General features: G+C 48.2%; 4 protein-coding genes and 1 long non-coding RNA gene across 13 annotated transcripts in view; 3 read left to right on the top strand and 2 right to left on the bottom strand.

Moving 5' to 3' along the window:
• pde3b (phosphodiesterase 3B) overlaps window positions 1-88,986 on the top strand; it is a 363,186-nt gene extending 274,200 nt beyond the window's left edge. For 2 of the 4 annotated variants that reach the window (XM_072466423.1, XM_072466420.1), the window contains 13 exons: window positions 3,043-3,200; window positions 21,496-21,608; window positions 33,798-34,005; window positions 39,617-39,711; window positions 40,293-40,444; window positions 42,471-42,608; window positions 44,711-44,822; window positions 68,034-68,147; window positions 69,654-69,853; window positions 78,351-78,554; window positions 79,571-79,735; window positions 80,068-80,332; window positions 80,678-88,986. In XM_072466423.1, the coding sequence (XP_072322524.1) occupies window positions 3,043-3,200; window positions 21,496-21,608; window positions 33,798-34,005; window positions 39,617-39,711; window positions 40,293-40,444; window positions 42,471-42,608; window positions 44,711-44,822; window positions 68,034-68,147; window positions 69,654-69,853; window positions 78,351-78,554; window positions 79,571-79,735; window positions 80,068-80,332; window positions 80,678-80,922 (2,169 nt within the window). In that variant the 3' untranslated portion in view covers window positions 80,923-88,986. The remainder of the gene's footprint in view (window positions 1-3,042; window positions 3,201-21,495; window positions 21,609-33,797; window positions 34,006-39,616; window positions 39,712-40,292; window positions 40,445-42,470; window positions 42,609-44,710; window positions 44,823-68,033; window positions 68,148-69,653; window positions 69,854-78,350; window positions 78,555-79,570; window positions 79,736-80,067; window positions 80,333-80,677) is intronic. The other 2 variants (XM_072466421.1, XM_072466422.1) reach the window with 2 other exon arrangements.
• Window positions 88,987-115,737: 26,751 nt separating this feature from the next.
• On the bottom strand, window positions 115,738-167,600 carry cyp2r1 (cytochrome P450, family 2, subfamily R, polypeptide 1). Of its 2 annotated transcripts, XM_072466424.1 has the most exons (5): window positions 167,009-167,600; window positions 144,702-144,843; window positions 125,531-126,163; window positions 122,968-123,297; window positions 115,738-118,960 (listed from the first exon to the last, which is right to left on the bottom strand). In XM_072466424.1, the coding sequence occupies exons 1-5, from the start codon at window positions 167,228-167,230 to the stop codon at window positions 118,785-118,787; spliced, it is 1,503 nt and encodes a 500-aa protein (XP_072322525.1). In that variant the 5' UTR covers window positions 167,231-167,600; the 3' UTR covers window positions 115,738-118,784. The 2 variants fall into 2 exon arrangements, with proteins under 2 accessions (XP_072322525.1, XP_072322526.1); XM_072466425.1 differs by lacking the exon at window positions 144,702-144,843 and having other exon boundaries at window positions 167,009-167,126.
• Window positions 167,601-224,707: 57,107 nt separating this feature from the next.
• calca (calcitonin/calcitonin-related polypeptide, alpha) lies at window positions 224,708-232,230 on the top strand. 4 transcript variants are annotated; one of them, XM_072466417.1, is made up of 5 exons: window positions 224,708-224,938; window positions 226,068-226,157; window positions 227,477-227,611; window positions 230,304-230,482; window positions 231,680-232,230. In XM_072466417.1, the coding sequence occupies exons 2-4, from the start codon at window positions 226,072-226,074 to the stop codon at window positions 230,464-230,466; spliced, it is 384 nt and encodes a 127-aa protein (XP_072322518.1). In that variant the 5' UTR covers window positions 224,708-224,938; window positions 226,068-226,071; the 3' UTR covers window positions 230,467-230,482; window positions 231,680-232,230. The 4 variants fall into 4 exon arrangements, with proteins under 4 accessions (XP_072322518.1, XP_072322517.1, XP_072322520.1 ...); XM_072466419.1 differs by having other exon boundaries at window positions 224,712-224,938; window positions 230,307-230,482; XM_072466416.1 differs by lacking the exons at window positions 230,304-230,482; window positions 231,680-232,230 and adding an exon at window positions 228,544-229,020 and having other exon boundaries at window positions 224,709-224,926.
• A 324,320-nt stretch (window positions 232,231-556,550) lies between these two features.
• On the top strand, window positions 556,551-1,074,276 carry LOC140384586 (protein inscuteable homolog). Its single transcript, XM_072466414.1, has 13 exons — window positions 556,551-556,654; window positions 581,609-581,703; window positions 708,618-708,963; window positions 730,817-730,869; window positions 741,250-741,373; window positions 782,254-782,367; window positions 853,561-853,686; window positions 978,712-978,883; window positions 1,046,665-1,046,843; window positions 1,057,188-1,057,254; window positions 1,064,934-1,065,089; window positions 1,067,414-1,067,490; window positions 1,071,822-1,074,276. The coding sequence occupies exons 2-13, from the start codon at window positions 581,651-581,653 to the stop codon at window positions 1,071,948-1,071,950; spliced, it is 1,596 nt and encodes a 531-aa protein (XP_072322515.1). The 5' UTR covers window positions 556,551-556,654; window positions 581,609-581,650; the 3' UTR covers window positions 1,071,951-1,074,276.
• Window positions 1,074,277-1,086,106: 11,830 nt separating this feature from the next.
• On the bottom strand, window positions 1,086,107-1,107,598 carry LOC140384584 (uncharacterized). 2 transcript variants are annotated; one of them, XR_011933094.1, is made up of 3 exons: window positions 1,107,194-1,107,598; window positions 1,094,843-1,095,132; window positions 1,086,107-1,087,546 (listed from the first exon to the last, which is right to left on the bottom strand). It is a non-coding gene; the product is annotated as an uncharacterized lncRNA (long non-coding RNA). The 2 variants fall into 2 exon arrangements; XR_011933093.1 differs by having other exon boundaries at window positions 1,094,853-1,095,132.
• Between the last annotated feature and the right edge of the window lie 45,835 nt (window positions 1,107,599-1,153,433).

Raw genomic sequence — 1,153,433 nt, 5'->3', positions numbered from 1 at the left:
GCCCCCTTTGAGCCGGTCAGACCTGTCGAGATGGGAGTACCTCCCCTAGGTCCGCCTCCAGTCTGTTTTTTTTGAGATAACGAGGTTGAGCTCCCTTGAAGATTTTCAAAGACTTCCATCTGCTCCGGAGATAGCTGCTATGTTGATGGGGTGTTGATTGGATTCTGCTCTGGTGGAGGCCAGGTCATTTACATTTGCATGGGGCTATGACCATCCCATTGTCCTGCTTGCATGCAAGCCTCCTGTGTATTCCCGTGCCCCTTTGTCTGTGTTTTGATGTTATCTTGTTGTCTGGCTCCTTCTTCCTTGTAGCTCCTAGGGGGGTGTTTTGGAAATATTTATGTATTTATGTCCCTACTCAGCTCAGCGGGCCAAGCCTGCTGGGAAAACTGGTTCTGTTCCCTTGGCTGGAAAGTCAGTTTACAGTCTCTGAGTTTCTCCAAAAGGGCCGAATTGCCCGAAAACTTACAATCGCTAGGAGGGGAGATGGCAGAGATAACGAATGTGGTTAAACTTAAATGAGTAGGATGTACTGGAAAGACTGGCTATGTTTCAGCTGGATAAATCTCCTGTCCAGCTTGCATCCGAGGTTGCTAAAGAAAGTGGGTATGGAGATTTGGGAAGGGCTTGCCTTCATCTTTCAAACTCCCTGTGATACAGGTATGTAGGAAGTACCATGAGATTTGAGAATAGAAAATGTGATAACTTTATTCAAGAAAGGGTTCATGGACATTAGTAACTACAGGCTGATCATTTTGACATCAGTAATGGGTAAGGCTTTGGAAAGGGAAAATATCAGCAGGCACTTGGAGAGGTTTGAATTAATTCAGGAGAGCTGGCATGTATTTGCGAAAGGCAGATCTTGTTTGACTAATTTAATTAATATTTTTGCTGAAGGAAAGACTGCTTAACTAAATTGAGGCTCTTGCATGAGGAGGACCAGTGTCAGCTTGGATAACAAATTGGCTTAAGGACAGAAAACAATGAGTCATGATAAATTATTATTTTTCAGACTGGAGTATGGTATGGAGTATGGTGTTCCCAAGGTTCAATGCTCAGACCACATATGAATGGATAATGGAATACAGAATAAAATTTCAAATGTTGCTTACGATGCCAATCTTGGAGATATGGCTGACAGGGAAGATAATACCAAAGAACTGCAAAATGTAATAGGCAAAATGTAATTGGCTATCAGGATAAACTATCTGATTGGGGCAGACATGTTGCAGATGGAATTTAACACAGGGATTTGAGGTAATGCACTTGGGCAAAAGGGACAGAAAAAGGCAATATAAAATAACAAGGCTCAAAAGAGTGTACAGGAAGAGAGGGTCCTGGGGGTTCAAGTACAGTAATCTTTGAAGGTGGCAGGGCATAGTGAGAAAATAGTTCACAAAGCATATGGGAAATTAACTTTGTAAATAGAGGTAGAGGGTACAAAAGCAGGCAAGTTGTACTGAACCTGTCTCAAGCTTTGATTAGGCCAGTGTTTTTCAAACTTTTTCCCGGGGACCCATTTTTACCAACCGGCCGCCCTTCGCGACCCACGCCGGCCGCCCTTCGCAACCCACGCCGGCCGCCCTTCGCGACCCACGCCGGCCGACCTTCGCGACCCACGCCGGCAAACCTTCGCGGCCTACGCCGACTGACCTGCACGACCCAGCATTTTCTCTTACATTGTTTGCTGCTGACAAAAATGGAGGAAATGGTTTTGGGTCCCTTTGGCCTCGTACACGCTCCTCCAATGGAACCTGTTGGATGAAGGTGAAGCCTTCCGGTATCGGGAAATAAGGAGTCTCCATCTCTCCAAAGTTCTGCATTTTTTTTCCTGTAAAATTTTATCCAATAAACCCCCCCCCCCCCCCCCCCCCCCCGAATTGTAAAAAAAAAATGAGTAAAATAAATGAAAAAGATAAAATGAATAAAATAAATTGCTGCGACCGTTTTAAAAACAAAAAAGCAGGCGCACTGCGCATGCGTGCCCGATTAGCGGCGCGCATGTACATAGTTTTGTGCATGCACATGCACACCGATGATATGGCACACATGTGCAGTGCGGCCACATTTGTTTTCATGTTTGCGGCCATTTTGAAGGCCGCTTGCAGCCGGCATTATTAAAAGCTGGCTGCTGCGGCTGTTGGTTGCGGACTTGCGTGATCGGGAGCACAGCGACGAAAGGCTCTGCAACCTTCCCGACACTTGCCAGCGAACCCACCCCCGGGTCACATCCCCGAGTTTGACAATGCCTGGGTTAGGTCACAGCCTGAATATTGGGTCCAGTTCTACTCACCACACTTGAGGAAGGATGTGAGGGTTCTTGGAAAGATGCAGAGGAGATTTACTAGAATGGTTTCAGGGATGACTGAATTAAGCTACAAGGTTAAGCTTGAAAGGCTGGTGTAGTTCTCGTTGGAGCAAATGAAATGAAATGAGAATCGCTTATTGTCACAAGTAGGCTTCAATGAAGTTACTGTGAAAAGCCCCTAGTCGCCACATTCCGGCACCTGTTCGGAGAGGCTGGTACGGGAATTGAACCGTGCTGCTGGCCTGCCTTGGTCTGCTTTAAAAGCCAGCGATTTAGCCCTGTGTGCTAAACACTAATAGTTGAGGGGAGGATTTAGAACATAGATTTGATTGAGGTTTCCAAGATTATGGCAGAATTAGATAAGCTGGACAAAAGAATTCCATTTCTATTAACTGATGTTACAAGAACAAGGGGCCATGGATATAAGGTTTTGAGCAAAAGATGCAAGGAGGAATATTTTTGCACAGTAAGTGGCAATGACCAGGAACTTACTGTCTAAAAATGTGATGCAAGTGGAGCCAAAAAGGAATTGGATGGGCTCTTAAAAGGAATAAACTGACTGAGATAGTGAAAGAATATGGAGTTGATTGGATTGCTTTACAGAGAACCAGCATGGACTCAATGGGCTAAATCACCTCCTATGCTCAAATATCTCAGTATAATAAAATATGAGTCAATAACTAAGTCTATTTGTTCAATTCCTTTGCTAACATAATTTATTTTTCTAAACTTAGCGCTTGAGGCGAAGTTTACCAACTGGACAGCTTAGAAGAAATACAGGAACATGGACAACCACCACATCAGCTACTGGTTTGCCAACAATGGAACCTGCTCCTCTTAGATGGGATCGTAGCAATGGGATGAAATCCCATCCAGACAATGGATCAATGAGGTGAATTATATTTCTATTGGTTTAAAAGCAACATCATTGTTGAATTTAATTCTTGTAAGCAATTTAAAGTAAGAATTTCGTGAAATACTGGAATTCTAGTGCCAATAATTGCTTTGTTTTCGTAACTATTACGGGCCATAATTTACTGGGAAAATAATGCATTTAATATGTATGCTGTTATTAGTGTGTAAAGAACTCAGAAATTTGAGTCTGGGAGTTAAGCTATGCGTTATTAATTGACTTAGATTGCGAGGCCTATAGAAATATGAATTAGTAGCAGGAGTAGGCCACTCAGCCCCTTAAGCCTGCTCTGCAATTCAATAAAATCATGGTACCGCAGGGATCTATGTAGGACCCCAACTGTTCATATTATATATTTGAATGAGGGAACTAAATGTATTATCTCCAAATTTGCAGATGATACAAAGTTGGGTGGGAGGGTGAGCTGTGAGGAGGAAGCAGCGGTGCTTCAGCAGGATTTGGGCAGTCTGAGTGAGTGGGCACATGCAAGGCAGATGCAGTATAATGTGGATAAATGTGATGTTATCCGCTTCGGTAGCAAAAATAGGAAGGCAGATTATTATTCGAATGGGTGTAAATTGAGAGAGGTGGATATTCAGCGAGACCTTGGTGTCCTCGTGCATCAATTCCTGAAAGTAAAGCGCACAGGTACAGCAGTCAATAAAGATGGCAAATGGCTTGTTGGCCTTCATAGCACGAGAATTTGAATATAGAAATTGATATGTTTTACTGCAATGGTATGGGGCATTGGTGAGGCCACACCTGGAGTATTTTGGACAGTTTTGGTGTCCTGATCTGAGGAAGGATGTTCTTGCTATGGAGAGAGTGCAGCGAAGGTTTACCAGACTGATTCCCAAGTAGAGGGTCTGTCATATGAGGTGAGACTAAATCGGTTAGGATTATATTCATTGGAGTTTAGAAGAGTGAGCGGGGATGTCACAGAAACTTCAAAAATTCTAATAGGATTACAGACAGAATTTACAGTGCAGAAGGAGGCCATTCGGCCCATCGCGCCTGCACCGGCCCTTGGAACGAGCACATTATTTAAGCCTACGCCTCCATCCTATCCCCACAACCCAGTAACCCCACCTAACCTTTTTGGACACGAAGGGCAATTTAGCATGGCCAATCCACCTAACCTGCACATCTTGGACTGTGGGAGGAAACCGGAGCACCAGGTGGAAACCCATGCAGACACTGGGAGAACGTACAGACTCCACACAGATTAGACAGGGTTGATTCAGAAAGAATGTTCCCGATGGTGGGGGTCCAGAACGAGGCGTCATAGTTTGAGGATAAGGGGTGAACCTTTTAGGACTGAGGTGAGGAGAAATTTCTTCACCCAGAGAGTGGCAAATCTGTGGAATTTGTTACCACAGAATGTAATTGAGGCCAAAATTTTGTGTAATTTCAAGAGGGAATTAGATTTTGTTCTTGGGGATCAAGGGATATGTGAGGGAAAGCAGGATCAGGGTATTGAATTTGATGATCAGCCAGGATCATAATGAATAGCGGAGCAGGCTCAAAGGGCTGAATGGCTTCGCCCGCTTCTATTTTCTATGTTTCTATGTAAAGCCATGGCTGATCTAATTTTAATCTCAACTTCACACTCCTGCCTATCCTGATAACCGTTCATCCCCATTCTTATCAGGAATCTATATGCTTTTGCCTTAACCATTCTTCTGAACTCCAAGGAGTACCAACACAACCTGTTTAATCTTTCCTCATCTGGAAGTCCCTCCATACATGGGATCATCCTACTAAATCTCCTCTGTACTGCCTCCTGTGATAATATATCTTTCCTTAAATAAGGAGACCAAACTGTGCACAGTGTTCTAAATTTGGCCTCACCAGTACCTTGTATTGTTGCAGCAGTACCTTTTTACTTTTACACCTTGGCCCCTTGAAATAAAGCTGGCATTCAATTTGCCTTCCCTATTACCTTGTGCACCTATATGCTAGCTTTCTGGGTTTCATGAACAAAGATCCCCCCCCCAGTCCCTTTATGCTGCATCAGTTCACAAGAAGACTGATCCCAGTGTGGTTTAGGTGCAAGCCGTCCCAATGCCACAGCCCCCACTTTCCCTAATGCTGGAGTCAGCGCCTCATAAGCCAGAACCCACTTCTCACTCACCAGCCTTTGAGCCACATATTTATCTCTCTAGTTTTATGTATCGTCTGCCAATTTGCATGTGGCTTAGTTAATAGTCCAAGAGATGATAACTTTTGAGGTTCTGCTTTTCAATTTAGCACCTAGCTCCTCATACTCTCTCCATGAAGAACCTTTCTCCTAGTTCTATCCATGTCATTGGTACCTATTTGGATCATAACAACTGGATCCTCCTCCTCCTTGCTGTAAGTTTATCTCCAATCCTGAGCAGCTGTTCCAAACTCTTGCACCAGACAGGCAATACAGCTGTCTAGACTCTCACTCTGTGCTGAGAGAACAGTGTCAATCCCTCTCACTATACTGTCTCCTACCATCACTACATTCTTTTTTGCTGTCTGCACTTTAATCGCTTTCTCTACCACGGTGTCATTGTTAGTTTGTTCATCTACCTTCTAGCCCCCCCTCTCATCTCCAGCTGACAGAACCTCAGGTCTATTGGCCAATTTCAGAGGCCGACACTCCTGCTCTGTGGGTTCCCGTACCTGCCTCACTTGTAGTCACACCCATCTGTCCCTGACCAGTGATCAAATCTGAAGACCCTATCCTAAGTAGTGTGACTGTCTCCCGGTGCAAGGCAACCAGGTAACATTCCCCCTCCCTGATTTGTTGCAGTGTCTGCAGCTCAGCCTCCAGTTCAATGAATCTGAGCTGTCAACACTTTAAAAAAACACTTGCTGTCCACGTTACTGGCATCCAGGAGCTCCCATATGCTGCAGCCTTGCCACATCACTTGCCTAATGGGCAAGTTGCACCAATCTGCCATTAGCCACGCAAAAGCTTCAGTCAACTTCACCGTGAGTTTCAAGAAATTGCTGCTCTTGCCCTATTTGAAAACATGTTAAACTCGCCACAGAAAATAGGGCTGGAACTCAATGATACATGGGCTCTTTTAATGACTGGATTTTTATTCCTGCCATGTCATTCAATCTCTTCATCGCTGAACAGGAACAGTTGAAATTATGGGACCTCTTTTCTGCAGTTTATAAATGGTTCGTAGAAGTTCTTTAAAAAAATGTGAACTACTTGAATTTATTTCTTGACTGTTCCTTTCTGTCTACTTTTTGCTTTCACACAATTCAATCTTTCTTTCCTCCCTGCAATTCAACTCTAATTCACCCTATTTCTTTCTTTGTTGTTCCTCTATTTCTTCCTACATCCTTGAATTAAATTGGTCAAGGAGATAGACTGTTGGAACCGTTGCTCATCAAGGTCACTTTGCACCACTGACCTTGTGTGCTTTTATCAGCTCTACCAGAAACTCACGTTATAAAATTATTTAATCTGCGATAAGGAAAAATAATAATAAATGAGGCACTGTCCATCAAATTCTGGACTTTTGACATGATCTATAGAATGTAGCAAGATGGTTGTGTTTTTCCTTTTCTTCCACCTCTCACCTCAACACTGGCCATTGACTAGTGAGACTTGTTTACCCCCAAAGCAGAGAACGGTAAGGGTAAATTCAATTGAGGCTTTCCAAACTAGAAGGGTTTTGATACAACATATAAGGATAAACCGTTTCCACTGACAAAAGAGACATATTTGAGGTTATTGACATAAAGGCCAGAGGGGAGATGAGATTTCTATTTGTGAACCAGGGGTATGGAATCCATAAGACCATCAGACATAGGAGCACAATTAGGCCACTCAGCCCAATGAGTCTGCTCCGCCATTCAATCATGGCTGATATTTTTCTCATCCCCATTCTCTTGCCTTCCCACCATATCCCCTGATCCCCTTATAAATCAAGAACCTATCTATCTCAGTCTTAAAGACACTCAGTGATTTGGCCACCACAGACTTCTGCGACAAAGAGTTCCACAGATTCAACACCCTCTGGCTGAAGAAATTCCTCCATCTCTGTTTAAAGGATTCGTCCCTTTACTCTTTCTACTGAGATTGTGCCCTCTGGCTCTAGTTTTTCCTACAAGTGGAAACATCCTCTCCACATCCACTCTATCCAGGCCTTGCAGTATCCTGTAAGTTTCAATAAGATCCCTCCTCATCCTTGTAAACTCCAATGAGTACAGACCCAGAGTCCTCAACCGTTCCTCATACGACAAGCTCTTCATTCCAGGGATCATTCTTGTGAACCTACTCTGGACCCTTTCCAAGGCCAGCACATCTTTCCTTGGATAGGGGCCCAGAACTGTTCATAATACTCTAAATAGGGTCTGACCAGAGCTTTATCTAGCCTCAGAAGTACATCCCTGCTCTTGTATTCTAGCCCTCAACATGAATGCTAACATTGTATTTGTCTTCCTAACTGCCCACTGAACCTACATGTTAACCTTAAGAGAACCTTGAACAAGGACTCCTAAGTCCCTTTGTGCTTCGGACTTCCTAAGAATTTCTTCATTTAGAAAATACTCTATGCCTCCATTCTTCCTTCCAAAGTGCATAATCTCACACTTTTCCATATTGTATTCCATCTGCCACTTCTTTGCCCACTGTCGGTGCCTGTCCAAGTCCTTCTGCAGCCCTCCTGCTTCCTCAATACTACTTCTTCCTCTACACATCTTTGTATTATCTGCAAACTTAGCAACAATGCCTTCAGTTTCTTCTTCCAGTTCATTAATGTATGTTGTGAAAAGTTGTGGCCCCAGCACCGACTCCTGAGGCACATCACTAGTCACCGGCTGCCATCCTGAAAAATACCCCTTTATCCTCTCTCTCTGCCTTCTGCCAGTCAGCCAATCCTCCATCCATGCCAGGATCTTACCCTTAACACCATGGGCTCTTAACTTATTTAACAGTCTCCTTTGCGGCACCTTGTCAGAGGCCTTCTGGAAATCCAAATATATCATGTCCACTGGTTCTCCTTTGTCTAACTTCCTTGTTACCCCTCAAAGTATTCTAACAGATTTGTCAGACATGACCTCTCCTTGACGAAGCCGTGCTGACTCAGTCCTATTTTACCATGCACTTGCAAGTACTCAACAATCTCATCTTTAATAATGGGCTCTAAAATCTTGCCAATGACCGAAGTCAGGCTAACTGGCCTTTAATTTTCCGTCTTCTGCCTCCCTCCTTTCTTATACAGAGGTGTTACATTAGCTACTTTCCAGTCCTCTGGGACCCTCCCTGCCTCCGGTGATTCCTGAAAGATCACCACTAATGCCTCCACAATCTCCTCAGCTATCTCTTTTAGAACACTGGGATGTAGTCCATTCGGTCCAGGTGATTTATCCACCTTCAGACCTTTTAGTTTCCCCAGAATCTTCTCCTTTGTGATGGCCACTACAGTTACCTCTGCCCCCTGATTCTCCTGGAGCTCTGGCATCCCACTGGTGGCTTCCACCGTGGAGAATGATGCAAAGTAACTCTGCAGTTCCTCTGCCATTTCTTTGTTTCCTATTATTACTTCTCCAGCCACATTTTCCAGTGGTCCAATGTCCATTTTTGCCTCTCTCTTACCTTTTATATATTGAAAAAAACTCATCTTATCTTCTTTTATATTACTTGCTAGCTTGCAGTCATATTTAAACTTCTCTCCCCATATTGCTTTTTTTGTTGTCCTCTACTCGCTTTTAAAGGCTTCCCAATCCTCTGCTCCCCACTAATCCTCGCCACTAAGCATGGTTTTTCTTTTGCTTTTATGCTGTCCTTGACTTCCCTGGTCAGCCATGGATGCCTTGTCCTCCCCTTAGCATGTTTCCTCCTTGGGATGAATTTCTGTTCTGCCTCCCGAATAACTCCCAAAAACTCCTTCCTTTGCTGTTCCACTGTCTTCCCTGCTAGGCTCCCTTTCCAATCAACTCTGCCCAGCTCCTCCCTCATGTCTTTGTAGTTGGCCTTATTTAGTTGTAATACTGTTACATCTGATCCCAGCTTCTCCCTCTGAAACTGCAGGGTAAATTCTATCATATTGTGATCACTGCTCCCTAAGGGTTCCATCACCTTAAGTTCCCCAATCAAGTCTGCCTCATTACACATCACCAAATCCAGAATTGCTTGATCCCTCGTAGGCTCTGTCACAAGCTGCTCCAAAAAAAATCATCTCTTCGACATTCCACAAATTCCTTTTCTTGGGATCCACTACCAACCTGATTTTCCCAATCCACCTGCATATTGAACTCCCCCATGATTATTGTAATATTGTCTTTCGACATGCCTTTTCTATCTCCTGAGTTATTGCTGCCCCGCTGTCGGAAAGGGTGGAAATAGATTTAACTTTCGAAAAAGGTATTTGATAGATATTTGAAAAGAAAACATTATCAGGACAAAGGGGAAAGTAAAGGATATTGGGGCTAATAGGATAACTTTCTGAGAGGTGGCATAGGCATGATGGGAGGTATGGCCACCATCCTGTGAGAATGAGATTTAGATCTCCTTCAGAGTTGTACTAATGCAGATAGCTCATGTCAACCAGCACTGATGAATTTAGCTTCAGAACAAGATGGCAGTTGTTCTCTGACTAATTTGTCAGATATTACTAATCTTGAAAGGTATTTCGAAGTCACCAAGGTGGAAAAGTGAAAAGAAGTGCAAAACAGATTGTTACCTGAAAAGGAAGAATGTGCAAGGTTGCAGTGAAACGGTGGGAAAATGCCATAAGATGAATTGCTCATTAGGAGAGCTGCTGCAAATATGATGTGTCGAATGGCCTCCTTCTACATTGCAACACTTCTGTGATTTTGTAATTCTGTGACATTAGCTGTGCTGTACCCTAGCAAGAGTGTGGCCTGCTAGATATCCAGTTTAACAAAATTGTACAACAGTTCATAGTCTTGATAAATTATTATTAAAGTTGGTTATCTTAAAATGATCATTGGAGGAAAAGGGCATAAATTGAAATTTCAGCCTTTTAGCTCCATGAGTCATTTTGAATCTGCCATCTGTTGGAAGAAGCCATAAATATAGGGAGAGGCTAATTCCACGTGAAAAATATTTCTGTGAACTGAAATCCCCCATCTAAAACACTTCATGATTCAATGTTCAGGTGTCATGTATTTTTGTTGCTGTGGTAATTGTCCCTTTAAGGACAGCACAGCAGAGTAAAGGTCGCATGGCCTGTGTGACCAATTCAGGACTCAAAAGTGTGAAATTACCCCATGATGAGAGAGGCTTCTCGCAAAGACACATTATAGGAGCTAGCAACAACCACAAGGCTGCTGAACGATTCTTAATAAATCCTTTTTGTGTTCATTAATGATGTATGTGAAAGTGCATCTTCACATCTGGCAATGAGGAAAAATTATCCTGACACTGACTCTGGTCGGCACCTGTGAGTATCCTATCTTAATCGAAGTCCGAAAAAAGAAAAGCTCTCACCGGAATACTTCTCTTTGGGCAAACATACCCGTTTGACTTTTCCACTGAGGACTGGCCACAATCTGTTGAGCATCTTTGTTATTATTACCAAGCAAACAAAATATAGGAGGAGGCGAAATGCAAAGTAATTCTTCTACGTGTTTCTGGAACTCAGACCGAAAGGCTCATTCGCAGTCTTACAGCCCAAAGCCTGACTCCCAAGTTATTTTGTGACCTTGTGGATTTGCTGAAAGTTCAATTGCAACCTCAACCATCAGTCATTCCAGACATTCAAATTGAATTAGAGGGTGAGATCCCCAGGTGAATCGATTTCCACTTACATTGTTAAACTGAAGCAATTATTGGTATTGTGTTTTTGAAGCCACCCTATGTGACATGTTACTGGATAGGTTAGTCTGTGGCATGAGCAACAGTGTTATTCAACACCGATTGCTTGCAGAGGTTGACATAATTTTTAAACAAACATTGGAGATGGCACTGGCCATGGAAAGGGCTTAAAAAGGTGCACAAGAGTTGTAGAATGCACAAAATGGTGCTGTTCACCAGTTCGGGCAGGAACCTGCAGCCAGTCGTGGTGCTAAAACCATCAAAGCAGCCGCGAAGTGGGAAGCAATTTCAGCTACCAACAAAACAGAAAGGTACAGAATAGGCAATCGGTCAATAATGCTTAAAGTGGAATGTTAGTGATGTGGAGGTAACCACACTCTTGAATCATCTATGTCTATGTCCATTTAAGGTGAGTGAGTGGGTTTTTTTGTCAAAAAAGAGAGCATTTGATAAAGCAGTGCTGAGCTCAGTCAAAATCGGCGAGTGATCGATCATTAAAATGTTACAAGTATACTATGTGGAAGAGCCCAGCACCCATGATTCTGGTATTCACTATGTTTAATTTAAAAACAGGCAAGATGGACCCTATTACTGTAACACACCAGGTAATTGGGAAGCCTCTTAAGATGGAAATGGATACAGGGGCATCAGCAACTATGATGGGCAAGCTTACATTTCAGTACCTAAGATAGGAAGTCCAACCACTGATTTTGAAGAGCACTTCTGCCAAGTTGAAGACTTATATGAGCGAAGCAATAAAAAATAAAAAGCACCACAATGATACCTGTAAGCTATGGACAACAGTCTACCCAGCTCCCAGTGATAATAGTGACAGGTTAACAACCAAGCCTTCTCAGCCGCGATTGGCTTGAAGAAATCAATTTGAGTTGGGCCAAAAATTTTCAAGTGTGGGAAGGAGGACTGCCTGAACTGATGAGAGAATACGAGAGCATCTCCTATGATGAATCAGGTAAAATCAATGGGGTACAATCTGAGATTTATGTGGATCCAGAGGCGACTCCCTGACTCTTTTTCGGACAAAACCGGCACGATATAGCTTGCATGAGAAAGTGAATACCGAGTTAAACAGTTTGGAAGAACGAGGCAGTATCTAGCTAGTTCAGTTATCAGAATGAGCAGCACCTACAGTCCCTGTCTTGAAACTGGACACGACCATCCACATTTGCGGCGATTCTAAACTAACAGTTAATCAGGCCACCAAGCTGGATAAATATCCAATCCCAGGATTTGAAGACCTATATGCAAAGCTGGCAAGAGGCCAATCTTCGACAAAGCCATATGTGAGTCATGCGTACCAGCAGCTCAAATTATCATAGATTCATAGAATTTACAGTGCAGGGGGCCATTTGGCCCATCGAGTCTACTCTGGCCCTGGGAAAGCGCACCCTACTTAAACCCACGCCTCCATCCTGTCCCCACAACCCAGTAACCTCACCTAACCTTTTGGACACTAAGGGACAATTTAGCATGGCTAATCCACCTAACCTGCACATCTTTGGACTGTGGGAGGAAGCCGGAGCACCCGGAAGAAACTCACGCAGACACTGGGAGGAAGTGCAAACTCCACCCAAGTCTGGAATTGAACTTGGGTCCCTGGAACTGTGAGACAGCAGTGCTAACCATTGTGCTACCATGCTGCCCAAATTACACGATGATTCCCAGGCTTATGTCACGATAAAAACACACAAAGGCCCATTCCAGTACAAATGCCTGCCTTTTGGCGTGTCTTTGGCATGTGTAATATTCCAAAGGACAACGGAGAATCTGATACAAGGGCTACCGCAGTTTGTAGTATAACTTGATGATGTCCTTACAACTGGATCGACAGAGGCCAAGCACCTAGCAAACTTAGAGGTGTTAAAGAGATTTCAGGAGGCTGGAGCTTGCCTCAAGAAAGAAAAGTGCACCATTCAAGCCACTGAAGTGAACTCCCTGGGGCCCCATGTATATGCGCATGGATTCCACAAGGCGGAAGTCTAGGCCAAGGTGATAAAGGAGGTGCCTGCACCCACAAACACATTTGTTTTGGGGGATGGTAAACTGCTACAGATATATTTTTACCAAACTTATAAATTGTATTGGCCCCCTTGTATATTCTGCTAAAGAAATATCATCGTTGTTCTTGGAAGGCATCCCAGGAAGAAGCTTTCAACAGAATAAAGCAATTGTTGCATTTCTCAAACATGTTGGCACACTTCGACACACCTAAAGATGGAAGGTATATGGTGTTGGTGCGGCATTATCCCATGCGTTGGCCGATTGCTCTGAAAGACCGATAGGTTATGTGACAAGAACTCTAAGACCAAAAAAGGCTACTCAGATCGAGAAAAAGACTATCGATAGTCTTTGCTGTCACAAAAGTCTGCCAGTATTTGCATGGTTAGATACTTTACCATTGTTTCTGATGACAAATCGTTCTTGGTGCTCTTCAAAGAGAACAAGGCTATCCCGCCGATCACCTTGGCAAGAATTCAACGATGGACATTAATTCTGCCCATCTACGAATATGCATTCAAGCATCGACCAGGAGCACATGTGGGGAATGCGGATGCTCTTAGCTGCCTACCCTTGCAAGAAAAAATCAATATACTCCAGTGTCACAGGAAGTCATCATGGCGAAGCAGATCAAAAACTGGACCAATCAAGATCCACTTCTGTCTAACGTGAGAGACAAAATAAAACCATTCTTTACCCACAAGATTGAATTGAGCTGTCAGGATGACATCATACTCTGGGGAACAAGAGTAGTTGTTCCTGTACCAGGCAGAGTGCTGCTCCTAACTAATTACACAGTGCTCAACCTGGAAAGGGTAAATAGAGGATGCATTTTAGAAATGCATTGAATACAATATTATCCAACAGGTAAGCCCAATTGAATCAGGTAGAAATAACCATTAGACTTCCAGTGGCAGGCTATGAGGTGAACGGTCACACACAATGTCGCTCCTGCTTGGGAATTTGGTTTTTGGCCCTTTTTACCTGCACATAGGTCATCGGCTGGGTGCAACGGTATAGAGAGGGGTGGTAGAGAGCATGGGGTGTCCTTGTATGCCGATGATTTTTTGCTATATGTTATGGACCCTCCCTCTAATGTGGGAAAGATAATGGAGGTGCTTAGGAAGTTTGGTTCCTTCTCAGGATTTAGTTTGAACGTAGGTAAGAGTGAGGTTTTTCTGCTGAAAACTCTGGGGATGAGAGCTGATCTGTAGGGGCTACCGTTTCGGCAGGCCAGCACTAGTTTTAGGTATCTGGGAGTGCGGGTAGTTAATGTCCAGGTCTTGTTATATAAGTTGAACCTGGCCAGTCTGGTCGAGGGGGTGAAGGCGAACCTGAATATGTGGGAAGCCCTCCCATTGTCTTTGGCGGAAAGGGTTAAGATGAACATTCTTGTTTGTGTTTCAATGTCTCCCGTTTGTGTTTCAATGTCTCCCTGTCTTTCTTCCCAAATCTTTCTTTAATAGGGTCAACAAGTTAATTTCGACTTTTGTTTGGGCAGGTAAGACCCTCGCAGATCTGAAGGACTTTCTTGCAAAGGGGTAGACAGTCGCGGGGAGGGAGTTGGCACTGCCTAATTTGATGTACTATTACTGAGCGGCAAAAATTGAGAAAGAGTGGGGGTGGTTTAAGGATCCAGGTAGGTGTGGGGTGGATGGAGGGGAGGCTTCTTATTTCAGTTTGAGCTTGAGCGCACTTGCTACTGCTCCTCTGCCATTCTCTTCGACGAGGTTCTCTTCAAGTCCAGTGATAGCTTCTTTGAGAATATGGAATCTATTCAGACAGCACTTTAAACTAGGGTTTATTTCGCTACTAGCACCGAACTGTGGGAATCATAGGTTTGTACTGGTTCGGATGGGTTTGACGTACAAGATCTGGGAGAGGGAGGGGTTGAGAGGTTTAGAAATTTGTTCGTGGAGGGTAGGTTTGCTGGGCTGGAGGAGTTGGTGGAGAAATTCCAACTCCAGGGAGGGAATATTTTCAGATATCTGCAGGTGTGAAAGTTTGTGCCGAAGGAACTCTCTTCATTTCCTTGGTTGCCGGTGCTTTCACTTATTGGTAAGATGCTATCTCTTGACGAGATAGGGGAAGGAGATATATATGGGCAGTTGATGTCGACGAGGAAGGCTTTGCTGGGGGAAGTAAAGAGGAAATGGGAGGAAGAGTTGGGGTTGGTTTTGGGGGAGGGGGTGTGGAGGGAGGTTCTGCATAGGGTCAGTTTCACCTCCTTGTGTGCAAGGTTGAGTTTGCTGCAGTTTAAAGTGGTATGCAGGGCACACTTGACGAGAGCAATTGTGGCTGGCTTCGTCCTGGGTGTGTACGATAGGTGTGAGTTTTGTATGAGGGGGCCGGCGAACCACTCACACATGTTTTTGCCTTGCCCTAAGTTGTTTAAATTCTGCATTTCCTTCTTCGAAACAATGTCAGAGATTTTGGGAGTTAGAATGGAGCTGTGCGATTTTTGGAGTGTCTGAGTTGCCGGGCCTGCAGGAGGAAAAGAAGGCTGATGACTTGATCTTCGCCTCTCTAATAGCCCGGAGGTGAGTCTTGCTCGGATGGAGGGCATCGACGTCGCATAAGGCTTCAGCATGGTTGGGGGATTTATCAAAATTCCTCCATTTAGAAAAGATCAAGAATGCCATAAGAGGATTGGAGGAGTGGTTTTACTTGAGGTGGCTGCCATTCATTACCTTCTTTAAAGAGCTGGTTGTCGTCAGCAATTGTGGGGGGCGGGGTGGGGGGGGGGGGCGAGGTGGAGGAGGTGTTCTACTTAGATCTGGGTCAGGTGGGCTGGGTTGTGGGGATTTTTCTAAAAATTATATGAATTTGTTCCACTGTTCTGTAATAATTGAACTTTTTTCTGAATGAAAGGTTTTAAAAAAAATAAATAAATAAGGTCACAGCAATCTTGTCAGGCCGGTTGGATAAGTGATCAAATTCAAATGTTTTTTGTTTGTGTTGTCAAAATTATCCTTCCAAAGAGTCAGAAAATGCAAATACATCTGACATAGTAATGAAGAGAAAAATTACACCTTATTTTTGCGATAGTAGTAAAAACTTCTAGATTGAATTTAATTAAGTCCTTATCTTAAAGTATAAATTTCTAGCACCAGAGGTTCAAGGCATAAAATTCAGAAAGTGGGTGAGGGTTCTGAGAGGCACAGTAATTATTTCTAATTCATGGTGAAATAATTTCTTTACATATTGTTACAGATGTAGTGGTGCATAACTGCAATTAGGAACTAACTCATAGCAAAATAAAAAAATCTGGAAATACTGAGCAGGTCTGGTTGCATCTGTGGAAAGACAAACAGAGTTAACATTTAAGACTGTGCAACACCCAGAGGAGCAGGAGGCTCAAGCGGATGAAGTATCCACATTCTCATCAGCTTCTTGAATGATTTTTTTTTCTTAAATTCTGAATATCATGCGCCTCACCCTAAGACTTTGGCCCCTTGTGATAGACCCCTTAACCAAGGGGAGCCGCTGCTTCCTATTTACCCTGTTCAGACCCCTTAGAATATTGTACATGTCAATCATGTTCCCCTCTCAGCCTTTTCTGCTCTAAAGAAAACAATTCAAGCCTATCCCGTCTTTCCTTGTAGCGCAGATGCTCCATCCCAGCCAATATCCTGGTGAATGTCCTCTGTACCTCCTCCAGTGCAATTTTCCGATCGTGAGGTGACCAGAACTGCACACAGTACTCTAGCTGTGGCCTAATCAACATTCTGTACAGCTCCAAAATAACCTCCTTGCTCTTGTATTCTATGCCATGACTGAATGCCTTCTTAACTACCCTATTGATCTGCTCTGCTGCCTTCAGGGATCTGTGAATAAGTACCCCAAGACCCATCTGTTCCTCTGAGCTTCCTAGTGTCCTGCCAATCATTACATACTCCCTTAACCTCTTTCTTCCAAAGTGCATCACCTCACACTTATCAGAGTTAAATACCATATGCCACTGCTCTGCCCATTTGACCAACCCATCAATATCTTCCTGTAAACTATGACCCTCTTCTTAACCCCCCTAATCATCTGAAAACTTAGTTCCCCATGGGCGTCCAGTTACTCAAACAGCCTTTTACAACCACCCTTTGTGTCCTATTACTAAGCCAGTTTTGGATCCATCTTGACAAGTTTCCTTGAATTCTATTTGCTTCAACCTTCTCAATCAGTCTCCCGTGTGGGACCTTGTCAAAGGCTTTTCTAAAATCCATATAAACTACATCAACTGCACTTCCTTCATCCACGCACTTAGTCACTTTATCAAAAAATTCTATCAAAATTGTTCGGCATGTTCTCTCTCTGACAAAACTGTGCTGACTATCCCTAATCAACCCATGACTTTCCAATTGGAAATGAATTCTCTCCTTCAGAATGTTCACCAATAGTTTCCCTGCCACTACGGGAAACCCACTGGTCTGTAATTCCCTAGTTCACATTTCTTGAAAAGTGGAACAACACTAGCTGCTCTCCAGTCCTCTGGCACTTCCCCCGTGGCTAGAGAGGAATTAAAAACTTGCACCAAAGTCCCTGAAATTTCTTGCCTCGCCTCCCACAGCAGCCTTGGATGCAGTTTATCTGAGCCTGGGGGTTTGTCTATTTATAAGCCTCCAATATCTCCTCACTTCCCATGTCAAGCTGCTTAAGGTCCTCACAGTCCCATATCCTGAATTCTGTATCTAAGTTGTGGTCCTCCTGAGTGAAAACCAATGAGAAGTATTCATTTAACAACCTGCAGCTTTGCACACAGATTGCCCCATTTGTCTCTAATGGGCCCTACTCTTTCTCCTCAATGTATTTCTAGAATATATCAGGATTCTACCTCGTCTTATCCGCAAGTCCTTTGTCATGCCCCCTTTTTGCTCTTATAATTGCTTTCGGAAGCTCCCTCTTGCACTTCCCTATACTCTCCCAGAGCCGCAGTTGAATTTCTCCCTTTGCACTTGCTAAAAGCCTTTCTCTTTCTCCTTATCCAGTCTTAGATTGTCCGAGACATGCACGGTTTCCTGAACTTACTGTTCATACATTTCCTCCTATATGGAACATGTTGGACCTGTATTATTCCCATTTCCTTTTTGAATACCCTCTACTGTTCCACTCGAATGGCAGCACGGTAGCACAGTGGTTAGCACAGTTGCTTCACAGCTCCAGGGTTCCAGGTTCGATTTCCAGCTTGGGTCACTGTCTGTGCGGAGTTTGCACGTTCTCCCAGTGTCTGCGTTGGTTTCCTGTGGGTGCTCCGGTTTCCTCCCACAGTCCAAAGATGTTCAGGTTAGGTGAATTGGCCATGATAAATTGCCCTTAGTGTCCAAAACCGCTGGGTGGGGTTACGGGGTTGGGGCGGGCTTAAGTAGGGTGCTCTTTCCAAGGGCTGTTGCAGACTTGATGGGTCAAATGGCCTCCTTCTGCACTGTAAATTCTATGATTCTATAGATTTTTCCGCAAGAAGCTGTTCCCAGCCAAATTTGGCCAGATCCTGCTTTATTTCAGTAAAATCTGCATTATCCCAGTCCAAACCATCTTTTACAGGTAATCTTTTTCTTTGTCTCTCACAAACTTGAACCGTACCGTGTTGTGGTCACTATCACTCAGATGCTCCCCATCTGCCACATTGAACACTTGTCCGGCTTCATTCCCCAGAACCAGATCCAGCTCTGCTCCATCTCTTGTTGGGCCTCCTACATATTGATACAAAAAACAACATTTCAAGAAATTCTCCCCCTCTAAACCCTTTACACTATGACTATCCCAATTTATGTTGGGAAAGTTGAAATCCCCCCCCCAACCCCCACCCCCAAGTATAATTAATAGCCAGGCATGACATTATGCCATTCCATTCATTCACCATTGTCCTCATGCAGCACAGATCTTTTCATTATCTCTTTCTCAAGCGCTTACTAGTTGGTGACAGTCAACACTGCAGAAATTGGCACTCAAAACATTATCTGAAGGTCAGCATAACCTTTCTTTTCATACTCAATGCCAATTCTTTGACATTAAACAATAAGGTATCAACCAGTTGGATTTACACAAATGCTTGTGGACCTCTTACTTTCTGCTGTCCTGGTACATGCATCTGCGAATGAGACTGGCTGCTTGCCTTTCTGCTCCAGTGTATTAGATGACTGCATCAAACATTCTCTGCATGCCTGAGGTTGAGACGGCACCAGCGCATGGGGACACATAGTCTAATATTCAGAATAAGTATGCAGTACATGTGAACCAACTGGCCGAACTGTTGTCAGTGGCACCACATGCTAAAGTACATGGCAGATGCTACAAAAGCAGGTTCTATGGATTTCTCAACAACCCACCCAGACACTTGTCACCTAAGGGGCCAACCAGTCTCATTGAAACTCTGTCTTTCTCAGGCGTGTTTCCAATCTTAAAGTTTGAGGAACTTGCCTTGGAAGTTTCTCTAAAAGTCTCTTTCACTCGGATAGCTTCAACAAAAATCCATCTCCAGGATTTCAATTTTGCCTTCTGGGATTCCTTTCCTCTGGATTTCAGAGTACGCTCCGCTTTGCCTTCCAAGCACACTTTCAGATCTACAGCCATACCAAACAGAACACAACAAGTTTTGCATCTACAGCCCATCGGGAGTCACCAACCTTTGGCTGACCCCTTAGATCTTCAAAGCTTCTCTTGGGCTCATATTGCTTCAAGCCTGCTCTTTCTTTTAACTCGGGCTCCTTTTTCTCTGCTCATTTCTTAACTTCACTTGCAGGATTGGTTTCTGATGTTTGCCCTTGTTCCTTACCTGAGTCCGTCTTCTGGGACCTCTTTCTCTCCCATTATTTGGTTTTGGACCACCATTTGGGTGTTGTCCCTGTACTGCTTCCTGCATCCTTCTTCCTGGGACACCTTCTCTTGATTGTGTTCAGGTCACTTGACCCGCTTTTTGTGCTGTTTCACATTTCTTCTTTTGTCCATTGTGTGCAGGGCCGGTTCCAAGCCTGAAGATGTAAAAATGGACAAACCGCACATAGTGATCAGTTCCCAGCTGGCACATGTGCTGAGGTCCAGAAACAATAGTTCCTAGCCCTTGAACTCCTGGGCCGGGATTCTCTAACCCCGCGCCGGCTCAGAATCCCCGGGGGGGGGGGGGGGGGGGTGCGCGGGAATCGCGCCACGCTGCCCCGACGCCGATTCTCGGGCGCCCGCAGGGTCACCGCCGCGCTGGTCGGGGGTCGTTGAAAGCGCCCCCCCCCCGGGCCCGGCGATTCGACGGGCCGAGTGCCCACGGAGTTCAGCCAAGTCCTGCCGGCGAGGGTCACATATGTCCCACACAGCAGGACCTGGAAGTTGTGTCTGCGGGTCGGTCCTGGTGGGGGACGGGGGGGGAGATCCGATCCCTGGGGTGGGGGCCGCCACGATGGCCTGGTCCGTGATCGGAGCCTACCAATCGGCGGGCGGGCTGGTTCTGTGGGGGCCTATGTTCCTCCGCGACGGGCCCCTGTAAGGCTCTGCCATATTGCCCGGGGGCCAGCGCGGAGACAGGAACCCACGCGCATGCGCGAACCCGCGCCGGCCATAGCGCGCATGCACGAACTCGCGCCGGCTGGAGCAGTGGAGACCACTCCGGCGCTGACCTAGCCCCCTAGGAAGGGGTGAATACCTGATAATCGGGGGTCTGTTGACACCAGAGTGGTTTGCGTCGCTTTTCACGCTGGCGTCAGAACTTGGCCCCGATCTCTGACTGCCAATTAAGGTAAGTATTGGAGTTTGTTACAAATGTTTAAGCCACTTTTCTTCTCGGATTACTGTATTCCTGAAATTGGTGAAGCAATTGTGATGATCTGTCATATATTGATCACTAGTGTGTGCAATTCTCATTGTAATCTGTTTGGAGTTTGCAATTTCCTTCGAAAGAAAGTGCATAAACGGCTATCAGTTAGCATACAGAACTGTATATAAGAAATGTGAAAAGAAAATTAGCTCACATTATCTGTGATTTAAAGATTGTACAGTTAGAGATTAGACGTTGCTGTGTATTTATTCAAATCGTTTCACTTTTTCCATTGAATTTCGAGAAATGCTTTAATTCTGTGTGTGTTCATGTATTTCTTACATTACAGTATTTGGGTTTTTGCAATATATTCACGTTTAAATCTTACCTGGCCTGGTCTCTGTGTGGCTCCAGTCTCAAGTGTATCCTGTTATGGCTTAGTAAGCCACTCAGCTCAAAGGGCAATGAGGGATGGGCAACGTGCTGGCCATGCCAGCGATGCCCACATCCCTTGAAGAGTAAATATATTCATGGCTACTAAGCAGTCTGGATCATGTTATGATTGACTATTAACCCAGCCTGTCCCTTAAGGTTATCAAGTGAAAATAATTTCTCTTAATATGTTATTTATTTGTAATTACGCAGCATATTTTCTGTATGGTGACATAGACAATTATTCATTCGGTGACGTATTGTATTAGGATGCTTTGAGCACACTTTTTTGATTGACTTGTTTGTTGGTCTTCCTTTTCAAGTACTTTAACAGGTTCACAGGCAAATGGGCCTTCCAGTTCAAACCTGTTGACAATTCCTAAATCTCGATCTGCATCCCTATCTTTAACATCTCATCACGGACCCAGACGAGCAGGTAACAAATCATTTTCCTGAGATAAAAACGCTACCTTTGCTCTTGGTGAAACTGTTACAGCTAACAGGACTGCAATTGTTGTCGGAAAAATTGTTTTCTAATTAACAAAATGAAAAAGCAAAGTTGCAAAACGATCTTCTGATACAAGGCCTGCATCTCAATATGTAAGCATGAAACCAAGACAGGTGTACATCTCACCCTGTCCAAAAGAGAGTGCTGGTGCATTACTGGTCTGTATTACTGCATGAATATAAAGGATAAATTTAAAGACTGCATAAAAACAAAAACAAATTCCCAAATTTCAGAAGACTAATCATTTGAATTACCCTCTCTTGTGCTCTGAAAAGTATCTGAATTACTTAACTAGATAATTTCCTTTTTGATCATTTCTATCATTCCATTATTTTGTACGCAGTGTCAGGAAATAGGCAACTTTAAGTAATCTATATTTGTATTTGTGGGTATAGCTTTAAGTAAGTTTAATTTAGTGTTTCTGCATAAGAAAGAGTTGTGTTTAATTTAGTGTTTCTGTGTAGGAAAGGGTTATAACTTTAGTTAGCTTCATGTTAAACAAAGGTGCCTGAATGTCTGTCGGCTTTGGTCACTCTAAACTGTGCCTGCATTGTAATTAAAGGCTTTACGATGTGACGGTAAACAGGGTTTAAAGGAAAACTAGGTTGTTGCTTAAAACGACCACCCTAGATTCGAAATAAACGTTTGAGTTTAGTTTTAAGTTGGACCAAAAGAAGCTGAACAGGGCAAGGCAGATGCAGGGAGCAGATTCCCCAAAAGGAAGTCCAGAAACCAAGGAATTTGGGCAAAACGTACGTCTCCAGAAGACCGTCCAGTTAAAGGAGTAAAGAACAAGAAGCCAAACAAGGTTTTGTTGGGTAACATTGAAATAAAAAACAGAGAAAGTGCTCTGACTTAGAGATGGCTGCAAGAACCAGATTCAAAGTGAGAAACCAGACATCCCAGGTAAATCAACAGTTTGATGACATCTTAACACAGCCATGTTAACATGGCTGGGTACCCGAGAGATAGTGTGGAAGCTTGAATACGTGTGGCAATCCAAGGCCGAGGAATACTGAAAAGAGAGATTGCAATTCTGGAAGTTGATGCTTGGTGAAGGCACCCGAGAGATAGCCTTATTTGCGATAAGATTCCAAAGCATGTTCTTTTGAGACTGGAGTTTGGAAGCGCTCACGTGGAAGTCAAGAGTTCCAGCGTAACTGGTTGGCACTCTGATGAGGGGTAGAGGATTTAATGAAAAATCCACAGAAGTTATATTGGGTGGCATCTGTTGGTTTCAGTGTGTGGTGTGTCTTGACTACATTTCACTTATTGGTTTACATGGACTGTACTTACTGAGAACATTAGAATTTAAGATAATTTGTAACTTATGTAATCCTTATAAATTTGTATATAACAGTGCAGTGGGAACGAGGGAGTAATGTATTATAGTTGATCTTTTCTTATTTAATAAATGTTTTCTTCTTTTTTTAAAGATTATTTGGCAGTCCTGTAAGTCTGCTAATCCATACCTCTAAAGTTACGGTCTATTCTGGGACCTGACTGTCCGGTAGTCACATCAGCTGGGATTGTAACGCCACACAACTTTAAATGTTTTTTGTCCCCGGTTAAGACACACAAACAGAAAGTTATTTGAAGAAATATAAATGAATACTTTGAATGCAGTTGCTACTTTAATTTGATGTGCCCACTCAATTTTAATTTATGAAGGTGACGGATACTACCACTGGTAATTTTAAACTTTCTCATTTCAAATACCTCTTTCTTCTTCATGTGGTCCCCTGCCAGGTAATGTGTCGGCGACAGTACCATACAATGCTCCCTCTTTTCTGTTCCAGTAATGTGTCTTGTCTTGAACCTCAATGTTCCTGCAGATGCACAGTGTGACATTTTCCATTTCTAGTTCCATCCATCAGTGTGGCCCTTGTGTGTAAGAATGTTAAATTAGAGACAGTTTTGTGTTGTGAGAATTGTGAACTGCATTTTACACGCCATCATTATGGTTAGCAGGGAAGAAAAGCCTTTATCCCACAGACTTGGACTGGACTTTGATCCAGATAAGTGCTTTACTTGCAGGGTCACTGAGTTTCCCATATTCCAATTTTTCGCTTTTATTTGGGTTACAATAGAAGAATGTGTTATATTTCCAATTTGTGCAAAACTTTAAATTTTGTTTTGTGCTCAAAGAGCCTTTAAAGTACTCCGTTCGAAGAAAAATAGAAGTTTTATTGTGTATTTTATTCTTTTGTCTGTATGTTGCTTGCTCTGTCATGCTCACCCTATGTCGTCACTTTTGCATTGTCTCACTCTCTCGCACTCTGTCCATGGCACACGCATTCCGTCTGCTGAACTGAATTACAGGATGTAGGTTTAACTTACCAAGTCCTATAATCATTCCACAGACGATAAAATATACTGTATTTATAAGCTTGTAAGCACTTATGTGCCCACTCAATAACTTCTTTAAATTCTGCATTCTTAATCTCTTTAGCTTGAGTATCCATAGAATCATGGAATTTACAGTGCAGAAAGAGGCCATTCGGCCCGTTAAGTCTGCACCGGCCTTTGGAAAGAGCACCCGACTTAAGCTTTGCCTCCACCCTATCCCAGTAACCCCACCTAACGTTTTGGGCACTAAGGGGCAATTTATCATGGTCAAACCACGTAACCTGCACATCTTTGGACTATGGGAGGAAACTGGAGCACGCAGAGGAAACTCACGCAGACACGGGGAGAACGTGCAGACTCCACACAGACAGTGACCCAAGCCGGGAATCAAACCCGGGTCCCTGGCACTGTGAAGCAACATTGCTAATCACTGTGCTACCGTGCCGCCCTACTGAACACAATTGTGTGAGAGCATATTATGCCTAGTAAGGAAACCATTTGCGTCCTATAAGATTCCTCCTCAATTTAATAAATATTTTCCTTAATTTTTCCAATTAAATATGTATTGTTTAGTGTTACAAAAATCAGCCCGATTTTTGTAACACTAAACAATATACTCAGATATTACACTCAGATTCTCCTCAGATTTCCCAGTCTCTGATCTGTTCTCGAAGTCACATGGCTGGTCCAATTCAGTTTCTGTTCAATGGTAACCCCCAAGATGTTGATAATAGGAGATTCAACGATGGTGATGCCATTGAATTTCAAGGGGTGATGGTTAGATTCTCTCTTGTTGAAGATGGTCATTGCCTGGCATTTGTGTGATGGGAATGCTACTTTCCATGACTCTATAGACAGTTACATGGGCAGGATGGGCCAAATGCAGGCAAGTGGGACTAGTTTAGTGATTGAAACTGGGTGGCATGGACCAGCTGGGCCGATGAACATGTTTCCATGCTGTAAACATCTATGACTCTATGCCACTTATCAGCCCAAGTCTGAATGCTGTCCAGGTGTTATTGCATATGGAAACAGACTTTGGACTATTATGAAATCATCAGTGAACATTCCCACTTCTGACCTGATGGAGGGGACATTATTGCTGAAGCAACTGATGATAATTCAGTTTAGGATATATTTCTTTGTCTTGGGTATGAATCCAACCTGTGGAGCGTTTTCTCACAATATCCATTAACTTCAGTTTTGCTGAAGCTCTTTGATGCCAAACTCTGGCACATACTGCCTTGTTCTCAACGGCAATCGCTCTCACTTTATCTTGGAATTCAGCTTTTTCATCAATCTTTGGTCCACGGGTGTAATGAGGTCAGGAGTTGAGTGGCCCTAGCGTTACCCAAACTAAGCGTCTTTGCTGATGATGTAGAGTAGACTGATCAGGTGGTAATTGGCCTGGTTGGATTTATCCTTTTTGTGGACAGGACATAGCTGGGTAATTTTCCACCTTGTCAAGTAAATGCCAGTTTTGTTGCTGGAGTGGAACAGGTTGGCTAGGGGCACAACTAGTTCCGGAACACGTGTCTTCAGTAATCAAAGTGAGAAGCTCAAAATAATTAATGTTATTCAGTTGGTTCCCCATTCTTTCAAGTATGGTTTTTGTGTCTTCTATTCCGAAGATAATCTCAAAATATTTGTTTAACATATCTGCAATTTCCTTATTGCCCATTATAATTTTTCCTCCACCAACCTCTAATTCTACCCTTAACCTATTAAATTGACTACAGGTGGATCTCTTTTCCAGTTGTGTTTATTTCTCAATGGAATGTATATTCATTGAGAAGAATGAAATGTTTACTTAAATGTTAAGCCATTGCTCATCTGCCGTTGTACCTATTGTGCTAATTTTCCAATCTATCTTAGCCAACTCTCCCAGCCTACCTGTGCAACGTACTTTTGCTGGTTAGTGTTGTCCAATTTATATCAATATTGAAGTCCCTTTACGAGTGTTGCATTGCCTTTCTTACAAGCTTTGATAATACCTTGGTTTATAATCCATCCAACAACATAAAGCCAGGGGGTCACTAATCTGTTCACCTGGAATTGTCTGATCTGTGTTTCTTATCTGTACTCATAGTTGTTCGACTTGCTCTCCTGAGCCATGATCATTCCTCGCCATTGTCTTTACAACATCCTTCATTATGTTTCAAGCACAGCTGATGTTAAAAGAAGAATATTCAAAATCCCAGAAGGGAGCCTTGAAATGCCTGCTCTCAACTGTGTTTTGCAACTTGATATAATGTAAGGAAAGATGTAAAGACCGGTGAAGGATGTCCCAGTTGTTTTTGTGCTGGTTTTAAACAAAATAAACATTTATTAAACAGTAAAACGCAAAAGAAAATCAATGAGAGATGGTATTAACTACATTAATGCCTACATGCAGTATCTTTAAAGATTGCCAGTTCCAAATCCCTTGATTTTCCTAACCTCCAAGCTAAATCTCTCCAAACGAATGAATAAAATCCAGCAATAGTTACCACACCAGGTACCTATATCCTTTGGGGTTGTTTCCAATTTAGGATGGAGACAATTGGCTTCTGAAATAGGCTTTCTCAAGGTACAGCCTGTTCAGAGTGGACATCACTTGCTGCTGTGGGCTGCGATCTCAAAATGGCTACCTTGCGATGGGTGAACTTGCCTCTAATATGCTGTTCTTTGCGTATCTGAACTAACTTTCCCAGAAGTCACTCTTAATCACTTTTATTACATGAGTTCACCTTTTAGAATGTAAGTGTGAAATTCTCTTTTGAACTTTTAGCATCTTCACTTTAACTTTTAACACTCTATTCCCTATTGTTACCAACCTGTCTTAGGTAAACATCTGTTTACTGTGCTGCGAGGCAAATCAGCATATCAAAAACTCAGCCAACATGTCTTTCTATAATTTCCATTTTAAATTACTTCTTTAAACATACCACCAGAGCACATTCCTAATTATTGGATTTCTTATTTTTCATTTTCTCACGATTTCCCCAAAATTATCATGGCTACTCCCCACCCTTCCATTTGTTTTTTCCAGGAATATTTAGTTCCCAACCCTGGCCACCATGTAACCATGTTTCTGTAATGGCTATTAGATGAAACCCATTCATCTCTTTGTGCAATTCATTTGTTTCTCTTGTGACAAATGCTTTGTTCACTCAGATAAATTCATTTTAACATTTAATCATTACTACCTGATTTGATCTTATTCACTGATGCGCTTTTACCATTAAATCTTTTACCCCTTCCTGTCATACACTTCATCCAGATAATCACACTTCTCTGTGGCCTTGACTTCAGAAATGTAAATTTCTTCTCACTTGAACCTTCTCCCCCAACCTTTGTTTTACTTCAACTCCCTATATGCCGCATTAGTAATATAATTTTCTGAGACACTGAAACAGCTCAGGTTAAATGAAGCCCACCCCAGTGGCATGGCTCCTTCTTTCCACAGCACATGTGTCAGTGTGCTATGTAGTGAAACTCTTTTCCTGCACCACTTTATGAGCCACGCATTCAACACCGATCAGTTTGATCATATGCTAATTTATGTGGGACTCCGGTATTAATCAAATTATTATTATCTTTGAGATTCTGCGTTTCGATTTGATAGTTGTGTAGGGTATGTTTTTAGCCCTTGCACCTGGTGGCAGAAAAACTGTTGGAACTCCTTTTTAAAAAAGAAATGTATTTTATTACAAAAGTGTATCAAAAAAGTTACAACACATAAACACCCCGGGAAACATGCTTCCCAACAGACAACTATACAATTTGTACAACTCCTCAAACACAGTCACGAATATCCCGCACCTTGTCTCAAACACTTCTGCTGAGCCCCTTAGCTCACACTTTATCCTTTCCAGCCATAGAAAGTCATGTAGGTCACCCAACCAGGCCGCCACCCCCGGTGGTGATGCCGACCGCCATTCCAGTAAAATTCGTTGGCGGGCAATCAGAGAGGCGAAGGCCACGACATCTGCCTTCCTCCTCCTCTGTGAGATCCGGCTTCTCTGAAACACCAAATATTGCCACCAAAGGATTCGGCTCCACTTCCTCCCTCACTATCCTTGCTAGGGCCACAAACACTCCGCCTAGAATCTCTCCAACGTTTCACAGCCCCAGAACATATGCGCGAGATTCGCTGGTCCCTGTCCATACTCCCCAATTGATCTGACCTCCCAACTTCCCTTCCCACTTTTCCTTGATCTTCACCACCTGATCACCTCCCTGCTCTCTCAACCACCTGTATATATCTCCAATTTAACCCTCACCATCCACATCCGCAGTCGCTCCAGCAGGGTGTACCTCAGCAACCTAGGGAACTCCTACCAAACTTCCCGTGCAAGGTCCCTCACCTGCAGGTACCTGAACTCATAAATTGGTAGAACTCCTGGTTGTGGTTATAGATAACAGTATTGTTCCCATTACTCTGCTGCCCTTATTGCTCTTACTGTTTGAATATACCATGTGGCCACAGTCAGTTTGTTCATCCATGCTACAGATGTTACCCTCATCCACACAGGCAGCACCAATCTAGTTACCTGCTGGTTAGAGGCAAGACTTGAGGCTCTCTGACCAACTAACAGACCTGTCTCGCTTCCTAATTTAATGGTGTCTGCCTCCATAAGACCACATGATATAGGAGCAGAATTGGACCATTCGGCCCATCGAGTCTGCTCAGCCAGTCAATCATGGCTGATATGTTTCTCATCCTGCCGTCGCTCCATAATCCCATATTCCCTCATTAATCAAGAACTATCTATCTCTATCTTAAAGACACTCAGTGACATGGCCTCCACAGCCTTCTGTGGCAGAGTTTCACAAATTCACCATCCTCTGCTGAAGAGATTCTTCCTCATCTCTCTATTTTTAAAGGATCGTCTCTTCAGTCTGAGGCTGTCCCCTCGGGTTCTAGTTTCTCCTACTCGTGGAAACACCCTCTCCACATCCACTCTATCTAGGTTTCTCAGTATTCTGCAAGTTTCAAGAAAATCCCCCCATATCCTTCTAAAGTCCATCCAGTACAGAGCCAGATCCCTCAACCGCTACACATATGATAAATCCTTCAATCCGGGATTCATTCTTGTGAACCTTCTTTGGACCCTCTCCAAGGCCAGCATATCTTTCCTGAGATATGGGCCCAAAACTGTTCACGATACTCCAAATGGGGTCTGACCAGAGGGTTATACAGCCTCGACAGTACATCCCTGCTCTTCTATTCTAGGCTGCTGAACACGAATGCTAACATTGCATTTACCTTCCAAACAACCAACTGAGCCTGCATGTTAACCTTAAGAGAATCCGTAACGAGGACTCCTAAGTACCTTTGTGCTTCTGATTTCTGAAGCAGTTCCCCATTTAGAAAATCGTCTATGCCTCTTCTGCCTACCAAGGTGCATAACCACAGTTTTCCACATTATATTCTATCTGCCACTTCTTTTCCCACTCCTAGCCTGTCCAAGTCCTTCTGCAGCCTTCCTGCTTCTTCAACACTACCTGTCCCTCTACATATCTTTGTATCACCTGCAAACGCAGCCACAATTCCCTCAGTTCCTTCTTCCAGATCATGTGTATATTGTGAATTGTTATGGTCCCAACACTGACCCCTGCGGATCACCACTAGTCACGGAATGCCATCCTGAAAAAGACCCCTTTATCCCCACTCTCTGTCAGTCAGCCAATCCTCTATCCATGCCAGTACCTTGTCCCTAACACCATGGGTTCTTATTCTATTTAACCCCCTGTACGACACCTTGTCAAAGGCCTTCTGGAAATCCAAATAGATCATGCCCACTGGCTCTCCATTGTCTAATTTCTTTGTTACCTCCTCAAAGAATTCTAACAGGTTTGTCATCAAGCATGATCTCCCCTTGATGAAGTTGTGCTGATTCTATTTTACCATGCACTTCCAAGTACTCTGCAGTCTATCCTTAATAATAGACTCTAAAATTCTACCAATGACCGAAATCAGGCCAGCCAGCGTATAATTTTCCGTCTTCTGCCTCCCTCCCTTCTTAAACAGGGGTGTTGCATTAGCCATTTTCCAGCCCTCTTGGATGCTCCCTTCCTCCGGTGATTCCTGAAAGATCACCACCAATGCCTCCACAGTCCCCTGAGCTATCTCCTCCAGAATCCTGGGGTGCAGTGCACCCGGCCTGAGTGATTTATGCATCTTCAGACCTTTCGATTCCCCAGCACCAGACCTGAGTGATGGCCACTACACTCACCTCTGCCCTCTGAACCTCTTGAAGTTCTGGCATGACTGATGCAAAGTACCTATCAGTTCCTCTGCCATTTTTTTGTTCCCTATTACTACTTCTCCAGCCTAATTTTCCAGTGGTCTAATGTCCATTCTTGACTCTCTCTTGCCTTTTATATATCAAAAAGCTCTTGCAATCTTCTTTTATATTACTAGTTAGCTCACATCAATGTTTGATCTTCTCCCCCGATTGCTTTTTTAGTTGTCCTCTGCTTGCTTTTGAAGGCTCCCAATCCTCTGGGTTCCCACTAGTCCTCGCCACCTTGTATGCTTTTTCCTTTTCTTTTATGCAATCCTTGACTTCCCTTGGTTGTCTTGTCCTCCCCTTAACATATTTCTTCCTCCTTGGGATGAATTTCTGTTGTGCCTCTCAAATAATCCCGCCATTGCTGTTCTACTGTTTCCTGCTCGGCTCTCCTTCCAGTCAGCTCTGGCCAGCTCCTCCCTCAGGTCTTTGTAGATACCTTTAGTCAATTGTAAAGTTGTTACAACTGATTCCAGCTTCTCTTGTTAAACTGCAGGGTAAATTCTATCATATTGTAGTCACTGCCCCTAATGGTTCCTTCAGCTTAAGTTCCCCAGTCAAGTCTACCTCATTACACACCACCAAACCCAGAATGCCTGTTCCCTAATAGGTTCTACCACGAGCTGCTCCAGAAAAAACATTTTGTAGACATTCCACAAATACCTTTTCTTGGTACCTGCTACCAACCTGATTTTTCCAGTCTACCTGCATATTGACGTCCTCCATGATTATTGCAATATTGCCTTTCTTATATCTTTTTCTATCTCCTGATTTATTTTCTGCACCACATCCTGACTACTGCTAGGAGGCCTGTATATAATTCCCATCAGAGTCTTTTTTCCTTTGCAATTCCTCAACTCTACCCACGCAGATTCTGCGCCTTCTGATCCTATAATGCTTCTTGCTATCAATTTAATTTCATTCCTCACTAATGATGCAATCTGCCCATCTGCCTGTCCTTTTAATAGAACACATCCTAGCCCTGATCCCCTTGCAGCCACTTTTCCGAGATGCCCACAACATCGTACCGCCAATTTCAATGTGCGCAACAAGCTCATTTACCTTGTTTCGTATACTGCACGCATTTTGGTACAGCACCCTCAGTCCTGCTTTGACCAACCCCTCTTCTCATAGTTTTTTTTTAAATTAAGGGAAAATTTAGCGTGGCCAATCCACCTACCCTGCACATCTTTGGGTTGTGGGGGTAAGACCAACGCAGACATGGAGAATGCGAAAATTCCACATGGACAGTGGCCCCAGTCCTCGGTGCCGTGAGGCAGTATTGTTAGCCACTGCGCCACCATGCTGCGACTTCCCTTCTCACAGTTTAAAGTCTTTTTTTAATTTAAAGTCTTATCGACAGCCCTAATTTCGCCACGACACTGGTGCCAGCATGATTCAGGTGAAGACAGTCCCATCGGAACAGCTCCCCCCTTCCCCATTACTGGTGCCAATGTCCCATGAATTCAAAGCCATTTCTGTCTCACCAACCTTTGAGCCACGCACTTATCTCTTTAATCTTATCAACCCTGTGCCAATTAGCTCGTGGCTCGGGTAGTAACCCGGAGGTTATTTCCTTTTTTGGTTCTGCCTTTTAATTTAGCCCCTAGTTGTTCATATTCTTTCAGCAGGACCTATATCCTTGTTCTACCTATGTTGTTGGTACCGATGTGGACCACGACAACTGGATCTTTGCCCTCCCACTGCAGGTTCCTCTGCAGTCCAGATGAGATATCCCGAACCCGAGCACCAGGTAGGCAACACAACCTTTGGGACTCTTGATCCTGGTCACAGAGAACAGTGTCTATGTCCCTGTCTATTCTATCTCTGATTATGAATATATTTATTTTCTCATTTCCCCTCACTTGAGTGGCCCCTTGTACCACAATGCTGTGGTCAGTTTGCTCATCCTCCCCGCAGACCATGCTCTCATCCACAGAGGGAGCAATAATCTTGAACCTCTTGGACAAGGGCTGAGGCTCCTACAACCCTAGCTCCTGGATCCCTTTACCTCCCTCACTCATAGTCACACTCTCCTGTCCTGACCACTGGCTGAATTCAAGGTACTTAATCTAAGGAATGTGACTGCCTCCTGAAACACCGCGTCCAGGTAACTCTCCCCCTCCCTGATGTGTCGCAGCTCAGACTCCAGCTGATCAACTCCAAGCCGAAGTTCCTCAAGCAACCAACACTTGCTACAGATGTGTTCACTAGGAACCACAATGTGATCCATCAGCTCCCACATGCAGGTGCAACACATCACGTGCCCCTGCACCTCTATTTTATTTAATTTGTTTTGCTTTAAATTTCCAGCTGTTTTTAGTCTTTCTCATCTGTGAAATATTTCTCCTTTTTACCTTTAATCTGAAAGTAAATTAGAATAGATAATGTAATTAGCAGTTACTTACCAGCCAATGAAATTCTTTTTCCTCTGACGACACTCTTTGTTTTCCCCACTGTTTATGGTAAGCTCCTCCCCAATGCTGTTTTAACTCTCCAGGTCCGCTACTCTCCACACTGTTTCTTACCTTATGGATTATAATGCCCAGGTAACTTGCCCCTTCCCTGCTGCCCCACAATGTCTCTACCTCAGGCTTCAGCTCAACTCAGCTTATTTGCTGTAATAAGTTCAGTCTTTGTTCTAATTTGGAGCTGTTTCAAGTTCCCTGTCTTGGCAGTGATCTTTCTCATGTTTCTCTGGTTTAAGAAGCTAACTTAATAATTCTACATGTAATCATAACAAATGAGGCTGCACATCTCTGTTGCATTTTTTCTGTAATGTTTCTTTATCTGCAAGCATTTTTTTGTCATTTGTTAGTGAATGTTTTGAATGATGGTCAAAATCTCACTTGCAAGTGATTGTCTTGATTGTTATGGCTCCCAATTTTGAGACATTTTCTTGAATGGTAATAAAAGCTTGGATTTATTCTGGCTTGCGCATGATCCAAAGTAATTTGAACTGACTGGTGAAACCCAAGGCACTTGTGTGGTTTATTTTTTTAAATTATGAAAAGACAAAATAAATTCACCATTACTAATGGCACAGCCTGCCATTGCTTGGTACTAACTGCCATCTGTTTTGGCTGTAGAGAATACAAATGGTTACAGTATTTGTAATCATTAATCTGAGCTGTACTTGGAAGAAACGGTGCATGCTGCCACACAGTGTTCAAACGTGTATTTACATCACCTACCTCCCATGCTGCTGAGATCGGTTTCAGTTGTGTTGCAGGGGATGGAGGTAAAAATTGCTGAAGGGCAGGTAATCTTGCTGCGCACTCATCCCTTTTTAATTGGTAATTCAAAAGAGCATCCTAAGATTGCTAGAAGCAGGTTGTCCTCCTGACTACTATTGACAAGTACAAGAGATGATGAAAAAATAATTTAGAATGAAATGAACGCAGCTTCATTCCAACAAAATTAAAAGTTCCAAAGAAAAATATCTATGGTATCGTCTTGATTAAACTGTAAAATTCTTGTTTTGTCCCAGGTACTTCTCCTAGCCTCAGTCCTGTGAATTCCCCAATTCATGGACCTGGGGCAATGACCGGTTTTAATCGCTCACCGGTAGAGTTTCCTGATACGGCTGACATACTGACTAAACCCAGGGTGACTCTGCATAAACCAATCGGATACGCGCTCAGTTCGCCAGATTTTCAACAATCTTTCAGAACGTCAAGCAGTGTTCTCTGCAGCAGGTACATAATGCATTAATAAATACATTGACTGAAAGCTAATTGTGGGATTCAAATACTTTGGTAAAAGTTTAAAAGTCCCATAAGGAATTTGTTAAAATCCTGTACCGTTTTGTGATTGTTTGATGTCACTAAGGCAAGTAGTTGGAAATTTCCAGTTGTAGTTAGAATGAAAAGAGATATCAAATCCCTAAGTGTGAGCTGTAACGTTAAAGATCCAAGTCTGTGCTACTTTTTTAAAGTTTCACACACACAAAATACAGCACAAAACCGGCCCTTCGGCCAACGAAGTTGTGCCGAACTTTTGTCCTAGATTAAGAACAAATCCGTTTACTCCCGAGCATTATACCGTAATCCATGTACCTATCCAATAGCCGCTTGAAGGTCCCTAATGTTTCCGACTCAACTACTTCCACAGGCAGTGCATTCCATGCCCCCACTACTCTCTGGGTAAAGAACCTACCTCTGACATTCCCCCTATATCTTCCAGCATTCACCTTCAATTTATGTCCCCTTGTAATGGTTTGTTCCACCCGGGGAAAAAGTCTCTGACTGTCTACACTATCTATTCCCCTGATCATCTTATAAACCTCTATCAAGTCGCCCCTCATCCTTCTCCATTCTAATGAGAAAAGGCCTAGCACCCTCAACCTTTCCTCGTAAGACCTACTCTCCATTCCAGGCAACATCCTGGTAAAATCTCCTTTGCACCTTTTCCAAAGCTTCCACATCCTTCCTAAACTGAGGCAACCAGAACTGCACACAGTACTCCAAATGTGGCCGTACCAAGGTTTTGTACAGCTGCATCATCACCTCACGGCTCTTAAATTTCTATCCACCACTCCACCAATTTTCGTATCGTCTTCAAATTTACTGACCCACCCTTCAACCCATCTAAGTCTTTAATGAAAATCACAAACAGCAGAGGACCCAGGACTGATCCCTGCCGTACGCCACTGGTAACTGGGCTCCAGGCTGAATATTTGTCATCCACCACCACTCTCTGACTTCTATCGGTTAGCCAGTTCGTTATCCAACTGGCCAAATTCCCCACTAGCCCATGCCTCCTTACTTTCTGCATAAGCCTACCATGGGGAACCTTATCAAATGCCGTACTAAAATCCATGTACACTACGTCCACTGCTTTACCTTCATCCACGTGCTTGGTCACCTCCTCAAAGAATTCAATAAGACTTGTGAGGCAAAATCTACCCCTCACAAATCCTTGCTGACTATCCCTAATCAAGTTGTGTCTTTCCAGATGCTCAGAAATCCTATCCCTCAGTACGCTTTCCATTACTTTGCCTACCACCGAAGTAAGACTAACTGGCCTGTAATTCCCAGGGTAATCCCTATTCCCTTTTTTGAACAGGGGCATGACATTCGCCACTCTCCAATCCCCTGGTACCACCCCTGTTGACAGTAAGGACAAAAAGATCATTGCCAACGGCTCTGCAATTTCATCTCTTGCTTCCCATAGAATCCTTGGATATATCCCGTCAGGCCCGGGGGACTTGTCTATCCTCAAGTTTTTCAAAATGCCCAACACATCTTCTTTCCTAACAAGTATCTTTCCTAACAAGTAACAAGTGGGGCTGGTTTAGCACACTGGGCTAAATCGCTGGCTTTTAAGGCAGACCAAGGCAGGCCAGAGCACGGTTCAATTCCCGTACCAGCCTCCCCGAACAGGCGCCAGAATGTGGCAACTCGGGGCTTTTCACAGTAACTTCATTTGAAGCCTACTTGTGACAAGTGATTTTCATTTTCATTTCAAGTATCTCCTCGAGCTTACCAGTCTGTTTCACACTGTCCTCTCCAACAATATGGCCCCTCTCCTTCATAAATACTGAAGAAAAGTACTCGTTGAAGACCTCTCCTATCTCTTCAGACTCCGTACACAATCTCCCGCAACTGTCCTTGATTGGACCTACCCTCGCTCTAGTCATTCTCATATTTCTCACATATGGGCAGCACGGTAGCATAGTGGTTAGCACAATTGCTTCACAGCTCCAGGGTCCCAGGTTCTATTCCCGGCTTGGGTCACTGTCTGTGCGGAAACTGCACGGTCTCCCCGTGTGTGCGTGGGCTTCCTCCGGGTGCTCCAGTTTCCTCCCACAGTCCAAAGATCTGCAGGTTAGGTGGATTGGCCATGCTAAATTGCCCTTAGTGTTGGGTGAAGTTACTGGGTTATGGGGATAGGGTGGAGGTGTTGACCTTGGGTGGGTGCTCTTTCCAAGAGCCGGTGCAGACTCGATGGGCCGAATGGCCTCCTGCACCGTAACTTCTATGTCTATGTGTAAAAGGTCTTGGGGTTTTCCTTGATCCTACCCGCCAAAGATTTTTCATGCCCTCTCTTAGCTCTTCAAATCCCTTTCTTCAGTTCCCTCCTGGCTATCTTGTATCCCTCCAGCGCCCTGTCTGAACCTTGTTTCCTCAGCCTTACATAAGTATCCTTCTTCCTCTTAACAAGACATTCAACCTCTCTTGTCAACCAACCATGGTTCCCTCACTCGACCATCCCTTCCCTGCCTGACAGGGACATAGATATCAAGGACACGTAGTATCTGTTCCTTCAACAAGTTCCACATTTCACTTGTGTCCTTCCCTGACAGCCTATGTTCCCAACTTATGCACTTCAGTTCTTGTCTGACAGGATCGTATTTACCCTTCCCCCAATTGTAAACCTTGCCCTGTTGCACGCACCTATCCCTCTCCATTACTAAAGTGAAAGTCACAGAATTGTGGTCACTATCTCCAAAAGGCTCCCCCACTGACAAATCTATCACTTTCCCTGGTTCATTATCAAGTACTAAATCCAATATGGCCTCCTCTCTGGTCGGACAATATACATACTGTGTTAGAAAAGCTTCCTGGACACACTGCACAAACACCACCCCATACAAACTATTTGATCTAAGGAGTTTCCACTCAATGTTTGGGAAGTGGAAGTCACCCATGACTACTACCCTGTGACTTCTGCATCTTTCCAAAATCTGTTTCCCAATCTGTTCCTCCACATCTCTGCTGCTATTGGGGGGCCTATAGAAAACTCCCAACAAGGTGACGGCTCCTTTCTTATTTCTGACTTCAACCCATACTACCTCAGTAGGCCGATCCTCCTCGAACTGCCTTTCTGCAGCTGTTATACTATCTCTAATTAATTAAAAATGCCACCCCCCCCCATCTCTTTTGCCACCCTCCCTAATCTTATTGAAACATCTATAACCAGGAACCTCCAACAACTATTTCTGCCCCTCTTCTAGCCAAGTTTCCGTAATGGCCACCACATTGTAGTCCCAAGTACCGATCCATGCCTTAAGTTCACCCACCTTATTCCTGATGCTTCTTGCGTTGAAGTATACACACTTCAACCCATCTCCGTACCTGCAAGTACTCTCCTTTGTCACTGTTACCTTCCCCACTGCCTCATTACATGCTTTGGCATCCTGAATATCGGCTACCTTAGTTGCTGGACTACAAATCCGGTTCCCATTCCCCTGCCAAATTAGTTTAAATCCTCCCAAAGAGGACTAGAAAACCTCCCTCCCAGGATATTGGTGTCCCTCTGGTTCAGATGCAACCCGTCCTGCTTGTACAGGTACCACCTTCCCCAGAATGCGCTCCAATTATCCAAATACCTGAAGCCCTCCCTCCTACACCATTCCTGCAGCCACATGTTCAACTGCACTCTCTCCCTATTCCTAACCTCGCTATCACGTGGCACTGGCAACAAACCAGAGATGACAACTCTGTCCTGGCTTTTAACTTCCAACCTAACTCCCTGAACTTGTTTATTACATCCACACCCCTTTCCCTACCTAAGTCATTGGTACAATGTGCACCACGACTTCTGGCTGCTCCCCCTCCCCCTTAAGGATCCTGAAGCCACACTCCGAGACGTCATGGACCCTGGCACCCGGGAGGCAACAAACCATCCGAGAGTCTCGCCCGTGCCCACAGAACCGCCTGTCTGTACCTCTAACTATTGAGTCCCCTATAACTGATGCTCTCCTAATCTCCCCCCTTCCCTTCTGAGCCCCAGAGCCGGACCTCGTGCCAGTGACACGGTCACTGCAGCCTACCCCTGCTAGGTAATCCCCCCCCAACAGTATCCAAAGCGGTATACTTTTTGTTGAGAGGAACAACCACAGTGGGTCCCTGCACTGACTGCTTCCTCCTCTTCCCACCTCTAACTGTTACCCAGCTACCTTTGTTCTCAGGTGTAACTATGTCCCTGTAGCTTCTATCTATCACCCCCTCAGCTTCCTGAATGATCCTCAGTTCATCCAGCTCCAGCTCCCCAGCACGGTCTGTGAGGAGCTGGAGATGGCTGCACTTCCCGCAGGTGAAGTCAGCAAGGACACCGGTGGTCTCCCTTACCTCGATCATTCTGCAAGAGGAACATTCCACTGCCCTAGCTGTCATCACCTCTACTTAGTCTCCCGGTAAAAAGGAAAAAAAAAGTAAATAGCTTATCTGCTCACAGCACTGAGTCTTTTTTTTAGGTTAGAGGAGGAGGGAGGGTGGGAGACACTACACGTGTAGTGTCTATGGTTTCCTCACCATTCAAATTTATTGGGTAATACAACCTTCCCAGGTCTCCCCATGGCCGACTTCCGGTTTCCTGCTCCAAAAAAGTAAGTTTAAAAAATCAAAAACTCAGCTCACCTTCCAGCTCTCCCCTCTAAATATCGCTCCCCTCTCTGCCCACTCCGCTGGAAAAATGCATACCCCTCATCAAAATGTGAAACAAGTACTTAGCAACACACCAGGTATTCATAATTTCACTTCTAATTTGCTTACTATATTAGAGGAAATTATAGTTTTAAAAAATGCTTCATGATATGCATTTTTCCTGCCCGATCATCTGTAAATATTCCATACTTATGATAATAATATTATAATCACTTATTGTCACAAGTAGGCTTCAATGAAGTTACTGTGAAAAGCCCCTAGTCGCCACATTCTGGCGCCTGTTCGGGGAGGCCGGTACGGGAATTGAACCCGCGCTGCTGGCATTGTTCTGCATTTCAAGCAAGCTATTTAGCCCACTGTGCTAAACCAGCCCCTTTACCTTACTTGTCAAGTAAGGTAAAGATTCCACTGTGATATAAATCTTGATTATTGCAATTAAAAGAAATCTAAAGTTTTATTGCACAGTTTCAGAATGAAATATTTCCAATATGCAGGAAAACCTGGATTATGTTACTTCTGCAATCGTGATTTACGATGGAGCGATCAATCCGTGCTTTTTGGTTTTCCAGATCTGACTTCCAGTCATTGATGTGGTTTTCCTGCATACGTCAAATACAAGTCATGTTTTCTTGAAGCATCAATAAATTCTGTTTCTTAAGGCTAGTTAGTTGTGAAGTGATGCAAAGTAATTTTGTGCAGTTAGACCTGTTAGATTTGGCTTGGTTTTCCAATCCAATTTTTCTCATATATGGAAAATCGTGTGTTTACAAACCGGAAAGTTCAACCAGTTTTGTTAATTTTGGAACTTAATGCAGAATGAAGATATAAAGAAGGAAATTTGGTCATCCTAGATTTTTGGAAAATAAACTTGATTCATAATTGTCTCTTATTTCTGATTTTTGAAATCAATTTGTTCCAGTTGTGGACGACATATGCTTAGACCTGTTCAAAATATAGATATGGGAGAAAGCAATTTGCAATCTGTTGCAGAATCACCCCATGCCAAGCGACAAGGTAAGTTAGTGAAAGATTCTATGGTTCTGATTGCTGCATTTTCCTCCTTCAGCAACAATAATTTTTACACATGGCTCAGTACTGATGGGATCTGTTTGTTCATGATTAGTTCACGGGATGTTGGCATTTTGTGATCGATATTGTTAATTTTCTCTCCTTTTGAAGTGATTTATGCACGATTGTGAAATTCTGAATTTTGCAGCTTTGCTGAGGCTTGATAGAATTTCTCACAATTTGAATTAACCTAACCACTTGTAATAAAACACTACATTAGTTATATCTTTAGAATTAAAGGTTGATTATCACAAAAAAATTTACAAAGTAGCATAAAAATAAACAACAGTTTTAAATATTCTTTTCATGAATAGGATTTGAATTGCAGGAATTGTTTTATTGTTTTCCTGTTACCCATGTACAAATCAGTCTTGTGTTTAAGATCAAAGTTTAAGATATTAAGTTAAAATTTGTTTATGTGCTCAAGTAAGAAGAAAATACTTAGAACTTGGTGTACAAAATAGCACTTAAAAACAAGATGAAGCGCTGAAAGAATTAAACATTGGAAGAATTTGTATTTTTTTAAGACAAAGATATTGAAAATACTGCTACTAACAGTGGATTAATGGAAGAACACACATCGGGGACTGAAATAAAGGAGCAGTTAGAAAATGACGGATCCAGAAAATGTACAAATAATGATGATCATCAAACACAAATGCAAAAAAGTCAATCTGGGGTGAGACAAATTTCTGTCACTGATTATTTTTTTGTCCTTGTTTACTGATTTAGCAGTAATACATGGGATTTAATCAGTCATGCCAGTTCATTTGAGCACCTTCTATGTTATTCCCATGGGACCTCTGCATAAATTCTTATGTAACTTTTCAGAAATCATTGATAGCCAATCTTGTGTGAAATATTTTTACATTTTACATGTTTTGCAGTTTAAAATTACAGTTAAAATCAAGAATATTTTTATCGCGTCTGTTGAAATATCCTGTTGTAGGAATTTAAATATTTTCTTCCCCTGGACTTCAGTCACTCATGGAATCAAGTTATTAATAGTTTTATTTTATTAATATAAATACTTTTCTTTCTGTTGCAGTTTGTACATATCCAAGGAGGATATTTTGTTTATAAAGCAGAACTAAAAAGATAGGAATGAATTTTAAATAATGAAGACTTGCATTTATATGGCACCTTTCATGACCGTGGCTTCTCAAACACTTTGCAACCAATGATGCACTTTTAAAGTGTAGTCACTGTGGAAATATAGGAATTTAATTTGGCTGAGCCTGATGATGGCAAATGTTGATGCACTGCAAAAACTGAATTAAAATTTGAAAATTCCCCAAGAGGTGACTGTGCAATCAACCAGATAGTTGGGGATGCTTGCAGGGAATTTTGTTTCATCTTTAGTAAATTCATATTCCTCTTGTATTGTGTGAGTATATTGATTTTAAAGTTCAAGAAAACTAATTGATGCTAATGTGAGAAGATCACTTTTGAAAAGTTTCAGCCTTGTCAATTTGATGGATTATTCCTGTTTCAAATTAGTTTTTTCCTTCAACACTAATTGACAGAATCGGGCATGAAAATACTGGTAGCACTAAGCAGATCATTTACACTTGTGGAGAGAGAAACATAGTGAATGCTCTAAATTGATGTATTTCATTAGAATTGAAAGAAATTAAGAAATTTAACAGTTTTTAAGCAGGTACAGCACCATGGTAAAAGGCGTGTCATGCTTGTGGTGGGAACGTGGAGTTAGAGGGGAAAATGAATTAAAGATGTAGGATTTGTGACAGGTGAGGGGTAGGAATGATTATCTGTAATAAGAGGTACAAGGCAACGGTAATGGGGCAGTAAAGAAACAAAAAATGAGTCTAGAGGTAAATGGCCACAACAAGACGTTACTAGCATCTGTTGTCAAGAAAAATCAGAGCAATGATTATAATCAGCTGTTGAATTTGAGGAACATTGTAAATTGCCTAAATGAAAGCTGAATTGCCACTCTTCTAGTTTCCGTTACATTACCATGCAGCTGGCTAAGGTCCGAGAAGGGCAGCACGGTAGCACAAGTGGATGGCACTGTGGCTTCACAGTGCCAGGGTCCCAGGTTCGATTCCCTGCTGGGTCACTGTCTGTGCGGAGTCTGCACGTTCTCCCCGTGTCTACGTGGGTTTCCTCCGGGTGCTCCGGTTTCCTCCCACAGTCCAAAGACGTGCAGGTTAGGTGAATTGGCCATGATAAATTGCCCTTAGTGACCAAAAAGGTTAGGATGGGTTATTGGGTTACGGGGATAGGGTGGAAGTGAGGGCTTAAGTGGGCCGATGCAGACTCGATGGGCCAAATGGCCTTCTTCTGCACTGTATGTTCTAAGGTGACAGTAGGATGGTGAATTCAAATTGCAAGTGACTGAAAGCTGAGAGTCATGCTTGCAGACTGAACAGAGGTGTTCAGCAAAGCAATCACCCAATCTGTTTTTGGTCTTCCCAGCTTCGGTGAGACTGCATCATGAGTAGCAATTATAGCATACTAAGTTGAAAGAAGTACAATTAAATTGCTGTTTCTCCTGGAATTTGGGGCCCAAGATTTTTCAACGGCAAGAGTTATAATAGCTGGGTGTCGAGTCTCCTGTGCTTGCATGGGTGGTGTCTGGGAAGGGGTGTGAGTTTTGATATTCATTATTGGAATTTTTCATGATATTATGTGACGTACTGTGGCATAACCATTGACATTTTATCTCTTTAAACCAACAGCAGCTTCCAGAACATTTGCTTGAGTCGATAGAAAAACAAGGCACTGAGCTATGTATGGAAAAGCTAAATAGTTGGAATTTTCCCATTTTTGAACTTGTAGAGATGACAGGTGGACAATCTGGAAGAATTCTTAGTCAGGTTAGTTTTTTCACTTTTTTTTCAAACGATTGAGTGAAAGTTAATTTTGACACAGAGACTTTGTGCACAATGGCATGAAATAATAATATTGAATATAAAACCGAATCCAAAATGCTCAGGTTGTGTTCAAAAATGTGATTTGACTTCACAAGCCAAAAATACATATTAGAAAAGTTGGGCATAGATTATTATACTGTAGTTGAGTTGAGATTTTGAACATTTGCAAATATTTTCTGATTTGTTCTGCATTGCTAATTTGTGGATCCATGATTTGCAAGAACCATCAAAGCAGATGTTTGTGCAATTTGTAAAGAAGAGATATATCTCAGGATCTTTTATTCCTGCTTCAAAAATCAAAGCAGTAATAATAATAATCTTATTGTCACAAGTAGGCTTACATTAACACTGCAATGAAGTTACTGTGAAAAGCCCCGAGTACACAGAGGGAGAATTCAGAATGTCAAAGCACCTAACAGCACATCTTTCGGGACTTGTGGGAGGAAACCGGAGCACCCGAAGGCACAGGGAGAGCATGTAGACTCTGCACAGACAGTGACCTAAGCCTGGGAAATCGAACCTGGGACCCTGGCGTTGTGAAGCAACAGTGCTATCCACTGTGCTACCATGCCACCATTAACAAACAAAGCATCCAAATAATATAAGTATCAGTGGAGAAAAGGATTCTAAACTTCAAACCTGTTTTAAACTTTTATTTTCCAAATATTATTTGTGGTATATTGGAACAGCAACATTCCAACTTTCAAAAATTACCCAAATTAAAAGGTGAGCCAGCAAAGTTCTCTTTTAGGAATTATTTAGTACGGGAATGAACCAGTAGCTTGCACAACAGATCTTTAAACAAAATATGACTACTGATATTGAAAGATGCTGACTATTCTCAGCTGGCTTGCCAAGCGAAGCACTAGTCTAGTTGCAACTCTCCTGTCACAAATGATCAGAAGGAAAATTAATAACCCTGTTCCTCTTTTGGCCCTCCAATGGGACAATTCCCCACAGCAGCAGCATTGTGATTTGGAACTTAGAAGTGTATTTGATGCTGACTGACTATTTACCTTCGACAGTGACCACAAGAACTTTAAAAAAAAATTTAGAGTACCCTATTCATTTTTTTCAGTTAAGGGGCAATTTAGCATGGCCAATTCACCTACCCTGCTCATCTTTGGGTTGTGCGGGCGAAACCCACGCAAACACAGGAGAATGTGCAAACTCCACACAGACAGTGACCCAGAGCCAGGATCGAACCTGGGACCTCGGTGCCGTGAGGCTGCAGTGCTAACCACTGTGCTGCCCTGACCATAAGGATTTTGAGTATAACATCATAGCTAGAGGTGGAATCATGATGACTGAAAATAATAAGTGTCCATGTCGGAATATATTTAAATTATTATTCAGTAATTGTAATGGTGTTTTTAAGATTTGTATAACAATATATGTATTATAATTACAACGCACTGGAGGAATGCAGATTCAATGCAACAAAGTTCCCAGTGCAGCCAAGTAGAGATTGGTTCTCTTTCTGAGGGTTGCAAGATAGAGGAGTGGCATGCTGTGGTACACTTCTGTCTTTCTTGTTGGCTGGTTGAAGGGCAACATTGTGAAAGACCTCTGTAAACGGTTTGTGGTTTGAAAGATTAAGGAAAATGAAGGGACTTTTACACCAAGAAAAAAAAATGTCAGATTTTATACTTGTTCACAGTTTTTTAATAAAATGCCGTTCAGAGGAATTATGCATGGTTCATTATATGCCTCCTTTTCCTATTAATAAAGAAATACTATGGAGAGATATCTGATATGCCTCAGATTGTATAGAAAGCATGGTTTTCAAGAAAACAGCTCTGTACTGAATCTTTCTTAACCTGTGGCATTGCTCATAGCACACTTCCCAATACATTTTAATTGCATGTATGGACTCGAGATATATGGTCTGTGTACACAAATATGGCCATGTTGTAAAACTATCTGAAGAAGATATTAAGTTGGTCAAAATTGGAAAACTCTAATTCTGTACATTCTCTGCCCTTTAGCTGTCACTTTCCCTTTTGCAAACTTTGGTAACCAATAAAACCATTATGCCGTTTTAGGTCATTTATTCCCTGTTTCTCGATACTGGCTTATTCGACCTCTTCAAAATCCCTATTCGGGAGTTCATGAACTACTTTCGTGCACTGGAGAATGGTTATCGTGACATTCCGTGTAAGTATTAATAGCTCTCCTGTTTAACAAGCTTTTGTATATATGTATATATATGTGTATAATATATTCTCATCTGTGGCATTGCAAATGCCAAATCAGAGCGAATGATTTGTTCTTTTTTTGCCTTTAGTGTATGTGTTTTCTCTCTGCTCTTATGCTTTTGCGTCTCTCCTTTTCATTTGTCCTACTTCTCTCTCCCTAATCTATTTTTGTTTCTCCTCTCTCTCGACTCTGTTCTTTTTTCCTTGTTTTCTTTGAGAAAGAAGTTGTGTGAGGCCTTTTGTGGTAGTGAAAGGAGTGCAACTGAAAGGACCTGTACAAACAGGACGGTTTGCACCTGAACCATAGGGGACCAATATCCTGGGAGGAAAATTTGCTATGGCTCTTCGGGGGGGTAGAAACTAATTTGTCAGGGGGATGGGAAAACGAGCTGTCGTCCAGAAGCCAGTGTTGAGAGTAGTGAGGTACTGAGGAGGGTATCAAGGTCGCAGGAGTGTACCGGCAGGCAGGAAGGTGGGTTGAAATGTGTCTACTTTAATGCAAGGAGCATCCGGAATAAGGTAGGTGAACTTGGAGCGTGGATTGGTACTTAGGACTACGATGTTGTGGCCATGACGGAGACATGGTTAGAATAGGGACAGGAATGGTTGTTGGAAGTTCCGGGGTATAGATGTTTCAGTAAGAGTAGGGAAGGTGGTAAAAGAGGTGGAGGAGTAGCATTGTTAATCAAGGATAGTTTAACGGCTGCAGAAAGGCAGTTCGAGGGGGTTCTGCCTACTGAGGTAATATGGGCTGAAGTTAGAAATAGGAAAGGAGCAGTCACGTTATTAAGAGTTTTCTATAGGCCCCCAAGTAGTAATAGAGATGTGGAGGAAGAAATTGCAAAGCAGATTATGGATAGGTGTGGAGGTCTCAGGATAGTTGTCATGGGTGACTTTAACTCTCCAAATATTGATTGGAACCTCTAAGGGTCGAACAGTTCGGATGGGGCAGTTTTTGTACAGTGTGTGCAGGAGGGTTTCCTGACACAATATGTGGATAGGCCGACAAGAGGGGGGCCACATTGGATTTGTTACTGGGCAATGAACCGGGCCAAGTGTTAGATTTGTTTGTGGGAGAACACTTTGGAGATAGTGACCACAATTCGGTCAGTGTCTTTCACTATTGCAATGGAGAGGGATATGGCCATACGGCAGGGCAAGATTTATAATTGGGGGAGGGGTAATTATGCGATTAGGCAAGAATTAGGGAGCGTAAGATGGGAACAGAAACTGTCAGGGAAAGGCACAAATGAATAGTGGAGCTTGTTCAAGGAACAAATACTGCGTGTCCTTGTTAGATATATCCCTGTCAGGCAGGGAGGAAATGGCTGTGTGAGCGAACCATGGTTCACAAAAGAGGTTGAATGTCTTGTCAAGAGGAAAAAGGAAGCATATGTAAGGATGAGAAAACAAGGTTCAGTTGGGTCGCTTGAGGGTTACAGGGTAGCAAGGAATGAGCTAAGAAAGGGCTTAGGAGAGCTCGGAGGGGGCATGAGAAGTCCTTTGTGGGTCGGATCAAGGAAATCCCCAAAGCTTTTTATTCTTATGTGAGAAATAAAAGAATGACCAGGGTGAGGTTAGGGCCGGTCAAGGACAGTAGTGGGAACTTGTGCATGGAGTCAGAAGAGATAGGAGAGGCGTTGAATGAATACTTTTCTTCAGTGTTCACCGAGGAGAGGGGCTATGTTTTTGAGGATGAGTGTGAGATACAGGCAGGTAGGCTGGAGGAGGTAGATGTTCTAGGGAAGATGTATTAGCAATTTTGAAAAACCTGAGGGTCGACAAGTCCCCTGGGCCAGATGGGATATATCCTAGGATTCTTTGGGAGGCAAGGGATGAGATTGCAGAGCCTTTGGCTTTGATCTTTGGGTCCTCACTGTCCACGGGGTTAGTGCCAGAGGACTGGAGAGTGGCGAATGTTGTTCCTCTGTTCAAGAAAGGGAATAGGAAAGACCCTAGTAATTATAGGCCAGTTAGTCTTACTTCGGTGGTCGGTAAGTTAATGGAAAGGGTCCTGAGGGAAAGGATAAATGACCATTTGGAAAGATGCAGCTTAATCCGGGATAGTCAACACAGATTTGATTGAATTCTTTGAGGAGGTAACTAAGTGTGTAGATGAAGGTAGAGCAGTTGATGTCGTATACATGGATTTCAGTAAGGCGTTTGATAAGGTTCCCCATGGTCGGCTCATGAAGAAAGTAAGGAGGTGTGGGATAGAGGGAAATTTGGCCAATTGGATAAGTAACTGGCTATCACATAGAAGACAGAGGGTGGTGGTGGATGGAAAATGTTCAGACTAGAGACCAGTTATCAGCGGTGTACCACAGGGATCAGTGCTGGGTCCTCTATTTGTGATTTTTATAAATGACTTGGAGGAGGGGGCTGAAGGGTGGGTCAGTAAATTTTCTGATGACACCAAGATTGGTGGAGTAGTGGATGAGGTGGAGGGCTGTTGTAGGCTGTAAAGAGACATTGATAGGATGCAGAGCTGGGCCGAAAAATGGCAGATGGAGTTTAACCCTGATAAGTGCGAGGTGATTCATTTTGGTAGGACAAATTTGAATGCGGATTACAGGGTTCTGAGGAATGTGGAGGAACAGAGAGATCTTGGGGTTCATGTCTACAGATCTCTGAAGGTTGCCACTCAAGTGGATAGAGCCGTGAAGAAGGCCTATAGTGTGTTAGCGTTTATTAACAGGGGGCTTGAGTTTAAGAGCCGTGGGGTTATGCTGCAACTGTACAAGACCCTGGTGAGACCACATTTGGAGTATTGTGTGCAGTTCTGGTCATCTCATTATAGGAAGGATATGGAAGCATTGGAAAGGGTGCAAAGGAGATTTACCAGGATGCTGCCTGGGTTGGAGGGTAGGTCTTATGAGGAAAGGTTGAGGGAGCTGGGGCTTTTCTCATTGGAGTGAAGGAGGATGAGAGGCGACTTAATAGAGGTTTATAAGATGATGAGGGAGGTAGAGTGGACGTTCAGAGACTATTTCCTTGGATGGATGTAGCTGTTACAAGGGGACATGACTATAAGGTTCGGGGTGGGAGATATAGGAGGGATGTCCGAGGTAGGTTCTTTACTCAGAGAATGGTTAGGGTGTGGAATGGACTGCCTGCTGTTATAGTGGAGTCGGACACTTTAGGAACGCTGAAGCGGTTATTGGATAGGCACATGGAGCACACCAGAATGACAGGGAGTGGGATAGCTTGATCTTGGTTGTGGACAAAGCTCGGCACAACATCGAGGGCCGAAGGGCTTGTTCTGTGCTGTACTGTTCAATGTTCTAACTGGATGCATTTTGTGGTGGAATTGCATGGAAAATGTTGCTCTGTGGTTTATTTTCCATCTCTTCTCCTCACAGCCATGCTTTTCTCTCCTCTAGCTCCCATTGCATCCCCTGCTCTTTCTCTTTTCAACTGCCTCATCTCCTTCCCCTTATCCTTAAGCCTCCATGCATTCACTCCCACTCTCACACATTCCCCAGCAATAAAAGGTCAGTTTGAACTTGTTTCCTTCTCCTCATCCTTTCTGTCTTTCTTTTTCCAAGCTCCCCTCAGAAGAGACTTTGTTTCATTTCAACGTGGAACTTGATGATTTTTCAGAAAGAATATCAGATTAGAATGAGAAAAGACATTGTGCCTCAATTATTTGAATGTAGCAAATAGAATGTCTTTCGTTCATAACAAGGTTTTACTATTAAGAGGTATTTCTGGCTTCAAAATTCTACACTTTGAAAGTTAAAGATTAGAAATGACGTTCTCAGTTTTGTTAACTTTCCAAAGCTTTTAAAACAGAAAATAAAAGCTACATTAGATGTGCAATGATGATGCAATTTTTTTCTTCCCTGATACTGCTTCTGGTTTTTTTTAAGTACTCAATGTAAACTTTATCTGAATAAAACTTTACCTGAATGGACTGGTAGTAATCTTCCAAGAATCCTTAAATTTTGGAAAAATCCCAGAGGATTGGAAAACTGCCAATGTAACAAAGGAGGGAGACAAAAAGCAAGTAACTCTTGGCCAGTTAGCTTAACTTCTGTCATTGGGAAAATGTTCAGAGTCCATTATAAAGGATGCAATAGCAGAGCATTTAGAAGTGCATAATATAACCAAGCAGAGTCAGCATGACTTCATGAAGGGGAAACTATGTCTGACACATTTATTAGAATTTTTTGAGGTGGTAATGAGCAAGGTAGATGAAGGGGAACCAGTTGATGTACTATACTTGGATTTCCAAAATTGTTGGATTGTACCAGACAAAAGGCTACTTAATAAGATAAGAGCCTATGGTGTTGGGGGTAGTATATTAGCATGACAAGAGGATTGGCTAACTGATGGATGACAACGAGTTGGTTTAAGAGGAGAATTTTCAGGATGGCAGCCTATATTAGTGGAGTGCTGGAGGGATTTGTGCTGGGGCCACAATTGTTCACAATATATATTAATGACTTGAACCGGGAAACTGAATGCACTATTGCCAAGTTTGCGGATGACACAAAAATATATGGCAAGACAAGTAGTGAGGATGACAGAGAGTCTACAGAGGGATATAGACAGGTTAGGTGAGTGGGCAAAAAAGTTGGCAGATGAAATATAAGAATAGAGAACTAGGAGCAGGAGTAGGCCATCTGGCCCCTCAAGCCTGCTCCACCATTCAATGAAATCATGGCCGATCTTTTGTGGACTCAGCTCCACTTTCCGGCCCGACCACCATAACCCTTGATCCCTTTATTCATCAAAAAACTATCTATCTTTAGCTTAAAAACATTTAATGAAGGAGCCTCTACTGCTGCACTGGGCAAGGAATTCCATAGATTCACAACCCTTTGGGTGAAGAAGTTCCTCTAAACTCAGTCCTAAATCTACTTTCCCTTATTTTGAGGCTATGCCCCCTAGTTCTGCTTTCACCCGCCAGTGGAAACAACCTGCCCGCATCTATCCTATCTATTCCCTTCATAATGTTATATGTTTCTATAAGATCCCCCCTCATCCTTCTAAATTCCAATGAGTACAGTCCCAGTCTACTCAACCTCTCCACGTAATCCAACCCCTTCAGCTCTGGGATTAACCTAGTGAATCTCCTCTGCACACCCTCCACGTCCTTTCTCAAGTAAGGAGACCAAAACTGAACACACTACTCCAGGTGTGGCCTCACTAACACCTTATACAATTGCTGTAAAACCTCCCTAGTCTTGAACTCCATCCCTCTAGCAATGAAGGACAACATTCCATTTGCCTTCTTAATCACCTGTTGCACCTGTAAACCAACTTTTTGCGACTCATGCACTACCACACCCAGGTCTCTCTGCACAGCAGCATGTTTTAATATTTTATCATTTAAATAATAATCCCTTTTGCTGTTATTCCTACCAAAATGGATAACCTCACATTTGTCAACATTGTATTCCATCTGCCAGACCCTAGCCCATTCACTTAGCCTATCCAAATCCCTCTGCAGACTTCCAGTATCCTCTGCACTTTTTGTTTTACCACTCATCTTAGTGTCGTCTGCAAACCTGGACACATTGCCCTTGGTCCCCAACTCCAAATCATCTATGTAAATTGTGAACAGTTGTGGGCCCAACACTGATCCCTGAGGGACACCACTAGCTACTGATTGCCAACCAGAGAAACACCCATTAATCCCCACTCTTTGTTTTCTATTAATTAACCAATCCTCTATCCATGCTACTACTTTACCCTTAATGCCACATGCATCTTTATCTTATGCAGCTACCTTTTGTGTGACACCTTGTCAAAGGCTTTCTGGAAATCCAGATATAGCACATCCATTGGCTCCCCGTTATCTACCGCACTGTTAATGTCCTCAAAGAATTCCACTAAATTAGTTAGGCACAACCTGCCCTTTATGAACCCATGCTGCGTCTGCCCAATGGGACAATTTCCATCCAGATGCCTCGCTATTTCTTCCTTGGTGATAGATTCCAGCATCTTCCCTACTACCGAAGTTAAGCTCACTGGCCTATAATTACCCGCTTTCTGCCTACCTCCTTTTTTAAACAGTGGTGTCACGTTTGCTAATTTCCAATCCACCGGGACCACCCCAGAGTCTAGTGAATTTTGGTAAATTATCACCAGTGCATTTGCAATTTCCCTAGCTATCTCTTTTAGCACTCTGGGATGCATTCCATCAGGGCCAGGAGATTTGTCTACCTTTAGCCCCATTAGCTTGCCCATCACTACCTCCTTAGTGATAACAATCCTCTCAAGGTCCTCACCTGTCATAGCCTCATTTCCATCAGTCACTGGCATGTTATTTGTGTCTTCCACTGTGAAGACCGACCCAAAAAACCTGTTCAGTTCCTCAGCCATTTCTTCTCCTCCCATTATTAAATCTCCCTTCTCATCCTCTAAAGGACCAATATTTACCTTAGCCACTCTTATTTGTTTTATAGATTTGTATATAAATTTACTATCTGTTTTTATATTCTGAGCAAGTTTACTCTCATAATCTATCTTACTCTCTATAGCTTTTTTCTGTTGCCCCCTAAAGATTTCCCAGTCCTCTAGTCTCCCACTAATCTTTGCTACTTTGTATGCTTTTTCCTTCAATTTGATACTCTCCCTTTTTTCCTTAGATATCCACGGTCGATTTTCCCTCTTTCTACCGTCCTTCCTTTTTGTTGGTATAAACCTTTGCTGAGCACTGTGAAAAATCACTTGGAAGGTTCTCCACTGTTCCTCAACTGTTTCACCATAAAGTCTTTGCTCCCAGTCTATCTTTGCTACTCCTTCTCTCACCCCATTGTAATCTCCTTTGTTTAAGCACAAAACACTATTGTTTGATTTTACCTTCTCACCCTCCATCTGTATTTTAAATTCCACCATATTGTGATCGCTCCTTCCGAGAGGATCCCTAACTGTGAGATCCTGAATCAATCCTGTCTCATTACAGGACCAGATCTAGGACCGCTTGTTCCCTCGTAGGTTCCATTACATACTGTTCTAGGAAACTATCGCGGATACATTCTATAAACTCCTCCTCAAGGCTGCCTTGACCGACCTGGTTAAACCAATCGACATGTAGATTAAAATCCCCCATGATTACTGCTGTACCATTTCTACATGCATCAGTTATTTCTTCGTTTATTGCGTGCCCCACCATAATGTTACTATTTGGTGGCCTATAGACTACTCCTATCAGTGACTTTTTCGCCTTACTATTCCTGATTTCCACCCAAATGGATTCAACCTTATCCTCCATAGCACCGATGTCATCCCTTACTGTTGCCCAGATGTCACCTGGGCATATAATGTAGGAAAATGTGAAGTTATGGACTTTGGTAGAAAGAGTAAAGGAGTTGAATATTAGTTAAATGGAGAAAGACTGCAGAAAACTGCTGCATAGAGGGATTTGGGGGTCCTCATTCATAAATCACAAAAAACTAGATGAAAGTTCAGTTGTTTTAATTGGGAAGGGAAATGGAATGTTGGCCTTTATTTTGAAGGGAATGGAACATAAAAATAGGCAAGTCCTGCTAAAACTATACAAGGCACTAGTTAGACCACACCTGGAATACTGTGAAGAGTTTGACAGTTTGGTCCCCTTATCAAAGGAAAGAAAAACTGTCATTGGAGGCATCCAGAGAAGGTTCACTAGGTTGATCCCGGGTTTGGAGGTATTTTCGTATGAGGAGAGGTCGAGCTGGTTGGGCCTGTAATAATAATAATCTTTATTAATGTCACAAGTAGGCTTACATTAACACTGCAATGAATTTACTGTGAAAATCCCGTCGTCACCATACTCCGGCACCTGTTCGGGTACACTGAGGGAGTATTCAGAATGTCCAATTCACCGAACAAGCACGTCTTTCGGGACTTGTAAGAGGAAACCGGAACACCTGGAGGAAACCCACACAGACACTGGGACAGCATGCAGACTCCGCACAGACAGTGACCCAAACTGGGAAGCGAACCCAGGTCCCTGGCACCGTGAAGAAACAGTGTTAACCACTGTGCTACTGTGCCGTTCCACACATTAGAGTTGAGAAGAATGAGAAGTGAACTTATTGAGACATGTAGGATTCTCAGGTGTTTGATAGGGTAGATGCTGAGTGGATGTTTTCCCTTGTGGGAGAATGTGGGGCCAGAGGGTATAAACAAAGAGTCGGGGGTTGTCCATTTAAAACCGAGGTGAGGAGCAGTTTCTTCTCGCCGATGACAGTGGAATTCTTTACTGCAGCGGGCTGAAGAGGCTGGGTTGTGAACTATGTTCAAGTCTGAGATGGACAGATTTTTTATCAGTAAGCGAATCAAGGATCATGGGGATACAGCGGGAAAGTGGAGTTGAGGATTATATCAGATCAGCCATGATCTCATTAAGTGGTGGAGCAGACAGCTCCTACATCTTATGGAAATCTGGAAAACAACTCAACTTGAAAAATTCAAACCTTGGGGAATCTGTTCGAACGGTACAACTGACTTGATACCGATGTATCCTGAAATGTTGGGTACAAAGTATATTTTCAAATTCGAATTTTCATTCTGCTAACAGAAACAGGCCTTTGGGCAAAAAAAGCCATGGATTTTGGAGTGGCTGAGGTCTTCATGCAAGAATATTAATTAAGGAATTCAAAGACATGACAGACAATTCATTGGGTAAATGTAATTGTACAATTGTGAAAATAATAACTTTTGATAATTAGAACCTTATTATGGACAGGAGTTGTGTGGTGGCTCGAGTCAACACTCTGGAGGCTTCCAATAGGAACAAAGGGGTTTATTAACAAAAGGCAAAGCATATGTGTATATATATATATATATATATATATACAAGCACAACACAAGATGGGTCTGATCTCTTCACCTTCAGCTTCAACACTACCAGGGCCCCGTGCTAACTCTCTATTGGCCTGGGTTTGCATGCTCTTGTGCGATTGGCCCCAATCCGATCACATGGCCCACGCCTTAACGGGGCTGCACTAGCTCATCCTTTCCCCCTATGTTCCTTTTTACATTTTACACAATTACTCTGCGGATTTTAGATACATGGCAAAATACATCAGGGGAGTATAAGGGCACTTCCTGTTGATTTCCTTTTTTCCTATTTCTTTATATTTGCTGCTTTCATTTTGATCCATGGGTGCTTAATGGACATGTACCTTTAAGTCGAGCAGAGAAAGAAAGGGATTCAGAAGTTACAAAAGAGAACACTCTGCTAACGTTTGAACAGCAGAACAGACTTTACGGCACCCAAGCGATGGGTGGGACTCTGTTCGATTGGTTGGCTGGTGGCCAATGATTGGCCAAAATATTGTATTCTACCTGGTAATAGGTGGTGATTGGGCCCTGCGTGGGTGAGATGATTTTCTGAGAGCAAGGAGAAGCTGTTGGACGCTCAAAGTAAGGAAGCTGCTCTCTCTCTCCCCCTCGTGTTTTCTCCATAAAGGTTGCATCGCTGCACAGAGACCTGAAAGAATCAGACTTCCGGTGGCGGCTATGAGGACCTTTGGACCTTTTCCCCCCGACCTTTTTGCGGTTTTGAGCGCTGACTTTGAAGGCGCAGACAATTTGGTACTGGATCCACACATTGGTGTATGGAACAAAGAACCCCAAGGGATCGCAAAGGAAGAAATAAGAAGATAAGCAAGGGCTGGGTGGACGTTGCGGCTGAAGACCATATGGCTGATGTTCGGACCCCTGCTGCAACGGCTCAGCCATCAACGGAGGAGCTGATGCAGGTCATCCAAGAGGGCTTTGCAAGGCAGTAACGGGACTGTCTTGACCCGATAAAGGAATTGATCGATCAGCTGGAGCGCAGGCTGGATGCCCATGATCAGATGATTGAGAAGCGGGAGCAAGCGCCAGGAGAAGCACCAAACGGTGGTTGAACTGGAGGTGGGGATGCTGAAGGATCAGCAAAGAAGGCTGCTGGAGAAGGTAGAAGACCTGGAGAATAGAGCTCGCCAGCAGAACTTAAGAACTGTCAGTCTCCCTGAGGGGGCGGATGCTGGCGCGTTTGAGGCGAGTATGTTTCAGAAGCTTCTGGAAGAGGGGGCTTTTCCCCGACTGTTGGAGGTAGACAGGGCGTACAGAGCGATGGCGAGGAAGCCGCAGCCGGGGGACCCCCAAGGGCGATGGTGGTCCGGTTCCACAGGTTTTTGGCAAGGAATGTGTTCGCCAGTGGGCCCAGCGTATGCGGAGCTGCAAATGGGACAATAGCATTTTGCGTGTTTATCAGGATCTGAGCGTGGAGGTGGCCAGAAGGAGGGCAGGCTTCAATCAAGTTAAGGCAATCCTGTTCAAGAAGAAGGTGAAATTTGGGCTGCTATACCCGGCGCGTCTTTGGGTTACGCACGAGGACCAGCACCATTATTTTGAGTCGCCTGAAGACGCGATGGACTTTGCCAAGAAGAAAGGGCTGGTGCTGAACTGAGAACTTTTTGTTTTAAGTTGTAACTTTTTGAGTGATGTTTATATGTTTTGATTGTCGTTTCTCTTCTGCATTGGAGTTTGGTTGAAGGTGGGGGAAGTAAAAGTTATTTGGTTTCTGTGGGTTTTCAGTGTTTTGGTGGGGGAGGCCGGTGGGGCTTTTAACTTTTTATTACTTTGATTTGCACTATTCGGGTGGTTCTTTGTGGGTTTTTCGTTTTGGGTTGTCTCTTATGGTAATTGGGCGATTGTTTGGGGTCGGCTTGATGAGGGAAGTGGTTTCGATGGGCGGGGGGGAGGGGAGTGGGGGAACAATAGATGGGAGACTTCTTGGCGCCGGAGGTGAGGGCCACCAGGCTGGCTGGGTGAGCTCGTCTACAGAAGCACAGTGGGGGGTGTGCATATGATTAATATATGGCAGGGGTTAGTTTACAAAGTGGTGTTGCGAGGGGCGAGGGGGGGGGGGGGGCGGGGGGAGTTACTCTGCTGACGAGGGAGGGACTTCGGTTTCGGCACCGAGAGGAGGTCGAGGGTGGGGGCTGCCAGGAGGCAGGTCGATGGAGGCGCAGCGCATGGGCTGGAGCCGGGCCCAGGAAAGGGGATGGCTGATGGGGTGGGCACGGTGCCCCTCAACTGGGCTGATCACCTGGAATGTCAGAGGGTTGAATGGGCCGGTTAAGAGGGCACGTGTGTTCGCGCATCTGATAGCTCTGAAGGCGGACGTGGTAATGTTACAGGAGACACACCTGAAAGTGGCGGATCAAGTCAGGCTAAGGAAGGGTTGGGTCAGTCAGGTCTTTCATTCAGGGCTGGACACCAAGACTAGAGGGGTGGCGATTTTGATCAACAAGCGGGTGCAATTTCATAGAACATTATAGCGCAGTACAGGCTCTTCGGCCTTCGTTGTTGCGCCGGCCGGTGCAGACTCGATGGGCTGAATGGCCTCCTTCTGCACCATATCTTCTATGTCTATGACCTGTGAAACCACTCTAAAGCCCATCTACACGATTCCCTTATCGTCCATATGTCTATCCAATGACCATTTGAATGCCCTTAGTGTTGGCGAGTCCACTACTGTTGCAGGCAGGGCATTCCACGCACTTACTACTCTCTGAGTAAAGAACATACCTCTGACATCTGTCCTATATCTATCACCCCTCAATTTAAAGCTATGTCCCCTCGTGCTAGACATCACCATCCGAGGAAGAAAGCTCTCATTGTCCACCCTATCTAATCCTCTGATCATCTTGTATGCCTCAAGTCACCTCTTAACCACCTTCTCTCTTACGAAAACAGCCTCAAGTCATAGAATTATCATAGATTATCATAGAATTTACAGTGCAGAAGGAGGCCATTCGGCCCATCGAGTCTGCACCGGCTCTTGGAAAGAGCACCCTACCCAAGGTCAACACCTCCACCCTATCCCCATAACCCAGTAACCCCACCCAACACACAGTCCCTCAGCCTTCCCTCATAAGATCTTCCTTCCATACCAGGCAACATTCTGGTAAATCTCCTCTGCACCGGTTCCAATGCTTCCACATCCTTCCTATAATGCGGTGACCAGAATTGCACGCATTACTCCAAATGCGGTCACACCAGTTTTGTATCGCTGCAATATGACCTCATGGCTCCGAAACTCAATCCCTCTACCAATAAAAGCTAACACACCGTACGCCTTCTTAACAACCCTCTCAACCTGGGTGGCAACTTTCAGGGATCTATGCACATGGACACCGAGATCTCTCTGCTCATCCACACTACCAAGAATCTTACCATTAGCCCAGTACTCTGTCTTCCTGTTATTCCTTCCAAAATTAATCACCTCACACTTTTCTGCATTAACCTCCATTTGCCACCTCTCAGCCCAGCCCTGCATCTTATCTATGTCCCTCTGTAACTTGTAACATCCTTCCGCACTGTCCACAACTCCACCGACTTTAGTGTCATCTGCAAATTTACTCACCCATCCTTCTATGCCCTCCCCCAGGTCATTTATAAAATTGAAAACAGCAGTGGCCCCAAAACAGATCCTTGTGGTACACCACTAGTAACTGGACTCCAGTCTGAACATTTCCCATCAACCACCACCCTTTGTCTTCTTCCACCTAGCCAATTTCTGATCCAAACTGCTAAATCACCTTGAAACCCATGCCTCTGTATTTTCTGCAATAGCCTACCATGGGGAACCTTATCAAACACTTTACTGAAATCCATATACACCACAACTGCTTTACCTTCATCCACCTGCTTGGTCACCTTCTCAAAGAACTCAATAAGGTTTGTGAGGCACGACCTACCCTTCACAAAACCGTGTTGACTATCTCTAATCAAATTATTCCTTTCCAGATGATTGTACATCCTATCTCTTATAAACCTTTCCAAGACTTTGCCCACAACAGAAGTAAGGCTCACTGGTCTATAGTTACCGGGGTTGTCTCTCCTCCCCTTCTTGAACAAGGGGACAACATTTGCTCTCCTCCAGTCTTCTGGCACTATTCCGGTAGACAAAGATGACTTAATGATCAAAGCCAAAGGCTCAGCAATCTCCTCCCTAGCTTCCCAGAGAATCCTAGGATAAATCCCATCCGGCCCAGGGGACATACCTATTTTCACACTTTCCAGACTTTCCAGAATTGCTAACAGCTCCTCCTTATGAACCTCAAGCCCTTCTAGTCTAGTAGCCTGTATCTCAGTATTCTCCTTGACAACATTGTCTTTTTCCTGTGTGAATACTGACGAAAAATATACATTTAGCATCACTCCTATCTCCTCGGACTCCACGCACAATTTCCCACTACTGTCCTTGACGGGCCCTACTCTTACCCTAGTCATTCTTTTATTCTTGACATATCTATAGAAATTTTTACTGTTATCCTTGATCCTACCTGCCAAAGACTTCTCATGTCCCCTCCTGGCTCTTATTAGCTCTCTCTTTAGGTTCTTCCTAGCTAACTTGTAACTCTCGAGCGCCCTAACTGAACCTTCACGTCTCATCTTTACATAAGCCTCCTTCTTCCTCTAGACAAGTGTTTCAACTGCTTCAGTAAACCATGGTTCCCTCGCTCGACCACTTCCTCCCTGCCTGACAGGTACATACTTATCAAGGACACGCAGTAGCTGTTCCTTGAACAAGCTCCACATTCCCATTGTGCCTATCCCCTGCAGTTTTCCTCTCCATCCGATGCATCCTAAGTCTTGCCTCATTGCATCATAATTGCCTTTCCCCCAGATATAACTCCTGCCCTGCGGTATATACCTATCCCATTCCATCACTAAAGTAAACGTAATCGAATTGTGGTCACTATCACCAAAGTGCTCACCTACCTCCAAATCTAACACCTGTCCTGGTTCATTACCCAGTACCAAATCCAATATGGCCTCGCCTCTCGTTGGCCTATCTACATACTGTGTCAGGAAACCCTCCTGCACACATTGGACAAAAACAGACCCATCCAAAGTACTAGCGTTTCCAGTCAATATTTGGAAAGTTAAAGTCCCCCATAACAACTACCCTGTTACTTTCGCTCCTATCCAGAATCATCTTTGCAATCCTTTCCTCTACATCTCTGGAACTTTTTGGAGGCCTATAGAAAACCCCTAACAGGGTGACCTCCTTTCCTGTTTCTAACCTCAGCCCATACTACCTCAGTAGACGAGTCCTCATCAAACGTCCTTTCTGCCACCGCAATATTGTCCTTGACTAACAATGCCACCCCTCCCCCTCTTTTACCACCTTCCTGAAGCTTACTGAAATATCTAAACCCCGGCACCTGCAACAACCATTCCTGTCCCTGGTGGACAGTATAGTCTCGGACAGTCTCGTTATGTCATGGTTAGCGGTAAGCTGGAGGGGAGGAAGTCTTGGGTAACGTGTACGCGCCAAACATGGACGATGTGGAATTTATAAAGAGGGTGCTGGGGAAGATACCAGACCTGGACTCGTACAAGTTGGTTCTGGGAGGGATTTTAATACAGTCATCGACCCTGGCCTGGACCGGTCATGTTCGAAAATGGGGAGGGTGCCAACAATGGCAAAGGAACTGATAGGGTTCATGGAACAGATGGGGGGGGGGTCGACCCATGGAGGTTTCCCAAGGCAGCCCATGGGGAAGGAGTTTTCTTTTTATTCACATGTTCACAAGGTTTATTCCGGATTGACTCTTTCATTTTGAGCAGGGATTTACTGGCGGGGGTGGTGGACTCTGGGTGCTCGGCCATCACTATTTTGGATCATGCCCCACACTGGGTGGAACTGCAGGTCAGTGAGGAGAGCTTCCGGCGCCCGCAATGGAGGTTGGACGTAGGCCTGTTGACGGACGAGGCGGTGTGCGAGAGGCTGAGGCAGTGTATGCAGAATTACCTGCAGGTTAATGACACGGGGGAAGCCTCAGCAGCGGTGGTCTGGGAGGCGCTGAAGGCAGTGGTGAGAGGGGAGCTGATTTTGATCCGGGTGTATAGGGACAGGACGGATAGGGCAGAAACAGACCGACTGGTTAAGGAGAGTTTACAGATAGACAGAAGGTATGCGGTGACCCCTGGGGTAGAGCTCTTAAGGGAATGTCGGAGGCTGCAGGCGGAGTTCGGGGTGCTGTCCACAGGTAAGGCAGTGGAGCAGCTTAGGAAGGCGAGGGGTGCTTTTTACAAACATGGGGAGAAGACCAGCAGAATGCTGGCACAGCAGCTTAGGAAGAGGGAGTCAGCCAGGGAAATAGAGAGGGTGGTTGATGAGGATGGGAATTTGGTATGGAACTCGACAGGGCTAAACAGGGCGTTCAGGGACTTTTACAGTAGGCTCTATTCTTCGGAACCCCCCACAGGGCCTGAGGGGATGAAACGCTTTTTGGACGGGCTGACCTTCCCAAGGGTGGATAGGGAGCTGGTATATGGGCTGGGGGCCCCGATCAGGGCCGATGAAATAGTTGAGGGCTTGAAGGCAATGCAGTTGGGTAAAGCCCCAGGGCTGGACGGGTACCCAGTGGAATTCAATAAGAAGTTCTCAGGGATTTTAGGGCCGTTGCTGGTCAATGTTTTCAATGAGGCAAGGGATGGCGGGGTGCTGCCCCCAACGAAGTCACCGACCACTATTTTGTTGATATTGCAGTGGGACAAGAACCCGGAGCTATGCGGGTCATATAGGCCGATTTCACTGCTTAATGGGGACGCCAAGTTGCTGGCCAAAAGTTTGGCCTCCAGGATTGAAGACTGTGTGCCGGATGTGATTATGGAGGATCAAACCGGGTTTGTCAAGGGCAGGCAGTTGGTGGCCAATATAAGAAGGCTGTTCAATGTGATTATGATGCCCCCGGAGAGTAGGGAGGTTGAGGTAGTTGTGGCAATGGATGCGGAAAAGGCGTTCGACCGGGTGGAGTGGGACTATCTATGGGAGGTGCTGGGCCGATTTGGGTTCGGTAGAGGCTTTATCGATTGGGTCAGGCTGTTGTACCAACACCCGGAGGCTAGTGTAAGGACAAATAGGATGACCTCGGACTATTTTAGACTGTACCGGAGGACAAGACAAGGGTGCCCCCTCTCCCTACTGCTGTTTGCGCTAGCTATAGAGTCTCGTTGGAACATAGGGTCTCGTTGTACGCGGACGACCTGCTCTTATACTTATCAGATCCAGGGGCAGGGATGGGTGAAATATATGCCGATTTGGGGGGAATTTGGCCGGTTTTCGGGGTATAAACTGAATATGACAAAGAGTGAAATGTTTGAAGTCCAGGAGAGGGGTCAGCAGGATCGGCTGAGGGAGCTGCCGTTTAGGCTGATAGGGGACAGTTTCAGGTACTTAGGGATACAAGTGGCACGCGACTGGGGCCGGTTACACAAGTTGAACTTGTCCCGGTTGGCTGAACAGATGGAGGGCGAGTTTCGGAGAAGGGATGCTCTCCCGCTGTCGTTGGTGGGAGTGCAGACGGTCAAAATGACGGTCCTACCGAGATTTTTATTCGTATTTCTGTGTCTCCCAATTTTCGTCCCGCGGTCCTTTTTTAAGAGGGTTAACAAAATCATCCTGGGCTTTGTGTGGGCAGGGAAGTCCCTGCAAGTGAAGAAGGTGATGCTCGAGCGGAATCGGGGGGAGGGGGGTCTTGCCGTACCAAATTTCAGTAATTATTACTGGGCGGCTCACATAGCCATGATAAGGAAGTGGGTAGTGGGGGAGGGGTCGGTTTAGGAGCGGACGGAGGCAGCTTCATGTAGGAGCACCAGTCTGGGGGCGTTCATAACAGCAACTCTGCCATTCCCGTGACATGACAGTGGCCCGGATGAATAGATTTTTTGGGGTGGAGGACAGGTGTGTAAAATGTGCGGGAGGACCAGCGAACCATGTTCACATGTTCTGGGCGTGTCCAAAACTTGGGGGATATTGGCAGGGGTTTGCAGACATCATGTCCAGAGTTTTGAAAACAAGGGTGGCAATTAATCCAGAGGTGGCGATTTTTGTGGTGTCGGTAGACCCGGGAATCCAGGAGGAGAAAGAGGCAGATGTTCTGGCCTTTACTTCCCTGGTAGCCCGGAGACGGATACTGTATAGCTTGGAAGGACTCAAAGCCCCCGAGGTCGGGGACCTCGCTAACTGACATGGCAAGCTTTCTCGGCCTAGAGAAGATTAAATGCGCCTTGAGAGAGTCATTGTTAGGGTTCGCCCGGAGGTGGCAACCATTCATCGAATAGGGGGTCAATTAGACGGGTCTTGGTGGGATGGGAGTTGGTGATTGCACTATGTTTCTTGTTCTTTTTACATTGTTTTTATACTGTTTTTTTGTAATGCCAAAAATACCTCATTAAAATTGTTTATTTAAAAAAAAAAGAGACCTGAATGAATCTACAGTGAAAACCTCGAACTGAAAACCTAAAGTGAAGGAAGGGGCTATAAGACAACCACCTGAAACAAAGACTTTTAGCCCTTTTACTTATTATTTTACCACCATAAGACCATAAGACATAGGAGTGGAAGTAAGGCCATTCGGCCCATCGTGTCCACTCCACCATTCAATCATGGCTGATTTCAACTCCATTTACCCGCTCTCTCTCCATAGCCCTTAATTCCTCGAGAAATCAAGAATTTATCAACTTCTGTCTTAAAGACACTCAACGTCCCGGCCTCCACCGCCCTCCGTGGCAATGAATTCCACAGACCCACCACTCTCTGGCTAAAGAAATTTCTCCTCATCTCTGTTCTAAAGTGACTCCCTTTTATTCTAAGGCTGTGCCCCCGGGTCCTAGTCTCCCCTGTTAATGGAAACAACTTCCCTACATCCACCCTATCTAAGCCAGTCATTATCTTGTAAGTTTCTATTAGATCTCCCCTCAACCTCCTAAACTCCAATGAATATAATCCCAGGATCCTCAGACATTCATCGTATGTTAGGCCTACCATTCCTGGGATCATCCGTGTGAATCTCCGCTGGACCCGCTCCAGTGCCAGTATGTCCTTCCTGAGGTGTGGGGCCCAAAATTGCTCACAGTATTTTACCCCTCTGTGTTTATCTGTTTTGTGTGTGTGTGTATATAGAGGGATGAGTTTAAGTTGGGGGGGGGGGGGGTAGGAATTAGTTAACCTGTTGTAATTGCTGCATATTTAATTGTTATTGCTATTAATAACATTGATCATTTAAATTTACAAACCTGGTGACTGTGGGCAGCTAAGGGCCAAAGTCTTTGGGTGATTTTTTTAAAGAAATATTCATTAATTTCGATTTTGTGGGGGGTCAAGTAGGGCTGGAATTGATTGCGATCTAGCCCAGGACATAATTTGGGGGCTCGTATCCATGATCCAAATGGTAAACGGCGCCATTTGGGTTACAGTATAAATGAAAAAGAAACCCCAGGTTTGTAGCAATATAACAGGATGGCTCTGGAAGCTGCTAAGTCTTTTCTTCAGGTGGATGACTTGTTTTTGGTTTATGTAAAAAGGGCTTCAAATAGACAAGCTAATTGAATTGACAGGTGAATTGAAAATAGAGGTGCCAGCTAAACTAGGAAGGCAGTGATATATGATATATTGGTTGAATACTTCGGCCTGTTAGAAACACAGGAGAGACCACAAAGTAGTATAGCATCAGATACATTTTCTGGTCAGGAAATTGAGCTGTAGAGAATTCGGTTGCAGTTCAAGCATGAGAGGGAATTAAAAAGAATGGAGAAAGAAATGGAAATGCTGCAAAAAGAAAAAGATTGAGTTTTTCAAATGGAAAATGAAATGAGGAGGTTGGAATTAGAGCGGGAGGAAATAGCATTAGAGGGCAAGTTCCAGATTAAGGCACTGGAAATGAAAAAGGGAGCTGCCAGGAGCTAAACCCGAGAACAGAAATCAGTGGTGATATGTTTTAATTTATACAGGCTATCCCAAAATTTGAAGAGAAGCAAGTAGAAACCTTTCTTTTGTTTGGGGGGGGGGGGCGGTGGGGGGACATTTGAGAAAACAATGGGGACATTTGAGAAAACAATTACCCAAATGGAGTGGCCAAAAGAAAATTGGACACTGCCCATACAAAGTAAATCGATGGAGGGGGCACAGGAGGTTTATACTTCCTGTCAGAGGGGGTGTCTAAAAATTATGTTGAGGTGAAAAAGGCTATTCTGAGTGCATATGAATTGGTTCCTGAGGCATATAGGCAAAGATTTTGGAATTTAAGGAGACAGCCAGGACAGATGTATGCCAAATTTGAAAGAGTTAAGCAGAACAATTTTAGTAGATGGATACCAGTAGATGCATTGGGAGATGAAACTAACTGAGGCTGAGAGAAGTCATTCTCTTGGAAGAATTAAAGAATTCCTTGCCTTCTGTGATAAGAACCCAGGTTGAAGACAAAAAGGTGAAAACCGCTAGACAAGCAGCAATATGGCTGACGATTATGAGCTGATGCATAAATTTAAACTTTTGTTCCATCACCGTCCTCATTTTGAAAAGGATAGGAAGTGGGAGAGTGAAAGGAAGGCAGATGGCCAAGTTAAGGAATGGATAGTTGGGAATGCTCCGAGATATTTTCCTCAGGCGTGGAAGGAAGATAATGAGGGTGAAGGTGAGCCTCGAAAGCCCTAGATGTTACCATTGTAATACATAGAACATAGAAAAATACAGCACAGAACAGGCTCGTCGGCCCACAATGTTGTGCCGAACCTTTGTCCTAGATTAAGAACAAATTAATCCACACCCCATCATTCTACTGTAATCCATGTACCTATCCAATAGCCGCTTGAAGGTCCCTAATGTTTCCGACTCAACTACTTCCACAGGCAGTGCATTCCATGCCCCCACTACTCTCTGGGTAAAGAACCTACCTCTGACATCCCCCCTATATCTTCCACCATTCACCTTAAATTCATGTCCCCTTGTAATGGTTTGTTCCACCCGGGGAAAAAGTCCCTGACTGTCTACTCTATCTATTCCCCTGATCATCTTCTAAACCTCTATCAAGTCGCCCCTCATCCTTCTCCATTCTAATGAGAAAAGGCCTAGCCCCCTCAACCTTTCCTCGTAAGACCTACTCTCCATTCCAGGCAACGTCCTGGTAAATCTCCTTTGCAGCTTTTCCAAAGCTTCCACATTCTTCCTAAAATGAGGCAACCAGAACTGCACACAGTACTCCAAATGTGGCCGTACCAAGGTTTTGTACAGCTGCATCATCACCTCACGGCTCTTAAATTCAATCCCTCTGCTAATGAACGCGAGCACACCATAGGCCTTCTTCACAGCTCTATCCACTTGAGTGGCAACTTTCAAAGATGTATGAACATAGACCCCAAGATCTCTCTGCTCCTCCACATTGCCAAGAACCCTACCGTTAACCCTGTATTCCACATTCATATTTGTCCTTCCAAAATGGACAACCTCACACTTTTCAGGGTTAAACACCACCTGCGACTTCTCAGCCCAGCTCTGCATCTTACTCGTTCAAGACCTCTCCTATCTCTTCAGACTCAATACACAAATCTCCCGCTAGTGTCCTTGATCGGACCTACCCTCGCTCTAGTCATTCTCATATTTCTCACATATGTGTAAAAGGCCTTAATAAGAAGGAACCCGTTCATTCAGCATGTTAGAAGTTGCCAGGAAAGCCCATGGGGCTTGTTGGGGGTCATAAGGTGGTTTCTAAAAAGGGAACCAAAGTGGGGGATACTACAGGGCAGACTGTAGTTCTAACTGGACTTTGAAGACCTGAGGTAAACACTACCATGGAGCAGGTGTGATGAATGAGGTAGATGAGAGATAGCAGGGTTTTTGTCTTCAGGGGAAGATTACCCCATTTTACTCAACTGATGTAGCCAAACCCATAACTATTTTAAGGGACACAGGTGCTATGCAAACTTGGAGAAGGATTTGGTTTTCCCTCCAGAGTTCAAAGAAAGTTAAGGTATTAGTAAAGGGGATAGGTGGGGTTACATCCCGGTTCCATTATATAAAGTACAATTGGAGTGTGATTGTGTCAGGTCTAGTGGCGGTCGGAATGGTTAAGGAGTTACCAGCGGGTGGAATGATTTGGCAGGAGTGAAAGTTGTAGCTTCACCCATGATTACAGAAGAGTCTGAGGGAAGTCTGCGAAAAGCACATGAGATACCAATGGCAGGACATGTGGGAATTAAGAAAACCCATTGGGCATTAAATGACTCAAGAAAGAAATGTTGAAAGACATTGATCACACATCAAATGACAATGGTAGTGAATCTGATTCTGCTGATCATGGTGAAATTATCTGTTTGCGAATGATTTCTCACTTGAGTTTGTTGAAATATAGTAGAAAACTAGATTCTGGGAACTCCAAGACTGAAAGTGATCCTAAGAAAGAGGAGTCCAAATCTGATCGTGATTACAGTGATGAAGGTTCAGGCGAGAATTCTGAATCCAATTTGGATTCTGAATATGAAGAAATGTTAAACAACTGCTACTGAATAGACCTTTCACTAATTGATCTTGATCAGCTGGCAAGTAATTCTTCCAAAGCTAAGGAAGAAGACAGCAAATCAGAAGAATATTGTGAATTATACTTCCTTAAAAGGAGCACGTTAAGCCTCTTGCAGTAAACCCACCTAAGTACAAATATTTCCCAGAGCATGCCTGTCTTGAAGGAAGATATACGTGATAGCATGGCATCAGCTATTCAGGATGAGAACAGTGAAATGACACCAAGCAAACGGCTGATTAATCCATCTCCTTTTAAAGGCCCTCAGAACTTCTTCAAGGTAAAGGAAGCAAATAGCAAAGGAGGTGAAATCATTGAAAATGAAGAGGAAGGTGGACGAAGAACCATAGTGATTCTGTAACCATACCTGTTAACAAAAAACAAAGTTTATGGAACTAACAATGTGATTCTGATTCTGATAATTACCTGAAAAGTAGTTGCAGGCCACCACCATTTATGTCTCTTCAATTCAAAACATCCACCATGGACATCCTAGCTACAGGTTTCACCTGGTATATCTGCAAGCAAAGAAGAAAAGTTGAAATCTGGAAAGCACAAATTGCATAACTCCTTATTGCTAAATGGGGATAAAAGCTGTGATTACGAAGACTCCAAAAGCTGTCAAACAAATAATTTTTTTAAAAATTCGCTCATGGGATGTAGTCTGCACAGGCTGTGCCAGCATTTATTGCCCATCCCTAATTGCCCTTGACGGGGCAGTTAAGATTCAACCACATTGCTGTGGGTTTGGAGTCACATGTAGGCCAGACCAGGTAAGGATGGCAAATTTCCTTTTTTTTGAATAAATTGAGTACCCAATTTTTTTTTTTCCAATTAAGGGGCAATTTAGCATGGCCAATCCACCTAACCTGCACATCTTTGGGTTGTGGGGATGAAACCCACGCAGACACAGGGAGAATGTGCAAACTCCACATAAACAGTGACCCGGGATCAAACCTGGGTACTCAGCGCCGCAGGCAGCAGGCCTAACCACTGCGCCACCATGCTGCCCTCAGATTTCCTTCCCTAAACGACATCAGTAAACCAGATGGGTTTTTACAACAATCGACAATGGTTTCACGGTTTTTAATTCCAGGTATTTTATTGAGTTCAAATTCCATCATCTGCCATGGTGGGATTCGAACCTGGGTCCCAGATCCTTATCCTGGGTCTCTGGATTACTAATCCAGCGACAATACCACTATGCCACCACCTCCCCTGAGTGATGCATGTAAAGCCAACCATCTCTACAAAGATTGAACCTTCAGTTTTACTTTACTTCAGCTGCAAGTAACCTTGTGAAAAAAATGAGAAAATGCAAATCTGGAGGGTTTGAAAAGTGTTTATTGATTAAAGGTGAACCAAATATTTCCCTCCGCCTTGACAATACTGCTTGTAGTTTAGCTGCAGAGGATTCCCGAATTTTGGATAAACATTTATTGGACAATCAGAAAAGACAGGTTGAATTTCATGAGAGAGAGACAGAAATGCCCTCTCTAATTTGGACAACCAGAAACCCGACAAAGGAGAGTAGGTTGTTTTTGATTTTGAAGAAGAGTGAAAACAAGGTGCTGTTTGGCAATATTGGATGGAATTCTGAAACCAAAGATGCAAGCCTATCAGCAGAAGAACAGAGATTACCATTGCCAGGACAAGCTGTGAGGTAGTGAGAGGTCACAGGGTAGAATCGTATCTGCTGAAATAAAATATCCTGATGTGAAATAACTGGTGATTTTTTGAGTTTATCTGCAAAAGAAATAATTTTCCCAACCATTTTATAGATGTTGATGCTTTTTTTAAAGAGAAAGGAAAATCATTAATATGGCCTTTACTTTACCTATTGTCTTGTCATGTTCCACTATTTTGAATAGATCACAACCGAGTTCATGCCACTGATGTGCTTCATGCTGTTTGGTACTTAACAACTCGGCCTATCCCAGGATTCCAGCAAATAAACTGTGATCATGTAATGGGAAGTGACACAGGTATGTTTTGCACTATTTTAGCAGAATTACTATCGTTTTTACACTATGATAGAGAAAATGTCATTTGGAGACTGATGACCATATTCTTTTTTGGCATGATCAGACATTTATAACCCTCAACTTGGAACCATTTCTTTATTCTTGAGTTATTTGTGAAAGCATATTTAATTTGCCTTATTTTTAATTTCCTTAATAAAATTGTGCTTTTTTATGAATTTTATGATGTAAGAAAATCCATAGGTACCTAACTTAAGTGAAACTATCAAAGTTTAAAATGTGTAGAGTCATATCTCTGCACTGATGTTGATCGTTCATAGCTGTGCACTATCCCTGTGGAGCAACGTTGTAAGAAAATGTTTGCTTGACACTGAAGAAAATTGCATGTGATAGCTTTAAAACATAGTGCTGTTAAGTTTGCAGTTAGGGTAGTGGAGAAAATCAGATAAACCTTTCTGAATATTTTATAAAAGTTGTGGCTGATTTAAAATGCACCCCTTCAGAGGGGAGAGGACTAGAGATCCAGGGTAATGCCCGAGGGGCCTGGGTCTGAACCCCACCGCGGCAGACGGTGAAATTTGAATTTAACAAAAATCTGGAATTAAAAGTCTAATGGTGACCATGAAACTAATGTCGTTTGCTGTAAAACCCCATCTGGTTCACTAATGTCCTTTAAAGAAGGACGTCTGTCATCCTTGCGTGGTCTGGCCTACACGTGACTCCAGACCCACAGCAATGTGGTTGATTCTTAAATGCCCTCTGAAATGACCTAACAAACCACTCAGTTCAAGGGTAATTAGGGACGGGCAATAAATGCTGGCTCATTTTTGAGCAGCAAGTTGATGCGTCAGAGTACAGGAGGGAGACAGAGAACCTAATGGGTTAGTGTAATGACAACAATCTCTCCCTCAATTACATATTAGCTTGTCAGTTTGATGTTTTGCAAAATCATAAATACTGTTCAGAAAACATTTTGTATGCAGAAAATTTTAAAGGAAGGTAGTAAGATAGTGTCCTGAGAGAATATGGACTATCGTCTGTATTCTGTCTTTTTTTAGGGATAAAATAGTCAGCAGGAGGTGCTTTTTGCATTGTATTGTGTGCTGTGTTGCTTTCTTTTGAATATTGTTTTGAGGTTTTTAAAAAGCAAAAGATATAATTATGATCTGCAAATATAAATTATAAGAACAAATTAACCATGTTCTGAAACTCAAAGGAAGCTAAATATGTGTCAAAAGATTTAGGAACAAGCAGCACCTAGGACTCCATTCAACAATGCATTATTTTCACTTTTTCTCCCATTGTGATTGTTTCATGTTTCATCTTATCACCAGCTAGATATTAGGACAATCAAAATATATTTCAGGACTTAGCAAATGTGCTGGATTTCAATCATTATAATGACTGCAGAAAAATACAATGACCATTTCAGTAAGTTTATTGCTGCATAAGCTGAAAAACTAACATGACATCATTAAAATACATCTTTAACAAATTAATATTTCTTAGATTCTGACAGTGGAATATCACCAGGCCGGGTTGCATATATGTTTTCGAGAAGTTGTGCCATTTTGGATGATGGCTATAGCTGCCTTGCATCAAACATCCCAGCTCTGGAATTAATGGCACTTTATGTTGCAGCTGCCATGCACGACTATGATCATCCTGGGCGCACAAATGCATTCTTGGTAGCAACAAATGCACCTCAAGTAAGTGGGTTTAATTAAGCGTGATTATGTTATGAATTACTTGATTAAATCATTGCAGTAATGTATTTCTAAGAACTTGAAGGCTTCTTAAGTTGGTACACTATTTTAATGCTGGTCTTGAGTTAACCTTTCCTCGAGCCTTTTCCTGGTGTGAATAAAATCACCAACTCTTACCATTTAGGAGTACTAGACATTTTATGCCTGTAGGCAGGGAAGATAAAAGATTATATTGTTTCCAGAAAATTAATTTTGCGTTTAGACCGGCTGAGTCTTGAGGCTCCAGATAGGGAGTAGAAGTTTTTTCCCATTTCCTTGCCCAATTGCACCACTCCCCTTCCCTTCAGAAGCTACAGCCTTCTTGCTAAAGTTTTACTGGCTCTTGATTTTTCTGTAGTGATATTTTTATCAATAAGTTATGTGTTCATAATTTAAGCTCAGTAATCTTTCAATACAGTACATTAAATGGGGGAGATTCTCTGCCTACGTTGCATCCGGCACACATCTGCCTATTCTCAGAGAGCCCCAACATAGGATTTGCACTGAATGGAGTCCAGTCACGGCACCTGATGCAATCTGGTTCATGCCCTCACTGGACATGAGCCGGATGAGCATTTTTGAATGTGTATTTAAATATGTTCAGGCCAGAGTCTCTTGGCTCCTGGGATTCGGTGGCATAGTGGTGTTGTCGCTAGACTAGTAATCGTGAGACCCAGCATAATGATCTGGGGACCCAAATTCGAATCCCACCACGGCAGGTGATGGAATTTGAACTCAAATAAATATCTGGAATTTTCAGTCTTATAATGATGATCATGAAATCATTGTCGATTGTTGTAAAAACCCATCTGGTTCACTAATGTCCTTTGGGGAAGGAAATCTGTCATCCTTACCTGGTCTGGCCTACTCGTGACTCCAGACCCTTAGCAATGTGGTTGACTCTTAAAGGCCCTCTGAAATGGCCTAGCAAGCCATTCCGTTGTATTCAACTGCTACGAAAACACAAAAAAGGAATGGAACACCCGTCATTGAACCAGGCATCAGAAACGACAACGGCAAACCCAACCCTACCGACTCAGCAAAGTCCTCCTTACTAACATCTGGGGGCTTATGCTGAAGTTGGGAGAGCTAACTCACAGACTAGTTGAGCAACAGCCTAACATAGTCATACACACGGAATCATACCTTACAGATAATGCCCGAGACACAACTATTACCATCCATGGGTGTCCCACCGGCAGGGCAGACCCAGCAAAGGTGGCGGCACAGTGGTATATAGTTAGGAGATAGTTGCCCTGGGAGTCCTCAGCATCAACTCTGGACCCCATGAAGTCACATGGCTTCAGGTTAAACATGGGAAAGGAGACCTCCTGCTGATTACCACATACCACCACCATCAGCTGATGAATCAGTACTCCTCCCTGTTCAACATCACTTGGAGGAAGCACTGAGCGTGCTAAGGGCGCAGAATCTGCTCTGGGTAAGGTCGGTACTACCATCAGAGACCGAGCTGGCCGGGTCCTAAAGGACATAGCTACTAGACTAGGGCTGTAGCAGGTGGTGAGGAACCAACAAGAGGGAAAAACATACTTGACCTCATCCTCACCAATTTGCTTGCTGCAGATGCATCTGTGCATGACAGTATTGGTAGAAGTGACCACCTCACAGTCCTTGTGGAGACAAAGTCCCATCTTCACATTGAGGATACCCTCCATCGTGTTGTGTGACACTTCCACCGTGCTAAATGGGAAAGACTCGGAAGAGGCCTGCCAACCCAAGACTGGGCATCCATGAGGCGCTGTGGGCCATCAGCAGCAGCAGAATTGTATTCCACCACAATCTGCAATCTCATGGCCTGGCATATCCCCCACTTATGCCTTTTGTTCGAAGATGCACTGCAGTAACTCATCAGTGTTCCTTAGACAGCACCTTCCAAACCCACTGCCATCTCGAAGGACAAGAGCAGCAGGTAACTGGAGGTTCTCCTCTAAGTCACTCACCTCCCTGACTTGGAAATATATCGCTGCTCCTTCATTCTCGCTGGACCAAAATCATAGAACTCCCTCCCTAACAGCATAGTGGATGTACCTACCCATGAAGGACTGCAGCAGTTCAAGAAGGCAACTCATCACCACCTTCTGAAGGGCAACTAGGGATGGGCAATAAATACTGGCCGAACCAGCGACGCCCACATCCCGTAAATTAATGAAACAGTATTTAAAATTTGCTGCCTCCGCTGGCGTAGCGTGAGGCCAGTGAGAATCTCTGCTGGTCTCCATCTACAGAGGCCAAACATGATGATCATGTCGGGGGGCTTGGAGGCCATTGGTGCATCATAGTGCCCTGCTACTGCTGGGATGGCATGGGGTCGGCCACAATAGGGGCATGGCCATGAAAGGGAGGGATTGAGGGGGTTGGCTTCAGTGACCCCATCGCAGGGTGTCAGTCAGTTTATTTGGAGGGGATGCCTCTGTGAGCGAGTTGAAGGGGGGGTGCTGTATGGTTGTCTGAAGATCGAGCTGTCCTTTGCAAAGGGTGCCCCGATCTCTGAGGGTCTGGACTGGCCAGCCTCTTTAATTCCAGCACATCTCTTTCCCAGAGGGAATCTCCCCAAGCTCCAAAAGAAATGACAGACTGTGGGTGGACTGCAATCTGGATGTGCCAACCCACCGGTCGGGAAGCTCACTGCTTCCCCCGCTTGAGGCAACTCTGAGAATTCCATCCAATGTAATCCACTTTTATCAGTGTGGCATGCTTCACTGAAATTTTTTTTTTGGCAAAAACAAGTTGCTATAACTATGAAAGATAGATTCAAAGTCAGTAAGAATTTTTTTCTCTCAGTCATCAAAACCTGAAACACTCTACCTGAAAAGGTGGTGGAAGCTGATTCTACAGGCAGTCCTCACGTTCCAGTTACGACAGATGGCACTTACGACATTGATAAATCTACATCCAGTTTCGTCTTTACATTGCCAATTTCAACTTTACCACACCCTGCCAGTGAACAATTGGTCTTTACCATGTTACGATCCCAGTTGACGTTATAACTGGTCGGGAAGATCCCAAATGGAACCCTAGCTCAAAAGACTGTAACTTTTATTTATTTTTTGTTACATGGAGGAACAGAGTCACAGATCCCCAAATTAATTTTAACAACAAGAAAAAACATTTATTTGGCAGGAAAAATCAGATTATAGTGCAATACTCCTTTACCCCCATCTTAAAAATATACCGATTTAAAGATTAATATGGATTACAAAGTACATCTTAAGTTACTTTATTATTGTCACAAGTAAGCTTACATTAACACTGCAATGAAATTACTGTGAAAATCCCCTAGTCGCCACATTCCGGCGCCTGTTCGGGTACACAGAGGGAGAATTCAGAATGTCCAATTCACCCAACAGCACGTCTTTCGGGACTTGTGGGATGAAACCGGAGCACTCGGAGGAAACCCACACAGACACTGGGAGAACGTGCACACAGTGACCCAAGTGTGAATTGAACCTGGGATCCTGCCGCTGTGAAGCACCAATTCTAACCACTGTGCTACCGTACCGCCCTGTTACAATGGTCTCATTAACACAAAAAGTCTTGTTTAAGCACACAAGGTGACTGTTGTCAAATACACACTCCGCTCTGAACCCAGGTTAGTGACTATGGTTTCTCCTCGGAATACCCCAGATGATTGTCACATGAGAGATTCCAAACTCCACTCTCAAAAACAAGCTTTAAATTATTTTCTCTTAATAATGCTCCCTTGGTGGTTTGCATTCCGAAATCCAGTCCAGGTTGTACGATTGACACTTTCAAACAAAGCTTTCACTCCACTTTTAACAGTGATTCCAGTCCATGATTTCAGACCAACCCCATTACAATTTATTTGTCTTGACTGCTGTGCAAACTGCTCACAATTGCTTTAACTTTCAATTCCAAGACGGTATTAAAATGACATCAGGCATTTCATCTACTTCTGAAGTCTGCTATCCCACTTTAAATCTGGCTATGGCGATCATCTCTTTAACTCAGAACAAATTGTTTACACTTCCTTGAATTCTTCTGAACAATACCTTGGTCTCTGTTCACTTAGTTCCTGGCTTCTTAGACACTCTTTCTTTCCCAATTCCCTTGTTATCTGGACGGTAACTTGTACTTTAGGAAGCCTGCATCTTTGCAGCTCCCACCCTGTCCAGTTTTTCTGGCAAAGTTGAGAGATATTCATGCCCTAAGATCCTGACTCCCAACTGCTCTCAAATGACCTAAACTAAAGTTTAAAAGCTTTTTACCTTACAAGGACCTCCAGTTGCTAATCTAACTAGGTTTTACCCTTCCAGGCAGAGAAACATTAAACTCACCTCAAACTATACCTTATTTCTAATGTTTACCAGTGCAAATAACATCCCTTAAAACTACCTTTGTTTTCCTAACAATCAAGTGTTATATTCCTTTATGTTCTGCCTTTCACAACCTTAGGAAGGCCAAATTACTTCTCAGCTTTGAAGGTCTCAAAACTTTAACATAACAAAAGCACTAGTTTAAAATTAAGTGTCTCAGTGGAAAGTGATTCGGAAAGTTTGAGTTCACTTACCCTTCATTGTAAACTGCTTTTCTCTTCAAAGCTACAGAACATCAAATAAGGTGTGATGCTGTACCTGCTCATGGTGTCAAAGCCACAAGTTGATGGAAACAGAACATTACTTTTCAGTGAAAATAGGATTCAGGAACCAATTTATAACTTTGTTCCTGTGGAAAAACTGGTTTTGACTTACGATGTTTCGACTCACGACGCAGTTTTCCAGGAACCAATTGTGTCCTAAGTCCAAGGACTGCTGTATCAATAATTTTAAAAGGGAGTTGGGCAGGGAGGTCGAGGAACTTGCAAAGTTGCAAGCAATAAATTATGATATTTGTAAAAGAGCACAACAGCTCTTTAAAAGAACCAGCACAGGAATAATATGGAACAATAGATGTCATTTTTAAAATAATATTTTTTATAAAATAGCTTTATTGCATCTGCGATTCAGTGACTTTAAATTTGGTGAAGTCAACACGGCATGGTGGCACAGTGATTAGCACTGCTGCCTCACAGTGCCACAGACCCATGTTCAATTCCAGCCTTGGATGGCTGTCTGTGTGGAGTTTGCATGTTCTCCCTGTGTCTGCATGGGTTTCCTCCCACAGTCCAAATATGTGCAGGGTGGGTGGATTGGCCATGCTAAAATTGTCGCTCAGTGTTCAACGGTGTGAAGGTTAAGTTGGGTTACGGGGATAGGATGGGGAGTGGGCCTAGGTAGGTTGCTCTTTCAGAGGGTTGGTGCAGACTCAAATGGCCTCCTTCTACACTAGGGATTCTATGGGTTTCCACGTTTCTACAAAGCATAAATTTAATATCTATTTTCTACATTTTTGACCATTATATCGCTTACAAATATAAAGTAAAATCTTTCATTTTTGTTTAATTTGTCAAATCGATTTGATTAAATCTAGTCAGTCAAGATAAAAATACAGTCTTGGATATTTCAGACGACGGCCTAATGGACTGAGCCCATGGATTAAGTTACTTTATTGCTCTATTTTTTAATTAACTACATGGGATTGGTGACTAATGTTTTGAGTACCGAGATAAGACTTCATCAAAATGACGACCATTGGTTTATTTTAAGAGTACACTCAAGACATAGGCATGGATTTTGCGGTAGTCATGTTACAGTTGTCAATGTTCGGCATGATTCAACTGTGAAACTTGACAGCAACTTCTGGCATCAACACGTGTTGGGGTTTACACAAAAATCTTGACTGCTGTAAGTGATGCCCTGCTGCTCCACAGGATATGCTGTTGAAGTTCCTTCACAGGTGAAGATCTTGAAAGATCCCTAGAGCTGACAAATGTCTGCTTTGCATGCTCAAATCTTACTGTGAAGCCCCCTCCACCCACCTAAAAGTTTTGCCTTCTTGAATGATGTGTAACTGGATTTTTAAGATGCATTAATCGTAAATTATAGTAAAACAACCACTCTTGCGCTGAAAAATTAAACAAAACTTCTGGAATGTAAAATCTCTCCATTATGATCAAACTTTTATAGCTTTACAACATTGTAAGATATTTTTAAAATTTGATTGCAATATTTGAGCTGTAGCCAGAATTACATGTATCTAAATCTTTAGATGAGCACTTGAAACGGCATAGCATACAGGGCTGCGGACCAAGTGCTGGAAAATGGGATTAGAACTGATAGGTGCTTGATGGACAGTGCAGACATGATGGGCCGAAGGGCTCTCTATGTGCTGTAAAACTCTGACTCGATGATTATGAATCTATTTTGCTCTCTGTAAAATTATGAAAACCTGAAGCATAATCAGTGCATTTAACTTCTGCACAACAACACAAAAGAAAAATACTATAGATGCTGAAAATCCCAAATAACTTCCTGGTGTGCTTACTGAGAGAATTCTTCATTGTGATTCACTGCTTGATGACATTATTGTTGCTGGTCACAGGAGATCCCCTGCAGTTGGCATCAGAATCAAATTAACATTGGGATGAATTAAATTCATGCCACCGAGATTTCTAGATCTTTATGGGCAGCTTTCTTCAAGGTCAGCAGCCAACATGAGAGATTGGCTGAACACAAGTCCTGGCCCAGGATGTTTATGTTACTTTAAATTTGTTTCTTTTGCAAACATCAATTTTAACTGGCACAATAGTCGAGGTATGTTCTAAAGGCTGATGATTCCTTTGGTACAATCGGTTAATCCAACAGTGAATTTCAGTTCCAAGTAATCCAACAAGATGATTAATATGTAGGGCTTTGAGAATAAAATGTACATACAGCACTTGTAAATAGCTGAAGGGAAAATAATATATCTATCAAATAAGTTTTGAAATGGATTTTAATCTTAATAATTCATGCTAAAACTTTTAACTTGTGTCATATAAAATTGTGTACGGTTCACACTTAAACCTGACCAATTACTTTGGGAACACTGATTACAAGATCAAGGTTGCATTCAAATTTTACATTTTGTTTGAAGGTTCATCAAAAACTATATTGATTTCTGTGTCAAAAGTAAGCAGTCTTACCATACCAGGTTAAAGTCCAACAGGTTTGTTTGGAATCACTAGCATCAGGTGCCCTGATGAAGGAGCTACGCTCCGAAAGCTAGTGATTCCAAAAAATCTGTTGGACTTTAACCTGGTGTTGTTTGACTTCTTACTGTGCCCACCCTCGTCCAATGCCGGCATCTCCACATCATGTGTCAAAAGTATAACATTCAGTCTTTAATTACTTTTTTTTCCAGTTCACTACTGTTTACAATGTGGCTTTAGGTCAGTCAAATCCTCATTGTTCAATATTACTATGTTATCTAATTGGTTGAAATTATAAGTTTAGTTATATACAAACTGCAAATACTTTGAATAATTTCTTTAACTGTCATTTTTGATACAACTGCTGCCTTGCAGCTCAGTCATTTTAGTGTGACTTATGTATTCTGCACCTTTAATTTGATAGGAATCTTAAGGAAATAATGTAATTTGAACATTTTCTTCTGTTTTGTATGTGAAGTCACACTCTATATGGCAATTGATTGGGCCACGCATTTGAAAATATGGTCGACATTGAGAGTTCTTCTCACTTAATAAACTGCATTTCAGTTTAGCACATCTACACACACCTATGATATGTCTTATTTGCAATGTTGACTTTTTCAGGATTATTTACATTTGTTCTTTGAAAAAACAATATTGAAAGCCAGTTTAGAACAGTTGGAACTACATGTTTTATTGAATTTTTTCCCCTCATTAAAGCTTGGAGACATCACTGTTAAGAGGTGCAGTTCTGCCTTTTGTTGTGTATTATAATGCTGAATAACCTAAATATTAAATCGAATTTACAACCTGAGCTCACTATAGATATAATATAAACATGTAATCATTTTGCCGTTCTCAACCATTGTGAACATATATCTTTTCAAGTAAACGAGTTTCAATTTTATGAGAATTCACATGTTGTAGTATGATAAGCAGCAGAGGCTCAAATAGTCAGCATGATAACTGTAATGCCGTCACATTTGTGTTTGAGATCAAATTTTGTGTCCGATTGAAGGTAAATTTTAATGTCTGCCAGTAGTGGCAAAGGGGTCTTTTATAAGCAAGGAGAAAATAAAATTGTAGACTTCTGATGAGAGTGAAAAATAGTGGAAAATAGTAAAAAGAGCTCAATGCTGTTTATCCACTTTATTGAACAAACAGACTATGACAAGTTCATTAACTGATTTCATAACTTGAAGAAAGTGCTGCGTAACGGATACCGTTTATGTTACTAGCATATATTGACATTATGATACTGGAGTATTCTCTTAATGTTTGAAATTATATTTGGTAAATGATTAAATGATATTTGAAGTCCCAATTTAAAAAAAAGTTTAGAGTTGTAATAGTTATGTTAAGTGTTACATTTTTTCAGTAATTTAAAAATGGTATTATTTCAACATTTTCTAGGCTGTCCTTTATAATGACAGATCTGTCTTGGAGAATCATCATTCTGCTGCTGCATGGAACTTGTTTATGTCCCGTTCAGAGTTCAACTTCTTGGCAAACCTAGATCATGTTGAGTTCAAACGTTTTCGTTTCTTGGTGATTGAAGCAATCCTTGCTACTGATTTGAAAAAACATTTTGACTTCCTTGCTGAGTTTAACTCCAAGGTTTGTAAAACAGAGCTGCTGCGAATGAAACATCATAGTTGTGGCATAAGTGTCCACTACAAGAAACAAAATAAGCCATGTAATTTTTATTTGACTTATTCAGTAATTGTAAGCAAATCTTCTTCAAAATTAATAAGTCAGATCAAAACAACAGGGAATATGTTACTGACCGTGCAAATACAAAATGGATACATTAACTTTTGAACATGGTTCAAAAAAATGGGCATTTTTATTTCTCTTTTGTTTTGCTGACCTTGTCTCCTTGTCATCCTCATCAATTTGGGAACATGGATTTTTGCTGCAGATCACTGCGAGTCTCTCCACCCCCCCCCCCCCCCCCCCTCCACCCCCACACACTTTTATCTTGGGAAAATGCCTTTCTTCATATCTGAACATAAAATGGTGAATTTTGTTACACTGTTTGACTGTAGAGAGTATTACAGCTGAGTGACATCTTTTCCTCATTCAATATCCACGTACATATTAGGACAGGATTAACTAGATAGTAATCATAAGTGGAAACTCTAGTTGATTTCCCCTCCTCAGTGGTGGTGGCCTTGCTACCTCAACCTGAAAATGTTCAGTAACATTTTTCTAATTGGTGACAATACATAAGATGACTATCGAAATCATTGCCTTGTTCCAAAAAATGTATTGCTCCCAGTGGTTTCTCCCTGACTTCTCGTGTTTGATTTTTGTCAAGTTTTACATTTGTAAGGGGCAGCATGGTGGCTCAGTGGTTAGCACTGCTGTCTCACAGCACCGAGGTCCCAGGTTCGATCCCGGCTCTGGGTCACTGTCCGTGTGGAGTTTGCACATTCCCCCGTGTTTGCGTGGGCTTCGGCCCCACAACCCAAAGATGTGCAGGTTAGGTGGATTGGCCACACTAAATTGCCCTTTAATTGTAAAAAATGAATTGTGCACTCTAAATTTAAAAAAATGTTTTTTACATTTGTGAATGTATTAGTAAATTCTAACTGTGTAAAGTTATATTGGTATTGTTTGCTGTCTTGAAGCAGGTAAATGAAGTCAACAATCCAGGACTTGATTGGACCAATGAAAACGATCGTCTGTTAGTGTGCCAGGTGTGCATAAAACTGGCTGATATCAATGGTCCTGCAAAGGTGAAGGAGTTACACCTCCAGTGGACAGAAGGCATTGTCAATGAGTTCTATGAACAGGTTTCAATTGTTTTTTTCCTTCAAGAAAATGTATGCTAGATGTTATGAAGCATTGGTCTTATCCCCATTACAAATGATGTAAGAGCCTTAATGCAATACCACATCTCATGCGCATGTCGTAGTATCTACCATTTACCTTACACATTCTGTATATGTAACATACTTCATACTTGGACAATTTTGGTACAATAGGTATACATCAAGTGCAAATAGATTAGGAATAATCTACTACAAATCACTTTTCATGAGATTTATAGTAAGCTATATTGTAGAAGTAAAGGAACTCATTATTTAATACTGGAGGATTTCTCATATTATTTTATGCTATGCAGGGTGATGAAGAAGCAAGTCTTGGATTACCCATTAGCCCTTTCATGGACCGTTCTTCACCTCAGTTGGCTAAACTGCAGGAATCTTTCATTACACATATCGTAGGCCCTCTGTGTAATTCCTACGCTGCTGCAGGATTACTACCAGGTCAATGGATGGATGGCGATGAAATTAATCCAGAATGTGGTGAGGATGATGATGATGATGATGCAGAAGATTTGGAAACTGAAGATGAAATAGATGACGAGGATCTTGATCTTCCAACAAGTAAATGTTTCATCTTAAAATGAAATTCTGAGTGATAGTAAATATAAGTACCTTGACACAAAAAGCTTCACATTGAATGACCTGGCAGAAATTCAATTATATTAAGACTAACTTGTATCATATGGCACTGTTGTAAAATATATTTTTGTTTGGTTATTACTGTTACTGAATTTTTAAAGCAAGCTGTTTGCAATTGTTCGAAATGAAATTGAATGGATTCTACTTTGGTTTCAAGCAAATCAAGAACAATGAACCTATAAAATACCAAAAAAGTACTCCTAGTTGGTTGGTAACAGTGACGGCAAAAACATAAAACATTTCTAATTTACTTCTTTTAACTTGCAGGGCAGAGAAAGAAGAGAAAAGGAAGGCGGAGAATCTTCTGCCAGATTATGCACCACCTAACGGAAAATCATAACCTGTGGAAGAAGGTCATTGAAGAGGAGGAGCATAAACAGCAATGCAAGTCAGAGCTAAATATACAACAAACAGACAAGTCATCCTTACCTCAAACTTCGGATGAAATCCAGGTAATTGAAGAAGCAGATGAAGAGGAGGAGAGGCAACAAGGGGAGGAGAAGCAATGCTGAGAAGATGCAGTGCTAAATAAAGAACATAGTAAAGCCTCACTCTGCTGACAACAGAGACTGATATACTTTGTTAAAAGGCCTTAATACTGTGAGAGGATTCTAGCGCTCAGCAGAATCCCACTCGTATATGCACTTTCAACCCATGGAAAGATTCGAGTATACCATGAAACAAAGCCCTGTGTGCCATGTGGTGTCCAAATGTTTTCATGTTGATGCTGCCTTGCAGAATAAAGAGTGCTCAATTTCCATGTGATACTGGAGGATGTTGCAAAAACTTCAGCTTAGCAACTGCTGTTACCAAAGTGAACTGAAAGTTTACCATTTTCATTTGTAAGGAGGAAGGTGGATATTAGGCATTTATCAGATATCCAGCATCTATATCAAGTGGACTTGAAAATTGTGGATTATGCCTGTAGCAATTCAGAATGGAGCACTGCAGTAAAGAGCCTTGTTGTAAGGGCCGCTGATTTTTTTTCTCTGAAAGTATCTGCTTTAATGCAGGTAGCACATAGAACCCTTGTCTCATTATATGACTGCAGAAAAGAATATTAGAATGACTAAAATTCTAGCTGCATCATTTTTCTGATGCCTTTTAATGTACAATTTGCCTTGTTTGGTTTTGCCTTTTTTGTGCTGGAAGTAACCAGAAATGCACAGTGGCCAAGCATTTCAGTTTGCCCGAACATCACAGTATATTTGTTCTGTAATAGAACAGAGGAGTATGTTAATGATGAAGGGATTTTTTAATGTTATTGTTTCTTTTCACTGCAACTCAGGATCCATGCTAAGATACATGAAGCAATGCCATTGAAGTTATGCAGGTTGAAAGAAAAAAAAAACAGTTGACATAGTTAACACATTTTAAGTCCATTTTTGTCTTGGAAGTTCAACTGGTCTTTCATGTCACATACACAAACTTCCTCTTATGTATCCACATTGCTAGTAATATGAATTTGTTATTGCACATCATGAGGCTGAAAGGTTACTGTGTATTGCAATCAGTATACCTTGAACTAGTAAAATATTTGCCAATATGATTTCAATATGATGGAGTATGTCATATAGTATGTAGTTCTATTTTTTCACAGTAGAAATTCTAGACATTCCACAGGGCATCGTACCTGCTCAGAACTATAACTGCAAACTCATCCAGTGTAAACGTGGTTGCAAAGAAAATGCATGTACAGCTCTTACACAATACTTGTAAGTTAGTTTAGGCAGCAGGTATATAGTTTTCTTATGCAGACTGTACAAATAGCTACTGGTACAGTTGTGCACCTTTTTAATACCAAACAAGTGTTTTAGTTATGCACAGATAGAAGACTACATTATAAAAAGATTTATTCATCTGAAAATGTTTGTATTAATAATGGATTATATAAAAATGCATTTTATATACCTACAGTGGATGATGCGAGTAGAAGGAGTATAAATATCTTAAGATAGCAAGAAAGTGTGACTCATCACTTGTCAGCAGGAATAAGGCCTCTAATAGCCATCGGAACATTTTATCGTTCCTTAATTTCTGCAGCAATGTGTCTGTGTGCCTTTTTGCAGCCACTTACAATATTAACGCACTAAACCTCAAGTTGTCATATTGGTCATACAGTGAATGCCAAGCTCTTTGTCCGATTGTCTGTATTAGATCAGAAACCTTAAGTCAATGTACCACTAGTATGCATGTTATTTCACAGACTGAATCACCCCAGTGGCTGATGATATTGATCGAACAAGGGGGGAGGTACTGTATAAAGGTATTGTACTTGACTGACAAAGGAAGGGAAAGTTAAGCAAACTGAATGCTCCAACCATGGTTGCAAATCTTTTGTTGACCGTGCATTAAATGTTAAAAATATGAACACCACCTAACAAACAGCACAGACAGTATGTAATTTATTTCATGAAAATATTTGTTTATTTTGTTTGTGTGTGTATATAATATATATATATATATATATGTGTGTGTGTGTGTGTGTATATATATATATATATATATATATATGATATATTATGCATATATTGTGTGTATATATATATATATATATATATGATATAAAAATATTGTTTTGTTGTCATGTCCAATATTAGTAGCAATGTCTGTCTGGTAGACAGACTTAGTGTTTGATCATTTTGGGTCTTGATTGTTTAAATACTTATTTTTAAAAATGTGACCAGGCAAACACTTTCATTTTTCAGATAATAGTACAGAAAACTGATACATCTTCTGTTTTATATTTATCAATAATTAGAGCAATCTATTTGCTCTATAAATTAGGATATAATTTTTATAATTGTTTTGAGTGAATTTTAACTTGCAGCATTTTTAAACAAATAGTAATACGGTACTTTTTGCATTATTTTCTTGCCTTGTGTTTCCTAAAGTTGTTCTAGCTCTGGAAATATATATATTTTAACTCAGCGAAGTATTTTGTATCCCTTTGGTTTAATTTTTACCTCCATTTTTACTTTTTAAAAAGTTATTTCTTCAAGGAGTTCAGAAATTGAGGTAAATCTACCCTGTGTCAAAGAGTTACATTGATGTTGTGATTCCTCATTTTTACATTGTACATTTAGTTAACAAAAATTCAGTTATAGCTGAAATATAATAGAACACAAATATATGACAGCAAGCAACATTTTTTAACAACTTATTTGTCTTATTTTCCCATTTATGTGGTAGATTTGGACCACGCTGATCAGTGGATATTTTGTTTTTCTTTAAAAAAATCTGTTCAATTATATTGATAATTTAAATTAATCGAATTCCACAATTTTCTAACTTAAAATAATTTAAAAATGAAGGAAAAAAAGCAAAACTTAAAGAAAATATAATCAATGTCATATCTTGGGGATCATAAAAAGAGATCTTTCTTCTAACCAAACCTCATAGTGACCACAATTGATTGGTTTTCTTATGTTACCAGCAGAAAATGTGTCATCTTCTGCAGTTTATTATTAATTATTGGAGTTTATTACTTTAATATTTGTTTTCATGTTAGAAACACTTTCTGCCTCTTAAAAATGCAGAGAGAAAGTTTCCTCAAGCTGCTGACATTTTTTGGCTTGATCCACCAATCCCTCTAACTTTGATTAAATTTGCTTCAGTTATCAACCAAAGTTAGCTTTCTGTTTTGGATGTCATGGATATTTCACAGTGACTCACAGGGTACCAATTTAATCTGTGCCATGACTCTTAAAGTATGGAATGAACTCTTAACATGACCAGATTTTATTCATAGCCAAAAGGATGGCAAAGGTCAATCCTTCAAAACACACAAAGACACTGTAGAGAGCAGTCTCGTTCTCCACTCTCAGAAACATAGTTAGTTGAAGAATGCTTGCAAACATTCTCCAAGATGGGCTGTTCATGACTGACCAGCACAGGCATTGATGTAAATTAGGAGAGGACTGTTGGCCTTTTTCTGGGTTTTGTAGAACCAATAGACACTTCACAAAATTACAAACAGACTTCCATGAACTCTTGAGGAGGGAATGTTATTTCTGTAAAAGGGCTACTGGGATGTGCTTTCAAATTTTCAAACAGCAGCATTCCTAGAAAACATCCCTGTTGGATCCGCTTTCTGCACATAGCTCGTGTTTTCTCTCAGAGCACAAAACTTTCCCAGGATTTAGGCGATTGGCACACATCTGGTTCTCAGACCAAACTTTCCTCAACATCAACTGATCCACCTACATCAAGATGCAGGCAAATCGGCTTATTCAAGTGGATGTTAGATCTGGCATTGTGGTGGCAAGTTTCCTGCTAGCAATGGTTCCTCATACTGGCTTAGAGGAACAGAGATTATAACAGTCAGTGTTATTGATCTTGCCAGGGAAACCTTAATACTGATGGTGCACATTGCCAAATATGGAAGCAGTTTGTCCATTAGGGTCATGAATACTTTAACTTACCAAAGCATAGTGGGCCAGCAAATTAATTTACAATTACTACTTGATCATGTACACAGTCTGAGACAGTTGTGAATCTAAATTGTGGCCGTTCCCACCCAACAAAAACATTTTTTTGCCATGAATGGTTGAGAACATTTAGTGGCATCTCTTGAGGCCCATAAAGTACATTCTTTAGTTTCTCAGTTTGACTTTAAACAGTATTTCGATTTGGTCCTAAATTACTTTGATTTCAAGTTAATTAATGCTCAAAACATTTGTATTATTTTGAGTTGAGGTTTCTAGTACACAAAGTTGTTACTTGACATCTGAGCATGAGAAGGTGCAGAAGATGCAAATCAAGCTTTGTCCTGGATGGTGTTGAGCTTGTGTGTTGTTGAAGCTGCACTCATCAGGGCAAATGGAGAGTATTCCATCACACCAATTACTTAGGCCTTGCAGATGGTGGGCAGGCTTTGGGGAGTCAGGGGTTAGATACTTGACGTATAATTCCTAACTTTTTGTCCTGATCTTATAACGACAGCATTTATATGTCAAGTTACTGGTCAGTGATGAGCCTCCAGGATGTTGCTGGAGAGCGATTCTGTGATGGTAATGCCATTGAGTGTAATATTTAGGTTCTCATCTTGTTGGAGATGGTCATTACATAGCATTTGCATGGTGTGAATGGTGCCACTTATCAACCCAAGCCTAAATGTTATTCAGGTCTTGCTGCAAATGCACACTGCCTACTTCAGTGACTGAGGACTTTCGATCTTCAGGGAACATTCCACATCTGACCTTAATGATAGAAGATCATTGAAGCAGCTGAAGATGGTTGAGCCGGTGACACAGTCCTGTGAAACTCCTGAAGCAGTGTCCTGAGATTGAGATGAATGGCCTGCAACAATCAGGACCATCTTCCTTTGTGCTTGGTATGATTCCAGTCAGTGGGGGGTTTTCCCCCTAATTACCATTGATTTCAATTTTACTAGGGTTCCATGATGCCACACTTACCTCTGAAATTCAGCTACTTAATCTATGTTTGAACCAAGGTTGTAATGATGCTTCGAGCTGAGTGGTCCAGGCAAAACTCAAACTGAGAACTGGAGAGCAGGTTATTGTTAAGTTTAATATTGCTTGTTAACAGTGACAACGGCCCTTTCATTGCTCTGCTAAAGATTGATGAGTGATAATTGACTGGGTTGGATTTGTCTTGCTTTTTGTGGACAGGACATAACTAGGCAATTTTCTACTTTGTGAGCTAGCGACTATTGTTGCCGATGTAGTGGAATTGCTTGCATGGAGGTGTGGCTGGTTCTAGAGCATGAGTCTTCAGCACTACAACTGGGGAATTGCCAGAGCCAATCATTTTTCTATGTCCACTGCATTCAGCTGTTACTTGATATCACATGAGGTGAATCCCGTTGGCTGCTGTCTGACATCTATGATGCTGGGAACCTCAGGAGAAAGACCAAGATAGATTCACTTAAAACTTCTGTTTGAACATTGCAAATTCTTCAGTGTCTTTGGCACTGACACGCTGGGGTCCACATTGAGAATGGGAAAGTTCATGAATCCTCCTGTTAGTTGACTCACTGGTCACCTTCATTCATGGCTAAATGTGGCTGGATGATAGAGCTTTGATTTGGTTTTGGGGTCACTTGGCTGTTCCTATTGTTTTAGCATGCATACAGTTTTTCATTGGTTGGAACCTCATTTTTTAGGTTTACGTGGTGCTGCTCCTGGTACGTTCTCCTGCACCCCTCATTGTACCAAGGTTGGGCTGCTGACTTGATGGTAATGATAGTGTAAGGGATATGTCGTGTCTTGAGGTTATAGATTTTGGTGGAATAAATGTCTGCTACTGCTGATGGCCCAACACCCTTAGAATTCCGACAGTGCAGAAGGAGATCATTCAGCCCATCAAGTCTGCACTGACCCTCTAAAAGAGCACCCTTTCTTGGCACAAACTATCACCTTATACTACAACCCATTAACCCCATCTAACCTTTTTGGACACTAAGGGACAATTTAGCATGGCCAATCGACTTACCCTCTACATCTTTGGACTGTGGGAGGAAACTGGAGCAAACCCATGCAGATACGGGGAGAAAGTACAAACACCACACAGTCACCTAAGGCTGGAATTGAACCCGAGTCCCTGGTGATGTGAGAGCAGTGCTAACCACTGTGCTACCGTGTCGCCTCTCTGTTCTGAGTCTATCCTATTTAGTGCAGAGTAATGTCTCAGTATGATGGACGGTGTCAACAGTTTCCATGAGGACTGCAATGCTCACCCCTACCATTAATGTTGCAGGCAGGTGCGCCAATGATCCATAGGATGTTGAGGACAATTTCCATGTAGGCTTTTGCCTAGTTCTCACCAGCTGCCGCAGGAGCTGGACAATGCGCCGAGTAGGATTGGCTACCAAGTCACTCTTTGTGATGAACATTGAAGGTCTCCCACCCAGAATGCATTCTGTACTTCTGTTGCCCACACTGCTTCGAAGTGATGATCAACAAAGAGGACTATACTGTCGTCTACAAGTATTGAACGAAGTTCAAAAAAAGTGTTTCTTCTCCCCTTGACCCTCATTTCCTAGTCTCTTCAGTTATCCCCTGTTTGTGTCTTTCCAGGTGTTTGGGATTTTGTTGCTGGTTCCTGAAACCAGTGGAAAAGGATGTATTGTAGAAGTAATTCTTCAGTTAAATTGCATAAGAGAATCTGGCTTTTCAAGGTACAATTTTTTTCCCAGGACATAATTATTATCCTATATGGAAACAGAATCACATTCCAATTCATATGCAGATTTTGAGCCGTACAAATGTAAAGAAAACTATCCTGTGATGGGTAATCATTTATTTTTAAACACTGGAGAAATCGTCTGTCAGATCTTCAGTTAAACTTTAAAATATGACCAGAGAAATACAAATGAGGCAGGCACTGTGTACTGTACCTGATTGAAAGATGTGCCATTTGCAATATATCATTGGAACTTTTGGGGATATATGCAAAGTTTGAACATATCTTGTTTAAAATGCTCTGATCTCTGCCAGGTTTTTAACCTTTCATTAAAATATACCTTCTCAGTTCCTCACAGGAGTTGCCCTTTATGTTCCTATGTTGACAAATAGAGAGACCCTTTTGTTGCTTATGGCTATTTCCTCATGCGTTTTGTAATTTGGTACCAGATTGTTTTACTTAACAAGTGGCATTGTTCAGATTTATGTTTAATTGGAAATGTAGGATTGAGCTGCAAGATCTGTGAAACAATTTGCAACGCTGTTGGAAATGACCTTATTTCAGTGCTGTTTCAGCAATGCACTAACATTATTAATAAAAATGAAGGAATTGTTTAAACAGTAATTGCTATTTACAGCAGTATGCATTTTTAAAGGAAATACCTGTCCTGATAAATATGATCTCAGTGGTCAAAAAGAATGATGTTGCTGAAATCATTTGGGCCATGACTGGAAACTATCTGCATAGAGCTTCTTCAAACATTACCCAGTAAAGCACTATATTAAATATTTAGCATCTGAAGAGTGATAACAAACAGTTAATTGAAGGATTCAGTTGATAGCCGAAGCCATCAAAGCTAAGGTTGGGTCATTTAGCAAGTATCATCAAGCCCTTGGAAAAGAGTAACTTATTTTGTAATATAATGAATCTATTTTATCTAGTATGTCCATTTTATGATAATATGTAATATCTTATTTATTTAATGAGTAAGCTAGAATTTCATTTATCTGTGACTTGGAGAAAGATCATATGAACTGTGAAAAATCTAGATCAGAAGTCTGAAAAAAGATATTTTATCAGCTATGATACATTCCTTTTAATCTCTTCAAAAATCATGAAAGAATGCATCATTGTTATTGCATCTGAAATAAACTTGTGCAAGTTAATTCTTGAGTGGAAACATTGAGGAAAATATTGAAGAATATAGAACTCTGATATCTCTCCATGGTGAACATTTATTCACTTGTATTTCCAGAGTGATTGAGTGATCTATTAGTATGTATAACTTAAAGTAACAACCTATGTATACTTGTCAGTTTCCTATTAGTTTCACGTTGACCATGATTAATACTCTTTTCACTTAATGGGAGACTGGGTTGGGAGGTAAAGTCTGAAAACTTTATAAAAAGCTTCTCTGATGTTACGGTTAATGATTTCCCTAGTCTTATTATTTGAGATATCATTTGAAATTAATGTTTATGTTGATCGTACATATACTTTCCATTTCAGCAGACAATTGGCATTTTTCATGTTGGTTGACAGTCCAAATCCGATGTCACAGAACACCGGAGTCTGAACCAACAAATGGCTTGGAGATTTATTCAGAACATTGTAACTCAATTCAATAATGAAGAATTGGAATTTTAACATTTGAGTTGTGCCAGTAGAAGCCGTACACATGTCCTTTGTCGTGATGATCTAACTTTAATTCTGTAGATTGCTATGGGGAAATGAACATTTTATGATTGTTAGATCCAGCTATCCAATTTTTGAGTTCTGATCCCATTGATTTAATCACTTCTTTTGTAAAATTAATAGGTAATGGAATTTGCAGTGAGATTTGTAAACGACAATGGGATCTGACCTGGAGCAAAAGCACCTCACAATTGTGCAACTGCCTCCCAGACCGAAGTGTCCAGGAAACTCTCCCTCCCTTGATGCTTGCAATGTCTACGATTCAGTCTCCAGCTCAACAACTCTGAGCTGAAGTTTAAGATGCCTGGTTACCAAGATCACAATACTCTCCACAAACTCTCACATACTGCAGTTGCTACACACGTCCTGAATTACCATTCCATGTATTCTAATTTAGTTGCTTAATGTTCATGCATTTAATCAACTTAGCATATATTTTTTCGGTAATCGAGCTATTTTCGAAGTGTTGCTGTGGTAATGTTTGAAATGCAGCAGCAATGTGTGCAGAGCAAGGTCCCATCAATAAAATCATAGAATCCCTACAATATATTTCAACACTGGTAAGACCTGCATTTGTACTCCATCCCTAATTGTCCATGAACTGGGTAGGCTATTGCAGAGGGCAATTAAGAGTCAACCACATTGCTTTCAGTCTAGAATCGTATGTAGGTCAGACTGGGTAAATTGCCTTTCTTGCAGTATTCACAGAATCATGGCAGGTATCCTCAAAACAGGCTAAGTGTGCTTAAATGGGGCTGCATTGCTGACCCTGCTTGGTTTAATTGAATGAAATTTAGTTTGAGTAAGTGATCATAAATGCAGTGTCAAATTCCCACTATTTACATGCTGTTTAGTCACACAGGTCAGAGAGTTGAATGTATGTTGAAGGAATGGTGTGGGAGACAGAGGTTTTGTATCATGGAGTAGTGCACCAGTGGAAAGAACAAATTGTTCCGTTGAGATAGGGTCTACTTAAACCGGAATGACACTAGTGTCTTGGTGATCCATATAATTAGACTGTAAATATGGTTTAAATTAAAGTGGGTGAGGAAGGGGTGGTGTTCAGATGGGGCAAAATTATAAATCTAAAGTTTTAACCTTTGTATTAACATATAAATGTTAAAGCGTAGAACAGTGTAGCAATTTAGATGTGACAGGAAGGGACACCAAATTTTAACAGTACTGGTGCATCAGTGAATAAGATCACTGGTAAGCCCCGCATTTGTTCTCCATCCCCAATTGTCCATGAACTGGGTAGGCTATTGCAGAGGGCAGTTAAGAGCCAATTGCTTTCAGTCTGGAGTTGTATGTAGGTCAGACTGGGTAAATGGAATTTCTCTCCTGAAAGGGCGTTTGCAAACCAGATGGGTTTTAGAACAATCGTTGATTGTTTCTGGCTACCACTACTGAGATGAGCTTTCAATTCCAGATTTGTTAATTGAATTCAAAATCCACAAGCATGGTGAGATTTGAATTCCTGTCCCCATGGATTATTATCTGGATTACTTGTCTAATGACATTATCACTGCACCATCATCTTCCTGGAGAAATCAAGGAAACATTTTTAAAAGTTCAAATTAAAACCACTTAATTTCAATGCACAAAGTATGCGTAACAAGATAGATTTAATCAATGGCAAAGAGATAAATGGGTATGATTTAATAGTCATTGCAGAGGTGGTTATTGCTGATTAAGTTTGGAACTAAACATTTTGAGAGTTTTTTAAGATTTGAGAAGATGGGCAAAGTGGGGTGGGGTGCGAAAGGGGGTAACCCTGATCATGAAGGATTTCATAAATAATTTAAAATATTGGCTCAGAAGAGTAAGAATAGAATCCATATGCATGGAAGTGAGAAATAACAAGGATGAAGAACTGCGGGTGGGAGTAATTTACAGACCCCAAATAGTAGCTGTGCTGTTGGATAAACAATCAAGAAATTAAAGAAGTTTATGATGGTAAATACGATAACTGTAAAGGTCTTTAATCTTGGTAGAGACTGGACAAATCAAAATGACAAGTAGTTTGGAGGATAAGTTCATGGAAGGCATTTGAGACAACTCCCAAGAACAATACATGGAGCACCAACCAGGTGATTTCAGATCTTCTCTTATACACTGAGACGGGGTAAATTAATAGTCGTCGTAAGGAATGTCATAGAATTTCGCACTGAGTTCGACAGTCATATACTTAAATCTGAGATAACTAGAATATTAAGTTTCAGTGAAGCCAATTAAATAGAGATGACAGCTGAATTGGTTCAAGTGGATTGGGAAATTAGAATATAGGTTATGATGGTAGGTAAGCAACGATGAACATTTAAGAACATATTTCTCGACAGGAGAATTTCCCTTGAAAATTAAAATCTTCATGGAAAATGAGATCCATCTGTGTCCAATTCATTATTAAAAAAATTAAGAGTCCCAATTAAGGGGCAATTTAGCATGGCAATCCACCTATCGTGCACATCTTTGTGTTGTGGGGGTGAAACGCACGCAGACACGGGGAGAGTGTAAACTTCACATGGACAATGACCCAGGGCCGGGATCAAACCCGGGTCCTCAGCGTTGTAGGCAGCAGTGCTAATCACCGCGTCACCATGCTGCCCGCATCTGTGTCTAATGGGGATCACCATAGTTTCGTGTCACGGACAATTTTAAGGTGTTACCTTTTATTGCCCATGAAAAATATTTGTATGTGGGTGTGTCTATTTTAGTCCAGTCAGAGTGATGACGTCAATTCAAATGAATCAGCAGCAAGCTTTTGTGTATTAAAAATTAAGAAAGCTATTTTATTTCTCACAAACATTTGCCCTGAAGGTTAAACAGATTACATAGAATTTCATAGAATTTACAGTGCAGAAGGAAGCCATTGATGTCTCACTCGCACAATTCACTACATTAATACAACCACACATTAAACCAAATAAAATTTGAGGTAAAACAATGATTATAAAAATGGAATTTAACTTGGTATCTATTTCATTGTGGGTCTTAGGTTTTTTGGTCGAGTTGATTATTTGGTCGGAAGTGAAGATCCTGAAAAGTAGGGATTTGCTTGTGGTTGCGAAAGCTCTTCTAGTAGATCTGCCAGAGGTTGAGAACTCAGTTGAAGTTGGACAGGGAGAGGAGAGAGTCCTTGTTCATCTTGCAAGACACTGTAGGTATATACTTTGTCTGCTTAGCTGACTGCAGTGGTGGCTGACTCTGCAGGATACACTCTCTTTGATGGAAGCCTGTCTTGAAGTCTCTGAATACGTTTCTCTGAAAAACAGTTTGAATTTTCTTTTAATATCTTATAGTAAGGCGCAAAGACAGCTGTTGCATTTTGTGACCTCACGCCTTTGTCGAGCCATGATACAAATAAGATATTGTGGTATTCCCATTAAACAATTGGATTCTTCTCCCAGCTATGATTTCAGTAGTGTTTTGTGCTTTAAAAGGCAAATTCACATTTTTAACAATTAAGGTGATTTTCATTTTGTCTCCTGGTGTTATAAACATTGAGTCAATGTCAGAAAGAGAGTCCTCTTTGTTCTCTCTGGAGACAGGATAGTGTTGGGACCTGGTGATCTTCGGAAGTCAAGTTGAATTTTAGTCTTTTCGGTGTAGCTTTTAAAAGTAGTCTTTTGAGTCACAATCTCGTCATGCCAGTATGACCATGACATTTAGATTAAAAGGCTTAAAATATTGCCAGGGATAGTAGTAAACCTGAGGATTGGAAGTGTTGGATGGAGGATGACTAAAAAATTTTTAAAAATATTTTTATTGAAGTAGTTGCAAATTTTATAACAATAACAAAAACAATGACATTGTCATGGTAAAATAAACACTTCCCGACCCAATCTTCACACACCACAACCATCTAACACCTATCCACCTGCCCTCCACCCCCCCCCCCCCCCCCCACCACCTCTTTGGAATACTGCTTCTGCTGACATTTGAAATTTCCCTGAGAAACACAGCCATGTCACTAACCCAGGTCTCGACACTCGGGGGCTTCGAGTCCCTCCACATTAAAAGGTTCCGTCTCCGGGCTACCAGGGAGGCAAAGGCCAGGACATCGGCCTCTTTCACTCCCGGATCGTCTGACACACCAAAGATTGCTACCTCTGGACTCAGCGTCACCCGGGTTCCTAGCACCGTGGACATTGCCTTTGCAAATCCCTGCCAAAACCCTCTGAGCTTCGGGCATGCCCAGAACATGTGGATATGGTTTGCTGGGGTTCCCGCACACATCAATCTTCTACCCGAAAACCTGCTCACCCTCGCCGCCGTCATGTGCTCGGTGGACCACCTTAAATTGTATTAGGCTAAGCCTGGCACGTGAACAGGAGGAATTGACCCTGCTTAGGGCGTTTGCCCATAGACCTGCATCTAATTCTCCACCTAGCTTGTCCTCCCTCTTGCCCTTAAGCTCCTCCACCAGAGTTTCGTCCGCCTCCAACAGCTCCTGGTAGATGTCCGACACTTCCCCTCCCCCACCCAGGTACTGGACACTATATCCCCCGTGGCAGCAGCAGCGGAAAGGCCGGCACCTGTTTTCTCAGGAAGTCTTGCAATTGCAAATATCTAAAACCATTCCCTGGTGGCAGTTTAAATTTATCCTCCAGCGCCTTCAAGCTGGGAAAGCTCCCACCTATAAATAAATCCGTCAACCTTCTAATTCCTGCCCTCTGACAGCTCTGGAACCTGCCGTCCAGCCTGCCCAGTGCAAACCTGTGGGTGTTGCAAATCGCCGTCCAGACTGACCCAACTTCCACATTCATATGCCTCCTTCATTGCCCTCAGAGCCGCCACTGCCACCGGACCTGTGGAGTACCGGGCCGGCGAGAACAGCAGAGGTGCCGTTACCAATGCCCCCAGACTGGTGCCTTTATAAGACGCCGCCTCCAACCGCTCCAATGCCGATCCCTCCCCCATTACCCACTTCCGAATCATGGCGATGTTAGCCGCCCAGTAGTAGTTGCAGAAGTTCGGCAGCGCCAACCCCCCACCCAGCACATTCTCTTCACCTGCGGGGTTTTATTCGCCCATACAAAGCCCGCGATGATCCTGTTCACCCGCTTGAAAAAGGCCTTAGGAATGAAGATGGGGAGGCACTGAAGGACAAACAGGAATCTGGGGAGGACCGTCATTTTCAAGGTTTGAACCCTTCCCGCCAGTGACAATGGGAGCATGTCCCATCTCTTAAAGTCCTCTTCCATTTGCTCTATCAACTGGGATAGATTAAGCTTATGCAGTGCCTCCCATTTCTGAGCCACCTGGATTCCCAGATAGCGAAAACTCTTACCTCCCGTTCTAAGCAGTAGCTCCCCCAGTCTCTCCTCCAGCCTGAATCACAAACATTTCGCTCTTCCCCATGTTCAATTTATACCCCAAGAAACTGCCGAATTTCCCCAAGGTCCGCATGACCTCTCCCATCCCCTCCAGCGGGTTCAAAATGTACAAGAGCAAATCATTCGCATAGAGCGAGACCCGATGCTCCCTCCCCCCTGGAACCAGCCCCTGCCAGTTCCTCAAAGCTCTCAGCATCATGACCAGTGGCTCTACAGCTAGAGCAAACAGTAACGGGGAGAGGGGGCACCCTTACCTCGTCCTTCGATGTAATTTGAAATACCCTGACCCCAGCCAGTTCGTACGTACGCTCGCTACAGGCGCCTGGTAGAGCAACTGCACCCAGCCAATAAAGCCCTCTCCAAATCCAAATCTTCCCAGCGCCTCCCAAAGGTACTCCCACTCCACTCGATCAAAAGCCTTCTCTGTGTCCATCGCTACTACCACCTCTGCCTCTCTCTCTGAGGGCATCATAATAACATTTAGAAGCCTCCGCACGTTGGCCTTGAGCTGCCTGCCCTTAACGAATCCCGTCTGGTCTTCCCCGGAACGCAGTCTTCTATCCTTGTGGCCAATATCTACATTCAGATGCGAGATTGGCCTATATGACCCACACTATTCAGGGTCTTTCTCCCGATAAGAATAAGTGAAATCGAGGCCTGCAACAATGTCGGGGGGAGGATTCCCTTCTCTCTAGCCTCATTAAACGTCCTAACCAGCAGTGGGCTCAATATCCCTGAGAACATCTTATAAAGTTCCACCGGGTAGCCGTCCGGCCCCGGAGCTATGCCCGACTGCATGCCCTCCAGCTCCTTGATAACTTCCTCCATCTCAATTAGGGCTCCGAGCCCCTCCACCAGGTCCTCCTCCACCAATCCAAAAATTGCCTCATCTCCTTCACATCAGCCGGGGACTCCGACTCATATAATTTACTGTAAAATTCTTTAAATACTTTGTTCATCCCCCCCCCCCCCGGGTCCAAGACCATGTTCCCGTCTCTATTCTTCACTCTACCAATCTCCCTGGCCGCCTCTCTCTTCCTAAGCTGTTGTGCCAACAGCCTACTCGCTTTTTCCCCGTACTCATAAACCACCCCTTTTACCTTCCTCAACTGTTCCACTGCTTTCCCTGTGGTCAACAACTCAAACTCCGCCTGCAGCTTCCAACACTCCCTCAGGAGCCCCGTATCTGGGGCTTCCGTGTATCTCCTGTCCACCCGGAGTATCTCCTCCACTAATCTCTCCCTCTCCGCCCGTTCCCCCTTTTCCCTGTGGGACCGAATCGAAATTAGCTCCCCTCTAACAACCGCCTTTAGAGCTTCCCACACCATCGCTACAGATACCTCTCCCATGTCATTTGTTTCCAGATAGTTCTGAATGGATTTATTCACCCGCCTGCCGACCGCTTCATCCGCTAACAACCCCAGATCCAATCTCCATAACGGACATTGCCCTCTCTCCTCGCCAACCCGCAAATACACCCAATACGGGGCATGATCCAAGACTACAATTGCCGAGTATTCCGTCTCCACCACCCTCGATATTAGCACCCTGCTAAGAACAAAAAAGTCAATACGAGAGTAAACCTTATGGACGTGAGAAAAAAAAGAAAACTCCTTCGCCCTCGGCCATATAAACCTCCATGGGTCTATAACCCCCATCTGTGCCATAAAGCCCTTCAATTCCTTTGCCACAGCTGGCCTCCCTGACCTAGATATTGACCGAACCAATTAGTCCGCCCCCCATAATCCGGCTATCGACTCTAAGTCCGGGATCTTACCTAACACCCACCTCGTAAACTCCACGTCGTCCCAATTCGGAGCATATATGTTCACGAGCACCACTCGTACACCCTCCTATCTTCCACTCACCATTATGTACCTACCCCCCTTATCTGACACGATTCTCACAGCCTCGAATGCCACTCGCTTACTAATCAAAATTGTTCTGATCTTTGAGTCCAGCCCTGTGTGGAACACCTGGCTAACCCAACCCTTCCTCAATCTCGTCTCATCTATGACCTTAAGATGTGTCTCCTGCAGCATAGCCACGTCTGCCTTCAGTTCCCTTAGATGCGTGAACTCGCGAGCCCTCTTGACCGGCCCATTCAGTCCTCTCCAGGTAATCAGCCTGGACGGGGGGCTTCCCCCCCCCCCCCTACCGACTAGCCATCACCACTTTTAGGCCAGCCCCAGACTCAGGCCCCCCGCTTCCCCGAGTACCCCCATGAGCAGCAGCCGCTCCTGATCTCCCACTTATTCCCCGACAATAGTTCCTCCCCTGTCAGCAAAGCAGTCTTCGCCCCCCCCCCCAACAGCACCAGAAACGTCATCCCCCAAGCCAAGCACCAGTTTAACACTTGCTCCCCCCCCCCACTGTGCTTCCAAGAGTCGGCTGTACCATGCTGACCCCGATAACCCCCGCCCCTGCCGCCAAACCGTCTGTCTCCCTATTGTTCGAACCTCCCCCCCCCCACCCTCCCACATGAATAAACCTACTAACAGCACCACATTCACCAGTAAGTAAACAGCAGCAAAAACAATCAAACAAAAAGATGCAATTAACAGAAACCAGTGAGGAGACGGTCCCTTAAGGCAAAATCCAGTCTCCCAAAGAAAAGCTCTAATTTGAAGACCCCCTCCCCCACGTCAAATCACTGGAAGGCAAAGCACCCTACCACCATCACCACAGCACACAATTTCCCCCAGAACGACATGATATCTCTTTTCTTTTGAAAAACCAGTACAGTAATACGAGCCACCGCTACAAAACTTCTCCGCAACTTAAGTGTCCTCCAAATCGTCTCCAGCTTCTTTTTAATGAATGCCCATACATCATCCGGCATCTCAAAATAAAAGTCTTGCTCCTCGTGCGTAACCCACAGCCGTGCTGGGTCAGCATCCCGAACTTCACTCCCTTCTTGAAGAGGGTCGCCTTTGCCCGATTGAACCCAGCCCGTCTCTTGGCCAGCTCCGCTCCCAGGTCCTGATAAATACCCAACTCACAATTCTCCCATTTGCTGCTCCGTTCTTTCTTGGCCCACTGCAGGATGTGCTTATCTGTAAACTGGTGAAAACGTACCACCATGGCCCTCGGCGGGTCATTCGCCCTGGGCTTCCTCGTGAGGGCTCTATGCGCTCTGCACATTCGATAGCTCCCACCTGTAATGGACTTTCGGACCATTAGTCCTCCTGGTCGGATAACTTTTGTTCGATCTCCCGTATCGCTTTCCCCTGGGTCTCCTGATTCAAGACTACTTGATCAATCGAAGCCTTGATCAGGTCCAGTGTATCCTTTTTCAGCTTGGCGAAGCAGTCCTCAAAAAACTTCAGCTGCTCCGTCGACCACTGTGCCGTCTCTCCTCGGCCCTTGCCGTCCGCCATGCTGTCCCGCGTACCAGCTCCGCTTGCTTCTCGCTACTAGGACTGAGGCGTTTCACACGACCATTTCTGGTCCAATTGTCCATACACCAGAGAGGGAAACATCCTTACTGTAGCATAGTTCGCCGATTTATCCCCAAAAATCCAAGAAAAATTGGGGGAAAAAGGTCCGAAAGTCCATTATAGGTGGGAGCTATCGAATGTGCGACTTAGTCCTCCATGGCCGCCACCGGAAGTCCGGATGACCAAAATGTTGATGTAGAAAATAGAATATAAGGGTGAGCTATCCAGAAATATAAAAACAAATTGTAAGGGCTTCTACAAATGACTTTTTAAAAAGTGTAAAATGGGTCCCATAGAGACTGACACAGGAAAAATTATGGAGAATAAGGCAATTGTACAGATGTCAATATTTTGCATCTGTTTTCACAATAGAAGGCAGACAAAAAGAGAAATTTCTGTCATTTGACGGAATTCAAATTTTGGGATCATGAAATTACTGCTCCTTCATTATTTTCCCTATCTCTTCCTCTGAAGAGATGTATTAAATATATTGTGCTTTAAACATCAATTTAAAAATGTGCCATGTATTGACTTCTTGATTTTTGTGAGGCATGATGTCAGAGGGCGAGCTGCCAGGTGAGGAGGGAGGGATTGAACATGGCGTGTGAATGTCACAAAGCATGGAGATAATTCTGAGATGTGGCCGCAGACTGAGGGGAAATCAGGCAGCTGACTTCAGAAAGTACAGTTTGTAAGCACCATGCAGAGGTACAACTGCAGCTTTTATTTCCACTTTGCCCCTGTAGATGGCACGTGCTTTAAGATCATCAATGTATTAAAATATTTTTGTTATAAATTTCACACTAACACCATAACTTTTTGATAAATTGATTTTTATTCTTTTGGTGTCTGCAATAAAATGTTATTTGTAAGACTTGTCCACTTCCAAAACCTAAGCAGTTGGGATTAACATTTAATTCAAAAATCTTAAAGCCATGCTCCAGATAAAAACCTCAGTTACCAGCATTTCCTAGAGCAAATAATGCACGTCAATAGACTCCCAAATAGATTCGGTATGCCCAAGCTTGCGTGAGCAGAGTTCCCGATCTTGACCATTATCCACCGTCACTTCAGCCCAGGGCAATTTCTCTCTCCCTACTAATGCCCTACTCTGTGAAGGCAACGACTAGAAATAGCTCTTTCTTACTGTTTTGCATCCTTGGTCTGAAGGTCTCTCACCTGCATCAGTATGTATTAGTTAAGAGTTGAGAGACAGTATTGCTGAAATTTGTGTGCCAAACCCATTCTCTTGGTTATAAAGCACTGGAAACTCTGCCTTTCCTCTACTTGTGCCCTAATCTCCATTCTCTAAAGCTTCTTAGCTTTATTAACCAACAAGGACAGTTGAACACTACAGCATTGCTAAAATTAACATAAATAATTGTACTGCTAAATGACACTGAGCATTCAATTTGTAATTTTGTTTTGGCAGATCTTGTGAAGTGTGGCACAAATATTAATTTTAGAAAAGTAGCTTCAATTTTTTGGACATTGTGGCTGCCATATATGTTTGGAGAAATTGATTACATGATTTTAAATTTCTGTATAAGTAACAGCATTTTGTATTTAGAAAGGAGTTTTAAACTCCAAACATCCCACGGTGCTTATAAAATGAAGTGACACAGCCACAGAAGGAGTTATTTGGTCGGATAACCAAAACCTTGGTCACAGGTACAGTTTTAAGAAATATTTTAAAGGAAGAATGTGAAAGAGGGAGGTGGAGAAATTTAGGGAGGCTTTTCCACAGTTTAGGGCCTTGTCAGCTGAAGGTGTGACAACCAATGGTGAAGCAATTAAAAGTAGTATTGCTCAGAATTTAAGGAATGCAGAGATCTTGGAGGATATGGAGCTGGCAAATATGTTGGGAGGGTGAGGCCACGGAGGGATTTGAAAAGGACGGTCCTTTTAAAGTGGAGGTGTTGCTTAACCAGGAACAAATGTAGTTCAGGGAGCACTTGGTATGATAAGGGTATGCTGAGCAGAGTTTTGAATTACCACAAGGTTGCAGCAAACTGCATGTGGGAGGCTGGCCAAGAGTGCATAGAATAGTGAAATCTAGAGATAAAGTAATAGGTGAGAGTTTGAGCAGCAGATGAGCAGAGGCAGGGATTGGTGTCCGGCAATATTATCAATCTTCATGATGACACAGATATGTGGTTCGAAGCTCATTTTGGGTCACAACGATCTGGTCCAACCTCAGCGAGGAATGAAAGCAGTGGCACGGGAGCAGACTTTGTCATGGGGACCAAAGACAATGGCTTCTATCTTCATATTATTGGAGGAAATTTCTGCTCATCCAGTACTGGATGTCTGAGAGTTTCAAGGCAGTGGAGAGATTGAGCAAGATGAGCATGAGTTAATGTTGGTGTACATGTGGAAACTAACATACTACGTTACAAGTGCAGTAAAATCTTATTTAAGCGTGCAATTTACAACAACTGCCTTTGAAACTTGACTATGTTCAACTGTCTGAGCTGAGCTTCAAACCACATCAAATTCAGTGTTCGATTGTGGCCTGCAGGTCCTTCCATGAACACAAGTGGGAAGTTAGATCCAAAAATGCCCCATTGTTGACACCTATTTTGACAATGTCAAGTTACCTCCCTATCGTACCAATCTCATTAGACGACACTGAACTTTAAAATGAATATAAATCAGGTTAAACAATTGGAGCTCAAGAAAAACACCCAACCCACTCCATATATTTTGTTAATGATGAAAATTTTGATTTCAAATCCTTTAACCATCATTCATGCACAAGATTGACAAATAGAAATAGGTCATGTTATTTTGTACTTATTTCATCCTCTATTACATGTACTAACAATGCTATGATGTTTAAATGTTGAGGTCACAAATGCATTTGATACAAATGCATTGATCCACTGCCTTGACCATAATAGAAGCTGTAAAAAGGGAAAACTATTGCTCCTGCCCACTTGAAGTCAAATGATTTCATCCATTTGACATGGCCCAGAGGCAATTGCATTGGCTACAGATCATAAAAAGTGTTGATTTCTTATCACACAGAATAAAAATCGGACTTTAATTTTGTTATTGACCACTAATTTTTAGACCATTTTGTCTACAAACAGTGGGAACTTATTGTAGCCCACTGTGCTAAACCGCTGGCTTGTAATGCAGAACAAGGCAACAGCACGGGTTCAATTCCCGTACCGGCCTCCCCGAACATGCGCCGGAATGTGGCGACTAGGGGCTTTTCACAGTAACTTCACTAAAGCCTACTTGTGACAATAAGCGATTATTATTATTAAATAGTACAGAACTTGAATATTGCTGAAAAGCGAGATATGGTGCTGAAGCTTTTAATCTTAAAATCATTAGGACAAACACATGCTAAATTTCAAACAATTTGAGAAGTTTATACTACAGGCGAAAAGGGTGCTGATTGGTTGGCAAGTCACCGCTGGCCGACATGTCATGGAGAAAGCAATGGGGAGTTCTAGTCTCCCAGGTAATTCAAAAAAGATGCAAGGCTGGAATCCATAGACTCCCTTCAGTGCAGAAGGAGGCCATTTGAATCTGTAACAACTTCCAAACGAACACTACCCAGTGTAGCTTTTAGCATGCTGAGGATTGTTCAGCAAATGCTGATCAGGTCTAAAAGTACATGCTTTATTTTGTGCTTTGCAAGAGCAGGCTGATTGAGTACAGTCTGTACTCTGAATCAAACAGCATGTTCCTTTGGTTGTTTGTAATAGGCAATCAGTCAATGATTGTGAAAAATGACCTATCTACCTGGCATCGTACCTACACTGAATTTCATTCATGACATTGCTCAGTTGTGTGGGAGGAAAACATATTTTTCGACTGGCAGCATCCTGTTTGTGGAAAATATCACTCAATTGGCCACTGCATAGTAGCAACATAAAGCAGCTTTCTTAACCTGTTCAAATTTTTGAGATACTTTGCCTTTCTCAGGTAAACTGGGGTTGATCGGGCACTTGTCAGGTCTGAAGTTTCATAAGTTTGTAAGATCTTGGAGCAGAATTGGGACATTTGGCCCATCATGTCTGCTCTGCCATTCTGCCATGGCTGACCTCATCCTAGCCTTAATTCCACCGTCCTGCTCGTTCTTCATAACCTTTCAAACTATTACTAATTAAAAATCTGTCTTAACTCCTCAAATTTACTCTGTCCTAGACCACAGGAGGGCATTATACCAACTCATATATAAAGGACACAACACGCATGATCTTCCTCTTTCCAGTGGAGACAGTCAGTGAGTACAGACACAGGATTGATTGAACATCACACCCACCACGTGGATTGTAGTAGACTGGTTAGTCAGTCTGAGTAGCTATAGAAGGATTCACAGTAGTGGCGAACCCAAGTAGGAGTTTAATAAACCCTAGTAAATAGTTTGCTAAATGTGTTGAAGTTATCTCCACGTCTGAACCTTCCTTTGTCAATGCTTATGCTATGCCTAGAGCATAACAAGACAGGCACTACCCCACACACCACAAGTGAGGACACCCTTCTGTGGGGTCCCTGGGATGCCCCACCTTCAGGCCCCTTTGTTCCCTGACAGCACCCCCAATCTTCTAGGACCCCCACCCATCACTCCTCCAACCTCCCAGAGGCCCTTATTTACCTTACCTGCATCCTGCAGTATTAAGGTGCCTACATTCCAGGGGGAGGGCTAGGGAGCCACTTGCACTTACCCTGACCACCCAGGGGTCTCCAATGGCCCAGGAGCCCCCCCCCCCCTCCCCGGGGTGCCGTTCCACCGGGCCCATGTTTGTGTCGACCAACACTGATTGGCGCCTGGCTGCAGCCTCCCTGGAGAGGCCGGAGAATCAAGGGCGGCCAGTGGATGCCAGGCAGATAGGTCGTAAGTAGGTCAGCGACCTACTTCCGGGAGCGGCGTTGGTCACGCCCATTTGCGGCAGAATTCTGACTTCATCTCGCAGGACTTCGGTGAATTCCGCGAGGCGCGGAGGCTGTTGGGAGGCCAGCTGGAGGGCTCTACCGGAATTCTCCGGCCGCGTTGTGCTCGCACTCGAGCGCAACACGACAAAATAATCGTGCCCAATTGGCAATTTGGCAAATTGGACCCAAATGTGCTTAGTGGCAGGATGCAGAGCGTGGCTTGAAGTCTGTGTCCTGTTGTGCACCTCAGGGATCGGTGTTGGGTCGTTTGCAATTTGTAGTGTCCATTAATCATTGAGATGGGAATGTGGGGGTATGATCAGTAAGTTTGCAGATGATGCAAAAATTGGTGCTGTGGTAAATAGCGAGGAGCCGTAGATTACAGGGTGCTATAAACGGCCTGATCAGATGGGCAGAATAGTGGCAAATGGAGTTTAACCCTGAAAGTGTGAGGTGATGCATTTTTGGAAGACTAACAAGGCAAGGAAATACCCAATGAATGGTAGAATGCTAGGAAGTACAGAGAACCAGAGGGACCTTGGGGCGCATGTCTGTGGTCCTGAAGATGGCAAGGCAGGTCGATAATGTGTTTAAGAAGGCAGATGGGATATTTGCATTTATTAGCCAAGGCATAGAATATAAGAGCAGGGAGGTTATGATGGAGCTGTATAAAACACTTGTTAGGCCACAGCTATTGTACTGTAAAGTTCTGCTCACCACACTATAAGATGGATGTGATTGCACGAGAAAGGGTGCAGTGGAGATTCACCAAGATGCTGCCTTGGCGCACGTATTTCAGCTATGAAGAGAGGCTGGTTATGCTGGGGTTGATCTCCTTGGGTGAGAGAAGTCTGAGGGCGGATAAGATGGAGGTGTACAAAATTATGTGAGACATGGGGTAAATAGGAAGAAATATTTCCCCTTAGTAAGGGGGGTGGGGGGTGGGGGGGGAGGACAAAAATCAGGGGCATAGATTTCAGATAATAGGGAGGAGAATTCGAGGGGATTTGAGGAAAAACCTTTTCATCCAAAGGGTAGTGGGAATCTGGTACTCATTGCTTGAAAGGAAGGTAGAGGCATAACCCTCACAGCATTTAAGAAGCATTTAGATGAGCACTTAAAACACCACAGCATACAAGGCTACAGACCAAGTGCTCGAAATGGGATTAGAATTGATAGGTGCTTGATGACCAGTGCAGGCATGATGGGCCGAAGGGCCTCTTTCTGAGCTGTAAACCTCTGACTCTGTGATGTTGGGGACCTCAAGAGGATGCTGAGATAAATTATCCACTTGACACCTGTGGTTAAAGATAGTTGCAAATGCTTCAGCCTTGTCTTTTCCACGAATGCGCTGGATTTCCTCATAATTGAGGGTGTATTTGGAGCCTCCTTAGTTGTTTAGTTCTTGACTGGATGTGGCAGAACTCATGAGTTTTGTTTGTGGTCAAAGTTACATGCTCCTTCCACTTTTTAAGCATACATGTAGTCCTTTAGATATACTTAGGATTCACAATGTTGGCATTTCGTTTTTCGGTATATTTGATTCTCTTCCTGGCATGCCCTCTTGCATTCCTCAGTGAACCAGGGTTGGTCCCTAGTTTAATGGTAATGGTAGAGTGAGGGACATGCTCGGCAATGAGGTAGAATACAATTCTGCTCCTGCTGAAGGCCTACAATGCTTCATGGTTACCCAGTTTAGAGGTACTAGACCTACTTGAATCAATCTCATTTGGCATCATGGTGGTGTCACACTACACAATGGAGGGTATTCTTGGTGTGAAGACTAGTCTTCATCTCCATAAGGGTTGCACAGTAGTCACCTCTCTCAATACTATCATGGACAAATTAATCTGAGTGAGGTCATGTGGTGAGAATGGGGTCAAGTATGGTTCTCTCTCTTGTGGGTTCAATTGCACATACCACATGACCAATCTGGCAGATACGTCCTTCAGGACCTGACTAATTCTGTCAGTAATGATGCCGTCAATCCTCTCTTATTGCCACGTATGTTGAAATCCCCCACCCAGCATGCATTCTGGGTCCTTTCTACCCTCAGCTGAGTGGCGTTCAAGATGGAGGAGCACCAATTCATAAGCTGAGCAAGTGTGATAATTGGTAATCATAATTGGGCATGTGGAGTTTGTGGCTGAAAGAGGGAAGCTGAGTGGTCAGTTGGAATGCTGTCAAGAGAGTATCAGACGGCTCTCTGGTGAGGTGTGTTGGAGGGGTGGAATAACGAGGGTATTTGTGGAGTAGTGGGCAGTTTTGGCAAATAGCACAACTCGTATAAGTGCTTGATGTAGTGCAATGAAAACTCAGTCAATTGTGCACCCCTCTGGGACAGAGCATCAAAGCCATAATGCGATCAGTGACCAGGATGAGATTGTGTAATGTTTTTTCTGGGGTTAAGAGATCAAAGGTAGAAGTGAGGGAATGGCTGAGCAGACAAAGTTTAATCTTTTGAGATGATGTAGAAGACATTGGAAGGGATGTGAATGGTGAAGCATACAAAAGCTATCTGAGATGGCCTTGTCTATGATGGGAGTAGAGAAGCCACCTGAGATGGTAAGTTAAAGGGAGTATGCTTAAATATATCTTAATGTAAAACAAATTATATGTAGATAGAGGTTAAGGGAAGAAAGGAGGGCAGTGAACTTGGAGGAGAAAGGGCAGGGCGATTGATTTGAAAGCTAAAATTATCAACGAGAAGGAAAAAGGAGTCTGGGCTCCAAGATGAGTTAAAAGCCAACTATTGGCACAGTTGTGATATGAGATTAATGGCGCCTGTTGCTTCTGATGCAGGGAGCACACGAGGTTTATCCTGCTTCCTCATTTAAATGATTGTAACATGCGGCCATTCTAGGCGTCCTGTGCAGTGGCTGGATGTAAGTTGGGGCACAAAATCATGAGCATCTCCCAGCAGCCAACCTGCAACCTCTGAAAGGGGCAGTGTATTTGGCTAGAGAAGATGATGGAAGTCATTGTAAAAGTGAGTTTAACCTGGGAAATACACAAGAATGGCACAACATATAGAGGGGGCACCGATATGTTCGAATGCTGCACTGGAGACCTTGTCCGAGAGGTGGAAAGATGTAATCTAGCCACAGGGGAATTGGGAAGCCCTCCAGATGAAGTTTGCAAAGGTAGTGGTTCCAGACATTCACAGCTGTCAATTTTAGGAGCCGCGCTGTGATATGGATGTTGTGCAAGAGGTTCAAGGACCTCGCATGAATGGTCAAGGTACATGGTGAATGTACCCTCAATTGCTCCATATCCGATCACAAACCTCATACATTGCTCAGATCATTTCCCCCATTACTCGGCTGCCAGTGATCTCTATCAGTCATCATTTACACCAAACATTCAAAGCTTCACTTCACCGTCACACAATTAGCACTGCTGCAAGTTTCACACCCATATCTCATAGATTGCATACTCTGCCAGCTATTCAACCATGGCAGCCACAACAAACAAATCCACTGCACTACATCACGAACAGACAAGCACATTTGAACTCTTTGCAGATAGCAGCATCTAACTGGTGGGATCAGGCATGGCTATATCATGTCCCCCCCTCCCCCATGGAGTAGATGGTCAGTCCCAAAGGGAAGGGAAGTTGTGTTGCTGGTGGTAAATGGGGAACTGGGATTGTATTTACTGGCATCATGGATAAGTCAAACTCAGAGGCTACCTAGAAATGTACAATGTTGGTTAATCCTCCCTTCTCCCCCTCCTCGGGCATATGGTTGATGTCTTATCTATCATATTTCATGTGGCAGCATGATGTTTGTTATAATGCATGTGTCCATGTGTGTGCAAGTTGTGACTCAAGTCAGGAACCATGTCATTCCGGTAACCACCCTCTGATTTGTCATAATGGAAGAAATGCAGATGGCACAATGGACTGTTGCAGAGTGAAGGCATCATATCTGTTCTCAAGATATAGAAGTACACGTATCATTGCCATCTCAGGTGGCTTTTATACTCCCATCAAAGGCAAGGCCACCTCTGACAGAGAGGATCTGAGTGGTCTGGCAAACTTAAAAGTAGACAAATATCCAGGGCCAGATGAAATGTATACCAGCTGTTGAATGATGCAAGGGAGGAAATAGCAAGAGCACTAGCAATAATTTTCAATTACTCTCTGGCCCCAGGAGAGGTGCCGGAGGACTGGAGGATAGCCAATATGGTACCATTATTCAAGAATGGAGGAAGGGATAAACCAGGAAACTCCTGCCCAGTCAGTCTAACCTCCGTGATGGGGAAACTATTGGAAGCAATTCTGAGACCAAATTAATCTGCAATTGAAGAGGCAGGGATTAATCAAGAACAGTCAGCATTGTTTTGTTAACGGGAAGTCATGTCTGACCAATTTGAATTAATTTTACGAAGAGGTTATCAGATAAGATCCCACATGGGAAACTGATAGTGAAGGTAAGAACCCATGGGATCCAAGGAAATTTGGCAAATTGGATCCAGAATTGGCTGTGGCAGGAAAGCAGAGGGTGATGGTTGAGGGGTATTTTTCTGAGTGGAAACCTGGGTCCAGTGGGTCTTGCAGGAATCAGTGTTGGGACCCTTGCTGTTTGTGGTTTATATGAATGATTTAGACATGAATATAAGAGGGTTGATCAGTAAATTTGTAGATGCTACGAAAATTGGTGGGGTGGTAAATAGTGAGGAGGATAGCCTTGGATTACAGGAGGATATGGATGGCTTAATCAGATGGGCTGATCGGTGGCAAATGGAATTCAATTCAGATAAGTGTGAAGTGATGCACGGGGGCAGGACAAACAAGGCAAGGGAATACATGATAAAAGGCAGGTCCCTGGGAATCAGAGGGACCTTGGTGTGCATGTACACTGACTCCTTAAGATAGCAGAGCAGGTGGATACAATGGTTGAGAAAGGCATATGTTATACTTGTCTTTATTAACTGAGGCAGAGAGTTTAAGAACAGGAAGGTTATGTTGGAACTATATAAAACGTTGCTCAGGCCACAGCTAAAGTATTGTGTGCAGTTCTGGAATCCACATTACAGGAGGGATGTGATAGAACTGGAAAGGGTGCAGAGGAAATTGACCAGGATGTTGCCTGGGCTGGGGAGTTTTAGTTATGAAGAGAGATCAGATAGACTGGGGCTGTTTTCCATTGGAGCAGAAAAGACTGAGGGGGAGCATGATTGAGGCATATAAAATGATGAGAGGCATAGATAGAGTAGACAGGATGAAACATTTCTCCTTGGTGGAGGAATCAATGACCAGGGGCCATAGATTTAAGGTAAGGGACAGAGGGTTTAGAGGGATGTGAGGAAAAACCTTTCAGCCCAGAGGGTGTTGGAAGTCTGGAACCCACTGCCTGTCAGGGTGATTGAGACAGAGACCCTCATAGCATTTAAGAAGTATTTAGATGTACACTTGTGATACCAAGACATACAAGGCTTTAGGCCAGGTGCTAAAAATGGGATTAGAATAATTAGCTGGTTGTTTTTGGCCAATACAGCCACGATGGGCCGAAGGGCATTGTCTGTCTTGTAGACCTCTATGACTGCTGATTAGCTTCTAACAAAATAATCTTTCATTGTTTAATAAAGATTTTATTAACTATAATACAATACTCCTTCATCTCACCTGTATCTTTACAGATGTACACAGGTTTCTAAAGATAACAAAGTCACAAAATATATCTAGTACACTCATATCCTCAGAAAGTACATGTAAACCAACAGGTGAAATGTGGTCACATGCACCACATGCTGAAACCAGCCACAGATGCCACCTGATATAATTTCTGTGGATTTAAAAATATATATTTTTATTGGTATTTTCAATTTATACACAGTAACACTTTATGTTTAATATTTACAGCACATGTGGTTCTCATATATATATATTGTCAGTCTTTGTGTTCTCTTCCCCCCCCCCCCCCCCCCCCCCCCCAGCCCCTCCTTGGCATCTCCCTCTTTCGTTCAGGGTGTTCTGTCCCCAAACTTCTATTCTTCCCCCTTCCCTTTATGTTTTATTTTGCCAGCCTTATGGGTTTCAGGGGAGGCTTTCTAACCACCCCCCCCCCCTCCCGCTTCTCCCTGTAGTTCCCCTGAGTTCACTCCTCTCTTCCTCCCCCCCCTCCCCCCAGAGTTGTGTGTCTCAGTCTATGTTCTCCAATTTCTCTTTTTTTCCCTACTCACTGTTGGCTTCGAACAGGTCTTGGAACAGGCCAAAGAACTATGCCCATGGTTTGGCGAAACCTTTTTCCGACCCTCAGATGGTGTATTTGATCTTCTCCAAGTGGAGAAATTCCACCAGGTCTGCCAGCCAGTCTGCAGCTGTGGGTGGTGCTGCTGATCGCCAGCTGAGCAGGATTCTCCAGCATACGATGAAGGAAACGGAATCTAGGGCGTCAGCCCTCTTCCCCATGTGTAGCTCCGGCTGTTCCAATACCCTGAAGATTGCCATTCTCGGGCACGACTTCACGCTCATCCCCACAACCTTGGACATTGCCTCGAAGAAGGCTGTCCTACAAGTCTGGGGCAAGCCCAGAACATGCGGGGGTGGTTGGCCGGGCCTTCCTGGCACCGTTCATATTCGTCCTCCACCCCGGGGAAGAAGTTGTTAATTTGGGTTCTGGTTAGGTGCGTTCTGTCCACCACTTTACACTTCATGAGGCTGAGTCTTGCACAGGAGGAGGTGGAGCTGGCTCTGCTCAGTGCTTCGCTCCAGAGTCCCCAGCCCACTTCTGTCCCCAGTTTTTCTCTCCCCACATTCGTCTGGCTTCATCCATTGGTAGCCTCACCCTGTCCGTAGAACTTCAGTGGATTTCTGATTAAATCATAACCCCTCACCAGGTACTTGTCATACTGTGAGACAACTGGAACTCTGACTTCCATGCGAGTGTTTCCAAAGTCCAGTCTCAAAAAACCATGTCTTAGAATCTTCTCCCAATCAAGACTTTCCCTTGTGTGCCCTCACCAAGGATCCACTTCCAAGATTTCAATCTCTCCTTTCAGTATTCCTCTGTCTTAGATTGCCACGTACATTCAAGCTTCCACTATCACTCAGATACCCAGCCATAACACTATTGCTCCACAGGCTGCATTAAGAAGTCACCAAACTTTCGATTTAGCTCAGATGTCTGGCTTCTCACTTTAAATCTGTTTTTGCAGCGGTCTCTAACTTGGAGTAGTTTCTCTGCTTTATACTTTAACTTCACCCAAAAGGACCTTGTTCAATTTCTTGTTCTTATTTCCTTTAATCTAACTGTCTTCCTGAGACGTACTTTTTGTACCAACTCCCTGGTTTCTGGACTTTCTTTTAGGAAGTGTACTTTTTTTGTTCCAGCTCCCTGACCCTGTCCAGCTTCTCCAACTTAAAACAATACTCAAAAGTTCTTTCTAACTGAGGGTGGCCCCTGGTTTCTAAGCAACAACTTAATTGTCCTTTAAACCCTGTTTGCTTTCAGGTGTTGCTCGTTTTAGCCTTAGTTTATTTGCTCTAATTCTGTCACCTTTGCTCATGAGTCGCCAGGTATCTTTCTGATACCGCCACGTGGTTCAAGTCCAAGTAATGATTAATAATGCAACACACCGCTTAGTAAGAGTTAAATCAACGCTCATTTATTATATACAGCAATTAATACTTATACAATAATTCTACTTCTAAACTACTACCTACCACTAAAAGGCCAATACTTAACTTTGGAAATGGCCCACCAGGTCAGGGAAACGCATGGTCTTTCGAATGGGTTCTGAGCCTGGGGGATTCAAAAGCTGGTACAGGTCGATAGTCAGGAGTGTCTATCTGGTAGCGATCATTGGAGTAAAACTTACGGTCTTCTTGCAGCAAGGGTTTCGAAGGGTGCGGAGCGGGGGAGAAGGGTTGAGTTGAACTTGGCCCCTATTCTTATAGTCCCCAGGGGCTTCCCGCCTCTTGGGGCGGGCCTTGCACCTGGTTCCAAGTGATTGGACTTGGTCCCAATCACTTGGTTCGATATTCTCCAATACTGGAGCGATTCCTTGATCGAGGGGTGGTCGTTTACCTTTCTTTGTGTCAGCTCCTGCTGGCGCCGAAAGGTCTGGATCGGCTTTATGTTGCTAATGTGTAGCAATTGTTTCCGGGGATGGCTGATTAATATGCAGATGGCTGGGTTGTTGTGATGTTGATGGCTGCAGGTATCGGTCTGGACTGACTTCCCCAGAGGCGAATACACTGTTTTACCTGCAGCTGTCTGTTTGAGTCCTGTTGGCTGATTTTCCCATCAGCCTCTTCCGTTCGCCATTTTAAATCGGGGTTTGACCATTCTAATCGGGAGTCAGCCATTTTACATGGCTACACAGGTTGTAAACTCCTCTCATTACTATCCAGGCACCTGAGCCAAACTGAAGTAATTAACCCTTTCAAATACAGAATTACAAAATTTAACTTGCTTGAAGTTATAGTTCATTTCTAATTCCCTCGATTGCAAATATAGATTATATTTAGAGCCATAGTGCGATTTAAAAGAAATGCCGGGTGCGTTTAGCTGTGTGTTTCCCAGCATTTGCCACGCCAAGAACGACTCCGTTATTAAATGGGACTCAGCTTCATTTCTGCACCCCGGCGAGGAACGCCGTGCCAAGGGTGCACTTAGTCCCATTTCCGGCACTAATGAGCTCTGCTCGCCAGTGCTGGAAGTGATTGGGGCGCCATTTTTAAACTACGTCTCACTGCCAGGGTGGCAGTGCCATGGTGCCCATGTGACATCAGGTGCCAAGGTACCAACCTGCCCAGAGCCCAATCACCCAGGGGTCCCCGATTGCCTGGGAGAATCTTCAGTAAGGGGCAAGGTGTCATGATCATGAGCTAAGGTTCTGTCAAACTATAATGTCAATGCAATCAACCATAATAGGTTCCTGTGGCAAAGGCCTTGCTGGACCGATTGATCCTCTGGCAGGAATTGAGACTGCAAAACTGCAAGGTTGGCAGGATAATCCCCAGCATGTATGCTGGTTGTCAAATATTTTTACAGTGTATAATGTGGCAGCTGAGGTTCCACCATAAGGAGGTAGCATTGAGCTGCTTAAGTGGGAATTTGTAGAAAGTTGAGAGTTAAATGGGGAAAACTGCACAATTATCCAAGAGGGATTCAAGCTTGGGTGGCAATTGGAGAGGATAAAGGTGCAGGAATACTGAAGTATTGGTATGCAAACTTGGGGGATGGGGGTGCATAAGAGGAGAGAAATGAGATGAAGTCTGATTGTGTCACAGGAAATGGAGAGAAGGACCAAAGCGTGATAAACAGCAGTTAAATAAAAAGAGAAGTAGAAACAGTGTCTGGATTTGTTTGCCTGAGAGAATGGAATTGCATTTCCTTGGCGCCATTCATAACTCAGGGGTGTGTGGGACTTTGCAGCCACTGAAGTGCTTTCTGAATTGTTTTCATTGCTGTCAATGTAAAGAGTGTGGCAGACACTTGGTGTACAGCAACTTTCCAGAAACAATGCTATTGACTATATCATCTGATTTAGTCATGTTACCGAAGCGGTAAATATTGACCAAGATATCAACTTTGAAATAGTGTCAGAGGATATTTTATAACCACCTGAAGGGCAGGCTTGGTTTATCATCACATTCAAAAGATAGCACCTCCAGCCATACAGCACTCCTTCAGTACGGTGGCGGCACGGTAGCATAGTGGTTACCACTGTTGCTTCACAGCTCCAGGCTCCCAGCTTTGATTCCCGGCTTGGATCAGTGTCTGTGCAGAGTGTGCACATTCTCCCCGTGTCTGGATACAGTGAACATGGAGAGGATGTTTCCACTTGTAGTAAAAACTGGAAGCAGAGGACACAATCTCAGACTAAAGGGATGATCCTTTAAAACTGAAATGAGGAGTAATTTCTTCAGCCAAAGGGTGGTGAATCTGTGGAACTCTTTGCCGCAGAAGGCTGTGGAGGCCTAATTACCGAATGTCTTTAAGACAGAGATGGATACGTTCTTGATTAATAAGGGGATCAGGGGTTATGGGGAGAAGGCAGGGGAATGGGGATGAGAAAATATCAGCCATGATTGAATGGCGGAGCAGACTTGATGGGCCGAGTGGCCTAATTCTGCTCCTATGTCTTATGGTCTGCGTGGGGTTCCTCCGGGTGCTTCGGTTTCCTCCCACAGCCCAAAGATGTGCAGGTTAGGTGGATTGGCCATGATAAATTTCCCCAAGTGTCCAAAGAAAAAGGTAGGTAGGTAACTGGGTTACGGGATAGGGTGGAAGTGTAGGCTTAAGTAGGGTGCTCTTTCCAAGGGTCGGTGCTGACTCAATGGGCCGAATGGCCTCCTTCTGCACTGTAGATTCTATGATAATGAAAGCAGTGCAGACTAGATTTTGCACGCAGGACTTTGAGGTAGAATCTGCAAACTTCTGACTCATCGGCAAGAGTTCTACCACATGAGCCACAGCCAACATTGAAAAACAAGTCACAACAGTGATATTTTCATAATTTTCAGCACTCCCCTTGTGATTTACTCGTTCTTTTGTAATTAGCAGGACATTGGTGAAACTTTCTTACTTATTGTGATCAATGTGATTTAGCAATGCAGTAACTGGTGTCAATTAGACACTTTAATAACCAGTATAATGGAAGACTGTTCATGTAGAAATTTTCATTTCCCAGAAGTGAAATTTGTTAACCGTCAGAAACTTTAGAGTAAGAACTGTGCATATTTTCCAGAAGATAATATTGTTTATATTCCATTCGACGAGAAAATGTTTGCATCCACACTTGCACACTTTGCACCTACTGTGTCTTGCCCCATCACATTCAAACTCCATGTCCTATATTTCCTCACTTCTATTGCTACATCTGGCTCCTGCTTTGAACTATCTATTCTTCTTGCCCCTCACTCTTAACCCTCAATACACTCCCCCTTTTACTCCCTTTCACTCCAAAATAGACAGGTAGAAAAAAGCTGCAGCATGTGGCAGATGCTCTATTGCAACACTATTACCATAAAGCATCAACCAGACTGCACAATGTTGAGTAGGCTGCAGGACTGCCAGGAGCCAAAGTCATAGTAAATGGAACTCGGGTAGGAAACAGTGTTATTCGTCTGTGTATGAACGGAAATCGTGCATAATACAGCCACTGTCTTCCCCACTGGGAGTAACGGGTGAATCCCGCGATAGCCCCAAATTGGGCTCCGTGCCGGGCATGATCCAGGTGAGCATATTTAAATGAGCCAATAGACTCATTTAAGCACTCGAACGCCGCTTTCACCCTGCGCCCGGGGTTAACGGCCTCCCCCACAAGACTTCAACTGGCCACCGTTTAGCACGTTTTCCACAAAAGTGGAGCAGGCATGAGGCCACCTTGGAGGGTCTTGAATATCTTTAGAGATCCCTGGGTGGTTGGTGACAGGGCAGGGTAATCCCCTTGGCACCTGGCCATCATCAGCCTGGCAGTGCCAAGGTGCCTGTGTGTCAGATTGGCACTGCCAAGGGTCGGGCCCAGGGGGACCTTGCCCATGGGAGAGAGGGAGAGGGTGGGGTGCTGAAAGGGATGTGTGTAAAGATCATGGCAGCCGGTCAAAATGTCAGCGAGGAGCCGGTCCTGTTGGTGAGTTCAACTCTCCAGAGCAGGAAATCTGCTATAGTGTGGCCTTGACGGGGAGAAACTCCCCGAGGCCCAAAAAATTGGCAAAGTGCCAGTGAATAGCAGGGTGAATCTCGGCACTGCAGCCATTAAGGAACACCCCATCAAACATGCCCAAAAGCAGACTTTGTTTTATGTTTGCTGAATCCCGCTCATTATTTCTATTGAATCTTTTTTTGGTGGAGACTGACTAACGTAATGCAAGTAAATATGATGGTTTTATCAGCTTGGGAGTTTCCTAAATAATGTTTCCTAAATAATCACAATGTATGGCAACTTCTAACACCCTCACTGTTTGAAGGATAATTGGGCACCAAATTGATCCTGCACCGAACTGAAACTTGCTTTACTCATGTTAAAGGCTAATGTTGCATTGTCTTAATATTAATAATAATAATAATCTTTATTATTGTCACAAGTAGGCTTACACTAACACTGCAATGAAGCTACTGTGAAAATCCCCTAGTTGCCACAGACCGGCGCCTGTTTGGATACGCAGAGGGAGAATTCACTGAATAGCACGTCTCTCAGGACTTGTGGGGGCAAGGCAGCTGCATCATTTTTTGAGCATTCTCCTCTAAATGAAACCTTTTAGGAAAGTTGAACGTGGAAAACTTTAATGTTCCAAGAAGATTGTCTTTTGAAACGCAGATGACTGAGCAAGTTTGGAACTGATCAGCTTTCTATACAAATCGGCATTGGGACGTTACTATCCACTGCTCTGGAGATTAAACTTGTTCAGTGCAAAGCTTTGCAACCACAACACGTTGTAATCAGGCAAAGAAACAGGGAAAGCAAACAAGGTCAAATGTGGAAGGTTAAAACACATTTCGCAACACTTCCTAATTTTCACAAAGAAAACAATCCAAAACATTGTCTTTCTGCATTGTCAAGAATTGCAAGTAGTCCTGTGTGTTGATTGTTTTCAGCAGGTGCCCTGTCATTGGAGGTACATTACAATGGAGAAAGTTTCAAGTTACTATTTTCTAGTTGTACAGTTACTATCATTAAAATACGTTCAGCTCCTGTGCTGCAAGAATACAGCTAAACAGGAGACAGGTGGTTTTTGGATATCTTTCAGTTTGTTTATTGCTGCTATCTGTTCAACAGAAGTTGTGAATGGTGATTAATCAACCGAGTTCTCAAAGAGGAAGAAAATGGAAACTGTAGTCAAAGAAACCACATGCACCGTGAATATAAATAACCTAATTTTATTCTATGTTATATATTTAATACTTCTCCAAAAGCAGAACCTTTAAAAAATACTGTATAAAACAAGTTACACGAAAATAGCTGATAATTCATGCGGAATCATAGAATTACATTCATAGAAGTTGGAACACAAGCCATGAACACCTTAACCGCTGTTTGTGTTCATTCCAGGGAGATGTGAATAATGGGGGAAGCTGAAGTTGAAGAAGAAGACCACTGATCATTTTGAATGGTGGAGAAGGCTGGAAGGGTCGAATCACCTACTCCCACTCCTTTTTGTTATGTGTGCTTATAGTTTCACACAAATGGTAGTTTTAATCCCCTGTTCCTCCATACTCCACAGATACTTCTATTTTCCTTCAACAACCTGTTCTTGAAAGTTGCCATGTTTTCTACATCAGTTCCAAGGCCAGAATATCATTCCAAGCCTCATTTTGCTTTCTGTAAGCCAGCTCTTGCTTTGTTTTATATGCACACAGGCCCTCAGATCTTCCAGGAATAAATTCTGATACAAAAAGTACTTCATATATGTAAGTATGCAAACTATAACAAACTGATTGGTAGCGAAACATGTGAACACTGACACCAATGCCAAGAACAGGGTGGAAAAGGTAAAACAAAATTCCGACTACTACAACCATATTGTACTTAATGTCAGAGATTATATGGTATGTTTTCTTCTTCTCATTTTGCTTTGAATAGTAAATTTTTAAACAAGATGATTTGAAACAGTAATGTATCCAATCCCACAATCGTCATGTTAACTATGGTCAGCAGAAGAGATTCTGTTCTAGACAATATGATAATGCCTTTGCCGGAAGAGTGATTGTAAATAGGGGTGCACTGCTTTTCTACATATGATTCATATCTGTTCGATTAAATGGGGGGACAGTTGAACAAATCCTAATGTCCTTCTTGAAACCAGCTTCACAAGCATTCAGGCAAAACTCAATCAAAAATCAACTTTGATGGACTAACCAGATGGCTGAAAACTGTCTTCCCTCACAAGTCATGTACTCCTTACTCGTCAAATGGCCAATCTTCCAAGAGGGGACAAAGCGAACACTTCCAAGACATCATGGAGCTCTCCTTGAAGTGAGGTGGCATTGACATTAATGACTGGGAGAAGCTTGCTATCGATTGTTCAGAAAGGCAAAAACCTGTCCGTCAACCTGTCACGCTTTGAGCCCGAATACGTTAACAATAACGCAGAATGGTGATAGGGAAGGAAAGAAAGGAAGTTAATCCTGCTCTTCAGATCCCACCATCTCGTGGGACATCCTCCTCCCTGTGCCCAAAGATCTGCAGGTTAAGAATTACGTTACGCAGTCGTATGTCGACCCATGGCAGAAACCCGTGATCCCGAATATACGTCACTTATGAAGCGAGAGACAGCCAGCAGATTATTCTTATCCCATCTTCACTGGGCCACCAAAATAAAGGGCTTCCTTCGAGAAAGGAAGGAGGTCTGGTCATGGAGGACCATACTTGCGTATTATAGAGTAGTTGCTAATAGAGCACTGCTGGCTGAAGTTTGGCAGCTGATTACTTGCATTAAATTGGGTATAGAGGATAGAGAGGAACCTGCATTTACCAGAAACTGTTAAAACAAGGCTATTTTCTTACATGAGCCAACTTAACTGTTTCATGTTCTGCATTGTAGTTATAGCTGACACAGCAATGCAACTGCTAGTCTTAACAGCCCAATTTAAAGATACTACAAATGACTTTTGCAGGTCTAATGTAAAGAAATATGGAGTGATTGTATTTCAAAAAGAAAAACAAGGAGAGGCTACATAAACAAACTTGTGCAATTTTAAAGAGGGTGCAAGAACAAAGATGGTTGGGAGCTAATATATATACAATTCTTTGAAGGTTGAATGACAAGTTAGCATAAATCATTATTCAGCACATTATGCTCTTTGAAAGAGCTACAAACAGTTGATATGGCTGTCAAAAATATGCTTCACTTTGTAGAGGCACAGAATACAAAAGCAAGGAAGTGATGCCAAATCGTTATAAGTGATTGGTTAGGCCACATCTGCATTCTGTCCACTTCTGGCACCACAGTTTCTAACTTCGATCAAGGCTTGAGCAAGGGTACAGAGGAGATTTATTAGAACATTACCAGGGATGAGGCGACTTCGGCATGCGGAGAGGCTAGGGATGCCTTAGAAGTTTAAGGGAAAGTTTTATTCTATCAAAACCCCTCTATTAATGAGGAGAAGCTGTTTCCGTTGGCAGGAGAATGGTTAACCAGGAATTTCAGATAACTGTCAAAAGAACCAATAGGGAAATGAGCAGGTAGACATGGGCGGCACGGTAGCACAGTGGTTAGCACTGTTGCTTCACAGCGCCGGGGTCCCAGGCTCGATTCCCGGCTTTGGTCACTGTCTGTGCGGAGTCTGCAAGTTCTCCCCGTGTCTGCGTGGGTTTCCTCCGGGTACTCCCGTTTCCTTCCACAAGTCCCGAACGATGTGCTTGTTCGGTGAATTGGATGTTCTGATTCTCCCTCAATGTACCCGAACAGGCCCCGGGTGTGGCGACCAGGGAATTTTCACAGTAACTTCATTGCAGTGTTAATGTAAGCTGACTTGTGACACCAATAAAGATTATTATAAAGAATATTATTATGATCTGGACTTCATTGTCTGAAAAGTGGTGGAAGCAGATTCAATACAAATTTTCAAAATATAATTATCTGTACGCTTGAAAAGGAGAAATTTGCTGGACGATGGGGAAAGAGCACGGGAGTGCATGAATGGATTGTACTTTTAAAGAACTGGCATTATTTTCCGAATGATCTCATTGAACACTGCATGATTCTGTCGCCTTTTGGGGAGGTATCACACTACCTCAATGTAGGATTGGTTATATCACAAGATTAAAGCACAGACTGAGAAAAACAAGAAAATTCAACTACACCAAACATTTAAAACATTGGGTTCAACTTTGTCCACCTACCCCCCCCACCATTATGAATTTATTTGTTTTAATAGGTATTTATCGAGATTAAAATTCCCTTGCATCTCACCGCCTTTCAGCTGAGATGAGATATGGATGAGGCTGCAATGTCATTCCCAGTTTAGATTTCAGATTTGGAATAGTTCCCGGTGGAAAATGAAGATGAAATCGTTGCAATAACATGGTAAAAAATAGAAATAGCTCCATTCTTGCAAGCTGTTCTCCAAGACAATGCCTTCGTCCTATGAAAAATAGAATGGATGACTCGTTACTCAGTTCAGGAAAATGAAACCCATCTCATTGTGTAATAACTCTTCTTCCTCCCCAAAGAATTCAATATTATTAGCCACGTGCTGCTCACTCCAATGCCGCCCTAAGTGTGAGATACGGCTCTGAAAATAACAGCAAGGTTCACAGCGCTCACTCTCTTATATTGATGTGAAAACTCAACATCAAATTGTAGACTTGTGAAGTTAAATGTGCAAATCCAGAATGTGCCACTGCAGGCAAATAGTGTGAAACCCCTGTACTCCCGTCACAGATGCAATTGAAATTGTCATTGTATCCCTTTAATGGTGTGATAACTCGTAATTATTGTCAAACAATCCCTCTGGCACTGTAAACAAACCTTTGCAAGTACGGATTTGCAATCCTCCATTTTAGTTGTTGTTTGAGATTATTTAAAGCATCTATACGCTTTCTTTGTGTCTTCCCTCTCAATCTAATTCTTGTTTTCCTCTATTCCACTTTCAGTGTCAGAAATTCAATGTCAGAATTGGATCTGCACTGCTTATCAACAATTCTTCAATCTGGTTATGGAGACACAATTGCTTGCCCTGTTCTGCCAGGTTTCAGAAGGCCTGTAGATGGTGCCATGAGATGTGGATGCCCCACTGACAGCAATGTGCTATACAAAATCCTATAGAAAGACTCTGGTGAAAATAAAAATCTAACAAACAGCTCACAACACCATCCAGCCCATTATGTCTAAAAACTTTAGGTGTGAAAATTCTCAAATGTTTTCAAATGAACACTTATAAACGTAATTATGCTGTTAATACGATATTAGGATACTATGAGAACATTACCCAACTCCAAACCTGGGAAACCTTAAACCGCTTTCAAAAAGTTTATTTGTTCCCCTTAGCTCTTGGAAGCTCTGTACCTAAATGAGATATCATTCCACAAAAACAAGTAACCCACTAGTAACCACACAAATGCATTTTCTATTCTGTAATCTCTGCTTGCAAGCTGCTCAAATGTATCCTGTTCTCGCTGGACATCTTTTTTTTTTAAATTTAAAAAAATATATATTTATTAAGAATTTTTCAACAAACGTTTTAACCATACAAACAACCCCCCCCCCCCAACCCCCCTCCCCCATTACAAAAAGAAAGAAAGCTTGCATAGCAAGACATGAACATGGCAAGTCAATAAGATACAGAACTCTGTACATTGGATTCCTCCCGTACATGTCACTTTTCCGGATCATTCATGTGTTTCCTTGCTCAAATGCCCCCCAGAAAAAAAACCTTCCCCCCCCCAACCACGAACGATGTCCCCCCCCTCCCGTGGGTTGCTGTTGCTGCTGTCCGACCTTCATCTAACGCTCCGCGAGATAGTCCAGGAACGGTTGCCACCGCCCGTAGAACCCCTGCGCAGACCCTCTCAAGGCAAACTTTATCCTCTCCAACCTGATAAACCCTGCCATATCATTTATCCAGGCTTCCACGCTGGGGGGCTTCGCCTCTTTCCACACTAACAAGATCCTTCGCCGGGCTACTAGGGACGCAAAGGCCAGAATACCGGCCTCTTTCGCCTCCTGCACTCCCGGCTCGTCCACTACTCCAAATAGTGCTAGCCCCCAGCTTGGCTTGACCCGGACTTTCACCACCTTAGATACTGTTCCCGCAACTCCCCTCCAGTGCCAGGCATGACCAAAACATATGGACATGGTTCGCTAGGCTCCTTGAGCACCTTCCACATCTGTCCTCCACCCCAAAGAACCTACTCAGCCTCGCCTCTGTCATGTGCGCTCTATGAACCACCTTAAATTGTATCAGGCTGAGCCTGGCACACGAGGAAGAGGAATTAACCCTACTTAGGGCATCAGCCCATAGTCCCTCCTCAATCTCCTCCCCCAGCTCCTCTTCCCATTTACCCTTCAGCTCCTCTACCAAAGCCTCCCCCTCTTCTTTCATCTCCTGGTATATCGCCGACACCTTGCCCTCTCCGACCCATACGCCCGAAATCACCCTGTCTTGAATCCCCTGTGCCGGAAGCAGCGGGAATTCCCTCATCTGCCGCCTCACAAACGCCCTCACTTGCATGTACCTGAAGGCATTTCCCGGGGGTAGTCCAAATTTCTCCTCCAGCGCCCCTAAGCTCGCAAACGTCCCATCGATGAACAGGTCCCCCATTCTTCTAATCCCTGCCCGATGCCAGCTCTGAAACCCCCCATCCATCCTTCCTGGGACAAACCGATGGTTATCTCTGATCGGGGACCACACCAAGGCTCCCATCGCACCCCTCTGCCGTCTCCACTGCCCCCAGATCTTTAACGTTGCCGCCAACACCGGACTCGTGTTGTACCTTGTCGGCAAGAGCGGCAGCGGTGCCGTCACTAGTGCCCCCAGGCTCGTCAGGACGCCATCTCCAACCTCTTCCACGCCGCCCACTCTCCCTCCATCACCCACTTACGGATCATCGCCACGTTGGCTGCCCAGTAGTAGCCACCCAAGTTCGGCAAAGCCAACTCTCCTCTATCTCTGCTACACTCCAGGAACCCCCTCCTTACCCTTGGTGTCTTACTCGCCCACACAAATCCCATAATGCTCGTGCTTACCCTCTTAAAGAAGGCCTTGGTAATCACAATTGGGAGGCATTTAAAAACACAAAGAAACCTCGGGAGGACCACCATTTTAATCGACTGTACCCTGCCCGCCAGCGAGAGTGGCAACATGTCCCACCTTTTAAAATCCTCCTCCATCTGTTCCACCAGCCGATTCAAATTAAGTTTGTGCCGTGCCCCCCCAGCTCCTAGCTACCTGAATCCCCAAGTATCGAAAGCTCCTTTCCGCCCTCCTCAACGGTAGGCCACCTATCCCTCTTCCCTGATCCCCCAGATGCACCACAACGAGCTCGCTCTTTCCCACATTGAGCTTATAGCCCGAAAAGTCTCCAAACTCCCATAGGATCTGCATTACCTCAACCATCCCCTCCACTGGATCCGTCACATACAGCAACAGGTCGTCTGCGTACAGTGACACTCGATGTTCCTCTCCCCCTCGAACCACCCCCTTCCATTTCCCCGACTCCCTTAACGCCATGGCCAAAGGTTCAATTGCTAATGCAAACAGCAGAGGGGACGGGGGCACCCCTGCCTCGTCCCTTGATACAGCCGGAAATACTCCGACCTCCGCCGTTTCGTGACCACACTCACCACCGGGGCTCTATACAGGAGCTTAACCCAACTAATAAACCCTCCCCCAAACCCAAACCTCCTCAACACTTCCCAGAGATACTCCCACTCTACTCAGTCAAAGGCCTTCTCCGCGTCCATGGCTGCCACTATCTCCGCCTCTCCCTCCACCGATGGCATCATTATCACATTTAGGAGCCTTCGCACATTAGTATTTAGCTGCCTGCCCTTTACGAATCCCGTCTGGTCCTCATGAATCACCCCTGGGACACAGTCCTCAATCCTCGTAGCCAACATTTTTGCCAGCAACTTAGCATCTACGTTGAGGAGCGAGATCGGTCTATACGACCCACATTGCAGTGGGTCCTTATCCCGCTTCAAGATCAAAGAGATCGCTGGACATCTTTATACATCTACTTCACAATATCATCTCATAGATGATATTCAAGAGCCAAAACTTTGGCTAAGTTTTTTCTTGGAAACAATTGTACACTCAGCTAATTTTGAACTGGGGAATATCCAGTCTATATGTCTGCTTCTTTTACCATTGAAGCATTTGGAAAGTTCCATAGATACAAGTTTTAACATGTTTGTTCCTGATTGAGTAAAGCATACCTCTTTCCATGACAGCTATGGTATGGAAGCAGTACCGTCACTAAAGAGGTACTCTTGTTTTGAAAGCATTTCATAAATTATTCAACAATGCTCGCTAATGCAAAAGATTTTAAAGCATTTCGAAATTATGCCAGCATATATTGCTCTGTCTAATTCAAATGCACCACTTCCTTATCAAAATGCAACATTGCTTTCACATAGCTAATTACTTACCAATAGAAAATGGGACAAATGCTTCCTTCTTTGCAAATTGTTTGTTGTTGTCCAGAAATCTCTCGGGACAAAATATGTCAGGAGTGCTCCAATATTTCTCGTCAAAGTGTACAGAGTAAAGATTTGTTATAACTGTTGTTCCCTTTGGAATGGTATAACCTCGAACAACAGTATTCTTGGCAGTTGCACGGAAAATACCAAGTGGAGCTATATTGCAAAATCTAAGAACCTCGTGCAAAACTGCCTCTGTGTACGGCATCTGTGACTTGTTTTCCAGAGAAGGTATTTGATTTTTCCCCACAACAGTATCAATTTCTCGGTGTACTTTTTCTGCAAAGGGTACAAATAAGAAATCTTAGTGATTTATTTTGCAATACACTTGCAAAAATACACTTACTTAAGAGCACTTTAGAACTATGATGTAAATGATAAGGGTTAAGTGGGAATAGATAAGTACTAATCTGATTGAGATGTTCAAATGACATTGAAATCTTCCACTGTTTAAGCTGTCTGAAAAATTAGTGATGATATGAAGATTTCAGGGAAATCAAATAAATGGGAATGTTTTCTGCTGGTTATATATCTTTAATGATGCCGACGTTGGACTGGGGTGGGCACAGTAAGAAGTCTTACAACACCAGGTTAAAGTCCAACAGGTTTGTTTCGAATAACTATCTTTCGGAGCGCAGCTCCTTCCTCAAGTGAATAATATTTTAATATATTTAATTTTTAAATATTTAATATATTTTTAAAACCTATTGGAAAATGTAAACTGCTGAAAGGCAGGAACAGTTTGGTTGTATTAATAGAACTCGTGCTTTTGATATGTTGATGAGTTTAGCAACACTGCAAACAGACGTTTATCTAAGGCAAGCTGCTAACAATTGGGAGTAGAACATATGGGGCGTCATTCTCCGACCCCCCGCTGGGTCGGAGAATGGCCGTTGGCCGCCGTGAATCCCGCCCCCGCCGAAGTCTCCGGTACCGGAGATTGGGCGGGGGCGGGAATCGGGCCGCGCCGGTTGGCGGGACCCCCCGCTCAATTCTCCGGCCCGGATGGGCCGAAGTCCTGCCCAGAAATTGCCTGTCCCTCCGGCGTAAATCAAACCTGGTATTTACCGGCGGGACCAGGCGGCGTGGGCGGGCTCCGGGGTCCTGGGGGGGGGCGCGGGCCGATCTGACCCCGGGGGGTGCCCCCACGGTGGCCTGGCCCGCGATCGGGGCCCACCGATCCGCGGGCGGGCCTGTGCCCTGGGGGCACTCTTTCCCTTCCGCCTCCGCCACGGCCTCCACCATGGCGGAGGCGGAAGAGACTCTCCCCACTGCGCATGCGCGGGAAACTGTCGGCGCCCGCTGACGCTCCCGCGCATGCGCCGGGAAACTCAGCGGCCGCTGACGCTCCCGCGCATGCGCCGCATTTCCGCGCCAGCTGGCGGGGCAACAACCGCCATTTCCGCGCCAGTTGGCGGGGCGGAAATCCCTCCGGCGTCGGCCTAGCCCCTCAATGTTGGGGCTAGGCCGCCAAAGATGCGGAGCATTCCGCACCTTTGGGCCGGCGCGATGCCCGTCTGATTGGCGCCGTTTTTGGCGCCAGTCAGCGGACATCGCGCCGTTGGGGGAGAATTTCGCCCATGCGGTTTGAATAAGGTATTAGAGGTTCAAAGGAGGAGACCAGGTGTGAAGTTTGCATTGACATTCTTACATGTAGACTCACAAAATGAAAGTAATTAAATTTATCTGGAACTTAATTCTCTGGGTTTCAAATTTTTATATCAAATTGCAAAATGCAGTTGAGGACAGTTGTTTCAAGTTTCCCTCCTGGGATTTGGAGTAACCCAGCATTTACCATTAGCTGTGTTCTTAACAAATCCTTGTATTCCTTTCCTACTCAAAATTATTCCGAATCAATATTACTCTCAATAAATTAAGTACTGATACCACATCTTTTTCATTTCCATTGCGCAATAATATAAATGGTGGGCGGGATTCTCAGGCCTCCCTGCGGCGTGTTTCTCATCTGTGGGAGGTGGCCCACTGTTGGCCGGCAGTGGGATTTTCTGGTCCCACCATGGTCAATGGGATTTCCTATTGAATCTACCCCATGCCACTGGGAAGCTCGCCATCAGTGGGACCAGACCATCCCACTGATGTGAACAGCTGGAAGATCTCGCCAGGTGTGGAACCTCAAGAATTCACTATTGTTCACATGAATAAATATTTTTCTCCACTTACAGTAATTTACAATGACTTTTCATACACTGGCAAAAATAAGCTTGCAATACAAATTTTGCCTTTTAAACTATAACAAGGCAACTCCACTGAACAAATAGAGTCTTAAGTTTTCTAGTAGAACTGAATGGCAAGATTTAATAAAATGACAACTGCACGTTGCCAATGAATTCAAGTGAGTTTTGATATTTAATTATTTAAATTTAGGTTGGGTTAAAGTTTTCCCAGAAGGACTAAAGTCAGAAAGAAGATGGTTGAAATTCAAAATAAGAATTGTCATTAAGTACTCTATCACCTCATAATATCTGTTGAACGTCTATGATTGTTCTCTCACCTTGAATATTTGGGTACAGTGCCATGTACAAGATGGCCCATCGAAGTGCATTAGTTGTAGTCTCAGTTCCAGCTATAATAAGTTCCCCAACAGTAAAAATTAAGTTTTCTGTGGATAAGGATGATTCAGCATCATTAATGTTCTTTTCCAATTCATCCAAATATGAATCAATGAGATGCCGGGGTTTCTGTGATACTCTGTTTTGTGAAAACCGTTGTATTATCTTCTGCAGAAAGTCATACACTTTTGCTGCATTTTTAAACAAACGCTGATGTTTTCCAAAAGGCAGGATGCCAATCCAAGGGAAAGCATTGTACAAGAATGCCCAAACACTTGCTGCCAATTCAATATTTTCACTAAATATCTCAATCATATGCTGATACTCTGTATCATCATATGTGAAACGCTCTCCAAAAATAATCAAGTTTGTGATGTTGGAAACTGCGTTAGTTACAAGGCACTTGGCATCAAATGGCTTTCCCTTGTAAGTGTCAATAGCATCTAAAAAAAACATGCATTCCTCAGATATTTTGTTTTCAAAGCCTTTTTGTCCTGGTCCAAAACAACGAAAGCAATTGACAGCAATCTTACGATGGTCAGTCCAACCTCGACCATATTTGGAGTTCAAAAGCCCTAGGAATAGAACAATAAAAAAAAAACAATATTGATGCACTCTTCAATACCATCAAGTTAACTAACACAAATTATCAAGATGAGGATTGGTCTCAGACTCAATGGATTAGCATGGTCAATTTATTTTCTAATGTAACAATCCCACTGTAGGACAGACCCTCCAGAGGTGACAACACAGGTACACATTCAGCAGAGATAGCCCTGCAAATCCCCACCATTAATTCCAGACCCCATGAAGCCTCCAAGCATCAAGCGAAACATGAGCATGGAAACCTCTTTCTCATCGCCAACTGCCCTCCCTCAGCTGATGAATCACTATCTCCTCTATGTTAAACATCATTTGGAAGGAGCACGGAGGGTAGAAAGGGCACAGAATATGCTCTGGCTGGGGGGCCTCAGTGTCCATCACCAACAGTGGCTTGGTAACACTGCTACTGACTGAGCTGGCCGATACCTGAAGGACACATATGACAGATAGGTTGACCGTATCTTTGCCTATCTACCTGCCGCGCAGGTGCATCTGTCCATGACAGTATTGGTCAGAGTGACCATCTCACAATGCTTATGGCAACGAAGTCCCATCTGCACACTGAGGGTATCTTCGATAATGTTGTGTGGCACTACCACAATGCTAAATGGGATTGATCCAGGGCAGATGTAGCAACTCAGAACTGGGCATTCATGAAAGGCTGAAGGCCACCAGCAACAGCAGAATTGTAATCAACTACAATATGTAACCTCATGGCCCAGCATATCCTCATTGTAGTATTGCCATAAAGCAAGGAACCAACCCTCGCTCAATGAGGTGTGTCGGAGAGAATGCCAGGAGTAGCACCCGGCATACATAAAGATGAGGTGCCAACCTAGTGAAGCTACAAGACAGCTAAACAGTAGCAGTATGCTATAAACAGAGTTGAGTGACCCCACAACCAACAGGTCAGATCAAAGCTCAGATGGCCTGCCACATCCAGTCACGGATGACAATGAAGAACAATAAGAAGGCTCCACAAACCTCCCCAACCTCATTGATGGAGGAGCTCAGCACATCAGTGTAAAAGACAAGGCTGAAGCATGGTTATGGTTGTTGAAGGCCAATCATCAGCTCAAAGACTTTGCTGCAGGGGTTTGTAAACTGAACCATCTTCAGCTCCTTCATCAATAACCAATAACAACATAAGGTCAAACGTAGGGATATTGCTGGTGATTGCACACTGTTCAGTACCATTTGTAACTCCTCAAATACTGAAGCAGTCAATGCATTCATGCAGCAAGATCTGGACAACATTCAGGCTTGGGCTAATAAGTGGTAAGTTGCAGTTGCGTCGTACAAGTGTCAGGCAATGACCATTTCCAACCAGAGAGAATCCAACATTCTCACCTGACGTTCAAAGGCATTTCCATTGCAAAATTCCCATTGTCACCTCCCTGGGGTTACCATTGATCAGAAACCTAACTGGGCCAGTGATTTGCAGTGACACAAAATTTCAAAGTATTGTGAATTATGAGGAGGAAAGAAGAAATAGGCAGGCCGGTGGAATCGACAGACACGAGGCAGATGAAATTTAATGCAGAGGAGTGTGAAGTGATGCAAAGAGGAAAGGCAATATAAAATACAGGGGTGCAGAACCAGAGGGACCTGGAATGGTTATATGTACAGATCAATAAACATGGCAGTGTGGGTGGAGAAAGCAGTCATTAAAACATAGAGGAGCCTGGGCTTCATAAATAGAGGTATCGAGTACAAAAGCAAGAAGGTTTTTTAAAATTCATTTACGGGATGTGGGTGTTACTGGTTCGGCCAGCATTTATTGCCCATCCCAAGTTGTCCTTCAGAAGGTGGTGGTAAGTTGCCTTCTTGAACCACTGCAGTCCTTCAGATGTAGGCACACCCACTGTGCTGTGAGAAAGGGAGATCCAGGATTTTGCCCCAGCGACAACGAAGGAACGGCGATATATTTCCAAATCAGGATGGTGAGTGACTTGGAGGGGAATTTCCAGGTGGTGGGGTTCCCAGGTATCTGCTGCTCTTGCCCTTCTAGATAGTAGTGGTCGTGGGTTTGGAATGTGTTCTCTAAGGAGCCTTGGTGAGTTACTGCAGTGCACCCTGTAGATGGTACACACGGTTGCCACTGTTCGTCGGTGGTGGAGTGTTTGAATGTTTGTGGAAGGAGGAACGATCAAGCGGGCTGCTTTGTCCGGGATGGTGTTGAGCTGCTCGAGTGTTGTTGGAGCTGCACTCATCCAGGCAAGTGGACAGTATTCCATTGCACTCCTGACCTGCCTTGCAGATGGTGGACAGGCATTGTGGGGTCAGGAGGTGAGTTACTCGCCGTAGGATTCCAAGCCTTTGACCTGCCCTGGTAGCCACAGTATTAATGTGGCTTGTCCAGTTCAGTTTCTGATCAATGGTAACCCCCAGGATGTTACAATGAACTTTATAAAGCACTGGTTCAGCCTCAACTAGTGTCCTCTGTCCCAGTTTAGGAAGAATGTAAAAGCATCAGAGAGAGTACATTTACAGGAATAGTTCCAGGAATGAGAGACTTTGGTTACCTGGGTAAATTGGCAACATGCTGGACTGTTCTCCTTAGAGAAGAGGAGAGATTTGGTCGAGGTGTTCCAAATCATGAGGCGACTTGCACAATCGCCAAAGAGCACAGGGCACTAATTTAAAGTGATTGACATTTTTTTAATGTAGCAAGCGGTTCGGATCTGGAATGTCCTGCCTAAGAGTGCGGTTGAGACAGATTCAATCTTGGCTTTCAGCGGGCAATTGGTTAAGCACCTGAAGAGAAGCGATCTGAAAAGCTATGGAGAAAAGGCAGGGGAGCGAGACCAGAACTGAATACAGTATTCCAGATGTGGTCTCACCAAGGTCCTCTATAATTGTAGTCAGACTTATTTACTCTTGTACTTCATTCATTTTGGAATAAAGGCTAATATACATTTTGCTTCCCTAATTGCATGTTGGACCTGCAACTTAACTTTCTGTGGTAAGTGTGCATGGACCCTCTGAACATGAACACTTGCAAGTCTATCACTGTTTAAAAAATAATTTTCTTTTCTACTTTTCCCACCAAAGTGGATAACATCACATTTCTCTGCATTATATTTCATCTGCCACATTCTTCCACATTCACTCAACTTGGCTATTCCCTTTGCCGCATCTTTACATCCTCCTCAAAGTTTACTTTCCCTTCAATCATTGCTACCAGCAGCAAAGTTGGAAACATTACCCTGGGTATTCTCAATTCAGTCATTGAGAAAGATTGTAACTAGTTGAGGTCCGGGCAAGGAACCTTGATTCTTAACTAGTTACAGCTTGCCAACCTGAAGATTATCCTTTTGTTTCTACTCTGTGTTCTGCCCATTAACCAACTAACTTAATGTCAAAAAGGCATTCTGACAGAATGGATGATATCAAATAGTCGACAAAAGGGATGGAGAGTTAGAACTGGATGTTGTCAATATGCATGTGAAAGCTGACCCTGCACTTATAGATGACTTTCCCAAGAGTCAGTTAGTGGGCAAGGAAGAGGGAGAATATCTAGGATCAATCTTTCAGCGATTCCCTTAGCACTGATGGCAACAAGGAGCTGCCAACCTCTGACTGGCCTGCAGCGATTGGGGAAGATGGGGGCAGGGGGATGGGGCTGGAAGGGGATTTCTGTCCATGGGGCTCTGCTCTTCACCTAAGTGCCTGATTGACACTTAATACCAGCAGGCCTTCCCGAATAAGGAATGCCTCTCGAGTTGGCAGTCAAGTCCCCATCACCTGGATTAAATTCCACCCCAAGAGCAGAGGAAGAAGAGCTTGAAGAAGCGATAACTGTGCTGAAAAGGGGGCTGGAACAGTCTGCTTCGCTCGGGATAATCTGAGGCAACAAGCAGCTTTGGAAAAGTGAACTTCACGAGTGCTTGACTTGGGCAACACAAATCTGGCCATCGGTGACGAGAATGGAGATAATATCCAAAAATGGATAGCCAAATAGCAGCAGTGGAATGACGTCAAGATGTAAACAGGGTAAGAATGAAGAAGCAACTCCGTGTAAATTAGCTGGTAATGAAATGCCCCATGTTTTCATCGTCTCATTTAAATGCATGACCATTTTTATAGAGGTGATTCTGTCACCTGCTTGAAGAAAATAACAGTAAACCACGTGGTCAATAAATTGCGAGTGAAAGATCGCAGCCCCATTCCCAGGTCCTCTTATCCAAATCGGAATTGCCCAAAAATCTGGCAGGAAAATTTTACTTCCTCTTTCCAGTACCATATTTTAACATCAATTGTTTTATTTTCATGGGACGTGAGCATCTCTGGGCCAGGTCCAGAGTTTGTTGCCCAAACCTATTTGTCCTTGAGAAACTAGCCGTGAGCTGCCGATTTGAACGGCTGCGGTCCATGTGGTGCAGAGATACCCACGGTGCTGTTCGAGGGAGATCATGGTTTTTGACCCAGTGACTGGGAAGGAATGGCAAAGATGGTGCGTGGCTTGGAGGGGAACTTGCAAATGTCACCTGATGGTTTGACCTCGAGAAGCAAAAGGTTTTGTTCCCTGTGAATGGTTAATCATAAATTGTTCAGTTGACTAGATTAGACATGATTTATCATTATGGAATCATTGAATACTTACAGCACAGAAGGTTTCTATCTACTCTGTCACTTTGAATACTTCTATCAAATTTCCTCTCAAACTTTGATTCCTTAAGGAGAACAATCCACTTTATCCAAGCTATCCATGTAACTGAAACCCCTTATCCTTCAGCACGGTAGCCTTGTGGATAGCACAATTGCTTCACAGCTCCAGGGTCCCAGGTTCGATTCCCGGCTTGGGTCACTGTCTGTGCGGAGTCTGCACATCCTCCCCGTGTGTGCGTGGGTTTCCTCCGGGTGCTCCGGTTTCCTCCCACAGTCGAAAGATGTGCAGGTTAGGTGGATTGGCCATGATAAATTGCCCTTAGTGTCCAAAATTGCCCTTAGTGTTGGGTGGGGTTACTGGGTTATGGGGATAGGGTGGAAGTGTTGACCTTGGGTTGGGTGCTCTTTCCAGGAGCTGGCGCAGACTCGATGGGCCGTATAGCCTCCTTCTGCATTGTAAATTCTATGTTCTATCCCTGGAAACATTCTCATCAATCTTTTCTGCATCCTCTCTAAAGCCTTCACATTCTTCTTATAATGCAGTACCCGGTGTCATGATATTCAAGTGAACATCACAGCACATACACACATACATAATGATAGACAGAGCAACGGACCAATTAGCACACATAACACGACAGCCAATCAAAGACAAGAGCATACACAGTACAAAACAAGAAACATGACACTTCCTGGGCAGTCCATCAGGAGACGGCACAGGGCAAGGACCTCAAAGCCAGGCACTCACACAGTCACCACGTGCTGAGTACCAAGTTTGTAATATAAATAGTTTAAAGGAATAAAACTGCATTGTACCAATCGCAACCGTGTTGGTTCGTCTGTATCTCAGAGCACCCAACATTTCATGGTACCAGAAGTGAATCAAAACCTACCCATAAATCTGCCATCCTGCGCCATGGACACCGTTAACACACCGCAGCCGTTGCAAGTCGCTGGGAACCTTGGCATAAATTGGACGCTGTTCAAGCAGCGCTTCAAACTCTTTATGGAAGCCAACGAAAAACAGGGCACCTCGTACAAAAGGAAGATCGCCATCCTCCTCACCACCGCAGGTCAGCACGCCATCCATGTCTACAACTCCCTGGTGTTCGCGGAAGGAGAGGACAAATCTAAATATGACATGGTCCTCCTCAAGCTCGACTAACACTTCAACGTTGAGGTCAACGAGAGCTTTGATAGGTATGTCTTCCAGCAGCGCCTGCAAGGTAAGGACGCCTGCAAGGTAAGGATGAGCTCTTTCAGTCCTTCCTGACGCATCTCCGCATACTCGCTCAGTCCTGCGGTTACGACACCACCTCAGAGTCCATGATCCGGGACCAGATCGTTTTTGGGGTTGCCTCTGGCAGCCTACGCCAGTAGCTTCTAAAAATAAGAGGCCTGACCTTAGCATCTGCAGTTGAAGCCTGTGTCCTGCACGAGAACGCAACTAGCCGCTATGCCCAATTTAAGGTGACCGAATCGGCGCGGAGGGGGTCCTACTCGACCGGATCGGCGAGCCAGGTGCCCCACGAGGCCAAACGGTTCCAGGCGATCGAGTTTCTCCCGGCCTGCGGCTCGGACGAGGGCGGCCGTTTTGCACGCTTTTCGAGGCCTCCCGCGCTTGTGTGCGGCGAAACCTACGGCAACACTGAGAGACGTGATGCGCAGGCGCGCTCGACGCAAGACCGAACTGTACGTCGTGGAGCTGCACATTTAAAAGGGCAATGTCCCGCAAAAATCCAACAATGCCTACGCTGTGGCAAGGTGGGCCACCATGCTGCTTACTGTCGAGCGGCTCAACCTGTTGATCTTCCGCATCTCCGACAACCTCGCAAGAACGTGCCGACCATTCAGCCTCCACATTACGACATCCAAACCGATGACACAGATGACCAAGACGCCTTCCGGGTTGTGGTCATTGATGCGAACCGGGTCAACACAATCAATCCGGGTGATGAATGGAGTGCCACCCTGAAGGTCAACCGATCGCCGATCACTTTCCGCCTGGACACTGGCACCTCTGCCAACCTCATAGCATGGTCCACCTTCTACGCCATGAGGGTCAGACCACCAATCCGGCCGTCCCGGTGCAGGATGGTCGACTACAACGGGAACGCTATCCCGGCTTTGGGATCCTGCCAGCTCCAGGTGACACATAACACACACTCTCGTTCGAGATAGTCGGCTCATCGAAGGACTCCCTGCTGGGCGCACAGGCATACAAAGGCTCTCCACCTCGTGCACGAGTCCACTCTCTCTCTCCAGACGGCATATCTGAATTCCCGGATGCAGAGTTCAACGCACAGCTCCAATCGCTCCTCGCCCTCAACCAGGAGGCATTCGAGGTCATGGGAACACTGCCATACACCTACCGAATTCGCCTCAAACCGGACGCCATCCCGGTCATTCACGCACCTCTCAGGGTTCCTGCGCCACTTAAAGACTGCCTCAAGCAGCAGCTGCAGGATCTCCAGGACCAAGGGGTCCTATCCAGGTTCACGGAGCCCACGCTGTGGGTCAGCTCCATGGTGTGTGTCAAGAAGCCCTCCGGCGAGCTCCGCATCTGTATTGAACCCAAAGACCTCAATATTAATATCATGAGGGAACATTATCCCATACCCAAATGGGAGGAGATCACCAGTGAAATGGCCCAGGCGAAAATATTTACGAAACTGGATGCTTCTGAGGGGTTTTGGCAGATCCAACTCGATCCCTCCTGCCGAAAGCTATGCACCTTCAACACCCCTTTCGGCAGGTTCTGCTACAACCGGATGCCATTTGGCATCACCTCGGCATCCGAGGTCTTTCATAGGATCATGGAGCAGATGATGGAAGGCATCGAAGGCGTGCGCGTATATGTGGACGACGTCACCATCTGGTCCACCACACCACAGGAGCACATATATCGTCTCCAACGCGTTTTTGCCCGCATACGGGAAAACGGCCTGCGCCTCAACCGAGCCAAGTGTTCCTTTGGCCAGACCGAGTTGAAGTTCCTTGTGGACCATATCTCCAGATCAGGAGTCCGTCCGGATGCAGACAAGGTGAGCGCCATCACAGCCATGCCACAGTGGGCCGACAAGAAAGCAGTGCTACGCTTCCTTGGCATGGTCAACTTCCTGGGGAAGTTCATTCCCAACCTTGCCTCCCACACGACAGCTCTGCACCACCTCGTCAAAAAGTCCACGGAGTTCCAGTGGCAGCACACACACCAGATGGAAAGGGAGGAGCTCAAACTCAAACTCACCACTGCACCGGTATTGGCGTTCTTTGACACGTCTCGTGCCACCAAAATCTCGACTGATGCCAGCCAATCCGGCATTGGAGCAGTGCTCCTGCAGAGGGATGACACGGCATCATGGGCCCCAGTTGCCTATGCATCGCGAGCCATGACCCCCACAGAGCAGCGCTACGCGCAGATCGAAAAGGAGTGCCTGGGCTTGCTAACCGGTTTAGACAAGTTCCATGATTATGTATATGGTCTTCCCCGGTTCACTGTCGAAACTGACCACCGCCCCCTGGTCAGCATAATAAACAAGGACCTGAACGAGATGACCCCTCGCCTCCAGCGCATCCTACTTAAACTCAGGAGGTACGACTTTCAACTGGTCTTCACCCCAGGGAAGGAACTCATTGTTGCGGATGCCCTATCCAGAGCAGTGAGCACGCCGCCAGATGTGGAGGGGTTCGTATGTCAGGTCGAGGCACAGGTGGCTTTCACATCGGCAGATCTGCCAGCTGACGACTCCAGTCTGGCCCGTATTCGCCGAGAGACTGCGGCCGACCCCCTTCTGCAGCGAGTGATGCGCCACATGACGGGAAGGTGGCTCAAAGAGCGGTGCCCGCAGTTCTACAATGTCCAAGATGACCTGGCCGTCATTGATGGCGTCCTTCTCAAGCTGGACCGGATTGTGATGCTGCACAGCATGCGCAAGCTGGTTCTCGACCAACTACACAAAGGCCACTTGGGGGTCGAGAAGTGCAGACGGAGGGCCCGAGAGGTGGTATACTGGCCGGGCATCAGTGACGATATTGCCAACATGGTGCTCAACTGTACAACCTGCCAAAGGTTTCAGCCGGCACAACCTCCTGAAACGCTTCTGCCTCATGGGCTGGTGACATCCCCCTGGGCGAAGGTGGGTGTGGACCTATTTCACGCGCTCGGCAGGGACTATGTCATCATAGTTGACTACTTCTCCAACTGCCCAGAAGTCATATACCTGCCCGATTTGACATCGTCTGCTGTCATCAGGGCCTGCAAAGACACCTTTGCTCGCCACGACATTCCGATGACTGTCATGTCGGACAATGGGCCCTTATTCGCCAGCCAGGAATGGTCATTGTTTGCTGCCTCGTATGGCTTCACACACGTGACGTCTAGCCCTCTGCACCCCCAGTCCAATGGAAAGGCGGAGAAGGGCGTTCACATTGCCAAGCGGCTCCTCTGCAAGGCTGCTGCTGCCGGGTCAGACTTCTGCCTCGCCCTGCTGGCCTATTGCTCGGCCCCACTAGCCACTGGTCTCTCACCAGCACAGCTGCTGATGGGTCGCGCCCTCAGGACAACTGTGCCTTCCATCCTGGCACCAACAATAGACCATGCTCCGGTACTGCATAGGATGCAACTGCAGCGCGGTCGCCAGAAGAGGTCATATGACACGCGGCCAACTGATCTTCCCGCCCTGGCCCCTGGAGACGACGTCCGCATCCACCTACCAGAAGGTGGCTGGTCAGCACCTGCTGAAGTTCTCCGACGCGTGGCTCCCCACTCGTTCCTGGTCCCTTGCATGCCTGATGGATCCGTGCGTAGGCGCAATCGCCGGGCGCTTCACCTACTTCCACGCTCGCAACGAGACCTTACACTGATGCCGTGTCCTCCTGTGGTTCCTGATAGCAACTTCGTGGAGCTGCCTGCTACCATGCCCCTTCCGTCGCCACCCGTGGCCAGGCCCGCACCTCAGCTGGTGGTTCCCGACCCACCCTTGAGGCGGTCAACCCGAATTCGTCGCCCACCGACTAGACTGGACTTAAGAGACTGTTTACACGTTGAACTCATGCAACCACTGTTTTAACATGTCTATGTTCTTCTCGTTACAGGCATTTGTTTTATCGTTCCACATTTCCACGTTTTTTTGTTGTTGTTCTGGTACAACCTCGTTAGTATGTCACACTCAACATTGCCCCTTGTATATACTTAAGCCCCATGTACATGCTGTAAATATTACACACACACATTTAGCTGCACTCAGTACACATTTCTATTTATAACCACGTAGGCACATAATCTTGTAAAAAAGGGGGGATGTCACGATATTCAAGTGAACATCACAGCACGTACACACAGACATAATGATAGACAGAGCAACGGACCAATTAGCACACATAACACAACAGCCAATCACAGAGAAGAGCATACACAGTATAAAACAAGAAACACGACACTTCCTGGGCAGTCCATCAGGAGACGGCACAGGGCAAGGACCTCAAAGCCAGACACTCACACAGTCACCACGTGCTGAGTACCAAGTTTGTTATATAAATAGTTTAAAGGAATAAAACTGCGTTGTACCAATCGCAACCGTGTTGGTTCGTCTGTATCTCAGAGCACCCAACACTTCACCTGGAATTGGACACAATGATCCAGTTCAGTTAAGGCAGCATCAGGGTTCTATAAAGGTTCATCATAACTTCCTCTATTTATAAAGTCCAGAATCATATGCAGAGGTGCACTTACAATGAAACACACAGCACATCAGTGCGAGGCCCTGGCCAATGGGGGGGGGGGGGGGCCATACTGAGAGGTGATGGTGGTGTGGGAGCACCAATCAAAGCCTGTAGCTCTGAATTTGCTGATAGACCCAAATGAGCCTATCAGCAGGCAATACAGAACATGGGCTCTGATTGATGGACTCCACTTTAGAGCTGGAAAACAGTTTGTCAGGTGTTGAGAGATTGAGGAGACTTAGAGCACTTCAGACGGATCTCCTGAATTGGTGCGAGGTTTCTGGACCTTCATTGAGTGAAGCTGCAGCCAGATTCCTGACATTCGACCCGGTGGGCAGCCTGAGGCAAAAATGACGTCACGAACCTAACTTCAGGGTTCAAGTCTGCAAAGTTTTCAGTGAGGTGGGGCTGGCCAATGGCCATTGAGGGGTGCAGCAAGGTGTTTCTTGACCTCCAGGCCAATGTTAAGGTGGGCAGATGGGGCAACCAACCAAAGGACAGAAGCCAGGCCAGATAAAGCCAGCAGCCAACCAGGACCTTACGTGGCCACTCGAACAAGAGCCGAGAGGGGAGATGCAAAGGCCAGGCAAGCGCCGGCATTGTGGTTCCTGGGGGGGTCACTCGACCAGTGTCTGAAGCCAGGGCTGGGCAGCAACCGGACAGGGCAGCGAGAGAGCAGAGGCCAGGCCAGATAGCCAGCAGCTGCAGCCAGGCAGCCAGCCAGGAGCACACACTGACCTCAGGGCTCGAGGTTCGGCCATCCAAGCGAAAGGTATAAGCAGGCGGGATGTGCCGGAGCAAGGCAGGCACCAGTGGTGCTGTTTTCGGGGAATGGGCGACTAGAGGCCAGGTTGGGGAGTGAGTGGGCTGGGCAGCAACCAATTGCGCTCTGGAATATCAACTTGGAAATCAGTTAGTTTTCATTCAAAACAAGGTCCAGTTGTTATCGTCTACAAAGCAACAGCATTGTCCATGCTGTGTTCCAATTCCGTGAATTCTCCTATTTGGGACTCTGCAGGGAAAGCTTCAATGGGGCATTCTACCGTTTACCTTTGATAAAGACCTTCCAGTTTTGTGTCAAGATGTGATAATTTCTCTGAGGTGTCGATCTGCAGTTCCATCTACTGGGGGTTAACTACCCCCGGCTTTACAGGTGATGGGGGATGTCACCTGCTGGCTTTCACCCAGAGATTCCACTGTTTGAAAAGCAAGGGGAATTTTCACTTTTGGGAACTTGTCCGAGAATTCTGCCATTTGACAGCCACAGTCAGATTCTACTACCGGGTGGTGCAAAGGCCAGGCAGACGGCGGCATTGTGGTTCTTGGGGAGGAGCTGCCAGCGGGGCGACTCGACCAGTCCCTGACGCCAGGGCTAAGAGTGAGAGAGCTGGGCAGCAACCGGACCGGGCAGCGAGAGAGCAGAGGCCAGGCCAGAGAGCCAGCAGATGAAGCCTGGCAGCCTGCCAGGGGCTGGAGGTTCGGCCACCCGGGCTGACAGGAAATTCCAGTATCGTTTCTGTCCCTGTTTCTTCCCCAACAAACAATCCATCCTCTTGGGAGTCGACATACAATTCCACTTGGCATTCCTCAAGTTTTCAGTTGGATGGGGATTCCCGTGGTTTTGTTTCTGCTGGGCGCTCCATTACTACAGCACCCACCAAATGAGGTTCAACTGGTGTGGACCCGGCTTGAGAATCAATAAAAAGCAGCTCAGTCCATTCGGACATTTCAACCACAATGTTTTGCAGGATTTGAATTCTTGGGAATAATTTTGGTTTGAATGCGCAGTCTCTTTGCATGATGACACATTGGAGATGTGTTTTTGGCACAGTGTTTTGAAACCTTACTGAATTTGCCAATGCTTCGGCTGTACTTATCATGGAGGCCGGGGGCGGGATTCTCTGATCCTGAGGCTAAGTGTTGACGCCGTCGTAAGCGCTGTCAACAGGCCCCCAGGATCAGTGATCCTGCGCTTCACAGGGGGCCAGCACGGCAATGGAGCGACTCACGCAGCTCCAGCTGCCAATACTGGTGTCAAACAGGTGCCGCGGGTCTGCACATGCGCGAACTAGCGCATGCGTGCTCGTTGCCTTCTCCGCGCCGGCCCCGACTCAACATGGCGGAGAGCTACAGGGGCCTGGCGTGGAGTAAAATAGGCCCCCACCAGGAGAAGCCGGCCCGCCGATTGGTAGGCCCCGATCGCGGGCCAGGCCACGGTGGAGGCCCCCCCCCTCCGCACTGGGGTCGGATGCCGCCCCCCCCCCAGGGCCGCGCCCCCCCCCCCCCCCCCCCCCCCCCGCAGGATAAACGCTGAGGTCCAGCCGGATAGGACCACTTGTGAACGGTGCCGGTGGGACTCGGCCTATCTTGGCGGCCACTCGGTCCAACGTGCTCGGAGAATCGCCGGGGGGCCGCGCAGACTGACCCCTGACCGACGCCGTGCCGACTGCGGCAGCGCCAATTCTCTGGTCTCCGGAGAATCGACGGACCAGCGTCGGTGGGTTCCTGGCTGGCTGACCTTTCATACAACATGCTTACCAGCCATGTAGTTGCGGGGGAGCTCATACTCCTCGAGCCACACGGGGAAAGCAATCGACCCACCCATGTGCGGGTGCAGGTTATTACAGTGCCTAGGCACACCTAGGTCTAGATTATTGTCAAGCAAGGCAAGTGGTCCTTGTAGTGATCTGTACATCTGTCCATACATCTGCACATACACCAGGGACTGCAGACAAATGTAACAGCCACTAGAGGGCATCAGAGATGGGTATAAAGTGTCCAGCCCAAGGCAGGATCCACCTCTTTCAGAAGCACAGGGCTAGGGAGCAGCAGAGACAGCTCAGCATAGGCAGCTTACCTTAGCTTCACTGGTCATACCTCTTGACTGTATTATATCTGGTTAAGCTCTGGAAACAGAACAAACCCATTGAATAAAGTATTTGTGTTAACTGGAAGTCTACAATCTTTATTCAGACTTAGAGAATAATATAGTCCTCATATAGACTCTGTTAACTTTGTCTCAGATTATTGTCTCTAACAGTTTTCCACCCACCAATATTGAACTGCCTGACCTGTAATTGCTACCTTTATCCTTTTATCAGTTTTAAAGAAGGGTGTTAATATTTGTAATTCTTCAGTCCTGTTTCCCCCCCCCCCCACCCTGCACGCCACCTTCCCCCTCCATTTTTGTTGATAGGCTGTCATCCAACATCTAACAGTTAATCCTACTGACCCCCACAGCTACCTTGACTATAGTTCATCTTACCCTCCTTCCTGTAAGGATTCTATTCCATTTTTCCAGCACTTGTGTTGATCTGTTCTGTTGATGCCACTTTCCATATGAGTGCTTTCTCTTTCGTCTGAGGATTCTCCTCCACCACGGTTGACAGGACCCTCCACTATGTCCATCCCATTTCCCGCACGCTGCCTGCACCCCTTCTAGAATTACAATAGCGACCCTTTTACCCTCACAATCTACCCCAACAGCTTCACAACAGATCATCCTTCGCTATTTCTGCAAATGCATCATTCCCTCCCTTTTCAGCATTCCAAGGTTCTGTGACACTCTTGTCCAGCCTACTGTCACCTCCAACACCACCTCCCTTTCCCATAGTACCTTACCATGCAAGCACAGGAGATACAGCACATGCCCTTTCACCTCCTACCTTCCCACCGTCTAGGGTAGCAAACGCTTTGTCCAGGCGAAAGAGAGTTGTTCTTTCAACTTGGAATATTGTGTTCACTACTCACAATACAGTGTCCTGTACGTTGCAGAGATTAAAAGCAGGTTGAATGATTGCACTGCTGAACACCTCTGTTCATTGCGCAGGTGTAAATTTGAGCTTCAGATTGGCTGCCATTTTAATTCTCTGCCCACTCCCACTCCCACCTGACTTTTGTCCTTGCTCTCCCAAACTGTTCCAATGAAGCTCATCAGAAACATGAGTAACAGTACCTGTCCTGTGCTGGACGTTTACATAGTTATACTGAAGTTCTAAATGCTTCTTTTCCTTCTAACTCTTTAAGGTAAAACTGTTAACGCTTTAAATCGCTTTGTCAGATGATTCCCTGGACAACTGCGTTCGCCCTTCTGGACAATTGCCGGGTAAACCCTTATGTGGGAACTTCGGCGAGGGATACATTGAGGAGAATCCGACGCTGGAGAGTCAGAAGGTTACGGGACATTTAATCGGCATCCCTCTCCACTGACACAACCGCACATATTTCCACCATTTTCTGTTTATACAGCAGATAGTAAGTTGCAAATGGTTTACCAACATACTGGATAGCTCCTTGCCAGTTCATCCTAAATCATTGGTTGCTCATTTCCATATCTTCCACAGGATGATGTTGCTGTAGCTTTACATAGTTGATGGTGATTATAGTTTTTTGAATTGTTTAATGATTAGAAATGATACCATTTGTAAAGTTTTGCTTCTCTCCCAGTCAAGATAATAGAAGAAGGCCACAAACTGTGCTGACAGTTTTATCCTTACAGTAGAAACCCCATTACAGCACAAAAATAATTATCCAGGATTGTTCAATATGTATAATTAGAAATAAGAACAAATTTTAATCAATACAATCATCCTCTACAGAAGGAATCACCATAATCACTGCAAATGGTGAAACACATGGCAGTTCTGAGGATGCACCAGCAGAGGGGACTAAAAGCAAAGAATTTTCACTTACTCTGTATTTAATATAGGTTTTCCTCTCCGTATATGCTTACAAAGGACCATTTCCTAAAAGATATTTCCAGTCGCAGACTGAATAAATGATATTTAAGCAACACACTCATTCATCATATTATTTCAAAATCTTTGCAGGCACAAACGTGTGTTGAAATGTTAATGATCAATGTATTCTGTTGTGGCAAAATATGAGCTTTTTATCTGCAATTTCTATGTCGCTGAATTCCCTAACACACCCATGTCAGTGCAGGTAAATGCAAGAGGAAACAAAAGAACATATAAAGGTTTGTGGTTTCAGCCATACTTGCGATACTGACAATAAATTATTTTTAAAAATGCAATTTTCTTTCTTCTTCATAAATTTAGAGTGCCCAATTCTTTCCCACTTAAGGGGCAATTTAGTGTGACCAATCCACCCATCCTGCACATCTCTAGGCTGTGGGGGTGGGACCCATGCAGACATGGGGAGAATGTGCAAACGGGGCCGGGATCGAAACTGGGACCTTAGCGGTGTAGGCAGCAGTGCTAACCACTGCACCATCGTGCCACCAGAAAAATGCAAATTGATTATAATTTTTCAAAAGATAAATGGTAAATGGATTTTCTGCTGTTCATTCATTTGTTTTTTTTGCCAGCAATCAACTCATTGCTGGACTTGACTTTTAAGTACTAAGACTGCAAATAACAAAAGCATCTTCTCACATTGTTTTTTTTCTTAAAAAAGCTCTGATTACGACCCTGTTAGGGACCATTGATGCTTAAAGAAGAAATCCAAAAACCAACAGAACGACACCACAAGATTTCAAATTTTTAAACAAAACCAAACTTTATTATGTATTAAAAAAAATTAAACAAAACAAGCACCACAAACTTAACACTCATAGAATCATAGAATTTACAGCGCAGAAGAAGGCCATTCGGCCCATCGAGTCTGCACCGGCTCTTGGAAAGAGCACCCTACCCAAGGTCCACACTTCCACCCTATCCCCATAACCCAGGAACCCCACCCAACACTAAGGGCAATTTTGGACACTAAGGGCAATTTATCATGGCCAATCCACCTAACCTGCACATCTTTGGACTGTGGGAGGAAACCGGAGCACCCGGAGGAAACCCACTCACACACGGGGCGAACATGCAGACTCTGCACAGACAGTGACCCAAGCCAGGAATCGAACCTGGGACCCTGGAGCTGTGAAGCAATTGTGCTAACCACAATGCTGCCGTGCTGCCATAAGAGGAACAACAGAAAGATTCCAGCTGAGGGGGGACAAACCTAGGTACCTACAACTCAAAAACTTCTTATGAAGGGAAACAAGGACATATCCACGACAACCACGACAATCACTGCGAGAGGACCTGTTGGACACGGACGTCCTAGGAGAAGGGAACTGTGGTGACGTGTACAGGAGACTACTAAGAGGGCCAATATCCAACTGGACGAGATGAGGGAGAAGTGGGAGGAGGACTTGGGATTTGAAATAGGGCAGGGATTCTGGAGCAAAACACTGCACAGGGCAAACTCAACATCCACTTGCGCAAGGCTAAGCTAATGCAGCTAAAAGTGGTACACAGAGCCCACTTCACCAGAACCTGAATGAGCAGGTTCTTCCTGGAGGTGGAGGACAAATGCGAATGGTGCCAAGGAGGCTTGGCCAACCACGTCCAGACCTGTTGGGTTTTGGACAGCCTTCTTGGAGGCAATGTCGAAGGTGGTGGGGATGAGGGTGGAGCCTTGGCCAAGAGTGATAGTCTTCGGGGTATCAGAAAAGCCAGAGCTCTTCATGGGGAGGAGGGCCGACACCCTTGCCTGTGCCTCCCTAATCGCCCGCCGGAGAATCCTGCTCGGCTGGCGGTCAGCAGCACCACCAACAGCTGCAGACTGACTGGCCAGACTATCGGAATTTCTCCAAATGGAAAAAATTTAATTCGCTATCTGAGGGTTGGAGGAGGTCTTTCACAAAACATGGGAGCCATTCACTCAGTTGTTCAAAGACCTGTTTTTAGGACAACTAAGAAGCTAAAGAACAAGAGGGGGCAGCCACGACACAGCAAGGAATGGGGGGGGGAAGGGGAGTGGGGGGGGGGGGGCAGGGAGACATGGAACCCAACCATGCCCAACAAAAGAAGCATGAGACGCAGTATCACACCAACATAACAGGAACAGGGCACAAGCACAGATGAGAAATGAAGGCAAGACAAAATGACCAAAAGGAGTGGGGGAGGGGGGGCGGAGAGGGGAAACGACCGGAACCAAGAAAAACAATGGGGAACGAAAAATAGGAAATCACAACCACCACTGTAAATAATGCAAGAGAAAGAACGACCATGTATGTATGTAGATAATTGAAACCAACTAATGTGTAAATATTTTTCTTTTTCCTCTGTCTCCTACTCTTTGTCCACACTTATCCTTGTTTTGTATACCACAAGAAACTCAATAAAAACATTTAAGAAATACTCATGCCGTTCTATTTTTTAAATTCCCCTTCACTTATCTTACGAAATCCTGAAGGTTCCTTCATTTCTCCTGGGACAGTCCTCCAGAATTGACTTTCATTCTCCTTTACTCCAGCTATATCTCAATGTACAACCTTCCAATTTTCTTTAAAGACCATACGACCATGGGCTCTTCAGCTTTGGACATACGTAATCTGTTTTTCCCAGTCGGCTCCTACAGCATCTGTACAGCTCTTTCCAAGCTCACTATTCAAGCTAACTGATTTATGCTAAAAGGCTCAGCGAGGACCACTGTAGATTTCTTCCACTAGCTGTAAGCTGAAGCAAATCTTGCAGCTGCTTTTTCCAAATCGAACTTCTTACTTCTGTTAGTATACACACAGATAAATTGAAGAAAATAACCTTCTATTCTACCCCACCCCCTCCACATCCCATATCCATGGCGAAGTGGCATGCTTTGGTATGATTCAAACAGAAATGCAAGCAAATTATTTTACCTTCAACATAACTCTTTGATTCTGTAACCCATATAAATAATTTACATTGCTAATAGGTGTAACTGCCATCTCTCCTGACTCCCTTGCTCCATTACAAGCTTAGAGATGGATCTTTCATTGTTGGAGCTATTTCATTCTGCCCTTGCAAGACAAACACAGGCCATCTTTTAAGTGTAATAAATCCAAGTTTGTTTGAATTGTATTTACATCAGGGTTTTAAAAATGTATATCAATTTGTCAATTCGATGGCCCCATTTTCTATAGTTAAAACAGTAAATCCTCAAACTAAAAGTTATATTCTAAAACAGATGACTTATGATCTATGAAAATGGCCTATAAAAGATATACCCAACTATAACTTTATGGTATTTGCGACACGGTGCATTCCTAAATGCTTTAATTGTGTTACTCCAATGAACAGACTCTCTTTACTGTTAGATTTCAAAGCCACAAGAAAAGAAAATGGCCTACGAAAGGTATACCCAACTATAACTTTATGGTGAATGGTATTTATCACATTGGGTTACCTCCCATGTTTGTCAGCTTTTTGAAGAGAGGTAGAGATGGCCTATCTGCAAAAATATCACTCTGGCGAACAAGGCATTCTTTGATTGCATCATACCCATTAACGATAACAGTTGATATACCACCAAGATCAAGGCTGTAAATCTGTTAAACAAGAAAGTGATATTTAACAATGAAATTGAGATACCAGTAAAGAATTTCACCATAAAACACAATATATATGAAATAACTGTGTGTAATTTGAAATGTCTGAATTTCCTTTTCAATGGACAGTCACAGTCACTATCTGCTTAGTAACTATAAGCTAGTTATGGTACTAGGATTAATTCACAAGCTGGCCACCAAATATTTTTGTAATTTTGCTCAGCAGTCAGAAGTTTAGTACTCCTCACATAACCTTAGGTCAATAATATATGGTTACTTCCAATCTATGGAAGTTTTAAATCTCACGAAATGTCTGTGCTTATGATGTGAGATATTTTATACCCATCAAGGCAAGGGATGTGAAAACTGGGGAATGATCATTCTGCCATTGTGGGTACCCAGGTCAGGTGCAAGCTTCTTTTAACTTCAGCAACAAATCCTGATGCTTCATTAGGATTTATCCTCAAGAAAGCAACAGCACTGAATTCATTGCTCATGATGTGGTCTCCTCTACACTGGGGGAGATCAAATGCAGAAGAAATCTGTTTAGTCTGCAAGTGTGACTTCGAACTTCCAGCCATCTGTCAATTTAGTTCTGCATCACACTCCTATTCTGACCTATCTCTCTTTGGCTGCTGCAGTGTTCCAATGAAGCTCTCCAGAAGTTCAAGGAGCAGCAACTCATCTTTCAAATGGCCCCTTTTCAGCCTTCCAGACTTAACATTGAGTTCAATGGTTTTAGCTTGTGACTGCTGCCACCATTTTGTTTCATTTTTATTTGCTGGTTTGATTTTCTCTCTCCTCTTTCTTATTTCCTACTTTCTCTTTGCTTTCGGTAGCAGTTATTGAGGATCTTGCCATTCACACATCTTCTAAGTTTCTGCACCTTTCTCATTGCCACTTCAAAGAACAAAGAGCAGTACAGTACAGGAACGGGCCCTTCGGCCCTCCAAGTCAGTACTGATCATAATGCCCGTCTAAACTAAAAACGTCTGCACTTCCGGGGTCCGTGTCCCTCTAGTCCCATCCCATTCATGTATTTGTCAAGATGCCTTTTAAACGTCACTGTAGCATCTGCTTCCACCACCTCCTCCGGCAGCGAGTTCCTGGCACCCACCACCCTCTGCGAAAAAAAACTTTAACTCACACATCTTCCCTAAACTTTCCCCCTTGCACTTTAAACCTATGTCCTTTAGCAATTGACTTTTCCACAAGGGGCTGGTTTAGCACACTTGGCTAAATCGCTGTCTTTTAAAGCAGACCAAGGCAGGCCAGCAGCACGGTTCAATTCCTGTAACAGTCTCCCCGAACAGGCGCCAGAATGTGGTGACTAGGGGCTTTTCACAGTAACTTCATTGAAGCCTACTCGTGACAATAAGCAATTTTCATTTTCATTTCCTTCTAGTAGTGTGACGACGCGAATTGGACGCAATATTCCAAGTGTATCCTAAGTAAGGTTCTGTACAGCTGTAGCATAACTTGCCAATTTTTATACTCAATGCCCAGACCAATGAAGGCAAGCATTGCGTATGCCTTCTTGACTACCTTATCCACCTGTGTTACCACTTTCAATGATCTGTGGACCTGTACGCCCAGATCTCTCTGCCTGTCAATAGAATCTTTCGTCATTTAATTTCTCCTGTTCTCCATAGACCTTCCGTTTTGTTTTTTCCACCCTCCACCCTTTCATTTGCACAAATTCCATCATCTTCCCAACTTTGCCAAGTTCTGATGAAAGACCAATGACCTGAAACGTTAATCTGTTTCTCCCTCCACAGATGCTGCTGGATGCTGAATATTTCCAGCATGGTGGCAATAGGGGTTATGCCATGGACGAGTAATCCAGGCGCCCAGGCTATTGCTGCGGGGCCATGGGTTCAAATCCCACCAAGGCAGCTGGAAGAATTTAAATTCAGTCAATAAATCTAGATTTGAACGTTTGCCTCAGTAATGGTGGCCATGACAATTATCATTGATTATTGTAAAAACCCATCTGGTTCACTAACATCTTTCAGGGAATGAAATGAAATGAAATGAATGAAATGAAAATCGCTTATTGTCACAAGTAGGCTTCAAATGAAGTTACTGTGAAAAGCCCCTAGTCGCCACATTCCGGCACCTGTTCGGGGAGGCTGTTACGGGAAATCTGCCATTGGCAGCAATTTGGTTGACTCTTAAGTTAACTCTGAAATGACCTAGCAAGCTACTCCGGTCAGAGCCAACAAATGCTGGCCTTGCCAGCAACACCCATATCATCTCATGAAAGAATAAAACTAATTTGGGTCAAAGAGCTAAGCGGTGTCTGTATCAATCGATCCATGCAGTTGACTGATAGACGTGTTTGATCAGTGATGAACATCACAAGGCCCAAAGGTTCCAGAGGAAGATCAATGTCTTAGCCCGAAAGCAGTCCAACTTCAGAGAGGAATTCCGCGTGCAGCACACGAACCAAACCGGAAATTGTTACATATACAACTCAATTTCTGAACAGTGGAATCAAACAAACTCCTTTCCAGGCTCCTGTGTCCAGGTTCCAGGTTCGATCCCGGCTCTGGGTCACTGTCCATGTGCAGTTTGCACATTCTCCCTGTGTTTACGTGGGTTTCGCCCCACAACCCAAAGGGTAGGTGGATTGAACATGCTAAATTGCCCCTTAATTGTAAAAAATGAATTGGATACTCTAAATTTAAAAAAAATTCTAACAGCTCAAGGCTGACACCCGAAGACAAGTCTGGAAGATAAAGGACATGTGAACATAGAACATAGAAAATACAGAACAGAACAGGCCCTTCGGCCCACAATGTTGTGCCGAACTTTTGTCCTAGATTAATCAATTAAGACAAATTAATCTACACCCCATCATTCTACCGTAATCCATGTACCTATCCAATAGCCGCTTGAAGGTCCCTAATGTTTCTGGTTCAACTACTTCCACAGGCAGTGCATTCCATGCCCCCACACCGGGTAAAGAACCTTCCTCTGACATCCCTCCTATATCTTCCACCCTTCACCTTAAATTTATGTCCCCTTGTAATGGTTTGTTCCACCCAGGGAAAAAAGGTCTCTGACTGTCTACTCTCTCTATCCACTTGAGTGGCAACTTTTAAAGATCTATGAACATAGACCTCAAGATCTCTCTGCTCCTCCACATTGACAAGAACCCTACCGTTAACCCTGTATTCCGCATTCATGTTTGTCCTTCCAAAATGGACAATCTCACACTTTTCAGGGTTAAACTCCATCTGCCACTTCTCAGCCCAGCTCTGCATCTTATCTATGTCTCTTTGCAGCCGACAACAGCCCTCCGCACTATCCACCAACTCCACCAATCTTCGTATCGTCTGCAAATTTACTGACCCACCTTCAACTCCCTCATTCAAGTCATTAATGAAAATCACAAACAGCAGAGGACCCAGAACTGATCCCTGCAGTACGCCACTGGTAACTGGGATCCAGGCTGAATATTTGCCATCCACCACCACTCTCTGACTTCTATCGGTTAGCCAGTTCATTATCCAACTGGCCAAATTTCCCACTATCCCATGCCTCCTTACTTTCTGCATAAGCCTACCATGGGGAACCTTATGAAATGCTTTACTAAAATCCATGTACACTACATCCACTGTTTTACCTTCATCCACATGCGTGGTCACCTCCTCAAAGAATTCAATAAGACTTGTGAAGCAAGATCTACCCCTCACAAATCCGTGCTGACTATCCCTAATCGAGCAGTGTCTTTCCAGATGCTCAGAAATCCTATCCCTCAGTACCCTTTCCATTACTTTGCCTACCACCTAAGTAAGACTAACTGGCCTGTAATTCCCAGGGTTATTTCTATTCCCTTTTTTGAACAGGGGCACGACATTCGCCACTCTCCAATCCCCTGGTACCACCCCTGTTGACAGTGATGACGAAAAGATCATTGCCAATGGCTCTGCAATTTCATCTCTTGCTTCCCATAGAATCCTTGGATATATCCCGTCAGGCCCGGGGGACTTGTCTATCCTCAAATTTTTCAAAATGCCCAACACATCTTCCTTCCTAACAAGTATCTCCTCAAGCTTACCAGTCTGTTTCACACTGAGCTCTCCAACAATGTGGCCCCTCTCATTCGTAAGTACTCATTCAAGACCTCTCCTATCTCTTCAGACTCAATACACAATCACCCGCTACTGTCCTTGATCGGAGCCACCCTCACTCTAGTCATTCTCATATTGCTCACATATGTGTAAAAGGCCTTGGGGTTTTCCTTGATCCTACCCGCCAAAGACTTTTCATGCCCTCTCTTAGCTCTCCTAATCCCTTTCTTCAGTTTCCTCCTGGCTATCTTGTATCCCTCCAGCGCCCTGTCTGAACCTTGTTTCCTCAGCCTTACATAAGTCTCCTTCTTCCCCTTAACAAGACATTCAATCTCGCTTGTCAACCATGGTTCCCTCACTTGACCATCTCTTCCCTGCCTGACAGGGACATACATATCAAGGACACCTAGTATCTGTTCCTTGAACAAGTTCCACATTTCAATTGTGTCCTTCCCTGACAGCCTATGTTCCCGACTTATGCACTTCAGTTCTTGTCTGACAGCATCGTACTTACCCTTCCCCCAATTGTAAACCTTGCCCTGTTGCACGCACTTATCCCTCTCCATTACTAAAGTGAAAGTCACAGAATTGTGGTCACTATCTCCAAAATGCTCCCCCACTAACAAATCTATCACTTGTCCTGGTTCATTACCAAGTACCAAATCCAATATGACCTCCCCTCTGGTCGGACAATCTACATACTGTGTTAGAAAAGCTTCCTGGACACACTGCACAAACACCACCCCATCCAAACTATTTGATCTAAAGAGTTTCCACTTAATATTTGGGAAGTTGAAGTCACCCATGACTACTACCCTGTGACTTCTGCACCTTTCCAAAATCTGTTTCCCAATCTGTTCCTCCACATCTCTGCTGCTATTGGGGGGCCTATAGAAAACTCCCAACAAGGTGACTGCTCCTTTCCTATTTCTGACTTCAACCCATACTACCTCAGTAGGCAGATCATCCTCGAACTGCCTTTCTGCAGCTGTTATACTATCTCTAATTAACAATGCCACCCCCCCACCTCTTTTACCACCCTCCCTAATCTTATTGAAACATCTATAACCAGCAACCATTTCTGCCCCTCTTCTATCCATGTCTCCGTGACGGCCACCACATCGTAGTCCCAAGTACGGATCCATGCCTTACGTTCACCCACCTTATTCCTGATGCTTCTTGCGTTGAAGTATACACACTTCAACCCATCTCTGTGCCTGCAAGTACTCTCCTTTGTCAGTGTTCCCTTCCCCACTGCCTCACTTCACGCTTTGACGTCCTGAACATCGGCTACCTTAGTTGCAGGACGACAAGTCCGGTTCCCATTCCCCTGCCAAATTAGTTTAAACCCTCCCAAAGAGTACTAGAAAACCTGTGATCAGAAGAGAAAACTCGAAAGACCCAACAAAATGCTAACCACTTTTGAAACCACCAAATTCCTCCACTGTGAATCCACAGAGACAGGAAATATTCTCCAGGCTATACCTCAGTCCTTTGGCAGAATCCATTGGTGAACTACCATCAATAAAGTTGCAGCCCCGATGGTATTCCAACTGAGGTATTTAAGCAAGTGGGCTTTTGATTACATTGCGACCCTATGCACTCATCCTACAGACTTGGATGACAAAGAATACCCCACTTCCCCTCCCTGGCCCGCCAACCCCAGCCCACCAAACCCGCTCACACCAACTTCAGGAGTGGGACACTTGTAACTATCTTCAAGAAAGGAGGTTAATCAAGCTGTGGAAATGATTGAGGTATTTCCCTCATGCCCACATGCAGGAAAGTCCACGTTCCCTGAATTGCCTGCTTCATGTGGCTGAGGAAATCCTCCTAGGGACACAGTGTGGCTTCAAACCTTCCTGAGTAACCAGTTACATTGTCTTTGTTACCAGAAAAATGGCAAGAACAACACTGGGAACTCTTCACTGCATTCATCTACAAGATGATACACTCTGCTGCTATGGTGCGCTTGGTGTTCCCAGGATGGCAGGACTGTCTTATGGAGAGAGATTGGGGAAACTGCCCTGTCTTCTCTAGATTTTCAAAGAATGAGAGATGATGGGCAGGATTTTCCGGCCCCCCGCCGGGTCGGAGAATCGCCGGGGGTCGGCGTGAATCCCACCCCCGCCGACGTCCGAATTCCCCCACCCTCCATAAACCGGCTTGGCGTGAGTCGCCCCGCCCGCCTCGGAGGATGGCAGGGTCCGGCGCGACTCAATGGGCTCCGGGGCCGCCCAAATTCTCCGGCCCGTGACGGACCAAAGTCCCGCCCGCCTGTAGCCAGTTCCGCCGGCGTAAATTGGAGTTGGTCCCTTACCGGCGGGACCTGGCGGCGCGTGCGGCCTCCGGGGTTATTGGGGGATCGCGGGGGGAAATGGCCCCGGGATGTGCCCCACACGGTGGCCTGGCCCGCAGTCGGGGCCCACCGATCCGCGGGCGGGCCTGTGCCATGGGGGCACTCTATTCCTTCCGCACCGGAGGCTGTGGTCATCCGCCATTCCCGGTGTGGAAGTGACTCCATGTGCGCATGTGCGGGGATGATGTCAGCAGATGCTGACGCTCCCGCGCATGCGTGGACCAACGCTGGGCGGCGGAGTCCCTTTGGCCCCGGCTGGCGTGGCGCCAAAGGCCTTCCACGCCGGCTGGCGGGGCGCAAACTGCTCGGGCGCCGGCCTAGCCCCTGAAGGCGCGGAGGATTCTGCACCTTTCTGGCGGCCTGACGCTGGAGTGGTTCCCGCCACTCCACTGCGCCATTTCTGCCCGCCCCGCCGATTCCTGGAGAAACCCGCCCGATCTAACTGAAAACTGCAAAGTATAGGGACTTTTCACAGTAACTTCATTTGAAGCCTACTTGTGACAATAAGCGATTTTCATTTCATTTCATTTAAGGGGATAGACAGGTAGCTGCAGGTAAGATGTTGCCCTTGATTTGGGAGTCCAGAACCAGCAACACAATTTCAAAATAAGGGGGAAGCCACTTAGGACTGAGATGAGGAGAAATCTTTTAACTCATTGCGATGTGAATCTACGGAATTGTCTGCTCCAGGGGGGGGGGGGGGGGGGGGGGGGGGGGGTGGGGGGGCACAGCAGCACTGTTGCTTCACAGCTCCAGGGTCCCAAGTTGGGTCACTGTCTGTGTCTGCGTGGGTTTCCTCCGGGTGCTCCGGTTTCCTCCCACAAGTCCCGAAAGACGTGCTGTTAGGTAATTTGGACATTCTGAATTCTCCCTCAATGTGCCCGAACAGGCGCCGGAATGTGGTGACGAGGGGCTTTTCACAGTAACTTCATTGCAGCGTTAATGTAAGCCTGCTTGTGACAAGAAAGATTATTAATATTAAAGAAGTCGAAGCTCAGTCATTGAGTATGTTTAAAGCGGAGATTGACAGATTTCTAAATACCAATGATGTAAAGAAATAGTGTGGGGGAAAAGGCATTGAAATGAATGATCAGTCATGGTTGTAATGAATGCCAGAGCAGGCTCAATGGGCTGAAAGGTCTCCTCCTGCTCTTATGTTCCTATGCCCCAAGGAAGGACAAATAAAATGCTTTGAAGATGCTGTGAAGCTCTCCTGGATGCTCTCCCGGAAACATTGACATTAATGACTGGGAGGAATTTGTCACCAATGGTTCAAAATGGTGACAACCTGCCCAAAGTTGCATCATGCTTTGAATTACAATGGCTTAATGAGGAGGCAGCGAAGGAAGGCAAAAGGAAGAACGTTCCGCATTCTAGGTGCCACTACCTCAACATGGAGCCCAACAACATTCTGTGCTCAGTGAACTGTGGGTTGGGAATTGGCCTCTTCCACCACACGGAGACCCATGGCAGAAATGTAACTCTGAGTAGACATCATCTTCGAATGGAGGGGCAGCTGACAATGTCTAGAATTGTTAAAAAACTGAGGAGCATGAGATTAAAGAGGCAGTGGCAGCATGGGTACAAAAATTGGCCCAGGGACAGAAAGGAAAATAGTGGTGGACAGTTGTTCTTCAGACCAGCGGGAAGTATATGACATGGACTTTGGAATACAGGGCATAGAATCATAGAAGTTACAGTGCAGAAGGAGGCCATTCGGCCCATCGAGTATGCACCAGCTCTTGGAAAGAGCACCCTACCCAAGCCCACACCTCCAACCTATCCCCATAACCCAGTAACCCCACCCAACACCAAGGGCATAATTTGAAACCTTGTACATGATCCAAAAGTCGTAAATTTCGAATGAGGAGAATAGCAACAGACTTCAGGAAGGCATGGAAAGTAAAATGGACAGATACATAGCAGGTGAAATTCATCAGAGAAGTGCAAAAAAGTGACACATTTAAGTAGGTGCAATGAGGAACGGCAATATAAACCACCATAAAGATAGTGCAGGGATAGAGAGGAAGACCTGGGTGTATATGTACACAGAAGTTCATAGGTGGTAGAATATGTTGAGAAGGCCATGAGAAAAACAACACATGGGATCCTTGGCTTTATTAGCAGAGAATAAAAGCAAGGAAGTTATGCTAAATGTATATTTTTTAAAAACACTGACTGGTGTCAGCTGGAATACTGTGTTCATCTCCAGAAACCGCATTTTAAGAAGGATGGTTAAAGCTACAGGAGAGTTTTACTGGTTTGAAACCTGGGGTGGGTGGGAAGGAGGATTGATAAGCAATTTCAGTTCTTTGGAGAAACTGAAGGAAGCTGATGTTGTTCTCTTAAAGCAAAGAAAATTGCTAAAGGCATTCAAAATAACGATTGGCTTTGAGAGAGTAACTGAGGTGAAAACTGTTCCCAGGAGCTGAACAGTCAGAAATTAGAGGACACAAATTGAAGATGTTCGGCAAAAGAACCAGTGTCGACACAAGGAAACCTCTTTTTAAGACAGCGAGTGTTGTGATTTGAAACTCTCTGCCTGAAATGGGGATGGAGCAGATTCAGTCGTCACATTCAGAGGAGAATGAGATAAACACTGAAACGAAAATATTTAAAAGGGGTTGTGGGCAAGTGCTGGGGTGTGGGATTAATTGAGTAGTTCCGTCAAAGAGCTGGCCTGCGTACCACGGGCCAAATGGCCTCCTTCTACGAGGTCTCATTTTACAATTCTATGAATAGTGTTCTGAAGTGTTCGATCAATACAAGACATTCAATTAAGACAGCTTTGCTCTTGTAAAACATGCCTACATTCTACATCGATAAATGGCTGCTTGATCTAACATAATTATGAAAGTTGACATATCTACTATTTTTAATTCAATAATGCTGGGGTGGTCCAAGCCACCTCAGCAAAGTCAAAAAACAGACGCAAGCATAGATTAGTAGCTTTGATTAATAACTGCTTTTGACATTTTATAGAAGGGAGACAGTGTCATTAATTGCCAGGAGTCCTCTGGAATGGGAATCTTGGAGGTCAGAAGCCTCCCTTAATAGAATTTTATTTGATGTCTGTCATAATATTTGCTGTCACTATTTGAGTTTTGGAGTCAACAAATTATTCTAAAGTTTAGTGCCATTGAGAAAGACAGTTTAATAATAATAATCTTTATTATTGTCACAAGTAGGCTTACATTATCATTGCAATGAAGTCACTGTGAAAAGCCCTAGTTGCTACATTCCGGCACCTGTTAGGGTACACAGAGGGAGGGTACATAGAGGGAGAATTCAGAATGTCCAATTCACCTATCAAGCATGTCTTTTGGGACTGTGGGAGGACACCGGTGCACCCGGAGGAAACCCACGCAGACACTGAGAACGTGCAGACTCCGCACAGACAGTGACCCAAGCCAGGAATTGAACCTGGGGCCCTGGAGCTGTGAAGCAACATTGCTAACCACTGTGTTACCATGATAGGGACGAGTGAGGCCATCAAGGGATTTGAACACAAGGAGGGGAATTTTAAAATGGAGGTGTTGCCATTGTAGGTCAGTGAGCACAGGAGATTGATAGGTAAATGGGACTTGGTGTCAGTTGGAATATAAATAATGAAGAACAAGAGAAGACTCTCTGTCCCATCCAGCCTTTCCCACACCACTATGAGGCACCTAGGAGATAGAGACTTGTCCTGGATGTCACCCCATCCCTGATCATTCTAGAAGGCACCTTCCTCTCTCAGCCAGAAACAGCTCCAGCTCTCACTCAAAGGAATTCAGTGAGTCAGTATCCACTATTGGAGACGGCAGCCTGTAAAAATGCGACTAAAGTTCGTGCATTTCTGCATAAATTCTTTAGAACAGATTTTGAATCTTGCAAAAAGTGGATGGCAATCCACTTGGCCTTAGTCGTAGGCCTGAAACATCTTTTTAAAAAAAAAAAAATTTTTTTTTAAAATAATTTTTAGTAACGGTTTTCATAAAATATCAATAACAAAATGAGAAAGAAAAAAGAACCCAACAGGGTTAAGTACAAAACACAATCTAAAAAAGCAACCCCCGAAACCCCTCCCCCCCGTACATAAATAATAAATTAACATTAACACCCCGACTTAGCACAACAGGTGTATACACCCCCTCAGACCCTCCAGTGTAAATAACATAAACAAAAATAAAGTAAACCCCCCCCCCCGGGAGCTGCTGCTGCCATTGACCAATGTCTATCATTCTGCCAGAAAGTCTAAGAACGGTTGCCACCGCCTAAAGAACCCTTGTACCGACCCTCTCAAAGCGAATTTCACCCTCTCCAATTTAATGAACCCTGCCATATCGCTGATCCAGGATTCCACGCTTGGGGGCCTCGCATCTTTCCACTGAAGGAGAATCCTTCGCCGGGCTACCAGGGACGCAAAGGCCAGAATTCCGGCCTCTTTCGCCTCCTGCACTCCCGGCTCCTCTGCCACCCCAAATATTGCGAGCCCCCAGCCCGGTTTGACTCTGGATCCTACCACCCTCGACACCGTCCTCGCTACGCCCTTCCAAAATTCCTCCAGCGCTGGGCATGCCCAGAACATATGGGTGTGATTTGCTGGGCTCCCTGAGCACCTAACACACCTGTCCTCACCCCCAAAGAACTGGCTCATCCTTGTCCCGGTCATGTGTGCCCTGTGCAGCACCTTAAACTGTATGAGGCTGAGCCTCGCGCATGAAGAGGAAGAATTCACCCTCCCTAGGGCATCTGCCCACGTCCCCTCTTCGATCTCCTCTCCCAACTCCTCCTCCCACTTACCTTTCAACTCCACCACCGAGGCCTCCTCCTCCTCCTGCATCACCTGGTAAGTTTCCAAGATCTTCCCCACTCCCACCCACCCCTCCGAGAGCACCCTGTCCTGTACTGTGTGTGGCAGTAGCTGCGGGAATTCCACCACCTGCCGTCTGGCAAACGCCCTTACCTGTAAGTACCTGAAGGTGTTCCCCGGGGGGAGCCCATACTTCTCCTCCAGCTCACCCAAGCTCGCGAACTTCCCGTCCACAAACAGGTCCCCTAACTTTCGTATCCCTGCCCTGTGCCACCCCGAAAACCCTCCACCTGTTCTTCCGGGGTGAACCGGTGGTTCCCTCGTAATGGGGTCCACGCCGAGGCCCCAACTTCCCCCCTATGCTGCCTCCACTGCCCCCAAATTTTGAGGGCCGCCACCACCACCGGGCTCGTGGTATACCTCCTTGGAGGGAGCGGCAGCGGCGCCGTTGCCAGCGCCCCCAGATTCGTACCCACACAGGACGCCGTCTCCAGCCTCTTCCATGCAGCCCCCTCCATCACCCACTTGCGCACCATCGTCGCATTGGCGGCCCAGTAGTACCAGTCCTGAAACATCTTAACTGTCAGGTCTCGGTTGAATGTAGAGCTGCCAACCCTCCAGGATTGGTCTGGAGTCTCCAGGAAGGGAAGATCAATCTGCAGAATGCTGCTGTGTGTAACCCCGGAGAAATAACCATTGGGACTTTAAAAAGATTGCTCTATTTTGTCATTTTCTTTGAACATTTCTCTTTACGAGATGTAAAAGTATTGAAAATGGGAAAATAAAGGCTGTTTGGCTGATCGTGAAACATTATCCAATCGGGTATCGAGTCTTCTTGCTTTCCAAATGGAAGGCAGTACATCACAAGGACGGTGTATTGGCCGGCTAATGGTTGGAGTGTGTGCTCAAGTCATGTGTTAAAATCGCCAGCAACGGATTAATCAGAGTTGGCAACTCTACGCGACTTTCTCTGGTCAATTGCTTGTAAATCTTGGGTGGAATGTGGCAGCTGGCCAGTGGAAAGGGATGGAGATCAGGCAGCCTAGAGACCAATCACAAACATCCAGAGAAGGTTACCAGCAACACGGTGCACCCTGGCATGTGGGTAGTGCGAAAGGAGGAAGGGAAGGGTGTTAAGAGGGTTTCACAGATGGCCAGGAGAGAAGGAGAAGCCCAGGGCAGCAACAACCTGAACTTTCCTCGTCAGGCCTGACACAACAGTCCTGCTTCTCCTCGCCCCTCTAAGGGAAGTGTTACTATGGGTGGCCTCAGTGGCCCTAAATCGTCACCTAGGTGGGTGCACAGCTCAAGAGTGAATTAAAATGTCATTGAGTTCCCATGTACAACATTGGAATCTGATCTGCATTTATTCATGGCATGTTTGTCAGGAGCCTCAACTATTGCACCCAAGCAGTCGCATTAAAAGTCGGAAATAGTGGGAAATGGAGCTTTTCCATTTTAACTGTTGCCACAAATCGAAGAATTAAAATTCCATTCATGGTAAAGATAAAGGGTGGAATCTTAATCGAATGGGCCCACACATGGCGGGCAGGCTGGTAGCAGGTTGGGAATCCATTGTTAATTGAAGGAAGTGCTGCAGTATTTAGTATCCAGCTTCTGGCTCTCCTGGCCAATCACAAAGGGCAGGTGCGGTGACCACCCGAACTCTGTCGATGAAAGTTCAGTATTTAAAACAGGGCTTCCCAATGGCGTCACAGAGGTCACATTTGGGATCACAAGCTCCCCCTTCTCCAAGCACTATGGTGACTGTGGAAGCGAGACAACCCCATCTGAAAGCTCTCACAGGACGATTCCCCAAATGAGACAAGATGGTCGGGAGTACACCCGGTACACGTGTGAGAAATACAAAAACTCCTTCACCCTCGACCTCTCAAACCACCATAAACCGGAACCGCCAATGGAATACTTCAATTCCTCAGTGCTCATGAACCTCACAACAGCAAACACCCCTTAAATCGAGTGGGAAAGGACCCAAAACATTCCACCGCGAACGGGGGCCACTAAATGTATGACCATTCCATGGTCGCCACTGAAAGTCACCTCCGCCAGAGTTAACCAGCCTCAGGAACGAATTGCCTCACCGAGGAAACCCTAGCACTGGTCTCCACAAACAGGCAGCAGGCAAAACAGCATTTGGGAGTGTTTCCCAGGTGATTTGAGGCCCCCAGATGGTTGGTCTCTGGGCACAGTGGTACCCTGGCAGTGCTGATGCCACCCGAGCACTTTGGCACTGCCCAGGTGGCACTGGCAGGGGCACTGCCAGAGTGCCAGGCTGGTAATGCTAAGGTGACATTTTGCCCATGACGGGGTTAGGACCTGGGGGTGCCCAGCCCTTATGCGATGGGGTGCAGGGGCATGAGGGCCCCCCCATCAAGCAAGTTGAGGGATTGGAGTAATCTGTAGGTCGCGTTGGAAGAATCGAGAGATTGGTAAAAATGGTGCTCCAATCGCTTCCTGCACTGACGAACCCCTCCGTGTGGGAAATAAAGGTAGGTGTGGCCTTGGCAGGGCTACAAAAGTGTATAACCTCACATTTACCTACATTATACTGCATCTACCATGTATTTGCCCACTCACTCAGCTTATCCAAATCACCCTGAAGGATCTCTGCGTCCTCCTCGCAGCTCACCTTCCCACCCAGCTTTGTGTCATCTGCAAATTTGAAGATATTACATTTTGTTACCTCATTTAATCATTCATATATATTGTGAATAGTTGGGGTCCTAGCACTGATCCCTGCGCTACCCCATTCGTAATTCTCTGCCATTTGGAAAAAGACCACTTTTATCATACTTTTTGTTTCCGGTCTGCCAAACAGTTTTCTATCTATCCCAATACCCTGCCCCCAATCCCTTGCACTTTAATTTTACATGCTAATCTCTTTTGTGGGACATTTCAAAGCATTTTGAAAGTCCAAATAAGCTACATCCACTGGCTCCCTCTCGTCAAATCTACTAGTTACATCCTTAAAGAATTCCAGTAGATTTGTCAACATTATTTCTATTCGTAAATTCATGCTGTCTCTGTTCAATCCTGCCACTGTTTTCCAAGTGCTGTGCTTTCAAAATTGTTATAATGGACATTTCCCCCACTATTGACATCAGGCTGACTGGTCTATAACTCCCTGTTTTCTCTCTACCTACCTTTTAAATAGTAGGGTTAAATTAGCTACCCTCCAATCTGTAGAGTCTATTGAATCTTGGAAGATGAACAGCAATGCAGCCGCTATTTCTCGGGCCACTTCCTTAAGTACTCTGGCAGATTATCAGGCCCTGGGGATTTATCAGCCTTTAAACCCATCAATTTCCCCAACACCATTTCCGTACTAATACTGATTTCCTTCAGTTCCTCCCTCTCGCTAAACCCTGTGCTCCCAACATTTGTGTTTTTAATTTGTGCCTTCCTTTATGAAGACAGAACCAAAGTTGTTCAGCCATTCCTTTGTCCCCAATTATAAATTTGCCTGTTTCTGAGTGTAAGGGACTCATCGGTAATTTGTCTGCACCAATATTTTTCTCTTCACATACCGATAGAAGCTTTTCCTGCAAGCTTACTCTCGTAATCAATTTTCTCCTTCTTAAACAATCCATTTGTTCTCCTTTGCTGAATTCTAAATTGCTCCCAATCTTCAGGTCTGCTGTTTTCTTGGCCAATTTGTATGCCTCTTCCTTGGATATAATAGTATCTCTAATTTCCCTTGTAAGCCATGGTTTGGCCACCTTTCCTGGTTTTATTTTTGGGCCAGATGGGAATGAACAATTGTTGCAGTTCACCCATGCATTCTTTGAATGTTTGCCATTGCCTATCCACTGTCATCCCTTTAAGTAACGTTCCCCAATCCATCATAACAAACTCATGCCTCATATCATTGTAGTTTCCTGTATTTAAATTCATGACCCTAGTCTCAGAATCAATTACGTTACTCCATCTTGATGAAGAATTCTATCATATTATCTATCAGCAAAGAAGGAGCTAACTTGAGTTGACGGAGAACCAGTGCTACAGGAGACTGCAAATCTCCAGGTAGATGGTCCCAGAAATCTCTGGCCTCATTGCTGAGGACCTCATGACTCACTACACTGCTTGTTATGCCTTGTCAGTAGTCATTGAAATCACTGTGGTCTTTAACTTCTTCACTGTTGGCTCCTTCCAAGGATCAGCTGTAAACCTTATTGTTACCTTGCAAACCACAGAACACCACAACATCCCTCATGTCACTGAAGCCTGGATGGACTGTTCATGGCAGCCAAGACTCTGAAGACACAGAGTACATTGGGTTTCACCACTATCACTGGATTCTGCCAGGTGCAGGGCATCATCAATTGAACCCATGTAGTCTTCAAGGCATCCAATGTCCGGCTAGTCAAAATCATCAACTGGAAGGTCTTCCACTCCCTCAATGTTCAACCACAACAAGAACCTCCTGCATGTGTGCACTTGCTTCCCTGGCAGTTCCAGTTGCCCAGGCCACAGATCTTTATTCTACACCCCCCCCCCTCCACCCCCCTCTCCCTCAAACTCGGATTCTAGGGCACAAAGGATACTAATGTATGGTACTCACCTCCAGGAGAGCCAGAGACACAATGGTATGGCAACTGAGGCCATTGGGTCACTAAGGTAACAATACAGCAGGCCATTGAGAATCTGAAAATGTGATTCTAGTGCCTGGATCAGTCGGGTGGCACCCTGCAATCCCCTCTTACAAGGATCTCCGATATTGTGGTGGTCTGGTGCACTTTCCATTACGTGGTCCTTCAGACAGGTATCGGCCTTGAAGACAGTGAAGTGCTAGATGAATACAGCTCCCCTCGGAAGAAGAGGAGGAGCAAGATGGGGAAGAGGAGTATCAAGAATTGGTAGAAGATACAGAATATTGACATGATGCACCTGCACAGGGTGGTGGCCAGGCTTAGTGCAGGGATCGAGGATTTCGTCAGGATGCCATTAAGATCAGAGATCATCCGACTTGTTTTAAGTGAGCTCCACACACCGGGGTAACAACACTGCCTGGATCTCACTCTGAGATACATATGACAGCACTTCCATTGTAGATACAACCTGGGACGTGTAAATTCTTACTGCCAATGAGGTTTCACTTCCTTGCCTTCACCGCTTTGTACCTCTTTATATATACCACCATTAATAGAAGGATGCTTTCATGTCTGGTTTCATGTGTCAATAGTTACACGGTTCTCATTAAAACAGCGCACAGTTGCAGAAAGATGGCACTCCAGTGACAACCTCAGTACTCTCCCTGACATGGTGGCCCCTGCTCCTGAACACATTTCCATGGCATCCTCCTGTGGCCTCACACTTGTCTCTGCTCGAGGCAGAGATGGACATACTGGTCATCCTCCTCATGGAAGTTCCCATTGAGGCAACTCCATTGGCCCCTGCTTCTACCTCACTGCAGGAGAAACCTCAGTCACTGGGCCCTGCAGCATAGATGCTCCATCAGTCAGAGGAGCCCAGGAGACCAATGGGTATGACATCCGTTGAGGAGCGGTATCCTCATCCTCCTTGGTGACTGACTCAGTGGTTGGCTAGAGGGGAGCACCAGCTTGGGATTAATTGGCATCCCCTCAAGGCATCCCTGTGCCATTAGCGCCACTGTCTGGTCCAAACCAGTGTGACATGCATCCTCTGTACATCAGCACACAGTTCCTGCATGCACTCTGAGTGCTGCTAGATGTGCCGCTCTATGAGTTTGGCCGCTCTCTGATTGGAGGAGCTTGTGTACTTAATATTCTGGCCAATGTGGTACACATGAGCTGGATGACTCCTCCATTCTCAACCCGTGATCCTGTGCTGCCTCAGGAAACTCGGACATCTGGGCTTCCTTTTCTGTGACTCCTGTGGCCCTTGGTCTTCGCTCAGTTGAGTAGGGTTGAGTCTATCATCCATCCTTGGAGGGGTCTGCCCAGAAATGCCTCTATCACTTGCACGTCCTGTATTTATCATCAAACGCCACACTATCTAATGCGTGTGAGGACCCACTGAGTTGATTGTTATTACACTGCTGAAGGATGTGCTTGTAAGGTATGATGGTGCCTGTTCTGAAGTCTGCTCTTGACCCGGTGATGGGTTGGTCATTGCTCCTGGACACTGCGACCTGTGGGAGACAGAGGAAGAGAACATTAGAACTAGCCTTGGAGACCAGAAGCCTCTGCAGCACCGAGGCTATCCAATGTAACTCAGTGTTCAACATTCTGTTGGACAGTGTGCTATTGGATGAATGTACACTTTCCATTTTGTATTCCCTATTTCCACCAGGATACCCATTTTACATTGTCTGACTTCCTAGCTGTCAGCAACCCTGGAAATGTCCATTATCCCTTCCGCCAGGGTGGTGATGATGTGCAGGTATGGAGCTCCTGAGGCAGGAGATCAGCCATGATCTAGTTGAATGGCGGAGCAGACTCAAGGGGCCAAATGGCCTTCTCCTGCTTCTATTTCCTATCTTCCTAAGTTACTTCTTCCCATCTGGGTTCTGAGCATTATGAACTTGTTTCCTTTGCAAGGACAAAAGAGAAGTAGATAAGGCACTATCGGCCTCCATTGACCATTGCCAGGTGCTTCGATTCATTAGACACTGCATGTTTCAGTGCTGGCAGGTTCTCAGCAGCACTCAGGCTCGGAGTCATTCTGATGGGTCAGTAGGATTCGTGGGCACTCCTCCCAAGATCAGGAGGGTGAATATCCAGAGGCTTGTCCTGAGGGTTGGGAATTGCACCCAACTTGTCAGAGTGAGTGCGGTAATTGAACCTCATTCTGCATTGGATCCAGTCTCTGTGAACCACACTCCTTCTGCTGATCATACCAGCTATCTCCGTCCAGGCCTTCACGATGTGGCAGGGGTTCCTTCTCCTGCCATCCTCCGGGAAGAGAACCTCCCTCCTCTCCCTGGTCCCAATGCAGGTAAACTCCTCTTACCGGTGTTTTCTGACCTCTTACATTCCCAATATTCACTTGTACAGATTCTACCTCCTAACTTTCTTAGCCAAGGTCCTTTCTTATTATTGTCCCCATCATCCTTTATTTCCAGGGCTACTCGTCCTCCTTTTCCAGTTTGCCTGTCTTTTTGAAACATTAAAGCCTCTTGAAAAATGTATTCCCCAAACTTAATCACCTCACAAGCATGTCCCTGTAATGGTGATTCAATCAAACCCATTTATCTCTATTTGTGTCACTTGTTCATCTATCTTATCACAAATCCTTTTGTGCTTTCAGATAAAGAACTTTCTTTTTGAACATCGGTCTTTTCATGGATCATATTCGTTGATATAATGTGACCATTACATTTTCCGTCCTTTCCTCTCCGACTTTGAATGCTCTTACCCAAATCATCACACAGCGCTATGACCTCAACCTCCCTCTTTAGATTTCAAAATTACCTTCACCTGAATGGCTTCAAACTAAAGGGGAGGGATCAGGTGAAGGTAATTTTGAAATTTCTACTGTAGAGCAATGGCATAACGAATGTGTTAATGAAACCATGATATTAGTGATGTAATTGTGAAATCAGTAGTCATATGATCGAGATGCTCCGAGACAGCTAGCAGCAGAACAGTCTGGCTCCTGTATATCATATGCTTACGAGGAGGCCTTTGTAAATAGTTGGTAATAAAAGGTTCAAGTTAAGCCAGAACGAATATCTCAAGTACATCCAAAGGGAAGCAAAGCGTCATCAAGGTTCGGTAAGCCAAGACTGCATGGTTTTAGTGAAACCTCACAAAGTTCGGCTGCAGCACCAAAGGATGGTGGCAAGAGCTTAGGTAACACAGTCTGCAAAATTGTGGCCACAGATTGTTGGCCCAAGCGAGGCGAACGATGGAGGTAAAATCAATTTTGCAGCGGCAAAGATTGACCCATAAAATACTGCAATGAGGGGACAGTGAAAGACTCACAACGTCACTAGGTACGGAGTAGCCACTACACCTTCCACAACCTTTCCAATACATTGGAGGTCCAAAGCAGAAACAAAGATCTGGGGCGGGATTCTCTGTTAGCCGACGCTGAAATCGAGAAAGGCGATTGGATGGAGAATCGGTTCTCACCCCGAAATCGTGGCAGACGCCAATTTGACGCCAAATCACAATGCTCCAGCACCTCGACAGTGGTGTCAATGCTTTCCGTAATGCACTTACAGTAGACTCCATTTGCAAATCGTTAGCGGGCCCAACCCAGTATTCTCCGGGGCCTCCGCGATTCTCCGCCTTCGATGGGCCGAGTTCCTGATGGCGTGGTTCACTTGTGCTTTTAAAAATTGTGAAACCGGCTTGGCGGCTGCTGAGGGACAGAGAGGGGATACGGAAGATGTCCAACTTCGCTATAGTTTGCTGACAGTTATGTCGCCATGCACCTGGGAGAATACAACCACATCAGCGAAGCCAACAGCCCTCTGTGTCTGACTGTCCTCACTCATGGAAAAGTTCACATCATTGGTAGCATTGGAAAACAAAGCGTTGGTGAGCTTGGCAATGCAGTTATGGCCAGCAAATTGAGATATCCTGGAGCTATCTCCAGTAGATCCCTGGAAGAAGTCAGAAGCAATGAAATACAGGAGTATTGTAACTTTGACGGCCACCTGACCCTATTGGAAAAAGTTTGTTTTCCAGGAGGCTGCAGGTAACTGCAATAACCCACCACGAAAGCTTAAGCTTCTGAGATGCTGTTACTTTTCTCTTCTTGAGAAAGCTCACTGTTCACCCTGTGCTGGGGCAACACCTCCTTTCAGCTGGAACTCTGTGTCCGTTCCCCCTGTCATGTGGAACAGCAATATCTCAGACTAAGACTGCTAAAAGACCCCTTGCTGCAGTAGAGCCTGACAGGAAGGAAATTTAGGAGGGGCGAATATACTCACTCTCCACTCTTGTGGCCCCAGAGATGCACAGATGGGGGACCTGTGTTTCGGCTGCTAAAGCTAGAATGCAGGGTCAAATTGAAAAGTCCAGTGTTTGAATATTTAAATAACTTATCCAACAGCAGCGCAAAGGTTGTCCACTTGCATGCAAACCTGGCTGGGTAAAGTGTGGAAGTGGGCAGGATCCTCCTGACCCAATGCCACTTTTAGGAGATCTTACATATATATATATATATATATGTGTGTATAGGATGACTATCTGGTACAATTCTGAGGAGAGGAGAAGCTTGCAGAAACAGAGTAAGCCCTCTCTGTTGTGACCCTATTGTTTATCTTTATATTGAGCAGGAAAAATATACACTGGATCAAATATACACTTACGGGAACATAGGATGCTGGAAAAACTCAGCAAGTCTGGTAGCACCTGTAGGGTGAGAAACAGAGTTAGTGTTTCCAGTCCCTTTGGCTCTTCATCAGAATTAAAGAGGGAGAAATGTGTTAAGATATTAAACTGTAGCTGTGTGAGATTGCAACAAGATGTAGCAACTTTAAGAACAAAGGGGCAGATGGCTCGGTGTGTGTATGTGGGTGTGTTGGGGGCAGGGGGGTGGGGTTTGAATTGAGGCAATATGTGTCTGGGATATTTTTTAAAAGGGGGTTTAAGATGGAGGAAAAAGTTCAGAGACTAAAGTTGTTGAACTCAATGTTGAGTACTGAGGGCTGCAAAGTGCCTCAACAGAAGATTAGATGCTGCTCCGACCAGTTTGCGTTGGGCTACACTGGATCATTGCAGCACTTGAAATGAAATGAAAATGGCTTATTGTCACGAGTAGGCTTCAAATGAAGTTACTGTGAAAAGCCCCTCGTCGCCACATTCCGGCGCCTGTTCGGGGAGGCTGTTACAGGAATCGAACCGTGCTGCTGGCCTGCCTTGGTCTGCTTTCAAAGCCAGCGATTTAGTCCTGTGCTAAACAGCCCCACTTACAGGAGTAGTTGACATAATTAAACTTGGAAAATACCACAAAAAAAAAAATCGAAAAATGAGCCTCATATGAGAGTATAGACAATGATATTTCCATTGAAAAATGGTCATGAAAGGGTATCTATTTAAGGTCATCATGACAAAAAGAATAATGGGGTTGGGAAAGAAATCTTCATTTCTTGAGGCAAATTAGAATGTAGAAATTGTGCCACAAGTCTTTAATGAAGCAGAGTGCGTTCATACTTTCAAAAATACAATGGAGAGGAATATTAACAATTATATGGGGAGTGAGCAAGAGACTAGAATTAGATTAAGTCAGCAGGAATTTCCTCCACTGCCCAGGTGTAAGCCGGTATTGAAGTAGACAGAGATGGAAAATGGGTGATATTTTATCATCTGCCCAAAGCACCCAATCATATATGGGATGGTTGATTCAAATGAGACAGTAACCCATTCTTCACCCTGAAGCCGTAAGAAGCTTGTGTGTAACAGCTGTCCAGCATTGCTCAGTGGAAAATTGGTCATATCAGATACTTAATTGGATTGAGGGACCAGTCAATATTTCCACATAACTTTTCAACTGATCACATTTTGGTCAAGTCTGGAGGCGCCTTCCTAATGTCTCTTTTCGTGCTCAATTGTCTTTTTTTTGGGGTGGGGGGGGGGGGGGGTTAATAATTTTCTTTAAATAAATGCAGATTCTTAGTAATTCCCAGGTTTTCCCACCTCCTTTTACCCCAGTGTAGTGTACGGATGCCATACACTTGATCATCCCTGCCAGCAGGACAAGTAAAGTACAAAGGTCCCTACTGGGTTTTTTCCACAGTTTACAGTTAGATGAGGTTAAAATAGAACCGATCCTCAACAGCGGCTGAAATCCGCGGCAGGTGAAAGCACCCCAGTGTCAGGATCAACACTTAAAAGTCACAAATGAGAAATGAACCTTAGTTGTGGGAAGGAGGGAGGAGGAGGTTGACTAACTTTTAGTGATGGCAGAGTCCTGGCTGTCACCGAATGTCGGACACTGCGCAGTTTTCCCTTTAACCGAACGGTTTCATTTCTGTACCTGCCCATGGATTTCGCTTTGCTTCTTCAGGAAGACGTGCGGCTCATTGATGAGAGACAGGAGATTCCCGATGAGAGGCAGGGCGGTGGGACCGGGCGGGAAACCCCGGGGTCTCCTCTGCTTCAGGAGCTGGCGGACCAGGAGCAGAGCCAAGAGGAGGGAGGCGGCAGAGCCCAGGGCCGCACAGGTGCCCGAGAAGGAGATCGCCTCAAAGGCCGACATTGCCTCACACAGTCCGCCACCGCTCCTCACTGGCAGGCATTTTTCATGTTGTCCTCGCCTCCCGGCGGGCCAATCCCAGCTCCAATTCCTTCTCCCATTGGATTAATCCCGCCCTTGTTCCCAGATTGGTCGAGAATGTTGTCAATAGTTTGATGTGGAGATGCCGGCGTTGGACTGGGGTGAGCACAGTAAGAGGTCTTACAACACCAGGTTAAAGTCCAACAGGTTTGTTTCGACATCACTAGCTTTCGGAGCGCTGCTCCTTCCTCAGGTGAATGAAGAGGTATGTTCCATAAACAATAGTTTTGTTCAGAGTCGTCAGTGCTTTGGGTCGAGGGCGGGGATCGCGCCGAGCACGGAACCATTTGGCCCATCGTGCCTGCACTGGCGGCCTTGTTGTCTTCATGCGGATTTGACCCTCAGGCGGACAGCGCGCTCATTTGCCCTCCTTTTCCCCACTCACACTTTCTTGGCGACCGCCTCAATCGATTGCAGCCCGTCGCAGACTATGCGACCCTCTTTTGAGCTGGTTTCGGTTATTGAAAAGCAACCCCCTGCTTCAACAAGGAATTTAAGCGAGGTGGCATCGGCAGGGGTTTAGTGGCCCAGGGTGTCTTTCCCTTGTGGTTCTACGCGCGCACGAACGCTTTTTGAAAAGTAGCTAGCCAGCTAAAATGCACAACTATATAAAACAGGACTGAAACTACTTTCATGGAAACTTTGTGGACTTGGCGACGGAGAGGAATGCGGAAGAGGTGAAAGTCGCCACTCGCTTGCCACTGAAACAATCTTTTCTAAAAGGGGCTGGTTTAGCACAGTGGGCTAATTAGCTGGCTTTTAAAGCAAACCAACGCAGGCCAGCCCTGACCGTTCAATTCCCGTACCAGCCTCCCCAAACAGGTGCCAGAATGTGGCGACTATGGGCTTTTCACAGTAACTTCATTGAAGCCTACTTGTGACAATAAGCGATTTTCATTTTTTCATTTCATAAAATTGCAATCCGACTTTGACATTCCTAATATACAAAACTGGTTGACAGCATTGGGCACTTTCCAAATAGTGGCTCCATTGTACAACATGCAGCCTGCAGTGTATATGAATAAGATTGACAGAAGACCAACTAAATTGTCCTTTCACCTGGAAGGACCTTGGACAGTTACAAGGAAGTGATGGCGGAGGGGTGTGGGGGGGGGGGGGGGGGGCGGTGGTGCGGGGGGTGGTATAGCCCAAGAAGTCTCTTGGGAGCAAGGTTAGCTGGACATAGTAGTGAAAGATGTTTCTTCCGATAACAAAGCATCTACACCATTCCACCACCTTACTCTGTTAACCACAGCCGGAAAGCGGGGGTGAGCAAGGCTGCTGTCACAACGGCAGATATGCTACAACCTGAAGCAGGATCCTGTTTGAGCCATGTGTATAATGATCAAGAATTACTTCGATGTGGAGATGCCGGCATTGGACTGGGGTGGGCACAGTAAGAAGTCTTACAACATCAGTTTAAAATCCAGATGGGCAGCACGGTAGCACAGTGGTTAGCACTCTGGCTTCACAGGGCCAGGGTCCCAGGTTTGAATCACCGGTGGGTCACTGTGCTGTCATGTGAGAGTACCTTTAAGAAATGGGATTTTATAAATGGGTGTGTATATAAATATCTGTAGTGAGAGTACCTTTAAGAAATGAGTGTTTAATACTGCAGTAATGTCAGAGAGGGGGTAGAGCTGGGCTGTCTGTCAGCTTTTTACTTTCGTTTTAGGCTATTTGCTGCAGGGTGTGTTTTAGTTTTGTTTTCAGAGCTGGATAGCTGCAGTCACAGCCAGAAGGTGTTTGAATCTCTCTCTGTAATCTAAAGACTGTAAATCGATCCTGGTGATTTAAAACTAATAACAGTAGTGACTTTAACCTGATGTGCTTCTGGTAAAAGGTGTTTTAAGTCGTATGGATGTTAAAAGGAAAGCTTAAAGGATTACTTAATGTTGTATTCTTCGGGGGTTGTACTTGAATTAATGGTTGCTAAAATGTTCACTGTATGTTTTTAAAAGGTTAACTTGAGTTCATAGAATAAACATTTTGTTTTGCTTTAAAAAATACTTTTCCATTTCTTCTGCGCCACACCTGTAGAATGGGCTGTGTGCTTCCCATACCACAATCTATTAAAAGTTGTGGGTCAGGTGAACTCCATGATACACTTTGGGGTTCTCTAAACCCTGGCCCATAACAGTGCGGAGTCTACACGTTCTCCCCGTATCTGCGTGGGTTTCTTCCGGGTGCTCCGGTTTCCTCCCACAGTCCAAAGACGTGCAGGTTAGGTGGATTGGACATGCTAAATTGCCCTTAGTGTCCAAAAAGATTAGGAGGGGTTATTGGGTTACGGGGATAGTGTGGGAGTGAGGGCTTAAAGGGTGTCAGTGCAGATTTGATGGGCCGAATGGTCTCCTTCTGCACTGTATGTTCTATGTTCCAACAGCTTTGTTTGCAGTCACTAGCTTTTGGAGCGTAGCTTCTTCATCAGGTGAGTGAAGAGGTAGGTTACACAAACACAGCACATGTAGACAAAACCAATAATGCAAGATGATACTTTGAATGCGAGTCTTTGCAGTAATTAAATCTTTACAGATCCAGACGGTGCGACTGGAGAGAGATTAAAGAGGTGTGAATTGTCTCAAGCCAGGACAGTTGGTAGGATTTCGCAAGCCCAAGCCAGATGGTGGGGGGTTAAATGTAGTGAGACATGAATCCAAGATCCCGGTTGAGTTACTTCAATCGCAGAAGCCTCATACAGACACTCAGTCCCCAGCCAGCTCACAGGCTTTAGCCATAGGGCTTTCTGAAAAAGGAGCACTAAATCAGGTTATCGGCACCATGAAGCCAGCCTGAAATAGAAGGGAAACATCATGGATTCAGACACAATTTACATGGCAGTGATCTGCCTAAGATCAGGTCCTCTGTTCATTTCTCCACACCTCGTGGCTTTTTTCATTCCCCTTCAATTGCTTATAAAAGGCTTCCATTTGCAATTTCAATGTGCAATATGATTAGGGAAAGGAACACACAGAGTGGTTTCCCATTGCTTTCCTCTTGTGTGTTTAAGGGATAGACAATTCCTCTTCCCAAAGGATCATTTCTTGTAAGCAATCATTTTTCATTGAGATGCTGGCTCTTAGGCCATTGCCACCAAAAATGCATTGCTTCCATCATAGTTCATAAAGCTGAGCATAGGACACTTACCTGAGCCATGGACAACTTGCAAGAAGGCAGTTACAACCACCCCAATGATGTATCGAATGCCCCTGCTATACTAAAGACACTTTGCTCTTTGATAAATAACACATGTTGGCACAATTGTAGCAAGATGTGCACAAAGCTTCTTTTTTTTTGTGAAAAGGTACACATTGATGAGGTGTCAGCTCTCTGCCAGACAAGTAGGGTGGGATTGCAACTATGGAGGATTAGAGAACATGAAGAAGATGCATGGAGAACTGGTAATAGGGAGGGCCTATGGGGACATGTGCATCATGGTGAGTTGAATCGCTATTGGGGCACTCCTGTGTGCAGGGGACATTGGGCTATATGCCTGCCATCAGTGGCATCTTGTACTTTTGGGAATCTGTCCTATGAATGAATCTTTAATCTTTTGCGTTATTCTCTGTTTTATACAGCAATGTACTTCAGATTGGTAGCCCCACTGCCTCTGGAAAGAGCTTGACACAAAGCAAGATTTAAGGTGACTGTCACAGCGCCAGGGTCCCGGGTTCGATTCCCGTTTGGGTCACTGTCTGTGCGGAGGCTGCATGTTCTCCCTGTGTCTGCTTGGGTTTCCTCCGGGTGCTCCGGTTTCCTCTCACAAGTCCCGAAAGTTGAGCTGTCGGGTGAATTGGAGGTTCTAAATTCTCCCTCTGTGTACCCGAACAGGCGCCGGAGGATGGTGACTAGGAGATTTTCACAGTAACTTCATTGTGGTGTTAATGTAAGCCTACTTGTGACACTAATAAAGATTATTATTACTATTAGTGCCAGTACCATCCTGTCCTGGAGTTCAGCTGGAGGTCTTCTTTATGGTTGCTTCTATGGTAACTCAATCGCTGAAGGGATTACTGCTCTGTCAGCCAGATAAGTGTGACAGTGGCTGATAGCCCTTCTACTGCAATGTAGTCAGACACCTCAACAACCACAAACTATTCCTCATTCTCTTTCATTTCCTCCAAGTAGCCAATGTAACAATGGCTTTTTAAATGGGGCACCTATTGTGCCAGGGAAGTTGGTGGGTGCCTAAAATTATAGCTTCTAAACTGACAATAACAGCACCTCGATACAGCACAACTAACTGCAACAAAACATGATCAGATTCACTCTCCAAACTGCCCAAACTTTGATTGGTGATTTGCAATGCAAGTTGCTGTCAATAGCCCTTTGACAAATTTGGATTCCAAAAGCAACCTGGCAACTGCGAACTCCCAGATGTTATGAGCAGTATTAGTACTCAGTTTGCAACCCGTTTGAGTGACAGAAAATGACACAGAAGAAGTAGTTACACCCCACCCATCTGTTTTGCTTGTAATTTCAAACTCAGAACTTGTTTCAGATGCAACACTTGCTGCCTGCACTGGAGATGTTACTGGTACTTTGCATCCAGAAGTGCCATGGGTCTGAAAACAATTGTTGCAAGTCTCTACCCTTTTTCCTCTGCCTGATCCCAAACTGTTGCACAAGGGCGTTAGCCAGTGAAATATGGCCTCAGAGAACTGGAATGATGAAGCCAACAGAGTGGAAAAGCAAAACCAGGAATTTGAAAGATAGCTAGGTAAAAAGAGCTAGACGAAAAACAGAAATAGTTAGTTTCAAGTTCCTCAAATACAGGGCAAAGTCTGTTATTCCGCATAGATTGCATAACCATAAAACAATCAAAGGCAATACATGTTATTCCATATACTCAGTTCCATTCTAAAAACAGTACGAAGTCTTACAACACCAGGTTAAAGTCCAACAGGTTTGTTTCGATGTCACTAGCTTTCGGAGCGCTGCTCCTTCCTCAGGTGAATGAAGAGGTCTGTTCCAGAGGTCCTGAACCTCTTCATTCACCTGAGGAAGGAGCAGCGCTCCGAAAGCTAGTGACATCGAAACAAACCTGTTGGACTTTAACCTGGTGTTGTAAAACTTCTTACTGTGCTCACCCCAGTCCAACGGCGGCATCTCCACATCATTCTAAAAACAAGCAACTATTGTGCTTTCTAAGTCATTTGCTTTGTGCTAATTTTAATTTAAACAAATAACTGATTGTCAAATTCAACTATTTAACTGTATATAACAATGTGTATGGTATTATTAACTAGCTATATTTAAGATTTTAAAAATTACAGTAAAAGATGTGTGATACCAATATTTGTAAAATTAGAGCGTGGAAGAACTGGATTGTGTGCTGTTCTTTGTGTTGTTAAATTCAGAATGGTTGGCGTAGTGTTCGTAAAGACCACAAAATTGCTTTAACTTGAACAAATTGACACATTTATTAACACTACTAATTTGGATTCGACACATACTCCTAAATAATACACAGTTAATAATTAACATATAATCTACACTCATCTACAACCAATCTCTACACTATTATAAACTATGATATGGAGGGCTTTTTGGAACAGCTTGTGATGGAGCCCACGAGGGAACAGGCCATTCTGGACTTAGTGTTATGTAATGAGCCAGACTTGATTAAAGATCTTAAAGTAAGGGAGCACTTAGGAGGCAGTGATCATAATATGGTAGAATTCAATCTCCAATTTGAAAGAAAGAAGGTAGAATCAGATGTAAAGGTGTTACAGTTAAATAAAGGTAACTACAGGGGCATGAGGGAGGAACTGACAAAAATCGACTGGGAGCAGAGCCTAGTGGGAAAGACAGTAGAACAGCAATGGCAGGAGTTTCTGGGAGTAATTGAGGACACAGTACAGAGGTTCATCCCAAAGAAGAGAAAGGTTATCAGAGGGGGGATTAGGCAGCCATGGCTGACAAAGGAAGTTAGGGAATGCATCAAAGCAAAAGAGAAAGCCTATAATGTGGCAAAGAGTAGTGGAAAGTCAGAAGATTGGGAAGGCTACAAAAACAAACAGAGGATAACAAAGAGAGAAATAAGGAAAGAGAGGATCAAATATGAAGGTAGGCTAGCCAATAACATTCGGAATGATAGTAAAAGTTTCTTTAAATACATTAAAAACAAACGGGAGGCAAAAGTTGACATTGGGTCGCTCCAAAATGACGCTGGTAATTTTGTGATGGGCGACAAGGAAATAGCTGAGGAACTAAATAAGTACTTTGCGTCAGTCTTCACAGTAGAAGACATGAGTAATATCCCAACAATTCCAGAGAGTCAGGGGGCAGAGTTGAATATGGTAGCCATCACAAAGGAGAAAGTGCTAGAGAAACTAAGAGGTCTAAAAATTGATAAATCTCCGGGCCCAGATGGACTACATCCTAGAGTTCTAAAGGAGCTAGCTGAAGAAATAGTGGAGGCGTTAGTTATGATCTTTCAAAAGTCACTGGAGTCAGGGAAAGTCCCAGAGGATTGGAAAATCGCTGTTGTAACCCCCCTGTTCAAGAAGGAAACAAGGAAAAAGATGGAAAATTATAGGCCAATTAGCCTAACCTCGGTTGTTGGCAAGATTCTAGAATCCATTGTTAAGGATGAGATTTCTAAATTCTTGGAAGTGCAGGGTCAGATTAGGACAAGTCAGCATGGATTTAGTAAGGCGAGGTCGTGCCTGACAAACTTGTTAGAGTTCTTTGAAGAGATAACAAATAGGTTAGACCAAGGAGAGCCAATGGATGTTATCTATCTTGACTTCCAAAAGGCCTTTGATAAGGTGCCTCACGGGAGACTGCTGAGTAAAATAAGGGCCCATGGTATTCGAGGCAAGGTACTAACATGGATTGACGATTGGCTGTCAGGCAGAAGGCAGAGAGTTGGGATAAAAGGTTCTTTTTCGGAATGGCAACCGGTGACGAGTGGTGTCCCGCAGGGTTCAGTGTTGGGGCCACAGCTGTTCTCTTTATATATTAACGATCTAGATGACGGGACTGGGGGCATGCTGGCTAAGTTTGCCGATGATACAAAGATAGGTGGAGGGGCAGGTAGTATGGAGGAGGTGGGGAGGCTGCAGAAAGATTTAGACAGTTTAGGAGAGTGGTCCAAGAAATGGCTGATGAAATTCAACGTGGGCAAGTGCGAGGTCTTGCACTTTGGAAAAAAGAATAGAGGCATGGACTATTTTCTAAACGGTGACAAAATTCATAATGCTGAAGTGCAAAGGGACTTGGGAGTCCTAGTCCAGGATTCTCTAAAGGTAGACTTGCAGGTTGAGTCCGTAATTAAGAAAGCAAATGCAATGTTGTCATTCATCTCAAGAGGCTTGGAATATAAAAGCAGGGATGTACTTCTGAAGCTTTATAAAGCATTAGTTAGGCCCCATTTAGAATACTGTGAGCAATTTTGGGCCCCACACCTCAGGAAGGCCATACTGGCACTGGAGCGGGTCCAGCGGAGATTCACACGGATGATCCCAGGAATGGTAGGCCTAACATACGATGAACGTCTGAGGATACTGGGATTATATTCATTGGAGTTTAGGAGGTTGAGGGGAGATCTAATAGAAACTTACAAGATAATGAATGGCTTAGATAGGGTGGATGTAGGGAAGTTGTTTCCATTAGCAGGGGAGACAAGGACCCGGGGGCACAGCCTTAGAATAAAAGGGAGTCACTTTAGAACAGAGATGAGGAGAAATTTCTTCAGCCAGAGAGTGGTGGGTCTGTGGAATTCATTGCCACAGAGGGCGGTGGAGGCCAGGACGTTGAGTGTCTTTAAGACAGAAGTTGATAAATTCTTGATTTCTCGAGGAATTAAGGGCTATGGAGAGAGAGCGGGTAAATGGAGTTGAAATCAGCCATGATTGAATGGTGGAGTGGACTCGATGGGCCGAATGGCCTTACTTCCGCTCCTATGTCTTATGGTCTTATGGTCTTATGATCTGCTCTCACTCACACTATCTTTCCTTCAGTCTTTACGCTAGCTCAAACCTTCACTTCTCTCCCCCAAGGCTTAGCATCAATGTCTTATATACTTGTAACTCTAGCTCCCTCTAGTGGCTGATCTAGACATTTCATTAACCCTTGAAGTTCCTACATTTATTTTTTTTAACAAACATTTTATCAAGGCATTTATGGTTTTATAACAACAAAAGATACAAATGTAAACATAAATCAGTACGTAACACTTCCCCCCCCCAACGACAACCATACCCTGCCAACATAGCTGATACACACAATTCCCAATTCCTTCCATCTCCTTTCGCTGATCCCGCCTAAACTAATCGATCTCCCCCTACCCCTCTCCTTCCCCCACCACTTATTGTATCAGCTCACAGTTTAGTTTTCCCTGAAGAAGTTGATAAATGGCTGCCACATCTGGACGAACCATAACACTGATCCCCTCAAGGGGAACTTAATTTTCTCAAGCCTGAGAAACCCGGCCATGTCTCTAACCCATACCCCTGATTTCAGGGGCTCCGAGTCCTTCCATGCTAATAAGATCCGTCTCCAGGCAACCAAAGAGGCAAAGGCCAAATCATCAGCCTCTCTCGCTTCCTGGACTCCCGGGTCTTCCCACACTCCAAAGATCGCCACGTCTGGACTCGGCACCACCCTCGTTTTTAGCACTGTGGATATGACATTGGCAAATCCCTGCCAGAATCCCCTAAGCTTCGGACATGCCCAAAACATGTGGACATGATTTGCGGGCCCTCCTGCACACCTCACCCACCTGTCCTTCACCCAAAAAACCTGCTCATCCGGGCCACTGTCGTGTGCGCCCGGTGAACCACCTTGAATTGTATCAGGCTGAGCCTGGCACATGATAAGGACATGTTGACTCTACTCAGAACTTCCTCCCACAGACCTGCCTCTAGCTCCTTACCCAGCTCATCCTCCCACTTGAGTTTCACCTCCCCTATCTGGGTATCCTCCCACTCCATAAGCTCTTTATAGATATCTGAGACCTTCCCCTCTCCCACCCCCGTTCTAGAAACCACCTTATCCCCTGTGGCGGTAGAAGCGGAAAGGTCAAAACCTGCCTTCTCACAAAGTCCCTCACCTGCAGATAGCGAAACCCATTCCCACCCGGCAATTCGAACTCCTCCTCCAGATCCTCCAAACAAGGAAAGCTCCCATAGATAAACAGATCTCCCAGTCTCTCAGTACCTGATCTCTGCCACCTCCAAAACCCCCCATCCAACCTCCCCGGGACAAGCCGGTGATTGCCACAAATTGGAGCTGACACCGATACTCCCTCCACTCCCATATGCTTCCGCTACTGTACCCAAACTCTCAGAGCCGCCACCACCACCGGGCTTGTGGAGTACCAGGCCGGCGAGAACGGCAGAGGTGATGTTACCAGTGCTCCTAAACTTGTGCCCCTACATGATGCCGCCTCCACCCGCTCCCATACTAAACCCTCCCCCACTATCCACTTCCTGATCATGGCTATATTTGCCGCCCTGTAGTAATTCCTAAAGTTCGGCAGGGCCAACCCCCCCCCACCCCCCCCCCCCCCCCCCCCCCCCGGCTCCGCTCCAACACCACTTTCCTTACTCGCGGGGTTTTACCCGCCCACACAAACCCAGAGATCACCGCATTAACCCCCTTAAAATAGGCCTTTGGGATAAAAATAGGGGGACACTGGAAAACAAACAAAAATCTCGGGAGAAGGAAAATAGAAGTCTGCGAGACCGGCAGGAATCCCCAGGACAAAGAATCATTAAACATGTCTACCAGCAACAAGACCAACTGATCTGCAAACTTCTTGTAGAATTACAAAGGAAACGCACCAGGCCCAGGAGCTTTACCTGTTTGCATCTGGACAATACTTAACACAATCTCCTCAGGGCCTAACGGGACCTCCAACTCTTGACGCCTCTCATCCTCCACCACTAGAAACTCCAATCCATCTAAAAATGCCAACATGGCCAAACCCCTCCCCCACCGAGAACTCCAACCTATAAGGTTTCTTGTAAAAAGCCTCAAATGCAGCATTAACTTTATCTGGGGTGGAAATCAAGCTTCCACTCAAGTTCCTCACCTGAATAATCTCCTGGGAGGCCACCTGCCACTTCAGCTGATGAGATAACAGATGGTTGGCCTTCACCCCATCCTCAGAAAAGACCTCCCTCGACCGCTGCAGCTGGCTCACTACCTTTCCTGTGGACAACAGATTGAACTGCGCCTGCAGCTTCTTCCTGCTCGTCAGGAGCTCCGGGACAGTGTCACATGAATACCTGCAGTCCACCTCCAAGATATCATCCACAAACCTCTGCCATTCCACCTTTACCTCCCTATCCCTATGCACATTATATGCACATCTCCTCTAATAACCACTTTTAAGGCTTCTCAACACATGGAGGGTGAGGCAGACTATTAAATTCTACATACTTATCAATGGCCTTAGACATGCGCCCAGAGAACCCCATATCCGCCAACAATTCAATATCTAACCTCCAAGATGGGCGCTGGGCGGGGTCTGACTCCAAAACCAAATCCACCAGATGTGGGGCATGATCCGAGATGACAATGGCCGCATACTCTGCTCTCCTCACCCAAGGGAGAAGAGACTTACCCACCAGAAAAAAGTTGTTTCTGGAATAAACCTTGTGGACTGGAGAAAACAACGACAATTCTTTATCCCCTGGGTGCATAAACCGCCAAGGATCTGCCCACCCACCTGGTCCATAAATGCTAACAGCATTGTCGCCACCCTCAAAGCCACCCTACTTCAGCCTAGAACGATCCAACTTCGGATCAAGTATGTAATTTATCTGATAGTGGGGGGGGGGGGGGGACTGGAACTTGGTGCAGGAGCCAAGGTTGGAGAGGTCACGGCCGCGCTCGCTGGTCCCGTTGGGGGGCGGGGGGGGGGGTGGGGGGGAGGGTGTGGGGGGGGGGGCAACGGCGTTGGCTGGGCTAATGTTGGAAATGGGAGGGGTGAACCCTTGGAGGTTTCTGCACCCGAGGGAACGGGAGTACTCGTTTTTCTCAGCAGTCCATAAGGTATACTCGCGGATCGACTTTTTCGTGGTGGGGAAGGCTTTGTTGGCTGGGGTAAGGGGTCGGAATACTCGGCAATTGCAGTGTCAGGTCATGCTCCGCATTGGGTGGATATGGTACTGGAGAAGGGGGTAGCGCAGAGGCCGGGGTGGAAATTAGATGTGGGACTTTTGGGGGACCAAGGGTTCTGTGACAAAATTGAAAAGGTAATTGAGGAATATGTAGGCTTCAACTGTACGGGTGAGGTTTCGAAGGTAGTTGGCTGGGAGGCTCTAAAGGCGGTGGTGAGGGGTGAGGTGATTTTGTTTAAGGCCAGGGTGGACAAAGAGGAGAGGTTGGAGCGGCAGAGGGTAATAGATGAGATGTTGGAGGTAGATAGGATTTATGCAGAAGATGGGGACCCAGCGAAACTGGAAAAGAGGAAGGAAGTACAGGCGAGCTTTAACTGACTATCTACCAGGAAGGTGGTGCGCCAACTGAGACAAGCAAGGGGTGCAGTTTATGAACATGGAGATAAGCAGGTCAGCTCCGGAGGGAGGCAGTGGTAAGGGAAATTGTTCAGGTGAGGGATAGGGCAGGAAATTTGGTGGTGACTCCGGATCTGATTAACAAGGTTTTTGAGGAGTTTTATGAGAGGTTGTACAGGCCACCTGGGGGAGACCGTGAGATGCAGGAATTTCTAGATGGGTTGGAGTACCCGCAGTTAAGGGAGGGGGACAGGGCTACATTAGAAGGAGCGATAGTGGAGCAGGAGATAAAAGATGCGATTGGGAGGACGCAGTCGGGGAAGGTGGCAGGGCCGGATGGGTTTCCGGTGGAATATTATAAAAAATTCAAGGATAAGCTGGCACCCCTGATGGTGGGGATGTTTGAAGAGGCGATAGGGATAGGGATGTTGCCACAGACTTTGGGGCAGGCATCGATTTCCCTGTTGCTAAAAAAAGATGGACTGTGGGTCGTATAGGCCCGTATCACTTCTGAATGTGGATGCAAAAGTATTGGCGAAGGTACTGGCGGGTAGGCTGGAAGAGTGCCTCCCGAAGGTGATAGGTGAAGATCAGACGGAGATCGTGAGAGGGAGGCAGCTCTTTTCAAACGTTAGAACGGTATTGAATGTCGTTATGGCACCGGCAGAGGGGAAGGAAACAGGTGGTTGTGGCACTGGACGCTGAGAAGCCGTTTGACCAGGTAGAATGGTGGTATTTGATGGCAGTTCTGGAGCGGTTTGGGATTGGACCAAGATTTGTGAACTGGGTAAAGCTACTATATAAGGAGCCGAGGGCGAGTGTCCGCACAAACAACATCAGCTCGCGATACTTTTCTCTCCACTGTGGGATTAGGCAGGGATATGTTTGCACCCGCGATTGAGCCATTGGCGATCGCGTTAAGAAGTTCGGGGGTATGGAAAGGAATAGTGCGGGGGGCAGGGGGGGGGGGGGGGTGCGGTGGGGGGGAGGGGGGGGGGGGCGGGGGGTGGTGATAGAGTATAGGGTGTCCTTATATGCCGAGGACTTGCTGTTATACGTGTCGGAACTGAGTGTGTCCATAGGGGGATTATTAGAGCTGCTTCGAGTTTTGGGGTCTTTCTCGGGGTACAAACTAAATCTAGACAAGAGTGAGTATTTTGTGGTGTCTCGACCGGGGGTGGGGGCAGTGTTGGGGGGGCTGCCATTCCGTAGGGCAGGGATCACTTTAGGTACCTGGGGGTGCAGGTTGCCCGGGAGTGGGGGGGGGCTCCGCAGGTACAACATTTCTTGTTTGGTGGGGAGAGTGAAAGCTGATGTGGCAAGGTGGGATGGTCTCCCTCTGTCACTGGCGGGTCGGGTACAGGCGGTTAAAATGAACGTGTTGCCGCGATTTCTGTTTATCTTTCAATGCCTGCCGATTTTCCTGCCAAAGGCTTTTTTCAGAGAGATTGAGGGAAGGATTACTTCATTCATATGGGGACGGAAGGTGGCCAGAGTTAGAAAGGTGCTGCTACAGAGGGGAAGGCAGGCAGGGTGGCCAAATTCCCCTCCAACTCGATTTTCAAATTTGCTGATGACACCACCGCAGTGGGTCGGATTTCAAACAATGACACGAAACAGAGTACAGGAATGAAATAGAGAATCTGGTGAACTGGTGCGACGACAATAATCTCTCCCTCAATGTCAACAAAACGAAGGAGATTGTCATTGACTTCAGGAAGCGTAGTGGAGAACATGCCCCTGTCTACATCAATGGGAACGAAGTAGAAGTGGTCGGGAGCTTCACGTTTTTAGGTGTACAGATCACCAACAGCCTGTCCTGGTCCCCCCCATGCTGACACTATAGTTAAGAAAGCCCACCAACGACTCTACTTTCTCAGAAGACTAAGGAAATTTGGCATGTCAGCTACGACCCTCACCAACCTCTACAGGTGCGAAAGCATTCTTTCTGATTGTATCACAGCTTGGTATGGAGCCTGCTCTGCCCAAGACCGCAGGAAACTACAAAAGGTTGTGAATGTAACCCAGTCCATCACGCAAACCAGCCTCCCATCCATTGACTCTATCTATAATTCCCGCTGCCTCAGAAAGGCAGCCAGCATAATTAAGGACCCCACGCACCCCGTACATACTCTCTTCCGCCTTCTTCCGTCAGGAAAAAGATACCAAAGTTTGAGGCCACGTACCGACCGACTCAAGAACAGCTTCTTCCCTACTGCCATCAGACTTTTGAATGGACCTACCTCATCTTAAGTTGATCTTTTCTCTACACCTTGCTATAACTGTAACATTATATTCTGCAGTCTCTCCTTCCTTCCCTATGTACGATATGCATTGTTTGTAGAGCATGCAAGAAATTATACTTTTCACTGTATACTAATACATGTGACAATAATAAATCAAATCAAATCAGGGGGTTTGGGTCTTCCGAACCTGATGTATTATTACTGGGCGGTGAATGTGGAGAAGGTGCGGAGCTGGGTCAGTGGGGTTGATTCCCAGTGGGTCAGAATGGAGGAGAGTTTGTGCAGGGGGTCGAGATTGAAAGCACTAGCAACAGCGCCACTCCCGATAGCCCCGGGGAAGTACTCAGGGAGTCCGGTAATAATAGGTTCTTTGAGAATTTGGAGGCAGTTTCGCCAACACTTCGGGTTGGGGGCAGGGTCAAGGGAAATGTCGATTCGGGGGAACCACAGATTTGAGCCAGGGAGGTGGGATGGAAATTTTTGGAAATGGGAGGAGAAGGGGATTAAGACACTAAAAGATTTGTTTCTTAGGGGTCGGTTTGCAGGACTGAAGGAGCTGGAAGCGAAGTATGGGCTGGAGCAGGGGGAAATGTTTAGATACATGCAGGTTCGAGATTTTGCCAGAAAGGAGATACAGAGCTTCCTGGTGGAGCCAGCCTCCACATTGCTGGAGAAGGGGGTAGTGTCAGCGGTTTATGGAGCTATTTTGGAAGAGGAGAAGGCACCACTGGAAGGGATCAAAGCAAAGTGGGAGGAAGAGTTGGGAGAGGATATGGAGGAGGGGTTCTGGTGTGAGGTGCTCCGGAGAGTGAATGCCTCCACCTCGTGCGCGAGGTTGGGGCTGATACAGCTGAAGGTGGTATACAGAGCACACCTCACGAGGACGAGGATGAGCCGATTCTTTGAAGGAGTAGAAGATGTGTGTGAAACTTGTGGGGGGGGGGGGCGGTGGGGAGGGGGGGGGTGCGGGGGGGGGTGGGGGGGGGGCCCTGCTAATCACATTCATATGTTTCGGTCCTGTCCAAAGCTAGAGGATTACTGGAAGGAGGTTTTTAGGGTAATTTCTAAAGTGGTGCACGTGAAACTGGACCCGGGACCCCGGGAGGCCATATTCGGGGTGTTGGACCAACCAGGGTTGGAAACGGGTACGGAGGCAGATGTTGTAGCCTTCGCCTCGTTGATCGCCTGAAGGCGGATCCTGATAGGTTGGAGAGCAACCTCTCCACCCTGTGCCCTGGCGTGGCGGGGGGACTTGTTGGAATTCTTGACTCTTGAGAATGTTAAGTTTGAACTGAGGGGAAGCACGGAGGGGTTCTACAATTCATGGGCGTTATTCATTATGCACTTTCAAGAACTGGATAACATCGAACATTAGTTGGGGGTGGTGGGTGGGAGGGTTGGGGGGAGGGGGGATTGTGTGTGTTAATGGTTGATCCCTCATTCCTTTTTGTCATTAGTGTGAACATACGGGCTAATGTTTGGGGGTTGGTGGGAGGATGCGATCGTTGTTATTGATATGGGGATTGACATATTTGTTACTGATTATTGTTTATTGTTGGTGGGTGTAAACTTGGGAGAAAATGTGAAAAAGGAGGAGAATAAAAAATATTTAAAAAAAAAAAGTAATTTATATCACCCCCAAAACCAGTTGGCGTGTATTCAAATCTGGAATGGAAGCCAACAACTTCTTAATAAATGCAGTTTTGTCCCAATTCGGAGCTTATACATTGACCAATGCCGCCAACGTACCTGCTAAAGACCCGGTGATTATCACGTACCTGCCATACGGATCTGCCACGATCTTGTCCGCCGAAAAAAGAACCCATTTATTGATTAAAATTGCCACCCATTGGGCCTGCCGATAAAGCGCGAGTGAAAGATCTGGCTCACCCACCCCTTCCGCAGTCTGGCCTGGTCCCTCACTCGCAAATGTGCCTCCTACAAAACACCATATGAGCCCTCAAATTCTTTAAGTGAGAGAAAACTCTCAACCTTTTTACTGGGCCCACAAATCCCTTTACGTTCCAGGTGACCAACTGAATGGGGGCCTCCCAACCCCCCCTCCCTCAACCTAGAGTCAGCCATTTCCACCATGAAGGATTATCAATCGCCTGACCAGAGGATGTGGGCCTAAGGACCACCCAAGATGCCCACCAAACCCACCCAGAAAGTGAAACAAAGAAAATCCGATAGTCACTAACAGAAAACTACCCCTCCGCCCTTCCCCCTCACTGAATCAAACCCCACCCAAATGTACATTGGTTACATACCAAAGAACAATCCTCCTTCCTAACCAACCCCCACCCCCAACAAAACAAAAATGCTATGCTCATTGAACCACAACAAACAAGTCCAACAGGCCACAGCCCCTACCCATATCACGCTCCCGTTCAGCAGCTAAAAATTTACTGCTCGCGAGGTGGCCCCCTACCCAGGGCAGAAAAAAGAGAAAGAAAGACCCCTACCCATCCCAGCTTCAACAAGTAAAACAAAAACCACTGCAAAGATCCAAACCCCATCCAAATATTTCCAGAAATGCTGCCTTGCAACAATGCCCCTCAAAACAGTTAACCCCACCATCCCCCACTGTACAACTCATGCAAAAAACTTTGATCCCATCCCAAGAACAAAGAAATAACAACAAGTATATACAAAGTACAAAATACCCACAAACCCCTTCACCTCAACAAATATAGAAGTCCACACAGAGCCCATTTGACTTGATCCCAGTCCGTACTTTGTAACAACGGCCTCAGCCTCCTCCGAAATTTCAAAGTAATAGTCCTTTGACTTGAAGGTAGCCCATAGCCTCGCTGGGTGCACCACTCCAAACTACACTCCATCCTTGTACAATGCTGCTTTAGCGTTACTGAAGGCCGCTCGCCTTCTCGCAAGCTCCGCTCTGACATCTTGGTAAATTCTAACGAGGTTCCCTTCCCACCTCAAATTGGCCCTTGGCCTACTTCAGGACCTGCTCTTTCTCCTAGAAGCTATGGGCCTGAATTCTCCTCTGTTGGGATTCTCTGTTCCCGCTGGCAACGCACTCCTGCCCATGAGTTTCCCGGTGAAATGTGATGGCTACAATGGGAAATCCAATTGACAAGTGGGGAAGAACAGAGAATCCTGCTGCCAGTAAACGGCTTGCCGCCGAGAAACCAGCGGTTGGGGGACTGGAGAATCCAACCCATGGAACCTTACGGTAACTGCTCATGGTGGTTCATTCATCCGAGGCTTCTGCTGGAGTGTTCGATGGTTCCTGTCCAACTCTGGAGGGACGCCAGTCAACCATTCCACCGTCTTCTTACTGAACATAAGTGAGAAATATGCAGTAGGATTCGGCCCATCATACCCTCTGGCAACTCCACAACTCTGAGGTTTTGTCTCCTCGACTGATTCTCCAGGTCGTTCACCTTTGCCCTCAGACTCAAGTCGTCCACCTTCGCCCTCAGGCTCGCTGTGTCTCGATAGAGCCATCTCCACCTCCTTCAATACCTCACCATGTTCCTTTACAGCTTCCAAAATTCTCTGCAACGTTTCTCAGACAGGACCCAACCTTAATCGATTTACAGAGAGTTTCAAACATCACTCTCCATTGCCTCTCAAAATGCTTGTCAAGTTCACTAGCCAGTTAGCATGTCTGCCCTGATTGGGACGACTGCAATCGCCTCAGCCGCCGCCGCCATCTTCCCTACTGTGCACACTTCAACTGACACTTCAAGTCAGTTGAAGAATTTCCACCTGCAGACTTCTTACTTCCAGCCTTTTCTGACATTCTTCAACAATAGGCTCCTTCTACTTTCATTTGGGTAGAAATGGTCCACCAAAAGGGCAGCACGGTAGCACAGTGGTTAGCACAGTTGCTTCACAGCTCCAGGATCCTAGGTTTGATTCCGGGCTTAGGTCACTGTCTGTGCGGAGTCTGCACGTTCTCCCTGTGTCTGCGTGGGTTTCCTCCGGGTGCTTGGGTTTCCTGCTACAGTCCAAAGATGTGAAAGTTAGATGGATTGGCCATGCTAAATTGCCCTTTGTGTCCAAAAAGGTTAGGTGGGGTTGCTGGGTTACGGGGATAGGGCGGAGGTGTGGGCTTCGGTACGATGCTCTTTCCAAGGGCAGGTGCAGACTCGATGGGCTAAATGGCCTCCTTCTGCACTGTAAATTCTATGATTAAAACACCCGGGGATCCGGACAAAGATCAACTACTCTGGTGGGAGCTAGCTAGTGCATGACCTCCTCCTACATGTCACCACCGACGTCCATAGCCAGTGCTAAAGAAAATGAATATTAATGTCAAGGTAGTGATATTGTAGAACTGGACAAAGACCTAAGTTCATTCTTTTTTTTTCTTTTTTAAATTTTAGAGAACCCAATTATTTTTTTTTCAATTAAAGGGCAATTTAGTGTGGCCAATCCACGTAACCTGCACATCGTTGGGTTGTGGGGGTGACAACCACGCAGACATGGGGAGAATGTGCAAACTCCACACGGTTAGTGAACCAGGGCCGGGATTCGAACCCGGGTTTTCAGCGCCACAGTCCCAGTGCTATCCACGGCACCACATGCCACCCTCCTAAGTTCATTCTTGATTATTACTGCTGATACAACATCATTCCAGTCGTCAACAGTGACAACTGCTTTAGGGTGTACAACCAAAATTTAGATAAGTCTGTAATGAATAAACTTGCAACCATTAAGGGTTTCTCTATCCCTTCTGCCGTTTGTTTCTCCCTTCTTGGAATAGTAAATATTTGTTGCTGTATGGTTGTATATACCCTCAAGTGCATGCCTTGCTCAAAAGTTAGATAATGAGTACAAGTAGACTTTTGGAATCAGTGCCAAATCACCTAGTCACCTAACATTCACACATGTATTTTCCCAAGGAGCACTGGATTGTGAGGAAGTGTGGAAACCCAGTCTATTTCCTCCTTCCCATAGCCCTGGGAATCTAAGACCAGCAATAGTACCCCACTCATGGCCCAGCTAAAATTAACTGATGCAGCATTCTGAACCTGTGACCTTCCTGGTTGCAAGAAATCAATAATGTGTCAAGTGCTGCTCAGATCTCAGATTAGATCGCTCTATGTTCTGAGCTGTAAATCTTAGCTATTGCGACATTTCACCAGTTGTCTATGTTTTTTTCTGGCAAACTATTGCAAAACTATAGTTAGGTAATTGTGTAGAAAACCCTTGTACTTTTTATCTCTTATAGCTGTTGTGTTGGAATATTCACAAAGTAATGTACAAAGAGCAGGGACACCATTTGTTGACAAATTGTACAGACATTTTATTCAATACAGGTGATAAAGTAGGCTCAAAAGAAATGGAGTTAAGTTCACTGCTAACTGAGAGAATCAGCTGACTCCCTTTGTAAATCTTTATCTTAGTTAGCAATGACAGAAAAATCAAAAAATGCATGATCAATTTTTATTTTATATTGTGAAGGATTAAGACCTCACATTTTATAATTTTCTTATAAAATATATAAAGATATGCTCATTGTTACCTCTTGAAATGAAAAACTGGACACAGGCCTAAAATGGCTAAATCTATGTTTATCTGTCACCCTCAAACAAAATGAGCTACTTGGAAGTATTGGAGAAATTTGCACCTCATTATCTCTGAAGAGACACTAACGACACATTGTGGGCTGCACAGACAAAATTCAAAGAGAGCAATGCAAAGGCCATCTGCGTTTCATAACCAAAATGGCCAATAGGATCCTCCTGTTTAACCCTTATCTTTCCCCTTTCTTTCTCCTTTTAATTTCTGTTATTTTTCACTATTACAATTTTGGTCAATAGATGATTAATGGCTTTAATGACAAGCAGGTTACCTTTAATTTAAAACAGGGAGCTCCAGCAGGATATGTTGTTTTGTCTGACATCAGTGATGATCTGGACTGACTGGCTTGGATGCTGGCCAATGAGCTGTCCCCAAGAGCCGGGTGTTTTTCAGGGATAGGGGATAATTGGTGCTGTTGTCTCTGGAAGGTTCCTAAGTGAGACCAGATTTTGTTTTATTTCATTTTGGGTTTAGAAGCCTGGAAGGAAGCAATCTGACCCTCTCTCTCATCTAATGGACTATCTCTCAAGATCCGGGGTAAAAACCTTCTTTCTGCACAGCCACACTGAACTGCAAGGAAATACAGTCAAGCTGCCAGCTGAAAGCAGGGTTCAGATGTTTTAAAATTCTCTGAAAACCTTGTGTGGGGAACTCTGTTCTTTCCTCAGTAAAGCTGGAGGACATTCTTGTGAAGCTAGAAACCAAATAAGAATTAAACAGGCCTGAAGATGTTCCTTTGAGTGAGAGCCCAGGTTAATAAAAGTTAAAGTGACTCTCCAGAGGAAATTCCATTGTCTGGGAGTACTGACTGAATGCAACTACCAGAAGATCATCACTAACAATACACCAGTGGCTTCAATCACTAAGCATCCTAGGACAGCCTGCTGCTAAGACTTCAAATTGGAAGCAAGGATGTTTTCTTTTCATCTTGATCCCTATTACGTTACCCTCTCCCTCTGTGTTTGTCTGTCTTGTGCGTGTTTGGGTAGAGGGTGGGATGGTAAAAGGGGGGGGGGTAGTAAATTAAATGGCCAGTATTCTGTTATAATTACCACATATTTCAATTGATTATTGTTATAAATAAACAGTTATTGTGTTCAACTTACAAACCTGGTCACTTCCAGGTGCGGCTATGCAGAGCTAGGTCACATGTTCGGTAGCTCCCGCTTGGAACGGACTTTTGAGCTCTTTACAGGCCCCGCAAGGCATTTGTTCGACATTTCCCGGTGTGGGAAGAAGACTGCAACATTCCCCCAACAGTGTCCCCCAGGAATGGTATGTCTCTTAGTTACCAGACCCGACAGAAACAGTAAAAGATTTGGCTATAACTGCAGGATAAACAAAGCCTCTTCCAGCATGCAGGCGGTGGAAGGGCAAGCTAAAGGCTGCAAGCTGACTTGAGTGCCTTTATTAAAGGTGAATTCTAGCAGCAGAGGGAACAACTGTGAAAAGATCTACCAAGGCCATTGAAGAAGCGGGGACGAGGCTTCCGGTGGCGGCCATGGAGGAGTAGGTCACGCATTCGGCAGCTCCCGTCTGGAACGGACTCTCAGACCTTTTTCAGGAGTTTCCACAGACTTTTTGGGGCAGATTGGTGAAGCGAACACTGCCAAAAGGATTCCCTCTCGAGACTTCCAGTTGCAGCTATGCGGAGCTAAGTTGCACATTAGGCGGCTCCCGCAAAAACGGACTTTTAGGCTCTTTTCAGGGCCCCCAAGGGCACCTTTTCAATGTTTCCCGGTGTGGGAAGGAGTTAATAATAGCTCCCCGTCAGTATATGGATCTAACTAGGAGCAGGGCGACAAAAAAGGTGGTGGTGGACCTGAAGAAGGGAGGGAAGAAGGACAAAATGGCGGCGGGCGGAGACCAGGCAGCGTGGAGGCAGTGGGTGGAGGAGCAACAGGAGGGTATCCAGCGCTGCCTCAGAGAGATTAAAACGGACCTGCTAGAGCCGATGAAGGCTTCTATTGATAAGCTGCTGGAGACACAGACGGCCCAGGGGGTGGCGATCCGAGAGGCTCGACAAAAGATCTCTGACAATGAGGACGAGATCTTAGGCCTGGCGGTAAAGGTGGACGCGCACGAGGTGCTCCACAAGAGATGGCAGGAGCGGTTCGAGGAGATGGAGAATCTGTCGAGGCGGAAGAATCTGCGGATTCTGGGCCTCCCGGAGGGGCTGGAGGGGCCGGACGTGGGGGCCTATGTGGTCACCATGTTGAACTCGCTGATGGGAGCGGGGTCCTTCCAGGGGCCCCTGGAGCTGGAAGGGGCCCAGAGAGTGTTGGCGAGGAGGCCCAAGGCTAACGAGCCTCCGCGGGCGGTGCTGGTGCGGTTCCATTGATTCGTCGATCGAGAGTGTGTGCTTAGGTGGGCCAAGAAGGAGAGGAGCAGCAGGTGGGAGAACGCAGAGGTTCGTATATACCAGGACTGGAGTGCGGAGGTGGCGAAGAGGAGGGCCGGGTACAATCGAGCGAAGGCGGTGCTGCACAGGAAGGGGGTGAGGTTTGGCATGTTGCAGCTGGCGCAACTGTGGGTTACCTACAAGGACGGACACCATTATTTTGAGTCTCCGGAGGAGGCGTGGGCCTTTGTTCAGGCCGAGAAGCTGGACACAGACTGAGGGTCGGGATGGGCGATTGGGGACTGCGGTGGATATGTTATGCCTATTTTTGGTTCGGGGGGGGGGGGCCTTTGCATTGTTTTGGGTTTCTTTTTCTCTGTGTTTTTCTCTTTCGGGTTGGGGAGGGTGAATGGGGCAGGTTGGGCACTGTTTTGGTTGGTGGCGGGGCCTGGTAGGTGGAGAGCGCAGGCTTTTTTCCCGTGCTGAAGACTGGGGGGGTGGCGGGGAAGCGAGCATTGTTTCCTGCGTTTAGAACGGAGGGGGGAGGGGGAGAGCCTGTGGATGGGGAGCGGGAGAGGAGGGTGTGCCACACAATGGGAGGAGTCGAAGGGGAGGCGGGAGTGGCCGGGGTCAGCAGGAGTCAGCTGACTTGTGGAAGTGCAATGGGGGGAGTAAACCAGCTAGGATGGGTCCTAGCCCCGGGGGGGGGGTTGGGGGGGGGGGGGGAATCGGGTTGCTGCTGCTAAGGTCAAGGAGGAGCTGGAGCGAGTGCGGGGGGCAGGGGGGGTCGAGACGGGGGTATGCTGCTGTGGGGAACGGGCTGGGTGTGGGGTGCGGGCGCATGGCTGGCCGAGGAGGGGTCATGACTAGTCGGCGGAGGAGGGGGGCAGGTAGCCCCTGATCCGGCTGATAACCTGGAATGTAAGGGGACTGAATGGGCCGGTTAAGTGGGCCCGCGTGTTCGCGCACCTGAAGGGGCTCAAGGCGGATGTGGTTATGCTCCAGGAGACACACCTGAAGGTGGCAGACCAGGTAAGACTGAGGAAAGGGTGGGTAGGTCAGATGTTTCACTCGGGGCTAGATGCCAAAAATCGAGAGGTGGTGATCTTGGTGGGAAAGAAGGTGTCATTCGAGGCGTCGAGCATTGTGGTAGATAATGGCGGTAGGTACATAATGGTAAGTGGTAAGTTGCAGGGAGAGAGGGTGGTACTGGTCAATGTGTATGCTCCGAACTGGGACGATGCGGGTTTTATGCGGCGTATGTTGGGTCGGATCCCAGACTTGGAAGTGGGGGGCCTGATAATGGGGGGAGACTTTAACACGGTGTTGGATCCGGCACTGGATCGCTCCAGGTCTAGGACGGGTAGGAAGCCGGCGGCGGCTAGAGTGTTGAGGGGATTTATGGACCAAATGGGAGGGGTGGACCCTTGGAGATTTGCATGGCCGGGGGGCTAGGGAATTTTCATTCTTGTCACATGTCCATAAGGCTTATTCTCGAATCGACTTTTTCATTTTGAGTAGGGCGCTGACAGCGAGTAGAGGATACCGAGTATTCGGCAATAGCCATTTCGGACCATGCCCCGCATTGGGTGGACTTGGAGATGGGGAAGGAGAGGGACCAGCGCCCGCTTTGGCGCTTGGAGATGGGGCTGTTGGCGGATGAGGAGGTGAGCGAGCGTGTCCGAGGAAGTATAGAGAGGTACTTGGAGACCAACGACAACGGGGAGGTCCGATTGGGGATGGTATAGGAGGCACTGAAGGCGGTGGTGAGGGGAGAGCTGATCTCCATTAGGGCCCACAAGGAGCAGAGGGAGCGGGGGGGAGAGGGAGAGGCTGGTGGGGGAGATGGTGAGGGTAGACAGAAGGTATGCGGAAGAGCCTGAGGAAGGATTGTTGAGGAAGAGGCGCAGCCTCCAGGCCGAATTCGACCTGGTGACCACCAGGAAGGCGGAGGTGCAGTGGAGGAAGGCCCAGGGGGCGGCCTACGAGTACGGGGAAAAGGCAAGCCGGATGCTGGCGCATCAGCTTCGGAAGCGGGACGCAGCTAGGGAGATCGGGGGAGTTAAGGACAGGGGAGGGAGTGTGGTGCGGAGTGAGGTTGGCATCAATGGGGTCTTCAGGGACTTCTACGAGGAATTGTACCGATCCGAGCCCCCACGGGAGGAGGGAGGGATGGGCCATTTCCTGGACCAATTGAGGTTTCCAAAGGTGGAAGAGGGACTGGTGGCGGGACTGGGGGCCCCGATTGGGCTGGAGGAGCTGATCAAAGGGATAGGAAGCATGCAGATGGGGAAGGCACCAGGGCCGGACGGTTTCCCGGTCGAGTTCTATAAAAAATATATGGAGGACTTCCAGGTGCGGCGATGACCAGCTAAGTCGCACGTTTCGGCAGCTCCCGGTGGAACGGACTTTTGGGCTCTTGATAGGAGCCCCAACGGCAATTTTAACGGCAAAAAACACTATGCTGTAATCCAGAAGGGAATCCCCCCTGGACACGGATGGAAAAAAGAGTGGAAGGTGGCCGGATTGCGGTGGATCCTCTAGAGCAGCGGCCAGGAAGGCAGGCACAAAGCAAGATGGCGTCGGAAGGAGGCAGTTTAATATGGGGCCCTGACCAACAAGAGTTCCTGCGGCGTTGCGTGGAAGAACTCAAAAAGGAGATGAAGAAGGAGCTGTTGGCCCCGATATTACAAGCGATTGAGGGGCTAAAGGAGGAGCAAAAGACCCAGGAACAGGAGCTTCGGGTCGTGAAGGCAAAGGCTGCTGAGAATGAGGACGACATACAGGGCCTGGTGGTGAAAACGGAGATGCACGAGGCACAACACAAAAGGTGTGTGGAAAGGCTGGAGGTGCTGGAGAACAATGCGAGGAGGAAGAATTTAAGGATTCTTGGTCTTCCCGAAGGTGTAGAAGGGGCGGATGTCGGGGCATATGTGAGCACGATGCTGCACTCGTTAATGGGATCGGAGGCCACGACGGGTCCGCTGGAGGTGGAGGGAGCCTATCGAGTTATGGCGCGAAGACCGAGGGCTGGAGAAATTCCTCGAGCCATAGTGGTGAGATTTCTCCGATATAAGGACAGAGAGATGGTCCTCAGATGGGCAAAGAAAACTCGGAGCAGTAGGTGGGAGAACGCGGTGAATTTGCGTATATCAAGATTGGAGTGCGGAGGTGGCGAGAAGGAGGGCAAGCTTTAATCGGGCCAAATGAAAGATTAAATTTGGAATGCTGCAACCGGCAAGACTGTGGGTCACACATCAAGGGAAACACCACTACTTCGAAACGGCAGATGAGGCGTGGACATTTATTGTCGAGGAGAAACTGGAGTGAGCGGGCCATAAAAAGAACGTTTGGGACAAAGTGGGGGGGGTGAATACGTGGGATGAAGGGGGGGAAAAGAGGGAAGAGATGACTTCCCAAGTTGTTAATCCTGCGACCCTGTAACTTTTCTCTCTTCCCCATGTCGTGGGGGAGGGGAGGAGGGAGGATGAGGAGCTAAGGGCGCCGGCCATTGGGGGCGGGGCCAAAAGGGAAGCGCGGGCTTTGTTCCCGCGCTATGGTAATCACGGCGGGAACAGGGAAGCAGGAAGGAGGGGGCCTTGCACAGTGTGAGCCGAGGTCATGGGGGGAAGCCGAGGTCGGCCAGAGTTTGCTGACTTCTGGGAGCAACATGGGGGGTGCAATTACGCTAGTTTGGGATCTAGCGGAGGGGGGGGGGGGAGTTAACTGGGTTGCTGCTGCTGGGGAGAAGGGGGAGCTGGTATGGGGGGGGGTGGTCGTGGCGGGGGGGGCGCCGCTTGGGGGAGATACGGCCACGTGGGAACCGGGTGAGGAGCTGGATTGGAAAAGGAGATGGCTAGTCGTCAAGGGGGGGCTGGGTAAAGAGCCCCCCAACCCGGTTGATCACGTGGAATGTGAGAGGGCTGAATGGGCCGATTAAGAGGGCATGGGTACTCGCACACCTAAAGAAACTTAAGGCAGATGTGGTTATGCTTCAGGAGACGCATCTGAAGCTGATAGACCAGGTCAGACTACGCAAAGGATGGGTGGGGCAGGTGTTTCATTCGGGGCTTGACGCAAAAAACAGGGGGGTGGCCATACTAGTGGGGAAGCGGGTAATGTTTGAGGCAAAGACTATAGTGGCGGATAGTGGGGGCAGATACGTGATGGTGAGTGGTAAATTGCAAGGGGAGGCGGTGGTATTAGTGAACGTGTATGCCCCGAACTGGGATGATGCCAACTTTATGAGACGTATGTCAGGACGAATCCCGGACCTAGAAGTGGGGAAGTTGATAATGGGTGGAGATTTTAATACGGTGCTGGACCCAGGGCTGGACAGATCGAGGTCCAGGACCGGAAGGAGGCCGGCTGCAGCTAGGGTGCTTAATGACTTTATGGAGCAGATGGGAGGAGTAGACCCCTGGAGATTTAGTAGACCTAGGAGTAAGGAGTTTTCGTTTTTCTCCTATGTCAACAAAGTTTATTCACGGATAGACTTTTTTGTTCTGGGAAGGGCACTGATCCCAAAGGTGACGGGGATGGAGTACACGGCTATAGCCATTTCGGATCATGCTCCACATTGGGTGGACCTGGAGATAAGGGGGGAAAAAGAACAGCACCCACCCTGGAGAATGGACATGGGATTATTGGCAAATGAGGGTGTGTGTTTTAGGGTGAGGGGGTATATTGAAAGGTACTTGGAACTCAATGACAATGGGGAGGTACAGGTGGGAGTGGTCTGGGAGGCGTTGAAGGCTGTGGTTAGAGGGGAGCTGATATCTATCAGGGCACATAAAGGAAAGCAGGAGGGTAGGGAAAGGGAGCGGTTGTTGAAAGAACTTTTGAGGGTGGACAGGCAATATGCGGAGGCACCGGAGGAGGGACTGTACAGGGAAAGGCAAAGGCTACATGTAGAATTTGACTTGTTGACTACGGGTAAGGCAGAGGCACAATGGAGGAAGGCACAGGGTGTACAGTACGAATATGGGGAGAAGGCGAGCAGGTTGCTGGCCCACCAACTGAGGAAAAGGGGAGCAGCGAGGGAGATGGGGGGGGTGAGAGATGAGGAGGGAGAGATGGAGCGGAGAGCGGAGAAGTATTTGGTTTTCCCTCCAGAGAGCTCAGTAAAAGCTGAGGTATTTGTGAATGGGATTGGTGGAAGTTCTATCTCAGTTCCATTGTATAAAGTGCAATTGGAGTGTGATTTAGTGTCAGGTCCAGTTGTTGTTGGAGTGGTCAAGGCATTACCAGTGCAAGGAGTAGGCTTACATTTGGAGAACGATTTAACGGGAGTGAAGGTTGTAACTTTGCCCATGAATGCAGAGTGTTCGAAGGAAGCACTGCAGTTAGTATCTGAGATGCCAATGGTGGGGCATGTGAGAGTTAGGAAAACACATCGGGCAGTAGAGATGCCTCGAAGAAAGAGATGTTAACATTGTTGATCACATATTAAATGACAGTGGTAGTGAACTAGATTCTGAGCACTCAGGTTGAAGGTGATCATAAGGATGAAGATTAGACAAGAGTCTTGACTTCGATTTCGGTTCTGATTAAGAAGTTATTATAAACAGTTGTTACCAAACAGACCCGTCATTAATTGATCGTGAACAATTGGCAAGCAATTCTTCCAAAGCTAGTAAAGGAGATAGCAACCTGGAAGAAGAAAGTGAATTGGACTTTTCTAAGTGTAATTTCTTACAGCCGCTTGCAGTAACCCCATTGCTATTCCCTTCAGGTGGAAGAATTTCCCAGAGCAGGCTTGCTTTGAAGGCAAGTATACATGACAGAATGACATCAGTTATTCAGGACGAGGACAATAAGGACCGTGAAGTGATACAAAGTGAGCGGCTGGTTAACCCACATCCTTTTGAAGGTCTACAATGCCTCTTTGAGTTAAAAGAAACAGATATCAAGGGAGGTGAAGTAATTGGCAATCAATTCTTTTCGAGAGTTAAGAGAAAAGGTGGCTGGAGAACACTGCAGTGATTCTGCAACCAGAGATCTCAGCAAACAATAAAAAGTTCATAGAGCCAATAATGTGCCATTCTCTAATTCTGAAAGTAGAAAAGCAAAATTGAAATCTGGAAAGCACAAATAATGTTAGTCTGTATTACTAATTGGAGATGCAGGTGATGATTATAAAAACTCAGATGAGGAGGTAAAAGTCGTCACCCAAGGAAGTATGCATTTCAAGTCAACTAACTCTGAGAGGGTTGAACCTTCAGCTGCAGTTGTTATTGTAGGTAGCCATGTGAAGGACAAGAGAGGACAAGAAAGCTGGAAGGATTGTAAAGAGTCCATTGGTTAAAAGTGAACCCAATGCTTCTCTCAGCATTGACAATGCTGTTCGTAGTTTAGTTGTAGGGGTCCTCGAAATTTGCTTAAACGTTCATCCGACAGTCGGGAATGACTGACTGTATTACTTGAGAGATCAAAAGAGACAGATACAGTAAAGGTACTGAAGGAGCATAGGCGGAGTTGTAGGGAAACACCAGAGGGCCTCTGTAACTGCTTATGGTGTGGAAATATGGAATTTTGAACCACTAAAGTCACTCCCGTCCCAACTAAAACCACAGAGACTGGCTCGGTTAAAGGCTGAGGAACAATGTATGTTAGACATGTTGCAGAAACAAGTTAAACTGCTGCAGTCCACAAATGCCAAGGAGAGTTTGGGAGATCAATGGCCATGTTGGAGGGTAAATCGGTGCTGGCCGCCCTGGATTTTCCCAAATCATTATCTACTTACGTTTATAGAGATGTTTAAAACATGGAACGCAAGATTATTTTGTTGGAGTTTATTATTGTAACAGCTAATGTTAAGACTGTACAAATTCCTGGCAAATATAATGGTTTTGTAGACACTTTGTCATGTGTTTAAAGGATGACTTAAAGATAGAAAAGAGGGAGGGAACTTGTACAATGGGATAATTGTATAACTGGTTTAGATGGTATGTGTTGGTGTTGTCTGTCTTGCATGCCTAAAATGATATGACCGTGCCCTGAAGTTTCATTCTTTTAAGGTGGGTGAGTATCTAAGGATCATCCTGTTTAACCCTAGTCTGTTCCCCTTTCCTCCTTTTATTTCTGTTATTTTTCACTATTACAATTTTGATCAATGGATGATTCATGGCTTTAAGGACAAGCAGCTTACCTTTAATTTTAAACATCCAGCCAGCAGTTTGGTCTGACATCAGCGATAACCCAGACTGACTAGCTTGGCTGCTGGCCAATGAGCTGCCCCCAAGAGCCAGGTTCCTTTGGGGGACAGGCTGTAATCTGTGCTACTGTTTCTGGAATGTTCCTCAGTGAGACCAAGACCAGAAGCCCAGAAGGAGGCAGTCTGACTCTCTCCCTCATCTGATGGACTCTCTTTAAAGATCTGGGGTAAAAACCTTTCCCTCCACACAGCCAGACTGAACTGCAAGGAAATCAAGTCAAACCACCAGCTGAAGGCAGGGTTCAGATGTTTTAATAATCTCTGAAAATCTTGTGTGGGGAACTCTGTTCTGACCTCCGCTGAAGCGAGAACCCAAATAAGAATTAAATAGGCCTGAGGGTGTTCCGTTGAGTGAGGGCCCAGGTTAATAAAAGTTAAAATGACTTTGCAGAGGAAATCCTGTTGTCTGGGAGTACTGACTGAATGCCACTACCAGAAGATCATTACTAATAATTCACCAGTGGCTTTGATCACTCAGCATCCTGGGAGGCCAGCCTGTTGAAAAGACTTCAAATCGGAAGCAAGGACTCTCTCTTTTCATCTTGATCCCGATTATTTTACCCCTCTCCCCTCTGTGTTTGTTTGTCTTGTGTGTGTCTGGGTAGAGTGTGAATGGTACAAGGTGGGGAGAAGATTAGCTGGCTGTTATTCTGTTATAATTACCACATATTTGAAAATCTTATAAAACTCTGCAGGGAACCCATCCCGGCCCGGGACCTTCACCGACTGCATTGCCCCCACACACTCCATCACCTCCCCCAGGCTGAACGGGGCCCTCAGCCCCTGTATCCTCACCTCATCCACCCTCGGGAACTCCAGTCCATCCAAAAACCACATCATACTCTCATGACTCCAAATATATAACTTCCAATAAAATGCCTCAGATACCACATTTACTAACTCTGGCCCCGTTACCAGCTTGCCCACCCCTCATCTGCTCAATCTCCATTGCCACGCCTGCCTCCTCAATTGATGCACAAGCATCCTTCTCCCCATACTCATACACTGCTCCTCTGGCCCTATGCAGTGGTCCCACCGCCTCCCCCGTCGGCACTAACCCAAACTCTGTTTGGATCTTCTTCCTCTCCTTCAGCAGCACCTACTCAGGCGCCCGGAGTATCTCCAGTCCACTGCCAGAATGTCCTCCACCAGCTTCAACCTCTCCACCTGCTCTGCCCTCACCTTATGCGACCTAATCGAAATACACTCCCCTCTAACCACCGCCTTCAAGCCGTCGAGACCATCCCATATTAATATGCTCCACATGTTCCTGATATCCACCCCTATCTTCTCACAAACTCCACCAACTGTTCCATGGACCACTGAGCAGGTAAGCGATGCCATTTTTCTGTCATTTTTCCTCTATCCTCGAAAGCTCCTGGTCTGACTGTTGCCCCATTACAGTTGCACTCCCTGTCTGATCGAGCTGAGATATGCCCACGTGAAAGAGAATCCTTAGCTCTATCTGTTCATGTAATTTGTACTTACACCCCCAAGAACGGGTAACAAGGACCAAACAATTCCGCCTCAAGCAGGAGCCACCAAATGCGCGTCCACTCACTCCATGGCCACCACCGGAAGTCCACTAAATATCTAATTTCGCTTTGGGTAGGTTACTTGATGTGCTCCTGCTACCAAATGATCTTGCTGGAGAGAGGGCTCAACCGAACAGGGGCTACCCATGTGACATCATTGGGTAGCCAATTAGGCCTATTAATCAGCCAATTGTGGAAATGTTCATGGTCCAATCAGAATCTTCCTGATGTTGGTTGGGCCTCCTCCGCCTCAACCGGAGCCTGGCACACAACTAGTCATTACCGCACAGTATGCCGGGGTCATCGATGCCTCAACATAATCACCCCAGCATGGGCTAGTGAATCGGATAACCACTGTCATGGCCTCCAGCCAACCTGTGGAGGGGGAATTCCTCCACAAAGTGAAATGAATGATAATTGCTTATTGTCACAAGTAGGCTTCAAATGAAGTTACTGCGAAAAGCCCCTAGTCGCCACATTCCGGCGCCTGTTCGGGGAGGCTGGTACGGGAATCGAACCGTGCTGCTGGCCTGCCTTGGTCTGCTTTCAAAGCCAGCGATTTAGCCCTGTGCTAAACAGCCCCTGTACAAGTGACTACTTGTGTTTTTTATTTTTCCCCCATGCTGCCAAAAAACCTCCAGCCCCCTGCTTCAGCAATGTCCCTTCTCCCAGTATGGCTGCTGACCGGACATCACTGCTGACCCTCCTATCGGGCCCCCTGCTTTCACAGTCTACCCACTATCTTTAATTGGACAGGACTCCTGGAGGTGATTTTTAAAGTGCTGCCTTTAGGAAGATCATGACTGGCGTCTCTCCTTGGCCACTTTTCCTGACTGGGAATTGAGGCCAAAGTTGGGATGGAGACCAAACTGGAAAATTCAGCGCTGTACTTCTTGCTCAGTCAGAGGAAAAGATTTGAGAACCTATTTATGTAAACTGAAGATGTTGATATTTGGAAAACCTTTGAAACAGATACTTTGAAACCTTAACAGGAGCAAATGTTAATTTTTTAATCATATGACTTGCAGCAGACAAGAGATGTATTCTGTTGATGAAACTGCATTGTTGCCCTGATATTAAATGACAAGAAATCAATATGTGTATAATTTCCAGAATCTGTGGGAATGAACATTATTGAAAACAGTACATCAGTTTTACTAAAATCTTCACCTCTGCATCTGCAACAGTGGAAGTGATTTATGTTTTCTTCCTGCAAGTTTACACTGGATCACATATTATTATACAATTTTCTTGTTGTATTCATACATGACTATTTTATGAATATTCAGAGTAATGTTCTGCAGTGGCGGACCTACATTTTTGGGGCCCTGAAGCTTGAACTGTTATGGGGGCCCCTTCGCAACCAGCAACGAGGTCTGGGTAACCACTGTTATGTTCTTCAGATCACCACAAATTAAAAAAAAATTTAACAGCTACATCTCAGATTTTGATTAAAATTGCTGTACTGGATTATCTCACATGTCAAAGTCACTGGTGTGAATAAAAATTTCCTATGCCTTATAGTTTTCGAGTTATGGGGGGATGAAAATTAGGGAAATGTTATACACATGCATGATGCATCATAGAATGATGAAATAAAACAGAAAAGACCACAGTCAATATAATCTTTTATTTTAGACACCTATGAGAATACATACTACATGAAGCACATTTTACAAAATACTCTTTTTTCTGTTTTTTCTAGCAACATATTCACGTACAGTTTTGTCATATGAGAGCTTCCTTGCAATGTCATTTTCTAGAGACAATATGCATAAAGAATTTAAGCGCTCTTGAGTCATGGTAGACCAAAATTTGTTCTTTATAAAGGATAGCTTTGAAAAATTCCTTTCTGCTTCACAGCTCGTGATAGGCATTGTCAAGTACAGCTTAAGCGCAGTAGTAATATTGGGGAACACTTCAATTAGGTGTTGCTCACAAATAAGCTGAAGAACATCTGCGCATTGCATTTTAGATGGCGTGTTTTCTTCTGTGTTCTGGGATTTCCTAAGGTGCAAATATTCTTTGAACTGATAACACTCGTTTACTAATTTGTGGTCAATATCATCTTTGTAATACGATATTATACGTTTAATATTGTCCTCATCAATTTCAGAATTGTTCACCAATTCTGAGAGGAACTTGAACCTTTTCGCAATCTGCTCATATGGGTCAATCCTCTTGCGTAACTGGATTATCAAGCAGTCATAGAGTTGATATAGAACTTCTATCCTAAATTTGTCAGCTCCTCTCAAAGAAGCAAAACCACTTGTTCCATCTGAAAATTCCCTTGTAACAATGCATTTGGAAGCATCAGAATAACTTGAGGTGATATCTTCACACAAACCTTTTGCTTCTGATTCATGGTGTGCAATCCTTTTGGCTGAATTTTCTCTGAGTTCTTTAACAAATGAAAGTAAAGACGATACCAGAAGATAACCTTCAAATACATCAAAACCAGGGGTTTGGAGTTTCTTACTTGTTTTTTTGAAACGCTCCAGCACTTCTTCCCAAACAACTGTTAAAATAGCATATTCCAGCTTTATCAACTTATGGTATAAATTCTTTGCATCTCGTTTACATTCAGGCTTCTCTTCTGAGTCTTCAAAAATATGTTTGAGAGTTTGTAAAATACCCATATATCCATTTTTAATTGCCCGGACTCTTCATAGTATGCAGATCATCTAGTTACACTTAAGCTCTTTAGAGAAAAATGTAGATTGCCCTGTGTGTTTAAAATCCCCCATCTTCGTGGACATCCAGAAAAGAAAACATACAGCTCCTGCAAAATGCCAAAATAGTCAACAACTTCAGGTACAGTAGACACTGCCTTTTCTCCAACAAGGTTAAGTGAATGGGCTGCACATGGTACATAGTCTGCGTACCTGTTAATGTTTTTAAAGAGTGCTTGCAGCCCTTTCTCCGAGCCCTTCACGTTAGATGCATTATCATAGGACTGACCACGGATATTTTCAAGTGAAAGCTTATGTTCAGCCAGGACTTGTTGTATTTTGTTGAACAAGGTCGTGGATGAATGGTTTTCTATCGGTAAAAATGTTAAAAATCTCTCACAGGGTTTTCCATTATAGCAGTATCGAACCACAATTACCAGCTGGTCAACTTGTGTCAGGTCAGGCGAAGAGTCAACAATAATAGAGTAGAATTTGGTGTCTAGGTTGTTGATTTGATTCACAATTTTACCTTGCACATGTTTTCCCATGATTTCTATCAATTCTTCATACACGGGTTTGGATAGGTAAGTAGCATTTACTTTTTCATTTTTACATTTCTTGAGATGTTCATGTAAAAATGGGTCGAACTCTGCAATAAGTTCAATGGCCCCCACGAAGTTTCCATTATTTGGTGACCTCTAAATGACAAACCTCTTTCACTTAAAAACTTTATAACAGCTACATCTCTTTTCAGTACTTCAAAATAGTACTGTATGTTTTTTCTCATCTGTTCTTCAAGTTGCTGATCCACAGTATTTTTATTTGGCTTTCTTGTTGTCCAACACAACATCATCCTCTTCTGTTGCATGCTGTCTTCATGATTCTCCAGAGTTCTGAGTACATTCATCCAGTCAGAAAACCCACCTGTTGTAAGTGATGTTTGGCATTTAGAAAAGAGTTTGCAAACAAAACAGTATATACAGCCTTTGCTCTTTGAGTAAACTAACCAGACTCTCATCACAGTCTGGCCATTTTTCAATCTTTTTTCAAAATATTTGTTTGAGAAACTTCTGTTTTGCTCCTTGTAAACCCTGCTTGATTCGGTATATACATCATCTGGTTTTTTATTTTGAAAAAAAACCTATGTCTTGCATTAAACAATTCTGTATGAAATCATTATCAACTGTTATGGGCCAGTTTTCGAGGTCACTGTATTCTTTGAAATCACTGAATTTGCTCCCTGTTTCATGTTTCTGCTCAGTCTCTGCTTGTTCCGCGGTACTTTCATGTTGACCACTGTGATCGTCATCTGTATCAAGAGTGCCAACAGTGGGTTGAATATTGCTAGAAAGAGCTCCCACAGTTTGTGCACTATCACTGGCTTCAATGGTGTTTGCTTGGCTTGTTTTAACTGTAGGTGTTGACAAACTTGACATTGCAAAGTAGCTTGTTAGTTTTTGACACTTAGAGATTTCGTCAGATCGCTTTTCATTGAGTTTGCGTTTTTGGTATCCACTTAAGTACTTTTGTGAACTCATTGTTATTCCTCTAGGGTCTTGACCTCTGTTAAAAAGGGAAACAAATTACATTAGCCACAGCAGAACAGCCAATTTACCGCGACACTCCACCTTTACAACATCTGTGCTACTGACTCTCAAACTTTGGGATTGTTGAGATAAATGCAACAAAAAATTAATCAATTTGAGTCACGCGACTATTGTCGCATGATTTGAAAGAGAAACATTTTAGGTCTACTTTCTGAGAAAGGTTTTTAAAAAAGAAACCTTCTCAGAAAGTAAAGCGCCAATTTTTAAGATTTATAATAAATAAGCTAAATAGGCTAAACTAGGCTATGTTCAAGCTAGCCTACGCTAGGCTAGACTAAGTTAGGCAAGACTAGGTCACCAAAACTCATAGGCTAAGGTAATGTAACACAATTTTACCATTATTTGAACACTTTTTATAATAAACACCTGTAATTTAACACAAATTTACCCTTTTATTACTTTTTCATAAATACTTGTAATATAGTATTAGCCTGGGCTATGCGTCGCTTACCTTCCGTTCACCTCTTCATAAAACAAGTCTTAGGCTAATCTGACACTATTTCACCTTTATTACTTACCTTACTTTTCTAAATATAACATTTATTTTTGAGTAGGGGTAATTAAAATATTGTATCCTCATGAACACTTTATTGAAAAAAATTCTTGTCTAGATCGCTATCACGAGTGCTATCACGTTGAAAATTCACGTTAGCATTGTGATTGCATTTTCAACGGCTCCCCGTTTTTGTTACAACACGTCATCTACTGTTTGTATTTCTGTCAGAAATGTTAAAAGTGTTTTAAATTATTTATAATTATTTTATATTAAATATATTTAGAATGAAACATCCTTAATTTGAATGTTTTTTTGTTTACGGCTAGTCTACATGATACTTTAATAACCTTTTAATTTTTATTTTAACTATTATTTTGTATTGAATTACACTATATTATTAATATTATTACTTTTTTTAAACCCCTTCTCATACAGTAGACCCAACATTTTTAAGCAATGTGGACTAAAGTCGCTTCTGGGGCCCTTCTGGGATTGGGGGCCCTGAAGCTTAAGCTTCATTAGTTTCATTCGCCCCTGGTGTTCTGCAGCTTGGAATCTATGTTTCTTTCAGGAAACAGGTAGAAACTGGGCTTGAGAGTATAGGAAGCTGTTCTACCTTGTGTATGAATGCTATTGGGACTGGACCTTTAAGCTCATGGTGTGGGCTGACATTTGTTGACTGCATTGAATGTTTCACCCAGACCAGTTCTCCAACTCTCAAATTAAAGCAAAATGCTGCAGATGCTGGAAATCCCAAACAGAAACAGAAAATGCAGGAAAAACTCAGCAGGCCTGGCAGCATCTGTGGAGGGAGAGAACAGAGCTAACATTTTGCATCGGAACCTGAGGAAGAGTCATATTGGAGTTGAAACATTAAATCTGTTTCCCTCTCCACAGATGCTCTCAGACCTGCTGAGTTTTTCTAACACTTTATGTTTTTGTCTCCAACTCTCAATTTTGGCAGTGATTTGACTGCTTTATCCAAGTGGAGTTTGTCTTTCTGTCATTTCACTTTGATTTTGTCACTTACTCCTGTTCCTACTTCTGGCTTCAGTAGCTTTTGAGCTGTTGGAAGTATAGTTTTGGTGTGGTGTGACACTAGTCGCTGGACTGGACTGCTTTTCATGCATTCAGTAGGTGTGCTCCTCCTCTCTAAGATTGGATTGGACACATCTGTGCTGGATCTACTCGATGTTTTATGATCCCTTTTGCAATTTTCACTGCTGCATCAGCCTTTCCATTTGACTGGGGTAATGTGGAGATGATGTGAAGCGCTAAATTTCCCAATCATTCATGAAATGACTGAAGGCCTTTATCGCTCATCACAATGTCCATTATGACTGGTGTGCGTTCAGGCATTCTATGATCTCACTGGCAGTCATTGACATCAGCAAGTCTAGCTCCCAGTAGTCTGAATATTAGTTGATGTAATCAGTTCCAAAGAGAATGAGGAAGTCTACTCCAAGTTTCAATCGATGGTTTGTCTGGGGTGTCATGAATTATCAGTGGTTCTTTAGCTTTCTTGGTTTGATGTTCATTACAAGCCCAGCACTGGCTGACATGGTCTTTAATCTCATTGCTCATGTTTGGCCATGAAAGAACTTCTCTTGATGCTCCCAGATTAGACTAAATTCCTTGATTGCTTGATAGATACATTTCGGCACCTCTCTTCTCATCACTTTAGGGATACAGACCCAGTCCCTTTGTACAAGGTGCCATCTTGGGCAATCAATTCATCCCTGTGTGCCCCAAATATTTTTATAGCACCAGGTGTGTCCTTGATGGATTCAGGACATCCGTTCATCACAACTTTCTGTAGAACTTGGAGAGTTGCATCTTATTGGGTAATTTGCTTGATCTGAGCAAGGTACTTACCTGTCAGACACAATGGCCGGGATTTTCTGACCCGCCGAAAGTCAATGGACCTTTTGCTGGTCTGCCGAATTTTCCATCCTGGCCACGACGAGTCCCAAAGTGGGCAGAACCTGAAAATCCTGGCCAATGTCTGTGCTGCGGTTGCTGACTTCCACAGTCATTACTTCTCAGTGAATCTGAACAATTCCTTACTCTGTACTAACTTCATCAACTTCCTTCAGAGGGAGTGCAGCTCTCAACATTTGTTTCCCCTGCTTGTGCTTCACTTCCAAATGATATCTCTGCAAACAAAATAACATCCTTTGCGGGTACTTTGGAGCAGATAGAAGTGGTTTGAGGTGACTTGTGGTCAGACTCTACCATCACTTTGTCTTTCCCAGACAGATTAAAATGCTCATATGAAAAGACAATAGCCAAGCACTCTTTCTCAATCGATGCAGAGTGTTGCACAGTTTGTGTTAATGCTCCCAGTTGCAAACACAACTAACTGGTTGTCCTTTCTGAATAAGGGTTGCTCCAAGTCCTGTTTCATTTGCATCTCTCTGCAGGGGGACATCATGGTTGACATCGTAGTACCTCAACACTGGCAATATTGTCACTAGTTGTTTGATACGAGTGAAATCTGCTTCTTGTTCTGTGCCCAATATCACTGAACATTGCTTACGGTGAGCATGCATAGAGGTTCACACTCTGATGAGAAATTGGGCAAGAACTTTGATAGATAGTTCACAAATCTCAAATGGTTGAACCACCTTCACATCTATTTTCTTTCTGTATATCTGCTATAGTTCTCATCTTATCAGGATCAGGGGAAGTCCTTTGCAGTCAGTGCATAACCTATGCACTGGACCTCAGTCATCTTCAGCCATACTTTTTTCTTGTTCTGCTTCAGGTTCATCTGGTAGCTCTCTCTAGCAGACTCAACAGCTTCTTCCATTGTAACTCCATAGCCATACTCTATCAAATCATTCACAATCGCTTCCACTATTGGAGGATCATTGATTATCTCTTGCTATCTGTGTTGACACTGTTCCAGTGCGATAGAAATGGCAAACGGCAGGCACAGCCATCTGCACCTCAAAAATGGCATCCAGATCGTAGTTAAAAAACTACCGTTTTCATCCAACTTTACTTGCGAATATCCACCCTCATATCTAGATTGATAAAGAACTTTGCCTTGGTAAGTTGCAGCAAACTTTCTTCAATGTTGGCATGGGGTATTAAGGGATTTTCAACAATCCACTGCCAGATCTGGCTGAGCCACATGAGGCATTATCTGGTCCTGATCCAGCCCTTATCTGCTAAAGCTGCTTATTATTCCAGAATAATCCAGGAATGCAAAATTAATTTTCAGATTATTTTCCCTACTGCAAACTGTCTTCTTAAACCGCTCTCCCCTGTCTCCTGCACCCTCGCCTCCAACAATATGTACACGGAGGTCATGGGCTTTCTTGTCATTAAGATTGGGACCATTGACCAGCTGTCTATGTTGCTGAAAACAGCGGGACTGGTGGCCTGAAGTGCATATGTTTTAATGCAAGAAGTATAACAGATAAGGCAGATGAACTTAGAGCTTGGATTAGTACTTGGAACTATGATGTTGTTGCCATTACAGAGGCCTGGTTGAGGGAAGGACAGGATTGGCAGCTAAACGTTCCAGGGTTAAGATGTTTCAGGCAGGATAGAGGGGGATGTAAAAAGGGTGGAGGAGTTGCACTGAGAATATCACAGCTGCACTGCAGGAGGACACCTCAGAGGGCAGCGAGGCTATATGGGTAGAGATCAGGAATAAGAAGGGTGCAGTCACAATGTTGGGGGTTTACTACAGGCCATCCAACAGCCAGCGGGAGATGGAGGAGCAGATAGGTAGACAGATTTTGGAAAGGAGCAAAAGCAACAGGGTTGTTGTGATGGGAGACTTTAACTTCCCCAATATTGACTGGGACTCACTTAGTGCTAGGGGCTTGGATGGGGCAGAGTTTGTAAGGAGCATCCAGGAGGGCTTCTTAAAACAATATGTAGATAGTCCAACTAGGGAAGGGGCTGTGTTGGACCTGGTATTGGGGAATGAGCCTGGCCAGTTGGTAGAAGTTTCAGTAGGGGAGCATTTTGGGAACAGTGACCACAATCCAGTAAGTTTTAAAGTGCTGGTGGACAAGGATAAGAGTGGTCCTCGGGTGAATGTGCTAAATTAGGGGAAGGCTCATTGTAACAATATTAGGCAGGAACTGAAGAACCTAGATTGGGAGTGGATGTTTGAGGGTAAATCAACATCTGACATGTGGGAGGCTTTCAAATGTCAGTTGAAAGGAGCTCAGGACCGGCATGTTCCTGTGTGGAAGAAGGATAAATACAGCAAATTTCGGGAATCTTGGATAACGAGAGATATTGTAGGCCTCACCAAAAAGAAAAAGGGAGGAATTTGTCAGGGCTAGAGGCTGGGAACAGCCGAAGCCTGTATGGAATATAAGGAAAGTAGGAAGGAACTTAAGCAAGGAGTCAGGAGGGCTAAACGGGGTCACGAAAAGTCATTAGCAAATAGGGTTAAGGAAAATCCCAAGGTTTTTTCACGTACATAAAAAGCAAGAGGGTAGCCAGGGAAAGGGTTGGCCCACTGAAGGACAGGCGAGGGAATCTATGTGTGGAGCCAGAGGAAATTACTTTGCATCAGTCTTCACCAAAGAGAAGGAATTGGTGGATGTTGAGTCTGGAGAAGGATGTGTAGATAGCCTGGGTCACATTGAGATCAAAAAAGACGAGGTGTTGGGCGTCTTGAAAAATATTAAGGTAGATAAGTCCCCAGGGCCTGATGGGATCTACCCCAGAATACTGAAGGAGGCTAGAGAGGAAATTGCTGAGGCCTTGACAGAAATCTTTGGATCCTCACTGTCTTCAGGTGATGTCCCGGAGGACTGGATAATAGCCAATGTTGTTCCTTTGTCTAAGAAGGGGAGCAAGGATAATCCAGGGAACTACAGGCTGGTGAGCCTTATGTCAGTGGTAGGGAAATTACTGGAGAGAATTCTTTGAGACAGGATCTACTGCCATTTGTTAGCAAATGGACGTATTAGCGAGAGGCAGCACGGTTTTGTGAAGGGGTGGTCGTGAATCTCTAACTTCAGAGAGTTTTTCGAGGAGGTCACAAAGATGATTGATGCAGGTAGGCCAGTGGATGTTGACTATATGGACTTCAGTAAGGCCTTTGACAAGGTCCCTCATGGCAGACTGGTACAAAAGGTGAAGTCACACGGGATCAGGGGTGAGCTGGCAAGATGGATACAGAATTGGCTAGGTCATAGAAGGTAGAGAGTAGCAATGGAAGGGTGCTTTTCTAATTGGAGGGCTGTGACCAGTGTTCCACAGGGTTCAGTGCTGGGACCTTTGCTGTTTGTAGTATATATAAATGATTTGGAGGAAAATGTAACTGCTCTGATTAGTATGTTTGCAGACGACACAAAGGTTGGTGGAATTGCGGATAGTGATGAGGACTGTCAGAGGATACAGCAGGATTTAGATTGTTTGGCGACTTGGGCGGAGAGATGGCAGATGGAGTATAATCTGGACAAATGTGAGGTAATGCATTTTGGAAGGTCTAATGCAGGTAGGGAATATACAGTGAATGGTAGAACCCTCAAGAGTATTAACCAAAAGATACTCCAGACCTTGAAGTTAGTTCAATCTGATTTATTGAACCAGTAGCACAGTTAGCACAGTTCTCTATGAGTTCGACTCTCTGCTAACCTAAGTGTGGTTACTCTGTCTGCCTGAACCAGACTAGCTCTTAGCTACGTGCTGGAGGCGTGATACTGTACATGCACCCTGACTCACTCTGTAGATGTTCCTCAGTGGAAAGAGGCGGAGTGTGAGTGCCTCGTGCCTTTTATAGTGAGATACCACCCCTGAGTGTCCTGCCTGCTCATTGGTCATGTCCTGTTCTCTGTGTTCATTAGCTGCCTGTCTGTGCCTGTCTGTATATCATTATCTGCATGCCTGCATATCATGACAGTGCTGAGCTGCCTTCTTGAACCGCTGCAGTCTATGTGGTGTAGGTACACCCTCTGTGCTGTTAGGGAGAAAGTTCCAGGATTTTGGCCCTGTGACAGTGAAGGAACAGTGAGATAGTTCCAGTTCAAGATGGTGTATGACTTGGAGTCAAGCGTGCAGGTGCTGTTCCCATGGATCTGATCCTCAAATTGCCAAGCCCATGGAATCAATGGCACACTGCAACTGTGAGAAGCCAGTCATTCAGAAGTATGAATGTACAGTACACCCTTGCAGTGCCTTGCACAGTCCACCCTTGCCGCTCCCTGCACAGCACACCCGTACCACTTCCTTGCTGCTCTGAGTGTTGATTTATGTCTAATAAAGAAGCACCCATGATACTCCCAACCTGATATTCTCTATGTGAACACCTCCAAACTGGACAAGCACATTTCTCACAAAAAGCAATCTCACCTGGGTGTTTCCCAGGTGAAACTGAGGAAGCAGATCTGGACATTGATCCTTTATTCATATTGGGACTCATGACTTTTGACCAACCCTGGGAATGCATCCCAGTTATGTTGCTTGCCATAAGAGGGTATTAATTTTAAATTGTTGTGAAAATGTCATGAAGGGAGCCTTAAACAACTATTATAAGGAAGAACCCATGAGATGCAGGGTGTTAATATTGACCCCATTGTGTTTGCTTGCTAATATCACCACAAGCTATTTCTGGCCTTCTATATTTTGGGTTTTCCACTTTATGTTCATGTGCCTAATTATCATGACAGAAACCCACGTTTGTAATAATAATGCAGTGTTTTGTGAGGAACATATCCATTACTTTATAAAGTTGAATTATTACGAAACATTATCTAACTAGCTACTAGTAGTTCACTATAAATGGCAGGATATAGATTAAACATGAATTATTCCATAGTGAGGTCTTGAGAGCAAATGAGAGATATCTAAACTGATTAAATGTTACCATTACTTTCTGGTAAATTGTGTGCACCATACATATTTAGCCTATAGGAACTGCCTTCCGCTAGCTTTGAATAGAGTCCAGATTGTAGGGGGTACGCTGAAACCTTCATGCAAAAGCATTACAAACACAAGTGATAATTTATGCATTTGTGTGTAAATTTCTTTGAAAAAAACTTTATTGAGGATGTTAAAATTTTAATTATGGAAGAACAAGTACGGAAGAAATCAGAATCATAGAACAATGACCTGTTGTGTCTGTACTGGCTCTTTGAGAAAGTTACCCAATTAATCCCACACTACCGTGATCTTATTTCATATGTTGCATTTTTCCCCTTTCCAAGTATCAGTTTGAAAGGTAGCATTAAATCTGCTTCCACCACTTTTTCAAGCAATGTGTTCCATGTTATAACTACGCATGACATAAAAAAATACTTCTCATTTCCCTTTTGGTTCCTTTGTTAATTTTCTGAAATTTGTGTTCTCTGGTTACCAATAGAACAATTTCCAATCGCCAGCGAAGACAGTTTTATCCTTGCTGCTCTACCATCACCCTCCATCAGATTGAACATCCCTTTTAAACCTACCCTTGCCTTTTCAACACCAAGGAGATGAACCCCAGCTTCTCTAGTCTCTCCACATAACTGAAGTCCTTCATCCCTGGTATCCTCCTAATAAATCTCCTCTATAACCTTGCCAAGACCTTGACATCCTTCCTGAAGTGCAGTGCCCAGATTTGGACACAGCTGAGACCTAAGCAATGGTTCATAAATGTTTGAAGTATTTCCTTGTTTCTGTATTTTTATTTGCTGTGATTCCGGAGAGTCGAAATGCTTTTCCTCTTGTTTACTTACGATTAGGTGTCAGTGATTCTGGGCTCCACTGTCGAACACGCCCAACTGCTGGTTGAATGTAACAGACAGACTCACCGTGATTACTTGTGTGAAACTGGCTCCCTTGATCAAATGACCTCTTTTCTTCACACAATTAGTTCCTAGAGGATTGATGCAGCTATGGTATGGAGAGCTGTGGAAAGCATCCCCTGCAATTTTCAGTAGCTACAATCCTGTAATATAAAAACAAGAGGAGGAGGTTGGGGGGGGGGGGGGGGGTGGTAGTGGGGGTGTCAGTTAGCTCAGTTGGATGGACGGTTGGTCCGTGATGCGGAGCGACGCCAACTCCTGAACCAGCTGAGGTTATTCAGGATGGCCCTGCCTTCTCAAACTTGCCCCTCGCCTGAGGTGTGGTGACCCTCAGGTTAAATCACCACCTGTCAGCGCTCAGCAGGGACAGCAGCCTATAGTTATCTGGGACTGTGGTGAATTTCCATTTTAACATACAAGCATACTGAGTAACCACTTCAAACATCCATTATGCAATTGTCCATTTAAAACTGTTCTTAGCTTGCTTGCAGAGCTTGCAAAGAGCTTGCAGGAGTTCAAAGCAAGAACATTTTAAGAGAGCTGAAGTCCAAAGATGGAAAAGGTCCTCAAGATGTGCAAAGAAAACTACAAGTGGAAACTAGGATGTATCATTAAACTATCAGATGTGAAACATACCTTAAAAAACTGACTGCAGGACAATCGATTCATTTAATGTTTTAAATTAAGTGTGTTCCCTGTAAAATGTAATACCTAAATATAGATTTATGCCTAATCGTCTCTCAGCAGGCCAGCTATGCAATGAGTATACTGATAAATTAATTTTCCAATCTTTTATCATGATTTGAAAATCTTAACTATTGCCAACATTTACTAAAAATGAGGTCATCTATCTTTAGGCACTAATGGGGTGAAATTACACTCTGTGGTATTAGCTTGCAAATAAATGTGTTGATGTGTTTCTATGAAATTCCTTTGCTCGGTCTCTTAGCAAAGACATTAGCTGATTTGTTTTAAACTGTCAGGTTGCGTCTGACATTGCTCATGGTGAGTTGAGTGACATGTTGTTTATGACAGGACTCATACGGCGTGTAACATGGAGGAGGATATAGATGCAAACGCACTGTGGCCATTCTCCCCTGGTGATGTACGAACGTTCTATGCACAGAGCTGACCTCATACAATGAAGTGACATTGTTTAATTTAAATATTTATTGGTGCAAGTACATGATGTGCAATGCTCAACATCCAGCACCATCAGATTTTAACAGACATTTACGACTTACAACACAGACTACACTGAGAGACTCTGCCGTCGCACCTCTCTCACACTACTCAACCACCTCGTACACCAGCTCTCCAGCAGACACCGCGACCTGGAAATCGCGATAGAGTCCATATCACAACTTGCGCTCAGGACGCAGCAGACCAGCTGCGGGACACCGCCAAGCAGACGAGATAATGGTACTACACCACCTGTATGCACACCAAGAACAGGAAGTTTGGGAAACTCGGCATCATCACCAGCAGCAACCAAACCTCCCCCGTACCACAGCAGAAACAATACAGGGAAATCTATTGACAACTTGTCGGACTACACCCTTCAACCAGATGAAATCGAAGTCCTCAGCAGAGGGCTCAATTTCTGCACCACCACCAAAATGGACCTCATCAGTCTCACGGCAGACACGGAGGAATTGATCAGGCAAATGAGGCTCCGGCAGTTCTTCTACAGACCCCAAGAGGCCTACAGCGAACCCAATGAGACAATCTCATTGATTGATCTGCGGTGCAGCAACTGAAGAGGAAAGAGTCGCATTGGTCCCCTCCGGAAGGTCACTGCCCTAGACTTGGCACATGTGCTCAAGTCGTCAGGAGTCGCGTCAATGCCAGATTCATCAGTTGCATTCACAAGGCAGCCCCGAACCTCACCCAAGCACAATGCAACGCCATCCGCGCTCTCAAGACCAACCGCAACATTATCATTAAACCAGCAGACAAAGGAGGGGCCATCGTCATACTGAACAGAATGGACTCCTGCAAAGAAGTGTACCGACAACTCAACAATCAGGAACATTACAGAGAGTTACCTGCAGATTCGACCAAAGAACACACCCGCCAACTCAACAGACTGACAAGACCTTTGATCCAGACTTTCAGAGCACCCAAGTGCTCTCATCCCACGTACTGCCCGCATTGGAGATCTCTATTGCCTCCTGAAAATGCACAAGGCCCCCTATCGTATCAGGCAATGGGACCCTGTGTGAGAACCTCTCTGGCTACATCGAGGGCAACCTGAAACCCATCGTACAAGGAACCCCCAGCTTCTCTCGTGACACTACGGACTTTTTACAGAAACTCAGCACCCATGGACCAGTTAAACCAGGAACATTCCTTGTCACAATGGATGTCTCGGCACTTTACACCACCATCCCCCATGACGGCGGCATTGCAGCAACAGCCTCAGTACTCAACACCGGCAACTACCAATCTCCAGATGCAATTCTGCAACTCATCCACTTTATCCTGGATCACAACGTCTTCACCTTCGACAACAAGTTCTTCATCCAGACATACGGAACAGTCATGGGAACCAAATTCGCACCTCAATATGCCATCATCTTCATGCACAAGTTTGAACAAGACCTCTTCACCGCATAGGACTTTCTACTAATGCTATACACCAGCTACACGATTACATTTTTTTCTTTGGACCCACAGTGTAGAATCACTGAAGCGACTACAAAATGACATCAATAAGTTCCATCCCACCATCAGACTCACCATGGACTACTCTCCAGAATCGGTTGCATTCTTGGAAACACGCATCTCAACTAAGGACGGCCACCTCAACACTTTGGAGGAATGTTTGCTTCCAGTCAGTCAAGGGCATTCAGCCTCTGATCTTCGTGTAAGCGTTCTCCAAGATGGCCTTCAGGATGCACGACAATGCAGAATTGCCGAGCAGGAACTGCTAGCCAAGTTCTGCAAGCATAAGTTTGCCTCAACCAGGATCTTGGATTCATGTCTCACCATATTTAACACCCCACCATCTGGCCTGGGTTTGTGAAATCCTACCAACTGTCCTGGCTTGAGACGATTCACACCTCTTTAACCTATAATTATCCCTCTCTTCAGTTGCACCATTTGCACCTGTAAAGACTTAATTACCTGCAAAGACTCGCATTCAAAGTATCATCTTGCATCATTGGCTTTGTCTATATATGCTGTGTATGTGTAACCTGCCTCTTCAATCGCCTGATGAGGAGCTACGCTCCGAAAGCTCATGATTCCAAATAAACTTGTTGGACTTTAACGTGGTGTTTGTTGTAAGACTTTTTACTGTGCCCACCTCAGTCCAATGCCGGCATCTCCACAACAGACATGTAATCACTCCTAAAAGAGAACTGGCTACAGGTTTCTGAAATAGAAGGAAGAGGCATAGACAGGATTTGTTCTTTAGAGGTGTTTCTGCAGGGGGTGCTACAGAGAAGGGAAGTGGTCTTTTTGTGATGGAAGGGAACTCACCTGTACAGGTAAAAAGGCCTGAATGGAGGTTGCTGACTGATCAGATGTTATGTCAGCCCTGGCCAGATATTGGGAACAGGTGGGCAATGAGTCTACTGGATGAGGTAACATTGCCAAGATTAGTGTGTTCGCACTTGGCTTAATTTAGCAATGTTTCCTCACAAGGCATCATAATTGAATTTAATTGTAAGTTCAGTTCAGTGCAGCATTACTTAGGAATAAAAGAACATCACTCTGCAACATACCATTTCTACATATCCATATTTTACCAGCACCTTCTCTGTTGTTGTGATTACAATGTCTTGTGCGAGGAGCAACCACAAGGCTCACATAATCACACAATTTGGTCAGTGACTGGACCCTTGTGTGACACACATTTCCTTTTATACTATGCCAACATATGGCCCGTTTCTATCTTCTTGTGGAAGACCATATGCAACTACCATGTATTCATATAGATGTGGATAAGGTCTTCTAATCTAAGCTATAAGCATTATTTTCTTCCATCGAGAAGGCCCAGGAGATTGGAGGCATGGAGACAATAGAAGAATAAAGTCAGTGTTTGCAAACCTCTCTGACTCAGAAATTAACACCACCCCTGGGATTTTCATTCTTCATCTCATTACTCATCCACTCCTTTGTATACAGGCATACTCAACAGCTCTTAACAAGGAATTCTTGGTCTGAGATTTAAAACGCATGTGTGTGAAATATATAAATATCAGTGGGAGCTATTGTTACACTTTAATAGAATTTACAGGGCAGAAGGAGGCCATTCGGCCCATTGAGTCTGCACCGTCCATTACATTGCTGATGAAGGGAAGTCAAAACATTTAAAATTTACAAGTGAACTGAACAGAAACAGTGAGGGTCACAACAACAGGTCAAAGGAGGTAGAAATTCAAATGATAAGAAGAGTGCCAATGAAAAACTGAGGGAAAGGATTTCAAACTTTCAGTTGAAAGAGATCTTTAGCTGGGGATAGAGCAAGAAATATACAGAGGCCGGCAATGAATGAAAAGTGCATATTAAAAAGGAAAAGGTATCACAATGCTCTTGAACTGGCAAAGAAACTACACTAGCAGCGGGTCTGGCAATTGGGGCGACTGAACTCCACCATTTTATTAAAACAAATCTATGCATTAATTTTAAAGATATTGCATTGGCTATTTGATTTGTTAGTTAGCCAGCACAAGTGAAATGAAAATGAAAGGGCCAATCAGCTCGTAACTTCATTAGCAGAAAATCAGCAACGTTATTTTCTCTTGTCATTCCTGCCAATAGAATGGGCCAGGACATTAAAGCTGGCTATTGTCCAAGGTTATAACTTTTTTTTAAAATTTAGAGTGCCCAATTCTTTTTTTCCAATTAAAGGGGCAATTTAGCATGGCCACCTACCCTGCACATCTTTGGTTTGTGGGGACGAAACCCACGCAGACACGGGGAGAATGTGCAAACTCCACACGGACAGTGACCCTGAGCCGGGATCAAACCTGGGACCTCGGTGCCGTGAGGCAGCAGGGCTAACCCACTACGCCACAGTGTTGCCCTCTAAGGTTATAACTTAATACATGTCGAGTAAGGGTAAAAGTTTATCCAGATTGCTAACTATTTCTTCATACTAACCGATGCAACCTTCATTTGCTTTTTACATTTTTATCAGTGGCAGAAGTGACAAATAGGGAAGGTGCAATGGACTATGAAGCTTTTTATCAACAACTTCTGAGCAACATTACAAGGTCACATTACCAATCTCCCTGAAATTCAGTAACGCAAACCATGAGGCTGTTTAAGAATCTAGGACACTTTTTTATTTGTTCATGGGTCTTGGGCACCGCAGACTGTATCAGCATTTATTGCCCATTCCTAATTGCCCATGACGGGGCAGTTAAGAGTCAACCACATTGCTATGGGTCTGGAGTCCAGACCAGGTAAGATTGGCAAGTTTCTTTCCCTAAAGGACGTTAGTGAACCTATGGTTTCATGGTCATCATTAGAATTTATAATTCCAGATATTTTATTGAGTTCAAATTCCATCACCTGCCATGGTGGGATTTGAACCCGGGTCCCCAAATCATTACTGTGGGTCTCTGGATTATTAGTCCAGTGACAATACCACTATGCCTCCTCCTCCCCTCAACCCACCAGCTGCACATCCTGGTGAGGCTCCAGGGGCATAACTAGGCAGGAGGCAGAGATTTGGAGATAATGGCCTCAGTTGTTTTAAATGCGTTGAGGCGGTGACAAGGTACATTACAAGGTCACATTACCATTCCCTCTACAATTCAGCAACGCAAACCATAAGCTTGAGCTAATGCCATGATCACTTATGCAGGCAGGTAGACCTTTTTTTTTAATAAACATTTTATTGAGGTATTTTTGGTATTATAACAACAACAAAATAAACGTTTTACATGAAACTATAAACATGGTGCAAAAGCCGTCTCCCTCCCTTACAAGTCCCACCTTTATAACCCCCTACTCTAAGCTAAACTAACCCCCCCCCCCCCCCCCTTCTGCTGATGATTAATTTTCCGCGAAGAAGTCGACAAACTGTTGCCACCTCCAGGCGAACACTAACAGTGACCCTCTCAAGGCGAACTTGATTTTCTCCAAACGTCGAAAACTAGCCTTGCCCGATAGCCAGGTTTCCGACTTCGGGGGCTTTGAGTCCCTCCAAGCTAATAGTATCCACCTCCGGGCTATCAGGGAAGCAAAGGCCAGAACATCTGCCTCTTTCTCCTCCTGGATTCCCGGGTCTTCCGACATCCCGAAAATCGCCACCTCTGGACTCAGTGCCACCCTTGTTTTTAACACCGTGGACATCTGCAAACCCCTGCCCAAATCCCCGAAGCTTCAGACATGCCCAGAACATGTGGATATGGTTCACTGGTCCTCCCGCACATTTTGCACACCTGTCTCTAACCCAAAGTATCTGCTCATCCGGGCCGCTGTCATATGAGCCCGGTGAACGACCTTGAATTGTACCAGGCTGAGCTTGGCACATATTGCTGATGCGTTGACTCTACTCAACGCGTCCACCCATAGACCATCCTCCATCTCTCCCTCCCACTTGCGCCTCAGCTCCTCGGTATGCGTCTCCTCTGACCCCATAAGTTCCTTGTAAATGTCAGAGACGCTCCCTTCTCCTACCCACGCTCTGGAAACTGAATGTCCTGAATGCCACTTAGCGGTAGGAGTGGGAAGGTTGACACCTGTTGACGTAGGAAGTCCCACACCTGCAAATACCTGAATTTGTTTCCCCTTGCCAAGCCAAACTTCTCCTCCAGCACCCTCATACTTGAAAAGCTCCCCTCTATAAACATATCCCCCACCCTCTCATTCCCTGCTCTCCGCCATATCCGGAACCTCCCCAACCATACTTCCTGGGGTAAACCGGTGATTATTACAGATTGGGGACCAGACCAATGCTCCCTCTGCTCCCACATGTCTCCTCCGTTGCCCCCAGACTCTCAGGGCCGCCACCACCACGGGGCAGGTGGAGTACCCTGCCGGCGGGAACGGCAGAGGCGCAGTTACCAACGCCCCCAGACTGGTGCCCTTGCATGAAGCCACCTCCATAAGCTCCCATGCTGACCCCTCCCACACCACCCACTTCCTGATCATAGCTATATTCGCTGCCCAGTAATGGTTACTAAAATTTGGCAGCGCCAGCCTGCCCTCTCCCCGACTCCGCTCAAGCATTGCCTTCCTTACCCGTGGGGTCTTGCCCGCCCAAACAAAGCCAGTGATCACTTTGTTGACCCGTTTAAAAAAGGACTGTGGAATAAAGATGGGGAAACATTGAAACACAAACAGGAATCTCAGGAGGACCGTCATCTTCACCGTCTGCACCCTCCCAGCTAATGACAACGGGAGCGCGTCCCATCTCCGAAAATCGTCCTTCATTTGGTCTACTAGTCGGGCCAGATTTAAGTTATGCAGCCGGTCCCATTCCCGCGCCACTTGAATTCCTAGGTACCTAAAGTTTCCTCCTACTAATCTAAACGCCAGCTCCCCCAATCGCCTCTCCTGTCCCCTCGCCTGGACCGCAAACATCTCACTTTTCCCCATATTTAGCTTATACCCTAAAAACCGGCCAAATTGCCCTAGAATCCTCATGATTTCTTCCATCCCCTCTATTGGGTCCGATACATACAGAAGCAGGTCGTCTGCATAGAGCGAAACTCTGTGCTCCCCCCACCCCCGGACCAGCCCCTTACAGCCCCTTGAGGCTCTCAGAGCAATTGCCACCAGATCTATAGCTGGCGCGAACAACAGTGGGGAGAGGGGCATCCCTGTAGGCAGGTAGATCTTGACTTGATGCGATGGTGTCTAATGTGTGATATTGAGTCATTTTATCTTTCTCTCACTTTGTATTTACATTGACTTCTGTCGGCACTCCGGCCCTCAATACCTCCTCCTGCCACCTTAGTGTTGCTAAATTCCCTGGGAATGCCTGACTGACTCTGGTGTTCTGCATGCCTTAGAATATTTTGCAATGTGTTGTGGATGTGGACTCATCCCACTCAACCATTTCCACAATATCCATGGAGATCGGCATCATTGCCTTCACATAACATTAATGCCCACTAATCATAGCTCTTTTTGGCCATGCTTGATTTTGGGATCTGGATAATTGTTTCTCCATCTTTTGTGGAGAACTGGCACTTTGCCTTCCTTTCACCCCCAGACCCTAATTCTCAATCATGCCTCGTGCTTTTACCTTTTAAAAAAAATAATAATTTACAGGATGTGGGCATCACTGGTTGGGCCAAAATTTCAGAGGGCATTTGAGAGTCAATTACATGGCTGTGGAGCTGGAATCATGTGGCCAGACGAAGTAGGAACGGCAGATTTCCTTCCATTAAAGGGCATTAATGAACCAGTTTGTAGTTCTCTGTCAGTGATTGTGTGCTACATTTTCCTTTATGGATAAATCTTGAAAGAAGAAAAACGTACACATATAAATACCAGATGGACCTATGATCATATCCTTTGGACCCCTTTGCCCTAAGTGCTATATCAACTGCTTCTTGAAAACATATTTTTGCCTCAACTACCTCCTGTGGTAATGAATTCCACAGGCTCACCACTCCCTGGATAAAGAAATTTCTCCTCATCTCTCTCCTAAATGGTCTACCCCATATCCTCAGACTGTGACCCCTGGTTCTGGACACATTCACCATCCGGATCACCCTCCTGCACCTGCCCTGTCTACTCCTATTACTATTTTATAGGTTTCTATAAGATTCCCCCTCATTCTTCTGAACTCCAGTGAATACAATCCTAACCGATTCAATCTCTCCTCATAGATCAGTCCCGCCATCCCAGGAATCAGTCTGGCAAACCTTCTCTGAACTCCCTCGAGAGCAAGAATATCCTTCCCCAGATAAGGAGACCAAAACTGCACACAATACTCCAAGTGTGGCCTCACCAAGGCCCTATATAATTGCAGCAAGATGTTGATGTATGTATAATTATTGAGCAGGACACTGGGGAGAACTCCCCATTTCTTCTTCAAAATAACACCATGGAATGTGAATTCTGGACGGTTGAAGGAATGTGAATGTATCATGGAAACTTTTTTGCCCCCTTTTGAGTTAATTACTCCCATGATGATGCAAAGTAAGGGCAGATTGCATTTTGGGTGGTATCTCAAAATGCATGAAAGCACATGGTGGCCCCTTTGGCAATCTGTCTGAATTTCTTCAGATGCATTTGTAGGAGGCTTTGTGAGAGTGACTGTGAGTTCAAATGATTCTTCACTGCTTACAGAGATTGCCTTCACATACGAGAGTTCTGAGAGTGTTATGAATTCAATAAAATGTATTAAATATTTGATTTTGGTTGCAGAGGATTTCCGATCTTGCCATGAGAAATATAAGTTAACATTGAAAGAACGATGAAATTGCTTTATTTATCACAGCAGGAGGACTACATTTCCCTATCAGAGGATTTGGAGATGCAACCATCAGCTGGCCTCTCAGGACAATAGTTGACAAAGACATCAACCAGTTTTCCAATGAAGTCTCAAGTTATAAATGGCCATTTGTCCTCAAGTAATATCCAAAAGGAGATTAGCTAAATGTCTTAAAACATGTAATGTTGCAAAATAAAGACATTAGATGCATATTGGTCATTGTTGAGCATATATTGTCATGCTATATACAGCTTCTACCTTAGTAGTGTGGCATAGCTCTCTGCCTCAGCTTTTACTCATATGTAATCAGTTTTGTCAGACAGGAAGATATTCTTAAATGCAGGATAATCAGTTGGGGGACATTCACAAAAGGTATTGAGTATCATTCAATGTAATGGAAAACTACAGCCATGAGCTGAATTGGAACTCTGCACTTTCCCCATGACCCATTTATCAGCTCCAATGGGGAAGTATCTTGTAGGACGATGCCTAACCTTCCTCCGCTCAGGAACAGGAACGTTCCTTGGATACTCCTGCGCTATTACCATCTTGAAAAATGAAAATGAAAATCGCTTATTGTCACGAGTAGGCTTCAATGAAGTTACTGTGAAAAGCCCCTAGTCGCCACATTCCGGCGCCTGTTCGGGGAGGCTGGTACGGGAATCTTCATTCTGTTTCCATTCGTGCTCCTGAAGCCGAATTCCTCCTTCAAAAGTGAATTTGTGGGGTGTACAGCAATGGTGCCTACCTTGGCCACGGGGGTCGGTGGGGCGGGGGGGGGGGGGGGGGGGCAGTATTGTCCTGTGGTATATAAAATCTGTCCATTTTGCAAATCCGAAAGGACTCCCGAGCAAGCAAGAGGTTTATTCATAACACTTATCTACTTAGATTCACTTTCCGGAGTCCCCAAAACGGATTCCAGCAAGATAAAATGCCCCAGATTGGAGAAGACTACATTTGACTTGAGAACCAGCTCATGGTATAATTCGGTGTAATTCTGTTTCTTTGATCAACTTAGGCCAATAAATTTGACAGATGCTCACGTCGTCCAGATAATGATAATTCCATTCCAAAGTGAGTTCAGTATCATGAAATTCGGAAACGTGATTGTTTGAAGTCTGATATTTGCCTTTAAATTGGGTATCGGGAATTTCAGCCAATATGGCACCACGGGTTTGGCTAATCCTTAAACTAATGGTTGAATTTAGCTTGGCGTTGCAGTCTAGGATATCATCCATTGGCAAATTCCCATCAGGGTGAATCATGTCTGGAGTGTCATTATCTGGAGAGCTCTCTTCTTATTCAGCAGGAATAAGAATACGCCAGGATTTGGCAGGTCCGGAATGAATGGGATTTTATTCGAAGAGTGGAAATCAAGCGTCATGGGGAAGCATTTGCTTAATGGACTGTGAGCAGAAACCAGTAAAGCGTTAGCACCATGTATTGTCCTCAAAAAGAGGAGAAAGGTTGGACAGGGCTCTGGAGTTTTCAAGGCAGAACCTTGGAGGGTGATGATTGCAAATGTAGGTAAGCTGACGTTCAAAGAGACACAACCGGTTTAGAAGAAAACTGAGTGTTTCTAGTTGGATTTATGTTGAACGTCTATTCTAGGTTTGAAGACCAAGTCGCAGAGCAATATACATGAACAATGCAAACAGCAGCAACAATCATTGACATGTAGTGATCCATATAGAGACAGGAATGTTGGAACCAAACCGTGCACCCGTGGCATCAAGCAAAGGCTGACACTGTTCACGGTCCTTCAACCCTTGAGTAGGAGCTTACCGAGTGACCGAGACTATTTTAATACCATTCTCCCCCTCGTGTACGTGTTTTTCCTGTTCTAAAAAAAATGGAATTCTTGAGTAGGGCGAATGAGCAATTTTAACCGAATCTCGAGTATGAGATGATTTGAAAATCGAGGTAGAGAAGGAAGCAGTAGCGGGGCAAGGGCGAAGAAAACTGACCCCCAGGTACAAGCACTGACGCATCTGGACGGCTATGGGCAATAAAGTCCAGCTGCTGTAGCCCCAATATGGTATTCCCCAAGGCCAGACTCCTACAGAAGGATCATTTAGATCCGAAACGTTAGCTCTGTTTCTCTCTGCACAGTTGATATTAGACCTGCTGAGTTTATCAAGCATTTTCCGTTTTTGTTAAGATAGTGAAAAAATGTTCAGTCTAACTCCAACCAAACGAACAGACTGGCGCGCTTCCAGCATTCCCAGTGAGAACCCCAGTCAGCGTGGCTAGGAGTTCCACTCAGTCTCAGGGAGCTCAACTTCGTATCGTTCGCACATTCGGAGAAACTTGCGGAAATGATTTGTCATCGGCGTAAGTTTGCCGTTGACTAAGGGGCTATTGAGGAAGTAATCGGCATTCCAAATTCGCGGTGCCTGATCCAAAAGTAGTAATTGAATGAGTTACTTGTTGCGGAGTTGCGCACAGACCCTTTATAACAAATGTATTTGATTGTGGACCAAATGTCACACAGCACGTTTAGGCAAGTGCTGGATCTGGTTCGAAATGTTCGGGCAATACCGAGGTGAGTTTTCACAAGTGCTGCCGTGGTCTCTCCAGCAGGAGTATAGCATTGCACCAATTCGGAGTAATATTGTGAAAGTGTGTTCAAAACCATTCACTGATAACTTCTAATCTCCGGGAACAAGAATGATAACCGAATTAAAATATTAAAGAATATTGTCAGCATTGTTTAAACACCCAATACTACTTCATTAGCAACTGAACTTTTACCTATCGTGATTATATTTCAAGTATTGCAAATGTCAAATCTCCGAACGTTACATCTTCCCGCGCTTGCAAACGCTTAAATTTCCCATTGTCTTGTAAGTTACCGAAATCCAATGTCTGGCCTGTGAGACGGTTGCCAGAAAAAAGGTCAGTAACGACCCCGAAAGATAATGTAGGGTCCATTCGCTGAAATTAATCGCAAATCATCTTTGCTTCGTTTGTGGTCAGGCTGTATGTAGAGAGAGAGAGAGAGAGGGGAAGGGGAGAGGGGGGAGCGGGTCGCATCGAGCTGGTTAGCTCCATAACGAGTTACACCAGGGCAATACACCTTTGCAAAAGCTTCGTCCCCATTTGAAACAGGAACTGTATGAAACCTCTTTAGCACATGACGTCTGCCCGGTTCCGAAGCGAGCGCTACATTTCGACTTCCTTCCAAGAGCTCTCACCAGCTATTTGTTATCTCAACGATGATTGCATGTGTTTACCTTCACTTAGACTAGCTGTGTCGAATTAATGGGGCCTTCATTCCCCACGATTAATTTATATTAAAAACAGAGCTTCCCCCAGAGCTTTATGTAACCACCCCATTTCCTTCTCTGAAGGGTCATCTCACATTCTGCCCAAATAATGGAATCATTATCCGCATCCTGCAGCGGCACAGATCTTAAGTACTAGTCAAGGAGAAGCAAACAGAAACAATCCGTGCCATTTACTTAATGGATAACTTGAGCAAACGGCTGGCCCTGTTCAATCTAACCCCACGGCGTCCGGGAAGCGCTTTAATGGGGGCGGTCAATATTGTTCTCAGAAAGACTGGAAGTGGATAGCACTCGACCTGTCAGCACCGCGGAGAGCTCACCCAGCGAGTCCACTCGAAGCACCAGCCTCGCCTCTCACTTCTAGCCGACAAGTAGCAGAGCTCCCTTCATCTCACTCTAATTTACGAGCGGTTATTTCTGTATGACTGAGCTCAGCTGTGAGGAAGCTCAGAGCCGCTAATGGATTGCTCAAATGACGTAAGGCGCACTTGCTAGTTCAAACGCATTATGACACGATTGTTATTCATGGGTAAGAAACTGGAAGCGATGGCAAAATAAGTCGTTTCCTTGCCTTAATTGTGAGTGTATCCAGATCAATCAACTTCGCCCCCTCTATAGTTCGAATATAATAGTTATACCAATAAAGTGCAATGATGAGTGATTTCTTCCCTCTACAGTCTACACAACCCTATTCATGGCCCTGAAACTATGGCAAATAGTTTGGAGGAACTTCAGTTCTACAGGAACTGTTCAAGGTGCAGAGTTTTGATACATTGAGTGGATGGTAGTTAATGTCAGATTGAGAAAAGGCGCAAGATGAAAGTGGAAAGCTATGCTCTGCGTCTGAAGTGATACAACATACACGAAAATAAAATGCCTAAGTGCGAATCCATGTTCAAATGCTTCTAAAGGTCTCCAAGTCACATTTAATTGTGAAATATCGCTCTGTTTCGATTTACCCACTGTAAACTCGCTTTCTTAGGCGCACGTTTGGAATGGCCAGTTTTATAGCATCCACCGCAGTGGGGACACTCGCACTGGTCAAACATCAGAAACTGACAGGTGCTTTGCCTTTCCGCGCCAGACTGGAACTGCTGCCATTGGGATTGTATGATTGGACGTACAAGTACCCCGATATCCTGACTGAAATGCGTCTGCACTTTTAAAACGGGACACCCAAAAATGCGACCATGTTTAAAAAAAGCACCCCCCCCCCCCGCCCCGTAGCATCAGCACCATTTCCAATATGTAACTGCCAGGAAGAAGATACAGCACATAGAGCAGGGAACGCATTGTCAGCATTTCATAAATGTTTGCTTTATAAAGAAGAGCCGCGATTTCTCTAGACCAATTCCCTATTCGATGAGAAGTATAAGGGAATCGGTGAAGCTTGTGTTACAACCGCTCATGTACCAATGTCCTGCCAATTCGGTGCGGCAGATTCGCGCGGATGCGGTGCGCGGATGCAGCAGCCAGATGTCGCTCTGCACTAACTGACCAACCTCCACTTTCTTTGCCGACCAAGCAGATCCCCCCGCGCCCCCCCCCCCCCCCCCCCGTTGGCATTTAGAAGTCAACGTAATGTTACATTTTTAGTAACCATAAAACGCTAATTGATCGAGACGATTCTCCAGACTGTTCATTAATCGTCTGATTTGCCTTACGTGAAATGACCTCAGTGGGAGCCCAGCCGGGATTGAGCGCCTCACGTGGACCTGTAACTTTGTGAATGAAGCACAGCCGAGCAGGGGGAGGAGAAGGGGGGCAGCCGCCGCCAGCCCCCAGCCCAGCCCCTGCGCTCATTGGCACACTGCCCCCGGCTTCAGATTTATGATTGGCAGCTTGTTGACGATCTTACACCCACTCACTGAACACACACACACTCAGAGCCGGCGACGCTGGATATAAAAAGGATGGGCGGCGGGCAGGAGACGGCACCAGAGTTTTAAAACAACCACAAAAAAAGCCGAGTCAAAGAAGAAACTTGCCTCCTCGCGGAAAACAAAAAGAAAAGTGAGTCTGAAGGTAAGAGAGAGCGTTTTGACAAATGTGCAAACGCTGTTTTGTCCGCGCTACTTCGCTCTGCTGCCTTTCCCTTGCACTTTTTTTGCAATTGCGTCGTAAACTTTGGTGTGTTTTAAGTAATCCGTTTGGAAAGCAATCTCTCTCAATCCATTTTTGCGAGTTTATAACCAGAGATTTGCAGGTGACTGGCTGGATGTCAGCATGCCCGCCACATTAACTTTTGTTCATCAATGTCAAAATTCAAAATTTATAATGTAGCCAATACCAGACCTGACCAGAGCGTCTGATTTTTTTAAATTTCTAGCTTAAGATGTGCTTTATTTGCGCCTTTCAACAGTACTTTAGCATCGCTTGGAAATTATTTGGATGACCGTGTTTCATATAAAGCTAACCTACAAATCACCATTGCCTGCATCAGATTTAGCAAACGTCAAAAAAACACGTTTTGCGAGGTTTATTTACACAGGCTTGAAAAACATTTTTTTGCAGGAACATATTGTATTGATTTTCCCACTGATGCTTCCACGCCCCGCTTTCCTTCAGCTGTTTTGCTTCGGTCAGGAATTTTAAGCGTGCCGTTTGGAGTTCTGAAGCTGGCAGAAAGGTAGTCACCCTGGAGACCAGCATGGCTGAAACTGGGAGGCTAGATTGTCCATTCTGAGTAAATCATTCCACCAATATTCCAGGATTATAGCGGTGCCATTATTTGGCGGAACTTTTAGCTCCTTGCAGCGAGTTTTAATACCATCAGCGGCATTGATAATCCATGACACAATCCATCCTTTAACTGGGTAGTTGCAGTGCTGTCAAGTTTCATCAATTGAGCGATAATTCTTGCATCTTTCGGTCCAGTTTTTGACTTTGTCGAGTTTGGTGAACCGCAAAGTGCCTTTTTTCTGTTTAGTTTTTTGTTGTTGTCTCTATCTAAATATTTAATTCATTTGTTAATTGAGTTGGGTACCACATCATAATTTTTAGCCGGGAAAGAGTAGGAAACGACCAAGCGTAATTTGCCTGGAGTAATGCTATGTGCCTCCGAGTGGCGCTCTCGAGTGACATTTTTTCGAAAGGTGCTTTGCAATGGAATACAGATGGATTGGGTAAAATCTTGTCTTTGTCTTTCCCTCAGAAACATGGTTCTGCTGAAGATCTCCGCTTTCCTTGTGGTCTATGCTGTTTTTGTATGTCAGATAAACAGCTCCCACGCAGTCCCCCTCAGGTAGGCAGCGGGAATACAGTATTCTGCATTTTCCCTTGTACATAGTTTCGGTCGGGTTTCTATTGGGGGAATGACATCGGGTTTTTATATATAGCCGCCACGTTTCATCTTGGCAACTTCGTGTTGGCTGAAATGTGGTCAGATCAGTAAAGTCCAGCACCATCCGAAACACGTGAGAGATGAAATCGGAAGGAAGCGAAGGTTAATCGCCGGTTCGGGTTCACTTTGAGGATTGTTTTAGATATTTTCACATTGACACAGTAATGTTTCACTGCTTTTATCCGTGTGCCATGTCACAAGGCAGAAAACAACATAGGAGATAGAATTTTCAAGACATCGAGTCAGGTAGAGGTGGAAAAGGGAAATTTAAAAGAGAACTCAAAATATCCAGGTTTATTAAATGGTTGGCTGTAATTGGGATTATTGTCAAATATGGCGCGCACAATTACTTTGGTGCTCAAGTTTAGCGGGAGAGAGGTCGCATTTATGTGGAATTTCACAGCGCCTGTTAGGTACTTTCGATCACTATCAGAATTTTGGGAGCAGCAAAATCCAATGCGATTCACTTAGCAATGAGTTTAATAACCAGATAATCTGTTTTCAGTGATGTAGATTGAATGATTTTCTAAATCCACATGAAGACAGGGAGGGAAGGAGAGGGTATGTCACAGTGGAAAGACAGTAGTATGTCCTGAAGTGCATTATTCCTGCAGTGGAATGACAGTCTGGATTGTGCACTTAAATCCCTGGAATGAAGCTGGAACGCTGAGTCTGCTGGGCCAGTGCTCCACCAGTGAGCCAAGACTGACTTTAACAGTAATCCATCAAACACTGGCTAGTAGCAGAACCGGTGCAACATGAACAAATCTGGTTTCTTGCCGCGATTTTTAAATGGTCAGGGTGACAATGACAGGGTCGCACTCCCCCGTCACACTGTTATCAGTTAGGTTTGCACCAAAGTCCAGGTTTTTATACTCCGGCAACAATAGAATGGCAACGTGGGCGGCCCGGTGGCACAGTGGTTAGCACTGCTGCCTCACAGCGTCAGGGACCTGGCCTTGGGTGACTGTGTGGAGTTTGCACTTTCTCCCTGTGTCTGCGTGGGTCTCCTCCCACAGTCTAAAGATGTGCAGGTTAGGTGGATTGGCCATGATCAATTGCCCCTTAGTGTCCAAAGATGTGCAGGTTAGGTGGGGTTATGGGGATAGGGCGAGGGAGTGGACCCAGAGGGTTGGTGCAGACTGGATGCACTTAAAAGTTCTACATTCTATTCGTTGAATTGCATATAGAGACAAACTCACTGTGAGGTTCTGATTTAGATCTGTGCTGGAGTCATCTTCAGACAGGATGGCGCTCAATGATTACGAAGTTCGACGATTGCTGAATGCGCTAGTGAAGGAGTTCATGCAGATGATGGCCGAGGAACTGGAGCAACAAGTACCCGATGCCAATAGGTAAAGTAATGTGTTAATTAAGATTTGTTTTTGAAAGGGGAAGGGACTCGGTCAGCCTTTATTGTCCATCTCTCCAGAAAATGGCGGTGAACTGTCTTCTTGAACCGCTGCACCCCACATGTGGCGTGGGTACACCCACTGTGCTGTTAGGGAGGGAGTGTCAGCATTTCACTAAAATTCTAGCTATGGTTGAGTGATGTTGTTTGATAAATAACGATTATTATATAATCCAAATAGTGTATTGTCAACTTTGTTCTAAGAGTAGTCACTTCTATCAGCCGATGTTGGTTAGCAAGGATCAGATACATTGCTTTCTCATGTAACAATCGCCGCCAGGTTTTGGTATATAATGTGCAATTAATTTGTTTTCCCGTGACTCAACCAGAACTATCTGACCTAAATCACCACAGTGGGGTTCATTAGATTTTGAGGAAAATCAATAGCTTGTTTTTAATGGAGGATTGTGATCAAAAGGTATGTCTTTAATCAGCGACAACATCTGTTGCAAAGGGAAGTTCAGTTCTATGTCTTAACCTTGCATGGGAGAAATAATGTTGGAGTTAAGTTATGCCTGAGTATGAAACGAATGCTTGACGGGGTGCAACTGTGATGCATGTTCATTAAACATATGAGAGCGGGTTTTGTTTTGGCACTTGGTTCAGAATGCATGAATAGACTTTACAAAAAGTTGTCATTCTAAGTTTGGAGCCGACGAGAAAAGCATGGCCAATCCTTTTTTTTGCAAGTCTCCTGGATACAATACCGGGTATCCAGCATTATACTGTGAATGGTAATTTCTTCAGTACAGATACTTATTGCATGTAACAGTTGCTTGTTTGTTCCATGAGACGGTCAAGTTATGCCTTCACATGGCTCTTAAGTGCATGACCCCGCATGTGTTATTATGAGGTTTCTTTTTGCATGTTTTGCAGCTTGGATAGATCCATTGTCAAACGGTGCACGAGTCTGAGCACTTGTGTGGTGGGAAAGTTGTCCCAGGAGTTGCACAAGTTGCAAACCATCCAACGCACTGATGTAGGAGCGACAACCCCTGGCAAGAAGAGGGGCATTCTCTCGGAACTGGAAAAGGAACGCTATGCAAACTACAGGGAGCCATTTGAAAGCAACTAATCGTTTCCTGTGATGCATGCATATTAAATGCTCGAAGGATAAACAGGCTGATAAAGTGCTATGTTTTTCTTTTCGCCTGAATTTACGACGGAAGAATGCTGGTCATGGACAAAATTAGAATAGCACATTCACCTTAATAAGCAATTGCTTTAGCTTTGAAACTGATTTACTCATAATAGTTTTGCTGCCTTCTGTGGCTATGCAGTGTGTCATTAAATGAATGCTTCTTCGTGCATGACATGGGTCTTTGTTCAATAAACTTATTTTTCTACCTGGAACATTTTTAAAGTTATATTATGTATTCGCCTGACGGTACCCCGATTGATCCAGCAATGTAATGGTTTCACTTTTTGACATTCTGATGAGACGAGAAACTTTAAGTGGCTAATGTTACCAAAGTTAAACGCCGTTTCTGCTCATGTATGTTGAATCGCAACTGAACAATATTTATAAGTAATGGCATTCAGCGGCAAGTTTAAACACACGAGCCTATTTATTTTAATTTTAGACAATTCTAAGGCAAATGACTCATTGCAGTGTTGAACGCTCTGCAGTATTCCGTGTAACCTTCAATTTGACTTAATTAGGGTCACGGCGATGAAAATACATTTAAAAACATTTCTTATCAAGTAAAAAAATATTTTTTTACTTTTAATGCCCCCCCCCCCCCCCCCCCCCCCCAGGTAGGCCGTTTGGCCCACGTCGATCCTCTAGTTGAAGGATCTTCTTCTGCGGCATCAGATCAGATCTTGTCGAGTTGATCAGAGTGGGAGGATTTAAAATTTGAAAGCTCTGGAAATGACAAAAGCACGGCCACGGTAAATTACCAAATGGATCAGATTGCGGACATAGTTGACCACAAGAAATGGACATTACAGCTTGCAATTTCAGACTAGCTGCGGTGTATCCATTTCAACGAGTCTCAATTACATTTTATAATTCAATATTGTCATTATTACCACCACTGTACATACCCGTGTTTTTGTGCGAGGTCATTATTATCTTACTTGTTCCTACATTCGATTCTTTTGTGCCCCTTCGACCCCTCACAGTTATTCAGTGGGAGCCGCTGTCTGGCTTAAGGCCCCAGGTTTGTGGCCAGAAGCCAAGGTTGCTCATGTACAGCACAATGTTAGTAATTATGTAAATCACATGTTAGCACTGAACTATACATGCCGGGCATCTAGCCAATAGTTGAGTGCCTTCCGGTCGTTTACAATGATGCATAACGTATCTAACTCAATAAAGAGGGGATAGAAGATTTGCTTTCCTTAAAGGAAACCCCAAACAAACAGACGACGAAGAAAGGAATAGATGGTATTCTAATAGGGTTAGATGGAACACAGTAGGAGGAGTGAGGTATAAATACCGACATGTTGCTGTCCTGTACAGATTTTATATCGATATAAAAGTTACCATGCAGGGTCTCTTTACCCCGGTTATGCAGATTCCGAGTCTTTCAGCAGCAATGATCTGAAGGGGAAAGCCGGAAAAGGTTAATGTTTCGTCCCCTGGGTGTATGCATTTAAGCTGATGAATACTTTTGTCTCCATCTGTGAAGCAGTGTTCCTCTGGAGAAGCGAGGCTGCAAAACGGCCACCTGCGCGACTCACCGCCTGGCTGACTTCCTCAGCCGGGCCGGAGGCATGGGCAACAGCGACTTCGTCCCGACCGACGTAGGGGCCAACGCCTTCGGAAGGCGAAGGAGAAACGTCCAGATGTAGATTATTCAGGGAACTGGTAATGAGCCGCTTCCCAGCTGTTGGCGAACCTTGTACCCACAGCACCGATATGTGCATGTTCCTGTCTTAATGCGGATGTCAACGGGCAACAAGAAGCAGTTCGCACCTTCCCGCCACACTTACCTGTTGCTCGTTATCTGGTTCCCTCTGATGTTTCAAACTTAATGGATCACCTCAATTGCAGCTTTGCACCTCACCGAGAGTTGTTTTTGCACAGCCTCGGTTTAACAAATGTTAAAAGTTTCTCCAGTATAATTTTTGATTCAATTTTTGATTCCAATCAAAATGCCGCGCTTTGCGGTACGTTGGAGTTGACCGCAGTGTTTGTTTTAAGATGTGTGCTAATCCTGGTGACTATTTATATTGACCCTGACACCCAACCTTCCTAATTTCTAACTGTTAACGTTCAGCTTTATTTACCCATGCCATTTATAACCGTTTCATGGGGCTAGCCATTGTCAAATGGGAGTCAAAATCAATTCTATGAAGCAACTGTTGCATATGTTTGGCGTGGGTAAAGCCAACAATAATTTCAAATGTGCTGACCACACAGGATTACTTTAAATAGCGCCTTCAATACACGTTGCCGATATATTCCACAAAACTCTTGGATTCCTACTCCAATATTCTACATACAATACACAGATGATGATAAATCTGATCTGAAGATAATCCAAAATTGTAACAGTGCTCAATCAGTACAGGTTGTCAAATGAACCGTACCGCTAAACAAGAGCACTCACCTGATGAAGGAGCTACGCTCCGAAAGCTCGTGATTCCAAATAAATTGTTGGACTTTAACCTGGTGTTGTAATACTTCTTACTGTGCTGACCCCACTCCAATGTAGGCATCTCCACATCAAAAGCAGAAAGGGCTGGACAATCTCAGCAAGACGGACATCATCCGTGGAGAGAGAACAGAGCTAACGTTTCAAAACGTCTCTCAGACCCGCTGGTTGTCCAGCATTTTCTGTTTTTGTTTCAGATCCTTGCACCGTAGTAATTTGCTTGTGTATTAGTGTATAGCTAAACTTCTATAATACTGTTAATTACACAAAAAAACTCCCACAAGCTGAAAAGTTTTCGTAAGTGGACACTATTCAGAAAATGCTCCCAAACCTGGTCGTATCCTGCAGAAGAACGCAGTAAATAGTTATAAAGTGCTGAGTCTCTTGTATTTTCTGTGCCCTTCCAGGCAGACAGCGGTCACTGACGAGGCAAAGTTCTTTCACTCCCGATTAGATGTCGCTTGGCTCGCTTCCTTCATAGCAGAGGCACGGAGAACAATGAAGATTGGACATGTTTACCTCGCACCGTCTTCACGTTACAGTCCAGACTCATCCGTTTTGTCCCGATTCCCCATCCTGTTAATCCTCGTTACTATTATGTAAAAGCACTTCCGAAATGTATCGTGCAGCAAAATTGACTTTTACATTGCATTATGTTTTATATCCAATTATATTTGAAATAAAAGTGGTGGTATATATATATATTCTATTATTTAATAACGCTTGGGCACAATGTGCAATGTGACTTCCAGCTCTGTGCTGTTAGAACTTGGTCTCGACAGCACTCTTCAGTATCTCGGGGATATAGTTAAATGTTGCCTCTCAAGGCATGTATGTAATATACTTTGTGTTGTGCCTTGATGTAAAACGCCATAAATTACATGATTGTACAGTATATTAATGACATCTTAAATATTGTATCAATTGTGAAAACCGTAAGATTAAAATATTTTCGATACATTGACGTCGCGATACTTTAATTGGACGGAATCTTGCTTAGACTGAACTTGGAGCCAATGAGGCCGTGTTCCTGTGAGTTAACCTCTCCTGATTGGCTCCTGTAGGCTGCAAATCAGAATTAGCCTTTCATTTTAGACAACCCTCAGTTCCAGTTCAAGCTTTTAAACAAATAAAATGGACGCTAATGACAATGAATTATAACTTAATGTCCATTGGCACATTCCTTTTGTAATACCTAACGCAGAATATTTCCCACCATTCCACCTGGCTCACTGGACTGTGAGGTACACTGCCCATGGTTTTTACTCAGTGAGGTCAATTTTGTTGCCTCAGCTTCAAATGCCTCAGTTTCACATGAAATCACAACCTGCTGCTTGCGCGTTCCATTGGGGATTAGGGTGGGCGGTCCCTACACTTTTCCCTGCTGGCACAGGCACCAGCACTGTTAGAGGGGCAGTTTGTCAAATGTTGAAGTGAGGTTCTGCCTGTCCTCTCAGATATAAAATATCCCAGGGCACTATTTCAAAGAAGAGGAGGGGAATCCCTCAACCAACATCACAAATACTCAAGTCATAGCACATTGCTCTTCATTTCAAAAGTACTTCATTGGCTGTAAATTGCTCTGGGTTTGGGAGGGGGGTGGGTGGCATGGTGTGGAGTGTTGCAGGGGCAGATCAGTAGTTGCGAAATGGGTGTTGGTGGGGGGGGCATCAGTCGATGTGCTTGGTGGGGGGGGGGGGGGGGGGGGGCAGTAGATGTGCTTGGTCCGGGGGGGTCAGTTGATGTGCTTGGTAGGGGAGGGTCAGTAGTTGTGAAAGATGCAACACAACTGCAGGTATTTATTTTCTATTCTCTTCTCGAACAATTAATTCCAATGAGTGAAACTTATAATTCATACAGTGGGTAATATACGGTAGCACAGTGGTTAGCACTGTTTCTTCACAGTGCCAGGGTCCCAGGTTCAATTCCTGGCATGGGTCACTGACTGTGTGGAGTCTGCACGTTCTTGTGTCTGTGTGGGTTTCCTCCGGGTGCTCCGGTTTCCTCCCACAAGTCCTGAAAGATATGCTATTAGGTAATTTGGACATTCTGAATTCTCCCTCTGTGTAGCCGAACAGACGCTGGAATGTGGCGACTAGGGGCTTTTCACAGTAACTTCATTACAGTGTTAATGTAAGCCTACCTGTGACACTAATAAAGATTATTATTATATAGATGTATGAACTTTCTCCCCATATACAAATACATACAAAAGGGCTTCTGATGTATATATTTGTCTTGTAAGGAGTAATAATCGCACAGTATACAACAAGATACAACCCCCTGGCAAATGGACTTCAAGAGAAAGCACGAGTTTATTAAATATAAACTTTAGTAAATAGACCAAAGGCCAGCACTAAAATAATCCGTTTGACTAAAAGGCAAGGGTTTCTTTCATTAAAATGTGTATCCCAGTTCAGACTGACAACCAATTTTGATGTATTTGGCATATAGTTATTGTTGCATTTACACTTTAGCACACAGCAACTGTCACTCACTACAGCTTTGACAAAGTGTCATCCAGACTCAAAACATTAGCTCCCTTTTCTCTCCGCAGTTGCTGTGAGTCCTGCTGAGATTGTCCAGTGTTTCCTTGTCACTCACTAGACTGGACTCACTAGACAATGTTTTTTGTCACTCACTAGACTGGACAGAAGGCAGTTGATGTTGCTTGGCTGGTTTTGGTTCAGGAAATATTCTATCCCCATGTCTGGGCATTGATTTTGGGGCGGATTGTCTCCTAAAAGTTGTACATCTCAGGGAGTTCTCCAAGTTGTCCTAAGTAACAATCGTGAAAGGCCCCCATTTGCAACATTTTTTATGGGGTTGCTTTGCTCTTCCACTGAAGTTATGATGGAGAGGTAGAAATCCAGCCCTTAAAAGTTTAGACAGGAGAGTGTCTAGAGGTCCAGTGAATTTCTTGCAGTTTGACAAGCATATTTGACACCTAATTGGATCCTGATGTCAAACCAGTGGAGTGCCAGCATATTCCCTCAAGAAGTATCTGTCTGGATTGAGGTTGTGTACTTGTTCTGGGTTTGCAATGCTTTCCTGGCATCAGTGTTTTGCATTGATACCAAACTTGCAGTGTAAATACATTGGAACATCAACTTTAGTGCGGTCTCACTGGATGTGTTTATACTACATATTTTGCTCCAAGGTGAAGAGATTTTGATTTTAGAGTACAACATGGGTGTGTAAGCTAACAAAGTAATATGAGACTATGAGGAGCTCATATCACACCAGTTTTGGCTGTAGTACAGACAACTGATTAAAGGATTTCCAGATGGGCCATGATTTTTAAGTTTTATTATTGTCCTTGTGAATAAACACCAAAACAATTGTTATTTCATTGTCCTGTTGGCTGTTTACACTCTCAAAACCCATGGGCAATTTCCATGGGAAGGTGGCTATTTATGAGTGAAAATGACACATAGATACATAGAAGATAAGAGCAGGAGGAGGCCTTTTGGCCCTTTGAGCCTGCTTCGCCATTTATCACGATCATGGTTGATCATCCAACTCAATAGCCTAATCCTGCTTTCTCCGCATAGCCTTTGATCCCATTCTCCCCAAGTGCTATATCTAGTATATATTCAAAGTTTTAGCATCAACTACTTCCTGTGGTAATGAATTCCACAGGCTCACCACTCTTTGTGTGAAGAAATGTCTCCTTATATCTGTCCGAAATGGTTTGCCCTGAATCCTCAGACTGTGACCCCTGGTTCTGGATACAGCCAACATTGGTAACATCTTCCCTGCGTCTAACCTGTCTAGTCCCGTTAAAATTTTATAAGTCTCTCTGGGAACCCCCCTCATTCTTCTGAACTCGAGCGAGAACAATCCCAACTAATCAATCTCTCCTCATATGACAGTCCCGCCATCCCTGGAATCAGTCTGGTAAACCTTCGCTGCATTTCCTCGAGAGCAAGAGCATCCTCAGCTGCTGTTGGAGAAAACTGGATGCAAACATTTCATGCAAATTGTTTCTGGATTTTGTGGGTTCCACATTAAACCTCCTTGCTGCAAAAATTTTGAATGCTGGGGCAGCATGGTGGTGCAGTGGTTAGCACTGCTATCTCACGGCGCCAAGGTCCCAGGTTCGATCCCGGCTCTGGGTCACTGGCCGTGTGGAGTTTGCACATTCTCCTCTTGCTTGTGTGGGTTTCGTCCCACAACCCAAAAATGTGAAGGGTATGTGGATTGGCCATGCTAAATTGCCCCTTAATTGGAAGAAATGAGTTGGGGACACTACATTTTTAAAAAACTTTGAAAGCTGCTCGAAACTGGTGCTTCTTTCTCTGCTAACACTTTCACCCTTCCCTTTAACAAGCTGCAGCAACACATAATAATAATAATCTTTATTGCCACAAGTAGGCTTACATTAACAGTGCAATGCAGTTACTGTGAAAAGCCCCTAGTTGCCACACTCCAGCGCCTGTTTGGGTACATGGATGGAGAATTCAGAATGTCCAATTCACCTAACAGCACGTCTTTCGGGACTTGTGGGAGGAAACCGGAGCACCTAGAGGAAACCCACGCAGACACAGGGAGAACGTGCAGACTCCGCACAGACAGTGACCCAAACGGGAATCGAACCTGGGACCCTGGTGCTGTGAAGCAATAGTGTTAACCACTGTGCTACTGTGCCGCTCATAATTTATTTTTGGGATGAGATCTTAAAATGACGCTATATCTGTCTGTTCAAGTTGATGCACAATATTCCATGACACTTTTGTGAAGAAAAGCAGAGAATTCGCCTGGCATTCTGGCAAATATTCACCCCTCAATAAAAGCTGCCATTAGCTGGTCACTTATCTCATTGCTTTGAGTGGAATCTTGCTTGGCGATTATACTTACCTACAACGGTTTGAGATAATTAATTGGCTATGAATCTTTTTGGGACATCCTGAGAAAAAAGAGTGCTATATAAATGTAAGTTATTTATATCGCAGTGCTTTTTATAAATGATTTGGAATGTGTGCATTTAGCTACAGCATTTTATATTCTGTTATAATGTTTTCAAAGTATCTGAGAGGTCTGATGTCCTGATTCAAAATTGTATTTTCAATGTTCATGCAAGGAAAAACACTACTCATGCACCTATTTCATAGAATCATAGCATTTACAGTACAGAAGGAGGTCATTCGGCCCATCAAGACTGCACCCGCTCTTGAAAAGAGCACCCTACTTAAGCCCACGCCTCCACCCTATCCCTGTAACCCAGTAACCCCAACTAACCTTTTTGGACACTAAGGGCAATTTATCATGGCCAATCCACCTAACCTGCACATCTTTGGACTGTGGGAGGAAACCGGAGCACCCGGAGGAAACCCACGGCGACACGGGGAGAACGTGCAGACTCCGCACAGGCAGTGACCCAAGCCAGGAATCGAACCTGGATCCTGGAGCTGTGAAGCGACTGTGCTAACCACTGTGCTACCGTGCTGTCCTACCCATACCAATTTACTCCAACAGGGATACAGGAGTGTGTTTCAGGCTATATAATAAAGAAGTTAATAAACTATAATATTGGTGCTGCCCTAACAGAATCCAAACCCCATTCATTTGTAATATAAATATACCTCAGGTGAGCTTGAAAAGAATTTAAAAACTGAGATAGAGGCAACACCTGCATTTCGGAAGAGAAGAAGGAATAAAATAGTATTGTTCAGAACAAATACTGTGGATTCTGGAATCCGAACCATGACAGAAAATCCTGCAAATACTCACCAGGTCTGACAATATTTGTGAAGAGAGAAACGGAGTTGATATTTTCAGATCGATGACCTTTCATCAGAACTCTGTGCCAGAGAGTTGTTATGCTACTGAGCTAGTTATCAAAAAGCCAGGGCTAATAATCCAAAGGAAGCAGTCTGAGAATCTGAATTCATCTTAAAGACCTGGAAATAAGGAACATGGGCAGAAAAACTACTTTTACTGTATCCATTTACCCCTAACATGGCGAGATGGACCAGGAGGCAATTGGATTGTTGCATTTTAAACCAATTGGTTTACTCATGCTCTTCAGCGAATGAAACCTACCAACCTTACCTAGTCTAATTCAATTAAGCCACTCAGTTGTATCAAAGCACTCAAAAAGAAGGCAGAATAGATTAGTCGGACCACTTAACTGTGACCTCGGCATAAAATCAGACATAACAATTGTGCCTTCAATATGTCTTCCTTCTTGCTTCACTGCAGATTACCCCCAACCATTTTACGCATTTCCGCTCTCATCACCTCCCCTTCCTCTCATACCTTTGATTCCTTGTCCTTACCTTCCACACCCACCTGCCCTCATATTCAATGGACCATTCTCCATTCTGCTACCTCCATTGTGATCAAATAGAATCAAATAGATTTTACCCTCCCATACCTTTCATTATTCTGAAGGCACTTTTCCCTTTACAATACCCTGGTCCACTTCTGAATCACACACGTCATTTCCTACACAATGCGGTCTCCTGTCCATTGGGGGTAACCAAATGCAGATTGAATAACTGCGTTGTGGGAAATGAGCGCAATTTGGTACAGAATGTATACCTGGGATTTTGGTGAGTTGGAGAGTTAGGTGTGGAGGAGACGGAGCTGTTCCTTTCTTTTTGCTTTATCTAAGCTTTTACCTCTGTAGGAATTGGTTCTTACTCTCCAAGAGGGAAAGCAGCTAACTGTTTGGTAAATATGCGGTCAGTGGTTAAGGTCTATTCTGTTACTAAGGTTTAAAATAATAAAGGCACTAGTGGCAAGGTTAATAAAATATATAGAAAAAGAAAAATAAATAATTGAATAACATAATTAAGTCATTAATTAAAATTCATTAAGGATGGCAGGACAGGTGATGTGTCATGGCTGCAGCATGTGGGAACTCCTGGGTGCCAGTGTGATCCACGGCAGATACATCTGCAGTAAGTGTTTGTGACTTGAGTCATTGAGCTGGAGGCTGAGCTGCAGAATCTGTGCCACATCAGCCAGGTGGAAAGTTACCTGGATGCTTTGTACCTGGAGGCAGTCACAGCCCTGAGGATAGGAACTTCCGATTTGGTCAGTGGTCAAGGAGAGGAGGGTGTGAGCGTGAGTGAAGCAGGTAAGGGGACCCACAGAGCAGGGGTGCAGGAACCTCAGCCTTTGCAATTGACCAATAGGTTTGAGGTTCTCTGAGCTTGTTTGGATGAAAGTCCATATAGCAATAACAGGTTTATGCCTTGACTTGGGTGCTTTTGCAGATGGCCAGTATGGATTCCAGCCAGGGTCTCAGGAGGCAGTTTCTGTTCCTGGCCTATGTGTATCTACTCAGCCTGTTTTCAGTCCCACATTTCCCCCTGTGATCGCATAAGTGTGTAAACGCATTGGATCATTAGTTTGGGCAACCCTATTCCCAGAGTGAGTCAGAGATACATGCTTTCCTTACAATATTCAAAGTTTATTTAATTACTAAGTCTCATTACTGATGCCACATTTAATCAAGCTTCCATTTACCCTTTGTCCATCCTTTAACATATCATTGTAAAAGCTTGATATATGGTAATGAGAACAGTAGCAATAATAACAAAATGCAACATGACGTGTATCCAAGGGTGTATTTCCACTTTAGACCCCAATTCCAAATATTGTCCCACCAAGTTATTTCCTTTAAAGCTTGGACTCCCATTCCCTAACCCCAGGCGATTAAATGATTGCAGAATCCCACCATCTGCTGCAGCTTCATTGACACTCCCCAAATTTAACATTATCTCCCCACCTGTAGATCATCTGACTCAGGAACACATAGCAGCCCTTATCCTTGTATAGAAGGTCATTGATTTCTAAACTATTTGCAGTTAAATACCCAGGATTAAAACACCGATTTTACCTGTTCACGTACTCATTACCCGAGTTAGCATTTACTCGGTATTGATAACACCTTTAGGAGATACCTGGTAAGGATAACAGATTTGTTTTCCCAAACAGAACTGAGTAAGCAGGTTGCGTTTTTAATGACAACTGAATTATTTTCTGCTCACCATTACTGATGTTAGCTTGTTATTCAAGATTTATTTAATTCACTGCATTTAAATCCTCCAGCTGCTAATTTCCTGGATTATTAAATCCAGATTTTTTGTTTACTTATCCAGTAATATCATAGATCGTAGAACATAGAACATAGAACATACAGTGCAGAAGGAGGCCATTCAGCCCATCGAGTCTGCACCGACCCACTTAAGCCCTCACTTCCTCCTCATCCCCGGAACCCAATAACCCCTCTTAACCTTTTTGGACTCGAAGGGCAATTTTGCATGGCCAATCCACCTAACCTGCATGTCTTTGGACTGTGGGAGGAAACCGGAGCACCCGGAGGAAACCTACGCAGACACGGGAGAATGTGCAGACTCCACACAGACAGTGTCCCAGCGGGGTATTGAACCTGGGACCCTGGTGCTGTGAAGCCACAGTGCTAGCCACTTGTGCTACCGTGCTGCCCATATCCATTGTTATATATTCCTCAATTGAATAGATGAACTGTATTAAAATAGTTTGAAACGGATTGTTGTATAGCCACAGTAAGCCACTAATATTTTGTGGTTTAATGTAAAAGGCAGCACGGTAGCATAGTGGTTAGCGCAATTGCTTCACAGCTCCAGGGTCCCAGGTTCGATTCCGGCTTGGGTCACTGTCTGTGCAGAGTCTGCACGTTCTCCCCGTGTGTGCGTGGGTTTCCTCCGGGTGCTCCGGTTTCCTCCCACAGTCCAAAGATGTGCAGGTTAGGTGGATTGGCCATGCTAAATTGCCCTTAGTGTCCAAAATTGCCTTGAGTGGTGTTACTGGGTTATGGGGAAAGGGTGGTGTGGGCTTGGGTAGGGTGCTCTTTCCAAGAGCCGGTGCAGACCCGATGGGCCGAATGGCCTCCTTCTGCACTGTAAATTCTATGAAAATTTAGCTTTTGCCTGAGTTCATTTATTTGCTGTGAATAATATATTAATTTGTTTTGGATTGGAATCTAACAAATAATTTAGTGCAATAGAATGCATTAAATCCCACTCAAGAACTTATGTTGTCCCAATCAGGAGTTCGACATTCAGTCCAATAAAACTGGGGAAACTTTGAATAATTTATGTGATGCATAGATGGATATAACAATTGGTGCTTGTCTATAAAGCTGTCAAGCATATGAGGTGTTTGACATTAACTGCATGAGTAAATAGTCTCCTGTGGGATAACTTATGTTATGGGCCAGGGTTTAGAGAACCCCAAAGCGTATCATGGAGTCCACCTGACCCACAACTTTTAATAGATTGTGGTATGGGGAGCACATGGCCCACTCTACTGGTGTGGTGCAGCAGAAATGGAAAAATATTTTTTAAAGCAAAACAATGTTTATTTTATGAACTCAAGTTAACCTTTTTAAAACATAGTGAACATCTTAGCAACCATCAATTCAAATACAACCCCCAAAGAATACCACACTAAGTAATCCTTAATAACTTCCCAAACAACATCCAGAAGACAAAAGAAACACCTTTTAACAGAAGCACATTAGGTTTACATTCACTACAGAGAACATTTATAATTCCAAATTCACCAAATGATCAAGAGTACCCCTGCTTTGTCTGGCTTCAGCTCCAACACTGAAAACGAAACCAAAAAGACACAGACACACACAAGCTTTTCTCAAAGTGAAACTAAAAAGCAGAGTTAGAGCTCAGCTCCACCCACACTCTGACATCACTGCAGTAACATGAGCAGCCAAACATTTCTTAAAGTGACATCCTCATGACACAATGTAAGATTCTTTGAAGCCAACAGGGTGGCACAGTGGCAAAGTGGTTGGGTGGCATGGTGGCACAGTGGTTAGCACTGCTGCCTCACAGCACCAGGGACCGGGTTCAACTCTGACCTGGAACAACTGTCTGGTGTGGAGTTTGTATATTCTCCCTGTGTCTGGGTGGGTTTCCTCCGGGTGTTCCGGTTTCCACCCACAGTCCAAAGATGTGGATTGGGCATGCTAAATTGCCCCCTGGTGTCCAAAGGTTAGCTGGGGTTACTGGGTTATGGGGATAGAGTGGGAGCGTGGGCCTAGGTAAGGCGTTCTTTCGGAGGGTCGATGCAGACTTGATGGTCCAAATGGCCTCCTTCTGCACTGTAGGGGTTATATACTACTATAACAAGGATTTTCTTTTAGGATCTTATTGGGGTGCCTCAGTACTATTGTGCTTCCTATTGTGGAGCCCAAGTAGCAGACTGTAACTTCAGGATTTCCACACTAACCTGCCCATACTTAGTATCCTGATCTCACCATCAAAACCGTCCTTCCTCCCTGCAACCCCACAAAATATGATTTCTAGAGTAATTGCAAAGTCAATATCCATCATGATACTGAGAAAAACCTGGGAAACATTGGAGGGCAGAACCTCACATTTGCTTGGTCTCGTCACCAAAGGGTTTATACGTCTAGCGTGATGTAAAATATCTGAGTAGTTCTTTGGATCTCTCAGGCTCTATCTAGACCCACCAGCCTTGAATTTAAATATTTAGAAAATTTTAATGCTTCCACCTGGACTGCTTTAACCTTCAGGAACTGAAAACCCATGGAACATGGATCCCGGCTAGGCTGTACCATATGTGGCTCTGTCAACATTCCTGGGGATAGGAAAGAATTTTCATTAGAACATGAAAATAATCCTATCAACAAGTACATTCATCACTCTGAAAAAGATCAGGAATGATGCTGCGAGGTGAGTCCTGCTATAATGTTCCTTAAGGACCTGACCCAAATTGTAAGTAAGGTACTTTTTGACAATTTATTCTATACAATGTGTCTGGTGGCACCTTAGACTTATTATGGACATCTTCTGTGTCGAGTTGCTGAGTTTTCTGAAGAGTATTGCTGTTTGGGCACAGCAGAATTAGAGACGTAAGTGCCCTTTGCTCATAAATGCTGCAATGTGGAGAGGACAGCATTGCCTTTGTGTCTCTGGGTCTGCAGCACATCAGGGAAGTGGAGAAAAGGTCGAAAAGGGGATAATCTCTGGACCGTGTTCTGCCAACTTGAGACTCCTCCCTGTTCTTTTACAGTGACAGGAGGTTGTCTGTCTTGCCAGCCAATGTATCCACCATCCTATCAGCACTCATCTGTAAGCTTGTTACTGAGATCCTCATCTGATTCCCCTTTCGCAGAGTTTGTCTGCCACCTTTTCCCCTGTTGAGCTGACACACATCCCATCATTTCCCCTCAGGCACAACTGGCGACCTCAGTGTTAGAAATTATTTTAAGCAAAAGGGTTTTCTATCTCCAAACCCCGAGAATTTACATGCATATGGGTGAGGAGATAGAGGGTCACAACGACAGATTCAGATGGCGAAAGATAGACGGAGGCTTAAGTGGAGCACAAAGTGACATCACAGTAAAGCTGTGACCTGATTGGCTGGCAGGGGATCTGTTAAATTTGCAAACAAAAAACATTGAAAAAAAACTAATTAAAACTTATTAATTAACTAGGTACAAGAGTAACTAAACCTGAGGGCAGAGATTAGTATTTAGATTAGTATTAATTTTACAGTAAAAATCTAGCACCAGGGCCATAGTTAATTGTAACTTAATCTAATAATAGTTTAAGTATTTATTTCTATTAATTAATTAGTGCTTAAATGTCACTCAGTGGGGTGCAGTGCTCTAACTGTGAGATGTGGCAGATCTGCGACGCTTCCAGCATTCCGGTCGACTACGTCTGCAGCAAGTGTAACCAATGGCAGCTCCTCACAGACCACATGGTTCGGTTGGAGCATGTTAGATACACTTAGGAGCATGCAGGTGGCGGGAAGCGTCATAGATAGGAGTTATAGAGACGTGGTCACACCCAAGGTGCAGGCAGACAGATGGGTGACCACTGGAAAGGGCAGGCAGTCAGTGCAGGAAACCCCTGTGGCTGTACCCCTCTCTAACAGGTATACCGTTTTGGATACTGTTGAGGGGCATAGCCTATCAGGGGAAAACCACAGCAGCCAGAACAGTGGCACTGCAACTGGCTCTGTTGCTCAGCAGAGAAGGGAAAAGTGCAAGAGAGCGATAGTTATAGGGGACTCTATAGTAAGCAGCACAGATAGGCACTTCTGTGGACATGAAAGAGACTCCAGGATGGTGTGTTGCCTCCCTGGTGCCAGGATCAAGGATGTCTCTGAACGAACACAGGACATCCTGGAGGGGAAGGGTGAACAGCCAGAGGTTGTAGTACACATAGGTACTAACGTCAGAGGCAGGAAGAGCAATCATGTCCTGCAGAAGGAGTTCAGGGAGTTAGGCAGTAAGCTAAAAAGCAGGACCTCTAGGGTTGTAATCTCAGGATTACTCCCTGTGTCACATGCCAGTGAGGCTAGAAATAGGACGATAGTGCAGCTAAACATGTGGCTAAACTGGGAGAGTAGGAGGGAGGGTTTCAGATTTCTGGACCATTGGGATCTCTTCCGGGGCAGGTGGGACCTGTACAAGAAGGATGGTTTGCATCAAAACTGGAGGTCCCCGATATCCTGGCTGGGAGGTTTGCTAGAGTCACTTGGGAGGATTTAAACTAGTATGGCAGGAGGGTGGGAACCAGAATGTTAGCTTAGAGGTTGTAATAACTGAAGGGGAAATAGAGAACCAAAATAAGCGAACAACATCACCCTCAGGCAGAGCAAAAAAGGTGACAAGTGTGAGAAGGGAGGTGGTCAATGCAGGATCGAGGGTGTTGTACCTAAATGCACGCAGTGTACGCAACAAGGTAAAAGAGCTTGTAGCGCACATTGAAATTGGCCAGTATGATGTTGTGGGCATCACAGAGACGTGGCTGCAAGGGGAGCAGGGCTGGGATCAAAATATCCAAGGATATGTGTCCTATCAAAAGGACAGGCAGATGGGCAAAGGGAGCGGGGTTGCATTGTTAGTAAGGAATGAAGTTAAATCGATAGCAAGGATCAGAAGGCATAGAATCTGTGGATAGAGTTGAGGAATCGATAAGGTAAAAAGACCCTCTTGGGAGTTATGTACAGGCCCCCTAGCATTAGCCAGGATGTGGGGCAGAAAATAAATCAGCCGACAGAAAAGGCATGTAAAAAAGGCAATATTACAATAATTATGGAGGACTTCAATATGCAGGTGGATTGGGAAAATCAGGTTGGTAGTGGATCCCAAGAAAAGGAATTTGTGGAATGTCTAAGGGATGTTTTTTTGGAGCAGCTTGTGACAGCCTACGAGGGAACAGGCAATTCTGGATTTGGTGATGTGTAATGAGGCAGACTTGATTCGGGAACTTAAGGTGAAGGAACCCTTCGGGAGCAGTGACCACCATATGATAGAATTTACCCTGCAGTTTGAGAGGGAGAAGCTGCAATCAGTTGTCATGGTATTACTATTAAATAAGGGTAACTACAAAGACATGAGGGAGGAGCTGGTCAGAGTTGATTGGAAAAGGAGCCTAGCAGGGAAGACAGTGGAACAGCAATGGCAGGAGGTTTCGGTGTTTCTTTGGGAGGCACAACAGAAATTCATCCCAAGGAGGAGGAAACATGCTAAGGGGAGGACAAGGCATCCATGGCTGATGAGGGAAGTCAAGGACAGCATAAAAGCAAGAGAAAAAACATACAAAGTGGCGAGAATTAGTGGGAAGCCAGAGGATTGGGAAGCCTTTTAAAGCGAGCAGAGGACAACTAAAAAAGCAATAATGGGGGAGAAGATGAAATATGAGTGCAAGCTTGCTAGTAATATAAAAGAAGATAGGATGATTTTTTTTCAATATATAAAAGGTAAGAGAGAGGCAAAAATAGACATTGGACCACTGGAAAATGTGGCTGGAGAAGTAATAATAGGAAACAAAGAAACGGCAGTGGAACTGAATAGTTACTTTACATCAGTTTTCATGGTGGAAGACACCAGTGGGATGCCAGAGCTCCAGGAGAATCAGGGGGAAGAGGTGAGTGCAGTGACCATCACTAAGGAGAAGTTTCTGGGGAAACTGAAAAGTCAGAAGGTGGATAAATCACCTGGACCGGATGGACTACACCCCAGGGTTCTAAAAGAGATAACTGAGGAGATTGTGGAGGCATTGGTGATGATCTTTCAGGAATCACTGGAGGCAGGAAGGGTCCCGGAGGATTAGAAAGTGGCTAATGTAACACCGCTGTTTAAGAAGGGACGGAGACAGAAGACGGGACATTATAGGTTGATTAGCCTGACTTCGGTCATTGGTAAGATTTTAGAGTCCATTATTAAATCGCGGAGTACTTGGAAGTGCATGATAAAATAGGACTGAGTCAGCATGGCTTTGTCAAGGGGAGGTCATGGCTGACAAATCTGTTAGATTTCTTTGAGGAAGTAACAAGGAAGTTAGACAAAGGAGAACTGTGGACGTGATTTATTTAGATTTCCAGAAGGCCTTTGACAAGGTGCCGCATAGGAGACTGTTAAATAAGTTAAGAGCCCATGGTGTTAAGAGTAAGATCCTGGCATGGATAGAGGATTGGCTGTCTGGCAGAAGGCAGAGAGTGGGAATAAAGGGGTCTTTTTCAGGATGGCAGCCGGTGACTAGTGGTGTGCCACAGGGATCGATGCTGGGACCACAACTTTTCACAATATACATTAATAATCTGGAAGAAGGAACTGAAGGCACTGTTGCTAAGTTTGCAGATGATACAAAGATCTGTAGAGGGACAAGTAGAATTGAGGAAGCAGGCAGGCTGCAGAAGGACTTGGACAGACTAGGAGAGTGGGCAAAGAAGTGGCAGATGGAATACAGTGTGGAAAAATGTGAGGTTATGCACCTTGGAAGGAGAAATGGAGGCATAGAATATTTTCTAAATCGGGAAATGCTTAGAAAATCAGAAGCACAGAGGGACTTTGGAGTCCTTGTTTACGATTCTCTGAAGGTTAACTGCAGGTTCAGTCGGCAGTTAGGAAGGCAAATGCAATGTTAGCATTCATGTCGAGAGGGCTAGAATACAAGACCAGGGATGTACTTCTGAGGCTAGATAAGGTTTCGTCAGACCCCATTTGGATTATTGTGAGCAATTTTGGGCCCCGCATCGAAGGAAGGATGTGCTGGCCTTGGAAAGGGTCCAGAGGAGGTTCACAAGAATGATCCCTGAAATGAAGAGCTTGTCGTATGAGGAACGGTTGAGGACTCTGGGTCTGTACTCATTGGAGTTTACAAGGATGAGGAGGGATCTTATTGAAACTTACAGGATACTGTGAGGCCTGGATAGAGTGGATGTGTAGCGGATGTTTCCATTTGTAGGAAAATCTAGAAGTAGAGGACACAATCTCTCAAGGGCCGATCCTTTAAAACAGAAATGAGAAGGAATTTCTTCAGCCAGAGAGTGGTGATTCTGTGGAACTCATTGCTGTGGCGGCCAAATCACTGAGTGTCTTTAAGACAGAGATAGAACGGTTCTTGATTAATAAGGGAATAAGGGGTTATGGGGAGAAGGCAGTAGAATGGGGATGAGAAAAATATCAGCCATGATTGAATGGTGGAGCAGACTCGATGGGCTGAGTGGCCTAATTCTGTTCCTATGTCTTATGGTCTTGTGATCTAAATGCCGGCATGGACTGGTTGGGGTGAATGACCAGTTTTGGTGCTGTATATCCAGTGTAATCCCATGTCATGATATTCTGACCACTGGTTCCCAATACTCCATCATTGAAACATGCCCCAGCTTATTACCCTGGAACTAGACAATGCTTTTGTTGGACTGGAAACACCTTGATCAAGAAAATTCTCCTGTTCTCCATTACAGAAATGCCTTCCTCTCTTTGTCCTTTACACTGTTCCTTTCTCAGTCTACATTAGAATCACTGAAATTCCCCCATTATCACTAATGTGTAGATCTTGCATTTTTCTGTCATTTCCCTACCAATGTACCACCGCTATATCATTATTTGGTGGCCTATAGTACACGCCGAGCAGTGTAATAAGTCCTCCAACACTCCTTAATTCTAACCAATTAGATGAGAACCCTGAATACATCACACTTTCTAGTGCTACAACACCATCTTAAAATCAGGACTGCTACCCCATACCTTTGTTTACTTCTCTTAATGCATTGTAGCTAGGAATATTAAGTGCTAATTCCTCTGCTTGTTTAAGTCAGGTATCCATTATTGCCACTAATGGCTACTTGTTTCTATAGCTCACAAACATTTTTCATCAGTTGCATGCATTTCTGTCCAGGTACTTGCACCCTTCTGCGTCTGTCATGCTTTTCAACCCACAGTCTCATCACCCCCCCCCCCCCCCCGCCCCTCCCCATTTGACCTCTTGTGTTTCAGACTCTTTCTCTCTCCCTGTGAGGTTTGTAGCTTCTAACGCTTTGTCTTATTGTCCTTCCCCTTGCCAAATGAGTTTAAATAAACCCCACACTCCCATAACATTAGTTAACCTCCGTGTGAAAATATTGGACCCAGCACAGTTGAGATGAAGCCATCCATCCGATAGAGAGCGTTTTGGCCCCAGAACTGCTGCAAATGTTCCAGGAATCTGAAGCCCCACCTCCTGCACCATTCCTCCAACTATGTGTAACCCTGTCTCATCTTACTGCTCTGATATTCACAAACATATGTGTGATAGCCCTCGCGTGGACCACAGGGCATCACTAATTGATCTCCCTGTGGGGCTTGTAGAGTATGAGTTCCCTGGTAACGGGCGGAGACCCGCCCAATTGGGACTCATTACTGAACCCTTTGAATGCTGCTCCCAGACCCGGACCGGGAGTTGCGATAGTCCCAGGCTGGGACATTTGTGCTGAACGTCATGGCAGAAACGTTATCTTTTGAGTTAAAACGAACCTGTTTAGCCTTCGTCTTCGTGTATCCTTGATTGTTACATTGGCGACAAGAATCAAGTATGAGATTCTGGACAGCCTTCCTTGAAACTTCCGTGAGGAACAAAGTGTGAGGAAACCGGAAATGTCTCTATTTGGAAAATGCAAGCCGGATGATGTGGGCGTGGAGGACTGGCCTCAGTATGCTGAATGAATTCGCTTTTTTTTTGTGCTAATGGCACAGAAGGTGACGACCGACACAAGGTAATTCTTCTGGCTACTTGTGCAATCCTGACGTTCGGCACCATTACTCACTTGGCAATCCTGGACTCAAAAACCTTTAATGAACTGGTAGAGTTAGTGTCAAACCACTATGACACAAGACAATTGATAATTATCCAGCTTTACAGATTTAACCATGGCGGGATGGTCCCTTGGAATATCTGTGACGGAATTCCTGTCCAGGCTCAGGAAACTGGTGGCGCACAGTGAGTATGGGCCATCCCTTCACAAGATGCCTCGGAGCGATTGGTATGCGGGATAAACAGCCCTGCGACACAGAGAAAGCTACTAGCAGAGCCCACCCTAGACCTTAAAAGAGCCATAGAACTGGCATTGTCCTTGGAGAATGTGAGAATGGAGTCCAGGAACTTCAAGGGTTAATGGACTGTAGCATGCTCAGTGTAGGGCAACACCTGTCTGGTAAGACCAGTTTCCCTGTTGAGAGCAATTGCATTCCCCACCCACTGCCTGTTCGCCACTCAGTCACAGCACCCAAGAATATGAATGAAGGCTGAGAAATGCCAGAAATATTAAGGAGGCTTCCCCAGAGGACTTCAGGGAACAGTTGTCAGGCTGTTGTACCTCTGGCCGAAGGACACATCCAAGGTAAGGCTGCCAGAATTGACAGCACTTGTGCTGCCCAAGCTAGAAGCCAAAGCACCTCAGACCCAGGTCTGCCAAATCCACCAGCCCAAACAGAACTGTATCACCACCCCCAAGGTTTCCCCAATTAAAATCAAACTCCAGGTCAACGGTCACTCCGTGGAAATGGACATGGACGCAGGAGCCGCTGTCTCCATTATTGGGGAACAGACTTTCAGGCACCTCTGAACAGGCATTGTGCCCCTGGGCCTGCGAGACACTAGAGCCTGGATGCCACGTGGGGGAACCTTGCTGGATTGTAGGAATCACTGGTTACCCGTGGGCAGCAGATGGTCTGACTCCCTCAGATAGTCGTACAAGGACCACGGCTCTTGGGTAGAGGCTAGCTCCAATGGATCTGTATGGACGGGCAACAAATTTTAAAATTGGGAACTGGCAGTCTATACAAGATCATCGGGAAATACCCTGAGGTATTTCAGGAAGGCCTCAGTAAAATCAAGGGCAAAAATCTATGTAGACCCTGATGCCCTACCCAGGTATTTCAGGGAATTATCGATCCCCTATGCCTTTCTCATCAAGGTGGAGACCAAAATTGAACAATTGGAACGTCTTGGCATCTTACGCCCAGTGCAATTTCTGGAAAGGGCCATGCCAGTAGCCCCGGACCTCAAGTCCAACAAGTTGGTCCACCTTTGCGGGGACTATAAACTGTTAACAGAGCTTCCCGTCTAGACCAGTATCCCGTGCTGTACACCGAGGGCCTCTATGCAAAACTGGCAGGAGGCCACCCTGTCACCAAGCTTGATATGTACTGGGTGGCCTGGTAGAACAGTGGTTAGCACTGCTGCTTCACAGCGCCAGGTCCCAGGTTTGATTCCCGGCTTGGGTCACTACCTGTGTGGGGTCTGCACATTCTCCCCGTGTCTGCGTGGGTTTCCTCCGAGTGCTCCGGTTTCCTTCCACAAGCCCCGAAAGATGTGCTCTCAGGTAATTTGGGCATTCTGAATTCTCTCTCTGTCTACCCAAACAGGCGCTGGAATATGGCTATTAGGGCTCTTCAGAGTAACTTCATTGCAGTGTTGATGTAAGCCTACTTGTGACAATAAAGATTATGAATGAATATGAGCGACCCATATCTCCAGCTAGAGCTTGATATAGCATCCAGAATATACGTAACTATCAATATCCATAAGAGATTGTATGAATACACCGACCTGCCTTTTGGAGTCTCGTTGGTGTGTGCCATTTTCCAACGCATAATGGAAAATATCCTTCAAGGGCTGCCTAAGGAGGGAGTGTACCTAAATGATGCGCGAATCACTGGAGCCATCGAACAAGAACATCTGGAAAACCTGGAGGAAGTCCTACGATGATTCTCTAATGCGAGCGTCCACATCAAGTGGGCAAAGTGGGGGTTGCAGACAGGCGAGGTAACATATCTCAGGTACTGCGTCGATAAAGACGGGCATAAAAGGGGCACAAACCCTGTAAAACATGACTGAACTGAAGTCATTCCTAGACCTCATGAATTATTGTGGGAAATTCATCCTCAACTTAGCTACTTTCCTGGCACCCCTACAGGCACTGTTGAAGAAGCACCAAAAGTGGTGCTGGCAGGCGGCACAGGACGAAGCATTCATGAAAGTGAAACAACAGCTGTTATCATTCAACATCTTGAATGAACCCACAATAAGCTGGTACTAATGTGTGATGCCTCTCCGTATGGAGCTGAGGCAACTCTCTCCCAGCAATGCGACACTGGTGCCGAGTAACCAATTGCAAATGCATCACGAATCTTGGCAGATGCGGAATGATGCTATGCCCAAAGAGGGACTGACCATGATATTTGGAGTAAAGAAATTCAATCCGTAAGACTACGGCCAACACTTTATGATAATCACAGATCATAAACTCATAAACCCCTTTTTAAGGAGGACAAAGCACCCCAGCAAACCCCCCCCCCCACTCTTTGCCCCAATCGCCTGGGCTTGGATCCAACATTGGGCACTATATCAGCCCATGAGTACTCCTATGAACACTGCCCTGGCACACACATTACAACACTGATGCCCAGAGCCGCCGACCACTGCCTTCAAGCTTGGCTCCTCCGCCAGTAATGGAAGAAGTCATAATGGCATCAAATTTCCTGGATACCCTGCCTGTATCCACCAAACAGGCCTGGACCCGGAGGACCCACGCTGACTAAACTGCGCCACATGATCCTAAGTGACGGAATTCGAGGGCACCCCACAGAGGATATGAAGCCCTTCCTATCCCCAAACCAAGAATTGAGCGTGGAAGATGCATCATGCTATGGGTAGCCCAGGTGGTTGTCCCCCACCCAGGTCAGTGCCCAATCTTGACAGAGTTACACAATGGTCACCCAGGGGTCTCCAAGGTGAAGATGCTTGCAACGAGCTTTGTCTGGTGGCCTGGGCTTGGCACTGACATTGAGAACTTGCTGAAACAGTGCCCTTCGTGTCAATAGAGCCAGAAGCTCCCACCTCCGGCCTCACTGCAACCGTGGGAATTGCCGGGGAGACCTTAGGCACAGGTACATGCGGACCTCGCTGGGCTGTTCAAGGGATCAATGTTTTTAATCTTGGTCAGTGCCCATTCTAAATGAATGAACATACACTGGATGTCCTCCATGACTGCCAACATGACCATAGAGAAACTCCAGCAAACATTTTGTGTTCATGGGATACCAGAGGTCCTCGTATCAGATAATGGGACCCCCTTCGCCAGCAGCAATTCCAGTCACTTGTGAAGTCCAACAGGATTAAACATATCCGAAAGGCGCCATACCGTCCATCCTCCAACGCCCTCGCCAGGTGGGCGGTCCAGACATTTAATAACGGCATGAAGAAACAGACCGCTGGTTCTCCAAACACCAAAGTGGCCCGGTTCCTCTTTGACTACAGTGTGGTGTTGGGTGCTCTGGTGCACAGATGAGCCAACACAGTTGTATGTGGTACAACTCTATTTTATTATAACTCTTATAATACAGTTCGTTCTGGATACTCTGCACGTGCTGTCTCCCTGAGTGTGTTTGGCAATAGATGTGTCCTGGTTCTCCTCTGCAGCTAATACTGACCACCGGGGGTCGTGTCTGTGCTTTTATATCTTTCTGTCATTGGTTGTGGTGTTGTGTGTTCTGATTTGTCTGTTGGTGTGTCTATCATGATGTGTGTGTTTGAATATCATGACATCCCCCCTTTTTACAAAGATATGTGCCTACGTGGTTATAAATATAATTGTGTCGTGAGTGCATCGAAGAGTGTGTGTGTGTGTTATGTACAGCGTGTGTATATGACGTAACTATTTACATGGGGCGATGTCGGGTGCGTCACACTAACAAGGTTGTACCATAACAAAACTTGGATGCGAGAGAAAAAAAAAAAAACTTGAACATTGGTCTGGTCAGACGATATCTGGAACAATAAACAACAACAGGTTATAATACAGAAGTGTTTGACTTTTTGAACGTATGAACAGCGTTATAAGTCCAGTCTAATGGGTGACCGCCTCAAGAATGGGCTGGTCCTCAAGCCGGTTCAGCTGTGGAGATTTGGTTCTGGTGGCGATGGAAGGGGCATGATCCGTGGCATCTCCACGAAGTCATCCTTGGGAACCAGTGGAGGATCCGGCGTGTGCGTACGGTTCAGTTGCGAGCGTGGAAGGCGGCGCAAAGCTCGCTGATTGCGCCTACGCACCAATCCATCCGCCCTGCATGCCAGGAACAAGGTGGAGTCTTTTTCTTTTTATGTTTGTGGTGGACGGCATCTTGTAGCCGATGGGTCGTTGCCATCGAAGTAGCACCATCACTAATATCATGCAAGGCGATGACTGTGCCAGATGTGGAAGTTGGCCGAGACCGTGTACGCTGGTTCCGGCCACCTGCTGTGCCGGAAGGGCGACTCCGCAGAGAAACGTCGAAGCATGTCGCCTTGGAGAGAGAATTGTTGCTCGCATCAACGTCTGGCGATGGCGCGAATTGGTGTGTCCATCTTGGACCGCCGGTGCTGGTTGCCACTGCCGACCCAGTGGGACTGCCACGCGATCCATTCCCTGTCGCCGTGGCATCCGCCGTCACCCTGAGCGTGCCATCACCGAGGCCGTGACACCGCCCGTCCGGAGCAAGGTCTGGCGTGCGCGAATCAGAGTCGGCGCTTGGCTGCTCCCCATCTGGAGTCCGGTCTGCCTTCCGTCGATGCCCCCCGTCCGGAGTCCCAACAGGTTCACTGGAGGCAGCCGAGATTCCCTGAAGCTGCACTTCTGGAGTCGGAACATGCAGGAATGCACCAACCAGTGGAGAGGGTCGAGCCATCGAGGGTGGAAGCGGTGCGCTGCCACCGCAGTCGTCAGTGGTCCCACCGTGATCGTCGAGTGCCTCGGTACGCACTAGGCGAGGTCTGTCACCTTGCACCTTTTGCATGGGAAGTGGGATGCTGTCGTCACTCGTCTCACATCCCGTGGATAGATCCTCATTAGCAGCTTGCTGTTCACTAGGGTTGGGTAAATTGTCAGAGTTTTCATCTGGTGGTGCACACCATGTCGGTGGACTGTCATTGTCTTGCCGTTGTCCTTCATTTGGGCTTTTCTTCTTTGGAATTTTAAATCTTCCCCCAGACATTGCAGAACCTTGTTTATTACCCCCAAATTCTCCCATAGGTATGGTCTCGAATATAGGATCCAATGTTTCTATCGACATTGTACTATTTTCCAAAGAACATTCCGTTTCACTTTTCTTCTCAGGTGCCTCATGTGTATCTTTGTCTAATGTACATGCCTTCATGGTCTCTGGGTCTGATTTTGCTGGGACTGGCATGGTCACAGTCTCTCTTTTACTGTTCTCAATTGCCCACCTTATACTCCCCATACATAACTGCTTAATCACTGGGGTTAGTGTGGTACAATGGATAATCGGGTCGACCTTATCTGCATCTTCACCATTAGTGGAAAGCACACTTGGTTCACTTGACACTGCTGTGGGTTTTAAATTCGTTATCTGGCTACTCGATGTCGGTGTCCTCAGGATTCTTGCTCCAATGTTCTGCTCAATAATCAGTGGAGCGTGTATAGGTTCAATGCAATTAATGTTCCCCTCAAGGTTTGAAGAGTCATTACTGACTAACTGCTGGTCTCCGAAGTTGGGATTTTGCGGTGTTGTGTTGAAGGGAGACATTTGTCCCTGCTGTAGATATGATTCAGGTTGTGTTATTTCCATTACCTGAGGATCAATGTCTTGTCCATTTTTTCGATCCGTACTAAAACACTGGCAATTCTCAGTCTGCTCCTTGCAAGTTAAACATTCAATTAATTTCGTTAGCAAATCCTCAGCATCCTTCTGTGGCCGTGCAGCATTATTAATCTCTGTTCGGCTATAATGATCCTGAAGGTCAGCGCATAAACCTTTTTTCTTCGGGCTTGGACGAGGCGATTCCTTTGGCTTGTCTTCAGTTGGGCTTGAACAGTCTTCAGCGCTGTGCCCTTCATTGTAGCATGAGAGACCGTCATGTTCATGCTGCTGTGTAGTGGAGCATGGTAGGCTGTTATAGCCTTCTTGCTGTTCACGTGAGCATGGCAGACTTGCATCGTCTGCCGCTGGTTGGTCAGGAGAGGTTGCTAGACCCTCATGGTCTTGTTCCTGCAAGGACTGCGCTCTGGAGTCTTGCGTTCCTTCCATCGTGGAGTCCGTCCACGAGCTCTCTGTGGAGGCTTGTGACACTGGAGTCACTTCTTGTTCGTGCAAGGACTGCGCTCTGGAGTCTTGCGTTGCTTCTATCATGGAGGCTGTCCACGAGCTCTCTGTGGAGGCTTGTGACACTGGAGTCACTTCTTGTTCGTGCAAGGACTGCGCTCTGGAGTCTTGCATTTCTGCAATTGTGGAGTCTGTCCACGAGCTTGCTGTGGAAGCTTGTGACACTGGAGTCACTTCTGGTTCATGCGAGGACTGCACTCTGGAGTCTTGCATGTCTTCTTTCATAGAGTCGGGAACGTTGAGCGGGACGTGGACCACGCTCTGTGTGGCAGCAGGGCACTCTCCGTGTGCTTGCACCGCTCCCTGTCTGTTAATGTCAGGCTGCAGCATCATCCGGTACTGATAAGTTGGAACGTCATATCTGCTGGATTGAAGATCCTCAAATCCGAAAAATGAATCCGCATCTGCGTCGGATTCAATGTGGGGGCCGCCAATGTGCAACACGAAAGGTTCGTCCGAGTCATAGTCATATAGGACCACGGAGCTATCATTGGGCTCGCGAGGTCCGGAAACACTGTAAAGATCGTCATCGAAGTATTCGAGGTCGGAATCATCGGCTTGTGCGTAGGTAACTGCTTGTCGGAGGGTTCTTCGGAGGTCAAATTCATCTCCTGGGTCAATTTGCGGCACTGTGCTGTCATTCCAGGTGAGGGAAGGTTGTTTTACAGCTTTAACAGATTTTTGTTTTTTTGATTTGGGACATTTCCCTTTTAAATTCGTGCAGTCTGGGGCCTCTGACATCCTGACGCTCGGTATGTAGCACGTAGGAAGCGACTGCGCATGCTCAGATCGCTGTTCCTTTACCGATGGCCGTTTTCTTGACTGCGCATGCGCAGCATCTCGCGCATGCGCAAACAAAACTTCCGGTTCTGCGCACTTCTCGCGCAACTGTGCTAGCGTTATACCTTTAGCAAGATGGCCGCCGACCTCGACCCAGCCTTCTCTCAGGCCCGGGATTTCGGCCTCTGGGAATTCGGGCTCCGGGATCCCAGCCACAAGGTGAGTACTGCAGCTTTTCTTACCTTTATGTGCCGATTGCATTGCGTTTTCTTCACAGTACTTGGAGAATTTGCCCAGGACTGCCTGGTAATCGTACCTTTGCTGCCTCCTGAAGAACCTGAACCTTCTGAATATTTCTCTTGCCCTTGCACCGGCGATGGTGAGGAGAAATTCAATTTTTTCCCTATCATCCAGGTCTTTGAGTTCAGCTGCCACCAGGAACAATTCGAACCATTGCCGGAATCGCCGCCAGTTTTCGCGGAGGTCGCCGTGGCACTGGAGCGCCTGCGGAACCGGGCGCTCGTACATCATGCCTGGGCACTGCTGGTTGTCTGTGTACACTGAGGTATGCCGGCAGGTATCGATCCACTCCTGTACCATGTGGTGTTGGGTGCTCTGGTGCACAGATGAGCCAACACAGTTGTATGTGGTACAACTCTATTTTATTATAACTCTTATAATACAGTTCGTTCTGGATACTCTGCACGTGCTGTCTCCCTGAGTGTGTTTGGCAATAGATGTGTCCTGGTTCTCCTCTGCAGCTAATACTGACCACCGGGGGTCGTGTCTGTGCTTTTATATCTTTCTGTCATTGGTTGTGGTGTTGTGTGTTCTGATTTGTCTGTTGGTGTGTCTATCATGATGTGTGTGTTTGAATATCATGACATACAGGACCATGCCAGAAACTACAACGGGAGTTCAGCCGGTGGAGCTGCTCAGGGGACGTCGATTCCAGACCAGACTCAGCCTATTGTTTTACAATCTAGGAGAAAAGACGGAGTCAAGATAAGAAGCCTAGAAAAGAAATGCTGAAACCCGAAGGCCCGATAGGACCTTTAATCCAGAAGATATAACTTTGGAGATGGACCTCCTTGGATCCCAGGAGTTGTATTGGAAAAGACTGGCCCTGTTTTGTACAAGGTCAAGACTAAAGGGCAGACCAGAAGGAAACACGTGAACCATCATCGGAGCAAAGAATCCTCCGCTGTTGAAACAACTCCGGACGGGACGACACTCTCAACATCCTATGCGCTCCGCTCCAGGCAGGAGAGTCAGGCCATGAGAAACACGAGAGTCGCCCCCCTCGAGGATGGAGACTTGCGGTCAGAAATGGAGACTGAGACCACTGTCCCTCGGCCGGAGGTCAGTGTCGAAGAGGAGCCCCCATCAGTGGCCCTTCGATGCTCTGCCAGGAAGTGATGATTGTCTATCCGCTTCACCGACCCGTGATAGCGGACGGAGACCGCCTAGCTGGGCCCCGGCAGCGAAGCCTTTAAATGCTGCTCCCAGATCTGGACTGGGAGTTCCGATAGTCCCGGGCTGGGACATTAGTGTTGTATACTGCGGTAGCGGCTTTATCTTTTCAGTTAAAATAAACCTCTTTAGTCTTATTCATGTCTCCTGGGTTACTACAACGTGGCACTGGGAGCAATCCAGAGATCGCAGTCCTGCTCTTTAACTTCCTCCCTAGCTTCTAAACTCTGCTTCAGAAGGCATCCTTTTTCCTGTGTGTGTCATTAGTTCCAACAAGCATCTCAACTTATTTCCATTGCCTTTCCACCCCCACAAAATAGTCTGCATCCCATCGGTGATGTCCTTTCAGCTCGGCATCAGGGGGGTAATGTATCACACAAGACTCATATCGGTGGCTACAGACACTCGAGTCTGTCCCCTTGACTATTGAATCTTGGATGACGACAGCATTTCTATACTTCGCTGTGCCCCGCCACTCTGCAGTCGCTTCAGTGGGTGAATGAATGTGCTCAAGACTACAGTCCTTGGCGCTGTTATTGAAACATTGTTTGACAATGTCACAATCCCAGCGAATTCCTGCACGACAGATTCTTCCTACCCTCTCCTGGATGGCCACCCACTTACAATCCTAAATGTAAACATTTTTTAATAGTCAATGGGCGGGATTCTCCCGCAATCGGCGTGATGGCCCGAGGCCGGCGCCAAGAAAGGCGCGAACCACTCCGGCGTCGGGCCAACCGGAACTTCGGGAAACCTCCGACTCGGAAGGGGCTAGCAGCGGCGTGATGCCAATCGCGACAGCGTCACCCATCACAGACGTGCACGCCGTCAATGCGGCGTTGCAGCACAGAATTCGGAGATTCGTCAAAATGGCCGCCTGCCGCGCAGCACCGAGGTTCCAGGAGCGGGACATCGAGGCGCTCCTGGATGCAGTGGAGCAGAGGAGGGAGGCCATGTACCCTGGACACGGCCGCAGGGTCGCACCTAACCTCAGCTGGCGCCTGTGGAGGGAGGTGGCAGAGGCTGACAACGCCGTGGCCGTAACAGCCAGGACTGGCATCCAGTGCCAGAAGAAGGTCAATGACCTGGTCAGGGCAGCCAGGGTGAATACCCCCCCATTCCCACTCCCCCTCCCCCACCAGTCCACCTCCCCCTCAAGGATGGGCGACACAGCCCTAGCTGAAACTGACATGGCTGCACCCACCCATGCAGACTGCATTGGCAGGATGGGGTGTGAACCTATGCCAACATACACACAACCGCTGGTCTGCAAGTATATGTCCGCCTAACACTGCTGCCCTTTATCTCTGTCACCCCCCCCCCCAACGGGGGAAGGGCGCCCATAACAACCGGGAGCGTGAGAGGACCGGAGGGGTCCACCTGAATTGCGCCCCCTCACCATTCATGAAGAGAGGGCCCTGGACCTGGCAGGCAGACCCGAGGACCGGGAGGTTGCGGATGCAGAGATCAGGGGCGCAGCACCAAGTGAGACCCCTCACTGCCTGCCCTCCTTCCCCCAGCCCCCCTTCCTCCATCCCCCCTTCCCCCCTTCCTCCCATCCCCCCTTCCCCCATTCCCCTATCCATTCCCCCATCCTCATCTGGTGTCTATCCATGCATGCTGTATTGTGGATTGCAGGACCAAACGTCGACCCACCCGTCCCTGCGGATGCTGACTGCCCCCAGGACGTGCCAGGGCGCCCACAGGACATGGAATGACCCGGGCCGTCAGGCATGCAACGCCCCCACCCAGTGCCAGGGCGCCCACAAAACAGGGATATACCTGAGCTGTCAGCATACGACGCCCCTTCCCAGTGCCAGGGCATCCACAGGGCAGTGACCGACCTGGGTGGTCAGGCATACGACGCCCCCACCCAGTGCCAGGCACCCACGAGCCAGTGATAGACGCGGACCGTCAGCCGTATGCCTCCCCATCTAGTGCCAGTGCAGCGACGCCGGAGAGCCACACCCAGCGACCGGGAGGCCCTCCCAGACCCCCGTCCCAGTCGACCCAGGACACTGACACACAGGACACACCCACCCAGGACACCCACATACAGGCTACACCCACCCAGGACACTGACACACAGGAATCACCCACCCAGGACACTGACACACAGGAATCACCCACCCAGGACACCCACATACAGGCCACACCCACCCAGGACACTGACACACAGGAATCACCCACCCAGGACACCCACATACAGGCCACACCCACCCAGGACACTGACACACAGGACACACCCACCCAGGACACCCACATACAGGCCACACCCACCCAGGACACTGACACACAGGACACACCCACCCATGACACTGACACACAGGACACAACCACCCAGGACACTGACACACAGGACACACCCACCCAGGACACTGACACACAGGATACACCCACCCAGGACACCCACATACAGGACCACGCACCCAGGACACTGGCACACAGGGCACACCCACCCAAGACACTGACACACAGGCCACACCCACCCAGGACACTGACACACAGGACACACCCACCCAGGACACTGACACACAGGACACACCCACCCAGGACACTGACACACAGGACACACCCACCCAGGACACCGACACACAGGCCACACCCACCCAGGACACTGACACACAGGACACACCCACCCAGGACACTGACACACAGGACACACCCACCCAGGACACTGACATACAGGCCACACCCACCCATGACACTGACACACAGGACACAACCACCCAGGACACTGACACACAGGACACACCCACCCAGGACACTGACACACAGGACACACCCACCCAGGACAGTGACACACAGGACACACCCACCCAGGACACCGACACACAGGACACACCCACCCAGGACACTGACACACAGGACACAACCACCCAGGACACCCACACACAGGACACACCCACCCAGGACACTGACACACAAGACACAACCACCCAGGACACCGACACACAGGACACACCCACCCAGGACACCCACACACAGGGGACCGACAGACAGGAGACACCACCCCAGGGGACCCCGGACTTCGGGTCGGATGAGGACTTTGCCATTACGCCACTGCTATGTCCTACACCCTCCACCATCGCAGAGACACTCACCTCCGTTGGGCACTTTAGCGATGAGGCTTCTGGTACACTAACTGGTGCGCACAACACAGCCGTCCCGGTTCAGCAGGTAGGAGCAGCCGAGGGGCCGGATGGTCGGAGAGCAGCCCGGCCCCAGCAACCATCTGCCGCCCAGACGGGTCCCGGGTTCCTGGAGTTACCACACCCACCCATAGACCCGGTACAGTCACGGACTTAGGGACGATCGAAGGGGGTGATGGCCGGCTTGCAGCAGCTGCAGTCGCAAGTGGAGGAGTCCACCCGTGTCCAGGAGCAGGGAGTGGTGCCGGTCATGCTTGCCACCCAGGCCGAAACCGCACGGGTGGCGTCCGCGGTGGAGGCAATGAGTGCGACGGTGTCAGACATGGGTCGCAGTATGCAAGGACTGGGGCGTCAGTGGCCCAGGACATGGCTGCCCTCTCACAGGAGGCCATGAGCCAGAATCAGCTGCTGATCGCAGAAGCGCTCAACGCCGTGGCCCGGTCTCAGCAGGCCATGGCCCAGTCTCAGCAGGCCATGTCCCAGTCTCAGCAGGCCGTGGCCCAGTCTCAGCAGGCCGTGGCCCAGTCTCAGCAGGCCGTGGCCCAGTCTCAGCAGGCCGTGGCCCAGTCTCAGCAGGCCGTGGCCCAGTCTCAGCAGGCCGTGGCCCAGTCTCAGCAGGCCGTGGCCCAGTCTCAGCAGGCCATGGCCCAGTCTCAGCAGGCCTTGGCCCAGTCTCAGCAGGCCGTGGCCCAGTCTCAGCAGGCCGTGGCCCAGTCTCAGCAGGTCTTGGCCCAGTCTCAGCAGGCCGTGGCCCAGTCTCAGCAGGTCTTGGCCCAGTCTCAGCAGGCCGCGGCCCAGACTCAGCAGGCCATCGCTGAGGGTATCGGTGCCATTGCCCAGGTGCTGGCCGGCGTCACCCAGACACAGCCAGGGATGGCCAACTCTCTGAACTCCATGGCTGCAAACTTGCAGACCCTTGTCGATACCAGGGAGGGCATTCAGGACTGGCAGCGCCAGATGGCGGGGGTGCCTTGGGTGCTGGATCCGTTCGCACCCCCGACCCATGGAGAGCCCCGGGGGCCATCGGGCACCCCGAGGGAGGAGGAGGTGCTGGGCCCGTTCCGGGTCCCCCTGCAGGAGCAGTCCCGGAAAACCACGACACCTCGGCCTCCCCACCTCCCACCCTCTTCCCTCCCAGGTGCATCTGGTGGGCAACGGGCAGGACAGGCTGGCAGCTCACCATCCCAGTCGCCCGAGCCGCAGCCTGGCCCATCCAGGCCGGGCCGCCCCAGGAAACAGCCGCCAAAGAGGTCCCTAGTCACAGGGCAGGAATCACAGGCGTCCACCTCCAGTTCTGCTGTACCGACTGGGGAACCGCCTAGACGTAGTCATTGGGCCCGGAAGGCCAAAAAATTAGACACTGAGTAAGTTGGCATGGGTGCAGGGCACAGATTAGTTTTAGGGGCTGGGCACGTATATGAACTGTTTGTCATTAAAATCACTTTCACACCTACAGAAGCTGCCTCGGTGCTCTGTCCGATGCGTGCGGGGGTGGGGTGTGCGATGAGCGCCGGGGTGTGCGATGAGCGCCAGTGTGTGTGTGAGGGGTGATAGAATGTCGGCCTCAGGTGAGTGTCCCTCCCCGGGTCGCCCTCGCCACCCCCCCCGGGCAGACGACGGGACCGTGTGCTGCAGTGTCAGGGCCGCATGCAGGGACGGTCCAGGTGGAGGGTGGTACTGTGGCCATGGGTCAGACATTGTCCAACGATGTAGAGCCCGCAGCTAATCGCAGAGCGGGTTGTCACCATCCTCCATGGCCTGCAACAGACACGCTTCCACCGGCGACCGTGTGAGCCCGGCCCGTTGTGCCGCAGGTGGATCTGCAATGGAGGGGTGGTGCACATGTGGGTGATGCGGTGGTGAGCGGGGTGAGGGTGGTTGATGGTGGGTGGGGTGAGGGTGGTAGGCTGGTGCCGTACAGTGCTGTCCGTGGCCATACTCGGCGATTCCCTAGTCTGTGAACCGTACGGCTATCAACCCATCCCGTGCCCGCTGGCCGGTAACGGTGGGTAGCCTCCCGTCCATGTCCAGCCCGTCTGTCCGGTACATTGCCCCCATCCTCCTCATCTGGGAGGCCTGCCCTTCATCGTGTTGCTTCCCCTCCCCCTCCTCTACCTCCAGCATCGCCCCTCTGCTGGTCTATATTGTGCAGACACAGCAGACCACTATCTGACGGGTACTGGAGGGCCCCTCCAGAGAGGTCCAGGCACCTGAAGCGCATCTTCAGCAGCCCAAAGCACCTCTCGACCACACCCCTGGTCGCTGCATGGGCATCATTGTAGCGGTTTTCCGCGTCAGTCTGTGGCCTCCATATAGGCGTCATCAGCCATGACCGCAACGGGTAATCTTTTTCGCCCAGCAAGCAGCCCCTCAGCCCGGGGGGGGGGGGGGGGGGGGGGGCGGTGGTGGGGGGTTTCCCTCGAACATGGCGGGGATGAACGATTGTGCCAATATGAACAGGTCATGTACACTGCCCGGCAACGGGCGCAGACGTTCATGATCCTCATCTGGTGGTCACAGACCACCCACACGTTCATGGAGTAGGTCCCCTTCCTGTTCGTGAACACGGTCCTGTTAACCGCTGGTGGCCGCATGGTGACGTGCATCCCATCGATCGCCCCCTGGACCATGGGTATCCTGGCCATGACAGCGAAGCACGCTGCCCGGGCATCCTGGTGGACACAGTCCACAGGGAACTGAATATAGTGGTCCGCGATGTCGTACAGGGCGTCAGTCACTGCACGGATGCACCTTTGCACCGATGCCTGGGAGATGCCAGACAGGTCCCCACTCGGCGACTGGAATGACCCTGTCGCGTAGATGTTCAGGGCCACCGTAACCTTGACGGCCAACGGGTGTCCTCCTCCAGTGCCACGTGGTGCCAGGTGTGCCATGAGGTGGCAGATATGGGTGACAATTTCCCGGCTCATCCTGAGTCTCCTTCTGCATGCCCGGTCCGTGAGGTCCTGGTAAAAACGAGTGGCACTGGTACACACGGGGCCTCCTCGGGCGCCTCCGTCGCCGTGGCGCCACCACCACCTCCTCCTCCTCCTCTTTCTCCTCGTCCTGTCGGGCGGGCGGCCCTCCAGCCTGGGCGGCTGCCACCTGCCCCTCTGCGGCAGGCTCCTCTGCGGCAGCCTCCGCCGCCTCCCAGGCCCGCTCCTGCTCCAGCTCCCATAGGGCAACATGTAGAAGAGCGGCTCTCACCACATTGCTGTGTGATGCCCAAACATAATGGTCTGCAGGGGGTGGGGGTAGATGACATGTCATCATTGCCCATACCCCCCTTCCGCAGCCAGGTGCCATGGGCTGCATGGTCGCCACTGTTGCCAGCTGGCACCTGGCCAGGCAAAGCCCCGCCCCCCCATCCCCGGCACCCCCCATCCCCGGCACCCCCCATCGTGTCTCTCCCATCCCCGGCACCCTCCAACCCCGGCACTCCCGGGCCACGGCACCCCCCATCTCCTGCACTCCCATCCCTGGCACTCCCGAGCCACAGCACTCCCGAGACACGGCACCCCCCATCCCCTGCACTCCCGGGCCACAGCACTCCCGAGCCACAGCACCCCCCATCCCCGGCACTCCCGAGCCACGGCACTCCCGAGCCATGGCAGACCCCATGCCCAGCACTCCCATCGCCGGCACTCCCGAGCCACGGCACCCCCCATCCCCGGCACTCCCATCCCCGGCACTACCGAGCCACGGCACTCCTGAGCCACAGCAGCCCCCATCCCCAACACTCCCATCCCTGGCACCCCCGAGCCACAGCACTCCCGAGCCACGGCACCCCCCATCCGCGGCACTCCCAAGCCACGGCATCCCGAGCCATGGCAGACCCCATGCCCAGCACTCCCATCGCCGGCACTCCCGAGCCACGGCACCCCCCATCCCCGGCACTCCCATCCCCGGCACTACCGAGCCATGGCACTCCCAGCCACGGCAGCCCCCATCCCCGGCACTCCCATCCCCGGCACTCCCGGGCCACGGCACTCCCAAGCCACAGCATCCCCCATCCCCAACACTCCCTTCCCCGGCACTCCCGAGCCACAGCACTCCCGAGCCATGGCAGCCCCCATCCCTGGCACTCCCATTCCCGGCACTCCTGAGCCACGGCACTCCCAGCCACGGCAGCCCCCATGCCCGGCACTCTGATCCCCAGCACTCCGATCCCCGGCATTCCCGAGCCATGGCAGCCCCCATCCCTGGCACTTTCCATCCCTGGCACCCCGAGCCACGGCACTCTGATCCCCGGCACTCTGGTCCCCGGCACTCCCGGGCCACGGCACTCCTGTGCCATGGCACCCCTCCAACCCCTCACCACCCCAACCCAAACCCACCCTCCCCCACCCCCTGGCATCGACCCCAATCACAGGCACGCACCCTCGGCCCTGGGGAGCACCCTCCACTGGCACCCGGGACCCCTCCCCCTCCCCCACCCCCAGCTATGGCTGTGCCGTTTACTCTCCGGCAACCGCCCCACGCTGACCCCTACCTCCTCGCTCGCCGGCGTCAGCCAGCACGACTGGTTGACGCCGTTAAAAAGCATGTTTAATTTACGCCGGTGTGACCTGGGGTCATGTCAGCGTGACTTCGGCCCATTCGGGCCGGAGATCTGAAGCAGCCCCGGGGCCCATTGCGCCGCGCTGATTCTCGCCATTCTGGGTGGCACGCCATGCGATTTTTTTGCCGGCTGAGAATACAGCGGCCGGCGGCGGGGCGGCGGGGCAAGATTCACGCCGCTCCCCGGGGATTCTCCGACCCGGCAGGGTGTCGGAAAATCCCGCCCCCTCTTTCATGTTTGCATCCATTTGATTTTCTTAAGTTCATTACATGCATTGATTCTATTGGCGTGCTGTCTGATTAAATATTAAATAAATTCTGGAAATCCTCAGAGCTATTACATCCACATGAGGTAGCACACAACACAATTCAACACTCTCGGCTTTTAAGCCCAGAAAAATGATCGCTCATTTAAATGATGAATGCATCTTGTGCTTGAACTGTGGTCACCATAATGCCGGCAAATGAAAGCCATCACTCAGACAGTGGACACAATTTTCCTCTTAAATGGTGTTAACACTATTCTCGGCACACTGCATTGCACATAACACAAAGTACCCCTTTGAGCATGTGAGTGCATTTTCCCAATTGAGGCATTTGCTTAAATGGAGAAGATGGTGGGACAAAGAGAAAAATGAAAAGTCAATGCTAATGGGGTGTTTTGTAAAGGCCAGCGTTGTTCGTTTTCCAACATTTTAAAATATCAAAACAATAATGAATTTCAGTTTGATACTGTGGTAAGGATGAGAGTTTCTGAGCCCTGACGAACCACTGAATTATAAACAATATCCGGCAAGATTCATAAACTTAATTTGGCTATTGTCTCAATTAGCTGCCATTTAAATGTCAGCGTCACCCTCCCATCATTGTTGTGGTGTTTGCCACTGATTCATCTGCAGATTCATCTAAAACAAGAGCATTCATGGCTCTGGAAACTGATCGATATATCAAATTCACTTAAACAGACATGTCGGAGGATAGTACATTTGTGACATCATCTAAGACTTTTTTTTCTGTGCTGTGATTCAAATTGCTCTATGTCCCTCAGTCCCGGACAGTGCTTACACTTACTTAGACAGCTGGGTAACTTCACAGTGTGCCAAAGGAAAAAACAGAAAATTATCTTCAGGTTCTAATTTTATGATATATCCTAAGGTATTCTTTGTAGTTGGCAGAATAATATTACACTGGGTTTTGACTTACGCCTTAACTGCTAAATAAGCTTATTAAACAGTAAAAAGATTATTAATGGAAGCAACACAACATGGATTATTAGAATAGTTGTTCGGGGGCCGCACGGTGGTGCAGTGGTTAGTGACCTCACGGCGCCGAGGTCCCAGGTTCGATCCCAGCTCTGGGTCACTGTCCGTGTGGAGTTTGCACATTCTCCGTGTGTTTACGTGGGTTTCACCCCCACAACTCAAAGATGTGCAAGGTAGGTGGTTTTGCCACGCTAAATTGCCCCTTAATTGGTACTCTAAATTTATTTAAAAAAAGAAAAGAAACAGTAGTTGTTCAGCTTTGGTCTCTCCAAATGCAGTAGAAAAGTTTGTGACTGCCATACTAGTCTGCAGTATCGAGTCAGCTTGGCTCATTTGCTTATGTGAGGGCATCATGGGTTCAAGCCCATTTGCATCTTGAGCAGTGAATCTTGGCTGGTGTCTTTTTTGCGTCACCAACTTAAAAAAACTTTTGAAGCGATGCTTCCTACTCCGTCTCAGTGTTTTTTTCTTGCATATTGACTGCTGCTTGTGCCTTCACTGTCGCGGGTGCCACCCTGTCGACCAACTGTGGCCTCAACTCTTCTCCTTCCTTCTCATTTGAATGATCTGCTGATTCTGTCTCCTCTTCTTTTTGACTCTAGTGGTATCCTTCTTGCTGCTGGACTCTGCTATGGGATTGGCCAGTTCAGGATCCCTTGTTGTAATGGCTGCTTCAGGATCTTTTACTGTGCAAGCTGACTCTGGCTCTTCTGTCACAATAGCTGATTCTGGGGCCTTTGTTGGATTGAGGAGTTTTGGTTGATCTATGGTGCTTGCGCTTGTACACTGTGCTGCATGCCACTCAACGGGTAAGGCATTCACTGTCGGGATACTTTTGGACGCTTTCGCAGTTGCAGGCAAGTCTGCGACTTCAGGAATGATCTGCACACCCTTGCACTCCGGTGTCTTAGTTGGATCAATGTCCTCAACATTAGGCATTGCTTCTTCACTTTGTGTTTCAGCCTCAATTAGCGGCTCATTCTCATCTGATATAACGATACACGCCTCGTCTTTCGTTGGAGAACTGGACAAAATCAGATCAACAAAAAATAGGTCTTCAACGGACATCTCATCAATTGCATTGGCTGATCCTGTGTGGTCCACTTCGGGACACAAAGAACATTGGGCTGAAGTCTCCGCCGTCGGGATTCTCTGTCTTGCCGGCAGCCCGGGGGTTTCTCAATGGCGTGCGGCTGCCCCACAATGGGAAACCCCATTGATCAGCCAGTGAAACGGAGTATCCCGCCGGCGCACTGCACCAGAGGGACAGAGACACCCACCCATTGGTTCGCAAAAATGGTTTGTTCGGCCACCCTTGAAACACACCTTCCCAAATGCTAGACATTGCCGTGGCCCATGTCGATTGCCACATCGCCGGTAGAAAATGACCGCTTATAATGGCCGCCCACACTGAGACCACATTACTTATTCAACTGCGTCACAGTGCCGATGGCACTGGTGCCTTCTCCCAGACTGGAGCTGAAATGTGTCAGGTTGGGCATACTGAGCTGCGGTGAAGCCAGCTCACTTGCATGACAAATCTTGATCGCGTTTTCTAATTGAAGCTCTTTTTCCCTTAATCGCCTCTCACATAGCTTGTCATTTGATATTCTGAACGCTATCTGATCGTGGATCATCGGCGACTTTAAAGTACTAAAATTGCACGACTGTGCCTTTAACTGCAAGTCGGTTAATAAACTATCAAAAGGTTTGCCTGCTTTTTGGGTACGCGCACAAAATATGTAAGGTTCTAAAGGTTTCATTTTTCTTCGGACAGCAATACGCCATTGAAGTTCTTGCTCTCGCTGTCAAACACGAAGGTATTGTAAATTTCGATTGCTTGAGGACCTGCTACTGTGAGCAGCAACGCAATATGTCTCTCGTCAAGCTGTGCCTGCAGGGCAAGGGCTGCAACATAGAGTCTGATTTGCTGCTTTAAAACATGTCAATTCTCATCTACATTACCAGTGACTTGAAACTGGTGGGGTGCCTTCAGACCTTCCATCTCTAACTTCATAGTCTTTCCTTGCGTTGACTTCCAGTTGCCAACGTCTATCAGGTTGGAAGAAGAATTTTCTTTTTTCTTTCTTCAGCCTGTTTCATCCCGTATTCGCCATGGTTATTTTTAATTGCGCCAAACTCCTGGTACCATGTTATATTCTGTTTTATGGCTGAATTAATGATCAACACAGAACGTCTAGTTCTTTGACTCGATCATTTATTACAAGATGAACACGTGGAAAGATAACCAATGAACTATGATACAAATGGTAACAAAATAAATGAATTCAGTGAATTTTCTGTAGCTACGTTTAGTGCGACGTTCCTGAAGAAAGTGGTTTAGCTCAGTGGGTTAGACAGCTGGTTTGTAATGCAGTACAAGGCCAGCAGCACGGGTTCAGTTCCTGTATTGACTTACCCGAACAGGTGCCGAAATGTGGCGACTAGGGGCTTTTCACAGTAACTTCATACTTGTGACAATAAGAGATTGTTATTAGTATCTGATGGGCAGTGGGCAGAATAGAGTGGCAGCACGCTACCTGGAATACCCGAGAGACTGCCGGGCCCATCCAGGCCCGGTTGCTCCAGAGAATGGCCGGGAATCGCAGCAGGCCGCCTCCACCCGATGTACTGCCTGGGGAACCACCTCAATGGATTGCTGGGGCCTTTAAGGCCAGAAATTTAGACACTAGTTACGTTGGCATGGGTGCAGCACACAGGATAGTGTTAGGGGCTAGTGCACAAACCTGTAGAAACATGTTCACCTGTTCACAAACGTTCTGATCTGCCTCGAGACTCTGTCAAAACGGTGTGTAGGAGGGCTATGCTGGCTGCAGAATGAGTGCTGGGTGCTGTGGGGGGGGGGGGGGGGAGCAGGGGAATGGATGGCCACTGGAGGTGGGCATGGGCCAGGGCCCAGACACCACTCATCACCACACCATGGGTCAGACACCACTCATCACCCCGGTACCTGGCCCCGTCACCCTCCCCCTCCACCCTGCACCGCACCCCAGACCCCATCCCCACCCTCACCACCCTAAGGGTTCGATGTGACAGTGTGATGGAATGGCCAGCTCGCATGCAGGGATCACCCAGCAGAAGGTGGGAAGTACTACCATGGGCAGGAGTCAGACATTGTCGAACTATGTGCAGCACCAGAGCTCATCGCAAAGTGGATCATTATCATCCTCCATCCCATGGACCAAACCCACTGTTACTGCCAACTGAGTGCCTGCACCTTGTAGTGAGGAAGGTATGAATCACGGAGGGAGGAATGCACGTGCGGGGGAGGGGTGTGGGGTGGGGTGGGGGGGGGGGGTGGAGTGGGGGGTGAGGGGTTGGTGCTGGGAGAGTGAACATGGGAGGGGGTGGTCAGCTTGGAAGGGTGGGTTGTGGGGGTGGGACTGGATATTTGTGTCACCGTCATCCAAGCCCCTTAGTCGGCAAACCTGGAGGCGATTAGAGCATCTCGTGCACGCCAGCCCTGCCGCACATGCTGTGCGGGCTCCTGTGCCTGCATGGGCCACATTCCCTGCCCATCCTGGCCCTCTGCATCCTCATCATCGGACTAAGCCTGCTGTTCATCCGCCTCCTCTAGCATGTCACCGTTCTGTTGTGCAGTGTTGTGGAGGACGCAACAGGGCAGCACAATGTGGGAGTCTCTCCGAGTGCTATACTGGAGGGTCCCTGCAGAGTGGTCCAGGCACCTGAACCGCATCTTTAGGACGCTGATGCACTGCTCGATAAAGGCCTCGGTCATGGCATTGGTGTCATTGAAGGGGGTCTCTGTGTTGGTCTGTGGCCTCCAGATGGGAGTCATCAGCCACGACCGCAGCAGATAATCCCTAATGCCCAAGAACCAACGCCTCACCCAGGCGTGCACGTCGAAGGCGTAGTGTACCATCCAGCGTGCCAGGATGAAGGCGTTGTGCACGCTGCCTGGGTATCGGACCCAGACATACATGATGTGCATCTTGTGGTCACACACCAGCTGCATGTTCATCGAATGGTACCTGTTGTGGTTTGTAACGGTCAGCCCCTCATGAGCCAGTGCTCATAGGGGAACATGCATCCTGTCGATCAACCACGGGACCTGGGATACCCCGGGGATGGCTGCAAACCCCGCTGGCCTGGTGGATCTGGCCCACATTGAAGCTGATATATTGTGCCGACCGGGCATACAGGGCCTCCGAGATGGCAGGGATGCACCTGTGCACTGAGGCCTATAAGATCTTAGACAGGTCCCCACTCGACGCCTGGAAGGACCCCCTGGCAAAAATGTTCACCTTGACAGCCACTGGAGGGGGGTGTCCTCCCCCATACTCTCGCAGTTCCAGGTGTGCCATGATGCACCATATATGCCGTACGGTCCCCCTGCTCAGGCAGAGTCTTCAACGGCATGCCCGGCCCCACAGGTTCTCGAATGACAGGCATTGCCAGTACACACGAGGTCTGATGCAGTGCCTCCTTTCGATCTCCTCCTCAACCTGTTGGGTGGCCAGCTCTTCATTCTCACCGGCTAACTCCTGTTCCTCTGGAGAGACCTCCCCGAGCAGCTGCTGAACGTACAGCCTCAGTGCGGCAAGTCAGATGCCAACCATTCCTGGTTGGATTCCGAAATCCATTGTCTGCAGGGGGTGGAAGGCAGGCATGCATTGTGCATACCCCCGTGCTCACCCAGGTTCAACAGTCCACACGGCAGCCCCTGCCCCTGCATGTTCCCCTCCCTCCCTCTTCTCATACACCCATCGCAGACCATTCTCTCTGGCAGTCTGCTCTCTGTACCACACCCCTGGTCCCGTTAGTGCCCGGAACTGTGAGGGGCCCTGGCCCCAGCATCCGTCCCTGCCATTCGGGGTACCAGTGGCTGAGGCCACCCCTGTCAGTGGTACCCTCCATGGCCCCCATTCGGCACCTCCCTGTAGGGGCAAATGTGGCCGTTGTTCTTGGGTGGGCCGCGTTATGCTCCACTGGTAGGGTGACGTCCAGTTGTGGTGTGTGGGGGGGGGGGGGGGGAGGTTGGTGGGGAGGGGGGCTGTTGTGATGGAGGAGGGGTGGAGGTGGGGTGTGGGCATCCATATGGCCGGTGTCGCTATGTGCAACTAAGGTCCATGGTGGGCGGTCAGTGGGAGGCGCAGCAGGATGGCTGCCTTGCAGGCCGCGACAAAGATGGTCCATACCTGGACACCCTGGCCATGTGCGGACACCCCAACCACACAGCCCATCCCTTGGTCACCCGCAGCTACTCCCCCTAGCCCTGGCAGATGCCACCCCCAGCCAGTCATGCCAGCGACAGGACCGGAAGCCCATGGTCACACCTTTGGGAACCTGTCCTACCTCCTCTCTCTCTCCCTCAGCAGCCACTGCGCTTGTTCCCCGATTTTCAAACCACAGGTCAACCTCGCCGTCAGTTATTCGTCCTGGCAGGAGTGCATCATTGTGGGAGCCCTGGAGAATCGTGGGGCGGGTCCGTTAGTGATATGCCAACAGCGTTTGTTGTATGTGCGATGTTGAATGTACTCACACCGCGGTCGAGGCCCCGGAGTATGGCATTCCGCCAGATGAACGGCACTAGCTTCGATTTTCAGCTGCCCGACCGTGCCTTGCGATTCCGGATTCGCTGGATGGAAAATGCTGCCCAAAATCGCTCACTATAACCACCCTGCCTTTACCACATGCTTGCCGAATCTTTGTATTGATACATTTTGCCATTTCAGAGCTGCAACTGGGTGTCTATATGGCTGGCCACAGTCCAAAACCTTTTATAGTTCTTAATTCTTCTCACAAAGTTTCTACTATCAGCCTACCTCTTGATATATCCATCCATCATATAAATCACTTCATCCTTAATCATTAATGTGACTCCTCTCCCTCTACCAGATTTTCTATCCTTCCTGTTGAGCTTCTAACCTTGTATATTCAATTCTTAGTCCTGAACTCTTGCAGCCATGCATTTGTAATCCCCAACATTGCAACCTGCACCGCCACCTCCCCGACACCCCAGACCCAACTCCAACCAAACCACTTCCCTCCCAGTGGCTGCACTTTGGAAATTAACTGGCATGTTCTTTCTGCCAGCATTATTTACGACCTGAACTTTGATCTACTATATGATGGGTGTTATTCTGCCCCATTGCAATTGTACCCTTTACCTTCTGTTGTCTAAAAGAGAATTGACAAAAGGGCTTTTTGCATGTTTTCTCCTCGAAAGTATGAAAAAGTAACACTTCTCTTCCATACTTAAAGAGGAAGCAGGTTTGAAAGCGGGTGCAGTTTTCTTGAAACCCTTTACTTGTCAGAAAATAATTGTCTTCATTTCTCCCAGCAATAACTATTTTATGATTCTATGTTACTACAATCAGGCTACCGTAATGTTGCAGAGGTTTCTGGATAGATGGGCCGAATGGCCTTTTGCCACCTATATCTATCTTGCGGTAACATTTCCCGGCTTGTGTCTGCTTCGACAGCAAATTATTTGACTACGAAGAGGATCATAGCTGAACCTTATCCTGTTGACACTCTCTGTCCACACACATGTTAATGTCCAGCAGAGGTCACTAGATAATGATGTTCTCTGGCATGAAGATATTCTATAACAAAATATATTTGTAAGTGACATGGTGTTTCCTGTGTAATTTACTTGGTGGGAGCAGATTCAATGTGGCGAAAACACATCTGGGGACATTAAGTTGAGGCATCAATGTGATTCAGGAAGCCTCTGGTGCTAGGAGGTGAGTTATAAGTTTTTGATTTCTATTATACAGCTTTGTTTCAACAAAATTTGACAATTAGTAAAAGTATAAATTGACATTTACAAATTAGACCACTAATCTTTATTTCTTACACATTGCACTGACTTTTCGCCTTGGAGGTGGGAAATGGACACCATCTCGCGGGCATGGGTACGGTGCCGGCGAAGCAGAGATCCCGCCCACGGAGAATCCCGCAGCTTGCATTTACAGCAACAATCCTTTACATGTTCTTTCTAACAGGGGTTCCTGTCCTCATCAGTACTCCACTTGTTGATTCACCCCAAAGCAATCCTTTTCTTCTGCTGGGAAAACAGCACCTGCTTTCATCCTGACTGCTTCTGCTAGTGTTTAAGCCTGTGAATAGCAAGAAGTGAGTCGCTGACTTCGCCTTGGTTTTCAGGTGTTACATCTGGTACCTGAATTTCAGTAGGGTTTGACATGGGCCTCTATCCCAATGGCAACAGAATAAAATAGGCCTGTCACCAGACAGATTTCAGGACACTTCGCACCATCCCCAATCCAGGGAATTTGAAATTCAAGAGACAATTTAAAACATAACCGTCTTACAATGTCTAGCAGTCAGAACAAGTGGCAGCAGGGTGTACCATGTATCAGGCGCAATGCCACAACTTGACAAGCCCCCTTAGATAGCACTTCCAAGCCCACATTGTTTGCCACCGAGAAGGATAAGGACAGCGGCACATTGGAACATCTTCAACTGCAAGTTCCGCTACAAGTCATGCACCATCCGGACTTGGGAATGATATCACCCTTCCTTCAGCATCACTGGGTCAAATATTTGGAACTCACTCCCTAGCAGCAGTGGAGGTGTACTGCAGTAGTTCGGAAAGTAGTTCTCATGCGAAATTAGGGATGGGAGACAATTGCTGACCTTGCTGGCGATGCTCAGATTCCATGATAGAATAGAATAAAATCACGAACAGATGCATTTCAGAATTATGTTCTATTCTAGTCCTCCTGGATAAAGTGAGTTGTGGCAATTTTCAATGTCTTCACCTGGAGTTAATGGGACAATCGGAGCCTGGCAATGGGATTGATATTCTGACCATTCCATTTACACCAGAGCAAGGCCTGGTGTTTAGCTGGCTCCATCTTGAAAGGGGACCTCCCATCAGGAATCCAAACTCTTTCAGGTGATAAGCCCTTTAATATGGAAACGTGACTTCTAATACAGTTTAGGATCCCGATTTTCATTTTAGGTTGAAACTGGCCGATGGCTGCACTTTAAGCACACTGGTTTGGAAGTATATGTGTCTTGTTGACAATGAAGGTCTGGAAACCTCCTAACAGGAAAGGCTCCACTGGTTAATACTTGGATGGAAAATGAAATGAAGGCAATTACATTTCTCGGAATTAAATTTTCACCTTTATCACATTTGGTCTGCAATATGTTTTTCTCGTAGCTTCTGAGACTGCATTGTCAGGATTTAATTGTTATAAAGTTGGCTGAATGGTTTCAATGTCCTTTAATGTGCGATTAAGGGATTGGTGAAGACTTTAATAATGACAGTTAATACAGAGGGGCTTTTTGTAAAATTTCCAGGCCGGGATATAAATCAAAGTGAAATAAACTCCTTTTTTACATCTCTGGCTGCAAGGTATTCCAGCTTCTTCTGCTGTTGACTATTGAGGTCAGTGTGGCAGGTGATGTAAGGTTAGATCTGTTAGAAAGTGCAATGTTGACCTGCTTAATGGAGCTGTGACTGAGAAATGTGGTAAACATTAGGGTGGCACGGTGGTACAGCAGTTAGTACTACTGCCTCACAGTGCCAGGGAACCGAGTTCAATTCCAGCCTTGGCTGACTGTGTGGAGTTTGCATGTTCTCACCATGACTGTGTGGGTTTCCTCTGGTTCCCTCCCACAATCCAAAGTTATGCAGGTTAGGCGGGGTTATGGGGATAGGGTGAGGGAGCAGGCCTGGGTAGGATCACCTTTCGGAGGTTCAGTGCAGACTCGAAGGGTCAAAGGCCTCCTTTTGCACTGTATGCATTCTTCGCTCTTTCTATCACCTGATGATTATGCTGTTTGGCAGGCAATTCGTCCTCTGTTGTAGCTTCACCAGGTTGATACCTTACTGTTAGATATGCCTGGTGCTGCTCCTGGAATGCTGCCCTGCACTCTTCATTGAACCACGGATGAGCCCGCCGCTTTATTGAATGCTTGATTTGGGGATATGCCAGGCCGTGAGGTTACAGATTGTCGTTGAGTACAATTCTGCTGCTACTGATGCCCAGTTTTGAGTTGAGTTGAGCAGCAGAGTGCTACTTTACTAGACAGAGGCACAAATCCCCAGCTGATGGTTATGAGGACTTTGCAGGGCCGACAGGGTTAGGTGTGCCATTATCGTTTCCGGTGACTAGGTCAACACCAGGTACTCAATCTGGTTTCATTCTGTATCAGCTTTCCTGGAGCAATTTAATACAACTAAGTGGCTTGCCAGGCTACTTCAGAGGGCATTAAAAAAAATAGATTTTCAATTTTTACAATAGATTCAACAAAACCCACATTACCCACAGTAGATGATACCCCAAACAAAACAAAAACCTCAACCAACCATACCACCCCATCCACCAAAATAAAAAGACAACCGCAAAAAAACAAACCCACGCCCCAAACCAGCAGCCTCCCACCCCCACCCCCCAACAGTGATTAGTTCCTTAAAGTAGATAACAAATGGCTGTCACCTGAAGTCAGACCCTTCAACCGGCCCCTGACGGTGTCCTTGACTTGCTCCAGGTACAAGAATTCTATTAGGTCACCCAACCATACCAAGGCATTGGGTGGAGAAGAAGACCTCCACCCCAGCAGAACTCGCCTCTGGCCAATCTGCGAGGTGAAGGCAAGGACATCTACCTTCACTCCTGACTGCAGCCCTGGTGAGTCAAACACCCTAAAAATGGCCACCAAAGGACAAGGCTCCAGCTTTGATACTCAGAATTGCCGACATGGTGTTGAAGACGGAGACCCAAAAACGTACCAGTTTGGGGCAACACCAGAACATTTGTGTGCGATTGGATGTCCCCCCAGAATGTACCTCTGGAATAAAGCCACTCATCCTAGTTTTGGTCCGGTGTGCCACCTTAAACTGGATTAGACCAAGCTGAGCACATGAATTTTGAGGAAATGACCGAATTACTAATATTTTACTAATTTTTGCCTTTTAATAATGAGAGAAATTTAACTTTGAAGTTAATTCAAGAAGCCAAGTATAAGGAGGAAGTAGTATACACTGAAAATATTCTCATCTATAATTTCTGCTTTGAATCTCTTGAATTTTGAAATTACATTGAAAATAATTACATATGAGTGCTTAATTTCTTTATCTGTAATTTCCATTTTCAATGTATTAATGGCTGTGTTGGCCAATAAGTCAAATCGGCAAAACTTTCACTAAAATAGTAATGAGGAGTTTCAGTCAAACATTTTAAGTGCTCATGCACTAGTATCTGACATCATAATTCCAGATTCTTTGAGTGTAGTTTCAGCTTGGATTAGAAATTAAGTCCTGAACATTATAAGCAAGTGCCTTTCCACTGCGCTATCTTTCTGTACAAACTTAATTAGATTCTAATCACCAATGCTGGCTCTGGTTGTGAGTGAAAAGCTCTTATCTGTCTGAAAATAATACAGCAATAAAAGAATATCATTCTTCAGCTCTGAATTCTTCCTTATCTATATGTTGCCCCTCAGCATATCATCCACAGAAATTAGGTCAGTTCCCATATTTATGCACACAACACCCAGCCCTATCTCTCAAGCACCTCTCGTGATCGCTCAACTGCCACCGTGTTATCAGTTTGCTTGTCTGACATTCATTCGATATTAACTCCAGTTTTCTCCCCCTGTATGGTGAGACATAGACATATCTTTTTTGTTACTAATTCCGACATCCTCCCTAGCCACTTCCTCAGGTTAAACTAGACTGTTTACAGCATCAACATCTGATTTGATCATTTGCTGAGCTTCCTATATTCTCTCTATCACCCTACAACATCTATTTTCACCTCTGCAACATTACCTACTTCTGCTTCTTCAGAACCTTCCAGATGTGACTCCAGTGACCTGCTGGTAGGCCCCCCATTCTCTCTATATATTAGCTCATCCAAAGCTCTGCTGGTCATATGCTATCCCACCCCACAATAAGTTAGCTTGTCCCCTGCTCCTGCCCTCATTGACCTGCATTGGCTACCAGCATTAAAGTTTATCCTTGTGTTATAATATTTTGCTGGCCTAGCCTTTCCTATGTCTATTACCTAATATACCCCTGGAACCCCTTCACTTCACACCCCAACAACTCTCTGTTCCTGCAACTCTGTCACCGTTACTCTTTGATATAGCTTTTGGCTACCCACTTTTATCTCTTCCATTGGTTTATTTTGTTTTTCTTTATTGCCCTTATGTGAAATCCCTTGCAGCATCTCCTATGTTAATGAAACTATATTAAACCAAGTTCTTCATGGTTACTGTAAAAAAACTTCCTCAAACTGGAAAATACATCTTCTACCTTGATTGATTTAAGTTTTGCTCTTTCAACGGCTGATTAATATTTTCACTATAGAGAAATCACCGACTATGTTTCTGTTTTTTCTGCCAGATACTCGACCGGAATACTGCTGGAATATTGTATATAATTCTGGGCACCACACTATAGGGAGGATGTGAACGCATTGGAGAGAGTGCACAAGAGGTTTCTGGCTCCAGGGATGAGAAACTTTAGTTATGAGGATAGATTGAAGAGGCTGGGATTGTTCTCCTTGGAGAGATGAAGGCTGAGAGGAGATTTAGATTTATTGTCACGTGTACCGAGGTACAGTGAAAGTATTGTTTTGCGTACCGTCCAGGCAGATTGTTCCGTACATGAAAAACAAACGATAGATACACAATGTTAATACTTAGACATAGACATCGAGTGAAGCATACAGAGTGTAGTGCTGCTCAGTAGAGAAGATACGTGGAGAGATCAGTTCAGTCCATAAAAGGGTCAGTCAGAAGTCTGGTAACAGCGGGGAACAATCTGTTTTTGAATCTGTTTGCGCGTGTTCTCAGACCTTTGTGTCTCCTGCCTAATGGGTGAAGTTGGAAGAGGGAATAACCCGGGTGGGAGGGGTCTTTTAATATGTTGCACGCTTTCCCAAGGCAGCGGGAGGTGTAAACTGATGGGAGGGAGGTGCACGCAATGGACTTGGCTGTGTTCATGACTCTCTGTAGTTTCTTACTGTCTTGGGCCAAGCAGTCACTATTCCAGGCTGTGATGCAGCCAGATAGGATGCGTTCTATGGTGCATCTGTAAAAATTGGTATGAGTCAATGTGGACAAGCCGAATTTCCTTAGTTTCCTCAGGAAATATAGGTGCTGTTGTGCTTTCTTGGTCATAGCATCGACTTGGGTGGACCAGGACAGATTGTTGGTGATGTGCACACCTTGGAATTTGAAGCTGTCAACCATCTCCCCCTTGGCACCATTGATGCAGATGGGAACATGTATGATACTTCTCTTCCTGAAGGCAATGACCAGCTCCTTAGTTTTGCTGACATTGAGGGAGAGATTGTTGTTGTTGCACCATGCCGTTAGGTTCTCTATCTCCCTCTTGTACTCTGACGCATCGTTGTTTGAGATATGACCCACTTCGGTTGTGTCATCAACAAACGTGGAGATGGGGTTGGAGCCAAATTTTCCACACAGTTGTGGGGCCCAGTACTGAGGACGATCGTGGAGGAGGTGTTATTGTTTATCCTTATTGATTGTGGTCGATGGGTCAGGAAGTCGAGGATCCAATTGGAGTGGGAGAAGCCAAATCCGAGGTTTTGGAGCTTTGATATGACATTGGCTGGGATTATAGTGTTGAAGGCGGAGCTGTAGTCAATAAATAGGAGTCTGACGTAGGAGTCCTTGTTGAGATGCTCCAGGGAATGAGTTTAGGGCCAGGGAGATAGCGTCTGCTGTGGACCAGTTGTGGTATGCGAATTGCAGTGGATCAAGGCATTCTGGGCGTATGGAGTTTATGTGTCTCACGACCAACCTTTCAAAGCACTTCATGATGATAGATGTCAAAGCCACCCAACGGTAGGCGTTGAGGCACAGTGCTTGATTCTTCTTTGGCATTGATATGATGGTAGTCTTCTTGAAGCAGGTGGGAACCTCGGAATGGTGTAGGGAGATGTTGAAGATGTCTGTGAACACTGCAGTTGGATCTGAGTGCACGACCAAGGACTCCGTCAGGACCGGCTGCTTTCCGAAGTTTCATTTTCAAGAAGGCTGATTTGACTTTGGAATCTGTGATGGTAGGTGCGGTAGGCTATATTAGGCGTATCGCGGTACCTAGGTGGGATGTACCTGATACTGTAGTATGAGTGGTGGAACCTGCCTGCTGGTTCCGGCCAGCAGGTGGAGCATAAGATTCTGTGTTTCACCCACAGCAGTCATTCTGTACTGGAGCTGCTGGGGTAACTACTTGTTCATTAAAGCCTTCAATTGGACTACAATCTCGCTTCAGTAGTGATTGATCGTGCATCAATTTAATGAACAAAATTGAAGAATGTCTGCTCTCCGCTTCAAGCCAGAGTGTCTACATATCAACCCCCACGCGGCAAATGCAGCAGCAGCTTTTAAACAATAGCTGGCATATTTCAACGGGTACATTAGGACGGCCCCGACTACCCCCACGGAGGAACAGAAAATGCAAGTCCTCCACTCAAGCGTGAGCCCAGAAATCTACACGCTTATCGAAGATGCGAACGGTTTCGAGGACGCAATGACTTTGTTAAAAGAGCACTACGTCTGCACTGTGAATCAGGTATATGCTCGGCAACCTGTACCAACCTCCCCGAACAGGCGCCGGAATGTGGCGACTAGGAGCTTTTCACAGTAACTTCATTGAAGCCTACTTGTGACAATATGCGATTTTCACTCAATTTCATTTAATCTTTTAGCTACCAGACGGCAGATCCCAGGGGAATCACTGGACGATTTTTACCGTGCATTGTTAGTATTAGGTAGAAACTGTAACTGTCCACAAGTCTCAGCCAATGACCACACCGAACTCTTCATTCGGGATGCTTTGGTTGCGGGCATGCTGTCCTCTAAAATCTGCCAGCGACTGCTGGAAAACGACACGCTAGGGCTTAAAGAGGCACATAAACTTGCGCACTCCCTAGATGTAGCCTCCCGTAACGCCCAGGCCTATGTTCACGACCGTGTGGTCCCCGCATGGACAGGGTGGACCCCACCCGCGGCCGATTCCAAAGCACCCCTAAATTCCCCACAAGTTTGTGCAGTGCGGCAGCCAGGAAACCCTGGGGGGAGGGGCCCGATGCTATTTTTGCGGGCAAAACAAACACCCCCCCGGCAACGCTGCCCGGACCGATCCGCAATCTGCAAGGGCTGCGGGAAGAAGGGGCACCTCGTGGCAGTATGCCAGGCCCGGTCAGCCGCCGCTGTCTCCACAGATGAACCGGGCCCGCTGCCATTCCTCTCCTCACAGGCCATGTGCGATTCATGGGAGCAGCCATCTTGGATGACGTCTCAGGACCCCGACTCGGCTGGCCATGTATCGCCTGATGAGATCTCCCAGCCGGCCATGTGCGATTCAGGAGGGCAGCCATCTTGGATGATGTCTCAGGACCCCGGCTCGGGTGGCCACGTATCGCCCGACGAGATCTCTCAGCTTCTGCCACAACCTGCCTCAGTGACATTGGACCAGGCTCGGCCCCGAATGTTTCAACCGCTACGACGTCGGTACTCATCAACGGGCACAAGACATCCTGCTTGATCGACTCTGGGAGCACGGAGAGCTTCATCCATCCCAATACGGTAAGACACTGCTCCCTCGCTGTACACCCGATTAAACAAAAGAAAAGATCTCGCTGGCCTCTGGGTCGCACTCTGTGGAGTTCCGGGGGTACTGCATAGCCAACCTCACGGTACAGGGCGTGGAGTTCAATAACTTCCGACTCTACGTCCTCCCTCATCTCTGCGCTTCCAGTGTAAGCTTCCAGGACTTCCAGTGTAACCTGCAAAGTTTAACGTTCAAATTCGATGGCCCCATACCCCCCCTCACTGTCTGCGGCCTCGCGGCCCTTAAGGTCGACCCGCCTTCCCTGTTTGTAAACCTTACTCTCGATTGCAAACCCGTCGCCACCAGGAGCAGACGGTACAGTGCCCAGGACCGGACCTTCATTCGGCCGGAAGTCATACGGTTACTAAAGGAAGGCATTATCGAGGTCAGCAACAGTCAAGGAGCTCAAGTGATGGTTGTAAATACCGGGGAGAAACTTAGGATGGTCATAGACCACAGTCAGACCATCAACAGGTATACGCAGCTCGACGCGTACTCTCTCCCCCGCATATCTGAAATGGTCAACCAGATAGCACAATACAAGATTTTCTCCACAGTAGACCTTAAATCAGCCTACCACCAGCTCCCCATTCGCCCGGACGACCACAAGTACACTGCATTCGAAGCAGATGGGTTGCTCTACCACTTTCTAAGGGTTCCCTTTGGTGTCACAAATGGGGTCTCGGTCTTCCAACGTGAGATGGACCGAATGGTTGACCGGTACGGTCTGCGGGCCATGTTCCCGTACCTCGACAATGTCACCATCTGCGGCCATGACCAGCAGGACCACGTCACCAACCTCCGCAAATTCCTCCATACCGCAAAAATCCTTAACTTAACCTATAACAAGGACAAATGCGTGTTTAGCACCGATCGCCTAGCCATCCTCGGCTACGTAGCGCATGATGGAGTTATAGGCCCAGATCCCGAACGCATGTGCCCCCTCATGGAGTTTCCCCTCCCCCGCTGCCCCAAGGTCCTGAAACATCGCCTGGGCTTCTTTTCTTATTACGCCCAGTGGGTCCCCAATTATGCGGACAAGGCTCGCCCACTAATCCAGTCCACGGTTTTTCCCCTATCGGCAGGGGCCCACCAGGCTTTCAGTCGCATCAAAGCAGACATCGCCAGGGCGACGATGCATGCAATCGATGAGTCCCTCCTCTTCCAGGTCGAGAGCGACGCATCAGACGTAGCTCTGGCTGCCACCCTCAATCAGGCGGGCAGACCCGTGGCCTTCTTTTCACGCACCCGCCACGCCTCAGAAATCCGCCATTCCTCCGTCGAGAAGGAGGCCCAAGCCATCGTCGAAGCTGTGCGGCATTGGAGGCATTACCTGGCCGGCAGGAGATTCACTCTCCTCACTGACCAACGGTCGGTAGCCTTCATGTTTGACAATACACAGCGGGCATAATTAAGAATGATAAGATCTTACGGTGGAGGATTGAGCTCTCCACCTATAATTACGAGATCTTGTATCGTTCCGGGAAGCTCAACGAGCCTCCTGATACCCTGTCTCGCGGCACTTGTGCCAGTGTACAAGTAGGCCGACTCCGGACCCTCCACGACAACCTCTGCCACCCGGGGGTCACCCGGTTCTTCCACTTTGTTAAAACCCGCAATCTGCCCAACTCCATCGAGGAGGTCAGGGCCGTAACCAGAAACTGCCAAATCTGCGCGGAGTGCAAGCCGCACTTCTGCAGGCCAGAGAAAGCACACCTGGTGAAGGCTTCCCGCCCCTTTGAATGCCTCAGCGTGGATTTCAAAGGGCCCCTTTCCTCCACCAACCGCAACACATATTTCTTAAACGTGATTGATGAGTACTCCCGGTTCCCTTTCGCCATTCCCTGTCCCGACATGACGGCTGCCACCGTCATTAAAGCCCTCCACAGAATCTTTACCCTGTTCGGTTTCCCCGCCTACATCCATAGGGATAGAGGGGTCCTCCTTCCTGAGTGACGAGCTGCTCAGTAAGGCGAATGCCTCCAGCAGGACGACCAGTTACAACCCCCGGGGAAACGGGCAGGTAGAAAGGGAGAACGGGACGGTCCAAGAATCTTCCAGTGTCCCGATGGCAGGAGGTCCTCCCCGATGCACTTCACTCCATCCGATCACTACTATGCACTACTACCAATGAAACACCTCATGAACGTCTCCTTGCCTTCCCTAGGAAGTCCTCCTTGGGGACCTCGCTCCCAACATGGCTGGCAGCCCCCTGACCCGTCCTACTCCGCAAACATGTACGGGCCCACAAGTCGGACCCACAGGTCGAGAGGGTACATCTCCTCCATGCTAACCCCCAGTACGCCTACGTGGCGCACCCCAACGGCCGACAAGACATGGTCTCCCTCCAGGATCCGGCCCCCGCTAGATACCCCCCCCACCCCCAACCCCAACCATTTTTTCACCGGTGCACACCACCGCAGCCCCCTTCCCAGGAGGATCCGTCCTCCCACTGGCCCAATCCGGATGCGATGAAGCTGAAGATGACACGCTCCCAGAGCCACGGATGTCTGAGCCGACGGCAGCATCACCGCCGGGACTGCGACGATCGCAGAGGACGACCAGGGCCCCCGTCCGGCTGATAGTTTAATTGTAAAATGAACTTGTAAATAATTGCCTGTAAATATGTGTATTGCATGTAAAGGCACCGAAGGGTACCGCTATAACCTCTAACACTGTAAAAGCAAGGCTACCACCCCCGCCGGACTCTTTTTTAAACAGGGGGTGAATATGGTCGGCTATATTAGGGGTATCACGGTACCGAGGTGGGATGTACCTTATACTGTAGTATGAGTGGTGGAACCTGTCTGCTGGTTCCGCCCAGCAGACGGAGCATAAGAGTCTGTGTTTCACCCACAGCAGTCATTCTGTACTGGAGCTGCTGGGATAACTACTTGTTCGCTGCTGGGATAACTACTTGTTCATTAAAGCCTTCAATTGGACTACTATCTCGCTTTAGTAGTGATTGATCATGCATCAGTAGGTATAGGTATTTTGGGGTCTGTTGGGGCAGTTGACAACAGTTTGTTGGTTTCCTTCTCGAAACAAGCATAGAATGTATTGAGTTAATCGGGGAGGGGTGTGCTTTTGCTGGAGATTCTACTCGGCTTTGCTTTGTAGCCCATTATGTTGTTTAAGCCTTGCCCCAACCAATGAGAGTCCATGTCGTTAGTCTGTGACTCTATCTGTGGGCAGCACAGTGGCACAGTGGTTAGCACTGTTGCTTTGCGGCGCCGGGTTCGATTCCTGGCTTGGGTTGCTGTCTGTGCGGAGTTTGCACGTTCTCCCCATGTCTGAGTGGATATCCTCCGGGTGCTCCGGTTTCCTCCCACAAGTCCTGCAGGATATGCTGTTAGGTGAATTGGACATTCTGAATTCTCCCTCAGTGTACCCGAACAGGCGCCGGAATGTGGCGACGAGGGGTTTTTCACAGTAACTTAATTTCAGTGTTAATGTAAGCTTACTTGTGAAAATAATAAAGATTATTATTATTCTATCTTAGTCCGATATTGTCTCTTGGCATTCCCAATGGCTTTGCAGAGATCGTATCGAGATTTCTTTTTTTTAAACAAACATTTTAAGGCATTTATGGTTTTATAAACACAAAAGATACAAATACAAATGTAAACATAATTCAGTGCTTAACACCCCCCAACCAACATCATACTCCGCCAACATAGCTTATACACACAATCTCCAAGTCCCTCCATTCCTTTCGCTGATCCCGCCTAAATTGAACTAAACTAATCTAACTCCCCCTGCCCCCTTATTTGCTAACAATAGGGAGATGCCCTTATTGTATCTGCTCACAGTTTAGTTTTCCCCGAAGACCGCCAAACGGCTGCCACCTCCAGACGAACCCTAACACTGGCCATCTTGGGGCAAATTTAATTTTCTCAAGCCTGAGATACCCGGTCATGTCACTAACCCATACCCCCGATTTCGGGGGCTCTGAGTCCCTCCACGCTAATAAGAATCATCTCCGGGCTCCCAAGGAGGCAAAGGCCAAAACGTCAGCCTCTCTCGTCCCCTGGTCTTCCGACACTCCAAAAATCGCCACCTCTAGACTCGGCGCCATCCTCGTTTCTAGCACTGTGGACAATACATCGGCAAAACCCTGCCAGAATCCCCTCAGCTTCGGGCATGCCCAAAACATGTGGACATGATTTGCGGGCCCTCCTGCACACCTCGTACACCTGTCCTCTACCCCAAGAAACTTGCTCATCTGGGCCACCATCCTGTGCACCTGGTGAACCACCTTGAATTGTATCAGGCTGACCCTGGCACATGATGAGGACATGTTGACTCTGCTCAGAGCATCCTCCCACAGACCTGCCCCTAGCTCGTTACCCACCTCACCTTCCCACTTGCACTTCACCTCCCCTATCTGGGTTCCCTCCCACTCCATAAGCTCTTTATAAATTTCCGAGATCTTCCCTTCCCCCACTCCCATTTTTGAAACTACTTTATCCTGTATCCCCTGTGGCGGTAGAAGCGGAAAGGTCAAAACCTGCCTTCGCACAAAGTCCCTCACCTGCAGATCGCAAAACCCATTCCCACCCGGCAATTCGAACTCCTCCTCCAGATCCTCCAAACAAGGAAAGCTCCCATCAATAAACAGATCTCTCAGCCTCTCAGTACTTGCTCTCCGCCACCTCCGAACCCCCCATCCAACCACCCCGGGACAAACCGCTGGTTGCCACAAATTGGGCCCAACACCGACGCTCCCTCCACTCTCATATGTTTCCGCCATTGTACCCAAACTCTCAGAGCCGATCACCTGCTCGTCCCCCACTGCACTTCCGTGAGCTAGCCCACCCAGCTAGCCTGGTAGCCCCTGCCCATAGCGCCAAGCATCTTACCCCCACTGATCTCCCTCCCCCCCACTCGAATATACATACGCAAACATTATAATCCCCAACAAACACAAAGAAGAAAATTCCACCATTAAGACCAAAGTTACCCTGCGTACAAACTGAGCAACGGCCCCAAACTTAGTGCAAAACAATACATACAAAATCCAAAGAGAAAATAAATTTAGCAGCATCTCAAGAACACAACTACTCGCCCCAAGTTCAATGTCCTCCACCACCTGCCAGTCCCCTGTCCTTAATAAAGTTCATCGACTCATCTGGCGATCCAAACAAAGTTCTTGGCCCTCGTAAGTGACCCACAAACAAGCTGGGTACAGCATGCTGAACTTGACCCCCTTCTTAAAGAGGGCCGATTTCACTTTATTGAAACTCACCCTTCTTTTGGCCACATCTGCACTCAAGTCCTGGTAAACGCGCAGCTCGCTATCTTCCCATTTGCAGCTCCTTGTCTGTCTGGTCCACCTCAAGATCTGCTCCTTGTCCAGGAACCGGTGCATTCGTACCACCATCGCCCTCGGCGGCTCATTTCTCAGCGGCTTCTTCGTAAGCGCCCTGTGCGCCCTGTCCACCTCCAAGGGCCGGGCAAACGCTCCTTCCCCCAGCAGCTTCTCAAACATACCCGCCACATACGACCCTGTGTCCGATCCCTCGCTGCCCTCTGGAAGGCCAACAATCCTCAGCTCTGCCTGCGCGTCCTGTTCTCCAGATCCTCCATTTTCTCTTGCAGCCTCTTCTGGTGGTCCTTCATCATCCCCATTTCCGCCACCATGGCGGCTAGCTGGTCATCATGTTGATGTTCCGCAACCGTCTCTTCCACCTTCCTAATCGCCTGGTCCTGGGCTTACAATCTCTGCTCCACACGATCAATCCCCGTCTTAATCGGAATCAGGGGCGCGATTCTCCGACCCCCCACCAGGTCGGAGAATCGCCGGGGGCCGGCGTGAATCCCGTCCCCGCCGTGTCGCGAATTCTCCGCCACCGGAGATTTGGCGGGGGCAGGAATCACGCCGCGCCGGTCGACGGGAATTCCCCGGCGATTCTCCGGCCGCGATGGGCCGAAGTCCCGCCGCTGTCAACCCACGCCAGCCGGCATGGATTGAACCACCTTTGGGACGGCGGGACACGGCAGCGCGGGCGGGCTCCGGGGTCCTGGGGGGGGCTTGTGGCGATCTGGCCCCGGGGGGGTGCCCCCACGGTGGCCTGGCCCGTGATCGGGGCCCACCGATCTGCGGGCGGGCCTGTGCCGTGGGGGCACTCTTTTTTTTCCGCCTTCACCATGGTCTCTACTATGGCGGAGGTGGAAGAGACCCCCTCCACTGCGCATGCGCGGGAATGCCGTGAGCGGCCGCTGACGCTCCCGCGCATGCGCCGCACGGCAAAGTCATTTCTGCGCCAGCTGACGGGGCACCAAAGGCCTTTCTCGCCAGCTGGCGGGGCGGAAATCAGTCCGGGGCGGGCCTAGCCCCTCAAGGTGAGGGCTCGGCCCCCCAAGATGCGGAGACTTCCGGACATATTCGCAATCCCGTAGAGCCCCTAGAGATGTTCAAATTCATGAGGGTGCTGGATAGAGTAGATAGGGAGAAACTGTTCCCACTTGTAAGAAGATCAAGAATGAGGTCACAGATTTAAGGTGATTTGCAAAAGAAGCAAATGTGATGTGAGATAAAACTGTGTTACACAATGAGGGACCGGCGCCGTGTTGTACGGCACGACCGCTGCAGGTCGTCGTGGTGCACATGCGCGGCCATGGACCCAGCAATTCTCTGGCCGTTTATTTCGTGGAGGCCGGGCGTTTCTCGTGGCGCAGCTGCTAGTGCCTCACCGGCCAGAGGATTGGTGCTGGGACGGCGCCGAATTTTCCCATGTCTGGACATAGCCCCAAAATCGGAGGATCCCGCCCCCTGCTATTCAATGGCATTTTACCTTTTAAAAATCTTGGCGGGTTACGCCCCGTCGAGGCCGCATTTAAAAAAAAACTGTTTTTATTAGTTGAGGCCGTGCTTGCATTATTTCCTGCACTGACGGGCTCAGCTCACCAGTTCAGGAAGACGACTCATGGATCGGGGTATAATTTCTAAAGGCAGCCCCAATCTTTAGACATCACTCAGAGACCCCACCAGAGCCTGCGGACCCCCCCCCCCCCACTGCACCCAACATACCTCTTCCAGGGTCCTTGAGCACCCCCTGAACCCACTTCTTATGGGCAAGGCACTCCGGGCCCCCTGGTACAGAGAACCTGGCACGTGGGCATCCCAGTGGCCCCGGTGTCATCGGGAGTGCCAGGGGGCCACCCTGCCCAGAGCCCGACCACCCGGGGGTCTCTAATGGCCTGGGAGACCGCCCCCCCCTCCCCCCAGTTGCCGTTTAGCATTGGTCCAGTGTGGCTCCCTGACGAAGTCTCCCAGGCATGGCCCTTAGGTCCCGGGCGCTGGGGGAATCCGGTGCAGACATCTTTAAATGCCCCTGTGGCACGTGTGGCAAGTTCCCCTCACCACCCCCTCACCAGCCCCTCATCAGCCTCTCACCAGCCCCTCACCACTCGACCTCCTCCACACCACTTCAAACCGCGATCCAATCATGTGCCCTGCAGGATCGCCTGCCGACGAGGCAGGCCCTTGTGGTGTCCGCTGCCACAACCCCAAGTGGACTCCAGTGAGGAGCCAGCAACAGATAGCAATGGGGGCTCCCAAACATCGCTTGAGAATGGATGGGAGCTTGAGAAACTTCGGAGTTGCAGTCCAGGGTGACACTGACTTTCCGTCACCGCTGTCTCCAATACCCTCCACCATCCCAGAGACAGTCTCCTCGGTTGGGCATGTCAGTGAAGGGGCTCCTGGGGCACTGTCTGGTGTGCACCACACATGGTACATCAGGTGGAGGTAGGAATCTCCGAGCGGACGGACGGTCGGAGGGCAGCCCAACTCCAGGGACTAGCTGCGTCCTGTTATTGAAAATATGGAAAGATGTGTCATTTGAAACATGGAAGTCTGGCAATATCTGGTCTGAGAGAAACATGAGAGGGTACAGGGAAAGATCCCACAAAAGGTTAACAGCAGCTGCCAGGGGAGGATTGTAAAATGCAGATAGCCTTGGTCAAGCAGGCTTAGCAAACAAGACAAACAGGATTTTGAATGAAGCCAAAAACAATGGCTCACACCTTCATTGAAAGTAACTGTCTTAGTAAGGATCTGGAAAAGAATGGATGAGGTTCAGTTGAATTTGGTGATAATTCTAGGTGTGAAAATTTGCTAATACCAGGTAAATTAAAGAAAACTGGAGACTATTAGTCTACGAGAAACATAATTCAAAGTTAAAATCAAAGTCAAAATTATGAGCTGAGGACACAATTGGAAAATAAAACTATAGAAATGACAGGAATTAAAAGTAACACCTCTTGAAGTCAAAGCATTTTGAACATCACAAAGGAAACAATGTAATCAGATCTATGAGATGAAGTCATGTCAAAATGAATACTTAGTTGGATTAGAATGTTTAGATCAAAGATACTTTTTACAATCAAAGTGAAAAATGTTCCTTTACAATAAAGTCATAAAAACTTAATAACTGTTAGAAAAATATATAAACGTAGAGACCAGAGCAGGAACTACCAGAATCAGAACTCAGAGAGAAGCGGAGAAGCAGAGTCAGATTACAGTCAGCTCGGCCATGGGAAAGGGACAGTGCAAAGCAGCCGAGCTAAAACAGCTAATACATCTAAGGAAGACTAGAATTTAAAGAGTAGGCAGAGTCAGCTCAGAGTCAGCTCAGAGACAGCCAGCAGAGCCAGTTCTCACAGCTCGATATATGGGAAAGATAGGACACAGCAACCGAGCTAATCAGCGAATACATCTAAAGACCAGATTTAAAAAAAAAGAAGATTGATTGTCAAGTTGGGCCTGAAGGCCCCTTCAACCAACCAGAAGGATCCAGAAGTAAGATCGTTTTCCTTTTTGTAAAGAAAGTATTTGCAGCTTTTAAAAGAAAAAATATAATAATAAAATAACTTAATTTAACCTGAAATAGTGGTTATTCCAAAGTCTACTTTACTTACTTAGCAATGCGGGACCCAGGATTGATGCTACTAAGTGGCAAGTAGATGAAATCTTCGGTGAAGATATGGGTTATACCGCGGGATAACTTGAAAACATAGTTTGACCTGAATAGCACCCACTGAAGCCTGTATCGGAGTCGGGGAGTGAGAATCCCTGATCACCATTTAGAATGTCGGCCCTTTTTGGTATAGCGGGACTTCTAAGAATAGTGGTGAGTTTTCAAAAACAGTCCAGACGGTCTCAGGGTTCTGGAAAGAGCATTCCCATTGGGAATGAAGATGCAGACACAGGGCCAGGAATACACGACGGGGTGTCGGCAACCATCCAGCGCCTGCAGTTGCTGTTGGAGTAGTTGAACTGTTTGCAGGGGCAGGAGGTAGTGCTGACCATGCGTGGCACCCAGGCTGACACTGCTTGGGTGGACGCCTTGACGGCGAAGGTATTGGCCATGGGTCAGGATGTCCAAAGCCTGGGGCACTCTGTGTGGGCCGTGGCCGAGGCCCAGGAAAGGGCTGAACCTGCCACAGGCAGCTATGTACCAGGGCCACCTGGACATTGCAGCGGTGCCCCAGAGCTTCGGCCATTCACAACAGATTATGACTGCGGCTGTCAACGGCATTGCCCACGTGCTGGCTGACCTGAGCCAGTACTAGAGGGAGGAGGCATAGTCACTGAGTGATGTAGCACAGTCCCAGCGGGAGGTGGCCCTATCCCTGTGCTCCATGGACACAAGCATAGAGACCCTGGTTGAGATGAGAGTGGATCTCCAGCATTGGCAGTGCCAGGTGGCCGGGGAGCCCCAGGAGTTTACTCCAGTCATACCCCCGTCCCATGGAGTAGCCTGGGGTGCCATCGGGCACCCAAGGGAGGAGAAGGTGATGGAGCCAATGCCTGTGAATCTCACAGGGGAGGCTCTGGAGCACCACAGCACCTCGGACTCCTCCCCTCCTGAGCCTGGTGCACCATGCCACCTGGGACATCCGAGAGACTGCCGGGCCTGTACAGAGGGCAACCGCCAAAGGGGATCCAGGCCACAGGGTAGGAATTGCAGCAGGCTGCCTTCAAGCCTGGGGATCCACCTGGGCGTCGTGTTAGGGCCCGTAAGGCCAGAAATGTAGACACCAATTAAGTTAGCACGGGTGCTGGCCTAGGTTAGTGTAAGGGGCACAAACTGTTATCGAGATGCCACCTGTTATATTCAAAATAAACACCCCTGCATAAAAGTTCCAAACTGACTCGCTGCTCTTTCAGAAGGGTGCAAGGGATGGGCTGGGCTGGGCTGGCTGCAGAGGGGGCACTGGCGGGGGGGGGGGGGGGGGGGGGGGGGATGAGCAGATGCTGAAGGTGGGCACAGGCCGGGGCTCCGAGGTTGGGCACCACATATCGGCATGGTACCCCGCCCCTCTTCCTCCCTCTCAACCCCAACCCCACCCTGCACACTGCCCCACCTCCTCCACTCCAAGAGCTCGGTGAGACCTTGTGATGGATTGGGCAGCTCGAAAGCAGGGATCACCCAGGTGGATGGAGGAATGTGCCATCATTGGCAGACGTTAGATGCAATTAGACAATGCGAAGCACCGGAGCTCATTGCAGAGCATGTCATCCTCCATTCAATGGACCAAACTCGCTGTTACTGCCAACTTAGGGCCCGCATCTGTAGTGAGGCAAGTAGGAATCAAGGAGGAGGTTGCAGTGGGGGGAGAAAGGGGAGGGGTTATGGGAGTGGGATATTTATGCCGTCGCCCGGGGTGGGTGGTCATGAGAGGGGGTGGCCTTGAGGTGGGCGGGGGGGGGGGGAGGGCGGGGGGCTTGTGGGATGAGATATTCATGTCGTCGGCTAGGCCACTTGTCGGTGAACCTGGGGTCGATTAGAGTGTACCATGCATGCCGGCCCTGGAGCACATGATGTTCGGCCTCCTGTGGCTGCTTGAGCCCCATGTCCTGCCCATCCTGGCCCTTCCCCGCATCCTCCTCGTCGGTCGAAGCCTGCTGTTCATCCTCCTCCCTCTCCATGTCGCATTGTTGTGGAGGATGCAGCAGGCCACCGAAATGTGAGGGGCTTTCCTAGCACTATACTGGAGGGTCCCTCCAAAGCTGTCCAGGCGCCTGAACCACATCTTCAGGATGCCGATGCACTGCTCGATTACACCGGGCATCCTGGTGGGCTTGGCCCAAAGTGAAGTTGTTATATTGGGCTGAGCGGGCATATAGAGCCTCCGTGATGGCCCGGATGCACCTGTGTATGGAGACCTGCGAAATCCCAGATAGGTTCCCACTCCGCGCCTGGAAGGACCCTGTGGCAGAAAGGTTCAGGGCGACCGTCACTTTGACGGCACTTAGAGTTGGTGTCCTCTCCCATACCACTACGGTTCCAGGTGCATCTAATCTGGTAGATATGTCGTATGGTTCCCATGCTCAATCAGAGTCTTCGGCGGCATGCCCGGTCTGGCAGGTCTATCAATGACATACACACAAGGCCTGATGAGGTGCCTCCTTCCCACATCCTCTTTGGCCTGTTGGGCGGTCGGCTCTCCATCCTCACTGGCTGCCTCCTATTCCTCTGGGTGAAGCTTTGCTGTTGCAGGGCCCTCCCCGAGCAGCTCCTGCTCAACATCCTAAGTGCATCCTCCAGAGCTACGGCGGCCAGGATGAAGGCCGCCATTCCTTTTTGAATTCTGAAGTCCATTGTCTGCAGGGGATCGTCCCATCAGGGGACATATTCTGGGCATCCAGGATGGAGAATCCCGCCCCATGACTCTACGACCCAATAACCTTGAATAGCTCCAATGCTTGAAGTCCAGCCAAATTTAGTAGGAGTGCTATTTTAAGTTGGTCTGATGCATTTTCAAGCGTGGAGGCAGAAATAAAGACTTCAAACTGTTGCTTAAAGGAAGTCCAGTTCTGGCATAATTTACCATGTGTCTTGATGTGGTCAGGCTTCTTGAGACCTTCCATCTTCTGATCAGTCTTTACTATAAATTTTCCTGAGTTGTAGCTTCTGTATTGCTTCTTCAATCTCCAATGCTATTCTAACCTAAACTAATTGCTGTTTCTTTCAAGGAATAGACTCCTGGTACCATGTGGTGTTCTTTGTGTTGCTTATTAAGGATGGTTGGCGTAGTGTTCTACAAAGACCACAGCATTGCTTTTACTCAAACAAAACTATGATTTTATTTACACTACTAAACTGGGTTTCGACACTTAGTCCATTAGAAGACAGAAATGATCAATAACATCCAACTACACTCATCTACTGCTAATCTCATTACTGGTATAAACTAGAATCTAACCTTCTCACACTAACTGCTCTTACGACCTTCACTGGCTGTCTCCTGCATACACTCCTCCCCTAAGGTCTAGCATCACTGCTTTGTATAGTTGTATCTGCAGCTCCCTCTAGTCGCTATTCTTCACACTACATTAACCCTTGGAATGTTGGTAGTTATGATAATACCACAAGCCTTTGCTGGTCATGATGCCCTAACTAAGAAAAAAAACCTTCTGCCCTTACTCGGTCCATATCCCTCTAAAAAAATTTAATAATTTTAGGCCAGGTTGCCGAGTCACAGATTATTCAAATTTGTCATGGGCCTGAATTTTCCGCCCGTTACTTTCCAATTTGACACTGAAGTGCACACTTTGCGAGTCTAGAAGTGGATACGACACGTGTTCCTGGCCATGGTAGGTCCTGGAGCACAATTTCATGTTGGCTGGTCAATTAACAGCCGTCCAGAGTGAAACGTGCTCTGTGAAATGCCGAGGGTTGCCATGTGGGCAGGGAAGAGGGCAGGCGCCAGGAACAGGGAGAGAGAGGGCTGGTGTTTCTAATGTGTTCCCTCAGGGGGACTGCCACTGTGGCATTGTCTCAGGGAGCTGTTGACCCATGAACAGTAAATGTCGATATTAAAACTCTGCCATGAGTGTTTAGGCAGCACAATCTCAGTCCGCAGGCACATTTGTTAATTTTATTTCAGCCCTGACGGTCCCTCCTGCCCTGGATCCGAGTTGTGGCTAAAACATAAAGGCCACCTGACCAATCAGTCTGCCGCCAACTGTAAAAGCAGACAGGCCATGTAAAATTGTGTTCAATCGGCCTCTCAATGGGCTACATTGCCTGCTTGATTGTTGGTGGGCGTGCTTCCGCCTTTCACACCAAAATACTGCGGGAGTGTGTGATGACGTCGGGACCTGCGCCCAATGCCGTCTCGCGTGATTTCACGTGCTTCCAGGCCACCCGAGCAATCTAAAATTCTGGCCAGGGTGAATCTGAAACCTAAAGGGAAGGGAAGAGAACGATATGAGGAGCAATAGCTGTAATTTGAACAAATTAACTGTAAAATTCCAAATGGTGTCTTGCTACAGTTATGCGTCTCACTTTCCAATTTGACACTGAAGATATTGCCAATGCTATCATCAGAAACAACACCAATCTCTGTACAGACGCAGGCATAATTGTGAAAAGATAGAATGGTTTCATCACAGAAGGAGGCCATTCAGCGCATCAATACTGTGCTGGTTCTCTGTAAGAGCGGTTTTGTTTGTACCACTAGCCCTTGCTCTTCCTGAATTCCTGCAGGTTTTTAATCTTCAAGTGATTTGAAAGCCAAAATAGAATCTGCTTCCACCTTACTCGCAGAGAGAGGTTCTAACTCCTAACTATTCAGTGCATATAATTGTTTCCTCATGTTGCTGTTTTCCAGCCTTGAATTTGTGACCTCTGGTTTTCAACCAGTCCACCAAAGGGAAAAGTTTCTCTCTATCTACACTGTCTGTAGACACCTCATGATTTTGGACACCTCTCAACCTTCTGCTTCTCTGAGGAGTACAGCTCCAGCTTCCCTGATCTATCCACACAACTGAATTTTTTCATCGCTGGAACCATTCTTGTAAATCTTTTTCACGTCCTACCCAAAATGCAGTGCCCAGAATTGGTCACAGTTGATGCCATTCGAGAGTTTTATAATATTTCATCATAGCTTCCTTGCTGTTGCACTCTATACTTCTATGTATGAAGCCCAAGGTCCCACATGTCTATAAACCACTTTCTCAAATTGCCCTGCCACCCCTGATGATTTGTGCAAATACACCCCCAGGTCTCTCTGTTTCTACACCCACTATAGGATTGTACCTTCAGTTTATATTTTCTCTCTTTGTCCTTCTGGCCAAAACTCACATTTCTCCGTATTAAATTTAATCTGATAACAATAATCTTTATTAGTGTCACAAGTTGGCTGATCATTAACACTGCAATGAAGTTACTGTGAAAATCCCCTAGTCGCCACCCTCTATCCGGCACCTGTTCAGATGCACTGAGGAAGAATTCAGAATGTCCAATTCACCTAATAAGCACGTCTTTTGGGACTTGAGGGAGGAAACCGGAACACCCGGAGGAAAACCAAGCAGACTCGGGGAGAACTTGCAGACTCCGCACTGACAGTGACCCCAGCCGGGAATCAAACCTGGGTCCCTGGTGCTGAAAAGCAACAGTGCTAACCGCTGTGCTACCGCATCTGTCGGGTGTCTTCCCATTCCACCAGCCTGTCCATTGTCTCTTGAAGCCTACCACAGTCCTCCTCACAGTTTGCAATACTTCTAATTTGTTGGGTTGTCTAAAAATTTTGAAATTGCCTTGTACACTCAAATATCAGTCAGCAATGGTGCCAGAATGACTATGATACTCAATCTTTCCATCTCTCTTGTTTTTTGGGGTTAAGAACTCAATGCAGTCTTCAAAATATAAAGTTTCTATTTGGCAAATTTGCTTCCTTTTTCATAGTTTCCGCTTGTTCTATTGTTAGTCTGAAGCTCCTGGAGTCTGAATGGAATCAAAAACCTGGGCGAAAGCCACTGACTGAGCATCAAGGCAGCATTTCTCAAAGTGTGGCATGAAGGAGCTCTAGAAAAAATTAACGCATTGGGAATCAGGGAAAAATGCTCCACTTGTTGGAATTTTAACTACCACAAAGGAAAATAGTTGTGGTTGTTGGAGGCATACCATGTCAGCTCCAGGACTCTCCACTTCCAGGAATGGGTGTGACTCCAACAAGGCTCAAGAAACTCAACACATTCAAAACAAAGCAGCACTCTTGATCAAAACCCCATCCCAGTCATTCCCTCCATCACCAGTGCACAGTAAACATAGAAACGTAGAAAATAGGTGCAAGATAAGGCCATTCAGCCCTTTGAGTCTGCTGATGATCCAACACCTGTTCCCGCTTTCCCCACCATATCCTTTGATCCCTTTAGCCCCAAGATCCATATCAAACTCCTGCTTGAAAACAGACAATGTTTTGGCCTCAACTGCTTCTTGTGGTAGTGAATTCCATTGCTTCCCCACTCTCTGGGTGAAGACATTTCTCCTCATCTCAGTCCTAAATGGACTACCCCGTATCCTCAGAGAATAGCAGTTGTATGTATCATCTACAAGATGCATTGCTGCAACTTGGCAAGTCACCTTGGCGAGTCACCAAGGCACCATCAAAACCTGTAACCTCGGCCAACTAGAAGGATAAGGACATGTGGGGACCACCACCCACACACTCCCCTCCATACTACACCCCTTCCTGACCTGTTATATCTTGAGCTCAAAAATCTGGAACTCTCTAACAGCACTGTGGGGACACTACAAAGACGGCTGTGGTTCATCATCACCTTCTCGAGGGCCATTTGAGATGGGCAACAAATGTTAATGATGCCCACAACCCATGGATTAATTTTTAAAAAGAGGGTGGCAAGAGGAAGATTTTAATTGGGAACAATGACAGCCTTATTGAGTACCCCACCACATGCTCATGCCTTCCAAAACCACTTCATAAGCAATGAATTTATTTTGAAGTGCAGTCACTTATGTAGGCAAAGGCAGCAACATTTTTTCCTGAAGCAGCATCCCACTTCAATTGATTCTTACTAACCAAAGTTCAGCTCCATTTGAAGAGTGTGACAATTGTTGAAGACCCAAGGCCCAGAAATTTGAAAGTCATCATTTTGTCACAGAAAATAGATTGATTTTAAGCAGCACTAGTTGAAATATGATCACAGCCAAATGGGTATTTTTAATCCTACTGCCTTGTGGGTGTTGGGTTGACAATCGTGTGATCTGCAATTCATGTATCAGGACCAGAACTGAGGAGCGTGAAAACCTGTACTTGATTAAATGTTAAATTGGTGTCTCAGGATGTATCGCTGAAGTGGATTGGCATGTGATATGGCATTTATAGATGCATATGATCGTCCAGCTACTGAAGAATGCTTGTGGACTGGATTGGGGTTACGTCATGTCAGTCATTGAGTCTAGATTTTTTTTTTAAGTATTGGTTTAATGTTGTTTCGAAGGTTGGTTTTTACGGACTAGGATAATGTTTTGCGTAAAGAAAAATATAATTATGCACAGTATGAGACACATAACGTCTAACTTTTTCATCAGAGCTGTAATTATTGGTAATCTACCAGACTACTTCTGAGCAATTTTTAGAAATAACCTCACTGTCTGATTTGAAAACAACCTTTTTACTGCCATGAGTTCAGTTCTTCGTTGCAACGGCTCGGGCGGGTATCTCGAACCTACTGCTAAGGTTTGTCATTTTTTAAAATCGCCTCTTTTACATTTCCTTGTGAAAAAACAACTTGAAAACCCAAGTTGCTTACAAATTTGCAAAGATGCAGAATCATTTTTCAAAGAATTTAGTGCTTCTGTATTTAATTAAATCCACTAAGGAATAGGGAGAGCTGGCTACATGATTACAGCGGCCGCGTGGTGAAAGAGAAATAGCAGAGAAAGTCTGTAGGCAAATTTCAGAGAAATGTAAAAGTGAAAGAGCAGCAATTAGTTGGTGACTTTAATTCTTCTCATATCAACTGGGAAAAAAATACAATACAAAAGGTAAGGAGGATGACGAATTCCTGAAATGTGTGCAGGAGATGTTTCTTATTGTTAGCCCAACAAAGAAGGAAACAGTGCTGGACCTTGTTCTGGACAAGTAGATGATGTTGCAGCTGGAGAACATAGTCATCATAACATTTTTAAGTTTAAAGTATTTACAGAAAAGCACAAAAAAGGTGAAAATACTTAACTGAAAGAGACCCAATTCCAGTGATTTGAGAGGCATCTAGTAGAGGTGGACTGGAAATGAAGATTGGCCAGGAAACAGCAAATGAGCAATAGCAGACTATTAAGACAAATATACTTTGGGTGCAAACTAAATATATTCTCAGAAAGAACAGCGGCTATCCAAATCCAGAGCTCCTTGAATGACAATGCAGGCAGTGGTTAATAAATACAAAAGGAGGTTTAGGACAAATGTTAGGCACAGAATATATTTGAAAACCGGGCAGGATACAGACTGTAAAGGGAAAGTGAAAAATGGATGCAAGTGCAAAGGGAGAGCATGAGATAAGATAAATGGGTTGTAGTAAATTGAATGACCTGAGCCTTTTGTTAAATTGTCCTTCCAGTTGAGGAAGTATAAATAAATGGCTACATTTCTGATGTCTCTCCTGGGAATGTTTTCCATGGGGGAGGGTGAGGCGGGTGGGAACACGTAACATTAACTTGCTTCTCTTTTGTGATGCCAGATGCAAAGGATAGTACCTTAGGCAAGTCCTCTGCCTCTACAAGCTAACATTTCCTTTTTGGTTCCAAATTAGCCTCGCCATTCCTTTAACTATCCTTTTTACTTTTTATTCCTAAAAGTATTTTGCGTTCATTTTCATGCTATCTGTATTGTGTACTGGATTGAGGAAATACTCACAATGCTCAATAGTAAGTAGCCATCTCAATTCTAAGCAGCCAGTTTGAAGACTGAATCCTGTAGCAGGGGCAGGCAGATGCAAAGTTTAAAAAAATATATATTTTTATTGGTTTCACATTTTTTATTACATAGTTTGAATGTTGAATTATAGGTGTTGTATCTGCGACTAGTATTTTACAAAAGCAATCAGGATGCGGTTCTGGTTTATACAAGAGAGAAAATTAAAAAGTCAACCAAAGTACGAACATGCGAATAATTGCCTGCTTCGTCTCCTCTTGGTGGTCGTGGACCTGATTTGGCCAGTCTGCCTCTGCTGCCCTGCCTGTTGTTGGCCCTGGCTTGTGCTGCCCCACTTGTTGCTGCTCCCTCTGGTCCTCCTTTTGTCTTTGGGTCTATCCACCTGCAGCTGTGCTCCTTGTGTTTCACAGTCTTCTTGTGGGTTTTTACACTGTGGTAAACCACGCTATTGTCTTATATCCACTGTGCTGTATTGTACATGCCTGAGCTTGTCCAGGCTGGCTCCGCCTGTGGCTCCTCCCCTCAGACTTCTGTATAAAAGTGGCAAGTCTCCGCCTCCGGACCCATTTCGGGTCCAGAGGCAGGAGGCTTCCTGTTTAGTGTATTAAAGCCTCAGTTATGTTTATCACTCGTCGTCTATTATTGATGGTGTATCAATTTAATACACTAAAGTTCTAAAGATGGACTCTTCACTCAAGATGAACTCCTCACTCAAGCCTGATCGCTTGCAACTGGACACACAAGCAGCTGACGCTACAGAGACTTTTGAACACTGGCTAAGCTGCTTCGAGGCGTACCTCGCATCTTTCAACGAAGACTTCACAGACCTCCAGAAGAAGCAGGTCCTCCATGCACGGGTGAGCCCAAGAGTCTTTAACCTCATCAGGGACGCCCCCTCGTATGCGGAGGCAATAACATGGCTAAAGGGACATTACGCATAACAGGTATATTCTAGGCACCTCCTCGCCACGAGACGCCAACGCCCTGGGGAATCACTCGTGGAATTCCTGCGTGCCTTGCGCACGGAACTGTCGGAACTGTGACTGCCGGGCAATATCGGCTACCCAGCACGCGGAGCTGCTGATCAGGGACGCCTATGTCGCGGGCATGCATTTGAACTATATCCGCCAGCGATTACTAGAAGGGGGGACACTCAGCCTCCCAGAGACAGTACAATTCTCCAACTCACTGGAGGTGGCCTCCCAGAATATGGGGGCCTACACCTCCGACCGCGTGGCACCCTCGTGAGCCTCATGGGCGCAGCCATCAACCGACCCGGGTGCAACGCAAGCCTGCGCCGCTCAGCCACCCGCCAATGCCGGAGGCCCGAAGTGCTACTTCTATGGCCAGAGTAATCACCCCCGACAACGCTGCCCGGCACGGAACCTGTACCGGCTGTGGGAAGGAGGAACACTTCGCAAAAGCCTGCCAGGCCCAACCCCCCCCCCCCCAAATCTTCTAGGCCCAGCAGCACAGCCTGCTGCCTGCCAGTGCCACCCCAAGCTGCCGCGCCACCCGCCATGTGCGACCCGTGAGTACCGCCATTTTTAATTTCGCCCGAGACGTGCGACCCACGGGGGCCGCCATCTTGGACGCCATCTTACACCTCACCCGCCATGTGCGATCCACGGGGCCACCAACTTCTATGCCATCTTACACCCCACCCACCACGTGCGACCCACGGGGGCCGCCATCTTGGACGCCATCTTGCACCTCACCCACCACGGGCGACTCATGGGGGCCGCCATCTTGGGACCATTCCGCGGCCTCCCGGGAGCCCTGCTCACCCGGCCATACGCTGGCCGCCACCACCTCCTATCGGCCTACTGACCGCCTTCCGATACTCGCATCCGTCACACTCGACCAGTCCCGGCCGCACCACCTCGCAAAGTCCACGATGACTGTCCGGATCAACGGACATGAGACGGCCTGCCTTTTCGACTCCGGGAGCACAGACAGCTTCATACACCCAGATACGGTAAAGCGCTGCTCCCTCCCCATCCTGCCCGCGACCCAGAAAATCTCCCTGGCTTCCGGATCCCATGCAGTGGAAATCCGGGGGTACTCTGTCGTGACCCTCGCTGTGCAAGGTGTAGAGTACACCAACTTTAGGCTCTACGTCCTCCCCCATCTCTGTGCTTCCCTATTACTGGGGCTCGACTTCCAGTGCCATCTCCAGAGCCTTACCCTAAAGTTCAACGGAGCCCTGCCCCGCCTCACTGTCTGTAGCCTCGTGACCCTTAAGGTCGCCCCACCCTCACTCTTCGCAAACCTCACCCCGGACTGTAAGCCCACCGTTACCAGAAGCAGATGCTACAGTGCCCAGGACAGGGCCTTCATCAGGTCAGAGGTCCTGCGACTCCTGCGAGAGGGGATCATTGAGGCTAGTAACAGCCCCTGGAGAGCCCAAGTGGTGGTCGTCAAGACTGGGGAGAAGCACCGGATGGTCATCGATTATAGCTAGACCATCAACCGTTACACGCAGCTCGATGGGTACCCCCTCCCCCGCATATCTGACATGGTCAATCAGATTGCGCAGTATCGAATCTTCTCTACAGTCGACTTGAAGTCTGCGTACCACAAGCTCCCTATCCGCCCGGAGGACCGCCAATACACAGCCTTCGAGGCAGATGGCCGCCTCCATCACTTCCTCAGGGTCCCCTTCGGCATCACCAATGGGATCTTGGTCTTCCAAAGGGAAATGGACCGAATGGTTGACCAGTACGGTCTGCGGGCCACGTTCCCGTACCGAGACAACATCGCCATCTGCGGCCGTGACCAGCAGGACCATGACGAGAACCTCCGGCGCTTTCTCCACACCGCTAAACTCCTGAACCTCACTTATAATAGAGAGAAATGTGTCTTCCGCACAACCCGCCTAGCCATCCTCGGCTACATCATGGAACACGGAGCCCTAGGTCCCGACCCCGACCGCATGCGCCCCCTCCTGGAACTCCCCCTCCCCCACTGCCCCAAGGCCCTGAAGAGATGCCTGGGGTTCTTCTCTTACTATGCCCAGTGGGTCCCCAACTACGCGGACAAGGCCCGCCCACTGATCAAGTCCACCACGTTTCCCCTGGTGACTGAGGCCCGACTCGCCTTCGATCGCATCAAAGCAGACATGGCCAAAGCCGCGATGCCGCTGTGAACGAGTCCATCCCTTTCCAAGTGGAGAGCGATGCGTCGGACTTTGCTCTGGCCGCTACACTCAACCAGGCGGGCAGGCCCGTGGCTTTCTTCTCCCGTACCCTCCATGCCTCTGAAATTTGACACTCCTCCATCGAAAATGAGGCCCAAGCCACAGTAGAAGCTGTGAGGCATTGGAGGCATTACCTGGCCGCAAGGCGATTCACTCTCCTCACTGACCAATGGTCGGTTGCCTTCATGTTCAATAACACACAGCGGGGCAAGATTAAGAATGACAAGGTTCTGAGGTGGAGAATCGAGCTCTCCATCTACAGCTATGATATCTTGTATCGACCGAGAATCTCAATGAGCCTCCAGGTGCCCTATCCTGCAGTACATGTGCCAGCGCACAAGTAGACTGACTGTACCCTCCACAACGACCTCTGTCACCCGGGGGTCACCCACTTTTTCCACTTTATCAAGGCTCGCAACCTGCCCTACTCCATCGAGGAGGCCAGGTTCGTGAACAGGGACTGCCAGGTCTGCGCGGAGTGCAAACCGCACTTCTATCGGCCAGACAGAGCACATCTGGTAAAGGCTCCCGCCCTTTTGAGCGCCTCAGCATGGACTTCAAAGGGCCCCTCACCTCCACTGACCGCAATGTGTACTTCCTCAACATCGTTGATGAGTACTCCAGATTCCCCTTCGCCATCCCCTGCTCTGACATGACCTCCCTGCAAAGCCTATTCATCCTGTTGGGGTTCCCCGCCTACATCCACAGTGATCGGGGCTCCTCCTTTATGAGCGACGCGTTGCATCAGTTCCTGCTCAGCAAAGACATCGCCACCAGCAGGATGACCAGCTATAATGCCCGGGGAAACGGACAGGTGGAGAGGGAGAACGCGACGGTCTGGAAGGCCGTCCTCCTGGCCCTACGGTTGAAAAGTCTCCCAGTTTCCCGCTGGCAGGAGGTCCTCCCCGCTGCGCTCCACTGCATCCGGTCGCTTCTATGTACAGACACTAACGAGACTCCTCATGAGCGTATGTTTGCCTTCCCCAGGAAGTCCACCTCCGGGATCTCGCTTCCGTCCTGGCTGACAGTCCCGGGGCCCGTCCTTCTCCGCAAGCTTTCGAGGAGCCATAAAACCGACCCCCTCATCGAGAAGGTCCTGCTGCGCCATGCAAACCCCCAATATGCCTACGTTACACACCAAGACCCGGTCTCCTTTCGGAATTTGGCTCCTGCAGGCTCCCCGGTGACCATCACCACCACACCCCACCCTACACCGTCTCCCGCCACCTCCACCCACCTCCCTCACGAACTGATTCCCGCAGGCCCACCGAGGACAGGCACCACCACCTCCGCCCATACACCGTCCCCCACTTCGCCGACTCAACATCTGGGTGAAGAAGAAGAAGACAACACGCTCCCGGACGCGCAGGCCTCGACGCCGGCGCCCACACCACATCCGGGACTGAGGCGGTCACAGTGGAAGGTCAAGGCCCCCGACAGACTGGACCTTTAAGACCACTTAACCCCCGCCGGACTTTTTTTAAACAGGGGCGAATGTGGTAAACCATGTTATTGTCTTATATTCACTGTGCTGTATTGTACATGCCTGGGCTTGGCTAGGCTGGCTCCGCCTGTGGCTCCTCCCCTCAGGCTTCTGTATAAAAGTGGCAGGAATCCGCCTCCGGACCCAATTCGGGTCCAGAGGCAGGGGGCTTGCTGTTTAGTGTATTAAAGCCTCAGTTACGTTCATCACTCATCATCTGTTATTGATGGTGTATCATACACCCCCTCTCCCTCCGCCCTCTCCTCCCCTTCCCCCTTCCCCTTCCTTTGTTACCTGCAGCTCGACTGTGTTCCCCCACCCGCTGCTCCCACCCCCCCACCCCCACCCACACCTCTATTGGCGCCAAACTGGTCTGGAACAAGTTAATGAATGACTTCCACGTCTTGTGGAAGCCCTCTCCCGACCCCCGGATGGCAAATTAGATTTTCTCCAGTTGGAGAAATCCTGACATGTCGAACAGCCAGCCTGCAGCTTTGGGTGGTGTGGCTGATCGCCAGCTGAGCAGGATTCTTTGGAGCTCAGAGGTGGAAAGTCCCCAGCAGAAGACCTCGAATGCTTTGTTAACCTTTTCCAGCTCAATTACTAGTCTTCCATTGTTGTCCCTGATCTGTGCTATTTCCCTTGTGACTGCCTGCTTTCTCAGCTGGTGAGTCAGCAGGCAGCTGACTTTGTCTCCGTGTTCATAGAAGGTTCCCCCATGTCTGGCGGAGCTGGTGTACTGCCTTCCTAGTGGAGAGCAGGTCAAAGTCCATGGGTAACTTTTTCCTCTCCGCCAAAAGCTCTACGGTCGGGACCTCAGAGTAACGCCAGTCCACCTCCAGTATGGAGTTGACTAGTTGTTGTCTAGCTGCCCTCTCTTCCCTATCTCTCTGTGCTTTGTAGGTGATAATTTCACCCCTGATCATAGCCTCAGTACTTCTCAGAACATGGAGGGTGAGATTCTCCCCGTTCTCGTTATTGGTAATATACCCGACTATGGCCTGTGGTATTTTCTTGCAAAATGTTTTATCAGCAAGGAGGGCCGTGTCCAACCTGCATGGAGTCGTTGGGCATGGTCTGTCTCCAACCTCACATCCATGTAGTGTGGAGCATGGTCGGAGATGCCGATTGCGGAATAGTCCGCTCCTACTATCCCTGGAAGCACCACTTTCCTCACTACAAAGAGGTTGATGCGTGAGTATACTCGGTGTACTTCTTCTCCCCTGGGTGTGTGAACCGCTATGGGTCCACTGCCCCCATCTGCTCCAAAATGCTTTCAGTTCTTTAGCCATATTCAAGATCTTCCCCGATATAGGGTTTGATCTGCCCGTTTGTGGGTCCTGTACACAGTTAAAGTCCCCCAGTCTCCATGATTAGTCGGTGGGTATCTATGGTATGTCTGTCCCACCCAGCGCTTTCTTATCCGTAGTCGGTCCTTCTCCTTCAGGTGTGTCTCTTGGAGGAAGACTGTGTCGGCTTTCATACTTTACAGCAGGATTTAGATCGTTTGGAGACTTGGGTGGAGAGATGGCAGATGGAGTTTAATCCGGACAAATGTGACGTAATGCATTTTGGAAGGTCTAATGCAGGTGGGGAATATACAGTGAATGGTAGAACCCTCAAGAGTATTGAAAGTCAGAGAGATCTAGGTGTACAGGTCCACAGGTCACTGAAAGGCGCAACACAGGTGGAGAAGGTAGTCAAGAAGGCATATGGCATGCTTGCCTTCATTGGCCGGGGCATTGAGTATAAGAATTGGCAAGTCATGTTGCAGCTGTATAGAACCTTAGTTAGGCCACACTTGGAGTATAGTGTTCAATTCTGGTCACCACACTACCGGAAGGATGTGGAGGCTTTAGAGAGAGTGCAGAAGAGATTTACCAGAATGTTGCCTGGTATGGAGGGCATTAGCTATGAGGAGAGGTTGAATAAACTCGGTTTGTTCTCACTGGAACGACGGAGGTTGAGGGGCGACCTGATAGAGGTCTACAAAATTATGAGGGGCATAGACAGAATGGATAGTCAGAGGCTTTTCCCCAGGGTAGAGGGGTCAATTACTAGGGGGCATAGGTACGAGGCAAGTTTTTTGCACAGAGGGTAGTGGGTGCCAGGAACTCGCTGCCTGAGGAGGTGGTGGAAGCAGGGACGATAGTGACATTTAAGGGGCATCTTGACAAATACATGAATAGGATGGGAATAGAGGGATACGGACCCAGGAAGATTTTAGTTTAGACGGGCAGCATGTCGGCGCGGGCTTGGAGGGCCGAAGGGCCTGTTCCTTAGCTGTACTTTTCTTTGTTTTTGTTCTTTGAAGACTCTGGATCTTTTCACTGGGCCGTTAAGTCCCCTGACGTTCTAGGTGACTATTTTGATGTGGGCTTTTCGCTCCCGCCCCCACTGCAGGATCAACCATACTTACCTTGAGAATGTGCCCCTGCACTCCGGGGTTTCCCTTTGTGTTTCTCTGGTTGGCAGCTGTAACTAGTGGGGTCCCTCAAGGATCAGTGTTGGGCCTGCAGTTGTTCACAATTTACATAGATGATTTGGAGTTGGGGACCAAGTGCAATGTGGCAAAGTTTGCAGATGACATTAAGATGAGTGGTAAAGCAAAAAGGGTAGAGGATACCGGAAGTCTGCAGAAGGATTTGGATAGGTTAGGTGAATGGGCTAGGGTCTGGCAGATGGAATTCAATGTTGCCAAGTGTGAGGCTATCCATTTTGGGAGGAATAACAGCAGAATGGATTATTATTTAAATGGTAAGATGTTAAAACATGCTGCTGTGCAGAGGGACCTGGGTGTGCTGGTGCACGAGTCGCAAAAAGTTGGTGTGCAGGTGCAACAGGTGATTAAGAAGGCTAATCGAGTTTTGTCTTTCATTGCTAGAGGGATGGAGTTCAAGACTAGTGAGGTCATGCTGCAATTGTATAGGGTGTTGGTGAGGCTGCATCTGGAGTATTGTGTTCAGTTTTGGTCTCCTTTCCTGAGAAAGGACATATTGGCAATGGAGGGAGTGCAGAGGAGATTCACTAGGTTGATCCCAGAGTTGAGGGGATTAGATTATGACGAGAGATTGAGTAGACTGGGACTGTGCTCATTGGAGTTTAGAAGGATGCGGGGGGATCTTATTGAGACATATAAAATTATGAAGGGAATAGGTAGGATAGATGCGGGCAGGTTGTTTCCACTGGTCGGGGAAAGCAGAACTAGGGGGCATAGCCTCAAAATAAGGAGAGGTAGATTTAGGACGGAGTGTAGGAGGAACTTCTTCACCCAAAGGGTTGTGAATCTCTGGAATTACTTGCCCAGTGAAGCAGTTGAGGCTCCTTCTTTAAACGTTTTAAAGAAAAAGATAGATGCCTTTCTAAAGAATAAAGGGATTCGGGGATATGGTGTACGGGCCGGAGAGTGGAGCTGAGTCCACAAAAATCAGCCATGATCTCATTAAATGGCGGAGCAGGCTCGAGGGGCCAGATGGCCTACTCCTGTTCCTAGTTCTTATGTTCTTATGTTAGGGGACCATCCAAGATGGGCACGGTCACCGTACTCACCATGAGGCTGGGACCCTGTGCTCCTGGATTTCCTTTTGTCCAGGGCCCACCTAACATGACCACCGACTCTGTGTATGCCATGTGGGTGAGCCCCTGTGCTCTGGATTTTCCTTTGTTTGGGAGGCCTCCAAAGTGACTGTCTGCGGTGCCACTTTGTTCCTTGTCACCACCTGTGGCCTGTTGTAGATAGCCCAGAGCCCTTCCCCCCTTGTCCCTTTCTTTCCCTAATGGGAGGGGGGGGGGGGGGGGGCGCATTGGTGGGGGTGTGAGTTGGGATGGAACCTGACGGTGCAAGGTCCCTGAGTGAGACAGTATCTTGGCGGCCGTCGGGGTACTCAATGTAGGCATATTGAGGGTTGGCGTGGAGCAGGTGAACCCTGTCCACCAAGGGGTCCGCCTCGTGGAGTCGGACGTGCCTACGGAGAAGGACCGGTCCTGGAGCAGCGAGTCAAGTCGGGAGCGACACCTCGGATGTGGAATTCCTGGGGAAGGTAAAAACACGTTCATGGGGTGTGTTATTAGTGGCGGTGCACAATAGTGACCGGATGGAGTGTAGAGCGTCAGGGAGGACCTCCTGCCAGCGAGGGGCTTGGAGATTCCTGGACGGCCCTCCAAACCGTCCCATTCTCCCGTTCTACTTGCCCGTTTCCCAGGGGGTTGTAGCTGGTCGTCCTGCTGGAGGCTATACCACTGCTGAGCAGGAACTGACGCAGCTCATCGCTCATGAATGAGGATCCCCTATCACTGTGGATGTAGGCGGGGAAACCGAACAAGGCGAAGATGGTGCTGAGGGCCTTGATGACGATGGCAGACGTCATATCGGGACATGGGATGGCGAAGGGGAATCTGGAGTACTCATCGACCACACTGAGAATGTACGTGTTACGGTCGGTGGAGGGGAGGGGCCCTGTGAAATCCACGCTGAGGCGTTCAAAGGGGCGGGAAGCCTTCACCAGGCGCGCACGGTCTGGCCGGTAGAAGTGCGGCTTGCACTCCGCATAGACCTGGCAGTTCCTGGTGACTGTCCTTACTTCCTCGACGGAATAGGGCAGATTGTGAGCTTTGAAAAGATGGTACAATCGAGTGACCCCCGGGTGACAAAGGCTGTCGTGTAGGGCCCGGAGTTGGTCCACTTGTGTGCTGGCACATGTACCTCGGCAGAGGGCGTCTGGGGGCTCGTTGAGTTTACTGGGGCGATACAAGATCTCGTAATTATAGGTGGAGAGTTCGATTTTCCACCGCATGATTTTATCATTTTTGATCTTGCCCCGCTGTGTGTTATTGAACATGAAGGCTACCGACCGTTGGTCCGTAAGGAGAGTGAATCTCTTACCGGCCAGGTAATGCCTCCAATGCCGCACAGCTTCAACGGTAGCTTGGGCCTCCTTTTCGACGGATGAGTGTCGAATTTCAGAGGCATGAAGGGTGCGGGGAAAGAATGCCACGGATCTGCCTGCCTGGTTTAGAGTAGCGACAAGGGCGACATCTGAAGCGTCGCTTTCTACTTGGAAAGGCAGTGACTCGTCCACTGCGCGCATCCCGGCCTTGGCGATGTCTGCTCTGATGCGGGTGAAAGCGTGTTGTGCCTCGGCCGCGAGGGGGAATTGGGTGGACTGAATGAGTGGGCGGGCCTTGTCCGCATAGTTTGGGACCCACTAAGCATAGTAGGAATAGAACCCCAGACAGCGTTTGAGGGCCTTGGGGCAGTGGGGGAGGGGAAGTTCCATGAGTGGGCGCATGCGGTCGGGGTCGTGCCCGAGAAGTCCGTTTTGGACTACATAGCCGAGAATGGCTAACCGGGTCGTGCTGAACACACACTTCTCTTTGTTGTAGGTCAGGTTGAGAAGAGTGGCAGTGCGGAGGAATTTATCGAGGTTGGCATCGTGGTCCTGCTGGTCATGGCCTCAGATGGTGAAATTATCTAAGTACGGAAAGGTGGTCCGCAAACCGTACTGGTCGACCATTCGGTCCATCTCTCTTTGGAAGACCGAGACCCCATTTGTGACACCGAAAGGGACCCTAAGGAAATGGTAGAGGCGACCGTCCGCCTCGAAGGCAGTGTATGGCCGGTCCGACTTCCGGATGGGGAGCTGGTGGTAGGCGGATTTCAGGTCAATTGTTGAGAAGACCCGGTACTGTGCAATCTGATTGACCATATCAGATATGCGTGGGATGGGGTACGCGTCGAGCTGCGTGTACCGATTGATGGTCTGGCTGTAGCCCACGACCATCCTGTGTTTCTCCCCAGTTTTAACCACTACCACTTGGGCTCTCCAGGGGCTGTTGCTGGCCTCAATAATACCCTCCTTAAGCAGCCGCTGGACTTCGGACCTGATGAAGGTCTTGTCCTGGGTGCTGTACCGTCTGCTCCTAGTGGCAACGGGCTTGCAATCCGCAGTTAGATTGGCAAAAAGGGAGGGGGGATCGACCTTGAGGGTCGTGAGGCTGCAAACGGTAAGGGGGGGGTGGGTAACGGCCCGCCGAATTTGAGGGTGAGGCTCTGGAGGTTGCACTGGAAGTCCAGGCACAACAGGAGTGCAGTGCAGAGTTTAGGAAGGACATAGAGGCGGAAGTTACTAAATTCTACGTCCTGGACGGTGAGGGTGACTGTACAAAAGCCTCGGATCGGGGCGGAGTAGGATCCGGATGCTAGGGAGATCCTTTGATTGGCAGGGTGGAACGCGAGGGAGCAGCGCCTTACCGTATCTGGGTGAACAAAGCGTTCGGTGATCCCGGAGTCCAGCAGGCACGAGGTCGCGTGGCCATTGATTTTAACCATCGTCGACGCGGTGGCCAGGTTGTGCGGGCGAGATTGGTCCAGCGTCATCGAAGCGAGCTGCGGATAGCCATTGGATGCTTTGGGTGGCGAGCGTGTGCGGTTCCGATGTCGGGATGTCCGGAAACCCTGTGGGGGACAAGATGGCGGTGCCCATGGGGCGCACGTGGCTGAAGGGGGACAAGATGGTGGCGCCCATTGGTTGCACATGGACCCGGGAGGAGAAGATGGCGGCTCCCATTGTGCATCTGGCGTGAGGGAGGGGGCGATAGCGGGCGCGATCGCAGCGACTGCGCGGGCCTGGCACACAGCCGCGAAGTGGCCCTTTTTGCTGCGGGCTTTACAAACTGCAGTGCGGGCCGGGCAGTGTTGGTGGGCGTGCTTCTGCTGACCGCAGAAGTAGCAGCGGGGACCCCCGGGGTGCACGGATCGGCGTGCGGCCCAGGCGTATTGGGAAGGCACGGCCCCGGCTGAGGAGGTCGTCGGCGGGGTAGGAAGGAGTAGAAGGGTGGGCAGCGCGGCGGGTGGGGTACGATTGTACGTTACGGGATGCGACCGTCATGGAGAGCGCCAAGGTTTTCGGCTCCGCCAGTTTGAGCGTGGCCCCTTCCAGTAATCATTCTCGGATGCGGTCCGACGCAATCCCCGTCACGAAGGCATCGCGTATAAGGAGATTCGCGTGTTCGGCGGCCGTGATGGCCTGACAGTCAAAGTCCCGGACGAGTGGAATTAGGGCCCACTTCGATGGACTCACCAGGTAGTTGCGAGCGGGTGGCGAGTACATGCCTGGCGAAGAGCGTGTTCGCCTTCTGCGCGTAGTGTTCCTTAAGGAGTTCCATTGCTTTTGTATAATTCGTGGCATCTTGGCTCAACGGGAACACGCTGGAGCTCAGTCTGGAGTACAGGACGTTTATCTTCTGAGCCTCCATTGGCTCGGGGTCCGCAGCCTTGATGTAGGCCTCAAAACATGCAAGCCAGTGAGTAAAGTCTTTTCTGGCGTCGGGTGAGTGCGGATCCAGCTGCAGGCGATCGGGCTTAATTCTGATATTCATTCTGTGGAAAATCTGACTGTAATAAATTGATGCACGATCAATTGCACAAAGACTAAAGTTGGGTACAACTGTGGCTTTATTACAGTCAGATGCTTGGCTTCCTGCTGCAGCTGGCGAAATGACAGGGCACTGGAGGTCATGCATATTTATACAGTTTTCCGTGGGCGGAGCCAGCCGGCAGGAGCTACCAGCGAACCTGTAGTGCAGGTCTTACCTTACATCTCCTGTGGTTTACCACAGTGTCTCTTAGGTAATTTTAGTCTTTCCGGGTGATCCTTTCACATCTGCCATTGTTGCTGTTTTCCCAGCCCGTTCTCCTGGAGGAATTTGTACAGGGCCGCAGGGGCTGTGAAGTAATGCTCCCTGCCTTGGAATGTGATCCAGAGTTTGGCTGGGTACAGCATCCTAAGCTTCACCTTGCTTGTGTACAAAACTGCCTTAGCTCTGTTGAACTCCGCCCAGCGTTTGACCAGGTCTGTCCCAACGTCCTGGTAAATTCTGATCTGGCGTTCTTCCCAGTTGCAGGAATTTTTTTGCCGGGCCCAGTGCAGGATTCTTTCCCAGTCCTGGTACCGGTGCATTTTTGCGATTGTCATGCTCGGCTGCTCTCTGGCGTGGATTTCGGCCATAGCGACCTATGGGCTTTGTCTATCTCTGGCGGGTTTGGGAAGCTGTCCCTTCCCACCAGGTTTCCCAGTATCTGGGCCATGTAGTCCGTGGGGCCCCTGCCTTCGGTTCCCTCCGGCAGGCCCACTATCCTTAGGTTTTGGCGCTGTGATCGGTTTTCCTGGTCCTTTATATTCCCCTTTAAACTTCCCTACATCGTCACCAACCTTGCAATCTCTGTCTCTGTGGTGACGATCCGGTCTCTCTAACCCATTGAGGCTCTTTCCAATTCCTTGATTGTGTTCCCCTGGGCCTCCAGTTGCATTGCTGTCTTGTCCAGAGCCACCTGTATGATGGCCAGTGCCTCCGCACCCACCACCCTAACCACTGCTTTACTGTTAATCTTTATCTCTTCCTTGACCTCCCTTAGCTCCCTGGTGAGGAACTTCCTCAATGCATCCTCCGGTGACAGGCAGACTCGTGTGTGTCTTGTTGGGCCCTCCCGTTCTGGTGTGGTCGTCGTTTCTTCACCTCATGCGTCTGCCGTCTCGATCGCTCGCTTCTCTCGGCTTTTGCCACTTTTTGCCTCTTTGCGGCCTTCGGAACTACTGTTGGAACATGTGATACCGTTGGTTAGGGTGAGGGGTGCTATTTTCCCAGTTCTTGCGGGCTAATTTGAGTAAAAGAGCCTAATTTCAGGTCCTTAGGAGAAGAGTCACCTTTCATGCGTCCGCTCAGCACATCCCCGTCACCGGAAGTCCCGCCAGATGCAAAGTTGGCATGGAGCTAACCTGCCCCACCCCCGCTCACTCCACATCCATAACGCACTGCGGATGGCTAGACAGGGCCAGTGTAGGACTTCTGTCCCTCACTGATAAGGAAGTCGGATTGGCCAACAACTCGGTCAGTCCTGACAGCATGAAGAGCACATTAGTGGACACTGCGAGGTCTGTAACAGGTCTGTAACAGGTGGCGTGGGCAGTGGCTTATCAGGGGCAATTGGCTTACTCATAAGTCTAATTGACCCTTAAACCATTTCCTTTGGCCACCCTTAAGAGCATTGGCCAATGGAAACCTGGGAGAAGAGAACCTGTTGGGCGAAGTGGTTTCCAGGCATTCGGACGCAATGGTTCATCCATTGGAGTTGGTTTGGCAGGTGCAGGACTTCTTTATCTTAATAAAAGTTTAGAGTACCCAATTATTCTTTTTCCAATTAAGTGGCAATTTCGCATAGCCAATCCACCTACCCTGCACATCTTTTTGGGTTGTGGGGGTGAGACTCACGCAGACACGGGGAGAATGTGCAAACTCCACACGGGTAGTGAGCCGGGGCAGGGATCGAACCCGGGTCCTCAGCGCCGTGAGGCAGCATTGCTAACCACTGCATCACCATGCTGCCCCAGGTGCAGGGCTTCTATACTGGTAAATGCAGCTTAATGGAGGATGCTGACGTTGTTTCGGCGGTTCTCCTATTTGATCTCTAAGATTTGACACAGGTACCATTGATGGAAGTTCTCAAGGGTTTTCACATGCGTCAATAGACAGTTCAGGTTTCATTACTGCAGAGGATGGTGACTTTATAAACCTAGATTCTTGTTGGCTTCCAACGGTCCCTGTTGACAAAGATATATTGGCACATCTTGAAGAAGGCATCGCTGGCACAGATGAGTCGATGATGGACTTTCTCATAGATGGTAGTCCTTGGGAGAGGCAGCTGCCTAGATATTGAAAATCTGCACATACTCCAGAGCCACCTTATCTAGATGGATGGCTCGGGGGTTGCTCATTTGGCCAGGAGGAGATTGGTGAAGGACTTTCACCTTGGTGTTGTTTAAAGATAGGCCCAGCCTCTTATAGGAGGTGCCAAAGAGATCAAGTGCACGTACAGAGTGAGCGATCAAAGTTGATATGAAGGTGGTCAACCAGCATTGTGGTGACCCATGTTTCATGGAAAAAACTGAAAGCAGAAGAGGGAGATTCTTGATTTCAAGTTTTCTTCACCAAATTTTGCTTCATCCTACTGTTGCTAGCATTCCCAACTCCATATGTTTCCAGCTGTGGTCCATAGTGGGTGCCCAATCTTGGATCCCTTTGTAGTTACCATGAGCCCACTGTTTAGGCACCTCTCCATCAGGCTATTTTCTCCTTACTATTAAAGTCTCCCCTAAGCATAATGTAATTGCAACTTTAGTCACTACCTGTGATGTCTTCCCATTTTCTGTGTTCTCCTCCTCGTTCTCTTGTAAAGTTTGTTGAGACAGATATTGACCATAACATACGCCCTGTGGAGTCTTACAGAGCTTGAAGGACACTAAATCGGAGCTTTTAAGTTGCTGTATGAGACTATATTAACTATTCAAATTGGACACCAAAATTATAATTATTAATGGTATTAATTTTTAATTAGCTGAAATTTGGATTTTTTTTTGGTAAATCTATTGAAGGAATATGAATTGTGTCACTTTTCATAGAATCCCTACAGTACAGAAGGAGGACACTCAGCTGATTGAATCCACACCAACTCCCTGAAAGAGCCCCCCACCTTGGCCCACACCCCTAACCCTGTAACCCTATAAACCCACCTAACCTTTAGAAACTAAAGGACAAATTAGTGTGGCCAATCCACCCAAGCCGCACATCTTTGGACTGTGGGAGGAAACCAACGTAGATATGGGGAGAAAGTGAAAGCTCCTCACAGACAGCCACCCAAGGCTGGAATTGAACCCGGGTCACTGGCACTGTGAGGCAGCAGTGCTAACCAATGTGCCGTGCGGCTCTTTTGAGGAAAAGAGAAAAATTAAGTTGAAAAGAGTTACTAAACCAGGTAGAGTGAAGAGCTTAAATAAAAGTTAGAAATGCCTGTGCTATTTGTGGGTTAAAGATAAATTATTGGAATGTACAGTCATCCAAAGGTTAGTGGGCTGGATTCTCTGTTCCTGAGAATGTGTTGATGCCAGGGCAGGATTCATGGATTTTCACGACAGCAAAACTGGCGCCGAACCTGGACTGATTCGGCGACTCTGGAGGGGTTAGCACCAGCACCACGTGGAACACAATTGATTCCAATGAAAAATGATGCAGGATTCGCCGTGTCCATGATTGACACTCAGGAGGTTGACATGCTGCAGCTTCATATACGCATTACAAACCCCCCACACACTTATCCCAGCCAACAAGGTGGCACTGGTTGTGTTGGAGCACACCCATACAGCTGATGGGTCGGCTGGGGCCAGAGGCACCTAGGAGAGTGCTCTACACGACCCGCGGCCCTAGGTTCACAGTGGGTTGTCAGCAACATGCGCAGCTGCATGGCTGCCTTTCCAGCTGCAGTAATGGTATTCCATGCCCATCCACCCCGACCCCACAGCCCACCTCCGAGCCATCCCCCCCCCCCCCGGCCAGCGGCACACTATGCCAGCAAACTGTGGCGATGTTGGACACTTTTCATGCCCCCTCTCTCTCCCACAGCAGCCGCCACAATGCCGATTGCACAATTTTAAAAATAGAAGTGAACGGCACTGTTGGGAACCCGGCCCATCGGAGGCAGAGAATGGCGGAGGCACCGGAGAATACCGGGTCAGGCCCGCTAATGGTATGCAAACGGTGTTCACTGTAGGTGCTGGAGAATTGCGATTTGGCGCCAAATCGGCACCTTCCGCAATTTTTGTTTTGGAAACTATTCTCCGCCCAATTGCTTTTCCCGATTTCGCCATCAGCCACCGGAGAATCCCTCCCAGTATTTCTTGCTTGCAACCTGCCTGATTCTTGTTTTAGGGAACCGCACTGAAGTTGTGACTAACAGATGCTGACATAATTGCAGCTTAATGCAAGGATCATTATCCACTTTGCAGTGTGTTTCTGGACCCCAGGAGACTATTTAGTTGCACAGACTTTGGGGACTTTCTATTAGCTTAGTGACAAAATATTTAGGCTGCTTTCTCCTTCTACCAGCTTCAGATTTGTCAAGCCCTCCAATGATGTTCTAGAAATTACAGAGGACACAGTAACCCCCCCCCCCCCCTCCAGCTACCGGCTTGATGGGGGCAGCTGGGCTTTGCAAAGATTGACCTGAAACATGCAGCAGCCTCCTCATTCTCAGGAAGCTGTAACAGGCAATGAGCAGATCACTTTACTGAAGTCAGCTATCACAATTAGAGGGGAAAGCATTCAGAAGGAGTAATTAAAGCTGCAAATATGTCCCATAATTTCAGTAGAATGAAGCATGACGAAGGGCACTCGCACTTGGGCCTTTTCTGCCATTCAATTGAATCTCGGCTGATCTGTACCTTAACTTCTTGTTTCATTTCCCTTACTATCCTTCCATAACAAAGAACTATCAGTCACAGTAACATTTAGCCCGAACTTCAACAACTTCTAGAGGAGACAGTTTCAGATTTCAAGTGCCCTTTGTGTGAAAAAAAATGCTTTCTGGCATCACTCTTGAGTAGTTTAACTTAATTTTAGGGTATTGCACCCTTGCTCTTGGTCTACTGTAACAACTCCTTTAATCATCTTAAACAGATCAATTAGATCACCCCTTAATCTACAATACATAAGGAAATACAAGCCTAGTCGATGCCACATCTCCTTAAGATTGATCCCTTTTAGCCCCAGTATCATTCTAGTGAACCTGTGCTGTTCTTGCTCTGAGGTCAATATATCTTTGTTAGGTATTTGGCAATACATTCTTGCTGGTTGTGCACGTGACGTGTAGTGACGTCAGCAGAGTGTTCATAGAATCATAGAATTTGCAGTGCAGAAGGAAGCCATTTGGCCCATCGAGTCTGCACCAGCCCTTGGAAAGTGCACCCTACTTAAGCCCACACCTCCACCGTAACCCAGTAACCCCACCTAACCTTTTTGGACACTAAGGGCAAGTTAGTATGGCTGATCCACCTAACCTACACATCTTTGGACTGTGGAGCAGATTGGCACCTTGGTTGTATGAGCAATTCTCTTGATAAACCTCTCATTGTGTTTCACAAGAATCCAGAGCGTGGGCACCTCCATGCCTTTTCTCTTTGCGGCAACAAAGTAATATAACAGGAGAGAAAACTGCCGACAAAGACTGAGGCAGAAAAGTCGCTGGAAGGAAGATTTTTGTGAACTAATTGTGGGATGGCATCGGGAGCAATGGAAGATTTTCGATCCAGACTTGCACGCACACACAGACATCAGGCGAATATCAAATCCATTTCCGACAGCAATTGTGAGCAAGAATTGGGGTGGAAGAATATCTTGCATTGAAGTGAGTGGTGGCTGGGCTGTATGGATTGTTCAGGTGGCGAAGTTCCATGGGGGTGGGAAACGGGAATTTTAAAGTCTGCTGACTGCATGGGTCACGACTCGGTAGAAAAGGCGTAAAAGGGGGAAGATTTCCTAGTTGCTTGTTCAAGGGACTGTTTGTGCCATACTTTCCAGCATAGTCGGAAGTAAATGTAGGCCCTAGGAGCCGGGATCCCCAATAATGTCAGGAAAAACGGGCACCATGGACGCGTTTGATGAGGATTATGAAATGTGGAATTCATATCATGAAGGATTCCAAGTGATTTTAATAGCTAATCAGACACCAGAGGACCTAAAGGTTGCCACATTTCTCAGCTCAGTTGGCCGTAAAACATTTTTGCTGCTGCAGAATGTTGTTCACCCAGGAGAACCAGGAGACAAATCCTTCAGTGAATTAATGAAAATCTTAGAGGGATATTTCACTCCTAAACCATTATTGATTGCAGAAAGGCTATGATTCCAGCACTGTCGTCAGGAAGAAGGTGAAACCATTTTACAGTTCATAGCTTCTTTCAGAAGATTAGCTAGATATTGTGAATTTGGTCTAACACTTGATGATACTCTTCGAGATAGGCTGGTTTGTGGATTACAAAGTGAAGCTATTCAGAGGAAGCTGCTTATTGTAAGTGATTTAACTCTGAAAGCGGTGTGGAAGTTACCACATCTATGGAGCTTGCAGCTCCCCGTATCGAAGGAAGGATGTGCTGGCCTTGGAAAGAGTTCAGAGGTGGTTCACAAGAATGATCGCTGGAATGAAGAACTTGTTGTAGGAGGAACGGTTGGGGACTCTGGGTCTGTACTCGTTGGAGTTTAGAAGGATGAGGGGGGATCTTATTGAAACTTACAGGATACTGCGAGGCCTGAATAGAGTGGACGTGGAGAGGATGTTTCCACTTGTAGGAAAAACTAGAACCAGAGGACACCATCTCAGACTGAAGGGATGATCCTTTAAAACAGAGATGAGTAGGAATTTCTTTAGCCAGAGTGTGGTGAATCTGTGGAACTCTTTGCCGCAGAAGGCTATGGAAGCCAAATCACTGAGTGGCTTTAAGATAGAGATAGATAGGTTCTTGATTAATAAGGGGATCAGGGGTTATGGGGAGAAGGCAGAAGAATTGGGATGAGAAAATATCAGCCATGATTGAATGGTGGAGCAGACTCGATGGGCCGAGTGGCCTAATCCTGCTCCTATGTCTTATGGTCTTATGGTCTTAAAAAAAGCTTCCCAGATGGGGGCTGGAGCAAAGATCCACAAAATGGATACCTCATGGAACAGGGCTGCAAAGCGGCAACCATGTCACTGTTTTACACAGGCTAGACACCCAGCAGGGAAATACTGGAGTAAATTGAATACATGCAAGAACTGTGGTAAGAAGGGCCACATTGCCAAAGTGTGCTGGGCTCAGAAAACCTCTACACCAAGGAAGTGCAAGAAGAACAATACAAGGAAACAATTTAGCTGTGTCTACAAATTAGTGGATACAGCTCAAGGTCACTCAAAAGACAGTGAAACCAAGCTACAGCAAGAGTTAAAGATAGATGTTTAGTTAATGCAGGGAGGTCAACAATGTTTTTGGGCATATCCAAAACTTGACAGTCATTAAATTAAAAGTGGATAAGGGTGCCGCAGTATCTCCAATACCTGAGACAATTTATCATCAAAAGCTGAGACACCTGCCTTTAAAACTGCCAAATGTGATCCTAAGAACGTATTCTGAAGAGGCCATACCACTGAAAGCATGTATCCGTGGGAATGGCTGACTGAGCCATGGTAGAGAATACACATCGATTATTTTGGTCCGCTGGAGGGACACATGTCCCTGCAGAGTTTTGTATGTTTGAATGAGAACACCTCTCATTCTTCAAAACATCAGAGAATAAAGGCCCAGTTAATTTAATCTTTCTTTACGGGATAATCCTTCTATCCCAGGAATTAGTTTGGTGAACCTTGTATGAACTCCTCTAGTAAGTCCACATTTTCTTAGGTAAGGAGACCAAAATTGCACACGATCCTCCAGGTGTGGTCTCGCCAAGGCTCTATATAATTGCAGTAAGACATCGTTACTCTTTTGCTCAAATCCTCTTGTAATAAAGGCCAACATAACATGTACTTTCTTAATTGCTTGCTGTGCCTGTATGTTACCTTTCAGTGACTCATGAACGACGACACCAGAGTATCTTTGAAGTTCAACACTTCCCAGCCACTATCCATTTAAGAAATTGTCGCTATGTTTGTTGTCATAATATACACCAGTATATCATGGTGCAGATACACACACACTGATGGACACACAGCGGGACCAATCAACACACACACCGCAGCCAATCACCAGTTAGAGCACACGCACTATAAAGACAGGGGGCATCAGAGTTCCCGCTCATTCGAGCTGCAGCATCCTAGTAGGACAGAGCTCACAGCCTGCAGCACAGATCTTCACCATGTGCTGAGTGCATAGACTGGTTAGGACAAGGCATAGGTCTTTAGTTCAATTTAATATTGTGTTAACCCCCAGTGAAAGTATGTTCAACAGTTTCTGACTTAATAAAATAGTGTTGCACTATTTTAAGTGTTGGTGGCCTGTATGTGTTCCCTGGATCCAGAGCACCCAACACATCATGATACCAGGAGTTGAGGGATATTAGAAATTCTTAGACCTACCTGCAAGTGATCTGCCTTCCACCAGCATACCGTCATCCTGCAAAATGGACAGCGCCTGCCCGCTGCTGCCGCTCTGCATCACCGGTAACCTAGGGGCCAACTGGAAGATATCTAAACAACGCTGCCAACTCTACCTTGAAGCCACAGACCGGGAGGATGCCTCGAACACCAGGAAGATCGCTCTCTTCCTATCCACGGCCTGGGACCATGCCATCCACATTTTCAATTCTCTCACCATTGTGGATGATGAAGATAAAACAAAGTTCAAGACGGTCCTCCTCAAGTTTGGCACTCACTGCAGCATAGAGGTGAATGAAAGTTTTGTGCGCTATGTATTCCAACAGCGTTTGCAGGGTAAGGATGAACCTTTCCACTCCTTTCTCACCCACCTCCGCATCCTTGTGCAGTCATGTAGCTACAGGCCCACCTCCGACTCCATGATACGCGACCAGATCATTTTTGGTGTTCAGTCGGACCCCCTACGCCAGCAGCTCCTCAAGGTAAAGCAGCTCAGCCTAGCGACCGCCATCAAGACCTGCGTGCTACACGAAAACGCCAGGAGTCGGTATTCCCACATCCATGCTGCTGAAACGGCGCGGCAAGGTGCCCACGAGGCGGAACAGGTCCAAGCAATCCAGCAACTCCAGGGCCTCAGCCTGGATGAGGGCGGCCATTTCGCGCGCTTTTCGTGGACTCCCGCGCTTGTGCGCACCAAACGAGGGGACGGCGACATCGATGAACGTAATGCGCAGGCGTGAACCACGTATGACTGCACCACGCATGCGCGGTGGCGCAGCGAACGTACTGACGCTCCGACGTGCGGCAACTGTGGTTCCGCCCATTTAAAGCGGCAATGCCCTGCCAAATCCCGACAATGCCTGAGATGTGGCAAACTTGGACACTATGCTGCCTTATGCAGAGCAGCTCAGCCTGCCAACTCACATCACTTCAGTCAGCCTCGCAGGAATGTCCGGGCCATTCAACCCACGGTCACCGAGTCCGATGCAGACCTACTACCCAACATTGATACCGAGGACCCTAAGGCGCCTTTTCGAGTCGGTATCGTTACAAAAAACAGGGTGTCCCGAAGCAAAGAATCCAGCCTCTATCGGTATACAGCATCGATCCAGACGATGAGTGGTGTGCCACCCTGACGGTCAACCAGAATTCGTCACCCACCTCAGTGACTCAATTTACGAACTTTGCGGACTTATAGACTTTCTGAATTGTTTCGTTGCTTTGTTTGATCGTTTACCTGGTTTGTATACAGCATTCATCTCATTATTCTTGTTGCATACTGCTTCTCTACACCAGGCACCTTCCCATGTAAATAGCTTAGTTCTCATGTACGTAGTCCTGTAAATATGTCTTCGCACCCCACACGTAGTTAGGAACATTCTCACCATACACTATTTATTGCCACATATATATGTTCTTTTATAAAAGGGGGGATGTCATAATATATACCAGTATATCATGGTGCAGATACACACACACTGATGGACATACAGCGGGACTAATGAACACACACAACACCGCAGCCAATCACTAGTTAGAGCACATGCACTATAAAGACAGGGGGCACCAGAGTTCCCGCTCATTCGAGCTGCAGCATCCTAGTAGGACAGAGCTCACAGCCTGCAGCATAGATCTTCACCATGTGCTGAGTGCATAGACTGGTTAGGACAAGACATAGGTCTTTAATTCAATCTAATATCGTGTTAACCCACAGTGAAAGTATGTTCAACAGTTTCTGACTTAATAAAATAGTGTTACACTATTTTAAGTGTTGGTGGCCTGTATGTGTTCCCCGGATCCAGAGCACCCAACACATCATTTGTTTTTCTACCAAAGTGGATGACAAAACATTTTCGACATGGGGCGCGATTCTCCGATCGCGGGACAGAGTGTCCACGCCGTCGTGAACGCCGTCGCGTTTCACGGCGGCTTGAAACGGGCGCAGGCACTAGCGATTCTGTCCCCCACAGGGGGCCACCACGGCGCTGGAGTGGTTCACGCTGCTCCGGCCTCACTTCCTGGTGCGCACTGGGGCCGGCGCCAACCCACGCAAGCGCAGTGGCGACGCGCCAAACCGCGCATGCAAGGTGGCTTTACGGAACAGCCGCTCCCGACGCAACATGGCGCGGCGGTTCTGGGGCCGGACGCGCAACAAAGTAGTCCTAGGGGGGGGAGAGGCCGGCCCGACGATTGGTGAGCCCCGATCGTGGGCCTGACCCCATCTGAGGCCCCCCTTCCGGGGACGGAGCCCCCCTCCCCCTCCACAGGCTGCCCCCCCAACCCTTCGGCAGCGACCAGGTGTGGACGGTGCCGGTGGGACTCTGCTTTTTCCTCGCGGCCGCTCGGCCCTATGGGCCGGAGAATCGGAGGCCCCGCCTTGTACAGCGGCCCGCGACCGGTAAATGGCGCCGATTCTCCGCACCTCGGAGAATCGCGCGCCGGCATCGGGGCGGCGTGGTGCGTTTGCGGCGATTCTCCAGCCCGGCGCGGGACTGGGAGAATCATGCCCATGGTATTCCATTCTTGGAAATGCCGAAGAGGCCAGATTTGGAGAAGCGCAGAATTTTCAGGTTTGTGGGCTGGGGAAGGGTCTGGCTATGGAGGGATTTGAACATGAGAGGATTTTAAAAGTGAGGCATTAATGTATTCTTGACTTCTATATTTTGATGTGAACCACAAGCTGTTTCTTATATTGACCGAATGACCACACAACTAGTGTATTAGTTCAAAGACAGTTTATTAATAATACAAGACTTATTTCTATATGCAATGATGCACGCGACTACGCACTAAACTAGACCTAATAACTAAGATGACCTTTACTTAACTTCGGGGTGATCGGCTCTGTGCGAGAGATAAGGCCTTTATCTATGTCCACGTGGGTCGGTTGGAAGTCTTCAGGTTCGGCTCAGCTCGGCTCATCCTTCAGGTAGCGATCGCGGGTCCTTGAACTTGGCTCGTTGATATGCTGCAGTTGGTCACACACAGGCCGGTCCAAAAGAGGCCGATCTTTCGGTTTGCAGTTCTTCTTATCCCCCTGGGCTTTCGCGCCAATTGGGACGGTCCTAACTCCAAATTCAATAGATCGATAGGGTTTCGATCACCCTCATTGATCCTGGCCAATTAGGGGGTGGATGCCTCGGTGGCTGGGCGTGTCCTAGCTACCATTGTCATAGGCACATAGGCCTTTCCAAATAAGGGGAAGTCTGCTACTGTTGTAACTCCTTGATTCAAACTCTATTGCCCTGGGGGAAATGGTGATTGACACTGAATGGATACAAGTTTCAGCAGGTCTGGCTTCTTTGTACAATACACAGAGGCTGTGTAACTGTCTGTGTCCAAGCTGACCACAATTCCCATGGTCCTTTGCAGGTGGCCATTTTAGATGGCTACAGTATTAGGAACCAATGAGCACAAGGTGATGGGTGAGTGGGACCTACTGTGGGTTTGGATGTTTACCGAGGGTGAAAGGTGGGAGGCTAACCAGTAAATTATTGAACTCGTTGAGACTGATGGTACCAAAAGCATGGGCAAGGGGTTTTACAGTGGATAAGTTGTGAAAGCTGATATTAAAGAGGAAGGAGGTCTCCAGCCTTTGCACGGGAGAGAATGTGGGGTCTGAAGTGCAGTTCAGGATCAGCGGGGATAGCAAGTTGCAAACAGTCTTAGCCAGCCTGAAACAGTAACCAGGGAGGTCTTGGAATTTGTGGTGAGGGAATAGGGTTTGTAGAGGGAGACGATGACAGCGGCTTTCGTTTGCTCAGTGTTTAATTGGAGGAAACTGGGCCTCATCCAGGATTGGATGGTAGAACAAGCAGCTTGGTAACACAGAGATAGGGACAGGTCAAATGAGGTTGTGGTGACGTTATACTGGGCGCATGGAATCAAAATCACATTTTTGAATGTTGTTTCCAACGGGTAGGATATAGATGTACAAGAAACAGAGCAACAGGAATGAGCCCTTGAGCCGGTTCCACATTTCATGTCTAATCTGCGACCTAACTCCATGTACATGATTTTGCCCCATATTCCGTAATGTACCCTTGGTTAACAAAAAACTATCTGACTCAGTTTTCAACTGCCATTGCAGAAAAGAATATCAAATTTTCACCAACGTATGCACCTAGACGTATTTTCTAATTTTGCATCAACAAGAAATAGGAGGGAGTCGAGAATAAACTTTTGGAGGGCTTCAGAGGTTATTAATACATCTGCAGTGATTCAAGGAGAGAATATTAAGGATATTGTCAAATGAAAACACTTCAGCCCCCTGGAACTCAAGGAAATGTGTGCAACCAGCTCTAAAATGAGCCACTAGCTATTTATTTTACCAAAATAAAACCAATTTGCGGAAGTGCATTATTATTGGAGTAGAAATGGCAGGCCAAACACTTGTCCTAATTAAATCCTGACAGTATACAATGCATCTGTGACGGTGATGGAAGTATAAGCACATTAATAATTTCAAAGCATACTACACTGTCTTATCTCAATTATACTGGTCTCCAGTAAGATAATATATTAAATAGAACAGAATTTCACTCATTCTTTTCATTGTCTAACATTTACATGGGCATTTTTGTGAAACTGCATTGAATATTTTGAATAGAAAATAATTAAATATGCATGATATACAGAAAAAGGGTGGACGAGTGACGTTGAGATATAGATAAGCCATGATCAGATAGACTGGTCAGATGGGCAGAACAGTGGCAAATAGAATTTAACCCTGAAAAGTGTGGGGTGATGCATATTTGGAGGTCTAACAAGGCAAAGGAATACAAATGAATGGTAAGACGCAAGGAAGTGCAGAGGACCAGAGGGACCTTGGTGTGAATGTCCATAGATCCCTGAAGACAGCAGGAAAGGTGGATAAGATGATTAAAAAGGCATATGGGATACTTGCCTTTATTAGCTGAGGCATAGAATATAAGAGCAGGGAGGTTATGATGGAGCTGTATAAAATGCTTGGCAGACCACAATTGGAGTACTGTGTGCAGTTCAGGTCGCCACACTATAGGAAGGATTTGATTGCACTGGAGAGAGTGCAGAGGGGATTCACAAAGCTGTTGCCTGGGCTGGACTGTTTCAGCGACGAAGAGAGGTCGGCTTGGTCAGGGTTGTTTTCCTTAGAGCAGAGAAGGCTGAGGGGGGAGCTAATTGAGATGCACAACATTTTGACGGGCATAGGTGGGGTAGAAGGGAAAGAACATTTTTGCTTAGTAGAGGAGTCAATAAGCAGGAGCATAGATTTAAGGTAAGGGGCAGGATATTTAGAGGGGATTTGAGGCAAATCCTTTTCACCCAGAGGGTGGTGGGAATTTGGAACTCACTGTCTGAAAAGTTGATAGAGGCGAGAACCCTCACAACACTTAAAAAAACATTTAGATGAGCATTTGAAATGCCAAAGCATATAAGGCTACGGCCGAAGTTCTGGAAAATGGGATGAGAATAGATAGGTGCTCAATGGCCGGCGCGGACATGATGGGCCAAAAGGCCTCTTTTTGTGCTGTAAAACTCTATGACAATATGAATGAAAGACAGGCTGGGTTCTGAATGTTCTAGTCCTGTCCTGTCATAATATCATGACTTTAAATTTCAGGTGAGGAACTTCACATGCCAGGAATGCAGATCAATTAAATTAGTCATTTGGTTGGACAGAATTTGAATCTTGAGTATTGCTGAAAAAAGAGACATGCTGTCAAAGGTTTTCATCTTGTATTCATCAGGACAAATGCAAGAATTTGAAAGGGAGCAACAATTTATACTACATGGGAAAAGGGGTGCTGATTGGTTGACACTGATTGGTCAAGATGTTGTCATTGCGAGTGCACCAGGCAGTTTTTGTCACCCATGCTTTTGTTTATTCAAAGAAGCTGCACTGTCTGGACATATTCCTTTCGCCTGCAGAAGACAGGTCACTACATATGAATATATGTAGCTTCTCACAAGCATAAGTGAACCACGTTGCGAGCCCGACTGATAATCTTAAATTGATTGTTAGTGTAATTCTTAACACTTGGGATTGGTCAGCAAATTCTGCCCAAACATGGAGTCAAATCTAACAATAGACATTGGCCGGGATTCTCCGCTATCCGGCGGGGCGGGCCGTACCGCCGCCGAGGAGTGGCGTGAAGCACTCTGGCATCGGGCCGCCCGGAAGGTGTGAAATCCTCTGCAACTTCAGGGGCTAGGTCGGCGCCAGCGGGGTTGGCGCATACGCGGGAGCACCAGCGTGTTCTGGCGTGATCTCAGCGCTTGTGCAGGGGGGTTTCTTCTCCGTGCCAGCTATGGGGGACCGTTACAGCGGCTGGCATGGAGGGAAAGAGTGCCCCCACAGCACAGGCCTGCCCACAGATCGGTGGGCCCTGATCGTGGGCCAGGCCACCGTGGGGGCCCCTCCAGGGGCCAGATCCCCCCGCGTCCCCCCGAGGACTCCGCAGGCCGCCTGCAGAGCCAGGTCCCACCGGTAAGGACTTGTTTGATTTATGCCGGTGGGACTGGCCGAAAACGCGCGGCCACACGGCCAATCGCGGAGCGGAGAATCACCGGGGGGCCACTGCCAACGGCCCCCGACTGGCGCGACTCGATTCCCGCCCCCGCCGAAAAACCTGCGCCGGAGAATCCAGCAACCAGCGTCGGGGCGGCGGGGCGGGATTCATGCCGTCCCCCAGTGATTCTCCGGCCCGGCGGGGGGGGTCGGAGAATCCCGCCCATTATGTTTTGAGTTTTACAAGCAATGGTTGGTTGAGTATGGCCAGCATTCTGGCTACTGTGAACAGCTGAAGGGATGTGCTATTCGATACGATCCACCAATCTTTGGGACGTACAGTCTAAGTACCTGGCATTGCACTGAATTTGATACCATATCACTCATTTGTGTGGTAGGCAGAAGGTCTTTTTAACTTGACAGCCGCATCCTGTTAGTGAAAAACACTACTTGTGCTATCACTGCTTAGTAACCGCATGAAATGACTAGCTTCACCAGTTGCTCAAATCTTTGAGAGATTTTATCCTTCCAGGATAATTTGAGGTAGTCTTCAGGTCTAAAAGTCGTGGTGTTGGGCCAATTTGTGAGTATCTGTGATACACAGCAAAGATCTAATCAGGATTGCCATTATCCCACACGATAGCTTTGATGCACTCTACTTTGGTATGATGCTTGAATGGTGGGCAAATGTCTCTGGCTCTATTTACGAGATTGCGCTTGTCTTTCCGGGTTATGGAAGTTGTGGGTTGAGAAGTGTCTTGGAGAGATCCTGCAATGCATCTTGTAGATGGTACACACTGTTGCTAATGTACATTGGTCATTGAGGGGGTGAATGTTGAAGGCGCTGGATGGGGTGCCAGTCAAGAGGGTTGCTTTTTCTTAAAGGGTGTCAAAGTTCTTTCTTGAGTGTTGTTGGAGCTGCACTCATCCAGTCAAGTGGAGAGTATTCCATCACACTCTCGATTGTACCTTTTAGATGGTGGACAGGCTTTGGAGAGTCAGAAGGTCAGTTACTCACCGCAGAATTCCAAGCCTGCTCTTGTTGCCATAGCAGCTGATTGGTCCAGTTCAGCTTCTGGTCAACAGTAATAAGCACCAGGAAGTTGATAGGGGATGTTTATAGTCCACCATTCATTGCACTGACCAGGTGACGGGGCATTCAAGTTTCCAGAATATGCTTCTGACAGATGAGGTGTCCCATGAAAATGCAGTGCCGATAATCTATCACTAAAAAGTAAATGTAGGATTTAATGTGATTGGTAACATTTAATGCAATCGCTCTATTCTCTGAACTTGTTCATAAACGCATCAATAAATATTTTATTAGCATTGTTCAACCTGATTTTGGAAATTGACTGACAGTGAAATGTGCACAGCCTTCAGTAAAAAGCTTGAACAGACATTAAATTAGCAACTGCCAACATTGCAACTTTAAGAGGAAGCACCTGACTTTAATATAACATTCCAGGAGTAGCCTCACTGCTCAAGCTCTCCGCATAGAAATCTAGATGAAAGCTATGAGTAAGTGAATAATGTGTGCATGTGGGGTTGGGTTTGCCCTCTTTTAATCGAGATTTCCATCATTCATCTTTTGTACAGTATGGGATTGTTTTCCTCGGGTAAAGCCTTCCTGAAATGATCTGCATCTTACCTTCCAAAGTATTCCTCAGAATATCTGCTTATGTTGTACAACTGCCGCCTTATACTTTCACAGCACCACAGTCATTTCTGTCAGCTTGATGCCCGTTTACTTTGCACTTGAACTTTTTATCCTGAAGACGAGAAACTCACTGAACAATCTAATCTTCCAAATGCATCCTTATTAACCAGCAGCCAGACTATTAGGGATTTCACGAGAAAATCCTTTTGAATGTTTCCGTTGTAACAGTAGACACAAATGGAATAGTTTTATGTCTGTTTGGACTGAAGCCCAGTTAAAGCTGTGCACTGCTTATCCGACAGCATGATGTGGCCTTTTAACCAAAGCAAGAATTCTGAGGCTCGTCTGGAGTGCAGAAGTATTCTTGGGGGGGGGGGGTGGAGGTTAGGAAATAAGTAAGAGTGGTAAAGTGGTTGGTGAAAACTTGAAGTCTTCAGAACCCTTGTGATGTCTGACCAAGATTTTCGTGTGCATATGAAAACTATCTTCTTCTTTCAGAGTTCACACAAACTCTGCTTCCAGTAGGGAAACAAGCGGCAGGAGTATTTCACGGGACATGTGGAAGCAGGAAAACAGCAGAGTTCTGATTCAGCTCTGAATTTTCATTTACTCTTGGGTAAGCCTTTTTGATGAGGGCCTTTACTGCGGTGCTCGGGGCTTTTGGATGTGTTTGCATTTTCATGTCGGCTGGTGTCTTTGTAGGCAATGGAGCATTCCGTCAGATATTAAATTATGCCTTTCGTAGACGAATAGCAACACTCCCACTGGAAAGCTGATAATATTGTTTGAGCAATTGTTATTCATCATCCAGAACCCTTCCACTACCGCATTTGTTTCTGAGATATAATATTGTTTATTTATTTCCAGGCAATGTTTCACCTTGTGGAGCCGGGGGGGCGGGGGGGCGGGGGGGGGGGAGAACAAAATACATAGCAAAATTACAATGCTTTGTACATGCTTACTTGTAAAGGGCGGATTATTTTTGAATATACATATCAGTTAGGTGATGGTTGCTGGAAGATGTTTACGAAAGGCACGAATACAATATTATTTACGGAGCTTAATCCCCATGGACCTCATGGAAAATAGCCAATGATGTTTGCTTCCTATTGCCTTTTCAAAACTTGTTAGTTTGCAGTAGTATCTTTTCTGGATGCCGAAAATGTTCCGCTGCCAATAGTTTTTTGTCGAAAATTGTTTGATTTTGATTCTTCACAAAGAAGCCTTTTCTTTTCATTGGAGGCTTGAGGGAAAATTGTGCACGGATTTAGGATTCCAACTGACAATTACGTGAATTAAAATGAAAGGAGATCATGTGACCTGTTCTGAAATCTGATCCACGGCAAGCCTGGATGGTTAATTGTTAGAGCAGCGGTTCCCAACCTTTTCCTTTATGCGCACCATAGATCACATGGACCACAACATACGCAAAAAGTATTAAATATTATTGTTACATAGCCTACGGTTGATGGGAGCCAAACTTATATATCAACGGCTATTAAAAACACTGCTATTTCTAATAGTTTAGGATGCGCGCTAACAGATACATTGAGGATTATATTATATAAAGATTTTATGAAACAAATTACATTGCAAATAATAATGTAACATCGATTATGATACATACGAGGTACACACAATTGTACCTGCAATACTCGTGTGGACCACCAATAATCGGCATAGACTTGGAGGGCCGAACGGCCTGTTCTTGTGTTGTATAGTTCTTTGTTCTTTGTTCTGTGGACCACAGATTGAAACCATTGTGTTAGAGGTTAAAGAGGGCCCAGATTGTAATACTAGGAAGAAGTTGGAAGGTGTTTATATTTGAAGATAATGGCAACAGCCAGTGTGCTAACAGGGGATAGACTGGGAGTCTCCAAATTGTTGAGAATGTCAGGTTGTCAATTTGGTTCCAAGACGAAAGAGTTCAGCTCTCAAGGATAGTTAATCACTGTTTCTACCTGGATACAAGGCCCATATGGTTCACATTTCCATGGAGATGGACTTTGTGAGGGGAAGATCAGGGTCTGGGGAGATGGAGAGAGCACCCAAGGCTGAAAGTCTTTATGGTTCACCATGCAGGATTCAGGTGGGAGCTCATACTCCGAATCGAAAGGGTAAATTCATGGGGAATTAAAATGAGTCTGGAAGATTTGCCTTGCTTCAGCTGGAGGAAACAGTCTCCAGGAACGCTCACACTTTGAAAGACTGTCCTGGAGTTAAAATTTTCCAGCCTGGGGCAGGAAAAGTTTGGAAATAAATCCTCAGGAGCTAAAAATCATTTTGGACTGTTTCTGGGAAATTGGCTGTTTACTTAAAGAAAAGTGCAGCATATACTTGAAAGTGGGTTTTTCGGTTGGCAGGTCTGTTCTGTTGCTAAAATACAAATTGCGTATAAAATTAGTGTTTAGTCAAGGATGCTTTTAGTCTGCTTGTTACGGTAATTGTTTTAAAACATGGAATCTCGTGTCGACAATTCAGCTATTAACTGGAAGCTCAAACTATTTTCTTGTTGATCTCTTTGGAGATAATAACGTGATAAGTTTGATCCATGGTGAACTTTTAGATACTGTATCAAATCTGGAGAGGAAATTGCTGCCAATTTATTCTCTTTCACGGCCTAGGCCAAGAAATTCAGGAATTCCCATATTTGTGAGTGGCACGGTTAGTGGAACAAGGTAAATACCAGATGCTAGAATGATGAGCTAAAGTGGAGGAGAGAGTTTTAGGTAGCGGGCAGGAATGGAGAATCTAGCAGAACCAAAAAAGTCGGAAACCCATGTTGGAATTCTCCCAATGATGGATTAATGGAGGGTCGATCTACTCACTGGCTGGTGGCATGAACACCATTTGCATTCCTTTGCATCTCATGAATGTTCATTAAAACAGAAGGCCACCAGCATTCTGTCAGGTCTTCCAATCTCACGTCACGCCGGTGGGAAGTTACATTGGTTTGGAACCCGTTTTCTAAAGAGTGGGACACACAAGGTTGTCCTCAATTCACAAGAGACTTACAGATAAGTGCAGCAAAGCCTTTCTGCCATAGCGCTGCCTTGATCCTGATATACTGTTCAGCACTCTCCTGCTCTCCATGCTGAGCTGATCATCATGGACAGCAACTTGCTGCTGGACCCAAGGACCTCCTGTTTCACAGAATCAGATCAGTACTGTGCCTGGGTCTGAGGAGTACAGAGGTTCCCTTCCCCCCAGTGCCACACACCAGTGTGTATCAGGACGGCACTGTGCTGAGGGACTCAGACAGCTCCCACCACAAAGGACCGAAGTTCGACCGGAGGTGGAATGTGAGTTGAGGTCAAAGGAGGGCTGTGTACTGAGGAGGAGGGTAAGTGCTCACAATGGCATAAAGAGGGACGAGGAGCTGGATGACATAGACAAACAATGGAAGGCAGAGGGAAGGCGGAGAGCAGGGAACCTGGGCCCCGACAAGGCTGCATGAAATGCTCACAAACAAGGGCTCAAAAGGATACCACTTTGTTTCCTGGAAGGGAATGCTTTAAGACTCCAGATATGGGGGGCAGAGGTCTAAGAGGGACAGGGGAGCTTCACAGGTGATGGGCTCAAGGGAAGGGTGGTTCAATTGAGGATTGGATTTCTTCTTGAGGTTGCTAGCATTTTTCCTCTGGATTGCTGACATCCTACATGGCCTGGTAAAGACAGGTGGGCGGGAGACAGTGACGTGAGTCTGCTGGGAAGTGTGGCGCCGGGAACTTTGAAGCTGCCAGCTGACAGTGGGTGGGTGAATCAGCAGCCAGCCCACAAAGTGACTCAGACGGGAACTCGTTTGAATTAATGAGGTTCCGAGCACAGAATCTAACATGGGATCCGGCCATTCTTGCCGATGGAAAAGGTGCCGGTTCCACCTGTCACCACACTTAGACTGAAAAATGGAGAATTCTGACCTGGGAATATGTTAGGTGCAGTTAAGTTAGAGGCAAGACCATTCTTTTAAATCAAGAGATGCTTAATTACTTTGCAGCTCAAAATTGCAAGGTTCTTAGGATAACAAAGTTTACTTTTCATTCTCTGATTATAATTAAAGGAGGAGCCTTAATTATGAGGAGAGATTTGAAAAGTTAGGAATATTCTCCATGGAACGGTGAAGATTAAAAAGATACCCACTAGAAGAATAATGAGAGATTATGGTAGAGCAGATAGAGAAAAACTATTCTGGCAAGCAAATGGGCCAAACAAAGTTCATTGATTTAAAATTATGGTAACAGACCTGGAAGGATCATGCACCATGTATCAATAGCTCTTTTATCCCAAAGTCCCAGGTGACGAAACATAGATCTGGGGCTGGATTCTCCGGTCGCCGAAATCGTGTTCGGCGTGCCCTGCGAGTACGCCCCGCCACGTATCAACGGCCTCAGGACATCGGGCCCCACCCCCGATGCTCCGCCCCCAACCGGTCGAATTCCCGACGGTGTGGATCTCTCATGGTCTCGCCCATCTGGAACTCGGTATGGCGGCTGCGGATTCAGTCCAGCGCCGCCACAGTCGGGGGAGGGCCGATCCCCAGGGAGGGACATTATTCGGGGCTGGGGGCACTGTGGGAGAGGTGGTGCGGGGCCCGTGAGCCGGCCGAAGGGGGGTATTATTTCGCAGACCGGGACCGCGAGCAACCGCCACTATGCGCAAGCAAGGCCACGGACTTGGTAATTCTCCGGGCTATATCGGCAGCTAGAGCCAGGTGCTCTATGCTGCCGTCCTGCCAGCCCCCAGCAAAACGGGGAGTTGTTGGCAATTTTGCGCCAGTTTTGTCTGGCGTAAAACGCCACGATTCCCACACCGGCGTGGGGACATAGCCCCAGAATCAGAGAATCCAGCCCCTGGAGATTAATCTCTGTACACTTTTTAAGTTTTTGTTTTATTTCCTGACATATAAACATGCCCCTCCAAACCTGACTACCAGTCTCAGTCTGTTCTCGTATATGTGGTCTTAGAGGTATTATGGTACCTGACAGGCTGGAGCACAATTGGTGGAAACTGTATGCTTTCTATTGGTTAGGATGTATGGTATCTCCGCCCTGCTGGGCGGGGTATAAGAGCCCGTGCCGTCCCAGCAGCCTTCATTCTGTACCTGAGCTGCTGGGGGAAACATCTAGCTTATTAAAGCCTTCAGTTGGACTACAACCTCTTTTAGTGGTCATTGATCGTGTATCAATTTAATAAGCTAGTATTTTCAGAAGAAAGGATGGAGCTCTGAATCAAGCCGGAGTGCCTGCAACTCAGCCCCCATGCGGCGAACTCAGCGGCAATCTTCAAGCACTGGCTGGCGTGCTTTAAAGGGTATCTCGGGACGGCCGAAAACACACCCATGGAGAGCAGAAACTGCAAGTTGCACTCAAGGGTGAGCCCGGAGATTTACACCCTCATCGAGGAAGCAGAAGACTTCGATGCAGCAATAGAGCTGCTAAAAGGACACTACATTCGCCCGGTAAACCAGGTCTACGCCCGGCACCTGCTTGCAACAAGGCGACAAACCCCTGGGGAATCGCTGGAAGAATTCTATCATGCACTCCTGGTGTTGGGGAGAAACTGCAGCTCCCCGCAATTTTCGGCGAGCGAGCATACTGAACTCTTAGTCCGGGACGCTTTCGTGGCAGGTATGCTATCCTCACAAATCTGCCAGCGACTGTTAGAAAAAGACACTCTGGGTCTCAGGGAGGCACGGGCCTTGCAGGCTCCCTGGACGTGGCCTCCAGGAACGCCCGCACTTACGTTTCCGACTGCGCAGCAGCCGCCTGGGCAGCGTGGAACCCTTCCGCGGCCGACCCCGAAACTTCCCCCAGCCCCCCACAGGCCTGCGCTGGAAGGCGGCCTGGCAACCCCGGGGGGACCCGCTGCTACTTTTGCGGGCAGGCCAAGCACCCCCGCCAGCGCTGCCCGGCCCGCGCATCCACCTGCAAGGGATACCGCAAAAAGGGCCATTTTGTGAGGGTATGTCAGGCCCGTGCGGTTCGCGGTCTCCGGCGGTGAATGCGGACCGCAACCACAAACTTCTCCATGGTCCCTGTGTGGCCAGCGGTCGCCGCCATCTTCCTATTCCAGGGCCACGTGCGGACTCCGGGCCCGCCATCTTGTTCCGTGGACACCACGTTGGAGGGATGAGCGCCGCCATTTCGTGCACCCCCAGCCATGTGCGACCAATGTGAGCCACCAACTTGGTTGGACCCCCAGGACCCCAGCTTGGCTGACCACGCACTGCCCGAAGAGAACTCTCAACTGCTGCGATTAGCCTCGGTGACTCTGGATCAGTCCCGGCCTTGAACACTCTCAACTGCTACAACGACTGTATTCATCAATGGGCACGAGACGTCCTGCCTAATCGACTCTGGGAGCACGGAGAGCTTCATACACCCCGACACGGTAAGGCGCTGTTCTCTCCTCATCAACCCCGTTAACCAAAAAATCTCCCTGGCCTCCGGGTCACACTCAGTGGAGATAAAGGGGTTTTGTGTAGCAAACCTCACAGTCCAGGGAAGGGAGTTCAAAAATTCCCGCTTTTACATCCTTCCCCACCTCTGCGCGGCTACACTCCTGGGTTTAGACTTCCAGTGTAACCTCCAAAGTCTAACCTTCAAATTCGGCGGCCCTATATCCCCCCTTACTGTCTGCGGCCTCGCGACCCTTAAGATCGACCCGCCTTCCCTGTTTGTGAACCTCAACCCGGATTGCAAACCCGTCGCCACCAGGAGTAGACAGTACAGCGCCCAGGACCGGATCTTCATTAAGTCAGAGGTCCAAAGGCTACTGAGGGAAGGGGTCATTGAAGCCAGTAACAGCTCCTGGAGAGCTCAAGTAGTGGTGGCAAAGACCAGGGAGAAGCATAGGATGGTCATCGACTACAGTCAGACAATCAACAGGTTTACGCAGCTGGACGCGTATCCTCTCCCCCGCATATCCGACCTGGTAAATAGGATCGCACATTATAAGATCTTCTCCACGGTGGATCTCAAGTCCGCCTACCACCAGCTCCCCATCCGCACTAGTGACCGCAAATACACTACTTTCGAGGCAGATGGGCGGCTCTATCACTTCTTAAGTGTTCCCTTCGGTCTCCGTCTTCCAGCGCGAGATGAACTGAAAGGTTGACCGGTACGGTTTACGGGCAACATTCCCGTATCTCGATCATGTCACCATCTGCGGCCACGACCAGCAGGACCACAACACCAACCTCCGAAAATTCCTCCAGACCGCAAAAATCCTTAACCTTACATACAACAAGGATATATGCGTGTTTAGCACCGACCGCCTAGCCATCCTCGGCTACTAGTGTGAAATGGAGTTATAGGCCCCGACCCTGAACGCATGCGCCCCCTTATGAAGTTCCCCCTCCCTCACTGCTCCAAGGCCCTTAAGCGCTGCCCAGGGTTTTTCAGTTACTATGCCCAGAGGGTCCCCAACTATGCGGACAAGGCACGTCCCCTGATCCAATCTACAGCTTTTCCCCTGTTGATAGAGGCCCGCCAGGCCTTCAGCCGCATCAAAGCAGACATTGCAAAGGCCACGATGCATGCCACTGATGAGTCCCTCCCCTTCCAGGTCGAGAGTGATGCGTCTGACGTAGCTCTGGCGGCCACCCTCAACCAAGCGGGCAGACCAGTGGCCTTCTACTCATGTATCCTCCATGCTTCCGAAATCCGCCACTTCTCAGTCGAAAAGGAGGCCCAGGCCATAGTAGAAGCTGTGCGACATTTGAGGCATTACCTGGCCGGCAGGAGATTCACTCGCCTCACTGACCAACGGTCGGTTGCTTTCATGTTTGATAATGCGCAGCGGGGCAAGATAAAAAATGACAAGATCTTGCGGTGGAGGATCGAACTCTCCACCTACAACTACGAGATCTTGTATCGTCCCGGGAAGCTAAACGAGCCTCCTGCTGCCCTGTCCCGCGGCACATGTACCATCGCACAAGTGGACCGTCTCCGAGCCCTCCACGAGGACCTCTGCCATCCGGGGGTCACTCACTTTTTCCATTTTGTCAAGACCCGCAACCTGCCCTACTCCATCGAGGAGGTCAGGACAGCCACCAGGGACTGCCAAATCTGCGCGGAGTGCAAACCGCACTTCTACCGGCCAGAGAAGGCACACCTGATGAAGGCTTCCCGTCCCTTTGAACGCCTCAGCATGGACTTCAAAAGCCCCCTCCCCTCCACCGCAACACGTTCTTCCTGAATGTGATTGATGAGTACTCCCGGTTCCCATTCGCCATCCCCTGCCCCGACATGACCGCAACCACTGTCATCAAGGCCCTCCATAGCATCTTTGCACTGTTTGGGTTCCCCGCTTACATACATAGTGATAGGGGATCCTGCTTTATGAGCAACGAACTACGATAATTCCTGATCAGCAAGGGCATCGCCTCGAGTAGGATGAACAGTTACAACCCCCGGGGTAACGGACAGGTAGAGAGGGAGAACGGAACCGTCTGGAAGGCCGTCCTACTGGCCCTACAGTTCAGGAACCTCCCAGTTTCCCGCTGGCAGGAAGTCCTCCCGGATGCCCTCCACTCTATCCGGTCACTGCTGTGTACCACCACCAACCAGACACCTCACGAACATCTCCTTGTCTTCCCCAGGAAGTCCTCCTCTGGGACCTCGCTCCCGACCTGGCTGGCAGCACCCGGACCCATCCTGCTCCGAAAACACGTGCGGGCGCACAAGTCGGACCCGTTGGTCGAGAGGGTCCATCTGCTCCATGCTAACCCCCAGTACGCCTACGTGGCGTACCCCGACGGCCGACAAGATACGGTCTCCCTACGAGACCTGGCGCCCGCCGGAGCCCCACACACAACCCAACCACCAGTCCCAACCTCCCTACCACCAGCGCACCTTACAGGAGGATCGGTCCTTCCGCCGGCCCCGTCTAGGCCCCCCCACCCACCGACGCACCCCGCAGGCGCTTCCTTTCCAGGTCAGCCGTTTTCCCCACCAGCGCCGTCTAGGGGTGACGAAGCTGCCATGGAGATCGAAGCCATGCTCCCGGAGTCACAGACGCCCGAGCCTCCACTGGAGTCACCACCGAAGCTCCGACGATCACAGAGGTCGACCAGGGCCCCCATTCGACTGATTGCTTCATTTTAAACTGTAAACTGTAAATTTAAATCACCAATTGTAAATAGCTATCAGAATTGCAAATAGTTACAAAACGCTGTACGGAGGTATTACGGTACCTCCATTACTAATTCTACCACGTTGCCATGTTTGTAGTGTCAGGCCACCACCCCCGCCGGACTTTTTTTTAACAGGGGGTGAATGTGGTATTCGAGGTATTACGGTACCTGACAGGCTGGAGCACCATTGGTCGAAACTGTATGCTTTCTATTGGTTAGGATGTATGGTAGCTCCGCCCTGCTGGGCAGGGTTTAAGAGCCCATGCCGTCCAGCAGCCTTCATTCTGTACCTGAGCTGCTGGGGGAAACATCTAGCTTATTAAAGCCTTCAGTTGGACTACAACCTCGCTTTAGTGGTCATTGATCGTGCATCAGTATATAAGATCATAAATGAATCCACCGTTTATGCCCACCATCGGAATACAATTAAATTTGCAATTAGTATAACATATCTCTTTAAAAAAAGTTCATAAATGCATTTACTTTAGTGAAACAACGTGACAGCTGGTGGCTTGAATCCACTCATTTAATTTTAGGGGTAATGCCTTCCGCTCCGTCTACCAAACCATTGAGTCCTCCATTCTTTATTTCACAGCAGAATCTCTCATTTACTTCATGGCAGCTGAAGGAAAAGACGCAGGACTTTTCTTTAAGGCGTCAGAAATCTGAGTCAGCAGAGTCTCCTTCTCCAAGAGCTGAGCATCAGCTGGAGCCAGTCGCCTGGCCTTTTAAGGCACATTTGCACAATCAATAATTGCAACATTCGTACAGTTTGAGGTTTCCCCAAATTGAACTTGTGTGTTAAAGCCTATGGTGTATTCTCCCATGGAGTGACTACCTGTGTTTCTAAAGTTACCAAAAGTTGACCATGTCTGCTAAGCATCCAACTGATCATCTATCGTGTAGATTTAATCCAGGAACTCTTCTCATCAAAAGTGCAAATAACCTTCATCACTGAAATCAACCGGCGGCCATTCATCTTACAAAATACTTCACTTCTGAGTTCCCTTCTGAAAGAAGGTTTAATACCAAGGTCAAGCCTTGTCGTCCCTAAAACGGAGCTATAACCCATGTCCACATATCCACTTTGAACCACATGAGCAGACAAAGAACATGCTGCAAGAGCATTGGCAGGAAATCATACCCCAACAATTTAAACTTGCTCTTTTCCCCACAATGAGCACATGGATTTTAGTTTTGATATACCTTCAATTCACCGAGAGGCAGAGAGACCGAGTGAACATTAGGCTTTATTAATCATGAACCTACCTAGCCAGAGTCGGTTGTACAGATGAATGCCGCCCACAGGCGGACGGTCTATATATGGCCCCGGTGAGGGTGGAGCCAGAGGCGCAGCCCACCGGGGTTACAGTACAGTACCTGGAAGCAGCTCGTATCACCACTTCCATGTCATAGGTCATAGGTTACAGTACCAACATGCATCAGGTGAATACATTCACCACATTCACCCCCTGTTAAAAAAATCAAGTCCAGCGGGGGTGACTTGGGGTCATTACATATTCAGTCTATCTGGAGGCCGGATCGTTCTCTTCGACCTCCTCAGTTCTGACGGTGCGGTGGGAACGGTTGTTGCAGGTGGTGACTCCAGGGGCGTTGTGTCTGGAGCTTGAGCCTCAGTCCGGCGTGTCGGAGACGGTTGGGGTGTGGGGGTAGGCAGGGGGGTGATGGGTGGTGGCAGTGTCGGCGCAGGACAATACAGAAGACCCAGGGGAGCGTATGGGGCGCTGGGGGTGGCTGCGGGCAGCTGGGAGGGGGGCGCGTTGGGAGGGGAACCAGCTGGCGCCAGGTCCCGTAGGGAGACCGGATCTTGCCATCCGTCCTGGTGCGCGATGTAGGCGTACTGGGGGTTGGCGTGGAGCAGCTGGACCCTCTTGACCAGGGGGTCGGTCTTATGGCTCCTCATGTGCCTCCGGAGAAGGACTGGTCCCGGAGTTGTCTGCCAAGGTGGAAGCAAGACCCCGGAGATGGACTTCCTGGGGAAGATAAACAAACGATCGTGAGGGGTCTTGTTTGTGGCTGTGCAGAGGAGTGATCTGATGGAGTGGAGAGCATTGGGGAGGACCTCCTGCCAGCGGGGGATCGGGAGACTTCTAGACCTGAGGGCCAGAAGAACGACCTTCCATACCGTCGCGTTCTCCCTCTCCATCTGCCCGTTTCCCTGCGGGTTATAGCTCGTAGTCTTGCTCGAGGCGATGCCTTTGCTGAGCAGGTACTGATGTAGCTCATCGCTCATGAACGATGTGCCCCGGTCGCTGTGGACTTAGGCAGGGAAACCGAACAATGTGAAGATGCTGTGCAGTGCCTTTATAACCGTGGCTGAGGTCATGTCGGGGCAGGGGACAGCGAAGGTGAAGCTGGAGTACTCTTCGATGACGGTGAGGAAATCAATACTTAGGCGCTCAAAGGGCCGGGAGGCCTTTACCAGGAGGGCCTTGTCTGGCCGACAGAAGCGCAGTTTGCACTCCGCGCAGACTTGGCAGACTTGACCTCCTCGGTGGAGAAGGGCAGATTGCGGGCCTTAATGAAGTGGGTAAGCCGGGTGACCCCCGGATTGCAGAGGTCATTGTGGACAGCCCGAAGTTGGTCACCTTGCGCGCTGGCGCATGTGCCTCGGGACAGGACATCTGGGGGCTCGTTGAGTTTCCCAGGATGATACTTGATATCGTAATTGTAGGTGGAGAATTCGATCCTCCACCTCAAGGTTTTGTCATTTTTTATTTTGCCCCGTTGTGCGTTGTCAAACATGAAGGTGACCGACCGCTGGTCGGTGACGAGGGTGAACCTCTTACCGGCTAGGTAGTGCCTCCAGTGCCGCACGGCTTCCACTATGGCTTGTGCTTCCTTCTCGACCCAGTGGTGTTGAATTTCGGAAGCGTGGAGGGTGCTAGAGAAGAATAGGCCTGGTTGAGGGTGGCGGCCAGTGTGACGTCTGACGCATCACTCTCTATCTGAAAGAGGATGGACTCGTCCACCGCGTGCATTGCGGCCTTGGTGATGTCGGCCTTGATGCGGCTGAAGGCCGAGCGGGCCTCATCCATTAGGGGAAAACTGGTGGTTTGAATAAGTGGGCGGGCTTTGTCCGCATAGTTGGGGACCCACTGGGCGTAGTATGAGAACAGCCCCAGGCGTAGTTTTAGGGCCTTGAGGCTGTGGGGAGGGGGGAGTTCTGTGAGGGGGCGCATAAGGTCAGGGTCGGGCCCTAGGACTCCGTTCTCCACGACGTAGCTGAGGATGGCCAGTAGGGTAGTACGGAAGACGCACTTCTCTTTGTTATATGTGAGGCTGAAGGATTGGGAGGCCTGGAGGAACCTCTGAAGGTTGGTGTCATGGTCCTGCTGATCATGGCCGCAGATGGTCACATTGTCCAAGTACGGGTATGTAGTCTAGAAAGCGTACTGGTCCACCATTCGGTCCATCGTTCTCTGAAAGACCGAGACCCCGTTAGTGACGCTGAAGGGGACTCTGAGGAAGTGGAAGAGTCAGCCGGCTGCTTCAAAGGCAGTGTAGTGGCGCTCATCCGGGCGGATTGGGAGCTGGTGGTCGGCCGACCTCAGATCGACTGTTGAGAACATATGGTACTGCACGATCTGCTTGACCATCTCCGCTATGTGGGGGAGGGGGTACGCATCCAGTTGCGTGAACCGGTTAATTGTCTGACTGTAGTCCACAACCATCCGATTCTTTCCCCCGGTCCGGACGACCACCACTTGCGCTTTCCAGGGGCTGTTGCTGGTCTCGATGATCCCTTCGCTCAACAGTCGCTGGACCTCCGACTTGATAAACGGCATGTCTAGTGAACTGTACCGCCTGTTCCTGGTGGCAATGGGCTTACAGTCAGGAGTGAGGTTCGCAAAGAGTGAAGGGGGGGAGACCTTGAGGATCGCGAGGCTGCACACCGTGAGGGGGGCAAGGGTCCGCTGAACTGTAAGGTCAGGCTTCGGTGATTACATTGAAAGTCCAATCCGAGCAGTAGGGGGGCGCAGAGGTAGGGCAGGATGTAGAGCTTAAAACGAGCGTACTCTGCGCCCTGCATCGCGAGATTGGCGATACAGTACCCCCGGATCTGAACCGAATGGGACCCGGAGGCAAGGGAGATTGTTTGGGAGGCTGGGTAGGTGTGGAGGGAGCAGCACCTTACCGAGTCGGGGTGGACAAAGCTCTCCGTGCTCCCGGAGTCAAAAAGACAGGGGGTCTCGTGCCAGTTGACCAGGACGACCATCATGGAGTGGCGGGCCACATGAGCCGCACGTGTTGGGCTGGGGCGAAGATGGCGACCAAGATGGCCGCCCCCATCGGTCGCACGTGTTGGTCGGTGCCGGCGGCCAAGATTGCGGCCCCCATGAGTCGCACGTGTCAGTCGGTGTTGGGGCCGGCGACCACTATGGCGGCCCCCACGAGTCGCACGATGCTGATGACTCATCTGACAGGGGCGTTCCGGGCAGGCACGCAGCCACATTGCGGGGTCTGTGGGGCTGCGAGTCCATGGGTCGGGCTGGTGCGTTTTCGATTTCTGAGCCTTAGGTCGGCCCAGACAGACTCTAGTGAAGTGCCCCTTTTTCACACGGTCGCTGCACGTTGCTATGCCGACTGGGCAATTTTGCCGGGGGTGTTGGCCCTGGCCGCAGAAGTAGCACTGCGGTTCCCTGGGCTGGGCTGGCAGATGTCGCGGCGCAGGCCTGCGACGTAGTCGGGTTCGAAGGGGGCCGCGACGAGGGTGTCCATGAGGGTTTCGCCAGCCCGGGGGGAACGCACTGAGGTTCTGGTAGGTCACCTCTAGTGAGGTAGCTAGCTTTACCGTGTCCCGCAGGTCAGAGGTCCCGTTTTCCAGCAGGCACTGCCTGATGTAGTTCGAGTGGACCCCCACCACGTAGGTCTCCCGGATCTGTGAGTTCATGTGTTCCTCCGCCGTCATATCTCGATAGCTGCAGTTCCTCGCGAGTAGAGTCAGGGTTTCCAGATACACGTCCAGCGATTCTCCGGCGCGTTGAGTAGTGAGAAGATGTCTGGCGAACACCTCATTTACGGGCTTCACGAAGTGTGCCTTGAGGGTTGCGACCGCTGCCTCGTACGTGGCCGCTTTATCGATCATTACTGAGATTCGATGGCTCACCCGAGCGTAGAGGAGTCGCAGCTTGAGGGTCTCCGTGGGAGACATTGTGGAGGAGTCGAGGTAGGCCTCGAAGCATCAAAGCCAATGTTCGAATATCTCCTTGGCTTTGGACGCGCGGGCGTCGCGTTTGAGCCTGTCTGGCTTTACAGCGGCTTCCATAGTGCTGTCTATGATTAATAAATTGATATACCTTCAATTCACCGAGAGGCAGAGAGAGCGAGTGAACATTAGGCTGTAGTAATCATGAACTTGCCTAGCCAGAGTCGGTTGTACAGATGAATGCTGCCCACGGGCAGGCGGTCTATAGATGGCCCTGGTGAGGGCAGAGCCAGAGACGGAGCCTACCGGGGTTACAGTACAGTACCTGGAAGCAGCTCGTATCACCACTTCCAGGTTATAGGTCATAGGTTACAGTATCATACATGCATTAGGTGAATACATTCACCACAAGTCTCATGTCTCAATTTTATTTTCTGACACCGTGTTTTTCTTCAGAATGCCAGGTGGTAAAGGACTGAGCTGGAGCATGGCCTTTACACAGTTGTTAAGCTGTTACTAAACAGGGAAACATAAAACAATCTACACCCCAAATCAAACCAGCACTGTTCACTCTGCTCCCACATACAGGAGTATAAGTGAATCCCCAGTTCACACCTCGAGAAGTGGAAAGGAGGAGGGCCCTGATACAGGCAGTCAGCAACACCTCGAGGAGTGGATAGGAGGAGGGCCCTGAGACAGGCAGTCAGCAACACCTCGGGGAGTGGGTGGGAGGAGGACCCTGAGACAGGCAGTCAGCAACACCTCGAGGAATGGGTGGGATGAAGACCCTGAGACAGGCAGTCAGCAACACCTCGAGGAATGAATGGGATGAAGACCCTGAGACAGGCAGTCAGCAACACCTCGAGGAATGGGTGGGATGAAGACCCTGAGACAGACAGTCAGCAACACCTTGAGGAGTGGGAAGGAGGAGGACCCTGAGACAGGCAGTCAGCAACACCTTGAGGAGTGGGAAGGAGGAGGACCCTGAGACAGGCAGTCAGCAACACCTCGAGGAATGAGTGGGATGAAGACCCTGAGACAGGCAGTCAGCAACACCTTGAGGAGTGGGAAGGAGGAGGACCCGGAGACAGGCAGTCAGCAACACCTCGAGGAGTGGGAAGGAGGAGGACCCGGAGACAGGCAGTCAGCAACACCTCGAGGAGTGGATAAGAGGAGGCCCTGAGACAGGCAGTCAGCAACACCTTGAGGAGTGGGAAGGAGGAGGGCCCTGAGACAGGCAGTCAGCAACACCTCGAGGAGTGGGAAGGTGGAGGGCCCTGAGACAGGCAGTCAGCAACACCTCGAGGAGTGGATAGGAGGAGGGCCCTGAGACAGGCAGTCAGCAACACCTTGAGGAGTGGGAAGGAGGAGGGCCCTGAGACAGGCAGTCAGCAACACTTCGAGGAGTGGGAAGGTGGAGGGCCCTGAGACAGGCAGTCAGCAACACCTCGAGGAGTGGATAGGAGGAGGGCCCTGAGACAGGCAGTCAGCAACACCTCGAGGAATGGGTAATAGGTGGGCCTTTAATGGGCAGTTAGATCAGTCCATGGTTCCAGAGTTCGGCAACTGCGTTTTGAGAAATGTTACAAGAACACAAGAAATAGGAGCGAGAGTAGATCACATGTTCAGCTGAGCTGGTGTGTCACTGAGTGCGATTGAGTGGCCTCATCGCGCCCGACTGGTGATGTGACGAGGCCGTTAAATCTCGCAAGATTACAACGCTCGAAACGCCTCACAAGATCTGACGAGATCTCGCGAGATGCTGCGATCTGGGGCTACATATACCTGGATCCATGTATACATATGTAAATGAGCATCACGCTCATTTAAATATGTCGCCGCCCAATTGTCCTGTGGTCTGGGAATGAACACCTGCGTGTGGGAGACCTCGCCATGGTGCTGTTTAGTGCTGGTTCAAACAAACATGGACCAGGTTTAATGGCGGGGGAGGGGGTCTCCCAGGCATTGGAGACCCATAGGTGGTTGGGAACTGGGCAGGATTACGCCCTGGCTCTCCCTCTGGCACACGGATACCTTGACAGTGCCAGGATTTTCCACTCACGTTCCCCCCTAAACCTCCAGCCCCTCACCTTGAACTTGTGTCGACTCGTGACTGACCCTTCAACTAAGGGGAACAGCTGCTCCATATTCACCCTGTCCATGCCCCTCATAATCTTGTACAGCTCAATCAGGTCGCCCCTCGGCCTTCTCTGCTTCGACGAAAACAACCCAAGCCCATCCAACCTCTCTTCATAACTTAAATGTTCCATCCCAGGCAAATTCCTGGTTAATCTCCTCTGCACCTCCTCCAGTGCAATCACAACCTTCTTATAATGTGACAATCAGAATCCAGCTGTGGCCTTACCAAAGTTCTGTACAACTCCAACACGACCTCCCTGCTTTTGTAATCGATGCCTCGATTGATAAAGACAAGTGTCCTATTTGTCTTTTTCACCACCCTGTTAGCTTGCCCTCCCTTCTTCAAAGACCTATGGAGAACCCCAAGGTTCCTTTGTTCCTCAGAACTTCCTCTTGTCATGCCGTTCATTGAATAGTTCCTTGTCAAATTACTCCATCCAAAGCATATCACCTCACATTTTTCAGGGTTAAATTCCACCTGCCACTTATCTGCCCATCTGACCATACCGTCTATATCTTCCTGTAACCCAAGACACTCAACCTCACTGTTAACCGCCCGGCCAATCTTTATGTCATCAGCAAACTTACAGATCCTACCCCCCACATAGTCATCTATGTTGTTTCTATAAATAATGAATAATAAGGAACCCAATACAGTTCCCTGTAGTATGCCACTAGAAACTGGCTTCGAGTCACTAAAGCAGCCGTCTGTCATCACCTTCTGTCTCCTTCAACTAAGCCAATTTTGAATGCACCTTATCAAATTACCCTGTATTCCATATGCATTTGCCTTCTTTATAAGCCTTCCGTGTGGCACCTTTTCAAAGGCTTTGCTGAAATCCATATCAACTACATCAACTGCACTAACCCTAGACAGCTGGCTCATGATCCAGCGCAAGACCAGCAGCGTATGTTCAATTCCCGTACCGGCTAAGGTTATTCATGAAGGCCTCGACTTCTCAACCTTGCCCCTCGCTTGAGGTGTGGTGACCCTCAGGTTAAACCACCACCAGTCAGCTCTTCCCTCTCAAAGGGGAAAGCAGCCTATGGTCACCTGGAACTATGGCGACCTTATCTTTACCTTTTTACCGATGCTACTGACATGGGAACTTATGGTATGCAAAGGTTCACTGGTGTATCAGCATTTGACCAGCACGTGATCTTACTCTAAGACATTACTAAATGTATTAACTTCCCCTAACCCATTTTCCATGCAAACCGCCACGTGTTTCGCAGCGGTGAGGTAGCCCACCATTGGCAATCAGCAGGAGCTTCTGGTCCTGACATTGGTCAATGGAGTTTCTCATTGAACGCACCGCTCACCGTCGGGAAACACACGTCAGGAGCATGCCATAGGCGGGACCGGAAGATCCTTTTGGCGTGAATGGCAGGAAAGTTCTGGCCATGTGTGCATCTCTCTCTTCAGAATCTCCTTTTCTTTCTCCTTCCCATGTTCACTTACACTTTGTAGTATTGGTGTATCGAATCTTCTGCTATCTGATCATTTACTGGAGATGGAGATATCCTTGCCTAATAATTCAGCATTTCCAGTGAAACTCTAATGCCCTGATTAAATTGTTTCAGTCCGTTTTATTTATCATGCTCACCTCCAGGAATTTGCAGCATTTGAATTGTGGAGCTTTGCGTGGATCAGTAATTGATTGTGTCAGTCTAATTCGTTTAAAGTCTCCACCAGTTGTTTTACGACTGCCGTTTCCTTTGTTACAATTAATTATAGTTGCTGAAATCTGTACATAATTTGCTCTGGATAACAATTAAACCTTAACATGTTTGAAGTGAAATTCTAGTCATGTTTGGGCTGCAGGAAAAGCAAACCAAACATCAGTGGCGAAGTGACGAGTTTGATTTATTTTAATGACTGAATTTCTATTTAGTGGAACTTGTCAGAAGAAATTATGAAAGCTGACTCGTAGCAACATTTATAATGAACAGTAATTTGTAATAGTAACTGCTTTGGTCTGGCATATCGTATTATATTACATTTGTATTGTGAAGGCTTCCAAATTGGTTTACTGTTTTGTTTGATTCTTAACACAAGCTGTGCAAGTAATTGCAGCCATCTGTCAGTAAACGGAAAGTGCCAGAAACGTTCTGTAAGTCCAGACATTCGGCAAGTCCAGACAGCATCTTTGAAGAGAACAAAGAAACCTACATTTCAGGTGTGGATCTTTCGTCAAAACTACACCTATCTGCCACTGTGTGCTTGCTGTCAACTTACTTTCAGACTGTGCACCTCGAAATGACTGGTGGCATTCTGACAAAGCCGACCATATTGTTCGTGAATGTTGGAATTAAGATACTTGTGATAGCAGCTGCTAACAAATGGGAACATAATGGCTTCCACCTTTTCATTGCTGTTTGTATATATTTCAGTCTGCTTCATCTCACTCTATTCAGTTTCTTCCCCCCAGCTTTCCGTAGCGCTTTGCTAATCCACTGTTTTAATTGTTATCATGGTTTGGGATATTATGGCCTTTTTGGATCACGCATGACTTTAATAAGTGTTTAAGGCAGAGGTTTGCCTGAAAGGGAATAGATAACTTCCTCAGGCCTAGCCTGTATTGTCCATAGGATAGACGGGAGGTGATTGTGATGAGGAATGTTTTACACAGGTCCAGAAAAAACAATTGGACAATTATTAATTATTTCAGGCCATTCAGAATATATCCAGCACTTTGCTGACAATGTCTTTGTTCTTTTTGAGTCTTCAATGGGATGCTGTTTAATAACCAACACGGTACCCAGCGATCAAGAAGAAGTAGGCTGCAAGTGTGGAACTCGCATACTTTTTAGGGAGAATTTGTGTTTCGACGGGCATAAGGCAGGGGAGTGAGATTAGGTACAATGCTCTTTCAGCGGGCCGGCACAGGCTTGATGGGCTGAATGGTTTCCTTCTGTGATTAAACACAGTCTTCAGGCTCCTCCTCACCCACAGGCCATTTTCCCAGAGGTGGGTTGGGAACAGGACTACTTGCCTGCAAATGGTGGATCATTCAACGAATTAAATGACTATAGGGCTTATTGTTGGGGCTGACTGGATGGAGGTGGCCTCCCAGCAGCAGACCAAGGATGGGGAGGGGGGCGACCAGCACTCCAGTAAGGGTTAGAGGCTCCCTGTCTGCCTTCTTCTTCAGATGCCCTGCGGGGAAAACCGCTGGAGGAGTTCCCCCACAATGATGGTCTGTCTGCTGATTCTTATCTTAACATTAAACGAAGTGGAGAAAAGACCCGTCAAAGTGGTGGCACCTTCGTTGTCTGTCTCACTTACCTGAAAAGACAGCCGACATCTGCTTTTGAACGGAGAGTCTCCTATTTGCTATCATGGTGAAGAAAAGCGTCACACAAACTCCATAGAATCCCTACAGTGCCGAAGGAGGCCATTCTGCCCATTGAGTCTGCACACACTCTCCAAAAGAGCACCCTACCTAGGCCCACTCCCTGCCCGATCCCCAAAATCCTGTAACCCCAACTAGCCAGCACGTGTTTGGACATTAGTGGGCAATGCAGCATCACCAAACCACCTATCTTGGATATGGTTGGACTCAAAATGTTAACTCTATTTTCACTCTCCACCGATGCTGCCAGGCCTGCTGAGCTTTTCTAGAATCTTCTATTTTTGTCCCTGCATCTGTACTTCCTTAAAACCTATTTAAATCTGTAACATTTTCTCCTTAGGGCAGCATGGTAGCATTGTGGATAGCACAATTGCTTCACAGCTCCAGGGTTCCAGGTTCGATTCCGGCTTGGGTCACTGTCTGTGCGGAGTCTGCATATCCTCCCCATGTGTGCGTGGGTTTCCTCCGGGTGCTCCGGTTTCCTCCCACAGTCCAAAGATGTGCAGGTTAGGTGGATTGGCCATGATAAATTGCCCTTAGTGTCCAAAATTGGCCTTGGTGTTGGGTGGGGTTGCTGGGTTGTGGGGATAGGGTGGAGGTGTTGACCTTGGGTTGGGTGCTCTTTCCAAGAGCCGATGCAGACTCGATGGGCCAAATGGCCTCCTTCTGCACTGTAAATTCTATGATTCTTCTGATGGATGATCACAGACATGAAATGTTAACTCTATTTTCACTCTTCCCTGATACTGCCTGCCTAACCCGCTGAGCATTTCCATTATTACAATCCTGGGTCCCGCTACCATTCTGGCAGATATCGGCCTGTGTGAGTCAACTACCGAAAAAAGGCAGGCAGCCGGGCAGATCCTAGACACACTTCTGGACTTACACTTTCTAGAGCCCGTTGTTTAAATAATTATGAGAAGCAATAGCTCCTCTACTCTTCATTTGAAAAAAAAAACTACTTTAATTTCCATTCCAATTGCAGAAAATATAGGTTATGTATGCAGTGAGGTTCCCTTACTGAAGCAGAACAGCAGCTTGTAGAATCTCCTAATTTGCTGAGATGAGTATTTTAATTTCTTGGAACATCTGTTTTTGATGTTTGTGCTCTTTGACATGGCTAGCCTACATTTCTGTTGGAGACTTTAAATATCTTTTGGCTATTTTAAGAGTGCTTGGCTGTTCACCTCAGCCTGCAGCCTCTTATTAAATCAACACAGGACCCACCCAAAATCAGTGGGGAGAAAAGGTTAAATCAAGATGTGAAACTTTAACAGATTTTAACCAATGATTTATACCTTGTGACTGTATGGAGTCCACGCAAGGAGCTGGTAATTACTGCAAAGGAAATGTCTTGTAACTGCCCGTGCTAAGCAGTCAACACTTTCCAGGTGTGTATTCTGCGGCAGGTACAGGTTCTTGATTTGTATTTAATTTCTTGTTGCAATATTTAGTATTATATTGCTGCTGCTACACAGAGCTGGAGAAAGCCGACTGCTGTCATAAGCATTTCTGTTCTTGAGAGCTGTTCATTTTGCTGGTGAGTTGATCCCAAATGGTTTTATCATTTTCTATTTTCCAATCTATTCCTTCATATTTTTAATTACGTTTAGTTTTGTAACAATCCTCGGTTAGTGCTTTGGCGGGAGTGCGGAACCATGCAAGTGCTATTGGGACTGAATGGGAATGATTCCATCTATACTGCTGAGAATTACATAGAACATAGAACATACAGTGCAGAAGGAGGCCATTCGGCCCATCGAGTCTGCACCGCCCCACTTAAGCCCTCACTTCCACCCTATCCCCGTAACCCAATAACCCCTCCTCACCTTTTTGGTCACTAAGAGCAATTTAGCATGGCCAATCCACCTAACCTGCACGTCATGGCCAATCCACCTAACCTGCGCCGGGAGCCTGGCAGAATGTCATGCTCCAGTGGCTCGACAGCGAAGTGAATGTGTTCCACGCCGCACGTACAGTAAACACCTTTCCTGTGGGAGGAAACCGGAGCACCCGGAGGCAACCCATGCAGACACAGGGAGAATGTGCAGACTCTGCACAGACAGTGACCCAGTGGGGAATCGAACATGGGACCCTGGCGCTGTGAAGTCTCAGTGCTATCCACTTGTGCTACCGTGCTGCCCTCTAATTCTGCACACAATTTTTGTAGTTCTTGTCTGAAGCCAATTTTCTCATTGCCGACTGCACGGGGACAACCATGTTTGTTATATTTGAAACAAAAATCCATGCAGTAGAGACTTTCCAAGGTGCCTGCAAATGGACCTGAAAATATCTGATTCACATGCCTGAGTGCAATGCCTACAGAATGAGCAATTGCCTTTCAAAAGACTGTTGTGCAGGTATTTGTAAAATGCTAGAAGGAGGTGAATGTACTGAGCAAAAAAATTGAGACCTGAGGTCTTTTAACTCCTGTTCATTGTTGGAATGCCACTGGCCAACTTGCCCGACCACTTGGGACAGGGCGTGATGTAAATTTACGAAGAGCGGAGCCAAGAGCAGGTAAGTCCCCAGAACTGGCTGGCGGGTTGTCCACCTTGGATTCTTGAGATTGGGGACGGGGGAAGCGGGGTGAGGTGGGGGTCAGTCTGATTGTGGCAGGGGCTCCTGACTGAAATGATTCCTTTTTTAAAATAAATTTAGAGTATCCAATTATTTTTTTTCCAATTAAGGGGCAATTTAGCGTGGCCAATCCACCTAACCGGCACATCTTTGGGTTGTGGGGGTGTTACCCACACAGACACGGGGAGAATGTGCAAACTTCACACGGACAGTGACCCAGGGCCGGGATTCGAACCCGGGTCCTCAGCGCCGTAGTTCCAGTGCTAACCACTGTGCCACTTACCGCCCTTGAAATGATTCCTTACTCGCGGGTTGCGATCGGGTGGAGAATTGTCGAAAATCGAGGCCGGCGCCGGGAGCCTGGCAGAATGTCATGCTCCAGTGGCTCGACAGCGAAGTGAATGTGTTCCACGTCGCACGTACAGTAAACACCGTTGGCATATCATTAATGAGCCCGTCCCGGTATTCTTCGGGGCTGCCATGATGCTCAGCTTCCGCCAGGGGGAATTACTGATGGCGGGGTTCACTTGTGGTTTTAAAAATCGAGAAACAGGTGCAGTGGCTGCTGAGGGACAGAGAGGAGGTAGGTCATGTTCCCAGAGGTGCGGCTGTAGGCTGCCAGTCCTGCCACTGGCATGGCTAGCTGGAGGAAGGGGCGTCTGCCAAGACTGGAGGGAGGAGCGGAGAATGACCAGGGGATGGGCCATGGGTGGGTGGAGTTGAGGTGTCTCCACGGGACAGAGGTGTCCAGGCATGGACCACCATTGCCGTGGCCTGCAAGGCAGCCATCGTGCTGCGCACCCCACTGTGGCCCGTGGCTGCGTTGAGCGACACCGGCTGTATGGTGTACCTATCCCACCACCAACTCACCCACCTGCCACCCGCCGGCAGATCATCATGCGGCCCACCCAATGGGAATGCTCACAGCAGCCCCTACAGGAGGGCGGCAGATGGGGGCTGCAGAGCATACAGCTGGCATTGGTAGTGCCAGCCACCACAATCCCTGCTGGCAAGGATGGGTGCTGGGGCCAGAGGTCCCCGTGGTGCCGGGCTCCGACAGGGCCAGCGGTGCGGCGTGGAGGACAGAGTGCCAGAGGGAACAGCTGAGGCTGGGTGTGTGGTAAACCACTATTGCACCTCTATTAGGTGATGTATGGTAGGACCTGTACTACAGGTACGTTGGTAGTCCCTGCATACTGGCTCTGCCCAGTAGGCGGAGTATAAATATGTGTGTCCTCCATGCTGCAGCCATTTAGCCAACTGCTGTGGGAGGCCACACAGCTCAGAGCAATAAAGCCTCAGTTGTACCCAACTCAAGTCTTTGTACAATTGATCGTGCATCAATTTATTGCTCTAAGATTTTCAAAAGATGGGACTCCGTATCAAACCGGATCGCCTGCAGCTGGATCCGCATTCAAGCGACGCCAAAAAGGGCTTTCAACAGTGCTTGCTTCCAGACATACATCAACTCGGCGTCCACCCCTGTCTCGGAGGCTCAGAATATGCAGATCCTGTACCCAAGGTTGAGCTCCAGCGTGTTTCTACTAATCCAGGACGCGCCGAACTACGCCGAAGACAGGACGCTTCTCAAGGAGAATTACGCTCGGAAGACGAACACGCTCTTCGCCAAGCACGTACTCGCCACTCGCTCTCAACTCCCTGGTGAGTCCATAGAAGACTTCTGGTGGGCCCTAATCCCACTCGTCCAGGACTGTGACTGTCAGGCCGTTACGGCCACTGAACATTCAAACCCCCTTATGCGGGACGCGTTTGTTACGGGGATTGGGTCGGACCTCATACGCCAGCGACTGTTAGAGGGGGCCACGCTCGATGCAGCGGAGACAAAGAAACTAGCACCCTCCATGACGGTCGCCTCGCGCAATGTTCAGGCCTACACCCCCAGCCGCGTGGCCCACCCCTCCTACGCATCATGGACCGCACAGACGGCGGCCCCAGCGAGGGCCTTACCCAGCCAATTGTGCTGTGCGTGTATATTGGGAATATGAACAAAATGCTTCCTGTGCTCCTTTCAGTCATGAGGTTCCACACCGAATATGCAGATTTGTAATATCTGCCATTGCATTTGATTACTTGAATCTTGAACATGAACTTGTGCTTTGTAAAGTTTTTTGACAGGCTAATACTTTATGTGCATCAACCTGATTGAATTATTAATTTTTAACAACCCACTGGGAATCTGCGGAAACCTTCTTACAGATACAGTTATTTACATGTATTGGGTACAGCACCATCTATGTTTCAAAAGTGATTTTGTTAAACACACAGTCTATTTTTATTTGGTGTTTAAATATTATCAGTGTAAATCGCATGAAGTTTACACAGGTAAAAATTCTTATTGGTCGTGAAGTATTTTGTGACTTGCGCTTTCTAAATCCTACAATTCTTTTCACACTATGGGGGAATAAATTAATTGAGCCACAATTGAAAATTGAAGCTATTAAAATTAAAGCACAAAATGCAAGGAATGCTGATATTACTTTAAAGACTTATTTGAAAATCATGTGCATTGTGCTGTGTGGAGCACTTACACCTGTAGTATCCTGTTTTTCTTCGTTTGGGCATTAAACACATACTCACAAGCACACTTGAAATTGGCCTTGTTTGACTGGAGTCGTGCAAGTCATTGTCCAAGGCAGCACTGTTTTCATGTGGGGCCGTTGCCAAGAGTGCAGTAGTCTTTTTTCTGTTCAAACTGGTTTTTTTCCTTAGTTGTTGAGGTTTACAATCTGCTCCTTGTTTCTGCTGTCGTCATGTTGCTGTTTTCACTTCTCACTTTTATCCTTCCCAGCGGGTTTCCATTCTTTTCCTTCTTCACTCCCATTAATGCTTCCCTTTGCTGTCTGATTTTGGAAGTATCTGACACTGTAGCTGTATCTTCCATTAGGTTGGAGCTGATAAATGGTGTTGCGGAGAAAGATGTCACCAACTGCAGCAGGCTGCATTTGGAGGTAAGGTTTTGTGGAAAATATGGCCTTCTGTGACTACCTTCTCACCACTGCCTCCAAACACTTTGGGGCAAGATTCTCTAATTGGGAGACTATGGGCTGGATTCTCCGATTGCCGACGGCAAAATCGCATTCGGCGACTGACTGGAGAATCTGTTTTGATGCCAAAATGGGGGGCGGTGCCTGTTTTCGGAAGCTCTGCCCCCTCCAAAATGGCGTCACCAGCGAGTACGCTGCACGCCGTTGGGACGGCCTTAGGATGTCACCTCAAGGCCCTCCCCGATGCTCCGCCCCCGATGGTCCGACTTCCTGACGGCGTGGATCACTTGCAGCCTGAGGTTTAGTCAACCTCGTGTGGCAGCTGCAGCCTGTGGCCAGCGCCACAGTTAGTGAGGGGGGTGGGGGGGTGGTAGCTCCTCCGCTGGCCAGGGGGGCTTCGGCAGGGTCTGGGGGGACTGGTGCAGGGTGGTTCGGGGTTGGCGATGGGGGGCACTATCTGCAGGGCCGGGTCCGTGCACGGCTGGCGCCATGTAGTATGGCGCGACCGCTGCAGGTCGCCGCAGTGCGCAAGAGCGGCCATGGACCTGGCAATTCTCCGTCCATATCTGCAGGCAAAGCCGGGGTTTTATGTGGAACGGCTGCCAGCCCCCCACCAGGTGGAGCATCGGTGCTGGGGTGCCACCGACTTTTTAGTTGTAATACTGCACACTAGCTCCGGACATAGCCTTACAATTGGAGAATCCAGCCCATTGTTCTCTCGCCGGAGCTGAATTGCACCAGTTTTACAATCCCCTTGTAGTCTTAAAACGGGATACAATTCAGTGATCCACACCATGCAAATTTGTGCATGGAGTGGAATAGGAGGGTGTGGTAGTATGCATTAGGGGTCATGTGGGACTGTGAAGCCGTGATGTCATTGGCTGACAGATCCCGGGTCCTGGTTGGCTGTTGACCTCTAGCTCCGCCCTGAAGGCGGAGTATAAGAACCAGGAGTTCTCCCCCGCAGGCCAGTCTGTTACTGAACTGCGGGGAACAAGTCACGCTTAATAAAGCCTCATCGACTTCATCTCTATTCGTCTCTCGTGAGTCTTTGTGCGCTACAATTTATTAAGCGTGCTTAAAGGACTATGGAGCTCAGGATCATCCCGGAATGCCTGAGGATCAGCCCCCACGCAGGGAACTCAGCAGCAGTTTTCAAACACTGGCAGACTTGTTTCGAGGCCTACCTCAGAACGGCCCCCGGCCGGTTCACAGAAGACCAGAAACTACAGGTCCTGCACTCGAGGGTAAGCTCGGAAATTTTCCCTCTCATCGAAGACGCAGAGGATTTCCAGACGGCGTTCGCAGCACTAAAGAGCATCTATGTTCGCCCAGTGAACCAGATCTACGCACGCTACCAACTCGCAATGAGACGGCAAAGTCCCGGAGAATCGCTGGACGAATTCTACACCGCGCTGCTAATTTTGGGACGGGCCTGCAGCTGCCCGCCGGTAAACACGATTGAACACATGGACATGTTGATGCGCGATGCTTTTGTCGCAGGTATGAACTCTCCCCAAATCCGCCAAAGACTTTTGGAAAAAGAGTCGCTGGGACTCTCAGAGGCACGGGCCCTTGCAGCCTCCCTGGATGTAGCCGCGCGAAACGCCGGCACGTACGGCCCCGACCGCGCGGCAGCCCCTTGGGCTCCGTGGACCCCTGTCGCGACAAACCCCACCCCCCCCCCCCACCCCACAGGCTTGCGCGGTTCAGACTCCAAGTCGTCCCGGGGGGGCCCGCTGCTATTTCTGCGGCCAGGCGAAACACCCCCGGCAGCGCTGCCCGGCCCGCGCAGCGATTTGCAAGAGCTGCGGGAAAAAAGGCCATTTCGCGGCTGTGTGCCGGTCCCGGGAGGTCGCCGCTGTCCCAGGAGAAGAAGCAGTCCTGCGCGTTTCTAACGCTCCCCAACCCCCCCCTGCGCCCTATGTACGACCCGCAGGCGCAGCAATTTTGGGTCCCGGCCACCGCTGTCCCCGGCGAACAAGGAGTCCTGCGCGTTTCAAACTCTCCCCAACCCCCCCAGCGCCCCATGTGCGACCCGCAGGCGCCGCCATTTTGGGTCCCGGCCACCACGAGGGGAGGAGGGGCGCCGCCATCCTGGGACCCCCAGCCCTGTGCGACGCATGGGGGCGACCATTTTGTCCACCCCCGCCGCCATCTTGTGACCCCCCAGCCATGTGCGATGCATGGGGGCGGCCATTTCGTTCACCCCGCCGCCATCTTGGATGGCAACAACGGACCCCAGTGTCGATGGCTCCACGGGGTTCGAGGAAGACGCTCAAGCACTACGATCACGTCTGGCCTCAATGACGCTGGACCAAGCACGGCCCCGGACGCTCCAGACGACGACAACAACGGTGCTGATAAACGGGCACGAGACACCATGCCTGGTCGACTCCGGGAGCACAGAAAGCTTCATCCACCCCGACACGGTAAGACGCTGTTTTTTGACCATCCGTCCCAGTGCGCAAAAGATTTCCCTAGCTGCAGGATCCCACTCCGTACAGATTAAAGGCTTCTGCATAGTGACCCTAACGGTGCAAGGGAGGGAGTTAAAAAACTACAGGCTCTACGTCCTTCCCCAACTCTGCACGCCCACATTACTGGGATTAGACTTCCAGTGCAATCTGCAGAGCCTAACCTTCCAATTCGGCGGCCCAATACCCCCACTCACTATCTGCGGCCTCGCAACCCTCAAGGTTGAGCCCCCATCCTTGTTTGCAAACCTCACCCCGGATTGCAAACCCATCGCCACTAGGAGCAGAGGGTACAGCGCCCAGGACCGGACATTCATTCGGTCCGAAGTCCAGCGGCTACTGAAGGAAGGCATAATCCAGGCCAGCAATAGTCCCTGGAGAGCACAGGTGGTAGTAGTAAAGACAGGGGAGAAGCAAAGGATGGTCATAGACTATAGCCAGACCATCAACAGGTACACACAACTAGATGCGTACCCTCTCCCCCGCATATCCGACATGGTCAATCGGATTGCCCAATATAAGGTTTTCTCCACCGTGGACCTCAAGTCCGCCTACCATCAGCTCCCCATCCGCCCAAGTGACCGCAAGTACGCAGCCTTCGAGGCAGACGGGCGATTATACCACTTCCTAAGGGTCCCATTTGGCGTCACAAACGGGGTCTCGGTCTTCCAACGAGAGATGGACCGAATGGTTGATCAACACGGGTTGCAGGCCACCTTCCCGTATCTCGACAACGTAACCATCTGCGGCCACGATCAGCAGGACCACGACGCCAACCTCCAAAAATTCCTCCAGACCGCTAAAGCCTTGAACCTCACATACAACGAGGACAAGTGCGTTTTTAGCACAAACCGGCTAGCCATCTTGGGATATGTAGTGCGCAATGGGATAATAGGCCCCGACCCCGAACGCATGCGCCCCCTCATGGAATTTCCCCTCCCTCACTGCTCAAAAGCCCTAAAACGCTGCCTGGGGTTCTTTTCATATTACGCCCAGTGGGTCCCCCAGTACGCAGACAAGGCCCGCCCCCTAATACAGACCACGACCTTCCCTCTGTCGACAGAGGCTTGCCAGGCCTTCAGCCGCATCAAAGCGGATATCGCAAAGGCCACGATGCGCGCCATCGACGAGTCCCTCCCCTTCCAGGTCGAGAGCGACGCCTCCGATGTAGCTCTAGCGGCCACCCTTAACCAAGCGGGCAGACCCGTGGCTTTGTTCTCCCGAACCCTCCACGCTTCAGAAATCCGCCACTCCTCAGTGGAAAAGGAAGCCCAAGCCATAGTGGAAGCTGTGCGACATTGGAGGCATTACCTGGCCGGCAGGAGATTCACTCTCCTCACGGACCAACGGTCGGTAGCCTTCATGTTCGATAATGCACGGCGGGGCAAAATTAAAAACGACAAGATCTTAAGGTGGAGGATCGAGCTCTCCACCTTCAACTATGAGATCCTGTACCGTCCCGGAAAGCTGAACGAGCCGTCCGATGCCCTATCCCGTGGCACATGTGCCAACGCACAAATTAACCGCCTCCAAACCCTCCACGAGGACCTCTGCCACCCGGGGGTCACTCGGTTCTACCACTTTATAAAGTCCCGCAACCTCCCCTACTCTGTGGAGGAGGTCCGTACAGTCACAAGGAACTGCCACATCTGCGCAGAGTGCAAACCGCACTTTTTCAGGCCGGATGGTGCGCACCTGATCAAGGCTTCCCGTCCCTTTGAACGCCTTAGTCTGCATTTCAAAGGGCCCCTCCACTCCACCGACCGCAACACATACTTCCTGAATGTGGTGGACGAGTACTCCCGTTTCCCCTTCGCCATCCCCTGCCCTGACATTACAGCGGCCACAGTCATTAAAGCCCTTAACACCATGTTCACACTGTTCGGTTGCCCCGCATACGTCCACAGCGACAGGGGGTCCTCCTTCATGAGTGACGAGCTGCGCCAGTTCCTGCTCAGCAACGGTATAGCCTCGAGCAGGACGACCAGCTACAACCCCCGGGGGAACGGGCAAGTAGAGAGGGAGAACGGCACGGTCTGGAAGACCGTCCTACTGGCCCTACGGTCCAGTGATCTCCCAGTTTCACGGTGGCAGGAGGTCCTCCCGGACGCTCTCCACTCCATCCGGTCGCTACTGTGTACTAGCACTAACCAAACGCCTCATGAGCGCCTCCTTGTCTTCCCCAGGAAGTCCTCCTCTGGAACGTCGCTGCCGACCTGGCTGGCGGTCCCAGGACCCATCTTGCTCCGAAAACATGTGCGGGCGCACAAGTCGGACCCGTTGGTCGAGAGGGTTCACCTCCTCCACGCGAACCCGCAGTACGCTTACGTGGAGTACCCCGACGGCCGACAGGACACGGTCTCCCTGCGAGATCTGGCGCCCGCCGGCATCACGCACACCCCCCCGACACCAATCACCCCCTCCCTGCCACTGGCGCATCCCGCCACCGCCCCCTTCCCGGGAGGATCGGTCCTCCTCCCAGGTCCGACCAGAAGTGAAGCTGAAGCAGAAACCGTAAGGCTCCCGGAGATGACAACACGGGAACAAGCACCACCACTGGGGCCGAGGCGATCGACAAGGACGACCAGACCGCCCGACCAACTCGTGGCATCGATGTAACACTACAATGTTGTGGACTTTAACGAGAACTTTTTTCTCTTTTCCCCCTTACGACTACTGTAAATAGTGCAAAACAAAAAAAAAAAACCCTGTACATACTGTGATGACATGCAAAAGTTTTCCTCCCAGGACCAGCCTTGTAAACCCCTACCACCATGCGAAGCACCACCCTGCCGGGTTCATTATTAACAAGGGGTGAATGTGGTAGTATGCATTAGGGGTCATGTGGGACTGTGAAGCCGTTATGTCATTGGCTGACAGATCCCGGGTGCTGGTTGGCTGTTGACCTCTAGCTCCGCCCTGAAGGCGGAGTATAAGAACCAGGAGTTCTCCCCCGCAGGCCAGTCTGTTGCTGAACTGCGGGGAACAAGTCACGCTTAATAAAGCCTCATCGACTTCATCTCTATTTGTCTCTCGTGAGTCTTTGTGCGCTACAGAGGGATTCCCAGAGAATCCCGCTATCGGGCCTCAATCTTGAGCGAGATGCCCAATATCGAGGTCCTGCGGCCGGCCGACCCTGCCGCACTGCAAATCGGCCCGAACCTCCCCCCCCCACCACACAGTACCAGTAGCCCCCCCACATCCAGATCACCTGTGCGTCATCCCACCATCAAGTACAGGGGTGACCCAACCCACCCAAAGATTCCCGTAATAGGGGGGCCCCCCCTAGGCACCCCTGTAATAGGGGGATGCCCTCAGGGACCCCTGTAATATGGGGACTCCCCACAGGGACCCCTGTAATAGGGAAACCCCTCCTCTGTGACCCATGTAACAGGGGATCAAAGAGAGGTAAGTGCAGTGAAATCACATGCTTGAGGGATTGGAATGCACTTTGTGCTTTTACATTTACAAAGTTTGTGCTTTTACAAAGACATTTACATGTCTTTGATGTGGTCAATGTTTGGGGTTTGACCACTTAGGCCATTGAACCACGAAGGGATATGAATGGTTCAAAGCTGCGGATGATTTTTACAAACTGTCAATCACAGGTCACTACTGGAAAGCTGTGAATGACTTGCAGATAGTGGATTTGGGGAAAGGGACGCAGGCACGGCTGCTCTCCTTTGAGTATTGGACATGTGGAGCTGCAAGGTAAGTATTACAGCTAGAATGCCTCCCACTGCCTCTGTCTGAACTGCACTCTCGCTTCCACTTCAAGTAATAGACACCTTCTATTACTTCTAAAATTTATTTTCCCTCAAATATTGGTGCTCATTTTCATTCTGAAGAACATATCCTGTCTTCCATCAGAACAGAGCTTGTGTTTTTCAGCTCCCTTTCAACATGCACTGTCAATAAATACATTGCCCCAAGTAACATCAATTGCACTCTGGGTCCCTATAGGTCCTGTTAGGAACAGGAGTGGGGTAAATCTGAACAGCCTCCTCCCATTCGCAAGCAGAATTCCATTTGCTTTGCCCCCACCCCCGCCATCACTTTTAGTGTGATCCAATATTCTATTCATAACCCCACAGCAAATTCAAGATTATCATAGAATTTACAGTGCAGAAGGAGGCCATTCGGCCCATCGAGTCTGCACCGGCTCTTGGAAAGAGCACCCTACGCAAGGTCAACACCTCCACCCTATCCCCGTAACCCAGTAACCCCACCCAACACTCAGGGCAATTTTGGACACTAAGGGCAATTTATCATGGCTAATCCACCTAACCTACACATTTTTGGACTGTGGGAGGAAACCGGAGCACCCGGAGGAAACTCACGCACACACGGGGAGGATGTGCAGACTCCACACAGACAGTGACCCAAGCCGGAATCGTACCTGGGACTCTGGAGCTGTGAAGCAATTGTGCTATCCACAATGCTACCTTGCTGCCCTCAATAATAATAATAATAACCATTTATTGTCACAAGTAGGCTGCAATGAAGCTACTGTGAAAAGCCCCTAGTTGCCATAATCCGGCATCTGTTCGGGGAGGCCAGTACAGAAATTGAACCGTGCTGCTGATCTTGTTCTGCATTACAAGCCAGCTGTTTAGCCCACTGTGCTAAATCAGCCCCTAATGTATAATGGCACCACTGAGATTCAAACTCAGGATCACCTGTATACTAGAGAGACACTTTAACCAACTAAGCCACGGCTCCAACATAGGACTAGCATAGAGGGTTAGTTTATTTTCACACATTCAAAACTCTGGAGGGGGTTGGGGGTTGCTTCGTAGTCCCCTGTACATTCGTACAGTAAAAGAAGGATAGGGAAAGAAAAATGTGCAGGGCAAAGATCAGAGAGAAAATAATTATTGTTTCACATGTGTCCAGAGTCCAGAATCAATGGCCAATCGTGTCTTCATTCACAGCGATCGGCAGGCTGAACTGATGCTGGATCATTCACTTTTCCAGTGGAGTTGACTTCCACGAAGAGATAGGCATCCAGAGAGGAATTAGCCTTGAAGGTGATGGCAGGAACGTTCAGTCGAAACAGTGTAAATGGGGTCAGACGTTCAAACCTGGACAAAACCCCTTGTGCTGCTGCTAGGTAAATAGGAAAATGACAGTCTGAGTACCACAAGGCAATATTACTAGTTCCACCAGCTAGGGTCCATGTCACATGAATTCCACCTCTCCACTCTGCTATTGCTAGTGTTCCAACCATTAAGCCTTGATTGAGAGGTTGCTCGGTCCTTTGTCCACACAGACAAATCAGCTCCGGTTGCCCAGGTCTAGTTTATGAAATGTAGATGGCCTTTGTATAGTCCCTTTTGAATTTGGTTTCTGCAGCCCGCAGAGGGTTGAAGAAGATGTAAGGTGGCTCCAAAGTGGCATCAAAGGTTAAGTGAGTGGACAAAGATCTGGCAAATGGAGTAAATGTGGGCAACTGTGAAATGGTCCAAAGATTAGTATATAGGTACAGCAAGGAAATCTAATAGAATGTTATTGTTTATTGTGAGGGCAATATGTTACAAAAGAAGGGACTTTATTGCTTCAGTTGTAGAGAGCACTGGTGAGACCATAGATTGCTGTGTATAATAATGGTCTTATTTATGGAAAGATGTAAAACCATGGGAAGCAGTTCAAAGAAGGCTTACGACACGAATACCTGGAATGGGCACATTCCCATGAGGAAAGGTTAGACTTGTATCCCCTGGAGTTTAGAATTAGGTGATTTGATCGAAACCTTTAAAATCCTAAAGTGTCGTGACAGTGTGGGTGTGGAAAGGAAGGATATTTCCTCTTCTCAGAGAATCTAGAGCTCGGGCTCACAGTTTAAAACCAAGCAGAAATGAGGAAGTATTCTTTCTGAGGGTCATTAATCTTTGGGACTCTCTTCCTCAAAAGGCAGTGGAGGCAGGGGGGCAGGATTCTCCATCTGTGAGACCAAGTGCTGACACCGACGCAGAATTCGTGGACTTCCACGATAGCAAAACTGGCGCCACACCTGGACCGATTCCACTACTATTGAGGAGCTAGCACCGGTGCCGCGTGGAACACAATCGATTCCAATGAAAAACGGTGCGGGATTTGCCGGGTGCGGGGTTGGCACTCAGGAGGCTGATGAGCTGCAGCCGCATAGAATGGCTTGGCTGTACCAAGGTCCTAAAGGACATAGCTGCTAGACTGGGACTGCAGAAGGTGGTGAGGAAACCAACAAGAGGGAAAAACATACTTGACCTCATCCTCACCAATCTGCCTGCTGCAGATGCATCTGTCCATGACAGTATCGGTAGTAGTGACCACTGCACAGTCCTTGTGGAGACAAAGTCCTGTCTTCACATTGAGGATACCCTCCATCGTGTTGTGTGGCACTACCACCGTGTTAAATGGGATAGACTTCGAATAGATCTAGTAACTCAAGACTGGGCATCCGTGAGGCGCTGTGGGTCATCAGCAGCAGCAGAATTGTATTCAACCACAATCTGTAACCTCATGGCCCGGCAGATCCCCCACTCTACCATCTCCACAGAGCCAGGGGATCAACCCTGGTTCAATGAAGAGTGCAGGACAGCATGTCAGGAGCACCATCAGGCAAACCTAAAAATGGGGTGTCGACCTGGTGAAGCTACAACACAGGACTACATGTGTGCCAAATAGTATAAGCAGCAAGTAATAGACAGAGCTCAGCGATTCAACGAATGCATCAGATCTGAGCTCTGTCGTCCTGCCACATCCAGCCGTGAATAGTGGTGGACAATTAAACAACTCATTGGAGGAGGAGTGTTGCCAATTTAATGGAATACTATAATAATGTTGCTCTTTAGAGTCGCCAATATGATACTGAGGCTCTTTTTATGATATGATGTTATGTCCCAGCAGTGTCGCCAATACTGTGGGTGTTTCTATCTCTCTTACTGAACCACAAGGCTTTCCCGTATATCGGTCAAATGACCACACAACCAGTTAGTCAGTTCAAGTTCAAAGATGGTTTATTTACACGCAAGGGTTACTTAGACATGCAAGCAAGTTAAACTACACCTATCAACTACAATAACCTATACTTAACTTTAGGCAACCGGCACTGTGCAAGTGGATAAGGCCTTTATCTTGATCACGTGGCTGGTTTGAAGAAGTGGCTCTGCCTCTGCTGGGCTCATCCATCAGGTAGCGATCGTTGGTCTTGAACTTGGCTGTCTGGTCCTGGTGCTGCAGTTGGGCTGGCACAGGCCGGATTCAAAGGAGGTTGGCACAGGCCGGGTCCAAAAGAGGCAGAACACATGGCTGTATCCCTTTTTATCCTTCTGAGTTTCGCGCTCTTTGGGGCGGTCCTTAATCTTGGACCTAATAATTCGACAGGCTTCGATCACTGCCTTCGATTTTGTCCAATAAAGGGGCGGGTGCCTTGGTGACTGGGTGGGTCCTTAGCGGCCATTGACCTTGGCAGTTGTCCTCTCTGAGTAAAGGGAGTGGCGCCGATCAGTCTGTGACTGTATCGGTTTCATGAGTGCAGTCCTATTGTCCTGGGAAAATGGGCCATTAGAATGCAAACGAGCGGGGGTTTCGATCAGGTCTAGCTATCTGGGTTGCAAATACACAAGCTCTGTATCTGTCTGAGTCCTGGGTTGGCCTCCCATGGTCCTTTGCAGGTGGCCATCTCAGATGGCTACAGGAGGCTCCACAAATATCCCCATCCTCAATGATAGAGGAGCCCAGCACATATGTGCAAAAGGTAAGGCTGAGGCATTCGCAAGAACCTTCAGCCAGAAGTACCGAGTGGATGATCCATCTCGGTCTCCTCCTAAGGACCCCAGCATCACAGATGTCAGTCTTCAGCGAATACGATTCACTCCACGTGATATCAAGAAATGGCTGAAGGCACTGGATATTGGAAAGGCAATGGGCCCTAATAATATCCCGACAACAGTACTGAAGACTTGTGCTCCAGAACAGGCCGCACTCCTAGCCAAGCTGTTCCAGTACAGCTACAACACTGGCATCTACCTGGCAATGTGGAAAATTGCCCAGGTGTGTTCTGTACATAAGAAACAGGACAAATGCAACCCAGCCAATTACCGTCCTATCAGTCTACTCTCCATCATCAGCAAAGTCATGGAAGGAGTCATCAACAATGCTATCAAGCGGCACTTACTCAGCAATAACCTGCACACGAAGGCTCAGTTAGGGTTCCGCCAGGATCACTCAGCTCTTGAGCTCATGACAGCCCTTGGTTCAAACATGGATAAAAGAGCTGAATGCTAGAGGTGAGGTGAGAGTGACTGCCCTGACATCAAGGCAGCATTTGACCGAGTCTGGCATCAAGGAACCCTAGCTAAACTGGAGTCAATGGGAATCAGGGGGAAAACTCTCTGTTGGTTGTGTTGTACCTGGCACAAAGGAAGATGGTTGTAGTGGTTGGAGGTCAATCATCTCAACTCCAGGGCATCAATGCAGGAGTTTCTCAGGGTAGTGTCCTAGGCCCAACCATCTTCAGCTGCTTCATCAATAATCTCCCTTCCTTCATAATTTCAGAAGTGGGGATGTTTGCAGATGACTGCACAATGTTCAGCACCATTTGTGACGACTCAGATAATGATGCAGTCCATGTCCAAATGCAGCAAGATCTGGACAATATCCAGGCTTGGGCTGACAAGTAAGTTACTGACATAATTTACATTCGCACCAAACAAGTGCCAGGCAATGACTATCTCCTACAAGAGCATATCTAACCACCACCCCTTGACATTCAATGGCATTACCATCGCCGAATCCCCCACAATCAACATCCTGAGGATTACTATTGATCAGAAACTGAACTGGACTAGCCACATTAACACTGTGGCTACCAGGGCAGGTCAAAGGCTAGAAATCCTACGGTATGTACTCACCTCCTGACCCCCCCAAGCCTGTCCACCATCTACAAGGCATAACTCGGGAGTGTAATGGAATATTCTCCATTTGCCTGGATCAGTACAGCTCTATTAAACACTCAAGAAGCTCAACACCATCCAGGACAAAGCAGCCCTCTTGATTGCTCCCTCTTCCACAAACATTCAAACGCTCCACCGACGAACAGTGGCAGCCATGTGTACGATCTACAAGATGCACTGCAGTAACTCACCAAAGTTCCTTCGACAACATCGTCCACGACCACTCCCATTGAGAAGGACAAGAGCAGCAGATACCTGGGAACCCCACCACCAAGTTACTCACCACACTGACTTGGAAATATATCGCCGCTCCTTCACTGTCGCTGGGGCAACATCCTGGAACTCCCTCCCTAACAGCACAGTGTGTACCTACACCCCAAGGACTGCAGAGGTTCAAGAAGGCAACTCACCACCTTCTGAAGGGTAACTAGGGATGGGCAATAAATGTTGGCCTAACCAGCAACGCCAATATCCCATAAACCCATAAATGAATTAAAAAATAGATACACATTACAATCCCCACATACACTCATCCCAGTCAACAAGATAGCACTGGTTATGCTGGAGCGCCCATACAGTTAATGGGTTGGCTGGAGCCAGAGGGCACCTAGGGGGGTAGCCTGGGGAGACACCTATACCCACCCATGCCCTAAGTTCACAGTGGGCTGTTAGCGGCGTCTGCAGCTGCATAGCTGCCTTGCTGGCTGTGGCAATGGTGTTCTGTGCCCATCTGCCTCGACTCCACAGCCCACCTCCTGGCCACCCCTGCTACTCCCTTCGGTCCTGGCAGAAGCCCCCCGACCAGCGGCACAGCTGTCAGCAAATTATGGCCATGTTGGACACTTTCTGAACCCCCTCTCTCTCCCTCAGCAGCTGCCACGCCGGTTTCACAATTTTTAAAAGCACAAGTGAACCGTGCCATCGGGAACTTGGCCCATCGGAGGCGGAGAATCACGGAGGTCCCGGAGAATACCGGCTCGGGTCCGTTATTGACACGCTGTATGTGCGTTCCGGACTGCATTGACGCCGCTGTCGAGGTAACAGAGAATTGCGATTTGGCGTCAAATCGGCGTCCACTGCAATTATGGCGTCGGAACTTATTCTCCGCCTAATTGCGTTTTGCGGTTTCGGCGTCAGCCAACGAAGAATCCCGCCTAGGGTCTTTGAATATTTTAAGGCAGAGCCAGATAGTTTCCTGATTACCAAGGGGGTGAAAGGTTATTGGGGGTAGGCAGAAATGTGGAGTGCAGGTTACAATGGTTACAATCAGGTCAAGCCATGATCTTATTGAATGGCGGAAGAGGCTTGAAGAGCTGAGGCGGCTACTCATGCTCGTAGTGCATATGTTTATATGTTCGTATGTTAGGACCCTTCCTGCTCCCATTAGCCTCACAGTGAATGCCTGCAGAGTCATTTAGTCTCCTGTGGGAACATGGTTCTCTGTTGTCAAGGTGAAGAACCTGAAAGCTCTCCCTCCCTGGCCTGTTGCTCCATTGATGGTCTTCTGTCTTCTTTGAAATACTTTCAATAATTCAACCAGAATGCACCTCCCTTTAAGAGGTGCAAGTCGCCTTTAAGAAGTACAGGTTAACTGTAACTCGTGCTACCCAAGCGTGCACCTGGGTCCTCCTGCTGAATGTGCAGCCACTCAGCAATGCTTTTAGCCTTGGGTTGCATTGCCACAATGTACTGTCTGCCTCACTATGGTCGGGGTAATTTTGCATTACGATCCCCACTCCTGCTAACAGGTTTAATTAACTTTTATGGCCCTAAATGTGAAACTAGGGGCGAGATTCTCCGACCCCCTGCCGGGTCGGAGAATCGCCGGGGGCTGGCGTGAATCCCGCCCCCGCCGGTTGCCGAATTCTCCGGCACCGGAGATTCGGCGGGTGCGGGAATCGCGCCGCGCCGGTTGGCGCCCCCCCCCCCCCCCCCCCCCCCCCCCCCCACCCCTGCGATTCTCCGGCCTGGATGGGCCGAAGTCCCGCTGCTAGAATGCCTGTCCTGCCGGCGTGGATTAAACCACCTCTCTTACCGGCGGGACAAGGCAGCGCGGGCGGGCTCCGGGGTCCTGGGGGGGGGGGGGGGGCGTGGGGCGATCTGGCCCCGGGGGTTGCCCCCACAGTGGCCTGGTCCGCGATCGGGGCCCACCGATCTGCGGGCGGGCCTGTGCCGTGGGGGCACTCTTTTCCTTCCGCCTTCGCCACGGCCTCCACCATGGCGGAGGCGGAACAGACTCCCTACACAGCGCATGCGCGGGGATGCCGTGAGCGGCCGCGAACGCACCCGCGCATGTGCCGCCTGGCAATGTCATTTCCGCGCCAGCTGACGGGACACTTCCGCCAGCTGGCAGGGCGGAAATCAGTCCGGCGCGAGCCTAGCCCCTCAAGGTTAGGACTCGGCCGGTCAAGGGGCGGAGGATTCCGCACCTTTGGGGTGGTGCGATGCCGGACTGATTTGCACCGTTTTTGGCGCCGGTCGGCGGACATCGCGCTGATACCGGAGAACTTCGCCCTAGATCTTTGAAAGCAATCCTAATATGTTTATGATGAAGTGTTCTTTGAGGCAAGTGAAAGATTCTGGCTGTTGCAGTACTCAGACATGCCCTTGTGATAGTTTCAAACTTGCTTCCAAATTTTACCTGAATTGGACATTTCAAACTCCCAGTGCTACAGAATGATTTCAAATGATGGAGTTCATGCTGAATAGTCCTTTAGGGTACCTTTCAAAGATATTTGTGTCTGCATCCCTCAGTTTTGACCCAAATGCAGCCATCTGTGTGCACAGGAAGAGCCCAGCAGTGCTACCCAACCCTTCAGGGATGTTGGTTGAAGCACAACCCCTGAGCACTGTGCAACCTCCGTGCTTTCACTGCCAGAGACTGTTTGAACCTTTTTATTTGGCCGACAGAGAATGTGACCTGTCTATCAGGAGGCACTGCTGCCTCGCAGTTTATACTAAGTGGGGCTGCACATTATAAATGAGGCCATTATCGGACATCGTTATCTGCCTCACCACAGTTTCCAGTTTCTTTACTCTCTGCATCCAGCCCTCTCTCCAGCATTCAGCAGTGCGTTCTTGATTTTGTAGTATGTCGGTGAATATCTGTGCTCTTCTCCCTATTAGCATTCTTGTAGATGATGTCAATCTCTGGAGATTGCTGCACACTTCCTTCACTTGCTAAGGTGGGTCTCCAGGTGTCACACCCAGACATTATGAACTATGATGGTCAATGGTAGTCAAAATAGTTGCATTTGAAAATACAGCATCCATATGCATGACCATCTGGGACTCAACGGTCATAAATTGGAAGAATGCGCTAATAGTTCATGCCTGCTTTTAAAAGACGTCTGGTTGATATGTTTAGCGGTGCACATTATCCAAAACTTTTAATTTTAATTTCTGCTAGGAGCATTCCCAGAGTAAACACTGCTTCCACTTGATCCCACTGAAAGCCTGACATTTGACCCCATGTTATGTTCCTCAACATCCCCCTGAGAGGATCAGTGTCGAGGCTAATTACCATAGGATCACTTTGCAGAAGGCTGAAGCTGCTACTTTAATTTGAAAATGGAGAATGGAACAACGTCTCCTTTCATTATTGGTTCCCTAAGGCTGGCTGAAAAAAACCCTGTTGGAGAAACAGTTTAATTCAGGGCTTCCATTGATCTATTCCGGGTATCTGATCTAAAATGGGCATCACGTTTATTATGTAAGGTTACTTTTTTTAAAACTTGCTTTTCTTTCTGTACAATTATCTTACGGGGCTCCAAACAGGCCTAAGGATTAACTAGGCAGAAACCTTTCAACTTTTCTGCTGTCTGTTGATATTAATTAACTACTGTCACAATTATCACTAAGTTATAGTGTGCAAAATGTTATGTTGCGCTGTTGTGGTGTTTATGGTTGAGCATTTCCCATGGTGAGGCATACATTTTCACTGCAAATTTCAGCAGCCAGCAAAAATGTTTTGAATGTACTTTTTTTTCCTTGATTACAATTGTGTGTCTTCTTTTTTCTCTGGTTTGCTTTATTGATTTGAAATTGAAATAATTGTTCTGTGCCATCTAAATATTGGATGGCTTGATGTAGCGATATAGTTATAATGTGCAGTTACATATACATCGCTGGCTATTACAGAATTAAACTACAATTCGACCCTGAAGATGCAGTACAATATATTTTGAAAGTAATGAATTGTTTGTGCAAGTTGCTTTGAACTTTTTGATTCTATTCATCTTGCGTATAATTGTTTTAAAACAAACACTCACTCATTTTGTCAATGGATTGAAATTCTAGGGAGGTTACTTAACAAAGCCTCTGCTCTTTTATGTTGCAAAGAGGTGATATAAGTAACGCTTGTGCCCTCGCTAAAATCATGAAACCATAGTCTTTTATGCAATGACAGTAGCATCTATATAACATAAATTACCACCTGTTAGTTTAGGAGGTGCCTTTTTAAATTGGTGAACCTAAATGGAGGGACGAGCCTCAAGGTTGTTTAATAAGATTTTTATAAGACTGAAAAATGTTAGTTACAGAGAACAGTTCAGTCAGTAATTACTATTCTCCTTGCCACATTGAGGGATTTCAGATTTTGTGACTACTGCAGAAGCCTGTTTTGAAGTACTTCACAGTGACTACAGAACTAAACTGCATCTCTAGAATTAATTTCACAGGACTGCAGGACGAGCAGATACACAGCTTTCAGACCATCCATGTCTATAAATGAGGATGCTGTAGTTAATGAAAGATAATTTCCACAATTCACATTCATTCTTGCCTGATCATAGAATCCCTACAGTGCAGAAGGCGGCCAATCGGCCCATCCAGTCTACACCGGCCCTTGGAAAGCGCAGCCTATTTAAGCTTAAGCCCATGCCTCCACCCTACTTCTGTAACCCAGTAACCTCACCTAATCCTTTTGGACACTAAGGGCAATTTAGTATGGCCATGCACCTAACCTGCACATCTTTGGACAGTGGGAGGAATCCGGAGCACCCGGAGGAAACCCACGCAGACACGGGGAGAAAGTACAAACTCCACACAGACAGTCACCAGAGGCCGGAATTGAACCAGTTGCATCGAGGTTCAGGGTGGCGGTGACCTTCCCGGCCACCGGAAATAGATATTTCAATATCTATAAGGAATTGGAAAAGGAGAGAGACCGACAATCAGTTAGGGTTTCCACCCCGGGACCCTCAAATCCCCCAAGCCTCCTCTACCTTTACAAGTCCACAAGGACATGGCACAAGTGCTGCGCTTTCCCTTTGTTGAGACGTAGTCTCCTGCAGTACATGCTGTCCCTCATCTCTTCGAAAGACCAACGCCGCCTGTCCGTCACTGGCCTCCCCCTCTGTGTTCCTCCTCGGCCTGATGGGCAGCCGGGTCTTCAGGGTGTCCAGTGCCCCCCTGCACATGGGGTGCCACCTCCAGTCTCCAGGCTGCTGCCTTCCCTGGTGTCTGGCCGCCTGGTTCTGCCACCAGCACCATGAAGACAGCCTCTGCGGCACCGACATAACCAGCCATATTTTGCATATCTATAAGGAATTGGAAAAGGAGAGAGACCGACAATCAGTTAGGGTTTCCACCCCGGGACCCTCAAATCCCCCAAGCCTCCTCTACCTTTACAAGTTCCGCCTTCTCTCAGAGTGCCATCCATCAAGCCAATTGTGCTGGAAAACTTCGCTCTGCACACTCACCCCCAGCCACAGCAGGAGCCCCCAGACCCCAGACCCCTGCTGGGAACATTGGGGAGACCGTGCTCAGCTGCCCTTTCCTGATCCACACACTCATTCTGTGATTGCGAGGATATACCCAGTACTGAAGTCCAGCTCTTGTGTGTTTGATTGTTGGCTGCTGCCTCTATGGTGCTGATGCTTCTGGAGTTCGGGCAAAGTGTTCAAGCTTCAAAGTTTGATTGAAATGCGATGCAATAATCATCGTCTGTGACATGGGAAGTTTGCCCACGGGAATCCACTTGCGAATTTTTTGTTTATTAAATGGTCAACAGTAAAAAAGATTTGAAAATCAACAATGTAATATTTCCCATTTCACACTAACCATTAAACAACAAGGAAACATCACCGTTCCATATTGGTACCAATACAAGGCTATATCATCTTGTTTTTCACAAACAAAAACAAACACATGGGGTGGGTTTCTCCGTTCCGCCATGCCAGGTTTCTTGTGCAGCATGCCGCCGGGATTCTCTATTTCGCCGGCTGGTCAATGGGGTTTTCCATTGTGGGGCAGCCCCACGCCGTCGGGAAACCCCTGGGTTGCCGGCAAAATGGAGTGTCACGCCGGCGGAGAATTCAGCCCATGGCATCACCCCTCGCAGGCCCCTCGACAGAAATGGAGGATAAGCCTGAGAATGGGTTATCATGTCCAGTACTTCATCGCAGAAATGATCTGTCCATCAATGTGTTACTTGTTCCACGTATCAGTGCCATTCTCCGTCCAGGAGCTGCAGCTATGCAGGCACTCCCACATGGCCCAATCTCACTGGAATTAAATCCTGGCATCCACAGATTCCACTGGCACTCAAGGCGCAGTTGAACATCCTTGACTTCCAGTGTATTTAACCCGCGGTGACGTGCCAGTTACATGCAGCACTCACCACACCAGCATCAAAAACATCAGCAATCTGCGAAAGCATTTCTTCAATGGTATCATCGGCTGGCCCATTTGGATCAATGTCACACACCAGGGGCATCATTCTCCGACCCCCCGCCGGGTCGGAGAATCGCCGGGGGCTGGCGTGAATCCCGCCGGTTTACCTTCTTTCCAGCTACAAAAAAGGGGGGAAGCAGCAACAGCAGCCTGCAGGCATTTGCAGCCACCAGCAGGAGCAGGCAATAAACACAACCTGCAGCTGTGAAATGCTCTCACAACTAACAAGGCTAATTCCGCATTAGAAATGGCTTTCAGCAGTGAAGCTAGAGGCTGCTCACAGTCAAAGGGAGTTTAAGTGACCTTGAGCATGGAAGCACGAGCAGGACTCTGTCCTAGACGTGTTTTGTAGGACAGACAGCCAATAGCTGTAGTTGGCTCTTTTATGGATATTCAAGATCTCACAGATGAAAAGGCCCTCACCTCCCCCATGACCTCACCAGCCCAGGGATAACCCCAACCTGGAACGCTTCAGCCCCCAACCAAGCCCAATCCCCCCTGAGGGTCCGTTCCCCTCCCCCTCCCTACCGAGTAACTGGGGCAGCAGCTGCAATGCCTTTGAGCTGCATGCTGGAAAATGGAAAAGGCTATTCACCTTCTCACTTCACCTCAGCAGCCCTTGTTCCAGTTTCACATTTTTAAAAAGGAGTAGTAAATGTCGCCCGCGTGATTTCTCGCTGGGGAGCCGATTAATTCCCGGGAGGCCGTTGCATTCGACTTCAATTTTGCTAATGAGATGGAAATTAATGCAAATGAGGGTCACTGATGTGCTTGCCATACTTGGGCGTGATCCAGAACTCGCCATCGGGAGTGGGACGGTTAGACAGCAAACTGATTCACGCCCAGCCCGAACCTCGATTTTTGGTCTTTCTTGCTCATTAACCACCGCGCCCAGATCTGCGCCGTACACAGCATGGTGGTTAAATCATGCCTATGGAGATTTGCAAGAACCAGAGGGGCACTTGGCAACCAGGAGGATGGAATATCGGACAGGACTATTTGAAAATAAACTTTAAGTAAGCAAGATACAACACTAATTCACTCTTAACTGGGGTATTATGCCCAATTCTGGGAGTCACACATCAGGATTTATGAGAAGGGTACAGAAGAGATTGGCGAGTGTGGTTTCAATGATGAGAGATTACAATTAGGGGGACAGATTACAGAAGCTGTGGTTACCTTTGGAACAGAGAAGGGTAAGAGGAGATTTGATAGAGATGTTTAAATAAAGAGAAACTGTTTCCTATGGCTGACGGGTCGTGAATGAGAGGGCAGAGATTTAGGTGATTGGCAACAGAACCAGAGGCGCTATGAGGAAAAACCTCTTCAGGCAAAGATTGTGTAGAATTGGGAAAGCACTGCCTGATAAGCCAGTGGATACAGACTCAATGGTAGCCTTCAAAAGGGATTTGGTTTGGATAAACACTTCAAAAAGAAAACATTGCATGGATATTGGGAATTAAAATGGTAGTGGGACCAATTGGATTGTTCTTTGAAATAGCCAGCACAAACTTGATAGGCTAAATGGCCTCCTGCTGTGCTGTATTATTCAATGATTATGAGATGACCCATTGACTTGGGGTACTGTACACTGTTCATTATTTTCACATTATTTCAACACAAATTGCATTGATGGAAATGAATGATTCTGATTGCCATTGTCCTGGATATTTACTTAATTAGATTTGATTTATCAAGCTGCTTTATTTTGCTTTTAGAGAGATTAATTGAGAAAGGTGTGTGTATTTGGTCTAGACCACCGGGAATGCTATTGTTGCATACCTGAGTAATGTATTTTACAAGTTGCGATAAGGCTATGAGCTGTTTCTCAAAACTAAGGCTCTTAAGCAAGTGACTAATGTCAATGACTCAGAGAAAACATCTAATACAACCCCACGATTATATTACTTATAGGCCCTGATATTAACTGCGCTCATGTAGCAGACTTGGATGTGTTGGGGTGGTGACTGCTGTTAAAATACATTCCACTTACTCCCTTCAATCCCAATGTCTTCCCGCTGTGTATTAACCTGCTCTTCTACTTGAGGCCTGAGCTGGGGAAGACTGGTTAGTTCTCTGGGCCTCACGAGGACCTTGGGCCTCCCTTATGCTGCGCTACTGTCCTTCTTGATCTTTGATGAATCCTCCTCCTGATGGTGGTCGCTGATTCCTCGCTGACTCTCCCTTCCCATGTCTCACCGTCCGAGCAGTAACCAGAGCCTTCCACCCCTATTCACTGCTGCAGGCTGTTAACACAGCACATTCGGCTGTTTCCTCCTGCTGCTAGATTGTTGGATTTAACGGAATGAGGCCCGACCCATCAGATTGGCAGAGCTTTCATGCCCCAGCCATGATGGTCTTGTTACCTGTTACTGGGCTCCTTCACACTCTTCTGGCTCCATTCCCCATGAAAATCAAGGGTCATATTTTGTGATTAAAGATTGCCATGCAAAGATGTGCACCCATACTGTCTGAAATATTGGAGATGTTTTACAAAAGCAGCATTGTAAATGAGAGTAGAGTCAAGGCACAAGCAGTTAAAGGTTTTCTGACTGATATTTGGGGACAATTTCACTTGCAGCTGAATCAACCTGTGCTTAGATGAGTTTAAGTGAGTAGAATCAACAAGTGTTCGTTCGCTCCATTGGTAACTAAATATCCCTTTCCCTTCCAAGGTTCCCTCTCATGGAAGGAAGTGCTACAGGGCTATATACAGGCACTACATTTGAAATTCTGGTTCTGGCTTTCCTCAGCATTTGTGGAATGTTTATAATGGCTGGCGATGTGGTGAATGTATTTCTGGATGCCATTAGGGTTGACTTGAGAGCTGTTCATTTGCAGTCACAGTTAACGTGATGGATCTGTTACCAGTGCTATTGCAGCAGCTATTCATATCTGTCTCCCATAGCAGCTTACAGATAGAGGGCAGTATTTTATGGGGCTCATAAGGGCAATGTGAAGGGCTGGCTGACTTAACAGGAGCCAAAACCTTGGTTTCCCAACAGCAAATTGAAATGCAGAGATTAAGTCTGCAGCATGTCAGGCCTTATGCTATTTCATGGTGGGTTCCTACTTGATATACATTTGCATACATTGAATACTCGTTATATTGAAACATTTGTAATTATGTCCAACCTTTAAGTCAGCAGCACACGGGAATCCTCGAAGGACTCTGCTTGGCGCACAGGCGTGCAAGCTGCTAAAGCTCGTTCAAAGAGTTCACTCTCTCTCTCCTGATGACGCGTCTGCCTTCCAGGATGCTGACTTCAGGGCGCAACTCAGCGCCATCATCGACCAGCATCGCAACGTCTTCGGAGGCATGGGCACGCTCCCATATAATTACAAGATCATACTCAAACAGAACGCCACGCCTGTGGTGCATGCACCTCGCAGAGTCCCAGCACCCCTCAAGGACCGCCTCAAGCAGCAGCTGCAGGACCTCCAAGACCAAGGAGTGATCTCCAGAGTTGCGGAACCAACCGACTGGGTCAGTTCCATGGTGTGCGTAAAAAAGCCTTCCGGCGAGCTCAGAATCTGCATTGATCCAAAGGATCTGAATCGCAACATAATGAGGGAGCATTACCCAATCCCCAAGCGCGAAGAGATCACATGCGAGATGGCTCGCGCCAAGCTCTTCACCAAACTTGACTCCTCAAAAGGATTCTGGCAAATTCAACTAGACAGATCCAGCAGGAAACTGTGTACCTTTAACACCCCTTTTAGCAGATATTGTTACAACAGGATGCCGTTTGGGATCATATCGGCGTCAGAAGTGTTCCACAGGGTCATGGAACAAATGATGGAAGGCATTGAAGTCTTAGTCGTCTTAGTCGACGACATAATAATTTGGTCCACCACCCTGCAGGAGCATATCAGTCGCCTCCAGCGCGTGTTCAAACGCATACGGGAGCAGGGCCTACGCCTCAACAGAGCCAAATGCTCCTTCGGCCAGACGGAACTCAAGTTCCTAGGGGACCACATCTCCCAGTTGGTTGTGCGGCCGGATGCGGACAAGGTGGCTGCCATCACAGCCATGAAAAAGCCAGAGGACAAGAAGGCGGTCCTCCGATTTCTGGGCATGGTCAACTTCCTAGGGAAGTTCATCCCTAACCTCGCCTCTCATACCACAGCTCTCAGGAACCTGGTCAGGAAGATGACAGACTTCCAATGGCTTCCTGCCCACGAGCGCGAATGGACAGAACTGTGGTGTTGGGTGCTCTGGTGCACAGATGAGCCAACACAGTTGTATGTGGTACAACTCTATTTTATTTGAACTCTTATAATACAGTTCGTTCTGGATACTCTGCACGTGCTGTCTCCCTGAGTGTGTTTGGTAGCAGATCTGTCCTGGTCCTCCTCTGCAGCTAATACTGACCACTGGGGGTCGTGTCTGTGCTTTTATATCTTTCTGTCATTGGTTGTGGTGTTGTGTGTTCTGATTTGTCTGTTGGTGTGTCTATCATGATGTGTGTGTTTGAATATCATGACATCCCCCCTTTTTACAAAGATATGTGCCTACGTGGTTATAAATATAATTGTGTCGTGAGTGCATCTAAGAGTGTGTGTGTGTGTTGTGTACAGCGTGTGTATATGACGTAACTATTTACATGGGGCGATGTCGGGTGCGTCACACTAACAAGGTTGTACCATAACAAAACTTGGATGCGAGAGAAAAAAAAAACTTGAACATTGGTCTGGTCAGACGATATCTGGAACAATAAACAACAACAGGTTATAATACAGAAGAGTTTGACTTTTTGAACGTATGAACAGCGTTATAAGTCCAGTCTAATGGGTGACCGCCTCAAGAATGGGCTGGTCCTCAAGCCGGTTCAGCTGTGGAGATTTGGGGTCACACTGGTTCACCTTGGACTGTTGGAGGTGATGCTGTTGCCGAAGTCTCTACTTTACCATTTGTTGTACTTCGTGCAGTGCTTGGTTTTTTCATTCGTGCAGATATAACATTCAACATCTTTGTTAGTGGTGCCTTGGCTGTGGTTTGGTTCTGGTGGCGATGGAAGGGGCATGATCCGTGGCATCTCCACGAAGTCATCCTTGGGAACCAGTGGAGGATCCGGCGTGTGCGTACGGTTCAGTTGCGAGCGTGGAAGGCGGCGCAAAGCTCGCTGATTGCGCCTACGCACCAATCCATCCGCCCTGCATGCCAGGAACAAGGTGGAGTCTTTTTTCTTTTTATGTTTGTGGTGGACGGCATCTTGTAGCCGATGGGTCGTTGCCATCGAAGTAGCACCATCACTAATATCATGCAAGGCGATGACTGTGCCAGATGTGGAAGTTGGCCGAGACCGTGCACGCTGGTTCCGGCCACCTGCTGTGCCGGAAGGGCGACTCCGCAGAGAAACGTCGAAGCATGTCGCCTTGGAGAGAGAATTGTTGCTCGCATCAACGTCTGGCGATGGCGCGAATTGGTGTGTCCATCTTGGACCGCCGGTGCTGGTTGCCACTGCCGACCCAGTGGGACTGCCACGCGATCCATTCCCTGTCGCCGTGGCATCCGCCGTCACCCTGAGCGTGCCATCACCGAGGCCGCGACACCGCCCGTCCGGAGCAAGGTCTGGCGTGCGCAAATCAGAGTCGGCGCTTGGCTGCTCCCCATCTGGAGTCCGGTCTGCCTTCCGTCGATGCCCCCCGTCCGGAGTCCCAACAGGTTCACTGGAGGCAGCCGAGATTCCCTGAAGCTGCCCTTCTGGAGTCGGAACATGCAGGAATGCACCAACCAGTGGAGAGGGTCGAGCCATCGAGGGTGGAAGCGGTGCGCCGCCACCGCAGTCGTCAGTGGTCCCACCGTGATCGTCGAGTGCCTCGGTACGCACTAGGCGAGGTCTGTCACCTTGCACCTTTTGCATGGGAAGTGGGATGCTGTCGTCACTCGTCTCACATCCCGTGGATAGATCCTCATTAGCAGCTTGCTGTTCACTAGGGTTGGGTAAATTGTCAGAGTTTTCATCTGGTGGTGCACACCATGTCGGTGGACTGTCATTGTCTTGCCGTTGTCCTTCATTTGGGCTTTTCTTCTTTGGAATTTTAAATCTTCCCCCAGACATTGCAGAACCTTGTTTATTACCCCCAAATTCTCCCATATGTATGGTCTCGAATATAGGATCCAATGTTTCTATCGACATTGTACTATTTTCCAAAGAACATTCCGTTTCACTTTTCTTCTCAGGTACCTCATATGTATCTTTGTCTAATGTACATGCCTTCATGGTCTCTGGGTCTGATTTTGCTGGGACTGGCATGGTCACAGTCTCTCTTTTACTGTTCTCAATTGCCCACATTATACTCCCCATACATAACTGCTTAATCACTGGGGTTAGTGTGGTACAATGGATAATCGGGTCGACCTTATCTGCATCTTCACCATTAGTGGAAAGCACACTTGGTTCACTTGAAACTGCTGTGGGTTTTAAATTCGTTATCTGGCTACTCGATGTCGGTGTCCTCAGGATTCTTGCTCCAATGTTCTGCTCAATAATCAGTGGAGTGTGTATAGGTTCAATGCAATTAATGTTCCCCTCAAGGTTTGAAGAGTCATTGCTGACTAACTGCTGGTCTCCGAAGTTGGGATTTTGCGGCGTTGTGTTGAAGGGAGACATTTGTCCCTGCTGTAGATATGATTCAGGTTGTGTTATTTCCATTACCTGAGGATCAATGTCTTGTCCATTTTTTCGATCCGTACTAAAACAATGGCAATTCTCAGTCTTCTCCTTGCAAGTTAAACATTCAATTAATTTTGTTAGCAAATCCTCAGCATCCTTCTGTGGCCGTGCAGCATTATTAATCTCTGTTCGGCTATAATGATCCTGAAGGTCAGCGCATAAACCTTTTTTCTTCGGGCTTGGACGAGGCGATTCCTTTGGCTTGTCTTCAGTTGGGCTTGAACAGTCTTCAGCGCTGTGCCCTTCATTGTAGCATGAGAGACCGTCATGGTCATGCTGCTGTGTAGTGGAGCATGGTAGGCTGTTATAGCCTTCTTGCTGTTCACGTGAGCATGGCAGACTTGCATCGTCTGCCGCTGGTTGGTCAGGAGAGGTTGCTAGACCCTCATGGTCTTGTTCCTGCAAGGACTGCACATTGGAGTCTTGCGTTGCTTCTATCGTGGAGGCTGTCCACGAGCTCTCTGTGGAGGCTTGTGACACTGGAGTCACTTCTTGTTCGTGCAAGGACTGCGCTCTGGAGTCTTGCGTTGCTTCTATCGTGGAGGCTGTCCACGAGCTCTCTGTGGAGGCTTGTGACACTGGAGTCACTTCTTGTCCGTGCAAGGACTGCGCTCTGGAGTCTTGCATTTCTGCAATTGTGGAGTCTGTCCACGAGCTTGCTGTGGAAGCTTGTGACACTGGAGTCACTTCTGGGTCATGCGAGGACTGCACTCTGGAGTCTTGCATGTCTTCTTTCATAGAGTCGGGAACGTTGAGCGGGACGTGGACCACGCTCTGTGTGGCAGCAGGGCGCTCTCCGTGTGCTTGCACCGCTCCCTGTCTGTTAATGGCAGGCTGCAGCATCATCCGGTACTGATAAGTTGGAACGTCATATCTACTGGATTGAAGATCCTCAAATCCGAAAAATGAATCCGCATCTGCGTCGGATTCAATGTGGGGGCCGCCAATGTGCAACACGAAAGGTTCGTCCGAGTCATAGTCGTATAGGACCACGGAGCTATCATTGGGCTCGCGAGGTCCGGAAACACTGTAAAGATCGTCATCGAAGTATTCGAGGTCGGAATCATCGGCTTGTGCGTAGGTAACTGCTTGTCGGAGGGTTCTTCGGAGGTCAAATTCATCTCCTGGGTCAATTTGCGGCAATGTGCTGTCATTCCAGGTGAGGGAAGGTTGTTTTACAGCTTTAACAGATTTTTGTTTTTTTGATTTGGGACGTTTCCCTTTTAAATTGGATTTGGGACATTTCCCCTTTAAATTGGTGCAGTCTGGGGCCTCTGACATCCTGACGCTCGGTATGTAGCACGTAGGAAGCGACTGCGCATGCTCAGATCGCTGTTCCTTTACCGATGGCCGTTTTCTTGACTGCGCATGCGCGAGATGCTGCGCATGCGCAAACGAAATTTCCGGTTCTGCGCACTGCTCGCGCAACTGTGCTAGCGTGATACCTTTAGCAAGATGGCCGCCAACCTCGACCCAGCCCTCTCTCAGGCCCGGGATTTCGGCCTCTGGGAATTCGGGCTCCGGGATCCCAGCCACGAGGTGAGTACTGCAGCTTTTCTTACCTTTACTTGCCGATTGGATTGCGTTTTCTTCACAGTACTTGGAGAATTTGTCCAGGACCGCCTGGTAATCGTACCTTTGCTGCCTCCTGAAGAACCTGAACCTTGTGAATATTTCTCTTGCCCTTGCACCGGCGATGGTGAGGAGAAATTCTATTTTTTCGCTATCATCCAGGTCTTGGAGTTCAGCTGCCACCAGGAACAATTCGAACCATTGCCGGAATCGCCGCCAGTTTTCGCGGAGATCGCCGTAGCACTGGAGCGGCTGCGGAACCGGGAGCTCTATCATTTTGCCTGGGCACTGCTGGTTGTCTCTGTACACTGAGGTATGCCGGCAGGTATCGATCCACTCCTGTACCATGTGGTGTTGGGTGCTCTGGTGCACAGATGAGCCAACACAGTTGTATGTGGTACAACTCTATTTTATTTTAACTCTTATAATACAGTTCGTTCTGGATACTCTGCACGTGCTGTCTCCCTGAGTGTGTTTGGTAGCAGATCTGTCCTGGTCCTCCTCTGCAGCTAATACTGACCACCGGGGGTCGTGTCTGTGCTTTTATATCTTTCTGTCATTGGTTGTGGTGTTGTGTGTTCTGATTTGTCTGTTGGTGTGTCTATCATGATGTGTGTGTTTGAATATCATGACAAGAACTTAAAACCAAACTTACCACGGCCCCGGTATTGGCCTTTTTTGATCCAGCGAAAGAGATAAAAATTTTAGACCGATGCCAGCCAATCTGGCATTGGGGCAGTGCTCCTGCAACGCGAAGAGGCCTCATCGTGGGCCCCAGTTGCATATGCGTCACGCGCCATGACCCCCACGGAACAGCGCTACGCGCAGATAGAAAAGGAGTGCCTGTGCCTTTTGACCGGTGTCGCAAGTTTCATGATTATGGGTACGGCCTTCCCCAATTCACCGTCGAGACCGACCATCGCCCGCTGGTCGATATAACACAAAAAGACTTGAACGACATGACGCCTCGCCTCCAGCGTATTCTGCTCAAGTTCCGGCGATACGACTTCCAGCTCGTATACACCCCGGGCAAAGACCTCATCATAGCCAACGCTCTGTCCAGGGCCGTCAACACCCCGTGTGACCCAGCGGGGTTCGTCTGCCAGGTTGACGCCCATGTGGCCTTCGTGGCCTCCAATCTACCGGCCACGGATGAACGCCTCATCAAAATTCGCCGCGAGACTGCGGCTGACCCCCTGCTACAGCGTGTCATGCGCCACCTAACAGACGGGTGGCTCAAGGGCCAATGCCCACAGTTCTACAACATCAGAGACGATCTGGCGGTAGTCGATGGTGTCCTCCTGAAGCTGGACCGCATTGTTATCCCACACAGCATGCGCCAGCTTGTCTTGGAACAGCTACATGAGGGCCATCTTGGCGTGGAGAAGTGCCACCGACGGGCCCGAGAGGCAGTGTACTGGCCCGGCATCAATGACGACATCGCCAACACAGTGCTCAACTGCCCCACCTGTCAGCGGTTCCAGCCGGCCCAACCACATGAGAACCTACAGCCCCATGAGTTGGTCATGTCCCCTTGGTCCAAGGTCGGCATCGACCTGTTCCACGAGATGGGCAGGGACTATGTTCTGATTGTAGACTATTTTTCAAACTACCCGGAGGTGGTACGTTTGCGACATCACATCGCCTGCAGTCATCCGTGCCTGTAAGGACACCTTTGCTCGACACGGCATCCCACTCACTGTGATGTCGGACAATGGCCCCTGCTTCGCAATCCAGGAATGGTCCAACTTTGCCAGGAGGTACAACTTTGTGCATGTGACATCCAGTCCCCTGTACCCCAATCCAACGGCAAAGTGGAGAAGGGCGTCCACATAGTCAAACGGCTCCTCTGCAAGGCTGCCGATGCGGGATCCGACTTCTACCTTGCCCTGCTGGCCTATCGCTCGGCCCCACTGTCCACTGGCCTGTCGCCAGCCCAGCTGCTCATGGGTCGCACCCTGAGGACGACGGTGCCATCCATTCACGTCCCAGACCTCAACCACGTTCTGGTCCTTCAATGAATGCAACTGTCTCGTGCACAGCACAAGGTGGCTCATGACTCCCGTGCAGCTGATCTCCCTGCTCTGGCTCCAGATGACAATGTCCGTATCCATCTTCCGGATGGTGGCTGGTCTGCAACTGTTGTGGTTCTACGGCAGGTGGCTCCCCGCTCGTTCCTGGTTCGTCTACCGGATGGTTCCATTCTGCGCCGTAATCGACATGCCCTTTATCTCGTTCCGCGCTCGCTACATGATCCTCCGCCAGTGCCACGCTCTCCTGTTGTCCCTGACCTGGCCTATGCGGAGATTCCGGTTACTCTGCATCCTCCTCACTCTGATGCAGTCCAGCCCGCTCCTCAGCCGGTGGCTCTCGACCCACCCTTGAGGCGGTCAACCAGAATTCGTCGCCCACCTCAGAGACTTAATTTGTGAACTTTGTGCACTAATGTACTCTCTGGTCTGTTCTGTTCTTCCGTTTAATCGTTCAAGTGGTTTGTATATAGTGTTCATCTCGTTATTTGTGTGACACACTGTTTTTTCTGCACCAGGCACCTTCCCATGTAAATAGCTTAGTTTTATGTACATAGTCCTGTAAATATTTCGCAAACACGTAGTCAGGAACATTCACCACATACTATTTATTGTCACGCAGACACATTATTTTATATAAAAGGGGGGATGTCATAATATACACCAGTATATCATGGTGCAGACACACACTGATGGACACACAGTGGGACCAATCAACATACACAACAAAGCAGCCAATTACCAGTGAGAGCACATGCACTATAAAGACAGGGGGCATCAGAGTTCCCGCTCATTCGAGTAGCAGCTAGCTAGGAGCACAGAGCTCACAGTCTGCAACACAGACATTCACCATGTGCTGAGTGCATCAACTGGTTGGGACAAGGCAAAGATCTTTAGTTAAAGCTGGTATCGTATTTACCCACAGTTCAAGTATGTTTAAATAGTTAACCTTTTAATAAAATAGTGTTGCACTACTTCAAGTGTTGGTGACCTGTATGTGATCCAGAACACCCAACACATCATGATACCAGGAGTGGTTGCATACTAGCACTTCTTAGATCTACCTGCAAGTGATCTGCCTCTTCTGCCAGCATTCCGTCATCCTGCAACATGGACAACATTAGCCCGTCGCCGCCGCTCCGCATCGCCGGCAACCTCGGGGACAACTGGAAGAGTTTCAAACAGCGCTTCCAGCTCTACCTCGAAACCATGGATAAGGAGGGCGCCTCGGCCACCAGAAAGATTGCTCTTCTCCTCTCCACGGCCGGGGATGATGCCATCCACATTTTCAACTCTCACCTTTGCAGATGACGAAGACAAGACGAAGTTCAAGACGGTTCTCCTCAAATTTGACATTCACTGCAGCGTAGAGGTGAATGAAAGTTTTGAGTGCTACGTGTTCCAGCAGCGTTTGCAGGGTAAGGACGAACCTTTCCAATCCTTTCTAACGCACCTCCGCATCCTTGCGCAATCTTGCAGCTACGGGCCCACCTCCGACTCCATGATACGCGACCAGATCGTTTTTGGTGTTCAGTCGGACCCCCTACGTCAGCAGCTCCTCAAAGTAAAGCAACTCACCCTAGCGACCGCCATCGAGACCTGTGTCCTACATGAAAATGCCACCAGTCGGTATTCCCATATACAACCGGCTGAAACGGAGCGGCAAGGTCCCCAGGAGGCAGAACGGGTCCAAGTGATTGAGCACCTCCAGGGCTTCAGCCTGGATGAGGGCGGCCATTTCGCGTGCTTTTCGAAGACTCCCGGGCTTGTATGCACCAAACGAGGGGACGGCGACGTGGAGGAATGTAATGCGCAGGCGCGCACCACGCATGACCGCACCGCGCATGCGCGGTGGCGCAGCGAACGTGCTGATGTCACGACATGCGGTAACTGTGGCTCCGCCCATTTAAAGCGGCAATGCCCCGCAAAATCGCGACAATGCCTACGATGTGGAAGACTTGACCACTATGCTGCCTGCTGCCTGATCGCGGGCCAGGCCACCGTGGGGGGACCTCCCGGGGCCAGATCCCCCCGCACCCGCCCGAGAACCCCGGAGGCCACCCATGGAGCTGGGTCCTGCCGATAGGGACCAACCTTGATTTACGCCGACGGCACCCCCGTTAAACGGGCGAGACATTGGCCCATGGCGGCCCGGAGAATTTGGGGGGCTCTGGGGCCCATTGAGTCGTTCTGGTCCCCGCCATCCTCCGAGGCGGGCAGCGCGATTCACGATGGGGCGATTTTTGGGGGGCTGGAGAATTCGGAGAACGGTGGGGGCGGGATTCACGCCGACCCCGGCGATTCTGCGACCCGGTGAGGGGTCGGAGAATCCCGCCCCATCGTGTGTAAAAGTGAAATCAAATGATGACACACAGGCCCGTCCCTCTACCACCATACATTTATTTTTATTCATTAATGGGGTATGGGCATCCCTGACTCGGTCTGCGTTTATTGTCCATCCCTAATTGGCCTTGAGAAGGTGGTACTTTCCATGTGGTGTAGCTGCAGCCACAGTGTTCTTGAGAAAGAGAGTTCCAAAATTTTAACCCGCCGACAGTGAAGAAATCAGGATGGGAGTGATTTGGCAGGGAGCATGCCGGTGGTGTGTCCCATGCATCTGTTGCCCTTGTCCTTTCAGGTGGTAGAGCTTGTGGGTTTGGAAGGTGCTGTCAAAGGAGCCTTGGTGAGTTGCTGAAGTGCACGCACTACGGCCACTGTATCTTGTGGTAGAGGGAGTGAATATTTAAGGTGGTGGATGGGGGGGGGGCAATCAAGTGGGCTGCTTTCTCCTGGATGGGAGCTTCCATGGTGGGATTTGTAACCCTGACCCCAGAGCATTATCCTGGAGTCTCACGATTTCTAATCCATTGACATTACCACTGCACCACTGATGTCTTGGGTGCTCGGGATCCGTGGAACACATACAGGCCAACAACACTTAAAATAGTGCAACACTATTTTATTAAACTGTTGAACATACTTTCACTGTGGGTTAACACGATATTAGATTGAACTAAAGACCTATGCCTTGTCCTAACAAGTCTATGCACTCAGCACATGGTGAAGATCTGTGCTTCAAGCTGTGAGCTCTGTCCTACTAGGAGGCTGCATCTTGAATGAGCGGGAACTCTGATGCCCCTGTCTTTATAGTGCGTGTGCTCTAACTGGTGATTGGCTGTGGTGTTGTGTGTGTTGATTGGTTCCACTATGTGTCCATCAGTGTGTGTGTGTCTGCACCATGATATGCTGGTGTATATTATGACAACCACCATCTCCCATAATTGAATCGAGTAGCAGTATCTCCCATGCAAAATCTGTTGGAAGTGCTGGCAGTCTTTTTTTATTCATTTATGGGATGTGGGCGTTGCTGGTTAGGCCTGCATTTATTGCCCATCCCTAGTTGCCCTTCAGAGGGTGGTGGTGAGATGCCTTCTTGAACCCTTGCAGTCCATGAGATGTAGGTACACCCACTATGCTGTTAGGGAGGGAGTTCCAGGAATTTGCCCCAGCGATAGCGAAAGAGTGACTACGAGAGGAACCTCCAGTTGGTGGGGTTCCCAGGTATCTGCTGCACTTGCCCTGGTAGTGGCGTGGGTTTGGAAGGTGCTGTCTGAGGAACCTTGGTGAGTTACTGCAATTCATCTTGTAGATGGTACACACGGTTGCCACTGTTCATCTGTGGTGGAGGGTTTGAATGTTTAATGGAAAGGGGAGCAATCAAGCGGGCTGTGGGGGTGTTGAGTGTCTTGAGTGTTGTTGGCGCTGCACACAACCAGGCAAGTGGAGAGTATCCCATTACACTACTGACATGTGCCTCGTAGATGGTGGGCTGGCTTTGTGGGGGTGAGTGGGGGGGGGGATCAGGAGGTGAGTTACTCGCCGTAGGATTCACAGCCTTTGACCTGTCCTGATAGCCACAGTATTAATGTGGCCCATCCAGTTCAGTTTCTGACAGCAGAAAGTCAGATGGGAGGCTGACATCCCCAAGGCAACAATCATTGTCATACGGTTAATGCTGGTGTCTTAAAAGAGCTGCTGTTGGTGGGAGGCAGACAAAAGACCAGGGCCAGGATTCTCCCCTACCCGGCGGGGTGGGGGGTCCCGTTTGGATGGAGTGACGGGAACCACTCCGGCATCAGGCCGCCCCAAAGGTGCGGATTTCTCCGCACCTTTAGGGGCCAAGCCCTCACCTTGAGGGGCTCGGCCCACGCCGGAGTGGTTGGCGCGCCACCGGCCGGCGAGAAAGGCCTTTGGTGCTATGCCAGCCGGGGTCGTAGGGACTGCGCCGGCTGGTGGAAGTCCGCGCATGTGCGGGAGCATCAGCGGCTGCTGACGTCATCCCCGGGCATGCGCGGGGGTGGGGGGGGGGGGGGTCTCTTCCGCATCGGCCATTGTGGAGGCTATGGCCAAGGCGGAAGGAAAAGAGTGCCCCCACGGCACAGGCCTGCCCGCGGATCGGTGGGCCCTGATCGCGGGCCAGGCCACCGTGGGGTCACCCGCTGGGGCCAGATTGCCCCCCGCCCCAGGAACCCGGAGTCCGCCCGCGCCGCCAGTCCTGCCGGTAAGGTAGGTGGTTTGATTCATGCCGGCGGGACTGGCATGACAGTAGCAGGACTTCGGCCCTTCGCGGGCCGGAGAATCGCCGGGGGGGGGGGGGGAGGTTGCGCCGACCGGCGCGGCGCGGTTCCCGCCCACGCCGAATTTTTGGTGCCGGAGAATTCAGCGGCCGGCGGGGGCGGGATTCACGCTGCCCCCCAGCTATTCTCCGACCCGGTGGGGGGGGGGTCGGAGAATCCCACCCCAGGATTGAGAAGGCCCGTAGACTTCTTGCAGGGTGCACAGAAGCTTCCTTGCCCCTCTGGGATCCTTCAGAAAAACTTATCCAACTGCTTCTGGCCACCGCTGAAGATCTCCAGGTTTTATTAGCAAGTTTGTTAACATGCAACCAGGCCAATTCTCATAGGTAAAGTTATCGGTAATACAACTGGGACACTTTTAAATCTGAAGTAGGCCCCTCTCTGCTTGGGCGGGCTATCCTCTCAAAAAAATATCTCTGCTGAGTAAGAAGGCACCAGAAAAAAATGTGTTGGGAAATCTGCCTGACTGCCATTTAAATACCCACTCTGCTTGCAATCGCAATGTTTGACTACATTTTTAATTTGTTTGTTTTGGTTTCTTTATTCATGGTATGAAAAAATCGAGTGGACCGATTGAAATCAGTGAAGCCTCAGCTTCAAAACTCGATGAAATCTTTTTATACAAGTAATGTATTTAATTCAAATGCCTTGAGACAATGCTATCAGCACATATTATAATCATCATAACCTGTTTTTTTGTAGGTTATTGCAAGGACTGATTTTGCAGCATTGGGGTTATTTAATTTTGGATTAAAAATTTTCAGATAGAACACAGAACGATACAGCGCGGTACAGGCCCTTCGGCCCACGATGTTGCACCAAAACAAAAGCCACCTAACCTACACTATGCCATTATCATCCATATGTTTATCCAATAAACTTTTAAATGCCCTCAATGTTGGCAAGTTCACTACTGTTGCAGGTAGGGCATTCCACGGCCTCACCACTCTTTGCGTAAAGAACCTACCTCTGACCTCTGTCCTATATCTATTACCCCTCAGTTTAAAGCTATGTCCCCTCGTGCCAGCAATTTCCATCCGCGGGAGAAGGCTCTCACTGTCCACCCTATCTAACCCCCTGATCATTTTGTATGCCTCGATTAAGTCTCCTCTTAACCTTCTTCTCTCCAACGAAAACAACCTCAAGTCCATCAGCCTTTCCTCATAAGATTTTCCCTCCATACCAGGCAACATCTTGGTAAATCTCCTGTGCACCCGCTCCAAAGCCTCCACGTCCTTCCTATAATGCGGTGACCAGAACTGTACGCAATACTCCAAATGCGGCCGTACCAGAGTTTTGTACAGCTGCAACATGACCTCCTGACTCCGGAACTCAATCCCTCTACCAATAAAGGCCAACACTCCATAGGCCTTCTTCACAACCCTATCAACCTGGGTGGCAACTTTCAGGGATCTATGTACATGGACACCTAGATCCCTCTGCTCATCCACACTTCCAAGAACTTTACCATTAGCCAAAATATTCCGCATTCCTGTTATTCCTTCCAAAGTGAATCACCTCACACTTCTCTACATTAAACTCCATTTGCCACCTCTCAGCCCAGCTCTGCAGCTTATCTAAGTCCCTCTGTAACCTGCTACATCCTTCCACACTGTCGACAACACCACCGACTTTAGTGTCGTCTGCAAATTTACTCACCCACCCTTCTGCGCCTTCCTCTAGGTCATTGATAGAAATGACAAACAGCAATGGCCCCAGAACAGATCCTTGTGGTACGCCACTTGTAACTGAACTCCATTCTGAACATTTCCCATCAACCACCACCCTCTGTCTTCTTTCAGCTAGCCAATTTCTGATCCACATCTCTAAATCACCCTCAATCCCCAGCCTCCGTATTTTCTGCAATAGCCTACCGTGGGGAACCTTATCAAACGTTTTACTGAAATCCATATACACCACATCAACTGCTCTACCCTCGTCTGCCTGTTCAGTCACCTTCTCAAAGAACTCGATAAGGTTTGTGAGGCATGACCTACCCTTCACAAAGCCATGCTGACTATCCCTGATCATATTATTCCTATCTAGATGATTATAAATCTTGTCTCTTATAATCCCCTCCAAGACTTTACCCACTACAGACGTGAGGCTCACCGGTCTATAGTTGCCGGGGTTGTCTCTGCTCCCCTTTTTGAACAAAGGGACCACATTTGCTATCCTCCAGTCCTCTGGCACTATTCCTGTAGCCAATGATGACATAAAAATCAAAGCCAAAGGTCCAGCAATCTCTTCCCTGGCCTCCCAGAGAATCCTAGGATAAATCCCATCAGGCCCCGGGGACTTATCTACTTTCAGCCTGTCCAGAATTGCCAACACCTCTTCCCTACGTACCTCAATGCCATCTATTCTAGTAGCCTGGGTCTCAGCATTCTCCTCCACAACATTATCTTTTTCCTGAGTGAGTACTGACGAAAAATATTCATTTAGTATCACGCCTATCTCTTCAGACTCCACACACAACTTTCCATCCCTGTCCTTCACTGGCCCTACTCTTTCCCTAGTCATTCGCTTATTCCTGACATACCTATAGAAACTTTTGGGTTTTCCTTGATCCTTCCTGCCAAATACTTCTCATGTCCCCTCCTTGCTCGTCTTAGCTCTGTCTTTAGATCCTTCCTCGCAACCTTGTAACTATCCATCGCCCCAACTGAAACTTCACACTTCATCTTCACATAGGCCTCCTTCTTCCTCTTAACAAGAGATTCCCCTTCTTTGGTAAACCATGGTTCCCTCGCTCTACGCCTTCCTCCCTGCCTGACCGGTATGTACTTATCAAGAACACGCAGTAGCTGATATCCAGGCTTCTTGGCCAAGGGACTTTTCAACAAATTCTTTGAGAAAAAGACTGGTGAGTGGTAAATCCATATGACTGGTAAACAAATTCTAAATAGATGTAACTATTTACTATGATCATTTTGAAAATGAAAGACAAGCTTGCACCAGCACAGAAAAATGACTTGCATTTATATCGAAACCTATGGAACCCTTTCAAAACACTCACAATTACTTTTGAAGTATGGACGACATTATGCAGACAAATGCAGCAGTAAATTTGTGTGCACAGGATCTCACAAAGTAGCAGATTAGATGAATGACCAGCTAATCTATTTTGGGTGATGCGACAAGAACTCTGTGCTCTTCAATGAATAGTGCCATGGGATATTTTTATTTCTACTCGGTCAGGCAGATGGAACATTGGTTTAATGTATCATCTGAAAGGGAGTACCTCCAATTATACAGCACTCTCTCTACTGTACTTGGTAAAAAACTGTGTTAAAAATTGAGCTGTTCTTACTGTTAAATATCTGAATGCTACTGAAAAATGATATAATTGCGTTCAGATAGGATTCACTCGACTCACTCCTGGGATGAGAGACTCCTCTGATGAAGTAAGGTTGAACAGGTTGGATCGACACAGATTGGAGTTTGGAAGAATGAGAAGTGATTTTGTTTAAACCATCTACGATCCAAAGGGGACTTAAAAGGGTAGACACCAGGAGGATGTTTCCACTTGTGGGAGAGGCTAGAACTAAGGAGTACAGGTTAAGAATTAGAGGGTTCAGACAAGCATGAGACTTTAAAAAAAAATCTCTCCGAGGGTCATTAGTCTGTGGAATTTTCTTCCCCAGAAAACAGTGGAGGCGGGATCATTGAATTTATGATGTTTGATAGCCAAGGGAGTCAAAGGTTATGAGTCAAGGGGCAGGCTAACACTTGAACGCAATGAGGTCAATACCTAGGGTGGTGGTTGTTGTGGAGTCCTTTGCGCATGATAAACACGCCATGATACCATGTTATGACTGCCCACTGTTGGTAGCATGTTATGTTCCTTGTATTGTTCTCCAAGATAGGCACTTGCTGGCATCCATCAGTTCCAATGCCAGAGGCTGGCAGAGCTTTGTTTTACTCTTACATGACATGTGGGCAGCGCTGGGCGGGCCAGCATTTATTGCCCATCCCTAATTGCCACAGCCCTTGGATTGAGTGGCTTGCTAGGGCATTGAAGAGTCAACCACATTACTGTGGATCTGGAGTCAGAAGTAGGCCATACCAGGTAAGAGTGGCAAATTTCCTTAGGATGCCAGTGAACCAGGTAGTTTTTATGACAATCAGCAATGGTTTCTTGGTGATCATTAGACTTTTAATTCCAGATTAAGTGAATTCCTATTTCACCATTATCTTGGTGGAATCTGAACCCAGGTCTGGAAAACATTACGCTGGTTCGCTGGATTACTAGTCTAGTGACAACACTACTATGCCACTGCCTTCCCCAGATTCACCTCTATCCCAAAGAGCAAACTAGGGGCCTTCAGTTGGTTCTCTAGATTACTAGTCCAGTGATAATATATCTACGCCAGAGCCTCTCCCAGCTCCCCTTCTAAACCAAGGAGGAAACTCGGGGCTCTCAGGCACCAATATGGAGGAGAATCTGGGAGTATCCAACCCATGTAAATCCCCACATCCTGTGACCACTTCAGCTCCTGCTCCACGCCGAGGAGGGTGGCACTGCCGTACAGCTGGACCCAAAGCAGACCACAGAACGTGTGCCAAGGTCATCATAGACAACAGGGTGTGGCAGAAAACAGGCTGCCCCCATTTCCATTGTGGATGTTGGGGATGTACCAAAACATAGCAGTAGGGTTAGAAAAGATAAGGAACTCTAGTTGCACAGTATGGACATAGGTGTTAAGCACTTGACCATAATGTTCAACACTACAAACAAACTCTCACTAATTTCACCCTTTCTATGGTTCTTTGTTCTGATGAGCTGTGTTCCTGTAGTTCCGACCTGAAAACCAGATTCGTTCACACGTTAAAGACAGGGTGCTCAGTCCAGGGCTTCCTCAATGCGCTTTGCCCAAGATTGGCAGCGCATTGGTGGCATCCCTTCATCGTGACTGAACACATAATTCATGCCTGTATCTGATGGGGAGTGAGGATGTCTCCCACAATGTAACAAGTTAGCTTAACTGATTCCAGCCCATGTGTCCTGCATTTTTTGAGGAGGGACTGGACCCACTGTCCCAAATGCCTTAGTCTCTAGTGACATTGAACCTCAGGAATGCATCACGAAGGATGCCGCAGGAACAGGAGAAGTTAAACTTTCCCCACTGCATCACCATGATATAACCGTAGTCATTGAGAGTAATCGAGTTGCCATCAGCTAGACAGGAGTTAGACATTCACAGAAAATCTGTGACGATCTATCCACTGTCACCACTGCAAATCGGCATCATCCTCCTGGAATGTAGGGGCAATGGGAAACGTCTGCGTCCCCATGACTACAGCCTAATCACAGAGCGTATGTGCTGCCTTCAGTCAGATGTGAGAGCAATGCTCACAGAAGCCATGTGAAACTAATGGAATTTCCTCACTGGTTGTCCTCATCGCACTCAGTGAATCTACAGTAAGGAGCGAATCCTGAACTCTTCTGGACATCACCAGTGCCTCACGGTCAACATCCTGGGCGGGATTCGCTGATCCTGAGGCTAAGTGTTGACGCCGTCGGAAACACCATTGCGTCTCTCGCCGGAGTCAACACGGCCCCAGGATCAGCAATTCTGGCCCGTGCAGGGGGCCAGCAGAGTGCTGGAGTGGTTCACACCGCTCCAGCTGCTGATCCAGACGTGGAATGCGCGCCGGGGGATGCGAGCATGCGCAGTGGGTCTGGCGTGAACCCACGCATGCGCAGTCCCACCGGCGCAATTTCCACGCATGCGCGGTGCCTCCCTTGTCCGCGCCAGCACCGACCCAACATGGCGCAGGAGTACAGGCACCGGCGCGGAAGAAAGGAGGCTGGGAGACAGAGAGGCCGGCCCGCCGATCAGTGAGTCCCGATCGCGGGCCAGGCCACATCAGAGGCACCCCCTGGGGTTGGGCCCTCCATCCCCCCACCACAGGCCGCCCCCGGACCCTTCAACGCCAAGGTCCCACCGGCTTAGAGCATGTTAGAACGGCGCCGGCGGGCCTCGGGTTTTTATCGCGGCCACTCGGCCCATCCTGGCTTGAGAATCGCGGGGGGGGGGGGGGCGCGTAGAGCGCACCCTGACCGGCGCCGCGCCCACGCCGGCCCCATGGCGCGATTCGCCGCTCTGCAGAGAATCGCTTCCCAGCGCCAGGGTGGCGTGGCGCAATTTGCGCGGCCCCCTGGCGATTCTCTGACCAGGCTCAGGGTCAGAGATTCCTGCCCCCTCAAGGACCTCCTCAACCTCATCCCCTTTGATGCCTTCCTCAATGTGCCACTTGTCCATCACCTTAGGTAGTTCCTCCTCATGTTGCAGAGTCAGGTTGTGTAGGACGCAGAAGGCGACCATAATGCATGACACCCTCTACAGATTGTACCCTGGGCTCTAACAGACCGGATCGAGCACTGAAACCTCATCTTCAGCATCCATATGGCATGTTCCACCAAATTGAGAGTTGCAGCATGAGCCTCATTGTACCTTGTCTCAGCGACACTCCTTAGTGAGTAGCCCTTGTCCTGAGGAGCCAGTCCTGCAGCCTCTGTGGTCCCTGAAGCATGCCAGGGATCTGAGAGCAGCTGAGAATGTAGGAGTCATACACACTCCCTGGGAATTAAGCACAGAGCTGGAGGTTGCATTTGTGTAAACCTTGAGGTTTATATAGTTCACTGCTTGATGCCCCAGTAATCTGAGTGCCACATTAAAAAATTTAAAAAAAAATAACTTTGTCACAAGTAGGCTTACATTAACACTGCAATGATGTTTCTGTGAAAAGCCCCTAGTCTCCACATTCCGGCGCCTGTTCAGGTACACAGAGGGAGAATTCAGAACATCCAAATTACCTAATCGCACATCTTTCGTGGGAGGAAACCGGAGCACTCAGAGGAAACCTACGCAGACACAGGGAGAACGTGCAGACTCCGCACAGTGACCCAAGCCGGGAATTTAACTTGGGGCCCTGGTGCTGTGAAGCCATAAAGCTAACCACTATGCTACCATCCTGCCCGATGTGTGCCCATGAGTGCAGTCAATAGCATACTGCACCTGTGGAAAGCCAGGGATTTGTACTAAGCCCATCACCCTTGCATCCTGGCTTTCCTGAACCCGCCTGAAATAGACAAAGCTGTGTGTCCTCGTTAATACTGCATCCGTCACCTCCTGGATGCACTTGTAAGTAGAGCCCTGCGGAATCCCACAGAGATCACCTGTGGAGGCCTGAAAGGAGCCACTGACGTAAAAAATTGAGAACTGCTGTCACTTTCAGCGACACTGGCATTGGATTCCTTCCAAGTCAAGATGGAGCCAAATCGTGCAGAAGGTGGCAGATGTGACCAACCCCCGGTAGCCTGGAGTCTTCCTCTGGTGCCCTGGTGTCTTCCCCCAGTAACCTCTGACTAGACCCTTGGTCTCCCTCCAGTGTTACCCCAATAGCCTCTGGGTTAAGCCTGGTCACCCCTTAGTTGATGTTGGTCTCTCCCAAGTCTAAATAGTCCTCCCCAAGTCATCGGATGGCCACACCGAATATTGGTCACTCCCTGTCAGAGCAATATGGTTGACTGATAAATGCTTAAGGAATGGGCAATACATTCTGGCCCACATCCCATGAATTGATAACAAAGGAAAAAGAGCCTGTACCCCTGAGTCAAAGGCTGGTCATCTCCAGTCAGAACCGGTTCTTCCCAGTCAGAGCCGGTACACCCAAGTTAAAGGCTGGTGTCACCTCTTGTCAGAACCGGTACCACCGAGTTAAGCCTGGCCAGCACCCCCGGGTCAAAGGCTGGTCACACCTGAGTCAGAGCCTGTACCTCCGAATCAACCCCCTTAATATACAGAGCCAAGGGAATGCGGCCCTTGAATTGAGTGGCTTGTTGGGACATTTCAGAGGTCAGCTTATTATTTTGTTTTAATGTATACTTCACGCATTTGTAAGACTCTGCGTGGTTATTCCAAAATTATGTCATTTGATTTGCCGGTGTTTTGCTTCTGTATAGTCAAATGAGTTCAGCAGGATGTCTCTGTTAAGTTCGTGTCAGCAAGGCTGGTATAATTTCAGTGAACTGAAATCAAAGAATTCCCAGACTATTATTTCTGAGGTCGTAATTAACTGAATTCCTCAGTGGCGTGCTTTTATTGTTTGCTGACAAAATGTATTTTTTAGAGCTAATTGTCATGACTAAACTACCGAAAGACAACTGAATTCATATAGTCCTCATCAAATTTCATACTTGATGTACGTTCATACTTGATTTGCTGTTTTGAACGTACACAATATATACATGAATTGCTTTCAGCCTGTAAGGACAACTGGGAGATACACATGATGACATAGACAGTGATGGAATGGGCAGACATGTGGCAAATGAGAACAAGGTAAAGGAGATATGAAGTGAAGGGTACAATTCTAAAAGGGGTGTGGCATATCGCCACAATCGGTCCACAGCTGACGCCATCTCTCTAGCCCTGCTCTCATCCCTGGAGCATCTCGACACCAAGGACTCCTACGTCGGACTCCTATTCATTGACTACAGCTCCGCCTTCAACACCATGATCCCAGCCAAGGTCATAACAAAGCTCCAAAATCTAGGTCTTGGCTCCTCACTCTGCAACTTGACTTCCTAACCCTTAGACCACAATCAGAAAGGATAAACAACACTTCCTCCATGATAGTCCTCCATACTGGGACCCTGAAAGGCTGCGTACTTAGCTTCCTACTATTCTCCCTATACACACACAACTGTGTTGCAAAATGTGTCTCCAACTCCAATTACACGTTTGCTGATGACACGACCGTAGTGGATCAGAGCTCGAACAACGAGAGGAAGATAGAGAACCTAGTGGAGTGATGTAATGACAACAATCTCTCCCACAATGTTTGCAAAACAAAAGAGCTGGTCATTGACTTAAGGAAGCAAAGTATCGTATGCACCGCTGTCAGCATCAATGGTGCCGAGGTGGAGGTGGTCGACGGCTTCAAATTCTTAGGTGTGCACATCACCAACAATCTGTCCTGGTCTGCCCAGGTCAACGCTAAGACCAAGAAAGCACATCAGCCCCTATACTTCCTCAGGAAACTAAGGGAATTCGGCATGTCCACATTAACCCTTACCAATGTTTTACAGATGCACCATAGAAAGCATCCTATCTGGCTGCATCACAGCCTGGTATGGCAACTGCTCGGCCCAAGACCGCAGAAACTACAGAGTCGTGAACATGGCCCAGTCCATCACAGCAGCCCGCCTCTCACCCATTGACTCTGTCTATGCCTCCCGCTGCCTTGGCAAAGAGGGCAGCATAATCAAAGGCCCCTCCCACCCGGGTATTCACTCTTCCAACTTCTTCCATTGGGTAGGAGATATAAAGGTTTAAGAACATGCACTAACAGGTTCAAAAGCAGCTTCTTCCCCACTGTTACCAGACTCCTGAATGACTCTCGTATGGACTGAACTGATCTCTTCACACATCGTCTCTACTGAGTAGTACTGCACTCTATATGCTTCACCCGATGCCTGTGGCTATGTATTTACATTGTGTATTTATGTGCCCTACTTTTTTTTCATGTATAGAATGATCTGTCTGGACTGCAGGCAGAACAATACTTTTCACTGTACCTCGGTACACGTGACAATAAAACGAATCCAATCCCATCCAATCCAAAAAGAGAGACTTGTGTCAAAATTGCTCAAGGTGTCAGAGGATTTAGATAAAGAAGATAGAGAGAAACTAAATCCAGTGGCAGAAGGGTTGAGAATCAGAGAACACAGATTTAAAGTGATTGACAGAAGATCCAATGGCAACATGAGGAAAAGTAGTTTTCTGCAGTGCGTCATTGGGAAAGCACTATGTGAGAGTGTGGTGCAGGCAGATTCAAGCGTGACTTTCACAATAAATTAGGTAAGTACCAGAAGAGAGAAAATGTGCAGGTGGGCTACAGGGAAAGGGTGGGAGTGGGATTAGTGAGTTGCTCCTGCAGAGGGATGGCACCGACAGAAAGGGCCAAAAGACCTTCTTCAGTGTTGTAATCATCCTGTGATTCTCTGTCAATGTCGAGACTGGTTCGATCTTAAGAAGGGTCATGGCTTCTTGGAAAGGGGAGACTCTGGTTTGCGGAAATGTCGTAATGTTTAATCAGATGAAGGTATTGGGTGCAATACCTTTACCTATATCGACAGATGTCTCCCTTAATTTGTGTTGATATTCAATAATTATACGTATAGTTCAGATTCTTGAAGAAATATTGACTGAGATTCTCTTGAATAATATAGGTGATGGGGACGATTCTCTCATGCCGTGCCGTCTGGGAGAATCGCCGTTCACGCCAGTTTTTCGCGCGCGCCGGTCCGACGCCGTTCTGCCATTCTCCCAGCCGGCGAGAACGGCTTCATTGAGGTCGGCGCCGTGCATGCTGGAGAATCTGCCACTAGGTCCTCGTCTGTCCCCAGCTCTGGTGTCTCCTGTGTGGAACCTTGGCCCAGTGCATTGAGACCACGGCCGATGCCAGGTGCCGTGCCCCTGTGCCTCGATGTCGCGAAGTCCTCTGTGCGACACTGTCCGGACTCGCTGTCCCTCCCTCGTCCGTCACACTGTCATAAGAGTCCTTACTGTCCGTCCTGACGTCTCCGTCTGTCCTCTGTGCGTCACACCTCGATGGCCCGGCCTCAGAGGATGGCCCTCCTGCCCGTGATCCTTGCCCTCTGTCCCATGTGTCCCTGTGGTCAGAGGAGGTTGGGGCTGTACGGCGGCGAGGTGAAGGGCAGTTCCAAGGCGGTGCTCGTGTGGCCCTGGAGAACACAGTAAGGCACATTTTGTTAGACTCACGTGGCCATATGTGAAGGTGTGGAGGGGGGGTTGTGAGGGTGTGGACTGTGGGGGTGGTGCAGTGTCAGGCAGTGGGGTGTGAGGGTGTGGACTGTGGGGGTGGTGCAGTGTCAGGTGCTGGGGTGTGAGGGTGTGGACTGTGGGGGTGGTGCAGTGTCAGGCGGTGGGGTGTGAGGGTGTGGACTGTGGGGGTGGTGCAGCGTCAGGCGGTGGGGTGTGAGGGTGTGGACTGTGGGGGTGGTGCAGTGTCAGGTGATGGGGTGTGTCTGCCGGTGTCCGCGTCTGGGGAAGAGGATGGCCGGGCGCTCCTCCACTGCCTCCAGAAGTGCCTCCAGGTCGCTGTCCCGGAAGCGGGGAGCGGCGCAACGGGGCTCATCCATGTCGGGCCCCGATGTGTGTGTGCCGATCCGCGCACTTCCTTGTACGGAGCGCGGTATCATCCTGGCATTGTGCGATGACGCCGCTGGTCCTGCGCACCGCCCACTGCGTTTCTCGCGGCGCCGCTGCTGGCCCCTTTTCTGGCTGTGAATCGGTCGCGGCGGGGGCCTGTTTGCGCCGTTGTGAAACACGATGGCGTTCACGACAGCGCAGGCACTTAGCCCCGCGATCGGAGAATCGCCCCCGATATGGTTTCTTGATTCTGCTGATATTTGAAATATCGGTTGACAATATGACTCCATCCCCTTTGACCACAAAATCATTCTTTCAAGTGTTTCCAATTAAAATATTACTCAAAATAGAATATTTTGATATTGGACACCACATGTAACTTATAGAATGAATTCCAGGAGCAGTTTGACTTTTTCAGGAATTGAAACATTATTGGCCAACTGACTGTAAAAGTTTGTGGGGACGTCAGTTTTAGTGATTGAGGACATGTTAATCAGGCTGAGCGGATTGTAGGTTTTTGTTGTAAATGTGTGGCCGAAATTGGTGGTTGCATGTTCTCTCACTGGAGAGGGATCTTAAAATGCAGGCACTTGGTTTGGGGGTGCTAGGGGGAGGTGGGGGGGGGGGGGGCGGTGGGATGATGGTAGGCTGTACAAAACAGAAGATTTTCTATATCATTTCTTAACAAAATGCAGTATAATCATCATTGGCATATCTTGAAAATTGGAGGGTTTGTATAGTTTGGAGATTGCATCACAAATTTCTTTCTATAATTTAGACTGCTACATCCTGCGGTACATGCAGTAGATAGTGACTCTACTCTTGTTTAACTTTAGCTGTCATCAGCAATTTTTACCTGCTTTTACCTGTTTTAATTTCTCTGGCTTTTAATCTTTTATTGTAAAACCTGAATTGATTTTGGGGTCTGAAATCAAACTGTTCATTTAGCATATTTGGCATGTGCTCTAACAGTATATTATAGAATTTAATTTCTAATGAACAGAAATATTGGCAGAGATTTTAAGTTTTAAAGTAATCAGATTAAATGGAATTGATTTTTTTAAACAAAATTATGCTGTGGCTATGTTTGGATGTACCTGAACTGAAATGTTGTATTTTTTGCCAATGTTGCAATCCAATGCTGACATTTGATTGTTTGCAGAAGCATTTTGCACTGACAAGTTGACAACTGTACATAGTGTTACAAAAACGTAAAAATAGAAAGGAGGCTAAATACCTATTCACAAAAAAGTGTAACATCAGGTTGCTGTTTCTGTACACTAAAGTGACTGATTTCAGGACAACATTGGGAGAGGGCATAGAGCAGGTCAACAACCTGTCTCCTTGATGTAGGCAATATTGAGACTAGAAAAAGTTAAGAAAGAAGAAGGGAAGAGAATTTGTTTAAAGAAAATGTAATTTACTGTCAAAACAAGAAAATTCAAGTCGCAATGTCTAAGCATATTCTTGTCACTGAAAATAGAGCTTGCGTTCAGATATTGTTCATGAGAAAGAACCTAACGTCCTTAGCTCTAAATAGTTTGGGCATGGGATGGGAAAGAATAGTTGTATAATACGTCTGCATACTGACTTTACGAACCTGCTACGAGAAACCTTCTGAGGGATGTACCAGAGCTAATTATGCCACAGGGTGGCACGGTGGCACAGTGGTTAGCACTGCTGCCTCACGGCGCTTGGGACCGGGGTTCGATTTCGACCTTGGGTGACTGTCTGTGTGGAGCTTGCACATTCCCCCCCGTGTCTGCATTGGTTTCCTCTGGGTGCTCCGGTTTCCTCCCGCAGTCCAAAGATGCGTCGGTTAGGTGAATTGGCTGTACTAAATTGTATCTTAGGCTTGGGCCTAGGTAGGGTGTTTTTTGGGAGGGTTGGTGCAGACCCGGTGGACCGAATGACCTCTTTCTGCAGTGTAGGGATTCTATAATGATTTCTATGATGCCACTATTTATGAATTATGACTTTCCAGTGAGTTTCACCTTTGATATTGTAGGCCTTCTATTTTTATGGGTAAAAGAATGAAGCTAATTGAATGATTTCCACAAATATACCTGTGCCGGAGGTTTTTTTTTTGAGTCCTTTAGTTAAAACAATAACTTCAAAATTTGATCTAACGTGCTTCCAATGCAAATAGCACAACATGCTTGGATTATTTCTGACATTGAGCAACTGCACCAATCACATATGAAATGGAGCTCGGTTGCATAGTTGATTCTAAGATCTACAAAGATCTATTGAAATTGTTTTGAAGGATTTATGGGGACATAATCCAAAACAGGTAAATTACCAGTAAGACTTGCCTTACACGTAATGTTTGCTGAAGGACCTCCTGCAGCAGACCTCCAATTGCTTGATGGATGTTGAATGATGCTATTCTCCTCCCAGCCATCTTAAACCACAAGCATCACTTCAATGGTTCCTTCAAGAGCTGATGGTGCAGGAAATTGTGCCCCGGGTCTGATATTAACATGTGTTTATTACATATTGCGCTAAACACTGGAAATGTTGTCAGAAAATGCAAATAACATGTACGAACGTACAAATTAGGAGCAGGGGTAGGCCACTCAGCCCCTCCAGTCTGCTCTGCTGTTCAGTAAGATCATGGATGATATTTTTCTAACCTGAGACTGCCTACCCTCGATAACCTTTCACCCCCTTGTTAATCAAGAATTCATGCAACATAGATGTCAGTGACTGGGAGAGCCTTGCTCAGAAGAGACCAGCTTAGAGGAACCTCCTGATTGAAGGGACACAATTCTTCGAGAACACCCGATGTCAAGAGGAGGTCCAGAATAGAAGCCTCAGAAAGGAATGCCAGTAATCTCGAGTCCAAGGACCAATTCCACCTCTAAGAAACAACTGTCAAGTGTGCGGTTGGAGATGCGGTTCTAGGAACTGGCTCACCAACCACTCAAGGACCCACAGAACCCATGACCAGTAACACGGAGTATCTTAGGTGGAGAACCATACTCGTTAGCGAGTGATCGCCGAAGAAGAGAAGAGGGGCTGGATTCCCTGCCGGGTTGGAGAATCGCCAGGGGGCGGCGTGAATCCCGCCCCCGCAGGCCGCCGAATTCTCCAGCACCGGAGAGTCGGCGGGGGCGGGAATCGCGCCGCGCTGGTCGGTGGGCCCCCCCGGCGATTCTTCCGCCCGCAATGGGCCGAAGTCCCACTGGTTCTATGCCAGTCCCGCTGGCGTAAATTGAATGGGTCCTTTACCGGTGGGACCTGGCGGCGCGGGGCGGGCTCCGGGGTCCTGGGGGGGGGGCGGGGCAATCTGGCCCCGGGGGGTGCCCCCACGGTGGCCTGGCCCGCGATCGGGGCCCACCGATCCGCGGGCGGGCCTGTGCCGTGGGGGCACTCTTTTCCTACACGCCGACCATCAGCCTCCGCCATGGCCGACGCGTAGGTGACACCCCCCCCCGCGCATGCGCGGGGATGACATCAGTTGACGCTCCCGCGCATGCGCGGACCTGCGCCGGCCAGCGGAGTCCCTTAGGCCCTGGCTGGCGTGGCGCCAAAGGCCTTCCACGCCAGCCGGCGGGGCGCCAACCACTCCGGGGCCTGCCTAGCCCCTAAAGGAGCAGAGGATACCGCACCTTTGGGGCGGCCCGACGCCTGAGTGGTTCACACCACTCCGTCCCGCCGGGACCCCCCACCCCGCCGGGTACGGGATAATCCCGCCCGAGGGAATCAATAATCTCTCTAGCTTTGCCTTGAGAATATTCAAAAATTGTTTCCACTGCCTTTTGAAGAAGTGTTCCATAGACCCACAACCCTCCGAGAGAAAACATTTCACCTCATCTCTGTCTTAAAAAAGCGACCCCTTATTTTTAAAACAGTGACCCTAGTAATAGATTCTCTGACAAGAGGAACTATCTGCTCCACGTCCACCCCGTCAATACTCCTCTGGATCTTAAAGGTTATGATCAAGTTGCCTTTTACTCTTCTAAGCTACAGTGGACACAAGCCTCACCAACCTTCCCTCATAAGGTCCCTCCCATTCCTGGTATGATCTGACTGGTTTGGTGGTGCAAGATCAGCCTGTTACCTGCAGTATGCATTTTGTATCTGATAGCAGTGAGGAGCCTGTCTTCTCCACCTCTATGTGCGCTAAGGTGCTTGTACTGTCCTTGGTTTTCTTCCCGATGCTTGAAAATGTATTCCTGTGGCCAGGGAGATGGTTTGACCAGCCACAAGACAACAGTTTTGGTCTGGGCAGCTGACACTTTGGGTTTCCAATTAGCGACCTTCTGAATCAAGGAACCCACCTTCCTTCATTGTCTGCCCTGCAAAGAACTTTGAAGGTGCCCTCAATTAAATGGGAGAGTTTATTCAGTTTGTGCAACTATTTCTGTTTCTACCTGTAGCCTATGCATAAAAAAGGGTTTGTATGGTAATAGCATTGTGATTCTTTTTTTATAGCGTGTTTGCTGTCAAGGAAAGATTTGCATTGATATAGTACCTTTCAACACCCAAATGTCATCAGCACACAACAGCCAATGAAGTATCTTTGAAGTGTAGAATGCCAACTTTGCTCATGGCAAGCTCACATACTGTGATAACAAAGAGATAATAATGGGCTGGATTCTCCGTCATCTGGATGCTCCGTTTTGCTGGCAGCCTGGGAGTTTCCCGACGGCGTGGGGCTGCCCCACAATGGGAAACCCCATTGACCAGCTGGCCCCGCGGAGCATCCCGCCGGCGTGCTGAAACAGAAATCTGGCGCGGCGGGACGGAGAATCCCGCCCAATCTGTTTTTAACGATGTAGGTTGAGTGATAAATATTGGCCGAGACACCAGGGGAACCTCCATACTATTGTTCAAAATAGTGTCAAGGGATCATTTTTGCCCACTTGAGAGGATAGATGGGCCATTGATGTGTCACCTCATCTGAAATATGGCACCTTAGGCAATTTAGCCCCCCCCCCCCCCCCCGCCTTAATATTGGACAGGAGTGACAACCTTGATTTTGTACTCGGGGTTTGAGGAAAGGGGCTGGAAATCAGAGAATCATAGAATTTACAGTGCAGAAGGAGGCCATTCGGCCCATCCAGTCTGCACCGGCTCTTTGAAAGAGCACCCTACCCAAGCCCACACCTCCACCCTATCCCCATAACCCAGTAACCCAACCCAACACTAAGGGCAATTTTGGACCCTAAGGGCAATTTAGCATGGCCAATCCACCTAACCTGCACATCTTTGGACTGTGGGAGGAAACTGGAGCACCCGGAGGAAACCCACGCACACACTGGGAGAATGTGCAGACTCCGCACAGACAGTGAGCCAAGCCGGGAATCGATCCTGGGACCCTGGAGCTGTGAAGCAATTGTGCTAACCACCTTGCTACCGTGCTGCCCTGTCACAACCCTTTGATACCTGTCAATAAACATTCAAAATACAAATGTGAACGATACTATCATCAGCAGCACTACATTAAAACTTAGAGCTTCCTGAGGTTCTAAATCACAATGATGAAAGGTAAATTAGAAAGTTGCAATATTCCAAAAACGAGGACCTTTTGCCTGCCAGGTACATACTATCTCTTATCTCAGTCTTGAGTACGTTTTCTTCCCACCCTGCAACTCCATCCCCCACACCACCTACCCCTCATCCCCAATACAATCTCAGCCATACCCATGGACAAAGTAGTCACAATCCGAAATTAGCAAGAAGTTTATATGATTTCTCTGTGAGCCGTTTGTGCCAATCCTTTGCACCTCCCGCAGTGAAATGTTCTCACCGGTGATAGTTATTTTCAACACTGGGTTGGCAGAAGTTATCACAATTGCAGTTTTTTAATGCAGCAATTGTTCGCATTTAAATTCAACGGAAAATTTGAAATTTAAGTACATCTTAAAGAAATTACCCATTCTGCTAAGTAAATTGTAGCGGAATGCATTATTCCTGGTAAATGACTTTCAATTTTTTTTGAGAGAAAGCTGAATGATATATTAAATTTAATGGGGACTAAATTGAGTAATTTGTCCAGCAGAAAGCCTCTATTATTTAACAGTTATTATTGCGAAGCTGCTGGATGATAGCAAGTGCACTGTGAGGCAGATATCCAAATAGTGGTTCAGATGATGTCATGAACTCTGGCATGGCTTGTTTGCCAGTTGAATCATGAGATTAGATTACGGCGTGTACTCACTGAAAGTCATCTTGTATTATTCATACTGTTGAAGGTTACTGAATTCTTCATTTGATTAAAAATAGAAAAATACTGTATACTTTCATTAAGGTTCTGTTAAAACGTTGATGGTCCCAGTTTAACCCGATGACAAAGTTCTGTTGGGTTGTGCAGTTTTAATTGCCTATAAAACGATCTGCAGCAACATTGGGTTCTGGAGCACCAATTTCTCTCCGATACGCGTTCCCGTAAGTGTTGAAAATTGAGTTTTCAGGACACATGCACACTCTGATCAGAGGGCAGTAGAGCAGAGCTGCTGATTGGCTGTTGCAGGGGAAATTTTCATACGTCCGTTGTGGTCACCCTAACCTGAAGGTGGTTTGTGGGGAGCTGTTGTCTAGTGACACTTAAACTCGAAACAATTCTTCAGTGTTTCCCACCCTACCCCCTCCTCTAACCAAAAAAACAACCAACCGCTGTAAAGATCAAGAGGAAGGCTCGAGGGCAGGTAGAAGTAGAAAGAAGTTGAACCGTGATGTCAGAGCCTGCAGGTAAGGGATTGGCTGGTGACTGGTAAGCAGTTTTTCTTTTATTTTCCCTCAGGTGTTATCGTACGGGGCGCAGAGGTTGCTGAGTGCTTGCTGAGAAGGTAAGCTCTTTCTTTCTTTTTCTTTTTTTATCTAGAGGAGTTGGCAGGGAAGGTAGTGCAATGTTCCTCCTGCAGAATGTTTGAGGTGAGAGACGCCGTCAGTGTCCCTGCTGATTTCATCTGTGGGAAGTGCAGCCATGTCCAGCTCCTCAGAAACCACGTCAGGGAACTGGAGCTGGAGCTGGATGAACTTCGGATCATTCGGGAGGCAGAGGTGGTCATAGATAGAAGCTTCAGGGATGTAGTTACTCCGAAGAATAAAAATAGATGGGTGACGGTGAGAGGAGCTGCGAGGAAGCAGTCAGTACAGAGATCCCTTGTGGTTGTTCCCCTTAGTAACAAGTAGACCGCTTTGGATACTGTTGGGGGGGGGGGGGGGACTTACCAGGGGTAAGCCATAGGGTACAGGTCTCTGGCACAGAGTCTGTCCCTGTTGCTCAGAAGGGAAGGGGAGAGAGGAGTAGAGCATTAGTCATTGGAGACTCCATAGTTAGGGGGATAGATAGGAGATTCTGTGGGAACGAGAGAGACCCACGGTTCATGTGTTGCCTCCCAGGTACCAGGGTGCGTGATGTCTCGGATCGTGTTTTCGGGATCCTTAAGGGGGAGGGGGAGCAGCTCCAAGTCATGGTCCACATAGGTACCAATGACATAGGTAGGAAAAGGGATAGGGATGTGAGGCAGGAATTCACGGAGCTAGGGTGGAAACTTAGATCTAGGACAAACAGAGTTATTATCTCTGGGTTGTTACCCGTGCCACGTGATAGCGAGATGAGGAATAGGGATAGAGAGGAGTTGAATACGTGGCTACAGGGATGGTGCAGGAGGGAGGGTTTCAGATTTCTGGATAATTGGGGCTCATTCTGGGGTTGGTGGGACCTCTGCAAACGGGATGGTCTACACCTGGACCAGAGGGGTACCAATATCCTGGGGGGGAAATTTGCTAATGCTCTTCAGGAGGGTTTAAACTAGTTCAACAGGGGCTTGGGAACCTGAATTGTAGCTCCAGTATTCCGGAGTATTCCACGACTTGGGGCTGCTCCCCCTCCCCCTTAAGGATCCCGAAAACACGATCCGAGACATCACGCACCCTGGCACCTGGGAGGCAACACATTAACCGCGAGTCTCTCTCGTTCCCACAGAATCTCCTAACTATCACCCTAACTATGGAGTGTCCAATGACTGATGCTCTACTGTAGCTCCAGCTCCAGCTCCAGGAGCATCCGGAATAAGGAGGAACTTCTTCACCCAAGGGGTTGGGAATCTATGGAATTCCTTGCCCAGTGAAGCAGTAGAGGCTCCTTCATTAAATGTTTTTAAGATAAAGATAGATAGTTTTTTGAAGAGTAAAGAGAGTAAGGGTTATGGTGTTCGGGCCGGAAAGTGGAGCTGAGTCCACAAAAGATCAGCCATGATCTCATTGAATGGTGGAGCAGGCTCGAGGGGCCAGATGGCCTACTCCTGCTCCTAGTTCTTATGTTCTTATGTCCTATACAGGAGGTTGAGAGTAGTGATGTCATGAGTAAGTTTTCAAAGTTGCAGGAGTGTACCGGCAGGCAGGAAGGTGGTTTAAAGTGTGTCTTCTTCAATGCCAGGGGCACCCGGAATAAGGTGGGTGAACTGGCGGCATGGGTTGGTACCTGGGACTTCGATGTTGTGACCATTTCAGAGACATGGATAGTGCAGGGACAGGAATGGTTGTTGCAGATGCCGGGGTTTAGATATTTCAGTAAGCTCAGGGAAGGTGGTAAAAGAGGGGGAGGGGTGGCTTAAAGCAGACCAAGCAGGCCAGCAGCATGGTTCAATTCCCGTACCAGCCTCCCCGAACAGGCGCCGGAATGTGGCGACTAGGGGCTTTTCACAGTAACTTCATTGAAGCCTACTTGTGACAATAAGCGATTTTCATTTCATTTCATTCATTTCATTTCATTGTTAGTCAAGGACAGTATTACAGTGGCAGAAAGGACGTTTTATGAGGACTCGTCTACTGAGGTAGTATGGGCTGAGGTTAGAAACAGGAAAGGAGAGGTCACCCTGTTAGGGGTTTTCTATAGGCCTCCGAAAAGTTCCAGAGATGTAGAGGAAAGGATTGCAAAGACGATTCTGGATAGGAGCGAAAGCAACAGGGTAGTTGTTATTGGGGGACTTTAACTTTCCAAATATTGACTGGAAACGCTCTAGTTCGAGTGCTTTAGATGGGTCCACTTTTGTCCAATGTGTGCAGGAGGGTTTCCTGACACAGTATGTAGATAGGCCAACGAGAGGCGAGGCCATATTGGATTTGGTACTGGATAATGAACCAGGAGAGGTGTTAGATTTGGAGGTAGGTGAGCACTTTGGTGATAGTGACCACAATTCGATTAAGTTTACTTTAGTGATGGAAAGGGATAGATATATACCGCAAGGCAAGAGTTATATCTGGGGGAAAGACAATTATGATGCGATAAGGCAAGACTTAGGATGCATCGGATGGAGAGGAAAACTGCAGGGGATGGGCACAATGGAAATGTGGCGCTTGTACCCGTCAGGCAGGGAGGAAGTGGTCGAGCGAGGGAACCGTGGTTTACTAAAGCAGTCAAAACACTTGTCAATCGGGAGTTAGCCATTCTAAATCGGGAGTTAGCCATTTTAACTGGCTACAAGACAAAGGGTGGTGGTTGATGGGAAATGTTCAGACTGGAGTCCAGTTACTAGTGGGGTACCACAAGGATCTGTTTTGGGGCCACTGCTGTTTATCATTTTTATAAATGACCTGGAGGAGGGCGTAGAAGGATGGGTGAGTAAATTTGCAGATGACACTAAAGGCGGTGGAGTTGTGGACAGTGCGGAAGGATGTTACAAGTTACAGAGGGACATAGATAAGCTGCAGCGCTGGGCTGAGAGGTGGCAAATAGAGTTTAATGCAGAAAAGTGTGAGGTGATTCAATTTGGAAGGAATAACAGGAAGACAGAGTACTGGGCTGATGGTAAGATTCTTGGCAGTGTGGATGAACAGAGAGATCTCGGTGTCCATGTACATAGATCCCTGAAAGTTGCAACACAGGTTGAGAGGGTTGTTAAGATGGCGTACGGTGTGTTAGCTTTTATTGGTAGAGGGATTGAGTTTCGGAGCCATGAGGTCATGTTGCAGCTGTACAAAACTCTGGTGCGGCCGCATTTGGAGTATTGCGTGCAATTCTGGTCGCCGCATTATAGGAAGGATGTGGAAGCATTGGAAAGGGTGCAGAGGAGATTTACCAGAATGTTGCCTGGTATGGAGGGAAGATCTTATGAGGAAAGGCCGAGGGACTTGAGGCTGTTTTCGTTGGAGAGAAGAAGGTTAAGAGGTCTCTTAATTGAGGCGTACAAGATGATCAGAGGATTGGATCGGGTGGACAGTGAGAGCCTTTTTCCTTGGATGGTGATGTCTAGCACGAGGGGACATAGCTTTAAATTGAGGGGTGATAGATATAGGACAGATGTCAGAGGTAGGTTCTTTACTCAGAGAGTAGTAAGGGCGTGGAATGCCCTGCCTGCAACAGGAGTGGACTCGCCAACATTAAGGGCATTCAAATGGTCATTGGATAGACATATGGACGATAAGGGAATAGTGTAGATGGGCTTTAGAGTGGTTTCACAGGTCGGCGCAACATCGAGGGCCGAAGGGCCCGTACTGCGCTGTAATGTTCTATGTTCTATGTTCTGATATCTAGGGCTGGATGTTTTGATTTTCAGGATATGTCCTGACTCTGGCGTGGGAACGGTGGCGTTTTATGACTGAAAAATCGGTGCAAAATGGCCACTGATCCTCCGTTTGGTGGGGGGCTGGCAGGCAGGCAGCATAGAGCACCCGGCTCTAGCTGCCGATGCGGCTGGAGAATTGCCGGGTCCGTGGGCATGCATGCGCACGGCAGCGGCTGCACCGTGCAACATGGCGCCAGCCGCGTGCAGACCCGGCCTGCCAAATAGTGCTGCCCTGTGGCCAGGCTCACGACCCCCGGACCGCCCCCCCCAACAGTGCCCCCAGCCCCTGCCGAGGTCCCACCTGCCCGCAGATTGGCTCTCCCCCAACTGTGGCGGTGCTGGACTGAGTCCGCAGCCGCCACGCCGAGTTCCTGACAAAATAGCATGAGAGACCCACGCCGTCGGGAACTCGGCCGGACGGGGGCGGAGCATCAGGGGGAGGGCCTCCGGTACCATCCTGAGGCTGTCGGGTGTATGCCGCTTTGGAGGGGGCGGAGCATCATGAAAGCAGCGTCGCCCCCGATTCTGTCGTAAACGGGGATTCTCCGGCCGATCGCCGAACATGATTTCGGCCTTGGCGACTGGAGAATTCCTCGCTTATTGTGTCTCGTGTGTGGGTGAAGAGAATTAGCATGCTTTTGTGTGCTAATTTGATGCTCATTTACAGCCCACACTGCTAGCTAGCAGGGATGCGAAAACGAGTACCAATTATGGGAGTACCTATTTCTGTCAGAACACAGCGTCTATATCGGAAAGGCCTCAGCTATGCCTCCTCCTGGTGACACATGGAAACTGGTCCCAGACTAAAGCTTCAGACATTGTGCAGGCCCACTGAGATGTGGACAACGCCCTGGCACTTACGAACCAAACTCCCAACAATAATAATCTTTATTGTCACAAGTAGGTTTACATTAACACTGCAATGAAGTTACTGTGAAAAGCCCCTAGTTGCCACATTCCAGCATCTGCCTGGGTACACAGAGGGAGAATTCAGAATGTCCAATTTACCTAACAGCACGTCTTTCGGGACTTGTGGGAGGAAACCGGAGCACCTGGAGGAAACCCACACAGACACAGGGAGAACGTGCAGAGTCTGCACAAATGGTGACCCAAGCTGGGAATCGAACCTGGGACCTTGGCGCTGTGAAGCAATAGTGCTAGCCACTGTGCTACCGTGCATTGCCTTTTGGATACTTCGGGAGTGTTCAAGTCTAAATGAGAAAACCCTGATCGAAAGTCTGAAGTGGAGCCCCAAGGTGGAATGAGACTTAAATATCTTTCTGGTAACTTCTGCAAAAAAACATTGTCAAACATAGCGCTTTGCATTCGTTTGAACTCAACCAGAGAGGTCGAGAGGGGGATCTTGGCATTTGGGTAGTACAGGGTGTTCACACATTTTGCCCAGAGTTATGACCTGGAGAAGACACTCCAATATTACTGCAGAACATTAACGCAACTCGGGAGTCAACAGTTATGAGTGATAAGCCCGATTTATTGGCATAGAGAATGGGTGCTATGGCCTTCTCCCGTGGTGGGATGGGGGGAGTGCAACCATGTCACACTGGTTAGCCACTGCAAATCAGGCAGTCCCACCTACTAAGGTGCTAATCCACCACACTCTATCTGCTTCAATGGGTGCTTGGAGCTTAGAGTCTCTGCTCAACAAGTGGTTGGAATCTATTACGCCAGACAAACAAATTACACAAATAAAAAGAAAGAAGATGCCAGCTCTTCAATTGGCAAGCTGGAACGTCAGCCCCATGTGCACGGTATTGCCAGAGAACGTGCAGCTGGTCGATAATGCATGTATGACAGCTGTGGTCAACATGGAACCTGATAGGCTTAACATCCATATAGCATCACTACAAAATGGCACATTTGCCAAGAGAGGACCACTGAAAGAAAATCATTGCACGTTCATCTGGCAGGGGAAGAGTTCAGGGGAAAAGCATGAGTGAAGTGTAGTCTTCGGTGTAAGAATTTCATTACTGTCAATGATAGAATCCCCAATAAATGGTTAGCTCCCTCAGCCTCTCAACTCAAAAGGGCCAGTTAACCATCATGAGTATCTATGATCAAACACTGTGCGCCAACATAGAGGCGAAGAACCAGTTCTATGAGGAGCTGGACATTGCTATAAGCTGAATCCCTAAGTCAGAACATTTCTTTCCTTCTGGGGAGTTTCAGCATAAGTCTGGGCGTGGAGCATAAGCCATCTCTCTCTTGACTCAGGCACCATGGCCTGGGAAAGATAAATGAGAAAGAACAGAGATTACTTCAACTGTGCTGCTACCACCAGCTTTGCTTTTTCAGAACAAACCGTGCCACAAGGTTTCCCGGAGAAAACCAAGGCACACAGAGTGCAGAAGTGAAATGAACGTCGAGACACCATCTACGATCAATCAATCAATTCGGGTTTTGTTGTCCATTTGGAAATTCCTTGTGGGTATATTTCCTGTTCACCAAAAATCACACAGAGAGGAAAATTACATCATCACAAAAATTCCATCGTCACATCTTGATGACTGCTCTGATATCATTACCTCAGAGAAGAAACATTAAAATCTTGAAAAAAGTAAACTGAGCAATGTAAAACCTGTGTTGCGGTCATGTAGTGCCATCTCATATCATCATAGCACACAGACATAACAAAATATATGGGTTAATTAAAAACATCACAGGGCTTGACAGAGCCTGTGACCAGCCTGGGCTGCCAATGCTATCACTTTCATCTCAATGAGGAGAAGCTGGTAGAGTTTGGACACATGGGAGAGAGGATTGGCAGGTTGCCTGAAGTCGGGGGGCTGAGAAATACTCTGGTAGCTGTCTGTAGCCACCCTGTGGGAGAAGGACAAAAGTACAACAAGGGCATGGTGAGATTTGAACAAAGCCTGCAAATCGCTGGGATTGCTTGAATCTCAAAAACGTTATACCTCATGTGGCTGGGGGAGGTCAGAAACTGGTTGGGGGTTGGTGTTTCCCCCGTTTTCTGGTTTGGGCCTGAATAATGTTGAAATGCCTCGGCCAGTGGTACCTGTTGCTTGTAGTGATATGATGATGATGACTGTTATGGTGGTCCCACTGGATCCCATGTTGTTGGCCCTTGACGTGCCATAGATTGCTGTATGCCGGCCTATAGCTCAAATAATGTTTTAATGGCTATAGTTGCTGTGGTGATATACATATGCAGAGCCATGTATATAGTTAGATATATGACCTCCGACCAGCAGGTGGGGACTGAGATCCACCATATGACTCCAGTGATCGGCAGTTGGTAGTAAGTCGCACTAGAGGACATTCGCATTTGAAGTAGCTCCAGGAGAATTCACTTATTGTTAACATTTGTATAGTTTCTTTAGTTATCATTCCACATGTTCATTTTGTCAATAAACTATCTTACTAGTAAAGAACTAAATGTTCTGTGTGCATCTTTCCCACGGCCACAACACAGAACATAACAGTGGCCATTGTGTGAGCTGCGCAGCAAGCTGATGCTCAGCTCCACGCTGAAGATCAAAGGTGAAGCCCAAGCCCAGGGCGTTTTCCGCCATGTTGATCAAATTACCTTCACACACATTTGAGGAGAGATACTGGCTTCAGGAGGAGGTGCCCAGCCGCTGCTCTAGCAAGTGGTCAATGGTCAGACCTCTTTTCGTCCCTCAGACTGTGTTTAGTTCCCATCACTGTGGCGCCATCACTCTACTCCAGAGCCGCTGCCCTACTGTACTCTGAACATTTGGGAAGCGAGAGCGGAAAATTACTGACTAGTTCGAGATTCATTTCACTGTGATTGAACCTGTTATTGAAGCTAAGTGGTCTGCTTCCATATTTGCAAGAGAGCCCTGAGCGAGAAAACTCTGAATGAATTAAGAGCCTTTCAAAGTAAAGCCTAATAACCACTAGGCCTATGGATATTGGTTACAACCCTGCCAGAATATCCAGATGTTCTTCGATGCAGGGGCATGCAGGAGGGATCAAAAAGCAACAGGTCCATCAAGAAAGAGTTATTGAGATACAGAGTGAGTATACACCCCTGAGAGGGAAAAGCTCCACTTTACAAAAAAAAACAGCGATGGACACCGAAAGAGGTTATGGACAGTTTGAAACTAAAACAAAGGGCTTACAAAAACGCAAAACGCAGCACAAATCCGGACGAATGGGATAGATACAAATACCAGCAAAAAGCAGCATATAAGAGCTGCTAAAAGGGATTATGAAAGGAAACTTGCCAGGGACATCCAAATCAATAAGAAGAAATATTATAGTGCTAGAAAGGGAACTCGGCTGGTCAAGAGCATGTCGGACCACTAAACACTGAAAATGGAGATATTGGGCGCGATTCTCTGGTTCCCCAGCCGCGTGTTTCTCAGCAGTGTGCCATTCGCTGGAACTGGCAATCTGTCTTTCTGCAGCTTGTCAATAGGATTTCCCGTTGCAACCATCTCATGACACTGGGAAACCCGCGGGCGGGTGTGTGCTGCCGGCGGGAAAGTGAATCGCAACAAGCGGAGAATTCCGCCATTGTCATTGATAATGGGGAAATGGCAGACATGTTGAATAATTACTTTGCCTCAGTGTTTATTGTAGAAAAGGAGGATAACTTGCAGGATGTGTGGCGGTATCCACCTATATTAAAGGCTGATCAGAACTGATTTTATATTAAATCATATATTCACTTTATATTAAAAACTGATCAGAGCTGATGCTATATTAAATCATGTATTTAACCCTATATTAAAAACTGATGACTGATGAAGTCCATTACCAATGTAAACCATTACCTATCGCAATAATGTTTTTTTAAATATGTATTACAGACATCATCTTTGTAAGAGTCCAGATGCAGTGAACTCATTAAGTCTTGTGGCCTTGTCTGGGAATAAGCTCTGCCAACTAAGGGATGATATCACTTGTCTAGTGGCCTTGCCACTATGGGGGGCTACTGCTTGGCAAGAGACCCTGCCAAGAAGGGAGGCTGGTGATTTTCTGGAGATTGCTACCGGAGGTATCAACCTTGTATCTTTAGGAACAGGTGCCTTGTTAGACCACCTTAGTAACCAAGGTCTTGCCGACCAAAAGAGAGACTGTTCTTTGTCTCGAAATAACTGGGGAGTCAAACTCCCTAAGTAAGAAAAGGATATAAATATTTAAGAAAAAGCTGCAAAAGTTAGAGTTTCGCTTGGAGAGCTGTTTAGGATATTACTGGGTGTTTAAACTGCTATCTCGACTTGTAGAGTTCTGCTCTTGATTAAGTATCGAGCTCCGAGAACTACTAGTCGTTGTAAGTATGAAATGTTAGTAGTTTAAGCAATTATGTAGTTAAGAAGGTCACAGGCTAACTCATCACGTATCCTGTATCTGTCAAACTGTATCATTTATCAAAACTCTTGTATTACCTTTTTTTCTTTAAATAAATTGCGTATATATTTTACCATATAGATCCGTATCTATTTTAATAAATAAGAGTGATATTTAACTAAGACTCATCATATTCTCACCCTTTGAGGCTATCTGAATGCCCATGCCGAGCTCTCAAGCATTAGAAATATTTAGGTGAAGTCAAGGAAAAGATAGCAATCTAAGTCACAGTCTATCCTGTACACTGAAGGTAGTGAAAGCAAGGCACATTGTGTATACTATAATTAGAACTCCCATATAGCGAGCCTTACTTTAGATATTCACAAGACCTTGTCTGGTAGCTTACAACCTTGACTAATCGGGAAGATTTTAAATAAATACTCCTTAACTGTCACAGAAGTCCCGAAAAAATTAATAGACGATAGAGGACAGGGACTTAACACAATTGACGTTAGTACAACGTAAGTAGCTGGGAAATTAATGGAACTAAAGAGTGACAAATCTCCAGGACCTGACGGTTTCCATCCGAGGGTGTTAAAGGAAGTAGGGGAGCACATTATAGAAACCCTAACTATAATCTTCCAGAGTTTGAGATTCAGGAGTAGTCCTTCTGTATTGGAGAATTGCACATGTCACTCCACTTTTTAAGAAGTGTGAAAGGGGAAATCAGGGAATTACAGACCAGATAGCCTAACATCTGTGGTGGGGAAATTGCTGGAGCCTGTAATCAGGGATAGGGTAACTGAACACCTCGAAAAATTTCAGTCGATCAGGGAGAGCCAGCATGGATTGGTAAAGTGAAGGTCATGTCTGACAAATCTCATTGAATGTTTTGAAGAGGTGACTAAGGTAGTGGACAGGGAAATGTATATGGTAGTTACTAATATGGATTTCTAAAAGCCAGTGATAAAGTTCCACATAAGATCCTATTAACTAAGTGGAAGCCCATGGAGCTAAGGGCAAATTATTGACATGGTTCGGAAATTGGTTGAGTGACAGATGACAGATAGTGGGGATAATGGGTAAGTACTCTAATTGGTAGTGTTGCTAACTTTGCCTTAGTTCAATTGCTCTGTTTTATTACCTTTGCTCTCGAGTCGCCAGGTATCTTTATGATACCGCCACGAGGTTCAAGTCTGAGTAATGATCAATAACCCAATACACCGATTAGTAAGATTTAAATCAAAGCACATTTATTATACACAGTAATCGCTACTCATGCACAAATTCTACGTCTAAGCTGCTTCTATAACTAACAGGCCTATACTTAACTTTGGACTACCACCAGGTCAGGGGAACAAATGGCCTTTCGTTCGGGTTCTGAGCCTGCGGGATACGAAGTTGGATTGGTAGCTAGGAGCGCCTATCTCAGAGCGAGCGTTGAATTAAGACTTACGATTTCGATCTTCACTGCTCCGGTCACGGTCAATGTTGGTTCGTTGTTGCTGGGTGACCCGGGCAGGAAGAAGAGCGTGAAGAGAGCAAAGAGGTGGAGAAGAAGAGAGCGATTTGAACTTGGGGCTCAATTCTTATAGTCCCCAGGGGCTTCCCGCATTTCAGGGCGGACCCTGTACCTGGTTCCAAGTGATTGGACTTTGTCCCAATCGCTTGGTTCGATTTTCTCCAATGCTGGAGCGGTTCCCTGATCGATGGGCGGTCTTGAGGTGCTCGTTCACCTCCTTTTGTGTAGGCTTCTGTTGGCGCCAAAGAGTCTGGTTTTGCTTTGTGTATCTAAATGTTGCTTATTGTTCCTGGGGATTGCTCATTAGTATGCAGATGGCTGTTGTTTTGTTATGCTGATGGTTGCTGGTATCGATATTGTCTGGCCTTTCCAGAAGTAAATACACAGCCAACCTGCAGCTGCTGTTTTTTGTCTTGTTGGCTGACTTTCCCATCAGCCTTTGCCATTTGCCATTTTGAATCGGGAGTTGGCCATTTTAAGTGGCTACAGTAGGATGTAACTCGTGATGTACCACAGGGACCTGTGTTGGGGCCTCAATTATTCGCATTACTCATTACAACTTGGATGATGGCATATAAAGTAATATATATCCAAATTTGCTGATGATATAAACTTAGCTGGCATTGTAGACAGTCTAGATGATAGCATAACATTGTAAGGAGATATTGACAGACTGGGTGAATGGGCAATATTGTGGCAGATGAAATTCAATGTAAGCAAGTGTGAGGCTATCCATTTTGGACCAAAAAAGGATAGACCAGGATACTATCTAAATGGGAAGAGGTTAAGTACAGTGGATGTCCAAAGAGACTTGGTGGTTCAAGTGTATAGGTCCTTAAAATGCCAGGAACAAGTGCAGAAAATAATCAAAAAGACTAATGGAATGTTAGCTTTATATCTAGAGGATTAGAATATATTGTTATGCTGCAACTATACAAAACCCTGGTTAGACCCCACTTGGAGTACTGTGAGCAGTTCTGAGCACCACACCTGCGAAGGACATTTTGGCCTTGGAGGGAGTGTGACGTAGGTTTACTAAAATGATTCCTGGACTGTAGGGGTTAAGTTATGAGGAGAGATTACACAAATATAACTGTGCAAATTGCAATCGCACTGGCATGCATTTACTACAAAGTCATATTTGTAGTTGTTATTCAGACCATTAAAATGAGGCAGAGTATGTTATTAAGGAGGCCAGTGTAATATGAAGTTGAGCCTGGGGTGGTTCATGCAGTGCAGGTTTTAAAAGGATATCTTGTGAATTTTTCTTGTTTTCCCCACGTCGATTTTCTCTTCCTTTCCCCGCTCCTCCCGTCAAGATTCAACACCAATCTCCCCGGTTTTTGGCTAAAGGGTTTCTCTCTCTGAAGAACAAAATTATGCAAAGCTAAAACAGATGCAGAACATTTTTCCACCTGTCTATTCTGAAAATAGGATCTCCTTATTAATAGGCTATTTCTACATTCCAACAGAATTTGGGTGGAGTCTGGGCCTCTTGAATTTCTTTCAGTGTCTCTTCTGTCTTTCCTCACTGGTATTAATACTCAGGACCACAGGGAGAATCTGTTTGGGTTTTGGAAATACAATGCTGTACTAATTAATTGGCTTGTCATAGCCATGAGGACTCTGCCTTTGGGAGCAGACACCTTAAGATCAATTTAACAAAGCCTCTCACAGAAACACGCACTAATGAAGACTGCTGTCCTTATACGTGCAACACAGTGTCAGATTTTGAAACTTGCAAATGGAGCAGAGAAGGTACTGAAGCCCAGGAACGCAAAAAGGTTCAAAATCTGCAGAAAACAACAAAGGAAAACAGACAAAGCTGCAAGGGTGGCTGTTCAGAACAGCACACACAGTCAAATTACTGGCTGCCGAAAAAAGGACGAACGAAAAGCACACCCAGCCTCTTCTTTGGAGAGCAAAGAAAAAGACAGACAAAGGCTGCGAATCGATACTGTGTGAGTAAAAATGGGTGCAGTAATGTTTTCAATCCCATCCCCAGTACAGTTGGAAAACAATGCATGGCAACACTGGGTTTTTCCAGTTATAATGGCAAAACCAAGCTGTTGAATTAGTCGAACAGCCCAATACAATGGCAACAAGGAAGATCTCAGGTTCGACATCACAGATAGGATGCAACAACCACGCCTCTCAGCTGCAGTGAGCCGAAAGCTTGGGTTGGTAACCCTGAATGTGCCAAAAGAGAAAGGGCAGAAAATGTCCCCGGAGAGAGGGAAACGAAAGACTCCAGAGCGAGGGAGACAACACTCAAGTAAACCAGAAGATGGTTGCTGACCACGTCAGAGCTATGACATCCATGAGCCAAAGGTAAATGTTCTGCAAGAAAACGTTCATGTCTGAACTGAACAATAAACTGAAGCCTTCAACGAACCAAGCTGTGCGAGATCAGAACAAACAAAGTTCAGGGACAACACAAAGGTACCAGGAGGAAAGAATGACCCCCAATTCCACAGTTGGCAACTCATAACCGGAGTTGAAAAAACTCAACCAGATAATGCAGGCGCAACCACAGGCATATCTGCTCAATCAGTGAAGCTGCTCCTTCGTAGCAATTGGGAGATCAAGGAGAAGAGATATCACCAGCAACACTGAGTGCAGAACTACCATCAATCCAAGAGATCCATGAGTCCCCAACGACCAAAATGGAACAACAACAGTCAACAAGGCAACAATGGCCATGGGAACGACACTATCCGGACAAATAACAGCCAACACCAAGGTGCTTGTGTTATGACTATGACGGCTATGTCCGCAGGATCTGTCTGGTCTTACAACCAGAAAGTCGACGCTGCCGGGGCTTCCGGTGGCGGCTATGAAGGAGTAAGTCGCACATTTGGTGGCTCTCGCTCCGGTCAGACTTCTAGACCCTTTCCCCCGACTTTTTTAAACTTTTGGGCGCTGGAGGGGAAAACAACAGCACTGCAGATCTGGATCCATAGAGTTGTATGGACTTAAGGAGTAGAAGGGAGCGAAAACAGGCGAAGAAGGGGCTGAACAAAGGTGGTGTGGAAGTTCAAGAGGGAGGAAAGATGGCCGACAAACGGACCACGGAACGAACAGTCCAGACAGCACTGGACAACATGCTGAAGGTCATGAAGGAGAGCTTTCCAGCACTGAAGCGGGATAATTTGGAACCGCTTCAGAAAGCGGTGGAGCGACTGGACCAAAGGCTGGACGCCAAGGATAAGAAGGTCCAGGCATTGGAGAAGACAGTGGAGGAGCAGGCGGATTTCCAAACGGTAGTGGACGTGGAAATTAGAAAGTTGAAGGACCACAATCAAGGCTGATGGACAGGCTGGAGGACCTGGAAAATAGGTCCCGCCGGCAGAATCTGAGAATCATTGGGCTCCCAGAGGGGGCCGAGGGAGTGGATGCCACGGCATATGTGGCAGACATGCTACAGAAGCTGGGTTGGGGATGATTTTGTCCCGTGTCCGTTGGAGCTGGACAGGGCACATAGAGTTCAGGCGAGGCAGCCGCGAAGGGGGGGTGTCCCTGGGCGATGGTGGCCCCCCAGGCGATGGTGGTCAGGTTCCATAGGGTTGTGGACAAGGAACGGGTCCTACAGTGGGCCAAGAACACGAAGAGCTGCTTATGGAACAACAGTGTCCTGCGCATCTATCAGGATCTGAGCCAGGAGGTGGCCAGAAGGAGGGCAGCCTACAGACAAATTAAAGAGATCCTGTTTAAAAAGTAGGTCAGGTTCGGGCTACTTTTTCCGGCGCAGCTTTGGGTCACATACCGGGGACAGCAACATTATTTTGACGACCCGGAGGAAGCGATGGACTTCGCTCAGGGGCATGGACTGGTGCCGAACTGAGGACCCATGGACTCAAGTTAGAATGTTTCAAGGGATGTTTGCATTTGGTTGTGGATTGCCCTTCGTGTTAGCGATGTCGTTCGGCATGTTCTTTTATGTGGTAAACCACTGTTGTACTTATATTAGAGGATGTACGGTAGAACCTGCACTACAGGTTCGCCTGTGGCCCCTGCCTGCTGGCTCCGCCCAGGAGGCAGGATATAAATATGCGTGTCCTCCAGCTCGCAGCCATTTCGCCAGCTGCTGTGGGATGCCACACATCTGACACCAGTAAAGCCTCAGTTTGGATTCAACTTTCGTCTTTAGTCAAATTGATCAGTTTCGAAGGATGGACCTCCGTATTAAACCAGATCGCCTGCAGCTGGATCCACACGCAAGCGACGCCAGAAAGGACTTCCAGCACTGGCTAGCTTGCTTTGAAGCGTATATCAACGCGGCGCCGACCCCTGTTCCAGAGGCTCAGATGATCCAGATCTTACATTCCAGGCTGAGCTCCAAAGTCTTCCTGCTGATCCAGGATGCGCCAAACTACGCCGAAGCCATGACTCGACTCAAGGACAATTACGAGCAAAAGACAAACACGCTCTTCGCCAGGCTCGCGCTCGCCACCCGTTCTCAACTACCGGGTGAGTCCAGAGAAGACTTCTGGAGGGCCCTAATCCCACTGGTCCGGGACTGTGACTGCCAGGACGTTACAGCTAAGGAACACTCAGACCTCCTTCTGAGGGACGCCTTTGTGACTGGAATTGGGTCAGATATCATACGTCAGTGGTTCCTAGAAGGGGCCAAACGCGACCTTGCAGAGACTAAAACGCTAGCGCTCTCCATGACGGTCACCCTGTGCAACGTCCAGTCCTACGCCCCCAACTACGCGGCCCACCCCTCCTACACTTCATCGACCTCACAGGCAGCCGCCCCAGCAGGGGCACTGCCCACCCAATACTCCTGCGCTATACGCCAGCCAGCAAACCCCGGGGGGCCCCGATTCTACTTTTGCGGCCAGCAAAAGCACCCCCGCCAACGCTGCCCAGCCCGCGCTGCCCTTTGTAAAGCCTGTGGGAAGAAGGGTCACTTCGCCGCGGTGTGCCAGGCCCGCTCAGTACCCCCACACCCCCAGTCACGGACAATGGGCGCCGCCAACTTCTCCTCCCCCCCCAGACCATGTGCGATCAGTGGGCGCTGCCATCTTCCCCTCCGCGCAACTCGTGCGTTCCATGGGCTCCGCCATTTTGTAACCCCCAAGATCTATGGGTGCCGCCATCTTGTCTACCCCTCAGCACATGGACATCACCAGCGTTCTAAGGTCTGAATTCAATGGTTCCCCATTACCCGACGACCAACCAAGGCTCGCCTCCATGTGACTCGACCAGTCTCGCCCGCATAACCTGACCAACGCATCCACCAGCGTGAAAGTCGACGGCCATGTGACTTCTTGCCTGCTGGACTCCGGGAGCACTGAGAGCTTTATATACCCAGATACGGTAAGGCGCTGCTCCCTCACGATACACCCCGCCAATCAAAAAATTTCCCTGGCCTCCGGATCCCATTACGTAGCGATCCGGGGTTACTGTAAGGTCACGCTCACGGTCCACGGCTTCCGCCTGTACATTCTCCCTAACCTCTGCGCTGCACTTATCCTCGGCCTGGATTTCCAGTGCAACCTCCAGAGCCTAACCCTTAAATTCGGCGGACCCTTACCACCCCTTACTGTGTGTGGTCTCACAACCCTAAAGGTCGACCCACCTTCCCTCTTTTCGATCGAACTCCAGATTGCAAACCCTCGCCACCAGGAGCAGACGGTACAGCACCCAGGACAGGACCTTCATCAGGTCCGAGGTCCAGCGGCTGCTTCGGGAAGGCATCATCAAGGCCAGCAACAGCCCCTGGAGAGCTCAAGTGGTAGTGGTTAAATCTGGGGAGAAACACCGAATGGACGTGGACTACAGCCAGTCCACCTACAGGTACATGCAGCTCGACGGGTACCCCCTCCCACGCATATCTTTTAAAATATATATATATTTTTATTCTCCGTTTTCACATTTTCTCCCGCATTTACACCCATCAACAATAAACAATAATCAGCAACAGATATGTCAATCCCCATAACAATAACAACGATCCCATCCTCCCACCAACCCCCAAACATCAGCCCGCATGTTTACATAAACAAATGACAAAAAGGAATCAGGGATTACCCACAGTCGCCCTTAATACACACAGCCCCCCCTCCCTCCCACCCCACCCCCCTCCCACCCCCCCAACTAATGTTCGATGTTATCTAGTTCTTGAAAGTGCATAATAAATAGTGCCCATGACTTGTAGAACCCCTCCGAGCTTCCCCTCAGTTCGAACTTAACCTTCTCAAGGTTAAGTAATCCAACAGGACCCCCCGCCGTGCCAGGGTACGGGGTGGAGAGGCTGCTCTCCATCCCAGCAGGATCCGCCTTCGGGCGATCAACGAGGCGAAGGCTACGATATCTGCCTCCGCACCCGTTTCCAACCCTGGCTGGTCCGACACCTCGAATATGGCCTCCCGGGGATCCGGGTCCAGTTTCACACGCACCACCTTGGAAACTACCCTAAACACCTCCTTCCAGTACTCCCCTAGCTTTGGACAGGGCCAAAACATATTAACGTGATTAGCAGGGCCCCCCCCCCCCCCCCCCCCCCCCCGCAACGCTCACACACATCCTCTACTCCTTCAAAACATCGGCTCATCCTCGCCCTCGTGAGGTGTGCTCTATATACCTCCTTCAGCTGTATCAGCCCCAACCTCGCACATGAGATGGAGGCATTCACTCTCCGGAGCACCTCACTCCAGACCCCCTCCTCTATAACCTCTCCCAGCTCTTCCTCCCACTTTGCTTTGATCCCTTCCAGTGGTGCCTTATCCTCTTCCAAAATAGCTCCGTACACCGCTGACACTGCCCCCTACTCCAGTCCCCTTGTCGTCAGCACCTCCTCCAGCAATGTGGAGGTCGGTTCCTCTGGGAAGCTCTGTATCTCCTTCCTGGCAAAATCCCGAACCTGCATGTACCTAAACACTTCTCCCTGCTCTAGCCCATACTTCGCTTCCAGCTCCCTCAATCCTGCAAACCGACCCCGGAGAAACAAATCATTTAGCGTCTTAATCCCCCTCTCATCCCATTTCCGGAAACTTCCATCCCACCTCCCTGGCTCAAATCTGTGGTTCTCCCGAATCGGTTTTCCCTTGACCCTACCCCCAACCCGAAGTGTTGGCGAAACTGCCTCCAGGTTTTCAATGAAGCTATTATTACCGGACTCCCTGAGTATTTCCCCGAAGCTATCGGGAGCGGCGCTGTTGCTAGTGCTTTCAGTCCCGACCCCCTGCACAAACTCTCCTCCATTCTGACCCACTGAGAATCAAGCCCTCTGACCCAGCTCCGCACTTTCTCCACGTTCGCCGCCCAGTAGTAGTACAACAGCTTTGGGAGGCCCAAACCCCTGCCTGCCTTCCCCTCTGTAGCAGCACCTTTCTCACTCTGGCCACCTTCCCTCCCCACATGAACGAGGTAATCCTTCCCTCAATCTCCCTGAAAATAGACTTTGGCAGGAAAATCGGTAGACATTGAAAAATAAACAGAAATCGCGGCAACACATTCATTTTAACCGTCTGTACCCGACCCGCCAGTGACAGAGGAAGGCCACCCCACCTTGCTAGATCGGCTTTCACTCTCCCCGCCAAACTAGTGATGTTGTACCTGCGAAGCCTCCCCCACTCCCGGGCAACCTGCACCCCCAGATACCTAAAGTGAGTCCCTGCCCCCACCCCCGGCCGAGACACCACAAAATACTCACTCTTGTCCATAGAACATAGAACATAGAACAATACAGCGCAGTACAGGCCCTTCGGCACACGATGTTGCACCGAAACAAAAGCCATCTAACCTACACTATACCATTATCATCCATCTGTTTATCCAATAAACTTTTAAATGCCCTCAATGTTGGCGAGTTCACTACTGGAGCAGGTAGGGCATTCCACGGCCTCACTACTCTTTGCGTAAAGAACCTACCTCTGACCTCTGTCCTATATCTATTACCCCTCAGTTTAAAGTTATGTCCCCTCGTGCCAGCCATTTCCATCCGCGGGAGAAGGCTCTCACTGTCCACCCTATCCAACCCCCTGATCATTTTGTATGCCTCTATTAAGTCTCCTCTTAACCTTCTTCTCTCCAATGAAAACAACCTCAAGTCCATCAGCCTTTCCTCATAAGATTTTCCCTCCATACCAGGCAACATCCTGGTAAATCTCCTCTGCACCCGTTCCAAATCCTCCACGTCCTTCCTATAATGCGGTGACCAGAACTGTACGCAATACTCCAAATGCGGCCGTACCAGAGTTCTGTACATCTGCAACATGACCTCTTGACTCCGGAACTCAATCCCTCTACCAATAAAGGCCAACACTCCATAGGCCTTCTTCACCACCCTATCAACCTGGGTGGCAACTTTCAGCGATCTATGTACATGGACACCTAGATCCCTCTGCTCATCCACACTTTCAAGAACTTTTCCATTAGCCAAATATTCCACATTCCTGTTATTCCTTCCAAAGTGAATCACCTCACACTTTTCTACATTAAACTCCATTTGCCACCTCTCAGCCCAGCTCTGCAGCTTATCTATATCCCTCTGTAACCTGCTACTTCCTTCCACACTATCGACAACACCACCGACTTTAGTATTGTCTGCAAATTTACTCACCCACCCTTCTGCGCCTTCCTCTAGGTCATTGATAAACATGACAAACAGCAACGGCCCCAGAACAGATCCTTGTGGTACTCCACTTGTGACTGAACTCCATTCTGAACATTTCCCATCAACCACCACCCTCTGTCTTCTTTCAGCTAGCCAATTTCTGATCCACATCTCTAAATCACCCTCAATCCCCAGCCTCCGTATTTTCTGCAATAGCCTACCGTCGGGAACCTTATCAAACGCTTTGCTGAAATCCATATACACCACATCAACTGCTCTACCCTCGTCTACCTGTTCAGTCACCTTCTCAAAGAACTCAATAAGGTTTGTGAGGCATGACCTACCCTTCACAAAGCCATGCTGACTATCCCTGATCATATTATTCCTATCTAGATGATTATAAATCTTGTCTCTTATATTCCCCTCCAAGACTTTACCCACTACAGATGTGAGGCTCACCGGTCTATAGTTGCCGGGGTTGTCTCTGCTCCCCTTTTTGAACAAAGGGACCACATTTGCTATCCTCCAGTCCTCTGGCACTATTCCTGTAGCCAATGATGACATAAAAATCAAAGCCAATGGTCCAGCAATCTCTTCCCTGGCCTCCCAGAGAATCCTAGGATAAATCCCATCAGGTCCCGGGGACTTATCTATTTTCAGCCTGTCCAGAATTGCCAACACCTCTTCCCTACGTACCTCAATGCCATCTAATCTATTTACCTGGAGCTCAGCATTCTTCTCCACAACATTATCTTTTTCCTGAGTGAATACTGACGAAAAATATTCATTTAGTATCTCGCCTATCTCTTCAGACTCTACACACAACTTCCCATCCATGTCCTACTCTTTCCCAAGTCATTCGCTTATTCCTGACATACCTATAGAAAGCTTTTGGGTTTTCCTTGATCCTTCCTGCCAAATCACGTCCCCTCCTTGCTCGTCTTAGCTCTCTCTTTAGATCCTTCCTCGCTACCTTGTAACTATCCATCGCCCCAACTGAAACTTCACACCTCATCTTCACATAGGCCTCCTTCTTCCTCTTAACAAGAGATTCCACTTCCTTGGTAAACCACGGTTCCCTCGCTCGGCACCTTCCTCCCTGCCTGACCGGTACATACTTATCAAGAACACGCAGTAGCTGATCCTTGAACAAGCTCCACTTATCCAGTGTGTCCAACACTTGCAGCCTACTTCTCCACCTTATCCCCCCCAAGTCACGTCTAATGGCATCATAATTTCCCTTCCCCCAGCTATAACTCTTGCCCTGCGGTGTATACTTATCTCTTTCCATCATTAACGTAAACGTCACCGAATTGTGGTCACTGTCCCCAAAGTGCTCACCTACCTCCAAATCCAACACCTGGCCGGTTCATTACCCAAAACCAAATCCAATGTGGCCTCGCCTCTTGTTGGCCTGTCAACAAACTGTGTCAGGAAACCCTCCTGCACACACTGTACAAAAAACGACCCATCTAATGTACTCGAACTATATCTTTTCCAGTCAATATTTGGAAAGTTAAAGTCTCCCATAATAACTACCCTGTTACTTTCGCTCTTATCCAGGATCATCCTCGCCATCCTTTCCTCTACATCCCTAGAACTATTTGGAGGCCTATAGAAGACTCCCAACAGTGTGACCTCTCCTTTCTTGTTTCTAACCTCAGCCCATACTACCTCGGAAGATGAGTCCCCATCTAGCATCCTCTCCGCCACCGTAATACTGCTCTTGACTAGCAGCGCCACACCTCCCCCTCTTTTGCCTCCTTCTCTGAGCTTACTAAACCACCTAAACCCCGGAACCTGCAACATCCATTCCTGTCCCTGCTCTATCCATGTCTCCGAAATGGCCACAACATCGAAGTCCCAGGTACCAACCCATGGTGCCAGTTCCCCTACCTTATTTCATATACTCCTGGCATTGAAGTAGACACACTTCAAACCACCTACCTGAACACTGGCCCCCTCCTGCGACGTCAAATCTGAGCTCCTGACCTCTATACTCTCATTCTCCCTTACCCTAAAACTACAATCCAGGTTCCCATGCCCCTGCTGCATTAGTTTAAACCCCCCCCAAAGTGCACTAACAAATCTCCCCCCCAGGATATTTGTGCCCCGCAGGTTCAGATGTAGACCATCCTGTCTGTAGAGGTCCCACCTTCCCCAGTAAGAGCCCCAGTTATCCAGAAATCTGAATCCCTCCCGCCTGCACCATCCCTGTAGCCACGTGTTTAATTGCTCTCTCTCCCTATTCCTCATCTCACTATCACGTGGCACAGGCAACAACCCAGAGATAACAACTCTGTTTGTTCTAGTTCTGAGCTTCCATCCTAGCTCCCTGAAAGCCTGCCTGACATCCTTATCCCCTTTCCTACCTATGTCGTTAGTGCCAATGTGGACCACGACTTGGGGCTGCTCCCCCTCCCCTTAAGGACCCGGAAAACACGATCCGAGACATCACGTACCCTTGCACCTGGGAGGCAACATACCAAACGTGAGTCTCTCACGCTCCCACAAAATCTCCTACCTGTGCCCCTGACTATCGAGTCCCCAATTACTAATGCTCTGCTCCTCTCCCTCCTTCCCTTCTGAGCAACAGGGACAGACTCCGTGCCAGAGGCCCGTACCCCATGGCTTACCCCTGGTAAGTCCCCCCCCCACAAGAATCCAAAGCGGTATACTTGTTTCTCAGGGGAACGACCGCAGGGGATCCCTGCACTGACTGCTTTTTCCCAGTCCCTCTTACAGTTACCCATCTATCTCCAATCTTTGGTGTAACTAATTCCCTGAAGCTGCTATCTATGACCTCCTCTGCCTCCCGAATGATCCGAAGTTCTTCCAACTCCAGCTCCAGTTCCCTAACTCGGCCTTGGAGGAGCTGGAGATGGCAGCACTTCCTGCAGGTAAAATCAGCAGGGACACTAACGGCATCCCTCACCTCAAACATCCTGCAGGAGGAACATTGCACTCCCTTCCCTGCCATCCCTCTAACTTTCTACCAAGATCTGGCTGACAACTAAATTAAATTTTTTATATTAAAAAAAAGTATTAATAACAATAATAAAATATGGTACTTACCTCACACCAATGGGTTTTATTATTAGGTTAGAGGAGGAGGGCGGGTGGGAGACACTACACGTGTAGTGTCTCGGGTTTCCTCTCCACCAGAATTTATTGGTGAGGGTCTTCCCAGAAGTCCGCGGGTCGACTTCCTGTTCCCACCTTAAACACTAAAATTAAAAAAAAAAAAATTTAAAGGAGAGACTTACGTCCCAGAAATCACTTCCGCACTGCCCCCGCTGAAATGGACTAGCCTGCTCCGCTCCTGCTGAAATCGACTTGGCCTCACCCAGGTAGCGACCTTTTAAACGGTCCCCTCTGCCTCGCAGCTCCCGCGCTTTTTCAAATTCTAGCGCTGTTTCTAAGGTCCCGGCTCTCACTCCCGAACTAAACAGCTGACCTCACCCAGGCAGCGACCTTTTAAACGGTCCCCTCTGCCTCACAGCTCCCGCGCTTTTTCAAATTCCCGCGCTGTTTCTAAGGTCCCGGCTCTCACTCCCGACCTAAACAGCTGACCTCACCCAGGCAGCGACCTTTTAAACGGTCCCCTCTGCCTCGCAGCTCCCGCGCTTTTTCAAATTCCCGCGCTGTTTCTAAGGTCCCGGCTCTCACTCCCGAACTAAACAGCTGACCTGCAAGGTAAGTAAGTTAATCAGTCTTACCCCGAGAAAGACCCAAACACCCGCAGTAGCTCCAATATTCCTCCTATCGAAGCACTCGGTTCCGACACATACAGCAGCAAGTCATCGGCATATAAGGACCCCTATGCTCTATCCCGCCCCCCCCCCGCACTATTCCTTTCCAAACTTCTCAATGCGATGGCCAACGGCTCAATCGCAAGTGCAAACAGCAGGGGCGACATAGGACATCCCTGTCTTGTCCCACGGTGGAGAGAAAAGTATCTCGAACTGATATTGTTTGTGCGGACACTCGTCTTCGGCTCCTTATATAATGACTTTACCCAGTTCACAAATCTTGGTCCAATCCCAACCCGCTCCAGCACTGCCATCAGGTACCCCCATTCTACCCGATCAAACGCCTTCTCGGCCTCCAATGCCACAACTACCTCTGCTTCCTTCCCTTTCGCTGGTGTCACAACGACGTTCAAAACCCTCCTCATGTTCAAAAACAGCTGCCTCCCTTTCACGAACCCCGTCTGATCCTCCCCGATCACCTTCGGGAGGCACTCCTCCAGCCTACCTGCCAGCACCTTCGCCAACACTTTTGCGTCCACATTCAGAAGTGATATGTGCCGATACGACCCACACTCCATCAGATCCTTATCTTTTTTTAGCAACAGGGAAATCGATGCCTGCCCCAATGTTTGTGGCAACACCCCCTTCCCTATCGCCTCCTCAAACATCCCCACCATCAGTGGTGCCAACCTATCCTTGAATTTTTTATAATATTCCACCGGAAACCCATCCGGCCCTGCCACCTTCCCCGACTGCATCCTCCCAATCACATCCTTTATCTCCTACTCCACTATTGCTCCTTCTAATGTAGCCCTGTCCTCCTCCCCTAGCCTCGGGTACTCCAACCCATCTAGAAATTCCTGCATCTCACGGTCTCCCCCGAGTGGCTCTGACTTGTACAACCTCTCATAAAACTCCTCAAAAACCTTGTTAATCAGCACTGGAGCCACCACCAACTTCATTGCCCTATCCCTCACCTGAAGAATTTCCCTTGCTGCTGCCTCCCTCCGAGCTGACCTGCTAACATATCTCTAAGTTCATAAACTGCACCCCTTGCTCGTCTCAGTTGGCGCACCGCCTTCCTTGTGGACAGTCGGTCGAAGCTCGCCTGCAGTCCCTTCCTCTTTTCCAGCTTCGCTGGGTCCCCATCTTCTGCATACCTCTTATCCACCTCCAACATCTCATCTATTACCCTCTGCCGCTCCAACCTCCTCTTTGTCCACCCTGGCCTTAAACAAAATTACCTCACACCTCACCACCGCCTTTAGAGCCTCCCAGGCGACTGCCTTCGACACCTCACCCGTACAATTGAAACCTACATGTTCCTTAATTACCTTTTCAATTTTCTCACAGAATACTTGGTTCCTCAAAAGCCCCACAACCAGTTTCCACCCTGGTCTCTGCGCTGCCCCCTTCTCCAGCACCATATCCACCCAATGTGAAGCGTGATCTGACACTGCAATTGCAGAGTATTCCGACCACTTGACTCCAGCCAGCAAAGCCTTTCCCACCACAAAAAAGTCGATCCGCGAGTATACCTTATGGACCGCTGAGAAAAACGGGAACCTCCAAGGGTCCACCCCTCCCATTTCCATCATTCGACCAGCCATTGCCTTCGCCCCCCCCTGATGGGACCAGCGAGCGCGGCCGTGATTTGTCCAACCTTGGCTCCTGCACCAAGTTCCAGTCCCGCCCCCCACAATCCGCTCATGCGTGTCCAAGTCAGGAATGACTCCAAACACCTTCCTCGCGAATCCCACATCGTCCCAATTGGGACCGTATACACTTAACAGCGCCACTAATCTCCCCTCCAGTGCCCCTGCCACAATCACATATCTACCCCCCTGATCTGCCACCACCTTCTCCATCTGGAAGCGTACCCTTTTGCTGACCAGCACAGCTACCCCTCGAGCCCTTCCATCAAATCCGGAGTGAAACACTTGGCTAACCCAGCCCTTTTTAAGTCTCATCTGGTCCTTCACCCTCAAGTGAGTCTCCTGCAGCATTGCTACATCAGCTTTCAAACCTTTAAGATGCGCAAGCACCCTTGACCTCTTGACCGGACCTCCTAGCCCTCTCACGTTCCACGTGACTATCCTTACTGGGGGTCTCTCACCCCCCCCACTTTCTTATCCACCATCACCATACCACCGGGCCTCCCACGCATATCTGACATGGTTAACCAGATTGCACAGTACCGGGTCTTCTCAATAGTGGACCTGAAATCCGCCCACCACCAGCTCCCCATCCGTAAATCGGACCCTCCATACACCGCCTTCGAGGCAGACGGCCATCTATATCACTTCCTTAGGGTCCCCTTAGGCGTCACTAACGGGCTCTCGGACTTCCAAAGGGAGATGTACCGAATGGTCGATCGGTACGGTTTTCGGGCCACGTTTCCGTACCTAGACAATGTCACCATCTGCGGCCATGACCAGCAGGACCACAACGCCAACCTTGCTAAATTTCTCCACACCGCTACTCTCCTAAACCTCACTTACAACAAGGACAAGTGTGTGTTTAGCACGAACCGCTTAGCCATCCTCGGCTATGTGGTCCAGAACGGACTTCTGGGGCCCGATCCCAACTGCATTCGGCCCCTCATGGAGCTCCCCCTCCCCCACTGCCCCAAGGCCCTCAAACGCTGCCTGGGGTTCTTTTCATATTACGCACAGTGGGTCCCAAACTATGCGGACAAATCCTGCCCACTCATACAGTCCACCCAGTTTCCCCTGACGGCCGAGGTCCAACAGGCCTTCGCCCGGATCAGAGCTGATATTGCCAAGGCCACAATGCACGCTGTAGATGAAACGCTGCCCTTCCATCCTCCCTGATGCACTACATTCCATTCGCTCGTTACTCGCACTGTCACTAACAATACACTGCATGAACATCTTTTTGCCTTCCCCAGGAAGTCCACATCCGGGGTGTCGCTCCCGTCTTGGCCCACAGCTCCGGGAACCGTGCTTCTCCGTAAACATGTGCGACTCCACAAGGCGGACCCGTTGGTGCAGAGGGTACACTTGCTCCACGCAAAACCAGTACGTGGCGTTCCCCGACGGCCGCCAGGATACTGTCTCCCTCAGGGACCTGGCACCAGCAGGTCCAACCCCCACACCACCCCCTTCGCCCCCGGTGCCACCCTCCCCTCCCCCATCGCTCACAACACCCCCCCCTCCCCCCCAGGACCGTCCGTCCTTCCCCTGCCCACGCACGTCGATGAAGAGGATTTTGGCATGTTCCCAGAGTTACCTTCGACCAGGTCAGCACCAACATCGCTGTCACCACTTCGTCGTTCTCAAAGGACCATCAAGTTTGTGTTAACCGGCTGAACCTCTGACCGGTCCACCGGACGCCAAGAGACATTGGTTTTGCTCTGTAAATATTAAAATCATGATTGTATATAGTTATCCACCACCCCCGCCGGACTCAATTTTAACAGGGGGTGAATGTGGTAAACCACTGTTGTACTTATATTAGAGGATGTACGGTAGAACCTGCACTACAAGTTCATCTGTGGCCCCTGCCTGCTGGCTCCGCCCAGGAGGCGGGGTATAAATATGTGTGTCCTCCAGCTCACAGCCATTTCGCCAGCTGCTGTGGGAGGTCACACATCTGATACCAATAAAGCCTCAGTTTGGATTCAACTTTCGTCTTTAGTCAAATTGATCGTGCCTCATTTTACTTAAAATTTGGGGTGTTCTTGTGTTTGTTTTTGCCTGTTTGAAAGTTTTAAAGTTAAAGGCGAAGTCATAGTTAAAGGCTAAGTTATTGGGTGCTGGGGGGCTGTACGGGTTCTTTTTGCTATTTTTCTGGTAATGTTGGGAGGGGGGTGGGTGATAGCGCCCATCTCATTACACCGTTTGAATTGCACTATTGTGGGGGCGAGCTTTGTTCTTTGTTTGTTTGTTTTCTCTCTGTTTCGGTCCCAGAGCGATTGCTAGAACAGGGCTGTTCTGGGGAAGTGGTGTTGATGGGTGCGGGGGGGGGGGGGGCAGGGTGCCCGCTGATCACCTGGAATGCTCGAGGGTTAAACGGGCCGGTCAAAAGGGCACGTGTGTTCGTGCACTTACGGGCTCTGAAGGCGGATGTAATGTTGCTGCAGGAGACACAGTTGAAAGTGGAGGACCAGATTAGATTACGGGAAGGCTGGGTTAGCCAGATCTTCCATTCAGGGCTTGACGCTAAGACCAGAGGGGTCGTGATCATGATTAACAAACAGATTCAATTTGAGGCGGACAGCACAGTTGCGGATGGGGGTAGTAGATTTCTCATGGTCCGGGGGAAGCTTGAGGGGGTGAGGGTGGTCCTAGTGAATGTTTACACTCCAAACTGGGATGATGTAGATTTCAGCAAAAGGCTGCTGGGGAAAATCCCCGACTTGGATTCGCACAAGCTGATTATGGGTGGGGACTTTAATACAGTCCTTGATCCCAACCTGGATCGGTCGTGCTCCAGAACGGGCAGGGTCCCGGCAATGGCAAGGGAACTGCGGGGGTTCATGGAACAAATGGGAGGGTTAGACCCCTGGAGAATCAGTCGGCTGATGGGGAAGGAGTTCTCGTTCTATTCACATGTTCACAAGGTTTATTCTCGTATTGACTTCTTTATTATGAGTAGGGACATTTTGGAGGGGGTGAGGGATACAGAATACTCGGCGATCACTATTTCGGACCATGCTCCATATTGGGTCGACCTGCAGGTCTGCAAAGAAAGTTACCAGCGCCCACAATGGAGGTTAGTGGTGGGATTGTCGGCAGATGAGGGTGTGTGTGAGAGAGTTGGGAAATGCATGCAGAACTACCTACAGGTCAACGATACAGGGGAAGTCGCAGCAGCGGTGCTCTGGGATGCGCTGAAGGCGGTGTTGAGAGGGGAACTGATCTCAATCCAAGCCCATAGGGACAGAACGGACAGGGCAGAGATGGATAGACTGGTTCAGGAGATGATACGGACGGATAGGGAATATGAGGAGTCCCCGAGGGCAGAGTTACTTAGGAAACGACGGAGACTGCAGGCGGAGCTGGGGGCTCTATCCACTGGGAAGGCCGTAGAGCAGCTCAGAAAGGCAAGGGGCGCGGTGTAGGAGTATGGGGAGAAAGCCAGCAGAATGCTTGCACAGCAACGTAGGAAGAGGGAGGCAGCCAGGGAAATAGGGACGGTAGTGGACGGGGCAGGGAACCGGGTTCGAGACCCGGCAGGATTGAACAGGGTATTCAGGGACTTTTACAGCAAGCTGTATACCTCGGAACCCCCCACGGGGCCGGAGGGGATGAAGTGCTTCTTAAATGGGCTGACCTTCCCAAAGGTGGGCAGGGGGTTGGTAGAGGGGCTGGGGTCCCCGATTAGGGCTGAAGAAGTAATGGGGGGCCTGAAGGCCATGCAATCGGGTAAAGCCCCAGGGCCGGACGGGTATCCAGTGGAGTTCTACACAAAGTTCTTGGGGATAGTGGGGCCGGTGCTGGTTAGGGTGTTTAACGAGGCGAGGGACAATGGGGCGTTACCCCCGACGATGTCGCAAGCCATCATCTCGCTGATATTAAAGCGGGATAAAGATCCGGAAGCCTGTGTGTCCTATAGGCCAATCTCCTTGATTAATGTTGACGCTAAACTACTGGCCAAGATCCTGGCGTCCAGAATCGAAGACTGTGTACCGGACGTGATTGTGGAGGACCAAGCCGGGTTTGTAAAGGGCAGGCAGCTGGTAGCCAACCTAAGAAGGCGACTCAGTGATTATGATGCCCCCGGAGGGCAGAGAGGTGGAGGTGGTGGTGGCAATGGATGCCGAAAAGGCTTTTGACCGGGTGCAGTGGGACTATTTATGGGCGGTGCTGGGATGGTTTGGGTTTGGGTTTGGGGAAGGCTTTGTGGACTGGGCTAGACTGCTATATCAGGCCCCGGAGGCTAGTGTAAGGACGAACAGGACGACATCTGAGTATTTTCGACTATACCGTGGGCCAAGACAGGGGTGCCCCCTCTCTCCATTGCTGTTGGCGTTGGCCATAGAACCGCTGGCAATTGCTCTGAGAGCAGCAAGGGGGTGGAAGGGAATGGTCGGGGGTGGTGGATAGAATACTAGGTCTCGCTCTACGCAGATGACCTGCTTTTGTACGTGTCGGATCCAGTGGCAGGGATGGACGAGATTATGGAAATCCGAGGGGAATTTGGCCGGTTTTCGGGGTACAAGTTGAACATGGCAAAGAGCGAGATGTTTGTGGTGCAGGCGAGGGGTCAGGAGAAAAGGCTGAGGGAGCTACCGTTTAGGCTGGTTGGGGAAAGATTTAGGTATTTAGGGATACAAGTGGCGCGGGACTGGGGCAGGATGCATAAGTTGAACTTGTCTAGGCTGGTGGAGCAAATGAGGAGCGGGTTTCAGAGATAGGATGCGCTCCCGCTGTCATTAGAGGGGAGAGTACAGACGGTGAAGATGACGAACTTCCCGAGATTCCTGTTTATTTTTCAGTGTCTCCCTATTTTCATTCCGTGGTCCTTCTTTAAAAGGATCAATAAAATCATCCTGGGATTTGGTTGGGTGTGGAAGTCCCCGTGGGTTAAGAGGGAATGCTGGAACGGAACCGTAGCGAGCGGGGACTGGCGTTGCCGAACCTCAGCAACTACTACTGGGCGGCTAACATAGCCATGATAAGGAAATGGATGGTGGGTACAGGGTCGGTTTGGGTGCGGGTGGAGGCTGGTTCGTGCAGGGGCACCAGCTTGGCAGCCCTGGTCATGGCTCCTCTGCCACTCCCGATGGCCAGCTACTCCACCAGCCCTATAGTGGTGGCGGCTCTGCAGATTTGGGGCCAATGGAGGAAGCATGCGGGGGAAGTGGGAGCGTCGGTCTGGTCCCCAGTATGCAACAACCACCGATTTGTCCCGGGGAAGATGGACGGCGGGTTTCGAGCATGGCGGAGGGTGGGGGTGGGAAGGATGGGTGACTTGTTCCTGGAAGGGAGCTTCGCAAGCATGAGGGCGCTGGAGGAGAAGTTCGGGCTGGCAAGGGGAAATGACTTTTGGTACTTGCAGGTACGGGATTTCGTACGTAGACAGGTTCCGTCCTTTCCATGCCTTCCACCAAGGGGGATCAAGGACAGGGTAGTTTCCAGGGGAGAGGTAGGAGAGGGGAGCGTCTCGGATATTTATAAGGAGCTTATGGGAGCGGAGGACACAGGGACCGAGGAACTGAAACTCAAGTGGGAGGAGGAGCTTGGTGGGGAGTTGGAGGGAGGCGTATAGGCAGACGCTCTGAGGAGGGTAAATGCAACTGCAACATGTGCCAGGCTCGGCCTGATTCAGTTCAAGGTAGTTCCACCGGGCCCACATGACGGTGGTCCGGATGAGTAAAGTCTTTGGGCTGGAGGACAAGTGTGCTAGATGTGCGGGAGAACCAGCAAACCATGTCCACATGTTCTGGGTGTGGCCAAAACTCAGGGCGTACTGGCAGGGATTTGCGGACGTCATGTCCCAGGTACTGAAAACAAGGGTGGCGATGAGTCCAGAGGTGGCGATTTTTGGGATGTCGGAGGACCTGGGAGTCCAGGAGGGGATAGAGGCCGACGTTGTGGCCTTTGCTTCCCTGGTAGCCCGGCGACAAATACTGTTGGCCTTGCGGGACTCAAAGCCCCCAAAGACCGAAGTATTGCAGTCGGACATGGCAAGTTTTCTCGGCTTGGAAAAAAAATCAAGTTCGCCTTACGAGGATCACAATCGGGGTTCGCCTGGAGGTGGCATCCATTCATCGACTTCTTCGCGGGGAACTAATCGTCAGCACGGGGGGGGTGGGGGTGGGGGGGGGGGGGGGGGGAGGGAGGGGGAGAGGGGGGGGAGGGAGTGGATAGAATAGTGCAGAGTAGAGGGAAGAATAGGCGGGTCTATTTGCGAGAGAGGAACTGTTATTTGCACTATGTTTTTGTAATTGATATTTGCACACTAATGTATATTGTTACTGTTTACAATGCCAAAAATACCATAATAAAATTGTTTGTTAGAAAGTCGACGCTGCCCCCACACCGATCCTCCGTCCGGTGGGGGGCTAGCAGCCGCGCAGCGTAAAGCCCCCGGCTTTACCTGCGGATACGGTTGCAGAATGTGGCCGTGCATGCGCATGACACCGGCCTGCGGCTGCCGCGCAGTGCAACATGATGCCGGCCGCACGCGGACCTGGCCTGCCAAAAACGTCCCCCCTGTAACCAGCCTCGTCACTCCCGGACCAACCCCCACCAGTGCCCCCAGCCTCCCCCCCCCCCCACCCCGCCGAAGCCCCCCTGCCACGGAACGGCTCCCTCCATCTGCATTAGGCGCTGCACTCAGTCCGCAGCCGCCACGCGAGGTCCCCGAATGGCGTGAGCACACGTGCCCCACACCATCGGGGACTTGGCCCAGAGAGGGAGCATTGGGGGAGGGCCTCAGGTGACGTCCTGAGGCTGTCCATGTAGCTTGCTTGAGGGGGCAGAGAATCGCAAAAACGACGCCACCCCCCGATTCCGGCGTAAATGGGGATTCTCCGGCCGATCGCCGAACGCGATTTTGGCGATCGGAGAATCCCGCCCCACATGTGCAATAGATGTGCAGAGATTGACTAGTAAACCAAATACTTGTCAATGCATGAGAACAGTGGGTACTTGGTGGGTAACTCACAGTCGCACAGGATAGTTCATGCAAATGTGTCTTTTGTTTGTTGGGAACAAGGAGATGTTTGTATTTTTTTTATATATGAAAAGGGGGATGTTTGGGTTTTGGAAATGCAATGCTGCACCAGCTAATTGGCTTCTCATAGTCATGTGACTCGGCCTCTGAGGGCAGACATCAAAAAATCAGTTCAGTAAAGCTCCTCACAGAAACCCACACTATAAAGAAACTTTGAACAGGATCACCCCAGCAGCCATCTCCTGTTTCGCCCGAAAACATCGCAGGTGCTGCCAGGTGCATTTCTTTGCCGAGTGGTCGAATTGCACCTGCGCATTAACGAAATGAGCATCTTTCCTCCAGTTTGTTGTCGTCACTCTGGATGCCACCATAGAGGCCCTACACGTCAGATAAGTCTGCCAGTTGGAAAATATGCTTGCACTGTTGCCTGCTTTCCATTTGGAAATTGAAAAATAATGTCCCACTTGGCAACCAAAGAACTGAAGTCTCTTTAATGTGGTGGTCATCAGCAGCTCTGACCTGACGGTACGTAAAAGTTCAATGTTGTGCTGACCTTCATAGCTACTGATGGAATTGATCCTGTCCCAAACCCTGATGGTTGCAGCAGCTGGCAAAACTCAGTACTGACTCCTGATTGAGTAACATCTCAGAAGGCAGCTCTCCTTAAATTGGGCCAAGTGTATGTGTCTGGATCTGAATATCTAGATCCCGGGCTGCTTCCAAGAGGCTGTCAAATAACCAGGTGGCACAAAGTACGGCTTGGTGGCACAAGGCACAGTGGTTATCATTGCTGCCTTACACTGCCAGAGACCCGGGTTTGATTTCGACCTTAAGAACATAAGAACATAAGAACTAGGAGCAGGAGTAGGCCATCTGGCCCCTCGAGCCTGCTCCGCCATTCAATGAGATCATGGCTGATCTTTTGTGGACTCAGCTCCACTTTCCGGCCCGAACACCATAACCCTTAATCCCTTTATTCTTCAAAAAACTATCTATCTTTATCTTCAAAACATTTAATGAAGGAGCCTCAACTGCTTCACTGGCCAAGGAATTCCATCGATTCATAACCCTTTGGGTGAAAAAGTTCCTCCTAAATTCAGTCCTAAATCTACTTCCCCTTATTTTGAGGCTATGCCCCCTAGTTCTGCTTTCATCCGCCAGTGGAAACAACCTGCCCGCATCTATCCTATCTATTCCCTTCATAATTTTATATGTTTCTATAAGATCCCCCCTCATTCTTCTGAATTCCAAAGAGTACAGTTCCAGTCAACTCAACCTCTCCTCGTAATCCAACCACTTCAGCTCTGGGATTAACCTAGTGAATCTCCTCTGCACACCCTCCAGTGCCAGTACGTCCTTTCTCAAGTAAGGAGACCAAAACTGAACACAATACTCCAGGTGTGGCCTCACTAACACCTTATACAATTGCAGCATAACCTCCCTAGTCTTAAACTCCATCCCTCTAGCAATGAAGGACAAAATTCCACTTGCCTTCTTAATCACCTGTTGCACCTGTAAACCAATGTTTTGCGTCTCATGCACTAGCACACCCAGGTCTCTCTGCACAGCAGCATGTTTCAATATTTTATCATTTATATAATAATCCCTTTTGCTGTTATTCCTACCAAAATGGATAACCTCACATCTGTCAACATTGTATTCCATCTGCCAGACCCTAGCCCATTCACTTAACCTATCCAAATCCCTCTGCAGACTTCCAGTAACTTCTGCACTTTTTGCTTTACCACTCATCTTAGTGTCGTCTGCAAACTTGGACACATTGCCCTTGGTCCCCAACTCCAAATCATCGATGTAAATTGTGAACAATTGTGGGCCCAACACTGATCCCTGAGGGACACCACTAGCTACTGATTGCCAACCAGAGAAACACCCATTCATCCCCACTCTTGGCTTTTTATTAATTAACCAATCCTCTATCCATGCTACTACTTTCCCCTTAATGCCATGCATCTTTATCTTATGCAGCAACCTTTTGTGTGGCACCTTGTCAAATGCTTTCTGGAAATCCAGATACACCACATCCATTGGCTCCCCGTTATCTACTGCACTGGTAATGTCCTCAAAAAATTCCACTAAATTAGTTAGGCACGACCTGCCCTTTATGAACCCATGCCGCGTCTGCCCAATGGGACAATTTCCATCCAGATGCCTCGCTATTTCTTCCTTGATGATAGATTCCAGCAGCTTCCCTACTACCGACGTTAAGCTCACTGGCCTATAATTACCCGCTTTCTGCCTACCTCCTTTTTTAAACAGTGGTGTCACATTTGCTAATTTCCAATCTGCTGGGACCACCCCTGAGTCAAGTGAATTTTGGTAAATTATCACTAGTGCATTTGCAATTTCCCTAGCCATCTCTTTTAGCACTCTGGGATGCATTCCATCAGGGCCAGGAGGCTTGTCTACCTTTAGCCCCATTAGCTTGCCCATCACTACCTCCTTGGTGATAACAATCCTCTCAAGGTCCTCACCTGTCATAGCCTCATTTCCATCAGTCACTGGCATGTTATTTGTGTCTTCCACTGTGAAGACCGACCCAAAAATCCTGTTCAGTTCCTCAGCCATTTCCTCATCTCCCATTATTAAATCTCCCTTCTCATCCTCTAAAGGACCAATATTTACCTTAGCCACTCTTTTTTGTTTTATATATTGGGTGACCTTGGGTGACTGTCTCTGTAGAGTTTGCACATTCTCGCTGTGTCTGCCTGAGTTTCCTCCAGGTGCTCCGGTTTCATCCCACAGTCTACAGATGTGCACGTTAGGTGGTTTGGCCATGCTAAATTGAACCTTAATGTCCAAAGGTAAGGTGGGGTAGGGTAGCACGGTGGCACAGTGGTTAACACTTCCGCCTCACGGCGCCGAGGTCCCAGGTTCGATCCCGGCTCTGGGTCGCTGTCCGTGTGGAGTTTGCACATTCTCCCCGTGTTTGAGTGGGTTTCGCCCCCACAACCCAAAGATGTGCAGGGTAGGTGGATTGGCCATGCTAAATTGCCCCTTAATTGGAAAAATTGAATTGGGTACTCTAAATTTATTTAAAAAAAGGTAAAGTGGGGTTACAGGGAGAAAGTGGGTTTACGGGGGAGGGCGGGGGAGTGGACCTAGTTGGGTTGCTCGTTCAGTGGGTCGGTGCAGACTCGATGGATTGAATAGCCTCCTGCAATGTAGGGATTCTATGATGCTATGAAGATGCCTGGGGGCGGCGGCGGCAGCGGCGGCGGGGGGGGGGGAGGGAGGTGGTGTGTGTGTGAATAAAGCTGTTTTCATCTCTGCGCCCATAACTCTGCATGCAGTAAATCCATAACTGACATTGGCGGTCTCAATGGAACGTCCAGACTGGACAATGTAGCTATGCGTTAGGTCTAGAACTACTGGTAACGGCAATGATGGGCTGCAGACCTGTGCAAAAAAGGAGATCTACATTAGAAAACCAAGATGGCAAACAGCAGAAGAAACTAGTGCAAAACCAGAAATGAAAAATCAGATAAGCTGTTTCTGACATGTATACAGAACTACAGAAAGTCTGAAAACATGGAATTCATTATGGGATCAGTTTAAACAGATAATCTTGAAATGAATAAGGTATAATGAGGTCAGAGCATGCTGCAAGCACATCCTCCCAAAACATTTCTCAGTCGTGGAGTTTGAAGGTCAGAGATGCCTGGGCCTGTCTGTATGGTTCCACTATGTGTAGACCCAGGGCACCAATGGAAATTCGGCCATTTCGAATTCATATTTTGCCTGTTGCATCTCTTTCTAATATACCACTCTGTCACAATAAACAGGGAATGCTGGCAGGAAAGTGAAGATACGCTCTCTGAACTGTAGCTGAGCTAAAATGATGGGCCTGGCAGAGTTCCAAAGCAGCTCCATCAATTTTCATTATTGTATTTAAAGAAGTTGTTTTTAAAAAATATATATAATCTGTAAATTAAAAGTTTAATTTTACATGTTAAAAGGCAAAATTGCCAAATCAGCGTTTCTCGCCAAGGTCAGATTGCCCCCTTCAAGCTTCCCAGCTTACACCAGGTAATGTGTGATTTGCTGATGCAGGGTGTCAAACTGGTAAGATGCCGAAAGGAGTGTTTTGTAGTTTTTTTGGAATAAATTTAGTGATTACGAAAGGACTTTTGGGTAAATGCCACGACCTTGACTGTGACAGAAATATGCTTTGAGGATGCACTTTGGGTCTGGTAAACGTCTTCATACAAGCCAAGGAACTAAAATAAGAAGCAAATATTGCTGTCTCAGGGGATCCAACAAAAAACTAATCCCTGACCTTCAATTTTACTTTGGTATAATATTTAGATAGGCTATAAATTTCATACCATTTCCTACAGCTGGCAGTGCCTCTGCTTATCCTGTGAAATGTTAATCACCCAATTCACTAAAGAATGTGACATTTATCAGCAGAATTCTAAATACTTCACGTTTGATTGACTGCCCAGATCTGAACATTGTTTTTTTCAAAAATTTGAGCTGGTACTTTAATATACAAAGATGTACGGAACTCTAGTTTTCCCATTTATAGACCAAAAGGGCAGAATTTTGTGCTTCCAGATGGATGAGCTCTTGGGTGGGCAGGCAGGTGGGTGGTTGGGTGGGCAGTGCCGCAGAACAGCAGAGGTGTCTATTTCTGTGTCTGTCTGCCCACCCCTGCCTCCACTCCAATTTTACAAGCCGTGGTGGTGGCATCGGGTGACCAGCCCACATCAGTGCCCATTGAAGCCCTCAGGTGACCAACAATTGGCCACACATGAACCACATCCTGCCACTATTGCATAGGAAATGGGTTGGAAACCCAGCACGTAAGGCTGTGCATGGGCTTTGGGTGGCAAAGCCAGAGGTTCCCTTCAGAATCCCCTTCCAGCTCCAGGCCCTCCCCATGCTTCCCCTCTGTGCCCTGTTCAACCCAGTGCCCACTCCACCTTGCTGGGGCCACAAAGCCTGGCTCTGGTGATTACGACCATAATTTATAGTCCTACGTTTCAAGTCCTTTTTGACATGTATGGACCAGTAACCTGTGGTCACTATTTTCCAGCAAAGACTGGGATAAACATATTTGAAGCAATTAAACAATTCTTCAAATGAAATCAAAAAGCTCAGAAGCTGTGGTGGGTCATAGCTCAAAATAATTATCCATCCAGTGTGAAGATGAAACGTTTCTAGAACCTATCCTAATGTCGGAAATTAGTTGATTAAGGCTACTATATAGTTACAGCAAGTAATTATGAAAGCTAATAGAATGTTATCATTTATTGTGAGTGGAATTGATTATGAAAGTAAGGAGGTTATGCTTCAGGTGCACAGGGCATTGGTGAGGCCACATCTGGAGCACTGTGTACAGTATTGGTCACCTTATTCAAGGAAAGATGTAATCCCCTTAGCTTCGGACATGCCCAGAACATGTGGACATGGTTCGCTGGTCCTCCCGCACATTTTGCACACCTGTCTTAAACCCCAAAGAATCTACTCATCTGGGCCACTGTCATGAGAGCCCGATGAACGACCTTGAATTGTATCAGGCTGAGCCTGGCACATGTTGCGGAGGGGTTGACTCTACTCAACGCGTCCGCCCAGACCATCCTCTATCTCTCCTCCCAGCTCCTCCTCCCACTTGCGCTTCAGCTCCTCAGTCTGCATCGCCTCTGACTCCATAAGTTCCTTGTAAATGTCAGTGATGCTCCGTTCTCCTACCCACCCTCTGGAAACTACCCTGTCCTGAATCCCCCTTAGCGGTAGGAGCGGGAAGGTTGACACCTGTTTACGTAGGAAGTCCCGCACCTGCAGATACCTGAATTTGTTTCCTCTGACCAACCCAAACTTCTCCTCCAGCGCCCTCATACTCGGAAAGCTCCCCTCTATAAACATATCCTCCATCCTCTCAATGTCTGCTCTCCGCCATATCCGGAACCCCCCATCCATACTTCCCGTGGCAAACCGGTGATTATTACAGATTTGGGACCAGACCGATGTTCCCTCTGCTCCCACATATCTCCTCCATTGCCCCCAGCCACCCAGGGCCGCCAACACGATGGGGCTGGTGGAGTACTGTGCCGGCGGGAATGGCAGAGGCGCAGTTACCAACGCCCCCAGACTGGTGCCCTTGCATGAAGCCGCTTTCATATGCTCTCATGCCGACCGCTCCCCCCCCACCCACTTCCTGATCATGGCTATATTCGCCGCCCAGTAATAGTTACTAAAATTTGGCAGTGCCAGCCCGCCCTCTCCCCGACTCCGCTCAAGCATTGCCTTCCTTACTCGCGGGGTCTTGCCTGCCCAAACAAAGCCAGTGTTTGTTGACCCGTTTAAAAAAGGACTGTGGAATAAAGATGGAGAGACACTTAAATACAAACAGGAGTCTCGGGAGGACCGTCATCTTCACTGTTTGCACCCTCCCAGCCAGTGACAAAGGAAGCGCGTCCCATCTCCGAAAATCGTCCTTCATTTGGTCTACTAGTCGGGCCAGATTTAATTTATGCAGCCGGTCCCATTCCCGCGCCACTTGAATGCCTAGGTACCTAAAGCTTCCCCCACTAATCTAAACGGCAGCTCCCCCAATCGCCTCTCCTGTCCCCTCGCCTGGACCGCAAACATCTCACTTTTCCCCATATTTAGCTGATACCCGAAAACCGGCCAAATTCCCCTAGAATCCTCATGATTTCTTCCATCCCCTCTATTGGGTCCGATACATACAGAAGCAGGTCGTCTGCATAGAGCGAGACTCTGTGCTCCACCCCCCGGACCAGCCCCTTGAGGCTCTCAGAGCAATTGCCAACGGCTCTATAGCTAGCGCGAACAACAGTGGGGAGAAGGGGCATCCCTGTCTCTTCCCCGGAGCAGTCTAAAATAGTCCGATGTTGTCTTCTTCATCTGTACGCTTGCCACAGGAGCTTGATACAGCAACCTGACCCAGTCAATAAAGCCCTGCCCAAATCCGAACCGTCCCAGTACCTCCCACAGATAATCCCATTTGACCCGATCAAAAGCCTTTTCTGCATCCATTGCGATCACTACCTCCACCTCCCTACCTTCCGGGGGCATCATGATCACATTTAACAACCTTCTTACATTGGCCACCAACTGCCTACCCTTAACAAATCCCGTCTGGTCCTCCCCAATAACGCCCGGAACACAATCCTCAATTCTGGAGGACAAAATTTTGGTCAGCAATTTGGCATCCACATTCAACAGGGATATCAGCCGATAGGACCCACACAGCACCGGGTTCTTGTCCCACTTCAGAATCAGCGAAATCATGGCCTGTGACATCGTCGGGGGCAGCACCCCTCTTTCCCTTGCCTCATTGAACATCCTCATCAACACCTGCCCCAATATCCCAGAGAACGTTTTACAAAACTTCACTGGGTACCCGTCCGGCCCCGGGGCTTTACCCGACTGCAGGGCCTTCAGACCCTCTACTATCTCTTCCAACCCGATCGGGGCCCCCAGCCCTTCTACCTGCTCCCCGTCCACCTTTGAGAAATTCAGCCCCTCCAAGAAGCGCCTCATCCCCTCCAGCCCCGTAGGGGGTTCCGACCTATATAGCCTACTGTAGAAATCCCTAAACTCTTTTTTCACCCCTGCTCATAGATCGCCCCCCTCACCTTTCTCAGCTGCTACACCGCCCTCCCTGTGGTTAAGAAGCCGAACTCCGCCTGTAGCCTCCGCCATTCCCTTAAAAGCCCTGCCTCTGGGGTCTCTGCATACCTCCTATCGATCTGTAGTATCTCCTTTACCAGTCGGTCATTCTCTGCCCTGTCTACCTTCTCCCTATGGGCCCGGATTAAGATCAGCTCCTTTCTCACCACTGCCTTCAGTGCTGCCCAGACCACCGCTGCTGATATTTCCCCCGTGTCATTGACCTACAGGTAGCTCTGAATACATTTCCTCAGCCGCTCGCATACCCCTTTGTCAGCCAAAAGTCCCACATCTAACCTCCAGTGCGGGCGCTGGTTACTGTCTTTACTAACCTGCAGGTCAACCCAGTGCGGAGCATGGTCTGAGATTGTGATCGCCGAGTGATCCACCACCCCTGCCAGTAAGGCCCTGCTCAAAATGAAGAAATCAATCCAGGAGTATACTTTATGCATGTGCGAGTAGAAGGAGAACTCCTTCACCCTCGGCTGCCCAGATCTCCATGGATCCACCCCTCCCCGCATCTGCTCCATGAACCCTTTTAGTTCCTTTGCCATTGCTGGCACCCTGCCTATTTTCGAGCTTGACCGGTTCAAGCCAGGGTCAATAACTGTGTTGATGTCCCCTCCCATGACCAACCTGTGCGAGTCCAGGGTCGGTTTCTTCCCCAGCATCCTCTTTATAAACTCCACATCATCCCAATTTGGCGCATACACATTTACTAATACCACCTGCACCCCCTCCAGTTTCCCACTGACCATAATGTACCGACCTCCCACATCCGAAACTATTCTACCCACCTCAAACACCACCCGCTTATTGATCAGGATCGCGACCCCTCTAGTCTTTGAGTCTAGTCCCGAGTGAAAGACCTGACTGACCCAGCCTTTCCTCAATCTAAACTGGTCAGTTAGTCTAAGGTGCGTCTCCTGCAATATTACCACGTCTACCTTCAGTCCCCTAAGATACGTGAACACACGTGCCCTCTTGACCGGCCCATTTAACCCTCGAACATTCCAGGTGATCAGCCTAGTTGGGGGACACATTGCCGCCCCCCCCCCCCCCCCCCCCCGCCCCTCCTCCACCAATCAGCCATCCCCCTTTTTGGGCCAGCCTCCAGACCATGCTCTGTGCCTCCACCGGTCCGCCCCCAGGCACCCTCTGCCCCAAACCTCCTCTCTGTCCCTTAGCCCAAGTCCCTCCCTCATCAGCAGAACATTTACCCCCCTCCCCCCCTAGTAACAACACTCTGTAACCCAACCCCTTTAATAAACCGAACACATGTGCACCACCCCCCACTGCGCTTCCGAGAGTCTCCCACCTATTGTTCCCTCCCCACCCTCCCCCCCACTCATACAAACATACTCCAACATCAAACAATCCCCACACAATTGCCTGACTGAAAACACCAAGATCTAAACAAGGTCGCGATCCTGATCAATAAGCGGGTGGTGTTTGAGGTGGGTAGAATAGTTTCGGATGTGGGAGGTCGGTACATGATGGTCAGTGGGGAACTGGAGGGGGTGCAGGTGGTATTAGTAAATGTGTATGCGCCAAATTGGGATGATGTGGAGTTTATAAAGAGGATGCTGGGGAAGATACCGGACCTGGACTCACACATGTTGTTCGTGGGAGGGGATTTCAACACAGTTATTGACCTCCATCCCCCCACAGTGCAAATGAAAACCTTAACTCACTCAGCCCTCCCACTGGTCCCAAATCAATGCAAAAGGCATTACAAACAGCTTCCACAAAGCAAAAAACAAGAAACTTTGTTTTAAAAGTACAGAAAAAAAAAAACATGATCGTTGCAGCAAAGTTCAAAATTTCTCAGTCCACCACCAGTCCTTTCCTTTTCGCGAAGTCCAGCACGTCCTCAGGTGACTCAAAATAAAAGTGCTGTTCCTCGTGCGTGACCCTGAGACGGGCCGGAAACAACAGTCCGAACTTCACCTTTTTCTTAAAAAGGAGCGACCCAATCTGGTTGAAGCCTGCTCTTCTCCTGGCCACCTCCACACTCAGGTCTTGGTAAACCCGCAGGATACTATTGTCCCACTTACAGCTCTGTGTCTGCTTGGCCCACTGTAGAATGCGCTCCTTATCCAAGTACCTGTGGAATCTCACCACCATTGCCCTCGGGGGGTTCTCCCATTCACGGATTCCTCACGAGTGCTCTATGAGCCCTGTCCACCTCAAAGGACCGGGAGAATGCCCCATCCCTCAGCAGCTTCTCAAACATACCCGCTAGGTATGCCCCAGTGTCCGCTCCTTCGGACCCCTCCGGGAGCCCAACGTTCTCAAGTTCTGCCGGCGGGACCTATTCTCTAGGTCCTCCACCTTCTCCAGGAGCTTTTTCTGCTGGTCTCTCAGCATCCCCACCTCCAACTCCACTGCAGTTTGATGTTCCTCCTGCTCAGCCAGCACCTTCTCTACATTCTGGACCGCCCGATCTTGGGTGTGCAGTCTAAGCTCCAGCCGCTCAATTGACTCTTTTATCGGGTCCAAGCAGTCCTGTTTCTGCTTAGCAAAGCCTTCCTGAATAACTTGCATCAGCTGCTCCGATGACCGCTGGGTCGACATACCAGAGGTCCAGTCCTCCGCCATGCTGTCTCCCACTGCAGCTTCAGCCCAAGCCTTCTCTGTCTTTCTGTTTCTGCCTTTACGAGCACTTATAGTCCTTCTCTCCATGTACCGATGTGGGAATTCAGTACACAATTGCCTCTGTCATCAGTTTTACAATTGAAGTCCGGTAAAAATGGGGGGAAAAGGTCCAAAAGTCTGACCAGAGCGGGAGCCACCAAATGTGAGACTTACTCCTTCATAGCCGCACCGGAGGTCCAACAAACAATTTTTAATACAATTTATCAGAAACTGAATCTTCCTCACCTGGTTGAGGTTCCACTGTAGAGGTCGGTTTGACTGGACCTGCTTCTGTGGGACTCTCTCCTGATACCAGCACATCATTTTCCACTATTTTCTCGGTTTCACTGGGAGCAGCTTGCCAAAAACGTGTCCTGCATTTTCACTTCATAGGACAGTCTTGGCCACCACATCTCCTGGGACCCAACTTGGTCCACTTCCAAAATTCTTTACAAAAACGGAATCATCTATTTCAAACACTCTTTCCACATTTACTGAATCATGGTCTCTATTTTGGCAACTCTGCCTTGTCTCCACCCTCCTTGTCAACTTTGGAACTACCCGTCTCACCCTGGTTCTCAAGTGTTGCCCCATCAGCAGCTCAGCTGGGACTATGCCAGTCATGACATGCGGAGTGGTTCTGCAAGCTAACAGACACCGTGCAATGTTGGTTCCCAGTGACGCAGGCGATTGCTTCTTCACACCAGGCTTGATTGTTTGAGTTGCGCGTTCAGCCAACCCATTTGATGAGAGGTGATGTGGCGCATTCCTAATATGCCTTATTTCCATTATGTGTCACGTGCTTCTGGAATTCTGCACTTGTGAACGCCGTTCCGTTTTCCGAGATAAGTACTTCTGGTATGCTATGGGTGGCGAAATATTGGCGCAGTTTCTCAACTGGGACTCGTTTAGCACAGGGCTAAATCGCTGGCTTTGAAAGCAGACCAAGGCAGGCCAGCAGCACGGTTCAATTCCCGTACTAGCCTCCCCGAGCAGGCGCTGGAATGTGACGACTAGGGGCATTTCACAGTAACTTCATTGAAGCCTACTTGTGACAATAAGCGATTTTCATTTAATTTCATATGAAGTTGGGGACTTCCGTTCAAATACCTCCATCCATTTCGAATGGGCATCCACTGGTCAAAGGAACATAACACCCATGAAAGGGCCAACATGATCCACATGAACTCTCACCCATGGTCGACCCGGCCATTCCCAGTGAGGCAAGGGAGCTGCGGCTGGCAACTTCTGGTGTAACTGGCATTGGTCACACTGGTCATATTGTTTCACAATCCGTTCCAAGTCAGCATCGAAGCCAGGACACCAAACGTAGCTTTTCGCTAGCATTTGAATCTTTGACACATTCGAATAGGCACTATGCAATTCTTCAAGAGGTACAAGAGGGAGTGAAGTGCATTTTGGTAACAGAAGGCAACTTAAGGCGTCTCCATTGGTTATGAGAGCCCCTGGTCGATGTTCGAGGGTCTATTCGTAGGCCGGTAAGAACCTCACCCATCTTTGTATCCTAGCAGAAGCAATTGGCGGCATCGCTTTTCTTCTTTGAAGTGCCCAAAAAGTGGCTTGTGATCTCTGATGATAGTAAAGTGCCTCTCGCATATGTGTGATGAAACTCCTTGATGCCGTAAATAATAGCCGGGCCTTCTTTTTCTTTTTGGAAGTATCCTCTTTCTGTGTCTGTTTGGGTTCTTGGTGCACACCCAATGGATCTCACAGACCCGTCCTCCATTATATGGGATAACACAGACCCTACTCCATATGGTGATGCATCGCATGCAAGTACACCTTCTTAGAGGAGTCAAAATGTACAAATAAGCATGAAGGCTGAAGTGCCTGCTTAACTTGGTTAAAAGCCTCTTTCTGTGGTGCTTCCCAACACCCCCCCCCCCTGGGCACTTCTTTAATAGAAAATGTTCTGAGGTGTTCCTAGGCGCCGGTGCCTCCTTAATTGCTCTCACTTTGTCCTCCACGAGGTGCAACTCCTCAGCATCCACCAGATAACCAAGATAAACCACCTGGTTTACTTGGAAGGTGCACTTTTCTCTTTTTAAGCGCACATTCGCCTCCTGAAATCTCTTCAAAACTTCGCCCAAATTGGCAAGATATTCCTCTTCAGTGGATCCCATTGTTAAAACATCGTTCAAATAAATGGCAACCTTGGGAAAATCCTGCAGCAACTCTCCATGAGTCACTGGAAGATGGCTCAAGCCTTTGAAACCTCTAACGGCAGCAGACTTGTATATTGGTATAACCCTTTATGAGTATTTATGGTGACATATCCTTTTGATGCTTTGTCCTGTTCTAACTGTTGGTAAGCATGGCTCTTATCCAACTTGGTATATGTCAAACCCCGAGCCAACTTGGCATATCGATCCTCTATTTTGGGGATGGGGTACCGATCTAGTTTCGTGGCCTGATTTACCGTCAGCTTGTAATCTCTGTAGACACGGATGGTCTTGTTTGGTTTGACTACCAGCACAATGAGTGCTGCCACTCTGCAAATTGTACGGGTCTAATATGCCCAAGTCTTCCAGTCATTTTAGTGCTGTCTCTACCTTCTCTACTAATGCGTAGGGCACAGCTCCCGCTCTAAATAAATGTTGGGGTGGCTTCCGGGTCCACATGGATTTTTATTTACAATCCTTTGATCTTTTCCAATTCCTCCTGGAACACATCTTGGTATTTTTGACAACTCCATGCAGCCCCCTCTCTTTTCAGCCAGTGCAACTTGATCACTTAGAGCCAGTCGTACCCCATTAAACTCGGTCCTTGGGCCGACACCGCTATAAACGGTAGATGTTCCCCTTCAAACCAAGTATACTGCTTTGGATGCTGTTGGGGGGCGGACCTACCAGGGGAAGGCCATAGCGGCCAGGTCTCTGGCGCTGAGCCTGGCTCTGTGGCTCAGAAGGGAAGGGGGGAGAATAGAAAAGCGATAGTGATAGGAGACTCAATGGTTAGGGGAACGGATAGGAGATCCTGTGGTCGCGAACAAGACTCTCGGTAGGTATGTTGACTCCCGGGTTCCAGATTCAGGGATGTCCCGGATCGAGTCTACAGGATTCTTAAGGTGGAGGGTGAGCAACCAGAAGTCGTGGTGCACATTGGCACCAACGACATAGCTAAGAAAAGGAATGAGGATCTAAAAAGTGATTTTAGGGAGTTAGGTTGGAAGCTAAAGAGCAGGACGAGCAGAGTAGTATAGAATCATAGAATTTACAGTGCAGAAGGAGGCCATTCAGCCCATCGAGTCTGCAGCGGCCCTAGGAAAGAGCATCCTATCTAAGCCCACAACTCCATCCTATCCCTGTAACCCAGTAACCTAACCAACCTTTTCTTTGGACACTAAGGGCAATTTAGCATGGCCAATCTACCTAACCTGCGCACCTTTGGACTCTCTGAGAATCTCAGGATTGCTACCGGTGCCAGGTGCTAGTGAGGCAAGGAACAGAGAGCGAGTGTAGCTGAACGCGTGGCTACAGGGCTGGTGTAGGAGGGAAGGCTTCAGATATGTAGATCATTGGGATGCCTTCTGGGGAAGGTGGGACCTATACATGAGGGACGGGTTGCACCTAAACAGGAAGGGCACCAATATCCTGGGCGGGAGGTTTGCTAGAGCTCTTTGGGAGGGTTTAAACTAGTTTGACAGGAGAACGGGAACCAGAGCTACTGATCAGAGGATAGGGTAGCTGTTGAACGGACAAAAATAGTATGCAGCTAGTCTGTATGGAAAGATAGACAGCTGATAGGGCAAAGTTGCACACAGTGGGATGGGTTAAAGTGTGTCTGTTTCAATGCAAGGAGTATCAGGAATAAGGGAGATGAACTTAGAGCATGGATCAGTACTTGGAACTACGATGTTGTGGCCATTACGGAGACATGGATTTCACAGGGGCAGGAATGGTTGTTAGATGTTCCGGGATTTAGATGTTTTCAGAAGAATAGGAAAGGAGGTAAAAGAGGAGGGGGAGTGGCACTGTTAATTAGGGAGTGCACCACAGCTGCAGAAAATGAGGTAGTTGAGGAGGAGTTGTCTACTGGATCAGTATGGGTGGAAGTCAGAAACAAGAAAGGAGCAGTCACTTTATTGGGAGTTTTCTATAGACCCCCCAATTGCAGCAGAGAGATGGAGGAACAGATTGGGCGGCAGATCTTGGAAAGGTGCAGAAGTAACAGAGTTGTTGTCATGGGTGACTTCAACTTCCCTTGGAAATGATAAGGTGAAGGAGCCTTGGATGACCAGAGAAGTGGAGTTCTAGTCAAGAGGAAGAAGGAAGCTTACGTAAGGTTGAGGAAGCAGGGATCTGGACCGGCTCTAGAGGGTTACAAGATAGCCAGGAAGGAACTCAAAAATGGACTTAGGAGAGCTAGAAGGGACATGAAAAAGTCCTGGTGGGAAGGATTAGGGAAATCCCCAAGGCGTTCTACACTTATGTGAGAAATAAGAGGATGATCAGAGTGAGAGTAGGGGCGATCATAAATAGTGGAGGGAACTTGTACCTAGAGTCTGAGGACGTAGGGGAGGTCCTAAATGAATATTTTGCTTCAGTATTCACTAGAGAGAGAGACCTTGTTGCTTGTGTGAACAGCGTGAACCAGATTAATAGGCTCAAACAGGTTGATATTAAGAAGGAGGATGTGCTGGAAATTGTGAAAAGCATCAGGATAGATAAGTCCCCTGGGCCAGAAGGGATATACCCAAGGTTATACAGAAGGGATATACAGGAAGCGAGGGAGGAGATTGCTGCACCGTTGGCGATGATCTTTGCATCCTCACTCTCCACTGGAGTAGTACTGGATGATTGGAGGAAGGCAAATGTTGTTCTCCTGTTCAAGAAGGGAATAGGAAAATCCCTGGGAATTACAGACCAGTCAATCTTACATCTGTGTTGAGCAAAATACTGGAAAGGGTTCTGAGAGATAGGATTTATGATTATTTAGAGAAACATAGTTTGATTAAAGATAGTCAGCATGGCTTTGTGGGGTTTGTGAGGGGCAGGTCATGCCTCACAAGACTCGTTGAATTCTTTGAGGATGTGATGAGACACATTGATGAAGGTCGGGCAGTGGACGTGGTACATATGGATTTCATTAAGGCATTTGATAAGGTTCCCCATGATAGGCTCATTCAGAAAGCCAGGGAGCATGGGATATTTGGCTGTCTGGATACCTGAATTGGCTGGCCGAAGAAGACACAGTGGTAGTGGATGGAAAGTATTCCGCCTGGAGGTCGGTGACCAGTGGTGTTCCGCAGGGATCTGTGCTGGGACGTCTGCTCTTTGTGTTTTTTATAAATGACTTGGATGAGGAAGTGGAAGGGTGGGTTAGTAAGTTTGCCGATGACACGAAGGTTGGTGGAGTTGTAGATAGTGTCAAGGGCTGTTGCAGGTTACAACAGGATGCAGAGCTGGGCTGAGAAGTGACAGATGGCGTACAACCTAGATAAATGTGAAGTGATTCATTTTGGAAGGTCGAATTTGAATGCTGAATACAGGGTAAAAGGCAGGATTCTTGGAAGTGTAGAGGAACCAAGGGATCTTGGGATCCACGTACATAGATCCCTCAAAAGTTGCCACCCAGGTTGATAGGGTAGTTAAGAAGGCATATGGTGTTTTGGCTTTCATGAACGGGGGATTGAGTTTAAGATCCGGAGGTTTTGCTGCAGCTTTATAAAACCTTGGTTAGGCCACACTTGGAGTGTTGTGTCCAGTTCCGGTCGCCTCATTATAGGAAGGATGCTTTGGAGAGGGTTCAGAGGAGATTTACCAGGATGCTGCCTGGACTAGAGGGCATGACTTATGAAGAAAGGTTGAGCTAGGGCTTTTCTCACTGGAGAGAAGAAGGAAGAGAGGTGGCTTGATCGAGGTGTACAAGGTGCTGAGAGGCATGGGTAGAGTGGATGGCCAGAGACTTTTCCCCAGGACGGAAATGGCTGTCACATAGAACATAGAACATACAGTGCAGAAGGAGGCCATTCGGCCCATCGAATCTGCACCGACCCACTGAAGCCCCCACTTCCACCCTATCCCAGTAACCCAATAACCCCTCCTCACCTTTTTGGAGACTAAGGGCAATTTAGCATGGCCAACCAACTTAACCTGCACGTCTTTGGACTTTGGGAGGAAACCGGAGCACCCGGAGGAAACCCACGCAGACACGGGGAGAACGTGCAGACTCCACGCAGACAGTGACTCAGCGGGGCATCGAACCTGGGACCCTGGCACAGTGAAGCCACAGTGCTATCCACTTGTGCTACCGTGCTACCCTGTCACGAGGGGACACAGTTTTAAGGTGATTGGAGAAAGGTATAGGGGAGATGTCAGAGGTAGGTTATTTACACAGAGAGTGGTGGATGCGTGGACTGCACTGCCAGCGGAGGTGGTGGAGTCAGAGTCATTAGGGACATTTAAGCGACTCTTGGACAGGCACATGGAGAGCAGTAAATTGAAAGGATGGAGGTTAGGTTGATCTTCGATTAGGATAAATGGTCGGCACAACATCGTGGGCCAAAGGGCCTGTAGTGTGATGTACTGTTCTATGTTCTATGTGCAGACTGCTGACTTTAACTCATTGGAGTCATGGTCACTCCTACTATTTTTATGGCTTCTCTGGTTTCTGTTGCCAGTCTAGCTGCAGCATTCTTTAAACTCGGGGTTGAACACGTTCTTGGAGATACCGGTAGGTCTATTCACTCACGACAAAAGCTGACGCCTCTGTGCCTCAATAGCTGGCTGTTCACTAACAACACCACTGTGATGGGGGCTACCTTGTCCGCTCTCATATTATTAAGTGACAAAATGCCATTCACCTGCTGGACAATCGTCTGCACTATGCACTGGTGCAGTGTTATTTACCCTGTTTGTTTTTACACTAGTGCCTTAAATGTCCATTTCTTCCACACATGAAGGACTGTGCTTCTCTAAATCTACATGTTTCGGCTCTTTTGCAGCTGGACTCGATTGGACTTGTCCTGCAACTCCTGCAACCAAACTTTCCTTCAAAGTTCTTTCTTTGTTGCAATCTGAGTAGCTGTTGTTTTCCTCGTCGCCAATGTAGTAAGTGCAATAATTGGCGACCACCAGTTAGCTAACTAACAATGACTGGTTTATTATAAATTCAAATGATATACAGAGTACTAGAATCAATGTCTTCATTCACAGCACTAGGATCACAATTGGCTGCAAAATCCCGCACTCTGCGCTGACATCCCCACACTCAAACCCCATTGGACGATCGGGTCACATGACCATTCCGATGCATGCCCTCTTAAAGGGGTTAGTTACTACAGTTTGTATCCACTGGAGTTGACAAGAGTAAGAGGGGACTTCATCAAAACCTTTAAGATCCTGCTGGGTATTGATATGGAGAGCTGTTTCCGCTTGCCAGAGAATCTAGAACTAGAGGTAACATAATCACAGAAAATACAGTGCAGAAGAGGCCCTTTGCCCCTCGTGTCTGCACCGACATATGAAAATCACCTGACCTACCTACCTAATCCCATTTGCCAGCACTTGGCCCATAGCCTTGATTGCTATTATGCGCCAAGTGCTCATCCAGGTACTTTTTAAAGGATGTGAGACAACCCGCCTCTACCATCCTCGATGGGCAGTGCGTTCCAGACCGTCACCACCCTCTGGGTAAAAATGCTTTTCCTCACAACCCCGCAAAACCTCCTGCCCCTCACCTTGAACTTGTGTGCCCTCGTGATTGACCCTTCAACTAAGGGGAATAACTGTTCCCTATCCACCCTGTCCATGCTCCTCATAATCTTGTGCACCTCGATCAGGTTGCCCCTCAGTCTTCTCTGCTCCAACCCAAGTCTATCAAACCTCCCTTCATAACTTAAATGTTCCATCCCAGGCAACATCCTGATGAATCTCCTTTGCACACCCTCCAGTTCAATCACATCCTTCCTGTAATGTTTCAACCAGAATAGCATACAGTACTCCAGCTGTGGCCTCACCAAAGATATATTCAACACCAATACGACCTCCCTGCTTTTGTAATCTGTGCCTCGATGGGTAAAGGCAAGTGTTCCATATGCCTTTTTTGCCACCCTATTAACCCGCCGTCCCGCCTTCAGATGTCTATTGATAAACACGCCAAGGTCCCTTTGTTCCTCGGAACTTCCCAGTGTCATGCCGTTCATTAAATATTTCCTTGTCAAATTACTCCTTCCAAAGTGTATCACTTCACACATTTCAGGATGAAATTCCTTCTGCCAGTTCTCTGCCCATTTAAACATCCCGGGCTGGATTCTCCGTCGGCGGGATCCTCCGTTTTGACGGCAGTGCATTCACGCCTGTGGATTTCCCAACATCGTGGGCACGCCCCCAATGGGAAACCGCATTGGCTGGCTGCCGGGGCGGAGAATCCCGCTGCCAGTGGGGGGTGCCGCATCAGAAAATGGGTGCGGCAGGATAGAGAATCCCTCCTCCCCGTCTATTATTATTATTATTGACATATCTTCCTGTAATCCAAGACACTCACCCTCACTGTTAACCACCCAGTCAATCCTTGTGTCACCCACAAACTTCCTGATCTTACCCCCCTATAGTCATCTATGTTGTTTATATAAATGGCAATAATAAGGTACCCAGCAAAGATCCCTGTGGTATGCCACTGGACACTGGCTTCCAGCCACCTGTCATCACCCTCTGGCTCCTACGACTAAGCCAATTTTGCAATGAAGAGGTCACTCATTTAAGACAGAGATGAGGAGATATCTTTTCTCACAGAGGGTCATGAGTCTCTGGAACTCTGTTCTTCAAAAGACAGTGGAAGCAGAGTGGTGAATATTTTTCAGACAGAGGTAGATAGATTCTTGATTAACAAGCGAGGGTGAAAGGTTTTCGGGGGTAGGCAGGAATGCGGACTTGAGGTTACAATCAAATCAGCTAGGATCTTATTGAATGATGAAGCAGGCTTAAAAGGCGAAGTGACCTACTACTGGTCCTAATTCATATGTTCGTAAGTTTCAGATAACTGTGAATTAAGGTGGGGCACGGTGGTGCAGTGGTATCACTGCTGCCTCACAGCGCTGAGGCCCCAGGTTCGATGTCAGCTCTGGGTCACTGACCGTGTGGAGTTTGCACATTCACCCCGTGTTTGTGTGGGCTTCACCCCCACAACCTACAGGTGTGCAAAGTTGGTGAATTGGCCACGCTAAATTGTCCCTTAATTGGAAAAAATGAGTTGGGTACTCTAAATGTATTTAAAACAAAACTGTGAATTAAGGTGCTGAGTGCTAAATTAACCGAGAGGTTTATGACCCAATTTGCAAATAATTTGAGGGGTTCTCCAGGCTGTTGCACATATAATTCCAGCTTAGAGCTGGCAGCAAGGAGTTGAGCTCTTCATGATCGATTCTGACATCTCATCCACTCAAAGCTGCCATGACAACATGAGCAGGATGATTGGGAATTTGGGGAACATCTGGTTGCTGTCCATTTCAGTTCAGGAAATTTTCGCAACTTAATCAAATATTAGCCCAATTGATTAGAGGTCACGTTTTCCCTCAGAAAAGTCTGAGCACTGAGAGGGATCTGTCACTTAGAATTAAGAAAGAGAGATTTAAGTACAGAAATTACAAGTACAGAATTAATGATTGTAACATTTCTGAGTTTGAAAGTCTGGGGGAGTAATTCTCCATTTGAGAGACTAAGAACACGATTCTCTGGACGTTGAATAGCAGGAGAGGTCGAAAACGAGAACAGCACCAGGCGCCAAACAGTTTGCGACGCAACCGGCCCGCTCCCATAGGTGAAATTGGGAACTCGCCGTAGCGTGGTGAGAAACCAATTATCACCACTTAAGCCCTATTTCCATACAATTAACGTGAGTTACTGCTTATTCAAGGGTCTCTTGTCATTCATCAGCCTCCCCAAAAATGGTCACGCTGGCGCCGATTAGTTCTCCTTTTTTAAAATGTGAACCTGGCGGAAGGGCTTCAGCTGAGGAGGTGAATACTGATCTTTGCTAACAGGCAAAGAGCCCGAGAGCAGTGGGCTTCCCACCCCAGTGCTTGGTGGGGGGTAGGGGAACCTCGGCTGGAGGGGGGAACCTCCACAGGGGTGGGCCACCATGGAAGGGTGGGGGAGAGGATCTGGGGGGGCAACCGGGGTGGGGGGGGGGGAACCTCGTGCGGTACCACCTTGCCACCCCAGGATCGTGTGTACCCATTCAAGGGACAACCCTTGTCCCTGTCCGTTTGCCCCACTGAATAGCCATAACCCCCATCGACTGCTGAGGCCACTGGCCGTGCGGCTGAAGGCCATTGCTAATAGGGAATTGGCAATCTTGGTTAAGAGAGCACTTCACACAACCTAAGTGAATTCCCGTGGGTGGGCGGATCATGCAGCATGTGAGAGTCATTTCCTAGCATCCCAATCAAACCGTTATGCCTGGACACTGTGCTTGAACACTGCGGGAGACAACACCACACACGCAGCAGCCAACATCCAAACACCCAGGGGATGGGACACAACTCCGAGGTCATGTCCACGGCCGGAGGGTGGGTGAGTGCCATGGGAGGGGAGCAGCACCCGGTCCTGGTGACGTTATGAGTGGGTGTCCAGAGTACACCGTCTGGTGTACAGTAATGGGAGCCCGCTGGGGCCTGGAGAGCATGGGCAGGGTGTTCCAAGGGAGGAGGGGGGATCAATGGGGTAATCAAGCGTCCCGGGGTGGGAGCCACTGCTGTTTGCCAGTCTCACACCCTCTCCCAATGCCTTACAGATATTGAACGCTATAGAAGGGATTTTGAACCCAGAATTTATATAATAATCTTCATTGCCAAAAGTAGGCTTACATTAACATTGCAATGAAGTTACTGTGAAAAGCCCCTAGTCGCCACATTCTGGCGCCTGTTCGGGTACACAGAGGGAGAATTCAGAATGTCCAACTCACCTGACAGCACGTCTTTCAGGATTTGTGGGAGGAAACCGGAGCACCCGGAGGAAACCCACGCAGACGCAGAGTCTGTGCTCCCATCATTGTCTTTGCGATACCATGGATCCCAGCGATATCCAAACCATCGTTAGCAATGAATTTGGCAGTGGTTGGTTGAATCATCACTTTCCACATCTGTGGGTACATACATTTGAGTGTGCGAGTGAGAGGATGCTTGCACCTGCACCAGCATTCAGCTTTGTATTTAGGTTAGGCTGTGGGCATATAATCTGGATGGTAGCAAAGACTTTAGTTGGGACTACTGTGCTAATACACTCTTTGAAGTTCACCCTGCTGAATGTCTGCTCACTTTCTGTATCGATGGTTTGGTTATCCTCCACATCTGACCATATATCTGGACTAGTCATTTTGTAGATCATGGCCAGGATCTTTAGAATGGCGAGGGATTCCCTTCTCACCATCTGAAGAGTCAGTGCGGAACACATCCCTGCCGACACTGTCTGTCCCGCAATTATTTCACGCTCGAAAAAGCATTCATTGGCTGGAGGTAGGCTTCCACCCCTCACTCAGGAGGAAATTCTGCTTAAAATATTTTTATTCTCCTCCTTTTCCACATTTTCTTCAAATTTACACCCACCAACAAATAATCAACAATAACAAATACAATGGCAATCTGCTGGCGAACAATTCCTTTATCCACCCACCCCCAAACAGCCCCCAACATTTTTAATCTAAAACACAAAAGAAAAAGAATCAGGAATCCATCTTCAACCCATACATAATCACCAATAATTTGTACATTCCAAACCCCCCACCCAACCCCTCCCAAATGAGCGATGTCATCCAATTCATGAAAATGCATGATAAACAACGCCCACGAGTTGGAGAACCCTTCCATCCATCCCCTCAACTCAAACTTTGCTTGCTCGAACGTTTAAAAACACCAGCAGGACCCGTGTCCCCCTGCCCCCCTCCCCCTCCTCGCCACGCCGAGGCACAAGGCAGAGAAGCTGACCTCCACCCCAACAGGACCGCCTTTGGGCGATTAGCGAGGCAAAGGCTAAGACATCTGCCTCCGCACCCGCTTCCAACCCCGGCTGATCCGACACCCCGAATATGGCTTCTGGGGGACCTGGTTCGAGTCTCATGAGGACCACTGTCGAGATTACCCTGAAGACCTCCCTCCAATACCTCTCCAGTTTTGGACAGGGCCAAAACATATGAACAGGATTTGCGCCCCCGCCCTCCCACCCCACCCACCCCCCATCCCACAGCGTTCACAAACATCCTCCGTATCCTCAAAAGAGTCGGCTCATCCTCGTCCTTGTGAGGTGCGTCCTATACACCACCTTCAACTGTATCAGCCCCAAGCCTGCGTACGAAGTTGAGGCATTCATCCTCCGGAGCACCTCACACCACAGCCCGTCTTTCATACCCTCCCCCAACTCTTCCTCCCACTTCGCCTTAATCCCCTCCAGCGATACCTTATCTTTCCCCAGAATCATCCCATAAATAGCTGACACTACCCTCTTCCAACAGTGTGGGGGCCGGTGCCATCGGAAAGCTCTGTACCTCTTCCCTAGTGAAATGTCGGACCTGCATATAGCTAAACATCTCCCCCTGCCCCAACTCATATTTCTCCGCCAGCCTCGCAAACCAGCCCCCAAGAAACAAATCCTTTATTACCCTAACTCCCATCTCCGAAAACTCCCATCCCACTTCCCTGGCTCAAACCTATGATTCCCCCGAATCAGCATTTCCCTTTATCCCGCCCACAACCTAAAGTGTTGGTGCAACTGTCTTAGATAGCTGGTTGGCCAACAGTCCTCAGAGCATCAGAGGCTGCAGTGGCCATGACTGGGACTGCCTGCAGTCCTCGGAATCTAAGTCCTGGGATTCCAGGAAGAGATAGTTATGGCGGTCTCAGGGTGGGAAATGTATGGAGACCTGGGTGAAAGGACGGTGGGGTTTGGGGTGTCACGGAAGAGGCCAAAGGAGGGGGAGGAGAGGTGGGAGGGAGGTCCTGCGGCTACAGGAATTATGGTGGGGGGCTGGGGGGGGGAACCAAAATTCAATGGCCGATGGAGGAGCTGTTCCCTCCCCACCCATCAGCCTGAAAATTGAGGCTGGGTGGGAAATGGCCCTTAAGCGGTCAATAATTGGCCACTTAAGAGCCTCAATGGGGACAGGACAGCTGGCCTGTCTGAGGCCTTGCTCGTCCCAGCATAAAATTGTGAAGAAGTCAGGGCCGGCAGGTACCCAGTGGGAATCACTCTGAAGAACTTTACTCTCACCCCCCACATACAAATCCAACGGCAAGGGGAGTGTTAAATTCTGCCCATTGTCTTGACACTGGTACGCACCCTTAGTTGGTTGGAATGCTGTGACTGCCTGGCCTCTCGTTTTGGCTTCTCAAGGTGTTGAACCACTTGTTTTGACATTGCTTTCTGCATTGGTGCCTCCAGTGTCATCTGACACCACATGCCTGCATATATCTCTTAAAAGTTGGATAAGTTATGGGTGCATGTGTGTGGCCGCACAGCTCCCATTGATAAATCAGCTTACCTTTATTGGCAATTGTGCCAATTGTGGACAAAGTTAACATGGCCTATAGAGTCTGTCTACCTAGTAATATAGTTTTGTCCTTACACCCACTTTGTCGTAGTGTTTGCATACTGTAACCCTTGGGTTGTCTGAGAGGTCTTTTTAGAATGCTTCTATTGGGGTAGTTGCTATCATGAGCTCAATTAGTCTGTTGGGCAACTCTGTAGATTTAAAGTCACAATCATGCCCTTTGAATCATAGAATCATAGAATTTACAGTGCAGAAGGAGGCCATTCGGTCCACCAAGTCCGCACTGGCACTTGGAAAGAGCACCCTACCCAAGCCCACACCCCCACCCTATCCCCATAACCCAGTAACCCCACCCAACACCAAGGGCAATTTTGGACACTAAGGGCAATTTAGCATGGCCAATCCACCTAACCTGCACATCTTTGGACTGTGGGAGGAAACCGGAGCACCCGGAGGAAACCCACGCACACACGGGGAGAACGTGCAGACTCCGCACAGCCAGTGACCCAAGCCGGGAATTGACCCTGGGACCCTGGAGCTGTGAAGCAATTGTGCTAACCACTATGCTACCGTGCTGCCCTACATCTCTACATCTTTACATCTCTACATCTTTGGCTCTATATCTCCTTACGATTTGGTCAGTCGCCTCTGTCGGTCGGTGTCGAAAGGACATACATTGCAGTCAATGTATTAGAAGTTGAGCTTCACTCGTAATTGATTTTTACATGTTGACCATATTTTATCTGGATTTTTAAGGTCATTGTCAAACAGAGCTGAAGTGTACAGTCTGTGGACACTTTCCTTGCCGATAGCAATTTTAATCTTAGTGGCTTGTTTATCTGGTTTTAAAGCACTGAGGTCCAGAATACGCAGCTCTACACGTTGTTGGCCAAACTCAGAGAGGAGGTCCGTTGCCTTCCAATTGTATGTTGGAAATGTTGTCGTCATCCTGTGTTTTTTTGCAGAATTACTGGACCAATATCTGAAACAATTCAGGTGGTTTGGCTCCCTGAGTTGCAGTACCTTAAGTGGTCACAGCCTTAGCTGTCCATAGGTTGTTGCTTGACTGCAATGGTGGTGCTGTTGAGCTCTGTTTCTGCTTTCCAGAGCTTCTGAAGCTTCATCCACAAAAGAGTGATTTTAGCAGTGAAAATGTGCTGTCTGCTTCAAATGTAAAATTGACAGTGAAGAAAGCTTTTTCAGCCTTCTTCTAACTGTTAGGAGGTATTACTGGATGGATACTTTTTCCCTCACCCAATCTGCAATGTTTTAATTTGTACCCAACTTCATGAAGGGATAGTAAGTGACAGGAGTCTCTGGAGTTCTACTGAAAGCTAAATCATCCAGAGTCAGCTTTTAATGACTGTTCATTCACAAACTGCATAGCAGGTAGACTTATACTAATTAAGCCCTCCCGAATTTGATCAATTTTATCAGGAACTAATGTCTGCTGACTGGAGCAACGTGCAATGTGGCAGAATGAAGGTACAGTGTGTAGGATTCCTAAAATACCATACAATGCAGTATCACTTACACATGGTGAGTTAGTACTTGATAGTTGTTCCACCTCCACAAAGATGTTTTGCACCTCCACAAGATGTTTTGTTGTATGAAAGGGTTTGAGGCTTGTATACTTCACAGTCAAATCATCAAAGACCATACTGCAACCATGTTACGTTCTTCTATTTGACATAAACATACCAATCATGTGATAAAGATTGATAAAACAACAATGTGCATTCATTATTTGATGATGAGTCTACATGCATACAATGTTAACTGGGAGCATGTGGATAGTACATCTGACTTCTACTGCTGTTGGTGTACACTGAGTTCAGAGTCATGGGACTACACCGCATCCTGTGGCGGGAATTACTTGACAGCATGTTTAAGAAACATACCCTTAAGATACATGTACATAATATCTCAACAGGTACAAACCTATAATTTCATCATCTTCATTTGCAATTGACAACTGGCAACTGTAACTAGTTGTTACTATTTTACAGTGTGGAGTGAAAATGGGAGTGGGGAATGCTGCCTCAGCCGTGAGATACATAGAACATAGAACATTACAGCGCAGTACAAGCCCTTCGGCCCTCGATGTTGTGCCGACCTGTGAAACCACTCTAAAGCCCATTTACACTATTTCCTTATCGTCCATATGTCTATCCAATGACCAATTGAATACCCTTAGTGTTGGCCACTACTGTTGCAGGCAGGGCATTCCACACCCTTACTACTCTCTGAGTAAAGAACCTACCTCTGATGTCTGTCTTATATCTATCTCCCCTCAATTTAAAGCTATGTCCCCTCGTGCTAGACATCACCATCCGAGGAAAAAGGCTCTCACTGTCCACCCTATCCAATCCTCTGATCATCTTGTATGCCTCAATTAAGTCACCTCTTAACCTTCTTCTCTCTAACGAAAACAGCCTCATGTCACTCAGCCTTTCCTCATAAGATCTTCCCTCCATACCAGGCAACATTCTGGTAAATCTCCTCTGCACCCTTTCCAATACTTCCACATCCTTCCTATAATGCGGTGACCAGAATTGCACGCAATACTCCAAATGCGGCTGCACCAGAGTTTTGTACAGCTGCAACATGACCTCATGGCTCCGAAACTCAATCCCTCTACCAATAAAAGCTAACACACCGTACGCCTTCTTAACAACCCTCTCAACCTGAGTGGCAACTTTCAGGGATCTATGTACATGGACACCGAGATCTCTCTGCTCATCCACACTGCCAAGAATCTTACCATTAGCCCAATACTCTGTCTTCCTGTTATTCCTTCCAAAATGAATCACCTCACACTTACATAGAACATAGAACAATACAGCGCAGTACAGGCCCTTCGGCCCACGATGTTGCACCGAAACAAAAGCCATCTAACCTACACTATACCATTATCATCCATATGTTTATCCAATAAACTTTTAAATGCCCTTTTCTGCATTAAACTCCATTTGCCACCTCTCAACCCAGCGCTGAAGCTTATCTATGTCCCTCTGTAACTAGTAACATCCTTCCGCACTGTCCACAACTCCACCGACTTTAGTGTCATCTGCAAATTTACTCACCCATCCTTCTACGCCCTCCTCCGGGTCATTTATAAAAATGACAAACAGCAGTGGCCCCAAAACAGATCCTTGTGGTATACCACTAGTAACTGGACTCCAGTCTGAACACTTCCCATCAACCACCACCCTTTGTCTTCTTCCAGCTAGCCAATTTCTGATCCAAACTGCTAAATCTCCCTGAATCCCATGCTTCCGTATGTTCTGCAGTAGCCTACCGTGGGGAACCTTATCAAATGCTTTACTGAAATCCATATACACCACATCAACTGATTTACCCTCATCCACCTGTTTGGTCACCTTCTCAAAGAACTCAATAAGGTTTGTGAGGCACGACCTACCCTTCACGAAACCGTGTTGACTATCTCTAATCAAATTATTCCTTTCCAGATGATTATACACCCTATCTCTTATAAACCTTTCCAAGATTTTGCCCACAACAGAAGTAAGGCTCACTGGTCTATAGTTACCGGGGTTGTCTCTACTCCACTTCTTGAACAAGGGGACAACATTTGTTATCCTCCAGTCTTCTGGCACTATTCCTATTGACAAAGATGACTCAAAGATCAAAGCCAAAGGCTCAGCAATCTCCTACCTAGCTTCCCAAAGAATCCTAGGATAAATCCCATCCGGCCCAGGGGTCTTATCTATTTTCACCCTTTCCAGAATTGTTAACACCTCCTCCTTATGAACCTCAAGCCCTTCTAGTCTAATAGCCTGAATCTCAGTATTCTCCTCGACAACATTGTCTTTTTCCTGTGTGAATACTGATGAAAAATATTCATTTAGCACCTCTCCTATCTCCTCGGACTCCAAGCACAACTTCCCACTACTGTCCTTGACTGGCCCTACTCTTACCCTAGTCATTCTTTTATTCCTGACATATCTATAGAAAGCTTTAGGGTTATCCTTGATCCTACCTGCCAAAGACTTCTCATGGCTCTTCTTAGCTCTCTCTTTAGGTTCTTCCTAGCTAACTTGTAACTCTCGAGCGCCCTTACTGAACCTTCATGTCTCATCTTTACATAAGCCTCCTTCTTCGTCTTGACAAGTGTTTCTACTGCCTTCGTAAATCACGGTTCCCTTGCTCGACCACTTCCTCCCTGCCTGACAGGCACATACGTATCAAGGACACGCAGTAGCTGTTCCTTGAACAAGTTCCACATTTCCATTGTGCCCATCCCCTGCAGTTTTCCTCTCCATCCGATGCATCCTAAGTCTTGCCTTATCGCATCATAATTGCCTTTCCCCCAGATATAACTCTTGCCTTGCGGTATATATCTATCGCTTTCCATCACTAAAGTAAACGTAATCGAATTGTGGTCACTATCACCAAAGTGCTCACCTACCTCCAAATCTAACACCTGTCGTGGTTCATTACCCAGTACCAAATCCAATACGGCCTCGCCTCTCATTGGCCTATCTACATACTGTGTCAGGAAACCCTCCTGCACACATTGGACAAAAACGGACCCATCTAAAGTACTCGAACTATAGCGTTTCCAATCAATATTTGGAAAGTTAAAGTCCCCCATAACAACTACCCTGTTGCTTTCGCTCCTATCCAGAATCATCTTTGTAATCCTTTCCTCTACATCTCTGGAACTTTTCGGAGGCCTATAGAAAACCCCTAACAGGATGACCTCTCCTTTCCTGTTTCTAACCTCAGCCCATACTACCTCAATTGACGAGTCCTCATCAAACGTCCTTTCTGCCACCGTAATACTGTCCTTGACTAACAATGCCACCCCTCCCCCTCTTTTACCACCTTCCCTGAGCTTACTGAAATATCTAAACCCCGGCACCTGCAACAACCATTCCTGTCACTGCTCTATCCATGTCTCCGAAATGGCCACCACATCAAAGTCCCAGGTACCAACCCATGCCGCAAGTTCACCCACCTTATTCCGGATGCTCCTGGCATTGAGGAAGACACACTTTAAACCACCTTCCTTCCTGCCGGTACACTCCTGCAACTTTAAAACCTTACTCATGACCTCACTACTCTCAACCTCCTGTATACTGGAGCTACTATTCAGGTTCCCAAGCCCCTGCTGAACTAGTTTAAACCCTCCCGAAGAGCATTAGCAAATTTACCCCCCAGGATATTGGTACCCCTCTGGTCCAGGTGTAGACCATCCCGTTTGTAGAGGTCCCACCGACCCCAGAATGAGCCCCAGTTATCCAGAAATCTGAAACCCTCACTCCGGCACCATCCCTGTAGCCACGCGTTCAACTCCTCTCTTTCCCTATTCCTCATCTCGCTATTATGTGGCACGGGTAACAACCCAGAGATAATAACTCTGTTTGTCCTAGATCTACGTTTCCACCCTAGCTCCCTGAATTCCTGCCTTACATCCCTATCCCTACCTATGTTGTTGGTACCTATGTGGACCACGACTTGGGGCTGCTCCCCCTCCCCCTTAAGGATCCCGAAAACACGATCTGAGACATCACGCACCCTGGCACCTGGGAGGCAACACACCAACCATGAGTCTCTCTCGTTCCCACAGAATCTCCTATCTATCCCCTTAACTAAGGAGTCTCCAATGACTAATGCTCAACTCCTCTCCCCCCTTCCCTTCTGAGCAACAGGGACAGACTTCTGTGCCAGAGACCTGTACCCCATGGCTTACCCCTCGTAAGTCCCCCCCCCCCCAACAGTATCCAAAGCGGTATACTTGTTACTAAGGGGAACGACCACAGGGAATCCCTGTATTGACTGCTTCCTCCGACCCCCCCATCACCGTCACCCATCTATCTTTATTCTTCGGAGTAACTACATCCCTGAAGCTTCTATCTATGACCACCTCTGCCTCCAAAATGATCCAAAGTTCATCCAGCTCCAGCTCCAGCTCCAGTTTCCTAACGCGGTTTCTGAGGAGCTGGAGATGGATGCACTTCCCACAGATGAAATCAGCAGGGACACTGTCGGCGTCCCTCACCTCAAACATTCTGCAGGAGGAACATTGCACTACCTTCCCTGCCATCCCCCTCGATCAAAAAAGAAAAAGAAAGAAAGAGCTTACCTGTTATTCACTCCCCTTCTCAGCAAGCACTCACTCAGCAACCTCTGCGCCCTGCATGATAACACCTGAGGGAAAATAAAAGAAAAACCACTTACCAGTCACCAGCCAATCCCTTACCTGCAGGCTGTGGCATCACGGTTCAACTTCTTTCTACTTCTACCTGACCTCGAGCCTTCCTCTTGGTCTTTACAGCGGTTGTTTTTTTGTTTCGGGTTTAAGTGTCACTTGACAACAGCTCCTCCACATACTACCTTCAAGTTAGGGTGACCACAACGGAGGTATGCAAATTTCCCTTGCAACACCAATCAGCAGCTCTGCTCTCCTGCCCTCTGCTGGATCCTGATGAGGTTGGGCATCCCCTCTGCTTTGTTACGCACATTTGCTTCATTGGGATCACACCCTGCTTCATGGGTGATGCAGTTTGCAGGCCTGAAGTCATACAGAAAAGAGGAAACAGAAACAAGGAGGAACTTGCTGAAAGGGAAATTTAGAAAGAATGAGGAGATCGAGAGGGAATTGAGAAGAGAAAAACAGAATGGAATACAAAAACAGCATCAGAAAAAAATATAGGGAAATATCGACCATAAAGGAATAGATCAAAAGGCAGATGGTTTAATATATGGGACTGAATTTTTGCTCCTAAATGCATTTTCTGTGTGCTGGCATTTGGGCTGGGTGTGTGGGTGTTGGGGGAGTGCAGGGGTGGGGGACACACCCTCCCATAGTCTGTTGGGGCTTGGGGTGGGGTAGTTGGGGGTTATGTTGGAATGCCATTTCAAGATGGCGTCCTGATCTCTAGCCATACTGAGGAGTTCTGGTCAGCAGAGCTCCTCAGTGCACAAAACGGGGCTGTGTGTGGCCGTGGCCACGCGTTCCCCGCTGAGGCCCCTTATCTAACTGAAGTGCCATTTTATAGCCATGTGTTTCTCGGCACTGCGAGCACCGGGAACCCCGATGGAATCTTGTTCCCTTTTAGTTAAATTGTGCCCACTGTTTCTCTCTCCTCAGATGCTGCCTTACGTGCTGGATATTTCCTGGATTTTTCTTTTTGTCTCAGATTGCCAGCTTCCACGGTATTCTGCTTTTGCATATAATCTCAAATGTATTGTAAGCAATGGCCATGAAAGTCTGCAGGTTCCATTGTGGAGCCAAAGCATTTTTACTCACTTTTTTTAGCCTCCAGCAGAAAATCCAATTTATTCCTAATTTATAATTTGTAAAGTGGGAACGTTTGTCATATATTTGATTAAGGCGTTTATTTTATAAAACCAATCAAGTGAAGTGCACAGTCACATTTTGCAGAAGAAAAATTGGTTCAGAAAATTGAGATGCATATAAAAAAGAGCGAATGTCATTCACGGCGCATTGGAACCAATTTCTGATCAGAGTTTTCAATTAATACCAACAATTTTTTCAATTTAAAATAAAATCTTGTTCACCTCAATGGATGATTGATTACTGGCCTCTTCAGAATTGGAGGGGGGGGGGGGAGAAATTGGAGCTGATTTTAACCCAGTTTGAGAATTGGAAGCCAAAGTAAATGGTAAACCTTTTGCACCTCGGAGCATGAGGGGGGAGATTAGAGCACATCGAGAATGTCAGCCGTGGCACATTCGACAGCACTCTCGCCTCTGAGCCATCACGTTCTAGGTTCAAGTCCCATTTGAAGGCTCAAGCACAGAAATCTATGCTGACACCTCAGTGTAGCCATGCTTCACTTTGCATAAGATGTTATACCATTGCCCCATCAGCCTGGAAGAGCGGTGTAACTAGTAGGGTAGAGAAAGGAGAGCCAGTAGGTAGACAATTGGATTTCCAAAAAACATTCAATAAGGTGATGCACAAAAGGTTAATACAAATAAGGGTTCATGGAGTTGGGAATGAATTTACCAGCTGTTCACCCTGATGGGATATTCCAGTCCCACCGATGGCGCATGTGTTTCCTGGTGATGAGCGGTGCAGTCAATGGGAAATCCCGTTTGTCGTGTTGGGTGTTCCGATCGTTGTTATTGATGTGGGGATTGACCTTACATTCGTTACTGATTGTTGTTCATTGTTGCGTGTAAATTTGGGAGAAAATGTGAAAAAGGAGGAGAATAAAAATATTTTTTTTAAAAAGCTGATATTGTGTGTTGACAAGTGAAAAAGGAATCAATTGAAGGGGATGCAAAATTTAGTTGAAGCATGACTCTAAAATAATTTCCTCAATGTCTTTTTTAAAATCTAAATTCTCTTTCTTTAACAAAACAAATTGCTGATCTGTCAAAACTTAGGGTTTTCGACTTCCGGTGGCGACTATGAGGGAGTAGGTCACACATTTGGTGGCTCCCGTTTCGGTTGGACTTTTGGACCTTGACCCCCGACGTTTTTGCATTTTTGAGCGCGGAACTGGAATGCAATAGTACTCAGGCACTGAACCCATACAGAGTTGTATGGACTTAAGAAGCCGGATGGACCGTAAACAGCAGAAGAAGTGGTCAAACAAGGGCACGGTGGAGGCTGTGAGCCAGACCAATATGGCCGGTATCCAGAGCAAGGCGCCGACAGTCCAGCCTACAATGGAGCAGCTGCTACAGGCCATGCAGGAGGGATTTTTAGCTCTGAAGCGCATTAAATTGGAGCCACTCCAGAAGTCGATCGACCGATTGGAAAAAAGGCTGGATGATCAGGCTGAGAAGCTCCAGAAGCTGGAGAAGTCAGTGGAGGAGCAGGCCGACATTTAAACGGTGGCGGACATGGAGATTCGGAGGCTGAGGGATCAGCACAAAATGCTCCTGGAAAGGCTGGAGGACCTGGATAACAGATCTCGCCGGCAGAATGTAAGAATTGTTGGCCTCCCGTATGCCGCGTTTATGGAGGGTATGTTTCAGAAGCTGCTGGGGAACTAGGTGTTCCCTCTCCCGCCTGTGGTGGAAGGGCACACCGAGTGCAGGTGAGACAGCCGCGACGAGGGGTCCCGCACAAGCGATGGTGGTCCGGTTCCACAGGTACCTGGACAAGGAGTGGATTCTGCAATGAGCCAAGAGCACACGGAGCTGTACCTGGGACAATAGCACGCTACATGTTTACCAAGACCTGAGCACTGAGGTGGCCAGGATGAGGGGAGGCTACAGGCAGGTGAAGGAGATTTTGTATACGAACAAGGTAAAATTCGGGCTGGTATACGAACAAGGTAAAATTCGAGGAACCCGAGGAGGCGATGGACTTTGTTAAGAAGCAAGGGCTGGCTCCGAGCTGAGGACTCTTGGACCCTTGGTAGAACTTTTACGTCTATTTTGTTTCTCTCTCGCTTTGAGAGATGCTTGCATGCTTGAGTCCGTTCTTTTCGTTTTTTCCAATCTTTTTACGTTGATGTGTTTTTCTTGTTCTTTTTCGTGGTTTCCCTGAATGTTTCCTTTTTGGGTTTTGGGGGTTTCTTGTTTGGTTGGAGGTTTGGTCGGGGGAAAATAAATAAAGAAAATAGTTAAAAAGGAGTGGTTATGATGGGAGTTTCGGGGGAAATTATTATTTTTTTTGCAATTTTTTTCTGTGTGTGGAGGGGAAGGGCTGAGAGTGCCTGGTACTTCTTATCTCTATCTGTTTGATCTAAATTGTACTATTATTGGGGATGTCTTTGACTTGCATAGAGTATGTGTTTAAGCAGCACTGGTTTGGGGAAGTGGTATGGATGGGCTGCGGGGAGGGGAGCCAGGGAACAATGGGTGAGAGACACGCTGGCGCCGAAGCTGGGAGCCACCAGGCTAGCTGGGTCAACGGAAGCCAGGTTGGGGGGGGGGGGGCTTCGTATAGTTAGACTAGAGCAGGGGTTAGGTGGTAGGATGGTGTTACTGGGAGGGGGGGGGGGAGTTGATCTGCTGACGAGGATGGAAACTGGAGATGGCAACAGTGAGGAGGTCATGGGTGGAGCCGGCCAGGAGGCGGCCCTGAGGAAGCGCTACACATGGCTGGGGGGCTGGCCAAGGGAAGAGGATGGCTGATCGGCAAAGTGGGGGAGGGGGGTTGCTAGGGAAGATCTCCGACTTGGACTCAAACAAACTGATCATGGGTGGGGACTTTAACACAGTCCTGGATCCGAGCCTGGATCGGTCATCTTCAAAAATGGGTAGGTTGCCAGCGATGGCAAAGGAACTGAGAGGGTTCATGGAGCAAATGGGGGGCAGCTGATCCGTGGAGATTTAGCCGGCCGACGGCTAGGGAGTTTTCGTATTACTCCCACGTCCATTCCGAATTGAATTCTTTGTCATGAGTAGGGACTTGCTGGCCGGGATGGTGGAGGCAGAATATTCAGCAATTACCATATCGGACCATGCTCCAAACTGGGTAGATCTACAGATTGGTAAGGATAGCTTTCAGCGCCCACAATGGAGGCTGGAAGTTGGATTGCTAGCGGACGAGGCGGTGTGTGAGAGACTCAGGAGATGCATGCAGAATTACCTGCAGGTAAATGATACCGGAGAAGTCTCAGCAGCGGTGCTCTGGGAGGCGCTGAAGGCAGTGGTGGGAGGGGAGCTGATCTCAATCCGGGCTCATAGGGACAGGACAGATAGGGCAGAAACAGACCGACTGGTTCAGGAAATTTCACGGATGGACAGGAGCTATGTGGAGTCCCCGAGGCCAGAGTTACTCAGGAAACGACAGAGACTGCAGGCTGAGTTTGGGGTGCTGACTACAGGCAAGGCTGCAGAGCGGCTTAGAAAGTCAAAAGGTACGATATATGAGCATGGAGAGAAGGCCAGCAGAATGCTCACTCAACATCTAAGGAAGAGAGAAGCGGCTAGGGAGATAGGAAGGATAGCGGATGAGGAGCAAAATCTGGTGGGGGACTCGGCAGGGCTGAACAAGGTGTTTAGGGACTTTTATAGCTGTACACTTCAGAACCCCCCAGGAAACTGGAGGGGATGAGGCGATTCCTGGACGGACTGACCTTCCCAAGAGTGGGTAGGGGGTTGGTAGACGGACTGGGGGCCCTGGTTGGGATCGAAGATGTATTGGGGGGCCTGATGGTCAAGCAGTCAGGTAAAGCCCCAGGGCCAGATGGATATCCGGTGGAGTTTTACAAAAAGTTTGCCGAGATAGTGGGGCCGGTGCTGGTCAGGGTTTTTAACGAGGCAAGAGACAGAGAGGTCCTATCCCCGACGATGTCGCAGGCCACTATTTCGCTTATTCTGTAACGGGATAAAGACCCGGAGGCCTGTGGGTCTTATAGGCCGATCTCTTTGATCAACGCAGACGCTAAGTTACTGGCCAAGATCTTGGCAACTAGAATTGAGGACTGTGTACCGGACGTGATTGCGGAGGACTAAACTGGGTTCATAAAGGGGAGGCAACTGGCGGCCAATCTAAGAAGGCTGCTTAATGTGATTATGATGCCCCTGGAGAGCAGAGAGACAGAGATAGTGGTAGCTATGGATGCGGAAAAGGCTTTCGATCGGGTCGAGTGGGACTATCTGTGGGAGGTGCTGGGAAGGTTTGGGTTCGGGGAGGGGTTCATTGACTGGGTTAGGCTGTTACATCAGGCCCCAGAGGCTAGTGTAAGGATGAACAGGACAACATCAGATTACTTCAGACTGCACCGCGGGACAAGACAGGGTTGCCTTCTCTCCCCACTGCTGTTCGTGCTGGCCATAGGGCCGCTGGCAATTGCTCTGAGAGCTTCAAGGGACTGGAAAGGGCTGGCCCGGGGGTGGTGGGGGGGGGGGGGGGGGAGTGGAACATAAAGTCTTGTTATACGCGGATGACCTGCTGTTATACGTAGCGGACCCAATGGCAGGGATGGACAGCATCATGGAAATCCTGAGGGAATTTGGCCGGTTTTCAGGATATAAATTGAACATGGCTAAGAACGAGTTGTTCGTAATTCAGGCGAAGAGGCAGGAGAGTAGGCTGAAGGAGTTGCTGTTCAGGCTGGTAGGAGAAAGCTTTAGGTACTTGGGGATACAGGTGGCACGGGACCGGGGCAGGTTGCATAAGCTCAACCTGTCCCGACTGGTGGAACGTGTGAGGAAGGAGGTTTGGAGTTGGGATTCGTTCCCGCTGTCGCTAGCGGGGAGGGAGCAGACTGTTAAGATGATGATTCTCCCGAGATTCTTGTTCATATTTCAGTGTCTCCTCATTTTCATCCCGAGGGCCTTCTTTAAGAGGCTCAATAAAATTATCCTGGGATTTGTCTGGGCGGCAAGTCCCCGCGGGTGAGGAAGGTGATGCTCGAAAGGAGCAGAGGGGAGAGGGGGGCTGGCATTGCCGAACTTCAGCAACTACTACTGGGCGGCCAACATAGCGATGATAAGGAAATGGATGGTGGGCACGGGGTCGGTCTGGAAGCGGATGGAGGCTGCATCGTGCGGGGGCACCAGTTTGGCGGCCCTGGTCACAGCGCCTCTGCCACTCCCGCCGGCGCGGTACTCCACCAGCCCTATAGTGGTGGCGGCTTTGCGGATCTGCGGCCAGTGGAGGAGGCATATAGGGGAAGTGAGAGCATCGGTGTGGACCCCAATCTGCGGCAATCACCAATTTGCCCCGGGGAACATGGACGGTGGGTATCGACTGTGGCGGAGGGTCTGGATTGTGAGGATGGGGGATCTGTTCCTGGAAGGGAGCTTTCCGAGTATGAGGGCGCTGGAGGAGAGGTTCGGGCTGGCGGGAGGGAATGACTTTAAATACTTACAGGTGCGGGATTTTGTGCGCAGACTGGTGCCGTCCTTCCCACGCCTTCCGCCAAAGGGGAGGCAGGACAGGGTAGTTTCTAGGGGAGAGTTAGGTGAGGGTAGAGTCTCAGATATTTACAAAGAACTAATGGGAGCAGAGGATACACAGATTGAGGATCTGAAGCTTAAGTGGGAAGAGGAGCTCGGGGGGGAGATGGAGGACAGCATTTGGGCAGAAGCTCTGGGCAGAGTTAACACGACCGCAACATGCGCCAGGCTCAGTCTGATCCAGTTTAAGGTCGTGCACCGGGCCCACATGACAGTGGCCCGGATGAGTAAATTCTTCGGGCTGGTGGACAAGTGTGCCAGGTGGGCCGGGTAATCACGTGCACATGTTCTGGTGATGCCCTAGACTCAGGGGGTACTGGCAGGGACTCGCGGACATCATGTCCTAGGTTTTGAAAACTGGGGTGGTAATGAGTCCTGAGGTGGCAATCATTGGGGTGTCAGAGGACCCCGGAGTCCAGAAGGAGAAGGAGGCCGACGTCTTGGCCTTTGCTTCCCTGGTAGCCAGGCGACGAATACTGTTGGCATGGAGGGACTCAAGGCCCCCGAAGAACGCATGGCCATTGGACATGGCGAGCTTTCTCGGTCTAGAAAAGGTTAAGTTCGCCTTGAGGGGTTCACTATCAGGGTTCGCCCGGAGGTGGCAGCCAGTCATTGACTTCTTTGTGGAGAATTCATCGTCAGCAGGGGGGGGGCTAGGGTAGTGTAGAGTAGGGGGTGGTTTAGGCAGATCCTTGCGAGAATGGAGTCGTGGTTTGCACTATGCATTATTTGCTTTTCTTTCTGTACGGTACTATACAATGTCATTGTTTTTTCTGCCAAAAATACCTCAATAAAATTGTCTATTAAAAAATAACCTTAGGGTTTTCCTGTTACAAATCAGGAAGATCCATCTGATGAAGTCCGTAGCATTTTATGGGCTTTGTACTGCAAGCATTGCTGCCTTTAGCTCCGCTGCCTGAGTTTTCTACCGACCACGTATTAGCCTCTTCCTCTATTTTTGTGAGCATAGCACTCTCCTATTTCCTGCTGTAGATCATGTAAACAAATTATTTATAATGTGTCATCAGGTATTGTGTGCATTGCATGATCGTCAAACATAGATTGAGGCATTGGTTAAACAGCAAACACTCGAGGTAAGCGAACAAAAAATAATGTTTTGTTTTGCACTTATTGAATACAAAAGAGAAAAAAGGTTCAAAGCTGATCTAACATAAATGGAATATATGTTGGGATATCAATAATTGCCCAAGATGAATCATCCTATCCCACATAAATTCTGCTCATACTGGCTGAGCTATGTCGGGCAATGTCGTCTGAATTTATTCTTCACTGCTTATTACCTTTCTGACATCTGTCCACAACATTTTTAGTTTTCTCCTCCTCGACGGAACACTTTGTGAATCATTAATGTGACCTGTTGCTCTTTTAAAAAGTGCAGGCCGGGGCTGGGGTGAGCGACTATCGTTTAGTCAGTGAGAAAATTGTACACCCAGCCTATTTTGTGGCAAACAGGCCAACTCTCAAAGTGTGTTGAATTAGATTATAATTTAGAATTTGCATACTTTTGGCCTTGAGGTGAGCATATGCAAATTGCACAGTTAATTTACTTCAGAATCATATTTTGAAACTGGAGCATAATAAAGATGAATGGCAAAATTAATTATGGAAATATAGATCTGTCTATCCTCTATCACAATGCAGGGGTGAGTGTGCTCGTTGTTTTTTTTAAAACAATAATTAACTTCCATTTATCACGTGTAATTAAATGAAATGACTGAATAGCTCAGCTGATTTGTATAACCGACCTGGCCTCTTCTTTGTCTGTACCACGTGGGGACCATCATCCTTTTAAAAAAACAACTGTGCCATGGGACAGCCTCTTAATTCTGGTTAAGAGCTTGTTTTGTAATGAGAAAAAGAGTAGATTTATTTCCTATTTCTCCTTGAAGGTGTAATAACATGCTCATGAAAAATTTTTCTTTTGATGAATCGGCACAGTTGACCCAACTCTCCACTAAATTGCAAATACTCAACCATGAGATAGTAGCAAGGTGTGATAAATTAAAAGGGCAATTTAAAAGTCAGGAGCTTCATAATAATTAAAGACCAAGTTACAGATGGGGCAAAAAACAAAAACCCCAGCTGCATGTAGCATTCTTAGTTTTATTTTTCCAGTTTGTCCATTCCCAAATACAAAACTGTTGATAGGTGGGAAATAAATTAACGTTCCCAACTTTAACTAATTGTCTCGAGATGGCCTGTCGGGATTCACAATAGTGGTTGTATGGGCAGGAGAAAAGTTGATTATCCAAAGTTTACTTGTGACATTTGTTTCGGCAGCTAATGATTTTTTTCTGAGTTAAATCATTAATGATTTTCAACTATAGTGAGGTAGGGCTTATTGTGTATCTTAATTTCTCCACGTCAAACAATAGGATGCGAATACTGCACTTCCTTACAACTAATTGAATAATTTACTGTAAATAGCTATCATTTACTTTCATTGCAGTGGGGAATCATTAGCCAAATGGATCTGAGTGACTTGCAGCTCTAATGCGTTAGGAGTAAAATGGAACCATTGAAATGTGACCCATCAATAGTGAACGCTGAAACAAGTCACAGGCACTTAATGCATTGAACCCTTTTTCTAACAGATTGTGTACAATCATGGTTGGGCAGAAAGCCACAAGTTATAAAATGCAGGCAAAAAAAAACCTTGGTCGGTTAGCATGTCAGACACTTGCTGAGCCCATCTTTTGAAAGCCAGTTCAGCTAAAATTAGATTACATTGTAAAATAGGATAGAGCCATAAGCTGATTAATTGAATAGGCTTGTCTAGATACTCAATCCTGTAACTCTTCAGCATGATGTAAATTCGAATATGCTGTTGCGTAAAGGAAGCCTGGAGGTAAACAGAGACAATTATTTTCTGTTTTCCTTCTTAAAGTGTTACTCTTGAAGCATGAAAATGTATTTTTTCTCCAGTTGCCTTCCCTCCCCCTCCTGGCTGGTGTGGTAGGTACGGATATAGCCATTCTCCAGTTCCTGCCCCTGTGCTGTTCTTTACACCAGCTGAGACCCCGACTGCTTTTTTTTGCAGTCTGCATTTTTCTGTCAGCGACCATCATACTTGAGTCACCCATGGTGTTTTGGTGTTTGCGTTTGTGAAATTAGGGCAGAAGTCCACCTAATTGATAAATATGGGTTGTAGCAAATTAATGACATCATCATCCCCCTCCCTCCGTGCTCAACTCAATTGGAATGCATGGCTGAATTTTTGCATTGTGAATGACAGAACATGGGGCATTCTGAAAAGAAAATCTAGACCCAGCAAGGAAGGAAGCAAAATGAAATACAATCAATCATGAGGAAATGAGGTTGATCTCCAGATAGCGATACAGTACTCTTAGTGCAATTTTAAAAAGGAAATTTAGCTGACAGGCAATTAGATCTATTAGATCATTGCCTTGTCCACCGTTTTAACAGAGGCTGATTAACCCTGGTTTTAAAGGAGTAACGATTTTTCTTCTGTGTCGCATGTGTAGCAACAACACAAAGCAGCAGGAGCACCGAGAGAGGGGCAGCCGGTAAATCGCAGCATCACAGAATCATTCTGGCACAGAAGGGGGCCATTTGGGCCATCGTGTCTGCACCAGCTCTCCAAATGAGCAACTCGCCCAGTTCCATTCTCTCGCCTTCTCCCCGTAACCAATTGTTCCTTCAGATAACAGTCCATTTCCCTTTTGAATGCTTTCAATTAAACCTGTCTCCACCACACACTCAGGCAGAGCATGTCAGACCCCAACCACCTACTGCGTAAAAAAAGTTTCTCCTCATTAATTTTGTTTCTTTGATTAATTACTTTAAATCTTTAAGCACCACGGGCTTCTTGCCGGAAATTACTGTCCCGCCAGCCAATTCGCTCGGGCCGTACTAGGCAGCTCGCCGCGAATGAAGGGGAGCAGCACTTAAACCACTCCCACTGAGCAAACCCCAGTCAGCCGCAGCCATGCCACCGTGCAGGCCAACGCTGCGATCTGAAGATGCCGACCTGGCCAGGTTCATGGATGCGGTGGATTCCTGTTCCCCGAGCCAGTGCGGCCTGGGAGACAGTGGCAGGGGCCATCAGATTGTTCCCTGAGCCAGTGCGGCCTGGGAGACAGTGGCAGGGGCCATCAGATTGTTCCCCGAGCCAGTGCGGCCTGGGAGACAGTGGCAGGGGCCATCAGATTGTTCCCTGAGCCAGTGCGGCCTGGGAGACAGTGGCAGGGGCCATCAGATTGTTCCCCGAGCCAGTGCGGCCTGGGAGACAGTGGCAGGGGCCATCAGATTGTTCCCCGAGCCAGTGCGGCCTGGGAGACAGTGGCAGGGGCCATCAGATTGTTCCCCGAGCCAGTGCGGCCTGGGAGACAGTGGCAGGGGCCATCAGATTGTTCCCTGAGCCAGTGCGGCCTGGGAGACAGTGGCAGGGGCCATCAGATTGGGGGGTGTGACCAGGAGGACTGGCACACAGTGTCGCAAGAAGCTCAATGACCTCCACCGGGCCTCACGGGTGAGATTGCATCAGCCCCCTGGCACCGACCGGTCCTGCCTGTGACCCCCCCCCCCCCAACCACCCCACGTCACAGCCCCCCCCCCCCAAACGCAATACCGCCACGTGCCCCAGCACACCTTGGCATCCACCGGCACACCCAAACCATGCTCAGCAGTAGTGAACCTGCCCTTCCCCTGCTACGTCACCCCCCGTTCAACACCGCCACATGCCCCAGCACACTCTGGCATCCATGTTGTGCTTCTGTCATGTTATTCTGCACTGCACCCCCATTTTCCCTCACCCTACCCGGCCCCAGCCCTGGGCCCCCGGCTACAGGACCTGCCCCCTCCGAGGCATTTCAAACGCAGGTGATGAGTGTGAGCGCGCACTCAGCAGACAGGCAGGAGTCAGACTATAGCAGAGATTGGGGTGCACTAGAGCTCAGCTCACAGTGGGTTGTCATCACCCCCCTACCTGGTATATTGACCCACTGCCAGAGCCATCAACCTGGAGTGATGTAACACATACCCTGGGAGGGTGGAACAGGGCGATCGGGGGGGGGGGGGGGGGTGGAGGAGGTGGCAGGAGGGAAAGGGGAGGGGGTGGGAAGGGGAGATGGGGAGGGATGATGGATGAAACCCTGTCCTTTGTTAAGCGGGCAAGGATGAGGGCCACCCTGGTCCTCTGGGCTTGCCGGACCCTCGCCGCCACCACCTGTCCCCTGACCTCCGGCTGGTTTCGCGTCCACCCTGGGCTCGTCCTCCAGTCCTTCCTGATCCAGCTGCTCCTCATCCTCCTCCTTGGAGGTGGCCATATGTTCCTCCTTCTCGACCTCCCCACTGCTGTGCCAAGTTGTGGAGGGCACAGCAGACCACCACAAAATGGGCGACCCTCCAGGGGGGGTACTGCAATGCGGCACCAGAGGGTTTGAGGCATCGGATCACATTTCCAGCAGTCCGATGCACTGCTCAATGACAGCCTAGGTGTGGCCACAGGGGCCTCGTCTATCGGGTCTCTGCATTGGTCACCGGCTTCCATACTGGCATCATCAGCCTGGTCCTAAGCTGGTACCCCTTATTCCCCAAGAGCCACCCGGCCATTCTAGGGTGTCCGACTGCCCCAGGATGTAGCTGTCGTGCACACTCCGAGAAGCGTGCGCACACGTGCATGATCTTCATGTGGTGGTCACACACAAGTTGGACGTCAGGGAGTGGAACCCCTTCCTGTTAATGAAGGACGCTCTCTGACCCCCCGGTGCGCACAAGGCAACATGCTTGCACCTAATACCCCTTGGACCTGGGGCATCCCAGCGATGGCAGAGAATTCTGTTGCCTGGGCATCCTGTTGGGCTTGATCCAGGTCAAAGTTTATATAGTCAGCTTCCCGGGCATACAGGGTGCCGTGGCTTCACAAATGCACTTGTGGGTTGTTGGGTGGGATGTGCCAGACAAGTCCCCGCTCAGGCCCTGGAATGGTCCCAAGGCATGAAGGTTCAGGACTATGGTAACCTTGACGGCCACCTGGAGCTGGTATCCTCCTCCTCTACATGGTGCCAGGTCCACAACGTCTTGGCATAGGTGCCTCACCGTCTCCTTGTTGAGACAGAGCCTCCTGCAGCACATGCTGTCTGTCATCTATTTGAAGAACAAGCAACACCTGTGCAACCAGGGCAGCACGGTAGCCTTGTGGATAGCACAATTGCTTCACAGCTCCAGGGTCCCAGGTTCAATTCCGGCGTGGGTCACTGTCTGTGCGGAGTCTGCACATCCTCCCCGTGTGTGCGTGGGTTTCCTCCGGGTGCTCCGGTTTCCTCCCACAGTCCAAAGATGTGCAGGTTAGGTGGATTGGCCATGATAAATTGCCCTTAGTGTCCAAAATTGCCATTAGTGTTGGGTGGGGTTACTGGGTTATGGGGGTAGGGTAGAGGTGTGGACCTCGGATAGGGTGCTCTTTCCAAGAGCCGGCGCAGACTCGATGGGCCGAATGGCCTCCTTCTGCACTGTAAATTCTATGAAACTTGGGCCATCGCCAGCCTTCCCCTCTGGGTCCCTCCATGGCCAGATGAGCGGCAGGGTCCTCAGGATATGGGGCGGGGCCCTGCACATGGGCCACCGCTTCAAGCCTCAGTGACACTTTTGCCGCATCCGGCCACCTGACCTGCCAGCAGCACTGCGATGGTCCACAATATCATCCATAATGTGATATCTGTAAGGAATTGGAGGGGATGAAGGACAGACAATCAGCTACGGCTACCACCACATCACCCGGGCCCCCCAGACCTCCCCCACCCTCACATCCCCTGCCAACCCTCATTGTGTCAAGCCAACACATCCTGCACACGCACCCCCGGCCGCAGAAGGGTCCTGTGGGCACTGGGACCCTGACCCCAGACAGCCGCTTCGAACGTTATCTGGACCAGGCGCTGGTTCCCTCCCCGGTCCACACACCCACCCTCTCGTCGCGGGGATGTCCCCAGTGCTGTGGCCCAGCTTTTGAGTGTCCGAATGCTGGCTACTGCCTCTGTGGTGTTACTGCCTCTGGGGTTCAGTCAAAGTGTCTCGGCGTCATGAGCTGATTGGGATGCTAGGCTTCAACAACCACCTGCTTCATGGCATGTGTACTGACAGGGATCCACTGGAGAGCTGTGAAGTGTTCACGTTGCTGGAATTCTCAATCCCCAATTAGCAATAGCCTGCAGCTGCATGGTCAGCTGCATGGTCAGCTGCAGGGGCAGCTGCATGGTCAGCTGCATGGTCAGTGGCAGGGGCAGCTGCAGGGTCAGCTGCAGGGTCAGCTGCATGGTCAGCGGCCACCATGGTCAGTGAGAGTTAAAGTGACCATCACCATCTTCCCAGGGACGGCATTCTGTCACGGGGGTGTTCGGTGGGATGGACAGGCAGCGACTCCAGCAGCCCCTGTTATGCGTATACATGATCCGGGGGATGGCATACAATTAGGCAAAATCCCAGTTCCGCACAAAAAAGGGTAAGGAACAGAGCAGGAGATACAGCAAATCTAGGGATACTTGTCTCCTCTAACTTACTATACAATCAGTGACTATTTGGAAAATAAGGATTTCACTAATGATTATCTTTTGAAGAGAATGTTTAAAATACATACATCGCAAAGCCACTTGTTAGAATAAGCGAGCTAACACTCCTACTGTCTCTAACTGTTATGAACAAATGCGATGAATACATCACCTTTAAAAAAAAATTAGCCTTTAATGTAAGGTATGTACAAAATAAATTATGGAGGATTTCACTCGTGATATTCATCATTAGTCATTCATGATTTAGTTGTACCTAAGTCAACCCATTTCTGTGGTATAAATCACATCCCACTGGTCTCTCAGTGACTGGAGCCTTTTAGCTTTTCCTGCGTTCCCAGATTCTCCTTCTTCACCCCCCCCCCCACCTCTGTTATTCAGATATATCCACTTACACATCCAAGATGCCTCAGATACATCTTTTATTTTTTGTATTTCTTTCCCGCTTGTCTCCTTTTGATGGACCATTATTACCCCTGTTGTTTAATCATCTCCTGTTTATCACGGTTTTTTTTTTACACCTCCTGACACCCCTCACCCTGGCCAACCTTTTACCCGACTCTGTTCATCCCCACAAGCTGTTCATCCGCAACGTCGCTTGGTTCTGTCAACAGGCCACCATCCCAAATTGCTAACCCCCACCTACCTGTCTTTACAGACACTGTCTGTCTAGCTGAATGTTTCCCGCATTTAATTCTTAATAATGTCTCGACTGTTTACTAAACAGCTTAGTGCCATCTAGTGATGGCAGCGAAACACTACACCCATTGGAGAAAGTTTTCTGGACCAAATTGTTCTCCTTTCGATATAATTATGGTTCTGTCCATCTTTGCTCATGGTGATTAGTCAATCCGGTATGCGTTGCATTGGTTTCTTTTTTGGTTGAGTTTATACTTCATGAAATTAAAAATATCATTAAATTCAAAATGAAACTGGCCGACTGTTGCATGACTTCAATGATGGTCATGCCAATTGAGGTGATCTTGTTGGCACTTTGGAACCGCATATTCTTACTTTCCACCTGCTCCTCAAAACAATCCTTGCTTTCCTCTGTCCTTCCAAACGACCATCACATCTTCCAGTTCCCTTTCTTTCCCAAAGTCCTTGAACGTGCTGCTGACTCCCAATCCTGTGCTCATCTTCCTGGAACTCCAGGTTTCAATCCTTCCATGCACAGTGCTAACAATGCCTTATCAAAGTTACAGTGTGTGACCGTGACCATGGTCAACCATTCCTCCCCGTCCTTCTTGATCAGTCTTCCATTTGGCTACTACGTCCTCCTCCATCTCTGCTCCATTATCATGTAGCTGCTTGGGACTGTGCTCACCTGGTTCCATTTTTATCCATCCAGTTGTTGGCGGAGAATAACCCGCTATGTAATCTTTTCCTTCTTTGCTACACCAGAACCTCTGCTTTTACCAAGAGTCTATCGTTGGACCCGTCTTATTTACATATTGCACTCCGCGAAATAACCCAAAGACGCAGAATTACTTTTCACATGTACGATGTTGTCATCAGCTCCACCGTGCCGCCAGCTCCACCGCACCGCCAGCTCCACCGCACCGCCAGCTCCACCACACCGCCAGCTCCACCACACCGCCAGCTCCACCGCGCCGCCAGCTCCACCACACCGCCAGCTCCACCACACCGCCAGCTCCACCACACCGCCAGCTCCACCACACCGCCAGCTCCAGCGCGCCGCCAGCTCCACCACACCGCCAGCTCCACCGCACCGCCAGCTCCACCACACCGCCAGCTCCACCACACCGCCAGCTCCACCGCGCCGCCAGCTCCACCACACCGCCAGCTCCACCGCACCGCCAGCTCCAGCGCGCCGCCAGCTCCACCACACCGCCAGCTCCAGCGCGCCGCCAGCTCCACCACACCGCCAGCTCCACCACACCGCCAGCTCCAGCGCGCCGCCAGCTCCACCACACCGCCAGCTCCAGCGCGCCGCCAGCTCCACCGCACCGCCAGCTCCACCGCGCCGCCAGCTCCACCACACCGCCAGCTCCACCGTGCCGCCAGTTCCACCGCACCGCCAGCTCCACCGCACCCCCAGCTCCACCACACCGCCAGCTCCACCGCACCCCCAGCTCCACCACACCGCCAGTTCCACCGCACCGCCAGCTCCACCGCACCCCCAGCTCCACCACACCGCCAGCTCCACCGCACCGCCAGCTCCACCGCACCCCCAGCTCCACCGCACCGCCTGCTCCACCGCACCGCCTGCTCCACTGCACCCCCAGCTCCACCGCACCGCCTGCTCCACCGCACCGCCAGTTCCACCGCACCGCCTGCTCCACCGCACCGCCAGTTCCACCGCACCGCCAGCTCCACCACACCGCCAGCTACACCGCACCGCCAGTTCCACCGCACCGCCAGCTCCACCGCACCGCTAGCTCCACCGCACCGCCAGTTCCACCGCACTGCCAGCTCCACCGCACCGCCGCACCGCCAGCTCCACCGCACCGCCAGCTCCACCGCGCCGCCAGCTCCACCGCGCCGCCAGCTCCACCGCACCGCCAGCTCCACCGCGCCGCCAGCTCCACCGCGCCGCCAGGTCCACCGCGCCGCCAGCTCCACCGCACCGCCAGTTCCACCGCACCGCCAGCTCCACCGCACTGCCGCACCGCCAGCTCCACCGCACCCCCAGCTCCACCGCACCGCCTGCTCCACCGCACCGCCAGCTCCACCGCACCGCCAGCTCCACTGCACCGCCAGCTCCACCGCACCGCCAGCTCCACCGCACCGCCACACCGCCAGTTCCACCGCACCACCTGCTCCACCGCACCGCCAGTTCCACCGCACCACCTGCTCCACCGCACCGCCAGCTCCACCGCACCGCCAGTTCCACCGCACCGCCAGCTCCACCGCACCGCTAGCTCCACCGTGCCGCCAGCTCCACCGCGCCGCCAGCTCCACCGTGCCGCCAGCTCCACCGTGCCGCCAGCTCCACCGCGCCGCCAGCTCCACCGAGCCGCCAGCTCCACTGCGCCGCCAGCTCCACCGCACTGCCGCACCGCCAGCTCCACCGCACTGCCAGCTCCACCGCACTGCCAGCTCCACCTCACCGCCAGCTCCACCGCACCGCTGCACTGCCAGCTCCGCCGCACCGCCAGCTCCATCGCACCGCCAGCTCCCCACACCGCCAGCTCCACCGCACCGCCAGCTCCACCGCACCGTCAGCTCCACCGCACCGCCAGCTCCACCGCGCCGCCAGCTCCACCGCACCGCCAGCTCCACCGCACCGTCAGCTCCACCGCACCGCCAGCTGATGCTAGATTTGAGGCTAAGAGCAGCTCCTGATTGCATTTCTGCACCATCACTAAGTTCCCATATTTCCATCTCCATAACATTGCTTGTCTGTACCTCTGATTCTGCACATCTGCTGCTGACACCATCTTCCTATAGTGTTGCCTATGGTGGCAGCCTTCCATCTGTAAGACTGTGGTTTTCCCTATGGTGGTCAACTCTGTGTTAAGCATCACCTGATGTGGCTCAGGAATCCGACTCTGGCCTGGCAGTGCTTGCAGCATTTTCTGCAGGATGTTAAGAAGGTGGGCGAGTCACTGGCCTCTGTTTTCTCCAGGCCCCCTTATTGTCTTTTTGATTTTTGTACACCACTTCCAATACCCTTCCAAACAGTCAGCCTCCAGAGATCATGGCTATCAGTGGCTCTCCCCCAGTTGTCATTGTTAATGTCTGCCATCTGGTTTGAAGGTGGACCTGCAGCGGAGGTATGGATGTCTGGGCGACCCATTCACCATAAAGAAGGTCTTTGGATATATGGCCATGATACATCTGATGGAGGTGGCTGACCAAGTGCTTGTTTGACTTAGCAATGAGTGCATGCTGAAGGAATTCGCGCACTCCAGGACCTCTGAGTTGGTGACCTGCGAAGAGATGCAGAGGATGAGTCTCACACAGCGAAGGTAGAAACTGTTCAGCCTTTTCACCTTGCTACCTATAGATGTAACAATTTCAATGGCTAGTATCCCATATTCTACCTCCCACACGCATGATTCATCCAAATCTCAGCTGACAATGTCTTAACCTGCAGCAAATTCTGTTACCCAATGCACCTGCAGCTACAAGAGTGGACAGCCATTGGTCTTGAGGCTGAAAAGGCAGGTGACAGCTTGTCCTTCATTGACACTTGAGATGAAAATAGAGATCTGATCCATAATAATGTAAAATTGAAATATCAGCAAAATTACCCAATTCTGCAATTTGACTCACCCCCGGTTAATTTTAAAATTCTCAACCTTGTTTTCACCCCCCTCCATGGACTCACCTCTCCCTATTCCTACCTCTCCCTAATCCCAAATCTACAACCCTCCGAGACATCCGTGCTTCTCTGGTTCTGACCTCTTGAGCATCCCCCATTTTAATTGCTCCACCATTGGCGGCTGTGCCTTCAGCTATCGAGGCCCACAGCTGTCAAAATTCCGCTCCCAACCTCTCCGCCTCTCTATCTTTCTTTCCTCCTTTGAAACGCTCCTTGCCAGCGACTTCTATGGCTCAGCCTTTGGTCACCTGATCTCGTATCTCCTTCTGTGACTCAGTCCTCTCGTGAAGGCTATGCGATGTTTTATTATTTTTAAAGGCACTGTATATAGACAAGTGGCTGCCTGCATGGATTAACCATGCCACATCAGAAACACACACGGTGTGGCAGAAAAGAGAGAGAATTAACACAACTTGAAAATCGCCACCAACTCAACATATTGAGTCTGATTTTATTTAAAAAGGAACATTTTTATTTCACTTTTCATACCCGGAGAACATTTCAAGCACTTCACAAACAAAGACTTAGCTTTGAAGTGTAGCTGAAAAAGGCAGCAGTGAATTGTACACATAAGATCCCACAAACAGCAATGAAATGGGTGGCTAATACCCTATACTAACACAAATAACATTGTGAAAAGGTACTACAATGTTTTATTGAACTACATACAAGGTCATAACCTTTAAAAACATTTCAGAGTACTTCAGAGACTTTGCAATTGCAGAAGTTCTTCAAAATCATCTTACTTGCAAGTTGGGTGCTGGTCCTTTCAGTAATGCTGGTGCAGAGATCATCTTGCAGCTAAATGATCCACCCTATGTGAATGGCACATGTTTTTTAAAAATGGATCTGCGTGTTTCAAATGAGAAAAATGGGCATCTACGCTGTGATGTTATGTTGTGTCCAGTGTATGTATGGGATACCCATGTGAGTATCCTTTCTATGGTGATGTGCTGGGACCAGCTGACAGCACAACAATCAGCCTCAAGAGGGCATTTGGTTTCAGTGAGGTTCAGTTACAGATTAGAATTTCATGCCCATTGGCTACACCAAAAAAAATCTTTACTTATGCCATTGCATGGAATAAACCGAACAAATAACCGGTTATATTATTTCTTGAAGTGGAAGAATGGTATGGCAATCTTCTAAAAGTTAACTTTGTAATAATCTGCAGCCTTCATTTAGATTTCACAGGCATCTTGGGCTGGATTCGCGTTCGGCGATGGGCCGGAGAATCCTCAATATTGGCGACATTGGGGGCGGCACCACTTTCTTGATGCTCCGCCCCCTGAAACGTGGTGTACACTCCGTATCCATGGCCTCCGTACGTTGGCTGAGGCCCGCCCTCTGATGCTCCGCCCCCGACTGGCCGAGTTCCCGATGGTGTGGGACACGTGTGGTCTCACCCGTCGGGAAATCAACGTGGCGGCTGTGGACTCGGCTAAATCATTAATATATATTGTGAATAGCTGGGGTCCTAGTCCTGATCCCTGTGGTGTGCCACAATTCACTGCCTGCCAATTTGAAAAAGACCCGTTAATTCCTATCCTTTGTTTCCTGCCTGCCAACCGGTTTTCTATCCATCTCAATACACTACCCCCAATCCCATGCACTTTCATTTTATATGCTCATCTTTTATGCGGGACTTCGCCAATTTGTATGCTTCTTCCTCGGATAAATACTATCTCCAATTTCCCTTGTAAGCCATGGATTGGCCACCTTTCCCGTTTTAGTTTTGTGCCAGACATGCGCTCCTTGAATGTTTGCCATTGGCTATCCACTGTCATCCCTTTGAGTATTGTATTCCAATCGATCATAACCAACTCACACCTCATATTATCGTAGTTTCCATTATTGAAATTCAAACCCTAGACTCCGAAACAACTTCTTCACTCTCCACTTTGAAGAAACATTGTATCATATTATGGTCGCTCATCCCCAAGGGGTCTCGCGCAACTAGATTGCCAATGATTCCATTCTCATTACACAGTATCCAGTCTAGGATAGCCTGTTCTCCAGTTGGTTCCTCAATGTATTGGTCCAGAAGACCATCCTGTATACACTCCAGCAGTTCCTCCTCTACGGTATTGTGACTAATTTGATTTGCCCAATAAAAAGCCGATTAAAATTCACCCATAATTACAGATATTCCTTTATCACATGAATCTCTAATTTCCTGTTTAATGCCATTCCCAACATCACCACTGCAGTTTGGAGTCTATGTACGATGCCCACAAATGTTTTTTGCCCCTTGGTGTTTCTCACCTTAACCAAACAGATTCCACATTATTGGCGCTAACATCATCCCTCACTATTGTGTTAATTTCCTCTTTAACCAGCACTGCAACTCCACTGCCTTTTCATTTTTGTCTGTCCTTCCTAAATACTGAATACCCCTGGACATTCAGTTGCCATCCCTGGTCACCCAGCAGCCATGTCTCCGTAATCCTGACTATATCATACCCATTCACATCTTTGCTTGATTACTTAATCTGCTTTATTGCGAATGCTCCCAGCGTTAAGGCACAAAGCCTTTAAGCTTGTCTTTTTAACATTATTTGTCCCGCTTCCAATATTTTTCACTGTGGCCTTGTTTGAATCTGTCCTCTAGTTTCTCTGCCTATCACTTTTCTTATTCCACTTTCTGTCTTTTGTTTTTATCCGTGTTTCCTCCTTCTCTGTCTCCTTGAATAGGTTCCCATCTCCCAGCCTTTTCAGTTTAAACCTCCCCAACCACTCAAGCAAATACTCCCCCAAGGACATCAGTCCCAGTCCTGCCCAAGTGTAACCCGTCCAGTTTGTACTGGTCCCACCTCCTCCAGTAACCGGCCCCAATAACCCAGGAATCTGAAACTCTCCCCTTCACGCCATCTCTTCAGTCATGTATTCATCCAATAGATTTAAATTTAGATTTATTGTCACGTGTATCGAGGTACAGTGAAAAGTATTGTTCTGCGTACAGTCCGGCCAGGTCATTCCATACATGAAAAACATAGGACATACGATAAATATACAATGGAAATACATAGACACAGACATTGGGTGGAGCATATGGCATGTAGTGCTACAACAATAGAGAAGATGCGTAGAGATCAGTCCATCAAGAGCCTGATAGCAGTGGGGAAGAAGCTGTTTTTGAATCTATTGGTGCATGCTATCAGACTTTTGTATCTTCTGCCCGACGGAAGAGGTTGGAAGAGAGAATAACCCGGGTGGGAGGGTTCTTTGATTATGCTGCCAGCTTTCCTAAAGCAGCAGGAGGTGTAGACAGATTCAATGGATGGGAGGCGGGTTTGCGTGATGGATTGGGCTGTGTTCACGACTTTCTATAGTTTCTTATTGTCTGGGGCCGAGCAGTTTGCCTTACCAATCTATATCCTGCTATTTCTACTCTGACTAGCATGTGGAACTGGTAGTAATCCTGTGATCACTACCTTTGAGGTCCAACTTCTCAACTTTCTTCCTAACTCCCTCTATTCTGCTTTTAGGACCTCATCCTTTTCTTAACCTATGCCATTGGTACTGATGTGTACCACGACCACTGGCTGTCCATCCTCCCCCTCCAGAATGTCCTGTAACCACTCCAAGATACCCTTGACCAGAGCACCAAGGAGGCAACATACCACAGAAATGTCTATCTATTCCCCTTACAATTGAACTCCCTATAACTATTGCATTCCCACACTTTTTACTCCTCCCCTCTTCAGCAGACCCAACTGTGGTGGAATGAATTTGGCTGTTGCTGCTTTCCCCTGAGAGGTCATTCCCTCAACAGTATCCAAAGCAGTCTCTCTGTTTTGCAGGGGAATGTCCACAGGAGATACCTGCACTGCCTACCTAGCTCTCTTGCTCTGCCTGGTGGTTACCCATTCCCTTTCTGTCTGTGGAGCCTGAGGTGTCACCACCTCTCTATATGTGCTATCCGGAACAATCACCGCCTCATGGATGTTCTACAATGTCCCCAGCCACCACTCCAGCTCTGAAACCTGGGCTTCCGGAAAGTGTAACTGGAGACACGTCTTTCGCACATGCTGGTCCAGGGAACTGGAAATGTTCCTGGCTTCCCACATGGAGCAAGAGGAACAAACCAAGGCATTAAGCTCTCCTGCCATGACTCAACCCTTTAAATTAAACCTCTGGAAGATGCTTGATATTATGTTATATCCATTTCTCTGTGGCCTTTCTTTTCTTGTCCTCGTTACTACCAATTATAGCCCTTACAGATTACAAACCACAAAAAGTATTTTCAAACTATTAGTGGTAAAAGTTGGAAAGACTTACTGATGTTACCCATGAGTTACCAATCAGTTGTCTCCCTGGTAGCCTCTTTCTGAAGATTTAAAATTTACAAAGCAAGGAGAAATCATAAAAAGCACCTCCACCCACCCTGCATTGAATTCCCACTCTGTTCCAAATTCCTGAGTTTCAAACTCGTTCTGGTTGCGTCTCACTCTGATTGTGTCTCACTCTGGTTGTGTCTCACTCTGGTTGTGTCTCACTCTGGTTGTGTCTCACTCTGGTTGCGTCTCACTCTGGTTGCGTCTCACTCTGGTTGCGTCTCACTCTGGTTGCGTCTCACTCTGGTTGCGTCTCACTCTGGTTGCGTCTCACTCTGGTTGCGTCTCACTCTGGTTGCGTCTCACTCTGGTTGCGTCTCACTCTGGTTGCGTCTCACTCTGGTTGCGTCTCACTCTGGTTGCGTCTCACTCTGGTTGCGTCTCACTCTGGTTGCGTCTCACTCTGGTTGCGTCTCACTCTGGTTGCGTCTCACTCCGGTTGCGTCTCACTCCGGTTGCGTCTCACTCCGGTTGCGTCTCACTCCGGTTGCGTCTCACTCCGGTTGCGTCTCACTCCGGTTGCGTCTCACTCCGGTTGCGTCTCACTCCGGTTGTGTCTCACTCCGGTTGTGTCTCACTCCGGTTGCGTCTCACTCTGGTTACGCCTCACTCTGGTTGAGTCTCACTCTGGTTGTGTCTCACTCTGGTTGTGTCTCACTCTGGTTGCGTCTCACTCTGGTTGTGTCTCACTCTGGTTGTATCTCACTCTGGTTGTGTCTCACTCTGGTTGTATCTCACTCTGGTTGTATCTCACTCTGGTTGTGTCTCACTCTGGCTGTGTCTCACTCTGATTGTGTCTCACTCTGGTTGTGTCTCACTCTGGTTGTGTCTCACTCTGGTTGTATCTCACTCTGATTGTGTCTCACTCTGATTGTGTCTCACTCTGGTTGCGTCTCACTCTGGTTGCATCTCACTCTGGTTGCGTCTCACTCTAGTTGTGTCTCACTCTGGTTGTGTCTCACTCTGGTTGTGTCTCATTCTGGTTGTGGTCTCTCCCACTGCTTATGCCAAAAGCTCATAGTGAGCATACACTTTGAAGCCTCTTCTTTAAATAGAGCTGAGATGGGCTAAGATGATTCAGATGACCCACACACCAGTTAAACTTCAAAAGTATGTAATCAACACCTCTTGCCTCCTAATTAGGCTTCAGGTGATTGACAGATAACTTCCACTTAGCTATCTAGGTGTGGCAGCTCCTTATTAACCCTTTAAGTGGACTACTAAATGTATAAACAAGGGAATAGGGAAAGAGTTACCAATTCAATTCCCACTCTGTTTCAAATTCCTGAGCTTCAAGCTGACTCTGGCTGTGTCTCACTCTGGATGTGGTCTCCCCTACAGCTTGTGCGCAGGAAGCTCACAGTGGGTGCACTTTGAAGCCCCTTTCTTAAGTAGAGATGAGATGGGCTGAAAAGTCTCAAATTCTGCTACTGTTGAGGGGCCAGTTAAACTTCAAAAGTATGTAATCAACACCTCCTGTCTCCTAATCAGGCTTCAGGTGATTGACAGATGGTGGCAGCCACTCAGCTATCTGGGTGGAGCATCTCCTTATTAACCTTTTAAATGGACGACTAACCTTATGAAAAAAGCAAGCAGGAAATTCAATTCCCACTCTGTTTCTAATTTCAGAGTTTCAAACTCACTCTGGCTGTGTCTCACTCCGGATGTGATTTCTCCCACTGCTCGTGAGCGAAGTTCATTACATTTTACAACATCTAATGTGAAAGAAAGGAAACATTTAAGATTTTGGTTTTAAGCTGTGCAATACATGCGCCAAATCCTGCTGCGTTATTGGCCTTGCTCAATGTTGCTTGAATTAGAAACTATAGATTGGATTTTACCAGTGTTTTTACTTTGTTACCTGAATTGTACCTTTATGGGATGGAATGGGAGGAGGGAAGGCTGTCAAATTGGCACAGGAAGGCATAGATGGGTGTGCCCCAAACCCTCACACTGTTATGTGATGTTGCCAGTGTCAGGTGCAATGGCAGATGAGATGCACACCTGGGAATTACTTAAATTGTCAATAAATAGTAATTTCCTGCCTCTTCTGGCATTTTGCATGCATCGGAGAGACCTGCCACCGTGGGGGGGATGGTCTTGTGGAACATGGCGGCCTCACAATGGGCTCCAGAAGGTGCTTCCTTCTTGGGCACTCTTGCTCATGGAGGGCCATCCCCTAACAGCAAAAGTGGCTATTGAAACCCCTCCAGCAGGATTTCTGGGTAAAACGAGGAAGAAAGTGAAGTAGTGTGAAAATAAATTCAGGTGACCTAGAAGGGAAGGGCAATTCTGAAGAGAGTGTTGAAAAGTGCAGGACATCTGAGGGGACAGGGAGCAGGCCCCAAAAGAAAGAAGAATGTCCCAAACCAGGGAGTAGGTCAAGAAAGAAGTGGTCCCAAGAAGACAGTCTAGTTAAGGGACAAGGACAGGAATCTGAAACAGGTTCTGATAAGTAATTACATGTGAGGAACAGGGGAAAAGGCTCCACCTTAAAAGGACAGCACTTCAGGGAGCAGACTTAAAGCTCTGTGGGCTTGAGAGAAGGCAGAAGCTCTGAGGAGCCAGGAAGGTTGGCGGCACATCACTACAGGCGTTTGAAGCAGTGATGTTCTGCTTGGCATGGCTGAATATCTGAGCATGTCCGTGGAAGGTAAAACTTGAATTTTCACAAAGGTCCTGGGAAAGGAAAGTCAGAAGGAGAGATTGAAACCATGGAGGTGGATTCTTGTTGAAGATGTCAGAGTGAAAGTGCCATTTGGAAGAGAATTCTGAGGTGAGTTCTTTGAGCATGGAGATCAGAAACCATTATGAGAAAAACGGAGTTTCAGTGAGCCCATAACAAAAACCTGGGAGGGTGATGAGAAATCCATAGATTCTGCTTTGTTGGCACCCATCTCTTGATTTTGTAATATGCTGTGTCCAATCATTGTTCGCCTGTTACTTTACATACTTACCATGAATATGAGCGTATAAGATAGATATTGAAAAATTGTGTTATCTTTATGCATTTGTATGTACCAGTAAAGGTATAGTTGAGGTGAAGAAGTAATACAATTTGACTCATTTATTGATGTTTGTATTGAAATTTTCCAACCCTTTTGTCTAGTGTAAAGATTTTTGATTAATAAATGTTATTATTTATGTTAAGTATACACTAGCAGACCCTTGTGAATGTGTTCAGTAACTGCCCTTCACGGTTTCTAAAGAAAATAAAATTTAAGAACTATCAAGTCAGGTTTCACTCTGGGATATGACTTGTTCAGCATTAACATCAGCTGGAATTGTAACAAAGTGGGGGCTCATCTGGGACTGGAATAAGGTGGGATCTCTTGTGCGATTAAAAATCTTTGAATTTTGGTGGGACTGGTGAACCTTAAAAAAAGAGTACGTGGAGGTTCTGAAGTACTTTGCAAAGGACAGGATTTGCTGAGAAGTATATTATACCGGTTAGAATTTAAAAATGGCATTGGCGGTTGCTAAGATATGTAACTAGATTATTTAAAATCCTTGACTGAAGCTAAACTGAAAGTTAGCACATAAAATGATGGTAGAAATAAAAGCAGGGTTTTGTAAGGATGAAATGATTAAAGTAATTACCCAGCGTTTAGAATTAAAACAGAGGGCAGCTTAAGGATTACTTGAGGAATTCTGTTGAATGAAAAATCTTTGGTTAGTGCCTAAGTTTACAGGGGATGGATTTGAAAGATATTTCACCCCATTTGACTAGATAGCTTTGAAGTTGAAATGACCAAAAGCTGCTTGGACCTAAATCTTACAAAGTGTCCTGTCAGGTATAGCTATGAACATGTACATTATTTTGTCAGAAGAACAGCCTCCAGACAAGAAAGTTGTTAAACCGATAACACTGAATGCTTATGACCTTGTCGCTTAAGCTTATCAATTAAAGTTTAGGATCATTAGAAAGAAACCTAATTCGACATCTGTAGAATTTGCAAAAGGCAAAGGAAATGTTATGGGATCAGTGGTTTCGATTACTGATGTTAGAGAGAATGTTTGAGAACATGAGAGAAATCCTGCTTGTGGAAAAATTCCGAAATAGCATTCAAGTAACCATTAAGAGTTATTCAGATCAGCGCTAAGTAACAAAGATATGCGAAGTGTCCATTTTGGTTGATACATATGGGGCACAATTTAACTAAAGGAGAACAGAGACCCATAGCAAGCGTGTATAGCCGTGTGTTTCACGGCTTCTCAGCAGGACCGCACGGCTGAGGCCGCACATCGCCCCGTTTTCTGCACTGTGGAGCTCCGCTCGCCGGAACTCCTCAGTGTATCAAGAGATCGGGACGCCATTTCTGCCGAATATTACCCTGCCCAAAGGGCATGCACCTGGGGGACTTTGATCCCCTGAGAGACCCTCACAGGTGCCATTCCACCTGGTTCCCATTTGTGAAGACCAGTACTGAACAGTGCTCACCCAAGATCTCCTAGGCAAAGGGGATAGATCACAACACCTCGGTTACCTCAAGGACTGCATATTAGAGTGAGACAAGCTGTCTTGCTCTCATATGCAGATTTGCCAAAAAAGTCATCACACCCACAATGGACAGGATTCATATTGCAACATCTTGTGAGATTGCGTTAGACCTCCTGTGAGGCATTGCGAGCCAGGTAGATCTGGGGAACAGGGTCTCCTGGATTCTATCGGCTACTTTCACCGTGGCGCACTAGTTTTCGAACGCGGTGTGAGCATTCAATCGCATCCAAGATATCTCACACAGATACATGGGAGGAAATGGTCATATGGGAATCAACAGGAAATTTGGAGGAATAGAAAGATGGATAAGATAATAGTTCTACGCCGAGGTCCCAGGTTTGATCCCGGCCCTGGGTCACTGTTCGTGTGGAGCTTGCACGTTTTCCATGTGTTTGCGTGGGTTTCACCCCCACAACCCAAAGATGCAGGGTAGGTGGATTGGCCACACTAAATTGCCCCTTAATTGGAACAAATCAATTGGGTACTCTAAATTAAAAAAAAAAGACAATAGTTCTGGAGAACAGACAGAAGGATACCAAAATAACAAAGGACTAGAACCTAAAAGTGATGCCAAGAAAATTGTAATAAACCTGGACATACCAAAGCTAATTGCTGGAAACTCACGTGAAGACCTGGGGAGAGGAACGTATGAAGGAGAGATTGAAACCATGGAGGTGGATCCTTGTTGAAGAAATCTAAGTGAAAATGGCATTTGGAAGAGAATTCCAAAATGAGTTCTTCAAGCGGGGAGATCAGAAGTCATCATGAGAAAGATAGGGTTTCAATGAGACTGGATGGTTCACAGTGTAATAAGCGTCTGGAAGGTTGTTGAGAAATCCATACACTCTGCTTTGATGGCATCCATCACTTGAGTTTGGAGTGTATGTCAGACCATAGTTCACTGATTAGTTTATATGTACCTCATGCTCACCATGATTATTAGATTACAAAAGAGATATTGTAAATTGTGGTTGGGATTTGCCGGCCCCCTACATGGCACATTTTCCGGCGGTGATGGTGACTCGCCATTGGCCACTGGCTGGATCTTCTAGTCCCACCGAAGTCTACAGCATTTTGCATGGCTCATCCACCCCACCGCCAGGAACCAAAAGATCCCACCAGTGGTAAGGTCCATAAAATCCCGCCCTGTGTTATCTACACAAATTTGTATGTATCTGTAAGGGAAGAGCTCGGGTGAAGGAGCAGTGTAATCTGACACATTTACTGGTGTTTATATTGAAAGCTTTTTAATCATTTTGACTAGTGTAATATGGTCTATGTTTCTGGCTTAATAAACATTTTTGGCTCGATTCAACTAATTGAGAACAAAGTCCCATAGCGAGGGTGTTTAGCCACATGTTTCCCAGTGCTTGCAGCATCGAGAAATACATAGCTATACAACATAACTCGCCTTATATAAGGGGCCTCAGTGGGGAACACGTGGCCGAGGCCGCATATGGCCTCATTTTGTACCCTGGTGAGTTCCGCTTGCTGGAACTCCCCAGTGTAGCAAATGGCATCCCAATGTCCGAAGCCCCCCAAACCCTCCCCCACCAGCTCGAACACACTACGGGAGGATTCTCGATCCCCCAACACCCATGCCGGGCACCCCTGGTCTGATCACGCACTTGCAAAAAAATGCCAGCTTGGCACCATGGCAGTGCCCATTCCAGCTGGAAGTGACACCTGAGCAGTACCAGGCTGGCACACTTCCAAAAGGGCATGCAGCTGAGGGCCTCAGATCTCCTGGGAGACCCCGGCAAGTTCCGTTCCATCTGATCGGTTTGTGGGCACCAGTGCTGAACAGCACTCACCTGAGGTCTCCAAGGCAAAGGGGATGAATCCCAAAGCCTCAGGTACCTCGTGAATCTGCACATTAGAGTGAGACTAATTGTCTCGCTTTAATATGCAGATTTGTCAAAAAGTAATCGTACCCACAATGGGCGGGATTTACATCAGAACGTCTCACGGGATAGCGTTTGATCTCGTGAGGCGTTGCAAGCAGGGTGAATCCCAGGAACCGGGTCACCTGGATTTTATCGGCGAGCAGCTTTTTAGGTGCAGCATGGCCATTGGATTGCGCCCTTTATTATTTGTGTTAAATGTACACTGGCAGACTCATGTGAATGTGTTCAGTAACTGCCCTTCACAGTTCCTAAAAATATTACATTTTAGATCAGATTTAGATTTATTGTCATGTGTACCGAGGTACAGTGAAAGATATTGCTCTGCATACAGTCCAGGCAGATCGCTCTATCCATGAAAACATAGAACATATGATCAATACATGAGGATACATAATGAAAATTCATAAACATAGTCAGCAGGTGAAGTATATGGTTACATAGTGCTGTAACTGAAGAGAAGATGTGTAGGGGTATCAGTTCAGTCCAAAAGATCAGTTCAGACCCCAAGAAGGTCATTCAGGAGTCTGGTAACCGCAGGGAAGAAGCTGTTTTTAAATCTATTGATGCGTTTTCTCAAGCTTTTGTGTCTTCTGCCTGACGGGAGAGGTTGGAAGAGAGAATAGCCCGGGTGGGAGGGGTCTTTGATTTTGCTGCCTGCTTTCCCAAGGCAGCAAGAGGTGTAGACAGAGTCAATGGATGGGGGGTGGGCTCGCATGGCGGACTGGGCTGTGTACACAACTCTCTGTAGTTTCTTATGGTCTTGGGCCGAGCAGTTGGCATACCAGGCTGTGATACAGCCTGACAGGATGTTTTCTAAGGTGCATCTATAAAAATTGGTAAGAGTCGTTGTAGACATGCCGAATTTCCTTAATTTCCTGAGGAAGTATAGGCGCTGTTCTGCTTTCTTGGTCATAGCGCCGAAGTGGGTGGACCCGACTGATTGTTGGTGATGTTTACACCTAGGAATTTGAAACTGTCCACCATTTCCACCTCAGCAACATTGATACAGACAGGGGCGTGCACGCCACTTCGCTTCCTTAAGTCGATGACCAGCTCCTTAGTTTTGCTGACATTGAGGGAGAGATTGTTGTCATTGCACCATGCCACTAAGTTCTCTATCTCCCTCCTGTACTCTGGCTCATCGTTATATGGGATCCGACTCATTATGGTCATGTCATCAGCAAACTTGTAGATGGAGTTGGAGCCGAATTGTGCAACACAGTCATGTGTGTTTAGGGAGTATATTAGGGGGCCAAATACACAGCCTTGTGGGGCCTCAGTTTTGAGGACTATAGTGGAAGAGGTGTTATTGTTTCTCCTTACAGATTGCGGTCTGTGGGTCAAGGATCCAGTTGCAGAGGGAGGAGCTGAGTCCTAGGTTTTGGAATTTGGAGATGAGCTTGGCTGGGATTATGGTGTTGAAGGTAGAGCTGTAGTCCATGAACAGGAGTCTGATGTAGGTGTCCTTGTGGTTAAGATGTTCCAGGGATGAGTGTAGGGCCAGGGAGATAGCATCTGCTGTGCACCGGTTGTGGCAGTATGCGAATTGCAGTGGATCAAGGCAGTCTGGGAGTACTGAGTGTGGTGATATACATCACTGTAAGTACATAAAGGGTTAATGTACATACACTTCACCTAGCTAGACACTAGAGGGAACACCAGAGACATGACACACAGACAGTCAACCAATAGGTCAGTAAGATACACACAGAGGTGACACTACCACAGGAGGGCCATATAAACCCATATAAAAGGACACATCACACATGCTCAGTCTCTTTCCAGTGGAGACACTCAGTGAGTACAGACACAGGGTTGATTGAACATCACTCCCACCACGTGGATTGTAGCAGACTGGTTCGTCAGTCTGAGTAGCTATAGCAGGATTAACAGTAGCATCCAATCCAAGTAGGAGAATTGTTAATAGTTTAATAAACGTGTTAAAGCTATCTCCAAGTCTGAACCTTCCTTTGTCAGAGTGCCCATCAAGGAAGCAGCTTATGCTACGGCAAGAGCATAGCAAAACATGGTTCCAGGAGTGAACTGTTTCAATCCATATAGTTAAAACTCAGCAAACAGTGATTACCAGCAACAACACCCAGGCAAGCTGTCTGGGATTCCGGTTCCCCAGCAGCTCAGGTACCAAGGCAATCTCAGTGAAAACTGGTGTTGGTTCAGGCAGAGATTCGAGATCTACCTGGTTGCGTCCGACCTAGATGGCGTGGCGGATGCAGAGAAAATAAAGCTTCTACTTACCATCGCGGGTCCAGAAGCAGCTGAAATCTTCCAGACCTTCAAATACTCAAAGGGGCAAAACAAGAGCGACTTCCAGGCAGTCCTGGACAAATTCCAGGAACACTGCGAGGAATATACAAGGAGAAAAGGTAAAAGGGGTTCTAAAACTCACCGCGAGGTAGGCTTGCAGCAATGAACGGCAGTTTTGAATTGCAGCCATCTTGGAAAAGGTGCTGCAAATGCGCAGTTGCGCGAAGAGCACACAGAACGAGAAGGTCTGTTGAGAAAAAGGCCCCAAGTAAAGGAACAGCGTTCTGCGCATGCGCAATCGCTTCCTACACACTACGTCACACACGTCGTGACGTCAGAGGCCCCAGACCATGCCCACTTAAAGATGGAAATGTCCCAAAACACGGAATTTTTTTTTTAAAGCCGTAAAACCCGCTTCTTTCACCTGGAACGACAGCACAATGCCTGAAATTCGATCAGTAGCTGAAAGTAACCTCCGCAGAACCCTGCAACAAGCAGTTAACACCGCCCAAAGAGATGATACAGTCCTTGAAGACTCTGACTCAGACCTTGAATTCTTCTTTGGACATCGCGAGCCCAATGCCAGTTCCGACACAAAACGTGATGATATTGTCTTGGAAGACAACGACTCAGACAAAGCTTTAATCTTGGGAGGCTACCCCAGTACCAAATCCGAACCGCAACTAGACGTGTTGCACATTGATGACCCCGACGACGAGTTCTTCGAATTGGGGAATCTTCAGCCCAGCATATACGACATCCCGACTCGTGAGTGCAGGATGATGCTGCGGCCTGACGCCAAGAGACAGAGAGTGGTACAAGCCCACAGAGAGCGGCCTGCTGCCGCACAGAGAATGGTCCATGCACCGCGAAGGGTCCCCGACTCCACACAGAGAGTGGTCCACGCACCACAAAGGGTCCCAGCCTCCACACAGAAAGCGATGAAAGACTCCACAGCGAGCTCGTGGGACAGACTCCACGATAGAAGCAACGCAAGACTCCAGAGCACAGTCCTTGCATGAACAAAAAGTGATGACAGTTTCCACAGAGAGATCAATGCACGATTCCACACAGGGAATGCTGCAAAACTCCACAGAGGGAGTGACACAAGCCTCCACAGCGAGCTCGTGGACAGCCTCCATGATAGAAGAAATGCAAGACTCCAAAGCGCAGTCCTTGCATGAACAAGACCATGAGGGTCTAGCAACCTCCTCTGAACAACCAGCAGCAGACGATGCAAGTCTGCCATGCTCAAGTGAACAACAGAAAGACTATGACAGTCTGCCACACTCAAGTGCACAGCAAGAAGACTATGGCAGTCTACCACGCTCACGTGAACAACAAAGCGACTCTGACAGTCCACCCAGATTATTTGAGCCACCAGAAGAAGACTCTGATGGTCTACCCAGCTCAAGTGACCGACAAGAACACACTGATGCTCTACCCACTGTATGTGCGACAAGTGACGACGGCATCCCACTTCCCATACCAGATGTGCAACGTGACAGATCTCAGCTAGTGTGTACAGAGGCACTTGACAATCACAGTGAGACTACTGGTGACTCCGATGACACCACGTTAATTCAATCCTCATCCGCTTGAGCCTCTCCACAAGCAAATGCATTCCTGAACGTTTTGACTCCGGACGGGGAGCATCACGAAACTTCAGTAGGTTCAAGTGAACCTGAAATGACTCCAGACGTGGAGCATCAAGAAACTGCAGCTGACTCAAGTGAACATGCAATGACTCCGGACAGGGAGCGTCAAGAAACCACAGCTGATTCAGGTGAACCAGAAAGGGCTCCAGACGGGGAGCATCGACGTACCAAAACTGACTCCGGTGAAACAGACCAGACTCCAGACAGGGAGCATCGACAAGCCAAAACTGATTCAAGTAAGCCGGACATGACTCCAGACGGGGAGCGCCGCAAACTCAGTGACGGCACGCTCAAGGAGACAGCAGATGTCACAAAGCACGCTGACACGAGTAACTGTGTGAAAGACTCGTATTATCCACAGAGTGTGGTCCTTGAGCACAGCAAACACGGCAACAAAACCAACCACAACAACAACATCAAAGACAATAGCAGGAAGCGTACCAGAGGCAACAACGTCGACAACAAGCACGACAAAAACAACACCAATGGAACTACGACTGGTACGACGTGGTACAACTCTGCAAATGAGGGACACTGTTACTGCTCAGCTCAGTACAATGACATACCATGGCAGGACGATGCATCTGACCAATTCACGTTTGCTGCACTACCAACAGGCAACCCGGCTTTCAGGACAGATGCCATCAAGAATTGCTACCATAAGCATCAAAAGAAAAAAAAAAGAGTCCAAATCCGACAACGAAGGGATTTGACCACCTCTTGGTTCCTTCAGCACAGGGACACTGATGGCGTTCACAATGCAATGCCACCATCAACATCACCAACTCACCAACCAAACAAGAAAGCCACTCGACCATAATAATTAATGAACATTGGACTCATGCATATGATTTGGACTTATTGTTTCATGATCACTGTTATCATAACTTGTACAGAGTATCACTCATCTGCCTAGTTTGTTCAATTTTCTTTAACACTGTACAGAAAATATGTAACACGAAAAAAGGGGGGATGTGGTGATATACATCACTGTAAGTACTCAAAGGGTTAATGTACATACACTACACCTAGCTAGACACTAGAGGGAACACCAGAGACATGACACACAGACAGGCAACCAATAGGTCAGTAAGATAGGATATGACCAATGGGCATTCACGATACACACAGAGGTGACACTACCACAGGAGGGCATTACACTAACCCATATAAAAGGACACATCACACATGCTCAGTCTCTTTCCAGTGGAGGCACTCAGTGAGTACAGACACAGGGTTGATTGAACATCACTCCCACCACGTGGATTGTAGCAGACCGGTTTGTCAGTCTGAATAGCTATAGCAGGATTATCAGTAGCATCCAATCCAAGTAGGAGAATTGTTAATAGTTTAATATATGTGTTAAAGCTATCTCCAAGTCTGAACCTTCCTTTGTCAGAGTGCACATCAAGGAAGCAGCTTATGCTACGACGAGAGCATAAAACACGGAGTTGATGTATCTCATGACCAACCTCTCGGAGAACCCAGGTTTCACTCTGGGATCTCACTTGTCTGGGATCGTAACACTCCATTTAAATTATTTACCGTGACCATTTCCTTAAAATATTTCAACAGTAGGGTTGAACAGCTAATTTTGCACTTTTACATTGGATGACTATTCAAGAAAATTCATTTTGGCTGTCCAAATAAGAGGGAGAAAAATAATAATTTAATTATCATAATGTAACACTGATAAAATACATTAATCTTGGAAGATATTAGTTCGATCTACTCAATGAGGGGCGCGATTTACTGACCATGTCCCGCCCGAATAGGGTCGGGACGCGGCTAGTAGATCCCAGGAGAGGCCTTCCCCAGGATTCCTGATGGCCATTATGCCTCGCAAGATCTAACCAGATCTCGCAAGATGTCGTGATCTGCATCAGGCCCATAATGGGCAGGACCCAATCTCGGACATTTCAGCGAGTTCAGTAACCCGTTGAGCCGCGCCGATGCCGGGTCGAATGACCACCTGGCATTGGGGGAGGGTGGTCTCCTAGGCGATTGGAGGCTCCCTGGTGGTCGGCCACTGGGCAGGGTGGCACCAGCAGTGCCACCCGGGTGCCAGCCTGGCACTGCAAGGTTGCCCAGGTGGCACTTCCAGGCTGTCAGGGACATTGCCAGGGTGCCAGCCTGGCAGTGCCAAGGTGCTAGGTTGGAATTTTGTCCACGCCAGGGATTGGGCCTGGGATGCCCTGCCCGTGTGAGATGGGGTGCTGGGGGCACTGAGATCTGCCCTTACAGGTGAGTTGTGGAGGTAGAGAAATCTGGTTCCCATTTAAAAATGCCGCTCATCGGAGCTCCTCAGGGCATGGTGCCACATGCGACCTCAGGGGGTGTTCCCTGCCGGGGCTGGAAATAGCAACAGAGTGCGGTTAGACAGCGGGGTCATGCCCCGGTGCTTACCCCGCTGATCCCACTGATTTTTTGGGGGTAGATCATGCCCGAGGTGAAAAGGCATTGGTAGTGCCTTGCATAAAAGCAGAATCTTAATTTTGGCAATCAACTTCTGATCTCAATAGGTTATGACTGATCCCTGTACTTAATATTCTGAACGTCTAAACTGTTCGGAAATAGACATAGTTTTATGTAATTTATATTATTATTTATGCGTGTTGGGCATAACCCATGGCTTTAAGTTTAAGTTTAAGTTTAACTTGTGTTTCTGTATTTCTGTGTTAAACAATCGCTGAGAACATCTTGTGTTTTGGTTTAATTTTTTAAAAGTTGTCTGTAGATCTGTGTGGTCTGTTTCGATGCCTGAATTGAAATGAGGTTTTAATGAACCCAAAATCAAATCCAGGTTTAGCAACCAGGAGCCTACATAGAAAAGCAACAGCAGCTTTAATTAATTGCATTGAAAAGAAGGCAGCACAGGAGCAAGTAGCTCTCACAGAAACTGTTGGAACAGGCAAGGTATGAAAGGAGACTGGAGAGAGCAGGTCCCAAGCTCAAGAAGCAAGTCCCAGAAACTAAAGAACAAAACAAGTTCAGAGACCAGGAAATGGGGAAGAAGAAAGTGCCATAAAGAGCTTTTAATCAAAGGAACAAAGAACATGAATCTGGATAAAAGGTTCTGTTCAGTGAAGTTGAGAATGAGGAGCAGGGGAAGGCTCCCGATTAAAAGGCAAAGCTGCAGGATGCAGAGGTAAAACAATAAACTTGCGAGAAGTCACATATCCAATGTGATCAGAAGGTTGATAGCTCCTCACTACGGGTCTATGAAACAGTAATGTAATGTTGGCACAGGTGGGTTTCTGGGAGATTGTGTGAGCGGTGAAGCTTGAGTGTAGGGGAGGTGGTGGGGTAATGGTATTGTCGCTGGACTAATAAATCAGAGACCCAGAGTAATGCTCTTGAGACCCAGGTTCAATTGCCGCCACTGCAGATGTTGAAATTTGAATTTAAAATTTAAAAAATCTGGAATTAAAAGTCTAACGATGACTATGAAACCATTGTCGATTATCGTAAAAACCATCTGGCTCACTAAAGTTCTTTAGGGAAGGAAATCTGTCATTCTTACCTGGTATGGCCTACAGGTGACTCCAGACTCACAGCAATGTGGTGGACTCTTAACTGCCCCTTCAAAGGCAATTAGAGATGTGCAATAAATGCTAGCCTAGCCTGCGATGCCAATGTCCCATGAAAGGGGTGGAGGGCAGGAATTGCTGAGAAATCTGTAGAAGATTTGGATAGCATCTGCCACTTGGCTTCAGAATAAGGTGTGTGTGACCACAGTTTGCTGAATGGTTTACATGGACTGTGTACTTACTGAGAATATTAGAATATAAAATAGTTTTTGTAACTTGTCTTATCCTTACAAATCTGTATATATCGGTGAAGGTATTGTTGGGGTGATGAATCTTTTCCTGTTTAATAAATGTTTTATTCTTTTGCTAAAAGTTAATCGGCAGTCCGGTGACTCTGTTCAGCCGCCATCATCCACATATCTAAATAAAAGATAAAAGTTCAGATCAATTAAGCCGGGTTTTGACTTGGGATCGGACTCGGCCAGTCATCACATCAGCTGGAATCATAACAGTACCACACAGCATGAGCTTCCTTCTTTCAATGACAGATGTGCCTTTGAAAGCAGACCAAGGCAGGCCAGCAGCACGGTTCGATTCCCGTAACAGCCTCCCCGAACAGGCGCCGGAATGTGGCGACTGGGGACTTTTCACAGTAACTTCATTGAAGCCTACTTGTGACAATAAGTGATTTTCATTCATTCAGCTAACTGTGTTTGAAAGCCTGTTGGTAGACAGCTCATGATTTGCATTTCGAACTTAAAATTTTAACTTACTTTTAAATAACATTACACGAAGGAACAAGCAGTGGAGAGAAATCAGAAGCTAGCAGGTACCAACGAAGAGCACAAAAAAAAGTGAAAAGTGTTGGATTAAATTTCAGAGGAGAGAAGACTGGATGAAGGATGCCGGTGAACAGTTTTAGCGTTGACTTTGTTTGATTCAGGGAAACTTGTATTCATGAGCTGTCTTCCAGGATGTAATATTGAAGTTGGTTCCCTTATCCCCACAACAGATTCAATGATCTATCATCTCGCTGCCAGGGAATGTGAACTGAAAATTGATCGTGAAAATGTCAGGGCGGCAAGGTGGCGCAGTGGTTAGCACTGGGACTATGGCGCTGAGGAGCCGGGTTCGAATCCCGGCCCTGGGTCACTGTCCGTGAGGAGTTTGCACATTACCCCCGTGTCTGCGTGGGTTTCACCCCCACAACCCAAAGATGTGCAGGTTAGGTGGATTGGCCACGCTAAATTGCCCCTTAATTGGAGAAAAAATAATTGGGTCCTCTAAATTTATTTTAAAAAAGAAAAAAAATAGTGAAAATGTCTGTCTTCCAGAACTGAAACTTAAACTGGACAAGTACAAAAGTAATAATATAAATGTTGAATTATGGAAAGTCCAACCCTGACTACCTAGTCAATTATACTGCAAACTAAAGAACCTCTATTGTAACCTGAACTTTATCATCTTGCAGGTTATGGCTATCAAGCAACTGTTCTGCAAAATAATCCACTTGTTTTGGCTTGTACCTTGTAATTTTAATTGTGTACTCTGATCCAGAGAAATACGCATATAAGACTATTTTTAAAAAAAATCGGTGAAATCTATGCCAACCACGGGAGATCATTGAGCTCAATGATTTGCTGTAGTCATCGCCCAGTAGGTAAATGATTCTTCTTCTTGGCAACTGACCTCCAACTGCTCTAAAGCATCTACACAATCACTGAGTAAGGGACTCTGGAACCCATCACAAATCCATTCTGTGTTAATAATGATTGGCTTAGACTGTATTCACGATGTCTCTAACCCTATGTTGAAGATTATGGATTCTATATTTCTGCTTAACTTAAAGATGCACAGTTATTAGACTTCGTCCTTATCTGGGTTTCAGCTCAACATTAGCCCAGCCTATCTTTAAGCATTATCTAGTTAAACAAATGGACCTCATGATTCACATTGCATAACAATAGAAAAAGTCTATGGAATAGAAGACTCCAAACAGGCAGTAACTAAATTCTCTTGTCTCATAGGTAGAAGGTTTGCTCAAGTTCGTAAGTCAGCACTGGGACAATTAGTTAATTCTTGATACCTTTTGAGTTAAAAGACTTGGTTTATAAATATGGCTGGTAAAATACGATAATAAATCTAGAGCCTTAAATTCCACTTCAGTGTTGTGGTGAGAAGCCCTACACAGCAACACAAGGTCACCATTTTCATTCATTATTGAGAACTATTGAAATTGTTGCAAATTGATGACCTTTGAAGGTTGACCCTCAATGCAATCTACAGAATCGAATCCATAGAATCCATAGAACCCCTATGGTTCAGAAGGAGGCCATTCAGCCCATCTTGTCTGCACTGACCCTCCAAAAGAGGGTTCTACCGAAGCCCACTCCCCCACCCTAGCCCGGTAACCCTGTGCATTGATCATGACACGAAGGGCAATTAAGCAAGACAAATACACCTAATCTGCATATCTTTGGACTGTGGGAGGAAACCAGAGCACCCGGAGCTTGTGTACTCAGCTTTGTCCAACAATTGATTGGCCCCTAGGTGCAAGTAATGTGTTTGCTTACATCAGTATGTCAACTCTATATGTGCCAGACTTTATACGGCAGTTCCTTTACTCAATATCTTATATATTACACCTTCCAATTTGTGACAAACAATGCATTGAGGCTAATTTTAGATCCCTCAAAAAAATCCTACGATTAAATTGATTGACAATTTTTAGTTGCTGTTTTTCTGAAGAGCTTTGGCTTCAACACAATGTTCACTAAATGCAGTATCATACTGTGTGTCCTGTTGGCAAGTGGCTTCATTAGAAACGGCCTGTGTTCTCTGTAACTTCTCACTGAGAGTTACACAAGGTTTAGACTCTTTGCTTTGGAGATGGAATCACTTCTGTTGTTGTCTCAAAATGTTCATCCAGTGCATTGTCTCAAAAGGTGGGATGCCTGATAATAGAGCTAGAAAATATCAACACTTGTTGTGACTAACAAATGAAAGCAAGCACAATGATAGAGATGGACTCAACCAGTCAAACATACATTGTGCAGAAGTGCACAGAACATAGAACATACAGTGCAGAAGGAGGCCATTCGGCCCATCGAGTCTGCACCCACCCACTTAATCCCTCACTTCCACCCTAGACTGGATGCTCACCTTCCTATTTTACAGAAATATGCATTGAAATGCTTGGATGTTTGGACCTAATGCAAGGTTAATATTTTTCTACTCAAATTAATTAGCACAATTCTGGAGATCTAAGCGAATTTCAATAGGTCAATCAAGGAGTAGGAGGATTGTTGAACCAATGCTCAAATGTATCAGTGAGAAGGAAAATAAACAGACATAGGGATAGCTTAATCTTAAATGTGACAATGCATCAGTGTCCTAGAAAAAAAATGAAACAGCAGTTGGTAAGAAAAATGTGACTGGTTGGGATCACAAATATATATCTCTTAATTTTAACGAAAGCTAAGCTGGTGTCATACAATTTTCCCAAATTCGGCAGAAAATTACACCAGAAGGTAAGAATGCAAAGCTAGGAACTGGTTGACAACGGACCAAGTGCTTGGCAGTAAATGGGGAGGTTATGTGGCATTGCAGATCATATTAGGATACAAAGAGGGTCGTGAAGGGGCTGACAGCTGGAAACATAATTGGGGATGGTCTCTGATAGTCCAAATACACAAAGACATTTCAGGTCCCATTCTTTCCTATCTCATTCAATGGGTGGAATCTTACCATATTTTTTCCTCGTGTCAGTCTCAGACTGAAAACCGATGTGTCGCTCTCCAGCTGCAGACCAGTTTTCTCACCAGATCTTCAGCCTCGCTGAGTAAAGTAAAATGAATGGGCATGATTTGTGCCATCGCTCTCTGGGATGGGGCCTGATCAAACTGCCTCCACATACTCAGATCACTTACTTCAACATACGCTACAGAGATCGGGACGCCAGCTTTATAGCATGCTCCGATCAGCACTGAAGTGGAACTGCTCCACCTCCACCCCCCACCACGGAGGTATCGGGGGCTCCTCCATCCCTCCCCCCAACAATCACCCGGGGCTCTACCCACACTCCCCACCCCTCACACAATCATCAAAGGCTCCTTCCCCCCTTACCCCGGCACTATAGTCGGGGGCTCCTCCCCCAGTACAATCATCCAACCACCACCGCGGTTCCCCCACCACCACCGCGGAAATATCACTGGCATTCCCCCCCCTGACTGCCTGCCCGTTCCTGCAGGTTCCCCCTAACTGCCCACTCCCCGTGCCCCATGCCTGCAAGTTCCCCCTCACTGTCCATTCCCTCGCCATCTATGCCTGCAAGCTCCCCCCTCACTGTCCACCCCCCCCCATGCCTGCAAGTTCCCCCCTCACTGCCCGCTCTCTCCCACCCATCATACAGAAATGACAACTCCCCCCCCACCCCCCCGATGGGTCTCCCACAAGGGTCTGCCCCTGGCACTGTCACCTGGCATTGCACAAACCCCCCTCGCTCCCCAACCAAGTACTGCCAAATAACTACAACTCTGGCCCTACCTAAACTGCTGAAACCACCTCACCAGCCTTATTGAACTCCAGGAGCTTTCCTTAAACTCCTTTATCCTACTTCCCTATTTTAGACCTTGAGCACCCTCCAGGTGCTCACTGGTGCCCTGAGGCTGAAATAGAAGACAGATGAGCAAAAGGGAAGGGGAAAATAGTGAGGATAAACCAATGGGATAGAGGTAGGTAGTGATGGGATCAGAGGGTGTTAGGAAGGAGAATGAGTAATGGGAAAATGGAGAAATAGCAGATGTTGTCAGAGTTTGGAGACGCACTGGGAGAATGAATGGGATAAGTTCTGGGAAGAAAGCTAGAGATATTTGACGACAAGGAGACTGTTAGGTGCTATAGGACATTTTCTTGCCTGAGAAACATACTGGGATTTTCTCCCGTATCTCGAACTAACAACAACTTAAAATGTTCTCCACCAATTATTTTTAATGAATGCCCTTTTCTTGCGAAGGTTAATTATAATAGATTTGTTCACATTTGATTAAATCTTAAGCACTTGCACTAATTCTTGAAGTTGCTTAGGAAACTGTATTAATTTCTTGTCAGTAATTCGGGAGGAAGTGAGGAAGGTTGTTTTATTTTATGTTAGCGCCCTCTTGCAACTCTTTGTGATTTGATTTAATAGCCACAGTTCAAATAAACTCTGATCCCACTTACAGTATACCAAGTATAATTAACAGCATAAAAAGAATGTCACCATTCTCTCAATGATTCAGTAGAGAAAATGGACTGGGCAATGTGTTACTGAGTCATGTTTATCAGCAAGGTCTCTGTTCAATACCTGGCCTGTGCTTAGTTAAATGATCTCAGCTGGTACAGTGAATGGGGGAGGGATTATAACTCACCCCCATGCTGTTGGTTAGGGAAGGGGATTATTGGCCAGTATTTCCACACCCATTGTTAACCAGCAATCCCTGTTGAAAGGTGTGTGCACGGGGAGAGAAAAGTTGAAATACAGAAAGAGGGAAAAATAAAAATAAATGCATCAGATGCAAGGACATGGTTCCAGAGGATACAGAGAGAGGCCTGTTTCTGACTATGGAGGCTCATTGTTTCAGTTCATCCACAGACTCTTTCATTCATTTCTTATGAAGCAAGGCCCAACGTTGCTAATTGCACAGATGCTATTAGATGGCACGGTAGCACAGTGGTCAGCATTGTTGCTTCACAGTGCCAGAGACCCGGGTTCAATTTACGGCTTGGGTCAGTGTCTGTGTGGTGTCTACACGTTTTCTCCGTGTCTGTGTGGCTTTCCTCCGGGTGCTCCGGTTTCCTCAGACAAAGTCCTGAAAGACGTGCTTGTTAGGTGAATTGGACAATCTAAATTCTCCCTCAGTGTATCCAAACAGCCGCCGGAGTGTGGCGCCTAGGGGATTTTCACAGTAACTTCATTGCAGTGTTGATGTAAACCTACTTGTGACACTAATACAAATTATTATTATTACTATTAACAAAGTGTCATGTTTGTGCAGTAGGAAGGGCTCCTTTTCTGGGGTGCACTGTTAAGACGGTGGAGAGAGGAATTTGCTGAGCATTAAGCATTCTTGGATCCAGCAGAACTTAATTGGATGTAAACATTGAATGACGAAAATAAAAAAAATCAATTCTTAGCACTCATCTTGATTAGTAAAAATTATCTGATAAATAAGCTAACGGAATACATTACTGACAATGGGATTGGGAAGCAGAGTCAAAACTCCATTGCTCCTTATAATGAAATCTTCTTCTATGTCTATGTCTATGTCTGTGATAGCAATGGAAATTGGGAGATAATCAACATTTATCTATTAATTCCACAGAAACTTTCATGATGATTGGATGTGTGAAAAACCATATGTAGACATAGACACCAGACCTGCCAAAGGCACACCCTGCTGAGGCAACACTGTAGAGTCCATCTCACTAACATCTGGGAACTTGTACCAATATTGTACAAATTGTCCGACAGGTTAATCAAGCAACGGCCTGACTCGCACCTTTGATGTAAACACTTCAGCCTTGTCTAATGTGCTGTCCTGCAACATCATTGAAGATGGGATGTTTATGGTGTCTCCTTCTCCAGTTAGCTGTTTACTTGTCCACCACCGTTCACGACTGGATGTGGCAGCAGTGGCAGGAGCAGTGCAGAGCTCTGATTTAACCCTTTGTTTATGGGATCACGTATCTCTGACTATAATATACTGCTTCCAAAGGGTCTTGTTCAAGTAGTGCACTGGAGACCTAGCTAATTAGATTCATGGTAAAAAATGAAGGATCAATGGATATTTGGGGAAATGTTAACCAGTTACAAGAAACATGCAAAACAGTGTTGCTGGATCTCAGTGCATTGGAAGATTATGTTTGTGGAGGGTTGGTTACCTGACTCTAGTGCACAAAAGAATCTTCAATCAAACAACTCATCCATGTTTTTTTAATCCTTGTTATCTTTTTTTAAATATAAATTTAGAGTACCCAATTATTTCTTTTCCAATTAAGGGGCAATTTAGTGTGGCCAATCCACCTAACCCGCACATCTTTGGGTTGTGGGGGCAAAACCCACGCAGACATGGGGAGAATGTGCAAACTCCACACGGACAGTGACCCAGGATTCGAACCCGGGTCCTCAGCACCGCAGTCCCAGTGCTAACCACTGCGCCACATGCCGCCCTTAATGCTTAGTATCTGATAATTTTATTGGCTATGCAATGTGATACCAAACAGACCACATTTGTAGCCTGTGGTTACTCGAACGCATTAAGGTTTATGCATGCTGATTGTCATCACTGTGACCCCAGGTTTATCACTATCAGACTGAATGAAGGAAGAGATGAAAATAGTTGATTGAGAAAAAGAGCTGATTATTATGGCAAATTGTAAAACCAATTTTATCATCAAAATTGGCAAAGAGCAGTATTTGAAAAACCGTCTGTAATTGTTTACTTTGATTTTAATGTATGATTTTATAAAAATGTAATGAGACATAGAAATGAAATATTGTACTAGTTAGAAAAGGATGTTTCTCATGCACATTTAAAAAAAATATATGTGCCAACCAGAATAACATTTCCTGATATCCACCAAGGGTGGCTGCTAGATTCGTTCACATGTTTTGGTGGCAGGCTGGCTCCAATCGGCTTTGACCATGCTTTCATTTAGTGGACCGGAACTAAGATTACCCAAGAAAACAGTAAATAAGCATTGGCAGATTTTCAAGATGACAATATTTTGAATACACACCAAGCGTAAAAAATAAAGAGGGTATCAAAAGCTACAACTTCCTGGATGACAAAGGAAATGGGGGTTAATAATACACCAAACAGATAAATGCTGGGTCTGGAATACTGTCGAAAAGCAGGTAGAATACAGATTCTACAGAAGGAAACTGCAAAAAGATACATGGGGAAGGAGAGTGTATGAGGCAAGATTAGCCATAACTGATCATCAATTCACACGAGATGGAGAGTTGAAGTGAACAGTGGTTTTAATCAGCGAGAACTATGCCTGCCTGTGACAGATCTGCACTGAGAGCCACCTGCAGGCGGCAGATCTATATACCTCCCCCAAGGGGGCGGAGCCAGGGGCGGAGCCCACAAGGGCACCAACATGATACAATGTAATTATCATAATTATAGGTGGAGAGTTCGATCCTCCACCTCAAGATTTCATCATTCTTGATCTTGCCCCGCTGTGTATTGTCGAACATGAAGGTTACCGACCGTTGGTCGGTGACGAGGGTGAACCTCCTACCAGCGAGGTAGTGCCTCCAATGCCGCACAGCTTCCACAATGGCTTGAGCTTCTTTTCCAACAGAGGAGTGTCGAATCTCGGAGGCGTTGAGGGTACGGGAGAAAAAGGCTACGTGCCTGCCTGATTAAGGATAGTGGAGAGGGCGACCTCGGACGCGTCGCTCTCCACCTGGAAAGGGATGGATTCGTCCACTGCGCGCGTTGCGGCTTTTGCAATATCTGCCTTGATGCGGCTGAAGGCCTGGCAGGCCTCAGCCATCAGTGGGAAGATGGTGGCTTTGATCAGTGGGTGGGCTTTGTCCGCATAGTTGGGGACCCACTGGGCATAATAGGAAAAGAACCCGAGGCATCTTTTCAGGGCCTTGGGGCAGTGGGGGAGGGGGAGTTACAGGAGGGGGCACATACGGTCGGGGTCGGGCCCTAGGACTCCGTTTTCCACGACATAGCCGAGGATGGCCAGTCGGGTTGTGCGGAAAACGTATTTCTCCTTGTTATAAGTGAGGTTGAGGGCTTGGGCGATTTGGAGAAACTTCTGAAGGTTGGCATCGTGGTCCTGCTGATCGTGGCCGCAGATGGTGATGTTGTCCAAGTACGGAAATGTGGCCCACAGCCCGTATTGTTCCACCATTCGGTCCATCATTCTTTGGAAGACCGAAACCCCGTTGGTGATGCTGAAGGGGACCCGGAGGAAGTGGAAGAGGCGGCTGTCTGCCTCAAAGGTAGTGTAGTGGTGGTCTTCCAGGCGGATTGGGAGCTGGTGGTATGCGGACTTCAGATCTACCATGGAGAACACCTGGTAGTGTGCAATCTGATTCACCATGTCCGCTATCCGGGGAAGGGGGTACGCATCGAGATGCGTGTACCGTTTATGGTTTTGCTGTAGTCTGCAACCATCCGGTTCGTCTCCCCAGTCCTGATGAGCACCACCTGGGCTCCCCAGGGGCTATTACTGGCCTCGATGATCCCCTCCCTCAAGAGCCGCTGGACCCCGGACTTGATAATAGTCCTGTCCTGGATACTGTACCGCCTGCTCCTGGTGGCGACGGGTTTACAGTCGGCGGTGAGGTTCGCGAAGTGTGGGGGCGGGTTGACCTTTAGGGTCGCGAGGCTACATATGGTGAGAGGGGGTAGGGGCCCGCCGAACTTCAGGGTCAGATCCTGAGGTTGCACTGGAAGCCCAGCCCCAAGGAGAGATCGGAGAGGACATATAATTTAAAATTGGCGTACTCGGCACCTTGTATTGCGAGGTTCACGACACAGTACCCCCGGATCTGCATTGAATGCGATCCAGAAGCAAGGGAGATTGTTTGGGATGCGGGGGAAATTTGGAGAGAACAGCGCCTTACCGTGTCTGGATGTACGAAGCTCTCCGTGCTCCTGGAGTCAAACAGGCAGTGCGTTTTGTGCCCATTGACCCGGACGGTCATCATCGAGTTCCTGACGTGCTTGGGGCTTGACTGGTCAAGGGTGACCGCGCCGAGTTGCGGGTAGCCAGCGTGGTCGGATGTGGTGGAGTGGTCCCAAGATGGTTGCCCCCGTCGGTCGCACGTGTCGGGTGGCGATGAAGATGGCGGCCAAGATGGCGGCCCTCGTCAGTCGCACATGTTGGGCGGGGCTGAAGATGGCGGCCAAGATGGTGGCCCCCATGAGTCGCACATGGTGGGCCGTGTGGGAGATGGCGGCCAAGATGGCGGCCCGAATGAGTCGCACGTGTTGGGTAGAGTCAAAGATGGCTGTCCCTTTGGACAGCATGAGGCAGATGATGCGTCCGGGGAGGGCGGTGCCGGCAGGCATGCAGCCACGCTGCGGGGTCTGCGGGTCTGTGAGTCTGAAAGTCGGCCCTGTGATTTAGAGATTTTGGATCTGGCCAGGCAAATTTTGGCAAAAGTGTCCTTTCTTGCCGCAGTCGCTACAGGTCGTGTTCCGAGCCGGACAATGGGGTGCCGCCCCCGGGCAGCAGATCTATATACCTCCCCTGAGGGGGCGGAGCCAGGGGCGGAGCCCACAAGGGCACCAACATGATACAATGTAGTGAAATGTAATACAATGGTCCTGAGGTGGAGCCCACAAGGGCATCAGCATAGTACAATGTATTGTAATATTACAGTGGTGAATGGTTGCAGTAATACATTCCCCACAGTAACAAAATGGAAATACAAAATGGCGGGATTCTCCATCCCACCAGCCCCATTTTACTGCACGGCACGCCCCCGCCGGCAGCGGGATTCTCCGTTCTCACAGCCGGCCAATGGGGTTTCCCATTGTGGCCGCTCCACGTCATCTGCGTGGGTGAGCTGCTGGCGAAGCAGAGGATCCCGCTGGAGAATCCCGCAGAATATCTTTAAAAATTTACATAGAGACTGAAGGGATGACTCTGGGCACGATCTACTGGCCGCATTGTGCACAAAAGGCGGCGCAGTCGGTAGATGCTGGGTGATCCCTCTTCCGGGATCTACCCAGCTCTCCATGCCTCGCGAAATCTAACGCAATCTCATGAAACATCGCAATCTGATGATTATGGTTCATGATCCAGGGAACTGTTGACCATACACATGAGACCACGCAAGCCCCTTATTTAAAGTAGGATTTATTCAGAAACCTCAATGTGCTGTTAGTCTGTGACCACCAGCAGCTAAATGCCTGATAACCAGGGAGCTGCCACAAGCAATTTATAATGAGACAGCTACCCGTCTCACTGGCCTTAGAGTTCTAACACAATGTGTATGACTGGCTACTAGAAGACAAAGTGTACCCTCTGATACGAAGACTCATGACTCCTGTGAGAAATTCTCACTCACCAGCTGAGCACTCCTACATTAAGAGACACTCAGTCACCAGGGGTATTACCGTGCAGATCAAAGGGTCCTGAAGCAGAGGTTTTAACTTCCTTGACCAGTCAGGAGGTGCCCTACATTAGTCAGCCGAGAATGTGTCCACATCTGTGGTGATTTTCTGCGTGATTCACAATTTGGCCATCATGACAGCCACCACCAGCAGTGGCATCAGAGGGTCAAGCTCAGGAGCCAGAAGAGGAGGGGAAGCACCAAAGACTTCCAGCTGGACAGGCTGCACCTAGTTCACTGGCATCTAATTGAAGAGTGTTTTTGAGAGACATAGTCCACCATCTTACTCCAGAGCACTGTCACCACATGAAGCTCCACAACTCTTTCAACCCCTTCTCCCGTGAATATTCCAATACAAAGACCACGAACACTGTTCAATTACCAGAGTCATTGTTTATACACATTGAAAACAAACCGTATAAACATGACAAAGCCAACATCATAAACATGACAGAGACAACAGCACAAACAGACATTAAACTTTTCACCCTGTGCTCACCATTAGTCTCAGTCAGCCTCACACTGCACCAAATTAGCATGGTCTGAAGGACATAAGATCAGGACGAGGCCATTCAATGCTTCAAGCTAATTCTGTCATTCAGTTAGATCTTAGCTAATCTGTGGCCGAGTTCTACATCCCTATGCTCCATATCCCTCAGTACATTTACTTAACAAAAATGTATCATTGCAGTTTTAAAATTAACATTCATCTACATCAATTGCAGTTTGCAGAAGAGATTTCGGAACTTCCATCGACCTTTGTATATCAAAGTGTTTCCTAATATCAGTCCTGAAATGCCTTCAGAGTATATCCTCTTGTCTTAGACACCCCAACCAATGGAAACAGTCTTTTGCTAGCTAACCCATCTGTTCCCCTTAATATCTTGAAGAGTTCAAAGAAATTATCCCTTAACTATCTAATTTCCAGGAATACAGCCCTAGTTTGTGGAATGTTCTCGCCCGCTTCGTTTGAAACTCTGGGATGGAAAGCTTCAGTGATCTGGACCGTCTGGCTGAGCAGCAAGAGCAAGGGCAGTGTTGTTAGTGCCCAGTACACCTACTGTAAGGATTTCTCTTCTAAGCTAGCCTCTAAGTTGCCGTGGCACACAAATCTCTGAGCTGGTGTCTGTGGGATTGGCAGCCATCGGTGCTGCATTCATCCTTGTTCCATCACCTCCCCTTTCTGTGGGAGAGGGGGTAGGTGCGAGATGACTGCTGCTCTTTCTGTACCTATTTCACAGGGAAAGGTGCATCTTGCTTCTGGAAGTCTGCACTGGTAATGCTGGAAGCTTTTGAATGCTGCACCTGTGGAGGATGTATGTGATGGGAATATACAAAGCTTGAGAGAGAGGCTAGCTTTGAGTGATTAGAAATCAGGGATTGTTGTGCTTCTGCAAGGAAACTATGGTGGTTACATACATCTAGATTAAGTTCCCCCTGTTTTGCCACTCGCCAGGGTGTCCCTCACATCTCTTCTTTTTTTTGTTGTATAAATTTAGAGCACCCAATTCATTTTCTCCAATGAAGGGGCAATTTAGCGTGGCCAATTCACCTAGCCTGTACATCTTTTAGGTTGTGGGGACGAAACCCACGCAAACACGGGGAGAATGTGCAAACTCCACGCGGACAGTGACCCAGAGCCGGGATCGAACCTGGGACCTCAGCGCCGTGAGGCTGCAGTGCTAACCCACTGCGCCACCGTGCTGCCCTCCCTCACATCCCTTCTGATCATGGCCAGCACTGTCTTCACAATTAGAGTGATCTAATGGAGTTGTGCTCCTGGAGTGAGCAGCTGGATGGTTGTTGAGTGAGGGAGTTTGGTTAAGAGGGGAAGGAGGTGCTCCTTTATTTTTCTATCTGGGTGTGTTTCTGCAGTTGGGTGTGGCTGATGGTAGCTGTGACTGTGTTTGTCTCGGTCTTTCTTCTTCCCCAGTCAGTGTTCTGTGAATACACCATTTTTCCCTTTTTCCCTTTGACGCTATAAACCCTGTGAAGTCGGTTTTTTGCATATATGTGTCAATTTCCTTATCTCTCCACTTTGAAGTTACCTTTTCTATGGCTCCATCGGTTTCCTCTCGTCACCTAGGTAAACACTCGCTTTTCTCAGTGATATGCTAATTCGCATCTCAACATCTCTTCAAACAACTCCCTATTTCATTTTCTTCAGACCCAATTTCATTTGATTAAATCCTAATTTTCCCCAATTGTTGACAGTGAATGAACGAATAGCAGGTGTGCTTGTGCGTGTGTGATGCTTTACATAATTGAAGAGCGATAAAATGTGCCTGTGAAGGATGCAATAATGTGGGTTGTGTGAAGACTAATGTATAATTAGATGGTAGATGGAATGTGTAGGGGTTGTGGTGGTGGTGCAGTTATTGAGGAGTGTTTGTGAGATTGTAGTTTATATGGATTTCAGCAAAGCCTTTGACAAAGTCCCACATGGGAGAGTGATAAAGAAGGCAAAAGGATCTGGGAACTAGGGTAATCTGGCAAGTTGGAACCAAACCTAGCATAGTGGTAGAAGACAGAGGTGGTGTAAGCAGGCTGCTTTTGTGACTGGAGGCTGCTGTCCAGTGGCCTACCATAGGATCAGCTCTAGGTCCCTTATTGCTCGTGAAATGGGGGGAGATCAGTGGCAGAAGGATTTTAACCCAGAAAAGTGTGAGGTGCTGCACTTTGGAAGGAGTACCAAGACAAGGGAGTACTCAATAAATGGCAGGACACTAGGTAGCTCAGAGGAATAGAGGAATCAGGATAAGTTAGCTAATGAAGATACAATCCCTACAGTGTAGAAGGAGGCCATTCAGTCCATCGTGTCTGCATCAACCCGACAAAAGAGCGCCCTATTTGGGCCGATACCCCTGCCCTATTCCCATAAACTCATAACCCCACCTAACTTACACATCGTTGGATACTAAGTGGAAATTTTAGCATGGTCAATCCACTTAACCTGCACAACGTGGATTGTGGAAGGAAACTGGAGTACCGGGAGGAAACCCACGCAGACATGTGGTAGTCACCACTCACTGTATCGTAATTGTAATGATGATTATTCGAGGTAAGGCTCCTCTACGATAGGTACGGGGGTAAATCCCTGCCTGCTGGCTCCGCCCAGTAGGTGGAGTATAAATGTGTGTACACATCCGAGCTGCTACCATTCTGGTAGCAGCTGCAGGAGGCCACACATCTCTGCTTAATAAAGCCTTGATTATTCTCTACTTTCGTCTTGTAGTAATTGACAGTGCATCAATTTATTAAGCAGAGATATTACAGCGATGGAACTTCGTATCAAGCCAGATCACCTACAGCTGCACCCTCAAGCAGCCAACGCCACGTCGGCCTTCGACCACTGGCTAGCTTGCTTCGAAATCTACCGCAGCTCATCGACTAAACAACCCTCAGACGCACAGGTCCTGTACTCACGGGTGAGCTCCGATATTTTTCCCCTTATCCGGGATGCGCCCACTTACACTGAAGCAATGGAGCTTCTGAAAGGACATTATATTCATCCGACCAACAAACTCTACGCCAGGCACCTCCTGTCCACGAGACAGCAACTCCCCGGTGAGTCATTAGACGATTTCTGGCGTGCCCTGCACATCCTGGCAAGCAACTGTGATTGCCAGGCAGTTTCAGCAGTCGAACATATGGAACTTTTAATCAGGGACGCTTTTGTTATGGGCATGGGGTCGGCGTACATCCGCCAGCGTCTATTAGAAGGGGGTACGCTTGACCTCGCGGCGACCAGACAGCTCGCGAACTCACTAACTGTAGCCTCCCGTAATGTCCAGTCGTACACCCCCAACCGCACGGCACCCTCATGGACATCGTGGGTCCCACCAGCTATAGCTACCGCTACTAACCCACCCCAAGCCTGCGCCGCGTGGCAGCCAGCCAACCCCGGGGGGCCCAAATGCTACTTCTGCAGGCAGACCAAACACCCCAGGCAGCGCTGCCCGGCGCGGAGTGCAACCTGTAAGGCCTGCGGAAAGAAGGGACATTTTGCTGCGGTGTGCCAGGCCCAATCGATCGCTGTAGTTCCTCGCCCCAGCGTCCCTACACCCCCCATGTGCAACCCGTGGGTGCTGCCATTTTCGTCCCCGCAGACCATGTGCGGCACGTGGGGGCCGCCATCTTCCTCCCAGCAGACCACGTGAGGCCCGTGGGCGCCGCCATCTTTAATGCCGCCCGCCATGTGCGCCCCGTGGGCGCCACCATCTTCGGCGCCATTTTGGACGGCACCCCAGGACCCCTGCTCGTTGGGAACTTTGTCTGGCCGTTCATCGCCTGCCACCAACGCCAACCAGCCCGGGGCCTACCCGCACCAGCCGCAGCTCGCCTCCATCACGCTCGACCAGTCCCAGCCTCACAACCTCGCAACCGCGATGACGACGGTGAAAGTCGATGGGCACATGACTTTCTGCCTTTTTGACTCCTGGGGCATGGAAAGCTTCATCCACCCCTCTACGGTAAGGCGCTGCTCCCTCGCGGTACACGCCGTTACCCAGATAATCTCCCTGGCCTCCGGATCCCATTCCGTGGAAATCCGGGGTTACTGCATCGCCACCCTCACAGTCCAGGGCGTAGAGTTCAGCAACTTCCGACTCTACGTCCTCCCCAACCTCTGCACTGCCCTGTTACTCGGCTTGGACTTTCAGTGCAACCTCCAAAGCCTAACTCTAAAATTCGGCGGACCCCTACCACCCCCAACGTATGCGGCCTCACGACCCTTAAGGTCGACCCACGTTCCCTGTTTGCAAGCCTCACCCCGGATTGCAAACCCGTCGCCACCAGGAGCAGACGGTACAGTGCCCAGGACAGGGCCTTCATCAGGTCGGAGGTCCAGCGGCTACTGCGGGAAGGCATCATCGAGGCCAGCAATAGCCCCTGGAGAGCCCAAGTGGTAGCAGTTAAGACTGGAGAGAAACACAGGATGGTCATTGACTGCAGTCAGACCATCAATCGGTACACGCATCTCGACGCGTACCCCCTCCCACGCATATCCGATATGGTCAATCAGATTGCACAGTAACGGGTCTTCTCCACAGTGGACCTGAAATCTGCCTACCACCAGCTCCCCATTCGCAAGGCGGACCGCCCGTACACCGCGTTTGAAGCGGACGGCCGCCTTTTCCTTAGGGTTCCTTTCGGCGTCACTAACGGGGCCTCGGTCTTCCAACCTGAGATGGACCGAATGGTTGACCGGTACGGACTGCGGGCCACCTTCCTGTACCTAGATAACGTCACCATCTGTGGCAATGATCAGCAGGACCACAACCATAACCTTCTCAAATTTCTCCACACCGCCAAACTCCTTAACCTCACGTATAATAAGGAGAAGTGCGTGTTCCGCACCAACTGCTTAGCCATCCTTGGCTATGTTGTGGAAAACGGAGTTCTTGGGCCCGACCCCGACCGCATGCGCCCCCTCATGGAAATCCCCCTCCCCCACTGCCCCAAGGCCTTGAAACGCTGCCTGGGCTTTTTCTCCTATTATGCCCTAACTATGCGGACAAGGCCCGCCCCTCATCCACTCCACAGTTTTCCCCCTGACGGCTGAGGCCCACCAGGCCTTCAACCGCATCCAGGCAGACATCGGCAAGGCCACGATGCACGCGGTCGATGAGTTCCTCCCTTTTCAGGTCGAGAGCGGTGCATCGGATGTCGCTTTGGCCGCCACCTTCAACCAGGCAGGCAGACCCATGGCATCCTTTTCCCGCACCCTCCATGCATCCGAAATTCAGCACTCCTCGGTCAAAAAGGAGGCCCAAGCCATCGTGGAAGCTGTGCGGCATTGGAGGCATTACCTGGCCAGCAGGAGATTCACTCTCCTCACTGACCAACGGTCGGTTGCCTTCATGTTCAATAATACACAGCGGGACAAGATCAAAAATCATAAAATCTTAAGGTGGAAGCTCGAGCTCTCCACCTACAATTACGAGATTTTGGATCGCCCCGGGAAGCTCAACGTGCCCCCCCGATGCCCTATCCTGAGGTACATGTGCCTGCGCACAAGTGGACGACTCCGGCCCCTACATGATGGTCTCTGTCACCCTGTTCTTTCACTTCATAAAGGCCCGCAACCTGCCCTACTCCATTGCGGAGGTCAGGGCTGTCACCATAGACTGCCAGGTCTGTACAGAGTGCAAGCCGCACTTTTACCGGCCTGATCGAGCGCAGCTGGTGAAGGCCTCCCGCCCCTTTGAACGCCTCAGCATGGACTTCAAAGGGCCCCTCCCCTCCACCAACCGAAACACTCACTTACTGAACGTGGTCAATGAGTACTCCCGCTTCCCCTTCGCCATCCCATGCCCCGATATGACATCTGCCACGGTTATTAAAGCACTCAACAGCATCTTCACCCTGTTCGGTTTCCCCGCTTACGTCCACAGCGACCGGGGATCCTCCTTTATGAGTGATGAGCTGCGTCAGTTCCTGCTCAGCAAGGGCATTGCCTCGAGCAGGACGACCAGGGGAAACGGGCAGGTGGAGATGGAGAATGAAACGGTCTGGAGGGCCGTCCTGCTGGCCCTGCAGTCTAAAAATCTCCCGGTCTCCCGCTGGCAGGAGATCCTCCCCGACGTGCTCCACTCCACCCAATCACTACTCTGCACTGCAACTAATGAAACCCCCCATGAACTTTTCCTTGCCTTCCCCAGGAAGTCTACCTGCGGGATTTCGCTCCCAACGTGACTAGCAGCTCCTGGACCCGTCCTCCTCCGCAAAAACGTGCGGATCCACAAGGCAGACCCGTTGGTCAAAAGGGTAGAACTGCTGCACGCGAAACCGCAGTACGATGTGGCGTACCCCGACGGGTGCCAGGACACAGTCTCCCTCCGGGACCTGGTACCTGGGTCCCCACCCATGGCCCACCACCCGACACCCCCCCCCGATTGCCCCGGCGCCAGTCACCCTCCCCCCAGCGCACCTCACCACAGCCCCTGCCACAGGACGATCCATCCTCCCACTGATTACACCCGGGGATGAAGACGAGGACAACACGTTCCCGGAGTCACAGGCGACCAAGTCGGTGCCCGCATCACCACCGGGACCGAGGCGATCACAGCGGAGGATCAAGGCACCTGACCAGCTGAACTGTGTAAATGTCGCCTGAACTGTAAATTATTCAACCAAACTGTAAGTTTTTCCACCACCCCCACTGGACTCTTTTTTAACAGGGGGTGAATGTGGTAGTCACCACTGATTGTATAGTAATTGTAATGATGATTATTAGAGGTAATACGGTAAGGCGCCTGTACTATAGGTACTGGGGTAAATCCTTGCCTGCTGGCTCCTCCCAGTAGGCGGAGTATAAATGTGTGTGCATACCCCAGCTGCTCCCATTCTGGTAGCAGCTGCAGGAGGCCACACATCTCTGCTTAATAAAGCCTCGATTATTCTCTACTCTCGTCTCATAGTAATTGAAAGTGCATCAAGACACAGGGAGAACGTACAAACACCACAAAGTCACCCAAGGCCAGAATTCAACCCGGGTCCCTGGCATGTGAAGCAGCAGTGCTAACCACTGTGCCGCCGCATAAGAAGGCATATGGGACACTTGCCTTTATCAGTTGTGGCATAGATCATAAGAGCAGGGAGGTGACGTTGGAGCTGTACAAACTTTGGTTAGGCTACAGCTGTAGTACTGCGAGTAGTTCTAGTCTCCTCATTATAGGAAGGATCGGATTACACTGGAGAGGGTGCAGAGGAGATTCACCATGATGTTGCCTGGGGTGAAACATTTCAGCTATGAAAAGAGCATGGATAGGTTTGGGTGGTTATCCTTCGAGCTGAGAAGGCTGAGGGGGGCCCGGTGATTGAGGTGTATACGATGATGAGGGGGATGGACAGGATGGATAGGGAGCAGCTATCCCCCTTAGTTGAAGGTCCATAATAGGAGGCATAGTTTTAAAGTGAGGGACAGGAAGTTTAAAGGGGATTTGTGAAAACATTTCTTCTCCCAGAGGGTGATGGGAGCCTGGAATGCACTGTCTGGGAGGTTAATAGAGGTGGGAAAGCTCACAACCTTTTAAAAAGTAAGTGGATGAGCACTTGAAGTGTCATAACATTTAAGGCTACGGGCCAAGTGGTGGCTTTGTCAGTGCAGACTTGAAGGGCCTTTTCTATGTTGTCTAGGGGATGGATTCTTACCTTAACCACTCGTGTCAAGTCATCAAATTTCATGGAGTTGTGGAGCCAAGTCCTGTGGCCTAGTTTTGACCCTAGAAGACCTTATCCGACCTGCAGGGCATCAGCTGGCCTCCTTTGTCAGAGGGAAAATCCCTCGTCCTTTCCATCATCTCCACCAGGACTTCCAGTGCAGAATCAGAGAACATGGCCGTTCCCTCTCTTGCTGCTTGAGGCATCCATCCACTCCCAGCCATCGCATTCCACACAATCTGGAGGCCACATCTACCCCCAGTAAAGTTGCAACTAATCGGAGATCGAGTGCTCATCCTGGAGTTTCCAGTTTAGACTGTTGGTACATTGAAATTCTGAAATCATCAATTAGGTTGAAAATCGCTTCCCAAATCCAAACGTTCAAACGTTCGTCTCTCAGTAAACATAGTGCCCATTTAGGCCAGGATGGTGGCCCTGTCATGACAGATGCAGTGAGCCAGCCAAGAGTCCACTGACTTCAGTGGGACCAAAAGATCCCACCAGCAGGTGTGAGCAGAAAATCCTGGCCTTAGTGTCTATTTTCATCCTTTCGCCAAAATAACTCCGATGATTTATTTTTCTAGCTAGAATCTTGGAACACAAAGGGGGCCAGCTCATTGTGCCCTTCCAGCTCTTTGAGAGTTACCCAGTTAATTTCACACCATTGCTCTTTCCCCATAGCTTTACAAAAATGTATATTGCTCCCTGATTGGCGTTGGAAACTAAAGGAAGTGGGAAAGAGCCCAGTTCTTTCCTTTAATCAAAGCAAGGTGACTGGCCATTTCTATTTGCAATATTTTGCTTCAGCCCAAGTGGCTGCTTTATTTGCCTGGGTAATGAATTGTATTTCAAAATGTATGTGGCTTTGAGTAGTTATGGAGAAATTAGAAAACAATAAACAAAAGTGGACGTTGTCTTATTGTAGAACAGCAACTTTTCCTCTTGCTCCTGAAAGCTGGATTCTTAGACATCAATTGCATAGCAGAAAGGCTAGCTTGTTAGACTAACAGGGCCGGATTTTCGAAACCTTCCCAGTTTTTGACTTACGGCCTGGTAAATGAATTGCAATTAAAGAATAAATCTTTCCATCTTGATTAGTGGGCGCACTAACGACTTCCAGGAAGGCATCTACGAATAGGGCTTAGAAAGCAAATTGAAGGCAATCTGTCCCCTCGTGCCAAAATCGAAACTGTAATCCTGTGCCGTGCAAGATTCTGCTGATACTGGAATCTGTCCAGTATTTCCTCAGTTTGGCTTTGAATGAAAACTGTACTAAAGCTGAAGGGACATTCCTTACGGGTTAAGGTTCCTGAGGACATCTGTGGAGCTGCTGCTGCTTCGCTGCATAACTTTGCCAGAAGTACAGTGGAGATGGGTTTTTGGTATGCTTCTGGTGAAGTTTCCACAGCAGAATGTGAGTGTCCGCCACAAGCACTAAGTGCCTTTGCAATGAGCAACTGTGGATTTCTTGCTTTTGGTTACCCACATGGAACACCATTTTCCTGGCTCCCATAGACTTGACAGGAATGTAAATCAAATCCATGCTTGATTGGTTCGTGAATCTCACCCAATCTGGCATGAGGGAAAGACTCCCTTTGATTTCATCTCTAAATTGTACATCTCAATGAATTGTTATCACTTCATTTTAACTGTTCCATCATGTATCTTCTTCACCCAAAGGGTTGTGAATCTATGGAATTCCTTGCCCAGTGAAGCAGTAGAGGCTCCTTCATTAAATGTTTTTAAGATAAAGATAGATAGTTTTTTGAAGAATAAAGGGATTAAGGGTTATGGTGTTCGGGCCGGAAAGTGGAGCTGAGTCCACAAAAGATCAGCCATGATCTCATTGAATGGTGGAGCAGGCTCGAGGGGCCAGATGGCCTACTCATGCTCCTAGTTCCTATGTTCTTATGTATCAGACGTGGGACTTGATTCTACAGAAGAATCATTTGTAATGCTGAATATTCTTCTCCTGTTATCATTTCTGTGATTGGAGAAAACATTCCAGTTTGCTCTTTTGATAGACTATGCACACACGATTCAAATTATCATGAATTCTACCCAAATCGTTTAATTCGCAAAGTTATGCCTAAATTTACCAAATGTTAAAATCAAGCACGGTGTACATTTATATCTAGAGTACATTGAAAATAATACATCTGCTTGCCTTTCTGTCTGCACAAGTAGATCTTCTATTGGGTATTCCTCGTGTTTCTTGTTAACTTTTCAATGATAATTTCCGATGCTCACACTTGAAATGAAAAGTGCCTGTTTAAACTTCTCAGTCGGTGCATCCTTGCCACCAGGTTCCTGAAACTCCCTCAAAATGTTATTCACCTGCTATAAATGGCAGTGGACAGCATCACCATAACTACAGACAGCCCTGCAAGAGTTGTGTCCTTCAGCATGATTTGGCCAGCAATTATTCGCAGGACTATTGCCTTATTTGAAATGAGTGTGTTCATAGAATTAAAGAAACAGCTGAGTCTATTGGCCCACCACATTATTAGCTGGTGCACGGAGCCTCTGTGTTGATATTTCGAAGGCTTTTACAAAGGTGGCAGCAACAGATCAGGAACTTGGGAACTGCCCACCTCACACTTTGGCGGTGTAAAGTACCACTGTAGTTCTGCCGGTGGCACCAGTGGCTTCAACTATTGGCCTTTCAGTGCGAGCAGTTTTGACCGTCTGCCTTGCTTTTTCTTTATTGCAAAGTATATGTCTAAAAGGTTTCATGGCAGCATTTAAAAAAAAGTAAAGTTCTCCTGAGCAACATTTACTGCAACCAGTTCCAGTGAAAACACTAGATTATCAACTGCCTCTTTGGTGTCTGTGGTCTCTTTTTGATATTCATTTGTGGGTTGCGGGCATCGCTGGCCGGGCCAACATTTATATCCCACCCTTGATTGCCCTTGAGAAGATGGTGATGAGCTGCCTTCTTGAACCGCTGCAGCCCCTATGTGTAGGTCTACCCACTGTGCTGTTATCGAGGGACTTCCTGTATTTTGACCCAGCGACAGTGAAGGAAAGGCAAATTATTTCCAAATTAGGATGGTGAGTGCTTGAAGGGGAGCTTCCAGCTGGAGGGTTCCCTTGTGTCTGCTGACACTGTCCACCTAGAGGGTAAGGGCCGTGGGTTTGGAAGGTGCTGCTTAAGGAGCCTTCAGTGCAGCTTCTAGAAGGTACACAAGCCTGCCACAGTGTATTGGTGGTAGAGGGAGTGGTTTCTTATGGCAGGGGTGCCAATCAAGCGTTTTTCCACATTGTTGAGTAGATGCCAGTGTTGTAGCTGTTCTGGAACAGCTTGATCGGGGTGTGGCAACGTCTGGAGCACAAGTCCAGTACTGTTGCTGAAATATTATCAGGGCCCATAGCCTTTGTAATATCCAGTGCTTTCAAACTTTTCTTGATATCATGTGGAATGAATTGGATTGGCTGAAGACTGGCATCTGGTATTCTGGGGACCTCTGGAGGAGACAGGGATGGATCATGCACTTGGCACTTCTGGCTGAAGATTGCTGCAAATGCTTCCCTCTTATCTTTTGCACTGATGTGCTGGGCTCCTCCATCATTGAAGATGGGATATTTGGGGAGCTTCCTCCTCCAGTGAGTTGTTTAATTGTCCACCAGCATTTACGACTAGATGTGGCAGGGATGTAGGGCTTCGATATGATCCGTTGGTTATGGAATTGCTTAGCTCAGTCCCTTACTTGTAATTTATGCTAATTGGTATGCAAGTATTCCTGTGGCGTAGCTTCAGCAGGTTGAATTTTATTTTTAGGTATGCCTGGTGTTGCTCCTGACATGCTCTCCTGCACTGTTCATTGAACCAGAGTTGACCCTCTGGCTCTGTGGAGAGGTAGAGTGGGGGGTATGCCGGGCCATGAGGTTGCAGGTTGTGGTTGAATACAATTCTGCTGCTGTGGATGGGCCACTGCGTTTCATGGATGCCCAGTCGAGTGTTGCTAGACCTGGTTGAACTCTATCCCATTTAACATGGTAGTGGTGCCACAAAGCAAGATGGACGGTATCCTCAGCATGAAGAATGGACTTTGTCTCCACAAGGACTGTGCTGTGATCACTCCTATCGATACTGTCATGGACAGATGCATCTGCGGCAGGCAGGTTGGTGAGGATGAGGTCACATATGTTTTTCCCTCTTGTTGGTTCTGTTATGGGCCAGGGTTTAGAGAACCCCAAAGTGTACCATGGAGTTCACCTGACCCACAACTTTTAATAAATTGTGGTGTGGGGAGCACACGGCCCGCTCTACAGGTGTGATACAGCAGAAATGGAAAAGTAATTTTTAAAGCAAAACAAGGTTTATTCTATGAACTCAAGTTAACCTTTTAAAACATACAGTGAACATCTTAGCAACCATTAATTCAAATACAACCCCCAAAGAATACAACACTAAGTAATCCTTAATAACTTCCCAAACAACATCCAGAAGACAGAAGAAACACCTTTTAACAGAAACACATTAGGTTTACATTCACTACTGAAAACATTTATAATTCTGAATTCACCAAATGATCAAGATATAGTCTTTTCATGGCAGAGAGATCAACAGTACACCTGCTCTGTCTGGCTTCAGCCCCAAAACTGAAAACGAAACTAAAACACACCCTGCAGCAAACAGCCTAAAACGAAAGTAAAAAGCTGACAGACAGCCCAGCTCCACCCACACTCTGACATCACTAATAAACACCCATTTCTTCAAGGTACATTTCTTAAACACCCATTTCTTAAAGGTACTCTCACATGACAGTTCCCTCACCACCTATCGCAGACCCAGTCTAGCAGTTATGTCTTTGAGGACTCAGCCAGCTCAGTCAGTAGTTGTGCTACCGAGTCACTCTTGAGGTGAGGGACATTGAAGTCCCCTACCCAGAATGCAGTCTGTGCCCTTGCCATACTCTGTGCTTTCCCTGGGGGCCGGTTTAGCTCAATTGGCTAGACAGCTGGTTCGTGATGCACAGCGAAGCCAGCAGCGCGGGTTCAATTTTCATTCCGGCTGAGGTTATTCATGAAGGCCTGTCTTCTCAACCTTGCCACTTGCCTAAGGTGTGGTGATCCTCACGTTAAATCCACCACCTGTCAGCTCTCCTCCTCAAAGGGGAAAGCAATCTATGGTCACCTGGGACTGTGGTGGCTTTACCTACTTCCCCCAAGTGGTTTTCAATATAGAGGAGAACTCATTCATCAGCTGAGAGGGTTCGGGTTGTCAGCAGGCAGTTTCCTTTCCCATGTTTGATCTGGTGCTATGGGGAGTTGATGTTGAGGATTCCAGGGCAACACACTCCTGAATATATATTACTGTGCCCTCACCTCTGCTGGGTCTGTCCTGATGGTGGGACAAGACATACGCAGAGATGGTGATGGCAGCGTCTGGGACATAATTTGTAAGGTATTTCCAAGATACATTTGAGAGATGTTTTAAATTAATACGACAATTTTAATTGGCAAGCTTATTCAAAGAGGTTATGTTGATGTCAAGAGTGGGCATCACACTGTATCATACTGGCAATTGATGTTGACACGTCTTCCGCAGGTGTTCCCTTGATTCACTGCCATACGTAAGTTGGGAATGTTTTGTGTTGATGGTATAAAGGGAAAAGGCTTCATTCCCCAGCATCAAATAAATAATAAATAATAAATTATCTTTATTGTCACACGTAGGCTTACATTAACACTGCAATGAAGTTACTATGAAAAGCCCCTAGTCGCCACATTCCGGTGCCTGTTTGGGTGCTCAGAGGGAGAATTCAGAATGTCCAAATTACCTAACAGCACATCTTTCGGGACTTGTGGGAGGAAATGGGAGCACCTGGAAGAAACCCACACACACACAGGGAGAACGTGCAAACTCCGCACAGTGACCCAAGCCGGGAATCAAACTTGGGACCCTGGCGCTGTGAAGCAACAGTGCTAACCACTATGCTACCGTGCCGCCCTACTAATACCCTTTAACTTAATCAGAGAATTCAGCTTGATTCAGGGAAACAGCCTCCTTCCTCCTCCTAGCAAAAAGTAACAATGGCATGAAATGCAATTTGTTTGAATATACATTATGGTCTTGTTGGACTTAACTGCTTTCCCCTGACTTTAAATAACTATAAATGCTTGCGGCAGCGACTTTCAGGTATTATGAGGTTTGGCACCTTGCAGTTCTTGATACCCTTCATGCATTTCAATTAGTTAGGAAAGGGTATGGACAAATCACTCTCAGAGAGATGTAGATGAGCCAGATAGCAGTAAGGATTAATCTATCTTTGCTATGTGTGCGTGAGGGAGGGGGAAGACTTTGCTTTCAAATGAGTCCTGTATGCATTCACACCAACAGTGATGTGTGCTTGTAACTGGACTTGACAGTTGTTCTAACCAAGGTTCAGTTCTTAATGCCATCAGTCTAGCATGAGGGCACTGAGTTTTTAGGAAGGTATTGAAAGAAAGATTTTCTAAGCAACTCAGGCAAATGTCTTTTTTTGAAATATGTGGCAGAGTGTGATATGTGTATATATGCTTTTGTGTTATGAACATATTCTGTGTCGGTAAGGAAAACTGTGTGTGTGTGGAGAGTTTGTGTAATCAGTGGAGAAGTTTTTAAAGTCAAATTGTCTGTGGAGTGAAAGGGATGAAAAAGTAAAGGTTTTACCTCTTTGCATTTGTAATAACAGTGTGGTGATCCACTGTAATAGGAGATGTAAGGTAGGACCTGCACTACAGGTTCGCCGGTAGCTTCTGCCGGCTGGCTCAGCCCAGGGAGAACTGTATAAATATGCATGACCTCCAGTGCCCTGCCATTGCGCCAGCTGCAGCAGGAGGCCACACATCTGACTGTAATAAAGCCACAGTTGTACCCAACTTTAGTCTTTGTGCAATTGATCGTGCATCAATTTATTACAGTCAGATTTTCCACAGAATGGATATCAGAATTAAGCCCGATCGCCTGCAGCTGGATCCTCACTCGCCCAACGCCAGGAAAGACTTTACTCACTGGCTAGCATGTTTCGAGGCTTACATCAATGCGGCGGACCCCGCCAACGGAGGCTCAGAAGATAAACGTCCTGTACTCCAGACTGAGCTCCAGTGTGTCCCTGTTGATCCAAGACGCCACGACTTACACAAAAGCAATGGAACTCCTCAAAGAACCACTACGCGCAGAAGGCGAACACGCTCTTCGCCAGGCATGTATTTGTCACCCGCTCGCAACTACCTGGTGAGTCCATCGAAGACTTCTGGCGGGCCCTAATTCCACTCGTCCGGGACTTTGACTGTCAGGCCATCACGGCCGCCGAACACGCGAATCTCCTCATGCGCGATGCCTTCGTGACGGGGATTGCGTCGGACCGCATCCGAGAATGATTGCTGGAAGGGGCCACGCTCGAACTGGTGGAGAAGAACACCTTGGCGCTCTCCATGATGGTCGCATCCCGTAACATACAATCGTACCTCTCCCGCCGCGCTGCCCACCCTTCTTCCCCTTCCTACCCATCTTGGACCCCGCCGACGACCTCCTCAGCCGGGGCCCTGCCTTCGCAATTCGCCTGCGCCGCACGCCGATCCGCGCACCCCGGGGGTCCCCGCTGCTACTTCTGTGGCCAGCAGAAGCACCCCCGCCAACACTTCCCGGCCCGCACTGCAGTTTGTAAAGCCCGCAGTAAAAAGGGCCACTTCATGGCTGTGTGTCAGTCCCGCGCAGTCGCTGCGATCGCGCCCGCTATCGCCCCCTCCCCCACGCCAGATGCACAATGGAAGCCGCCACCTTCTCCTCCCGGGTCCATGTGCGACCAATGGGTGCCGCCATCTTGTCCCGACCCCGCAATGTGCGCACCATGGGCGCCGCCATCTTGTCCCAACCCCGCAATGTGCGCACCATGGGCGCCGCCATCTTGTCCCGACCCCGCAATGTGCGCACCATGGGCACCGCCATCTTGTCCCGACCCCGCAATGTGCGCACCATGGGCGCCGCCAACTTGTTCCCCACAGGGTCCCCGGACATCCTGACATTGGAACCGCACACGCTCGCCACCTGAAGCATCCGATGGCTACCCGCAGCTCGCTTCGATGACGCTGGACCAATCTCGCCCGCACAACCTGGCCACCGCGTCAACGACGGTTAAAATCATCGGCCACTCGACCTCGTGCCTGCTGGACTCCGGGAGCACCGAAAGCTTCGTTCACACAGATACGGTAAGGCACTGCTCCCTCGCAGTCCACCCTGCCAATCAAAGGATCTCCCTAGCCTCCGGATCCCACGCCGTCCCGATGCGAGGCTTTTGTACAGTCACCCTCACGGTCCAGGGCGTAGAATTTAGTAACTTCCGCCTCTATGTCCTTCCTAATCTCTGTCCTGTTGGGCCTGGACTTCCAGTGCAACCTCCAGAGCCTCACCCTCAAATTCGACGGGCCTTTACACCCCTTACCATTTGTGGCCTTGCGATCCTCAAGGTCGATCCCCCCTCCCTTTTTGCCAATCTAACTGCGGATTGCAAGCCCATTGCCACTAGGAGAAGACGGTACAGCACCCAGGACAAGACCTTCATCAGGTTCGAAGTCCAGCGGCTGCTTAAGGAGGGTATTATCGAGGCCAGCAACAGTCCCTTGGGAGCCCAAGTGGTAGTGGTTAAAACTGGGGAGAAACACAGGATGGTCGTGGACTACAGCCAGACCATCGATCGATACATGCAGCTCGACGCGTACCCCCTCCCACGCATATCTGATATGGTCAATCAGATTGCGCAGTACCGGGTCTTCTCAACAATTGACCTGAAATCCGCCTACCACCAGCTCCCCATCCGGAAGTCGGACCGGCCATCCACTGCGTTCGAGGCGGACGGTCGCCTCTACCACTTCCTTAGGGTCCCTTTCGGTGTCACAAATGGGGTCTCGGTCTTCCAAAGAGAGATGGACCGAATGGTCGACCAGTACGGTTTGCGGACCACCGTTCCGTACTTAGATAATGTCACCATCTGTGGCCATGACCAGCAGGACCACGATGCCAACCTCGATAAATTCCTCCGCACTGCCACTCTTCTCAACCTGACCTACAACAAAGAGAAGTGTGTCTTCAGCACCACCCGGTTAGCCATTCTCGGCTATATAGTCCAAAACCGACTTCTCGGGCCCGACCCCGACCGCATGATCCCCCTCATGGAATTTCCCCTACCCCACTGCCGCAAGGCCCTCAAACGCTGCCTGGGGTTCTTTTCCTACTACGCTCAGTGGGTCCCAAACTATGCGGACAAGGCCCGCCCACTCATCCAGTCTACCCAATTCCGCCTCGCGGCTGAGGCACAACACGCTTTCGCCTGCATCAGAGCAAACATCGCCAAGGCCGGGATGAACACAGTGGACGAGTCACTGCCTTTCCAGGTAGAAAGCGACGCTTCAGACGTCGCCCTTGCCGCTACTCTAAACGAGGCAGGCAGACCAGTGGCATTCTTTTCCCGCATCCTTCATGCCTCTGAATTTCGACACTCATCCGTCGAAAAGGAGGCCCAAGCTATCGTTGAAGCTGTGCGGCATTGGAGGCATTACCTGGCCGGTAAGAGATTCACTCTCCTTACGGACCAACGGTCGGTAGCCTTCATGTTCAATAACACACAGCGGGGCAAAATCAAAAATGCTAAAATGTTGCGGTGGAGAATCGAGCTCTCCACCTATAATTACGATATCTTGTATTGCCCCGGTAAACTCAACGAGCCCCCAGACGCCCTCACCCGAGGTACATGTGCCAGCGCACAAGTGGACCAACTCTGGGCCCTACACGACAGCCTTTGTCACCCGGGGGTCACTCGATTGTACCATCTGATCAAAGCTCGCAATCTGCCCTACTCCGTCGAGGAAGTAAGGACAGTCACCAGGAACCGCCAGGTCTGTGCAGAGTGCAAGCCGCACTTCTACCGGCCGGACCGTGCGCGTCTGGTGAAGGCTTCCTTCTCCTTTGAACGCCTCAGCGTGGATTTCAAAGGGCCCCTCCCCTCCACCGACTGTAACACGTACATTCTCAGTGTGGTCGATGAGTACTCCAGATTCCCCTTCGCCATCCCATGCCCCAATATGACGTCTGCCACCATCATCAAGGCCCTCAGCACCAGCTTCGCTCTGTTCGGTTTCCCCGCCTACATTCACAGTGACAGGGGATCCTCATTCATGAGCGATGAGCTGTGTCAGTTCCTGCTCAGCAGGGGTATGGCCTCCAGCAGGACGGCCAGCTACAACCCCCGGGGAAACGGGCAAGTAGAACAGGAGAATGGGACGGTTTGGAGGGCCGTCCAGCTGGCCCTACGGTCCAGGAACCTCCCAGCCTCTCGCTGGCAGGAGGTCCTCCCTGACGCTCTACACTCCATCCGGTCACTATTGTGCACCGCCACTAATAATACACCCCATGAACGTGTTTTTACCTTCCCCAGGAAGTCCACATCCAGGGTGTCGCTCCCGACTTGACTTGCTGCTCCAGGACCGGTCCTTCTCCGCAGGCACGTCCGACTCCATAAGGCGGACCCCTTGGTGGACAGGGTTCACCTGCTCCACGCCAACCCTCAATATGCCTACATTAAGTTCCCCGACGGCCGCCAAGATACTGTCTCACTCAGGGACCAGGCACCGTCAGGTTCCACCCCAACACCCCCCCCCCCACCAATGCGCCCCACCTCCCACCGCGCCGCCAATATTGACCCCACCAGACCACCCCCCCTCCCCTTTTCCGCACAAGAGGACGCAGAGGACTTCTGCACGTTCCCAGAGTTCCCCGATGACTGGCGAGCATCAGCACCGCCATCGCTGCCACCTCCACCACCGACTTCACCGCCACCGTTACGCCGCTCCCAATGAAGCACCAAAGCACTGGACCGGCTGAACCTTTGGCGGACTCCGGACCGTCAACATGGACTTTTCTTTCCCTACCACTGTACATAATTGCACTAATTGTATATAGTTTCACGTCACCCCTGCTGGACTCATTTTTAACAGGGGGTGAATGTGGTGATCCACTGTAATAGGAGATGTAATGTAGGACCTGCACTACAGGTTCACCGGTAGCTCCTGCCGGCTGGCTCCGCCCAGGGAGAACTGTATAAATATGCATGACCTCCAGTGCCCTGCCATTTCGGCAGCTGCAGCAGGAGGCCACGCATCTGACTGTAATAAAGCCACAGTTGTACCCAACTTTAGTCTTTGTGCAATTGATCGTGCATCAAACAGTAAGAAGTCTTACAACACCAGGTTAAAGTCCAACAGGTTTGTTTCGCTTTGTGATTTGAAACAAGCCTGTTGGACTTTAACTTGGTGTTGTAAGACTTCTTACTGTGCTCACCCCAGTCCAACGCCGGCATCTCCACATCATTTGTAATGAGGTCTGGTTGGTTTTAGTTACTAGGTAAACAGAGTAGATGTGAAATTTATTTTTGGGGTTTAGTGTTAAAATTGATGTATATCTATTGCATTTCAAAAGAGGTTCAAAGGTGACCAGCAACATTTGCATGTTCGTGAGTAAACAGGGGCAGACAGTTTACATTTTATTGATCTAAAATAGAGATAATGTAGGGACATGAAAGGTTTTAATATTTGGGAAACTTAAATTTGAAGGGATTTGTGAAGACAATGTAGAACGAAGATGAAACTGAAATAAAGTACTTATGAGAATAGGCTTTCAGCTGGAGTGAGTTGTTGTGGGGGATGTCTCACTGAAGGCAATCTCCTTTGTTTTGACTGTGAAAAGTTTCTAAACTGAAGAAAGCAACTCAGTCTTGGGCGGGTCAGGAGGATATTTGTCCTGTGAAGCAGTTTGTTTGGATCTGCCTTTATAAAACCACATTAGCGTGTTTTGATTATGGGAAGTCATAGATTGGTTGCAGCAAAAGGAAAATTCTTAATTTGTGTAATACTTCCTGGATAAGCTAGTGAAGAATCTATAAAGGCTGTGGCCAAAAAGTTAGTTTAATTTGGTAAGAAAATGTTGGGGGCTATCTTGTAAGATCTTTTCTAACTGTGTATCTTTATCTTGTGTGTTTCAGATTTATCTTTTCTTTTAATAAACATTCCTGAAATTTAAAAATTTATCACTGGTATTCTGTACTTTTGCGTTCAGTAGCTATCACTTCTCGTTTCTGTAATGTTCTCGTCAGATGGCCTGATTTATTACAAGAACACTTGTAGTTAAAGTTATAAACAATTTATTAACTTTTATTGTGGTTGAACTATATACAAGGCAATAGAGGAGAAACAGTAAAATCTGTGAAGAAACCTCTCTCTTCAACTTCCTCCAGCTAGTCTGAGGTCAGCGGACTTTACCATTCACTTATATACTAGTGAGAGTCCTAGTGGTCAGTCGGTGAGTTACAACACAGCCATGATATCACCACAGTTTCTGCAATACAAAACAAAACAGATAACGATCAGCCAAGATGGATTTCAGTCTGAAATCTGGCTCACTCGTTATTAACATCAGCTGCAGTGACAACACAGAGTTATTTAAGAAGTGTAAGAAAGGACTTGAGTCATAACTGAATTTGATAGAGTAAGATGAATCCTAGGGCCAGTGTTTGAATAACTTAAAATTATCATGAAATGCAATGGGTTAAAGTCGTAGGATAGAAATATGCACCAGTAATACTGATGCAATAATTTTGATCATTGACTATACAGTGTATGAGGGATCTAAGACATTACACTACATATTTTTTAAAAATACGTACAGAGATCCTTATGGCTATTTCTAAAAGTTTAAAAACTGGACAAAGTCATTTTAAAATGGCTGAATCTTTTCTCATCTATGAGGTGGGAGTTAGGTGACATGGACCTCTAGTTTATGAAACCAGTAATATTTCCTTGTGGAACTGAAAAGGTCAGTCTACAAGCGGAAGAGGAGCTCGAGCCCAGGTTTAGGCACCTGGCTCCATTTACGGTGCTTATACTGGAAATTTGATTCATCTCTGTATCTCTAGCACATCGTGTGATGTCAACACCACCGGAAAGGTGAATTTACTCGGATTGGTTTGCAGCCGCCGGCCTCCATGAACGAATACTTCATTAGAATTTGTCTCTGGAACCCACATGAAACACTATTTCCTTTCTCTATGGTCTCTGTCCTGTAAATCTTTCTTTTCTCGTTTCCCCTTTTACTGTATAAATGCCAGGAGGGAATGTTGCGACCCTCCCTCCGCATTTTGAGAGTGTGCAAAATAAGCTAACCCTTTAAGTTTGTCCTATCTCGGGTTTACTGTGGGGTTATGATTGGGATTGGATCACACTATAATTGAGGGGTTGGGAAATACAACACGTTTATAAAGGGGGGAAGCAAATCAAAATCACCTTTCTATTTACGAACATGTGGCGAGAGGAGAATTAGTGCTGTTTAAATTAAGCCCTCTCCAGTCTGCAATACTGAGACATGAGAATTATGTGGTAGGACTTAATTTATTTTATGATTGGGTATATCTAATTCTAGTTCAAGCTTATGACAGCTACTCAGGGTGAAAACACTTATTGAAAATACATGGGAGCTGGAAGATTTCACTTTTCATTGTCCTTGTTCCCATCTGATTTCAAAATGTATCCGCAATTACTTAAATGGAGATTTTTTTTTTGCTCAGATATTTACAAGATTACCATATTCAAGGAGATCATGGGCAGGATTCTCCGGCCTCAAAGCCTGTGTTTCTCAGCAGCGCGCCATTCTCTGGTAGCGAGATTTCCCACTGATGCCACCCCACACCGCTGGGAAACTCATGAGTGGGGTTGTGCTGCCGCTGGGACCAGAGAAACCCGCTGCCGTAAAAAGGCCGGAAAATTCCGGCCCATATATTCTAGTTGACTCACAGTAAGAACTATAACTTGTCACTACTGGACTAGCAGACGTGGTTTCCTGATCATGATTATTTTGTGTTCTATTTTCATTAAAATGTTAACTGGATTTGGCCTGTGATGTTGGCTCGCCACTGGAGCTAACTGAGTCTGTTTTCAATATATTCCATTGCTGCTAGCAGTCACCACAGAAGAAGGCAAAAATGTTGGATTTTAAGTCTTTTGTAACCTATTATTGTTTTGGCTAGCATTTATTAACTGGAATGCGAGGGATGTGTTTCCAAGCAACAGTTGGGACGTGGTGGTATTAATTAAAATCTTTTGTCTCTGTTTAAGGACAGATAGATGGAGATGAATTTATATTATAGTTGCAGAACAAAAGATGAACATATAATAATAACAAACCTCAAAGCCAACTTGTGATGAGAAGAGGTTTTTTTTCTCTCCCAGATTAATTAATTTGAGGCAAAATTTCTTGGCTAAAGAAGTGAATTCTGCATTTTCTAACATTTCCAGAAAAGCTGGATGCAAATATGGTTTGAGCGAGCATTGAGGCTGAGAAGGATAAGCACCAGAATTGATGAGTACGAGTTGATGGTTCTTGGGCTGTTGGAACAGTGGAAATGTCACACCAAGGATAGTGAACAGTCAAAGGCAAATCATATTGAACATAAGGTAATAGACATTCTGGAGTTTTGTTGATTTGTTTTACTTAACTTTTAAAGAACAGGGAGAAACCTTCTATGAACTACTGAAGTGATTGGGTAGATTATGTATGACCTGTAGAGGGAACAGCATAAATGAAAGGCTTCTCTGTCATGTTTCCTTAGGTTCTCAAGAGCATATTGCTATACTGTTGTCATGTAAAAGATAAAGCTTTAACAATGTCTCATAGAAGAAAGTAATTAACCATATTCTCTACCTCATCCCCATAAAGTGAATCTTATTACCAACAGTTGACCTGCTCTAACATTTCTTTGCTGTTGCTCTTTGTAAAAGTGTTGGGTTCCAATGACTGGGTTCAAGGATTTAGAACAACAGTTTATTAAGTACTCTGAGCAGCTTTACATGGTGTAACTCTGTCCGCGCTCCATGACCCCATAAGCAGCCACATTATCATGGCATCACGTGACCACTCGGTTTACATATCCCCTGTTTAAGTTCAGACAACCGGTCATACTGAGATGTAACAGTGTGCGTGAACAGTAACTGTGTGCAAACCATTTAACAACATACATAGTGAACAGGCTAACAACACATAACTATTTACATTGGGTGAAACATGGATTAGGCTGCTGCAACTGGTGCACAGCCCACCGTGTCTCCCCCCCCCCCTCCCACCCATTTTGTTGTTTAAAAGACTAGTTTGTTACATAGTCCAGGAACCTTGGCCTGAATTCTCCACCATCGGGATTCTCTGCTCACGCCGGCAGCGCACCCCCACCTGTGGATTTTCTGGCGGGATGGGGTGGCTTCAATGGGAAATCCCATTGACAAGCGGCAGGAACAGAGAATCCCGCCGCCAGCAAATGGCACGCCGCCGAGCAACACATCGCTGGTGGACTGGAGAATTCAGCCCCTGGTTTGGTTGTACACCCTGTTGGCTGTTCTGGAGATGCTTTCAGGCTGATGGCCTCAGTATGGACGATCTGGGCGTTCCTTCCGTGTGCCCAGTGGGTACAGGGCTTCCTGCATAGGCCTCTGAGGATCCTCCATTTCCACTGGTGTAGGGGGCCTGTATTGTAGACTGGATGGCTGGGGTACTGTGGCGGTTCCTGGTGCTGGTTCCGATACCTGTAGCAGGTGACATCAGTTTTGAACGTAGTTGCCGCCTTCCGAAGCTACCATGTAACTGTTTGGCTGTGGGATGTGCCTTTATTCCACTGCCAATTTGTCATGGCCGCATATGATCTGAATTTAGGCTGTTTCATTAAGTGTTGAGGACCGGGTCTGTGGGCATTTTGATCATAGTACCTTTTCCCTCTTACTCAGAATTCTATGAGGGCACCACTCGCATTGACTCGATATTCAGCTGCAAGAGAACCTTGGCAGTGGGGATTGTGGTCCTGGTGCACCTGAAGAACAATGGCTGTGCTGATGAGGGTGGGCCCTACCTTGGCATGTTTCACAGGCTGTGGAGTGCAGGATACTAATCTGTGTAGTCTCAGGCACATTTTACTAGTAGGTGCTCGGTTGAGCATACCACCTGTTCTGCCAGGCCATTGAACTGTGGGTATGGGGGCTATTCATGATATGCTCAAAATCCCATGTGTGTGCAAAGTTCCTAAACTCACAGGAGACAACCTGCCAAGCGTTGTCCTTCATATTCCTCTGAGGGATGCTGAATGTGGTGAGGTGTCTCTTGAGCTTTGTTATGATTGCGTTACTCTTCATGTCTGGCATGTGGTCGAGTTCAAACCACAAAGAATACAAGTCGACTAAGACCAAACGTTGTTTATTATTCCATTCGAAAATATCAGCCACTGTAAATGACCATGGGGGATCTGGGAACTCATGTAGAAGCAGTGGTTCTTTGGCTTGATGCAGTTTGAGTGCTTTGCACGGTGCACATCTGGATACTTCCTTCTTCATGTTGGTGTACATGCAGGGCCAGTATAGTACTTCCTTTGTCGCTCTATCTGGTTGCTTCCAACCCTGGGTGCCCTTGGTGGAGTTGCTGGGTGTAGTACCTCAGTAGGTAGGGATGGTGATTCACTGGCCACGCAGTATCAGTCTGTCCTGGACGCTTACTTCATCTTTGATGGTGAAAAATGTGCAGAGCTTGCGGGAAATTTCCCTTGAGGACTCGAGTCAGACTTTCATGTTGACATTGTGAAGTTGTCTGAACGTAATTTCTACCTGTAAGGAATTTTTGATTTCCTAGATTCTACGAGAGGAAAGCACCTTTATGGTCATGACTTTTTATGTCTTCCCCACAATCTGCCAGGTCTGAGGTGGCTCAGAAGGCTCTAAAAAGTCCATAAGCCAAGTATAACTCCTTACAGTGTTTGTAGACAATGCTGAAGTTCTAACTTTAGCACCACACGCTGCAGCCATGCAGACGCAGAGTGAAGAATCTCTAAGAATAGTTTTGAATGGCTGAGGATCATTTTCAACACTTACGGACGACAATATAGGAAGTCATGGAATTTCTAACAGGCATTAACTAGAGCGAGGAGTTCCTTCTCGATCTGGGCATACAGAGTCTCAGTGCCGGTGAGGGCCCTTAATGCAAAGGCTATTGGTCTGCCATTCTGTGTGCAGAGTGCGCCAGTCCGTGCTGGGCGGGGGGGGGGGGGGGGGGGGGGGGGGGGCGTCTGCTGCTATGAGTCAGGTTGCCTGAACGTCACAGTATTGAAGCATGGGTGGGGCTGAGAGTGCCCGTTTGAGTCTGTTGAAGACCGCTATGTGGTGCTCCTGCCAACATCATTCAACATCCTGGTGGAGGAGCCGACAAAGAGGTCCAGATACCTCACTGTAACAAGGAACTGTAACTGTGAAAGATAATTCATCATACCAAGGAAAGGCTGCAAAGCCGGCTTGTCCACGGGGATGACCATCTGTGGTACAGCTGTTGTCTTGTCTGGATCTGGTTTCACACCATCAGCTGTGAGTAAGTGACCCACTTGGGGAACCTGGTTGACTCTGAGCCTGCATTTAGCAGGATTAAACTTTTGCTGTATGGGCCTGATTCTGTTGAGGATGAGTTGAAGACATGCATCATGTCCTTGCATTATACCACCCTAACCCAGGCTGCAATCGACGATGATTTTCAGGGTTGGCCTACAAAGAGTTACCAGTGGAGATCCCATAGAGCATGTGGAGAAAACGGCATCTGCCTACCAGGGACATTGATGTAGTGAGTTTCAAAGATTCTATATCGAGTGAGATTTTCCAGCACCTGCATTTCGCATCCAAGATAATGAATACCTTGGAATTGTGTATGCCAGCTATGACCTGTTTAACCGCCTTCATAGGGTGATGAGGTCTTGTTCAAGTTAACGCAAATCCTGACTCTGCCATCTTTCTTTACTGCAGCCACCATTCTGAACCCCATTCTGTGGCCTCAAATATGGGAGTTATGTGATACTTGTGTCGCCATCCAATGCACCTCATTGACTGCGTTCTGCTTCATAGCTTAGGGTATGCTTCTCGGAGCACAGACTGTTGGGGGTACCGAGTCATATAACCTCATATGTATGTTACCGGTAGCTTACCAGTGACCTCACCATTGAATAGGTCTTTGTATTACATAATTTCTGGGGCCTGGTGTTGCAGAGCATGTACATCTGGAACAAGGTGGATGAGTCTCAGTCCCAAAGAACTAACTGTGGTCTTACATTCTGATCGACTATGTGAGAATTGAAGCTGCCCTGAGTGCAATCCCCTCCGTGCGGATCGTTTGTCCACCATAGGTCATGAGGTCCAGCTGGGTGTTAGGGTCCAGTTCCCGTGGCATTTGCTTGGCCAATACGTTGCACCTTGCTCCAGTGTCAACATTTACTTTAAGATTTGCGTTCCTGCAGACAATGTTCAAGGTGGTGAACATCTAGGGCTGGGTTCACCGCCGTTGGGGTGAAGCAGAAATGTGGCGTGGCGGGCAAAGAATCCAGCCCCTCATCCTTCTCTGTGACGGTGTTGACACTCTCACAATAGATTATTGTTGGAGGCTCGGTGGTTTGTTCCCACTGATTATTCATGAAGGCTCCGCCTTCTCACCCTCGGCTGAGGTGTGGTGATCCTCAGGTTAAATCGCCACCAGTCAGCTTCTCCCCTCAAAGGGGAGAGCAACGTATGGTCATCTGGGACTATGGTGACTTTCCCTTACCTTACCTTGCTCAGATTGAGCTTCACTCACTTTTGTAGACCACAAGGAGTTCAGACCGAGTTTGCTAAAAAGCATTTTTGGTTTATTGTAACTTAAAGGTCTTTACAATATACATCAGACCCCAGACGGCTCTGGCCTGTCGGTTCCATCCTTGGCCAACCTTCTATAGAACATAACCATGATCAATCTTGGTTCCCTGCCCCCTTAACGGGGCAACTCGTATTCGGTGAGACTCACAGGGATAGTGATTGCTCTACCCCGTACGTCTTGTGCATGTTATAACACTCACACTCCAAACCTTGGCGGAGTGACCGGCTGTAATGTCGCTGGTGGCATTAGAAGGCTGCGGGGTTGTTCTGTTCTGCGGGTGGTGGTCACTGCAGGTGGGTCAGGGCATGGCCTGCATCACAAAAACCTCTGTTTCACACCTTAACTCGTTGCTGCTTTTTTTTCACTCCTCGTTCAGCATGCAGATGCTCATGCCTGATTGCAATTTTAAATCTTTCTCATGAAGAAGCTGCTTGCAGACTTTGGGTCCTACAGACTATGTGATCCCTGAATCATAGAATCATAGAATTTACAGTGCAGAATGAGGCCATTCGGCTCATTGAATCTGCACCGGCTCTTGGAAAGAGCACCCTACGCAAGCCCACAACCCAGTAACCCCACCCAACACTAAGGGAAATTTTGGTCACGAAGGGCAATTTAGCATGACCAATCCACCTAACCTGCACATCTTTGGACTGTGGGAGGAAACCGGAGCACCCGGAGGAAACCTACGCACACACGGGGAGAACGTGCAGATTCTGCAGAGACAGTGACCCAAGCCGGGATTCAAATCTGGGATCCTGGAGCTGTGAAGCAATTGTGCTAACCACTATGCTACAATGCTGTCCACGGTAAGGGTGCCAAATGCACATTTTTTTGCTAAGATTTTTAAAGTTGCAATATATAACTGTATCGATTCATTAAATCTTTGGTTTGTAGCGTTAAATTAATACCTATCAAATCTTCACTGGAAACTAAATGTTCTCAAACTTTTTAAAGAGTATCTCAGGGTCCTCTTACTACTCCTCCATTTTGAAGACAAAAGGTTTAAACTTTCGACAGTCTTAGGGCCCACTAGATTTTGTGAAGTGTAAGACTGTACTTTGTTGAATTTGTCCGACAAACTGGCACCGCAGTAGATGTGTCCCTCTTTTTTCAAACTTTGCCCAGTTGTTCGCCATGTTTTCATCTAACATGAACACTTTGATGTGGCAAAGTCCCTGTGCCATGCTGCCAACTCTTGACACCATATAGAAGTGCTGGGTTCTAATGACTAGCCACCAAGGACTTATTTTTTTTTATTAAATATTTTATTGAAAATTTTTGGTCAACCAACACAGTACATTGTGCATCCTTTACACAATATTATAACAACACAAATAACAATGACCTATTTTATAAACAAAAAAATGAATAAATAATAAATAACAAAAATGAAAACTAGCCCTAATTGGCAACTGCCTTGTCACAAGTAACACTCTCCAAAAATATAATTTAACAGTCCAATATATAATTATCTGTAGCAACGACCTATACATACTATACAGTATATATTAACAACCCTGAGAGTCCTTCTGGTTCCTCCTCCCCCCCCCCCCACCCCCCCCCCCCCCACCCCCGATCCTGGGCTGCTGCTGCTGCCTTCTTTTTCCCATTCCGTCTATCTTTCTGCGAGGTATTCGACGAACGGTTGCCACCGCCTGGTGAACCCTTGAGCCGACCCCCTTAGGACGAACTTAATCCGCTCTAGCTTTATAAACCCCGCCATGTCATTTATCCAGGTCTCCACCCCCGGGGGCTTGGCTTCTTTCCACATTAGCAATATCCTGCGCCGGGCTACTAGGGACGCAAAGGCCAAAACATCGGCCTCTCTCGCCTCCTGCACTCCCGGCTCTTGTGCAACCCCAAATATAGCCAACCCCCAGCTTGGTTCGACCCGGACTCCTACTACTTTTGAAAGCACCTTTGTCACCCCCATCCAAAACCCCTGTAGTGCCGGGCATGACCAAAACATATGGGTATGATTCGCTGGGCTTCTCGAGCACCTCGCACACCTATCCTCCACCCCAAAAAATTTACTGAGCCGTGCTCCAGTCATATGCGCCCTGTGTAATACCTTAAACTGAATCAGGCTTAGCCTGGCACACGAGGACGACGAGTTTACCCTGCTTAGGGCATCTGCCCACAGCCCCTCCTCGATCTCCTCCCCCAGCTCTTCTTCCCATTTCCCTTTTAGTTCATCTACCATAGTCTCCCCTTCGTCCCTCATTTCCCTATATATATCTGACACCTTACCATCCCCCACCCATGTCTTTGAGATCACTCTGTCCTGCACCTCTTGTGTCGGGAGCTGCGGGAATTCCCTCACCTGTTGCCTCGCAAAAGCCCTCAGTTGCATATACCTGAATGCATTCCCTTGGGGCAACCCATATTTCTCGGTCAGCGCTCCCAGACTCGCGAACTTCCCATCCACAAACAGATCTTTCAGTTGCGTTATTCCTGCTCTTTGCCACATTCCATATCCCCCATCCATTCCCCCCGGGGCAAACCTATGGTTGTTTCTTATCGGGGACCCCCCCAAGGCTCCAGTCTTTCCCCTATGCCGTCTCCACTGTCCCCAAATCTTCAGTGTAGCCACCACCACCGGGCTTGTGGTGTAGTTCCTCGGTGAGAACGGCAATGGGGCTGTCACCATAGCCTGTAGGCTAGTCCCCCTACAGAACGCCCTCTCTAATCTCTTCCACGCCGCTCCCTCCTCCTCTCCCATCCACTTACTCACCATTGAAATATTAGCGGCCCAATAATACTCACTTAGGCTCGGTAGTGCCAGCCCCCCCCTATCCCTGCTACGCTGTAAGAATCCCTTCCTCACTCTCGGGGTCTTCCCGGCCCACACAAAACCCATGATGCTCTTTTCAATCCTTTTAAAAAAAGCCTTCGTGATCACCACCGGGAGGCACTGAAACACAAAGAGGAATCTCGGGAGGACCACCATCTTAACCGCCTGCACCCTCCCTGCCATTGACAGGGATACCATATCCCATCTCTTGAAATCCTCCTCCATCTGTTCCACCAACCGCGTTAAATTTAACCTATGCAATGTGCCCCAATTCTTAGCTATCTGGATTCCCAGGTAACGAAAGTCCCTTGTTACCTTCCTCAACGGTAGGTCCTCTATTTCTCTACTCTGCTCCCCTGGATGCACCACAAACAACTCACTTTTCCCCATGTTCAATTTATACCCTGAAAAATCCCCAAACTCCCCAAGTATCCGCATTATTTCTGGCATCCCCTCCGCCGGGTCCGCCACGTAAAGTAGCAAATCGTCCGCATACAAAGATACCCGGTGCTCTTCTCCTCCCCTAAGTACTCCCCTCCACTTCTTGGAACCCCTCAACGCTATCGCCAGGGGCTCAATCGCCAGTGCAAACAATAATGGGGACAGAGGGCATCCCTGCCTTGTCCCTCTATGGAGCCGAAAATATGCAGATCCCCGTCCATTCGTGACCACGCTCGCCACTGGGGCCCTATACAACAGCTGCACCCATCTAACATACCCCTCTCCAAAACCAAATCTCCTCAACACCTCCCACAAATAATCCCACTCCACTCTATCAAATGCTTTCTCGGCATCCATCGCCACTACTATCTCCGTTTCTCCCTCTGGTGGGGCCATCATCATTACCCCTAACAACCTCCGTATATTCATGTTCAGCTGTCTCCCCTTCACAAACCCAGTTTGGTCCTCGTGGACCACCCCCGGGACACATTCCTCTATTCTCATTGCCATTACCTTGGCCAGGACCTTGGCATCTACATTTAGGAGGGAAATAGGTCTATAGGACCCGCATTGTAGCGGGTCCTTTTCCTTCTTTAAGAGAAGCGATATCGTTGCTTCAGACATAGTCGGGGGCAGTTGTCCCCTTTCCTTTGCCTCATTAAAGGTCCTCGTCAGTACCGGGGCGAGCAAGTCCACATATTTTCTATAGAATTCGACTGGGAATCCATCCGGTCCCGGGGTCTTTCCCGCCTGCATGCTCCTAATTCCTTTCACCACTTCTTCTACCTCGATCTGTGCTCCCAGTCCCACCCTTTCCTGCTCTTCCACCTTGGGAAATTCCAGCCGATCCAAGAAGCCCATCATTCTCTCCCTCCCATCCGGGGGTTGAGCTTCATATAATTTTTTATAAAATGTCTTGAACACTCCATTCACTCTCTCCGCTCCCCGCTCCATCTCTCCTTCCTCATCCCTCACTCCCCCTATTTCCCTCGCTGCTCCCCTTTTCCTCAATTGGTGTGCCAGCAACCTGCTCGCCTTCTCCCCATATTCGTACTGTACACCCTGTGCCTTCCTCCATTGTGCCTCTGCAGTGCCTGTAGTCAGCAAGTCAAATTCTACATGTAGCCTTTGCCTTTCCCTGTACAGTCCCTCCTCCGGTGCTTCCGCATATTGTCTGTCCACCCTCAAAAGTTCTTGCAGCAACTGCTCCCGTTCCTTACTCTCCTGCTTCCCTTTATGTGCCCTTATTGATATCAGCTCCCCTCTAACCACCGCCTTCAACGCCTCCCAGACCACTCCCACCTGGACCTCCCCATTATCATTGAGTTCCAAGTACTTTTCAATGCACCCCCTCACCCTTAGACACACACCCTCATCTGCCATTAGTCCCATGTCCATTCTCCAGGGTGGGCGCCCTCCTGTTTCCTCCCCTATCTCCAAGTCCACCCAGTGTGGAGCGTGATCCGAAATGGCTATAGCCGTATACTCCGTTCCCCTCACCTTCGGGATCAATGCCCTACCCAGCACAAAAAAGTCTATTCGCGAGTAGACTTTATGGACATAGGAGAAAAACGAGAACTCCTTACTCCTAGGTCTGCTAAATCTCCATGGGTCTACACCTCCCATCTGCTCCATAAAATCTTTAAGTACCTTGGCTGCTGCCGGCCTCCTTCCAGTCCTGGACTTCGACCTATCCAGCCCTGGTTCCAACACCGTATTAAAACCCCCCCCCATTATCAGCTTTCCCATCTCTAGGTCCGGAATGCGTCCTAGCATCCGCCTCATAAAATTGGCATCATCCCAGTTCGGGGCATATACGTTTACCAAAACCACCGTCTCCCCCTGTAGTTTGCCACTCACCATCACGTATCTGCCCCCGTTATCCGCCACTATAGTCTTTGCCTCGAACATTACCCGCTTCCCCACTAATATAGCCACCCCCCTGTTTTTCGCATCTAGCCCCGAATGGAACACCTGCCCCTCCACCAAGGACTTATAACAGCAACAGTTTATTCAGCACTCTGAGCACGATCTTCCATGTTGTAACTCTGCTTGTGCTCAGCAGAGAAGTCCCGCACTCTCAACACATGACCCGTTAAGTAGCTGTGTCATCACAACACCACGTGACTACTCGGTCTACAGTCTTCTTGCTGGTGTCCCACTCTTGAATTCTCTTCACTGGTGTCTCTCTATTTGTCTCACTTTGTTCATCTTGCATGTTTTCTGTTGTTGCCTCTATATCCCTGTTTCAGTCTCTTCTTCCCTTTGCGAGCAATCCATCCTGAACTTTCTTACTATCTTTTAGTCTGCTTCTTGTGCAGTTTACCATTTATCATTCGTGACTATTACTTTAAAGCTCAGGGCATGCAGCAAATGCCTGCCAACCTGACAGAGCTGGGTGTGAGGCTGAGGTGAAAGGAATAGGAACTTGGAACAGGACTGGTGAGATTGGACGCATACCCTAGCTGTTTCCAGATGGAAAGTGGGGATCAGGACTTCATCTGACAAGGATTGGCAGGAACTCAGGATGGGATAAAATGGGAACAAAATACTGTGGATGCTGCAAATTTGAAATAAAAACTGAAAATGCTGGAAAAACTCAGCGGGCCTGACAGCATCTGTGGAGAGAGACAGAGTTAACGTTTCAAGTCCGTGTGACTTTTCTTCAGTGCTGAAGAACGGATGAAGAAGGGATAAAATGGAGTCTTGGAGGAAATAGAGGTGTGCCTAGGCTTGCAAGAAGTAGGGATTAGGGCTTTAGCTAGGAGGAGTAAGGATAAGGCCAGAGATACATTTAACATGGGGTTGATGGCCTTGCTCTTAACCTGATTATTAGCCTGTTACGGTGTGCAGACTGAGGACAGTGAATACAATAAAGCATATGGGTGGCTCAGTGGCACAGTGGTTAGAACTGCTGCCTCACAGCATCAGGGACCAGGTTCAATTCCGGCCTTGGGTGACTGTGTGGAGTTTGCACATTCTCCCCATGTCTGCATGCGTTTCCTCTGGGTGCTCCGGTTTTCTTCCACAGTCCAAAGAGTGGGGTGGGATTCTCCATTAGCCGACGGCAAAATCGGGAAAGGTGATTGTGCAGAGAATCGGTTCCGACGCTGAAATCGCGGCAGGCGCCGATTTGACGCCAAGTGACGCCAAGGTTTGAAGTGTGTCTACTTCAATGTCAGGAGTATACGAAATAAGGTAGGGGAACTGGCAGCATGGGTTGGTATCTGGGACTTCGATGTTGTGGCCATTTCGGAGACATGGATAGAGCAGGGACAGGAATGGTTGTTGCAGGTTCCGGGGTTTAGGTGTTTTAGTAAGCTTAGAGAAGGAGGCAAAAGAGGGGGAGGTGTGGCGCTGCTAGTCAAGAACAGTATTACGGTGGCGGAGAGGATGCTAGGTGGTGGGGACTCTTCTTCCGAGGTAGTATGGGCTGAGGTTAGAAACAGGAAAGGGGAGGTCACCCTTTTGGGAGTTTTCTATAGGCCTCCAAATAGCTCTAGGGATGTAGAGGAAAGGATGGCGAAGATGATTCTGGATAATAGCGAAAGTAACAGGGTAGTTATTATGGGAGACTTTAACTTTACAAATATTGACTGGAAAAGATATAGTTTGAGTACATTAGATGGGTCGTTTTTTGTACAATGTGTGCAGGAGGGTTTCCTGACACAATATGTTGACAGACAACAAGAGGCGAGGCCACATTGGATTTGGTTTTGGGTAATGAACCAGGCCAGGTGTTAGATTTGGAGGTAGGTGAGTACTTTGGGGACAGTGACCACAATTCAATGACGTTTACATTAGTGATGGAAAGGGATAAGTATACCCCGCTGGGCAAGAGTTATAGCTGGGGGAAGAGCAATTATGATGCCATTAGACATGACTTGGGAGGGGTAGGTTGGAGAAGTAGGCTGCAAGTGTTGCGCACACTGGATATGTGGAGCTTGTTCAAGGAACAGCTACTGCGTGTTCTTGATAAGTACGTACCGGTCAGGCAGGGAGGAAGGCGTCGAGCGAGGGAACCGTGGTTTACCAAAGAAGTGGAATCTCTTGTTAAGAGGAAGAAGGAGGCCTATGTGAAGATGAGGTGTGAAGTTTCAGTTGGGGCGCTTGATAGTTACAAGGTAGCGAGGAAGGATCTAAAGAGAGAGCTAAGACGAGCAAGGAGGGGACATGAGAAGTATTTGGCAGGTAGGATCAAGAAAAACCCAAAAGCTTTCTATAGGTATGTCAGGAATAAAAGAATGACTAGGGTAAGAGTAGGGCCAGTCAAGGACAGGGATGGGAAGTTGTGTGTGGAGTCTGAAGAGATAGGCGAGATACTAAATGAATATTTTTTGTCAGTATTCGCTCAGGAAAAAGAGAATGTTGTGGAGGAGAATGCTGAGACCCAGGCTATTAGAATAGATGGCATGGAGGTACGTAAGGAAGAGGTGTTGGCAATTCTGGACAGGCTGAAAATAGATAAGTCCCCGGGGCACGATGGGATTTATCCTAGGATTCTCTGGGAAGCCAGGGAAGAGATTGCTGAGCCTTTGGCTTTGATTTTTATGTCATCATTGGCTACAGGAATAGTGCCAGAGGACTGGAGGATAGCAAATGTGTTTCGTTTGTTCAAGAAGGGGAGTAGAGACAACCCTGGCAACTATAGACCGGTGAGCCTCACGTCTGTTGTGGGTAAAGTCTTGGAGGAGATTATAAGAGACAAGATTTATAATCATCTAGATAGGAATAATATGATTAGGGATAGTCAGCATGGCTTTGTGAAGGGTAGGTCATGCCTCACAAACCTTATCGAGTTCTTTGAGAAGGTGACTGAACAGGTAGACGAGGGTAGAGCACTGATGTGGTGTATATGGATTTCAGTAAAGCATTTGATAAGGTTCCCCACGGTAGGCTATTGCAGAAAATACGGAGGCTGGGGATTGAGGGTGATTAAGAGATGTGGATCAGAAATTGGTTAGCTGAAAGAAGACAGAGGGTGGTGGTTGATGGGAAATGTTCAGAATGGAGTTCAGTTACAAGTGGCGTACGACAAGGATCTGTTCTGGGGCCGTTGCTGTTTGTCATTTTTATAAATGACCTAGAGGAGGGCGCAGAAGGGTGGGTGAGTAAATTTGCAGACGACACTAAAGTCGGTGGTTTTGTCGACAGTGCGGAAGGATGTAGCAGGTTACAGAGGGACATAGATAAGCTGCAGAGCTGGGCTGAAAGGTGGCAAATGGAGTTTAATGTAGAGAAGTGTGAGGTGATTCACTTTGGAAGGAATAACAGGAATGCGGAATATTTGACTAATGGTAAAATTCTTGGAAGTGTGGATGAGCAGAGGGATCTCGGTGTCCATGTACGTAGATCCCTGAAAGTTGACACCCAGGTTGATAGGGTTGGGAAGAAGTCCTATGGAGTATTGGCCTTTATTGGTAGAGGGGTTGAGTTCCGGAGTCATGAGGTCATGTTGCAGCTGTACAAAACTCTGGTACGGCCGCATTTGGAGTATTGCGTACAGTTCTGGTCACCTCATTATAGGAAGGACGTGGAAGCTTTGGAAGGGGTGCAGAGGAGATTTACCAGGATATTGCCTGGTATGGAGGGAAAATCTTATGAGGAAAGGCTGATGGACTTTAGATTGTTTTCGTTAGAAAGAAGAAGGTTAAGAGGAGACTTAATAGAAGCATACAAAATGATCAGGGGGTTAGATAGGGTGGACAGTGAGAGCCTTCTCCCGCGGATGGAAATGGCTAGCACGAGGGGACATAGCCTTAAACTGAGGGGTAATAGATATAGGACAGAGGTCAGAGGTATGTTCTTTACGCAAAGAGTGGTGAGGCCGTGGAATGCCCTACCTGCAACAGTAGTGAACTCGCCAACATTGAAGGCATTTAAAAGTTTATTGGATAAGCATATGGATGATAATGGCATAGTGTAGGTTAGATGGCTTTTGTTTTTTGACTTCCCATGTCGGTGCAACATCGTGGGCCGAAGGGCCTGTACTGCACTGTATCATTCTATGTTCTATGTTGACGCCAAATCGCAATGTTCCAGCACCTCGACAGCAGCGTCAGGGCATTCCGGAACGCACGTACAATAAACACCGTTTTCATATCATTAGTGGGCCTGTCCCGGTATTCTCTGGGACCTCTTGAGGCAATTTCTGGAGTGTCGGAAGTACCAGGACGGATAGAAGGAAAAGGAGCCGACGTGGTGACTTTTGACATGTTGATTGCCCGGAGGCGAATTTTATTAGAATGGAAGTCAGAAGATCCGCCAATAATATCAACATGGTTGGGGGATATTTTGGAATTCCTTAAACTTGAGAAAATTCAGTTTGCCCTTTGTGGCTCTGCTGGGGAATTCTGGACAAGATGGAAGCTTGTCTCTATTTACAGATCTGTTTGTTGCCAGCGGGTAAAGGGAGTGGGATAGTGGGAAATGGGATAAGGGGGAGGGAAAAAAGGGAAAGGTTTAATGGAAATAAGAGAAAAAATCTCAAATTAGGAGAATTGTATTTTGTTTATTTTGTTATTGATTGATTGGTTGTTATGTATATCCCTGTTTGAATTTAAACAATAATTTAAAAATAAGAGCTGCCAGGAAAGCCTTAATTATTGAATAAATGTTAAATTTTAGATTTATGTAAAACGCTAGTAAAGCTCAGTGGAATGGAAAACAAACTGAAAGAATCAATGTCATACCTGAATTTCACCCAAAAGTAAAATGAAGGGACTGGTGAATGTAAAGTTTCACATATTTTTTGAGCTATGTCCTTGGGGTAAAGAAATATGTTGCACATCATGATCAGAGAGCAGTCCCTAAAAATATTCTCACATTTTTATAGAAGTGTTTTACACAAGCAGTTTTCAACTTATGTCAGCATGGTGCGCCTTGTTATTTCAGCTTCCAATCCTCAAGATATAAATTTAGTCTCCAATTAACCTGCTAATGCTGTAAAGTAAAAATTCACCTCGAAGAAGATGCCGTCTGACTATTTAGGTTGTGGCTGTTAATGAGTCACGCCTTCTCGAATGGTAATGCCATTTGGAATGACCTAAGGGAGGCAGACCACATCTACTCTTGAGCAGTGTAACAACAGCATTCTGGTGGGCACATTTAATTTCAGGCATTATTTGTAAAATAATGATCAGCAACAATATATTTTGTTGCATTCTCATTTTCGTCAGACTGAAATGTTAAAGCTGGCTCCTACTTTGGTGCATGTTATTTCTAATCAACTTAACTTAAAAAGGTGTTAATTGGGAAACATCCTACATTCCTAATTGAAAGAGACATTGGGTCTCTTTGGCTTTTATCAATGTTGTCAGTTTAGTCTCAAAATTTTGATATTTTCGTTGGATTGAGGAGGATGCTTTGGACTTTTGGTCTGTTTATTGAATTATTGTTTTAACAATATAAAATAATTCCTTCTTTGATACAAATAAACCAAAGATGTGCGGGTTAGGAGGATTGGCCATTCTAAATTGCCCTTAGTGTCCAAAACGGTTAGGTTGGGTTACGGGGATAAAGAGGATAGGGTGGAGGTGTGGGGCTTAAGTAGGATGCTCTTTCCAAGGGCCGGTGCAGACTTGATGGGCTGAATGGCCTCCTTCTGCACTGTGAATTCTATGATTCTATGAAACCACAGACTTCATTTCACTCCCTGATCATGTTCTGGACAAAATTATTTGCAAACGTGGCACCTTACGTAACCTTAAGATGAGCTTCCAAACACACATCCATCCCATTACTGAGACTGCCTACTCCCACCTTACATCTCTTGTCTCTCTCTCAGCTTATTTGCTGTTGGAACTGTCATCCAAGCGTTTGTTTCCTCTTGATTTGGCTATTGCAATACTCTCCTGGCTGGCCTCCCATCTTCCACCCTCATTATCTTCTAATTCATCTAAAACCCTTTTGCCTGCATTCTAACTCACACCGAGTCCTGTTGACCTATCAGCCCTGTGATCGCTGACCACATTTCTCCCCGGTTGAGCCATAAATTAATTTTATTGCTCCCATCCTTACCCCTCAACGGTCACACCGAGCATACATCTGTAAATTCCTCCTGCCCTACAACCCATCTCTGAACCCCTCAAATTTTAGCCTCTTGTGCATCAGTATTTTTTTTTTGAAAAGCATTTTATTGGAGGCATTTTCAAATATATACATAACAAAGAAGAAATAATCCCGTCCAAAACCAACCGCGGCAACAGCAGTCATTGATGAAGCAGCTGAGGATGGTTGGGCCTTGGGCATGATGCGACCATCAATTCACTGAGAGACACGTTGAGAAGTAAACCATGGTTTTAATCAGCTTAGAACTGAGCCTGCCTGTGACCGGTACAACAATGAATGTGACCCCGCAGGTCAGCTGCCTTTATACTTCCTGTATACTTCCATGGGCGAGCCCGTACGTGCCCCGACATATCCCCCTGTGGGTGAAACCGTACAATGGCCCATAGGTGGAGCCCACAGGGTTAAACACATAATGTAACACGATACAGCAGTAACATGATATCACAGTGCACTGGTGAATTAACAGTAGTTCCATTCACCACATTCACCCCCTGTTTAAAAAATGAAATCCGGCGGGGGTGACGGGTTTACAGATTCAGTCGGTCTGGTGCCCGGATTGTACGTTGCGACCGCCGAAGCACTGGTGTTGCAGCCGTTTCGGGTGGCTGTGGAGCTGGGCCCGGAGCAGGCACAGGCATGGACTCCTGGAGCGGCTCTTCCGGAGCTTCATTCTTGTGGAACGGTACGGTACGGTGGGAGGAAGCGCAAGAACCATCTCGGGGTAGGGGCGCTGAACATGGGAGGTTGGATAGGGGTAGGGGCGCTGAACATGGGAGGTTGGACGGGACCTAGTGTGGGGGATGCAGTAGTGGTCATGGTGTCGGAGCCTGCGGACGCCAGGTCCCGGAGGGAGACGGTATCCTGCCGGCCATCGGGGTGTCTGATATACGCATAGTGTGGGTTGGAGTGCAGGAGCTGGACCCTCTCTACCAGGGGGTCGGTCTTATGGCTCCGAACATGTTTTCGGATGACTGGATCCGGTGTCATTAGCCAGGGCGGAAGCGAGGCCCCTGAGGTAGCTCCCCGAGGGAAAACAAACAAGCGGTCATGAGGGGTCTGGTTTGTGGCCGTGCAAAGGAGGGACCTAATAGAGTGGAACGCATCGGGGAGGACCTCCTGCCAGTGAGAAACCGGGAGATTCCTGGACCATAGGGTCAGTAGGACAGTCTTCCAGACCATCGCGTTCTCCCTCTCCACCTGCCCGTTTCCCCAGGGGTTTATAGCTGGTAGTCCTGCTCGAGGCGATGCCTTTACTGAGCAGGTACTGTGGATATAGCTGGGGAAACCGAACAGGGTGAAGACACTATGCAGGGCTTTGATGACTGTGGGAGCGGTCATATCGGGGCAGGGAATGGTGAACGGAAAACGGGAGAACTCGTCTATGAAGTTCAGGAAGTACGTGTTGCGATTATTGGAGGGGAGAGGCCCTTTGAAATCGATACTAAGGCGTTCAAAGGGCCAGGACGCCTTTACCAGGTGGGCCTTATCTGGTCGATAGAAGTGCGGTTTACACTCCGCACAGATTTGGCATTCTCTGGTTATAGCTCTGACCTCCTCGGTGGAGTAGGGCAGGTTGCGGGCCTTGATGTAGTGGGCGAGCCGGGTGACCCCCGGGTGGCAGAGGTCATCATGAATAGCACGTAATGGGTCATCTTGCGCGCTGGCGCATGTGCCGCGGGACAGGGCATCTGGGGGCTAGTTGAGCTTCCCAGGACGATATACAATATCGTAGTTATAGGTGGAGAGTTCGATCCTTCACCTCAAGATCTTGTCATTCTTGATCTTGCCCCGCTGCGTATTGTCAAACATAAAGGCAACTGATCGTTGGTCGGTGATGAGGGTAAACCTCCTACCAGCGAGGTAGTGCCTTCAGTGCCGTACGGCTTCCACGATGGCTTGGGCTTCTTTTTCGACCGAGGAGTGTCGAATTTCAGAGGTGGCGAGGGTGCGGGAAAAGAACACTACCGGTCTGCCTGCTTGGTTGAGAGTGGCGGCGAGAGCAACCTCTGGGGCATCGCTCTCCACCTGGAAGGGGGCGGACTCGTCCACCGCACGCATCGCAGCTTTGGCGCTGTCCGCCATGATGCAGTTGAAGGCCTGGCGAGCCTCGGCTGCCAGTGGAAAAATGGTAGCCTTAAATAGTGGGCGGGCTTTGTCCGCATACTGGGGGACCCACTGGGCGTAATAGGAGAAAAATCCAAGGCACCTCTTCAGTGAGGGAGAGGGAATTGGAGGACGGGGCGCATACGGTCAGGGTCGGGCCCTAGGACCCCGTTTTCCACGACGTAGCCGAGGATGGCTAGCCTGGTTGTGCGGGAAACGCATTTCTCCTTGTTGTAGGTGAGGTTGAGTTTTTGGGCGGTTTGGAGAAATCGGTGGAGATTGGCGTCGTGGTCCTGCTGATCATGGCTGCAGATGGTGACATTGTCCAAGTACGGAAACGTGGCCCACAGCCCGTACTGGTCCACCATTCGGTCCATTGCTCGTTGGAACACCGAAACCCCGTTTGTGACGCCAAAGGGGACCCGGAGGAAATGGAAAAGGCGGCCATCTGCCTCAAACGCCGTGTAGTGGTGGTCCTCTGGGCGGATTGGGAGCTGGTGATATGCAGACTTCAGATCTACCATAGAGAACATGCGGTAGTGCGCGATCTGATTTACCATGTCTGCAATCCGGGGAAGGGGGTACACATCGAGTTGCGTAAAGCGGGTAATGGTCTGGCTGTATTTAACCACCATCCGGAACTTTTCCCCAGTCTTGACGACCACCACCTGCGCTCTCCAGGGGCTATTGCCGGCTTCTATGACCCCTTCCCGCAAGAGACGCTGGACCTCGGACCTAATGAACGTCCTATCCTGCATGCTATACCGCCTGCTTCTGGTGGCTATTGGCTTACAATCGGCGGTGAGGTTCGCAAAGAGGGGGGGAGGGTCGATTTTTAGGGTCGCGAGGCTGCATCTGGTGAGCGGGGGCAGGGGCCCCCTGAATTTAAGAGTTAGGCTCCTGAGGTTGCACTGAAAATCGAGTCCTAAGAGGAGAGGAGCGCAGAGGTATGGGAGCACATATCGTTTAAAATTAGCGTACTCAGTGCCCTGGATCGCTAGGGTTGCAGTAGTGCACCCTTGGATTTGCACTGAGTGCGACCCAGAGGCGAGGGAGATAGTTTGTCGCGTCGGGAATATTGGGAGCGAACAACGTCTTACCATGACCGGGTGAATGAAACTCTCTGTGCTCCCGGAGTCGAAAAGGCAAGGTGTCTCGTACCCGTTTACCTGGACGGCCATCATGGAGCTCCGGAGGTGCTTCGGTCGCGACTGGTCCAGGGTGACCGCGCTGAGCTGGGGGTAGCCGGCGGCATGATCGGAGGTGCTGGGGCGGCCCCGCGATGGCTGGTGTCCATGTCGTTCGTACATCTCGGGCGGTGTAGCAGATGGCGGCCAAGATGGCGGCCCCCGTTGGTCGAGCGTGGCAGGCGGTGAGGACGATGGCGTCCATGATGGCGGCCCCCATGGATTGCACGTGGCCAGCCGCTTGGGGGAGGATGGCCAAGATGGCGGCCCCCATGAGTCGCATGTGCTGTGCGGAGGCAGAGTCGGCAGACACGCTGCCACTTTGCGGGGTCTGCGGGCCTGTGGATCGGGTCTGTGAGTTCGAGTTTTTAGACCTGGCCAGGCAGACCTTGGCGAAGTGTCCTTTTTGCCCGCAGTTACTACAGTTCGCGTTGCGGGCCGGGCAGTGCTGTCGGGGGTGTTGGGACTGGCCGCAAAAATAGCAGCGCAGACCCCCATGATGGGCAGGTGGCCGCGCAGCACAAGCCTGGGGAAGTCTCTGGTCGGGGGCCCATGAGGGGGTCGCGTCATCGGCGGGGAACGCAGTAAGTCTCTGAAACGCGGCCTCCAGAGAGGTAGCTAGTGTTACCGTGTCCTCCAGGTCCTGGGCCCCTTTTTCGAGCAGGTGCTGTCTTACATAGTTCGATCGGACCCCCGCCACGTAAACGTCTTGGATAGTGAGCTCCATGTGCTGAGTGGCCGTAACGGCCTGGTAGTTACAGTTGCTCGCGAGGGCTTTGAGGTCGCGTAGGTAGTCATCTAGCTACTCCCCGGGGTGCTGGCGGCGAGTGGTGAAGATGTGTCGCGCGTAGACCTCGTTCACGGGCCGTACATATATGCGTTCGAGTAGTGCGAGGGCCTCTGTGTAGAACGCGGCGCCGCCGAGCCGGACAGAAATGCGATGGCTCACCCGTGCGTGGAGAAGACTCAGTTTCTGTTCGTCAGTGACGGATGGCGTAGACGACGCGGCGAGATAGGCCTTGAAGCATCGAAGCCTGTGCGAAAAAATTTCTCTCGCCTCCGCGGCCTATGGATCGAGTTCCAGTCTATCAGGTTTGAGGGCTGATTCCATAGTAGTATTTTAAGCTGATTAAATTGATGCGACCATCAATTCACTCGAAGACACGTGGAGAAGTAAACCGTGGTTTTAATCAGCTTAGAACTGAGCCTGCCTGTGACCGGTACAACAATGAATGCGACCCCGCAGGTCAGCTGCCTTTATACTTCCTGTAAGGGGTGGAGCCATGGGCGAGCCCGTACATGCCCCGACATACCCCCCTGTGGGTGAAGCCGTACAATGGCCCATAGGTGGAGCCCACAGGGTTAAACACACAACTTAACACGATACAGCAGCAACATGATATCACAGTGCACTGGTGAATTAACAGTAGTTCCATTCACCACAGGGCACTACCCTGAGGAACTCCTGTAGTGATGTCCTGAAGCTGATGAGCCATAAACCACACCTATCTCCCACTGTTCATGCATTTTGAACCAGCAAACACCCCCTACATCAGGTGAAAAGGACCAAACAATTCCACCTTGAGCTGGGGCCACCAAATATGCAACCACTCAATCCATGGCCGCCACCGGAAGTCGTGCATCATTATTTTAATCACCCCGCCATAAGTAGCCATGCCTTCAGATGCCTTGGCCCTAAATTCTGGAATTCTCTCCAATGGGATGCTCCTTAAAACCTACATAGTTTGCCCATCCTAACATCTTCTTTATGTGGATTAGAGTCAAACATTGTTTGATAACATTTCTGTAAAGTGCCTTGGGAAATTTCACTGTTAAAGGCAAATCACTGCCGTGAGTTAGAAATGGAAAGATAGTTGACAGTAATTGTAAGCTTTTTGTCCTCCGTATTTTAATTGTATTTTTAAATTTAAGTTATTGTTTTCTCAGTTTCAGCATGTCAAAACATTCTTACTGATGAGCCCTCCGCATTTTGGTGCAAGAGTGTGCCTTTATCGGCTCAATATCCAAACATTGCTCGTAATCTTAGGAATCTGACAGAAAAATATCAGTGTATTTTGGTTTCACTGATTATATCAGGTACCTTCATGTCAGCTTCCGCGATTTGAGAAGGTAAAATAAACAATTCACAGGACGGAATTGCTCAGACGGAATTTTAATTTCATAAAATGTCCTAAGGCTGTGAAAGGTATTGCAGGCGAGAACTGTAAACACGGACCACAAAGGTTCGCACAGAGAAGTAAATGAAGTGAGCAGAAGCAATTCCAGAATGTAGATAATCAGTAACTACGAGAGTCACCGTCTGTCTGGGGAGTTAGAACGCTCGGCAGTCGCTGTGTTTTGCTAAGCTACAATGTAAACTGGTCTGGATGCAAGGAGGACAATTTTTGCATCACCCACTCAACAGAAACTGGGACCCGGCCAGAAGATGAAGAAACCGAGACAGGTAGGGTTTCTGCTTTCTTTTGTGGGACCTGGAGGAGCAGAAGTATTGCCTCCTCTGCTGATTGCCCCATTCGCGTCTTTATTTTTAGATTTATTTTTATAGGTTTTCAAAGGGAGATAAGGAGCCGACTGACAAAGTACAATATAATACAATGAAGCAGCTCTACCCTCCCAGTAATAATAATAATAACCTTTATTAATGTCTCAAGTAGGCTTACATTAACACTGCAATGAAGTTACTGTGTAAAGCCCCGAGTCGCCACACTCCAGCCCCTGTTCGGGTACACAGAGGGAGAATTCAGAATGGCCAATTCACCTAAGAGCACATCTTTTGGGAGGAAACCGGAGCACCCGGAGGAAACCCACGCAAACACGGGGAGAATGTGCAGACTCCACACCGACAGTGACCCTTGCCGGGAGTCGAACCTGGGACCCTGGCACTGTGAAGCCGCAGTGCTAACCATTGTGCTACCATGCCACCCACAAATACAAACAAGCACAAACAAAAATTATGCAAAAAAAAAAATAATTTAGAAATCAACAGTAATTAACTGTTTAAAGAAAGAAATGAAAGGCTGCCATTTCTTAGAGATAACATTTCTTAATAGATTCTCTTATACTTAGAATAGCTCAGGAGACCCGAGAGGGAAAATAAACGACAGTTTATTTTCAGCCAAAAGAAAAGGCCGCAACGCGGAAAACAGCATAGACGTCCCGACCGGGGCTGGTCCCAATCCTGGGGATATGAGCCGCAGCTAAGGGCCTCCATGAGTCCCATGGGGAGATCAATTGGGTTGCCCGGTAGATCCCGTTATTACAATAGTATACATAATTTTCTCCAAAGAAAGAAAATACATCAAGTCTTCTAGCCAGGATGAAAGAGTGGGTGGCTTAGGGGCTTCCAAGTTAATATAATCGGTCTGCGGGCTATAAGCTAAGCGAATACAATGACATCTGCCTCAATCTTAGTAAGATGGGACAATTCAGATGGGACTCCGAATATGGCTATCCAAGGGCAGGATTGCAAGTTAATATTGAGGACTTTGGAAAAAGTGTCAAAAAAGGATGACCAAAAACCAGCCATCTTCAAGCGCGACTAGAACATGTGGGCATGGTCCACAGGGACAAGCGAACACCTGTCGCATTTGTTGTTTGCCTTTGAAAATAACCTGCTAATTCCGGCCTTGGTGAAGTTAATTCTTTAAACTGAATCTTAGCCGAGCTCAGAAGGACGTGGAGTTGAAATTAATTGGCGCCCCTTACCAAAGTTTGATCATCAGATATTATACCAGCAAGACAAGACTCCAAATGGCATTCTGACAGCTTAGCTTTACACCTGTGTTTTAAAGAGAGATGGACCAATATGAGCCACATTCCGCAGGATCCCTGTCTTTTTTGAGTCTCAGTGAGTTGAGAAGCTTGAGTCAGTTTTAGGGGCAGAGAGACCTGAGACAATGAGTCATTAAACATATCTAAGAATAACGGAACAAGTTGAGTCGAGAACTTTTTATAAAAGCCAATAGACAAGCCATCTGGGCCTGGGGCCTTACTACATTACAAAATGGGAACGGCCAAATACAAAAAGGTCCTTTGTTACTGTCAACCTTAAAAAAAAATGGCCCACCACCCTCCATACCCGGAAAAATCACCACACTCCCAAACCGCCAGAACTTAAACCAAGCGATGTGATAATAAACCTTTAACTAAATAAAACCGTAGATCAAATCCTCAGCTCAACATCATGAACATGTCGAGCAGCAGGTATTCAATCTTACACAGCATCCGTTGACTAAACAATCTCATTAATGGGGCATACCCCATTAACTACATTATGTAATACACCATTGAAAAGTTACTAGGTATAGTCACATGGTAAGAGCTCTAATCCAGGTGAACAGTCAACCATGCCCTAAGTTTTGAACAATAGTAAATTAATAATACAGGCTTTCAAGCACAAGATAATATAAAACAACAAAAACTTAACAACCTCTTGATTAGCTCAGTAAACAGTCCTGGCTATGCCTAAGCTTTCGGCTTAATCCAGTGTTGTCTAGTGTTCTGCCCATAACTGACAGAATCAGACCAAAATGACCTCAAAGGAATGGGGATTTACAGCTTTCAATTGCCATGAAAAAAAATCTTAAAAGTCCGGTGCTGTCGCTACCCAAAGCCGGGACACGGTCTGAGATGAAAAGCTGGTCCACAAATCCACATTCAACAGATCCGTCTTTAACAACCCTGAGTGTAAACAATAAAGTCCAGGTATTGGAAAGTAATAATTTCCAGATATTACTCCCATAGAATCCACCAGGGCATCAAGTAATTACCCAGTCAAGAATGCGGCCCTGAAGGAAAGAATCTGCCTCATCTGGTGTGCCAAAGAAGTGATTTTCTCCATTAAATGTGATGCGGAGACAGGCAGGGTGATCAACCTGAAGCTTACTCTATCTTGTGCAGCGCGGACCTGACATCGTTAAATGTTGCTTATCTCCTTGCTAGATCTGCACTTATATCCCAGTAATACCTGATTGGGTGACCATGGGAAGTGACATTGCAGTAGTTCCTTTGCCTACTATAGAACAAGCTCCTTTCCTTTGTCGTGTTGGAACCATACTACATTGGCTCATGGTGGGCGCTCCCCTGGGCGAGGTTTTGGTTGGAGGGTACAGTGGGCTGTGTCTGGTTCATCGCCCACCATATCTTTAAATAAATCCAACGTAAACTGTGATGGAATTCAGCCCTTGATCCCATATGGCAGTCCCATTAGGTTTTGTCGCCTTGACCGGCTTTTCAAATCATCGACTTTAACCCATAGCGACATACTCTCCTTAATCGCTGCAGTCAGCTTGGACTCGAGGGTACAGATCCTGTCATTGTGGTCTGAGAGGGCTGTCTCGATGTCAGTGAGGGTGTCGGTGTGAGAATCCACAGCCAGACGAATGGCATCGAGGGAGGATCGAACTGGCCCCAATGATTCTTGTAATTAATTTTTCAGTTCCAGAGCCAAACATCATCGGGATTTGTTGAGCTCAGTGACAAGAATTTTGTTTAGAGTTTCAATCGTCAAAGGCGCAGAAGAACTGGTCGCCAACTTAGCTGAAGGCTATCTTGGCAGACATGTCCTTTTATTTTGATTGACCTCTGCCTGTATGATTTTAATTCTTAGGCATACTTGGGTAGACTTGACACTTAAGTGTTTAAGTTAGCTTTTAAGGTCAAACTCTCTCACTTCTGTCAGGAAAGGAAAGTCATGTGACATGTATAACAGGCAACCAATCTGCTGCTTCCCATCTTGTGTCCTTTGATGTTTTATCTCCCTTTAGTTTTTCCTTTCAGTTACAATTCGCAGGCCTTTTGACATATGTGCTTAGAATTACCTAATCACTGTTGGATTTCATTTACCACCTCTCTTTTCAATCATTAGTGGAAGCTTACATCTTACTTTCTGAATATAAAAACAAAATCAAGTCTGCATTCAATATTGGTGGTTAAGCTGATGAGCCCAAATTATTTTCTTCTGGTTTACAACTGTTGCCAATGTTATGCATTCCCAACTAATGAGCACATGAGTACATGGAGTATGAGGTTTATTCATACTGTGGTCACAAGGATATTGGAAATGTGCCCACATGGCATTTGAAGAGTTGTAGCACGCACCATAAAGTTTCTGGAATTTCTTGAAGGTGCGAGTATTGCTTCTTAAAACCATAAAAGGGGTGCCAGCTTTTGGGTTTTATAAGTGGGGTAAAGGATACGAAAGAGCTTCTGAAAATTTTGTTGCAATGCAATTGTTAGGCTACAGTTGGACTATAGAGTGTAGTTTTTATGGTGCACTGTGATCTAGAGGACAACAAGGCCACAGAGAATGTATAGTCGAGGCAAAACTAGGAGGGGTGCGATTTAACCAGAAAAAAATCTAAGCCCAGTTTCAGGCCCGTTTAGTAGGGTGTTTCTTAGCAGCTGCAGCACTGAGAAATACCCCACTATTTAACGGCACGTTGCAATTTTATTTTGGCCTCATTTGGGGCAACACTGTGACACAGTGGTAAGCACTGCTGCCTCATGCCACGAAGGACCCAGGTTTGATCCCGGCCCTGGGTCATTGTCCATGTGGAGTTTACACATTTTCCCCGTGTATGCGTGGGTCTCACCCCCACAACCCAAAGATTTGCAGGGCAGGTGGATTGACCACACTAAATTGCCCCTTAATTAGAAATTTTTAAAAAACATTTGGCCTCGGGAAGATTCTCTCTGTCCAAGCGCACTCAGATTAATTTGTTGGCAATCTAGTTACAGAGAACATAGAACAGAGAACAAGGTCGACATTCTCCGACCTCCCGCCAGGTCGGAGAATCGCCGGGGGCTGGCGTGAATCCCGCCCCCACCGGTTGCCGAAGTCTCCGGCACCGGATATTCGGCGGGGGCGGGAATCGCGCCGCGCCGGTTGGCGGGCCCCCCCGCTCGATTCTCCGGCCCGGATGGGCCGAAGTCCCGCCGATAAATTGCCTGTCCCGCCGGCGTAAATTGAACCACCTACCTTACCGGCGGGACAAGGCGGCACGGGCGGGCTCCAGGGACCTGTGGGGGGCGCGGGGCGATCTGGCCCCGGGGGGGTGCCCCCACGGTGGCCTGGCACGTGATCGGGGCCCACCGATCCGCGGGCGGGCCTGTGCCGTGGGGGCACTCTTTCTCTTCAGCCTCCGCCACGGTCTCCACCATGGCGGAGCTGGAAGAGACTCCCTCCACTGCGCATGCGTGGGAGACTGTCAGCGGCCGTTGACGCTCCCGCGCATGCGCCGCCTGGAGATATCATTTCCGCGACAGCTGGCGGGGCAACAAAGGCCGTTTCCGCCAGCTGGCGGGGCGGAAATTCCTCCGGCGTCGGTGTAGCCCCTCAATGTTGGGGCTCGGCCCCCAAAGATGCGGAGCATTCCGCACCTTTGGGGCGGCGCGATGCCCGTCTGATTGGCGCCGTTTTGGGCGCCAGTCGGCGGACATCGCGCCGTTTCCAGAGAATTACGCCCCAGTACAGCACAGTAGAGGCCCTTCAGCCCACGATGTTGTGCCGATCATTTATCCTAATCTAAGATATAGAATTGTGAGAGAACCCTTGGGGATGAGTGACAATAATATGGTAAAATTCTTTATCATGGTGAATAGTGAGGTAGTTGATTCTGAGACCAGGGTCCTGAACCTAGATAAAGGTAACTATGATTGTATGAGGCATGGGCTGGCTATGACAGACTAGGAAACGTTACTGAAAGGCAAGCCAGTGGATAGGTAATGGTAGGCATTCAAGGAATGAATAGGTGAACTCCAAAAGTTGTTTATTCTTATTTGGCGCAAGAGTAGGAAGGGGACTTTGGCCAAATCATGGCTTACAAGGGAAATTAGAGAGAGTATTCGATTCAAAGTAGAGGCATACAAATTAGCAAGAAAAAGCAATAGACCTGAGGATTGGGAACAGTTTAAAATTCAACAAAGGCAGACCAAGGGATTGATTAAGAAGGGGAAAGTACAATTTGAAAGCAAACTTGTGGGGAACATAAAAACTGACTGTAAAAGGTTCTATAGGTATATAAAGGGAAAAAGATTGATAAAAATCTAATGCAGGCCCCTAACAGTCAGAAATGGGGAATTCATAACAGGGAACAAAGAATGGGCTGAGGAACTAAATTCGCATTTTGCTTGTCTTCACAAAGGAAGACATGATTAATGTCCCGGAAGTTTTAGGGAGGAGCTGAAGGAAATTAGTATTAGTGGAGAAATGGTTTTCGGGAAATTAATGGGATTGAAGGTAGACAAATTTCCAGGGCCTGATAATCTTCATCCCAGAGTACTTCAGGAAGTGGCCCTAGAAATGGTAGATCCATTGGTGCTCATTTTCCAAAATTCTTTGGACTCTGGAGAGTAGCGAATGTAACCCTGCTATTGAAAAAGGAAGGTGGAGAGAAAACAGGGAACTATAGGCCAGTGAGCCTCGCGTTGGTCGTAGGGAAGTTGCTGGAATCCATTATCAAGGATTTCATAGCACAGCGTTTGGAAAGCACGTGTGTAATCAGACAAAGTCAGCATGGATTTACGAAAGGAACATCATGCTTGACAAATCTACTACAATTCTTTGAAGATGTAATTAGTCGAGTTGACCAGGGAGAACCGGTGGATGTAATTTATTTAGACTTTCAGTGGTATGCCACGAGGTCTCACACAGCAGATTAATATGTAAAGTTAAAGCGCATGGGATAAGGGATAGTGTCTTGAGATGGATAGAAAGCTGGTTAGCAGACAGGAAGCAAAAAGGTGGAATAAATGTGTCTTTTTCTGATTGGCAGGCAGTGACTAGTGGGGTACCGCAGGGACCTGTGCTAGGACCCCAACTGTTCACATTATATATTAGTGATTTGGATGAGGGAACTAAATGTATTATCCCCAAAGTTGGGTGGGAGGGTGAGCTGTGAGGAGGATGCAGAGATGCTTCAGCAGGATTTGGACAGGCTGAGTGAGTGGGCAGATGCATGGCAGATGCAGTATAATGTGGATAAGTATGAGGTTATCCACTTCAGTAGCAAAAATAGGAAGGCAGATTATTATTTGAATGGGTGTAAATTGAGAGAGGTGGATACTCAGTGAGACCTTGGTGTCCTCATGCATCAGTCTCTGAAAGTAAGCGCGCAGGTACGGCAGGCAGTAAAGAAGGCAAATGGCATGTTGTTGCTCATAGCAAGAGGATTTGAGTATAGGAATAGAGATGTTTTACTGCAATTGAATAGGGCATTGGTGTGGCCACACCTGGAGTATTGTGTGCAGTTTTGGTGTCCTTATCTAAGGAAGGATGTTCTTGCTATGGAGGGACTGTTGAGAAGGTTAACCAGGCTTATTCCTGGGATGGCGGGTCTGTCATATGAGGAGAGACTAAATCGGTTAGGATTATATTCTTTGGAGTTTAGGAGAGCAAGGGGAGATCTCATAGAAATGTATACAATTCTAACAGGCTTTCTAACAGGGTAGATTCAGAAAGAATGTTCCCGATGTTGGGGAGTCCAGAACTAGGGGTCATAGTTTGAGGATAAGGGGCAAACCTTTTAGGACTGAGGCGAGGAGACATTTCTTCACCCAGAGAGTGGTGAAGCTGTGGAATTCACTACCACAGGAAATAGTTGAGGCCAAAACATTGTACAATTTCAAAAAGGAATTAGTATATAGCTCTTGGGCTAATGGGATCAAGGGGTATGGGGGAAAGCGGGATCAGGGTATTGAACTTGATGATCAGCCATGATCATAATGAATTGCGAAGCAGGCTCGAAGGGCCAAATGGCCTCCTCCTGCTTCTATTTTCTATGTTTCTATACTTCCTGCTGGCGAGCTCGAAAGGCTCCTTGCAGATCGGGGTGCCATTTTGTCTGGCTGATCCAATCTTTTCCCCTGCCTTTCATCACCTGCCCACTCCCCATGTTTTCGAACCCCTCCTCGTCCAACCTCGGGGAGGGCCCCGGGAATACCCCCTCAACCCACTCCACCTGGTAAAGCCCCCTGGGCACACTGCCAGGGTGTCAGGCTGGCAGCACCAAGGTGCCTGCGTGCCAGAAGGAATGCCAGGCTGCCACCCTACCCTGTCCCTGACCACCCGGGGTCTCTAATGGTCTTGGAGACCTACTTAAGTATGATTATGGCTGGTCCATGTTTGTGGAAATCAGTACTAAATGGCACCCTGGTGAGGTCCCCAGGTGTAGCCATTAGGTCCCGGACACCTGGAGAAACCCGCAAACACATATTTAAACCAGCCTGTTGGATCATTTAGATATGCTGATCTGGATCACGCCCAGTGAGGGCAAGATCCAGATCGTGACGTCTTGCGAGACTCAGTTAAATCAGGAGAGGCATTTTGTGCGTCGCAAATCTGGCGACAGGCCTCTCGCGAGATTCAACAGCCTTATCCCGATAGCAGGTCGGGTACGACGAAGCCCTTTAATCACGCCCAACATTTTTTCCCCTGGGGAATCGGTGAGGAAGGGTCGCCAATTTTTACATTTCCATTTTGAGAAAGAAAAAACATAATAAAATATAAATTAAACATTGAATGAGTAATGGGCAATTGGTTGAGATACTTTAATTTCTGATTGTTCCTGGAAAGAGATGGCGTGGTAACTAGAGGACACACATTTAAAATAATTGCCAATAGAACCAGAGGTGAAATGAGACGAAAAGGATTTACTTGCCTTGGAGGTGGTACACCGAAGGTTCACTAGATTGGGTCCTGGATGAGTGGGGTATCCTATAATGAGGGTTGAGTAAATTGGGTCTAAACTCTCTGGAGTTTAGAAAAATGAGAGTTGATTTCATTGAAGCATACAAGATTCAGAAGGGGCATGACAGAATTTCAGAAGTTGTTTTTTCTGGCTTTGGAATCTAGAACACAGGCAGCTGACTCACCATAAGGGGTTAATTATTTAGGACTGTGATATGGAGTAATTCCTTCATGAAAAGGATGATGAGCCATTGATATTCCCTATCCCAGAGGTTTTAGACTGCTCCACAGTTAAATATACTCAAAGCTGGGATAGACAGATTTGGGTCTCTCAGGAATCAAGTGACAGAAACCAGAGTTGAAGGAAAAGATTAACCATTGTTATTGACATAATTTAAGTGTTTTATTATTGTCTGTGATCAATGTGTTTTGCATGTGAAGTGTGTATATTTCATTACCCTCAGAGTGATTGACTCAATCTAAGTAATACTAGCAGCAGGTTTTCAGTTGTTAATTGTCATTGTGGCCCGAATTTTTGCTCTAAATTTGGGACTGCAGTGTTGGGAGAATTCCCAGCTCCGTGAAGCCGACTTGAAGTGGATGGGCACCTCACAAAGTTTAAATTAGACACAGGGCAGTTATTTCAGTCTTGCTTGACGAAGAAAAGTGGCTTAAGCACATTTCACTACCGTTGCAGTTGCAAGGTGTAGCGCACAAAGACTCACGAGAGACGAATAGAGATGAAGTCGATGAGGCTTTATTAAGCGTGACTTGTTCCCCGCAGTTCAGTAACAGACTGGCCTGCGGGGGAGAACTCCTGGTTCTTATACCCCGCCTTCAGGGCGGAGCTAGAGGTCAACAGCCAACCAGGACCCGGGATCTGTCAGTCAATGACATCACGGCTTCACAGTCCCACATGACCCCTAATGCATACTACCACATTCACCCCTTGTTAAAAATGAACCCGGCGGGGTGGTGCTTCGCATGGTGGTAGGGGTTTACAAGGCTGGTCCTGGGAGGAAAACTTTTGCATGTCATCACAGTATGTACAGGGTTTTTTTTTTTGTTTTGCACTATTTACAGTAGTCGTAAGGGGGAAAAGAAAAAAAGTTGTCGTTAAAGTCCACAACATTGTAGTGTTACATCGATGCCACGAGTCGGTCGGGTGGTCTGGTCGTCCTTGTCGATCGCCTCGGCCCCGGTGGTGGTGCTTGTTCCCGTGTTGTCGTCTCCGGGAGCCTTACGGTTTCTGCTTCAGCTTCACTTCTGGTCGGACCTGGGAGGAGGACCGATCCTCCCGGGAAGGGGGCGGAGGCGGGGTGCGCCGGTGGCAGGGAGGGGGTGATTGGTGTCGGGGGGGGTGTGCGTGTTGCCGGCGGGCGCCAGATCTCGCAGGGAGACCGTGTCCTGTCGGCCGTCGGGGTACGCCACGTAAGCGTACTGCGGGTTCGCGTGGAGGAGGTGAACCCTCTCGTCCAACGGGTCCGACTTGTGCGCCCGCACATGTTTTCGGAGCAAGATGGGTCCTGGGACCGCCAGCCAGGTCGGCAGCGACGTTCCAGAGGAGGACTTCCTGGGGAAGACAAGGAGGCACTCATGAGGCGTTTGGTTAGTGCTAGTACACAGTAGCGACCGGATGGAGTGGAGAGCGTCCGGGAGGACCTCCTGCCACCGTGAAACTGGGAGGTCCCTGGACCGTAGGGCCAGTAGGACGGTCTTTCAGACTGTGCCGTTCTCCCTCTCTACTTGCCCGTTCCCCTGGGGGTTGTAGCTGGTCGTCCTGCTCGAGGCTATACCGTTGCTGAGCAGGAACTGGCGCAGCTCGTCACTCATGAAGGAGGAGCCCCTGTCGCTGTGGACGTATGCGGGGCAACTGAACAGTGTGAATATGGTGTTAAGAGCTTTAATGACTGTGGCCGCTGTCATGTCAGGGCAGGGGATGGCGAAGGGGAAACGGAAGTACTCGTCCACCACATTCAGGAAGTATATGTTGCGGTCGGTGGAGGGGAGGGGCCCTTTGAAATCCAGACTAAGGCGTTCAAAGGGACGGGAAGCCTTGATCAGGTGCGCACCATCCGGCCTGAAAAAGTGCGGTTTGCACTCTGCGCAGATGTGGCAGTTCCTTGTGACTGTACGGACTTCCTCCACAGAGTAGAGGAGGTTGCGGGACTTTATAAAGTGGTAGAACCGAGTGACCCCCGGGTGGCAGAGGTCCTCGTGGAGGGTTTGGAGGCGGTTAATTTGTGCGTTGGCACATGTGCCGCGGGATAGGGCATCGGACGGCTCGTTCAGCTTTCCGGGACGGTACAGGATCTCATAGTTGAAGGTGGAGAGCTCGATCCTCCACCTTAAGATCTTGTCGTTTTTAATTTTGCCCCGCTGTGCATTATCAAACATGAAGGCTACCGACCGTTGGTCTGTGAGGAGAGTGAATCTCCTGCCGGCCAGGTAATGCCTCCAATGTCGCACAGGTTCCACTATGGCTTGGGCTTCCTTTTCCACTGAGGAGTGGCGGATTTCTGAAGCGTGGAAGGTTCGGGAGAAGAAGGCCACGGGTCTGCCCGCTTGGTTAAGGGTAGCCGCTGGAGCTACATCGGAGGCGTCGCTCTCGACCTGGAAGGGGAGGGACTCGTCGATGGCGCGCATCGTGGCCTTTGCGATATCCGCTTTGATGCGGCTGAAGGCCTGGCAAGCCTCTGTCGACAGAGGGAAGGTCGTGGTCTGTATTAGGGGGCGGGCCTTGTCTGCGTACTGGGGGACCCACTGGGCGTAATATGAAAAGAACCCCAGGCAGCGTTTTAGGGCTTTTGAGCAGTGAGGGAGGGGAAATTCCATGAGGGGGCGCATACGTTCGGGGTCGGGGCCTATTATCCCATTGCGCACTACATATCCCAAAATGGCTAGCCGGTTTGTGCTAAAAACGCACTTGTCCTCGTTGTATGTGAGGTTCAAGGCTTTAGCGGTCTGGAGGAATTTTTGGAGGTTGGCGTCGTGGTCCTGCTGATCGTGGCCGCAGATGGTTACATTGTCGAGATACGGGAACGTGGCCTGCAACCCGTGTTGATCAACCATTCGGTCCATCTCTCGTTGGAAGACCGAGACCCCGTTTGTGACGCCAAAAGGGACCCTTAGGAAGTGGTATAATCGCCCGTCTGCCTCGAAGGCTGTGTACTTGTGGTCACTTGGGCGGATGGGGAGCTGATGGTAGGCGGACTTGAGGTCCACGGTGGAGAAGACTTTATATTGGGCAATCCGATTGACCATGTCGGATATGCGGGGGAGAGGGTACGCATCTAGCTGTGTGTACCTGTTGATGGTCTGGCTATAGTCTATGACCATCCTTTGCTTCTCCCCTGTCTTTACTACTACCACCTGTGCTCTCCAGGGACTATTGCTGGCCTGGATTATGCCTTCCTTCAGTAGCCACTGGACTTCGGACCGAATGAATGTCCGGTCCTGGGCGCTGTACCGTCTGCTCCTAGTGGCGACGGGTTTGCAATCCGGGGTGAGGTTTGCAAACAAGGATGGGGGCTCAACCTTGAGGGTTGCGAGGCCGCAGATAGTGAGTGGGGGTATTGGGCCGCCGAATTTGAAAGTTAGGCTCTGCAGATTGCACTGGAAGTCTAATCCCAGTAATGTGGGCGCGCAGAGTTGGGTAAGGACGTAGAGCCTGTAGTTTTTAAACTCCCTCCCTTGCACCGTTAGGGTCACTATGCAGTAGCCTTTGATCTGTACGGCATGGGATCCTGCAGCTAGGGAAATCTTTTGCGCACTGGGACGGATGGTCAAAAAACAGCGTCTTACCGTGTCGGGGTCGATGAAGCTTTCTGTGCTCCCGGAGTCGACCAGGCATGGTGTCTCGTGCCCGTTGATCAGCACCGTTGTTGTCGTCGTCTGGAGCGTCCGGGGCCGTGCTTGGTCCAGCATCATTGAGGCCAGACGTGGTCGTAGTGCTTCAGCGTCTTCCTCGAACCCCGTTGAAGCGTCGATGCTGGGGTCCGTTGTTGCCGTCCAAGATGGCGGCGGGGGTGAACAAAATGGCCACCCCCATGCATCGCACATGGCTGGGGGGTCACAAGATGGCGGCGGGGGTGGACAAAATGGCCACCCCCATGCGTCGCACAGGGCTGGGGGGTCCCAAGATGGCGGCGCCCCTCCTCCCCTCGTGGTGGCCGGGACCCAAAATGGCGGCGCCTGCGGGTCGCACATGGGGCGCTGGGGGGGGGGGTTGGGGAGCGTTTGAAACGCGCAGGACTCCTTGTTCTCCGGGGACAGCGGTGGCCGGGACCCAAAAATTGCTGCGCCTGCGGGTCGTACATAGGGCACTGGAGGGGTTGGGGAGCGTTAGAAACGCGCAGGACTGCTTCTTCTCCTGGGACAGCGGCGACCTCCCGGGACCGGCACACAGCCGCGAAATGGCCCTTTTTCCTGCAGCTCTTGCAAATCGCTGCGCGAGCTGGGCAGCGCTGCCGGGGGTGTTTTGCCTGGCCGCAGAAATAGCAGCGGGCCCCCCCGGGACGACTTGGAGTCTGAACCGCGCAAGCCTGTGGAGTGGGGGGGGGGGGTGGTTTGTCGCGACGGGGGTCCACGGAGCCCAAGGGGCTGCCGCGCGGTCAGGGCTGTATGTGCGGGCGTTTCGCGCGGCTACATCCAGGGAGGCTGCAAGCGCCCGTGCCTCTGAGAGTCCCAGCGACTCTTTTTCCAAAAGTCTTTGGCAGATCTGGGGAGAGTTCATACCTGCGACAAAAGCATCGCGCATCAACATGTCCATGTGTTCAATCGCGTTTACCGGCGGGCAACTGCAGGCCCATCCCAAAATTAGCAGCGCGGCGTAGAATTCGTCCAGCGATTCTCCGGGACTTTGCCGTCTCATTGCGAGTTGGTAGCGTGCGTAGATCTGGTTCACTGGGCGAACATAGATGCTCTTTAGTGCTGCGAACGCCGTCTGGAAATCCTCTGCGACTTCGATGAGAGGGAAAATTTCCGGGCTTACCTTCGAGTGCAGGACCTGTAGTTTCTGGTCTTCTGTGACCCGGCCGGGGGCCGTTCTGAGGTAGGCCTCGAAACAAGTCTGCCAGTGTTTGAAAACTGCTGCTGAGTTCCCTGCGTGGGGGCTGATCCTCAGGCATTCCGGGATGATCCTGAACTCCATAGTCCTTTAAGCACGCTTAATAAATTGTAGCGCACAAAGACTCACGAGAGACGAATAGAGATGAAGTCAATGAGGCTTTATTAAGCGTGACTTGTTCCCCGCAGTTCAGTAACAGACTGGCCTGCGGGGGAGAACTCCTGGTTCTTATACTCCGCCTTCAGGGCGGAGCTAGAGGTCAACAGCCAACCAGGACCCGGGATCTGTCAGCCAATGACATCACGGCTTCACAGTCCCACATGACCCCTAATGCATACTACCACACAAGGTCTAGGTGGGACTGCACTCAAAGTCATAGGACAACACCTGGCAAAAACTAAACTAGAACAATAGAGAAACTACTGAACCTCTGTACATTATACAGAACAAAGAATCATTGTTATTAAGCAGGAAAGTATGCTTAGAATTGAAGAACTGATCTATAAAATTGACGGAGTTTCCGATGAGCAGCACAGTGGCACATTCAGGAATGAATTTCCAAGATTACTTACAGGCTTGGAGTAATTGAAGCCCAAAGACCCATGTTAGTCTAAGAGCTGATGTTAAACCAATTTGCCTCTTCACACCTAAGCGATCCTGCACCCATTCTTGGACAAAGTCAAGGGTGAAATCGAGAATATGCGACAGCAAGAGGTGATCTCACCAGTAGCCATAACCAACAAAGTTTTTCTTTCTGGACTCAACATGGTCCCAAAGTGAAATGGCTCAATTAGAATCTGTGTGAACATAACTCAAATCGGTGGAGATGGCACCATGGATGAAAGTCTTGCCAAAGTTGCTAAAATTACCCTATTCACCAAATTAGATGCAAGCAGTGGATTTAACAGTTGTCACTGCACAAAAGATCCAGACAGCTGACCACTTTTACAAAACCATTTGGTCGTAGTGCATTTGGAATTGTATCTGCTTCTGAATTATTCCAAAGAACACTGTTTCAGACCCCAGAAGGCATGGAAGGAGCAATGTGTCATAAGGACGATATTCTCGTACACAGCTGCACGAGAGAACAGCATGCCCGTAGAGTGAGAGAAATCCTCAAGGTTCTATAGGATGACATTGAACGAGAAATTTGAATTTGCAAAACCTAAGATTACATTTTCAGGGCCCAGCAAGCAAGCCTCGGGAATAAAAGCTGAAACACAGAAAACGAAGATGGTTAGAGAGTTTCCACAACCCAGGGAACATCGGAGTTACAGATATTCTTCAGGATGGGCAAAACAAGTGAGTAATTTCCTCTCAAATTTGGCAGAATGAGGCAGCCATTGACACAACAGTGGTGCGACAATATGGACCAGAAAAATACTTTTCAGAAGATCAAAGATTATTTGTGAGGGCATCTGCGGATGGAATGCTTCCCCTGGCAGGTGAATCTAGAACCAAGGACAGCAGTCTCAAATAAGAAGCAGGCTATTTAAGACAGAAATAACGAGGAATTTATTCACTCAGCGGTTAGTGAATTTTTGGAATTCTTTACCCCAGAGGAATGTGGAAGCTCAATCATTGAGCATGCTAAGAACAGAAATTAATAGATTTCTGGATACAAAAGATATTAAGGAAGATGGGGGATTGTGGGGACAAATGGCTTAGAGGTAGATGATCTGTCATGATCTGTTTGACTGGTAGAGCAGGGTCAACGGCCCGAATGACTTACTCCTGTTCCAATGTTCCAGATGATAGCAGATGCACTATCAAGGATACCAGTTGAAGGAACCACACAGGAAGAATTGAATTTAATTGCGGCGGTGGAAGCATATGAATTGCGGAGGTGGAAGCACGGTAGCATTGTGGATAGCACAATTGCTTCACAGCTCCAGGGTCCCAGGTTTGATTCCGGCTTGGGTCACTGTCTGTGCGGAGTCTGCATATCCTCCCCGTGTGTGCGTGGGTTTCCTCCGGGTGCTCCGATTTCCTCCCACAGTCCAAAGATGTGCAGGTTAGGTGGATTGGCCATGATAAATTTCTCTTAGTGTCCAAAATTGCCCTTAGTGTTGGGTGCGGTTACTGGGTTATGGGGATAGGGTGGAGGTATTGACCTTGGGTAGGGTGCTCTTTCCAAGAGCCGGTGCAGACTCGATGGCCGAAAAGCCTCCTTCAGAACTGCAAATTATATGATAATCTCTGATATACATCACTCATTACCTAACACCTACTGCCTATTGCAAGGAAGCTGCAGGACATAAAATAAGCACGACACCAAGATGATGAATGTATCCAGATAAACACATATTGTCTGGAAAGATGGCCAGTTCTGCATCTAACGATCTGGTACGACAGCAGTACTTCAAACAGAGGAAACACCTCACAATCATACATGATCTCCAAATGTTAAATGACAGTAGTCATCCTGTGAACACTTTGGCTTGATATTCTTCAAAGAATTCACAACGTGACTTAGGGAGAGCAAAATGTCAAGCGAGTGCCCAGCAGTCAGACCGGTGGTCAGGTGTTACTGATGGTATAGAAGAAATTATTTCTAATTGGCCAAAGCCAAGAGCAAAATGAACCACTATCACCTTCAACATTTCCATTTAGGCTGTGGGAGTGCGTGGGAATGGATTTATTTGATTTTAAAGGCAAGATATTCCTTATTATCACTGATTATCACTCAAGGTGGATTAAAGTGAACAGGTTGCAAAGTATCAGGGTGGAAGCAGTCATTCAATCACTGAAGAGAATTAATCCAACACATGGCATTCTGCGTATTGGAGTGTCGGAAAATGGTCCGCGAATGAACTATTCCAAAGTTTTGCGAAGGAATACGGATTCATACACATAGCTAGCTCACCTCATTCTCCTCAAGCTGATGAAGAAGCCGAGAGAGGTGAGCGACTTCAAAAAACTTGATGAAGAAATATGAGGACCTGACTATAGCTTCTCTGAGTTACCAAACCTCACCGCTACAAAATAGTTTATCACCATCAGTGCTGTTGATCGAAAGGAGATTGAGAGCATCACCTCCAGCTCTGCAACAGAAAATAAAACCTAATATTACCTCGAATGAACACGAGAGAGTAAAATAGCGTGCGGAAGAACAGAGAAACAAGCAGGCTTGTAACGTTTACTTCAGGCACAGGGCACGTGTCTTATCATTGCTGAAGCCTGGGGAGAGGGAGAGACCAACAGAAAGAAGGCATAACAATCAAAATAACTCAATAACTGGAATCAGGCAGGATTGAGACAAACCAGGGAATTATAAAGAGAAACCACTGCACCTCAATATCATTGAAGAGTAAGCCAATAAAAACCTGGGCTTACTATCAGATCCTGATGGTGATAAGGAACAAGAAACAAGATATAGGCCTAAACTCACAGGAGAAAGGACACTCATATCAAATGAGGGTAGAGTGCAGAATGTCCTCAACTTCAGAAAGAGACCAGAACAAGATCAAGAAGATTGGTCAAGGAACCTTGGAGACTGTCCCTGTGAAGTCTGAGACTTTGGGAAGATGCAGGAGGATGTATATCATTGGGTAAAGACTTTGGGGGAGATGTGGAGTCAAAGATTAACATCAGAAGCACATGATGCTGAAGCAACTGTTATGGGCCAGGTTTAGAGAATTCCAAAGTGTATCATGGAGTTCACCTGAGTCACAACTTTTAATAGATTGTGGTAGGGAAGCACACGTCTCACTCTACAGGTACAGTATAGCATAAAATGGACCAGTGGTTTTTAAAACAAAACAATGTTTATTCTATGAACTCAAGTTAACCTTTTTAAAACAAACAGTGAATATCTTACCAACCAGTAAATCAAATACACCCCCAAAGAATACAACACTAATTAACCTGTATGCTGTCCTTTTGCACCCAAATGATTGAACAAACCTTCAAACAGGAGCACATCAGGGTTTACATTCAAGTCTGAAAAAATTATAATTCTTCTGAATTCACCAAATGATCCATAGATAGTCTTTGAATGGCAGAGATCAACAGCAGTGCAGCTCACTGAAAAAAACACAGACACACCCAAGCTCTTCTCAAACTGAAACTAAAAAGCAGAAGTAGAGCTCAGCTCCACCCACACTCTGACATCACTGCAGTAACATGAGCAGCTCCATTTCTTAAAGTTACATTTCTTAAACACCCATTTCTTAAAGGGTACTCTCACATGACACCTCCCCCCCAAGAAAAAAAAATAAACAAGATGGTTTTTCATTTTTCACCTTTTCACCATCCTGTAAGAAATGCACACAGTAAATGTACTTTATCGTTTCAAAAGACAACACTCGTAAACAGGTATAAAAATATAGTCCATTTTTTTTTTCGTTCTTCTTCCTCCAACTGAAATTCTTCTCAATTAACAGTTTTTTTGAACAAGAAGGTCTCTGCACGATCTGTCCATTGCTCTACGCCTCGGCATTTCTCTTTAAAGTCAATAATTTAGTTCAATCTGATCATAGAGTCCCTTGCAATACTCCAACACAGGAGCATTGGTTATCACAGCATTCAGGCAGTCAAATGCCTGTTGAAAGTCTGCAGTCCATTGAAATTTTCGATGTTTCTTAAGCAAGTCCATCAGTGGAGCAATCACACTACAAAAATTTTCCACAAACGTTCGATCAAATCCACTCATGCCAAAAAAAATCACATTATTTCCCTTTGTCTTGAGGGTATCGAAAACTCCTCAAGGAAAGTGATTTGGGCTTTTCCAAATTCACTTTTGGCTAGGTTTATCACAAAACCTACCTCCTGAAGTCGATCGAATAACTCCATCAGATGTTGTAAATGGTCTTTCCACGTCTGGCTGAAAATTACCAGATCGTCGATATATACCGCACAATTAGGTAATCCTGAAATAACTTTGTTAGGTAACCGTTGAAATATGGCTGGGGCATTTTTCATGCCAAATGGCATAACTTTGAATTGGTATATACCATCTGGAGTCACAAAAGCTGAAATCTCCTTCGCCCTTTCGGATAAAGGTACCTGCCAGTAACCTTTTAAGTAAATCCAATTTGGAAATAAAAGCGGACTGTCCCACTTTCTCAATGCAATTCTCCAAACGTGGGATAGGATAAGAGTCCATTCTTGTAACTGCATTAACCTTTCTAGAGCCCACACACAACCATTGGGTACCGTATGGTTTAGGTATCATCACTATGGGTAGCTCCATTGGCTGCAACCCACGTCAATTATGCCATTTTTAAGCATACTCTCAATCTCTTTGTTAACCTGTGCCAATGTTAAAGGGTTAAGTCTATATGGATGTTGTCTGATTGGAACAACATTTCCCACATCTACATCATGTATAGCCATTTTAGTACTTCCCACTTTATCTCCACAAACTTGCCCATGTGAAATCAATAACTCTTTCAGGTCAGTTTGTTTTTCCTCTGGAAGGTAACTCAACAATTTATCCCAATTTCTAAGAACATCCTCATTTTCCAATTTAATTTGAGGTATGTCAAATTCACAGTCATCTGGATTTGGTTCGTTACTTTGAGTTAGAATCATTAAAACCTCCTCCTTTTCCTCTCCTTCCCTTTCAAAGTACCTTTTAAGCATATTCACATGACACACTCGGTGATTCTTCCTTCTATTTGGTGTTTTACCACATAATTCACCTCACTTAATTTCCTTTCAATCTGATAAGGTCCACAAAACCTAGCTTTTAAAGGTTCACCTGCCACTGGTAAAAACACTAAAACTTTATCTCCACTGGCAAAACTACAAACTTTGGATTTCTTGCCCGCGACCCATTTCACCACATTTTGTGCAACTTTCAAATGTTGTCTAGCCAATTCACCTGCTCTATTTAATCGTTCCCTAAAATTTGACACATAATCCAATAATGTAGGTTAGGTGGATTGGCCATGCTAAATTGCCCTTCGTGACCAAAATGGTTAAGAGGGGTTATTGGGTTACGGGGATAGGGTGGAAGTGAGGGCTTCAGTGGGTCGGTGCAGACTCGATGGGCCGAATGGCCTCCTTCTGCACTGTATGTTCTATGTTCTATGTTCTATATATATGTAACTTCCGATTTCTCACTCACCAATTTTTCCTTAATCAATTTAAGTGGTCCTCTTAACTCATGACCAAAAATTAGCTCAAAAGGACTAAATTTGGTTGACTCATTAGATGCATCCCTAATTGCAAACAGTACGAATGGAATTCCTTTAACCCAATCCTCTGGATAATCTTGACAATACGCTCTCAACATTGTCTTTAATGTCTGATGCCACCTTTCTAAAGCTTCCTGCAATTCTGGATGGTACCCAGTTGATTTAAATTGTTTTATTCCTAAGCTATCCATAACTTCTTTCAATAACCTTGAGGTAAAATTTGATCCTTGATCTGATTGTATTTCTGTGGGTAGTCCATATCTAGTAAAGAATTTAAGTAACTCCCCCACAATCCTTTTAGCTGTAATATTACGTACTGGAATGGCCTCTGGAGACCTAGTCGACACATCCATTATAGTCAAAAGATATTGATTCCCACTTTTTGTTTGAGGAAGCGGTCCTACACAATCAATTAGGACCCTTGTAAAAGGTTCCCCAAATGCTGGAATGGGTATTAAGGGCACTGGTTTTATCACTGCTTGTGGTTTCCCTATCACTTGACATGTGTGACATGATTGACAAAATGTAACTACATCTTTATGTAGTCCAGGCCAATAAAAATGTTTCTGGATTTTAGCTTGAGTTTTCCTTATTCCCAAATGACCTCCCACTGGTACCTCATGTGCAACTCGCAACACCTCCTTTCTATACCCTACCGGCAATACTACTTGATGAACTTCTGCCCACTTTTCATCTGCCTGTATATAACAGGGGCTGGTTTAGCACAGGGATAAATTGCTGGCTTTGAAAGCAAACCAAGGCAGGCCAGCAGCACGGGTCAATTCCACTACCAGCCTCCCCGAACAGGCGCCGGAATGTGGCGACTAGGGACTTTTCACAGTAACTTCATTTGAAGCCTACTTGTGACAATAAGCGATTTTCATTTTCATTTTCATGTAAAGGTCTCCATTTTCTGATCAAGACATCATTTTTACGGTAATAACACTCTGGTATACTCTCAGATTCCTCTTCCATATATGCTTTCTGATATACCCGTTTTATTTCTGCATCTTTCTGTTGTAACTCCGCATATTTTCCTGAACTAAAACTATCTGCCTCATCCTCCACCTGTTCTTGTTCTTTTTCAACCATCTGATGAAAAATCGTTTCTGATAATTGCACTTCAATGTCATCTTCACTCTTTCATTTCTCCTCTTGTCTTAACCTTAACTTTATGACCTTGTTACTACACAATCCGGAAAAATCCCAGGATATTCGTCCTTCAACACTTCAGTTGTCTGATTTTTCACTGGCTTATCAACCACAGTAGGCATCACTCCCACTTGCGATCCAGCTATATCATTACCCAAGATAAACTGTATTCCTGGACATTGACACATGGATGATAAGGGAATAGTGTAGATGGGCTTTAGAGTGGTTTCACAGGTCGGCGCAACATCGAGGGCCGAAGGGCCTGTACTGCGCTGTCATGTTCTATGTTCTATAGTTCCTCTATTACTCCTACTACCACTTCACCACTCTTCACTGGACTTTCCAACCTTACCTTATATAATTGAACACTACTCCTCTCACCCTGAATTCCACATATTACCACCTTTTCTGGCAACATTATTCCCAAACTACATAACTCCTCATCTCTTACCATTAAAGATTGACTAGCTCCCGTATCTCTTAAAATTGTGACATCTTTACCTGCTCCTCCTGATACACATGAATAAACTTTACCCACACAAGTAAATTCTTTAAAGAGATCTGGCACCTTCTGTTCAATCACTTCTTGATCAGGCTGTACAATCTTTTGCACTTCATTCGCTTCACTTGGGCTTTCCTTTACCACTTTAACAAACCCCACTGTCTTATCCTGTTTTACCACATCAGCCTTCCCAGTGCTTTTCTTCAACCACCAATACTGTGACTTTATATGGCCTAGTTTATTACAGTGAAAATATTTGAAACTTTTCATTTATTTTCCATCCTCCTGGATTTTGTTTTTGATCTGAAGTACAGTCTCCTTATTATCTCCCATCAGATCACCTTTACCTTTACCACTTACGTATTTCTCATGCCCCCAGTTTCTATCCCTCACAGGCTGAAACTGATGTCGGAAACCAAGCTTTGATTTATGAACTAATTCATAATCATCTGCCATTTCTGCTGCTAATCTCACAGTTTTAACCCTCTGTTCTTCCACATGAGTCCTCACTACATGAGGAATTGAATTTTTAAACTCCTCAAAAAGTATAGTTCCTCTGAGAGCATCATACGTTTGGTCTATTTTCAAAGCCCTTATCCACCTATCAAAATTACTCTGTTTGATCCTTTCAAACTCCATGTATGTTTGACCAGGTTCTTTCCTTACATTTCTAAACCTTTGTCTGTAAGCTTCAGGCACTAGTTCATATGCACCTAAGATGGATTTTTTCACCTCCTCATACATCCCAGATACCTCCTCCGGTAGTGATGCAAACACTTCACTAGCCCTACCTACCAGTTTTGTTTGAATCAGTAATACCCACATGTCCTGTGGCTATTTCATTTGTTGAGCAACCCTCTCAAATGAAATGAAAAAGGCTTCCACTTCCTTCTCATCAAACCTTTGCAATGCTTGGACATATTTAAATAGATTCCCACCAAGCCTTCGACTTTGACGCTCTTTCTCACTATCCTCATCACTATCATCCAACTGTACGCTTCCCTTTTCGTCTACCAATTTTAACTGACTGTCATGTTTCATGGCCATTTTCTGAAGTTCAAACTCTCTCTCTTTATCTTTTTCCCTGATCTATATCTCCCTTTCTCTTTCTTTTTGTTCTGCTACGGCTATTCTTTCTTTTCTCCTTTCTTCTCTCTCCTTTTCTTTTTCCTCTCTCTCTCTTTCTCTTTCCACTCTCTCTCTTTCGTTTTCAAGGTGCTTTAATTCTTTTTCATGTTCCATTTGTTTAATTTGCAACTGAATTTTTTCCATTTCCAATGAGTCAAACTGTATCTCAGGCAACTTTAAATGCTTAGCCACCGCCATAATTACATCATCTTTTCGCATTTTGTCAGGTAATGTTAATTGCAATGTTTTTGCCAAATCTAACAGTCTGCTTTTAGTCTCTGTCCGTAAGGTACTGCGTGTGACCGTCTCCACCCCCAAAAACTTCTGAGCCTCTGAAAGAGCTATTGTCCACAACACACTCCCCACTTAAACTAAAATACCACATCTGAAAAGCAACCACAATATACTCACTCCTCACTGACTTTAAGATCACTAAGCCAATCCAATAGATAGACTCTTATCCCCCTCGAGCCCCCAATTGTTATGGGCCAGGGTTTAGAGAATCCCAAAGTGTATCATGGAGTTCACCTGACCCACAACTTTTAATAGATTGTGGTATGGGGAGCACACGGCTCACTCTACAGGTACGGTACAGCAGAAAATGGACCAGTGGTTTTTAAAACAAAACAATGTTTATTCTATGAACTCAAGTTAACCTTTTTGAAACAGACAGTGAATATCTTAGCAACCAATAAATCAAATACACCCCCCCAAAGAATACAACACTAATTAACCTGTATGCTGTCCTTTTACTCCCCAAAGACTTAACAAACCTTCAAATAGGAGTACATCAGGGTTTACATTCAAGACTGAAAAAATTTATAATTCTTCTGAATTCACCAAATGTTCCATAGATAGTCTTTGGATGACAGAGATAAACAGCAGTGCAGCTCACTGAAAAAAACACAGACACACCCAACCTCTTCTCAAACTGAAACTAAAATGCAGAAGTAGAGCTCAGCTCCACCCACAATCTGACATCACTGCAGTAACATGAGCAGTTCCATTTCGTAAAGGTACATTTCTTAAACACCCATTTCTTAAAGGGTACTCCCACATGACACAACTATGATGTAAAATTTTATGACTAAGTAACAGAGATGTAGAAGGAGAAGTCCAGTCATGTGCAGAGTTCCTAAGATGTATGGAGAGCTGGAAATAAATGAAAATTGTTTGAACAATCTAGTCTTGAGTAGCTTACTTAAAGAAAGTAGACAAACCCTAAAGCATTCCATCTAGGCCCCGAACACATGAGAAAGCAATTGGGGGCAGGGTGGGAAGGCAATCTAAGGGCCTCCCCCATGAACTTAATTGGGGCAGTGGAGGGAAAGAGGTACTATCCCCATCCACCATCCTTTTGACCAATTAAATGTACCGCGTGTGATGAATGTAGAAATAATTATACAGTTAAAATTTGTGGCAGTATTGTTATTAAAAACCCTGGTTGAGAATACAGGCAGTGTGCCCACTAAAGCTGTAATCAATGAGTCATAAAAGGTGAGGTAATGATTGATTTTAACTACTTACTTGTTTACAGAGCTAATGGAATATTGCTTTCATTGCTGCAGCTTCCCTGGAGAGTAGATAATATATGAGGGATTGTATTTAGACCTGACGAAGCAGGTAATGGGACATCTTAGTGGTATACAGATGATGTCATTAATGAGAGGAGCCGGGTATGTCTGTAGTTTGCAGTTTTGCCAGATGCTGTTAGGTTGAGCAGAAGAGTCTGACAAGACAGAAGGATTTCAGCTTGTTCTTGAAAAGGGTCTCACTCACCAAATAAGCAAGTAACCTGTTTTGTTAACTTTATTTATAAGTGGCATTTGAACTGTATTGGGTTGCTTAATTGGAATTAGTGGCATGTGTAGATAGCAGGTTAAAGTTTTACCTTTTATTTAAAAACTGTCCAACTGTTAATTGCAAAGCTATTTCATTGATAATGTGGTTAATACTGTTTTAAAAATAAATTTGGTTTTAACGTAAAAGATACCTATCGGTCAGAGTTATTACTCCTGCAGTGAAGGAAAGATACCTATTGGTCAGAGTTATTACTCCTGCAGTGACGTATTCTTTCCTGACACTTTTACAAATTGCAAACTGTTGGGGTTTCTGGTCCGGTATACTAACATAAATTGTGGTCTGGTCCGGTATCCTAACACCCAACACCAAACTCGCCTCATGGAGGGCATTACATCCCACCCAGTAGGTAAACAGTAAAGTATCATTCTGCTTCACAGTGCAATAGAATTCTAACATAATGTGCCCCCCCAAAATACAGTTTTATGACGTGTTTTAAACTTCAACAATACAAGTAGTTGCACATGCAAATATGCAGTAGCGTTATTTTGTGAGGGCCACGAAGAATCCAGCACGAGTTTTAAGGATACAAAGTAATAACATTTATTTCCAATAACATATATATATATAACAGTAGCAGTAACTTCCCTTGCTACATATTCCTTCCTGCTGGTTCCTGAACTGGCCAGCTTTATTTATACTAGGAGTTTACTAATGGTTTCTCCGCCCCCCTCATTGGGGAAGCTCATACTCCCACAGGATTGTGGGACTGTCATTAGTCCCCAGCCAATGGTAAGTAGGCAGGTTATAACACGTTACATTTTGTTAACCACAAAAGATGAACTGAAGTTGATTAGCTGTGATTGGTTTTCATGAAATCAAAAGGATAATAACACCACAAAAAAATCTTGTTTCAGGTATTGCCTATGGAAGATTTTACCTATTGCTGACTTTTGAACATGGCTTCTGGAGGCGGCAGTCTTTTTGAATCTCTTTCATCGTCCGTTCAGCGGTAAGCACTGGGCTCATGCTGTTAATTAATTGCTTTGATGTACCACAAGAGTTGTTGGCTAAAAATAGATTATGATGCAATGTGTGAGAAAAAGCTTTCATGGCTGTATGCCGGAAACACGCTGGTGTCAGCAATATTAGACACATGTGTGAAACATTCAGGCAGATGGAAGCATTGTGACCTTAACTTGACAGAAAATGCTGCTTTGTAAAGTTTAAGCTTAAATTGCTAGTTGATCAAGTTTTTTAATTTGGAAATTGTAACACAAAAAAAAAGATAATGCAAGTTTTCATCAGTGCAGTCATTATCCGACTGAAGACTGCTACTCAAGATTAAATGAATAACACCTAATACTAATAAGCTGTTAGTGGAAGTCGATGCTATATTGTACAAATTATGTTGCAAGATGTTGTGGCCCTTAGCTTCTTTTCGTATTCATTTTGAAATGCTATAATTCACAGTAATTCTTTCTTCAATTTCAAGATCCTTTCAGTGTAAGCCTTGCAATTGCTGGATTGTACTAGGGTGTCACATGTAGACAGGCTCTGGTTCTAACTGGGGCTCGGTTGTCAGAGAGAGAAAATCAACTGCTGGCGAAGCCGAAATTTCTGGAAGTCTTGTGAAACAAATGGCACCGGTGTAGAGGATCAATAATTGCCACATTTCAAGATTACCCAGATGCTGGATGCAGGCATCACTGCAGAGGAAGAGTTACAGACAGGAAGAATAAGGATGGAAGCATCTTTAGTAGATCTGCATATCACGGACGGGATTCTCCAATCCCGCTGACAAGTTCAGACGCCGGCTGAAAAGCGGCGCCAACCACTCCGGCATCAACGGTCCCCAATAATCAGCAATGCAGCCATTCCTAGGGGGCTAGGTCGGCGCCGGAGTGGTCCCCGCAGCTCTAGCTGGCGCAGAACGTCCTTGCGTGTGTTCCCGTCTTTACGCCGGCCCCTGGGCAGTATGGCGAGCCCTAAAGGGGCCCGGCGCGGAGGAACATAGACCCCCATGGAACCAGCCCGCCTGCCGATCGGTAGGCGCCGATTGCGGGCCAGCCCACCGTGGAGGCCCCCCCCCCCCCGGGGTCGGAAACCCCCCGCCCCCCTTCCAGGATGCCCCCGCCGACACACCTTCCAGGTCCCACCGTGTGGGACCTGAGTAACCCATGCCAGTGGGACTTGGCTGAACCCGACAGGCACATGGCCCGTCGAGGCCCAGCGAATCGCCGGGGAGGTGGGGGGGGTGCTTTCAATGGCCCCCGACCGGTATGGCGGTGATCTCGCGGGCGCCGGAAAATCGGTGCTGGAGAATCGGAGACCCGGCGCCGGGTCGGAGAATCCCGGCCGTCATGTCAGGATTTGAAGAGAAATTATAGGCGAATGAACCCAGGAATTCACGGGGAACAGAGACCTCAGTGTTTCAGCTGTGACTCAAAATATCATTAGACAATGAACTGCCAAAAGTGCAAAAACCAGGGGCGAGATTCTCCGACCCCCCGCCGGGTCGGAGAATCGCCGGGGGCTGGCGTGAATCCCGCCCCCGCCGGTTGGCGGGCCCCCCCCCGCGATTCTCCGGCCCGGATGGGCCGAAGTCCCGCTGCTAGAATGCCTGTCCCGCCGGCGTAGATTAAACCACCTACCTTACCGGGCGGTCTCCGGGGTCCTGGGGGGGGGGCGCGGGGCGATCTGGGGGTGCCCCCACGGTGGCCTGGCCCGCGATCAGGGCCCACCGATCCGCGGGCGGGCCTGTGCCGTGGGGGCACTCTTTCCCTTCCGCCTTCGCCACGGTCTCCACCATGGCGGAGGCGGAAGAGACCCCCTCCACTGCGCATGCGCGGGAATGCCGTCAGCGGCCGCTGACGTTCCCGTGCATGCGCTGCCCAGAGATGTCATTTCCGCGCCAGCTGGCGGGGCACCAAAGGCCTTTTCCATCAACTGGCGGGGCGGAAATTAGTCCGGCGCTGGCCTAGCCCCTGAAGGTGAGGGCTCGGCCCCCAAAGATGCAGAGCATTCCGCACCTTTGGAGCGGTGCGATGCCCGACTGATTTGCGCCATTTTGGGCGCCAGTCGGCGGACATCACGCCGTTTTCGGAGAATTTCGCCCAAGGGGTGGGATTCTCCGAAATGGAGGACGAGTGCCCACGCCGTTGTAACCGCCGTCGCGTTTCATGACGGTGTGAAACGGGCGCGGGCAGTACCGATTGTGACCCCACAGGGGGCCAGCACGCCGCTGGAGTGATTCACGCCACTCCAGGCTCCTTTCCCGGCGCCAACTGGGCGCCGCGCCAACCCACGCATGCGCAGTGGCACCGCGGGACTTCCTCAACGCGCCGGCCCCGACGCAACATGGCAAGGGGGTTCAGCCAGTCGCGTAACAAAATAGGGCCGGGGCTGGAGATGGAGGCCCGCCGATTGGTGGGCCCTGATCGCGGGCCAGACCCCATCGGAGGCCCCCCCCGGGGAAAGAGCTCCCACCCCCCCCCCCCCCCCCCACAGGCTGCCTCCCGACCCTACGTGCAGAGTTCCCGCAGGCTGCGAGCAGGTGTGGACGGCGCCGGCGATACTCTGCCGTTTCCGCGCGGCCGCTCGCCCCATCAAGGCCGGAGGTTCGGCGGCCCGGCCGTGGACAGCAGCAGTCTACAGCGCTGCGCTAAACGGGCCAGCGCAAATGGCGCCGATTCTCCGCTCCTCGGAGAATCGCGTGCCGGCATTGGGGTGGCGTGGCACAGTCACAGCGATTCTCCGGCCCGGCGCGGGGCTCGGAGAATCCCGCCTAAGGTTTCAAAATGACCAATGACAGAGACTTCTGAAGCTGAACAAGATGAAAATTGTCACTCAGAAGAAATTGTATCAGTGCAAACAGCTTTGGCCTGGTTATGAGTGTGTAAACCGTGGATGCATTTAATTAACTGTTCTGTGCTCGCTAGTGGCTCTACTTCAACAGGCGACATGTTTCGATAAAGGATCTGGATCGGCGCAGGCTGGGAGGGCTGAAGGGCCTGTTCCTGTGCTGTGATTTTCTTTGTTCTTTGTTCTTTGTTCAACAGCATGTGGAACAGATAGATTAAATGTTAAATAAAAATATAAAATGCTGAAAGTATTCAGCGTGTCTGGCGGCATCTGTGGAGCATGAAACAGGGTTAAAGATTCAGGACAAACCTACACCTGCAATTTTAACTCTGTTTCTCTCTCCACAGCTGATGTCAGAGCTGCTAAGTATTGCCAGGATTTTCTATTTTTGATTCAGATTTCCAACATCTGTCGTGTTTTGTTTTTAGTTAAAATGTTATCTGCATTTTAGTAGTGAGAATCATTGCAACGTTATGGAGTAAGAATGTTGTCTGCATTTTAGGTTTGGTGATGATAACACATTGAGATCAATAAAAAGAGTGGTGATTCCATGCAAAATATCTGGAGTCAGCCACTTTATTAGACCTTCTATAGGAGCAAATGAAACTGGACAGGGAGCATGATAAGGAGTTCTTTTTTGGAAAGTCAGTGGACCTGCAGTTTCCTCAACCAAACCAATATTGCATTCCCCAAAGAGGTGCTTATTCTCAGAATGTTAAATAAGTATTGGTTGCATCAGGTGATAAGAATCAGAAAGAAAAAAAAGAACATTTTTTTAAAGTTACACAACTTTCTCACCTGACTTGTTAAAGATTAACAATCCTGCCAAAAGGACCGAGAACAAAAGGGCACAGGTTTAAGCTCATTTGCAAAAGAAGCAAATGCGATGTGAGAAATAAAACTTTTCACACAGCGAGTGGCTTTGATCTGCAATGTCCAGCCGGGAAGTGTGGTGGAGTCAGGTTCAATGGAGGCATTCAATAGGGCATTAGATGATTATTTGAACAGAAACAATGTGCAAGGGCACAGGGCAAGGGCAGGTGAATGGCACTGGGCACAAATCTACGGGTCCATCAGCCAAGGGAACAACCGTAATGGCTGCAAGATATCACATAACATTCATGGAGTGGCTGTCCGGGAGTTTTAAATGTAAAGGCCTTCTGACAGCAATGAGATCTCAGGATGATGCAGTCCGAGTAAGAAGGGTGCCTATTAGCCTTGCCTATCCCTCATGCAGAAAATAAATGTGCTCTCTAACATTCCTGAGACTTATGCTTATCAAACTAATTGTCCATCATAATTTTACCCTTAACAATGTCAGCTGTCCACTTTCTCAAGTCAAGGATGTGGGTGAAAACTAATGTTGCAAGGCTAAAAGGTTGGATGCAGGGGATTGAGAGGGAAGCATGGGCCCCAGAGCCTGCCATAGAGAATCCATTAGATCTCAAGGAACCTGAAAAGAAGAACAGACCTGCTCCGCAAACATGGAAGAGAAACTAGCAACAAAGTCAACTTTGGTCTCCAGCTTTGTCGTTGGGTTTTGGGAAGGATGGCTTTCTGACTGTGTGGGGACCATAGTTGCCGTCACAATTTCTGCTGGTTGGAGAAGGTCGAGAACTATGGAGGTGTCGCTATTGAGATGTCAAAAGTGTCATAATATGCACCCATGCACATCATGAGGTAAAAGCAGGCAGTGACAGACACCCAGGTGAGCCAATCAACATACAGAACAGAACACAACCAATCACCAGACAGAACACCAGAGGGGGACTTCCAACTATAAAACACACGAGGCATCAGCACTCTGCCTCTTTCCACTGGTGACAACTGCAGTGACAGTCAGGGTGTACATATCAATCAACACCTTCTACACGTGGATTAGAGCTAGCCTGGTCTAGATAGTTAGAGTTAGTTTACTTGGAGTAGTAGAGAGTCAACCCACAGGCAGCTGTGTGTTTTGTTACAGAAGTTCAATAAATCTTATTGAACCACCGCCTACGTTTGGTGTATGCTTTATCATTTATCTGCATCGTGTTGCAGTCCAGTGTTGCCCCAGGGTGAATAACACGACATGACACCAGGAGTGGCTACTTCTTCTAAGTAATTTACCTTCAAGAATTCACTGACGACCAACAAGTACCTTCCAGCGGCACGGAAAAGATCCCAGGCACCTCCACAGCTCCGGATCTCTGGAAACCTTGGCACCCACTGGCGGGTCCACTCCGATGCCCTGTGGGAGCAGCTCCTAAAATTAAAAAATATGACATTGCCAGTAGCCATCGAGACGTGCAAAGTCCATTAACAGGCAAAAAGTCGCTACTCCCGCCTTAAGTCGGCAGAGCAGGACAAATTTGCCTCCCAAGAGGCTGAGAGTGTGCAAGCCATCGCCCGAATGCGGCGCCTGAGCATCGATGAAGGCGGCCATTTCGCCCGCTTTTCCAGGGGTACCACGCATAGAGGTGTAAGCTATGGAAGTGTAAGCTAATGCACTTATGGAGATCAATAAATGGGACGAAACTTCGAGGTGTTGAGGAAGTAAGGGACCTTGGATTGAATACCCACAGCAAAACAGGTTGATAAGGTAGTTAAGAAGGCATATGGAATACATTTCGTGATTAGCTGTTGAATAGAACATAAAAGCAGGGAGGTTATACTGGGACTATATAAAACACCAATTGGTCACAACTTGCATGTTATGTGCACCTCATTACAGAAAGGATATAATTGCACTAGAGAGGGTGCAGAGGAGATTTACAAGAATGTTGCCAGGACTAGAAAGTTGCAGCTATGAGGAAAGATTGGATAGGCTGGGTGTTGTTCTTTTTAGAACAGTGGAAGCTGAGGGGAGATTTCATTGATATGTACCAAATTGTGAGGGGCCTGGAGAGAGTGGAAGGGAAAGGCTTATTTATTTTAGGGCCTATCCCTGTTTTTCTGGCCCACCCCCTCCGCTCCATTTACAACCATATGATTCTTCACATTTCTACATTTCTTCAGTTCTGGAGAAGGGTCATTTAGACCCGATAACAGTATTATCCACAGATGCTGCCAGACCTGCTGAGTTGATCCAGCATTTTCAGTGTTTATTTCAGATTTCCAGCACCCCCAGTACTTTGCTTTTGTTTTATGAGAAACATCAGTGGCAAGCAGGCATAGATTTAGAGTGATTGGTAGAAGGATTAGCGGGAGATGAGGAAAAATATTTTCACAAAGAGGGTTTTAGGGGGTCTTGCACACAGCCTGAAAGGGCAGTAGAGGCAGAAACCCTCAACTCATCAGAAAGGTCTCTGGGTGTGCACCTGAAGTACTGTAACCTGCAGAGCTACGGACCACATTCTGGAAGTGGGATTACTCTGGGTGGCTCCGTTATCAGCTGGTGCAGACCCAATGGGCGAAGTGCCTCTTTCTGTACCATAAACTTTCTATGATCCTCTGATTCTTGTGAAAAGTGTGAGATCTGCAGACCGTGTGGGAGGAAGCTAGTCGGTCCTATTGCAAGCCTTCCATTGGCCTGTGACTTTAATGAGGTATTTACCATGGCTCTAAAGGCATGAAACAAAGACATAAGATATTTTCAATCCAATCTACACTTTAGAGACATTGCAGCCCGATTTAGTCTTTCTACAATTATGCATAGCAAGGACAAACAAGTGATATAGACAAAGCCATGGAGAAAATGCTCGGGACCAGACGTGGGGCACCAGCTAATCTCTTGACTGACAATGGAGGTGAATTTGCTAATGATGAGATCAGAGATATTTGTGAAAACATGAACATTATGGCTATGAATACTGCAGCTGCAAGTCCTTTCAGCAATGGACTTTGTGAAAGGAATCATGCAGTGGTCGATGAAATGCTGCATTTAATCTTACCAGATAGGCTGCGTAAAATCTTAGCAGATCAGCTGAACCACGAGTTGACAACTGTACTGGCATGGGGGGTTCATGCAAAGACTTTACTTCAGATGTTTGGAGGATATAGTCCCTATCAATTGATACATGGGAGAAATCCTTAATTTCCTTCTGTGCAGGGGTATAGTCCTCCTGCTTAAGAAGATACTGTACTTGGTTCCAATCTTTTGGCATATTTGAATGCTTTATATGTAGGCAGGACGGCTTTCATCAAGGTGGAGGTCCCAGAAAAAATTCAGAGAGCTCCAAGGCACCTTATAAGACCATCAAGAGAGACTACAACTCAGGTGCTTTGGTGTATTACAGAAGACAGGGGCAATAAGGAATGGAAAAGCTTCAAAAAGATAATAGGTCACGATGGTAAAATTGTGGTTATACAGTACGGAAATGAAACGGTTATGGTTTATTCTGCATGGTTAATGAGATTGATTATAAAATCTCAGAATTTGAGCAGATAATGGAAGGCTATGAGGCACCGTGTATCGCATGTGCATTTCATCATCAATGTGCTGAGGCGCAGTACATGATTGATCAAGCGCTGAATGGTGGTAAGCTGAGTGATCGTGACGTGCAGGACAGGGCTATCACATCCAAAGGCTAACTGCCTAGAGGAGGAACTTGGATAACATACATTCCAGAGATGTCAAGTGAATGGAAGAATGCAACAATTGTGGGAAGCGCAGGAAAAGCTACGAGCAAGGTTAAATATTGGTTGAATGTTCAGGATAATGGCCAGGAAGCGAAGTTCATCGACTGGCAAAATGGGGTAAAACAATGGAAAGTAAGAAAGCGTGTTGCATGTTCTAATAGTGGGTCTGAGGGTGACTCTTGTGTTCTAAAATAATCATGTCCCCAGGAGACACAGGTCGTGTGAGAGAGAGGTCTTATAGTAGTAGAACTTGTTGCACCCTCAATAACGACGCTTAGAGAGTAAACGGTAAAGAAGGCTTTAATAAGCTAAGAACTAGTCTGGTGCTGAGACGGGTGCTTACTGGGTGCCGCCCACAAGGCGGCCCCTTATATACGACTCTCAGGTGGGCGGAGCCAGAGGCGGAGTCCTCCAGGGTTCCAAGCCTGGTCTTAAAGGGGACATCACCTTACATGATGATAAGGGTACAGTAATACAGTAACCGTTCATCACAGAACTGAAAGGCATTGAAGAGCAAATAGAGGTAGCAATTTGAATAGATTACAGAATGAAATGAGGGCTACAGAATACGTTCGAGATGGGACTAGATTCATAACTCCTCAGGACGGTGAAGATTTAGTTGCTGCCAATAAACTTGAGGATGAATTAAGAAGAGAGGCAAAACAAAAGGAATTAGTCGGAAGCAATTTGGAGTTTATTCTAAAGTACCAGATAGGGGGCAGCCAGCCTTGTCACACTGATGGACTGGACTGAACAAATCCACACAGGTGGGACTTACAAGGCGAAAGCGAAGCTAGTTGCTTGGGGTTTTGAAGAGGGACGGGTGATACAGAAGTCAGAGTGACTCTCCAACAGTGGGAAATGTAATCCTGAAAACCTTTTTAGCTCCCTTGGCCACATATTCATGGCACTGTAGATCAATCAACATAAAAACCATGTTTTTGCAACCTTCAGAGAGAAGTCTCTCTGAAATTGTGTAAAGAAGCAAGTGAGGCAAGAGAGCTACTGTGGAAACTAAGCAAATGTGTCTGTAGCCCAGAATGATGCTTCGACTTTGTGGTATTTTTCGGTCAGAACGGGTTTGTTGAAAACAGGCTGTGTTCAACTAAAAGCAGGTCCTATAATGTTTTATTGGCATCCTAAAGGGAAAGATTCAGCCAACTTCATACTGCATTTTATTAGGGTGGCATGTGGTGCAGTGGTTAGCACTGGGACTGCAGCACTGAGGACCCAGGTTCAAATCCAGGTCCTGGGACTGTCCGTGTGGAGTTTGCACATTCTCCCCATGTCTGCGGGGGTTTCACCCCCACAACCCAAAAGATGTGCAGGTTAGGCGGATTGGCCATGCTAAATTCTCCTTCATTGGAAAAAGAAAAATAATTGGCTACTCCAAATTTATATTAAAAAAAATACTGCATTTTGTTATTGCTTGATGAGCTTCATGATGATATTGTATGGGATGATACTGCAGAATTTGAGAAATATGTTATTAATAGGATTAAAGAGATTAGGAGACAAGCTTCTGGGGCTTTTAAACATATTGGTTTAGATATTGAGCAGAGTAGGTCTGGAATAACTTTAAATCAGCCATCCTGTTTGGAAAGGGTTATTCCCATCCTGCTTAATCGTGCTTGGTTATCACAGAAAGTGAAGGTTACAGCTAAATAAAAGACAGATGTTAGGTAAATAGAGGTAGTTTTAAGAGATTTATATTTGTCTGGGTTTAATTAATGTTTCTGTACCTGGAAGGGTAAAACTTGTAGTTAGATTCATGCTGGATGAAGGTGTTTGTATGTGTGGTTAAGTTCCAACTGTGTTTCTATTGTGCTTCGACAGGGCTGCAGCATGAATAGTACATGGTAGTAGCAGGGGCATTGCTTCGCAACAGGAGGCCACCTTCCTTTGTCCTTAGTTTTAACTGGAAGTCAGAGCAGTTGGAGCCAGGTCGCTGAAGAATAAACACCTCTCAACTCTGCCAGGAGAATCTGGACAGGACAAGGGAAGTGCAGAGATGCAGGCTTCCTAAAGTACAAGATACAGTCCAGAGAACCAGGCCATTGAGACAAAAAGACTGTCTAAGAAGTCTGGAGTTAAGTGATCAGAGAACTAGATGTTGTTCAGAAGAATTCAAGGAAGTGTAAACAAAGTGTTCTGAGTTAGAAGAGACAATCATAGTAACTAGATGTAATGTGGGACAGCAGACTTCAGAGGCAGATGAAACATTTGATGTCATTTGAATATGTCAATTGAGAGTTAAAGCAATTGTGAGCAATTTGCATTGCAGTCAAGATGAAGAAATCCTAAAGGGGTTGGTGTGAAACCCTGGACTGGATTAGCAGTTAAAAGTGGAGTGGAAAGTTTGTTTGAAAGTGTCATTTGTAAAACCTGGACTGGATTTTGGATTGCAAACCACCAAGAGAAAGCATTATTATGAGAGAAGATTTTATAGCTTATTTTTAGGAGTGGAGTTTGGGAACTCTCATGGGACAATCATCTGGGGGGATTCTGAAGAGAAAATCATAGACACCAACTTGAGTTCAGAGCAGGGTGTGTATTTGACCACAGTCATCTTGAAAATGAAATGAAAATCGCTTATTGTCACAAGTAGGCTTCAAATGAAGTTACTGTGAAAATCCCCTAGTCGCCACATTTCCGGCACCTGTTCGGGGAGGCTGTTACGGGAACTGAACCATGCTGCTGGCCTGCCTTGGTCTGCTTTCAAAGCCAGCGATTTAGCCCTGTGCTAAACAGCCCCTAACGTGCTTAAACCTTTGGGGTGGCGCGATGCCCGTCTGATTGGCGCCCTTTTGGGCGCCAGTCGGCGGACATCACGCCGTTTGGGGAGAATTTCGCCCAGGGTTCCAGTTTAGGATCTTCCCGACCAGTTATAACACCAACAGGGATTGCAACACAGAGCAGTTGCACAGCTTGATTGGTCAGTTGAATAGGTTATGCACTCAGAGAATACAGCATGCTAGTTTTGATATATTGGAATTAAGTACTGTGTTGAAACACCCAAAATTTGAGTACTTTTCAGGGCAAGTATAACGGTAAAAAAATGGACCATTCATACTTAATTTCCCATCCTTGGGTGACCCACAGAACATGAAATTAGTCAATTTTAGCAATGCTTCACATGCTTATTATCCTGATGTAAATACAAATGTAGCTGGTTTCAAGATAGTTTTGATGGGTGGAAATGTTGTCCTTTAGCCTGGGAAGCTAAGTAAATAAAAACTGTTGTTAAAAGTACTTTAGCTACGGAAATAACGGGTGGAAGCAGTGAATTTGAGATTCGGTTTGTCAAATTGGCAATTTTTCAGGGAAATCCGATACATGGTGCGTTCTGGGGATATTTTGCACATTACATGTTATATAATCATTCTTTATGGGATAAACTATACTCTGAAAAAGTGTGAGTGGGAAAAGATTATGGATTGACCTTGCTGGATGCAAATATTAGAGTGAAAAGAAATCTTGAAGAAAAAATGGGAAGATGCAAGTCATGAATTATCTGATTGGGCTACAGCGGAGCCAGGTGGACGATATGTGATGGTAGCAGGGGCATTAGAGGAGAAGCAGGTGGTTCTAGTGAATTGGTATGCCTCGAATTGGGACAATGTATCATTTCTGAAACAGTTGTAGGCTATGGTGCCGGATTTGGACACCTACCAATTGATTTTTGGGGCTAATATGAACTGTGTGTTGGACCCTAAGTTGGATCACTCCAGACCAAAATCGTTGGTCCAGGCTGGGACCATAGATCATCGAATTTACAGTGCAGAAGGAGGCCATTTAGCCCATCGAGTCTGCACGGCTCTTGGAAAGAGCACCCCACATAAGCCCACACCTCCACCCTATCCCCGTAACCCAGTAACCTCACCTAACCTAAGAGCAATTTAGCATGGGCAATCCACCTAACCCTGCACATCTTTGGGCTGTGGGAGGAAACCAGAGCACCCGGAGGAAACCCATGCAGACACAGGGAGAACGTGCAGACTCCGCACAGACAGTGACCCAAGCCGGGAATCGAACCTGGAGCTGTGAAGTAACTGTGCTTCTCACTATGCTACCATGCTGCCCCGGGATGGCGAAGGTACTGTTGCCGTTTATGACAGATCCGTGGCGGATGATGCATCCTGGGAGAAGGAGTTCCCTTTTTTTCCTTCGGTATACATGTGTGTATTCAAGGATTGAATATTATATTATGAGTCGGACTCTTCGTGCTGGGGTGAGGAAGTTTAAGTACTCGGCAATGGTTATTTCTGACCATCCCCCACATTAGGTGGCAGGAGCACTGTAGGAGGTGGCGGTTAGACGTTGGGTAGCAGTCGAACTTGGGGGTTTTGCTGAAGGATTTTGAGAGCCATTTGGGAGTACGTGGAAAATAATGATAATGGGGAGGTCTCACCCTCGATTTTATGGGAGACATTGAAGGTGGTGATCAGGGGAGAGATTATAGTGTTTAAGGCACATGTGCACACGGAGGGGAGGGAGGAGCAACAGAATCTGGTGGATGAAATTCTAGGAGTGGATTGTAGGTATGCGAGGCGCCTGCCTCCTGAGCTTTAGGTGTGCGAGAAAAAACTGCAAATGCGGTTTGACTTGCTGTCAATGCGGTGCGGCAATTGCGGCAGGCGATAGGAGCAGTGCATGAGTATGGGGAGAAAGCCAGCCATCTCTTGGCTCACCAATTGAGATGGCAGAAGACAGACAGGGAGATTTTTCAAGTTAGGGATTTGGAGGGTATGTTGGTCTCCATCCTGGAGAAGGTGAATCAAGTGTTTAGGGCCTTCTGTGAGAGATTGTATAGATTAGCAAATAGAGCCGCATACAGCAACTCTGCCATCTGGGGACGAACGAGGGATGGCAGAGTTTCTGGGGAGGTCTGGTGTTTCCCAAGGTCGGGGAGGAGTTACGGGAGGAACTGGAGGTGCCATTGTCCCTGGAGGAGATTCAGGCAATGTTGAGGCAGATGCAGGTAGGGAAGACACCAAGGCCGGAATTTTATAAGACATTTTCAGATCAGTTGGGTATGCTCAGGGGCTCCTTTGCAAGGTGCCCCGTTCCATGGACACTTGGGCAGGCATACATCTCGCTGCTCCTGAAGAAGGCCTAGGACTCCATGGAGCATGGGTCGTATCATCCTATCTCCCTGGCAAATGTAGATGCCGAGTTCTTGGCCAAGGTATTGGCATTAAGGTTGGAGCCTTGCCTCCTGGAAGTAGTAGGAAGGATCAGGTGAGTTTGTGAAGGGGCGGAGGTTATCGTTGAATGTGCGTTGGTTGCTGAATGTGGTGCTTAACCGTGTGGCCAGCCGGTTCAGGAGATCATTGTATCATTGGATGCGGAGAAGACGTTAGACCATGTGTAGTGGGGTAACCTTTTGCGGTGCTGGAGAAGTTTGGATTTGGTCCAGGGTTTGTGCCGTGTGTAATGTTGCTGTATGCGGTTCCATTTGCTTGTGTTTGTACCAACATCATGAGCGCCAGTTCCTTTCGGCTGCATTGAGGTCGACAGTCAAGCCTTTGGCCATTGCGTTGAGGGCCTTAAATGCGTGGAGTGGGATTGTTAGAGATAGGGTGGAACACAGGGTGTCGTTATACACTGACAATTTGCTGCTGTTCGTTCGGGACCCAGGCCATCCATTATGGGTATTTTGCATTGCTTTGGGGCCTTCTCCGGTTAGAAGTTGAACTTAGGGAAGAGTAAATAATTTGTGGTTGGTGCCTCAGAGAGGGGAGCCAGATTGTGGGGGGGGGGGGGGGGGGCCTTTGTCGTTTCGGTTGGTGGGGATTACTTTTCGATATATAGGGGTCTAGGTGGCTGCTTTGCAGGCTGAATTTTACAAGCTTGGTGGGTAGAGTTAAAGTGGACTTTCAGAGGTGGGACAGTCTCCCGTTATCATTGGCGGGCCAGGTCCAATTGGTTAAGATGAACATCTTGCCGAAATTTCTATTTTCCGTTTTTCCGAAAGGTGGAGCGGCGTATTTCCACTTTTATCCGGGCAGGTAAGGCCCCGAAGATTTGGAAGGATGTGCTTCAGCGGGAGGGACAGGCAGGGGACTTAGCATTGCCAAATTTGTTGTATTGTCTAAAGCAGAGGAGGTGCGGGGGTGGTGCGGGGACCCGGGGGCTCATTGGGTTCAGATGGAGTCAAAGTCATGTAGGGGGACAGGTTTAGGGGCACTGGTAATGGCGCCACGTCTGTTGGTGCCAGCAAAGTTCTCATCGAATCCAGTGGTGGTGGCCACGCTGAAAATATGGAGGCACCTCCGCCAGCATTTTAAGTTGGGGCCAGCTTCAAGACTGGCTCCCATTTGTGATAACCACCTATTTGAGCCGGTAAGGCTGGATGCCACATTTTCTGCATGGATGGAGAGAGGGCTGGAGAGAGTGGGGAATATATTTTTCGAAGGGAGGTTTGCCAGCCTGGAGGAGCATTGTTAAGAGGTTTTCTTCTGACTTTTCTGGTGCTATGGCCATTTTCCTTATTGGAGAGATTCTCTCCTGTTCAAGAATCAGAGGAGGGCAGTACGTCCGGCATATATGCGCAGATAGCAGGGGAAGAGTTGAGTTTGGTGGAAGGGGTGAAAGCGAAATGGGTGGAGGAACGGGGGCTGCAGAGGGTGAATGCTACCTGACTGAGCCTTTTTCATTGAAAGTGTTTCGAGCGCACCTCACTGAGGCGAGGATGAGATTTTTTTTGAGGGAGTGGAGGGTGGGTGCGAGCGCTGTTCAAGGAGGCCTGCACACCACACACACATGATCTGGTCCTGTTTAAAGCTGATGGATTTCTGCGGATCCTTTTTTGATGCCATGTGGGTGACGTAAATATTGAGCTAGAACCATACACTCTAGCGGCTATTTTTTGGGTTTTGGATATACCGTAGCTGCAGATGAGTGCGGATGTCTTGGCCCTTGCCTCGTTGGTGATGCAGAGGTGGATTCTGGTGAGCTGGATGTTGGCAACACCGTTGAGTGGCTAGGGGATTTGATAGAGTTTTTGCACCTCGAGAAGGTAAACCATGAGGAGGTTGATTGAAGGGTTCGATCAGAGATGGCAGCCATTTCTAAAATTAAAAAAATAATCTTTATTGTCACAAGTAGGCTTACGCTGCAAGGAAATTACTGTGAAAACCCCCCAATCGCCACATTCCGGCACCTGTTCGGGCACACGGAGGGAGAATTCAGAATTCTCAGCTGGTACGGGAATTGAACCCATGCTGCTGGTCTTGGTCTGCATCACAAACCAGTTGTCCAGCCTACTGAGCTAAACCAGCCCCTCAATTCTGAAATTCTATTGTATTTCAGAGAATTGGTCACTTATCTATTGGGGGGGGAAGGGGAAAGGTTGGGATGGGTCGCTGGGGTGGAGGGGAAGGGTTCTGACCTTTTTCTGTTTTGTTTCTCTTGGTTTCTGTTTGGTAGGTTGTGGGGGATTTGTCTGGGGTTGGTGTTTTACTAAAGGTATTTCTTTGTATGTTTGGTAATTTAATATAAAATGTTAAAAACTTAATAAAAACATTTTCAAAAAAATATTTTTGAAATATTGTTTGTGCATATTAACTATAAGTTTTATTTCAAGAAAAGGGTATCTGTTAATTGTATCAATTGAAGTTAAGTACATACAGATGGAGGATATTGATTGGATAGTTACTTGAGCACAAATAACAGAGGAGTTGAGTGAAGTCAGGAGATATATATACCCTAATAATGTTTCACTCTGAATAAAACTATTCCAAGTAAAGACTGGCTTTGAATCCTTCCTTCACCAATTGGCAATCAGAGTTTAACAGACACAGAGAAACTCCGTACTTTATTGGGGGTACTTAGCAAACTATTTTAGCAAAGCTGTTCAGGAGTGATGTCAGAAAATATTTCTTCACACAAGGGCTAGTGCAAAACTGGGACTCCTGGCCTCCAAAAGCTGCTGAAGTTGGGTCAGCTGAAAATTTTCAAAACTGAGATTAATCGAATTTTTGTTGGTCAAGAGCATCAAGGTTTATGGATCCAAGGTGGGTAGATGAGCCACAATCTAATTGATTCCTATTTAAATCATAGCAATTTTCTCAGAATTATCTCGCTGACAATGCTTTTACATTTTTTATTGGTTGAAATTGCCGATTGTTTCAAATAAGAAAAGTAAGGATATTCATGAAACACACTTTCTGATACTTTACCGAGGTATAGAGCTTTAAGATCTTTCCCACTTTGCCAATAACTTATGCCTGAAAGTCATCTAAATCTCATTTAATAGAGAGCATTAAATGCATCTGTCCTTCAAATGTCCTGCTTAGATACAGATACGTCAGAAATAGTTATATAAAGCAATGCACAACGTCTGGTCTCACTCTGTTCAATGTAAGTATTTGAAGTCACAGGCATCTTTTTCTAAAAATGACAATGAATTTTAATAGTTTGCATAATATAGACTTGATGCGGGTGTTCTATTTATTTTAACAGTGAAAGGTATAAAATGTATTTGCAGAAAGATTTCAGCAGATTTAAGTCATAAAATCAAAAAGCATATCTAATGGGAGAAAAGCATAAGAAGGTGATCATGTAAATAATTCATCCTAATAGATGCTGTGTGAGATAATATTTTGATTCCCTTAAAAATACAATTTCATTGTGGCAGTGGTGTTCAATAAAGCTAATTTTATTTAATCCCAGTCTAAACTGTTGGAATGTTTTATATAAAATCAGAACCCCACATTAGTTTCATGCTTACCAGAATGTAATTGTGTTTTTCTAAAAGCTCGCTGCAAAAAAAATATGTTTTTTATTTTTAACGAGATGTAATGTAAATTTCAGATCTAAATAGATATTCCTAAATAGATAGATAGTCGATGATCTCTCCTGGTCCTCCCTATAAGTGAACCCAGGGCACCATATGATCAGAGGTCTACCTTCACTGACCAACCTAGCCAGGCCAATTGTTTAACTTGGGATGAGGGTTGGAAGGCAGGGTGCTGGGCATAACAATAAAGTTCCTTCTGTGTACTGATCATTGAAACCTTGATGTGCCCCGTATGAATTTTTCTATCGTTCGGAAGGTAGACTGATAAATACTGCGGTGTGATGAGGCCACCTATAAGACGACAAGTTGATTTATTTTACATAGAGTACAGTTTGCGGTGCCAATCAAACCTGCTGTTTCTCTTTGTAAATCTGTGCCGCTCTGTCAGTTCCAATGTGGCTCAACATAGCCACGTGGATGTCTTAATGAACCCCTTTATCACAGATTGATGTGGCTTTAAAAATATCAATTTGAGTCATGGTTTAATCCTTATTTTTAGTAGCTTGTGTGTTGTGTGGAATTAACCACCAGTGAGCTGACATTAACTTAACAGTATAATTTTTAAATAAATTACCATCGATGGTGGTGTACAATTCAACCTTTGAAAACTTGAAAAATTCTTCCAAAAACAAGGGTTGACTTATACAAAATATCGTCTTCGACATTCGATGCAATGAGTTTGTCAAATTCATTCTGAGTCACTTTGGCTATTGCAGTATCGTAACTGTAATAGTCCGCACGGGACCCATGGGATGGGAATTATTATCTTTCCCGTGGCCCCTGTGGAGTACAAGCTCCTTCCCAACTAGGGGCGGAGGATCTCTATTAATCTCTGCATAAAAGATTGGCCAGGAAGGCACTGTTCGGAAAGGAGCCCAGTAGATATATTGTGCTGTAAATAAAAACTTGTTTCTTTATTTTACTTGGTGTGGACTCCCCGTGTCCATGTTAAACTGGCGGCAAGGAGTAAACTGGCTGGCTGTCGATGTTGCGACCTATTTATCGATTTTCTGGACCCAGGTTTTGAGTCACTTGATTCGCCATGCCACTGTTTGGGCGGTTACATGCATTGGGCACCGATGTTGAGGTCTGGAAGCAATACACAGAAGCGTTCTTCTTCCGGGCAAACAACATCACGGAAAACAAGCGCCAGACGGTCATATGGTTAACAATCTGCAGATCACATACCTTCGGGGTGATCCGGAGTCTCATGTATCCGGCGGCACCAGATACGCAATCGTTCGACCAACATGTGGCACTAGTGATGCAACGCTTTAACCTGACCCTGTCGGTAAACATTCAAAGATATTGGTTTAATATGGTGGAGAGGTGCGCCGGTGAGTCCATCACTGAGTGTGCATCATGGCTATGGAAGATAGCTGAGTTTTGTGAGTATGGAACTGCTTTATCTGATATGCTCTGAGATTGTTTAGTCTGCGGTATAAACAATATGGAATCACAGAAGAAGCTTTTGGGCAAAACTCTCTGACCTATCGGCAGGCACTGCAGATCTCCTTGTCCTGGGAAAGCATGGAATGCGGAGTCCAAGAGATACAAGAGATGGTGGCGAACGTTTTGGGGTGTCACCCCTCACGTGGTATCTCCGCAGCCCCGACCGAATACCGCAGTGATTCTGACCTCTGGGCGAAGAGCTGGCCGGTGAGATGTGTGATGTCATCGGACTCAGCTGAAAGCGATTCCGGCCCATGTGCAATATGTGGCCGCCGATCTAGGCATACTCGCAGGCTGCAAGAAGGCAAGCGCTCCAGGCACCCTGGTTGAGGTAGGCTAGAGCTTCGGGGTTGGGCCTTGCATCTGGATGACCTAGAAGAGGCCAAGAATGAGGCTGAGATGCAGCTGACCTGTTTAGCATCACCCTATGTAGCCCCCATTCGCGTTCCAATAGATGTGAATGGCTATATGCTCCAAATGGAGTTGGATACCGGAGCTGCCGTTTCGGTGGTAGCGCAGAGCACCTTTAATCTTATAAAACAAGGTGAGCATACTTGGACTTTAGCTGACACGGCGGCTCGTTTGGCCACTTACACAGGGGAACAACTGAATATTGAGGGTCCACCCTTGCTCCAGTAGTTATGGGCATCAATCAGTTCACCTTCCCCACATTGTTAATCTTTACCCCGCATCGAGGGTCTTTATGCAACATTGGCCGATGGCTGTACATTTACGAAATTGGACATGAGCAATGCTTATCTGCATCTGGAGCTCGATAAATTCTCACGAAGTATGTCGTGATCAATACGCACAAGGGACACTATGAGTCCACGCAACTGCTGTTCAGTGTATCCTCAGCGTGCGCAGTGTTCCAGCGCATGAGGTAGAACATCCTGTGTGGATTACCATGCGTTGTGGTTTTGAAGCACCATCAATTTGACTGGAGACGAAGTTGAATCCAAACTGAGGCTTTATTAGTATCAGATGTGTGGCCTCCCACAGCAGCTGGTGAAATGGCTGCGAGCTGGAGGCCACGCATATTTATAACCCGCCTCCTTGGCGGGGTTAGCATGCAGGGGCCACAGGTGAACGTGTAGTGCAGGTTCTACTGTACAACCTCTAATATCAGAACACAGTGGTTTACCACATTCACCCCCTGTTGAAATTGAGTTCGGTGGGGGTGGTGGATAACTATATACAATTAGAAATTTTTAATATTGACAGAGCAGTAAAAAAAAATGTCTCTGGTCATCCGGCGGGCCGGTCAGAGGTTCAGCCTTGATGGTCCTTTGAGGTCGGCGAAGTGGTGACGGCGATGTTGGCGCTGTCATGGTCGAAGTTGACTCCGGGAGCGTGCCGAAATCCTCTTCATCAATGGGGGTGGGCAGGGGGAGGACGGACGTTCCTAGGGGGGGTGATGGTGGCACCGGGGGCGACGGGGGTGGTGTGGGGGTGGAACCTGCTTGTGTCAGGTCCCTGAGGGAGATGGTATCCTGGTGGCCATTGGGGAACGCCACGTAGGCATACTGTGGGTTTGCATGGAGCAGGTGCACCCTTTCCACCAACGGATCCGCCTTGTGGAGCCACACATGTTTACGGAGAAGCACGGTTCCCGGAGCTGTGAGCCAAGTTGGGAGCGACACCCCGGATGTGGACTTCCTGGGGAAGGCAAAAAAGATGTTCATGTGGTGTACTGTTAGTAGCCGTGCAGAGTAATGAGCGAATGGAATGTAGTGCATCAGGAGGACCTCTTGCCAGTGGGAGACCGAGAGATTTCTGAACCGCAGGTCCAGTCTGATGGCCCTCCATACCATCAATTCTCCTTTTCTACCTGTCCATTTCCCCGGGGGTTGTAGCTCGTCGTTCTGCTGGAGGCGATACCCCTGCTGAGCAGGAACTGACGCAGCTCATCACTCATGAATGAGGATCCCCTGTCACTGTGGATGTAGGCGTGGATGCCAAACATAGTGAAGATAGAATTAAGGGCTTTAATGACGGGGCATGGGATGGCGAAGGGAAACCGGGAGTATTCATCGATCACACCGAGGAAATATGTGTGTCGATCGGAGGAGGGGAGGGGGCCTTTGAAATCCACGCTGAGGTGTTCAAAGGGGCGGGAGGCCTTCACCAGGTGCGCGCGGTCCGGCCGGTAGAAGTGCGGTTTGCACTCCGCACAGACCTGGCAGTCCTTGGTGATTTGTCCTTACTTCCTCGACAGAGTACGGCAAATTTTGTGCCTTAATGAAATGGTACAACCGAATGACCCCTGGGTGACAAAGGCTGTCGTTCAGGGTCCAGAGTCGGTCTATTTGTGCGCTGGCACATGTACCTCGGGATAGGGCATCTGGGGGCTCGTTGAGTTTGCCAGGGCGATACTTAATCTCGTAATTATAGGTGGTGAGCTCGATTCTCCACCCCAAGATTTTATCATTTTTGATCTTGCCCCGCTGTGTGTTGTTGAACATGAAGGCTACCGACCGTTGGTCAGTGAGGAGAGTGAATCTCCTGCCAGCCAGGTAATGCCTCCAATGTTGTACAGCCTCAACGATAGCCTGGGCCTCTTTTTCGACGGATGAATGCCGAATTTCGGAGGCATGGAGGATGCGGGAAAAGAATGCCACGGGACTGCCTGCCTGGTTGAGGGTGGCGGCAAGGGCGACATCCAATGCGTCGCTTTCTACTTGGAAAGGAAGTGTTTCATCTACAGCGTGCATTCCAGCTTTGGCAATATCAGCTCTGATCCGGGCGAAAGCCTATTGGGCCTCGGCCCTCAGGGGGAAATGAGTGGACTGTATGAGTGGGCAGGCCTTGTCCGCATAGTTTGGGATCCACTGCGCGTAATATGAGAAGAACCCCAGGCAGCGTTTGAGGGCTTTGGGGCAGTGGGGGAGGGGGAGCTCCATGAGGGGGCGCATGCGGTCGGGATCGGGCCTCAGAACTCCCTTCTGGACCACGTAGCCGAGGATGGCTAAGCGGTTTGTGCGGAACACACACTTCTCCTTGTTATATGTGAGCTTGGCGTTGTGGTCCTGCTGATCATGGCCGCAGATGGTCACATTGTCTAGGTACGGAAACGTGGCCCGCAAGCCGTACCGGTCGACTATTCGGTCCATCTCCCTTTGGAAGACCAAAACCCGATTGGTGACACTGAAGGGGACCCTAAGGAAGTGATATAGCCGACCGTCTGCCTCGAAGGCGGTGTATGGCCAGTCCGATTTACGGATGGGGAGCTGGTGGTAAGCGGATTTCAGGTCCACCGTTGAGAAGACCCTGTACTGTGCAATCTGGTTAACCGTGTCAGATATGTGTGGGAGGGGGTATGTGTCGAGCTGCGTTGATGGTCTGGCTGTAGTCCACGATCATTCGGTTTTTCTCCCCAGACTTAACTACTACCACTTGAGCTCTCCAGGGCTGTTGCTGGCCTCGATGACTCCCTCCTGAAGCAACCGCTGGACCTTGGACCTGATGAAGGCCTTATCCTGGGTGCTGTACCATCTGCTCCTGGTGGCGCCGGTTTGCAATCTGGAGTTAGATTGGCAAAGAGGGAAGGAGGATCGACCTTTAGGGTCACGAGGCCGCACACAGTGAGGGGTGGTAAGGGTCCGCCGCATTTCAGGGTCAGGCTCTGGAGGTTGCACTGGAAGTCCAGGCTGAGGATAAGTGCAGCGCAGAGGTTAGGGTGGACGTAGAGGCGAAAGCCGTGGAACTCTACGCCTTGGACTGTGAGCGTGACCGTGCAGTACCGACGGATCGCTACGCGATGGGATCCAGAGGCCAGGGAGATACTTTGATTAGTAGGGTGTACCTTAAGGGAGCAGTGCCTTACCCTATTTGGGTGTACAAAGCTCTCGGTGCTCCCGGAGTCCAGTAGGCAGAAGGTCACATGGCCATTGACTTTCACGTTGGTGGATGCGTTGGTGAGATTATGTGGTCGGGACTGGTCGATTGCCATGGAGGCGAGCCGTGGTTGATTGTCGGGTAGTGAGGCGGCTGTTGAGTTGAGGAACTGGAACGCCGTTGGTGTCCATGTGCTGCGGGGTGGACAAGATGGCGGCGCCCGTTGATCCTGGGGATTACAATTGGCGGCGCCCATGGAATGCACGTTGCGGGGGTGGAGCAAGATGCCGGCGCCCATGAAACGCACGTGTTGTGCGGGGGAGAAGATGGCGGCGCCCATTGTTCGCACATGGCTGGGATGGGGAGGGGGCGACCGCGGCCGCTGAGCGGGCCTGGCACACCGCAGCGAAGTGGCCCTTCTTCCCGCAGGCCTTACAAAGGGCAGCGCGGGCTGGGCAGCGTTGGCGGGGGTGTTTTTGCTGGCCGCAAAAATAGCATCGGGGCCCCCCGGAGATCACTGGCTGGCGCGTAGCGCAGGCGTATTGGGTGGGTAGCGCCCCCGCTGGCACGGCTGCATGTGGGGCCCACGAAGCGTAGGAGGAGTGGGCCGCGCGGTTGAAGGCATAGGACTGGACATTGCGCAGGGTGACCATCATGGAAAGGGTTGTGTTTTAGTCTCTGCGAGGTCGCGCGTGGCCCCTTCTTGGAGCCGCTGCCTGATAACATCAAAACCAATCCCAGATTGGTCCCGCATAAGGAGATCCGAGTGCTCATTAGCAGTAACGTCCTGGCAGTCACAGTCCCAAACTAGTGGGATCAGGGCCCTCCAGAAGTCCTCAATTGACTCACCAGGTAGTTGAGTACGCATCGCAAGCGCGTGTCTGCGAAGAGCGTGTTCGTCTTCTGTTCATAATTTTCTTTGAGTCGCGTCATGGCATCAGCGTAATTGGGCGCATCCTGGATCAGCGGGAAGACTTTGGAGCTGAATCTGGAGTACAATATTTGGATCTTCTGAGCCTCTGGAACAGGGGTCGGCGCCGCGTTGATATACGCTTCAAGACAAGCTAGCCAGTGCTGGAAGTCCTTTCTGGCGTCGCTTGCGTGTGGATCCAGCTGCAGTCGAGCTGGTTTAATCCGGAGGTCCATCTTCTGAATCAGATACTAATAAATTGAGGCAGGATCAATTTGGCTGGAGACGAAGTTGAATCCAAACTGAGGCTTTATTAGCATCAGATGTGTGGCCTCCCACAGCAGCTGACGAAATGGCTGCGAGCTGGAGGCCACGCATATTTATAACCCGCCTCCTGGGCGGAGCTAGCATGCAGGGGCCACAGGTGAACCTGTAGTGCAGGTTCTACCGTACAACCTCTAATATCAGAACACAGTGATTTACTACAGGTTTACTTGGATGATATGCTCATTTGCAGAACCTCGAGGCGGTACTGAAACATTTTTCGGAGTATGGGGTCCGCTGTGCCATGCGAAGTGCGTGTTTCACACAAGGGGAGGGGTATATTTAGGGTGTCGGGTGGACTGGGAAGACCTGCACCCATTTGCTGAGAAAGTGAGAGCCATCAAAATGGCCCCGCCCCACACTCGCCAACGAGCTTCACTCTTCTCTCGGACTAGTAAATTGCTGTGGCCGATTTATTCCAAATCTGGCAACCGTCCTGGCCCCCCTTCACTTCCTCTTCAAGAAGCAACAGCCTTGGGAATGGAGCAAGGCTCAGGATGAGGCTGTTAAGAAGTGAAACGGTGGTTGTCCTCTTCGGAGTGTTGATGCACTTTGACCCTTCAAAATCATTGTACGTCATGTGCGATGCTTCACCGTATGGGATTGGGGCAGCCCTGTCTCATCGGATGAGCGATGGCCATCACCCCAGAGTGTCCAAAATGAAGATTTGGCCCTGCTAAGGTGGCCAGGTTTGGACGTGGATATCGTGGTGTTGGCCCAACTATCAAGTGCACTGGAAGCTCTCTGCGGCTGCACCCCTCCACCCTTGGGAGTGGCCAAGACAGTTCTGGGCATACATACATGCCAGTTTCACTGGTCCATTCCTGGGGTCAATGTTCCTCATCCTGGTTGACACCCACTCAAAGTGGCTGGAGGTCCATAGAATGGCGATGATCAACTCCCGGGCAACTGTCGAGCGAGCGCTCATATCTTTTGAGTTTGATTATTCTGGCCACCGGCACAAAGGTGCGCCCTAGCCAAGATTTGCAAGGGCAGTTCACCGTCGACCTCTTTGACGATGCTCGCTGGCTCTCGGGAATTGTCGTCTGCCAAACAGGACCAGTCTCTTACCAGGTTCGTGGTAACTGATGCGACGGCATTTGGATCACATTCGCTCATGTGGGTTGCTCCCGCGTCAGGTTCCTCGAAAGAAACCTGTCCGGGATCCTCCGGCCCCATTGCCGGACCAGCCTGTTGTGACGTCTCTGGGGCGTCATTCTCCGACCCCCCGCCGGGTCGGAGAATGGCCGTTGGCCGCCATGAATCCCGCCCCCGCCCCCGCCGAAGTCTCCGGTACCAGAGATTGGGCGGGGGCGGGAATCGGGCCGCGCCGGTTGGCGGGACCCCCCGCTCAATTCTCCGGCCCGGATGGGCCGAAGTCCCGCCCAGAAATTGCCTGTCCCGCCGGCGTAAATCAAAGCTGGTATTTACCGGCGGGACCAGGCGGCGTGGGCGGGCTCCGGGGTCCTGGGTGGGCGCGGGGCGATCTGACCCCGGGGGGTGCCCCCACGGTGGCCTGGCCCGCGATCGGGACCCACCGATCCGCGGGCGGGCCTGTGCCGTGGGGGCACTCTTTCCCTTCCGCCTCCGCCACGGCCTCCACCATGGCGGAGGCGGAAGAGACTCTCCCCACTGCGCATGCGCGGGAAACTGTCGGCGGCCGCTGACGCTCCCGCGCATGCACCGCATTTCCGCGCCAGCTGGCGGGGCACCAAACGCCATTTCCGCCAGCTGGCGGGGCAACAAACGCCATTTCCGCCAGCTGGCGGGGCGGAAATCCCTCCGGCGTCGGCCTAGCCCCTCAATGTTGGGGCTCGGCCCCCAAAGATCCGGAGCATTCCGCACCTTTGGGCCGGCGCGATGCCCGTCTGATTGACGCCGTTTTTGGCGCCAGTCGGCTGACATCGCGCCGTTGGGGGAGAATTTCGCCCCTGGTCTCTCATGAAGCCGACATGCCTCAACGTTGATATCTTCCGACTCGTAAATGGAGATGGAGACCTCTGAGGTATCGAACACCGAACAGCTGCCACCTGCCGATAGTCCGCCGCGGCGTTCCTGCTGCAGACGACGTTCACCAGAACGGTATACGCCGACTGATCTGGTGCTTCTCCTCAATGATGAATTGCCGGGGCTGAAAAGAATCTGACATCCTCCGTCTGCTTCTCCATCTCATCGGTCGTCGGGGGGTCTTCGAACTTTGTTGGGAGGAATGTAATAGCCTGCATGGCGCCTCTGGGGTGGGAATGAATATCTTCCCCGTGGTCCTTGCGGAGTACAAGCTCCCCCGCTAGGGGCGGGGAATCTCTGTTAACCTTTGTATAAAGATTTGCCAGTAAGGCACCAACCAGAGGGACCCGGCAGGGATCTACAGGGCTGTGTATGTATTCTGCTGAAAATAAAAACTTGTTTCCTTATTTTACTCGGTGTAGACTCCCCGTGTCTTTATTAAAAGAAGGATTCTACTCTGGATCAGACCTGACACCTTTAATTTCAGAGTCATCCCCCGCACAATGAATCATCTCCATCTCCATCCACTGAATTGGATCTTCTGCAGTTTGTGTGTTACTACTTCCCTGTGATTTGTTGAAGAAACTAGTGAGGCAGCAGGTATAGTTCCACTCTTTATGAAGGTTTCTTTCTCCGTCAACCACCCATCAATTCCATTCAGGAACATAGCTTTATTATTGAAACATTGGGCTCTGAGAGATATTTTTGATAACTGGTGGGGCTTTGTATTCAGCACACACCAGAAATCAGTGGGACAGCTGAGTGATTATTCATCATTATATTCAATGGAAGGGAAACGGCAGGGAATTTTTTATTGTTTTACATGAGGCCTTGCCAACAACATGAGATCTCATCAAATGTAGAGAAACAATGCGAAGGGCAACAAAATCTTTACTCGAAATTGAAAGGAAAGCTTGGTTGGAATAGAAGCTGTAATGTGCTTCTAATGTGATTCAGCCGAAATATTTCAATGTCCGGTTTCAGGCCCGTTTGGCAGGGTATTTCTCAGTGGCTGCAATGGTGAGATTGGCCCTGCTACTCAACTGCACGCTGACGTTTTTTGGGGCTTCGGGGAGTTTCTCCCCATCGAGGCCACACTGAGGCAGATTTCCTGCACTGGGGAGCTGAGCAGAGCTCATCGGCAGGACCGCTTCCTCGCAGATCGGGCCGCCATTTTGAACGGCTGCCCTGATCCCTACACCCCCCACCCTTCAGCTCCCTTCAGCTTTGAGGACCCCCCTCTTCACCCCTCCAGTCTTTTATTGTGCCCTAAAATTCCCCTCACCTCCCCTCTTTCATCGGCAAGGCCCCCTAGGCCCCAAACACTGGCAGTGCCAACCTCGCCCCCAGGCATCTTGGCACTGCCAGCGTGGCACCCTGGCAGTGCCGCTGGCACACTTCCAGTACCACCTGGGCACCCTGGCTGGGCATGATCCTAATCGTGCCGGGTATAACGAATCGGGTGACTCGCGATTGGCCTGGCACCCAGCGCGAACCCTAATTTGGGGCTGTCGTGGGTTTCGCCCGTTGTGCCCAGCTTCGCACCAGGCACAACACAGTGGCTAAATCGCACCCGTGGTTTTCAAGCATTATTTTATCTAACATTTTTGTATTGTATCCATAGTTTTAGAAACAATATCTGTTTATTGATTTGACATTCTGTGCATTTTAGCAGAAGAATTTATTTTGCCGATATGAGCAGACTAGGAGAGCAACAGTTTGACTGAGCCGTACTCACAGAATCATATCTTTCAGCCAATGTCCCAGACTACTCCAAAACTATCCCTGGGTATGTTCTGCCCCGCCAGTAGGACAGATGGTACAGAAGTGGAAACACAGTGAACGGTTATACAGTCGAGACATAATTTCCAGGGGAAATTAACTTTGGATCCAATAAAATCTCCAGACACCAGGCCAAACATGGGTAAGGAGAAATACTGCTGAATACCACTAAAGACCACCCTTCAGGTCATGAATCAGTACTCCTCCATTTTGGACACAATACAAAACAATCACTGTGTAGCACACAGTTTAGTGAGGTTGTGGGACTTCAATGTACATCACCAAGACTGGCTTGGTAGCAACACTGTTGGCCAAGTCCTGAAGGTCATGACTGCCAGATTGGGCCTTTGACAGCTGGTGTGTGAAGCCAAAAGAAGAAAAACGTACTTGACCTAGCCTCACTAATCTAATCATTGCAAATGCATCCATCCATAAACGTATTTGTTGGAGTGACCACTGCATACTCCTTATGGGAAGGAACTCCTAATTTCACACTGTCAACAGCCTCCATGTGCTCTGTGGCACTATCACAGTGCTAAATAGGCTTAGCTTCAGCACAGATCTAGCAACTCAAAATGTGGTATCCATTAGACTTGTATTCTGTCACAACCTGTACCATCATGACCCAGCATATCCCTCACTCCATCATTGCCATCAAGACAGGGGACCAAACCTGATTTAATGAGGAGTGTAGATGAGCATTCCAGGAGCAGCATCGGGTGTAACTGAAATCAAGGGATAACTTTTCACTAACTGGAATCACACATAGAATAAAGGAAGGTGGTTATGGTTGTTGGAGGCCAATCATCTCGGCCCCAGGACATCGCTGCAGGAATTGCTTAGGCCCAGATATTTTCAGTTGCTTCATCAGTGATCTCCCCCATCATAAGGATGTCCCTTGATGTTTCCACAATGTTCAGTTCTGTCACATCTCCACAGATAATGAAGCAGCCCATGGCTGTGTGCAGCAAGATCTGGACAACATTCAGGCCTCTGCTAATAAGTGGAAGGCCTAGGCTAATATACAAGGACCAGACAATGACCATCTCCAATAAGAGAAAGTCCAAATCACCTCCATTTGATATTCAAAAGCATTACCATCACTGTACCCTCCACCATCAGCATCCAGGAAATCAAAAACCTAACTGAACCAGCTACATAAGTCTGGTGACTGAAAGAGAAGGTCACAGGTTAGCAATTCTATGGCGAATGACTCACATCCTGAATTCCCAAAGCATTTCCACCACATACAAAGCACAAGACAGGAGCCTGATGGAATACACCCCACTTACCTGAATGAACGCAGTTCCAACACCCATGAAGCTTGAAATAATCCAGGACAAGCAACCTGCTTGATTGACACCTCCTCCTTGATCTGCACACTGTGGGTGCAGAGTGTGCCATCTACAAGGTGCATTGCAGCAATTCACCAAGGCTTCTTCAAAACACCTCCCAAACCCATGACCACATCCAGGTAGGCATACAAGGGCAGCAGGTGCATGGGAGCATCACCACCTCCAAGTCCCCCTCCAAGTCGTACAGCAACCTGGTTTGGAAATATATTACTGTCCTTCATTATTGTTGGAAATCCTGAAATTTCCCGTTATTAGCACTGGGGGACTATCATCCACACATGGATAACAGGGCTTCAAGTAGCTGTCCATCACTTTTCTAGATAATTAGAGATGGGCAATTAATGCTTTTGAGTGACGAATACAACCCAACTAAAAACAGACTTTGCATTTGTCTCCCGTTATAGGACACAGCGAATATTCATTGTTTTGAAGTGAACAGAACAGGAACATTGGGTGGGATTGAAAATAGATGGCAGATGCAATACTGGATGTCTCCACAGCTCAATGTCCAATTTCACCCCCATCTCCTTGATTACATTTATCTGTTAATTTGTTGTGTACGTGGGGTGTCATTTCTAAACTTGCACGTTAAACAAGCTCTGAAATGTATTAAACTGTGGAGGAGTTGATGTGCATACTAGGAACCGTTGCCTAGAACAGTGGCCGGGATTTTCCGTTTGGGAGACCATAGGCGTGGTTTCTTCGTTCCGCTGCACCAGATTTCTGGTGCGTCACACTGTCAGGATTCTCCGTTTGGCCAGCTGGTCAATGGGGTTTCCCATTGTGCGGCAGCCCCACGCCGTCGGGAAACCCCCGGGCTGCCGGCAAAACGGAGAATCCTAAGGGCGGAGAATTCAGCCCCATGGGCGGGATTCTCCGTTGCCCCACGCCAATATTATAATTGCCGATCAGGTGTAGAATCGCTTCTGCTGCCCAAATCAGGGACGGCACCGGGTTTACGCTGGCTTTCGAGTCTCCGCTCCCTCTGAAATGGCGACATCGCCTCGCGCGCCGCACGGTGGCACTTCGCCACTGAAACAGAGAATCCAACCTTATGGAACTGAATTGGAACGGATTTACACTCCCGCTGGGAACTCATTCAGGAAGCAATTTAGTATCTCTCAGCATCTACTTTATGCATTGGCGAGGAATATGAGGGATTCCCAAGGGAATCCCGCTATTGGGCCACCATTTAGAGCAGGCGGCCCAATAGTGAGATCCTGTGGCTGGCCACCACCTCCCACGGATTGAAAAGCAGCCCCCCCCCAACATTTCACTTCAGCACCCCCCCCCCCACCCCCACCTGCAGATTTCCTCCTCCCAAGTACAAGGATGACACGCCCTCCTCCCCCCCCATTCCCCCCAGAGATCCCCTGAATATGAGGACCACCCGAGACCCACCAGATAGGGGGGCTCTCCAAGACCCACTGACTTGAGGGACCCCCCCAGGACATCCTGAATAGGGGTATCCTCTGCATAGGAGGACCCCCACAGAAACCTCCTGGATAGTGGGACCCCCACACAGACCCCCTGGGTAGGGGGACCCCTGCAGAGACTCCCTGGATATGGGGAGCCACACAGAGACCTCCTGACAAATGGGACCTCCCAGAGACTCGTTAATTAAAGCTGCACCTCCCAGAGACCCACTAACTAAAGGAGCCCCCCCCCCCCACAGATTCCCCCCCCCCCCCCCCACAGACTCTCCAAAAAAGAGACTCCAGGAAGCAAGGGAACAGTCCAGACAGGGCAATGAAAAAAACTATTGTTGTAACACTCACCTGGGCATAGACCTGCTGGCTCAGACAGAGGAAGCACCATGGGCGGGATTCGTCATCCCACCACACCCATTTTCTGTTGCGGCGCGCACCCGCCAGCAGCGGGATCCTCTGTCCCAGCAGCCGGCCAGTAGGATTTCCCACTGTAGGCAACCCCACATTGTCATGAAATCCGCGGGCGTGAGAGCACTGCCAGCAAAGTGGAGGATCCCGCCGACGGAGAATCCTGCCCAATGTGTCCATTCGTGGAAAGAAAAAAGCAGTCACCTGTTTTTAAACGCCTCAGATCTTTTTGCTGCAGTCCATTCATTCATTTCTCTTTGTGGGCTGTGACTGACAGCTTCTGCAAACACAGCTTCATTCATCTCCCTTCATGGAGGAGTAACTCTGATGTGCTGAAACCACAATGTTTACAAAGATCAACCACTTCAAAGAGAGTTAACTGCTGTCAATTTCTAGCTGAGCATGTCAATATCACTCAGGCGTGAAGGGGGTTGATTGGAATGCACTTAATTCTCTTTGATGTGTTTTCTTTCCTGGGTGGTCTGTGGTGGGATTCCTTTAGTTAGGGGGTCTCTGTTGGGAGCCCGTTTCTTGGGGTCTCTGTTGGAGGTCTACCTCTCCAGGGGTCTCTGTGGGGGTTCTCCCTATCTAGGGGGTCACTTGGGGTGTCTCCTGTTGTAGGGGGTCTCTGGGGAGGGCGGTGGGGGGGGTCTGGTAGGGCAGGGGTGGGCAGGTCTTGCATTGTGGGTGCGAAGTTGGCCCTGGAGTGGACTTTGGGGGAAACTTCCTTAAGCAGTTGTCCCCTTGGCCCACAGCGAGCCCCTCCATGTCAGGGCCACACTTGTAAATGCCAGTCTTAGTGATCCACGCCCAAGTGATCCCCAGCACAGAAGACCGGAGAATCGCGAGGGCCTGGAAACTGTGGTGCTGGACCCGTTTGTGGATGCAAATGGATCATTAGGACCAATTTGCATCCCTTACCATCCTCCCACTGGTGCGCGGGTCAAATCCCGATCCTGCCGCCAGCAGGATTCCGGAATATAGCAGTCAGTATGGCGCCCGGCGCAAATCTCGATTTCTGCCGGACGCTTGATTCTCTGCCCAATCGCAATCCACATTTCCAGCGTCATGGGCAAGAGGATCCAGGCAAGTGTCTTCAAACTTTTTTTCCCCAGACTCACTTTTGTCAATCGGCCGACCTTCGGGCCCCACACCGGACGACCTTCATGACACACGCCACATTCACTTACTTTTTAAAAATAAATTTAGAGTACCCAATTCATATTTTCCAATTAAGGGGCAATGTAGATTGGCCAATCCACCTGCCCTGCACACATCTTTGGGTTGTGGGGGTGAAACCCATGCAAACACAGGGAGAATGTGCAAACTCCACACGGACAGTGACCCAGAGCTGGGATCGATCCTGGGACCTCGGCGCCATGAGGCAACAGGGCTAACCCACTGCGCCACCGTGCTGCCCACATTCACTTATTTTTAATGCAAAAGTGGAGCCTGCTTGGTCCTCATGATCTCACTGCAATTTAGTTCACAGGAGGAGAAGGCAATGTGCATATTAGGTGCAGACTTCAGCCTGTTTCTTTGTGCCGTCGTCTTTGTGTGAACGGAAAATGCAATCTCGCACATGTTAGTTGTCTTGAAGGGCAATAGCAACAAAATGCTTGTTTTACTCAGCACTGGATACCCCTGGGAGATGCTACTCCAGAATTCTGACAGCCTCATGGTCTTTTGGCATGTTTTTTTTTCTTTTTTAAAAAATAAATTTAGAGTACCCAATCCAATTTTTCCAATTAAGGGGCAATTTAGCGTGGCCAATCACCCTAGCATGCACATCTTTGGGTTGTGGGGGCAAGACCCACGCAAACACAGGGAGAATGTGCAAACTCCACACGGACAGTGACCCAGAGCCGGGATCGAACCTGGGACCTCGGCGCCGTGAGGCAGCAGGGCTAACCCACTGCGCCACCATGCTGCCCTTTTGGCATGTTTCTAATGTGCTGTCACAGGTCAGGTATAGCAGCACAGTCTTTTCATTTGGTGTCAGCAATAAATTAATAACTGACTCTGGGGTCTCAGCCTCAAGAGGATTTTTTCACCCACTACTTCTCTTTCAAAATCTGAAAAATTCTCCTCTCATTTGCCAGTACTTTTCTGCATATAACACAGGGCTTTGCATCCTTATTTGCATTGGCACAATTAACAAAGCCATACCACAAGTAATCATCTTTATACTGTTTTGTTCCTGAGTTCAGTTACTTCTTTGTAGGCTGTTAACCAGAGGCTCTGGAGCTTTGTGCAGAGTTAACACTAGCACTGCTCTGGCCTAACTCTCTAACTCTCCCGTGCAGCTCTTCTCCAGCAGATTCAGTTGTGAGATCCTGACCAGTAGGTACACTGCCTATTTGTTGTCTGGCTGTCTCTTACTTGTAAAAAAAACAGTTAATCTTCACAGTCCTCCTGCCTTGCTTGCCAGCAGCTACAAAATGGAGGAAGCCCTCCTCTGTGATTTGGCACCAAATGCATGCACATAGAGCTTGACGTCAAGTATACCTGCAGGGCATGTAACCTGCTCACTGCTGCCACTTCTGGCCGGAAGACTGCACACAGCCTAATTTCTTCTCATTTAAAAGGTGGCAGCAGCTGCCATTATCAATAAAGGTGTTTCTAGCAGCCATTGGGCATTTCTCCCGGGATAGGGACTACCGCAGGAACGCCGTGACTGATTGTTCTGCATCCTTCCTGACACCCAGCCGCGACACCCGTACTTTAAAAAACCCCTGCCATGAAGCTCCTTACGGGTCTGATTGAAATTAAATGGCCTGCTGTCAGGTGCTTCAAGTAATACCTCCCCCTAACACTGACCATCTGAACAGGAGTTTACAAGTCATCACAAAGAATTTCAAGCACCACTTAAAGCTATGCTCGGCTCTCACAGTCCACTTGCTGCGGAAGGTTTGAAGTGGGCTTTTAATACATTTTGGAGACTTTCTGTGACAATTTATCAAGACGTCACCAACATCCCATCAACATATATTCTGAAAATTCCTTGCACACTTTACCTGATTAGGAATCACCAGGAGAAGGGAGCGGTTGGTTATTGATATTTTACTTGGGCCCTTCTTGGTCTGAAGGAGCAATTGGTTCAGGGCAAGGGGAACGGGTGGATGAGGTCGACTCCTTCTCCACCATTCCTGCCTGCCCTGCTGATACAGTCAGTACACTTCACACCTCCAATGGAAGTGGGTGTGAGGGGGGCTGTTGTGCATGCATTTGGGGGCTGTTGAGATATGATACCTTTAAAGGGTGCATATCTTAAACTGCTGTCAACCATTATCACCTTGACCACTTAAGGTGCTTGGCAACGAAACAGCTGTCACGAGGAAATATGTTTTACGCAATGCAATGCTATGACCTAGAATGAGCTGCCTGAAATCCTTGTGGAAGTACATTCAGTAGAATTCGAAAGGAATTTGTATGTTTACTTGAAAAGAAAATACTTGCAGGGCTATGGTGTCAATGCTGGGTGTTGGAACTAATTGAATAAATCTATCCAAGATTCCACAGAGGTATGATGGGCTGCTTTCTTTGCTATGATATGGGACACAAAGAATGATCCCCATGATAGAACAGATAGTTTGGGCAGCATTTTTCTTGTGTCTCATTATCAACGGATCAAGAAGCTGTGACATGTAATGTGTGTCTAGGCAGCTCGCTAGCAAAGAGGAATTGGACCATTCAGGCAAATTGCTGAAGAGGACCGGGAAGGGAAACCATTCAGGGGGAGGATGAACAAGTCAGGCAAGATGATGACTTGGATGGCAGAAAAGGCGATTGGATTGGAAAGAGGTGAAATGCAACTGGGTTGAAAGGGAGAGCAAGGTTGGGAAGGTAACAGTGGTTGCGAGAAAGGAGGGTCTGGGAAATAGTGAGCGAGAAAGATGTGTAGTAGACGGAAGGTCGGAGTCCTGGCTCATGCTGCATTGCGCAGGAGATTTCACAGTGACATTGGTTCCTTTGTGTATTCAGATATGGGGCCCAGTGTCTGCTGCCGATACAAAAATGGAGGCTTGTAATAATCAACGTATTTCTTCCATTTGGATAGCTGTTTCTTCTGAAAAAAACATGTCAAAAGTCGAGGCCACTGTGTGATTAAAATAAGTGATACTGATTAGGATGTGGTGGAAAGAGTTCAGTTCTCTCTGCCAACGCAACCTTCACATTTTCAATGAAGAGGCAAAATGCCATCTCTGCAGTTTGCCAATCCATCTCACCATTAAAAAGATCATAGGAATTCCCAGAGTTGGATAAAAGATTTATAAGACAATTGGTGTATGTACATTGGAGATTTGAACTTGTTTTGTGTGTCTGTGTGGAAACGTAAAATATGGAATGTGAAACCACTGAAAACGGTATTTGATGCCTTACATGTCTTTTAATGATTAGAATTCAATTTAAATGATTTAGTCAATGCTGCACTGGATTGCTTGTGGCTGTTTGCCTTTTCTTGAAGGAGTGAGTTGCAATTATTGTGCATTATAGAGTGAATTCTTCCTCTTCCTTTGCTAAACTGAAATTGATATTTACAATTGTAGGGGATATACTGAGCACTATGAAACAATGTTTATCAATTTAGTGACATGTGCTCATATGGACATACATAATTTATCCAAGCTGAATATCAAGAGTTGCAATATAATGAAAGGTAAGTGATGGATTGTATTTATATTGATTTGATAATTCTTCAAGTTGGGCTTTATTTATTCAGTTCAGGCTGAAGGGTATTGCAAACATAATTTCATGCTTGGTTATTGAATAAAGTGGTATTTTGTTACAATTTTTCTGCAGTAATGCAGGAAGGAGATTATATAGATTAGGATTCCACCTCTACTTCCTCTCTCACACTTTGCTGCTTAACTAGGTAACTTGTATTTTACAGGTCAGTGAGTCACAAATGACCAACATAAATGTGGATTTCAGGAGAGCAAAACTAAACTGTGCTTTTCTTTAATCCTTTAATATCTGGTTAATAATCAAATCTGCAATATCACCCCCTCTCAAAAAATCATGTTAGACCCCCATGACCTTCCATGCGACTGTCCCATCTCCATCCTCCTTTTCCTCACCAAAGTCCTTGAATGTGCCATCCAAACCTGAGCATAGCTTCCTCATAATTGCATGTTTAAACCCTTCAGTCAGGTTGCCTTCCCTGTTCCAGCACTGAAACAACAATGATCAAAGTCACAAATGACATTCTTTGTGCCTGAGCGCAATAAACTAACCGTCCTCATCTTTCTCGACTTGCCTGCAGCTTTTGGTGTGGTTGACCGCTCTATCCTTCTGATGCACGATCAATTATGGTGAAGACGAGGTTAAAGCATAACTGAAGGCTTTAATAGACTAGAACTGTTCCTCAGCAGCTTCGGTACAGAATGAGGGCTGCTGGGACGGCACCGGTTCTCATACCCCGCCTGTTAGGGCGGAGCTACATACAAAACAGCCAATGGTAAACTCCTAGGTTTAACCAATGGTCTTCAGCCTCTCAGGTACTGCAATACCTGATAATACCACATTCACCCCCTGTTAAAAAAAGAGTCCGGCGGGGGCGGTGGCCAGTGGTTACAATTGCATTTCACATGGTATGATCAGATATGGAGGTACCGTGATACCTCCTTACAGGGTTGTAGAGAATATTTACAATCGTGGAAGATATATACATTCAGTATTTATTTTTACAGTTACAGATCGGTTATACTGAAGCAATCAGTCGGTCGGGTGGCCTGGTCGTCCTCCTGGATCGTCTGAGCCTCGCTGGTGATTCTGGCAGGGGTCCGGGTGTCTGCGACTCCGGGAGCGTGGCTTCGGCCTCCATGGCAGCTTCATCACCCCTAGACGGCGCTGGTGGGGAAAAAGGTTGACGAGAGGGGGGGTGCCTGTAGGGGGCGTCGGTGGGTGGGGGGGCCTAGACAGGAACGGCGGGAGGACTGACCCTCCTGTGAGGTGCTGTGGAGGGGGGGGGGGGGTGGTTTGGGTGCGCAAGGGATTCCGGCGGGCGCCAGGTCCCATAGGGAGACCGTATCTTGCCGGCCGTCCGGGAATGCCACGTAGGCATACTGGGGGTTAGCGTGCAGCAGGTGGACCCTCTCGACCAACGGGTCCGACTTGTGCGCCCACACGTGTTTTCGGAGCAGGATGGGTCCGGGTGTTGCTAGCCAAGTCGGGAGCGAGGTCCCAGAGGAGGTCTTCCTGGGGAAAACAAGGAGACGTTCGTGAGGTGTCTGGTTGGTAGTTGTACAGCGCTTCAGGGCTTGGGGCAGTGGGGGAGGGGGAACTCCCTGAGGGGGCGCATGCATCCAGGGTTGGGGCCTATAACTCCATTTCACACTACGTTGCCGAGAATGGCTAGACGGTCGGTGCTAAATACGCATTTATCCTTATTATACGTTAATTTAAGGAATTTAGCGGTCTGGAGAAATTTTCGGAGTTTAGTGTCGTGGTCCTGCTGGTCATGGCCGCAGATTGTGACGTTATCAAGATACGGAAACGTTGCGCGCAAGCCGGACCGGTCAACCATTCGGTCCATCTCGCGTTGTAAGACCGAGACCCCGTTAGTGACACCAAAGGGAAGCCTTAAAAAATGACAGAGCCGCCCATCTGCCTCGAAGGCAGTGTATTTGCGGTCATTAGTACGGAGGGGTAGTTGATGGTAGGTGGACTTGAGATCCACCATGGAGAAGACCTTATATTGCGCGATCCTGTTTACCAGGTCGGATATGCGGGAGAGGGGGTATGCGTCCAGCTGCGTAAACCTGTTGATGGTCTGACTGTAGTCAATGACCATCCTATGTTTCTCCCCGGTCTTTACCACCACTACTTGAGCTCTCCAGGGACTGTAGCTAGCTTCAATGACCCCTTCCCTCAGTAGCCTTTGGACCTCTGACCTAATGAAGGTCCGGTCCTGGGCACTGTACCGTCTGCTCCTGGTGGCGACGGGTTTGCAATCCGGGGTGAGGTTCGCAAACAGGGAAGGCGGGTCGACCTTAAGGGTCGCAAGGCCGCAGACAGTAAAGGGGGTATAGGGCCGCCGAATTTGAAGGTCAGGCTTTGCAAGTTACATTGGAAATCCAACCCCAAGAGTGTAGCCGCGCAGAGGTGCGGCAGGACATAAAGGCGGAAATTGTTGAATTTCCTGCCTTGGGCCGTGAGGTTTGCTAGGCAGAACCCCTTTATCTCCACTGAGTGTGAACCGGAGGCCAGGGAGATTCTTTGGTTTACAGGGTGGGTAACAAGTGAACAGCGCCTTACCGTGTCGGGGTGTATCAAGCTCTCCGTGCTCCCAGAGTCGCTCAGGCAGGACATCTCGTGGCCGTTGATGAAGACCGTCGTCGTTGCTATTGAGAGTGCCCGAGGTCGATTTTGGTCCAGAGTCACCGAAGCCAGATGAAGTAGTTGCGGGTTTTAATCGGGCTGCGTATAGTCGGCCGTGCTGGGGTCCTGGGGCCCCATCCAAGATGGCGTCTCCCATGGTCGCACATGGTGGTCAGGGATGGACAAAATGGCGGTGCCCATCCGTCCAGAGGGATAAGATGGCCGCGTCTGTGGGCCGCACATGGCCCTGAAGGGGGGTGGCTGTGAATGCTGGCCGCCTGGGGCCCGAAGAGAAGGTTGCTGCTGTGGTCCAGAGTCGCCGCTGGAGCTGGCGGCCACCGCTCGTGCCTAGCAGACACCCACAAAATGGCCCTTCTTGCCGCACCCTTTGCAGGTGGAGGTGCGGGTCGGGCAGTGCTGGCAGGGGTGTTTCGCCTGCCCGCAGAAGAAACAGCGGGGCCCGACGGAGTTAGCGGGACGTCTTACAGCGCAGGCCTGCGGGGACATGGGAAAGTCTGCGGGGCTGCCGCTGCGGGGTGCCACGCTGCCCAGGGGGCCGCCGCGCAGTTGGGCACATAGGATTGTGCGTTTCTGGAGGCAACATCCATGGACCCTGCCAGGGCTCGTGCCTCTCTAAGTCCCAGGGTGTCTTTTTCTAAGAGCCGCTGGCGGATCTCTGAGGAGCTCATACCTGCTACGAAGGCATCCGGGATTAGGAGTTCCGTGTGCTCGCTCCCCGAAACTTGCGGACAGACACAGTTTCTGCCCAGCACCAGTAGCACACGGTAGAACTCCTCCAACAATTCCCCGGGGCTTTGCCGTCTTGTTGCAAGCAGGTGACGTGCGTAGACCTGATTTACAGGGCGGATATAATGTCCTTTTAACAGTTCGATCGCTGCATCGAAGTCCTCCGCCTCCTCGATGAGGGTGTAAATCCTTGAGTGCAGGAGATGCAGTTTCTCCTCCCCCGAGGGTGTGCCTCCGGCCGTCTCGAGGTAGCCTTTGAAGCACGCCAGCCAGTGCTTGAAAATCGCTGCCGAGTTCTCCGCGTGGGGGCTGAGTTGCAGACACTCCGGCTTGATTCGGCGATCCATCCTTCCAGCTTAGGTAGTCGTCTATTAAATTGATGCACGATCAATTACAGCAAAGACGAGGTTAAGGCATAACTGAAGGCTTTAATAGACTAGAACTGTTCCCCAGCAGCTTCTGTACAGAATGAAGGCTGCTGGGACGGCACTGGTTCTTATACCCCGCCTGTCAGGGCGGAGCTACATACAAAACAGCCAATGGTAAACTCCTAGGTTTAGCCAATGGTCTTCAGCCTCTCAGGTACTGCAATACCTGATAATACCACACCTTCTTTGTTGTTCCTCCTCGGTTTTTGAGCTTTGTGGGAGTGTCCTCACCTAACTCCATTCCCACTTGCCCAGTCGTAGCCAGAGAATCATCTGCAGAATCATCTCTTCCTCCTCTGTCACTGTGAACAACAGGAGCCCCCCCACAAGGATCTTGGCTTCTTCTATTTCTCACCGATATGCTGCCCCTTGTGATATCATCTGAAAACACAGGTTCCACATGGCTGCTGATGACACTGAGCTCTACGATATCACTACCTCTTCCAGTCCCTCTCCTCTCTCTAATTTGCCGTCCTGCTAGTCTGAGAGGAATTATTGGGTGAGCAGAATCTTCCTCCAGTTAAACAATGGGGAGGTCGGTGTCACTGCCTTTTGTCCCCACTGTGAGCAGCAAAGTTCCCCAGGCATAGATATAGTTCCAGTCATTGGCCATTGGATGAAGCTGATTGTTTGTAACCTTGACGTCCTTATTGATGCTGAGCTTAGCTTTCACCTCCATATCTGCCAATTGTAAAGTGGGGCATTTTATTTTAATTTAGGTATTGAGCATGAACTGGGGATTCCTTTGTGGCTCATATATGTAGGGGCAAACTAAAAATCTGGTGTTTAGGCTTGGCGATACATGTTTGTAATGTGCTTCGATGAGTAGAAGTTTATGAAATATGTAAAGATTAGACTATAGTTCTATCCTTCACCACCTGGCATTCTGGAATAAAATAATATCCTCTCAATTGCAAAGACTGCCTACTTCCACCTCCACAACATCACCCATTGACGCCTCTGCTCTTCCTGCTTCTCAAACTCTTATCCATGCTTTGTTACCTCTAGACTTGACTATTCCAGTGTTCTCCTGGCTGATCCCCCACCATGCAGCCTTTAGAAACATGAGCACATTCAGAAATGTGCTGCCTGTACTCTCAGTTGCACAAATTGCCATTCACCAATTACCCATGTGCTCGCATTGGATCCCAGTTCAGCAACCCTCTGATTTTAGAATTCTTTCTCTTGTTTTCAAATCCCTCTGCAGCCTCATCCCCTCCCTATGTCTCCCTATAATCCTGAGATTCCCTGAGGTATCTGCACGCCTCCAGTTCTAGCTTCTTGCACAGTCTGGATTTTCATTGCTGCTGAGGCCCAAAAGTTCGGGGGTCCCCCTCGAAAACTCTCAGCATATCTACCATGCCTCTTTTTAAGATGCTGCTTAAAACCCACCTCATTGACCAAGCTTGTGGTCGGTCACTTGTCCTAATCTCCAATCTGGCTAAGTGTTATGTTTTGCTTATTGCCCCATGTGGAGCACTTGGGCCGTGGCTCCATTACATTAAATGTGCAATATAAATGTGAGTTGCTAGTCAGTAAAAAGATGGTGGGGCACACAAGCTGGTGTTAAGGGTATTTCCCGTGGATGTAGGGGATAGCCCTATGCTCCTAACAGCAATGCATGATTTCACAAAATTGGCCTTTATGCTACTTACCATTGCCAGTTTCATGATTGCAATAATCTAAATGACTAAATGGTATAGCTGACATGACACAATTGAAAGCAGACTTGCAACAAACAAATTTGTAAATCAAAAGTTTTGAGTTAATTTAGTGATGAATTTGTAAATGCCCAGAAAGTCAATACTCTAATCACAGCAGAGCCCAAATGCATTAATGTCTCTTTTGTCAACGTGGCAAATTCGTGGTAAAATTAGCTTTTGCACAAAAAATGAATATATTGAGCCCTCTGTGAACGAGACGTCAGTAGTAGTAAAAGACAGATTTTCTCATTATTACCGTCTCTCTGAGTCACCTTCGTTCTAAATGAAATGGAAACTTTGGCCTTAGACCAGATTAATGCAGAAGTACTGTATTTGTGGATTCATGGATGGAATTGAGGCCAAATTGACTTGATTTTGATTTTATTCAATACTCTATAAATGTTCTTATTAATAAACTAGTGAATATTTTAATGACATTGTTCATTTCACTGATTTATACTGTATTCTTTTGGCAAGATAAAGTTGAAACCTCTTGTAACATGATAATTGGATAAAACTTTATGAATGACTGGGCAATTCATAAAAGTTATGAGATGGTGCGAAGATGCAGGGCTGTACTTTACAGTGCTGATAAGCTGGGAGCAGGGTTGGGTCAATAACTTATGGAAAACACAGGAAAATGTTAAATCTGTCAATGGCTTTTACCGCTGCCAATTCATTAACATCCGATTTCTGCGTTTCCCATCCAATCATCATCAGCGAATGTGATGACGGCTACATGATGCAATCGCAACTCCAGTATTGAAAGGCACAATCCAAACATACAAATTGAAGCATTTGGAGGCGGAAAGAAGGGTGGGAAAAGGTCAGAAGCTAGACAGGCAAGGTCTTCACCTGCTTCACTGCCACTTCCATGGATGTTTGGTGGGGACTGGAAGCACCCAGAGGGCAATTCTCTCCCACAGGAGGATGAAACCTTCTGGATAAATCAAGAAGGTGGCTAGAGGTACCAGAAGATGTCCATAGTAGACATGTAGTCATAGAGTCATATAGATTTACATCACAGAAAGAAGCCCTTCGACACTATAGAAAGGACGTGAGAGGGTACGATGAAGACTGACCAGGATGTTGGGCTGGATCGTTTCAGCTATCAAGGGAGACTGGAAAAGCTGTTTTTATTTCCCCTGGATCAGAGAAGGCTGAGGGGGGACCTGATTGAGGTGTATAAAAACATGAGGGGTGTAGATAGGTTGGTCAGGAAGGTATGTTTCCCCTTAGTAGAGGGGTCAAGATCCAGGGGCCATAGATTTAAGGAAATGGGCAGGAGGTTTAGAGGAGATGTTAGGAAAAACCTTTCCACCCAGAGGGCGGTTGGTATGTGGAACTTGTAATGATATGTATATTGACTGGGCTATAAAGAGTTAACAAGTTCATGATAAAGCTTCTTACCACTAGAGGGAACCACAGAACAGTCATATAAATATCATATGACTAGGGGATTCTGGGATTAGTTTAGAATTAGATTAGATTAGAAAATGATTAGGAGTTAAGAGTTAGGAGAGAGCTGGAAGAGTGTCAGGCATAGAGAGCAGTTGTATACTTGAGAGTTCTGTAAGTAGCATAGTTTTATACAATAACCTTCTACTTTAGAAATGTGAACGAATCTTAGTCGTGTAATACATTTATGGTTTTGTTTGTTAACAAAGCTTTGTGTTCTTTATTCAACACTACTCATCCGAGCCATCCAGGTAAAGCAGAATAGAGAATACAACAGACCTCTCTGCCTGAAAGGGTGGGAGTGGTGGGAACTCTCACAATATTTAAGAAGTATTCAGATGAGCACTTGAAATTCCACAGCATACGGACGAAGGGCTGGAAAATGGGATGAGAATAGTTAGGTGCTTGATGGTCAGCGTGGACACGATGGGCTGGAGGGCCTCTTTCCATGCTGTAAAACTCTATCCTGATCATCCTGGTTGGTGTGTACTAAAGGATGGCCAAGCACCTGAAGTGCATCTTTACCGTGTCAATGGCTTTCCTAAAGTGTCACACCTGGTGGTCATAGGGATGCATTCTATCATTCCTGTGCATTGTTCCTTCGATTTCCGAGAGGTATCATAGACCTCTCAGGAGGGTATGCCTTGAACAGCCAGCGGGTAACTCAGATTCCAGGTGTGAAGATATTTGAATGGACAGCCACAGGGCAGAAACGCCATGCCAGCTGCTTGGGAATCTTATGTAAAGCTGCATAAACATCTTTATCTGGTTGCACACAAGCTGCACATTGATGGAGTGGAAACCCTTGATGAACACTCTTGGTTGATCTGTGAGTGCCCTAATTGCCATATTTCTGCCCTGCATGTGTGGGAAGCCAGCCAGGTCTGCAAACCTGATCGCTGGTTCTTTATGACTGATGTCATTGCAGGAAAAGTTGACATAATTACCTGCCCCGGCAAACAAGCCATCAACTACTTGTCTTGTGCATTCATGGGCCACTGATGGAATGATCGCATAAACATCTCAGGCAGAGCCAGGGAAGGATTCAGAGGGCATGAAGTTGAGGGAAGAGACACTGAAACTGATGATTCTGTTATTACTGGCCCTCACCTGAGGATCAATCTAAGCTTGCCTATGTGGCAGCCATACTGATCTGGTAGATCAGTCCACTGAACCACCAAAATGTAGATTATGCTTCCAAAGTGTTGAAGAAATGGCAAGTGTATAAAGCAGTTTCCCAGCACAAGTATCATGAAATATCTTTCTCACAAGCAAGAGATAAATTAACTGTGAGTATTAACTGTTCAGTGTCATACAGGTTACATTGTAAAGTCACCATAGTCCCAGATGACCACAGGCTGCTTTCCCCTTTTTTTTTTTGGGGGGGGGCTGATTGGTGGTGATTTAACCTGAGAATCACCACACCTCAGGTTGAGAAGGCCTTCATGCCAGTACGGGAATTGAACCCGCGCTCCTTGCTCTGCATCATGAACCAGCTGTGAAGCCAACTGAGCTAAACCAGCCCCCTATAGTTTAGAAGGAGACCGTTTCACCCATTATGCCATGTTAACTCTCATTAAGTGCATCCCCCCCTTGCCCTTTCCTCATAGCCCTATATTTATTTTCTCTTCAGGCATTTATCCAATTCCCTTTTCAAAGCTACAGTTTATCCTGCATCTCATTTGTTTTATCAATATGACATCTGCCGTATACAATCATTTTGTGATTTATCCTACTCTTTAGGTTTTCTGTCATCTCGGTCTTTGGCTGCCCTACTTTTCCCCCGCTTGGAAATGCACCGTGACTGTCCCAGAGTCATCTCCTCTTTAAAGGGCAATCCATTATTTCTTTGATTCCAATTGACCTGGGCAGATGTGTTCTCAAGCCATTTGAAATTGGCCCTCCACCAAAAAAGTATTTTTATTCTGGATTTCTCATTGTCCTTTCTCACAGCCAACCTGAACCTATCATTTTGACGCTCCTGACACATGATCCACTTGACACACCGCATTCCACAGAATTGGATTAAGATTGGGCCCAAAACATATCAACCAGGAAAAATCTCCTGGACACATGTCAAAACTCACCCCCCCCCCCCCCCCTCTCTGTCCTTTACACTATTACTATTCCAGTTTATATGAGGATAATTTAAGTTCCCCATTTTCGCTACTCTATATTTTGTACCTCTCTCTACTTTCCCGGCAAATATGCTCCTCCATATCTTTCGCACCAGCAGATGGCCTGTGGAATACATTCAGTACAGTAATGGTACATTTATTGTTTCCGAACTCTAACTCTAATAAATTCTGTTCTCAACCCCTCTAGGACATCCTCTTTCTCCACGACTGTAATATTCTCCTTAATCAATACTGACACCCCTCCTCCTGTTCTTCCTTTCCTATCTTTCCCGAACAATTCTTTGTATTCAGGAATATTTAAATTCCCAGTCCTCTTCTTTTTTGAGCCTTTATTGGCATTTTCTTGAGATTGTTGTTCACAGGCAATAGGACCCAAAGTTAAACTGAAAAACAATGTCTATATCCCTCTAATTGAGCAATTATCATATTTTAAGTGACAATCCACATTTGTCCAAGGGAATCATTGGCAGGTGGGAGTTGGCTTCCTGAGGCATTGATAAGTTGATCATCTTAACCCCTCACTCGCTCCCAAACCCATGTGTTCTTGCACAGTAAAATCCAGCCTGCAATTTATGTTCTTGGTCCATATTTAATCTGCAATTCAATTAAATACTGTAGAGCCAAAAATCAATGGCACAATACATTTGAAGGCAGTGCTGGGGCTGTGGCAATCTGTGACATCTAATGTTAATTCTGCCAAAATATTGGAGGGCATTCACCTTATTCAAGTAGACCAATGTTCTTCAAACTTTTTTTCCGGGGACCCATTTTTACCAACCGGCCAACCTTCGGGACCCAACCTGGCCGACCTACACGACCCACGCCGGCTGACCTTCACGACCCACGCCGGCCAACCTGCGTGACCCACCATTTTCTCTCACTTTGTTTGCTGCTGACAAAAATGGAGGAAATGGTTTTGGGTCCCTTTGGCCCTTGTACACGCTCCTCCAATGGAACCTGTTGGATGAAGGTGAAGCCTTCTGGCGTCGGAAAGTATGGAGTCTCCATCTGTCCAAAGTTCTGAATACTTTTCCTGTAAAATTTTATGAAATAAACCCCCCCCCGAACTTGTAAAAAAATTTTTTTTAAATGAGTAAAATATTGTTTTGTAAAAACAACTTGTAAAAAAAATTAAAATGAATAAAATAAATGAAAAAAATAAAAATTAAATGAATAAACTAAATGAATAAAAACCACTACAGAACTTGTAAAACAAAAAGCTGCAACCGTTTAAAAAAATAGCGGCCGCACTGCCCGATCATCGTGCGCGCATGCGCAATTCAGCCGAATTTTTTAAAAACATCTTCGCGGCTGCTTGCAGCCGGCGTTATGAAAAGCCGGCTGCTGCGCGGGGATTTGCGCGATCGGGAGCGCCGCGGACAACGGCTCCGCGACCCTCCCGACACCCGCCTGCGACCCACCCGCGGGTCGCGCCCCCGACTTTGAAGAACACTGAAGTAGACAGTAGTGCTGTCTCAGCCAAAATGTATCAAAGGCTTCTGGGCCTTTTTTCTTCTTTCATGGGGCATCGGTAGCAAGGCCAACATTTGTTATTCATCCCTAATTACCCTTGGGAAGGCAGTGGTGAGATGGCTTCTTGAACTGCTGCAGTGCATGTGTGTAGCTACATCCACGGTGCTGTTAGGAAGGCAGTAGCAGGAGTTTGACCCAGTGACAGTGAAGAAATGGTGATCTAGTTCCAAGTCAGGATGGTGTATGGCTTGCAGGCGGTGGTGTCCCCATGCATCTGCTCGCCTTTGTCCTTCTAGGTGATAGAGGTTGTGGGATAGGAACATGCTTTTGAAGGAGCCTTAGTGAGTTACTGCAATGCTTTGTGTAGATGGTACAGTGCAGCTATCGTGCATTAATGGTGGAGGGAGTAAATGTTTCGTAGGTGGATGGGGTGCCAATCAAGTGATCTGCTTTGACTTGGGTGTTGTTGAGTGTAGGAGCTTCTTGAGTATAGGAGCTTCAATCATCCAGGCATGTGGAGAGTATTCCATCATACTCCTGATTTGTGCTTTGTACATGATGGACAGGCTTTGGAGAGCCAGGAGGTGACTTACTTGTCAAATAATATCCAGCCTCTAACCTGATGTTGCAGCCACCGTATTTATATGTCTGGTTCAGTTTCTGGCCAATAGTAACCCCCAGGATGCTGGTGTTTGAGGATTCATCGATGGTAATGTAATTGAATGTAAAGAGTAGATGGCTCTTGTTGGAGCTGCTCATTGCACGGCGTTTGTGTGGCACAAATGCTTCTTGGTACTTTTCGACCCAAGCCTGAATGTTGTCCCGGTCTTGCAGCATACGGACAAGAATCTGAGGAGTTTCAAAAGGTAGTGAACATGGTGAAATTATGAGTGAACATCCCCACTTCTGACCTTATGATGAAGGGAAGGTAATTTATGAAGATGGTTGCAACAACCACAATCATCTTTCTGTGTGCTCGGTATGATTCCACTTATAGAAATATTCATCCATTTTTGACAGGTAAGAGTTTAGTGTGGCTTCCATATCCTGGAAAGCTTTTGCCTGAGTTGACTAGACAATACCTTCAGCATAAATACATTGTTGTGATGATGTAGTGGGTATGTTCACTTAAGTAGATGTTAAAAAGTATTGGCGTACTGTCCTGTGGGGGACTGTTGTTGAGTGTTCGTGGAATGTTGACCTTGTCTTCAGCCTCCTGTTGCTCAGAAAGTCAGAGAAGTCCATTGTCTCTTCATTCTACTGTGAAAATCACAAGGAATGTAACACTCAAAGTGTCTCCTTCCGTGGAGAAAAAGTGTGGCGTGATCCGAATCCCATCTATTTTAGTGTGACCCTTGACGATCCCAACTTAGCATCACCACCTCTTAAAGACTGCCGAAAAGGCCAAGAGTCAAGAGAACACTATTTGTAGGCTGCCTGGCTGGAGTTCAAAAATCACTGTCCTTTGTACACATCTTCACTCAGTAATGAGGATAATCTCTGCAACTGATCAGCTCCACTTCGGTGGTTACCAGTCCTCTCAAATATCGTCCTTCACACAATTTGACGGGATGCAGCAATACGCGGAGAAATAAGTCTTATCAGCAACGACTTGGTCCTCCCCATTCAGAGAGGCCAAAGACGCCCCAACTCAACACAAATCTCTGCAAAAGCCCTTTGGACATGAGTCAACCATTTCCAACTCCATGACACTGGAGAAATCTGGAGGAAAGCTTGGACAGAAAACACACTGGGCAGAATCTTACCCAGAAAATGGCAAAGTGTCGGTCCCCGTGAGAAATACGGAAACTTGAGTCTATTGGGGAAAAAAAAGCGAGTGGACATAATTAACATCATCACTCTGGCTGGGAACTGGATTTATAGAACCATAGAATTTACAGTGCAGATGGGCCACTCGGCCCATCGGGTCTGCACCGGCCGTTGGAAAGATTACCCTACCTAAGCCCACACCTGTACTCTATCCCAGTAAACCCACCCAACCTTTTTTTTGGACACTAAGGGGCAAATGAACTTGGCCAATCCATCTAACCTGCACATCTTTGGACTGCGGGGGAAAACCGGAGCACCCGGAGGAAACCCACGCAGACGCGGGGAGAACGTGCAGACTCTGCACAGAAAGTGAGCCAAGCCGGGAATCGAACCTGGGACCCAGGAGCTGTGAAACAACTGTGCTAACCACTGTGCTACCATGCTGCCTGCTTCAAATAAGTCTCGCCGCCATCTTTATAGATGGCTATCGGCAGTGGAGGTGATCTGCCGGCGATGACTGTCGGTGGGGAGAGCCCCAAGACCTCAGAGTGGCATGGGTACCTTTCGGCTGCAGTGCTGGTCAGGGCACCATCTTTATCACTGTAAGGTTCCCCCCACCTCAATATTCCCTTTCACTCCTCACTCACCACATGTAACCCCCCCTCCCCCCCAAGCCTTGGAAGGTTGGCACTGCCACGTTGGCACTGCCAGCTTGTGTCAGGGCATGGTCCGCACCCCCTACCAGCACCCCCCCCCCCCCCCCCCCCCCCACCACCACCACCACCCTCCCAGGGGCTATACTTACCCTCCGGAGGTATCCCCTTGACTGACTCACACCTGGCCAGACTTGTTTTAAATGGCGCGGCCATGCCAGGCCAAGATTCTATGAGGAGGGAAGGTCTGGAGAGAGTGTTTACTAATGACATGGTAATGTGTTAAAATGAGGCTCCCTGGTTCCTGTGGCGTGATTCTCATGACTCCGCCAGAGGGGTGTGGAGGCTGCAGTGGATGTTCCAAAACCCGATCATGCCGGAATCACATTTTTCGATTCTCTCTGGATTTTGAATTTCTCAAGGAGGGTGCTCAAAATCATCCCCATTGGCTGGGATTTTCTGACCCTTCCTGCTGGTGGAATCTTCCTGTCTTGCCAAAGGTGAGCTTCGCACGCGGTGGGATTCCCAGTAGCGCGGCAGGCGAACAAAGCAAATGGCCATTGACTTTGGCGGGTGCAAAAGATCATGCCGGTGACTAATGGTGAGCTGCCTTTGCAAAATACATCTGTGGGACACATAAAATCCTTGCCATTGTCTATTACCAACATCTCAACAACAAGACTTCAATCTTCCATAGAGCTTGTGGGCAATGCTCAATCGAATATGGAGCGGACACAGCCCATGTTTTTAGAGCAACCTCCTAGAGGGACACTTATTCTCCTGCAAGGAATTAGACTTGATTGGGAACTTGGGGGGGCGATTCTCCGAGCCCCGCGTCGGGCCGGAGAATCGCCGCAACCGTGCCATGACGCCCTGATGCCGGCGCGTGATTCTCCGAGGTGTGGAGAATTGGCGCCATTTGTGCCGGTGCATTTGGCGCGGCGCTGGCCGTGGGCCGCTGGAATTGGCGGGGCTGATGATTCTCCGGGTCGGATGGGCCGAGCGGCCGTGCGTATCCGACAGAGTCCCGCCGGCGCAGTTCATCCCTGGTCACTGCCGGCAGGAACACTGCGCGAACGGTCGGTGGGCGGTCTGTGGCGGGGGGGGGGGGGGGGGGGACATGACTCCCTCACCGGGGGGGTGCTCCGATGGGGTCTGGCCCGCGTTCGTAGAATTTCAGTGCAGAAGGAGGCCATTCGGCCCATCGATCGTGCACCAGCTCTTTGAAAGAGCACCCTACCCAAGCCCACACCTCCACCCTATCCCCATAACCCAATAACCCCACCCAACACTTAGGGCAATTTTGGACACGAAGGGCAATTTATCATGGCCAATCCACCTAACCCGCACATCTTTGGACTGTGGGAGGAAACCGGAGCACCCAGAGGAAACCCACGCACACACGGGGAGAACGTGCAGACTCCGCACAGACAGTGACCCAAGACGGGAATCGAACCTGGGATCCTGGAGCCCCCATCCCACCCCCGGACCTACATTCTGGCGTGACCGGCCCTTGAACACTGACGCCATGTTGAGTCGGGGCTGGCGCGCTCAAGACGTCCCCCGCGAATGCGCAGGTTGGCGCGGCCCATTTGGTGCCAGGAAAGTAGGCTGGAGCGGCGTGAATGGCTCCAGCCTTGATATTAATACTGCTCTTAAAGCCAGGTAAAAGCAGAAACGCGAAAGGCAGTCACTCTCACTTCCCCTCCTTGAGTGCACTCTTTTGTCCACATTTGGTTTAACGCTGTAATGAGGTCAGGAACTGATTGATCCTGGCAGAATTCAAACTGAGCATCATTGAGCGGATTATTTCTGTTATCCCTCTGGATGAGAGGGAGCCCTGCCAGGAGGATCCTGGAAGCATGTTTTAAGAGGAAATTGAAAAAAAAAGTTACATTTTCAATATCATGGGGTATCGAGGCCAAGTTCCTGGATGTTGTATGGAACACACATCTGCTGGTCAACTAGCTGGTATGCCCCCTTTCTTTTGGTGTGACTGCTGTGGGTCCTTTGCTCACCTGAGTATGAGGGACCTCCTCCCTTAGCCCCTCCCTTGGCCAGTCAGTCCTCTGTTTTGAGCAGGAGGAGGTTTTGCCTCAAGCAAAGCCCCATGACAATTGGAGGAGCGGCTTGATCTAATTTTGAGGCATTCTCATCAGACTTATGGTTAGACTGTGCTGGAACAGCTGTGCATTTTCAATCCCCATCTATTTTAAATAATTATTTAAACTTTATTCAATTTGCAAGTTTGGCATGTTACCATTAATAGCACAGAGCTGTAGAGATCTGTATTTGCCTGAGACATTACAAACTTTGGAGCTTGCAATACAATTTAATTGAGTCGTATATCCCTGAAATGGAAATATGTATCACACTATAATAGACCTGTACATCTCTCAGATGTGTAAAATTTCAATAAAATGATTGATGTTTTCATGCAAAGTGTCTCTTTTTATACATCAGTATGGACCCCCACTGTTCATCACATCATTTCCCTTTTTCCTTAGCAGAATAAATCCCACACTGTGGTAGTGCTTGGAGTGATATATGGATTTCTCAATGCATTTGAACCAAGAGCCTTCTCATCTCAAACTGGAAATTATATTTATATTTCAAGAAGGGGTCTTAGATTTAGTTGCGGTAGTTAGTAATTGGGACTCACCTGCCATTGGTGGAAGCAAGCTTTGATAACATCCTCTCCTTCAAGCATCACAGTTAAGAAATTCTTATGTGATCGGCTATGTGGTGTTCTTTGTGTTGCTAATTTCAGGATGGTTGCCGTAGTGTTCACAAAGACCACAAAATAGCTTGAACTTAAACAAAGCTATAAATGTATTAACACTACTAATTTGGATTTGACACATACTCCTAAAGAATTTACATAGAATTTACAGTGCAGAAGGAGGCCATTCGGCCCATCGAGTCTGCACCGGCTCCTGGAAAGAGCATCCCACCCAAGGTCAACACCTCCACCCTATCCCCATAACCCAGCAACCCCACCCAATACTAAGGGCAATTTTGGACACTAAGGGCAATTTATCACGGCCAATCTACCTAATACACAGTAGTTTATCAACATTTATACTACACTCATCTACAGCTAATCTTCATACTGATATAAACTATGATCTGCTCTCACACACACTATTTGTACTTTAAAAAAAAATTAGAGTACGCAATTAATTTTTCCAATTAAGGGGCAATTTAGCGTGGCCAATCCACCTAACCTGCTCATCTTTTGGATTGTGGGGGTAAAACCCATGCAGACATGAGGAGAATGTGCAAACTCCACACGGACAGTGACACAGGGCCAAGATTCGAACCTGGGTCCTCAGTGCCGCAGTCCCAGTGCTAACCTCTGTGCCACATGCCGCCCTCACTATTTGTACTTCTGACTCTCTCTAGCTAACTCCTGCACACACTCTGCCATGAGGCTTAGCAATACTGCCTTATATACTTGTAACTGTAGCTCCCTCTAGTGGCTACTCTAGACATTCCATTCATCCTTGCAGTTCTTACAGTTAAGATAATACCACTGGCTATGGGTGTAAACTGGGCAGAAGATGCAATCCCTGCACCGGAATGCATGGCTGAGGTCCACCAATATTGGACATTGAACCTACCTCACACCAGCCCAGCGTGCTGGCCTTCCGGCTGCACAAGAAAATCACAGGTAAGAAAAGGCAACTTTGTCAATCGCATGCTCCAAGTCACCTAGCCCAACGTCAAATTGCACTTTGAACCCTTCTTCTGCTATTAATTGCACAACCATACCTGACGCTCTTTGAAATGTTTGTCACTCTTTGAGGAAAGGAACTATTATGATACGTACTGAATTTGCTTTCAGTCATTTCATTTGATATCCGCTTGTCCTGCTGTCTTGAACCATGTTGAAGTTTGAATTCAAGGTGTTTTTGGCATGCATTCCTTTATATAATCCAGTGAGCCCTCACTAAACTTTCTTTCTGTTATAACCTGCAAGTATCTTATGGGGTGGCAACAATTAACATTCCCGTGTACCTTGCAGAACACTAGCTCCCCTGTTAAGGGGGCGGGGTACCTCTTAACAATTAATAGTTGTAGAGTATATAAAGCCGGCCAGTCCGGCAACGGCAAGACAGACCCAGTTGGGATTTACTGTGTGATGTGTATAATAGTTATTGTAAACAAATTACGTTTCTTTGAACTACTTGGCGTGGACTCCTTTGTGGTCTTCTAAGACGTACCAAGCCATAGAACTGAAGCTTTTCTAACTTTTCCTCATTACACATTTTGCTTAGAATTGGGAGCTTTCTTATGGCTCTTATCGACACCAAATTCAGTGTATTTGTATTGCTTTTAAAATGTGGCACCCAAAATTGCACAGTGTGCTCTGACCAACACATTATAAAGCCTCAGCATAACCCCTTGACTTACACTTCACTGATCTGACCGTGTAGGTCAACATCCTCCTTATTTGCTTAATTGCATCTGAAACATTTGCTTAATTGCAACTGTGAACTTGTGAAGTGCAGAATAATTTGCAGCATCCTGTCAGAGTCTTCTGTACTAATTCTGTCTGTCTCATTATATAACAACATGCAAATGTTTCTCCCCAATAAGCATCGGTTTCCATTTGTGAGTGCTAAATTTCAGTTGCCATTTATCAGTCCAACTGCATAAGATTTCTGAATCTAAAATGTTAAATTGCATTCTCTGACCTATAACAGTTGATTTACAAATTTAGTAACTTATAATTAGTCCCTCCATCCATTTTTGTTGCAAGGAAGCAACTGAGATCATTCATTCCAACACCTCCCACTTTGGGCTGATACTGTAGCTCACTAGTATTTGCTGCTTGACACCATTCAACCTCTTTTTTTAAATCCAGATTCATGCAGTTTGTGTGTCTGCCAGCTGTGGCACTGCTTCCAGAACTGACTCATTGACTTTGGGTGCATGCATCACTCCAGAGACGTCAGTGCAAAATTCAAGCTGTCAGCCACTGCTGCACTGTTGTGGGTGCTGTTTTGGTGCATCAGTCATTACCTAAAGTACTCTCAGGTGGACTTAACAGATCCTTGGCAACATTTCAAGAAGAGCAGGGGAGTTGTCCCTGGCCTCCTGGTTAATATTTATCCCTCTGTTGTACCCTCAATAACGACGCTTAGAGATTAAAACGGTAAAGAAGGCTTTAATAAGCTAAGAACTAGCGTGGTATCGAGACGGGTGCTAACTGGGTGCCGCCCACAAGGTGGCCCCTTATATACGGCTCCCAGGTGAGCGGAGCCGGAGGCGGAGTCCCCAGGGTTCCAAGCCCAGTCTTAAAGGGGACATCACCTTACATGATGACAAGGGTACAGTAGTACAGTAACCGTTCATCACATTCACCCCCTGTTTTTTTTTTTTAAAGTCCGGCGGGGGTGAAGTGCCATCATGAGTCCATTCGTCTCGGTGGCCTGATCATCCTTATCGACCTCCTCAGCTCGGGCGGTGGTGCGGCAGGCACGGACGTCTTAGTTGAGGGTACGTCCGGGAGCACGGCGGTCGGAGCCTTGATCCAGGTTGGGGTAGGGGATCAGGGCGTAGGGGGAATAGGTGGGGCTGGGGGGTAGCGGTGCCGGCGCCGGCGGGGTGTGTAGAGGGGGGGGCGCTAGGGGGCGCGCGCAATAGGTGCCCACCAACGGGAAGTGGGGCCGGGAGGGGGTGTGTTGTAGTGGGTGCCGGGTCCTGCAGGGGAGCTGCGAGGGAAGGGGCGTCTGTAGTGGGGGAACCAGCGGGTGCCAGATCCCAGAGGGAAACGGCATCTTGCCTGGCGTCAGGGTGCTCGACGTAGGCATAACTGGGGTTTGCGTGTAGTAATCGGACCTTCTCGACCAGGGGGTCCGTTTAATGACTCCTCGTGTGCCTCCGGAGAAGAACAGGTCCCGGAGACGTCAGCTAAGGTGGAAGCGAGACCCCGGAGGTAGACTTCCTGGGGAAGACAAACAATCGGTTACGAGGGCTCTCATTCGTGGCCGTGCAGAGGAGCGACCTAATGGAGTGTAGGGCGTCGGGCAGGACTTCCTGCCAGCAGGTAGTTGGGAGACTTCTCGACCGTAGGGCCAGAAGGACAGCCTTCCACACTGCCACGTTCTCCCTCTCCACCTGCCCGTTTCCCCGCGGGTTATAACTGGTCGTTCTGCTCAAGGCGACGCTGTTGCTGATCAGATACTGACGCAGTTCATCGCTCATGAACTATGTACCCCGGTCACTGTGGATATAAGCGGGGAAACCGAACAGGGTGAAGATGCTGTCCAGTGCCTTTATCACGGTCGCAGAGGTCATGTCGGGACAGGGAATGGCGAATGGGAAGTGGGAGAACTCATCGATAATGGTGAGGAAATAGGCATTGCAGCTGGTGGACGGGAGGGGCCCCTTGAAGTCCACTCTTAGTCGCTCAAAGGGCCCCGAGGCCTTCACGAGCCGAGCCTTATCTGGCCGGTAGAAGTACGGTTTGCACTCCGCCCAGATCTGGCAGGCCCTGGTAATGGCCTTGACCTCTTTGGTTGAGTAAGTTAGGTTGCGGGACTTGATAAAGTGGTTGAGCCGGGTAACTCCAGGGTGGCAGAGGTCATTGTGGATGGCTTGTAGGCGGTCCTCCTGCGCATTGGCGCACGTGCCGCGGGACAGGGCATCTGGGCGCTCGTTGAGCTCCCCTGGACGATACTTGATATCGTACGTGTAGGTGGAGAGTTCGATCCTCCACCTCAAAATTTTATTGTTTTTTATTTTGCCCCTGATGCACGATCAATGACCACTAAAGCGAGGTTGTAGTCCAACTGAAGGCTTTAATAAGCTAGATATTTTCCCCAGCAGCTCAGGTACAGAATGAGGGCTGCTGGGGCGGCACGGGTTCTTATACCCCGCCTATCAGGGTGGAGCTATTATACACTCTAGACAATAGAAAGCATACAGGTTCTACCAATGGTGCTTTAGCCTCTCAGGTACCGTAATACCTATAATACCACATTCACCCCCTGTTAAAAAAAGGTCCGGCGGGGTGGTGGCCAGAAACTACAAAACGTAACAGCATGGTATAATTAGTTATGGAGGTACCGTAACACTTCCGTACAGTGTTTAGTAACTATTTACAAGTCTGGTAGCTATGTACATTTGATGGTTCATATTTACAGATTACAGTTAAAATGAAGCAATCAGTCGATCGGGGGCCCTGGTCGGCCTCTGTGATCGTCAGAGCCTCGGTGGTGACTCCGGGAGCGTGGCTTCGATCTCCATGGCAGCTTTGTCACCCCTAGATGGCGCTGGTGGGGAAACGGCTGACCTGGGAAGGGCGCGCCTGCGGGGGGCGTCGGTGGGTGGAGGGGCCTAGACGGGGGCGGCGGAAGGACCGATCCTCCTGTAAGGTGCTGCGGTGGAGGGGAGGGTGGGACTGGTGGCTGGAATGTGCATGGAGTTCCGGAGGGCGCCAAGTCCCGTAGGGAGACCGTATCTTGTCGGCCGTCGGGGTACGCCATGTAGGCGTACTGGGGGTTAGCATGGAGCAGATGGACCCTCTCGACCAACGGGTCCAACTTGTGCGCCCGCACGTGTTTTCGGAGCAGGATGAGTCCGGGTGCTGCCAGCCAGGTCGGGAGCGAGGTCCCAGAGGAGGACTTCCTAGGGAAGACAAGGAGACGTTCGTGAGGTGTCTGATTGGTGGTCGTACAAAGTAGTGGCCGGATGGAGTGGAGGGCATCCGGGAGGACGTCTTGCCAGCGGGCGACGGGGAAGCTCCTGGACCATAGGGCCTGTAGGATGGTCTTCCAGACCGTTCCGTTCTCCCTCTCTACCTGTCCGTTACCCCGGGGGTTGTAACTGGTCGTCCAGCTCGAGGCGATGCCCTTGCTGAGCAGGAATTGACGCAGTTCGTCGCTCATAAAGGAGGACCCCCTATCACTGTGTATGTAAGCGGGGAACCCGAATAGTGCAAAGATGCGATGGAGGGCCTTGATGACGGTGGTTGCGGTCATGTCGGGGCAGGGGATGGCGAATGGGAACCAGGAGTACTCGTCAATCACGTTCAGGAAGTACGTGTTGCGATCGGTGGAGGGAAGGGGGCCTTTGAAGTCCATGCTGAGGCGTTCAAAGTGACGGGAAGCCTTTATCAGGTGCGCTTTCTCTGGCCGGGAGAAGTGCGGTTTGCACTCCGCGCAGATTTGGCAGTCCCTGGTAGCAGTCCTGACCTCCTCGATGGAGTAAGGTAGGTTGTAGGTCTTGACGAAATGGAAAAAGCGAGTGACCCCCGGGTGGCAGAGGTCCTCATGGAGGGCTTGGAGGCGGTCCACTTGTGCGGTGGCACATGTGCCACGGGACAGGGCGTCAGTAGGCTTGTTTAGCTTCCCGGGACAATACAAGATCTCGTAGTTGTAGGTGGAGAGTTCGATCCTCCACCGCAAGATCTTGTCGTTTTTTATCTTGCCCTGCTGTGCATTATCGAACATGAATGCCACCAACCGTTGGTCAGTGAGGAGAGTGAATCTCCTGCTGGCCAGGTAATGCCTCCAATGTCGCACAGCTTCTACTATGGCCTGGGCCTCCTTTTCGACTGAGGAGTGGTGGATTTCGGAAGCATGGAGGGTACGGGAGAAGAAGGCCACGGGTCTGCCCGCTTGGTTGAGGGTGGCCGGCAGAGCTACATCGGACGCATCACTCTCGACCTGGAAGGGGAGGGACTCGTCGATGGTGTGCATTGTGGCCTTTGCAATGTCTGCTTTGATGCGGCTGAAGGCCTGGCGGGCCTCTATCGACAGGGGAAAAGCTGTGGATTGGATCTGGGGACGGGCCTTGTCCGCATAGTTGGGGACCCACTTGGCGTAGTAGCTAAAAATCCCTAGGCAGCGCTTCAGGGCCTTGGAGCAGTGAGGGAGGGGGAACTCCATCAGGGGGCGCATGCGTTCAGGGTCGGGGCCTATAACTCCATTTCGCACTATGTAGCCGAGAATGGCTAGACGGTCGGTGCTAAACACGCATTTATCCTTATTGTATGTTAGGTTAAGGATTTTAGCGGTCTGGAGGAATTTTCGGAGGTTGGTGTCGTGGTCCTGCTGGTCGTGGCCGTAGATGGTGACATTATCGAGATACGGGAATGTTGTCCGTAAACCGTACCGGTCAACCATTCGGTCCATCTCGCGCTGGAAGACCGAGACCCCGTTGGTGACACCAAAGGGAACCCTTAAGAAGTGATAGAGCTGCCCGTCTGCCTCGAAGGCAGTGTATTTGCGGTCACTAGTACGAATGGGGAGCTGGTGGTAGGCGGACTTGAGATCCACCGTGGAGAAGACCTTATAATACGCGATCCTGTTTACCAGGTCGGATATGCGGGGGAGAGGGTATGCGTCCAGCTGCGTAAACCTGTTGATGGTCTGACTGTAGTCGATGACCATCCTATGCTTCTCCCCGGTCTTTACCATCACTTCTTGAGCTCTCCAGAGGCTGTTACTGGCTTCAATGACCCCTTCCCTCAGTAGCCTTTGGACCTCTGACCTAATAAAGGTCCGGTCCTGGGCACTGTAGCATCTGCTCCTGGAGGCGATGGGTTTGCAATCCGGGGTGAGGTTCGCAAATAGGGAAGGCGGGTCGACCTTAAGCGTCGCGAGGTCACAGACAGTAAGGGGGGGTATCGGGCCGCCGAATTGGAAGGTCAGACTTTGAAGGTTACACTGGAAGTCTAAACCCAGGAGTGTAGCCACGCAGAGGTGGGGAAGGACGTAGAGACGGAAAATTTTGAACTCCCTTCCTGGACTGTGAGGTTTGCTACACAAAACCCCTTTATCTCCACTGAGTGGGAACCAGAGGCCAGTGAGATTTTTTGATTAACAGGGTGGATGAGGAGGGAACAGCGCCTTACCGTGTCGGGGTGTATGAAGCTCTCCGTGCTCCCAGAGTCGATTAGGCAGGACATCTCGTGCCCATTGATGAAACCGGTCGTCATAGCGGTTGAGACTGTTCGAGGTCGAGACTGATTCAGGGTCACCGAGGCCAATCGCAGTAGTTGAGAGTTCTGGTCAGGCAGTGTGTGGTCGGCCGAGCTGGGGTCCTGGGGGTTCATCCAAGATGGTGTCTCCCGTTGGTCGCACATGGCCGGGGATGCACAAAATGGTGGCGGCCATCCCTCCAGCGTGGCGTCCGCGGAACAAGATGGCGGCGCCCGGGGTCCGCACGTGGCCCTGGGATATGGAGGTGGCGGCAACCGCTGGCCGCACGGAGCCCATGGAGAAGTTTGTGGTTGCGGTCCGTATTCGCCGCTAGAGACCGTGGCCACCGCTCGGGCCTGACATACCCCCACGAAATGGCCCTTTTTGCCGCATCCCTTGCAGGTGGATGCGCGGGCTGGGCAGCGCTGGCGGGGGTGCTTGGCCTGCCCGCAGAAGTAGCAGCGGGGCCCCTCGGGGTTGCCAGGCCGCCTTGCAGCGCAGGCCTGAGGGGGAACGGGGGAAGTCTCGGGGTCGGCTGCGGCGGGGTTCCACGCTGCCCAGGGGGCTGCCGCGCGGTCGGGAATGTAGGTGCAAGCGTTCCTGGAGGCCACGTGCAGGGAGCCTGCAAGGGCCCGTGCCTCCCTGACACCCAGGGTGTCCTTCTCTAACAGGCGCTGGCGGATCTGTGACGAAAGCATACCTGCCACGAAAGCGAAGAGTTCCGTGTGTTCGCTCGCCGAAACTTGTGGGCAGCCGCAGCTTCTTTCCAGCACCAGGAGTGCGCGATAGAATTCCTCCAGCGATTCCTCAGGGATTTGTCGCCTTGTTGCAAGCAGGTGCCGGGCGTAGACCTGGTTTACCGGGCGAATATAGTGTCCTTTTAGCAGCTCAATTGCTGCATCGAAGTGTTCCGCTTCCTCGCTGAGGGTGTAAATCTCCGGGCTCACCATTGAGTGCAGGACGTGCAGTTTCTGCTCTCCAGTGGATGCTTTTTCGGCTGTCTCGAGATACCCTTTAAAGCAGGCCAGCCAGTGCTTAAAGATTGCCGCTAAGTTCGCCGCGTGGGGGCTAAGTTGCAGACACTCCGGCTTGATTCGGAGCTCCATCCTTTCTTCTTAAAAATCTAGCTTATTAAATTGATGCACGATCAATGACCACTAAAACGAGGTTGTAATCTAACTGAAGGCTTTAATAAGCCAAATGCTTCCCCCAGCAGCTCAGGTACAGAATGAGGGCTGCTGGGGCGGCACAGGTTCTTATACCCCACCTATCAGGGCGGAGCTATTATATACTCTAGCCAATAGAAAGCATACAGGTTCTACCAATGGTGCTTTAGCCTCTCAGGTACCGTAATACCTATAATACCACAGCCCCGTTGCGCGTTATCGAACATATAGGCGACCGACCGTTGGTCGGTGACGAGGGTGAACCCCTACCAGCTAGGTAGTGCCTCCACAGCCTCCACAATGGCTTGTGCCTCCTTCTCGACTGCAGAGTGTTGAATCTTGGAGGCGGTGAGGGTCCGGGAGAAGAACGCTACTAGTCTGCCTGCCTGGTTGAGGGTAGCAGACAGGGCAATGCCTGATGTATCGCTCTCTACCTGGAAGGGGATAGTTTCGTCCACCGCGCGCATAGCGGCCTTGGTGATATCGGCCTTGATGCGGTTGAAGGCCAATCGAGTCTCAGCCGAGGGCGAAATATGGTGGTCTTTATGAGTGAGCGGGCTTTGTCCGCATATTTGGGGACCCACTGGGCATAATAGGAGAAGAGCCCCAAGCACCATTTGAGGGCCTTGAGGCTGCGGGGAAGGGGGAGTTCCTTTCGGGGGCGCATGCGGTCGGGGTCGGGACCCAGGACCCCGTTTTCCACGATATAGCCGAGGATGGCTAGCCGGGTTGTGTGGAAAACGCATTTTCCCTTGTTATAGGTCAGGTTGAGGGCTCAGGCGGTCTGGAGGAACTTTTCGAGGTTTGCGTCATGGTCCTGCTGGTCATGGCCGCAGATGGTGACATTGTCCAAGTACGGGTATGTAGCCCGCAAACCGTACTGGTCCACCATTTGGTCCATCGCCCTTTGAAAGATGGAGACGCCTTTTGTGACGCCGAAGGGGACCCTGAGGAAGTGAAAGAGCCGGCCGGCTGTTTCGAAAGCAGTATAGGGGCGGTCTTTTGGTCGGATGGGGAGCTGGTGGTAGGCGGATTTGAGATCGACAGTGGAAAATACCCGGTACTGATTGATCCGATTGACCATTTCTGCTATGCGAGGAAGGCGGGATGCATCAAGCTGCGTGAAGCGGTTTATGGTCTGGCTACAATCCACGAACATCCGTTTCTTATCCCCGGACCGGACTACCACCACTTGTGCTCTCCAGGGCCTGTTGCTAGCCTCGATGACCCCCTCTCCCAGTAAACGCTGGACCTCTGACTTGATAAAATTCATGTCTTGGGCACTGTACCGCCGGCTCCTGGTGGCGATGGGCTTACAGTCGGGAGTGAGGTTCGCGAATAGAGAGGGGGGGGTGACTTTCAGTGTCGCAAGGCTGCATACCGTGAGTGGGGGCAAGGGTCTGCTGAACTTCAGTGTCAGGCTTCGGTTGGCTGCACTGGAAATCCAGTCCGAGCATCAGGGGGGCGCAGAGGTGGGGGAGGATATAAAGTTTGAAACGGGTGTATTTGGCGCCCTGGATTGAGAGATCCGCGATACAGTACCCCTTGATTTGTACCGAGTGGGACCCGGATGCGAGGGCTATGGTTTGGGATGCGGGATGGGTGCGCAAGGAGCAGCGCCTTACCGTTTCTGGATGAATAAAGCTCTCCGTGCTACCGGAGTCGAAGAGGCATGAAGTGTCACGCCCGTTGACTTGGACCTTCATCATCAAGTTCTGCAGATGTTTTGGCCGAGTTTGGTCGAGGGTGATCGCTCCCACTCGCGGGTAGTCCGAGTCCTCAGCTGAGTCGGACTCATAAAATAGCAGCCGCCGTCGGTCGCACGTGTCAGGTCGAGAAGATGGCCGGCGACAAGATGGCCGCTCCCATGATTCGCACAAGGCAGATGACGCGTTAGAAGGGGTCGTGCCAGGTTGGTGCGCAGCCGCATTGCGAGGCCTACGGGCCTGAGAGCCTGATTTTCGGGCCGGCTGTTCTTTGTTTTTCTGGCCCCTGGGCCTGGCCAGGCAGACGCTCGCAAAATGCCCCTTCTTCCCACAGTCGCTGCAGATCGCGGAGCGGGCTGGGCAGTGTGGGCGTGGATGCTGGCCCTACCCGCAGATGTAGCACGGTGTGCCCCCAGGATGAGCGGGTCGCCGTGCGGCGCAGGCCCGTACTGTGGCTGAGTCTGAGGAAGTCCGAGGGGCACGTACCCAAATTATGTCGGGCCACCTCCAGCGAGGAGGCGAGCGTTAGCATGTCCTGGAGGTCTTTTGGCCCGTTTTCGAGTAGCCGCTGCCGGATGTAGGTCGAGCGGATGCCGGACACGAACGCGTCTCTGATGTGCAGGTTCATATAGGGTTTCCCCTGTCACATCCTGATGGTCACAGTCCCTGACAAGCGCGGTGAGTTTTTCAACGAATTCGTCTAGCGATTCCCCCAAGCGCTGCCGGCAGGTAGAGAGCAGATGCCTGGCGTGTACCTCGTTGATTGGGTTTGACGAACCGCTTGCGGAGTAACTCGACCGCCTCCTCATAAGTAGTTGCCTTTTCGAGCGTGGTGGAGATTCTGTGATTCACCCGGGCGTGGAGTAGACACAGCTTGCGTGGCCCCAGGATGGGGGTCTCTGAGGAGTCCAGATAGGCCTCGAAACATCCGAGCCAGTATTAAAAAATTTATTTTGCCTCCGGTGTCCATGCTTCCAGGTTGAGCTTCTCTGGTTTTAGGCCTGCATCCATCCTGATGTAGTTTAGCTTATTAAATTGTTGTACCCTCAATAACGACTCTTAGAGAGTAAAACGGTAAAGAAGGCTTTAATAAGCTAAGGCTCCCAGGTGGGCGGAGCCGGAGGTGGAGTCCCCCACGGTTCCAAACCCGGTCTTAAAAGGGACATCACCTTACGTGATAACAAGGGTACAGTAGTACAGTAACCGTTCATCACACCCTCAAACAGCAGCGGAGATTAACCAGCACGTTGCGCCTAGCACGGATCTGAGCACACATATTAAATAGCGGGACTGGGCAAAATTGAGATTTGCACCGGGCGTGATTAAGTTTGTCATCTCACCTTCCTGCTCCTGATAGCGAGTTCCCAATCTCGCCCAAATATGGTGAGCATATCATTAACCCCAATTTACGTTAATTTCAATCTCATCCATGAGATGGACATCGAATGTAACACCCTCCCAGGAATTAACTGCCTCCCCAGTGAGTAATCACGTGGGCGTCATTTAGTACTCCTTTTTAAAAACGTGAAGCTGGCGCAATGGCTGCTGAGGGGAACTGAGGAGGTGAGTAGCCATTTCCATTTTCCGGCGTGCAGCTCAAAGCACTGGGCCCCTGGGTGTGGTGTGGCGGTGGGAGGAGGGAGTGACGTGCTTTTCCATCTTTAAATATTGTGGATTCCCATAACCGGGCCAACTACAACTGCTGCCTGTCTCTCCTACCAAATACTTGCTGTTCTTGGTTATATGCTGTGAGGGTAGCTCTGGTGCTCCGCAACTTATGCCAAAGTCTGACTCGTCTCTCCTCTGACAGCGCGCTTACGTCCATCCTCTGAAAGGGATCTGCATCGGGGACATTTGATCATGGACCATTGTGCCCGGGGGGTGGGGAGAGCGGAGGTCATCGGGGGTAGAGGTGCAGGCAGGTCCGCTGTGAAGATTGACGTGATAGAAATTCACATGTATCAGGTATAATGGGCGGGATTCTCCATCCCGCCGCACTAGATTTCTGGTTCAGCGGGTCCCCGGGATTCTCCGTCTCGCCAGCCGGCCAATGGGGTTTCCCATTGTGGGCAGCCCCACGCCATCGGGAAATCCCGGACTGCCGGCGGTACACAGAATCCCGACAGTGGAGAATCCAGCCCAACATTTAATTGTGAACATTTGACATTTCCATTCCCCCTAGCTCCAGATAGTAGCCCCCACCCCAAAGCACAATTGTGATCCTCAATCTTCATGGTCTTATGTGGTCTCCTGCTACATCTAGGTGTGTCCCCAAGATGCACATCAGAGGTGGAGGCGGCCTGCTGCTTTTTCCGCCTGGACCTTTGATGCTTTTGGCGGACGTCTTTACAGGGCCTGGAGCTGGAGGGCCCCGGCTGACTTACTGGGGCCGTGCCACTCTGTTCTGCCCACTGCCTGTGAGAAGCTGTGGTGTCAGGAGGGGGGGGAATTTGGAAGAACTGGAGACCGCCGCCATCTCTTGGTGGCAGGCCCTGTGTTGGCCGCAGCACTTCCTCCTCCCTGACGGTCCTCGTTGGGCCCTGGAGGACTCCATGGAATGGAGGGGCAGCTGGAGTGAACTACAGACACCTCTGCGTAATCTGCTTCTGCCAGTCCTGGCAGCTCGCCTTTGTCTGCACCATGGTGTCGACGCCCACAATGATGGTCCTCTGTGACGGGGCCAGGCTCTGGAGCGCCCCGGCAATGCCCACCTACATCTGAGATATATCCCTCATCAACTGGAACATGATGTTGAGGCCCTCAGCCATGGTCGTCATGGACTGAGCAATGCCTTGGACACCACTACTCAAGACACTGACCTCGTGCTCCAGGACTTTCCACTGTGGTCACCACCCTAGCAGTGTTGCCCTTGGTGCATTCCTGCGCCCGTAGCCTTTGGGACTCCTCCAATCAGCTATGCTTACTAGAATGTCGCTGACATCCCCCTCCTGAATTTTACGGCCATGTCCCATTATCTGCATCAGCTCTGGGATAACGTTGTCTAGAGGCTCGGCATCTGACTGGTAGTCAAATAAGTCTTGTGATTCAGCAGACCTCAATTCTGTGGCATAGCCCAACCTCGCTGTCAGTGACTGCTCTCTCCTCGGACATCCCCGCAATTTCCGGGCCCATTCCTCATAGGATTGAGGACTTGGATCTCTAGTACTCCATCCCACGCCTTGGCCCTTTCCCACTTATTATGGGCTATCTTCTCCTACGGCGACAAAGAGAGGGCTTTGTGAGTCACGCGCTTGATGGGTCAGGGGGTTTGCGGCAGACGGCATGTGTGGGCACCACAACTGGACATGAAGGGGCTGCGCTGGTGGGTGCTGGGGTGTGCTGAGGAATAAGCACAAATATCGGATGTGGGGAGAGTACGAGGTGTCCGCCAGTGATTTGTTTGTGTGGGGGGGGGGGGTTGGGAATTTGTGGGGTGGCAGACGGAACTGATGCCAGGAGAGAGGTGGTAACTTACCTTTGCAGCTTGGTGGAGGTCGTGGGTCTCCTTCTGACATTGGACGCTGGACCTCCTGGTCATGCGGCCTTCGCTGACAGCCACTGCCACAGCCTCCCAGACGGTATTGGTGACCCTGCTGCTGGCCCTCCGACCCCCTCGAGGGAACAGGATGCCTGTCTCTCATTGACGGCGTTGCGAAGCCTGGCGAGATCGGCATTGCCAAAGCGCAGAGCAGGTCTGCGTGTTACCATGCTTGTGTGTTGACAGGGAGAGAGTGGTGAGGGAGGTTTAAAAGCAGCTTCCCCTTGTTTGCGGCAAGATGCTGAGGATCAAGTTTGGCGAATCAGACGGCGAGGCAGCTAGTAATGGTGAGAAGCTCCTGGGGGCTCATTTCCGGCCCAAGGTGCCGTTAAATACCAGCCGTGACTTTGCCATTTTTCCGTTAAATTGCGGCCAACATCACTAAAATAGATGATCTAATTATTAATCTCAGTTCTGCTTGTGGAACTTCACTGCCGTGTTTTATGCACTGCAACAGCGAGTACAATTTATCTCATTGGTTGTAAAGTGCCTTAGGGTGGCTTGAGGTTGTCAAAGGCACTATACAAAGTTCTTTCGTTATGCCTATGATTGCTAATGGACTTTTTGGAAATGCGAATAAACCATATGATACACCATAGCCTTTCGATTGACGGGCCAGATACATATCCTGAAACATAGATATTGGCCCAGCTTTTTCCAGAATGCCTAGATTGTCGAAACCCTTCACTGACACAACAGAGGTGGGAAATTACAGGGTAAGTGACTTTGTGACAACATTTCTGGTGCCCATATTTTCCTGCGACTGTTCTGCAAAACAAATTTTCATAGCTCTGACCCGATTGAAAAATGGGTCATTGTGATTTTCCTGGATTCTTGCCATTTTTAGCACTGCTGCCAATTATACAAAAAAAACCCGAATGGTTCTGGTGGCCTAATAGCATCATGTTTTACAGCTAATTGATCAAACTAAATGGCTGAAATGATTAAACGCCAGCTGGTCAGGGGTTATAGAACAGGTGCTGCCCATCCGTTGATTCCCCCTTCGCAAATTCAAGGCGTTCTTTAAATGGATGCAGGCCGATCGATTCTACTCAGGAGATGCAGAAGAATTTTGGATGAGTGCCATACTTCAGATCCATATTAAAAGGCAAAGTTAAAACTTACATGCAGTTGATATATTCATGGAATTATTGGAGAAAGTGGTGGCATTGCTTTTGATTCGCTACCATCTTCAGTGTCGTGAATTTAATAATGAGTGCAGGAAAATGCACAGGAACTTATTTGTGGTGAGATCAGCATGCACACAGGCTAAATTTACAGTCTGATTCATCGATCTCATAACTGCCGGAAAATCTCGGACAGCATGGTAGCACAGTGCTTAGCACTGCTGCCTCACAGCTCCAGGGTCCCAGGTTCGATTCCCGGTTTGGGTCACTGTCTGTGCGGAGTCTGCACGTTCTCCCCGTGTCTGCGTGGGTTTCCTCCGGGTGCTCCGGTTTCCTCCCACAGTCCAAAGATGAGCCGGTTAAGTGGATTGGTCATGCTAAATTGCCCATAGTGTCCAAAGATGTGCAGGTTAGGTGGGGTTAAGGGGATGTGGGGGCTGGGCCTGGGGAGGGTTCTTTGTCGGAGAGTCGGTACAGGCTCGATAGGCCGAATGGCCTCCTTTTGCACTGTAGTGATTCTATAATTCTATGATTTCGTGCTTCTAATTCTCCAAGTATTAATGGATATCCACATGTTCTATCTCTGGTACATAGCCTAAGTTCAATCACTTGAGTCAGATGATGGTAGGTTCAAATTCACTGTTAATTCTTGATCACAAAATACCAGCTTAACCTTTCAATGCAGGATTCCCATCTGCTAAGGAAGAGATCACAGAGCATCCATGCGCAAAAATTCAATAGAGAAAACAATAGTGCCAGAGGACCAGCAGGCAGCTCCAGGAGGTGGAGGAGTCAGTGTGAGAGCATGAGGACTGGCTGGCCTTGCTGGAGGCAGAGATGGTGCTCATGGCAGAGAGCCAGAAGAGGTTGAGGGAGAAGGTGGAAGACCTGGAGAATCGTTCCAGGAGGCAGAATCTCCCTATCGTGGGGCTGCCTGATGGGATTGAGGCCACAAGGTATGTGCTGAATATATTCGAGGGGTTGCTGATGGAGGGGGTCTTTGACCATCCCTCCTGAGGTGGATCAAGTGCACTGGGCATTGAGGAGGAGGCCGAAGGTAGGGGAGCCGCCTAGGGCAATGGTAGTGCGGCTGCATAGTTTCCTCGACAAAGAGAAGATACTGAGGTGAGCAAAGGAAACGAGGACGTGCCCCTGGGAAGGAAACGTGCTGAGGATTTACCAGAACCTGGGTGTGGAGTTGGCCAAGCATCAGACCGCTTATAATTGGATCTCGGCTGCACTCTACAAGGAACGAGTGAAGTTTGAGGTGTTGTATCCTTTTTCTTTTCAATTAAGGGGCAATTTAGGGTGGCCAGTCCACCTATCCTGCACATCTTTGGGTTGTGTGGATGAGACCCATGCAGACACGGGGCGGATATGCAACCTCCACACGGACAGTGACCCAGGGCCAGGATCGAACCCGGGTCCTCAGAATTGTGAGGGAGCAGTGCTAACCACTGCGCAACTGAGCCACCTTTGAAGTGTTGTATCCTGCTCGTCTGTGGGTCATGCACCAGAATTGAGAGTTTTATTTTGACACGCGAGAGGAGGTGAGTAAATTTATGAACTTTGGAGATGCCAGTGTGGGGGATTTGGGTCTGCACGCTAGGTGAATTGTTGTAGTTAATGTGTCTGGGTGCAGAGTGGGCAAGTGTGTTTTACTGTTTTGGGGGAATTGCGGGTGAAGGTTGGCTGGGGGGGGGGGGAGAGGGGTAGGCGCAGCCTCGAGTGGGGACCACCATACTAGCTGGTTGGCTAGTTAATGGGAGTGAAGTGGGGGGGGTTGATCTGTGGAGGGAGTTGGGGAGGGGTGGTTGGGGTTTCTTTATTTTTTGTTCCATGGGTGGGGTGAGGGAACGAGTTATGCTGACGTTGGTGGAGTTGGTGTGGCACAGTTGTTTAAGGGGAGATGTGACAGACATCTTGGGGAGGGCCCAAGGGTGAGCATGGTGTGGACCTCGGGGATCTGGTTAGAGAAGGGTTATGGCTGATCGGCAAGGGGAAGGAGGGTGGGGTGGGGAGTCCCTGACCAGTTGATTATGTGGGACGTTCGAGGTTTGAGTGGCCCGGTTAAAAGGTTGCGCATTTAAGGGGTTCGTTGATGATGTGCGTTGTGTTTCTTCAGGAAAGGCACCTGAAGCTGGGGGACCAGACAAGGCTGAGGAAGGGTTGAATGGGGCAAGTGCTCCATTCGTGGTTGCATATGAAGACGAGTCTGGTGGCGGTGCTGATCAATAAGAGGGTGGCTTTTGGAAGTGGGAAGTATTGTAAATGACTTGGGTTGGGGGGCGGGCAGGGTAGGTTTGTGGTGGTGAGTAGGAAGCTGGAGGGGACGTTGGGTGGTCCTAGTGAATGTATAAAACTCAAATTGGGACAATGTGAATTTTCTGAAGGGGGGGGCGGGGGAGGTGGGCGAGGGCGAGGGTGAGGGAGTTCTCGTATTTCTCGCACGTGCACCAGGTGTACTCCTGGGTTGATTTCTTTGTCTTAGATAAGGCGCTGTTAGTGGGGTGGTTGGATCACAATATTTGGCAATTGTGGCCTTTGACCATGTGTTGCGGGTGGCGAAGGGGGAGGCTCAGCGGCCACAGTGGCGATTGGATGTGGGGTTGTTGGCGGATGAGGGCGAGGGTGGCCATCCGAAATTATGTGGAGCAGGATAAGATGGGGGAGGTTCACTCCTCCACATTCTGAGAGGCTCTGAAGCCGATGGTAAGGGGGGGAATTTATATTGATTCGGTCGCACAGGAAGAGGGTGGAGCGGGCTGAGAGGTTGAGGTTGGTGGAGAACATTCTGAGGGTGGAGCGGAGATATTCCGTGGGCCGGAGATGGCGTTATGAAAGGAGATGCGGAGGCTCCAGATGGAGTTTGGGCTGTTGTTCACAGTAAAGGTGGTGGGGCAATTGTGTAGAGCCAGAGGGGCGTTATATGAGCTTGGGGAGAAAGCTAGCAGGATGCTTGCACACCAGTTGAGGAAGCAGGCGGTGGGGAGAGAAATTGAGAGTGTGAGAGATGATCGGGGCATGGTGGTGTCGGAGCCGAAGGGGGTGAATGAGGTTTTTGAGGCTTCTTACTGGAGATTATATAATCCAGAGCCTTCGTTGGGGGATGAAGGGATGAGGCATTTCTTGGGCGGGTGGAGATGTATAGTCAGTCGATGGCAAGGGGTGAGCTTCCCCCCCATACTATCTTAGGCTTCAATATTGCTCATTCTCAAGAAGGACCTGGAGCAGTGTGGATCGTACCGCCTGATCTCGCTGTTGAATGTAGATGCAAAGTTGGTGGAGAAAGTGCTGGTGATGCGTTTAGAGGATTGTGTGCTGGGGGTAATAGCTAAGGGCCAGACAGCATTTGTGAAGGCAGGTAGTGGTCAGTGAATGTACGGAATGACAATGATGCCCTCGTGGGGCCGAGAAGAGGAAGTGGTTGTGGCAATGTACACGGAGAAGTCGTTTGACTGGGTCGAATGAGCGCGTTTGTTCGTGGTGTTGGGGCGGTTTGGGTTTGGGCAGGGGTTTGTGGAATGGGTTTGGTTGCTGTATAAGGGACCTAAGGCGAATGTTAGGACGAACAAAGTCAGCTCAGATTATTTTGAGTTACACCGGGGGACAAGGCAGGGGTGTCCACTCTCTCCACTGCTCTTTGCCCTGGTGATTGAGCCACTGGCAATGGCACTTAGGGGAGTGGAGGGGTATTAAGCACTGAGGGGGTGCTGCTGGTTGAGCACCGGGTTTCTTTGTACGCAGATGATCTCCTGCTGTATATTCCGGATCCGGTCGGGAGCTTTGATAGAATCATGGGGATGCTGGGGAGTTTGGCCGCTTTTCGGGGTACAAGCTTAATATGGAGAAAAGCGAGGTATTCCCAATCAATGCACGGGAGGAGAGGAGGTTGGGGGAATTGTCACTTCGGCTGGTGGGGGCGAGCTGGCGTGAAGTCGGGCCCAGCTACATAAGTTCATCTTGGCATGGCTGGTGGAGGGAATGAAGGCGGACTTTAAGAGATGGGATGTGCTGCCATTCTCGCTGTCAGGTCGGGTCCAGACAGTAATGATGATGGTGTTGCTGAAGTTTTTGTTTGTTTGTGTTCCAGAACCTCTCACTTTTCATGCCCAAGTTCCTTTTTAGGAAGGTTAATGGGATGACCTTGAAGTTTGTGTTGGCAGGGAAGGCTCCACTGGTTAGCAGGGTGTTTTTGGAGAGGGATCCTCAGGGGCGGGGTTAGCACTGCCCAGCTTGTTGAACTACTACTGGGCAGCTAATATTGCAAAGGTTAGGAAATGGGCGATGGAGAAGCGGTCGGTTTGGGTCAGTTGGAGGCGGCCTCGTTAAGGGGACCAGCCGGAGGGCACCGTTGATGGCACCTCTTCCGTTTTCGCTGGTCAGGTACTCCATGAGCCCAGATGCAGTATCAGAACTGAGGGTTTGAAACCAGTGTCGGCAGCACTTTGGATTGGAAGGCATGTCTTTGTGGATGACGATTTGCAATAATCATAGCTTTGCGCCGGGAGGTTGGGTGCGAGGTTCCCAAGGTGGTAGCAGGTGGGGATAGAATATTTTAGAGATTTGTTTGTGCGAGAGATGTTTGCAGATCTGTCGGAGCTGGAGGGGACTTATCAGTTGCCGAAGGGGAATGTGTTCAGATATCTGCAGGTTAGTAACTTCATGAGGAAGGAGGTGTCGTCGTTTCCGATGTTGCTGCACCCGGTGTTGCAGGATAAGCTTCTGTCTGAGGATGAAATAGGGGAGAGAAGGTTGCAGCCATGTGTGGGGAGTTGATGAAGAGGGAGAGTTCTCCCATAGAGGTGGTTAGGTGTAAGTGGGAAGAGGAGTTGGATGGGACGTTGGGAGCCTGAGTATGGAGCGAAGCTCTGCGGAGGGTGAATACATCCTCATTGTGTACAAGAACAGGCCTTATCCAATTTAAGGTGGTGCACAGGACCCACATGACAGTGTCCAGGATGAGTTGGTTCTTTCCAGGAGTGGAGGATAGGTGTGGGCGGTGTATGTGTGTGCGGAGGGAGGCGGGGAGGGGAATCATATGCATATGTTTTAGGCGTGTCCAAGGTTGAGGGGATTTTGGAGGGGATTTTCGATGTAACGTCAAACATTTTGAGGTAGAGGTAGCCCTGAGTCCGGAGCTGGTGATATTTGGGGTGTCGGAGGATCCAGGAGTACAGGTGGGGAGAGAGGCCAACGTGTTGGCCTTCCCCCGATAGCCCAGAGACAGATTTTGTTGTGCTGGTGGGACTCCGAGGCGCTGAAGGCTGTGGTATGGGTGAGCAATTTGGCAGAGTCCCTGCGTTTGGAAAAGATCAAGTTCGCCATTCGAGGCAGGGACATGGGTTTCACCTCGAGGTGGAAGCTTTTCATCAACTTCTTTAAGGAATATTGAGTCGTCAATGGGGGGGGGGGGGGGGGGGGGGGGGCGGGGGGGCGGGGGGGGGGGTCATTTTATTTTTCGTTTGGGTGAGGTAAAAACTGGAAAAGGGGGATGGGTGTCAGGGTGGCAGCGGGGTGAGTGAGGGGGGGGGGAGGTTCGGAGGCATGCAGGAAGGGAGGGATTTGCTTCCTGTTGCCACGGTTGGCTTGTGTATTTCTTGGTTATGTTTATATTGAAAATGCCTTCAGTAGAACGTTTTAAAAAAAACGAAAAGTCATGCTGAACCAATCTGGAAGTAAGAACACAAGAAATAAGAGCAGAACTAGGCCACTGGGCTCCTCAAACCTGCCTTAGCGTTCAGTAAGACTCTGGCAGATCTGATCTTGACCTCAACTCGACTCTCCCACCTGTCTCCCATAACCCTCGTCTCCCCCATTGTTAAAGAATCTGTCGACCTCAATTTTGAATACATTCAATGACTCAGCCTCCACAGCTCTCAGCGGAAGAGAATTCCAAAGAGAATTCTTTGAAGATGTTACAGGGACAGTAGACAAGGGCAAAGCAGTGTTAGAAGATGTCTTGGAAACAGCATTCTAATATTAGTAACTTTCCTGTTACTAGAACTTGAAAGTCTTCTCTAAATTTATATTGCGCCCATTCAAAAAAAGCAGAGATAACCATTCCATATTCTCATTAGTAAGAATACTTTGTTGCAAATCTCATGTTAAAAGAAAACATTTTTTCAAACATTTGTATTTGCAATGTTAGCATATTGGAAAGACTGACACTTACTGTTGTAGTCAGCTAGTACAACTCAGGACTTTATAGTGTCCTGCATCCGTCTCACTAACCATGGCAAGCAGCAGCACAGTTGATTCACTAAAGTGCTTCAGAGAATGAAATCTATCATCCTTAGCCAGACTGGCCTGTTTGCAACTCGAGAGCAATGTGGTTGAGTTTTAGCAGTCTTCTGCAAAACTTTCAGTTGTATTCAAGAAGGTGGCTCACCACCACCTTCTCAAGGGCAATTACGAATTGGCAATACATGCTGGACTTGCTAATGATGCCCACAGTCCATGAATTAATTAAGAGATGCATCCAGAGGATGCAATTTAGAAGATTATTCATGTGTCATAGGGCACAGGTGAAGAGGAACAAGTGGCGGATTCAGAAGAGAAAATTTTGGTTGCCATGAATGTGCCCGGTACATTGAGAAATGATGTGGTAACACTGGGCAGCAATATTATGCCCCTATTTCGACTCAGCAAGTGAGCAGATAAAGTTGTTGGTTCTATCATTGAAATAGCAGTTAGTTGTTCAATGCATCTGTGGACATCACTTCAGTGACGGATATATATTTACAGAAGTTGGAAGAAAGTGGAGCCAGAAAGAGTGGCTGAACTATTATCGTGCCTCCCATTGAGACTGGTAATCCTTTATCATAGATTTGATGTAGATGTTCTTCTAATCATAGCACAGGCTCTTTGCGTTAGTCCACTCTTTACTTGCAGCTTCAATTGGGAGGTTGACATCTGATGGGAACAGTCCTTGTCTGGAGCAATCTCACCGAGAATCACAATAATGAGGATATGCGATCCATCATGCCTATCCCAGGTGGAATGAACTTGCCTGGCATTCTTCAGTTCCTTTACTTCTTCCTCTTTCGGTAAATGTAAATATCCAAATATCACACTGAGAAACCTATGTTCAGAATTTGACAATGCCGAAACCTGTGGTATAAAACCGTTTCAACAGCTCACTGCATCAGTCAAATGTGTCACAAGCAATGTAGAAACACTTATGAACTACCCTTGTAAGTGTGAATTTTTATCTTTTTCTGTTGTGTTTCCAATTCTCAAGAGTTAAGAATTTGAACTTGCGTTCTTGACTAATAATCCAGGGAACTTTAGTTAAAAACCCACCTCACCATTTTGAAGATTGAATTCAGTTTTATACATCTTGAAATATAATGTTGTTCTCAGTGAAATCCATGAATCTGCCAGATTGTTGTAAAAAATCCAACTGCTTCCCTAATGTTCTTCAGGAAAATAAACCTGCCACTGGCATACACCTGATCTGGCACTTTAGGCACACGCCAGTGTGGTTGCCTCTGAGCTATCTACTGGAGTGACCTAATAAGCCATTCAGTTATATCTCTAGCGTTGGTCATAAAAATGCCAGAGCACCCACATCTCAAAAATAAATTTCAAAAAATAACGGGCTGGATTCTCCGCTGGTGGGATTCTCCATTGCGCTGGCAATGCACCCATGCCCACAGGTTTCCTGGCGAAGTAGGGTTGCCACAAGGGGAAATCCCATTGGCAGGTGGCGGGAACGGAAAATCCCACTGGCGACGAGGGCGCACCACCCAAGAAAACGTGGCTGGCGGAATGGGCAATCCTGACCAACATCTTCCTATTTGCTTACAACTACATTTTTAACCTGGCATTTGAAACAGCGACACAATACAATGATATATATGAACGACTATTTAGAAGAGTGTTATATTCTTTGTTGCAACTGCAAAGAGAAAGAATCAGAGGTAGCTCTGTCGAGTTCGTATAACATAGTGCAAGGGCTTTATTTACAAGATTCTGCTCAAACAGGGTACAATAGTGAACACCACAAAAGTCCGCGAAACGCTCCAATGACATCATTACACCAGCCAATGCTGTTACTCTGATACATAACAAAGATTTAGTCCCGGCTGGAATGGTGCGACCAATTTGATGATTACAACCTTTGCCAAGGGTCTTTTCCAGAGCAACAGCATTATCATCCACCTCTGGACTCTCCAAACAGTCAGAGAGGGTGAGACGGTTTCTACATCTCCATTCTGTCAAGGGAAGGATTTTTACTTGAAAGCACCATGACATGAGTTACGGGGGCTCAAAGGCTTTGGACTTTTCAAACATGTTGTAACTGAAGGAATAGCGGGGGGACCTGTGAAGGCTGGCCCCTTCAGGTCTCTCTCACTTTTACCTGGGGTCCTGCTGAGTCCCTGCAGTGAGATAAGTTCGCCAAAGGATTAGAAGAAGAGAACAATCTCTCCAAGGAAGCAAACCTGGATGAAAGTGGCTGAGGGAATCAGCAGGAAAAGCATGGTCCCTCCAATCTGGAGACAGTGCACCAAGAGGATCCAGGACCTCAAGAGGGCATGACAGGTGAGTGGCATAACTGTGGCACTCCAGTAATCAACACCTTCTCGGCCACTGGCAATGTGTGCCCACATATTCCCCTGGAAAAGAGGTCTTGTTCCAGAAGGCTGCCCATATCTGCAATCACCTGCAATGAAAACCTGAGGCGCTGGAGCTCACTCAAGAGACCTGACCATCTGCCTGTAGAGCCTGGGTTGAGGTTATTGCCTCCTTCCAGCTGGATCTCAGTGTTCACCCCCCCTGCCTTGTGGAGGGCCATGTGGCTGAGGAAAAGATAACTGGTTCTGCTGCTGCTGTTGCTGGAGCTGTTGGGGGTGATGTGGCCTCCGCTCCTGACCCTCATTAAAGTTGGAAAGTGGAGCTGTGTAAGTTGCCCCAATCCCGGGGTGAGGACTGGATTTAACTCCCTCCTGAACCAAAACCTGTCTCCGCTTGACCGGGAAAATTCTGCCCGTTATTTCTCTTTTTCTATTGAATACATGTAATGTAGTTTTAGAGAAGAATAACTCTGGACCAACGAGAAAGAATGATTCCAGCTAAGAAACATCACTGAATTGTTATTAATTACAATTTGTCATGGTTTTGATATTAAAAATAGCCGTACAATATTAACCAGCGTCTGTTAATTAAGATGACTTTAACATAGATGATTATTACAGATTTTAATCTCAACAGGTGACATTTTCCTTGTTTTCCCAGTTGTCATCGAGATTGTAAGGTGAAAAAGTTAATTCAGTTTCAGTTCAGCCAATTAAAGTTTGTTGCATGTAGTTAAAAGGCTGTTTTTCTGTCGCCCTTTGGATGCTAATTTAGGTTGCATCGCCATCTAGAGGTTTGAATGGAAAACACAATTTCAAAGAAAACAGAGATGAGGAGGAATGTCTTCAGCCAGAGGGTGTTGAATCTGTGGAACTCTTTGCCGCAGAAGGCCAAATCACTAAGATAGATAGGTTCTTGATTAATAAGGGGGTCAGGGGTTATGGCAAAAAGGCAGGAGAATGAGGATGGGAAACATATCAGCCATGATTGAACGGCGGAGCAGACTCAATGGGCTGAGTGGTCTAATTCTGCTCCTATGTCTTATGCTCTTATTTAGAACTCTGAGTCTCTGGGGCGGCATGGTAGCACAGTGGATAGCACAGTTGCTTCACAGCTCCAGGGTCCCAGGTTCGATTCCTGGCTTGTTTCACTTTTCTGTGTGGAGTCTGCACGTTCTCCCCGTGTGTGCGTAGGTTTCCTCCGGATGCTCCGGATTCCCTCCACAGTCCAAAGATGTGCAGGTTAGGTGGATTGGCCATGATAAATTGACGTACTCTCAATGCTAAAACATGGCAACAAATCAGTCCTCTTTGTCCCTACATGCTCATGCTCATAAACATTGCAGGTCAGAAAGTCCACACCAAACAAATGTATCCTTTCCTATATGATTCTAACTTTTGCGAATAACAATAAAAAACAATGCACACTTTTCTAACACCCTCAGAGCTACTTGTACTTTTCCTAATTGTGTTCTGAGGGCCAGGATTATGAAAGTTATTTAGTTGGATATGCTTAAAAAGGCCATGGGACTGAGGTGGTCATCCTTTCACGCAGCCTGCTCCTAAAAGGGAATCGCCGCTGGCTGCTTCCCTCCAGTTTTTTCCTGGACAGCCTGATGCTGCATCTCCAAATGTTGTAAGAAGAAATTCTGACCCTGCATCTGCTGCTGTCCTGAGATGTCACAGAAACACAGAACAATACAGTGCAGAAGTGGCCCTTTGGCCCTCGCGTCTGCACCGACACATGAAAAACACCTGACCTACCTGCCTAATGCCATCTGCCAGCACTTTGACCATAGCCTTGAATGTTATTATGTACCAAATGCTCACCTAGGTACTTTTTAAAGGATGTGAGGCAACCTGCCTCTATCACCCTCCCAGGCAGTGCATTCCGGACCCTCACCACACCCTGGGTAAAAAAGATGTTCCTAAAATCCCTCCCAAACCTCCTGCTCCTCACCTTGAACTTGTAACCTTCGTGACTGACCCTTGGGTCTGGCAGATGGAATACAATGTTGACAAATGTGAGGTTATCCATTTTGGTAGGAATAACAGCAAAAGGGATTATTATTTAAATGATAAAATATTAAAACATGCTGCTGTGCAGAGAGACCTGGGTGTGCTAGTGCATGAGTCACAAAAAGTTGGTTTACAGGTGTAACAGGTGATTAACAAGCAAATGGAATTTTGTCCTTCATTGCTAGAGGGATGGAGTTTAAGACTAGGGAGGTTCTGCTGCAATTGTATAAGGTGTTAGTGAGGCCACACCTGGAGTATTGTGTTCGGTTTTGGTCTCCTTACTTGAGAAAGGACGTACTGGCACTGGAGGGTGTGCAGAGGAGATTCACTAGGTTAATCCCAGAGCTGAAGGGGTTGGATTACGAGGAGAGGTTGAGTAGACTGGGACTGTACTCGTTGGAATTTAGAAGGATGAGGGGGGGATCTTATAGAAACATGTAAGATTATGAAGGGAATAGGTTGTTTCCACTGGCGGGTGAAAGCAGAACTAGGGGGCATAGCCTCAAAATAAGGGGAAGTAGATTTAGGACTGAGTTTAGGAGAAACCTCTTCACCCAAAGGGTTGTGAATCTATGGAATTCCTTGCCCAGTGAAGCAGGAGAGGCTCCTTCATTAAATGTTTTTAAGATAAAGATAGATCGTTTTTTGAAGAATAAAGGGATTAAGGGTTATGGTGTTCGGGCGGGAAAGTGGAGCTGAGTCCACAAAAGATCAGCCATGATCTCATTGAATGGTGGAGCAGGCTCGAGGGGCCAAATGGCCTACTCCTGCTCCTAGTTCTTATGTTCTTATGTTCAACTAAGGGGAACAGCTGCTCCCTATTCACCCTGTCGATGCCCCTCATAATCTTGTACACCTCGATCAGGTTGCCCCTCAGTCTTCTGTGCTCCAAAGAAAACAACCAAAGCCTGTCCAACCTCTCTTCATAACTTAAATATTCCATCCCAGGCAACATTTTGGTAAATTCCCTCTGTACCCCCATCCTTCCTATAATGTGGCAACCAGAACTACACACAATATTCCAGCTGTGGCCTAACCAAAGTTCTGTACAACTCCAACATGGCCTCCCTACTTTTGTAATCTATGTCTTGATTGATAAAGCCATATCCCTTTTTCACCACCTTTCCTACTGCCTTCAGAGATTTATGGACAAACACGCCAAGGTCCCTTTGTTCTTTGGAAGTGTTAAGCCGTTCATTGAATACTTCCTTGTCAAATTGCTCCTTCCAAAGTGTATCACCTCATACTTTTCAAGGTTAAATTCCATCTGCTTCTTATCTGTTCATTTTACCATCCCTTTCATATATTCCTGTATCTCACGATACTCAACCTCACTGTTAACTCCCGGCCAATCTTTGTATCATCTGCAAACTTACTGATCTTAACCCCCAGTTAGTCACCTACGTTGTTTATATAAATGACGAATGATAGGGGACCCAGCACAAATACCTGTGGTACGCCACTGGACACAGGCCTCCAGTCACTAAAGCAGCCGCCTGTTATCAGCCTCTGTCTCCTGCAACTAAACCAATTTTGAATCCACCTTATCGTATTTTTTCAAAGGCTTTGCTGAAATCCATATAAACTACATAAACTGCACACCTGGTCACCTCTTCAAACAATAAATTTGTTAGGCAGGACCTCCCTCTGAAAAAGCCATTCTGACTATCCCTGATGTGGTGTTATTTTGTAGGGGACCTAAATTCCACTGGTTCTTTGTTCAGTTTTTCCACTGATCAGCGGGATCACAAATCTAATGGTAGCTACCAGATTCTGAAAGCTGTAAGAGATGCATACTGGTTTCTATTCTCTTCGCCATTACCCCATATTACGACAGGACTAAAAGTACTTAATTGATTGTGAAGTACCTTGGGATATCCTGAGATCATGAAGGCACTAATAAATGCCAGTTGGTGCCAGTAATGACAAAAATTCTTTCCTTATCTGGTCACATATGACAGCTCGAGACTTACCTGCCACTTATTGCATAACCCCGAAGACTGACACCTTGAGGTTGCAATGATACTGGAAGAAAATACAACTTCTGAATAGTACACTGGAATGAATTGTTCTTTTGTCAGGTGTTAGTATCTTGTTGGCAGTAAATCCCCAATAATTTGTAATTAAAATAAAAGCAGAAAATACTTCCGGTCAGACAACATCTATGCAGAGAGAAGCAGCTTTTAAAACTTCATTCATGGGATGTGGGTGTGGCAGGCTGTGCCAGAATTTCATGTTAGAGATAAACAGCTTTTCATCAAATCTGCAGAAAAGAAGGAAGGGAGAAAGAGTATGGCCCGTGATTGGATGGAGGGCAATAGTGTAAATGGTTACAACAAAATAGCTGTTATAGGGGTGGCAGGGTGGGAACGCGTGGGAAATATGGCAAAGAAGGGAAGGCTTTCATGATCTGGGAATGTGTAGGACGAGAGACTGGATGACCGCAGGAGTATGGACTAACCTGCTGGTGATGTACCAACAGGGAATCCTCAGCCCAAGCGGCAGCGCACACCTCTACTCCCAAAGGTTTTGGTGCAGCTATCCTGAATTACCATAATCTTCTGATTATAATACTATATCATTAACAAAGGCAGTGGCTAGGCAACATCACTGATGATACAGAAACTTGTAACTTTTTTATCCAAGTGCATTGACATTAAAATAATCATTTTGTGGACTTAAACAAATCTTGTCTAATTTCTTTATCAGAAGCTGCATCCAAGTATAAAGCAAAAGAGTAATGCATTGCAGAATAAACTTCAGTAAACCAGGCCTTTCTCTTTCTCTGGAACTGATTAACCCTGAGTCATACACTTTAAGCCGTTAACAAGAAAACTTTGTGTGGTAATACCAGGTATTGCAGTACCTGAGCGAGGAATGACCATTGGCTAGACCGCGGGGTCTACCATTGGGTAATGTACATAGCCCCGCCCTGAGAGGCGGGGTATAAGAACCAATGCCGTCCCAGCAGCCTCCCCTTCTGTAACATCGCTGCTGGGTACAGTTCTATCTGATTAAAGCTGAATCGATATGACTCCTCGTGGTCTCAAGAGTGTTGATTGTGCATCACTTTGGAACAACGTCAGGAAGAGAAGGTGGTCTGTTTGCTTCGAGGTACATCTGTATCTGTATATCTGTGAGAATGTGGGGAAGAACATTTTTACACAGCGAGTTGTAATGACTTGAAACTTGCTACTTACGAGGGTGATGCAAGCAGAGATGCTCAATTATTTCACTTGAAGGAAATAATCTTGCAGTCAGCAGGGGGATGAGAACTAACTGGTTTGTTCTGCAGAGAGCTCTCATGGCATTGCTGGGCCGAGCAGTCAAAGAAAGGGGAAGTAATATCTACGGCACTTCCTCTGCAAGGAGCGACCATCAATATGTCCCTATAACCACCTCAAGTTTCATCAACAAGGAATTTTTCTTTCCCCAAAGTGCTTGCTCAGTTTCATAAAATATATACTTTACCTCCCAATTATACCATTCAAAGGGACAAGTAACTCTTCACGAAACTAGAGAGTTTGAAATGAAGAATATTGTTGAATTGTTGCTCTTTTTTGCTTTAATGCTTACTGCAGAACTGATATTCCTATTTCAATATCCATTTGGGAAATATTTCCACATTAGAGACACAAATCCTTTTTGCATGAGCAGAAAATACTCTACAAACAGAGCTTTGTTCAAATCATTTATAAGTGGACAAGGTGGTGAGTGGTTCTCTGGTAGGGCTTGTATTACAAATTATTTATCATGAAAACACCTGAACTTTAGCATCATTCAATCTGGATAAAGTAATTAATCTGTGTTGCAGGCTAAGAGGCAATGGCTCAATGTGCAGTCATTTCGTACAAGCTGGCACTTCACAATTGCTTTTCATCAGAGTTCATAGAATGTAGTCAACCTTTCTTAACAGAGGAGACAATTATCTTTTCTCTGACTGGATATCTGCAGCTTTGCAGCGATAAATCTGCCACTCTGAGTCAACAATTCTGTCTCAAATTGTCGCTGAGTCTGATGTCTTTTTGTCACACTGAAGTTGGTCCAACTGAAAAAACTTACAAGTGTCTTAAAAGTTAACTCAAATGTGTTTTATTAAAAAGAACAAGTGTACATTTTTAAATGTATTTCAGCATATTAACAAGTTGGAACAGACAAATATTGTGTATTTGTGATGTGCACTGTACTTTAGTGCAGTTCAGAGGGAGTGCTGCATTTTTGGAGGTGCTGATTTTCTGATCAGATCAAGGCCCCATCTGCCCCTTTAGGAAATGTAAAAGATCCCAGGGTACCGTTTAACGAAAAGTAATGTTCTGGCCAATATCCATCTCTCAACTAACATAATTAAAACAAGTTATCTAGTCATTATCTCATTGCGGTTTGTGGAACTTTGCTGTGTGTAAATTGGCTATCATATTTTCTACATTACCATAGCGATGACGCTTCAAAAAGCATCTAATTGGCTGTTAAGTGTTTTGCAGCACCCCTTATATCATGAACGGCACAAAATGCACGTTTGTACTTTCCTTTACAACATTGACTATTACCTGGGACTACACCATTTCCAGTTGTCTGCAACATAATTCTTCCACAGCTATCTCGTTCAGACTTGCCAGTAAAATTGGTGAATAGACCATGTTCTCCTGTGATTTGCTCTATAAACCAACAATATGGCTCACTTTCAGATGCTCAATTTAATCAACCTTTCATATTCCTTTCACCTTTCCTTACCAATATGCTAATACAAAGAATAGATAGTGGATGCTCCTATAAATTACCCTCTTACCTCTGTCCTGAAGATCCCCAACAAGGATTCAGCTAGTCATGTCATAACTGGTTCTTTTGATTTGCTTTTTAACTAGACAGAGACAGTTTATATTATATTTCATTTACAGGATCTTCATTACAATGACAACTGTCCTTGTGGACAAATACAGTGTGGCTACCTGTGGTAGTCACCACTGTTGTATTATATTGTATATACTGCACTGCATATGAGGATATTACGGTAAGGCCCCTGTACTACAGGTACGGGGGTAGATCCCTGCCTGCTGGCTCCGCCCAGTAGGCGGAGTATAAATGTGTGCGCTCTCTGAACTGCAGCCATTTCGGCAGCAGCTGTAGGAGGCCACACATCTCTGTGTAATAAAGCCTCAATTGCTCTCTACTCTCGTCTCGTCGTAATTGATAGTGCATCACTACCCTTATGCAGAGACACATTGGCCAGGATTGTCTGGATGGTTGGAGAATGAATGTATGATCAAAGATGCACATCAGGGCCTTGCAGAAGTCCCAAAGTACTGATTCTGTGGCAATTGGCCAGGAAGTTTGAGCTTCCAACGGTCAATTTCCCAGATCCCTGGAACCCTTCGAGAAAGACTCCGACCTGGAGATAGAATGAGAGACTTTGTACAGTTTGACTTACTTATCCAAATAGTTACCCAGGAAATGTTGGAAAGAAAAATCTTAATCTGTTCCTGGGTAGTGATACAGCTGACCCCCCAATCACTCACATTGAACCCCTGACTCATCCCTCAATGTCCTGACTGCACCTCTGACCCCCTGACACCCCAGACTCACTCCACCCCCCCCCCCCCGCCCACACCTACCCATTTACACATTCACCCGTTCACTCACTCTTTTACATATTTAACATTAACCCTTTATACTACACTCACCTACTGATATGCTTACCCACTTATTCACGAATACAATGAGGGCAGAATTTTACATGTATTGGGAGAGCGTGTGCCCAACCTGGAAGCACGTGAGATAGTGTGTGATGAGGTCAGGCTTGCATTCCAATGTCATCGTGCATTTTGCATCTTATCTCGGTCGGTGGGCGCAAGCATGGATCAGCGGCGCACCCGCCGACAATTATGCAGCCACTTGAGGGGGTATTAGCCCAATTGGCCGGTACATTACGTTGCCTGTGCAATTTTAATCTTGTCGCACCAGCAACATGGGAAGTCAGACCAGCCATTTTTGCACTTTTCTCAAAGAAGGGCATGATAAACGGTGCTGGAGCAAAGTTAGGTTGAGGAGTTAGGAATTTTTGGGAGTGGAGTGAGGCATTGTTTTTGAGCAGTGAGAGTGTTTTTCAGTGTAGGGTTTACCAAAGTGTGGAGCTCATAGCACCTCTTACATCGGCGACTTGGGTCCCTCTATCACCCTCTGTGCACGGGTCAACTCCATTTGCATATCTGCAGATGGGTGCAATATACTCAGTGGGGAGCCCCCCCCTGAGGAGAAGGAGAGTGGACAAAGAGAGAGGATGCCTGGTGGTCACAGGGATTGCTCTGGGGCAGAGGTGCAGGCACAAGATCATTGGGGCCAGCACAGAGGGCAAGTAAGATACCCCCACAGAAGTCAAACCGAGCTGCCAGGGCGAACAGGCAGTGATCAAACAACCTCGATGTGATTGTGGTCCAGTGTTGCAGGAGGCTACAGGTTTCAAGAGAAACCATCATGATCAAAAGCAGCACAGTAGCACAGTTGCTTCACAGCTCCAGGGTCCCAGGTTTGAATCCCAGTTTGGATCACTGTCTGTGCGGAGTCTGCACGTTCTCCCCGTGTCTGCGTGGGTTTCCTCCGGGTGCTCCGGTTTCCTCCCACAGTCCAAAGATGCGGAGGTTAGGTGGATTGGCCATGATAAATTGCCCCTAGAGTTCAAAAAACGGTTAGGTGGGGTGACTGGGTTATGGGGATGGGTTGGAGATGTGGGCTTGGGTAGGGTGCTCTTTCCAAGAGCGTGTGCAGACTCGATGGGCCGAATGGCCTCCTTCTGCACTGTAAATTCTATGATTCTAAGATCTGCCAGATGATTGACCCAGAGATAACCTCCAAATGTGCAGGTGGACACCCAATGCCCATGGCTCTCTAAGTCTTTGTGGCACTAAACCGTTATGCCTCTAGGTCTTTTCAGGTCTCTGTGGGTGATCTTTCTGGTGTCTCCCAGTCAGCTGTATAACTGTGTAAAGCTGCTGACTGACACTCAGTTCAGGCGGGTGAGGACATTCCTTCATTTCAGGATGGACTAAGTCAGCCTGGCAGAGCGAGCCAGAGGTGTCACTGCAATTTCAGGGTTCTTCTGCATCCAGGGTGTCATCAATTGCACACATGTGGCCATCAAGGTGCCAGCCGGCCAGCTGGGACCTTTGTCAACTCCATGAACATTCAGATGGTCTGAGACCACACGACTCAGATTCTACAGGCCTGTGCAAGGTACCTAGACAGTTCCTATGATGCCTACATTCTATGTCACTCACACATGTCAAGGCTGTTCACAGCTCTAGCTCATCTTGATGGTTGGTTGATTGGTGACAAGGAACTTGCATTGAGGTGTCAGGCGCCCGAGGATAGGTGCTCGAGGATAGAGACAGAGGAGAGATACTACTGCTGCCATGTATCCACAAGGGCAATGGTGTAAAGGACCATTGGCCTGCTGAACATAAGGTTCCGATGCCTGGACCAATCTGGGGCACCCTGCAGTATGCGCCCAAGCGAATATCACTCATCACGTTGTTTGTTTCACTCTTCATAATCGCTCTCTCCAGGAGTGAACATCTGGATCAGGAAGATGCTGAATGTATTGCATTTACCTCAGACTCAGATGAAGATCACGGTAGCAAGAGGACAAGGGGGCTGAAATCAGAAACGTTAAGGGGGCAGGGACACCAGGGAGGACTTGACTCAGCGATTTCTTTGGCTAGAATGCTATACCCTGCCTTCCCACAGAGCCCATGGAACCACCCAACCCCAAACACCTCACACTTAATCACTCCATGGGCCTAATGCCTATATAATAGTGTCAAACAGGTTTTTTTGAATCACTAGCTTTCAGAGCACAGCTCCTTCCTCAGGTGAATGAAGAGGTGGGTTCCAGAAACACATATAGAGACAAAGTCAATGATGCAAGACGATATTTTGAATGCAAGTCGTTGCAGGTGGTTAAGTCTTTACAGGTCCAGATGGAACGACTGGAGAGAGGGATAATCACAGGTTAAAGAGGTATGAATTGTCTCAAGTCAGGACAGTTGATAGGATTTTGCAAGCCCAGGTCAGATAGTGGGAGGGGGCAAATATAATGCGACATGAATCCAAGTTCCCGGTTGAGGCCGTACTCATGTGTGCGAAACTTGGCTATCTGTTCCTGCTCGGCGATTCTGTGTTGTCGCGCGTCCTGAAGGCCGCCTTGGAGAATGCTTAACCGAAGATCAGAGGCTGAATGCCCTTGACTTCTGAAGTGTTCCCCGACTGGAAGGGAACATTCCTGCATGGCGACTGTCGTGCGATGTCTGTTCATCCGTTGTCGCAGCGTTTGCGTGGTTTCGCCAATATACCACGCCTTGGGACATCCTTTCCTGCAGCGTATGAGGTAGACAACGTTGGCCGAGTCGCACGAGTATGCACCTCGTACCTGGAGGGTGGTGTTTTCATGTGTAATGGTGGTACCCATGTCGGTGATCTGGCATATCTTGCAGAGGTTGCATTGGCAGGGTTGCGTGGTGTCGTGGTCGATGTTCTCCTGAAGGCTGGGTAGTTTTCTGCAAACAAAGGTCTGCTTGAGGTTATTTGAAGGCAAGTAGTGGGGGTGGGGTCTTGGCAAGATGTTCATCTTCATTGATGACATTTTGAAGACTGCGAAGAAGATGTCATAGTTTCTTCGCTCCAGAGAAGTACTGGACGACGAAGGGTACTCTGTCGGTTGTGTCCCATATTTGTCTTCTGAGGAGGTCGGTGCGGTTTTTTGCTGTGGCGCGTTGGAACTGTCGATCAATGAATCGAGCGCCATATCGAGCGATCATACGAGGGCCTTGAACAGGATATGGCGCTCGATTCATCAGACGCAGGGTGGCAGAATTTCACGGCCCCACCCACCAGTGGGAACTTACTGTACCGCCGAAGTCAATGGACCTCTGAATGGCTCACTGCATTTAATGGCCCCCCTCCGTCCAGGGTTTCCAAAGTTGCCGGGATGATTTGGGATAATGAAGTACCGTGGAAATGGAGAACGGGCAGGACTGTGGAGTTGAAGCCATGATGAGATCAGACATGACTGTATTGAACATTGGGGCAGGTTTGAGAGGCTAAATTGCCTACTCCTGCTCTTAGTTCTGATGTTCTAAGAAAGAACTATTCTGTCTGATTTCACCATCCAGCACTTGGTCTGTAGCCCTGTAGGTAACTGCATCTCAAACACAAATCTGGTGTCCTTGATTAATAAGAGGATTTCTTGATTAATATGGAGATCGGAGTTATGGGAAGAAGACAGAAGAATGGGGATGAAGAGCATATCTGCCATGATTGAATGGCAGAGCAGACTCGATGGGCCAAATGGTCTAATTCTGCTCCTATATCTTACGGCCTTATGAAAATGACAGAAGTAAGTCATCAAATATATTTTGGAGTTATTTGTGCTACAAAAGTTAATACTGGTAACTGCCATATGCCTCTTCTGGGCCTTAAAAGTAATAACTGCCTTCCGGTGCATGATCGAACAATTGGAAGATTTGAGAGTCTTACTGGTAGGTGAGTAGACAAGCACCATTGAGGCACATTATCTGCTGATGGGCAAATTATTATGGGATGGCAATCTCTTTTGTTGTTAGGTCTCAGCTGACACAATACAAATCACTGCCCAATCATCACCACAGTAATTTTATCTCTTCTCCTAGATTTAACAGCAATGGATCTGGATTTAGGTTCATTGTCATGTGTCCCGAAGTACAGTGCAAAGTATGGTTCTGCGTGCAGCCCAGACATATCGTTCCATACATGAAAAACATAGGTCATACAATAGAAACACAATGTAAACACATAGACACAGACATTGGGTGAAGCATACGGAGTGTAGTGCTACACAGTAGAGAAGATGTGTGGAGAGATCAGTTCAGTTGGGGACATCCAGAACTCGAGGTCAGAGCCTAAGAATAAGGGGTAAGCAATTCAGGACTGAGATGAGGAAGAATGTCTTCTCTCAGAGCGTTGTGAACTTGTGGAATTCTCTACCACAGAAAGCTATTGGGGCCAGTTTGTTGGATATATTCAAGAGGGAGCTGGACGTGGCCCTTGCTGCTAAAGAGATCAAGGGGTGTGGAGAGAAAGGAGGAGTGGGATACTGACTTTGCATATTCAGCCATGATCATATTGAATGGTGGTTCGAATGGCCTACTCCTGCACTGATTTTCTATGTTTCTATGTTTCCGTCCGTAAGAAGGCCATTCAGACCAGTATCAGCGAGGAAGAAGCCGTTTTTGAATCTGTTGTTCAAGTTCAAGTTCACTCACTTGAAGCATGTTCTCAGACTTTTGTATCCCCTGCCGATTGAAGAGGTCGGAAGGGAGAATATTTGATTATGCTGCCCGCTTTCCCCAGGCAGCGGGAGGTGTAGACAGAGTCAATGGATGGAAGGCGGGTTCGTGTGATGGACTGGGCTGTGTTCACGACTCTCTGTAGTTTCTTACGGTCTTGGGCCAAGTAATTGCCATACCAGGCTGTGATGCAGCCAGATAGGATGCTTTCTATGGTGCATTTGTAAAAATTGGTAAGAGTCAATGTGGACATGCCGAATTTTGTTAGTTTCCTGAGGAGGTAGAGGCACTGTTGTGCTTTCTTGGTTGTAGCTTCGATGTAGGTGGACCAGGACAGATTGTTGGTGATGTGCACACCTAGGAATTTGAAGCTGTCAACCATCTCCATCTCGGCCCCATTGATGCTGACCAGAACATGTACGATACTTCACTTCCTGGAATCAATGACCAGCTCTGCAGTTTTGCTGACTTTGAGGGAGAGATTGTTGCCGTTACACCACACCACTAGTTCCACTATCTCCCTCCTGAAAACTGACTCATCGTTGTTTGAGATCTAGGTCATAGAAGGCAGAGAGTAGCAATGGAAGGATGTTTTTCTAATTGGAGGGCTGTGACCAGTGTTCCACAGGGTTCAGTGCTGGGACCTTTGCTGTTTGTAGTATACATAAATGATTTGGAGGAAAATGTAACTGGTCTGATTAGTAAGTTGCAGACACAAAGGTTGGTGGAATTGCGGATAGCGATGAGGACTGTCAGAGGATACAGCAGGATTTAGATTGTTTGGAGACTTGGGCGGAGAGATGGCAGATGGAGTTTAATCCGGACAAATGTGAGGTAATGTATTTTGGAAGGTCTGATGCAGGTAGGGAATATACAGTGAATAGTAGAACCCTCAAGAGTATTGAAAGTCAGAGAGATCTAGGAGTACAGGTCCACAGGTCACTGAAAGGGGCAACACAGGTGGAGAAGGTAGTCAAGAAGGCATACGGCATGCTTGCCTTCATTGGCCGGGGCATTGAGATAAGAATTGGCAAGTCATGTTGCAGCTGTATAGAACCTTAGATAGGCCACACTTGGAGTATAGTGTTCAATTCTGGTCGCCACACTACCAGAAGGATGTGGAGGCTTTAGAGAGGGTGCAGAGGAGATTTACCAGAATGTTGCCTGGTATGGAGGGCATTAGCTTTGAGGAGCGGTTGAATAAACTCGGTTTGTTCTCATTGGAACAAAGGAGGTTGAGGGGCGACCTGATAGATGTCTACAAAATTATGAGGGGCATAGACAGAGTGGATAGTCAGAAGGGCCTGTTCCTGTGCTGTACATTTCTTTGTTCTTTGACCCACAACCGTGTAATCAGCAAACTTTTAGATGAAATTTGAGACAAATTTTGAGTTGTGTGTGTATAGGGCGTATGGTAGGGGGATAAGTACGCAGCCTTACCGGGCCCCAGTATTGAGGGCTATTGTGGCGGAGGTGTTGTTGTTTATCCTTAATTTTTTTTTTAATAAATATTTTATTGAAAATTTTTGGTCAACCAACACAGTACATTGTGCATCCTTTACACAATATTATAACAACACAAATAACAATGACCTATTTTATAAACAAAAAATGAATAAATAATAAATAACAAAAATGAAAACTAACCCTAATTGGCAACTGCCTTATCACAAGTAACACTCTCCAAAAATATAATTTAACAGTCCAATATATAATTATCTGTCGCAACGACCTATACATATTATACAGTATATATTAACAACCCTGAGAGTCCTTCTGGTTCCTCCTCCCCCCCCCCCCCCCCCCCCCCGATCCTGGGCTGCTGCTGCTGCCTTCTTTTTTCCATTCCATCTATCTTTCTGCGAGGTATTCGACGAACGGTTGCCACTGCCTGGTGAACCCTTGAGCCGACCCCCTTAGAACGAACTTAATCCGCTCTAGCTTTATAAACCCTGCCATGTCATTTATCCAGGTCTCCACCCCCGGGGGCTTGGCTTCTTTCCACATTAACAATATCCTGCGCCGGGCTACTAGGGACGCAAAGGCCAAAACATCGGCCTCTCTCGCCTCCTGCACTCCCGGCTCTTGTGCAACCCCAAATATAGCCAACCCCCAGCTTGGTTCGACCCGGACCCCCACTACTTTTGAAAGCACCTTTGTCACCCCCATCCAAAACCCCTGTAGTGCCGGGCATGACCAAAACATATGGGTATGATTCGCTGGGCTTCTCGAGCACCTCGCACACCTATCCTCCACCCCAAAAAATTTACTGAGCCGTGCTCCAGTCATATGCGCCCTGTGTAATACCTTAAACTGAATCAGGCTTAGCCTGGCACACGAGGACGACGAGTTTACCCTGCTTAGGGCATCTGCCCACAGCCCCTCCTCGATCTCCTCCCCCAGCTCTTCTTCCCATTTCCCTTTTAGTTCATCTACCATAGTCTCCCCTTCGTCCCTCATTTCCCTATATATATCTGACACCTTACCATCCCCCACCCATGTCTTTGAGATCACTCTGTCCTGCACCTCTTGTGTCGGGAGCTGTTGTTTATCCTTACTGATTGTGGCCTATGGGTCAGGTGGTTGAGGATCCAGTTTCAGAGGGAGGAGCCATGTCTTAAGTTTTGGAGTTTTGTATGAGCTTGGCTGGGATTATGATGTTGAAGGCAGAACTGTAGCCTGACGTAGGAGTCCTTGTTGCCGAGATGCTCCAGGGATGAGTATAGGGCCAGGGAGATAGCGTCTGCTGTGGACAGATTGTGGCGATATGTGAATTGCAGTGGATCAAGGCAGTCTGGGAGAATGGAGCTAATGTGTCTCATGACCAACCTCTCAAAGTACTTCATAATGACAGTCAAGGCCACCGAACGGTAGACGTTGAGGTGCGTTGCCTGGTTCTTCTTTGGCACCGGTATGATGGTGGTTTTCGTGAAGCAGGTGGGAACCTCGGAACGGAGTAGGGAGAGGTTGAAGATGTCCGCAAACACAATGTCAGTTGGTCCGTGCAGGATCTGAGTGCACGACCAGGGACTCCGTAAGGACCCATTGCTTTCTGAGAGTTAATTTTCAAGAAGACTGACCTGACTTTGGAGGCTGTGACAGTCGTATGGGTGTGTCCGAGGCTGCTGGGACAGTTGACAACTGTTTGTTAGTGTCCTGCTTGAAACAAGCATAGAATGCATTGAGATCATTGGGGAGGGGTGTGTTGTTGCCGAAGATTCTACTCAGTTTTACTTTGTAGCCCGTTATGTTGTTTAAGCCTTGCCACAACCAACGAGAGTCCGTGTCGTTAGTCTGTGACTCTAGATAAGACTGGTATTGTTTCTTGACATCCCTGATGGTGGAGATTGTAGCTAGATTTCTTATATAAGTCTGGGTCGCCTGTCTTGAATGCCTCAGACCTGGCCTTCAGTAGGGAGTTAACCTAGGTTAAACCAAGGTTTCCTGTTGGGGAACGTACGTACTACCTTCTTTGGCATGCATTCTTCTACACACTTGCTCATGAAGTCTGTGACGGTTGTGGCATACTCGTTTAGGTTGGCCGCTGAGTTCTTGAATATGGACTAGTCCACTGACTCCAAGCAGTTGCGTAGGAGTTCTTCTATTGGGTAGCACAGTGGGTAGCACTGTTGCTTCACAGCTCCAGGGTCCCAGGTTCGATTCCCGGCTTAGGTCACTGTCTGTGGGGAGTCTGCACCTTCTCCCTGTGTCTCTGTGGGTTTCCTCCGGATGCTCCGGTTTCCTCCCACAGGTCCTGAAAGACGTGCTGTTTGGTGAATTGGATATTCTGAATTCTCCCTCCGTGAACCCGAACAGGTGCCGGAATGTGGCGACTAGGGTTTTTTCACAGTAACTTCACTGCAGTGTTAATGTATGCCTACTTGTGACATTAAAGATTATTATTATTATATTGCCTTGGACCAGCATTGCATGACCTTCTTAACCGGATTCTCCCGCTTAAGTTTCTGTCTGATTTTCCGAAGTCGGGGGATGGATCTGTAGGCACCTTCGATGCTTGTGCAACAGTGGTCAAGGATGTTGGGGCCCCTGGTGGGACAGAGATGTGTTGGTGGAATTTTAGCAGTACACTCCAGAGGTTGGCCTGGTTGAAGTCACCGGCCACAATGACCAAGGCCTCCGGTTTCAACACCTTAGGGTTGGATTTTCACTGAGGCATGAAAGAGTGTGCAGAAATGAAAGGTAGGATCCAGATATGGGAGTCCAGAAAAAGGAGCGAGATTTACTACACTTATGAGGGAAACCCAAACTCAGAAGGGCTATTTGAACCTAATACTGAGCTCAAACAGACCCCATTTTCCTCGGAGCAAAGGCCTAAACCTGCAATCTGGGAATCACAAATTTGTACTGCGGGTGTAAATACTCGTAGGGTAGATAGGATATGGAGCACTGTCAAGCTATGAAGTCATTTTAATCCCAGCCCTATAATTTTTTTTTAAAAAGACCGGCAGATGGTGAGAGGTAAACTAAATCTTCTCTAGCAGTTACAATAACTGTTGTTGACATTACTCTGATGGCTATTATTATGTCATTATTAATGTGTGGCTGCTTTCCACAACCTATAATTATGCCAGCAGAGAGTCCTGAATTCACAGTTCGATTGACAGCTCAAAAGAGTTTTTAAAGTATTATCTGTCTTTGATTTTGGATGTTGAATAAAAGTTTTTATAAGGCATTAAGTATCTGAGGGGATTTGAGAGTTTTGAATGAGCTTTCATGAATCAGAGTCTTTTTTATTATCGTAACTGCCAGAATAGATATTTAGATTTTTATTTAATTTCATCTCAACGTGGCTCCTGAAGTCTGCCCATGGTGAATACTGGGTGATTTGGCTTGGAGGGTGTAAGAGCAGAGGATGATGCTGGCTATATCGGGCATGAGTTTCAGTGGCAGGGTGAAAGTTGTCATTAAGTTGTCATGGACGAAAAAGCTCTCGGATAACGAAGACGAGATACTTGGTCTGGCCGTCAGGGTGGAGGCACATGATGCTTTGCATAAGAGATGGCAGGAGAGATTGGAAGGCCTTGAAAACAGTTCCCGGTGACACAACCTTCAAATTCTGGGCCTCCCTGAGGGTGCGGAGGGGTCAGATGCGAGTGCATTTGTAACCACGTTGCTGGGGACACTGATGGGGACGGGGGCATTTCCTCGGCCTCTGGAACTGGACGCGGCACACAGAGTCCTTGCAAGGAAGCCCAAGACTAATGAACCGTCGAGGGCTGTGGTGGTACGGTTTCACCGCTTCTCAGACAAGGAACATGACTTGTGATGGGCTAAAAAGGAGCGGAGCAGCAGGAGCAGAACTGGCCAAGAGGCGCACTGGATTCTACTGTGCTAAGGCGGCCCGCCACAACAAAGGGGTGAAGTTCGGACTGCTGCATCCGGCGAGGCTTTGGGTCACGTATCAAGATCGTCACCACTACTTTGATACACCGGACGAGGCGTGGACATTTATCAAACAGGAAAAGTTGGACTCGAGCTAAAGGGCAGCCACACTGGGATGAAACGCTCTGGTGGGGAGGGGTAACATGATGCTGTCCTAACATAAGATTGGGAGTAATGTTAATTGTTTGATAGCCAGAGGGAGCTCTGTTATGTTGTTTCCCTTTCTTGTTCCCTGTTTCTCTGGCCATGTTCTCGGCTTTTGTGGAGTTCGGCCACAGAGGGGTGAGAGGGGCCCTATACTTAGGGCTGCTCCTCAGGCACCAGGAGCCGTTTCTTTTGTGGGGCCGGGTTAGCGCCCGGGTTTTTTTTTTTGTTTCACTAGGTGGGGGCGGGGGAGTGGGAGTGGAAAACATTCTTTGGGGGCTATAAAGGCAGTTAAATTGGGCTTTCCATAGGAAGAGAGGGGCCCGAATAACGAGGCAACGGGATGATCGGAGACAGTGGCGGGAGCGTCCGGGGTCAGCATGGGTCAGCTGACCCACGGAAGGGTAATGGGGGAGAGTTAGTGTTAAGCTGGTGCTTGACTTGGGGGATTGGGATTGTGGGGCTGTTGGGGGGGAGGGGGGAATGTTGCTTTGCTGACAGAAGAGGAGCCAACTTTGGGGAACAGATGGAGAGTCGGAGGGGGGGCCTCCAATGGGGAGCTCGAGTAAGCGGGGGGTGCGGGCTCGTGGCTGGCCGAAAAAGGGGGATGGCCAGTTGGCAGGGGAGGGGGTTAACCCCCCCTCCAGGCTGATCATGTGGAATGTGAGAGGACTGAATGGGCCGGTCAACAGGGCTCGTGTGATCTCGCACCTAAAGGGGTTAAAGGCAGACGTAGCCATGCTACAGGAGACGCATATAAAACTCGCAGATCAAACAAGATTAAGAAAGGGGTGGGTGGGCCAGGTGTTCCATTCGGGGCTGGATTCAAAGACCAGAGGGGTAGCAATTCTGGTCAGTAAACGGGTGGCATTCGAGGCAGGGAGTATTGTGGCTGATAAAGGGTGGTTAGTGGGAAGCTGCAGGGGACCCGGGTGGTGTTAGTGAATGTCTACGCCCCGAACTGGGATGATGTGGAAGTCATGAGACGCATGCTGGGTAAAATTACGGACGTAGACTCACATAATTTGATCATGGGGGGTGACTTCAACTCAGTCATTGACCCTGTATTGGACCGGTCAAAGTCCAGGTCAGGAAAGCGACCAGCAGTGGCTAAGGAACTGAGGGGTTTCATGGAACAGGGGGTGGACGTAGACCCATGGAGGTTCGCTCGGCCGAGGGCGAAGGAGTTCTCTTTTTTCTCCCACGTCCATAAGGTTTTTTTGTTGTGAGCCGGGCGTTAATCCCAAGGGTGGACAGAATACTCGGCTATTGCCGTCTCTGACCATGCTCCGCACTGGGTGGACTTGCGACTTGGTGAAGAGAGAGGGCAGCGCCCACTCTGGAGGCTAGATGTGAGACTGCTAGTGGATGACGAGGTTTGTGGGCGGATAAAGAGGAACATTCAAAACAAACAATACGGGAGAGGTAACGGCGACTACGGTTTGGGAGGTTCTGAAGGCAGTTATTAGAGGGGACTTAATTTCTATCAGATCCCATAGGGAGAAGAAGGAAAGTGCGGAGAGAGAGAGGCTAGTTGAGGAGATACTCAGAGTAGACAGGAGTTACACTGAGACCCCCGAGACGGGGCTACTGAAGGAGCGCTGGAGACTGCAGGCGGAATTTGATCTGCTGACCACAGGGAAAGCGGTAGCACAGCTGAGGAAGGTAAAAGGGGCAGTATATGAGTATGGGGGGAAAGCGAGTAGAATGCTGGCGCACCAACTTCGTAGGAGAGAGACGGCCAGGGAAATTGGGGGAGTTAGGGATAAGGAAGGTAACACGGTCTTGGACCCAGAGGGGGTGAACAAAGTCTTTAGGGTGTTTTATGGTAAACTGTACGAGTCAGAACCCCCAGCGGGGGGGAAAGGATGAAGCAATTCATGGACCAATTGAGGTTTCCAAAGGTGGAAGAGGATCTGGTGGAGGGACTGGGGGCCCCGATAGATTTGGAGGAGATTGTTAAGGGCCTAGGGAGTATGCAGTCGGGCAAGGCCCCGGGGCCGGATGGCCATCCTGTAGAATTCTACAAGAAATTTTCGGAACTGTTGAGTCCACTCCTGCTATGGACCTTTAACGAGGCTAAAGAAAGAGGGACCCTCCCCCCAACAATGTCACAGGTTCGATTTCACTCATTGTCAAATGGGAGAAAGATCCACTACAATGTGGGTCCTACAGACCGAAATCGCTCTTGAACGTAGATACCAAATTGCTGGCCAAGATTTTGGCCGCTAGAATTGAGGACTGTGTCCCAGGGGAGATAGGGGAGGACAAAACAGGCTTCGTTAAGGGCAAGCAACTGAACTCTAATGTACGGCGGCTCCTAAACATTATTATGAAGCCCTCAGAAGGAGGGGAGGCAGAAGTAGTGGCTGCGATGGATGCAGAGAAAGCCTTTGACTGGGTGGAATGGGAGTACCTGTGGGAAACGCTAAGAAGGTTTGGATTCGGTGAGGGAGTCATAGGATGGGTCCACCTACTTTATCAGGCCCCCGTAGCAAGTGTATGCACGAACAGGGTGAGGTCGGAGTATTTAAGGCTTCACTGAGGGACGAGGCAGGGTGCCCCCTCTCCCCGTTACTATTCACCTTTGCAATAGCGCCGTTGACCATAGCCCTGCGGGCTTCAAAGAACTGGCAGGGGTTGGTTCGGAGGGGGTGAGGAGCATCGGGTCTCGCTCTATGCAGATGATCTGCTCCTGTAATTTCGGACCCACTAGAGGGGATGGGGGAGGTCATGCAGATTTTGAGGGTCTTCGGCAATTTCTTGGGGTACAAATTAAACGAGAAGAAAAGTGAGATGTCCGTGATCCAAGCTAAAGGGCAGGAGAAGAGACTGGGAGAGCTTCCGCTTAAGATGGTGGAGAAGAGCTTTCGGTACCTAGGCATACAGGTGACTCGGAACTGGGATGCCCTCCAGAAGCTTAACTTATCCCGGCTGGTAGAGCAGGTGGAGGGGGACTTTAAAAGGTGGGACATGCTCCCGCTTTCTCTAGCGGGGAGGTTGCAGACAATTAAGATGACGGTCCTCCCCAGATTTTTGTTTGTCTTCCAATGCCTTCTCATCTTCATCCCTAACTCCTTCTTTAAGCAGGTGAACAAGATCATTTCGGGATTTGTGTGGGCAAATAAGATCCCGCGAGTAAATCCCGGGTAAGATAGACGGAGGGTTTCAAAGCTGGCATAGGGCAGGTATTAAAAGGATGGGGGACCTGTTCATAGACGGGACTTTTCCCAGCTTGAAAGCGCTGGAGGAGAAATTTAATTTGCCCCCTGGAAATGCCTTCAGATACCTTCAGGTACGCGCCTTTCTTAAAAAACAGGTGGTGACATTTCCGTTGCTATCCCCGCGTAGGATACAGGATAGGGTGGTCTCCGGCACCTGGGTTGGGGAGGGGAAGGTGTCGGACACCTACCAAGAACTACAGGAGGTGGAGGAAGCCCCAGTGGTGGAACTTAAGGGCAAGTGGGAGGAGGAGCTAGGCGGGGAGCTGGATGTGGGCCTGTGGGCGGATGCCCTAAACAGGGTCAATTCCTCTTCATCATGTGCCAGGCTTAGCTTAATCCAGTTGACATGACAGCAACGAGAATGAGCAAGTTCTTTGGGATTGAGGATAGATGTGCAATGTGTGCGGGAAGCCCAGCGAACCATGTCCATATGTTCTGGGCATGTCTGGTTCTGAAAGGATTCTGGCAGGGATTCGCTAAGGCAATGTCTAAGATCCTAGACACGCGGGTGGTGCCGAGTCCAGAGATAGCGATCTTTGGTGTGTCAGACCATCCGGGAGTTCAGGAAGCGAAAGAGGCCGAGGTTTTGGCCTTTGCCTCCCTGGTAGCCCTGAGACGGATCCTTTTAATTTGCAGGGACTCGAAACCCCCGAGTGTGGAGACTTGGATTGGTGACATGGCTGGGTTTCTCAGTCTCGAGAAAATAAAGTTTACCTTGAGAGGGTCCATGACGAGGTTCTCTTGGAGGTGGCAGCTGTTCCTAGGAGAGCACTAAAATGTCAGCAGCAGCAATCCGGGGGGGAGGGGGGAGGGTGAGATGTTGCGTATTCTTGTTCTTTTTTTCTTTATATAATGTTAACGTTCACCTTGTTTTGTTAAATGTTGTTAATGGTAATGCAAAAATTATGTTTTGATAAAAGTCTGAATAAAAATAATTTTAAAAAAAAGTTGTCATGGACAACTTGGGAGGGGCATGTGTTTGTATGGGTTGTCATTGGGCATCAAGGTGGCATGAGTGTAGGTGGGGGTGGTTACGAGGTGTGAGGAGTAAGGGCTAGTGGGTTTAAAACTTAGGGAAACAACTGGGACAAAGTCTTAGAGAACTAAGATGGGTCTTTTAACCAGTCCACCTCGACACACAGCAGCCCCTGTGGCGTCTCCAATCTCGTTCCGGGGGGTGATGGACCAGACTCCATCCCACACCCACTTCCCACCCTTCCCACCACTCTCCATGGAGTGAAAATTGGGTCTGATGGGCACTTTCGTCCTGGCAGATGAGACAAGCCGGGAAATTTCCCGACTTGCGATCCCCATCTCAGGATCCCAAATCCGGCATTCATAAAATATACAGTGCAGAAGGAGGCCATTCGACCCATCGAGTCTGCACTGGCCCTTGGAAAGAGCACCCTACCTAAGCCCACACCTCCACCCTAACCCCGTGTGGTGAACCACTGTATTGGCCGTTACGGCCGCCGAACACGCGATTCTCCTCATGCGCGATGTCTTCGTGACGGGGATTGCGCGGACCGTATCCGAGAACGATTACTGGAAGGGCCCACGCTCGAACTGGCGGAGACGAAAACCTTGGCGCTCTCCATGACGATCGCATCCCGTAACGTACAATCGTACCCTTCCCACCGCGCTGCCCACCCTTCTACTCCTTCCTACCCCTCCTGGACTCGGCCGAAGACCTCCTCAGCCGGGCCCTGCCTTCCCAATACGCCTGCAGCGCACGTCGATCCACGCACCCCGGGGGTCCCCGCTGCTACTTCTGTGGTCAGCAGAAGCACCCCCGCCAACACTGCCCGGCCCGCACTGCAGTTTGTAACGCCTGCAGTAAAAAGGGCCACTTCGCGGCTGTGTGCCAGGCCCACGCAGTCGCTGCGATCGCGCCCGCTATCGCCCCCTCCCCCACGCCAGACACACAATGGGAGCCGCCATCTCCTCCTCCCGGGTCCATGTGCGACCAATGGACACCGCCATCTTGTCCCCCTTCAGCCACGTGCGCCCATGGGCGCCGCCATCTTGTCCCGACCCGCAATGTGCACACCATGGGCGCCGCCATCTTGTCCCAACCCTGCAATGTGCGCACCATGGGCGCCGCCATCTTGTCCCCCACAGGGTCTCCGGACATCCCGGAGGGCAGCACGGTAGCATTGTGGATAGCACAAATGCTTCACAGCTCCAGGGTCCCAGGTTCGATTCCGGCTTGGGTCACTGTCTGTGCGGAGTCTGCACATCCTCCCCGTGTGTGCGTGGGTTTCCTCCGGGTGCTCCGGTTTCCTCCCACAGTCCAAAGATGTGCGGGTTAGGTGGATTGGCCATGCTAAATTGCCCATAATGTCCAAAATTGCCCTTTGTGTAGGGTGGGGTTACTGGGTTATGGGGATAGGGTGGAGATGTGGATCTTGGGTAGGGTGCTCTTTCCAAGAGCCGGTGCAGACTCGAAGGGCCGAATGGCCTCCTTCTGCACTGTAAATTCTATGATAATCTATGATAATCCCGACATCGGAACCGCATACACTCACCACCTGAAGCATCTGATGGCTACCCGCAGCTCGCTTCGATGACGCTGGACCAATCTCGCCCGCACAACCTGGCCACCGCGTCGACGACGGTTAAAATCAACGTCCACGCGACCTCATGCCTGCTGGACTCCGGGATCACCGAAAGCTTTGTTCACCCAGATACGGTAAGGCGCTGCTCCCTCGCGTTCCACCCTGCCAATCAAAGGATCTCCCTAGCATCCGGATCCTACTCCGCCCCGATCCGAGGCTTTTGTACAGTCACCCTCACGGTCCAGGGCGTAGAATTTAGTATCTTCCGCCTCTATGTCCTTCCTGATCTCTGCGCTGCACTCCTGTTGGGCCTGGACTTCCAGTGCAACCTCCAGAGCCTCACCCTCAAATTCGACGGGCCCTTACCCCCCCTTACCGTTTGCAGCCTCGCGACCCTCAAGGTCAATCCCCCCTCCCTTTTTGCCAATCTAACTGCGGATTGCAAGCCCGTTGCCACTAGGAGCAGATTGTACAGCACCCAGGACAAAACCTTCATCTGGCCAAAGTCCAGCGGCTGCTTAAGGAGGGTATTATTGAGGCCAGCAACAGCCCCTGGAGAGCCCAAGTGGTAGTGGTTAAAACTGGGGAGAAACACAGGATGGTCGTGGACTACAGCTAGACCATCAATCGGTACACGCAGCTCGACGCGTACCCCCTCCCACGCATATCTGATATGGTCAATCAGATTGCGCAGTACCAGGTCTTCTCAACAATTGACCTGAAATCCGCCTACCACCAGCTCCCCATCCGGAAGTCGGACCGGCCATACACTGCCTTCGAGGTGGACGGTCGCCTCTACCACTTCCTTAGGGTCCCTTTCGGTGTCACAAATGGGGTCTCGGTCTTCCAAAGAGAGATGGACCGAATGGTCAACCAGTACGGTTTGCGGACCACCTTTCCGTACTTAGATAATTTCACCATCTGCGGCCATGACCAGCAGGACCACGATGCCAACCTCGATAAATTCCTCCGCACTGCCACTCTTCTCAACCTGACCTACAACAAAGAGAAGTGTGTGTTCAGCACGACCCGGTTAGCCATTCTCAGCTATATAGTCCAAAATGGACTTCTGGGGCCCGACCCCGACTGCATGCGCCCCCTCATGGAACTTCCCCTCCCCCACTGCCCCAAGGCCCTCAAACGCTGTCTGGGGTTCTTTTCCTTCTACGCTCAGTGGGTCCCAAACTATGCAGACAAGGCCCGCCCACTCATTCAGTCCACCCAATTCCCCCTCGCGGCCAAGGCACAACACGCTTTCACCCACATCAGAGCAGACATCGCCAAGGCTGGGATGCGCGCAGTGGACGAGTCACTGCCTTTCCAAGTAGAAAGCGACGCTTCAGACGTCACCCTTGCCGCCACTCTAAACCAGGCATGCAGACCCGTGGCATTCTTTTCCCGCACCTTTCATGCCTCTGAAATTCGACACTCATCCGTCGAAAAGGAGGCCCAAGCTATTGTTGAAGCTGTGCGGCATTGGAGGCATTACCTGGCCGGTAAGAGATTCACTCTCCTTACGGACCAACGGTCGGTAGCCTTCATGTTCAATAACAAACAGCGGGGCAAGATCAAAAATGATAAAATCTTGCAGTGGAGAATCAAGCTCTCCACCTATAATTACGAGATCTTGTATCGCCCCGGTAAACTCAACGAGCCCCCAGACGCCCTCCCGAGGTACATGTGCCAGCGCACAAGTGGACCAACTCCAGGCCCTACACGACAGCCTTTGTCACCGGGGGGGTCACTCGTTTGTACCATCTGGTCAAAGCTCGCAATCTGCCCTACTCCGTCGAGGAAGTAAGGACAGTCACCAGGGATTGCCAGGTCTGTGCGGAGTGCAAGCCGCACTTCTACCGGCCAGACCGTGCGCGCCTGGTGAAGGCTTCCCGCCCCTTTGAACTCCTCAGCGTGGATTTCAAAGGGCCCCTCCCCTCCACCGACCATAACACGTACATTCTCAGTGTGGTCGATGAGTTCTCCAGATTCCCCTTCGCCATCCCATGCCCCGAAATGACGTCTGTCACCGTCATCAAGGCCCTCAGCACCATCTTCGCTCTGTTCGGTTTCCCCACCTACATCCACAGTGTCGGGGATCCTCATTCATGAGCGATGAGCTGCGTCAGTTCCTGCTTAAAAGGGGGGGGGTATAGCCTCCAGCAGGACGACCTGCTACAACCCCCAGGGAAACGGGCAAGTAGAACGGGAGAATGGGACGGTTTGGAGGGCTGTCCAGCTGGCCCTGCAGTCCAGGAATCTCCAAGTCCCTCGCTGGCAGGAGGTCCTCCCTGACGCTCTGCACTCCATCCGGTCACTATTGTGCACCGCCACTAATAACACACCCCATGAACGTGTTCTTAACTTCCCCAGGAATTCCACGTCCGGGGTGTCGCTCCCGACTTGGCTCGCTGCTCCAGGACCAGTCCTTCTCAGTAGGCATGTCCGACTCACAGAATCATAGAATCATAGAAGTTTACAGCATGGAAACAGGCCCTTCGGCCCAACCAGTCCATGCCGCCCAGTTTTTACCATTAAGCTAGTCCCAGTTGCCCGCACTTGGCCCATAACCCTCTATACCCATCTTATCCATGTAACTATCTAAAATTTTTAAAAAGACACAATTGTACCCGCCTCTACTACTACCTCTGGCAGCCCATTCCAGACACTCACTACCCTCTGAGTGAAGAAATTGCCCCTCTGGGCCCTTCTGAATCTCTCCCCTCTCACCTTAAACCTATGCCCTCTAGTTTTAGACTCCCCTACCTTTGGGAAAAGATGTTGACTATCTACCTTATCTATGCCCCTCATTATTTTATAGACCTCTATAAGATCACCCCTAAGCCTCCTACGCTCCAAGGAAAAAAGTCCCAGTCTATCCAGCCTCTCCTTATAACTCAAACCAAGGCAGATCCCTTGGTGGACAGGGTTCACCTGCTCCACGCCAACCCTCAATATGCCTACGTTGAGTTCCCTGACGGCCGCCAAGATACTGTCTCACCCAGGGACCTGGCCACCCCAACACCCCCCCCCCCCCCACCAATGAGCCCCCCCCAATCTCCCACCGCGCCGCCAATATTGACCCCACCAGAGCACCCCCCCCCTCCCCTTTTCCATACAAGAGGACGAAGAGGACGTCTGCATGCTCCTGGAGTTCCCCGATGACTGGCCAGCACCAGCACCACCACCACCGCCATCGGTGCCACCGCCAGCACCGACTTCGCCGCCACCGTTACGCCGCTCCCAACGAAGAAACCGGCTGAACCTTTGACAGACCGTCAACCTGGGCTTTTCTTTCCCTACCACTGTACATAATGGCACTATTTGTATATAGTTTCACGTCACACCCGCCGGACTCATTTTTAACAGGGGTGAATGTGGTGAACCACTGTAATAGGAGATGTCAGGTAGGACCTGCACTACAGGTTCGCCGGTAGCTCCTGCCGGCTGGCTCCGCCCACGGAGGACTATATAAATATGCATGACCTCCAGTGCCCTGCCATTTCGGCAGCTGCAGCAGGAGGCCACGCATCTGACTGTAATAAAGCCACAGTTGTACCAAACTTTAGTCTTTGTGCATTGATCGTGCATCAGCCCCATAGCCCAGTAACCCCACCTAACCTTTTGGACACTATGGGCAATTTAGCATGGCCAATCCACCTAACCTGCACATCTTTGGACTGTGGGAGGAAACCGGAGCACCCGGAGGAAACCCACGCATACACGGGGAGAATGTGCAGACACCGTACAGACAGTGACCCAAGCGGGAATCGAACCTGGGACCCTGGAGCTGTGAAGCAACTGTGCTAACCACTGTGCTACCGTGCTGCTCACCCTCTCATTGTTAGTACCTCATTTGCTTTTAGAGTAATAATGTGACACTAATGGAACTGACAGATTTGTATTTATATAATGCCTTCTATAACCTCAGAACCTTCAAAAGAACTTCAGAAGCAATGATACGCTTTTAAGTATAATTAATGTCAGTTAGCATTAAAACTGTTCATTGCATTTTGTAATTTAAACCTGCAGCTAAGACACTTCTTTAAGACCATAAGATGATAAGAAGTAGGAACAGGTGTAGGCCGTTCGGCCTCTCGAGCCTGCTCCGTCATTAAAGAAATCATGGCTGATCCGATGTCCACTTTCCTGCACTTTCTCCGTAACCCTTGATGTGCAGTCCATTTATACACCCAGACCTATGTTTCAGGCAAACTCTATGAAGGGGGGCAGTGATTGGCTGTGATAGACTTGGAGGCCACTGAAATTAATTATCCTCAGGCTGGAATCCATCCAGGGTTAGTAGTGAGTACAAATCCTATTATTCTGCAAAGTGTAATAGCTGAGGTAGAGATTCAGTAACACTGTAATAGTGTTTTACTCAACAAGTTGATAGCAATTAATAACGATGTAAGAAAACTATTCACGACGACCTATGTTGCTCTTGCTCATGTAATTTGCTTCCTTTGGCCCTTGTTCCGCACTGTAACCAATCACTATTTGTCGTTGTACTTTGTTGATTATTCTTTTTGTCTACTGTGTACATACTGGGTACGTTCCCTTAGCCACAGAAAAATACTTTTCACTGTACTTCGGTACATGTGACAATAAATCAATCAATCAGTCAATGAGCCATAGAGTTGTGAGTTCATGCCCGATGCCAGGAGTTTGGCACATTAATAGGCTGACAGTTCTAGAACATAGAACATACAGTGCAGAAGGAGGCCATTCGGCCCATCGAGTCTGCACCGACCCACTTAAGTCCTCACTTCCACCCTATCCCTGTAACCCAATAACCCCACCTAACATTTCTTGGTCACTCAGGGCAATTTATCATGGCCAATCCACCTAACCTGTACGTCTTTAGACTGTGGGAGGAAACCGGAGCACCCGGAGGAAACCCACACAGACACGGGGAGAACATGCAGACTCCGCACGGACAGTGACATTCTGTGCAATAAGGGAATGCTCCATTGTTGAACATGCCATCATTTGGATGAAAGGTTTGATATTTCCAATGGTTCAAGCAGGTGTTAAGACCCATTGCACTACTTGAAGACAAAGAAGTTCTTCTTTCCTTGACTGGAATTTTCTCTTTAACTGATCGTTCATTTCATCATTTATTACACAGTCATTTTATGTGTTGAAGAAATGGCAACCTTGCAATGTAACACCAGACACACTGCTTCAAAGTAATTTATTGTACCTGAAGCCCTTTGAAGAACTTTCTGAGTGCAGTACGAAAATTTCTTTTATTATTCAGTGCTTGGATTTTAAGCGAAGTAAATCAAACACTGTTTATTGAAGATGAATACTCTTGTCATCATATAAAGCTACCGGTAAATGAGAATCAATAAATTGAAGCTTTGAGATCATCCCATTTAATAGCTGACAGGAGTTCTTTTATGATACTACTAAGAACCAGTTTGAAAACTTGTTCCAGTACTCTCAGAATTCTAGTCAACCAACTGATTGAGCAAAAACTTGTTTAATTATCTTCCCTAGATGATCCGTTACATATTGGATAATATTTCACCATATTTAGTAGTTACACTTGTAGCCCTGCTTTCCTTGAATTTTCCCTTGATTGCAACAATGACTACAACTTAAAGTACTTAATTTGTCCTACAAAGAACCAAGAACAAAAAAGTAGTATAGCACAGGAACAGCCCCTTCGGCCCTCCAAGCCTGTGCCAATCATGATGCCTGAACTAAAAACAAAACCTTCTGCCTTTACTCGGCCTGTATACCTTTATTTCCTCCCTATTCATGTACCCATCCAGATGCCTCCTAAATGTTGCTAATGTGTCTGCTTCCACCACGTCCGCTGACAGTGCGTTCCAGGCACCCACCACTCTTTGCGTGAAAAACCTACCCGCACATCTCCTTAACTCCCTTAAACTTTCCCCCTCTCACTTTGAACCTGTGCCCCCTTGTAATTGACACTTCCACCCTTGGAAAACGCCTCTGGCTATCCACTCTGTCTGTGCCTCTCATAATTTTGTAGTCATCTATCAGGCCTCCCCTCAGCCTCTGCTTTTCCAGTGAAAGCAATCCTAGTTTATTCAACCTCTCCTCATAAACTAGGATTGTTTATTCTGAAGCACTTTTGGATGTTTTGAGATCAAGAAAGGCATTATATAAACATGGCTTGTTCTTTTCGTGCCACATTGCGACTGCTGACATCATGGGTGGAATCTTGTGCTCGGCTGGTGGTGAGCTTGGAGGTGGGAAGGGCAAGTATTTAGGTGGGATGGTGTTGCATCAATACCCCACTGCCTTCCCGTCTCCATTAGATTTAAGCTGTGGGCGGGAAGGCCCATGGTCAACCTTCCCGCCCTGTCACCAGTTCATAGAATCATAGAATCCCCACAGTGCAGAAGGAGGCCATTTGGACCATCGCGACTGCAGCGACCCTCTGAAAGAGCACCCTACCTAGGCCTGCACCCCCGTCCTTTCCCCGTAACCCCACCTAACCTTAAGGGTCACTTTAGCATGGCCAATCCACCTAGCTTGCACATCTTTTGGACTGTGAAAGAGAACCAGAGAATCCGGAGGAAAACCAAGCAGACATGGGGAGAAAATGCAAACTCCACACAGACAGACAATTACCCAAGGTCGAAATCGAAAGCGGGTCCCAGGCACTGTGAGGCAGCAGTGCTAACCACTGTGCCACCCTAGTTGAGGTCCTTAAGTGGCCAATTATTGACCACTTAGGGGCCTAATCCTGCCTCTGTTGGAATTAACTTGGTTGACGGCGCCTCCCCCCACCCCCCACTACCCGCAGCCACAGCCTCACAAAACACCCACACTCAGGTCTTCTGGCAGAAGCCATGGCCTCCTTTTGCCTGACTGGCATGAGGTTGTGCAGGCCTTTCTGGAAATGAGGGAGCGCCGGTCTGCCACCTTCTCTTCTGCTGGCAGACCCCCCCCCCCCCCCCCGGACACCTTAACAAGATTTCGCCCTGCAATTGAGACACTAAAAGTATTGATCAGCTGGCACAAAATTGCTCTCAGCTCCAGGAGTCGGAGCGAACATAATCCAAGATGGTACCTTGGCAATGAATGTTCCTTGTGTCAGCTGAGATCTAACAACGAGAGCAATTGGACCCCCAGAACCTATTGCCCATCGTGACATGATGTGACTCAATGCTGCTTATGTACTTGTTTATCAGTGCAACACTTACTGTTCCAGTTGATAAACGATGCACCAGAAGGCAGTTATTACTTTTTAAGGCCTAGCTCAGACATGCGGCAGGACCAATGTGAGGGCCTGCCATAACTCACTTGCTCTTTGAGCTTACAATTCGCAAAACCAAGCATCACTCTGTTTTTTTTTATTGAGATGCCAAGCCCTGCTATGTAGTCTGTTTCTATGAGTTATGTGGTGAATAAAAGTGATGGTTAATAAATAGCAAGTACAGAGGTTAGAGCTGCAGGCATATTTATGACTTCATTCGTGACACTGCAATAACCCAGGAATGAACATGATTTAAGAAAGACAACTTGGACACAGTCCAGTTTCGTTTCTTCTCCTCACGCTGCCACACCAAATGCGGTGCTCTATCTATATGGAGGCCGAGCTGTGAACTGTTAAAAATCGAAGCAAGCAGGTTGGACTGACAAGTAGAACTGGAATAAAAACAGAAAATGCTGCAAGTACGTAGCAGGTCAGGCAACACCTGTGCTTGTGGAGCGAGAAACAGGGTGAACCTTTCAGGCCATTGACCTTTTATCAGTACTGGACACAGTTCGAGCTGTAAGAAGTTTTAAACAACTACAAAGGCAAGGAAAAGGGAGCAGCTGAGGAAACAGCAAAAGGGAAGATCTTTGATCGGATGAAAAGCAGAAGGGGTTGAATGATAAAGGGGATGGATGATGGTTGAAGGCGGCACTGTAGCACAGTGGTTAGCACTGTTGCTTCACAGCTCCAGGGTCCCAGGTTCGATTCTCGGCTTGGATCACTGTCTGTGCGGAGTCTGCACGTTCTCCCCGTGTCTGCGTGGGTTTCCTCCGGGTGCTCCAGTTTCCTCCCACAGTCCAAAGATGTGCAGGTTGGGAGGATTGGCCATGATAAATTGCCCCTTAAGTGTCCCAAAACGTTTGGTGGGGTTACTGGGTTACAGGGATTGCGTGTAGGTGTGGGCTTAGATAGGGTGCACTTTAAAAGGGCCAGTGCAGACTCGATGGGCCGTATGGCCTCCTTCTGCACTGTAAATTCTATGATTCTATAATTCAATGATTCTCTGAAAACTATGATGCGACTAGTGAAGAAACAAAAGCTGATTGCAGAGAAGCTGTATATGACAACAGCAGATTCATTGTTAACTGTTGCTGCCCCCCAAAAAATTGGAAGTTGTGCTTATGATCTGTAACTGTTGAACTCATATCGATTCTGTAAGACCTTAAAGTGCCTCATCAAAAAATTCTATTCCTCGAGATTACACTGAACTTCATCAGTTTAGCGTCAGAGGTCACGGATATATAGGTCGGAGTGAGATTGGGGCAAAGAATTAAAATGACAGGTGAGGACTGAACAGAGGTGTTCCACAAGGTGATCAGCCAGTCGGTATTTGGTCTCCCCATTGTATAAGAAACTGCATCTTGAGAAATAAATAGCGAATATTAAAGTGCAAGTAACTCACTGTTTTACCTTGAGGGTTTGGAGCCCTGAAATTTGATACTGAGTCGAGCAAGAAAGAAGACAAAGGTGTCTGACTACCCCATTAATGGTGCAGACCTCAAGGTAATGAAATCACAGCCGCTGGAAATGATGGTTGCTCTCTTCAGAGCTGAAGTGCATCCTGTCATGAAAAGAAGCCTGGAGTGGAAATATTTACATGAGTGAACACAGTCTTCCACTGTCCATGGGCTGTGGAAGAAAAATGAAGAAAGTTGCAAATGTCAGGAAGATAGTTGAAGGAAGACTAACTACAATGTGCCTGCTGAACGCTTATTCTACAGGGGGAATGGCACAATGGGTTTACTTTCAGCCTGCTTCAACATCATTGAGACAAAATGAAAACATTCAGCTATTTCACCATGTGCAAAGCTCTGCCTGTGTTGCTGCAGAGTAATGGCATTGACATCTACTTCCTTGTCCTCAAGGGAGACAGAGATGACCGAAGGACGACTGCCTCCCTCATTCTCCATTTTCTGTAAAACAGGCAGGTGCAGGAATAACATCCCCCGTGTATCTGAACCGGCTCATAGATCATAGAACTTATTGTGCACAAGGAGGCCATTCAGCCCATTGAGTCTGCACTGGCCCTTGGAAAGACCATGCCTCCACCCTATCCCTGTACCCCAATAACTCCTCCTTACCCTTTTGGACACTCAGGGGCAATTTGGCATGGCCAATCCACCTAACCTGCACATCTTCGGACTGTGGGAGAAAACCGGAGCACCCGGAGGAAACCCACACAGACGCGGGGAGAAAGTGCAAACTCCACACAGACACTCACCCGAGGCCAGAATTGAACCCGGGTCCCTGGAGCTAAGAGGCAGAAGTGCTAACCTCTTGTGCCACTGTGCCCCCCTCCATCCTCAGAAATTCCTCTTCCTTTTTTAAGTGTTAAGGTAAAAGGAACCATTACCACATATTTGGAAGTATCTTCAAGGTAGCATTTCTCTACATGAGGAAGCTGAATCAGTTGCAAAAGAGGGTGCAGATTCTGAAGATGTTGACTAGGCTGTGATGTGGGACACCCACCTGTTGAAAGATCCAGCAATTTACTTTTGTGTGTACTGCCTGAACTCTCGTGGAGGAATGTGCTTTTTTATTCTAGATTCTGCAGTTGTTCAAGAGGATCATTAGCCAGGGTTACAGAGTATCCTTAATTCCTGAGGAGCCATGTTTCCACTTTTACCCTTAAGTAATGGTAATGGATTTATTTAAAATTAAAGTTTTGTGGTTGATGGCAGGTGACAGGCATTGATTTGTATTGATTACCTTGTTCTTATGGTCACACGCCACTGCACATTAATTGAATTAAATTGCTTTCTGTTTATGAGCAGCATAGGATTATTGAACAGTAGCAAGCACAAGATGAACACTTGTGCCCTTTATGATGTCCTGCGATTTTGAATCCCAGAGAAGAAATTCATATGAGTCACCTCCCACCTATTTGCTTCATCTCATGCTATCTTATCTATTCATTTCTCCCTCATGTTGCTATCTAGATTCCCTGTAAATGCTATTCAGGGGCTGGTTTAGCTCAATTGACTGGGCAGCTGGTTCGTGACGCAGAGTGAGGCCGTTTAGCTCAATTGACTGGGCAGCTGGTTCGTGACGCAGAGTGAGGCCAACAGTGTGGGTTCAATCCCTGTACCGGCTGAGGTTATTTATGCAGGCCCCGCCTTCTCAAACTTGCCTGAGGTGTGGTGATCCTCAGATTAAATCACCACCAGCCAACTATCCCCCTCAAAGGGGAAAGCAGCCTATGGCCATCTGGTCTATGGTGACTTTACTTTAAATGCTATTCACTTCAGCTACAATGGGAGTTACCATTGACCAGAAACTGAACTGGCTAGCCGTCTAAATATTGTGGCTACAAGAGTAGGTCAGAAGCTAGGAATCCTGCAGCAATTAACTCACCTCCTGACTCCTGCAAAGCCTGTCCACCATCTACAAAGCACAAGTCAGGAGTGTGATGGAATGCTGTCCACTTGCCTGGACGAGTGCAGCTCCAACAACACTGAAGAAGCTCGACACCATCCAGGACAAAGCTTTGACAAAGAGTCATACAGACTCAAAATGTTAGCTCTCTTTTCTCTCCACAGATGCTTTCAGACCTGCTGAGAATGTCCAGTATTTTCTGTTTTTGTTTCAGATTCCAGCATCCGCAGTAATTTGCTTTCAACACAATGTAAATACATAGACATAGATATTGGGTGAAGCATATGTGGTGTCGTGCTAGTCTGTAGAAAAGATGCCGAGAGAGATCAGTTCAGTCCACAATAGGGCCATTCAGGAGCCATTCTGGTAACAACGGGGAATAAGCTGTTTTTGAATCTGTTGGTGCTCGTTCTCGGACTTTTGTATCTTCTGCCCGATGGAAGAAGAGAGAATATCCCTGGTGTGAAGGGTCTTTGATTATGTTGCCCGCTTTCTCAAGGCAGCGGGAGGTGTAGACAGAGTCAACGGATGGGTGGTGGCTGTGTTCACGACTCTCTGTAGTTTCTTATGATCTTGGGGAAAGCAGTTGCCATACCAGGCTGTGATGCAGCCAAATAGGATGCTTTCTATGGTGCATCTGTAAAAAATTTTAAGAGTCAATGTGAACATGCCAAATTTCCTTGAGTTTCCTGAGGAAGTATAGGCGCTGTTGTGCTTTCTTGGTTCTAGCGTCAGTGTGGGTGGACCAGGCAGATTGTTGGTGATGTTTACACCTAGGAATTTGAAGCTGTGAACCATCTCCACCACGGAACCATTGATGAAGACAGGGAGTGTCTGATACTTTGCTTCCTGAAGTCACTGACCAGTTCCTAGTCTTGATGACATTGAGGGAGAGATTGTTGTCATTGCATCATATCACTAGGTTCTCTATCTCCCTCCTGTATTCTGGCACATCGTTGTTTGAGATCCTACCCACTACGTTCGTGTCATCATCAAACTTATCGATGGAGCTGGAGCCGAATTTTGCCACACAGTCATGTGTGTATAGGAGTATAGTAGGGGGCTAATTACGCATCTTTGTGGGGCCCCGGCATTGAGGACTATCGTGGAGGAGCTTAGTTGTATATCCTTACTGATTGTGGTCTGTGGGTCAGGTAGTCGAGAATCCAGTTGCAGAGGGAGGAGCCAAGTCCTAGGTTTTGGAGTTTGATATGAGCTTGCCTGGGATTATGGTGTTGAAGGCGGAGCTGTAGTCAATGAATAGGAGTCTGATGTAGGCGTCCTTATTGTCGAGATGCTCCAGGGATGTGTAGGGCCAGGGAGATAGCATCTGCCGTGGACCGTTTGTGGTGGTATTGCAATGGAAGAAGGAGTTGATGTGTCTCAATACCAACCTCTCAAAGCACTTCATAATGATAGATGGCATGGCCACTGGTTGTATTCGTTGATGCACGTTGCCTGGTTCTTCTTTGGCACCGGTATGATAGTGGTCTTGTTGAAGTATGTGGGAACCTCGGAACGGAGAAGAGAGAGGTTGAAGATGTCTGAGAACACACCCGCAGATTGGTCCACGCAGGGTCTGAGAGCACAACCAGGGACTCCATCAGGACCCGTTGCGTTCCGAGGGCTCACTTTCAAAAAGGCTGATCTGACTTCGGAAGCTGTGATGGTATAGGTGTGTCCGAGGCTGTTGGGACAGTTGACAATGTTTTGTTGGTTTCCTGTTCGAAACGAGCATAGAATATATTGAGTTCATCGGGGAGGGGTGCACTGTTGCCGGAGATTCTACTCTGCTTTGCTTTGAAGCCCGTTATATTGTTTAAGCCTTGCCTTAACCAACGAGAGTCCGTGTCATTAATCTGGGACTCTAGCTTAGTCTGGTATTGTCTCTTGGCATCCCTGATGGCTTTGCAAATGTCGTACCTAGATTTCTTGTACAGTTCAGGGTCATCAAGTCTTGAATGCCTTTAAAAAAGACTTTTATCTAGAGAAAGTATCACCAGTCTATTCAGTTTCACCTGATGCTTGAAACATTTTTGTTCTGGTGTCAAGCTTGTCAATGTTTTTGTACTTTCTGTGCTTCCATTTTTTGTAAGATGGAGAATTATGCAAAAAACTCTTATGTATGCTCATATGAAGATTCTGTACAAGTTTAACATGGCCTTTATGCTCTCGAATTCTATGCTGCTAGGAATGAAGCCCAGTAATTTATTTGTACTTTTTCAAAGTCTTTGTTAAGCTATATTGCAACTTTGGTTTAGCTCAGTTGGCTGGACAGCTGGTTCGTGATGCAGAGGGAGGCCAACATCGTGGATTCAATTCCTGTACTGGCTGAGGTTATTCAGGGAGGCCCTGCCTTCTCAACCTTGCCCCCTGTCTGAGATGTGGTGATCCTCAGGTTAAATCACCACCAGTCAGCATTTCCCCTCAAGGGGGAAAGCAACCTCGCGTCATCTGGGACTATGGCGACATTACTTTTATTTACTTTATTGCTACTTTAATATGAATATACATACACACATATTACCAAATTAGGAGCGGGAGTAGGCCATTTGGCCCCTAGACCATGTCCTGCCATCTGATAACATCATAGCTTATGTGATTGTGGCTTCAAGTCTATTGTCTTGTCTATTCCTGATGCCCTTTAACTCCCTTGTCAATCAAGAACTATCTACTTCAGTCTTAAAAATATTCAGTGCCTCCACTGCTCTCTCGGGAAGAGAATTAACATAGAAGGTGTGTATCTGTGCCACTGGATCCTGTGCTTTATGCTCATTATCAATGTTAAAACAAACATTTTTCTCATCTGTTTGATACATTGTGACTGCAAACAGACTTAATTGCCAAATGCCATGGCTGGTGACTTTTGGAATAATCCATAGAATTCAAGCTTATTATCACCACCATAGTGGCTGGACCCACAACGTCTGGCAGCATGAGGTGTAGCAATTGAACTCTTCACTCCTTCAGGAATTGTAGTTTGTGAAGACAAACTCCCTTTGGATAATCAAATCTCTTTTGCCTTTCTCTGTGTTCCAGTTTCTAGGTTAGGGGCAGGTGCAGCGTACCACCTGTAGTGTAATTTCACCGACCCATCCTCAGAAACTCCTCTTACTTCTTTAAGTATGAGCACAAGAGGAAATGTTGTCATATATTTGGAAATATCACGAGACCAGTTAACCAGAGACCCAGAGTAATGCTCTGGGGATCCAGGTTCAAATCCCTCTACTGCAGATGGTGAAATTTGAATTTAATTTTAAAAATCTGGAATCAAAAGTCTAAAGGTGACCATGAAACCATTGTCGATTGTCGTAAAAGCCCATCTGGTTCACTAATGTCCTTTAGGGAAGGAAATCTGCCGTCCTTACCTGGTCTGGCCTACATGTAACTCCAGACCCACAGCAATGTGGTTGACTTACAACTCCCCCCCCCATGGGCAATTAGGAATGGGCAATAAATGCTGACTCAGCCAGCATCGCCCACATCCCATAAACGTTTGAGTTCTGTGTGCAGCTCTGGTTACTGTGTTACATGAAGGACGTAATCACACTGGGTTCTATGGGGTTTTATGATGACGTTGCCAGAAGGTAGGAATTTTAGCCAAGACACAATATTGGGTTGGCTGCCCTTCTCTTCATTGGAACAGAGGCGATTGAGTGAAGATTTAATTGGGGTGTATAAAATTATGAGGAGTCTGGAGAGAGTGGATAGCGAGGACCTATTCTCCTCAGAGAGGAGAGTAACCCGGAGACATAGATTTCTCATAATTAGTAGACGGATGAAAAGGGGAGTTGAGGAAAATTGGTTTCTCCCAAAGGGTGGTTGGGCTCTGCTACACGCTACCTGAAAGGTTAGTAGAGACAGAAAACTTCACCACCTTCGAAAAATACTTGGGAATGCACTTGAATTGCCATAACTTATAAGGTTGCAGGCAGAGCCAGAAAGTGGTAGTAGAAGTGATTCCATTGAACTTTATAATAGGATAATCTGCACTCTATGGAAAATGAGCTTTTCAGTCATTTAGATGGGCAGAGTATGTCCTGCTGATCTTTGTTTTAAGAGCCTTGCTTATTGGATGAATGTTGTAGGTGGAAACATGAAAGCAATTTGATCATGTTTAGACTGATCATAGAAAAGTTCCAGCACAGAAGGAGTCTGTTCAGTCCATCTTCTCCATGCCAGCCCGAGGACACCCTGGTGCCCTTTCTAATCCCACATTCCGGCACCCAGTCCATAGCCCTGTGGCTTAGAGCACTTAAGGTGCAGGTCCAGGTACTTTGTAAAAAAGTTTAGGGTCTCTAGCCCTGACAACATTCTTGGAAACCTCCTCTGCACTCTCTCCAGAGCAATAACGTGCTTCCTGTAATGTGGTGACCAGAACTGCACACAATACTACAGTTGTGGCTTCACCAGTATCTTATACAATTCCAACATTATATCCTTACTTTTATATTCTTTACCTCTACCAATTAAGGAGGACATCAGTCTGCTTTCTTTAGGGCTCTGTGCACCTGTACGCCAAGATCTCTCACTTCATTTACCCCTCTTAGTATATTCCCATTTATTTTGTACTCCCTACAACTGTTTGACCTCCTTAAATGCATGACCTCACACTTCTCTGTGTTAAATTCCATCTGCCACTTTATCCCCCACTCCACCAATCCATCCATATCGTTTTTAAGGTTATAGCTATCCTCTACACTGTCCACTACTCGGCCAATCTTTGTGTCATCTGCAAACGTCCCAATCCTGCTCCCCACGTTCACTTCCAGATCATTAATATATAATACAAACAGCAAGGGACCGAACACCAAGCCCTGTGGAACGCCGCTTGCAACAACTTTCCAATTGCAAGGGCAGCCATTGACCATTACGCTGTGTTTCCTGTTACTAAGCCAACTTTTTAATCCAGTTTGCTACATTGTCCTGTATCCCATGGGCTTCCACTTTCTTGACCAATTTGCCATGTGGGACTTTGTCACATGGCTTGCTAAAATTCATGTACACAACATCCACTACACTACCTTCATCAACTCTTCCTGTCACTTCTTCAAAGAAGTCAATCAATTTGTGAGGCAAGTCCTTCCTTTAACAAATCCATGCTGACTATCCCTGACCAGTCCATGCCTTTCTCTGTGATAGTTAATCCTATTCTCAGGATTGATTCCAGGAATTTTCCTACTACCGACGTAAGACTAACTGGCCTATAATTGTCAGCATTTCCTTTGATCCCTTTTTTAACAATGGGACCACGTTTGCATTTTTCCAGTCCGTCGGTACCTCCCGTGTATCTAGTGTCATGTGAGAGTACCTTTCAGACATGGATGTTTAAGCAATGTACCTTTAAGAAAACAGTGATGTCAGAGAGTGGGTGGGGCTGGGCTTTAGGTCAGCCATTTTGCACATTTTTAGTTTCAGTTTAAAAAAAGCAGTTTGTGTGTGTCTGTGTGTTTCCAGAGCTGCAAGTTTGAAAAGAGCTTGGGGGTGTCTGTGTTTGCAGGGAGTGGGATCTCTTACATGAAAGACTATCTCTGGATCATTTGGGTGATTTAAAGTAAAGCCTTTAACCTGATGTGATTTTGTTTAAAGGTGTTAAGTCTCTTGGAAGTTTGAAGGAACATTTTAAGGAATTATTTACTGTTGCAATATTTTCTGAGTTATCTTTGAAGTAAGGGGTTTTAAGAGATCCAATGTTTATTTCAGATGTTAAGTTGAGTTCATGGAATAAACAGTGTTTTGTGTTTAAAAACCCACGTGTCCATTATTGTAATCCCACACCTAGGGAAAAAGCCGTGTGCTAGGAAAAGCAACAAATCCATTAAAGGGAGAGGTTGGTTGAACTCCATGATACAGTTTGGGGTTTTGAAGGCGCCTCGCCCATAACACTAGTAAGAATTGGTAATTCATCCTCAGAGCATCTGCTATCTCCTCCTGACCTCCTTCAGTAGCCTCAGAAACAATCCATCTGGCCCTGGCCACTTATGAACTTTCAAGGATTCCAATCCTTCGAGTACTTCCTTTCTCCTTAAGCTTACCCCAGCCAGTATCTCACAGTGAACTGCTATATCTGTATCATCCATTTCCTTTGTAAATACGGAGACAAAACGTATATTGGATAAAATAACTTTCATTTGCATACGACCTCACACATGCTTAGGATATCCCCGAATATTCCACAGCCAATAAATTGCTTTGAGTGCAGTCACTATTGTTGGAGGCAATTTTGCACCCATGTTTGCCATGAACGTAAATGGCGACGAGGGAACACAATCTCTTATGAGTCGGAAAACACGATTCTCACCTGCGAGATCTTATTTTCCGATTTTCCCTACCCGTTACCAATGATGTAACAATGTTTCTGCCCAGATAGGGCTGTCGGGTTGGGAGGGAGGCAGTGGGCAAAGCTACGTATAGCCCCCGAGGGCAGAGTGACATGCCCTAGCACACTAGCATTGCCCCAGACACTGCCCTGGCAGTGCCACCTTGGCAATGCAAACCTGGCATTGCCACCCTAGCAGTGGCAACCGGTTGCCCCGGGGTTTATGGGGGAGGGTGTTTCTCCTTATCCATGAGGGTGGGGGGGAGGTGGGGGGGTGCGGGTGGGGGGGGGGGGGGGGAGCATTCGTTTTGCCGCAGATCAAGGATCCCTTTGTGGAACTCATGTTGCCGGCTCTATCTGGCTGTACCCCGCCAGCGTGATGGCAAAAGCCAAGCTCCATGATTTTCCGTGCTGTGTAGCAGGAGAGCTGCACGCTGATTTTCTCGCCTCAGCCAGCACTCTCTGCACTGAGTGGAAATTTCCACCCGTTAACTGGGCAAATACATCAGAATTTGTGCACAACAAGGTCGTGCAAACAACAGAGGAGATGGACGGCCTGTGCTTTTCGTGACGTTGATTAAGGGATAAATTCTGGCCAGAGCACAGGAGAAATCCCTTGCTCTTTAATAGAATTGTGAGATGTTTTATGTCCAAATGAGTGGACAGCCATGGCCTTGGCTTCACATCTCATGCAAACAAGGCTGGCAATAACGTGCAATAGTACAGCATTGAGCTCGCTGCATATCTCCGAAAGTCAGAAAAGCACATTGGTTAATAGTTACTGGCGTGCAGACAATAATTAGTGGAGCGGAAATTGAATGATTTAAATTATTGATTTGACTTGTTCTATTGAAATTGATATGAATCATACTTTATAATGGCACCTCACCCTTGGCAATGTTCAGTGAGTTTGCAATGGGGGGGTGGTACTGGAGTATGAAGAGGTGCATATCTCCATTGGAAGAATTTGTAAACAAGTTGTGCAAAAAATGAAGGATAAATTGTAAAAATAAATGAATTGTGTAATAAATAATATTGCTTTTAGAAACCGGAGGTAGATAACTTAAGTAATTTAGTTCCTGATTTGTCACCTTTACATTCTGCTTGCCATTGGCCAGTGGGTTCCCCGGTGGCGTAGCCAGCGTGCAACAGATAACGCTTTTGCCTTTGGCCTGATCAGAAGGCCCTGTCATTGGCCAATGGTGTGTTGCCTCCACCACTTGAAAACACGCTGCAGTGCAGGCTGGAAAATCCCTGCCCAAGAAATAAATAAAGCTTTGGTTTCGTTTTTTCATTTGTACCTGTATGGCAGATCAGCCCTGAACTCTTCATAGAATCATAGAACTTACAGTGTAGAAGGAGGCCATTCAGCCCATCGAATCTGCACCAGCCCTTGGAAAGAGCACCCTACCTAAGCCCACACCTCCACCCTATCCCCGTAACCCAGTAACCCCACCTAGCCATTTTGGACACTAAGGGCAATTTAACAATCCACCTTACCTGCACATCTTTTGACTGTGGGAGGGAGGAACCTGGAGCACCCGGAGGAAACCCACGCTGACACTGGAAGAATGTGCTGACTCCGCACAGACAGTAACCCAAGCCGGGAATCGAACCTGGGATCCTGGACCTGTGAAGCAACTGTGCTAACCACTGTGCTACCGTGCCCCCCAATAATGTATCAGGCTTGAAAGCCTAAATGGCTTCCTCCTGTTCCTATGTTCTGAATTTGTACATCTGCCGGCGTGCATTGTGCCCAGTTTTTATCAGCAATCTTGAGAAGATCTTGAAGGTTACAGTGGGGCTGGACTGTCCGGCCTCCCAGCTGTGTGTTTCTCAGCAGTGGGAGGCTGAAATTCCCGTTTAAGCCATCCCACACGGCTAGAGAATCTCGCCGCCCATGAACGGCTGGAGAATTTCGACCCATATTAATGTTTTTTCGTGTTATGTAGAATGTAAACACGTATTTATTATGTGATCTTGGCATAAGTAAAGAGTGCAAGAAATGTCTGATGGAAATTATTGGAAAGCACAAAGCAAAATCTTTTTTTTAAAGTATTTTTATTCAAGAAATTTTCAATATTTTCAAAATACAACACCCAAAAACCCCAAGCAACCCCCAAACAAACCAATAAGACCCCCCCACAATTTAAACAGTAATCTGCGAGCCAATTACCAGAGTGGTGTTCTCCCCGTTTGAGAAATCATGAGAAAATGCTTGACGACTTGAGTGAGAAAGCAAGTAAATAAAAATGCTAAAGCTATTCTGATATTTTGATTCCTTTTCCTTTTCGTAATATTTTTCACCCCTTGTCTTCTGTTGTTCTTTCCTGATGTATAATTCAACATCAGCACAACGTTCAAAGACCCCACATGAGTGGTCAAGGTCAGTGAATGCATCCTCACATGCGATATCCTTACCAAAGAACCATGCGCTGCTCAATTCACCACCCCCCATCTTCACTCACCTAACAGTCTCTAACATTATTCGTTTCACCTCACTTTCACACACTTCACACACAATCAGATCTCACCGCTTGCACACACAATGCCGGCTATTCAGTTATGGCAGGCACTTCACTCAAACACATTGCAATACCATCAGTGACTCACTATCTTGCAGCAAAAGTGAAGAATAATCAGAGACAGCAGTACCTAACCAGTAGGGGGACAGGAAGGGCTGCATAGCCTCACCCTATGGAAGAAACTGCACTGGCAACATTGATGTGGGGCGGAATTCAACCCAATAATTTTGTGTTATTTTGGGCGAGTTTGGCGAGGTGTTTCCCAGCTGCTTTTCGGGTGAGATCCACACCGGTAATCACCCAAACTTAGTCATTTTTTGTGGGCCTTAGGAAGTTTTTCCCCAGTCCAGCCCACACTTAAATATTTTTTCAGCAATGGGGAGCTGAACTCCTCGGCGGGACCATCTCCTCAGTGATTGGGCTGACAAATTGAAAGGGTGCCCCGATCTGTAAGTGAACTTGAGGGTCCTCCCGAGCCCCTCTCACAGGTAATGTCACCCCCCGCACACATGGACATTTACCCCCCCCCCCCAAGTGAGAACACTCCGCTATGGGGTCGCTGATGGCCCCCATTTGCAGGCTTCCCCACCCCCCCTTTTGGGCCCCACCTTTCAGGACCCCATCCTTAACGTTCCCCAACCTTTATGAGGCCCCTTCATACCTGCCCTTCACCCCTCCACCCTTCATATCCTCCCCATCCCCCCTTTCATAGGCATGGCCCCCTCAGGCCCCGGCCCTTGGCAGGGCCACTCTGGCACTTGGGCACCCTGGAGCTGCCACTCTGACACCTTGGCAGTGTCCCTGCCAGCTTGGCATTGCCACACAGTCACCTTTGGCAGTGCCAGGGTAGCGGTGCCAGTCTGGCATTGCAAAGGTGCCCGGGTGCCAGAGGGAGAGCCAGATGGGCACGCTGCCCTATCCCCGACCAAACAGGGGTCGCCAATGACCTGTGCACCCCCTCCCCCCCAGGTGCCGGTAAGCTTGGTCCACGTTTGTGTGGACCAGTACTAAACGAGCCCTGGACCAGGCCTTTCTGGAAGGCCATTAGTTCCTGTGTGCCTGGAGAATCTGGTGCAGACATACTTGAATGAGCCAGACGGGTGGGCGAGATTCAGATCGCGATGTCTCGCGAGATTCGGATGAATTGTGCGAGACATCGCAGTGGTGCGAATCGCGCAAGAGGCCTCTCGTGAGATTCACCGGCCTCGTTGCGTCACCAGGTTGAGAGCGACGAAGCCGGTAAATCTCGCTGAAACCATGGCCAGCAGTGGGATTTAAACCATAGAGCGTGATGATATGTCTGTCACAACTCACTTCCCCTTCATTCCAAAATCTCTTCTAATTTACAAGCCAATGGATGGTGTAAGCATGCACTCCTTGCTTTCCTTCAACTTCCCTCACTACAACCCTGCCCTTGTGCCTTTATCTTTTCAGATATCCAAGAACTTCCACCTGATCAGGCAGTCGGGGAAAAAGAAAGGATAGGAAGGAAGTGATAAAGAAGGGAAACAGTCATTTATATCAAAATCATGGAACCAACTCAGATACTGACACAACATGAGCATGACTAAGGGCTGATACTTCCTCTGGACATCATGGCTTGCAGTGAAACAGTGGTATTGTCACTGGACTAATAATCCAGATGCCCAGGGTAATTATTTGGGGAACCAGGTTCGAATCCCGCCACGGCAGATGATGAAATTTGAATTCAATAAAAATCTGGAATTAAAAGTCTCATGATGTCATAAAAACCCATCTGGTTCACGAATGTAAATCTGCTGTGCTTACCTGGTCTGGCCTACATGTAACTCCAGATCCCCAGCAATGTGGTTGACTCTTAAAAACTGCCACTCAGTTCGAGGGCAATTAAGGACGGGCAACAAATGCTGGTCTTGCCTTAACGCCCACATCCTGTGATAGGAAAACCCATTTGGACTTCCGTCATCAATCATAAGCAGCAGGTACTTGGAAAGGAGGTATATTAGAGGACTAAATGTGGGATTTGCAATACAAAGAAAGAGAGGGCAGCGAGTAGGACATGAAGGAACAACATTTTGACGTCTGAAGGCATTGATTTTGCAATTGCAGTCTTTTCAGCCGATAAGAGATTTTTAGAAAGCAGGGGATGGTGTCGTCCGCACTGGATGCAAAGTTTATTTAAAAAGAAATGTTTGACCTTCCTTCATCCCTTGATGCGTAGGACTACTGAGCTCATGGTTGATCCATCAGTGTGTCTGCTTGCTGCCAGGAAGAGCGATCATACTAACTTAATATTACCCCCAATCCAGGAAATTGGGCTCATGGGAAAACATGTTTAATGTCATTGTCTAATGCGAATTGTTGAAAAGATTGTTTTGCCAGACAACTTATTTGAAGCTGTGGCTTTCTCTCTGTGTGATGTATTTTTCTAATGAAAAGCAAACCTATTTTCTGTCTCATAAATCGCGGAGAAATATATGCATACCCAAAGGCTGTCAATGTTTGAAATGTTAAAAAGCTTACAAAATATGCGTTAAAACATTAGTTATTTTCATAAATACACGTTGGATGGTGTACCACTTTTTGTTATTGGACAGATTAGTGAAGTCAGTAATTTCCCAGCATGTTTTATACCCCTTGCATATTAGTCGTGCATAGTCATGCATTCACTGTCAAAGATTTGTGCTCAAGTTAGAACATTATTCCTTTAGAAGAACTTGAACAACACGGAGCCTGAGAGAGAAAGCCGGTTGTCACTTCATACAATTTTTAATGAGATTTCTGGAATGAAAGCTCATCGTTACAGAAACACTTAAGCAGATTAAGTAGAATAACTCCAAATATTCAGAGGATGGGGTTAACATTTCCTAATTGGCTCTTGCTGGATTTGTGATTTGTATTTTTTTTAGGAGTTGTTTTTATTTGACATATTGATTTTCCTTTTTCTAAGAAGCGAGTAGGGCTGTCGTCATGCATACACCAATTAAAGGAATTTGCCCATACTTGAACATTTAGAGGTACTTTTGAGAGCACAATATGTCTCCTGGGAAGGCAGCAAGCAGAAGGTTCCGACTGCTGCTGATAATGATGCACTATATGGGACACAATTGGCCTCAGGGTTTTAAGTTTGATGTTTGTCAATGAACTAAGTACTTATACCTTAATATTAAATTGCAGGCATTGAATCAGAGGACACTTTTAATTGGTGAGCTCCACTCTTGGTCAGAGTAAAGCTTTCTCTAGGACTTGGGAAACATCTCATACGATGATACTTAAATATTTATTTCTCTGTCTGCAGTGTATACTTGCTTAAGTAGTAATGTCAAGCAATAATCAAGTTACAGTGAAAAATACTGCGGATGCTGGAAATTTGAAATAAAAGCAGAAAATGGTGGAAATACTCAGCAAGCCAGGCAACATCTGTGGAAAGAGGGAATCAGAGTTAATGGGCGTGATTCAGCGGGAATAATTCTAAGTCCATTTTCGGGAGCGTTTCGCGTGATGTTTCTCGCCACTTCTCCCTGCTATTCACGGCACTTTGCTGTTTTTTTGGGCCGAGGGAGTTTCTCCCCGTCGAGACCACACTGAGGAACATTTCCTACACTGGCGAGCTTGACTCTTCACAGTTTGGGGCGCCATTTTAAACTGTGGCCCCGATCTCTAAACTCCCCCTTTCAGGACACCCCGCTTTCAGAAAGCCCTCCTTCACCCCCCAACCTTTTTTTGGAAACCACAAACCTCCCCTCATCCCCCTCTCATGGGCAAGACCTCCCCACGGCCGAAGCCCTGGTAGTGCCAATATGGAACCAGGGCATTTGGTAATGCCAGCATGGCATCATGGCAGTGCATATGGCACCCTGGCAGTGCCACCTGGGCACCCCAGCAGTGACATAGTGGCATTATAGGGTGCCCAGGGGGCACTGCCAGGATGCAAGGTTGGCAGTGCCAAGTTGCCCAGCTGCTAGGCAGAGTGCTAGGGTACTACCCTGCCCTGTCCCTAACCACCGGGGTCTCTAATGGCCTGCAAGACCCCCTAAGTGCCATCCCACCTGTGAAAGTTAGTGCTCAATAGTGCCCAGTTGAGATCTCACTGGCGCAGCCGTCGTCTCCTGGGCACCGAATAGCTCATTTAAATATTATTAGCCAGGTAACACACGATCGACCCTATGTCCGGCATGGGAGCCCGATTTGGGGCTCTCGTGGGATTTGCCCATTACATCCGGCTCTGCGCCGGGCACAATGCGGTGGCTGAATCATGCCCAATATTTCAGGTATGTGACCTTTCATCAGAAATGGAAAAGTTAGAAATGTTTTGAGCAAGAGAAAGGGGAGAGGATGGGAAAAAAGCAAAAGGAAAAGTCTGTGTGGAATGGAGGACAGGGGAGATTAAATGACCAAAATGTTTTGTGATTCAATGGCAAAAGGAAGTGATAATGGGGCCGGTAATGTAACAAAAGATGTGTCTAGAGAAGGTGTGAATAGCAGGATCCTGAATAACTGCCATCTGAAAGTAAAGGAAATAAGAGGTAAGCAAGAGAGTAAACAAAGTCATCAAACAAAGACAAAACAAAACGGGTCCAGAAGTTACGATCAAAAAGTATCCAACAAGTATTCTCGATACAGTGGCACAGTGGTTAGCACTGCTGCTTCACAGCTCCAGGGGCCCGGGTTTAATTCTGGCCTCGGGTGACTGTCTGTGCGAAGTTTGCACTTTCTCCCCGTGTCTGCGTGGGTTTCCTCCGGGAGCTCCGGTTTCCTCCCACAGTCCAAAGATGTGCAGATTAGATGGATTGGACATGCTGAATTGCCCCTTAGTGTCCAAAAAGTCAGGTGGGGTTACTGGGATATGGGGATAAGGTGGAGGCGTGTGATTAAGTAGGGTGCTATTTCCAAGGGCCGGTGCAGACTCAATCGGCCGAATAGCCTCCTGCTACATTGTAGATTCTATGATTCTATGAGCACATCAGATGCACAAAGGGACTTGGGAATCCTTGTTTATGATTCTTTTAAGGTTAACGTGCAGGTTCAGTCGGCAGTTTGGAAGGCAAATGCAATGTTAGCATTCATGTCGAGAGGGCTAGAATACAAGACCAGGGATGTTCTTCTGAGGTTATATAAGACTCTGCTCAGACCCCATTTGGAGTATTGTGAGCAGTTTTGGACCTTGGATCTAAGGAAGGATGTGCTGGCCTTGGAATGGATCCAGAGGAGGTTCACTGGAATGAAGAGCTTGTCGTATGAGGAACGGTTGAGGACTCTGGGTCTGTACTCGTTGGAATTTAGAAGGATGAGGGAGGATCTTATTGAAACTTACAGGATACTGCGAGGCCTGAATAGAGTGAACGTGGAGAGAATGTTTCCACTTGTAGGAAAAATTAGAAGCAGAGGACGCCATCTCTGACTAAAGGGACGATCCTTTAAAACAGAGATGAGGAGAAATTTCTTCAGCCAGAGGGTGGTAAATCTGTGGACTCTTTGCTGCAGAAGACTGTGGAGGCCAAATCACTGAGTGGCTTTAAGACAGAGATAGATAGGTTCTTGATTAATCAGGGGATCAGGGGTTATGGGAGAAGGCAGGAGTATGTGGATGAGAAAAATTTCAGCCATGATCGAATGACGGAGCAGACTCGATGGGCCACGTGGCCTAATTCCGCTCCTACGTCTTATGGCCTTATGGTGATCATTGCAAGCTTGATTTGATCTGCATTATTAATCTTCCACAATCTAACTAATAAAATGTTGTGAGTACCATTTCTGCTGCTTAGGTTTAGCACACAAGTCCAGAATTTTCTTTCAAAATAATGACAAATTTAATGGTGGTCACCATTACTGATGTGTAGATTGTCTAGCAACCTGTGCCAAAGCGGAGATACAATATGAATTGCATATTGACACAAATTGCTGATCAATTTGTAGCATTCCACTTTTAGCCTCATGGAAACAACAGCTCCTTCACAACCTCTGCATGAGTTTCATATAGTTACTGCGTTTGTACATTAATAGCTAATTTAACTCATGGTAGAGCTGGAACTTAACAATGTGAGTTTATTTAAATTGAGGAGATTTGTGTTCCTCCAATGACATTCAACCATTCCAACCCAGAAAGGCAACAATGATTCTCATTCTTACATGTAATAAATTGTTGAAGATTTGTAAATGTTCATTTTTTGCATTTTATTTTCCTCTCTGTCGCTTTTTATTTATTATAACTCAATCCCTATTTCTCTTTCTTTACCTGAATTGGCTTTTTACTTTTCTCTTTCTTTACCTGAATTTACCTCCTTCTCCATTACTCCTTTGTTTTATACTCAATCTGTATATCTCCTCAGTTAAGGAGATTTACTGTGGCTCGCATCATTTAAGAAGGTCCCAGATGCCTGGTTGCTTTTGCCACGACAGAAACAACTCCCACTGTTAGCAACCCACAGGGCAAAGATTTCTCGAGCCAGAGGATGGAAGGAAATGTCTAACCAACCACCATGGATCTGCTCAGCAATAAAATTAATTTAATAAGGCTCGATATGATTCGATCTACCCAGCAACAGGTAGAAATCTGCCTGGCGACAGCAGTAGCCAGCATTCAAAAGGCATGATGAGATTAAACTTTCCCAGTAATGAGGTTAGCAGGCATCCAGACAGAATCAGGTGTAAATCGCTCAATTAATAGAAACAGCTTACCTAGACGACTGAGAGATCGGTGGAGGTATGCACACGCTAATTTCTAGAGTCAAGGAATTTGAGAGAGACAAACAGCCAAAACACAAAATGAAGAATCAAAGGGGAAAATGTTATAATTGCCAGCACTCCCCGAAGCCGACAGGCCAGTTTACAACTCACAGCCAGGAGTCACAGGGTCAAGGCCATGCAGAAACTTTCATAAAGGCAAATATCTTTGTTGGACCTGGAAGAATCATTTCCCAGCAGCACGGTAGCATTGTGGATAGCACAATTGCTTCACAGCTCCAGGGTCCCAGGTTCAATTCCGGCTTGGGTCACTGTCTGTGCGGAGTCTGCACATCCTCCCCGTGTGTGCGTGGGTTTCCTCCGGGTGCTCCGGTTTCCTCCCACAGTCCAAAGATGTGCAGGTTAGGTGGCTTGGCCATGATAAATTGCCCTTAGTGTCCAAAATTGCCCTTAGTGTTGGGTGGGGTTACTGGGTTATGGGGATAGGGAGGAGGTGTTGACTTTGGGTAGGGTGCTCTTTCCAAGAACCGGTGCAGACTCGATGGGCTGAATGGCCTCCTTCTGCACTGTAAATTCTATGATAATCTATGACTGCCAGTCCTGTATTGTGTGATAACTATAAACTGGATTTTACTGATAGATTTATTTAAATTTGATGGTGCTTGGAAAAAGGGGAAGTCTTGAGGAGTTCAGGGATCATAGATATATTTTGGAACAAAACTCTGTTTGTGTTTAGAGATTCATATACTTAATTGTCTTAAAGTATTGTAGTCCTGTTTGTGTGCATTTCTCTTTTCTTTAATTTAATAAACAGTCTTCAATAATTATTACCCATCGATTAGGCTGGCTATTCTCTTTGGGGTCTCACACCATTCCAAAAACAAAACTATACATCCGCAGCTCCAGCTGGGATATCCTCGCAGATACCATCAGCGTGGTTCGTAGCACCAAAGTTGACATGGCACAAAATGGCCCTATCCAGCAAAATCTTACTTTTTAAAAAATCCAGCAAGATATGATTATTCTGATGCTCCAAGGCTGTCTTTAAGAAAATAACATTCGTCCAAACTTTATTCATCTTTTATTTAATTCTCTCATTCTGTCATTTCTTAGTCATTGTTCTTGAAAAATATATACTCATAGGGCTTGAGTGAAGTCTTAGACTACTCTGATGCTGAAGAGCCAAATGAGTCATGTAGGTAGAAAGAAGAGACAGCATACTGCAACTGGCAACTCAATCCCAACTTAAGTACTGCTGGATAATGTATGTAAGAAATAAATAACTAAGCTTGAATGTTATTCTACCTGTAAATCAAAAGTAATCCGCCCCTTACAACAAGAACAACTTGGATTTATATAAGCCTGACATAACTCTGCTGCTTATCCTGCTCAGTATTGTTCTTTTATTCGGATATCAACATGGACAACTGTTTTATCTCGTAAGGTATTAGCAGCATAAACCAATTTCGCAAAAACTCTGGGTGGGATTCTCCGGTCCGCCAGCCGCGATTACCTGCATGCGCGCCAGCCCCGCAGGCAGCGGGATTCCCTGTTCCCGCAGCTGGCCAAGGGGTTTCCCATTGTGGGCCACCTCACGCCATCGGGAAACCCGGCTTGGGTCACTGTCTGTGTGGGGTCTGCATGTTCTGCCCGTGTCTGCGTGGCTTTCCTTCGAATGCTCCGGTTTCCTCCCACAAGTCCCCAAAAAATGTGCTGTTAGGTGAATTGGACATTCAGAATTCTCCCTCTGTGTACCCGAACAGGTGGCAGAATGTGGCGACTGGGGAATTTTCACAGTAACTTCATTGCAATGTTAATGTAAGCCTACTTGTGACAATAAAGATTATTATAATGGGCAACTTTCACTCTATGGCTTGATGGCATCTCAGTTTCAGCTGCCACCTCAGTCTCAACTGTGTCTAGTAGGAGGCAGTTACAAGAAGCACAGCGGGCTTCACAATGAAGACATCTGCGTCCTTTCCCAAGCTGTACAAGAAAGGAGCCTCACATTCCTGGGCCTGTTTTTCTTCCAGCATGTTTTGCTGCTTCCAATTAAACTTCTTTGACATTGACTATCAACTCCCCCACACTCAGGACTAATCAAGAGGCATGGGCAAATGTTCTCCACACTCTCTCACTCCTTCCTGTGCATTCTGGTCAACACTACACTCTTCACCCTCTTAAAGCAGCACTCACACGATGAACTTTCGCCCTGGGTAAGGCACCTACACCTCTCCTACCAATTGCCTTGCAGAACCCCAAAACACCTTCCTCCACTTGATATCTTCACACCCCCCTCATCTCATATTTCACCTCTCTGAGCATAATTACCACACACGGCTTAGCAGAGCCTTACCCTCAGACATGCAACCTTCCACTTACATAGATTGTGATAAAAGGAATTTTTGCTTTGAAAAATACTGGACAGTTGCATTATGATTAATTACTATAAGTATTCATGTGAGTCAGGAATGGATCATGCAACGGGTTTGGATCTCTTCCCAGAGGAGAGAATTCCATGCAAGGTTCTTTTGGGTAAAATAAATCTGCTTTGGTGTCATTTGGAAGGCGGCAATTCAGCGCAGGGCCAGGCACAACGGGTGATTCATTCAAAAGCCACAAATCAGGCTGTGTCGGGTTTGATTGTTAGTCACCCAACTCGCTCTGCTCGGCGTGATCTGGATCTCACCCACGCTGGACGAGATCCAGAGCTGCATATTTAAATGATCTTAATGGCTGCACGTGTGAGACCTTGCCAGGGCGCTGATAAGTACTGGTCTGCCTGAATGTGGAGCCAGTGTAATGGCAACGTGGGGGTTCTGCAGACAATTGGAGACCCTTGGCTGGTCAGGGACTGGGCAGGGTGGCACCCTGGCATTCCCCCTGGCTCCTGGGTACCTTGGCACTGCCAGGCTGGCTGTACCAAGGTGCCCAGGTGCCAGGTTGGCACTACCAGGGATTGTGCACGGGAGGGGGGGGGGGGCTTGCCAATTGGAGGAGTGGTGAGAGATGATTCCTAGGGGCCCTGACAAGATTGGGGTGAGATGGGGGTGGGGTCGATAAAGCGGCAGGGGGGGGGGGGGGCGGGGGAGATGCAAGGGGGAAGAGGAATGTTCAGGACTTCCGTTCAAAATGGCATCCCGATCTGCGATCTGCCGTTCCTGCCGGTGAGATCAGCTCGCCAACAGGAAATCTCTCTGAGTGCGGCCTTGGCGGAGAGAAACTCCCGAGGCCAAAAACAAATGGCAAAGTGCCGTTGAATAGCGGGGTGATTCTCGGTGCTGCAGACTCCGAGAAACGCCACGGTAAGCGCACCCGACGGCGAACTTAGTTTTAAGTCCGCTGAATCGCGCCCACAGTATTATTGAGGCACTGCAACTATGAAGATGTCCTGCAGATAATGCCCCCTCATATTCTTGTGTGATGAGTAAAGATATGACCTTCAGTTCCATTGTCTACTCTCACAGATAAAGTCTGGGCAGTTCAGAAAATATTGGATTATTGGTTGGACAAGTCTGCTAATCCAGTCAGAAAAAGGATTGGGGAGGGGGTATTGGGGAGGGCAGGCGGTGTGCGGGGAGGGGGTAGTGGATTTGGGAGATGAAAAAGACTCTGCAGTACTGCCGTTAATTCTGCTTTGTTTTATAACTTCATGATATCATTTTTCTAGCATGCATCTTATACAAGTGGATTCTGTGCAGCGTTGGATGGAGGACCTGAGATTGATGGCGGAATGTGAGTGCATGTGCATACTTCAATCAAAGCCCATCAGTGTGGATGGTGATGGACTCAACGAGCTTGTCATAACATCTCAGCAACATTTACAAGGCAGCTTGCAGGCGTTGTTGAAGAGAGCATGGACCGTCACTACAGAACTGTCCAACATATTCTACAAGCTTGAAAAGAATAGGTGGCAGCGGATTCACAGCACTGCACTGAGGGTGAACTGTCACATCAGGTCATTGATAAATGAATACAACAGTTACACCAGGAACGCTTCACCAGAGATACAACAGGTAACGTTGATCGGTTTAAATGAATCATTATGAATTATTACATAAAAAGTATACGGTATAATTATGAAACATGATTTATAAAAATTGTATAACTGCAGAGACATTTCTTTTGATATCTCATTGTTCAGTTACACTTTAAATTTCAAGAATACAGGGAGGTAAAGTTAATGGTTATAATGGCACCATTATTAAACTTAAGGGGAGATCTGCAACGCAGACAGTACTGATTTTATAATCATAATATAACCTAAGTAGAGAAATTGGGCTGGATTCTGCGATTTCCCCCACCCGCTTGTTTCTCGGTGACGGGCTATTCACTGGTGGTGGCATTCCCTACTCCCTCCGCTTGTCAATGAGGTTTCCTATTGCGGCTGCAACTTGCAGGAGATCTTTTTTTGGTTCTTACTATTCTATACACCAATAATAAGTTATTGTGATCTTCCAATCAAACAAAGGTGAGCTCTTTTCTGGAAAGGAATAACTAATCAATAACTAACCAAACAAACGCAAATGTTTAAATTAAATCTTGCCACCTTGCCCAGCAGTCATCACAATTGTCATTGTAAACTTAAACTGAGGTTGGTGGTTTAATCGTGGTGAGGGTAATAATCGTGTGGAGTGGAGAAACACGACCTCCCCCACCCCCTCCTTTCCTAGACCATATAATAATAATCTTTATTAGTGTCACAAGTAGGTTTACATTAACACTGCAATGAGGTTACTGTGAAAATCCTCCAGTCGCCACACTCCAGCACCTGTTTGGGTACACAGATGGAGAATTCAGAATGTCCAATTCACCTAACAAGCACGTCTTTTGGGACTAGTGGGAAGAAACCGGAGCACCAGCCTCATTTGCCAGCGTTACCAGCATCTAAATGTACCAACAGTGATATCGCCACCCGGTGCTGGCAAACAAATTAATAAATCTCCTCCTGGCCTCAGATAATCTCCCAAGTTTGTTCACCAAAGTTCCCATTGTTTGTATTTTGGCATTTATATTAACATGGGTTCAATTGCAGGTTTGCGTGAACTTGCTTAACATATTCGGATGACAGGCCATTGACCTTCCTCCACAGATGCTGCCAGACCTGCTGAGTATTTCCAGCACTATCTCTTCTTATTTCAGATTTCCAGAGTCTATTTTACATTTGTGTTAAGATATCCATTACTCACGAGCATTGAAGAAAACAGCTGAGGAATACAACATTACACCATAGGTTGATGCAACACGAGGCAGATAACCACGACACGATCTTCCATTTTTGAAAATCGTAATGATGACAATCCCTGTAGAATTAGCACAAAATAGCACTGGCAAAGTGTGTCTGAGTTCAGAGATAAGATTGTAAGTTGACAATGGGGCAGTTTCAGTCACTTCACAGAATCACAGAAATGTTATAGCACAGAAGAAGGCTGTATGACCCATTGTGTCTACACTCTCTCCAAATGAACAAGTCACCTCGTACTATTCCCCTGTCCTCTCCTTGCGTATGGCATGATGGTAGCAGCCTGAGTCCTCATGGAAGCAAGTTGGACCTCAAAATGGACTCCAAAGTCAGCCCTCAGACATTGAGAGGCTTCTGCTTATGCTTCAATGGAAGCTGAGATATTGGTTATCAGACCCTGCATCATGGATCTGTGTGTAACTGTTCTCATGGTGTTGGGCACCATTTTCAAGCTGGAAACAATGGGCCCCAATGTCTGTACAAAACCCTGTGCCAAGTTGGAGTCTGATTCCTGTATGCACTTTGAGAGTGAAAGTAGACTCTCAGGCTGGTCAGCCAATGCATCAATCACTTAATTATTCATGCCCATCAGACTTTCCATACCATTGAAGTCATCATTGAAATAGTCTGCAGTCTGATTCCATTTATGACTTTGGTGTTGTATAATCTGTGTGACCCTTTCACTTTGCCATGGTTACAGGCTGGTTATGTCCGGTGACTCACCAAACGCACATCCCACCTCTAGCTACGCTCCAAAGAACACACACGCATGGATTTTCACCGAGTCAGGTTGACTCCAGAGCTGGGCTGGTGGGCGGGTCTGGAGTCTGGGATTTCCGACCCCATTCCCGGGGTGTGTGATTTTTGGGAGTTGCCTTCAAAGGATGTGGGCTGCTTCCTTTCAGGAGCCCACATCCAGCATTCCCGACTGGGCCGACTCCTTTGCAGATATAGATATCACTTCAGCGATTTTCATGGAGTCAGGTAGGTTTTTCAAAAGTCATGGTTCACGCCCCCTCAGGGGACTGAAATCCAGTATGCAATCAGAAGAAATTCTATAGTTAGATAAAGGGAAAGTGGGTGGTGAAGAGCAATGTAGGTCCACTAAAAACTGAAAATTGAGATATTGCCAGTGATAATGGGGAAATGGCAGACATGTTGAACAATTACTTTGCCTCGGATTTTTACAGTTGAAAGAGAGGATAACCTGCCGGAAGTCCCCCCCAAAAATAATAGTGGATAGAGGACAGGGACTTAATATAATTAATGTAAGTACAGTATCAGTAACTGGGAAATTAATGGAACTAAAGAGTGACAAATCCCCAGAACCTGATGGTTTCCAGTTGAGGGTGTTAAAGGTAGTAGGGGAGCACATTGTAGAAACCCTAATGATAATCTTCCAGAGTTCCTTAGATTAAGGAGTAGTCCCTTTGGATTGGAAAATTGCACATATCACTCCACTTTTTAAGAAGGGTGAAAGGGGAAACCAGGTAATTACAGACCAGTTAGCCTAACATCTGTGGTAGGGAAATCACTGGAGTCTATAATCAGGGATGGGGTAACTGAACACCTTGCAAAATGTTGGTTGATCAGGGAGAGCCAGCATGGATTTGTGAAGGTAAGGTCATGCCTGAATAATCTTATTGAATTATTTTAGGAGGTGTCTAAGGTAGTTGACAGGGGAAAGTCAATGGATGCCATTTATATGGACTTCCAGAAGGTATTTGATAAAGTCCCATACAAGAGACTGTTAACTAAGGTGGAAGCCCACGGAGTTGAGGGCAAATGTTTGACTTGGGTAGGAAACTGGTTGAGTGGCAGAGGACAGAGAATGAGTATAATGGGTAATTACTCAAATTGGCAGGGGATGACGAATGGTGACCTGTGTTGGGGCCTCAATTATTCACATTGTTCATTAATGACTTGAATGATGGCATGGAAAGTCTCATATCTAAATTTACTGATGGTACAAAGTTAGGTGGCATTGCAGACAGTCTAGATGGTAGCATAACATTGTAAGGAGATATTGGCAGACTGGGTGAATGGGCAAAATTGTGGCAGATGGAATTCAATGTAAGCAAGTGTGAGGTTATCCATTTTGAACCAAAAAAGGATAGCGCAGGGTACTTTCTAAATGGGAAGAGGTTAGGTACAGTGGATGTCCAAAGAGACTTGGGTGTTCAGGTGCACAGGTCCTTAAAATGCCAGGAACAAGTGCAGAAAATAATCAAAAAGACTAATGGAATGCTAGCTTTACATCTAGAGGATTGGTGTATAAAAACACAGGGATTATGCTGCAGCTATACAAAACGCTGGTTAGACTCCACTTGGAGAACTGTCAGCTATTCTGGGCACCACACCTTCGGAAAGGTATTTTGGCCTTGGAGGGAGTGCAACATAGGTTTACAAAATTGAGCACAGTAAGAAGTTTTACAACACCAGGTTAAAGTCCAACAGGTTTGTTTCGATGTCACTAGCTTTCAGAGCGCTGCTCCTTCCTCAGGTGAATGAAGAGGTATGCTCCAGAAACATATATATAGACAGATTCAAAGACGCCAGACAATGCTTGGAATGTGAGCATTAGCATGTGATTAAATCTTTACAGATCCAGAGATGGGGTAACCCCAGGTTAAAGAGGTGTGAATTGTGTCAAGCCAGGACAGTTGGTAGGATTTCGCAGGCCAGATGGTGGGGAATGAATGTAATGCAACATGAATCCCAGGTCCCGGTTGAGGCCGCACTCATGTGTGCGGAACTTGGCTATAAGCTTCGCTCGGCGATTCTGCGTTGCTGCGCGTCCTGAAGGCCGCCTTGGAGAACGCTTACCTGGAGATCAGAGGCTGAACATTCACATTCAAAGCATTGTCTGGCGTCTTTGAATTTGTCTATATATATGTTTCTGGAGCACACCTCTTCATTCACCTGAGGAAGGAGCAGCGCTCCGAAAGCTAGTGACATCGAAACAAACCTGTTGGACTTTAACCTGGTGTTGTAAAACTTCGTACTGTGCTCACCCCAGTCCAACGCCGGCATCTCCACATCATTACAAAAATGAGACCTGGATTACAGGGGTTGAGTTACGAGGAAAGATTACTCAAATTTGACCTATTTTCACTCGAATTTAGAAGGTTAAGGGGTAACCTGATCGAAGTACTCAAGATATTAACAGGAAAAGACAGAGTAGATAAAGATAAACTATTTCCACTGGTTGGAAATTCTAAGACTAAGGACCATAGTCTAAAAATTAGGGCTAGACCATTCAAGAGAGCTGTTAGGATGTCACGCAAAGGGTGGTAGAGGTTTGGAACTCTCTCCCACAAACAGCAGGTTGAAGATAGATTGGTTGTTAATTTAAAATCTGAGATAGATAGATTTTTGTTAAGCAAAGATATTAAGGGATATGGGCCAAAGGCAGGTATCTGGAGTTAGGTCATAGATCAGCCATGATCTCATTGAATGGTGGGACAGGCTAGAGGGGCAGAATGGCCTATTCCTGTTCCGATGCTCCTATGTTCTTATGAAGGGACCTTTTAAAAGATAAGTTCAAAAGATTTACCTCATGCCCCATTCCAAGTTCTGGTTTTCCGCCCAGTCCCTCTTTCCCCTCTCCACCCCTATTCTAAGCTCTGGCACTTCCATGTCCATTGACCCACTGTACACTTTCTGCAACCAATGACTACCACAAACCAAAAACACTTCAGACCACTTACTTATGTCAACAAACATTGTGAAATTGACCACAGAGATCAGATTGCCTGATCTGTCAATTAAGTAATGTTTCCTCTGGGGAGCAGGTGTTCTGTTATTCAGGATGCCTGGGCTCTCAGCCTAACCTTATTGTATGTCAGGTTTGGCTGAGGTGTGGCACAATGGCACAGTGGTTAGCACAGCACCAGGGACCCGGGTTCAATTCCGGATTTGGGTGACTGTCTGCGTGGAGTTTACATGCTCTCCTGAGTATGCATGAGTTTCCTCCCAAAGATGTGCAGGTTAGGTGGATTGGCCATGTTAAATTTCCCCTTAGTGCCCAGGGAGGTGCAGGTTAAGTGTGGTTACTGGGTTGCAGGGATAGGTTGGGAGCCTGGTAAGGGTGCTCTTTCAGAGGGTCGGTACACACGGCTGAATGGCCTCCTTCTGCCCTGTAGGGATTCCATGATCTCAGAGTTCTATGATCTACATGCTTGGCTGCAAATTGTACAGTGCAGTGCAAATTGTACACTGCACACCAGATGAAATGCAATGGTACTATTTTGTATTGTGTGAAAATTTGTTAATTAATGCTTTAGTTTGTGATGCCACTGAGTTACCTAACACAGCAGGTTGGTCATCAATTTAGCACAAACATTCACACTTGTTATACCTTTTTCAGTGAAGGGGCAACTGATTAATAGAAGTTTAGGATGATTTAGTAGAGTCTGATATAGAAGGCCAAAGTTGCAGGTAGAATGCTGTACCTTTGCTGCCAGTTTCAAATGATAATTGCTGCAATGGAACAGTACCCAGAACTAGAACGTAGGTCTGAGAGTAAGAGACTGGGTTAAGGTGTACTGCACCCGGAGGAAACCCACGCAGACACGGGAGAACGTGCAGACTCAGCACACACAGTGACCCAGCTGGGAATCGAACCTGTGACCCTGGAGCTGTGAAGCAACTGTGCTAACCACTATGCTACCGTGTTGCACACAGTATTCTACCAGAAACCATCTAACTTCAACGGCTGCAACTTTCCCAATCAACGCTTCACAGACAAACAAAAGACCTACTCATATATTCTTTTAACCGGACTTTAAGGCTGGAATTTTCCATTTCTGTTCACGTTGGGTGGGTTTGGCGATGGGAGCAGAATATATTGTGAGAACTGCAGAGTTGCGTTTTTGGTCGACATAAACGCGTGACCGAATTGTCCCCTCACCCCATCGGTAACGGGCACATTCAATGTCAGGAACATTATTATAATAAATAGTCATATAATTAACAGGCCCTATGCTGGAATTATCCCCCCCATCAGAAAATCCGCCCATGGCGGTGTGACGGCAGAACAACATGAATCACGACTGATCTCTCAAGGTGTGTACCTGGTGAGCGGACCTCTGAGGGGAGCTCAGGTGAATGCTCAGGGGGAGAGCATCATGCCCTCCTAGGTTGGACACAACAAACGTTTTTAAAATTTATTTTCCCCACGAATGCCTTTTCCAACCCAAATGCATTTATTTGTTAACAAGGAACCAATCAAACCAGGCTTTCTGGAGTCAAAGAAAGAGCAAGTTTATCAGTTACAAAAACCTGAGAAAAATGATGAAGGATGCAATGATATACACACACACACACACACATTCCCCAATATCGACAAAGGTCGATGCCGGACAGGAAAATTGGAGTTGAAGTTGCTGATGGCAATGGTAGCTTTCTCCGGCAGCACTTTGGGAAAAAAAGTTAAAGTCACGGATTTCACAATGTATCGCTGGCGGGGAGGCCTCTGATTCCCCACCTCACCTCACCAGTAACCTAGACAGCCGAGAATTAGGGCACCATTTAAAATTTAAAAAAAATAAAATTTAGTGTACCCAATTCATTTTTTCCAATTAAGGGGCAATTTAGAGTGGCCAATCCACCTACCCTGCACATCTTTGGGTTGTGGGGGCGAAACCCACGTAAACACAGGGAGAATGTACAAACTCCACATGGACAGTGACCCAGAGCTGGGATCGAACCTGGTACCTCGGCGCCGTGAGGCAGCAGGGCTAACCCACTGCGCCATCGTGCTGTTAAAAGGCGCCATTTTAAAAGGCCACTCCAGCACACAGCAAGCAAACCAGTTCACTCTGGAACCACCCCCCCCCCCCCACCCCACCCCCGAATATTCTGGAACCACTTGGGCACTACCCCCTGACATTGCCCCCAGGCATACCCCCTGGCACTGCCCCAATGCACTGCCCGGGTACCCATGACACTGCCTGGTCCATGGCTTCATGCTATGTACATCAATGCACAGTTCCTGCATGCACTCCGAGTCTATTTATTTGTTATCATGGACCAGTCAGTGGTGCTGATGGCAAAGGGATGTTGCTTAATCCCCAGCTGATGTTCCCCACTAACTATCCATAGTGCCACCCAAGGGATAAAACAGTCACAGAGGAGGAAAAGGGTGCCACCTCTCATCAGGTGTCATCTGCATGTACTCCAAGTACTGCCACATAAAGTTCTCTATGAAATTGGCCACATTTTCAACGGAGGACCTTGTGCTCAAAGCCCTGAGCCTTGGTGGCACACATGACCCTGCTAAATGGACTCCTCAATTCTCTGTACACGACCCTGCATTGCTTCAGCGAACCATGACGTGTGGTAGAAGATCTGCTGCTGCTCATCTAAGTCGAGCCTCCTTTCATATGACTCTTGATGGCTTGTGCCTCCACCCAGCTGACCAGGGTTGTGTCTGACTTCCATCCACTGAGAGGGACTGCACCTCCTGCATTCTGATGCTGTGCTGATCACCTAGTGTCACCCATCTAACCTGACACAAGAATCGACCAAGGTGATTTTATTTGCGCTGGTGGAAGGTACACTTGTAAGGTGTGACAGTGCTTCTGAGTTATTTATGCTCCAGTGATGATGAGGGAGTTGCCTCTTTGTCTCAACATCTGCACCCGTGGGAAACACAAAAAGAGAACATGAGGACAAGCCTTGAAGAGCAGAAGCCTCTGCAGTGCGAATGTAACTTAGTCTTCAGCATTCTGTCAGATAGAATGGAGTGCAATGCATTCCCTTAACCAATGTATTGCTATCTCTGATCACCATCTCCACCATGGATACTCATTCTGCCTTGCCTGACTTTCTCATTATCTGCGCGCTGGTGATGTCCATGTCTCTCCGTTCCATGACTGTAATCACATGAAGTTTGGGAACTCCTCTTCCCCCTGGGGCCCCTCACAGCCATTATGAGCATAGTGAAAAGAGAGCAATATAGACATGTCTGGCTTCTATGCCCAGTGCCAATTTCTCCTATTCATTGGACACTGCATGTTCAGGAATCTGCACTATATTTGACAAAAAAAAATTGAAAAACTAAATAATTAACTAAGTAGAGGAGTAACTAAACTGGAGGGTGCAAACTAATCCCGGTTAAGGTATACAAATTAGCTTTGGGCTTTTCATGGCCTAATTTTTCAGTTACATGACCTACTTGAGAGGAGAGGCTGGGACCAGAATGCGACCAACCAGAGGGCAGAAATTAGTTTATTTAGCATGTAATATTTATACTAGCACTTCAGTGCCAGGGACTATATAGTTAATTGCAACTTAATGTAATAAGAATTTAATAAGCATTTATTTTTAAATGAATTAAATGGTGCTAAAAATGTTAGTCAGCAGGGTAACATGCTTCACCTGTGAGATGTGGGAAATATGTGATGCTTCAAGCGTTCCGGACAACTACATCGGCAGGAAGCGTACCCAATTGCAGCTCCTCACAGACCGCTTGGTTCATTTGGAACAGCAGTTGGATACACTTAGGAGCATGCAGGTGGAGGAAAGCATCATAGACAGGAGTTTTAGAGATGTCATCACACCCAAGGTGCAGGCAGATAGATGGGTGACTGCTAGAAGGGGCAGGCAGTCAATGCAGGAATCCCCTGTGGCTGACTCTCTCTCTCTAACAAGTATACCGTTTTAGATACTGTTGGGTGGGATGGCCTATCAGGGGAAAACAACAGCAGCAGCCAGAGTGGTGGCACCACGTAGCTGGCTCTGTTGTTCAGCAGGGAAGTTCAAAGTGCAGAAGAGCAGTATATGGGACTCTATAGTCAGGGGCACAAATAGGCACTTCTGTGGCCTAAAAGACACTTCGGGGTGTTATGTTGTCTCCCTGATGCCATGGTTGAGGGTGTCTCTGAATGGGCACGAGTCATTCTGAAGGGGGAGGGGGAACAGCCAGAGGTTGTGGGTACACATTGGTACTAACGACATAGGCAGGAAGAGTAACTCGGTCCGGCAGTAAGAGTTCAGGGAGTTACGTTTGTATTTTGTGATTACTCCCTGTGCCAAGTGCTAGTGAATAGGAAGGTAGTGCAGCTAAACATGTGGCTATAGAGCTGGTGTAGGAGGGAGGGCTTCAGATATCTAGATCATTGGGATCTCTTCCGGGACAGAAGGTACCTGTACAAGAAGGATGGGGTGCACCTAAACTGGAGGAGCACCAATATTCTGGCCAGGAGGTTCGCTAGTGTCACTTGGAGAGCGAAAACTCGTGTGGCAGTGGGGTGGGAACCAGAGCTGTAGGCCAGCAGGTGAAGTAACTGGGGACAGCTAGAGACTAAGACCAGGAAGACTAAGAGGAAGAGCAGGTAGAGAGAATATAGAACATAGAACAGTACAGCACAGAACAGGCCCTTCGGCCCTCAATGTTGTGCCGAGCATTGGCCGAAACCAAGATCAAGCTATCCCACTCCCTGTCATTCTGGTGTTCTCCATGTGCCTATCCAATAACCGCTTGAAAGTTCCTAAAGTGTCCGACTCCACTATCACAGCAGCCAGTCCATTCCACACCCTAACCATTCTCTGAGTAAAGAACCTACCTCGGACATCCCTCCTATATCTCCCACCCTGAATCTTATAGTTATGCCCCCTTGTAACAGCTACATCGACCCGAGGAAATAGTTTCTGAACGTCCACTCTATCTATCCCCCTCATTATCTTATAAACCTCTTTTAAGTCGCCTCTCATCCTCCTCCGCTCCAAAGAGAAAAGCCCTACCTCCCTCAACCTTCCCTCATAAGACCTATCCTTCAAACCAGGCATCATCCTGGTAAATCTCCTTTGCACTCTTTCCAATGCTTCCACATCCTTCCTATAATGAGGTGACCAGAACTTCACATAATACTCCAAATGTGGTCTCACCAGGGTCATGTATAGTTGCAGCATAACCCCGCGGCTCTTAAACTCAAGCCCCCTGTTAATAAACGCTAACATACTATAAGCCTTCTTCACGGCTCTAACCACTTGAGTGGCAACCTTCAGAGATCTGTGGACATGAACCCCAAGATCTCTCTGTTCCTCCACATTCCTCATAACCCTGCCATTGACCCTGTAATCCGCATTCAAATTTTTCCGACCAAAATTAATCACCTCGCACTTATCAGGGTTAAACTCCATCTGCCATTTTTCGGCCCAGCTCTGCATCCTATCAATGTCTCTTTGCAGCCTACAACAGCCTTCCACCTCATCCACTACTCCACCAATCTTGGTGTCATTAGCAAATTTACTGACCCACACTTCAACCCCCTCCTCCAAGTCATCGATAAAAATCACAAATAGCAGAGGACCCAGCACTGATCCCTGTGGTACACCGCTGGTAACTGGTCTCCAGTCTGAAAATTTTCCATCCACCACCAGCCTCTGTCTTCTATGTGATAGCCAGTTACTTATCCAATTGGCCAAATTTCCCTCTATCCCACACATCCTTACTTTCTTCATGAGCCGACCATGGGGAACCTTATCAAACGCCTTACTAAAATCCATGTATACAAAATCAACTGCTCTACCTTCATCTACACACTACAAAGAATTCAATCAAATTTGTGAGGCAAGACCTACCCTTCACGAATCCGTGTTGACTATCCCGGATTAAGCTGCATCTTTCCAAATGGTCATAAATCCTATCCTTCAGGACCTTTTCCATTATCTTCCCAACCACCGAAGTAAGACTAACTGGCCTATAATTACCAGGGTCATTCCTATTCCCTTTCTTGAACAGAGGAACAACATTCGCCACTCTCTAGTCCTCTGGCACTATCCCCGTGGACAGCGAGGACCCAAAGATCAAAGCCAAATGCTCTGCAATCTCATCCCTTGCCTCCCAAAGAATCCTTGGGTATATTCCATCTGGCCCAGGGGACTTGTCGACCGTCAGGTTTTTCAAAATTGCGAATACATCCTTCCTCAGAACATCTACTTCCTCCAGCCTACCCGCCTGAATCACATTCTAATCCTCAAAAACATGGCCCCTCTCCTTTGTGAACACTGAAGAAAAGTATTTATTCAACGCCTCTCCTATATCTTCTGACTCCATGCACAAGTTCCCACTACTGTCCTTGACCGGCCCTACCCTCACCCTGGTCATTCTTTTATTTCTCACATAAGAGTAAAAAGCCTTGAGGTTTTCCTTGATCCGACCCGCCAAGGACTTTTCATGCCCCCCATCTAGCTCTACTAAGCCCTTCTAAGCTCTATCCTTGCTACCTTGTAACCCTCAAGCGACCCAACTGAACCTTGTTTTCCGATCCTTTCATACTCTTCCTTTTTCCTCTTGAAAAGACATTCAATCTCTTTTGTGAACCATGGTTCCCTCACACGGCCATTTCCTCCCTGCCTGACAGGGACATATCTATCAAGGACACGCAGTATTTGTTCCTTGAACAAGCTCCACTTTTCATTTGTGCCTTTCCCTGACAGTTTCTGTTCCCATCTTATGCTCCCTAATTCTTGCCTAATCGCATCATAATTACCCCTCCCCCAATTATAAACCTTGCCCTGCCGTATGACCCTATCCTTCTCCATTGCAATAGTGAAAGACACCGAATTATGGTCACTATCTCCAAAGTGCTCTCCCACAAACAAATATAACACTTGGCCCGGTTCATTACCCAGTAACAAATCCAATGTGGCCCCCCTCTTATCGGCCTATCCACATATTGTGTCAGGAAACCCTCCTGCACACACTGTACAAAAACTGCCCCATCCGAACTGTTCGACCTATAGAGGTTCCAATCAATATTTGGAAAGTTAAAGTTACCCATGACAACTACCCTGAGACCTCCACATCTATCTATAGTCTGTTTTGCAATTTCTTCCTCCACATCTCTATTACTATTTGGGGGCCTATAGAAAATTCCTAACAACGTGGCCGCTCCTTTCCTATTTCTTACTTCGGCCCATATTACCTCAGTAGGCAGATCCCCTTCAAACTGCCTTTCTGCAGCCGTTAAACTATCCTGGATTAACAATGCTACTCCTCCACCTCTTTTACCACCTTCCCTACTCTCACTGAAACATCTATACCCCTGAACTTCCAACAACCATTCCTGTCCCTGTTCTAACCATGTCTCCGTAATGGCCGCAACATCGTAGTCCCAAGTACCAATCCACGGTCCAAGTTCACCTACCTTATTCCGGATGCTCCTTGCATTGAAGTAGACACACTTCAACCCACCTTTCTGTCTGCTGGTACACTCCTGCGACCTTGATACACTCCTCAGTACCTCACTACTCTCAACACTGGCTTCTGGACTACAGCTCGTTTTCCCTGCCCCCTGACAAATTAATTTAAACCCCCCCAAAGAGCTGTAGCAAATTTCCCTCCCAGGATATTGGTGCCCCTCTGGTTCAGGTGCAAACAGTCCTGTCTGTACAGGTCCCACCTTACCCAGAATGTGCTCCCAATTATCCACGTACCTGAAACCCTCCCTCCTACCCTGCAGCCACGTGTTTATCTGCATTCTCTCCCTGTTCCTCACCTCACTAGCACGTGGCACCGGCAACAAACCAGAGATGACAACATGGTTTGTCCTGGCTCTCAGCTTCCACCCTAGCTCCCTAAATTCCTGTTTTAAATCCCCGTCCCTTCTCTTACCTATATCGTTGGTACCGATGGTACCACGACTTGTGACTGCTCGACCTCCCCTTTAAGGATTCTGAAAACACGGTCCAAGACGTCATGGACCCTGGCACCCGGGAGGCAACATACCATCCATGAGTCTCTTTCGCTGCCACAGAACCGTCTATCTGTCCCTCTAACTATCGAGTCCCCAATAACTATTGCTCTCCTGCTCTCCCTCCTTCCCTTCTGAGCCACAGGGCTGGAGATCCGTTCACCGTGGCTTACCCCTGGTAGGTCATCCCCCTCAACTGTATCCAAAGCGGTATACTTGTTACTGAGGGGAACGACCACAGAGGATCCCTGCACTGACTGCTTCCTCCCAGCCCCTCCCACCGTCACCCATCTATCTTGATTCTTTGGAGTAACTACATCCCTGAAGCTACTGTCTATGACCACCTCTGCCTCCCGAATGATCCGAAGTTCATCCAGCTCCCGTTCCCTAACGCGGTTTCTGAGGAGCTGGAGATGGGTGCACTTCCCACAGGTGAAATCAGCAGGGACACTGACGGCGTCCCTCACCTCAAATATTCTGCAGGAGGAACATTGCACTGCCTTCCCTGCCATCCCCTCTAGATAAAAAAAGAAAAAGAAAGAAAGAGCTTACCTGTTATTCACTCTACCCTTTAGGTTAAAGGAGGTGGAAGGGTGGGGGACACTACAAGTATAGTGTCCAGGGTTTAGAAACTGCCCAACTTAAATACAGGTAAATATAAAACACTTAACCAGCAGTCACTGCGCCCCACACGAGAACAGCAATCAGCTGTTATGGGCCTGCGCAAACAATTTAAATCTTTACTACTTACCCAGCAGTCACTCTGTCCTCACTCCGACCGGATTCAGCTGGAAACTCCCAACAGTAAGTTTTTTTAAAAATGTACTCCCCTTTGCAGCAAGCACTCACTCAGCAACCACTGCGCCCCGCACGATAACACCTCAGGGAAAAGAAAAACTACTTACCAGTCACCAGCCAATCACTTACCTGCAGGCTGTGATGTCACGGTTCAACTTCTTTCTACTTCTACCTGCCCTCGAGTCTCCCTCTTGATCTTTACTCGGCTGGGATCCTTACAGTGATTGTCTTTTTTTTGGTTAGAAGAGGAGATAGGGTGGGAAACACTGAAGAAGTGTTTGCGGTTTAACTGTCACTTGACAACAGCTCCTCCACAAACCACCTACACGATACGGTGACCGCAATGCACTGATGCAAATTTTCCCCGCAACAGCCAATCCGCAGCTCCGCTCTACTGCCCTCTGCTGGATGCTTGCCTTCACTTGAACACCTAGGGTGCCTTGCTCAGGTACACTTTCTGGGTGCAGTGACCGCAATGCACTGATGCAAATTTTCCCCACAACAGCAAATCAGCAGCTCTGCTCTACTGCCCTCTGCTGGATATTTGTCTTCACTTGAACACCTAGGGTGTCTTGCTCAGGTACACTTTCTGGTTGCAGTGACCGCAATGCAGTGATGCAAATATTCCCCGCAACAGCCAATCAGCAGCACTGCACTACTGCCCTCTGCTGGAAGTTTCTGAACACAGCAGGGCTGGTGGTCCAAAGTGCTTTTGTTTCAATGCACAAAGTATAACCGGTATGGTAGATAAACTCAGAGCTTGGATTGGTACTTGGAGCTATGATGTTGTTGCTATTACAGAAACTTGGTTGAGGGAGGGACAGGATTGGCAGCTAAATAGTCCAGGATTTAGATGCTTCAGGCGGTAGCGAGGGGATGTAAAAGGGGTGGGGGAGTTGCATTATTTGTTAAGGAGAATCTCACAGCTGTACTGAGGGAGGACACCGCGGAAGGCTCATGCAGCAAGGCAACATGGGTAGAGCTCAGGAATAAGAAGAGTGCAACCACAATGTTGGACGTTTACTACAGGCCTCCCAACAGCCAGTAGGATATAGAGGAGCAGATATGTAGACAGATTTTGGAAAGATGTAAAAGCAACAGGGTTGTTGTGGTGGGTAATTGTAACTTCCCCTATATTGACTGGGACTCACTTAGTGCTAAAGGCTTGGATGAGGCAGAACTTGTAAAGAGCATCCAGGAGGGCTTCTTGAAACAATATTTAAATAGTTCAACTAGGGAAGAGGCTGCACTGGACCTGATATGGGGGAAAGGGCCAGGCCAGATGATCAAAGTTTCAGTGGGAGAGCATTTTGGGAACAGTGACAATAATTCCGTAGGTTTTAAGGTACCCGTGGGTAAGGATAAGAGTAGTCCTCGGGTGAAGGTGCTAAACTGGGAAAGGCTAATTACAATATTAGGCAGGAACTGAAGAATTTAGATTGGAGGAGGCTGTTAGCGGGCAAATCAACATCTGACATGTGGCAGTCTTTCAAACGTCAGTTGATTAGAATTCAGAACCGGCATTAACCTGTGAATTTGAAGGATAAGTATGGCAAGTTTTGGGAATCTTGGATAAAGAGGGATATTGTGAATCCAGTCAAAAAGAAAAAGGAAGTATTCATAAGGTCTAGAAGGCTGAGTACAGACAAAGCCTTTAAAGAATACAAAGAAAGTAGGAAGTAACTTAAGCAAGGTGTTAAGAGGGCTAAAAGGGGTCTTGCTTGAAAAGTCCTTGGCAAACAGTATAAAGGAGAATCCCAAGGCATTTTATACATATACAAAGAGCAAGTGGGTAGCTAAGGAAAGGGTTGACCCACTCGAGGACAAAGGAGGGAATCTAAACTTGGAGCCGGAGGAAATGGGCGTGTTACTAAATGAATACTTTGCATCAATATTCACCAAAGAGAAGGACTTGGTGGATGATGAGTCCAGGGAAGGGTGTTTAGATATTCTGCGATCATATCGATATGAAAAAGGTGTTGGGTGTCTTAAAAAGCATTAAGATAGATATGTCCTCAGGGCCTGATGGGATCTACCCCAGAATACTGAGGGAGGCAAGGGAGGAAATTGCTATGACGGGGGAGGTGGGGGGAGAAGGGAGGGGGGAAGGGAGGGGGGAAGGGAGGGGGGAAGGGAGGGGGGGAGGGAGAGGGGAAGGGAGGGGGGGAGGGAGAGGGGAAGGGAGGGGGGGAGGAAGGGGGGAGGGAGGGGGGGAGGAAGGGGGGAGGGAGGGGGGGAGGGAGGGGGGAAGGGAGGGGGGGGAGGGAGGGGAGGGGGGAGGGAGGGGAGGGGGGAGGGAGGGGAGGAGGGGAGGAGGGAGGGGAGGGGAAGGAGGGAGGGGGGAGGGAGGGGAGGGGGGAGGGAGGGGAGGGGAGGGGGGAGGGAGGGGAGGGGGAGGGGGGGGAGGGGAGGGGGGGAGGGGAGGGGGGGGAGGGGAGGGGGGAGGGGAGGGGGGGAGGGAGGGGAGGGGGGAGGGAGGGAGGGGAGGGGGGAGGGAGGGAGGGGGAGGGGAGAGGGGGAGGGGGGAGAGGGAGGGGGAGAGGGGGAGGGGGAGGGAGGGAGGGGGAGGGGAGAGAGGGAGGGGGAGAGGGGGAGGGGGGGAGGGGTGGGGGGGAGGGGTGGGGGTGGGGGAGGGGGGGAGGGGTGGGGGGGAGGGGTGGGGGTGGGGGTGGGGTGGGGGGAGGGGTGGGGGGGAGGAGTTGGGGGTGGGGGGAGGGGGAGGGGTGGGGGTGGGGGGGAGGGGGAGGGGTGGGGGGGAGGGGTGGGGGGGAGGGGAGGGTTGGGGGGAGGGGGAGGGGTGGGGGGAGGTGTGGTGGTGGGAGGTGGGGAGGGGTGGTGGGAGGGAGGGGGTGGTGGGAGGTGGGGAGGGGTGGTGGGAGGGAGGGGGGGGAAGTGTGGTAGGGGGGGAGGGACGGGGGGAAGGGAGGGGGAAGGGAGGGGGAAGGAGGGGAAAGGGAGGGGGGAGGGGTGGGAAAGGGAGGGGGGAGGGGTGGGGAAGGGGGGAGGGGTGGGGAGGGGGGGAGGGGTGGGGAAGGGGGGAGGGGTGGGGAAGGGGGGAGGGGTGGGGAAGGGGGGAAGGGGTGGGGAAGGGGGGAGGGGTGGGGAAGGGGGGGAGGGGTGGGGAAGGGGAGGGGTGGGGGAGGGGTGGGGAAGGGGGGGAAGGGGGGGAAGGGGTGGGGAAGGGGGGGAAGGGGTGGGGAAGGGGGGGAAGGGGTGGGGAAGGGGGGGAACGGGGGGCGGTGTGGGGAAGGGGGGGGAACGGGGGGCGGTGTGGGGAAGGGGGGGAACGGGGGGCGGGGGGGGAAGGGGGGGAAGGGGGGGAACGGGGGGCGGGGTGGGGAAGGGGAGGGGGGGAAGGGGGGTAGGGGGTAGGGGGGAAGGGGGATAGGGGGGAAGGGGGGGTAGGGGGAAGGGGGATAGGGGGTAGGGGGGGAAGGGGGGGTAGGGGGGGGGAGGGGTGGGGAAGGGGAGGGGTGGGGAACGGGGGAGGGGTGGGGAAGGAGGGGTTGGGGAAGGGGGGTGAGGGGTGGGGAAGGGGGGGTGAGGGGTGGGGAAGGGGGGGTGAGTGGTGGGGAAGGGAGGGGTGGGGAAGGGAGGGGAATGGCGGGAGGGGAATGGGGGGGAGGGAGGGGAATGGGGGGGGAGGGGAATGGGGGGGGAGGGAGGGGAATGGGGGGGAGGGAGGGGAATGGAGGGGAAGGGGGGAGGGAGGGGGGAAGGGGGGAGGGAGGGGAATGGGGGGGAGTGGGAGGGGAATGGGGGGGGGAGGGAGGGGAATGAGGGGGGAGGGAGGGGAATGGGGAGGGGGGAGGGAGGGGAATGGGGAGGGGGGGAGGGAGGGGAATGGGGAGGGGGGGAGGGAGGGGAATGGGGAGGGGGGGAGGGAGGGGAATGGGGGGGGAGGGAGGGGAATGGGGGGGGGAGGGAGGGGAATGGGGGGGGGGAGGGAGGGGAATGGGGGGGGGGGAGGGAGGGGAATGGGGGGGGGGAGGGAGGGGAATGGGGGGGGAGGGAGGGGAATGGGGGGGGGAGGGAGGGGAATGGGGGGGGGAGGGAGGGGAATGGGGGGGAGGGAGGGGAATGGGGGGGAGGGGAATGGGGGGGAGGGGAATGGGGGGAGGGAGGGAAATGGGGGGGGTGGGGAAGGGTGTGTGTGTGGAGCGCCGGTTTCCAATTAGGGAGAAGTTTGGGTCTCGGGACATTTGTCTCACTCTCTGCACATAGTTTCTTGCTTAAATTAATCGTGCATTTGTTAATCCAACTGGTAAGTTGCCTGTCGGTCAGGATACAGAAGAGGTTTATCAGGGTATGACATTGAGTCTCTAGTTTTGCCAGTTTATGATGTTGGCCAATCAATGTACAGTCACCAATGATTATTTGATGCCTCTACTGAGGATAGATTACTGTGAGCAATACAACCAAAGGAAGAAATTAAGAAAAATGAACAAGGGTATGGAAAAATAATACAGATTCTTGTGACAGAGATGAACATACGAAGTAAGAGCAAGAGTTGAGCCATTCGGCCCCTCGAGCTTGTTCACCTGTTTGATAAGCTCATGGCTGATCTGGTTGTGGCTTCAACCTACTTTCTTAAAGTAAACCTTTAACGCGGCACCTTGACAAAATTGCCTTCTGGAAATCCAAGTACACCACTCCTACAGGGTTCGGACAATTGGTCTGAAGATGATTACATAGAACATTCTCCCCAAACATTGAAAGGAAAATCATTGAAGTTATCCCACATCTACAGTTTCAAAAATAACAATGTTTGGAGTAATTCCCCACAAGGATACGGCAGGCACAAATATTTGAGAATGGTTCAAAATATAGCTGCATACTATAATGGAAAATTAGGGATCAGGGATTAGGTTTTAATAGGCTGAGGAGCTTTTAAAAATATTCTTCTATTGCTTGTTTCGGTGTTGTATTCACAATGTTGTGCTTAAATGATTAGAGTGAGCAAATAAATAGCAACCAGAATTCACATCTGGCCTGGTTGTGATAGTGCCTTTCTGTGCTCTATATCTAATAAACTTCACCTGTTCTCAATGGAATTGGGACAACTCACTTGGATTTAATCAAAATCAATGCTGTTGAGTTGTATTCATCAGAGTGCTCGTTGACCTACATTCACACCTGGTCTGGCAATGCCTCAACATTTAAAATATTCATCCTCGTTTTCAAATCCATCTATAGTTTCTCACCCTGACCCCATCTCTCACTTTCTTCAGCCCTGCAATCCTCCAAGATTCTGTGCTCTTCCAATGTTGATGCTTTGCACTTAACAAACTCATTCATTCATGGGATGTGTGCTTCGCTGGCTGGCCCCACCTTTATTACCCATCTGTAAATGCCTTTGAACTGAGTGGCTTGCTAGGCCATATGGTATTTTCGAGTCAACCACATGTGGATCTGGAGTCACATGTAGGCCAGGCCAGTTAAGGGTTGCAGCTTCATAAAAAACATTAGCGAACCAAATGTGTTTTGAACAATGGTTTCATGCTCCTTGTTTTATTTAATTCCAGATTTTTATTGAATTCAAATTTCACCATCTGCTGTGGTGGGATTTGAACCCTGGTCCCCAGACCCTGAGTGTTTGGATTACTAGCCCAGTAACAATACCACTACGCCACCACCTCCACTATGGGTGGTTGTGCCTTCAGCTGCCTAGGTCATAACCTCTGGGGTTCTTTGCTCCACCACCTCCCTCTCCTCCTCTAAGGCACTCCAAAAAACCCTCCTGCTCAACCAAACTTTTGTTCACCTGGATGCTTAACCAGGCTAAAGATGATATCTAAATGCAAGTTGTTGTTGTCACATACATTTTTATTTGAAAGGTGAATGCATCCTAGTCTTTCATTGGAAATTCTAATTAATTTAATAGACAACATTTCCAAATCAAGTAAAAAAGTTCTGTGTCCAAAAGGAACAATTAAATAGCTTATGACAGGAATTGAGTGACAAGACTGTGTTTGGCCTTCATTTTCTCCTTGCCTCGAATGTATGAAAATCTTTAAGTCTCACTTCAAAATTACTTTTGGCATGAATTTATGAGTACTAATTAATAATATTTATGTTGAGCTTGGGAATACAAAAAATGAGAACTCAATTTCAAATAAAATGTTCTGTTATTGTTGGTAGAAAAGACAAATAATTATGCACTTCAAAAGGTCAGATATTCAGTTGTCAACGTCTTCGACTTAAACTCTCTAGATTCACAGCCATGACCTGCCTGCTCAGTAATTGCTTATTGTGAGCAGGAAGGAAATGATTCAACATGCAGTTTAATTAACTGAGTGACATTACACTAATGAAGCAACGAACATGGCATTAAAATTTGAAGCAAATTTACATCAGAGAATATAGCACTGTATCGTCTCACTGATTCATTATTTTTGTTGACAATCTTTTGTGATTTATACTTATTGGGCCAATTACACTGCAATCTTGGGTGTGTTTAACCAAAACGGTTCAAAGTGTGATAGCGGACGGGGATTGCCGTGAACTTCCCGATGCTCGGCCTGGCAAGGCTGTCACCGCTATAAAACGTTAATTGGTCCACTTAATGAGGCTACACAGGCTTCACGCAGCAAATGATGATCTCGCTGGCTGATTTGCTGGGACTGCACTCGCCAGCACCCCCAGCTAACAAGGGAGAGCAGCACTTAAACCACTCCTGCACAGTCAGCCCCACTCAGCTCACAACCATGCCACTGAGGAGATCAGCCCGGGTAGATTACTGTACGCGGTTGAGGCCAGACGGGATGCCCTGTTTCCCCGAGGGTCGTGGAGGGTCAGCCACAGGACAGCCGGTGCCGCCTAGGACGAAATGGCAGCGACAGTCAGCTTGGGGAATGTGACCAGGAGGACTGGAGGAGGCTTCGAGGATGCCACCATCGAAGCATCACAGCTGGCATCCCCACCTTCCATCAGCTCAGAGATACACACCTCGATGGGCAACGGTAGTGGACATGCTTCTGGGGCACATTCTGGTGAGCATCACACGGTTGCTGATGCACATCAGGTGGAGGCAGGAACGCTCAGGCGAGACAGCAGCCACAGATCTGCTGGATCCAAGGACCCAGCTGGGACCAAGTCAGATGCTGAGCTTCTGGACCAGGTTCTGGGGTGTGACCCAGTACCAGGCGAACCTTGATGAGGCACTGCTGGGCATGCCCCAGTCTTAGATGGGCCTTACCGAGGCCCTCCAAGGTGGCTCTGACAGGGAGAGCTCCCTTAGCACTGTCCCCTTCATGTCCTCACTTGGCAATTCCCAATGGCACTTCCCGCGGCAATGCCTTCCTCCAGTGAGGGTGTGTGGTTCCCCTTATGTGTGGTAGTGGGGGGAGAGCCCCAATCACAGTGAACAATGCTGGGGGAGGTGGGGTGGCGGTGGGGATCCAATGACAGCGCAGCGGGAGGGGTTGCTCTGACATTGGCGTTGTGGTGGGTAGGTGCCCTCATTCTTGTGGGGGCGCTTTGCTGCTGGGAGGGGCGGAAATTTCAATCTCTGTGGGCTTGGGCCCGATCTCCATGGGGGTCCCAATCAACATGGGGGGGGAGGTCTTATATGTTACTTTGGGATTGATGTCGGAATCCTTGCTTTGCTGCCGTGCTTAGCCACCCCCCACAGCCGCCCGCATGTTCCTAGTCAGCTCTCCGGAATTGCAGAGTGCTGTTTAATCAGGTGAGAAAAAGCATGTGTGAAGCCAGCGAATTTCACACAGCTTTTCCCACCTGATGCAGCACTCTGTGAAATTTGGGAAAATTCTGCCCAAAGTGTTTTACCTTAAGCATCAAGAGGAAGCCTGACTTTGGTTTTTAACCAGGTTGTCTAGACTGTGTGAATGATTTTAAGGAACTAAATTATGCTAAATTATATCTGACATGTAACTTAATCTATTTCGAATATAAATCAAAACTGAGACCAATATCTTGTGCAGATTATGCACATTGTAACTTCTGTAACTTTATTATGAGATTAAGTGAGTTAATGGTGAACATTACCCAAAGTACCACAATAGAATGGCCGGAAATCTGAGTAAACATTAACTGCAATGCATATGCTGTACACACAATATTCCAATTGCGCTGTCAATTATCATATTTGTTTCTATTTCTTTGCAGTTTGAAGAGATTTTAATCGAGAAATGCACTGCCCTGACTACAATAACTGAAAGGTACATTTCTGTTACCTCAGAAATTCTCTATTCTGAACACTTCTATTGTTTAATTTGTTGCAAATGACATTTCTGCTTTGTTGCTTTGTTGACCAAATCCAATATTGTCCCTCCTCTGGTCGGACAATCTACATACTGTGTTAGAAAAGCTTCCTGGACACACTGCACAAACATTACCCCATCCAAACTATTTGATCTAAAGAGTTTCCACTCAATGTTTGGGAAGTTAAAGTCACCCATGACTACTATCCTGTGACTTCTGCACCTTTCCAAAATCTGTTTCCCAATCTGTTCCTCCACATCTCTGCTACTATTGGGGGGCCTATAGAAAACTCCTAACAAGGTGACTGCTCCTTTCTTATTTCTGACTTCAACCCATACTACCTCATTAGGGTGATACTCCTCGAACTGCCTTTCTGCAGCTGTTATACTATCTCTAATTAACAATGCCACCCCCCCCCCCCACCTCTTTTACCACCCTCCCTAATCTTATTGAAACATCTATAACCAGGGACCTCCAACAACCATTTCTGCCCCTCTTCTATCCAAGTTTCCGTGATGGCCACCGCATCGTAGTCCCAAGTACCGATCCATGCCTTAAGTTCACCCACCTTATTCCTGATGCTTCTTGCGTTGAAGTGTACACACTTCAACCCATCTCCGTGCCTGCAAATACTCTCCTTTGTCAGTGTTCCCTTCCCCACTGCCTCATTACACGCTTTGGCATCCTGAATATCGGCTACCTTAGTTGCTGGACTACAAATCCGGTTCCCATTCCCCTGCCAAATTAGTTTAAACCCTCCTGAAAAGTACTAGAAAACCTCCCTCCCAGGATATTGGTGCCCCTCTGGTTCAGATGCAACCCATCCTGCTTGTACAGGTCCCACCTTCCCCAGAATGCGCTCCAATTATCCAAATACCTGAAGCTCTTCCCGCAGGTATAGTCAGCGGGGACACCGGTAGTATCACTCACCACCCACATCCTACAGGAGGAGCATGCAACTAGCATGCAACTGGCCTAGCCTCCATCCCCTCTTACCTGACAGAATATAGCTGCCCTGTGGACTAACTAGATCTCCGCCCTCCGACTCTGCTCCCAGTCAGCTACACTTTCTGTAAACTCCTGGCTCTCTTCTCACTCTTTGCGGAAATGTCGGAAACAAAATGAAAGGAGCACCTTACTCCCTCCTCACCTAACTCCCTCGGTCACCAAACTCTTACTATAGCACTCAAAATGCACAAAATTCAGCACTCCCTCGGTCACCAAACTCTTACTATAGCACTCAAAATGCACCAAATTCAGCACTCCCTCGGTCACCAAACTCTTACTATAGCACTCAAAATGCACCAAATTCAGCACTCAGTGCAAACAAAGTCTGCACTGTAGGGGATCACTTTTATACTGTGAATCTAGCCTCTGAAAACTGGCCTAATCCAATTAACTAATTAACAAGCTCCAGTTGCAAGTGCCTACAAGTAGAAGCTTGTTTAAAGCTGATTGAAAATTCACCTTCTTCTAAACCAAACAGCAACTTTTAAGTTAATTAACTGAATAAAAGAAAGACTAAACTTTAGATAAAAATGAAGCCTTATACTCCCTCGGTCACCAAACTCTTACTATAGCACTCAAAATGCACCAAATTCAGCGCAAACAAAGTCTGCACTGTATGGGGATCACTTTTATACTGTGAATCTAGCCTCTGAAAACTGGCCTAATCCAATTAACTAATTAACAAGCTCCAGCTGCAAGTGCCTACAAGTAGAAGCTTGTTTAAAGCTGATTGAAAATTCACCTTCTTCTAAACCAAACAGCAACTTTTAAGTTAATTAACTAAATAAAAGAAAGCCTAAACTTTAGATAAAAATGAAGCCTTATACTCCCTCGGTCACCAAACTCTTACTATAGCACTCAAAATGCACCAAATTCAGCACTCAGTGCAAAACATAGGTCGGGCTACCATTTTGATAAGGTGCCCCGATCTCTAAGTGAGTTTAAGGGTCCCCCAAACTCCCCACCTATGGGCAATGTCACCCCCCGCACACATGGGCATTATCCCACACCTCCCCAAGTGAGGACACTCTGCTATGGGGTCGCTGAGGTCCCTTTTCAGGACTTCCCACCCTCGGTTTGCCCCCCCCCCCTTTTCAGGATCCCCACTCTTTATCCACCCCACCCAACCTTCCAGAGGCCCCTCCATACCTTCCCGTCACCACCCCCGCCACCCTTCATATCCCCCTCATCCCTCCTTTCATGGGCATGGCCCCCTTAGGCCCTGTTGCCTTTTTTACCTACTGTAAATATGGCAGTCAGTGAGGTTCCCCTCCTTCCTTTGGATATCAATATTCTATTGCTCAGAGTCGCCAGGTATCGAATGATACCACCACAAGGTTCAACCGGCTATCGATCAAAGAGCCAAACACCAGTTAGTTAGTTCAAGATCAAGGGTACTTTATTTACACACACAATTAATCATGCAACATAAACACTACTAGTTAAACTACACCTATCAACTATGACAACATGTACTTAACTTCGGGCACCCGGCTTAGGTCAGAGGAACAGTGGCCGTTGTTCGGATCTGCATCTATCAGGTCTGTAGAAGTAACTGCTGCTCAGCTCGGCTCATCCGTCTGGTAGCGGGCGTTGAACTTGAACTTGCTTCTGGTGGTGCTGCACTTGGAAGTGGACTTTGCCGGAGCGCCAGGTCCAAGAGAGGCCGAACACATCCTTTTATCCTTGGGGGCTTTTCGCGCTCTTTTTGGAGGTCCTTCAGTTTGGACCCCACTAATTGGATAACTCCTGATCATTGTGTTCGATTCGAACCAATAAATGGACGGGTGCCTTGATGGCTGGGCGTGTCCCAAGCGGTCATTGACCCTGTTGTTTACGCTTCCCGAGTACAGGGAGTGGCGCCGGAATGTCTGGGGTTGTATCGGTCGCTCAAGTATCAGTCCTTTGTCTGGCGGAGATGGGCCATCAAAATGGTAATCGGTTGGGGGTTTCGATACTGTCTGGATTCCTCACTGAATATACATTCAGGCTCTGAGCCTGCCTGAATCTCGCATTGTCCATTTTTCCCGCTATGCTTTGCGACCTTCCCTGTTCCTGGTTGTAAGTGGCCAGCCCAGATGGCTACAGCCCTGACCCTTGCCAGTGCTACCCTGGCATCTGGGCACCACAGCAGTGCCACCCAGGCATTTTGACAAGGTACCAGCCTGGCAGTGCAAAGGTGCCTAAAAGGAGAGCCAGGGTGCCACCCAGCCCTGTCCCTGACCACTCAGGGTTCTTTAATGGCCTAGGAAACCCCCCAGATGCTGTGACACCTGGTCCATGTTTGTCGGGACTAGTACGAAGCGACGCCCATGTGACCTCTCACTGGAGAGCTGGTTAGATTATGGGAGGCCATTAGATCGGACTTCCACCTTGCTAATGAGATGGAAATTGTCCTTAATTGGCCTCAATTAGCTTTGCGCTATGTCTGGGCGAGTTCCCGCCAATGGGAGAAGGTTGGTTAGATCGCAAACTGCTCAGCACCCGCCGCTGTTCCCGATTTGGCCCTCTCTTGTAATCTAACCGGCACACATGGATCCTCGCTGTGTGCAACACAGTCATTAGATCGTACCTCCTTTCTTAAATATAAATAATTGAAATATGATTGTTCTAGTGGGCGCGATCTAATGGCCTTGTTGCAAGATCTAGCGAGACCTCGAGAAGCGTCGCGATCTGGATCCTGTGCACAATGGGCGGGGTCCAGATTTGCATATTTAAATGTGCAGTTGAGCTCATTTACATCCCAAGGCCCGGGACCTAATGGCCTCACTTCGGAGAGCCCGAGTCGGCGTCATTTATCACTGGTTTCCACAAACGTGGATCAGATGTACCGGCACTTGAGGGGCTAACCCAGGTGATCTGGAGCCCCTGGATGGTCGGGCTCTTGGCAGAGTGGTACTCTGGCACTCCCGATCTGGGAGTCCAGGTGGCACTGCAAGTCTGGCAGGGGTACTGCCAGGGTGCCAGAATGGCAGTGCCAAGGTGCCCAGGTGGTATCTTGCCTGTACTGGGGATCAGGCCTGTGGGTACCACCTCTTTTAGCACCCTGGAATGTATTCCATCAGCGTCAGGAGACTTGTCTACTTTTAGCCCCATTTGCTTGCCCAACACCACCTCCTTAGTGATAATGATCGTTTTTAGCTCCTCACCTGCCATAGCCTCCTTGCCAACAATTATTTCCATGTTATTTGTGTCTTCCACTGTGAAGACCGACACAAAATACCTGGTCAATGCCTCAGCCATTTCCTCATTTCCCATTGTTAAATCCCCTTCTCATCCTCTAAAAGACCAATGTTTATTTTTGATTTGATTTGATTTATTATTGTCACATGTATTAGTATACAGTGAAAAGTATTGTTTCTTGATGCTGTACAAACAATGTATACCGTACATAGGGAAGGAAGGAGAGACTGCAGAATATAATGTTACAGTTATAGCAAGGTGTAGAGAAAAGATCAACTTAATATGAGGTAGGTCCATTCAAAAGTCTGATGGCAGTAGGGAAGAAGCTGTTCTTGAGTCGGTCGGTACGTGACCTCAAACTTTGGCATCTTTTTCCTGACGGAAGAAGGTGGAAGAGAGTATGTCTGTGGTGCGTGGGGTCCTTAATTATGCTGGCTGCCTTTCCGAGACAGCGGGAATTGTAGTCAATGGATGGGAGGCTGGGTTGCATGATGGACTGGGCTACATTCACGACCTTTTGTAATTTCCTGCGGTCTTGGGCAGAGCAGGCTCCATACCAAGCTGTGATACAACCAGAAAGAATGCTTTCTATGGTGCATCTGTAGAAGTTGGTGAGAGTCATAGGTGACATACCAAATTTCCTTAGTCTTCTAAGAAAGTAGAGTCGTTGGTGGGCTTTCTTAACTATAGTGTCGGCATGGGGGGACCAGGACAGGTTGTTGGTGATCTGTACACCCAAAAACTTCAAGCTCTCGACGCTTTCTACTTCGTTCCCATTGACGTAGACAGGGGCATGTTCTCCACTCCACTTCCTGAAGTCGATGACTATCTCCTTCATTTTGTTGACATTGAGGGAGAGATTATTGTCGTCGAACCAGTTCACCAGATTTTCTATCTCATTCCTGTACTCTGTCTCGTCATTGTTTGAAATCTGATCCACTACGGAGGTATCATCAGCAAATTTGAAATTCAAGTTGGAGGGGAATTTGGCCACACAGTCATAGGTGTGCAAGGAGTATAGTAAGGAGCTGAGGACACAGCGTTGTGGGGCACCGGTGTTGAAGATGATCGTGGAGGAGGTGTTGTTGCCTATCCTTACTGATTGTGGCCTGTGGGTTAGAAAGTTCAGGATCCAGTCGCAGAGGGAGGTGCCGAGGCCACGTGGCTACTTTAGCTACTCTTTTTTGTTTTATATATTTGTAGAAACTTTTGCTTTCTGTTTTTATATTCTGAGCTAGTTTACTCTCATACCCTATCTTACTTTATTTTTTAGCTTTTTGTGTGGCTTTCTGTAGAACGTTAAAGATTTCCCAATCCTCTAGTTTCCCACTAATCTTTGCCACTTTATATGCATTTTCTTTCAAATTGATACCCTCCTTTATTTCCTCAGCTATCCCTGGCTGATTATCCCTTTTCCTACAATCCTTCCTTTTCGCTGGTATATATTCTGTCTGAGCACTGTGAAAAATCTCTTTGAAAGTCCTCCACTGTTCTTCAATTGTCCCACCACAAAGTCTGTGCTCCCAATCTACCCTCGCCAACTCCTCCCTCATCCCATTGTAGCCTCCTTTGTAGTCTCCTTTGTTTAAGAACAAAACATTGGTATTGGATTTTACCTTCTCACACATCTGTATTTTTAATTCAACCACACTATGATCGCTCCTTCCAAGAGGATACCTAACTAGGAGATCATTCATTATTCCTGGCTCATTGCACAGGACCAGATCTAGGAAAGCTTGCTCCCTCGTAGGTTCCATTACATGCTGTTTGAGGAAACTATCATGGATACATTCAAATGTACTCCTCCTCAAGGCTGCCCTGACTGACCTGGTTTGACCAATTGACATGGAGATTAAAATCCCCCATGATAATTGCCATACCATTTTTACATGCATCAGTTATTTCTTTGATTATTGCCTGTCCCACCGTGATATTATTATTTGGTGACCTATAGACTACGCCTATCAGTTACCTTTTCTCCTTACTATTTCTAATTCTCACCAAATGGATTCAACATTTTTCTCCACAGAACCGATATCATCTCTCACTACCGGCCTGATGTCATTCTTAAATTTCAGTGCTACACCACCTCCCATTCCGAATAGTCTTATACCCCTGGATATTTAACTCCCAGTTGAGACCATCCTGCAACCATGTCTCTGTAATGGCCACTAAATCATACTCATTTGCAATGATTTGTGCCGTCAACTCATTTACCTTGTTTTGAATGCTACGAGCATTCAGGTAAAGTGCCTTTCTGCTAGTTTTAATGCCTTCTTTTTGAATCCTAACATCTCCATTAATAACATCTCCTGAGCTCTTCTTTCCTTTATCTTTTTTCATAACTTTCCATGTAGATGAACCCACCTCCCCATGTACTAACCGGCTGCTTTGCTTCCCATTAACCATTTTACTTCCCGTAATCTTACCCTTCTGTTCCTCCCCACTTGCTAGTTTAAAGTCCTTGAGACCACCCTATTTATCCTTTCCGTTAGAACACTGGACCCAGAACGGTTCAGGTGGAGACCATCCCAATGGTACAGATCCCTCCTGTTCCAATATTGATGCCAATGGCCCATGAAATGAAACCCCTCTTTCCCGACCCCTCCTTTAGCCACGTGTTTACTTCCCTAATTTTCTCATCCCTGTGCCAATGCACAGGTGGCTTGGGGAGCAATCCAGAGATTATTACCCTTGAGGACCTGTTTTTTAATTTAGTTCCTGGTGCCTGATAAGCCCTCAACAGGTGCTCTTTCTTAGTCTTGCCTATGTTGTTTGTCCCAACATGGACCACAACAACTGGATCCTTCCCTTCCTGCTCCAATATCCCATCAAGCCAATCAGAGATTTCCCGCACCCTTGCACCGGGCAGTCAACATAACAAGTGGGACTCTCGGCCCTGCTTACAAAGACTGCTATCTATCCCCCTAATTATAGAATCTCATACAACTACCACTTGCCTTTTTGCTCCCCCCACTTGAATGGCCTCCTGTACCACGGTGCAGTGGTCGGCTAGCTCATCCTCCCTACAGCCCCTTTCCTCATCCACACAGGGAGCAAGTACCTCATACCTCTTGGACAAGGTCAAGAGCTGAGGCTCCTCCATCCCTGAATTTAGGATTCCTCTACCTGCCTCATTTGCAGTCACACCCTGCTGTCCCTGACCACTGAACGAATTTGATGTACTTAACCTACGGGATGTGACCGCCTCCTGAAACAAAGAGTCCAGATAACTCTGTCCCTCCTGATGTGTCGCAGTGTCTGAAGCTCAGACTCCATCTCATCAACTCTGAGCTGATGTTCCTCGAGCAACCAACACTTGCTGCAGATGTGATCACTGCAGCTCGCAATGGGACCTGCCAGCTCCCACATCATACAGCTACAGAACAGCACCTGCCCAGCCATCTTTACTTAGTTAATTAATTTATCATCCCTTCAGCTATTGAAATCAGTTTTACTTCATTCATTCTATCTAAACCCTTCAGGATTTTAATCACCTTAGATATGTTACAGTCACAGAATATATATTTGGCTCAACATTTAAATTTACAAGTCTGGAAAGGTTTGGTGGGAAAAATATTTAAGATACAAATATGAAAATTGACTTAGTTGAAACGATTCCAACTCCCGATATATCATTCCTTGACTATCCTTCATTTGGCAGTGTTCCAGGGATTTACAGTTTTATTACAAAGAAAGGTTACTTGTTCAACACATCTACTTTACTACTTAACCACAATTGGTCTGAAATGCAAGAAATTATCTGAATTTATTGATTGTGAAATCACATGTTTTATTTTATTGACTGATTTTGATTACCTGTGTTGAATTGTAATGTTAAAATGTACACACCCCTGTCAGCATCAACGGGGCCGAGGTGTAGATGGTTAGCAGTTTCAAATTCCTAGGGGTGCACATCTCCAAAAATCTATCCTGGTCCACCCACGTGGACGCTACCACCAAGAAAGCACAACAGCGCCTATACTTCCTCAGGAAACTAAGGAAATTCGGCATGTCCACATTGACTCTTACCAACTTTTACAGATGCACCATAGAAAGCATCCTATCGGGCTGCATCACAGCCTGGTATGGCAACTGCTCGGCCCAGGGCCGCAAGAAACTTCAGAGAGTTGTGAACATCGCCCAGTCCCATCACACAAACCTGCCTCCCATCCATTGACTCCATCTAAACCTCCCGCTGCCTGGGGAAAGCGGGCAGTATAATCAAAGATCCCTCCCACCCGGCTTACTCACTCTTCCAACTTCTTCCATCGGGCAGGAGATACAGAAGTCTGAGAACACGCACGAACAGACTCAAAAACAGCTTCTTCCCCACTGTTACCAGACTCCTAAATGACCCTCTTATGGACTACACCCTGTATGCTTCATCCGATGCCAGTGCTTATGTAGTTACATTGTATATGTTGTGTTGCCCTATTATGTATTTTCTTTTATTCCCTTTTCTTCTCATGTACTTAATAATCTGTTGAGCTGCTCGCAGAAAAATACTTTTCACTGTACCTCGGTACACGTGACAATAAACAAATGCAATCCAATCCAATGTTTTAATTGAATCCTTATCGTTGGTTATTACAATGAACCATGTGTCAACTTGGCTCAAAGGCTAATAATGAATTCTAAATCAAAGGGTTTGTGCCCCTTATGAAAGATGGCAGGCCAATATGATGCTGAAGTTCTGCTGTGTTGGGGCGAGGCATTACGAATCAGCTCCATCCATGTATTGTGCTTCAGGTGGATGATAAAAATCCCATGATCTTTTTCAAAGAAGAGCAAGAGGCCCATTTGGATGTCCTGGTCACAATCTTAGTTCCCCAACCATTTTAACAACAACATTAGAGCGAGATTTTAATTGACTCAAACCCCTCTCACTTGCACAGAGTTAAAATCGGCTCTTCACTGCTTATTTTCCTCTTTTATCTTTGAGAAGGTGCTGGAGTGATGCACTTTGCCATTATATTCAGCACTTCTTTTCAATAATTAATTGTTTTCAAAGCATTTTGAAACCCTTTAAAATATTTGGATGCATTCAGGGAATATATAACGGTAAGTATTATCATCATCATTATTATCCTGTCCTGAACTCTGATCTGGATCTTGCCCAGGTTACTGCAGTAACCCATTTGGTTTAACCAAAGATTGACCTGTTCACATCTGTAAAACAAATAGCTAAAAAGAAAATTAACTTTAGTGAATTAGATATCAGATAACACCGTCAACTGTTTTGCTTTGGATCCCACTCGGGGGCCACTCAACGCGGCCCCCCGGCCATTCTCCGCACTCGATGGGCCGAATGCCCGGCGAGTTCGGCTGAGTCCCGCCGGTATTGTTCGTCCTACCCGGCGGGACCTCGCCATTCTTTCTGCGGGGGCCGTTCTGGTGGGGGGAAGGGGGATCCGACTCTGGGGGGGACCTCCGCGGTGGCCAGTCCTGCAATTCGGGGCCTACCGATCGGCGGGCAGGCTATTCTGGGGGGGGCCTATGTTCCTCCGTGCCGGCCCCTTGGAGGGCTCCACCATGTTGCGTGGGGGCTGGCGCGGAGACAGCACCCACGCGCATGGGTAGATCTGCGGCGGCCGTAGCCCACATGTGCGGACTCCCGCCGGCCGTCGCCCACATGTGCGGACCCCCGCCGGCCGTAGCCCACATGTGCGGACCCGCAGCGCCCGTGCTGGCGCCCGTATCGGCAGCTGGAGCAACGTGAAGCGCTCCGGTGCCGTGCTGGCTCCCTGTGCGGCGCAGGATCGCTGATCCTAGCGGCCAGATGACGCCATCGTAAAACGCTCCGACATTTACGACGCCGTCAACACTTAGCCCCATAATCGGAGAATCCCGCCCCATCTTTTATTTTTTAAAGAAGGAAGTGAAATTCTAAAATAGTTAAAGTACCAAAAGGGTACAAAAGTTGGGAAAGGCCAGGTGAGCATAAGTGAAGTGTATTATAATTTTTGTTGAAGTTGTACATGATTGTTCTTCCGAGTAATAATGTGAACCTGAATAATTATGCTACAAAATTATTAGTGTTGTTCCAATTAAAAAATAAATATCAGAGTAATTGCAATTTTTCTTGAACCTGTTGATAGACGGGAAATTAATCCCAAAGGTTACGTTTTATTTCTTCCTTACAGCTGCATGCATGTTGAAGATGAAACAACAGTCGCCTCTATGAAATCTGAGATGGTGGAAACCCTGGTATCATTCAGTCATTCTTTCAGTCAGATGGTGGAGCTAGCTTTAACCCATGAAATACAGGTCAGTATCACATTGTAAATTATCGCCTTCCTACAATCCTCTTTTGACTGGCAGGAAAGACAAATAAATTCAGGGTGCTCACCTCCTTCCTCCCTCTCGAAGGTCATGGCGCTTGGTTTCCATTTTTAAAAAGCAGTAGTAAATTCACGCCTGCCTGACGTAACGCCTGGCGGGTGGGAAGATTCAGTGAGGACTGATGATTCGGCTTTAACCTCGCTAAGTACACTATAATGCATTCAAATTGGTGTGAATCAGGTTCGCACCCTTCCTCGGCGTGAAGTTAATCATATCGTCGAGGATGTCCAGGAAGATCGTGATCAGAAATCTCGCTGTGCAAATCCCGTTTTAGGCCTCTCATGATATTATGTGACCATGACAGCATTTGCCCTTTGGCTAACGGACCTACTAAATCCAACACTCAGTATATTGTCTGTCCTGTGAATTATTGTCCTTGAGTTCTCAGTTGAATGAACATATCCACGGCTGTCAACGTTATATCCATTATTAATTATGCAGATTCAAGGATACTTTGTAAAAAAATTAATATATTTTGAATTTGTTGTTGTAGGATCGCCTTTTCAAAAATCGTTGTTAGCTGCATTTAATCATGGAGGAAATGTGTGGATACTTTCCTCCTCTTTGTCTGTTACTGGGATGAATCAGTTGAGACTGAAAATTTCTGGAAAATATGACTTTCTATATTTGTCATGTATTGTAAAATGCCAATATATTTTTACAGGTGAAGGAATCGGATGTAGTTCAATGGAGCAGATAATTGTATTTTATTTTTCAGTCATTAATTTCATTGCTGAAATTACATGGAATAATTCAATGGAAATAATGTCAAGCAAAACATAATTACATTTAATCCAAATATGGTTTCTTACTGAACCTTACTGCATATAAATGTAATATACTTTGGCCAAAATCAACCGACCTCATCACGTGACGAGGCCGTTAAATCTCGCAAGAGATCTCTTGCAATGTTTAATGGTCTTGTTATGCCTCGTAGATCTCATTAGATCTTCAAAGGCATCGCGATCTGGATCCTGCCCACAAATGGGGAGGATCCAGATTTGCATATTCAAGTGTGCAGTCATGTTCCCTTGAATATGTTCACATCAAAGTATCTCGAGGCGCGGGATCTAACGCCAGTGCCTCGAAGACCCTGAGCGAGTGCCGTTTAGCTCTGGTCTCCACCACATGGAGCAGGCCTACCGGCATTTGGTGGTCCCAGGCGATCAGAGGCCCCTGGGTGATTGAGCTCTGGACAGGGTGGTACCCTGGCACCCCCAAGGCCACCTGGGCACTATTGCACTCCCAGCCTATCGCCCTGGCAGCATCACCCGGGCACCCTGGTACTGCCACCTGGCACCAAAGCTGGAAGGGCCACTGCCAGGGTGCCAGGTTAGCAGTGCCCAGGGTCCTGGCTATCATCTTGCCAATGCCAAGGATCGGACCCGTGGTGTCCTGGCCTTATGAGGTGGGGTGTGTGTGTGTGTGGGGGGGGGGGGGGGGGGGGGTCCGGAAACCATGGTGTGAGATTCAGAGATCAGAGCATCATGCCCCATCTTCATAACCCCACCGAACCATTGGACACTAAGGGGAAATTTAGCATGGCCGATCCACCTAACCTGCACGTCTTTGGACTGTGGGAGGAAACTGGAGCACCCGGAGGAAACCCACACGTGGAGAACATGCAAACTCCACACAGACAGTCTGGCCCCGAGGCCAGAATTGAACCCAGGTTCCCGGCGCTGTGAGGCTGCAGTGCTAACCACCGTGCCACCGTTTTCTGCTGAAAGGAGACCAGGGCTGGAATTCTCCAGTCTTCGGCATTCACCTTTCCCGCTGGTAGTGCACCCTTGCCAGTGGGTCTTGTGGTGTTGTGGGGTGTTTTCAATGGGAAATCCCACCTCCAGCGAATGGTGCACGGCTGAGAAACAGCTGGGGAAGTGGAGAATCCAGCTGCACTTCTTAACAGTTCTGTTTGTTACTTTAAAACCAAGCTGGCCGACACAGTATTGAGATCCACCCAACTGCCATTTTTTAATAATAGGAGTTTATTCTGGGTTGGTCGGTGTTGGTCTTTCTTGGAGAAAAAGAGGAAGTGAGAGTACTTAACTGCCTCTCATGGGGTTCAGGACCTGTCAATCATAGCTATATGTTTATAAGCATTGGGGTTAGTTTCACAGCTGACTACTTGAAATCCACTCAAGCGTGAAGGGAGGCGAATTAAATAATCCAGATAGCTGGGTGTGTGTGGAAGCTGTCAATCACTGTCTAGTAAAATCAATTTCACAAGATATGAATGAAAGGCCTTCAAATCAAAGATCTGGAGGGGGTCTAAACCAGGCTGACTGTTTGTTTCTTTCCAGGAATTAACAGGTGAATTTTAAAGCAGTGATTTTATTTTCATTGCCTCTGTCCGGACTGCTCTCTGGTTTCCTGGCAAGGGTCTCTCTTCTGGCTGTCTTTTAGGCAGGGGTGTCTGTTATGCGGGGCTTCCAGGCATTCTCTCTCTGTAATTTGGGGGATTCCAGGTAGGGGTCTCTCTCTTATAGAGGGTCTGTGATGGGGCTCACTGTAATTGGGGTGTTTCTGATGGGGGTCTCTCTTATGGGGGAGTCTCTGGTGGGGGTGAGTATAATTGGGAGGCTTCTGTTGGGAGTCTCTGTTATGGGTGGGTGGGTGGTGGGGTGATTTGTGGGGGTTGAGTGGAGATGATTTGCATTATGGGGAAGGGTGACCCTCTGATGGACTTTGGGGCCAGTTCCCTCAAAGAATGACCCCCTTGGCCCACCATGGGGTCCACTGCATCAAGGTCATGCTGGTAAATACCTGCACCAATTCTCCCCCATGTGAATCCAGGCCCAGAGGATCGGCGATACAAACGGGCTTGGAGGATATGTTCCCTGGCCTGTTAATAGGATGCAAATGGATGAATTTGGCCCATTTGCATCCTCCTACTGATTCAGGTTGCGAACCTCGATACCACTGCCTGCAGAGGACAGGAGCATCAGAATGGTGCCGATCCTGTTTTTGCCCGACCCTGGATTCTCTGCTACATCGGGAACTCTGCTACTGGTGGCATGCAGTGGAAAATCCATCCCAATATCTCCAAGCCCAATCCAGTGCCTTGTTACTCAATCTCTTGGAAGTCCAAAGGACTCTCACAGTGAGTCAAGGGGCGGTATTTTCCACACCCTCCCCTTGGCGGGATATTCTGTTCCCGCCAAAGTCGACCCCTCACATTAGGGGAGGGGGTGTGAACCATGCAATAGCCCATAGACTTCCTGCTATTGGCCAATAGCTTGCTGCGTCCGCTATGGGAAAACCTGCCTCGTGGAGCTGTAAAATCCTGGCCAAGTAATTAAACTCCATAAAAGTCACCAACTTTCACTGGGCATTCTACTGCAGACTAGAGACACACATGTGAGGTTCACTAAATTGATGAGGCAGGATTAAACCATGCTGAATTGTATTGAAATGATTTGCAGGTGGGAAATTAAGCATAGTATTGCGTTTCCCGCCCTCAACAGGTGAGTTCACAATTTCTTACCTTCCAGACACTGACTTAATTGCTTACAGTTTTCCCACCATGCGTGACCTCCCGCGCTATTCTCTATGCCTGCCCATCCACCCACCATCTTGCCCACCCCACCTGACTCCTCGAAATCTAGCCTGGTGAGTGTACAAATTTGTGCGATTGGCTGGGGTGTCAAGCTACGCAAGATCATTGTGAGCTGACACCATTTTAAAATATATCAGATTTTAAATAGCTGTTTTATTATTCTTCCTTTGACTTTGCCTCCTCGTCGATTTTAATTGTTTATAAGGTGTCACTATAGAGGTTTTTATGAGACAGGTGAAGGTCTAAGCATGCTGAATTTGTTTAGTATATTTGGTAGTTGTACTATAGTCAGCTGTTGTGGAAACGCGTGGGCTTCTGTCTGAAGTGATACTTATGTAAATGCTGCTTTCGGTGAAGTTTAGGTGTGGTGCGAGTAGGCGAGGAACAAAGGAAGGGAATGGGGAATATATTAACATTTCAGGTGTGATCAGGTTGTTGAACTTCTTCTGGAACTACTTTTTTTTCCTTGAGGACACAGATGTGGCACACCGTACCTCTTCTGCCTCCCTCCATACATTACAGTTGACTATTCAAGCTGACTTGCCTTCCCGGAGTTCAGAAGCCGGTCCCACCTGGCTCATGTTTTTGGCAGAAAGGCCAACAGGTCTCAATTCACAAAGCTTGAAGGTCTTCAGGTGCCCCCTCTGCTTGGTATCTCCTGGCTACTCATTTCTGTCTGAGTTTGAACATTTTGTTGAGGCACTGGAAAACCTTGAAGCTTTTCATTAAAAACCAACCGAGAAGAAGCAGTTTACCAAATCCTTTCTACTCTGCAATCCCACTCTGAACAATGCGTTCTTTCCTATGCTTTTATAGTCCTATCCCCCCAAAATCCTGATTCAACACAAACTATTTACACTGTTCCTTTATGCTGAGTTTTGTGTTCAGCTGTAGGCAAATGAAAAGTGCAGAACATTTTCGTTGAGGTTCCTTTTATCCCATTTCAGGGAATCCCTACATTGCAGAATGAGGCCATTTAGCCTATAGAGTCTGCACTGACCCACTGAAAGAGCAGTACACAGGTCCACTCCCCTACCATCCTGCCCTATCTTCATAACCTAACCTGCATATCCCTGGATACTAAGGGGCAATTTTTTGCAGCTCCTGGAGGAAACCAACGCAGACATAGAGGGAACATGCACAATCTCCATGCAGACAGTCACTCAAGACTGGAATTGACCCTGGATCCTTGGCGCTGCGAGGCAGCAGTGCTAGCAACACTGCCACCGTACTGCCCTTTTGTCAGGTGATTATTTCTTGAGTGCGATCCTGCAAATTCCAGAAAGAGAACTTACCGTGATTTTATTTTTGCAAAAACAATTTAACGTATTGTTTTGGTTGGAATCAGAAACACGTCATGGTCACAGTATGGAACCTGTACATTTCCAGCTCCACAGTATGTATTTTTATCACTGCCACTCATGTGCAAACTCCATTATAGTATCAAACGGTGTTTGCAATGGAGTGTTATATTTAAGCAGTATGAGTACATGCATATGATGACTGAAATAACACTGTGGTGCATTCCATGAGCAAATTGACAAATATATTCTCCAATAGTAACATTTCTCATGTAATGAAAATGTGACAGAGCAACCTATCAGCAGGATGCAAAAGTTATGAAGAAAGATGGGAATTCTAATTCTTTCAGTTAAATCGAAATTTCATTCCACTGATTGTACCTCGCTGCATTTCCATTAATGCTCTTGCTCCTCTTGCTCTGCTTTTGTTGACTTTTGCAGGAGGTGGATCTGGCATTTTGTGCATCCCTGATTTGTCCCATTGATGGTTGTCAGTTGCACCTTCAGAAGCCTTGGCCCGAAATCAAATTCTCCTCCAAAACCTCTCTTCTTTACCGTTAACTTGGGGGAACGGTTCACAGTGGTGAGCACTGCTGCCTCACAGCTCCAGGGTCCCAAGTTCAATTCCAACCTTGGGTCAGCATCTGTGTGGAGTTTACACTTTCTCCCCGTGTCTGCGTGGGTTTCGTCTGGGTGCTCCCCTTTCCTCCCACTGTCCAAAGATGTGCAGGTTAGGCGGATTGGCCATGCTAAATTGCCCCTTTAGTGTCCAAAAGGTGAGGTGGGGTTACTAGTTTATGGGGATAGGGTGGAGGTGTGGGCTTAAGTAGCGTGCTCTTTCCAAGGGCCGGTGCGGACTCGATGGGCTAAATGGCCTCCTCTGCACTATAAATTCTATGATTAGCAAACATCATTTGGCGCCAAGACACAAAAGGAGATACAAGGACAGATGGCCTAAGGTCATCTGTCCTTGTATCTCCTTTTGTGTCTTGGCGCCAAATGTTGTTTGCTAATCATTCCTTGGCACTTCCTTCTACATCAAAGATATTGTATAAATACAAATTGTCATTATTTTTAAGAAGAGTTTCTGCTTACATCAGAGCAGCAGGATGCTTGTGAAAACTGTGTATAAGGGGGTGTTACTTATGTATGCCCAGCAGTTAAACCCATTAGGCATTTGCATCATCTCTTAAACTCTATTAGAATCATTCTCTAATACTGTATTTATTGTAGGAGAGTGCCAGAGACATGGAAAATATTTTCCTTTCGTTCTATCACCTTTCCACCATGTTGAAAAGAGGAAATAGTCAGCGATGCCCTACATATGCAATAAATTGATGTGGCTCACTCTCAGTGTGCTGTGAGTAGAAAGGAATTTAGCAATTGCTTGTCCATCAGGTTTCTTGAAGTTAGTTTGCTTATTCTACATTAATGCAATGATTAAAGAGAACAGGAGAAATGCTCAGCTTTCCTTTGTACCATTGCCTGAACCTGGCTGCTGCCAACATCACGGGCAGCACGGTAGCATTGTGGTTAGCACAATTGCTTCACAGCTCCAGGGTCCCATGTTCGATTCCGGCTTGGGTCGCTGTCTGTGCGGAGTCTGCACGTTCTCCCCGTGTGTGCGTGGGTTTCCTCCGGGTGCTCCGGTTTCCTCCCGCAGTCCAAAGATGTGCAGGTTAGGTGAATTGGCCATGCTAAATTGCCCTTAGTGTGTCCAAAATTGCCCTTAGTGTTGGGTGGGGTTGCTGGGTTATGGGGATAGGGTGGAGGTGTTGACCTTGGGTGGGGTGCTCTTTCCAAGAGCCGGTGCAGACTCGATGGGCCGAATGGCCTCCTTCTGCACTGTAAATTCTATGATAATTCTATGATTGCTTGCCTCTCTGCCTGAGCTGCTGCTTGAGTTGATTGGTGGGTCCTTTTGATATGCAAATTGGGGTCCCATGATATACATTGCACTTAATTTGCCATTTTAAGACAGTATGAAGTAACTGTGGGCTGCATGTGCCTCCTGCACAATCAGCTGGAAAGGAGATTCTTGTGGATCCAGAAGGGGGAAGGAATGTTTCCCTGAGCTTTACAAATGATCCTGCGCCACTGCTGCTCTGGATATCTCCCTCTCCACCTTCCATCCTGAGATTGGACCTCTCCCCCATATATGGATCTATCCAACTTTGGCCTGGAAACTAATGGCTCTGTCCGATGTTACGCATGTCCACAGCCAACAGGGCTCCCTGATACTGCCGGGTGTTTCTGTTGTGCCTGTAAACTGCTGGTCGAATGCTAGTGAGGCCTGGCCCTCAATCTAACCAAGGTTACTGGGCAGCCATCAGGAGCATTCTGTTGCCTGACTCGCCAAAGTCCACGTCAGTATAAATTCTACCCCAACCTGTTCTGTTCATCAAATGTGAGCTAACAGAAAGCCATTGAGAAATCTGAATCTGTTTTTCAGGTTGTTTGGTTTCGAATTTATCACCGTGCCGAAAGCTCCTATCTGATGTGCGGCTATTGTTTATTTGTTACAGAAATAGGTGAAGCAAACATATTGGAATGACACAGGGCATAGGAATCAATGTTAGCACATCTACACCACAGAAGCAGATCAATGTTTCCTGGTCTCATTACAGAGCAATCAAAGTGGAGGCAAGGAGGGAAGACATCCCATCTCAAGGGTGTTAAGCAAACACTCAACTGATGTACATGGGAGTGGGATGGGGCGGGGAGGGGGAGGGGACGTCATAAAACCTAGCTCTGATTGTTTCCATGAAATCAGTAAATTTTGCTCCCCTGCTGTAGAATGTGCCTGTTGAAAGAATACTGCTTTGCACTACCTCAGTATGTCCAGCATGCACACTCGGGCACATCGAAAAGCACCGGAAGCTGCCTTTTAGAAAACTTTGTTCATATGAAAAGTTTTATTTGCATCCAGGAGAAGAGCATTTATTTTTGTAAATCCACTGTAGAATGGTATTTGTAGGAAATTCACTGATTCATCAATGTCAACTTATTAGTCGTTGCTTCTTATAGTGGGATCAATAGTAATTTGAGACTGCAAACTTCCCCTTTAAGCCCAGCAAAGGCAGTTTTTTTCAGATCACTATTCTTGTTGCCATGTATTTGCCATTTAAATGCATTTTATAGAATGCAGGTCTGAATAAATTGTTGGTGAACACTGAAGGGTGAGTCAGCAGCCACTGGTCTGACTCTATTTCATTAGTGAGTCAATTAACAATTTGACATGAGACAAGAGAGTAAATAGTTGACTTTGATGAATTACTATTAGTGACAGCCCTGTCTCAATAAAATGAATGAGAGGGCAACATAAAATAACATAAGTGAAGCTGCTGATGGAGTGTAATGATGGTCGAAACAGTAGACAGTGAATATGACTCCTCTATTTATCTGGGCAGCACGGTAGCATTGTGGATAGCACAATTGCTTCACAGCTCCAGGGTCCCAGGTCCGATTCCGGCTTGGGTCACTGTCTGTGCGGAGTCTGTACATCCTCCCCGTGTGTGCGTGGGTTTCCTCCCACAGTCCAAAGATGTGCAGGTTCGGTGGATTGGCTATGATAAATTGCCCTTAGTGACCAAGGTTGCCCTTAGTGTTGGGTGGGGTTGCTGGGTTGTGGGGATAGGGTGGAGGTGTTGACCGTGGGTGGGGTGCTCTTTCCAAGAGCCGGTGCAGACTCGACGGGCCGAATGGCCTCCTTCTGCACTGTAAATTCTATAATTCTAAGATAATCTTTGTCCTGTAGTGTTTAATAAGACATATGTTGGTTACTGGTAAAGCAAAACATCCAGACAGTGTTAAAATATAAAGGGCCCAATTTTAACTTTGAACAGACATTGGATGGGTGACAGGAGATGTGATTGCCCGCCTATCGGATGTCCTCTCTGATATGTTAATGACATTTGGTCTCATTTCAATGTGCATGAAATGTTGCAAGCGCCGAGCCAGTGTTCACGGGCAGCGTACTGTTAGGGGAGGGACAGTAGTGGCTTCTCTGGATCAAAAGTCATGTTAATGGGATATAGAAAATCAAACATGGTGGACTATGGTGAGGATGATCGATGCCTAGTTCTATGTGTACCTCAAAGTTGTTTAGGGGTCCGACGTACATCATCAAATCCTCTTACCTGAAGCAGCCAGGTTCTTGCATCACCCTTGTGAAAGACCCAAACACAACTGTGGTGGGTCAATCAGGAGCAGGAATTGGGTGCTAAATTCAGCACCATAAATTGGAAGCACAATATAGCCCCATTCCCACACAATGAAGGTTTTGAAATTGAGCTCCATAAGTTCTAATTCAAATAAGCATTACCTTTGAAATTACTGAATATCTTGTGACGTAAGAGTTTGTTTTGATTGAATTTTAATGTTAGCAGCATGAATTGGAAATTCAATTAAATAAATTTAAATGTTCCCCTATTCAATAATCAGTTATGTTTATTTATGAACATGAAATAAGAATAGAAATCCTGAAACAGAATAAATAGAGCAATCAAAATTGAATAATTTATACCATCAATGGCGAGAAACCTAACTAAACTCTGACAGGGGTTACTGCTGTGATGTATTCTACCTTCTTTTGCTAAACAAAGTACCCTTTACATTAAAAATAGACAATGTGACACCTCATTAGGAATGGTTCAGTGGATTAAAAAGGCTTCTCTAATCTTTTAGGAATGCAATCTTTAAGAATCTGACATGAACAAGATAAAGCAGAGAACAGGAATTAGTGGAACAGCGATCGATTACTTATCATTATTTATGAAGGCAGAATGTAAAGGGTAAAATCATTTTTAAAGAGGCTGACATAATATATTAATATATATCCTGTATATAATCTGGCTATTTCAGAAAAAATGGAACTCCATCAGAAAATAAAATGTTTCAACGCATCTTTTTGCTGCCTCAATGCCATTGTTTCTGTTTCTAGGAGCATTATGGTGAGGGTTATTTAGATGTGACATTTTATACAGTGGGCAAGAAGTAGGTAGGTTTGCTATTTTATTTTCTCCTGTGAAGTTTTAAGAGAGTCAGTGCTCAGAATGTCTGAGCGCTAATACCTTGTGACAGGACTTTCCTCATTCATCATATTGCTGAGGACATCCAAGAGGAGACCATCTTACATCAACTTTATTCCCTTTGCTGATAACAATGACAATTATTTTTATTAATCTACAATTCGATGATCGGAGAGTCAGTTTACATAGAAACATAGGAAATAGGAGCAGGAGTGGGTCATTTGACGCTCCGAACCTGCTCCGCCATTCAATATGATCATGGCTGATCCTGTATCTCAACATCATGGGCGTGAATCCCACCCCCGCCGGTTGCCGAATTCTCCGGCACCGGATATTCGGCGGGGGCAGGAATCGCGCTGCGCCGTTTGGCGGGCCCCCCCCCCGCGATTCTCCGGCCCGGATGGGCCGAAGTCCCGCTGCTAAAATGCCTGTCATTGGGCACCAAAGGCCTTTTCCGCCAGCTGGCAGGGCGGAAATTCGTCCGGCGCGGGCCTAGCCCCTTAAAGTTGGGGCTCGGCCCCAAAAGATGCGGAGCATTCCGCACCTTTGGGGCGGCGCGATGCCTGACTGATTTGCGCCGTTTTGAGCGCCATTCAGCGGACATCGCGCCGATACGGGAGAATTTCGCCCCATACTCCCACTTTCTCCTCGTATCCCTTTTAATAATCTTTATTGTCACAAGTATGCTTACATTAACACTGCAATGAAGTTACTGTGAAAAGCCCCTAGTCGCCACATTCAAGCGCCTGTTTGGGTACACACAGAGAGAATTCAGAATGTCCAATTCACTTAACAAGCACGCCTTTCGGGACTTGTGGGAGGAAACCGGAGCACCCGGAGGAAACCCACGCAGGCATAGGGAGAACGTGCAGACTCCGCACAGATAGTGACCCAAGCCGGGAATCGAACATGGGACTCTGCAGCAACAATGCTAACCGCTATGCTACCGTGCCATCCTGACACCATTAGCATCTAGAAATCTACTTCCCAGCCAGAGGAAACATCATTCCTGCATCCAGTCTGTCCACCCCTGTCAGAATTCTCTATGTTTTGATGAGATCCCCTCTAATTCTTCGAAACTTCGGTGAATACAAGCCTTGTCGACCCCATCTCAATCCTGTCATCCCATTAATCAGTTTGGTGAACGTTCACTGCTCTCCCTCTATGGCAAGTATATCCTTCTTTAGATAAGGAGACCAAAACTGCACACTGTACTTCAGGTGTGGTCTCACCAAGGCCCTGTACAGCTGGATAAGACATCCTTGCTGAAGTGGATAAATTCACACTTATCCATGTTATACTGCATCTGCCATGTATTTGTCCACTCACTCAACTTGTCTGAATTGCCTTGAAGCCTCTTTACATCCTCCTCATCAGTTACATTGCCACCTAGTTTTGTGTCATCAGAAAACTTGGAAATATTACATTTAGTTCCGTCATCCAAATCATTGATATGTTACAATACCTTCAGCTCACCAGCTAGGTCTGAAACAACTAACCTTTATTTACAACATACTATCTTGCAGAGTTTTACAACTTTGTGGCTGCCAGTCAGCGTCCAAAATCGATCTGAGGCAAAAGCCCACGTTTGCTAGGGTGGACCCCCACCCTGGTTTTCCCAGTCAATTGACCCTCTCAGCCGCTTGCCCCTTAAAAGGGGCCCGGCACCGCACCCCTCCCATCTAAGCCCTTTTATACAATAATAACAGGTAAACTATACAGTCCAAAATAAATTTAACATTTAACCCTTTCAACCAGTCCATCATAGCCTCTCTGGTGTTTTCCGCTTTCTGGCAGAGCGGTGTATCTCCAACGACTTGAATGTTTTTGCTGGGACAGTGTCTGCAGAAACCGCTGTGCCTGTTATCTCCTCTGGCAACTCGGCTTCATCTGTTTCTGTGGTGACGGCAGGCTCTCCTGTCACAGGTTGACTTTGTACTTCAGTACTTGGACAACCAACAACGTCTCCTGCTGGCAATAAGGTTTCAGGCTGCAGTACTGGCTGCTGGGATGACTCTGGTCCACGTAAGTGATCCACATGTTTCCTGACAATTCTATCTTGTACATTCACTTTGTAAGACAGCAGTCCTGTCTTGGCTACAACAACTCTTGGGACGCAGCTTGGTCCGCTTCTGAAATTTCTGACATACATTGGTTCATCAATTGCTGCTTTGACTGAATTGTGTTTTTTCTTCTGACTGCCCTGACCGCTTCCCTCCCCGGCAAATTTGGAAACACCAGACTTAGTATGACCTTAAGATACCCCCCTATCAATTATTTCACTGGTGACATTCCTGTCACAGAATGCTACGATGTCCGGTATCCTAGAAGAAATTGAGATATTCTGGTTTCCAGAGTCGCACCTGGCTGCTTTTTAAGACCTGCCTTGAAGGTTTGGACTGCTTGTTCAGCCAGCCCATTGGATGCTGGGTGGTATGGCGCAGTCCCTATTAGCTTTATGCCATTCGTGGAGGTGAAATTCTGAAATGCAGCCCTCGGAAGGCCGTTCCATTGTCTGACACAATTACTTCAAGTATCCAATGGGATGCGAAACACTGACACAATTTCTCAACTGTGGCCTGCGACGTTGCATATTTCATTTGAAACACTTCCATCAACTTCAAATGGGCATCCATCAGGAGCAAAAACATTGTTCCCAAAAATGGCCCCACATAATCAATGTGGACATGCACCAGTGGCAGCACAGTGGTTAGTGTTATGACCCCTTCAGGGGCAAAGCACTATGTTGTATCTGATTCCCCTTCTACACCATGGAATATGAACGCCCCCGGTAATTGAAGGGGCAGAGCCTCCCCCCTGACTGAGAGGAGCTTCACAGTGTAAATAAACCTTGTTCTTATCCAGCCTACTGTGTGTTCCATGAAGCCTCTTCCTTCGGCCACTACAGTTAGCACTGTTGCCTCACAGCGCCAGGGCTCTGGGCTCAATTCCGGCCTTGGGTGACTGTCTGTGTGGAGTTTGCACATTCTCCCGGTGCTTCGGTTTCCTCCCACAGTCCATAGATGTGCAGGTTAGGTGGATTTGCCATGCTAAATTGTCCCTTTGTGTCCAAAGGTGTGCGGGTTAGGTGGGGTTATAGGTGTGCGGGGATAGGACAGTGGAGTGGGCCGAGGTAGGGTCCTTTTTCAGATGGTCGGTGCAGATTCAATCGGCTGAATGACCTCCTTCTGCACTGTAGGGATTCTATGATCTATAAATCTGCACATCTTTGGACTGTGGGAGAAAACCGGAGCACCTGGAGGAAAGCCACACACTGAATCCGTGGCATATCCATATGCAAGAAGGCATATGGGATACTTGCCTTTATTGGCCAAGGCGTACAATATAAGAGCAGGGGGGTTATGATGGAGATGTATAAAGCACTGCTTAGGCCCTAGCTGGAGTACCGTGTACAGTTCTGGCCATCACACTATAGGAAGGATGTGATTGAACTCACCTTCTGAAAGGGTCGTAGAAGGAATGCTTACAACATTTAAGAAACATTTAGATGAGCACTTGAAATGCCAGAGCATACAGGTCTATGGACCAAATGCTGGAAAATAGTATTAGAATAGATAGGTGCTTGATGTCTGGTGCAGCCACAATGGGCCAAAGGCCCTCTTTCTGTGCTGTACTCTGACTCTGACTCTGACTAACCAAACCATTTGTCTGCATTATATCATACAAGTAAAATCTTGATTTGGCAAATGTGGGGGCCGCCATTCGAGCGCAACGCGGCCGGTAGATGCCGGGAGATCCCTCTATCAGGATCAACCCGGCTTGCACACCTCGCAAGATCTAACATGACCTTGCAAGATGGCACGATCTGAATCCCACCTGGGAAACACCTGGCTAAACGCGCTTGTCACGGGACTCTGTTACAATTTGGTTAGATCGCGCCTGTGGTGTTTGATGTTTGGTGACACTTATCATAGCTCACTTCCAAATACATTTCTAATCTCTGAATTTGATCACGGAAATGCTTAAATAAAGCAAGAAAATGCATTCGACGTCATTCTTTTATTAAAACAGCAGTTTGGTCCCACTGATGTCTGTCCAATTCTATGAATCACACTTCAGGAAGGACGCATATACTTTGAAGAGGGAACTGAAGAGATTTACCAGAATGATTCCAGGAATGAGGGATCACAGTTAACGTGGATAGATTGGAGAGTTTAGAGTCATTAAGCTTGGACAAGGCTAAGAGTTGAATTGATGATGGGTTTAGACAGAGTAAATAAAGAGGAATTATTTCCAATTGCTGAAGGATTGACAACCGGAGGGCACAGATTTAAAGATTTACCAGGGCGATATGAGGAAAAAGATTTTTACAGTATGCATGTTTTCAAATGCACTGCCAGGTGGATATAAATTCAATTGTCACATTCAAGAAAGTACTTTGTAAATATTTGAAGGAGAAAAATGTTGCAGAAGTGTGAGAGAATGGGACTAACTGGAAAAGGACAACATACACTCGATGACGTTGTAAGCTGTACTATTCTATGATTGTACTGTGTGCTGGGTTAACTCCTGCAGGACACCAAGGTCGAAAAGCGTAGGAGAAAACATGAGGTAAATCAAGTCGTAATGGTCTAGTGGTCCCAAACTTGAGTTTTAACAGTCTATACAATTTGTTTAGTAGATATGATCTGTTCAGATGAAAGACTCAATTACCATGATGCCAGATTGAGTGGCTCTGAGGTAGTTGCCATGCTTGATTAGCAATTATTTCCTTGAACTGGTTATGAACTCTGTGGATATTTAATTGTCAAGGTTGAGGGCACAGCCAAAGCCCAGTAAGACACCATTAGTTAACTCATCAATGGACGATGCAGTTGATTCCATTTTCACCTTGACCTGGCTAAGTGTCAGTATCAGCTGAATTGACATTTGCTTAGGAATTAATTTATGTAACAGGGATGGTAATTATGGACCTGATCATTACTCTATGAACTAACTAAAATTTGACTCTTGGAGAAGGGTATCAAATAGACCAGAAAAAGGTTCCATCTTCTGGTAAATGACTGTGAAAAAACTGTTGGCATTTCTGTGTACACATTCTATTAACATGGAACTTCACATCGTATTTACATGTTCCCCTTTCGCTCCGCAACTCCTAATAACCTCTCGGTGCCAAAGAGGCAGGGAGGTAACAAGCTCCTTCATTGCTGTCAATGCAACTTTTAATCTGGTTGCTGGCAAATGCAAATCTCAGATCACTGCTCATGTTGTGCCCTTGCTGTGGTGAGATAACTCATCTCCACTGCCATTGCCAAGTTAAAAATAGCCAGAGTTGTCATTTAAAGAATCACCAGCCTGAAAGTTCCCCCATCCTTTCCACACAAGAATGGTGCTGTGACAAATTGCTTCAGAGAAATTTACACTGGCTGTACTTGAATCATCAGTACACACAATATTTGATCATATCTGCTGCTTTCAACATACGTGCACTCACATTTTTGACTGCTCTGCACCACTTTGAAAAGATCTGTTTGCACAAATGTCCTGCTTCACACTGTTATTGTGCTGGTATAGAATCACTCCCCCAAATTTAGTTGCAACAAGATCTGAAGTCACCTGCTATCAGCAAACTTGAGGTCTCTGGTGCCTATTAGCAATTATTTTCACGGTGATTTTTAAAAATGTCCCTTATTCCACTCTGCACTGTGCTTGACCAAAGTCTTGCTGGTCTCTGTACACCTGAAATTGTTTGGGTGTGTTCAGAAGCATCAAACCGGCTGCAGTATACTCCTGACAGGGAGTGCTCCAGTTCTGCGCGGTAAAGAGCAGCAACTGAGGCCAGAGGCTCTGAGAGTCAGCCACCACGGCAGAGGACATCTGCCCATTCCTTATTAACTTATTGGTGGCAAGGCATTTACATTTATTTTACTCTGGGTTTTATTTTCTGCTATTGACAAATAAGATCTGCAGGAGATTTGGGTGTATATATATGCATGTAGTGTGATAAATACGGTTACTGAGCTGCAGGCAGAAGCTGCGGACTGTGATATTGTGGCAATAGGAGAGACCTGCCTCAAAGAAATGGAGGAATAGGCCGGGATTCTCCGAAATCCCGGCCAAGTGTTGACGCCGGCGTAAACGCCAGAGTGGTGTATGCCGACGTCAACGGGCCTCCTGGCCCAGCAATTCACCACTGTTCAGGGGGCTAGCACAGCGGTGGAGAGCTGCACACTGCTCCGGCACCGAAAGGTGGCCCTGCACGGCCAGCACGGGTTCACGCGAAGGCCGGCGTGGATCCGTGCATGGGCCCGAAGGCCGTCTCCGCGCTGGTCCCCACGCAGCATGGCGAAACCTACAGGGGCCCGGCGCGGAGGAACATAGCCCCCCCCCCCCGGAATGAGCATGCCTGCCAATCTGTAGCCCCTGATCGCGGGCCTGGTCACCATGGAGGACCCCCCCCAAAGTCAGATCCCTCCCGCCACCCACCAGGACGGGCCCCGCAGCCAAAACACCGAGGTCCCTACGGGTGGGACCACATGTATACCATGCCGGAAGAACTCTGCGGGCACTCGGCCCATCGAGCGTGGAGAATCGTCGCGGGGGCCGCTTTCAATGGCCCCCGACCGCGGGCGCGACTGGCGGGTCCACAGAGAATCGCGGAAGTGCCATCTCGCCGGATTTCTGGCGTGAACGGCTATTCTCCGTCCTCGTGCTGGGCGCGATTCCGGTGCGCAGGGTTGGAGAATCCCACCCAGGAACTTCGTATTCCTAAGTACAAAGTACTTGGGAAAGATAAAGAAGCCAAACAAGAGCGTGGGTGGCAGTATTGATCAAAGAAACTATTATAGAACTGGAGAGCGATGATGTTGTCGAAGGAGTCAGAGAGAGAATCTATTTGGTCAGAATTAAAGAACAATAGCGGAATGATTGTGCTACTGTGTGCAACGCTGAAGGCCTCTAAATAGTGGTAAGGGGATAGAGGGACAAATTTGCACCCAAATTACAGAACGATGTAGGAATTACAAAGTAGTATTAATGTGGGACTTCAGTTTTCCGAATAGAGACTGGCCTATTAGCCGTGTAAAGCACAAAGTGGGGGGAAAAAATCCTCAAATATTCATAGAAGAGCACTCTTGATCATTGTATTTCCACAGTAAGAGGTCTTACAGCACCAGGTTAAAGTCCAACAGGCTTGTTTTGAATCCCTAGCTTTCGGAATTTTATTTCCAGCCCAGTAAAGACGAAAGCAGTGCTGGATTTAATTCTGGAAACTGAAGTGGGACAAGTGGAGTGTATTTCAATGAGAGAGTATGTCCGGGGCAGGGGGGGGGGGGGGGGGGGGGGGGGGGCGCGGCGGGGGGGGGGGGGCTCAGCGATGCTCAGAATATCATCGGCTTTAGAATTGATATGAACAAGATTGAGGCAAAGTCAAGTGGAAAAATACTTGGCTGGAGGAGAGGTAAATCAGTGAGTTGAAAAGAGCTGGCATGGATTGGATTCAAAAATTGTTAGGAAATAGAGTCATTGCACAGTGGGCGACCTTCGAGGAGGTAGTTCAGTTACAGAACAGACACATTACATGAGGGAAAAGGAAAGGAATTCAAATTAGAGTTTTGGGGATATACCGTGGGGCAGCACGGTAGCATTGTGGAGAGCACAATTGCTTCACAGCTCCAGGGTCCTAGGTTCGATTCCGGCTTGGGTCACTGTCTGTGCGGAGTCTGCACATCCTCCCCGTGTGTGCGTGGGTTTCCTCCGGGTGCTCCGGTTTCCTCCCACAGTCCAAAGATGTGCAGGTTAGGTGGATTGGCCATGCTAAATTGCCCTTAGTGTCCAAAATTGCCCTGAGTGTTGGGTGGGGATACTGTGTTATGGGAATAGGGTAGGGTGCTCTTTCCAAGAGCCGGTGCAGACTCGATGGGCCGAATGGCCTCCTTCTGCACTGTAAAATCTATGGTAAATACAGGGGCCACAAAAGTCAGCTCCATAGTTCAGGGGCAATTCTCCCGCAATTGGCGGGGCGGCCCGTACCGGTGCCAAGAGCGGCGCAAACCACTCCGGGGTCGGGCGGCCTGGAAGTTGCGGAATCCTCCGCACTTCCGGGGGCTAGGCCGGCGCTGGAGGGGTTAGCGCCGCGCCAACCGGCGCTGAAGGGCCGCCGCTGGCCAGTGCAAGTTGGCGCATGCCAGGACTGCCGGCGTATTCTGGCGCATGCGCAGGGGGTTTCTTCTCCGCGCCGGCCATGGCGGAGACTTACAGAGGCCGGCGCGGAGGGGAAGAGTGCCCCCACGGCACAGGCCTGCCCGCAGATCGGTGGGCCTCGATAGCGGGCCAGGTCACCGTGGGGGCCCTCCCCGGGGCCCGATCCCCCTGCGCCCCACCCGAGGATTCCGCAAGCCGCCCTCCAAGCCAGGTCCCGCCGGGATGGACCATGCCTTTTTCACGCTGGCGGGACTGGCCGAAAACAGGTGGCGGCTTGGCCCATCGGGGCCTGGAGAATTGCCTGGGGGGCCACTGCCAATGGCCCCCGACCGGCGCGGCGTGATCCCCACCCCTGCCCGAAAACCGGCGCCGGAGAATTTGGCAGCCGGCGTTGGAGCGGCAGGGCGTGATTCACGCTGCCCCCCGGCGGGGGTCGGAGAATCCCACCCAAGATCTGCCAATTTCAGCCTTGCCACACCAAATAATATCCTCCCTGCATCTAAGCAAAGAGCGATGTGTTCAGTGTTATGAATGCAAGCTTTGGTAAGATGATAATTGTAGTACCCTCAATAACGACACAAGAGAGTAGAACGCTAAAGAAGGCTTTAATAAGCTGAGAACTAGCCTGATGCCGAGACGGGTGCTTACTGGGTGCCGCCTACAGGGCTGCCCCTTATATACAACTCCCTGGTGGGCGGAGCCGGAGTCGGAGTCCCCCACGGTTCCAAGCCCGGTCTTAAAGGGGACATCACCTTACATGATGATAAGGGTGATGCATGATTAATAACTCCAGAAGCGAGATTGGAGACAATTGAAGGCTTTAATACGCTAGATGTTTTCCCCAGCAGCGTAGGTACAGAAGAAAGCTGCTGGGGCAGCACGGGCTCTTATAACCCACCTTGCCGGGCGGAGCTAACATACAGGCTTAACCAATGGGAACAAGTACATTTACCACCAATGATATTCCGGCATTACCAGGTACCATAATCCTTCTAACACAGACTACCACAGTCACCCCCTGTTAAAAAGAGTCCGGCGGGTGTGGTGGCTTCGTATTACAACGTGGTAAAGTGGTAGAAGTTACAGTTATGAAGGTACCGTAATACCTCCGAATTGCCTTATATCATCTTAACTATTTACAACAGTAATGTACATTTCAAAATGAAGCAATTAGTCGATCGGGGGCCCTGGTCGTCCTCTGCGATCGTCGTAGCTTTGGCGGTGATGCCGGTGGAGGTTCGGGCGTATGTGACTCCGGGAGCGTGGTTTCGGCTTCTGTGGCAGCTTCATCACCCCTAGACGGGGCCGGTGGAAGGACCTACTGACCTGGGAAGGGGGCGGCTGTGGGGTGTGCTGGTGGGAAGGAGGGTGGGACTGGTGGCGGGGGTGTGTGTGGGGATCCAGCGGGCGCCAGGTCCCGGAGAGAGACCGTATCCTGTCGGCTACGTAGGCGTACTGCGGGTTAGCGTGGAGGAAATGGACCGTCTCGACCAATGGGTCCGATTTGTGCGCCCTCACGTTTTCGGAGCAGAATGGGTCCAGGAGCAGCCAGCCAGGTCGGGAGTGAGGTCCCAGAGGAGAACTTCCTGGGGAAGACAAGGAGACGTTCGTGAAGTGTTTGGTTGGTCGTGGTACAGAGTAGTGACCGGATGGAGTGGAGGGCATCCGGGGGGACTTCCTCGGAGATTCCTGGACCGCAGGGCCAGTAGGACGGTCTTCCAGACCGTTCCGTTCTCCCTCTCTACCTGTCCATTTCCCCGGGAGTTGTAACTGGTCATCCTGCTCGAGGCAATGCCCTTGCGGAGCAGGAATTGACGCAGTTCGTCGCTCATAAAGGAGGACCCCCTATCACTGTGTATGTAGGCGGGGAAACCGAACAGCATAAAGACACTATGGAGGGCTTTTATGACGGTGGTTGAGCTCATGTCGGGCCAGGGGATGGCAAATGGGAACCGGGAGTACTCGTCAATCACGTTCAGGAATTACGTGTTACAGTCGGTGGAGGGGAGGGGTACTTTGAAGTCCATACTAAGGCGTTCGAAGGGGCGGGAAGCCTTTATCAGGTGCACTTTCTCTGGCCTGTAGAAGTGCGGCTTGCACTCTGCACAGATTTGGAAATTCCTGGTGGCTGTCCTGACCTCCTCGATGGAATAGGGCAGGTTGCGGGTCTTGATGAAGTGGAAAAATCGAGTGAGCCCCGGGTGGCAGAGGTCCTCGTGGAGGGCTCAGAGGCGGTCCACTTGTGCGTTGGCACATGTGCCGCGGGATAGGGCATCAGGAGGCTCGTTTAGCTTCCCGGGACGATACAAGATCTCATAGTTGAAGGTGGAGAGTTCGATCCTCCACCGTAAGATCTTGCCCTTTTTTATCTTGCCCCGCTGTGCATTATCGAACATGAAAGCAACTGACCGTTGGTCAGTGAGGAGAGTGAATCTCCTGCCGGCCAGGTAATGCCTCCAGTGTCTCACAGCTTCTACTATGGCCTTGGCCTCCTTTTCGACTGAGGAATGGCGGATTTCGGAGGCATGGAGGGTGCGTGAGAAGAAGGCCACGGGTCTGCCCGCTTGGTTGAGGGTGGCCGCCAGAGCTACGTCGGACACGTCGCTCTCGACCTGGAAGGGGAGGGACTCGTCGATGGCATGCATCGTGGCCTTTGCAATGTCTGCTTTGATGTGACTGAAGGCCTCTATCGACAGGGGAAAAATTGTGGGTTGGATCAGTGGACGGGCCTTTTCCGCATAGTTGGGGACCCACTGGGCATAGTAGGAAAAGAAGCCTAGGCAGCACTTCAGGGCCTTGGAGCAGTGAGGGAGGGGGAACTCCATAAGGGGGCGCATGCGTTCAGGGTCGGGGCCTAAAACTCCATTAAGCACTACGTAGCCAAGGATGGCTAGACGGTTGGTGCTGAACACACATTTATCTTTGTTATACGTGAGGTTAAGGATTTTTGCGGTCTGGAGGAATTTTCGGAGGTTGGTGCCGTGGTTCTGCTGGTCGTGGCTGCAGATGGTGACATTATCGAGGTTCGGGAATGTGGCCCGTAAACCGTACCGGTCAACCATTCGGTCCATCTCTCATTGGAAGACCGAGACCCCATTAGTGACACCGAAGGGAACCCTTAAGAAGTGGTAGAGCTGCCCATCTGCTTCGAAAGCAGTGTATTTGCGGTCACTAGTGCGGATGGGGAGCTGGTGGTAGGCGGACTTAAGATTCACCGTGGAACAGACCTTGTATTGCGCGATCCTGTTGACCAGGTCGGATATGCAGGGGAGAGGGTACGTATCAAGCTGCGTAAATCTGTTGATGGTCTGACTGTAGTCGATGACCATCCTATGCTTCTCCCCGGTCTTTACAACCACTGCTTGAGCTCTCCAGGGGCTATTGCTAGCCTCAATGACACCTTTCCTTAGTAACCGTTGAACCTCTGACCTAATAAAGATCCGGTCCTGGGCACTGTACCATCTGCTCCTTGGAAATCTTGTAACTCTTATAAATCTTGGAAAGGTTTATAAGAGATAGGATGTATAATCACCTGGAAAGGAATAATTTGATTAGAGATAGTCAACACGGTTTTGTGAAGGGTAGGTCGTGCCTCACAAACCTTATTGAGTTCTTTGAGAAGGTGACCAAACAGGTGGATGAGGGTAAAGCAGTTGATGTGATGTTTATGGATTTTAGTAAAGCGTTTGATAAAGTTCCCCACGGTAGGCTACTGCAGAAAATATGGAGGCATGGGATTCAGGGTGATTTAGCAGTTTGGAACAGAAATTGGCTAGCTGGAAGAAGACAAAGGGTGGTGGTTGATGGGAAATGTTCAGACTGGAGTCCAGTTACTAGTGGTGTACCACAAGGATCTGTTTTGGGGCCACTGCTGTTTGTCATTTTCATAAATGACCTGGAGGAGGGCGTAGAAGGATGGCTGAGTAAATTTGCAGATGACACTAAAGTTGGTGGAGTTGTGGACAGTGCAGAAGGATGTTACAAGTTACAGAGGGACATAGATAAGCTGCAGCGCTGGGCTGAGAGGTGGCAAATGGAGTTTAATGCAGAAAAGTGTGAGGTGATTCATTTGGAAGGAATAACAGGAAGACAGAGTACTGGGCTAATGGTAAGATTCTTGGGAGTGTGGATGAGCAGAGAGATCTCGGTGTCCATGTACATGGATCCCTAAAAGTTGCCACCCAGGTTAAGAGGTTTGTTAAGAAGGTGTACTGTGTGTTAGCTTTTATTGGTAGAGGGATTGAGTTTCGGAGCCATGAGGTCATGTTGCAGCTGTACAAAACTCTGGTGCGGCCGCATTTGGAGTATTGCGTGCAATTCTGGTCGCCGCATTATAGGAAGGATGTGGAAGCATTGGAAAGGGTGCAGAGGAGATTTACCAGAATGTTGCCTGGTATGGAGGGAAGATCTTATGAGGAAAGGCTGAGGGACTTGAGGCTGTTTTCGTTAGAGAGAAGAAGGTTAAGAGGTGACTTAATTGAGGCATACAAGATGATCAGAGGATTAGATAGGGTGGACAGAGAGAGCCTTTTTCCTTGGATGGTGATGTCTAGCATGAGGGGACATAACTTTAAATTGAGGGGAGATAGATATAGGACAGATGTCAGAGGTAGGTTCTTTACTCAGAGTGTAATAAGGGCGTGGAATGCCCTGCCTGCGACAGTAGTGGACTCGCCAACACTAAGGGCATTCAAATGGTCATTGGATAGACATATGGATGATAAGGGAATAGTGTAGATGGGCTTTAGAGTGGTTTCACTGGTCGGCGCAACATCGAGGGCCGAAGGGCCTGTACTGCGCTGTAATGTTCTATGTTCTATGTTCTATGCTCCTGGTGGCGACTGGTTTGCAATCCGGAGTGAGGTTCGCCAACAGGGAAGGCGGATCGACCTTGAGTGTCGCGAGGCTGCAGACAGTGAGGGGGGGTATAGGGCCGCCGAATTTGAAAGTTAGACTTTGGAGGTTGCACTGAAAGTCCAACCCTAGGAGTGTGGCCGCGCAGATGTGGGGAAGGACGTAGAGTCGGTAGTTTTTGAACTCCCTTCCCTGGACCGTGAGGTTAGCTACACAAAACCCCTTGATCTCTACTGAGTGAGACCCGGAGGCCAGGGAGATTTTTTGATTAACGGGGTGGACAGGGAGAGAACAGCGCCTTACCGTGTTGGGGTGTATGAAGCTCTCTGTGCTCCCAGAGTCGATTAGGCAGGACGTTTCATGCCCATTGATAAGCACCGTCGTCGTAGCAGTCGAGAGTGTTCAGGGCCGAGACTGGTCCAGGGTCACCGAGGCTAATTGTGGCAGCAGTTGGATGTTCTCTTCGGGTGGTGTGTGGTCAGCCGAACTGGGGTCCTGGGAGTCCATCCAAGATGGCGGTGCCCATCCATCGCACGTGGCGTCCGCGGGACAAGATGGCGGCACCCGGAGGCCACATGTGGCCCTGGAGGAGGAAGATGGCGGCGCCCGCTGGCCGCATGGGGTCTGTGGAGAGGGATGTGGTGGCGGTCCATCGCGCGGGCTGACATACTGCCATGAAGTGGCCCTTTTTGCCGCATCCCTTGCAGGGGCCGGACAGCGCTGTCGGGGCTCCTTGGCTTGCCAGCAAAAATAGCAGCGGGGCCCCCCGGGTTTGCCAGGCCGTCTTGCAGCACAAGCTTGTGGGGGGGTGGGAGATGCCTCTGGGTCGGCCGCGGGGGGTGTTCCACGCTGCCCAGGGGGCTGCCGCGCGGTCGGGGACGTAAGCGCGGGCGTTTCGGGAGGCCACATCCAGGGCCCGTGCCTCCTTGAGGCCTAGTGTCTCTTTCTCCAGCAATCGCTGGCGGATTTGGGAGGTCAGCATACCTGCAACGAAAGCGTCACGGATCAAAAGTTCTGTGTGGTCGCTCGCCGAAACTTGCAGGCAGCTGCAGTTTCTCCCCAACACCAGGAGCGTACGGTAGAATTCTTCCAGTGATTCCCCAGGGATTTGTCGCCTCGTCGCTAGTAGATGTCGGGCGTAGACCTGGTTTACAGGGCGAATATAATGTCCTTTCAGCAGCTCCATTGCGGCATTGAAATTGTCCGCGTCCTCGATGAGGGTGTAGATTTCTGGGCTCACCCTCGAGTGCAGAATTTGTAGTTTCTGTTCTCCCGTGGGAGTGTTTTCTTTAAAAACTAGCGTATTAAATTGATGCACGATCAATAACTCCAGAAGCTAGATTGGAGACAATTGAAGACTTTAATATGCAAGATGTTTCCCCCAGCAGCGCAGGTACAGAAGAAAGCTGCTGGGGCGGCATGGGCTCTTATACCCCGCCTTGCAGGGTGGAGCTAACATACAGGCTTAACCAATGGGAACAAGTACATTCTCTACCAATGGTATTCTGGCATTTCCAGGCACCTTAATCCTTCTAACACAGATTACCATAAAGGGTACAGTAACACAGTAACCATTCATCACATTCACCCCCTCTTTAAAAAAACGCAAAGTCCGGCGGGGGGGTGAAATGGAATCACAAGTCTATTCGTTTCGGCGGCCTGATCGTCCTCGTCGACCTCCTCAGCTCGGGCAGTGGTGCGGCGGGCACGGACGTCTTAGGTGAGGGTACATCCGCAAGCACGGTGGTCGGATCTTTGGTCCGGGTCGGGGTAGGGGGTCGGGGTGCAGGGGGGATAGCTGGGGCTGGGGGTAGCGCTGTCGGCACCGGCGGGTAGTGTGGAGGGGGGGCGCTAGGGGGCGTGCGCGGTCGGTGAACCGGAGGGGGGCATCAGTGGGTGCCAGGTCCTGCAGGGAAACCGTGTGAGGGTGGGCATTTGTAGTGGCGGAACCAGCGGGTGCCAGATCCCGGAGGAAAACCATGCCTTGCCTGCCATCGGGGTGCTCGACGTAGGCGTATCGGGGGTTCGCATGGAGTAGTCGGACCCTCTCGACCAGGGGGTCCGTTTTATGGCTCCTCGCATGCCTCCGGAGAAGAACAGGTCCCGGAGACGTCAGCCAAGGCGGAAGCGAGACCCCGGAGGTGGAAGTCCTGGGGAAGACAAACAAGCGGTTGTAAGGGGTCCCATTCATGGCCGTGCAGAGGAGTGACCTAATAGAGTGTAGTGCATCGGGTAGGACCTCCTGCCAGCGGGTGGTTGGGAGACCTCTCGACCGTAGGGCCAGGAGGACAGCCTTCCAAACTGTTGCGTTCTCCCTCTCCACCTGCCCATTTCCCCGCGGGTTATAACTGGTCGTTCTGCTCGAGGCGATGCCCTTGCTGAGCAGATACTGACGCAGCTCATCGCTCATGAACGATGTACCCCGGTCGCTGTGGATATAAGCAGGAAAACCAAACAGGGTGAAGATGCTGTGCAGTGCCTTAATCACGGTAGCCGAGGTCATGTCGGGACAGGGGACGGCGAATGGGAAGCGGGAGAACTCGTCGATGACGGTTAGGAAGTAGGTATTGCAGTTGGTGGACGGAAGGGGACCTTTGAGGTCCACACTTAGTCGCTCAAAAGGCCCCAAGGCCTTTACGATGCGAGCCTTGTCTGGCCGATAGAAGTGCGGTTTGCACTCCGCGCAGATCTGGCAAGCCCTGGTCATGGCCTTGACCTCCTTGGTGGAGTAAGTAAGATTGCGGGACTTGATAAAGTGGGCGAGCCGGGTAACCCCCGGGTGACAGAGGTCATTGTGGATGGCCCACAGGCGATTCTCTTGTGCGATTGTGCACATGCTGCGGGACAGGGCATCTGGGGCCCGTTGAGCTCCCCTGGACTATACTTGATATCGTACATGTAGGTGGAGAGTTCGATCCTCCACCTCAAGATTTTATGATTTTTAATTTTGCCTCGTTGTGCGTTATCAAACATGAAGGCCACCGACCGTTGGTCGGTAACGAGGGTGAACCTCCTACCGGCTAGGCAGTGCCTCCAGTGCCACATGGGAAGAAAAAAATTGTTAAAGAGGCTGAATATTCGGTGAGGTCGTCGATGAGAATCTCCTCGGTTTTCCCACCAGAACCAATATTTTGAAAAAATCTGGTCAGGTTCTGCCATCTGACTTCTTCCAGTGCCAATGAGTGGCCATTGACCTGAGACATTTAGGTCTGTTTCCTCTCTCCTCAGATGCCGACAGACCTGCTGACTATGCCCAGCATTTTCCGTTTTTACTTCAGAATTCTGGGGCGTCATTCTCCGACCCCCCGCCGGGTCGGAGAATGGCCGTTGGCCGCCGTGAATCCCGCCCCCGCCCCCGCCGAAGTCTCCGAAGGGAGAAAAGTCGGTGGGGCGTTAATGGCGCCGCTGCCGCGGAGAATGTCACGGGTCTGCGCAAGGCAGCAGATTTTCGGCCTGCCGATATTCTCCCTTCCGGATGGGCCGAAGTCCCGTCGACGTGATGACCGTTCACGTCGACGTGAATCAAACCACCTTTTCATCGGCGTGACCCGGTGCTCCAGGCTCACGCCGACCAGCGAGGAGGTGAGTGACGGCCTGGGGGGTTGGCTCTGGGCAGGAAATGGCGTGGCCGCAGACTGATTGCGTGAGGAGAGGTGTGTCTCGGCTTGTGTGTGTGTGTGTGCGGCGGGGGGGGGGGGTTAGAGTAGGCTGGGCTCCGGGGCAGTGCCGGGAGGGGGTCCGTGCTGGGGTGGAGGTTGGGGGGGGGGGTCCGTGCTGGGGTGGAGGTTGGGGGTTGGGGGGGGGTCCGTGTCGGGGTGGAGTTTGGGGAGGGGGTCCGTGCCGGGGTGGAGGTTGGGGAGGGGGTCCGTGCTGGGGTGGAGTTTGGGGGTTGGGGGGGTCCGTGCTGGGGTGGAGGTTGGGGGTTGGGGGGGGGTCCGTGTCGGGGTGGAGGTTGGGGGTTGAGGGGGGGTCCGTGTCGGGGTGGAGGTTGGGGAGGGGGTCCGTGCTGGGGTGGAGGTTGGGGGTTGGGGGGGGTCCGTGTCGGGGTGGAGGTTGGGGAGGGGGTCCGTGCCGGGGTGGAGGTTGGGGAGGGGGTCCGTGCTGGGGTGGAGGTTGGGGGTTGGGGGGGGTCCGTGCTGGGGTGGAGGTTGGGGGTTGGGGGGGGTCCGTGTCGCGGTGGAGGTTGGGCGTTGGGGGGGGGTCCATGTCGGGGTGGAGGTTGGGGAGGGGGTCCGTGCTGGGGTGGAGGTTGGGGGTTGGGGGGGGTCCGTGTCGGGGTGGAGGTTGGGGAGGGGGTCCGTGCCGGGGTGGAGGTTGGGGAGGGGGTCCATGCTGGGGTGGAGGTTGGGGGTTGGGGGGGGGTCCGTGCCGGGGTGGAGGTTGGGGAGGGGGTCCGTGCCGGGGTGGAGGTTGGGGGTTGGGGGGGGTCCTTGCCGAGGAGGGTGATGGGAGGGCAAATGAGTTGGTCCACCTGGCCAGGTGCCAGCCTCCAACAGTTGGACCCATGCGGTCCATGCCACCTGGCTGGGGGGAGGAGGGGATATGGGCAATGATGACATGTCGTCGTTCCCCTCCCCCCCCACCAGGCCGTCATGTTTTCAGACCATCCAGCAATGTTGGCCGCCGTGGTGGCAGCCGCTCATGTCTATGTTGCCCTGGATGAGGAGGAGGAGGAGGAGGAGGAGCGTGCCAGAGAGGCGGCGCAGGCTGCCGCAGAGGGGCAGGCGGCATCCGCCCAGGCTGGAGGGACACCTGACCGACAGGACGAGGAGGGGGAGGAGGACATCGCGGCCCCACGGCAACGGAGGCACCCGAGGGCGCCCCGTGTGTACCGGCCCCGGCAGTCATACCAGGACCTCACGGACCGGGAATGCAGGAGGAGACTCCGGATGAGCCGGGAAACCGTGGCACACATCTGCCACCTGCTGGCACACCTGTCACCACGTGGCACTGGCGGGGGACACCCTCTCCCCGTGTCCGTCAAGGTTACGGTGGCCCTGAACTTTTATGCAACGGGGTCATTCCAGGCACCGAGTGGGGACCTGTCCGGCATATCGCAGACATCGGTGCACCGGTGCATCCGGGCAGTGACAGATGCCCTTTATGCCATGGCGCACCGCTACATCCGCTTCCCCGTGGACCGGGCCAGCCAAGGTGCCCGGGCCGGGGGCTTCTCTGCCGTTGCCGGGTTCCCCATGGTCCAGGGCGTGATCGATGGGATGCACGTCGCCGTGCGGCCACCTGCAGATAACAGGGCCGTGTTCACTAATAGGAAGGGGACCTATTCGATGAACGTACAGGTGGCCTGCGACCACCGCATGATGATCCTGCACGTCTGTGCCCGTCACCCAGGCAGTGTACACGACTCATTCGTGTTGTCGCGGTCATCCATCCCCGGCATGTACGAGGGACGCCATCCCCGGCTGAGGGGCTGGTTGCTGGGCGACAGGGGCTACCCATTGCGATCGTGGCTGATGACGCCTATACGGAGGCCACGCAATGAGGCGGAGAACCGCTACAATGATGCCCATGTAGCGACAAGGGGAGTGATCGAGAGGTGCTTTGGTGTGCTGAAGATGCGTTTCAGGTGCCTGGACCTCTCTGGGGGCGCCCTCCAGTATCGGTCAGATAGGGTCGGCCGCATCATTGTGGTGTGCTGCGTCCTGCACAACATCGCCCAGCAGAGGGGCGATGTGCCGCAGGCAGAGGAGGGCGGAGTGGAGGAGCAGCAGGAAGAGGCACAGTCCTCCCCGGATGAGGGGGACGGGGGCAATGGTCAGGGCAGACGGGGTAGACACAGGCGGGTGGCTGTCCACCGTTACCGGCTGGCCCAGCGGGCACGGGACAGACTGATAGCCGCCCGCTTCACTGACTAGACGGGCGTGGGAATCGGGTAGTATGGCCACAGACCGCACACCATGGCAACAGCCGACCACCCACACCCCCCACCCATCCACCCACCCAGCACCCTCACCCCCCTCCCCAACCCCACACACCCCACCCGCATGCACACCACCACCCCCCCCCCAATTGCCGATCCACCGGCGGCACAACGGGCCGGGCTCACCCAGTTGCGGGTGGACGCGTGTCTATCGCAGGCCATGGAGGATGATGACAACCCGCCCTGCGATGAGCTCCTGGCTCTACATCGTTGGACTATGTCTGACCCATGGCCACAGTACCACCATCCACCCGGACCATCCCTGCATGCGGCTGTGACACTGCAGCGCACGGTCCTGTCCTCTGCCCGGGGGATGTTGATGGCGGCCCAGGGGGAAGGGGGCAGACTCACCTGGGGCTGAGGTAAGACCACCCCTCACACACACACTTGCGCTCAACGTACATGACACGCCCGCACACTTTGGACAGAGCACAAAGGCAGCTTCGGTAGGTGTAACATTGACTTTAATAACCAAAGGAGTTCATGCTGAGACTGGGCCATGGCCTGCTGAGACTGGGCTATGGCGTTGAGCGCCTCTGCCATCTGGCGCTGGCACTGGCTCATGGCCTCCTGTGAGAGGGCAGCCATTTCCTGGGCCACAGACGCCGCCTGCACGGAAGGCCCCAGGCCTCGCAAACCGTTCCCCATGTCTGACACCGTCGCACCCATTGCCTCCACCGCGGACGCCACCCGTGCGGTGTCAGCCTGGGTGGCACGCATGACCGGGACCACTCCCAGCTCCTGGACGCGGGTGGACTCCTCCACCTGCGACCGCAGCCGCCGCAAGCCACCCGTCACCCTATTCGCTTGTCTCCGTGTCGGTGGTTGCATCGGATCTATGTGTGGGTGTGGTAACTGCAGGAACCCGGGATCCATCTGGGCGTCAGATGTTCGCTTGGCCTGGGCTGCCCTCCGACCACCCGGTCCCTCTGCTGCTCCTACCTCCACCTGCTGTACCGGGACGGCTGTGTTGTGCGCACCAGTGAGTGTACCAGACGCCTCATCACTAAAGTGCCCAACCGTGGTGAGTGTTTCTGCGATGGTGGAGGGTGTTGGTGACAGCAGTGGCGTTGTGTCGTGCTCTTCGTCCCACTCTGACTCCATGGCACTTTGGGGTGGGGGTTCGTCTCCACCCATCCACTCTGAGTCACTGTCCGGTATTTTGTCTTCCCGGGTAGGGGTGTCCTGGGTAGTGGTGTCCTGGGTAGTGGTGTCCTGGCTCGGATGTGACGGGGGCCTGTGGCTGCCCCCCTCATCGCTGGGTGGTCGCTCCCGCACGTGACGGGGGTGTCGTCTCCCTGTTGCTCCAGGTCTCTCCGTCTCCCGTGGTGTGCGAGGGGCATCCTGCGGGCGTCGCATGCTGGAGGGTCCGGGTCTCTCCGTCTCCCGTGGTCTCCGAGGGGCATCCTGCGGGCGTCACATGCTGGAGGGTGCGGGTCTCTCCGTCTCCCGTGGTCTCCGAGGGGCATCCTGCGGGCGTCGCATGCTGGAGGGTGCGGGTCTCTCCGTCTCCCGTGGTCTCCGAGGGGCATCCTGCGGGCGGTGTGCATCTGCGGGGATGGGTGCCTGGACGTTTGGTCCTGCGATACACAATGAAGCATGCATGGTTAGACATCAGGCAGTGATCAGGTGATACGGGGGAGGGGGATATAGGGGAGGGGGGATATGGGGACGGGCTGTTGGTGGCTCACTTGCTCGTGGGCCCCCGACCTCTGCATCAGCAACCTCCCGGTCCTCAGGTCCGCCAGCCAGTTCCAGGGCCCTTTCCTCGTGTACGGTCAGTGGCCTCTCATCAGCGGGCCCTCCTCCAGTCCTCACATGCTCCCTATTGTTGTGTGCGCGCTTCTCCTGTGGGGGGGGGGCAGGGGTAAAAGGCAACAGTGTTAGGCAGGTATATGAATGCACGCCATTGGTTGCGCGTGCATTGCAGAGGTTAAGGTTAGGGCTGGATTCACTTGGGGATATGGGGGATATGGGGGAGGGGGGATATGGGGGAGGGGGGATATGGGGGATATGGGGGAGGGGGGATATGGGGGAGGGGGGATATGGGGGATATGGGGGAGGGGGGATATGGGGGAGGGGGATATGGGGGAGGGGGGATATGGGGAGGGGGGATATGGGGGATATGGGGGAGGGGGGATATGGGGGAGGGGGGATATGGGGGATATGGGGGAGGGGGGATATGGGGGAGGGGGGATATGGGGGATATGGGGGAGGGGGGATATGGGGGATATGGGGGAGGGGGGATATGGGGAAGGGGGTATGGGGGATATGGGGGAGGGGAGATATGGGGGAAATGGGGGAGGGGGGATATGGGGGAGGGGGGATATGGGGGATATGGGGGAGGGGGGATATGGGGGATATGGGGAGGGGGGATATGGGGAGGCTCACCCTGCCTGCTCTGACGAGGTCGTTCACCTTCTTGTGGCACTGGGTGCCTGTCCGTGGTGTCAGGGCCACAGCGGTGACGGCCTCTTCCATTCATTTGCCGGTCTATATTCAGCTGACGGAATTATTGAACTTTTGACACCTGCAGAAGCTTAATCTGTTCAGGGCTAAGAATTCATTTATTTCCTCAGAAAACTCATATATTGTGTAGATAACTTGAAGTCTGCCTTACTATGTGCATTTCCAACTGTTGGGATGGGAATAGCAAGCTTCAGTGAGTAGTGATTTATCTGAACATGAATTAGTTTGTGCTATTATTTAGCTGTTATGAAATTGTCAAAAATCATTATCCCCTTTAATGACTGTTCCTAATTTTAAATATAGTCATTTTTCTTTCTTGTTTAATATAGTCATATATTGAGATAAGTAATTTAGCTCATTTTAATGCTTAGGCAAATACAGATGCTTAGTTTTATGGGCCACTCCTGGTTTAGAATTGCTAATATTGTCAAGGTACAAATAGCCTCAGAACAGAGTTCTACAAAATGGGGAGTCGTAGACAACATTCACAGACGTTCAGTAAAATACTGTCTAGGGTTATTCATGATGTTACCCTTCAAATTTGCTCCACCATTAGTACAAAAGAGAAGCTCGCTGGCTTTTATTTCTTGCATTTATCAAACTATATTTTGACACTTAGGCTGTCTAGGTGTTGTTCCAGAGTTGTCCTTATTAACTACGTAGCCTGACTGGATCATTGTATTTATTGAATGTGAGATGTGGGCATCACTGGTTAGGCCAGAATTTATTGCCCATCATTAGTTGCCCTTCAGAAGGTGGTGGTGAGTTGCCTTCTTGAGCCGTTGCAGTCCTTCAGGCATAGGTACACCCACTGTGCTGTTCGGGAGGAAGTTGCAGGATTTTGTCCCAGCGACAGTGATTGAACATCGATATATTTCCAAGTTAGGGTGGTGAGTGACTTGGAGGAGGACCTCCAGGTGGTGGGGTTCCCAGATATCTGCCGCTCTTGTCCTTCTAGACGGTAGTGGTCGTGGGTTAGGAAGATGCTGTCTCAGGTACCATGGTGGGTTATTGCAGTGCATCTTGTAGATGCTACACACGGTTGCCACTGTTCGTTGGTGGTGGAGGGTTTGAATGTTTGTGGAAGGAGGAGCAATCAAGCGGGCTGCTTTGTCTGGATGCGGTCAAGCTTCTTGAGTGTTGTTGGAGCTGTACTCATCCAGGTAAGTGGAGAGTATTCCATTCCACTCCTGACGTGCCTTGCAGATGGTGGGCAGGCACTGGGGGGTCTGGAGGTGAATTACTTGCCATAGGATTCCAAGCCTTTGACCTGCCCTGGTAGCCACAGTATTAATGTGGCTTGTCCAGTTCAGTTTCTAACCAATGGTCACCCACAGGATGTCAGTTGTGGGGGATTCAGCGATGGTAATGATATTGAATGTCAAGAGGCGATGGTTAAATCCTCTCTTGTAGGATATGGCCATTGCCTTGCACTTGTGTGATGCGAATGTAACTTGCCACTTGTCCAGGTCTTGCTGCATTTATTTATGGAGCAGAGGAAAGTGTGGGACTTGATGCTTGGTGTCAGAAACAGGCTAAAATATTGAACAGCAGACCAGACCTGCCTGGCTCTGAAGAGAAGGGTGTGTTTGACTCCATTATATTACATTTGTGTATTAATGTATACATGCATCTCCATATTTTTCCTTGTAAAGTGGTTATCTTTTGTTGCCTTGGTGACTGCAGGATTCTGGTTGACAACCGTTTTATCCCAAATTTCATCTTTAGAACTCCAAGTGCAGTTTTACAATACAGAAAATGTAGAGGATAATTCTGTGGTCCCAGTGGAAAAATATATGGTTCACATAGTCTTGGTCTCTCATCACCAACCTATATTGCCTTTTGGGAGCGCAGGATTATAAATAATCCGAGTCGCATCAGTTCTGGGCTCAGGTCCCATTCCAGAACTTGAACATATAACCCCAGTGGATAAACTCTAGTTCTGTACCAAGGGAGTGCTCTATTAATATAGACATGTGCTTCAGGTGAGCTTTAAAACGAATGACCCATCTGCCTCTTCAGATAGATATTAAACATTTTATAACATTAATCAACGAGCAAGCATTTCATTTGGCGTCTGACTGACATTCCTTTTCCGGCCTACAAATAAAGATTAATGGTTCATTTAACTGATTACTGTTTATGGCATCACATAATAGCTGCCACATTTGATTACATAGCAGCAGTCACTGCACTTCAAAGTAATTAATTGATTTACTGCCTGTACTGTGGTAGCATTGCTCCAGGCATGTCAAACAGTTAATGGGGTGAATTTAGTGATGCCTAATATGAGGAATGGGGCACACATATCTAACGAACATTGAAAAATCGCTGAACTGTGGTGCACAAGTGAAATTCCAATATGTGTCGGATGTATGTGTCCCTGACAGCTGAATGAGATCACACAAAATCCACCTGTTCTTATCAAGGGCCAGTGACCTGAAACATTGCCTGGGGTTTTCCACGGTGGGATAGAGCTGGCCGCCATTGGCTGGTGGTGGGATCTTCTGGTCCCGCCACTGCCAATGGGGTTTCCCGTTTTATGCACCCCTCCACTACCAGGAAACCCGCGACGGGGGTTTGCCGTTGGCAGGACCAGAGGATCCCACCAGCGGGAACGTGAACTCTGTCTTCCTCTCTCCACAGCTCCTGCCCGACCTGCTGATTATTTCCAGCATTTTTATTTCAGATTTCCAACATTTGCAGTATTTTACTTCTGTGCTCCATATTGAGTCTCAAAGTCAGCGAGCCACGGACAGGATTCTCAATCTTTTTTTTGAAACAGGGATTTATGACTTAGTCCTGGTGGGGTAATTCTCCGTGTACATGCCTGCAAAGGGATATCTCTCCCATTTGCAGTGAATCACTTGTGACTGTCCAACTGCATTATGAAGGAAACAAAGTGAACTAAGGGTTGAATTGACTGTTCTGTTGATTAGAGTCAGTGGGTAAATTGTTTATTTTGCACCAACAAGTATAGATAAGAATCTATTCAACTATTTTTTGTAGATCAGACTGCACAGCTTGTCAAACGACACTGATTCCCATCTGCCAGTTCAAATGAAATGTGTTAGTCAATGACAGCAAGTGAGGGGAAGGTGACGCATGCCATATAATGTTGCTGCTTTTTCAGATGCCCTATGGAAATAGGTTTGGGTTTCATTTCCTGATAGTGTTCGCCACTTGAGTTTAAAAAAAATGTAGAGTAATTTCCTTTTGATAAATGCAACCTTTTTAATGTGAAACAGAATGCAAGATGCAGTATGTTGGCGAAAATGGTTAATAAATCTTCTCACAGGGTAATTGAGAAGCACTGTTTTAACTAAGGTATATACTTCTGAGAACTTTCCTTTGTCACTACATTGTATCTTCTCTTCGGTTACACACATCGCTTCAACATTTTACGGTGCCCTTTGACCCAGAAACAATCCTGTTTAATTTCTTTAAAATGTCTGTAGAATCTGTGAATTTTGTTAATGCTCAGAAAGCATATTGCATCAAATGTAAAGGGACCAGTTGTACCATTCTTGGATAACAAATACTGTCCATGTGGCCTTACAACCTTTGGCTTGGAAGCAGTATCAACAGGAATCAAGTTAAGAAAGAATGTGTGTAGCTACAAGCACAAAGAATAGCTACAGGCAGAGGTGCTGGAGGGCGAAGGTGATCAAGTGCACAGGTGCAGGCGCAAAAAGAATGCTGAGAGACAGAAAGAAAAACACAATTCTTGTGGGGAGAGTGAAACACTCAGGAAGAGATCGGGGCGGGATTCTCTCAGCCCACGGCGGGTCAGAGAAGCGCCGGGCCGGGCGGGAATTGCAATACACCGCCCTGACGGCGGTCTGCCGATTCCTCGGTGAGCGGAGAATCGGCACCATTGGCGCTGGCGCGGTCGGCGCGGCACCGGTCGGGGCCCGTTCTACGCAGCCCCCCCCCCCAGCGATTCTCCGCCCGGGATGGGCCAAGTGGCCGCAAAAGAAATCTGAGTCCTGTCGGCGCTGTTCACGTGTGGTCTTACCTGGCAGGACCTCGGCATCCTTTCGGGGCAGTCTAGTGGTGGGGGGGAGGGGGATCAGACCCCGGCAGAGGCTTGGCTGTGGCCTGGCCCGCGGTCGGGTCCTACCAATTGGTGAGCCGGCCCTTCGGGCAAGGGGCCTCTTTTGCGACGGCATTTATGACGCCGTCAACACTTAGCCTCAGGATCAGAGAATCCCACCCCAGTTTTCTGTTTGGCAGAATAGATTTAGATGTATTGTCATGTGTACGGAGATACAGTGAAAAGTATTGTTCTGTGTACAGTCCAGGAATGTCGTTCCATACTTGAAAAACAAAGGACATATGATAAATGCACATTGCAAATAAACAGATACAGACATCGGGGGCGGGATTCTGTGATCCTGAGGCTAAGTGTTGGCGCCATCGGAAACGCCGTCGCGTTTCTCGATGTCGTCAACACGGCCACAGGATCAGTAATTCTGGCCCCGAGAGGGGGCCAGCACGGCACTGGAGCGGCCCATGCAGCTCCAGCTGCTGATCCCGGCGTGAACTGGATGCCGCGGGGTCCGCGCATGCGCAATGGCACCGGCGCCGACGCACGCATGTGCAGTGGCTCCCTTCAACGCGCCGGCTCCAACGCAACATGGCGCAGGGCTACAGGGGCCGAAGCGGAAGAAAGGAGGCCCCCAACCAGAGAGGCCGGCCCGCCAATCGGTGGGCCCTAACCGCAGGCCAGGCACATCGGAGGAGCCCCCCCGGGGTCAGTCCCCCCTCCCTCCCCCACAACCCCACAGGCCGCCCCTGGACCCTTCAATGCCGAGTCCCGCCGGCTGAGAGCAGGTGTGAACGGTGCCGGTGGGACTCGGGTTTTCTACGACAGCCGCTCGGCCCATTCTGGGCCGAGAATCGGCGGAGCCGGTGCCAGAGGAGAATCGCGTCGGGGCGGCGTGGCGTGATTTGCGCCGGTCGCGGGAATTCTCCGGCCCGGTCCCGGGCTGAGAGAATCCCACCCGAGTGGAGCATACGGAATGTAGTGCTACACAATAGAGAAGATGCGTGGGGAGATCAGGGGTGGGATTCTTCGGCTGCGCCCGCCTGGCGACCGGAAATTCCCACCTAAGGTCTATTAACTTTTACATGGTCCGCCTCCCATCCGTGCCGGTCTTGTGGCAGGCGCAGCCAAAAAATCCAGCCCCAGTTAAGTCCATAAAAGGGTAATTCAGAAGTCTGGTAACAGCGGCGAGTCAATGTGGACATGCTGTATTTTAGTTTCACAGGAAGTATAGGGGCTGTTGTGCTTTCTTGGTCATAGGGTCGATGTGGGTGGACCAGGACTGATTGTTGGTGATGTTTACACCGAGGAATGTGAAGCTGTCAAACTATCTCCAACTCGGCACCATTGATGCAGACAGGGGTGTGTACGACAATTTGCTTCCTGAAATCAATGACAAGCTCCTTAGTTCTGGTGACATTGAGGGAGATTGTTGTCAATGCACCACACCACTAGGTTCTCTATCTCCCGCCTGAAGCCCTTGAAAGCTGGCCACAAAGGTCAAAAACCTGGAATGCTTTGTTAATAACTCGGTGACAGTGATGAGCTGAGAATTTTTCCAGAAGTGGCCAGTCTGCGAAGAGGGGTGTTATTAGCTTGTCAGTTGAAAAGGGACTCTAGAAAGTGACCCCATCAAGACTGTCATGATCTGAGGGAGAGAAAATTTGTCGACGTGTGCCTTACTGATGATGATCTTTCCCGTGAAACTCTAAGGTGAAAGCTGTTGTTGGATAGGACTTTTGATCTACTCTGCGTGAATAAAAAGAAGCATAATGTGGATCAGTGTTGCTACATAGTACGATATTTGTACAGGGAGTGATGGGAGTGTTTGTGGATGCGTAAGATGCACCTTTGTTGCATCGACTACTTAAGTGAAATTTGTCCTTTTATTTGAAGCATCATTTTCCTGTTATTCGATGGCTAATTTGTGTTGGTTCTGAGTCGTACGAAAGTAAAGGCTCCAAAAAATGGAATCTTGTCAGTAATTTCATCATTAGGCGGCTCAGTCGATAAATTTGCTTATTTTTTTTAAAGATGAGCCAAGAAATGTGCTTACAAATGCATTCCACCATCAGCAAATGTTTTCGCTTCTTATTCTGTGAACGTAATCTGTATGAAATGTTGAACAAACATTCAATTTTTTCCCCCTCTCATTTGACATCTCCACCTTTTACAGATTGGATTTGTATATTCTCTGGTTACAGTTATTTCTAATATATACCTCATAACTGAGCTGAGGCCAAAAGGTTTTAGTGAAACAGACAGGCCAAATTCAATAGATAAAGGCTTTTCATTTCTGACATTTGAGTAATCAATTTATGAGGCATAATACAAATCCATCAATACTTTAACTCCAATGTGACAAGCATGTATTCTGCCACTTTGATTAACAGTCTTTTAGCAGCCAGTCAGTGTGCATTAATTCTTCATACAATGCAGCTAGGTTTTGGATAAAGGCAAGTGTTTCATGGAATAATCAGATAGATGGCTCACCACCAAATCCAAGTTTTTATGTGATTTTTTTTAGTGTAGTGTAATTTTTGAGTTGTATAATAAATAAACGTACTCATCTGTATTCCTGCAATAATTCAGCTCACTAAAATCATGGGTTGAGGTACATACTAGCCTCACGGGAGGAAGCTGAGAAACCAGTATCAAAGGGGAACATTGACCATTCTGCTGAAGGTATTTGTGGTGTGAAGTTATGGTTAAATGTTACGGCATTTGTATGAAATTCCTTTGACCTCTCTCCCTCCATATTAGTTCTCCCATCCAAACACTTGGGAGCTCCTTCGACCTCCCGAGCTCCAGTGATCTCTTTGCTCTGACATTCTTGAGAACTGACAAGGCAACTTCCACCGCTTCCTTGTTGGCATCCATTGCTAGATCTGGCTGGACTACACCGACTTCCACTGGTTACAGTCTCCTCTTCCGAACCTGCCCATTACTCTTGGGTTGTCCCAGAGAATAACAATTGCCAGGGCAGCACGGTGGTGCAGTGGATTAGCCCTGATATCTCGCGGCGCCGAGGTCCCAGGTTCTATCCCGGCTATGGGTCACTGTCTGTGTGGAGTTAGCACGTTCTCCCCGTGTTTGCATGTGTTTCGCCCCCACAACCCACAGATATGCAGGCTAGGTGCATTGGCCACACTAAATTGCCCCTTAATTGGATAAAATTAATTGGGTACACTAAATAAAAAAAAAAAAAACAATTACTCCAGCTTCTTTACTCCATAACCAATTTTCTTAGGGTGGTGTGTGATTGGGAGGGGTGAGGCTACATTGCTATTGGCATGAAATTAATTTCTTTGCCCTATTGCCTTTGAGAAGGCTTACAGAATTTTTTGAATCTCCATAATCTTTATCTGGTAAATTTTGAATAACTGCATTGTGCAGTAAGAACTATGCACTCCCAGGATTCTACTCGACTCCTTCAGCATGGCTGAGGCATACTCAAATGAAATCCAAGCTCGCAAAAAGCAAAATAAGGAGAAATAATTTAATCAGCCTCAGTGCAATTAAATTATATGATGGTATAGTATGCTATCTTTCCACTGCTGAGTTTGAATTTAGTCAAAACTGATGGGTTTAAGGCCTTCTCCTACCTCCATCTGTCACATTGGCTGGAATTTTACATGGAGGCAGTGGTCCCACTCCACACCTGGCTGAGGAACGGAGGACAAGCCTGCCTCTGCATGGCCAGGATACCCTGATCTGATTTCATAGCCAACTGCCTGTTAGCTGGTTCAGGGTGAGATGTCTACCCCCACCTGGGAATTCCTGCTTCAGAGAAGCTGCCAGCCAGACAGATGGCTGGCAACTCTCCAGTTCCAGAACGACTACTGGGAGTAGTGGCCACAACTAGGATTGCAGGAAGTCTCCCACGAGGATCATCTCTGGAGCCAGTCAACCAAAATAATTGGGGTGGATCAGGACTAGTCAAGGGGACAGGGCGTAGGTGGGGAGGGGCATGCTCGAATGGTGGGGTGGGGAACAAACAAGGGCTTTATGGGTCATTAAAGGGCACTCCGTCACTGGTAAACTTTCAGCAGGGGCGGGTAGGAAAGGGATATCCCTCCATTCTGCCACCCAATTATATCCTGCCCTGTCTGTCAGCTCACTCCCGGGATGGGAGCAATAAGTACCAGCCCATCTCACGCATGAAGTAGATACTAGCGTTGAAACTGATATTGATTTTAGAAGCCTTGAGCTGCCCAAAGGTGTGTGGATGTTGGTTGGGGATATCAATGGACTTGGTTATTATAACTTAACAAATAAATATTTAACGTTATTATCATCATTTTGGTTGGTATATGAAGAATGTCTGCTTACATGTAATACCAAAGGACGCCAGCATCAGTGGAAATGTACCTAGTCTAAGAGCAAAAGAGAAATAAAATACTTTGAGATCAATTTGCAATATAGGGGAAAGGAAAACTCCACAATGCATCTGAAGCCTTATCCTGACCGTCTCTAACATGTCTGACCTCCATCCCCAGGCCAGTTGACCCCATATGTAGTACAGAGTGCATCGTATAGGATCTAATACTGAAGTCCACAACCACAATCAGCTATTATCATGGCACTGGAGAGGTTTTACTGGCTAGTTTAAAATTGGCCTGACATGAATGCTGGAGTAAAGGACATTTGTATTATTTTTTCATTTGATAGTATGTATGTGATAAATTAGATAACATTGTGTACATTGAATCTTCACAAAGAGAATATTCCTTCCATTACAGTCTAGTTTTCATCAAAAATGGACAGAAATATATGACATTTAAAGATGAAATAAGATATTTCTTGAGAAGGCAGTTAAAACAGCAATGCGGCTGGTCGTATAGTCTTAACGACCATTATCAGAATCGGTTAGAAGTGAAATTATTTCTCTTCTGAATTATTGTCTGGTCATCCTTTTGATGGCATTTCCTTTCAGATGATTACATAGGGATAGGATTAAAGTTCAGTTCATTTTGCCTAGTGTCCTGAATGTCACAGATCTATGCAACATAAATATTCCACGTTTTCATCACACATTTTGAGGTCAATTTATGAGAATTTATTTTAAGAAATGGAGAATCTGGCACCGTTCTCTCACTGATTCTCTCTCCTTCGTTATCCCCCTATGAGTTTGTTCAAGAATTAAATCATGAATATGGATTTTCATCTTCTTTGACACACTATTGGTTACCAGTATTGTGAAAGTATTCATATGAAAACATCCAACTTCAAAAGCATTTGTAGTGCCACCAAGTGTTTGTTTCCTTGTCGGAAATCAATGTTATTTTGCTTAACACAGTCATGTCTAGATATTAACACAGCACTTCAACAGATCAAATGTTCTCTGCATTTGGTGTCTGTGTGAAGTTAGAAGTCATGTATTGATGTCACACTATTACATTCCAGATGATATTTATACACACATTAACTTGTTTTACAGGACCTGGTGCGAGAACTAGATTCAGCAACCAACGTATACAAGATTGAGACAGCCATCAGTAGCCTCATTGGCCTGACACAGGAAGGTGCGCACCTGTGCCACATAATAGCCAAGGTAAGACGGAATTCTTCCGCATCCAGTTATTTACAGTAGATACATAACCAAACTCCAATAGGGATTCACAGAGACAATTTTGGAGGCCAAGGGGAATGGCATGAAAATATGATCAACCTAAGTTGGATTGGCTCCTTGACATATTCTTACCTTCGGGTGTCCCTTTCATGGAGACCGGTTCCTAGGTGTGATGACTACTGCCCAGCAGCAGTGAGTAGATAATTAGTGCACTTAATGGGGAAATTAACACGTATTATGGAATTGTGGCCATGGTTTTCTGGGGTCACCAGCCCCAGGTGGGGTTCCTGATGGCCCATTGAATTGGCAAGTGCCAAAATGAGATTCTCGCTGGGCGTCAATCCCATTGCGAGTCTCCCGGACCACTGCGCGTGGGCCAGAACCTGATTACAGCTCATTTACATGAACTTAAATCACAATTACTGGGCTTGAGGCTGAATGCTCCGGCCTCTTGGTATGCTCCCGCAGCTGGAAGTCCCATGGGTGCCAATCTCTCCAGATTCTGACAAGCGGGGCCCAGGCTCGGTGGACTCCGAGTGGGGTGGGGGGGGGGGGGGGGGGGGGCGGGGGGGGGGGGGGGGGCAAAGGGATGAGTACCCTATGCCTCCCTTTGCCCCAAGGTGTCGAGAGGGATCCATCAAAGGAGTTGGGGTTGAGGGGCTCGGGTTGGATTGGTGAAGCTCAGGTCAGGGTCTCTCAGCAGAACCCACACTTGCTGGGTATTTGATGTCACTAATTGGATGGGTCCCAGAGACAGCTTCTTAATTGGCCGTTTCTGGGTGGACTGCATCATGATGACTGTCACAGGAATTTCAAGATTTCAGACTCAGATTTGAGTCCAATGAAAAAAGCGTGATCCGACCACGAAAATTGAGCCTGCTTTGTTTGTTATAATGCAGTTTACTGAATGAACCCTACGTTTGATCAAATATGGTTCTTAGACTTAAGCATGACTCCAGCCTATTGCTAATTTTCTTACAATTCCAATGAACGATTCCTTCCTCATTTTCATTCCGATCTTCTTTCCTCACTCGTTTCTTGAAGGTGCTGATTCATGCTAAGTACAATTGCCAGGTGAAAGTAAGTTTGTACCTGACTGAAGTTTCCAATCATCAGCCTGGGCAATTTCCTTGGGGGTCCCCGATTGGCTACTATTTGGGAGGAGATCAATGGGAAACCCTGTTTTACATGATTATCCCAATTCTCCTCTGAATTCCTCATGAGGTTACGGTGGCTGATTGGGAGAACCCTTGGGAAATTCCTTTGATAAGGACCAATCAAGCCCATTCTTCCCCCACCCAATGTTCATGTGTGCATATCTACCAACGATCATTGTGGGGTCAGCATCAGCCTGACATCTGGTTGGTGTTTCTTCCACTCCCAGGTACGTTGAGAAAACACGGAGTAGGGCTAAAACTTCTTCTGTATAATCACTGTGCACAAATCTGTGGTAAGAGGGGCATATGACATAACGTGGTGATTTGGAGAATCCCAGCTGTGATTGTGCATTTCTTCACAGCATAACAACACTACTTATCCATCACTGTATTGTAAGATGCTTCCTGTTGATTCCCTTACTTCCCCTTTCCTTTATTTTGCCGTTATCATTTTTGATCCATGTGTGATTAATGGACATGTATCTTTCAGTCAAGCAGCAGAGAGCATGAGGAATTCAGAAGTTACAGGAGAGAACACTCTGTGCTAATCTCTGCTAGTTTGAACAGGAGCTTTAGATTTTTTGGCACCAGAGAGCGAGAGAGAGAGATGGGGTGGGACTCGGTTTGATTGATTGGCTGGTGGCCAATGAATTGGCCGAAAGGCTGTACTCTGCACAGTAACAGGTGGTGATTGGATCCTATCTCAAGGGGATGATTCTCAGAGACCTCAGGGAGGAGTTAAGCCTAGAGACAGAAAGACATGGGCTGGGATTCTCCCTTCCGGGGACTAAGTCCCCACGCCGGCGGGAAAACAGGCGCCAACGACTCCGGCGTCAAAGGGCCCCCAAGGTGAGGAATTCTCACGTGTCTCATGGACTAGGTGGACACCGGAGGGGTTGGCGCCGCTCCAACCGGCGCTGAAGGGACGGCAAGCGTTCGTGCATGCAGCAAAGGTCCGGCATGATCTGGCGCATGCGCGGAACCGCCGGCGTGGTTCCGTGCATGCGCAGACCGGCCGGCGTATTTTGGCGCATGCGCAGGGGGGTTCCCTTCTCCCGGCCGGCTATGGCGGAGCCCCACAGGAGCCGGCGCAGAAGGAAGAAGTGCCCCCACGGAACAGGCCCTCCCGCAGATCAGTGGGCCCCGATCGCGGGCCAGGCCACCGTGGGGGCACCCCCCGGGGTCGGATCCGCCCGCCCCTCCCCGAAGACCGCCCCCGCCGACTTACCTGCCAGGTCCCGCTGTGTGGGACCATACGTAACCCCCGCCGGCGGGACTGGCCAAAAACGGCCGGCCGCAAGGCCCATCGGGGCCCGGAGAATTGCCGGGGGGGGGCGCTGCCAACGGCCCCCGACCGGCGTGGCATGAATCCCACCCCTGCCCGAAAAACGGGCGCCAGAGAATACAGCAGCCGGCGTCGGGGCGGCGGGCAGGATTCACGCCACCCCCTGGGATCCCGCCCATGGATCTGCTTTTCTCTCTTTCTCTGGAAAGGCTGTGAGTTCTGTATTCCTGAAGCTGCAGAGAACCTGAATGAATTAATCTAGAGGAAAACCATTGCAGGCTGCAAGCAAAGACCAGGGGCAAAATTCTCCGTTATCGGCGGAAAGTCCGCCGATCGGCGCAAAAAACGGCGCAAATCCCACTTGCGTCACGTCATAAAAATGGGCCGATAGTCTCCGGCCCGAAATGGGCTAGCAGCGACGTAACGGGATCCGCGCTTGCGCAGTGGTTCAAGCCGTGCAGCGTCATACGCGCTGCACGGCGTGACGGCTCATAAGGCCGCGCAGCTCCCCCAACCGACCGGAACACCCGACCGCAACACCCGACTGGATGGCTGGCCGCCGCTCAGCCCCGAGGTTCGAGTCACGCGATGCGGAGGCGCTCCTGGACGCGGTGGAGCAGAGGAGGGACGCCCTGTATCCCGGGCACGGCCGCAGAGTTGCCCCACGCCACAGCCGGCGTCTGTGGAGGGAAGTGGCAGAGGCCGTCACCGCTGTGGCCCTGACACCACGGACAGGCACCCAGTGCCACAAGAAGGTGAACGACCTCGTCAGAGCAGGCAGGGTGAGCCTCCCCCATATCCCCCCCCTCCCCCATATCCCCCATATCCCCCCATATCCCCCATATCCCCCCTCCCCCATATCCCCCCTCCCCCATATCCCCCATATGCCCCCCTCCCCATATCCCCCCCTCCCCCATATCCCCCCATATCCCCCCTCCCCATATCCCCCCTCCCCCATATCCCCCATATCCCCCCTCCCCCATATCCCCCTCCCCCATATCCCCCATATCCCCCCTCCCCCATATCCCCCTCCCCCATATCCCCCATATCCCCCCTCCCCATATCCCCCCTCCCCCATATCCCCCATATCCCCCCTCCCCCATATCCTCCCTCCCCCATATCCCCCTCCCCCATATCCCCCCTCCCCCATATCCCCCATATCCCCCCCTGCCCCATATCCCCCATATCCCCCCTCCCCCATATCCCCCCTCCCCCATATCCCCCATATCCCCTCCCCCATATCCCCCATATCCCCCCTCCCCCATATCCCCCTCCCCCATATCCCCCATATCCCCCCTCCCCCATATCCCCCATATCCCCCCTCCCCCATATCCCCAAGTGAATCCAGCCCTAACCTTAACCTCTGCAATGCACGCGCAACCGATGGCGTGCATTCATATACCTGCCTAACACTGTTGCCTTTTACCCCTGCCACCACCACCCCCCCCCCCACAGGAGAAGCGCGCACACAACAATAGGGAGCATGTGAGGACTGGAGGAGGGCCCGCTGATGAGAGGCCACTGACCGTACACGAGGAAAGGGCCCTGGAACTGGCTGGCGGACCTGAGGACCGGGAGGTTGCTGATGCAGAGGTCGGGGGCCCACCAGCAAGTGAGCCACCGACAGCCCGTCCCCATATCCCCCCTCCCCTATATCCCCCTCCCCTGTATCACCTGATCACTGCCTGATGTCTAACCATGCATGCTTCATTGTGTATCGCAGGACCAAACGTCCAGGCACCCATCCCCGCAGATGCACACCGCCCGCAGGATGCCCCTCGGAGACCACAGGAGACGGAGAGACCCGCACCCTCCAGCATGCGACGCCCGCAGGATGCCCCTCGGAGACCACGGGAGACGGAGAGACCCGGACCCTCCAGCATGCGACGCCCGCAGGATGCCCCTCGCACACCACGGGAGACGGAGAGACCCGGACCCTCCAGCATGCGACGCCCGCAGGATGCCCCTCGCACACCACGGGAGACGGAGAGACCCGGACCCTCCAGCATGCGACGCCCGCAGGATGCCCCTCGCACACCACGGGAGACGGAGAGACCTGGAGCAACAGGGAGACGACACCCCCGTCACGTGCGGGAGCGACCACCCAGCGATGAGGGGGGCAGCCACAGGCCCCCGTCACATCCGAGCCAGGACACCACTACCCAGGACACTACTACCCAGGACACCACTATCCAGGACACCCCTACCCGGGACAGCACTACCCAGGACACCCCTACCCGGGACAGCACTACCCGGGACACCACTACCCAGGACACCGCTACCCGGGACAGCACCACCCGGGACAGCACTACCCAGGACACCCCTACCCGGGAAGACGAAATACCGGACAGTGACTCAGAGTGGATGGGTGGAGACGAACCCCCACCCCAAAGTGCCATGGAGTCAGAGTGGGACGAAGAGCACGACACAACACCACTGCTGTCACCAACACCCTCCACCATCGCAGAAACACTCACCACGGTTGGGCACTTTAGTGATGAGGCGTCTGGTACACTCACTGGTGCGCACAACACAGCCGTCCCGGTACAGCAGGTGGAGGTAGGAGCAGCAGAGGGACCGGGCGGTCGGAGGGCAGCCCAGGCCAAGCGAACATCTGCCGCCCAGATGGATCCCGGGTTCCTGCAGTTACCACACCCACACATAGATCCGATGCAACCACCGACCCAGAGACGAGCGAAGAGGGTGACGGGTGGCTTGTGGCGGCTGCGGTCGCAGGTGGAGGAGTCCACCCGCGTCCAGGAGCTGGGAGTGGTCCCGGTCATGCGTGCCACCCAGGCTGACACCGCACGGGTGGCGTCCGCGTTGGAGGCAATGGGTGCGACGGTGTCAGACATGGGGAACGGTTTGCGAGGCCTGGGGCCTTCCGTGCAGGCGGCGTCTGTGGCCCAGGAAATGGCTGCCCTCTCACAGGAGGCCATGAGCCAGTGCCAGCGCCAGATGGCAGAGGCGCTCAACGCCATAGCCCAGTCTCAGCAGGCCATGGCCCAGTCTCAGCAGGCCATAGCCCAGTCTCTGCAGGCCATGGCCCAGTCTCTGCAGGCCATGGCCCAGTCTCTGCAGGCCATCGCTGAGGGCATCGGCGCCAGTGGCCATGTGCGAGCCGGCGTCGCACTGTCACAGACAGGGTTTGACAACACCCTGGGCTCCATGGCTGCAAACCTGCAGACCCCTGTCGATACCAGCACGGGCCTCCAGGACTGGCAGCGCTAGATGTCGGGGGGGCGTCGGATGGCCAGTCCGTTCGCATCCCCCACCCATGTAGAGGCCTGGGGGCCATCGGGCACCCCGAGGGAGGAGGAGGTGGTGTGGTCCGTCCCGGCTCCCTCTGTAGGGGAGGTCCCGGTACACCGCGACACCTCGGACTCCCCCCCTTCCGTCCCAGGTGCATCGGGTGGGCAACGGGCAGGACAGGCTGGCAGCTCGCCATCCCAGTCGCCCGGGCCGCAGCCTGGCCCATCTAGGCCAGGACGCCCCAGGAAACGGCCGCCAAAGGGATCCAGTGTCAGAGGGCAGGAATCACAGGAGTCCACCTCCAGTTCTGCTGTACCGTCTGGGGAACCACGTAGACGTAGTCAAAGGGCCCGTAAGGCCAAACAATTAGACACTGAGTAAGTTGGCACGGGTGCAGGGCACAGATGAGTTTTAGGGGCTAGGGCACGTGCATGAACTCCTTTGGTTATTAAAGTCAATGTTACACCTACCGAAGCTGCCTTTGTGCTCTGTCCAAAGTGTGCGGGCGTGTCATGTACGTTGAGCGCAAGTGTGTGTGTGAGGGGTGGTCTTACCTCAGCCCCAGGTGAGTCTGCCCCCTTCCCCCTAGGCCGCCATCAACATCCCCCGGGCAGAGGACGGGACCGTGCGCTGCAGTGTCACAGCCGCATGCAGGGATGGTCCGGGTGGATGGTGGTACTGTGGCCATGGGTCAGACATAGTCCAACGATGTGGAGCCAGGAGCTCATCACAGGGCGGGTTGTCATCATCCTCCATGGCCTGCGATAGACACGCGTCCACCCTCAACTGGGTGAGCCCGGCCCGTTGTGCTGCCGGTGGATCGGCAATGGGGGGGAGGGGGGGGGGGTGGTGTGCATGCGGGTGGGGTGTGTGGGGTTGGGGAGGGGGGTGAGGGTGCTGGGTGGGTGGATGGGTGGGGGGGGGTGGTCGGCTGTTGCCATGGTGTGCGGTCTGTGGCCATACTACCCGATTCCCACGCCCATCTAGTCAGTGAAGCGGGCGTCTATCAGTCTGTCCCGTGCCCGCTGGGCCATCCGGTAACGGTGGACAGCCACCCGCCTGTGTCTACCCCGTCTGCCCTGACCATTGCCCCCATCCCCCTCATCTGGGGAGGACTGTGCCTCTTCCTGCTGCTCCTCCACTCCGCCCTCCTCTGCCTGCGGCACATCGCCCCTCTGCTGGGCGAGGTTGTGCAGGACGCAGCACACCACAATGATGCGGCCGACCCTATCTGACCGATACTGGAGGGCGCCCCCAGAGAGGTCCAGGCACCTGAAACGCATCTTCAGCACGCCAAAGCACCTCTCGATCTCTCCCCTTGTCGCTACATGGGCATCATTGTAGCGGTTCTCCGCCTCATTGCGTGGCCTCCGTATAGGCGTCATCAGCCACGATCGCAATGGGTAGCCCCTGTCGCCCAGCAACCAGCCCCTCAGCCGGGGATGGCGTCCCTCGTACATGCCGGGGATGGATGACCGCGACAACATGAATGAGTCGTGTACACTGCCTGGGTGACGGGCGCAGACGTGCAGGATCATCATGCGGTGGTCGCAGACCACCTTGTCGTTCATCGAATAGGCCCCCTCCTATTAGTGAACACGGCCCTGTTATCTGCAGGTGGCCGCACGGCGACGTGCATCCCATCGATCGCGCCCTGGAACATGGAGAACCCGGCCACGGCAGAGAAGCCCACGGCCCGGGCATCTTGGCTGGCCCGGTCCACGGGGAAGCGGATGTAGCGGTGCGCCATGGCATAAAGGGCATCTGTCACTGCCCGGATGCACCGGTGCACCGATGTCTGCGATATGCCGGACAGGTCCCCACTCGTTGCCTGGAATGACCCCGTTGCATAAAAGTTCAGGTCCACCGTAACCTTGACGGACACGGGGAGAGGGTGTCCCCCGCCAGTGCCACGCGGTGACAGGTGTGCCAGCAGGTGGCAGATGTGTGCCACGGTTTCCCGGCTCATCCGGAGTCTCCTCCTGCATTCCCGGTCCGTAAGGTCCTGGTATGACTGGCGGGGCCGGTACACACGGGGCGCCCTCGGGTGCCTCCGTTGCCGTGGGGCCGCGACGTCCTCCTCCCCCTCCTCGTCCTGTCGGTCAGGTGTCAATCCAGCCTGGGCGGATGCCGCCTGCCCCTCTGCGGCAGCCTGCGCCGCCTCTCTGGCACGCTCCTCCTCCTCCTCCTCCTCCTCATCCAGGGCAACATGGACATGAGCGGCTGCCACCACGGCGGACAACATCGCTGGATGATCTGAAAACATGACGGCCTGGTGGGGGGAGGGGAACGACGACATGTCATCATTGCCCATATCCCCTCCTCCCCCCAGCCAGGTGGCATGGACCGCATGGGTCCAACTGTTGGAGGCTGGCACCTGGCCAGGTGGACCAACTCATTTGCCCTCCCATCACCCTCCTCGGCACGGATCCCCTCCCCAACCTCCACCCCAGCACGGACCCCCTCCAACCCCCAACCTCCACCCCAGCACGGACCCCCTCCAACCCCCAACCTCCACCCCAGCACGGACCCCCTCCAACCCCCAACCTCCACCCCAGCACGGACCCCCCCCCCAACCTCCACCCCGGCACGGACCCCCTCCAACCCCCAACCTCCACCCCAGCACGGACCCTCTCCCCAACCTCCACCCCAGCACGGACCCCCCCCCAACCTCCACCCCGGCACGGACCCCCTCCAACCCCCAACCTCCACCCCAGCACGGACCCCCTCCAACCCCCAACCTCCACCCCAGCACGGACCCCCTCCAACCCCAGCACGGGCCCCCTCCCCAACCTCCACCCCAGCACGGACCCCCCCCTCCAACCTCCACCCCGGCACGGACCCCCTCCAACCCCCAACCTCCACCCCAGCACGGACCCCCTCCCGGCACTCCCCGGAGCCCAGCCTACTCTAACCACCCCCCCCCCCCGCCGCACACACACACACACAAGCCGAGACACACCTCTCCTCACGCAATCAGTCTGCGGCCACGCCATTTCCTGCCCAGAGCCAACCCCCCAGGCCGTCACTCACCTCCTCGCTGGTCGGCGTGAGCCTGGAGCACCGGGTCACGCCGATGAAAAGGAGGTTTGATTCACGTCGACGTGAACGGTCATCACGTCGACGGGACTTCGGCCCATCCGGCAGGGAGAATATCGGCAGGCCGAAAATCGGCTGCCTTGCGCAGACCCGTGACATTCTCCGCGGCAGCGGCGCCATTAACGCCCCGCCGACTTTTCTCCCTTCGGAGACTTCGGCGGGGGCGGGGGCGGGATTCACGGCGGCCAACGGCCATTCTCCGACCCGGCGGGGGGTCGGAGAATGACGCCCCAGAAATCTCTGTCTCTCTAGAAAAGCTGTGCGTGCTGTGTTCCTGAAACAACAAAGATCTGAAGGAATGTACAGTAAAAGCTCAAACTTAAAGCAAAGTTTGAAGAGGAGTAAGGTGCTGAAAACATTCTGCTGAAACAAAGGGTGTGATCTAATGGAAAGGTTTCTCAGTGTGGCAGTGAACGGGACCTGCTGGGTGTTTCCCGATGGCCGACCGGGCGAGGCCCTCACATTAATGAGGGCACTTAATGATGTTCCACGGCCTGCACACCGGAAGTGACTGTCCTGCTGTGGTGATATGCATCACTGTAAATACACAACGGGTTAATGTAAATACACTACGAGTAAGTAAACGCTAGAGGGAGCATCAGAGACGTCATGACAAGCAGACATACAGCTAATGAACACATAGAATAGGACACGACCAATGGGCAGTCAAGACACCCAGAGGTGACACTACCACAAGTGGGCATTACACAACCCATATATAAGGACAGGGCACACATGCTGTCTTTTTCCACAGGCGACACTTAAAGAGTAGGACAGGGGCAGATCAGAAGCATCACACCCACCACGTGGCTTAGAGCAGACTGGTTAGTTAGATTGAGTTAGACTACAGCAAGATTAGCAGGAGAGCCGAACTCATAGAGAACTGTGCTAATGGTTCAATAAATCACATTGAACTTACTTCAAAGCCTGGAGGATCTTTTGGTCAAAGCTGCATCGAGTTGCAGCCTGTGTTATCCCAGAGTACATAACACAACATGGTACCAGTAGTGCCTGTTAAATCTATATAGTTCAACTCAGCAAGATCCATGACTACCAGCAACAGCACCAGGCAAGATGATCGAGATTCCGGTTCCTCAGCAGCTCAGGTACCACGGAAATCTCAGTGCCAATCAGCGTGCATTCAAGCAGAGATTTGAGATTTACATGTTGGCATCCGACCTAGATGGCGTGGCCGATGTTGAGAAGATAGATCTTCTACTCACCATTACGGGTGAAAGTGCAACAGAAATCTTCAACTCCTTCAAGTATTCCAAAGGGCAGACCAAGAGAGACTTCCAGACAGTCCTGGACACGTTTGAAAACTACTACGAGGTGAACAGAACATAAATCGGTAAAACTGGCGCCTATACTCACCACGAGGCAAAGGTAGGCTTGCAACAGAAGCAAATGGCAATTTTGATTGGCAGCCAATCATGCGCGAGAAACCGCACATGCACAGTTGCGAAAAGAGCGCACAGTGAAGAAAAAGAGATCTGCGCATGCGCAATCCATTCCTACGCTCTACGTCACAAGCGTCAGGACGTCAGAGGTCCCAGACCATGCCCACTTAAAGGGGAAATGTCCAAAAAAAGTGGAAAAAATGTTTAAAGCCAGAAAACACAATTCTTGCATCTGAAATGACAGCTCAATGTCTGAACTTCGACCAGTAGCTGAAAGTAACCTCTGCAGGACCCTGCACCAAGCAGTTTATACCACCCTAAGAAATTATTTAGTCCTTGAAGACTACGACTCAGACGATGATTTCATCATTGGACGTGGCGACCTCAGTACCAAATCTGAAACGCAATGAGATGTGTTGCACATTGAAGCATCTGACACAGTCATGGATGAGTTCTTCGGATTTGAGGATCCTCAGCCCAGCATAGACGACATCCCGACCTATGAGTACAGGATTCTGCTGCGGCCTGACGCCAAGAGACAGAGAGCGGTACAAGCCCACAGAGAGCGGCCTGACACCAAGAGAGTGGTCCACGCACCACAAAGAGTCCCCGACTCCACACACAGAGTGGTCCATGCACCACGAAGAGTCCCCGACTCCACACAGAAAGCGATGATAGACTCCACAGCGAGACCACTGCACGTCTCCACACAGAGAACACAGAAAGACTCCACAGCGAGACCACTGCACGACTCCGTTGAGAGAGCACAGATTGACTCCACAGTGAGACCACTGCATGACTCCACACAGGGACCAATGCCAGACTCCACAGAGAGAGCGATACAAGCCTCCACAGCGAGCTCATTGACAGACTCCACGATGGAAGCAACACAAGACTCCAGAGCGCAGTCCTTGCATGAACAAGACCATGAAGGCCTAGCAACCTCATCTGAGCAACCAGCAGCAGACGATGCAAGTCTGCCACGCTCAAGTGCACAGCAAGACGACTATGACAGTCTACCACGCTCAAGTGAACAGCAAGAAGACTATGACAGTCTACCCAGATTACTTGAGCCACCAGAAGAAGACTCTGACAGTCTACCAGCTGACCTAACCGACAAGAGGACACTGAAGATCTACCCACTGTATGCGCGATAAGTGACAAAGGCTTCACAATTCCCATACAAGACGTGCAACATCTCAGCAAGACTGACAGATCTCAGCTAGTATGTACAGAGACACTCGACAATCAAAGTGAGGCTACTAGTGACTTCAGTGACACCACGTTAATTCAAACCTCATCTACTCGAGACTCTCCACAAAAACCTGAAATGACTCCAGACGGGGAGCATCAAGAAACCTAAGGTGATTCAGGTGAACCAGAAAGTGCTCCAGACGGGGAGCATCGACAAGCCAAAGATGATTCAAGTGAACCGGACATGACTCCAGATGGGGAGCGCCGAGGAATCAGAGACGGCACGCTCAATGAAACAGCAGATGCCACAAAGGACACTGACACAAGTAACTTTGTGAAGGACTCAAATTCTCCATTCAGTGTGGTCATTGAGTGCAATAAAGACAACAACAAAACCTACAAAAACAACAACAAAGACAAAGACAACAACAAGAAGCGTACCAGAGGCAACAAACACAACAACAACAATGACAACAACAATAGAACAACAACTGGTACGACATGGTACAACTCTGCCCATGAAGGACAACGTTACTGCTCAGCTCAGAACAATGGCGATAGTGCAAACATACCATGGCATGTCACCGCATTTACCAATTCACGATTGCTACACTAAGGACAAGCAAACCAGCTTTCAGGAAAGATGTCATCAAGAATTGCTACCACAAGCATAAAAAATAAGACTCCACCTCAGACAATGAAGTGATTTGACCATTTGAATACCTCCTGATTACTTCTTGGTTACGTAAACACCAGGACACTAACGGCATTCACAAGGGGATGACAACATCAACATCAACATTTCCATAAGAGCACAAGAAAGCCGCTCGACCATGTAAATTCATGAACTTTGGACTCATAACTATTATTTGGTATTGTATAATCCTCAATGTCATCATAACTATTCTTTGATCTTGTATAGTCATCACAGTCATCATGACTTGTACATGTCATCACTTATTTACATGTTTTTGTTAAATTTTTCTTTAACACTGTACAGAAAAAATGTAACACGTAAAAAGCGGGGATGTGGTGATATGCATCACTGTAAATACACAACGGGTTAATGTAAACAGACTACGACTAAGTAAACACTAGAGGGAGCACCAGAGACGTTATGACATGCAGACATACAGCTAATGAACACATAGAATAGGACACGACCAATGGGCAGTCAAGACACCCAGAGGTGACACTACCACAAGGGAGCATTACACAACCTAGATATAAGGACAGGGCACACATGCTCTATCTCTTTCCACAGGAGATAGTTAGAGAGTAGGACAGGGGCAGATCAGAAGCATCACACCCACCACATGGCTTAGAGCAGACTGGTTAGTTAGACTGAGTTACTATAGCAAGATTAGCAGGAGAGTCAAACTCATAGAGAACTGTGCTAATGGTTCAATAAATCACATTGAACTTACTTCAAAGTCTGGAGGATATTTTGGTCAAAGCTGCATCGAGTTTCAGCCTGTGTTATCCCAGAGTACATAACACAACACCTGCCAGCGGATTCACCTGTACCGCGATCAGCAGCTCCCGCTAACGAGGGAGCTCTTAAACTGATCCCTCAGAGCAAATTCCAGACAGCATTCAGCCATGCCACTGCGCAGTCCAGCCCCCATTTCGGTGATGCATTGGCCCGACTGTTGGATGCAGTGGAGTTCAGGCGGGATACCCTGTTCCCCCAAAGGGGTCGGTGGGTCAGCCAGAGGGCAGCCAGTGCCACCTGGGAGGCAGTGGCAGCAGTCAACAGCGTGGGGAGTGTAACCAGGAGGACTGACACCTAGGGTCATATGCTCAAAGACCTCCACCGATCCGCACGAGTGAGTTGACATATCCCCAGGCACCGGTCCTGCCTGCTATCCCTGGCTGTCCCCTCCAACCAATGGTCCTAAGGTTGGCACTGCGCCCCCCCCCCCCCCCCCCCCCCCGCACAAAGTCTTGCTTGTGCCCCAGCACACCCTGGCACCCACCTGCACACACCATCCATGCCCAGTGGCAGTGCTATGCCTGATGCCCGCTATAGCTCCCACGTCCCATGATGCATGAAGCGTCCAGCTCTCAATGTCCTCTCTTTGTCCCTGCAGGAGAAGTTGGCCCACAACAGATGGAACGGGCCCAGACAGGTGGCGGGATGCTAGACATGAGAGTCCTCACCCCCTACAAGGAACAGGCCCTGCAGGTTGCGGAGGTGACCGAGGACAGATCAGTCACTGATGCCAAGCTTGGCCTGCACTGCAGAGGTGAGTATCCACCAACCCCCACCCAGTTGGCCTGTCACACCAGTATTCTTCTCGCCAGACATAACGATCATTCCCTCCCACTACTGACCACCTGTCCATTCGCCCGCAGAATCTCCGTCCGATGGTGCCCCCCTGGTGCACAACCCCCCCCCCCCCCATCCCCGCCCCCCCCCCGTTCAAGGGAACACCTCGGAAGAATACTCTGAGGATACCACCATCGAAGCCTCACAGCTGTCATACCCACCCTCCACCAACACAGAGATACACACCTTGGTTGCCAAAAGTAGTTCATCGGCTTCTGGGGCACAATCTGGTGAGCGCCACACAGTTGCTGATGCACAATGGTTGGAGGCAGGAACATCCAGGCAGGAACGGCAGTCGGAGGCCTGTTCGGAAGCATGCTGGATCCCAGTCTGATGTTGAGCCTCTGGGCTACGTTATCCTGCAGCTGATGCAGACACCAGCCGTGATATTCAGAGGGATGTGTCAGCGACACTCCAGCGGATCCATAGGAGTCCTAAAGGCTACGGGTGCAGGAAATGGTATCGGAATGCGTGGCACCAAGGCCAACACTGCTAGAGTGTGCCTGCAGTGGAAAGCCTGGAGCACATCATCAGTAGCATGAGTCATGGTGTCCAAGGCATTGCTCAGTCAGTGATGGCCATGGCTAAGGGCCTCGGCAGCATGTCCTAATCACTGGGGGATGTGCCCCTGGTGCAGGTGGACCTTGCTGAGGCGATGTAGAGCATGGCGCAGTCTTAGGTGGGCATTGCCGAGGCATTCCAGAGCATTTCGCCAGTATAGAGGAACGTTCTCGGTGTTGCGAATGCCAGGAAACACCCGGCTAAACACGCACGACACGCGACACTGTTGCAATTCGGTTAGATCGCGCCCTATGATGTCCATTCATGGAAGGTTGCTTTTTTTCAGGAATTTGGTTGTATACTTTTTGAGTGTTTATTCATTGCTTTTTGTTAATGAATGGAATCTTTTAAAACAATAGTCTTTTTAGATGGTAATTTGATGGAGAATATGAAATATGAGCCAATTATCAGGCTTTACAATGTAGAGACATCTAGGGCGGGATTCTTCGATCGCCGACACCGAAATCGTATTCGGCGATCGGCCGGAGAACCCACGTTTGCGCAGGAATCGGGGGCAGCACCGTTTTTGCAATGTTCCGCCACCTCCAAAACGTCGTACTCGAGAAGTACGCTGCCCGCCATATGAACGGCCTCAGGACGTATCCTGAGCCCTCCCCTGATGCTCCACCCTCAATGGGCTGAGTCCCCGACAGTGTGGAGCGTGTCCTCACAACATTCGGGGACCTCGTGTGGCGGCTGCGGACTGGGTCCAGCGCCACCACATTCGGAGGGGGGGGGGGGGGGGGGGTGGGGGGGAGCCGTTCTGCTGGCAGGGGGGATTTCGGTGGGGGCTGGTGACGTTGATCTGGGGGTGCTGACTCTGGTTACAGGTGGCAGATTTTGGCAGGCCGGGCCCATGCGTGGCCTGCGCCATGTTTCACAACGTGGCCGCCACAGGCTGCCGCCATGCACATGCGCATCCACGGGCCAGGCCATTCTGCGGCCGTATCTGCAGGTAAAGCTGGAGGCTTTGCACTGCCCGGCTGCTAGCCCCCCACCGGGCGGAGGATCGGTGCGGGGGCAGCGCTGACTTTCAGGTTGTGCAAATCCAGCCCTTAATATTTCTTCCTCACCAATTGTCACTTCCTCAGTTGTTATGATAGGGGAGATGGTAGTGTCACTGGATTTAGTAATCCAGGCTAGTGTTCTGGGGACACGGCTTCAAATACCTCCATCGCAGCTGGTGGAATTTAAACACAATTAATAAAATATGGAATAGAAAGCTAGTCTCAGTAATAGTGAATAGAAATCATTACCGATTGTTGTAAAAACCCACATGGTTCTCTAATATCCTTTCGGGAAGGAAATCTGCCTTCCTTGCCTGATCTGGCCTACATGTGACTTCACACCCACTGCAATCTGGCTGACTCTTAACTACCCTCTGAAATGGCCTGGCAAGCCGCGCACAGTGCAAGGGCAATTAGGATGGGCAACAAATGGGCAACGCACATATCCCCTGGAAGACTAACTTTAAAAAATCCAATGACAACCACAAATCCTTTGATCAATGAATGGTTAATACTTTTACTGTTCATGTAATGAAGGTTACTGAAACTACAATAGAACCACTTTACAAATTAGCAATCTTCTTGTCTTGCTTCTTCTCGCTAAGCCAGCCTTGTCTACATAATTTTGGGGCTCAATTTTAACTCTGTGTAAGTGAATAGGTTTTGAATAAGTTCAAATCTCACCCAAAATGTGCCCGCAGAGTGATAGCATTCTCACCTCGCAGTTTAAAGGCTTTGAGTTTATGTGTGGCATGCAGAGTTTTCAGCAGGTAAACTAGCTTGGCATTCCAATGCAATATTAAGCAAATGTTGCACCATCAGATGTGTTGCCTTGCTGATGAAATGTTAAAAAGGAGAGTTATACGGACTCAATGTTAACTCTGTTTCTCTCTCCATAGATACTGCCAGACCTGCTGAGTATTTCCACCATTTTCTGCTTTTATTTCACACTTCCAGCACCTGCAGTATTTTGCTTTTATCTTCATTATTTATGTTAAAAAGATGCCCTTTTTGCCTCTTCGATGGATGTAAAATATCCCATAGATTGTAAGAGCGGTGGTGTTTTCCTGATGTTTCTGTCATCAGCTAATTCTCAACCAACATCTAAAGTGATATTTCATTGTGAGGCACGCATTGACTGCGTTGTTCCCTACATTTACAGCACTGACTGCACTTTGCACGTATTTTGTTGGCTGTAAACCGCTTTGAAATGTCCCAAAGCTGTGAAAGACATAAATGTTTGTCTTCTTCTCTTTTATACAATGGACCCTCCTCCATGGTGAAGCTCTCGTAAAAAGTGAGCATTCAGCCCCTTTAACAAAACAAATAGCACAACAAAGGACTTTGTGTCATCTGTTTGCTGTCAGCCAATCTTAGGTGTCTTGTAATAGAGAGCGATACAGCATACAAGAAGGTAGTGGTCTCTTTAGTATAGCCTGCAGCTTGTGTGTCCCCTCTTGAACCTGCGATAGAATCCAGCATAGAGCTCCACTCCTATAAAATGGAAAAGATTAAGCTATCAGCGGACACTATGGGATCCATAGTCAGGTGCAGCAGGGAAAAGTTTCCTGATAGTTATAACTAAAATGATCTCCTTATGAGTCATAATTCATTCTCTGATACTGTAGATAAATACTAATTGCGTTTTATTTCTAGTATTGGAACAGAAGGATACATGAGCTGTTTGTTATGACAGATGCACTTAGATACCCAGCATCAGTTTGTAATTGAGACATCTGGCCTCCCAGATAGATATTATATCATTTTCTGTCTGCAATTGCTCACAAAAAAGGATGGTTGGGTGCAGTCTTGCGTTTTGATGCCTGCTAGAGATGTTCAATATTGATTGCAGTAACCTCATCTTCAACCAGGCCTGACCCCACACTGAGATGTTAGTGATGCTGGAATGTAGACATGAGATTGAAGGAAATTGTATCAATGTGGCCTGATGCTTACAAATGCACCCAATAAAGTAAGACATTCGGACTGTTTGGTTCCATTTGTTGTGCTCTCAGAGTGCTTCCCTACTGAATGTATTTCTGAGCTTTCATTCATGATTTCCACTGAACAGGATTCGCGTCTCATGCGCAGATTTTTCTTTGCATTAACTTAAAGCAGGGTATTTTATTTCAAAGCATATATGCAGCATGTAAAAACTGAGTAGATATGCATTTCAATGTATGTGAGCCCTTCTGTTTATACACATTCATGGTCATACCGTTCTATATTAGTAGAATCTATATTGGGCGGCACGGTAGCATAGTGGTTAGCACTGTTGCTTAACAGCTCCGGGGTCCCAGGTTCGATTCCCGGCTTGGGTCACTGTCTGTGTGGAGTCTGCACGTTCTCCCTGTGTCTGCGTGGGTTTCCTCCGGGTGCTCCGGTTTCCTCCCATAAGTCCCGAAAGACGTGCTGTTAGGTAATTTGGACGTTCTGAATTCGCCCTCTGTGCACCCGAACAGGTGCCGGAGTGTGGCGACTAGGGGCTTTTCACAGGAACTTCCTTGCAGTGTTAATGTAAGCCTACATGTGACAATAAGGATTATTATTATTAGACACCCTTGTAAATGTATTTAAGCATCTAGTAACATTGAATGCAAAACCTTTGCAGTCTTCCTCTTTCATTGAAGTTTGGAAACCTGGCTGGACACAGCACACATAGTACAGCTTCTGGGCTCCTGTCCAGCAGTTGTGAGCAGAACTTTAACTTTGTCAGACTGAATGCTGAGAATCTTGATTTGCCCAGTGAGATGCGCTGTGCAGGCCTATCCCTGCCCTCCATCCAGAACATGTTTGAATGCTGCTTGCCCTTAACCAATGAAGTGACTAGTTGCCCGTTGATCTGTCATTGTTCTTCTGCTGGTCTGAAGTGGTTATTCTGATTAGTTGAGCTGTCAGACTCTCGTTACACGGCACGTGCAATGTGCTGAAGTGTGGCACTTTTATTTGGGTTGCACAACACATCAGCAGATAACCAGTAACTAATGAATTAACACACACAATTAAAAAACACCCCGACACTCTGCTTCTCATTTGCCATTTCACCAACAAATGTACGAAAATGGAGAAGTACAGTTGCATATGCCATGTGAAAATAAGTATTGAGATTAAATGCACAGCAACAACTCTACCATTATATTTCTATTTATTAATCAAAATGTAAATTAGCCGAATCTGGCTTGCCAGTTTGCTACATGTGGTTAGCAGCTAATGTAGCCACACTGAGATTATATAAATCAGGTCTTACAGTTAATTTTAAAGTTGCTAAGTCACCTGCTGGACAAGGTGTAGCCTGCCTTTAATATTCTTATGTCATTTCAGAAGACAGAAATGTCATGCTGCCCGATGAGTATATTTATTTACAGATGAGATAATATACAGGATCAGCCGACTGTCAATGTACTCGTGCTACAAAAATCAAACTTGGATGGTGCACAAACGGCTTAGCTGTTTATAAGCAAAGACAGTGGCCCCAAAATCTATGGACCGAAATCTTAATGGCCATACTGGGATTGCACTCACTAGTGCTCCCAATGTTGATTCTGACAGAGGCAGCGGGAGAACCCCTCATGTGCACATGGCTGTAAAATGGAGGGGGAGATCGGCAAAGGACCAATAGTTTGTAAGGGCAAAGGGGTCAGGTTGTGGAAGGAGCACTGTGATATTGGTTTTGAATGCAAAGGGTACAGTAGTGGAGAGGACACATTCCAGCATTAGTACAGATTTAGCTGTATTCACTGTTTTAAAATAAGGAAGATATCCTTGGTTTGAATGATTTAAGTAGTTTACCCGACCAATTACATCCTCAAAAATCTCTAATAAATTTGTCAAACATGATTTGCACGCTGACTCTGCTTGATCAGATTTTGCTTTTCAAAGTGCTTTGTTAAGACTTCCTTAAAATATAATGCCCTGCATTTTCTTGCCAACGAATGTCAGATTAACTGGTCTGTAGTTCTCCATTTTCTCGCTCCCTTCTTCCTTGAATAGCAATGTTACATTTATTAACTTGCAGTCCACTGGGACTGTTCCAGAATCTAGGGAATTTTGCAAACACTAGCGGTTCTGTTCTGTAATTTACCTGTTTTGTTTCAATTAATTTCTACGGGTTAAGGTTCCTTTGTTACATTGAAGTAACTGGAGGAGATCTGTGTCACCTATATTAGACTGGCTAATGACCTGGCAAAATATAGGGGAGACATTTTAATCAATAAGACATATAATAGATTGTAAACTCCAGACTGGAGGCAATTTGTCTGCTGCAACTGAGAGCACTCCATGCTTGTTCCTGGAAATCACATTTGCGTGCACTTTTTGCTTGTTAATGACTACATTTTGTAATGTGTATTATTTCCAGTAAAAGAAACATAGGCCAGAAATCACTCTCGCCAATAATCACAAATGACTGTCCTTCCAGAGTCGTGTTCCGAAGACAATTTAATTGAGGATTTGTTGGAGAGGATAGAACTATTCGCAGTTTAAATATTCTCCCCCGCCTCATCAGTATTAACTTTCACACTTGATTCCTGATCTATGGACCGTCGAGCTGACAAATGAAGAAAAGTGTGAGGTGGTGCGTTTCAGTAAGAACTGTAGAGAGGTCCTGGACCTCCTGAATAATAAGAGTCTAAATAGGATTGAAGAGCAGAAGAATCTAGGGATCCTCTGGTTCGCTCACCCTGTTACATCGTAATCACTCCAAGACCTAAGACATCGTAGGAGAATTAGGCCATTCGGCCCATCGACTCTGCTCTGCCATTCAATCATGGCTGATATGTTTCTCATCCCATTTCTCCTGCCTTCTCCCCATAACCCCTGATCCCCTTATTAATCAAGAACCTACCTGTCTCTGTCTTAAAGACACTCAGTGGCTTGGCCTCCACAGCCTTCTGCAGCAATGAGTTCCCCATATTCACTACCCTCTGGCTGAAGAAATTCCTCTTCATCTCAGCTTTAAAGGATTGTCCCTTCAGTCTGAGGCTGTGCCCTCAGGTTCTAGTTTCCCCTACTAGTGGAAACATCCTCTCCACATTCACTCGATCTAGGCCTCTCAGTATTTTGTAAGTTTCAATGAGATCCTTCCTCATCCTTCTAAAGTTAATCAAGTACAGAACCAGAGTCCTCAACTGCGCCTCATATGATAAATCCTTCATTCCAGGGATCATTCTTGTGAACCTCCTGTGGACCCTTTCCAAGGCCAGCGCATCCTTCCTTAGAAATGGGGCCCAAAACTGCTCACCATATTCCAAATGAGGTCTGACCAGAGCCTCATGCAGTGCATCCCTGGTCTTGTATTCTAGCCCTCTCGACATGAATGCTGACATTCCTTTTGCCTTCCTAACCTCCAATGAACCTGCATGTTTTGTCTTTAGAGAATCCTGAACTGGGAATCCTAAATCCCTTTGTGCTTCTGATTTCTGAAGCCTTTTCCCATTTAGAAAATAGTCTATGCCACTATTCTTCCTACCAAAGTGCACAACCTTACACTTTTTTACATTGCATTCTGTCTGCCACTTCTTTGCTCACTCTCCTAGCCTGTCCAAGTCCTTCTGCAACCTCTCTTCTTCCTCAACACAACCTGTCCCTCTACATATCATTGTATCATCTGCAAACTTAGCAACAATGCCCTCAGTTCCTTCTTCCAGATCATTAATGTATATCAGTGGGACGCACGATTTAAACGTCTCCCCAGCACTTGTTCCAAGTCCTATTGTGGGGATCACTGCCAGAAAGACAGCACCATGCTTCAGCAAACTTCTGGATGGGGTCCAGCAGAGACAGGAGACACTCAACACTTGATCTGGCAAATGTCCTGCCAGCAATGTGACCAAATCTGCCTGGGATGCGGTGGCCACGATAGTGAGCGCCAGCAAGTTGCACAGGACAGGGCTACAGTGCCGGAAGAAGATGAATGACCTTCTTCATGCAGCAAGGACAAGTCTGCTTCCTCAGGTCTCTCGTAGCACCCTTTCATACCCAACACTCCTCCACGGTGACCTCACTCCCAGCCACCTCATGGAGTCCCAGCCCTTGACATGTTGCCATCCCACTCTCCAAAATCCCCCCTTTAACTCCTCTTCTCCTCACATCCTCACTCCCACTCACCTCCTTCACATGCCATAATTCATTGCCATCTGACCTGGCACGACTCCTGCCGACACTCTCCTCCATTTATCTCATTACAGGACAAACCCGAGCACAATTCAATTGAGCGGGCACAGCCAGCCAGAGTGAAGACGGAGCTCAAGACCTTAACCCCATTTGAGGAATGAGCCCTTAAGCTTGGTGGTGAGGTGGGGGCAAGAGACATAACACATTCTGCCAAGGCACACACCTCACATGAGAGACCTTTCTCCAATCAGTGTTCCCCAGTTCCGCACTAATGCCATCTTACTTCCCTTGCAGGTCAATCAGCTGACCAGTCCAGACCACCCTCACGCCCTCTGGAGACCACAGACCCGAGCAGCTCTAAGGGAGACATTTTGGAGACCAGCGTTGAAGAGGCATCACACTCGTCACTGGTACCCTCCACCAGTGCAGATACTCGCACCTCATTGGGATTAACTAGTAGGCAGGCTTCTGGGTCTCTCACTGTTGAGCACTTCACAGCTGCAAGATCCACAGCAAGCGGAGCCAGCGGCATCCCAGGGATCTGGCACTCGGATGGATGCTGGAGCTCAGGACCCTGCTGAGCGCTGGTCAAATGACGTGCCTCTGGGTCCGGTCATCCCAGAGCTCCAGGAGTTACAAAGGCAGAATTGAGAGTATCAGGAATGGATGACATCATCTCTCCTAAGACTGCAACATCGACTGGTGGAGTCCCATCACCTTCTGTCTCAGGAGATGGTGCCATTATTATGATCCAACCAGGCCAACTCTGCGGTGGTGGCCTCTACTGTGGAGACCTTGGTGCAGGATGTGCTCCTCATGACGGGTGATGCCTGTTCCATGGTTCAGCTCGTGACCTCCATGGCTGAGGGCATGAGCTCCATGGTGCAGAGCTTCAACTGCATGGTGCAGGCACCAGTGCGAATCCACGTGGACAGCATCAGAGGATGGCAGAGCTTCTATTTCTCACTCTAACTGTCTCGCTAACCCATGGAGGAGTCCACAGGCCCCTGGACCCCTGAAGAGGATTGATAGGAGCGCTGCTTGGGGCCTTCCACCCAGGTGACCCTGGGGGTGTCCAGACCATCTGAAAGCCTCCCTCACTGTGAGCGACACACCTCCAGTCACACACACCAATGAGGACAGCGCTGCAACACCCATGCTGCCTGAAAGCAGGCCCGGACACTGAAGGTCCTGGCCCCCAAGGGGACACCCGCCTAGGCCATCTCAGGCAACAGGGCATGGCAGTCAGCAGGCCGCCTCATCCTCCACAGCTGATCTCGGGGACACACCCAGACAGAGCGGGAAGGTGAGGGAGGTTAAGAAACATTAGGCACCTAGTGGACATGGGTAAATCCAGGCACTAATAGAGATAAGTCACCGTCATAATAACTAGCTGGTATCAAAAGTAATGTCAATCACCCATAAAGTTCTACCCAGCTCTCATGTCATAGCGCCTCGCTCCGTCAACCCCGGCGCAAACTCAGCGCATCCTCCCTCAGCACAGAGGGAATGGCAGCACGATAGTTCTCCCGGCACCAACACTGTCAACGCAGTGGTGCCGTGCTGCTGTTACAGACCCCACTCAGGGAAGGATCGTGCTACGCCTAATGACCCCGCCCCAGCAGTGCAAAGCTGAAGGCCTCCCATGTCTGCCAACAATCTTGAGCAATGTGGATACCATGGGACGAAAGCTTGTGAAAGTTTGTCCACCTCATCAGTCTCTGGAGATGCACACTGGCACCCCTGACCTCGGGGGAGGCTGTAGCAGTTGAGAAGTGTCATTCAGTCTCTCTGTGCCCCTAGAGCACCTCGTTTAATGTCCGGGCGCACTCAGCTCCCAGTCAGACAGGAGTCAGAAAGGATAAGAGGAGCTTCGTTCTGTCCTCACTGCAAGTCATCATCATTCTTCTGCAGTGTCTGGTAACATCACTTTCACACCCTGCCCATGAATATGATGCAACCATCATGATGACCTTCCGCTGGCAGCACACCCATGGAAGAATCTGAGGAGATGTGGCGCTCTTCCATGTCCTCCTTACCCAGCTGCTCATGCTGTTGCAGTGCCAGGTTGTGCAAGGTGCAGCACACCCTCAGAAGGTCCAGGCATCGGAACCACATTTTGACCTGACCCAACGCCTGGTCAGACAGATGAGCATCGTTGTGCCAAGTCTCAGCAGGTGTTTGGGGTCTCCGCAGTGATGTCATCAGCCATCTCTCTCCTGTGTGTCCAAGAGGAGCCATCCCTCCAGCTGTTGTTCTCCCTCAAAAACAGCTGAAATTTGTGAGCATCCCAAGATGTAGTTGTCATGGACGCTCCCCGGGAAATGGGCACACACCTGCATAGTGCGCATGACATGGTCGAACACCAACTGGATGTCGAGGGAGTTGAATCCCTTGCGGTTTGTAAATGGGGCCCCATGCCGTCAGAGGAAATGCAGAGCCACGTGGGCACAATCGATCACACCCTGTACAGGCCATCTATGCAAGTGAAGCCGAACGTCCTGGCGTCCTGGCTCGCCTGGTTATTGTCCAAATTAATGTAGAGATGAGTCCTCACAAATAGTGCATCCATCACCTCCCTTAGGCATTGATGTGCGGCAGACTGGGAGATGCTGCAGGGGTCACCCCACCCATGAAGCCCTGAAATGAGCCACTGGTGTAAAAACTCAGCGCGGCTGTGACTTTCAAGACCACAGGCAATGGGTGGCCTCCCAGTCCATGTGGGGCCACCTTCTGCATCACCTGGCACAGGTGGTCCACCGTCCCCCAGGGCTAACACAGTCTTCTTCAGCGCTGGACCTCTGACATTTGGAGGTAGATGCTCTCTGATGGTAGCCCTGTGGTCAGTCCTGTCTCCTCCGAGTTCCCTGCATCACTGGCTCAGCACCCAGTTGATGAACGAACCCTGCCTCCCCTTCCTCTGATCCTGTCCATGTGCACATTGACGTTTCTGCTGCTGCTTGATAACTATCAATGGAACTGTCAACGCGATTGTCTGCCTGATTCTCTTGAACCACAAACTAAAGGAAGAAAACATAAAAGTGATAATGCCCTGACTGGCAGCTCTCTCAGGATCTGGGACACCCACCCATGCACACCCCCATGTGAGCGGCTTTCCAATGATTCTCACTCCCTCCCCATCACACAATAGCCAATTCCCCACAGTTGCCTCTTTCAACTCCAACTGGATGAAGCGCTTTGATCTTTGAGAACCTCAGCGGGCTCCTTGACTCCCCCAAGGGTGAGGAATGAGGGCAGTTGCGTGCATTCAATGCATCTGGATTCTAACCTGATGGAGGAAAGAGCCATTGCCACCTGTCAGGCTTGAATGGGGTGACTAATGAGCACTGTTACCCGAGCGACTTGCATTGGTGGCAACACCTGCATCATCTCCCTGTTATGGAGAGGTGAGTTTAAGCCTTGGAGTTTAATGCTTGGGGACAAACTCCCAAAGATTTAACATTTGGGTGCCAATTAGTGGCACACTCATGCATTACAATACTGACTTAATTGGCAAAATTGACTCACCAAGGAAGGGTGGGGGAGCTGATTAGGCAACTGGCTTCCTTTTCTGGCAGGCGAGATAAACCTGATTCATGTTAAGACTGCAATTTGCAGTCAACCTCATCCTTAGATGGCATCCACATTCCTTCAACTCTCATGGACCATGGATTAAACTAACCTCCCAACCTAAACAGCGAGCAACCCTTGATTTCATCCCTGATAGCCTAGCCTCCATCACCTATGTTTTGCGCTTCCAGTCAACTCATTCCCTCAACCTGAGGGTGCGGTTCATTCAAGAATAATAGTCCTTCATCCGCAAGGTTGGATTGCCCCCATATAAAAAAAAATCAGCAAAGTAATTTAATAGAAAAGCATCATGATTTTACAATGTTCCAAAAAAGAGAGAATGCATGCTGAACCTATTGTGATGTCAGGGAAAAATAATCTTGTCACTTGATTTCTCAATTGTCACATCCTGTACTTTGGCAGACAGACTGGGCACTGCCTCACACGGTTTGGACCAGCATTTGTACTTTCTGCCCAACAAAGAGTTCAAAAGTAGCACATTATGAAATAGAAAGATTCTATCTAGGTTGTCTGACTGAAGTTTTACTGTTTTAATAAAAAGGTATGTCTGTCTGAAGTTTTCTTTTATAAATTTAGAGTGCCCAAATAATTTTTTTTCCAATTAAGGGGCAATTTAGTGTGGCCAATCCACCTAGCCTGCACATCTTTGGGTTGTGGGGGCAAAACCCACGCAAACACGGGGAGAAAGTGCAATCTCCATACGGACAGTGACCCAGAGCCGGGATCGAACCTGGGACCTCGGTGCTGTGAGGCAGAAGTGCTAGCCACTGCGCCACCGTGCTGCCTTGTCTGTCTGAAGTTGATGTACTTCAAGAGAATGCATACCAGCACCGTCATGAAAATAGAGAGATTTGCTCTGTGCACTATATGTAATGAAATCATAAACATGTTTTTTTTTTATAAACAGATTTATGATTTTGTAGCACAATGTGCACAGAGAAAATCTCCCACGGAAAATGTTGAGAGTCAGTTCCTGGAAGAGACCGATGAATTAACCTTTTCTGGTGCAACCTATCACCAAAATCATTAGTGATTACCTGAGGTGATAAATTGGACAAACAAAAGTGACGAATCAATCTCCCGGCTCTTTATCTTAGTACAGCTGCTCAGGTTGTACCTACTTGTTAGACCTACTATTCATGTTCTCAATGAAATTAGATCCGAAGACACTACTTGCAGGATTCTCCTGTAAATGGGCTTAGCTTTAATAATCACATTACACTTGACACTATAAGAGTCAGCTATTAATGATAACTACTTAAATGCTTCCGAACCATTTTTCATGTTCCACAGTGTCTGTGTCACAAAGCCTTTGCTTTGGACTAAATGCACCTGCCCTTTTGGAAGATTCACGTGCAGCACAAATTTGAGGTGCACACTCCTTGTTTTGCAATGTACCGCACTTTGGTGAGTAACTCAAATCCAGATTTAGTTATAGTTCAAAATGTACTTCATAATATAATTGTAGGAAACCGTGCAAAGCACCTTAAGGGTTTTTTTACCTCTGATTTAAATATGAGCTGAAGGAATCCATTTAATTTGAGGCGTCTTCGCCTCTTCACCCTCTAATTTTACATCGATGTCTGGACTGAGGCATTTTTCAGCGATGTAATAGAGGTGTTACTGCCTCTAAGCCTCACCAATAAAATCGTGAAGCTTGAGAATTCCAACAGATTTTCCCTTTGGAGCGTTTGGACTCTTCTCCCCATTTCCTCAATTCAACCGGCCATTTGTCTCTGTTCCACAAACCACCTCCCATTTCCCCGCCTCAAACCCAAGCTCAAACTACCTTACCGCTGTCCTGCTCACCCTCTACATTTCATTCTGAAATTCTCCTCCCTGCACCCCTCATTGCTACTTCCAGCTACTGCAGGCAGTGAGAGGAAATTTCTCATATTGGAAAACCATCAGGTAAATGATCATCCACAGCTGCATTCAATCTGTTGGGGAGATTTAGCAGGTCAGAGTTGAGAAGGATTTTTATCTTGGCAGCAAGAGTGGATAAGGAGAAACTGACCCCAAAACACGACTTATCTGTATGAATCACAGCTGATTGACAATAGAACCAGCATGTAATATTTCATGCATGTTACCTAGTACGAGATGTACAACAGGGAGACAAAGTGATTACTTTTAATGCCAAGCTAAGCCTTAGATGTCATCTTTCAGCTGAGACATTAAAAAATATCTGCTATCTCAGGAGCACATAAAGAGATCTCCTGGCATTATTCAAAGAAGACCAGAGGAATTCTTCCAATCTTCTGGCCTGCATTCCCCCCCCCCCCCCCACCCAACCAGTATCCGAACATTCATTTCATTGGCCTTCATAACAAGAGGATTTGTACAGAGACCACACCAGAGTGCTGGACTCTGTCATTGAGAATGGGGATGTTCATGAAACCTGTTCCTTTCTTTCATTGTTCCCTTGCCATTAATTGTTTGATGTGGCAGGACTACGCAGCATTTGTCTGTGATTTTAAATTTAATTTTAAACACTGGTACAATGTTAGTTAAAATCCAGAAACCAAAACCAGAAGAACACAATTCTTTTCATTTAATGCTTTTATTGATTTTCATATTTTTACGATACATAGTCCAGCAATCACTGAAAGGTTAATGCTTGCATATTTACGGAGCTCCCTTGGAGATACGAGCAGAGACAACAAAACAGAAAGAGAAAATATACACATTCAAACGAGGACCCTGTCTGGCCATTCTGCCCTGGTTAGTCTCCCGATGTTGGCCCTGGCGTGTATCGCCCAGAATACTGGTGTTGTCCCTGTTTCTCCCTCTTGTCCTCGGGGCCCATCCTCCGCGGTTATGCCGCCTGTATATCATGGTCCGCCCTGTGGATTTCTTGCGCCCCCCTCCTTCTCGCTCCCTTCCCCCCTTTAACCACCTCCCTCCCCTCATCTTGCCTTTGCGTTTTGTGGCTCCCATGTGCCATCCCCTTTCCCCCCAGCTCTATTGGTTGTTGGCTACGAACAGGTCTTGGAACAAGTTGTTGAATGGTTTCCACATCTTGTGGAAGCCCTCTTCCGCCCTGGGGATGGTGAATTTTATTTTCTCCAGTTGGAGGAATTCCAACAGGTCGGACAGCCAGCCTGCAGCCTTGGCTGGTGCTGACAATTAGCAGCCGCGCAGGATTCTTCAGCAGGCGATTCGGGAGGCAAAGGCTAGTGCGCCGGCCCTCCCCTTCCCATGAAGGGTTCTGGCTGTTCTGAGACCCCAAAGACCGCCAATCTTGAGCCTCACCTTCACAACCTTGGACATTGTCTCAACAAAGGTTGTCCAGACCTGACAGGTCTGGAGCAGGCGCAGAACATGTGGGTGTGGTTGTCTGGGCCTCCCTGGCACCTTTCACATTTGTCCTCCACTTCCGGGAAGAACCTGTAGCTGCATTAGGTTCAACCCTGCACATGTGGAGGTGGAATTTACCCTGTTTAGTGCTTTGATCTGAAGTCCCCGACTTATATGCCTAGTTCTTCTTCCTATTTTTCTCTCGTCTTGTCCAGGGGGGAGCACGTCTCCTCCAACGATCGTCTGTACAGGTGCCCATAGTTCCCTTTCCCCAAGTCGCCCGTGTTCAATAATTACTTTCCTTGTGAGTGTCTCGGCGTCCGTGGGTACGTCTTAGTTTCCCCACGAACAGAGTTTTTGATTTGTATGTACCTTAATTGGTATCCTTTGGGCAGCTGGAACATCTCCGTCAGTTCCTTCAAAGTCTCTAGTCTGCTGTCTGTGTACATGGCGCTCACCAACAGTGTCCCCTCGTCCTGTCTCCACCTTTTGATGGTGGCGCCCATTGTTGCTGACATGAACCTGTGCTTGTTACAGATGGGGATCACGGTGGACATTTCGATCAGGTACCACGTTCGGAGCATGGCTACTACCACAGGGCTTTTTGAGTGTTTAGTTGGTGGGGATGGGAGTGCTGTTGTGACCAGGGCCCGGAGGTACGTCCCTTGCAGGAACTCTTTTTTGGATTCTTTTTTACTTTCTCCACCAGACTTGTCAGGTTGTATTTGTGGTTTTGTGTCCAGTCGTGGACAATTTGGCTCCCGAGGTCGCGGAATTTGTTTTGGGCTTGTTTGAATGGTAATCCCCCCAGCTCTGTCCCTCTCCCTACTGGGTTCACCGGGAAGATTTTGTTTTTGCTCAAGTTGAGTTTGTAGCCCGAGAAGGCTCCAAACTCCTTCAAAAGCTTCATGATCCCTTCTGTGGTCTGAGATGTAAAGGAGCAGGTCAACCACACAGAGTGAGACTCAATGCTCTGTGCCCCTCTCTGGATACCTCTCCAGCCTTTCGCCATAGTGGCTCGATTGCCAGGGCGAACAACAACGGGGACAGCGGGCATCCCTGCCTTGTGACTCTGAGCAGCTGGAAGTATTTAGAGCTGGTGGTGTTAGTCCACACGCTCGCCATGAAGTTTCACCCAGGCGGTTGGCCCCGATCCAATTCCAAACTGCTCCAGTACGTCAATGAGGTATTTCTGCTTCACTCTGTTGAAAGCCTTTTCTGCGTTCAGGGAGTTGATCACGTCAGGTGTTCTCACCCCAGATAGGATCATTGTCATGTTCAGCAACTGCCTGATGTTCGACTTTAGCTCTCTGCCTGTGATGAAGCCCGTTTGGTCCTCTGCAACAACCTCTGGTAAGCAGTTTTCCAGCTGCCCAGCCAAGATTTTTGCTAGAATCTTTGCGTCTACATTGAGCAGCAAGATGGGTCTGGAGGACCCACACTCAGTCGGGTCTTTGTCTTTCTTGGGTATCAGCAATATTGAGGCTTGTACCAGTGTTGGGGCTAGGGAGCTCATTACCAGCGAGTCTGTGAACATCTCCTGCAAGTGCCGGGCCAATGCTGGCTCAAATTATTTGTACAAGTCCGCCAGGAATCCATTTGGCCCTGGCGTCTTTCCCACCTGCATTGAGTTGATAATCTCTTTGACTCCCTCCAGTTCTAATGGTGCTTCCAGACCCCGTCTCCTATCTTGCCCCACAACTGGCATGTCCAGTCCGTCGAGGAACTGCTCCATCTTCGAGTCCCTGTATAGCCAATGGTAGTGGACCTCGAATGCTTCGTTGACCTATTCCGGTTCGGCAACTGCCTGCCATTGTTGTTCCTAGCCTGCGCTATTTCCCATGTGGCTTCCTGCTTTCTCAGCTGGTGCACCAGCAGGCGGCTAGCTTTGTCTCTGTGCTCAGAGAAGGTTCCCCCGTGTCTGGCAGAGTTGGTTCACTGCTTTCCTCATGGAGAGCATGTCAAAGTCTATTTGTAGTCTTTTCCTCTCTGCCAGAAGCTCTACGGTCGGGGCCCCGGAGTTCCACCGGTCCACCTCCAGTATGGAGTTGACCAGTTGTTGCCTAGCCGCCCTCTCTTCCCTGTCTCTACGCACTTTATAAGCAATAATCTCGCCCCTGATCACAGCCTTCAGCGCCTCCCAGAAGATGGAGGGGGAGACCTTCCCCATTTGGTTATTGGTAATGTATCCATCTATTGACTATGATATTATTTTGAAAAAGCCCTATTGGCCAAGAGGGCCGTGTTCAACATCCATGTGGGGTGTTGGGCCCGGCCCGCCTCCAACGTCACATCCATTATAATGTGGGGTGTGGTCGGAGATTACAATTGCGGCGTATTCCACTCTTACTACCCATGGGAGCACTGATTTCCCCACTGCAAAGAAGTTGATCTGGGTATATACGCTTTGTACCTGAAAGAAGGAGAACTCCTTCTCTTCTGGGTGCGTGCACCTCCATGGATCCACTGCCCATCTGTTCCATGACCGTTTTGAATTCTTTCGCCATGTTTGATTTTTTCCCTGATTTGGGCTTGACCTGTCTGTCCGTGGATCCTGTACACAGTCAAAGCCCCCACCATGATGAATCAGTGCCTGTTAATGTTGAGGATTTCTGCCATAGTTTCTGTCCCCGACCCAACTCCTGTGGGATCAACCATATTTACCTTGTGGATACACCCCTGTATTCCGGAGTTCCCCTTTGTTAAGGGGCCATCCAAAATGGCCACAGTCACCGTACTCACCATGTGGCTGGGCCCTTGCACTCTGGGGTTTCCCTTTGTTTAGGGACACTCCAAAGTGGCTGCTTGCGGTGCCTTTGTGTTCCTTGCTGCCATGTGTGTTCCGTCATAGCCAGCCTAGAGCCTTTCCCCCCACCTTGTCCCTTTGGATCTGTTTCTTCCCCCCCTTCACTCCCCACGTCCCTATTGTAGTCCTCCTCCCTTGCTCTTCACCCCCCCATTCACCCCTCGTACTACCCCCCTTTGATGTTCACCCCCCCTGTCGCCAGCCGTCCTTTCCCCGATGGGAGATGGGCTGTGGCCTCCCCTTCGCTCGTACCTCCTGGTGCTAGCTTTGCCGCTAGTGTGGTGGTCCCTGTCTTGGGGTTGGCCTAAACCTCTCCTTTGCCCGCTGCATGTCTGTTCCCCCGTCTTCCTCCCCGCCCTCTCCTGCACACTGCTGCTCTTGCCCTCTCCTTTCTGAGCTTTAGCTCTCACATTCACACCAGTGCGGTGCAATCCTGTGCAAATCTTTCACAGTCCCGATCCGCCAGGGTGTCTGCTTCATCACTGGCTTTGCTGCTGTCATCCCAGCTTGTCTTTATGGACAAATTTGTCTCCGCCCGCTGGTGTGATGGAGTAATGTTCCCTGCCCTGGACGGTGACCCAGAGCTTGGCTGGGTACAGCATTCCAAATTTCATACAGAGCTGCTTTGGCTCTATTGAATTCCGCCTGTCGCTTGGCCAGGTCCCCTCCAATGTCATTGCAGGACCTTGTCTGCCTGGCCCAGTTCAGGATTCTTTCCCAGTCTTACTACTGGAGGAAGAGCACAATATAATGCAAACTCTGTTCAATAATGTCGAAAATTGTTGGAGATAAACTTTTGTTAAATCTCTTATTTCAAGCTTCCATTGAATTGACAGTTTGTCTAAGGCTTTATTTTTGTTTTAAACTGCTAGTAAGACACGCTCTTCTTTTATCTATCGAAAACATCTACTGCCTTGCCACCTAAGCACAACATCAAAATACCAAATAGTTCACAGGCATCTTTTTCTCTTTAAGTAAAAGCAAATGTCGGTCTCTTAAGGGATTTGTTGGTCAATATCTCTTTTCAACAGCATGAGTCCTCGGAGTTATCCTGATTATTTTTCACTTCATTTCATGAGGAAAAGGGCAGGTCTCTAGACGTAGAAATCAATTGGGTCTGTCAATCAGGGGTTCAGTACCCTGAAATATAGGTGACTGATTCCTAATCCATGTATGTATCAACGTGTTGGCCAGGGCATGGGCGCAAAATGTCGCTAGCGGCTAAAAATGGGATTCTTGCTGAGATCTCGCAATGTTACCAAACCCCCCCCCCAGCAATGTAATGCGGTTCGAGGCCAGCAAGGTCAGGGGTCTTCTGCAACCTCCCCTCTCATTGCAACTTACAACCCCACTGGCGTGATGTTGCGCCAGAGGGATTTGCAACTGTTTTTTAAAAACGTGAAACTGGCAACCTCACCTCTGAGAGGGAATTCAGAGGCTGAGTGCACAGGCCGCGACTATCTACCAGGGAGTCAATGGGTTGAGAGCCAGGATGTTCGTCCATATAGCTGGTTTCCCACAACTGCAGGGGCCCATTGATTGCAAGCACGTGGCTCTCCGTTTCCAATAGCATCAAGGAGTCCGCTTCATAAACAACAAGGACTTTCACTCCCTGAGTGTCCAGATCATCTGAGACCATGCCAAGTGCATGCTGCAGGTGTGTGCTAGGTTTCCAGGGAGTGGCCAGAACACCTATGTCATTGGCCGCCTTCAGCTACTGGAGGTATTTGAGGTAGCTCAGTGGTTATAGTTTTGGTTCCCGGGGACAAGGCGTATCCGTCAGGATATGGCTGATGATGCCTCTGCAGTGGCCACAAAGGACAGCAGAGACCCAATAGATTGAGGGTTATGCTGCTACTCGCGCATTTGCAGAGCAGACAATTGGGATCCTGAATATGTGGAGGATGGAGCTCCAGATGGAGCCCTCCAACATAGCCCCCAGGGTACGGTTGCTCATGGACCATATAATGCATCAGGATGAAGATTTGCAGTGAGGACAGAGCATTAGTCCTCAAAGCGATACTGCAAATATCTGAATTCTGATTCCTGACTGGCTGAAGGCAGCTCACAGACTCCCTGTGCCCATGGTAATTTTAGGATGGTGATGCATGGACAGAACCATGCAGGTTCCTCCTTAGTACAGGGTTCCCCTGAGGATTTGTGTCACTTGTGCCAGAAGAATGGTTCTCAATTGTGTAGCCACTGAGACCCTTGTGCTAAGATCAAATTCTCAAATGGGAGGTGGGCTTGATCATTGAGTGGAGGGGGTCGGGGTTCCTCGTTGCCAGGGTGGCATCCTTGCAGTTAGGAGTTAGAGGCGGCGCCGTTTGTCAGCATCCAGCCTTAACGTGTTAGATGGAGGCCGCTGGGTATGTAGCAGGCTATGGAGCAACTGAATGGGAGCAGGGAGGCACAAAGAGGGAGCAAGAGCTCAGGTTTAGTACATTGCAGAGGTGTTCACATACTTACATAAATGCTCGCTATGTAAAAATGGCTAACAATCTGTGCCTACACTGTGCACTGCAACTTAACATTCATATTCCTGCCGCTACGTCTTCATGTTTCCCTCGGATCCACAGCTAAGGTGGGGGCGGCCTGCTGTCTGCCACATCCTTCTGTCTGAGATGACCTTGGCAGGCTTCGTCTGGAGGGCTGAGACCTGGAAGTCCCCAACCTGCTTGCAGGCTGTACGGTTGTGGTGGTGCCACCTTCTTCGGTGTGCGGGGCTGGAGCTGCATCGGCCACAGGAAGAGGAGAATCAGATGGGCTGGACACCCCGAGGGTCTCCTGGATGGACGGCCTCAGTTGTGCACCAGCTAATCCTCCTCCCAAGGTGCTCGGGACGCCGGATTCCTCTTTGAGATGGAGGGGCAGGAGGAGTGAGATTTGTAATGTTCTCTGTATGTATGGATGGCGAGGTCTTTGTAGTTGAAGTGATCAGAGAACAGACGGCATTGTAAATGAACAAAACTGTTTATTGATTAACTAAAGCATTCAAGTATTTCTATGATGTATACTAAGATTACAGTTGGATATTATGGCTAAATACAAACAACTATGTAAACTATTATTAATTACTGTTGATTCAGGAACTGCTTGATATGCGACTGTACCTGCTGTCCAGGAGAATACATCCTGTCTCCCATGTAGACGTCTTCCAGTGACCTACTCCTGTCATCACACCACCGGTGGGCAGATGCTAGAATACTAATCTATACATACAGGCACTCCTGTTTACATGCGGTTTGGTTATTATATTATCTGCCTAGATGATAGTTCCATATCATCACAATATCAAGAAGTCCCTTTGTCTTCTGGATGTCCACAAGTGGCTACACCACACATTTGACTGTCTGAACAATGGCCTTCATTGTCTGAACCATGGAGTGACATCCCCCACCATTGTGTGACTGTCCTGCATCAATGCGGCTGCCAATGTTGGCCTGGTTGCCTTGGAGTGTCAACACAGAAGGTGACGGAGCTCCTCCTGTTGGCCTTGCAATCTGAGGAATGAAGCTGACATCCCTTCCTGATGTTCCCGAAAAGGTTAGCCCCAGCAGCTGAAGGACGACCGAGTCCAGAGACACAGTATCTGACTGAGGGCTCAGCAGTGTCCTGGTCTTTAGTATTCCTCCAAATCCCGGATCCATGGGACGTCCCTGCCTCCTCCTGCTGTGGATCATCAGAAGTGAGGTGCTCATGAGCTAGTGACCCAGAAGACTGCGAACTACTAATTCCCACCGAGGTGTGAGTCTCTGTGCTGGTGGAGGGTGTGGGTGACAGATATGCCTCACCTGTCGGGATGTCTGAAAAGTCATTGGAGTTGCTCTGCTGGCTGCTTTCCAGGATGATACTGTTCAATGGACAAGGTTGCTCCAATGATTTTCCTGCCATGCAAGGGAGGTGGCGTTAGAGCATGGCAAGGATATAAGGATAGGAGCGAGACAACTCATATGAGGCTGGTGAGATGGATGATTGTGTTGTCGGTCCTCGCTTTCTTTTCTTGTGTCCACCTTACCCTCAGCATAGCAGATGCTCTTCCTCTCCGGCAAGCTGGAGGGCACTCTCTTCAGAAGGCAAGAGGATTTTCAGTTTGGGCATGCCTCCACCTCTCTGTGCCCTCTCTTTTTCATTGTGTGTCAGCTTGTCCTGCAAGGAGCCAGATAGGGAGGGTGTACACAGGCTGCCTGCCAGATCAGATGGTAAGGAGGCCATGCATTTGTGCTTGGTGAGTGGGAGCTGGGATGTGATGGAGAAAGGAACCGCAGGGGAGATAAGGAGGTGTGTGGGCGCAGGAGCGATGTGGCTCTGAGGTGGCAGTGAGTGAGCTCACAGTCGATGTGGATGAGTGAGTGAGTGTTGACAATTAAGAAGAGTGACTTACCCTGGCTGCATGGAGGGGGGTCACTCATCTTCTTCCTGCACTGTTTGCCTGTGCTCTCCTCCACCCCATTCTGTTCAGTTCCCTTTCCGGGCAGCATTCTGATCAACCATCCTCTTGACTGAACTTAGAACATGTGCTGGTAAAGGCATTTAAAATGGAGCACTCCCTGACAGAAGCGTTCAGCTGATACAGAGGCAGGCGAATCAGAGTCCATCTGCAATGCGCATGGTGTGAAACTCGTGTAAATGTCTTTTTTCCAGGTGCCTAAAAAATATGCCCCCCACCCCCGCCCCCGGGAGGCTGCTAGATGCAGTGGAGGCCAGGAGGGATGTCCTGTTCCCCCGAAGGACCCGGAGGGTCACTCACAGGGCAGCTAGTGCTGCATGGGATGAGGTAGCAGTGGTTGTGAGCGCCGGGAGTGGGACCAGGAGAACTGTCATCCAGTGCTGGAAAATGTCAATGACCTACACCAGGCAGCACGAGCGAGTAGACACCTACACACTCCCCCCCAAGACCTTGCACCCCCGACATGAGCATCCACCCCTGCGAGCTCCAACCCTCCCATCACCCTCCCCCCCTTCCTTCACACGCCCGCCAACCACACTCCACTGTGAACCACGCAAGTGGCTAACGATGCCCTCTCTGTGTCTCCTCAGGAAAAGCTCTCCCACAATCGCTGGGAGAGGGCCCAGACTGGCGGTGGTGTGCCGGATGTAAGAATCCGCACCACCTTCGAGGACTATGCCCTGGAGGTGACTGGGGTAGCCGAGGACAGATTGGTCATCAATGCGGAGGCTGGCGGAGGCCTCAGAGGTGAGGAACCACCGGGCTCCACCCGGGGGACCTGCAAAATGTGAATTGTTAGTGCTTTATTGACTGACCCATTCCCCCAATGACCAGAAGTCCAATTTCCCGCAGGTCCTCCAGCTGACGGCAGTGAGCCATCCCGGGTGGCCCTCTCTCCAACCTCCCAGGAGAACACCTCGGTGTTTGATCGGACACGATCAAAGAGTCACAGCTGTCATCCCCACCTCCCACCAACGCAGATACACACACCTCAGTGGGACATGTTAGTGGTCAGGCTTCTGGGGCACAATCCGGTGTTGATGTACATCAGCGGGGGGCAGGAACCCCAGGTGAGACAGCAGTCAGACGTCTGCTGGATCCCTGGACTCAGCTGGGTTCCAGCCTGATGCTGAGCATGTGGAACAGGCTATCCCAGAGCTGATGGAGACATTAGGGAGCGGCATCATCGGGAGAGTGGGGAACTGTTACACACAATAAGCACCTTTGTGCACAACTAACGTGATGCCCCTGTCACTTTCTTCCACACTGTGGGCCAACCTCCAAATCCTTGGCCCATTTCTCCAGGCATCTCCCTGTGGCACTCACCCAGCCTCTGGCCGTGGACATGTCCCTGGAGCTGTGTCCCATCCCCTGGGTGTTCGGATGTTACGTGTGTGGTTTTGCCTCCCGCAATGTTCAGGCACAGTTCCAGTCATCAAGGTGTGATGGGGATGGTAGGCACTAAGCTGCACTTGGGAATCCAGTTGGGTTGTGTGAAGTGCTCACTTAACCACGATTGCCAATTCCCTATTAGCAATAGCCTACAGCCTCAAGGCCAGAGAGCTTGGCAGTCTGTGGGAATTATGGTTGGTCGCTGGGGCAGACATGCAGGGACAAGGGTTGCCCCTGGAATGGGCATACATGATCCAGGGGCTGACATGCTGGTGCCGCATGCCGTTGCCCCCCGGTTGCCCTCCCAGTGCCCCCCCCCCCCCCCCACCACCCCATGGCGGCCCACCCCTGCGGAGAGTTCCCCCTCCTCCAGCCAAGGGTCCCCCACCCCTGCCGAACATTGGGGTGGCAAGCCCAGCACCCCGGGCTCTTTGCCTGTGAGCAAACACGGCAACTCACCTCCTCGGCTCCCCACAGAAGCCCTTCCGCCAGGTTCACGTTTTTCAAAATGAGTACTAATCGGCACCAGTGTGATCACTTGCTGGAGAGGCCGCTGAATGACAGGAGGCCGTTGGATGGGCCTGTTGTAAAAGGTGAATCCCCTGTAGATTTTGTGCCATTTTGAGAACTAGGAGCCACTGGTGAACAGGCAAAGGAGATGACAGGTATAAAACTTGAAAGTATAAGGTCCTGGACATGAATTAGTTGCATTTGGAGATGTGGAGGAAGGGCTGCTTTCAGTGTAGGGAGGACACAAGCAGCGAACAAAGATGTATCTGGAGGAATCAGGAGGGAGGGTGGTTAGAAGTGTGGGAGAAGAAGAATTGTATGAACAGCTTGTGTCATCAATCAGGGAACAACAGCGTGAAAGAGTAGTAGTGGCACAATATCATCAAATGGGAACAGTTAAAACGTTTATAGATTGGAAAGTCAACAGAATTGAGAAGCGACCTCACAGATGGGAGAAACAAAATGGTTGACAAAGAGCAACTACAGAAAATAATTTTTAACTCACCAGTGGCACCTGATCATCTGAAGCTATGGGCAGAATCTTGTGGAGGCGATGGGGGCTAAACTGTTAGCTGGAGACCCCTGCCCCACCTCTTATTGAGAAAGGACTGCTGCCATCCATGCACCTGACCGGCCAGCTGTGGGAGGGGATTGGACATTTTGGCCTATATTCTCGAGAGTTTAGAAGAATGGGGGAGATCAAAATGAGGTATATAAGGTGCTAAAAGGTGTGGGTAAAGTAGACGTAGAGCAGATGCTTCCTCTTGTGGAGCGTTCTAGAACAAGAGGTCAAAATCTTAGAATAAGAGGTAGCAAATTTAAAACAGATTTGAGGAGAAACTACTCCTCCCAAAGGGTTGTGAATCTGTTGAATTCACTACCCCAGGGTGTGGCGGATGAAAGGTCAGGAGTAAATTTAAGGAGGAGTTAGACAGATTTTTGATTGGTAATGGGTTGAAAGGTTATGGAGAACGGGCAGGACAATGGAGTTGAGGCCAGGATGGGATCAGCCATGATCACATTGAAGGTGTTTAGGCTCGGGAGGCTGAATTGCCTACTCCCGCTCCTAGGTCATGTGTTCTAGGGAGGAGATGCACTGGCTGATTTCACCATCCAGCTCTTGGTCTGTAGCATTGTAGGTAACAGATGAGGAATATCTGTTATATCATATCTGAAGGAATATCTGAACCTCAGATCTGAACCTCATATCTGAGGAATATGAGGAACACCCCTTAGTGTTGGGTGGGGTTACTGGGTTATGGGGATAGGGTGGAGGTGTTGACCTTGGGTAGGGTGCTCTTCCAAGAGCCGGTGCAGACTCGATGGGCTGAATGGCCTCCTTCTGCACTGTAAATTCTGTGATAATCTATGATAATACATCAGCCATGGTCGAATAGTGGAGCGGACTCAATGGGCCGAATGGCCTAATTCTGCTCCTACATATCTCATGTCCTTTGTGGAAGAAAATCTGCCATCCCTACCTTGTCTGGCCTACGACTCCACAGCAATTTGTTTGACTCTGAAATGCCACTCAGTTCAACGGCAATTAGGTATGGGAAATATATACTGGCCCAGCCAGTGACCTCCACGTCCCATGATCAAATTAAAAAAAAGACAGATCCCTTAATCAGGAAGTGAGTACCTCTGTACGAGGCACTCCCTGGGAGCCGGCGGGTTTGTCTGTCATTCTCCCTGAATGGCGAACCTCCCACTCCTCACTGGGTTAGCACTGGCGGTGGCAGAAAGAGTCCCATAATTGGGCTGTGCATGGGCCTCCTCACTTATTCAGAGTGGAGGTGGGATGGTGCCACCCTTTTGCCTGATTAAATGCTCCTCACTCCTGGGGAGGGCAGGGGAGGGCACACGATTCTGCCTGACATCTGCTTGCATGCTGAAACAGTTCTTTCCATCAATAGTGCAAAGTCCTATTAGAATGGGAGAAAAATGTAAAACTAACAGACAGGTTTGACACAATTAACAAAGCAAAACTCCCAAGGATGTACTTATGTAGAACATTCCAGTGGAAGTTGTGACAAGTGTACTAATTGGAATAATGCATGGAAACATTCAATTAATATTCTGTGATTTACCGTCAATCAGGATGGTATGTTGCCGTTTCTTGGTTGATCAGGTGAACTGTCTTTAAGTTCTCTTCAAAATCCAATAAATGCCTTCTCGGGTCATGAGCAAGATTGGATATGAAGAATTAAATTCACTGTGTCATTTCTGCCTGAAATAGAATATACTGCATTAGTGCGTCATGGCGGAGGATAAAGTTTGAAGTACATGACTCAACCTAGATAGAAAACAGTTGAATACTTCTAAAGAATGGAGTTGAGCTGCTGTATGGAATTAAAATAGGTGCATTTCATCTCAATCTGACACAGAGAAAGAGCTCCCGTTTTAAAAATGATTTTACTTTGTCTTCTTTTTATATTGGGTCAAATGACTAAAAGTTCATCCTTTCTGTGTGGCTCAGTGCTTTTGTATATTCTGTTTTGGATCATGTAAATTAATTATTTTTATTTGTGGTGTCAGATGTGAGGAAGTCCTGGCTGTATTGTTATTTAGAGATAGTTTTATCCATTCACTGAATGAAGAGACGGTGGTGCGCCACCTAAGTGCACTGACAGTACTGTTGGATATGCGTTCTGTATTTTTGATCTGGCAATGATGAAGGAACGGCGATATAGTTCCAAGCCAGGATGGCGTGTGACTTGAAAAGGAACTTGCAAGTGGTGCTGTTCCCATGCAGTTGCTGCACTTGCCCTTCTAGGTGGTAGGTGTTGTGGCTTTGGCAATTGGTGTTGAGGAAGTCTGAGTGAGTTGCTGCAACGCACCTTGTCGCTGGGACACACTGTAACTATACTATATGGGTGCTGGAGAAGCTGAATATTTAAGGTGTGGGATGGGATGCCAATCAAGCAGCTTGGTTTCTTCTGGAAGGTATTGAACTTCATGAGTGTTGTTGATGCAGGAATTATCCTGGCAAGGATAGTGTTCCATCATATCCTGAACTTGTACTTGTAGATGGTGGGCAGGCTTTGGGAGTTGGAGGTGAATTACTTGCCACAGATACCCAGCCTCTGACCTGCTTTTATAGCCACATCATTTAAGTGGCTGGTCCAGTTAAGTTTCTTGTCAATGGACAATGATAACCAGCAACATGCTGATGGTATCCTAACTCTACAAGGATATGGTGAATGTCAGAGGAAGACTTTCTCTTCGACTTTCTCTTGTTGCCTGATACCCGTGTGGCATGAACGTTACTTGCCACTTACCAGCCGAAACCTAAATGTTGTGCAGGTGTTGCTGCATAAAGGCGGACACCGCTTCATTATATAAAGGGTTGCGATTGGAACCGACACTCTGTAATCATCAGTGAGCATCCCCATTGATAACACAGCAGATGATGTTTGGGCCTAGGATAATTAGGCTGCTAATTGATTTAACCATACGATAGCTTGCTTTATAAAACATGAAGTCACTCCATAATTTGTATCGAGAATTACTTTGAAATGACACAAGCTAGATCATAAAGGAATGTTGCAATATTTGTGAGAAGGGTAAGGAAATAGAATGGGACCCAGATACACTAAGGTTACCACCCCACCCTCATAACTTTTATCCTCCCTAAAGCTTCTGGTGGAAATGGGAACATGAATAAGAAGCAAAGTGATGAATGTGTGGTATTGGCAGGGAGGCATCATCCGTCAGACCTCAGGTCATTACTACTCCTGATGTAATTATTGTGTGCGCCATCACATTAATATTAAAGCAATAACCTTTTATGATTCCAACCGCTCTCCAATTTGGCTTATTTCTTTGGCATTTCTGGGACGTTTGGATTGTTGTTTTTTTTTCAGTGCAGGAGTGATGATGATTAATTGTTGCTGTGCAATGTCCTGTTTATTTTGGATCATGGGGTTCTCCATCGGCATTCAAACAGTGGCCCAAATTTTGCAGCGGTAATGACTGTGAAACTGTCAGCGTTGGCTGCCTTTACTCATGTGGAACCATATGGAATCATAGAATTTACAATGCAGAAGGAGGCTATTCGGCCCAATGGCTCTTGGAAAGAGCACCTTACCCAAGCCCACACCCCCACCCTATCCCTGTAACCCAGGAACCCCACGCAACCCAACCTTTTTGACACTAAGGGAAATTTATCATGGCCAATCCACCTAACCTGCACATCTTTGGACTGTGGGAGGAAACCGGGGCACCCGGAGGAAACCCACGCAGACACGGGGAGAACGTGCAGACTCCACACAGACAGTGACCCAAGCCGGGAATCGAACCTGGGACCGTGGAGCTGTGAAGCAATTGTGCTAACCATTATGCTACCGTACCCCCCTCCACTGGGTCTGTCACCAACATATGCAGAATCATGTGAAAACCATTGTATGAAATTCCGAAGCTGCTGTCAGTGATTCCGCCCTCCTCCCTTTCTTGTCGTCGGCTATCCCTTGGTTCATGGATGATGTCTACTTGGGGTCCGGGTTTCTGTCATGGAACTTCATATAACTACAGAGCCCAATTTTTGATCCCACAGATCTTTGGACGTAGGGCAGGAGGTAGGTGAGTCCCATGAGATAATGAGATCCGAAGTGTAGGATTTGCTTCTTTTTCTTCCCTTCTCCTTCCATCGCTCTGACTCATCATTATGGTGTTTGGACTTTTGCTGCAGCTTGATGGCCAGGTTGTCGCCATTTTGAATGGTTGCTAGCAAGTTCCTCTCAGTCATCAATGTCAATGCTGCCCTGCTTCAAGAAGAATTTCAGAGTGTCTTTGTAACATTTTCTTTGTCCACCCGGGAGCTCTGGCCATTTCTTAGAATCATAAAATCATAGAATCCCTGCAGTGCAGAAGGAGGCCATTCGGCCCATCGAGGCTGCACCGCCCATTTGAAAGACCACCCTGTACAGACCTAATCCCGCCCTATCCCTGTAACCCCGCCTAACCTTAGGGGCAATTTAGCATGGCCCATCCACCTAACCTGTGGGAGAAAACCAGAGCCTCCTTTTGAAAATTGAGAAAACAGGACCTGGTGAGGGAGATATTTCTCCTCCATCCGTGCAATGCCTGGTCCTTCTTGTTGATGTTTCAAGAGATCTGCCTGAATGGTACGCGTTGTCAGCTGGAGGATGGCATTTGCATTGCGTTTTCCCACCCTTTGTTCCCAATGGTCTTTATCCAGATGTCAGAGTCACAGACAACTCTAAAGTCCCACAAAAAGCATGCTGCTGGATTCTCCATTCCTGAGACTAAGTGCTGATGCCGGCGTGGGAACAGTGGCGTTTTACGCCAGAAAAGACGGCGCAATAGCTGCACTGATTCTGGGACCGTTGGAGGGCTAGCAGCCGTGCCGGGTAAAGCTCCCGGCTCCCACACCAAAAACGGCTGGAGAATGGCCGGGTCCGTGGCTGCGCATGCACACGGCGGTGGCCTGTGGCGGCCTGTGGCGGCCGTGCCGTACAACATGGCGCCTGCCGCGCGCGGACCCGGCCTGCCGTTCAATGACCTCCAGTAACCCCCTCGCCACCCCCGTACCACCCCCCCCCCCGCCCCACTAGTCCCCACAGCTCTCGCCAAAGCCCTCCCGGCCAGCGGCACTGCTGCGCCACCGACTGTGGTGATGCTGGACGCAGCTGCCACGCGGGGTCGCCGAAAAGAAATTGCGTTCCGCGCCGTCGGGAACTCGGCCCATCGGGGGCGGAGCATCGGGGAGGGGCTTCCGATGACGTTCCAATACCTTTCCAATGGCGAGGGGCACGCAATGCGGTGACGCCATTTCAGAGTGGGTGGAGACTCGAAAACCGGGGTCAAACCGACGCTATCCCAATTTGGGCGTCGGAAGGGATTCTCCGTCCAATCGCCGATTACAATATCGGTGTCGGGCAACGGACAAACCCACCCGTGGATTTGCATGACAGCAATGCTGGCGCCGCACCTGGACCGATTAATTTACCGTGGAGGGGCTAGCAGTGGCCTCATGTGGAACACAATCGATTCCAATGAGAAACGGTGCCGAATTTGCAGGATTCGCGATTGACACTCAGGAGGCTGACAAGCTGCAGCTACAGATACACACTTCACTCCCCACACACACCATCCCAGTCAACAAGATGGCACTGGTTGCGCTGGAGCGTGCCTATACGGTTGAAGGGTCGGCTGGGGCCAGAGGGTACCTAGGGGAGTGGCCTGGGGGGACACCCATACGACCTATGGCCCTAAGTTCTCAGTGGGCAGTCAGCGGCAGGCCAGAGCACTGGTGCTCTGTGCCCATCCTCCCCGACTCCACAGCCCACCTCCTGGCCACACCCCATTACTCCCCCCCCGGCCCTGGCAGAAGCCCCCAGCCAGTGGTACACCGGTCAGCAATCTATGGCGATGTTGGACGCTTTCTGTACCCCCTCTCTCTCCCTCACCAGCCACGGCGCTGGTTTCACGACGTTTAAAAGCACAAGTGAACCTCGTCATCGGGGGGGGGGGGGGGGGTCGCCCCATTGAAGGCGGAGAATGGCAGCGGCACTGGAGAATACTGGGTCAGGCCTGCTAATGATATGCCAATGGCATTTACAGTGCTTGCGTTCTGGAACGCATTGATGCTGCTGTTGAGGCGACGGAGAATTGTGATTTGGCCTGCCTTAATTTCGGCATCGGAATCGATTCTCCGCCCAATCACGTTCCCCGATTCCGGCTTCGGCCGGCAGTGGATCACGCAACTCTGTTCGGGGGCCGTTGGTAGGGCCCCGATGGGCCGAGCGGCCGTCAGTTTCTGGCCAGTCCCGCCGGTGTGGATTGGACATAGTCCCACACGGCGGAACGTGGCTGGTAGGCCAGCTGGTGCGGTCCTCAGGGGGGGGGGGGGGGGGGCATGTGGGGGATCCGGCCCCGGGGGAGGGGGGGGTCCCCCACGGTGACCTGTGGCGTGGCCCGCGATATGGGCCCACCAATCTGCGGGCGGGCCTGTGCCGTGGGGGCACTCCTTCCTTCCGCGCCGGTCCCTGTAGGGCTCCGCCATGGGCCGGCGTGGAGAAGACACCCCTGCGCATGCACCAGAATACGTCGGCCTGTCTGCGCATGCGCTAAACCACGCCAGCAGTTCTGCGCATGTGCTAATGCGCGCAACCCCTCTGGCGCCGGCCGGCGCAGCACCAACCCCCCTGGCGCCGGCCTAGCCCCCAGAAGTGCGGAGAATTCTGCAAATTCCGGTTGGCCCGACGCCGGAGTGGTTCGCACCGTTCTTGGCGTCGGGCCAATTCGCCGATTGTGGTGAATCCTGCCCTCCATTCTGGATTGCAAATCCAACTCTGTGGACATGAGAGTCATTGTCAGCCTTTCCTTTCAAGTTGAAGATGTATCCTTCTGCTTGTTCCTTCAGCTGCCCCTCCCCAGGAAGGTGAACCTCACGTTTGGTGACCGTGTCCATTTAGAATCTTGACAACTCACATGACACATATGGGGCGGGATTCTCTTCAATCAGCGCGATGTCTGCCGACCGGCGCCAAAAACGGCGCGAATCAGTCCGGCATTGCGCCGCCCCAAAGGTGCGGAATCCTCTGCATCTTGAGGGGCCGAGCCCTAACCTTGAGGGGCTATGCCCACGCCGGACTGATTTCCGCCCGCCAGCTGGCGGGAAAGGCCTTTGGTGCCCCGCCAGCTGGCGCGAAACTGACTTTGCCGGACGGCACATGCACGGGAGCATCAGCGGCTGCTCACGGCATCCCCGCGCATGCGCAGTGGAGGGGGTCTCTTTCGCTTCCGCCATGGTGGAGACCGTGGCGAAGGCGGAAGGAAAAGAGTGCCCCCACGGCACAGGCCCGCCCACGGATCGGTGGGCCCTGATCCCGGGCCAGGCCACTGTGGGAGCACCCCCCGGGGCCAGATCGCCCCGCGCCCTCCCCAGGACCCCGGAGCCCGCCCGCGCCGCCTTTTCCCGCCAGTAAGAGAGGTGGTTTAATCCACGCCGGCGGGACAGGCATTCCAGCAGCGGGACTTCGGCCCATCCGGGCCGGAGAATCGCCGGGGGGGCCCGCCGACCGGCGCGGCGCGATTCCCGCCCCCGCCGAATATCCAGTGCCGGAGAATTCGGCAACCGTCGGGGCGGGATTCACGACAGCTCTCGGCGATTCTCCGACCCGGCGGGGGGTCGGAGAATCTCGCCCATGAACTTAAAAGTAAAAAAAGTTTAAGAGACAGAAAAGAATGAAATTAAAATTGCCAACAGGAAGTCAGAATGGAAGGAAGATAGGGACAAGTGAATCAAAAGAGCACAAAATGTGTATTGACGTTTAAGTTATTAGTTTAGAGCTAATATTGCAGAAATAAAGTTATGAATAGCTGTAATATAAGTCAATAGCTGAAAATAAACAACCCTGGTCGCCCAGGGAAAGATCAATTTCCTTTTATTTGTCAGCACTGTAATGGAATCAATAGCGCTGTAGTTGTCTGTCTAAATGAGTTCTGAATATCTTGTATGTAGAAAGGCATGGGGGAAATTAACTCTTGATATCGGGCAGAAGTGAGAAAATGCCTCCAACTGTTTTCTTTGGATATCTTGACTGGACTTTACTTTGCTTGGATCTCCAGTCATTTTCCAGGAACTCAGCGGTGGTCCTACGCTATTGTCCGTGTTTTTTTTACAATGGGTCGAGAAACATCACAGATGCCGCTTTATATCAGGAAATGGTCTGAGGGAAACGTTAAATTTAAACAGACAAATTCAACTGTATATATTTGTCCTCGTGGTGTGTGAGCGGTCTATTAGTGTGAAACTAATCATCTTAATCTGCATTAACTGTTCAAATTTCTTTATCCTTCTTCATTTTTAGCTTATGTGGGCAGCACAGTAGCATTGTGGATAGCACAATTGTTTCACAGCTCCAGGGTCCCAGGTTGATTCCGGCTTGGGGCACTGTCTGTGCGGAGTCTGCACATCCTCCCCGTGTGTGCGTGGGTTTCCTCCGGGTGCTCCGGTTTCCTCCCACAGTCCAAAGATGTGCAGGTTAGGTGGATTGGCCATGATAAATTGCCCTTCGTGTCCAAAATTGCCCTTAGTGTTGGGTGGGGTTACTGGGTTATGGGGATAGGGTGAAGGTGTTGACCTTGGGTGGGGCGCTCTTTCCAAGAGCCAGTGCAGACTCGATGGGCCGAATGGCCTCCTTCTGCACTGTAAATTCTATGATCTATGATCTTATTGATATGTTTTAGGAGGGTTTTAAATGTTATCGTGAAATATTAATGTGGCAACATTTACTTTCCGATAGGATTTTGAACGAGCATCTTTACACGTCTATATCAATTTGGCTCTGCTAAGTTAAATTACACATACTGACAGAGTGGATATTTCTATTCAATAAAAGCTGTCAGTTGTGAAGAACCTCTTTTATTCCTGTGAGCAAATTATTTAAAAAAATTGTATTTGGCCATGTAGAACTCCCATTCATTTTTTTGTCACCAGGCAGCTGAAGTGAGTTTGTTCAGTGAGCAGCATACCCCATGGAGTCTCCGGCATTATCTTTGCAGCTGACGGGCTTGACGTGCATGAACCAGGATTTTGGGGCTCTAGCTCAGATTCTAAAAGCCACACAAAGCTGAAGAAATTAAAATTAATCGGCCGAATTTCCGGTGGAATGGCAATCAATGTCAGAATGTCACTGCTCTTCTATTTCCCTCTCTTGGTCTGGAGTTTTGGAGTGTTCCGGATGCTGTGTAATTGCCCAATGGAAGTTGAAACTTTCCAGGAAATTCCTGTGCCGTCCCTGCGTGGGGACTTCCAAGGACGCCCCCAGCGCATCTTCTGGATTACCTCTGGGGCACAACCATCCGGAGATGGGAAATTCTGGGCCATTTAATAGATTTTTCAGTCCTACGTTTAAACTGTGTGTTAGAACTTATCAACTTCAGCAATCCTTGGGAAGCTGAAGTCACTCAAGTGCCAATGTGAACTGCTGGTATTTGGCATCATTTCGTGTACCAGCGATGTTGGCGAGGGGTAGCAGGGTGGGAGGGGAGCAGTCACCTTTATGGCCTTCTGGCTCATTTAAATACCCAGACGCATGATTTACCTGATGCCCGGGACTCAATGGCCACGCTGGCAAGATTTCGCTAGGGCGCCGTGTAATACTGGTACACACAAATGTGGACCGATCGTAAAGGCAGCTGGGGGGGGGGGGATGGTCTCCCAGGCCATTAGAGACCCCGGGTGGTCGGAGACAGGGCACTCTACCAGGCACCCAGGCACCTCGGCACTCCCAGCCTGTAACCCTGGCAGTGCCAAGGTGCCCAGGTGCCAGGTTGGCACTGCCACATGTTGGGCCTGGTGGGGCCTTGCCAGGTAAATGGGGGGGGGTTAAGTGGGAGTTTCCCGGTGGCCTCCCCAAGTTTGGGGGGGGGCGGGTGGGGAGGAGGTTGAAAATGGGGGGACCTTGAAAGGGATTGAGGGGCTGTTCCTGGGGGCCTCCGCAAGGTTGGGAGGGTGAAGGGCGGGGGTCAAAAACACAGAGGGGGTCTAAAAGTGGGGGTGGGGGATGGGGGGGGGGGGGGTTTGGGGCTGCTAGACAGTTCTGCTTCAAGGATGTTTTCAAGTGTGACATCGAAGTCCCAAATATCTATCTGCACACCTGGGAGTCTGTGGCCAATGACATGGGGAAATGCCAACATCGCTGATGGAATCCTGATGTTGATGAATCCTTGTGTTTTCTCTCAATAAAAGGATCGATTCCGTGCGATGGTAAAAGTTTACTTTTGACTTTAATGTTAGGCAGTGCGACTGACGATACACGATTTCTTATACTTTAATAAAACAATTCGGCCAACTGGCCAGTACAAAACCCAATAAACTTGGAAGATATTTAGAGGTGATTTGAAGAAGGACAGGCTTAGAGAGAGAGGGAGAGAGAGAGATAGTTCGAAGTGGTTCGAACAAAGTCTAACTTGCTGGGCTCCTCTCTTTTAGGGAGATGCTTATATTTGGGTTAACCCTTGCTTTGTCTCTAATTGGTTCTTTGCACAGAGGACCCTGTCTTTGGTTTGCCCAGCTAGATGCCCGTCAATTAGCTGATAAGGTTATCAGCGATGTACCGTCAATTACCACGAGAGGAGAATGGTGGAACAATCGAGGCTTTATTGAACAAGATGTTGTGCCTCCTGTAGCTGGAACCAGAATGACTGCAGCGCAGGAGAGCATACACATTTATACACCGCCAGGGCGGAGCCAGCAGGCAGGGATTTACCATTGTACCTCTAAAATACGGGCAGTGCTGTAATACATATAATATACCACTGGAGGTGTTCACCACATTCACCCCTGTTAAAAAAAGAGTCCTGCGGGGGTGATAGAAACATTACAAATTAAGTCTGTCGGGGGCTTTGACCCTCCTCCGCGATCGCCTCAGTCCTGGTGGTGATGTGGGCACCGACTTGGTCACCTGTGACTCCGGGAGCGTGTTGTCCTCGTCTTCGTCACCCCCGAATGGATCCAGTGGGAGGACAGATCCTGCTGGGGTGGGGGCTGCGGTGAGGTTCGCTGTAGGGAGAGTGAGTGGCGCAGGGGTGAATGAGGCAACCGGGAGGGGGGGGGGGCGGTGTTAGGTCGGGGGTCGTGGGTGGGGACCCAGTGGGTGCCAGGTATCGGAGGGAGACTGTGTCTTGGCGCCCGTCGGGGTGTGCCACGTAGGCGTAAGGCAGGTCTGCAGGTAGGAGGTGGACCTTTTCGACCAAGGGGCCCGATTCATGGCTCCACACATGCTTCCGGAGGAGTACGGGTCCAGGAACTGTCAGCCATGTTGGGAGCAAGACCCCGGAGGTGGACTTCCTGGGGAAGGCAAACACACATTCGTGAGGGGTCTCGTTAGTCGTGGTGCAGAGGAGCGATCGGATGGAGTGGAGCGCGTTGGGGAGGACCAACCGCCAGCGGGAGACTGGGAGATGTTTAGACCGTAGGGTCAGCAGGACGGCCTTCCAGACCATCCCGTTCTCCCTCTCCACCTGCTCGTTTCCCCGGGGGTTGTAGCTGGTCGTCCTGCTCGAGGCGATGCCCTTGCTGAGCAGGAACTGACGCAGCTCATCGCTCATGAAAGAGGATCCCCGACTTCCGGTTGCAGCGATGTGGAGCTAAGCCGCACGTTTCGGCAGCTCCCGCGACAACGGACTTTCGGGCTCCCCAGAGGAGCCCCAACGGAGCTTTTTTCGAATTAATCCCGTGTGGGAAGGTGCAGTGAGGTCCCCCCTCACAATATATGGCAGAGATCAGTGGTGGAACGACGAGGAAAGAGGCCCTGGAGCAGAGACCAAAACGAGGGGAAAAAGGCAAGATGGCAGAGGGCGGAGAGCGAGCAGCGTGGGGGCCAGACCAGCAGGAGTTCCTCAAGCAATGTGTGGAGGAGCTGAAAAAGGAGGTGCTGGCGCCAATGCTGTTGGCGATCGAGGGGCTGAAGGAGACCCAGAAGACCCAGGCGGTGGAGCTTCGTGAGGTGAATGATAAAGTGAATACCAACGAGGACGAGATCCTGGGCCTGGCGATAAATATGGAGGTGCATGAGGCGGTGCACAGGAGGTGGGCCGAGAGAATTGAGGTCCTGGAGAACAGGTCGAGGAGGAAGAACCTCCGGATTCTGGGTCTTCCCGAAGGAGTGGAGGGAGCTGATGCCGGGGCGTACGTGAGTACGATGCTCCATTCGCTGATGGGTGCGGAGGCCTCTCCGATCCCCCTGGAGCTGGAAGGGGCTCACCGGGTCCTGGCGAGGAGACCCAAGGCTGATGAGCCACCAAGGGCGATAGTGGCAAGGTTCCACCGCTTTGCGGACAAAGAAAGTGTACTGAGATGGGCCAAGAAGGTGCGGAGCAGTAGATGGGAGAACGCGGTGATCCGAGTCTACCAGGATTGGAGCGCGGAGGTGGCAAAGAGGAGAGCTGGCTTCAAACGGGCCAAGGCGGTGCTGCATAAAAAAAGAGTCAGGTTCGGCATGCTGCAGCCTGCGCGACTGTGGGTCACTTATCAGGACCGACACCATTATTTTGAAACGCCAGAAGAGGCTTGGACCTTTATTCAGATGGAAAAACTGGACTCGAACTGAGGGGATGTGGTTGTATATGGGGTTGTAAATATGGGTCAAGAATATTTCATGGGTGGGATGATGGATGGGGATGTGGGTAGAGTTCTGAATAAAATTCCTAAAATGTCCTTTTTTCTTTTCTGTAGACATGATGATGATGATGGAGAATGTGGGCGTCGGTGCTGGAGGGAGGTGAGACTCGAGGATGAGGGAACTGGGATAATGGCCGCAACAGGAGCTGTGCCATAGGGGGCGCGGCTGGTTCAAGAAAGCGTGGGCTTTTTCCCGTGCCAAAAGGGGGGGCGGGTATGGAGGAAGGTAAGGAGGAGGAGAGACTCCCACACGCGGGAGATCAACGGGAAGGCGGGGGAAGCCGGGGTCAGCAGAAGTCAGCTGACTCACGGAGTAATATGGGGTGAGCAAAAGAGCTACATGTGGATCTAGCGGGGGGGGGGGGGGGGCGGGGGAGGATGGGGGGGGATTCTAGGATTGCTGCTGCACTGTATGAGGGGGAACTGAAAATGGAAGAGGTGGTCGGGACGGGGGTTCCCCGTCTGGGGGACTGGAGGGTGCGGGAGGCGCGAGCACGGGACTGGCCTAAGATAGGAGATGGCTAGTCGGCGGGGGGGGGGGGGGGGGGGGGGGGGGGGCTAACCCCCCAATCCGGCTGATCACGTGGAATGTGAGAGGCCTAAATGGGTTGGTTAAGAGGGCCTGAGTGTTCGCGCACCTAAAGGGACTGAAGGCAGATGTGGTCATGCTTCAGGAGACACATCTGAAGGTGGCAGATCAGGTCAGGTTAAGGAAGGGATGGGTGTGACAGATGTTCCATTCGGGGCTGGATGCGAAGAATAGAGGGGTGGCAATACTGGTGGAAAAGCGGGTGTTGTTTGAGGCCAAGAACATAGTAGCGGATAAGGGAGGCCGATACGTGATGGTGAGCGGTAGGTTGCAGGGGACGGAGGTGGTACTGGTGAATGTATATGCCCCAAACTGGGACGATGCTGGATTCATGAAACGGATGTTGGGGCGTATTCCGGACCTGGAGGTAGGGAGTTTGATAATGGGTGGGGATTTTAACACGGTGCTGGACCCAGCATTAGATCGTTCCAGATCTAGGACGGGGAAGAGGCCGGCTGCGGCCAAGGTGCTTAGGGGGTTTATGGACCAGATGGGGGGAGTAGATCCGTGGAGATTTGCCAGGCCTTTGGCCAGAGAATTTTCTTTTTTCTCCCACGTACATACGGCCTACTCCCGGATAGATTTTTTTGTTCTGGACAGGGCATTGATCCCGAAAGTGGAGGGAACGGAGTATTCAGCCATAGCCATTTCAGACCATGCCCCGCACTGGGTGGAACTGGAGCTGGGGGAGGAGAGGGACCAACGCCCGTTGTGGAGGTTGGATGTGGGACTGCTGGCAGACGAGGAAGTGTACGGGAGGGTGCGGGGGTGTATTGAAAGGTATCTGGAGGCTAACGACAACGGGGAGGTGCAGGTGGGAGTAGTATGGGAGGCGCTGAAGGCGGTGGTCAGGGGAGAGTTCATCTCCATCAGGGCTCACAGGGTGAAGAGAGAGGGCAGGGAAAGAGAGAGGTTAGTGGGGGAGATTTTAAGGGTGGACAGGAGCTATGCAGAGGCTCCTGATGAGGGACTACTCAGGGAGAGATTAAGTCTCCAGACGGAGTTCGACCTGTTGACCACAGGGAAGGCAGAGGCACAGTGGAGGAAGGCACAGGGGGCGATATATGAATATGGAGAGAAGGCGAGCCGGATGCTGGCACACCAACTCCGTAAGAGGATGGCAGCGAGGGAAATAGGTGGAGTCAAAGATGGCAGGGGAACTACGGTGCGGAGTGCAGGGAAAGTGAATGAGGCTTTTAAGGCCTTTTACGAGGAACTGTATAGGTCCCAGCCCCCAGGGGGAAAAGAGGGGATGCGGCGATTCTTGGATCAGTTGAGATCCCAAGGGTGGAGGTGCAGGAGTTGGCTGGTTTGGGGGCGCCAATTGGGGTGGAGGAGTTTGTTAAAGGACTGGGGAGCATGCAGACAGGGAAGGCCCCGGGGTCGGATGGGTTCCCGGTGGAGTTCTACAGGAAGTATGTAGACCTGTTAGCCCCGTTGCTGGTAAGGACCTTCAATGAATCAAGGGAGGGGGGGACCCTGCCCCTGACAATGTCGGAGGCGACGATCTCTTTGATCTTGAAGCGGGATAAGGACCCACTGCAATGTGGGTCGCATAGACCGATCTCGCTCCTTAATGTAGATGCTAAGTTGCTGGCAAAAATGTTGGCCATGAGGATTGAGGACTGTGTCCCGGGGGTGATTCACGAGGACCAGACGGGATTCGTAAAGGGTAGGCAGATAAATACTAATGTGCGAAGGCTCCTAAGTGTGATAATGATGCCATCGGTGGAGGGAGAAGCGGAGATAGTGACAGCCATGACGCGGAGAAGGCCTTCGATCGGGTAGAGTGGGAGTATCTCTGGGAAGTGTTGAGGAGGTTTGGGTTCGGGGGTGGGTTCATTAGTTGGGTTAAGCTCCTGTATAAAGCCCCGGTGGCGAGTGTAGTCACGGACCGGCGGAGGTCGGAGTATTTCCGGCTGTATCGAGGGACGAGGCAGGGGTGCCCCCTGTCCCCTCTGCTGTTCGCATTAGCAATTGAACCTTTGGTCATGACGTTAAGGGAGACGGGGAAATGGAAGGGGGTGGTTCGAGGGGGAGAGGAACATCGAGTGTCGCTGTACGCAGACGACCTGTTGCTGTATGTGACGGATCCAGTGGAGGGGATGGTTGAGGTAATGCAGATCCTACGGGAGTTTGGAGACTTTTCGGGCTATAAGCTCAATGTGGTAAAGAGTGAGCTCTTTGTGATCCATCCGGGGGACCAGGGAAGAGGAATAGATGACCTACCGTTGAGGATGGTGGAAAGGAGCTTTTGATACTTGGGGATTCAGGTAGCTAGGAGCTGGGGGGCACTGCACAAACTTAATTTGACGTGGTTGGTGGAACAGATGGAGGAGGATTTTAAAAGGTGGGACATGTTGCCACTCTCGCTGGCGGGTAGGGTACAGTCGGTTAAAATGGTGGTCCTCCCGAGATTTCTTTTTGTATTCCAATGCCTCCCAATTGTGATCACTAAGGCCTTTTTTAAGAGGGTAAGCAGGAGCATTATGGGATTTGTGTGGGCGAGCAAGACCCCGCGGGTAAGGAGGGGGTTCTTGGAGCGTAGCAGAGATAGAGGAGGGTTGGCATTGCCGAATTTGGGTGGTTATTATTGGGCAGCCAACGTGGCAATGATACGTAAGTGGGTGATGGAGGGAGAGGGGGCGGCGTGGAAGAGGTTGGAGATGGCGTCCTGCAAAGGAACGAGCCTGGGGGCACTGGTGACGGCACCACTGCTGCTCTCGCCGACAAGGTATACCACGAGCCCGGTGGTGGCTGCAACGCTAAAGATCTGGGGGTGGTGGAGACGGCACAGGGGTGCAACGGGTGCCTCCGTGTGGTCCCCGATCAGAGACAACCATCGGTTTGTCCCAGGAAGGATGGACGGGGGATTTCAGAGCTGGCATCGGGTAGGGATTGGAAGAATGGGGGACCTGTTCATTGACGGGACGTTTGCGAGCTTAGGCGCGCTGGAGGAGATGTTTGGCCTACCCCCAGGAAACGCTTTCAGGTACATGCAAGTGAGGGCGTTTGTGAGGCGGCAGGTGAGGGAATTTCCGCTACTCCCGGCACAGGGGATTCAAGACAGGGTGATTTCGGGCGTATGGGTCGGGGAGGGCAAGGTGTCGGCGATATACCAGGAGATGAAAGAAGAAGGGGAGGCTTTGGTAGAGGAACTGAAGGGTAAATGGGAGGAGGAGTTGGGGGAGGAGATTGAGGAGGGGCTATGGGCTGATGCCCTAAGTAGGGTTAATTCCTCTTCCTCGTGTGCCGGGCTTAGCCTGATACAATTTAAGGTGGTTCACAGAGCGAGTATGACGGGGGCGAGGCTGAGCAGGTTCTTTGGGGTGGAGGACAGATGTGGGAGGTGCTCAGGAAGTCCGGCGAACCATGTCCATATGTTTTAGTCATGCCCGGCACTGGAGGGGTTCTGGAGGGGAGTGGCGGGAACAGTAAGGTGTGAAAGTCCGGGTCAAGCCAAGCTGGGGACTAGCACTATTTGGAGTAGTGGACGAGCCGGGAGTGCAGTCGGCGAAAGAGGCCGGCATTCTGGCCTTTGCATCCCTACTAGCCCGGCGAAGGATCTTGCTAATGTGGAAGGAGGCAAAGCCCCCCAACGTGGAGGCCTGGATAAATGATATGGCTGGGTTTATCAAGTTGGAAAGGATAAAGTTTGCCTTGAGAGGGTCTGCGCAGGGGTTCTACAGGCGGTGGCAACCGTTCCTAGACCATCTCGCGGAGCGTTAGAGGAAGGTCGGACAGCAGCAGCAGCAACCCAGGGGGGGAGGGGGGCGGGGGGGACATCGCTCGTGTGGGGGAAGGGGGGAGGGGAGAGAGGGGGGGGAAAGGGTGGTTTCTCTGGGGGACATTTGAGCAAGAAAACACATGAATGATCCGGAAACTGACATATACGGGAGGAATCCAATGTACAAAGTTTTGTAACTTATTGACTTGCCATGTTCATGTCTTGCCACGCGAGTTCTTTTTCTTTTCTTTGTTACGGGGGGTGGGGGGGGGTGGGGGGGGGGGGGGGGGGATGTTTGTGAGGTGGAAAATATTGTTATTGAAAAATTCTTAATAAAAACATTTTTTTTTTTAAAAATGAAAGAGGATCCCCGATCGCTGTGGATATAGGTGGGGAAACCGAACAGAGTGAAGATGCTGTGCAGGGCTTTGATTACCGTGGCAGAAGTCATATCAGAGCGTGGGATGGCGAAAGGGAACCGGGAGTACTCGTCAGGAAGTACGTGTTGCCGTCGGTGGCGGGGAGGGGCCCTTTGAAGTCTATGCTGAGGCGTTCAAAGGGGCGGGAGGCCTTCACCAGGTGCGCTCTATCTGGCCGGTAGAAGTGCGGCTTGCACTCTGTGCAGACATGGCAGTCTCTGGTGACAGTCCTGACCTCCTCAATGGAGTAAGGCAGGTTGCGGGCCTTGACAAAATGGAAGAACTGGGTGACCCCCGGGTGGCAGAGGTCATAGTAGTCGGTCAACTTGTGCGCTGGCGCATGTACCGCGGGATAGGGCATCAGAGGGTTCATTGAGCTTCCGGGCGGTACAAGATCTCAGAATTATAGGTGGGGAGCTCGATCCTCCACCTCAAGATCTTGTCATTTTTGATCTTGCCCCGCTGTGTATTATTAAACATAAAAGCAACCGACTGTTGGTCAGTGAGGAGAGTGAATCTCCTGCCGGCCAGGTAATGCCTCCAATGTCGCACAGCTTCCACAATGGCTTGGGCCTCCTTTTTGACAGAGGAGTGCCGAATTTCAGTGGCACAGAGTGTGCGGGAGAACACGGCCACAGGTCTGCCCGCCTGGTTGAGGGTGGCGGCCAGAGCTACGTCCGATGCATCGCTCTCCACCTGAAAGGGAAGGGACTCGGCGACCGCGTGCATCGTGCCCTTGTCGATATCCCCCTTGATGCGGTTGAAGGCCTGGCGGGCCTCAGCCGTCAGGGGAAAAACTGGACTGAATGAGTGGGTGGGCCTTGCCCGCATAATTAGGGACCCACTGGGCGAAATAGGAGAAAAACCCCGGGCACCGTTTCAGGGCCTTGGGGCAGTGGGGGAGAAGGAGTTCCAGGAAGGGACGCATGCAGTCGGGGTCGAGCTCTAGGACTCTATTTTCCACTACGTAGTCAAGGATGGCGAAGTGGTTGGTGCGGAACACGCATTTCTGCTTAATGTATGAGAGGTTAAGGAGTTTGGCTGTATGGAGGAATTTTTGGAGGTTTGCATCGTGGTCCTGCTGATCGTGGCAGCAGATGGTGACGTTATTTAGGTACGGGAAGGTGGCCCGCAGCCCGTACTGGTCAACCATTCGGTCCATCTCTCGCTGGAAGACCGAGACCCCATTAGTGACGCCGAAGGGAACCCCAAGGCAGTGATAGAGGCGGTCATCTGCTTCGAACGCAATGTATTGGCGGTCCTCCGGGCGGATGGGGAGCTGGTGGTAGGCGGACTTCAAGTCTACTGTGGAGAAGACTCGATACTGCGCAATCTGATTGACCATGTCAGATATGCGTGGGAGGGGGTACGCGTCGAGCTGCGTGTACCGATTGATGGTCTGACTGTAGTCAATGACCATCCTGTGCTTCTCCCCAGTCTTCACTACCACAATTTGAGCTCTCCAGGGGCCGTTGCTGGCCTCAATGACCCCCTCCCGCAGAAGCCGTTGGACCTCCGACCTGATGAAGGTCCTGTCCTGGGCACTGTCTGCTCCAAGTGGCGACGGGTTTGCAGGCCGGGGTGAGGTTCGCAAACAGGGAAGGTGGATCGACCTTAAGGGTCATGAGGCCGCAGACGGTGAGGGGGGTAGGGGTCCGCCGAATTTTAAAGTCGGGCTTTGGAGATGGCACTGAAAATCCAGGCCGAGTAACAGGGCAGCGCAGAGGACTTTGAGCCGGAAGTTGGTGAACTCTACGCCCTCGACGGTGAGGGTCGCGATACAGTCCCCCCGGATTTGAACGGAATGGGATCCGGAAGCCAGGGAGATTTTCTGGGTGACGGGGTGTACCGGGAGGGAGCAGCGCCTTACCGTAGTGGGGTGGATGAGGCTCTCTGTGCTCCCGGAGTCAAAGAGGCAGGTCGTCTCGTGCCCGTTGATCTTCACCGTCGTCGTAGCAGTCGCGAGGTTGAGGGGCCGAGACTGATCCAGGGTGATAGAGGCGAGCTGCGGAAGATGCTGGGAGGTCCCGGGCAGACGACCTGCAGATGAACTTAGAGCTTGGATTACTACTTGGAACTATGATGTTGTTGCCATTACAGAGACCTGGTTGAGGGAAGGGCAGGATTGGCAGCTAAACGTTCCAGGATTTAGATGTTTCAGGCGGGATAGAGGGGGATGTAAAAGGGGAGGCGGAGTTGCGCTACTTGTTCGGGAGAATATCACAGCTATACTGCGAGAGGACACCTCAGAGGGCAGTGAGGCTATATGGGTAGAGATCAGGAATAAGAAGGGTGCAGTCACAATGTTGGGGGTATACTACAGGCCTCCCAATAGCCAGCGGGAGATAGAGGAGCAGATAGGTAGACAGATTTTGGAAAAGAGTAAAAACAACAGGGTTGTGGTGATGGGAGACTTCAACTTCCCCAATATTGACTGGGACTCACTTAGTGCCAGGGGCTTAGACGGGGCGGAGTTTGTAAGGAGCATCCAGGAGGGCTTCTTAAAACAATATGTAAACAGTCCAACTAGGGAAGGGGCGGTACTGGACCTGGTATTGGGGAATGAGCCCGGCCAGGTGGTAGATGTTTCAGTAGGGGAGCATTTCGGTAACAGTGACCACAATTCAGTAAGTTTTAAAGTACTGGTGGACAAGGATAAGAGTGGTCCGAGGATGAATGTGCTAAATTGGGGGAAGGCTAATTATAACAATATTAGGCGGGAACTGAAGAACATAGATTGGGGGCGGATGTTTGAGGGCAAATCAACATCTGACATGTGGGAGGCTTTCAAGTGTCAGTTGAAAGGAATACAGGACAGGCATGTTCCTGTGAGGAAGAAAGATAAATACGGCAATTTTCGGGAACCTTGGATGACGAGTGATATTGTAGGCCTCGTCAAAAAGAAAAAGGAGGCATTTGTCAGGGCTAAAAGGCTGGGAACAGACGAAGCCTGTGTGGCATATAAGGAAAGTAGGAAGGAACTTAAGCAAGGAGTCAGGAGGGCTAGAAGGGGTCATGAAAAGTCATTGGCAAATAGGGTTAAGGAAAATCCCAAGGCTTTTTACACGTACATAAAAAGCAAGAGGGTAGCCAGGGAAAGGGTTGGCCCACTGAAGGATAGGCAAGGGAATCTATGTGTGGAGCCAGAGGAAATGGGCGAGGTACTAAATGAATACTTTGCATCAGTATTCACCAAGGAGAAGGAATTGGCAGATGTTGAGTCTGGAGAAGGGGGTGTAGATAGCCTGGGTCACATTGTGATCCAAAAAGACGAGGTGTTGGGTGTCTTAAAAAATATTAAGGTAGATAAGTCCCCAGGGCCTGATGGGATCTACCCCAGAATACTGAAGGAGGCTGGAGAGGAAATTGCTGAGGCCTTGACAGAAATCTTTGGATCCTCGCTGTCTTCAGGGGATGTCCCGGAGGACTGGAGAATAGCCAATGTTGTTCCTCTGTTTAAGAAGGGTAGCAAGGATAATCCCGGGAACTACAGGCCGGTGAGCCTTACTTCAGTGGTAGGGAAATTACTGGAGAGAATTCTTCGAGACAGGATCTACTCCCATTTGGAAGCAAATGGACGTATTAGTGAGAGGCAGCACGGTTTTGTGAAGGGGAGGTCGTGTCTCACTAACTTGATAGAGTTTTTCGAGGAGGTCACTAAGATGATTGATGCAGGTAGGGCAGTAGATGTTGTCTATAGGGACTTCAGTAAGGCCTTTGACAAGGTCCCTCATGGTAGACTAGTACAAAAGGTGAAGTCACACGGGATCAGGGGTGAACTGGCAAGGTGGATACAGAACTGGCTAGGCCATAGAAGGCAGAGGGTAGCAATGGAGGGATGCTTTTCTAATTGGAGGGCTGTGACCAGTGGTGTTCCACAGGGATCAGTGTTGGGACCTTTGCTGTTTGTAGTATATATAAATGATTTGGAGGAAAATGTAACTGGTCTGATTAGTAAGTTTGCAGACGACACAAAGGTTGGTGGAATTGCGGATAGCGATGAGGACTGTCAGAGGATACAGCAGGATTTAGATTGTCTGGAGACTTGGGCGGAGAGATGGCAGATGGAGTTTAATCCGGACAAATGTGAGGTAATGCATTTTGGAAGGGCTAATGCAGGTAGGGAATATACAGTGAATGGTAGAACCCTCAAGAGTATTGAAAGTCAAAGAGATCCAGGAGTACAGGTTCACAGGTCATTGAAAGGGGCAACACAGGTGGAGAAGGTAGTCAAGAAGGCATACGGCATGCTTGCCTTCATTGGCCGGGGCATTGAGTATAAGAATTGGCAAGTCATGTTGCAGCTGTATAGAACCTTAGGTAGGCCACACTTGGAGTATAGTGTTCAATTCTGGTCGCCACACTACCAGAAGGATGTGGAGGCTTTAGCGAGGGTGCAGAAGAGATTTACCAGAATGTTGCCTGGTATGGAGGGCATAAGCTATGAGGAGCGATTGAATAAACTCGGTTTGTTCTCACTGGAACGAAGGAGGTTGAGGGGCGACCTGATAGAGGTATACAAAATTATGAGGGGCATAGACAGAGTGGATAGTCAGAGGCTTTTCCCCAGGGTAGAGGGGTCAATTACTAGGGGGCATAGGTTTAAGGTGAGAGGGGCAAGGTTTAGAGTAGATGTACGAGGCAAGTTTTTTACGCAGAGGGTAGTGGGTGCCTGGAACTCGCTACCGGAGGAGGTAGTGGAAGCAGGGACGATAGGGACATTTAAGGGGCATCTTGACAAATATATGAATAGGATGGGAATAGAAGGATACGGACCCAGGAAGTGTAGAAGATTGTAGTTTAGTCGGGCAGTATGGTCGGCACGGGCTTGGAGGGCCGAAGGGCCTGTTCCTGTGCTGTACATTTCTTAGTTCTTTGTTCTTTGTTCTTTGTTGATCAGCGGTGGCGATGAACGGTCAGATGAGCAGAGGTCCTGAGGCGCGGTCCAAAATAGCGCTGAAGATTGCGGCGCCCACGGGGCGCACATGGCGGGCGGCATCAAAGGGATTAGGAGAGCGAAGAGAGGGCATGAACAATCTTTGGCGGATAGGATCAAGGAAGACCCCAAGGCCTTTTACACATATGTGAGAAATATGAGAATGACTAGAGCGAGGGTAGGTCTGATCAAGGACAGTCGCGGGAGATTGTGTATTGAGTCTGAAGAGATAGGAGAGGTCTTGAACGAGTACTTTTCTTCAGTATTTACAAATGAGAGGGGCCGTATTGTTGGAGAGGACAGTGTGAAACAGACTGGTAAGCTCGAGGAAATACTTGTTAGGAAGGAAGATGTGTTGGGCATTTTGAAAAACTTGAGGATAGACAAGTCCCGCGGGCCTGACGGGATATATCCAAGGATTCTATGGGAAGCAAGAGATGGAATTGCAGAGCCGTTGGCAATGATCTTTTCATCCTCACTGTCAACAGGGGTGGTACCAGGGGATTGGAGAGTGGCGAATGTTGTGCCCCTGTTCAAAAAAGGGACTAGGGATAACCCTGGGAATTACAGGCCAGTTAGTCTTACTTCGGTGGTAGGCAAAGTAATGGAAAGGATACTGAGGGATAGGATTTCTGAGCATCTGGAAAGACACTGCTTGATTAGGGATAGTCAGCACGGATTTGTGAGGGGTAGGTCTTGCCTTAGAAGTCTCATTGAATTCTTTGAGGAGGTGACCAAGCATGTGGATGAAGGTAAAGCAGTGGATGTAGTGTACATGGATTATAGTAAGGCATTTGATAAGGTTCCCCATGGTAGGCTTATGCAGAAAGTAAGGAGGCATGGGATAGTGGGAAATTTGGACAGTTGGATAACAAACTGGCTAACTGATAGAAGTCAAAGAGTGGAGGTGGAAGGCAAATATTCAGCCTGGATCCCAGTTACCAGTGGCGTACCGCAGGGATCAGTTCGGGGTCCTCTGCTGTTTGTGATTTTCATTAATGACTTGGATGAGGGAGTTGAAGGGTCGGTCAGTAAATTTGCAGACGATACGAAGATTGGTGGAGTTGTGGATAGTGAGGAGTGCTGTTGTCGGCTGCAAAGAGACATAGATAGGATGCAGAGCTGGGCTGAGAAGTGGCAGATGGAGTTTAACCCTGAAAAGTGTGAGGTTGTCCATTTTGGAAGGACAAATATGAATGCGGAATACAGGGTTAACGGTAGAGTTCTTGGCAATGTGGAGGAGCAGAGAGATCTTGGGGTCTATGTTCATACGTCTTGAAAGTTGCCACTCAAGTGGATAGAGCTGTGAAGAAGGCCTATGGTGAGCTCGCGTTCATTAACAGAGGGATTGAATTTAAGAGCCGAGAGGTGATGATGCAACTGTATAAAACCTTGGTAAGGCCACATTTGGAGTACTGTGTACAGTTCTGGTCGCCTCATTTTAGGAAGGATGTGGAAGCTTTGGAAAAGGTGCAAAGGAGATTTATCAGGATGTTGCCTGGAATGGAGAGTAGGTCTTACGAGGAAAGGTTGAGGGTGCTAGGCGTTTTCACATTAGAACGGAGAAGGATGAGGGGTGACTTGATAGAGGTTTATAAGATGATCAGGGGAATAGATAGAGTAGACAGTCAGAGACTTTTTCCCCGGGTGGAACAAACCATTACAAGGGGAAATAAATTTAAGGTGAATGGTGGATGATATAGGGGGGATGTCAGAGGTAGGTTCTTTACCCAGAGACTAGTGGGGGCATGGAATGCACTGCCTGTGGAAGTCGGAAACATTAGGGACCTTCAAGCAGCTATTGGATAGGTACAGGGATTACGGTAGAGTGATATAGTGTAGATTAATTTGTTCTTAAGGGCAGCACGGTAGCATTGTGTATAGGACAATTGTTTCACAGCTCCAGGGTCCCAGGTTCGATTCCGGCTTGGGCCACTGTCTGTGCGGAGTCTGCACATCCTCCCCGTGTGTGCGTGGGTTTCCTCCGGGTGCTCCGGTTTCCTCCCACAGTCCAAAGATGTGCAGGTTAGGTGGATTGGCCATGATCAATTGCCCTTAGTGTCCAAAATTGCCCTTAGTGTTGGGTTGGGTTACTGGGTTATGGTGATAGGGTGGAGGTGGCCTGTTCTGCACTGTAAATTCTATGATAATCTATGATTAATCTAGGACAAAGGTTCGGCACAACATAGTGGGCCAAAGGGCCTGTTCTGTGCTGTATTTTTCTATGTTCTCTGGTCTATGTTCTCAAGATGGCGGCTCCCACGGGCCGCACGTGGCTTGCGGTGGGGAAGGTGGCGGCACCCACGGGCCACCTACACGGGGGAACTATTGGACATTGCAGGAACTACGATGACCCCTGTTGTTTATGGACGCCAGGAGGGGTGTTTCCCACTTATCGTGGTGTGTGGCCATGGGCCCAGCCTGTTGGGTCAGGACTGGTTGCGCCATTTGCGGTTGCAGTGGCAGCACATCCCCCAAACAGTTTCTGGAGGGTTGACTGAGGTGCTAGGACGATACCCAGATGCATTCCAGCCCGGTTTGGGGAAAATAAAAGGGGCCGTAGCCCGTATCCAAGTCGAACCAGGAGCCATGCCGCGCTATTTCCGGGCGCGCCCGGTGCCTTACGCCTTGCTCGAGAAGGTAGAAGGGGAGCTCACTCGTTTGGAGACTTTGGGTATTCTCCCAAGGCCCGTCCGTTTCACTGACTGGGCAGCACCAATTGTACCTGTAATGAAGCCAGATGCCGTTGTTCTCTTGTGCGGCGACTATAAGCTTAACAGTGAATACGGCTTCCCGACTCGATCGATATCCAATGCCTCGCATAGAGGATCTCTACGCAAAGCTTGCAGGCGGACTCTCGTTCACAAAATTAGATATGAGTCACGCCTACCTACAGTTGGAGCTGGACCCTACCTCCCAACCATATGTAACGATTAATACACACCGGGGCCTGTATGAATATACACGTTTGCCCTTTGGAGTATCCTCTGCCTGCGCTATATTTCAACGTGCTATGGAGGGCATTTTGAGAGGCTTACCGCGTGTTGCTGTCTACCTAGATGATGTTTTGATCACAGGGACGTCGGAGCAGGAACATTTGGAAAATCTGGAGGCTGTCATTAGACGCTTTTCGGAGGCTGGAGTCCGTTTACGTCACACAAAGTGTGTCTTTCAGGCGAAGGAAGTAACCTACCTGGGTTATCGGGTGGGACCGCGAAGGTTTGCACCCCATCACAGAGAAGGTGCGCGCGATTCAACAGGCCCCCGCCCCGACTAACACTTTGCATCTTCGTTCTTTTCTCGGCCTCGTAAACTATGATGGGAAGTTCCTCCCCAATCTGGCAACTACGCTGGCCCCGTTGCACCTTCTGCTAAAGAAAAATCACACCTGGGTTTGGGGTCAGCCGCAAGAAACCACTTTCCGGCGGGTAAAACAACAATTGTTGTCGTCTGGGTTACTAACCCACTATGATCCTGGAAAGCCTTTGCTCGTCACATGTGATGCATCCCCATATGGTATTGGGGCCGTCCTGTCCCACAAGATGGAGAACGGGGCAGAGCGGCCAATAGCTTTGGCCTCCCGCACATTGTCTGCAGCGGAAAAAACGTACGCGCAGATCGAGAAGGAGGGCCTGGCAGTGGTCTTTGTGGTGAAACGTTTCCACTAGTACGTGTATGGCCGCCACTTCACTATCATGACTGATCATAAGCCTCTGCTGGGACTTTTCAGAGAGGATAAGCCAATACCGCCCATTGCTTCCGCACGGATCCAGCGCTGGGCTTTGTTGCTCGCTGCATACGAGTATTCTCTGGAGCAAAAACCAGGAACGCAGATAGCGAATGCCGACGCACTGAGCCGATTGCCTTTATTGACCGGCCCCATGTCGACCCCCACGACCAGTGAGGTGGTTGCAACCCTCAATTTTATGGACACCTTGCTTGTCACGGCATCACAAATCCATGAGTGGACCCAGACGGAGCCAGTCTTGTCAAAGGTTCGGCACATAGTCCTGTATGGTGGGCAGCATAGGCAGCTCCCAGGCGAGTTGTGGGCATTTTCCTCCAAGCTGTCAGAATTCAGCATGGAGACTGCATCCTCTTGTGGGGAATGCGTGTGATTGTCCCGGAAAAAGGACAGGAGCTGATACTAAGTGACTTGCACAATGGGCATCCAGGTGTGACCAAAATGAAAATGTTGGCCCGGAGTTCTGTCTGGTGGCCAGGCCTCGACACCGACATTGAGAAGGTGGCCCAAAACTGCTCCATTTGCCAGGAGCATCAGAGGCTTCTGCCAGCCGCGCCCCTACATCACTGGGAATGGCCAGGGCAGCCTTGGGCGCGCTTGCATGCGGATTTCGCCGGCCCTTTTCAAGGATCCATGTTCCTTCTATTAATCCATGCCCAGTCCAAATGGCTAGAGGTGCATAAGATGCTAGGCACAACGTCCTGCGCAACAATTGAGAAGATGCGTTTGTCTTTTAGTACGCATGGCCTCCCCGAGGTGCTGGTCACGGATAACGGCACTCCATTCACAAGTGAGGAGTCTGCGAGGTTCATGAAGATGAACGGCATACGCCATATCCGCACTGCCCCTTACCACCCGGCTTCAAATGGGTTGGCGGAGCGCGCAGTGCAGACATTCAAACGAGGCCTAAAGAAGCAGTCTTCTGGGTCAATGGACACGAGACTGGCTCGCTTTTTGTTTTTGTATAGGACCACCCCCCCATGCGGTGACTGGGACTGGGGTAGCTCCCGCAGAACTCCTAATGGGCCGGAGACTTTGCACCCGCCTTAGCATGGTTTTCCCGGACATTGGCGCAAAAGTACGCCGCACACAAGAACGGCAGGGACATGGTTTTTCTCGGCATTGGCCAATTCGGCAGTTTGCGCCTGGTGACCCAGTGTTCTTTCGGAATTTTGCTGGTGGTGCCCAGAGTGTCCGTGGCATAGTCTTTCGCCAAACGGACCCTATATCTTACCAGGTGCAAGCCCAGGGTCGCCTCCAGCGCAAACACGTAGACCACATTCCAGAAGACTATCCTTCCAAAGATTCCCCACCCCCCGGAGCTCATTTCTACAGCCACAGAGACCAGAGACAATGGAAAGTAGTCCTCACAATCTTCCTCTGGTGCCTCACTCAAAGCCGAAGCAGGTTGTTACAGAACCGCGTGGAGATAGAGACGCCGAGATGACGGAGGCAGCAGACTCTGACTCCGAGATGGAGACACAGGACGCATCAGAGGGGGAATCCTCGGGCCCACGTGCCGTGGATGTACAACCGTTACGCCGTTCATCACGGAAGCGCCGGTCTCCGTCTCATTACACGCCGCCCGATCCAGCGCCTCATGCAAATGGTGTCCGGCCTGCGGCAAAACGAGTCTGACGCCCTCCTTCGCCAGGGTCTTCGGTGGATTCCTTGGACATTGGGTGGGAGGGATGTTATAACCTGCCTGCTTACAATTGGCTGGGGACTAATGACAATCCCACAATCCTCTGGGAGTATGAGCTTCCCCAATGAGGAGAGCGGAGAAATCATTAGCAGACTCCCTGTATAAATAAAGCTGGCCAGTTTGGAACCAGCAGGAAGGAGTGAGCAGCAAGTGAAGTTGCTGCTGCTGTTGTATATATATGTTATTGTAAATAAATGTTATTTCTTTGTATCCTTAAAACTCGTGCTGGATTCTTCATGGCCCTCACAAAAATCCTTTAGTTAAAACTGCATCAAGCAGCAGCTGTGTTATCTGAAGCAGCATAGCACAACATCGATGACCCCCTTTCTGCTAAGTCGAGGCATTGGGGGCCCTGGAGGCCACGATGGAGGGTCTAGGGATCGGGGTTCCATTTTTAAATGGCGGTGCTCGGTAGTGCAGGAAATGGGACTAAGCGCCGCCCCAGCGGTGCAGCCCTCACCGAGGGCCAGAGTGAAGCAGAGTCCCATTTAATGGCAGGGTCGTTCTTGGTGCTGCTAAACGGGCCAATTTCCGTTTCATTTCCGTTAAATTCTTTTTAAAAAAAATATATTTTAATTCAAATTTTTACATATTTTCAACAAAGAAAAACGAAAAACAAAGAACACATAAATAAACATCTTACAACTATGTCCCGAATTCCCCCAATATACAAACCCCCCATTAAACAATAATAAACACAGCAGTAAACACAAAGTACAGCCCACCCCCCCCCCGGATTGCTGCTGCTGCTGACCACCCCCTAATGCTCCGCTCGAAAGTCGAGGAACGGTTGCCACCGCCTGAAGAACCCTTGCACAGACCCTCTCAAGGCAAATTTTACCCTCTCCAATTTAATGAATCCTGCCATGTCGCTGATCCAGGTTTCCACGCTTGGGGGCCTCGCATCTTTCCATTGTGGCAGAACCCTCTGCCGGGCTACCAGGGACGCAAAGGCCGGAATATCGGCCTCTTTCGCCTCCTGCACTCCCGGCTCGTCTGATACCCCAAATAGTGCTAACCCCTAGCTAGGCTTAACCCGGGTGTTCACCACCTTAGACACCGTCCTCGCAATGCCCCTCCAGAATCCATCCAGCGCCGGGCACGCACAGAACATATGGGTGTGACCACGAATGCTCCAGTATCCGACCCCTCCACTCCCTCCGGGAGACCCAGAATCCGCAGGTTCTTCCTCCTCGACCGATTCTCCATGTCCTCAAACTTCTCCTGCCATTTCTTGTGCAGCGCCTCGTGCGCCTCTACCTTCACCGCCAGGCCCAATATCTCATCCTCATTCTCCGAGGCCTTGTGCCGCACCTCCCGGATCGCCGCCCCTTGGGCCTTCTGGGTCTCGACCAGCTTGTCGATCAAAGCCTTCATCGGCTCCAGCAGCTCTGCTCTCAATTCCGTGAAGCACGCTTGAGAAACTCCTGCTGCTCTTGCAACCACTGCGCCCACGCTGCCTGGTCTCCACCCGCCGTCATCTTGGTTTTCCTCCCTCGCATTATTCGCTGCACCAAAATCACTTTTTTCACCGCTCCACTCCTGGTCCAATCCATACAGTGCCGGGGAAATCGTACTGTCACCTTCCCACACTGGGAACCATCGAACAAATGCCGCTGGGGCCCCGAAAAAGAGCCCAAAAGTCCGTTTCTGGTGGGAGCTGCCGAACGTCCGACTTAGCTCAGCGTAGCCGTAACCGGAAGTATTTCCGTTAAATCCTGCCCAATACCTACAAAAGTCATTTCTTTCTGCCTCTGAATTCTCTACACCTTTTAAAAGATTGAACATCTTCACCAGGAAGCGTGAGGGCAGGATTCTCCGTCGGCGGGATCCTCTGCTTCGCCGGAAGCGCACTCATGCCCTGGGATTTCTCAATGGCATGGGGCTGCTTACAATGGGAAGCCCATTGGCTGGCTGCCAGGACAGAGAATCCCGCTGCCGGCGGGGGAGCGGCGCACCATAAAATTGGTGCGGCGGGACGGAGAATCCCACCCTTCGTGTTTAACCTAATACTTGTAAATCATAGAATCATGTAATCCATGCAGTGCAGCAGGAGGCCATTCTGCCCATCAAGTTTGCACAGACCGTCTGACAGAGCACCCTACACAGGCCCACCCTCCCACCTGTAAATCAGTAACACCACCGAACGTTTTAGACACTAACGAGCAATTTAGCATGGCCAATACACCTAAATGATAGCATGAGGAGCAAAATTATCTGATCCACAGTTGCTTTGCTGTATGACAGCACCAATTGGTATTGCTAGATTGTTAAAGCTGGATAATGTTTAAAAGATTCATTTACAGGATGTGGGCTTCGCTGGTTAGGCCAGCATTTATTGAGCATCCCTAGTTGCCCTTCAGAAGGTGGTGGTGCGCTGTATTTTTGAACTGCTGCAGGTACACCCACAGTGCTGTATCAACATTTTGACTCAGTGATAATGAAGGAACGGCGATATATTTCCAAGTCGGGGGGTGACTGACTTTAAGGGGAACCTCCAGGTGGTGGGGTTCCCTGGTATCTGCTGCTCTTGTCCTTCTAGATGGTAGTGGTCGTGGGTTTGGAAGGTGCTGCCTAAGGAACCTAGGTGAGTTACTGCAGTGCAGCTTGGATTGGATTTTGTTTATTGTCACGTGTACCGAGGTACAGTGAAAAGTATTTTTCTGCGAGCAGCTCAACAGATCATTAAGTACATGAAAAGAAAAGGAAATAAACGAAAATACATAATAGGGCAACACAAGGTACACAATGTAACTACATAACACCGGCATCGGATGAAGCATATAGGGTGTAGTGTTAATGAGGTCAGTCCATAAGAGGGTCATTTAAGAGTCTGGTAACAGCGGGGAAGAAGCTGTTTTTGAGTCTGTTTGTGCGTGTTGTCAGACCTTTGTATCTCCTTGTAGATGGTACACACGGCTGTCACTGTTCCTTGGCGATGGCGGGACTGAATGTGGAAGGGGTAGCAATCAAGTCGGCTGCTTTGTCCTGCAGCGTACATGTTGGATTGCAGGCTTTCATTAATTTATTAGCTATATGTATTAAGTCATAAATTCTAGAGCGAACCTTGTTATCATTAGTACATTATTGTACAGAGTTGCTAAATTGATCCACAATTCTTGCAGCAAAACAAGTAGTTATTACAGTCTAGATGGAAGAGATCAGAAATATATATTTTTTATAATAATCTTTATTGTCACAAGTAGGCTTACATTAACACTGCAATGGAGTTACTGTGAAAAGGCGCCACATTCCGGCACCTGTTCGGGTACACGAAGGAAGAATTCAGAATGTCCAAATTACCTGACAGCAATCAAATAAGTTATTTTGTCATAGAGAAAGGTCAATGATAAGGGGCTTTATTCTCTGCAGTCTGTGCCGAAATCGCATTCTGCGCGGGGGCGGAGAATGACCGTTACGATGAAATCAGGAATCGCTTGCGCGCGATGTACGCGTCGCGGCTAGGGAGCCATTGACAGAGGACCTCCCGCAATTCTCAGCGCAAAACTGTCCGAGTTCCCGACGGCGTGGTTCTGACCATGTATCAGCCGTCTGGCGGCCACCCTGGTGGGGGGTGGGGGGATCGATCACCGGGGTGGGGCCCTCATGGGCTGCCAGGGGAGCGATCGGGCGGCACGAATCCGCGGGTGCGCGCGATCCCGGGGGGGGGGGGGGCCTCCATTTCGGATCTGCTTCCGCAGTCCGAGTCCACCATGGCACACGGGCAGCCGCTGCAGGATGCGCGGACTCACTACCGGAAGTGCGGGGCCCCGTATCCGCAGCCAGAGCTGCGAGGAGCACTCCAGGGCCCTGCCAGCCCCTGCAAGATAGGAAAGTCCAGAGTGAAATGCTGGACATGGCCCCATTTTTGGAAAATCGAGCCTAAGATATATTCCTTGTAAATATATTGCAACATTATTAACGTCAAATTCCTTTGTCACTGATTTTTTTGTTTCTAATTCAAGGCCATCAAAATGTTTCACTTATTCTTGTTGGTTAGTCTTTAAGCTATCAAACTACTCTACTTTCTCAAACTTTGTTGCTGTCATACCCTGGCCTGGTGGCTATCCTCCATCCTAAGCATTTTCTACCACATCTATAGGATCTGCTGTTTTATTTTGCGAAGTTGAGTTGTCTTAATGAAATAAAATAGAGTAGGACAATGAGTCTATGTAAAGGGAAAAATATTTTGAATGATGTTGACATTTCAGTAGCAAGTTGCATTGATTTATTTTTCTGGACATGCTCTGTCCTGGGCAAGGTAATTGAGGATAACTTTTGGATAATAACCTGGAATATATTTAATCCAGAGCTCAGTTTGTAATTATTTTCATGATTCTTGGGATGTGTGTACTTCTGGCATGGCCAGCATTTGTTGGCAAAACATTTTCATTAAGTGGGTTAGTATATCAGAATAGATTTTTTGGATTCATCAACATGTAAACTTCAGCTCAAACAATCACAACCCCTGATCTTTTATGATATGGTTTGTTGCTAACTGTCCAATGTCTTCCTTTGGCCTGCACCTCGCTCTCCCTGATGGTTTCAGATAGATTGCTCAATTTGAATAAGGCAAGCTGAGAAACCAGATTAAAGACGAAAGGGGCAGACAAATTCAAAAAGAACTATCAATCAAATCTATGTGAAATTAATTTAATGGCTCCCTTCTCAGCTTTGTGGCTGGCTGCAACATTTACATTCTGAAAAGGGAGAATTTATTGCATTTTCCTAGTTGCCCTGAGAAAGTAGTAGTCAGTCACCTTCTAAAGCAATTCAATCTTTATGGTTGAGTTTTAAACAGAAAATTCCAAGTTATGACTAATGACCATAAGAATAATACGTTTGTTCAGTTTAAATAACTGAACTAGTTCCAACCCAGATGTGCTGTCAAAGAAAGATATCAATAATACCAAGATACAAGACGTTTGTGAAATAGATCCAGTCATGGTTTGAAGCAGATATGCATTAATATTAATACATTTGGTTCAGAACCTGAAGAAAAAGATGACCGTGTTTATAGTTTCTTCACTCCATGTAATAATAATCTTTATTGTCACAAGTAGGCTTACATTACCACTGCAATGAAGTTACTGTGAAAATCCCCCAGTTGCCACACTCCGGCGCCTGTTCGGGTACACTGAGGGAGAATTTAGAATTCAACTAACAAACACGCCTTTTGGGACTTGTGGGAGGAAACTGGAGCACCCGGAGGAAACCCACGGCAAGCAGACACGGAGAGAACGTGCAGAGTCTGCACAGACAGGGACCCAAGCCGGGAATCGAACCCAGATCCCTGGCACTGTGAAGCAATAGTGCTAACCACTGTGCTACCACGCCATTCAATTATAACCAAAAATGATTATTGAATGCAGCCCTCCTCAACTAAACAGACGTTTGTAAGGAATTAGCTTTGAATATTTTTCATTAAGTTTTGTATCATTTTCTCTGTTGCAGGAAGGAGGGGTGGCAGTCCTATTCAAACTGTGCAGGCAAGAGGGTCCAAGTTACTTGCATGTGCACGCACTCAGAGCACTGGCACCAATATGCAGTGTGGAGGAAGGCATCAATGAACTTGAGAAGGTATGACATTCAGTGTTAAATAGAAGAGACAGTGAACTTTCTTGTCTTTAAACTGATATGTGGGCAATGGAGTTTTCAACATTTCAGAAGAATGCATTACGACTAGGGTATATAATTAATCAAACTTGATTCTGCACATAATCTCGAAGTTGTTGGAAAAAAACTGCAAATCAAGTTGTGTCCTGATTTGAATTACGTTGACTTTATTGAATGTCATTGATTATGACATGTAATTGGCAGCAATATTCTCCAATAATGCTCAGACGTCTATTAGCAAGCAATAGAGGTAAATGAGTAAGGGAGCACTTTGTAACACATTTGTACCAGTGATGGTCTGTCTATGAGTTCATGCCATTCTAATATTTGTTTTGTTATCAACATTTGTTGGTGCCTTGGTGATAAAGTGGGATATAACTTTCTCGGAGTGGCAATCCATGCCCAATTATTTACATTAAATTGCTTCAGTGTCTTGTCTTATCTGACTTTCTGGCTCAGATCTCGGGTGGGCTGTTGGAGTGGTGGCAGTGGGATCCCTGGATGTGAGTTGGGAATATGGGAAATGTCTGACCTTAGAACATAGAACATAGAACGATACAGCGCAGTACAGGCCCTTCGGCCCACGATGTTGCACCGAAACAAAAGCCATCTAACCTACACTATGCCATTATCATCCATATGTTTATCCAATAAATTTTTAAATGCCCTCAATGTTGGCGAGTTCACTACTGTAGCAGGTGGGGCATTCCACGGCCTCACTACTCTTTGCGTAAAGAACCTACCTCTTACCTCTGTCCTATATCTATTACCCCTCAGTTTAAAGCTATGTCCCCTCGTGCCAGCCATATCCATCCGCGGGAGAAGGCTCTCACTGTCCACCCTATCCAACCCCCTGATCATTTTGTATGCCTCTATTAAGTCTCCTCTTAACCTTCTTCTCTCCAACGAAAACAACCTCAAGTCCATCAGCCTTTCCTCATAAGATTTTCCCTCCAAACCAGGCAACATCCTGGTAAATCTCCTCTGCACCCGCTCCAAAGCCTCCACGTCCGTCCTATAATGCGGTGACCAGAACTGTACGCAATAGAGGACACAGAGGACCTTGGATGGCAGTGGGGGAGTGGGGGGGGGGGGGGGTGCGTGGAGGTGAAGGGATTGTGGAGATGTGCATTGAGAGGATGGGGAATATTATGGGGGGATCGCTAATTGCAGGGTGTGGGGAAGGGTACCTCCTGGGGATTTGGCTTTGTTGTGGGAGATACATGGGGCAGTTCAATCTGGGAGCGGGATGCTCCGCGAACCGGCGGGGCGGGCAACTCCGGCGTCGAGGAGTGGCGTGAACCACTCCAGCCTCGGGCCGCCCTGAAGGTGCGGAATCCTCTGCACCTTCAGGGGCTAGGCCAGCGCCAGAGTGGTTTGCGCTGTGCTGGCCGGCATGGAAGGGGCTTGGCGCCTCGCCAACCGGCGCCGAAGGACCTCTGCCGGCATGTGCGAGTGGGCGCATGCGCGGGAACGTCAACGTGTGCTGGCGCGAGTTGGCGCATGCGCAGGGGGGTTCATCTCCGCGTCGGCCATCGCGGACTGTTACAGCGGCCGGCACAGAGGAATAGAGTGCCCCCACGGCACGGGCCTGCCCGCGGATCGGTGGGGCACCTCCAGGGGCCAGATCCCCCCGCGCCCCCACAAGGACCCCGAAGGCCGCCCGCGGAGCCAGGTCCCGCTGGTAAGTACCTGTTGTCATTTACGCCAGCGGGACCGGCCGTAAACGGGCAGCCACTCGGCCCATCACGAGCCGGAGAATCGCCGGGGGGGGCCGTTGCTAGCGGCCGCCGACCGACGCTGCACGACTCCCGCCCCTGCCAAATCCCCGGCGCCGGAGATTCCGGCAGCCGGCGGGATTCGCGCCGCCCCCCGCCGATTCTCCGACCCGGCGGGGTCGGAGAATCCCGCCCTGGGTCTTTACAATAGTTACCCAGAAGTTTTGAGGTTTTACTTCTTCTAACCTTCTCTGGGCAACTATTTGTGTAACACAGCTGGAACCATTTGATGTTTGAACCTTAAACCGCACTTTTGGATGATTCCCAGCACAGGGCAGATGCCCAGAGGAAGCTTGCACTTCTGGGCAAGTGCTGTGCAACCCTTACCTGTGAATTTCCGAGGGGAATTCCATCAGCTCATCTTTGGGGTACCCCACTCCCCACCCATCGAATCCGACGCTGGGGAGCTCGGACGTTACAGCCCATTATAAATCACTCTGTAGCTGCTGTTTAAAAAACTTGCACTGAACAAACATATAGTGCCTGGACGTTTTTAAGAATACTCAGCAACCAATCACCTTGTTTCCTTTCCTGGTCTTTTTCATGTCCACTGAAATGTTTTGGTCAAGGCAGGTACTATCTTCTGTCAATTATTTTTTATTTTTGTTTCAAATTTAGAGTACCCAATTATTTTTTTTTCTCCAATTAAGGGGCAATTTAGTGTTACCAATCCACCTAACATGCACATTTTTGGGTTGTGGGGGTGAAACCCACGCAGACATGGGGAGAATGTGCAAACTCCACATGGACGGTGACCCAGGGCTGGGATTCGAACCCGGGTCCTCAGCGCCGCAGTCCCAGTGCTATCCACTGCACCACATGCCGCCCTTCTGTCAATTATTTTAATAGTACGAAGTCTTACAACACCAGGTTAAAGTCCAACAGGTTTGTTTCGATGTCACTAGCTTTCGGAGCGCTGCTCCTGAGGAAGGAGCAGTGCTCCGAAAGCTAGTGACATCGAAACAAACCTGTTGGACTTTAACCTGGTGTTGTAAGACTTCGTACTGTGATCACCCCAGTCCAACGCCGGCATCTCCACATCATAATTATTTTAATAGCAGATCAGAAATATCCACTTCATGATATTCACGAGTCGCAAAAAGTTGGTGTGCAGGTGCAACAGGTGATTAAGAAGGCTAATCGAGTTTTGTCTTTCATTGCTAGAGGGATGGAATTCAAGACTAGGGAAGTTATGCTGCAATTGTATAAGGTGTTGGTGAGGCCACATCTGGAGTATTGTGTTCGGTTTTGGTCTCCTTACTTGAGAAAGGACATATTGGCACTGGAGGGAGTGCAGAGGAGATTCACTAGGTTGATCCCAGAGTTAAGGGGATTAGATTATGACGAGAGGTTGAGTAGACTGGGAATGTACTCATTGGAGTTTAGAAGGATGCGGGGGGATCTTATTGAAACATATAAAATTATGAAGGGAATAGATAGGAGAGATGCGGGCAGGTTGTTTCCACTGGTCGGGGAAAGCAGAACTAGGGGGCATAGCCTCAAAATAAGGGGAAGTAGATTTAGGACCGAGTTTAGGAGGAACTTCTTCACCCAAAGGGTTGTGAATCTATGGAATTCCTTGCCCAGTGAAGCAGTTGAGGCTCCTTCATTAAATGTTTTTAAGAAAAAGATAGATGCCTTTCTAAGGAATAAAGGGATTCGGGGATATGGTGTACGGGCCGGAGAGTGGAGCTGAGTCCACAAAGATCAGCCATGATCTCATTGAATGGCGGAACAGGCTCGAGGGGCCAGATGGCCTACTCCTGTTCCTAGTTCTTATGTTCTTATATTATGGGCCATATTTGCAATTCCACTTTATAATAATAAATCAGAATTGGAACTTTAGCCATTTTTATATCCCGAGATCTTCAATGCACACACACACACGCACTTCACGTTGAAACTCACACCAATAGTTACAGAGTGGGGAGGATAGACTATGTAATTTAGAGTACAGCAAAATTAAATGGATATACGAGTCTTAATAGTTGGTAATTTTGTTTGGTTTAAGGCTGAATTTGGTGACCCTGCTGCTTTTACTCAATGGTCTTACTTGCTTTTGACATTGAGACGGTTTAATCTTGTGGACAGGCAATTTATTTGAGCTAACAGCATTGGGGTCAGTTTTTTTAAAAATCTCGATCTGTGGCACCTCGATAGTTAAATCAGCTGATAGAATTCGAAAACCCCGTGAGGGTCTTGCTCCTTCAACATCTCAGTTGCTTACCCTCTTCTGCAGATAAAGTAGGTGCTTAAAACTCACAACGGTTTACTTGTCACAATTGTTTCTCCAACAGTCCAGTGATCCGAATAAGGCTATGGCTAGTGTATTCCAATTTTAATTCATTAAATCATGGCTGGGGAATTTCTCTCTCAGCCAGGGGTCCCATTGTCCAAGTTATTATGTAGAATTGTTTGTCTCCACGCAGATGAACACCTTGCTGATAGTTTGATGATGTGCTAAGGGGATGCGAGATGGCTGCCATTCATCATCATTCACGGCTATTGTTCCTGTTGTGGCTTTTTGGACAGGTTGTCTTCATTGCAGTGAATTTTGAGTTAGATGTTATAGTGATGCAATTGTGCAGTCATCTTAGACTATGGTCCCAAGTCTCTGGAATGTTGCTTTTGACTTTTAAAACATATATAAATATGGGCTTCCAGCCAGTAAATTCAAAAAGAATTATTTGATCTATAACCATGGTGCGGGATTCTACCATCCTAGAACAAGGTTTTGTGGCAGGGCAGAAATGTGGCGTTTTTCCAGTTGTGGAGGCCGGTGGCAAAACACGCTAATCTTCCGGCCCCGACCTCATTAAATATGCATCCGGATGTTTTGCACCGTACTCTGTGGCGGGGCAGGCCTGACGGTACATAGTCCGTCATCCCATCCGGGTGCCATATTGAAAAGACGCCCAACATCACTGACCCGCCGTTGAAGAAAGAGGGTGGACCTCCTGAGAAAATAGATGGATCGCCAAGAACATTCTGAGGCTGGAAAATACCAAATCTGGAGGGCCACCTGCAGGTGCTGCCTCCACCCTCTGCTGTGGTGTTCCGAGGTGCAGCATTGCCTGCGGCCTCCATCCTGAACTCCGGAGACAGCCCCAAACAATGGGGTGGATCCTGGAATCTGCACGCCATGTTTTCCAAACGTGTTTCGCACTGGCGTGTTTTCCTGCTGACACCGCAGAGAATTGGTCAAGTGTGGTCAGGCCTCTATCCGCATCCTATAGCAAGATGGAAATGGGTTTCACGAGTTTCCCGATCTGCCATGGCGAGCACCAGCGGAAGATCCCGCTGTAAATTCACAGCGGCATAAAACCGACTTTAGGGCCTCCCACTTAATTCTACCCCCAGCCATTGAACCCATCGGCATGGACATGCGAGAATGCCGCTCATGGTTTCACAAAAATGTCGATAGAAGCGCTTTAGTTTTCTTTTTATGTTGGACTTTAATCTATTCTCTTATTTCCATTTTCACTTCTCCTGTGTACTTTTTATATTCAGCCTGATTCTTCCTTTTATTGACAAGTTGACATCTGTCATAATCCTACTCTCTGAATTCTCCATAATTCAGTGAACTCTGGCTCTGTTTACCCTCTCTGTCCCTCTATTGGAATGCATGTAGGTATAACTGAACCATTTCCCAGTTAAGGTTACCCATTGTACCGTTACATCCTGCCAGCATTCTTTGACTTTAGTTTATCTATCCAGCTCTATGCTCAATTCATTGAAATTCGCCCTCTTCCAGTTAAATATTTTCCTTCTAGATTGTTCATTCCTCTCTCCATAATTAATATAAACTTCACGATGCAATAAATATGATTATTGAGATGCTTCTTTACTGTGACGTTCTCCACTTGAACCACTTCAATCTCCAGAACTGGATCCAGCAATGCTTCCTTCTCCTGAATTCTCCTGAATATACTTCAGTAATTCTTGCCCTTAGCCGACACAGTGCCACAGTGGTTAGCACTACTGCCTCACAGTGCCAGGGACCCAGGTTCAATTCCGATCTTCAGTGACTGTGCAGAGGTTGCACGTTCTCCCCGGGTCTGCGTGGGTTTTCTCCAGGTGCTCCAGTTTCCTCCCACAGTCTAGTGATGTGCAGGTTTGGTGGATTGGCCATGCTAAATTTCCACTTAGTGTCCAAGGTTCAGTGGGATTACGGGGATGGGCGGAGGCGTGGGCCTAGGTTAGGTGCTCTTTTGGAGGGTCGGTGCAGATTCGAAGGGCCGAATGGCCTCCTTCTGTACTGTAGGGATTCTGTGATACCACAATCTCTGCCCAATTCAATATTGGGATAGTTAACGGTTCTCAGTCTCAGTCCTCTATAGTTCTTAGATCTCTCAGTAATTTAATTTCAAATCTACTGCTCTATTTCCTTTCTATTATATGTTCATCCATAAAATACACAAGCTAGTGTAACAGCTCCTTTATTGTTTATCAATCCCAACCAACAAGTTATTCTTGCCTGTCAAGGTTCGTCTCTCTTTCAGAATCCTGTGTTATTTTCACAGTCAAAATGCTACCCTATCACCATGTTTTCCTTTTCTATGTATGCTGCATTGTGCCTTGGATTAGTAATCATCCAACCCTCCATTGTTAAGCCACGCTTCAGTAATTGCTGTTGCATTATGTTCCCACATGGCTATTTGCACCTGCTGCTCACCAACCTCATGAAGCACACTTTTTACATTGACTATATTAATACTCTGGCTATCAGGGCAGGTCAAAGACTAGGAATCCTACAGCGAGTAACTCCAACCCCCCAAGTCTGTTCACCATCTACAAGGCACAAGTCAGGAGTGTAATGAAATAGTCTCCACTTAACCTGGATGACTGCAGCTCCAACAACACTGTAGAAGCTCGATACCATCCATTACAAAGCAGCCCACTTGATTGCTCCCCCTTCCACAAACATTCAAACCCTCCACCACTGACAAACAATGGCAGCCGTGTGTATCATCTACAAGATGCAACTTCCAAACCCATGACTACTGCCACCTAGAAGGATAAGAGCAGCAGACACCTGGGAACCCCACCACCTGGAGGTTCCCCTCCAAGTCACTCACCACCCGGCGACGCCCACATCCCGGGAATGAATTTTTAAAAAAACCTACATTCGCTCCAACGTAAATGAGCTATTAATGTATTTTCTATTATTCCACTTAATTCTATTTTATTTCTAACTCTGTCTCTCCCAGTCATAGAATCATAGAATTTACAGTGCAGAAGGAGGCCATTTAGGCCATCAAGTCTGCGCTGGCCCTTACAAAGAGCACCCTACTCAAGCCCACGTATCTACCCTATCCCCGTAACCCAGTAACCCCCCATTTAACATTTTTTGGACACTAAGGGCAATTTATCATGGCCAATCCACCTAACCCGCACATCTTTGGACTGTGGGAGGAAACCGGAGCACCCGGAGGAAACACACGCACACACGGGGAGAACATGCAGACTCCGCACAGACAGTGGCCCAGCCGGGAATCGAACCTGGGACCCTGGAGCTGTGAAGCAACAGTGCTAACCACTGTGCTACCATGCTGCCCACTATGCTACCGGTACAGTCCTTTCTGCATCTTGATTTAATTTTTTAATATTACATCTTGATGCCCAACCTCCTGCCAAATTAATGTAACACCAGAACCCCACAGAACTAGTTAATCTGTTCACAAGGGTATTGGTCGCAGAACTGTTCAAGTGCAACTTGTCCACCTTCAATAGGTCCTTCTTCCCAGAGAGCTGGTTCCAGTGTCTCAGGAATCTGAAGCCTTTCCTCCTGCACCATGTCTCTAGCCATGCATTAGCCTCAATGTTCCTACTCTCTTAATGCATCGCATTAGGAATAATCCAACGAATTACTAACTTTGAAGTCTGCTTTTTAACTTCCTCCCAGCTCTTAAACTTGGGCTGCAGGGCCTCTCACTCCTGTGTCATTCTCTATGCCATTGATTCCGACATGGACCGCAGCTTTTGGCTCTTTCCCTTCCTTGCACAGGGTTTGAAATGAAATGAACTCCGTCTTACTCCGTCTTTGCGATGCCCCCTAGCTGGCACCAGGGAAGCAGCCTACCACACTGATCTCACATCGATGGCAGCAAAAGTACATGTCCAACGAATTCCAATTACTGCTGCATTCGTAAGCTTGGCTCTTTCCCACTGTTACATTCCTTTTGCTTCAGGAGGTACTGTCACTTTCATTGCACATGGTTTGAAAGTGCCATACTCCCAGCGGGATGCTGAGTTCCCTTTCTCTATCCTTCCAGGTGGTTTGCTGAGCCCCGTGGCTGTGAGGCAACCACCTCTCTGGCTGTGGGCTAATCATCTTTTCTTCTCCTCAGAGCTGTACAGTCAATGCAGTTAGCACTCTATAACGATTCTCTCACTCCCTTCAACCAAGGGGCGGGTGGTGTGAAGCCAGAGTCTACATTGCCCTGCTCAATTTTCTCAATTCCAAGCCTCCACTAATTTCCCATCCCTATCCATTTCCATTTGCTTTCAAATTTCAGTTTATTTATTCTTTTAAAAACTGCAGTCGCGATGAAGAAAGGCACACTAATCTGCCGATCTCTATCTGTTCCTTCTCGATAACTTATTCTCTTTATATCTCTTTCTATATCAGTAGCTTGGATGTTTATATTTTATAGCTATCAATGAAAAGCAGGCGATTGAAAGCTCCCCGTTTACTTTGAAATTCAATTTATTTTTTTTACATTTTGCTCAAATTGGGATGAGAAAACATCAGGGGCGGGATTCTCCCCTACCTGGCGGGGGGTCCCGGCACCGTGGAGTGGTGTGAACCACTCCGGCGTTGGGCTGCCCCAAAGGTGCGGAATCCTCGACACCTTCAGGGGCTAGGCCGGCCCCGGAGTGGTTTGCGTCGCACCGGCCGGCGGGGAAGGGGCTGGCGCCACGCAAACTGGCGCCGAAGGGCCTCTGCCGCCCGGCGCGAGTTGGTGCATGCGCGGGAGCGCCAGTGTGTGCTGGCATCATCCCAGCGCATGCACAGGGGGGGATCTTCTCCGCATCGGCCATCGCGGAGGACCACAGCAGCCGACGCAGAGGAATAGAGTGCCCCCACGGCACAGGCCCGCCCGCGGATCGGTGGGCCCCGATCGCAGGCCAGGCCACCGTGGGGGCACCGCCCGGGGCCAGATACCCCCGCGCCTCCCCGAGGACCGCGGAGGCCGCCCGTGCCGCCAGGTTCCACCGGTAAGTACCTACTCTAATTTACGCCGGCGGGACCGGCAAAAAACGGGCGGCCACTCGGCCCATCGCGGGCCGGAGAATCGCTGGGGGGGGGGGGTGCGCTGCCAGCGGCCACCGACTGGCGCGGCGCAATTCCCGCCCCCGCCAAATCCCCGGCGCCGGAGAATTCGGCAGCCGGCGGGGTCGGGATTCACGCCGCCCCCCGCCGATTCTACGACCCGGCGGGGGGGTCGGAGAATCCCGTCCCAGGTGCGGGATTCCCCATCGGCGGGATCCTCCACTTCGCCGGCAGTGCACTCATGCCCATGGGTTGTACATTCAGGTTCTGGTAATCCAAAGGTTTGGGCCAATATATTATCAATAATTGCATAAAATTTCAAATGAAAGAAAATTGACTTAGAAAAGAATGTGTACTTCTCTAATAGGGTAGTCGGAATGTTAAAAATAAATAATACTGCCATATTGCTCTCGGCAAAACTTATTATGAACATATTGGTATGAAATTCCTCTATGTATTAGCTTAATGTATTTAACATACAGGTGTAGCAAGCAATTTGGAAGGTTAATGATATGTTAGCCTTTATCACAAAGATTTGAACGCATAAGGAGTGAAGTCTTGCTTTAATTGTACAGAACCTTGGTTAGAATGTACATGGAGTGCTATATGCAGTTTTGAAGCCCTTATCTTAGGAAGGATAGTATTGCCCTAGAGGGAGCGCAACAAAGATTCACCAGACTTGTCCCAGAATGGTGGGACTGTCCTATGAAGAGAAGTTGGGCAAACTGGGCCTGGTGTTCTCTAGAGTTTCCAAGAATGGGAGGTGGATAGGCAGGATAAGATGTTTTCCCTGGCTGTGAAGTCTAGAACCAAGGGACACCATTTCAAAATAAGGGGGAAGTCACTTCGGACCATGATTAGGGGAAGTTTCATTTACTCAGTAGGCTTTGAATCTTGGAATTCTCCACCACAGAAGGCTGTGGAAAGTCAGTATTGAGTATGTTTAAAGCAGATATGGGTGGATTCCTGAATACCAGAGACATAAAGGAAAATGGGAATCATGTGAGAAAAAGGCATTGAAGTGGATAATCATCCACGATCGATTGAATCGTGGAGCAGCCTTGATCAGCTGAATGGCCTCCTCCTGTTCTATATTTATCTGTCTAAGATAATCCTGGCAATAAATTGGTTATGAGGGAGTTTCATATAAAAGCATGACTTACAGGTCCCGCTAAGCCGACAGTAATACCACAGCAGGACTCCTATATCGCTGAGAAATGCTCCCAATTGGCGCCCTTTATCGTCAAGCAGCATTATTCCTGAGTAACAATTGGATATTTAACACCAAATTTAGTAACTTTCTTCAGATGATCACATTCTGCTTAACAAAAGCACAGACCTCTTCAGAGTTGGATCCTTTGTGCAAGGCATTAGGAAGTGAGGAATGTGAGAATAGATGAGAAAGAAATGGTACTTTAGTACGTGAAGTCATTCTGTCGACCAGCTACAAGATGCCCTGCTCTGGATTCTAATTCAACAGCTCAATCTCCAGTGGAATTTTCTCCTTAATTTCAAAAGCGAACCAGGCAATCCTCCAGACTATTTCATCCTCATTGTATCTCCAATTTTGACCTGTTACCTAGAGAGAATAACCCTGTTTCCCTTAAAAATATAAGGGGCGAAATTCTCCGTTATCGGCGGAAAGTCCGCCGATCGGCACAAAAAACGGCGCAAATCCGACTTGCGTCACGTCGGAAAAATGGGTCGAAAGTCTCCGGCCCGAAATGGGCTAGCAGCGATGTAACGGGATCCGCGCTTGCGCAGTGGTTCACGCCGTGCAGCGTCATACGCGCCGCACGGCGTGACGGCTCATAAGGCCGCGCTGCTCCCCCCCACCCGACCGGAACACCCGACCGCAACACCTGACTGGATGGCTGGCCGCCGCTCAGCCCCGAGGTTCGAGTCACGGGATGTGGAGGCGCTCCTGGATGCGGTGGAGCAGAGGAGGGACGCCCTGTATCCCGGGCACGGCCGCAGAGTTGCCCCACGCCACAGCCGGCGTCTGTGGAGGAAAGTGGCAGAGGCCGTCACCGCTGCGGCCCTGACACCACGGACAGGCACCCAGTGCCACAAGAAGGTGAACAACCTCGTCAGAGCAGGCAGGGTGAGCCTCCCCATATCCCCCCTCCCCCATATCCCCCCTCCCCCATATCCCCCCTCCCCCATATCCTCCCCTCCCCCATATCCCCCCTCCCCCATATCCCCCATATCCCCCTCCCCATATCCCCCCTCCCCCATATCCCCCCTCCCCAATATCCCCCCTCCCCATGTCCCCCCTCCCCCATATCCCCCCTCCCCCATATCCCCCCTTCCCCCATATCCCCCCTCCCCCATATCCCCTCTCCCCCATATCCCCCTCCCCATATCCCCCCTCCCCCATATCCCCCCTCCCATATACCCCCTTCCCCCATATCCCCCCCTCCCCCATATCCCCCCTCCCCCATATCACCCCCTCCCCCATATTCCCCATATCCCCCCTCCCCCATATCCCCCCTCCCCCATATCCCCCCTCCCCCATATCCCCCCTCCCCCATATCCCCCCTCCCCCATATCCCCAAGTGAATCCAGCCCTAACCTTAACCTCTGCAATGCACGCGCAACCGATGGCGTGCATTCATATACCTGCCTAACAGTGTTGCCTTTTACCCTTGCCACCCCCCCCCCCACAGGATAAGCGCGCACACAACAATAGGGAGCATGTGAGGACTGGAGGAGGCCCCGCTGATGAGAGGCCACTGACCGAACACGAGGAAAGGGCCCTGGAACTGGCTGGCGGACCTGAGGACCGGGAGGTTGCTGATGCAGAGGTCGGGGGCGTAGTAGCAAGTGAGCCACCGACAGCCCGTCCCCATATCCCCCCTCCCCTATATCCCCCTCCCCCATATCACCTGATCACTGCCTGATGCCTAACCATGCATGCTTCATTGTGTATCGCAGGACCAAACGTCCAGGCACCCATCCCCGCAGATGCAGACCGCCCGCAGGATGCCCCTTGGAGACCACGGGAGACGGAGAGACACGAACCCTCCAGCATGCGACGCCCGCAGGATGCCCCTCGGAGGCCACGGGAGACGGAGAGACACGAACCCTCCAGCATGCGACGCCCGCAGGATGCCCCTCGCACACCACGGGAGACGGGGAGACCTGGAGCAACAGGGAGACGACACCCCCGTCACGTGCGGGAGCGACCACCCAGCGACGAGGGGGGCAGCCACAGGCCCCTGTCACATCCGAGCCAGGACACCACTACCCAGGACACCACTACCCAGGACACCACTACCCGGGACACCACTACCCGGGACACCACTACCCGGGACACCACTACCCGGGACACCACTACCCGGGACACAACTACCCGGGACAGCACTACTCGGGACAGCACTGCCCAGGACAGCACTACCCAGGACAGCACTACCCAGGAAGACGAAATACCGGACAGTGACTCAGAGTGGATGGGTGGAGACGAACCCCCACCCCAAAGTGCCATGGACTCAGAGTGGGACGAAGAGCACGACACAACGCCACTGCTGTCACCAACACCCTCCACCATCGCAGAAACACTCACCTCGGTTGGGCACTTTAGTGATGAGGCGTCTGGTACACTCACTGGTGCGCACAACACAGCCGTCCCGGTACAGCAGGTGGAGGTAGGAGCAGCAGAGGGGCCGGGCGGTCGGAGGGCAGCCCAGCCCAAGCGAACATCTGCCGCCCAGATGGATCCCGGGTTCCTGCAGTTACCACACCCACACATAGATCCGATGCAACCACCGACCCGGAGACGAGCGAAGAGGGTGACGGCCGGCTTGCGGCGGCTGCAGTCGCAGGTGGAGGAGTCCACCCGCGTCCAGGAGCTGGGAGTGGTGCCGGTCATGCGTGCCACCCAAGCTGACACCGCACGGGTGGCGTCCGCGGTGGAGGCAATGGGTGCGACGGTGTCAGACATGGGGAATGGTTTGCGAGGCCTGGGGCTTTCCGTGCAGGCGGCGTCTGTGGCCCAGGAAATGGCTGCCCTCTCACAGGAGGCCATGAGCCAGTGCCAGCGCCAGATGGCAGAGGCGCTCAACGCCATAGCCCAGTCTCTGCAGGCCATGGCCCAGTCTCAGCAGGCCATGGCCCAGTCTCAGCAGGCCATGGCCCAGTCTCTGCAGGCCATCCCTGAGGGCATCGGCGCCAGTGGCCATGTGCGAGCCGGCGTCGCACTGTCACAGACAGGGTTTGCCAACCCCCTGGGCTCCGTGGCTGCAAACCTGCAGACCCCTGTCGATACCAGCACGAGCCTCCAGGACTGGCAGCGCCAGATGTCGGGGGGGCGTCGGATGGCCAGTCCGTTCGCATCCCCCACCCATGTAGAGGCCTGGGGGCCATCGGGCACCCCGAGGGAGGAGGAGGTGGTGTGGTCCGTCCTGGCTCCCCCTGTCGGGGAGGTCCCGGTACACCGCGACACCTCGGACTCCCCCCCTTCCGTCCCAGGTGCATCGGGTGGGCAACGGGCAGGACAGGCTGGCAGCTCGCCATCCCAGTCGCCCGGGCCGCAGCCTGGCCCATCTATGCCAGAACGCCCCAGGAAACGGCCGCCAAAGGGATCCAGTGTCAGAGGGCAGGAATCACAGGAGTCCACCTCCAGTTCTGCTGTACCGTCTGGGGAACCACGTAGACGTAGTCAAAGGGCCCGTAAGGCCAAACAATTAGACACTGAGTAAGTTGGCACGGGTGCAGGGCACAGATGAGTTTTAGGGGCTAGGGCACGTGCATGAACTCCTTTGGTTACTAAAGTCAATGTTACACCTACAGAAGCTGCCTTTGTGCTCTGTCCAAAGCGTGCGGGGGTGTCATGTACGTTGAGCGCAAGTGTGTGTGTGAGGGGTGGTCTTACCTCAGCCTAGGTGAGTCTGCCCCCTTCCCCCTGGGCCGCCATCAACATCCCCCGGGCAGAGGACGGGACCGTGCGCTGCAGTGTCACAGCCGCATGCAGGGATGGTCCGGGTGGATGGTGGTACTGTGACCATGGGTCAGACATAGTCCAACGATGTAGAGCCAGGAGCTCACCGCAGGGCGGGTTGTCATCATCCTCCATGGCCTGCAATAGACACGCGTCCACCCGCAACTGTGTGAGCCCGGCCCGTTGTGCCGCAGGTGGATCGGCAATGGGGGGGGGGGTGGTGTGCATGCGGGTGGGCTGGGTGGGGTTGGGGAGGGGGGTGAGGGTGCTGGGTGGGTGGATGGGTGGGGGGTGTGGGTGGTCGGCTGTTGCCATGGTGTGCGGTCTGTGGCCATACTACCCGATTCCCACGCCCATCTAGTCAGTGAAGCGGGCGGCTATCAGTCTGTCCCGTGCCCGCTGGGCCAGCCGGTAACGGTGGACAGCCACCCGCCTGTGTCTACCCCGTCTGCCCTGACCATTACCCCCATCCCCCTCATCTGGGGAGGACTGCGCCTCTTCCTGCTGCTCCTCCACTCCGCCCTCCTCTGCCTGCGGCACATCGCCACTCTGCTGGGCTATGTTGTGCAGGACGCAGCACACCACAATGATGCGGCCGACCCTATCTGACCGATACTGGAGGGTGCCCCCAGAGAGGTCCAGGCACCTGAAACGCATCTTTAGCACTCCAAAGCACCTCTCTATCACTCCCCTTGTCGCTACATGGGCATCATTGTAGCGGTTCTCCACCTCATTGCGTAGCCTCCGTATAGACGTCATCAGCTACGATCACAATGGGTAGCCCCTGTCGCCCAGCAACCAGCCCCTCAGCCGGGGATGGCGTCCCTCGTACATGCCGGGGATGGATGACCGCGACAACACGTATGAGTCGTGTACACTGCCTGGGTAACGGACGCAGACGTGCAGGATCATCATGCGGTGGTCGCAGACCACCTGTATGTTCATCGAATAGGTCCCCTTCCTATTGGTGAACACGGCCCTGTTATCTGCAGGTGGCCGCACGGCGACGTGCATCCCATCGATTGCGCCCTGGACCATGGGGAACCCGGCCACGGCAGAGAAGCCCACGGCCCGGGCATCTTGGCTGGCCTGGTCCACGGGGAAGCGGATGTAGCGTTGCGCCATGGCATAAAGGGCATCTGTCACTGCCCGGATACACCGATGCACCGATGTCTGCGATATACCGGACAGGTCCCCACTCGGTGCCTGAAATGACCCCGTTGCATAAAAGTTCAGGGCCACCGTAACCTTGACGGACACGGGGAGAGGGTGTCCCCCGCCAGTGCCACGCGGTGACAGGTGTGCCACAGGTGGCAGATGTGTGCCACGGTTTCCCGGCTCATCCGGAGTCTCCTCCTGCATTCCCGGTCCGTGAGGTCCTGGTATGACTGCCGGGGCCGGTACACATGGGGCGCCCTCGGGTGCCTCCGTTGCCATGGGGCCGCGACGTCCTCCTCCCCCTCCTCGTCCTGTCGGTCAGGTGTCCCTCCAGCCTGGGCGGCTGCCGCCTGTCCCTCTACGGCAGCCTGCGCCGCCTCTCTGGCACGCTCCTCCTCCTCATCCAGGGCAACATAGACATGAGCGGCTGCCGCCACGGCGGCCAACATCGCTGGAGGATCGGAAAACATGACGGCCTGGTGGGGGGGGGGGAGGGGAACGACGACATGTCATCATTGCCCATATCCCCTCCTCCCCCCAGCCAGGTGGCATGGACCGCATGGGTCCAACTGTTAAGGCTGGCACCTGGCCAGGTGGACCAACTCACTTGCCCCCCCAACCTCCACCCCGGCACGGACCCCCCCAACCTCCACCCCGGCACGGACCCCCCCCCCAACCTCCACCCTGGCACGGACCCCCCCCAACCTCCACCCCTGCACGGACCCCCCATCCCCCTCCCCGGCACGGCCCCCCCCCCCCAACCTCCACCCCGGCACGGATCCTCCACCCCGGCACGGACCCCCCATCCCCCTCCCCGGCACGGACACCCCCAACCTCCACCCCGGCACGGACCCCCCCCAACCTCCACCCTGGCACGAACCCCCCATCCCCCTCCCCGGCACGGACCCCCTCCCGGCACTCCCCCGGAGCCCAGCCTACTCTAACCCCCCCCCCCCGCCGCACACACACACACACAACCCGAGACACACCTCTCCTCACGCATTCAGACTGCGGCCACGCCATCGCCTGCCCAGAGCCAACCCCCCAGGCCGTCACTCACCTCCACGCTGGTCGGCGTGAACCTGGAGCACAGGGTCAAGCCGAGGTTTAATTTACGTCGACGTGAACGGTCATCACGTCGACGGGACTTCGGCCCATCCGGAAGGGAGAATATCGGCAGGCCGAAAATCGGCTGCCTTGCGCAGACCCGTGACATTCTCCGACGGCAGCGGCGACATTAACGCCCTGCCGACTTTTCTCCCTTCGGAGACGTCGGCAACCGGCGGGGGCGGGATTCACGGCGGCCAACGGCCATTCTCTGACCCTCTGGGGGGGTCGGAGAATGACGCCCAAGATTCAGGCTCAAGAAGAAAGAATGTGGGGCGTCATTCTCCGACCCCCCGCCGGGTCGGAAAATGGCCGTTGGCCGCCGTGAATCCCGCCCCCGCCGAAGTCTCCGCTCCCGGAGATTGGGCGGGGGTGGGAATCGGGCCGCGCCGGTTGGCAGAACCCCCCGTTCAATTCTCCGGCCCGGTTGGGCCGAAGTCCCGCCCAGAAATTGCCTGTCCCGCCGGCGTAAATCAAACCTGTTATTTACCGGCGGGACCAGGCGGCGTGGGCGGGCTCCGGGGTCCTGGGGGGGGGCGCGGGGCGATCTGACCCCGGGGGGTGCCCCCACGGTGGCCTGGCCCGCGATCGGGGCCCACCGATCCGCGGGCGGGCCTGTGCCGTGTGGGCACTCTTTCCCTTCCGCCTCCGCTACGGCCTCCACCATGGCGGAGGCGGAAGAGACTCTCCCCACTGCGCATGCGCGGGAAACTGTCGGCGCCCGCTGACGCTCCCGCGCATGCGCCGGGAAACTGTCAGCGGCCGCTGACGCTCCCGCGCATGCACCGCATTTCCGCGCCAGCTGGCGGGGCAACAAACGCCATTTCCGCCAGCTGGCGGGGCGGAAATCCCTCCGGTGTCGGCCTAGCCCCTCAATGTTGGGGCTAGGCCACCAAAGATGCGGAGCATTCCGCACCTTTGGGCCGGCGCGATGCCCGTCTGATTGGCGCCGTTTTTGGCGCCAGTCGGCGGACATCGCGCCGTTGGGGGAGAATTTCGCCCCATACAGCTGATCTAATGTGTGATTCCTTTTTATCCCTGTTCACTGCCTGTAGTTATTTCTATCCTATCGGTCCTGTTTATTTTTAGATGATCTTTTTGTTTTATTTTATCGTAACGTAGGTTTCATTGATCACAGTTCTCCCATCGTTTGCCATCTGATTCAAAAATCTCTTTTGACAGCCTTTTAAGTCGGTGAGCTGATTCCGCCGAGGTCACTATTTTCAAATTAGTGAACTACAGATCAGCAGTTTGCATCATGCATGTGGTAAAAATATCAAGAAATGGATTCAGTGAAGGCCACGGTCCCATCAATAAGCCAGATGAAGTGCTGAAGATGTGTGCTGCAGAACTAGCTGCATCTCTAGCCAAGCTGTCCCAGTACAGCAACAACACTGGCATCTACCCAATATTGACCCATGTATTTCCCATACACCGAAGGCAGGACAAATCTAATACAGCCAGTTACTGCCCCATCACTCTACTCTCAACTAACAGGTCAGTGATGAAAGATGTCATCAACAATGCCAGCATGAGCACTTATTCACCATTAATTTTCTCAAGGGTGCTCAGCTTGGGTGCTACCAACATCACTCAGCTCCAGATTTCATTACAGTGTTGGTCTGAACTAGGGAAAATGAGCTGAATGCCTGAGATGAGAGTTACTGCTCTTGATATCTAGACGGCATTTAACCGAGTGTGGCACCAAGGAACACGAGTAACATTGAAGTCAATGGAAATCAGGATAAAACTATCCACTGGTTGGAGTCATATCGAAGACGAGGGAAGATGATCCTGATTGTTGGTGATCAATCATCTCAGCCCCAGGACATTGTTTCAGGAGTTCCTTAGGGTAATGTTCTAAGCCCGATCATCTCCAGCAGCTTTAGCAATGACCTTCCCTTCAACATAAGGTCAGAACTAATAATGAGAATGATCTTTATTATTGTCACAAGTAGGCTCACATTAACACTGCAATGAAGTTACTGTGATCATTGGAGATTGCACAGTGTTCAGTTTCATTTGCAACTCTTTAGATAATGATACAGTGCAGCAAGACCTGGACAACATTCAAGCTTGCACTGATAAATGGCAAGCAACATTTGCGCCACACAAGTGCCAGACAATGACCATCTCGAACAAGAGAGAATTTCTATCCATCTCGCCTTGAAATTCAATTATATTAGAGTCATTGAATTCCCTACCATCAATATCCTGGGGGAGTCACCACTGGCCAGAAAATGAGCTGGACCAGCCACATATAAATTGCGGCTACAAAAGCAGGTCGGAAGATGACAATTCTGCAGCAAATGATCTTGCCCTTGACCCTTCAAAGCCTTTCCATCTTCTCTAAAACACAACTTAGGGCTGAGATAGAATGAGTGCCAGTCCAACAACACTCAAGAAGTTTAACACCCTCCAAGACAAACCAGACTATCTGATTTAAAAGCAAAATACTGCGGACGCTGGAAATCTGAAATAAAAATAGAAAATGCTGGAATGACTCCGAAGATCTGGAGAGAGTAGCTTGTTTCAGACCACCTGACTGGCAAGCCATTTACTGGCATTACACAATGACTATAGTGTATACCATCATATAAGTGCACTTCTGCAACTTACGAATGCTTCTTCAACAGCAATCCCACATCTGTAAACATATGGGGCAGGATTCTCCGATCCCTCGCCAGGTTGGAGAATCGCCGGGGGGGGGGGGGGCGGCGTGAATCCCGCCCCGCTGCACTGACATCGGCTGCCGAATTCTCTGGCGCCGGTTTTTGTGCAGGGGCGGGGATCACGTCGTGCTGGTCGGGGCTGTTGGCAGCGGCCCCCCGGCAATTCTCCGGGCCCCGATCGGCCGAGCGGCCGAGCGTCGATTAGACATGGTCCACACCAGCGGGACCTGGCTTGGAAGGCGGCTAACGGAGTCCTCGGGGGGACGCAGGGGAATCCGGCCCCAGGGTGGGCCCCCATGGTGGCTTGGACCGCGATCAGGGCCCACCAAACTGCGGCTGGGCCTGTGCCATGGGGGCACTCTTTCCCTCCACGCCGGCCTCTGTAAGGCTCCGCGATGGCTGGCGTGGTGAAGAAACCCCCTGCGCATACGCAGGAAACACGGCAGCGGTTCTGCGCATGCGCCAACTCGCGCCGGCCAGTGGAGGCCCTCCGGCGCTGATTGGCTTGTCGCCAACCCCTCCAGCGCCGGCCTAGCCCCCGGAAGTGCGGAGGATTCCGCAACTTCCGGGCGGCCCAACGCCGGGGTGGTTCACGGCGCTCTTTGGCGCCAGTACGGGCCGCCTCGCCATTTCCGGGAGAAGCCCGGCCATGAGAACAAATAGTCACATTGCAAGTACAGTAGGCATTGACTTCTATCATAAACTAGGTAAATGCAATAATGGTAATTTTCTGAATCAGTGCTGGAGGTATATAAAAATCAGGACAAATCCTACCCGACCAATTACCGTTCCATCAGTCTACGCTTGATCATCAATAAAGTGATGGAAGGGGCCATCAACAGTGCTATCAAGTGGCACTGTGGCAATAACCTGCTCACGGATGCTCAGTTTGGGTTCCTCCAGGGCCACTGAGCTCCCCATTCATTACAGCCTTGGTTCAAACGTGGACAAAAGAGCTGAATTCCAGAGGTGAGGTGAGAGGGACTGCCCTTGACATCAAGACAGCATTTGATTGACTATGGCATCAAGGAGCCCTAGTAAAACTGGAATCAATGGGAAGTGAGGGGGAAATATGCTCCACTGGTTGGAGTCATACCAGCCACAAAGGAAGATGGCTAAAGTTGTTGAAGGCCCAACATGTGAGCTCCAAGGCATCACTGCAGGAGTTCGTCAGAGGAGTATCCTATGCCCAACTATCTTCAGCACTTCATCAATGACCTTCCTTCCATTATATGGTCAGCAAGTGGAGATTTTCGCAGATGACGCCACAATGTTCACGACTCCTCAGATACTGAAGCAGCCCATGATGAATGCAACAAGACCTGGACTTTATCTAGAGTTGAACTAACAATTGGCAAGTAACATTTACACCACAAAAGTGGCAGGCAATGATGATCTCCAACTAAAGAAAATCTGTACATTGTCTCTTGACATTCAGTGGCATTACCATCACTGAATCCCACATTATCAACATCCCGGGGATTACCATTGACGAGAAACTGAACTGGACTGGCCATATAGATACTGTCGTTACAAGAGCAGGTCAGAGGTTAGGAATTCTGCAGCGAGTTACTCATCTCCTGATGCCTCAAAACCTGTTCACTGCCTACAAGGCACAAGTCAGGAGTGTGATGGAATACTCTCCATTTGTCTGGGTGACTACAGCTCAAACAACATTCAAGAAAGTTAACACCATCCAGGGCAAAGCAGCCCGTTTGATTGGCAACCCTTCCACAAACATTCCCCCCCCCCCTTCCCTCCACCACTGACTAAAAGTAGCAGCACTGTGTACCATCTTCAAGGTGCACTGCAGGAACTCACCAAGGCTCCTTAGGCAGCACCTTCAAAACCCATGATTACAGTCAACTAGAAGGACAAGGGCAGCAGACACATGGGAGCACCACAACCCAGAAGTTCCCTTCCAAGTCACTCACCATCCTGACTTAGAAATATATTGCTGTTCCTTCACTGTTAGGAATGGGCAATAAATGCTGACATCGCCAGCAATGGACAGATTCCAAGAATGAATAATTTAAAAAAAACAAATGGAACCTTAGCTTGAGACACCATGCATTGGAAATTCTTAATTTTCTTTGCATCTATATAAATGGAAGTGCACACCCAGGCAGCACCTTCACTGTTTTGCAATATGTGTTGGTAATGGTATGGTCCTGCTTATGTCAGCGATTACTCAGCAAATTACCCAGGCTACTCCTTCAGGTGTTTCTCAGACAGGCAGTGTTGTGGGTTGCGATGCATTCTTCAATTATTTAGTTGATGGGGGAAACAGATGATTCAAAAATAACTTTCAAAAAGTAGGGAATTGTATAAATACTTACCAGGTAAAATTGCAGGGAGATTAAAAAATCTCACCAATTTGCTCCAGGGAGCTGGCATAGCCACAATGAGCTTTATGCCCTTCTACTGATTTGCATCATTCTATTGGCTATAAAAGAGGAATGTAAACGTCAAAAAATGTACTCAGTGGTGGGCTCACTTTCCTTGACAATCCACCTGATACCGCAAAATATTTTTATTGCTGACTTTATTTACTCTCTCTGCAATCACTCGCGAAGCAGCTTTAACATTCTCAGTTTTTGCAGGATGCTGAGATCTGGTGTAAATAGGGCTGTCTTCTTTTGCTATAGTAGGATTGCTGTAGTAGGACAGTAGGCTAGGCCATACTGCGCCGGAAAAGTATCTCGCTGTGGCGCAACGTGGCCGGTGAAAGCCGGGAGACCCCGCTCCTGGGATTCACCCGGCTCACAATGCAATCTTGCGAGACGTTGCAAGGAAAATCCCGCCCACAATGGGTGGGACCATTTTTTGGCAAATCTGCTTATTAGAGCGAGGCAGTAAGCCTTACTCTAATGTGCAAATTTCCAAGGGGCCTGAGGCTTTGGGATTCAATCCCTTCGCCTCGGGGATCTTGGGCGAATGCCGTTCAGCACTGGTCTCCACAAACGGAAACGAGACAGAACGGCACTTGTGTCATGGGGATCGGAGGCCACCAGCTGCATGCCCTTTGGGCAAGGTGATGCCCTGGCCCTGCTGGTGACACCAGGGTATCCTGGCAGTGCCAGCCTGGTACCTTGGCAGCACCATCCTGGCAGTGCCACCTAGGTGCCACCCTGGCACTTCCAAGATGCCCAGGTGACACTGCCAGCTGGAAGGGTCACTGCTATGGTACCAGGTTGGCACTGCCAAGATGCCAAGCTGACATTTTTTGCGGCATGTGATCGGGCCGGGATTGCCCACAGTGAGTATTGGGGGTGGGGGGGGGGGGTGAGGTGAGGGCTGCGGGACCCTCCCATGTTGTGTTCGGGCTAGGGGGAGGTTGTTTTTTTTGTGGGCCTTGGTGAATGGGATGCCATGTGTGGCCTTGGCCACGTGTTTCCCATTTCGGCTCCTTATTCAACATGAGTAGCATTTAATAGCCACGTGTTTCTCGGCACTATGAGTGCCAGGAAACACACAGATGAACGCGCTCACTGGGGAACTCTTCCCTTTTGGGAAGATCACGCCCATGATCTAACTTTTCTTAGTTACTTTTCTTCCCCTGCAACAGACAATAGCAGTGAGTGCAGTAAGATTTTAAAATAGAAAGCAATAAATTATTTATTTGACTTTTCAGATTAATGGAGGCGGAAAATCCTTTTTGTCTGTGTGCATATATAAGCATTAAATGGCGCTGTCCATATTGCTGCATTCAACTACTGTGATTAATAGGATGTTAATGAAGGTTTAACAAAGCTGAGATATTTATTATATCGTAAATGTTTATAGCTGCAACCACATTTTTGTTTTGATCACCGTACATAAATCTAATGGTCTATATCATTACAGTGATAGTCATAAACAGACATTAATTATTGTATACTTATCATTGTTCATGAATTATACATCAGTGGTGTTCAGAACATAGCCTGGGGGACATGCTGCCCATCGTTTGTAGCCTTTGACAAATATGCTGCTTTGTCTCAAGTCCTGCATTTGAAGTCTGTCCATCTTCAGAATTAAGCTCAAATATAGCAGTATCCTTTCATTTTCATGCTCTCTAATTTAATACCATTACCAGGCTCCAATGGTGCAAATAGAACTAAAGTCCTGCAATTCACCTGAAAGAATAGAATCTATATAGAGACCATTCGGCCCATTGTGTCTGAAAGGACCATCTGAAACAATACCTGACTTAGGCCTAACCCCATAACCCCACTTAACGTGTACATCCCTGGACTCTAAGGGGCACTTTCTATCATGGCCAATCCACCCAACCTCCACAACTTTGGACTGTGGGAGGAAACCGGGGCACCTGAAGGAAACGCACACAGACATGGGGAGAAACTTCACACACACAGTTGCCCAAGGCCGGAATTGAACCTACATATGCATTTTAATTATGGAAAGCTGAATCACACATCTTTACTGTCAATGTCACATTTCAATAATATGTCTCGCAACCTTTCCTTCCAAACACAGTCAAATGCTTTTTCATTGTTTTTGAAGCACAAATAGAAACATAGAAAATAGGAGCAGGAGTAGACCATTTGGCCCTTTGAACCTGCTCGGCTATTCCTTGTGATCATGGTTAATCATCCAACTCAGTAACCTGGTCCTGCTTTCCCCCAATGTCCTTTGATCCATTTAGCCCCAAGAGCTTTATTTAACTCCTTATTGAAACCATAGAGTGTAATTCAGCGACCGCGTTGCACCTGCCGCAGATAATGACCCGCCAAGTGAATCCCGGGACTGTTCCAAATCGGGCTCCACACCGAACGCAGGGCCGATCGCGGGTCCCTGGCTCGAACTGGAACTTGTCCTCATAGGGAGAGAGTCATTTGCATATTTAAATGAGCCATTCGGCTCATTTAAATACCAGGACGCCGCTTTCACCCGGCACCCAGGAGTCAATGGACGCGCCTCTGAGGCCTCGCCAGGGCGCCGTTCAACTAGTATCCACCATGGACCAGGCATGACGGCACCTTGGGAGGTCTCTCAGACCCCCGGCTGGTCAGGGCAGAGTAGTACCCTGGCACTCCCCTTGGCACCTAGCCACCTTGGCACTGCCAGCCTGGCACCCTGACTGCCACCTGGGCAGCGTGCCTGTGTGGCATTTCTGGGGTGCTGAGGCACTGCCAGCATGCCAGGCTGTCAGTGCCAAGGTACCCAGATGCCAAGTTGGCATTGCCTGGGGTTGGGGCTGGGAGGGCTTTGGGAGTGATGGGAGGTCAATAAAGCGGGTGGGGCGGGGGAAGATATCTGGGGCGGGATTCTCCGCAAACTGGCGCGATGTCCGCTACCCGGCGCCATAAACGGCGTGGATCACTCCGGCGTTGGGCATTCTCCGCACCTTTAGGGGCCAAGCCCTCACCTTGAGGGACTAGGCCTGCACCGGAGTGGTTTCCGCTCCGCCGGCTGGCGGGAAAGGCCTTTGGCGCCATGCCAGCCAGCGCCAAAAGGTCTTCTAGTGAAGACCATGGCGAAGGCGGAAGAAAAAGAGTGCCCCCATGGCACAGGCCCGCCCGCGGATCGGTGGGCCCCGATCGCGGGCCAGGCCACCGTGGGGGCACCCCCCGGGGCCAGATCGTCCCACCAGCTCCCCGGAGCCTGCCCGCACCGCCTTGTCCCACCGGTAAGGTAGGTGGTTTAATCCATGCCAGCTGGCGAGGGTTGACAGCGGCGGGACTTCGGCCCATCGCGGGCTGGAGAATCGCCGGGGGTGGGCCCGCCGACCGGCGCAATTCCCGCCAACCGGCGCGGCGTGATTCCCGCCCCCACCGAATCTCTGTGGCGGAGAATTCGGGACACGGCGGGTGCGGGATTCACGCCAGCCCCCGGTGATTCTCCGATCCGGTGGGGGGTCGGAGAATGGCGCCCCTGGTCTGCATTCAAAATGGTGCCCCGATCTGCGACATGCTGTTCTTGCTGGAGAGATCAGCTAGCCAGCAGGAAATCGACTAATGTCTGGTCTCGGCAGGGAAAACCTGGTAAACCTTTGCACTCCCCCTAAAGCAAGAACATCCTTCCTCCGACAAGGAGGCAAAAAATGCACACAATATTCCAGGTGTGGGACCACCACGACTCTGTATAATTGCAGCAAGACGTCCCTGCTCATGGACTCGAATCGTCTCGCTATGAAGGCCAGCTTTGCCATCTTTACCGCCTGCTTCATCTGTGGAGAGAGAAGGGAGCTAACATTTCGAGTCTGGATGACTCTTTGTCAAAGCATGTCATCCAGACTCAAAGTTGCCTCCCTTCTCCCGCCACAGATGTTGTCAGACCTGCTGAGATTGTCCAGTATTTTCTGTTTTTGTTTCAGATTCCAGCAGCAACTTGCTTTTATCTTTGTGCTTACTTTCAGTGACCAGTGTATCAGGACATGCAGTTCGTGTTGCACATTCACCTCTCTCAATCTATAGCCATTCAGAAAGTAATCTGCCTTCCTGCTTTTGTTACCAAAGCATATATATATATATCATATATTTATCCATATGTCTCCTATATATATGTTCATGTTTGATATTGGTCAAATATTTTCTTGTTCCTACTCAAGGTCAAAATCCAGACTGTGTTTCGCCATTTTCTGTTGCAATGTCGCAATAAGATAAATGACTGGACCCTCCATTCTGGTGTACTCGGTGCGAAGATAAATGTCTCACAGGGCACTAGGCGATCTCTTCTGCTATTCTTCAAATATTGCCTTTTACATAACTTGGAGCCGGCAGGCAGGCACGCAGGCTGCTCATGAACAGACTAAAATTTCCTGCGCAATTGCGATCAGCAATACAGATGCAAGACAGGTGCAAGACAAATATGCCGCCCCTTAAAGATCATAAAAACATGGATGTAAGTGATGATGAATATAACTACAATACGCCCAACCCTGTCGTTTATCCCTGGCTCTGCATTTGTTCAGAGGCTCTCTTCAAATGGACAAACAGATTTCCAGGCATCTGTTAGCTGAAGTATAAATCCAAAGATCACTCAACCCAATCTCATGCTTTTGCCCATTTTACAGTCCGTTGGGAGGAATAAAACTTCCGCTTGAGGAATGAAACCTCTCCTCACACAAAACACGAAAGTGCTGGAAAGGTTCTGCTGGTCTTCGCTTCCGAAGCAGAGTCATATTGGACTCGAAATGTTGGGCAGGATTTTCTGTCCATTCCTGCCGGGGAATCCCATTCCCGCCGAAGGCAGGGGGTTCCCCGGCGATGGGGCGGGCGAGTCACGCAAAAGCCCATATACATAGGCGTGACCGGAAGATCCCGCCAATGGTGAACTGCCTCTGCCGTCAGAAAACACGGTGCAGAGTGACTGGAAAATCCTGCCCATTGAACTCTCTGTTTCGCGCTCCACAATCCGGCTGAGCTTTTCCACCACTTTCTGTTTTCATTCCTGATGTCCAGCCTCTGGAGTATTTTATGTTTATATTCGAGTCTTCCAACCTTGATTGTGCCATTGGTCCTGTTCTAATTGTGTTTACACCACACTGGCAATTTAGGCTGATTGCCAATGCCTGAACATAAAATTGGCATCAATGAGATTGGCAAGAGATGTGAAATGGGTTGACGTAGGCAGAATGGGCATAGGAATAGGTGTACTTTCAGACTTAACTCCCGCTTTTCGTTCCTTGTGGGGAATTCAGCCCTGCGTCTCACCTCTCAATCCAGCATCCCCTCAGTGTTACACTGATGTACTGGCCTAGTTTACGTGCTTGTGCCCTGAACTAATCTGTGAACTCACAGCCTTTTGACTAAAATGGACGATGGACTGAGAAAATCATGAAACTGATTAGATCTTCTAAACCCACTGCATAACTCTTCAACGAAAGGTTAATAAGAACTGAGTTCAAATTTCCCATGGAGCCCACTTTCTGAAATTGCAACTTTGCGTTTTATTCATAGGGTCTACTTCCATATATGCTAATGCCACAGTTTTACTTCTCCGTCACCATTCTTGATTCCACGGCTGTTGATGTGTTCTCTGATTGACTTTTTGCTGTCACAATAGAGCTACATATGAGGCAGGCCAATTAGCTCACCTTAGCTCTTTCATCCACAAATCCCTGACAAACCCCACTCATCACATTAAAATATTGCCTCGACAATTCAAGGATTTCTTTGTCTTCACTTTTCTGCAATCCCTTCCTGGAGCGCAGGAGTTATTTTCAGGTTCTGTCGAAAATGGTCATATTATCTGAAGGTAGAAGCGCAAATTGAGAGAGTATTTAGCAAAGTTCATGGATCTTAGGCTTCATAAATAGAGATATTGGGCAAAGGACTCCGGCTCGCGACATCGCAAATGTGAACCACGGAGAATCGGGCGACTGGCCAAAATCGAAGTCTGTGCCTGGTGCCGATTTGGGTGACATGCTCCGGTCTCTTGCTGGTGGCAATAATGAGGTTTGCACCCGACACCGGCAGGCATGTGCAAAACTGGAATTTGCATTCATTTAAATGTGATTAGCACATTTGACCCAGTATGCTCCGGGCCTTCGCGATGCTCCGCTCCTCTCAGGTGGAAGTCACGCGGTTTGCTACAGATATTTACAAACGGGAACTGGGCATCCTGGCTGCTGAGGGGGAACAAGAAGTGAAGCATAGTTTGAAAAATGTTTAAAATTGTAGCGCTTGCTGGGGGCTGGCTGCCAGGGTTGGGGGAGTAGCAGGGAGCGACTTGGTGACAGGTCTGTGGATTTGGTGTGTTCTCCGCTGGATCGAGGTGCCCTGGCTCAGGCTGCCATTGCTGCAGTAACCAGGAGCGTCATTGAGTGGTGCATTGGCATGCTCAACATGCACTTCCGATGCGTGGACCTCTTCAGTGGGGCTCTTCACTGTAGCCTCAGAAGGGCCTTGAACATCATGGTGGCCTGCTGCATCCTTCGCAACATCACACAGAAGAGGGGGGACATGCAGGAGGAGGAGGCAGTGCGCCAAACCGGGAGGACAAGGAGGATGGCCATGGAGCCCAAGCTGGCATGGGCAGGCCGCCCAACATGTGCTCCAGGGCCGTTGCACACGGGACAACCTCATTACCTACAGATTTACCAATTAAGAGGCCTGGCCACCATCTGCTCCGCCACCCTGTCCCACCTCACCATACTGTCCCTCCACCCCAACCCCTTCCAAGTGCCTCTTGACAATAGCTGCTCACATCCTTCCCTTGTCGTGATAACATGGTTGTGTTGTAATTCACCGACTGTCCACTAGGAGTCTCTTTAGTATATAAGTGAATGTTAAAGTCAGATGACCTCAGACTGACCAGGGAGCTGGGAGAGAAGTTACTTGTGCATGTTCATACTGTTATTCATCGGCTGTTTTATATATATTTGATCCTCAGTTAATGTTAATAAATTGTTTATAGCTTTAGCGACAAGTGTTCTTGTAATATAAATCAGGCCATCAGACAAGAACATTACACCCCTATTCGTCATCACTTTACTCCATCCCACCACCGAGGGTCCTACCAGCATCATTACAGGGTGTTGTCCCTGGGTTGCCAGTATCAGCGTTTTGTCCATGGGACAGAGGATGATGATGATTCATTGTGAGATGAGCTCTGGTGCTCCTCATCGTTTGACAAAGTCCGACTCCTGCCTTCAGGATCACATTCCACTGTCCACCCAGGTGATCCCTGCATGTGTGATGGCCATTCCATCCCACAGGCCCATATATCCTTGGGGGAAGGTGGAAGTGGGGTTGAGTGATGGTTATGGGGATGGTGAGCGGTGGTGGGTCACTCACTGAGTAAGCTGCCCTACAAGGCGGCCTCACACTTCAGGCCCCATTCCCTGCCATCTCTGACAGTCATCCCAGGTGGAAGGTCAGATTGTCCTCGGTGCCCACACCACCAGCCTCCTACACCCAGCCCAGCCCACCCCTCACACCCTTCAGGCAGAGGATTGAGGCAGGTTGGAATGTTGGTGAAAAGGTGTTTAGTGATGACAATATACATTATTGTGCCTGACCCCTACCTCTAGCATATGTGCTACACCCATGCCAGCTTAACTGGTGCCCAACATCCTTATTGTACATGGCCCACCACTCATTCTAGGTATGACTCAAGACAGCACATCAGATGTGGAGGCGGCCTGCAACGTATCTTGCCCTCTGACCTGCAGTGCCCGGACCTGGATGGGCCCGGCTAACTTTCATGTGACACAGGTGACGAGGTACCACCCTGTTCTGCCTGCAGCCCATGTGATGTGTCAGGGTCATGTGGGGAGGATACAGAATCCCTGAAGTGTTACAGCATCTCCCATGTGGGAGGCACTGGCATGGGCCCCATAATTTCCCCCTCCCTCAAGGTTCTCGATGGCCCTCTGGCTACCACTGGGATGGAGGTAAGGCTGGAGTAAGCTCCGGAGGCTCCACTGTCACTTGGCATTGCCAGTACTGGAGGCCCACTCTCATCTCAACCAGGGTCTCGATGCCCTCAACCATGGAGCACAAAGACTGGGTCACGTACCTCAGTGAGTGAGTCATGTCTGTCTGTGCCTGGCCCAGGTCAGTCAGCACTCAGCCAATGGTCTTGATGCCCCCATGGCCCTTTGTGGCTGGGCCAAGCTCTGGAGCGCTGCAGTAATGTCCATATGGGGCTGGTACATGTCTGCCTGGGACTGGGCTCCCCGCCCTGAGCCTCAGCCATCGACCGCACAGTGTGCCCCGAACCTGGGGCGACTTGACCTATGGCTGTGACTTTTTGGCCCAAGAATTCCACGGCGGAGGCCACCTGGTTTAGCACAGGGCTAAAGAGCTGGCTTTTAAAACAGACCAAGGCAGGCCAGCAGCACGGTTCAATTCCCGTACCAGCTTTCCCGAACAGGCGCCGGAATGTGGTGACTAGGGGCTTTTCACAGTAACTTCATTTGACGCCTACTTGTGACAATAAGCGATTTTCATTTCATTTTTCTCACCTGTTCAGTGTTGGCCTGGATACCACGCATTATTGGCACCGTCCCTTGTCCCTGATGTCGTATTAAGCACACTGAGATAACACGGGCTGCAACTGGATGCAGCTATAACTGAAATATACTCCAGACCTTGATGTTAGTTCAATTTGATTTATTGAACCTGTCACACAGTTATCTCAGTTCTCTGTGAGTTCGACTCTCTGCTAACCTAAGTGCGTTTATTCTGTCTGACTGAACCAGACTAGCTCTTAGCCACGTGCTGTAGATGTTATGTGATATATACACCTGACTCACTCTGTAGATGTCCCCAGTGCCCGTCTGTTTCACCACACAACAGAGCCATCAGCCATACGAACAACATACGATCGAGGAGCAGCCTGTCGAACAACAACTGCTAGAGCTGACCAGGTAGCTTGATCCGAACAGCATCCGCCAGGGATAGCACAGGAAAATCGGTGGCATGAGCATCATAACCCTGCTGTTGCCGGTCCCTGAGATTCTGGACCGTCTGCAGCTCCGGGAGGTGATCCAGATCAGGCAAGTGTATGGCTGGAAGAGTCGTCTGCATGTCCCTGTTCATCAGGAGTTGAGCCGGTGACATGCCGGTAGACAGAGGGATGGCCCTGTACGCAAGCAGCGCAATGTTGACGTCAGAAGCAGAATCCGCGGCCTTGCAGATGAGCTGCTTCACTATGTGCACCCCTTTCTCATCCTTCCCGTTGGACTGCGGGTAATGTGGGCTGGAAGTGACGTGATGAAACTGATATAATTGGGCAAATCTTGACCACTCTTGGCTGCTGAAGCAAGGACCGTTATCACTCATGACAGTGAGTGGAATACCATGCCTGGAGAATGTCTCCTTACAGGCCTTGATGACGGTCTTGGATGTGAGGTCCGAGAGCTTCACGACTTCTGGGTAGTTGGAAAAATAATCAATAATTAACACATTATCACGACCATTGGCGTGAAAGAGGTCGATGCCCACCTTGGACCACGGGGAGGTCACGATTTTGTGCTGCTAAAGCGTCTCCTTGCTCTGTGCTGGCTGGAAGCGCTGACAGGTCGCACAGTTGAGGACCATATTTGAGATGTCCTGGCTAATACCGGGCCAGTAAACAGCTTGTGCGTCTGATGCAAGGAAGATCGCGCTTCTCCTCTCAACAGCGGGTAATCAAGCCATCAAACTCTTCAACTCTTTTCACTTCACCGAAGGCCAGGACAAGACAAAGTTTCAGACCATCCTGGCCAAGTTTGACAGTCACTGTGAAGTGGACACCAATGAAATCTTCGAGCGCTACATATTCAAACAGCGTCTACAAGGTAAAGATGAACCTTTCAACTCCTTCTTAACTAACCTCCGCCTGCTAGCGCTGTCCTGCAACTTTGGTGATATTGCTGACTCCATGATCAGAGACTAAATTGTTTTTGGAGTTCACTCTGATCCTCTGAGAGCGCGGCTACTGAAAATCAAGTATATGACCCTGCCAGTCGCGATTGAAACATGCACAGTGCATGAGCACGCCAAAAATCGCTATGCCCAGTACAAATCGGTTGAAAATGAGAAACGTGCCTCCCACGAGGCAGAGTGTGCAGGCCATCTCCCGGATGCAGCGCCTCAGCATTGATGAAAGCAGCCATTTTGCACGCTTTTCCCAGGGCCCCACGCATGCGCGATGCGAACGGGATAACGAAGCGGCCGACACCCACACTGCGCAGGTGCAGACGTCTGCCGATGCGCGGAGACGTGCGGAGCCTCAGGATGCCGACGTCATGACGTGCTCGAACTGCGGCAATGCCCACTTAAAGAAACACTGCCCTGCAAGAGGCAGGCGATGTTTAAACTGCGGGAAGCCTGGACACTATGCAGCCTTGTGCCGGTCTGCACCACCAGTCAGGGGCCAGCGCTCCCAATTCCGACGACGGCGCGTTCAGAGTGTGCAACAACGACTACAGGATTCTGATCCTGGCAGCACAAAGGATCCAGAGGAAGAATGCCTGGACTCCGCCTACTGTGTGGGCATCATTACCAAATGTGAATATGCCACATCCAACTCATCACAAATTCAATCCATCCTCGCTGTGGATTCTGCGGACGAATGGTGTGCGGTGATGTAGATCAACCACTGCTCCATCCAGTTTAAGCTGGACACAGGTGCTTCTGCTAACCTCCTCTCACAGGCAGATTTCAAACGCATCAAGAAGCCCCCCAAGGTCCTTCCAGCAGCCTGCAGGCTCCTGGACTACAACGGAAATGCCATCACAGCACTGGGGTCCTGCCATCTACTCGTCTCGAACCGGAGCACCCATGCACGGTTATGTTTTGAAATTGTCGAGCCAGACAGGGCATCCCTACTTGGCGCGCATGCCTGCAAGCAGCTGAACCTCGTGCAGCGGGTTTACACAACGACATCCTCCAATGTGGATCTTCAGGCCGGTATTGATGACATCCTCGCTCAGAATCCGGATGTGTTCGACGGGATGGGCACGCTGCCATATCGATACAAGATTCTGCTCTGACCTGATGCCAAGCCAGTGGCCCACGCACCACGCCGGGTCCTGGCTCTGCTGAGGGAGCGCCTGAAGGCACAGCTCAAGGATCTTCAGCAACAGGGCATCATTTCCAAGGTAACTGAACCGACTGACTGGGTCAGCTCGATGGTATGTGTTGGAAAGCCTTCGGGGGACCTGCGCATCTGCATTGATCCCAAGGATCTCAATAAGAATATAATGCGTGAACACTACCCCATCCCGAAGCGGGAGGAGCTCATCGGTGAGATGGCACACGCATGTTTTTTCACCAAGTTAGATGCGTCACATGGATTTTGGCAAATCCAGCTGGATGAGTCCAGCAGATGGCTCTGCACCTTCAACACACCGTTTGGCAAATTCTGCTATAATCACATGCCATTTGGCATTGTCTCGGCATCGGAGATCTTTCATCGCATCATTGAGCAGATGATGGAGGGCATTGAAGGGGTTCATGTGTACGTGGACGACATCATCATATGGTCCATGACCCCTGAAGAGCATGTTTCCCGTCTCCAGCAGGTATTCGCCATGTCCATGCCAATGGCCTGGAGCTGAACAGGTCCAAATGTTGCTTTGGCATGTCGACACTCAAGTTCCTAGGTGACCAGATCTCTCAGCAGGGCGTGCGCCCGGACACAGACAAGGTTAAGACCATCGACGGCATGAAGGTCCCTAAAGACAAGAAGGCGATGTTGCGCTTCCTGGGCATGGTCAATTTTCTGAGCAAGTTCATCCCAAACCAGGCTTCACACACCACGACCCTACGAAACCTGGTGAAAAAGTCCACTGCCTTTGAGTGGCAGGCAGCACATCAGGCAGAGTGGTTGGAGCTGAAAGCCAAGCTCACCACTGCACCCGTTCTGGCATTTTTTGTCCCAGACAGGGAGACGAAGGTCTCGACAGATGCGAGCCAGGGTGGCATTGGTGCGGTACTGCTTCAACGCGATGACACTTCATCCTGTACACCGGTAGCCTACGCATCGAGGGCCATGACGCCCACCGAAACACGGTCTGTGCAAATAGAGAAGGAATTCCTGGGTCTTCTCACTGGCATTCTCAAGTTTCACGACTATGTCTACGGCCTGCCGACATTCACTGTCGAGACGGCTCATCAGCCTCTGGTCCACATTATCCACAAGGACCTGAATGACATGACGCCTCGGTTGCAGCGCATCCTCCTCAAACTCAGAAGGTATGACTTTGACTTAGTGTACATGCCTGGCAAGGAGCTCATCATCGCTGATGCATTGTCCCGCTCCATCACATTACCTAGTGAACCGCTGGAAATCATCCGGCAGATTGAATCACAGGTGCAGGTGTGTGCTAGCATCCTCCCGGCATCTGATGAGAAGGTGGTTTGTATCCGCGAGGAGACAGCCAAAGACTCCCTCTTGCAGCGTGTCATGCACCACCTCGCCAATGGCTGGCAGAAAGGGCAGTGCCCTCAATTTTACAATGTAAAGGAAGACCTGATGGTGATTGATGGTATCCTCCTCAAGCTGGACCGGATTGTCATTCCACTCAGTCCCCAGAGCTTGGTGCTCCGCCAAATCCATGAGGGATACCTGGGCGTCGGGAAATGCAGACGCAGAGCCAGGCAGGCTGTCTACAGGCCCGGTATTAACCAGGACATCTCGAACATGGTCCTCAGCTGTGCGACCTGTCAACGCTTCCAGCCAGTGCAGAGCAAGGAGACGCTCCAGCAGCATGAAATCGAGACCTCCCCGTGGTCCAAGGTTGGCATCGACCTCTTTCGTGCGAATGGTCGTGATTACGTGTTGATTATTGACTATTTCTCAAATTACCCTGAAGTCGTGAAGCTCTCAGACCTCACATCTCGGACCATCATCAAGGCCTGTATGGAGATGTTCTCCAGGCATGGTATCCCACTCACTGTCATGAGTCACAAGGGCCCGTGCTTCAACAGCCACGAGTGGTCTATGTTTGCCAAGTCATACCAATTCAAACATGTCACTTCCAGCCCACACTATCCGCAGTCCAATGGGAAGGTTGAAAAAGGGGTGCACATTGTGAAACAGCTCATCTGCAAGCCCGCGGATTCTGCTTCTGACATCTACCTCGCGCTGCTTGCGTACAGGGCGACCCCACTGTCCACTGGCATGTTTCCGGCTCAACTCCTGATGAACAGGGCCCTGCGGACGACACTTCCAGCCATACACTTGCCCAACCTGGATCACCTCCCTGTGCTGCAGAAGGTGCAGCAGCTCCAAAACCAGCAAAAGCAGGGCTATGATGCTCATGCCACCGATTTGCCCGTGTTATCCCCGGCAGATACTGTGAGGATCAAGATACCGGAAGGTGGCTGGTCTGCTCCAGCTGTCGTTGTTCGACAGGCTGCACCCCGCTCGTATGTTGTACGTATGGCTGATGGTTCTGTTGACTTCCGGGTGCGGCTATGCAGAGCTAGGTCACATATTCGGTAGCTCCCGCTTGGAATGGACTTTTGGGCTCTTTTACAGGGCCCCCACGGCATTTGTTTGACATTTCCCGGTGTGGGAAGAAGACTGCAGCATTCCCCTGACAGTGTCCCCCAGGAATGTTATGTCTTTTGGATACCAGACCCGGCAAAAACAGTAAAAGATTTGGCTTGAGCTATAGGAATAGACAAAAGCCTCTTCCAGCATGCAGGCGGGGGAAGGGCAAGCTTAAAGCTGCAATCTGACTTGACTCTATCAAAGGTGAATTCTAGCAGCAGAGGGAACAACTGTGAAAAGATCTACCAAGGCCATTGAAGAAGCAGGGACAAGGCTTCTGGTGGCGGCCATGGAGGAGTAGGTCACGCATTCGGCAGCTCCCGTCTGGAACCGACTCTCAGATCTTTTTCAGGAGTTTCCATAAACGTTTTGGGGCAGACTGGTGAAGCAAACACTGCCAACTTCTCTGAAACGGACCAGAAGTGTAACGGCCAAAGGAGCGGCACTGGAGCAACGGGAGAAGCGAGGGAAAGAAAACAAAATGGCGACAGCCAGGGACAAAGGGGAGCTGCAGGAGTTCATCAAGCGCTGCTTCGAGGAGCAGCGCGAGGAGATGCGCAAAGAGATATTGGCGCCTATGCTTTCGGCAATTGAAGGACTCGGGATCACGAAGAAGGCCCACGAAGCTAAGATCCAGGAGGTACAGAAAAGAGTCAGTCAGAACGAGGATGAGCTCGTGGGCCTGGCGGTGAGAGTGGAGCAGAACGAGGCGCTACACAAGAGGTGGGCGGGAAGACTCGAAGACCTGGAGAACAGGTCGAGGAGAAAGAATCTGCGAATCCTGGGTCTCCCTGAGGGAGTGGAGGGGGCTGATGCCGGGGCATACGCGAGCACGATGCTCAAGGCGATGATGGGCATGAAGGCCCCTTCGAGGCCGCTGGAGTTGGACGGGGCACATCAGGTGCTGGCGAAGAAGCTCCAGGCAAATGAGCCGCCAAGGGCGATGGTGGTGAGGTTCCACCGGTACACGGACAGAGAGTGGGTCCTGAGATGGGCCAAGAATGAGCGGAGCAGTAAGTGGGACAATGCAGAGATCCGAATATACCCGGACTGGAGCACGGAGGTTGCAAAGCGGAGAGCGGGTTTCAACCGGGCCAAAGCGGCGTTGTACCGGAAAGAAGTGAAATTCGGAATGCTGCAGCCAGCGCGACTGTGGGTCACATACAAGGGCCAACACTATTACTTCGAAACGCCTGAAGAGGCGTGGACCTTTGTACAAGCCGAAAAGTTGGACTCTAACTGAGGGTTTGTGAGGGTGGGGGGGATGTTTTGGGGTTTGATGTGTGATAGTTGTTGTATATAGGGGGTCAATCACGCGTAGGAAATGTTACATGGGCTGGGGGTGAGAGACAAGGCCGCGACAGGAGCTGCGCCAGAGGGGGCGGAGCGGGCTTTGGAAAGCGCGGGGTTTTTTCCCGCGCGCGGGAAGAAAGGCGGGAAGGGGATCGAAGGACTGCATATGGATTGGGAGACTCCCACGCGGGGAGGTCAATAGGACAGCGTGGGAAGCCGGGGTCAGCAGGCGTCAGCTGACTTACGGGAGTGACATGGGGGGAGCAAAAAAGCTAGACAGGGGTCTAGCGGGGGGAGGGGAGTGGGGGATGGGGGGGGGGGGGAAAGGTTGCTGCTGCACTGGCCGAAAGGGAATGTGACACAGAAGAGGTGAGGGACTGGAGAGTGAGGGAGGCGTGGACACGGGACTGGCCCAGAAAAGGAGATGGCTAGTCGGCGGGGCGTGGGGGGGGTGAGAGCCCCTCCAATCCGGCTGATAACGTGGAATGTGAGGAGCCTGAATGGGCCGGTGAAGAGGGCTCGAGTGTTCGCGCACTTAAAGGGACTGAAGGCGGACGTGGCCATGCTCCAAGAGACACATCTGAAGGTGGCAGACCAGGTCAGGTTAAGAAAGGGATGGGTAGGACAGGTATTCCACTCGGGACTGGACGCGAAGAATAGAGGGGTGGCAATATTGGTGGGAAAGCGGGTGTCATTTGAGGCCAAGACTATTGTAGCGGACAATGGAGGACGATATGTAATGGTGAGCGGTAGGCTGCAAGGGATGTGGGTGGTGTTGGTAAACGTATACGCCCCGAACTGGGATGATGCAGGATTCATGAAGCGCACGTTGGGGCGCATTCCGGACCTGGAGATAGGAGGCCTGATAATGGGAGGGGACTTCAATACAGTGCTGGATTCAGCACTGGACCGCTCCAAATCAAGGACTGGAAAGAGGCCGGCAGCGGCCAAGGTACTTAGGGGGGTTATGGATCAGATGGGGGGAGTGGACCCATGGCGGTTTGCAAGGCCGCAGGCCAGGGAATTTTCTTTCTTCTCCCATGTACACAAAGCCTACTCCCGGATAGATTTCTTTGTTCTGGATAGGGCGCTCATCCCGAGGGTGGAGGGGACGGAGTATTCGGCTATAGCCGTTTCGGACCATGCCCCGCACTGGGTGGAACTGGAGCTGGGAGAGGAGAGGGACCAATGCCCGTTGTGGCGGCTGGATGTGGGACTGCTGGTGGACGAGGTGGTGTGTGGGAAGGTGAGGGGGTGTATCGAAAGGTACTTGGAGGCCAACGACAACGGGGAGGTGCGGGTGGGGGTGGTATGGGAGGCATTGAAGGCGGTGATCAGGGGAGAGATAATTTCCATTAGGGCTCATAGGGAGAAGACAGAGGGCATGGAAAGGGAGAGGTTAGTGGGGGAGATTTTGAGAGTGGACAGGAGATACGCAGAGGCCCCGGAGGAAAGATTACTTGGGGAAAGACGACGGCTCCAGACGGAGTTTGACCTGTTGACCACAGGGAAGGCGGAGGCACAGTGGAGGAAAGCGCAGGGGGCGACCTACGAGTATGGGGAAAAGGCTAGTCGGATGCTGGCACACCAGCTCCGTAAAAGGATGGCAGCGAGGGAAATAGGGGGAGTCAAAGATGGAAGGGGAGCCACGGTTCGGAGTGCGACGAAAATAAATGAGGTATTCAAGGCCTTTTATGAAGAGCTGTACAGATCCCAGCCCCCAGCGGGGGAAGAGGGGATGAGACGATTCCTAGATCAGCTGAGATTCCCGAGGGTGGAGGAGCAAGAGGTGGCTGGTTTGGGGGCACCAATTGGGTTGGAGGAGCTGAGCAAGGGTTTGGGGAGCATGCAGGCGGGGAAGGCCCCGGGACCGGACGGATTCCCGGTGGAGTTCTACAGGAAGTACGCAGACCTGTTGGCCCCGCTACTGGTGAGGAACTTTAATGAGGCAAGAGAGGAGGGGACCCTGCCCCCGACAATGTTGGAAGCGACAATTTCTTTGATCCTAAAGCGGGACAAGGACCCACTGCAATGTGGATCGTACAGGCCGATCTCGCTCCTCAATATGGATGCAAAGTTGCTGGCAAAAGTGCTGGCCACGAGGATCGAGGACTGTGTCCCGGGGGTAATCCACGAGGACCAGACGGGATTTGTAAAGGGCAGGCAACTAAACACCAATGTGCGGCGGCTCTTAAACGTGATAATGATGCCATCGGAGGAGGGAGAGGCGGAGATAGCGGCAGCTATGGACGCGGAGAAGGCCTTTGACCGAGTAGAGTGGGAGTACCTCTTGGAGGTGCTGCGTAGGTTTGGGTTCGGGGCAGGGTTTATCAATTGGGTTAAGCTCCTTTACAGAGCCCCGATGGCGAGTGTAGTGACGAACCGGCGGAGGTCGGAGTACTTTCGACTGTACCGAGGGACGAGGCAGGGGTGCCCCCTGTCCCCCCTGTTGTTCGCATTGGCGATCGAACCATTGGCCATATCATTGAGGGAGTCTAATAAATGGAGTGGGGTGGTCCGAGGGGGAGAAGAGCATCGGGTGTCGCTATATGCGGATGACCTGTTGCTGTACGTGGCGGATCCAATGGAGGGAATGGTGGAGGTCATGCAGACTCTAAGGGAGTTTGGGGAGTTTTCAGGCTATAAGCTCAATGTATGGAAGAGTGAGCTCTTTGTATTACAGGCGGGGGACCAAGAAAGAGAGATAGGGGACCTACCGCTGAGGAGGGCGGAGGGGAGCTTTCGGTATCTGGGGATCCAGATAGCCAGTAGTTGGGGGACCCTACATAAACTGAATCTGACGAGTTTGGTGGAGCAAATGGAGGAGGATTTCAAAAGATGGGACATGCTACCGCTCTCGCTGGCGGGTAGAGTGCAGTCGGTCAAAATGGTGGTCCTTCCGAGGTTTCTGTTTGTGTTTCAGTGCCTTCCCATCGTGATCACTAAGGCCTTTTTTAAGAGAGTAGGCAGGAGTATTATGGGGTTTGTGTGGGCGAATAAGACCCCGAGAGTAAGGAGAGGGTTCCTGGAACGCAGTAGGGACCGAGGAGGGTTGGCGCTGCCAAACCTGGGGAGCTACTACTGGGCAGCAAATGTGGCGATGATCCGCAAGTGGGTTATGGAGGGAGAGGGGGCGGCATGGAAGAGGATGGAGATGGCGTCCTGTAAAGGAACGGGCCTGGGGGCGTTGGTGACGGCACCGCTGCTGCTCTCGCCGACAAAGTATACCACGAGCCCGGTGGTGGCGGCAACACTAAGGATCTGGGGCCAGTGGAGACGGCACCGGGGTGCAATGGGAGCATCTGTGTGGTCCCCGATCAGGGGTAACCACCGGTTTATCCCGGGGAAGATGGACAGGGGGTTCCAGAGCTGGCATCGGGCGGGGATTGGAAGAATGGGGGACCTGTTCATCGACGGGACTTTTGCGAGCCTAGGGGCACTGGAGGAGAAGTTAGAGTTACCCCCGGGAAATGCCTTTAGATATATGAAGGTGAGGGCTTTTGTGAGGCGACAGGTGAGGGAATTCCCGTTGCTCCCGGCACAAGAAGTTCAAGATAGGGTGATCTCGGGTGTATGGGTCGGGGCGGGCAAGGTGTCGGAAATACACCAGGAGTTGAAAGAAGAGGGGGAAGCGCTGGTAGAAGAGTTGAAGGGTAAATGGGAGGAGGAGCTGGGGGAGGAGATCGAGGAAGGTCTGTGGGCTGATGCCCTAGGTAGGGTTAATTCCTCCTCCTCGTGTGCCAGGCTCAGCCTGATACAATTTAAGGTGGTTCACAGAGTTCACTTGACGGGGGCGAGGTTGAGCAGGTTCTTTGGGGTAGAGGACAGATATGGAAGGTGCTCAGGGAGCCCGGCGAACCATGTCCATATGTTTTGGTCATGCCCGGCACTGGAGGGGTTCTGGAGAGGAGTGGCGGGAGCAATATCTCAGGTGGTGAAAGTCCGGGTCAAGCCAAGCTGGGGGCTAGCAATATTTGGAGTAGTGGACGAACCGGGGGTGCAGGAGGCGAAAGAGGCCGGCATTCTGGCCTTTGCGTCCCTAGTAGCACGGCGAAGGATCTTGCTAATGTGGAAGGAGGCGAAGCCCCCCAGCCTGGAGGCCTGGATAAATGATATGGCTGGGTTCATAAAGTTGGAGAGGATTAGGTTCGCCTTGAGAGGGTCTGCGCAGGGGTTCGACAGGCGGTGGCAACCGTTCCTAGACTATCTCGCGGAGCGTTAGAGGAAGGTCGGTCAGCAGCAGCAGCAACCTTGGGGGGGGGGGGGGGGGGTGGTGGAGAGGACATCCTGGCAGGGGGGGGAGGGGGGGGAAAAGGGAGGACTGCCTGGGAGGGTGGATGAGCAAGAGATAACATGAAGGGTTGGGGAAACTGGCACGTACGGGTGAGGGCCAGTGTACAAAGCTGTGTAAATATATAATTTTGCCATGTATATATCTTGCTCTGCGCGATTTCTTGCTTTTTTTTTTGTTACGGGGGGGTGGGGGGTCATTGTTTTTAAGGGAGAAAAATTGTGTTAAAAAACTTTAATAAATATATATATTTTTTAAAAAACGGCTGATGGTTCTGTTGTGCGATGAAACAGGCGGGCAGTGCGCAAGGTTCCTGCCCGCAACCGCTTTCTTCTCCGTTTCCGTCCGTTGTTTTGCCACCTCCTGATATCTCAAACTGCGAGGCCACCAGTCAGGCTTCCATCCCGCCTGTCAAGGCGCCGTCGTCCCCACCACCACCTCTCTGGCGGTCGACAAGGATCAGACGCAAGCCCCAGAGACTGGACTTATGAACATTTGTTTTGTTTGCTATGTTCTGTTTTCTCACATTAGACAGCTGTCTTCACATGTAAATACGTTCACATATGCCACCACTTGTAAATATGTTAATATATGCCACCACATGTAAGTACGTTCCCATATGCCAACAAAACATTAAAAAAAGGGAGATGTCATGATATGCAGACATGCAGATAATGATATACAGACAGGCACAGACAGGCAGCTAATGAACACAGAGAACAGGACATGACCAATGGGCAGGCAGGACACTCAGGGGTGGTATCTCACTATAAAAGGCATGAGGCACTCACACTCCGCCTCTTTCCACTGATGAACATCTACGGAGTGAGTCAGGGTGTATGTACAGTATCACACCTCCAGCACGTGGCTCAGCGCTAGTCTGGTTCAGGCAGACAGAGTAACCACACTTCGGTTAGCAGAGAGTCGAACTCAAAGAGAACTGTGCTAACTGGTTCAATAAATCAGATTGAACTAACTTCAAGGTCTGGAGTATCTTTTGGTTAAAGCTGCATCCAGTTGCAGCCTCTGTTATCCCAGAGTACATAACACAACAAGTAGCACGATATGAGAGTAGTGCTGAGTGAATGTTGGATGCGGAGTCCGAGGCTTTGTTGATGAGCTGTTTGATTATATGCACCCCCTTTTCAACTTTGCCGTTGGACTGGGGGTAGTGCGGACTAGAGGTGACGTGCTTGAAGTTGTAGCATTTCGCAAACATGGTCCATTCTCGACTGTGAAAGCACGGCCCATTGTTAGTCATAACAGTGTTCGGTATGCAATGATGAGAGAAAGTTTCTTTGCATGCTTTGATCATGGTCTTTGAGGTGAGGTCAGACAGCTTCATTACTTCAGGGTAGTTTGAGTTGTAGTCTATGAGTATTATGTAGTCACGGCCATGAGAGTGGAATAGGTCAATGCCTACCTTAGACCACGGAGAGGTTTCCAAGTCATGTGGTTGAAGCGTCTCCTTACACTGCGCTGGTTGGAATTTCTGACAGGTCTCACAGCCCAAGACCATGTCCGTGATGTCTTGATTGATGCCGGGCCAGTAGACGGCTTGTTGAGCCCTGCATTTGCATTTTTCTATGCCAAGGTGTCCCTCGTGAATTTGACATGGGCCTGGGACACAGCGAAATCACTATTCTGTACATCCTCAGCAGTATTCCGTTGATCATCGTTAGGTCGTCTTGACGTTGTAGAATTGCGGACATTGCCCTTTCGGCCACCCATTGTGGAAGTTATTGAAGTGATCTGTATATACATCTGCACATACACCAGGAACTGCAGACAGATGTAACAGCCACAGCATCACCAGAGGGCATCAGAGACGGGTATAAAGGGTCCAGCCCAAGGTAGGATCCGCCTCTTTCAGAAGCACAGCGCTAGTGAGCAGCAGCAGACAGAGACAGCTCAGCATAGGCAGTTTACCTTAGCTTCACTGGTCATGCCTCTTGACTGTATTATATCTAGTTAAGCTCTGGAAACAGAACGAACCCATTGAATAAAGTATTTGTGTTAACTGGAAGTCTACAATCTTTATTCAGACTTAGAGAATAACATATGGTACCGGAGTGATTTCAGAAAGCTAGCTGGATACCAGCAAGAGAAGAAAATCTTAAACCGGATATTCGACTGTGGAAGACTTTGCAGCAAATGGATCCTCGACAACTAACTGATTCGATGGAACTTGTTGGAACTCCATGGCAGCTGGAAACAGCTGGTAATTTAAGTTATAATGGAAAATGTTTGAACAGCTATTCCAAATATTTATCACAGCTAATGATTTAAGCACTACCTCTGACACAATGGAAATAGCCCTATTACGCTCAATAGGAGGGCATGGAGCTAGAGAAATCTATAATTGCTTTAATTACTTAGAAGGTGAAGACAAATCCAAAGTAGAAATCATACTCAAAGAATTTGCTAAACGCTGTAACAGTCAGGCTGGTGACCTGCTGGAAAGATTTAACTCTTGTCAGAGAAACGGAGGGCCCATCTCTGATTTTATTACATATCTCAAGTTAATACCACAAGGCTGTGATTATGCTGATTTCAGAGACACTGTGATAATGCATCAATTAATTTCTGGACTATCTGATAAAAATTTGAGGGAAGAACTTTCACAAAATAAGTATCTAACTCTAAAAATCGCTACACAAAAATGCCTTGCTTAAGAACAAAAACAAAATCAATACTGTCAGTCTTTACAAACACAGAATCAGTGTATAGAAAAGAAAATAGGAAAAACCGGCACCAAAACTTACCACGAGGCAGAGACAGGGTTGAAACAGAAGAAGATGGAAGGTCTGAGCGACAGCTATCTTGAGGAAGGAGCCGCACATGCGCAGTTGTGCCAAGAGCACATAGTAAAGGAAACTCGAATTACGCATGTGCAATCGAGTCCTGCACATGACGTCACTAGCGTCATGATGTCAGATGACCAGGACCACGCCCACTTAAAAGGGAAATGCACGAAAATGAACAAAAAGAAATTTAAAGCCGCAAAACCCAATTTTCTTGCCTCAAAAGACAGAACAATGCCCGAACTTACACCAGCAGTTAAAAATAACTTTCACAACACCCTGGAACAAGCAGTTAGCACCGCCCTAGAAATGATATGGTCCTTGTAGACTATGACTCAGACGAAGATTTCATCTTGGGAGATGGCTACCCCAGTACCAAATCTGAACCGCAACTAGAGGTGTTGTACCGTGAAGACTCTGACGATTAGTTTTTCGGATTGAGGAACCTTCAGCCCAGCATATATGACATCCCGACTCGTGAGTGCAGGATTATGCTGCAGCCTGACGGCAAGAAACAGAGAGTGGTCCACGCACCACGAAGGCTCCCAGCCTCCACACAAGAAGATGATTTGTTCATTGAACATGAAGAGAACGATCATAACTCCGAAACAAAAAGCGATGATTTGTCTGTCAAACAATACACACAATACTGCTCAGACATGGCTGAGTTATTCGGAGCTCCTGATCACAGCATCAGCAACACGGTTGAACAGCTCAATACGACTCTTCTCATGGTAGATGAATCCAACACCATGATGCCATGGCAGATCGTCGGTACATTGGATGACAGCAATACCCAAGACGAAGACGACGCCACACAGAGAGCACAGAACGACTCTGTTGAGAGAGCACAGATCGACTCTACAGCGAGAACACTGCACGACTCCACAAAGAGAGCGATGACAGACTCCACAGAGAGAGCGATGACAAACTCCGCAGAGAGAGCGATGAAGGACTCCACAGAGAGAGCGATGACAGACTCCACAGAGAGAGCGATGACAAACTCCGCAGAGAGAGCGATTAAGGACTCCAAAGAGAGATCGATGACAAACTCCACAGAGAGAGCGATGAAGGACTCCACAAAGAGAGCAACACAAGCCTCCACAAAGAGAGCGAGGCAAGCCTCCACAGACAGCTCGGTGACAGACTCAAAAATGGAAGCAAGCAAACACTCCATAACGAACGCCATGCATGCACAAGACCATGAAGATCTATCAAGCTTATTAGAGCCACCAGAAGAAGACACTGAATGTCTACCCACTTTATGTGAGACAAGTGACGAAGAAATCACAATTCCCAAACAGGATGTGCAGGATCACAGCGAGACTGACATATCTCAGCTCGTCTGCACCAGGAGTACTCAATAATCAGAGGACGGCCACCCAAGAGTCCAGAGAGACCACATCAATAGAAATCCTGAAGATTTTGACTCCAGAAGAGGAGCCCCAAGAGTCCAGGGAGACCACGTCAATAGAAATCTTGAAGATTTTGACTCCAGAAAAGGAGCACAAAGAGATCACAGATGATTCAAATGAACCTGAAATCACTCCAAAGGAGGAGCATCAAGAAATCAATGATAATTCAAGTGACCCTGAAATGACTCCAAAAGAGGAGCACCTAGAAATCAATGATGATTCAGGTGAACCAGAAATGACTCTAGAAGAGGAGTACCAAGTAAGCAAAGAAGAGGAATCGAATCCACCACAAATGACTGATGTCACCAACATCAATGCAACATCAGATCATTCTCACAATTCTCAAGAAGATACACTCAATGTAGCAGAGACCACAAAGGACACTGACACCAATAACTGTGACAATGACTCAAATCATCCACATGGAACATTCATTGAGTGCAACAAGAACAAAAACCGCAAGAAGCACATCAGAAACAAGAACAACAACAGCAAAAACAAAAACAACATGCAGCGCAACAAGAACGACAAAAGCAACAAGAAGCATTGCAGAAACAACAACCGTGAGAAGAAAAAGAACAAGAATGAAAGTGAAAAGAACGAAAACAGAATCAACATGCACGACAAAAAGAACAACAAGAACGACAACAACAAGAACGGCAACGAAACCAACAAAGAAAGAAACGACACAAACAACAACAATGAAGCAACGACATGTACAACATGGTACAACTCTGCACGTGAAGGACAATGCCACAGCACACTGTGAAACAATGACAAGACTAGAAACAAGATAAAGATTCTCACGAATTCAAATCTGCTCCAGAACAAACAAGCAAAACAGCTTTCACGAATGATGACATACAGAATCAATACCACAAACACAGGAAAAAGTCGAGGTCAGACAACAGTGCGACACAGAATCGATACCCGCAATAAAATGGAACAGGGGGAAAAGGTGTCCACATCATTAAACAACTCATCAGCAAAGCAGCCGAGTCACGTTCCGGCATCAACCTAGCTCTGTTATCGTACCGAGCAACCCCATTGAGCTCAGGACTGTCGCCAGCGCAAATGCTCTTCGGCAGAGACATCCGGACAATCCTACCGGCAAGAAATTCCGAGGCCCCGGCAATGCACCGGTTCTCGACGACATGTGGGCACTATGCTCCAAACAAAAACTATACTACGATCAACATGCGATCCCACTCAAGCCACTGACAATAGGTGACACCATCAGAATCAGGGACCCAGAAGGCGGATGGTCTGAGTCAGCCACGGTGATCAGGCAGGAGGCAACCCGGTCCTACATTGTCAAATCGTCTGCGGGAGTACTTTTTCGCTGTAACCGCCGGGATCTATTAGAGATTCGACCTACAACGCCAGTATTTCCCACACTGGACTTGACCGAGTCCATGTGTCCACAGGACGTTCCTCGCCACACAACGCCAGACAGTACTCTTGATGACATCAAACCATCATCTCTACTACCACCATTAAGACGCTCCAGCAGAAGCCGTAAGGTACCAGACCGGCTGGATTTGTAACAAAACTTCAACACACCCACAAGACAAATATGGACATTTCTCACGATGGACTCACAACACAGTTAATTGTTTCTGTATTACTTTATCATTTTCACAGTGTGCAGATTTGCTTATTCTCACCACTTGTTATGTACAGTTTTCTTGAGGCCAGTCTAGAAAACATGTCCAATAAAAGTGGGGGGGGGGGAGGATGTAGTGATCTGGACATCTGTATTTCCATTTGCACATACACCAGGGACTGCAGACAGATGTAACAGCCACAGCATCACTAGAGGGCATCAGAGACGGGTATAAAGGGTCCAGCCCAAGGTAGGATCTGCCTCTTTCAGAAGCACAGGGCGGGGAGCAGCAGCACACAGAGACAGCTCAGCATAGGCATCTTATCTTAGCTTCACTGGTCATACCTCTTGACTGTATTATATCTGGTTAAGCTCTGGAAACAGAACAAACCCATTGAATAAAGTATTTGTGTTAACTGGAAGTCTACAATCTTTATTCAGACTTAGAGAATAACATAGTTATGAATGACTCTTTGCAGCAAGGGGTCTTTGTCCGTCTTATTTTTTCGTCCGATGCGGGAAGGTTGTTTGCGCACATTTGTACCTGAGATTCTATGTGTTGGATTACCTCTAGTGTTTCACTTGGTGAAGTGACTGAGCGAGACAACATGTCTGCAATGATTAGATCTTTGCCAGGCATATATACAAGATTGAATCATATCTCCGAAGTTTGAGTAGAATTCTTTGTTATCGTGGAGTCATGTCATTTAGGTTCTTTTGGATGATGTGCACCAGAGGTCTGAGATCCGTTTCAACAGTGAATGTAGGTAGGCCGTAGACGTAGTCATGGAATGTTAAAATGCCGGTGAGAAGACCTTTTCAATTTGAGCGGACTGAGTCTCTGTCGGTGTCATTGCACGTGATGCATATGCTATTGGGACCCATGACGAAGTGTCATCTTTCTGTAGCAACACTGCTCCACTTGCGTCAGTCGAAATCTTGGTTTCACAATCTGGGTCAAAGAATGCTAAGACGGGTGCAGTGGTGAGTTTTGCCTTTAGCTCCAACCACTCTTTCTGATGTGCCGTCATCCACTCGAACGAGGTTGATTTCTTTATTAACTTTCTTAGAGACGTTGTATGGGTGCCAAATTTGGGATAAATTTGCCTAAAAAATTCACCACTCCAATGAAGCGAAGTACTGCTTTCTTGTCCTCGGGGACTTTCATTGCTTCAATGGCTTATCTTGTCCGTGTCTGGGCATAAACCATGTTTTGATATCTGGTCACCCAGGAACTTGAGCGTGTGCGTTCCAAAGCTGCATTTGGATTTGTTTAGCTTGACACCATGCTCGTGTATGCGTCTGAATACTCTCTTCAGCCGTGACACATGTTCCTCTGGAGTCGAACAGCAGATGATAACATCACCCACGTAGACACGAACTCCGTCTATTCATTCCATCATTTGTTCCATGATGAGGTGGAATATTTCATATGCTGAGATGATCCCAAATGGCATTCGATTGTAGCAGAATCTGCCGAAAGGCGTGTTGAAGGTGCGGAGCTTTCTGCTGGATTCTTCTAGTTGGATTTGCCAGAATCCTTGGGATGCATCGAGCTTGGTGAAGAAGTGCGCGTGTGCCATTTCACTTGTAATTTCTTCTCTTTTTGGGATCGGGTAATGTTCGCGCATGTTTTTGTTTCGATCTTTGGAGTCGATGCAGATTCGTAGGTCCCCCGAAGGCTTTTTGACGCACACCATCGAACTGACCCAGTCCGTCGGTTCAGTAACTTTGGAGATGATGCCTTTCTCCTGTAGACTTGCGAGTTCTGATTTTAACCGGTCCCTCAGTGGAGCAAGAACGCTCCTTGGTGGGTGAACTACTGGTTTCGCATCAGCCCATAGCAGAAATGTTTATTCATATGGAAGTGTTGCCATTCCGCTGAAGACATCTGGGTATTGGTCCAGTATTCCTTCAATGCTGACCTGAAGATCTTGATGAGACGACATCATGGTGTAGACCCTTTGACTAAGGTTCAGCTGCTTGCAGGCTTGCGCACCTAACAGCGACGAATTGTCTGGTTGGACAATCTCAAATCTCAGGTTCGTCTCTATGTGTCGGTTGGACACTGTTAAATGACATGACCCCAATGACGAGATTGCGTTGCCATTGTAGTCCTGGAGTTTGCAGGCAGTTGGAAGGATTTTGGGAGCCTTCTTGGTCTTCGTGAAGTCGAGCTTCGAGAGCAGGTTAGCGGAGGCACCTGTGTCCAGTTTGAACTTAATGGGGCATCTGTTTACATCCAGCACTGTGTTCCTTTCAGTCTCGGAATCAATGGCACGGACTGATTTCACTTGCGAGGTATTCTGTGTGGAGTTTTCAAACTTTGTTATGGTTCCCACTTGGAATGTTTTATTCAGGTAGTCATCATCTGGATCCGTTGCACTACCTTGATCAGACTCATCCGTTTGGAGTTGCACAATTCTAATGCGACTCTGCTTTAAATTCGGTCTTTGACTTCTAAGTTGTGGTGCAGATCTGCACTGAGCAGCTTAATGGTTGAGTCTCCCACATTGGAGACATTGTTTGCCTCTCGCAGGGCATTTCTTTTGAAAGTGGGCAGTTCCACACTTCGTGCGCGTCATTGTGTCAACGTCATGACAATCTGTGCATCTTCGGCTTGCGCGGTGTGGTTCTCGGCCATGACACATGTTCCTCTGGATCACGTTTTTTCATGCTGCGCATCCGCAGGGCCCAAGTTTGTGCGCGCAAGATGGCTGCCATCGGAAATGTGGAGGCGCTGCAGTCGGGAGACGGCCTGGATGCACTCAACCTCGTGGGAGGTCTTTTCTCCACTTTCAACGATTTGTATTGTAAGTAGCGATTTTTTTGAGTGTTCATGCACCGTGCATGTTTCTATAGCGATTTCCAGAGTCATATTTTTGGTCTTAAGTAGTTGCTCCCTGAGAGGATCACAGTAGAATCCAAATACTATCTGGTCTCTGATCATTGAGTCAGTTAGAGCACCAAAGTTGCAGCATTAAGCCAACAGTCTAAGGTTAGTGAAGAAACTGTTAAAAGATCCCTCTTTCCCTTGAATCCGTTTGTGGGATATGTAGCGCTCAAATAATTCATTTATCTGGATCTCGCAGTGGCTATCAAATTTTTCAAGGATGGTTTCATATTTTATCTGTGTAGTTAAAAGATTTGTAGACCTCTAACGCGTGTTCACCAACCGTAGTCAGTAAGAGAGCTATTTTCCGAGCATCGGTCGCGTTTGTCAAGTGAGACGCTTCTACATACAGTTGACATTTTTGTTTAAACATGTGCCAGTTAACATTAAGATTACCGTTGGTCCTGAAGTGACGAGCTTGTGGTCTGTCCATCGTGCCTGGAATCGGCAGCTTTGTTCCGGAGGCGATGCTTCTGTTGCCAAATAGTTATCTGGTTTTCTCTCTAAACCTACTGAGTTTAACTAGGTAGGTGCAGCAGTCACTCTGGTACCATATTATGTTATGTTATTTGAGTAGCGTAAGTCGCTACTAACTGTAGATGATATTGAAAAACACTCCAGTCCTCGAAGTTAGTTGAAGGTATTTATTTCGCAATGACAAAAGTACTAAATGAGTTTGACACTCTGCTGATCTAACTCTAGTAACACAGTAAACTTGTCTAGCTGTATAAACTGAATCTAAGCCACATGTGGTGGCTTGACTGTGATCTTTGCTACACTCGTGCTGTTCCTCCAGTCTCTGCTGGGAGTGAGAGCGAGAGCTTGTGTGAGCTGTGGTTTTATGGTGGTCGCGTAATGCCCTCTAGTGGTTCTGCCACAGCTGAGTGTTCTGATTAACCCATTGGTTACATGTCTGTCCACATATCATTACAATGTGAGGAGTGAGGGACAAGAATGATGCCAGGGGAACAGAGGTGGTGGCTCACCCAAGCTGCCCTAAGTAGGTTGTTCCTCTTCTTGCGGCACTTTGTGCCAGTCCGCCTGGTGAGGCCCACAGCACTCACCACCACTGCCACCTCCACCCAGGTCCGGTTGACGACCGTGGGCGGTAGCCTCCTGCCCACCCTGGGGAAGAGGGTGTCCCGCCTCTCCTCCACCACATCCAACATTCAGTTAAGCTCCGCGTTCACAAATTAGGGGGCAAATCTTCGTTGAGCCGTCTTCTTGGGTGGAATGAGAGTGTGTGGGGAGTGGAGTGCTTATAAGCAAAGCCAGTTTGTCAAGCTCTCCAGCGCCAATTCCGGCCCCAGTGAAATCGACACTGGCGGGAATGAGAATTGCAATAGGTTCACATGGACATAGTGCTGGCCCATTAGCACGTCATGAACTGTTCGGGAAATAGCGCCCCATACGGGAATGCTAACCGCACGTAATTCAATCCCAGCATCAAACTTCGGGCTGGTTTCTCCGATTCTGCGGCTATGTCCGCAGGATCCGTCTGGCCCCCGCACCGATGCTCTGTCCGGTAGGGAGCTAGCAGCCGTGCCACGTAAAGTCGGCTTTACCTGTCGATACGCATGCAGAATGGGCTTGTCCGTGGCTGCATATGCGCATGGCAGCGGCTGTGCCATACAACATGGCAGCAGCCACGCGCGGACCCGTCCTGCCAAAAACTGCCCCCCTGTAACCCTTATCGCCAGGCCCGGTCCACCCCCCACAAGTCCCGCCAGCCACCAGCGAACCCCCCTTGCCAGCGGAACGGCTCCCCCCCCCGGCTGTGGCGGCGCTAGACACAGCTGCAGCCGCCAAGCCAAATTTACGAAAAGTGCAAGGACCCGTGTCCCATGTTGTCGGGAAGTTGGCCCATCAGGGGCGGAGCATTGGGGGAGGGCCTCAGGTCACGTCCTGTGGCCGTCGCAATGTCGTGTGGCATACTCCTTGAGTCTGCCATTGATGAGGGGGCAGAGCCATTGAAATCGGGGGCCGATTTCGGCGTAAAAATGGATTCTCTGGCCGATCGCTGAATACGATTTCACTCTCGGCGATCGGAGAATCCTGCCCTTAGTCTCCCAAATGGAGAATTTTGTCCATTCAGTCTACAAGCTGGGAAGTTGTGATGAACCTTTATAATGCTGTCGTTAAGCTACGACCAGAGTGCTGTATGCAGTTCTGGCCTCAACACTTTAGGAACTCCATGAGGTTCCTTGAGAAAGCATATAGTGAGGATTTATCAGAATGCCTTCATGAATGAGCGATTTTAGGTACAAGGTTAGGCTGGACAAACTAGGATTGTTCACCCTGGAGCAAAGAAGATGAGAGCGAGATTTGACAGAGGTGCACAAGATTATAATAGTTCTAGTTCAGGTATTCAAAGAAAAGCTGTTCTCATTAGATGAATATTTTGCTCCAGTTGTAAAGGGCATTGGTGAGACCACATCTAGAGTATTGTTTACAGTTTTGGTCTCCTTATATGATGATATAAATGTGTTAGAAGCAGTTACGAGAAGGTTAACTTGTGGGTGGGGTGGGCGGGGTTGGTTCTCATATGAGAAAAGGTTAAACTGGCTGGGCCTGTATCCATTGGAGTTTAGAAGTGTTTAGATTAAGTTTCAAAGATTAGAGGTGGATGCTGAATGGATGTTTCCCTTGCGGAAGAGGTCAGAACTGGGACACACAGATTAAAAATAAGCGGCCTCCCATTTAAGATGGAAATGAGAAGAATTTGAGGGTCATGAATCTTTGAAACTCTCTTCCTCAGAATAGTGAAGGGTCATTCAATATTTTTAAGGCAGAGGTAGATAGGCCCTTAACTAACAAAGGTTATCGGGAGTTGGCAGAATGTGGGGTCGGGGTTAGATCAGATTTTATTGAATGGTGAAGCAGAGCTGAAGGGCCGAATTTCCAAGTTGGTATGATCGTACAAGGACTAGGGAAGACAGATTTAAGGTTTTGGAAAAGTGATATAGGGTGAATCTGAGGAAGAACCTTTTTTTTACAGAGTGCGATAATGACATGGAACTCACTGCCCATGATGGTGGTGGAAGTGGAGATGATCAATAATTTCTAAAGGCAGTAAGCTTGCAGTGCTAAGGGGATAGAGCAGGGGAGTATTGACTGGATTGCACTAATGAGTGCCTGAATGACTTTAGGACCTTTTACAATAGAAGTATCACAGGTTAGTTCTTTTATTTCATTGATTTATGATTTGAAAATGTCTGCAATTCACTCATATCAATTCCTTTTCCTTTTCGGCAATCACTCGCTAATGAGTATAATTGTCCACCTAAGAAACTCCGAGTTACTGGTCATGGGTTCTGTGGGTCTTGGCCTGGCTGATGAGCCCAACACTTGCCGCACACTTGCCAGGTGTTTCTGGGAGGTGGGTTTGGTCCTTGGACTCTAGATCACTGGTATTCCTTTCTCAGGCACCTTTCCCGGGCCTCCTCTTGCCATCGGGTGTCCTCGAAAAATTGTGTCCCATTATTCAGGTTCCTCCAAATAGGTCTATTCTGAGCAAGGATCTCCCATGCGTTAAGATCAATGTTGTATTTCTTGAGATAAGCCTTTGAAGTGCATTCTTTGTCCTTCTCTTCTTCTAGAATCTTCCTTGAGCTAAACAAATAAGATTTGCTTTAGCAGTTGAGTTTCTGGCATCCTAAGTGAGTTGGTGTTGGATGATCATGGCCTCTATGCTGGTGCTCTTGGCTCCTTCAAGGACACTGATGGTAGTATGCCTGTCCTCCCAACTGATGTGGAGAATCTGTCTTAGACAGCGTTGATGGTACCTTGAGGTTCCCGCTGTACGTGGTTGAAGTTTCTGAGCTGTATGGAAGAGTTTGGAGGATGTCTGCCTTGTACACGAGGATCTTGGTATGAGTAAGGATGTTGCGGTCATCGAAGACTCTCGTTCTTCGGTGTCCAAAGGTGGTGCTCGCGGATTGGATACGATGTTGAAGCTCCACATCGATGTCAGCCTTGGATGAGAGATGGCTTCCAAGGTAGAGAAAATGTTCCACTTTTGGGAGGGTTTCTCCATTGATCTTGATGGAGGGAGAGACCAGATCTTGCCCTGCGGCGGGTTGGTCAAGGACTTGAGTCTTCTTGAGGCTGATACTATTCTCCAAAGGCGTCAAGCATGGCTTGGTGCTGAACCGTGCCAGGAGTTTAAGACTCCTGACAGCATCGCTCTCGGGATCAATGGAATGTTCGAGCCTCTCCACCACGTCAAAGTGGCAATTCACTGAAAAGTCATATCTTTAAATAATATAGGAAAGGGAACATATCACAACAACAACTTTGATTTATATAATGCGTTTAACATAATAAAATGTCACAAGGTATTTTACAGGTGCATTATCGAACAAAAGCTGATATTGTGGCAAGTGACCAAAAGAGTTAGATTTTAAGGATCATTTTAAAGAGGGTGGAAGGTTTAAAGAAGGAATCCCAGAGCTTTGGGTCTTGGCAGCTGAAGACACAGCCGTCAAGAAGGGATCAGAATTGGAGAGATTTTGGAGGGTTGAAGGAAATTACAGAGACGGAGGGATTTGGAAACAGGAATGAACATTTTAAAATTGAAGTGTTCCTGGAGTGGGAGCCAATGTAGGGAAGCACAAATTGGGCACTGGGAGAATGGGAGTTGGTACAGATGGGCTGCACGTTTTTGGATGAGCTCCTGTTTATGAAGGGTGGAAGGTGAGTGGTTGGTTGGAAAATCAGTGGTACACTTAGTCTGGAGGTAGCAAAGGCTCGGAGGAGACATTTAAGCGGTCAATGAGCTGAGGGAGGAATTGGTCACCAAGCCTACGATAGTGGCCAGAAAGTAGGAAGGTTAAGGAGTGCTGAAGAATTGGCATCAGGATTGGAGAGGGCAGTGTACATGAGAGGGGAGTAATGGAAGGAAGCATGATGTCAGGAGCAAGGGGCTCAAGAGGGGAAATGGACAGAAGGGCTTAGACGTGGAGCAGCAGCCAAAATGGGGACACAAATACAGAGAGGGAAACTCAAGTGCTCGCTTCAAAAGATTTGGATAGATAAGAAATAAAAATACAAAGTTCTGAAAATACTCAACAGATCAGGCAGCATCTGTGGAGAAAGAAACAGAATGATGGAGTAGAATTTTTCTGCACTTAGTTCCTGCTGGAATGTCAGGACCGTTTTCAGGTCAGGAACCTGCATGATGAAAGAGCCCGATTTGCTGAGGCTCTTTCCTGGAGCATTCCACCTCCAGATTCCCTGACCTATCAGGGAGGGTGGGCAAGGTGAGACATCTATTCTGTCAGAGGAGGAATTTCTAATGAAAGAGATCATGGCATGGGTTCCAAGGGTTGCAGCAACCACAGGAAAGGAAAGGAAACCAGGAAGGGTCGCTTCTCAATTCTGTCACTCTAACCTGGAAAAGTCATGCTGCAGAATCTGACGGGCTGTAGTGAGGTGAGCTCTCCCAAGGATGGGGGGGGGGACACGAGAAAGTCTTACCAATTAAGCAGGCAAAGCTGGAAGTGGCTGAGGAATTTGTCAGCAGAATGGTGGTCCCTCCATCTTGGAGAGAGAGCATCAAAAGATGTGGGCAACCCAATTAAGTAATAAGGATGATTTTTGTGCTTTGCCTCAGGCTTGGCTGCCCCCATGCTACATGCAGAGGCTGCCAGCTTAATGAGGTCAGACGTCCTGCAACTGTTCAGGGACCATTGGAGTCAGATGCTCTTGTCTCCAAAGATGGGGCCCCGAATATCAAAGGACACATCACAGCCTCAAATGATGCAATCCTCAAGCTGCCTGAGCAGTGGAACTGTCGAAGGTCTAGAGCTGCCGGCCTTCAGGTTGGGCTGACAACATTGGGGTGTCCACCGCCCCCCTTAATTGGATGTGGACCTGGAAGTTTCAGCTTTGGAAATATCCCTGTGCTGGTTTGGCTGCCAACAAGTGCGGGCTCGGGGTCTCCCGCTTGATCCCAACATCTGGGTTTAGAAGCCTGGAGGCTCCTTCAGAGCATCATCTTTAATGAAAGCAGAGCTTGCATCCCGTATATATTCAAATGTACCATTTTCTGCCCAAAATGTAGTTAAATGAGAATACGCTCAAGCATTTCTTTTATAGAACTCTTGCTGTGCATATGTGACGTTACTGAAAAGTTTGCAATTGCCATCAGGTATGGTCTCCTTTCTTTACAGAAAAGAGACAGACTTGCATTTCTCTAATACCCTTCATGACTTGTTGGTTGTGAAATAGTTTGATGAACTTGGTGTCAAAGTAAGCCTGGCTTGCTTCATGTAGAAAATATGAACAGTTCTCAGTGTTAATATCCCATATTCCTTCTGATAATAAATATAAGAAAGATGTGGTTTCACTGATACCCTAAAGATATGTTTACTTTTGAACTAAACTATTTCAAAGCTGGCTGTTCTCTTTTTGAGAGGGAGAAATAAAGAGAAGGAGCCTCTCCCTCAGGGCTGCGTGTCAGATGTTTTGGCAAAGTTGGACTCATACTGTGAGAACGGTGGACATTTTTAATTAACCCGGAACAGGAGTTTTCAATGTTGAATGAGATCTGGCAGTTTAAGATGCTTGACATAATTGACCATTTCAACTGATTGACATCCTAATTCCTAGCTACAGTAACTTGCACAAACAAATAGTTCAGGTGCCATCATGTCTCAGTCATAAAACTTTCTTTGGATAGCGGATTCACACTTCAAATTACCACGGCAACCTGTTGGGTTCTATCTCCGTGAACTTAAATGCTGAACTAAAACACAGGGCGAGATTTTCCAGCTCTCCATGGTGTGTTTTCTGGCTGCAGAGGCAGCTCGCCAATGCCCCCCTCCCCCCATCCCCCCACCCCCGGTGGAATCTTCCAGTCCTGCCAATGTCTACACCGTTTTGCATGGCTCGTTTGTCCCGCCGTCGGGGGCCGCCTTCGGCGGGCCGAGAAGATCCTGCCGACGGAAAGGGCAGGAAAATCCCGCCCATGGCATAGGTTTCCCTCCAAGTCACTTACCACCCTGACTTGGACATGTATCACCGTTCCTTTACTGTTGCTGGGACAAAATTCTGGAACCCCCTCTGCAACAGCACAGTGGATGTACCTACACCTGAAGGACTGCAGTGGTTCAAGAAGGTAACTCACCACCACCTTCTGAAGGGCAACTAGGGATGGACAATAAAAGCTCACCGAACCAGCGACACCCAGGTCCGCAAATGAATTTTAAAAAAATGCATTGGCAGCAGTTCAGTCGAAGATTTAGGATGAAAGAATGAGAAGATTGGGCCTGTACTCATTGGAGCTTTGAAGAACGAGAGGTGATTTTATTGAAACAGAACGGATTCTGACAGCGGTTTGATAGGTTAGATGCTGAGAGCACGTTTCCCCCTGTGGGGGAATCTGGAACTAGGGGGAACAGTTTAAAATAAAGGGGTGGGATTTTCTAGTCCCACCAAAGTCAATGGGCCTTTGAATGGCTCACCTCACTTTCCGGCCTCTCTCCCGCCGCAACACTGCTGCAAAATTCTGCCCAAGGCGTCTCCCATTTAAGACTGGGGTGAGGAGAAATTTCTTCTCTCAGAGGGCAGTTAGTCTTTTGAAGTCTCTTCCACAGAGGGCAGTGGGGTGTCTGGGCCATTGAGTATGTTCAAGGCTGCGTCAGACAGCTTCTTGTTCGATGGGCGAGTTAATAGGAGCAGGCAGGAAGGTGGAGTTATGGCTGCCATGAACTTATTGAACGGCAGCTGAGGCAGATGAAGCTCGATGGGCCAAGTGGCCTGATCCTGCTCCTATTTCTTATGAACTTACAGCTGCTTCCCTGGCCATTGGAACAAAAAAAAACAGGAAACTTTGTTAAAAAGCCATTAAGGTAACGGATGTCTAAAATATAAACTGTTGTCTCCAAAAATGTAATAAAATATTAAGAGGAGTATGAACACCAGAACAATAAAATCTATTCACACACAAAGAGGAAAACAAATGACTGTAATTTAACGGGGGATGCGATGCATCAATTAGTTGACCATGACTTCACGACTGTTGGATTCACACCAGTTTTTTGCTTGTGAGAAATCACTTACCTGATGAAGGATAATAGCTAGCCTTTTATTTATTGATCTAAAATCTACTGACCTCTGCTGTAATTGCAGTCACTGCAGTGAGTGACATGCATCTCCGACGTCACCACCAGCCTTTGTGGGTCACAATTTGTGAGAAATATTCTGATTGCTTGCTGAACAAAAAAACAGGACAGTATTCAAAAACCGGAATAGTATATTTTTCACAAAGTACCTCTGTCCATTATTTCTCAGCTTTCTTTTTTTTTATTAATCTGCTGGTTGTTTGGAATGATTAAGTGGTAACCACTTTGAGGCCCTTAAGTCTGATTTAGTGAATTCCACTTCCTGACAAAGACTCTTTTAATTAATTAGCAGCGAACCTGCTGTGCCAAATAGTGTAAGTATTTCAATTACATCTCCAGCAAAGCCTTGTAGAGATTCACTAAATCATGCCAGTTGATGCAGGAATCAGCCTACTTCATTTGCAACCACCACGGTGCACTTATGACAAGAAGGGTGTGCCTGTAACTATAATTTGATGGGTAGCAGTGATGCACTATCAGTTACCACAAAGACGAAAATAGTGGAATAATCGAGGCTTTATTGTGCAAAGATGTTGTGCCTCCTGTAGCTGGAACCAGAATGGCTGCAGCACCGGCGAGCACACACATTTATACACCGCCTACTGGGCGGAGCCAGCAGGCAGGGATTTACCCATGTACCTCTATTATACGTGCCTTACCGTAATACATATAATACTGTTAGTGGTGACTACCACATTCACCCCCTGTTAAAAAAAGAGTCCGGCGGGGATGGTGGAAAAACATTACAAGTTCAGTTTATCGGGGGCCTTGACCCTCCTCTGTGATCGCCTCAGTCCTGGTGGTGATGTGGGCACCGGCTTGGTCATCTGTGACTCTGGGAGTGTGTTGTCCTCGTCTTCGTCACCTCTGAGTGGGACCAGTGGGAGGACGGATCCTCCTGGAGCGGGGGCTGCGGTGAGGTTCGGTGGAGGGAGGGTGAGTGGCGCAGGGGTGAATGAGGCAACCGGGGGGGGAGGGGGGGGCGGTGTCAGGTCGGGGGCCGTGGATGGGGATCCAGCGGGTGCCAGGTCCTGGACGGAGACTGTCTCCTGGCACCCGTTGGGGTGTGCCACGTAGGCGTACTGCGGGTTCGCGTGTAAGAGGTGGACTCTTTCGACCAAGGGGCCCCCCTTATGGGTCCGCACATGCTTGCAAAGGAGGATGGGTCCAGGAACTGTCAACCATGTTGGGAGCGAGACCCCGCAGGTGGACTTCTTGCGGAGAAGGCAAACACACGTTCGTGAGGGGTCTCGTTAGTCGCGGTGCAGAGGAGCGATCGGATGGAGTGGAGCGTGTCGGGGAGGACCTCCTGCCAGCAGGAGACTGGGAGATTTTTAGACCGCAGGGCCAGCAGGACGGCCTTCCAGACCGTCCCATTCTCCCTCTCCACCTGCCCATTTCCCCGGGTGTTGTAGCTAGTCGTCCTGCTGGAGGCAATGCCCTTGCTGAGCAGGAACTGACGCAGCTCATCACTCATAAAAGAGGATCCCCGATCGCTGTGGATGTAGGTGGGGAAACCGAACAGAGTGAAGATGCTGTGGAGGGCTTGAATGACCGTGGCAGAAGACATATCGTGGCATGGGATGGCGAAAGGGAACCGGGAGTACTCATCAACCACGTTCAGAAAGTATGTGTTGCCGTCGGTGGAGGGGAGGGGCCCTTTGAAGTCAATGCTGAGGCGTTTAAAGGGGCGGGAGGCTTTCACCAGGTGCGCTCGATCTGGCCGGTAGAAGTGCGGCTTGCACTCTGTGCAGACCTGGCAGTCTCTGGTGACGGTACTGACCTCCTCAATGGAGTAGGGTAGGTTGCGGGCCTTGATGAAATGGAAGAACCAGGTGACCCCCGTGTGGCAGAGGTCATAGTGGAGAGCCCGGAGTCGATCCACTTGTGCGCTGGCACATGTACCTCGGGATAGGGCGTCAGGGGACTCGTTGATCTTCCCCGGGCGATACATAATCTCGTAATTATAGGTGAAGAACTCGATCCTCCACCTCAAGATCTTGTCGTTTTTGATCTTGCCCCGCTGTGTGTTATTGAACATGAAGGCAACCGACCGTTGGTCAGTGAGTGAATCTCCTGCCGGCCAGGTAATGCCTCCAATGCCGCACAGCTTCCACAATGGCTTGGGCCTCCTTTTCGACAGAATTTCGGAGGCATGGAGGGTGCAGGAAAAGAAGGCCATGGGCCTGCCCGCCTGGTTGAGGGTGGCGGCCAGAGCTACGTCCGATGCATCGCTCTCGACATGAAAGAGGAGGGACTCATTGACCGCGTGCATCGTAGCCTTGGCAATATCTGCCTTGATGCGGTAGAAGGCCTGGCGGGCCTCAGCCGTCAGGGGACAAACTGTGGACTGAATGAGTGGGCGGGCCTTGTCCGCATAATTAGGGACCCACCGGGCATAGTGAGAGAAAAACCCCAGGCATCGTTTCAAGGCCTTGGGGCAGTGGGGGAGGGGGAGTTCCATGAGGGGGCGCATGCAGTCGGGGTCGGGCCCTAGGACTCCATTTTCCACGACATAGCCAAGGATGGCTAAGCGGTTGGTGCGGAACACGCATTTCTCCTTATTGTACGTGAGGTTAAGGAGTTTGGCGATCTGGAGGAATTTTTGTAGGTTTGCGTCGTGGTCCTGCTGATCGTGGCCGCAGATCGTGACGTTATCTAGGTATGGGAAGGTGGCCCGCAGTCCGTACCGGTCACCATTCGGTCCATCTCTTGTTGGAAGACCGAGACCCCATTAGTGATGCCGAAGGGAACCCTTAGGAAGTGATAGAGGCGGTCATCTGCTTCGAACGCAGTGTATTGGCGGTGGATGGGGAGCTGGTGGTAGGTGGACTTCAGGTCCACTGTGGAAAAGACCTGACACTGCACAATCTGATTGACCATGTCAAATATGCGTGGGAGGGGGTACGCGTCAAGCTGCGTGGACCGATTGATGGTCTGACTGCAGTCAATGACCATCCTGTGCTTCTCCCCAGCCTTTAATACTACCACTTGAGCTCTCCAGGGGCTATTGCTGGCCTCAATGACCCTTCCCGCAGAAGCTGTTGGACGTCCGACCTGCTGAAGGTCCTGTCCTGGTGGCGACGGGTTTGCAATCCGGGGTGAGGTTCGCAAACCGGGAAGGTGGATCGACCTTAAGGGTCGTGAGGCCGCATACGGTGAGGGGGGGTTAGGAGTCCGCCGAATTTTAAGGTTAAGCTTTTGAGGTGGCACTGGAAGTCCAGGCCGAGTAACAGGGCAGTGCAGAGGTGAGGGAGGACATAGAGCCGGAAGTTGCGAAACTCTACGCCTTGGATATTGAGGGTCGCGATGCAGCTCCCCTGGATTTCCACAGAATGGGATCCGGAGGCCAGGGAGATTTTCTGGGTGACTGGGTGTACCGGGAGGGAGCAGCGCCTTACCGTAGTGGGGTGGATGAAGCTCTCTGTCCTCCCGGAGTCGAAAAAGCATCGATCTTCACCAGATGCTGGGAGGTCGCGGGCTGGTCAGCGGTGGTGGAGGTAGCGGCAGGCGATGAACGGCCAGATGAGCAGGGGTCCTGAGGCGCCGTCCAAAATGGCATCAAAGATGGCGGCGCCCACGGAATCCAATTGTTAACGCAAATTCACTAAAATTACAGTCATTATGAGCAGTGTTGTCCAGTTCGGTTGGAGGTCCAACCTATCTTTCTCTTTCAAATCAATCTGCTATTTTTAAACAGTAAATAATCTTTATTAGTGTCACAAGTAGGCTTACATTAACACTGCAATGAAGTTACTGTGAAAAGCCCCAAGTCGCCACACTTCGGCGCATGTTCGGGTACACACAGGGAGAATTCAGAATATCCAATTCACCTAACAAGCACGTCTTTTGGGACTTGTAGGAGGAAACCGGAGGAAACCCACGCAGACAGGGGGAGAATGTGCAGACTCCGCACAGACAGCGACCCAATCCAGGAATCGGACATGGTGACCCTGGTTAACCACTCTGCTATTGTGCCGCCCTAAAGCAGTGAGATAAGCAACATTAGTGGCTCTCGTATCTCTCAAGCCTCTTTTATACTAGAATTTCTTTGGGTCAGTTTCTGTCCCCCCTATCCTGGCAGCAGAGTCCTGATTAGGAAGCTGGAATGTGATAATGTGGAATCGGCTCACAGATTTTGATGCCTTGGAACCCAACTTTACAGATGGAGTCCTCTTTAGGCCTTAATTTCCAATGATCCCAATAGGAGTTAGACCCTAACTGATGACAGAAATTCAACATTATTCGGCACAAGCAAGCTTGTACATTAAAGTATTAGACCATGGGTTTCCAGAGTATAATTGAGACTTGCATTACCCATTGTGTCCTAGCTAGAAGTTGTGACTGCATGAGTTCACACACCTTACTGCTTGCTTCTGGTCAATACCCTTGGTGGCTCCTGAATTCTTCCTGAAGTCTTCTGCACCTAACCTAACCTTCGAGTTCCTTATTTTATGCCTTGTCAGATCAGTGTCACAGCCAGCCCAGGTTGTTACATCCACCTACACCTCTTTCCAGTTCCAAGCACAGGGCTGTCGCAGACACCGAGGTTCTCCAATCGGATGTTCAGAGCTTCTGCACACTCAGCCTCTGGGTCATGGTCCAATCTCATGACTCTGGCAACTTTTATTTTGTCAGTTGGAGTGTTTTCAGATCAACATCTACAACATGCACCATGGGGCGTTTTCTCTCGAGACACAAAGAATTGTAGCAGTTTTAATACTCAGGCATTATTTTTTCCTCCTAGTTTACAAAGCAATATTCTTACTGTTAGTTTCATTAACCCGTACCTCAATCATAAGCACTTCCTAAAACTGTCTTTCCTCTGCTGTAATCTTTCTTGTTTTGCTCTATTTTATAATAGTAGAATGGTGGGCCATGAGAGCTCTTCGATCAATAGTGGAACAGGCAATTATGAGGCACTTTCACAGAAGAGAAGTTACAAGCTGGGACATAGAATAGGTTACAGATGTAAGATGGGAAAATTTTTGAAAGGATTTGAAAATGAGGATAAAATCCCAGTAATAAATTAGCTTAATTTTGCTGTTACTTGGAAGTCTGGTGGCTGGGGCCGAATTTGGAGGTGATTCTGTTTTTGGCAGGCGGCAGGACCTGACGCAGCATATTGCTAGCAGCAACTAGTGGCGAGGTCAGAGTTCAATTAAGGATGATGGCCCATTCCCAAGAGCTGCTGGACCAGTCAGAGGCCTCCGCAGCCTTGACGGTGTGACCACTAGTGGTGGTGATTTGAAGGCTATGTTTTGGGAAAGGCAGGGCCTGGTGATCGATGGAGAGAGGGAGGGAGAGAGAAGGAGAGAGAGGGGCTTTTGTGGAGCACCACTTGTGCCGTTGCTGCAAGGATGGTCATTCTACTTTGTGCTGGGGCGGGCTCTGTGGGGCTTGGAGCACCTGAGAACAGCTACCCAGAACCCACTGGGAAGCCACCAGTGGTTTCCACATGTGGCAGTGGGCACTCTCCATGCAGGAAAAACACTCTCAATGGTAGGAAGTTGATGCACGATCAATGACCACTAAAGCGAGGTTGTAGTCCAACTAAAGGCTTTAATAAGCTAGATGTTTCCCCCAGCAGCTCAGGTATAGAATGAAGGCTGCTGGGTTGGCACGGGCTCTTATACCCCGCCTAGCAGGGCGGAGCTACCATACAGCTTGACCAATAGGAAGCATACAATTTCTACCAATGGTGTTCCAGCATTACCAGGTACCGTAATACCTCTACGACCACATTCACCCCCTGTTAAAAAAGAGTCCGGCGGGAGTGGTGGCCTGATACTACAAACATGGCAACGTGGTAGAATTAGATATGGAGGTACCGTAATACCTCCGGACAGCGTTTTGTAACTATTTACAATTCTAGTAACTATTTACAATTTATGATTTAAATTTACAATTTAAAATGAAGCAATCAGTCGATCGGGGGCCCTGGTTGTCCTCTGTGATCATCGGAGCTTCGGTGGTGACTCCTGTGGAGGCTCGGGCGTCTGTGACTCTGGGAGTGTGGCCTCGATCTATGTGGCAGCTTCAACACCCCTAGATGGCGCTGGTGAGGAAAACGGTTGACCTGGGAAGGGAGCGCCTGCGGGGTGCGTTGGTGGGTAGGGGGGCCTAGACGGGGCCGGCGGAAGGACCGATCCTCTTGTAAGGTGCCCTGGTGGGAGGGAGGGTGGGACTGGTGGCTGGGGTGTGCGTGGGGCTCCGGTGGGCGCCAGGTCTCGTAGGGAGACCGTATCTTGTCAGCCGTCGGGGAACGCCACGTAGGCGTACTGGGGATTAGCGTGGAGAAGATGGACCCTCTCGACCCACGGGTCCGACTTGTGCGCCCGCATGTGTTTTCGGAGCAGGATGGGTCCGGGAGTTGCCAGCCAGGTCGGGAGCGAGGTCCCAGAGGAGGACCCCCTGGGGAAGACAAGGAGACGTTCGTCAGGTGTCTGGTTGGTTGTGGTACAAAGCAGTGACCGGATGGAGTGGAGGGCATCCGGGAGGACTTCCTGCCAGCGGGAGACTGGGAGATTCCTGGACCGTAGGGCCAGTAGGACAGTCTTCCAGACCATTCCGTTCTCCCTCTCTACCTGTCCGTTACCCCGGGGGTTGTAACTGGTCGTCCTGCTCGAGGCGATGCCCTTGCTGAGCAGGAATTGACGCAGTTCGTCGCTCATAAAGGAGGACCCCCTATCACTATGTATGTAGGCGGGGAACCCGAACAGTGCAAATATGCTATGGAGGGCCTTGATGACGGTGTCTGCGGTCATGTCGGGGCAGGGGATGGCGAATGGGGACCGGGAGTACTCGTCAATCACGTTCAGGAAGTACGTGTTGCGGTCGGTGGAGGGGAGGGGGCCTTTGAAGTCCATGCTGAGGCATTCAAAGGGACGGGAAGTCTTTATCAGGTGCGCTTTCTCTGGCTGGTAGAAGTGTGGTTTGCACTCTGCGCAGATTTGGCAGTCCCTGGTGGCTGTCCTGACCTCCTCGATGGAGTAGGGCAGGTTGCGGGTCTTTATAATGTGGAAAAAGCGAGTGACCCCCTGGGTGGCAGAGGTCCTCGTGGAGGGCTCGGAGGCGGTCCACTTGTGCGATGGCACATGTGCCGCGGGACAGGGCGTCAGGAGGCTCGTTTAGCTTCCCGGGACGATACAAGATCTCGTAGTTGTAGGTGGAGAGTTCGATCCTCCACCGCAAGATCTTATCGTTTTTTATCTTGCCCCGCTGTGCATTATCGAACATGAAAGCAACCAACCGTTGGTTAGTGAGGAGAGTGAATCTCCTGCCGGCCAGGTAATGCCTCCAATGTCGCACAGCTTCTACTATGGCCTGGGCTTCCTTTTTGACTGAGGAGTGGCGGATTTCGGAAGCATGGAAGGTACATGCGAAGAAGGCCACAGGCCTGCCCGCTTGGTTGAGGGTGGTCGCCAGAGCTACGTCAGATGCGTCGTTCTCGACCTGGAAGGGGAAGGCCTTTGCAATGTACGTTTTGATGCGGCTGAAGGCCTGGCGGGCCTCTATCGACAGGGGAAAAACTGTGGATTGGATCAGGGGACTGGCCTTGTCCGCATAGTTGGGGACCCACTGCGCGTAGTAACTGAAAAACCCTCGGCAGCGCTTCAGGGCCTTGGAGCAGTGAGGGACGGGGAACTCCATAAGGGGGACAGAAAGTTAAAGGACAGGACCTCGAGGGTTGTAATCTCGGGATTACTCCCTGTGCCACGTGCCAGTGAGGCTAGAAATAGGAAGATAGAGCAGACAAACACGTGGCTAAACAGCTGGTGTAGGAGGGAGGGTTTCCGTTTTCTGGACCACTGGGAGCTCTTCCGGGGCAGGTGTGACCTGTATAAGATGGACGGGTTGCATCTAAACCGGAGAGGCATAAATATCCTGGCCGCGAGGTTTGCTAGTGTCACACGGGAGGGTTTAAACTAGTATGGCAGGGGGGTGGGTACGGGAGCAATAGGTCAGAAGGTGAGAGCATTGAGGGAGAACTAGGGAATAGGGACAGTGTGGCTCTGAGGCAGAGCAGACGGGGAAAAGTTGCTGAACACAGCGGGTCTGGTGGCCTGAAGTGCCTATGTTTTAATGCAAGGAGCATTACGGGTAAGGCAGATGAACTTAGAGCTTGGATTACTACTTGGAACTATGATGTTATTGCCATTACAGAGACCTGGTTGAGGGAAGGGCAGGATTGGCAGCTAAACGTTCCAGGATTTAGATGTTTCAGGCGGGATAGAGGGGGATGTAAAAGGGGAGGCGGAGTTGCGCTACTTGTTCGGGAGAATATCACAGCTATACTGCGAGAGGACACCTCAGAGGGCAGTGAGGCTATATGGGTAGAGATCAGGAATAAGAAGGGTGCAGTCACAATGTTGGGGGTATACTACAGGCCTCCCAACAGCCAGCGGGAGATAGAGGAGCAGATAGGTAGACAGATTTTGGAAAAGAGTAAAAACAACAGGGTTGTGGTGATGGGAGACTTCAACTTCCCCAATATTGACTGGGACTCACTTAGTGCCAGGGGCTTAGACGGGGCGGAGTTTGTAAGGAGCATCCAGGAGGGCTTCTTAAAACAATATGTAGACAGTCCAACTAGGGAAGGGGCGGTACTGGACCTGGTATTGGGGAATGAGCCCGGCCAGGTGGTAGATGTTTCAGTAGGGGAGCATTTCGGTAACAGTGACCACAATTCAGTAAGTTTTAAAGTACTGGTGGACAAGGATAAGAGTGGTCCGAGGATGAATGTGCTAAATTGGGGGAAGGCTAATTATGACAATATTAGGTGGGAACTGAAGAACATAGATTGGGGGCGGATGTTTGAGGGCAAATCAACATCTGACATGTGGGAGGCTTTCAAGTGTCAGTTGAAGGGAATACAGGACAGGCATGTTCCTGTGAGGAAGAAAGATAAATACGGCAATTTTCGGGAACCTTGGATGACGAGTGATATTGTAGGCCTCGTCAAAAAGAAAAAGGAGGCATTTGTCAGGGCTAAAAGGCTGGGAACAGACGAAGCCTGTGTGGCATATAAGGAAAGTAGGAAGGAACTTAAGCAAGGAGTCAGGAGGGCTAGAAGGGGTCATGAAAAGTCATTGGCAAATAGGGTTAAGGAAAATCCCAAGGCTTTTTACACATACATAAAAAGCAAGAGGGTAGCCAGGGAAAGGGTTGGCCCACTGAAGGATAGGCAAGGGAATCTATGTGTGGAGCCAGAGGAAATGGGCGAGGTACTAAATGAATACTTTGCATCAGTATTCACCAAAGAGAAGGAATTGGTAGATGTTGAGTCTGGAGAAGGGGGTGTAGATAGCCTGGGTCACATTGTGATCCAAAAAGACGAGGTGTTGGGTGTCTTAAAAAATATTAAGGTAGATAAGTCCCCAGGGCCTGATGGGATCTACCCCAGAATACTGAAGGAGGCTGGAGAGGAAATTGCTGAGGCCTTGACAGAAATCTTTGGATCCTCGCTGTCTTCAGGGGATGTCCCGGAGGACTGGAGAATAGCCAATGTTGTTCCTCTGTTTAAGAAGGGTAGCAAGGATAATCCCGGGAACTACAGGCCGGTGAGCCTTACTTCAGTGGTAGGGAAATTACTGGAGAGAATTCTTCGAGACAGGATCTACTCCCATTTGGAAGCAAATGGACGTATTAGTGAGAGGCAGCACGGTTTTGTGAAGGGGAGGTCGTGTCTCACTAACTTGATAGAGTTTTTCGAGGAGGTCACTAAGATGATTGATGCAGGTAGGGCAGTGGATGTTGTCTACATGGACTTCAGTAAGGCCTTTGACAAGGTCCCTCATGGTAGACTAGTACAAAAGGTGAAGTCACACGGGATCAGGGGTGAGCTGGCAAGGTGGATTCAGAACTGGCTAGGCCATAGAAGGCAGAGGGTAGCAATGGAGGGATGCTTTTCTAATTGGAGGGCTGTGACCAGTGGTGTTCCACAGGGATCAGTGCTGGGACCTTTGCTGTTTGTAGTATATATAAATGATTTGGAGGAAAATGTAACTGGTCTGATTAGTAAGTTTGCAGACGACACAAAGGTTGGTGGAATTGCGGATAGCGATGAGGACTGTCTGAGGATACAGCAGGATTTAGATTGTCTGGAGACTTGGGCGGAGAGATGGCAGATGGAGTTTAATCCGGACAAATGTGAGGTAATGCATTTTGGAAGGGCTAATGCAGGTAGGGAATATACAGTAAATGGTAGAACCCTCAAGAGTATTGAAAGTCAAAGAGATCTAGGAGTACAGGTCCACAGGTCATTGAAAGGGGCAACACAGGTGGAGAAGGTAGTCAAGAAGGCATACGGCATGCTTGCCTTCATTGGACGGGGCATTGAGTATAAGAATTGGCAAGTCATGTTGCAGCTGTATAGGACCTTAGTTAGGCCACACTTGGAGTATAGTGTTCAATTCTGGTCGCCACACTACCAGAAGGATGTGGAGGCTTTAGAGAGGGTGCAGAAGAGATTTACCAGAATGTTGCCTGGTATGGAGGGCATAAGCTATGAGGAGCGATTGAATAAACTCGGTTTGTTCTCTCTGGAACGAAGGAGGTTGAGGGGCGACCTGATAGAGGTCTACAAAATTATGAGGGGCATAGACAGAGTGGATAGTCAGAGGCTTTTCCCCAGGGTAGAGGGGTCAATTACTAGGGGGCATAGGTTTAAGGTGAGAGGGGCAAGGTTTAGAGTAGATGTACGAGGCAAGTTTTTTACGCAGAGGGTAGTGGGTGCCTGGAACTCGCTACCGGAGGAGGTAGTGGAAGCAGGGACGATAGGGACATTTAAGGGGCATCTTGACAAATATATGAATAGGATGGGAATAGAAGGATACGGACCCAGGAAGTGTAGAAGATTGTAGTTTAGTCGGGCAGTATGGTCGGCGCGGGCTTGGAGGGCCGAAGGGCCTGTTCCTGTGCTGTACATTTCTTTGTTCTTTGTTCTTTGGGGCGCATGCGTTCCGAGTCGGGGCCTAAAACTCCATTTCGCACTACGTAGTCGAGGATGGCTAGGCGGTAGGTGCTAAACACGCATTTATCCTTGTTGCATGTACGGTGAAGGATCTTTGCGGTCTGGAGGAATTTTCGGAGGTTGGTGTCGTGGTCCTGCTGGTTGTGGCCGCAGATGGTGAGACTATCGAGATACGGGAATGTTGTCCGTAAACCGTACCGGTCAACCATTCGGTCCATCTCACGCTGGAAGACCAACGGTTTTGTAGTTTGGTGACACCGAAGGGAACCCTTAAGAAATGATAGAGCCGCCCATCTGCCTTGAAGGCAGTGTCTTTGCGGTCACTAGTGCGGATGGGGAGCTGGTGGTAGGCGGACTTGAGATCCATCGTGGAGAAGACCTTGTAATGCACAATCCTGTTTACCAGGTCGGATATGCGGGGGAGAGGGTACGCATCCAGCTGCATAAACCTGTTGATGGTCTGACTGTAGTCGATGACCATCCTATGCTTCTCCCCGGTCTTTACCACCATTACTTGAGCTCTCCAGGGACTGTTGCTAGCTTCAATGACTCCTTCCCTCAGTAGCCTTTGGACCTCTGACCTAATAAAGATCTGGTCCTGGGCACTGTACTGTCTGCTCCTGGTGGCGACAGGTTTGCAATCCGGGGTAAGGTTCGCAAACAGGAGGGAAGGCGGGTCGACCTTAAGGGTCGCGAGGCCGCAGACAGTCTGGGGGGGTAGAGGGCCGCCAAATTTGAAAGTTAGACTTTGGAGATTACGCTGGAGTGTGGCCACACAGAGGTGGGGAAGGACGTTGAGCCGGTAATTTTTAAACTCCCTTCCCTGGACTATGAGGTTAATACTCAAAACCCCTTTATCCCTACTGAGTGGGAACCGGAGGCCAGGGAGATTTTTTGATTAACGGGGTGGACGAGGAGGGAACAGCGCCTTACCATGTCGGGGTGTATGAAGCTCTCCGTGCTCCCAGAATTGATTAAGCAGGACGTCTCGTGCCCGTTGATAAATGCAGTCGTAGTATCAGTTGAGAGTGTTCGAGGCCGGGACTGATCCAGAGTCACCGAGGCTAATTGCAGCAGTTGAGTGTTCTCTTCGGGCAGTGTGTGGTCAGCCGAGCTGGGGTCCTGTGGGTCCATCCAAGATGGCGGCTCCCATTGGTCGCACATGGCTGGGGTTGCACAAAATGGCAGCGCCCATCCATCTAACATGGCGTCCGCGGGACAAGATGGCGACGCCCGGGGGCCGCATGTGGCCCTGGAGTAGGAAGATGGCGGCGCCCGCTGGCCGCACGGGGACCGTGGAGAGGTTTGTGGTGGTGGTCCGCATTCGCCGCCAGAGACCGCGGCAACCGCACAGGCCTGGCATACCACCACGAAATGGCCCTTTTTACTACGTCCCTTGCAGGTGGATGCGCGGGCCAGGCAGTGCTGGCGGGGGTGCTTGGCCTGCCCGCAAAAGTAGCAGCAGGGTCCCCGGGATTGCCAGGCCGCCTTGCAGCAAATGCTTGTGGGGGGATGGGGGATGGGGATGTCTCGGGGTCGGCTGCGGAGGGGTTCCACGCTGCCCAGGGGGCTGCCGCGCGGTTGGGAACATAAGCGCTGGCGTTTCTGGAGGCCACCTCCAGGGAGCCTGCAAGGGCCCCTGCCTCCCTGAGACCTAGAGTGTCTATTTCCAGCAATCGCTGAAAGATTTGGGAGGACAGCAAACCTGCCACAAAAGCGTCCCGGACCAAGAGTTCAGTGTGTTCGCTCACCGAATCTTGCGGGTAGCTGCAGTTTCTCCCCAACACCAGGAGTGCACGGTAGAATTCTTCCAGCGATTCCCCAGGGATCTGTCGCTAACAGATGTCGGGTGTGGACCTGGTTTACCGGGCGAATATAATGTCCTTTTAGCAGCTCTATTGCCGCATCGAAGTCTTCCGCTTTCTCAATGAGGGTGTAAATCTCTGGGCTCACCCTCGAGTGCAGGACTTGCATTTTCTGTTCTCCCGTGGGTGTGTTTTAGTTTAAAACCTTTAAATCCTTTAAAACACGCCAGCCAGAGCTTGAAGATTGCCGCTGAGTTCGCCGCGTAGGGGCTGAGTTGCAGACACTCCGGCTTGATTCGGAGCTCCATCCTTTTAAAACTAGCTTATTAAATTGATGCACGATCAATGACCACTAAAGCGAGGTTGTAGTCCAACTGAAGGTTTTAATAAGCTAGATGTTTCCCCCAGCAGATCAGGTACAGAATAAAGGCTGCTGGGGTGGCATGGGCTCTTATGCCCTGACTAGCAGGGCGGAGCTACCATACAGCTTGACCAATAGGAAGCATACAATTTCTACCAATGGTGTTCCAACATTACCAGGTACCGTAATACCTCTACTACCACAGAAGTGTCCTTAATAGCTCACTTAAAAACCTCAATTGGCCATCCGGTGGGAAACTGAACTACCATATTTCCCACCATTGGCAATATGGCATGGTGCTAGGAACACGTTGACGCCACACCTGCCACCATTTTGCTAGCGCTTCCACCTTCCAGCCCTTTGGCATACTTTGCTCAATATGTTAGGGAATGGGAAACCAGCAGACATCATGAGAGCAGAGAAAATGCATAAGAATGAAATCGTGCAGCGTATGATCTGGATGAAAGTTTTGGCTTGGTTGGTGTTTCAGGAAGTCACCGGATACTGCATTGAACAAGTTATTCCTGGAGGTAATGCTACTGAAGACAAGGGATTCAGCTGTATTGGGGGGAGGTGAGGATTGAAGTAGACAATGTTACAGAGATGGAAATGGATGATTCCTACGATTAATGAAATATGGGGCGGGATTCTGCACTGGCTGACACTGAAATCGGGAAACGCGATTGGGCAAAGAATTGGTTCCGACGCTGAAATTGCTGTAGGCGCTGATTTGACGCCAAATCGCAATTTTCTGTCACCTTGACAGCGGTGTCAATGCGTTCCGGACGTCATGTACAGTACAAACCGTTTGCATATCATGAGCAGGCCCGACCCGCTATTCTCTGAGGCCTCCGCGATTCTCTGTCTCCGATGGGCCGTGTTCGCGACGGCGCAGTTCACTTGTGGTTTTAAAAATCATGAATCCAGCGTTGTGGCTGATGAGGGAGAGAAAGGAGGTCGGCTACAGAGAGGTGGGACCATGAGCTGCCGGGCTGGACAACGGCCGGGCTGGCTGGGGTGTGGTGGGGACCCTGCCAGGTCCGGGGGAGGGGGTGGGGGTGACGGGGGAACGGGCCTTGTGGCCGGGGTGACCTCCCATGGGAATGTGGTGGTGTCCAGGCACGGACCGGCAATGCCGCGCCCTGCAAGGCAGCCATCTTGCTGCGTGCCCCACTGACCACTCACCTTCGCCCCTGTTTCTGCAGCGTGGCATCGACGGTATGGGTGCCCTCCAACCCCCACTCCCACACCCCACCCTCCGCCGTACCCCCCCACCTGGCCGCCACCCACCGGCGGGGCATCATGCGGCCCACTCAAGGGCAATGCCCACTTTAACCCCTACGGGGATGCCGCTGGCAAGGGAAACGCCATCCGACGGTACCCCTAGCAGCAGGAACGGGCACCAGGGCCAGAGGCCCCCACCCTGCCGGGCAATTGCAGGGCCAGAGCTGCGGGGATGGGGTGGGGCATGCGGGCCAGAGCCCTCAGTGCCAACCGTGTACTGAAGACAAGGGATTCAGCTGTATCGGGGGGAGGTGAGGATTGCAGTAGACAATGTTACAGAGATGGAAATGGATGATTCACCGTGTACCCTGTTGGACCTGGTTAGGCATGCGGGGTACGCACCATGTTAACATGTCGGCCTTTCACCCCCTGCAGACAGTGGATATTGGAATTCAACCAGCAATGGTGGCCCTCCTGCTAGTTGCTGCAGCCCTGGGGGATGCCCTGCGGCTGTGCGAGCTGGCGCTGCATGGTGGCACAGTGGCAAGCACTGCTGCTTCACCATTCCAGGGACCCGGATTCAATGTCAGCCTTGGGTGACTGACTGTGTGGAGTTTGCACTTTCTCCCGTGTCTGCGTGGGTTTCCTCCGGGTGCTCCAGTTTCCTCCCACAGTCCAAAGATGTGCAAGTTAGGTGGATTGGCCATGCTAAACTGCCCCTTAGTTTGCAAAAGGTTAGGTAGTGTTACTGGGTTACAGGGATAGGGTGGAGGCATGGGCTTAAGTAGTGTACTCTTTTCAAGAGCTGATGCAGGCCCAATGGGCCGAATAGCCTCCTTCTGCACTGTAAATTCCATAATTCTATGAGGAGGAGCTGGAATCTGCAGTAGGAGAGTGTGCAGCAGCGGAGCCTGCCCCAGACGAACAGGAGGCCGCCGCCCAGGATGGAGAGCTGGCCGCCCAACAGGCCAAGAAGGTGCAAAGGAGGCGCTGCATGAGACCTTGTGTGTACCGGTAGCGCCTGTCATTTGAGGACCTCCCGGACTGTGCATGCCGTCGAAGACTCCGGCTGAGCAGAGAGGCAGTGCAACATATCTGCCAGATCATGGCACACCTGGCACTGCAGCTGAATCAGGGAGTGACGGGCGCCCTAAACCTTTACGCCACAGGGTCCTTCCAGGTGCTGAATGGGGACCTGACTGGGATCTCAACTCTCCACTGGTTGGAGTCATACCCAGCATGAAGATGAATGGTTGTAATTATTGAGGGTCAATCATCTCTGTCCAAGACATCACTACAGGTGTTGCTCAGGGTTCTAGGCCTAGTCATTTTCAGTGACTTTATCAATTACCTCACCTCCATGATAAGGACAGGAGTCGGGATATTCAAGACCATGCACAACTCTTCAAGAGAGTGCCTCGAAGGTGTCGGAACCGTCGAGTGAGCCAGGGTGAATGCGTCACACATGCTGCCCAGTTATCAGGCAGACGTATACGATGTTCAGCCGGTGGTCACATACCAACTGCACGTTCATGGAGTGGAAGCCCTTCTGGTTGATGAATGGCACCCCCTCATGCAACGGTGCTTGTAGGGGGACATGTGTCCCATCAATCACTCCGTGGACCTGAGGCACGGCTGTGATGGCGGCGAACCCCGTTGCCTGGGAAACCTGGTGGGCTCGGTCCACATTGAAGTTTATATAGTGCGTCACCCAGACAGATAGGACATTCCATGACGGCACAGATGCACCTGTGTACAGAGGTCTGGGAGATCCTGGGCAGGTCCCAACTCAGCACCTAGAAGGACCGCATGACGTAGAAGTTCAGGGCAACCATAACCTTGACGGGCACCGGGAGCGGGTGTCTAACTGCACGGTTCCAGGTGCACCATAATCCGACAGAGATGTTGCACGGTCTCCCTGCCCAGCCACTGGCATTGCCGCCACGCTTGATCCGGCTGGTCCTCCAATGACAGGCACTGCCGATTTGCAAGAGGCCTGAAGTGGCGCCTCCTTCCCACCCCCTCCTTGGTCTGCTGGACAGCCGGTTCTTCAGCCTCACTGGCTAGTTGCTGCTCCTCTGCGGCAGGCTCCTGTTCTGTAGCAGCGTCTCCAAGCAGCTCCTGGTCGTGCAGCCTCAGTGCGTCTGCAGGGGCCGCCACGTCCAGGCAAATGCTAACCATTCCTGGCTGGATTCCGAAATCCATTGTCTGCATGGGGTACAGGGCAGACATGTCAGCATGGTGAATACTCCCATGCCCATCCAGGTCCAACCGTCTACACGGTGACTCCGGCTTGCACTGCAGCCCCTCCCCTGCATGCCCCCCAACCAATCCCACCCCCATCCCCAGCCATTCCCCCGACACTGCCTTCCACACCCCACTCCTGGCCCCATTGGTGCCTGGCACCAGGGGGGGGGGGCTCCAACCCTGCCACCTGTCCCTCCAGCAGGGGTATCGGTAGCTGGCGCTATCCATGCCAGCGATACGCTCTGTGCGGGCCCTGCCCTGCGCCCTTCTATGGGGTATACTGTGGATGCCCTTTTTGAATGAGCTGTTTGATACCCCACCAGCAGGATGGCACCTGGTTATGGGGTTGGGGACCACTGTGTGCCTCCGACCAGCATCATGCTTGGTGGCATGCATGCGGGCAGCGCCCACGAGAGGGGCTGGGTGAGGTGGGTGAACACCTGTTGGGACTGTAGCTGTGGTATGCTGCGGGTCCTGTGTGTTCCTGTCCTGGGCAGGGTGGATGGAGACAGGGGCGCAGTAGGCAAGCAGAGCTTGGTGACAGCTGGTGATCCTGTGGGGTGGGCTAGCTGATGTGACGTCTGCCCTGAGTGGGGCAGTGTGCCAGGGTGGGTGGCAAAGGCCACGGTGCATGCGTCCGCTGTTCGGGGTGCGCTCTGCTCTTCCCCTGCTCCCTCTGCGGTGGGCAGCACCACGGATGGGCACACTGAGGAGTGCCAGCACCTGGTGGGCCACCCGCTGTGCTGGACCGCGCCCATTCCATTGGTGGGGTGGCTGGGGTCTGTGGATTCCTTGAGGGTTGGCGGTGTGGTGGGATGGGGGGATGAAGGGGGGTGGAGTGGGCCACCCATGAGGTCGATGGCATTCTGCACATTTAGGGGACATAGTGAGCAGTTGGCTGAGGGTGCAGCCAGATGGCTGCCTTGCAGGTTGTGCAATGGTGGCCCGTGCCCGGACAACCTGGTCCCGAAGGGGAGCACCCCATCACCACGGACCACCTACTGGTCGCACCATCGCTGTACCTCCGGCCCTGGCAGATGCTCCCCAACCAGCGGTAGAACTGTTGCACCACTGGAAACTTTTCTTACCTCCTCTCCCTCCCTCAGCAGCATAGCGCCGGGTCCCCGTTTTTAAATACCACAAGTGAACTGTGCCCATGTCGCTTCTGTCTGACAGAGGCAGAGCGTCACAGGAGGCTGGAGACTACTGGTTCAGACCTGTTAATGAGATGTTCACACAAGTTACAGTACGTTTTGCATGCCACGTCAGGGCCAAGCTCAATTTTCGTCTGACAACTGATTCTCCACCCAATCGTGATTCACGATTCCGGAGTCGCTGGACGGAGGACCCCGCCCAATTTCTTCCTTGAGGATCAACACCTTACCTGTTCTCATCTTTTCTATTTTTCAAAGTTGGTCGTGCCTGTCCTTTGATTTTACATTGAAGACAAATATTCAGAAGTCTTTATCGTAAGAGAGTATTGCTTGAGGACTATTTTTAATAACTCCTGTGCTAGTTTGGAGCTATTGTCCCAGTTACTTGTGTCTGCTTTACTCCCTCCTCACAATATTCTTTTTCTCTTGTTGCAAACTATTTTTTCAGTGATAACCTCTGTATAATGTAGAGATGGTAAACCCTGGGTTTCAATTTCTGTCACTGTGCGCACGAAAACGAAAGGTTTTCCGAATGAGTTGATATGGTTGACAGCTTCAACTTTCAAGCTAGGCGATATTGCACAAATCTCTCAGTTTATAGTTTTAAGGCATGCAGCTGAAGCACAAATACAGGTCACAGAGTGCAATATGTGTTTTCATCCTGCCACATTTGGAAAGGTTTGCCTCATTTCTGACACCTCACGGTACAGCTCTCCACACCTTCTCGATTACATTTGCTCTTGACCTATAATTACATTTTCAGTAAAATATTCACAGAATAATAAGTTCACTAGAACGCAGATGTATTAACGACAGCATGTCCCTATTATGCCTGGGCAATCTAATGGCTGTCTTCAGGAGTCACGTTTAAAAGCATCATAGCTGGAATCAGATTCTCAAACTGAATCAGGCATTTACTGATTCACTGAGATGTTACTGTGCACTTCAAATTTTATCTTCTCGCCTGACCCAAACTCATCGGTTAATGGAATTTAGTATTGTTCTCTCTGTGCTCCACAGTATTTTTTTTTCCTTTAAATCTTCTTGCTGACTGGAAATGTAGCCACAGGTGCGATTCAGTGAGCGCGTTGTGCCCAGCACAGACCCGGGGAGCACCAAATCGGGGCCGACTCGCTCCACCCGGCGTGATCTGGATTTTGCCCTTGCTCGCTCATTTCAATACCCTGGCACCCGGGAGTCAACAGCCGGCCCTGCGAGACCTCGAGAGGGTGCCGGTTAGTACTGGTCTCCACTAACATGGACCAGGCGTAATGGCACCTCGGTGGGGGGAATGGCACCTGGCCATTCTTGCTGGCGGGATCAGCTCATCAGCAGGAAACCTCTCTGAGTGTGCCCTCGGTGGGGAGAAACTCCTGAGGCCAGAAATAAATGGCAAAGTGCCGTTGAATAGCGGGGTGATTCTCGGCGCTGCAGATACTGAGAAACAGCCCGCCAAACATGCTCGAAAGCGGACTTTAACCTTTGTTTGCTGAATCATGCCCGCACACCTTTCATAAATACCTTACTTAAGAGCAATTAATCAAAACTTTACCTGCTTTCACCTTTTTTACTTTTGAAATTTGGTAGTGGCTTTCCATTGGATCACTGAAATCAGCCAGGGTTTGATTGTTGTCCAGTGACCACTAGAAAATACATGCATATGGACATCAAATCAGGCCTGGATTTGGCTGTAGTGGTTGCATGGTCAGATAGTATGTCAACATTAATTGTCCAGACTCCCTTTGGTGTGAAGAAATGCTTGGAAATAAAATGGAATAATGACAGTGACATTTCAGATTCAAATTGATATTTGGGGAGTCCAAATGAGGATGTACTGATTTGAACTTTCAACGATCCACTTAATATTTGTACCGTTCAAATTGCAGCCTGTTAATCACGATAGCACCTTGGCACATTGTTCAGAGGAGCCAACAGCAATAAGGTTATGGAAATAGATCCAGTCACGTGCCCAATGCTACTCCTCTGTAGAGAAGAAAGATGAAAATGATATTAAAATATTGATAGCCTTTTTCCAGAAGATATTCCATTGCTATGTTTAGTGGTGAGTTTCAACAAAGTGATTAGTGCATTTTTGGTACCCTTTCGCTGGCCTCTTCATATAGAATCATAGAATTTATAGTTCAGAAGGAGGCCATTCGGCCCATCGAGTCTGCACTGGCCCTTGGAAAGAACACCCTACCCAGGCGCATACCTCCACCCTATCCCCGTAACCCAGTAACCCCACCCAACCTTTTTGGACACTGAGGGCAATTTAGCATGGCCAATTCACCTAACCTGCACATCTTTGGACTGTGGGAGGAAACCGGAGCACCCGGAGGAAACCCACGCAGACACAGGGAGAATGTGCAGACACCACACAGACAGTGACCCAAGCTGGGAATCGAAGCTGGGACACTGGAGCTGTGAAGCAACTGTGCTAACCACTGCACTACCGTGCCACCCTGGTCTCAGCTGGATTGATGATAAGGATGCTACAGCTCACGTCTGCAGCCTTGAGCTAGGGTGAGGAAAAGTCAGCTAGTGTTCTTTGTCCTGATTGGGATCCAGTGATCCCTGATCGCTTATTTGTCTGCCTGTTGGTTCAAGTGAGAATCGGGCTTGGGCGTGATGCTTCCTTCAATGGAAGCATTCAAGAGGGCATTAGATCATTATTTGAATAGAAACAATGTGTGGGGATGTGTGGGAAAGGCAGGAGAATGGCCCTGAGCCATAATGCGGATTTGGAGAGCCATGCAGACATGATGGGCCGAATTGTCTCCTTCTTCACCACAACAAGTCAGTGATTGCTCTTGTGGCTAAATTGCTTCTGACTCCCATTCACTCTGTAGCTTTACAACAAGAAGATTGAAGACTCAACGAAGGTCGGCAGGCATTGAGAACTGTATCCGAGCTTGTGTCAGTACTTTTAGAAGAGGAGGAATGTTTAGAGAGATGCTTTGGTCAAATAAGTGAAAGTAATACACAATGAAGTTTGTTTAATTGTGCTTTCCTATTGCAAATTTTAAGCAAGCTACTCATGTATAGTTACAGCTGCAAGTGGCAAGTAATACAATTACAGCAACATTAGTTGCCAAGTATGGGACGGAGTGCTCAAATTATACAGCAGTGACCTCATGTGGTGGATATATAAATGATGCATGACATTGGTAGAGAGTTACTGATGTTATTTCACAAGTGAGCAGAATCAAGATAGCAAGAAAAGCATGAACGCAGAGCTGCAATAAAACTGTTTGTAATGGGAATCACATGGTTGAAACAATAAACCATCGAATAAGAAAGACCAGCACATCAGCCTGTGATGGTGTCACTCACAGATCCCACTTCTATCTATGGGGGAAGAAAATAATTTTGGTACTAAAAGTAAATTGCAATGCGTCCGTGCTGAATGTTACTGTGATCCTGGGTAATAGCTCGCCACATTTTTAAAGAGCCTGTTGCATAGATATTTAGGTCTGTGCCACAAGAAGCACAGGTGCATGAGCAAAATTGCAAAGAGCAAGGATGATCACAAATTTAAAATGATGAACTTTGATGAAAGGATAGAAAAGCTCATGTTCCACAGTATAGAAAATGGTAGTTAAAATGTGATCTATCTCCACATGGTGGATAAAATACTAATGATGTCGATAAGATGAACAACAGCAAATTACTTAGATGTAAGCCAGAATAATAGGCCCGAAGTTCACAGTCTGCCAGATCACAGAATCAAAATCAGGATTAGCGGAAAACTTCAAGGAAGAATACAGGAGATCAGACGACATAAGCTGGCTTGGAGATTGGGAAGACGAGTATCATTATGCAGTTAAGTACAGATGATGTGTAATATATTTTGAGAACAAGATTAAAGAATACTATCATAAATATTAATTTTTCTCAGTGCAGTAACAGAGGATGAGCAGGTGCATATTCCTATAAAGTGGATGGACAGTATTTAAGAACAAAGGACAAAGAAAAGTACAGCACAGGAACAGGCCCTTCGGCCTTCCAAGCCTGCGCCGACCATGCTGCCCGTCTAACCTAAAATCTTCTACACTTCCAGGGTCTGTATCCCTCTCTTCCCATCCTATTCATGTATTTGTCAAGACGCCCTTTAAACGTCCCTATCGTCCCTGCTTCCACCACCCCCTCCGGCAGCGAGTTCCAGGCACCCACTACCCTCTGTGTAAAAAATTTGGCTCGTACATCTTCTCTGAACCTTGTCTCTCGCACCTTAAAGCTATGCCCTCGAGTAATTGACCCCTCTACCCAGGGAAAAAGCCTCTGACTACCCACTATGTCTATTCCCCTCATAATTTTGTAAACCTCCATCAAGTTGCCCCTCAACCTCCGATGTTCCAGTGAGAACAAACCGAGTTTATTCAACCTCTCCTCATAGCTAATGCTCTCCATACCAGGCAACATCCTGGTAAATCTCTTCTGCATCCTCTCCAAAGCCTCCATATCCTTCTGATAGTGTGGCGACCAGAATTGAACATTATACTCCAAATGTGGCCTAACTAAGGTTCTATACAGCTGCAACATGACTTGCCAGTTTTTATACTCAATGCCCCGGCCAATGAAGGCAAGCATGCCGTATGCCTTCTTGACTACCTTCTCCACCTGTGTTGCCCCTTTCAGTGACCCGTGGACCTGTACACCTAGATCTCTCTGACTGTCAATAGTCTTGAGGGCTCTACAATTCACTGTATCTGGTTTAAAAAAAGATTAATAAATCAAATTGAATTTTAATTGAGAGGGATTAAATATATAAGCAATGAGCTTACAATCATTAAGTCAAAGATTTTGGGCCACCTATATTTCCAGCTTTGGACTCTATTTTATGGAAGATATGACAAGGTTTTGCAGCACAGATTTACCAGATGACCCCCAGAATGAAGGTTCTGAGCTATGAGCAACAGCTAAAGTGACTGAGTCTTCATTTTGTTAAATTTAGAGGTTTGAGTGTAATTTGACAGAGCTGTTCAAAATGGCAAAAGAAATAGGCAAGGTAAACATAGATGGATTATTGCCACTGGTAAATCAAAAACAAGAGGAAGACATAAGATAAGCACGAGGTATATAAATGCGGACTGGAAGAAACTTGTTCATGCAAGCCATGTGAAATACTTGGTCCCAAGTGGCACTCAGTTACAGCAGTCAAAATATTTAACAGTTACAGCATTCAAAATATTGTTGATAATTACAGAAAGAATATGTGAAAGAGTAAGTGGAGAATCATCCCCGAAGAAGATCTCAATTTCCATCTTTTAACAATTACCACAATTTAAATGGGAAACTTCACTCACAAAGCTTCTAATATTTAAGTGTTCAATACAGTAATCATTGTGGTCTAAATATGCCTGGCCAAGTTTGTTGTGTGTGCAGTATTGGCACTTGAAGACACAGGTCAGTATGTCACAAATTTACTCTCCTGCCTACCGTCAGGCTGCTAATTTACCTGGTTGTCGAGAGGGCGAAGGCAGCAGGTTATTTGAGATTGCCATGACACCGGCTTTCCTGGTATCTCCTGCACTCCCACGTACCCTGCTCACCCCCTCCCCTTTCCCAATAATTGGGACCATTACTTCAAGTGACAGCACCATTATCTACTTACAGCGACATCTTCAAAATATCTAATAAATGCCTAACACACAAATAGGACTAAAACAATCCATAGCTAGGAAGTTGACAAACTTCCAGAGTAAACTAATTTCATAGAATTCAATGAGTCTCTACAGTGAAGAAGCAGGCTATTCAGCCCATCGAGTCTGTATCAACCCTCTGAAAGAGCACTCTATCTAGGCCCACTGTCCCGCCCTATCCCCATAACCCCCCCTAACCTGCACATCTTTGGACACTAAGGGGCAATTTATCATGATCCATCCGCCTAACCTGCACATCTTTGGACTGTGGGAGAAAACCAGAGCACCTTTCACTTACTTAAGAATACAACACATGATCTTCTGGGATATAGTTTTTCATTTTTCAGGAAAATCTGTACACTGTTATCGAGATTTCTAATACTTTAGTGAAGCTATTCTAGTGAATCTTCTATTCGACATCACATCCTGTCCTGGTGGAAGTGAGTGACAGTAGTTTAAGATAAGCTCCCGTAAACATACATGTACATCATATCACAACAAGAATGGCCTAAATCTTAAACCTGTTCACACATCCTTAATTGCCATGCATCATGCTTTCTGAAATTATTACTCAATAAATTGAGCAGTGACTTCCTGATAGATAATGTATGGATCAATTACTCTTTGCTGTAAGTTTCCTATATGTGAGTCAACTTGCAGGAGCTTTTACTTTACCTCTCCAATATTAATTATGCAGGCTTTGCGTGTTAAAAAAAAAGACAGTGATTTGTATCTATGATCTGACCCATGCTTGCCACATAAAGTGGGCATGCGCCAGCCCAAAGTTGCCTAAGTAACAGCCAGGAATTTATTTTCAGGTTCTCCTGATCAGCCTCTGAGTTTGGCACAAATCCCATTGATTCAATTGCTGGCAGCTTCTGACATGTCTGCTCTTCTCCTCAACTGAGGATTCCCATCCAACCTACTGCCAGCATCCATCACCATGTCTGATCTATTTTATCCACCCTTTCTCCTCCCTTACAAAGCCATGATAAGGTTCCTCTTGTCCTCACCTTCCATCCCACCAGCCGTTGTAGTCAACGGGTCGTCCTCTGCTATTTTTCCAACCTCCAATGTGACGCCACCACCAAACACATCTTCCCTCCCCTACAGCATTCTGAAGGGATCATTCCATCTACAATCACCTGTGCACCCCTCAGCCTTCCCGACAGCACTTTCCATTCAAGGGCAAGAAGTTCTACACCTTCCCTTTCACCTCCCCTCTCATCATCCAGACTTCCAAACAGTGCTTGCAAGTGAAACAGCAATTTACATCGTTCCATTTATTATACTGTGTTCACGATGTGGTCTCCTCCTATGCTGGGGAATCAAATGTGGGCTGGGTGGCCGCTTTGCGGAACACCTAGGTTCAATCCAAAAGCATGATCTCTAGCTTCCTGGAATGTGTCATTTTAATTCTCCAGCTTGTCCGCACTCTGACAGGCCCTGGACGGAACGGTCAATGTGTTCCAGTGCAGCTCAATGCAAGCTCGAGGAACAGTACCCTCCAGCCTTCTGGACTCAATATTGAGTTAAACAACTTTAGACCATAACCTCTGCCTCCATCTTGTTCTTGTTGATTTTTTTCTTTGTCGCTTCATTTTGCAATGAAATGGCTGTCACATAGTCATTCACTCTTCATCTGGGCACAACATTTTATTTCTTTACTGTACGCATTACCACTCTCTTGTATCATGGGATCTTTTCTCAGTTGATCTCACCCACCCTCCCCCTTATTACAAATCTTCCCTTTTGCTATTCCTGCCCCTTCCCGCTTCTACTGACTTAACAACTCTTACATTGTGTCTTTCCTCAGTTCTGATAGGACATCAACCTAAAAAATTAACTCTCTTTCTCTCCATAGATGCTGCCTGACCAACTGAGTATTTCCTGAACTCTTTGTTTTTATTTCCAATATTACCAATCGTGTTTTCGGGATCCTTAAGGGGGAGGGGAAGCAGACCCAAGTCGTGGTCCACATAGGTACCAACGACATAGGTAGGAAAAGGGATAGGGATGTAAGGCAGGAATTCAGGGAGCTAGGGTGGAAACTTAGATCTAGGACAAACAGAGTTATTGGGCGAAATTCTCCGGAAACGGCGCGATGTCCGCCGACTGGCGCCCAAAACGGCGCAAATCAGATGGGCATTGCGCCGCCCCAGAGGTGCGGAATGCTCCGCATCTTTGGGGGCCGAGCCCCAACATTGAGGGGCTAGGTCGGGGCCGGATGAATTTCCGCCCCGCCAGCTGGCGAAAAAGGCCTTTGGTGCCCTTCCAGCTGGCGCGGAAATGACATCTCCGGGCGGCGCATGCACGGGAGCGTCAGCGGGCGCTCACGGCATCCTCGCGCATGCGCAGTGGAGGGAGTCTCTTCTGCCTCCGCCATGATGGCACCCCCCGGGGCCAGATCGCCCCGCGCCCCCCCCCAGGACCCCGGAGCCCGCACGCGCCGCCTTGTCCCGCCGGTAAGGTAGGTGGTTTAATTTACGCCGGCGGGACAGGCATCTTAGCGGTGGGACTTCGGCCCATCCGGGCCGGAGAATCGAGCGGGGGGCCCGCCAACCGTCGCGGCGCGATTCCCGCCCCTGCCGAATCTCTGGTGCCAGAGACTTCGGCAACCGGCGGGGGCGGGATTCACGCCAGCCCCCGGCGATTTTCCGACCCGGCAGGGGGTCGGAGAATCTCGCCCCTGATCTCAGGGTTGTTACCCGTGCCACGTGATAGCGAGACGAGGAATAGGGAGAGAGAGGAGTTGAACACATGGCTACAGGGATGGTGCAGGAGGGAGGGTTTCAGATTTCTGGATAATTGGGGCTCATTCTGGGGTCGGTGGGACCTCTCCAAACGGGATGGTCTACAACTGGACCAGAGGGGCACCAATATCCTGGGGGGGGAAATTTGCCAATGCTCTTCGGGAGGGTTTAAACTAGTTCAGCAGGGGCTTGGGAACCTGAATTGTAGCTCCAGTATACAGGAGGTTGAGAGTAGTGAGGTCATGAGTAAGGTTTCAAAGTTGCAGGAGTGTACCGGCAGGCAGGAAGGTGGTTTAAAGTGTGTCTTCTTCAATGCCAGGAGCATCCGGAATAAGGTGGGTGAACGTGTGGCCTGGGTTGGTACCTGGGACTTCGATGTTGTGGCCATTTCGGAGACATGGATAGAGCAGGGACAGGAATGGTTGTTGCAGGTGCCGGGGTTTAGATATTTCAGTAATCTCAGGAAAGGTGGTAAAAGAGGGGGAGGGGTGGCATTGTTAGTCAAGGACAGTATTACGGTGGCAGAAAGGACGTTTGATGAGGACTCGTCTACTGAGGTAGTATGGGCTGAGGTTAGAAACAAGAGGTCACCCTGTTAGGGGTTTCCTATAGGCCTCCGAATAGTTCCAGAGATGTAGAGGAAAGGTGATTTTGGATAGGAGCGAAGGCAACAGGGTAGTTGTTATGGGGGACTTTAACTTTCCAAATATTGACTGGAAACGCTATAGTTCGAGTACTTTAGATGGGTCTGCTTTTGTCCAATGTGTGCAGGAGGGTTTCCTGACACAGTATGTAGATAGGCCAACAAGAGGCAAGGCCATATTGGATTTGGTACTGGGTAATGAACCAGGACAGGTGTTAAATTTGGAGGTAGGTGAGCACTTTGGTGATAGTGACCACAATTCGATTAAGTTACTTTAGTGATGGAAAGGGATCGGTATATACCGCAGGGCAAGAGCTATATCTGGGGGAAAGGCAATTATGATGCGATGAGGCAAGACTTAGGATGCATCGGATGGAGAGGAAAACTGCAGGGAATGGGCACAATGGAAATGTGGAGCTTGTTCAAGGAACAGCTACTGCGTGTCCTTGATAAGTATGTACCTGTCAGGCAGGGAGGAAGTGGTTGAGCAAGGGAACCGTGGTTTACTAAAGCAATCGAAACACTTGTCAAGAGGAAGAAGGAGGCTTATGTAAAGATGAGACATGAAGGTTCAGTTAGGGCGCTCAAGAGTTACAAGTTAGCTAGGAAGGAGCTATAGAGAGAGCTAAGAAGAGCCAGGAGGGGACATGAGAAGTCTTTGGCAGGTAGGATCAAGGATAACCCTAAAATTTTCTATAGATATGTCAGGAATAAACGAATGACTAGGGTAAGAGTAGGGCCAGTCAAGGACAGTAGTGGAAAGTTGTGCTTGGAGTCCGAGGAGATTCAAGAGGTGTTAAATGAATATTTTTCGTCAGTATTCACACAGGAAAAAGACAATGTTGTCGAGGAGTATACTGAGATTCAGGCTACTAGACTAGAAGGGCTTGAGGTTCATATGGAGGAGATGTTAGAAATTCTGGAAAGTGTGAAAATAGATAAGTCCCCTGGGCCTGATGGGATTTATCCTAAGATTCTCTGGGAAGCTAGGGAGGAGATTGCCGAGCCTTTGGCTTTGATCTTTCAGTCATCTTTGTCTACAGGAATAGTGCCAGAAGACTGGAGGATAGCAAATGTTGTCCCCTTGTTCAAGAAGGGGAGTAGAGACAACCCCGGTAACTATAGACCAGTGAGCCTTACTTCTGTTGTGGGAAAAATCTTGGAAAGGTTTATAAGAGATAGGATGTATAATCATCTGTAAAGGAATAATTTGTGAAGGGTAGGTCGTGCCTCACAAACCTTATTGAGTTCTTTGAGAAGGTGACCAAACAGGTGGATGAGAGTAAAGCAGTTGATGTGGTGTATATGGATTTCAGTAATGCGTTTGATAAAGATCCCCATGGTAGGCTACTGCAGAAAATATGGAGGCATGGGATTCAGGGTGATTTAGCAGTTTGGAACAGAAATTGGCTAGCTGGAAGAAGACAAAGGCTGGTGGTTGATGGGAAATATTCAGACTGGAGTCCAGTTACTAGTGGTGCACCACAAGGATCTGTTTTGGGGCCACTGCTGTTTGTCATTTTCATAAATGACCTGGAGGAGGGTGTAGAAGAATCGGTGAGTAAATTTGCAGATGACACTAAAGTCGGTGGAGTTGTGGACAGTGCGGAAGGATGTTACAAGTTACAGAGGGACATAGATAAGCTGCAGCGCTGGGCTGAGAGGTGGCAAATGGAGTTTAATGCAGAAAAGTGTGAGGTGATTCATTTTGGAAGGAATAACAGGAAGACAGAGTACTGGGCTAATGGTAAGATTCTTGGGAGTGTGGATGAGCAGAGAGATCTCGGTGTCCATGTACATAGATCCCTGAAAGTTGCCACCCAGGTTGAGGGGGTTGTTAAGAAGGAGTACGGTGTGTTAGCTTTTATTGGTCGAGGGATTGAGTTTCGGAGCCATGAGGTCATGTTGCAGCTGTACAAAACTCTGGTGCGGCCGCATTTGGAGTATTGTGTGCAATTCTGGTCGCCGCATTATAGGAAGGATGTGGAAGCATTGGAAAGGGTGCAGAGGAGGTTTACCAGAATGTTGCCTGGTATGGAGGGAAGATCTTATGAGAGAAGGCTGAGGGACTTGAGGCTGTTTTCGTTAGAGAGAAGAAGGTTAAGAGGTGACTTAATTGAGGCATACAAGATGATCAGAGGATTGGATAGGGTGGACAGTGAGAGCCTTTTTCCTCGGTTGGTGATGTCTAGCACGAGGGGACATAACTTTAAATTGAGGGGAGATAGATATAGGACAGATGTCAGAGGTAGGTTCTTTACTCAGAGAGTAATATGGGCGTGGAATGCCCTGGCTGCAACAGTAGTGGACTCGCCAACACTAAGGGCATTCAAATGGTCAGTGGATAGACATATGGACGAAAAGGGAATAGTGCAGATGGTCTTTCGAGTGGTTTCACAGGTCGGCGCAACATCGAGGGCTGAAGGGCCTGTACTGCGCTGTCATGTTCTATGTTCTATGTACCAGATACCATGCACACCTTTTATGCATTCTACCAAGTACCCCCAATCAACCTGTTGCATGTTTATTATTATGAGGGAGATCTTGTGCTGGATAGGTGGCTGGATGCTACATTACTGTGGTCATGTAAACTATTCCTCCTTGTTCTCCTCAACCTCTCTGCAGCCTTTGACATGGTTGAGCAAACAATCCTCCTCCAGGTGAATTGGATGGTACTTGTATGGTTCCATTTTTATTTATCCAGTCATAGTTGGGGTCAGCATCTCTCGCTGATCCCACATCATTATCTCTGGAGCCCCCCAAGAATCTATCCTTGGCTCCTCCAATTTCTCATCTGGATTATGGCCCCGGACAACATCATTCAAAGAGATGTTAGACTTCACATGTGCACTGTGGCTATCCAGCTCTACCTCACCATCACCCCCTTCTCGAGCCCCCTACTGTCTCTAAATTGTCAGACTACTTATCTTATATCTCGTGTAGGCTAACAAACTATAGATAAACCACTGAGTTCCCTGGCCACCCACTTGTCTCTCTTTCTAGAAACTGCCTAGGGCTGAACCAGACCACTTGCAATCTTGGTGTTGCATTTGACCCTGAGATGAAGTTTTGGTCACCAAAACAATTATACTTCCAATTTTGAAACATTACCTGACTCTGCTGCTGCTGAAATCCTCATCTCTGCCTTTGTTACCATTAGATTTGACTATTCCTGAACTCTCTTAACTGGTCTTCCATCTTCTATCATCCACAACCTTAAGCTCATCCAAAACTCTGCTGCTCGTATCCTAAATAATAATAATCTTTATTATTGTCACAAGTCGGCTTACATTGACACTGCAATGAAGTTATTGTGAAAATCCCATAGTCGCTACACTCCTTCGCCTGTTCGGGTACAGGGAGGGAAAATTCAGAATGTCCAATTCACCTAACAAGCACGTCTTTCGGGACTTGTGGGAGGAAACCGGAGCACCCGGAGGAAACCCACACAGACACAGGGAGAATGTGCAGACTCCACACAGACAGTGACCCAAGCCGGGAATCGAACCAGGGACCCTGGCGCTGTGAAGCAATAGTGCTAACCACTGTGCAACAAGTCAAGTTTACTTATCAACTCATTGCTTGTTGATCTATATTGGCTCCTAATCTGGCACACCCTTAATTTTAAAATTTTCATTGCTGTTTCATATCCTTATATGACCTCACCCCTTCCTATCTTTGTAATATTTTCCAACTATGCAACCCTCTAAGATATCTGTGATTCTGTAATTCTGTCCTCTTGTGCATTCCATATTTAATGCTCCAACATTGATAGCTGACTCCGCCCTGAGCCCTGGAATTTCCTTCCCCCTTTAAAATGCTCATTAAAGTTTTTGGTCGTCTCCCCTAACATTTCTTGATGTGGTACGGTGTTTGATTTTATTTGATAACCCTCCTGCCTTGCGATATTTTATACATTAAAGCCACTATATAAATGCTAGCCATTGTTGCTCTTGCCTTGGTTGGGAACCCAGTAGGTCATGAATTGTCATCAATGGGGACTTGATGGATGGGGTTTTCGTCACAAATTTCATTCCAAAAAATTCCATGTTGGGCCCATTGCTGTACATAATTTTAATCAATGACTTGGATAAAGGGATAAATGTTACTGTTTTTTAGTTAACAGATGACATGGAATTGTGTAAACGGGTGAGTAATGTTAACCAAATTAATAGATTGCAGGTCAATCCGGACAAAGTTGGGAAATGGTGCTATGGGCCAGGGTTTAGAGAACCCCAAAGTGTATCATGGAGTTCACCTGACCCACAACTTTTAATAGATTGTGGTATGGGGAGCACATGGCCCATTCTACAGGTGTGGTGCAGCAGAAATCTGCAAAACAATGTTTATTCTACGAACTCAGCTAACCTTTTTAAAACATATAGTGAACATCTTAGCAGCCATCAATTCAAATACAACCCCCAAAGAATACAGCACTCTAAGAATCCTTAAACTTTCCTTTCAACATCCATAAGACAAAAAGAACCCTTTGTACAGAAAGACATCAGGTTTAACTTCACTGCTGAGAACAGTTACCACGTTGAAATCACCAAATGGACAATCGTAAGCTTGCAGGGATTCAGACACATCTTGCTGTGACTGCAGCGTCTCCAAAACTAAAATGAAAATAAACCACCCTGTAGCTGCAAGCCCAAAGCGAAAGTAAAAGCTGACAGACAGCCCAGCTCCACCCACACTCTGACATCACTGCAGTAATAAACACCCATTTCTTAAAGGTACACCCACTACAGATATTTTTATAAACACCCATTTCTTAAAGGTACTCTCACATGACAATGGGCCTGTTGTGACAGGTGTCTTTTTAAAATTGGAAAATAGGATGCTTGCCTTCGGACTGCTGTCTTCCCTACTCCTCTGCCGAATTGAGGATTATGACAACAGGTATGGTCCCCAATGCCATCATGCCTGACTGGAATAATACCGAAGGTGAGCGAATCACAAAATTGGAAGCCTGAATGCTTTCCTGTAACGACCAATTAAAGTACTGTTGAGGCAATTAAGCAGTCAATTGACCATGATTTCTCGCTGCTCGCGCAACTTTGTGCAGGCCGCAGGGGCTCCCTGGTGGGTGGAGGGAATCGAGGCAGCGCCGACTCAGCAAAGCAAAGAACGGATATAGGGGCTAATGGGAAGAAGACAGTGAAGAGTTGGAGGTTGCAGTTGAGACTGCATGAGAGGTGAGAGAATGAGTGAATTGGTCTCAGGACACTCCATGCAAACTTCTGAAGGAGAACCACCAAAATATCCATCAAAAGCGAGTGATTTGGAAGAGGGGCTGCGACCATGGAGAGACCCTTATAGAGCAGGCTGAATGAAAGGTGTCATGGGGAGTAGGGGCCATGGAAATACTGTACTCTGGTAGAGGCTCCTCAAGTAAGAGAGAGAAAAGGACAGCTGGCCAGGGGCAGCAGTAACCTACTGGTGTTTAGTGGCTCCGAACAGCCAGAAGGACACAAACAGGAACACGGGTAGCCCTGCCCATGGAGCAAAGCTTATCCTGAAGGAAGGATGTACAGGCAGTGCTCAGAGTGCCAGTATTCCTGGCAGCTGTCGCTCTCCAGGGAGAGAGTCAAATCTATTTGCAACACGCTTACAGGGTAAATAACCCGAATTGTGAGGGTGGTCATCCAGTGTCTGTGGCACTGAAGGTGGGTGGTTTCATAGCATGGATGTGCTTTGGGAACCTTTCAAGGATCAACTTGATATTGCTATAATATGTCACAATCACCAGTCCATCATTGTATCAGGCGTCTAACAGATGCATTGCTTTTTAAAAAAATATATATTTTATTGAAATTTTTCATTCACAATTTTTTCACATCAAACAAAAAGAAAAGTTAACAGTACAAGTAACATGATAACTACAATCTAATAAAGAGTAACTAACTAACGTGGTAAACTAACCAAATAACATAAAATGAAACTTCCCCCCCCCCCTCCCTCCCCCCCTCCCCCCCCCCCCCCACCCCCCCTGGGTTGCTGCTGCTGGTCATCTATCTTCCCTCTAACGTTCCGCTCGGTAGTCGAGGAACGGTTGCCACCGTCTGGTGAACCCTTGAGCCGATCCACTCAGCGCAAACTTAATCTGCTCCACTTTTATGAACCCCGCCACATCGTTTATCCAGGCTTCCAGTCCGGGGGGGTTTCGCTTCCTTACACATGATCCTACGCCGGGCTACTAGGGACGCAAAGGCCACGACATCGGCCTCTTTCGCCTCCTGCACTCCTGGCTCATCCGCAACTCCAAATAAAGCTAACCCCCAGGCTGGTTTGACCCGGACCTTCACCACCTTCGAGATCACTCCCGTCACTCCCCTCCAATACCCCTCCAGTGCCGGGCACAGCCAAAACATATGCGTGTGGTTTGCCGGGCTTCCGCCGCACCTCCCACACTTGTCCTCCACTCCGAAGAACCTGCTCAACCTTGCTCCCGTTATGTGTGCTCTATGCAGCACCTTAAATTGAATCAGGCTAAGCCTGGCACACGAGGAAGATGAATTTACCCTGCGTAGGGCATCAGCCCACAGACCCTCCTCTATCTCCTCCCCGAGCTCTTCTTCCCATTTTCCTTTCAGTTCGCCCACCAGCTCCTCCCCCTCTTCTCTCATCTCTCGGTATATCTCTGACACCTTGCCCTCCCCGACCCACACCCCCGAGAGCATTCTATCCTGGATCCCCTGTGTCGGGAGCAATGGAAATTCCCTCACCTGTTGTCTTGTGAACGCCCTCACCTGCATATACCTAAAGACATTTCCCCGGGGCAGCTTATACTTTTCCTCCAACGCTCCCAAGCTCGCAAACGTCCCGTCTATAAATAAATCTCCCACCCTCCTAATTCCCAACTGGTGCCAGCTCTGGAATCCTCTATCCATTCTCCCTGAGGCAAACCTATGGTTGTTCCTAATTGGGGACCCCACCAAGGCTCCCAGCACACCTCTCTGTCACCTCCATTGCCCCCAGATATTTAATGTTGCCGCCACCACTGGGTTCGTGGCAAATTTTTTTGGTGAGAACGGTAGTGACGCCGTCACCAGCGCCTCTAGACTCGTCCCTTTACAGGACTTCCTCTCTAATCTTTTCCATGCCGCTCCCTCTCCTTCTATCATCCATTTACGGATCATCGCCACATTGGCGGCCCAGTAGTAGTCGCCCAAATTCGGCAGCGCCAGTCCCCCTCTGTCTCTACTATGTTGTAAGAACCCCCTCCTTACCCTCGGAACTTTCCCTGCCCACACGAAGCTCGTGATGCTCCTGTCTATTTTTTTAAAGAAGGCCTTAGTGATCAGTATAGGGAGACATTGGAATACAAATAGGAACCTCGGGAGGACCATCATCTTAATTGCCTGCACTCTGCCCGCCAGTGACAGTGGCTGCATGTCCCACCTCTTGAAGTCCTCTTCCATTTGTTCCACCAGTCGTGTCAGATTAAGTCTGTGCAAGGTTCCCCAGCTCCTGGCTATCTGAATCCCCAGGTATCAAAAGTTTCTTTTCACTCTCCTTTAAGGCAGGCCATCTATCCCTCTACTCTGGTCCCCAGGGTGTATCACAAAAAGTTCACTCTTTCCCATGTTAAGCCTATATCCCGAGAAATCTCCGAACTCCCTCAATGTCTGCATGACCTCTGTCATCCCCCCCACTGGGTCCGTCACATACAGCAGTAGGTCATCCGCGTAGAGTGACACTCGGTGTTCTTCTCCCCCTACAATCACCCCTCTCCATTTTCTGGAATCTCTCAGCGCCATGGCCAGTGGTTCAATTGCCAACGCGAACAGTAATGGAGATAGCGGGCATCCCTGCCTTGTTCCCCTGTATAGTCGGAAATACTCCGATCTTTGCCGACCCGTGACCACACTTGCCGTTGGGGCCCCATAGAGGAGTTTGACCCAGCTAACAAACCCGTCCCCGAACCCGAACCTCCTCAGCACCTCCCATAGATACTCCCACTCCACCCTATCAAATGCCTTCTCTGCATCCATTGCCGCCACTATCTCTGCCTCCCCCTCTGCTGGGGGCATCATTATCACCCCTAATAGCCGTCGCACGTTAACATTTAGTTGTCTCCCCTTTACGAATCCTGTCTGGTCTTCGTGCACCACCCCCGGGACACAGTCCTCTATCCTCGTTGCCAGCACCTTTGCTAGCAATTTGGAGTCCACATTTAGTAGTGAAATAGGCCTATAGGACCCGCACTGCAGCGGATCTTTATCCCGCTTCAAAATTAGCGATATCGTCGCCTCCGACATTGTCGGGGGTAGAGTCCCCCCTTCCCTGGCCTCGTTAAAAGTCCTTACCAACAGCGGGGCCAGCAAGTCCACATATTTTCTATAAAATTCCACCAGGAACCCATCTGGTCCCGGGGCCTTCCCTGCCTGCATGTTCCCCAGCCCCTTGGTAACCTCGTCCACCCCAATTGGTGCCCCCAGGCCTTCCACCTCCTGCTCCTCCACCCTCGGGAACCTTAATTGGTCCAAAAACTGCCGCATCTCCTCTTTTCCCTCCGGGGGTTGGGACCTATAAAGTCTTTCGTAAAAGGTCTTAAACACCTCGTTTATCTTCCCTGCTCTCCGCACCGTAGCTCCCTTTTCGTCTCTAATTCCCCCTATCTCCCTCGCCGCTGTCCTCTTTCGCAGCTGATGGGCCAACAGGCGACTAGCCTTTTCCCCATATTCATATCTCATCCCCTGTGCCTTCCTCCACAGCACCTCCGCCCTCCTAATGGTCAGCAGGTCGAACTCCGTCTGGAGTCGTCGTCTCTCCCTGTATAGTCCCTCCTCCGGGGCCTCCGCATATTCTTTATCCACTCTTAAAATCTCCCCCAGTAATCTTTCCCTTTCCTTGGCCTCTGTTTTCCCTTTGTGGGCCCTGATGGAGATCAGCTCTCCTCTGACCACCACCTTTAGTGCTTCCCATACCACTCCCACTCGGACCTCCCCGTCGTCATTGGCCTCCAGATATCTCTCGATACATCCCCGCACCCTTCCACAGACTCCCTCATCCGCCAACAATCCCACATCTAATCGCCAGAGTGCACGCTGCTCCCTCTCCTCTCCTAGTTCCAGGTCCACCCAATGTGGGGCATGATCTGAGATAGCTATGGCTGAGTACTCAGTTTCTTCCACCCTCGAGATCAGTGACCTTCCCAAAACAAAGAAATCTATCCGGGAGTACACCTTGTGAACATGGGAGAAGAAGGAGAACTCCCTGGCCTTCGGTCTAACAAATCGCCATGGATCCACTCCCCTCATTTGGTCCATAAACCCTTAAGCACCTTGGCCGCTGCCGGCCTTCTTCCGGTCTTAGATCTAGATCTATCTAACCCTGGGTCCAGCACGGTGTTGAAGTCTCCCCCCATTATCAAGTTTCCTACCTCCAGGCCCGGGATACGTCCCAGCATCCGCTTCATGAATCCCGCATCATCCCAATTCGGGGCATATACGTTAACCAACACGACCTCCGTTCCCTCCAGTCTGCCACTCACCATCACATATCTGCCTCCACTATCTGCTACAATGCTCCTAGCTTCGAATGATACCCGTTTCCCCACCAGTATGGCCACCCCTCTATTCTTTGCATCCAGCCCTGAATGGAACACCTGTCCCACCCATCCTTTCCTTAACCTAACTTGGTCCGCCACCTTCAGGTGCGTCTCCTGAAGCATAGCCACGTCTGCCCTCAGTCCTTTCAAGTGCGCGAACACTCGGGCCCTTTTAATCGGTCCATTTAGGCCTCTCACGTTCCACGTGATCAGCCGCACTGGGGGGCTACCTGCCCCCTTCCCGTGTCGACTAGCCATCACCCTCTCTAGGCCAGTCCCACGTTCCGATTCCACACTCCCATCCGTTCCCCAGGTGGCGCATTCCAGCCCCGACCACCCTTTCTTTAACCAGTTCCTCTTTGATTTCTGCAGCAGCAACCCAGTTATCCCCCCCCCCCCCCGCTAGATCCCCATCTAGCGTGATTGCTCCCCCCATATTACTTACGAAAGTCAGCTGACTTCAACTGACCCCGGCTTCTCCCGCTCACTCCTTGACCCCCCCGTGTGGGGAACTCCCATCTACCTTGCGCCTATCTTCCCGCCATCACCTTTCTGGCGCGGGAACAAGGACAGTAGGCCCCATATTCTCTGTAGTTGTTCCGCCCCTTGTGGCGCAGCTCCCTCTACCGCCCCACTCCCATTCCTCATCCCCCGCCTATGTCTCTTCTTTCCCCTCACCGACGCCCACATTTCTTAGTGTCCCCCCCCTTCCCAATTTACATCCCTATATACATCGACAGTGTCATTTCCCCTCTAAGATCAGTCCCTCAGTTCCAATCCAGTTTCTCGTCTTTAATAAAGGTCCATGCTTCTTCCGCCGTTTCGAAGTAGTGATGTCTCTCCTGGTACGTGACCCATAGTCGCGCCGGCTGCAGCATCCCGAACTTCACCTTCTTGTGTAGCACCTCCTTGGCTCGATTAAAACTCGCCCTCCTTCTCGCCACCTCCGCACTCCAATCCTGGTACACCCGTACCACCGCATTCTCCCATCTACTACTCCGTACCTTTTTGGCCCATCTCAGAACCACTTCTCTATCATTGAAGCGATGAAATCGCACGATTGTCGCCCCAGGTGATTCTCCCGCCTTTGGTCTCCTCGCAGGGACCCGATGAGGCCCCTCCACTTCTAAGGGGCCCGAAGGGGCCTCAGCTCCCATCAGCGAGCTTAGCATCGTGCTCACGTAAGCCCCGCAGTCCGCTCCTTCCACTCCCTCGGGGAGACCCAGGATCCGAAGGTTCTTCCTTCGTGCTCTGTTTTCTAGGGCCTCAATCCTTTCAATGCACTTTTTGTGGAGCGCCTCGTGCGTCTGTGTTTTGACCGCCAGGCCCAGGATCTCGTCTTCATTATCCGTCACCTTCTGCTCCACCACGCGGAGCTCCGTCTCCTGGGTCCTTTGTGCCTCCTTAAGCCCCTCAATTGCCTGTAGCATCGGGGTCAGCACCTCCTTCTTAAGTAGCTCCACACACCTTCTTAAGAATTCGTCTTGATCGGGCCCCCATGTTGCCTGGGCTTTCTCCGCCGCCATCTTGCTTCTTTTTTCCTCCTGTCCCTATCCTCGAGGATTCTTCGCGATGTAGCCACCGCCGCCGATATTTTTCTCTTTCGTTGGGGGGGACTCCCTGTTAACTCACCCCACACCGGGTTTCGTCCTGAAAAAATTCCCCGTTGGGGCTCTTAAAAGAGCCCGAAGGTCCGTTTGAGCTGGAGCCGCCGAAACGTGTGGCTTAGCTGGTCATCGCCGCAACCGGAAGTCAACAGATGCATTGCTCAGGTGGGTGGACAACTTCATCAAGTTCATGACTGATGGGGACAGCCAGGAAAATGGAAAAATAGGTTTTGGGGCCGACAATTGGAGATTTATTAAAGTGCAAGAGGCAGTCAATTGCACTCATGCATCCATCAAGGTTCCCAGGGGCCAACCAAGGGTGTTTGTCAACTGAAAAGAACATCATTCCCTTTATAATAATTTATAATTTTTATTTTATTTTTTTAAAATTTAGACTACCCAATTATTTTTTCCAATTAAGGGGCAATTTAGCGTGCCAATCCACTTACTCTGCACATTTTTGGGTTGTGGGGGCGAAACCCACACAGACACGGGGAGAATGTGCAAACTCCACACAGACAGTGACCCAGAGCCGGGATCAAACCTGGGACCTCAGCGCCGTGAGGCAGCTGTGCTAACCCACTAGGCCACCGTGCTGCTCTTTCCCTTTATAATAATAATCTTTAATCATCACAAGTAGGCTTGTGACTGTAATGAAGTTACTGTAAAAAGCCCCTAGTTGCCACATTCCGGCACCTGTTCGGGTACACAGAGAGAAAATTTAGACTATCCAATTCACCTAACAGCACGTTTTTTGGGACCTGTGGGAGGAAACCGGAGCACCTGGAGGAAACTCATGCAGACACGGGAAGAACGTGCAGACGCCGCACAGACGGTGATCCAGGCGGGAATCGAACCTGAAGAGCCTGGAGCTGTGAAGCAACAGTGCTACCCACTGTGCTACTGTGCCGCCCTTTATGTGCAAGTTGTATGTGACCACTGTAGTGGTGTGTGCAATACCCTGGGAATAGCCATGATGTTTATATCCTCAGGGACTCTCAGGTTCCACAGCGCATTGTAGCACCAGCACAACTGAATGGTTGGGTACTTGGGGGGAAATGGGCTATCCGTTAAAGAGGTGGCTCACGACATCAATCAGATGCAGAAGAAAAACAAAACAAGAGCAATGTGCTCCAACCAAGGTAACTATTGAGAGGACCCATTGGTCTTTTTAAATTATGTTCCGGTGTCTGGACCCATCTCCTCCTGGCTCCCTACAGTATGCACTTGCTCAGGTCTCCCTAATTGTCATTGTTTGCAGTTCACTGCACAACTTGACATTTTAGAAGGGGATGAACTGGCAGGTGAGGGCATCTTTCATCATCCAGAATCTTCAGATAAGGGATCATACGATGGTTTAGATGAAGGACATGGTGTTCCAGCCCAGCATGCTGCACCACATGTGGATCAACAGAGCTAGGGTGCCAGGGGAGGTGGTGGCATTGTGGTAATGTCACTGGACAAGCAATCCAGAGGTCCAAGCTAATGCTTAGAGTTCAAATCCCACCATGGCAGCTGGTCAAATTTGAATTTGATTTTAAAAAATCTGGAATTGAGAGTTGGACTCAGTAATCCTGAATTGTCAATTACAGTAAAAAAAACCATTTGATTCATTGATGTCCTCTCGGGAAAGAAATCTGCTATCCTTTACCTGGTCTGGCCTACTGTGACTCCAGAGCCACAGAAATGTGGTTGACTCTTAAATGCCCTCGGAAATAGTCGAGCAAACCACTCAGTTCTATCAAATCACTACAGAAAAGTCAATAAGGAATGAAACCAGATGGACGACACGGCATAAACATAGGCACCAAAAATGATGATGGCACACCCTGCCTATTGACCCTGCAAAGTCCTCCCGTTAAAATATTTGGGGGCTTGTGCAAAAATTGATATCCATCGTGTTGTGTGGTAATAAAACTGTGTTAAACGGCATAGATTTCAAACAGACCAAGCAACTCATAACAGGGCATACATGTGACACTGTGCACCAGCAGTAACAGCAGAATTGTATTCAAACACAATCTGTAACCCGCACAATGGGACCAGGCAATCATACAGAAAACAGCTTTGGATATGTTAAAGGTGAAGATAGCACCTCCAGCAGTCTTTGTGCATTTCAAACCACATGTGGAAGCTTATGTCACAACACGTACGTCAGGAAATGTGAATGGAGCTGTTCTCTCTCGTACATTGAAAGAAGCGAATGACCAATCATTTAAGCATCATGCCCTTTGTGGGAAACTAACGTAAATATTCTACTGGAAAGTGGGAATTAGCCTGCATCTACATTTGGGAACATTAGCACACATATCTCCGATAGTAGAAAGTTCAAACCCCACACTGATCACCAAGCGCTGATACGTTGGTAGCCAGGTCAGAACCTGGTCATTTGACCTCTATGCATCTACAGATTGAAAATGTGTCTTCATCATAACAGCTTCAAGGTTGAGTGTCTTGCAACTTAGTTCGTCACCCCGAACCATGGCCGGGATTCTCCGAAATCCCAGCCAAGTGTTGACGCCGGCGTCAAAGGGCCTCCTCCCAGTCATTCTCCCCTTCCTCGGGGGCTAGCATGGCGCCAGAGTGCTGCGCGCTGCTCTGGTGCCGAAAGCCGGCCCTACATGGCCGGCACGGGTCTGCGCATGCGCGCCATGGCCGTCTCCGTGCCGGCCCCCAGGCAACATGGCGCTACCCTCCAAGGGCACGGTGCAGAGGAACATAGGCCCCACCGGAATGAGTGCATACGCCGATCAGTTGCCCCCGATCGCAGGCCTGGCCACCGTGGAGGCCCTCCCCGGAGTCGGCCCCCCCCGCTCCCCCACCAGGATGGCCGCCGCCGCCAGAACGGCGACGTCCCGCCGGGTAGGACCACACACGAATTAAGCCGGCGGGACTCGGGGGCACTTGGCCCGTCGAGCGCGGAGAATCCCCGTAGGGGCCGCTTTCAACGGCCCCCGACAGACGCCGACGCGATTGGTGCCGATTCTCCGGTCGCCGGAGAATCGGCGGCCCAGCGTGGTGGGATTGGCGTGCCCCCCCGCCAATTCTCCGACCCAGCGCGGGCTCGGAGAATCCCGCCCAAGATCTTCAAATTTGTAGATCTCAGCGTCAACATCAGAGACCTTCATATAAACATTATTTCTGTACTTGGAGAAAACGGGTAAGCTGAACTCTAAGAAATTACTTGAATGTAGATATGTTTGTTGTTTAGGACCGTTCAATTTAAAATAAGGTATTTTGTTTTACATGGGAGAAAAGATAATGTGCAGTTGTTTCACCGTTCACTCTGTATTATTAGTTAACCCTGGGTGTGGTTACTTACTGTCCCATCCAGAAGATAGAAAGGAAAATATATATCCACGTCAAACTGGTTACTTTATAAAATTAATATTTTATTCTAAAAATGGACAAAGGCTTTACTCTGACATTCATGACTAGCCGTGGCTCATACCAGAGGAATTTCTCGCCTTCAGAAAACCAGCAGGCACCTCGTTATATTTAAAGAGGCGATAATGTCCCTTGTGACTGCAGAAAATCAAATTCCGAAGAAATTCATCAATACCCTTTACATTTATATGGTAGGGCTCTGGCCAAGGAGACAGTACGTCTGTAAGGACAACAGGGACCCTGATTCCTCTGTTAAACATCTCAAGCTTCCAGACTTGGAAAAATACATCCTTTGTCCAAAACCCAGGAGAAGTGGGCGGTATGTCGCATGACCTCCCCAAAGCTGCTGGAACCTGTACTATTGCCATGTCGGACTGAACCCAAGCAGTCGACCATTTTACCACCCAACAGGTGCCAAGAGCCCTGTCCTCATCTACACAGTGCACCATTGGAACATCAGAATTCCTGTATTGGTGCCCATAAGACTAAATCATCTCTGAGTATCTCCTTCCATCATGGACGTCCTCGCTTCCGGAATGACAGATCACCCAGTAACAGATTCAGCCTGCTAACCTTTGAACTTTTGATTCTGGACTCTGGAATCGCAATAAAAATAATAGTTATGGTTTCACATGGTTTTGCCCTGTAGCCCTTTCTTCCCTTATCACTCTTTTATTGTAAGAGTGCAAAAAAGATTGATGTTGTGAAACCCCTCACTCTGTTGTGTTCGTGCAAAATAACCCAGCTCTCTTATTTTACCTTATCTCGAGTTTGATGTGCGGTACTTGATAGAAGATTGGATCACTCCAATCTAAAGGATTGGGGAAAATACACCACCATTAATAAAAGGGGAAATCAACGATCAATAACTACAGTTCTATTTACAGACGGATAATGAGAGGAGAAATTAGGGCTGATTAAATTAACCTGTAATGCCTGTAACATTACAGAGAGAGAGACTAAACTGAGGCTCACTGCAGTAAGTATGGGAGAAGATATTTTGAAGTATTACAAATAAAGCTCCTGCCATATAGAGCTTGGTATATCACCTCTGAATATCTTTGAGGCATAAAACACAATAGTAGGACAGGAGGAGGTCAGTGTTGGGAGGGGCAAAGCTATGGAGCAATTTGAAAATAGGGAAGAGAATTTGCTTAACTAAGAGCCATCGTACTTCTTGATGCCAGTTCTATAGCAGGGAAGTGACAGCACAGGCAGAATCGCCTGGTTTCAATATGAGGAATCACTTTGATGCAAAGAACATGACATTGCAACCATTGCTGCTCTTTGAGTAGTGAGCAAATGGGCAAAATTAACGTGGAACAGGATGTCAACATTCTGTCCCTGCCTCCTCTTTCCAAGTGCCCCGTTTCTCTGTCAAAAAGGCATAAATTAGATGGTCTTTGCATTGCGTATAAATATTGATTTCCCTCTAGTTTCTATTGGTCCTCTGAAACACAAATATCTGTAATGCCGTCTGCAATAGTGCAATTATCGATGAGCTGTGAGTGTCTGACGTTACTTGCAGAGAATTTTTTGCTGTTTTCTTTCAAACTGTCATCTTAGTCTAGCCACTGCAAAGTTAGCACCAACGCTGACAGTTTAAATGATGGTTTAATCAGAACTGAGATGAAAATATGGCACCTATCCAAAGTTTACCAGTGAAAGAGCTAATTATATAAGTGCACTATGCGGGCAATCATTTATCTGGAGTTATAAAAGTGACCGTTGACTAGATTATATTGGACTAATTTTGCTTTGAGTTCATGATATCTGATTGCCAAACAAAAATCCATTTGGATATATCCTCAGAATATTGCATTGTTCAATTATGATGTGCTAAGCTAATCGAGTTGTCTTTAAGAAGTTTATTGGTATGGTACTTGCAAGTATTGCTCTCTATTTTATGTATGATTGAATTGTATTCCAGTTTATATAACCTTCTCAGATATAGTAGTGAACTGAATGTATGATTTCACCGCTATTCTGCCCCGTTTATGAACTATAACAGATAATGTTTCAATGCATCATTGGCAGAATTCTCTGTGGATCTCAACATTGTGTGGGCACACAGTTACAGGCCAGTGTGTTCCGGCTGGGCGTATCTTTTTTTAGTCTATAATTGGAGGAAATATTTTTAAATTGAGAAACTTGACGAAAGGGCAAAAAAACTCCGATGCAGAAGGTGACTCAGAGCTAAATGGGTCAGAAGAGAAGTTGAGGTAATTCAAGAAGCACCTAATGTTTGGAGTTCAAAAATCATTGGGAAGATAGGAAGGTTGAAGTCGGCAAGGAGTTCCAGAATTTTAGAAGTTTTGGAAAGAAGACCTTGGAGTAGGAAACAATGTAATGGTTCTCGAGATAAGATGTAAGGAGGAGCATGAAAAAATTGGGAAGCATTTTTGGAGCTTTGGATTTTGTTCCGACCAGAAGTAATCATTTGATTATGGATTCGACTATGAAAAGAGAGGGGGATGGATTCTCCGTTAATGGGACTATGTCCCCACACCGGCGTCAGAACTGTGGACTTTCACCCCAGAAAAGCTGGCATGAAAGGGCCATATATTCCTAGCCCTTCAGGGGGCGAGCAGGGACCTGGCATAGTTCTAGCAGCTTTTGGAGGCCGTGCATGTGCACGGCGGCGGCCTCCAACAACAGCGCCGTGCTCCATTGCAGACTCGGACCGCGGAACTTGACCCTGAAAATAACCCCCCCCAATTGGCCGCGCACCCGACCCTCAACACCCGCACAAACATCTCCCGGCCGTGTATAAGGCCCCTGTTGCTGTCCGATCGGCCCGCCCCGACCAGGGCGGCCATGGACTGAGTCCGCAGTCGCCACACGAGTATCCTGATCGGCTGGACCATATTAAATCTGCGCCTTTGGGACTTTGGCCGGTTGGGGGTGGAGAATGGTGGTGGAGCGGGCCTCCATCAATGGCCCCAGGTAGGTGCTGCGCAGCGCGGCGTACTCTCTGTGTATGCTGCTTTTTGGGGCCCGCAGAATCTGGGAACCAGCGCCGGTCCCGATTCCGTGCGGGGAAATGAATTCTCTGCCCCCGCGCCGGCCATGATTTCATCGTCAGGGTGCGGAGATTCCAGCCCAGGGGGATATTGCAAGTGGGGTGAGAAGAGAATTCAGGCAGGATTCTCCACCCAGCGACGCCGGAATTGTGAAGAACGATCGGGTGGAGAATCGCGTGTCGAGGCCGGTGATGGGTGCGGCACAGAATGCCATGTTCCGATGCTCCGATGCCTCGACAGCAGAGTGAATGCATTCTCCAGGCCTCCCGTGATCCTCCGAATTGCCGATGGCGAGGTTCACTTGTGGCTTTAAAATTCGGGAAACAGGTGCCATGGCTGCTGAGTGAAAGACGAGGTAAGATTTGTCCCCAAAGGCGGAACTGTAAGCTGCAAATACTGCTGCTGGCCAGGCCTGCGGGGAGTGGGGGGGATGGGGGGTGGGGGGTGGTTGGGGGGGACCGGGGGACCGCAAAGGTTGGGGGGATGGCAACCCGGGGATGGTTTGTGGGGTCGGAGTGAACCCAGGACCAGAGTGTCCAGGCATGGACCGCCATCGCCGCGGCTTGCAGGGCCAACTTGCAGCGCACCCCACTAACCGTCCACCATGGCCCATAGTTGCACAGAGCACCACCGGCCGAATGGGTGACAGCCTCCTTCCCACTCTGGGGAACAGGAAGTCCCGCCTCTCCTGCATGCCATACAACAATGTCTCCAGCTCCGCATCCAAATCCCGGGGCTACTCTCTGGGGTGGCATCATCTTGGCTGGAATGAGTGTGCAGGGGGAATGGCGTGCTTATAAGCTGCTGCAGCCTGTCAGGCTCTCCAATCCCTATCCCGACCCCAGCGAATGAGACTTCGGCGTTCATTGGAATTGCACTAGTTCCACGTGGCACTGGTGCTAGCCAATAACATGTCCTGAATTGTTTCGGGACCAGCACCGTATTCGGCGGCGTAGAACACTCGTGATTCAGTCCCAGCGTCAGCATTTAGTCTCTCAAACGGAGACCCCTGGCCCATCTCTCAGATAACTACTGCAGCCGGTAATTTCAAATTCAGCAACTTTGAACTTTCTATATGTAAAGAATGAGACACAGGTGTTTGACCCGGCACTGGGAAAGCTGCATCAATAGGGGGCGGGATTCTCTGACTCTCCCGCTGGACCGGAGAATCGGCGGGGGGCGGCATGCATCCCGGCCCGCCTCCAGCTGCCGAATTCTTCGGCGGCGTTTTTTTTGGCAGTGGTGGGAATCGCGCCACGCCGGTCGGGGGCCGTTGGCAGCGGCCCTTCCGGCGATTCTCCGCTTCGCCATGGGCCGAGCGGCCGCCCGTTTTCGGCCAGTCCCGCCGGCGTAAATTACACAAGGTTCTTATCGGCGTGACCTGGCTCTGCGGGCGTCCTGCGGAGTCCTCGGGGGGGGGGGGGGGGGGGGGGGCGCGGTGAGTCTGGTCCCGGGGGGGTGGGGGAGGGGCCCAACGGTGGCCTGCCCCGTGATCTGGGCCCACCGATCTGCGGACGGGCCTGTGTTGTGAGGGCACTTTTTCCCTCCGCGCCGGCCGCTGTAAAGCTCCGCCATGGCCAGTGCGGAGAAGAAACACCCTGTGCATGCGCAGGAATCGCGCCAGCGGTTCTGGGAACACGCTGGCGCTCCTGCGGTTGCGCCAACTTGCGGAGGCCCTTCGGCGCTGGTTGGTGCGGCGCCAACCACTCCAGCGCCGGCCTAGCCCCCGAAGGTGCGGAGGATTCCGCACCTTCCGGGCGGCCCGACGTCGGAGTGGTTCACACCATTCTTTGGCGTCGGTATGGCCCGCCCGCCGGATACCGGAGAATCCCGCCCAGGGTACATGTTCTATAAAATGAAACTTGCAAAGAAATAAATTGAGGAATTCTGCCCTTGATCAAAAGCAACATGAAAGGCAATTTCACTTTTTTCCTCTCTGTGCTTAGCTTCCAAATGAGTTGGGTCCAAGTGTAAACCCAAGAACAAGGGTAAAATTCCTGTGCAGCTACAATTGGATTTAAATGATCTTTGGGGCTGGATTAAAATTATTTAGTTCTCAATAATGCCAATGCAGAGATTTTACAAATTAAACACAGTGGTGGTTGTCGAAATAATAGAATTTTAACTTTTGCACTGTCAATGGGAGAAGTCAACCCTTTTTAAATTGATGGTTTTGTGGTATTTTGCTCTGAAGTTTTAAGTTAAAGCGTCAGTATCCAAGAGGGTGTTTGCTTTTGTCCGATATTCAAAGTTTGTATAAGAAAAGGTCCAGAACGTGGTGCTTTATCTGGCTAGATCACTGTTAAATTGTTTGGAAATCCTTCATGCCAAATAGTTTGTCATTTCTGAAAACAATTAAACTCTAAAACTTTCGCAGCATCAGCAAAGAAATGAAACTGGCTGGGGTAAGCCAGGGTCATTTTCATTTTATATTTGTGAATAAAGATTCATTGCAGGCAGCACGGTGGCACAGTGGTTAGCACTGTGGTCTCATGGCACCGAGGTCCCAGGTTCGATGCCGCCTCTGGGTCACTGTCCGTGTGGAGTTTGCCCATTCTCCCCGTGTTTGCGTGGGTTTCGCCGCCACAACCCAAAGACATGCAGGGTAGGTGGACTGGCCACGCCAAATTGCCCCTTAATTGGAAATTATTAATTGGGGACTCTAAATTTATTTTTTAAAGAAGGGCAGCACGGTGGCACAGTGGTTAGCACTGCTGTTTCACAGCGCCGAGCTCTCGGGTTCGATCCTGGCTCTGGGTCGCTGTCCGTGTGGTTTCCACATTCTCCCCGAGTTTGCGTGGGTTTCGCCCCCACAACCCAAAGATGTGCAGGGTAGGTGGATTGGCCATGCTAAATTGCCCCTTATTTGGAAAAAATGACTTGAGTACTCTAAAATTGAAAAAAAAAGTTTAATTGCACAATTTTAAAAAAATGCTGCACTCTTGACCCAATAGCAAAAAATCTAATAGAATAATAAGAGGGTATACAATATTAAGGAATTCTTTGTAATAATAAAATCATAAGATCAACAATTGCTTGCAGCTCAGAAAGATGCAGCTTGGGCTGCCCGGCCCATGGCAACTTTCTGGAATGCGACACAGCTAGTCCCACTCCCTCGCTGTTTCTCTGTAGCCCTGCAAACGTTTGCTATTTAATTCACTTTTGAAAGCCACGATTGAACATGTCTCCACTGCACTCTCAAACTGTGTAGTCCAGATCCTAACTACTCACTGTGTAAGAAAATAAGTTATCCCTTCACCTTAATTCCTGAGGTTCTGAACCGTGGTTAAGCCACAGGGAACAGTTTCTCCCTATCTACTCTGAACCCTCATGATGTTGAACATCTCTAACAAATCTCCTCACACGGCATTGTGACACATTGGTTACCACTGCTGCCCTACAGCACCAGGGACCCGGGTTCAATTTCAACCTTGGGTCACTGTGTGTGGAGTCTGCACTTTTTCCCTGTGTCTGCGTGGGTTTCCTCCGGGTGCTCCGGTTTCCTCCCACAGTCCAAAGATATGCAGGTTAGGTGGATTGGCCATGCTAAATTGCCCCTTAATGTCCGAAGATGTGTAGGTTAGGTGGGATTATGGGGATAGAGCGGGGGAATGAGCCGAGGTAGGGTGCTTCAAGAGAGTTGGTAGAAACGTGATGGGCCGAATGGCCTTCTTCTGCACTGTAGGAATTCTATGATTCTATTCTATGAACCTTTGACATAGTATTCCATTCTGTGATCTTCACAATCTACTGCGACTGGTATGTTTTTGCCAAACACAACCAGATTTTTAATAATTGTGCTATATAGTAATCATGCTGTTGTAAACAAATGTGTCGGAGAAAAGCGCCGGAGGCAGGACTTCTTGCCAGCAGTTAATTGAATGAGAAAGGTGGTGGCCCATACAAAGATGGACGTTAGGAGATTGGCGAGTGAGAGTTGCAAGTTGAATGTAAGGGAGCAATGGGAATCAAAAGTAAAGTTCGGAATTGGTTCTGACAGCAGAGGTGAGACAGTGCTAGAGTTGGGGGAGAACAACCATCCCTGTTTGAGTAAGTTGAATATAGCACAGCTAGAGAGTAGAGTGAATTACCATTCAATCAACTTGAACAGAATTCTCTTCATTTTATCCCAACAGTCCATTATTTCTGGAAAACATTTCCCTGACAAATCACTAGTAGTTGTTACCCATTGCTCCCATAATCATAGTCATTTTAAAATAATATATATTTTTATTAAAGTTTTTACATTTTAACAAGTCACGCAATAAATCCTCAGGATTGGTACAGCACAGCACAAGTGTCTCGGCATACATAAATACAGAAAAAGACAGAGGAACAACAGTACAGTTAGTTCAGCTTAATCACTAAACTAACAGATGCACTAGAGAATGAGGGAGAGGAGGATTTGGCCATGAAAACATGGTAAAACGGCACACACATAGCAAGTCTTCTCACATCCCATGAAAATCCAGGATAAGATCCTCGCACCATGTTCGGGCACACACCACAACTCATCTCCCCCCCAACTCCAAGCATACCAGAGGCAGCAATAACGCAATGTGATGTCCTTTTCAGAAACCAGTCGACGATTCTTTATCCCCAAAATAACAAAGACAAAATCTCCAGAAAAGATTCATGAGAACATTAGTTCTAAGTGGTTATTTAATATTTTACAAATAACCACCACAAGCAACAAATCTCCAAACTCTGCCACAGTGTAGAGCGATCATCATTCTACACATTTATACACGGAAGACCGGCAAATCTTCATACAGTTGGTTCAGATTACAAAAGACGTCTCCCAACACACTAACATTGGCAGGATAAAAAGATGCTGCCAAGAGAAGAGGGTCTCAGGATAACAGCGTGCTGGGATATAGCTATAAGCACATGGGCCCATGATGCATGCCCCTCATCACAACACAAAAAAGAAAGAAGCTGCTCATCCGAAATCTTACTCAGCCTCCCAGGAGATCCAGGCCAAGAACAGAAGAACAGAAGAACTAGGAGCAGGAGTAGGCCATCTGGCCCCTCGAGCCTGCTCCGCCATTCAATGAGATCATGGCTGATCTTTTGTGGACTCAGCTCCACTTTCTGGCCCAAACACCAAAGAAGGGACATCTCAAGCATAAGGGAGCAACAGGATACCACCGACCATGGTACAAGACCACGGTAGCACAGTGGGTAACACTGTCAGCTCCAGGGTCCTAGGTTCAATTCCCGCTTGGGTCACTGTCTGTGTGGCGTCTGCACGTTCTCTCTGTGTCTGCGTGGGTTTCCTCCGGGTGCTCAGGTTTCCTCCCACAAATCCCAAAAGACGTACTGTTAGGTAATTTGGAAATTCCGAATTCTCCCTCTGTGTTCCCGAATAAGCGCCGGAATGTGGCGACTAGGGACTTTTCACAGTAGCTTCATTGTAAGCCTACTTGTGACAATAAAGATTATTATTATCATTAAGACATGACTTGGCATTGTACACTCTCATATACAGGAGCCAGTAAACTGAGGATACCCACACCATTTCAAGACTCACTGCACAACCAACCTCATTGATCTCTAACCATATCAGAGGCACCACACTGTCCCCACTGACACTGGAGGATTTACATCATCCTCCGAGGAAATCCCGCCAACAAGGAGAAGAATTATCAAGACACCCAGCAACTGGATGTCTCGGGAGGGATACGATTAACCACCCTCGATATGGGAAGGGAAACCCCTGAGACACAATATACCAAATTGGGGCCTGCATCAGCATGCTAACTACCCAAGTAATGAAAAGAAACCCCAAAAAGAGAGGAACACCAGGATTAGCTGAGGAATGTCTGACAGGGTCCAGTACCGTACACCATCGCAAAAAGTATACCAGAGGCAGAACAGCGTTACTTCACCAGACACAGAACACTGTCTCCCCAAGGGAGCACCGGCTTTAAAAAGAAGCTCAATCTGGAAGTCACTATATAAGATCACTTGGAGGAGGGTGTCTATCTCCACCACTCAGCCTACCCTAGAACCGAAGAAGGACCCCACTGCCGATCCACAGCACTCAGAATCTCACTCTAGCCCTTCAGCCAACAGGCTACTACCTCCCCAGTGGAATGCTATCTTGAGAGGGAGAGAAGACCAGGAGCCCCCAAAAGGGGACAACTAGGGAGGGGTAACCCACTCCACCACCCAACAGACCCTGCATGTGACCCAGGTAAACAGTTACTCCTGACCTAACCTACCCGATCAAGTGGCCACTGCCATGCAGCCAAGAGAACATTGAAGAAGCCAACCCAATCAAGGATTAAGCAACAACACCCAGGCCTGAGCCAGAGCACATTTCCCCCTACTCCAGAGACAACAACCACAAAGAAGAGTTTTAAGGAACCCTGCCCTCTCTATGATATCTGATCTGTCCAGATTTTCATAGGAGATCATAAAAACTTCAGGTATCCCGAGCAGGTGATATAAATGTAGATTTATTTGGGAGAAAAAAGTAAGACCTACAGCACATTGGTCCCAGCTGGGACTACCAATCATGCTGGTCCCTATCCAGGCCGGCTTTGAAACACTAGATTCATGGGCCCCAGCTGCTAGGCCTCTGCCTCTCAGCGGGGAAGCTTATATTCCACAAGCCTCACGGGGAGATCAATTGAGTCACCCCTTTGGGTCTCATGCTGGTATTATAGAGATAAACATGGATTCCATAAACCCCAAATAACAAAAACATTTCAAAGTAAGCAGCAACATCCTGCACCTAGGAACCAAGGCCATTGTCCGCAACATCATTCACAGTGGCAACTTTTTTGTTGTGCTCTTGACGTAGCATAAGCTGCTTCCTTGATGTGCACTCTGACAAAGGAAGGTTCAGACTTGGAGATAGCTTTAACATGTTTATTATACTATTGACAATTCTCCTACTTAGATTCGACGCTACTGTTAATCCTGCTATAGCTACTCAGACTGACGAACCAGTCTGCTACAATCCACGTGGTGGGTGTGATGTTCAATCAACCCTGTGTCTGTACTCACTGAGTGTCTCCACTGGAAAGAGACTGAGCATGTGTGATGTGTCCTTTTATATGGGTTGGAGTAACGCCCTCCTGTGATAGTGTCACCTCTGTGTGTATCGTGACTGCCCATTGGTCGTGTCCTATCTTACTGACTTTTGGTTGACTGTCTGTGTGCCATGTCTCTGGTGTTCCCTCTCGTGTCTAGCTAGGTGTAGTGTATGTACATTAACCCTTTATGTACTTACAGTGATGTATATCACCACAGCAACCATCACCTCGATGCCGACAGCACCGCTGAAGCATAGGCCCTCTCACCAGGAAAACTGTTACTGCAAGCGCCGTTCCGGCCCCCTCCGACCGCCTCAATCAAAGGAGGATCTTGTAACTTAGCTTGACTCCTCATTGCAAAAATCTAGCTAGGGTCTTCCAGGGATATAGTACAAGACAGGTACACCAGTAACAAATAATTATGGGATGTGCATCAGTATTAAAAAAAAGGATTAAAAGATGAGTAACGCCAGAGCTCGCGGAAACGCAGCCGCTCCCACACTCACATCACATGACCCCATTTACTGTCATTTCTATCCTCCTTCCAACAGGTTTGCTGAGCTCATTGCTTAACTGAAAATAAATGTTTTGTGTGAAGAAACTATCCTGGACCGGTGATTCAACCTGATTGTTTGGATGACGTTCAAAAACCATTCAAGCATTTGTGGCACGATTGAAAATACTTGAATGAGTTGCTGCCCTGGACTTTGCTACAGATTATTACCTGTGGCGGGATTCTCCGTAATTGGCGCGATGTCTGCCGACCGGCGCCAAAAACGACGCGAATCAGTCCGGCATCGCGCCGCCCCAAAGGTGCGGAATTCTCCACATCTTGAGACGCCGAGCCCTGACCTTGAGGTGCTAGGCCCGCGCTGGATTGATTTCCGCCCCGCCAGCTGGCGGGAAAGGCCTTTGGTGCCCCGCCAGCCGGCGCGGAAATGACTTTGTCGGGCGGAGCATGCACGGGAGCTCCAGCTCACGGCATCCCCGCGCATGCGCGGTGGAGGGGGTCTCTTCCGCCTCCGCCATAGTGGAGACCATGGCGAAGGCGGAAGGAAATGAGTGCCCCCACGGCACAGGCCCGCCCGCGGATCGGTGGGCCCCGATCGCGGGCCAGGCCACCGTGGGGGCACCCCCCGGGGCCAGATCGCCCCGCGCCTCCCCCCCCCCCAGGACCCCGGAGCCCGCCCGCGCCGCCGTGTCCCGCCGTCCCAAAGGTGGTTCAATCCACGCCGGCTGGCGCGGGTTGACAGCGGCGGGATTTCGGCCCATCACGGACCGGGAAATCGCCGGGGGATTCCCGTCGACCGGCGCGGCGCGATTCCCGCCCCCGCCGAATATCCGGTGCCGGAGAATTCGGCAACCAGCGGGGGCGGGATTCACGGCTGCCCCCGGCGATTCTCCGACCCGGCGGGGGGGGGTCAGAGAATCCCGCCCCTGGTATTAAATTAAAGTATTCCCTGTCAAAGTGATTGAGCCTTATTTTGCTCACCAAAAAATTTGTGGACTAGAAAGAGACAAGGCTGTCGGTCAATTTTATCTGTAAAGCTTTCTGGTAACGACATGATCAATTGTGAAATTTGTTCAGAGCTCTTCATTAAGATATTGCGAAATTGCCTGGAACTGGAACTCCGTTATGGAAAATCATATTTTCTAATATACACTCCAGACATGAGATGCCATTTGCTTGGATGAAATGGTTTCATTTTATACAATTCTCCAGTGAACTGGTAATTAAACTTCCTGTCATTTTACAATTTAGTTATAGGTCAGATTACCTGGAATATCATTTACAAGCGTGTTTCTATGAACTATTTTTTAACATGGAAATTTATTTTTAATTGATGGACTTTTTGGTATTTCATTGTTGAACAGTTGTGGATTGGCCATTTTTTAATTAATTTGTTTACATGGTAAACCTGAATTCCCCACCCCATAAAATTATAGCTTCTTCAAACATTACTAAGGTAGGGATTCATTTCTATGTAGCTGTCTGATGAATTAACTGTGTGCGTCCTTGTTTTGTATTCCATTGTGTGTATTGCCAGCACTCTTGCCTCTTGGTCAGAGGATTGAGTACATGGTTTAGGCTGACAGTTCAGTATGTCACTGAGGAGCTGCTGCACTGTTGAAGATCCTTTCACATGTCAGTTCATGTGGATGTACAACAAATCAATATGAAGAAGAGTAGTGATTTCTTTTAGTCTCCTGATCAACTTCACCACTTAACCAAAAATATTGTAACAAATTAAGTTATTATCCTCAATGCTGTTTGTGGGACCTTTCTGTGAGCAGATAGGCTCCCATGTTCTCCTCAAATCAACAGTGAGGACATTGTCAACAGAGTTCAATTTGCATTCTTTTCTTTCAACATGCTTCTGTTGCTGCAACAATGAGGTACGTGATCAAGAGGTTGTGTGTACCATTTAATCTTTCTCTGGGTGTATTTTTTGTCAATTGTGAATTGGGCTACTCCCTCAAGTTTGTCATTACTGAGGGATCTGAGGGGTTTAAATGAGGTGCTGCTTGGACAGGAGGTAGGAGACAACCTTTCAAACCAACAGGCATAGGTGGAAGTAGCCAAGGAAGGAATCAGCAGAAATGTAGACCTTCTAACCTGGAGACAGTGCACTAAGAGGATCCAGGGCCTCAGAAGAGTGGGATGAGTGAGTGACGTAGTATTTCAGGTGGCAAGCCCTAAACTCTGACTTTCCTAGTATTCTCCTAAGCTTTACTCTTTCCCCTCTCTCTACCACCTCACAGCTGGATCTGAACAACCAACACTCTGTGTGCTCTCACCCTGGGCGGGATTCTGTGATCCTGAGGCTAAGTGTTGATGCCATCGGAAACGCCGTCGCGTTTCTCGATGGCGTCGACTCTGTCATAATATCCACTCATGTATATAATGAGATGCAGACAGGCAATGATTGACACATAGGATGACCAGTAAGCATAGAACACAGCACAGCCAATCACCAGACAGGACTCTACCACTATAAAGCCAGAGGGCACTAGGTTTCCCGCTCCCTCGGGACCCAGCTACTGAGACAGTCAGAGTCCACGAGCTACCAAGCACAAACACCATGCGGTAGCTAGTAAGTCTGATCAGACTACTACAAGGTCACTAGTCAGATCAGTATAGTGTCGATCCACAGCTGAATATGTACAGCAGTTCATCTAATTGAATACCGTGTTGGATCTTCTCCAGTGTTAGACGTCTGTTTCTAGCTTGCCTGCATCGAGTGCAGTCCACATCGAACCAACCTGCCTAACACATCAAACACAACCTCAGGATCAGCAATTCTGGCCCCTACAGGGGGCCAGCACAGCATTGGAGTGGTTCATGCTGCTCCAGCTGCCGATCCCGATGTCAACTGGGCGCCGCGGGGTCCGCGCACGCGCAGTGGCAACGGCGCCAACGCGCGCATGCGCAGTGGCACCCTTCAACGCGCCCATGCGCAATGGCACCCTTCAACGCGCCGGCCCTGACGCAATATGGCGCAGAGCTACTGGGGCCGGCGCGGAAGAAAGGAGGCCCCCAGCCAGAGAGGCTGGCCCGCCAATTGGTGGGCCCCGATCGCGGGCCAGGCTACATCGGGGGCCCCCCCCGAGGTCGGCCCCCCCCCACAGGCCGCCCCCCCGACAATTGCATGCCGAGTTCCCGCCGGCTGAGAGCAGGTGTGGACGATGCCAGCAGGACTCGTCTTTTTTAGAACATAGAGCATAGAACATAGAACATTACAGCGCAGTACAGGCCCTTCGGCCCTCGATGTTGCGCCGACCTGTGAAACCACTCTAAAGCCCATCTACACTATTCCCTTATCGTCCATATGTCTATCCAATGACCATTTGAATGCCCTTAGTGTTGGCGAGTCCACTCCTGTTGCAGGCAGGGCATTCCACGCCCTTACTACTCTCTGAGTAAAGAACCTACCTCTGACATCTGTCCTATATCTATCTCCCCTCAATTTAAAGTTATGTCCCCTCGTGCTAGACATCACCATCCGAGGAAAAAGGCTCTCACTGTCCACCCTATCCAATCCTCTGATCATCTTGTATGCCTCAATTAAGTCACCACGAAACTTTCTTCTCTCTAACGAAAACAGCCTCAAGTCCCTCAGCCATTCCTCATAAGATCTTCCCTCCATACCAGGCAACATTCTGGTAAATCTCCTCTGCACCCTTTCCAATGCTTCCACATCCTTCCTATGATGCGGCGACCAGAATTGCACGCAATACTCCAAATGCGGCCGCACCAGAGTTTTGTACAGCTGCAACATGACCTCATGGCTCTGAAACTCAATCCCTCTACCAATAAAAGCTAACACACCGTACGCCTTCTTAACAACTCTCTCAACCTGAGTGGCAACTTTCAGGGATCTATGTACATGGACACCGAGATCTCTCTGCTCATCCACACTGCCAAGAATCTTACCATTAGCCCAGTACTCTGTCTTCCTGTTATTCCTTCCAAAATGAATCACCTCACACTTTTCTGCATTAAACTCCATTTGCCACCTCTCAGCCCAACGCTGCAGCTTATCTATGTCCCTCTGTAACTTGTAACATCCTTCCGCACTGTCCACAACTCCACCGACCTTAGTGTCATTTGCAAATTTACTCACCCATCCTTCTCCGCCCTCCTCCAGGTCATTTATAAAAATGACAAACAGCAGTGGCCCCAAAACAGATCCTTGTGGTACACCACTAGTAACTGGACTCCAGTCTGAACACTTCCCATCAACCACCACCCTTTGTCTTCTTCCAGCTAGCCAATTTCTGATCCAAACTGCTAAATCTCCCTGAATCCCATGCTTCCGTATTTTCTGCAGTAGCCTACCGTGGGGAACCTTATCAAACGCTTTACTGAAATCCATATAAACCACATCAACTGCTTTACTCTCATCCACCTGTTTGGTCACCTTCTCAAATAACTCAATAAGGTTTGTGAGGCACGACCTACCCTTCACGAAACCGTGTTGACTATGTCTAATCAAATTATTCCTTTCCAGATGATTATACACCCTATCTCTTATAAACCTTTCCAAGATTTTGCCCACAACAGAAGTAAGGGTCACTGGTCTATAGTTACCGGGGTTGTCTCTACTCCCCTTCTTGAACAAGGGGACAACATTTGCTATCCTCCAGTCTTCTGGCACTATTCCTGTAGACAAAGATGACTTAAAGATCAAAGCCAAAGGCTCAGCAATCTCCTCCCTAGCTTCCCAGAGAATCCTAGGATAAATCCCATCCGGCCCAGGGGACTTATCTATTTTCACCCTTTCCAGAATTGTTAACACCTCCTCCTTATGAACCTCAAGCCCTTCTAGTCTAGTAGCCTGAATCTCAGTATTCTCCTCGACAACATTGTCTTTTTCCTGTGTGAATACTGACGAAAAATATTCATTTAGCACCTCTCCTATCTCCTCGGACTCCAAGCACAACTTCCCACTACTGTCCTTGACTGGCCCTACTTTTACCCTAGTCATTCTTTTATTCCTGACATATCTATAGAAGGCTTTATGGTTATCCTTGATCCTACCTGCCAAAGACTTCTCATGTCCCCTCCTGGCTCTTCTTAGCTCTCTCTTTAGGTCCTTCCTAGCTAACTTGTAACTCGCGAGCACCCTTACTGAACCTTCATGTCTCATCTTTACATAAGCCTCCTTCTTCCTCTTGACAAGTGTTTTGACTGCCTTAGTAAACCACGGTTCCCTTGCTCGACCACTTCCTCCCTGCCTGACAGGTACATACTTATCAAAGACACGCAGTAGCTGTTCCTTGAACAAGCTCCACATTTCCATTGTGCCCATCCCCTGCAGTTTTCCTCTCCATCCGATGCATCCAAGTCTTGCCTCATCGCATCATAATTGCCTTTCCCCCAGATATAACTCTTGCCCTGCGGTATATACCTATCCCTTTCCATCACTAATTTTACGACGGCCACTTGGCCCGTCTCGGGCCGAGAATCGGCGGGGTGGCCATGCAGAGTGGACCCCGACTGGCGCCGCGCCAACCACGCCGCCGCCAATGGTGCTGATTCTCCGCTCTGCGGAGATTCGCGTGCCGGCGTCGGGGCAGCATGGCGCGATTGGCGCCGGTCGCAGGAATTCTCTGGCACGGTCCTGGGCTGAGAGAATCCTGCCCCCTGTGTCCCTCTCACAGCCATGCCTCAAAGTGACCCTCCACAAATGGTGCCATTCCCTCCTAACCAGAAAAGTCAATGGAAAGGCTCTCATCCCTCTACTTTCTCTCCTTACAGGAGCGCACAACCTCGGGCAGAGACAGAGACCCTCTAGTGCCCCTAGAATGACAGACATCGATGGACACTGACCTGCCTGCCTGCTCCACTGAGCCAGAGGTCCTGTTCAAAGAAGCTTCAGATGACCCAAATGATGTGCCATGAAAGCAAGGCCCCTAAGGCACAAGCACTCAGACATGTTGAGAGAGGTGATCCTCTGGGTGTTGACCCTCTATTGGGGATCCTGCCTTACTGGAGCTGGCTCTGTGTGCCCATATCCTCTGCCCTCTCGAATGCTATATGGCTGTGGAGAAAGCAGCTGTTGCTACTGCTGGTGCTTCTCTTTGTTTCCATATCAGTGATGTAAGGTGCTGCTGCATTAACTGGTCCTATGTCATGGCGAAGGCTAACAGCAAAGGAAGGCAGCTGAAGGTAAGATGGGTGCCTTCCATCAATCAGTTGAAGGTACAATCTTTCACCTGGCCATGGCTAGGGCTCTTCAGTCTCACTGATCGAAGCCTCTCAGCCTGTGCGTTTCACTGAAGGAGCACCCCTGGGGTTGTACTCACCTCAGTGACCCTGGTGAATACTAGACCACTCAGGAAATAGTTGCACTGTCCATTAAGTGTTGAAGCCTTGGTTAAAACAGAACTTAATTACCCATTAGAATATTGAAATGACTTGCCCGACAGCTACATGGGAGTTTCCTGCTCACCTCCAAACTTGCCCGCAAGTGCTTGGGGTGATTTTGGGATCCTGAACTAATGGCTCCTAAAGGAGATGTCATGCTCAGCAGGCACCCAAACCTCTCTCCCTTTGCCTGTCGAAACTCCACCGAATAACCCCTCTCCAGACACCCCCCCCCCCCCCCCCCCAACCCGGATCATTCTGAGTATCTGCAGCATTTTCTCTATTTAATCACATAATTATTCAATTAGAGCTAGAAGTCAAATCAGACAGCACAGAGATCGAGTTGGATAGATTTTTTCTACATAAAAGAGTATCTGGAGATATGGAACAAAGGAAGTGTTATATCCCACACAGGACTTATGGGATGGGAATGATTATCTTGCCCGTGGCTCTCGCAGAGTATGAGCTCCCCCACTGAGATGTGGGGGAACACTATTCAGCTTTGTATAAAAGGTTGGCCAGTCAGGCACCGACCTTGGAGAGACCCAGTAGGGATCTACCAGGAATTGTATACATCGTAACTGCAAATAAACCAAAGTTCTTTAACCTTGCTCGTTGACGGGAGACTGGAACCAGTACACAGAAAGGATGCGTTACCTCTACTGGGCTAACAATATCACGGAGAATGGGCGCCAGACAGTCATACTGTTGACGGCCTGTGTCGGAGTTATCATGAGCCTTACGTACCTGGCGGCGCCAGATACACACTTGTTCGACCAACTTGTGGCACATGTGACACAATATTTCAACCCGACCCTGTCAGTGATCATTCAAAGGTATTGTTTTAATACGGTGGAGAGGTCCCCCAGTGACTCCGTCACCGAGTTCCTATTGCCTGTTCCGGAATATAGCCGGGTTTTGTGAGTATGGATCCACTTCATTTGATATGGTCTGCAATCGTTTGATTTACGGTATAAATAATATGGAGACACAGACATTTTTTTGGGGTGAAACATCGTTGACTTTTCAACAGGTGCTACAGATCTCTTTCTCCCGAGAGAGTGCGTACCGTGGCGTCGAAGAAATACAAAGGATGGAAGTGAACGTATTGGGACGTCGCCCCTCACGTGGTGTCCCCCCAATCCGGACTGACCACCACAGTGACTCGTCTCAGGGCGAAGGGCCAGCCTTTGAGACATGGGGCATCCCCGGACTTGGCTGAAGGAGATTTGGCCCGTGTGCAATGGCTCGGCATAATCGTAGGCAGCAGGAGGGCCAATCCTCCAGGCGCCCTGGTTGAGGTAGGCGTCAGCTCTGGGACTGGACGTTCCATCTGGATGACCCAGAAGGGGCAGAGGATGAGGTTGAGATGCAGTTAAAGTATTTGACAGTTTAGCTCCTATTTGAGTTGCGATACAGGTACATGGTCATATGCTCCAGGTGGAATTGGATACAGGAGCTGCCCTTCTGTGGTGGTGCAGAGCACCTGTGATATTATTAAACGGGGTATGCACACTTTGACTTTGGCTGACACGGCAGCTCGTTTGGCCACGTATACTGGAGAGGGACTGAATATTGTGAGGATGACGCTTACTTCAGTAGTTTATGGGCGCCAATCGGTACACCTTTCCCTCCTTGTCATGCAAGGGAGCAGCCCTAGCCTTTTGGGCCATGATTGGCTATACCAGCTGCAGTTGGATTAGCAACCTGTCCTCCAAGTGAGATCTGTCCAAGTGATGTTCCGAGCAAGTTCAATGAGGTATTCCAGCCTGGTTTGGGTATAAATAAAGAGGCTGTAGCCAAGATCTAGGTGGACCCTGCCCAGTTCCCTGTGCCTTAATGGAGAAAGTTGAGACCGAGCTTTGTCACTTAGAGAGTTTGGGCATCATTAGGACTGTGCGCTTCGCCGAATGGCAGTGTCGGCGGTCCCTGCCATGAAGCCAGATAAGACAGTCCACATCTACGGGGGCTATAAAGTAATGGTGAAACCGGCTTTGCGGTTGGACCCTGTCGTGTTGGGTGTTCTGGTCTACAAACAGGTGAACACGGCTGGAGATGGTGTAACTCTATTTTATTAACAACTTAACTGTAATAACATACTGTAAGCTTGGGTACGTGCATTACCAGCTTATCTGTGGACCCTGTCCTACCACTATCTAGGTGAGGCACTCAGCACATGGTGAATGTCTGAGAGGCAGGCTGTGAGCTCGGTGCTCTGAGCTGGCTGCTGCTAGAATGAGCGGGAACTCTGGTGTCCCCTGTCTTGTGTGTGCTCTCACTGGTGATTGGCTGCGATGTTGTGTATGCTGGTTGGTCCTACTGTATGTCCATCAGTGTGTCAGTGTGTGTGTGATTGCACCATGATATGCTGATGTATATCATGACACACCATCCACGACTGCCAAGTCAACCCGAATGTTGTAAAACTGTGGGCATTGTCCCTTGAGCCACCCGTCCGTCATGTGGCGCATCACATGTTGAAGAAGGGGGTCAGCCGCAGTCTCACGGCGAATGTGGGCAAGGCGTTGGTCAGTGGCCGGCAGATTGGCAGAAGTGAAGGCTACATATGCGTCGACTTGGCCAACAAACCCCTCTGGGTCGGACGGAGTGTCGACTGCCCTGGACAGAGCGTCTGCTATGATCAAGTCCTTACCCGGGGTGTATACAAGTTGGAAGTCGTACCTCCGGAGTTTGAGCAGAATGCGCTGGAGGTGAGGGGTCATGTCATTAAGGTCCTTTTGGATGATGCCAACCAGCGGGCGATGGTCGGTCTCCACAGTGAACTGGGGAAGGCCATAAACATAGGCGTGGAACTTGTCAATGCCAGTTAACAGGCCTAGGCACGTGACGCATAGGCGACAGGGGCCCATGATGAGGCGTCATCTCGTTGCAGGAGGACCGCCCCAATGCCGGATTGACTGACGTCAGTCGAGATCTTCGTCTCCCTTGCAGGATCGAAGAACGCCAGTACCGGGGCAGTGGTGAGCTTGACCTTGAGCTCCTCCCATTCACGCTGGTGGGTGGGAAGCGACTGGAATTCCGTTGTCTTCCTGTCAAGGTGCCTGAGAGCTGTGGTGTGGGAAGCGAGGTTAGGGATGAATTTTCCCAGGAAGTTGACCATTCCTAGAAAGCGTAGCACCGCCTTCTTGTCTGTCGGCTTCTGCAAAGCCATGATGGCTGCTACCTTGTCGGCATCCGGCCACACACCCAACCGGGAGGTGTGGTCCCCCAAGAACTTGAGCTCGGTTTGGCCAAAAGAACATTTGGCTCTGTTAAGGCGCAGGCCCTGGTCCCGTATCCGTTGAAAGACTCATTGGAGGCGACTGATATGCTCCTGCGGTGTGGTAGACCAAATAATGATATCGTCCACATAGACGCGCACGCCTTTGATGCCCTCCATCATCTGTTCCATGATGCGATAGAAAACTTCAGAGGCCGATATGATTCCAAATGGCATCTTATTGTAGCAGTATCTGCCATATGGAGTGTTGAAGGTACACAGCTTCCTGCTGGACTGATCCAGTTGTATCTGCCAGAAGCCCTTTGAGGCATCAAGCTTGGTGAATATTTTTACCCGAGCCATCTCGCACGTGATCTCCTCACGTTTGGATCTAGGGTAATGTTCCCTCATTATATTTAAGTCTTTCGGGTCAATACAGATCTGGAGCTCGCCGGAAGGCTTCTTGATGCACACCATGGAGCTGACCCATGCAGTTGGTTCCGTCACCCGGGAAAGCACTCCTTGGTCCTGAAGGTTCTGTAGCTGCTGTTTGAGGCGGTCCTTGAGGGGTGCTGGAACTCTGCGAGGTGCATGAACTACCGGGGTGGCATCCTGTTTGAGCAGGATTCTGTATGTGTAGGGCAGTGTACCCATGCCCTCGAAAGCATCCTGGTTGTGAGAGAGGATTGAGTTTAGTTGCGCCCTGAATTCTGCATCTTGGAAGTCAGACGTGCCTTCTGGAGAGAGAGAGTGTACTCGCTGAACGAGGTAGAGGAGTTTGCATGCCAGTGCGCCTAGCAGAGAGTCCTTTTGAAGAGTCCACCATCTCGAAGGGTAGGATGGCTTTACGCGAGTTGTGCGTCACTTCGAGTTGGCACAACCCCGTGGCGGGGATGACGTTGCCATTCTAGTCGACCAGTTGACAGATAGATGGAAGAATTGCTGGTTTGACCCTCAGGGTTTGAAATGCTGGCCATGCGAGGAGATTTGCGGAAGCAACAGGGTCCAGGCGGAATGTGATCTGGGATCGGTGAGTACCGGCTGTGGCGTTCTCATGCAGGATGCAGGTCTCGATGGCCGTCGCTAGGGTGAGTTGCTTGATTTTAAGGAACTGCTGGCGCAGGGTGTCCGACATGACCCGAAAACTATCTGGTTGCGTATCATGGAGTCAGAGGTGGGCCCATAGCCGCAGGACTGCGCGAGGATGCGGAGGTGCGTTAAATAAGACTGGAAAGGCTCGTCCTTACCCTGCAGGCGCTGCTGGAACAGGTACCTTTCGAAGCTTTCGTTGACTTCAACGCTGAAGTGTTCATCAAATTTTAGGAGCACCGTCTTGTATTTGGTTTTGTCCTAGCTGTCCACTAATGTAAGGGAGTTAAAGATGTGGATGGCGTGTTGCCCTGTTGTGGAGAGAAGAAGGGCAATCTTCCTGGTGTCCGATGCATTCTCCCTGTCTGTGGCCTCTAGGAAGAGCTGGAAGCGCTGTTTAAAAAGCTTCCAATTTACCCCGAGATCGCCAGCGATGCGTAGCAGCGGCAGCGGGTTGATGTTCTCCATGCTGCAGGATGACGGATTGCTGATAAGTTGCAGGTAGGTCTCACAGGGACTAGTATGCGTCCACTCCTGGAACCATGTCATGTTGGTCCTAATGTCCATCAGTATGTCAGTGTGTGTGTGATTACACCATGATATGCTGATGTATATCATGACAGACCCAACATCGAGGGTCTTTATACTACATTGGATGCTGGGCTGCACATTTACAAAATTAGACGAATTATGAAATGAGCAACGCTTATCTGCAGCTTGATAGGTCCTCACGGAAATATGTCATGATTAAAACGCACAAGGGACTCGATGAGTACACCCGATTGCCGTTCAGAATATCCTCAGCGCGCGTACTCTTTCAGCGCGTAATGAAGAACATCCTGTGTGGATTGCCCATGTTGCAGTTTACTTCGATGACGTGGACCACGGATCAAGAGCATTTATGGAACCTTGAAGCGGGGTTGCAGTGCTTTTCTGAGTATGGGGTTCGCCAGTGCTGCACGAAGTGTGTGTTTCACACTGAAGAAGTCGTCTATTTGGGGAATCAGGTGGACCGATATGGCCTGCACCCGGTCGCTGAAAAAGTGAGAGCCATCCAACTGGCCCCCGCCACGCAAGATGTCACAGAGCTTCACTCTTTCCTGGATTAGTCAATTATTGTGGCAGATTCATTCTGGCCCTCCCTTCATTTGCTCCTCGAGAAGCACCAGCCTTGGGTGTGGAGCAAGATCCAGGCTGAAGCATTTTAATAAGTGAAACGGCGGCTGTCCTCTTTGGTGTGTTAACACATTTCGATCCTTCAAAGCCATTGTTCATCACATGTAGTGCATCGTTGTTTGGGATTGGAGTAGTCCTGTCTCACCGGATGAGCGATGGCTGTGAGCGTCAAACGCCTTTGCCTCCCAGAAACTGGCTGTGGCTGAGTGTAAGTACACTCAAATGGAAAAAGATAGTCTGGCGGTCGTATTTGGGTTAGAGAACAAAGAACAAAGAACAAAAAAAAGTACAGCACAGGAACAGGCCCTTCGGCCCTCCAAGCCCGTGCTGACCATGCTGCCCGACGAAACTACAATCTTCTACGCTTCCTGGGTCCGTATCACTCTATTCCCATCCTATTCATGTATTTGTCAAGGTGCCCCTTAAATGTTACTAGCGTCCCTGCTTCCACCACCTCCTCCAGTAGCGAGTTCCAGGCACCCACTACCCTCTGTGCAAAAACACTTGCCTCGTACATCGCCTCTAAACCTTGCCCCTCGCACCTTAAACCTATGCCCCCTAGTAATTGACCCCTCTACCCTGGGGAAAAACCTCTGACTATCCACTCTGTCTATGCCCCTCATAATTTTGCAGACCTCTATCAGGTCGCCCCTCAACCTCCATCGTTGCAGTGAGAACAAACCGAGTTTATTGAACCGCTCCTCATAGCTAATGCCTTCCATACCAGGCAACATCCTGGTAAATCTCTTCTGCACCCTCTCTAAAGCCTCCACATCCTTCTTGTAGTGTGGCGACCAGAATTGAACACCAGACTCCAAGTGTGGCCTAACTAAGGTTCTATACAGCTGCAACATGACTTGCCAATTCTTATACTCAATGCCCCGGCCAATGAAGGCAAGCATGCCGTATGCCTTCTTGACTACCTTCTCCACCTGTGTTGCCCCTTTCAGTGACCTGTGGACCTGTACTCCTAGATCTCTTTGACTTTCAATACTCTTGAGGGTTCTACCATTCACTGTATATTCCTTACCTGCATTAGACCTTCCAAAATTCATTACCTCACATTTGTCCGGATTAAACTCCATCTGCCGTTGCTCCCCCCAAGTCTCCAAACTATCTAAATCCTGCTGTATCCTCTGACAGTTCTCATCGCTATCCGCAATTCCACCAACCTTTGTGTCGTCTGCAAACTTACTAATCAGAACAGTTACACTTTCCGCCAAATCATTTATATATACTACGAACAGCAAAGGTCCCAGCACTGATCCCTGCGGAACACCACTAGTCACAGCCCTCCAATTAGAAAAGCACCCTTCCATCGCTACTCTCTGCTTTCTATGACCGAGCCAGTTCTGTATCCACCTTGCCAGCTCATCCCTGATCCCGTGTGACTTCACCTTTTATACCAGTCTACCATGAGGGACCTTGTCAAAGACCTTACTGAAATCCATACAACATCCACTGCCCTACCTGCATCAATCATCTTTGTGACCTCTTCGAAAATCTCTATCAAGTTAGTGAGACACGACCTCCCCTTCACAAAACCATGCTGCCTCGCACTAATACATCCATTTGCTTCCAAATGGGAGTAGATCCTGTCTCGAAGAATTCTCTCCAGTAATTTCCCTACCACTGACGTAAGGCTCACCGGCCTGTAGCTCCCTGGATTATCCTTGCTACCCTTCTTAAACAAAGGAACAACATTGGCTATTCTCCAGTCCTCCGGGACATCACCTGAAGACGGTGAGGATCCAAAGATTTCTGTCAAGGCCTCAGCAATTTCCTCTCTAGTCTCCTTCAGTATTCTGGGGTAGATCCCAACAGGCCCTGGGGACTTAACTACCTTAATATTTTTCAAGACGCCCAACACCTCATCTTTCTGGATCTCAATATGACCCAGGCTATCTACACTCCCTTCTCCAGACTCAACATCCACCAATTCCTTCTCTTTGGTGAATACTGATGCAAAGTATTCATTTAGTACCTCGCCCATTTCCTCTGGCTCCACACATAGATTCCCTTGCCAACCCTTTCCCTGGCTACCCTCTTGCTTTTTATGTACGTGTAAAAAGCCCTGGGATTTTCCTTACCCCGATTTGCCAATGACTTTTCGTGACCCCTTCGAGCCCTCCTGACTCCTTGCTTAAGTTCCTTCCTACTTTCTTTATATTCCACACAGGCTTTGTGTGTTCCCAGCCTTCTAGCCCTGACAAATGCCTCCTTTTTCTTTTTGACGAGGTCTACAATATCTCTCGTTATCCAACATTTCCGAAATTTGCCGTATTTATCCTCCCACATGTCAGATGTTGATTTGCCCTCAAACATGCGCCCCCAATCTAGGTTCTTCAGTTCCCACCTAATATTGTTATAATTAGCCTTCCCCCAATTTAGCACATTCACCCTAGGACCACTCTTATCCTTGTCCACCAGCACTTTAAAACTTACTGAATTGTGGTCACTGTTCCCGAAATGCTCCCCTACTGAAAATACTACCACCTGGCCGGGGCCATCTAAGCCCCTGGCACTAAGTGAGTCCCAGTCAATATTGGGGAAGTTGAAGTCTCCCATCACAACAACCCTGTTGTTTTTACTCTTTTCCAAAATCTGTCTACCTATCTGCTCCTCTATCTCCCGCTGGCTTTTGGGAGGCCTGTAATAAACCCCCAACATTGTGACTGCACCCTTCTTATTCCTGATCTCTACCCATATAGCCGCATTGCCCTCTGAGGTATCCTCCCGTAGTACAGCTGTGATATTCTCCCTAACCAGTAGCGCAACTCCGCCACCCTTTTACATCCCCTTCTATCCCGCCTGAAACATCTAAATCCTGGAAAGTTTAGCTGCCAATCCTGTCCTTCCCTCAACCAGGTCTCTGTAATGGCAACAACATCATAGTTCCAAGTACTAATCCAAGCTCTAAGTTCATCTGTCTTACCCGTAAAACTTCTTGCCTTAAAACATATGCACTTCAGGCCACCAGACCCGCTGTGTTCAGCAACTTCTCCCTGTCTGCTCTGCCTCAGAGCCATACTGGCCCTATTCCCTAGTTCTCCCTCAATGCTTTCACCTTCTGATCTATTGCTCTGATACCCATCCCCCTGCCATACTAGTTTAAACCCTCCCGTGTGACACTAGCAAACCTCGCGGCCAGGATATTTATGCCTCTCCAGTTTAGATGCAACTTGTCCTTCTTATATAGGTCACACCTGCCCCGGGTTGAAGAAATTTCATCAGTATGACCACCATTTCTTTATCGTCACTGATCACAAGCCATTGCTGGGCCTCTTTCGCGAAGACAAGGTGATCCTGCCAATTGCTTCCGCATGGATTCAGCACTGGGGCTTGCTACTGGATGCTTATCAGTACACTTTTGAGCACCGCCCAGGGACCCAGATTGTGCATGCCGACACGTTGAGCCATCTTCATCTGCAGACTGGGATGGATTCTCCGCCGGTGGGATGCTCTGTTTTGCTGGCAGCTCGGGGGTTTCCTGACTGTGTGTGGCTGCCCCACAATGGGAAACCCCATTGACCGGCCGGTGTAACAGAGCATCCCACCAGCGGGGTGAAACGGAAATGTGGTGCGGTGGAGCAGAGAATCCAGCCTACTGAGTCTGCAAACCCGCCCATGCGGACGAGGTGGTCGTTGTCCTGAATTTCGGGTCAGGTTGAAATATTACGTCACATGTGCCACAAGAAGACACCCCGCACCGCCGGCAAATCATGGGAGTGGGTGTGCTGCTGACGGCAACAGAGAATCCCAACTGACAGATAATTCCACCCTATATTCTTTCAGAAGTTAAGAAAACTAGAGTGTGGGTTCGAACAACAACATACTATTCCCTGCCGAAAATAGGATTACTGATTATGACTTAAAATGTTCCCTTTTAAATTTCTTTGCGATGATGTTCTTTCAGGTGGATGGTGTGCTGTGCTTGGCTGATCTCCTCATGAATGAAACAAACTCTGAGGACACTCGGGCAGAAGCTGCAGCAGTGGTGTCGCAGATTACATCCCCACACCTCACCTTCACACAGCATCTCAGCAGCTTCTTAGAGAATATGGAGGACATAGTAACAGCACTTATCAGTGAGTATATCTCTACTAATGAGAAGTTAATCAGAGAACAGCAAGTTAAATGCTGTGCTTTTCAGCAGGGTGTAAGGGATTTCATTTGTCTATTTTGTCTCCAATAAAGCTTAAGCGGGATGATATTTGGTCCTCAGAGGTCCCTGGTTTTTTTCTGGTTTTCTGAATATTATCGAGGACTTAAAGTAAAGTGGAAGCAATTTGTCTCAGTGTCAAAGATGCATTCTTCGCAAAGCATCCACTGGATCTTAACATTTATCTGGATTTCACCATAATCCTCAATGTGTTGCAGTTTGTCTGATTAGTAAACATGACAATGGACTAAAATAACATCTGGAATTAAGATGACCACGAAACCGTTGTCGATTGTTGTAAAAACCCATCTGGTTCACTAATCTCCTTTTGGGAAGGAAATCTGTCATCCTTTTTTAAAATAAATTTAGAGTACCCAATTCATTTTTTCCAATTAAGGGGCAATTTTGCGTGGCCAATCCACCTACCCTGCACATCTTTGGGTTGCGGGGGTGAAACCCACGCAAAGACGGGGAGAATGTGCAAACTCCACACAGACAGTGACCCAGAGCCGGGATCGAACCTGGGACCTCGGTGCCGTGAGGCAGCAGGGCTAACCCACTGCGCCACTGTGCTGCCCTGAAATCTGTCATCCTTACCTGGTCTGACCTATTGTGACTCCAGATCCACAGCAATGCGGTCGACTCTTGCCGAGCAAGCCATTCAGTTCAAGGTCAATTAGGGCTGGGCAACACGTGCTGGCCCAGCCGGTGATGCCCACATCCCCTGAACAAATAAAAAATAAATAATTAAGCTAATTGAGTAAAATTGGTGACTTTTGCATTGACAATATATTGCATGCTGTGTGAGGAACCTTAGTGAAGAATACAATTGAATTCCGTTTCCAATATGTGCATATATATATATAAAATAATAAAATCTTAGTTAATTTCTTGAACATTAATGTAAACGTAGAAGGTGTTTTATTTTTAAAATAAATTTAGAGTGCCCAATTCATTTTTTCCAATTAAGGGGCAATTTAGCGTGGCCAATCCACCTACCCTGCACATCTTTGGATTGTGGGGGCGAAACCCACGCAAAGATGGGGAGACTCCACACGGACAGTGACCCAGAGCCGGGATCGAACCTGGGACCTCAGCGCTGTGAGGCAGCAGTGCTACTCACTGCGCCACCGTGCTGCCCAGTAGAAGGTGTTTTAATGGACCACTTTACACGATGTGAATTGTCTCTATTTCGTCTCATAAATGTCGGTCTGCCGTATAAAATTCCTTTGGTGGGAGTTTGTTATCTGTTCACAGGCTGTCTTAGCTCCAAGTAATGCAGCTTGCACCATTGATTTAAAGCACCATTAGAACATTTACCAGTGTGGCTTGGCAAGAGTACAAATATAAACACCATCTTATGTTTGTTTGCTGACAGTGTGTGTTAGTGAGCAGCTATTGTGCAAAATAACCATGAATGGTGACTGGATGATGACACCACTGGGACAGGGCGATTTCAATCCTAGTCAAATGAAATTATTTCTTGCGACCTTTGGTAGTAATGCCTTTCCTGTGCCATTTATAGTGATGAAAAGATTGAGGCAATTTGCATGTCAGTGCATTACACTGCACGTTTTCTCAATTCTTTTTGCACTAAACAGGAATTTCCTCAATCTTTTTGCCAGCTTTCAAAATCCATTCACAAGCGCAAAAGTGCCTGTTTTCAGAGGAATACTAATCGCCTCGTGGAGTTGTGCACAAGAATTCCGGGCTGGATTCTCCGTTCCTGAGTCCAAGTGCTGATGCCAACAGAGGATCCGTGGAGTTCCACATCAGAAAAATCGTCGCCACAACCGCACCGATTCCGCTACCGGTGTGGGGCTGGCATCGGCGCCGCTTAGAACCCCAGCTGAACACAAGAAAAACAGTGCAGGATTCATGATGGACACTTGCAGGGCTCACAGGCTGCAGCCGCCCTTAGACTATACACCCCCCATACACACACTGATCGCGGCTGGAAAGGTGGCACTGGTTGTGCTGGACTGCCCATACAACTGATGGATTGGCTGGGCCCAAAGGGCACCCAGATGGGTGTCCCGGGGGGTCATCTATATGACCCAGGGTACCAGGTTTATAGCGGCCTGTCAGTGGCATGCGCAGCCGCATGGCGGCCTTGCCGGCTGTGGTAATAGTGTTGCATACCCGACCACCCTGACCCCACAGCCCACCTCCTGGCCACCCCCCACTACTCCTCGTAGCCCTGGGAAAAGCCCCCGGGCCAGCGGCACGATTGTCAGCTCTGTATGGCGGTTCTGGACACTGTCCGTACGCTCTCTCTCTCTCTCAGCAACCACCACGCCAGGTTTGCTACCGTTGAGATCAAATGTGGACCTCGCCGTCGGGAACTCGGCCCATCGGAGGCGGAGCATCGCGGGTGGAGCCGGTAATGAGATGCGAATGGGATTGCAACTACGCGCGGTGTTCGGCTCAACGACACTGTTTTCGAGGAGGTGGAGCATCGCAATTCAGCGTCAAACTGGCGCCTGCCCCGACTTCGGCGTCGGCCAACAGAGAAACCCGCCTTCCATGTTTTAATGACACAGCACTTTGGTATATCATACCCATCTAATCCAGGTGCATCTGCTTCCTCAGTCACCATCTAAAAGTGCAGTTCAGGGGCGAAATTCTCCGGAAACGGCGCGATGTCCGCCGACTGGCGCCCAAAACAGCGCAAATCAGACGGGCATTGCGCCGCCCCAAAGGTGCGGAATGCTCCGCATCTTTGGGGGCCGAGCCCCAACCTTGAGGAGCTAGGTCGGCGTCAGACGAATTTCCACCCCGCCAGCTGGCGGAAAAGGCCTTTGGTGCCCCGCCAGCTGGCGCGGAAATGACATCTCCGGGCGGCGCATGCGCGGGAGCGTCAGCGGCCGCTGACGGCATTCCCGCGCATGCGCTGTGGAGGGAGTCTCTTCTGCCTCCGCCATGTGGAGACCGTGGCGGAGGCGGAAGGGAAAGAGTGCCCCCACGGCACAGACCCGCCTGCGGATCGATGGGCCCCGATCGCGGGCCAGGCCACCGTGGGGGCACCCCCTGGGGCCAGATCGCCCCGCACCCCCCCCAGGACCCCGGAGCCCGCCCGCGCCGCCTTGTCCCGCCGGTAAGGTAGGTGGTTTAATTTACGCCGGCGGGACAGTCTTTTAGCGGCGGGACTTCGGCCCATCCGGGCCGGAGAATCGCGCGGGGGGGCCCGCCAACCGGCGCGACGCGATTCCTGCCCCCGCCGAATATCCGTGCCAGAGACTTCGGCAACTGGCGGGGGCGGGATTCACGCCAGCCCACGGCGATTCTCCGACCCGGCGGGGGGTCGGAGAATCTCGCCTCAGAATTCTGAAAATTTTGCAGAATTCCCAAACTTTGTTGAATTCCGACTGAAAAATCGTTTTATCAATCCTCAATTTTGCTCACTTGAGGCTGCTCTTCCCCACATCCTGGTCTTGCACCGCCCGCTCTGTATTTTGACCACGTGAGGGATTACGCTATGGGTTCCCAAATTATTCTGGCTGAGATTCATATCACACCCATGCCCCCAGCTCTTCCCAACAGAATGTTTTCGCAATTAGACTTAATTTAGACACAATGATGACACTGAGTACTTCAGCAGCTTTGTCATTTTAGCTGTTTTAATTCTGCTCCCTTACACTCTTGGGTTTGGATGTGAAGTTGAATTATATCATGGGAACTTCCCATGGGGAATTCCATGAGTCTGCTCCCTTTTTACTGTAGCTTCCTTTTCCGAAGTCTGCTGGAAGTCCCAGTTCCTGGTGAATGCGAGTGGTGACTCTGAGAATCTTGGTTTCAGGGATTTATTTTTTAAAGAAAGGACTGTCGACAGAGCTGCTGAAATTGGAATCTTCAAATAAATTCCTGAAGTGGATCTTGAGGGTGGGCTGCATGGCACCATTTACTGATATTCATTTATCTACAGTTGAAGGGACCCCAGGGCTCATGAGCACTTCGAAAAATATAATTTATCCTGCCCAGATATACAGAACAGATGAGAAACAACTCAACAAAGTATGTTTAAACTGAGGAGTTTTGAAAATTCCTGTGAGCAGGGATTGATTTGGACAGAGAGAGCTGAGGGAAGGGTTGCAGCGATATCAGTAGAGAAAAGTCTAAATTTCAGGGATTAACTGTTGGCGAGTTACAATTAGCATCTTCATGCATCCTCCTGATACCCTTGCCGAGTTTGGGAAGCTCAGTCCATCCCCTGTATATTTCTTTATACCATCATCATGGAAGAACTGGAAAAACAGCAGTATTTGGTGATCATCCCACCAGGTTCTACTCTCGACGCCACGTCTCTAAGCAGCATCGTTCCTTTCAACATCACCTCACAGGAACTCTTTTTTCAGAAGTTGTACTTGTACAAGGCAGTCATTGTGCAACGTAGATCAGCTCTATCTGCCGCCATGGTAGTGATCACTGTGTTGAATCCATTCATGTACCAGAGGGGCTCTGTGCACTATGAGCAAAAGAACGGTTACAACTGGCACTTAATACGTCATGGACTGGTTCCTTGGTGGAGTTGCAGAGCTCATCCAGTTTAGCTTCACACTCTGGCAGCAGAGGTGGAGAACCAGGGAGATCTGGTGCATTGCTCAATTCCTCGGGATGTAGTGGACTAGAAATAACATACGAATGTCTGTTCACACTTGTGAACAGGAAGAAATTCCATTCACTAAACATTCAGATGGTTTGCGATGCCAACCAGAAGATCTTTCATTTGACTACCAGACATGCTGGCAGTTGCCATGATGCCTTCATTCTGACCCACTCTCCAATTGTTGACCTCTCCCATGAGGAGACCCGTGTCTGTGGTGATATGCATCACTGTAAATACACAAGGGGTTAATGTAGATGCACTAGACCTAAATAAACACTAGAGGGAGCATCAGAGATATCATGACACACAGACATTCAACCAAGAGGTCAGTAAGATAGGACACGACCAATGGGCAGTCAAGACACCCAGAGGTGACACTACCACAAGGGGGCAACCCATATAAAAGGACATGGCACACATGCTCTTCTTTTTCCACAGGCGACACTCAGGACAGGGGCAGATCGGAAGTATCACACCCACCGCATGGCTTAGAGCAGATTAGTTAGTTAGACTGAGTTACTATAGCATGCCTCAAAAATCAACGTTCAACATAGCTTCGTGCAGTCTGCATACTTTTGCAGTTCAGTTCAATTTCGATGAAGAGGAGCATGTATTGCCTGAGGAAGGTAAATTTAAGATTCCAGGACCCCCAATAGTTAAGAATCCAGGACCCCCAATAGGATTAACATTAAGAGAGATCACCCTGAGTTGTTCTAAGAGCCATATGAAGTCAGGTTGTGCAGGATTTTACCCAGACTGCAGCAGAAAATTGCACTCTAACTCATCTCGGTGCCAGTAGCCGATAAAGTGATCTTCCTTGAAACAACTAACAACCTTAGCATATGGGAGCTGAGTGTGTTGTCACAAGTCTCTGCCCCTTTATTTTTGAAAATATGATTGTCAACTTTCAACTGACTGCAACTTTTGCATTTTGAACTGAGATCGAGCAAATCGCTTAAAAATGCAAGGCCACATTCCAAACCAATAAATTACCCTTGGAGTGTGAAGAGACATTTCCTATAATCCAGACGCCCTTGAAACTCATAACTGTCTAAGGAAGAGATATTATAATGCAAAGTACTAAATATTGAAACAATGGCTGCCACAGACAGACCTACACAAAACCTCTTTTAAATACACAATGGCTGAAGTAATTCAAGGCAATATTACCAGCAATAGAGAGAGATTACAAGTGACAGAGGCGGTGTCACAAAAACATTCATAGCAGATCATTTAGAAATACATAATACAATCAAACATAGCCAGCATAGCTTCATGAAGGGGAAATCATGCCTGACAAATTTATTAGAATACTTTGAGGTGGTAGTGAGCAGGATAGTTAAAGGGCATCCAGTAGATGTAACATACTTGGATTTCCAAAATGCGTTCGATAAAGTACCACATGAAAGGCTACTTGATAAGATAAGTGACCATGGGCTGATGTAACCAAAAGGTTTCTATGTGTAGTAGCGAGCAGGAACTGCTACTAATTCCCTGATGCTCAGCACGCCAAGGCCTCATTGTTATGAAAAGATAATGGTTCCACTTAACAAGGCCCCACGTTCTTCACACTGCAAATGATAATCCCGCCACTAACAAGGGAGAGCAGTACTGAAACCAATTCTGCACAGTCAGCCCACTCAGCTCACAGCCATGTCACCGAGAAGACCAGCCCCACGATTCGGGGATACTGACCTGGGCAGATTACTGGACGCGGTAGAGGCCAGACGGGATGCCCTGTTCCCTGAAGGTCGTGGATATGTGAGTAACAGTGGCCTGGGATTTGTGGGGACCAGTACTGAACCGTGCCTGGCTGGGGTCTCCTCTGGAAGATCGATAGATGCCAGCTGGCAGTTCGATTCGGCGAAGTTTAACCCACTTAACTGTGCGCGTCTGGGGGCGGTATCCAGGTCACAATGTCTCGCGAGATCCAATGAGAAAAAAAAATCTGCACTGTAAATTCTATGATCTATGATCTATGAGATCTCATAAGGTGTAATAACCATTGGGAATCTTCCGGGATCTACCGGCTGCGTCCCATTCCAATTCCGGTGGGACGCGGCTGGTAACTCGTGCCCATAATTTCAGAGAAAGTGTTCACCCTGTATGAGAAAGATGAGGAGGAAATTCTTCCCAGAGAGTGGTGAATCTGTTGAACATCTTTACCACAGAGGGCTGTAGAGGCTGGGTTGTTAAGTATGTTCAAGGTTGAGATAGACACATTTTTAATCAAAGGTTGTGGGAATAAGATGGGAAAGTGGAGTTGTGGATTATCATATAAGGTCAGTAATTAACAAATTGAATGGCGGAACAGACTCAATGCGCTGAATGGTCTACTTCTGCTCCTATGTCTTATGGTACCATGGTCCATGGACAATCAAAGGACACTTAACCTTGTATTCTTTAAAGTATGCATGTGTGTACAACATTTCAGGCTGAGCAGACCCTGTGTATACGTAAAGCTTGTCCATATGGGATGGCTTCTTTAATGTGTTTCGGGTGGAAGCTGGAGAATGCTCCACTTCTTCCACCCTAAAAGCGGAGAAACTATGACACCTTCTTCGCAGCCTTCAACGCGTCATCGATGAAGATAAACATCTTGCCAAGGTCATCCCCACACCCCCACTACTTGCCTTCAAACAACCGTGCAATCTCAAACAAGCCATTGTTTGCAGCAAACTATCCAGCCTTCAGAACAGCGACCATGACACCACATAACTCTGCCATGGCAATCTCTGCAAGACGTGCCAGATTATCGACATGGATACCACCATTATTCATGAGAATACCACCCACCAGGTACGCGGTACATACTCGTGCGACTCGGCCAACGTTGTTTCCCTCAGACGCTGCAGAAAGGATGTCCCGGAGCATGGTACATTGGTAAGACCATGCAGATACTGCGACAGTGGATGAATGGACATCGCGCGACAATCACCAGGCAGGAATGTTCCCTTCCAGTCGGGGAACACTTCAGCAGTCAAGGGCATTCAGCCTCTGACCTCCGGGTAAGCATTCTCCAAGGCGCGCTTCAGGACGCGCGACAACGCAAAATCGCCAAGCAGAAACCTATAGCCAAGTTCCACATACTTGAGTAAGGCCTCAACCGGGACCTTGGATTCATGTCGCATCACATTCATCCCCACCATCTGGCCTGGGCTTGCGAAATCCTACCAACTGTGCTGGCTTGAGACAATTCACACCTCTTTAACCTGGGGTTACCCCTATCTCTGGATCTGGAAAGACTTAATTACCTGCAAATGCTCGCATTCAAAGCATTGTCTTGCATCTTTGACTTTGTCTATATATATTTTTCTGGAACATACCTCTTCGTTCACCTGAAGAAAGAGCAGTGCTCCGAAAGCTAGTGACATCGAAACAAACCTGTTGGACTTTAACCTGGTGTTGTAAGGCTTCTTACTGTGTTCATAGCTGAAGGCCATTTCAAATGAGGAATGGGCCTTGTTAGTTGTGGTCACACTTCACACTCCTCAACTCTCAAGTGCGTCCTCAGAGGAAGATTAGTGCACAGCACGTCAAGCAAACTTTGAAGCCTGAGAAGTGTGCCTGAACACTAGGACTGTCAGCACCATTGAGGCTGCTGCCAATGATCAAACACTAAAGAACAGGGCTTCAGCACTGGGGATCCTCTCGCGACCAAAGGATAAATGTGTGAATCAGGAGAGGGCACCTGACCATGGCCTCCCTAATGACCCTGGCAGAGGTCTGGGGTCAGGGGTCCAGGGATTCCTGATGTGGCCAGGAGTGAGTGTGTCGAGCAAGGTTTGCCAGCACAATTGGCGCTGGATGGCACTCAGAGATGGCGGGACATTTAAGGATATGGGAGGCTTGGGGGATTTGAGGGCCCCTGATGAAATCCCTAACCGATTATTGGTATTTCCTTCTCCAATTGCTTACAGATACCAAAATAGTTGCTGGAATTGATTCCGCAGTGGCTGTCCTTGTGTTGCTGGTGACAGTGGAGGCAGCTGTATGATGGGGAAGGCACCAGCGATGGCGCAGGCTGAGGTGGCACCCCATGTGCAGGAGGCCGCTGCACAGCCTGAAGACCTGGCCACCCGTCAGGCTGCAGAGGAATCCAGAAGAGGAGGCCAAAGACGGCCCAAGGTGTACAGATGTCGGTGGTCATTCAATGGGATGACGAACAGCATGTGCCGCAACAGACTCCATCTCAGGAGAGAGACAGTGCAGCACCTGTGCCACCTCCTCATGGACCCCTGGAGGAAGTGAACACCTTCTCCCCGTGATATAAAAACAACTCACTTGAGACAGGTCATCTGGGTGAAAGGGCAATGGATCCTCACCTCCGCCATGCAGGCCAACACCACTATTGGTGACTCAGTCAACGCCGCAATCTCCAGGGCCCGTTCCTCATCAGATGTGAGGACATGGATCTCTGGTATCCCATCCGCATCTTGGCCCTATCCCACTTATTATGGGCTTTCCTCTCCTGCAGGGACAAAGAGAGGAAATTGTGAGCTGCCCGCTTGAAATGCGGGTGACATGTGTGTGCACCGCACCTGGACGTGAAGGGGTTGTGCTCGTGGGTGCCGGGGGGTTTTGAGGAACAAGCATGAAGATTGGATGTGGGGAGGGTGCGAGGTGTCAGCCAGTGATTTGTTGGGTGGGGGTGGTTTGGGAATTTGAGGGATGGCGGGAGGAACCAATGCCAGGAGAGAGGTGGTAAATTACCCTTGCAGCTCGTTGGAGGTCGTTGGTCTCCTTCTGACATTGGACGGCAATCCTCCTGGTCATTTTGCCCACACTGACAGCCACTGCCACTGCCAGGTATCATTGGTGACCCTGCTGCTGGTCCTCCTATCCCCTCAGAGGAACATTCACAGCGTCGAGAAGCTTTGTGAGGCCGGCATCCCCAAAGCGAGGAGCAGGTCTGCGCACTCCCATACTTGTGTATTGACTGGGAGTGAGAGGTCAAGGAGAGTTTAAAAGCCGTTGCTCCTTATTAGCAGCGAGAAGCTGAGGCTCGAGTCTGGCGAATCAGACGGCGAGACAGCCAGTAATAGCGGAAATCTCATGGGGGCTCATTTTTGGCACTAGGTGTCGTTGAATATGGGCCACCATCTTACCAACGCAGCTGTTGAGAAACACCCCGCTAAACGCGTCCAAAATGACACTTGGAAATCTTTCCGTTGAATCGCGCCCAGTATGACTGAAGGAAGGAAGGCGTACTGACGTAATGAATCATACTTGGATCTACTTTGTATGTCCTGGTCAATCTATTGGACTTCTACATGGCCGTGTAGTCCTTAATGTTACAGAAATGATATCTGTCGTGTTGGGTGCTCTGCTACATAGACGAACCAACACGGTTGCGGATGGTACAACTCAGTTTTTTTACTAACAATAACAACATCTGTAAACTGGTTACTGTGGTTCGTTCATTACCCTCTAACCTGTGGACCTGTCCATCAGTGTGTATGTATGTTTGCACCATGATGTTTATCTGAATATCATGACATCCCCCCTTTTTTACAAGAATATGTGCCTATGTGGTAATAAATATAGATATGTACCGAGTGCAGCTGAATGTGTGTGTGTGCAATATCTACAACATGTACATGAGGCTAAACTATATACATAAGAAGGTGTCAGGTGCAACATAGCAACGAGGTTGTACCATAAACAAAACATGTGTAAATATTGAGCATCAAAACAAACTCCTGTAACGACAAAAAGAGAAACATATTGACATTGTGGCATAATACGTCAGTGAGTTCAATGGTCAAAAAGGCTCATAAGTCCAGCCTAGTAGGTGGGCGACGAATTTGGGTTGACCGTTAGGGTGGCACACCATTCATCACCCGGATTGACACTGTTCACTGGCATCGGCTGGTGGTTCCTGCTTGGAGACATCCGGTTCCTGTCAATGACCACAACACGGAAGGCTTCCCGGTCGTCTGTATCACCGGTTTGTATACCGTCCGGGTATGACTCGGAGTACGGAGGCTGAATGGTCTGCACGTCCCTGCGAGGCTGTCGGAATTGGGGAACGTTGGCAGGTTTAGCTGCTCGACAGCAGGCAGCGTAGTGGCCCATCTTGCCACAGCGGAGGCATTGTTGGTTCTTTGCCGGACATTGCCGCTTTAAATGTGCGGATCTACAGTTGTCGCACGTCGTGACATCATGGCGTTTGTTGCGTCATCGCGCATGCGCAGTTCGGTCCTGCGTAGAGCACGCCTGCGTGTCACGTCCCTCTGCGCGACGTCTCTTGCCGCGTACAAGCGCGGGAGGCTGTGGAAAGCGCGCGAAATGGCCGCCCTCGTCCGGGCCGCGAGCCGGGAGGAACTCGATCGCCTGGACCCGCTCGGCCTCGTAGGACCCCTGCCTTGCCGATTCGGCCGTGTAGGACCCCTGCCGTGCCGATTCGGCAGCCTGGAATTGGGAGTAGCGGCTGGTCACGTTTTCATGGAGGACGCAGGCTTCGATGGTGGTGGCTAGGGTGAAGCTTTTAATTTTGAGGAGCTGCTGGCGTAGGGTGCCCGAGGTGACCCCAAAAACAATCTGGTCCCGAATCATGGAATTGGAGGTGGCCTCGTAACCGCAGTACTGCGCGAGGATACGGAGGTGTGTCAGATAAGATTGAAAGGGCTCATCCTTACCCTGCAGGCGCTGCTGGAAGAGGTACCTCTCAAAACTCTCATTTACCTCGACGCTGAAGTGTTGCTCGAGTTTGAGAAGGACCGTCTTGTACTTCGTCTTGTCCTCACCTTCCGTGAACACCAGGGAGTTGTAGATGTGGATGGCGTGTTGCCCTGCCATGGAGAGGAGGAGGGCCATTTTCCTGGTGTCCTAAGCATTCTCCCTTTCTGTGGCTTCTAGGAAGAACTGGAAGCACTGTTTAAACAGCTTCCAGTTGACTCCGAGGTTTCCAGCGATTTGGAGCGGCTGCGGCGGGTTGATGGTGTCCATGGCGCAGGATGGCGGATTCCTTAAGCTGCGTAGGTAGGTCTCACAGTTACTGGGTTCCAATCCTGGTACTATGTCGTGTTGGGTGCTCTGCTACATAGACGAACCAACACAGTTGCGGATGGTACAACTCAGTTTTATTACTAACAATAACAACGTCTGTAAACTGGTTACTGTGGTTCGTTCATTACCCTCTAACCTGTGGACCTAGCCCTAACATCTTGGAGAAGCACTCAGCACATGGTGAATGTCTGAGTGGCTTGCTGTGAACTCTGTGTCCTGAGCTGTCTCCTGCTGGAATGAGCGGGAAGTGTCATGTTCCCCGTTTTATAGTGTGTGTGCTCTTGCCTGTGATTGGCTGTGATGTTGTGTGTGTATTGATTGGTCCGTTGATCTGTCCATCAGTGTGTATGTATGTTTGCACCATGATGTTTACCTGAATAACATGACAATATCAACTGAGGACATTTAGAAATGTGTCAGGTGAAACTCTCACTAGTTCAGTTGTTACATGAGAAAAATCACTTTAGCCACAAGTGCTGATTTGAAATTGCTAAGTAGAAGGTTGAGTGTTCAAAATCTTGAACTCCATGCACTATCCTATTCTGCCAATGCCTAGATGGGATTTTTATGGGATTTTGTTTTGAAAGTGGTTAACTTTGTAAGACTGAGATTGTTTCCCACCATTCTTTAATTTGCGTGTCTGGAATGGAAAGGGGAAGAGAAGGATAGATATAATGTCCTGATGCTTTGGAACAAGTTAATATTCACAGCATTATGAAACTATATTCTGAACATATGTTTGGTTCCTTCGCTTATTTGAAAGAAACATATGCTTTGGCATAAGCCCAGTTCCAAAGATAATTTCAATTACAAGCATGTCTGTTGAAGACGGCTGGTGAAGGTTTGACTCACATTGAGCTGCACAATTGAACGAGGCAGATGAATTCTTTCCTTTGTCACCTGACATCTTCTTTGGGAGAAAAACACATCTCCCTGTGGGATGGGGGTTTTGAGGTGCCAATGGATAGAATTGCAGAATCGATAAGCTTGAAACTGCATTGATGGGGGATAAATTAGGTTTCAGAAGTGTGTTTACATCTGCTTCAGAATAAAAATGTTAATGCTATTCTGTCCTCAGTAGACTACGCTCCATGAAAGGCATAAGGGAGGTGTGTACTGCAGAGGTCACAAAACAGAAGGTTCTTCATCACATATCTTGCTGGCATGTGTGAAAGTGTATGACTCGAGGGGCGGGGGGCAGGGGGGGGGGTTTAAAAGTGGTTTATCTTTCTAGTTTATCAATCAGTATTAACCCAATCCATCCTTATTCTGCATAAGGGCAGCACGGTCGCACCGTGGTTAGCACAGTTACTTCACAGCTCCAGGGTCCCAGGTTCGATTCCGGCTTGGGTCACTGTCTGTGCGGAGTCTGCACATTCTCCCCGTGTCTGCGTGGGTTTCCTCCGGGTGCTCCGGTTTCCTCCCACGGCCCAAAGATGTGCAGGTTAGGTGGATTGGCCACTTAAAACTTAAAGCCAGACTCACTTTTCAAAGAAAACTAAGGGAGTGCTGTGTGCTCTGTTTCACAGAGACATGGCTCACTCCTGCATCACCGGACTGTGCCCTACAACCAGAGGGCTTGTCAATCCACCGAATGGACCATACGGCGGCCTCAGGCAAGGCAAGGGGAGGTGGGGTCTGCCTCCTAATCAACACCTCCTGGTGCCTAGATGTAGCAACGCTGACGAGTTTCTGCTCCGCGGACGTAGAATACCTGACGCTAAAATGGCGCCCCTACTACCTTCGGTGGGAGTTCAGCTCCATTATCCTGACGGCAGTTTACATCCTACCTCATGTGAATGTGAAAATCGCACTGGACGAAATATTCACCACCACAAATAGCCCTGAAGCTCGTATACACTCTGGGCAAAGACCTGATCATAGACGACGCTCTGTCCAGGGCAGTCCGTGTGATCCAGCGGGATTCGTCTGCCAGGTTGACGCCCATGTGGCCTTCGTGGCCTCCAATCTACCGGCCATGGATGAACGCCTCATCCAAATTCGCCGCGAGACTGCGGCTGACCCCCTGCTACAGCGTGTCATGCACCCCTAACAGACGGGTGGCTCAATGGGCAATGCCCGCAGTTCTACAACATCAGAGAAGATCTGGCGGTAGTCGATCGTGTCCTTCTGAAGCTGGACCGCATTGTCATCCCGCACAGCATGCGGCAGCTCATCTTGGAACAGCTACACGAGGGCCATCTTGGCGTGGAGAAGTGCCGCCGACGGGCCCGAGAGGCAGTGTACTGGCCCGGCATCAATGACGACATCGCCAACACAGTGCTCAACTGCCCCACCTGTCAGCGGTTCCAGCCGGCCCAACCACGTGAGACCCTACAGCCCTATGAGTTGGTCACGTCCCCTTGGTCCAAGGTCGGCATCGACCTGTTCCACGAGCTGGGCAGGGACTATGTTCTGATTGTAGGCTATTTTTCAAAGTACCCGGAGATGGTACGTTTGCGACATCACATCGTCTGCAGTCATCCGTGCCTGTAAGGACACCTTTGCTCGACACGGCATCCCACTCACTGTGATGTCGGACAATGGTCCCTGCTTCGCAAGCCAGGAATGGTCCAACTTTGCCAGGAGGTACAACTTTGTGCATGTGACATCCAGTCCCCTGTACCCCCAATCCAATGGCAAAGCGGAGAAGGGCGTCCACATAGTCAAACGGCTCCTCTGCAAGGCTGCCGATGCGGGATCCGACTTCTACCTTGCCCTGCTGGCCTATCACTCGGCCCCACTGTCCACTGGCCTGTCGCCAGCCCAGCTGCTCATGGGTCGCACCCTGAGGACTGCGGTGCCATCCATTCATGTCCCAGACCTCGACCACGTTCCGGTCCTTCAATGAATGCAACTGTCTCGTGCACAGCACAAGGCGGTTCATGACGTCCGTGCAGCTGATCTCCCTGCTCTGGCTCCAGATGACAACATCCGCATCCATCTTCCTGATTGTGGCTGGGCTGCAACTGCTGTGGTTCTTCGGCAGGTTCGTCTACCGGATGGTTCCATTCTGCGCCGTAATCGGTGTGCCCTTCGTCTCGTTCCGCGCTCACTACATGATCCTCCGCCAGTGCCACGCTCTCCTGTTGTCCCTGATCTGGACTATGCGGAGATTCCGGTTACTCTGCATCCTCCTCACTCTGACACAGTCCAGCCCGCTCCTCAGCTGGTGGCTCCTGACCCACCCTTGAGGCGGTCAACCAGAATTTGTTGCCCACCTCAGAGACTTAATTTGTGAACTTTGCACTAATGGACTCTCTGGTCTGTTCTGTTCTTCTGTTTAATCGTTCAAGTGGTTTGTATATAGTGTTCATCTCATTATTTGTGTGACACACTTTTTTTCTGCACCAGGCACCTTCCCATGTAAATAGCTTAGTTTTATGTACATAGTCCTGTAAATATTTCGCACACACGTAGTCAGGAACATTCACCACACACTATTTATTGTTACGCAGGCACATTTTTGTATATATAAGGGGGGATGTCATAATATACACCAGTTTATCATGGTGCAGACACACACTGATGGACACACAGTGGGACCAATCAACATACACAACACCACAGCCAATCACAGTGAGAGCACACGCACTATAAAGACAGGGGACATCAGAGTTCCCGCTCATTCGAGTTGCAGCTAGCTAGGAGCACAGAGCTCACAGCCTGCAACACAGACAGTCACCATGTGCTGAGTGCATCAACTGGTTAGGACAAAGGCAGAGGTCTTTAGTTAAAGCTGGTATCGTATTTACCCACAGTTCAAGTATGTTTGAATAGTTAACCTTTTAATAAAACAGTGTTGCACTACTTCAAGTGTTGGTGACCTGTATGTGATCCAGAACACCCAACACATCAATCACCACTGCAGACGTCAGAGCAGCCTTCTCGAAGGTCAACCCACGGAAAGCCATTGGCCCGGATGGGGTACCCGGACAAGCACTCAGATCGTGCGCAGATCAGCTGGCAGGGGTATTCGCATCTTCAACCTCTCTTTGCAACAATCTGAGGTCCCTATCTGCTTCAAGAAGACGACCATCATCCCTGTACCAAAAAAAAAATCAAGCAGCGTGCCTTAATGACTATTGTCCAGTGGCTCTGACATCCATCATCATGAAGTGCTTTGAAAGGTTAGTCATGGCACGAATCAACTCCAGCCTCCCAGACTGCCTTGATCCACTACAGTTCGCCTACCACTGCAACAGGTCGACAACAGACGCCATTTCCATGGCCCTGCACTCTACCCTGGAACACCTAGATAACAAAGACACCTATGTCAGACTCCTATTTATCGACTACAGCTCAGCCTTCAACACCATCATTCCTACGAAACTCATCTCCAAAACTCCGTGGCCTTGGCCTCGGCTCCTCCCTCTGCAACTGGATCCTGAACTTTCTAACCCACAGACTACAATCAGTAAAGATAGGCAACAACACCTCCTCCACAAGGCTGTGTCCTCAGCCCCCTACTATACTCCTTATACACCTATGACTGTGTGGCCAAATTCCCCTCCAACTCGATTTTCAAATTTGCTGATGACACCACCGTAGTGGGTCGGATTTCAAACAATGACGAGACAGAGTACAGGAATGAGAGAGAGAATCTGGTAAACTGGTGCGACGACAATAATCTCTCCCTCAATGTCAACAAAACGAAGGAGATTGTCATCAACTTCAGGAAGCGTAGTGGAGAACATGCCCCTGTCTACATCAATGGAAACGAAGTAGAAAGGGTCGAGAGCTTCAGGTTTTTAGGTGTACAGATCACCAACAGCATGTCCTGGTCCCCCCCATGCCGACACTCTAGTTACTAAAGCCCACCAACGACTCTACTTTCTCAGGAGACTAAGGAAATTTGGCATGTCAGCTACGACCCTCACCAACTTCTACAGATGCACCATAGAAAGCATTCTTTCTGGTTGTATCACAGCTTGGTATGGAGCCTACTCTGCCCAAGACCGCAGGAAACTACAATAGGTCATGAATGTAGCCCAGTCCATTACGCAAACCAGCCTCCCATCCATTGACTCTATCTATAATTCCCGCTGCCTCAGAAAGGCAGCCAGCATAATTAAGGACCCCACGCACCCCGGACATACTCTCTTCCACCTTCTTCCGTCAGGAGAAAGATGCCAAAGTTTGAGGTCACGTACCAACCAACTCAAGAACAGCTTCTTCCCTACTGCCATCAGACTTTTGAATGGACCTACCTCATATTAAGTTGATCTTTTCTCTACACCTTGCTATAACTGTAACATTATATTCTGCAGTCTCTCCTTCCTTCCCTATGTACGGTATGCATTGTTTGTACAGCATGCAAGAAACTTTTCACTGTATGCTAATACATGTGACAATAATAAATCAAATCAAATCAAATGATAATTTTCCCTGAGTGTCCAAAAAAGGTCGGGTGGGTTTACGGGGTTACGGGGATAGGGTGGAGGCATGGGCTTGGGTGGGGTGCTCTTCCAGGGGCCGGTGCAGACTCGATACTGCGAATTGCCTCCTTCTGCAGTGTAAATTCTATGATTCTATGTTGTTGCCTTTTTTAACTACTGTAAATATGGCAGCCAGTGAGGTTGCCCTCCTTCCTGTGGATATCAATATTCAAATGCTCTGAGTCACCAGGTTTCGAATGATACCACCACAAGGTTCAACCGGCTAACGATCAAAGAGCCAAATACCAGTTAGTTAATTCAAGGTCAAGGGTACTTTATTTACAGACAATGAATCATGCAACATAAACACTACTAGTTAAACAACACCTATCGACTATGACAACCTGTACTTAACTTCAGGCACCCAGCTTAGGTCAGAGGAACAGTGGCCGTTGTTCGATTCTGGATCTATCGGGTCTGTAGGAGTAACTGCTGCTCAGCTGGGCTCATCCGTCTGGTAGCGGGCGTTGAACTTGAACTTGCCTCTGGTGGTGCTGAGATTGGAGATGGACGTTGCCAGAGTGCCAGGTCCAAAAGAAGCCGAACACATGGTGGACTCTCTTCTTATGCTTGGGGATTTTCGCGCTCTTTTGGGCGGTCCTTCAGTTTGGACCCCACTAATTGGGTAATTCCTGATCACTGTGTTCGAATCAAACCAATAAATGGGCGGGTGCCTTGATGGCTGGGGGTGTCCCAAGCGGTCATTGACCCTGTTGTTTATGCTTCCCGGGTACAAGGTGTGGCGCTAAAATGTCTGGGACTGTACCGGTCGCTCAAGTACCAGTCCTTTGTCTGGTGGAGATGGGCCATCAAATGCTAATCGGTTGGGGTTTCGATACCGTCTGGATTCCTCACTCACACATATACATTTCCAGGTTCTGAGCCTGCCTGAATCTCGCATTGTCCATTTTTCCCGCTATGCTTTGCGACCTACTCTGTTCCTGGTTGCAAGTGGCCATCCCAGATGGCTACACTCCGTCCTCTTGATCCTCAACGCGAAGCGTGAAAGATCACACTACTGGATCTTCTCCTGTTCTCTGACATGCCGAGTACCCTCAATCAAGGACAGGTTCTACCCTACTCTGTCCTATGGGTCAAAATATTTACCTAAGTTACCCTAATACAACACGTATTCTAAAAATTCTAAGGGGGCATTTAACATTCAAACATACATTCCAGTCTCTTGATACACAAAAAAGGGAACCTCTAACTGTCTCTAACTAGATTACACTCATGCTGCTATCTAATAACCAAAGAACTTATCTTACAATACAAAACAACCAATAGCAGCATCACATTCCTACTTATCACTAATGTCTATGTACAAAGAAAGTAACTTTATTAAAACAACATCAGAATTTATTAGGGAGGAAAGGTTCAGAAAGAGTGTGGGGTTTGCTGGAGGAAAGGGGCTCTAACTGTGTATACTGGAGGACGGGAGGCTCTCCTTCTCCATTTCCGAAGTCTGATCATCTGGATGACGCTGCACAGTATAGCTATAACCAATAGGGCTTCTACTGTGTATGACAGGGAGTACCATTTTATGATATTCTCACACCATGTGGGGGTATCAGTGGCTGTGTCGACGTGTGGTGTAGTGTCCGGGCTGGGGTTGTTGTGTTGGGTAGTAATGTTTAGGGCCTGTGTGGTGAGGGGTGTGGGGGTGGGTAACGTACGCAACTGTATTGATCCAACGACGATCATGATGCAGATCATCAGGTTCGTCTTCATCTTGTCCCTACTTTTCTCTGTCTTCAAGTATATCCGTATCTTCCAGGGGGTACAAGCATAATATCTGTTATTATCTTGTTGCTTAATATCTCGTCTGTCTGTCTGTTTCTCCTTATCGTCAATTTCCCATTTAGAATTGTCACCATATGTGATTCCCTCATTTTTTTTTTAAACCAACCATTTAGGAGACAAGACATCTGAAAAAAAAATTCTGTCACTATGTGAGCACTCTCGCAGCCTGTGTTTGATGGGCTGAGTGGGCGGACAATTTCTCCGTCCTCTGCAAACTCGTTTCAACCAAGTGTTTTGAACATGTAAATAGCAGGTGAGGGGATAGCAACCGAAGGGTCGCCAGAAAGGGAACAAAAGTTGTGTCAAAAGTGCATTCTTTAAACCACAGATGTAAAAAGAACAGCAAAAGAGTTTCGAAAATAATTCTCCGAATGGGGTGCGTATGATCCGCGGCAGGGCAAGAATTGGTGGAATCACCGGGTAGGGCGGTGACCAGTGCCGTTGCTCCACTACCCGAGCTTGGCTGACCAAATGTATAGGGAGTCCTCAGGTAGGGCAGGGATCAGTGCCGTTACTCCACTGCCTGAGTGACCTTCCAAGAGCGGTAAGAATTTGAGGATATATGGACTTCAGCAAACTTGTTTCTTTAACTGCCATGTGGCGTCAGAGGAGTAGTCATTACTGTATCAAGGAATTTTTGTGAGGCCGACACACAAAATCGTACAAGAGAGAGAACATACAACATTAAAAAAACAAACTAAAGAAGAAAGCGGGCAGGTTCCATCAGGGAATAGGACACCGTAAATCTCAATTGGTTCCTTTCTCTCATCATCTGGACACCTCAAGGTTCCATTCCAAAAAGGGTCTCAAAGGGGTTAGCATGGTGTGAGTCAGACTCGGAGTCATCACCATCTCCCAGGTGCCAAACTCGTGCCTGGAGTTTTAGTGCCAATGCGGCGTGTGCCGATGTGGGGTCCATCTCGTCATTCCGTGTCAGACAACAGGAATTATCGCGGTGCCAGTGTTTCGAATTCTGTAGGGTGGTAGGGGCAATGGTAGGGCCACTGTCGGGTGGTGGGTCAGGTTCCGGTAACGGCAAATAAATTGTCTCTAAGGGGCTGAACATATCGTGGTCAGTGTCTCTGGGGCTGTAGTGACTGGGGCCTGGTCTGTGTTTCCATTGTTCGGGTCTCTCAAGGGCGCCAGTTGTGCTGTCACTGTCACTATCGCTGTCGCTAGCAGCCGAATCGAGTGTTAGGGTGAAATTTGACTCTGGGGGCGGGGTCAAGGTTGTGCCTGTGGACGTGCTGTTGCTGCTGGGGGAGGGCAGGATTGAGTTTCCAGTGAGTGGGTCTCCGTTGTCTGCCATTGCCAATGAGAAATAGTGCGAGTGATTGCACTGCGTTCCATAAATCTTAAACTGGTTTACATGGAACCATCCTGACTTTCCATTAGGATATGTGATTTTATAAACTGAGGGGCTTACTTTGTCAGAGATTGAATAGGGTCCTGCAAATTTAGGGGAGAGAAATGAACTGGGGTTGTAGAGGGAGATCATTACTTGCTGTCCGACTGTATACTCTGTCGAGTGTACTGTCTTATCAAAGCTGGCCTTACTCTGTTTTCTTTTAGCGCCTAGTCGAACAGTTGCAACGAGCTGTGCTGCTTTAATATTCTCCAACATGTTTTGGACCGCTTTCTCGTGGATCAGGGCGGTGACTGCGGGGCTGGCCAAATCAAGTCCAAATAAATACTCGGTACCCTTCATGGGCCGTCCGGTCATGAGGGTATGGGGGGTGTAACATGTCAAAGTCGACACCGTGTTTCTAATAAACATCAGTGCGAATGGGAGCACTGTGTCCCATGATGTATTATGCTGCTGCACCATTTTTCTAAGTGTGGCCTTTGGTGTCCGATTCATACGTTCCGCAATGCCGCTGGACTGCGGGTGATAAGCAATGCGAAACATCTGTTTTATGCCAAAAACCGCCATGTGATATTTTTCATGACCCTGCCTGTGAAGTGCGAACCTTGTTCCGACTCAATACTACGGGGGAGTCCCCATCTGGTGAAAATTTGCTCAGTTAGAATTTTTGCCATGGTTTTGGCCGTATTTCTTCGTGAAGGGAAAGCTTCTACCCATTTTGTGAAGGTGTCGATGATGACCAACACATATTTGTATCCATTTCTGCAGGGGGGGAGGAGGCCAATATAGTCCAACTGCAAGTTTGTCCACGGGCCATTTACAGGACGGATGTGTCGTAGCTGGCCTTTCTTCGCATATCTGTCCGAGTTGTTCTGTGCGCAAATCAAGCAATTCTCAATGTAATGAGATACGTTGGTTTTTAAATCAGGCCACCAGCAGAGAGGTCTGAGGTGGGCAAGAGTGGAATCCATCCCTTGGTGTCCATGTCCATCATGGAATTTGCAAATGATCTCGTTCCTGTCTTGGGTGAGGACTACATAAATACCATCTTTTAAAACAATTCCCTCATGGATCGTTAAAAATGTTTTAAACTTTTCGTAGGGAGCTGTGAAGTTTCCTTTTAAAATTTCCTAAAGTGTCTCGTCTTCTTTCTGTGCTTGGGCTAAGTCTTGAATGTTGGGCTGTGAGACCTGAACCGCGTGTACTGGCGCATTCTCGGGGGTTGCCAAAAGTGGCCATGTCGTGAGCCTGTTTTCGCTAGGGCATCTGCTTTCACGTTACCGGATGGGGAGGAATGGTGGTGACTTCTAACTTTACCTATTCCGTATTTTCTGCCTTTCGCTGTCTGGAGAATGTGTTTGAGTAATAGCGCTGAGGGTAGGGGTTTTCCGTCAGCGGATATAAATCCTCTAGATTCCCACAGGGGCAGGAATTCTGTCAGGCTGTTGCAGACGTACAAACTGTCTGAATATATGTCTGCTGGAGTCGGGAACGAATCTGGGTGCTGGACAATATAAGCGATGGCTGCTAACTCGGCTGCCTGCGAACCGAAAGTCCAGGCAACTTTAATGCGATTTCTTCTAAAGCGCGTCCCTGTGTGTCCTCTACATAAATCCCACATCCTGTGATTCTTTTTCCATCAAGAACTGCGGAGGAGCCGTCTACATAAATTCTCAAAGCTTTGTCTGTGGGCTGGGTCGTCTGTCGTTGGATGCCTATCTTTTTCGGTACCGACTTAGGAACAAAGGGGCCTGTGCTGTGCTTGGGTGCTTAGATCTCGCACTCATGTGGGTTCCTGCATAGTGTAAATTGTCGGCCAGAAACATGTGCGTTTTTGTCCGTTTTATGGTAATGTCGCTTCCTTGTAGTAGTAGGGTCCATCGCGCTCCTGGAATTTGGCTTACTGTGCCGTCTTTAAGTTTGCCATCTAATAAAAGCTGTGTCGGGGTGTGCTCGGTCAGGATGGTTACGGGGTTGAGTCTGGTTATGTACGAGAAGTACTGTACCACCCAGAAAACTGCTAGCAGGTGCCTTTCGCAGGCTGAAAATCCCTGCTCTACTGGATCTAAGACTCATGAGGCTACGTTTAGGCTACGGGTCCTAAACGATCGTGCCTTTTCTGCAGGAGTACGGCTGAAAGGATCCGGTCGGTGGTCGCTACCTCTATCGTGTATGGGGACTGTGGGTCTGGGGCTTGCAAAGCGAGGGCTGTGCTTAGGGCGCATTTCAACGCATCACGGCATCCGTGTGCTGTGGAAGCCATTGCCATGGGGCTTGCTTCTTAAGGAGCTCGGAAAGTGGGGCTGCTTTTGTGGCGAAACCGTCTATGTGGTTCCTGCAATAATCGACCAGTCCTAAAAATGACTGGAGTGCTGTAACATTTTGGGGCAAGGGCAATTTTATAATCAAATCTATCCATTTTTGTTCTATTTCACGCTTACCATGCATGATGACCGTACCTAAATAAGTGACTTTTACCTGGAGAATTTGGGCCTTCTTGGGGTTAATTTTACATCCAATTTCTGTGAGGAGTCCTAATAATTCCAAAAGAAGTGAAATGTGCTCTTCCTTGGTGTCCATCTGGAGGAGCAAGTCGTCCACATACTGAACAAGGCATTCGGGTCGGGAAAATTTTGATAAGCCGTTCGTCAATTGTCTATGAAAAATGGAGGGGGAGTTGTGGAAGCCTTGTGGAAGGCACGTCCATGTGTACTGCTGTCCCTGGAAAGTGAATGCCAATTTGTACTGGCACGTTTTATCCGGTGGAATGGACCAAAAGCCATTGCTAATATCCAATACCGTGAAACATTTTGACTGGAGTCCCTGTTTTAACATGGTCTCGGGACTCGTGGCAACGTTGGGGGCTGCTAAAGGAGTCACTTTGTTTAATTCCCTATAATCGATGGTCAGTCGCCATGAATCATCTGGTTTCCGTACGGGCCAAATCGGGGCATTGTTCATTGATGCTCCGGGCCGAATCGCTCCTTGGTTTAATAGACTCTGGATTACTTTAGCTATCTCTCCCTTGGCTTGCTGGGGAAAGCCGTATTGTTTCTGGGGCCTAGGATCGGGACCTGTAATGTTAACCACTCCTGGGATTTTGTCGCAATCGTGCTTGTGCTGGACAAACAATGCTTTATGTCTTTTCAAGACCTCCCTAACCGTTTTGTCTGTGGTAATAGTTTGTGGATCAAGCCAGTACTCTCCTACTGAGCTAATTCTGTGTGCGTAGTCTCCTACTGTGAGCGTGGCGGGGGCTCGTGCTGCTCTGGCCATTTTCCACACACATTTATTTAAGGGGTCGAAAGAAAGGTTGTGTGCACTCATAAAATCTATTCCCAAGATGTGTTCTGCTGCCTGGGGTAAATCCAGCAAAACGACTGAGTGTTTCATTTTAGTGTTGCCGATCTGTACATCCACAGGGGCTGTGATGTGTCCCTGCTGGAGGTGACCTGTAAAGCCACGAAGGGTAATGGTGTCTGTAGTAGGCTATATATCTTGCTGGTACATCGCGGAGGAGTTTAATGTGGTTCGGGACCCTCCTGTGTCCCAAAGGAACTCTAATGGGTGTCCCCAGACTGTGCCTGCAACTACCGGTCTTCCGGACTTATCCCAAAGGGTATCGCAGATCCAAGTTGGGGAGCCCGAACACCGCCAATCGGTGCCGTTTATGGCCGACTTATCTGCTCGAGCGCTAACACTGTGGATGGGTCTGGCATTGTTTCAGCACTGTGTGCTGATTCCATTGCTGTTTCGGGGGGGGCTTGACGTTCTTGTGCATAATGTCCTTTTGTCCACAATTGTAACATTCCTGCGCTTTAGGGTGCTGTGCGTTACTTCTGCATTCATTTACCCATGCGGGGTCTTGGTGTGCCCTTACTGGATTCATTGTGGTGTCTATTCTTTCCTGCTCTGTCTTTCTCTGTACGGACTGTTCCCAAGCTCTGGATGATCTCTTCAGTACCCGCACTTCACTGTGTGCCGGGTCTGAGGGGTCGTAATTGGCACATGCCTTCTGTCCTGCCTCTGTGGCATGGGATACTAGAGTATGGGTCCGTTTGGCCGTATAGTCTGCTGATAAATGGGTGCGGGCTAACTCACCGAATACAGCAGTAAAGTGGATCCAGCGGCGTCCAGCAAATGCTATTCGATGCTCTCCCTTTTTCTGTCTGCACCGGTTAAATCCTTCTACCGGATCTCCTCTATTGAAGCCAATGGCGTCTAAAATGGCTGTTTTCCTGTCTTGGAGGCTACCTCCTCCTACATTTTGTGGGTCGGGAAGGGCTGAACTAACCGACGGGTCTAGGCACATCACTATGAACTTTACCTCTTCCTGCTCGTCCAAACCGTACATGAGGGTCTGTTGCTTAACGAGTTCGAAAAAGTGGTGTGGGTCTGATGTGGGGTGGAAAAGTCTCTATCTTCTCACGGGCATCTTGTAATTGGGTGATAGTTAATAGGGTGGTGTACACAAAATCAGGTTGGTCTTCCATGGTGACCCTGCACTGCGTAGTGATGGGGTTCATTGGGTTGGGTGCTGCCTGTGCAGTCGGTGGTGCTGGTGCTTTCCTTTTCGGGGCCTGGGGGGCTCTATTCTGATTTTCTGTCCGTTCACGTACCGTTGGGCCGTTTCACCGTGTTCCTGCCAATTGGGGCCATCTTCCTGATCTAGCTGTGGGCCAAAGGTATCTCTGAACCCATTCCGAACGGATAGCAGGGATTGCAGCTTTGCAATTTGCTGCCTGCACTTGGTGTGATCCACCAAACTCTGCCTCTGTTCCATGGTGGAACTGTGGAGTGCTCGGAGGGCTGCCTTCAAATCCTCACATTGTTTCCTCAACTGTTCTACCTGGTTCTCTGTTTCCTCTCTTACCAGTACCGCACGTTGTGTTCTTGGTAGGACTTATCATACTGAATCTGGAAGCTGCTGAGGTGGGCGAGACAAGATTGGTTTGCCCTCTTGACATCATGCATCTCCTTGTCCTTCGCCACTAGCTGCTCCCGGAGTTGCTCATTTAATCTCTCACATTCACTAATGTTTCCCTCTCTACTTCTTTACTTCTCCTCAAGCTGTCGACGGAACGTCCTCACGACCTCCTCTGTGCCTCGCAATTGTGCCAAGCAGGACACGATTGCCATCGGCTTACGAATTTACTCAAACTCTTTTTGTGGATCTCGGTCAGGCCGTCCCACCAAATCTGTCCTATGCTGCCAGGACCTGTTTCCTCATTCGCGCAACATTCCGATCATAGGGGACATCCTTTCCCTTTTAGGTATCTCCTCGGGCTCTTGTGGATGCATAAAGCGTTCCATTGCCTTCATGGCCATCCCTACAATTATCTCTGTCTCTACCGGGAATTTGGAACAAGGGGGAATAAAGCAGTGATGCAAACACGGGTATGGCTCAAGCTATTTTCCGGTTTACACAACTCCCAAAAGTTTCACGGAACAAAATCTATCGAGGTTACCTTATATCCCTTTGTTAGTACGGATGGAAATTACACACTTCCGAATTTTGGAGGTTTGATCGATACTGGTTTCGCTTGTGGTTTCTTTTACTTTGCCAATTTGGATTCTAATTCAAATGTTTTGTGGGTTCTCTCGGAGTGACACGGTCACTTCTGGGTCAAGTCCCGTTAGATGTCGCCAATAACTGTTGCCTTTTTTACCTACAGTAAATATGGTAGTCAGTGAGGTTGCCCTCCTTCCTGTGGATATCAATATTCTAATGCTCAGAGTCGCCAGGTATCAAATGATACCACCACAAGGTTCAACCGGTTATCGATCAAAGAGCCAAACGCCAGTTAGTTAGTTCAAGGTCAAGGGTACTTTATTTACACACACAATTAATCATGCAACATAAACACTACTAGTTAAACTACACCTATCGGCTATGACAACCTGTACTTAACTTCAGGCACCCAGCTTAGGTCAGAGGAACAGTGGCCGTTGTTCGATTCTGGATCTATCGGGTCTGGAGAAGTAACTGCTGCTCAGCTGGGCTCATCTGTCTGGTAGCGGGCGTTGAACTTGAACTTGCCCCTGGTGGTGCTGTGATTGGAGATGGATGTTGCCGGAGCACCAGGGCCAAGAGAGGCTGAACACATGGTGGACTGTCTTCTTATCCTTGGGGATTTTCGCGCTCTTTTGGGCGGTCCTTCAGTTTGGACCCCACTAATTGGGTAATTCCTGATCACCGTGTTCGAATCAAACCAATAAATGGGCGGGTGCCTTGATGGCTGGGGGTGTCCTAAGCGGTCATTGACCCTCTTGTTTACGCTTCCCTAGTACAGGGATTGGGCTGAAATGTCTGGGATTGTACCGATCGCTCAAGTACCAGTCCTTTGTCTGGTGGAGATGGGCCATCAAATGCTAATCGGTTGGGGTTTCGATACCGTCTGGATTCCTCACTCGCAAATATACATTTCCAGGTTCTGAGCCTGCCTGAATCTCGCATTGTCCATTTTTCCCACTATGCTTTGCGACCTTCCCTGTTCCTGTTTGTAAGTGGCCATCCCAGATGGCTACACTGTCTTGTGAGTTAGTGCATAACTCAAACTGGCATAAAAATGATTATTTCTGGATTTCCTGATTGCAAAGAGATACATATAATTTGGGAAAATTAACACAAACAAAGCTTGGTAGCTAGATCTGTTATAATGTCGCCATATGGTCTGCACTTTTGAATAATGATAACTTTGGAAACAATTACCCAATGTTGGCTTCCTACTGAAAATATTTTGAACTTTAAAATTCTCATCCTTTTCAAATCCCTCCTTTGCCTCCCCCCTTGCTGTGTCTATAATATCATACAATCCCACAACTCCCCCAACTACCTGTGCTCCTCAAATGCTGAGCTGTTGCACATCCCTGATTTTAATCGCACAACTATAGGCATCCTTGTCTTCATCGCAGCAAGAATAAAAAGGCAGAGTATTACTTAAATGAGAATGGCTGCAGAATTCCAAGGAGGGGAGGGATCCAGGTGTTCTGGTCCATGTGTCACAAAAGGTTAGTTTGCAGAGACAGCATGTATTCAAGAAGGCTAATGGAATGTTATCCTTTATTATGAGAGGAAGTGAACATAAAAGTAAGGATGTTGTGCTTTAGTTATACAGAGCTTTGCTGAGACTGCATCTTGAATACTGGGTGCAGCTTGGGCCTCCTTATTTGAAACAGGCTGTACATGCATTGGAGGTGGTTCAGAGGAGGTTTGCTTGATTGATAACTGGAATGAGCGGTTGTCTTATGAGGAAACACTGAGCAGCACTGGGCTTGTCCCCACTGGAATTTTGAAGAGTGAGGACTGACTTTATTGAAGTATGTAAGATCCTGAATGGTCTTCACCAGGTGGATGTGAACAGCATGTTTCCTCTTGTCAGTGAGTCCAGAACTGGGGTTCTGTCAGTGCCAGGTTAGTGGTGCTAGGATAGCAGGGGACAGTGCCAAGGGTTGGGGCCTGAGAAGACTCATGGCCGTGAATGGCGCGGGGTGGGGGGGACTGAGGATGGGGGAGGACCGAGGATTCCCCATCGTGAGAGAGAGGGGGATGGCGAGGGTGGATGGGGGAGGAGGGGTTGGGGTTGGGCTGGATGACCTCAGGCCTGTGTTGTGCGGAGGAGAGTGATCCGGACATTCAATGATGGGGGAGGGAGGTTACCACTCCGGGGTTAAGGGTCGGGGGTGTCGCCCATGTCTGTGGGCCGGGGGTCACAATATCCATGCTGGGGGAGGCGGCAAGGGGGACCTACAACTTAACTTTGAGATCAGGGCGCCCTTTAACAACAGCGTCCCAATCTGCGGGGAGCCTACTTGTCAGTGTCTTCAGGTCCCCACCCCAAAACATTCGAAGTGTCAGAGAATTCTCTGCCGCATCGGGAATTCTGCCTTGGGCGCCGATCCTGTTCCAAGGCTCTGGTCACCCATTAGTATTGGGATCAATGTTCGTGCCACGCACCAGCAGGCCAGGCAACATATTCTCCAGGCCTGTGTGATTCTCCAGGCCTCTAGGCTCGGAATCACATGGGCGAGAATTGGTGCGGGTTTTGACAAGCGTGGCTCTGATGCGGTGGGCCAAGGGCTAACTATTTAAGGGAGTTGCCTTCAGTGTTCATTCATTGGAGGGCCACCCTCCCCGCCCAGCCAAAATGCAAGACATGCCCACCCCATCCCCACCAGACACCCACTAATTAAAGAGACCCCTACCAGAGACCCCTGATTTAGAAGAAAAACACCAGAGAACCTCTAATTAAAAAGACCCCCACCAGAGACCCCTATAAGAGAGACCCCTGTCTGGAAGCCCCCATAAGAGAGACCCCTATCTGGAAGCCCCCCAGAAGATAGACCACTATCTGGAGCCCCCCCATAAGAGATACCCCTGCCTGGAAGACCCCCTCCCCCCAGAAGAGCGGCCTATGCCTGGAAACCTGCTAGAAGAGAGGCCCCGGCCTGAATGGCCCCTGAAGGGAGGCCCCTACCTGGAAGCTAGAGTGCAGTCCAGCAGTGAAAAAAAAAATCACTGCTTTAAAACTCAGCTGTCCAATGCACCTGCTGTCTCAGGCAGAGGAAGCAGCACCTGTTAATTCCTGGAAAGAGAAAACCAGTCCGCTGGGCTTAAATCCCCTCAGATCTTTGATCTGCAAGCCTTTCATTCATTTCTCTTTGATATTGATATTATTAGGCTGTGATTACAACTTCCATGCACACCCAACTGATTGCATCGTTCCATTTATCTCCCATCATGCTTGAGTGGCTTTGAGGTAGTCAGCTGTGTATCTAACAGAAAGCACTCAACTCTCTTTTATGTGGTCCAGGAGCTGTCAATTATAGCTTGATGTTTAAAATATTGCATACTGTTGGGAGTGAGGGGTGACCTATAAAATACAGGTGGGGGTTGGAATGATGAATTGCATTTCGGCGGGTAGGAGGCCCAGCCGCAGGACCTCGCTATCGGGTCGCACACTCAAAATGGAGACTCGAAAGTGGGATTCCCTAGGAAATTCCTCGCAGTCCTCACCATGCATTACTTTGCATGGCTAAGGATTGGGAATCACCTCCTGATTTGCACTCCCAGCGTAAGCTCAAATCAGGTGCGATTCAGCTTCGGCGGGAGAACATAGGGCGGCACCGTTCCACCGCACCTGTTTTCTGGCAACAGGATTCTCCGTTCCGGTAGCCGGCAAATGGCGTTTCCTATTGTGGGCACCCCCACACTGTCAGGACATCCACGGTCGTAAGTGCGCTGCTGGCGAAGCAGAGGATCCCGCCTAAGGAGAATCCAGCCCATAGTCTTCCAAACGGAGAATCCCAACCTTCGACATTTTGGGGAGAACCCCCTAAAAGGAAGAAGAAAAAGTGTGCTTATGATGGCGGTTTTAAATGAATTCTTTGCATCTGTCTTTACCAAAGAGGTAGATGCTATCCAGACCATGGTGACAGAGGATGAAACTCTGTCACAAGAAGGGTTAAAAATTGTTAAGGAGAAAGTGTTCAATTGCCTGTCAGTTCTTAAAGTTGACAAGGCACCATGACTGGATGAGATGCATCCAAGGATATTGAAAGAAGTGAGAATGGAAATGATCTTTTGTTCTTCCCTCGACTCAAGGCAGGTGCCAGATTACTGGAGAATTGCAGTCATTACGCTCTTGTTCAATACAACATTGTAAGGAAAAGCCTAGACATTGCAGTCTGGTCAGTTTAACTTTAAAGGTGACGCTGCTTCTAGAAATAATTATTCGGGATAGAATTAATAGTCATGTGGAACTATGTGGGTCGATTAGGAAGAGTCAGCATGGATTTCTAAAGGGACTATCATAGAACATACAGTGCAGAAGGAGGCCATTCGGCCCATCGAGTCTACACCGACCCGCTTAAGCCCTCACTTCCACCCTATGCCCGTAACCCAAGAACCCCTCCTAACTCATGTTTCATTAACTTGCTGGAGTTTTTGGAAGAAGTAACAGAAGGGTGATGAAGGTAATGCTGTTGATGTGATGTACATGGACTTTCAAAAGGCATTCGATACATGCCACACAAAGACTTGTGAGAAAGGTCATAGCTCATGGACTAAAAGTAACTATGTGGACACAAAACTGGCTGAGTAACAGGAAACAGAGGTTAATGGTTAATGGATATTTTTCAGGGTGGAGGAAGGTTTGTAATTCAATTTCCCAGGGGTCTATATTGGGACCCTTGCTTTTCCTGTATTAGTAATCAAAATCTTGGTGTGCAGGGGACAATTTCAAAGCTTGTGGATGACACAAAACTGGGAAGCATTGTGAACTGTGCGGTTAACAGTGTACAACTTCAAAACGACATGGACAAGTTGGTGGCGTGGGCAGATAAGTGGCAGATGGAGTTCAATGTGGAAAGGCATGAGGTGGTGCATTTTGGGACGAACAACAAGGACAGACAATATAAAATAAGGGCTACAGTTCTTAAGGGGGTGCAGGAGCAGAGGGATCTGGGTGTATATGCACATAAATCATTGAAGGTAGCAAGAGAGCGGTTAATAAAGCATACAGTGGGCATTATTAATAGGGGCATAGAATACAAGAGCAAGAATGTTATGCTGAACTTAAATGAGACGCTATTTAGACCTCAGCTGGAATATTGTGTACTGTTTTGGATGCCACCACAGGAAGGGTGTGTCGGAATTGGAGAGAGTGCAGAAGAGGTTTATAAGAATCGTTCCAGGGATGAGAAACTTCAGTTATGAGGATAGATTGGAGAGGTTGGGGCTGTTCTCCTTGGAGTGCAGAAGGATAAGAGGAGATGGGGTGGAGAGGGGAATTCAGTTTTAGCGCAGTTTTATAAAAGGCGTAATCAATTAAAAGTAAGCACTTTCTGAAGAGCAGGAAGAATGACAGTAAAGTCTGAAGCCGCAGGAGCGCTGAGGGCAGGTAGCCGGACAAGAAGGATATCAGAAGCAGTTAGTGCTCGCAGCACCATCCTAAGAAGTGCCACACTGCTAAAGAAGAAGTTCAATGATCTCACAAGTGTACCCAAGGTAAGTCCAGGCTGTTGTAATCACCACTGATGTATATATTAGGTGATTTGTGGTAAGGCCCCTGTACTACAGGTACGGGGGTAGTTCCCTGCCTGCTGGTTCCGCCCAGTAGGCGGAGTATAAATATGTGTGCTCCCAGTACAGCAGCCATTTCGCCAGCTGCTGTAGGAGGCCACACAACTTAGTGTAATAAAGCCGCGATTGCATTCTACTCTGATGTTTGTGTAATTGATCGTGCATCACAGGCGTTATGACCACTCTTACAATCTTCCTCAGCTCTTTAGCTATTTTACTGGGTTGTGCTCATTATCTGGCAAATGGGGGCCTCACTTCTGCAAGGAAAACCTCTGCAAACACTCAAGCACGTTCTGTACTCAAAACCACTCTGGCAATTCAGACTGGTTGTAACCAGTGCGACTACTTGTTTTCATTGAGAATCCCTACAACCAAGATCAACGAAGCACACTCACAGCACTGAAAATACTGACCACACCTAAAGTGGAAGCTTTGCACATCATAAGCAGATGGATTGGAGAACTGTGGGAGATTGCTAGTTTAGAGCCAAATGCTGACAAAAGGTTGATGGAAGCAGGGCATGCTAACTATAAGTTTTCCAGCTTGTATGTCAGGAGCGTTATCACCGGTAAGACAGCAAGCAGCAGTGACATGTGGAACTGTGGGAGAGGAAGAGGGGGAGAAAACAGAGGGCAGCTAAAATCCTCGGAACCTGGATCAGATGGAAACAGCCTTCAAAACAGCTATGATTAAGATGCATAAATTGCATAGATACGGTTTCCAAGCATACATTTGTTAGGGGGGAATTCTCCATCTGCAGCACACTGCAGGGGTTTCCCATGACTTACAAACACTGGCATTTTCTGCAGCGATAACAATTTGCATTTAGAGAGCACATTTAACATGGCAAAACAACTCAAGGCATCAAGGTGCCAAGATATTAGCTTTTAACGTGGCAGCTAATAGATAATTTGATAGGTCACATGAACAGCATTTTCAAGACCTGGTTGGGAGTATTGTGTCCGTACTGGCACTGATAACTAACTCAACTGATTCTGTGCCAAGTTTCAGTGGGTGATATAGAGAGGCCATATGTGTCTCTGTAGCTCTGGATTGTGACACTCAGCTTGTTGCTTTAAAGCCCAGTCCACTGCCTAAGTATGAGAGAGCCTCAAACATGTGCCTTTCTACTTCAGGAGAGAGGTCTCAGGAAGGCAGCTGTACTAGGCCAACTGCTTCTCTGAAATTGAGTGCCATGTCAGGGATACCTTGCTGGAGCTCATTTGACCACGAATGTCATAACAGTAATTATTTAAGATCAGTTTGGGATGACAGTTGGCCGAAATGTGTTGGAGGGGTTTGAAGCAGAGGCCTCTAAGAACCCAATTTACTCCATTTATAGCTCCAATTCCATCCCAAAGTAAGTGACAATTTGGTGGAAAATTAAATTTGATGTATTTGTATCATGACATGAATAACACCGAGGGCAGGAATCTCTGTCCCGCCGCGCCCGTTTTCTGCTGTGGGTCCTCCCTCCCAGCAGCCGGCCAATAGGGTTGCCCATTGTGGGCACCCCCTCGCCGTCAGAAAATCTGCGGGCCGGCGAAACGGAGGATACAGCCGACGGAGAATCCAGCCCCATATGTGTATCATATTCAGAAGTTTTACATCAATAACCTTGAATTATCAAGTGTTGAGTGTAGGGTTGTAGAATGCCTCACAGGCGAAACCAAGCATGTATACTCCTCGGTGGCACCTGTGGAGCCTGGGTGAAACAGTTGCGAGGGAAGCTACAGTGACATAACAAGAAGATCAGCTGCATCATCTCTTTATGTTCACTGGCTTAGTAATTTGAAGTTGTATTTAAGTATTGGGCATCAGGAAGCGAATTAGTAAATTATTTGGTAATAACCCAGAACTTCTGGTCTCCAGGTGGTTGTACCCAGGAGGCACCCCGGGAGAAGCACTTTGAAGTCCCCAAGCACCGACAACACGGGAATTTCTTGGGAAGTTTCAACTTCCATTGGGCAATTCCCCCGCAGCTGCAATCCTCCAAAATTAAAGTCGGCGTACTTTTGGATAGTTCCGACTCGCTTCGCAGAATACTACCCGGGAAAAGTTAGAAGGATTGAAACCAGTTCCAACTCCTGAGTGACTCCACCTTCCCTTCTCCACCCCTGACTCCCCAGTAGACCCCCCTGCCATGCCTGACTACCCCCACTCCCTGACTACACTCCAGCCTCCACTAACCCCCCCCCCAACTCCCCTATCTCCTCACCCCTTGACGCTCCTACACTGCAAAGGAAGGATTCCAGGTGCAGCCAGGCTCCATATTTCTCAGAAAGACCAATTTGGAAGTTCGGGTGAGAAATGCTGAACACTGGTGTTATTGTAAATAGGAACAAAATGGTAATCCAATGACAATTACTCTCCTCAAAGATTCGGCACATTGTTTAGGACATAGTAATATCTTGGACAAGGAAAATCTAAAAAAATCTTTGCTGTTCTTAAGACTTTCTGAGTGGTAATTAATTGCACCTGGAAAGAGATAATGACACAGTTTATTTGACACACAAGAATGTTTAAGTGCATTTTGTATATTACTTATGGAATTTTCAACACGTGGCAAAGTTGGACATAATCAATGAAAGAAACTTTGGAAATTCATCCTCATAATCCACCTATGGACAAAGTTGCCATGCAATATTAATAATTACATTTGCATTTGTACAGTGATTTCTACTTTGAAATACCTCAAAGCACTTTACACAGGTTATTTATTCAAGTGCAATGATGGTTATTATGTAATGAAAAGGCACCTTTGAAATGATTATTAAATGTAATGGGAAAATTATTTCAACTTAATACATTTCAAATATCATAATTCACCTGTCGATTATTCAAAGCAAGGAACATCCCTGGGGGATTTTGGAATAGACTTAGCATTACTTTCTTTCCCATTGCCTTTCACATTTTAAATCTGAAACCTGGGCCGGAATTCTCTGGTCGTCGGGATGCTCCTTTCCTCCTGGCAGTGCATCCCAGCCCGCCACTTTCCTGATGGCATGCGGTGGCTTCAGTGGGAAATCTCATTGACAAGCGACGGAAAGAGAGAATCCTGCTGACAGCGAACGGCGCGCCGCAGAGAAATACGCGGCTGGGGTACCGAAGGATCCCGCCCCTGATTGTACAGTTAATTAGACAAATCATACCATTGCTGCAACACTTGAATAGCATCTGTGGGATAACAAGCACTTTGAGTTTGAACTGCTGCTGTAACAGATGATTATCAGACGATTATCAACTAAAATTCCAGGAAGCCAGATCACTTGGCGAGCATGTTTCCTGATTGTTACAATCAAGAGGCCTATTTTTTTTAAACAATTATGTACTAAAACAGAAACTCACGTAGAGCTTTAAATCATTACTAATAGGCCAATAGGCCATCCTGACACATGTGGGCTGATTTATATTTGGGCAGGAATTTGGGCGTGAGAACCAAAGCAAGAGACAAACTGTCCGGCCCATTGATGCATGAGGCCCAGCTAACTACTGGGTTACTCGTTTCATTCCTCGACACTGACTTCTATTTGGAGTGGCACCACCACAGAAATGGTCCCCAGAAAAATAAATGTGGATTGGACTGAAGGATTCGGGATCTGTAATTCAGCGATTGAGGAGGGTGGGACGGAGTAAACTTGGGGAAGGGGAGGCCTATCTTATCCTTGCGGGGTTACATGGAGCACTTTTGTTCCTCTTGCCTCAAAAAATGCTCTTAAACATACACTTTCTTTCACTGGGTCCTTGTGCAGTCTCTAGGCATTGCTATGTTGGCTTCCTTGCGGAACAAAAAAAGATCAATTTCTCATACTAGCATCAGCAGCTTATCGAACGAGATTTTCAGAACTCTTTGTGTGATGAAATGTTTCCTGACATCACTCCTAAATGACATCTCCAGTGTTGAGATTGTGCCTGGACTCTACCTCTTGAGACTCTTTTGATTTTCGAAAATGCCTCATTTTGATCTCCTCCCCGCATCTTAAGTTTTTATACTCAAGAGAATATGCACCTATTCTACAGTGTCAGGACTCCCGTATGAGAATTCCAGCAATTTGCAATTTTGAGGGAAGACTCACTAATTACAAGACTGATAACACTGAACAATAGGTATCTTTTATGTTCAAACAAATTTTAATTTAAACGCAGAATCAATCAGCAACACAGACTTTCCAACAAACAGTTAAAACAGTTCTTAAATAAAAGGGAAAAGAAACTTTAGCACCCTATCTACACCTACCACTATATATTCCAATTAAGCAACCCAATACAGTTTCAATGCAACTTAAAAATAAAGTTAACAATCACGGTTAATTGCACCTTGTGCAGACCTTTGGAGAGAGACCCTTTCAGGAACAACCTTAAAATCCATGGGCGGGATTCTCCTTCTCGCCGCACTGGGTTTATGGTGCGGCGCACCCCCGCCAACAGCGGGATCTTCTGTCCCACCAGCCGGCCAGTTTCTCATTGTGGGCACCCCCATGCCGTCGGGAAATCCGCAGGCTTGACTACGCTGCTGGCGAAGCAGAGGATCCCGTCAAATCCAGCTGCTTGTGTCTTATCTAACTATAATTCTACGGCAAACTGCAAAACTACAGACAGACCTGACTCCTCCCATTAATTACATCATCTGTATCTCAAACATCAAGCACTCTCCAGTCTCCTTCCACTAAGATGTCCCATGTCCTGCTTTTTTAGGACTAAACACAATCCCGCATAAATTATCTATACCCCCAGGGGACATCCTAAACATAAGCAATATCCCATCTATATGTAAACAAGTAAATGGTCAAAATCAATGAATATCTCACCTTTATGACCCTTAATCACAACTTTAGCAGACATACTGCCTGTATATATTTGAACCCAGAGTTTGTAATGACATTACTACATCAAAATATAAAATATAACGTCTACCAATTTTCTGCATTCATCACAATACAAACCTTTGTGAAGCAGCAAGTTATCAATATGAAAGATCTCTATCAGATGTTGCTGATATCAGGATATTGTTCGCAAGAGCATGTATACTCAAATTGTGCGTCAGTCCTTTTCCTGATGTTGGGATGATTCTCCACTCCTGCAATTCTCTCTGGTAAAAACATATTTTTCCAAAGTGATCAATTATTGCCATTGTTCTATATCTTTTCCTGAGCTTGGTATTCAAATAGAAATGCACCCTCTGATCAGTTTTGCACAATATAAACCATATTAATATATTTCAGACTAGCTGTTAAGGTGTAATCCTTAGATACAGCATCATAAGATTCAATTTATATTTTCCATTTTTCACATAAAACCAGCAAGTGGGTAACTGTACACTAGAGGGCATTCTTGTTTTTAAAGAGTTTCCTCAATTCTGCCAGAAGTCTTCAAACATATTAGAAAGGGCATTTCAGGACTATTTGATGGCCAGGCGCCAGAGCACTGATGTTGTCAAAATTGCTGATATATTTTGAAATATTCTAAAGAATGAACACACATTCTCTGCTCGCTGCTCCCATTCCGTATGAAACAAAATTCTCTGGTAAACACGCTGCGACAAACCTCAGAAATGTAGGGTTTTAATTACTGAGGGGACAATGTCATGTTGTTTGCAGTGATATCCAGAGGAATCTGTCATGTCAAACCTCTTTGACTATTATGTATGGCAGTCTGCTGACAGCTAGATAAAACTTGATGACTCCTGAAAATCTTCCTCTCCCTGTGTAACCTTTATTCACATGTTAAGCCAAGACAGAGAAAGCAGGGGGCGGGAGGGGTCGGAGAATCGCCGGGGGACGGCGTGAATCCCATCCCCGCCAGCTGCCGAATTCTCCGGCGCCGGGGATTTGGCAGGGGTGGGAAGCACGCCGCGCCGGTCGGCAGCCGCTAGCAGCAGCCCCCCACGGCGATTTTCCAGCCCACGGTGGGCTGAGTGGCCGCCCGTTTTCGGCCGGTCCCGCCGGCGTAAATCACAACAGGTCCTTACCGGCGGGAACTGGCTCCACGGGCGGCCTGCAGAGTCCTCGGGGGGCGTGGGGGGATCTGGCCCGGGAGGTGGGGGGGGTGGGGGGGAGTGGGGGGGGGGGGGGGGCCCACGGTGGCCTGGCCCGCGATCGGGACCCACCGATCCGCGGGCGACCTGTGCCATGGGGGCACTCTTTCCCTCCACAATGGCCGCTGTCAACCTCCGCCATGGTCGGTGCGGAGAAGATATCCCCTGCGCATGTGCTGGGCAGATGCCAGCACACGCTGGTGCTCCAGCGCATGTGTCAAATCGCGCCGGCCGGCGGAGGCCCTTCGACGCTGGTTGGTGCGGCGCCAAACACTCCAGCGCCGGCCTAGCCCCTGAAGGTGCGGAGGATTCTGCACCTTCGGGGCAGCCCGACGCTGTAGTGGTTCACGCCACTCCTCGACGCCGGAGTGGCCTGTCCCGCCGGTTCGCGAAGAATCTCGCCCAGGATTTTCTTCAACCAGTCAAATACTACAGTAGTGTTAGTGGTCTGGGGAAAATGGAACTGGCAGATTCCCGCCTGTCGAATCTCCCAGTACCGGCAGCAACTCCTTGGAAGCACACATCTAAATACGGATGGTGGCGCAGTGGTTAGCACTGCTGCCTCACGGTGCCGAGGACCCGGGTTCGATCCTGGCCCCGGGCCACTGTCTGTGCGGAGTTTGTACATTTTCCCCGTGGAACTCACCCTCACAACCCAAAGATGTGCAGGGTAGGTGGATTGGCCACATTAAATTTCGCCTTAATTGAAAGAAAACAAAAAAATTAAATGGTGGTCCAGCATAGGAAATGTAATTGAGCATGGAGCAAATGATTCAGCCCCCCTTATCAGTATATTGTGCGGCAACCAACCCTCCAAAGATGCTGAAAGCAGCAACTTTCTGTTCCACTTAATGTCTCTCCACACTGTGGGCTGACTTACTTGTTCTGACACACTTTTCTCGGCAACTCAACTGCAGAAATCTGGGGTGGGATTCTCCATCGGCTAGCGCCAAAATCGGGAAAGGTGATTGGGTGGAGAATCGGTCTTGATGGCAAAATCATGGCGGGTGCCAGTTTCACGCCAGATCGCAATTTTCCGGTGCCTCGACCGAGGCGTCAATGCGTTCAACTCCACGCATACAGGAAACACCATTCGCATATCATTAGTGGGCCTGACCCGGTATTCCCCAGGGCCTCCGCGATCCTCCACCTCCGTCGAGGGGAATTCCCTGATGGCGAGGTTCACTTGTGCTTTTAAAAATCGGGAAACAGGCACCTTGGCTGATGAGGGAGAGAGAGGAGGCAGGACACGCAGAGGCGCCATCGTGGGCAGCCAGTCCTGGCACCGGCTGGGTTGGCTGGGGGTGGGGCGGGGGGTGGTGGTGGCGTGGGGTGATGATGGGGTTACCAGGGGATGGGCCCTAGGGCCGGGGTGACCCCAAGGTCCGGGGTGTCCAAGCACAGACCCCATTGCTACAGCCTGCAAGGCAGCCAGCTTGCTGCGCACCCAACTGACCACCCATCGTGGCCCGTGGTTCTGCAGAGTGACACCCTCTGCATCCCAATCCCCACCATTTGCCATAACACCTCCCTCTCTGCCAACCGACCACCCAACTGGGGCATCACGCGACCCAAGGGCAACACCCATAGTAGCCCCTATAGGGGGATACCGGACAGGGGCCGCGTGATGCCCCGGGGACCTCAGAACATACTGCTGGCAAAGGCAGTGCCAGCCAATGGTACTCCTGGCAGCAGGGGCGGGTGCCAGGGCCATAGGCCCCCTTGGTGCCAGGCACCAATGGTGCCAGGGGTGCGGAGATGGGGGAAGAGGGGGAGGGTAAGGGAACACGCGGGGGCAGGGTCTGCAGTGCTGACCGGGGCCACCATGTAGCTCGTTGGACCGGGTTACGCACCATGCTCACATGTCGGCCTTTCACCCCCTGCAGACAATGGATATTGGAATTCAACCAGCGATGGTGGCCTTCCTCCTAGTCGCCGCCGCCCTGCGGGATGCGCTGAGGCTGTACGAACTGGAGCTGCTTGAGGAGGAGCACAATCCAGCAGCGGAGCGTGCCCCAGAGGAATTGGAGGCAGCCGGTGAAGTTGGAGAGCAGGCCACCCAATAGGCTGAAGAGGCCGAGGTGCAAAAGAGGCACCGCATGAGGCCTTGTGTGTACCAGCAGCACCTGTCATTCGAAGACCTGCTGGACCAGGCATGCTGATGAAGATTCTGGCTGAGCAGGGGGACAGTGCGACATATCTGCCAGATCATGGCACATGTGGCACAGTAGGGAAATGGGGGAGCACGCCCAATCCTGGTGAACGTCAAGGTGATGGTCGCCCTGAACGTTTGTGCCACAGGGTCCTTCCAGGCACTGAATGGGGGCCTGACATAGGTCACAGAGGTATCCGCGCCATCATGGAGACCCTGTACATCAATTTTAGTGTGGATTGAGCCCACCAGGATGCCCGGGTAGCAGGGTTTGCCGCCATCGCGAGATGCCCCAGGTCCAGGGGGTGATTGACAGGATGCATGTCGCCTTACGAGCACCTACAGGTGACAGGCCGGTCTTCATAAACCGATAGGGGTTCCACTCGATGAACATGCAGCTGATATATGACCATGAAATACGTGTCATGAACGTCTGTGCTTGATACTCGGGCAGTGTACAGAACTGGCACACTCAATGGTTCCTGGCAGTTTGAGGCCCGCCCCCACCCCCCCTTCCATTTGAGGGCTTGGCTCCTGGGTGACAGGGGTTATCCAATGCGATTGTGGCTGATGATGCCTATCCGGAGGCCACAGACTAACGCGGAGACCCGCTACAATGACTCTCATGCGACGACCAGGGGCGCGATCGAGTGGTGCTTCGGCATCCTGAAGGTAGGGTTCAGGAGCCTGGACCGCTCTCCAGTACAGCACAAGGAGAGTCTCCCACATTGTGGTGGTCTGCTGCGTCCTCAACAACATCACGAGCAGAGGGGCGATGTGCGAGAGGAGGAGAATAAACCTCAGTCCTCGTCCGATGAGGAAGATGCGGGTGAGGTGGGTGGGTGGGCAGGACACGGGTTTGGGCAGATACGGGAGGTCGCACAACCTGTGTCTCTGGGCCGACGGGCACGGGAAGCTCTAATTGCCTCCAGGTTCACTGACTAGGGGAGTGGCCAGCGGCACAGGCATCCCATCCCACCCTCACGTCCTCCCCCTCGAATACCCCCTTGTGCCACCCCCCTCCCCATTGCAACCCCCTCCATGATTCCTACCTGCCTCACTATGGGGTGCAGGCCCTGGGTTGGCAGTAACAGTGAGTCTGGTTCACGGGTTGAAGGGTGATGACGAACCGCTCCACGATGGTCTCCGCGAACATCTAACTCCTGCCCACAGTAGCACTTTGCACCGTCCACCTGGGTGATCCCTGCATCAAGCTGGCTATTCCAGCACACGGTCCCACCGAACCCTTGGGGTGGTGGATGTCAGGGAGGGGCGGGGGGAGGGGGTGGCTGATGGGGGTGACACACGGGTGAGCGCTGCTGTGCTAGGGTCCGTGGCCTAAGCCATCCCCGAACAGTGGCCCAGCAGCCCCAGCCCCCAGTACACCCCACTGCTGACAGCCCAGCCCATCCCTGTCACCCTTCTGACAGAGAACCAGGCAGGTTGTACTGAACATGTATACACAGGCTTGTGCCCTAGCTCCTATCACTATTTTATGTTCTGCATCCGTACCAACCTAACTGGTGCGTACCTTTCTGGCCTTACAGGCCCTAATGCTATGTCGAGATGGATCCCCAGGTGGTACATCAGGTGTGAAGATGGTTTGCTACAATTCCCAACCTGTGACCTGGATCCCTTTTGGCAGCCGTCTCCTGGGGTGACTGGGCCTGGATGGGTCTGGCTGCTGCTCGGGTGTCCCAGGTGGTGTGGTGCCACCCTGTTCTGCTCGCTGCCTGGCAGGGACTAGAGGGGTGGGGGGGGGGGGGGGGGGGGGGATGGAGTCTGAGGCGCTGCGGTACTCCGGCACCTCCCCTGCGGGAGTCACCGGCACGGTCCCCATCGCCTCCTCCTCCCTTGGGGTGCCCGATTGCCCCCGGCCACCCCATGGCACCGGGGTGTGAGCGGAGCTAATCCCTGAGCCTCCCCCGCCACTTGGCACTGTCAATCCTGGAGGCCCGCTGTGATCTCGTCGAGGGTCTCCATGCTTGCGGCCATGGAGCACAGGGAATGGACCACCTTCCTCTCGGACTGTGTCGCATCACCCAGTGACTGTGCCACCATTTCTGAATCTGTGCCACATCAGCCAGTGACTGCGGCATCTCCCTCTGAGACTGGGCCACCTCTCTCTCTGTCTATCCCACATCCGCCAGCACCTGGGCAATGCCGCTGAAGCTCGCAGTGATAACCCGCTCTGACTGGGGCATGCTCTGGAGCGCCGCTGCAATGTCCAGCTGGCTCTGGTACATGGCCGACTGTGACATCGCAGCCCTGTCCTGGGCCTCGGCCATCACCTGCACAGTTTGCCCCAGGCCTTGAACACCTTGACCCGTGGGCAAAACATTCACCTCCAAGGCTTCCACTGCGGACGCCATCAATGTGGCGTTGGCCTGGCTGACGAGATTATTCGGCACCACTTTCTGTTCCTGCACGCGGATTGACTCCTTCAACTGCACTGCAGGTGCTCAATGCTCGCCGACAACCCTTCATGTAGTCCCTGGCTCTGCGACTGCATCTCCACAATTCCAGAAGCCCGAAAGCCATCTGGTCGGGTCGCCTCCAACCGTCCGCACCCTCGGGGGGGGGTTTCTGCCTCCACCTGATTTACCGCAGCATGTGCGTGATGTGCACCAGATAGTGTCCTAGGAGCTTCTTCACGAAAGTGCCCAACCGAGGTGAGTGTCTCTGGGAGTACAGGAGGGAGATAGAGAACCTCATGGCATGGTGTAACGACAACAATCTCTCCCTCAACATCAGCAAAACTAAGGAGCTGGTCATTGACTTCAAGGAGCGAAGTATCATACACACCCATGTCTGCATCAGTGGTGTCCAGGTGGCGATGGTTGACAGCTTCAAATTCCTAGGTGTGCATATCACCAACAATCTGTCCTGGTCCACCCACGTTGACGCTACAACCAAGGAAGCACAACAGCTCCTATACTTCCTCAGGAAACTAAGGAGATTTGGCACAGGTGCCATGGGGAACCGCAACTCAGCAGGGTCTCAGTTCCTCGCCCGATGCCAACCTCCGCCTTGGCGGCTGCCTTTTCTCTGCGTTCACCGACCACGTGCAGTGCCCTCGGTACCGTTGTGGGAAGGGGCCACAAGGCCGATGGTCCCCCCTCTAGTTCCCCCTCTCTTGGCGATTATGAGCGACCTTCTCCTCAGGCGGGGTTTGGAGGGGGGGGGGGAAAAACGCACAGTGTTAGACAGTCCTACGCGACTAGCCCAGGGGATGGATCGCCGATGGCTTCAGTGGCCAGGGCACCCAGCCACGGCGACTGGTATGTGTTCCGGCATGTAGTGCAGGGTGGGGGTTCGGCCCCTCCAGGTGGGTGGGGGGTGGGGGGGACTGGGGTTACGGATGTGTGGGAGGAGGTTGGTGATAGGGGCACAGTGCTGCCTACTCACCCTTTCCGAGCTGAGGAGGTCCTGCTGTTTTTTTCAGCACTGCTGGCTGGTCCTAGCGATGTTGTCCATGGCACTCATGGCCTCTGCCACCTGCGTCCAGGCACGGCAAACGGCGGCGGCCTGCAGCCTCCGTCCCACCCTCCGACCCACTCCTAGCCCCTGACCTCTTGCACATCTTAGTCTCCAGCAAGGACTGTCCCTCCTATAACTTGCTTGAAACCCGACTGATTTGGTCCTTTGCCCTTTCCTCGCTCTGTTCCTCTCCAGTCAGCCCTCTTTCCTCTCACTTAGGATGGGCGGCATCGGAGGTTCTCCACCAAAGATAGTACCCCACCCCTTCCTAACTGTTTGCTCACCAAACTCTCCCCGTCCAAGATCCTGGACGGATCTCACTCTGGGATCTATTGTGCCACCTTCTTGGGACTGGCTGTTATCTTGGTCACACCCCATTACTGGGGCTTGACACTGCTGGGACAGCTGGATCTGCCAGCCAATCAGATTGGCCAGTAGCTTTTGAAGGCGGGATCTCCCCCCCCCTCAGTGTGGGGCAGTAATCTTTTTTAAAATAAATTTGGAGTACCCAATTATTTTTTTCCCCAATTAAGTGGCAATTTAGTGTGGCCAATCAACCTATCCTGCACATCTTTGGTTTGTGGGGGTGAAACCCACGCAGACACGGGGCAAATGTGCAAACTCCACACAGACAGTGACCCAGGGCCGGGATATGACCTGGGTACTCAGCACTGTAGGCTGCAGTGTCACGTGCCCCCCTTGGGCAGTAATCTAACCGTTAGTCTATTTGCCTTCCCACAGTGTGTTATTGCTGCAGGACTGGCTTGCACAACGTCTGCTGGCTTCCAGTCAAATTCAGCCCATGGTGTAGGTTTAAAGTAGTCACCTGCTGGGCTTCAGATTTTAAAAAGGACCTTTTCTGGTTATAGAATCATAGCATCATAGAAAGGTTACAGCACAGAAGGAGGCTATTCGGCCCATATTCTCGATGCCAGCACGAGGACACCCAGATACCCTTCCTAATCCCTCCTTCCTGCACCCAGTCCATAGCCCTGTGTCTTAGAGTACTTAACGTGCAGATGCAGGCACATTTTAAAAGAGTTTAGGGCCTCTATCTCCACCACCAACTTGGGCAGCGAATTCCAGACTCCCATTACCCTCTGCATAAAAAAATTATTTCTCATGTCCCCTCTACACCTTCTGCCATTTATCTTGAATCTATGTCCCCTGGTTGTAGAATTCTGCACCAAGGGAAACAATTTTATTCTGTCCACGCTATCTCTTCCCCTCATAATCTTGTACACCTCAATTAAGTCACCCCTCTTCCTTCTTTGTTCCAAGGAAAGTAACCCCAACCTATCCAATCTCTCCTTGTAGCTACACCTTTCCAGCCCTGTCAACATTTTTGGAAACCTCCTCTGCACTCTTTCCAGAGCAATAACATCCTTCCCGTAATGTGGTGACCAGAACTGCACACAATACTCCAGTTGTTGCTTCACCAGTATTTTATACAATTCCAACATTATATCCTAACGTTTATGTTCTATACCTCTGCCAATGAAGGGCAGCATTCCATATGCTTTCTTTACAACATTGTCTACTTGAACTGCTGCCATTAGGGACCTGTGTACTTGTATGCCAAGATCTCTCAGTTCATTTACCCCTCTTAGTATATTCCCATTTATTATGTACTCCCTATACCTGTTTGACCTCCTTAAATGCATGACTTCACACATCTGTGTTAAATTCCATCTGCCACTTTATCACCCACTCCATCAATCCATCTATATCATTTTGGAGATTATAGCTATCCTCTACACTATCCATCACTCGGCCAATCTTTGTATCGTGTGCAAATTTCCCAAACGTGCTCCCCACATTCACATCCAAATCGTTAATGTATAACACAAAAAGTAAGGGTCCCAACACTGTGGAACACCACTTGAAACAACTTTCCAATTGCAAGGGCAGCCATCGACCGTTACCCTTTGTTTCCTGTAACTAAGCCAACTTTTTATACAGTTAGCCACATTGCCCTGTATCACATGGGCTTACACTTTCTTTACCAATCTGCCATGTGGGACTTTGTCAAATGCCTTGCTAAAATCCATGTACTCCTCATCTACTGCACTACCTTTATCAACCCTTCTTGTCACTTCCTCAAATAATTCGATCAAATTTGTGAGGCAAGACATTCCTTTGACAAATCCATGCTGACTATCCATCATTTTACAAGCCTTTCTATAGAACAAAGAACAAAGAAAAGTACAGCACAGGAACAGGCCCTTCGGCCATCCAAGCCCGTGCCGACCATGCTGCCCGACTAAACTAAAATCTTCTACCCTTCCTGGGTCCGTATCCCTCTATTCCCATCCAATTCATGTATTTGTCAAGATGCCCCTTAAATGTCACTATCGTCCCTGCTTCCGCCACCTCCTCCAGTAGCGAGTTCCAGGCACCCACTACCCTCTGTGTAAAAAGAATTGCCTTGTACATCTCCTCTAAACCTTGCCCCTCGCACCTCAAACCTATGCCCACTAGTAATTGTCCCCTCTACCCTGGGGAAAAGCCTCTGACTATCCACTCTGTCTATGCCCCTCATAATTTTGTAGACCTCTATCAGGTCGCCCCTCAACATCTGTCGTTCCAGTGAGAACAAACCGAGTTCATTCAACCGCTCCTCATACCAGGCAACATCCTAGTAAATCTCTTCTGCACCCTCTCTAACGCCTCCACATCCTTCCGGTAGTGTGGCGACCAGAATTGAACACTATACTCTAACTAAGGTTCTATACAGTTGCAACATGACTTGCCAATTTTTATACTCAGTGCCCCGGCCAATGAAGGCAAGCATGCCGTATGCCTTCTTGACTACCTTCTCCACCTGTGTTGCCCCTTTCAGTGACCTGTGGACCTGTACACCCAGGTCTCTCTGACTTTCAATACTCTTGAGCGTTCGACCATTCACTGTTTTTTCCCTACCTGCATTAAAATTTCCAAAATGCATTACCTCACATTTGTCCGGATTAAACTCCATCTGCCATTTCTCCGCCAAAGTCTCCAAACGATCTAAATCCTGCTATATCCTCTGACAATCCTCATCACTATCCGCAATTCCACCAACTTTTGTGTCATCTGCAAACGTACTAATCAGACCAGTTACATTTTTCTCCAAATCATTTATATATACTATGAACAGCAAAGGTCCCAACACTGATCCCTGTGGAACACCACTAGTCACAGCCCTCCAATTAGAAAACCACCCTTCTATTGCTACTCTCTGCCTTCTATGACCTAGCCAGTTCTGTATCCACCTTGCCAGCTCACCCCTGGTCCTGTGTGACTTCACCTTTTGTACCAGTCTACCATGAGGGACCTTATCAAAGGCCTTACTGAAGTCCATATAGACAACATCCACTGCCCTACCTGCATCAATCATCTTTGTGACCTCTTCGAAAAACTCTATCAAGTCAGTGAGACACGACCTCCCCTTCACAAAACCATGCTGCATCTCACTAATACGTCCATTTGCTCCCAAATGGGAGTAGATCCCTGTCTCGAAGAATTCTCTCCAGTAATTTCCCTACCACTGACGGAAGGCTCACCGGCTTGTAGTTCCCTGGATTATCCTTGCTACCCTTCTTAAACAAAGGAATAACATTGGCTATTCTCCAGTCCTCCGGGACATCACCTGAAGACAGTGAGGATCCAAAGATTTCTGTCAAGGCCTCAGCAATTTCCTCTCTAGCCTCCTTCAGTATTCTGGAGTAGATCCAGGCACCAGGCACCCACTACCCTCTGTGTAAAAAACTTGCTTCGTACATCTCCTCTAAACCTTGCCCCTCGCACCTTAAACCTATGCCCCCTATCCCTGGGAAAAATTTGTCAGGTATAGAATTGATTCTACCAATTTCCCCACCACTGACATGAGACTAACTGACCTATAATTGTTTGGCATTTCCTTTGATCCCTTTTTAAACAATTTCTCCAGTCCTTCGGTACCTCCCCTGTATCTAAGTGAGGACTGGAAAATTATCCTCAGCGCACCTCCTCACTGACCTCCTTCAGTAGTCTCGGAAACAATCCACCTGGCCCTGGTGACTTATTAACTTTCAAGGATTCCAATCTCTCTTTATGATTATCCCATCCAGTATCTCAGAGTGTTCCTCCTGCACTACTGTATCTGCATCATCCATTTCCTTTGTAAACACGGAGACAAAATATTTATTTAAAACCCTTCCCAAAGCCTCGGCATCTACACACTATGTACTAGTTTGCAATAGAAAGCTGCATGTGACAAACCACAAACTCACTTTGCTGACCTGAATACAGACCTTGAATATGAATCTTGACTTCAATGGAATTGTGGCTTTTTTAATAAAAGTGACTTTGTTTTATTGTGGAATACAATACGATAACAGTCACATTGAGTTCCTTTTATAAAACATATTTTAATTCACATTTTCACTTTATAAAATACAAATTAAATTTATATAACAGAAAAGAATAACACACCGATACACACACAAAACCCCCAAAATATGAATAACCTCATACACAACCCAACTCTTCCCTTCCCCCCCTCTCCCCCTCCCAAAATAAAAAAGCTAATAGTGACCAATTCCTTGAAATAAACAATAAACGGCTGCCATTTACGGTAAAACCCCTCAATTGCCCCCCTCACGGTGTACTTGACTTTCTCGAGGTATAGGGGCTCCATCATATCTCCCAGCCACACTGAAGCACTGGGCAGAAATGTAGACCTCCACCCCAGCAGTACTCGCCTCCGTGCAATCAGCATGGCGAAGGCCAGGACATCAGCCCCCGTGCCCGTCTGCAGCTCCAACGAGTCTGACACCCCAAATATGGCCACTAAGGGACAGGGTTCCGGTTCAATCGTCAGAATTGCCGACATGGTGCTGGAGAAGGAGACCCAGAAACCCACAGGCTTGGGGCAAGACGAGAACATGTGCACATGGCTAACCAGATCTCTTGAACATTAGGCATCTGAAGCAACAGTTCGACTCTAGTCACAGTAGCATACTCCCATGAGGACAACGGAAATGCTTCAGGAATGTTCGCAACCCAGAAGACGTCAAACATCCACTTTGGCTAATGGAGTCCCTGATCTGTGACTGACTGAAATGGAGAGGTTTCATTTAGGAAGGCACCAAACACATCGAGAGACTTGATGGGGAACATAAGAGATGACATTGAGGTTTTGAAGAGACTAAACCTCCAAACAACCCAACCTTACAAGCACCGCCTGCCTCGAACATGGCCGTGCATTGCGCTTATCAGCCATCTCAGAACACACGCAATCAGATTGGAAACCAGTCATCCTCGATCCCAAAGGGCTGTCTAAGATGTATTGGTGCAATTATCCATTGAACCACCCAATGAGCCCAGCCAGCTTCTTTGCTATTCAAAGTAATAAATGGATTTGATTTAAAACTCGTTCTTATGAACTAGAGAACAGTAAGATGCAAGGCCTGATAGGAGATTTGATTTCTGAAGGGACTAAATATTGTCTTCAACAATTCTGTGGTAATGAATAATACAATTACATTCACTGTCGTTTTTATCTGTTCTTGCAAGTGGACATTTAATCAACTCGTGTTGTAAAAATGTATCTGTTTTCTTTGGCCAAACGGAAATACATTCAAGGCAATTAGCTGAGTGAAAATCATTTAATGGAATTGAATACATTTACTGGAAAGCATTATTGTTGCCTGAACAATACCAGATTATTTCCTTCCTGCTTTATTGTTGTCCCTGCTAAAGATTCTGCAATTGCCAGAGGACAAAAAAAAGTCCATTGCCTTTTGAGTTGACAACATTCGTGATTTGCCGGCTGTGTTGCATTCTCCGAACTAACCGTCCCGCTTCTGTTCACGAGATCAGGATCCCGCCGCTCATGGTGAGAAACCAATAATCACCAATTAAAGCCAATGTCCATACCATTAACGGGAGTGACTCCCTATCTAACGGTCTCCCGTGATCTAACCGCCTCCCCAGCAAGTGGTCACATGGCCACTGATTAGTACACCTTTTTAAAAAGGTGAAGCTGACGGAGTAGCTGCTGTGGGGATCTGAGGAGGTGAGTAGCCCTCTTCGAACCTGGATGGTGAGCCCGCGGACATTCTGCCCCAGTGCTTGAGGGGTGAGTGGTGGGGAGACCCCAAGGGGGGGTAATGGCCTCGATCGGGGAGGGGGTGGATTCCTATTAGTGGGTGGGTGTCCCAGAGCCTGCGGGTCCACTGTGCAACCCACTGGATTGTCTGTACCTATCACAGGGGCAGCTCCAGCTACTACTCCATGTCCCCCCGGCATCAATAACCCCCACTGATCATGGCAGCCTCCGGGCGCACAGCTGAAGGATATTGCTAATAGGGAATTGGCAATCGTGGTAATGTGAGCACTTCACAGCCCCAAAGTACATTCTTGTGGTTAGACGAGCCATGTTTCAGGTGAGAGTTATTGCTAGCACCCCAACCAGTGAGGCCTGGACACTCTACCTGAACACCAGAGACTGCAACACCACAAGAGGTAAAAGGCAGCATCCAAACGCCCAAGAGTTGACACCCCCGGAACCAGAGGGTGGGTGTGTGCACTGGGAGGGAACCACTGCCGGTCCACGTAACGTGATGGCACAATGGAGCCATCAGCCATACATATGGCATAGGATCTGGGCGCGGCCTGTCGAACAATGACAGCCAGCGCAAACCACCCACCATCCGGTATCTTGATCCTGACCGTGACTGACGGGGATAGCACGTCCAGATCAATGGCATGTGCGTCATAGCCCTGCTTCTGGCTGTCGCGATGCTGCTGCATCTTCTGCAGCACTGGGAGGTGATCAAGGTTGGGCAGGTGTATGGCTGGAAGCGTCGTCTGCAGGTCCCTGTTCATCAGCAGTTGAGCTGGCGACATGCCAGTGGACAAGGGAGTCACCCGGTACGCAAGTAGTGCAAGGTGTATGTCGGAAGCGGAGTCCGAGGCCTTGAGAATGAGCTGCTTAACAATGTGCACTCCTTTTTTGACATTGCCATTGGACTGTGGATAGTGCGGACTGGAGGTGACATGCCTGAAATTGGAGCTCTTGGCAAACGTGGACCATTCTCGACTATGGAACAACGGGCCATTGTCGCTCATGGCGGTGTTTGGGATGCCATGCCGTGAGCGGGAGCTGCCGAAATGTGCGGCTTAGCTCCGCATCGCCGCAACCGGAAGTCCGTTCAGGTCCTTTTGGATGATGTGGACCAGAGGCCTATGATGCGTCTCAACAGTAAATGTTGGCAAGCCGTAGACATAATCATGAAATTTGAGGATGCCGGTGAGAAGACCGAAACACTCCTCAATCTGCGCATATCTGGTCTCAGCGGGTGTCATTGCCCGTGACGCATATGCCACTGGTAACCAGGATGACGTGTTGTCTCTTTGAAGCAACACCGCCCCAATGCCATCCTGACTCGCATCTGTGGATATTTTGGGCTCTCGGTCTGGGTCAAAGAATGCAAGGACGGGTGCAGTGGTGAGCTTGGTTTTCAGCTCCAGCCACTCTGTTCGGTGCTCCGCCTTCCACTCAAAGGCGGTTGATTTTTTCACCAGGTTGCGTCGGGACGTGGTGTGTGTGGCCAAATTCGGCTTGAACTTGCCAAGGAAATTGACCATTGCCAGGAAGCGCCATACTGCCTTCTTGTCCTCGGGGACTTTCATTGCCTCAATGGTTTTAATTTTGTCTGTGACCGGGCGCACACCGTGTTGCGAAATCGGATCGCCCAGGAACTTCAGCGTGGATGTCCCAAAACAGCACTTGGACCTGTTTAGCTTGAGGCCATGTTCATGTATGCATCGGAATACTTTCTTGAGTCGCGACACATGTTCCTCTGGGGTTGTGGACCAGATTATGATATCGTCAATGTAGAAACAAACCTCTTCTATTACCTCCATCATCTGTTCCATGACGCGATGGAAAATCTCTGATGCCGAGATGATGCAAAATTGCATTCGGTTGTAGCAGAATCTTCCAAAAGGCGTGTTGAAGGTGCAGAGCCTTCTGCTGGATTCTTCAAGTAGGATTTGCCAAAATCCTTGGGATGCATACAAGTTAGTGAAGAAGCGCGCGTGTGCCATCTCATTCGTGATTTCTTCCCTCTTCGGGATGGGGTAATGTTCTCGCATAATGTTTTTGTTTAGATCCTTGGGGTCAATGCAGATGCGTAGGTTCCCTGAAGGCTTCTTTACACAAACGATCGAGCTCACCCAGTCGGTTGGTTCAGTGACCTTGGAAATTATGCCTTTTTGTTGTAGACGCGTGAGATCTACCTTCAGGCGCTCTCTCAGTGGAGCAGGGCCATGTCGTGGTGCGTGGATCACTGGCTTGGCATCAGGCCGCAGTAGAATCTTGTATTCGTACGGCAGCGTGCCCATCCCGCTAAATACATCTGGGTACTGGGTTAGGATGTCGTCGATGCTGGCCTGAAGATCCGAATGGGACGGCGTTGTGGTGTAGACACTTTGAATGAGGTTCAGTTGCTTGCAGGCGTGCGCGCCTAGCAGGGATTCCCTGTCTGGTTTAACAATCTCGAAGCGTAAGCTTGCTTGTGTGTGTCGGCTGGACACCTGCAGATAGCAGGACCCCAGTGCCTTGATTGCGTTTCCATTGTAGTCCAGGAGTTTGCAGGCAGCTGGAAGGATTGTGGGGGGCTTCTTGATTCTCTTGAAGTCCACCTGCGAAATCAGGTTGGCGGAGGCCAGTTTTAACTGGATGGGACAGTGGTTGACCTTCATCACTGCATGCCATTCATCCTTAGAATCCACGGCCAGGATTGATTAGACTCGCGATGTGCCCGGTGTGGCATATTCGCACTTCATAATAATGCCCACTCGGTAAGTGTTGTCCAGGTACTCATCATCTGGAATCGTCGTACTGCCTGGAATGTGCTGGGGTTGTATACGGAGAGCATGACTTGCTGTCCTACACTGAACTCAGTCGCATGCAGTGACTTATCGAAACAGGCCTTGCTCTGTTTCTTTCTTGTGCCCAATTTCACTGCGGTTGCTAGCTGAGCCGTTTTAACATTAGCCACTAATTGCCCTACTGCTTTCTCGTGTGTGAGGGCCGTCACTTCGGGGCTGGTCAAATCTAAACCTAATAAAAATTCTGTGCCTTTCATGGGGCGTCCGGTTATGAGGGTGTGTGGGGTGTAACCTGTAGAAGTTGAAACTGTATTACGCAAAAACATCAGCGCAAAGGGGAGGACTGAGTCCCAAGTGGTGTTGTTTTGCTGGACCATTTTTCTGAGGGTGAATTTTAGGGTCCGATTCATGCGCTCCACGATACCACTTGACTGTGGGTGGTATGCTATGTGGAATTTTTGGGTGATGCCAAATATCGTGAGGACGTTCTGCATGACACGTCCTGTAAAATGGGAACCTTGGTCGGATTCAATGCTGCGGGGGGGTCCCCATCTTGTAAAGATGTGGTGGGTCAAAATTTTGGCTGTGGTCTTTGCCGTGTTTGTCCTGGATGGGAATGCTTCCACCCATTTTGTAAACGTGTCTATCACCACGAGTACATACTTATAACCATTCCTGCAAGGGGGCAATGGTCCTATAAAATCAATCTGGAGGTTAGTCCAGGGGCCATTAACGGGTCAGGTGTGACTGAGTTGAGCCTTTTTGGCGTATCTGTCCGGATTATTCTGGGCACAGATAAGACAATTCTCGGTGCAGTGATTTACATCGTCCTTTAAATTCGGCCACCAACAAAGCTGCTTGAGGTGGGCTCTGTAGTGGGATCGATTCCCTGATGTCCATGACCGTCATGGAACAAACAAATCAGTTGATTCCTGTCCTGTTCAGGAACCACATAAAGGGTGTCTTTTAACACCACACCGTCATGTGTGGTCAGTGCATTTTTCAATTTCTCGTAGGGTGCTGGATATTTTGCTTTTAAAATCTCCCTGAGATTTGCTGTCCTGCTTCTGGGCCTCCACTAGGTCCTCGATCCTAGTCTGTGAGACCTGAACTGCATTCACTGGTGCGCTTTCGGGGAGTGTCCAAAAATATCCGTGCCTGGAACCTGCCTTAGCCAGTGCGTCGGCTTTTACATTTCCAGGGAGGGAGGAACGATGGTGACTTCGAACTTTGTTCTGTGCTCTTTCTAAAATGTGACGGAGTATTGGGGCTGAAGGGGGGGGGGTCCGTCTGCGGAAACAAATCCTCTTGCTTTCCACAGGGGCAGGAATTCCGTGAGGCTGTTGCAGACATAGAGGCTGTCCGAGTTGAGGTCAGCTGGGCTGGGGAAGGAATCTGGGTGTTCCACTATATATGCGATGGCCGCAAGCTCTGCTGCCTGCGCGCCTAACTGTCCTGGAGGTCTTATTGCTATTTCTTCTAGGGTGCGTCCCTGCGCGTCCTCAACATATATACCGCAACCTGTTATGCGCTTCCCATCCAGTACTGTGGAAGATCCATCCACATATATCCTTATGGGCTCACACGTGTCTGTGTGCTGGGGCTCTGGGTGGAACTACCTATCTTTCTGGGGGGTGTTTTAGCAATAAAGGGGCCTGTGTTGTGGTGTGGAGAGATAATTTCACATTCATGGGGGGTGGGTACTGTAAGTTGTCGGCTAAAAAAGTGTGGGTCTTTGTCCGTTTCACAGTGATGTCCCGTCCCTGCAAGAGAAGGGTCCATCTGGCTGCTCTTATTTGACTGACTGTACCGTCCTTGAGTCGTCCGTCCAGTAAAAGTTGGGTGGGGGGGTGTTTTGTGAGGATTGTGATGGGGTTCAGTCCGGTAATGTACGAAAAATACTGAACTGCCCAAAATACTGCGAGCAGGTGCCTCTCACAGGCTGAAAATCCCTGCTCCACAGCATCTAAAATTCTGGAGGCCGAAAGGGTCTGTGGCGGGTCTGTGGCGGGTCTGGCGGTCTGTGGTTGCTACCTCTATAGCGTAAGGGGAAAGCGGGTCTGGAACTTGTAGTGCGGGGGCTGCTATGCGTGATTGCTTCAACGCATCCACAGCATCCGTATGCTGCGGAAGCCATTCCCAGGGGGCTCCTTTCTTTAGGAGGTCTGAGAGGGGTACTGCCTTGCTGGCGAAACCATCAATGTGGTTTCGGCAGTAGCCAACCAGTCCTAAAAATGACCGGAGGGCTGAAACGTTCTGGGGAAGGGGCAATTTAGCAATCGAGTCAATCCTTTTATGCTCGATCTCGCGTTTACCATGTGTGATAATTGTTCCCAAATATATCTTCCAAAATCTGGGCCTTTTGGGGTTAACTTTACAACCAATTGAGTGTAAGAGTTCCAGGAGTTCGGACAGAAGCTCAATGTGCTCTTCCTTGGTGTCTGTCTGCAGTCGTAGGTCGTCTACGTACTGAACCAGACATTCGGGGCGAGAGAATTTGGCTGAACCATTTGCCAGCTGTCGGTGGACAATGGAGGGGGAGTTGTGGAATCCTTGTGGCAGGCATGTCCACGTGTACTGCTGATTTTGAAAAGTGAAGGCAAATTTGTACTGGCACGCCTTTGCCAATGGAATGGACCAGAATCCATTACTGACGTCCAAAACCGTGAAGTATCAGGAATTGAGTCCCTGCTTGAGGGACTTGTTGCTACTATGGGGGCTGCTGCGGGGGTGACTTTGTTGAGTTCCCGGTAATTGATGGTCAGTCACCATGATCCATTGGGCTTTCTCACTGGCCAAATCGGGGCATTATTAGTGGAGGCTACTGACCTAAGTACGCCCTGCTCTAATAAGCTTTCAATTACTTTTGTGATTTCTCCCTCTGCCTCTTGGGGAAATCCATATTGTTTTGGGGGTCTAGGGTCAGGTCCTGTGATCTGTACAGAGCCAGTCATCCGGCCACAGTCGTGTTTGTGGGTCGCGAATGCCGCCCTGTTCTTTTGCAGAACTGCCCTAACCTGCTTGTCCGTACTAAGTGTGGTCGGGCTGAACCAAAATTCACCCACTGCGCTAATTTTGTTCGCGTATTCTCCTATGTTGAGCGTTGCAGGGGCTCTTGCAGACTTTTCCATTTTCCAGACACACTGGTTGACTGGATCAAATGATAAGTTGTGGGAATTCATGAAGTCGATTCCCAGAATGTGTTCTGCTGTGTGGGGCAGGTCAACTAAAACCACGGGGTGCTTGGTGGTAATGTTGCCGATTTGAATGGGTACAGGGGCTGTGATGTGTCCCTGCTGTGAGTGGCCTGTAAAGTTGCTGAGGGTGATAGTGGCTGTAGTGGGCCACGTGTCCTTTTGAAACAGGGTGGAGGAATTTATTGTGGTGTGGGACCCTCCTGTGTCCCAGAGAAACTCGATGGGCTGTCCCTGAATTTTCGCTGCAACTACCGGTCGTCCGGACCTATCCCAAAGGGTGTCGCAGACCCAACTGGGGGAGTCCGTACACCATCAGTCCATTCCGGTCAGGTCCGTCTGATCTGAACAGGTGCTAACATTATGAATGGGCTCAGTCTTTTTCTTACTCAGAGTGCCCGTCTGCTGGGCTCTCTGTGGTTTTCTAGGAGCATTGCACTCTCTTGCAAAGTGTCCCAACTGTCCACAGTTGTAACACTCCTGTGACTTTTGTGGAGGGCTGTTCTTTCCTTCATTTACCCATGCGGGGTTCTGGTGTGTTGTAACTGCCTGTATATCTGCATCGGCCTGCTTTTCCTCAGGATTTTTAACTGCGGGTTTGCTTTGTACAGATTGCTCCCAGGTGCGGGACAATCTTTTCACTACCCACTTCTCGTTATGAGCCTCCTCTGAGGGATCATAATTGGCGCAAGCTTTTTGTCCTGTTTCTGTGGCATGGGAGATAAGGGGACAAATGGGCACGGTCTATGTCTCCAACGACTGCTGCAAAGTAGATCCACAGGCATCCAGCAAATGCTGTGGGGTGCTCGGATTTCTTTTGCCTGCATTTGTTGAGGCCATCTACAGGGTCACCCCGGTTATCATAGAATTTACAGTGCAGAATGAGGCCACTCGGCCCATCGAGTCTGCACCGGCTCTTGGAAAGAGCACCCTACCCAAGGTCAACACCTCCACCCTATCCCCATAACCCAGTAACTTCACCCAACACTAAGGGCAATTTATTATGGCCAATCCACCTAACCTGCACATCTTTGGACTGTGGGAGGAAACCGGAGCACCCGGAGGAAACCCACGCACACACGGGGAGGATGTGCAGACTCCGCACAGACAGTGACCCAAGCCGGAATCGAACCTGGGACCCTGGAGCAGTGAGGCAATTGTGCTATCCACAATGCTACCGTGCTGCCCATAATCCGTTATACCCGATCGCATCCAGGATCGCGGTATGCATTTCTGCAAGGGTGCCTCCTCCTACGTTCTGTGGGTCGGGAAGGGCTGCTGCGACTGAAGGATCTAAACTTAAAACTGTGAGCTTTACATGCTCTCGCTCATCCAGGCCGTATATGGTCGCCTGCTGCTTTACCCTGGCAAAGAAATGGTGGGGGGCTGAGGTGGGGAGGAACGGTGTGATCTTATCGCACGCGTCCCGTAATTGGGTCACTGTTAAGGGGGTGGAATATAGAAATTCCGCATCGTTCGATGTGGCAGTGCGGTGGGTGGTGACTGGGTTCATTGGAGCCTGAACCCTGCTCTGTGGGGAGTTGGGGCGCTTTCCTCTTTTGTGGCTTTCCCTGCGCACATGTTCCCTGAACATATCTCTGCGCTGTCTCGTTTAATTCTTCCCAATCAGGGCCGTCTTCCTTATCTAATTTTTCTCCAAAGGTTTCCTGGAATCCGTTTGGACTGAAAGCAGAGATTGCAGCTCTGCAATCTGCTTCCGGCACTTTGCGTGGTCTAGTGAGCTTTGTCTTTGCTCCGTGGTGGCAGCTTGGAGTGTTCTTAACGCTGCCTTCAGGTAACTACACTGCCTCTGCAATGCTTATACCTGCTTCTCTGTTTCTTCACGTACCAGGACTGCACGTCGTGTGTCCTGATAGGCCTTTTCATATTGGGACTGGAAGCTGCTTAAGTGCGCCAGACAAGACTGGTGTGCCCTTTTGCATCCTCCACCTCTCCGTCTTTTGCTGCCAACTTCCTTCTCAATTCTAAGTTCTCTTTTTCTACCTCGCTTACATCGACCTTACTCATCCGATGTATGCCTTCTACTTCTTTCCGGAGCGTCCTAACAACCTCCTCTGTGCCTTGCAACTGTGCCAAGCAGGACACGATTGCCATCGGCTTGCGAGCTTTCCCTAAGCTCTTTTTGTGGATCTCGCTCAGGTTCTCCCACCAAGTATGTCCTATACTCCCGGTGCCTGATTCCTCGTTGTCACAGAATTCGCTCCAAAGGGGCCATCCTTTCCCTTTGAGGTACTTCCTGATTTCTTCCTCCCAAATGGGACATTGTCCCACTCTACTGCTGCTGGTCGCTGCGACCGCAAATTCCTCAGGGTTCATGAGGCGTTGCATTGCCTGCATTGCCATCTTTCCTATCCGAATGCTGCTCTTCAAATTTGGGACAGGGGTATTAAGGCGGTGCTGTAAGTACGGGTACGGCTTTCGCTACTTTCCGAAATACAAACTCCCGACAGTTTTGTCGCAACAAAAAATTCTATCAGTTTTACCTTATCGCCCTGTTAGTTACGCATGCATACACACACTTCCGAATAATGAGCATTGACCAGAACTGCTTGAACGCTTGTGGTTTTCTGTTCCCAATTGGATCTCTAATTCAAATTCTTGGGTTCTCCCAGAGTGGTTATGCCACTTCTAGATTAGGTCCCACTAGAGTCGCTAAATAATGTTGCTAACTTTCCGTTGGTTCAATTGCTCTGTTTTATTACCTTTGCTCTCGAGTCGCCAGGTATCTTTATGATACCGCCACGAGGTTCAGGTCCGAGTAATGATCAATGACCCAATACACCGATTAGTAAGATTCAAATCAAAGCACATTTATTATACACAGTAATCGCTACTCATGCACAAATTCTACGTCTAAGCTACTTCTACAACTAACAGGCCTATACTTAACTTCGGACTGGCCCGCCAGGTCTGGGGAACAAATGGCCTTTCGTTCGGGTTCTGAGGCTGTGGGATTCGAAGTTGGTACGGATTGCTAGGCAGGAGCGCCTATCTCGTAGCGAGCGTTGAATTAAGACATACTTCTGTCGGCGGTCACTGCACCGGTAACGGTCAATGTTAGTTCGTGTTGCTGGGTGACCCGGGCAGGACGAAGAGGTGAAGAGCGAGATTTGAACTTGGGGCTTAACTCTTATAGTTCCCAGGGGCTTCCCGCCTTTCGGGGCGGACCCTGTACCTGGTCCCAAGTGATTCAACTTTGTCCCAATCGCTTGGTTCGATTTCTCCAATACTGGAGCGGTTCCCTGATCGATGGGTGGTCTTGAGGTGCTTGTTCACCTCCTTTGTGTTGGCTCCTGCTGGCGCCGGGGAGTCTGGCTTTGCTTTGTGTGTCCAAAATGTTACTTATTGTTCCTGGGGATTGCTCATCAGTATGTAGATGGCTGCTACATTGTTATGCTGATGGTCGCTGGTATCGATGTTGTCTGGCCATTTGCAGAGTTAAATACACAGCAAACCTGCACCTGCTGGTTTCTGTCTATGTTGGCTGACTTTCCCATCAGCCTTTGCTGTTCGCCATTTTCAATCGGAAGTTGGCCAATTTAGGTGGCTACAAAGTGTTGTCCAGGTATTCATCATCTGGATCCGTCGCACTGCCTGGATCATAGTCATGCATTCGGTGTTGCACACTTCTGATGCGCCGCTATCAGAATTGGGAGCGCTGGCTCCTGACTGGTGGTGCAGATCTGCACAGGGCTGCATAGTGGTTTGGTTTCCCACAGTTTAAACAGCGTTTGCCTCTTGCAGGGCAGTTTTAAAAAAAATGGGCGGTGCCATAGTTCGCACACGTCATGACGTCGGCGTCATGGCGCTCAGTGCGTCGTTGCGCATGCGCGGTGCAGTTCTCGGATGTCTGCACCTGCGCAGTGTGGTTTTCGGCCACTTCGTGTTCCCGATTGCATTGCGCATGCGTCGGGCCCCGGGAAGAGCGTGTGAAATGGCCGCTTTCGTCAATGTGGAGGCGCTGCATCCGGGAGATGGCCTGAACACACTCCACCTCGTGGGAGGCTTGTTTTTCACGTTCTGCCATTGTTGTACTGTGAATAGCGATTTTTAGAGTGCTCATGCACAGTACACATTTCAATCGCGACTGGCAGGGTCATGTGCTTGATTTTCACCAATTGCTCTCGCAGAGGATCAGAGTGGACTCCAAAAACGATTTGGTCTCTGATCATGGAGTCCGTGATATCACCAATGTTGCAGGATTGCGCTAGCAGTCTAAGGTTAGTTAGATAGGAGTTGAAGGATTCATCTTTACCTTGCATTCTCTGCTTGAAGATGTAGCGCTCGAAGATTTTGTTGGTGTCCACCTCACAGTGGCTGTCGAATTTGTCCAGGATGGTTTGGTACTTTGTTTTGTCTGCCCTTCGGAAAGGTGAAAGGAATTGAGGATCTCTATCGCATGGTCACCCGCAGTGGTGAGTAGAAGAGCTATCTTCCGAGCATCGGTTGCGCCATTGAGGTCGGATGCTTCCACGTATAGTTGAAATTTCTGCTTGAATGATTGCCAGTTGGCACTAAGATTGCCGGTGGTCCTGAGCTGATGAGGAGCCTGTATTCAGTAGCTGGTGTATCCATTGTGCCTGTATTCAGTAGCTGGTTGTCATGGATCTTGCTGAGTAGAACTAAATAGATTGAACAGTCACTCCTGGTATCATGTTGTGTTATGCTGCTTCGGATAACACAGGCTGCTCCTTGATGCAGTCTTAACTGAAGGATACTCCAGACTCTGAAATGAGGTCAACGTGTTCATTGAACTGTTAACGCAGCTCTCAAATGAGTTTGACTCTCTGCTAATCTAACTGTAGTAACTCAGTCTAACTGTACCAGCTTGCTCTAAGCCACGTGCTGGGGTGTGATGCTGCTGATCAACCCTGTCTAACTCTCCAGATGTCTGTCTGTGGAAAGAGGCAGGGTGTGAGTGCCTCATCCCTTTTATAGTGTTTATGTCATGCCCCCTTGTGGTGATGCCACCGCTGAGTGTCCTGACTGCCCATTGGTTGTGTTCTATTCTGAGTGTTCATTGGTTGCATGTTTGCATATCATGACGACCTTCTCCAAATCTTTACAGATATGTACAAGTTCAATTATATTTTGGACCCTGCAGAGGCTCCCATTGCGGTGCTGGCTCCACAGCAACCCGGCAAGATCCATGAGTGACAGGGACATGCTGCCAAGGCACTCAGCCATGGCCGTCACTGACTGAGTCACGCTTACTAATGTGGCTTACGTCGTGCTCCCGGCTCTCCATTGTGATCACCACATTAACACTGCCGGCCTCAATTCCACACATTGCCGGCGCTATCCCTGTGCCCACAGCCTTTGAGACTCCTCCAATTGGCTGTGCAGCTGCTGGAATGTTGCTGATATCCCCCTCTGAATCTCTCAGCAGCACACTAACAACTGCATCAGTTCCTGGTAGACCTGGCCTCCGACTGCTGTTCCTGCCTCCACCTGATGTACATCTGTAACTGTGTGATGCGCACCAAAATGTGCCCCAGAAGCCTGACCACTAATGTGGCCCACCGAGGTTTGTGTCCCTGCACTGGTTGAGGATGGGTTGACAGTCAAGGCGCTACTATTATGGTGGCATCCTCGGAACTCTCCTCCGAGATGTTCTCTTGGTGGGTATCGGGGGGGGGGGGGAGCACTCCGGATGGACCGCGCCATCGGTTGGAGATCCTGTGGGAGAATGGACATGCGGTCATTCGAGGGAAGGATAAACATGCTGACGTGTGACCGGTCATCTGGGTGGGGGTCAGTGGTTACTCACCTCTGCATCGCAGGCAAATCTCAACATTGATGACCGATCTGTCCTCAGCCATCCCTACAATTGCCAAGGTCCATACCTCGTAGTGGATGAGGACTCTGATGTCTGACAGCCCGTCACCCGTTTAGGCCTTCACCTGTCTGTTATGGGCCAGTTTCTCCTGCGGGGACGCAGAGAGGGCATCATGACCCACATGCTTCATGCACTGGGGGAGGGAGGCATGTGGGGGGGGGGCTGCATGGGGAGTTGAGTGGTATGGGGGCATGGTGGGCCAGGTGTCGGACCAGTGTTGGGTATGGATGGGGTGGGGTGGTGATGGGCTTTGGCGGTGCCAGGCGCAATGTTGTTTTGAGGGGGGGGTGACAGGTGGAACCAGTGCTGGGGGCCAATGCCAATTCACTCGTGTGGCCTGGTGGAGGTAATTTAGCATTTTGCGGAACTGTGTGGCGGTCCCCCTAGTCACGTTCCCCACGCTGATGACCGCTGCCGCTTTCTCCCTGGCAGCACTGGCTCCCCTGCAGCTGACCCGCCCAGCACCTCGGGGGAACAGGGTTTCCTGGTTTGACTCCACCGTGTCCAATAGTCTGTCCAGATCTTCATCTCCAATTCTTGGAGCTGGTCTGTTTGGTGGCATGGCTGCCTGCTGTGTGGGGTTTACTCTGCGGGATCGGTTTAAGTGCTGCTCCCCCTCGTTAACGGGGGGCTGCCGAGCAGAGTCATGGCGAATCAGCCGGCGGGACAGCCATTTGTGATGTGAACTCAGTGGGCGCTCGTTAGGTGGAGCAATTAACGTTAAATACCAGTGATGGCCTTGTCGATTCTGCTGTCAGGAAACACTGGTAATTCTCGATCGCCACCACGAATTCGGATATATCGCACCCTTTACGAATTTGGTTAGATAGCGCCCTCTATGAATATTGCAAGCACTTTGAAATGGTATAAGTGGACTTTTTGTTTTCTTACAGCAGCTGGTATGTTGCTGGAAATGGCTGCTCATTGTTTGTGGAAGGTCTGAGGAACTGGCAGTCGCAAATTAGGTTTCGACTTGCATACTAAATGCATATTGAAACTTAATTGACATTATATATGGCTGATGTGTACGTTGAGCCTAACCCAGCAAGAAAATTGTGATATGTGGGTCTTCATTTAGTTTTTAAATAATTTTTATTACTGCAATGAAGTTACTGTGAAAAGGCCCTCGTCGCCACACTCCGGCGCCTGTTCGGGTACACAGAGGGAGAATTCAGAATGTCCAATTCATCTAACAAGCATGGCTTTCGGGACTTGTAGGAGGAAACCAGAGCACAAGGAGGAAACCCACGCAGACAGGGGGAAAATGTGCAGATTCCACACAGGGACACAAGCCAGGAATCAAACCTGGGACCCTGGCGCTGTGAAGCAATAATGCTAACCAGTGTGCTACAGTGCACCCTGCTGTTTCCCCTTCCATGCTGAAAATAGGACTTCTGGTGAAAATCACGGCCTCAGTCTCTAATCTCTTTACAGCGTTTTAGAAATCAGACAGGAATTTGAGTGTGAAACTTGTATGATGGAAATTAATGTCTGATGTATCATTTCTATAATTTTCTCTGTCAATAATTACTGATCATTTATCTGGATGCAACACATTTTTATGAAGCCAAGCATCTGTATTAATCTTGCTGCTTATCTCTATGTGGTAATATTGCTCACAATAGTAATATTTTGATTGTCCTGCAAGCTAGGAAGATGCTGTTGCTTCTCCTTAGTCGTGTGTGGCATTGTGAAAATGTAGTCAAGGTATAGAGCAAAGGCAAGCATTGCATCTCCCACTGGTACTTTTCCTTAAAGAACTCACATTGGCAAAAAAACAGCAATTACAGTGCGATTTAAAAAAATAAAATAACCATTTCCCTATTCTTCCTTTCCAACTCTTTGGAAGTGCATTCAAACAATGAGCAATGATTTTTTAGTTGGAATTATGGACATATATATGTTGATAGAATACTACAGCAAATGTTTCCTTGCATGCAGATAATCTCTTTGCTAGGTGTATACAATTCATGACCTTACTGATCATTTGGAAATCTTGGTCTTAGATGCAGTTATTTTTGACTATACCGTTGCTGCTGGGCTGTCCAATAGAAACAAATACATTGACCTGTTCTGACGGGAGCAGTCACTACCTGAAACAGACAATGCAACATGGATGCCTGGCTGATGCCAGAATTCTTTTCCTACAGGCATCTGAAATGAGCCATAGACAAACAAAGGTCAATGTTGTTGTGACCTTAACATGTATCGCTAAAATGTGGCTTCTGGTAGAGCTGTATTCAAAAAGCATGGTCCATTATTCCTGCAATGCCTCATTACCCTGAGTGTCCATTTGCTCCAGGAAATAAACATGTCACTGGCAAACGTCACTGGGAACAGTGGTAGCAAGGCAGGTTCCGTGACATCTTCCACGCTCATGTTTTCCCTGCGCTGGTCATGGAGAGTTGTATTGTCAATTTATGGCCTGGATTTGTTACAATTTTGCATCCGTATGAACCTTTCCAGCTGTGGCCAGCTTTTGAGTTCCCCACTTTTAAGAGTTAGTGATTTCCTTTAAATAATGTCAGAACCACCTAATTTCTCCACACTAACGCATGGTAAAAACCTGCCACTTTCACCAGGTCCTTCAACCCCAGTGAACAGGTATGGGCAGTGAATATCCTGCCCATCCCCCAAAGCAACCACAATCGATTTCCAGGTCAATATGTTTGCAATGTTAATGATTCTGATTCTTTTCTTTTAACTACTGAGAGGATGTTTAAAACGAGTGAAGCCTGGCCATTAATTTTGCACAGAACTGTGGTTGCCAACTGCTTTACTGTATCGATACTGACAGTTGTGAGCATTTTTACTGCCACTCAAGGCATAGTGTATTAAACTAAAGCATCAAATCACAAGCAGATGCATGATTGAAACAACATCCAGAAAGGTGAATAACAATTTTTTAAAACATCTACCTTCAGACGTTCTACCATGGTCACTTCTTAATCCCAGTACTTCATGTTTACAACTGTCTTCCTTCCTGTATATTACTCTTGATTTTATAATATATTTATGAATCTCCTTTGTCTGCCGTTTTGACAGTTTATGTTCGCTGGGTTCGCAGCTTTGTAAAAATAACAGAAATTGGAATCAAATACTAATATTGCGCAACTCTATTTCAACCCCTGCACTTGCTTAGAATGTCTATCTTTTAAATTTCAGTCTTACCCAGTTCATTTGTAAACTCAAACACTCTTCCTGTCTCTCCTGTCTTCTGTCACTCAGCCTTCAACTAGGAGGACTTTTTCTTTAATCCTTGCTAGCATGTCTTTGTCTCTGTGAGTTTTTTCTCCTGTTTGAACTTGATCTCTGTCTGCCAATCTAACACTGGGGGAATCTATTCCAGGATGCGCAGTGGCACCTGGTTCCAGACAATCAATATCATTTTCGCTAACACAAACATAATTTTGCAGAAAGATCAGCTCATACTGATTAAAGAGCATTTTCAATTCTATCTATATTTTCCAAACATTTTTATCCACAGGTCATTCAATCATATCATTTCCTCCTCATTTCTCTCCTCAATTGATTATCAAAGATAATTTTACTAAGGGCGGGATGGTTAGCTCTGCTGCCTCACGGCGCTGAGAACCTGGGTTCGATCCCGGCCCCGGGTCACTGTTCATGTGAGTTTGCACATTCTCCCAGTGTCGGCGTGGGTCTCACCCCCACAACCCAAAGATGTGCAGGTTAGGTGGATTGGCCACGCTAAATTGCCCCTTAATTGGAAAAAAAAATAACTGGGTACTCTAAATGTATCGAAAAAAAAAATGTTTTATTAAGGTAACATTATGTAGACTAAAGGATATTTGCGAAGCTAAGAAAATTATCAATTTTTTTGCAATTGCTGAAAATTTATAGATCTCTGATGTATCCATCATAAAGACTGGCACAACTTCTGCTACTTTTAGTGGCATTAGAGTTCTGAGTACAGAGGCTTTCCTCATGTACAGCAGTGCTATGGTTGTAATGAGAGCAATTGAATAAAGTAATTCTTGTTACTAGTTCGCCTAGTTAAGGTAAATAAGATGATAAATGGGACTGACAAAGTAGATGTAGAGCAAATGCTTCCTCTTGTAGGGCAATCTTGAATGAGAGATCATAGTTTTAAGCTAAGGGGTAGCAGATTTCAAACAGAGATGAGGAGAAATTACTTCTCTCAGTGGGTTGTGAATCTGTGGAATTCACTACCCCAGATTTCAGTGGATGACGGGACATTGAGTACATTTCATTGGCACCTGTACCATCAACTGTCTAGCCTCTAAACTCTGGAATTACCTCCCTCCACCTCTCCTGCTCTCATTTTCTCCTTCTTTCATACACTTCTTCTAATTTACCTTTTTGACCAACCATTCGAGAGGTCTCTTAATGTTTCCTTCTGTGACTTTGGGCGCGATTGAAAGGAAATGAAACAGAGTCCCGTGTCAAGTGTGTTTAGCCAGGTATTTCCCAGAGCTGGTAGCGCCGAGAGCCACCCCGCTATTAAAGGGGACTTTGCTTCATCTCTGGGCCTCGGCGAGGAACGCCCCGCCAAGGCCGCACTTAGTGCCATTTCCCGCACTAACATGATGCCCCACTGTGGCCCCCAGACTCCCTAATACCACAACTTACCAATAAGGCAGTCATCAAGCCCTCTGCACCCCACCTCATAAGAGCAGGGTACTCCGGGCGCTATACCTGGCATGGGCATGATGCCACCTGGGTAACTTGGCACTGCCAGTCTGGACACTGGAAGTACCCCTACCAAAATCGGTAGTTCAAGTCACCTGGCATGGTTTAAAACTCTGCGATGAAGGTAAGAGGCCCTTAAAGTGGGCATTAACTGGCACTTATAGGCCTCCTGACAACTCCCCATTGCTGGTAAAATTGCAGTTGCGGTGGGGGGGGGGGGGGGGGGTAAGTAAGTGGTGGGACCAGCTCCAAGGCATGGTCCCAATTTGACAGTCTCTGCTGCAACTCCCCCCCCCACCCCAGTCTAACAGCCTGGCCTGAAGGTGGGCCATAAATTTCAACCCAATTATTCGCAGCCAATTTTAGATCTACAGCCAAGCATCCTCTACATTGCTCCGGCAACGTGTCTGCACTCCAACATCAGAGAGGACTTTACTGTTGCAGTGTGACGTGTTTCCATTTCCCACACCAATCTTTGAGTGAAATTGCCAAATAAGCACCAATTAGTGCAGAATTAGGTTTAGTTTTACACTGCTCATTCAAACACAGGACGATCTGCAGTGACTATAGGCGCAGTTCAGTGGACTTCAAACTAAGTCCGGTTTTGGGCGGATTTTTATCAGGTGTTTCTCGGCGGCCGAAGTACCGCATCGGTACTTTCCCAGTTTTTGGGTCGCGGGGAGTTTCTCCCCGCCAAGGCCAAACTTTAGTTAATTTCCTGCACACAGCCCCATTCTCTGCACACACCCTTTTAGGCCCTCCCCCACTTTCTGGACCCCAAGCTCACTGCCCCCCCCCCCATCCTTCTCCAGGCCCCTGGAACCTCCCCTCATCCCCGTCTAGTGGGGAAGGCCCGACCTCTGGCAGTGCCAATCTGGCACCCGGGCATGTTGTCACTGGCACTCTGGTAGTGCCACACAGTCAACCTGGCAGTGCAGGTTGGCATTGCCGGGGCACCAGGCTGGCATTGCCAAGGTGCCCAGGTGCCAGAGGGAGTGCCAGGGTACTGCACTGTCCATGACCTCTAATGGCCTGCAAGAACCCCCCGCCCCTGCCCGATGTGCTTTCACTCCTGGTCAATGTTTGTGGAAACCAGTGCTAAACGGTGCCCTGTCGAGGTCTCACAGGCGCGGCCGTTGACTCCTGGCTGCCGGGTGACAGTGGGATCCGAGTATTTAAATAAGCCTAATATTTCATTTATATATCATTATCTGGATCATACCCAGTGAGGGCGTGATCCAGATCGCTCCAGGCGGAGTGAGCCACGTGACTCACATGAGATTTTGTGCCTCGCGAGGATCCCAATTTGGGGCTCTTGCGGGATTCCCCTGTTGCACCCTGCTCCGTGTCGGGTGCAACGCGTTGGCTGAACTGCAGCCTGTGTAACTATTTCCACAAAGACATCTTGCAGTCTTCCAACAAGACAAACTTTCACCCCAATAGAGAGAACCATTCTTCAGCAGAATTGTTGGACAGGGTAAAACTTGTAATATTCCTGCAGATGGCATTATTTGTCAAAGAGTTGTTCTTGCGTGAGCCAAATCTCCCAGTTTGGGAAGAGAAATAATAGAATACAAAATATTTCAATTAGTATTTTAAATTAGTATGCATTAATCCCACATTTTACAGTAATTTACTGTACTAATAAACCCCCAGCTGTCACACAGCCACATCCTTCTCTGCTGGGATTATCACTTGTCCTGGAAGAATTTTTAAAATAACTTATTGCTAGCTTAGTGATTGCATAAATCCCCAGGTGCTTTACTTACCAACTGCATAGTGCTAAATCCTATTTCCAAAGCATCTACTTAACAAGAAATCTCAGAAATGTGGAAGACAAAATAATGTGAATAGCGCAATCAATGTTAATCTGTATTATGTGTTTTTCTAACAGTTCTGCATGAAGCTTTTAATATAATATTTTTAAAAATACAAAACTTAGGAGGCTTTTGGCAGTATAAAGTAATACATTTTCGTGTTAGATGTACTATTTAATTTAAATGTTACGGCAAAAAACAGAACTAGTGTAATAAGCGTGCACAACTATTTTCTTTTGAAATTGGATAAGTATGAAATGGAAAAGGTGTATTTTCTTCCATTGAAGTCTCCTGTAATTATATAAAACATTTATTCTTTTCTCATAGATTTATGTAAAGATGCCTCATCGAGTGAAGTATTCCTGCTGGCTTCCGCTGCTCTCGCCAACATCACTTTCTTTGATTCAATGGCCTGTGAGATATTGCTGCAGCTGAATGCAACTAAAATTCTTATCGAAGCCTGTCGTGACCCACAGAGAGTTGACACTCCTTACTCCAAAGATCAGGTTACTGCCTTTAGATTGAGCATTGATCGTATCATACATGGAAAAATGGAATGTATTTGAAGCCTTATTCTCATTAAAGAGCTAAAGGTAGAATATGAACCAACAAAAATGTGCATGAAAATTCACTTCTGAAAATTAATTTCATTTGTTTCTGCAAATTTAAATATATGGTGTGGAGACTTTAGCTTTGACTCCAGACTGGAAACGGTATCAATAGTGCAGCCATTGTCAAATGGACTAAAAAAAAGTTTGTAAATGTTTTTCCCTCCCTCATTTTCATAACACAGATACATATGCACGAAAGCACATTTTGGAATCACTGAATTGAATTCACATTATTCGAATTTGTACTCCTTCCATCTGTTTTAATAATAGGGCAGTACTTTAAAAATCGACATATCATTTGGTCTCAAGTGGATGTTTCCACTAGTAGGAGACACTAGGACCCGAGGACACAGCCTCAGACTGAAGGGATGATCTGTTAAAGCTGAGATGAGGAGGAATTTCTTTAGCCAGAGGGTGGTGAATCTGTGGGACACATTGCTGTAGTGGAGGCCAAGTCACTGACTGTCCTTAAGACAGAGATAGATAGGTTCTTAATTAATTAGGGGATCAGGGGTTATGGGGAGCAGGCAGGAAAATGGGGATGAAAAACATATGCATCATGATTGAATGGCGGAGCAAACTTGATGGGCCAAATGGCCTAATTCTGCTCCTATGTCTTCTGGTCCTATTTTTCTTTTGTGCTGTGGAAATGCTGCCTTTTTTGGTTATAATGCTGCAACATTATTATCCCGATGGAATTATGACGTTATTGATGAAGTGAGAGTCATACCAACTATGCGATTCAAATACTTTGAAAGAAAACAGAATAGACTTGAGTGGTAAGTTGAGGAGTGATGGCCTGCTGTGAATCTGGGGGATTTGCACAAGCAGCAGCCCTCTAGCACTGGAAAACCAGTGAATCCTGCCCTGCCAAATATTGGCCATGTTAACTTACAAAGAAGAACAGTTCAAAGGAGTCAATGTTTCCTGCAGCAGAATGAAATCTACATCAGGGACCTATTGTTGATCTAAAGGGCTAAATAGCCAAAAGGGATAAAAATCAGAAGCTTTCCCTCACTTTGTGGCACATTGCTCAGCAAAGCCAATTTTCAGCAACAGTGCAGTCTACAGATCAGAATTAAGGCATCGCTAACCTTTTGGAAGTCGAGCTGTACAAATTCTTGCTTTTCCATTTCAATGGTAGTTTAGTTTAGAGGGAGTCGATTTGAGCCTTTGTTCCTGTGAGGTCGGTAATTCTCTCACTAAAATGGCGACACTGATCTTCTTTGTGCCATCATGTCTTTTCGTATCCTCTTTCAAAGTTAATATCCATTGTAGACAGCTTTGTATTGTTGGCTAAAGGCTGATGATACTTGTGGTGAGACCGTGTTCTTGGCCTTTACTGAGAATATTGGGTGCACAGTTCTCAGCACTTTAGGGGGAGAAAAAAATCATCCCAGAATTTCTCGGGTATTTGTAGGTTGGGTGAGGAAATGGTCAAAGATGGCCTCAGGAGTCTTTGAGTGTTTGTGAACAAGATTTTTTGTAATCGTATCTTCTGCTGCTTTTTTTTGATCCATAATATCGAAATTAAAGACTTTCCTTACTTCGATGCAGGAATTTTCAGAATAATTACTTTGGACAGGTGGGCCAAAGAACAAGTTTATCCAAGCCTAATGTTTCCTGTTTTTTGCATTTATTGAGAATTCACTATATATGGAATTAACTGCTGATTATTAAATGTTGTGTGAAGCATTTAATGAGAACAGATAGAGGGGTACAGCTCTATTAGTTGATCACTGCTGTGGTAAAAAATATTTTGTGAGCTTTTTAATGATCTTGAATTCAAGATGCAAGGATTTTGTAAATAAACCTCAAGGGTTTCTATCTTTGCAGATCTGACTGAAGAAATTTTATATAAATTATATATTTGTTAATAATTACAGCATAAAGAAGCTAAAATTGAAACATGGAGTGCATTCATACATGTAGCTGATGGTCTAGAAATCACAGATCAAGCCCTTCTATATATAAAAATCTTTTGTTCCGGACCACATCACCATGGGAAAATTGTCTTGTACTTATATTGTATCTTATCTTAATCCTGATAAATAATTCAAAAAGCATAATTTAAAATGATTCATTCTGAATGTGGCGACCATTGTTATTTGAGTAGCCATTTTCCAACCAGCAAGATTCCACAAATAGCAATGAGCTTAACGGCCACTGAATCTCTTTGTGTGAGAATTGGTTGAGGGAGGAATGCCAACCAGAATCACTGGGAGAAACCCATGCTCTTCTTTAAATAATGCGTTGGTATTTTTGTTGCAACCACTTAAACCTCCAGACCAGACAGACATAAGTTCATAAGATATAGGAGCAGAATTAGGCCATTTGACCCATTGAGTCTGCTCCACCATTCGATCATGGCTGATGTCATCCTGGCCATAACTCCAGCGTGCTGCCCGTTCTCCTTAACCTTTCAACCCTTTACCAATTAAATATCTGTCTAACTCCTCCTTAAACTTACTCACTGTCCCAGCATCCACTGTGCTCTGGGGTGGCAGGTTTAATGTATCATTTGGCACCGCTGACAATGAAACACTTCCTCAGCACTGCCTCATGGCTTCATGTAGCTCCCGACAGTATTTATTCGGTATTGTTTACTCATTGGATAGCATTCTTGTTGCCTATCATCTACAGCCCCAAGTCTGAGTAATTCTGATTATCTATCAATATAATAAAGATTTTAATTTAAATATATCTTATCATCAAACTATTGGTCTGTCATCCAATCTTAACTTCCGTGAGTTAAACATTGATAAACTCACAACGTGCTTGAACCATGCAGTTGACTCTTTCCCACGCTGATAATTCTACAACCTTCCTGCCATTATTTAAGACCAAACCAAACAGTGCCCTGCCTACCTCCATAATCTGCTCCAGCTCTCCAATCCCATCCTCCTCCAAACCTGATTTTTTTTGCCTCATCTAATTATGTCTCCTTTCACCCCAAGCTTTGGAGACCATGCCTATAGGCCTCATGCTCTGCAATTGACTCTATCTTTTCTGCTTCTCTACCTATACTTCATCTTGAAAGCCGTCTCTTTGGTCAGCTTTTGAGGCATGCTGCCTCACAGGTTCCCAGGTTCAATTCCAGATGTGGGTGACTGTCAGTGTGGAGTTTGCACTTTCTCCTCATGTTTGCATGGGTTTCCTCCGGGTGCTCGAGTTTGCTCCCACAGTCCAAAGATGTGCAGGTTAGGTGGATTGGCCATGCAGGAATTGCCCCTTGGTGCCCAAAGATGTGTAGGTTAAGTGGGGAAAGGTTGGGGGAGTGGCCCTGGATAAGGTGCTCTCTCAGATGGTTAATGCAGACTCGATGGGCCGAATGGCCTTTCTGCACTGTAGGAATTCTGTGCTTCTATTTTTTTTCCCAATGCCTTTGTGAAGCAGCTTGGAATATTTTCCATGTTAAAAATGCTGAATAACTGCTTAATGTTGTTCAGCAACATGAACGTTAATGGCATTGATAACGAAAAAAAAGTATGTCTGCTTCAGTGGGAAAGGAGATGTGTTTAAAACTATCACCTTCAGCTGATCACCAAATTGCAGCTGGACATATCAGACCATTCGGGGGCTTTACGTGGCGCGGCTGCTAGCCCCCCACCGGGCGGTGCAGGGGCAGCACCGACTTTTTGGTCGTAATACTGGACACATGCTCCAGATATAGTCTCAAAATCGGAGAATCCAGCCCTAAGTGTTGAGGCCAATGCAGAATTTGTGGACTTTCATGACAGAAAAACTGGCACCACACCTGGACCGATTCCCCTACTGTGGAGGGGGTAGCACCGGCGCCACATGGAACACAGTCGATTCCAATGAAAAACGGTGCGGGATTCGTCGGCTCAGTGATTGACACTTGGGAGGCTGACAAGCTGCAGCAGCACATATACATTACAGTGCGCAGAAACATTCATCCCAGCCAACAAGATGGCACTGGTTGCACTGGGGCGTGCCCACTGATGGGTCGGCTGGGGCCAGAGGGCACCCAGGGGGTCGCCTGGGGGGGACACCTATATGACCCGTGTCCCTAGGTTCACACTGTGCAGTCAGCGGCGTGCGCAGCTGCATGGCTGCTTTGCCAGCTTTGGCAAAGGTTTTCCGTGCCCGTCCACCCTAGCCCCACAACCCACCTCCTGGCCAACTTCGCTATCCCCCCAGCACTGGAAGAAGTCCCCCATGGCCAGCGGTACAACTGCCAGCAAACTATGGCGATGTTGGACACTTTCTGTATCCCCTCTCTCTCCCTCAGCAGCCACCATGTCGGTTTCATGATTTTTGAAAGCACAAGTGAACCGCGCCATCGGGAACTCGGACCATTGGAGGCGGAGAATCGCGGAGGCTCTGGAGAATTACGGGTCGGGCCCCCTAATTATATGTAAACAGTGTTTACTGTACCTGCATTCCGGAATGCATTGACGCCACTGTCAAGGTGACGGGGAATTGCGATTTGGTTCAAATCGGCGGCTGCCGCGATTTTCACGTTGGAACCGATTCTTCGCCCAATTGCCGTTACAATTTCGCCGTCGGCCGAAGGAGAATCCCACCCCCGGTATAACAAGGCCCATGTTGCCACTCATGCTGTCATTGAGCGGTGCATCGGACTGCTCAAAATGCTGGTCCGATGCTTGGACCATTCTGGTGGTGCACTGCAGTACACCCCACAGAGGGTCTCCCGCTTTGTGGTGTTCTACTGTGCCCTCCACAACTTGACACAGCACCGGAGTAACATGCTTGAGGAGGAGGAGAGACATGCGGCTTCATCTGGGGAGGACCCGCAGGAGGAGCAGAGGATAGAGGACAGGCGGTGGGGAGGGTCCGGTATGCTGGGTGGAACCCGGGAGACCCTTATCCTCATCAGATTCTCATAGGACGAGGTTTTGCCCGTCAGCTCACCCCCTTCTCCCCCCCATTCCGTTCCTTCCTCCTCCCCATCCATTCACCCCCTTCCCCCATTCCCCTCCTTCCTCGCCCATTCCCCTCCTTCACGCCCATTCCCCCATCTGAGTATTCTTTTCCACCCCCCCCCCCCCCCCCCACCCCCCAGGGTCTGTGACACGTTATCTCTGGGCAATGAACCTGTGTCGGCACTGTTATTGGGTCAATGTTACAGGCAGGAGAGTTGATGATAAATCACTGTGAGGTTAGCTCTGGTGCTCCTCAGTTTATGCCAAATGACTTCTCTCTTTCTGCTAACAGCACGCTCACACCCATCCTCTGAATGGGGTCTGCATTGGCAACATTTGATCTTGGACCACTGTGTCTGGGGGGGGGGGGGGGCGTAGTGCAGAGATCAACATGAGTGGTGGCAGACCCCCTGTGAAAACTAACGTGGCAGAGGCTTTGCATGTAATCAGGTGTAACAATTTTAAATTGTGAACATTTGACATTTCCATTCCCCCGAGCTGCAGATAGTGCCGCCCTGCCACTCCACCCCCCATGCCCAATCAGTAATCCTTAATCTTCTTGATCTTCCATGGTCTACTGCTGCATCTAGATGTATCCCCAGAATGCACATTCGAAGTGGAGGCAGCCTGCTGCTTTTCGTGCCCTGTGGCCTTTGATGTCCTTGGCCGATGTCCTCTGGAGGCCTGGAACTTGAGGGCTTGCATGGCTGGAGGACCAGGGAGGCCCTCACCTTCACCAGATTCTCATAGAATGAGGCCTTGCCGTGCCACCGTGTTCTGACCGCTGCCCCTGAGATGTGCCGGTGCCAGCAGAGGGGGCGGGGGGGGGGGGATTCAGTAGAACTGGAGGCTGCCGTCAACTCCTTGGCGGCAAGCCCTGGGTTGGCCTCCAGTGCTTCCTGTCGATGACCACAGCGATGGTCCTCAGTGACTGGGCTATGCTCTGCAGTGCCTTGGCGATGTCCTCCTGCTACTGCGATATGTCCTTCATCAACTGGGACATGCTCTGGAGTGCCTCAGTAATGTCCACCTGTGTATGGCAATTGTTCCTCAGCGACTGGGACATGATGTCAAGGCCCTCAGGCAGGGTCATCACAGACTGAGCCATGCCTTGGACGTCGCCACTCAAGATGCTGACATTGTGCTCCAGGTTTTCCACTGCGGTCGCGATCGTAACAGTGTTGGTCTTGGTGCCATGGATTGCAGGCATCATCTCCTGTGCTCGTGGAATTTGGGAATCCTCAAATTGGCTATGCACTCTCTGGAATGTCGCTGACATGCGCTGTTGAATCTCACAGCCATGTCCTAGCATCTAATCAGCTCTGGGCTAACCTTGTCCAGAGTCTGGGCATCTGACGCAGTTCTGGGATCCAGCAGACCTCCGACTACCGACTCTCTTAAATATTCCTGCCTCCACCTGATGTGCATCAGGAATTGTGTGGTGTTTACCAGATTGTGCCCCAGAAGCCTGACCACTCATGTCACCAAGGTGTGCCTCTGCACTGTTGGAATGTGGGGGTGATAGGTGTGACGCCTCGACTATGGTCTACTCGGAGCTGTCCTCTTGGGTGGCAGGGCGGGGATGACTCTGGAATGCCCGGCCCCATTAGACAGAGATCCTGCGAGAGAATGGACATGTGGTCAGTGACATGAACAACTCACTTGAGACAGGTCATCTGGGTTAAGGGGCAATGGATCCTCACCTCTGCAGCACAGGCCAACCTCGCTTTCGGAGACTGCTCTCTCCTCAATCACCCCGCGATCTCCACTCGGAGTGAGGACTCGGATCTCTGCTACTCAACCCCCCATCTTCGCCTGTGGGAACAAAGAGAGGGTTTTATGAGCTGCGCGCTTGATGGATCAGGGAGGTCTATAGCAGGTGGCATGTGTGGGCACTGCAACTGGATATGAAGGGGTTGTGCTGGTGGGTGCCAGTGCTGAGGAACAAGCACACAAAGATCAGATGTGTGGAGTGAGCGAGGTGTTAGCCAGTGATTTGTGGGTTGGGGGTTGGGTATTTGAGGGGTAGCAGGTGAAACTGATGCCAGGAGAGAGGTGGTAAGTTGCCCTTGCAGCTCAGTGGAGGTCGTTGGTCTTCTTTCGACATCGGGCGCTGGTTCTGCTGATCATGCTGCCCGCACTGACAGTCGCTGCCACTGCCTCCCATGTGGCATTGGTGACCTTGCTGGTCCTCCGACTCGCTCGGGGGAAAAGGATGTCCAGACTCGCATCCACAGTGCCGAGAAGCCTGGTCAGGTCAGCGTTACAAAAGCGAGTCGAAGGTCTGTGCACTGCCGTGCTTGTGTGTTGCCTGGAGTGAGTGGTGAGGTAACGTTTATCAGCAGCTCCCCCTTGTTAGCAGTGAGACGCTGAGTTGTGAGTCAGACGAATCAGACGGTGAGACAGCCAGTAATGGTGAGAAGCTCGCGGGGGCTTATTTCCGGTACTAAGTGCCATGAAATACGGGCCACAATCTCGTCAATGTGTCCGTTGGGAAACACCCCGCCAATCAAGCGCAAAATGACACTTAGAAATGTTTCCGTTAAATTGCGCCCTTTAATTTTATTACTGCAGGCGGCTTTTCCTTTGAAAGGTCAGACATTTGAACTAGTCACTATAAATAGAGCTGAATGATTTTTGTAAGATGTTCAATTCATATTGGTGAAATAATCAGGAATTAGTTTATTGAGGCATTCAAGGCAGATTAATTGATTTGGCTGGCAACTGCAAAGCAAGCCCCTTGAGATAGATCTGAGTTATGCTTTTCTGAAATTGACTAGATATGCAGCATTGTTTTGAAGCTAAATTTGCTGATATTATATTATTGGTTTATGAAACTGAGCAAAGATTAAATTGGAACTCTAATTTAGATTTCAGAAACAGTACCACAAAACTATCTGTGCTCAGTCCAAACCCATTGCATTGTCATGTGACAGAACACAGAGCTCAAACCAAAGATTCCTGGAATAAAATGTCACCGGTAGTCACCAAAAATAAATCGTGGGAGAGCTTTGTGACCTTACCTCAAAAATGGAAGTAAGATGGTGGCTGATGTAGATGAGGAAGAGGAGGGGATGAATACTTGAAGGTTTTCAGAGGTGACAGTATGCAGGTGGAAGAGGAAATCATTGCAAGAGATGCTGCGGTTATGACTGTCATGGGAATGTCACTTTAAGAAAAGTTTATCTTCTCAAGTGGCTGCAGTGATGTCATTGTGTGGGTGGAGCTGGGCTCGGGCTCTGCTTTCTTACTTTCGTTTTCAGCTGGAAGCTGTTGTGGCTCTGAGTTTTACTTTCGGTTTTCAGTTGAGAGCTGCTTTCAAGTCAAGAAGGTGTATTTTGGTCTCTCTCTCTGCATGCTAAAGAATGTCTCCAGATCACTTGATAATTCCAAAGTAATACCTGCTTCGGTAAGGAATGCAAACCTACTGTTTTTTTATAGGAAAAAAGGGAGTTAGTCTTATGGATGTTGTTAGGAAAGTTATTAAGGGTTACCTATAGAGTACTGTATCTTTGGGGGGGGGGGTAATCAGTGTTGGTAGTTGATAAGATGTTTACTGTGTGTTATAAAATGTTAACAGGGTTCATAGAATAAACATTGTTTTGTTTAAAATACTTATGATCTCTGTTGCATCACACCTGGAAAGTGGGCCCTTGTTCTCCTCATAACCAAAATCTATGAAATGTTGTAGGTCAGATGAACTCCATGATATACTTTGGTGTTCTCTAAACCCTGGCCCATAACATGACTCAATAGACAAGAGCGGAAAATAAGTCAAGGACAGTCTCACCAAGATGGACCGTTTTGGGAACTTGTTGGGACTGAATGTTACAGCCATTGTATTGAAGGCTGCAAAGAGGAATAATGCAACATTATTGGAGTCGCAGAGAATGTCTGGTGCGCCTTTAGTAAGTTGCTGCTGTAGGAGTTCACACTCGAGTGGAGAGATTCCTTCATCCTTTCATGAGTTGCGAGCATCACTGGCAAGGCCAGTGTTTGTGGTGCATCATTAACTGCCCTTGAGAATGTAATAATAATCTTTATTGTCACAAATAGGCTTACATTAACACTGCAATGAAGTTACTGTGAAGCGCTGCCAGTCGCCACATTCAGGCGCCTGTTCGGGTACACAGAGGGAGAATTTAGAATGTCCAAATTACCTAACTCCACGTCTTTTGGGACTTGTGGGAGGAAATCGGAACACCCGGAGGAAACCCACGCAGACACAGGGAGAACGTGCAGACTCCGCACAGACAGTGACCCAAGCGGGAATCGAACCTGGGACCCTGGTGCTGTGGTTACACTGTGCTACCGTGCTGCCCATCCCTGTCTCAGCACATCTGCTTTTGAAACCTTCATCCATGCCTTTGTCACCCCTAGGCTTGATTATATAATACAATCCTCGCTGGGCTTCTGCATTGTAAATAAACTTGAGGTCATCTGCTGCCCATATACTGCACCAAATTCCCTTTTGTCTATTATCCCTGTGCTCTCACCTACATGGGCTCCCAGCTAAGCAACCCTTTGATTTTAAAATGTTCATCCTGGTTTTTAAGTTTCTCCATGGTCTTGCTCCTCCCTATCTCTTTAATCTCCTCCGGCCTTACAATCCTCAGAAATGGGACAGCAAAGTGGCACAGTGGTTAGCGCTGCTGCCTCAGAGCACCAAGGACCCGACCTAGGGTGGCTGTCTGTGTTTGCATATTGTCCCCGTGTCTGCGTGGGTTTACTCCGGGTGCTCTGGATTCCTCCTGCAGTCCAAAGATGTGCAGGTTAGGTGAATTGGCCATGGTAAAAAATTGCCCCTTCGTGTGCAAAAATGTGTAGGTTAGGTGGGGTTGCGGGATTGCAGGATTGATCACTGTCAATCGGATTTCCCATTGATTCCACCCCACGCCCCTGGGAAATCCGCCCCGGGGTTGTAACATCAGCGGCACCAGAAGATCCCGTCGGCGTGAACAGCTGGAAGATCTCGCCCAAGGTCTCTGTGAAATGCTTTGTCACTTTTTATTGTGTTAAATGTACATTAGAATTGCAAATTGTTGTTATTGTTGTAAAATATAGTGACTGTGGTAATAAAGAGAAACGCAGCAGCCAGATTGTGCACAGCAAGGTCCCAAAAACACAACCTAATTATCTCTTGTTGCCATGTTGGTTGATGGATAAACATTGGCCAAGACACCAGCTAGCTAGTTTAGGACAAAAGGAGAGGAAAACTGGAGAGGAAAACAGCAGCCTGAGAATGTTAAAACTGCTGTCTGGTCTCACTGTACAATTTTTGCTAATTGCACACGTTGCGATATTTGTTTATGTACTGTACCCAACACAGGTAGTGACAATACTGGCAAACATGGCTCTGTTAGACCAATGTGCTTCTGAGATGATACAGGAAAATGGTAAGCAATAGTTTCACTTCTTCTGTTTTAATGTGTGTCACAAGTATACTTACAATTTACAGGCTCAAAAACACATTTATTCATTGGACTTTGTAGCCAATTCATCGGCTTATCAGAATGATAAATTAAATAACTTCAATTGTATACCTTGAGATGGAGTAATACGTTTTGAGTAATATGGATTTTCTTTCTAAATTATTATTATTATTATTATTAATTATAATATAAATTATTAGTCAACAATCAGCAATAAGAATGGAAGTTCGGCAGAATATTTTAATTCAAAGCACAATTGACTGATGGAAGAAAACATCCGAGACTCCTTGAAAACAGTAGAGATGAGTTCATAAGACAATTGGATGGTAGGGGGAAATTGGGAAACATCAGCAGTGCACTTCAGTGGAATAGATAATAAGGTGCAATGTAAAACAGACTGATAATTTATTCTCAGCCCATTTTACACTACTGGCCAACTTGCTAGGAGAGGAGATATTGAGAAATATGCAGATTGGAATCCAGCTCGGTGACATCAGTAATTAATGTGTTTCTATGAAATTCTTTTATCTGCTGTTTTTACTAAGGCGGATTGAGGAATTTCATGTAAACACAGGGGGTAGGCATAGTTTGTATTGGGGGAAAACAAAGAAAAACAAAACAAAGAGGGGGTTAAGATGAAAGGGAATGTGCACAATACCCCCATCCCTCCCTCCCCCACAGGGCCATCTGTCACTTATTTTTCCGTTTTGCCGTCACTGATGTCATGGGGGTGTCCCTTTAAGAAAGATTTTTGTCTTATCACATGGCTTCAGTTAGGTCATTGTGTGGGTGGAGCTGGGCTGTGGCTCTGTGATCTGTTTTTGCTTTTGCTTTCAGTTTTGACTGCTGTGGACTCAGACAGGAGAAAGAAGTGTTTTGTTCCTGTCTTTCTATTTTAATTTTAAATATCTGTTCCAGTAAAAATCACCTTGGTAGTGGCTTTTAAGATATAGTTTGCTTTCCGGAAAGATTAAAACCTGCTGGTGAGACCGGGTCAGAATCTCAGGAAAAGCCAGTCTTATTCAAGTGAGAATGCAGAGTTCTCCCTTGAAAAGGGGTTTTTGGTTTATGGGATTTTGTTTTTGAATTGGAACAGTTAAGGGGGAATTCATTAAGTGTTATACATAAATTACTGTAGCTGTGGGGTATCTTTATGTTTGTGATTGATAAAAATTCTTGCTGTGTGTTTATATAAATTTTAACTAAGTTCTTAGAATAAAGCTTGATTTAAGTATTGAGGAAGACTGTTGAATCACACTTCAAATGAAGGCTCTTGTGCTCACGCTAGCTAAATTCAACAAAACGTTCTAGGTCAGGTGAACTCCATAATACACTTTGGAGTTTTTAAACCTTGGCCCATAACACTGAGCACTGACCTTAGTTATCCTATTAACACATTCTGCTACCTTGCCTTTATGCCACAATTGGCACTTCTTTAGTCCTTAATGCCACCATTAACACTCCCTTTGTCTTGTGTCCATAACACCTTTGCCAATCTCGCCTTAGCTCTGACCTCTCCCGGAACTACTATTCTGCCCAATTTCTTCCACCTCCTCTCCGACTACATCATTCATGACATTTCTATCATTCTTCAGTTCTGGAGAAGTCTCTCTCTCTGCACAGATGCTGCTGGATCTGCGTTTTCTGTTTTGATTTCAGATTTGCAGCATTTGCTGTACTTTGTTTCTATTTAAGACCTGACTATTGATTGCTGCTACGTCTGTGGAAGCTTTTCTGACATGTCTAATTAACCTGGACAAGATGCAAGGGATAAGGCTGAATATCCAATAGTTTCTGTAACCTCCAAAACCTATTCTCTTTGTTGCCAGGAGTCTTGATTGCCATTACTAGCACGACTGAAGAGAACTGATCATCAGGCTGATCAATAAGTTGAAAAAACATTAATGAATGCAATGAATTGTATTCCAGGCACTTGAGTTCAGATGCAAAAGTCTCCAACATTGTCTCCATTTCACAGTGATGTAGGTGACAGGTATAATTGGGCACATCCTACATTCTGTTGCAAGCAGTGCTGATACTGCACTCACTGGTATAACTAGGCCATACGTCCCTGGAAGAAATAGATACATCTTACACGGTAATGGGTAATAAAAGGCCAGATGTTAAAATCAAACTTGTGGTTAGATCTTGCTGATAGATGTATTCTGTCAGCCAGCTATAATGACATTAAAACAGCAAAGGTTTTATAGCATCAGCTCTGCACCTATTATCTTAACATGCAGCATTAATGGTAACTGTTTGCCTTTAATCACTCACCCCCTTGCATTTCTTGTACTCCTAATGTAAGGAGGGGCTTCCTTCCACACAGAAAGTATTTGCACTGATGCAATGTAATGCATGTGCCTGCAATTTCTTTTTATAGAAAATAATTGTGAATTTTGTATTATTTTAACAGCCACATTTACTGCCTGTTGATCGCATGAATGGCAATAAATTGCATTACGAAAGAGAAACTGTCACTGAGGTAGTAACAGCAGCGACCGAATGATGGTGATAAAGAGTCAATAAACCACCAGAGTAGGGGAGTGGGGGAGGGGGAGGGGGGAGAGGCAGGGGAAGAGGCTTTCTTTGTACCAATATGGTCGTAAACTCATGAATTTGATTCAAATGTTAATGAGTTAGAAGCACTAACTGAAAACAATCCATTATGTTGTTGCTTCCGAATAAAAGCATTTAAAATTGATGAAGTTCTTATGAATTAAATATCCATTTGTTTTTGAAAAGTAAAATGAGAAAATTCATAAAATAAATGCAACTATTGCAAGTTAAGTATTTGCTTTAGTATAAAAGAAGGGGAATTTGTCTAAAAACACGTCATTAGATGTAAGTGTTCTCTGTCAGATTAGGTTTGCCTCAGCATACACCTGGTTTCACTTGCATGCATGACATCTAGGCATTTCTTATGTGCAATGAATTTGTTTTGCCTGACCTTTCCACATAAAGCCACTGTTGTTCCATAACATTTTCTGGGTGGTTGTTACAGTCAGTTCTTCTCTTACAATTACTGTGAGTACAGAAGTGCCTCTTTGAATTTCTGTTATTTGTGTTTCGGTGCCTCTTTATGCTCAGTTCTCCCGTTCGCCCCTGAAAAAAACATGAAATAGAATTTTTGTCCCAAACGTTTTCTTGACAAGGCACTGGAGATGAAAGAACTGGCTCACGACTCTCAAAACCTCTCCTAATCCAAATAGCCCTCCAGTATTGTTATTGGCTCCTTTCATTGTTTGGACACCTCCTGAATCCTACAGCTGGTTGTAAAAGGGCCTTGGTTTCACTCAAATCAATGTGTTCTTTTATAATTAGCAGGATCGTGGGAACAGGAAAGTACAAGACTGGCAAAAGTTTCCGCAGTGCGTCAGGCCCATACTAAAAACGAATGCCACTTAATGGTTTTAAATATCAATTTGGCCTTAAATTCTTCTACGTGCGACGGCACGGTGCTGGAGCACTGCTGTCTCAGGGCGCCAAGGACCCAGGTTTGGTCCTGGCCCCAGATCATGGTGTGGAGTTTACACATTTCTCCGTGTCTGCATGGGTGCAGGGTAGGTGGATTCACCACGCTAAATAGCCCCTTAATTGGAAAAGAAAAAATATTGAAAAATTCTTCTATGCTATCTGACTCTGCCTTCTCCTTACACAGCTTGTTCACTCACTTATGCGTACAGTTGTTAAATCAGAACTGTTTATATACCTGCCTTCTTCAAGGCTTGAGATTAAATTAAAGTGAATCACCTATCATTCAGAAATTTTATTCTACACCATGGTAGCTGTAATTTCATAACTGCCTCACTATCAAGGACAATTTCTTTCTTCAGCAGTTGGGCTGAGCAGTGACAATTATCCATTTCATTCTGAATGTCAACCTCCTCACCTATTCTCTATGAATAATTTCCAGTGTTAAAACTACGCACTTTTGTTATTCTCATCTATTCTTGGTATCATTCTTTCAGTGCCAAGGCCTGTTTTTCAACTGCAGTCATTATTCTGGTATCTATGCTTTGTTCTTTATTACTCTCCATATTTTTGGTCTGCTGCTCCTCCACATCTCCTACCTGCAAGATCTTTTCCTCGTTATGCTTTTCTCATTTGCCTTTCGGAATTAAAAATTATTTTTTTTCCAACTAAGGGGCAATTTAGCGTGGCCAATCTACCTACCCTGCACATTTTTGGGTTATGGGGGTGAGACCCACGCAAACACGGGGAGAATGTGCAAACTCCACATGGACAGCGACCCGGGGCTGGGACGAACCCTAGTCCTCGCCACCATGAGGCAGCAGTGGTAACCACTGCGCCACCGTGCCACTTCTTTTCAGAGTTCTAAAGAATTTATGTTTTCAACCACAGATCAGATATGTCTACATCTGAGAACATCATAGCTATCTCTCTGTGCCTCAGGCAAGCTGTAGAGGGTTTAGGATGCTTTTCGACTTCTTGAAGTCTGTGCTTCCTCAGATACAGGAGCAGAACTAGTCCCAAGAATATAGACATGAAATAAGACACTACTTTCTCTAGAGTCAAAATTGCCCTGTGTAGTATTGCCAACTAATAATTCATTCATTAACCTATTAATTTAAGAAAAGGCTAATGCCTGCTTCAATAATTGAGAGTGATATCATACAACCAAACTGTATTTGAAGTATTTGTCACGCACAACATAATTTCAACCCATTTATGTTAAAGTTGGCAGCTCATGGAAAAGTTAACGCTGTTTCATAACTGTCCTAATTGTCATGTGAGAGTTCCTTTAATAAATGGGTGTTTATCAAATAGCTGTAGTGGATGTACCTTCAAGAAATGGATGTTTATCAAATAGCTGCAGTGATGTCAGAGTGTGGGTGTAGCTGGGCTGTCTGTCTGTTTTTACTTTCGTTTTTGAGCTGGCAACTGCAGTGTGTGTTTGGTTTCGTTTTCAGAGTTGGAACTGCATCCAGCCAAACAAGGAGTAATTTTGATCTCTCTCTGCATGAAAAGAATGTCTTCAGATCACTTACAAATGTAAAATTCTCAGTAGAGAATTTAAACTTGTTGTCTTTGTTAAAGAGGATATTTGTCTTATGGATGTTGCTAGAAAAGATTAAGGGTTACTTATGGAGTATTGTATTCTTTGGTGGAAATATTTGAGTTGATAGTTGCTAAGATGTTTACTGTGTGTTTATAAAATGTTAACTGGATTCATATAATAAACATTGTTTTGTTTTTAAAGTACTTTAGATCTCTGTTGCATCACACCTGTAGAGTGGGCCCTTGTGCTCCCCATAACTAAAATCTATTAAAAGTTGTGGGTCAGGTGAACTCCATGATACACTTTGGAGTTCTCTAAACCCTGGCCCGTAATATAATTAATACACTAATATCTCTGCCTATCTTTTACACTCTGACATAACAACAGTGACTACACTTCAAAATTATTTCAGCATCTGTAGAACTGTTTAGGGATATCCTGAGGTTGTGAAAGATATTACATTGGTGCAAATCTTTATTTCTTCATTTCAGATTTTTTTTTACATGGGTTGATACAAAATTAGAATATACTTCCATAAGTTGTTCGCTGATGCTGGATGATCACTGAACCATACATTTTTATTTTTCTGTCTTGCAATTTCTGATTCATGCTAATATGTTACCAGCAATATACAATGCATCTGGCCTATAGCTTTGACCAGTCTCCCCATTGCTAATGGTAAGTTGAAGACACTGAGATAAACTGGCATTAACTGTGTTACAGAGCGGGCCTTCTGATACTTTGACCAGCAATTTGTACAGGAGATTTTGAGGAAAGCAAATAGTAGGAATATCTTTGGGCACTGGGGAACAGTCCGCTTTTCACAGTATCCATCATATTAAACAGAGGGGATCTCAGTTTAACATCTTATCAGAATGGTGATGATTCTCAAAGTACACTGTCCTTTTACCATTGCGTTAAGTGTCAATGTTGACTATGAGGCATGCAAAACAAGATTATTTAAATTTTGATGAAAAATAGATCAAAGTTTGTCAAGTGTTACAGATACCTTCTCAGACCTCAACAATGACTGAGAGACTGAACCAGACGCGTAACATTTTTTACATTTTAAGATTGTGCAGAAAAGATAGATTTGATAATATAAGAAATTGGGCTTTGTTATTTTTATAACCAAAACTTTATTAAAACAAAAGAAAACAATATCTAACTTTCAAACTTCACAGTTCGAAGACTAACAGATTATGTGCAGTTTCTTAATTTTAGCACACAAATTCCCGTTAAACAACACAATGTTAAAATATAGCTCTCACTCCACTTACACATCTAGGCAAAGGCAACATTTTCATTTAGGAAGCAAACTTTCTTCTGTTCAGGCATTTCTTTCAGAATCCTTTTACAAAACTTTCTCTCTCTGTGGCAGTTTCCATGATCTGTTCCAGGGCTGCTTATAGCTTTAAGCTAGCAGGCTTCATGACCTGACTGGCTGCTCTCCACAGCTTTCTGACCTGTTTTCTTGGCTGCCCTGCTTCTGCCTTTGTTCCTAATTTTTCTCTCTCTCTCTCTAAGCTCCACCCAGCCCTTCAAACAAACTTCTCTTCTTAGATGTCCAGACTGGACTTAACTATACTTTGGGCTGCTTGATTTCCACTCCTGTTTGCACAAAGACAAGAGCTATGCCATTCATATGCTTCCATTGATAGACCATTAGATCCTCAGATTCTGTTAATGGGATAATGGCTGGTCATGTAGAAACATCCCAAAAGACAATGGGTCTTTGGTGAATCACATTATGCATTCCCTAACGAGTTTAAGTTTAAATGGGAGCATGTGATTCAGACAGATATGGGCATATCTCTTTGAGTTCGGGCCAACAACATTTTCCTTCAATCTGTTTAAACCTTTAAATTGTCTGCTTCATTTTAGGGCCCCATTTCTGAACCCAAATTTCTAATATCTCCCTGTCATGACACAAGTTTAAGCCAGAATGATGGATACAGCACCGACGTTATGGTTAAAAGTGATATAGGAACATAGGAAATAGAAGCTGGAGTGAGCCACCTGGCCCATCGAGCCTGTTCCCCCACTCAACTAGGTGATGGCTAATCTGCCACAACACCATTTTCTTGCACTATCCTTAGATCTCTTGATATTGTTAATGTATAGAAATCTATCAATTTCTGTATTTAATATATACAATGGCGGAAACTCCACTCTCCACCTGGGATAGAGAGTTTCAAAGATCAACCACCCTGAGTGAAGAGATTCCTCCTCATCTCAGTGCTAAATGGCCCACTTCTTATTCTGAGACTGTACCCATAGTCCGCTGGATCTTGACCATCTTCACCACGCCGCCCCCCCCCCCCCCCCGCCCCCCAAGCCGGCCCCCTTCCACCCCATCCGGCCCCCATCCACCCCATCCAAGGGGGGCATCCTTCCTGCATCTATCTTCTCGAATCCTGAGGTTTCACCAAGAGTTTATTCAATTGCGGCAAGACTTCTTTACACCTGTACTCAAATCCTCTTGGAATAAAGACCATCATAACGTTTACCTTCCTAATTGCTTGCTGCACCTGCATTTCAACTTTCAGACTAGGTTATTACAGAGAGAGAGGGTTAGACTCTGTGATTACATGTTTTAAAAGTGTGATTTCTTTTTAAGGTGTGGAGCTTTTGCTGGAGTTTCTGCATGAGAAAATCTCACCCGGAATTTCAGCAGAGGGTGCTGCATTGGAACGGGTGTTACAGAAGTCTGCAGTTACATTAGCCCGTCTAAGCAGAGAGCCAGACATAACCAACATTGCCAGAAGCCTGAACTGTAAGAGCAACATGAGTTGAAACATAATGGGCAAGATCTTTTTCTTTTAAATTCATTTTTACAGGATGTGGGTGTGTCACTGGCTAGGCCGGTCCATCCCTGTTTGGTGGTGGTGAACTGCCTTCTTGAACTACTGCAGTCCATGTGGTGTAGGTATGCCCACTGTTCTATTAGGGAGGGGGTTCCAGCACCTTGACCCAGCAACAGTGGAGGAACGGCGATATAGTTCCAAGTCCGGATGGTGAGTGACTTGCAAGAAACTTACAGGTGGTTGTGTTCCCATGTATCTGCTGCACTTGTCCTTCTAAGTGGCAGTAGTCATGGGTTTGGAAGGTGTTGCCTAAGGAGCCTTGGTACACGCTGCTGTTACTGTGCATTGGTGGTGGAGGGAGGGAATTTTTGTGGAAAGCGCACCAGTCATGTGGGCTGCTTTGTTCTGGATGCTGTCAAGATTCTTGAGTGTTGTTGGAGCTGCACTCATCCAGGCAAGTGGGGAGTGTTCCATTGCACTCCTGACTTGAACTTTGTTGGTAGGGGACAAGCTTTGGGGAGTCAGGAGGTGAATTAATTGCTGCAGTATTACTAGCCTCTGACCTGCTCTGGTAGCCACAGTATTTATATGGCTACCCCAGTCCAGTTTCTGGTCAATGGTCACCCTCAGGATGTTGATAATGGGGGATTCAGTGATGGTAATTCAATAGATTATGAGGGGTGTGGTTTGTTTCAGCTGTTTCTTGATACTTTCTTGTGAATTGAATTGGCTGAAGACTGGCACTGATGTGCTGTGCTCCTCCATCATTGAGGATGGGGATATTTGTGGAACCTCCTCTGTCAGTGAGTTGCTTAATTGTGGGTGCTTTTTCAGAGGGCCGGTGCAGACTCGATTGGCCGAAAGGCCTTCTTCTGCACTGTATGGATTCTATGGATCAGAAGATCCCACGTTAGCGAATGGCAGGCTGCCTCTCACCAACGAGAAACACACCTCGGGGAGGCCAGAGAATCTTGCCCAATATATCTTCTCTAACATGTGTTGGGATCATGTTGGGTTTGTACTGCAGTTAATCGCACAGTGTTCCATGTAATAGATGTAGTTTGCTAGGTATTCCTGTAATTCCAATTACTAGGAAAAACTAGGACAACTCTACCATGCTGATAGGTAAGTGAATATTCAGTAAGGCATTGGGCCAAGGAGATCAGGATCAACACTGGCCTAACTTGAACCAGCTAATCTCACTCAGACACGAAAGTTGGCCTAAGAACTCTTGACAAGCGAGAGGAATATCTCAGTCAGGATCCCCGTCCTGATCACTAAAGTGTGAATCTTGCTCGAAAGTATGGGTATGTGGAAGGAGGGTGGAGCCAGAATAGGATCCAGTTGTATCGCCCTTTACTATTCTATAATCTGTCAGCTCTGACTGTCAAGATTCAGTTATGAAGAATGGCCACTTTGGCAAAGTGCAGTTGGGGTTACCTTCATCTGTAGAACTGTATCACAAAAAGAGTCAACATCTTGAACATAGGAGGGGTAAAGAAAGGAAAAAGGATGGACAAATTGTTCCACGATGTTTACAAATGTACTCAAAAACATAGCCATGAGATTTACAAAGAACATGAGAATTAGAAAATATTAATTATTGCACTTATAGGGGACGATTCTCCGATATGGAGGCCAATTGTTCGCGCCGTCGTGAACACCGTCGCGTTTCACGACGGCGCAAACAGGGCCCGGGCACGACCTATTCTGGCCCCCATAGGGGGCAGCCCAATCCTGCACATGCGCAGTTGGGCCGCGCCATCCTGCGCATGGGCGGTGAACGCCTTACGCACGCCGGCCCCTCACCAACATGGCGCCGGTGTTCTGGGGCCGCGCGCGGAAGGAAGTAGGACCGAGGGGGGAGAGGCCGGCCCGCTGATTGGTGGGCCTCAATCGCGGGCCAGACTCCATCGGAGGCCACCCCGGTGAAGGAGCCCCCCTCCCTCCCCCACAGGCCGCCCCCCCCCCCCCAGCATTCCCGCAGAGTTCCCGGCGGCAGCGACCAGTGGTGGACGGCGCCGGCGGGAACCATCCGGGCTGGAGAATCGCCGCTCGCCGGTTCTCCGAGCGGCCCGGTGCGAATCGCGTGCCGCTGGTTTCCGGGTGGTGGGAGAATCGCATGCGGGGGTCGAGGCAACGGTGCGCGATTCGCGCGGCGCCCCGGCGATCCTCCCACCTGGCGTGGGGGGGTGGGGGGGGGGGGGGAGAATAGCGCCCACAGTATTTTACATGTACTTTCACAATTCTCTGGAAAACATATCTCATGGTTTTCTATTCATCTGATGTGTAGGTATTCCTCGTCTGATCGAGCTCTGCCGATCCCCTTCTGAGCGGAATAATAGTGATTCAGTATTAGTGGCATGCCTGGTAAGTGGTAATTTTTTATATCTCGGTTAGTTTTTTTGATAATAATGATGGTTTTTCTATTAATGTTCACAGGAAGATTTCAAACTTTACAAAACCTGACCTAACGGAGTTTTACTGGACTACTGGAATATCATTTTAATTCATTGTTTTTCACAATGTAGAATTGGTGTTCCAACTTTATTTGACTTTAAGTTTAATTTCCTCATGGATCAACAAACAATATTGAGTTTACATGCAGCAGAAGCTTGAAAGAAAAACAAAAGTAAATGTTTTGGCTATTAAGCCATATGATTGCCTCCTGATCTGCTGAATTTAAGATCCACCACTTAGCCTGTAGAGGGGACACCTCTTGGCAATGTGCAGCATTGTTTATGCCTTTCTACAAGTGCATAAGGTGTTGTGCTGAGGCCCTTGCAGTGAGGCTTGGCTGCTCAGGGCCCATGGCCTGTCCTGAACCTGTTTAACAAGGACCACTCTCACCGCGACAGCTGAAAGCCTGCCATTCAACAGATGTGGTTTGTCACAAGTCCTTCTCGTGTTTCCTATTCCTTGATACAAGGAATGTTTTCCTCTAGGTCTTGCTCAGGAAGGGTGCTCCATATGGGGCGTCACGTTGCAAGGCAGGTGGTAGGTAGATTGGACAGGTCGCCATGGAGTGAAAAATGAGGTACGTCCCTGATGCTTTCAACTAGCTTTCGTAAGTTGACAGATTTGTGGGAGAGTTATATTTGTGAGGACAGGAAGCTAGGGGAGCAATGTTGAGTGGAGAGTTCCAGCTATAATGCACATTATCGCATTTGGTTGCACGTCAACAAGATGTGTGACGATCTTTGCCAGACAAGTGCACAATACTCTCCTGCAGAGTATGAGGGGAAGAGAGGGCAAGTGTTGAGGTCTGGGATATTGTGGCAGCTCCCCACTTAGATCCAGAACATTTGGTTAGCAGGTTGTTTCTAGTTTTGTCCTTTGCTGTTGTTTTCTTCAAATGTTCTCGAAAGGAAAGAGTACTATCTGCAGTCACTCCTAAGTATGTTGGATTGGAATCATGTTTTAGTCCAAGGCCATCCATGTGGATATACAATTCTTTCTTGGCACTAGAATTGTGTTGGTGAAATACACTGGATATGGTTTTATAGGAAGTTAGAATGAGATGCCATATGCTGTCCGTCTACTTTGTGAAACCTTCATTAAAGATCTGATCCTGAGGGCAGAGGATGGAGCTTGGGAGACACAACAGATGTCATCAGTATAAATTGTGTTGGCAGGTCGTTTGTATATATGCAGACCGGGTTGAGCTAGCATGGAGCCTGTGGTAGTCTGTTGCCGAGCTGCCCTCTGCAATGGTTTGTAGGTCCAAGGGCAAATCCGGCAGAAACTACTGGACCTGTTTATGCAATGCAGCCGTCACACCTCCGATGGAAACTTCAATGTGCTTGCATGCCGGAGTTACGACTGCAGATAGAATGTGGGCAGACTTCCCTTCCTTTGGTCCAGACTGCTGGTGTCTTTTGCAACTCTATCTCTGCAACTTCAAAAGGTCAGTTATGGCTGAGTTTAGAGGTTTGTCATCGGACTCCATCTCAACAGGGGCCTAGTCTCCAGCAATCCTCCATGTGTCGGTGACTTCAGCTATCACTGCGTCTGCCAGCTTTGGACATGTGTCTGAGGTGATCACTTGATTGTGAAGCTAAACCACCTCTGGAAGTAAGACTCACCGAGGTGTGTATATCCGCGCTGGTGGAGGGTACAGGTGAACACAGTGCCTCCTCTGAGAATACTGTGGCTTCCTCCTCAGAACCAGTGTGGGGGCAGGGGCCGTGTTGTCTGGAGAACCTTGCTTCCTCATTTTCCTGTTGGCGTCTGGAATAGAGAGAACAGAGAATTAGTCATTGGCTAGGCAGGCTCATACATTAACAATCCCTCACAGTCATTGCACCTTGTCAGTATATACTGGATGCATCCTCACTGGCTTGTTGGGAAAGATCAAACTCGCCTTCCACCCAGGAATAATCTCTCACCTCTCCTTTGAATTCCACAGCCAGTTCTTCAAAACTTGATGGGGCCCAGATCTCAAGGGCACCTCTTCCAGTCTTGGCACGCTCTCTTTTGTTGTGGGCAATCTTGCCCTGTGTAAAGACAGAGGATTGATTTAAATCCAATAGATGAGTGAGCAGTTCAGGAGCATGCATGCCTATTATCTCTGCTGAGCCCTGCCCAGTAAGGGATTAAGATGCCGTTTGTCAAGGAACTTGCATGAGATGGTGAGCATCATGTGGCTGGCACACAGCCCATGCTGATGCCCCATCTGCAGTCATGTGTGACATCCCTGTGCACTCTAACTCTTAGACTGCTCTTATGATAGTGTGCATTTGCAGTGCATTTGCAGTGAGTAGATATTACACTTAAAGTGATGGAGGGCAGCAGGTCATTCATGGGTTTACTGCACTGCAGGGCGGTGATCCTTTGGGCCACATGAATGATAACCTCCTTGGTGACCTCCTCCCAGCCTGCCATGATCAGGTGGGAGAACCTCTTGCTCCCGTCCCTCGAAAAGATGATTTCTTCTGATTGGGGAGTCAGCAGCGAGGAACCATCCGTTTGAAATTGTTACTGTGAGAGTGAGGAAGAGAGGTTAGGAGAAGCTACTTTGTCAAGCGTGTCATTGGAGTATTGAATGCTTTTCCATAAGAATGGTTAATTAGGCAGAGACCATTGCGTCTTTTAAAAAATGAGATATTTGAAACAGAGGAAGACCCAGGGAAACAGGGAGTGTGTGTGGAGCAGTGGGATTAGTTTTGGTTTGTTCGAGCCAAGCATCAGCACAGATCCAATCGGCCAAATGGCCTCCTTCAGTGATTATAAACTTGCATCGTTCAGGAGTAAAAATCAGTCAGAAAAGAGTCTAAAAATCATCCTAAAATTTATTTTGAAGTTCCTTTAAGTTATGAAAAATCTACCACCAGCTTTCATGAGATTGAGAAGTGTTGGCGCTAAAAAGGAAAATAATTGTGATGAACAGAGGAGCTGTTACAGCAGCAGCTATTGGTTCGAGACCTGAGTTACTTGTTAACTGATTTCTTGAGAGAATTCCTATTTCAAAATCTGTTTTTGTTGTCCTAACAGCAGTCTTTCAAATCATATTTTTCAGACAGAAGCATGGGTATGTACAAGATGTTTAACGTATCATAGGTGATAACGTAATAGCAGAATAGCAAGTGCCACAAATTTGAAAACAGATACAAAGGAATGTTTTGCAGCATGAAAAGGTTCACTGCCTCTGTACCAGTGAGGAAAAATGACTCAGGCTTCCCACTCTGGAATAGTGGTGAATAGGAAAATGCATGTGCCTGAAAATCTGCCACTCATTGTGACAGCTCACATGTAAAACTACTTGGATGGCTTGGGAAGGAGGGCTACTGGCAAACTTAGAACTGATATTCAAGCCGGAGTCAGTGCCATACAGGGAAAAAAAAGAGAGGAAATTGGTTAGGAAGAAGAAAGAACTTGCATTCATGTTGTGCCTTTCCCAGTGACAAGACCTCATAATTGCTTTTACTTCTACTGAATAACTTTTAAAACAGCAACCAGTTTGTGCACAGCACAATTCTACAGCCAGCAAATTGCATTCAATTAGGGAGAGATGATGGCATAGTGGTAATGTCACTGGACTAGTCATCCAGAGGTCTGGGGTCATGGGTTCAAATCCCATTAAAATTAGCATAAATTCAATAAATAAAATCTGGAATTGAAAGCTATTCTCAGTAATGGTGACCATGAAACTATCATTGGTTGTTGTAAAAATCCATTTGATTGACTAATATTCTTTAGGGATGGAAATCTGGCACCTTTACCCAGCCTGGCCGACATGTGACTCCACACCACTGTAATGCGGTTGACTCTTAACTGCCCTCTGTAACGGCCCAGCAAGTCACTTAGTTCAAGTGCAGTTAGGGATGGGCATCAAATACTGGCCTTGCCAGCAAGGCACAAATCCCGTGAAAGAATTTTAAAAATGATTGAGGGAAGAATGCTGCCCTGGACACCATGGAAAATCCCTGTAGTAATAATCTTGCAAGCAATCTTTAACATCCCTTAGAACGATCAGAGGAAAAATAATATGGCAAGAGGAATAAAGGAATGGGCCAAAAATATGAAAACAGAATTGGCAATATATGACATTATTAATTATAAATAAATAAAGAAGTTTAGATTAAGCACTGGGAAATACAATTCTACTTGCTTTGGTAGAGAGATTCTGGACGTGCTCATCACTGATTCTGTTGGCATGACAGTGTGATTTTTGTTCTGATTCATGACTCTGTCCATTCTAGGCAGCACTGAGGAGGCTGGCAGTTTCTTGTCCACAAAGTTTTGCAGACTCGGATTACCAACAGTTAATTAAACCTCGACTTGTAGATTCTTTCTTACTCTGCTCAAACATGGAGGAAAGCTTTGTCTGAAAATGAACTGAAAAAGTCTGAAGAGCCCACGGGAACCTGGACTTAATTACTACTGCTGAAGGAAAGTGCTATGTTTTAATACTTTCATTCAGAAAACATGAAGGAAGAGCTATTGCACATTAATGGAAGGTGCGACGATGCTTCATACTCTTAAACATCTTCAAAGAATGTGTCTGCAGTCAAATCTCATTCGAAGGCTCGATACTATGCATGCACTGTCCATTTTTGCAATAAGACATCGACATTTGAAACTGTAAAAAAAAATTGTTTCCGTAATTTTCTTCCCAGAGGCCTAAAAATTAGTACATGATGATCTGAGACTGACTTTGCATGTTTGTGCCTGAATGGAATATCCCCTTATTGCAGTAGGTACAGTAAAATCATTGCATGCATCAAGAAAAAGCAGGTTTCCCTTCGCACATAAAGAAAATTGTTGGTCGTGGGTAAACAATTAAGAAAAAGATACTGAGGTAATTTTCAACTTCCATTGAGAATTGGGCAGCTTGTTTGAACAGGCAGGTGGAGGATTTACCCTGGCAAGTTACTGCCCAGGTTGTGAGGTTAAAAATAAATCCCCATTGAGCCTTCAAAGTTTTTTTTTTACAAGTTACCTTATGCATAAACTATTGTAGTACAATTCCCTCTATAATAGGAGTAGTGGAAATATGTACTATATGAAAGAGCTGTTGTTACAATCCTCATGGGAAAACATAAACCAAAATAACCAAATTTACCAAATGACCTCCAAAGAAGAAGTTACCAACAAGATTTCACTTTGTGTAATTTTTATTGCCTAAACAGAAACAATGTAAATTAAATATCAATTAACAGGCGAATGATATTTCAAAAGGTAAATTTCACTTGAAATAGTTGTTAGAACAAAAATACATATTACACAACCATTCTCCTTCAGCATATATGGTACTATGTAGCTACACAATTCCACAATATACAGTTCTTTCTTCATGCAGGGTAGATGATGAGTCCATTCTGACAGCAGCTTTTACCTTCAGGTTTCACGGGTAAGATTATCATCACCCAGGCACGCTTCTATGAGCCCTTGTTCTCTCAGGCCACAACAATCCTGATGGCGTAGCTTTCTGAGTTTCTTTTTCAACTGACCAACCAAGTTCACAGTTTGGCCACTTCTGGGAAAACACCCAGCTTTGTAGATCATAGATTATCATAGAATTTACAGTGCAGAAGGAGGCCATTCGGCCCGTCGGGTCTGCACCGGCTCTTGGAAAGAGCACCCTACCCAAGGTCAACACTTCCACCCTATCCCCATAACCCAGCAACTCCACCCAACACTAAGGGCAATTTTGGACACTAAGGGCAATTTATCATGGCCAATCCACCTAACCTGCACATCTTTGGACTGTGGGAGGAAACCGGAGCACCCGGAGGAAACCCACGCACACACGGGGAGGATGTGCAGACTCGGCACAGACAGTGACCCAAGCCGGAATCGAACCTGGAACCCTGGAGCTGTGAAGCAATTGTGCTATCCACAATGCTACCGTGCTGCCCCTCATCTCTGAGCTATTGGCACAGCTTTCCAAGTTTTAGACTGTTTTAGCCAGTTCGCATATTGCCTCCAAGAGCTCCCATCTCCTTTTCTGTTAAATTAACAAAACAACCTTTTCCTGAGTTCTTCTCTTCACAAGAGTTCGATGTATTTCTCCTTTCGTCTCTCTCCTTTTGTCTCGGTCTGCTTTTTGGGGGTCCTTCATCCTGCAGCTCCTCTGTAAAAGATAAAGCTCTCCTTTATCTTTTAGACACATGGCTTCTTTCTTAACTTCCATACTGTTTATACTGCTTCCAGGTCAAGGGTTGCCAGGTTACATGGTATTTCTTATTTTCCAAGAAAATTACAAGTGATCCCTTTACAATTGATGCAAATCCTTAAACGTCTTTTTCAAACATTCTTAAAACAATTACAGATTCCACAGATCTTTTTAATCAATTACAAATTTTCCTTACTGTACTGCTTCCAGATCAAATATCATCACAATGTGATGGCATGTTTTCCATAATCAACTGTATTTGGAACTGAAAGAAATTTAAAAATTACCCAAATAAATAAAGCACCAACCCACAGAGCATTATTTTCCAATATACGTCGCCACTTTTAACTGGCCCTTTTATTGAGAGGTTAGGAATCAGCTACCTTTTCTCTTTATCTAGCAGGACAAATGTTTCCAATCTGTTTTTTATTTTAAGTATTATTGTCCATAACAGTGAAAGTTAAATTAACTTGAAGGCTTACTGAAACCTAACGAATCCTGCAAGAAACCTAAAGAATCCTGTGTGTGTGTGTGTGTGTGTGTGTTCGGGGGGGGGGGCTCAGTTGGAGGAGGGGTTGGTCTGGGGGAATGGAAATAAAGGTTAATAGACAGCAATATTAAATAGAAGGAGTTGTCCTAGCTGCCAGAATATTTGTCCATCAATAAGTAGCTTAAATTGATTTACTCGGCAGAAGTTGATGTATTCAAAGATTGGCAAGCAAGTATATGCATAAAAATGGCAGGTTTTATTTTATACCGTAGCTTTTCTTGGTATTAACGTGACTGAGAGTGAGGATGACAGCATTAGAAACTGCAGGAACTTCTTCATGGTCAGGATCCATTGAATATTTTTGGAAATATTTACTAATAAAACCGACTGTCACAGCATAGGGGAAACATTAAATCCATGTATCCCTATTCTCTTGTTTTATTGCTACAGCCTTTTCAGATTTTATCTACCTCCCTTTTAAAACTATTATAATCCTGCTTCTAACCGATGCTTCTGGTAAAACATTCCATGCACTAACAAACTTTTGCATTATAGTTAAAGATAAATACTAAACTCCCAATTTGTCCTTTTGGAGCTCTGGTACAATAAATGTTTGTCTTTCCCAGCGGTAACTGTACGGAGAGACTAGGACAAGGCCAATACTATATTGAGAGATGGCTGAGTCCAACAAAAACTGCAGACTGATCGTAGCAAGCCCAACACTAACTACATCAGAAAGACTGCAGACAGCTCAATGGACTAGGTTGATCCCAGCACTACCAAATGAGATAAAATGAGGTGAACTAAATAGTAACCATATTCAAGATAGTAGAGCAAGCACAAGAATAGTTATAGTTCAGGGGATTTTGTGAAAGCATGGGAGGCTTAATCACTGGCGAGCGAGTTGGTGAGAGACCTGTGTTGCCTCCTTTGGGGAAAGTCCACCGAAATATGAACCGCCAAAATCTGAACCAATCAAGCAATTAACAAGCCATTGCGGAGTGGTGCCGGCCAAACAAAGCCAGCAGCTCTTTTGCTCACCAGTGTCCCAACAGAAAGGCATAGCTTCTGCTGGAACAATATCCTGGGATCAAGGAGGTGCACTTGGATGTACCTGTACCTCAGGGATTGCGGCGGTTCAAGAAGGCAGCTCACCACCACCTTCTGAAGGGCAACTAGAGATGCACAATAAATGTTGGCCTCGTCAGCAATGCCCATATCTTGTAAATTACTAAATTAATAACGAACAGCAGAGTGACCCAGCTCAGAGGTAAGTGATAGCGGGAAGGATGTTGCAGGATGGGAACTGTGGGGAAGAGGAGTGCAGGGGCCTCGGCAGCAAGAGAAGTGGAATCGATCTCAATGGGCCCTGACTTCCCAATGCCAGGCATCCTCAATCAGGCGCGGAGTGCCTTTGAACAAGCGACCCCCTCTGCTGGGGAGTCCACAAACAACCCACACAGGTTTGCTTGTCATGTTCCATACATGGTGAGCTCTTAACCCGCCTTTGGGTTAACACTCAACAATATTAAGCTCAACAGTAATTATATAAAAAAGTATAGGTTAGCCCATCTCAAGCTACAGCAGGTGATCTGGGTTAAGAATGTGCAAAAAAGTAAACATTTAAGTTTATTTTGGACCAATCTGGATGAAAGCCTTTGCCTTTTGTCCAAGTTTCTACTTGACAGAGACATTTTTCTGTACTTATTATTTTCTATTATATTTGTAATAGCTTTGATGGTCTTGCTAATTGTTTGTGGACCTTGTAATCTAATTATTGTATGTATATACAACTGTTTAACATTTCACCAGTATATGCCCTGGATGGAGCTTTAAGCCTATAGAAAAAGTACAAAAATCTGCAGAGTGACATCATAAATTGTGGATCTCTGCAATTCTACTTGAATACACATGAATGAGCAACCACTATCTCTTCAATCTGATGACTTCCAAATGTTACGCAATGCAACATTAAAACTGTGCAACACTAAATAACAATATTTTATGGGAATATGAGCACATTTTTAACTTTACTTTACATATGCAGTCAGAGGACTTAGACAAATAAAGCAGAGGCAGGTTCCTCTGATAGGGAAGGAGAGGGAATTCAAACAAAGGTCCCTGGATCAGACACATGCACCTGACCTGCAGGTGGAGAGATATCCGTGAAGAAGTGGGAGTAGACCACTCACATATTTCACTCATGAATGGTGCGCGGCACAAGGAAAGGACAACTGCCTCACGCCTTTTAAAAAAAAAATACTACTTGAAAATTTGAACATGTGTGGCACAGGTGAAATTGAAAAAGATGCTTCATTAAAATACAGCTTCTAAAAACAAGACATGAGTTCCATCCAAACTGGCTTTTTGATATTTTCCCAGTCCCAGGTGCATCTTCTAAAAGAATAGCGTTGAAAACTAACACCATGTCAGTTTACGTTCGAATCATTCCCCTTAACAATAGGTCCAAACGTTTTTGCTTAAAAGGCTTTGTTGATTTCTTAGAAGTTTGACATATATTATTCCAAAGCCACCTGCTGGAATGTGAATAAAGTGATCGTCTTCCTTCCTTTTCTAATATTTTATCTACTTTGTCCAATCATTTTTTCAGAACTTGAAATGACTTTCAGAAGTTTTCTCAAAACATCTGGCCCTATTTTTGGTCTTTAAAAGTTAACAAAAGCCTTGTGATTAGAAAACAAATGAAAATTCAGCAGGTTTTACAAGTAGTGGTATTTCTAGCCTTATTTCCAATGCGGCAAATGTTATGACAATTTGTGTCTTTCATAGAGAAATAATAATAAAGAAGTTATGTAAATTAATGTTTATCCATTTATTCTGCCTTCTGCTCACGTTTCAATCTTCACACTGTCATGCCCAGTATGTCAGCTCATACGGAGGTTTTTGGAACTGTCTTTTTTTTTAATGGACTGCCAAAGGATCAGTGTAGTTTGCTTATTGAATATAGACTATCACGCTTCTGGAGAGTTCTAATCGACTCGCCCAGGGCAGGGGAATCTCACCCAAAATGGACATACCAAAACAAATGTTATATATGGAATTCTCACCTCAAAATTTATTCAAATTACAGAATCAATGGAATACTAGGCTCCAAGTTTAACAATGTAAAGATGGCGATCCAGTTACCACAAGTTAAGTTTGAAAGACAATTTTTGTTGGATGACAGAGGTATTGATCATGTGATCGAAACTGGCTTGGGGTAAAGAATTTATCTGAACACCCAGAGAAAAGCTTAAAAGTCTGCATAAAAAACACTGACAATGACAGCAACTGCAGAAAATGCAGTGTAATTTGCCTTTTATGTACTGAGAGGCTATGAAGTATTTCAAAAAGCCTTCCAGCCTGATTCCAAAACTTAAGTCTATCTGTAAAGAAATTGGACCTCCTGATACAAAGGCCGTGAGTACCTAACTTCTGTTAGGGCTGTTGAACATTCATGTTCTCAAAGGAAACCTACAGTAATCCCGATATCTGATTCCAGCTATCTGAACTCATCTAAACTACAACTCAAGAGTATAAGAGACTTCCTTCTTCACCAGACCTGCAAAGGCGGTTTTCTTCTAGAACAAGCTAAACATGTGAACATTTCACTACTCTGTCTGATCCAACCTTTGTAGAAGTGCACTATCTTCTTCAACTGCAACTTTTTTGAGGGTGTGGTGTCTGTGATTGCCATAGCATTTTGATTTTCAGGGTGAGTGTGTGAATAAACGATCCTCTTTATTTAAACCCATGAAAGTCTGCTGCTCTTTGACCACACCATCAAGGGGCTAAGAATCATATATATCTACCGTTCCAAAATAAAGCACTGAAAGTGGACAGTAAGGGAAAGGAATTGGAGGCTTCTGGTTACTTATCCTCTCCTGCTCATTACAGACTTAGCTGCTGCATCTGGGATATGAACCAAATGAATTGGAAAGAAGAAGGGAAAACATAATAGCTGAAATGGTTTCTTTAAAAAGATTGCAGCAGCAGGTTTTGTGTCTACGAGAGAGTAGCAAGGCTAGTTTCATTGTGAAATTGTTTGCGAACAGGAGGATTTATCATGTCAAAAATTAACAGTCCTAACAATCGAATAGTTTTAAACCAAGCGCTGATCAGGTGAGAAAAAGGATGTGACTGAGGTACTAAAGATGCTGGCTGAGCATCTTAGCCTCACTCCAGATTGGAACAGGCAGAAGATAGATCCTGAACCTTAGCCTCTAAGGCGTCCCGTGCACCCAATGGCCTTCCGTGATTCATTGGCCTCCCCAGCAAGTGAGCATGCTGGTGTGCATTAGTACTCCTTTTGAAAAACGTGAACCTGATGTAAAGGCATTTGTGGGGAGCCGAGGAGTTGAGTAGCCATCTTTGTTCACAGGCAAAGTGGCGCTGGGCTTCCCACTCCAGTGCTAGACGGGGGGTGAGGTGCCCTCGGCTGTGGGTGGGGGTGGGGGTGAACCCCGGCTGGGGTTGGGGGACCCTCCGCAGGGGTGGGCTGCCATGGGAGGATAGGTGGGAGGCGTTGGAGGGGCAACTGGGAGGGGGCAACCACATGCGGCACCACCATGCCAACCCCTGTAACCACCCTTGCCACCCCCGGACCATACCCCACCAGTCCCCCAGTCCCTGCCGAAGCCTCCGTGACCAGTGGGATGGCTCCCCCCCTGACTGTGGCGGCACTTGACACAGTCCACATCGAGGTTGACGAAACCTCAGACCACGCCGTCGGGAAGTCGGCCCATCAGGGGCGGAGCATCGGGTGAGGGCCTTCAGGTGACGTCCTGAGGCCGTCCGAATGGCGTGCGATGTACTCACTGATGACGCTGTTTTGGAGGGGGCGGAGCATCCGAAAACAGGCGTCGCCCCCAATTTCAGTGTCGAAAGGGATTCTCCGCCGAATGCGATTTTGGAGTCGGCAATCAGAGAATCCCGCCATAAGTATTGATGCCAACGCAGAATCCATGGACTTTTACAACAGAAAAACCAGCACCGCACCTGGAACGATTCCGCTACATTGAGGGGCTAGCACCGTTGTGCCACATGGAACACAATTGATTCCATTGAAGAACGGCGCGGGATTCGCCGGGAACATGATCGACACTCAGGAGGCTGACAAGCTGCAGCCGCATATACACATTACAATCCCCACACACACTCATCCCAGCCAACAGATAGCACTGGTTGTGCTGGAGTGCCCCATACAGCTAATGGGTTGGTTGGGCCAGCGGGGGGACACCTATACAACCCATGGCACTCTGTTCAAAATGGGCTGTTAGCGGTGTGCACAGCTGCGTGGCTGCCTTGCCGGCAGCGGCAATGATTTTCCATGTCCGCCCACCCCGACCACACAGCCCGCCTCCTGACCACCCCCACTACTCCCCCCGACCCTGGCAGGAGCCCCCCACCCCGGCCAGTGGCACAACTATCAGCAAACTATGGTGATGTTAGACACCTTCCATACCCCTCTCCCTCAGCCACGCCGGTTTCACCATTGTTCAAAGCACAAGTTAACCACACCATCGGGAACTCGGCCCATCGGAGGCGGAGAATCGCGGAGACCCTGGAGAACACCGGGTCGGGACCACGAATGATATGCAAACGGTGTTTACTGTACGTGCATTTTAGAATGCATTGACGCTGCTGAAGAGGTACCGGAACATTGCGATTTTGTCATCAAGTCGATGTCTGTCACGAGTTTGGCGTCAGAACCGATTCTCCGCCCAATCGCCTTTCTCGGTTTTGCTGTCGGCCAACGGAGAATCCCGCCCAAGGTTTTCAAATACCCTTCATGCCTGATTGCTTTGTAATTAATTTTTTACTTCCCATTTCCCCAATTTATCCACATGTGTTCTATGAATTACTCAGTGCCACCTCCTCTTCAGCAACACCTAACCCCAACAGCGACCACCCCACCTCCAACTTCCTCACACCCAAACCATGACAGTATTTGAGATTCTACATAGGAGTACGTATGCCTCAAGTCACATGGAGACCACAGTAGGTATGGCAGGCTGACACATTTGTGAACCAGTTAAGTTTTTAATGAAAATTCAGTCGCTTTCGGGGTTATTTTTCAGGTGTTAGTCTATGAGTTACTGAACTCCGTTCCACAACTTGGTATGAGTATCATTTACACCCCTGATCATCTGGATTTCTAGTTCAGTATCAGAACTATTAGTCTCTTGTACTCTTCATCCACCACAGATTTATCACCTATTGTCTCTGCTTAAAATGTTGTCTTGTTTTGTTGGGTTTTATTTGGGCTCTTTTCTGTGTGTAGATTCAGGCCTCTTTAACTTACTGTCATATGGGGATGAATTCTTTGGTTCCCCAAGCCGTGTGTTTCTCAGCAGTGCGTCGTCGCTGGTGGTGGGATTCTCTACTCCCACCGCTTGTCAATGGGATTTCCCATTGGAACCACCCCACATTGCCAGGAAACCCTTAGGCAGGGGTATGCTGCCGGCAGAAGCAGAGAATCCCAACGGCTGATAATTTTGGCCATATACATGTAAAATAATGCAATTCTGTCAGCTTTGCAGCGAAAGATAGAAAAAGAACTAATTTTTATTCATCGTCTATCCGTTGCCTGGTCTGGAAGTGTGAGAGATGCAGTCACACTTTTAGCAGTGTGCAGAATGTGGAAAGGAACAGTGCCTTTCCCCGAAAAGACAACATGGAAATTTCTCTCTTTCTTTTTGGGGTTGTTTTGAAGTTTATGTCATTGGTTTTTGTGAATGAAAATGGCATTCTTTGTGATAAACAGTAAAATATCATGAAATACAATTGGGTTAAAAGGGAATGAAAATGTAAAATAGATGTTTGCTCATGCCTCTTAACATTTTTTATATAAAAGAGACAATTAATGCAGTGAGTTTTTTACAAGACAGATTCGCACATCTGTGTGAACACAGATATATCCCATTTAATTTGACAATTCAACTGAAAGTAAATCTGGAAGGTTATTTAGAATCTAAATGTGTTGATTAACTTTATTTATAGCCACTCCTCAAGAGTTGCTGCATTATCACCAACTAGAAGCCATTCAAAACAAGAATATCTCATCATTCCTCTCGTTTTTGGTATCCTGCTGCATCCAAAATGGTTGTTACGTCTGCCTGTGTATTTCAAATGAATTCACTCTATGCAAAGAACTTGAGATGTTTGAGAGACTTGGCGAGTTGCTTTCAAATGAGAAGTTTTTGTTTTATTTTGTAGGACTTTAAAATTGTAGAGCGCCTTGCCACCTTCAATTCTTGGTTTCATCAACAATCTGCACTAGCCAATGCTTCTTCATTTATCTCATGTTCCGAACCACTCTTTTTAGGTGTCTTCCCCTGACGGACTTGCCCCTTCACCTTGGCTATCTGTCAAATAATTAATTGCACAATAGTCTTTATTGCAAAACAGATATTTGTGGCAGCAATAATTTATTTTGCTTTGTATCACTATGATTCAGTTCAAAGCCCTGCACACACCGGTTGCTTTTTGGAGTGCAGTGGCTCAGTGTGCAGGCAAGCACAGACATCAACCTGTCCATCACTGAAAGCGTCTGCATGAGCAGGATTTCACTTCCACCTCCAAAGACCCTTCGCATTTACAGTTAAGTCACAATCTTGCAGGGGTCTGGAAACTGTTGAATTGGGTTGAGTGACTGTTTTGGAAGGACAGCATATCAGCTGTGGTGTGCAATACAGAAGGCTGTTTTGCAATATGCTGAGAGCATAGCTCATCAGTACAGGAAGGAAATCTTATCAACTGCTGTTGTCCTGAAATTATCAGTATGTGGTATTTAGCAGAGCAATTAGTTGTAATGTTTCTCGATGGAAATCAGTGATACTGTACATGCTGATATTTATCTCACTGAACTATGAACTGTTGATTTAAACCATTAATTAACTCGTGGAATTTTGATTAAAGTGGAAGAAAATATGCCAGGAACAGCTGCTAGTTGTGTTTTAACAAGTGATGCATCAACAGTTCCACATCCATTTTAAATGCTATATATAAAATCTAGAAATTTAAAACTGCTCTTTAAATGCAATGGCTTAATAGCATGTGGTTTCTGTTGTGTTCATTTTTAAATTGATTGCCATTCCTTTGATTGCATCTTTACAATTACTCATTTGTGACATGTCCACAAAATAGAACTTAATCCATTGAGCACGAACACTTGAGGCCACATTTTGCAACCAGCCAATATATGTCAGAAAGTTGTAGGTGTGATTTGCATTCTTTGCACATAGCCCGTACATTAAACAGGCCTGTCCGACATACAGTCCAGCAGCCAGCGTCAGGTTTGCCAAGGGTTTCTGCCAACCAATGTTCAAAATACACGTATGTGGAAGTGACAGATTCTGAAAGATGCTGCTCCTTCAATCACAGACTTTTTCTCTCCTGCGTTTGCTACTGAACCGATCTAGGGCAGTACGGTAGCACAGTGGTGGGCAGCATGGTAGCACAGTTGTTAACACAGTTGCTTCACAGTTCCAGGGTCCCAGGTTCGATTCCTGGCTTGGGTCACTGTCTCTGTGGAGTCTGCACGTTCTCCCATGTCTGCGTGGGTTTCCTCCGGGTGCTCCGGTTTCCTCCCACAGTCCAAAGATGTGCAGGTTGGGTGGATAGATTGGCCCTTAGTGTCCTGGAACGTACAGATTAGGTGGGGTCCCGGGGATAGGCCGGGGATGCTCTTTCAGAGGGTCGGTGTAGACTTGATGGGCAGAATGGCCTGCTTCGCACTGTAGGAATTCTATGATTGGAGGAGCAGTGAGCAGTGGAAGGTAAGTGACAATGCTCAGCCTGAGGGGGCGGGGAGAGATCATTGCATGTGAAAGGCTGCAAAAGAAAGTCTATCTGACAGGGAGGTGGGGAGGGGGAAGTGGAGGGAGAGACTACGAGGGAATATTTGCCCACTGGGAATGAATTGGAATTAGATGTAAATTAAAGTTGGGATCCCAGTTGTGGTGATATGCATCACTGGAAATACACAAGGGGTTAATGTAGATACATTAGGGCACTGTAAATACACAAGGGGTTAATGTAAATACACTAGAACTAAATAAACACTAGAGGGAGCACCAGAGACATCATGACGCACAGACATTCAACCAATAGGTCAGTAAGATAGGACACGACCAATGGGCACTCAAGACACACACAGAGGTGACACTACCACAAGGGAGCTACCCATATGAAAGGACAGGGCACACATGCTCTTTCTCTTTCCATAGGCGACACTCAGAGAGACAGGGGCAGATCAGGGAAGCATCACAACCATTGCATGGATTAGAGCAGACTGGTTAGTTAGATCGAGTGACTACAGTAGATTAGCAGGAGAGTCGAATCCAAGTAGGAGAATTGTTAACTGTTCAATAAATGTGTTAAATCTATCTCCAAGTCTGAACCTTCCTTTGTCAGAATATACATCAAGGAAGCAGCTTATGCTACGTGAAGAAGCATAACACAACCCCTGTCACGTTATCGGCAGGGGGCCGGGGATAATTGAGTGGGGTAATCCTGTCAGCGTAATAGCTGAATTGAGTGTCCCACACTCAATTTCCGCCCCCTCTGCCGTTCGCACCTTCTGAAAGCAGGGCAGAAAATCCCCCCATTGCCATTGGTAACAGCATGCCGGGAAATTGGAAAGCTAATTGCTCTTTCCCCATAGCCCTGCAAATGTTCTCCCTTCAGCTATTCATTCAATTCTCTTTTAAAATTATTATTGAATCTATTTCCACCAGCCCTTCCAGCAATGCATTTGTAATTAGAACAACTGCTGCATGTCTTCACCTCTCCTCTGGTTCTTTTGCCAATTACCTTACCTCCCATTTAGTACAGGTTTTTCATCCAGCACTGCTCTCCAAACCCCCCCACCCCCCCCCGCCCCCCCCTCCCCAGCCATTCTAATGCAGAGGTGTCCAAACTATTTGTATAGAGGCCACTTGACAATTTTTCACTCACTTACAGGGCTGGTGAGAAAATTGCAAAAGATAAAATAATAAAAAGGTAAGATAATTTATCTTGTTATTAATCAAAGCAATGAGAAATGTGTAGTTTTATGAAAAAACTTCAGATGGGAAGATTATTAGCTTATTTGATGAGAATTTTGAAATCCAGCAGTTGTTTCCTTGAGCCTATGCGGGTCAGCGAGCACAGTAGGCGATTGGAGAACTGGACTCATGATAGCTAGTCCTGAGATGGTGAAATGCTCTTTATTGTTCTTGCTTGTTCTCCTTCTCTGCCACTATCCACTGATGACTGGGCCAATTTAACACGAGAATTGAATCCCACTTCATTGGTACATTAATTCTTTATGAGCATTCAAAATGGAATGAAGCACATGCTCAAACATCACCATATTTGTGTTAGCACCCTGATCACTGTTGCCAAGTCCAGCACATGAACGAGCTGTCCACAGTGAGCCTTTAAGGCTGATTTAAGACTTGACCCAGCTTTGACAGCCCAGACTACAGTCAAATTAAGCAGATGAAGGGTTTGAACTACTGATGTTTCTGTATGAGTACATTCTGCGAGGAAAGGGTGAAATAGGCCAAATGCAGCCCCCAGACTGAGTTCTCGAACCCGGGAACTCCAGGTTTGCAACCCCATGGAGTTTTCTAACCAAAAAGGAAGGTGCGCATCATATGCAAATCCGCTGCAAACAAAAAGGGAAGCAAGTTGGAAACAAATCTATGAATTTGCTGTCGTTTGGAAACACAACATTTCAGTTCCGTGCTTGTTGCTTACAAGAAATTGGCAGAATCATCTGGGATTTGTCAGAGCAAATACTGGTGAGATTTCTTAATTCCCAGCAAACAAATACTCCCTTGTTTAATTTTTTAAAAATTATTTCACATGATTTGGGCTTCACTGGCTCGGCCAGCATCTACTGCCCATCTCTAATTATCCTAATATTGTATTAAGGTATCTGGCATAGCAGGAGTTGGCGTGGGACTGGGAAACAATATTGCCCCATTGTGATGTAAAGAGACACATGACCTGAGACTAGAGTCAGTGGTCAACTGGACAGAGATCTGTGTAGAAGCAAGCACGGAGTTGGCTCATAGCTCACTGTATAAATGTACATAGTTATGTTTTATCAATAAACACTTAATGTTCGACCATACAAAACTCAGAACTCTTTGTGAGATATACTGAATCAAACATACAACATGGGGCCAGCCAATGGAAAGGCCCAAACTTCATAGAAGCTGGAGCAGAAATTCAAATGGTGGAAAACTAAAAGAGCAGTATTTTGACCAGATTATGAAGACCTGAAGTGAAGACACAGAGGGGGATGGTCTGAAAAAAGCTCCTTTGTACAATTGGAAGCAGAAAGGCAGAGAAAAAAACTCCACTATGCAACTGAGGACTCCACAAGATCACATGGACATCCATTGTGCATGCCTATAGAGTGCAGAGTCAATGGACCCGGCCCGGATGGGCAAAAGCTTCAGTTCTAAGCCAGGAACAGCTTGAGAATCTTTGATGTAGTAAAGAAAAGTCAGAGCAGCGTATTTCAGAAATCACTGTAGTTGGTTGCATTCAGAATTAATACCACACCATGTTGGGGCCAAGCTCAATGTAAGAAACAATAGAAGTGAAAGGTTTAAAAACCTCAGCCAAAGCCAGGAAATCCTCCGAAATCACCAATTGGCCAATTTAGCATGGCACATCTAACCTGCACATCTTTGGACTGTGGGAGGAAACTGGAGCACTTGGAGCAAACCCTCACAGACACGGGGAGAAAGTACAAACTCCACACAGTTACCCGAGGCCGGAATTGAACCTGGGTCTCCTTTCGGAATGTGGACGCCTTGGTAAACAGTCACTTCATCAACTTTAAATTGGACACAGGAGCCAGTGTTTTGTTTCTCTTGATTTGATTTGATTTATTGTCACATGTACCGAAGTACAGTGTAAAGTATTTTTCTGCGACCAAGGGAACGTACACAGTACGTACATAATAGACAAAAATAATAATCAACAGAGTACATTGACAAATGGTACATTAACAAACAATGATTGGTTACAGTGCGGAACAAGGGGCCAGACAAAGCAAACACATGAGCAAAAGCAGCATAGGGCGTCGTGAATAGTGTTCTTACAGGGAGCAGATCAGTCCGAGGGTGAGCCGTTGAGTCTTGTAGCTGTGGGGAAGAAGCTGCTCCAATGTCTGGATGTGCGAGTCTTCAGACTTCTGTACCTTCTGCCTGATGGAAGGGTCTGGATGAAAGCAAAGCCTGGGTGGGAGGGGTCTCTGATAATGCTGTCTGCCTTCCTGAGGCATCGGGAGGTGTATACAGAATCGATGTGAGGGTGGCAAGTTTGTGTGATGTGTTGGGCTGAGTTCACCACACTCTGCAGTTTCTTGCGAACTTGGGCCGAGCTGTTGCCATATCAGGCTGTGATGCAGCCGGATAGGACGCTCTCTAAGGCACATCTGTAGAAGTTAGTGAGGGTCAATGCAGACATGCTGAATTCCTTTAGCTTCCATAGGAAGTAGAGACGTTGTTGGGCTTTCTTGACTGTTGCATGAACAAGGAACCATAGATGGCGACACAATGCCTGATACCACCCAAAGCACAGCTGTATGGACCAGGCAGCATCAAGCTTCGAGTTAAAGCTACATTGCAGGCGACACTTCAAAAGAAAGACAAATGAATATGGGATACATTATTTGTTGTTTGCAATCAAAAGAATTCCCTTTAAGCAGAAAGACCTTTGTCGAACTCAACTTCCTTTAGACAATTCATGAGGTCAATTGACGATGAGGGCAACTGAGGGCCACACACAATACTGCATTAAAGGAGGATGTCAAGTCTCTGTGCCTGTCCACACGATGGAATATACTGCAGCGCCTCATAAACAAATTCAGCAACAACTGGACAAGATGAACAAAAAGAAGGACATTTTCCCCGTTACTCAGCCGACTGAACAGTGTTCCGGAATGTCCATCTGTATCTGTGTCGAACTGGCACAACTCAATAAAGCAGTGGAAAGATGGGTCTAGACAACGTCCTTGGTGGATGACAGCCTGACCAACCTCCCCCAAAATACAGTGTTTTCAAAACTCGATGCTAACAGTGGCTTCTGGAACTGCTACTAGATGAGAAATCCAGATTGCTGACTGTGTTTATTACCTCTTTTGGCAGATTCAGTTTCAACTACTTGCTATTCAGCATTACTTCAGCACCTGAGATTTTTCAATGCATGATGTCGGCCATTTTGCAAAGTCTGGGGGTGTCATCTGCCATATAGATGATGTTTTGCTCCAAAATCTGTACCTTTGAAATGACTTCCAAAAAATTGAAGATCACCTGTGAAGTACAAAAACATTCTCAGAACATGGGAACATAGGAATATAGGAACAGGAATAGGTCATTGAGCCTGTCAAGCATCCTCCTCCATTCAATTAGATCATGGCTGATGATCTACCTCAACACCGCTTTCCTAGACTATCTCCATATTCCTTGATGCAATTAGTCTCCAGAAATCTATCAATTTTTATCTTGACATGCTCAATGATTAGTCTTCCACAGCCCTCTGGGTTAGAGAGTTCCAAGATTTGCCACTGCCTGAGTGAAGAAATTCCATCTCATCTTAGTCTTAAATGGTCTACCCCTTATCCTGAGATAGGGTGGAGGTGTTGACTTTGGGTAGGGTGCTCTTTCCAGGAGCCAGTGCAGACTCGATGGGCCGGGTGGCCTCCTTCTGCACTGTAAATTCTATGATAATCTATGATTAATCTAGGACAAAAGTTCGGCACAACATCGTGGGCCGAAGGGCCTGTTCTGTGCTGTATTTTTCTATGTTCTATGTTCTACCTCAGGTGAGGGGCAAAGTCGAGAAGGCAGGACCTTCATGAATAACCTCAGCCGGTACTGGAATCGAGCCCATGCTGTTGGCCTTGTTCTGCATCACAAACCAGCTGTCCAGCGAACTGAGCTATACCAGCCCCATATCATTGATATATATTGTGAATAGCTGGGGTCCTAGAACTGATCTTTGCGGATCACTGCCTGCCATTTGCAAAAAGACTCATTTATTCCTACTTTTTTCCTATCTGCCAACCAAGTTTCTATCCAACTCAATACACTATCCCCAATCCCATGCACTTTAATTTTACATGCTAATCTCTAATGTAGGACTTTGTCGAAAGCCTTCTGCAAGTCCAAATAAACAACATCCACTGGCTCCCCCTCATCAACCCTACTAGTTAAAACCTTGAAGAATTCCAGTAGATTTGTCAAGCATAATTTCCCTTCTGTAAGTTCATGCTGACCCTGTCCAATCCTGCCTCTGTTTTCCAGGTGCTCTGCTGTTAAATCTTTCACAATAGATTCTACCATTTTCCACACTACAGACGTCTGGCTGACTGATCTATAATTCCCTGTTTGCTGTGTACCTCCCTTTTTAATAGCGGGGTTACATTAGCTACACTGAAATCTGTAGGAACTGTTCCAGAGTCTATAGAATCTGAGAAGATGTCCACCAATGCATCCACTATTTCTAGGGACACTTCCTTAAGTACTCTGTGATGTACATTATAAGGCCCTGGGGATCTATCGGCCTTCAATCCCATCAATTTCCCCAACACCATTTCTCTACTAATACTGATTTCCTTCAGTTCGTCCCTCTCACTAAACCCTGGGCTGGATTCTCCGATCCCCGACGGCAAAATCGTGTTCGGCGACAGGGCGGAGAATCTCCAATGATGACAGAATCCGGGCGGCGCTGCTTTCGCGATGCTCAACTCCCTGAAAAGCGCCGTACTCTAGGAGTATCCACGGCCTCAGGCCATTGCCTGAAGCCCGCCCCGCGATGCTTCGTCCCCGACCGGCCAAGTTCCCGATGGCATGCGACACGTGTGGTCTCACCCGTCGGGACTCAGTGTGGCGGCTGCAGACTCAGTCCATCGGCGCCACAGTCGGGGAAGGGCCGATCCGTGGGCAGGGGCTTTAATCGGGGCTGAGGGCACTGTGCGGGGGTGGTCCAGGGCAGGCGAGCCGGCCGAAGGGGAGCGATTTGTGCGGTCCGCGTCCGCGGGCTGCGTCCACCATGAAGCATGGCGCAGCCGCTTCAGGCCGCCGGCATGCGCATGCATGACCACGGACCCTGCAATGCTCCGGGTCGTATCGGCAGCTAGAGCTGGGAGCTCTACGCTGCCTGGCTGCTAGCCCCGCCCGGAGCAGGGAATCGGTGGCAGTTTTGCGCCGGTTTTCCTGATGTAAAACACCACCGTTTTCACGCCAGCGTGGGGACTTAGTCTCCCAAACGGACAATCCAGCCCCCTCTGTTCCCTAACATTTCTAGTACATTATTTGTGTCCTCTTTTTTGTCGACAGAACTGATGCTCGATCAATTGAACAAAGACTAGAGTTGGATACAACTGAGGCTTTATTGCTCTAAGATGTGTGGCCTCCCACAGCAGCTGGCGAAATGGCTGCTGAATGGAGGACACGCATATTTATACTCCGCCTACTGGGCGGAGCCAGCAGGCAGGGACTACCGGCGAACCTGTAGTCCAGGTCCTACCTTACATCACCTAATAAAGGTGTAACAGTGGTTTACCACAAGAACCAAAGTATGTATTTCGTTGGTCAACTATTTCTTTGTTTCCTGTTATAAATTCTCCTGTTTCTGACCTTTGTCTTCAGATCATAGAACGCCTACAGTGCAGAAGGAGGCCATTTAGGAGGAAATCGGATCACCCATTTTTTCTCTTTCACCAATCTTTTTCTCTTCACATACCTATAGAAGCTTTTATAGTCAATGTTTATGTTCTCCACAAGCTTCTATTTTCCGCTTCTGAATCAAACCCTTTGTCCTCCTTTGCTGAATTCTAAAGGACTCCCATTCCTCAGGTCTGATGTTTTTTCTGACCAATTTGTATGCCTCTTTTTTGGATCTAATATTTTGGGTGGAATCTCACCAAAACATGGCAAAGTGACAGTGACGATGAGAAAATTGAAGTGAATCCCATTGACAAGAGTCGACAGGATTTCTCATGGAATCTTGAGCCGCTTAGAGAAACAAAAAGCTGAGTGGGTAAAGTTTACTCTGGTGATGGGCGGAATCTTAGAGCCGGGAACCAGCTTCAGATAGATTAGGGCACCTCCTTAAAGGGCGCCCCAACTAGCGCTGTAGTCAACGCACCACAGGCCACACCTCTGATGTCTCGGCGCTCCCTCCACACAACAGTTATCGCTGGCAGATCCCACTGTTTTGTTACCTGTAAGGCATAATCTGTGCTACTCAACTCAGTTACAGTAGAGGCTTCGGAAGAAGGCTCAAAGTCATCCAGAAGTTTTACAGAAGGTAACACAACTTAAATAACGGCATGAGTTCTTAATTTAAGAACTGTACTAGCAGAAAGGTTACAACATTTCTCTGCTCTACAACTAGGGCTGACCACACTAGCAGCCCTGAGCTAAATCTCTGCCTCTGTTCTCCTCACAGTCTAATCAGCCGAAGCGACCAGAGGGCTGCTTGCGTCCCTCTTTTATACACGCCAGTGCTGCCCCCTAGTGGTCTTTCCATTACCCATCAGCCCCTTCTGTACATTCCCATGTAAAGATCACTACGCCACTCCTTCAATGTCCGCTGTCCCCCAGCCTCCGCCCACCTCACATAAATACACCTCCCACACATCCCCCCAGGGTTCTCAGCAGGTTCCTGTTACCTCTATACCTCCGGAGGGATCCCCTCAACTGCCTTATGCCTGGCCAAACGTGGAGTAAATGACGCCGGTGTGAAGTCACACCAGCGCTGGGACAAGATTCCGTGAGGGCGGACGTTCTGGAGAGAGTGCTTGCTAATGACATGCAAATGTATTAAAATGAGGTTCCTGGGAGCCAATGGCGTGATTCTCCCTACTCCACTGGTGGGGGAAGATTCCAACAGCCGAAGATAATTATATTTTTGACCCTCTCTGGATTTTGAACCCTTGCCGACTTTCTCACGGACAGAGAGAGAGGGCTCAAAATCGCCCCTATCTTATTTCCCTTGTAAGTCATGGTTTGGCCACCTTTCCCATTTTATCCTTGCACCAGACAGGAATGAGCAACTGTTGCAGTTCACCCATGCGCTATTCCAATGTTTTCCATTGCCTATCCACCATCATACCTTTCAGGAATGTTCCCCAATCCATCATAGCCAACTCGTGCCTCATATCATCATAGTTTCCTTTGTTTAGGTTCAGAACTCTGGCTTCAGAATCAACTACGTCACACTCCATCTTGATGAAGAATTCTTTCAAATTATGGTTACCAATCCCCAAGTGGCCTCCCACAACTAGATTGCCAATTATTCATTTCTCAATACACAATACATAGTTGAGGGTGGTTGTTCTCTAGTTGATTCCTCAATGTTTTAGTCTAGAAAATCATTGCATACACACTCCAGGAATTCCTGCTCTCCAGTATTTTAACTAATTTGATTTGTCCAATCTATATGCAAATTAAAGTCACCCATAATTACAGATCATAAAATCATAGAATTCCTACAGTGCAGACAGGTGCTATACGGCCCACTGAGTCTATACCTACCCTCCGAAAGAGCACCCTACCCAGGCCCACTCACCCGCACTATCCCCGTGACCCCACCTTATGTTTGGACAACGGGCAATTTAGCATGGCCAATCCACCTAACCTGCACATCTTTGGACTGTGGGAGGAAACTGGAGCACCCGGAGGAAATGCACGCAGACACGGGGAGAAAGTGCAAACTCGCCGCAGACAGTCTTCCAAAATCAGAATTGAATCTGGGTCTCTGGCACTGAGGCAACAGTGCTAACCACTGAGCCACCGTGCCGCCCAATGTTCCTTTATCGCATGCATCTATAATTTACTTTTTAATGTCATTCTCAACATCAACACTACAGTTTGGGGATTTAGATACAACCCCCACTCAGGTTTTTTGCCCCTTGGTGTTTCTCAGCACTCCCATACAGATTCCACATCCTCGGAGCTGATACCCTTCCTCACTATTGTGTTAATTTCCTCTTTAACCACCAATGCCACGTCTTTTCATTTTTGTCTGTCCTTTCTAAATACTGAATACCCCTGGATGTTTAATTCCCATCCCTGGTCACTCTGCTACCATATGACTGCAATCCCAACTATATCATACCAATTTACATCTATCTGCCTGATTAATTCATCCACTTTATTACGAATGCTCCACGCAATAAGACACAAAGCCTTAAGGCCTGTCTTTTAACATTCCTTGTTCCGTTCCCATTACTTTTCATTGTGGCCTTATTTGATTCTGGCTCTTGATTTCTTTGCCGGTCACGTTTCTTGTTCTCCTTTCTTTCTTATGTTCTTCTCCATGTTTCCCCCTTCCTCTGACTCCTTGCATAAATTCCCATTCCCTTGCCATTTTAGTTTAAACCCTCCCCAACCACTCTAGCAAATGCTCCCCCTCAGACTTCGGTCCCGATCCTACCCAGGGTCAACCTGTCCAGTTTGTACTGGTCCCGCCTCCCCCAGAACCAGTCTCAATGTCTCAGGAATCGGAATCCTCCCTCTCACACCAGCTCTTCAGCCATGCACCCATTGATATGTTCTTCTATCTCTGTGCTGACTACGGTGGCCAGGCCCGCGACCGGGGGTTACCGATCGGCGGGCGTGTTCATTCCGGGGGGGCCTATGTTCCTCCGCGTCGGGCTCCGCCATGTTGCAAGTGCAGGGCCTCCTTTCGGCGCCGGAGCAGCACAGAGACCCCTGAACAGCTGTGAATTGTTGGGCCAGGAGGCCTGTTGACGCCGGCGTATACCACTCCGGTGTTTACACCGGCGTCAACACTTGGCCGGGATTTCGGAGAATTCCGGTCATAATGCTCCGAATCGCCATCCGAAAAAGTTCAGTTCCCCGACATGGTCAATAACCCTTTATCCTGGCAACATTAAAAAAATACTGAAAGTCTGATTTAAAGAATAGTATTTATTTGAGACTCTTGAGCCCTGTGTGAGGTACGCTGGTAGCATGATGTTAAATTGCTGCAGAAATATTCAACAGATTAATTTTTCTTGGCTAACATTCAAATCCCTATTGGCGCAGCGCTAATATTTAAGCATATATTGTATCATAAATGACTGTGATTACGGGATAAATGTGACCATATGTAATTGAAAATATATTTCATATATTGTCCAATGTTAATTTGTAGACATCATTAAATGATTGACAACTAAAAGAAAACACTCTATTAAAAATTTAAGAAGGATTTAATGTTATCATTCACCTGTTTGACGGCAGGTGGTATCACAATTCCTGTGTTCAGACGATTAAGGCTTGCTTATAAATAATACAAAAGCACAGGTCTTTAAAAGCTAATTAAACACTGGCTCTTTTACATGAATGCACCACAGTCAACTAATCTTCTGTTCCATGTTAAATAATTTCTTTTGATCTCATTTTCTTAAGGAAAATCACGTTTGCGTGATTAGCTATTTTTTCAAATAATTCTTTCAATTTTCTTCTTTCTGCCTCCTTCGGATTCCCCCCCCCCCGCCCCCGCCCCCTCTTTGGTTCCTTGCTGAAGTTACCTTCACCGGTGAAGTTACCTGAAGTAAACTTTGATAGTGAGTGTCGGCAACACATTCAAGTGCACAGGACAACACAGCCAAATTATTTGATATATACCTGCAGATATTTTCTGGCAGGCATTGTCAGAAAGTGATGAGGAGTGGTTAATATGACAGCGATCTTACTACATCCAGCTGTGGCCAGATAATTCGGTTTAAACTTGCAAACGTTGCGGCCTGTATGTCGTACACACAATGCCCAATTATCGCTTCTCCTTGATTCAAGCCAAGGGCAGGACGCTTGCACCACAAGTGCTGGCCATCTGTCCAAGCAGAGATGACAAGGTGGACTGTTAGCATTAACAGTCGTACTCCTGGCTGAACTGACTGCCAATCTCAGAGTTTTATGTCTATCTTTGCCAAACAGTACAAAAGTCCCCTCAAACAGTACAAAAGTCCCCTGGACCCAAAGATCCAGTAGGTCCTGGAAAAAGAAAGATAAAGCTTAACTTTTGGATCATTTTCATTGCTACCTTAGCTCCCTCAAGTTTCTCAACCTGATGAGTTCCCAGGCACAAAGCTAGGTCATTGGGACACCTTTGGAGATTGGTGTCATGTTTTTAAAGTTCATTGATGGGATGTTGGGCGTCGCTGGCTGTGCCAGCATTTATTGCCTATCCCTAACTGCCCTCCATTTCAGAGGGCATTTGAGAATCAACCACATTGCTGTGGATCTGGATTCATATATTGGCCAGACCTGGTAAGGACGACAGATTTCCTTCTTAATGAACCAGACGGGTTTTTACGACACTCGACACGATCATCACACAACTGTTAATTTCAGATTTTTATTGAATTCAAATTTCACCACCTGCCATAGATTTTAACCCGGTCCCCAGATCGTGCCCAGGGTCCCTGGATTACTGGTTCAGTGACAATACCATTGCGCCACTGCCTCCTATGCCACTGTAGTCAAACCAAGAAGACTTTGAGGCAAGAGAGTTAGGAACAACCCCTGTTGTCTCATTTACATGGGTATGCAGCATCTGACAAATGGTGAGACTCCCGTGATTTATGTGATTACCTCAAATTACCTTGGAAAGGCAAAATCTCTCAAAAATATCAACAGGCTAAAAAAGCTGTTTCACACTGTTACTATGCAATGGTCATGCAAGTGATATTTCCCATTAACAGGATGCAGTTCTCAGTCCAAATGAATGTTCTATCTACCACACAATTGAACAAGGTTTTGTATGAATATCCGTGCTGGCGCAATGTCAGACGTATAGTCCCAAAGATTGGCTGATCGAATCAAACAGCATGTTCATTCAGTTCGTATTAGGCAGAGTAAGACTGTACTCAATGTGCCCATGCCTGCAAAACACAAAACAAAATGTCTGCAGTTAGATGTCATTCCGATATTGGGCAGTACTTGCTGAACAATCATGAGTGTACTAGTAGCTACGCTAACAACCAATTTAAGGTAATCAGTCAAGTTTGTACTGGGGCTCATTTATTCGTGCTGGAAGTGACATGTGCAGGGGTCATTCTTTGTTAGCAAAATGAATATATTCAAGCCTTGTCCCATTTTTTGACTTACTCAGGAGTTTGGGAGCTTATACTTCTGTGTTGCTTTCTCCATGCAATGCCTCAGCCACAGTCGACATGCCATCTAATCGACACCTGGAACACCATCATCTGGAAATACCCCTCCAAAGTCACTCACCACTTTGATTTGGAAATATATTGTTCCTTCACTGTCGCTGGGTCAAAATCCTGAAACACCCTCCCTTACAGTACTATATGAACTCCACCGGTTCAAGAAGGCAGCTCACCAACACCTTCTCAAGGGCAATTAGGGATGGGCACACAATGCTGGCCTAGCCAGCGATGCCCAAAACCCATGAATGAATTTCTCCTGTCGTGTAAATTGTCATCTTCATTTGTAATTTGGCATTCTTGCATTTGACCTGAAATGAAATGAAAATCGCTTATTGTCACAAGTAGGCTTCAAATGAAGTTACTGTGAAAAGCCCCTAGTCACCACATTCTGGCGCCTGTTCGGGGAGGCTGTTATGGGAGTGCATGGTGCAAAGCTTCAGCAGCATGTCTCTCTTTTCTGTCAAATGGGTAAAGATCTGACATTACAGGCCTTCAACTATCTTTCCTCTCTATAACATCCGGAAATGAGAGTTTGTCATGTTCTATGAGGAAGAATATCTTTTAATTATCTGGTGAACTGATAGATCACTTTGTTAAGTTACGTCACTCCAAACATTGTACCAATTAAATAAGTAACTGATTAAAGATTTATTTTATTCTGAACCATAACTGACTCCTGTTACTTATCAAACATTATTCAGTCATTGACCTGAGCTCACCAGCTCCATTTTTAAAGTAAGTGATTACTCAAACACACAATGATAAATAACAGTGGAAATAATTAGTGGTGGCTAAACATTGACAACCGCTGAATAGTTTCTGGTAAAAATTGAGTTGATCAGAAATGAAGACTGGCTATAACAGTGTCCCCAAATCACCAAAGTTTCATGACAAAAGTCATGCTGACCTCTTCAAGGTCCTTCCTTCCAAAAAGGGTGGTGAGTTTAGTTGTGTCATGCACATTATCAGAAGCATGTCACCAGGACATAAGTTCATAGAATCAGAGAATTTACAGTGCAGAAGGAGGCTATTCAGCCCATCAGTCTGCACTGGCACTTGGAAAGAGCACCCTACCCAAGTTCATGCCTCCACCCTGTTGTGTTATGTAATTTGGATTAACACAAGCTGCCACTTGATGCAGTTTTGAGTAAAAGGTGCTCCAGAATTTGAAGTGAGTTCAATGTGTTTTACTGAACTATTAGCACAGTTCTCAATGAGTTCGACTCTCTGCTAATCTGAATGTAGTAACTCAGTGTGATTGAACCAGCCTTGCTCTAAGCCACGTGCTGGGGTGCGGTGCTGAGGATACACCCTGACTCACTCTGTAGATGTTGGTCTGTGGAAAGAGGCGGGGTGTGAGTGCCTCATCCCTCTTATAGTGAGATACTGTAGCCATCTGGGATGGCCACGTCCCGATTGCAAAATGGACACTTGCAAAGAATGCAGGGAAATTGGACAATACCGAAAAAGCAAGCAGGTGCAAGGTCTGTCTGTTGATTAGAGCCTTAGCTCTCAGACAGGACTGGTACTGCTAAGCCATACTAATGAGCCTCCCCGGGAACAAAAGGCAACATTTAGGTAAACAATGCTAATCCAGACATCCCGGCGTCAGAGGAGACTAAAACAAAGCAAACCAACGGCCACCTAGGACACGTTCAGCAACCAGGGAACCCACCCCTCTATTGGAGGAAAATTTATAAGGACAATTGGGAAACGGCCCAATTAATTGGGGCCAAGTTCAAGGCCCGCCCAAAAACGCGCGAAGCCCTTTTGGGGTATAAAAATGACTCCCCAAGAGAGAATCGCTCTCTTGGCCTTGGCTCTCAGCGAGCAGCTACACCAGGCCAAGTAAGTTCAAGTCAAAGCACACTACGAGATAGACGCTCCTAGTTGCTATCCTGTAAACAGCTCAAACCAGCAGCCTCAGAACCGAGCAACAGCCATTGTTCCTCTGACTGAGTGGGCACCCAAAGCTAAGTATAGGCTTTTCATAATAGTGATAGTTTAGAATATAGAGTTTTATGCATGAGTACATTTGACTATGTGTAAATAAATGAGCTTTGCTTTTGAACTTACTAACTGGTGTATCGAGTCTTTGATCAGTATTCGGTTTTAACCTTGTGGCGGTGTCGAAAGATACCTGCCGACTCTTGAGCAATCGTAATTAAACAGAGCCAAATTAAGAGACAACAGCAAGTTAGCAACATTTACTGGCGACTTCTGACGGGACTCGACTTAGAAGTGGCCGAACCACTCCGAGAGAACCCAAATTTGTATTGAGAATCCAATTAGAAACAGAAAAACCACAAGCATAAGAACAGTACTGATCAAGTCTCTGAGATTCAGAAGTGTATTAATGCATGCGTACTAACAGGGATATAAGGTAACCTGAGAGATTTAGTTGCGTAAAACTGTTGGGAATTTTGTAGGCTGGAAATTAGCGTAAGCCGTACCCATGTTTACATCACCACTTTATCACCCCCTGTTCCAAATTCAGTAGAGAACCTAGATAGAGAAAATGGCAATGAAGGCAATGGAATGCCTTATGAACCCCCAGGACTTCGAGGTCGCAGCGACCATCAGAGTAGGACAGTGTTCCATTTGGAAAGATGAGACCAGGAAATATCTCAAAGGGGAAGGATGGCCCCTTTGGAGTGAATTCTGCGCTAATGAGGAAACAGGTCCCGGGAGTATAGGACATACTTGGTGGGAGAACCTGTCAGAGATCCACAAGAAGAGCTTCGGGAAAGCTCGCAAGCCGATGGCAATCATGTCCTGCTTGGCACAATTGCGAGACACAGAGGAGGTCGTAAGGCCGCTCCGTAGAGAGATAGAGGAGAGAGACAGAAGTAGTGAGGTAGACGTGAGCGAAGTAGAGAAGGAGAATAGAGATTTAAAAGAGCAGCTAGCAGCAAGGGACAGAGAGGTGGATGATGCCAAGAGGGCACACCAGTCTGATCTCGTGCATTTGAGTAGTTTCCAAACGCAATACGATAAGGTCTACCAGGACACGCAAAGTGCGGTCTTGGTAAGACAAGAGACCGAGCAACAAGTTGAGAAATTGCAGAAACAGTGCAATGATTTGAAGGCAGCCCTACGAGCACTCCATACTTCCACGACGGAACAAAGGCAGAGCTACGTAGACCATGCAAAGTGCCCGAAGCAAATTGCAGAATTGCAATCTCTGCTTTCCGTTCAAAATGGGTTACAAAACAAATTTAGACCACAGTTAGATCAGGAAAACGGCCCCGATTGGCAGGAATTGAACGAGACTGCCCATAGATACGTGCATGGGACATGTATGCAGGAAAAACGCCAGAAAAGGAAAGCGCCCCAACCCCCAACTGAACAGGCAGAACACACCCCCATGAACCCTGTAACCACACACCGCAGGGCCGCAGGAGAAGGAGAAGCAGATTTCCTATGTGCAACCCCATTAACTGTGACCCAATTATGGGACGCGTGTGGAAAAATTACACAGTTCCTTCCCACATCAGACCCCCACCAATTTTTCGCGAAAGTCAAACAGCAGGCTACCATGTACGGCCTGGACGAAAAGGAGCAAGTGAAGCTCACAGTTTTAAGCCTCGACCCTTCAGTCGTGGCAGCCCTTCCCGACCCACAGAATGTCGGAGGAGGCACACTCTAAGAGATGCACACAGCGATCCTTGATGCGATCGGCTACAACAGAGGAGACCCCATTGAATGCCTAAATAAGTGTAGGCAAAAGAAGACAGAGCACCCCACAGCATTTGCTGGACGCTTGGGATACACTTCACAGCAGTTTTCAGAGAGTTAGCCCGCGCCCATTTGTCCCCAGATAATATGGCCAAATGGACTTGAATCCTAGTTTCTCACGCGACAGACGCAGGACAGAGAGCTTGCGCAAATTACGACCCCTCAGATGAGGCCCACAATGGAAAATGGGTTTTGAAGAGATTGTCCCGTGCCTGAGAGCAATCAGTCCAAAGCAAAATCGCATTTATAAAACCCGATGAAGAGCAGGCAGATATGAATCCAGTTAAAGCACAGCAGAATCCCGCATGGGTAAATGAGGGCAGGAACTGCCCACTCCAGCCCAAAGCTGTGGACAATTAGGACACTATGCACGAGAGTGTCAAGTGCCCCAAAAGCAGCAGAGAAACCAACAGACAGGCACCCTAAACAGGAATAGGGCAAAGCCGATACATAGCGTTCGTGCCCATTCAGAGGATGCAGACATGAACGGTATCAACTGACGGTGTTCGGGCTCCCCAACTTGGGTCTGCGACATCCTTTGGGGCAAGTCTGGTAGACCGGTAGTAGCAGGCAAAGTTCGGGGACACCTCGTAGAATTTCTTTGGGACACAGGAGGGTCCCGCACCACACTCAATTCCTCCATGATGTATCAGCGAGGCACGTGGCCCACAACAGACACCATCACACTCAACGGCTTTACAGGCCATTTACAACAAGGACACATCACAGCCCCTATAGCGATACAAATAGGGAACATCACAAGTAAGCACCGTGTGGTTTTGGTTGATCTGCCCCAGACAGCAGAACATATCCTTGGGATCGATTTCATGAGCTCCCACAACCTTTCTTTTGACCCAGTTAACAAGTGTGTATAGAAAATGGCAAAGGCAGCACGAGCCCCCACCACACTCACAGTAGGAGAAAAAGTAAATAGGATTAACTCAGTAGGAGACTTCTGGTTCGACCCTCGAACCATTAGTGCAGACAAACGGGTTAGGGCAGTCCTGCAGGAACATAAAGCAGCATTTGCACAGCATAAGCACGACTGTGGCAAATTGGCTGGCTTTGTGAACATTACAGGTCCCGACCCTAAACCCCAGAAGCAGTACGGATTTCCCCAGGAAGCAGAGGGAGAAATCTCCAAAGTAATAGAGTGTTTGTTGGATGAAGGCGTACTCAGGTCAGTAGCCTCCACAAACAACGCACCAATTTGGCCCGTCAGGAAACCGGATGGATCATGGTGACTGACCATTGATTACCGGGAACTGAACAATGTCACCCCAGCAGCAGCCCCCACCATAGCCATGAGTCCCGAGACCATGCTCAAACAGGGACTCCAGTCAAATTTTTTTTCGGTTTTGGACGTTAGTAATGGCTTTTGGTCCATTCCATTGGCTAAAGCGTGCCAGTAGAAATTCGCCTTTACATTCCGAAGGCAACAGTACACGTGGACGTGCCTTCCACAAGGCTTCCACAACTCCCCTCCATTTTCCACTGACAGCTGGCAAATGGATTAGCAAAATTTTCCCGCCCCGATTGTCTGGTCCAGTATGTAAACGACTTGTTACTACAGACAGACACAAAGGGAGAGCACATTTCGCTTCTCGCCGAACTCCTAGCACTCCTAAAAGAAATTGGTTGACAAGTCAACCCCAAGGGGCCCAGATTTTGAAAGAGAAAGTGATTTACTTGGGAACAGTGATCATTCATGGTAAACGTGAGATCGAGCAAAAGAGAATTGACTCGATCGTCAAATTGCTCCTGCCCCACAATGTCCCAGCCCTCCGGTCATTTTTAGGACTGGTTGGCTACTGCCGAAACCATATTGACGGTTTCGCCACTAAAGCAGCGCCCCTTTCCGAACTTCTCAAGAAGCAGGCACCTTGGGAATGGCTTCCACAGCATACGGATGCTGTGGACGCTTTAAAAAGAGCACTCAGCACAGCCCCCGCACTACAGGTCCCAGATCCACTTTCCCCGTACGCAATCGAAGTTGCAAGCACCAACCGAACCCTTTCGGCCGTGCTCCTCCAGGAACGCCATGACCAGTTACGCCCCATCGCATACGCCTCACGCGTGTTAGACCCTGTAGAGCAAGGATTTTCTGCCTGCGAAAGGCACCTGCTCGCAGTTTTTTGGGCAGTACAATATTTCGCCTACATTACAGGACTCAACCCCATCACCATCCTCACAGAACACACCCCAACACAGCTATTGTTAGACGGTCGACTAAAGGATGGCACAGTCAGCCAAATCCGCGCAGCCCGTTGGACCCTTCTTTTACAGGGACGGGACATCACAGTAAAACAAACCTAGACCCACACCTTCCTTGCCGATAATTTGCAGTATGCAGGCACCCCTCATGAATGTGAGATCATCACCACAAAACAGAACACAGGCCCATTTATACAAAACACCTCCCAGGAAAACAGGTAGTATACCCCAGAGACCCCAGCCCACAGGCACATGCGCACCCCTGAAGATTTAGGTGGATGGCTCCTCCACAGTGTTAAATGGAAAGAGAATCACCGGTTGCGGTATTTACGTAGAGGACATGCAGGGACGCGCCGTAGATGAGATTTCACTAAAGTTGCCAGGACACTTAGGCTCGCAGGCAGCAGAACTGGCAGCAATCGCTTATATTGTAGACCACCCCGACTCGTTCCCGACCCCAGCAGACATCCATTCGGACAGCTTGTATGTCTGCAATAGTTTGACGGAATTCCTACCCCTGTGGGAAATGAGAGGATTTGTTTCCGCGGACGGTAAACCCCTAACTTCAGCACGATTACTCCGCCATATCTTAGAGACAGCGAAGGAGAGAAAGTATGGAATAATTAAGGTTCGCAGTCATCACCGTTCTTCCCCCCCTGGTAATGTTAAAGCAGACGCCCTAGCGAAGGCAGGCTCCAGGCATGGTTATTTTTTGAACCCCCCGAAAGCACCCCAGTACACAGTTCAGGTCTCATAGGCCAATATTCAGAATCTAGCGAAGGCACAGAAAGAGGACGAGAAACTCAGGAAACTTTTAAAGGGTAACTTCCCAGCCCCATATGATAAATACAAGAATGCAATAACCACACATGACGGTGTGATTTTAAAGGATGCCATTTATATAGTTCCCAGCCAGGACAGGAACCAGATCCTTTGTCAGTTCACTGACAATCATGGATACCAAGGTATTGAACCCACCCTAGCCCACCTCAGACCGCTCTCCTGGTGGCCTGGTTTAAAAGCCGATGTTACCCATTACATAGAGAATTGCTTGATCTGTGCCCAGAACAATCCGGACAGATATGCGAAAAAGGCTCAACTTAGTCAGACCCGCCCATTAATGGACCCTGGACAAATCTACAGATAGACTATATAGGACCCCTACCCCCTTGCAGAAATGGGTATAAGTATGTGTTGGTGGTGATAAATACCTTCACAAAATGGGAGGAAGCATTTCCATCGCAAACTAATACGGCCAAGACAATGGCTAAAATATTAACACACCACATCTTCACAAGATGGAGACTCCCCCGCAGTATAGAGTCCGATCAAGGCTCCCATTTCACAGGACGTGTAATGAAAAACATCCTCACGATTTTCGGCATTCGACAAAAGTTTCATATCGCATACCACCCCCAGTCAAGTGGTTTCGTGGAGCGGATGAATAGGACATTAAAAGCCACCCTCAGGAAGATGGTACAGCAGAATAACAGCACTTGGGATTCAGTTCTCCCATTTGCTTTAATGTTTATAAGGAACACGGTATCCACGTGCACAGGATACACCCCCACACCCTCATGACTGGATGCCCCATGAAAGGGACAGAGTATTTATTAGGACTGGATTTGGCCAGCCCCGCAGTTACAGCCCTCACGCATAAAAATGCGGTTCAACAATTGATACAGAACATAAAGGCAGCCCAACTTTCAGCAGCAGTGAGACTTGGAACCAGGAAGAAACAGAGCAAGGCTTGTTTCGACAAAACGGTACACACCACTGAGTTTGCAGTAGAGCAGCAAGTGATGCTTTCCCTTTACAACCCCAGTTCATTCCTTTCCCCTAAATTCTCCGGACCGTACTCCATTTTGGACAAAGTCAGCCCCTTAGTATACAAAATAACCTATCCCAATGGTAAGTCTGCGTGGTTTCACATAAACCAGCTCAAGGCTTTTGGCTCACAGCAATGCCACACACACCACATCCCGCTCGCAGCAGCAGACGAGCACGTCCCACCCACAGATGACGTTTTCCTACCCTCCCCCACCCAGTCCAGCCCGTCCTCATGCACGACTTTAACTCCACCCCCAGAGGCATGACTCCACCTTTCCCTTCCTTCAACCAGCAGCGACAGTGATAGCGACGGCAATGACGACAGCCACAGCACACCACGTAATGATTATCCCCCCTGTACCAGGCCCCACTCCCAGCGAATCCGAGCATGATTCCACTGACCCCTTCGAGATTACATATATCAAAGACCCTGACCCAGACCCACCGCCCGACAATTACGGATTGAAACCTAGTTGCTCCAACCTCGACACACGATTCTGGCACCGAGACAATTCGTTCAGGCTCATCCGGAATGATGAGATGGACCCCAATTCGCCCCAAGCAGCTTTAGCACGGTTACTACGGTCAAGAGTATGGCAGCCGGGTACAGATGATGACTTAGAGTCTGACTCCCACCAAACAAATCCCTTTGCGACCCTGTTCGCTATTGAGCAGTGAAGTGTCCAGATGATGGAGAAAAAAGGAACCGATGGAGACATACGGTGTCCTTTCTGATGGAACCTGCAGCATGTTTGTTGTATGTTTGTTCGTTAGTGCTAATGTTAAGTGTTTTCACGACCCAACGTCACCACTCTTTTGACGTCCAATGCCTGTTAATGGAACAAGTTTGTCCCCAGCCAACAGTTCAGAGGAACTAGTTTGTCAACAGAAACCAGTTTAGAGGTACAAGTTTGTCGCCAGACAACCGTTCAGAGGAGCTAGTTTGTCGACAGAACACTACTCATAGCTACTCTCCTGATTCGATCATGAGAGGAAGCCCCCACGATGACCACATTCTTACCCGTTCTTGCCGGTTGCTCAGGCAATGGAGAAACGGCACTGGTCCCCGCCCTGCCTGAGGATCCCCCTCTGATCAGCTACGCTTCGGTAGAGCACAAACGGCATTGATCACCGTCCTACCCGGGGATTCCACCCATTTCTTGCCCGCCGCGGCCCATACGCACCCCATTTTGGCACTTTCAGTTCGAAATTCTTTTGTTTGGTTTTGGCAACCCTTAGGTTGTTTCCGTATGCAATTTACATCCTAAAACACTAGGATGGTAGATCGCACAGGCTGCGAGACAGCTCGCACTATGTCAGTATTTTTCTTGGATGTCTTGTCCCAAATATTTGGTTTTTTAAAAAAATGAGGGAGTCACAGATGGTGACCAATTATAAAGGGAAATTGTCAACAGAGGACAGACAGACAGACATACGAGATCTTAAGCAAGATAATAACAGATATTATGCTTGTGTTCACAGAACTCAGGAACCTCAGGAACCCCAGAGGAAGGCAAAGAAGAAGACCGACAAAGATGAAGACAGCCTTCGTGTTCACATGGATCTCAGCGGGATCCCTTCAGTTGCGCGCAGACACTACCCACTGACCCCTACCACACAAGCCGTGAATGATTCCCACCCCTGCAATACACAGAACCCCACGACAGCTAACAATACCCGACCTGGTGCGATAAGTTTATCACCGGGCACTCACTATCATATGTAGTAGAAGCCCTCTTAGTACTGGCGATACTTTGCAGTGTCGTGCAGACACTTAGAGTCAGGAAATGGCAAAAGAGAACCTACCGCTCTCGCACCCCGGTATACAGGTTTAGGTCCCCCAGTTTTGGATTTCACCAGACCCTCGAACCCATTGAGACTGATTAAAGTGCATCCATTTCTCCTTATGTATTCTGTGAAATAAAGAGATGTAAACCTCTGTGTCTGATGCCAGGCCAGAGAAATTTGTGTGCTGCTATTTTGTACATTGAGGATAGTTTATTGAGGATAGTTAGCGGTTCCAGTTTTTTATTTTTCTGTAATGCATGCATTAATGTCATAGCGCCCCGTAGAGTTTTATAATAATGTATGTATTTAAAATGTTTTGGTAAAATTGTGTTTCATAGGATAGGGCAGAGTAGAGCCTGATTATGGGTGCCCCGCTTGGTCAGAGGATGAAGACGACGTAGTAATGTGATCCTTCATGCTTCGCGTTGAGGATCACAAGGAGGGGGTGTAGCCATCTGGGATGGCCATGTCCCGATTACAAAATGGACACTTACAGAGAATGCAGGGAAAATTGGACAATACCGAAAAAGCAAGCAGGTGCAAGTTCTGTCTGTTGATTAGAGCCTTAGCTCTCAGACAGGACCGGTACTGTTAACCCATCTACATACTAATGAGCCATCCCCGAGAACAAAAGGCGACAGTTAGATAAACAATGCTAAGCCAGACATTCCGGCGCCAGAGGAGACTAAGACAAAGCAAACCAACGGCCACCTAGGACATGCCCAGCAACCAGGGAACCCACCCCTCTATTGGAGGAAAATTGATAAGGACAATTGGGAAACGGCCCAATTAATTGGGGCCAAGTTCAAGGCCCGCCCAAAAGCACGCAAAGCCCTTTTGGGGTATAAAAAAGACTCCCCAAGAGAGAATCGCTCTCTTGGCCTTGGCTCTCAGCGAGGAGAGACCTGCCTTGCAGCTACACCAGACCAAGTAAGTTCCAAGTCAATGCATGCAACGAGATAGACGCTCCTAGTTGCTATCCTGTAAACAGCTCAACCCAGCAGCCTCAGAACCGAGCAATGGCCATTGTTCCTCTGACTGAGTGGGCACCCAAAGCTAAGTATAGGCTTTAGTATTAGTGGTAGTTTAGTTTGTAGAGTTTTATGCATGAGTACATTTGACTGGGTGTAAATAAATGAGCTTTGCTTTTGAACTTACTAACTGGTGTATAGAGTCTTTAATCAGTATTCGGTTTTTAACCTTTGTGGTGGTGTCGAAAGATACCTGGCGACTCTTGAGCAAACGTAATTAAACAGAGCCAAATTAAGAGACAACAGCAAGTTAGCAACAATACCACCCCTGAGTGTCCTGACTGCTCATTGGTCGTGTCCTATTCTATGTGTTCATTAGCTGCATGTTTGCATATCATGACACACCCTAACCCCGTAACCCAGCAACACCACCTAACCTTTTGGACAATTTAGCATGGCTAATCCAGCTAATCTTCACTTCTTTGGACAGTGGGAGGAAACCGGAGCACCCGGAGGAAACCCACGCAGACACGGGGAGAAAGTGCAAACTCCACACATACAATGACTCGAGGCCGGAATTGAACCTGGGACCCTGGAGCTGTGAGGCAGCAGTGCTAACCACTGTGCCACCATGCTTCCCTTCGTACAAATGCTGTACTGCTGTGTTGGTAAGAAAACTAATTCTCCTGAAGAGCAAATGTAAAGTCTATTATAAGTAAGGAGAATCTGAATAAAGCCAAAAGCTGAGCCATTTGGACTGGGCTGGGTGGGAGAATGTCCAAACTCACATCAGTTAGAAATGGGGCTGCAGACTGGGGCCATAAAGCAGGTCGCTGGCTGTCAGTGCGAACATGGCTGTGAAGCAGCAGCGCACAACTGATTTTGTGTTTCCAATTGATTTTTTAAATAAAATAATCGGTGGTAAGAACATGAAAGCCATCGAAAGGAATCTCACTGAGGAATAAAAATTCCAATGATAATTAAAATGCTCCTCTTTACTTTGGCATATTGTTTTGTTGCCTAAGCAAGGAATACTGCGAGCTATTCCAGCATTCCATAATTGATTGAGACGACTGCACGGGCTTCAAGCCTTTGTGCAGAAGAACATCACTGAGGTGAAAATGTAGACAAGACGCAATAAAACAAGAAATAGTGGTTCAGCGACAGCAAATAACACTTGTGTGGCAATAATCCATGTTGGAATATATAAAACATGTCAAAATAATACTGACTTCCAACTTAATGTTTTTCATCAGAACTCCTTTCGTTGTGCAGTTCCTCTTGCAGGTATCCTTTAGTCGTCTTCACCTTTTCTAAGAACCTCTGAAGGGCCCTCTTTTCTCTGTCGATATCGCAGCAGTTAGCAGCAGCAGTTCTTTGGGTGACTCTCAATACCTGAGCAGTTCGTTTTTCCTCTCCTCGATTTGCAACCCTGGCCCAGCGGAGATTGTTGGTGTCCTCTATCTGTTTTATGCTAATAATTTTCCGTTTATTTAAGTTCATTTTGATCACACAAATCTCAAGATAAAAGAATTAAAATCCACCGTGAGTAAAATGTTATCTGAGGGGGGGGGGAAACTTTTTTTTTCTCCCTTGGCAGTCTGTAGATACTTCACATGATATCCCACTGCATCTCTGCAATGTTCACAGTTAATAATTAACAAGTGCTCTCTCAAGGCTGAGCACTCACATTGTTCCCCTACTGTGCCATCCTTTTAGGAGGTTAATGTTAAGTATAGCTTATCATTAACATAAAACCACTGACTTGAATTTTAATCATGCTTGATTCAGATTGTTATTTGTGTGGGAAGTTAGTTTAATGACTTGCGCTCATGTGGAAATGGTGGAAGAGTGAACTTAAAAAGTAGACACTCAAATGAGCTTTGTTCACCTTCAAAAATAACGCATTTTTAAAAAATATTATATATTGCTGTGATTAGTGTAGGAACAGTGATTGTGACAGGCATTCAACCATAATCCTCTTGTGAAAGGTCTGTGAGTAAGGAACCTGTTGGAATGCTTTTGGAGGTTACATAGGTGCTTCGTAATTTACAGCATAGAAGGAGGTTATTCTGTCTATTGTGTTTGTGTTGACTCTTTGAAAGCGCAGTTGTGCCTTGTCCCATTCCTGTTTTTGCCTTACAACCCTGTGGGTTTCTTTTCTACAAGTAACTGTCTAATTCCTTTTAAATATTATGGGCTGGATTCTCCGCACACTCGCGCCGAAATTGGGGCCAACGTGGGGACGGATAATTGAAGTTCCCGCAAGAAATCGGGACCAGTGGCGGGTCACCGAAAAGCGGCATCACCGGGGAGTACGCCGCGCCGATTGGGGCCATTGCCAAAGGCCCACTCCGATATCCTCCGCCCCGACCAGCCGAAGCCCTGACAGTGTGGATCTAACCTGGTCCAGCCGGTCGGGGTACTCGCGTGGATTGGATTGGATTGGATTGGATTTGTTTATTGTCACGTGTACCGAGGTACAGTGAAAAGTATTTTTCTGCGAGCAGCTCAACAGATCATTAAGCACATGAGACGAAAGGGAATAAAAGAAAATACATAATAGGGCAACACAACATATACAACGTAACTACATAAGCACTGGCATCGGATGAAGCATACAGGGTGTAGCGTTAATGAAGTCAGTCCATAAGAGGGTCATTTAGGATATCTGGTGACAGTGGGGAAGAAGCTGTTTTTGAGTCTGTTCGTGCGTGTTCTCAGACTTCTGTATCTCCTGCCCGATGGAAGAAGTTGGAAGAGTGAGTAAGCCGGGTGGGAGGGATCTTTGATTATACTGCCCTCTTTCCCCAGGCAGCGGGAGGTGTAGATGGAGTCAATGGATGGGAGGCAGGTTCGTGTGATGGACTGGGCGATGTTCACGACGCTCTGAAGTTTCTTGCGGTGCTGGGCCGAGCAGTTGCCATACCAGGCTGTGATGAAGCCCAATTGGATGCTTTGTGTGGTGCATCTGTTCGGGCGGGTGGATCGGAGGCCAGGGGGGGCCTTGTAGGCAACCGGGGAATGTTTGTGCGGGGGTTGAGGGTTGGGCCCGCGGCCGATCGCGGGGGTCTCCTTTGTGGGTCTACCTCTGCTGTCCGAGTCCGCTGGCCGCTGGAGCCCGCCACCGTGCACATGCGCAGCCTCTGGCCCGGAAGTGCGGGGGCCCATATCGGCAGCAAAAGCTGCGAGATTTACTCTGGGTCCCTGCTTGCCCCCTGCAGGGCTGGGAATTTGTGTCCCTTTATTCCAGGATTTTCAGGAGTAAACGTCCACGGTTTTGACCCCGGCGTGAGGACATAGTCCCAAAAATGGAGAATTCAGTCCCATATGTAGAATCAGTGTTCTCCACCTTTTCAGGTAAAGGGTTCCAGAACCTGATTCACTGAAAGAAAAAATTATCTTCCTCTCCCCCTCTAGATCTTCAGCAAATCTGTCGCCACTGGCAATTGACCCAATTGTCAGAGGGAATTGCTTTTCTCAAAAGGGCAGCACGGTAGCATAGTGGTTAGCACAATTGCTTCACAGCTCCAGGGTCCCACGTCGATTCCCAGCTTGGATCACTGTCTGTGCGGAGTCTGCATGTTTTCCCTGTGTGTGCGTGGGTTTCCTCAGGGTACTCCGGTTTCCTCCCACAGTCTAAAGATGTGCAGGTTAGGTGGATTGGCCATGCTAAATTGCCCTTTCATTTCATTTCATTTCTTAGTGTCCAAAATTGCCCTTAGTGTTTGGTGGGGTTACTGGGTTATGGGGATAGGGTGGGGGTGTGGGTTTGGGCAGGGTGCTCTTTCCAAGAGCCGGTGCAGACTCGATGGGCCGAATGGCTACTTCTGCACTGTAAATTCTATGATTCTATGACTCTATGAATTACTCTATCAAATTTTCTTGTCATCTTGAAACCTATTTATGAAAACTTCTTCACCTCCTCTGTTACACGGAGAATAATCTAATTTTTTTCAACCTCTCCTGCTGCAGTCCCTGATCTCGACATCCCGATAACCCTCCTCTCTATCCCTTTCTCAGGCCTTTACATTTCTTTCCTGAATTGTGGTGCCCAGAAGAGTCCGCATATTCCAGTTGAGGTTTAATCAGTTCTCGGGTGATCTCCTTGCTTTTATATTCTGTTTCTCTATTTATAAACCCAAGGAAATCTTATGGTTTTTTTAAAACACCTTATCAGTTTGCCCTGGCACCTTCAAGGATTTGTATAAGCACACATCAAGACCACTTCGTTCATTTACACTTTTCAAAATCGCGCCCTAATAGAATTCCGCCTTACCATGCTAGTCCTCCCAAAATGCATTGTTACATTTTCCCTCCATTTAACTCCAATCAATATGCTTATTTCTGCTCATTTCAACATCGTATTTATGTCACCCTAAAGGTTAGAATTACCCATCATGATCTACCACTTTGCCAAGTTTAGAATCATCAGCAATCTGTATAATGCTGCTCTTACACCCGGCGGTGAGTCTGTTTACCGTCTGATTTTCCTTTTCTCCAATTTCTCTCTCTTGACTAAGGGTCCACCAGCGCCAACTACCTTCTTGTACCTCATCCACATGCTCAATTCAACATGGGTGAGTTAAATCATAGAATTTACAGTGCAGAAGGAGGCCATTCAGCCTATTGAGTCTGCATCGGCCCTTAGAAAGAGCACCCTTCCCTAGCCCACACTCCCACCCTATCCCCATAGCCCCACCCAATCCTTTTTGGACACTAAGGGCAATTTAGCAGGGCCAATCACCTAACCTGCACATCTTTGGACTGTGGGAGGAAACTGGAGCACCCGGAGGAAACCCATGCAGACACGGGGAGTGACCCAGCGGGGAATCGAACCTGGGACCCTGGAGCTGTGAAGCAACTGTGCTAACCACTGTGCTACCGTGCTGCCCAATGGGTGCCGGCAGGCCATTTGATGGATTAAATGTCTATGATTGTTACCTTTATAAAGCTGGAAGAATGCAGTATAAAGGGACCAGTATATCATCAATGCCAATAAGTATAGCCATTCCTTTGTTGGCCTGGATGTGACATTATAAAAATGTACAGCACGTGAAGAATTAATATTATGTTAAAACTAGCCACTAGAGGGAGCAAAGGGGCAGTACTAGAAATTGCACTGACTCTTAAGATTTCTGGGAGAGAGTGAGCTGGGGAGGGTAGTTAGAGTTAGAGGACATTGGAGTAGAGTACATTGTAGAGCTAGTAAGATAGAGTATAATTGTAGTTAGAATATAGAGATATGTTAGTAAGTGTAGTTTAGTAATATATTTGTTTGCCATAGGAATAAGTGTCGAACTCTAAATCAAGTAGTGTAAATAAAATTAGTTTAGTTCATGAAAAGAACTTCAAGTGTCTTTGTGATCACGATGCTCTCCATCCTGAAGTCAATCTCACAACGATCACCACACTGGAGAAGGTGGCGGAAGGCCTCTTTCTTGAACTGTTGCAGTCCACATGATGAAGACATGGTAAAGGTTCTTGCAGAATGCTGTTATCTGGGGAGTTTTGGGACTTTGGCCCAGTGACAATGAAGGAATTAAGAATTGCTGAGTCAAAGCTCGGATTTTCCTCAGCACTTCCACTTTGGAGCAAATTTGGGGGGAGAAAACAAGGTGAAATTGGTTCCTGGAGACTACCAATTGAAATCCACTTCTGAAGATTTCCATTGGATCCCCTATCCCCATCATGTAAGTGGAGTCAAGAAGGTATTTCTAACTATCTGACCCATTTCTCTCAACTTCCACTCCAAGCATTAAACATTACTGTGACCTTAACTTCTACCGATCACTGACTTTCCATTCTGCCCCACTTCCTTCCCACTCCAAGAATATAATTTATCACATTTCTATCCCTTTCCAGTTCTGTAGAAAGGTCATACAGACTGGAAACAATTCTGTTTCTCCATCCACCGATGCTGCCAGACCTGCTGAGTTCATCCAGCATTTTTGTTTTTTATTTATTATATGTGATTGTTGGATGAAGGTATGCTTGAGATGAAAACCGAATTGAGAAGACCAATTATTGTTGACACTGAGGGTTAGCATTACTTTGCCAGCATATCAATTGTTTCAGGAGTATAGGTAGGACTTCTTGAGGTCTCTTTACTTAGGGCGGTCTCTTGATTTAGCAGGTCTTTGGGGGGTCTCTTTATTTAGGGGCTCTCTTGTTGGGGGGGACAGGTTGGATCACCCCAGTACTGAGGGGAAGCACCCAGAAAATCCAGGGGTGGGGGGCTGAATTGCAATGCGGGGAAGGAGAAGTGGTGGGGGGCTGGATTGCGATGCGGGGGGGAGGGGGGGATAGGGAATAGCTATGACTATTAGGCCACCCGCTCCCCACGCAATCCTCACCATGCATAAATTTGCATGGCAAAGTATTGGGAATCGCTTCCTCATTTGGGAGGGCAAATCAGGTGCAATTCAGCTCTGATGGGGAGAACATAGTCTCCCAACGTAGTCTCCGATGGGAGAACATAGGGACGAATTCTATGTTTGACAGTGTAAGTGCTGATGCCAGGACTGAATCGCGAGTGTTCTATGTGGACGAAAGCGGTGCCAGTTCTGGAGCGATTCAGGTCCTGTTAATGGGCTAGCAACAGTGCCTTTCCAATGCATGCCGATCCTCACACCAGCCACAATGATGGCACTGGTTGTGCTGGAGCATGCCCATCCCGTTGATGGGTCGGCTGGTGCTAGAGGGTACAAAGGGTGAGGGCTGGCCGGGGGGTTACCCACATGACCCATGGTGCTAAGTTCCCAGTGGGCAGTCAGTGGCGTGCTGCCTTGCAGGCTGCATAATGGCGGGCAGTGCCCAACACCTAGACCCCATGGCCTACCTTCAAGCCACCCCCCACTACTCCCACCAGCCCTGGCAGACACCCCCCAGGCCAGCAGCACAACTGTCGGCACACTATTACGATGTTGGACTCAGTTTGTATCCCCTGCTTCACCCTCAGCAGCCATGGAGCCTGTTTCCCGATTTGAAATACCACAAGTGAACCTCGCCGTCAGTAATTCCACCTGGCGGAGCCGGATCATCTCAGAAGGCACGGAAAATGCCGGAACGGGTCTGTTAATGATATGCCAACAGCTTATGCTGTACAATTTGCATGCCCGCCCGGCGTGCGGTGTAGAATGCATTCACACCGCTGTCGAGGGATGAGAGCATGGTATTCAATTTGGCACCTGACACCAACCTCGATTTTCGGCTGATGCCGTATTCTCTGCCCAAACGTGTTTCCCGATTCCGGTCTCGCCTGATGGAGAATCCCGCCCATAGTCCCCCAAATCTAAAGCTCTTGCTACATTGCAGGGATATGTGCCAAGATCAATGGTACAGGATGTAGCACCGTCAATATGACGCGAGGCAGGTTGAGGTAATGTCAATTGAAGGCTTTATTAAGCAGAACTTTATCCCCAGCAGCGTGGTTACAGAATGCATCTGCTGAGGGAAATGGAGGGAAAAGCTGGGTTCTTATACTGGCATTTCTGGGTGGAGTCCAGTAGGTGGCAGGTCCTATCAGGACCTGGCATCCCTCCACCAAAAGCCTGTCGACACGTGGTGTACCGTATTACCCCTAATACATACCACCACACAGGAAACACTGTGAATATCAATGGTGAGATGTCCCTGGCAAACTCTCAGAGGATTATTCCATCTCCATGCTTCACTGAGCTACAACATTACCCCTTTTATTCTTGGAGAAGAGGGTATGCAAGCGCAAGAGCTAAAGAAGGCCCAACAACTCCGTGACATTAGACCTGTGGAGGAGAGGACAATGCCAATGGTGAGAATGCCATTGTTGGAATGTGCAGGTGGTGGCCAATTCCCCTGTCCCAGATGCACAGGACTGTGGTGTTGATGAATTTGTGCAAATAGCAAAGGCTGCCAGGGGAAAGAGGATAGTGGGAGTGGGTAATGGAACCTCGGGTGCTTCTGGTGTTAATTTATTCAACGGTTGATTATGTCCTGTGAGGGAGGAAACAACTGTCTGCAGACCAAGCACAGGGATAGCTTTGGAGGAAGACAATTAAGAATGAGGATGCTCTGCATTATTTCAACACATAACTGCATCTTTCACAGGTCCTGGTATTGCAGTCCCACTACCAGGAAAGGTCTTGGGCATCAGGAGGAGGAATACGTGCCCAAGGATGAACTGTCACAGACATCTGACTCAGCAGGCACCAACCCTAAATCATGAAAGATGAAAGAATCATGGCAACTGCCAGGGTAATAGATGCAGACAAGAAGGAATATCTTATGGTGGTCGCAGTTTAGCCGAGCATTCACAGAGTGGTAGCCCTTCCTGTTGGGATAACATACTGGATTCTACAAGGGTAGCCCTGGGTGCAACATGCATGCATTCGACCAGGACCTGAACCTATGAGAACCAACAATTATCTTCCGACCATTCTAAGCAAGAAATAAATACATAAATTGACCGATATTTTGTGCGATTGAAGCAAGTAGCACCCAGATGTGACTTTGGTGAGGTGGAACGGAAAATCAAAACACAAACAATCGAAGGATGTCTCTCTAATGAACTATGCTGAAAAGTACTCGAGAAAACGAGAAGGCTGTCAGGGCTGCTGGAGTTCGCAAGATCACTATCCCTTTGAGAGGCCAGAACTACTGGAGTTGAGGCCAACAATAACTATCACACCCCAAGTTCAATTCCCATGAGCACTGTTCATCGTCCAAGTGCCAGGAAGCCACCTGAAAAACAACAACAATAATCTCACAAATAGAATTGTGATAGGTCCAAAGAATGTTTCCATTGTGCTTATGCATATTGGACAGAGTGCCCTGTTTCTGAAACAAAAACAGAAAGTGCTGGACAATCTCAGCAGGTCTGACACATCTGTGGGGAGAGAAGAGAGCTAACGTTGCGAGTCTGGATGACCCTTTGTCAAAGTCTCGAAACGTTAGCTCTCTTCTCTCTCCACAGATGCTGTCAGACCTGCTGAGATTGTCCAGTACTTCCTGTTTTTGTTTCAGATTCCAAGATCAGCAGTAATTTGCTTTTAGATTAGTGTCCTGTTTCTGGCAATCAGGAAAAGAAACACTTTGCTCATGTTTGTCACTCATTAATAAAATCGACTACTAATTTCAACATCAACAGAAGTGTGCCATGTGTGCATATCACAGCAAAAAGGGGAGAGTATGTTGCCAATGTGGAGACAGATGACCCTCAATTTGCTTTTGTGCTCTCTTTCGGACAAAGCAACCATCAAGGTGCGACAGTGACCATTCGCTGCTCAAAAATAGATGTTCTCTGCTCTGGTAGATACAAGGGCATCTGTCAATGTCGTGGGAGACAAAATATTCAACAAACATCAGGCTTGCCGTATTCACTGCAAAAACAGTGAACATGAAAACTTTCTCTGTGACATTTGTTATGTTCGGTATTCGATGTCTCACAAGGAATCCACCAAACGACTTGAGACTTGTCCAAAGCAGGATCTTTATTAAATCACATGTGGTAAAATAGCGATCAGTTCCAGAACAAGTCGTTATGGAGTTTCTTTGTAGTCCTCTGCAATTATCCTAGACACTACTGTCCACTTGTACATCATATAACCATCTGCCGATGACCAGATGTGCCCCCACTTATATTGGAGTGCCTTGTCACATGATCACTGTATTGAGACCATATGGTGTGTCTGTACCACCACCTGCTGGTTGGAGGTCGCATCACCAGCCAACTATTGCTTACAGGCATATCACCACAACATTAACAAACTGTAGTCGGGTGGAGGTGTAGTCAAGTTCGTTCGTGGGCATAGTTTCGTGCAGGGTAGTTTAGTTGGTCGGGGGTATAGTCAGCTGGGAAGGGTTGTCAGGCCAGTTGGGTGGGGTAGTGTGGTCAGGCCTAGGGGATAAATGGAAGGTCGTTTATGATGCTCAGTTCAGTTACGAGGGTTAATCTCAGAGTTTGGCCAGTGGTTAAACTGTGGAATGTTTCCAGAGTGAATTTCCAGCAAGGTCTGCTGTGTCTGGTCCAGGTCTCTGACACTGAGCTCAGCATCAGAGGTATTTGCAGAGGATTCTGGGGAGCACAAGTCAGCCCATCGGAAGTTTAAACTTTCCTGACAATTGCAGCACATGATTGCACGGCAGGACCTCCGAGGGCCCAACACAGAACACAGATTTATGTCGAGGTTTTGTTCTCTGGACATCAGAAGATCCAGGCCACGAAATAGGATCAGGAGGAGATCATCTGGCCTCGTGAACCTTCTCTGTCTTTGAATGCGATTATGGCTGAACTGTTACATCAGCTCCACTTTCCTGCCTTATTCCCAAATTCCCTTGATTCCCCATGGAACAAATATTGATTTTATGATTGCATTTTATATGCCCTTGAAAGTGTGTTTACGGTGGGAAGGCGGGTGCCCACTCCGGGAGGGGGCGTAAAATAGGGTTGCCCACCCTGCACTCACCACTATAATAAGGTGGGATGGGGCGGCACTAAAACTGGTAGACTGCCCACCAATTTCAAATAAATAGCCAAGGGTCAATCAGGCTTACTAACAAGCCATTTGACCCGATAATATGCTACCCATGCCATTAAACAGTTGGCATGGGCATTCGGGCAGGAATGGGCAGGCCACCTTTTAACAAATGTTTTTCAATGGGTGGGAAGGAAGAGAGTGTGGCAGCTCCCTAATATAGGACCTCCTCTTTCTTCCTACCCATCAGCTTCATTAAACACATCACCCCCAAAACGCCCACACCCCTCCCAAACCTGTCCAAATCCAGCTTGATCAGATCCCAACCCCATCTGTGTCCGGGATCCATGTGGCTTCTTCTTGTTCCTGGTTTCAGTCCCAGTTGGAGTCACTAATGCACTCTTCGCTCTGCTGGGACAGATGGAGCTGCCGGCCAATCCAATTGAGGGTTGGAAGTCCCACACTGCCCCAATCTAGCCCGCCCGCAGCACGTTACGATCGCAGTGCAGGCTGGCGTGGAGCGGGTCGATGTCACAGTAACTTTGCTTCATGTGGGATGGGATGTGGGCATTGGGGCATCTGTGAACCCCCTCAACTCCATTATATTCTGCCCTTAATCTTGAACTCTTCAACAACTGAGCACCCACAGTCCTTTGCAGCAGAGAATCTTTAGGATTCACACTCATTTGGGTGGAGAAATTTATTTTAGTCTCATCCAAAATGGCTAACCGTCCCCCATGGCCGGAAGTTTCCGTCCATTCCCGCCAAGTGTTTCCTGGCATCGAGGGGTGCATTCAAGGAGAACCCCACCGACAATGATGGGACCCGGAGATCCCGCTGCCGGCTAATGGCTGGCCGCTTCCGTCAATGTGCAACACTCAGCGGGTTGCACGGAAAATCCCGCCCCCTGAGACTATGACCCCCATCTTATTCCTAGACACTCCAGCCAGGAGAAACACCCTCAGCACCTACACTTTCAAGTTCCCTAAGAAAGGTATACATCTCAATCAGGCCACCTCTCATTTTTCTAAACTCCAGAGAATACTGGTCCGCTCAATACTCAATCTTTCCTCATGGGACAACTCTCTCATCCCGGGAATCAGTCTACTGAACCTCCAGTGCACCCTTGCTGAATAAGTATACAATAATAATAATCTTTATTGTCACAAGTAGGCTTACATGAACACTGCAATGAAGTTACTGTGAAAAGCCCCCGTCGCCACATTCCGGCGCCTGTTCGGGTACACAGAGGGAGAATTCCGAATGCTTCATTAGATCAGGAGGCTTACTCAGTAACAACTACTCCAGGTGTGGTCCCACCAAAGCCCGACATAATTTGCACCAAGGCTGCCTTATTCCGACCGCCCTTTGCAATAAAAGCTAACCCACTCCCTCCAAACCCATGTCTATCAGAAATAGCAGCACTTTCCCTTTTTAAGACTTTTTTGGATTCAGTCATTTTATCAAAATGGATTAATTTCACGTTTTGTAAGTACATCTTTTTTTTGTATAAAGCAAGCCCTTTGATCAGATTTCTATTCAGATTAGTGTTCCTATTGCTGGCAATTAAAACAAGTGGAAAATGTTGCATTTGCATTCAGAAGAAGCAGGTTATCCTGAGGGTTGTTAATTACAAGTGCACGGAGTATCATGCTTAGCATTAATGTCGATAGGATAAATGTGACTTGAGTTTCACCAAAGTTGGAATTTGGATATGTTAACATCGCAATCGGTTTCCCTATCATGTTTGTGTTCTACATTCAATTTAACGAACCAAAAATAAAGCCTTTTAAGAATTATTCGGACACACTTATTTTGCTGTATACTGAGACTTTTGTTTTATGATGTTCTGTGTCTCAGATAAATGCTAAGTTAAGACTGTTTAGCATACACTCAACATCTTATTACACATTATTAAAATTTTATTGCTGGATCCAAGCATAAATTCTACTGCAAATCATTGCCAGGTGTATCAGGTACAAGCATAGAATTAAGCAATTAGAAATGTACATAGTTGAATTATTTACACATGTCATTAACCTTTTGGGCACTGAATGACTCTTAAACATGGAAATTATGCTGTACAATATTATCACATGAAGGCAAATGAGTTAAAACTTTTTAAGAACAGGCTAAGTATTCATACAACAATATTTTTACTACAGAGTATAATTTCTACTCCCTTTTGTCCGCTTGTCCCTTCTCCCATCATATTTCGTTCTTTCCTGCAAATGTTGACTCTGGCCATCCACCTATCCAATACCATGCCATTGTTCGGTGAAACTCAAGCCAAGTTTATTTCTAACTACATTAATGCTAAACATAGGCCTGAATTATCTGCTTCGGTGAGAATTGTGATCAGGCGGAGAATAGCGCGCAATGGAAAAATTGCGTTTTATGCCGGGCACCAAGTCCATCGCCATGTTCCTTTGGTAGTCAAAGGTTTTTATTAGCGGCTTGCACACTTCATGCTCCACCCCTCCACGATACTCTGCCTCTCTTAGGTAGAGGTCTCCCGGGTGTGAATTGGTGCAAGTATTTACAAGTGGGACTAGGTGACATGGCTACTGAGGGAAAGGGGAAGGCTAAAGACGCTCTCAAAAGTTGTCAGGATTGATGTGGGGTGGCTGCCCGGGCCAGGGGCAGTTGCGGGGGATGACTTGGCGTTAAGTTCCTGGACTAGGGGTGTCCCCCTTGGGATCGGGGTGGCCTGCCTCAGATCGCTATTGCGGCAGTGTGCACCACTTTAGTGCTACTAACAGGCTCCTGGCTGTCCATACTGCTGACTGCTCACTGTGTCCTGTGAATGTTCAGAGAGCCCCTTGTGATGTGGAAGCCCACCCAAGCCACCCCTCTGGAAACCCTCATATCCCAGTAGTATCATCAAGGGGATGGGTATGGCCAAGCTCAATCAGGGGCCCACCAGGTGTTGGTACTCCTCAGAAGCATTGCCCCATTGCATACTGGGGCTGGTTTAGCACACTGGGCTAAATAGCTGGCTTTTAAAGCAGGCCAAGGCAGGCCAGCAGCACGGTTCAATTCCCGTACCAGCCTCCCCGAACAGGCGCCGGAATGTGGCCACTAGGGGCTTTTCACAGTAACTTCATTGAAGCCTACTTGTGACAAAAAGCGATTTTCATTTCATTTCATTTTCAGGAAGCAGGGGATGAGCAGAGCTCACCCAAACCAAACAACACCTGCACTCTGGCCTTTGGAACCCTCACTGGTTCTCTGACCTTGTCGGGGCAGATGCCTCACCAGTGACCCCCACCCCTCAGGATCACAATCTGTCTCCTCCTGGTGAGGCTGGCAGCACTGACTGCTACCGCGTCACCACCTCCCAGACGTTGTCCTGGAGAGCGGGTTTGAGTCCGCGGCCCACCCTGGGGAAGAGGGTGTCCCTCCTCTCCTCATTGGCATTGAGCAATTGATCCACCTTGGACTCCTGAATTCAGGGGACAAGACTTCTCTGAGCCACCCTCTTGGCTGCACTGGATGTGTGGAGATTGGAGCGTTTCATAATAACTCCAACTGGCAGGCTCTTTGGCGCCAATTCCCGCCCCAGCGGTAACACTGTCTGCTGGGCTGAGAATTGTATGGGCAGACTGCTGGCCTATTTGTATACCCTGAATTGTGGAACGGAGAGCGCCCCCAACGGAAACATGAATCGCACGCCATTCAGTCCCAGCAGGAATACAGGGCGGGATATCGTAATCGGCGATCGGGCGGAGAATCCCTGTTTCTGACTGAATCCGTGCCTGTTTTCAGATGCTCTGCCCTCTCCAGAGCGGCGTCATCGAGGAGAGTGCCGCACGCTGGGACGGCCTCAGGCCGTTATCTGAAGGCCCTCCCCCGATGCTTCCCCCCCCCCCCCCGAAGTGCCGAGTTCCCGATGGCGCGGGACGCGTGTGCTCTTAGTTTTCGGGAACCCGGCGTGGCAGCTGCAGACTGTGTCCAGCACTGCCACAGTCAGGGGGAGCCGTGTTGCTGGCCGGAGGGGGCTTCGGCGAGGGCTTCGGAGATTGGAGGAGGTGGCCCGGGGGTGACGGGGGGGGGGGGGGGGGGGGGGGGCAGAGGGCTGCCATCTGGCAGGTCAGGTCCATGCATGGCCGGCGCCATGCTGTACGGCGCGACCGCTGCAGGTCTTCACCATGCGAATGCGCGGCCATGGACGGGGCAATTCTCCAGGTGTTTATATCGGGAAGGCCGTGCGTTTTACGTGGCACAGCTGCTAACCCCTCACCAGTTGGAGGATCAGTGCTGGGGCCTCGCCGATTTTTTTGTCGTAAAACCAGACACTTCCTCCAGACGTAGCCTCAGAAGTGGAGAATCCAGCCGACAGTCTTCCAAATGGAGAATCAGGGCCTGTATTCCATTCGATTCTAATTAACAACCCTCAGGATAACCTTCATCTTCTGAACGCAAATGCAACTTCCACCTATTCTGCATGTGCAAGTTTAAATGTAGGAGGCCAGGAAATGTGGCTCCAGAACACCACTGGATTCTATGGAAACTGTGGGCTGGATTCTCTGTTACTGAGACTACGTGCAGACACCGGCGTGGGAAACAGTGGTGTTTTGCGATAGGAAAAACGGCACAACACCTGCACCGATTCAGCAACTCTAAATGGGCTAGCACCATCGCCATGTGGAACACAACCGGTTACATGCAAAACGGCACCGGATTCGCCGCGACCGTGATTGGCTCACATGGGGCTCACATGCCGCAGCCGCACTTAAACGGTCCAGGACAGCCGGTTGCCCTGGCCACTGATGCCATCTTCTACCCAACCCCTGGGCTTCATGCATCGGAGCAGCTAACAGTGTCGTTGTTTTTGTTTCCAGCCCCCCCGCCCCGACCCCCGCAGGAGAAGGCCGCAGACAACTGCTGGGAGTGAGAGAAGCCCGGAGTGGGGCCACCAGACCTGCGGCCCCTCACCATGCCCGAGCAGAGGGCACTGGACGTGGTTGGCGGTCCGCAGGAAAGGGAGGTCACTGAGGTGGAGGTCCGCGGCGGGCGAGCAAGTGTGACCCTACTTAGTTGCGGATCCCCGTGACACATGTGTGAACATCCCCCTCCCACACCCCACCTCAACTCACACATCCCTAACCCACCCCCCCCTCACCCCTCATCCCCCTCAGCTCACACCCCTGCTGTACCTTCTAAACCAGTGTTTCTTTAACCCGTTTATGGTGGACAAATGACCACAAAAGTTGTTTAATACGATAATAGTTTATAACACACACATACAGGTTGTACTCTAAACTAACGCACGAGAACGACTCTAACTTCACGTCCAAGTGACTGGCAAGTACAGAGCAAGGGCTCATCTGGAATCTGTTGTCTGGCAGTACTGGATGTCTGTTGCTGGTTGTCTACGTCCTTGGCTCTGGTCCCTCTGTGGATGGCATGGATGTTCCTCTCCTTGGCTGGTGCAAGTATCACTGTTGTTGGGGTCGGTGGTCGAGAGAGCGGGTGGTGGGCTGCGCAGAACCTTTTATCCCTTACAGGTTTTGCACGCTTTTGGGCGGTCCCAGGTAGATGTTCAATAGATCGATCAGGGCTTCATCACCCTGATCGATCTCAACCAATTGGTGGTGGACACCTTGATGGCGGGATGAGTCCCAGTCGGCCATGGCCGTTTGTGTCCGAGGCGCATAGGCCTTCCCAAATAAGATAACCAACACCACCAAGTCTGCCACATATTGTTAGTTTCTAACTGGAACCCATTGTCCCGGGATGGCTTTTCAACAGCCTTTTCCCTGTGTAAGTTTCTGCAAGGTCCGGGCTGCAGCCTTTGTACCTTTGCAAGCTGCAGCCCGTCTGCATCTCTGTGTTGTCCAAATTCCCATCGATCTGTGTGGGCAATCATTTTAGATGCCCACATCCCTCACCCACACCCCTCACCTCTCTCACCCCTGGCCTGTTATCTGCCGATGCCATAGGACGACATACATCCGTTTATTGGCCCCTGGACCCGGGGTATCGAGGTGATGGCAGCGAGCTCCGTTGCCCGGGCATCCTGGTGGACGCGGTCCACATGACACTGGATTTACTGGTCCGTCTGGGCATATAGGACGTCCGTGATGGCGCGGCTGCACCTGTGCACCGAGGACTGTGAGATCCCAGACAGGTCCCCACTGTGCGACTGGAAGGACCCTGTCGAATAAAAGTTCAGTGCGACCGTCATCTTGACAGTCACTGGGAGCTGGTGTCCTCCCCCATACCCTGTGGTGCCAGGTCTGCCATCATCTGGCAGATGTGTCACACTGTCTCTCTGCTCATCTGCAGTCTGCAACGGAATGCCCAGTCTGCAGGTCCTTGAATGACATGCGGCACTGGTACATGCGAGGCATCATGCAGCGCCTTCTTCTCCTCGGCCTGTTGGGGGCCACCCTCCAGCATGTGCTGCCGCCACCTGCCCCTGTGCAGCCCGTTCCTCTGCTGCAGCTTCCCCCTCCTCTCCACGCGGCCCCCGCTCATGCGGCCGCAGGGTATCTCGCAGGGCTGCGGGCAACACCACAGCGGCCAGTGTTGCAGGTAGACTTCCAAATGCCATTGTCTGCAGGGGGTGGAAGGCCAACATGTTAGTATGGTGCATACTCCCTTGCCCTGCCAGGTTCCATGGTGGCCCCAGTTGGCACTGCGGACCGCGCCCACGCATGTTTCCCCCCCCTCCCCACCCGCACAGCAATGCCACATCGGTATCTGGCCCCGTCGGTGCCCCCAGTTCTGGCACCCTCCTTGCTGCCAGTGGTACTGTTGGCTGGCAGTGCCCTCACTGGGGGCTGCCTTGGGTGTGGCCCTGGGTAGTCCCCCGGTGGGCGGTTGCCGTTTGGGCGGGGTGTTAGGGGGCGGGCGCGCTGTGGTGGGGTGCGGGGTGCGGGGTGGGTGCACCCATACGGCCGGTGTCACTGTGTGGAAACAGGGGCCAGGTTGGGTGTTCAGCAAGATGGCAGTCGGTGCCTGGGCACTGCCCCAGTCCTGTGGGGGTTCACCCCATCTGCTAGGCCTGCCCTCTCTCTCCCCCCCCACTGCCCCTCCCCTTCCCCGCACTGGCAGGGTCCCCCACCTCAGCCAGCGGGGCCGGTGTTCGGGCCTGCAGCCCTTAGTCACTCCACGCCATTTCCTAGCTCCTCTCTCTCGCTCAGCAGCCAGGAAGCCAGGTTCACAATTTTTAAAACCACAAGTGAACCACGCCAGCGGGAACCCGCGGAGGCCCCTGACCACAGGGTGTCAGGCCAGCCAATGATATGCCTACTGAACTTTCAGCCGGCGCGGCAAGGGCCGCATTGACGCCCTTTCCGGGGTGCCGGAGCATCCCGATTTGGCGTCAAACTGGCACCTACCCCGATTTTGGCATCGGATGCAATTCTCTGCCCAATCGCATTTCGCGTTTTCAGCGTCAGTAAGAAGAGAATCCCGCGCACTGTCTTTTGAATTGGGGGTGTGAACTTCCAGCTGCTTTCAGCGCAGCCCATGTGGTGCCCAATGCTGGAAATGGCGCACGCACGGGCGCATCGAGCATACAATGACATGGGCACGTCGCGTGTATGCTGACACGGGCATGTTGTATGTACTCTCCCCAACAGGCCAAATTGTGACATTGAACAGCCATTCTGGCTGATTTGATATACGATTTACAAACATCCCATTGCAACTTTATCTGAAAACACTTCGAATAATCCAAACAAAATTCAAATATTCACTTTTCTACTTTACATTCGTTCCTGTCTTCCAGCTGCCTTTGCTAGACCTAGTGCTCCTCTGGAGTGCTACCTTTGTAACTGCAACGTGACTGATGAAAGTCTGTTGATGGCCTTGCAGGACAACCTTGAGGAGCTCTGGGTCTTGAGGACCCAGCTTTGGGTGGTGCTACCTTGGTTTGGGTGGCAGCGGTCCGGGCTGGCTGGCTGAGAGGCAACAGCAATGGCACTGATGGAGTGGCAGTGTTGGGAGAATGAATGCTGTCATCCTGAGAGTGGGCAGCAGGCTTGTGCTCCACAGAGCTACTGCCACTTCCTCAAGATCTCAGCAATCCTATTAATCTGCTGGAACACAGACGGCTAGGATGCAAACTGCTTTGAGCACTTATATCTGCAGCTAGTCTGAGCCTGCATGGCGCCAAGCTGGGCTTGCATGACAACAATCCCGTGTCTCATTCTGAGCTGCTGCTGTAGCAATCAGATGTTGTGTGGCTCTTGCCTGTGCTGCAATGGAAGCTGAGGCAGGATAGTTGGGTGCTGTCATGCAGTTGGCCGTCATTTCCACATTGGAAAAGGTAGGCTTCCAATTCTGCACAAAGCTCTGTTCCAAGACTTCTCCAGGCTTTGTGGAAGATGCCAATGCACCAAGCATTTCTGTGTGCATTCCCATCCGCCTTTTCCTGCAGAACCCGACTGTGACCTCTCCATCCAGGGAGCTGCCACACTCTCTATCCTTCCCTCCTACTCCTGCTGCAGGTCACTCATGTCCAGTGACCCATCATGTGCTGATTCCACCTCAAAAACCATCCTCTAAAAAATGTGCAGTACCAGTATCTGAGCTAATTTCTGAAAGTGCCAACGGTGTTTCTTCGGCAGACATGTGAACCTCCTCTTGCCCTTCATCATCAGGCTGCACTGACCAATCAGGCAACAGTTCTTAGGTATATAAAGGCATAATGGGAAAAGGGAAGGGTTGGGGCAAGGGAAGCATGTTGGGGTGGAAAGCAAGTGGCCCATGGTCACATTGGGGTGTTTTTCAGCCCGCGTACGCTGTCAGAGAGAATGATGATGTGGGCGGGAAATCCGGCGAGAATCGGGAAATATAATTCTCTCTGGGTGGTTGCGTTTCCTGATTTTTCCCACCCCTCACCAGTGACGTCATGAGGTTCATGCCCACAGAGGGAGAGAGTCTCATTTTCATGGATTGAAATAAATTGTAACATAATTTGCCAACCGCCGTGCCACTTTTGGGGGTGCAAAGGTAAGTATAACCCCCCCCGGGCGGAGAGTGACATGAACTGATCCTGACACTGCTCCCCGGCACAGGTTGTCACAGTGCCAACCTGGAAGTGTCAACCCATGCCAAGGGGCAATGCCGGGGCAGAATCTCATGGGAGCCCCATCGAGGTTTACATTCATGTGTGGTAGTGGGGGGGGGGGGGGGGGGGGGGGGATGATGGAGCGGGCACTGAGGAGGGAACACCGGCAATAATTCCACGGTGGTGGATGGGTAGCCGTTTGTCTGTTGGCAAGGTGGGGGAGGAGTTGATATTCACTTGTGATCGGGGCACCCTTTTAATATGGCAGCCCCACCTCTGTGGAGCCGGGTGCCAGCTCTATCAGGCCCCGCCCCACCAGAGCGGCGGCGTAAACCATGCCCATTAACTTTTTTCAGAGAGGCTCAAGGTCTGGATCAGGGGCTGGATTCTCTGCCCCGCCGCGCCACATTTCTGCCCCGATCCGCCGGCGGGATGCTCCGTTACGCCAGCCGGTCAATGGAGTTTCCCATTGTGGGGCAGCCCCACGCCGTCGGGAAACCCCCGGGCGCTGGCAAAACGGAGAATCACCCCGGCGGAGAATCCCGGCCCAGGTCTCTGCAGCTGGAGAGCTACATGCCCGTTTTCAGTCTGAGCCTGATACTTTGAAAAAAAATGGTGTAAGCTTCTGCCCATCATCTGTGGGCAGATTACAAGATGAGGATAAAGTGGGATTTGAGAAGGTACATATAAGGCAGGAACAGACCGGAATCCTGTATGGTTTCTGTGATGCCAGTTGCAATGTTCTCAGTGAAAGACATGTTAATAATTCAGAGCACCATCTGTTCCAAAGAACTTAGGAGATGGAACCTTACTTCATCTCTATCTGTTTGTGTAATAACCTGTACGGGAAATAAGGATGATTGTTTTTCCCTCTGCTCTTTGAGGAGTACAGGTTCCCCCGCTAGGGGTGGGGTAGATTACCCATACCTGTATAAAAGGTTGGCCAGTGTGGAACAGGCCGACAAGAGAGTGAGTACCCGGTGAGGTTCCACTGGCACTCATCTATATAATTGCAGTAAAATAAATGTTATTTAATTTTGCTTACTTTTTAAACTGGCGACAAGAATAAATCTGGAGCTGTTGATGTACAACCTATCCAGCTGAGCCACCTCCCCGTGTTGTATTTTCTTTTTCTTCTAGCCCACGCTGAGAAGTTGGGTGAGTGATAATGTCTTTGTTTGGCCGTTTGGATACCTTTGATCCAAGTATGGAAACCTGGAATCAGTACACAGAGTGAATGTGCTACTTCTTCAGAGCCAATAATATCACAGAAAAGGAGTACCAGATCGTAATATTGTTGGCGGCCTGTGGAGTGAACCAGGGCCTCACGTTTCAGGTGGCACCTGACTCGATGACGTTCAACCAGCTTGTTGGTGGGAAAGCACTTCAACCCAACCCTGCCTATTATTGTTCAGCGATATAGGTTAAAAACAGCAGAGAGGTTCAGCGGGGAGTCCATTGCAGAATTTGGTTGGAGACTTCTGAAGATCGCCGAATACTGTGAGTACTGCACTGTTATAGCGGATAAGCTCCGCGACCATCTGGTCTGCGGGGTAAACGCCAAGAAAACTCAGAAGAAGCCTCTGGGTGAAAGTTCCCTCACGTTTCAACAAGGGCTACAAATCTTCCTTTCTCAAGAAAGCAACGGGAATTCAGGGATTACAGGGTATGGAAGCGAATGTTGTTCAACACAGTCCCCCCCGCCCCACATGATTCCTCTGTGGCTCAGAAAGAGCGCCGCAGCGATTCCAGCCTTTGGTAATGGGAACAGGCACCCCGCCTCACTCCGCTGACAATGATTCTGCCCCCTGCATGATGTGCGGACATCAGGCCGGGCGTAGCTGCCAACGCAGGAGGACCGATGCCTCAGGCGATCTAGTTGTGGTAGGCGTTGACCCTGTAGAAACGCCTTGCATTTGGACGACCTAAAAGAGGCAAAGGATGAGAACGAAATGTATCTCAATTTTGTGTCGGTGCCCCGTATAGCCCCGATCCATATTCCAGTGCAGATCATTGGACATTTGCTCCAGATGGAGTTGGCTGTTTCAGTAGTGGGACAACACACCTTTAACTATATCAAGCAGGGAGTGAGTGCTTTGTGGTTGAAGGGGTCTGCATGAATAGGGGTGAGCATTTGCTCATGGTGGGGTCTATGCTCATTCCAGTGGTTTACAGTGGTCAGTCTCTGCACCTTCCTCTCTGGTACAGGGTGATAGTCCTAGCTTGTTGGATCGTCATTGGCTGCACCACATGAAGATTGATTGGCAATATGTTTTTCAAGTCGGGGCGAGGGGCTTCTGCTCGGTGTTGAGCAAGTTCGCCGAAGTCTTACGGCTGGGCCTCGGTACCATTAAGGGGGCTGTGGCTACTATCCAAGTGGACTCGCAAGCCCAAACCCAATATTATCAGGTCTGTCCGCTCCCTTGCACCATCATCGGGAAGGCCGAGACCAAGCTTTGATGGTTGGAAAGTTTTGGGATCATCCGGCTGGTAGATGTCGCCGACTGGGCGGCACCGGTGGTCCCCATGCTGTGGCCGGATCAATATGTTCGTCTGTGTGGTGATTACAAGTTAACGGTGAACACGGCTTCACGGAGGAACCTAAACACTATGTTGGCCAGTGAATCGACATTTATTAAACTTGACATGAGTAATGCTTACTTACAGCTATGTTTGGATAAGACCTCGAAGAAGTATGTCACTATCAACACCCACAAGGATCTGTACGAATACACCCAGCTTCCGGTTGGCATGGCCTCGGCGTGGGCTGTATTACGGCGTGTAATGGAAGGCATTTTGTGTGGCTTGCTGCAAGTTGCCGTTGATCTTGATGACGTTTTGATCACGGGGCCAATGAGGAAGAGCATCTGTGGACCTCGAGGCGGTGCTACAGAGGTGCTCCGAGTATGGGGTCCACCTCCGCAGAGAGAAATGCATCTTTCACACCAAGGAGGTTGTGTATTTGGGCTACCGGGTTGATTGCGAAGGGCTACACCTGTTAGCGGATAAAGTACAGGTGATAAAGATGGCCCCCGCTCCTTGAGATGCCACAGAACTCCGTTCTTTTTTAGGCCTCATCAGTTATCACAGGCGTTTCATTCCAAATCTGGCTACCGTCCTGGCCCCCCTTCATTTGCTATTGAAGAAACGATACCCCTGGGTTTGGGGTGCGACCCAGGCGATGGCCTTTAAGGAGGTAAAGCATTGTTTATCCTCTTTGAAACCATTGTTTGCGATGCCTCGCCATATGGCATAGGAGCGGTCTTGTCCCATCGTATGGGTGATGGCTGTGACCGCCCAATCGCGGTTGCCTCCCAGATACTGACAGTTACTGAGAAGAGCTGGGCGCTTAACCAGTTGCCTGGATGAGTGCATCCCCAACAACACTAAAGAAACTCGACACCATCCAGGACAAAGCAGCTCGCTTGATTGCTCCCCTTTCCACAAACATTCAAACCCTCCACCACTGACGAACAGTGGCAGCCGTCTGTACCATCTACAAGATGCACTGCACCACTCCCCAAGGTTCCTCAGACAGCACCTTCCAAACCTACAACCGCTACCATCTAGAATGACACGTGCACCTGGTAACACCCCCACCTGGAGGTTCCCCTCCAAGTCACCCACCACCCTGATTTGGAAATATTTTGCCATTCCTTTCCTGCTGCTGGGGCAAAATCCTGGAACTTCCTCCCTAACAGCAAAGTGGGTGTACCTGTACTTCAGGGACTGTAGCGGTTCAAGAAGGCAATTCACCACCACCTTCTGAAGGGCAACTTGGGATGGGCAATAAATGCTGGCCTAACCAGCAACGCCCACATCGCGTAAATGAATTTAATAGAAGGAGGGCCTGGCTGTGGCTTTTGGCATCAAACGTTTTCATCAATACATCTACGGTTGCCATTTTGCCATTATAACTGACCATAAGCTGCTACTTGGTCTCTTTTGTGAGGCCAAGGCGGTCTCGCCGATCGTGTCCACACAGCGCTGTCAGCCACATATGAGTACTCTTTTGAAGACCATCCAGGGACACAAATTGCAAACGCGGACGGGTAGAGTCGTCTTCCCTGCTGGTTGTGGCCGCTGACCCGCCTACGGTAGACAAAGTCATTGCGGTCCTAAACTTTATGGACCGTTTGCCGGTCACTGCTTCCTGTGTCCGCAAGCGGAAGCAGACTGACCCTGTGCTGGCTAAGGTGCATCAGCTGGTGTTGTATGGTGGGCAGTGGCAACAATTTCCAGGAGAGTTGAAGGAGTTTTCTTCCAAATTCTCAGAATTGACCATGAAGAACGACATCCTCCTATGTGGCTTGAGGGTCGTTGTCCCTGCAAAAGGGCAGGCTTTGGTTTTGAAGGATCTTCATGCGGGGCTTCCTCGAGTGTCCAGAATGAAGATGTTGTTCAGGAGCTAGGTTTGGTGGCCAGGTTTGGACGTGACTATCATGGCCTTGGCCCAGGACTGCCCTGTTTGTCAGGAACATGAGAAGCCCCCGTGGCGGCGTCCTTGGGAGTGGCCCTTGGGCTCGCGTTCATGTTGATTTTGTCAGTCCCTTTTTGGGGTTGATGTTTCTGACCATGGTGGACACCCACTCAAAGTGACTGGAGGTCGACAGGATTACGTCCATCACGTCCCAAGCGACCATAGAGTGTCTATGTACTTCTTTTTCAGCTCATGGCACACCCAATGCGCTCGTCACTGATAATGGAATCTCATTTACGAGTGAAGAGTTTGCCGCTTTTGCAAAGTGCAATGGAATCCCCTATATCCGTACCACTGCTTATCATCCCGCATTGCATGGTTAGCCGGGATTGCCATACAGATGGTAAAAAGAGGGCTGAAGAAGCAGATTATGAGCTCGATGGATAACCGGCTGGCAAGATTCCTGTTTTCATACAGGACCACTCCTCACATGGTGGCTGGGTGGCCCCTGCCAAGCTGTTAATGGGCCAACAGCTTCAGACACGACTGAGTTTGCTGTGCTGGACATTGGCGCTAAGGTGCGCCGTTGCTAAGAAGCGCAAGGGTGTGGCCTGGCTCGACGTTGAACTCGTCGATGTTTTGCATCTGATGATGTGGTCTGCATTCGTAACTTTGCTGCAAGTGCTCGCTGGCCCTCTGGGATCATTGTCTGTCAATCGGGTCCTGTGTCTTACCAGGTTCATGTTAATAGACAGCTTGTGCAGCAACACCTGGATCATATCCGCATCCGTTACCGAGGCAAACCTCTTCTTCGGATCCTCTCGATCCATTGCCGGTACAGCCTGCTGCAGTGACACCTTTGTTTTCCCACGACGCAGACAGGTCTGACAACCCGTCCTTCGACTCTGGCGTGGAAATGCTAACATCTGGAATCTCCGGCATCGTGGTTCCACCGCCCTCAGCCAATGATCAGCCTCGGCGATCATGCCGTAAAAGTCGCTTGCCGGCAAGATACACGCCAGCTGATCCTACTCTTCCGCTCGATGGCGACCTGACGGATCCAAAGGGTCTTCGCCATCCGACCGCTGCAAGTGCTGCACCAGTTTCCTCTTCTTTGTCAATGCTTTTTGCAACTTCGTTGTCCTTTCCTCATCCTCGTCCTTCAAGGGGCCTTTAGACTTCGGGGGGGGGGGGGGGGAGAAATGTAATAACCTACACGGGACATTTTCCCCGTGCTCCTTGAGGAGTATGAGCTCCCCTGCTAGGGGAAAGGTAGCTTACCCGTACTTGTGTAAAAGGTCGGTCAGCTGGAACCAACCGACAAGAGAGAGAGTACGTGGTGAGGTTCTACCGGTACTCATGTATATAATTGTTGTAAAATAAATGTTGTTTATTTTTGCTTACTTTGGACTCCCCGAGCCTTATTAAAGTTTGTTTCCGTTCCCTTCTGTATCTGCAAGGAAGAGTGAAGAATGTCTATGAGCGTGCTTAAATGTGCCTGGATGGTGTGCCTGTCTTAACTAACAGGCTAGAAGTACATGGAAGCTGTGAGATGTGGGTGAGTGTGGGGCCTGCAGCAGAGTTAAGTGTTTGAGTATGAGGTGAAGCATATGAATGAGTCCTAATCGATAAAGAGCTGATGTTGGGTGAATGGTGAGGGCTTGGCGTGTTAAACACCGCACGGGTTGGTGCTGCATTGGATAGTAGATGGCACTTGAAGATGCATTTACCAATCTTGACCACCTGTGTGAGCTCATTGAACTTTTGTGAACCTGCCGTTAGTTCCTTGGGATCATACTCCTTTGGCGTCCATGGTCACCTTCTTCCATTCTCTTTGTTGTTCATATCTGGAGCATTCTCCTGACCTCTCCCCCTCCCCACGTGCAGAAATATGACCTTTCTTTTCAACTTCAGTACTAAAGGCCTTCAACGCTGGATTAGAGATGCCTGGCACCTTCTGTTTAGCTTGCTTCCCATTCTTCTTTGTGAGAAACACTTGCGTAAACAGTTCCAACATCTGCTGCAAACAAATGCACCTCCCCTTTATGGAGGTGCGGGCTGACTTTAAGAAAAGTAGGCTAGTTTTAACTTGTCCTAGACCTGGGCCCAGAGCTGAATGCGCAGCCAGTTGGCAGCACATTTGGTGTTGGGCTGCATGCCGCAATCATGGAGATGAGTTGGCAGCATGAGGTTTGCATAGCATGCCAAGTGTTATAACACGCACATGTCTTACGGGGTAGGGATGGTTAACTAGCACGGTAGCACAAGTGGATAGCTCTGTGGCTTCACAGCGCCAGGGTTCCAGGTTCGAACCCCGCTGGGTCACTGTCTGTGCGGAGTCTGCACGTTCTCCCCTTGTCTGCGTGGGTTTCCTCCGGGTGCTCTGGTTTCCTCCCACAGTCCAAAGATATGCAGGTTAGGTGGATTGGCCATGATAAATTGCCCTTAGTGACCAAAATGTTTAGGAGGGGTTATTGGGTTACGATGTGGTGGCCATCACGGAAACTTGGATAGAAGAGGGGCAGAAATGGTTGTTGGAGGTCCCTGGTTATAGATGTTTCAATAAGATTAGGGAGGGTGGTAAAAGAGGTGGGGGGGTGGCATTATTAATTCGAGATAGTATAACAGCTGCAGAAAGGCAGTTCGAGGAGTATCACCCTATTGAGGTAGTATGGGTTGAAGTCAGAAATAGGAAAGCAGCAGTCACCTTGTTAGAAGTTTTCTATAGGCCCCCCAATAGTAGCAGAGATGTGGAGGAACAGATTGGGAAACAGATTTTGGAAAGGTGCAGAAGTCATAGAGTAGTAGTCATGGGCGACTTTAACTTCCCAAATATTGAGTGGAAACTCTTTAGATCAAATAGTTTGGATGGGGTGGTGTTTGTGCAGTGTGTCCAGGAAGCTTTTCTAACACAGTGTGTAGATTGTCCAACCAGAGGAGGGGCAATATTGGATTTAGTACTGGGTAATGAACCAGGGCAAGTGATAGATTTGTTAGTGGGGGAGCATTTTGGAGATAGTGACCACAATTCTGTGACTTTCACTTTAGTAATGGAGAGGGATAGGTACGTGCAATAGGGCAAGGTTTACAATTGGGGGAAGGGTAAATACGATGTTGTCAGACAAGAATTGAAGTGCATAAGTTGGGAACATAGGCTGGCAGGGAAGGACACAAGTGAAATGTGGAACTTGTTCAAGGAACAGGTGCTACGTGTCCTTGATATGTATGTCCCTGTCAGGCAGGGAAGAGATGGTCGAGTGAGGGAACCATGGTTGACAAGAGAGGTTGAATGTCTTGTTAAGAGGAAAAAGGAGACTTATGTAAGGCTGAGGAAACAAGGTTCAGACAGGGCATTGGAGGGATACAAGATAGCCAGGAGGGAACTGAAGAAAGGGATTAGGAGAGCTAAGAGAGGGCATGAACAATCTTTGGCGGGTAGGATCAAGGAAAACCCCAAGGCCTTTTACACATATGTGAGAAATATGAGAATGACTAGACGAGGGTAGGTCCGATCAAGGACAGTAGCGGGAGATTGTGTATTGAGTCTGAAGAGATAGGAGAGGTCTTGAACGAGTACTTTTCTTCTGTATTTACAAATAAGAGGGGCGATATTGTTGGAGAGGACAGTGTGAAACAGATTGGTAAGCTCGAGCGAATACTTGTTAGGAAGGAAGGTATGTTGGGCATTTTGAAAAACTTGAGGATAGACAAGTCCCACGGGCCTGACGGGATATATCCAAGGATTCTATGGGAAGCAAGAGATGAAATTGCAGAGCCGTTGGCAATGATCTTTTCGTCCTCACTGTCAACAGGGGTGGTACCAGGGGATTGGAGAATGGCGAATGTCGTGCCCCTGTTCAAAAAAGGGACTAGGGATAACCCTGGGAATTACAGGCCAGTTAGTCTTACTTCGGTGGTAGGCAAAGTAATGGAAAGGGTACTGAAGGATAGGATTTCTGAGCATCTGGAAAGACACTGCTTGATTAGGGATAGTCAGCATGGATTTGTGAGGGGTAGGTCTTGCCTTACAAGTCTTATTGAATTCTTTGAGGAGGTGACCAAGCATGTGGATGAAGGTAAAGCAGTGGATGTAGTGTACATGGATTTTAGTAAGGCATTTGATAAGGTTCCCCATGGTAGGCTTATGCAGAAAGTAAGGAGGCATGGGATAGTGGGAAATTTGGCCAGTTGGATAACAAACTGGCTAACCGATAGAAGTCAGAGAGTGGTGGTGGATGGTAAATATTCAGCCTGGATCCCAGTTACCAGTGGCGTACCACAGGGATCAGTTCTGGGTCCTCTGCTGTTTGTGATTTTCATTAATGACTTGGATGAGGGAGTTGAAGGGTGGGTCAGTAAATTTGCAGACGATACGAAGATTGGTGGAGTTGTGGATAGTGAGGAGGGCTGTTGTCGGCTGCAAAGAGACATAGATAGGATGCAGAGCTGGGCTGAGAAGTGGCAGATGGAGTTTAACCCTGAAAAGTGTGAGGTTGTCCATTTTGGAAGGACAAATATGAATGCGGAATACAGGGTTAACGGTCGAGTTCTTGGCAATGTGGAGGAGCAGAGAGATCTTGGGGTCTATGTTCATACATCTTTGAAAGTTGCCACTCAAGTGGATAGAGCTGTGAAGAAGGCCTATGGTGTGCTCGCGGTCATTAACAGAGGGATTGAATTTAAGAGCCGTGAGGTGATGATGCAGCTGTACAAAATTTTGGTAAGGCCACATTTGGAGTACTGTGTACAGTTCTGGTCGCCTCATTTTAGGAAGGATGTGGAAGCTTTGGAAAAGGTGCAAAGAAGATTTACCAGGATGTTGCCTGGAATGGAGAGTAGGTCGAGGGTGCTAGGCCTTTTCTCATTAGAACGGAGAAGGATGAGGGGTGACTTGATAGAGGTTTATAAGATGATCAGGGGAATAGATAGAGTAGACAGTCAGAGACTTTTTCCCCGGGTGGAACAAACCATTACAAGGGGACATAAATTTAAGGTGAAAGGTGGAAGATATAGGAGGTATATCAGAGGTAGGTTCCTTACCCAGAGAGTAGTGGGGGCATGGAATGCACTGCCTGTGGAAGTAGTTGAGTCGGAAACATTAGGGACCTTCAAGCAGCTATTGGATAGGTACATGGATTACGGTAAAATGATATAATGTAGATTTATTTGTTCTTAAGGGCAGCACGGTAGCATTGTGGATAGCACAATGCTTCACAGCTCCAGGGTCCCAGGTTCGATTCCGGCTTGGGTCACTGTCTGTGCGGAGTCTGCACGTCCTCCCCGTGTCTGCGTGGGTTTCCTCCGGGTGCTCCGGTTTCCTCCCACAGTCAAAAGATGTGCAGGTTAGGTGAATTGGCCAATGATAAATTGCCCTTAATGTCCAAAATTGCCCTTGGTGTTGGGTGGAGGTGTTGAGTTTGGGTAGGGTGCTCTTTCCAGGAGCCGGTGCAGACTCAAAGGGCCGAATGGCCTCCTTCTGCACTGTAAATTCAATGATAATCTATGATTAATCTAGGACAAAGGTTCGGCACAACATCGTGGGCCGAAGGGCCTGTTCTGTGCTGTATTTTCTATGTTCTATGTTCTATGTTCTATGAATAGGGTGGAAGTGAGGGCTTAAGTGGGTCAGTGCAGACTCGATGGGCCGAATGGCCTCCTTCTGCACTGTATGTTCTATGTTCTATGTACCCTGTCGATCTTGCAGAATAAGAGCACCCCTGATATGAGGGTGGGGGACCCTTAACAATATTTTGTATAAATCGAGTCAGCCAGTAAGGCACCCATTAGAGAAAACCCACTAGGGAACTACTGGAGCAGTCCATAATAGTTATTGTAAAACAAAGTAAGTTTTGTTTCAACGAAACTCGGTGTGGACCCTTCTTTGCCCTCACAAAACAAAGCAAACTTAAAGGCATTCTGCTGTCAGGGTTAACAGGACTACCAAGAAACTTGTAAAGAGAAAGAAAAAGAGGTATTTGAGGCCATGATGAAAATTGGCACAGAATTGACGCAGATTCACTCCTGAAAGGATGCCAAGAATGTTAAAAAAACAAGGGCATCAGAATAGCGAAGGAAAATGTTGACAGCAGAATGCGAAGCTCAATAATAAAATTAATTTTGGTTACTTTGAGCAAAATTGAGGAATTCTTGACGCGGTTGGGGACATGGCAACTGGTGCGCCACATGCCGCAAAAGTGCCAAATGAATCTTTTATCATGAAGGAGACAGGTAACTTATTTGATTTTGAAGGGGAACTGGGAGTGTTGCAGGAATAAGTTGTGAGACCCATTTAAAGTATTGCCAGCATGGTTGCTGAACAGCTGTGCAAACATAAGGTAAGTAAATCTCGAAGGTTGAACAAAATGCATTTGACGATTCTTAAGGGACGGTAGGAGAACATTGCTAGAACTCCAGCAGAAATCTTTGAGAAATCACTGAATACTGGAGAGATGCCTGGGGACTGGAGAGCGGCAGATGTTATTCCAATTTTTGAATAAGGTAGCAAAAAAAATGACCAAGGAAAGAACAAGACTAGTGAGTTGGATGTCTACTGGGGATTGATTTATGGAAACCATTGCTAAAGATAAGGCGATGGAGCATCTGAACAGGAGTAAAACCCAAAATGATTGTCAATGTATGTACATGAAGGGAGGGTCTTGCCAGTCTAACTTTCTAGTTTTCTTTGAGCATGATTATAGTCAGGCAGATTGCAGGAAGAGACATTAATGTAGAAAAATCTGGATAGAGTGCAGCACAGAGTGAAAATCAGTGGAATAGGTGTCAACCCTATTTTGTTGCTTAAAATAAAAAGATAACCTGATTTTGAAAATGCCAAAATGTGTTAAATTGCCATATTCCTATTTAAATAATGCAACAAAAGGAGAGAAAGAGGTTTTATGGCAATGTGTAGAATTCATATAGAAGCCTGCGTAGAATTTGACATTAACTTTTGTGGGATCTGCGTCAAAGTCTGAACAGAACTTCCAGAAAGGTTTGTGCATAATATGTGTAGACTTCTGTGCTTGACCTGTTTATAAATCAGTGTACAAATTGTACAGAAGATGCAACATAATTTCGATGGGAACCTGTGTCGAATCTGTATAGAAGCCTATGCAGATTATTTGTACAAGTTAGTGTAGGACATTTTGTAAAGAGTTGGTTAACAGGAAAATTACTTTGCATTGAGTGAAGAATATTCTCATTTTAAATTGAAACTGACCACCTTTACAAATGCACTGTATGGATTAAATAATAGGAGAGCAAAGTATTGCAGGCGTTGGAAATCTAAAATATTAACAGAAAATGCTGGAAATACTCAGCAGGTCAGGCAGCATCTATGGAAAGAGAAATGGGGTGAATGCTTCAAGTCTATGCACTAGTTTTGATGAAAGGTCTCTGGCTGCTGTTTCTCTCTACACAGATAACACCAGATGTGCGGAGCATTTCCAATATTTTACCAGAGCAAAAATAACCCCTGCTGCCAGATCTCCAAAAAGCAGTCAAACTGCTTGTGAGTTTTTCATTCCCCTTCAGCAAGAAACACAATAGCAGCTGCCTGAGACTTGGTTTGGAACAACATTAAATGCGTATTTCAAAATAAAAGTGAAGGTAAGAAGAAAACATCAGCAATTTGCTGGACAAAAAAAAAAATCAATGTCAAAGCAATAAATTGATATATTTATTTAAAAAAATAGGTAATTGATAAAAATGAGCATTAAAATGTGGCAAGTGACAGAGTGAATTAATAAAACCAGTATCACCTTTTCACTTAAGGAGCAGAGCTAGAGATAAAGGAACTAGAAATGGGTTAGAAAAGTTCAACTGTTTAACTTTTTCAGGGTTTTCTTGTGAACCAGGAGGAGCAGGAGTGCTCTTCCAGACCCCATAAGCAAACCTTAAATCTGCCTCTCACCATGTCCCCCCTTCCCCAGCCCCATTCCCTCTCCCTCTCCGTTGCGGTTGAGTCTGGAAACCCACCTCTCATCACTTAGCTTAGTGCCACGGATCGTTTGTGTACTCCTGCCTCGCTGTTGCTCTGCCAGGTTCATGCAGAGGTCTATCTTGGAAGACAATGTTGAGGAGCTACAATAGCTTGAGCTTCATGCTGAAACCATCATAGGCTGCTCCCACTTGTCAAAACTCCTCATATCATCAAATCCTGAATTCAGCCAAAATAACCTTGACGTTGCTGAGGCCTGGGATAGGGCAGGGTGCACTGGCACAGTCTGCCTGGTCGATCCCCCTGGAGGTGGCCAATCAGTACAGTATCCAGGTGAATTGAGGGCAGCGCCTAGTTTCAGAATCAGGAGCATTTATTTTAAAGTATCATTTTTCCATTATGTAATTATTTATGGAATTGTTACAGTATAGGAAAAGACAAAAGAATGGAAATACAAAGTATTATAAGTGTGGAGACTATCTAATTACTATTCCCTGTGGGAATGTACTTTGATTCTACCTAGTGCGTTCGCAAATTAGCAGTACTTAAATCTGGTTCTTCACAGCTCCAGTGTCCTAGGTTTGATTCATGGCTTGGGTCACTGTACGGAGTCTGCACGTTCTCCCCGTGTCTGCGTGTGTTTCCTCCGGGTGCTCCGGTTTCCTCTCACAAGTCCTGAAAGACGGGCTTGTTGGGTGAATTGGACATTCTGAATTCTCCCTCTGTGTACCTGAACAGCTGCTGGAGTGTGGTGACTAGAGGCTTTTCACAGTAACTTCATTGCAGTGTTAATGTAAGCCTACTTGTGACACTAATAAAGGTTATTATTATTATGAATGTAAGATTTCCAGTTTTAAACTTAGCAATGATATAATCAACTTTCACTCATTCTGACATCAGCTGTATTCCAGAGTATTCTATTTGTGATGTTCTGCTCATCTAACCAACCCAATTACATCATCCTGTAATCTAAAGCTTTCCTTCTCACTATTTACCACACCACCAATTTTTGTGTCATCTGCAAAATTATTGATCATACCCTCCTACATTCCCATCTACATCATTAACGTACACTACAAGCAGCAAGGAACCCAGCACCAATCCCTGTGGAACCGCACTGGACATGGGCCTCCAGGTACAAAAACAATCTTCAACCATCATCCACTACCTCCTGCCACTAAACCAATTTTGGATCCAATTAGCCAAATTGCCTGGATCCCATGGGCTTTTAACTTATTGATCAGTCTCCCATGCAAGACCATGTCAAAAGCCTTTCTGAAGTCCATGTAGATTGCATCAACTACACTACCCTAATCTACACATCTAGTCATCTCCTCGAAAAATTTGATCAAATTTGTAAGTTATGATCGATCTTTGAAAAAACCATGCTGACTATCTTTAATTAATCCTTGCATCCCCAAGTGGAGATTAATTCTGTCCCTCAGAATTTTTTTCCAATACCACTGAAAATGTCTCCTTTAATAATAATAACTGCTTATGATCTTGATAAGACTGTGTGTTATTAATACTTGATGTCAATGGTGAACACAGGTTAAGTGGTGGAAAGGATGTTGGGCACCTGGGTGACCTGGTTCCATAGTCAGTGATATTGAAGAATGTTGGTGATGGAGATCCCATTCTATTGTATTTGGATGGCAATGAGATTCTTCTGATGTGTGCCAGCTGGATAATTTCTTTCCCTGTTGGCAGGTGAGTTGCAGAATGATCCGTCGTGGGGCTGAGAGGTGGTCAAACAAAATGTTGCTGAGGTAGCGTGGCCTTTGTTGTCATTCCAGCCCATGTGGCTTGCGACAAACTTGGTGGACTTTTTGAAGTGCCCCGTTTCCGTTCCTGCGCCACTTTATCAGCCTCTTCCTCCTTTTTTTCCACCTCCCTGTCCTCATTCATTAAAGAGTAGCGTTCCAGCTCCTTCTCTTCATCCAGCTTTAGGCCTCTTTGCATAGTCATGTTGTGCAGTGCACAGCAAGTGAACATAATACCAGACACCCTGGCTGACTGAAGGATACCACCCAACTGGTCAAGGCAACAGAAGTGCATCTTCAAGATGCCAATGGTCTGTTCAATGCTGGTTCATGTTAGTAGATGGTTCTGACCATAAAACCTTGGTCATAACACCTCTCTCCATGCATGGATGGGCATCAGGAACTTCTTCTTCGGGATGGGGGGGGGGGGGGGGGGGTGATCTCCCAGAAGCCACCAATGGAGTCTGGCTGTTGGCCTGAAGATGTCCGGCACCTGGGACTCATTAAGGATGAAGGCATCATGACAGCTGCCCGAGGAACTGAGCTCACACCTGCAAGATGTGCCTGCTGTGGTCAGAGACAACTGGACACTCAGTTAGCGGAATCTTTTTCTCTTCTACAATCTGGCTGGTCTGTCGGTGCTGTGATGACTACATGGATGCAATTGATGACCACCTGCAGCTGAGGAAATCCTCAGATGGAGGCAAACTCCAACGGCCTCTGTACCTGCACTGGGTGTTTGTGCATATAAAACTGTATAGCATTTCTATATAAGTCTGCATATATTCTGTATAGCAATTTGTATAAGGTTTCTGCAGCAGTCTTTTCAAAATTTGTGCAGAAATTAGTTTAAAGCTTGTATCAACATTTGAGTAGAATTTGCATAGATCTTTGCATAACATTTGTAGCTTATCTAGTGTATAGAATCCATGGAATCCTTAAGGTACAGAAGGAGGCCATTTGGCCCATCGTGTCTGCACTGACTCTATGAAGGAACACTCTACCTAGGCCCACACCCCCACCCTATCCCCATAACCTCATAACCCCACCAAACTTGCACATCTGTCGACTGTGGGAGGAAACCAGAGCATCTGGAGGAAACCCACGCAGACACGAGGAGAACGTGCAGGCAGGCTGGAATCGAACCTGGTTGCCTGGCAATGTGAGGCAGCCCTGCCACCGTGCCGCCCATTAGATTTGTAGTAGATTTGGTGTAAAAGTCCAGAAACATTTGTACAAGTGTCTGATCATGATTTGGTTACTAGTCTTTGTATAATTTGCACAGAAGTCTGTTTTTAGCTATTGTATATTGGCTATTATCCGAATAGTTATTAATGATTGGTGTTGGATCTCCTTGTCAATGTTGCCATTTTGAGAGAGGTGGCTCCCAAGGTTTGGGAAGTACTCTGCATATTCCAGAGTCGCTCTTACATCACGTTTGGGAGGTGGAAAATTTGACAGTCAGGTGTGAGCCGTTGTCGGCAACATTCAAGGCCGAGTTTCCTCCATGCGGAATTGAGGAAATTGAGAGTGACTTGCAAATCTGGTGCAGAGTGGGTGCTGACACCACAGTCGTCTGAAACTGTACATCATGTGTATGAGTGGTTGTCGGTTCAGTTTTGATAAAGAGGCAACTGAGGTTTAAAGGTTTTTTGATCTAGAAGTTGCTTAATACCCACAGCAAAACATTGTTGATCTTTGATGAGGTGACTAGCCACTGCCAGGACTGTAAATGGTATGGAGGCTATCAACAGCCTTGCTTGACCCCAGTCAGGTTTTGAAGGTGTCTGTTTCAAATCTCTCGCTCAAGTCAGTTGCAGTCATGCCATCAGGAAACAATTTTTGGATTACAATGAAGTTTCTTGGCAATTCAAATCATTGGAGCACAAACAGAGCCTCACGGTTTATTGAGTCAAGTGCTTTGGTCTGGATGATGAATGCAATGAAGTTTCTGATGTTGTTCGTGAGACTTTTCTTGGATTTGTCTGGCAACAATAACCACGTCAGAGGTTCCTCTGGAAGGTCTAAAGTCACATGTCTCTGGGAGGATTTCCTCAGCCATAGGAAGTAGGCAATTCAGGAGAATGTGGGTCAGGATCTTTCCTATTGCAGACAGGAGGAAAATACCTTTTAGCTTCTGCAAATGATTGATTTTGAAGATAATTACAATTGTCGTATTCCTGAATTTAGAAGTTCTTTTTTGTCCCAAATCCATAAGGTGAGAAGATGGAATCTTGATGTGAGCAAAAGTCCATCAACTTTGAAGACCTCCACTGGAATTCCATGTGGATGGAGGGTGTATTGTTTCTCATCCATTGGATTGATTCTTGCTGATCTCCCCTTGATTGTGGTTCATCCATTCTACCACATGGCAAGAATCCTGTTCAGAAAGAGCACTGTGCAAAATTAGTAGAGAGGTCAGTGCAATATTTCAGATGCCTCTGAAGAACTTTGTATAGGTGTGTGTGAGAGAGGGAGAATTTGTATTAAAGTTGTTGTGGGATCTGTTTAGACAACTGTGCAAATTTTTTATAGAAGTGTAGCGCAACAATGACTTACACAAGACGAGAAGCGATGAAGTCTATCGCGGCTTTATTAAGCAAGACTTGTTCCCCAGCAGCTCAGTTACAGAATGCGGCTGCTGGGAGAACTCGAGCTCTTATACTCCGCCTTCTGGGTGGAGCCAGCAGGCGGCAGATCCAACCAGGACTCGGGACCTGTCAGCCAATAACCTCTCGGCTTCACAGGTACCGTACTACCCCTAATACATACCACCACATTCACCCCTTGTTAAAAAAGAACCCGGCGGGGTGGTGGTCCGCATGGTGGTAGGGGTTTACAAGGCTGGTCCTGGAAGAATTTTCGCACAGTGGCTATGCATTTAGCCCAACAGTTAACTATGTACAGTTTTGTCAGAATTATTTACAAGTTTTTTTCTCTTTGGTGTCACGCAGATTCCACGAGTCGAGCGGGTGCCCTGGTCGTCCTTGTCGATCGCCTCAGCCCCGGTGGTGGTGCAGGTGCTGGCTCTGGGAGCGTTGCGCTGTTCGTTCCTGTTTCTTTACTCCTGGGCGGGCACGGGAGGAGGACCGATCCCCCCGGGAAGGGAGCGGCCGTGGGGTGCGCCGGTGGAAAGGAGGGGGTGATCGGTGTCGGGAATGTGTGTGTGTGTCCGGCGGGCACCAGGTCCCGCAGGGAGACCGTGTCCTGTCGGCCGTCGGGGTATGCCACGTAGGCGTACTGAGGGTTGGCGTGGAGAAGGTGAACCCTCTCGACCAACGGGTCCGATTTGTGCGCCCGCACATGCTTTCAGAGCAAGATGGGTCCTGGGGCTGCCAACCAGGTCGGCAGCGACGTTCCGGAGGAGGACTTCCTAGGGAAGACAAGGAGGCGCTCGTGAGGCGTTTGGTTAGTGGTGGTACACAGTAACGACCGGATGGAGTGCAGGGCATCCGTGAGGACTTCCTGCCAACGGGAAACTGGGAGATTTCTGGACCGCAGGGCCAGTAGGACGGTCTTCCAGACCGTACCATTCTCCCTCTCTACCTGACCGTTCCCTGGGGGTTGTAGCTGGTCGTCCTGCTCGAAGCAATGCCCCTGCTGAGCAGGAACTGACGCAGCTCGTCGCTCATGAAGGTGGACCCCCTGTCGCTATGGATGTACGCGGGGAAACCGAACAGTGTAAAGATGGTGCCGAGGGTTTTGATGACTGTGGCCGCTGTCATGTCGGGGCAGGGGATGGTGAAGGGGAAGCGGGAGTACTCGTCCACCACGTTCAGGAAGTATGCGTTGCGGTCAGTGGAGGGAAGGGGGCCTTTGAAATCCAAACTGAGGTGTTCAAAGGGACAGGAAGCCTTTATCAGATGCGCTCTATCTGGCCTCAAAAAGTGCGGTTTGCACTCTGCGCAGATTTGGCAGTTCCTGGTGACTGTACGGACCTCTTCCACAGAGTAGGGGAGGTTGCGGGACTTCACGAAATGGTAGAACCGAGTGACCCCCGGTGGCCGAGGTCCTCGTGGAGGGCTTGGAGGCGGTCTACTTGTGCGTTGGCACATGTGCCGCGGGATAGGGCATCGGACGGCTCATTCAGCTTTCCGGGACGATACAAGATCTCATAGTTATAGGTGGAGAGCTCAATCCTCCACCTCAAGATCTTGTCATTCTTGATTTTGCCCCGCTGTGCATTAACGTTGGTCAGTGAGGAGAGTGAATCTCCTGCCGGCCAGGAAATGCCTCCAATGTCGCACAGCTTCCACTATGGCTTGGGCTTCCTTTTCCACTGAGGAGTGGCGGAATTCTGAGGCGTGGAGGGTCCGGGAGAAAAAGGCCATGGGTCTGCCCGCTTGGTTGAGAGTGGCCGCCAGAGCTACATCGGATGCGTCGCTCTCGACTTGGAAGGGGAGGGACTCGTCGATTGCGTGCATCGTGGCCTTTGCGATATCCGCTTTGATGCGGCTGAAGGCCTGGCGGGCCTCTGTCGACAGGGGGAAGGTAGTGGACTGAATTAACGGACGGGCCTTGTCTGCGTACTGGGGGACCCACTGGGCGAAATAAAAAAGAAGCCCAGGCAGCGTTTCAGGGCTTTGGAGCAGTGGGGGAGGGGAAATTCCATAAGGGGGCGCATGCGTTCGGGGTCGGGGCCTGTCACCCCGTTGCGCACTACGGATCCCAGGATGGCCAGACGGTTGGTGCTAGAAACGCATTTTCCTCATTATATGTGAGGTTCAGGGCATTAGCGGTCTGGAGGAATTTTTGGAGGTTGGCGTCGTGGTCCTGCTGGTCATGGCCGCAGATGGTTACGTTGTCGAGGTACGGGATCGTGGCCTGCAACCCGTGCTGGTCAACCATTCGGTCCATCTCCCGTTGGATGACCGAGACTCCGTTCGTGACGCCAAATGGGACCCTTAAGATGTGGTACACGGCCCTTCTGCCTTGAAGGCCGTGTACTTGCGGTCACTCGGGCGGATGGGGAGCTGGTGGTATGCGGACTTGAGGTCCACGGTGGAAAAAACCTTGTACTGTGCAATCCGATTGACCATGTCGGATATGCGGGGGAGAGGGTACGCATCTAGCTGTGTGTACCTATTGATGGTCTGACTATAGTCTACGACCATCCTCTGCTTCTCCCTGGTCTTCACAACTACCACCTGGGCTCTCCAGGGACTATTGCTGGCCTGGATTATGCCTTCCTTCAGCAGCCGCTGGACTTCGGACCGGATAAACGTCCGATCTTGAGCGCTGTATCGTCTGCTCCTAGTGGCGACGGGTTTGCAATCTGGGGTGAGGTTCGCAAACAAGGAAGGTGTTCAACCTTGAGGGTTGTGAGGCCGCAGATAGAGAGTGGGGGTATGGGGCCGCCGAATTGGAATGTTAGGCTCTGGAGGTTACACTGGAAATCTAACCCCAGTAATGTGGGCGCGCAGAGTTGGGGAAGGACGTAAAGCCTATAGTTCTTAAACTCCCTCCCTTGCACCGTTAGGTTCACGATGCAGAACCCTTTGATCTCTACTGAATGGGATCCCGCAGCCAGGAAAATCTTTTGAGTGCTTGGACGAATGGAAAGAAAACAGCGTCTTACCGTATCCGGGTGAATAAAACTTTCCGTGCTCCCAGAGTCGATCAAGCATGGCGTCTCGCACCCGTTGACCAGCACCGTTGTTGTTGCCGTTTGGAGCGTCCGGGGCCGCGATTGGTCCAGGGTCACCGAAGCCAGTCGTGGTAGCAGCATCGCGGCGTTTTCTTCAGACCCCGTGGAGCTGTCTATGCTGGTGTCCTTGGCTGTCAGCCAAGGTGGCGGCGTCCATGGATCGCACGCGGTCGGGAGTGGACAAAATGGCCGCCCCATGAATCGCACGTGGCCGGGGGTCACAAGATGGCGGCGCCCATCCTCCCCGCGTGGTGTCCGGGACCCAAAATGGCGGCACCCGCGGGTCGCGCATGGATCGTTGGGGGGTGGGGTTGAGGGGGGGGGAGCGTTGAATCTGCTGTCCTTGTTCTTCCCCGGGGATTGCGGCGACCCCCCGGGACCGGCACACCGCTGCGTAATGGCCCTTTATTTCGCAGCTTTTACAAATAGCTGAGCGGGCTGGGCAGCGCTGCCGGGGATGTTTCGCCTGCCCGCAAAAATAGCAGCGGGCCCCACCGGGATGGTCTGATGCTCTAGCCGTGCAGGCTTGCGGGGGGTGGGGGGTGCTGGGGAGTCGGTCGCAACGGGGGTCCACGGAGCCCAAGGGGCTGTCGCACGGTCGGGGCCGTAGGCGTGAGGCCACATCGAGGGAGGCCGCAATGGCCCGTGCCTCTGTGAGACCTAGCGAGTCTCTTTCTAAAAGTCTTTGACGAATTTGGGAAGAAGTCATACCTGCCACAAATGCGACTCTGATTAGCATCACCGACGGGCAGTTGCAGTTCCGTCCCAAAATCAGCAGTGCGCTGTAGAACTCGTCGAGCAATTCTCCGGGAATTTGCCGTCTCGTCGCGAGTTGGTGGCGAGCGTAGGTTTATGGGCCGAATGTAGACGCCTTTCAGCATGGTGAGCGCCGTCGGGAAATCCTCCGCGTCTTCGATGAAAGTGTAGATCTCTGGACTCACCCTGGAATGCAGGACCTGCATTTTCTGATCTTCCGTTGTCCGGCCGGGGGCCGTTCGAAGGTAGCCTTCGAAGCATGCTAGCCAGTGTTTAAACACAGCCACCAGGTTTGCTGCATGGGGGCTGATTCGCAGACACTCCGGGGCGATCCGGAGCTCCATAGTGTTTTAAGCTTGCTTAATAAATTGTAGCGCAACAATGACTTACACAAGACGAGAAGCGATGAAGCCTATCGAGGCTTTATTAAGCAAGACTTGTTCCCCAGCAGCTCAGTTGCAGAATGCGGCTGCTGGGAGAACTCGAGCTCTTATACTCCGCCTTCTGGGTGGAGCCAGTAGGCGGCAGATCCAACTAGGACCCGGGACCTGTTAGCCAATATCCTCTCGGCTTCACAGGTACCGTACTACCCCTAATACATACCACCACAAGAAGCCTCCTTTGTTCAATTTGTACAGCAGTCTGTGGAAAATCTGCTTGGGAATCTGTGCAGAATTTATGTAGAAGTGTGTGTAGAATTTGCATCGCAGTCATTGTATAATGTGGATATAAGCCTGCATGGCATTTCAATTGCGGTCTGTGTATAATTTGTCTTGAAGTATATGTACTATTGGCATAGAATTCTGTGTAGAATTTGGATAGAAATCTCTGCATAATGCATAAAGAATTCAGCACTTAACTTGCATAGAAATCTGTTCGTAATTTGTGCAGAAGGCAGTATATAATTTCTGTAAAACCCTGGGTAGATTTTACTAGGCTTTCCATGGAGACTTTCTGTCGAGTCTGTGCAGGAGTTATATAGAAGTAAGCATAGAATTTGGCTAAGTCTTTGTGTACATTGTACAGAAAGATAGAAGTTTGACTATAATTTAAATATAATCCTGTGTATAATTTGTATGAATGCATATGTAGAATTGGTAGAGAAGGCTGGGAAGTATATATTTTGGAACCAGTGCAGAAAAGGTAAGGAAATTTGTATTGAACGTACACTGAAATTGGCCATAAATTTCTATGGCAGTCAGCATATATTTTATATTGAGGTTTTTGCATAATTTAATGTTTATACAAGTCGGTGTAGAATTTGTACAGAGGTCTCTGCACAACTTGACAGAAGGTTACATAGATTAATATAAAAGTCTTACAGAATTTATATTGAAGTTTTTGTAAAATCTGTACTGAAACCTGCAGTGAAATTGTAATGACGTGTATATAAATTTTGTATAGAAGTTAATGTAGAATTTGTATAGATGCCTGTGCATAATTTCCACAGAAGCCTGCTTAGAATTTGTATAACAATCTCAGTGTAATTTGTAGTTGTATAGAAGCCTGTGTTGAGTTTGGAGAGAAATCTGTGCAGTGTTAAAATGGGCGCCTATGCACAATTTGCAGAAGTCATGCATACTTAATAGAGAACCTTGTGCAGAACGTGTACAGAATTCTGTGTAGAATTTGACAGAACCTATATAGATGCTGGTATAAATTTGTAGAACATGTTGTGCATAATTTAGATAGAGGTTTGTGAGAATTTGTATTGAAGTCATTGTGTGATTTGTACAGAAGATTCAGTATGATTTGTATGTAAGCCTATGTATAACTTGTACAGAAGTCTATGTGGAGCAGTTCATTGCAATTCATGACTGGAATTCTCTGGCTCTGCTGGGATTCTCTTTTTCCGCAGGCAGCACCCCCCCCCCCCCCCCCCCACCCCGCCTGCCTCTGTGTTTCCCAGCAGCGTGGGGTGGCTTGAATGTGAAATCCCATTGACAAGCAGCGGGGGATAGAATCCCGCCACCAGCGAATGATGTACCGGCGAGAGACACGTGGCTGGGGGAGGTGGGGGGGGGGGGGGGGGGGGGAGGGTGCAGCGAATCCAGCCCCATATCTTTCTCCTACTTTACTGAGTTCTAGTGTGAATATAAAATATTCCATGCAACTGCAATAACCATATTCCTATAGAATTACATGTGGAGAAGTTGTTGAATAACCCTTCAATGAATTATGTAGAGTTTCTGTTGAAATGCAGCAATATTCTCTTTGTGACATAGCATTCAAAGTTAGATGCCTAAATGATTTCTGGTTAATTGGCAGCCGTGACATTGGAATCTGTATGTATTGGAGAATGCATATTTTAACCTTTAGGTTATGCTGTAGGGAGTGCAGTGACATCTGCTGGAGTTTCACTATAGTCGTGGGATTTACGGTGGACAGAATATGCTAGCAGTTTCCATTGACCCTTGAAAGAGACTGCATCTGTCAATCTCCTTAATTTAGTTTGAAATCTAGTTGGTGCTGAAGATCTGGGTTCGACCCCATCCCCGGGTCACTGTCGGTGTGGAGTTTGCACGTTCTCCCCGTGTCTGTGTGTGTCTTACCCCCACAACCCAAAGATGTGCAGGGTCGGTGGATTGGCCATGTTAAATTGCCCTTTAATTGATTTTTTTTAAAGTTCAGCATTTTTAGCCATTTTATATAACTAGATGAAATCATTAATCTGAAGAATCCAAATTTAATCAGAAGTACTGCTTTTCCAATCCAATTATCCAATTTTAAAATCATATTTTGTGCAACGAATAACCGCATTATCCAATACATAAATTACTGCTTGTGACATATTGCCGTAGTCTTTTATTAATTAAATCATTAAATAGAATAATGCTCTTTCGTCTTGATACTCTATGGTCCCAGCTTATGGTAATACTGGGCAAGACAGATTCCACAGTGAAACCTGGCTTAGAAAATGTGGAGGTAAGTTATGGAACAAATTCACAGGAGTCTGCGAATGAAATTTCAACACAAAGAATTAACCATTTATGAAACACAAAAAACAAACTATATTACACCAGGCAAAAAGATTGACGAGATCTCAATACCAACACAAGGAAATGATTCAAATAATCACTGTTCCTCCACCCCAGCTATATCTTTACAGACGCATACAATTCAGAAATAAAAATTTGGCAAACTGTGGTCAGACACTTAACCAATGTGTCAAATGATAAATGACAAACGTGACCAAAGCATTTTCTGTGGATTGCTCAACAATCTACATAGACACTTTTTACACAATGAGCCAAACATTCTCACTGAAACTCTGGGAACGATTTAATTCAAACATTTCTAGGTGTCATTTTGGGCGAGTTTAGCAGAGGGTTTATCGTCGGCTCTGTCATAATAGACACCAGTATATCATGGTGCAGACACACACACTGATGGACACATAGCAAGACCAATCAACACACACAACACTGCAGCCAATCACCAGTTAGAGCACACTCACTATAAAGACAGAGGGCATCAGTTTTCCTGCTCATTCGGGATGCAGCCTCTCAGAAGGACAGAGCTTACAGTTACAGCACAGATCTTCACCATGTGCTGAGTGCATAGACTGGTTAGGATAGGCATAGGTCTTTAGTTTAATCTAACATCATGTTAACCCACAGTGAAAGTATGTTCAACAGTTTCTAGCTTAATAAAATAGTGTTGTTCTATTTTAAGTGTGGGTAGCCTGTATGTGTTCCACGGATCCGAAGCACCCAACACATCATGGTACCAGTAGTTGAGGGATGTTAGAACTTCTTAGACCTACCTGCAAGTGATCTGCCTTCCACCAACATACAGCCATCCTGCAAAATGGACAGTGTCCGCCTGCTGCCGCCGCTCCGCATCACCGGTAACCTGGGGGCTAACTGGAAGATATTCAAACAACGCTTCCATCTCTACCTGGAAGCCACAGACCGGGAAGCTGCCTCAGACACCAGGAAGATCGCTCTCTTCCTATCCACGGCCGAGGACCATGACATCCATATTTTTAATTCTCTCACCTTTGCTGATGGTGAAGATAAATCAAAATTCAAGACGGTCCTCCTTAGGTTTGACAGTCACTGCGACATCGAGGTGAATGAAAGTTTCGAGCGCTATGTATTCCAACAGTGTTTGCAGGGTAAGGATGAACCTTTCCAGTCCTTTCTCACCCACCCCCGCATCCTTGCGCAGTCCTGTAATTACAGGCCCACCTCCGACTCCATGATACGCGACCAGATCGTTTTTGTTGATCAGTCGGACCCCCTACACCAGCAGCTCCTCAAGGTAAAGCAGCTCACCCTAACGATTGCCATCGAGACCTGCGTGCTACATGAACACGCCACTAGTCGGTATTCCCACATCCAAGCGGCTGAAACGGCGCGGCAAGGTCCCCACGAGGCAGAACGGGTCCAAGCAACTCCAGGGCCTCAGCCTGGATGAGGACAGCCATATCGTGCACTTTTCACGGACTCCCGCGCTTGTGCGCACCGAACGAGGGAACGGCGACGTCAACAAACGTACTGCGCAGGCGCGCACCACATATGACCGCACTGCGCATGCGCGGTGGCGCAGCGAATGTACTAACGCTGCAACGTGCGGCAACTGTGGCTCCGCCCACTTAAAGCGGCAATGTCCTGCCAAATCCCGACGATGCCTGTGATGTGGCAAACTTGGCCACTATGCTGCTTTATGCAGATCAGCTCAGCCTGCCAACTCTCTTCTCTCCAGCCAGCCTCGCAGGAATGTCCGGGCCATTCAACCCACGGTCACCGAGCCCGATTCGGACCTGCTATCCGATATTGACACCAAGGACCCAAAGGCGCCTTTTCAAGTCGGTATCATTACTAAAAACAGGGTGTCCCCGAAGCAAAGAATCCAGCCTCTATCGGTATACAGCATCGATCCGGACGATGAGTGGTGTGCCACCCTTACGGTCAACCGGTCTCAAATACGATTCCACCTGGACACCGGTGCCTCTGCCAATCTCATTGCGCGGTCTGATTTCTAAAGCCTTCGTGTCAAACCAGCCATCCTGCCATCAGCCTGCCAGCTATTAGATTATAATGGCAATGCCATTGCTGCCAGCGGCTCATGCCAACTTGAAGTGACGCACAGGTCACGCAAAGCCATCCTTTCCTTTGAAATCGTGGGCTCCTCGAAAGCCTCTCTGCTTGGCGCGCAGGCATGCAAGCTGTTGAACCTAGTTCAGAGAGTTTACTCTCTCTCTCCTGCTGACGCGTCTGCCTTTCAGGACACCGACTTCAGGGCGCAGCTCGACGCCATTATCAACCAGTACCACAACATCTTCGAGGGCACGGGCACGCTCCCGTACACCTACAAGATTTTATTAAAACCGAATGTCATGCCTGTGGTGCACGCACCTCGCAGGGTCCCAACACCCCTTAAGGACCCCCTCAAGCAGCAGCTGCAGGACCTCCAGAACCAAGGAGTGATTTCCAAAGTCACGGAACCGACCGACTGGGTCAGTTCCATGGTATGTGTAAAAAATCCTTCCGGCGAATTGAGAATTTGCATTGATCCCAAGGATCTAAATCGCAATATTATGAGAGAACATTATCCAATTCCCAAGCGCGAAGAGCTCACATGTGAGATGGCTCGCGCCAAGCTCTTTACCAAACTCAACGCCTCAAAAGAATTCTGGCAAATCCAGCTCGATAAATCCAGCAGGAAACTCTGCACGTTTAACACCTTCTTTGGAAGATATTGTTACAACAGGATGCCGTTTGGGATCATCTCTGCATCAGAAGTGTTCCATAGGATTATGGAACAAATGATGGAAGGCATTGAAGGTGTTCGCGTCTATGTCGATGACATAATCATTTGGTCCGCCATCCCGCAGGAGCATGTTAGTCGCCTCCAGCGCGTATTCAGACGTATACATGAGCATGGCCTCCGCCTCAACAGGGCCAAATACTCTTTTGGTCAGACAGAACTTAAGTTCCTCGGGGACCACATCTCCCAATTGGGTGTGCAGCCGGATGTGGACAAGGTAGCTGCCATCACAGCTATGAAAACACTAGAGGACAAGAAGGCGGTCCTCCGATTTCTGGGCATGGTCAATTTTTTAGGGAAATTCATCCCTAACCTCGCCTCTCATACCACGGCTCTCAGGAACACGGGGCGGGATTCTCCGACACCACGCCGGGTCGGAGAATCGCTGGGGGCTGGCGTGAATCCCGCCCCCGCCATGTCCCGAAGTCTCCGCCACCAGAGATTCGGCGGGGGTGGGAATCGCACCGCGCCGGTCAGCGGGCCCACCCCCGCCGATTCTCCGGCCCGCGATGGGCCGAAGTCCCGCTGCTGGAATGCCTGTCCCGTCAGCGTGGATTAAACCACCTTTTGAACGGCGGGACAAGGCGGTGGGGGCAGGCTCCGGGGTCCTGGGGGGAGCGCGGGGCGATTTGGCCCCGGGGGGTGCCCCACAGTGGCCTTGCCCGCGATCGAGGCCCAGCGATCCACGGGCGGGCCTGTGCCGTGGGGGCACTCTTTTTCTTCCGCCTTCGCCATGGTCTTCACTATGGCAGAGGCGGAAGAGACCCCCTCCCCTGCGCATGCTCGCAAATGATGTCAGCAGCCGCTGGCGCTCCCGCGCATGCGTCGCCCGGCGAAGGCCTTTCGGCCCCAGCTGGCGTGGCGCCAAAGGCCTTTCCCGCCAGCCGGCAGAGCGTAAGCCACTCCGGTGTGTGCCTAGCCCCTCAAGGTTAGGGCTTGGCCCCTAAAGGTGCGGAGACTTCCACACCTTTGGGGCGGCCCGACGCCGGAGTGGTTCCCGCCACTTCATTACGCCGGAACCCCCCGCCCCGTCAGGTAGGCGAGAATCCCGCCCCTGGTCAGGAAAACGACAGACTTCCAATGGCTCCCTGCCCACGAGTGCGAATGGAGGGAACTCAAGGAAAAACTGACCACAGCCCCGGTCTTAGCTTTCTTTGATCCAGCAAAGGAGACCAAATTTTCGACCGATGCCAGTCAATCCGGCATTGGGGCAGTGCTCCTTCAATGTGATGAGGCCTCATCATGGGCCCCCGTTGCATATGCGTCTCGTGCGATGACCCCCACGGAGCAGCGCTACACGCAGATAGAAAGGGAGTGCCTGGGCCTTCTGACCGGTGTGGTTAAATTTCACGATTATGTCTACGGACTTACTCAATTCACCGTCGAGACCGACCTTCGCCCGTTGGTCAATATAATACAGAAAGACTTAGCGGTCCTTTGACTCTGTTCCTCCATATTTTCTAAAAAAAAAAAGTTTCAGACTTTTGAGCCAGGGTTCTATTCTGGGATCTATCCGTCCAGTTGTAACACCGACTGGGATTGTACTAACTTTTATGTCATTCATCTCATTTTGGCTCTCCAAATCATATCGGAGTTCAAGAATCTCATTGCTCTTTTCATCGCAAAGTTCTAACAGTTCATCAGTCTTGGTGTTTAATTCTGCATTCAACCAACTGGTTTGATCCACCAGCAA

Source organism: Scyliorhinus torazame, chromosome 10, assembly GCF_047496885.1.
Source record: "Scyliorhinus torazame isolate Kashiwa2021f chromosome 10, sScyTor2.1, whole genome shotgun sequence".
In the NCBI taxonomy this organism is placed as follows: domain Eukaryota; kingdom Metazoa; phylum Chordata; class Chondrichthyes; order Carcharhiniformes; family Scyliorhinidae; genus Scyliorhinus; species Scyliorhinus torazame.
This window is presented reverse-complemented; position numbering and strand designations above follow the sequence as displayed.

Excerpts from the sequence above, each read along its gene's own strand:
- cyp2r1 (XM_072466424.1), bottom strand. The coding sequence starts at position 167,230 with ATGTCGGCCTTTGAGGCGATCTCCTTCTCGGGCACCTGTGCGGCCCTG. Across the intron at positions 126,164-144,701 it reads AAAGCTGACAAACATGGGAG|GGCTTTTGAACTCCAAATAT; the intron begins GTAACCCAATGT and ends TTCTATTCCTAG. Across the intron at positions 118,961-122,967 it reads ATTTGTCCCATTTTCTATTG|GACGAAGGCATTGTCTTGGA; the intron begins GTAAGTAATTAG and ends TATTTTTCATAG.
- calca (XM_072466416.1), top strand. The coding sequence starts at position 226,072 with ATGGTTCTGCTGAAGATCTCCGCTTTCCTTGTGGTCTATGCTGTTTTT. Across the intron at positions 226,158-227,476 it reads TCCCACGCAGTCCCCCTCAG|ATCTGTGCTGGAGTCATCTT; the intron begins GTAGGCAGCGGG and ends GTTCTGATTTAG. Across the intron at positions 227,612-228,543 it reads CAAGTACCCGATGCCAATAG|CTTGGATAGATCCATTGTCA; the intron begins GTAAAGTAATGT and ends CATGTTTTGCAG.
- LOC140384586 (XM_072466414.1), top strand. The coding sequence starts at position 581,651 with ATGGCTTCTGGAGGCGGCAGTCTTTTTGAATCTCTTTCATCGTCCGTT. Across the intron at positions 782,368-853,560 it reads TGTGCCACATAATAGCCAAG|GAAGGAGGGGTGGCAGTCCT; the intron begins GTAAGACGGAAT and ends TCTCTGTTGCAG. Across the intron at positions 978,884-1,046,664 it reads CATAGTAACAGCACTTATCA|ATTTATGTAAAGATGCCTCA; the intron begins GTGAGTATATCT and ends CTTTTCTCATAG.